The sequence below is a fragment of the Saccopteryx leptura genome, chromosome 3, assembly GCF_036850995.1.
Source record: "Saccopteryx leptura isolate mSacLep1 chromosome 3, mSacLep1_pri_phased_curated, whole genome shotgun sequence".
Lineage (NCBI taxonomy): Eukaryota > Metazoa > Chordata > Mammalia > Chiroptera > Emballonuridae > Saccopteryx > Saccopteryx leptura.
The window spans coordinates 256,556,650-257,710,082 of NC_089505.1; the positions used below are offsets into that span (position 1 = coordinate 256,556,650).

General features: G+C 41.1%; 9 protein-coding genes, 4 non-coding genes and 7 pseudogenes across 28 annotated transcripts; 14 read left to right on the top strand and 6 right to left on the bottom strand.

The window, feature by feature from the left end:
* Positions 1–12,983: 12,983 nt before the first annotated feature.
* Positions 12,984–320,818, top strand: USP34 (ubiquitin specific peptidase 34). Of its 2 annotated transcripts, none has more exons than XM_066378190.1 (80): positions 12,984–13,124; positions 71,097–71,184; positions 84,560–84,968; positions 89,310–89,360; positions 89,507–89,656; positions 101,940–102,007; positions 107,752–107,944; positions 109,839–109,900; positions 118,642–118,723; positions 118,810–118,902; positions 128,191–128,316; positions 128,491–128,620; positions 129,083–129,118; positions 129,674–129,804; positions 130,090–130,703; positions 134,847–135,061; positions 138,693–138,808; positions 138,894–139,021; positions 149,983–150,072; positions 152,626–152,721; positions 158,391–158,473; positions 162,043–162,197; positions 163,315–163,428; positions 165,089–165,188; positions 165,323–165,482; positions 168,915–169,041; positions 169,137–169,284; positions 186,596–186,696; positions 186,899–187,108; positions 193,322–193,447; positions 203,829–203,951; positions 204,083–204,166; positions 204,670–204,756; positions 214,512–214,712; positions 218,389–218,471; positions 223,159–223,199; positions 223,343–223,467; positions 224,741–224,893; positions 226,317–226,421; positions 228,748–228,803; positions 228,922–229,042; positions 240,817–241,000; positions 241,442–241,605; positions 245,443–245,508; positions 249,001–249,147; positions 249,237–249,293; positions 249,387–249,464; positions 249,894–249,988; positions 253,990–254,162; positions 266,163–266,316; positions 267,553–267,631; positions 269,210–269,263; positions 269,374–269,469; positions 274,896–274,960; positions 275,227–275,302; positions 275,391–275,438; positions 275,548–275,613; positions 277,255–277,335; positions 280,447–280,532; positions 281,234–281,402; positions 281,503–281,577; positions 283,139–283,290; positions 287,742–287,790; positions 287,871–287,975; positions 288,055–288,099; positions 289,199–289,303; positions 290,364–290,511; positions 294,390–295,024; positions 296,998–297,155; positions 301,742–301,820; positions 302,555–302,681; positions 304,114–304,221; positions 305,782–305,886; positions 306,004–306,128; positions 307,118–307,241; positions 316,378–316,457; positions 318,465–318,605; positions 318,708–318,851; positions 319,754–319,913; positions 320,056–320,818. In XM_066378190.1, exons 1-80 carry the CDS (start codon positions 13,082–13,084, stop codon positions 320,661–320,663), a joined length of 10,635 nt encoding a protein of 3,544 aa, XP_066234287.1. In that variant the 5' UTR covers positions 12,984–13,081; the 3' UTR covers positions 320,664–320,818. The 2 variants fall into 2 exon arrangements, with proteins under 2 accessions (XP_066234287.1, XP_066234288.1); XM_066378191.1 differs by having other exon boundaries at positions 241,445–241,605.
* LOC136401542 (small nucleolar RNA SNORA23) lies at positions 146,065–146,238 on the top strand (annotated as a pseudogene).
* On the bottom strand, positions 227,854–656,556 carry REL (REL proto-oncogene, NF-kB subunit). 3 transcript variants are annotated; one of them, XR_010750423.1, is made up of 11 exons: positions 655,954–656,556; positions 643,494–643,636; positions 641,056–641,204; positions 632,990–633,081; positions 615,239–615,379; positions 613,634–613,738; positions 613,309–613,521; positions 612,408–612,476; positions 611,775–611,840; positions 608,592–610,770; positions 227,854–227,883 (listed from the first exon to the last, which is right to left on the bottom strand). XR_010750423.1 is itself a non-coding variant. In XM_066378199.1 (10 exons), exons 1-10 carry the CDS (start codon positions 655,961–655,963, stop codon positions 609,986–609,988), a joined length of 1,737 nt encoding a protein of 578 aa, XP_066234296.1. In that variant the 5' UTR covers positions 655,964–656,556; the 3' UTR covers positions 607,384–609,985. The 3 variants fall into 3 exon arrangements, 2 of the variants coding, with proteins under 2 accessions (XP_066234296.1, XP_066234295.1); XM_066378199.1 differs by lacking the exon at positions 227,854–227,883 and having other exon boundaries at positions 607,384–610,734; XM_066378198.1 differs by lacking the exon at positions 227,854–227,883 and having other exon boundaries at positions 607,384–610,770.
* Positions 321,928–348,788, bottom strand: LOC136398493 (activator of 90 kDa heat shock protein ATPase homolog 2-like). Its single transcript, XM_066372719.1, is given in 13 exon segments — positions 321,928–322,100; positions 322,437–322,488; positions 323,034–323,135; positions 323,505–323,609; positions 324,518–324,536; positions 324,538–324,584; positions 324,586–324,605; positions 325,815–325,929; positions 328,000–328,085; positions 343,639–343,716; positions 343,719–343,822; positions 347,945–348,510; positions 348,780–348,788. Coding segments are annotated over 13 exon segments (1,476 nt in total).
* Positions 364,254–365,920, bottom strand: C3H2orf74 (chromosome 3 C2orf74 homolog). Its single transcript, XM_066372383.1, has 4 exons — positions 365,829–365,920; positions 365,466–365,561; positions 365,205–365,367; positions 364,254–364,427 (listed from the first exon to the last, which is right to left on the bottom strand). Exons 1-4 carry the CDS (start codon positions 365,918–365,920, stop codon positions 364,254–364,256), a joined length of 525 nt encoding a protein of 174 aa, XP_066228480.1.
* Positions 410,828–519,619, bottom strand: SANBR (SANT and BTB domain regulator of CSR). Of its 3 annotated transcripts, none has more exons than XM_066378195.1 (21): positions 519,499–519,619; positions 468,577–468,735; positions 460,189–460,372; positions 459,272–459,365; positions 455,190–455,428; positions 449,959–450,017; positions 447,350–447,510; positions 443,781–443,867; positions 443,560–443,670; positions 441,479–441,602; positions 437,753–437,905; positions 434,539–434,684; positions 433,312–433,411; positions 431,606–431,638; positions 429,898–429,997; positions 420,688–420,779; positions 418,760–418,788; positions 418,609–418,682; positions 417,080–417,168; positions 413,956–414,047; positions 410,828–412,689 (listed from the first exon to the last, which is right to left on the bottom strand). In XM_066378195.1, the coding sequence occupies exons 2-21, from the start codon at positions 468,724–468,726 to the stop codon at positions 412,653–412,655; spliced, it is 2,154 nt and encodes a 717-aa protein (XP_066234292.1). In that variant the 5' UTR covers positions 468,727–468,735; positions 519,499–519,619; the 3' UTR covers positions 410,828–412,652. The 3 variants fall into 3 exon arrangements, with proteins under 3 accessions (XP_066234292.1, XP_066234291.1, XP_066234293.1); XM_066378194.1 differs by lacking the exon at positions 519,499–519,619 and adding an exon at positions 475,314–475,505; XM_066378196.1 differs by lacking the exons at positions 459,272–459,365; positions 468,577–468,735; positions 519,499–519,619 and having other exon boundaries at positions 460,189–460,327.
* Positions 453,621–453,696, top strand: TRNAV-AAC (transfer RNA valine (anticodon AAC)). Its single transcript has one exon. It is a non-coding gene; the product is annotated as a tRNA-Val (tRNA).
* PEX13 (peroxisomal biogenesis factor 13) lies at positions 492,310–519,628 on the bottom strand. Its single transcript, XM_066378202.1, has 4 exons — positions 519,499–519,628; positions 502,353–503,047; positions 497,285–497,410; positions 492,310–495,252 (listed from the first exon to the last, which is right to left on the bottom strand). Exons 1-4 carry the CDS (start codon positions 519,588–519,590, stop codon positions 494,954–494,956), a joined length of 1,212 nt encoding a protein of 403 aa, XP_066234299.1. The 5' UTR covers positions 519,591–519,628; the 3' UTR covers positions 492,310–494,953.
* LOC136397414 (large ribosomal subunit protein eL8 pseudogene) lies at positions 510,241–516,494 on the top strand (annotated as a pseudogene).
* On the top strand, positions 519,913–596,603 carry PUS10 (pseudouridine synthase 10). 2 transcript variants are annotated; one of them, XM_066378201.1, is made up of 18 exons: positions 519,913–520,112; positions 524,017–524,157; positions 526,648–526,911; positions 528,232–528,318; positions 560,556–560,590; positions 567,189–567,300; positions 569,951–570,012; positions 570,302–570,347; positions 572,805–572,869; positions 574,452–574,537; positions 575,596–575,721; positions 583,928–583,984; positions 584,839–584,915; positions 585,009–585,064; positions 586,081–586,198; positions 590,746–590,888; positions 593,017–593,116; positions 595,009–596,603. In XM_066378201.1, exons 2-18 carry the CDS (start codon positions 524,032–524,034, stop codon positions 595,045–595,047), a joined length of 1,599 nt encoding a protein of 532 aa, XP_066234298.1. In that variant the 5' UTR covers positions 519,913–520,112; positions 524,017–524,031; the 3' UTR covers positions 595,048–596,603. The 2 variants fall into 2 exon arrangements, with proteins under 2 accessions (XP_066234298.1, XP_066234297.1); XM_066378200.1 differs by lacking the exon at positions 519,913–520,112 and adding an exon at positions 520,119–520,298 and having other exon boundaries at positions 595,009–596,602.
* LOC136401627 (small nucleolar RNA SNORA51) lies at positions 640,563–640,693 on the top strand. Its single transcript, XR_010750649.1, has one exon. It is a non-coding gene; the product is annotated as a small nucleolar RNA SNORA51 (small nucleolar RNA).
* On the top strand, positions 651,325–651,528 carry LOC136401751 (U2 spliceosomal RNA; annotated as a pseudogene).
* Positions 656,557–663,986: 7,430 nt separating the features above from the next.
* Positions 663,987–665,725, top strand: LOC136398494 (sodium/potassium-transporting ATPase subunit beta-3-like; annotated as a pseudogene).
* A 3,410-nt stretch (positions 665,726–669,135) lies between these two features.
* On the top strand, positions 669,136–669,675 carry LOC136398495 (connector enhancer of kinase suppressor of ras 1 pseudogene; annotated as a pseudogene).
* Positions 669,676–669,960: 285 nt separating this feature from the next.
* On the top strand, positions 669,961–671,940 carry LOC136397909 (connector enhancer of kinase suppressor of ras 1 pseudogene; annotated as a pseudogene).
* A 32,360-nt stretch (positions 671,941–704,300) lies between these two features.
* On the top strand, positions 704,301–706,282 carry LOC136398496 (cytoplasmic 60S subunit biogenesis factor ZNF622 pseudogene; annotated as a pseudogene).
* Positions 706,283–774,117: 67,835 nt separating this feature from the next.
* Positions 774,118–808,341, bottom strand: PAPOLG (poly(A) polymerase gamma). Of its 3 annotated transcripts, none has more exons than XM_066378207.1 (22): positions 808,110–808,341; positions 805,159–805,320; positions 803,610–803,676; positions 796,813–796,894; positions 796,252–796,361; positions 795,668–795,721; positions 792,368–792,479; positions 789,497–789,586; positions 787,329–787,467; positions 785,925–785,997; positions 785,036–785,156; positions 784,581–784,665; positions 784,145–784,198; positions 782,224–782,343; positions 781,704–781,813; positions 779,974–780,095; positions 779,605–779,780; positions 778,729–778,817; positions 778,427–778,647; positions 777,917–777,982; positions 777,682–777,738; positions 774,118–775,526 (listed from the first exon to the last, which is right to left on the bottom strand). In XM_066378207.1, the coding sequence occupies exons 1-22, from the start codon at positions 808,124–808,126 to the stop codon at positions 775,428–775,430; spliced, it is 2,226 nt and encodes a 741-aa protein (XP_066234304.1). In that variant the 5' UTR covers positions 808,127–808,341; the 3' UTR covers positions 774,118–775,427. The 3 variants fall into 3 exon arrangements, with proteins under 3 accessions (XP_066234304.1, XP_066234305.1, XP_066234306.1); XM_066378208.1 differs by having other exon boundaries at positions 777,663–777,738; XM_066378209.1 differs by lacking the exons at positions 774,118–775,526; positions 777,682–777,738; positions 777,917–777,982; ... (1 more) ...; positions 778,729–778,817; positions 779,974–780,095 and having other exon boundaries at positions 779,638–779,780.
* Positions 808,342–813,408: 5,067 nt separating this feature from the next.
* LOC136401912 (U6 spliceosomal RNA) lies at positions 813,409–813,512 on the top strand. The gene has a single exon (XR_010750835.1). It is a non-coding gene; the product is annotated as a U6 spliceosomal RNA (small nuclear RNA).
* An 8,260-nt stretch (positions 813,513–821,772) lies between these two features.
* TRNAA-CGC (transfer RNA alanine (anticodon CGC)) lies at positions 821,773–821,848 on the top strand. The gene has a single exon. It is a non-coding gene; the product is annotated as a tRNA-Ala (tRNA).
* A 173,717-nt stretch (positions 821,849–995,565) lies between these two features.
* On the top strand, positions 995,566–1,096,339 carry BCL11A (BCL11 transcription factor A). Of its 8 annotated transcripts, none has more exons than XM_066378212.1 (5): positions 995,566–995,645; positions 996,113–996,287; positions 1,003,214–1,003,543; positions 1,080,059–1,080,160; positions 1,086,027–1,090,498. In XM_066378212.1, the coding sequence occupies exons 2-5, from the start codon at positions 996,233–996,235 to the stop codon at positions 1,088,045–1,088,047; spliced, it is 2,508 nt and encodes an 835-aa protein (XP_066234309.1). In that variant the 5' UTR covers positions 995,566–995,645; positions 996,113–996,232; the 3' UTR covers positions 1,088,048–1,090,498. The 8 variants fall into 8 exon arrangements, with proteins under 8 accessions (XP_066234309.1, XP_066234310.1, XP_066234308.1 ...); XM_066378213.1 differs by lacking the exon at positions 995,566–995,645 and adding an exon at positions 1,095,831–1,096,339 and having other exon boundaries at positions 995,836–996,287; positions 1,086,027–1,087,769; XM_066378211.1 differs by lacking the exon at positions 995,566–995,645 and adding an exon at positions 1,095,831–1,095,939 and having other exon boundaries at positions 995,836–996,287; positions 1,086,027–1,088,049.
* The last annotated feature ends 57,094 nt before the right edge of the window (positions 1,096,340–1,153,433 follow it).

Genomic DNA, 1,153,433 nt, shown 5'->3' on the forward strand with positions numbered 1-1,153,433 from the left:
ATGCTGAGGTCGCCAGTTCGAAACCCTGGGCTTGCCTGGTCAAGGTACATATGGGAGTTGATGCTTCCAGCTCCTACCCCCGGTCTCTCTCTCCTCTCTAAAATGAATAAATAAAATAAAAATTAAAAAAAAAGTTTTATGAATTCCAAATAGCATGAACAGAGTACATGCAGGAAAGGGAAAAAAATCAAAGAAAGGATTCAAGAAAACTTTCTAGAATGAAAGGACATCAATTTGCTAATTAAAGGGCCCCACCAAATATCCCTCCATATGATGAAAATTACCCCCAACAGCCTGACCAGGTGGTGGTGCAGTGGATAGATCGTTGTCCTGGGATGCTGAGGACCCAGGTTCAAAAACTCAAGCTTGCCATTGTGTGTGGGATCACCAGCTTGAGTGTTTGGTCACAGGTTTGAGTGTGGGATCACAGACATGACCCCATGGTCACTGCCCTGAGTCCAAGGTCACTGGCTCGAGCAAGGTGTCACTGGCTTGGCTGGAGCCCCCTGGTCAAGGCACATATGAGAAAGCAATCAATGAACAACTAAGGTGCCACAACAAAAAACTGATGATTGATGCTTCTCATCTCTCTCTGTTCCTGTCTGTCTGTCCCTGTCTGTCCCTCTCTCTGACTCTCTCTGTCCCTGTAAAAAAAAAAAAAAAAAAAAGTGAGTCTTAGACGGATGTAACAGAGGGAATCTGGTCATTTTTTAAAAATAAAACATCACTCAGACTTAAATATAAATAAAACGGAAATAATGTAAGTTATTTATTCTTTCTCTGCGGACCAGTACCAAATGGCCCATGGACTGGTACTGGTTCTGGGGGTTGGGGACCACTGCTCTAACCAACTGTGCTATCCTGTCAAGGCTACATGCCTACTGAAGAATGAAAGGACATGTATTAAGATGCTAGTACCTTTGATTGGGTATGGGAGAATGATCAGAATTTAGTTTCTTCATATTTTTCTGTTGTTTCTACAATAAGCAATATTCCTTTTATAAACAGAAAAGAGGTTACAATGATTGCAAAATACTGGAAGTTGGTAAAAAAGAAACAAAAGAATTGCACAAATATATAGTGACAGAGATTTGGCTTACCAGCAGGACATGTAAAAAAGACCTAAATATTTTAGTTAACTATAGGTGAGAGTGGCTAAACATTATGTGGCTACATTAATTGAAGAATGTTGTTCAGAGCTAGAGATAATTGTATGATCTACTCTGTGGTGTCAGACTGTATCTCTAGATACCATATTTTATGAAAATATTCCTATTATCCAGGAAAGGCTTACTTTCTCAATTAGGACCTGAGACCATATTAACACAAGGAAGAGAGGTAAATGAACTTTAGATATTTTGGGTCAAAGAAAAGTCAGTGACATGGAAACCAGACTTTCTTCTTTCAAATACAGGAAGGAGTATGTTGAAGAAATGAGATTAAATGTTTCTCATATGGTCAGATGAGAACCACTTCCATCAGAATTACCTGAAGTGCTTGTTAAAATAATTGATTTCTGGTCCCACCTCAGGCCTAAAGAATCAGAATCTGGGGAAAAGGTAAGGAATGTGCTTTCTTTTCTTAAAAATAAAACAAAAACTATTCTCATGAGAACCAAAGGTTAAGAATTACTGCAAATAATTTGAGAGTAACTCACCAGACAGCAGAAATTCTGAGGCAATAGTTTTTCTCTTTCAATTAATTCTTAAATTATTATTTTTAGCTAGAGACAGGCAGAAAGGGAGAGAGAAGCATCAATTCTTCGTTGAGGCACCTTAGTTGTTCATTGAATTCTTTCTTAGGTGTCTTGACCGTGGGGCTCCAGCAGAGCAAGTGATCCCTTGCTCAAGCCAGTGACCTTGTTTTTAGAGAGAGGAGAGAGAAGGAAGAGGGGGAAGGAGTGAGAAGCATCAACTCATAGTAGTTGTTGTCTTATGTGCCGTGATTGGAGAAGCCCAGGGTTTTGAACCAGCAATTTCAGCATGCCAGGTTGACACTCTATTCACTGCACCACCACAGGTCAGGCTAATTTCATGTTCCCCACCTTCTCTTTAAGAGTCCAAAGTCTAAAAATAGTCTTCTATTTTAATACTAGTTTCTTCTATAAGTGGTCTTTAGTCTACTGTAATGAGGCTTCAGCGTCCATAATTCCATCTCCCATGACCTCCATGTGCTAAAAAAATAATATTGTAGATCTTGTTTTAGTTGACTTCCCTTTCCTCTGGCTTAAAATTGTACCAAAAATCCCTCCCCACTCCCTTAAATATTCTTTTTTTTTCTTCTTTATTCATTTTTAGAGAGGAGAGAGAGGGAGAGAGAGAGACAGAGAGAGAGAAGGGGGGGAGGAACTGGAAGCATCAACTCCCATATGTACCTTGACCAGGCAAGCCCAAGGTTTTGAACCGGCGACTTCAGCGTTCCAGGTCGATGTTTTATCCACTGCACCACCACAGGTCAGGCCCCCTTAAATATTCTTTAAACTCTTTGGCATCTTCCTCTACCCTAAATCTAGATGTTAACAGTCTATCAAGGCTCAGTTTTAGGTCCTTTTCTCTTCATGACTTCATTAACCATTGTGGCAGATACTGTAAATAAACTGACTTAACTCCCACTGCCAGCTACCTTTCCTTGATGCTTAACTGTGGTCATGTGATAGAGTTCTGGCAATTGAGATAAAAAGTAAAGTTAGCAGTAAGGCTTTCTGGAAAGTTTCTGCTCTCCTGATGAGAGGATAGTTGAGGGAAGAGGTTCTTTCCTCTTCCTTGTGTGAAACTTGTAATGCTGAATGTGTGGCAGTTATCTCCCCTCCACCCCTCAATACAGCAAAGAGCTAGCACACTAAGGATTGTCTTCATATTTACATTTCCATATGGAACTTTCTTCTGAGCTTTAGATTCAAACAACTGCCAGCTCAACAACTCCTTTAGGTTATCTCACAGACACCTCAATTGAGCAAATAACAAATCTGGAGACAACCCCATCTCCCCATACACAAAAACCAAGTCTTATTCTTTTTTTTTTTTTGTATTTTTCTGAAGCTGGAAACGGGGAGAGACAGTCAGACAGACTCCCGCATGCGCCCGACCGGGATCCACCCGGCACGCCCACCAGGGGAAATGCTCTGCCCACCAGGGGGCGATGCTCTGCCCCTCCTGGGCATCGCTCTGCCGAGACCAGAGCCACTCTAGCGCCTGGGGCAGAGGCCAAGGAGCCATCCCCAGCGCCCGGGGCGTCTTTGCTCCAATGGAGCCTTGGCTGCGGGAGGGGAAGAGAGAGACAGAGAGGAAGGAGGGGGGGGTGGAGAAGCAAATGGGCGCTTCTCCTATGTGCCCTGGCCGGGAATCGAACCCGGGTCCCCCGCACGCCAGGCCGATGCTCTACCGCTGAGCCAACCGGCCAGGGCCCCAAGTCTTATTCTTTTCACCTCTAAAATATTTTTAGATGAATTCTCTTTTTATCTGGACCAATATTAATAACCCTCTCTTGTCTCTACGTCCAACCTGTTCTCTACAGATTAGTCAGACATTTTAAAATACAAATATGATTGTGTTGTTTCCACTCTTTAATTGCTTTAATGATCTAAGCCAAACGTTCATGGTGCTCTGCAAAGTCTGGCATGGGCCTTCTCCAACATGTCCTAGTTACGCTGGCTTTACTTCTGGTTCTAGAAACAGCCAAGCAATTTTATGTCTCAGGAATTTTGCATATGCTGTTACCTAGATCTGCATCCTATTCATATTAGTTTTCTATTGCTGCTCTAACAAATTACCAAAATTTAGTGGCTTGAAACTTAATTTCTTTTTTTGTGTGTGTATTTTTCTGAAGTTGGAAACGGGGAGACAGTCAGACTCCCGCATGCGCCCGACCGGGATCCACTTGGCATGCCCACCAGGGGGCGATGCTCTACCCATCTGGGGCATTGCTCTGTTGCAACCAGAGCCATTATAGCCCCTGAGGCAGAGGCCATAGAGCCATCCCCAGCACCCAGGGCCAACTTTGCTCCAATGGAGCCTTGGCTGCGGGAGGGGAAGAGAGAGACAGAGAGGAAGGAGAGGGAGAGGGGTAGAGAAGCAGATGGGCGTTTCTCCTGTGTGCCCTGGCCGGGAATCGAACCTGGAATTGATTCAGTAGTGATTGATTCTGTAATTCAGTAGTCTAATATGGCTGCCATGGGGCTAGAGCAAGGTTTTCAGCAGGGCTGGGTTCCTTTCCAGAGACTGAAGGCGAGAATGTTTCCTCATCTTTTAGTTTTTTATTTATTTATTTACTGATATTTATTTATTTATATTTTTTTTACAGGGACAGAGAGAGAGTCAGAGAGAGGGATAGTTAGGGAGAGACAGACAGGAAGGGAGAGAGATGAGAAGCATCAATCATCAGCTTTTCATTGTGACACTTTAGTTGTTCATTGATTGCTTTCTCAGATGTTCCTTGACCACGAGTAACCCCTTGCTGGAATCAGCGACCTTGGGTCCAAGCTGGTGAGCTTTTTGCTCAAGCCAGATGAGCCCTCACTCAAGCTGGCAACCTCGAGGTCTCGAACCTGGGTCCTCTGCATCCCAGTCCGACGCTCTATCCACTGTGCCACCGCCTGGTCAGGCTATTTACTGATTTTTTTAGAGAGGAAGGGAGAGAGACAGGAACACTGGTCTGTTCCTGTATGTGGCCTGATTAGGGATTGAAATGGCAACCTCTGTGCTTTGGAGCAACACTAACCAACAGAGCTATCTAGCCAGGACTATCTTTTGCAGTTTCTTGAGGCCACCCACATTTCTTGGCTCATGGTCCGCTTTTTGTCTTTGTCAGGAACATCGCATCTCTCTGATCATTCTTGTATAGTTTTAGCTCCCTTTTAACAAAGCTGGGAATTGGTTCTCTAATTCTAAAATAATCTCCCCATCTTAAGGTCCATACCTGCAAAGCTCCTTTTGCCATGTAAGGTACCATAGTCAGATTCTGGGTATTAGGACACAGACATCTTTGAGGGTATGGGGAGACATTCTGCCCACCATGCTATTTTCTTAAAAATTTATTTTATTTTTTTTATTTCTGTATTTTTCTGAAGTTGGAAACAGGGAGGCAGTCAGACAGACTCCCGCATGCGCCCAACCGGGATCCACCCGGCATGCCCACCAGGGGGCGACGCTCCACCCATCTGGGCTGTTGCTCTGTTGCAACCAGAGTCATTCTAGCGCCTGAGGCAGAGGCCACAGAGCCATCCTCAGTGCCTGGGCCAACTTTGCTCCAATGGAGCCTTGGCTGCGGGAGGGGAAGAGAGAGACAGAGAGGAAGGAGAGGGGGAAGGGTAGAGAAGCAGATGGGCGCTTCTCCTGTGTGCCCTGGTCGGGAATCGAACCCAGGACTCCTGCACGCTAGGCCGACGCTCTACCACTGAGCCAACCGGCCAGGGCTTAAAAATTGATTTTAATTTATTGTATTTACATAGATTCAGGTGTCCCACTGAATACATCTCCCCCACCCCCGCCCACCACACTATTTTTTTTTTTTTCTTTAGAGACAAAGAGTCAGAGAGAGGGATAGATAGGGACAGACAGACAGGAACAGAGAGAGATGAGAAGCATCAATCATCAGTTTTTCATTGCGACACCTTAGTTGTTCATTGATTGCTTTCTCATATGTGCCTTGACTGTGGGCCTTCAGCAGACTGAGTTACTCCTTGCTTGAGCCAGCAACCTTGGGTCCAAGCTGGTGAGCTTTGCCCAAACCAGATGAGCCCGCACTTAAGCTGGCGACCTCGGGGTCTCGAACCTGGGTCTTCTGCATCCCAGTCCAACATTCTATCCACCATGCCACCACCTGGTCAGGCCACCACACTATTTTTAATAACTGCATTGTGCTACAAAAACTCTAATAGTGACTTTAGGGTGTTTTTTTTTTTTTTTTTTTTTTTTTTTTAGATAACCAAATGTCTTATACAACAAGTAGGCAGTTGCTAGCACTGATCTAGCTAGCTGCCTAACAATGCCACCAAGGACCTTAGCCTTTTCTCTTTCCATTCTGCCATCTTTAATACTTTTAACTTTGCCTTTTTTTTAAAAAAGATTTTATTTTATTTTCTATTCTAGAGAGAAAGAGAAAGCAGGGAGGGAGCAGGAAGAGAGAGACAGAGAGAGGGACAGATAGGGACAGACAGGGAGAGAGATGAGAAGCATCAATTCCTCATTGCGGCACCTTAGTTGTTCACTGATTGCTTTCTCATATGTGTCTTGACTGGGGGGCTACAGCAGAGCAAGTGACCCCTTGCTCAAGCCAGTGAATTTGGGCTCAAGCCAGTGATCTTGAGCTTCAAGCCAGCAACCATGGGGTTATGTCTATGATCCCATGCTCAAGCCAGCGACCCCTGCGCTAAGCCGGATGAGCCCATGCTTAAGCCGGTGACCTCGGGGTTTTGAACCTGGGTCCTCTGCATCCCAGTTAGATGCTCTATCCACTGTACCACCACCTGGTCAGGCCATAGTTACTTCTAGGTGTCTTGATCTGGCAAGCCTAGGGTGTCAAACCAGTAACCTCAGCATTCCAGGTCGATGTTTTATCTAATGAACCACCACGGGTCAGGCTGTTTTTGCTTATAGGCTTATTGTGTCAGGATTGCTGCTGCTTCTCCAGATACAACATATGTTGTCCAAGGCATATAGAAACGGGAGGGGTGATGTACCAGATACCATCAGTGCTCTGCTCCTAGTTTATTATTTTTTAAAATTTTTTGTTTGGGTGAGAGGAGAGGAAATGGTGAGGAAGACCCCACATGAGCCCCAACAGAGATCCACCTGGCAACCTTGACTTTGGCTGATGCTCAAGTATTGAGCTATATTTAGTGCCTGAGGGCCACGATCTTGGACCAACCAAGACATCCTCAGTGTCCTGGGCCATGCTCAAACCAATCGAGTCACTAGCTGCAGGGGAGAAGAGAGAAGGGGGGAAGAAGCAGGTTGCTTCTCCTGTGTGCCCTGACCAGCAATCAAACCTGGGACGTTCATATGCCGGGCCAATGCCCTATACACTGAGCAACCAGCCAGGGTCACTGCTCCTACTTCTTATCATTTCAGTGCAGTGGAAAGACTTCCAACTGTTAGCACTTCTTTTTTCTATGCCTGAGGGTCTTTTTCTAGCTGCCTGAGAAGCCAGCTTTGCACCTACAATTCCTCCTAGCAACACTCAATGACTAAAGAGAGATGTAAATACCCAGCTTCCTTGTCCCTTGGGTAGGGTGATTTTAAGGCACATGTTTTACAATAGTCTGTAGTTTCCCAGCGGGATTAGGTTCATTACCCTCAAGAATCAAGGGCTTAATAATGAATCATTCATTGGATACCGCTCCCCCCCAATTTCCTGTCTACACTATTCTATCAGTGTTTCTTGGGATAATATAAATAAACTATTTCAACCTGTATCCTCATCTCTGGACCTGCTTTGGGGAGAAATCCTAACCAAGACAAGCCATCATCCTCTTTTTTCTTTCTTTTCGTCTTTAAAGCAGACAGTTGGTGCTGTAGTGGTTATCTTACAACTAGGAGGTGGCAAGCCAATATGTGGAGAGTGGAATGGAAAGAAAACCACTAACGCTGGTCCATTTCCTTGGACCACTTGTACTGGCCCTAGACTGTCTACTTCCTGTTGGTCACAAGAGAAAAATAAGCCCTATATGTTTAAGCCACTCTTAATTGAAATTTTTTTACCTGTAGTCCAATGTGTCACTGATACAAATAGACAAAGAAATAATTAGACTATAGTAAAAGCTATGAAGGAAATAAAGTATTGTGATACCTTTAGGATAAGAGTTAGCCATTTCAAAATTAGAGAGCATATCCTAGGATGAAACAACATTCACTAAGACCTAGAGCAGTAAGTTTTTATTTTAGAAATCAGATCAGTGTGGTTGGACTGCAACAAGAGTAATGTTAAAAACTGGAGAAAGTTTGAAGGAAGGCCCATATAAAAGTTTATTTGAAATAAAAAAGGAAATATTGAAGGGGTTTAAGCAGGGAAGTGATATTATTTAAAAATATAATCACTGTCAATTTAAGAACCAAACAGCAATTTGCTGGGCTGGGTGCTGTGGATAGAAATAGAATAGCGTAACTGCCTTTCTAGTAATGACCCTAAAGTCCACAAAAGTGATGAGTGTGGATGTGAGGAAAAAGAGTAAATTTTGCAGTAATTCTGGCCTGTAATAGTAACACCAGACTTTAACCCCCAAATCCAGAGACAAAAATCCTTTGTTCAATAGAAACCAGAATGCTAAAGATGACAAATAATTTCCATAGCAATATTAATTTTTTTTTTTTGTATTTTTCTGAAGTTGGAAACGGGGAGGCAGTCAGACAGACTCCTGCATGCGCCCGACTGGGATCCACTTGGCCTGCCCACCAGGGGGTGATGTTCTGCCCCTCTGGGGGGTCGCTCTGTTGCATCCAGAGCCATTCTAGCGCCTGAGGCAGAGGCCACAGAGCCATCCCCAGCACCCGGGCCATCTTTGCTCCAATGGAGCCTTGGCTGCGGGAGGGGAAGAGAGAGACAGAGAGGAAGGAGAGGGGGAGGGGTGGAGAAGCAGATGGGCGCTTCTCCTGTGTGCCCTGGCCGGGAATCGAACCCGGGACTCCTGCATGCCAGGCCGACGCTCTACCGCTGAGCCAACCGGCCAGGGCGGGGCAATATTAATTTTTTTGTAAGAGAGGGAAGAAGAGAGACAGAGATAGGAACATCAAGCTTCTGGATGGCACTCAGCAATATTAATTTTGCAAAGTTAGTTTATGTTGGACTAGTTTCCAGGGAAGAACTTAGGAATACTACAAATACACTACAAACTTGAGAATTAGAAATTTCATAGATTGTATAATTTTACTCAAAGCAAAATTCTACCACTAGATGGTGACATGTATATAAAATATTTTTTAATTATTTACTTTAGAGAGGATAGAGAGTGTGAGAGAGAGAGAGAAAGGGGGGAGAAGCAGGAAGCATCAACTCCCATATGTGCCTTGACCGCAAGTGCAGGGTTTTGAACTGGCAACCTCAGCGTTCCAGGTCGAAGCTTTATCCACTGCGCCACCACAGGTCAGGCCTATATAAAATATTGAAAACAGTCATCATCATCAATCTTCTTGCTATCAAAGTTGTTTGGTGATTGCTGATTACTGGTTTTAAAATACAGATTTACAAGAATTTAAGGGATATTTTATGAGAGATTCTGTTCCATTATTCTTTTAGAATGCACACCTTTCGAGTACATTAAAAACTCTCTGTTGCCTGACCTGTTGTGGTGCAGTGGATAAAGCATTGACTTGTAATGCTGAAGTCACTAGTTGGAAACCCTGGGCTTGCCTGGCCAAGGCATATATGGGAGTTGCTTCCTGTTCCTCCTCCTTCTCTCTTTCTCTCTCCTCTTTAAAATGAATTAAGTATTAAAAACCCCCACAAAACCTTTCTCTTGACACATATACCAAATTAGCACAGAAGAGAGAAGAATCAGGAGGCTTTAACTACTTCAGTTGCTTGTTAAACTACAACCCATAAGCCAAATACAGCTAGTTAGAGGTTTTTGTGTGGCCTGTGGGCTGAGTAATTTTAACTTTTTAAGTGGTTATTTTCATTTATAACAAAATACTGTTATAAAAACATATTTTGATATATGAAAATATAAATTTCAAACTTCAGAGTCCATAAATAAATAGTTTTATTGGAGCACAGCCACACATATTCATTGTATATTGTCTATGGCTGCTTTCCTGCTTAGAGTCGAGTAGTTGTGATTAGAAATTTGGATTGCCAATAAAGCCTAAAATATTTATTATCTAGCCTTTTACAGAAGTTTACTGAGCCCCAAAGAGACGATGGAAAAACAGTTATCATATGAGAATAATTCTCTAGATTCTCAATTTTATTTTATTTTTTGTGTAGCTGAGACAGAGAGTCAGAGAGAGGGACAGATAGGGACAGACAGACAGGAAGGGAGGGAGGGAGATGAGAAACACCAATTCTTTGTTGTGACTCTTCAGTTGTTCATTGATTTCTCATGTGCCTTGACCCCGGGGCTACAGCAGACTGAATGACCCCTTGCTCGAGCCAGCGACCTTGGGCTCAAGATGGTGAGCCTTGCTTAAACCAGATGAGCCTGTGCTCAAGCTGGTGACCTTGGGGTCTCGAACCTGGGTCTTCCACATCTCAGTCCGACGTTCTATCCACTGCGCCACCGCCTAGTCAGGGTAGATTCTCGATTTTAAACCAAGCATCATTTCACATAATTTTTTTTTTTTTTAGAGAGAGCAGGCAAGGAACAGACAGGGATAGGCAGACAGGAAGGGAGAGAGATGAGAAGCATCAACTCATAGTTGCAGCACTTTAGTTGTTCACTGATTGCTTTCTCATTGTGTGCCCTTGGGCTTAAAGTCAGTGACCTTTGGGCTCAAGCCAGCGATGGGCTCAAGCCAGCAACGATGGGGTCATGTTTATGATTCCATGCTTAAACTGGTGACCCCATGCCCAAGCTGGTGAGCCTGCCTCAAGCCAGCGACTTTGGGGTTTTGAACTTGGGTCTTTAGTGTCTCAGGCCAATGCTCTATCCACTGTGCCACTTCCCACTCAGGCTTACATTTTTTTAAAGAAAATAAAAAAACTAGGAAGCAACTGATTGTTTAAAGGTCAGTATATGTAGTAGTAGTTTTCTAGAACTGTTATGGGTTGTAAAAGCATAGTTGACAGATAAAAATTATCAGTTAGGAATGTGGCTGTAAGTAACGGAAATTAAGAGTGGATTAAAGAAAAGGGATTTTTTTTTCACATTAGCAAGGGGTCTACAGCAGCTTAAGGATGCATCAGTGACTCACCTACACCTTATTATTCTGTATTATCAATTTCATGGTTGGCATTTATCTTGTGGTTTCCTTGTTAAAAAAATCAAAATGGATGCTACATTACTTTGTGTATGAAGAGCATGTTTCGGTCAGAAAGAACTAAGGGTTAATTTCCCTTTTGTATTAGGAATGGACACTCTTTTCAAAAGACCCACTCTGCAGATTTGTGTTTACATTTTATGAGCAAGAAGTCAAACAAACGGCCCATACCATGATTGGCTTTAAATCAATAACAAATATTCCTAGGGACCTTCTTTCCTGAGACCAAGGTCTCTCAGCTGCCACCTGAAAAACAAACAAAACCCATTTGGGTTTGGCAAGTTTCCCTGTTGACAGGGAAGAGTGGTGTTTGGAAATGGATGTTAGAAGGATATCTGCCATAGGACCCAATCCACAGAAACTCAAGTTTTGTGGGAAAGATGGGAGGGAAGATGTCAGAATAGCCCTACAGTTCCTAAGGAACGCCTGCTCGTATGGATTCACCCCAAACAGGATAGGCAGAAAATTTACGGTTATCAACTTCACATAGCAGGAAGAAGAAAAAAAAAAAAAAAAAGGCCCTGCCGGATAGCTTGTTTGGTTGGAGTATTCCAGGGGCACAGAGGTTGCCGGTTCCATCCTCGGTCAGGGCACATACAAAAACAGATCTATGTTCCTCTCTCTCTCCCTTCCTTTCTCACTAAAAAACAAACAAAACAAAAAACGGGATGGTAGTCTTGGCATGGCGAGGTTATGGTGTGGCATAACTTCGACAAGACCTATGAAAGAATTACTACTTACTAGCTGCCCGGGATAACAGTTCTAAAAATACTATGCACCCTACCTTTCGGACTTCTTAGTCATATCTCAATATAATCATGTTGGACAGAAAAATCAGCGAGGAAGGTGTACATGCAGGTGTGATGGAAATTTCTCCAAAGTTAACTAGTTAACACCAAACTTCAGATGAGTGTGTCACCTGTTCTTCTTTCTCCGTTCTCCATCTTAATACATCCTTCATTTTGCTCTTCGCTGAGAAGCCTAATATGCCGTTTGGGGTGAAGACTTGTAGATGGGCAATTCGTGAAGGGCCCTCTTGTGTAAAACTGGGATGCCAATGTCAGCCTTCACTCCGCCATTTCTAGTGACATCAGGTGTCTTGCTGATCGGAGACGATGAGCCTTACAGCGTTGAGGGTATCGAGGAACACGGACGCAGGTGAAGCCGACGGTGGGCTGTCCCACCCTCACAAAGCCGGGCGGGGAGAGGTCCGTGTGTCCCACCCAGGGCTGCGGCGCCAGCACGCATCCCCAATAACCCCCCAAAACCCGAGCGCGGCGGAGGCAGACATGGGAGAAAGCCGCACCCGTGCCCATTCGTGGACGCAGAGGAAAAATGGCAAAGCTCAGGGGCGGGGGACGGGGCGGCGCGAGTGACCCGGCGTTCGCTGGGCCTCGGAGCCCGCCGAGTGGGCCACCGTGGGCGACGCCGCGCAATCGCGACCCGGCCCGTGCCTCCGCCATCTTCCTCGACTCACCCGGCCTCCCCCCGCGGCCGCGCTGGCTTCGCGTTTCCCTTCCGGCCGCTGACAGAGATCCGGGCTGGGCGGGGTGGGCGAGCGCGCAGAGGGGGTGGACCGAGGGCGGGGAGGCCGGACGGAAGAGGAAAGGGAGGGCAGCGAGCGGGCCGCGGCGGGGTGTGGAGCGTGTGGCGTGTGTGCGGAGGGAGAAGTGGGAGGGCGGGAGGCGAAGAGAGGGCGGGAGGCGGAGGAATGAGAGCGCGAGGCGCTTCTCTTCGGCTCCTTCGCCCGGACGGAAAGAGCCGAGCGCAGCCCGAACGCTCTATTAAAATGGCGGCGACGTCGGCGGTGGCCGCGGCGTCTGGTCGGTGAAGTGACTCGGCTGCTTCTCTCCCCACCCGCCCCCTCCCTCCCTCTCCCCTCCCCCCGTCCTTCCCCTCCTTCCCTGCCGCCGGCGCCTCCGCGCCCCTCCGGCCTGCGCACCTCCCCTCGCCCCCCTCCTCTCCCCCGCCCGCCCCGGGGACCGCCGGCCCCCTCCCCCATTCTCCTGCTCCCCGCCCCGTCCCCGCCGCCGCCCGCCCTAGTCGCCTCCCCTCCCCTCCCCGCCCCGCCGGCCGGCCGGCCCCCTCCTCCGCCTCTCTCCCCTCCCCCCCGCCGGTCGGGATCAGTCAGTGCGATCCGAAGCGGGGGAGGGGGGGGCGGCGGCCGAACGATGTGCGAGAACTGCGCAGACCTGGTGGAGGTGTTAAATGAAAGTAAGTAGCCGCAGCGGCCGCCTGTCGGGGTGCGTGGTTTGGGGTCCCCGCGCTGTTTCCCGGCTTCCCCGGGCTGCCGCGGCCTGCGGGAGGCGAGGGCCGAACCGGGCGGCGTGCGGGCCTAGCGCCCGGGAAGGTGCGCGGTGGCGCGGCCGCCGCGCCGCCTCAGGCCCAGCTTGGCCGGGTTACCTGGGCGCCCGTGAGGGGCCGCCGCGGAGCTGTAGCCAGGCCCGGCCGGAGCGGTCCCAGCGCCTGAGAAAGTTTCCTCATTACAGGTGTCAATTAACGAAGGCACTAATGAGCCTTCGCCTCCTTTTCCTACTGGGAAGGTGAGGGGAGGTGGGGTCCGAGGATCAGGCTTTCCTCCGCAGCCCGGACCCTCCGGCCGCCCTCTTTGATTTTCAGCGAGGCTTTCTTACCTGCTAATTTTCATTAAACTCGCTGGGAGAAGGTTGGTCGTTTTCCCCTCCCTTGCGGGAATGTGTGGGTGTATTAAGCCCTTCTGTCAGCTCTTAAATACCTGAAAATGAACGGTGGTACTGATGATTGGAACCTTCATGCCTATTTTTAAAAAATTGATTAATGATGTTTTTTTAGTGCATCATTCCTTGTTTTAATGGTAAATTCTGTTATACTAAGGAGAGGAGTGTAGCGCAGATTCCATCCCGGGATAGTCATGGCCTAGCACCTGGAATAAAAGGCCATATTCCTTATGCTTTTGGTTATTAAGGAGCGTACGTACATATTGAGCTTTTATAGCCAGGTAAAATTTTTGTTCCCGACCCTTGTAAGATGGTATTTCAGCCTAAAGAAACAAGATACAGTGCAGGTTAACTATTTCTGGGCCCAAAGGCCTAGTTGGACCAGGTGAATTAGATAAAAGGTTAATATACAGAAACTTGATTGTTAAGGAAATGCTCCTTTACCAACAGCTTTGGTTGTGTGTGATATTTGAAAGACTTAAGACTTCCTGTTTTTAATATGATTCTTAAAACAGTTGATTTATAAAATTGATCATCATCTTGTTTGAATTTCACTTTAATGAGCAAACGCAATACTAATAAAAGTGGAAGGGTACTCAGTTTACTTCCTGACAGGTGAAATCGGCGTTTTGCTCATATTCAAACTATACTTTTAAATACACTGCTCACAAAAATTAGGGGATATTTTATAGCTTCATATTCATTTTGAAATATCCCCTAATTTTTGTGAGCAGTATATTTGTGCCATTCTAAATTTTCCTGGACTTTTAAGTTTGTATTTATTTTGATGTACTTTTATTTTTGGTGCATATGGTTTGATATGCTGATAAACATAAGTATTTCAGTGAACTGTATTCATATATAAGTTGTGTGATTATGGCTTTGTTATTCTGAAATTGGAAAACGAAGAGCTTTGCTTTTTGATGTATTAGGAAAATCTGCTTTTAATAGTTTTGTTGGTGTTTTAAAAAATATTTTAAACTTAATGAGGCAAGTTAATTTTAAAGATAGTGTCTAAAGAAACTGGTTAGTTCATCTTTATTATCTTTTGAAACAAGACATAATGAAGGGTTCTATTGAAGATGAGTTGGGAACCCTCTAGAACTTTGTTTAGAAGCACTCAAAAATGCAAGGATTTATGGAGTTAGAAATAGTATGGAGAATTGAAGTAATACCTTTAAGTAAATATAGTAAGTTGAATCAGGTTCACAAAACCTGGCCATGCAGACCCTCTAAGAAACCTGACTTAATGAACAAAAATAGAAGGATTTCCTATTTGTGTATAAGCCAATGATCTCTAAAAATACTTAGTTTCTTAGTATTTCCTTTAACTTGAGTTTAAAAATTTGCCTACTAAACACAATCTCACAATAATGCTTCCTTTTTTTTAAATTGCTTAAGCAGTTTTATTTGTAGGTTATACCGAGCTATGACATGTTGCTTTTTATCCCTTGTTGTTGTTTAAAATTTGTTTTTATTTTTCCTTTGTGTATTTCCTGTATCCCACTATACTAACATTTATCCGTGACTGGGTAGGAGTGTGATAGTTGGAACTTGTTGAATTGAAGTAGGTCCTATCTATGTCTTTCTTATAATCTGGCGCATAATAATTTTATTAAGACTACTTTTCCTCCATAGATTGTGCAAAGGTGAGCATCAGTTCATCCTTGATTAGACATTCAGAGTTAAAGTGCCAAAATAATGTACTCAGAATTCATCTCTCAACATAACTCCCTGTAACAGTTTAACCAAGAAAAAAAAATTATATTTTTGGGTGTTATGTTTCAAGTTGATGTTGCAAAGAATTATTATTATTTTTAAATGTTTATTTATTATTATTTTTTCGTGAGAGACAGACCGACAGACAATAAGAGGGAGAGATGAGAGATGAGAAGCACTAACTTGTAGTTGTGACAACTTAGGTTTCATTGATTGCTTTCTCATATGTGCTTTGACTGGGGCAGGGTTCCAGCTGAGCCAGTGATCCCTTCCTCAAGCCAGTGACCTTGGACTTCAAGCCAGAGAAGAGATCTTTGGGCTCAAGCCAGTGATCATGACGTCATGTCTATGATCCTATGCTCAAACCGTGAGCCACACTCAAGCTGGTGAGCCCATGCTCAAGCCGGCGACCTTGGGATTTGAACCTGGATCCTCAGCATCCCAGGTCTATGATCTATTCACTGGGCCACCGCCTGGTAAGGGTGTTTGTTTATTTTTCCAATTGACTTTTATAAAGAGGAAGGGAAAGCCTGACCCGGTGTTGGCACAGTGGATAGAGCGTCAGACTGGGATGCGGAGGACCCAGGTTCGAGACTGGGAAGTCACCAGCTTGAGCGCGGGCTCATCTGGTTTGAGCAAGGCTCACCAGCTTGTACCAAAGTCGCTGGCTTGAGCAAGGGGTTACTCGGTCTGCTGTAGCCCCACGGTCAAGGCACATATGAGAAATCAATCAATGAACAACTAAGGTGCCACAATGAAAAACTGATGATTGATGCTTCTCATCTCTCTCCATTCCTGTCTGTCCCTATCTATCCCACCCCTATCTCTCTCTGTAAAAAAAAAAAAAGAAAAAAAAAAAAAAAAAGAGGAGGAGAGAGACAGGAACATTCCTGTTTATGCCTGACTGGGAATAGAACGATGCTCTAAGCAACCTAGCTATCTGGCCAGGGTGAAAAGAATTCTTTTTTAAAAATACTAAAAGTCTATTTTATTTTCAAATATAGAATCATCAGACTTAAAGAAGTCTGCCTGGACACACCAGTAAATGTGTAAAACTTTTGTGTTTTTTATGAAAAGGTAGACATAATATGGATAGTATAGCTTTTTATCTGATGTGCAAAAAAAGCTGATAGTATAGCTTTTTTTTTGGTAAGGACTTCATATGAATTATTTTAAAATCTGGTAGAATGTAATGTAGTTAAAATAAAAATTGGTAGCAAAAGAATGTAAATAGCTTCCTTTTGTCATCAGTCTTTGATGAGCGTATTAGTACGGTATTACCAGTCACCCCTCTATTCCTGCTGTGAATCTGAAACTGTAAATTCTAACCATGGAATATATATACTTGTATATAGACACAATTTTGCCTGTGGTTAAGGAGCCATTAAAACCTGTCTTTGGAACCAGACTAAGGACCCCGTATTAAGGATCCTCTCATCCCTTTTTTAATGTGGTCTTGTTGACAGATATCCTAAAACTTGAAATTATATTTCAAAATAGCATTTGGCTTTAGTGTTAGAAAAAATCTCAAGAATACTAACATTTGAGTTTCCATTTTCTTTTCAGTGCTTTGTTTTTGATAAGGAAGACATTTTAAAAGCTTGAAATGTTTTTAGTGAATTTTGCTGCTATTATCAGTTTGTGGGGTTGCATATAGTTTTGGAGATAATTTTGAGTTTATATTCCTGTAACTTGTTCTGTCGAGTTTGTATGTTTGCTGCTTTTATAGCTATTTTTATGACCCAGTTCACTAAGTCCAGGACATTTCTGGATGTTAATGAAAAGTTGGAGGCCTGAAGTTATGGTTTGGGTCATAACCATAGCTAGCCCAACTAGTAAACTAAGGTCATTGTTTGCCCTCAAAAGGTAAATTTTTGAGAATAGAGTGAAAATGGCTTTAAATGTATATCAGTCTTTTAAACTATTGGTATGTTGTGGATTTTATTCATTGCGTGTATGTCGGGTGAATTATCGTTTACCAGTTGTTTAAAATAGACAATTCATTTGCCCTACCTAACTATCCTTTGAGATAGGTTGGAGCAAGTATTGATGCCTCAACTTTAAAGGTTAAGAAATTGAACCTCAGAAAGGCTGAAGTGGTTTGCTAAAGATCATTTGCTTAGTTAGTAGCCATATCTAAGCTAGAACTCCAGATACTCTCATATCAGTATTTGCAGAACAATTGTTTGCATCTTATTTTTAAAGCAGAATATTTTCTTGAGCAGTCTGTGTTGGGCACTTTATTAATTCTTTGAAGTAGGTACGCTATTATCCTTTTCAGATAAGAGAACCAAGACTTAGAGTTTACGTAACTTGTTTAGATCACAGGACTAATTCAGTGGAGCCAGGATTTGAACAAGACTTAATCCTAGGTCAGGCTGAAAACCCACAGTTTTTAACATTTATCCCTTGCTGTATAACTTGATGATCTATTCAAGTGGAGTTTGGCAAAATAAAAAATTACTATTTTTTATGTATTAACAAATTCAGGTGTAATTTCATGGTAGTTATAGTGGCAATTTATGGTAATAAGTGCAGCTGAGTGAGAAGCTGTTAATACTGTTTGTCAGCAATGTTCCCTTTGAAAACTACATGTTTCTAGGGTTTTTATTTATTTTATTTATTAAAAAATTTTTTAAAAAGATTTTATTTAGTTTAGAGAAGAGAGAGAGAGAGAGAGAGAGAGAGAGAAGTGGGGGAGGAGCAGGAAGCATCAACTCCCGTATGTGCCTTGACCAGGCAAGCCCAGGGCTTTGAACCAGCGACCAGGCTTTATCCACTGCACTAGCACAGGTTAGGCAAGTTTTTATTTTTTAATTTTTAATTTTTTTTTGACAGAAACAGAGAGAGAGTCAGAGAGAGGGACAGACAGACAGGAATGGAGAGAGATGAGAAGCATCAATCATTAATTTTTTGTTGCGCATTGCTACACCTTAGTTGTTCATTGATTGCTTTCTCATATGTGCCTTGACTGTGGGCCTTCAGCAGACTGAGTAACCTTTTGCTTGAGCCAGCGACCTTGGGTCCAAGCTGGTGAGCTTTGCTCAAATCAGTTGAGCCCGTGCTCAAGCTGACGACCTTGGGGTCTCGAACCTGGGTCCTCCGGATCCCAGTCCAATGCTCTATCCACTGCACCACCGCCTGGTCAGGCAAGTTTTTATTTTTTTAAAGAATTTTATTTATTGAGTTTGGAGAGAGGAAGAGATGAGATGGGGGCTGGAGCAGGAAGCATCAACTCGTAGTAACTGCTTCTTGTATGTGCCTTGACCAGGCAAGCCTGGGGTTTGAACTGGCGACCTCAGCATTCCATCCATGTCAATACTTTATCCAGTGCACCACCACAGGTCAGGCTGTAGGGCAGGTGTCTCCAGACTACGGGCCCACGGGCCGCATGCGGCCCCCTGAGGCCATTTATCCAGCACACACCCCCCCCCCCCCCCCCCCCGCCCATACTTCGGGAAGGGGCACCTCTTTTATTGGTGGTCAGTGTACTGGAGTACTGTATGTGGTAGCCCTCCAACAGTCTGAGGGACAGTGAACTGGCCCCCTGTGTAAAAAATTTGGGGACCCTTGCCCTAGGGTCTTTTATTTTTTATTTATTTATTTATTTTGTGACAGAAACAGAGACAGACAGGGACAGACAGGAAGGGAGAGAGATGAGGAATATCAATTCTTTGTTGCAACACCTTAGTTGTTCATTGATTGCTTTCTCATATATGCCTTGACTGGGGGGCTACAGCAGAGCGATTGACCTGTTGCTCAAGCCAGCGACCTTGGGTACAGGCTGGTGAGCCTTGCTCAAACCAGATGAGTCTGTACTCAAGCCAGCCAGCTCGGGATTCAAACTTGGGTCCTCTGCATCTCAGTCCAATGCTTTATCCACTGCGCCACCTCCTGGTCAGGCTCTAGAGTTTTTTAGATAAGTACACAGGCACTAAGTAATCAAATTATTAGTAGTATAACACTTTTTGGTACACATTTAATTCTGAAATTTGAACTTATTCTTACAATTGGAAATTTGATTTCACTATAAAACAAATTCCCAAATTGTGGATTAAAAGGTTTTTTTTTACCATAGATCTGAGAGGGAGAAAGAGAGAGAGAGAAAGGGCAGGGAAAAGAGGGAGAGGGAGAGAGAGGGAACCATCAACTCGTTCCACTTAGTTGTTTCGTTATTAGTTGTGCACTCATTGATTGCTTCTAGGACATGCCCCATCTGGGGATCTAACTCAGGACTTTTGTGTGCCAGGACAATGCTCTATCCACTGAGCCACTTTGCCAGGGCCTAAATTATGGATTTTTTTGGGGTAAAATTAATCTTGCTAGATATATATCTTCTTAAACCAATTCTTTTAAAATTTAATTTTGCTTTTTAGCGAGAGAAACAGACAGGAAGGGAGAGAGATGAGAAACATGAACTTGTAGTTGTGGCATTTTAGTTATTCGTTTATTGCTTTCTCATACTTGCCTTGACGGGGGAGCTCCTCCTGAGCCAGTGACCCCTTGCTCAAGCCAATGACCTTGGGCTTTAAGCCAGCTACCATGGAGTCATGTTTGTGATGTCATGCTCAAGCCGGTGACCCCGTGTTCAAGCCACTGACCTTGGGGTTTCCAACCTGGGTCCTCAGTGTCCCAGGTTGGCACTCTGTCCACTGTGCCACCACCTGGTCAGGCTAAATCAACTAATACTTGAAATAGTTTTTCTTTCTTTTTTTTTTTTTTTTTTGTATTTTTGTATTTTTCCCTGAAGCTGGAAACGGGGAGAGACAGTCAGACAGACTCCCGCATGTGCCCGACTGGGATCCACCTGGCACACCCACCAGGGGCCACTCTCTGCCCACCATGGGGCCATGCTCTGCCCCTCCGGGGCTTCGCTCTTTTGAGACCAGAGCCACTCTAGCGCCTGGGGCAGAGGCCAAGGAGCCATCCCCAGCGCCCGGGCCATCCTTGCTCCAATGGAGCCTTGGCTGCGGGAGGGGAAGAGAGAGACAGAGAGGAAGGAGGGGGTGGGGGTGGAGAAGCAAATGGGCGCTTCTCTTATGTGCCCTGGCCAGGAATCGAACCCGGGTCCCCCGCACGCCAGGCCGACGCTCTACCACTGAGCCAACCGGCCAGGGCCCTGAAATAGTTTTTCAAAGACAATAGCATTCACAATTTCAACTCAAATATCTTTATGAAATAACTTAAAAACCATAAAACACTACAAACATAGATTATTAATACTATCTGCATTGTTAGTGACCACTATTGGTGACTAGCTTTAGCACTGTATTCATGAGATATGTTAATGTTTTTATGTTTAATGATAGTGTATGTAATTATTTTTAAAAATTTTTATTGATTTTTAGACAGGAAGGGAGGGAGAAGGAAGGAAAAGAACAGAGAAAGAGAAACAAATATTGATTTGTTGTTTTACTTATGTATGCATTACTTGGTTGATTCTATGTTGACTGGGGATCAAACTGGCAATCTTGGTGTATTGGGACGATGCTCTAACCAACTGAGCTACTTGGCCAGGGCATATACAGGTATTTTTTTTTTTTTCTGAAGTTGGAAACGGGGAGGCAGTCAGACAGACTCTCGCATGCGCCCAACCAGGATCCACCCAGCATGCCCACCAGGGGGCGATGCTCTGCCCATCTGGGGCGTTGCTCTGTTGCAACCAGAGCCATTCTAGCGCCTGAGGCAGAGGCCATAGAGCCATCCTCAGCACCCGGGCCAACTTTGCTCCAATGGAGCCTTGGCTGCAGGAGGGGAAGAGAGAGACAGAGAGGAAGGAGAGGGGGAGGGGTGGAGAAAAAGATGGGCGTCTCCCCTGTGTTCCCTGGCTGGGAATCGAACCTGAGACTCCCGCACACCAGGCCGATGCTCTACCACTGAGCAAACTGGCCAGGGCCGTTTGAAATATTTTTTCACCTTACTTTTTATTACACATTTACCTCAAAAATTTTTTTAATGCTTATTGATTAGAGAGAGGAAGAGAGAGAGAGAGAGAGAGACAGGAACATTGATCTGTTCCTGTATAGGCCCTGACTGGGGATCAAACTGACGTCTGCACAGTGGGACGAAGCTCTAACCAACTGAGGTATCAGGCTAGGGCCACATTTACATTTTTAAAGTTAAGAATAAGGTATATGTAGTAATACCTAGCTTATTTCACCTAACATTACATTTGATCATCTCCCTTATTAACTTTTTTCTCCCTCATTAACTTTTGAAAAGTTTTTGTATAGTATTTACATATTGTATACAATTAAATATTTCCCTATTACTGTATGTTTGTTTCCAGTTCTCTCATATTATAAATATGCTGCAAAAGATTATCCTTGGGCCCTGACCGGTTGGCTCAGTGGTAGAGCGTCGGCCTGGCATGCGGGAGTCCCGGATTCGATTCCTGGCCGGGACACACAGGAGAAGCACCCATTTGCTTCTCTACCCCTCCCCCTCTCCTTCCTCTCTGTCTCTCTCTTCCCCTCCCGCAGCCAAGGCTCCATTGGAGCAAAGTTTGCCTGGGCACTGAGGATGGCTCTATGGCTTCTGTCTCAGGCGCTAGAATGGCTCTGATTGCGGCAGAGGGGCAGAGCATCCCCCCATGGTGGGCGTGCGGGTGGATCCCGGTCGGGTAGTCTGTCTGACTGCCTCCCTGTTTCCAACCTCAGAAAAATACAAAAAAAAAAAAAAAATTATCCTTGTATATAAATTAAAAAAAAAAAAATTTCAATCTACTGATTTGAGAGGGAGAGAGATAGAGGAAGAGGAACGGAAACAGAGATCTGTTCTTGTATGTGCCCTGACCAAGGATCAAACTAGCAACCTCTGTGCTTTGGGATGATGCTTTAACTAACTGAGCTATCTAGCCAGGGCTATGTAAATCTTTTAGTGCATCACTATTTTTTGTTTAAGTGAGAGGAGGGGAGATAGATAGACACCTGCATGCACCTTGACCAGCATCCACCTGGCACCTGTCTGGGACTGATGCTCAAATCAAGGGAGCAATTTTTAGTGCCTAAGTCTGACACGCTGGGACCAACCAAGCTATCCTCAGCGTTTGGGACTAGAGCTCAAACTGGTAGAAATACTGGCTTTGGGAGGGAAAGAGAGAGAAGAGAGAGGGGGAGAGAAACAGATGGTTGCTTCTCTTGTGTGCCCTGACTGGGAATCGAACCTGGGCTGTCCATATACTAGCTGACTTTCTATCCAGTGAACCAACTGGCCAGGGCCTGTTTTTTCTTCTTTGTAAACATTTTGTTTCTTTTTTTTTTTTTAATCCTCATCACTGGTTCTTTTAAGATAGATTCTTAGGGCTCCGGGCTGGTTGACTCAGTGGTAGAATGTCGGCCTGGTGTGTGGAAGTCCTGGGTTCGATTCTTGGTCAGGGCACACAGGAGAAGCGCCCATCTGCTTCTCCACCCTTCCCCCTCTCCTTCCTTTTCTCTCTCTCTCTCTCTCTCTCTCTCTCTCTCTCTCTCTTCCCCTCCTGCCCTCCTGCAGCCATAGCTCGTTTAGAGTGAGTTGCCCCTGGGCACTGAGGATGGCTCCATGGCCTCCACCTCAGATGCTAAAAAATGGCTTCGGTTGCAATGGAGCAAGGGCCCCACATGGGCAGATCATTGCCCTCTACTGGGCTTGCGGAGTGGATCCGGTCAGGGTGCATGTGGGTGTCTCTCTGCCTCCCATCCTTTCACCAGAAAAATAAAAAGAAAGAAAAAAGATAGATTCTTAGAAGTGATTACTGTGTCACAAATATGAACACATTTTTTATTTATATCTGCCAATTGCTTTCCAGAAAGGATATATTGATTTCCATTTATTCAGTAGTGTCATCATAACTTGGCCACTCTCACATGTGCAGAATATTATCCTTAAAAAAGTGTATATTGCCCTGGCCATTTGCTCAGTGGATAGAGCGTCAGCCCAGTGTGCGGAAGCCCTGGGTTTGATCTCTGATCAGGGCACATATAACTGCTTCTCTTCCTTTTCTTTCTGCCTTCTCTCTCTTTTCTCCTCTCACAGACAGTGGCTTTTTTGGTTTGAGTGTTGGCCACAGATGCCGAGAATAGCTCAGCTGATTCAAGCATCAGTCCCAGACAGTGTTGCTGGGTGGATCCTGATCGGGGTGCATGCAGGAGTCTGTCTCCCTCCTCTTGCTTAAAAAGAAAAATATGTTATTTTGGCAAAACATGTAATAACTAATTACTAGTAAGTTTAAGCACATATTTTTATTGGTATTTGCATTTAGTATTTAATGTATTGCATGTGTTTTCCTACTTTTTGAGTTTTAATGTTTTGTATGAACTTATAAGAGCTGTTAAGTTATTAAGGATATCAACCGTTGGTCATATTCATCATGTACTTTTTTTCCTGTTTTCTTTTTTCATTTTGGTATTTTTAATTATTGTTTTTTAAAACATGTTTTACATTGTGCATCTCCATTTTTGCTTGTCTGAAACACAATTTATGATTATCATTACTTGCTAACACCATTATAACTCTTTATTGCCTGGAAAATAAAGTCCTAACTTCTTAGCCTGGCACATATATCGTATATAGCACAATTTGGACCAAACTTATCTCACTTTTTTGGTGTGTGGGGGGGAGGATTTCTTAAATCTTTTTGGACCTATGTTAAAATGACTTATACCCTTTGGTTTAGAATACATACTTATGTAATACCCCATCATCTTCTTTTTAAAAAAAAAAAATTAATATCAGCTTCCCTTGTAGAATGATGAATTCCTTCAGGTCAGGAGCTATGGTTTATTTCTTCTTACCCCAGTCCTAATACAATGCCTTGTAGAGAATAGATGCTTAGTAAACATTTTAGTTAATGAAAGATTGTGGTAGAAGAATGTGATTGTCTAGGTAAGTCATTGTTCTTGGAACTCTAGTCAGTAGTGATTTAGATATGAGAATTTCTGGATGAAGTATGCTGTAGCTGTAGATTATGGTATATCATCTATACTTTTTATTATTCATAAACCAGTAGGTTTTTTTTTAAGCGAGAGACACACACACACAGGAAGGGAGATGAGAAGCATCAACTTATAATCGTAGCACTTAAGTTGTTCATAGATTGCTTCTCATAGGTGCCTTGACTGGGGAGGGGGAGGGTCCAGCTGAGCCAGTGACCCCTTACTCAAGCCAGCGACCTTGGGCTCAAGCTGGCACATGTTCAAGCTGGCGACCCTGCACTGAGGCTGGTGAGCCCGAGCTCAAGCTGCATGAATTAGTGCTCAAGCTGGCAACCTCGGTGTTTCGAATGCTCTATCTACTGTGCCACCACTGGTCAGGCCCAGTCAGTATATACTTATAAAAAATAACGACCCTAACCTGGCCGCTGTCGACCTGGAATGCTGAGGTTGCTGGTTTGAAACTCTGGGCTTGACTGGTCAGGGCACTTAAAGAATCACTGAACAACTAAAGTAAAGGAACTATGAGTTGATACATTTTGCTCCACCCCCCCTTCTCTGTAAAATCAATAAATAAAATCTTGAAGAAAAGAAATCACTATCCTGACCATTTTAGTTAGTATACAACCAAGAGTTTTGATTTCGATATTTTTCCTTATGAGCTCTTTTCTGTTGGAGATTTGGTGTAATCTTTAGCCATTTTTCATTATAGTCTGGTTTAGGTTTCTAAAACATGTTGGGCATGTGTCATCTATAGTATTTTGTGGCAGGAGAAAACATAAGAAACCCGTATCATTGATTATTTACCTCTCTACCAGGGTGTTTAGTCTTTTTCAAAAATTGAAAGTGGCTTTGTTGTTTCTCATTTTTAAAAAGGATGATACCTTCTTTATTTTTTTTAAAAGAAAAACTCAAATAGTACAGGAAATGAAAATTAAGAGAATCTGAACTCTGTTTACCAAAGAAATAGTTTATGTTATGGTGAATATGTCTTAAGTCATTCTTTTCTCTTTACTCAGATACACCATTTAAAAATTATTTTATTGATTTGGGGGGGGTAGAGAGAGAGATAGAGAAGTGGGGAGGAGCAGGAAACATCAACTCGTAGTAGTTGCTTCTCATATGTGTCTTGACTGGGTAAGCCCAGGGTGTCGAACTGGCGATCAGCATTCCAAGTTGAATACTGACACTTGATTCTCTGAACCATCATGGGTCAAGTCTCATATACACTCTTTTATGTAAATACACTCATTACAGGTTACTCTATATCTTTTTATTTTTTTATTCATTTCAGTGAGAGAGGAAGGAGGAAAGGAGGGAGAGAGAGACAGAAATATTGAGCTGTTCCTGTATGTGCCTTGATCAGGGATTGAATTGACAACCTCCATGCTTCAGGACGGTTCTCCAACCAACCGAGTCATCTAGCCAGGGCTCTATATAATTTTTATTAATAAGATGTAGGCACTTTATTTTTTTATTTTTTAATTTATTTATTTATTCATTTTTTTAGAAAGGAGAGAGAGAGAGAGAGGAGAGACAGAGAGAGAAGGGGGGGAGGAGCAGGAAGCATCAACTCCCCTATGTGCCTTGACCAGGCAAGCCCAGGGTTTTGAACCGATGACCTCAGCATTTCCAGGTCGACGCTTTATCCACTGCACCATCACAGGTCAGGCTGATTGCCCTCTCAAACGTGCCTTGACTGCAGGCCTTCAGCAGACTGAGTGACCCCTTGCTGGAGCCAGCAACCTTGGGTCCAAGCTGGTGAGCTTTGCTCAAACCAGATGAGCCTGCGCTCAAGCTGGCGACCTCGGGGTCTCGAACCTGGGTCCTCCACATCCCAGTCCGACGCTCCATCCACTGCGCCACCGCCTGGCCAGGAGATGTAGGCACTTTTATGCTAATATACACTTACATTGTAATTTTTTTTTTTGTATTTTTACAAAGTTAGAAGGGGGGGTAGGCAGACTCCCACATGCGCTCGACTGGGATCCGCCCAGCATGCCTACCAGGGGGCGATGCTTGGCCATTCTGGGGTGTTGCTTCACTGCAGTTGGAGCCATTCTAGCACCTGAGGCGGAGGCCATGGAGCCATCCTCAGCACTCAGGCCAACTTTGCTCCAATGGAGGCTTGGTTGTGGGAAGGGAAGAGAGAGATAAAGAGAAAGGAGGAGGGGGAAGGGTGGAGAAGCAGATGGGTGCTTCTCCTATGTGCCCTGGCAGGGAATCGAAACCAGGACTTCCACATGGCAGGCCAACACTCTACCGCTGAGCCAACTGGCCAGGGCCTACATAGTAATTTTTAATGCCTTGAATATAGTACAGTGGCACCTTGAGATACGAGTTTAATTTGTTCTGTAACCGAGCTCGTAAGTCAGTCAACTCCTATATCAAACAAATTAACCCATTTAAAATAACTGAAATAGATTTAATCTGTTCCAGCCCTGTGAAACATTCCCAAACCATCCAAAATTATGAAAAAAGACATGTTTTAAATAAACACACATGTATACTTTACCAATGCATAACAAAATATATGAAATAAAAGAAAAAGTGTTATTTAGTACTGTATTCTTACCTTGGAGACAGATGAGTGCAGCTAATGGAGGTGAATGGCGGAGGAGGAGGGAGGGAGGAAGGGATGCAGGCACTGTAGACACATAAACTAAAATTGCACTTTCTTAACACTAAATGTAAACTAAAACTGCATTTTCTTTAAACAAAACTAAAACTGCACTTTCTTTACTTAAAATGAAACCACAAAAACTTAATTGTAAAAAAATGCACTTTCTTAACTTTAAACTTAACCTAAGCTGAACATTATGTATTTTTCATTTAATCATAACTTGTTTTTGCTTTTTTTGGCTGCTCTTTTAGCACTTTCACTTGCAGGACTTTTGAATAAAAATCTATCCAAAGAGGTTTGCTTTTCCCTGCCTTTTAAAATGTTATGGAAGTGTGACAAACAAATGTCATTAAAAAGTGCTGAAGCACAACCAGTTGAAACTTTTTCGGGTGTTTCTTTTCTTTTTTTTTTTAAATTATTTTTATTTATTCATTTTATTTTATTTATTTTTATTTTTTATTTTTTTATTCATTTTAGAGGGGGGAGAGAGAGAGAGAGAGGGAAAGAGAGAGAGAGAGAGAGAGAAGGGAGGAGCAGGAAGCATCAACTCCCATATGTGCCTTGACCGGCAAGCCCAAGGTTTTTTTTATTTATTTTTATTTTTTTTATTTTATTTATTTATTCATTTTAGAGAGGAGAGGGAGAGACAGAGAGAGAAGGGGGGGAGGAGCTGGAAGCATCAACTCCCATATGTGCCTTGACCAGGCAAGCCCAGGGTTTCGAACCGGTGACCTCAGCATTTCCAGGTCGACTCTTTATCCAGTGCGCCACTACAGGTCAGGCAAGCCCAAGGTTTTGAACCACCGACCTCAGCGTTCCAGGTCGGTGCTTGATCCACTGCGCCACCACAGGTCAGGATTGGGTGTTTCTTTTCAATGAAACTTGAAATTTCTCCCACATTGCCAGCATGTCTTTTTTTTTGAAATTTTATTTATTTATTTTTTTACAGAGACAGAGAGTGAGTCAGAGAGAGGGATAGACAGGGACAGACAGACAGGAACAGAGAGAGACGAGAAGCATCAATCATTAGTTTTTCATTGCGCGTTGCAACACCTTAGTTGTTCATTGATTGCTTTCTCATATGTGCCTTGACCACGGGCCTTCAGCAGACCGAGTAACTCCTTGCTGGAGCCAGTGACCTTGGGTTCAAGCTGGTAGGCTTTTTGCTCAAACCAGATGAGCCCATGCTCAAGCTGGCGACCTCGGGGTCTCTGCATCCCAGTCCGACGCTCTATCCACTGCGTCACCGCCTGGTCAGGCGCCAGCATGTCTTTAATTTCACTTGTAGAAATCACTTCCTCCGACTCTACCTCCTCCTCACTACTAATCTCTTATGTTGAAGCTCCGTATGTTGCATCATCTGTAGCTCCTTCCACTCGTCAGTTGAGAGTTTCTCCTCATGTTCCTCGATGAGCTCGTTTACATCACCCTCATCTACCTCCAGACCCATCGACTTTCCAAGGGATACAATCTCCTCCAACGCTTCTACCTTGGTCTCGGTCTTTGGTTCGAATCCTTCGAAGTCCCTGTCTGCAACAACATCAGGCCATAACTTTTTCCATGCTGAGTTCAAGGTTCTTCTTATAACCTCTTGCCATGCCAAGTCAATAATGCGTAAACATATCATGATGTTGTAGTGATCTTTCCAAAACTCTCGAAGGGTTAGATTTGTATTCTCAAGTCACCTCAGAGCAGCAGCAGAACAAATGCTTTGTGTAAAGCTTTTTATTTTTTTTAAAAATTTTTTTATTTTTTTATATTTTTCTGAAGCTAGAAACTGGGAGAGACAGTCAGACAGACTCCCGCATGCGCCCGACCGGGATCCACCCGGCATGCCCACCAGGGGGCGGTGCTCTGCCGCGACCAGAGCCACTCTGTCGCCTGGGGCAGCGGCCAAGGAGCCATCCCCAGCGCCCGGGCCATCTTTGCTCCAATGGAGCCTTGGCTGCGGGAGGGGAAGAGAGAGACAGAGAGGAAGGAGAGGGGGAGGGGTGGAGAAGCAGATAGGCGCTTCTCCTGTGTTCCCTGGCCGGGAATCGAACCCGGGACTTCTGCACGCCAGGCCGACACTCTACCACTGAGCCAGCCGGCCAGGGCGTGTAAAGCTTTTTAAAGTTGGAAATGACCTGCTGATCCATAGGTTGCAAGATTGAGGTCGTGTTGGGTGGGAGGTAGAGGACTTTCACGAATTTGAACTCATCGAGAATGTCATCTTCAAGACCAGGTGGGTGGGCTGGAGCATTATCAAGGATTTGTAATGCTTTCATTGGGACTTTATTTTCTTGAAGATATTTCTTCACTGCAGGACCAAAGTCGAGATTTACCCATTCAATAAAAAACTGCCACATAACCCACACCCTAGCATTGGCGTGCCACATAACCTGCAGTTTTTCTTTAAGAATCTTGTGAGTCTTAAAGGCTCGAGGATTTTCGGAATGATACACTAGCAGTGGCTTTACTTTATAGTCACCGCTAGCATTTGTACACAATGCAAGGGTCAGACAGTCCTTAATGGGTTTATGGCCTGGCAGCTTCTTGTCCTCTGCAGTGATGAAAGTCCTCTGGGGCATTTTTTTTCCAAAACAATCCTGTTTTGTCACAGTTGAACACTTGTTGGGGGATGTAGCCTGCCTTTGCGATAAGCAGGGCAAAATGTGCAATGTACTCCTCAGCTGCCGCAGCACTCGCAGCTTCACCATGCCTCACTGCTGAGTGGATGTCAGATTTTTTCTTGAAAATTTCAAACCAGCCGTGACTTGCCTTAAATGTATCTTCTGCCTCTTTTTTTTGTGGCGACACACAGAGAGAGTCAAGTACAGACAGACAGGAAGGTAGGGAGATGAGAAAAATCATTTCTTCGTTGCGGTTCCTTAGTTGTTGTTCATTGACTGATTTCTCATTTGTGCCTTGATTGGGGGGGGGGGGCTGCAGCAGACTGAGTGACCCCTTGCTTGAGCCAGCAATCTTGGGCTCAAGTGGTGAGCCTCGCTCAAACCAGATGAGCCCGCGCTCAAGCTGGTGACCTCGGGGTCTCGAACCTGGGTCCTCCACATCCCAGCCCAATGCTCTATCTACTGTGCCACCACCTGGTCAGGCACTGCTGCCTTTTTTGAGGTTGATGGTTATTTCTTCTTCAAGTCACCGTAAATAATACGTGCCTTTTCACATATTATAGTCTCCGTCACTGTATCTCCGTCACTGTATCTCCTGCCAGCTCTTTCTCTTCCACCCACACCAGCAGAAGCTTCTCCATTTCTTCATGGATATTTGTCCTTAATTGGGACAGAATTGTAGTTCTTTTTGCTGGATTTGCGCTTTTGATGGCATCCTTTTGTTTAAGGATGGTACAAATTGTAGATGTATTGTGGTGATACAGCCTTGTCAGTTAAATCACTTGTACACCACGATCATGTTTTTCTATTATTTCTTGCTTTACTTCTATGGACATCATTCTCTTCTTCTCACCACTGTTATTTGCACTCACTTTCTTTGGCCCCGTGATAGCATGCAAAAAGTTAGTAAAAAATGCAAAAATGGCCTGACCAGGCGGTGGCGCGGTAGATAGAGCGTTGGACTGGGATGCAGAGGACCTGGGTTCGGACCCCGAGGTCGCCAGCTTGAGTGCGGGCTCATCTGGCTTGAGCAAAAAGCTCACCAGCTGGAGCCCAAGGTCGCTGGCTCAAGCAAGGGTTTACTCGGTCTGCTGAAGGCCCGTGGTCAAGGCACATATGAGAAAGCAATCAATGAACAACTAAGGTGTTGCAACGCGCAATGAAAAACTAATGATTGATGCTTCTCGTCTCTCTCCGTTCCTGTCTGTCCCTGTCTATCCCTCTCACTGACTCACTCTCTGTCTCTGTAGTAAAAAATAAAAATAAAAAAAAAATAAAAAAACCAAAAATGATGCAAGAACGAGTACAGTGCATGAGATTCGACTTGATTCTGCGGTTAACACTTGAGAAAGACAAGATGCTGGTGTTGTGCTGCCGATACTGGACCTGTGCACCAACGCGCCAACTAGTGGCAGCTTTCCGAATCATGACTCGTATCTCGGAATTTTGCTCGGATCTCGAACAAAAATACGTACCGAGTCGCAGCTCGTATCTTAAAAATTCATATGTCGGTCTGCTCGTATCTCAAGGCACCAATGTATTCCAATATTTGGTAACTTAACCAGTCCTTGACTGTCAGGCAGTTCATTGGGGGTATTATATATCTTTCTGTAATTGTCTGAGTATCAGCTTGAATATATTGAAATCAGATTGCTGAGTAGCTCATACAGCATATCTGGGAGGAAATCTGGCAATATGAAAAAACTTAAAAAAATGTTTTCTCTGACCTGTGGTAGCACAGTGGATAAAGCATCGACCTGGAACACTGAGGTCGCTGGTTCAAAAACCTGTACTTGCCTGGTCAAGGCACAGATGGGAGTAGATGCTTCCATCTCCTCTCCACCCTCCTCTATAAAATGAATAAAAAAAAAAAGAACCCAACCAAAAAATGTTTTCCAACATCAGCGTATATGCTTCATAGTCAAAGTGTTTATTTTTATTTTTTTTTAAATTTTATTTATTTATTTTTAGAGAGGAGAGAGAGAGGGAGAGAGACAGAGAGAGAGGAGAGAGAGACAGGGGGGAGGAGCTGAAAGCATCAACTCCCATATGTGCCTTGACCAGGCAAGCCCAGGGTTTCAAACCGGCGACCTCAGCATTTCCAGGTCGACGCTTTATCCACTGAGCCACCACAGGTCAGGCAAAGTGTTTATTTTGATTCTTAGCTTTGTGGGTCTGAATTAGCAATGTACTGATTCAAAACCACCATAAGACAAAATAGGAGGGTACTTTTTTTATTTTTTTTTAATAAATTTTTATTAATGTTAATGGGATGACATTAATAATTCAGGGTACATATATTCAAAGAAAACATGTCTAGATTATCCTGTCATTAAATTATGTTGCATACCCCTCACCCAGAGTCATATTGTCCTCCGTCACCCTCTGTCTAGTTTTCTCTGTGCCCCTCCCCCTCCCCCTAACTCTTTCCCTTCCTCCCTCCTGCGTCCTCCCTCCCCCCACCCCTGGTAACCACCACTCTCTTGTCCATGTCTCTTAGTCTCGCTTTTATGTTCCACCAATGTATGGAATCATGTAGTTCTTGTTTTTTTCTGATTTACTTATTTCACTCCGTATAATGTTATCAAGATCCCACCATTTTGCTGTAAATGATCTGATGTCATCATTTCTTATGGCTGAGTAGTATTCCATAGTGTATATGTGCCACATCTTCTTTATCCAGTCTTCTATTGAAGGGTTTTTTGGTTGTTTCCATGTCTTGGCCACTGTGAACAGTGCTGCAATGAACATGGGGCTACATGTGTCTTTACGTATCAATGATTCTGAGGTTTTGGGGTATATACCCAGTAGAGGGATTGCTGGGTCATAAGGTAGTTCTATTTGCAGTTTTTTGAGGAACCACCATACTTTCCTCCATAATGGTTGTACTACTTTACATTCCCACCAACAGTGTATGAGGGTTCCTTTTTCTCTACAGCCTCTCCAACATTTGCTATTACCTGTCTTGCTAATAACAGCTAATCTAACAGGGGTGAGGTGGTATCTCATTGTAGTTTTGTTTTGCATTTCTCTAATAACTAATGAAGCTGAGCATCTTTTCATATATCTGTTGGCCATTTGTATTTCTTCCTGGGAGAAGTGTCTGTTCATGTCCTCTTCCCATTTTTTTATTGGATTGTTTGTTTGTTGTTGAGTTTTATGAGTTCTTTGTAAATTTTGGATATTAGGCCCTTATCTGAGCTGTTGTTTGAAAATATCAGTTCCCATTCAGTTGGCTTTCTGTTTATTTTGATATCAGTTTCTCTTGCTGAGCAAAAACTTTTTATTCTGATGTAGTCCCATTCATTTATCTTTGCCTTCACTTCTCTTGCCATTGGAGTCAAGTTCATAAAATGTTCTTTAAAACCCAGGTCCATGATTTTAGTACCTATGTCTTCTTCTATGTACTTTATTGTTTCAGATCTTATATTTAGGTCTTTGATCCATTTTGAATTAATTTTAGTACACGGGGACAGGCTGTAGTCGAGTTTCATTCTTTTGCATGTGGCTTTCCAGTTTTCCCAACACCATTTGTTGAAGAGGCTTTCTTTTCTCCATTTTGTGTTGTTGGCCCCTTTATCAAAGATTATTTGACCATATATATGTGGTTTCTATTCTGTTCCATTGGTCTGAGTATCTATTTTTCTGCCAATACCATACAGTTTTGATTATTGTGGCCCTATAATATAGTTTAAAGTCAGGTATTGTAATGCCCCCAGCTTCATTCTTTTTCCTTAGGATTGCTTTGGCTATTCGGGGTTTTATAGTTCCATATAAATCTTATGATTTTTTGTTCCATTTCTTTAAAAAATGTCATAGGAATTTTGATGGGAATTGCATTAAATTTATATATTACTTTGGGTAATATGGCCATTTTAATTATATTTATTCTTCCTATCCAAGAACAAGGAATATTTTTCCATCTCATTGTGTCTTTTTCTATTTCTCTTAGCAATGCCTTGTAGTTTTCGTTATATAGGTCCTTTACATTCTTTGTTATGTTCATTCCTAGGTATTTTATTTTTTTTGTTGCAATCGTGAAGGGGGGAGGGTACTTTTTATTCTGGGTAACTTTGCTGCCAGACCAATGAACTGTATTTCGATTATTGAGAAAGGCTTAGTAACCCATGATGAATGTAGAAGTATATGAGTTGTATGTAGTAAGACTACTAGCTCAGAATAAAGTGAACCTTAAGAAAATGCTTAAGACACTCTGGCCAGTTGGCTCAGTGGTAGAGCGTCAACCTGGTGTGTGAATGTCCTACATTCAATTCCCAATTAGGGCACACAGGAGAAGCGGCCACCTGCTTCTCTACCCCTCTTGTTTCTCTCTTTCTCTCTCTTTTTTCCTCTCTTGCAGCCATGGCTCAATTGGAGCGAGTTGGCCCCGGGTCCTGAGGATGGCTCCATGGCCTCCATCTCAGGCCCGAAGAGCTTGGTTGAGCAACCAAGTGATGCCCTATATGGGCTGAGCATAGCCCCTTTGTGGGCTTGCTGGGTGAATCCCAGTCAGAGCACATGCGGGGGTCTGTCTCTGCTTCCCCTCCTTTCACTAAATAAAAACAAAAAGAATGCTTAAGACAATAGGGCTTTTAAAGTTGTGTTCAAAGTAAGAAAATAAGTAATAGGGACAGTGGACGGGAAAGTGGTATAATAGAGTGTGGTGGTCAGCAGAATGTTGTTTTACTCTAATAGTGCTTTGTTTCCATTTTCCTATCTAAGGGGTGTCCCCAAACTGGCAAGATAAAACATATTAAGAGAGAATCTTGTCTGACCAGGTGGTGGTGCAGTGGATAGAGTGTCGGACTGGGATGAGGAGGACCCAGGTTCGAAACCCCTAGGTCGCCGGCTTGAGCGCAAGCTCATCTGTCTTGAGCGTGGGCTCACCAGCTTGAGCGCAGGGTTGCTGGTTTGAGCATGGGATCATAGACATGACCTCATGGTTACTGGCTTGAGCCCAAAGGTTGCTGGCTTGAAGCTCAAAGTCGCTGGCTTGAGCAACCAAGGGATCACTTGCTCTGCTGGAGACCTCCCTCCCTGTCAAGGCACATATTGAGAAAGCAGTCAATGAACAACATAGGAGCTGAAACAAAGACCTGATGTTTCTCATCTCTCTCCCTTCCTGTCTGTTTGTCCCTATCTGTCCCTTCCTCTGTTTCTCTTCCTGTCTCTGAGACACACACACACACGGGAATCTAACTTCCAGATTGTTAGACTAATGAGGAATATTGAGAGCTTTGTTAGTAGTGTTAAGAGTTAAAATCGCCAGGTTTGGGCAGATCCCATCCAGTGAAGCTGATAGAGCTATAGTCTTCTGCTTGTGAAGTTTTAGTTCTTAAGTTTACAGAAGAGCAGAAATTGGCAAGTATTGTCTTAGGTTATTTTTTTCCCTCTCACTTTGAGAACTAGAAGAGAAACTTGTCATTATTAAATAATCGCTTAGTAAAGAGTGAAAGGGTAGTAAAAAGTTGGCAAGGCACTAATTAGTAACATATTAAACCAATCTCATATTTTTTCTTTTATCTGGAAACCAGTATCGTAAAACATGGAAATGCCACTGTAGATACGACATATTTTTTTTAAAATTTATTCATTTTTTTTTTAGAGAGAGAGAGGGGGAGAGAGAGGGAGAGAGAGGAGAGAGAGACAGGGGGGAGGAGCAGGAAGCATCAACTCCCATATGTGCCTTGACCAGGTAAGCCCAGGGTTTCGAACCAGCGACCTCAGCATTTCCAGGTCGATGCTTTATCCACTGCACCACCACAGGTCAGGCGATACGACATATTTTGACTACATTAAGACCCTTGACAGAATCTGATGCTATCCTTGTGAGAAAGATGAGGTGTATTTTTTTGTCAACCTGGAGGGACATGACTGCTAGCAAGCCAAAGGCTCTTGGCCTTAATTCTTTACTCTTTAAGCTTTTCAGTAATGAGCCTTGGTTTATAAACTGGGCATTTGACTGGAATTGGTCCTGTTTCAAGGGAGTGAGGGAGACTTTGGAACCTTTTCCCTTGTTTTAAAATGAAAAGCTCATTTTGGTCTGTTATTAATTGTGGTATAAGATATTTTTTAGGGAGAAAGGGTATAGCTGCTTTATAAATATGCTTGAAAACCATTCAGAATATTTTGTGGGTGCTCAAAAAGCCAACACAACATGAAACACTCTTCAAGTATACATATAAGCATTATGCCCAGGTGATAGGAGGTAGTGTACTGTGCTTGAACAGTTGGGATAGTACTGTGTTACATTATATACTATATATTGATGATAACCTACTTCTGAAGTGATTTGAACACCAGGTAGTTTTACTTTTTTCATTGAACCTCACAAAATTTGTGAGAAATACAATGATTTGGCCAAGGTTACAAAGCTAATAAGTAGTATAGCTAGGACTGGAATTTAGTTCTTATTTGTACTCATTATACTTTTCGTTAATGATTTTTTTTTTTATTTTTTTTTTGGTATTTTTCTGAAGCTGGAAACGGGGAGAGACAGACTCTCGCATGCGCCCGACTGGGGTCCACCCGGCACGCCCACCAGGGGCGATGCTCTGCCCCTCCGGGGCGTCGCTCTGTCGTGACCAGAGCCACTCTAGCGCCTGGGGCAGAGGCCAAGGAGCCATCCCCAGCACCCGGGCCATCTTTGCTCCAATGGAGCCTCGGCTGCGGGAGAAGAGAGACAGAGAGGAAGGAGAGGGGGAAGGGTGGAGAAGCAGATGGGCGCTTCTCCTGTGTGCCCTGGCTGGGAATCGAACCCGGGACTTCTGCACACCAGGCCGATGCTCTACCACTGAGCCAACCGGCCAGGGCCCGTTAATGATGTTTTATTTTTAATTTATTAATTTGAGAGAGATAAACATCTATTATTTATTTTTAGAGAGAGAGAGATGGACAGACAGGAAGGGAGATGAGACACTATTTGACCAGGGTGTATTTTTCTTTTCTTTTCTTTTTTAATGTGTTTTGTTTATTTTAATGTAAAAATAGTTTAACTCAACAAATCAGCTAAAATAAATGCACCCTTTTTTACTGGGGAGTTTCACAGATGGTATCACTTGCTTCCTGATTCTAAATGTTGGTCTCCAATTTTGTAAGAAATTCATTTCAAAGTGTCTCCTGTCATTATGATGAATGCTGAAGCCTGGCTTCTCTGACTGAATAGTGTGGCATTTCTGCCCCTGCCACTCTCCTTTTCTGTTCTCCAGACAAAAATTCCACCATTACCCCTTTCAAACTGAAAGGCAAGAGGACCTTTCCCCAAGCTGCGAGGCTGTTACCAAGCGACAACTTGTCACCGTTAAAATGTTGATTTAAAAAAAAAAAGATGTTCTTTTCTGCCACTGAACCTTTTATATATGCCTAGAACTTATCACCTTTCTGTGCCTTCAAGTCTTTTTACTTTTCAATTTTGTGTATTGATTTTCGAGAGAGATTATAGAAACATTGATTTGTTGTTCCATTCAGTCGTGCACTATTTCCCATGTGTCCTCTGACTGGGTATCAAACCTGCAACCTTGTTGTTTCAGGACAATGCTTTCAACTGACTAACTGGCCAGGGTATGCAAGCCATATTTAATGTTGCATGTACTGAATTGATTTTTTTTTGTCTTCCTTAAATCTTTATGTTTAAATGTTTTTTTCCAGTGTATAATAAATATATTGAATGTTTGACATGTGTCAAGCATTGTGCAGGACACTGTGGTAGATGCAGTACATTTAGGTGGATATCTTCCACAAAGGAATGTTATAGTCCAATATATATAGGTGAGGCAGTAGGCTGGTAGTTGAGGGAGTGATCTCTGGAATCTGACTGACCAGAGTTCAAATCCTGTTCCTGTCATTTATTAGATCTTTGGCCTTGGTTAAGTTTCCTAACCTCTTAGTGCCTTCTTCCTTATTTGAAAATAAGGGTAATAATACCCAAAAGATACACCTGGTAGGGATTTTGTGAAGGATTAAATAAGATAATGCATACTAGCACTTAACAGCACCAGCATAAGAAATATACAAAAAGCTTGACCAGGCAGTGGTGCAGTAAATAGATTGTCAGCTTGGGATGCAGAGGACCCAAGTTTGAAACTCCGAGATCGCTGGTTTGAGCGCAGGCCCACCAGCTTGAGTGCAGGGTTGCTGGCTTGAGTGTGGGATCATAGACATGACCCCGCATTGTTGCTGGCTTGAGCCCAGAGGTCGCTGGCTTGAAGCCCAAGGTCACTGGCTTGAGCAAGGGGTCACTTGCTCTGCTGGAGTCCCCCAGTCAAGGCACATATAAAAAAGCAATTAATGAAAAACTAAGGTGCTGCAACAAAGAATTGATGCTTCTCATTTCTTTCCCTTCCTGACTGTCCCTGTCTGTCTCTGTCTCACTAAAATAAAACACACACACACACATATTATCTTCTCAACAGCGTGAGAAGAGAATTTTCATAAAATACATGTAGCTGAAGCACAGTGGAAAGAATTCAGATTTTGATAAGATTGGAGAAGTCTTCATTGAATTGATAGAATTTAAATTGATCTTTGAGCATTTAAAAAAATGATTGGAATTGGAGAAATGGCTATTTTAGTAAAAATTTTAAAGGAAAAGTAAACATAGTTTGTCTTCAAATTTCACAAAGACCTTTTTTCCCTTCCTCTGGTTTTATTTTCTTCTATTTTCTGTATGATTTTTGCTCTTCAGCTCTTTCTTTTTTATTTCACTCCAGAGTTCTCGAGCTTTTGAAATCTGGCTTCTGCTTTTGATTAAGAACTATAGCCTGACCTGTGGTGGCGCAGTGGATAAAGCGTCGACCTGGAAATGCTGGGGTCGCCAGTTTGAAACCCTGGGCTTGCCTGGTCAAGGCACATATGGGAGTTGATGCTTCCAGCTTCTCCCCCCCTTTTCTCTCTCTGTCTCTCCTCTCTCTGTCTCTCCCTCTCTTCTCTGAAATGAATAAATAAAAAATTAACAAAACTATAGTATATTGTCACAAGTCACCAGTGGCCTCCTGTTTACCAAAGCAAAAGAATAGGTTTTCTGTGTAACTTTTCACATAGATGAGTGTTTTCTCTTTCTGTTACACTAAATTTTTTTTTTATGGATATAGTATATATATGTGTTGAAAATACTGACATAAAACATTGGTAATTAATAACATTATTAAAATTTTACATAGTCCCCTTTATCTGCCATTTTGTTTTCTGCTATTTGAAGTACTAGTGGTCAACTGCAGTCCAAAAATACTGAGTGGAAGATTTAAAGAATAAAGAATCTGTAAGTTTTAAGTTGCGGGCTGAGTAGTGTGATAAAATGTTGCACTTCACCTCTCTGTCCTGCTCAGAATGTGAATCTTGCCCAAAACACCAGAGTAATGATGCTGGCAATTTGGAATGTAATATACAGGCTGTAAAGTGTGTGCATGTATAGGAAAAACATAGGTTCAGTACTGTCTATGGTTTTAGGTATTCTCTGGGGGTTTTAGAATCTATCTTCCACAGATAAGGGAGGACTATTGTATATTATTCTAATATTCAGTGAATATATATAAAAAAATTGAGTTCTTACATAATGTTTGCTTTTTATTTATTTATTTTTTTTTTTATTTTTTTTTTTTATTTTTTTCATTTTTCTGAAGCTGGAAACAGGGAGAGACAGTCAGACAGACTCCCGCATGCGCCCGACCGGGATCCACCCGGCACGCCCACCAGGGGCGACGCTCTGCCCACCAGGGGGCGATGCTCTGCCCATCCTGGGCGTCGCCATATTGCGACCAGAGCCACTCCGCCTGGGGCAGAGGCCAAGGAGCCATCCCCAGCGCCCGGGCCATCTTTGCTCCAATGGAGCCTTGGCTGCGGGAGGGGAAGAGAGAGAGAGGAAAGCGCGGCGGAGGGGTGGAGAAGCAAATGGGCGCTTCTCCTGTGTGCCCTGGCCGGGAATCGAACCCAGGTCCTCCGCACGCTAGGCCGACGCTCTACCGCTGAGCCAACCGGCCAGGGCTAATGTTTGCTTTTTAAATGAACATTTTCTCGTATTGTTATTTGTATCTGAGAACAGAATTTAATGACAGTCTGCTGTTCATTTTTTGTTACTGTTGTTCATACTTGAATGTAACATTTAACAAGTGTTTTTCCGTTAAAAAAAAAGTTATAAGCCTGACCAGGCGGTGGCGCAGTGGATAGAGCGTTGGACTGGGATGCAGAGGACCCAGGTTCGAGACCCTGAGGTTGTCATCTTGAGTGTGGGCTCATCTGGTTTGAGCAAAGCTCACCAGCTTGGACCCAAGATTGCTGGCTCGAGCAAGGGGTTACTCAGTCTGCTGAAGCTCACGGACAAGGCACATATGAGAAAGCAATCAATGAACAACTAAGGTGTTGCAACGAAAAACTGATGATTGATGCTTCTCCTCTCTCTCCGTTCCTGTCTGTCTTTCACTATCTATTCCTCTCTATGACTCTCTCTCTGTCTCTGTAAAAAAAAAAAAAAAAGGTTATGAAAATATCTTTGAGTATAGAAACCTGGGACATGTCCTGGTTCAAAAGGTAAAAAATTAAGGCTTTTCATTGCTGAATTGCCTTCTAGAGAGGTTATGCTAATTTATACCCCAATGGCAGTGTTTGAGAATGCCTATTCTGAGATAGTCCATTTTAAAAAATCATTGTAGGAGGGAAAAAAAAGATATAGTAACTATCCTAAACTTTTTGGTTCCTACAGAAGTTTAGATATTGGGAATTTTTGCATTATTTGTATCTATATATTTGATTCTTGACTCTTAGTAGTACTAGTCTTGTTATTTGGAAAGGCTTTTCCCACTTTGAGATCAGATATTTAATTAATTTTTTAGCTTTTATGGATGTATTTAATATTTAGTCCATCTGAAATTTATTTTGGCATAAGTTGTAAAGTGAGATCTGACACTAGTTTTTCCAAAGTATTACTCAGTGCTCTTAGAAATAATTGATCCATTTCTTTTCTGTGATTTGAAATACCACTTCTGTTTTATACAAAATTCTTGAGTGTTTTTCTAGGGGTTGGTTTTTAAACTTTTTTATTTTATTTATTTTTTTATTTCTTTACAGAGACAGAGAGTCAGAGTGAGGGATAGACAGGGACAGACAGACAGGAACAGAGAGATGAGAAGCATCAATCATTAGTTTTTCGTTGCGCATTGCGACACCTTAGTTGTTCATTGATTGCCCTCTCATATGTGCCTTGACCGTGGGCCTTCAGCAGACCGAGTAACCTTTTGCTTAAGCCAGCGACCTTGGGTCCAAGCTGGTAAATTTTTGCTCAAACCAGATGAGCCCACGCTTAAGCTGGTGACCTCGGGGTCTCGAACCTGGGTCTTCCGCATCCCAGTCCGACGCTCTATCCACTGTGCCACCGCCTGGTCAGGCTAAACTTTTTATTGTTTAATTAGTTATCTGGTTTTAATTTAGTTGCTCTATGATATATAAGGTCTACTGGAAAGTTCTGTCCGTTTCTATCACAAGTTTCAACACGTAAGCACATGTTTATTTGGCTTATGTGTGCCTTTCTATTTTTATCACTTAATGTATACATACTGACATAGCAAATTAACTAAAAGTTGATTCACGTTAGACTTATGTGTGAAGCTATAGTGTACCCATGGCTACTGATAAAGTTCATTTATGCCACTGTAATTTTTACGAATTTCAACAAGGAAGAAATGCTACAGAAGCATGTCTGTCGCATCCACTATATTCCCCGGACTTAGCACCCTCCGACTATCACTTGTTTTTGTCCTTAAAAAAATTTTTTTTTTAAAATATATTTTTTTTACTTATTCATTTTAGAGAAGGCAGAGGGGGGGGGAGGAGAAAGAGAGAGAGAGAGAGAGAGAGAGAGAAGAGAGGAGCAGAAAGCATCAACTCCCATATGTGCCTTGACCAGGCAAGCCCAGGGTTTTGAACCGGCGGCCTCAGTGTTTTCAGGTTGACACTTTATCCACTGCGCTACCACAGGTCAGGCCTTACAAAATTTTTTGAAGGGCAAAAAATTCAAAAATGAAGAAGATATTAAACAAGCACTGGTTCAGTTTTTCGCATCAAAAGATAAAACATTTTTCAAAAATGGGATATACAAATTGCCCTCATGCTAGCAAGAAATCAATAATAATGGCAATTATATTATTTAATAAAGTTTATTGATGGTAAGAAAAATTTGTATTTTGTTTTATTCCAAAAACGGAAAGAACTTTCTGGTAGACCATATATTTATTTTAGTACCTGGCAGTATTAAGTCAAATAGTTACTGAAAAGTTATTACTTGAGATGAAACTTAACTCTTTTAATTTTTTCCCCATTGATTTGAGAGACAGAGAACGGAATGGAGAGAGATAGAATTGTTCCATTTATTTATTTATTTTTTGTCAGAGAGAGGGATAGATAGGGACAGACAGACAGGAATGGAGAGAGATGAGAAGCATCAATCACCAGTTTTTCATTGTGACACCTTAGTTGTTCATTGATTGCTTTCTCATATGTGCCTTGACCGCAGGCCTTCAGCAGACCGAGTGAACCCTTGCTCAAGCCAGCAACCTTGGGTCCAATCTGGTGAGCTTTTTGCTTAAGCCAGATGAGCCCACGCTCAAGCTGGCGACCTTGGGGTCTTGAACCTGGGTCCTTCACATCCCAGTCCGACACTCTATCCACTGTGCCACCGCCTGGTCAGGCAGAATTGTTCCATTTAGTTGTGCACTCATTGAGTGCTTCTGGTAGGTGCCCTGACTGGGAACTGATCCCGCGACCTCCGCGGGCCAGAACTATCCACTGAACCACACCTGTCCAGGGCTCTATTGGAATTTTTATTGAAATTGCATAATTCATAAGTAGAGTTAATGTCTTACAGTAAACAACCTAACACTACATCAAGCCTGGTCACTGGCTTGAGCAAGGTGTTACTCGCTCTTCTGTAGCCCCCTGGTCAAGGCACATATGAGAACGCAATCAGTGAACAGCTAAGGAGCTGCTACGAAGAATTGATGCTTCTCATCTCTCTCCCTTCCTGTCTGTCCCTATCTGTCCCTTTCTCTGACTCACTCTGTCATAAATAAATAAATAAAAATCTTGAGAATATATTTAATAAGATGTATATATAATCTATTGAATGGAAAATGATTAAACCAAGAAAAGGAATGAGGTTCTGGTGCATGCTTCAAAATGAATTCTGAAAATGCGCCTCTTTTTTCTCTCTTTGTTTTTATTATGTGGTTTGTAGTCTTGTTTTTTGGTATGAGTGGTAGTTTTTAAACTTCATTATATATTCTTTTTAAGTGAGAGGAAGGATGATAGACTCTTGCAGGCACCCCAACCCACAACTGGTATAGGACCCATGCTCGAGTCAACCAATCTATTTTTAGTGCCTGAGGCTGATACTTTTGGACTAACCGATCTGTCCTCAGTTCCCAGGGCCAGTATTTGAACCAATTGAGCCACTGGCTGCAGGAGAGGGAGAGGGAAAGAAGGGACAAATGGAGAGGAAGAGAAGCAGATGGTTGCTTCTCTTGTGTGCCCTGACTGGGAGTCAAACCTGGGATGTCCATTTGCTGGGCTGATGCTCTATCCACTGATCCTACCTGCCAGGGCCTATATTTTTAAATGTTTTTAAAGTAAAAGTTTTTTTATTAACTTTATCATAGAAAAATTAGTAAGTGGGAAGGTTCATGGCAGTAATAATTTGTATACTCGTCTGTCACCCAATCAACAAGTTATCAACTCATGGACAAATCTGTTTTATTTGAATCATACTCATTCCCTTTCTTCCACTTAATGGATGATTTTGAAGCAAGTCCAGGTATTGTATATTACCTGTATTTATTTCAATATAGTTCTCTACAAACAACATTTTTTTTTTTTTGAGTGAGAGACAGACAGACAGGAAGGGAGAGAGATGAGAAGCATCAGTTCTTTGTTGCAGCTCCTTAGTCTCCTTAGTTGTTAATTGATTTCTTTTCTCATATGTTTCTTGATCAGGGTGGGGGGCTACAACATAGCGAGTGACCCCTTGCTTAAGCCACTGGCCTTGGGCTCAAGCCAGCGACCTTGGGCTTCAAGCCAGCAATTTTGGGCTCCAGCCAGCGACCCCGGCACTCAAGCCGGTGAGCCCACACTCAAGCCAAATGAGCCTGCACTCAAGCTGGTGACCTCGAGGTTTCGAACTTAGGCCCTCTGCGTCCCAGTCCAGCGCTCTATCCACTGAACCATCACCTGGTCAGGCTTACAAGAAACACTTTTGAAGTGCATAAATACAGTATCACCATAGCTAAAAATGAGCACTTTTTAAAAAATTTAATATATACAATTTTTTAACTTACTGATTTGAGAGAGAGAGAGAGAGAGAGAGGAACATAGATATATTCCTGTATGTGCCCTGACTCGGGATCAAATCAGCAACCTCAACACTTCAGGAAGACAGATTCTGACCAACGAAGCCCTCCAACCAGGGTATGGTAGAGCACGTTCTTTACTCTTAAAATTTTTACTTATTTATTTTAGGTGAGAGGAGGGTAAATAGTGAGACAGACTCCCGCATGTGCCCCGACCAGGATCCACATGGCAACCCCATCATAGGCCAATGCCTGAATAAACTGAGCTATCCTCAGCACCTGAGGCCGATGCACTCCAAAGGAGCTATTCTCATTGCCCTGGCCATGTTTGAACCAATGGAGCCACTGGCTGTGCGAGGGAAAGAGGAAGAGGGAGGGAAGCAGGTGGTCACTTACTCTGTGTGCCCTGACTGGGAATTGAACCCAGGATGTCCATACACCGGGCCAACGCTCTATCCACTGAGCTACTGCCCAGGCCCAAAGAGCTACCTAGCTAGCTTGCTTGCTTTTTTTCTTGCTTGCTTTCTTGCTTTTTTTTAAGACACAATATTTAAGAAAAATATTTTTTTAGATTTTATTTATTCATTTTTAGTGAGAGAGAGAGAGAGAGAGAGAGAGAGAGAGAGAAGGGGGGGCAGAGCAGGAAGCATCAACTTCCATATGTGCCTTAACTAGGCAAGCCCAAGGTGTCGAACCGACGACCTCAGCGTTCCAGGTGGACGCTTTATTCACTGCACCACCACAGGTCAGGCAAGAGCACTTTCTTAATATAAAATATTTAGTGTCAAATTTCCCTTGTACTCTTAGTTTTAAATTCTATTTATTCTTTTCTTTTTTTTTTTTTTTTTTGTTTTTTTTATTTATTTATTTTTTTCATTTTTCTGAAGCTGGAAACAGGGAGAGACAGTCAGACAGACTCCCGCATGCGCCCGACCGGGATCCACCCGGCACGCCCACCAGGGGCGACGCTCTGCCCACCAGGGGGCGATGCTCTGCTCATCCTGGGCATCGCCATGTTGCGACCAGAGCCACTCGAGCGCCTGAGGCAGAGGCCACAGAGCCATCCCCAGCGCCCGGGCCATCTTTGCTCCAATGGAGCCTTGGCTGCGGGAGGGGAAGAGAGAGACAGAGGAAAGCGCGGTGGAGGGGTGGAGAAGCAAATGGGCGCTTCTCCTGTGTGCCCTGGCCGGGAATCGAACCCGGGTCCTCTGCACGCTAGGCCGACGCTCTACCGCTGAGCCAACCGGCCAGGGCCTATTCTTTTCTTTTCTTTAAATTTGAATCACCATTCAGATGATGAAGTCTCTTAGAGTTGCTGATTTGCTTCTTTTGTATCTACTTTATTGGTATAGAATTTACATATAATGAATTGCATCTATTTTAAGTGTATAGTTCATTTTGACAAATATATACACCCCTGTAGCACCACCACAATTATTTTCACCATCTCACTATTCTTATAACTACTAATGTGCTTTATTCATTCCCAGATTTGAGATATAATTGACATATAACATTGTATAAGTTGAAGGTGTATAATATCATGGTTTGATACATGTATGTATAGCAAAATGACTACCACAATGAGGTTATTTAAAACATCTATTCACATAATTACTGCATTTTTTGGAGGTGAGAACATTTAAGACCTTTTTTTTAGAATGTCCATGCATGTGCACAAGAGAGATAGAGACAGACAGGAAGGGAGATGAGAAGTATCAACTTGAGGTTGCGTCACTTTAGTTGTTCATTGATTGCTTCTCATACGTGCCTTGATGAGGGTTGGTGGGGGTCTCCAATCAAGCCCTTGACCCCTAACACAAGCCAGTGACCTTTGGGCTCAAGCCAGTGACCATCAGGTCATGTCCATGATCCAACTTTCAAGCTGGTGAGCTTGCGCTCAAGCTGGATGAGCCCACACTCAAGTTGGAGACCTTGGGGTTTTGAATCTGGAACCTCAGTGTCCCAGATCAGCCCTCTATCCACTGCACCACCACCAATCAGGCTTAAGACTTATTCTTGTAACAACTTTCAAGTATATAATCCAGTATTAACAATGGTCATCAAGCTGTACATTAGATCCCAAGAACTTACTTAATTCTTAACTGGAAGTTTGTGCCATTTGAGCAGCAATCTTCCTATTTCCTCCACCCCTCAGCTTCTAGAAACTATCATTTTACTTTTTTCATTAACTTAGTTTTTTTAGAGTGTACATGTATGTGAGATCATACGGTATTTTTCTCTATTTGACATTTCATTTGTATAATGCCATCAAGGTCCATCTGTGTTTTTCCAAATGGCAGGGTTTCTATTTTAATGGCTGAGTAATAGTCCATTGTGCGTATGTACCACATCTTCCTTATCCATTCATCCATCATTGGACACTTAGGTTGCTTCTATACAGTGTGTCCGTAAAGTCATGGTGCACTTTTGACCGGTCACAGGAAAGCAACAAAAAATGATAGAAATGTGAAATCTGCACCAAATAAAAGGAAAACTCTCCCAGTTTCATACCTATTCAGTGCAGTTCGGTGTGGGCTCACGCACCGATTTTTTAGGGCTCCTTAGGTAGCTATCCCGTATAGCCTCTACAGACTCGTCACTGACTGATGGCCTACCAGAACGGGGTTTCTCCACCAAACTGCCGGTTTCCTTCAACTGCTTATCCCATCCAGTAATGTTATTCCTATGTGGTGGCGCTTTGTAATAAACGCGCCGATATTCACGTTGCACTTTGGTCACGGATTCAAATTTAGCGAGTCACAGAACACACTGAACTTGCCTCTGTACCATCCACATCTTGACTGGCATGGCCATGGGCTGCTCCGCTGTATACACGGTGTTATGTCATCATCTGCGCATGCACACATGCTGCCACATTATCCTACAGAAACTGGGAGGGTTTTCCTTTTATTTGGTGCAGATTTCACATTTCTATTGTCTTTTGTTGCTTTCCTGTAACTGGTCAAAAGGGCACCATGACTTTACGGACACACTGTATTTTATATTGTGGCTGTACCAATTTACATTCTTGGCATATAATGCACTAGGGTTCCCCTTTCTCTCTTTTCTCTACCTGCCAACACTTGTTACCACTTTTTTGTGTGTGTGATAATGGCCATTGTAACAGAGGTGAGGTCATATGTCGTCATAACTTTTTGTGTGTGTTTGTGACAGAGATAGAAAGAGACAGAGGGACAGATAGGGACAGACAGAAAGGAAGGGAGAGAGAGAAGCATCAGTTCTTTGTTGTGGCACCTTAGTTATTCATTGATTGCTTTTTCATATGTACCTTGATTGGGGGGCTACAGCAGACCGAGTGACCCCTTGCTGAAGCCAGCAACCATGGGTTCAAGCAGGTAAACTTTGCTCAAACCAGATGAGCCAGCGCTCAAGCCGGTGACCTTGGTGTTTTTAACCTGGGTCCTCTGTGTCCATATCTGACGCTCTATCTACTGCGCCACTGCCTGGTCAGGGTATGTCATTGTAATTTTAATTTATGTTTCTCATTTGATGATTAGCGATATTGAGCATTTTTCATGTATCTTTGGTCATTTGTTTATTTATTTATTTATTTAAAGATTTTATTTATTCATTATTGGGGGGGGGGAGCAGGAAGCATCAACTCCCATATGTGCCTTGACCAGGCAAGCCCAGGGTTTTTTGTTTTTGTTTTTTTTTCCTGAAGCTGGAAACAGGGAGAGACAGTCAGACAGACTCCCGCATGCGCCCGACCGGGATCCACCCGGCACGCCCACCAGGGGCGAAGCTCTGCCCACCAGGGGGTGTCGCTCTGCTGTGACCAGAGCCACTCTAGCGCCTGGGGCAGAGGCCAAGGAGCCATCCCCAGCGTTCGGGCCATCTTTGCTCCAATGGAGCCTTGGCTGTGGGAGGGGAAGAGAGAGACAGAGAGAAAGAGGGGTGGAGAAGCAAATGGGTGCTTCTCCTATGTGCCCTGGCCGGGAATCGAACCCGGGTCCCCCGCACGCCAGGCCGACGCTCTACCGCTGAGCCAACCGGCCAGGGCCAAGCCCAGGGTTTTGAACCGGCAATCTCAGCGTTTCCAAGTTGACGCTTTATCCACTGTGCCACCACAGATCAGGCCTGTTGGTTATTTTTATGTCTTCTTTGGAAGAATGTTTAGGTCTCTTAACCCCCTTTTTCTTGAGAGAGAGATAGGAAAGGAGAGAGATGAGAAGCATCAACTTGTAGTTGGCAGCACTTTAATTCATTGATTGCTTCTCATACATGCCTTGATGGGGGTCTCAAGTTGAACCAGCAACCTTTGGGCTCAAGCCAGTGACCAGGGGATCATGTTAATGATCCCACACTCAAGCTGGCAACCCCACACACCAGCTTGAGCACAAGCTCAAGCCAGATGAGCCTGCACTCAGACTGGCAACCTTGGGATTTTGAACCTGGGACCTCAGTGTCCCTGGTTGATGTTCTGTTCTCTATCCACTGCTCCATTACCAGTCAGGCCATTTGCCCATTTTTATATTGTATTATTTGTTTTTTTGTTTCCTTACTGTTGAGTTGTATGAATTTCTTGTATTTTGAATATTAACCCTTTATAAGAAAAATGGTTTGCACATATTTTCTCCCATTCTTTTTGTATTTTTCTGAAGTTGGAAATGGGGAGGCAGTCAGACTCCCACATGCGCCCAACCGGGATCCACCCAGCATGCCCACCAGGGAGGCGATGCTCTGCCCATCTGGGGCGTTGCTCTGTTGCAACCAGAGCCATTCTAGCGCCTGAGGCAGAGGCCATAGAGCCATCCTCAGCGCCCGGGCCAACTTTGCTCCAATGTAGCCTTGGCTGCGGGAGGGGAAGAGAGAGACAGAGAGGAAGGAGAAGGGGAGGGGTGGAGAAGCAGATGGGCGCTTCTCCTGTGTGCCCTGGCCGGGAATTGAACCCAGGACTCCTGCACACCAGGCCGACGCTCTACCGCTGAGCCAACCGGCCAGAGCCTTTTCTCCCATTCTTTATTATTATTTTTTATTTATTTATTTATTTATTTATTTTGGTGGCAGAGAGAGTCAGAGAGAGGGACAGACAGGGACAGAGACGAGCAACATCAATTCTTCGTTGTAGTTCCCTAGTTGTTCATTGATAGTTTTTTTTTTTTTTATTATTCATTATTGAGAAGGGAGAGAGAGAGAGAGAGAGAGAGAGAAGGGGGGAGGAGCAGGAAGCATCAACTCCCATATGTGCCTTGACCAAGCAAGCCCAGGGTTTTGAACCGGCAACCTCGGCATTTCCAGGTTGACACTTTAGCCACTGCACCACCACTGGTCAGGCTTTTCTCCCATTCTTTAGGTTGTTTTTTTAACTGCTTGTTTATTTTTGCATTTGTTGCTTATGCCTTTGGTGTCATATCTGAAAAATTGTTGCCAAGACCTGTATCAGGGAGTTCAGTTTCAAGTCTTAACATTCAAATCTTTAATCCATTTTATTTATTTTAGATTTTATTCATTTTTACTAGAGAAAGAGATACAGATAGAGAGAGAGAAAGAGAGAGAGAGAGAGAGAGAAAGAGATAGAGAGAACAGGGGGAGGAGCTGGAAGCATCAACTCTCATATATGCCTTGACCAGGCAAGCCTGGGGTTTCGAACCGGTAACCTCAGCATTCCAGGTCAACGCTTTATCCACTATACCACCACAGGTCTGGCTCCATTGTAATTTTTGTATGTGGTGCAATAAGGGTCTAGCTTCATTCTTCTGCATGTGCATATCCAGTTTACCCTATACCACGTGTTGAAGACACTATCCTTTCACCACTGAATATATTTGGCTTCCTTGTCAAATACTAGTTGGCCGAATATGCATGGGATTAGTTCTGGATTCTTCATTTTATTCCATTGGTTGGTGTAAAGCCAGTAGCCACGGCCATGATCACAGCCACCTTCCTGGCTTTTGCAGGTTCACATTTTATTCGGGCAGACAAGTAATGAAACTGCAGAGCCAAGAACTGGTGGGCTATTACCTTTATTACTAGCTCGCACTTGGCAAGCGAGTAAACACAAACACACTGGGCTCCAAAACCCACTCATTCAATGCTCACAAAGCTGCTGACACATCCGAGGTTTCCTAGAATCAAAGGCCCCTACCAGTCTTATCTCCTCTGGTTCCCCATCTCCCTTCTACTCTCTGCACAAGCTGGCTTCTCCTTCAGCAACTGGCCATCTTGACTGCTCTCTCCAACCACCAAGTGGCCTCCCTCTGCCCTGATACAGCATGGTCTCCTCCCCTCTCTGCAAGAACATGGTCTATGCAAAATGGCCTCCTAGCTCCTCCTTTTAAAACCTATCAGCGTGAAAATCTCTCCTCTGCACACATTAGCATATCCAAGCCCCTTCCCAAGCATGAAAGGCAATTGGCTGTATCACGTGAGAGCATCATCACGTTGAGCAGCGGCCATTTTTAACAATAAGAATGAGCATAAAAGTCACATGAGGCCCTGGACGGTTGGCTCAGCGGTAGAGCGTCGGCCTGGCGTGCGGGGGACCTGGGTTCGATTCCCGGCTGGGGCACATAGGAGAAGCGCCCATTTGCTTCTCCACCCCCCCCTCCTTCCTCTCTGTCTCTCTTTTCCCCTCCCACAGCCGGGGCTCCATGGGAGCAAAGATGGCCCGGGCGCTGGGGATGGCTCCTTGGCCTCTGCCCCAGGCGCTAGAGTGGCTCTGGTCGCAGCAGAGCGATGCCCCGGAGGGGCAGAGCATCGCCCCCTGGTGGGCAGAGCTTCGCCCCTGGTGGGTGTGCCAGGTGGATCCCGGTCGGGCGCATGCGGGAGTCTGTCTGACTGTCTCTCCCCGTTTCCAGCTTCAGAAAAATACCAAAAAAAGAAAAGAAAAGAAAAGAAGTCACATGAAACTTATTTGCCCAACAGTTGGTATGTCAGTTTTTATGCCAGGACTATACTGTTTGATTGTTATAACTTTGTAATATGGTTTGAAATTAGGATGTGTGATGCCTCCAGCTTTGTGCTTTCTCAGGATTGGTTTGGCTGTTCAGGATCTTTTGTGGTTTCATGTGAATTTTAGAATTGTTTTTTCTATTTCTGAAAAATGCCATTGGAATTTTGAGATATCACATTGAATTTATAAATGATCTTGAGTAGTATACTAAGTATCATTTCAGGCTTCTTTCACATTTGCTGAGACTTGTTTTGTGGCCTACCATGTGGTCTGTCCTGGAGAATGTTCTCTGTGTATTTGAGGGGAATGTGTGTTCTGCTGTTGTTGGATAGAATGTTTGGTATATGTCTGTTCTCTTTGATCTAAAGTATTGTTGAAGTCCAATGTTTTCTTACTGATTTTCTGTGTGATCCGTTGCTGAAAGTGGGATATTAAAGTTTCCTCCTATAATTATAATGTTTGTTTTTCTCTATTCTGATGTATTTGCTTAGTATATTTAGAATCTCTGATGTTAGGCACAGGTATATTTATTATTGTTGTATCCTCTTGATTAATTGACCCCTTTATTATTGTGTAATGACCTTATTGGTTTCCTGTTACAGTCTTTGGCCTAAAGTCTTCTTTTTTCCCCCTTGATATAAATATAGACACACTTTGTTTTCTTTTGTGTTCATTTGCATGGAATATATTTTTCCATCCCTTACATTGAGCCTATATATGTCCTTAAAGTTGTAGTGAGTCTCTTGCAGACAACATCTAGTGGAATATTACTTTTTAAAAATCTGTGCAGTCAGATGATGCCTTTGATTGGATTTATTTCATTTACATATGTAGTAATTATAGGTAAGTACTTAATTACTGCCATGTTACTATTTTCTGACTGTTTTTAGTTCCCCTTTTATCCTCTTTTTCTGTCTTCTTGTGTGAATTGATGAGTTCCTTAGTGGTATGCTTTGATTCTCTCCTATGTTTTTATTTTTTATTTATTAATTTTAGTGAGAGAGGAAGGAGAAGAGAGAGAGAACCTTGATCTCTTTCTGCATGTGCCCTGATTGGGGATTGAACTGGCAATCTCTGTGTTTCAGGACGATGCTCTAACCAACCAAGGTATTTGGCCAGGGTCCTTCTCTGTCTTTTCTGTATCTACTGTAGGTTTTTGCTTTGTGGTTACCATGAGGCAAGCTTACATAAAACATAGGTAGGACAGTGCTGAAAGCCTATCCATTTAAGGCTGGTAACAACTTTGATTACATACAAAAACTCGACCCTTTTACTCTTGTCCCTCCAATGTTTTGTTTTTGATAGAACAATTTACATCTTTTTATTTTGTGTATCTGTTAACAAATTATTACAGCTCTAGTTACTTTTAACAGTTTTGTCCTTTAACCTTTATGTTATAGTTAAGTGATTGACATCACCATATTGTTGAGTAATAGAATATAGTGGTCCCTAGTCTGTTACTGGGGTTAGGTTCCAGAATCCCCCACAATAGGCGAAAATCTGCGAAGTAGTGACCTTATATTTATTTTATTACTTACATATATATATTTAAGGCTTTATTTTGATTTGATATTTTTAATATGTTTTAATATTTTTTATATTGTTATCAAATTTTTAGGCTAGAAAATGTTTATTTTACTGCAAAAATAATTAAAATAATAAATATATAAAAATACCTATATGCTGCAAAATCCTGTGATATAGTGAAAAATCCACGATACAAAATTAGATGCATACAATTTAAGAATCCGCAATACAGTGAGACTACAAAAAGTAAACTGCGATATGGTGAGGGATGACTGTATTTGGAATTTGACTATGTACTTACTTTTATCAATGTTTTATATTTCATATGGTAATTAGTGTTCAGCTTTAAATGTTTCAGCATTTCTTTTAAGACAGAGTTATTGTTGATGAACTCTTTCACCTTTTGTTTGTCTGGGAAGGTCTATTTCTTTTATTTCAGGACAACTTTGCCTGGTAAAATATTCTTGGCTGGAGGGTTTTTTCTTTCAGCACTTAACTATATCATCTCATTTTTCTCTGGGCTTTTACATTTCTGCTGAAAAATCCGCTGATAGCCTTACGGGGATGTCCTTGTATTGTGAGGATTTTGTTTTTCTCTTTTAAATAGTTTTATTATGTGTATTGGAGAGGATTTTTTGAATTGAAATTTTATGAAGTTGAGTATTCAGGTCTCCTGGATTTGGGAAATTCTCAGCTCTTTCTTTCTTTCCTTCCCTCTCCCCCTCTCCCCCTCTCCCCCTCTCCCCCTCTCCCCCTCTCCCCTTCTCCCCTTCTCCCCTTCTCCCCCTCTTCCCCTCTCCCCCTCTCCCCTTCTCCCCCTTTTCCCCTCTCCCCCTCTCCCCCTCTCCCCCTCTCCCCCTCTCCTTCTCTTTCTTTTACAGAGACAGAGCAAGAGATAGATAGGGACAGACAGACAGGAACTGAGAGAGATGAGAAGCATCAATCATTAGTTTTTTGTTGTAACACCTTAGTTGTTCATTGATGGCTTTCTTATGTGTGCCTTGACCATTGGCCTTCAGCAGACCGAGTAACCCTTTGCTCAAGTCAGCGACCTTGGGTCCAAGCTGGTGAGCTTTGCTCAAACCAGATGAGCCCGCACTCCAGCTGGCGACCTCGGGGTCTCAAACCTGGGTCTTCTGCATCCCAGTCCGCCGCTCTATCCACTGTGCCACCGCCTGGTCAGGCTATTTTTCATTATTTTTTTATTTTTCATATAAACTGCATTTTCTCCTCCATTATTCTTTTCTCATTCTGGCACTCTAATAATGCATAGATTGATTTTCTTGATTGGATCCCCTCATTCCCATAACTTTGTTGACTCTTTTTTTTTATTTTTCTTTTCTGACTAGATAACTTTCAGATGTCTTTTACTTCATAGATTCTTCTGTTTGATCAATATGCTGTTGATACTGTCTATTACATTTTCTCTTGTACTCTTCAGGTCTAGATATTGTTTAGTTCTTTTTTATGATAAGTGTCTTTTTAAAAACTTCTCATTTTGTTCATGTGTTGTTTTTTCTGATTTTGTTGAATTTTTTGTTTTTTAAATAGATTGTTGAGCTTCCTTAAAGGGACTATTTTTTAATTCTTTACTGGACAAATTCTAGATCTTTATTTCTTTGGGGTTGTTTACTGGAAAATTATTGTGTTCCTTTAGTGGTTTAGTTGCTTTTTCTTTTTTTTTTAATGTTTCTTGAGGTTGAGTGGCTGTTTCTCCAGTTGAAGAAGCGGTTACCTTACTGACTATCTTTGGGAGAGACATGCACTTTTCAGCTCTGTTAGGGATTGAGGCTTTCTCAGACTTTTCAATGGATATACCTGCTCTTCATTTCTTATACTCCCTTGGAGAGAATTTTTTTTTTTTTTTGAGAATTCTTAAATGTATGCTTCCTGGCCTGTAGGTGTTTAGTAGATAGAGTGCCAGCCTGTAATGCTGAAGTTGCCAGTTTGAAACCCTGCCTTGCTCTCAAGGCACTTATGACAAGTAACCAATGAACAGCTAGAGTGAAATGACTACTTCGTGCCCGCCCCCCCCCCCCACCTCTGTAAAATCAATAAATAAGCCAGAAAAGCCTGACCAGGCGGAGGTACAGTGGATAGAGCGTCGGCCTGGGATGTGGAAGACCTAGGTTTGAGACCCCGAGGTCACCAGCTTGAGTGCGGGCTCATCTGGTTTGAGCAAAAGCTCACCAGCTTGGACCCAAGGTCACTGGCTCGAGCAAGGGGTTACTCGGTCTGCTGAAGGTCCGTGGTCAAGGCACATATGAGAAAGCAATCAGTGAACAACTAAGGTGTCGCAGTGCTCAACGAAAAACTAATGATTGATGCTTCTTATCTCTCCGTTCCTGTCTGTCCGTCCCTATCTATCCCTCTCTCTGACTCTCTTGCTGTCTCTGTAAAAAAAAAAACCAAAAAGATAAAAAAATAAAAAAATAAAAAATAAAACCAGAAAAAAAAGGTAAGCCTCTGGTTTGCTTTTCCTAAGGTGGTGCTTTCTTCCAATTCTGCAGACATGGAACTCCTTTCTGCACATGCTTACTAGCTGTCTGCAAAGGCTTGCTCTTAGGGTGCACTCAGGTAGCCAGCCAGGGATGAGAGTTTCTGGGTGAGGTGTATGGAGAGTTAGGGTTACCTGTTTACCAGTTGGGGGCATCCTCAGACAAAGTGGCTTGTCATTAGGCTTCCTGATGAAGTCTGTTTTGCATTTAGTGGGATCAATGTACCTTTCTGTTCCCCGAGAGTCTGCTCTTTACCCTGCCACTCGCTGCCCGCAGTCATGTAGTACACCTCTGTGTTTGGAAGGGTGAGAACAAAATGGGTTTCTTTGGCAATATCCTGCCCGACTGGGGAAGCTGGGCACTTGTTCACACATTCTCACTTCTAAGAGAAATCTCATTTTTAGGTGAAACCATAGACTAAGATCAGTCTTGGCACTGTTTTGTGCACTTTGGCGAAAGGTTATCACAGGTAATGTGAAACTGTTTCTCTTAACCCTCTTCAGTGTCCAGACTTGGTTGTTGTTGTTGTTCCAGTGCTGTGCTGGAACTTCTCTACTAGACTCCCAGACTTCCACAAAGACACGGTTGTCCATATATGATTGTCAAAAATTAATGTTCTTTTGGAGGAAGGTGGTAGAACACTCCTATTTTGCTATTCTGATGTGATCATTCTTTTTTATTTATTTATTCATTTTAGAGAGGAGAGGGAGAGACAGAGAGAGGAGAGACAGAGAGAGAGAAGGGGGGGGAGGAGCTGGAAGCATCAACTCCCATATGTGCCTTGACCAGGCAAGCCCAGGGTTTCGAACCGGCGACCTCAGCATTTCCAGGTTGATGGTTTATCCACTGTGCCACCACAGGTCAGGCCGTGATCATTCTTTATTGACGTGCTTTATGTTACTCAAGCTTAGATTTGTCTTTATATAATATTAAAATGGAAATAAACTTTACATACTGTTTGTATCTGGCATTTATTTTCACTTAGCATATGGTTATATTTTTTTCCATTCTAATTAATATATCAGTAGTCTGTGGCTTTTTAAAAAATCACCGAATATGCCTGACCAGGCGGTGGCGCAGTGGATGGAGCGTCAGACTGGGATGCGGAGGATCCAGGTTCGAGACCTTGAGGTCGCCGGCTTGAACGTGGGCTCATCTGGTTTGAGCAAAGCTCACCAGCTTGGACCCAAGGTCGCTGGCTTGAGCAATGGGTTACTAGGTCTGCTAGAGGCCCACAGTCAAGGCACATATGAGAAAGCAATCAGTGAACAACTAAGGTGTCACAACGAAAAATTGATGATTTATGCTGTTCATCTCTCTTCGTTCCTGTCTGTCCCTCTCTCTGACTTGCTCTATATCTCTAAAAAAATAAAAAATAAAAAATTTAAAATAAGTCTATCACTTAAAAAAATCACCGAATAGAATTCTGTGTGTTATAATTTTAAAAAAATCAACCTACACTTTGGACACATGGCTGGACTTGAGTTTGAGGTTATTTTTTTTTAATCCAGAGAGAGAGAGGGACAGATAGACAGGAAGGGAGAGAGATGAGAAGTATCAACTTGTGGTTTTTTTTTTAATCCAGAGAGAGAGAGGGACAGATAGACAGGAAGGGAGAGAGATGAGAAGTATCAACTTGTGGTTGTGGCACTTTCGTGCTTTCATTGATTGCTTTCTCATACATGCCTTGACCACAGGGCCCTAGCTGAGACAGTGAACTGTTGCTCAAGCCAGCAGCTTTGGGCTCAAGCCAGCGACCATGGGGTTATGTCTTTGTTTCCGTGCTCAAGCTGGTGAGCCTGTACTCAATCTGGCAACCTCAGGGTTTTGAACCGGGGTCGTCAATATCTGAAATCGAGGCTCTATCCACTGTGCTACTGCCTGGTTAGGCTTTGAGATTTTTTCAATAAGTTGTTTTTTTCATTTTGCTTTTTGTGTTTTGTTTGGGTGCCTGTCTGTACTTGTTCTGTAGATTCTGGCTTCCCTGTAGTTTGTGGTCACTGATGTGTTTATTCATTATTTTAAAGAATTAAATATTTAATTCTTTTTATTTGTAAAGATGTCTTTTTAGGGGTCATTAGTATAGCTTGGTGATTTGTTTCTTTCTTTTTTTTCCCCATTTTTCTGAAGCTGGAAACGGGGAGGCAGTCAGACAGACTCCCACATGCGCCCGACCGGGATCCACCTGGCATGCCCACCAGGTGGCGATGCTCTGCCCCTCCAGGGCGTCACTTTGTTGCATCCAGAGCCATTCTAGCGCCTGAGGCAGAGGCCACAGAGCCATCCCCAGCGCCCGGACCATCTTTGCTTCAATGGAGCCTCGGCAGCGGGAGGGGAAGAGAGAGACAGAGAGGAAGGAGAAGGGGGAGGGGTGGAGAAGCAGATGGGCGCTTCTCCTGTGTGCCCTGGCCGGGAATCGAACTCGGGACTCCTGCACGCCAGGCCGACGCTCTACCACTGAGCCAACCAGCCAGGGCCGGTGATTTGTTTCTTAAAACTAACTTATTCTTTTTTTCTTTTTTTTCCAGAGACAGAGACAAAGTCAGAGAGAGGGATAGATAGGGAAAGACAGACAGGAACGGAGAGAGATGAGAAGCATCAATCATCAGTTTTTTGTTGCGACACCTTAGTTGTTCATTGATTGCTTTCTCATATGTGCCTTGACCACGGGCATTCAGCAGACTGAGTAGCCCCTTGCTGGAGCCAGTGACCTTGGGTCCAAGCTGGTGAGTTTTTTACTCAAGCCAGATGAGCCCGCGCTCAAGCTGGTGACCTCGGGGTCTCAATCCTGGGTCCTCCGCATCCCAGTCCGACGCTCAGGCCAGATTAGATTTTTTGACAGGACTATTTTATAGGATGTTTTTTCTTCCATCAGTTGGTGCCTTTTATATAATGTGGTAGCTATTGTCTAGGTCTTTTATTCTTAGTCGCAAAATGGAGATATTCTGATCCTGTCATTTTTCTTTCTCAGTTGAGCTGTCTGGATTAGAAGTCATTTCTTTTTATTACCTGTTTGTTATTTATTTTGAATTATAGTTAGTACAGGAAGGCAAGACAAGTGTCTGATTTCTTCATTTTATTTACCAGTTTTGAACTGTGATTTCTTTAATTTTAACATTTGACTAATGAGCAATTGTTTTTATTTTATTTTGTGAATCATTATGAATTCATGTAATTAAAAATAATGCTTCTGCCATTATTCACTTTTTGTGGATTATTTCATACAAGATTAAGCATCCTTTTTTTTTTTTTTTTTGTATTTTTCTGAAGCTGGAAACGGGGAGAGACAGTCAGACAGACTCCCACATGCGCCCCACCGGGATCCACCCGGCACGCCCACCAGGGGCGAAGCTCTGCCCACCAGGGGGCGATGCTCTGCCCCTCCGGGGCATCGCTCTGCCACGACCAGAGCCACTCGCCACTCTAGCGCCTGGGGCAGAGGCCAAGGAGCCATCCCAAGCGCCCGGGCCATCTTTGCTCCAATGGAGCCTTGGCTGCGGGAGGGGAAGAGAGAGACAGAGAGGAAGGGGGTGTGGATAAGCAAATGGGCGCTTCTCCTATGTGCCCTGGCCGGGAATCGAACCTGGGTCCCCCGCACGCCAGGCCGACGCTCTACCGCTGAGCCAACTGGCCAGGGCCTAAGCATCCTTTTTTTTTTGTATTTTTCTGAAGTGGAAGCGGGGAGGCAGTCAGACCCCCTGCATGTAGCCGACTGGGATCCACCTGACAAGCCCACCAGGGGGCGATGCTCTGCCCAGCTGGAGCGTTGTTCCACTGCAACCGGGGCCATTTTAGTGCCTGAGGTGGAAGCCATGGAGCCATCCTCAGCACCTGGGCCAACTTTGCTCCAATGGAGCCTTGGCTGTGGGAGGGGAAGAGAGACAGAGAGGAAGGAGAGGAAGGAGAGGGGGAAGGGTGGAGAAGCAGATGGGTGCTTCTCCTGTGTGCCCTGGCTGGGAATTGAACTCGGGACTGCCACATGCCAGGCCGACGCTCTACTACTGAGCCAACCAGCCAGGGCCATCTTTTTTTTTTTTTAATGCATAGTTTTCATTGTCAGGATCTATTTAACTTATTTTCTGTTGATAGACATTTAGATTATTTTCCATCTTTCATTATTATGAACAATGCTGGAAAGAAGAGGGAGAAGTGGGATGCATCAGCTTGTAGTAGTTGCTTCCTGTATGTGCCTTGACTAGGCAAGTCCAGTGCTTTGAACCTGCGACCTCAGCATTTCAGGTCACATTTTATCCTCTGTGTCACCACAGGTCAGGCCTTTTATTTTATTTTTTTAAATGCGAAGCAGGGAGATAATAAGACAGACTCCTGCATGTGCTCCTACCAGAATCCACCCAGCAACCCCTGTTTGAGGCCCGTACTCAAATCAACTGAGCTATCCTCAGTGCCTGAGGTCAACACTTGGACCAGCTGAGCCATCCTCAGAGCCAAGGGCCGACACTCAAACCATTCGAGCCACTGTCTGTGAGAGGAGAAGAGAGAGAGAGAGAAGGGGGAGAGAGCGGGGCAGAGTAGTACATGGTCACCTTTCATGTGTGCCCTGATGGGGCTGACCAAACTCGGGAAATCCGCACGGCCGACAGACGCTCTACCCATTAAGCCAACCAACCAGTGCCTAGATTTTTAACTTTGATAAATATTGTTAAATTGTTTCAGTGATATATGAAAGTACTTGCTTTTTTTCTATAGTTTAGCAGCAGAGGTGTTACTTAAATGTTTTGCAAACCTGGTAAGAGTAAAATAGCATTTCAGGGGTAGTTTGAAACTAGGTATCATTTTTCATTTTTTGATCTTTTTTTCTCTTTTCTTTTACCCCCAATCTCTTTGAACTCAGAGAGATTACCTTGTTGGAAAGACTGCCTAGTTTTTAGTTTGTTTGAGGTTTACTTCTTTTGTTGTTTTTGTCTACAATTTAATGTTTACCAAACATCAATTCAGAATACTTTAAGAATGCCAGTCTTGCCTGAACAGGTGGTAGCGCAATGGATAGAGCATTGGACTTAAACGTAGAAGACCCAGGTTCGAAACCCCTAGGTTGCTGGCTTGAGCATGAGCTGATCCGGCTTGAGCACAGGCTCACTAGCTTGAGCCGCAGGGTCACTGGCTTGAGTGTGTGATCATAGACATGACCCCATGGGTCGCTGGCTTGAAGCCCAAAGTTGTTGGCTTGAGCAAGTGTCACTCACTCTGCTCAAGTCCCCCAATCAAGGCACATATGAGAAAGCAATCAATGAACAACTAAGGAGACAGAAGAGCCGCAATGAAGAATTGATGCTTCTCGTCGTTTTCCCTTCCTGTTTGTCCCTGTCTGTCCCTCTCTCTGACTCTGTCTCTGTCAAAAAATTAAAAGAAGAAAAATGCCAGTCTTTATTTCAGCCATTTTCTGTTAATACTGTAGTATATTTTATTTGACTTTAAACGTTCCCAAACTAAGACAATTTTATTTTGTTAATTTTCCACCTATTTAGACTTATCCACATGTTTATTTCCTTCTTTACTATTTTTTATCTTGCTCTTTGCTCCTGGATTTCTCTTTCTTCCACCTCCACTTTTATTTAAGAGGCACCTTGTAGTTGTTCCTCACCCCCATTCCTGGCCTGTAATTGTAAACATATATATCTGTTCAATTTTTTTTTACCCTTTCTTTTGAAAATTGCCTGGGTATAATATTGGCCATTTTAACATTTAGAAGATTTTACTGTATTCTTTTTTTTTTTTTTTTTTTTTTTTTTTTGTATTTTTTCTGAAGCTGGAAACGGGGAGAGACAGTCAGACAGACTCCCACATGCTCCCGACCGGGATCCACCCGGCACGCCCACCAGGGGCGACGCTCTGCCCACCAGGGGGCGATGCTCTGCCCCTCCGGGGCGTCACTCTGCCGTGACCAGAGCCACTCTAGCACCTGGGGCAGAGGCCAAGGAGCCATCCCCAGCGCCCGGGCCATCCCCGCTCCAATGGAGCCTCGGCTGCGGGAGGGGAAGAGAGAGACAGAGAGGAAGGAGGGTGGGGGGTGGAGAAGCAAACGGGCGCTTCTCCTATGTGCCCTGGCCGGGAATCGAACCCGGGTCCCCCGCACGTCAGGCCGAGGCTCTACCGCTGAGCCAACCGGCCAGGGCCTACTGTATTCTTTTAATCAGAAGTTTGCCTCATAATCTTGATGATTGCTATCCTAGGTAATATCTTTTTTCTCTGAAACTTACATTTGTTAAACGAAAATTTTTTTTATTGATTTTCGAAAGAGAGGAAATGTGAGAGAGAGAAAGAAATATCAATTTGTCATTCCACATATCTATGCATTCATTGGTTGATCCTGTATGTGCCCTGACCCAGGGATTGAACTTGCAACCTTGGCACATAGGGATGATACTCTAACCAGCTGAGCTACCTGGCCAGGGCTTGTTTCTTTTTCGGGGTAAGATAAAATGCAGAACTCTAGGCAGTGGGCTGAAACCCTAAGAAAAGGCCCTATATCAAAAAATTGTTACCTATGTATTAATAGCTTTTAAAATTAAGCGTCATACATTTTCTATATATCCAAGGAACAGTTCACACCAGGAGTGCTGGCCATTACCTGAAGCTCTTTGTATTTTTTTAGTCATTTCACCCACCTGGGTTAGATGATGATGATGATGATGATTATTATTATTTTTTTTTTGCGAGAGAGAAAGGAGGAGGGGAGAGAGATGAGAAGCATCAACTCACAGTTGGGTCACTTTAGGTTATTCATTGATTGCATCTCACACATGGCCTTGACCAGGAGGCTCCAGCCGAGCCAGTGGATACAATTCTTTTAGTTACTGAATTTCCTTTTCTTCTTTTTGGGAAATGACTTCTCTGACACCTCCACATATTGCCCAGCATTGATGTTTCCAATTCTACTTTGATTTCTCCTGTTGAACTACGTATTTTTTGGTATTCTTTAGATCAGTGTGACAATCCCCTCATCCTTGCTTAAGCCGGCAACCTTGGGACCACATCAGTGATCTTATACTCAAGTCTGCAGTCCCATGCTCAAGCTGGTGAGTGTGCACTCAAGCCAGATGTGCCTGTACTAAAGCTGGTGACCTCAGGATTTTGAACCTTGGATTTCAGTATTTCAGGTTGATGCTCTGTCCACAGACACAGTGGCTACTCTTGATGCTGGCGAGGCTGTTTTGGTTAGGATCCAGCTTCTTGAAGTTCCTGTTCTTTTAAGACTTTGCTATAAGTACCCTTCTGACTGACTTCTAAGAGTTTGAAGGCAGAAATTCTCTGTACCTGAAATATAAGAGGTTATGTTCAGTATCGCTGGCCTGATCAGTGGTCATGCATTTTCTTCTGATGAGTTGTGAGATTGTATATGAGAATGTTTATTGCTTGCTTGGAGTAAGATCTGAGTCATAGCTAACTAACATAGTTAGCTTTCTCACTAGACCTATGAGTTACACTTTCTATCTTTTTTAGGTTTTTTGTTAGGTTTGTGCTTTTTTTCATACTATTTGTTTCTGATCTGGATGTTTTTATGAGCACTTTCTTTGTTTAACCTTCTGGGTGAACCATTTTATTTTCACTTCATTCTTACTTTTCTATACTCATGCATTGTGTCAAGTGGATACAATTCTTTTAGTTACTGATTTTCCTTTTCTTCTTTTTGGGAAATGACTTCTCTGACACCTCCACATATTGCCCAGCATTGATGTTTCCAATTCTACTTTGATTTCTCCTGTTGAACTATGTATTTTTTGGTCTTCTTTAGATCAGTGTGGCAATTCTCTCACCTTGTTTGTCCTCATACCTGTAGAAGTGGTTGACCTTTTAGGATTGGAATACAGTTCTTGCCAGCCTGCTCTCCTTCCCTCCCTCCCTCCCTCCCTCCCTCCCTCCTTCCCTCCCTCCCTCCCTCCCTTCTTCCCTTCATTTATTTATTATATTGTAGACTTCCATGTGTCTCTGATGATTTATAAAAATAAGTAGCTTATTTATATATATATATTTATTTTTGTGACGGGGGACAGATAGGGACAGACAGACAGGAAGAGAGATGAGAAGCATCTTCTTTGTTGTAGCTCCTTAGTTGTTCATCGATTGCTTTCTCATATTATCTTAACCAGGGGGCTACAGCAGAGCGAGTGACCCGTTCGTTGCTCAAGCCAGTGACCTTGGGCTCAAGCTGGTGAGCCTGAGGTCAAGCCAGTGATGTAGGGGTTTCGAACCTGGGTCCTCTGTGTCCTAGTCCAATGCTTTATCCACTGTGCTACAGCCTGGTCAGGCTATTTTTTTTTTCTTTAAGATTTTATTTATTGATTGGAGAGAGAGAGAGAGAAAAGGAGGAGTGGAATGGGAAGCATCAGCTCGTAGTAGTTGTGTCTCATATATGCCTTGACCAGTCAAGCCTGGGATTTTGAACCAGTGACCTCAGCATTCCAGGTTGTTGCTCTATCCACTGTGCCACCACAGGTCAGGCAAGATAAGTGGCTTTTTAAAAAAAATTGCAGTCAGAGCTTCCCTATCTAGTTGGTTTTTTTTTGTTTGTTTTTTGTTTGTTTGTTTTTACAGAGAGAGAGACAGACAGAAACAGAGAGAGATGAGAAGCATCAATCATTAGTTTTTTGTTGCGACACCTTAGTTGTTCATTGATTGCTTTCTCATATGTGCCTTGACCATGGGCCTTCAGCAGATGGAGTAACCCCTTGCTCTAGCCAGCGACCTTGGATCCAAGCTAGTGAGCTTTGCTCAAACCAGATGAGCCCGCACTCAAGCTGGCGACCTCGGGATCTTGAACCTGGGTCCTCTGCATCAAAGTCTGATGTTCTATCCACTGCGCCACCGCCTGGTCAGGCCCCTATCTAGTTTTTTTATTTATTTATTTATTTATTTATTTATTTATTTATTTATTTATTTATTTATTTATTTATTTATTTTTTCCATTTTTCTGAAGCTGGAAACAGAGAGAGACAGTCAGACAGACTCCCGCATGCGCCCGACCGGGATCCACCCGGCACGCCCACCATGGGGCGACGCTCTGCCCACCAGGGGGCGATGCTCTGCCCATCCTGGGCGTCACCATATTGCGACCAGAGCCACTCTAGCGCCTGAGGCGGAGGCCACAGAGCCATCCCCAGCGCCCGGGCCATCTTTGCTCCAATGGAGCCTCAGCTGCGGGAGGGGAAGAGAGAGACAGAGAGGAAAGCGCGGCGGAGGGGTGGAGAAGCAAATGGGCGCTTCTCCTATGTGCCCTGGCCGGGAATCGAACCCGGGTCCTCCGCACGCTAGGCCGACGCTCTACCGCTGAGCCAACCGGCCAGGGCATAGTTTTATTTTTTAATTTAAAAGATTAATTGTAGAAAGCATATAAAATTTACCATCTTAACTATTTTAAATGTACAGTGTTAAGAATGTTCATAATGCTGAACAACAGATTTCCAGAACTTTTTCATCTTGAAAATGGAAACTATACTCACTAAACAAGCTCCCCATTTCTCTCCCTCTCCAACCCTAACTGTTATCATTCTACTTTCTGTTCCTGTGAATTTGATTACTCGAGATAACTCATTTAAGTAGGGTCAGACAGTATTTGTCTCCCCTGCCCCCTGAAGTGAGAAGGAGGGGGAGGCAGGCAGACAGACTCCCCAATGTGCCCAACTGAGATATACCCGGCATGCCCACCAGGGGGCAATGCTCAGCCCCTCTGGGGCATTGCTACACTGCAATCAGAGCCATTCTAGTGCCTGAGGCTGAGGCCATGGAGCCAACCTCAGCACCCTGGCCAGCTTTGCTCCAGTGGAGCCTTGGCTGCGGGAGGGGAAGAGAGAGAGAGAGAGAGAGAAAGGAGAGGGGGAAGGGTGGAGAAGCAGAAGGACGCTTCTCCTGTGTGCCCTGGCCAGGAATCGAACCTGGAACTTCCACACGCTGGGCTGACACTCTACCTCTGAGCTAACCGGCCAGGGCAGTATTTGTCTTTTTGACTGGCTTATTTACCTAGCATAATGTCCTCAAAGTTTGACTGTGCTAAGATTTCCTTATTCTTTAAACCTGAATCATAATCTGTTGTATGTATGTATCACTTTTTGTTTGTCCATGGACATTTGGGTTGTTTTTGCCTCTTGCCTATCAAGAATAGTGCTGTTAGGAACATACGTATACAAATACTTGTTTGAGATTCTGCTTTCAGTGTTTTTAATATATATGCTTAAATGTAGGATTGCATGATCGTAAAGTAATTCTGTTTTTAATTTTTTAAGGCACCTCTGTACTGTTCTTCATAGCAGTTATACCATTTTATATTTCCAGCACAGTGCACAAGAGTTCCAATTCTCTGTATCATCACCTACACTTGTTATTTAATATGTATGTTTTCAATAGTAGCCATATTGATTGGTGTGAAGTGGTATCTCATTGTGGTTAGTTTGGAAATTATCAAGTGTGAATTCTTCAACTTTTTTTTTTTTTTTACAGAGACGGAGTCAGAGAGAGGTACAGATAGGGACAGAAAGGCAGGAACAAAGAGAGATGAGAAGCATCAATCATCAGTTTTTCGCTGCGACACCTTAGTTTGTTCATTGATTGCTTTCTCATATGTGCCTTGACCACGGGCCTTCAGCAGACCGAGTAACCCCTTGCTCAAGCCAGCGACCTTGGGTCCAAGCTGGTGAGCTTTGCTCAAACAAGATGAGCCTGTGCTCAAACTGGTGACCTCGGGGTCTCGAACCTGGGTCCTCCACATCCCGGTTCGACGCTCTATCCACTGCGCCACCTCCCAGCCAGGCGAGTTCTTCAACTTTTGTTTTTTCCAAGGTCATTCGGGATCCTGTGAAATTTCATTAGAGTTTAAGAGTGAAATTTTATTTTTATACCAAAGCATTGTTGGGATTTTGATAGGGATTGTATTGACTCTGGTAGGGCACTTTGAGCAATGTTGACTTTAACATTGTTTTCCTGTTTGTGACTATGATATTTCTGTTTATTTATGTATGATTTCTTTCAGCAGTGCTTTGAAGTTTTCAGTGTACAAGTCTTTCACCTTCTTAGTCAAGTTTATTTCTAAGTCTTTTATTCTTATTGATGCTCTTGTAAATGGGATTGTAGTCCTAATTTCTTTTTCAGGTTCATTGTTAATATATATTTATACAAATGCAATGGGTTTTCGTGTGTTGAGTTTGTGTCATATTACTTTACTGAATTCATTTAATCTAACTTCTTTTTTTAGGGGGTGGATTCTAGTGGTTTTTTTTTTTTTATACATATAAGATCATGTCATCTGTGAACACAGGTAATTTACTTCTTCTCTAATTTCTTTTTCTTGCCTAATTGCTCTGTCTAGAACTTCCAATATATGTTTAATTGAAGTTGTGAAAGTACAATAGTTACCTACTTTGTCTCGGTCCTGATCTTAGGAGAAGCTTTCATATTTCTCCATTGAGTGTGGTGTTTGCTGTCTGGAGAGCTCTCTAGTTGTCTAGCCCTGTTAAGATGTCCTCTAACCTTTCTGGCTATGCGTTAGTTATATTTAAAAGAATGAGTTGGGCCCTGGCCGGTTGGCTCAGTGGTAGAGTGTCGGCCTGGTGTGCAGGAGTCCCGGGTTCGATTCCCAGCCAGGGCATACAGGAGAAGTGCCCATCTGCTTCTCTACCCCTCCCCCTCTCCTTCCTCTCTGTCTCTCTCTTCCCCTCCTGCAGCCAAGGCTCCATTGGAACAAAAGATGGCCCGGGTGCTGAGTATGGCTCTGTGGCCTCTGCCTCAGGCGCTAGAATGGCTCTGGTTGCAACAGAGCGATGCCCCAGAGGGGCAGAGCATCGCCCCCTCGTGGGCATGCTGGGTGGATCCCGGTCGGGCGCATGCGGGAGTCTGTCTGACTGCCTCCCCGTTTCCAGCTTCGGAAAAATGCAAAAAAAAAAAAAAAAAGAAAAAAAAAGAATGAGTTGGAAAGCTTACGTTGGTGAGCTATTAGGCTGCCAGATTGACATTAGGTGAGGATAATTATCTGACCACACATGTGCTTTTCCCCCAAAAGTATGCCATTTGTGTCTTGTGTTAGAGAAGGATATAATTGTTGCACCTACTCTGTTGGTCAAGTAAGTTTGTAAATATGATATATATATTTGCTCACTTATAGTTTGCATTGGGTGTGGGGATAGGCTGTAAGCAGGCAGGGTGGTTATTAGCCTAAGGCTTAGTTTTAAGACTAAGCTTTTCCCCACACCCTTGACTGATTGCATGATGTGAGTGGTGCACTCTCATGAGGAATCCCATTATGCCTCAGATATAAGTGACTTTGTATCAGAGACTTCCTTGTTTGTATATTGGATTAAAGGTTTTGATCTCTATACTATAAAGTAGGGCAGACCGGGAGCTCGCTCTTTTGGTTCCTGAGATTAGCATTAGAGGAGAGAGCGGAAAACGGAGAGCAGAGAAAGGCCACGTGGAAGAGAGGAGAGGCAGCCAAGATGGCAGAATGCTAAAGGATAAACCAGTTTGTGCACAGTTTGTGCAGAGAGAAGGAGATGGGGAACAGAGGTAAATAAGGCTAGTGAGCTAGAAACCTTTGATTCTAGGAAACTCAGTGGGTTTTGGAGCCCAGTGTGTTTTTACTTGCCCGCTGGATTAAAGGTGTTGGCTCACCAGTTTTTGGCTTCATTGTTTCATTACCCACTGTCCAAATCAAATGAGAATCTGCATGGGCCAGGCTGCAGTGATGGTGGCCGCTGCTACTGGCCTTACACACTCTGTTCCTTGTGTTTTTTGACTAAAGAAGGAAAACTGTCATTGTGTACTACAGTCTCCTCTTGTAAAATCATATAAACCAAAAGCTTGTTTTTAGTAGCTGCCTTATCTCCTGCTTTATCTTACTTGGTCATGGTTGCTAGGTTTTGTTGTAAGGATCTTCTTTCAGAAGGGCAGTAGTGTCTTTGACTTTTAGGGCCTAAGGTGCTACTATCTTGTTACCCATTTGTTTGGCATATACTTTTGCATAGGGGCAACCTTTGGGCTCAAGCCAGTGACCTTGGGATCATTTTGATGAGTCCATGCCCAAGCTGGCAAGACTGCGCTCAAGGTCAGATAAGCTCATGCTCAAGCCAGGGACTTTGGGAGTTTGAACCTGGGACCTCAACGTTCCAGGTTGATGTCCTACTCACTGCACCACCAGAGGTCAGGCAATCGTAGTTTCTTTTTAACTTAAAAAAATTTATTTATTTATTAATTTTTAGAGAGAAGAAAGTGGAGAGAGAAAGAGGGAGAGAGACAGGAACATCAATCTGTTTCTGTGGCCCTGACCAGGGATTGAACTGGTAACCTCTGAGCTTTGAGATGACGCTCTAACCAACTGACTTGTCTGGCCAGGGCCATAGTTCTCCCTCCCTCCTTTTCCCCCTCCCCCCTTCCTCTCTCCTTCCCTCACAGAGACAGGGAGAGGGACATCTAGATAGGGACAGACAGACAGGAAGGAGAGAGATGAGAAGCATCAGTTCTTCGTTGTGGCACCTTAGTTGTTTATTGATTGCTTTCTCATATATGCTTTGACCTGGGGGCTACAGCAGAGCGAGTGACCCCTTGCTCAAGTCAGCGACCATGGGGTCATGTCTATGATCTCATGCTCAAGCCAGCGACCCCCACGTTCAAGCTGCTGAGCTCCCGCTCCAGCTGGTGACCTTTGGGTTTTGAACCTGCATCCTCAGCATCTCAGGCCATTGCTCTATCCATGTGCGACCAGGCGAGGATTAGTTTCTTTACCCTTGCCGTGCCTTTTCATTTGTTTATGAATTATCATATTTCCCCATGTATAAGACTCACTCTTTTCTGAAAAATTTGGGTTCTAAAAACTGGGTGCGTCTTATACAGTGATTGTAGATTTTTATTTTTTACTTACATTTCCCGCTTTTTCGCACTTGTATTTGCGCTCATTGTTGAAGACAGTAATTCTTCATCAGACAGATGAGGACAAGCTAATGGATGGCAGTTTTAACAGTGATGAGAAGTTGTATGAATTTTATGATGAATAAAACGAGTTCAATAACTTCAATACATTTTTTTTCAAATTTCGGGCCCCCAAATTAAGGTGTGTCTTATATATGGGAGTGTCTTATACATGGGGAAATATAGTAGTATTGTATATTTATGTTATTAGGACTATGCAAATATTGTTCACTGCCAAGCCAGGTAGTATACCATAGTTATATTTTTTGACTTGCATGATTTCTTTCATTCCTGTATTTAGTAATTGCAAAGTTTGTGTATGCATGTGTGTTAAGTTTCTGTCTGCATTTATTATAGTTTCTCTAAACGAGTAAAATGCTTTTTCATGTAACATAAGTGTAAAATATATGTTTAGTTTCCCCATCTCAGAACCATCTTACCTAGCGTTCTCTTTTTCTGTTGCTTCTGTCTGAACTAAGTGCTCTTGGGGTCTGTGCACAGTGATCATTCTTGGATCTTTCTTCCCATCATCCTGGGGATTCTCTTTATTTTTTATTTTTTTATTTTTTTCATTTTTCTGAAGCTGGAAACAGGGAGAGACAGTCAGACAGACTCCCGCATGCGCCCGACCGGGATCCACCCGGCACGCCCACCAGGGGCGATGCTCTGCCCATCCTGGGCGTCGCCATATTGCGACCAGAGCCACTCTAGCGCCTGAGGCAGAGGCCACAGAGCCATCCCCAGCGCCCGGGCCATCTTTGCTCCAATGGAGCCTTGGCTGCGGGAGGGGAAGAGAGAGAAAGAGAGGAAAGCGCGGTGGAGGGGTGGAGAAGCAAATGGGCGCTTCTCATATGTGCCCTGGGCGGGAATCGAACCCAGGTCCTCTGCACGCTAGGCCGACGCTCTACCGCTGAGCCAACCGGCCAGGGCCCCTGGGGATTCTCTTTAAACATTAACTTCTTTACCTAGAAGCCTTTTCTTTTCTCTTTTTAATGTCTGAATTCCTAACATTCTAGTCTTTGCTTAACAATCACCTCTTCAGAGAATTTCTTCTTGACTCCCCATTCTGAGATGGATTATAGTTACTTGGTACACAATTTCCTACTTGGTTTCTTCTTGGCATTTATCACAATATATATAAGTATTCTTTATTTCTGTGTGTGTGTGTGTGTGTGTGTGTGTGTGTGTGTGTGTGTGTATCACTAGACTAAGTTCTGGAGATGGGGACTGTTGCTATTTTGTTCCCCATTGTCTGTAGCATATGCAGTGCTCAACAGGTATTAAATGATGACTTCTAGACATAGTGAATGAAGATTAAATGCCATGGGTTGTTATCTTGTTGGGCTTAGTCTAACATGAAGTTGGCAAACTATGGGCCAGTGTGCCAAACCTGGCCAGTTAGTCTTTTTGTAACATGGCCATTCTCATTCGTTTACATATTGTCTATTACTGCTTTCAGGACACAGTGGCAGAGCTGCATAGTGTGAAAGAGACTTTATGGCCTGCAGAGTCTATTTCATTATTGGCCCTATATAGAAAATTTTGCTGATCCTTGATTTTGTACAGTCAGACATTTTACATTAAAAGACTTATTTCAACCACTAATCAATTATATTTATACAGTTTCTCTTTTGGATTTAACTTTAGGTTTCTTTCATAGTAGTAGTAGTATATATGTTTATGAAATGCCAGTATGTTAATCAGGGTTCAGTCAGGGAATTGAGGAAATTTAATAAAGAGAAGTAACTACACAGATGTTGAAGATTTAAAGTGCAAAGAGGAACCCAGAGGGATACTCAGAAGATGATGATGATGATGACGATGATAACTGCAGGAAACATCCATTCTCCCCTAAATCTGGTGAAACAATGTAAAGAGAGTTGTCAGAATATAATCACTTAGAAGCTAGAACTTCAAGGAAAGAATGCTGCCTGGCTAATCCTGGTACCTCTAAGAGAATGATACCATGAAATAGAGCCTGCAATTAGTGCTGCTGCTGAGTGATGCTTTCAGATACAGCAAACTAACAAGTCTTTGGTCTCCTCCTACCTTCCAATCTTTTTCTAGTGTTGTGTAGACACTGTAGGAAGATACTAACAGGAAACCAACTGGAAATAAATATATAGTTTGCAGAGTCCCAGCCCCAGCATTACAAAGCATAGAACAGAAGGGTGGATTTGAAGTTGAGAGACAATACCAGAATAACTGCGTAACGTCTTTTTTCTTTCTACTCAGACTTACATATACTAAAAATCTGTTCTTAAGTTCAGATTAGTCATTAAATAAATCAAGATTTATTTTCTTTGGTGAAAGCGAAGAAAAAAAATCACTTGAAATATTTGCATTTGTAAATCTAGGCATTTTTTTGAGGGGCTTAAGTATTGGCTTTAATAGTGGTTTAGCATTACTTATTCATAATTAAAAATTATTTTTTCTACTTTATTTTAGTATCAGATATAGAAGGTGGTGATGGACTGCAGCTCAGAAAGGAACATACTCTCAGAATATTTGCTTATATCAATTCCTGGACACACAGGTATGTATCCTTAAATATTTTGAAGTTACTTTGTGAGTTGTACTTTATTTATTTATTTATTTATTTGTTTAGTGAGAGGCAGGCAGGCAGACAGACTCTTCTGCATGTGCCCTGACCAGGATCCACCCGGCAGGCCCTCTCTCTATAGGGAGATGCTCTGCCCATCTGAGGCCCAGTGCTGTGTTGCTTGGACAATTGAGCTATTCAATATTTTAGCACCTGAGGTGAAGCCATGGAGCCATCCTCAATGCATGGGTCCAGCTTGCTTGAATCATTCAAGTCATGGCTGTGGGAGGAGAACTGAAAGAGAGAGACAGGAGGGAGGAGGGGTGGAGAATCAGATGATTGACTTCTCCTGTATGCCCTGACCAGGAATAAAACCCAGGACTTCCACTCACTGGGCTGACGCTCTACTGCTGAGCCAACTGGCCAGGGCCATAAGTTGTATTTTAAATTTGCTTTGTTTTATCATCAGATTTTTTTTTTAGGATGTTGGGTTGTATTCATTTAGTCATTAAATGACAGTTTATCAATATTTATTAAATCTCTCTTCTTCCTTACTCATGGGCCATTTATGGTTTTTTTTTAAAACATAAGAATAAAAATGATTTCTTTAGGCTCTGGCCAGCTGCTCAGCAGTATAGCGTTGGCCTGGTGTGTGGCTGTCCCAGGTTTGATTCCTGGTCAAGGCACACAGGAGAAGCTACCATCTACTTTTCCTCCTCTTCCCCTCTCCCCCCTCTCTTTCTCTCCTGCAGCCATGGCTTGATTGATTTGAGTGCATTAGCCCTGGACACTGAGGATGGCTCTTTGGAACCTCCACCTCAGGTGTTAAAAATAGCTTGGTTGTGAGCATGTCCCCAGAGGGCAGAGCATCAGCCTGAGACAGGTTTGCTGAGTGGATTCTGGTTGTGGTGCATGTGGGAGTCTATCTCCTCTCCATTCACTTGGAAAAAGAAGAAAAAAATTAAAATGGTTTCTTTAGCCCCTTCATTATTGAGAAATATGGATATGATCAAAATTCTAAAAAGTTATTTTGAGAGAGATGAAAAAATTGTTTTGGTAAAGCTAGAGACGTATAATAAATAAACTTAATCCTTTTAAAAAAAATCACTGTTGTGGTAGAGGACATTTTGACCCTTCTGGAAGCCACTTGCTGTTTGTTCCTTTTCCATAACAATTATATATAGTAGATCTATTTAAAAATAATACATATATTGCTTTGGCCAGTTGGCTCAATGGTAGAGCATTGGCCCAGCATGTAGATATCCCGGATTCGATTACCAACCAGGGCACACAGGAGAAGTGCCCATCTGCTTCTGCACCCCCCTCCCCACTTCTCTCTCCTTTTTCCAGGAATGCTTAGGTTGCTGATTCAAAACCCTGGCCTTGTCTGGTCGAGGCACATATGGGAGTTAATGCTTCCTGCTCCTCATCCCCTTCTCCCTCTCCCTCTTCTCTACCTCTCTCTTTCTTTTGCTCTTCTCTCTAAAATGAATAAAATATTTTTAAAAATTTAATAATTCAAACATTCAAATATTTTAAAATTTTTCTTCTGTTTAAATGATACACTTGTAAAAATATTTGAGAAAATGCAGAGAATCACAGTTTAAAAAACATGCCACCATCCAAAGTAAAAACTAACTTGTCAACCTATGTGTGAGTTGTGAAAGGTTTAAATTTTTACAATATGTGATTTTACTACATGTCTTATGGATAATCTGATTTTTCACATACAGTCTATTGTGATTCAGTTTCTCTCTGTCATCAAACATTATCATTTTAAATTGCTACACAGCAATCATATAATGGCTACTCTCTTGTCTATAAGATCAGGAAAGGTATGTCTGTTGGTTTAACAGATTATCATTTCATTTTATTAATACCATGATTAGGAATAGAATGGGAGGAAAATCGAGGGAATGGGGAGAACAGATTATGAGAATAAATTGAAGAATATACATTAGAAAAAGAGCATACAAGAGTCTGGAAGGATGCATGATACCACAAGGAATAATCCTTCATGTTGGAAGTGTTACTAGTTGTTCTTTTAATTTACTTGTTCAAAATTTATTACAGAAAAGGCTTAGGTTTATAAACTGTAAATTTCATATTTCTTAGGCAGTCAAGGCTCTTTGTTGTCTCCTGCTTACCTACTTTTTTTCCCCTTAAGTAAGAAGTGGGGAGGCAGAGAAACATACTCCCGCATGTGCCCCGACCAGGATCCACCCGGCAAGCCCCCTATGGGGCGATGCTTTCCCCATCTGGGGCCATTGCTCCATTGCTTGGCAACCAAGCTATTTTAGTGTCTGAGGCAAGGCCATGGAGCCATCTTCAGTGCCCAGGGCTATATTGCTTGAATCATTTGAGTCAAGGCTTCAGGGGCAGGGGGGATGACTTCCACACACCGGGCTGATGCTCTACCGCTTAGCCAACCAGCCAGGGACACTGGTTTGTTTTTCATTTGATTAATTTTCTAGGCATGGATCACTAATTTTTCCCAAACTCTCTCCAACCATTCTTTTTTTGTTTGTTTGTTTGTTTTTTACAGAGACAGAGTCAGAGAAAGGGATAGATAGGGACAGGCAGACAGGAATGGAGAGAGATGAGAAGCAGCAATCATTAGTTTTTCGTTGTGACACCTTAGTTGTTCATTGATTGCTTTCTCATATGTGCCTTGACTGTGGGTCTTCAGCCGACTGAGTAACCCCTTGTTGGAGCCAGAGACCTTGGGTCCAAGCTGGTGAGCTTTGCTCAAACCAGATGAGCCCGCGCTCAAGTTGCCGACCTCAGGGTCGCGAACCTGGGTCCTCCGCATCCCAGTCCAATGCTCTATCCACAGCGCCACCTCCCAGTCAGGCTCTCCAACCATTCTTAGCTCTGATTTTTACCTTTTTTATACATCATTAAATTATTTTTATTTTCCTCTTTTCCCTCCTCTACCTAGTCTTCTTTGGCCTTTCTTATTTTGAACTGTATGATTTCTCAATAGGGTTACTAAACAGCTATCTTCAGATCATCATGAAATTGCTTTTGCTCTCTGTTGTGTTTGCTTGATCTCTGGTTTCCTGGATTTCATGTTGTGATCTTTATTGGTTTAACTTTGTTTTGTTAGGATGACGTTTTTTAAGACTTTTTTAAAGTCTAAAAATATCTGTTCTACCCTTACTTTTATAGATAACTTGTTGGATATAGAATTCTAGGTGGAAAATTACTTTGTCAGAACTTTGAAAGTATTGCTGCATTGTATTCTTAACTTCCAATACTGCTTTGCAAAAGAACTTGGCTATTTTTATTACTGAGCTCTTTCTTGTCATTATTTCACTTTCCCGAAAAGCTTTTAGGATCTTTGTCCCTCCTTGATTTCAGAAATTTTAGGGAGATATGTGTTTTGGTGGGTTTTTTAGTTATGAAATTAAAAAATATAATTTCCTCACCTTTATAGTTTCTACTTTGTCCTCTTGAAAATATTAGTCAGATATGGTACCTACTTTATTGGTGGTTTACTTTTCTTTCCTGTTACCTTTCTTTGTCTACTTACAAAGAGAGATTTCTTCAGTTTTACCTCCTGAATCTTTTTTTTTTTTTAAAGTGAGTTGCTTAAAAAATTTTTTTTTTGTGACAGGAGACAGAGGGACAGATAGGGACAGACAGACAGGAAGTGAGAGAGATAAGCACCAATTCTTTGTTGCAGCACCTTAGTTCACTGATTGCTTTCTCATATGTGCCTGACTGGGGGGCTCCACCAGAACGAGTGACCCCTTGCTCAAGCCAGCGACCTTGGGCTTCAAGCCAGCAACGTTTCAGTTTAAGCCAGCGACCATGGGGGTCATGTCTGTGATCCCACACTCAAGCCAGTGACCCCGTGCTCAAGCTGGTGAGCCTGCGTTCAAGCCAGATGAGCCCACACTCAAGCTGCGACTTGGGGTTTCGAACCTGGGTCCTCTGCATCCTAGTCTGACACTCTACTGACTGTGCCACCATTTAGTTAGGCCCTTCTGAATCTTATATTGAATTTTACAAAGTGCTATAAGTGCTATAATTTTTTAATTTAAATTTAGGTTTTTTTAAAAGATTTTATTTTTATTTATTGAAAAAGGAGAGAAAGGGAAAGGGGGGAGGAATGGGAAGCATCAACTCAGGTAGTACTAGTTGCTTCTTTTATGTGCTTTGACTGGACAAGCCCAGGGTTTCAAACCGGCAGCCTCAGCATTCCAGGTTGACACTGTGCCACCACAGGTCAGACCACATTTGTTTTTAAATTGTGAATAATGTATATGCAAAAACTATATATTATATATTTGTACACATCAAAGGGCTTTATTTTGTAATTTGAGTCTATTTGTTAATATTCTTTTGTTTTAGCAATCCATTATCTTTTATGAATCTGAGGATATAAATTAAACTCTTTTCACTTTTTTCTTCATGCATTTTATCTACTTCTTTTGAATTTCTTTTTGCAATTTGTCTTAGTCTTTCTTTGGTGATACAGCTTTTTCTGAAAAATCTTACTATCTTTGTCTATTTTTTCATGGTTAAGAGAGGACACCGAAAGATGGGTTAGAAGTTTTGTATGAAGGGGGCATTTCAGATGTTAGCCTATATTGTATGATGGTAAAAATGGTGATTAGGCTTTATTAGTAGGCATAAATGTGCTTTTTTCTTTTTTTTTCTTTAAAGCCAGGGATCCTGTTGGTCAAATAAGTTTTTATTTATTTATTTTTACAGAGACAGAGAGAGTCAGAGAGAGGGACAGATAGGGACAGACGGACAGGAATGGAGAGAGAAGCATCAACCATTAGCTTTTCATTGCGACACCTTAGTTGTTCATTGATTGCTCCCCCATATGTACCTTGACCGTGGGGCTACAGTAGACCGAGTGACCCCTTGCTCGAGCCAGCGACCCTGGGTCCAGGCTGATGAGCTTTGCTAAGTTGGTGATCTCGGGGTCTCAAACCTGGGTCCTCCACATCCCAGTCCGACGCTCTATCCACTGCGCCACCACCTGGTCAGGCAGCTTTTTCTTAGATTGTTCACATTTTCTTTTATATTTTTAAGTGAAAGGAGAGGAGATAGTGAGACAGACTCCTGCATGCAACTCAACCAGGATCCACCTGGTAACCCCTTCTTGGACCAATGCTCCAATCATTCTAGCTATTTTTAGTGCCTAAGGCTGATGCTCGGACCAACAGAGCTATCCTCAGTGCCCAGGGTGGATTCTGGAACCAGTCGAACCACTGGCTGTGGGAGGGGAAGAGGGTGGGGGAGAAACAGATGGTCGTTTCTCCTGTGTGCCCTGACCTGGAATCAAACCTGGGACATCCATACATGGGGCTGACGCTTTATCCACTGAGTCAACAGGCCAGGGCCTGTTCACATTTTCTAAGAGAAATATCTTTTAAGTCTTTGGTCTTGATATATGTTAATCTGTTGGGCAGAAAGGGTACTTGGGGAGGGAGGTTCACCATTCATTCATTTCATATAATTAATTCTCTTGCTACCTTACCTTTGGTGGTGCAGTGGATAAAGCATTGACTTGGAGTGCTGAGGTTGCTGGTTCAAACCTTGGGCTTGCCTGGGCAAGGTACATACGGGCTCTTTTGTCAAAGATAATTTGACCATATTTATATGGTTTTATTTTTGAGCTTTCAGTTCTGTTCCGTTGGTCTGTGTGTCTGTTTTTCTGCCAATATCATGCTGTTTTGATTATTGTAGCTCTGTAGTATAATTTGAAGTCAGGTATTGTAATGCCTCCAGCTTTGTTCTTTTTTCACAGGATTGCTTTGGCTATTCAAGGTTTTTTTATGGTTTCATACAAACCTGCTGATTTATTGTTCCATTTATTTAAAAAGTGATACTGGAATTTTGATGAGAATTGCATTAAATTTAAATTTATATATTGTTTTGGATAATATGGCCATTTTAACTATGTTTATTCTTCCAATCCATGACCATGGAATATTTTTTCCACTTCATTATGTTGTTACTTTATTTTTATTTTATTTTATTTTATTTTTTATATTTTATGACAGAGAGAGAGACAGAGAGGGAAAGATAGGGACAGACAGACAGGAAGGGAGAGAGATGAAAGAATCAGTTCTTCATTGCGGCACCTTAGTTGTTCATTGTTTGCTTTCTCATATGTGCCTTGACCTGGGGGCTACAGCATAGCAAGTGATCCCTTGCTCAAACCAGATGAGCCTGTGCTCAAGCTGGGACCTCGGGATTTTGAACCTGGGTCCTCCGCGTCCCAGTCCGACGCACTATCCACTGTGCAACCACCTGGTCAGGCTTATGTCGTTTTCAATTTTCTTTAATAATTCTGTGTGGTTTTCAGTATTTAGGCCTTTACGTTCTTTGTTAAGTTTATTTTCAGGTATTTAATTATTTTTGTTGCAACTGTACAAGGGATTCTTTTATTTTAGTTCATTTTCTAAAGTTTTATTTTTTGCATATATGAAAGCAATAAACTTCTGTATAGTGATTTTGTATCCTGTGACCTTACTGTATTGATTTCTGTTAGTCTTTCTGTGGAGTCTTTGGGGTTTTCTACATACAGGATCATGTCATTCGCAAAAAATGAAACTTTTACTTCGTTTCTGATCTGAATGCCTTTTATTTTATTCTGTCTGATCACTCTGGTTAGAACTTCCAGCACTGTGATGAATGGGAATGGAGAGGGTAGGCAGCCTTGTCTTGTTCCTGATTTTAGAGGAAAGCTTTCAGGTTTTCACCATTTAGTATGATATTAGCTGATGATTTGTCATATATGGCATTTATTATGTTGATATTTTCCTTCTATACTCATTTTGTTTTAAACATAAAAGGATGTTGTATTTTATAGAATGCCTTCTCTGTGTCTATTGATAGGATCATATGATTTTTGTTCTTTGTTTTGTTGATATGGTATATAACAATCGATCTATGTATGTTGAACCATCCCTGTGCTCCTGGAATGAATCCTACTTGATCATGATGTATTTTTTTAATGTGTTGTTGTATTTGATTTGCTAATATTTTGTTTAGGATTTTTGCATCTGTATTCATTTGAAATACTATTGGTCTATAGCAGGGGTCCCCAAACTACGGCCCGCGGGCCACATGCGGCCCCCTGAGGCCATTTATCCGGCCCCCGCTGCACCTCCGATAGGAGCACCTCTTTCATTGGTGGTCAGTGAGAGGAGCACAGGATCCATCCTCATCCTGTGTTCCTGGAGTACTGTATGTGGCGGCGCCACAAAGCGCAGCATGGCTCACGTACAGTACTATTTCCGGTGACGTGGGATGCACGCATCACGGCTCCGGAAGTGCATCATATCACCTGTTACGGCTAGCAGTGACAAATATGGAACCGGACATTGACCATCTCATTAGCCAAAAGCAGGCCCATAGTTCCCATTGAAATACTGCTCAGTTTGTTGATTTAAATTTACTTGTTCTTTATTTTAAATATTGTATTTGTTTCCATTTTTTTTTTACTTTAAAATATGTGCAGTGTGCGTAGGGATTTGTTCATAGTTTTTTTTATAGTCCGGCCCTCCAATGGTCTGAGGGACAGTGAACTGGCCCCCTGTGTAAAAAGTTTGGGGACCCCTGGTCTATAGTTTTCTTTTTTTGTAATGTTCTTGCCAGGTTTTGGTATGAGGGTTATGTTTGCCCCATAAAATGTGTTAGGGAGTATTGCTTCTTCTATTTTTTGGAAGACTTTGAGAAGAATCAGAAACATCTCTTATATGAATGTTTGGTAGAATTCACTAGTGTTGCCATCTGGCCCTGGACTTTTATTTTTGATAGTAGTTTCTATTTCCTCCCTGCTTATGGGTCTATTTAGGCTTTCCATTTTTTCGTAACTCGGTCTACGAAGATTGTATAGTTTTAAGAATTTATCCATTTCTTTTAAATTGTTAAATTTAGTGCCAGATAATTTTTCAGAGTATTCTACAATGATCTTTTGTATCTCTGGTATCCGTGGTAATTTCTCCTCTTTCATTTCGGATTGTATTTATATGAGTTCTTTCTCTTTTTTCCTTAGTGAGTCTAGCTAGCTGTTTATCAATTTTATTGATCTTTTCAAAGAACCAGCTCTTTGTTGTATTTTTTCTACAGTATTTCTATTCTCTGTTTCATTTATTTCTGCTCTAATTTTTACTATTTCCTCTCTTCTGCTGGTTTTGGGTTGCCTTTGTTCTTCTTTGTCTATTTCCTTAAGATACTATGTTAAGCTGTTTATTTGTGATCTGTCTTGTTTCTTGATATAAGCCTGTAATGATATAAACTTTTCTCTTATTACTGGTTTTGCTGCATCCCAGAAATTTTGATTTGTCATATTGTCATTTTCATTAGTCTGTATACATCTTTTGATTTCTGCTTTTTTTTTTAAATGAATTTTTTTTGTGTGTGACAGAGACAGAGTGGGACATTTAGGGAAAGAGGAACGGAGAGAGATGAGAATCATCAATTCTTCGTTGCGGCACCTTAGTTGTTCATTCATTGCTTTCTCATATGTGCCTTTACTGGGGGGCTACAGCAGAGCAAGTGACCCCTTGCTCAAGCCAGCAACCTTGGGCTCAAGCCAGAGATCATGGAGTCATGTTTATGATCCACACTCAAGCAGGATGAGCCTGTGCTCAAGCTGGCGACCTCGGGTTGCAAACCTGGGTCCCCTGCATCCCAGTCTGACACTCTATCCACTGTGCCACCACCTGGTCATCAGGCTGATCTCTGCTTTTATTTCTTCTTTGACTCAGTCATTTTTTAGAAGTATCTTGTTTGGTTTCCACATTTTAATGAGTTTCTTTACTTCTTTTTTGCAATTAAATTCTAATTTTAAAGCCTTATAGTAAGAAAATATATTTGGTATAATTTCAGTCTTTCTGAATTTGTTAATATTAGTTTTGTGACATAACATTTGGTTTATTCTTTTGTGTGTGTGTGTGACAGAGACAGAGAGAGGGACAGATAAGGACAGACAGGGACAGACAGGAAGGGTGAGAGACGAGAAGCATCGATTCTTTGTTGAGGCACCTTAGTTGTTCATTGATTGCTTTCTCATATGGGCCTTGACTGGGGTGCTACAACAGACCAAGTGACCCCTTGCTCAAGCCAGATGAGCCCACGCTGAAGCCAGCAAGCTTGGTATTTTGAACCTGGGTCCTCCACGTCCCAGTCCAACACTATCCACTGCACCAACGCCTGGTCAGGCCATTTATTCTTGAGGATGTTTCATGTACACTGGAGAAAAATGTGTAGTCTGAAGTCCTGGGATTAAATGCCCTGTAAATGTCTTTTATGTCCATTTGTGTCATTTAAAGCCAATATTTCTTTATTGATTTTCTGTTTGGATGATTGGTTTAGAGCTGTCAATGGTGTATTGAGATCTCCAAGTATAAATATGTTTTTGTCTTTAGATCAGTTAGTGTTTTATATTGCTCCCTGATTCCAGTGCTTATATATTTAAGAAGTATTATGTCTTCTTGATACAATGTCCTCTTTATCATTATGAAATGACCATCTTTGTCACTGGTTATTTTTATTGTCTTGAAGTCAGCATTGTCAGATATGAGTATGGCTACACCTGCTTTTCTTTGGATATTATTTGCTTGGAGAATTGTTTTCCAACTTTTCACTTTGAGCCTACTTTTGTCCTTGCAGCTTATATATGTCTCTTGAAGGCAGCATATCATTGGGTTTTGCTTTTTGATCCAAACTGCTACTCTGTCTCTTTATTGGTGAGTTCAGTTCATTTACATTTAGAGTAATTATTGACTCTATAGCCATTTTTTAAATTTTTAAAAAAAATTTAAATTTTTGTATTTTTGTGAAGTGAAAAGCTGGGAGGCAGAGACAGACTCCCGCATGTGCCCAACTGGGATCCACCTGGCATGCCTACTAGGGGGCGATGCTCTGCCCATCTGGGGCATTGCTCCATTGCAACTGGAGCCATTCTAGTGCCTGAGGCAGAGGCCATGGAGCCATCCTCAGTGCCCAGGCCAGCTTTGCTCCAATGAAGCCTTGGCTTCAGAGGGGAAGAGAGAGACAGAGAGAAAGGAGAGGGGGAGGGGTAGAGAAGCAGATGGGCACTTCTCCTCTGTGCCCTCACCAAGAATTGAACCTGGGACTTCCACATGCTGGGCTGATGCTCTACCACTGAGCAAACTGGCCAGGGCCTATAGCCATTTTATGTATTTATTTCTGATTGGTCTACGTCTTGTTTGGTTTTTCTCTTTTTGTTTTTCTGTCAGTTTTTGTTTGGTGGCGTTCTATACATTATCCTCGTTTCTTTTTTTTTTTTTTACAGAGTCGGAGGGATAGATAGGGATAGACAGACAGGAACGGAGGAGAGATGAGAAGCATCAATCATCAGTTTTTCGTTGAGACACCTTAGTAGTTCATTGATTGCTTTCTCATATGTGCCTTGACCAGGGGGCTACAGCAGACCGAGTAACCCCTTGCTCAAGCCAGTGACTTTTGGGTCCAAGCTGGTGAGCTTTTTGCTCAAACCAGATGAGCCCGTGCTCAAGCTGGCGACCTTGGGGTCTTGAACCTGGGTCCTCTGCATCCCAGTCCAATGCTCTATCCACTGTACCATTGCCTGGTCAGGCTCTTTTTTTTTTTTTTTTTTTTTTTAAGGTACATGTTTTAGCCTGACCTGTGGTGGCGCAGTGGATGAAAGCGTCGACCTGGAATGCTGAGGTTGCCGGTTTGAAGCCCTGGGCTTGCTCGGTCAAGGCACATATGAGAGGCAACTACTACAAGTTGATGTTTCTCTCTCCTTCCCACTGCTTTCTCTCTCTCTCTCCTCTCTCTAAAATCAATAAATAAATTAAAAGATACATGTTTTAGTTGCATTTTTGTGGGCAATCACCTTTAGGTTATTTATTTATTTATTTAAAGATAGTTTCATGGTACATTTTAAAAAAAATTTATTCATTTTTAGAGAGGAGAGAGAATGAGAGAGAGAAGAGAGAGAAAGTGGGGGAGGATCAGGAAGCATTAACTTCCATATCTGCCTTGACCTGGCAAGTGCAGGGTTCCGAACGGTTGATGCTTTATCCCCTGTGCCACCACAGGTCAGGTACCTTTAGGTTATTAAAAGGAAAATTGTTATATTTATAAGAGTTCATTATCATATGAGTGCTTCTGCACTTCATCCTCCTTTGTTACTGCCGGTCTTTATCTTCTCCCCTTTTATGTTATTGTAGTCACCAGTTATCCTTGTTTTTATTGTGATCTTGTTGGAGCTTTTACGTGTAGGTTTTTTGGTGTTTTTTTTTTTTGTTCTTTATATCTGGTCAGATAACCCCCTTTATTTAGTATTTCCTGTAGTGATAAATTCTGTCAGCTTCTGTTTGTCTGTAAAAATTTTTATTTTGCCTTCATATTTGAAGGATAGCTTTGATGGAAATAGTATTCTTGGCTGGTAATTTCTGTCTTAGTAATTTGAATGTTTGAGTCCACTCTCTTCTGGCTTGTAGAGTTTCTTCTAAGATATATGATGATAACCTAATGGGCTTTCCCTTATATGTTATATTCTTCTTTCTCCTAGCTGCCTTGAGGATTCTTTCTTTGTTACTGATTTTTGACAATTTCATTATGATATCCCTTGGAATAGGTCTGTTTGGGTTGAGGTAACTCAGTGTTCTTGTTTGCTTTTTGGATTTGAGGCTGTCCACAGGCTTGGTAAGTTCTCATCAATGATTTGTTTAAATAGGTTTTCCATTTCCTTTTTCCTGTACTTCTTCTGATATACTTATTATACTTATAGTGCACTTTCTGATGGAGTCAGACAGTTCTTGTAGAGTGCTCTGAGTTTTGTTTTGTTTTTAACTCGTGAGTCTCTCTCTTCTCTCTGTAGTATCTTTAATTGGCCTTTCTTCAATGTCACTGATTCTCTCCTCTATCTAGCCTGCCTGTTCTATTAGTTAAACTTGTTACCTCATTTTTCAGTTCATGTATTGAGTTCTTCATCTCTGTTTGGTTCTTTTTTAAAGTTTCAATCTCCTTGAAGTATTTTTTTTGTTCATTAATTTGTGTTTTGAGCTTATTAAATTGCCTATTAGTGTTTTCTTGCATCTCATTGAGTTCTTTTAGAACTTCAATTTTGAATTCTCTGTCATTTAACTCCAAGGTTTCCATGTAATCGAGTTTTTTTCTGGAGATTTTTCATTATCTATCTGAACTATGTATTATATTTCTATGATGTATGATTTCTTCTTCCTTGATGGCGTTTGAGAGTGGTATTGTTAAGAACCCTAACAAGAAGCAATTTTTTTTCCAATAGCTGTTGCTATACTACAAGTTTTGGTTCTGAAATTCTTGGGCAGACTTCCGCTGTCCTAGTGATGTAGGCAGGGCTGCAATCGTCTTGGTGGGTGGGGTGTATTGTGGGGCTGCTTTGTGGCTGGCTTTATGGCTTTTGGCAGTGGCAGTTTCCAGTTTCCTGCCATTCTTCCCCAGTCTCAGCAGACCAGGGGGATCATATGCAGAGCACTTTTCACCTCTCAAGGGAGAGAGTAGCCTCAGAGAGTCAGTTGTGGGGTACCATCACCTCCCCTCTTCATACTGCTTAGAGAGGGAGATGGGACCTGGGAGGCTGGGGCTGTGCACTTTGTTTTCCCTGACACTGCACATAGCATGGCCAGCTGATAGAGTGCCGGCTGTGGACAGTGTGCAGCTCTGTGTGGGCTGATCTTTGTGGGTTAAGCACCCAACGATGGAGCTCGCGCCTTGTTGGGAGAGCTGGGCACTTTGGGCTCAGCGTGCACTGGTGGAGGGAGCACCGCAAGCTGAGCACCGCCCGCACAGGTTGATAGCAAGCCAAGCAATGTGGGCAGTCCTCAGTAACCCTGTGTCTGATTGTGCTGGCCTTAGTTCCGCTCCTTCCCCTCTCACCCCAGCCTCTCTGCCTCTTTTGGCTCAGACTAAAACTCTCTTCCTGAGACTAACAAGGAGAGAGAAAAATTCAGTCCTCTGCTTTCTCTCCTCTCCAGAGCCGACTGCGGATGTTTTATCTTTTACCCCCCTTTTCACCCCGTCGCACCTTCAGTCCATTTCTTGCGCAGATCTTTCAGGCATGCGTGTGAGCCCAGCTCAGGGTTTCTTTGCTGTATTATAGTTCAACTTGTTGAAATTTTAAGGGGAGAGATCAGAAATGTCTCTCATGCCATCATTTCTCTGATGTCACCTCATATAAAAAGTACTAGTTTTTTTGTGATGCTATCTGTATAAGTGATTATGATGTTACTTCATCAGGAAAGAGGAAATAAAAACTGGCGAAAATGTATTTTAGCATTTGCTTTTTTTTTTTTATATTACTTGTTAGATATAATTGTTACTTCTCTAGGAAGTATTAATTAATTTTTTTTTTCTTTTATAGGCAATGTCTATGCTGCTTCAAGGAATATAAGCATTTGGAGATTTTTAACCAAGTAGTGTGTGCTCTTATTAACTTAGTGATTGCCCAAGTTCAAGTGCTCCGGGACCAGCTTTGTAAACATTGTACTGCTATTAACGTAGATTCCACGTGGCAAGATGAGTGTAATCAAGTAGAAGAACCACTGAATATAGAAAGAGAGTGTAATGAAGGAACTACAGAAAGACAAAAATCAGTAGAAAAAAAATCGAACTCTACAAGAATCTGTAATCTGACTGAGGAGAGTTCTGATCCTTTTAGTTTATGGAGTACAGATGAGAAGGAAAAACTCTTATTATGTGTGGCAAAAATTTTTCAAATTCAGTTTCCCTTATATACTGCTTACAAGCATAATACTCATCCTACTATAGAGGTATGTAAAATAGGTATTATGAATTTTAAGTATTACCAAGTCATAGTTGGTAGTTTCTCACTTTTGAGTAAATATAGACAGTTTCTATTGATGGAAAAATTTGTAAAAATCCTTTTTTCTCTAGCCTCTTCTTGTAGTAGCTTATGTTGAACATTTACTCAGCATAGTTCTATTAAGGAAGAATTTATAAATTGAATTCATAAAAATTGAACTGTTTGTCAGTGACCTCAACATTTTGTTAATGTAGATCTATGCCCTACTTATTGTTATTTCAAACAGTAATGACTGACGAAAAAGAAGCATGTAGACTTTTGAATTTCATTCTTAGAGACATGGGTAACAGAATTTGGAATTTTGTCAAAATACTTAAATTATTTGTAACTACTAGATTAAATATTATTTCTTTTTGTAAGTCAAGGTGCTTGACTCATTCTATTAGTAATATTTTTTACAAGCCTTTCTAAGACCTTAGTAACCCACCTTAAGTTTATTTAGCCTAACAAATAATCTGTAACTACTAGTTTTTTTTACTATTAATTCAAATAAGAGTATCTTTTTTTGTCAGTCAAGGTATTTAACTCATTCTATTAGTAATATTTTTTTGTATTAATATATCCATTACCACTAGTGAATAATATGGGAACCTGGAGCCTCTCCTCCCTTCGTTTCTCTCCAGTTTTTCTTTCTCTTCAGTTGCAGTTGATAATATTTTTAAAGATGTAGTAATTAGAAATAGTAATATTCAGATTACAAGTTCTTTTGGGGGGAGGGGCAGTTGCAAACTTTAACTAATCCAGAATAATTATATGTAATTCTGTGAAATAAAGTATAAAGTATTGTCTTAGTGATTTCTAAGTAGAGTGAAAAAGAGTATAAAAACTGTAGGAAGAAATCGCTGCATTTCTGTTAAATTCACCCTTTTTTAAACTAAAAAAGTTAAGTATTTTTAATTTGTCCTTTTTTAAAGTATACAATTTAGTATTGCCAAATTTATACAACTATTACTATATTCTAATTCCAACACTATTAACTCTTTTTTTTTTTTTTTAACGGGACAGAGAGAGAGTCAGAGAGAGGGATAGACAGGGACAGACAGACAGGAATGGAGAGATGAGAAGCATCAAGTCATTAATTTTTCGTTGCGCGTTGCAACACCTTAGTTGTTCATTGATTGCTTTCTCATACATGCCTTGACCGTGGGCCTTTAGCAGACCGAGTAATCCCTTGCTTGAGCCAAGCGACCTTGGGCTCAAACAGGTGAGCTTTTGCTCAAACCAGATGAGCCCGCGCTCAAGCTGGCAACCTCGGGGTCTCGAACCTGGGTCTTCCACATCCCAGTCTGATGCTCTATCCAGTGTGCCACCACCTGGTCAGGCTATTGACTGCTTTTTTTTTTTTTTTTTTTTTACAGAGACTGAGAGAAAGAGGGATAGGCAGGGACAGACAGACAGGAACGGAGAGATGAGAAGCATCAATCATTAGTTTTTTGTTGCACGTTGCAACTTCTTAGTTGTTTATTGATTGCTTTCTCATATGTGCCTTGACTGCGGGCTTTCAGCAGACCGAGTAACCCCTTGCTGGAGCCAGCGACCCTGGGTCCAAGCTGGTGAGCTTTTGCTCAAGCCAGATGAGCCCGCGCTCAAGCTGGCGTCCTCGGGGTCTCGAACCTGGGTCCTTCCACATCCCAGTCCAACGCTCTATCCACTGTGCTACCACCTGGTCAGGCTATTGACTGCTTTTTAAGTAAAAATTTTATTCCTAATCTACAGGTCTTTAATTCTTGATTGTTTTATCATGGAGTAGCTTTTTCTTAATTAAATAAAGAAGTTCTTTCTAGTTATTTATTTGTTTTTTCTTTTAAAGAAATAGGCAAATGCCTGTTTATTTATAGAAATACAGTGGCATCATCTTATTCACTAAATACTAGGTATTGGTATTGAGGAAAAAACAAAAACTTAATTCCTGATAGGTTTCATTTTTTATTTATTTTTTATTTATTTTTTACAGAGACAGAGAGATAGATAGGGGAAGACAGACAGGAATGGAGAGAGATAAGAAGAATCAATCATCAGTTTTTCATTGTGGCACTTTAGTTGTTCATTGATTGCTTTCTCATATGTGCCTTGACCAGGGGGCTATAGCAGACAGAGTAACCCCTTGCTCGAGCCAGCAACCTTGGGTCCAAGCTGGTGAGCTTTGCTCAAACCAGATGAGCCCATGCTCAAGCAGGCAACCTCAGTGTCTTGAACCTGGGTCCTCCGCATCCCAGTCTGACACTCTGTCCACTGCACCACCACCTGGTCAGGCTTGATAGGTTTCTTAAGGCCTTTTAAGAGATTATCTAAATTTAGAATTTTTGAAAGAAAAGAGGTTGATTTCAGCTTTTAGTGAGACTTCCTAGTGTTGTTACCTATAAATATATGCTAACACTATATACTAGTAAAATATTACAATAACACCATAGGGTTTTGTCTTCATGTATCCAGAATAGAAATATAAAATGATTAAAACAGTTCTTCTGAGTAGCCAAAAATAGTAATCAAATCCATGAGTAACATTTTGCACATCAGTCCTGTTAAGATTTTCTAGCTGTGTCCATGTTTGGCACTAGGAGTCTTGACTCTAATCTAATATTTCCAGCTTGGTTCGCATGGTTCATGAATCTTTTTAATAATAACACAGGAGTTCTTATATTCTTGACTTTTTAAAGGTGGTTTGTTGAGAATAAGTTAAAGCTTTAGCTGTGGCTGTGGTAGTAAAGAGTGTTGGGAATATAGTCAGGAGATTTACTGCACGTTGACAAGTGTTTTGAGCTCTCCTAGGACAGTTTTTGATTATTTTAAATTTTCAGAGTTTGATGTGATGCTCTCAGCTATTTTGAAACCGTTTCAGCAGGGCAACTTAAATACATAAAACAGGTAATAGCAACAAATGAATGGGTTTCTTTGGCAGCTAATGTTTTTCAGATGAGAACATCTCACTTTCTCTTTAGAAAGGTAACATTTTCTGAATGACCAAGAAATATAGAATATAAAAAATAACAGACTTGAAAAAGCTTGAAATACCCTAGCCGGTTGCCTCAATGAATAGAGCATCAGCCCTGCATGCAGATGTTCCACATTTGATTCCCAGTCAGGGCACATATGAGAAGCAACCATCTGCTTCTCTACCCCACATGTTTTTCTTCCCCTCTCGCAGCCAGTGAATGACTTTATTGGTTTAAGTGTTGCCCTCAGTGTGAAGGATAGTTCAATTGGTCCGAGCATAGGCTTTTGGTACCGAGGATAGCTCGGTTGATTTGACCATCGGCCACACACTGGTTTGCTGGGTGGATCCTGGTAGTGATGCATGTGGTAGTAGTCTCTTACTATCTCCCATCCTCTCACTGAAAAAAAAAAAGGCATGAATCTCTCCTCTTTCTCCATCCTGTCCAAAAATAAAAAATCATTGTTATGAAATTAAGTTAGATATTTCTAGATGATTATAAAATTATGTCATATTAATAAATTTATTTTTAACAAATGTACCGTAATGCAAGATGTTATCTATGTATTATCTGTACATATGGATCCACTTTTTTTAAACAGATATTTAAATGTATAATTTAATCATTTTAGTAAATGTAGAGAATTGTGCATCCATTACCACATAGCAGTTATGGAATATTTTCATCATCCCCAAAAGATTGCTCATGCCATTTCACCTGTATTATTTTTAAAGAAGGCTTAAAATTCTGAATGATTACACCATTTATTTAGCTATCTATCCTATTGATATTTGTTTCTAATTTTGTGATGTTATGAATAATTTCAGTCAGCCTCATTATACATACATTTTCCAAAAACTCTTTTATTAGTTGTTTAGGATAAATAACCAGAAGATGAACTGCTGGGTCAAAGGGAATGTACATTTTAAATGCTGATGGATTTTGCTAAATGCCCTCCAAAAGGGCCATACCAGCTTATACTCTCACCAGCAATGGGTGAGTGTGCATTTAGGTAGTTTAAATTTTATGTATAGAAACATATTGTGAAACTTCTGAGTATACCTCTAGAGAATTCCTAGTATTTTTATAAAAATTACTCCAATTCTTTAAGGAAACATTTTATTTAAAAAGGCAAAATAATATGTATGTAATACATAAGTTTAGAGAGATTTCTTTGGAGAAGAGTTAACATATACTTCAGAACTGATTCATATTAGCTTCAGTTAGGAATAGCACATTTCATGATGAGAAGCAATTGCAAAATCTATTTTTATAAAATCAGTAGAAAATTGTATTTTTTAAAGGTTGTCATTAAGTAATCTGAACTTATTGTGTTTACCTTGTTTTTTACTCAGGATATATCAACCCAAGAAAGCAACATATTAGGGGCATTCTGTGATATGAATGTAAGTATTTGCCTTTTTTCGTTGTCAACTTCGAGCAAAATTTTGTTTTCATGGTTCATATATATCTTTTAAGTTTCTTTTTATGTCTGATCAGTATCTTAAAAAGTATTTCTGATTATGTTTTAAAATAATTTTTTCCCCCTCAGGATGTAGAAGTACCATTGCATTTGCTTCGTTATGTATGTTTGTTTTGTGGGAAAAATGGCCTTTCTCTCATGAAGGATTGCTTTGAATATGGAACTCCTGAAACTTTGCCATTTCTTATAGCACATGCATTTATTACAGTTGTATCTAATGTAAGTATTTTTTGGAATTTGTTTCAATCTTGAGAACAATGCCTAGTATTTTAATAACATGAATTTTATATACAGAAAAGGCAGGTTTGGTGATTTGCATGTACAATAATATTTTTTCTGGATTATATTTTGAAAAAATTGAGTACAGAATCCTCTTTAAAGCCTTTATAATAAAATTGAATTTCTATAAATTAGTGAATTTAAGTTGAATAAGTAAATTTAGCCATTTACCTCTTGTCTGAAATTTAAGATAGGTAGCTATGCACAAAAGTTTATTTTAAATTTCTTTGCCTGAGTTTTTTTTTTTTACTGGAAAAAAATTTTTTTTCCACTGGAAAAGTTTTGACTTATTAGAATTTTGTTTACTTAAATGATGGTTAGTCTGTGGTACTACTGTGGTGTACTTGACTTTTCTCTATATTTCAAGTAAAGACCTAACATTTTATTTGCCTTTATAAAGATAATTCTTTTATAAGTTGTGAATGTCAGTTACTGTCAAGCACAATAAGTATGGAAGCAGAGATAAATACTTTTTACTGCCAGTATATTAAAATTCAGCCCTTAAGAACCTGCTATTCTGATCATCATTTTAAAAAATGGTATAGGATAATCTTACATCTAACTTTACCAAAGCCTGAATTCTTGTGTTAATTGAATTATGTTGTTTTTGTTTGTTTGTTTTTTGAGACAGAGAGAGGGACAGATAGGGACAAACAGACAGGAAGGGGGGAGAGAGATGAGAAGCATCAGTTCTTTGTTGCGGCTCCTTAGTTGTTCAATGATTGCTTTCTCATATATGCCTTGACCGAGAGACTGCAGCAAAACAAGTGATCCCTTGCCCAAGCCAGCAACCTTGGGCTCAAGCCAGTGACCATGCGGTCATGTCTGTGGTCCCATGACAAGCCAGCGACCCCTTGCTCAAGCTGGTGAGCCCGTGCTCAAGGCGGATGAGCTTGTGCTCAAGCCGGCAACCTCAGAGTTGGACCCTAGGTCCTCTGCGTCACAGTTTGATGCTCTATCCACTGTGCCACTGCCTGATCAGGCATGTTAAATGTTAACTAATGTGAAATACTTAAAGTATATATATAAAATAAAAATACAGGATGAAAAAGGACTCATACTTTGTTGCACTGTTAACAATAATATTCTCTTTGCAGTAAAGTAGTACACAGGAAAGGGCACAGTCTTTACTTTATTGAGTATCTGGACCTTCGGGTTTTCATATTTGAAATAAATGATTTGTATGAAGATCATTTTTAATCCCCAAATTCTGGTTTTTTGACAGGTTGAATATACTACATGGACTGGCTGTATAACATAGGTTAAGAATGTAGGCTTTGGAGTCAAGTTGCTTTTGAATTTTGAATCTGAGCCTTAATTTTTTAATTTTCTTAGAATGGGAATGCTAAAAGTGGCAGTCTAGCTTAGCAGATTTTGTAAGGTTTTAAAAGAGATTTTAAACTTTTATTGTAGTACCTGATATATAGTAAGCACTTAGTGACTGGCACCTGCTAAGTTATTTTAGCTATATCATTAAATACTTAGTTGATACTGTTAATTCTAATGACCTTATTTGTTTGATAGGAGGTTCTATTCAGTTTGGCTTTTTTGGGGAGAAAGAATAAAATAGAAGCTTCTCAATGAACTAGTAAATTTTATGTCATTGTAATTTTATAACCTGGTAAATTTGAGTAAGGAGTATAACTGAGTGTGAAATCCAAAATTCACAAAACAATTTATCAATGGTTTTTCTTGACTACAAGTACTAATTGAATTAAAATGTATTTCTTCATGATTAAAATTCTATTATATTATGGAAGATTTGTGTGTGTGTGTGTGTGTGTGTGACAGACAGAGAAGGATAGATAGGGACAGACAGACAGGAAGGGGAGAGATGAGAAGCATCAAGTTTTCATTGCGGCACCTTAGTTGTTCATTGATTGCTTTCTCATATGTGCCTTGACTGGGGGGCTACAGCAGAGCAAGTGACCCCTTGCTCAAGCCAGCGATCTTGGGCTCAAGCTGGTGAGCCTTGTTCAAACCAGATGAGCCCATACTCAAGCCAGTGACATTGGAGTTTCGAATCTGGGTCCTCCGCGTCCCAGTTCGACGCTCTATACACTGTGCCACTGCCTGGTCAGTCTGGAAGATTTCTTAAAGGTTTTAATTTATTACTATATCTTAAAAATTTAGGCCCTGGCCAGTTGGCTCAGTAGTAGAGCGTCGGCTTGGTGTGCAGAAGTCCCGGGTTCAATTCCCAGCCAGGGCACACAGGAGAAGCACCCATCTGCTTCTCCACCCCTCCCCCTCTCCTTCCTCTCTGTCTCTCTCTTCCCCTCCCACAGCCGAGGCTCCATTGGAGCAAAGATGGCCCGGGCGCTGGGGATGGCTCCTTGGCCTCTGCCCCAGGCGCTAGAGTTAGAGTGGCTCTGGTCACAACAGAGCGACGCCCCAGAGGGGCAGAGCATTGCCCCCTGGTGGGCGTGCCGGGTGGATCCCGGTCGGGCGCATGCGAGAATCTGTCTCTCTCTCCCCGTTTCCAGCTTCAGAAAAATACAAAAAAAAAAAAAGCCCTGGCCGGTTGGCTCAGCGGTAGAGCGTCGGCCTAGCGTGCGATTCCTGGCCAGGGCACACAGGAGAAGCGCCCATTTGCTTCTCCACCCCTCCGCCGCACTTTCCTCTCTGTCTCTCTCTTCCCCTCCCGCAGCCAAGGCTCCATTGGAGCAAAGATGGCCCGGGCGCTGGGGATGGCTCTGTGGCCTCTGCCTCAGGCGCTAGAGTTGCTCTGGTCGCAACATGGCGACGCCCAGGATGGGCAGAGCATCGCCCCCTGGTGGGCAGAGCGTCGCCCCTGGTGGGCGTGCCGGGTGGATCCCGGTCAGGCGCATGCGGGAGTCTGTCTGACTGTCTCTCCCTGTTTCCAGCTTCAGAAAAATGAAAGAAAAAAAAAAAAAAAACCAAACAAACAAAAAAAAAATTTCATCACTCAATATTCTTTCCATCTTTTTCTTTAGCCTTTTTATGATTGCTCATTTGTCAGCTGTTGTCAATTTGCATACTTTAATCTTGTAACTCACCTGAGACCATTAAACTAAAATTAGATTAAAATTAGACATATTACTTAAATTAATAATATATTTATATACATATTATAATGTGTGTTTTCTTCTTGCAAGTATAACATTTGTACTTTTTTTTGTATTTTTCTTAAGTGAGAAGCAGGGAGGCAGAGAGACAGACTCCCGCATGCGCCTGACCAGGATCCACCTGACATGCCCACTAGGGGGCATTGCTTTGCCCATCTGGGACTGTTGCTCCGTTGCAATCAGAGCCATTTTAGCTTCTGAGGCGAGGCCATGGAGCCATCCTCAGTGCCTAGGTCAACTTGCTCTAATGGAGGCTTGGCTGTGGGAAGGGAAGAGAGAGAGAAGAGACGGGGGAAGGGTGGAGAAGCAGATGGTCACTTCTGTGTGCCCTTACTTGTAATTGAACCCAGGACATCTGCTAGCTGGGCCGACGCTCTACCACTGAGCAAACTGGCCAGGGTCAACATACGTACTCTTTAACTAAATGTTTTGTAACTTGATTGAGTAACTAACTCAGCACCTTTTCTTGATAAAAACCATCTTTTGACCCTTTTTTTTCTAATTTTTAAAAAATAATTAATACTTTGGTGGAAATTAAGAAGTTAAATTATAGTTTTTACTGTAATCAAGGTTTCTGTGGTCCTGTAATTTATTTATTTTTTAGTTGTTCATTGATTGATTTCTTATATATGCCTTGACGGGGAGGGGGTGGGACCTTATAGCAGACTGAGTGACTCCTTGCTCAAGCCAGCGATCTTGGGCTCAAGCTGGTGAGCCTTGCTCAAACCAGATGAACACACGCTCAAGCTAGCGACCTTGGAGTCTCGAACCTGGGTCCTCCACATCCCGGTCCGACACTCTATCCACTGTGCCACCGCCTGGTCAGGCAGGAATGTTGTTTTTGAGTATCTGTTTCTCTCGCATTGGTTATAGTAAATCACACCTTGAGAAGAAACTTGTTTATATCATTTCCTGGTAACCGAACCATTCTGCTTGTTATCCACGGTGGTTTCCTCACTCTTTTTTTTTTTTTTTCATTTTTCTGAAGCTGGAAACGGGGAGAGACAGTCAGACAGACTCCCGCATGCGCCCGACCGGGATCCACCCGGCACGCCCACCATGGGGCGACGCTCTGCCCACCAGGGGGCGATGCTCTGCCCATCCTGGGCGTCGCCATATTGCGACCTGAGCCACTCTAGCGACTGGGGCAGAGGCCACAGAGCCATCCCCAGCGCCCGGGCCATCTTTGCTCCAATGGAGCCTTGGCTGCGGGAGGGGAAGAGAGAGAGAGGAAAGTGCGGCGGAGGGGTGGAGAAGCAAATGGGCGCTTCTCCCGTGTGCCCTGGCCGGGAATCGAAGGTCTCCTCACTCTTAATGAGGAAAAGTGACTTTATCAGATGGTGAGTGATAACTCCTAGAAACATGAGCCTACAATTTTGAGCTTACAACATGAGAGAACTTTCTTTGGCCTGGCTCTGAACTATCAGCAAAGATACATAACCTATTTTATCGTTTCAAATGTGATAATATTCTCAACTGATACATTTATTTTACTTTCAAAAATTTGCTTCAACCATTATTAACTAATACTGTCTGTTTAGCAGATTTTTTAGTTTTGCACAGATATTACTCTACTATTTTATGGCTCCATTCTTAGTAATAATAGCTTCAGTCATAGGAGAAAAACAACAAACTTCTTTATGTATGTAGTTTTATTACTTTTTGTTGATCTTTAGGTTTTCTTCAGAATCAGCTAGTCAGTATTTATCACAGGTTAGAGAAGTGGAATATAGAGTTCTGCTAAGAGTTTTATTAAAATATCAATGGCATATTTCACAGATCTAGAACAAATATTACAAAAATTTATAAGGAAGAAGCCTGACCAAGTGATGGCACAGTGGATAGAGTGTTAGACTGGGACACAGAGCACAGAGGGCCCAGGTTTGAAACCCCAAAGGCCAGCTTGAGCACGGGCTCACCAACCTGAGTGCAGGGTCGCTGGCATGAGTGTGGAATTATAGACATGACCCCATGGTTGCTGGCTTGGGTCCAAGGTCACTGGCTTAAGCAAGGGGTCATTCGCTCTGCTGTAGCCCCCTGTTCAAGGCACATGTGAGAAAGCAATCAATGAACAACTAAGGAGACGAAGGAGCCACAACGAAGAATTTATGCTTCTCATCTCTCACTTTCTTTCTGTCTCTATCTGATCGTCTCTCTTTCTGTCACCAAACAAAACAACAACTAAAATATATATATGACCATAAAAGACCCTGAATGTCCTCAACAATTTTAAGAAAGAAGAAAAAGGTGGCGGTATCACACTACTTGATACCAAACTATACTGCAAGGCCATTGTAATCAAAATAGCCTGGTACTGGCATAAGAAAGCCCAGAAATAAACCTGTGCCTTTGTGGTCAATTAATATTTGACAAAGGAGGGAACAACGTGCAGTAGAGATCGTCTCTTCAGTAAATGGTATTGGGAAAAGTGGACAGGTACATGCAAAAACTGAAGTCATACACAAGAATAAACTCAAAATTGATAAAAGAGTTAAATGTAAATTGTGAAACTAAGAAAATCGTAGGAGAAAACATAGGCAGTAAAATTACAGACATACCTCGGAGCAATATTTTTGCCAGTACATCTCCATGGGCAAGGGAAATGGAAAAGAAAATAAATGAGACTACAGGTGGTCCTCGGGTTATGATACAGTTCTGTTCTTGTGACAATGATGTAACCCAAATTTTGGTGTAAGTTGAAACACTTCCTAGCCCAAATCACTTACCTAACCTGACACAGTTATAAAGTCATTATCTCTAGAACATAAAAACACAACTAAGCCACGGAAAAAGGAAAAGGACATAAATATACTGTACCGTACACTGTAGTGTATAGTATCAGAAAAAATGACAAAAAAATGAGTGTAAAAAAATTCCTTACCTTTATTTCTAGGGTTGGCTTGCACACTGGAAGGGGCATTGCAGGGTGGGAGAGAATGACCTATCGGGAGGAGGAAGCTAGAGAGGCAGGAGAACCTGCAAAAGGTGCTGGAGATACTGGGTTAGGTGAATCGGTATTGCCTAAAGAACATGCAGGAGACACTGAAGATGATTCTATCTCTACGACGTGTTTCATCTTGAGTAGGGGCTGATGTAGAGGGTACAGGATCTGTTACAGTCTTCTTTATTTTCTTAAAGAATTCTTTTCAGGCTAGTCTGGAAGGTTGATGGCTTGTTCTCTTCCAAAATTTGCCTATAGCGTTGCAAGGCATTCGTAACAGCCCCGTAGACCTTACTGAATCTGTCATCGCTGGGGTCTTCATCCTGAAATTTTGCCTACCCATCATCCTTCACCATAGAACAACCTTCTGCCAAACCCTTGCTAGTACATCTCTTGGGTTCTGGGGTTTCTGTCTCTTTCTCTTCGATCAGCTGCTTCTCCAGCTGAATGAAGTCCTCAGCAGGCAGCTCCTCTCCATGTGATGCCAGTAGCTCTGTGACATCTTCAGCTTCCACCTCCAGATGAAGTTGTTGAAGCTGTTGATCTATGGCAAGAACCTTCCCTATTACAGCCTTCATTGACTCCTCAAAGCCATGAAAGTCATAAACTGGGGACACAGTTTTTTTTCCACACACCATTTAAGTTTGTTTGGCAGAAGCTGAAACACGCCTCAATTTTTTAAAGTTTTTATGGGAGTGAGCTTTGTAAACTGGAAATGTTGTATGTTGAGACTTATAACCTGAGGACCCCTGTATATTGGTTTTTGCACAGCAGGCTCATCTGGCTTGAGCATTGGCTCATCTGGCTTGAGTGTGGGCTCACCAGCTTGAGCATGAGGTTGCTGGCCTGAGTGTGGGATCATAAACATGACCCCATGGTCGGTGGCTTGAAGCCCCAGGTTGCTGGTTTGAGCTGGGGGTTGCTGGCTCAGCTGGAGCCCCCTGGTGAAGGCACATATGAGAAAACAATCAGTGAACAACTGAAGTGCTGCAGTAAGAAGTTGGTGCTTTTCATCTTTCTCCTTTCCTGTCTTTTTGTCCCTCTCTCTCAAAATAAATAAACAAACAAATAATTAAATAATGGACTTGCATTTTGACTCAGCAGTCCCACTTTACGAAATATATCCTAAGAATCCTGAAACACTAATTGGAAAGAATACATGCAAACCCCCTCCCCATGTTTATTGCAGCATTATTTACAATAGCCAAGATCTGGAAACAGCCCAAATGCCCATCAGTGGGTGAGTGGATAAAAAAGCTATGGCACAGTTACAGAATGGAATATTACGTAGCCACAAAAAAGGGAAATCTTACCTTTTGTGACAGCATGCATAGACCTGGAGAGTATTAAGCTAAGTGAAATAAGCCATTCAGAGAAAGACAAATGTCATATAGTCTTTACTTATTTGTGGAATCTAATGATCCCAATAAACTGATGAACAAAATAGAAACAGAAGCAGGGACACAATAACAAGATAGCTATCAGGGGAGGGATGTGAGGAGACTTGATGAAAGAAGGTGAAGGGATTAGCCAAAAAACATAATACAGAGACACAGATGTCAGTGTAGTGATAGTCAGAGGGGAAAAAGGGTAGGAGCTGGGTGGTAGTGGGCAAAATGGGATAATAGGGACAGAAAGACTTTGCTTGGGACAGAATTACATGATGCGGTGTGCAGATGGTGTTTTATTGAGTTGTACCACTGAAACCTGTATGGTTTTGCGAACCAGTTATCCCAGTAAATTCAATTAAATGAAAAGAAGTGCAAATGAGGCATAATAAAGAAACATCATGAATATATGCTTTAGAAAACAATATTACAAATTATTAAATAAGATATAATCAGAGATGTAAACTTACAGATATTACAGCAACATATCAGTGGACACAAGCATTTTTTTTTTTTTAACTCTCTGGCCTAAGACTACTTGTACAAAAACATTAATAAAGACTATTTAATGTTAGAACAGGGGTTGGGAACCTTTTTGGCTGAAGAGAGCCATGAACGCCACATATTTTAAAGTGTAATTTAAAATGAGAGCCATACAACGACCCGTGTACCTTATGCATTATCCAATAAAAATTTGTTGTTGTCCCGGAGGACAGCTGTGATTGGCTCCAGCCACCCGCAACCATGAACAGGAGTGGCAGGAAAGGAATGGATTGTAATACATGAGAATGTTTTATATTTTTAACATTTTTTTTATTAAAGATTTGTCTGTGAGCCAGATGCAGCCATCAAAAGAGCCACATCTGACTCACGAGCCATAGGTTCCCGACCCCTGCGTTAGAACTTAAGCTAGGATTACACATTTTCATGTATCTCCACACTAGACAGAGAGGGTGGATTGACAGTTCTGTGAAGTTTTCATTTCTTCATTTTGTGATAACTAACTTTGTGATGTAGAATACTGTCTGCTGTTCTGACCTGTGGTGACGCAGTGGATAAAGCATCGACCTGGAATGCTGAGGTCGCTGGTTTGAAACCCTGGGCTTGCCTGGTCAAGGCACATGTGGGAGTTGATGTTTCCTGTTTCTCCCCCCTTCTCTCTCTCTCTCTCTCTCTCTCTCTCTTTCTTTCTCTATCTCCTCTCTAAATTGAATAAATAAAATAAATAAAGTCTTAAAAAAAAGAAATCACACCCAATCTACTTTCTCTATTATAAAGGAGCAGTGAACATATGTATAATGTAGTTTTTGTGTGTTTGTGCACATATGTATGTATATTGATTTATTTGTATTAACTTTTTAAGCAGCAATCATGCTAAAATAGTTAATTCTAAAAACATTTATCTGAAATTTATTTTGTATTTTTTACTTACATTTTCATATCTTTTTTTTTTTTTATGTATTTTTCTGAAGTTGGAAATGGGGAGGCAGACAGACTCCTGCGTGCGCCCGACCGGGATCCACCCAGCACGCCCACTAGGGGGCGATGCTCTGCCCATCTGGGACGTTACTCTGTTGCAACCAGAGCCATTCTAGTTCCTGAGGCAGAGGCCAGGGAGCCATCCTCAGCGCCCGGGCCAACTTTGCTCCAGTGGAGCCTTGGCTGCGGGAGGGGAAGAGAGAGACAGAGAGGAAGGAGAAGGGAGGAGTGGAGAAGCAGACGGGCGCTTCTCCTGTGTGCCCTGGCCGGGAATCGAACCCAGGACTCCTGCACGCCAGGCCAACACTCTACCACTGAGCCAACCGGCCAGGGCCTCAAATTAATCTTGATTTTAATTCTTCCTTTCTATTCCTGTGCCTTATGTTCATTTTATTACCTGTTGCACTCAGTAGGCCTGTCAGATCAAGTTGGATTGCATTTATTAATTTATGTTTTGGTATGAGTCTCAGGGCAAAAAGTTTTTACATTTCACCATTAATATAGTATTTGCTCTAGGACTTACATAGATATCTTTAATTAGAGTGAAGCTGTACATTTTCTATTTGCAGATTTGTTTTTAACTTGTATTATTTGTCAAGGCTTAGTTAGTATCATAGTTTCTTTTTTTTTTTAATAAGTGAGAGGTGGGAGGCAGAGACAGACTCTAGCATGTACACTAACTCGAATCCATTGGGCAAGCCCCCTACCAGGTGATGCTTTGCACATCTGGGCTGCTGCTCTGTTGCTTGGCAACTGAGCTATATTATTTTAGCGCCTGAGGTGAGGCCATGAAACCTTCCTCAGTGCCCAGGGCCAACTTCACTCGGAACTATTTGAGCCATGGCTGTGGGAGGGGGAGAGAGAGAGAGAGAGGGAATGGGAAGGAGAGGAGAAGCAGATGGATTCTTCATACAAGAATCAACCAATAAATGTGTCAGGGTCTTGACCAGGTATCAATCCCGCAACCTTGGCATATCAGGACAATACTCTAACCAACTAAGCACCTGGGCTGGGCAGTTGTTTATTATAATTTTGTGTGACTATGAAATATATCTGTCTTGCCTGACCAGGTGGTGGTGCAGTAGGATGCCAAGGACCCAGGTTCGAGACCCTGAGGTCACCAGCTTGAGTGCGGGCTCATCTGGTTTGAGCAAAACCTCACCAGCTTGGACCCAAGGTTGCTGGCTTGAGCAAGGGGTTACTTGGTCTGCTGAAGGCCTGTGGTTAAGGCACATATGAGAAAGCAGTCAATGAACAACTAAGATGTCACAGTGTGCAACAAAAAACTAATGATTGATGCTTCTCATCTCTTTGTTCCTGTCTGTCTGTTCCTGTCTATCCCTCTCTCTGACTCTCTCTCTGTTTCTGTAAAAAAAAAATAAGAGAAAATATTTGTCTTAAATGGATATTGAAGTGATTAGAAATCACAGGTAGGCCCTGGCCGGTTTCTCAGTGGTAGAGCGTCGGCCTGGCGTGCGGAATTCCCGGGTTCGATTCCCGGCCAGGGCACACAGGAGAAGCGCCCATCTGCTTCTCCACTCTTCCCTCTCTCCTTCCTCTCTGTCTCTCTCTTCTCCTCCCGCAGCCAAGGCTCCATTGGAGCAAAGATGGCCCGGGGGCTGGGGATGGCTCCTTGGCCTCTGCCCCAGGTGCTAGAGTGGCTCTGGTCGCAACAGAGTGACGCCCCGGAGGGGCAGAGCATCGCCCCCTGGTGGGCGTGCCAGGTGGATCCTGGTCGGGCGCATGCGGGAGTTTGTCTGACTGTCTCTCCCCGTTTCCAGCTTCAGAAAAATACAAAAAAAAACAAAACAAAAACACACAGGTAGTTTGATATTTTTAGAAGGACTGAGGAGATGGTCTATTAAAAAATAAGATGGGCCTGACCAGGTTGTGACACAGTGGATAGAGCATCAGACTGGGATGTGGAGGACTCAGGTTCGAAACCCCAAGGTTGCTGGCTTGAGTGTGGCTTATCCAGCTTGAGTGCAGGATCACCAGCTTGTGAGCGGAGTGGCTGGCTGAGTGTGAGATTGTAGACATGACCCCATGGGTGCTGGGTTGAGCCCAAGGTAGTTGGCATGAGTAAAAGGTCACTCGTTCTGCTGTAGCCCTCCCCAACCCCCGTCAAGGCACATATGAGAAAGCAATCAGTGAACAACTAAGGAGACTAAGGAACCTCAATGAAGAATTGATGCTTCTCATCTCTCTCACTTCCTGCCTGTCTGTCCCTATCTGTCCCTCTCTCTGTCTCTGACACAATAAAAATCAGAACTAAGATGACTTAGTAAAAAATTAAGGTCCTGGTCAGTTGGCTCGGTGTTAGAGCATCAGCCTAGTGTGTGTATATCCTGGGTTTGATTTCCGGTCAGGGCACACAGGAGAAACAACCATCTGCTTTTCCACCCTTCTTGCTCCTCTCTATCTCCTCCTCCCCTCCTGCAGCCATGGCTCCATTGGCCACAGGCCCTGAGGATGGTTCTGTAGCCCTTGCCTCAGGTGCTAAAAAATGGCTCCAGTTGCAACAGAGAAAATGCTGCAGATGGTCAGCGCATTGCCTCCTAGAGGGCTTGTCGAGTGGATCCTGTTCAAGGCACATGTGGGAATCTGTCTCTACCTCCTCATCCTCCACCAATTTTTAAAATTAATTAATTCTCAGCCCTAGCTGGTTGGCTCAGTGGTAGAGCATTGGCCCAGCATGTGGATGTCCCAGGTTCAATTCCTGGTCAGGGCACACAGGAGAAGCACCCATCTGCTTCAACCCCCCTCTTCTCTCTCTCTCTCTCTCTCTCTCTCTCTCTCTTCTCTCTCTTCTCTCTCTCCCTCCCTCTTCTCCCCATCTGGCAGCCATGGCTCAATTGGAGCGAGTTCACCCCAGACACTAAGGATGGCTCCATGGCCTCTACCTTAGGTGCTAAAAAGAGCTTGGTTGCTGAGCAATAAAGCAATGCCCCAGATGGGCATAGCATCGCCCCCTAGTGGGCTTGCCCATGGAGCCCCATTCGGGCACATGTGGAAGTATGTCTCTGCCTCCCCTCCTCTCACTGAATTTTAAAAAAAGGAAAGAAAAAAATATTCTCCCTTTTTAACAAGAAGTTAATATTCTTCAGATTGATTTTATGTTTGTGTGTATATATATAAATGTGGATAGGTATATAGGTTAAATTACTCTCAATATGTATATAATATTTCTTAATTATTCTTTTCAAAATAGATAAAATGTATGTAGTTTTAGAGGCAGCAAAATATTAAATGCTCTTGTATTTAAAGTGAAAGACACATGTATTCACATATTCATTATACCTTAATGTCATCTTTATGTTTTTTTATAGATTAGAATATGGCTACATATTCCTGCTGTCATGCAGCACATTATCCCTTTTAGGACCTATGTTATCAGGTATGTTTATAAAATCTTTTCTGCCTTATTATCAGTATACTATGTTAAACAGTTTATGACATAGTACAGAATTATATATATATATCTTTTAAGATCTTATTTTTTTATATCACAGCGAGAGAGAGACAGTGGGGAAGGAGCAGGAAGCATCAACTCATAGTGGTTACTTCTCACAGGTACTTTGACCAGGCAAGCCTGGGGTTTTGAACTGGCCAGTTTTGAGCCAACGACCTCAGCATTCCAGGTCAATGCTTTATCCACTGCACCACCACATATCAGGCCTGAATTATATTGTTTTCAAGTCCGTTGTACTCACATTCTCTAGAGAAAATTGTCATCCATAGTTTGGTGTATAGTATTTTTTATGTATTTGTAAGTTTATATTTAATATTTGCTTTGAAGCCATTTATGTTGAACTTTTTTTTTACAGGACTATATAAAAAGAATTAAAGAGATTAACAATGTTTACATGGTATTTCACTATATTCATTCAACAAATACATACTAAGTATTATGTTCTAAGCCCTGGGGATATAGCAGAGAAAAAAAAATTTCTCCTTTTTTGCAGTCTATATATAAAGTAAATGAGTGAATGATACAATTCATCAGACAGTGATTAGAATTACAGAGAAAAATAGTAGCAAAGGTGGATTGAGAGTTTTATTAGATGGGTCACAATTTTAAATATAGAGAAGGTCTCATTGAGGAGGTGGTGGCAGTTTTATTTTGTCTCAGCCTAGGAAGGCAACCTATGAAGAATATAGAGAATATTATTGTATTGATTAGATTTGGAGGAGTTCTAAGATTGTATTTCTTGATAATACTTACATTTTTTTCCTTCTTTTTCCAAGTGAGAGGAGGGGAGATAGACATGCAACCGGAATAGGATCCACCCAGCAACCCCCATTTGGGGCCAGTGCTCGGCCTATCTAGGGCCATGCTTGCCATTGAGCTATTTTTAGTGTCTGAGGCAGAGGCTCCAAGGAGCCATCCTCAGCACCCAGGGCCCATGTGCTCGATCCAATGGAGTCATAGCTATGGGGTGGGGAGAGAGAGAGAAAAAGGAAGATGGGGAGGGGGAAGGGTAGAGAAGCAAATGGTCACTTCTCCTGTGTGCCCTGATTGGGAATTGAACCTGGGACATTCACATGCCAAGCCGACGCTCTACTGTTGAGCTGACCCAACTGGCTAAGGCATAATTCTTGATTCTTTCTCTCATTTATTTGCGAACATTTGAGTGTCTACTAATTTCCCATTACTGTTTGAATTGTTGCAGGAAGCATATGAAATAGAAACAGATAGTAATGAATGTTATGCAGTAAGGTAATAATATCGAGAGGGAATATGAGACGTTTCTTAAAGGTGACATTTTGAAGAATATGAATCAGTTAATCAGATGATAATTAGAAGCACATATTCCAGGTAGAAGGAACATAGGGGCATAGGCTTTGAAGTTGGAAAGAATATGACATTTTAAACTAGAAGCAGACTGGAGTGGAGCATAGCATAAAGGGGGGTGTAATTATGATACAACATTGGATAAGAAGGGGCAGATTATTTGGGACCTTCAAGCCATTATAAGGAGTTTGGATTTAATTTTAGCCATAGGAATCTATTGAAGGGTTTTAAACAGATGAGTTATGATGGCTTTTTTTTTTTAACATTTTTATTTATTGATTTTACAGAGAGGAGGGCAGGGAATGAGAAGTATACTGCTTACAAAAATTATGAGATATTTCAAAATGAATATGAAGTGATAAAGCATTTGATTTTTTTTTATTAAACAACATCAGAAAAGCAAATAAGTCAAAGAAAGTTTGATTATGCAAATGAATGCAAAACCAACTTTTATTTCATTGGTGGAAATGCACTATACAAAAGGCTGAAAGTACTGGAATATTTGCATGTTCTGTGATTCTTTAATTTTTATGAGTAGTTGCTTCACTCTAGCTGTTCATTGCTTGCTTGTTGCATGTGCCTTGACCAGACAGGCCCAGGGTTTCAAACCCGCAACCTCAGCATTCCAGGTCAGTGTTCTATCCACTGCGCCACCAGAGTCCAGGCAGAGTCATGATGGCTTCTAAAAGATCACTTTGAACAAAGATGCCCACTCTCACTCCTCTTATCATCTTAGCATTGTAAATCCTAGCCAAAGGAATCAAGCAAGAGAAAGAAATAAAAAGCACTCAGATTGGGAATGAAGATGTAAAAGTGTCACTTTTTGCAGATGACAGGATTCTTTATATAGAAAAACCCTAAAGACTCCACCAAAAAACTATTAGAAACAATAAACAACTGTAGTAAAGTTGTAGGATACAAAGTCAATGTATAAAAATATACTGCATTCGTTTTACTAACAATAAAATTTCAGAAAAAGAAGTGGAAATAAAAACATTACTTTGCAATTGCAACCAAAAGAATAAAATACCTGGCAATAAACTTAGAAAAGGGTGTGAAAGACCTATATACTGAAAACTACAAAGTGTTATTAAAAGAGATTGAAAAAGACACGATGAAATGGAACAATGTTCATGAATTAGAAGAACTAACATAGTTAACATGTCCATAATACCCAAAGCAATATACAGATTTAATGTGACCCCATCAAAGTCCCAGTGACATTTTAAAAATAGAATGAAAGATCATCAGATTTGTATGCAACCACAAAAGACCCTGAATAGTCAAAAAAGCACAAAGCCAGAAGTATCACACTACCTGACTTCAAATTAGACTACAGAGCAATAGTTATCAAAAGAGCTGATATTTGCAGAACAGACACACAGACCAATGGGACAGAATTGAGAGCCCAGAATTAAAATCACATGTATATGGGCAAATAATTTTTAACAGTGGAACCAAAAACATGCAGTGAACAAAAGAAAGCCTCTTTAATAAATGGTGCTGGGAAAAATTGGAAAGCCACATGCAAAAGAATGAAACTAGACTGCAGTTTGTCCCCATGTACAAAAATTAAGTCAAACAAACAAAAACTCATAGACAACAGTATGGTGGACAGAGGAAAGGGGATGGGGGTGGGAAGAGGGTATAGGGAGCTAAATATATAGTGATGAAAGATGATTTGACTTTAGGTGGTAGTCACACAATGTAATATACAGATCATATAATAGAAACATACACTTGAAACCTATTTAATCTTATTAACCAATGTCACTCTAATAAGTTTAATTTAAAAAATTTAAAAGCTCACTTTGGCCTTTAATTGGATCATATATTAAAGGAAGGTTGAAATAGAAGGTAGGAGATCATTTGCTAGGTTAATGCAGTAGTCCTGGAAAGAAATGATGGTTACTTGTACAAGGATTATTTGTGGTGATTTTGAAAATTGAATAGGATATAATTGAAAATGAAATCAACAAGATTGGTGGTTATGGAGTTTAAGGAAAAGGACAATACTATGTGTGACACTTAATAACCCTCAGTTTTTCTTGTGCTGTGACTATTATTAACAGATATTAAAGACTGTAAGAACTTAAAGACTTACTCTTGATATGCTTTTGGGACATTTAAGTGTTGCTGGCAAACTGGGAGTATAAGCCAATAATTAAGAACAACATCATTAATTTAGGAGTTGTGAACATAAAGACAGTACTTAGATACCATGAGAGGAAGTGGGGTCATCTGAGGAGAGAATGTAGAAAGAGAATAGAACTGAGGCTAGGATAGAGCCCTGTGTCAATGTGCTTTTGCTGTGTAAGAAAACAGCCCCCAGCTTGACTGGTGGTGTAGTGAATAGAGCACTGACATGGAATGCCAAGGTACCTGGTTTGAGGCCCCAAAGCCACCAGCTTGAGTGCGGGCTCATCAGCTTGAGCACTGGGTTGCCAGCCTTTAGTGCAGGGTCGCTGGCATGAGTGTGAATTGATATGAGCCCAAGGTTACTACAAGGCACATATGAGAAACATTTAATGAGCAACTAAAGTGAAGCAACTAGGAGTTGATACTTCTCATCTCTCTCCCTTCCTGTCTCTCTCTCTTCATCTATAAATAAATAAGCACCCTCCCAAATTTAATATGTTGAAATAACAGTCATTTATTATTTATCACAGTCCTCTGGTTAGCTAGTTCTTCTGATCTGAGCTGACTTGGCTGGAACTAAATGCTTTAGAATAGCCTCACTAATATGTTCTGTGGTTGTCTGGGTGATTGGTTTTGGTATGGGAGGGAGTTTCATATATGTCTTGCAGTTGGCTAGATGTCATTTGAGGCATCGATACCATGTCTCTTTCATCCAGCAGGCTAACCTGAGTTACTGATCTTACTGGTGGAAGAGTTTCCAGGGATAGAAGGCAAGCTCAGAGGCTTTTTAAGCTTCTAATGCTTATGTCACATCTCTTAATGCCCCATTGTCCAAAGGAAGTTTTATGGCAGAGCTCAGATTCAAGAAAGTTAGAGAAGTAGATTACACCTGTTGTTGGGAAGAGTGGCAGAGTCACATTGTAAAAACTTATATATAAAGTGATGGGAAGACTTTGGGGCCTTCTGTAATACTTTACAAGCTGGAGGATCTCTAATATTGAAAGGTTAGACAGAGGCCTGACGAGGCGGTGGCGCAGTGGATAGAGCATTGGCCTGGGACGCTGAGAACCCAGGTTCAAAACTCCGAAGTTGCCGGGTGAACGTGGGCTCATCCAGCTTAAGCACAGCATCGCCAGCTTGAGTGTGGGATCATAGACATGACCCCATGGTCGCTGGCTTGAGCCCAAAGGTTGCTGGCTTGAAGCCCAAGGTTTCTGGCTTGAGCAAGGGGTCATTGGCTCTGCTGGAGCCCCCCAGTCAAGGCACATATGAGAAAGCAATCAATGAACAACTAAGGTTTTGCAACAAATTGATGCTTCTCTTCTCCCTCCCTTCCTGTCTGTCTGTCTCTTTTCTTTCTCTCTCTCTCACACTAAAAAGAAAGAAAAAGAAAGAAAGAAAGAAAAAAGATTAGATAGAGAAACCAGCCAACTAGAACAACAGGTAGGGCCTGAAAGGGAAACCAGTACTTTGTGATTTTGGGAAGCCAAAAATCAATGATGTTTAAAATGTATACATTTAAAAGAAGTTTATTCATGTAGGGAAGTAGATATACTGCTTTAAGGCAGTGGTCCCCAACCCCCAGGCCGCGGACCGGTACCGGTCCGTGGGCTATTTGGTACTGGTCCGCAGAGAAAGAATAAATAACTTACATTATTTCCATTTTATTTATATTTAAGTCTGAACGATGTTTTATTTTTAAAAAAAGACCAGATTCCCTCTGTTACATCGTCTAAGACTCACTCTTGACGCTTGTCTCAGTCATGTGATACATTTATCCGTCCCACCCTAAAGGCTGATTCGTGAAAATATTTTCTGACATTAAACCGGTCCCTGGCCCAAAAAAGGTTGGGGACCTCTGCTTTAAGGCATCAGCTGAAATTTACTAAAACAGAAGCTGTATACATGACAGGTATTAAAAAATAGTAAGCTTTACTGTAGGTGCAGAATACTGTGTTAAATGACTTGACTCTTTGGAGTTTCTGATTTAGGTTAACCTCTCAGCATAGGACACAATAGCCATAGGTCTTTATCTTTGAACAGTCACTTTGAAATAGTTTAAATTGGGAATGTTAGTCCCAGGATGCCAGGTTCTGTTGTACTAAACATTTTGAAAGTATGGAGCAAAGAAATATTATTGAATTATTGAGTGGTCTTTAGAAATATTTTGCAACTTCTTTATATGTTTTATTTTTGAAACATTTCAGGTATTTATGCAAGCTCTCTGATCAGGAGTTAAGACAGAGTGCGGCTCGCAACATGGCTGACTTAATGTGGAGTACAGTGAAAGAACCTTTGGATACAGCATTATGCTTTGATAAAGAAAGTCTAGATCTTGCATTTAAGTATTTTATGTCACCTACTTTGACTATGAGATTGGCTGGACTAAGTCAGATAACGGTACGCTAAATTTGCTTTATTTTTGGTCATTTTTTATTTACGTTTCAGACTATTATGACTACTGTAATCATACCTACTATTAATGGAGTGGAGCACTTATACTAGGCATTTTGGTATTTTATATGCTTTACTTTGTATGGTCCTTACAAATAATTTCTGTACTTTACTTATTTTAAATAAGAGGAGCCTGAGGTTTAGATTTAAAGGTATTTATACTTTAGGTCTTTTGGATTTCAGGCTCCATCTCCTTCACTGTTTTTCTTTTTTTCTTTTTTCTTTTTGTATTTTTCTGAAGCTGGAAACAGGGAGAGTCAGTCAGACAGACTCCCGCATGCGCCTGACTGGGATCCACCCGGCACGCCCACCAGGGGCGATGCTCTGCCCCTCCGGGGCGTCGCTCTGCCGCGACCAGAGCCACTCTAGCGCCTGGGGCAGAGGCCAAGGAGCCATCCCCAGCGCCCAGGCCATCTTTGCTCCAATGGAGCCTTGGCTGCGGGAGGAGAAGAGAGAGACAGAGAGGAAGGAGGGGTGGTGTGGAGAAGCAAATGGGCGCTTCTCCTATGTGCCCTGGCCGGAATCGAACCTGGGTCCCCCGCACGCCAGGCCCACGCTCTACCGCTGAGCCAACCGGTCAGGGCTGTTTTTCTTTTTAACTCATCAGTTTCTTACATTTAGAATCCGGTGTTTTCAGAGAGAAAAAGAATTAGAGTATATTAGTAAATTCATTAACCATGCAGAAACCACAAATTAATGGACCATAGGCCAAATTTGACTAGCAAAAGTGTTTTGTTTGGTTTGCACAGTAGCAAATACCGTTTTAAATAGGGAGAAATCTATATTATTGATTCTCGTGGGATATAGGGTAAGGAGGAAGATCTGATATCCTTGAGTCTGGATTATTTCATGACAACAATTTGTGAGAGCTAAGTAGTTAGCTGCATTCTTTAGAACGGATATGCTTTTTCTGTTTTATTAAAGGTCTTTGTTAGCTTTGCTCCTTTATATTTTCTGCCTGTTTTTGTAATGTAGTTATTCTGAAGTAGCTATATTTTACTTGTGTATTGGACTTCATAAGTATAGAAAATACTTGTTGACATTTTCCTAAATTAAATATTAAATGTGTTTATTTAGCAGGCCTTTCTGAAATTCTATGTCTGTAGTGACACATTATTGCTGCCTTGCATTAGATTTTTGTGATTTTCTCTTATTCAATATTTTTCCTGTAGGGTACTTAATGGAATAAAGCATTAAGTAATACCTATGGAAGGAATTTATGTAATGTTATTTTATTTAATTGAGCGCAGACTTATTAATTCAAAAAAAATTTTAAATTTAATTTAATTTTTTAAAATTAAGAGACTGATTCCCACATGTACTCCAACCAGAATGTACCTGCAAGCCCCCTATGGGGTGATGTTCTGCCTCTCTGGGGCGTTATTCCATTGTTCTGCATTCAGACTATTTTTAGTACCTGAAGTAGAAGCCATGGAGTGAATCATCTTCAGCACCTGGGGCCAACCTGCTTTACTCAATCGAGCCATGGCTGTGGGAGGAGGGAGAGAGAGAGAAAATGAGGGGGGGGGAAGGGGGAAGGGTGGAAAAGCAGATAGTCACTTCTTTTGTGTCCACTGACCAGGAATTGAACCCAGGACGTCTGCAGACACCCAGCTGATGCTCTACCACTGAGCAAACTGGCCAGGGCCTATTTAATGTTTTAATATGATAAAAGATGTAGCCAGACTAATTGGGAAGTATATGCATTTTATTATCTATTTAAGTTTTACAATTTTGTTCTGGTTATTAAAAATGATCTACAAATATCAAACCATGTTTTTTGACAATTGCTAATATACATAAGAATAATTTTGAAACACTTTTATTTTTCTAATTATAGAATCAACTTCACACCTTCAATGATGTGTGCAATAATGAATCATTGGTATCAGACACAGAAACGTAAGTAGGAGCCTTACTGATACATAAGTAATAGCATTTTAATGTGTGTGGTTTACATGGTAAATATAATTGTGTTTATTAGATTTGAAGTGTTTACTAGAAAGTCTATGCCTTTTGGCTTCTTTTGTGTAGTCTTCATTAGCTTGCACAACAATATACTGAAACATTTCTCCATTTTTTTAAACAGCATGTATTAACATATAATGTTATTTGCACAACATGCAAAAGGATAGTATTTATATAGGAGAATTTAGTAGTAAAGAATATGGTAGGGATAGTTTTCAGAAAGCACCCTTGATGCAGAAAAGGGAAAGACCTCATTCAGCACCTTTTATGGGGAAACCAAGTTAATGATGCTCATGGATAAAAAGTAGTTTTTATAGTTTAGGGCTTTTCAAGGTTTTAAAAATAATTTTTTTATTTTAATATTTATTTCATTAAGTTGTCCTTCCCTTATAGAAATCAGTTTTTTAATCTTAGATGAAATTCTTAATTATATGAACATGTCATATTTTTGCTTTACTGTAACTTACGTACATTAATCTTAGTTCTGCCCTAAGGAGTTGATGTTGGTTGAACTGAAACCTTCTTGAATTTGAAAACCAAGGACCATGTGTCTTTAATTTTTTTTTTTTCATGACAGAGACAGAGAGAGGGACAGATAGGGACAGACAGACAGGAAGGGAGAGAGATGAGAAGCGTCGCCTTAGTTGTTCATTGATTGTTTCCCCACATGTGCCTTGACGGGGGTGGGGAGGCTACAGCAGAGTGAGTGACCCCTTGCTTAATAAGCCAGTGACCTTGGGCTTCAAGCCAGCAACCTTTGGGCTCAAGCCAGTGACCGTGGGGTCATGTGTAGGATCCCATGCTCAGGCCAGCGACCCTGTGCTTAAGCTGGTGAACCCGTGCTCAAGCCAGATGAGTCCTCGCTCAAGCCGATGACCTTGGGGTTTTGAACCTGGGTCCTCTGTGTCCCAGTTCAATGCTCTATCCTCTGTGCTACCACTTGGTCAGGCTCTTTATTTTTTCTTTTCTTTTTACAGAGACAGTCAGAGAGAGGATGGATAGGGACAGATAGACAGGAACGGAGAGAGATGAGAAGCATCAATCATCAGTTTTTCATTGCGACACATTAGTTGTTCATTGATTGCTTTCTCTTACGTGCCTTGACCACGGGCATTCAGCAGAACGAGTAACCCCTTGCTCGAGCCGGCGACCTTGGGTCCAAGCTGGTGAGCTTTTTGCTCAAGCCAGATGAGCCTTTGCTCAAGCAGACGACCTCGAGGTCTTGAACCTCGGTCCTTCCGCATCCCAGTCTGATGCTCTATCCACTGAGCCACCACCTGGTCAGGCTGGCACATTTTTTTATATAATAATTTTCCATTCTATTTCATCTTTGGTGAATTGTTTGTTCACTCTTTTGCCCAGTTTTGGATAACTGGATTGTCTTCTTTTCTGAACCACTAGCCTATGATCTGTACTACAGAATGTTCATGTGTGCTTAAGAAGACTGTTTATTCTGTTGCTGTTGTATGGAGTGTTATAGAAATGTCTGTTAGCTTTAATGAGTTTGTAGTATTGTTTGCCTTCTATATTCTTGTAGGTTTTTTTTACCTAGTTCAGTCCATTATTAAAAGTAGGGTATTGAAGTCTCCAACTACAGTGAGTCCTCACTTTGTGGATTCCGTATTTGTGAGTTTGCCTATTTGCTGCAGTTTATTCATAACCCAAAATTCAGTGCTTGTGGTGCTTTTATTTTCCCTTCAGTTCTGTTCGTTTCTGCTTCATGAATTTTGGGGCTTTTTGTTAGGTTTATTATGCTTATAGTTGTTACAGTTTTGATAATTTTACTCTTTTATCATTATGAAATGTACCTCTTTTTTATTTTTATTTTGAGAGAGAGAGAGAGAGAGAAAGAAAAAGAAAGATTTGGAGGAACAGACAGGAAGGGAGAGAGATGAGAAGCATCAACTCGTAGTTGCGGCACCTTACTTGTTCATTGATTGCTTTCTTATTGCCTTGACTGGGGTGGGGACTACAGCCGAACCAGTGACCCCTTGCACAAGCCAGCAGCCTGGGCTTCAAGCCAGTGACCATGGCATCATGTCTATGAGCCCACACTCAAACTTCTAAGCTTGTGCTTAAGCTAGATGAGCTCACCCTCAAGCCGGCAACCATAGTGTTTCGAACCTAGGTCCTCAGCATCCCAGGCTGACTCTCTAGTCACTTTGCCACCGCCTGGTCAGGCCTCTTTGTTCCTGTTAAATAATTTTGGCTTAAGTTTATTTTGTCTGATGTTAGTATAGCCACTGCGACTTATGTTTACTGTTTTCATGACGTATCTTTTTCTACCCTCTTTCAACTTGTTTGCGTTTTTGGAGCTAAAGTAAGTATGTCTCATGGGGGCAGCATTTAATTGGATTTTTAAAAATGGAGCCCTACATCCTGACCTGTGGTTGTGCAGTGGATAAAGCAACAACCTGGAATGCTGAGGTTGCTGGTTCGAAACCCTAAGCTTGCCTGGTCAAGGCACATATGGGAGTTAATGCTTCCTGCTTTTTCCCCACTTCTCTCTCTCTCCTGTCTATCCTCTCTAAAATGAATAAATAAAAATTCTTAAAAACAAAATGAAGCCTTACATTCTCTGTCTTTTGATTGGATTATTCTTTCAATCTTAATGCTGTTTGTATGATATATTTATGTCTACTGCTTTGCTATTGGTTTTCTATATTCTCCTGTCTTTTAATTCCATTTAATTTCTTTATGCTTTAAAAATTATTTTCTTAGTCATTGCTGAGTGGGCTACAATATGCACCTTAATTTGTTACTGTCTACTTCAGATTTATAACTTAATTTTCATAAAATTATGGGCACATTGCTCCAGTATAGCTCTATTCCTTTGTTTCTGATCATTATTAATTAATCTTATTGTGGTTCCCTTGTGCATGCTTAGTTCTTTTTTTTTTTTTTTTTTTTTCCAGAGACAGAGAGAGAGTCGGAGAGAGGGATAGATAGGAACAGACAGACAGGAATGGAGAGAGATGAGAAGCATCAATCATCAGTTTTTTGTTGCAACACCTTAGTTGTTCATTGATTGCTTTCTCATATGTACCTTGACTGTGGGCCTTCAGCGGACCGAGGAACCCCTTGCTCAAGCCAGTGACCTTGGGTCCAAGCTGGTGAGCTTTGCTCAAACCAGATGAGCCCACACTCAAGCTGGCGACCTCGGGGTCTCAAATCTGGGTCCTCCGCATCCCAGTCCGATGCTCCATCCGCTGCACCACCGCCTCGTCAGGCTGCTTAGTTCATTTTCTCTTACTCCTTTTAAGATTTTTCTTTTTGTCTTTGTCTTTTAACAGTTTGAATATGATGTGTCTAGGTTTGGATCTCCTTGTGTTTTATCCTGTTGGATTCGTTGTTATTCTTGAACATATAGATGAATATTTTTAATCAAGTTTGGATGTTTTGCCTCTCATTTCTTCAAATTTTTTTCTGCTTCCCCTATTCTTTCTGAGAGTCCTGTTGTATATATGTTTCCAGAGTCCTGAGTGGTTGTTATTGATTATGTTGTCCAATTTTATGCTTGATCAGTTCCAGTTCCAGTTCTCAGATATTACAAAACTTTCTGGGTCACCTTTCAGTGTCCTTCAAGAGATTGAAAGAATGAAGTGCATTGTTTAGAATACTTTTAGTTGTTGAGTTGTCATAAAAATCAGAGAGTTGAATCATGGGTGATGGCTCCTGTAGGTCTACCCAGAAATAGGCAAAATATATCATTAGTAGTTTTATTGTAAAGTTTTACCTTTTGAGGTCCATATACCTAATTTATAACTTTAAAAAAAATTTTTTTATTAAATGTAATTTTTCTATGGATATACAAGAAAAATTATTCAATCTTTGTGTTTTATTGTATAATTTATATAGATGAGGAAAACTTGGGATCTTTTACTGTGCATTTTATTTTGAAACCTATTTTCTTCTACCTAAAATATACCTATCACCACTTTTTTCATTAAAATTTTTGTATATAGCCTGACCTGTGGTGGTGCAGTGGATAAAGCGTCGACCTGGAAATGCTGAGGTCGCCGGTTCAAAACCCTGGGCTTGCCTGGTCAAGGCATATATGGGAGTTGATGCTTCCAGCTCCTCCCCCCTTCTCTCTCTCTCTATCTCTCTCTCCTCTCTCTCCCTCTCTTTCTCCTCTCTAAAAATGAATAAATAAAATTAAAAATTTTTTTTTGTATAATAGCCATCTAAACATGTTTTAAAGAAATAGAGAATCTGTGTTGGTCTATACATATTTTTTTTAAAAAGAAACAATTTATAACCTTCCAAAACAAAGCACCAGGCCCAGGTATGTTTACTTGTCAATTATACCAAATATTTGAAGAAGAAATTACCATCATATTTTTCCATGTATAAGACTCACCCTTTTTCAAAAAATTTGGGATTTAAAAACTAGGTGTGTCTTATACAGTGGTAATAAATTTTTTACTTGTAGTTCCTGCTTTTTTGCACTCATTGTTAAGATTTTTTTACTTGAGTTCAATAACTTTATGTAATACCTTTTTCCCCAAATTTTAAGCTCCAAAATTAAGGTGCATCATACATAGGAGTGTTTTATACATGGGGAAATACCTCTGCCTTATTTATTCTTTGAAGCCAGCGCTATTCCAATACCAAAACCTGACAAAGAGTATAAAAAAAGAAAAGTACATACCAGTATTTCTCATGAACATGGGTAGAAAAATCTTCATGAAATATTAGGAAATCAAATCTAACAATGTATAAAAAAGAATTATATACCATGACTAAGTGAGATTTATCTCAGGTATACAAGACTGGTTCAGCATTTCAAAATTAATGTAATTATCATATCAATAAGCTAAAGAAGAAAAATCACGTAGTCATATGAAGATTCAGAAAAAACATTTGACAGAATCACTCATTTGTGATTAAAAATTCTTAGTAAACTAGAAATAGAGGGGAACTTCCTCAACTTGATAAAAAACATCTACAAAACCTAGAGATAACATCATACTTGATGGTGAGAAGCTCAAAGCTCTTCCAGTAAGATAGGAACAAGAAAAGGGTGTCCCTTGTCTATCTCACCACTGCTTTTCTACATTTTGCTGGTACTCGTCCCTAATGCAGTGAGGCAAGAAAGGGAAATGAAAGGTACACAGATGAGAAGGAAAAACATAAAACTCTTTGATTGCAGAAAACATGATCATCTGTATTAAAAATTAGAAAGAAAAGGACAAACTCGAGAAGTTAGTGAGCAAGTTATAGTAAGATTGTAGGATATAAGGTTAATGTACACAGTGAATCACTTTCCTATATAGCAGTTATTAACAAAAGGAATTTGAAATTTAAAATATAGTACAATACCATTTACATTAGTACCACAAAAATGAAATACTTAGGAGTCAATCTAACAAAATATGGACAAGTATTATATAAGTAGAAAATTCTAATGTAAGATACCAAAGAAGAACTAAATAAATGGAAAGATATTCCATGTTAGAAAATAAAAATTTAAAGATACCAGTTCTTTTCAACTTGACCTGTAGATTTAGTGTAACCGCAGTCATAATCCCAGAAAGTTATTTTGAGGACATTTATAAACTGATTCTAAAAAGATAGATTTAACTATAGTAAGTTGTTTTATAAAGATTTAGTCTTCCAAACTTATCGAAAATCCGACATAAAGTACTTGGTAAGTAATTATTATATGCTTTAACTTGCTGTAACTCTGCTTTATAAATTTTATAAAGTAAAATTACTTCCCTACTTTATAAATCACCATTACTGTGGAACCGGTGAGCGTTTAGAAATTTTACTACTAACATAGATACAAAAGTGGACAGTAGGTATAAAAAGGTTGACTATCCCTGGCATAGACAGATCAATGGGATGGGATAGAGAGGTCAGAAATAGAACCATTTATAGTCCACTGATCTTTGACAAAGGAGCAAAGGTGGTACAATGAAGCAAAGATAGTCTTTTCAACAAGTGGTGCTAAAACAGTTGGCTAACCACAAGTAAAATAATCTAGACACAGACCTTACACTTTCCACAAAAATTAATGCAAGTGGATTACACATTTTTAAACATAAAATGCAGCCAGATCTATGGGGGATGCAGTGGGTAAACCATCAACTTGGAATGCTGAGGTCATCAGTTCGAAACCCTGGGCTTGCCTGGTCAAAGCAAATAAAAAGCAACAACTATGAATTGATACTTTCCTCTCATTCTCCACCACTTTTCTCTGTCTTTCTCTGCTTTCTCTAAAATCAATAAATAAAATTAAAAAACCCCAAAACCCAGAAACATAAAATGCAAAACTATAAAACTCCTAGAAGATAATATAGGAGAAAACCTAGATGGTCTTGGGTATGGTGGTGATCTTTTGGAAACAAGACTATGATTCATAAAAGAAAGAATTGATAAGCTTGTCTTTATTAAAATTAAAAGTCCTGCTCTGCTAAAGACAGTGTCAAGAGTATAAGAAGACAAGTCACATACAGGGGAAAATATTTGCAAAAGACACATCTGATTAAGGACTGTTATCCAAAATATACAAAGAACTCTTAAAATTCAACAATTAGAAAACAAACAACCCTATTAAAAATATACCAAAGACTTTAACAGATCAAAGAAGATGTACATTTGGCAAATAAATATATGTCAAGATATTCCACATCCTCTTCATCAGGGAAATGCAAATTAAAATAACAATGAGATTCCATTATATACCTATTAGAATGTACAAAATCCAGAATACTTATACCAATAAATGCTGACAGGATGTAGATCAACGGGAAATCTCATTCATTGCTGGTAGGAATACAAGAAGGCACAACTACTTTGGAAGACAGATTGGCAGTTTCATACAAAACTCAACATCTCATCATGTGATTCAGCAATCATACTTGCTGAAACTTATCCAAAGGAGTGGAAAACTTACCACCACGGAAAAACCCTGCACATGAATATTTATAGCAGCTTTAGTCACAATTGCCAAAACCCTAGGAATCAATGGCTGTTGTAAATGCAAAATAATGGGTAAATCTTACGTTGAGTAAAAGAAGCCAGATTTAAAAGAGAATACATACTGTATTACTTTTTTTCATAAAACTTTAGAAAATGAAAACCATAATAGAAAGCAGGTCACTATCTGGGGATTGGTGGTGTGGGGGCTGGAAAGGGGATGGATTACAAAGGGGCATAGAGAAACTTTTGGGGTTATATGTTTGTTGTCTTGGTGGTGGTGATGGATTTATAGGTATATGCTTAAGGTTTTTTTTGTTTTTGTTTTTGTTTTACAGAGACAGAGCGAGAGTCAGAGAGGGATAGATAGGGACAGACAGACAGGAACAGAGAGAGATGAGAAGCATCAATCATCAGTTTTTCATTGTGGCACTTTAGTTCATTATTGCTTTCTCATATGTGCCTTGACTGTGAGGCCACAGCAGACCGAGAAACCCATTGCTCAAGCCAGCAACCTTTGGGTCCAAGCTGGTGAGCTTTGCTCAAACCAGATGAGCCCGTGCTCAAGCTGGCGACCTCCGGGTCTCGAACCTGGGTCCTCCGCATCGCAGTCTGATGCTCTATCCACTGCGCCACTGCCCGGTCAGGCTATGCTTAAGTTTTAATTCATTAAACTGCAGTCTTCAAACTGTTCAGTTTATTAGATGTCATGTATATATCAAAGTTGTAAAAGACAACTGATAAACCCACACTACTTTACTGGTAGAACTAACATAATAGGTTAACTTGTATGCCAGTCAGTGAGTTATTACTCTTAAATAGAATTGCTAGGTCTAAAAATTAAAGGGTAATCTACCCTGGCTGGATGGTTAGAGCATCATCCCTATGCACACAGGTTGCTGGTTCGGTTCCTGCTCAGTACTCATACAGGAACAGATTGATGTTTCTGTCTCTCCCTCTTTCAAATAAATAAATAAATAAAATTTAAAACATGAAGGGTAAACCATTCTAAAATAGGAACTTTTTTTTGATGAATGATGAGATGTTGGTAAATGTAACTAACTTCTGAACGGTCAGTTGACATATTTGGACCATGTTAATGGCGTCTTCATTAGTATCATGCAGGAGATTTGCAGTTTGACATGGAGATAATTTTTTCACTCTGTTACCTCATCATTTTGGGAAACCTTCTCTGAACACTTTATTGCCTACAATAGAATTGAAAAGTGGGAAGGCAGAGTTCTTGAGTAGGAAGATACACGGCTTATTAGGTTGTAACACTTTGTGTTCTCACCTGTGTACCTAGTGAGAGTAGTTACCTTAACTTTCCAGGATTTTACTTATTTTTTTGTTTCTTTATAAAGTTAAGTAGTATTGCCTGGCCTGTGGTGGTGCAGTGAATAAAGCATCGACTTGGAACGCTGAGGTTGCCAGTTTGAAACCCTGGGCTTCCCTGGTCAAAGCACATATGGGAGTTGATGCTTCCTGCTCCCCCCTTTCTGTCTTTCTTTCTCTCCTGTCTCTCTAAAAATGAATGAAAATCTTTAAAAAAACAAAGTTAAGTAATATTGCCATGTCTTATTTTGTTATTCTTTGGTTAGTAATCTAAACTGTTAAATGTGTATAATCACTTCTTTATAGTTTTTATGTGAACAAGTACAGTTTTTCAACTGTGTCTGTGTTATAGACATGTAAAAGTGATAGTAATATTTCTTAATGTATTAACTGTTTTTATCCTTTGATTTTAGATCCATTGCCAAAGAACTTGCAGACTGGCTTATAAGCAACAATGTAGTAGAGCATATATTTGGACCAAATTTACATATTGAGGTTTGTGAATGATTATATGACTTCTTTGCTCAATGAAGACAGAAGAATATTTTTTAAAATTAACTATAATAATTTTTCTTTTCCAGATTATCAAACAGTGCCAAGTGATTTTGAATTTTTTGGCAGCAGAAGGGCGACTGAGTACTCAGCATATTGATTGCATTTGGGCTGCAGCACAGGTAATATTAACAGCTTACATTTATTATGTTCTAAGTGTCTTACTTCTCTATGTGGTAAGTTCTGTTATCCCATTTTATAGCTAAAGAAACTGAGATGTGGGAAAAGTTGGGCATGCAACCTATGAAGTCTAGTTTCTAGAGTATATGTCGTACTACTATATTACTGGTAATATTAAAGGAAGTGAATTAATTAGAAGTTCTTACTGAAGCTGTGTTGGTGTATTAAGAAACATTTCCTATTATTTTCATTTGTATATTGAACCCTTTGTGGTATGTTTTTTCTATTGTTTTAGCCTTTTAATTTTTGAATATGCATATGTGCACGTGGTTCAAAATCCAAAAACTAAATTTAAACATTTTCCTCCTTCTGCCCCTGTCTCCCAGGCATGCAGTTCTCTGGTGCCTTACCGGTTTTCTATACAAATAGCTAATTGTAAACATTTTTTTCCCTTGTCTTTCTCTTTTCCACAAATGTTGCATATCAAATGGAATTGGCTTTTTTCACTTAATTTATACTGGAGATTATTCCATATCAATACAGCAAGCACTATTTTTTTAAAAACTCCATAATATTTCTTATATATACATGCACTTTAATTTATTTAATCAGTTCTTATTCATAGGCATATTCCCCCCCAATCTTTTCTGTTATACACAATGATACAATAAAAGGTTTCTAACATAGTCAATTTGTCCATGTACATTTATTAAATAGGATTAGTTCCTATATAGAAATAGAATTGTTAGGTTAGAGTATATGTATGATTTACTTGTGGTAGGTATTGGTGTGATGATGGTACTGTTTCCTTATTCTCTTCAAAACATTGTGTTTGAAATTTCTTGATATTTGCTAAACTGCTGGTGATAAAAGGTGATCTTTGATGTTTTAAGTTTGCATTTATTTTATATGAAGCAGGTTGCAAATCTTGTGTTTAAGAGCCATTTTTAGCCCGTGCCAGGTAGCTTAGTGGTAGAGCATTATCCAGGCATGTGAATGTCCCAGGTTCGATTCCTTTTAGGGCACACAGGAGAAGCAACCATCTTCTTCTACACCCCTCCACTCCCCCCTGTTCTCCCTCTTTTTCCCACTTCTTGCTCTTTCCCTCACCATCTACTGCTCCCATAGCCATGGCTCAATGGATTTGAGCTCATTGGCCCTGGGCATTGAGTATGGCTCTGTGGAGCCTCCACATCAGGTGCTAAAAATAGCATGGTTGCCAGCATGGCCCCTGATGGGCAGAGTATTGGCCTGAGACGGGGATTGTGGGTGGATCCCTGTCGGTAAGCATACGGGAATCTGTTTCTCTATCTCCTCTCCTCTCACTTAGAAAATAAGAAAAACAATCTGTTTTTGTGCTCTTTTTTGGAAATACCTGTTTATAAAAGCTTTGCTGTTTACCAGTTGCTTAACTTGTTTTCTTTTCTTTTTTTTTTTTTTTCTTTTTTTTTTTTTTTCTGAAGCTGGAAACAGGGAGAGACAGTCAGACAGACTCCCGCATGCGCCCGACCGGGATTCACCCGGCACGCCCACCAGGGGCGACGCTCTGCCCACCAGGGGGCGATGCTCTGCCCATCCTGAGCGTCGCCATGTTGGCGACCAGAGCCACTCCAGCGCCTGAGGCAGAGGCCACAGAGCCATCCCCAGCGCCCGGGCCATCCTTGCTCCAATGGAGCCTCCGCTGCGGGAGGGGAAGAGAGAGACAGAGAGGAAAGCGCGGCGGAGGGGTGGAGAAGCAAATGGGCGCTTCTCCTGTGTGCCCTGGCCGGGAATCAAACCCGGGTCCTCCGCACGCTAGGCCGACGCTCTACCGCTGAGCCAACCAGCCAGGGCTTAACTTGTTTTCTTTTCATAGGAGATCTTACGTACTAATAAAATTGGACTTTTGTTTGTGTTATGGCTCTATTATACTTTGATGTTGTCTTTTGCTTAGCTTAAGGTGTTTGTTTGCTGATCACTTTCAAGTTTGTGGTTTCAAATCTGTGGTTGGATATTTTTAAGTCCTGCAGATTTATCCACATGAATTTTAGCATTGACTTAATTCTTTAAAAATTCTGTTTTTAATTTGAGGAGAATTGAAGTTCTGTCTTCCTATATAAAATATGCCATTCCATTTCTTTGGTATCATTTAGCATTTCAAAATTATTTGTATACTGATTTTAGTTCATACTAAGCTTATTCTTAGATTTTAATTTTATTTTTGCTATTATAATAGCCATTTCTCTCATGATACCCATGTTGTCTATTTTATTTCTTTTTGTATTTTTCTGAAGTGAGAAGTGGGGAGGCAGAGAGACAGACTCCCGCATGCGTCCATCCGGGATCCCGGCATGCCCACCAGGGGGCGATGCTCTGCTCATCTGGGTGTTGCTCTTTTGCAACCAGAGCCATTCTAGTGCCTGAGGCAGAGGCCATGGAGCCATCCTCAGAGCACCCGGGCCAACTTTGCTCCAGTGGAGCCTTGGCTGCAGGAGGGGAAGAGAGATAAAGGAGAGGGAGGGAAGGGTGGAGAATCAGATGGGTGCTTCTCCTGTGTGCTCTGGCCAGGAATTGAACCCAGGACATACACACACCAGGCCAACGCTCTAATGCTAAGCCAACTGGCCAGGACCAATGATAATCTCATTTTGTTAGGCATTCTTTTTCTGTCCTTTCTTTCTTTAGGTCTTTTGGACAAATTTTTAATTTTTTTGTATTTTCCCTAAGTTAGAAGTGGGGAGGCAGTTAGACTCCCGCATGTACCCAACTGGGATCCACCTGGCATGCCCACCAGGTGGCGATGCTCTGCCCATCTGGGGCATTGCTCCATAACAGCTGGAGTCATTCTAGCACTTGAGGCAGAAGCCATGGAGTCATCCTGAGCACCCAGGGCAACTTTGTTCCAATGGAGCCTTGGCTGTGGGAGGGGAAGAAAGAGATAAAGAGGAAGGAGAGGGAGGGAAGGGTGGAGAAGCAGATGGGCTCTTCTCCTGTGTGCCCTGACCAGGAATCGAATCCGGGATTCCACATGCCGGGCTGACGCTCTACCGCTGAGCCAACCGGCCAGGGCCCTTTTGAACAATTTTAAGGCAGGTGTTTTAAAATGTTAGTCTAGTACAGGGGTCGGGAACCTATGGCTCGCAAGCTAGATGTGGCTCTTTTGATGGCTGCATCTGGCTCGCAGACAAATCTTTAATAAAAAAAATGTTAAAAATATAAAACATTCTCATGTATTACAGTTTATTTATTTCCTACCACTCCTGTTCATGGTTGCGGTTGACTGGAGCCAATCACAGCTGTCCTCCAGGACAACACCAAATTTTTATTAGATAATGCATAATGTACATGGGTCGTTGTGAGGTCAGGAAGTAAATTTCCCTCCTTTTAATCAAGTAGTTAGCTAGCTAATTGCAGAAACCCTTTTGATGAAGAAGATGGCTAAAAGAAAAAAAAAAGATGAGGAGTATCATACTTTTCAGCAGGAATGGACAGAGGAATTTCCCTTTGTGGAGAGAGCAGGTTCTGCAGTGTGTCTAGTATGCAATGATAAAATTGCATTGATGAAATGGTCAAATATAAAGCGGCACTTCGACACATGCCATACTACATTTGCATCGAAATATCCAGCGGGGGACAGCAGGAAGAAAGCATGTCAAGAGCTACTGTGCAGAGTGCAAGCTAGTCAGCAGCAACTCCGTGTTTGGACCCAACAGGTGACTGGAATTCAGCTAGCTTTGCTGGTGCTTTAGCAATTGTGAGAAAGAGAAAGCCATTCACAGATGGGGAGTATGCCAAAACATTCATGCTTGATGTTGCCAGTGAACTTTTTGATGACTTTTCGGACAGGATAAGAATAATCAAATGAATAAAAGACATGCCTCTGTCGGCAAGAACTGTTCACAATCGTACCATCATGATGGCAAATCAAATTGAGGCAACACAGTGAAGGACATAAATGCAGCACCATTCTTTTCTCTCGCTTTGGATGAGTCAACAGACGGAAGCTATTTATCCCAGTTCAGCGTGATTACAAGATATGCTGTTGATGACACACTATGTTAGGAAAATTTTGCTGTTTTGCCTATGAAAGAGACAACAAGAGGGGAGGATTTGTTCAAGTCTTTCACTGAGTTCACTAAAGAAAAAAATCTACCGATGGATAAACTTATTTCGGTGTGTACTGATGGTGCTCCATACATGGTGAGGAAAAACAGAGGATTCATAGCACTTCTTTGTGAACATGAAAAGAGACCCATCCTAGGTTTTCACTGCATCCTACATCAGGAGGTGCTTTGTGCTCAGATGTGTGGTGAGCAGCTTGGTGAGGTGATGTCGCTGGTCATTAGGGTGGTTAATTGTATTGTTGCCTGAGCTTTAAATGATCACCAGTTTAAAACACTGCTGGATGAAGTTGGGAATAATTATCCTGGTCTGCTTCTGCACAGCAATGTGCATTGGTTGTCAAGAGGGAAGGTGCTTAGCCGTTTCACCACTTGTCTGAGCAAAATCCAGACTTTTCTTGAAATTTGAAACATGGAGCATCCTGAGTTAGCTAACACTGAGTGGCTCCTGAAGTTCTACTATCTCGTGGACATGACTGAACATCTGAACCAGCTTAATGTGAAAATGCAAGGCATTGGAAATACAGTCTTATCCCTTCAACAAGCAGTGTTTGCGTTTGAAAACAAGGTGGAATTCTTCATTGCCGACATTGAAACAGGCCGTTTACTACACTTTGAAAAACTGGGAGAGTTTAAAGATACATGCACAGCAAGTGACCCTGTTCAACATCTTGATCTCCAGCAGCTAGCGGGCTTCACACTAATCTCCTGCAGTCATTCAAAGCGCAGTCATTCAAATTGGAGAATTTCGTGAGCACACTCGTCTTTTTAAGTTCATCACCCATCCACATGAGTGTGCAGTGGACAGCGCCGACCTGAGTTACATCCCCGGTATCTCTGTCAGAGATTTTGAGGTACAAGCTGCTGACCTGAGGGCCTCAGACATGTGGGTGAATAAGTTCAAGTCACTGAATGAAGATTTGGAAAGACTTGCACGACAGCAAGCAGAGTTGGCGAGCAAACACAGGTGGGAAAAAATGGAAAAACGTTAACCCGTGGACCAGCTGATTGTCAAGACTTGGAAAGTGCTTCCTGTCACATACCACACACACTGCAGCATGTGAATATTGCTGTACTAACAATGTTTGGCTCTACTTACGCATGTGAGCAGTCTTTTTCACATCTAAAGAACATTAAGACCAACCTACGATCACATTTAACGGATGAAAGTCTCAACACCTGCATGAAGCTTAACCTTACTACATATCAACCGGACTACAAAGCCATCAGCAATACCATGCAGCACCAGAAGTCGCATTAATGGTAAGAAGTACTTTATTCATCATTGGTTAGCAAAAGCATAACAAAGTTATTAAAAAGAATTCAGAGCCCTGGCCGGATGGCTCAGCGGTAGAGCGTCGGCCTAGCGTTCGATTCCCGGCCAGGGCACACAGGAGAAGCGCCCATTTGCTTCTCCACCCCTCCGCCGCGCTTTCCTCTCTGTCTCTCTCTTCCCCTCCCGCAGCCAAGGCTCCATTGGAGCAAAGATGGCCCGGGCGCTGGGGATGTCTCTGTGGCCTCTGCCTCAGGCGCTAGAGTGGCTCTAGTCGCAACATGGCGACGCCCAGGATGGGCAGAGCATCGCCCCCTGGTGGGCAGAGCGTCGCCCCTGGTGGGCGTGCCGGGTGGATCCCCGTCGGGCGCATGCGGGAGTCTGTCTGACTGTCTCTCCCTGTTTCCAGCTTCAGAAAAATGGAAAAAAAAAAAAAAAAAAGAATTCAGAGACTTATTGTACTTTAAGAGTGTTGGTCTTACATAAAATGCACACATTTACTTGTATTTAGTGTTAAACATATTGCATGGCTCTCACGGAATTACATTTTAATATTTCATTCATGGCTCTCTCAGCCAAAAAGGTTCCCGACCCTTGGTCTAGTAAATACAGTGGATGGGCTTCCTTGGGTACATACTGTTGAATTATTCACTTAAATGGACCATGTATTCATGTTTCTTTTTCTAAATTGTGGCTAGCTTTCTCTTTCTTTCTTTTGGTTGAAAACTGGACATTGGAATTTCGTGATGTGTCAGCTCAGAAATGTGATTGTCTTCTTTTCTCAAAGTGTGCTCTTGTTTTTATTGTTGTTAGAGTATTTCTGTTGTTTATGGTCTTCTCACATGTTTTCTGAGCCTGTGTCTTGTCTTTAGAACGTGTAGTGCCTTTCTAAACTCTCCTACATACAGTTCATATTGAATGTGCAATAAAACCTTCTATGGCTCTTTAAATTTCCTACTAGTCATTCTAACTTATTTTGGGTTGAAGTGTTGCCAGCCCGGTTCTGTGCCTGCACCTCACCAATCAGATGTAGGAATCTATAGTCAGAACAGAAAATTGTTATTTGGAGTACAGTATCATTATTGCCTACAGTGACTTCAGCAAACTACATCACAATCATATATTGCTGTTCCCACAGCCGCCTGCCTGAATGGGTTACTGCCATCACACTGGAACTGGCCGATAGTAATTGCAGTTTACTGGCCAAACTTTCTTTTGGAAGCACAAGAGTTCATATTTACTCTAGAGTTTCAGAATAGTTATATCAGTTACTGTAACTAAAATTGCTGTCTTGGTACAGAGATGGATTTCTGCCACTTCCTGCTCTGCCATTTTCCCTGACATTCTTCTCTCTCTTTTTTTTGATAAATGAAGAAGAGTCTAGCTTCACACTGTCCTTTTTTTTTTAATTAGTTTTAGAGAGAGGGAGAAAAGAGGGGGGAGGAGCAGTAAGTGTCAACTCATAGTATTTGCTTCTCATATGTGCCTTGACTGGGCAAGCCTGGTGTTTTGAACCAGCAAACTCAGCATTCCAGGTCAATGCTTTATCCACTGTGCCACCAAAGGTCAGGCTGTCGTCTTTTTTTTTTTTTTTTTTTAAGATTTATTGATTGATTTTTACAGAGAGAGGAGAGGGAGCAAGAAGTATCAACTCATAGTTGCTTCAGTTGAATTGTTCATTGCTTGGCTTCTTGCTTGTTGTTACATGCTTTAACTGAGCAAGCCCAGGATCTTGAACCAATGACCTCAGTATTCTAGGTTAGTGCTCTATCCACTGTGCCACCACAGGTCAGGCAACACTGTCATCTTTACTAGGACTCAAGCCATGCAGTCAATATTTTTCCCTGTAGTTTTTGAATTTTTTTTCATAATGTGCACCTACATAAAAGCCTCATGTGATTTTTTGTTTGTTTTGGGTTTTTTTGTCTTCGTGATCAGATTACATAATTATCTTTCAAGGGTCTTGTTACTTAAAGATAAACAATAAAGGCCCTGGCCGGTTGGCTCAGCGGTAGAGCGACGGCCTGGCGTGCGGGGGACCCGGGTTCGATTCCCGGCCAGGGCACATAGGAGAAGCGCTCATTTGCTTCTCCACCCCCGCCTCCTCCTTCCTCTCTGTCTCTCTCTTCCCCTCCCGCAGCCGAGGCTCCATTGGAGCAAAGATGGCCCGGGCGCTGGGGATGGCTCCTTGGCCTCTGCCCCAGGCGCTAGAGTGGCTCTGGTCGCGGCAGAGTGACGCCCCGGAGGGGCAGGGCATCGCCCCCTGGTGGGCGTGCCGGGTGGATCCCGGTCGGGCGCATGCGGGAGTCTGTCTGACTGTCTCTCCCCGTTTCCAGCTTCAGAAAAATACAAAAAAAAAAAAAAAAAAAAAAAAAAGATAAACAATAAAGTATTTGATCATAAAAACTAAGATTGTGGAAATCCCATTTTATTAATGATTAAATGGGCAGCAAGTCAGAAACTTATGTACTATGTTTTTATCACATTTTAATTACGAAACTTATAATCTAGTATTTACTTGTCAAAAAGCAAGTATAAACTATGTAGTCTATAATACTATATTAAAATTGAACATTCTTAGGTAAGATCTATAAAAAGTGGCATGCTTAAAATTGATGATTTACTTCTTATAAAATCAAATGATATTTTTAGTCTTGAAGTCCTGCAGGTTTTGTTTTTGTTTTTCTTTTTTTAGTGGATAGTCAGTAGTGTTGAATTAAATAGTAGGATTAAAGTAATTAATGTAGTTTGTAAGAAGTTACCCTGACATAGAGGGATTTCTTCAATGTTATTAATTTCATCTTCTCTTTCAAAATTAAGTTGTGTGTACTTACCTTGAAAGGGGAAACAGAAGAGTTCATATGATTTATTCCTGAAGATAAATTCAAAGCTTTAGAATAGAGAAAGTTACATTTCTTACAGACTTTTTTTCTTAAAGATTTATTTTAGAGAGGAGAAAGAGAGAGAGAGAGAAGGGAACTTCTTTATTATAAGGAAGTTTCCTATTGTGTTGAGCAGGAAGCATCAACTCCCATATGTGTCTTGACTAGGCAAGCCTCAAGTTTGGAACCCGAGATTTCAGTGTTCCAGGTCGACCCTTGATTCACCGTGCCACCACAAGCCAGGCCTCTTACAGACTTTTTACGTATTGAAGATAAATAGCATATTTCAGCTTTTTACCTTTGGAGCCCTCAAATTGAGAATTACTCTCCTAGTCATATTTGTTGCTCTAACTTGATTTAGAAGTTAGCAGATTTGTGGCTATAAAAGATACTTATTTTGTAATATTTAATAGTCATATCTTTGTGACTATAGTTTTTCTCACAATTACATAATTCTGTGTAATATAACAAAGAAGACTGTCTCCTGGTTTATTATTATTCAGACCTTTATTATAAGGAAGTTTCTATTGGGTACTCCAATAAAATAAGCATGTTATATAAATACTTATAACCAGTTAGTATGAAAAATAAAATGCACTTAAAATAATATTTAATTGGTTTGTCTCCTAATTATTATTTTAGTTGTAACCACCTACATTTTAATTTATTGCTTAAGTTGTTTTTATATTAATGATATGTCAATAAATTTAATTGGAATTTTTTTTATACTTAGAGTTCAGAAACTTATTTATTGAGGGTTTTTCTCTTGTAGTTAGAAAATTAAGCTTTGATTTGTTTGGATAAGATCAAGTTCTGCCTAAATGGTGTTTTATTTTCACAGTTTTATGTGCTGTCCATTTATTATATTTGGTAATTAGCATTTTACCGGCATATTAAAAAATATTTGTGTACCAGATGCTTTGGCTTTTAAAACTATATAACTTAACAAACAATAACAGTGTAACTTTTATGCTACCATATTATTTATTTATGTAGCAATTATTTTTCACTATTGTCTCTACGTTTATTTTGTAGTTGAAGCATTGTAGTCGGTATATACATGACTTATTTCCTTCACTCATCAAGAATTTGGATCCAGTACCACTTAGACATCTACTTAATCTGGTCTCTGCTCTTGAGCCAAGTGTTCATACTGAACAGGTAATTTATTCAAAACATGATCATAGGTTTTTTTTTAAGTAATGTGAAAATTTGTGATTCAGATAATTTAACTTGTGGCTTGCTACTTTTAGCATTTCAGTTAGTCAAAAGGATATTACAGTTGTGATGTTGCCCAAAACTTCTAATTTTAATTTCTTTCTCTTTTTTTTTAAGACATTGTACTTGGCATCGATGTTAATTAAAGCGTTATGGAATAATGCTCTAGCAGCTAAGGCTCAGCTATCTAAACAGAGTTCTTTTGCATCTTTATTAAATACTAATCTTCCCATTGGAAATAAGAAAGGTTAGTAAAGTGTAATTTACTTTATGAAGTAAGTTGTCCAAAGATTATAACACCAATTTGAAGTAGTTTCTGCTAAGTAGTTTCAGTTCAACCTTAATTTCAAAATGAGTTTCAGATGGGCAGTATAGTGTTTGTGAAAGAATGAATAAATTGAGTTTAGTTCATTTTTTTGGTTATCATTTCAGGTGTTTATATGTGCTTTTATATGTATATAGCATTCTAACACTTTCTAAAACTATAACTTTTACCCCAAATTTTGTCTCCTGACATCATATACTACTATTTTCTTAGGCTTTTCTTTGTAGGTACCCACAACTACTACTGCAGGTGGTGGGGACTTATATTATTGCAGATTTCCCTACCTGCATCTTATTGATTATCTAATAAGAACAACTGATATGCTGTTCCAAAGAAGTTCAGTCATTTAGAATATTTCCCTCCTGTTTTTTCCTTTTCCTTCAGAGGAAGAAGAGCTGAGAAGAGCAGCTCCATCACCTTGTAAGTTGAGTCTTAGAAGTGCATGGCAAGATGACTTATACTTTTATATCGATGGTCATATGTAGTTAATTTATATATTTGTATCAGAGTTGTAAAGTTCATTTTTAGCACAAGATGTACTGTATGTTTTGCTCCATAAGACGGACCTGACCATAAGACACACCTGGGGTTTTAAGGAGGAAAATAAGAAAAAAAATATTCTGAACCAAATGGTGTGTTAAAATATTTAATAAAATACTGTATTTTTCGCTTTATAAGACACATGGGCATTTTCCCCTCCACTTTTTGGGGGGGGAATGTGTCTTACGGAGTGAAAAATACGGTAAACCCTTAACTAGTTATGCAGCTCACTTACCTTTTTTGTTTAAACTATTAGTATCTTGACTTAATTGAAATAGTGTATATCCTCTTGGTAAATGTTAACATATTTGCAGATTAAATTTTTGGCTACTTAGTATGAAGCTTTGATAAATCAAAGAATGAAAAGACAGTATCATTCTGATAGAGCTATGTTAATATAAATTAGAAGTAAAACAAAAAATCTGTTTAATATAGGGTCACCTGCAGCTAGTCCTCAAAGCAGTGATAACAGTGATACTCATCAAAGTGGAGGCAGTGACATTGAAATGGATGAGCAACTTATTAATAGAACCAAACATGTGCAACAGCGTCTTTCAGACACAGAGGTATGAAAATAGTTCATGTCCCCCGCCCTCCCCTTTAAGTGATTTTTTATTTCTGCCATGTTTATCCTTTGAATTGGGAATATAAACATGATCTATGTTTGGTGTAATTTCTCTTTTAAATGGTATTATTGAGGTCTTTTTCTTTGAGTTTTTAATTCCATTTTGTATTTTTTAAAAGGAATGAGTCAAGACTGGCAGCCTTTTAACAAGTACAGTGTGTTAATGTCAGTTACTCTTTCTTTTTAATGTAAATATTTATTTGAATCTATTTGTTTCTAACTATAGGAATCCATGCAGGGAAGTTCTGATGAAACTGCCAACAGCGGTGAAGATGGAAGCAGTGGTCCTGGTAGCAGTAGTGGGCATAGTGATGGATCTAGTAATGAGGTGAATTCTAGCCATGCAAGTCAGTCTGCTGGGAGCCCTGGCAGTGAAGTACAGTCAGAAGACATTGCAGATATTGAAGCCCTTAAAGAAGAAGATGAAGATGATGATCATGGTCAAAATCCTCCTAAAAGCAGTTGTGGTACAGATCTTCGTAACAGAAAGTTAGAAAGTCAAGCAGCCATTTGCTTAGGGGATTCCCAAGGCCCATCAGAAAGAAGTGGGACAAGCAATGGAACAGGAAAGGACCTGGGTTTTAACACTGAGTCACTGCCATCAGTAGATAATCGAATACGTATACTAGATGCCTGTTCACACTCAGAAGACCCAGAACATGATATTCCAGGGGAACTGAATGCTGCTCATATAGCACAAGCATCTCAGGAATCTTGTATTACACGCACTGGGGATTTTCTTGGGGAAACTATTGGGAATGAATTATTTAATTGCCGGCAGTTTATTGGTCCACAGCATCACCACCATCATCATCATCATCATCACCACCACCATGATGGGTAAGTCTACTTAAAGAAAAGAAAGAAAGCCTGACCAGGCGGTGGCGCAGCGGATAGAGCATTGGACTGGGATGCGGATGACCCAGGTTTGAGACCCTGAGGTCGCCAGCTTAAGCGCGGGCTTATCTGGTTTGAGCAAGGGTTTACTCTGTCTGCTGAAGGCCTACGGTCAAGGCATATATGAGAAAGCAATTAATGAACAACTAAGGTGTCGTAATGAAAAACCGATGATTGATGCTTCTCATCTCTCTTCATTCCTGTCTGCCTGTCTGTCCCTATCTATCCCTCTCTCTGACTCTGTAAAAAAAAATAAGAGAGAGAAAAAAGGAAAATAAAAAACAGCTTTATTTCCGTTAGGGAAGTAATTATAGCCTATATTTATTCAATTAAAATTGTTCTAGATCAGTGCTGTCCAATAAGTATATAATGTAAACTACAGATGTGTGCCACAAAAATATATTTTTAATTTTCTATTGAGCTAATTTTAAAAAGCAAAATGAGGCCCTGGCTGGCTGGCTCAGTAGTAAAGCATCAATCTGGCATGTGGAACTCCTGGGTTTGACTCCTGGTCAGGACACAGAGAAGAAGCGACCATCTGCTTCTCCACATTTCCCCCCTTCTCTTTCTTTCTTTCATCTCCCACAGCCATAGCTCAATTGATTTGAGCACGTTGGCCCCTGGCTCTGAGTATGGCTCCGTGGAGCCTCTGCCCCAGGTGCTAAAAATAGCTTGGTTGTGAGCATGAGCCTCAGATGGGCAGAGCATTGACCCCAGATGAGGGTTGCTGGGTGGGTACCGGTCAGGGCACATGTGGGAGTCTAACTGCCCTTCTCTCACTTAACTTTAAAACAAAACAAAAGACAAAAGGATCCTGATTGGTGGTGGCACAATGGATAGAAGAACATCACCATGGGATGCTGAGGTCCCAGGTTCAATACCCCAGGATTGCTGATTTGAGCACAGGTTCATCCAGCTGGAGCACGGGGTCCCTGGCTTGAGTGTGGAATCATCAATATGATCTCATGATTGCTGGCTTGAGCCCATAGGTCGCTGACTTGAAGCCCAAGATTTCTGGCTTGAGCCCTGGGTCACTGGCTTGGTTGGAGAACCCCTGGTCAAGTCACATATGAGAAGCAATTAATAAACAACTAGAGTGCCGCAACTACAAATTGTAGCTTTTTATCTCTCTCCATTCCCCCCTCCCCCCTGCTCTTAGAAAAGAAAGCAAAATGAAACAGGAGAGGTTAATTTTAATTACCGCTATAAATTTATTTTTCAATAGTAATGTTTAAAATATCTTAACATGTAACCAGTATAAAAATTAAGATTTTTCTTTTACTTAGTTTTCAGTATTCTGTGTATAGATAGTATTATACTTAAACCTTATCACAGTTTAGACCAGACCCTTAAAATTTTTTTAAATTATGGTTGATATACAATATTATATTAGTTTCAGGTGTACAACCCCATGATTAGATATTTATGTAACTTACAAAGTGATCACCCTGATAAATCTGATACCCATCCGATACCATCTATAGTTAATACAATATTATTGACTTGATTCCCTATGCTCTACTTGACATCCCATGACTATTCTCTAACTACCAATTTGTACTTCTAAATTCCTTTACTTTTTTCACTCATTTCCCCCAACTCGTCTCCCATTTGGCAAATATCAGAACATTCTCTATATATATGATATATGAATCTGTTTCTGTTGTGCTTATTTGTTTATTTTGTTTTTTAGATTCCACGTATAAGTGAAGTAAGCTGGCATTTGTCTTTCACTTATTTCACTTAGCATGGGTCCATCAATGTTGTGCAGATGGCAAGATTTCATTCTGTTTCATGGCTGAATTCATTTTATATATGCACCTCTTTCTCTTTATTCATTTTCTATTGATGGACACTTAGGTTGCTTCCATATCTTGGCTATTGTGAATGCTGCAACAAACATACGGATGTATATGTCTTTTCAATTTAAGTGTTTTGGGTTTCTTCGGATAAACACCCTGAGAGGAGTTGCTGTGTCCTTTGTCTCTTTGTTTTAAAGTTTATTTTGTCTGATTTAAGTATTGTTACTCCAGTTTTTTTGCTCGTTTGTTTCCATTTTCACAAAATCTTTTTTTTCCATTTCTATACTTTGAATCTGTGTCTTTAAACATGAAGTGAGTCTTTTATAGACAGCATATGTAAGGGTCTTGTTTTGTTATCCATTCAGTAATCCTATCTTTTGATTGGAGCATTTAATCCATTTATTTGTATTGAAAGTAATTCTCAGCAGGTATATATTTATTGTCATTTTATTACTCTATTTATGTACAGTATTTATTTTCTGTTTTTTTAAAGAAGACCCTCTAACATTTCTTTTAGTACTGGTTTGGTGGTAATGAACTACTTCAGTTTTTTCTTTTCTGGGAAGATCTTTATCTGTCCAATCGTAAATGATGGCCTTGTTTGAGAGAGTAAGAGTAATCTTGGCTGTAGGTTCTTCTTGCTCTTTACCACTTTTACTGTTTCTTGCCAACACCTTCTGTTCCACAAAGTTTCTTTCATTTTTTTTCTTTTTCTTTTTATTCAGTGAGAGGAGGGGAGGCAGTGAGACAGACTAGTGCATGTGCCCTGACTGGGATCCACCTGGCAAGCTCTCTAGGGGTCAGTGCTCTGCCCATCTGGAGCTGCTGCTCTGCTGCAGTCAGAGCCATATTTTAGCACCTGAGGCAGAGGCTGTGGAGCCACTGTCAGCACTCGGGGCCAGTTCGCTCTAGTTGAGCCATGGGTGCAGGAGGGGAAGAGGGAGAGAGCAAGAGAAGGGCAGGGGGATGGGTGGAGAAGCAGATGGGCACTTCTGTTTGCCCTGACCGGGAATCGAACCTGGGACATGCACACACGCTGGGCTGATTGATGGTCTACCACGGAGCCAACTGGCCAGGGCCACAGAGTTTCTATTGACACATCATCTGACAATCTTAGGAGAGCTCCCTTGTAGATAACTAACTGCCTTTTTCTTGCTGCTTTTAAGATTCTCTGTCTTTAACCTTTTGCATTTTAATTATGATGTGTTTTGGTTTGGCCTCTTTGGGTTCATCTTTTTTGGGATTGTACTACCTGAATTGGTATGTCGGTTTTCCTCAGGTTAGGGAAATTTTTCATGATTATGTTTTCAAATAGCTTTTCAATATCTTCCTTTCTCTCTTCTTTTGGCACCCTCATGATTCAAATGTTGGCATGCTTGAAGTTGTCCCAAAAGCTCCTTATACTATCTATCTTCCTTTTTTTTTTTGCTGTTCTGATTGGGTGGTTTTTGCTTTCTTATATTCCAAATCTCTGATTTGATTTGATTTTTGTCAGCCCTTTCCATATTCTTTACATATGGTGCTACTTGTTAGTCTGTAAATCAATCCTGAACTTTTCTTCTTCATGTTCTTTTTTCATTCTATTGTCCTTACATTCTTAGAGCATCCAGTATGGTATGTTTTTGGGTTTGATTTTTTTATTCATTTTTAGGTTTTTATGTTTTAAAAAATTTTTAATTCATTTTAGAGAGGGGAGGGAAAGAGAGAGAGAAGGGGGGAGGAGCAGGAAGCATCAACTCCCATTGTATACCTTGACCAGGCAAGCCCGGGGTTTCAAACCAGCAACCTCAGCATTCCACATCAACGCTTTATCCACTACACCACCACAAGTCAGGCGTATGGTATGTTTTAGAAGTCCCCTGATTAATACTGATCACATTTAGATTGCAGCATTAAATTGAAATATTTTCTGGTAGTTATCTTGTTTGATCCAGCATTTGTATGAGTAAATGTAAACAAATTTTAAGTTTCATGTTGTGATTTGAATTTCTAAAATAATTATGTAAAATTAAATTTACTGATTTCTGAAGTTATTCTCTTTGAAGTTGTTTAATGAAATGTGTTAATGGGGTAGATAACATGTAGGTGTACTGTAAAACATATATAGTTCTGACATTGTGGGCTTTTTAGTTTTTGTAAATCTCTGAACATACTGTATTATTTTAAAAATATAGCTTTGTTCTTGAATGTGTACTTGTTCCACATGTTTTGAGAGATACTTTGGTATTTACATACTGTGTTTCAATAGGTAATTAGTAACTTTGTGCCCTTCTCTGTGTTACAGGCATATGGTTGATGATATGTTAAGTGCAGATGATGTTAGTTGCAGTAGCTCCCAGGTCAGTGCAAAATCAGAAAAAAATATGGCTGATTTTGACGGTGAAGAATCTGGGTGTGAAGAGGAGCTAGTTCAGATTAATTCACATGCAGAGCTAACATCTCATCTCCAACAACATCTTCCCAATTTAGCATCTATTTACCATGAACATCTTAGTCAAGGTAAGATTCTATAGTAAGTAAAAAAGTACCTTGCTTTCTTTAAAATAGGCATAATTTATATTAATTACATTGTTAAAATGAATCAACTGTTAAGGTTATGATGCTTAAATGTTTTTTTACCAAGTAAGTTTCATATGATAGTTTTCTTCCCAGGAAAATGAAGTTATTATTTATACTGCGTTATGGTATAGAGTCTTAAGTTCTATCAAGAGATATTTAACTAAAAAAAGAAATATAGAAAATATGTATAAAAAGTATAGCTTTGTATTTTAGAAAAGAACTTGATTAGATTTTTATATTCAGTAATTGTAGGACTAAAAAGCAGGAGCTTATACAGGATCACATATTATATGATTCCATTTATGTAAAATGTCTAGCCTGGATCTAGACAGGGTTGGGGCAGTAAGAAAAGGGGTAACTGCTTTCATCTGGGATGATAAAATCTTCAAAAATGATGGTTTTAATCAGTAAATTAATTTTAAAAAGTAATAGGACATAACAGATTTGGAGGAATGGAGGTTAAAAAATAGAAGCAAAAGGAGGAAAGAGAAAAATTAAGAGAGAAAAACGGTTTTAGAATTGGCATTTAAAGGTCTCTATTCAGCCTTGGCCTGGTGCTCAGTGGATAAAGTGTTGCCCCAGTGTGTCAGAGGTCACAGATTTGACCTTCCAGTTAGGGCATGTATGAGAAACAGTCAGTGAATACACAACTAAGTGAAACAGCAATTTGATACTTCTCTCTCTCTCTCTCTCTCTCTCTTTCTCTGAAATCAGTTGACAAAATAAGTAAAGATTCAGCACTTGCTAACCTAGGAAATGGGTTTTGAGATGACAGTACATTGCAAACTATATAAACCTGGTCAGTTAGATTTATTCTAAAAGATCATGATCAAAGTTAGAGATAGGACTTGTGGACTATGACTGATTTCAGATGTTACTTGTACATAATCTAGATGTGGTTACCTTTTTTATTGTTACATTATTGTGGTTGTTGAGAAATGAATAGGTTAAGATTCAGGTCATTTGATTTTGAACACGTTTTAAATTTTTACCTTCTTTTATCCCATTTTCCTTTTTCTCAGTACTGTACATATTTTTTACTATATGAAGTTAGAATTTTAGCAAAATTATGAAATATATTAATACAGTGTGAATCTATCTTGCATTACAATGTATTTAATACTGTAAAGAACTCTTCTAACAAATTGAGACAATTTAGTTTAGAAATGAGCAAAAGATTTGAACGGTTAACTCATAAAAGAAGATATAAAATGGTCAATAAATACACGAAAAGATGCTCAATATCTCTAGTCATCTAGAAAATGCAAATTAACACCAAATGCTACTGCACACCTACTGGAATGGGTAATATTGAGGCTAATGATAACAAATGATGCTAAGGATATAGAGCAACTAGAACTGTCAAATATTGTTGTCAAGGAGTATAAAATACTAGAGTAAAGCTAGTTTGGGAACTGTTTTTTCAGGTTTTTATAGTTAACATGTACCTACCATATGACCTAGCAATTCCTATCCTAGGTATTTATCCAAGAAAGATGAAAACATATTCTCAAAAATATTTTTACATGAATATTCATTCCTGCTTCATTCATAGAGTCTCAGCTGGATTCAACTGGTAGATAACAAATTGTGGTATATTCAAATAGTGGAATACTGTACTCATCAATGAAAAGGAAAATGATACAGTGCAACACAATGGATGACTATCAGAAAACATTCCAAGCAAACAATGGTAGAGGGAAGAATACATGCTATATATAATTTATATACATTTCTATAATATTGAAAGTCACAAGGGAACTTTTTGGGTTGATAGAAATGGTCTGTGTCTTATATATTTTATAAAATTAATTTAAAAATAAATAAATAAAAAAGACAACCAGAAAGTTAATCCACAGAGTGGAGGAAATATCTCTAATATAAAGGGCTTGTATCCAGAATATAAAAAATTTTTTATAAGTCAGTAGTAAGATAACTTAATTAGAAAGTGGGAAATGATTTATTTCACCAAAGAAGGTATATAAATGGCTAATAAGCAACTCAGTATCACTGATTATTAGGAAAATTCTAATAAAAACCACAATGAGATTCTACTGCACACCTACTAAAATACCTAAAAAACATTTTTTAAGTGAGAGGAGGAGAATAGACTCCCACATGAGCCTTGACCGGGATACACCCGGCATCCCCCATCTGGGGAAGATGCCTAATCAGCTGAGCTATCCTTTGCACCTAAGGCTGACACTTGAACCAACCAAGCTGTGAGGGGAAAAAGGAGAGAAAAGGGAGAGTGAGGGGAAGATAGGCAGATTGTCACTTCTCATGTGTGCCCTGACTGGGGATTGAACCTGGGATGTCCTCATGCCTGGCCAGTGCTCTATTCACTGAGCCAATCTGCCAGGGAAGAATAGCTAAAATTAAAAAGTGTGACCAGAGAGTATTGGAGATGATGTGGAGAAGCAGGAACTTGTACTCTAGTATACTGCTGGTGGTAGTGTAAAATGATGGCACAGTCATGTTTGAAAACAGTTTGATAGTTTCTAGTTTCTTTCTGATAAATATACATTTTACATTTTGACCCATTAACTTCTAAGCATTTACACAAGAGAAAGGGAAAGTTAAATATCCATACAAAGACTTGTTACACAAATATTTAAGACACTATTACTTATATTAGCCCCAAACTGGAAACTATTCAAATGTTAACTGGTAAATTTTTAACCAAAATGCACTATTTCCACATATAAAGTGTACTATTCTGTAGTTAAAAGGAACACACTGCTAAGTGCTTCAACATGTATGAACCTCAAAAAACAAAGTTAGACACAAGACTGTGCATACTATATCATTTCATTTACACAAATTTCTAGAAGAGGCTGATTTATCAGGATAGATTAACAATAGTGCTGGGAATGGGATCAGGGATTAATTGTAATTAGGTATGAGGGAATGAAAGTGTTCTAAATCTGTGGTGTAGTGATGGTTGTACAATCCTCATTTTAACAAAATCAATGTACGTGTACAATCCATTAGGGAAATTTTATGGTAACGCTTTATTTAAAAAGACAAAAACAAGGAAGCTTTTTGCTTAATTATAACAGAACTAGTAACAGTTTGTTTAACCTGGTACTCAGAGAGTCTGAATTATTATAATAGAATATTTGAATTTGAAGTTTTGGGTAAATCTCTAGTTAAAAAATATTTTTAATGTAGGAGTAGAAGACACTATACAGAAGGTCAGTTAGAGGAATGTCCCTTAGCTATATATAGACTTATTACACATGAATTGTCTTCTTTATGCTTAATTTGGGTTTCATGTATTTATGTACCATTCTCTTGACATGTGAAAAAATATCTAATAGTTACACTTATTAGAAATAGTGAAGAATCTATGAAAAGAAAATTCTTTTTTCACTTCAGTCTTATCAAACTTTAAATACTATTCTTTGCCATTCATAAAGCAACTATTATGATAATCTTGTATTGTTTTTATTTTGTTATATAAAGTTATTTATTGTTAAACTTTTGATTTAACATGAATTTTATAGTACATTTCACAATTTTAGTCAGCTGTGTTTTCTCTATAGTATGTTATATTTTGCCCCCTCAGGACCTGCAGTTCATAAACATCAATTCAACAGTAATGCTGTGACAGACATTAATTTGGATAATGTTTGCAAGAAAGGAAACACCCTGTTGTGGGATATAGTTCAAGATGATGATGCAGTAAGTTATTCAATAGAACTAAAAGACTATAATAGTACAGTAAAATGCAATCAGAATTAACAGTAATTTTATGTATTTTTTGTAGGTTAATCTTTCTGAAGGATTAATAAATGAAGCAGAGAAACTTCTCTGTTCCTTAGTATGTTGGTTTACGGATAGACAGATTCGAATGAGATTCATAGAAGGTTGCCTTGAAAATTTAGGAAACAACAGGTAAAGAAGAATTAACATTTTTTATGTAGTAGTCGAAGTTCATTATGTGTATTATTGACTAGGTTTCGTGAATTCATAGCATTTAATGTGCCATTATCAACCTATATTTTTAGTAATTGTGTTCTTTATATTAGGTTTAAAGACTTCCTTTACAGGGTTCATATTTTATCAGCCAGTCTTGCCTTTTTCAGCATTTTTTTTTTGACACTCTTGATTAGATTCCCTCCAAGAGAAACAAAGGAATAATAATAATACTTATTTTCTTCTTGACTCTGGGAACATAGTGGTGATTACTCTGTGTTCAAATTGCAGTTAAATAAATGTTCTTGAACTGTATCATATTATATACAAAGAAAGCTAAATAAGGTAAGTGAAGTAAAAAATATAAACATTTTTATAATGGCATTGTTCTTTCATTTGGGTGGATCATTTGTGTCTTGTTCTCTGTGGTGTATAAAGAATTAGGTTAATATTTTTTGTCTAGTTTGAGTTCTGTCATATAGTTAGAGTCTTATCAGAGCTCAGATGATTACAAGTTCCTTGATTTCTTTTATTTTTTACTTATGTTCTATTATATAATTTCATGTTTTCCTTGTCTAATACTGCTTTGACATTGTTTCATTTTCTGGTATAGTGAATTCAATTATTACTTGAATATGTTAATAATATTTCAGCTTACCTTCCCCAGGACTGCTATAAATGTCTAATTTTACTGAATATTTAAGTGCTTCATAATTTTTTTTACCTAATTGAATTAGAAAATGTATGCGCAATGTTTTCTACTTTTCGTCTTCAGAGGGCTATAATTTAAACAATCACAATAGAAAATTGCTTGTTTAAGTAGGTATGAGAAATTACTAATCTCTTTTAGTGGACAGTTCTCTCATTTGGCATATGTTGTTTAAAAGGAATGCTTTTAATGGTTGGATATATGTAATCATTTACATAGGTATTATAGCAGTTAATTTTAAAATGTTAATTTTTAAAAAAATTTTTATCCATTGATTTGAGAGGAAGGGGAATGAGAGTGCAAGGGGGAGAGAGCATAAACTTGCTGTTTCACTTAGTTGTCCAATTTAGCTGTGTACTCAGTGATTGCTTCTCGTATATGCACTGACTGGGAATTGAATCCATGATGCCTTATCCATTGATCCACCCAGCCAGAGCCTTAATTGTCTTATAAAAGTCTTTGTGAAACCCCTGAACAGCTTTTTAAAGTAATTCTATCAATTTTATATTCCTCATATGTGCATGTGCATACCTTGTGACTGTTTGCACTACTAAGTATGTGCCCTGAGAAATTAATCTGATGGTTACCAAAAGATACATGCAAGAATGTTTATAGCAACTCTATTGAAAATAACTAAATATTTTTTGTGTAGCTATCCAAATGCCAAAAAAGAATAAAAAGGAAAATCAAACTTTGGACTCTTGAGTGACATACTATACTATATAGCAATAACAATCAATGAACTTCATTGTTGGATGATTCTCACAAACAGTGTTTAGTGAAAAACATAATGTTTTGTGAAAAAAGCCAGATCTGTCTCTTTACTCCAATTTTATAATGTTTAAAAATAAAAAAAACTATATTTAATAGTCAGAATAATGGTTACTCTTGGGTTGTTGGTGACCGGAAAGGGGCACAATAAAAGCTTCTGCTATGCTGGTAATGATTTATTTCTTGTGACTTATTTCTTGATGTTAGTGCTGGTTGCACAGGTATGTTCATTTCCTAATATTTGAACAGTCACTTAAGATTTATGTATATTTTTGCATGTATGTTATACTCCAGTAGAAGGGAAAACTATGTGAAAGATGAAATAGCATGTAGCCTTTCAGAGTCCATTTTCAAAGACTATGTAATGACATAGGCATGTACTCATAGGCTAATCTGTTACAAAGATTGCAAGCAATATATGATGTAAAATGGTTATTTCCTGTTGGGATTGAGTTACTTTTTCTTTAGGCTTTTCTGTTTTCCATTTTTTCCACCATGAGCATTTATTTCTCTCATAAATAAAAGGGGCAAAAGGAAAAATCTGTATAAAACTAAAACTGTCAATCTGGATTTTTTATTACATTTGAATTTGACCATCTCCAAATTAACTGAGGGTGAAATATAGTATTTTACATTTGCTTGGGGCAATTTCTGTACTCCAGTCAGTTACCTAATGATTTTTTGAATAGCTAGTAAACATAACTATTATGTTGAAGTTAATTTTGCCCTAAAACTTTCTGACTCAGAGTTGCTAAATACATCATGCTAGTTTTACTATAAAAGTCATTAGGCATATGTATATGTGACAATAGTTAGAGCATAGCGCCGTTCTTCAGTCTGTGATATATGCAGCAAATACTCTGTATACCACTTGAATTTGGATTGCCCAATAAATTAGTAGTTTTCAGTGGGGTTGATCCCCCCCCCCCCAGACAGTGTTAAAATCTGGAGGTAGTTTTGATTGTTAAACTAATGAGTAGGATTGGAGGTGTTATTATAAGATGGGGTTGCTATGAAACATACCTGCAAAACAAAGAAATATCTGGCACAGAATGTCAGTACTTCACTGACATCAGAGTTTTGAGAAATCCTGTTCTAAACACAAGAATCCTTTCTCCAAGCCTAGTCCCTGTAGTTTACCATCACAGTAAGGAAGGAAAGTTGCACAAGTGTGCTATATTTAATAGGAAAGCCATTATGTTAAACAGATAGGTCTGTGTAACCTGGACTCATTTACCATTTTCCTGATGTTTGACAAAAATCATGGAGGTCTACTTCTTGATGATGTTAATTTTTATGTACTTAAGGAGCTTTTATGTTTCTATTTTCCCTATGCTAGCCTTTCATTTTTTCTCTAGTTCCTCACTTGCCATGGTTCATAGACTTGTAAGCATTTTTTTTGTTTGTTTTTGCTTCTTATGGTCATATTACAACTTATTTTATAAATTTATGTAGCTTTCTTTGGAACAGTTATATTTGGACTCATTACTTCTCAGAAACAAATCTGAAAAAGAAAATGATAGTCTCCCATAAATCGCTTATAATTTTATTATTTATATGGAATTATTGTAAATACTTTTTAAAAAGTGCCTGACTAGCCTGACCAGGTGGTGGTGCAGCAGATAGAGCATTGACCTGGGACACCAAGGGCTTTGGTTTGAAAGTTCAAGGTCGCTCATCTGATATGAGCATGGGCTCACCAACTTGAGTGTGGGGTTGGTGGGTTGAGCATGGGATCATAGACATTACCATATGGTCAATAGGTGAGCCCAAAGGTCGCTGGCTTGAAGCCTAAGTCATTGGCTTAAGCCCAAGGTCACTGACTCAAGCCAATGGTCAAGGCATGTATGAGAAAGCAACCAATGAACAACTCAAGTGCCGCAACTAAGAATTGGTGCTTTTCATTCCTCTCTTTTCCTGTCTCTTTCTCTCTTGCTTTAAAAAAGATGCCTGCATAATCTAACTCTGTGTTATGCAGTGTGTGCCTTGTGCACATTTATCCATTGGCTGATTGGTTTATAAGGCACAAAATAACATTTATGCAATGCATGAAATTTAGAATTACATGCAAAAATACATAGTAGAAGCTGTTTGCAGAATGTTATCATACTGTGAGAGCATGAGGCAGAAAAGTAGCTCCTACAATTAAAAATCTTATTACTTATCAGCTTAATGTTTATATCAAGGATAATTGAGATAAGACTGCTGTCCAGTGAGTAGGGTAGTAATGTTGGAGTTGGTAGTAGCCTCTTTGCTGTTGATGTTTACTAGAAAGGAGGTCTACATCTTGTACCTAGACACCCCTGACATTCTATGGCCTCCCAAAAATTGAATTTATTCCCTGTAGGTACTTGTACCCATGTGTTCAAATTTATTGTCTTTGTGTACAAATGATTTCTTGAGTAAAATGATTGCATATGTCAGGGATCTTGTTTATATGAATAAAGGTTCAGATAATTAAGAAATGGATGGTACTGTATACTTTTTTGGTTATGTTTTTCTGTTTATAATGACTGGATTATTTATAGGATTTTATGTCAACTCTTAGGATATAGAGTTGTTTGTATAGAAAGAGATATACTACAATAATAATTAATAGTATAAGAATAAACTGTGTTTCACAATGGTAAAGCTGACTTTGCCCACCCCTATATTATAATTTATAATGACTGAATAAATAGCACTTTGAAGAGCACATCAGTCTTCTTAAAATTCAGAGTCCAGGATTATGAAAAAATTGCCCAAACATGACTTTGTCAAGATCATCAGCAAATGTATCCATTCTACTAAGGCAACATATAGTTGCATTGGCGATTCTTAAAGGAACACCACACTATTGCCTAGTATAGCGATTTTCATCATTTTTCTTCTCATGGTACACATAAACTAATAACTAAAATTCTCTGGCACACCAAAAATATACTTTTTGCTGACTTGACAGAAAAAATAGCTAAAAATTTGAATCATTTCCACCAGATGGTTTTTGTTCTGTTGGTTGTTTTCAATTTTTATTTGACAATCTAAGAGAAAAGAGGTAAGTGCCCCTAACTAAATTGTCAGAAATTGCTTGTTTAAAAATTCTTGAGGGACACAGGTTGAAAATCAGTGGCCCAAACTTCTGGTTACAACAAAAACTTTTAAGAATCAAGCAGAGAACTAGGGCAGTTTAGGGTAATAACTTTTTGTGTTGAGAATAAAATTAGTATCTTGCGACTCTGCATCATTGCCTTTTTGACTTAAACACATTGTCTAAGATTGTGTTTTGGTATTTGAAAGTTTCATGCTTAGAAGAATTTGTGAAATACAAGTTTGAATATGACAGTTCTTTTTATATATTGAGTTTTGGAAGCATTCAGCAATCAAAGCTTGAACATTGAAATACTAATTATTGTCACCAAATAGATAAATTATCTTCTTCATTTTGCATGTTACTGATTTTAATTTTATAACCAGTATGTACATGATATCATTTTTCCTGTTAAATTTACCAGTTTAAATGTTGCAATGGTCTGACCAGACGGTGGCGCAGTGGATAGAGTGTCAGACTGGGATGCGGAGGACCCGGGTTTGAGACCCTGAGGTCGCCAGCTTGAGCCCAAGGTCACTGGCTCGAGCAAGGGGTCACTCAGTCTGCTATAGTTCCCTCCCTTCCCCGTCAAGGCACGAATGAGAAAGCAATCAATGAGCAACTAAGGTGCCACAACGAAGAACTGATGCTTCTCATCTCTCTCTCTTCCTGTCTGTCCCTATCTGACTCTCTCTTTCTCTGTCTCAAAAAAAAAAAAAAAATGTTGCAATATTTGAGGATCACTTTGAATTTAAATTTAGTAATTTCTTATAAAGTGTTCTTAAATTTATAACACAATGTGTGGCATCTGTATTCTTGGAAATTTTTTAAGGAGAAAATTAAAAATTTTTTTTGATAATCTTGGGAAAAACATGTTTTAGTCATCTAATATGTAATCATAAACCAATTACAAATTGGTTTATTGGTTTTGGACAGAGAGAGAAAGAAGCACTAACTTATTGTTCCACTTAATTTTTCATTTAGTTGTGCACTCATTGGTTGCTTCTAGTATATGCCCTGACCGGGGATCAAACCTGCAACCTTGGCGCACTGGGATGATGCTCTATACACTGAACCATCTGGAAAGGACCTGTCATCATTTCTTGATAATTCAGTGTTTGTATTATAAATTATGGAATAAAGCATTCCTATTAAGGTAGGAATAAAGGGAAGATAAGTCTCATTTCCACATTTCTATTTTGGTTCTGCTTTTACATGAACTACACTATTATCCACTCAGCCAATGTCCATTCAAAGCCCGGCTTCCTATTCTCTAATGTCAAGCATCATATGTTTGCTTCTACATTATATTATATAAAATGAAAAAATGTTTATTTAGAAAATTTGGAGAGTATGTTTAAACAATCTAGGACTGTAAAAGATAAAATAAGATTTTCAGAAAATATACAACTGTTGTATATTATAAGACTTGCCATAGTTTCTTAAAGAAAATAAGAAATGGCATCTCTTTCTAGTCTTTGTTTCTTTGTATTTTAAAACATTGTTGACCCTGACCTGTGGTGGTGCAGTGAATAAAGCATTGACCTGGAATGCTGAGGTTACTGGCTTTGCTGACAACTCTCCCCCCCCCCCCCCCCCCCCCCCACATATGTCTGTCAAGGCACATATGAGAAAGCAGTCAATGAACAACTAAGGTGCTGCAACGAAGAATTGATGCTTTTCGTCTCTCTCCCTTCCTGCCTTTCTGTCCCTGTTTCTCTCTCAGTTTCTGTCTCTCTTGCTAAAAAAGGACAACAGCCATACAACAAAAGTGGACCAGTGGGGATGAATCAAAATTATACCGTTTTTTCTCCTCAGTTTGACAAAAAAATGTATTTTTTGATGTGCTGCAGAATTTTAGCAATTACTTTGTGTGTGCCGCGAGATGAAAAAGGTTGAAAATTGCCGCCTTAGGTCAAATTTATATATGTATATGTGCAAATCATATTAAATATATATTGTTCAAGTTTTAAAAGTTTTTAATATTAGGAAAAACTTCACAAATGTTTTTGAAATTTTGACAAAGGTTTTTAGATAAAGTATCTAAAATTCTTCTGATTCTTCATGGTCTGTTTTCCCAGTTACAGTGCAAACTTGTTACAGTGCAAGTTGCTGAATAATATTAAAAATTTTAATATTTAAAAGCATACTTTAAAATGTTAATCTTTTTAAATAATTGAGGAATATTTACTTTGCATTTACTGGGTATCAGGCACTGTCTTCTTCACTGTGTACTTCTTAGTCTGTATCAATGTGATTTTGACGCTTTAACATTCTGCTAACATGCTAATTCTTTTGTCATCGGGTAGGTTTTTTTTTTTTTTTCATCCTTGTTCCTCATGAGTGTTATATAGCATTTAAATGAGTGTCATTTTCATTCCTTGAAAGTCTTGCTTTTAAGGTCTTTGCTGGTTCTTTATTTGTTTAGTATATATTGAGCGTGCACATTTTGCTGAGATTTTTAATATGATAGTCTTCGCTCTCATTGAGCACATATTAGTGGTAACAACATTAAATAAAAGAATATTCTTTACTTGCTATCCACACAAACATCATAAGCCAAAGAGTAAGTTGGGATCATAGTACTGGTGTAGTGTTGTCTCATGGACATAATTTCCCACTGGCCAGCCTCCAAATTCCCACACAGACAAAAAAAAAAAAAAAAGGAATATTCTTTAGAGGATGATGAAGAAAAATAAATCGGGAAGGAATTGAGGAATAAAGAGGTTCCTGGGGCATTGGAAGCATGTAATTTAATATAGAGTTGTCATGGTCATCTTTTCTGTTGACAGTTGAGGAACTGTGAATAAAAATGAGAAGATGCCTGACCAGGCGGTGTCACAGTGGATAGAGCGTCGGACAGGGATGCAGAGGACCCAGGTTTGAGACCCCGAGGTCGCCAGCTTGAGTGTGGGCTCATCTGGTTTGAGAAAGGCTCACCAGCTTGGACCCAAGGTTGCTGGTTTGAGCAAGGGGTTACTCGGTCTGCTGAAGGCCGACAGTCAAGGCACATATAAGAGAGCAATCGATGAGCAACTAAGGTGTCGCAGCGAAAGACAGATGATTGATGCTTCTCATCTCTCTCTGTTCCTATCTGTCCCTCTCTCTGACTCTTTCTCTGTAAAAAAAAAATAAAAATAAAAAATGAAAGGAGTCCTGTAGATAGATATTTAGGTAAAGAGCATTTCCAAGTAGAGGAATGAGCTTGTGTGTGTTGAAGGGATGGCAAAGAGATAGTTTGGATGGAAATTAAGTTTGACTGCTAGGAGGAATAAGTACTCATCACAGAGGGTTTTATAGTAAAAATTTAAGTACTTTGGATTTCATTCATAAATAGGAAGCTTTCTTTTCTAACTTCTACCACTCAGTATTCACCACTGTTGCTTTCCCACTCAACCTTGTATTCTGATATCTCTGATACTCTTTAAGAGTAGCCATTTTGGTGGGACTTACTTGTATACCAGACTTGTGGTAAGGGTGCCAACATTTCTCCTTTTAAAAATTCTTTCAAGAAGCTATATTGGCTCCTGAGCCTAAAAATAGAAATTCTCATTAGAGTTTGTCCTCATTTCAAGGCTTATAGCCAACCTCCTTATCTACTAATACTTCTGGGATTTGTATATCAATAGCTTTCCTATACCCTTTCCTTTTTGGTAAGCATACTCAGATATACTTGAACTAGAAAGCCCGGCGGTCATACGAAATGACCGCTGTTCTAGATATTATAAATTGTAATTAAAATGATTTGTGCAAAGGTGTCTGCTAATTCAAACTGAATTACCCAGGGCAGTCGGCGAGGACGCCCCTTTGCTTAGTGCCCCACGGGGTTTCCCGCTTCTACTTGCTTAATTGCTTAAAGTAGAGTGCAATGAAGGAAACCACTGGCGGTACATTTCTTAAGAGCCACTGCTAGCTCAATAAATAAAGATGATTTAAATAATAAAATGTTAATTCACATGTCAAAGATCTCTTTGTACACATTTCTTGTGTAGATCTTTCCATCATTTTTAAGCTTGCCTTGCAGAGGACCATCAATTATTTTTAATTTTACGTCCGTTCTTTCACGAACTCTTGAACAGGCAACATAAAGTTGACCGTGTCCAAATGCAGGCTCAGGTAAAAAAATGCCGACACGCTTAAGCGTTTGGCCCTGAGACTTATTGATGGTCATAGCAAAGGCAAGTTTTACAGAAAATTGTCTACGTCTCAATTGAAACGGCAACGGTCAAATCGATTAGTTTCTAACTTGAAGTTTAAGGACTGACAGTGTTCACATTTAATATTCATGTCACCAGAGGAATGCTCAAAAATTAAAGTTTCTCCATTTGAAACTGTTTTAATCCTTTTTGTGTTTCGGTCAGCATTACTCTGTCGTTTTTTTTTTGCATTTCTCTCCTGCCTTTGTTCAAGGGACTCATTTTGTTGAGACAGGCTTTTTTGTCTTGCATCTGAGGCAAGCCTGTTTCTCTATGCTTATCAGTCTCATTTTGCCGAGAAAGACACATTTGCTCTGTGACTGAAGCAAGCCTTGTCTTTCTCTGCTCAGTGGTTTCTTTTTGTCGAGAAAGCCGTTTTTGTTCAGCTTTCGCTCCTTTTCTCTCCTCTTCAGTGCTGTATTTTCTAGGAGGCATTCTTAAAATAAATTACGTTAAGACGTAGATTTTATGTAAAACAGATGATTGCCAATGCAAACAAATGTTCACCTTCCCCCTGACACACTCAATTTGCGTTCAGCCTTAAATTGTTTCAAAAGCAGATGATTGCCAATGCAAACAAATGTTCACCTTCCCCCTGACCTGCTCAATTTGCGTTCAGCCGTGGCAACTTCACCCCATTGGCTAGTACAGTTACGCAAGCAACCAATAAGCTATCGGCGACAAGCAGACACTTAAGCCGCATATAATAAAGATGTGAGCAATTTCCAATCCTTTATTTGCTCCTTCATACTTGAAGTAAATGGTATGTCTTATTATTATTTATTTATTTATTTATTTATTTGTATTTTTCCTAAGTTGGAAACGGGGAGGCAGTCAGACAGACTCCCGCATGCACCCGACCGGGATCCACCTGGCACACTCACCAGGGAGCGATGCTCTGCCCATCTGGGGCGTTGCTCTGTTGCAACCAGAGCCATTCTAGCACCTGAGGCAGAGGCCTCAGAGCCATCCTCAGCACCCGGGCCAACTTTGCTCCAATGGAGCTTTTGCTGCGGGAGGGGAAGAGAGAGAGAGAGAGAGAGGAATGAGAGGGGGAGGGGTAGAGAAGCAGATGGGCGCTTCTCCTGTGTGCCCTGGCCGAGAATCGAACCTGGAACTCCTGCACGCCAGGCTGACACTCTACCACTGAGCCAACCAGCCAGGGCTGGGTGTGTCTTATTATTAACATGGCTCCTGATACAGTGATTCTCAACTTGTATGCAAATCATATGAAATAAGAATTAGGGAGAAAGGGATAAATGGGATAGTTTGAAAAAAAAAGTTTTCTACATTATTGCTTCTCAGAATGTGGTCCACAAACCAGCAGTTTATCACTGATGATCTTGGTATAAATGCAAAATTTCTGAACTACCTCAGACCTACTGAACCAGAATTTGCATTTTAACAAAACTCCCTCAGGTGAATCAGGTACACGATAAACTTTTTTTTTCTTTTCCAGAGACAGAGAGAGAGTCAGAGAGAGGGATAGACAGGGACAGACAGACAGGAACGGAGAGATGAGAAGCATCAATCATTAGTTTTTCATTGTGCATTGCGACTCCTTAGTTGTTCATCGATTGCTTTCTCATATGTGCCTTGACCGCGGGCCTTCAGCAGACCGAGTAACCCCTTTCTCGAGCCAGCGACCTTGGGTCCAAGCTGGTGAGCTTTTGCTCAAACCAGATGAGCCCACACTCAAGCTGGCGACCTCGGGGTCTCGAACCTGGGTCCTCCGCATCCCAGTCCGATGCTATATCCACTGCGCCACCGCCTGGTCAGGCAGTACACGTTAAACTTTGAGAAGCCCTGCTCTAGATAATTTACCTAAGCTGCTCCTTCCTATTTCTCTTCATTAAGATCTCAGAAGCCCCTATGACTTGTTCAAGAATATGTACTTTCATGAAAAAGAAAAAATTTACCTTTAAATGTTCTTTACTTGCTTTTATACTCAGATATTTATAGTGTATTTTACTTTAAATGTCTTGGATTGGAATTTTAAAACTTGATTTCTTGTTCCAAAGTATAAAATAAATTTATACTTTAGAAGAAAATTTTTTTTTATGTTTTATAAGATATAAAGTTTTATTAAATTCTTTGTCATTTAAGATTTTAAATAGTTTAATTTTTTAAAAAGTCAGAATTACTGATACTATTTAAAATTACTTTGTTCTATGAATACCTGTTTTTGCTGTTTCAGATCAGTAGTAATTTCACTTCGGCTTCTTCCAAAACTTTTTGGTACTTTTCAGCAGTTTGGGAGCAGTTATGACACACATTGGATTACAATGTAAGTAAATAAAAGAAATGTATTCAGTTTAAAGATTTTTTTCTAATTTATAGTTATCATACAAGGTTTAGAGTAATTTTGTTGCTGGCTTTTATTCCCTACCAGGAAAATTTGATTTTTGTGTGATTCAAATATTTTCTTAGATTTCTTAGAGTGGTGTATCTTCCACTTAGCTCCATGGAAATTATATCCCCATCAGTAGGAAAATTTGACTTTTGTATTCCTTGTAGTTTGAGAAAAATACTGTAGCAATTAATGCTCTAATTTTTGGGTGGAGATTTTAAGTATATCTGGCCATATTAAAGAACTCCTGAAGAAGATCCACGCTAAAATAAACACTACAGGATGTCTTATTTTTTCTGTTATTAGCAGTTCATTCTAGACATTACATCATATTAGGGATAATCTTGACACCACCCTATTACTCTTTTACCTTTATAGAGAAATTATGATTAATGAAAAAATTCTTTAAGGATAAGTCCTTTGTGAAACTGATCCAGTTTTTAGTAATAGTCTAGAAAAAGTTAGATATCACAAGCACTTTATTAATTTATAAGAATGTGTTACTTCCTTTATTCAAAACAGAGTTTTGGAGAGATTTCAGAGACATTTAAATTTTAGGAAAAATTAGACCTTTTGAAGGATTTGTTTGTGAAGTCAAATAAGATGGCTCTTTATCTAATATCTTCTCAAATCTAAGATTAGATGGTAAGAGCACTTATACTTGCTTGCTTTCAAAATGAATATCATTTTAAAAATTCTTGGAACTCTGCATTGTAGTTTTAAAATAGGATGAAATTAGTTCTTCTGAATTATAGCCCCTGCTTATTTATTCCTCTTTTAAGAAGATTTACTTAATGTGAACCTCAATTATTCTTTTAAAAGCACCTTAGAGAGTCTCTCTTCATTAATATTACAATATGACTCTATCAGCCATACTATTTATGAATGCAGGGAAGGTCCTTGCGATGTTAAACAGGAATGGAGGAAAATATTTAGCATCCTTAAAAGAATAGCATGAATCCTATGTCATTGACACTTCTCATAGTGTTTAAATGGCTGAATTAACAAAATTCTAAAGTATGAAAGGGATTTACATGGGCAAGTTGGTGACATAATTGTGACGTTTCATGTTAAAGAGGAAGAAAGGGTAACACTTTTGTAGAAGAAGCAAACTCTGAATAGTCAGTTACTAATCAAGTACCTTGAACCTAAGGATATTGATTTGGAACTCTTTGAGTTTGCTCTTTAAATTAAATGTAGCCTGGCCTGTGGTAACGCAGTGGATAGAGTATTGACCTGGAACACTGAAGTTGCTAGTTCAAAACCCTGTGCTTGCTGGGTCAAGGCACATAAGACGAGCAACAAGCAAACAACGAGCAACTCAAGTGAAGCAACTCTGAATTGATAACTTCTTGCTAACCCCCTTCTCTCTGTAAAATCAATAAAAATAAAATCTTCAAAAAAAGTAAATAAGCTCAATTAATGACAAATCACAAAGTTTCTAACATGAGACTGGTCCCCTAAATCTTATCTAACTTCACTTAAAAGAACTTGGAGCTTTTCATTGTTATAGTTGGCATCAGTAATAACAAGAACTTAAACTTACTGCAGATTTGTTAAGTGCAGCAGCACTCACCATTTGGTACATATTATCTCTTAAACTCTTTCGTCCCATGTTTTAAAATCAGAATTTATTATTCTTTATTTTTACTATCCATTTAGTAAATGTTCAGGTAACCAGCAAACAGAATTCGAACGGTCAGATTACTTGCCCAAAGCTGTGGAGCAAGTGTGTTAGAACTAACTGGTTTTATACCTAAGTCATGTTTTCTTTTTACCATTTGATCTTCCTTAAATGATTAACAAGGTAAGAGTAATCTATTTTGAAAAGAGAGCTGTAGCAAGAGCATGATGTAAATTACATTAGAAGTTTGGGGATTTTAACCCTTTTACATCTGGACATTTTAGCAGATACAGTGTTAGCAAATATTGTGTAAGATAGTTGTGGAAGTTAAGGGCTCTGGAATTTCTGACTGTATTTGTCATTATATCTTTTCTTATCCTAGTGTTTCTAAGTTACTATGGAACTTATATAGCTTTGATTTTTAAAAGGGTTGAATAAGCAAGTTACATATTGACAGTAAAATTTTGATTTATTAAGTTTATATGTGCCAGGCACTTGACTGAATTCTGCTTAATAATGATCTATGCACACAGGCCATCCTTATATGAACTGTACATACTATTTTAAATATTAAATATTCATTTATAATTATGAATTTTTTTATAATTAACATTCTACTAGATATTTTATCTCCCTCACAGGGATTGAATATTTTGAGATTAAAAAATGACATTGATACTTTAAATTCATAAAAATTAAGGTGCATTGTTTTGTATCTTTCCACAGTTCAAATACAACCTGTAAGTTTTAACAATTAAAAGATTTTATATTTAAAGATTTTATAGATACTTAGTTTTTTCATCCTATAATAGATTTAGTCTCTTACCTTATGGCTTTAAAATTATTTTTTCTTTCAATTGGTTCAGGTGGGCAGAAAAAGAACTGAACATGATGAAGCTTTTCTTTGATAATTTGGTGTACTATATTCAATCTGTAAGAGAAGGAAGGCAAAAACATGCACTGTAAGTATCCCTTAATTAGGTTAGTTATGTTTAAGTGTTGAGTGTCTTCTGAAAGAAACTTTTTCAGTGTTTCTACTTTTTTTTAATATAGTAAATCAATATAAAAACTTATATTGTAAAAATTTAAAGGGAAAGAATTTTTTTAAGTTGAAGAATTTTATAAAAGTTATTTTTTGTAACTCTTAATCTTCTGAAAATGTAGGTTACATAGCTGGGGGTTGATTATTGAGATGTTCAAAGTCATTGTTTTCAGGAACTAAATGTAATTTTTTCCCCCAGAAATCATTGATGTTCTTGTCTTAATGTATTAAGGTGTTGACATTGAAATTTTTAAGTGTTTACTTCCAATATATTTAACATATAATTAAATAAGACATTTCCCTTTATTGTTATACTTGTGTATTACTATTAAAACGTTTAGGACATGTGTGGAAAGTTTAAAAACAGAACATAACAGGTTAATATTTCATCAAAAATATTTGAATAAGTTGAAGTGGCTTTAGATAAGAAATGGTAGAAATTAGTCAGTGGTATAGCTGTGTTTAAAACTTATAGGGAGATGCCTGCTTAGAAGTAACCATCAACTTCAGAAGGTTTCTTCTTGTGAGTCAGTTGGTGGGGACTGATGGCCAAATCAAGGGAACCAGCTCAGTGTCAGTATCAGCATGTTAGTGAATAAATAGCATCATATTTACTGAGAAAATTACAAACATAGAAAACTTTCATGTAGATGGAAGTTGAATCAGCTGAAAAAGTGTTCAGAAAAGTCGTAGACCTTTAAGGCATACTTTATCTCCAAAAATGAGTTTACTTATTTTTTTTCCCCGCAAAGCAGTTTGTCTTCAGATTTTAATATGAGTACCATTGTCCTCCCAGTCACCTAAAGCTTGGAGATTTGGACCTTTCTTATATTCTTTTATTTCCAAACATGAATAATGATGATGTAGGTAGTCTCATTTTAATAATGATGAATTAGGTAGTCTCATTTTAAAAACGAGATCATTTAAGCTGTAAGATAAATAACTTGCCCAAGGTCACACAGTTTATAAATAGTGAAGCCCGATTTTTTTATTATTCAATTTATAAACATTTTATGAATAATGAAAGTTTGTTTTCTATAATTCATGTTCTTAAGTGTTATCTTGTACTGTCATCAACCACTAGTTACGCTAATGATAAAATATACCCCATGTCTTTTCACAAATTGACATTCCCAAACACTGTTCCAGTTGTTTTAACCAATTTGTGGGTCAGTCTTCTTGTCACAATCTGCCCTTATGATTGTTAATAATAAGGTTAATTCTTTCTCTTTATTAAATTAGGAAGGGTAGTGTGTTTTTGTTGGAAAGCACATGGATTTAAGAATGATCCAGACCTGGATTTAGATTATGAATCTATTTTTTGGACCTTATTTCAGTTGTTTACCTCTCTAATATATTTCATTTGTTTACCTTATGAATTTTTGTAAGGAATAAATGAAATAATTTAGTGAGTTACATTTGGCACATATAGATTATAAATTATAGTTACTTCACTAAAACAAACTAGAGTATAAAGCAAACAAGAAATTTTCCCCTTTAGCCTGTTTAGATTCTTCACTGCATAAAAAATAACTTCCAGGTTTTTCAGCCTAATATTCTAGGCTCTCTAAAATCAAAACTCAACCAGCCTTTCTTGTTTTATTGTTTAGTGATTTCTTAAGGCATCCTATTCTACAAGCTTGTCTAATTAATTGAGTTATTTCCTTAAATTTATTCCATAGCTTTGCTTACAAAATTACTACTACACAAGATGTATTCTTTAAATTCTATTAAAATTCTAAGTGTTCTTCAGTCTGTGTTATTTAATTATTTTTCTTGATCTATAAAATCAATAAGATCAAAAAGGAGCAGAAATTAAACCACAAATGACCCACATCTTCACCATTTTTAGGAAACAGAAAATTCAAGTTACTTGTCAAAAGAGAAATAAATCCTGTTATAAAAGGGCTCCTACCATAGCCACAAGCCTATGGACTTAAAGAGCAGAGATGTAATACTTAAGAGGGATGTGGAAAACATAGGTGAATCATCCTCAGAAAGAGAAAGTTCCAACATTAAATACCAAAATATGAACACAGGTCTGAAAGTTGATTTTTTACAGCATTGGCTACAGGGTTGTTCTTTACCTTGTTAATGGAACCAGAGTTAGAACCTCACAGAAGCATTGCTTCTGTGGTAAAAAGGACAAATAGAGTGGTTCTCTTTGGAGATGAGTTTTAAACTTTCCTAGAGTAGACCAGAATATCCTTCCAATCCTCCAATTAACCCTGTTGCCTGGCATCCTAGAAAATAAAACCTTAGAGCAGAGAGATGTTGTCTGATTGTTTTGGTATAACTCCCTTTTTCCTTGAGGCTGTAAAGCTGAGTTGTAAGGCATTCTGAGTTTGTGGCACATTATTTTCCATCTATTCAGTGAGGAACAACAGAGTCCTTCGAAGGGTGGAGCCAATGGTTCTACTGTGGAAGCTGAAGAAGGATGACAAAAGGGCTGGATCCATGCTTTCTAGGGTTATGGGACCCTTATCAGAGATGCAAGTATAGGGGAAGGAAGTTTTCAGGAAATACTGGAACTTTGTCAAGAACAAGATTTTTTCCCCTTTTATGCTTGCAACCAGTGTCCTTCAGACTCCTGCTTAGAGAAGTATAGTAACTTACTTGAAATCAAATAACTGATAGATGCTAGAACTCATATTTTTTTTTTTTTTTTTTTTTTAAATAAATTTTTATTAATGGTAATGGGATGACATTAATAAATCAGGGTACATATATTCAAAGAAAACATGTCTAGGTTATTTTGTCATTAAATTATGTTGCATACCCCTCGCCCAAAGTCAGATTGTCCTTCGCCACCCTCTATCTAGTTCTCTGTGCCCCTCCCCCTCCCCCTAACTCTCCCCCTGTCCTCCCTCCCCCCACCCCTGGTAACCACCACACTCTTGTCCATGTCTCTTAGTCTCATTTTTATGTTCCACCAATGTATGGAATCATGTAGTTCTTGTTTTTTTCTGATTTACTTATTTCACTCCTTATAATGTTATCAAGATCCCACCATTTTGCTGTAAATGATCTGATGTCATCGTTTCTTATGGCTGAGTAGTATAGAACTCATATTTGAACCTGTTCTCCAGGGCCTCTGCTATAAAATCTGTCCTATTAGAATAGGATGAGAAGTGATATCTGATCTTGAATTTTATCTAGATAGCATTTTAGGCTTCGAGTGGCTTATTATATTCCTCTTCCCTACCCCAGCCACTTTACTACATGTACTTTTCATTTTTTTTTAAGGGCACTGCAAGAGTAATGAGTTCATCTTTATTTTTTAATAAATATATGTAATATTAATACAGTACAGTAAAGAGCAGTAAAGGTATGTTCAGCAAACTCAATCTTTAGAAAACCTTAACTTTAAACTTAAACAGTGGACTTAATGTAATGTTTTTGAAACTAATTCTGGGAAAATTAAAAATTTGCACTTATGGACCTGGCCGGTTGGCTCAGTGAATAGAGCATTGGCCCAGCGTATGGATGTCCCAGATTTGATTCTGGTCAGGACACACAGAAGTTACCATCTGCTTCTCTTCCCCTCCTTCTCCCCCTTTACTCTTTCTTTCCCTCCTGCAGCCAATGGCTTGGTTAGTCTGAGTGTAGGCCTCAGGCTCTGAGGATAGCTTGGCTGATTTCGGCATCAGCCCCAGATGGGTTGCTGGTTGGATCCTGGTCAGGGTGCATGCAGGAGTCTGTCTTGCTATCTGCCCTTCTCTCATTTAAAAAAATTTTTTTTGCACTCACTTAGAGGTTATTGGAAATTGAATTAAGAGGCTGTTTGACTTTCTGTAACCTGGGTTATGGATCAGGGCTCAGGCTGGCTGCTGCCTGTTGTGGGCAAAGTAATTTTGGCAATTTGTCCACAACCACCAGCCATTTGATATTTGTAACATAGAGGTAAGAACTCATGATTGACTTAGTTTCATTGACTGTTTCCTAAGATTATTGTGGTATTAGAATATTGTGTTAATACACAATTTAGTATGCAGTTTACAGGGTCGCTAAAGGAATTCTGAAATGAAAACCCGCTCATTTGCTTCCTGTCCTCTCAGCATTGTTCAGTGACTTCCATCCACATCAATACTAAGTTCTTTTGACATTCAGGCTGGCCACAATCTGTCCCCTGTCTATAGCTTCAGACCTACCTCTTATATTTTCTCCCCAAGCTTTTAAAAAATGCTATTTCTTTGCAAAATGCCTAACAAATTGAATTCCCAGAGAACCATGAAAAGTCATCTACTCAACAACTTTAACATTAAACATTGAATTTTTGTGCACATGAATTATAGTTATTTAGATTTGAAAATAACATTAAAAACTTGTCAGTTGTGGCCCTGGCTGGTTGGCTCAGCGGTAGAGCGTCGGCCTGGCGTGCAGGAGTCCCGGGTTCGATTCCCGGCCAGGGCACACAGGAGAAGCGCCCATCTGCTTCTCCACCCCTCCCCCTCTCCTTCCTCTCTGTCTCTCTCTTCCCCTCCCGCAGCAAGGCTCCATTGGAGCAAAGATGGCCCGGGCGCTGGGGATGGCTCTATGGCCTCTGCCTCAGGCGCTAGAATGGCTCTGGACGCAACAGAGCGATGCCCCAGATGGGCAAAGCATCGCCCCTTGGTGGGCATGCCGGGTGGATCCCGGTCGGGCGCATGCGGGAGTCTGTCTGACTGCCTCCCCATTTCCAGCTTTGGAAAAATGAAAAAAAAAAAAAGAATAAAAACTTGTCAGTTGTGTACCAGCTGAATTCTTTATAAACTAGATTTATGGAAATGATATTTTAGTGTTTTTTGTTTAAGAAATAAGTTTATATCCCTGGAGGGATAGTGATCATGAAACATGCAATTTTTAGATAGAGTTGTAGTTTTTTTGTTAACTTATAATTAATGTGCATATTGCATAATTTCAAAGTTTTGTTTTGAAAATTTGTTCCATTGTTGAGTTCTTATGTACTTTCCTAACATCTAATTTAAAACTGTTTTCTAAGAGTTTGCAGGTTATTTTTTTAAGTGAGAGGAAGGGAGATAGACTCCCACATGTGCCCCAACTAGGATCCATCTGGCAACCCCCATCTGGGGCCAGTGTTCGAATCATCTGAACTATTTTTAGCACCTGAAACGGTTGCATACCTACCAGCATCCATCTGGCAGCGCCTGTCTGGGGCTGATGCTCCAGTCAACTGAGCTATCCTTAATTCCCAGGACTGACACTCAAACCAGTTGAGACACTGGCTGCAGAAGGGAAAGAGGGAAAGAAGGGGGAGAGGGAGATGAAGAGAAGCAGATGGTCACTTCTTTTGTGGGCCCTGACCAGGAATTGAACCTGGAATATCTATACACCAGGCCAACACTCTATCCACTGAGCCAACCGGTAGGGCCAGATTTTTATAATTTATTAAATAACATAAATCATAAACATAACATTTGGCTTTATGACCTTTTTGTGTAACCGAAGTTATATAATTTAATAATTATGAGTTTAGAATATGGAATTTTACTGTTTTGTTATAATTTAAGATAAAGGACCATTAAGTCTTTAAAAATAATTAAGAAATAGGATCTTTTGCTTAATTATTTAATGACCTTTTATGTACAGGTACAGCCACAGTGTTGAAGTTCAAGTTCGACTTCAGTTCTTGACTTGTGTGTTTTCAACTCTGGGATCACCTGATCATTTCAGTAAGTTTTTTAATCAGTATTTTAATCAGTTTTAAGATCTGTGTTGATTCTTAGAGAAAAGTCTAATGTAATGTACTCATGTACTTAGATTTGTGTGTCTTATTTTCTTTGTTCTGCATTTAGATTCTTTAATCATTAAATTATTCTCAGTAATGACTGTCTTCCCAGTGTATATGGCAGGCTGAACATGATCCTGATACATTCTTACTTCAGTCTCTGAAAATTCCACTTTCTCAATGAATAAGTGATTCATTTCAAGAACAGACTATTTGGAACAGAACATAGGTTAGGGCAGCGGTTCTCAACCTGTGGGTCGCGACCCCTGTGTTTTAGTCGTTCGACCCCCGCCGGGGTCGCGACCCACAGGTTGAGAACCGCTGGGTTAGGGTGATTCCATCTTTTATTACCTTTGGTTATAAATCTTTCTGTCATGTCAGTTGGAAACAGCTACTGTCTACATATTATTATCAGGCTAATCGTACCCAAAATTGCTTGGTTTCATAGGTGATAGAAACATTTAGGGACTCTAGTTTTGTTTTTTCTTTCCTCTTTTTTACAGAGACAGAGAGTGAGTCAGAGAGAGGGATAGACAGAGACAGACAGACAAGAATGGAGAGAGATGAGAAGCATCAATCATTAGTTTTTCATTGCGCGTTGCAACACCTTAGTTGTTCATTGATTGCTTTCTCATCTGTGCCTTGACCGCGGACCCTCAGCAGACCGAGCAATCCCTTGCTGGAGCCAGCAACCTTGGGTTCAAGCTGGTGGGCTTTTGCTCAAACCAGATGAGCCCATGCTCAAGCTGGCGACCTCGGGGTCTCGAACCTGGGTCCTCTGCATCCCAGTCCGACGCTCCATCCACTGCGCCACCGCCTGGTCAGGCTAGTTTTATTTAATCTGAAACTCAATTTCATTTACAGTTAACCTTTAAAAAATGGAGATTTATCTGTTATATTCAGAATGTGGACCATGTCCAAACCTGCATGCTAAGTGTGTTCAAAAGAGAGTGGGAAGGTTTATTCTTTTGGCCAGTGCTCCTTTTCTCTTACTAGACTGATTGTGTTATCTCTCACTCTCCATACTGTGTGTGTGTTCATGTCAACAAACCTCATTTGTAAGGACATTCTCTTTCTTTAGCCTTGTTAATATAGTCAAACTGAGAGTCTTACTAGCCTGAGAAGTGTCATCACCGTACTAAGTCCATACCTGAGCCAAAGATGCACTGTATGTTTATTTTACTGTTGAAGTCTATGATTTTTCCAAGTCATTTGTAACAAATGCCACTAACATTGTGATAACAACAGATTTTAAAATGAAGAAACCTGTTTTTGATAGGATACTATTTAGTTTTATGTTACATGTCATTTATCATATCCATTATGATGGATACCATATAGGAAATAAATAAAATGTATAAATCCCCATCTTACTCATGGAGAAGTCAAACCAAAAGAAGTATTATCAGCATAATTTTATATGTTCACTATGTTTCATGTAGACTCTCATTGAAGAATGTTAACCACTCTTCTAAGTATTTGAATAATGAATTGTTTATTTTGCTGCTCTCATCCCAGTAAGCACAGTATAAATTCTTTATGTATTATAGCTACTATCCTGATAGACTCAAGTTGAAAATTTACTTCTCCCAGATCATAATTGTATTACTTTTATTGGCACAGTTTCTGTCAGGTATAATATGGTTACTATAAAGTTATGTATTTGTTAAGTTAATGAATTAATATTGATTTTTAATATAGCAACAAATATATTTTTTTTGAGAGAGAGAGCGATAGACAAAGAGAAAGAGATGAGAAGCATCAACTTGTAGTTGCAGCACCTTAGTTGTCCATCAATTGCTTTCTCATGTGCTTTGACCAGGGGGCTACAGCAGAGCGAGTAACCCTTTGCTCAAGCCATTGACCTTGGGATCATGTTAATGATCCTGTGCTCAAGCTGGCGACCTTGGGCTTTTGAACCTGGGACCTCAGCATCTCAGGTCGATGCTCTATTCCCTGTGCCACCACTGGTCAGGCTCAACAAATACATATTTTTTAAAAAACTTAAAATAATAAAGTGTATATGTTGCCTATTGAATATAGATTGATGACTCAGCCATTTATAATACACTTATTTTATCATATAGTTCACTATAATTAACCTGGAGACTTTTTTTATTATTATTTTCTATTTTCTTCACTTATCTTAATTACTTAGTGTGTTTAAGTTATTATATACAGTAAAGGTTGTTTCTATTTTTGGGTTTTGTTTTTTTTTTTTTAAGTGAGAGGAGGGGAGATAGCCAGATGCCTGTATGCACCCCTACCGGCATCCACCTGGCAGCGCCTGTCTGGGGCTGATGCTCGAATCAGCTGAACTGTTTTTAGTGCCCAGTGCTCATGCTTGAACCAACCAAGCCTCTGGTTGTAAGAGGAAAGAGAGAGAAAAGAGGGAGCAGGAGGGGAAAAGAAACAGACACGCACTTCTCATGCATGCTCTGATAGGAGATTGAATGCAGGACTTCCACACACTGGGCTGATGCTGTATCCACTGAGGCAACCGGCAGGGCCTATTTTTAGTTTTATGTTGACTCCCAGAGGCACAAATTGCTCTGAAAAGTAATCTGTATATTAACTATTTCTTTAAGAAACAGATAGGATGCTATTTTTCTGCTCAAACTGTAGACTGGCATTGCCACTAGGTAAATATATTTTGAGGTGTTTTTCATATTCTGAATCTCATCAACTTTTCCAGAGCGAGAGGTTTCTTATGATTCTGTCATACCTTCACATCTTTTCTGATTCTGGGAAATAACTCTAGGCTTTGGAAATTTTTATAATGTATTTTGTAATGATTTTATTTCTACCCTTTTAGATTGTCTCATTTACTCATATTCAGACTTGTGATTGCCTTTAATACCTTTTCTTCTCTATAAATGGTTCTCTGACTTCTTTTTGTTGCACTATGGAATCATTTGATAATTGGGTCAAAGTACCATTCTCATTACATTGGCTCCCCAGCTAATTGTGTTCCCTGATGTGTTGTTATTCTCTGTTTTAGGTAGTCAGTTTCATTTTGCTTGCTTTTATCACAAGGCTTTTTTTTTTTTACAGTTTATAGAAATAATGCTTATTAGCATATATTATTTGCCTCTTGTGTGCATAGAATGAGCTTTGAACATGCATGGTATGATATTCACTCTGTACTTAACCCTTAAACTTTAGAACTGATTTCTCTCAACTTTTGGGATTCCCTTCCCTTAATCATGTATACTGTAATACAATAATATGCTTATTTTTATTTTTATTTTTATTTTTGGAAGAATGATTTTCCAGACTATATGACTCTTGTAGGATACTATAAGTTTATATATTCTTTGATGATCTACATATGGAGTATAGTTAACTATATTTTAAAAGCATGAATTACTTTAAACCTTTTATAAAATAATTTTTATAAATTGCTATAAAATACCTCCTTTATATTTTTGGATATATTGGTGCTTCTACTACATTAAATTAGAACCTAAACATTATATATACTATGATTCAAAATTTGTAATTTTTATACAGGGTTAAGTCTAGAGCAAGTCGACATTTTGTGGCATTGTTTAGTAGAAGATTCTGAATGTTATGATGATGCACTACATTGGTTTTTAAATCAAGTTCGAAGTAAAGATCAACATGCTATGGGAATGGAAACCTACAAACATCTTTTCCTGGAGAAGGTAATTTTATTTCTTGACAGTTTTATTGTTTATATTGTTTTTTCATATTTCCTTTTTATCACTTAAAATATAAACTCTATAATGTTCTTTTTTCTCTCTATTGACATCTTTTTATAAAAATAGATAAATTACCATTTTACTGAGGTCCTTATATAATTGTTGATGCTTAGATTTTGCTTTAATTTTTTTCTACAGAGTTTATATCAAAATGAATACTTAGTGTATATTTACAAACATATTCTGTCTTTTAGGTATAAATTACTTAAACTAATAGTAATTAGCATAACTCTTTAGGCAAACACTAATAAGAAATGTGGGGGATTTTGGCATTTATTTATTAAATAATTAATAACATTGTAGTTCAGTTTTCAGGAGTTCTGCCCATGCCCAATAATGTAGAGCTGTATTGTGTGACTCTTCCTTCTTCATTAAATGGTGTAGGTTCAGCCAGTCTCCTGGCAGATATAAGCCAGTCTTCAGATTTTTTGAAGATTCCTGGGAAGATAGTTTTAGGAGTTGCTGTGATGATATTAAAGATACTCTTCTATACAGTTTTTGTTCTCCTTTATCAGATGCAACAATTGGTTCAGGTGTCAATTTTTTTTATAACAGCAGAATAGTAGACTTTTTATTATTTTAATGCTATTTTTGAGATTGTAAAGACTCTCTGCAGACTCTCACATTATCTCTGTGATATGTAAACTAAATCAGTTGAACGATCCAGAGCCAAAAAAAATGATTCAAAGCAAAGCTACAAATAGACTTTCAGGTATTTTAATTTCAACCTGTTACTTCCAAACTGTACCTGTAGCAGCTCATCTCATAAATGTGCATGGTCTAGGTCTATGATAAATGATCATTTTAAAATTTATTTTCTCTGGGTGTATGTTTAGTATAAAAGTTAAAACATTTCAGTTATTTTAATTATGATCTTAAAAAAATTTTATTCAATGTTTATTTTAACTTTTCAAATTATCACTGAAAATCTGAGCTGGTACATTTCTTTCTATAATGTTTTCAGTAAAATTAGGTTTAATTTAAATCTAAGTTAAATCCACTAAAATAAAATGTTAACTTAATTACCACACTAAACTAGCTTCAAATTTTGTTTTTTAAGATGCCCCAGCTAAAACCTGAAACTATTAGCATGACTGGCTTAAACCTGTTTCAGCATCTGTGTAACTTGGCTCGATTGGCTACCAGTGCTTATGATGGTGGTTCAAACTCTGAGGTATGGATTTAGACTTGTCATTTTATTAGCTCAGCTATGGAATTTCTGTTGTATTTCTCAAACTAGGTTACTGAATTATCTTATATAGTTTATTAATCATTGACTTTATTAACTATGGAGACTTTTAAAGCCTTTTATTCTTAGGTTTTAAAAAATTTTATAAAGCAAATTTGGTGACTTTTTTGTTACAAATGTTAACTTTTATTGTGCTTAATGAACTAATTACACATTCCTGATCTTTGACCATGAGGCATAGGATTAATTTATTAGCTGAAGACCCTCACAAATTGCTAATCTTATCTTTGGTTTAGAGTTCTACTTGCCTAGTTGGGTGGCTTGTTGAATTCATTATTCCTAGACTCTCCTGACAAAGACTGTTAATTGAAAGTCTTCCTCCATTTTACACTCCAGTTTATTAATGATAGTTTTGGTTTATGTATTATTTGTTCACATTTTTCATTAATTTTCTTCAGAAGATGCAGTTGTATTATAATGACAGACAGAAAACTAATGTTAATCTGTGTGGTAAAGAATAATTTTATTTATTTAATTTATTTATTTTACAGAGACAGAGAGAGAGTCAGAGAGGGATAAATAGGGACAGACAGGAACGGAGAGAGATGAGAAGCATCAATCATCCGTTTTTCGTTGTGGCACTTTAGTTGTTCATTGATTGCTTTCTCATAAGTGCCTTGATTGGGAGGCTACAGCAGACCGAGTAACCCCTTGCTCAAACCAGCGACCTTGGGCTTAAGCTGGTGAGCCTTGCTCAAGCTGGCGACCTCGGGGTCTCGAACCTGTGTCCTCTGCATCCCAGTCCAACGCTCTATCCACTGCGCCACCGTCTGGTCAGGTGGTAAAGAGTAATTTTCATTGTCTCTAGAATACTTTTATTTTACCTAACTTCTTTCCTTGTTTGAATAGTGTTCTTTTGTTTTTTTAAATTTTTTGGTCCTAAATCTTACTTTGAAATTACTGTTACAAATTTCAATTTGTAATCTCAGTCAGACATCTGATTTACCTAAGAAGTAGTCATACTCTAATTTTGAGATAACTGCTTTTTATGTATAGACAGGACAGCTGTTTGGTCACTTCAGAAGTGTATCTTGTTTTACCCCACCCAACTTTTTAAGAACTTTAATTCTCCACTTTTTTTGTAGTTTTCAGTGAAAACATTTTCATCTCATAATTAACATAAATTTAAGTGACAACTTGGTCTAACATAGTTTTTAAAATTTTCTGTGAATACCTGTAAAGCAGTTACTTTATCATAGTATGTTGGAGAAAAGCATTGAAATATTGTTATACTAATAATTATGTGTGTATTTCCATTCCTTTGTAGCATGTTTTGGGGATTTTTAACCACTGTGTAGTTAGAACTTTTTGAGTTATTGAATATTACACATATATTGTCAGCTGCTCTATAAATAAGTATTTTTAGAATTGATGTAGCCATATCTCAGTAATTGAGGAAATTTCCAAGGCTTTTATTTTTTTTATTATGCTCTAATAACTAAGTAATAGGAATTACCTTTTAAATATTTTATAGGATATTAAAACTTTTTGATATTGTATGATTTAAATTTGTTACTTCATACTTATCATTTGCATTATGGCAGATAATAAAATTTATGGTTGTTGTCACTTTTTTTTTTTTTAGCTTTGTGGTATGGACCAATTTTGGGGCATTGCTTTACGAGCACAATCTGGTGATGTCAGTCGAGCAGCTATCCAGTATATTAACTCCTATTATATTAATGGTGAGTGATTTGAAATACTGCCTAATAGGTAATTTTTTATGTGTACCTTTTTTGTTTAACTACTATTCATTTTTTTTTTACATACAAAATAAGAATATAGGATTGATTCACATGTTTGAACATCTGATTTTCAGGTAAAACTGGTTTGGAGAAGGAACAAGAATTTATTAGTAAGTGTATGGAGAGTCTTATGATAGCTTCTAGCAGCCTTGAACAGGAATCACACTCAAGTCTCACTGTTATAGAAAGAGGACTTCTTATGCTGAAGACACATTTGGAAGCATTTAGGAGAAGGTAATTTTTTAATGCCACATTAGAATGAATTTTGGTCTTTTTTTATTGCTGACATGTATTTTAGAGGTTTTGGGGGGGTCAAGGAGAAAGCATAACTTAACAAAAATGAAGTGCTATTATTAGAAGTAATTTTTGTCCATAATATGTACCATTTAGCAGTCAATAGGCAATATAGGTTTATCGTAAATATTGCAGAGCTTTAAACATTGTTAGTCTCTCAGAAGATATGCATGAATAAGAATTTCTAGACAGAATTCCATCACTAAGAAAGTACTGGTATGATTGAAAGGCAGAATACCACTACCAAAATGAGTTTCACTAAAACCCTCATCAAGAACATCAAATATGCTCTCAGAATTGAACCACGTTGAGTTTATTTCATTTGCTTTTTTTTTTCTTCCTGGACTAGGAGACAGTATATTAATTTTGAATTTCCATTTACCATGGAAACATGATAAATTCTGTGTTAATGAATCTGTATAATTAATTTAGACATACCCTGTATAATACAGAAATAAAGCAAATTAACATTTATGAATGTATCGACTGAAGTGAAAGGTGAGTAGTTTTAATTAAGAAATTCTGTTCATTAAAAATCATGAGTAAATTTTCAAATACAAAGAACTGTGTTAAAAAAAATTTAAATAACTTCTTTCAACATCAAAGCTTAGTTTGATAATGAAAATGTCATGTACTTCACATTTATTGACACTTTATTTAAAATATCAGGAAATATTGAATGATAAAGATATTCTAGCCTGACCAGGTGGTGGCGCAGTAGATAGAGCGACTGACTGTGGCACAATGGACCGAGGTTGCCAGCTTGAGCACGGACTCACTGGCTTAATTGTGAGCTCACCAGCTTGAGCGTGGGGTCGCTGGCTTGAGCCCAAAAGTTGCTGGCTTGAAGCCCAACATTGCTGATTTGAGCCCAAGGTTGCTGGCTTGAGCAAGGGGTCAATTACTTTGCTGTAGCTCCCTGGTCAAGGCCTATATAAGAAAGCAATCAATGAACAACTAAGAATTGATGCTTCTCATCTCTCTCCCTTCATGTCTGTCTGTCTGCCCCTGTCTGTCCCTCTCTCTGTATCTGTCACAAAATAATAAAATAAAATAAATAAAGATATTCTAGACAATCTTTATAAATAACATGACTCCATGGTCAAAATTTTTTACTTTACGATTGCAAATTGTGAAAATTCTGCTTAATTTCTTCTGTTTTTAAAGAATGTATAAGGGAACTCTAGAGTTTTTTACACAGAAACTTTACACTGCCAGGTAACTTGTACCATTTAAAAAAAATACTTAAGCAGATATGATATATTCAAATTAATAAAAGATTAAATGCTCATAAAATTTAGATATCCCACTAAAATAATACTATAGAAAATAAAAATTGATATAATCTATTTTCCTATATTAGTCTTTTTTTTTTTTTTGTATTTTTCTGAAGCTGGAAACGGGGAGAGACAGTCAGACAGACTCCCGCATGCACCCGACCCGACTGGGATCCACTCGGCACGCCCACCAGGGAGCGATGCTCTGCCCCTCCGGGGTGTCGCTTTGCTGCGACCAGAGCCACTCTAGCACCTGGAGCAGAGGCCAAGGAGCCATCCCCAGTGCCTGGGCCATCTTTGCTCCAATGGAGCCTCGGCTGCGGGAGGGGAAGAGAGAGACAGAGAGGAAGGAGAGGGGGAGGGGTGGAGAAGCAGATGGGCACTTCTCCTGTGTGCCCTGGCCAGGAATCGAACCCGGGACTCCTGCACGCCAGGCCGACGCTCTACCACTGAGCCAACCGGCCAGGGCTGGAAGTTATTAGTCTTAATGATACATACAAGGGTGGGCAAAGTAGATTTATAGTTGTCAGTGTGGAAAACAATAATACAATAATAAATTTTTGTGTATTCACAGCTGTAAACCTACTTTTGCTCATCCCTTCCGAAATTTTCTCTATGTTGCAGGCCTACAAACACCCAATCTAAAAGGGCCTGTGTTGTTTCAAACCCTTAGTCCTTAAACAATGTTACCAATGTTTTAAAATAAGTATTCATTTAAAAATTACTTAAAAATAAATTGAGGTTCTTTTTTTAAGATTTTATTAATTCATTTTTAGAAAGGGGGAGGAGAGAGAGAGAGAAAGGGGGAGGAGCATCAATTCCCATATTTGCCTTGACCAGGCAAACCCAGTGATTCAAACTGGCAACCTCAGTGTTCCAGGTCAACACTTGATCTACTGGCATATAGTGGGTAAAAACCAAGTATGTTGGTTAACATCTTACATGCATGAGATAGTCCTCCTCACCCCATAACAAAGAATATTGGGCCCAAAATGTTGTCTAAGATCACTCTTTTGCTCAGTAATAGAAGCTGGGCATGGATCACTTCTTAGGATTCAAGTCTGTTGTATTCCCTTACTTACCCTCCTTCTGTTCCAGAATTGCTGATTAGCATAAGATGCTGATATTTTTTTTCCCTTAACTGAGTTCGGGTACCCTGGATCCTATCTTCAACAACTAAAAATCACTTAGAAAATTGATGAAATTTAGTGTGTCATACTAGATGCCTGTGTCTTTTGAAATATTAGTCTTCATAATTCATTTTGTAATTTTAGCTATTGTGGAATCAGCTTTCAAAATTTTGTTAGAAAAAAAAAAATTCTGTTAGACTGGTTTTATTTACCAGAATTTTTTTGGGGGGGGGACTGAGGTGGGACAGACAGATAGGAAGGGAGAGAGATGAGAAACATTAATTCTTTGTTGTGGCACCTTAGTTGTCCATTAGTTGCTTTCTCATACGTGCTTTAACTGAGGGGCTCTAGCTGAGCCAGTGACCTTGGGCTCAAGCCAGAAACCATGGGGTCATGTCTGTGATTCCACACTCAAACCAGTGACCCTGCACTCAAGCCGGATGAGCCTGCACTCAATTTGGCAACCCCGGGGTTTCAAACCTGGGTCCACTGCATCCCAGGCTGATGCTATATCCACTGCACTACTGTCTGGTCAGGCCAGAAAAAATTTCATCTCTCAAAAATGATTTTCTTATACCTTTTTTTTTCTTAATGTAAAAATGACAGCTTGACATTTCTCTTATTGGATTAGTTTGCTTTAATTCCTCCTGCATCTCTTACTACCACTACTCCTCTGCCCCTCATTAAAAAAATAGTAATGTTCTTAATAGGATTTTTTCAGTAATTTTTTGAAAACTATTTTTTAGGAGTTTTTAGCTATCTTTATTTAGGCATTTAAGATTGATTCAGTGTGATGAATCTAAACTTAGTGCTTTTAATTTGAAAATAAACAGTGCTATAGATTGAGTAAATTGGAATATGTAGAACCTTTTGTGGGCATTTCATTTTATAAAATATAAAAACTTCAGTAACATTAAAATGGTTTAAAATTCTATACTTTCTGTGTGTGTGTGTGTGTGTTTTAGGTTTGCATATCATCTCAGACAGTGGCAAATTGAAGGCACTGGTATTAGTAGTCATTTGAAAGCACTGAGTGACAAACAGTCTCTGCCACTAAGGGTTGTATGCCAGCCAGCTGGACTTCCTGACAAGGTAATTACGTAGTTGAGTTTCCAGATTGATAACATTTCCTGGTTTAAATATCTGTTCTTTTTGTATTTTTAAATTGGTTGCATCTCATATTTCAGATGACTATTGAAATGTATCCTAGTGACCAGGTTGCAGATCTTAGGGCTGAAGTAACTCATTGGTATGAAAATTTACAGAAAGAACAAATAAATCAACAAGCTCAGCTTCAGGAGTTTGGTCAAAGCAGTCGAAAGGGAGACTTTCCTGGTAAGTCCAGTGGTTACAATTTTCATATTTTTTAGGTTGTGTTGTAATATCAACTTCAAACCTTTAATTCTTTAGAGACTACCAATTATGTCCTATCCACCTTCCCCTACTCTAGGTATAATGCCATTTTTAAAATTTGATTTTGAGAGAGAGAGAGAAAAGAAGCATCAACTCGTATTTTTCACTTCAGTTGTTCATTGATTGCTTTTTGTATGTGCCTTCACTGCAGGGCTCAAGCTGAGCTAGTAACCCTTTGCTTAAGCCAATGACATTGGGATCATGTTGAAAATCCCCGTGCTCAGGTTGCTGAGCCTGCGGTTAAGCCAGCAACCTCAGGATTTTGAAACTGGAACCTCAGTATTCCAGGTTGAAGCTCTATCCACAGTACCACCACTGGTCAGCCAATGCCATTGATTCTTAAGCAAGAGTTAAGATTTACTTTAGATGTTACTTTTAAACATTTTCCATCATTTTTTTTAACTTTTGGGGGTTATTTGATAAGCACTTTCGGAAATATTAATTTGTTCCTACGTACTACTTAGTATCCAACAATTTTTTTTGGCATTTTGATGTATTTTTGTTTTTTTTCCGGAACATACGAAAATAATCCACCCTTAAATTCCACCTATGCATCTCCACTTACCTCCAAAAAAGTATCATATTAAGGAAGTTTTCATGTGGGACTGAAAGGTGTATATGATTCCTGCCTTACTGTTACGACTAATACATTTTTAGTGTCCTTTTATAACACAAAATATGAGCTAATCGGAGGAATGATCATAAAAGCTGTTACTTTTTCTCATAATATAAGGGTCTGAAACTGTAACAGACCAAATACAGATTTAGGAAAAAAAAAATCTTAAAAGTTTTAAAAGCTTGTTATTAGGACTTTTAACCTGCCTGTGTGCAGTTGGAATTCTTTGGCATCTTTTAGTAATGAGCCAACAATTCTTATTACAGCATGCTTAAGGTGAAATCATCTCTTCTGAAGTAGCAGATCTTAAATTTTGTTCTTAAATAATTAATATATTTTCTTGGTAGAAAAGAATAGGTGTTGAGAAGCTGCCTTTCTACCCTAATTTTTAAACCACCCATTTCTCTTCTCTTGAGGCAAATATTATTGGTTTCTTATATATCCTTTAAGATACTAAGATATAATGTAAGCATATTTATATAGATATAGATACACACACACACACACACACACACACACACACACACACACACACATATATATATACACACTTTACCCTAATTTTTAAACCACCTATTTCTCTTCCCTTGAGGCAAATGTTATTGGTTCCTTACATATCCTTTAAGATACTAAGATATAATGTAAGCATATTTATATAGATATAGATACACACACACACACACACACACACACATATATATATATATACACACTTAAAACACAAATGAAGCATTCTATTTATTTCTACCCTTATAGTGCTTAACATTCTTAGAGAACATATACATACAGAAGGTTACCTCATTCTCTTTAAAGTTCTACATAATTTATAAGGTGGTACCATGATATATTTTACGTATTCTCTATTAATGGACATTTAAGTTGTTTCCATTGTTTTAAAAATAATGCTATTAATATTGGCTAGTTATGGAATTTTCAGGTCATAAGGTATCTGCTATTTTACATTGAAATGTACGTAAAAAGAGAATGTGAAATAAGTAATAATAAATAAAAACCACCCATCGGCCTGACCTGTGGTGGCGCAGTGGATAAAGCGTCGACCTGGAAATGCTGAGGTTGCCGGTTCAAAACCCTGGGCTTGCCTGGTCAAGGCACATATGGGAGTTGATGCTTCCAGCTCCTCCCCCCTGTCTCTCTCTCTCTCTCCTCTCTAAAATGAATAAATAAAATAAAAATTAAAAAAAAAATAAAAACCACCCATCTTTCTATTACCCAGATTAAGAACCAGAACATTATTAGTCATTACTACTGTATCCCTTTCTAATATCCTTTCCACTTCCCCTTAACACTATTAATTCCTTAATGTATTATTCTTTTGTTGATGTTTACAGTTTTACCTCTGGTAAAAATATATATTCCTAAACAATGTATTAAGTTCTGTGAAACAGATAAGTAAGCACAAACTTGATGTATTAATGAAAAGGGAAGTATGGCTGCTATTAGATGAAGGATCACAGAAGGTCATACTCCTATGATAAATCAGGTTATATTAGAGTATAAGCTTATCTCTAGTTTGGGATTTGTCTTTTTTGAGGTCTTACTATCCACTTGAATAACTGGATGTATCTAACATGTCTCTGTACAAAATATTTTAGGAGTGTCAAAGTAGGTTATTTTGTAATATACTCCATCTAAGATCTTAATGAAATTGTTTTATATTTGATGAAATTTACTTCAAACAGTAAATAAACTGAATAAATAAAGCAGTATATGAAATTATGAGATGAAAACCCAACATGATAATAGAAAGGTGAATTTCAGTACTACCTATTAAATGTTTTAAAACTGCAGTAATATGATTTTGGTGAAGAATTGTTAAGTGAATAACAGATAAAAAAATAGTATTATATTAATATGTGATAGTTTGGGGGAAGAAAGGAAAACCCCATTTCACTATAATATTCAAGTGTTGAGTTTTTTTTAAACTTTATTTACTCATTTTATAGAGTTTGTGAGAGAGAGAGAGAGAGAGAGAGAGAGAAGGGCAGCGGGGGGTGGGGAGCAGGAAGCATCAACTCCCATATGTGCCTTGACCAGGCAAGTCCAGGGTTCGAACTGGCAACCTCAGCATTCCAGGTTGACGCTTTATCCACTGCACCACCACAGGTCGGGCTCTTCAAGTGTTCTTTTTTAAGTACACACACACACACACACACACACACACACACACACACTCTCTCTCTCTCTCTCTCTCTCTCTCTCTCTCTCTCTCTCTACAGGAAAATCCAGAAGAAAGAGGATTAAATATGAAACCATTGGGAGAACACACACACACACACACACACACACACCCACTCTCTCTCTCTCTCTCTCTCTCTCTCTCTCTCTCTCTACAGGAAAATCCAGAAGAAAGAGGATTAAATATGAAACCATTGGGAGAACCATGATTTCTATGCTTAGAAATAATGATAAAGACTTACATATTTCACTTGATAACAATGACCAGTTTTGCTACATAACAGTTGTACTTAGAGAAAATTGCCAAAATGAATCTTGCCGGAGGAACCCATTTTCGTTCTCTGTGTTTGACATATTATCTGATAGAATTTTTTATTTTTTTTTTTTGTATTTTTTTGAAGCTTGAAACGGGGAGAGACAGTCAGACAGACTCCCTCATGTGCCCGACCCGGATCCACCCGGCAAGCCCACCAGGGGGCGACGCTCTGCCCACCAGGGGGCGAATCTATGCCCCTCCGGGGGGTCGCTCTGTTGTGACCAGAGCCACTCTAGTGCCTGAGGCAGAGGCCAAGGAGCCATCCCCAGCGCCTGGGCCATCTTTGCTCCAATGGAGCCTCGCTGCAGGAGGGGAAGAGAGAGACAGAGAGGAAGGAGAGGGGGAGGGGTGGAGAAGCAGATGGGTGCTCCTCCTGTGTGCCCTGGCCAGGAATTGAACCCGGGACTTCTGCACGCCAGGCCGATGCTCTACCACTGAGCCAACCAGCCAGGGCCTCTGATAGAATTTTTTTATTTGTATGAAGGGAAAAGGTAATTTAACTTTCTATGTTGTTATGAAAGCAGTAATCCTGTTTCATTCTTTTCTGAAAAATAGCTGTTTATTGTCAGACCAAAGGAGTCTTTCTACATTAAGTTAATAAAATTTAACAATATTTATTTCATTTTTATTATTCAATTATTTTATTATTTTACTTAATTTCCCTATTTTTTCTTCTTTTAATTTTTCAATTACAGTTGACATACAATATTAGATTGGTTCCAGGTATTCAACTCAGTGATTAGACATTACATAATTTATTAAGTGATCATCTAATTTAGTTCCAGTCTGACACCATACATAGTTATTACAATCTTGACTATATACTCTATGCTCTACTTCTTAAAGCCTTCACCTTTTTCACCCATTCTGCTATCCCCCACTCTCATCTGGCATCCATCAAGATGTTCTCCATATATATATGAGTCTGTTCCTTTTCTGCTTGCTGGTTTATTTTATTTTTTTAGACCTATTTTGTCTTGTATAATTTTTTTTTTTTTTTTTTTTTTTACAGAGACAGTCAGAGAGAGGGATAGACAGGGACAGACAGACAAGAATGGAGAGATGAGAAGCATCAATCATTAGTTTTTCGTTGCGCATTGTAACAACCTTAGTTGTTCATTGATTGCTTTCTCATACATGCCTTGACCACGGGCCTTCAGCCGACCAAGTAACCCCTTGCTCAAGCCAGTGACCTTGGGCTCAAGTTGGTGAGCTTTTGCTCAAACCAGATGAGCCCGCACTCAAGCTGGCGACCTGGGGGCCTCGAACCTGGGTTCTCTGCATCCCAGTCTGACTATCCACTGCGCCACCGCCCGGTCAGGCTGTCTTGTATAAATATTGCTATCCCAGCCTTTACTTTGCTTTCATTTTAATGAGAAATACCTTTTTCCATCACTTTAAGTCTGTGAGGGTCTCTTTTTTGTGAAAGAGACGGAGGGACAGATAGGGACAGACAGAAAGAGAGAGTGATGAGAAGCATCAATTCTTTGTTTCGGCACCTTATTGTTCATTGATTTCTTTATCATATGTGCTTTGACAGGGAGTGGGGGCTACAGCAGAGCAAGTGACCCCTTGCTCAATCCAGTGACCTTAGGCTAAAGCTGGTGAGCCTTGCTCAAACCAGATGAGCCACCTGGTCAGGCTGTGAGTGTCTCTTGATCTGAAGTAAATCTCTTGTAGATAGTATATGGCCTTTTATTTATTTATTTATTTTTATTATATGCAAGACAGACTCTTGCATGTGCCCCGATTAGGTTCCACCCAGCAAGCCACCCCCTATAGGGTGATGCTCTGTCCATCTAGGGCCATTGCTTAGTTGCTCAGCAACCAAGCTATTTCAGCACCTGAGGGGAGACCATGGAGCCATCCTCAGTGCCCGGGTCCAGCTTGCTCAAATCGAGCCATGGCTGAAGGAGGAGAGGAGAGAAGGGAGAGGGGTAGAGAAGCAGATGATCACTTCTCCTGTATGCCCTGACTGGTAATCGAACCGGGGACTTCTACACACTGGGCCAATGCTCTACTGCTGAGCCAGCCAGCCCGGGCCAGCATATGTCTTTTGATTAGAGCATTTAATCCATTTGTATTTAAAGTAATTGTTGATAGATACATATTTATTGCCATTTTATTATTTATATTTTTAAAAGAAGGCCCTTTATCATTTCTTGTAGTACTGGTTGGCTATAATGAGCTTCTTCAGCTTTTTCTTGTCTGGGAAACCCTTTATCTCTCCTTCCATTCTAAAAGACATCTTTGCTCTGTAGGATGTTCTTAGTTGTAGATTCTTGCTTTTCATCACTTTGAGTATTTCTTGCCAATCCCTTCTGGCCTGCAAAGTTTCTTTTGGGAAATCAGCTGACAGTGTTATGGGAGCTCCCTTGTAGGTAGGTAACTGCTTTTTTCTTTGTGTTTAACCTTTTGCATTTTAATTATGATGTGTCTTGGTGTAGGTCTTTTGGGGTTCATCTTGTTTGGGACTGTCTTTGCTTCCTGGACTTTAGGTCTATTTTCTTTGCCAGGTTAGGGAAATATTTCATTATTTTTTCACAAAAGTTTTTAGTTCCTTGCTCTCTCTCTTTACCTTCTGGTAACCCTGTGATGCAAATGTTAGTATGCTTGATGCCCCAGAAGGCTCATTATACTATCCTCATTTTTTTTTTTTGGGTTATTTTTTCTTTTTACTGTTCTGATTGGATGTTTTCTGACTATTTCTTTAAAATCTCTGATTCAGTCCTCTGCTTTATCTACTCCACTGTTGATTCCCTATAAGGTATTTTTCATTTTAGTTAATGTATTCTCTTTTTTTTTTTTTTTTTGTATTTTTCTGAAGCTGTAAACTGGGAGAGATAGACAGACTCCCGCATGCACCCGACCGGGATCCACCCGGCACACCCACCAGGGAGCAACGCTCTGCCCACCAGGGGGCGATGCTCTGCCCCTCCGGGGTGTCACTCTGTTGCAACCAGAGTCACTCCAGCACTTGGGGCAGAGGCCAAGGAGCCATCCCCAGCGCCTGGGCCATCTTTGCTCCAATGGAGCCTCACTCTGGGAGGGGAAGAGAGAGACAGAGAGAAAGGAGAAGGGGGAGGGGTGGAAAAGCAGATGGGTGCTTCTCCTGTGTGCCCTGGCCGGGAATCGAACCCGGGACTTCTGCACGCCAGGCTGACGCTCTACCACTGAGCCAACCGGCCAGGGCTGTATTCTCCATTTTAACTGGTTTTTTTTTTATGTTGTCTAGTTATATATTTTTTCCTATCTCTTTGTTGAAGTTATTAGTAAGGTCATCTGCTCTTCCCCTGAGTTCACAGAGCAGCTTATAACCAGTGTTTTGAACTCTGCATCTAGTAGATTGTTTGTCTCCATTTTATTTAGTCCTTTTTTTGGAGGTTCATTCTATTCTTTCTCATTTGGGACATATTTGTTTTCTTATTTTGGCAATATCCCCGTGTTTGTTTCTGTTTATTAGGTAGAGTTGCTACATCTACCTGGATTGGTAGCGTGGGCTTACATAGTAGGTGTCCTATAGGACCCAGTGGCATAGCCTTCTGTATCACATGATCTGGGCACTCCAGGTTCACTACCCTAGAGGCTGTGTATACCCTTCTGTTGTAGTTGAGTCTAGATTGCTGTTGGCACCTCAATGGGAGAGGTTTACCCCAGGCTGATTAGCTGTGAGGACTGGCTGTGATCACTGGAGGACTGGCTGTTCAGGGGCTGACCCTGTGAAGCAGGGCTTACTTCAGTGGGGCTTTGGTGCCTGTTGAATCCATTTTTTGAGTGTGTCTTGTGGAGGATATTTGATGGTGCTTGGACATGGTATGAAGCTGTCCAGCAGGTATAATGGCTCTGGAGCCTCCTTGGAGGTGCAGAACAAGGTCAGCTTCCACCTGTGTCCTACTTGGAACTACCCGGAATGAGCTATGGAGCAATCTGTAAATGACTGCTACTTGTGCTGGGCTTGGAGGTGCCCAGGAAAGGCCAGGTTATGAACCAAGACTGGCTGTTGCTAGTGCCAGGCTGGGCACCACTTAGCCAGGAGTATGGTGCATGCCAAAGCCAGATGCTGCTTAATTGAGTGATTTTAGGAAAATCTAAAGCATTAGCCAAGAGAGGCCAGTAGCATGGAAAAGCCACTAGTAATGGCTGGGCCCTTAAGTTGGAGAGATTGGGGTCTCAAGGTACCACTGGTGTGGAGCAAATAGTGTTAGCCAGATTAATGGAGACTCAGATGTGGCACCTGCCTGCTGGCTCTGTGGGTAGGAGGGCTTAGGAAGAATAATGGCTTTTGCCAGCACTTTTGTCTGGGAGAATACTGCCTCTCCAGCTCTTGCTTTGATGCCCTACAATTCAGTTTCTCGTTTTCTATTTTTTTTATATATATAATTTTATTTTTTTAATGGGGTGACATCAATAAATCAGGATACATATATTCAAAGATAACAAGTCCAGGTTATCTTGTCGTTCAATTATGTTGCATACCCACCACCCAAAGTCAGATTGTCTTCTGTCACCTTCTATCTTGTTTTCTTTGTGCCCCTCCCACCCCCTATCCCTCTCCCATTCCCCCCTCCCCCCCCCCGTAACCACCAAACTCTTATAAATGTCTCTTAGTTTCACTATTATGTCCCACCTACGTATGGAATAATACAGTTCCTGTTTTTTCTGATTTACTTATTTCGCTTCGTATCATGTTATCAAGATCCCACCATTTTGCTGTAAATGTTCCGATGTCATCATTTCTTATGGCTGAGTAGTATTCCATAGTGTATATGTGCCACATCTTCTTTATCCAGTCATCTATTGACGGGCTTTTTGGTTGTTTCCATGTCCTGGCCACTGTGAACAATGCTGCAATAAACATGGGGCTGCATGTGTCTTTACGTATCAATGTTTCTGAGTTTTTGGGATATATACCCAGTAGAGGGATTGCTGGGTCATAAGGTAGTTCTATTTTCAGTTTTTTGAGGAACCACCATACTTTCTTCCATAATGGTTGTACTACTTTACATTCCCACCAACAGTGTATGAGGGTTCCTTTTTCTCCACAGCCTCTCCAACATTTGCTGTTACCTGACTTGCTAATAACAGCTAATCGAACAGGTGTGAGGTGGTATCTCATTGCCGTTTTGATTTGCATTTCTCTAATAGCTAAAGAAGATGAGCATCTTTTCATATATCTGTTGGCCATTTGTATTTCTTCCTGGGAGAAGTGTCTATTCATATCCTCTTCCCATTTTTTTATTGGATTGTTTGTTTGTTTGTTGTTGAGTTTTATGAGTTCTTTGTATATTTTGGATATTAGGCCCTTATCTGAGCTGTCGTTTGAAAAAATCATTTCCCATTTAGTTGGCTTTCTGTTTATTTTGTTATCAGTTTCTCTTGCTGAGTAAAAACTTCTTAGTCTGATGTAGTCCCATTCATTAATTTTTGCCTTCACTTCTCTTGCCATTGGAGTCAAATTCATAAAATGCTCTTTAAAACCCAGGTCCCTGAGTTGAGTACCTATGTCTTCTTCTATGTACTTAATTGTTTCAGGTCTTATGTTTAGATCTTTGATCCATTTTGAGTTAATTTTTGTACAGGGGGAGAGACTGTAGTCCAGTTTCATTCTTTTGCATGTGGCTTTCCAGTTTTCCCAGCACCATTTATTGAAGAGGCTTTCTTTTCCCCATTGTGTGTTGTTGGCCCCTTTATCAAAAATTATTTGACTATATATATGTGGTTTTATTTCTGGACTTTCTATTCTGTTCCATTGGTCTGATTGTCTATTTTTCTGCCAATACCATGCTGTTTTGATTGTCGTGGCCCTATAATAGAGTTTGAAGTCAGGTATTGAAATGCCCCCAGCTTCATTCTTTTTCTTTAGAATTTCTTTGGCTATTCGGGGTTTTTTATAGTTCCATATAAATCTGATGATTTTTTGCTCTATTTCTTTAAAAAATGTCATTGGAAGTTTGATGGGAATTGCATTAAATTTGTATATTGCTTTGGGTAATATAGCCATCTTGATTATATTTATTCTTCCTAGCCAAGAACAAGGTATATTCTTCCATCTCATTATATCTTTTTCGATTTCCCTTAACAATGGTTTATAGTTTTCATTATATAAGTCCTTTACATTCTTTGTTATGTTTATTCCTAAGTATTTTATTTTTTTTGTTGCAATCGTGAAGGGGATTGTTCTTTTGAGTTCCTTCTCAGTTGTTTCATTGTTGGCATATAGAAAGGCTATTGACTTCTGTATGTTAATTTTGTATCCTGCGACCTTACTGTATTGGCTTATTGTTTCTAGTAGTCTTTTTGTGGATTCTTTGGGGTTTTCGATGTATAGTATCATATCATCTGCAAAAAGTGATACCTTTACTTCTTCTTTTCCGATATGGATGCCTTTTATTTCTTTGTCTTGTCTGATTGCTCTGGCTAGAACCTCTAGTACCACATTAAATAAGAGTGGAGAGAGTGGACAACCCTGTCTTGTTCCTGATTTAAGGGGGAAAGCCTTCAGTTTAGTGCCATTTAATATGATGTTAGCTGATGGTTTATCATATATGGCCTTTATCATGTTGAGATATTTTCCTTCTATACCCATTTTGTTGAGAGTCTTAAACATAAAATTGTGTTGTATTTTATCGAAAGCCTTTTCTGCGTCTATTGATAAGATCATGTGGTTTTTGTTCTTTGTTTTGTTGATATGGTGTATTACATTAACCGTTTTACGTATGTTGAACCATCCTTGAGATTCTGGGATGAATCCCACTTGATCATGATGTATTATTTTTTTAATATGTTGTTGTATTCGATTTGCTAGTATTTTGTTTAGTATTTTAGCATCTGTATTCATTAGAGATATTGGTCTGTAGTTTTCTTTTTTTGTGCCATCCTTGCCTGGTTTTGGTATGAGGGTTATGTTGGCTTCGTAAAATGTGTTTGGAAGTATTGCTTCTTCTTCAATTTTTTGGAAGACTTTGAGTAGAATAGGAACCAAGTCTTCTTTGAATGTTTGATAAAATTCGCTGGTATAGCCGTCAGGGCCTGGACTTTTATTTTTGGGGAGGTTTTTAATGGTTTTTTCTATTTCTTCTCTACTGATAGGTCTGTTTAGGCTTTCTGCTTCTTCTTGACTCAGTCTAGGAAGGTTGTATTTTTCTAGGAATTTATCCATTTCTTCTAGGTTGTTGAATTTAGTGGCATAAAGTTTTTCATAGTATTCTACAATAATTCTTTGTATATCTACGGTGTCTGTGGTGATTTCTCCTCTTTCATTTTGGATTTTGTTTATATGAGTTCTTTCTCTTTTTTCCTTGGTAAGTCTTGCCAAGGGTTTGTCAATTTTGTTGATCTTTTCAAAGAACCAGCTCCTTGTTCTATTAATTTTTTCTATAGTTTTTCTGTTCTCTAATTCATTTATTTCTGCTCTGATTTTTATTATCTCCTTTCTTCGGCTGGTTTTGGGTTGTCTTTGTTCTTCTTTTTCTAGTTCCTTAAGGTGGGAAGTTAAGTGGTTCACTTGGGCTCTCTCTTGTTTGTTCATATATGCCTGAAGTGATATGAACTTCCCTCTTATCACTGCTTTTGCTGCATCCCATAGATTCTGATATGTCGTATTGTCATTTTCATTAGTCTGTATATATCTTTTGATCTCTGCACTTATTTCTTCTTTGACCCATTCATTTTTTAAAAGTATGTTGTTTAGTTTCCACATTTTTGTGGGATTTTTTTCCTCTTTTTTGCAGTTGAATTCTAGTTTCAAGGCTTTATGATCAGAAAATATGCTTGGTACAACTTCAATTTTTCTGAATTTGCTGATGTTGTTTTTGTGGCCCAACATATGGTCAATTCTTGAGAATGATCCATGTACACTGGAGAAAAATGTATACTCAGTCACTTTGGGATGAAATGTCCTGTAGATGTCTATCATATCCAGGTGCTCTAGTGTTTTGTTTAAGGCCAGTATGTCTTTGTTGATTCTCTGTTTGGATGACCGATCTAGAGCCGTCAGCGGTGTATTGAGGTCTCCAAGTATGATTGTGTTTTTGTCAGTTTTTATTTTAAGATCAATAAGTAGCTGTCTTATATATTTTGGTGCTCCTTGGTTTGGTGCATATATATTAAGAATTGTTATGTCTTCTTGATTCAGTGTCCCCTTAGCCATTATGAAATGGCCATTTTTGTCTCTGAGTACTTTTCCTGTCTTGTAGTCAGCATTATCCGATATGAGTATTGCTACACCTGCTTTTTTTTGGATGTTATTTGCTTGGAGTATTGTTTTCCAACCTTTCACTTTGAATTTGTTTTTATCCTTGTTAGTTAGATGAGTTTCCTGTAGGCAGCATACAGTTGGATTTTCTTTTTTAATCCATTCTGCTACTCTGTGCCTTTTTATTGGTGAGTTTAATCCGTTTACATTTAGTGTAATTATTGATACTTGTGGGTTCCCTATTGCCATTTTATATCTTGCTTTCTGTTAGTTTTGTGTCTTGTTTGATCCTTCTCTTTTGTTTTTCTATCTTTTGTTTTTATTTGGTTGTATTCCATACATCTTTCCACTGTTGCTATCTTTTTTATCTCATGTGCTTCTGTGGTGGTTTTTTCAATGGTGGTTACCTTTGAATAATGAAAAGGGTCCCTACCCTGTTCATTGTAGCGAACTATTTTGTGAGTACTTTTGCACTCCATCGTCCTTTGCTACTGTTAATCTCCATCTTCTCCCCCTCTTTCTTTTTGTTGTTGTCACAGTTTAAATTTGGTTTTATTGTGTTCTTCTTGGAGCTTTTACTTGTGGCTCTGTTTTTTTTTGTTCTTTGTATCTGATTGGAGAACCCCCTTTAGTAATTCCTGGAGTGGGGGTTTTCTGATGATAAATTCCCTCATCTTTTCTGTATCTGTGAATGTTTTTATTTCTCCTTCATATTTGAAGGATAGCTTTGATGGGTATAGTATTCGTGGCTGAAAGTTCCTCTCTTTCAGGACTTTAAATATTGGGGTCCATTCTCTTCTAGCTTGTAGAGTTTCTGCTGAGAAATCTGATGATAATCTAATGGGCCTTCCTTTATATGTTGTATTCTTCTTTTCCCTGGCTGCCTTGAGAATTTTTTCTTTGCTGTTGGTTTGTGTCAATTTCATTATGATATGCCTTGGAGTAGGTTTGTTGGGGTTAAGAAAACTTGGAGTTCTGTTTGCTTCTTGAACTTGAGGCTTTAGTTCTTTCCACAGGCTTGGGAAGTTCTCATCTATTATTTGTTTGAGTATGTTCTCCATTCCATTTTCTCTCTCTTCTCCCTCTGATATACCTATTATTCTTATGTTATTCTTTTTGATGGAGTCAGATAATTCTTGTAGGGCTATCTCATTTTTTTTAATTTTTGAGTCTCTTTCTTCTTCTCTCTGTTGTGCCTCAAGTTGCTTGTCTTCTATTTCACTAATCCTCTCTTCTATCTGACCTGTTCTATTAGCTAAGCTTGTTACTTCGTTTTTCAGCTCGTGAATTGAGTTTTTCATCTCTGTTTGATTTGTTTTTATAGTTTCAATTTCCTTGGACATATATTCTTTGTGTTCATTGAGTTGTTTTCTGAGCTCCCTAAATTGCCTTTCTGTGTTTTCTTGTATATCTCGGAGGATTTTTAGGATTTCTATCTTGAATTCTCTGTCATTTAGCTCCAAGGTTTCCAATATATTAAATTTTTTCTCCATAGATTTTTCCTCATCTAGCTGTGTTACCTCTCTTTCTTTTGTATCCATGATATTCGATTTTCTCTTCCTTAATGGCATCTGAGGGTGGTTTTGTTGATAGTATTAATGAGATTTAATAAAGAATAAAAAGTTTAAAAAAATAATAAAAAAAAAATCGAAAAAAGTTTTTTTTTTTTAAAAAAAAATTAATAATGAAATAAAGAAAAATATAATAAAAGAAAAATTAAAAAAAAAAAAAAAAAAAAAGGAAATTATTCCCCCCCTCCTTTTTTCCTCTCCTCTCCTCTCCCCTCTTTCTTGATAAAATCTTGTGGTGGACTGTGAATTATAACAAACAATGCCTGTGATGGAGGGCCTGAATTGGGGAAAAGTAATAAAGGGGCAAACAAACAAACAAACAAACAACAACAAAAAAAAACAAAAAAATAAAAGAAAAAAGAAGAAAAAAAAAAGAGCGTATGGACCCACAAAAAGCAAATAAGGAAAAAATTTGGGTCAAGAATAAAATGATTTGCTTTTAGGTGTTGGTTGTCTAAGAGTTATGATGAGTGGATTAAGAGGAAAACGGAAAAATGGGGGGACAAATTAAAAAATTACTATTGTATTTAGTGGAACAAGAACTAGATAATATGGAGAGCCAGGGATGGGAGCACTGCTAGTGAGTTAAAAAGGTGAAGTAAAAACCCCCCAGAATGCCACAAACATAAGTTTGAGTCCCAGATAAGATAATTTGTTTGTTATTGAGGTTTGAGTGAGAGGAGATGTAAAGGAGAAAGGAAGAAACTAATATAGAGGGAGAAAATAAAGAGAGAGAGAGAAAAAAAAAGAGGGAACCACTAAAAGAAGAAAAAAGAAAGGAGAGAGAGAGAGAGAGTTAAGGGTTTTGGAGTGCAACCCTCATAGAGAGAAAGGAAGAGAAGAGAAAAGATAATGGGAGATGTAACACTTATGGGTAGTGTAGTTCAAGGAGAAGAGAGAGTAAGACCGGTAGAGAGTTAATCGGCCAAATTGGAGGAGGAAAAAAAAAGTATCAAGAATGAAGATAAGAGAAACAAACGAACAAATATAATAAAATGGGATAGGTTATAAAGTCTGCAGATTATTCTTGATTTTGAGAGGTTATCTTCTTGCTTTTTCTTTTCTCTCCCTCTTCCTGGTCGGTGACTCTGTACCCCGGGTTTTGCCCCTTTGCCACGCTCAGGTGGAGGTTTGCAGTTGATAAGTCTCTATGGCAATGTCATGTATTGTGCTTTAGTCTCGTTGGCAGTCTAGGCTATTAGCATTTATAGGCTCCGACAGTGAGAGAGTCCTTGTTCCTAGAGCCTTTCTCCTAGTCTTTCCTTCCTCAATTAGTAGCCTGATAATCCAGCTATGGGGTTGCTGCTGCCTCTGCCTGGATAGTAAGAGGCTCAAAGAGCTGGCAACTCCCCACTCTATTTCCACTCAGCACAGGGCTCTGGGTAAGGCTCAGTCAGTCAGAGCTGCTAGCATAATCAGGCGGGCTTTCCGGCCATTCAAAGACCTCTGGCTCTGCCACTCTGTCCGGTAACACGAGCGGGTGCCCACTTCCGGGGCGCTTGGAGGAAACTCTCACTCACTGGCTGCGCGCGCAGACCAGGATATCCAGCCAGCAGTCTCACGCTCTGAGTGAAACCCCCGACCGCAGGGAAAAGTTGCAGCGTTGGAATTGAGTCTCGCTCCGTCCCCGTGCGCGGCTTTTGCAAGGCGCTGGGGCGGCCCGAGATTCCGCTTTGGCCCACACAAAGGCCCCTGACTCTGCTCCTCTGTGCGATGACACGGGCGCGCACTGCCGAAGCACTCGGAGGAATCGCTCACTCCTTATCTGCGCGCGCAAACCAGGATATCAGGCCGGCCGCGATTCCCTCTGAGTGAAACACCCTCCAGTACGGAAAATCTCCACCGTTGGAATTAGTTCTCACTCCCTCCCGTGCGTGGCTTTCCCAGGGCGCTGGGGCTGCCCAGAGACTCTGCCCTCGGCCCACAGAAAGGCCTCTGACCCTGCCTCTCCGTGGGGCAACACGGGCACTGACTCCCGGGGCCTAGGAAGAAATCTCTCGCCCACTAACTGCGCACCAGCCAGGAGACCGGGTAAAATGGCCACGCCGCTTGTCTTTCTTTGTTTGGGTTTGGCGCGAGTATTAGCTTGTATTGCCCGGGTTGCCACAGGATCAGATTTTCCTCGGCTTGGATCTCCGTGCCACAGCCTGGTTCGGCCGTTTGTATTCACCCCCTTTGCCCGCCTCAGTTTCTATATTCACAGTTACCAGAGAAAGCCGCCCTGTTTAGGTTAGTGAGGAAGGCGGAGCATTTCTTACTCCCTATTTCCTTCGGGGTTTGGTTATATATTTAGCCAATTTTTCACTCAATCATACCTTTGGGTGTATTGCGAAGCATCTAGAAGCTCCAAGTATAGGTTTTTCTGTTTCTGGTTGAAGATCTTGTTGAGTTTTGGGGGAGATTTATCGGTATCGCTTCCTACCCCGCCATTACTCTGACGTCATCTCCAGTTTCTCGTTTTCAAGCTGCAGTCCCAGTGCTGGTGCTCTGCGTGCCTGAGTTACAGTAAGTCCATGCATGGGTCCTTTAAGGTAGTTGTTTTCAATCTTTTTACACTTGGGGACCAGTGAAAATAGAATTATTTCGAGGACCACCAAGGCAAAAATCATAAGTGAATTTGACTGATATCATTGGGTCTGTAATCTTGATACAACATCTGAGTCGTTTAACTTTTTCACGGACCAGCATGAAATTTCTGCCAGACCACTTGCCAATTTAAAATCACTGTATAAGAGGAATTCTTGGGACTCCAGCAACCCTCCTTCTCACTCAGCTACAGTCCTCACTGGCTTTTACAGGCAGAAGTTATGGGGACTTCTCTATCTGACACTGGAACCTTCTGCCAAGGGGCTTGATCTGATGCTGAGACCTGCTCCTCAGGAGGACCTCTGCGGCTGAGATATCCCTCATGATTTTTATCTGATACACATGAGTGTGGGACCAGCCTGTTTAGCTTATCTCTTCTGCATCTTTATATTCATTGTTGTAGGCTTCCTCTTTATATCCTTAGTTGTACGTAGTACATTCAGCTAGGTTGCAGATGGTTCTGAATGACGTTTGTTCTGTAGTTTAGTTGTAATTTTGATGTGGTTTTGGGAGGATTCGAATACTGCACTTACCTATGCCATCATCATGACTGAAACTCCTTAATTCTTCTATTTTATTTAGCATCCTTTTTAAAAAACAAAACAAAACATGGAGACCCTGTCTGGGTGGCTAAGTAGATAAAGCGTCCACCCAGTGGGCCTGAGGTTGCAGGTTCGATCCCCAGTCAGGACACACTTGAGAGGCAATCAATGAGCACACACTAAATGGAACAACTAAATGAAAACAAGTTGATGCTTCTTTTTCTCTTCCTCCCTCACTCCCTCCTTCCATCCCTCACTGTCCTTTCCTCTCTCTCTCTCCTTCTAATTGATGGAAAATATTTTTTAAAAATCATGTATTAAACAATGTCAATGCCTGTTATGTTCTCATACTGGTAATATATCTGTGAACATAACATCTCTGCTTCTGTGGACCTAGGATTTTTTTTTAATGGAGAAACATAAATATATAATGTCAAATACGATTAAGTGCTTTAAAGAAAGGTAAATCAGAGTAAGGAATTAATAGAATTGAGGCTCTTTAGATTGAGTGGTTAAGAGAAAAGCCTTTTAGACCTTATGTTTTAGATATGTGAAGGAAGTAAGGGAATGAGCTGGGTAACTAAAGCATATGCAGGTAGTGATCTAGTGAGAAATGAAGTTGAGGGTGTGGGCAGCAAAAAGCACTTTATGCTTCCTAGAAATAAATTGGCTCAATCTATTAAGTTTATTGAATTTATCATATTCTGGGATGTTGTAACTGATGTTTTCTTTTCATCTCGGAGCTTTGTTTTTTAATTTTTTTTCTGCATTATAGTTTTTTTTTTTAACTTTGTTTTGTTGGATAATTAGAAGGAAAACTTGATCAATTGTAAATAATTGGTGGTTACTTGTGTAATGCATTAATGAATTTGATTCATTTGCATACGTTACTGGGAAAAATGCTTTAGGTTCCTAGAAAGTTCCATAGTGTTTTTTACTTGTAAAATTTTTCATGTTGTTAAGCAGGCAGGAAATCATCTAGTTAAGCTGATGCTAAAAGAGAGTTTTCTTATTATTTTTTCTGCCTAATGCTAACCTCAGACAACAGAATATAATGTAGGAAACATGCTTAATAATGTCTCCACTTTGCTCGGTAATGATATTTAAGCTTAATGTCCAGTGGAGTTAATTGCTATAACCATATTTTTAAGTCAGCAAATAAGTTAACTCTTCTAAAAATGTTCACCTATGTTTTCTCCTCTTTAATTAAAGGAGGGCTTATGGGACCTGTCAGGATGATTTCATCGGGACATGAATTAACAACTGATTATGATGAAAAAGCACTTCATGAGCTTGGTTTTAAAGATATGCAGGTACACATAAATGTGATTTGAGTTTTAATAATCTGACTTATTGTCAATAGTGGAATATTTGAAGATATAGTTTTAAAAATTCTTACTGCTTTTGTTACATTAAAATCATTTTAAATGAAGTTATTTTATACTTAAGGGACTTACTAAACCAAAACCTTGTTATGCTAATTCTTTCTTTTTCCTATTGCTTCTGTTTTTACAGATGGTTTTTGTATCTTTGGGTGCACCAAGGAGAGAACGGAAAGGGGAAGGTGTTCAGCTGCCAGCATCTTGCCTACCACCCCCTCAGAAGGACAACATTCCAATGCTTTTGCTTTTGCAAGAACCTCATTTAACTACTCTTTTTGATTTGTTAGAGATGCTTGCATCATTTAAACCACCCTCAGGAAAAGTGACAGTGGAAGATAGTGAGGTGATTTTATCATTTCATTTTCACAAAGTTTTGATTTGGCTTTCTGTTGAAAGAAAAATAATATTCTTATTAATTTCTTAAAGAGCAGTAAAACCTAGGAAGCCATTTATTTATTCACTAGAAAGCCCAGCGGTCATACGAAATGACTGCTGTTCTAGATATTATAAATTGTAATTAAAATGATTTGTGCAAAGGTGTCTGCTAATTCAAACTGAATTACCCAGGGCAGGCGGCGAGGACACCCCTTTGCTTAGTGCCCCATGGGGTTTCCCCCTTCTACTTGCTTAATTGCTTAAAGTAGAGTGCAATGAAGGAAACCACTGGCAGTACATTTCTTAAGAGCCACCGCTAGCTCAATAAATAAAGATGATTTAAATAATAAAATGTTAATTCACATGTCAAAGATCTCTTTGTACACAACATTTCGGTCAGCATTACTCTGTCGTTTTTTTGCATTTCTCTCCTGCCTTTGTTCAAGGGACTCATTTTGTCGAGACAGGCTTTTTTGTCTTGCATCTGAGGCAAGTCTTGTTTCTCTATGCTCATCAGTCTCATTTTGCCGAGAAAGACGCATTTGCTCTGCGACTGAAGCAAGCCTTGTCTTTCTCTGCTCAGTGGTTTCTTTTTGTCGAGAAAGCCGTTTTTGTGCAGCTTTAGCTCCTTTTCTCTCCTCTTCAGTGCTGTATTTTCTAGGAGGCATTCTTTAAAGAAATTTTAAGAATTTCTTTAAGAATTTCGTTAAGATGTAGTTTTTATGTAAAACAGATGATTGCCAATGCAAACAAATGTTCACTTTCTCCCTGACCCGCTCAATTTGCATTCAGCCGTGGCAACTTCACCCCATTGGCTAGTACAGTTACTCAAGCAACCAATAAGCTATCGGCGACAGACACTTAAGCCACATATAATAAAGATTAGCTGTAAGTATGTAATGTGATCCAAGCATAGTGTTTAAAGTATTGTTTTACAAGGATCTAAATAAGTCAGGCTTCACCTTCATTGAATCCAATGGGGAAGACACATAATTGACATAATTTACATGCTGAACAGATAAGTAGTTTTTTGTTTTTTTTCTTTTTTTTCTTTTTCTTTCTTTTTTCTTTTTTGTATTTTTCTGAAGCTGGAAACAGGGAGAGACAGTCAGACTCCCGCATGCGCCCGACCGGGATCCACCCGGCACGCCCATCAGGGGGCGATGCTCTGCCCCTCCGGGGTGTCGCTCTGCAGCGACCAGAGCCACTCTAGCGCCTGGGGCAGAGGCCAAGGAGCCATCCCCAGCGCCCGGGCCATCTCTGCTCCAATGGAGCCTTGGCTGCGGGAGGGGAAGAGAGAGACAGAGAGGAAGGAGGGGGTGGGGGGTGGAGAAGCAAATGGGCACCTCTCCTATGTGTCCTGGCCGGGAATCGAACCCGGGTCCCCCGCACGCTAGGCCGACGCTCTACTGCTGAGCCAACCAGCCAGGGCCAGATAAGTAGTTTTAAATAGTTTTAGGTATACTAACATAAATAATTTAGGTAGAGGTAGGTGCTAAGACTGAGACATGATGTGCCATTATTGGGGCATCGTGAAAGAGCTTTATTTATTAAATTTTATTTATTGATTTTAAAGAGGGGGGAGGAAGGGAGCGGGAAGTATCAACTTATAGTTGCTTCTCATAAGTGCCTTGACCAGGCAAGGTAAGGGTTTCAAACCAGTGACCTCAGCTCTTCCAGGTTGACACTTTATCCACTGCACCACCAAATGGTAGGCAAAAAAGACCCCTTTATATATTATTTGTTCAGGGAAGGTTTCTCTGAGGGAGACTCTATGTAATCTGAGGTAGAAGGATGAAAAGGAGCTAGCTAAGTGAAGAAAATGAGTAATTTGGGTAGAATAACCTGATTTCTGAAGCTCTTGATAAAAGGATGTAGGTCTAGGAATTGTTAGAGAGCAAGTGAAGAGAATGTGGAGGATGGTGGGAGAGTGAAATGAGAGGAATGAGATTGAGCTATCGCAGATGAGCCAAATGAGCTATCGCAAGCCATTTCTATTTTACTCTGAGTAAGGTGGACAGTATTAAAATATCTTAAGCTGAGAAAGACACATGTTCTGATTTTTGTTTTAAAGGTAATATAAGTTTGTTTGGCAAGAATAGAAAAGGTGTAAGAAACTAATATGACCATCCAAGAAAGCATTGATGGTGCCCTGAAATAAGTTGTTGCAGTGGACATAAATTAAGTGGACAGTAGGTCAAAACAGCATAACTTAATCGTGAATTGGCTTAAGAGTGGAGTAAGACTTGGGTTCAGGAAGATGGAAAACAGAGATGGCAGCCAAGTTTCTTACTTGAGTAACTAGATAGATTCCATTTGAGAAGAAGAATGGATGCATGTGGGACATCAGGTGTAGATATCTGCTAAGCAGTTGAATATGAATTTGGAGCTCAGAGAGGATGTTTGCTCTAGAGAACTAAGTTTGTGGGTTATCACTATAAAGATGCTGTTTAAATTCAAGAGTGTGTATGAGGTCACCTAAAGGAATCATTTTCAGTCCACTGACTTTGTTTTCTTAATGCCTTTAAATGGACTTATCATAAGATGTTGTTTATTGATATATCTCGCCCAGTGAATCATTATTTTGAGGTTGAGTAGCAATTAATAGTGGTACTTTGATGGCTTGCCTTTGATAGCTGCTTTTCTTTCTTTCCCAAGAATGTTAAGTGACTTTTTTTCTGTTTCCAAAACATGTTTGGCCCTGGCCAGTTGGCTCAGTGGTAGAACATTGGCCCAGTGTGTGAATGTCCTGGGTTTGATTCCCAGTCAGGGTACACAGGAGAAGTGACCATTTACTTCTCCACCTTCCCTCTCCTCTCTCTTCCTCTCTCTTCTCTCTTCTCTCCTCCCTCCTCCCCTCCTCCCCTCCTGCAGCCAGGGCTCAATTGGTTCAAGCGCATCAGCCCCAGGTGCTGAGGATGGCTCCATTGAGCCTCCACATCAGGTGCTAAAAATAGCTTGGTTGTAAGCATGGCCCCAAATGGGCAGAGTATCAGTGCAAGATGGGGGTTGCCAGGTGAATCTCCGTTGGGGTACATGCCAGAGTTATCTATCTCCCTTCCTCTCACTTGGAAAAGTAGAAAAATAAATAAATAAAATACATATGTTTGATCATAGAAACAGTGGTAGCCACTGAGTTCTCTGTTTCCAGTAGTTTGGTTTCTTTTGTGGTAGCGCATTCATAAATTCTCAAGAAATTCCCCTCTTGTTCAAGCAGAGTATTTAATAATGTATGCCCATGAACCTCCCATTGCCTTACCTTTTAAGTTTTATTCCATAAGTACGTACTTAATGACCTTTTATTTCATGTCAACACTGTATTGGCAGTTTAAAAGAGAAAATTAATTACAAGAATTCCCAGGTTCTGGCTGGATAGCTTGGTTGGTTTGAACCTTTTCGTGATGTGCAAAGGTTGCGGGTTTGATCCCTGGTCAGGGCGCATACAGGAACAGATTGATGTTTCTGTTTCTCTCTCCCTTCCTCTCTAAAATAAAAAAAATAAAAAATAATTTGCCATTGTTCCAGGAGGGTGCTAGTGTTCTTTCTATGCAGTGTGTTATGGGAACATAAGGGAGGTAAAAAAAAATTGGGGGAAGGATTTTGGAAAAGGGGAGTTTTTAATATTGGGTCCAACTGCTGAATGAAACTGAACAGAAACATTCTAGATTCACAGAAAAGTGAATGGCATGTTTGAAAAACTTAGAAGTGTGAATATAGTATGATACAAATACAAGGACAGAAAGGGAGATTGTAACCAATGCCACAAACAACCATATGAGATTTTTATTCTTTGTAAAATGTTTCCATCATCATGGAAGGTTTTATAGCAACAAAAGGAGATCATTTTCTGGGCTTTTAGAAGCAAAGTTTAGGTGTTAGTGTGGAGAAAACAAAAACCAGAGGTGGAGGATCAGTTAATAGGTCATTAGAATAGTCCACATAAGACCTAAACCAGAAGGGAAGCATTTATTTTTTAGCAGGGGTATTTTAATGAACTTTGTGGTTAAGTATGTCATTGTTGATATAAAGTTTCTTTGTATAAGACTTGTTTGGCCTAGAAGATAGAAATAAAGGATCTTCATTGTACATGACCCATATTGTAGGGCCTTCTGATCATAACAGAACATAGTCATATGCAAATGGAAAATTTTAATTCCGAATACAATTTCTAAAATTTATTTATTGCGTTGTGGCTAGTTGGCTCAGTGGTAGAGCATTGGTGTGGCGTGTGGAAGTCCCAAGTTTGATTCCCAGTCAGGGCACACAGGAGAAGTGCCCATCTGCTTCTCCACCCCTACCTCTCCCCCTTCTCTCTCTTTCTTTCTCTCTCTCTTCCTCTCTTGTAGCCATGGCTCAATTGGTTCGAGTGCATTAGCCCCAGACAGTGAGGATGGCACCCTGGAGCCTCTGCCTCAGGTGCTAAAAATAGCTTGGTTGTGAGCATGGCCACAGATAGGCAGAGCTTAGACTCCAGCCAGGAGTTGCTGGGTGGATCCTGTTTGGGCCACATGCAGGAGTCTGTCTCTCTATCCCCATTCCCCTCATTTGGAAAAAGAAGGGGAAAAAATTTATTGATTGAATTTAGAGAGAGAGGAGGGTGTGAGAGAGAAGCAAGATTATTTATGTAGTCATTATTTATGTAGTCATTGCTTGATTATTTTATGTGCCTTGACTGGGGATCCAACTCAACCATGGCACATAAGAATGATGCTCCCACCAACTGAGCTACTTGGCCAAGGCAGATTTTTTTCCTTCAAATCTTTTTTTGAAGTTTAGTCTTTTTTTTTTTTTTTTAATTCGGTGTTTACAAAGGAATGAGTTTTATTTGACTGAAATACTTTCAATGTCATTTTCCCAACTAAAGCAAAATTATTACTTGGGTTGCTTTATTTTTCTTTATTGGCATTGTGGAAAACAAAGTTTACCCTGAAACTGTTACCCCTAACATGCCCTTGTCTTCAATGTATACTAGCTTTATACCATTACACAAAAGAACCAAATTACTCTTTATAGATGCATAGAAAATTTCTTTGGCATTTCTTAGACTTATTACACCCCTGCCCCCCAAAATATGACAGCAGCAATAGTAGAATAATAATATATAAATTCATACTCTGGAAAATTTCAAAACTATAAAGAAGCTTTTGCTGCTTGTTTAACTCTTGGAGTTGTGCTCTAATTAAAACGAAAAAATAAGGAAACTTGCCCACTTCTTATATACTTCCTGAACAATCTTCAACTTATCTATTATCTCAGCACCTTGCAGAGTTCAAATTTAACAAGTGATATAAATGGATTCTTTAGTAAAAATGATTTACTTTCCTCTTAACTCTGCTTGTCTTGATATTGAAAGATACAAGGTATGGATAGGCAAAGTAATAGGAACAGCTGTACTCTTTTTCCAAATATAAGGTTAAGAATTTAATTCACATTTTCATCATTCTTAGAGTACTAACCCTAATAAAATAAATAGATGTTAGCTTTATTGAAATTTACTTGAATGTCTTTATGAAACATTCTATTCTTTTCACTTCTATTTGAAAAGTTTCCTGAGGAAAAGGGACAGAATTACAGGTCACTTTTCTTTCCAGAAAAGTGTTTACAATAATAAGTTGAAAGACCATAATGTTGACATAACTCAATTTATTGAATAAGTGTATTTATCATGTAAGAAACAGTTTATTTCCCCTGACCAGGCGGTGGCACAGTGGATAGAGCATCAGCCTGGAACACAAAGGACCCAGGTTCAAAACTCCCGTGGTCACCAGCTTGAGCACGGGTTCATCCAGCTTAAGCGTGGGCTTATGTGGCTTGAGCGTGGGATCATAGACATGACCCCATGGTTGCTGGCTTGATCCCAAATGTCATTGGTTTGAGCAAGGGGTCACTCGCTCTGCTGTAGCCCCCCAGTCAAGGCACACATGAAAAAGCAATCAATGAACAACTAAGATGCTGCAGTGAAGAACTGATGCTTCTCATCTCTCTCCCTTCCTGTCTTTGTCTTGTCTTTGTCTGTCCCTGTCTATCCCTCTGTCTCTCACTAAAAAAATAATTACTCACTGTTAAAGTAAGACTGTAAAATATTATCAAACTTGGTAATTAGTGATTTTATGCAAAAAAATACTTTAGTTTTTATTTTTAACTGATCCATCTTGATAAGCAAGTTTTCTTATTTATATAGAGCTTAAGATGTGAAGAACTTCATCTTCATGCAGAAAATCTCTCTAGGCGTGTGTGGGAACTACTGATGCTTCTTCCTACATGTCCTAACATGTTGATGGCATTCCAGAATATCTCAGATGAACAGGTAAGCCCACAGAGATTCTTCTGAAGGATGATACTAGTTTACATTTCTATTGGTTTTGACCTGTACTTTCAGTAAAATTTTGTTTATTTGATAGATAAAAAGTGTCAGTTCATTTTTTTGTTTGTTTTATTTTATTGTATTTAAATAGATTCAGGTGTCCCACTGAATACATCCCCCCCACCACATGTTCCCCTCAGCATCCCCCTTGCTTCCCTCGCCCCAACACACTCTCTCCTTTCCTCCAGGATTTGCTTTCCTGATATCTATAATGCTGTGTTATGTGTATATAATTTTACCAATCTCTTTCCCTTCTCTGATCCCATCCTCTCATCCCCTTTCCCTCTGTCCAATTTCCTTCTGGTCCCTTTGATCCTGCCTATGTCTCTATTCCTCTCCTCAGTTCTCATTGTTCATTAGATTCCTCAAATGAGTGAGGTCATATGATATTTTTCTTTCTATGCCAGGCTTATTTCACTTAGCATAATAGTTTCCAGGTCCATCCATGTTGTCAAAAAAGGTAAGATTTCCTTCTTTTTTATGACCTCGTAGTATTCCATTGTGTATATGTACCCCTGCTTTTTAATCCACTTGTCCACTGACGGACACTTGGGCTGTTTCCAGATCTTGGCTATTGTAAACAAAGCTGCAATAAACATGGGGGTGCATTTCTTCTTTTGAATCAGTGATTTGGTATTCTTAGGATATATTGCTAAAAGTGGGATAGCTGGGTCTAAAGGCAGTTCCATTTTTAATTTTTTGAGGAATCTCCATACTATTTTTCACAGTAGCTGCACCAGTCTGCATTCCCACCAGCAGTGCAGGAGGGTTCCCTTTTCTCCACATCCTCACTGGCACTTATTCTGTGTTGTTTTGTTAATGAGTACCATTCTGACAGGTGTGAGGTGATATCTCATTGTGGTTTTAATTTGCATTTCTCTAATGATTATTGATGAACTTTTTTTCATCTGCCTATTGGCCATCTGTATGTCCTCTTTGGAGAAGTGTCTATTCATTTCTTCTGCCCAGTTTTTGATTGGATTGTTTATCTTCCTGGAGCTGAGTTTTACAAGTTCTTTATAAATTTTGGTTATTAACCTCTTATTGGACATATTGTCGAATATATTCTCCCATTGCAAGGTTTGTCTTTTTATTTTGTTCATATTGTCCTTAGCTGTGCAGAAGCTTTTAGTTTGATATAGTCTCATTTGTTCATCCTGTCCTTTATTTCACTTGCTCGTATAGATAAATCAGCAAATATATTGCTGCAAGAGATGTTGGAGAGCTTACTGCCTATGTTTTCTTCTAAGATGCTTTTGGTTTCACTACTTACATTTAAGTCTTTTATCCATTTTGAGTTTATTTTTGTGAATGGTGTAAGTTGGTGGTCTAGTTTCATTTTTTGCTGGTAGCTGTCCAATTTTCCCAAACACCATTTTTTAAAGAGACTGCCTTTACTCCATTGTATGCTCTTACCACCTTTGTCAAATATCAATTGTCCATAAAGGTAAGGGTTTATCTCTGGGTTCTCTGTTCTGTTCCATTGATCTGTATACCTGTTTTTATGCCAGTACCAAGCAAGCTGTTTTGAGTACAATGGCCTTATAGTATAACTTGATATCAGGAAGTGTGATAACACCCACTTTATTCTTTTTCAAGATTGCTGAGTCTATTCATGATCTTTTTTGGTTCCATATGAATTTTGGGAATATTTATTCTATATCTTTGAAGTATGTCATTGGTATTTTAATAGGAATTGCATTGAATTTATAAATTGCGTTGGGTAATATAGACATTTTAATGATGTTTATTTTTTCTATCCATGAACACGGTGTATGCTTCCACTTGTTTGTATCTTCCTTGATTTCGTTTATCAATGTTTTATAATTTTTCAAGTACAAGTCTTTAATCTCCTTGGTTAAATTTACTCCTAGGCACGTTATTTTATTGTTGTTGCAATAGTGAAGGGGATTGATTTCTAAATTTCTCTTTCAGACAGATAATTGTTGGTGAGTCTTTAGGGTTTTCTATGAACAGTATCATATCATCAGCAAATAATGATAGTTTTACTTCTTTACAGTTTTGATGCCTTTTATTTCTTCTTCTTGTCTGATTGCTGTGGCTAGGACTTCCAGAATTATGTTGAATAAGAGTGGTGAAAGGGGGCACCCCTGCCTTGTTCCTGATCTTAAGGGGATTGCTTTTCATTTTTGCCCATTGAGTATGATGTTGGCTGTGGGTTTGTCATAGATGGCCTTTATCATGTTGAGGTATGTTCCCTGTATTCCCACTTTGCTGAGAGTTTTGATCATGAACTGGTGCTGGATTTTATCAAATGCTTTTTCTGAATCTATTGATATTATCATGTGATTTTTATCCTGCCTTTTGTTTATGTGATAAACCACATTGATTGATTTGCGAATATTTTACCAGCCTTCCCACTTGATCATGATGTATGATTTTTTTTCATGTATTGCCAGATCCTGTTTGCTAATATTTTGTTGAGGATTTTAGCATTAAATTCATCAGGGATATTGGCGTATAATTTTCTTTCTTTGTATTGTCTTTGCCTGATTTTGGAATCAGAATTATGCTCGCCTCATAAATGGAGTTTGGAAGTCTTCCCTCCTTGAATTTTTTGAAATAGCTTGAGAAAGATAGGAGTTAGTACTTTGAATATTTGGTAGAATTCACCTGTGAAGCCATCTGGCCCATGGCTTATGTTTGTTGGGAGTGTTTTGATAACTGTTTCGATCTCATTTGTTGTAAACTGTCTGTTGAGGTTTTCTGTTTCTTCCATATTGATTTTTTGGAAGATTATATGTTTCAAGGAATTTATCCATTTCACCTAGGTTGTCTAATTTTTTGGCATACAGTTCTTCATAGTATTTTCTTAAAATCCTTTTTATTTCTACTGTGTCAGTTGTTACTTCTCCACTCTCATTTCTAATTTTATTTCAGTCCTCTCTCTGTTTTTCTTAGTGAGTCTGGTTAAAGGTTCATCAATCTTGTTTACCTTTTCAAAGAACCAGCGCTTGGTTTTATTGATCTTCTGTATTGTTTATTTAGCCTCTATGTCATTTATTTCTACTCTGACCTTTATTATTTCCTTCCTTCTACTTACTCTGGGGTTTTACTTGTTATTCTTTTTCTAGTTCTTTCAGATGCAGGGTTAAGTTGTTTATTTGAGTTTTTTCTTGCTTCCTAAGGTATGCCTGTGATGCTATGAACTTCTGTCTCAGGACTGCTTTTGCTGTGTCCCATAAATTTTGAGTTATGTTCATTTTCATTTGTTTCAAGGAAATTTTTTATTTTTTCCTTGATCTCATTATTAACCCATTCGTTATTTAGTTTCCAAGTGTTTCAGTGTTTTTCAGTTTTCTATTGCAGTTGATTTCTAGTTTTCATGCCATGTGATCAGAGAAGTTGCATGATATGATTTCAGTCTTCTTAAATTTATTGAGACTTGTTTTGTGTCCTAACATGTGGTCTATCCTAGAGAATGTACCATGAGCACTTGAAATGAATGTATATTCTGCTGCTTTAAGGTGAAAGGTTCTGAAGATATCTATTAAATCCAGTTGATCTAGTGTGACCCTTAATTCTGCTGTTTCTTTGTTAATTTTTTTTCTTGTGGATCTATCCAGTGATGTTAGTGGAGTATTGAAATCCCCTACTATTATAGTATTGCTGTTGATCTCGCCCTTTACATCTATCAAAATCTGCTTTATATATTTAGGTGCACCTATATTAGGTGCATAGATATTTATAATGGTTATATCTTCTTGTTGGATTGCTCCCTTTATTATTATGTAGTGACCTTCTTTATCCCTTACTGTAGTCTTTGTTTTAAAGTCTATTTTGTCTGATATGAGTATTGGTACCCCAGCTTTTTTTTCATTTCCATTTGCATTAGATATTTTTTTGCATCCCTTTACTTTCAGTCTATGTTTATCTTTTCTTTTAGGGTGGGTCTCTTTTAGACAGCATATGTACGGGTCCCTTTTTTTTTTTGTGGGAGTAACAGAATTGGAGAGAGGGACAGATAGTGACAGACAGGAAGGGAGAGAGATGAGAAACATCAGTTGTTCATTTCAGTTCCTTAGTTGTTCATTGATTTCTCATATGTGCCTTGACTGGGGGGCTACAGCAGACTGAGTGACCACTTGTTCGAGCCAGCGACCTTGGGCTCAAGCTGGTGAGCCTTGCTCAAACCAGATGAGCATGCGCTCAAGCTGGCAACCTTGGGGTCTCAAAACCAGGTCCTCCATATCCCAGTCCGATGCTCTATCCACTGCGCCACCGCCTTGTCAGGCTGTACGGGTCCTGTTTTATTATCTACCCAGCTTCCCTATGTCTTTTGATTGGGGCATTTGATCCATTTACATTTAAGGTTATTATTGATATGTAGTTGTTTATTGCCATTTTATTCTTTAAATCTACATTTCTCTTTTACTAGATTTTTTCCCTTCATTGTTCTGTTTACAACAGGCCCCTTAACATTTCTTGCAGTATTGATTTGGTTGTAATGAATTCCTTGAGTTTTTTTTTTTGTCTGGGAAGCTTTTTTATTTCTCCTATTTTAAATGATAGCCTTGCTGGATAAAGAAGTCTTGGTTGTAGGTTCTTGTTTTGCATTACTTTGAAACTTCTTGCCATTTCCTTCTGGCCTCAAGTGTTTCTGTTGAAAAGTCGGATGTCATCCTTATGGGGCTGCTTTGTGGGTTATTGCTTTTTCTCTTGCAGCTTTTTAGTATTCTTTATCTCTTAGCTTTGATAAGTTAATTATGATGTGTTTTGGTGTAGGTCTCTTTGGGTTCCTCTTTAATGGGATTTTCTGTGCTGCTTGAACTTGTGTGACTTTTTCTTTCATCGATTTAGGGAAGTTTTCAGCTATGATTTCTTCAACCAGATTCTCTATCTCTTGTTTTTATCTTCTTCAGGAACCCCTGTGATACGGATGTTGTTTCTCTTCATGTTGTCACAGAACTCTCTTAGAGTTTTCTCATACTTTTTGATCCTCTTTTTTTTTTTTTTGCTGTTCTGCTTTTGTGCTTTTGCTTATCTTGTCCTCTAAGTTGCTGATTCAATCCTCAGCTTCATCCACCCTGCTTTAATTCCTTCTAGGGTAGTCTTCATTTCTTATATTATGTTTGTCATTTCTGTCTGGTTCTTTTTTATGACTTCAATGTCCTTTTTGATGCATACTATGTCTTTGTTTAGGTGCTCATTATGTCCATCTATTGTTGCCCTAAGAGCCTGACCAGGTGGTGGCGCAGTGGATAGAGCGTCGGACTGGGATGCGGAGGGACCCAGGTTCGAGACCCCGAGGTCGCCAGCTTGAGCGCAGGCTCATCTGGCTTGAGCAAAGAGCTCACCAACTTGGACCCAAGGTCGCTGGCTCCAGCAGGGGGTTACTTGGTCTGCTGAAGGCCCACGGTCAAGGCACATGTGAGAAAGCAATCAATGAACAACTAAGAAGTCGCAACGCGCAAAGAGAAACTGATGATTGATGCTTCTCATCTCTCTCCGTTCCTGTCTGTCTGTCCCTGTCTATCTCTGCCTCTGTAAAAAAAAAAAAAAAAAAAAAAAAAAAAAGATAGATATTGTTGCCCTAAGATCCTTGAGTATCCTAACAATCATTATTCTAACCTCTGCATCTGGTATCTTAGCTATTTCCATCTCATTCAGTTTTTTTCCTGAGGATTTCTCTTGTTGATTCATTTGAATTGCATTCTGTCTTCCCGTCTTGTCTCTGTATAAACTGCTCCTTTGGATGTGTTGTTTGTGTAGCTAGCAGAGTATAGGGTTGGTGTTGTCTACCTCCAGCTTTCAGTTGTGTTGTTTCTAGATCTTCTTGGGTTGGCTTCAGCTTTTACTTGTATTCAGTCCACTGTAGGCTACTTGTCTGCTGCTACTGCTCTTTTTGCTATTTGTGTCAGCATTTTCTGTGTCTTAGCTGGGTCAGGTGTGAGGAGCCTTTCCTTAAGATACTGCTCTAACTAGGGTTATTTCCTGAGCTGATGCTCTCTGTATCTGCCCACTGGATGTACCAGCCCTGGATCTCCCTGGCCAGAACCTGGTATAGACTAGTGGGGGCCTCTACTTATGACTGGCCCTTAATAACCTTCTTGGAGCTACAGGCGATCCAGAATTTGTGGCTGCCTCTGCTGGGACCTGATGCCGTTGTAAATATCAGCTACACTCCTAGGCTGGCTTTTATCTATTCTTAGCCAGTGTGTGTGGCCTCTCTATTCCCAAGGTGTGGTCTTTCCATCGGTTCCCAGCTGCCACAGCCTCCTCAGGCACCAACACTGCCAGACGTGTGGCTTGCGGCTGCAGTTTGGGCTGCCCTGCATGTGCTGGGGACTCCTCGCCTTGCCAGGCTCTGCTACCTTGTGGGTGTGCGGGGGCTCCCCTCTGGGCTCTTCCCCTCACTGTCACCATGCGGGCCAGGCTGCCGAGCTATCCCCCCCACCCCCCTACCCCCGTGGGTGCAAAAGACCCCTCTCCAGTCTCCGCCCCCTCACAGGTGCAGGGACGCCTCCCCCCACCTGGTTCCACCCTCTGCGGAGCACAGGAGGCCTCTCCAGGTTCTGCTCTTCCCTACTGCTGCTCCCCACCACCGCCACATGGTCTGCCTCACTGTGCTCCGCCCTCCACCATTGTGCCAGTTGAGTACCACAGCCACTGCTGCAGCCGGGCTCTCCTGCCCTTCGGAGGGTACTCAGTAGTATTTGGGAGGGGGCGGGGTATCCCAAACCTTAGCACTCAAAACCTGTGTCCCTGATGTGCCCCCAGCTTCTAAGTGTCTTTTTGCACCGACTAGAGCAGGAGAGCCTCTTGTGGGCGAGGTAATTGCTTCCCTTTGCTGGCTTGGTTCTCCTAGGAAAAATGGGCACTTTAGGCTTTGGAGTAACTTAGTACAGGGGTCAGGTTGGCTGTCCCCCACAATCTCTCCGTGTGCCGCCGAGACTACACCCTTCTCTCCTAACTCCAGTCCTCTTAGTGTTCTGCTCCCAGATCACCGGATAAGTGGCTGTGAATTAGGTTTTCTCTGCAGTTTCTTCAAGACGGAGCCTTGGTCTGAGAGTTTTGCCTCCCTCTCGCAAACTTAAGTAACCCGTTTCTTCTTTCAGCTAAATACTGTCCCTACGCCTCTTCTAGACTATGTGGCTCTAGGCTGGGGTTTTGGTCCTGGGGCTGAGAACCCACAACTCTCCCGGCAACCCTCCCTGCTGCAAGAGACCTTCTGAGCTGCCTCTCACCCTTTCCACGTCTCTGCCCTTCCTACCAGTCTCGGTGTGGCTTCTTCGGTGATGCTTGGTTATAGATTCCTCTTAGTTTAGTCCAGAGTTGGTTTTTCAAGATGGTTATTCCCAAGTTAAGTTGTAATCCACTTTGGTTCTGGGACATGGGAGTTGTAACTTCTACCTACTTTGTTGCCATTTTCCTGGCCTCCCTAGTTTGTTTTAATGTTTATTTAAATATTAGTGATGTTGAATAATATAGGCCAAATATAAAACCAAGAATGTTTTACTAAAGTTATCTTTAGAAAATATAGATTTGCCTTTATATTAGCAATTTTTCATATTATTATATGTTCTGAATAGTGCTTAGTTTTGACAACAAAAATGTTTTAGAAAAGATACAGTATGATTTGATGACATGCAGCAGTGCTTGTTTTAAATCGGGTCCCCAAACTACGGCCCGCGGGCCGCATGCGGCCCCCTGAGGCCATTTATCTGGCCCCTGCCGCACTTCCGGAAGGGGCACCTCTTTCATTGGTGGTCAGTGAGAGAAGCATAGTTCTCATTGAAATACTGGTCAGTTTGTTGATTTAAATTTACTTGTTCTTTATTTTAAATATTGGTTTTGTTCCTGTTTTGTTTTTTTACTTTAAAATAAGATATGTGCAGTGTGCATAGGGATTTGTTCATAGTTTTTTTTTATAGTCCGGCCCTCCAATGGTCTGAGGGACAGTGAACTGGCCCCCTGTGTAAAAAGTTTGGGGACCCCTGTTTTAAATGCTCGTACAGTCAACTGATAAAATTGGGGAGGGGGATGAGGCTAATAATTAGCTAATATATATTGTTAATTTTCTACAGGGGCATGACCTCTCACATGTGTGTTAGATATCATTATAAAGGCATGTGTTAAAATTAGAGATTACGGCCCTGGCCGGTTGGCTCAGCGGTAGAGTGTCGGCCTGGCGTGCGGGGGACCTGGGTTCGATTCCCGGCCAGGGCACATAGGAGAGGCGCCCATTTGCTTCTCCACCTCCCCCTCCTTCCTCTCTGTCTCTCTCTTCCCCTCCCGCAGCCAAGGCTCCATTGGAGCAAGGATGGCCCGGGCGCTGGGGATGGCTCCTTGGCCTCTGCCCCAGGCGCTAGAGTGGCTCTGGTTGCATAAGAGCGACACCCCGGAGGGGCAGAGCATCGCCCCCTGGTGGGCAGAGTGTCGCCCCTGGTGGGCGTGCCGGGTGGATCCCGGTCCGGCGCATGCGGGAGTCTGTCTGACTGTCTCTCCCCATTTCCAGCTTCAGAAAAATACAAAAAAAAAAAAAAAATTAGAGATTACTTTTTTTACTTTAAGTGAGAGGATGCGAGATGGTGAGACAGACTCCCGCATGTGCCCTGACCAGGATCCACCCAGCAATCCCCATCTGAGTCAGTGTTCAAATCAACAGAGCTATTTTTAGCACCTGAGGCTAACATGCTTAAACCAATGGAGCTATCCTCAGTAGCTGGGACTGGCACTTGAACCACTCGAGCCACTGACTGTGGAAAGGGAAGGAGAGAAGCAGATGGTTGTTTTTCTTGAGTTCCCTGACTGGGAATCAAACCTGTGATGTCTGTAAACCAGGCTAATGCTCTATCCACTGAGTCAACCTGCCAGAGCAAGATTACTTTTTTAAAGCAATATAATGGGTTGCTTTCTGGAAATACTAATAGAATACCTAGAGGATGAATGGAAAAACAATGTTTTAATATCATGCTAATAGTTATTTATGATTTGGGACTTTGTCATTTGATTTCAGAAGGGCCTATATCTTTAATGACTTAGAAGTGAAGAAGGTAGGCCTGGAAAATGGTGGTTCATGACTCAGAGTAGCTCTAATAATATTGTTAAAGGTGTACACTAAGTGTGAATAACAATTTCATAACTGGAGAATAGAAAAGAACAATATTTTTAAATGTATGTATGTGCATATGCTTTTTTTATTTTTTAAAGATTTATTGATTGTTTTTTTTTTTTTTTTTTTTTTTGTATTTTTCTGAAGCTGGAAACGGGGAGAGATAGTCAGACAGACTCCTGCATGCGCCCGACTGGGATTCACCCGGCACGCCCACCAGGGGCGATGCTCTGCCCACCACGGGGCGATGCTCTGCCCCTCTGGGGCGTCGCTCTGCAGCGACCAGAGCCACTCTAGCCTGGGGCAGAGGCCAAGGAGCCATCCCCAGCGCCCGGGCCATCTCTGCTCCAATGGAGCCTTGGCTGCAGGAGGGGAAGAGAGAGACAGAGAGGAAGGAGGGGGGGGGGTTGGAGAAGCAAATGGGCGCTTCTCCTATGTGCCCTGGCCGGGAATCGAACCCGGGTCCCCCGCACGCCAGGCCGACGCTCTACCGCTGAGCCAACTGGCCAGGGCCTATTTATTGATTTTTAGGTGAGTGGGTAGAGAGAGAGAAAGGAGGGGAAAGAGTAGGAAGCATCAGCCCACAGTAGTTGCTTGTCATTTGTTCCTTTACCAAGCAAGCTCAGGGTTTCAAACCGGTGACCTCAGCATTCCAGGTCAAGGCTTTATCCACTTTGCCACCACAGGTCAGGCTACCAACCTATTTAAAGGTCACATGCGGCCTTACCTGTGGTGGCGCAGTGAATAAAGCATCGGCCTGGAATGATGAGATCATTGGTTTGAAACCTCAGGCTTGCCCAGTCAGGGCACATATGAGAAGCAATCAGTGAAGAACTACAGTGAAGCTACTATGATCTCTGTAAATCAATTAAATATCTTTAAATGTGCTGGCGGTGGAACTTACAAATATTGAACATAGATTTTACTATGTCTGTATTCTTAAAAGTTTACACATTTAGCTAGGCTGCAATGTTTTTTTATTGGTCAGTTGGTAAATATATTCAACTGTTGTGAAAGTTAACAAGATACAATTTTTTTCTATTCTGTTGGTGTATTAATTTTAACAAATTTATTTAATAATGGTGTTTTAAGCATAGCGTTAGTACCAGTTTGTCTTCATATGTTTGAGTAAACTTCAATGTATATGTAATATTTGAGTTTTTATATAGTGTCAATTTCTTTAATTTTGGTGGGTTCCCTTAAGTTGGTGTGAAAAACTTAAAGGTTTCTTTTTATTATTAATTTAAGAATAATGATGGACTTAATTGGAAAGAACTTCTGAAAATTAAGAGTGCTCACAAGCTATTATATGCCCTGGAAATTATTGAAGCACTGGGAAAACCTAACAGAAGAATAAGAAGAGAGTCAACGGTAATTGCATTTTCATTATTATCATTACGGTAACAAAGGTAACACAATTCTGGAACAGAATTCCAGAATTGTGTTACCTTTTAATGCCAGAATAATTTTTTCTCTTACTATTATTTTTGCCTTTCCCATAGGGAAGTTACAGTGATCTTTATCCAGATTCTGATGATTCAAGTGAGGATCAAGTGGAAAATAGTAAAAATTCCTGGAGTTGCAAGGTTTGATCATGTATTTTGCAGTATATTGATAAAAATAATTTATTTCTAATTTCCCAAAATTAGGTGTCATAATTATTAATTGGTTTTAAATTAATTTACTCTTAAAGGTTAGCTTAAAAATTAGGTATTATTAGGTATTATTCTCAATCACTGATTATATCAACATTAGTGCCTTGGTTGCTTCTATTTTTAGCACTTAAATGTTTTCTTCATTGGAATACTGTGTTAGGACATCCCAGTATCTGGGATTAAATGGTCAGTGGAATATAAAGAGACAGTGTAGATTTTTGCAGGAATCTTCTTTAAAAATTCTTGAAAGTAGGCTATATGTTATTACTTTGTATATAAGTTATTTTGGTTAAGTGAAAGAAATTTCTTAAATGAAAGATACAATATTTTACTTACAGACATATACACATACCCAGTTACTGAATCAAAAAACAGGTCTTTTTTACATTATGTAGCTGATTTTCTCTTACCATTATGTTCTTAATTACTTACAGTTTGTTGCTGCTGGAGGGCTTCAACAGTTATTAGAAATTTTTAATTCTGGAATTCTGGAGCCTAAAGATCAGGAATCCTGGACTGTGGTAAGTAAAAAATTCACTGTTTTAGCCAAATAACAATAGTTTTTTGGTTTTTTTTGTTGTTGAGAGGTGGATAGAGAGACAGACTCCTACATGTGCCCCAACTGGGATCCACCTGGCAAGCCCCAACTTGGGCCAATGCTCGAATTAACCAAGCTATCTTCAGTGCCTGAGGCCAATGTTCAGACCAGCCGAGCCACTGGCTGGGCGAGGGGAAGAGAGAGTGAAGGGGCCTGGGAGGGGAAGAGAAGCAGATGGTTGCTTCTCATATGTGCCCTGACCAGAACTTCCACGATGGGCCAACAACACTCTATCTACTGAGCCAACCAGCCAGGGCAATAGTTATTCTATTTTAATTAAGCATTTTCATTTCCCATTAGCAAGTATAAATTTTGCTACATTACTGTAGCAAAGGAGACTATGTAGGATTGTAGAAATAGTTTATTATTTGAGAAGTAATTTAAAGTATAGGGTCTGATAAAGTATACAATGAGTTCTTCATGTCAACTCTGTTAAAAATTTTTCATTGCTAAAATTAATGACACTGAACTATATATCTAGTCATAAACATTTTTTCATTCGGTTGAAAAATTATGTATTGTTTATATAGTCAAACTTTGGATGATTTTTAAAAAACTCAGTGTTATTATGTATTTAAAATATTTATTGATTTGAGAGAGAGAATGCACATAGGAAAGAAAGAAACATTGTTTTGTTCTAGTAACATATGCATTAATTGGTTGATTCTTGTATGTGCCCTGATCTAGAATCAAACCCACAGCTTTTCATTTTGAGATGATGCACTAACCAGCTGAGCAACTTGGCTGGGGCTGTATTTAATTTTTTGAAAACATTTTTTCATTTTGTTTTTACCCTTTTTTTCTTTATAGCAGTACTAAAAAATGTCTTGTTGGACCATTTTTGACTATTCTGCAGTGAAATGGGTATAGAAGTGGAAAGTAAGCCTTTGCAATTTTTTTTTTTTGCCTTTGCAATTTTTATAGCAGTATGACGTTGCTGCTGTATTTTTTTTAAAGTTTTTTTTTATTATTATTTATTTTTTCTTTACAGGGACAGAGAGAGAGAAAGGGATAGATAGGGACAGACAGACAGGAACAGAGAGAGATGAGAAGCATCAATCATCAGTTTTTCGTTGTGACACTAGCTGTTCATTGATTGCTTTCTCATATGTGCCTTGACCGTGGACCTTCAGCAGACCGAGTAACCAACCCCTTGCTTGAGCCAGCAACCTTGGGTCTAAGCATCCCAGTCCAGCACTCTATCCACTGCGCCACCGCCTGGTCAGGCGCTGCTGTATTTTTTTGACAGTATTTTACAAGATTGTTGGTCCTGAACAAAATGAAAATTTTAAGAATAGTGCTTTACTACAATTAACTTGAAGAAGCACTGTTCTATATTAGGAAAATCCAATCACTTGTGGAATATTAAAAAATTCATAATGCTGTATTGCACAGTCTGGTTTTAAACCCAATGGAAATGATGCTCCGTCTCCTGACCAACAAAACAGAGTAACATTATCAGACATTCCCTTTCAATATTAATTTCTTAGTACTTGTTTTTTAGAATTACCTTGGAACCTAGGAGTCTGATGTTCTTGACTTGATATCAGTTGCTATTACCTCTAAAAGGTTAATGAGAAAAATACATTTAGAATACATTGTTATCTTACCACTGGTTTTAATACTTTGCAAAATGCAAAAGTTGACAAGGAATCACATTAAATGATTTTTATGTTTCCTTTGAAATTTTGGATACTTTTATGACATACTCCTTATAAGAAAAATTTATTGCCATATCTCACACATTGCCAGCCTAGCAATGTCTGAAATGCCAACCATGCCTGAGACACAGATTACTTTCAGTCAGCTGATATAGCCTCTATTTATGCATCTCTGTTAATACATTACAAATATAATTAGAATCATTCTTATTTCTTAACCAGTTTTACTTTTTTCTTTAAAACATTTTCTTTTCTCATTGATTTAAGGGGTTAGGGGGAAGGAAAGAGAAAGAGAAGCATGAATTTGTTGTTCTACTTAGTTGTTCCATTTAGTTGTGTACTCATTGGTTGCTTTTCTTGTATGTGCCCTGATTAGGGATGCAACCTGTGACCTCAGCACTCTGGGACGATGCTCTATCCATTGAGTGGCCAGGGCCACTTTTTTCTTTTAAAATGAACCTAGTTGAGGTATACTTTTAAATATATCTTTAATATATTCACAGAGTTGTACAACCATTACCACTAATTCCAGAGCAATTTCATTCTTCCAAAAGAAACCCCATACTCGTTAGCAATCAATCCTCATTTTCCCCCAAATGTTTGTGTCCTGGGCAATCGCTAATATGATCTACTTTATATCTATGGATTTGCCTGTTGTAGACGTGTTATATAACTGGAACCATCAATATATATTTGGTTCTTTGTGACTGGTTTTTTACATTTAAAGTTACATTTTCAGGGTTCATCCTTGGAAGTAGTATGTTATCCAAGGGTCATGATTGATGACTGTGTTTTCTTTAAGAATTTTATAATTTTAGCTCTTAAATTTGATCTGTTTTAAGTTTTATGTCTTATGAAGTTGATGTATACTTTCCACACAGTAAATAATGCACTTATTTACAAATTATTGTTCCGGTTTTGAAAAATGTGTTATGTCTTATAAAGTTGACGTATACTTTCCACACAGTAAATAATGCACTTATTTACAAATTATTGTTCCGGTTTTGAAAAATGTGTATACTTGTGTTATCCTCAAACACATTTGAGAGAGAATATTTTTGTTACCTCAGAGGTTTTATCCTACCCTTTTATAATCAGTTCTTCCCCTTCTCCCAGCCAATCACTGATCTGCTTTCTGTTGCTATAGATTAGATTTGTATTTTATAGAATGTCATGTAAATAGAGTAATAATGGTATATTCTCTTTTGTATCTGGTTTATTTCACTCAGCATGTATTTTGAGTTTGATAAGTGTTGCATGTATTGGTAGTTTGATTTTTTGTTTTTTTTTGTTTGTTTTTAAGTGAGAGGAGAGGAGATAGTGAGACAGACTCCAACATGTGCCCCCACCGTGATCCACCAGCAACTTTGGTCTGGGGCCTATGCTCAAATCAACTGAGCTATTTTTAGTGCCTGAGGCTGACATGCTGAGATCAATCAAGCTATCCTCAGTGTGCCCAGGGCCGATGCTGGAACCAGTTGAGCCACTGGCTACAGGAGGCAAAGAAGGAGAGAAGGGGGAGAGGGAGAGGTAGAGAAGCGGATGGTTGCTTCTCTTGTGTGCCCTGACCAGGAATCAAACCCTGGGATGTCTGTATGCTGGGCCAATGCTCTACCACTGAGCCAACCCACTAGGGCCAGTATTTTGTTTTTTATTGCTGAGTAAGATGCTCATTGTATTGTTTTTATTGCTGAGTAAATGCTGCTACTAATTTTTGCATTCATCTATTGATGGACATTCGAGTTAACAATTTGGGCTAATTTGAATAAAACTGATATATACAGTCATATACAAGTCTTTTTTGGGTATATGTGTTTTTGTTTTTCTTGAGTAAATACAAAGTAAAGAAATTGCAAGTAATATGGTAAGTATAAGATTAACTTTATAAGAAGCTGCCAAACTGTTTCCAGAGGAGTTGTACCATGCTCCATATGAGATTTCCATTTGTTTCACATTCTCATTGTTACTTGGTATGGTTATTCTTTGTAATTTCAGCCATTCTAGTGTGTATGTAGTATTATCTTGAAGTTTTATTTTGCCCTTTTCTAGTGAATAATGATGGTGAGCATCTTTTCATGCGCTTATTTACTGTTTTGATTTTTTTAATAACACACAACATGAAATTTAACATCTTGACTATTTTTAAGTGTATATAGTGCAGTAGTATTAAATATATTCATATTGTTGTGCAACTATCACTAGTATCCATCCTTGAACTGCTTTCACCTTATAAAACTGAGATGCTGTATCTATTAAATAGTAACTCCCCATTCTTCCTTCCCTCCAGCCATTTGCAATTCTGTCTCTATGATTTTAACTAGTCTAAGTACTTCATATAAGTGGAATTATACAGTATTTGTCTTTTTGTGTGTGGTGTATTTCACTTAATAAAATGTTCTGAAGCATCATTTCTGTGGCACCTTGCGGAATTTCCTTCCATTTTAAGCCAAAGAGTATTCCTTTGTATCTGTGTACCACATTTTGCTTGTCCGTTTATCTGTTGATGGACATTTGGGTTTCTTCTGTGTTTCAGCTGTTGTGAATAAAGGCGCTAGGATAATGGGTGTACAGATATGTTTTAGACGATGCTTTAAATTTTGGGGGTTATATACCTAAAAGTGGAATTCCTGGGTTATATGGTGATACTATTTTCAATTTTTTAAGGAACTGCTTTTCTGTTTTTTTATAGTGACTGTACCATTTTACATTCCCAATATACATAAGGGTTTCAGTTTCTCCATATCTTAACCAACACTTTCATTTTCTGTTTTTTTAATAGAAGCTATCCTAATGGTTGTGAGATGGTATCTCATTGTAGTTTTTGTTTGCTTGTTTATTTAGAGAGAGGAAGAGAGAGAAGCTGACAGGAAGAGAGAGAAATCAGAAACATCAACTTGTAACTGTGTCACTTCAGTTGTTCATTAATTGCTTCTCATACGTTCCTTGATGGCTCCAGCCAAGCCAGTGGCGCCTCCCCCCCCTTGCTCAGGCCAGACCTTGGGCTTCAAGCCAGTAACCATGGGATCATCATGATCCCATGCTCAAGCCAGTGACCCTTTGCTCAAGCTAGTAACCCTGCATTCAAGCTGGATGATGATCTCAGGGTTTCAAACTTGGTTGGGACTTCAGTGTCCCAGGTCAGTGCTCTCTCCACTGTGCAATCACTAGTCAGGCTCATTGTAGTTGTAATTTGCGATTCTTTAATGACTAGTGAAGTTAATTATCTCTTAATGTGCTTATTGGCCATTTATATGTCATCATTGAAAAATATCTATTCAAGTCCTTTGCCCATTTTTGAAGGTGGCTGTTTGGTTTTTTTGTTATTGTTGAGTTTTAGAAGTTCTTTATATATTATGGATAGTAATCCTTTATCAAATATATAATTTTCAAATATTTTCTCCCATTTTGTGCATTGCCTTTTTACTCTAAATAATCTTCTGATGTACAAAATTTTTAAATTTTCATGAACTCTAGTTTGTCTGTTTTTTCTTTTGTTATCTGTGCCTTTGATATTCTACTGAAAATATTGCCAAATTCAATGTCATAAAGCTTTTATCCTATATTTTCTTCCAGAGTTTTACCTCTTTAGATGTTATATTTAGGACCTTGATTCACTTTGAGTTAATTTTTGTGTATGTGTTAAGTAAGGGTCCCACTTCAATCTTTTTTCATGTTGACATTCAGGTTTCTCAGCATTTCCAGAAAAAGCTTTCCCCATTGAATGGTCTTGGCACCTTTGTCAGAAATCATTGACCATATATGTGAGGGATTATTTCTTTGCTCTCTATTCCATTTTATGAGTCTTTATACCAATAATGTGTTGTGTCGATTACTATAGCTTTGTATCAAGATTTGCTATTGGGAAGTTTAAGTCCTCCAGGTTTTTTCTTTTGTTCCTTTTGGCTATTTGGGATCCTTTAAGTTCTATTTGAATTTTAGGATGTTTTTTTTTTTTTTTTGGTTTCTGCAGAGAACATCAATAGTATAGCCTGATCTGTAGTGGCACAATGAATCAAGTGTTGACCTAGAATGCTGGGGTTGCCGGTTTGAAACCCCAGGCTTGCTCTGTCATGGCACATATGAGAAGCAGGTACTATGAATTCATGCTTCTCATTCCTCCCCCACCCCTTTCTCTTTTTCTTCTCCCCAAAATCAATCAATAAAATCTTAAGGGGGGGAAAAAAATCAGTACTATTGTTATGAATTGCAATGAATCTGTGGATTACTTTCGGTACTCTTGATTTTTTAATCATACTAACTTTTCCAATGTATGAACACGGAATGTATTTCCATATATTTATACTTTAATTTTTTTTTTTTTTTAGTGTGCGAGAGAGAGAGACAGACAGACAGACAGACAGACAGACAGGAAGAGAGAGCAATGAGAATCAATGAGAGCAATCAACTCATAGTTGCAGCACCTTTGTTGTTCATTGCTTTCTTTCTCATATGTGCCTTGACCTGGGAGGCTGCACCTGAGCCAGTGACCCTTTGCTCAAGCCAGCAACCATGGGATCATGTTTATAATTCCACGCTCAAATCTGGCGACCCTGCACTCAAGCTGGTGAGCCCTTGCTCAAGCCAGATGAGCCCACACTCAAGGCAGCAACCTTGGGGTTTCAGACCTGGGTCTTCAGCATCCCAGGCTGACACTTATTTGCCTTTCTTTTAGCAATATTTTATAGTTTTCATTAAAGTCTTTTTCCTCTTTGGTTAATTTCTAAGTATTTGATTCTTTTTTGATACTATTTTAAGTGGAATTGTTTTTATAATTTTTTTATATGTTGTCTATGTTTAGAAATACAACTGAATTTTGTGTGTTGACTTTGTGCCAGCAACTTTGCTTATTCATTTATTAATTTTAAGAGCCTATATGTGGAGTCTTTAGTGTTTTTTACATAGAAAGTCACATCATTTATAAACAGGTTATTTTACTTCCTTTTTTTCCACTTTGGATGTTTTTTATTTCTATTTCTTGCTTAATTGGTTGGGCCAAAACTTTCAATTGGATTGTTAGAAGTGGTGAAAGCAGCCTTATTACTGATCTTAGAGGAAAAGCTTTCAGTCTTTTAACATTGAGTATGATTTACATTATGAGTTTTTCATATATGGCTTTTTTATGTTGAGGTAGTTTGCTTGTATTCCCTATTTTGTTGAGTGTTTTAGAACTAAAAGTTGTTGAATTTTGTCAGTTGTTTTTTCTGCATCAATTAAGATGCTCATGTGGTCTTTTTTTATTTTGTTGATGTGGTGTATTACATTGATTGGTTCTTGTATGTTGAGTCATTCCAAGAATAAATCCTACTTGATCATGGTGTATAATCCTTTTCATATGTTGCTGAATTCTGTTTGCTAATGTTTTGTTGATTTTTGCATTAATGTTTATAAGGGATTTTGGTCTGGAGTTTTCTCTTTTTGTAGTGTCTCTATGTGCCTTTAATATCAGGGTTATGCTGGACTCAGTGAATGAGTTAGGAAGCGTTTTCTATTTTTGGAGAAGTTTTGGATTGGTATTAGTTGTTTAATTGTTGGGTAGAATTTACTAGTGAAGCAGTCAGGTCTAGGACTTTTCTTTATTGGGAGATTTTTTATTGCTGATTCAATCTCCTTACTAGTTATGGATCTGTTCAGTTTTTTATGAATGAGTGTTGGTAGGTTTTGTTTTTCTAGAAATTTGTCCATTTTTTCTAATTTATCCAATTTTTTTTGAGATTCAGTTCTTCATAGTGCTCTCTTATAATCCTTTTTATTTCTGTAGAATTGATAAAAATGTTCCTACTTTTGTTTCTGAATTTAGTAACTTTTCTCTTAGTACTTCCAGCAAAAAGTTTGTCAGTTTTGTTCTGTTTGAAGAATCAACTTTTGTTTTTATTGATTTTCTCTATGGCTTTTTCTGTTCTCCTGATTATTTCTGATCTGATCTTTATTTTTTCTGCTAGCTTTAAGTTTAGTTTGTTCTTTTTCTAATACCTTAAGTTTTAGATTGTTGATTTGAGATTTCTTGCTTTTTTAGCACAAACATTTATAACTATAAAATTTCCTATTAAATTTTCATATATATATATATATATATATATATTTTTTGTATTTTTCTGAAGCTGGAAACAGGGAGAGACAGTTAGACAGACTCCCGCATGCACCCGACCGGGATCCACCCGGCACGCCCACCAGGGGCGATGCTCTGCCCACCACGGGGCGATGCTCTGCTGCGACCAGAGCCACTCTAGTGCCTGGGGCAGAGGCCAAGGAGCCATCCCCAGCGCCCGGGCCATCTCTGCTCCAATGGAGCCTTGGCTGCAGGAGGGGAAGAGAGAGACAGAGAGGAAGGAGGGGGGAGTGGAGAAGCAGATGGGCGCTTCTCCTGTGTGCCCTGGCTGGGAATCGAACCCAGGTCCCCCGCACGCCAGGCCGACGCTCTACCGCTGAGCCAACCGGCCAGGGCCTTATTTATATTTTTTCCAAGTATATGTGTAATAGTTCCCCCTTATCCACAGGGATATGTTCCAAGATGCCAGAAGATGCTTGAAGCCATGGATAGTGCCAAACCCTATATATACTATGTTTTTTCTTATACATACATACTTACAACTTCTCTTTGGCATTTCTGAATTGGCAGCATTTCTTGCTCAGTGGGGCTACTGTTAAGCAAAATAAGGGTTTTTGGAACACAAGCGCTGTAATACTGAGATAGTTACTTAGTGATTAATGTTGGGTAGTGTATACAGTATGAACACACTGGACAAAGGGATGATTCACGGACTAAGCCGGACTAAGCAGGATGGAAGGAGATTTTATCACACTATCAGAATGGCACACAATCTGAAACTTATTGTTTATCCTGGACTTTTATATTTAATGTTTTCAGACTCTTGTTGACCGTGGGTAATTGAAACCACTGAAAATGAAATCGTGGAAAAGTGGGGGAGCTATTGTAGTGGGAAAATGTTCACTCGTTCTGTGGCTTGCATATATTAACATTGATTGTCTTTTAAGGAGTTTTTAATTTTAAATTTGTATCCTCTATATGAAATCCCTGTTTCAAAATCAGAAAGGTTTTCTCCTTTGTCTTTTTTTCTTTTGTTCCTGTAAGTTTTATAGTTACCTTTCACATTTAGGTTTGTGATAAATTTTGAATTAACTTTTGTATTTATATGTGGAGTGGGGTTGAGGTTGTGTTTCATGTTTTTTATGTGGCTACCCAATTTTTCTAACACTATTAGTTGAAAAGACTATTTTTTCCTTGCTAAAATTTCAGGGTACATTTCTTGAAAACCAGCTACATAGGATTGCTGTGTTCTTGATATATTGGTATAGATATACCACTTGGCAGTGGGGTTAGGTAAATAGGAAGAAAAGGACTATTGAAGAGAAAGCTCTGGAACTCTCATCTTATACAAAAGTGATATTAATTTATTTAAAGGAAGTGTTTTATTTTAAACTTTTTAAGGTAGAGCTTTAAGTCAACTAGAAATATCGTACTATAAAATTAATATTTTACCAAAGAAATAAATACTTCTTTTATACATATATAAATGCAATATTTTCAGTTGAATTATTTTCTAGAATTATTTAGAGTTGGTTTGGCCTGAAAATATTTGAGTATATGCATCTTATGTGGAGAAACATTTTGCAATATTTTGTGTCTCAATTCATCTTATTTGTGGGTAAATATCTTTGTTAGCATTTTAATAACTTTTTAGATTTTAGTACATTTTGTGCAGTGTATTTTTTTAAACCCTGTATCTCTTTCTTATATACATTTGTATGACACATTCATGATAGAAATGCAAGTGTCATTTCTGTTTCATTCAATATTCTTTTAGTGTTAGATATAGATTCTTCAATTTTCTAAAATTGATTTGTTACTAACCATAATAAATAAACAGCAAAATTCTATAGCACGTGGATTAAGTAACTAGCTATAATTATTTTTATTTTCTAGCTTTAATTTCAAGTGGTATAGTAGCCATTATAAATTAATTAAAATAGAGAAATGACATTTTCTTCTCATCCACAGTGGCAGCTAGATTGTCTTGCTTGCTTGCTGAAGTTAATATGCCAGTTTGCAGTAGATCCGTCTGATTTGGATTTAGCTTATCATGATGTCTTTGCCTGGTCTGGTATAGCAGAAAGCCATAGGAAAAGAACCTGGCCTGGCAAGTCAAGAAAGGCTGCTGGTGATCATGCCAAGGGTCTTCATATACCACGATTAACAGAGGTAAAGTACAGAAAGTTACCATTAAATTGTAGTAATGAATTCTATTTATGTTTTAAGAGAGCTTGTGTATTTTTGTTTTGACAAAATGGTGAAATATGCTAATGAATAAGAAATGCTATTCTACAATATCACAGTATAACTTACTAACTCGAGTGATGCCTTCATTTCGAAGCAGAAAAACTTAAACAATAGTGCTTCTCAGTTATCCAAAATACAGAAATGAATTACATGCCATTTTAGTGTTATCTAGCTGTAGGATTGGCTTTATTACTCAGACTTCGTATATACTGATTATATTAGGGTCCATTCAGGAAAACAAACACATTAGATATTTCAACGGAGAAAATTTAAAATAGAGAATTAGTTTTACATGTATGTGTTGGAAGGCTGAAAATACAAAAAGGAAACGGTAGGGTAACTAAACCTCTCCTAGGGTTTGCAGATCTTATGAAAGAATAGATTGGGGTTTTCAGAAATAAGAAGCTTATAGGAGGAATACTGTTGAACTAGTGTTTAGTTCTCTGAAGAAAGGGTTCTTTTACTGCTTCTGAAACCAACTGCCTTTTTTGGTAAAATACTTCTATAGTATTGCTAATAACAACAACAAAAAAGTAATTTCTAATGTCTTAGGATTGAAGAACCTAATAGGAAACCAGTTGCAAAGGAAGCAGTTTATTTATTGTAAACCAGTCTTAATTACAGAGCAAGTAAATAAAGTGGTAGATTTAGAGCTGAAGAAATGGCACAATAACCTGAAATAAAATTAAAATTATTTTTGACTGGATTCTGTTTTTCATGTGACCATATATTTGCCTGTCCAGTGTCTCCATCAATGAACTCGGGGGGGTGGGGAGAGATGATGATGAGTTTTTAAATGAAATCTCTTCAGTGGTGGGATTCAAATAATTTAACAACCGGTTCTCTGCCCTAATGACCATTTTAGGTATAAAAATATATATATACTAAAAGGTAGTTTATTATTTCATGCACTTACCATATTTCTCCATTTATAAGATACATACACTTTTTTTGAAAAATTTGGGGTCTAAAAACTAGGTGCATATTACACAGTGGTTGTAGCTTTTTTTTACTTGCATATCCTGCTTTTTTGTGCTTGTTTTTGCACTCATTGTTGAAGAGTGATTCATCATCAGACACATAAGTACAAGCGAATGGATGGGAGTTTTGACAGTGATGAGGAGTTTTATGAATTTTATGATGACTAAAACTTGAGTTTTAATAACTTTATGTAATACATATTTTTTTCAAATTTGGGCCTCAAAATTAAGGTGCATTTTATACATGGGGAAATACAGTAATAAATAAGAACAATAAAAGAGGTATATAAAACTAGATTATTATAAGGAAGTTTTAAAATATTAATGAAAAAATATTAAATAATACCTGACAAAAAACAATAAAACTGTTAAGATACTTCTATATTGCTTCTTGATGGAAGTCCTTACTTGCAATTTTTTTCACCAATTGACAGAATGAACATTACTACAGGCACTTAGTAAAAGACGAAAGACTTATTTGATCTGAACAGAAACCAGAGTATACTACAGGTACTTAGAATACACTGTTGCCACCTTGGCTGGTTGGCTCAGTGGTAGAGAGTTGGCCCAGCATATGGATGTCCCGGATTCCATTCTCAGTCATGGCACACAGCAGAATTGCCCATCTTCTTCTCCACCCCTCCCCCCTGCCCTTCTCTTTCTTTACCTCTCACAGCCATGGCTCAATTGGTTCAAGCACATTGGTCCTGGGCACTGAGGGTGACTCTTGAGCCTCTGCCTCAGGCATTAAAAAATAAGTTGGTTGCAAGCATGACCCCAGATGGGCAGAGCATTGCCCCCTAGTGGGCTTGCCAGAGAGAATCCCAGTTAGGACACTAGTTAGGGCACATGTGGGAATTTGCCTCCCCTCCTCTTACTGAATTAAAAATAAAAAAGAATACGCTGTTGCGCAGATGAACGTTAGAAAAGAGTAAGGAATGTAAATTTGTGATTTCCACATTGGGCAGCTGCCCAGGCACCACCTTAGAGAGAATCCTGATTACAAGTGCCGTTTTAACAACTGGCTCACCAAACTCAACAAAAAGTTAAGTATCAATTTGACTGAACTGGTGCGAACCAGCTGAATCTCACCACTGAATCTTTTCCTCATTTTGTAATCTTTTGAGAATGGCACCTCACCTCATCTCTGACCAAGAAACACCAGAGTAATGAATTGGTTACTGATAGAGAAATATTGTGGTGATGATTGGTTGAAACTACTGATATAAATGGAAACTCAAAGCAATTTTTTCTTTTGGAATGGTTAGGGCTAAATGGGAAAAATGGTCAATGTTAGTATTCCAGGGTTCAATGGGAAAAATGGTCTATGATAGCTAGCATTTTAGGTTATAATGTAAAAAGCTCAAATTAAATGTGCTCCTTTCCATCATCTCACTAAAGAATTTCAAAGCTTTTGACTCTTATTAGTGATTTCCTCTTCAGATAGTAATAATAAAAATATATGTAAGTGTTAAGTGTATATATAAATATAGATATACATGGAGTTTTAAAAAGATGACCATTACTAGCATTTTTTTTAGTTTTTTTCCTGTGTATATGTCAGTGTTAAGTTTTTGTAGTTTACAAAAGGTACATACTATATGTATTTTACCACTCATTTATTTATCATAATAATTAGAGATTAGTATGTAAAAATCTGAGCTGTTTAGGAACAAAAGTTCTTGTTACACTAATTTCTGGAGACATAGTTATTCAATTTTGGTGTTCTATAGATAGTAATTTAATAATTTACAGTCATTCATTATTTTATTTGTTTTCCTTAATAGCCTTTAAGTAGGTTCAAATTCCAAATTTTCACATTACAGAGTAAACATAGTTTTCCTTGAAGCTTTCCTGATGTTGCCAGGGACAGGATTAGTTGCTACTCCCTTGTTTCGCACATTTGGCACATTGTATATACTTGTGTTACAGTGCTCTCTAGATGTTATCTGCTGTACTTGTCTAGCATCTCCAGGATGAGAACAGTGCCTTATAAAGTAAGTGCCCAGACTAGGTTCTGACCTACAGAAGGGATTCAGTACTTAAAAAAAAATTAAATTAGCTAATTTTTTTATATGGATGAAGATCTATAATTTAGAAATTAGGTATTTATTAGAATCAGGCAGCTTGAAAATTAGCAAACTCAACATTGAACCTCAGGATTTTTAATCTAAAATTTATGCTTTATATCCCTGGTATACGATACTGCTTTTCTATATTTATATCAGGATGTTTGAAGAATCTGCCATTGTTTGACATGTTTTTTGTTGTTTTAAAAGTAGAAAATGTTTAATTCTTCACCTGTATTCCCCAAATCCATTAATGTGTGATACACAATATTTTTCTCCCTCAATTGGGTGACACGGGAATAGTTTTTTGCCTTTGTATTTCTGAATTTTGAATATTTTCTTATTAAAGTTGCTGTTCCTAAGTTTGGTTACAAAATTCTGATTTTCTGATATTTTATATTTTTACAGTATTTTCAAATGGCCACTCTTAGGTTATTCCTTATTTTGTCATAGATAAAAAATGAAAGTAATTTGGAGTCTTGGATTAAAAATGCAGTTTTGTGTTCTAGTGTATTTAAAGATTTTTTTTAAATGTTTTTTGTTTTAAAGGTATTTCTTGTTCTTGTGCAAGGAACCAGTTTGATTCAGCGACTTATGTCTGTTGCTTATACGTATGATAATCTGGCTCCTAGGTATGATGTTTTTTTTAACATAATTTATATATGTATTGGTGTTTTAAAACTTCATATTGAAAAATTTTAGTACTTCACAGAAAAATTGTAGGTGGTTTTACTGAACTCCCTTGCTGCTTATCTAGATTTGCATATTATTAACATTGGCAATTTTATCACATGATCATGAGCATGTATTTTCTCTGTGTGTCTGTACAAACATATATTGTCCTCTGAGAGCAAGTCAAACAGTATGACCATTTACCGATAAATACTTTGATATGTATCTCCTAAAGCAAAAGACATTTTCTTAAACACTAGAGTAAAATATTTAAGTTTAGAAAATATTATCTAAGATATAATTGATCTTATTAATATTCTTATAACAGTTCTTTTTTTTTTTTTTCTGGTCTAGCATCATGTACTACTACTGGATTTAGTTGTCATACTTACTTCATTTCCTTTCATCAGAGATACTTTTTTAGCCTTTCTTTCATGATATTGACATTGCTAAATAGTACAGGCCAGTTCTTTCATAATGCACCTTTCCATTTAGGATTCCCTTGTTGTTCCTCATGATTAGATTCAGATTATATATTTTAGTCAGAAAACTTCGTAAGTTATATGTCTTTCCTAATATATCCTGGTGATATCAGTTTGTCCCATTATTAGTGATACTAATTTTAATCCATTCATCTGGTTTCTCTTCAGTAAGGTTTCTGATTCTTCCTTTCTAATTAAAAGTAACCTGTGGGAAGATATTTTGCAACTGCTTAAATTTCCTGCTTCTAATAAAATTTCATTCATATATATATATATATATATATATATATATATATATATATTAGCATTTAGTGATGATTCTTGCCTGAATTAAAAATATTAGTATGTGTACAAACTGGTGATTTTCTAACTCATATCATTCCTTTTATGTTTATTAGTTGACATTCTGTTGTAAGGAAGTACTTTTTCTTTCTCCCTTGTATTTTTTATCAGTTTGGATTGTTTTTATTCAACATGTTTTCATTCATTACTATTACTATTTACTTTGCTCAAATTATGGCCTTGTCAAGCTCGTTCATTTTTTCTTTTGACATATCTTGTTACTTTGTGTGGACGGGAGGAATCCTTTTTTTCCCATTACTGCAAGATCTTTCAGGCTTGTAGTTACCCAGCCTTAGTCCTAGAATCAGCCATTTTCTTTAAGTTAGTTCCTATTGGTATGGAACCTCAAAAATGTGGGTGCTTGGTGTACTCATGGTACCAGTGTTTCCTTGCTTCTAGGCCTTCAGTGGACAGAGATGGACATGTGTAAGAATTTAGTACATGATTCCATATATTTGAGCTATGTTGGCAAATTTTTTTAATAATGTACAAAATTTTAATAATATAGAAATTCAGATGTTTGAATTGCTAATTAATACATGGGGACCTGACTATATATATATGCCTTAAGTAATCACATAAAGTGTTAAAAAGTATATCAAATTAATTTCCAACTATTCTGTAGGTGTTCTGTTGAGCATAAGTTTGCGTTATACTTAAATGATTTATAAAGCTAATATAAACACCTTTAAAACTCTTTCACCTTATTTATGGCTAATATTTAATTAGGTATTTTTAGATGCTTTTAAAAATCACCTTCATAGGCAATGGTTGCATATAAATAGCATGATTACTGTAAGATTATTTTTATGTACTTTTCTTTAGAGTCTGTCTCAGTTGAATTCACATTCACTACTTGATCAATATCTGATATACCCTACTAGACTTGATACATTCTATTTAAACTGTATCTCATTTTGCTCACCATTATATTTTCAGTGCCAGGGCCCTTACCTCATTGGTTGTAAAACCTGTGAATGGATAACATGGGGAAATGATGGAGGTGGCTGTAACATGCCATTGATTTATATGATAAAATATACTTTACTCTCCAACCACCAATTACTTTCCAGTTCAATAATTCTTAACTCTTTTCCCTCCTTGTCCTCTAACACACACTCTACCTCAGTATCCCACACACTCATTACATTATATTGAGGTAAGGAAGTTCAGTGACTGCTTTAGTCTTTTGTTCACTTGATTGTTAACCTTTCACAAGGAAAAATAAATATGATGATTTGATACCAGCCGCTGCTGTTCATGCCGGTTCCCTCTATGGCAATTCTTAATTTTCATTCTAGCAGTTCCATTCTTAAAGAATGCATTAAAATCTTTGTAATGTGAGTTCCCACCCCCCACTCCATCCTTATGGTTTCTCAGCTTCTGTTTCTGCACCATTGTCATTTCTTAGGCTCTCACTTTCACTTCTTACAGTGGTAGGAGGTTGGTATCAATTAAGGCAGCTTGCACAAACTTTTTTCCTATTAACAAAAATCATCTAATGCTAAACATTTAAAAGATAGATGGGTAAGCTGCTCTGGTAAAGTTAACTAGACCGGTATAATAAAAATTAAACATGTAATATGTTTAATATTAATACTTGATTTATCAAGTTTTAACTTAGTACTTTTTACTTTAAATCAATATAGGTGAGCCTTGCTTTTGACATTTTGACAGGTGAATAATAACTAAGTGAGAATGCTAGAGATAATGCTTTTTTTATTTTTTTATTTTTTATTTTTTTTGCATTTTTCTGAAGCTGGAAACAGGGAGAGACAGTCAGACAGACTCCCGCATGCGCCCGACCGGGATCCACCCGGCACGCCCACCAGGGGCGACGCTCTGCCCACCAGGGGGCGATGCTCTGCCCATCCTGGGCGTCGCCATGTTGCGACCAGAGCCACTCTAGCGCCTGAGGCAGAGGCCACAGAGCCATCCCCAGCGCCCGGGCCATCTTTGCTCCAATGGAGCCTTGGCTGCGGGAGAGGAAGAGAGAGACAGAGAGGAAGGCGCGGCGGAGGGGTGGAGAAGCAAATGGGCGCTTCTCCTGTGTGCCCTGGCCGGGAATCGAACCCGGGTCCTCCGCACGCTAGGCCGACGCTCTACCGCTGAGCCAACCGGCCAGGGCGAGATAATGCTTTTTTTAAAAGTTTATTTGTAAGGCAAATAATCTATTTAATCATTTTGTTAAAATAAAATTTTTTAATATTTACTTTTTATTAAATCGAAGTAATACATTATCCATTGAAGTTACGAAAGCTATTGGGGAAAATAGGTGAAATTATATATATTTTTATTTTTTTAATTTTTTTTGAAATTATATTACATTAGTCTGTTTTCTTGGCATTAACAATACAAAATTAAATTTTCATGGCTGAAAGCTTTTCTCAAAGGGTTTGTTGAACCAAATGCTAGCAAGAAAACCATGTCCTGGGACATGCCTGCTAAAGCACCCACAGCAGGGCTAGGTGGAGTAGACATGGTCATCATCCTGGAGTTGATGGGCTCTTTATACATTATGGTTTGGGGAAGAAAGATGTAAGTTGTTTTGAAAGAACTTACATTGGCTACAGATAAGGGATATGGTGGGAAAAGATGAAGCAGGGGCAGAGTCCCTAACTCGTTGAGTAGTATGAACGTTTATGTATATCCTCATGCCTCCTTACCATCCAGAGTACAATCGTACAAAAATATTTATTTTAAAAATGTGTAAGGCAACATTAAAAAAAAGGCAAATGTATGTTCTTGATTCCATAAATTAGTTATCAAACAAACATGATTTTAAGTTAATAAAACTGTAACTGGAACTAATTTCATTTTTTGGAAAAAGCCCTCACTCCTGGGGGTCAACGAGCATGAAAAAAACTCACTACTCAAAGGGCTAAGGAAGAAACATTTACTACTTTTGATTGGTTGCGGGCAGCAGTCCTGAAGTTCCTACATAAGCAGGATACTGTGGCTTCTGGTGGTTACCTCAGGAATTGATTCAAAGGTCCAACATAATTCAGGAATGTGAGCTGTTTGTTGTTAGTTGGCTCACAGCTATTAACTGATTAAATACTTCTGTCTCTTTCTCTCACTCTCTGGCCTGCTATAATTTAATTTAGGATATCTCAGAATTTTTTTTTTCTGTCAAAGAAAGAGCATTTTATGTCAATATATGATTTTTTGTTTTAAGGAATCTGAAGTTTAGATTGAAGTGTTATAACCTTTCTCTTTGTAATCCACATCTCTTTAATAACTAAATCATGATCACTTTTTGAGGGTTTACTTATTTCAGTAAATATTGGCTTCACTCAGATTTTATTATAGCTGAACTTTCATTTGATGATTGCTATAAGATTTTACCAATGAATTTTAAAATAAAAATTACATAAAAGGTAAAGATCATAGGAAAAAATAAAAGTAGCTTCCTTAAAATCTAATCATTATTAGGGGGAAAGTTGTATATACTTTAAAGCAGTGGTCTCCAACCTTTTTTGGGCCACGGACCTGTTTAATGTCAGAAAATATTTTCAAAGACTGGCCTTTAGGGTGGGATGGATAAATGTATCATGTGACCGAGACCAGCATCAAGAGTGAGTCTTAGACGGATGTAACAGAGGGAATCTGGTCATTTTTTAAAAAATAAAACATCATTCAGACTTAAATATAAATAAAACGGAAATAATGTAAGTTATTTATTCTTTCTCTGCGGACCGGTACCAGTCCGCAGCCTGGGGGTTGGGAACCACTGCTTTAAAGGATATGTAGTTATAAACTGAGTTATTTTTAATTCATTGCTGCATTTAATTTGTGGTGGTGATGTGTTTTTACTTTACAGAGTTTTGAAAGCTCAGTCTGATCACAGGTCTAGACATGAAGGTAAGGGTTCAAGAACGTTATTTTTTAATAGGTAAAGATTTGGATAACTAAATAAATTTCTATATAATATCTTTAATGAACATTGTTTTCTTTATAGTACAGTACAAACTATTATAGTTGTATTTTTTCTAATTTTTCTTTAGTTTCACATTATTCAATGTGGCTCTTGGTGAGCTGGGCTCATTGCTGTTCTTTAGTGAAATCTAGCCTTGCTGATAGTGATCATTTACAAGATTGGCTAAAGAAGTTGACTCTCCTTATTCCTGAGGTAAGATAAAGATTGAGGATTAGTAGTTACTCCGTATTTTTTCTTTTTCTTTCTTTTTTTTCTTTTTTGTAACAGAGTCAGAGACAGGGACAGACAAGACAGAAAAGGAGATGAGAAGCATCAATTCTTCATTGTGGCACCTTAGTTGTTCATTGATTGCTTTCTCATTTGTGCCTTGACTGGGGTCTACAGCAGAACGAGTGACCTCTTGCTCAAGCCAGCGACCTTGGGCTCAAGCTGGTGATCCTTGGTCAAACCAGATGAGCCCACGCTCAAGCTGGCAATCTCAAGGTTTTAAACCTGGTTCCTCCTCATCCCAGTCAGATGCTCAATCCACTGTGCCACCACCTAGTCAGGCCATATTTTTTCATATTGATAATAAAAAGAGCTAATAGAAACAAATGGACTTGATTCCATAAATATATCACATTTAAGACCAAAAGTGGTTTTGAACTATATAGTACACTTAAGTGTGAATGTTAAATATTCTGTAGGATTCCTATTTGTCTTTTTCTGAAATACTTATTTACAGAGTGGTTATTTTGCTTTTTGTTTTGTTTTAGTTGCTTTTTTCTGGGGCAAGGAGAATTGATCATTTATTTTAGTAATTTTGTTTCTGAGAAGTTCTTTTGGTTTGTTTTTTCTTTTTATTTAAAGTGTATCCTTAGAAACTAAGTCAGATATAATTTCTTTTGATTCCAATATCAACACTGAGGAGGACAATATAATTTTCACTAACTGTATCTTAATATACCATATTTCTAAATGAAATAACCGAAACATACTTTCATTTATCTCTTAGCCACAAAAATCACATCCTTTTTAGACAGCACTAAAACTTTAGCTTTGAATTGATGTATACCGGTTATTGTTCTGGCTCTGCCCCAGAGAACCATTGTGACATTTGTGCAAGTTCCTTCGAATATGAAAATGTTCTCATTTAAGCACTTTCTAAAATGCTATTAGTTATGAAAATATTTTATTATCTCAATCTCATAAATAAATACCTTCCTTCAGTCCCTTTTCTTGTCTGTTATTGTGTTCATTAAGTTTTATGGCCATTTTGGGATTTCTAAAATATGATTTTATGTATTACTGTATACTTTGGGGTACTTCAGTTGATCATATATTATTTACATGCATGAGTATGTTGTCAGAATATTGCATTTTAAAATATATTGCTAAAGAAGCCACCTAATGTTATTTCTGTTGACATAATATTAACTTTTTTATACTAACTTAGTTTATGTTTGGAACTTGCTTTTTCATGTAGACTGCAGTCCGTCATGAGTCTTGCAATGGTCTTTATAAGTTATCTCTATCAGGGCTGGATGGAGGAGACTCAATCAATCGCTCTTTTCTTCTGTTGGCTGCTTCAACATTGTTGAAATTTCTTCCTGATGCTCAAGCACTCAGACCTCTCAGGGTAAGGGTTTAATGTGTTCAGGAGCATTCTATTTTTGCCCAATTTTATTTTTGTTATCCTCACATTCATTTTGAGCACTTGTTTATTTTATATAGCTTTAACTAAGATGATAATATTTACATCTTGGTTACATATCAGGATCTTGGTTACATATTATCAATACTTACATATTATCAAGATGATAACAGTTTAAAGTTATAGCATTGAGACATATTATAATCATTTTATACCTAGGAATGGAATCTGTTTGCTTTGGTTTCAGCTCTAGGGGATCTCTCATGGATATTCTGTTTTGAAAATAGCATTGGCTAGGTTCTGGGGCTTTGTGTTAGTGAGTTAAATGATAAAAACATTATAAATGTAGCTTTCTTCTAATTTTTTTTATTCTTTTATTTATTTATTTTTTTTTGTATTTTTCTGAAGCTGGAAACGGGGAGAGACAGTCAGACAGACTCCCACATGCGCCCAACCAGGATCCACCCGGCACGCCCACCAGGGGCGAAGCTCTGCCCACCAGGGGGCGATGCCCTGCCCCTCCGGGGCGTCGCTCTGCCGCAACCAGAGCCACTCTAGTGCCTGGGGCAGAGGCCAAGGAGCCATCCCCAGCGCCCGGGCCATCTTTGCTCCAATGGAGCCTTGGCTGCGGGAGGGGAAGAGAGAGACAGAGAGGAAGGAGGGGCGGGGGTGGAGAAGCAAATGGGCGCTTCTCCTATGTGCCCTGGCCGGGAATCAAACCCGGGTCCCCCACACGCCAGGCCGACGCTCTACCGCTGAGCCAACCGGCCAGGGCCTAATTTTTTTTATTCTTATGATATTCTGGTTTTTCAGTTTCCTTCTCTTTCCAATGTATATACTAGCCTTCTACCACACAATAAATCCAGAGCCCATTAGTAAGTAAATTTTATTAACCCCAGAAATATGTTGCATTGTACGATTTACTTTTCTCCTCCGTATTAACCTATCATCAACTATATAAGAAATATGCGTTATTTTTCATATTTCGAAACTATAATAGACCATTGCATGTGGGTAGATTTATATAGTCATGTTCTATAAGTTTTTTTTGTTCCTACTTTTTCATTGAATTCTTAATTTATATCACATTATTTAGCATTATATATTATTCCTTTTTCAAGTAGGTTGTAAGTATACTCACAAATTTTAGGGGGTATTTCAAAAATGAATATGAAACGGTAAAATATTCTATTTTTTATGAGCGATATAATTTGATGGTTATGTTTTTCTGAGATTTCTTATATACTCATGTATCTAGTTATTCTAATTTTAAATAGGAGTGTTCTCTTCATTTTTTTGTTAAATTTTGATTACTGTTTAGTTTGTATTGGGGCTTAATTTTTTCACAAAGCCTAGTTAAGTCATTTTCCTTTTTAAAATGTTTCACAAAGTTAATTCTTTTTATTAGATAGATGATTATGAAGAAGAACCGATGTTAAAACCTGGATGCAAAGAATATTTTTGGTTATTGTGCAAATTAGTTGACAACATACATATAAAGGATGCTAGTCAGGTATGTTCAGGAAATGCTACATTATCATGTTAATAGAGATGTACCTGTGTTTTCCTAATATTATAGAATTATAGATACTTATTAAAGGCATTTTAATCAATAATGAGTTGAAAACATCATAATTTTTCTACTGTATTTATACCTTTCTGTTCTGCTCTAATCTTTTTTTTCTTTTTACTTTGATCTTTTTGAAATGTCTTTATCTGGTATCTATGTATAAGTAGTTTCCTGTCTCTTTAGAGTAAGATTTGTGGATGCAAAATCTTATTTAGAATGTGAAATTTAAATACAACTTTTAGTAATGGCATGTGGATTTGGAGTTCTGAATGTAAAATAAAATTGCAATTCAAACAAATTATTTTAAGCTAAAGAAACACTATCAGCCTGACCAGGCGGTGGCGCAGTGGATAGAGCGTTGGACTGGGATGTAGAGGACCCAGGTTCGAGACCCCGAGGTCACCAGTTTGAGCGCGGGATCATCTGGTTTGAGCAAAAGCCAACCAGCTTGAACCCAAGGTCGCTGGCTCCAGCAAGGGGTTACTCGGTCTGCTGAAGGCCCGCGGTCAAGGAACATATGAGAAAGCAATCAATGAACAACTAAGGTGTTGCAACGCGCAATGAAAAACTAATGATTGATGCTTCTCATCTCTCTCTGCTCCTGTCTGTCTGTTCCTGTCTATCCCTCTCTCTGACTCACTCTCTGTCTCTGTAAAAAATAAATACAAATAAATAAAAAATTAAAAAAAAACCACTCAGTTTTTGACCTCTTAATTTTCTTAAACAAGACTAAAACGATATTTTCATATAAAAAAGGAAGTGTTTAAAACAAGTTGATTTCAAAAACAAACTTGCCACATAAAGTCTTTCTGATTTTTGTCCTTTATAAATTTAGTAAACTAAAATGCATTTAAGTGATCTCAGAAAAAATGAACACTTGAAGATACATTTAAATATTTAGGGCCTGACCAGGCGGTGGCGCAGTGGATAGAGTGTTGGACTGGGATGCGGAGGACCCAGGTTCGAGACCCCGAGGTCGCCAGCTTGAGCATGAGCTCATCTGGTTTGAGCAGAGCTCACCAGCTTGGACCCAGGGTCGCTGGCTCGAGCAAGGGGTTACTCGGTCTGCTGTGGCCCCACAGTCAAGGCACATGTGAGAAAGCAGTCAATGAACAACTAAGGTGTCACAACGAAAAACTAATGATTGATGCTTCTCATCTCTCTCCGTTCCTGTCTGTCTGCCCCTGTCTATCCCTCTCTCTGACTCTCTCTCTTCTGTCTCTGTAAATTTAAAAAATAATAATAAATAAATATTTAGGAAACATTTTCTCTCATTTTTTTTTATGTATTCTATCAAAGTGCACTGTATATACTTTACATTTAAAATATCTGGTAGTGGCCTGACCTGTGGTGGCGCAGTGGATCAAATGTTGACCTGGAATGCTGAGGTTGCCGGTTCAAAACCCTGGGCTTGCCCGGTCAAGGCACATATGGGAGTTGACGCTTCCTGCTGCTCCCCTCCTTCTCTCTTTCTCTCTCTCTCTCTCTTCTCTAAAATGAATAAATAAATAAAAATAATTAAAAAAATAAAATAAAATATCCAGTAGTGTTTTAAGTTTCTACTATTAAGAAGCAGTTTACATCTGAATAATTAGTTTTCTACTTTTTATTTGAGGAATAATGATAAAAATTAATATATAACATGTTTTAATTTACTTGATATTAATGCCAGATAAACATTGATTTATTTTAAACCTTGAGTCTATTTTAAAGTAGAAATCTATTATTTCTTGTTTGCCAAAGTTATTTTCCTTCAAGAGACTGAGTTTTTTTCAGAAACCTTTTAAATTGTTCTATTTTTTTAACTTTGTTTTAATTTTTTGCTGTTTTAATGAGAATGAAAGCCTTGAGGTTATTTAACTGTGTATTTGTTTAGTTTTAAAGCCTAGTTTAAAGATGGTATTAAAAATAAACCTTAATGGTTGAGTTGTGAAATATGTGATTACATCTTAGTAAAATTGTTAAAAAAAAAATAAAGCAACATCAAGCTTTAGTGTCTTCTCAATAAATTACTGTGATGATCATAATTTATTACCAACATTCCATTGTGTCTGTTTTGAAGGGCTTTCAGTGTGCGTTCGCAACTATATTTTATTAATTTGACATCACGTATAAGTAATGTTATTTATTATTTAGTAGATATAGTAATTAATTTAGGGGAACAAAATTCTTATTACTTGCAAGAAAAGATTTTTTTTGTTTAATAATCTGAACTACCAAACATAAAATATTATATTTGAATTTTGCATTTTTTTTTTTTTGTATTAAGACAACGCTCCTCGACTTAGATGCTTTGGCACGACATTTGGCTGACTGTATTCGAAGGTAAAATTTGATGTGAAATTGACAATTATATTGTTGAGGAAAGATAAAGGACGTAATTATTAACCTGAACTATCTTGTTTTTTTTTGTGGGGTTTTTGTTTGTTCGTTTGTTTTTTAGCAGGGAGATCCTTGATCATCAAGATGGTAACATAGAAGATGATGGACTTACAGGACTCCTCAGGCTTGCAACAAGTGTTATTAAACACAAACCACCCTTTAAATTTTCAAGGGAAGGACAGGTAAATATTAAGACATCCAAATGTCTATGTGAAGTGTGGTCAAAACTTTTTTTGTTGTTATGTTGTATGTGAATATGTGAAATTTCCTTAAACAGGCAAATGTCAAGTTTGCTAAAACTTTATGGCTGGCAGGAAAAGTGAACTTTGAATAAAATGAACCCTAAAAATATAAACCTTAGGCTTATTTTTAGAATGCAAAAACAAGATTTAATTTCTATGACTGTATATAGAGAGATAGCCTCTAATAGTATGGTTGTATGGGATTGAATATTTTGAATAGTAATTTATACATTGGAATTAATAACTAGTCATTAGAGTATATATTACTGGTTTTATATTTTACATTTGACATAAAATCTGTTATTGACTATTTAATATGCTTAATGACTTTATACTAACAAATGTCTAATTACTCTTTAGATTAAATTATTCACTCTTCCACTGGCACTTTTTTTTCCCCCCCCATTTTTCTGAAGCTGGAAACGGGGAGGCAGTCAGACAGACTCCCCCATGCGCCCGACCGGGATCCACCTGGCATGCCCACCAGGGGGCGATGCTCTGCCCCTCTGGGGCGTCGCTCTGTTGCATCCAGAGCCATTCTAGCGCCTGAGGCAGAGGCCACAGAGCCATCCCCAGCGCCCGGGCCATCTTTGCTCCAATAGAGCCTTGGCTGTGGGAGGGGAAGAGAGAGACAGAGAGGAAGGAGAGGGGGCGAGGGGTGGAGAAGCAGATGGGTGCTTCTCCTGTGTGCCCTGGCCGGGAATCGAACCTGGAACTCCTGCACACCAGGCCGATGCTCTACCACTGAGCCAACTGGCCAGGGCCTCTTCCACTGGCACTTTTGTCATTGCTTGCATTGAATGAGTTAAGTTATAGTTTGAAGGGTTTTCTTGAGGTTACTGACTGTGTCGGGAAAGATGGGATTAGCCAGAAGTATGGAACATTGTTTCTGTGGGCAAGGACTAAGGATTCTTGAGATAAACTTTAAGTTGCCAGTCTTACCCCTATTCCATAAAGCTCCTTCTTGTGCTATATCTTCTAGGTCCTTCATTTTTTTTGCATTATACGCAGTAGGAGTAATTTGATTGATATGTAATGTAATCTTGCTGGTTGAAATCTTATGTTATATACAGGGTGGGGCAAAAGTAGGTTTACAGTTGTGAGTATGTGAAACAGTTTATTCTTGTATTATTATTTATTAATTATTGTATTTTCTATACAAACAACTGTATACCTACTCTTTGTGTATGACAGAGACAGAGAGAAGGACAGATAGGGACAGACAGATAGGAAAGGAGGGAGATGAGAAGCATCAGTTCTGCGTTGCAGCACCTTAGTTATTTATTGATTGCTTTCTCATATGTGCCTTGACATGAGGGCTACAGCAGACTGAGTGACTTTTTATTCAAGCCAAATGAGCCCAAGCTCAAGCCAGTGACCGCAGGATTTCGAACTTGGGTCCTCTGTGTCCCAGTCCGATGCTCTATTCACTGTACCACCACCTGGTCAGGCCTGTATACCTACTTTTGTTTGACCCTGTATAAACCAATCTGTAACTATTATTTTTAAATAGAAATGTTGATTTTTCTGATAACATATCATTGTAAAGCAAAAATCAATATAAACAAAATAATTTTAGTACTAAGGGGAGATTCCTAAATATAGTTCAATTTCTTATGTTTTAGTGATGGCTTTCTAGGACTTTCTGTGTATAGAGTAAATACACAGGTATATAATTTGTTATGTAAACACTATTCTGTGATCTCCTTTGTTCATTTAAAAATTGAATACATTAAAAAAGAAAATACATTAAAAATTTAAATACATAAATAAGAGGGAAATAATGAGTCTTTATTGACATGTTACTAGTTTTAAAAAACAACTGTGCAAGGAACCTCTTTGCACGCCTGTTCTATTACATACTCCCATAAACTCTTAAATGCATTTTATTCGTTTTAATCAAAATATATCATTTTACAAAAGGTTATATCATTTTATATTTTCAACCATACTTTATGACAGCTTTTCGACTGGTGTGCCGTAAGAATTATTAAAACATGCCATACCTAACACCAGGGGCACTGAGACCTCTTTTTTCTTAGATTGTCAAATAAAAAAATGACAATAGCCAACACAGCAGTAGTTGTCTGGTGTGAATGAATCAAAATTATACTTTTTTTTTTTTGTCAGTTCAGCAAACAGTCTTGATGTGCCAAAGAATTTTAGTAGTTTATTTTTGCTATGAGATGAAAAAGGTTGAAAATCATTGCTATATGAGAATGTCAGTTTCTCAGACATCCCCACATTCCTTACATGACTTTTTTAAAAAAGATTTTATTAATTGATTTTAGAGAGAAGATAGGGAAAGGTGGGGGTGGTGGGGAGCTGGCAGCATCAACTCTTTTATATGCTTTGACTGGGCAAGCCCTGGGTTTCAAACCAGCATCCTCAGCATTCCAGGTTGACGCTTTATCCAGTGCGCCACCACAGGTCAGGCTCCTTGTATAACTTTTAAGTCTTTCAGTCTCAGTGTTGCTTTAGTTTTACCTACTTACTTATTTACTGGTTATTGTTGAAGATGAGAATCTTTTCATTTATGTATTGTCCATTTCTATTAACTTGTGAATTTTTATACTATATGTATTCTTTGGTCATTTTTCTTTTAAAAATTCTTTATTTTGAAAATACCAACTTCTTCTGTCATATGTACAGGAAATAGTTCTAAAAGTTTTATTGCTCTTTATTCATGCTTTTTAAAGACCACTTGTTTTTCATTCTCTCTTTTTTATTAGTTTATATAAATAATTATCTTAGGCAAAGTGTTTGAGCCTTTATAGTAGATATTGTTATTAGACCCCATTTTGACAGATGGTGAAGCTAAGACATTGAGGCAGCACCTTGCCTCACTGAAGTCACTCAAACTCTTGACTTGACCAAGCTTATAACCACTATTCAATACAATCTGCAGATGTTAAAACCTTAAGCACATTTTTTATAGTTTTTCTTTTCTCACTTACCTTAGAGAGTCTCCATATCAGTATATAGAGAGTTAATTCATTCTTAACAATTGAATAATATTCTTTTTCTGGATATATGTAATATATCTAACTCACTTTCTAAAGATAAACATTGTGTTAAGCTATTATAGCTGATGATTATACATTTATTATTTGGAAAATCTTTAGACCAAAATTCTTGAAGTAAAATTTGTAGTTCACAGATCCTGGCCAAGTAGCTCAGTTGGTTAGAGCATTGTCCCAATACACCAAGGTTATAGGTTCAATTCTGTGTCGGAGGGCTTACAGAAGTCAACCAATGAATAAATAAATAAGTGGAACAACAAAATTGGTATTTCTCTCTTCCTTCCTGTATCTTTCTAAAATCAATAAATTAAAAAAAAATGTTTTTGCCTTGGATGATTGGCTCAGCAGTAGAGCATCAGCCCGGTATGTGGAAGTCCCAGGTTCGATTCCCGGCCAGGGCACACAGGAGAAGCGCCTATCTGCTTCTCCACCCTTCCCCCTCTCCTTTCTCTCTATCTCTCTCTTTCGCTCCCGCAGCCAAGGCTCCAGTGGAGCAAAGTTGACCCAGGTGCTGAGGATGGCTCCATGGCCTCCTTTTCAGGTGCTAGTATGGCTCTGATTGCAGTGGAGCAACACCTCAGATGGGCCAAGCATCACCCCCTGTAGGGCATGCCAGGTGGATTCTGGTCAGGAATCTATCTGTGCCGCCCCCCCCCCCCCCCCTTCTCACTTTGGACAAATACAAAAAAAGAAAAAGTTTTTAATTGCTGGTTCACAGAGTATGTGCACCTTTAAGATTTTGGTTGATATGTTACCATCTATGGAAGTTGAACCAGTTTATGATTCCACCTACAATGTCTGTTAGCAAGTGCCTAAAATTCCCCACATTTCTACCAATCTGATGTATTATCAAATACTTAATTTATACCAGTCTGATAGGTGAAAAAGATTCTCTTAGTTTTATTTTTTGTAATTATGGATAACATTGAGCTTCTTTTCAGGTGTTTGAAAGCCATTTATCTGTGTTATCTTTTCTCTGACCTGTTCAATTTTTTTCCCTCATGTTTCTATTATGTATATAATTGATTCTTTTACTAATTTGTAGAATTTTTTATATAAAAGAAATTATCCTTTATAATGTGAATTGCAGATACTTTTGTTTGTCTTTTGACTGTGGTTTATGGTTTGCATGTTTTTCTAAGCAAAATATTTTTCATTTTTCATATTTAATCAGATTTACTAGTCTTTTATAGCTTTTGGGTTTTGTGTTATACTTTAAGAACTCATATTGTTTCCTATTTTATTTTTTTACATTTAACTTTGTCTGTTAGTAGCTTACTGAGGTAAAAGAAATGAAATGGGGAGATTATTTTTAGATACTCAGTTCTAACAACTGGCTAGCTTTTTTTTTTTTTTTGTATTTTTCTGAAGCTGGAAACCGGGAGAGACAGTCAGACAGACTCCCGCATGCGCCCGACCAGGATCCACCCAGCATGCCCACCAGGGGGCGACGCTCTGCCTACCAGGGGGTGACGCTCTGCCCCTCCGGGGCGTCGCTCTGTTGCGACCAGAGCCACTCTAGCGCCTGGGGCCATCTTTGCTCCAGTGGAGCCTCGCTGCGGGAGGGGAAGAGAGAGACAGAGAGGAAGGAGGTGGGGTGGAGAAGCAGATGGGCACTTCTCCTGTGTGCCCTGGCCGGGAATCGAACCCGGGACTTCTGCACACCAGGCCGACGCTCTACCACTGAGCCAACCGGCCAGGGCCTGGCTAGCTTATTTTTAAATCACTGATTAGAAATGCCTTTTTAAAATCATATTCTAAACTGTCATATGTATTTGTATTTATTTCTGGACTTTGTTTTATTTTACTCATCCATTCATTCATCAGTCTATATAGATTTACAGTTAATATCTTGTTGCATAGATTTACAGTTAATATCTTGTACAAATGGTTCATCTTCATTATTACTCCTCTGAACTTTTTTTTTTATAAATAAATTTTTATTTTAATGGGGTGACATCAATAAATCAGGGTACATATATTCAAAGAAAACATGTCCAGGTTATCTTGTCATTCAATTCTGTTGCATACCCATCACCCAAAGTCAGATTGTCCTCCATCACCTTCTATCTAGTTTTCTTTGTGCCCCTCCCCCACCCCCTCCCTCCTCTGAACTTTTTAGGCTATTTTTCCACATGAACATTAGAATTATTTTTTCTTGTTCTTTCAAAAATTTAAATTGTGTTCCTTTTTAAAGATGAGGTTATATATTAAGTGTATGTATACATTGATGTAGAAAAATTGACATTGTATTGGGCCCTGGCTGGTTGGCCCAATGGATAGAGCATTGACCTGGCATGTGGACATCCTGGATTTGATCCCCGGTCAGGGCATAAATGAGAAGCGACCCTCTGCTTTTCTTCCCCTCTCTCTTCTCTCACAGCCAGTGCCTCAGTTAGTAGTTCAAGTGTTGGCCTCAGGCGCTGAGGATAGCTCAGTTGATTCGAGCATTACTCCCAGAATGGGGGTTGCCAGGTGGATCCCAGGCAGGGTGCTTGCAGAAGTCTGTCTATCTCCCCTCCTCCCACTTAAAAAAAAAATTATATTGTATTGAATTTGTCTATACAAGAACAAGATCTGTCTCCTTATTTACACAAGACCAGTCCTTTTTTGTTCTCTACTTTAAAGTTTTCATTTAGAGGTGTTGAAGGCAGTTGGTTTTGGTGTAATTTTAAGAAAAGTCTTCTTTATCTTCAGAATATTTAAACTTCCTTTTCTATTTTAATGGTTTTTCTTTTTTAAGAATTTTTAGGAGGGTAGAAGGCGGGGTCAGGTGATGATGGAGGGAAACTTGGGGTGGTAGACACACAATGCAATATACAGATAATATAGAATTGTACAACTGAAACCTGTATAATTTTATTAACCAATGTCACTCCAATAAATTCAATTAAGAATTTAAAAGACTAAAAAAAATTAATTTAGGATTTACTTTAGAAGTCAGTAAATGTTTTCTGTAAACAGCCTTGTAATTTTAGGCTTTGAGGCCACACACATGTGGTCTCTTTCACTTTAATCACCACCATCATCATTAATTGCTACTGCTTTGTCTTCCTCTCTCCTTTCTTCTTCCTTCCTATTCTGTCCCTCCTCCCTTCTAGTTTTCCTTTAAAAATATAAAACCCATTCATATCTCTACTACCCTGTGTGGTGTCTAGAAAATATATACTGAACAAATGGATGACTGACTCCTGATTCTTAAGAATTGACAATCTAATGGTTTTTTTGTTTAGCAGGTAATTATTGAGAAGCCTGCTTTATGTAAAATTTGTATGTATCCTAACAAATAATGGCTGCTCCGAATATTTGTAACTGATGGTAAAAATATAAGCTATTAAAGGGATATTATTAGCCCTGGCCAGATTGCTCAGTGGATAGAGCATCAGCCCAGCATAGGGATGTCCTGGGATCGATTCCTGGTCAGGGCACTCAAGAAAAGCAACTATCTGCTTCCTCCCTCCCTCTTCTCCTTTTTCCCCCTCTTCTTCTCCTGTAGCTAGTGGCTCAAGTGGTTTGAGCGTTAGCCTCAGGCACTGAGGATAGCTTGGTTGATTCTAGGATCAGCCCCAGATGGGGTTTGCCAGGTGAATTCCAGTCAGGGTATATGCAGGAGTCTGTCTCCCCTCCCCACACTTTGAAACAAAAGGGATATTATCAGGGATATATGGAAGACAGCATTGAGATGATTAGGAAAGGCTTTGAAGAAGATACAGCTTTTGTAATATAGGATAAAGTTTTCTTAAGTAGAAAAATAAAACATTTAAATCATAGAAAAGAATATGAGTAAAAATTAAGTCATTAAAAACAACTGCATATATACAGGAAATTCAGTTTATTTTGGCTTGAGTTTGAGGAAGTATAGGGGGTAACTTTGGGAAGCTAGGTGGTTATTATGGTCACAGGAAATTGTTTTTGTGTGTACAATAAAATAAAAACCTCAATTTTGTAATTTTAAAAAAGGGCTTTTGGACCCTGGTTGGTTGGCTCAGTGGATAGAGTTGCAACCCAGCTTATGGATGTCCTGGGTTCAGTTCCTGGTCGGGGCACACATGAGAAGCGACCATCTGCTTCTCTTCTTTAACACTCTCTCTTCTCTCTCACTTCCCCTCCTGTAGCCAGTGGCTCAATTAGTTTGAGTGTTTGGCCCTGGCCACTGATGATAGCTTGGTTGGTCCAAGTTTGTCAGCCTCAGGCACTAAAATAGCTCAGTTGATTCGAGCATTGGCCCAAGACTGAGTTGCTGAGTGGATCTCGGTTTGTCCACATGCAGGAGTCTGTCTCACTATCCCCTCCTCTCACTTAAAATGAGTGAGGGGCTTTTGAAGTTTCTCATCAGTCAGATAACATAAGGGGTGTGCTTTGGCAAAATAAATCTGGTAAGAGTTAAGCGCCAGTATAGTGCAGTGGTCTTTAAATATTTATTGCTCATGTATTCTTAAAAGAATTCTGGAAAATCTAGGTGTCCTCTCACAGATTTTTAAATTTAAGTATTTTCTTGATTTTTGCCCTGGCCGGATAGCTCAGTTGGTTAGAGCATCATCCCAATACGCAAAGATTGTGGATTCAATCCTGGGTCAAGAACAAATCGAATCTGACCTCTGGTGATGCAGTGGATAGACCATCAACCTGGAATGCTGAGGTCACTGGTTTGAAACCTAGGGCTTGCCCGGTCAAGGCACATACAAGAAGCAACTACTGTAGGTTGATGCTTCCAGTTCTTCCCTGGTTTTCTCTCTGTCTCTTCTCTCTAAAATCAATAAATAACTTCTTTTTTTAATTTTAAAACTTTATTTTAAAGAATATAATTTCCAGGGAATTTTTGAAGTTGATAAAAATATTTATTTCTGTATCTAAAGTGTATTCTTGTAAATCTCTTCTGTATTTAGTTATGATTATAGCTCTTTTGTATTTAATTACAATTATATTTATTTGAACATGGACAATCAAAGCAACAATACTTTAAATTTTGCCAAATAAATATGAAACATTAAAAATGAAATTATATGCATTAATAACAAGGATAGGGCTTTTAAATTAATTTGTATGATTTTAGATGAATATTGCTTATTAAGCTAGAATGATCCTGTGTTTATTATCTTTATGGATGTAAATTCTGAGAAATTTTATTTACATAGTGGAACTGTAAAACCTTGTTCATATACAAAGTTTTGTTTAAATGTTATTTCTTTGAATTTCTTCTCAATTACACACTATGGTCTATCATCAGAAACTATTTTTAATACTCTCTCAGGTAGCAGTTTGAAATTCTTTATCTGGGAAGTATATCAAAATGACTTTATCATAGAGATTTTAATATACAAATGTTACTATTTCACTTAGAGGAGATACCTTCTTTCCTGATACTCAAGAGTAAGGAAAATAAAAATACTGTTTATTTTAGTGTGCTTTTACCAACTTGATATTTCTGATAAAATGCTCTTTTATCACAGACTTTAAATACATTTTCTCAAAACTCGGGAGCTATAGATAGTTCATTCAGTTTCTAGATCTAAACTGATTGGCAAAGATAATTCATTGTTAAGTTAGTTACTAGCAAATTCCCCAAATTCCCTTTTTGAGTGAGCTTTATTTTATTTATTTAAAAAAAATTTTTATTTATTGACTTTATAGAGGGGGGGGGTTGGAGCTAGAAGCATCAACTCATAGTTGCTTCACTTTAGTTGTTCATTAATTATTTGTCCTATGTACCTTGACTGGGCAAGCCCAGGGTTGGTTTTGAAATGACTTTAGCATTCCAAGTCTCTGCTCTATCCACTGTGCCACCACCTGCCAGGCTGAATGAGCTTGGTTTTATTTTTTAGTACAAGTAAATGTGATATTTTATGTCTAAGACAGTAATCTCACCTCTGAATTCTAAGACAAGATATAATCTGTCAACTAGATGAAATAAGACTTTGCTTACTTTTCACATTCCTTAGCCAAAATTAGGACCTATGTATTTTACTATACTTTCTTTGATAATAGTGATATGGAAAAGGTGAGGCCATTAATGGGAAAATATTTAAAATTGTCCTTTATTTGCTACTTATGTCAGAGGTTCTGAAAACGACCCCAGCCTCAGTGATTCACTAGAAGGAGTCAAGGGGTTCAGCATGTAGTTGTACTCATAGCTAACTAAGCCTTATTACAGCAAAATGGTACAACATGAAAGCATCAAAACAAAAGCATTAAGCCAAGTCTGTTGAAAACCAGGCGTGTGCTTCTAAGAGTCTTCTCCCTGTGGAGTTGCACAGAATGTGTTTAATTCCCCCAGCAATGAGTGTTACAACACATTTGTGATGTTGTTTACTAGGGAAGCTCTCTTAAGCTTAGGGTCTAGGATTTTATTGGCATGGATTGTGTAGGCACATATTACCTGCATAACTGATGAGTCACTGAAATTTCAGACTCCCAGATGGAAAGCAGTTACTTAACATAAACTAAACACAAAAAGGTACAATGTTGCCTGACCAGGCGGTGGCGCAGTGAATAATAGAGCGTCGGAATGGGATGCGGAAGACCCAGGTTCGAGACCCCGAGGTCGCCAGCTTGAGCCCAAGGTCACTGGCTCAAGCAAGGGGTTACTCGGTCTGCTGAAGGCTTGCGGTCAAGGCACATATGAGAAAGCAATCAGTGAACAACTAAGGTGTTGTAGTGCGCAACGAAAAACTAATGATTGATGCTTCTCATCTCTCCGTCCCTGTCTATCCCTCTCTCTGACTCTCTCTCTCTCTCTGTCTCTAAAAAAAAAAAAAGAAAAAAAGAAGATATATTAAATAGCCCAAAAGAAAAAAAAAAAAAAGGCACAGTGTCCCACTTTTATCACTAAGGAAAAGTTTGTATTATAGGAGAGTACTGTTTACTATACAAGTTTTCAAATGATAGCCAAGGGCCAATCGTAACAATCCATACTTCTAAGGATAGTAGAGCCTCAGTCTTAACCATATCACCTCTATTTTGTTTTTTTAGGTGAGGCGGGGAGATAGTGAGCCAGACTCCTGCATGCGCCCTTACCAGGATCCACCTGGCAACCCTGTATGGGGCCAGTCCTCAAGTACTAAGCTATGTTTAGGGCCTGAGGTTGATGTGCTTGGACCATCTGAGCTATCCTTGAACCAAGTGAACCACTGGCTGAGGGAGGGAAAGGGGGGGAGAAGCGGGAGAGAAGCAGATGGTCGCTTCTCCTGTGTGCCCTGACAGGGAATCTAACTGGGACATCCATACCCTGGGCCAATGCTCTGTCCTCTGAGTCACCGTCCAGGGCCCTTCTCACCTCGTTTCTACACAGTAACCCAGAAGGTTTTCTACCCCAGAACAATGTACCTTAGTAATATTTGAGATAGGTGAATGCATAATTGGTCCTTTGCTACTTTACCAAAAAAAAAAAAATTAAGAAAAAACACATGGGAAAGGTAAACCTTTCTCAGGGAGATCAAATTTAGGAATAAATACATCTGGAATGTACTTTACATGGTAAAAACCTTGCACCTCAGTTTGAACTTCACTGGTATAGAAGTTAAGAACTTGGTAGTGTCTTAATTCCTTACTCTGGCACCTGCCTACCTTTTCACTCTAGGCAAAGTTCTTGATGTTTTTTGTTTTGGGGGTCTTTGTTTTATTTTTTTTATTTTTTTTGTATTTTTCCGAAGCTGGAAACGGGGAGGCAGTCAGACAGATCCTGCATGCGCCCGACCGGGATCCACCCGGCATGCCCACCAGGGGCCGATGCTCTGCCCATCTGGGGCGTCGCTCTGTTGCAACCAGAGCCATTCTAGCACCTGAGGCAGAGGCCACAGAGCCATCCTCAGTGCCCAGGCCAACTTTGCTCCAATGGAGCCTTGGCTGCGGGAGGGGAAGAGAGAGACAGAGAGGAAGGAGAGGGGGAGGGGTAGAGAAGCAGATGGGCGCTTCTCCTGTGTGTCCTGGCCAGGAATCGAACCCGGGACTCCTGCACACTAGGCCGACTCTCTACCACTGAGCCAACAGGCCAGGGCCAGTTGTTTTGGGGTCTTTGAATATCCTCTGGCATTTAAAAGTTCTCATTATGAGTAAGTTGCTGCTTTGGCTCCTACTGCTATTATTATTAAAATAAAATAAGGATAAACTTAAGCAAATGTAGAGTCAGTCAAGATAGGGAAAATAAGTCCTTAATAAAAACTTTGGTCATTTAATGGAGTGTACAATAATAGCACTGTAGATGGGGATCTGTAAGACTGAGCTGTATGTTAGGTGTCCACAGAAGGCAATAGTGAAGGTGATCCTCACCCATTGTGTTTTCTCTAAGATAAGTAAACATTGGGAAGACTCTCATATAATGGTATATGTTGGTGCTCTAAACTTTTATTTATTTATTTATTTTTAAAGTTCACTCTTTTCCATTTTATTTTTTCATTTTTGGGGAAAAAGGAGAGAGAGGGTGTGTATGAGAGAAGAGGGGAGGAGCAGGAAGCATCAGCTCCCATATGTACCTTGACCAGGCAAGCCCAGGGCTTTGAACCCGCAACCTAGTGTTCCAGTTCAACGCTTTATCCATTGTGCCACTACAGGCCAGGCGGTTCTTTAAGTTTTTAAACAGTGTTTTAGAAAATTGTAGATTGTCATATAATTTAGTTTATGTAAGATTCTCATTATATTTGGAATATAATTACATTTAAGTTTAGATAATGTACTTGGTCTTTCTCTGTTTTCCAGGAATTCTTAAAAGATATCTTCAATCTCCTGTTTTTGTTGCCTAGTCTAAAAGACAGACAACAGCCAAAGTGCAAGTCACATTCTTCAAGAGCTGCTGCTTATGATTTGTTAGTAGAGATGGTAAAGGGATCTGTTGAGAACTACAGACTAATACACAACTGGGTTATGGCACAACACATGCAATGTAAGCATTCTTTTTCTTTAATCTTTCTAAATTTTATATGCAGAAATGAGGTTTTTGGAAGGCACTTTTTAAAGTAATAATTCATTGTTCACACACTTAAACATTTATAAATGATAGTTACTAGGATGTTACTAAAGTTAAAAAGTAAAAGTTTTTTTTTAATGTAATGAAGGACATTTTATAGGTAGCTGAAGTACTTAAGCATTTTTTGGTTAAATATTATAATTTTGTTCTAAGTAAAATAAAGTTGTGATACTCCTTTGAATTTTTTGAGAATGTGTTAGTTTAACTGTACTTCCTACTAATTTAAAAAATGTTCATATGTAGTGTTTTATATATATTAACTAAAGACATAATGGAGGTAGGGGTTGTTAATAAAAACAGAATACATTTTGTTTAATAGTTTGTTTGGGGGACATCTGTTCCTGCCTCTTTTTTCAGCAGCCCATGCACCTTATAAATGGGACTACTGGCCTCACGAGGATGTCCGTGCTGAGTGTAGATTTGTTGGCCTGACTAACCTTGGAGCTACTTGTTATTTGGCTTCCACTATTCAGCAACTTTATATGATACCTGAGGCAAGACAGGCTGTCTTCACTGCTAAGGTACAGTTTTCTCACTTTAAAAATTAAAACTATAAAACAAAATTTAAAAATTTTCTGGATAAAACTTGATTTTTTAAAATTTTCTAAAATATTGTTTGAGAAAGTAATTTATGAATTTTTAAAAATGACAACTTGATTACATAACTAGCTAACTGATGTATGTTTTAATTATTTTTACATTTCAGTAGATTACTACTAACATTGTAGTATAATTTCTCAAAGGAAAGCACAGTTGTGGAATATACACATGCAATGTATACAGTGAACCATGGTATTTTCAATAAAAATAAATATAAATTTTAAAATGGTCATGGACAGAGACTTGGGGGGGGTGAACACATAATATAGAAGATGTGTTGTAAAACCTGTATAACTTTGTTAACCAGTGTCACCCCAATAAATTCAATTAAAAAAGTGAGTAAAGTCTAAAAAAGAGTAGGTAGATATACCAGAATCATTGATCTTGTTTCTTCAATATTTATTTCAAAGTAAATTTGATTTTGGACCTTATTTGTTTCGGTAAGCTCTGCTTTGTTTTTTTTTTGTTTGTTTGTTTTTTGTTTTTTTTTAGCTCTGCTTTGTTTTTAAACTTATTCTTTCTAGTTTTTCTTTTTACTACAGACTATTGTTAGTTTTCATTCTGCACTGCTTTTAAATTTTCTTGGCAAACTTTTTTTAAGTTTACTTTTTGTTTTCCTCATTATGTCATCTTGATATCCTGGCTCCTCTTCTCCCTTACCCCCAAAGTATTGCAATTCTTTATATATCTCTGGTTTTTATATATCTTTAATATGTTTGTTATGTTTTAATGTCTCCAATTTACAGTATATTCATGTAGGTTTGTTTTTTGGCTTTATGTATATTGATGTGTTCAAGTTTTTCATGAAGCAGATTATGAGTAGACATAATGCTAAATGAATAATTGATTTTATTTAGCATAAGGAATTTTTTTGTGACTAAATTTGGTGGCCCTATCTGCATAATTCTATAGAACCAGTTAATTAAAGAATCATGTTTACAGTAATCTTTTTTCTAGCTGTTGACTTAGTCATATTTCTTGTTTTTTCTTATTTATATTAATGATCACCTTTATTTAATCCATTAGCACTGTGTGGAATTAGTATGTAGCGACAGAAAGAACAATTAGCTGTGTTAATTGTGTGTCTCAAAAATGGTAGTTTTAGAACTATATTTAGACTTGTCTCCACATTAAAAATAATCTTACATAACAATATCTGATATGACATTGGATAGTACTCTTTAGTCATATATGGGTACTTGATTATTTCCATGAAAATATTAGTGATTTTTTTATTCCTTTTTCTGATGTCCACAAGATTATATAAAATTACCATACATGTATTTTAATTGTGGTAAAATATATACAACATAAAGTATATCATATTAACTATAAGTGTACAGTTCTGTGGTATTAAGTATATTCATATTGCATTCATCACTACCATCAGTCTCCAGAATTTTTTCACCTTCCTCAACAGAAAATCTGTACCCATTAAATACTTAACTTGCCATTCTGTCTTCCCCTAAGCTCTCCAACTACTACTCTACTTCAAGTCCCAGTGAACTTGAATACTCTTGATACCTCAGACAAGTGGAAACATTCAATATTAGTGCTTTTGTGACTGGCTTATTTCACTTAATGTCTTCAAGGTTCATCTACTTTGTAGCATATATTAGAATTTCATTCCCTGTAAAGGCTGAATAATATTTCATTGTATATATACACCACATTTGTTCATTCATCTGTCAGTGGACACTTTTAGGTTTATACCTTTGGATATTATGAATAATGCTATGAATGAGTGTACAAATACCCACTTGAACTCTTCTTTCACAACTTTTATGTATATGCTCAGAAGTGTAATTGTTGGATCATATGGTAATTCTGTATTTATTTTTTTGAGAAATCGCTGTGTTTATCCACAGTGGCTGTCCTATTTTATATTTCTACTGTCAATGCAAAAGGTGCCCAGTTTCTTTACATTCTTGCCAACAATTGTCTTTTTCTGTTGTTGTTGTTGTTGTTGTTTTTAACAGTCTCCTAATGGGTGTGAACATGCATTCTTTTAAGTAGTAAATACATATATATGTAGGGTGTGTAGTCATTTAGAAATTGCACATTAAGTAAAATATCTTTGTTTTGACTTGATTTTAAAGAATTCACTCACTTCTGTTCTGCAACCAACTTAATCTTTATTCTTCAATAATGAAAATAGAAATCCAGGTCTTTCCTGGTCTTTTTTTTTTTTTTTTTCCTGAAGCTGGAAACGGGGAGAGACAGTCAGACAGACTCCCGCATGCGCCCGACCGGGATCCACCCGGCACGCCCACCAGGGGCAGGACGCTCTGCCCACCAGGGGGCTATGCTCTGCCGCAACCAGAGCTACTCTAGCGCCTGGGGCAGAGGCCAAGGAGCCATCCCCAGCGACCGGGCCATCTTTGCTCCAATGGAGCCTTGGCTGCGGGAGGGGAAGAGAGAGGCAGAGAGGAAGGAGGGGGAGGTGGGGGGTTGGAGAAGCAAATGGGCGCTTCTCCTGTGTGCCCTGGCTGGGAATCGAACCCGGGTCCCCCCGCACGCCAGGCCGCCGCTCTACTGCTGAGCCAACCGGCCAAGGCCTCCTAGTCATTTTTGTATTCTGAGTTATTAACAATTTGCATGTATTAGATCTGATATATATTGGAAAATGTCATTTTATGTGAATGTTCTTATAATCCCATGGAATATTAAACCCCACATATCAGTAATGTACTGTTTATTTATTTTCTGCTAATTTTGTTGATTGCTTTTATTTAATTCTTACTACAATTGATATAATTTTAAAGTAATTTGTATGCTGAAGTGTTGAACAAATTTTTTTTTAAGCAAGTGAGAGAGAGAGACTGGCAGACAGGAAGGAAGAGAGATGAGAAGCATCAACTTGTAGCTGTGTCACTATTTTTTTGTTTGTTTTTAGTTGTTCATTGATTGCTTCTCATAAGTCCCTTGACAGGGAGCTCAAGCTGAGGCAGTGGCTAGTGAGACTTTGCCCATGCCAACAACCTGGGGCTTCAAGCCACTGACCGTTAGGCTCAAGTCGGCGACCATGGGATCATATTCCACACTCAAGTTAGTGATTTTGGGGTTTGGAACCTGGGACCTCAGCATCCCAGGTCAACACTATCCACTGCGCCACCACCAGCCAGGCTATGTTGAACAGATTTTAATTTTAACATCTCTATCTTATGTCCTCAGTTGAATATAATCTCCTAGAAAACAACCTTATTGCACTTAACGCAAATAACTAGTGTATGCTCTTGGCATGTGGAAGTTATTTATTATTCTGTGAGACTATCAGGTCTTCAGAATAATGACATAGTCATAATTCTGTAATTCTGCAATTTTGTAATGAAGATAGTATTTCATAGGTTTATTTTAATATTTGAATGAGATAGAGTATATCTATACGTGCTTAGCATGAATGTGGGGCTGTCCTCTAAGGTTGATGTTGCACACCTAAGATGTTTTCTGTTAGAAAATCCCAATATATAAATCAGTATTGTACCAAATAAATGTTAATTTAGAAATTGACTTTTTAAAGTTGTCCTTATCCACTTTTCTTACATAACATTGATGGCTATATTTATATAATGAACAAAATACTCTTAATTGTTAAATGCTAGAATTGCTTAAGGAAGAATAAACTGTCTTTGTTTTTTTCTACAACTAGCTTAAAGGATGAAAGTGGATAGTGTTAAACACATAATACTTTCTTTGCTAGACTGTCTATAATTTACTTCCATCAGTATATTTTAATGAAGTTTTCTTTTAATTTTCAGTATTCAGAAGATATGAAGCACAAAACCACTCTTCTGGAGCTTCAAAAAATGTTTACATATTTAATGGTATGTTTGAGAATCATGTATAAATATGAATTAGATGCTCCCTCTGATCAAAGCTGAAAACATGAAAGTTCATTTGTATTGATTTTTGTTCTGACTGTGTACTCTTTTACTCCTGCATGCGCCCAACCGGGATCCACCCGGCACGCCCACCAGGGGCGAGGCTCTGCCCACCAGGGGGCGATGCTCTACCCCTCTGGGGCATGGCTCTGCCGCGACCAGAGCCACTCTAGCACCTGGGGCAGAGGCCAAGGAGCCATCCCCAGCGACCGGGCCATCTTTGCTCCAATGGAGCCTTGGCTGCAGGAGGGGAAGAGAGAGACAGAAAGGAAGGAGGGGGGGTGGAGAAGCAAATGGGCGCTTCTCCTATGTGCCCTGGCCGGGAATTGAACCCGGGTCCCCCGCACGCCAGGCCAACACTCTACCGCTGAGCCAACCGGCCAGGGCCTGACTATGTACTCTTAACTTTCAAATTTAATTTGTCACTTACTGGTATTCTTTTTTTTTTTTTTTTGTATTTTTCTGAAGCTGGAAACGGGGAGAGGCAGTCAGACAGACTCCCGCATGCGCCCGACCGGGATCCACCCGGCACGCCCACCAGGGGCAACGCTCTGCCCACCAGGGGGCGATGCTCTGCCCCTCCAGGGCGTCGCTCTGTTGCGACCAGAGCCACTCCAGCGCCTGGGGCAGAGGCCAAGGAGCCATCCCCAGTGCCCAGTGCCCGGGCCATCTTTGCTCCAATGGAGCCTCGCTGCGGGAGGGGAAGAGAGAGACAGAGAGGAAGGAGAGGGGGAGGAGTGGAGAAGCAGATGGGCGCTTCTCCTGTGTGCCCTGGCCGGGAATTGAACCCGGGAGTTTTGCACGCCAGGCTGACGCTCTACCACTGAGCCAACCAGCCAGGGCCTTTTTTTTATATTGAGAGTCAGAGAGAGGGATAGACAGACCAGAACAGAGAGATGAGAAGCATCAATCATTAGTTTTTTGTTGCTTGTTGCAACACCTTAGTTGTTCATTGATTGCTTTCTCATATGTGCCTTGACCGCGGGCCTTCAGCAGACCAAGTAGCCCCTTGCTCAAGCCAGTGACATTGGGTTGAAGCTCGTGAGCTTTTGCTCAAACCAGATGAGCCTGCACTCAAGCTGGTGACCTCGGGGTCTCGAATCTGGGTCCTTGGCATCCCAGTCTGACGCTCTATCCACTGCGCCACCGCCTGGTCATGCCTTACTGGTATTCTTAATAGCTATATCTATCTCAGTTATTTATATCTGTTACTTATTCTTTGAAAAATCCCTTTTCTAGGCCCTGGCCAGTTGGTAGAGTGTCAGCCTACCATGTGGATGTCCTGACTTTGCTTCCTGGTCAGGGCACACAGGAGAAGCAACAATCTGCTTTTCTACCCCTCCTTCCCCCCCTCCCCTTCTCTCTTTTTCTTTCTCTCCCCTTCTCTCCCACTCTCTTCCCCTCTCTCCTCCTCTTTCCCTCTCTGGCAGCCATAACTCGATTGGTTTGAGCAAGTTGGCCTCAGTCACTGAGGATGGCTCTGTGACCTCCACCTCAGTCACTAAAAATAGCTCGGTTGCAAGCATGGCCCCAGATGCGCAGAGCATTGCCCTTTAGTGGACTTGCCTGGTGGATCCTGGTTGGTGTGGATGCAGGAGTCTATATGTTCACCTCCTCTCCTCTCACTAAAATAAAATTTTAAAAATTAAAGAATCCCTTTTCTTGTCACAGGGTCACCCCTAGGCTTAGAGTCTGCCCTTTTAATTCTTCCAAAATTATAAAAGTAATCAATCCTTTTATGCCTGACCAGGCGGTGGCGCAATGGATAGAGTGTTGGACTGGGTTGCAGAGGACCTATGTTCGAGACCCCAAGGTTGCCAGTTTGAGCGCGGGCTATCTGGTTTGAGCAAGGCTCAACAGCTTGAGCCCAAGGTCGCTGGCTCGAGCAAGGGTTCACTCGGTCTGCTGTAGCCCCACGGTCAAGGCACATATGAGAAAGCAAATCAATGAACAACTTAGGTGCCTCAATGAAGAATTCATGCTTCTCATCTCTCTCCCTTCCTGTCTGTCCCTCTCTGTGACTCTCTCTGTCACAAAATAAATAAATTAAAAAAATTTTAAGTAATCAGTCCTTTTAAAAGTAGCAAAATTTACAATATTACTTCCCTTCTTAAAACAGTGGTTCTTTGTAATGAACAGAGTAGTGTCTTGGTTCATCAGCATAGCAAAGATCTTGTGTCATTTTGCTTCTTCTCTTCAATTTTCTCTCTTATCCCTTCCCATATTTAGCTTCACTATAATTATGTAAGCCCTTTGAAGTCCATCATCCTGTTGATTCATTACTTGTATAGTTATGCTATTCCTTCTGCCTTTTGCATTCTTCCTTTAGCACTCTTCTTCATATCCTTCATTGTTTCATCCTTCAAGAATCAACATAATTTTCACTTCCTCTAATAGACCAAAGAGTCCACAAAGTATCTTCGAGTCACCAGTAACTCTGTTGTACCTACCACTTGTATTGAAAGTTACTTGAATCACCTGTTAGAATCTTGAGGACAGCAATTATATTATTTATTTTTGTATTTTTCAGCTTCTGATACTTAATAAGGACTCAATAAATGAGATTCTTAACAAAATTAAAAGATTTACTAGTCAATTCTTGATTTCATTTTTAATTTCCATTCAACAGAGCTGTAACATGCCATCTGAACTGACAAAAGAGAAAACTTTTAAATTAAAAAACAAAAGTTCAGTCTGTATTAAAACTTATTCAGCCTGCAAAGACTTTGTATTTTATGCTGCACAATACAAATCTTTGTACCTGGAGTTCCAAAACACTTCCTAGAAATTCCTAGACTTAAAAATTACAGAATTTCTTGGCCCTGTCTGGTTGGCTCAGTGGTAGAGCTTTGGCCTGGCATGTAGAAGTCCTGGGTTCAATTTCTGGCCAGGGCACACAGAAGCATCCATCTGCTTCTTCACCCCTCCCCCTCTCCTTTCTCTCTTTCTCTCTCTTCTCCTCCCACAGCCAGAGCTCCATTGGAGCTGGCCCTGGGCACTGAGGATGGCTCCATGGACTCTGCCTCAGGCGCCAGTATGGCTCTGTTTGCAACGGAGCAACAACCCACATGGGTAGAGCATCGCCCCCTAGTGGACATGTTTGGCTGATCTTGGTTGGGCACATGTGAGAGACTGTCTCTCTTCCCCGCTTCTCACTTAGGAAAAATACAAAAACAAAACAAGATAGAATTTCTTAATTTATGATAATTTAAGCATCTTCTGGCACCAAGACTATAAACTGAAAATGCTATGCAGAATAAAAAAAATGAAAAAAACATTTTAAACCTTTATGGATTTTACTACCTGTTTTGTTGTTGCTTTGTTGTTTATTCATGAACCTTGTAATAATTTTATTTTTATTTGAGACTTATATTTTTGTATTTGATTATGTCATATTCTTTCCCCCACCACACCACCCCCACTTTTTCTTTAAAGGAGAGTGAATGCAAAGCATATAATCCTAGACCCTTCTGTAAAACATATACCATGGATAAGCAGCCTCTGAATACTGGGGAGCAGAAAGATATGACAGAGTTTTTTACTGATCTAATTACCAAAATTGAAGAGATGTCTCCAGAACTGGTTAGTACTGGAATACTAAAGTTTCTTTGAATTTGTAGAGATTTACACAACTTTAATTACTTACTTTTTTTTTTGTATTTGTTTTAAAGAAAAATACTGTCAAAAGTCTGTTTGGAGGTGTAATTACAAACAATGTTGTGTCCTTGGTAAGTATTCTACCTATTCTTTGCTTTTTGGAAGTCTTAATGTATTATAGCTTACTATAATAAATTACTAATATTTTACTATTGATTGACTAGGATTGTGAACATGTTAGTCAGACTGCTGAAGAGTTTTATACTGTGAGGTGCCAGGTGGCTGATATGAAGAACATTTATGTAAGTACAATATATATATATATACACACACACACACACACACATATATATATATAGAGAGAGAGAGAGAGAGAGAGAGTCTTGTTTCTGCTTTTAAATATTTGTATGTAGCAGGTTTATGTTTCTCATCTTGAAAGTTTCATATTTTCATCTCTTCATACTATGCTACTTAGATAAGAACTAAAGGTAGACAACAAAGCTGATTTTTTCCCCAAAGTGTAAATACTTCACTTTTGAAAAATTAGAAAGATTCATAGAGCATTTTTTCAATATGAGGAGAAAACAGTTTTTTTACTGAAATTAAAATTTCACTTTAAAAAATAAATTATTTTCCTCTATGTATTCTGTCAGAATTATAATGACTATTTTTTGTATTTTTGCATGCCATAAACAGTAATATGAAACTTTTATCTGTGGCTTTATACACAGGAATCTCTTGATGAAGTCACTATTAAAGATACTTTAGAAGGTGACAACATGTATACTTGTTCTCATTGTGGGAAGAAAGTACGAGCTGAAAAAAGGTACGTTTTTGAAATGTAATGTTTATCACATTGATAAATCATTAAGTGAAAGTAAAGCACAAACTTAGTATATAAATTAAAATTATCTGCTCTGGCCGGTTTGCTTGGTGGATAGAGCATCAGCGTGGCATATGGACGTCCCGGGTTCAATTCCCAGTTAGGGCACAAAAGAGAAGCAGCCATCTGCTTCTTTTCTCCTTTTCCCCATCTCTGTCTTCCCCTCCCACAGCCAGTGGCTCAATTGGTTCAAGTGTTGGCCCTGGGCGCTGAGGATAACTCTGTTGGTCTGGGGGTGGAGGAGATGACTGAGTAAAAAGCACTGCATTTTGTTTCATAAAGGTGCATTGTATGTTTTGTCAGGTTGGAGCAATAAAAGCAGGGTTGTCAGGGAACATGATATCAAGTATAGAGCTTTCATTTTAGAAGTTTGACAGTGGAAAACAGCAAGGAAGATGGAATCTAGAAGAAGCTTTGGAATCAAACAGTAGTTTTCTAGATGAAACAGATCAGAGCATGTTTTTAGGCAGAGAGTGAAAAGCCATTGCCTCAGATTGTTTAATAGAAGATATTTTTTTCCAGATTAATATGCATTTGAAAGGAATGGTATTTTTTTCCTTAATCTCCAGAAAGTCAAGTGGTTGCAAAAGAGAAAGGTTGTAAGTATACATATTTAAATGAATGCAGGCAGTTATAGAAAGAAAAACTCATCTGACAAGATTTGAACTGGGTAAGAGTAAAGGACTCACAGAATGGCTCACAGAATGGCATCAGTGTTTTACTGTGGAGGAATATAATGGAGTAAAAAGATAATTGAAAGAAGAAGTCATGTTGTTTGGAGAATCTTCTTCTAGTTAGAATAAACAAACTTGTTGAATATATCTGTCATTATTGATAATAAGCTTCTTGAAACATTTCCTTTTTTTGGCTAATACTATTCTATTGTTTGTATGTTTTTTTGTTTTTTTAATTTTATTTTTTTTATTTATTCATTTTAGAGAGGAGAGGTAGAGACGGGGGGGGGGGGGGGGAGACAGAGAGAGAGAAGGGGGAGAGGAGCTGGAAGCATCAACTCCCATATGTGCCTTGACCAGGCAAGCCCAGGGTTTTGAACCAGCAACCTCAGCATTTCCAGGTCAACGCTTTATCCACTGCGCCACCACAGGTCAGGCTGTTTGTATGTTTTTGAAAACACTATCTCATCTCTCCCAGGCAAAGTGTTATTCAGTCTTTTATACTTTTAACCATACTTTTAAATGTGTGTAATACAGTAAAATGGTCAACAGAAAGGGGCTGAGGATCATATTCTGCTCTGCTCTTTTTCTTTTCTTTTTTTCCAAGTGAGAGGAGGGGAGATAGGCTCCTGCTTGTGTTCCAATCAGTATCCACCCAGCAATCCCCATCTGGGTCGATGCTCTTCCCATCTTGGAACAAGTTTGCAAATGAACTATTTTTAGCATCTGAGGCAGAGGCTCCAAGGAAGCCATTCTCAGCACCCAGGGTTGACATGCTCGAACCAATCTAGCCAGAACTGTGGGAGAGGAAGAGAGAGAGAGAGAGAGAAGGGTGAGCGGAAAGGGTGGAGAAGGAGATGATTGCTTCTCTGTGCCCCAACCAGGAATTGAATCCAAGATATTCACATGCTGGGCTGACGCTCTACCACTGGGTCAACCGGCCAGGGCTTGCTCTGCTCTATTTTTAAACCTCTGGCTTACTCAGTTTATTCTTTCCTGAATAATTTTATCTATCACCATAACATTAATCTCTGCTGACATGCTAATGATTCTCAAATTATTTTACCTAATTCAGAATGCTATGCTGTGCTGTGCTCTTCCAACTGTCTTGTGTGTCTCACACATTTAATAGGTCTTTAACATAAGTTCTCATCTTTTCAGATGTTTGTCTTTTTTTGTTTTATTTTGTTTTTTTTTCTCTTTTTGACAGAAAGGGATGGATAGGGACAGACAGGCAGGAAGAGAGAGAGATGAGAAGCATCAATTCTTCATTGTGGCTCCTTAGTCTCCTTCGTTGTTCAATGATTGCTTTCTCATATGTGCCTTGACCAGGGGGTGGGGTGGGAGGGTGGGGGGTACAGCAGAGTGAGTGACCTCTTGCTCAAGCCAGTGACCTTGGCATCAAGCCAGCAACCATGGGGTCATGTCTATAATCTCAAGCCAGCGACCCCACTCTCAAACTGGTGAGCCGTCGCGCAAGCCAGCGACCTTGGGGTTTCGAACTTGTGTCCTCTGTGTCCCAGTCCGATGTTCTCTATCCACTGTGCCACCACCTGGTCAGGCCAGATGTTTATGTCTTTTATTCTCTAACCCAGTGCATAGTTTATTGCCCACCACAAGTCATTTAGTGACTCTTAGCTTTCAGGATAAAGTTCATACTATAACATTATACACAAGGCCCTTTATCATTTAACTTTTTTTTTTTTTTGTGGCAGAGATAGAGAGAGTCAGAGAGAGGGACAGACAGAGAGGAAGGGAGAGAGATGAGAAACATCAATTCTTCATTGCGGTTCCGTAGTTGTTAATTGATTGATTTCTCATATGTGCCTTGACCCGGGGGGCTACAGCAGACCAAGTGACCCCTTGCTCAAGCCAGCGACCTTGGGCTCAAGCTTTTGATCTGTGCTCAAACCAGATAAGCCCGCGCTCAAGCTGGCGACCTCAGGGTCTCAAACCTGGGTCCTCTGTGTCCCAGTCCGACGCTCTATCCACTGCGTTACTACCTGGTCAGGCTATCATTTAACTCACTTAGACTTCTGTAACCTTATCATTTGCTAGTTCCAGATAATCAGTAATGATGAACTTTTAGACTTCTTATTCCCTTTGCTTGTGACATCTTTGCCAGCCTCCCTTATCTTCCTAAATTCCTTTAAAAAAAAGCAACTAAGTTCTTTGTTTAAATAAATTCTCTTGAATCCTGTATACAGTGAAGTGTATTATTCCCTGAAATTCATAAACAGTATTTTATAAATCCAAATTTATATAAATATTTTGTTTAAACTGAAATTTTGGTGTTTTAAACTTAAACCAGTAATATGTCAACCATTAGATTTGACTTGCTTTTGCTGCTGCTACGATTGCTATAGTATCAGGCAACGCATATTGAATGGTATTTGCCAGGCAGCATTCTAAAAGTTGTACCAGGCGTCCCCAAAGTACGGCCCGCAGGCTGCATGCAGCCCTCTAAGGCCATTTATCCGACCCCTGCCACATTTCCGGAAGGGGCACCTCTTTCATTGGTGGTCAGTGAGAGGAGCACTGTATGTGGCAGCCCTCCAACGGTCTGAGGGACAGTGAACTGGCCCCCTGTGTTAAAAGTTTGGGGACCCTTGGTAGACACTTTTTTCTTTTCTTTTCTTTTTTTTTTTTTTTTTAGCAAGAGAAGACAGGGACAGACAGGAAGGGAGAAAGATGAGAAGCATCAATTCTTTTTGCAGCACCACCTTAGTTGTTCATTGATGGCTTTCTCATGTGTGCCTTGACTGGGGAGCTCCAGCAGAGCCAGGAGCCCCACACTCAAGCTGGCGACTTTAGGGTTTCAAACCTGGGTCCTCAGCATTTCAGGACAGTATTCTATCTACTGCTCCATCACTTGGGCAGGCAGGAGTAGATACTTCAGTCTATTTTACAAATCAGGATTTAAGCTCAGAGAGTTTAAGTAACTTGTTTAAGGTCATACATTTAGTAAATGATAGAGAGACTTCACAATTCTAGTGTACATGAACCCCTATTATTTAAGGTGGAAAAGAAACCTAAGACCTCTTTGCCTTTAAATTATGTTGTGACTCTTTTCTACATTTCCACTGCACATTTACTACATATCTTCATCATGGTATTTACCACAGTCTACTGTAATGTTTTGGTTTTGTTTTTTTATCTAGACACAGGAAAGCCCTTTCAGAATGAAAAAAGGCATGTAAATAATTGAACTACTTTTGAAAGAAAATTTTAACAAAAGTTTTAAAATGTTTTTTTTTTTCTGTCTTTCAGAGCATGTTTTAAGAAATTGCCTCGCATTCTGAGTTTTAATACTATGAGGTATACATTTAATATGGTCACAATGATGAAAGAGAAAGTGAACACACACTTTTCCTTCCCATTACGTTTGGATATGACACCCTATACAGAAGATTTTCTTATGGGAAAGAGTGACAGGAAAGAAGGTAATATTTTATCTTTTTTCTTATTGTAAGTCTCTATAATAACATAGTCACAATTTTAAAGTTGTAGTCAGCTACATATTTAACAAAATTAAATTGAATCTTAGAAGAATGTTTTTAAAGACAATATGGCATGTTCAGTCAATTACCCTGTAAATACTTAATATCTACTAGGACTGGGTTCTAGGCACTTTTCTAGGAATTGAGGACATTGTAGTAAACAAGATCAGTGTGGTTTCTGCCCTTGTAGAACTTATGTCTAGTGCACAAGTACTAATATTGAATGAGAAATTATGAACATAGTGTGTTGTCAGATAGGATAGTGAATGTGTAACAGAGCTGGGGGAATCAGGGAGAGCTTTTATAAGAAGATGACATTTAAAGCAGAGCCTGAGTTAGAGCTTGATTGAGAAGAATAGATAAGCTCTTTGGTGGGCGGGGAGTGGGGTTGATGAGATGGACAAAAGGCTCTGACTAGATTATATTTTTGTAGGTTATGTTAATAATTTTGATCTTTATTCAGTGTGAAACCATTGGAAGATTTTAAGCAGAGAACTGAGATGGGAACCAGGTGGGATCTGGAAAAGGTTAACCTGACTACAGCAATTGAAATAGATTAGAAGACGATGAAATGGATGTGGGGAGTCCATTCTGGTAAACTATAGAGATAGTAACTTAGATGAGAGAGCATACCAGTAAGGTTAGAGAAGTGTATGGAGTTACAGTTAACAGAACTTGATGATTGAATGAATATATTCAACAAATTTATGGAACATGTTTCTACTATGTAGTTTGCTATTCTTGTAGTAATAGGAATATAGTGACAACAAAGGAAAAGGTATCTGCCCCCCCCTTTTTTTTTAATATGTATTTTTTTAAGTTTATTCATTTTAGAGAGGAGAGAGAAAGAGACAGAGAGAGAGAGGAGAGACGGAGAGAGAAAAGGGGGGAGCAGCTGGAAGCATCAACTCCCATATGTGCCTTGACCAGGCAAGCCCAGGGTTTCGAACTGGCGACCTCAGCATTTCCAGGTCGACGCTTTACCCACTGTGCCACCACAGGTCAGGCATCTACCCCTTTGAAGCTTATATTTTAGTTTGTCTGCTACCAGAGTGAGGAGGAAAAGTCAGGAACAACTCAGGTTTCTGGTTGGATCAACTAGGTGAATAAGGAGGTCAGTATTTCAGGACTTCAGGAAAGAGGGAATGTGGTCAGAATTATTGAATGCTAAAGAAAAGGAATAGTTTCATTAAGAACATAATGGAACATAATCTGTCATGTAGAAGATTTTTGGTTATCTTTATCAGTGATTTCATTTGTGTGTTGCAAAAGGAAGGCAAATTGGGCCCTGGCTGGTTGGCTCAGCCGTAGAGCGTCGGCCTGGTGTGCGGGGGACCCGGGTTCGATTCCCGGCCAGGGCACATAGGAGAAGCGCCCATTTGCTTCTCCACCCCCCCCCTCCTTCCTCTCTGTCTCTCTCTTCCCCTCCCGCAGCCAAGGCTCCATTGGAGCAAAGATGGCCCAAGCGCTGGGGATGTCTCCTTGGCCTCTGCCCCAGGCACTAGAGTGGCTCTGGTTGCGGCAGAGCGATGCCCCAGAGGGGCAGAGCATCACCCCCGGGTGGGCGCATGCGGGAGTCTGTCTGTCTTTCCCCATTTCCAGCTTCAGAAAAAAAAAAAAAGGAAAAAAAAAAGGAAAAAGAAAAAAAAAAAAAGGAAGGCATATTGCAGTGAGTCAAAGATGGCTCTTGGTTCATAAGTAGTTACCTCCCAGTGATTTTCTTTCTTTCTTTTTTTTTATAATAATTTTATTTTTTTAATGGGGTGACATCAATAAATCAGGATACATATATTCAAAGATAACAAGTCCAGGTCATCTTTTTGTTCAATTATGTTGCACACCCATCACCCAAAGTCAGATTGTCCTCTGTCACCTTCTATCTTGTTTTCTTTGTACCCCTCCCCCTTTCCTTCTCCCATCCCCCCCCCCCCCCCCCCCCCCCCCCCCGTAACCACCACACACTTATCAATGTCTCTTAGTTTCACTTTTATGTCCCACCTACGTATGGAATAATGCAGTTCCTGGTTTTTTCTGATTTACTTATTTCGCTTCGTATCGTGTTATCAAGATCCCACCATTTTGCTGTAAATGTTCCGATATCATCAATTCTTATGGCTGAGTAGTATTCCATAGTGTATATGTGCCACATCTTCTTTATCCAGTCATCTATTGACGGGCTTTTTGGTTGTTTCCATGTCCTGGCCACTGTGAACAATGCTGCAATAAACATGGGGCTGCATGTGTCTTTACGTATCAATGTTTCTGAGTTTTGGGGGTATATACCCAGTAGAGGGATTGCTGGGTCATAAGGTAGTTCTATTTTCAGTTTTTTTGAGGAACCACCATACTTTCTTCCATAATGGTTGTACTACTTTACATTCCCACCAACAGTGGATGAGGGTTCCTTTTTCTCCACAGCCTCTCCAACATTTGCTATTACCTGTCTTTGCTAATAATAGCTAATCGAACAGGTGTGAGGTGGTATCTCATTGCAGTTTTGATTTGCATTTCTCTAATAGCTAAAGAAGATGAGCATCTTTTCATATATCTGTTGGCCATTTGTATTTCTTCCTGGGAGAAGTGTCTGTTCATATCCTCTTCCCATTTTTTTATTGGATTGTTTGTTTGTTGTTGAGTTTTATGAGTTCTTTGTATATTTTGGATATTAGGCCCTTATCTGAGCTGTTGTTTGAAAATATCATTTCCCATTTAGTTGGCTTTCTGTTTATTTTGTTATCAGTTTCTCTTGCTGAGCAAAAACTTCTTAGTCTGATGTAGTCCCATTCATTAATTTTTGCCTTCACTTCTCTTGCCTGTGGAGTCAAATTCATAAAATGCTCTTTAAAACCCAGGTCCATGAGTTGAGTACCTATGTCTTCTTCTATGTACTTAATTGTTTCAGGTCTTATGTTTAGATCTTTGATCCATTTTGAGTTAATTTTTGTACAGGGGGACAAACTGTAGTCCAGTTTCATTCTTTTGCATGTGGCATTCCAGTTTTCCCAGCACCATTTATTGAAGAGGCTTTCTTTTCTCCATTGTATGTTGTTGGCCCCTTTATCAAAAATTATTTGACTATATATATGTGGTTTTATTTCTGGACTTTCTATTCTGTTCCATTGGTCTGAGTGTCTATTTTTCTGCCAATACCATGCTGTTTTGATTGTCATGGCCCTATAATATAATTTGAAGTCAGGTATTGTAATGCCCCCAGCTTCATTCTTTTTCTTTAGGATTGCTTTGGCTATTCGGGGTTTTTTATAGTTCCATATAAATCTGATGATTTTTTGCTCTATTTCTTTAAAGAATGTCATTGGAAGTTTGATGGGAATTGCATTAAATTTGTATATTGCTTTGGGTAATATAGCCATCTTGATTATATTTATTCTTCCTAGCCAAGAACAAGGTATATTCTTCCATCTCATTATATCTTTTTCGATTTCCCTTAACAATGGTTTATAGTTTTCATTATATAAGTCCTTTACATTCTTTGTTATGTTTATTCCTAAGTATTTTATTTTTTTTGTTGCAATCATGAAGGGGATTATTCTTTTGAGTTCGTTCTCAATTGTTTCATTGTTGGCATATAGAAAGGCTATTGACTTCTGTATGTTAATTTTGTATCCTGCGACCTTACTGTATTGGCTTATTGTTTCCAGTAGTCTTTTTATGGATTCTTTGGGGTTTTCGATGTATAGGATCATATCATCTGCAAAAAGTGATACCTTTACTTCTTCTTTTCCGATATGGATGCCTTTTATTTCTTTGTCTTGTCTGATTGCTCTGGCTAGAACCTCTAGTACCACATTAAATAAGAGTGGAGAGAGTGGACAACCCTGTCTTGTTCCTGATTTAAGGGGGAAAGCCTTCAGTTTAGTGCTATTTAATATGATGTTAGCTGATGGTTTATCATATATGGCCTTTATCATATTGAGATATTTTCCTTCTAGACCCATTTTGTTGAGAGTCTTAAACATAAAATTGTGTTGTATTTTATCAAGAGCCTTTTCTGCATCTATTGATAAGATCATGTGGTTTTTGTTCTTTGTTTTGTTGATATGGTGTATTACGTTAACGGTTTTACGTATGTTGAACCATCCTTGAGATTCTGGGATGAATCCCACTTGATCATGATGTATTATCTTTTTAATATGTTGTTGTATTCGATTTGCTAGTATTTTGTTTAGTATTTTAGCATCTGTATTCATTAGAGGTATTGGTCTGTAGTTTTCTTTTTTTGTGCCATCCTTGCCTGGTTTTGGTATGAGGGTTATGTTGGCCTCATAAAATGTGTTTGGAAGTATTGCTTCTTCTTCAATTTTTTGGAAGACTTTGAGTAGAATAGGAACCAAGTCTTCTTTGAATGTTTGATAAAATTCGCTGGTATAGCCGATAGGGCCTGGACTTTTATTTTTGGGGAGGTTTTTAATGTTTTTTTCTATTCTCTACTAATAGGTCTGTTTAGGCTTTCTGCTTCTTCTTGACTCAGTCTAGGAAGGTTGTATTGTTCTAGGAATTTATCCATTTCTTCTAGGTTGTTGAATTTAGTGGCATAAAGTTTTTCATAGTATTCTACAATAATTCTTTGTATATCTACGGTGTCCGTGGTGATTTCTCCTCTTTCATTTTGGATTTTGTTCATATGAGTTCTTTCTCTTTTTACCTTGGTAAGTCTTGCCAAGGGTTTGTCAATTTTGTTGATCTTTTCAAAGAACCAGCTCCTTGTTCTATTAATTTTTTCTATAGTTTTTCTGTTCTCTAATTCATTTATTTCTGCTCTGATTTTTATTATCTCCTTTCTTCGGCTGGTTTTGGGTTGTCTTTGTTCTTCTTTTTCTAGTTCCTTAAGGTGGGAAGTTAAGTGGTTCACTTGGGCTCTCTCTTGTTTGTTCATATATGCGTGAAGTGATATGAACTTTCCTCTTATCACTGCTTTTGCTGCATCCCATAGATTCTGATATGTTGTATTGTCATTTTCATTAGTCTGTATATATCTTTTGATCTCTGCACTTATTTCTTCTTTGATCCATTCATTTTTTAAAAATATGTTGTTTAGTTTCCACATTTTTGTGGGATTTTTTTCCTCTTTTTTGCAGTTGAATTCTAGTTTCAAGGCTTTATGATCAGAAAATATGCTTGGTACAACTTCGATTTTTCTGAATTTGCTGATGTTGTTTTTGTGGCCCAACATATGGTCAATTCTTGAGAATGATCCATGTACACTGGAGAAAAATGTATACTCAGTCACTTTGGGATGAAATGTCCTGTAGATGTCTATCATATCCAGGTGCTCTAGTGTTTTGTTTAAGGCCACTATGTCTTTGTTGATTCTCTGTTTGGATGACCGATCTAGAGCTGTCAGCGGTGTATTGAGGTATCCAAGTATGATTGTATTTTTGTCAGTTTTTGTTTTAAGATTAATAAGTAGCTGTCTTATATATTTTGGTGCTCCTTGGTTTGGTGCATATATATTAAGAAGTGTTATGTCTTCTTGATTCAGTGTCCCCTTAGCCATTATGAAATGGCTATTTTTGTCTCTGAGTACTTTTCCTGTCTTGTAGTCAGCATTATCCGATATGAGTATTGCTACACCTGCTTTTTTTTGGATGTTATTTGCTTGGAGTATTGTTTTCCAGCCTTTTACTTTGAATTTGTTTTTATCCTTGTTACTTAGATGAGTTTCCTGTAGGCAGCATACAGTTGGATTTTCTTTTTTAATCCATTCTGCTACTCTGTGCCTTTTTATTGGTGAGTTTAATCCGTTTACATTTAGTGTAAGTATTGACACTTGTGAGTTCCCTATTGCCATTTTTTATCTTGCTTTCTATTAGTTTTGTGTCTTGTTTGATCCTTCTCTTTCGTTTTTCTATCTTTTGTTTTTATTTGGTTGTATTCCATACATCTTCCTCTGTTGCTTTCTTTTTTATCTCATGTGCTTCTGTGGTGGTTTTTTCAATGGTGGTTACCTTTGAGTAATGAAAAGGGTCCCTACCCTGTTCATTGTAGCGAACTATTTTGTGAGTACTTTTGCACTCCATCGTCCTTTGCTACTGTTAATCTCCATCTTCTCTCCCCCTTTCTTTTTGTTGTTGTCACAGTTTAAATTTGGTTTTATTGTGTTCTTCTTGGAGCTTTTACTGGTGGCTCTGTTTTTTTTTTGTTGTTGTTCTTTGTATCTGATTGGAGAACCCCCTTTAGTAATTCCTGGAGTGGGCATTTTCTGATGATAAATTCCCTCATCTTTTCTGTATCTGTGAATGTTTTTATTTCTCCTTCATATTTGAAGGATAGCTTTGATGGGTATAGTATTCGTGGCTGAAAGTTCCTCTCTTTCAGGACTTTAAATATTGGGGTCCACTCTCTTCTAGCTTGTAGAGTTTCTGCTGAGAAATCTGATGATAATCTAATGGGCCTTCCTTTATATGTTGTATTCTTCTTTTGCCTGGCTGCCTTGAGAATTTTTTCTTTGCCGTTGGTTTGTGTCAATTTCATTATGATATGCCTTGGAGTAGGTTTGTTGTGGTTAAGAAAACTCGGAGTTCTGTTTGCTTCTTGAACTTGAGGCTTTAGTTCTTTCCATAGGCTTGGGAAGTTCTCATCTATTATTTGTTTGAATATGTTCTCCATTCCATTTTCTCTCTCTTCTCCCTCTGATATACCTATTATTCTTATGTTATTCTTTTTGATGGAGTCAGATAATTCTTGTAGGGCTATCTCATTTTTTTTTAATTTTTGAGTCTCTTTCTTCTTCTCTATGTTGTGCCTCAAGTTGCTTGTCTTCTATTTCACTAATCCTCTCCTCTATCTGACCTGTTCTATTAGCTAAGCTTGTTACTTCGTTTTTCAGCTCGTGAATTGAGTTTTTCATCTCTGTTTGATTTGTTTTTATAGTTTCAATTTCCTTGGACATATATTCTTTGTGTTCATTGAGTTGTTTTCTGAGCTCCCTAAATTGCCTTTCTGTGTTTTCTTGTATATCTCGGAGGATTTTTAGGATTTCTATCTTGAATTCTCTGTCATTTAGCTCCAAGGTTTCCAATATATTAAATTTTTTCTCCATAGATTTTTCCTCATCTAGCTGTGTTACCTCTCTTTCTTTTGTATCCATGATATTCGATTTTCTCTTCCTTAACAGCATCTGAGGGTGGTTTTGTTTGATAGTATTGAGATTTAATAAAGAATAAAAAGTTAAAAAAATAAAAAATCTAAGAGTTGTTTTTTAAAAAAAAAATTAATAATGAAATAAAGAAAAATAAAATAAAATAAAAATTTATAAAAAAGGAAATTATTCCCCCCCTCCTTTTTTCCTCTCCTCTCCTCTCCCCTCTTTCTTGAGAAAATCTTGTGGTGAACTGTGAATTATAACAAACAATGCCTGTAATGGAGGGCCTGAATTGGGGAAAAGTAATAAAGGGGCAAAAAAAAAGAAAAAAAAAAAGAAGGGGTTATGTACCCACAAAAAACAAATAAGGAAAAAATTGGGGTCAAGAATAAAATGATTTGCTTTTAGGTGTTGGTTGACTAAGAGTTATGATGAGAGGAATAAGAGGAAAACAGAAAAATGGGGGGGACAAATTAAAAAATTACTATTGTATTTAGTGGAACAAAAACTAGATAAAATGGAGTGCCAGGGATGGGTGCACTGCTAGTGAGTCAAAAAGGTGAAGTAAAAACCCCCCAAAATGCCACAAACATAAGTTTGAGTCCCAGATAAGATAATTTGTTTGTTATTGAGGTTTGAATGAGAGGAGATGTAAAGGAGAAAGGAAGGAACTAATATAAAGGGAGAAAAGAAAGAGAGAGAGAGAAAAAAAGAGGGAACCACTAAAAGAATAAAAAAGAAAAAAGAGGAGAGAGAGAGAGAGTTAAGGGTTATGGAGTGCCACCCTCATAGAGAGAAAGGAAGAAGAGAGAAAAGATAATGGGAGATGTAACACTTATGGGTAGTGTAGTTCAAGGAGAGGAGAGAGTAAGACCGGAAGAGAGTTAATCGGCCAAATTGGAGGAGGAAAAACAATATCAAGAATGAAGATAAGGGAAACAAATGAACAAATATAATAAAATGGGATAGGTTATAAAGTCTGCGTATTATTCTTGATTTTGAGAGGTTATCTTCTTGCTTTTTCTTTTCTTTCCCTCTTCCTGGTCGGTGACTCTGTACCCCGGGTTCTTTCCCTTTGGCACGCTCAGGTAGAGGTTTGCAGTTGATAAGACTCTATGGCGATGTCATGTATTGTGCTTTAGTCTCGTTGGCAGTCGAGGCTCATTAGCATTTATAGGTTCCGACAGTGAGAGAGTCCGTGTTCCTGGAGCCTTTCTCCTAGTCTTTCCTTCCTCAATTAGTAGCCTGGTAATCCAGCTATGGGGTTGCTGCTGCCTCTGCCTGGATAGTAAGAGGCTCAAAGAGCTGGCAACTCCCCACTCTGTTTCCACTCAGCACAAGGCTCTGGGTAAGGCTCAGTCAGTCAGAGCTGCTAGCATAATCAGGCAGGGTTTCCGCCCACTCAAAGACCTCTGGCTCTGCCACTCTGTCCAGTAACACAGGCGGGCGCCCACTTCCGGGGCGCTTGGAGGAAACTCTCGCTCACTATCTGCGCGTAGACCAGGATATCCGGCCAGCAGTCTCATGCTCTGAGTGAAACCCCCAACCGCATGGAAAAGTTGCAGCGTTGGAATTGGCTCTCGCTCCGTCCCCGTGTGCGGCTTTTGCAAGGCGCTGGGGCGGCCCGAGATTCCGCTTTGGCCCACACAAAGGCCCCTGACTCTGCCCCTCTGTGCGATAACATGGACGTGCACTGCTGAGGCACTCAGAGGAATCTCTCGCTCACTATCTGCGCGCGCAGACCAGGATATGAGGCCAGCCGCGTTCCCCTCTGAGTGAATCCCCTACCAGCACGGAAAAGTTCCACCGTTGGAATTAGTTCTCACTCCCTCCTGTGCGCGGCTTTCCCAGGGCGCTGGGGCTGCCCAGAGATTCCGCTTTCGGCCCACAAAAAGGCCTCTGACTCTGCCTCTCTGTGGGGTAACACGGGCACCCACTCCCGGGGCTTAGGAAGAAATCTCTCGCCCACTATCTGCGTGCGCCGACCAGGAGATCGGGTAAAATGGCTGCCCTGCTTGTCTTTTTTGTTTGGGTTTGGCGCGAGTGTTAGCTTGTATTGCCCGGGTTGCCACAGGATCAGTTTTTCCTCAGCTTGGATCTCCGTGCCACAGCCTGGTTCGGCCGTTTGTGCCACGGCCTGGATCTATTCACCCCCTTTGCCCGCCTCAGTTTCTATATTCACGGATCCCAGAGAAAGCCGCCCTGTTTAGGTTAGTGAGGAAGGTGGAGCATTTCTTACTCCCTATTTCCTTCGGGGTTTGGTTATATATTTAGCCAATTTTTCGCTCGACCATACCTTCGGGTGTATTGCGAAACATCTGGAGGCTCCAAGGATAGGTTTTTCTGTTTCTGGTTGAAGATCTTGTTGAGTTTTGGGGGAGATTTATCGGTATCGCTTCCTACCCCGCCATTACTCTGACATCATCTCTCCCAGTGATTTTCAAACTTCTGTTTATGTGCCTGAAGGACCACAGAGGTGAGGAATGGAAATAGATAAGAGAAAAAAGAAGAACAGGTTTAGCACTTGCCTTTTCCATTCTTCTTTTGCCATAGAAGTTCCATTTTACATAATAAGGATCCTGGCAAGTTTTCTTAGTTCTACTGATTTAAAATTTCAAGAAGTCTGAAGAAGCTACTATGAGATTTAGTGGGAAAAAAATGTTTTGATCTTTCTACTATGTTGCCTGGCACTTACTGAGCATTCAATAAATGTTTTACCCTCACTAAATGAGAGATGAGAGGTGTGAACAACAGGTTTAGGATATTCTTTCACAAGAAGAACATTCTCAAAAAAATAAGTGAGCAGAACCTTTTCTTTAAAGAGGAGAGAGAAGATGGTGACTGTATCTCTGAAGGAATATGGAGTTACGGGGAGGGAATTTTTAAAGTTAGAATTTGAGTATGTTTAGCCTGACCAGGCGGTTGCGCAGTGGATAGAGCATCAGACTGGGATGCCAAGGACCCAGGTTTGAGACCCTGAGGCCGCCAGCTTGAGCGCAGGATCATCTGGTTTGACCAAAGTTCACCAGCTTGAACCCAAGGTCGCTGGCTCGAGCAAGGGGTTACTCGGTCTACTGAAGGCCCACAGTCAAGGCATATATGAGAAAGCAATCAATGAACAACTAAGGTGTCGCAATGCGCAACAAAAAAATAATGATTGATGCTTCTCATCTCTCCTTTCCTGTCTTTCTGTCTGTCTGTTCCTGTCTATCCTTCTCTCTGACTCTTCTCTGTCTCTGTAAACAAACAAACAAAAAAGGCCCTGGCCGGTTGGCTCAGTGGTAAACCATTGGCCTGGCGTACAAGAGTCCCGGGTTCAATTCCCGGCCAGGGCATACAGGAGAAGCGCCCATCTGCTTCTCCACCCCCCTCCCTCTCCTTCCTCTTCCTCTCTGTCTCTCTTTCCCCTCCCGCAGCCAAGGCTCCATTGGAGCAAAGTTGGCCCCGGGCGCTGAGGATCGCTCTATGGCCTCTGCCTCAGGCGCTAGAATGGCTCCGGTTGCAACAGAGCAACGCCCCCCGGATGGGCAGAGCATTGCCCCTTGGTGGGCATGCCGGGTGGATTCCGGTTGGGCGCATGCGGGAGTCTAGGAAATGAGCCAGTAGAGATGATAAATTAAAAATAAAAATACAGGTGAAGTTAAGAAGTGGGCCTTTCATATATACATCCTACTTTTTAGAACTCTTTTCAAACCATTTATAATATGATAACAAGACTGCACAGAACTGTGCTTCATTGTATTTTTCATGATGCTTCCATGGATGGAAGTAGCAGAAATTTGTGTCAAGATAAAGGAACTTGTTAGGCCCCACATGATGCATTCAGAGTCAAACCCTAGCACATCCAACTTCTCAGCTACTGCTTTGACATTGTCAATCAGTTTTTTTCCTCTTGACATACTTGTCACTTCACTTTCCACTTTTAGACTGTACCCTCAAAACCAAATCTGCTCTCACTTACTTGCTTTTGATTATACTTTTGTAACTTTGGTATCATCACAGAATTGGTCCAAGAGCCCCACAGATACCAAAATCCATGGATGTTCCAAGTCCTTTAAAATGGCATAGAACAATGCATACAGTTGGCCCTTGACATCCACAGATTGCCAACTGCAGAGGCCCAACTGTGGATTCAAATTACTGTTTTCTATCTGCCTTTAATAGAATCTGTGAATGTAAAACCTGCAGATATAGAGGACCTACTTTACTTTTACTTTTCTATATGATGATGGGAATACAGATCGTAAATCATACATCATCTTTAAACTTAATTAGACTGTTCTGAAAGGTTTTTTTCCTTAGTATTTTTAATACCTTTCCATTTTAAATCTTTATGGGTGGGAAATATCTTTTATTTTGTTTCTGTCTACATAAATTTCTAATACAGAGTGTTTCCTATTAACTGAAAGACACTTGGATGCTTGCTCCCAGTACAGTGCTCCCATTTTACTTAACATGAGACTAAAAGACATAAATATGTTAATACCCTTTCAGATCTTGTGTTTACCTGCTCATAATACAAAATGCTTTTTTCATGTTTATATATTTCAAAAGAAATAACTAGATTAAACAAAAAGAGCATATTTTGTATTTATATATTATATTGAATTTGTCTATAGTTATGTACTAATACATGGTAGTTTTTCTAATGGTTTGAATAAATGTTCCTTAAAATTTTAGGCTATGGATGGTGATTAACTAGTAAATACAGTTATTTTGTACCTATTTTAATATATAAAATATCTGTACCTATTTCTGTGCGTAAAATATATAAAGCAATTCTAAGATGTTACTCTGCAGTTTTCAAAATTATTGCTATGATTTTATGTGAATAATTTCAGGTTTTAAGGAAGTCAGTGGTCATTCAAAAGATACAGAGAGCTATGAATATGACTTGATAGGAGTGACTGTGCACACAGGAACAGCAGATGGTGGTCACTATTATAGCTTCATCAGAGATATAGTCAATCCACATGCTTATAAAAACAATAAATGGTGAGTTTTAAATATTTTGTTGGGTTTTTTAAATATTTTAAAAGTATAAGCTATGAGAATTTTCAGATTATGTTTTCTGATTTTAGTTTTTCTAAAAACGATAAATATAAATGAAAGTGACTTTCAAAAGACAGTATAGCCTGACCCGTGGTGGCGCGGTGGATAAAGCATTGACTTGGTATGCTGAGGTTGCTGGTTCAAAGCCCTGGGCTTGCCCAGTCAAGGCACATACAACAAGCAATCAATGAACAACTAAAGTGAAGCAACTATGTCTTGTTCTCTCCCCTCCTCTCTCTGTAAAATCAATAAATAAAATTTTTAAAAAAAGACAGTATAAATGAATTATTCTTAAATTTTATGGATCTCCAGACTCTTAAGAATTTGATAAATACTTCTCAGTGAAAAATGAAAACAAAGTTTTACACACAACTTTATTTTCATAAGAAATACTGCACCCTCCAAGTCTTACATAGCTGTGTCACTCATTCAAGAGCTATTTACTGAATGCCTTGTATATGGTGACCACAAAATTCTTATTCGAGTTACAAGTTAACCTTCATGCTCCACTCTTTTCACCTTACTTTTTCTCTTCAACACACACATTCTTTTTTATCAATCTTTTTATCAAATTAATGGTCAAAAATTATTAAATCAGTTCTTTTCATAACTTTTTTTTTTAGTCTTCACAGTCTTCAGATGTTGAGTCTCATGTATAGAGAGACTATTATCTGTGTACTCTAAGTGTTGGTGATTAGCTTTGAGCATTTACATTGGTACATTGATTGATCTGCAGTTAGCAGAATAGTTTTGTTCAACTGTTTTTTCATCTTTATGGCTTTAAATTTTTTGTGTATATTTGAATATATTTATGTAAAATATTTTGAATCTTTTTTATCATAAATTTTAAAATGGCATCTTTATCTTTGGAAGTTCTCCCATCTCTTAATTTTTTTTCTGTCTAGTAGCTTTACATGTTGTTATAGTTAGGGAAAATTTTTATTATTTTTATGTACTCTTGTTGCTTCTAGGTTATAAATGGATCAAATTTTAAGGTAGTTATGACTGTTATAAAATTATATTCACAATTTCTAGTGGGTTACAGTTGTTGAAATAAGAACTTAGTTAAAATACACCTCATATTAATAATAGTTTGATACATATATATCAGTACATAACCTAATTATTTTTAAAATAGGCCTAATACACAAACATTCAATACTATGTGCTCTATTTTAGGTATCTTTTTAATGATGCTGAGGTAAAACCTTTTGATTCTGCTCAACTTGCCTCTGAATGTTTTGGTGGAGAAATGACAGTAAGTTTTATTCAGAAATTATAAATGGTTTGTGACTTTACAATGCTTTGCAATATCATAAAATCCAATAGTACCAGAGTAACTTAATTCTTCATCGCTATAATTAAATCTTAATTTTATTCAGCTGGTATTTATTGGAAGTTTAGTATGTTTGGAATATATAATACATGCTAGGAAATATTTTTAAAATTACTATTTTGCCTTCAACTGATTAAAAAGATTAAGACTTACATTTGAAAATTAAATAATTGTATAGGAATTGAAATCTGTTGCCGTGACATTATTATTTTTTTTTCTGAAGTTGGAAACAGTGAGGCAGTCAGACAGACTCCTGCATGCACCCGACCAGGATCCACCCGGCATGCCCACCAGGGGGCAGTGCTCTGCCCATCTGGGGCATCGCTCTGTTGCAACCAGAGCCATTCTAGAGCCTGAGGCAGAGGCCACAGAGCCATCCTCAGCACCCGGGCCAACTTTGCTCCAATGGAGCCTTGGCTGTGGGAGGGGAAGAGAGAGACAGAGAGGAAGGAGAGGGGGAGGGGTGAAGAAGCAGATGGGCGCTTCTCCTGTGTGCCCTGGCCGGGAATCGAACCCGGGACTCCTGCACGCCAGGCCGACTCTCTACCACTGAGCCAACCGGCCAGGGCTTGACATTATTTTTGAATAACTTGTTTTCTTGGATGTATTGGGATTAGAGCTGGAAGAAATTCACTTTATTGACTTAATTGGAACACTTTGACAAGAAAGGTGAATTGAGTTTAATTTTAAATAATTGTTCTTTTAATGCCTTTTATAAAGCAGCAGCAACCTGTTTATTACAAGTGACAGGATAGAAAAAGAAAAGCTTATCTGTTACATAATTAGCAATAAGACATAAGAAAAGACAATTAGATTGGAGTAGTATTGTTATAATTTCACTCTTCATAGGCAGTTTATCTTAGTACTAATTTTAAAAAGAATTTTAAATACCTCATTGATTCTCACAAGTCAGGTATTTAATAGTCTTTTCTATTTCACAGATAAACCAATTTTTCACTTTAATAGCCGTTTTTATTGTGGATTTGCATTTTGAATTTTAGTGAAGGAATTTTTTGTTTCTTCATTGCTCTTTGGTGTTCTTATGTACCTTTCTGAATAAAAAAGGAGCAGTATGAATATTGCTTAACATTTTGGAAATGGGTAGAAGAAGGAAGTAAAAGTGAGTTACCACTGAAGCCATCTCTAAACTGACTGCTTCTCTAGATAGTATTCCTAGGACATTTCCTCCAAAAAAAAAAAAGTAAACTTTGTAAAGCTCTTCTATTAAAAGATAGTTTTTTAAATTGCAAGTCTATTTTATTTTCTTATGCTTTATATATTTTATGGTAAAGTGCCTTAAAATATGTTTTGGATCTTTATTTTTTTAGTATTCTTCACTAAAAACTTCTGTCAAGGATTTTTATGAGTATAATGCTATTTGAAAACTGTTTCTGAAGTTACTACACAGTATTAAGTAGCTTTCTGGGGGGAAATATTATATATGTAGATACAGCCAAGTATACCTGCTTTCTAAAGAAAGAAACTTATTTTTTAAAACAGACCAAGACCTATGATTCTGTTACAGACAAATTTATGGATTTCTCTTTTGAAAAGGTAACCATTTCTTTCATATATAATTTTATATCTTTTTGTTTTTTCATGTTACCTACTTTTATAGTTACATTTTGTCAAAATGAAAATACAGTTTTTTTTCCTCTTAAAAGACACACAGTGCATATATGCTGTTTTACAAACGCATGGAACCAGAAGAAGAAAATGGGAAAGAATACAAATTTGATGTTTCATCAGAATTGCTAGAGGTATGAGTTAATTTAACTTTAGTAGCAATTTGAAACTGTGTGTGTGTGTGTGTGTGTGTGTGTGTGTGTGTGTGTGTGTGTGTGATGGAGAGACAGAGAGAGGGACAGACAGAAAGGGAGAGAGATGAGAAGCATCAATTCTTTGTGGCACCTTAGTTCATTGATGCTTTCTCATTTGTGCCTTGACCTGGGTGGCTACAGCAGTGCGAGTGCCCCCTTGCTCAAGCCAGCAACCTTGGGCTTCAAGCCATTGACCTTTGGCTCAGCCAGTGACCTCAGGGTTTCAAACCTGGGTCCTCTACATCCCAGTTCAATGTTCTATCCATTGCGCCACTGCCTGATCAGGCTTGAAAGCATATTTAAGTATTCCTCCTGCAAGTAGTAATAGTACTATGATATAAAAATAGGCTATGACAACATTAGGACCTATAATCCAAGGTAGACCGTAACAGTATATACAAATACTGTTGGTAATACTGACATATAACAGGTGAATATTAAGTGAATGAGATTAAAGGGAGTAGAAAATTATTAGTAACACTGAAGAAAAATAAAGATAAAATGGCTGATGGGATTATGGCAGACTCACAAATAACTTGTATGGTTGGTGATGCTCTTATTGGTAATAGGATTGCAAGTGTTCTCTTTACTCTTCATGTTACACACAAGTGTATAATATGTGTGTGTTTGAAATGCATTTTAAGTATGTATTTTTTATATTAAGTGTGTCTCATTTATAATAATGAGGCTTTCTTTATTTCACAATGTGGTAATGGTAATGTTACTTTAATATCTTAAGATTTATAAAAAGTACTCATCACTCAATTGTGTGTTGTCATTGTTATAAATTCAGTCATATAAAAGTACAAAAAGTAAATTCCCAGAAACGTATAACTGAAAAAAATTTCTTTCATCTAGACAATTCAGCTTTTACTATCTGATTGATTGGTTGATATTTGCACTGTGTGGACAAGCTTTAAAACTGAGTGAATTTTTTCCCCCCAAACTCTAAACTGGTATCATGCCTACCCATAATGTTACTGATAAAAAGTCAAGGATACTGTCTTTTTAAATATTTGGATTGGATTTATCATAAAAATTAGATGCTTCACTAGATTTCAGGCCATTAAACTCACCTGCTTGCCTAACCAGATGGTGGCGCAGTGGATAGAGCATCGGACTGGGATGTGGAAGACCAAGGTTCGAGACCCTAAGGTTGCTAGCTTGAGCGTGGGCTCATCTGGTTTGAGGAAAAGCTCACCAGCTTGAGCCCAAGGTCGCTGGCTCAAGCAAGGGGTTACTCGATCTGCTAAAGGCCCGCGGTCAAGGCACATATGAGAAAGCAATCAATGAACAACTAAGGTGTTGCTACGCCCAATGAAAAAATAATGATTAATGCGTCTCATCTCTCTGTTCTTGTCTGTCTGTCCCTGTCTTTCCCTCTCTCTGACTCTCTCTATTTCTCTGTAAAAAGATAAAAAATAAAAAAAATAAATAAACTCACCTGCTTATGCAATAAATTCAGTCACCATCATAATTAAAGTTAAATAGGTTAGAATTACCATTATGTGCAAGACTTGATGCTCACAAGGTATTCAGACAAATCTAGACCTTGTTCTAGATGAGGACTTCATAGTTTTGTTTTTTTTACTTGATAGTATTCAATGACAGCCAGTCTACTTGCAAAATGAAATTTTATTTTATTTTTTTTTTATTTTATTTTTTCCTGAAGCTGGAAACGGGGAGAGACAGTCAGACAGACTCCCGCATGCGCCCGACCGGGATCCACCCGGCACGCCCACCAGGGGCGACGCTCTGCCCACCAGGGAGCGATACTCTGCCCCTCCGGGGCGTTGCTCTGCCGGGACCAGAGCCACTGTAGCGCCTGGGGCAGAGGCCAAGGAGCCATCCCCAGCGCCCGGGCCATCTTTGCTCCAATGGAGCCTCGCTGCGGGAGGGGAAGAGAGAGACAGAGAGGAAGGAGAGGGGGAGGGGTGGAGAAGCAAATGGGCGCTTCTCCTATGTGCCCTGGCCGGGAATCAAACCCGGGTCCCCCGCACGCCAGGCCAACGCTCTACCGCTGAGCCAACCGGCCAGGGCCAAAATGAAATTTTAAATAAAACTTTAGTGATATATATGTATTTTATCAGTGGTCAAATGCCTTTATATTGTTAAAAATTATTGAGACCCTTAAGAGCTTTTTAAACTATTACTTTTAATGTAATTATATCAATATTTACCATATTAGAAATAAAATATTTTAACTTTTATTTGTTTTTATTGATTCTTGAACGAGAGAGAGAAAGAGACACACAGACACACACACATCAGTTTGTTTTCTACTTATTCATTTATTGATTAATTCTGTATGTGCCCTGACGAGGAGTTGAATCCTCAACTTTGGTGTGTTGGGTTGACCCCCTAAACAACTGAGTGAGCTAGCCAGGGCTCAAACAGATTTTTAAATTTTGTATTCATTTTAAAATAACAAAAATACCTGGCATGTTAATATAAAGTAAATGAGATTAAAGTGGGAAAACATTATTAGTAATATTGAAGAAAAATAAGAAAGTGGTTAATGGAATTAGGGCAAGCTAATTTTTGTGAAAAAATATTTTTCAGAATCTATCGTTCATTGAGAAAAGTGGCCCTGTTTTACATTTTTGAAAATGTCTTTAATATCTAATTTAATACAAGACAGCTCATAAGGGCTCCTGTATTTTGTCTGTTGTGATCTCATCATTTCGCCTCTGGAAACACTCCATTGTATGTTTATGAGAGAATGAGAGTAAATTGTTTTGACCTTATAGACACCCTAAAAATGTTACGGGAACACTCATAGCTCTCTGACCATTCTTTGGGAAGCACTGATTTACATTGTGACAAAAGGGAATTTAGACCTTTGCTTTTATAGTAATGTAGTAATAACAAGAACAAGAAAAACAAACTAAACTACGTTAGAATATTCTTGATTACAGACCTAAACTATGTTTCAGCTTATTAATTTAAAATGATTGCCTGCACATACATTTTATTAAAAAATTAAGTAAAAATAGAATAATATTAACATTAATATAGATTTTAGATATAAACTGGAATCTAGTCCTTTAGATTTGTACAGTTAAAATATAGCTAGTAGCAGGTTTTCCCAGAAGGTAAATAGAAAATTTTAGAACCATAAAATATATTAAGTAAACAAACATTATAAATTGTAGTAGACTGATATGGATAAAACAGAGTGTCTCAGAAAGGGTAGTTGAATCAGGAGTACTGGGGAAGGTGATCAGGAAATGTGACCTTCATCTTTGACTAGAAAGTTATTGAGGGGAAGAGTTCTACAGGCAAAGAGAACATTATGTACAGTCTCCTGAGGAAAGATGGAGCTTATTTGGCATGTTTTAGATGCTGAAAGGGAACCTCTGTGGCTTTGATGATTAATAATTGCTAGGAAGAGTGATCTAAAATGAAGTTGGATGACTATCTAGAAAACAATTAGGAAAGTTCTTATCAGTATAGTGCATTAGTTTCACACTTAGACACACTCAGTTGACTCCACATACATTGTATTGATAAAGGACAATCTAAAAACAAGATGAATATTTCTGTAGAACAGAAATAGAATGGAATTAAAAGCACTAAGTCTGGTGGAAATCATGGAACTTACTAGGCTTGAGGTCCAAAGCAGATAACCTTGGTGGCCAAAGGTTTAACTCTTGCAGGGTAAAGGAGACAGATAGTTCCTAGCTAAAATCAAGAAGCTTAGAATAGGGTTTCATTGTTATGAAAAGGCGCTGAATTAGGATGGGTGAATGCTGTCAAACTCTACTTGTAGCTACAGCTTTATAGAAAGCTATATGCCTAGAAATGCTTAAAGGACTGAAGCAAGGCCATTCAATCACTAGGTCTGTGATTTTCTAAATATATTGTAGAGCAGGATCCCTAATATGTGATTATAAAACCTGATTTTGGACTAGTAGGGGACTGGGAAGGTAAGTAGAGGTAGTTGAACATCTTTAGGGGATAAAGACAACCAGTAATATCTAAAATCAAAAAATAAATACAGTGTGTCCGTAAAGTCATGGTGCACTTTTGACTGGTCACAGGAAAGCAACAAAAGACGACAGAAATGTGAAATCTGCACCAAATAAAAGGAAAACCCTCCCAGTTTCTGTAGGATGATGTGGCAGCATGTGCGCATGCGCAGATGATGATGTAACACCGTGTATGCAGCGGAGCAGCCCACAGCCATGCCAGTCGAGATGTGGCCGGTACAGAGGAAAGTTCAGTGTGTTCTGTGGCTCGCTAAATTCGAATCCGTGACCAAAGTGCAACGTGAATATCGGCGCGTTTATAACAAAGCGCCACCACATAGGAATAACATTACTCGGTGGGATAGCAGTTGAAGGAAACCAACAGTTTGGTGGAGAAACCCCGTTCTGGTAGGCCATCAGTCAGTGACGCGTCTGTAGAGGCTATACGGGATAGCTACCTAAGGAGCCCTAAAAAATCTGTGCGAGAGCCCGCATCGAACTGCACTGAATAGGTATGAAACTGGGAGAGTTTTCCTTTTATTTGGTGCAGATTTTACATTTCTATTTTGTTGCTTTCCTGTGACCGGTCAAAAGTGCACCATGACTTTACGGACACACTGTATATTTCAGGACTGACCTGTGGTGGCGCAATGGGTAAAGCATTGACCCGGAGTGCTGAGATAGCTGGTTCAAAACCCCAGGCTTTGCCTAGTCAAAGCACATATGGGAGTTGATGCTTTCTTCTCCTTCCCCTTTCTCTCTCTCTCTCTCTCTCTCTCAAATGAATAAAAATCTAAAAAAATAAAAAATATATATATATTATATATATTCCAGATAAAAATATTGTGGAACTGTGTGACAGTGACTTACAGCATGTTTAGGGTATTCAAAGAGATGAAGGAACATAAAAGCTAAAGACAACAGAGCTATTCTACAGAACTGACAGAAATAATCATTTTTTATGATTTTTATAAACAGGGAAATCACCTTTCATAGGTCTGCTAACCTGAATTAAATTTTTTGTATTGATAGTTTTTAAACATAAATCTTTTTCTCAAAACCTAGTCTTATCAAAGTATAATATGACATAGTTTTATTCATTTATATATTTGTTCTTCAAATGGGATTTCAGAATTTTTTCAAAATGTTTATGAATACAGTTTTTAAAAATTTACAATCCCTTGAGGTAGCCAGATATTGGAGTGGTTTTAGTAACTTAAAGTACTTTCATGTTTTATATTTATATTCCTGGGAAAAAATCAACATGAATTTTAAGCACATGTATTTTTGGGGCTTTGTTTCTTTTAGAGCAAGTCTTTCTTGTCTAATAAAAATATTGATACAGTATAATAAGCAAATGGTTTCTAATATCTAACATTACCTTTTTTTCCCCAGTGGATTTGGCATGATAACATGCAATTTCTTCAAGACAAAAACATTTTTGAACATACATATTTTGGGTAAGTTTGGTAAATTTAGTAATTTTTTTTTATTTTGTTGTATTTATTGGGGTAACATTGATTGATAAAATTATATAGAATTCAGGTATACAATTCTGTAATACATCATCTGTATATTGTATTGTGTGTTCACCACCCAAAGTCAAGTTTCCTTTTGTCACCATTTATTCCCCCTTTACCCTCTTCTATCCTCAGTAACAGATTTTGTTATATGTTTAATTTTTTTTTTTCTGTAAGAATTTCAATATATTACTTTTAAATTCTAGGTTTATGTGGCAGTTGTGTAGTTGTATTCCCAGTACATTACCAGATCCTAAAGCTGTATCCCTAATGACTGCAAAGGTAATATATAAGCCTTAGATAATTTTTTCAAAATTGACTTCTTTAAAATAATTAAATATTTTTTGCTTAATTTCATCTTCTTTTACAGTTAAGCACTTCCTTTGTCCTAGAGACATTTATTCATTCAAAAGAAAAGGTATGTGTTTTATTTTGTGCATTTTTGAGATTTGATATCTTTTGGTTTTCATTATCTTTAGCTGAGAAGTCCTTATGCCTTCAGTGACTTCTTTCTTTTTCTTTTTTAGCCCACAATGCTTCAGTGGATTGAATTGTTGACCAAACAGTTTAATAATAGTCAAGCAGCTTGTGAGGTGAGGTGAATAGTTCAATCAACAATACATAACTTAAGATTCACTTTTCTGTTATGTTTTAACGTAGATGCTACAGCAAAATTGTTTTATCTGCCAAATCATAGGAAGCTCACTGTGAGTTGTTTCTAAAATCATTTGATAGCTAAAAGTTATAATTTATGTATCAATTCTATTCTAATCAATTCTGATTAAATAATTGTTTTTTAAGTTATTTAAAAGTCCTTTGGTTTCCTACCATGTATTAGAAGGATAATGTATAGAAAATTTAAAGGACTACTAGATATTTCTTAACTACTCTGAATATTATCAGAAAATACTTATCTTCCACCTACCCTGAAAAAAAAAAAATACATGTATCCCACTAGATCAGTTTATGTCCAGTTTTATCTCCTTTTGTGAGGCAGCCCTAAGAATAATTGCTCACAGATAATGATCACTTAACCATATTGTCATCTTAATATATCATTTTTGACTAGCTCCCAAAGTGGTATAAACCTTCTTGGGAATGCAAGTCATAAATTTCTAAGAGTTGGGAAATAGGAGCATAATATGCAATACATTAAAGTAGTTGAGCCTTGCTTTGACCAGTGGTGGCAAAGTGGATAGAGTGTTGACCTAGGAACCTGAGGACCCAGGTTCAAAACCCTGAGGTTGCCAACTTGAGCGTGGGTTCACTGGCTTCAGCATGGGATCATAAATATGATCCCATGGTTGCTGGCTTGAGCCTGAAGGTTCCTTGAAGCCTTGAGCAAGGGGTCACTGGCTCTACTGGAACCCCCTCCCAGTCAAAGTACATATGAGAAGTAATAAATGGACAACTGAAGTGAGGCAACTATGAGTTGATGCTTCTCATCTCTCTCCCTTCCTGTCTGTCTTGTCTGTCTTGTCTGTCTCTCACAAAAAAAAAGGTTTTTTTGTATAGAAGGTCAATTACGCCTTATAGCAATGAAATAGGAAAATCTGATTATTTTAAATTTCAATTACAATGGCTTAATTTTTTGAACTTTATAATGAACATTTCAAAACATGTACAAAAGTAAAAAAGATGTTACCTATTACCCAACTTCAACAAAAGGTAACATTCTTTTATTTTCATTTATTTCTGCCCCCCCCCATGGCTTTTCTCAGCTGAAGTATCTTAAAGCAGACCAAGATATTATATCATATATCATAAATGCTCAGATGTAACATGATTGCATTCACTTCTAGTAAAATTAGAAGCAATTCCTTAACATCAGATACCTATTCCATGCTTAGTTTTCTCTAATTGTCTAAAAAATGTTCTTCATAGTTGGTTTGTTTAAATTAGTATTCAAACAAGGTTTACATTTGCTTTTGTCTCTTAAATCTTCTTTCATCTTTTAAAAGTTATTCTTTTTTCTCCTTGCCACTCTGTCATTTGTTGTGCAAGATTTTCTACATGTTAGCTTTGACTACATGTAGCATCCTTTTGGTGTTATTTAACATGTTTCTCTATTCCCATTCCAGTTGACAATTTTTAAACTATTTCATAGATCTAGAGGGTTTGTTGATTATATCATAATTAGTTTTGTTATTATTTTTTAATAAAAGTTTTACTTTAGTTTTTCACTTGATTTACAAGTATTGGTTAAATGTTAAAATCAAACTATTTTCTTACAGTGGTTTTTGGACCGCATGGCTGATGATGACTGGTGGCCAATGCAGATATTAATTAAGTGCCCTAATCAAATTGTGAGACAGGTAAGAAAAAATTTATTTGAAAAAGAAATGGCTTTCAGGTTAATTCTAAATTTTCTTGAGAATATGTTTTAACCCAGATTGCATAGTACTTTGGAAAGATTGACCTCTTACTTTAAAAGTTATTTTCCTTTGCCTGACCAGGTGGTTGTTCAGTGGATAGAATGTCAGACTGGGGCACAGATGACCCAGGTTCGAAACACCAAGGTCGCTGGCTTGAGCGCAGGCTCATTTGGTTTGAGCACAGCTCACCAGCTTGAACTTAAGGTCGCTGGCTTCAGCAAGGGGTCACTTGGTCTGCTGTAGTCCCTGGTCAAGGCACATATGAAAAAGCAATCAATGAACAACTAAGGTGCCTCAAGGAAGAGTTGATGCTTCTCATCTCTGTCCCTTCCTGTCTTTCCCTATCTGTCCCTCTCTGTGTCTCTGTCAAACACACAAAATGTTGTTCTGCTTTTGTTTTCACCAGCCTTTTTTTTTCTTTTTTTTTTTTTAATTAAATATTATATCAATTAAGTGATTTGAATCATTCACATGTCTTACCAGACATGTGATAGCTATAACCACGTATTCTCTTAGATTCCACTCTGGCTGCTTTATTAAGTAGTACTGAGTTTTTTTCAGAGCCTTAGATATTCTAACTATGGGGACTGAAATGACCTTGAAAGTTAAAATACTTCATAACTCTTTCTGATAAGTCCTGAGCTATCACATGAATATTTGTTTTTATTTTTTTATTTATTTATTTTAATTTTTTTTTTTCATTTTTCTGAAGCTGGAAACAGGGAGAGACAGTCAGACAGACTCCCGCATGCGCCCGACCGGGATCCACCCGGCATGCCCACCAGGGGCGAAGCTCTGCCCACCAGGGGGCGATGCTCTGCCCATCCTGGGCGTCGCCATGTTGCGACCAGAGCCACTCTAGCGCCTGAGGCAGAGGCCACAGAGCCATCCCCAGTGCCTGGGCCATCTCCGCTCCAGTGGAGCCCCGGCCGCGGGAGGGGAAGAGAGAGACAGAGAGGAAAGTGCGGCGGAGGGGTGGAGAAGCAAATGGGCGCTTCTCCTGTGTGCCCTGGCCGGGAATCGAACCCGGGTCCTTCGCACGCTAGGCCGACGAATATTTGTTTTTATAATTAGAAAATTTAGACAAGGAACATGTAAATATTACTATATATTTATTTATTACACAAAGCCAAACATTTGATCTGATATATGTCACTTTTCAGTTATTATTGAGATATAATTCTTTCAAATTGTAAACTTTAATGGTTTTTAATGTTTCTAAACTTGTGCTACCATTGTCTAACTTTATAACACTCCTAAAAGAAACTTCATGCCTATTAGCATTCAATTCTTATTGTATCCTGTCTCTTCTCCCCAGCCCCAGATAACCACTACTCTACTTTCTGTCTCTATAGATTTGCCTATTCTGGCCATTTCATATAAATGGAATCATACAGTTTGTGGTCTTTTGTGATTGGCTTCTTTGTTTTAACAATGCTTTCAATATTTATTCATGTTGTATCATGTATCTGTACTTCATTTCTTTTTATTGCCAAATAATGTTCCATTATATGACTATTCCAGATTTTCTTTATTCATTCAGCGATTGATGAACTTTTGGGACATTTCCATTTTTTTAGCTATTTTGAATAATGTTATGAATATTTGTGTACAGATATTTGTTTGGACATAATGTTTTCAATATTTTTTGATATGTACCTAGGAGTGGAATTGTTGGGTCAAATGGTCACATTATGTTTAACAATTTTAGGAACTACCAAACTTTTTTATTCTCATCAATCTATGAGGGTTCCAGTTTCACTAGATCTTCTTCAGCATTTTTTTATTGTTGTTGAGAGAGAAACATGAGAAGCATCAAGTTGCATCACTTTTTTTTTTATTCAGTGAGAGGAGAGGCAGAGAGACAGACTCCCACATGCACCCTGACCAGGATCCACCTGGCAAGCCCACTAGGGGTGATGCTCTGCCCATCTGGGGCACTGCTCCATTGCTCAGCAACTGAGCTCTTCCTAGCACCCGAGGCAGAGGCCATGAAGCTATCCTCAGTGCCCAGGCCAACTTGCTCCAATTAAGCCATGACTGCAGAAGGGGTGGGGGAGAGGTGGAGAAGCAGATGGGTGCTTCTCCTGTGTGCCCTGACAGGAAATGGAACCTGGGATACCCACACGTCAGGCCAACACTCTTATTACTGAGACAGCGGCCAGGGCCATAGTTGTATTACTTTATTTCACTAATTGCTACTATGTACCTTGACTGGAGGGGGCTCCAGCCAAGCCAGTGACCTTTGGGCTCAAGCCAGTGACCATGGGATCACATCGATGATTCCACGCTCAGGCCGGCAACCCAGAATTCAAGCTGGCAACCGTGGGGTTTCAAATCTGGGACCTCAGTGTCCCAGGTTGATGCTCTGTCTATTGCACTACCACTGGTCAGGTATTCTGCATTTTTATTGTTTTCTATTTTAGCCAGTTTAATGAGTATGAAGTAATGTCTCATTATGGTTTTTGGTTTGTATTTCTCTAATTATTAATGATATTGAACATCTTTTATATGCTTATTGGCCATTAGTATATCTTATTTAGAGACTCCACTAATTGAGAGGTTTGTGAAGCTTTGTTTTTTGGTAATCGCTATTACTGAAACTTACCGTTTTTGTTTGTTTTTTCCTTACTTTAAAATTAAATATTGTTTTTGAAGCTAACTTTACCTTATATCTTCAGTCTGTAGTTTAGACTCTGGGAAGCTTTAGAATGTCAAAAAAATTAATCTTTAAGCAAAATACAAATGGATGGTGGAGAATTTGAGGGAATTTTAAATTTAAATTTTTATTTTTATCCATTTTTATTTAATTATTAAGGTGACACTGGTTAACAAAATTATACAAGGTTCAGGTGCACAGTTCTATAACACATATTCTGTACACTGTATTGTATGTTCACCACCCCAAGTCAAGTGCCCATCCATCACCATTTATTCCCCCACACCCTCCTCCACTTCCCCTCAGAGAATTTTGAATCATGTTAATTTTTCAGTATTTTTGTTACCTTATATGAGTTGGCTCTTGGGATCTTAATATCTTTTCTTTTATAGATGTTTCAGCGTTTGTGTATCCATGTGATTCAGAGACTTAGACCTGTACATGCTCATCTCTATCTACAGCCAGGAATGGAAGATGGGTAAGATTCTAGTATCTTTTGAACATTTTATTTTTATTTTATTATTATTATTTTTTTTAGTGTCAAAGATTGAAAGACAGAAAAGGAGGGAGATGAGAAGCATCAACTCGGAGTTGCTCACTTTAGTTGTTCATTGATTGCTTCTTATACATGCCTTGACTGAGGGGCTCCAACTGCACCAGAGACCCTTTGCTCAAGCCAGTGACCATGGGGTCATGTCTATGATCCTGTGCTCAAGCCAGATGAGCCCACACTCAAGCCAGCCACATAGGGGTTTTGAACCTGGGTCCTCAGCATTTCAGGTCAACGCTCTATCTACTGTACCACCACCTGGTCAGGCTATTTTTAAACTTTATGATCAACCTACAAAATATTTTTAAATATCCACAGTAAAATATTTTAAGTTCTTCTATTTAAAAATAATCCATAATATAAATCAGGAAGAGAAATTTTTTGTTTCGTTTTCTTTTTGATTAAGCGCATCTTCAAAATTCTCTACAAATAAATTTGTAACTTTGTCTTTTGTCTGAATTGATTTAGCCAGACACAATAACTGGAATCCAACTACTTATATTGTTGTTAATGGTATTTATTATCAAAGATGAAAGAGATAAATTCAGGTTTTTAAAAATACTTTCCTCCCAGAGTTTTTATCTCCAGACCTCATATTTTCTCTAAGATGTATCAAATTGTGTTTTCAGGTCAGATGATATGGATGCCTCAGTAGAAGATATTGGTGGTCGTTCATGCGTCACTCGATTTGTGAGGACTCTGTTATTAATTATGGAACACGGTGTAAAACCTCATAGTAAACATCTTACAGAGTATTTTGCCTTCCTTTATGAATTTGCCAAAATGGGTGAAGAAGAGGTGAGGCTATATTTTGTTTATCTCTGGTATTATATGACTCTTTTCAGTATTTAAAACTTGTTTTTATATTCTATTTTAAAATTGATATTTTTATTTTTAGAGCCAATTTTTGCTTTCATTGCAAGCCATATCCACAATGGTACATTTTTACATGGGAACCAAAGGGCCTGAAAATGTAAGTACTGTTCTGTCTTATGTTGGCAATTTAGATGGTATTTCTACAAATTTACATCATGGAAAGTCATTAGATTCTAGAACCCTTTAAATTCCCTTCTGGCCCTCATATTAGAAAATTTTAAGGGTCTAAGTTTGATATTTTTAATGGATATAGCAAGAGAAGAAAGAAGTAATAAATTTCACTGCTAAGGCCCTGGAAAAAAGCAAATAAATTTCAAGAAAATAGCTACCACCTACTTTGGGGTTCTATCATTAGCATGTTGTTTTAGTGAACATTTTTGTTAGCCGTATTTTTTAAGTTCTTTGATAATAAGTTTGTCAGAGTTTTCCAAAAATTTAAGTAGCTATTCATATATTAAAGCATTATATGAATTTTGTGTTGTCTGAAATGACCACATTGGATTGAATATTCTATTTGCACTATCTTATTTAATCTTTTTTCAACCCTAAGAGGCAAGTACTTTTGTTATCTTCGTTTCACAGATGAGGAACTTGAGACATAAAGACATTAACTTTTTAGATTACAGTGAATTGGGCTTTGATCCTTGGTCAAACTCCTGACCTAAACCATTAATGACTGCTATAATTAAAGCTTCTCAGAATTTGGACAGTTATTATATAATTCTACCCTATATGGCTGCTTGTTTAGACTGCTTTTCTTTTGCTTTATTAGATCATTAACCTTTTTAGTCTCTTGAATTTCAAAGCCCAAGTGAGTATCTTTGAAATACCTATTTGGATTATTTGGCGACTTCAAATAAAGATGCCTTAATTTATATAACTGGCAGTTTTATTAAGTAGGAACTACTGTTTTATCATACTCGTAAATTTTGGTTCTGATTTATTTTCCAAGGGGCTTGCCTATAAGAACAAAAAAGTTATTAAAGGATTTATTCCTCTAGGTAAGGTTAAATATTTACAATATTGAGAATCACTGCTATTTACAGTTCTGCCTATTAGGTCTGAAACTGTCCTGAATGTGGTTTATTCTTTTACAGGTAGGGTTAGACCTTTGAGTAGTTGTTTTTCATGATACATACTTCTGCCACTCTGCCACTGTACTCTGGATAGTTATAGAAAATGATCAAGTTATATGCTCTCAATAAGATGTTGAAACTGCCTGACCAGGCATTGGTGCAGTGGATAGAGCATTGGACTAGGATGTAGAGGACCGAGGTTCGAAACCCCGAGGTCGCCAGCTTGAGCACAGGCTCATCCGGCTTAAGCATGGCCTCACCACCTTGAGCAGGTTGCTAGCTTGAGCATGGGATTATGACCCCATGGTTGCTGGCTTGAGCCCCAAGGTTGCTCGTTTGAAGCCCAAGGTCACTGGTTTGAGCGAGAGGTCACTCACTCTGCTGTAGCTCCCCAGTCAAAGCACAAATGAGAAAGCAATCAACAAACAGCTAAGGAGACAGAAGAGTCACAATGAAGAATTGATACTTCTCATCTTTCTCCCTTCCTGTCTGTCTGTCCCAATCTGTCCCTCTCTCTGTCACCAAAAAAAAAAAAATGTTGAAACTAATAGTATATTAAAATTGGATTTTTTTCTGCTATAGCCTCAAGTAGAAGTGTTGTCAGAGGAAGAAGGAGAAGAAGAGGAGGAGGAAGAAGATATCCTCTCTCTGGCAGAAGAAAAATACAGGCCAGCTGCCCTTGAAAAAATGATAGCTTTAGTTGCTCTTTTGGTTGAACAGTCTCGCTCAGAAAGGTGAAACGTTTCAGCATTCAAAATGCTTAAAGCATGTTTGATTTTATTCTTTATATATGATTGTTTTACTGCTGTTAACTCAGTAGCTGTTGTTATTTAACTCCTTTTAAATAACATCACAGTTTACCAGCTCTTACAGTTGAAGTATTTCAGTCCTTTGTATGAAACTCATACTTTACCTGAGTCGTGTTAGAAATATATATTAAAGAAATTATACAGTGAAATATATAGCAAAATTATATGTGCATTCATCCTTTAATTTAACAGCCCCACCTCTAAAAATCTGTTCCTCAAATATAAAAAGATGTATGTGCAGTACTGTTTATTGCGGAACTGTTTGTAATGAAAAGACTGGAGGAGACTAGTTGAAAAAATGGCATCCACTCAGTAGAGTGCTCTGTAGTTGAAAAGAGAAAGAATGGAATACTGTGTATCTGTACTACCTTGAAGAAATCTTTAGGATAAGTATTACTATGTGAAAAAAGCAAGGTAGAGAAAAGTGTATATAAGTATGCTACTTTTTAAGAAAAAAGAGGCTATGAGAAAGGAAGAGTGTGTGTATGTGTGTCCTCATAGATCTTCTGTTTGTGAATTTGCCTACTTGCTAAAATTTTTTGTAGTCCCAAAATCAGTACTCCAGGAGCTTTTATAGTCATTTATAGACTACAGAAAGTACATGTGCAGAATGGCCACAAACAAAAAATTTTTTTAGTGACTATTGTCTACTTTCTCAGCTGAAGTCAAATATGGTGACACTACACCTTCAGTTTTCATATTGTAAACAAATGTTTTTTTTATGGTATATGTCATATTTTTCATATTTCTGATTTCTGCTTTTTGTTGGTGAGTTGGCTGGTTAAAATGGCCCCCAAGCATAATGCTGAGTGCTGTCTACTATTCCTCAGTTCGAGAAGGCTATAATATGCCTTAGGGAGAAAATACACATGTTAGGAAAGCTTCATTCAGGTATGAATTACAGTGCTGTTTGCTGTGAGTTCAGTGCCAATTAGTCAACAATATGTTTTAAATAAAGTATCTTTCAATAGAAACACACTATAAAAAAGGTAAAATATTTATTGATTGACAGAAATGTTGTGACCAGAGGCTCACAGGAACCTTAATCCTGTATTTTCCCTACATGCAATACTTGAATATTCACTGTTTTGGTGTTTGCAGCATTTTGTGGAACATAAGTATTACAGATAACAAGAATTGACTGTATTTTTTAAAATTAAAGACTGAAGATAAAAAGTATTTTCCTATGGTTGGGGTAGGGAAAAACGGGCTGGAGGGGAGAGGAATGAAAGCTAGACTTCTTTGAATATACACTATTTTGTTTTTTTAGTTTTAACTTTGGAATCATGTAAATGTTTAATATAATTATTAATTAATAAAGTGCAATCCCAAGAAATCAAAATCAGACTGAAATAAATAAACCTAACTATGTATTGAGCTAGTGGCATAGCCACAGAGAGGCGTTAATTAAAGTAACTTTAGAGCAATGTTTTTCAACTGCCAGTCTGCAAAATGGTGCCGGTCCACGAAAGAGTTAACCACCCTGATGTTGTATGAGGAGACCAGCACGAAATTTCTGGTGGACCAGTAGTTGAAAAACACTGCCTTTAGAGCACATTAACTGTAAATTGCTAGTAGGGGAGGTACCTGGAGGACAAAAAAATTGTAAAGTTAACTTAAATTGTTTTGAAATTATCATTCTGAAACTTTTTATATTCTACAATAAAGCAAGTAATTGGTAATGTCACTAGAAACCAATATTTTTAGCAAAAGAAAAAACAAATATAAAATAATAGAGATTTTATATAACTTTAAAAACTGAATTTAGAACTATCAATAGGATTCATGGTGTATTTTTGACCTAAGCAAACAAAAAATGCTGTGTACCTCCATTTTCTGAAAAAGTCTAGAAATCCTATTTAGCCCAGAATCAGTGAGTGCCTCTAGCATCTATGGTGTAGTTTCTAGATACCATTTTCCTCTGAAAAAATCATGGTTCCTCGAAAATATGGCTAATTCTAGGTCTTGGACAAGAAATGAATGGGAAGCTGGAAATGTTTTGTCACCTTGGAAAACAAAGAGGCTGTCAAAGCCTCCAGAGGTCATGTTAGAAGAATTCAAGAACCAACTTGAAAAGGTTTATGCTGGTGATAGATTGGATACCCTATGCATCAATAATAACAACTACAAGTGGACTAAAACATTATAGGTGTTTAAATCCACAAGTTCATAATAACACCTAAAAACAAAATTTTAAAAAACTTATTGACAACCTTTGGAGTATATTATGAAACCAAATCATAATTTTGGAAACTTAATAAAGGATAATATTAAGTATTTATCTTTATTTGAAAGAATTATACCTCATGGCACCCAAGTGGTAAGAGAAAGTTTGTCATCAATGATGTATTTGAGCCAATAAATAAGGAAGTTATGCTGAAATTAGAATATCAATATTTTGCATCCCAAATGAAATACTGGGTCTACAAATGATCATTGTTGGCTGAAAACATTCCAAAAAAAGACAACTTTTGCCCTGGCCAGTTGGCTCAGCAGTAGAGCATCAGCCTGGTGCGTGGCAGTCCCAGGTTCAATTCCTGGTCAGGGCACACAGGAGAAGCAACCATCTGTTTCTCTATCCCTCCCCCCTCTTTCTGTTTCTCCCCCCCCCCTTCCCCGGTCAGCCATGGCTCAAAAGGTTTGGGCAAAGTTGACCCTGGGCACTGAGGATGGCTTCATTGTCTGCCTCAGGCTCTAAAATAGCTCGGTTGCTGAGCAACAGAGCAGCAGCCCAGCCAGCCAGAGCATCATCTGGTAGGGGTCTTGCTGGGTGGATCCCAGTCAGGGCGCATGTGGGAGTCTATCTCTGCCTACCGCCTCTCACTTAAAAAAAAAAAAAGACAACTTTTAATTATGTGCCTCCTGATAAAAATCCATACCACCACTATAGTATTCTTGATAAAGAGTCAAACCTAGCCTGACCAGATGGTGGCACAGTGGATAAAATGTCAGCTTGGGACGCTGAAGACCCAGGTTAGAAACCCCGAGGTCACTGGCTTGAGCAAGGACTCACCAGCTGGAACACAGGGTTGCCGGCTTCATCATGGGATCATAGACACGACCCCAAGGTCGCCTGCTCAGCTGGAGACCCCCAGTGAAGGCACATATGAGAAAGCAATCAATGAACAACTAAGATGCGGCAACTTAAATTGATGCTTCTCATCTCTCTTCTTTCCTGTCTCTGACTCTGTCTCTTTCTTAAAAAAACAAAAGTGAAACCTAGATTTGATCAAGTCTCCAGATCTAATTACCTCTTTACAGGAAATATGGGGAAAGAGGAGTGTGTTAAAACATCAGCACAGGGTGCAATCAGCAAAATGGAAATGTGGGAAACTATAAACAAACCACCTGCTTTCTTTAGCAGATAAATAGCAAGATAAAAGAAAAATCAGAGGAAAACTAGTAGTCTAAAAGAGATTTGAAAGACAGTTTCAACCAATTAAAACAGAGGATTTTACTATTTGGATCCTGATTCAAACAAATTAAGCATAAATTATTAATATTTTTTAGAAACTGGAGGAAATTGTACACTGGATATTGAATAATAAAAGGAATTGTTTATTTTGGGTATGAAGAATGGAAGTATGGTTATGTATTTAAAATTTATGTTAGCAATATGCATTGAGATTTATGGATTAAATGATAAAACATCTCGAATTGCTTTGGAATACTCCATATTGAGTGAGTAGGAAGTAAAGATGCAACCAGACTGGCCATGTATTAGTAATTTGAAACTGAGTGATGGATAGTTATACTATTCTTTTTATTTTTTCTATAATGAGTTTAAAAGAAATGTAATAAATTTAAACTGGGAAGTGAAACTTTCTAGTATTATAAATTCATTTTGTTTTGAAGATTCTCATTTCAGATAAAGCTACCTAAATTAGATCTATTCTAGTGTTATAATACAACAACTTATTATATAAATTAAATGGCCTGGCTTGTGGTGGTGCTGTGTATAAAGCATCGACCTGGAATGCTGAGGTCGCTGGTTCAAACCCTGGGCTTGCCCAGTCAAAGCACATAGAACAAACAATGTGTAACTAAAGTGAAGCAACTATGAGTCGATACTTCTCACTTTCTGTCCTTCCCTCTTTCTCCTCTTCATGTAAAATCAATCAATAAAATCTTTTTAAAAATTAAGTAAATGAAAATAAATTTAATTTGTGATTTTATATTCCAATTTTAGAATCTTAAAAAATTATCTACAATATATATATAGCAAGCTTGTCTAGCTAGCAGTAGTTCAGAATCATTTCATGGTGGTTGCCTGGTGTAGTTATCATTGATTTGGCCATTTTGATGGGTGTCATGATGCAAGTAACTATAAAGTAGTACAAAGGGAGGAAAAACTTATTTTTACTGTTTTCTTTCAGACATTTGACATTATCACAGACTGACATGGCAGCATTAACAGGAGGAAAGGTAATACCTGGTCTATATTAGACTCTAATAATCACAAAAGTAGTAACAGCTCTTAACTAAACAACTTTTGTTTTTATCAGGGATTTCCTTTCTTGTTTCAACATATTCGTGATGGCATCAATATAAGACAGACTTGTAATCTGATTTTCAGCCTTTGTCGATACAATAATCGACTTGCAGAACATGTAAGTACTAAGAAACAGTCTTAAAGTTTTTTGGTAATTTTGAAAAGAATATTCTGAAATTCTCCTTTTTTTGTTTTAGATTGTATCTATGCTTTTCACATCAATAGCAAAATTGACTCCTGAGGTATGTGGGAATTTATTCGTGTTATTAAAACTACTACCAGTCTTCACAGTGCTTTCAAATGAGTCTTAGTAATTGTTCTTGAAAAAAATTTACGAGTTTCCCCATAACATCACTTAAGTATGCAACTTGAATAAACTGAGCTAGCTCTTCATGTCTTATCACAAATGTAATTTTCTCAATTAAATATAAATTTACATATAAGTTCAACATACCAGAATCCCACCTAGATATTAAACTTTAATGTTGTTTGAGTTTAAGCATATAATTGTGTGCAAGAAAAAAATAGACTAACCAGAATACTGAAAAGGTAGGAAGTATATAAAAAATAGAATACAGTATACAAAAATATTTTTGTAAAAATGGAAATGTTATAGCTACTTTATAATACATGTCAAATATTAATACAAATTATATTTGAGATCAAAGGTTGCTACAGGAAACTTTTTTTTCCTTTTTCCAAGTAAGAGGAGGGGAGATAGAGACACAGACTCCTGCATGCGCCCTGACCAGGATCCACCTGCAACCCCAATCAGGGGCTGATGCTCTGCCCATTTCAGGCCATGCTCACAACCAAGCTACTTTTAGTGCCTCCACAGAGCCATCCTCAGCGCCTGGGGCCAGTGTGCTCAAACCAATGTAGCTATGGCTGCAGGAGGAAAAGGGGGAGGAGGAGGGATGGAGAAGTAGATGGGCGCTTCTCCTGTGTGCCCTGACCAGGAATCAAACCTGGGACATCGACATGCAGGGCCAACATTCTACCACTGAGCCAACTGGCCAAGGGCCGCTACAGGAAACTTAATTTAAATTTTTCTTTAAATGTTATCTCATTAACAAGAGTATTGATTTTTTTTTCTGGATGTTAACTTTGGGGGGGAAATATTTGTTTTCTGTTACATGTGGCTCCTATGCAATTGACTGTTATATTCCCATTGGATCCTATTAGTTTTGACAGTTAAGTTCATAGCAGGAGTACCAAACTCTGCAAATATAACATGGCAGATTTAAATGTGATATATATAAGAATTATATGTGTTTATTTTCTGCTGATAGAGATGGGTTGAAATAACTCTAAATACACAGTCTTGTATGGCTATTACAGGCAGCCAATCCTTTCTTTAAATTGTTGACTATGCTAATGGAGTTTGCTGGTGGACCTCCAGGAATGCCTCCCTTTGCATCTTATATTCTACAGAGGATATGGGAGGTAAGTCTTGCAGCAGATGTTTTAGTATTTATTTTTCCTAGGATTTTATTTGTCTAATACCGTCACTACCATATTAAGTACCAGTTTCTTTACTTTGAGTAACCCAAAATGGAAGAGATGCTTTAGTCAGAAGGTCGGGGGAGGGGGGTAGTTTTTTGGTTAGTCTCCCTGATGTTTTAAAGATTTTTCTCCTAGAGTTCTGAGCAGCTGATCAGCCAATCCAAGGTTCTCATTCCTCTATCTTAAAAAAAAAAAAGGAAAAGGGGAGGTGGGAGGGAGGAAGGAAGAGGGAAGGAAGGAAGATAGAAGCCCTAGAAATACAAACCAAGTGTTTTAGCAGTTGACAGAAATGGTAGAGGAATCACCACTTCTTTTCTTCAGTTACTGCTGAGGTCACACCATTTCTCCCTAGTGTTAGAAAAGTCTACTCTCTACACTAGGGGTCAACAAACTTTTTCTTTAACTGCCAGATAGTACTTTAGGCTCTGTCGAAACCATTCAGCTGCCGTTTTAGCAAAAGCCAGTCATGGGCAATATATAAATGAGTAGGTATGTCTGCGTTCCAATTAAAACTTAACAAAAACAGGCAAACCACAGAATTTGGCTCATGAGTTTTCTAACTTCTACTCTAGATTTTTAAGGTTCCATTTTCCCATGACAAAAGTCTCCCCAGTGGAACAATGAGCTAAATTTTATTCTCACTTATAGTTACAGATTGGGCAAACAATAAGAAAAGTAAAGATAAAAAACTTGAATTTTAAATTCATTGCAAACTTAAGACCTAAAAAGTCATTGGATTCTTTTACTGGTCTTTTGTTAAAGTCCTTGGTTATTTTAATTTTATTTTGTAAACTAATGACAAAGTTTCTGAACATTTCCTATAGAAAAAAGTAAATAACTTTAAAAGTGGGGAAAACATAGTTGAAAATCTTTTTAGGCTCTAGTTTTCAAAAAACTATTTTGGCTTTAAGTGTTTAATGGCATATACCAACAGTAAGTTAAAAAGTAATTACTCATTCAGTTGGCCTTTATATTCTGTTCTTGTCTATTTTATTTGTAGGTAATTGAATACAATCCTTCTCAGTGTCTGGATTGGTTGGCAGTACAGACACCCCGAAATAAACTGGCACACAGCTGGGTTCTACAGAATATGGAAAACTGGGTCGAGCGGTTTCTTTTGGCTCACAATTATCCTAGAGTCAGGACTTGTAAGTCAAATATTCAGAATTAACAAACAATTTGTTGTTTAAGTTTTATTTCTGTTTTGTTTTTAAGGTTACTATAATATGCCCTTAGAGATATTGTTTTTAAAAGCCAAGTTATATTAGTATTTGGAAACCTGTAGCAATGTTTTATAAATACCTCTACATTCATTTTTGTTTCTTAGTCTTTCTTGGGTGACATCACCACCATTATCATTTTTGTTTCTTTGCTTGATAGAGTGACAAAGCATGATTAGTATTAAAAAAGAGAGTGCAGGGCCCTGGCCGGTTGGCTCAGCGGTAGAGCGTCGGCCTGGTGTGCGGGGGACCCGGGTTTGATTCCCAGCCAGGGCACATAGGAGAAGCGCCCATTTGCTTCTCCACCCCCCCACTCCTTCCTCTCTGTCTCTCTCTTCCCCTCCCTCATGTGGGAGTCTGTCTGACTGTCTCTCCCCGTTTCCAGCTTCGGAAAAATACAAAAAAAAAAAAGAGAGAGAGAGTGCAGGAAATTCTATCTTAAAAGTAATTTGAGAAAACTAAAAGTAAAGTAGTAATAAAAACATAAAACAAGTTGAGAAAATATTCACTGAAATTAGCATAAATGAAAAATCTTTACTATACACATGGTGGAGGAAAATAAAGAGCTTAGAAGATAAATGAACAAGTACAAAATACAGATATTTCACAGAATAGAAAATTTCTTGTAAATAAACAGATAAGTTCTCTCTTGATAGTATTCAAAAAATAAAAAAGTATTTCATATTTAATTTTTTAATTATTAAATTCATATTTTCTATCTTTCTACTGAGAGGGTCCAGAATCATCAACAAGCACATCAAAAACCCAGATCTCTTTTTCTAAAGATCATTCTTCAATGAAATGAATCAACTCCTTGCAGAAATAGCTGATTCTAGGACTGTGGCAGGGAATATTTAAGATGAATCTGGAGCATCTTGTAGACCTAAAGTAAAGAAGTATTCAGAAACCAAAATGATAGGGGTATATTAAAGGGACATAGAACCAAACTGAAAGATCTCTCAGTTGTCAAATGTAGAACAATTTGAGTAAAAAAATAAATAACAGCACTGGATTGTAACCCAAAGTATAAAATAAATCATGAGTCCATAGCGGTATACATAAATGGTTGAATAAATAAATGAAGAAGAGACACATCTCCCATATAGAAGAATTTTTTTTTTTTTTTAAACAGAGACAGAGAAAGAGTCAGAGAGAGGGATAGACAGGGACAGACAGACAGGAACGGAGAGAGATGAGAAGCATCAATCCTTAGTTTTTCATTGCGACACCTTAGTTGTTCATTGATTGCTTTCTCATATGTGCCTTGACCGTGAAGCTATAGCAGACCGAATAACCCCTTGCTCGAGCCAGCGACCTTGAGTCCAAGCTAGTGAGCTTTTGCTGGAACCAGATGAGCCCGTGCTCAAGCTGGCAACATCGGGGTCTCGAACCTGGATCCTCGACATCCCAGTCCAATGTTCTATCCACTGTGCCACCACCTGGTCAGGCAAGAGATAATTTTAGTTGAAGAAAATTGGCAAACATTAACTGAGCCACATGATTGAGGTTAACATCACTGAAGTCATATTTATATGGCGTGTATCTCTGATATAATGTGATGCAAAGTATACCTGTGTGTCTTCCTCCCAAAAACCCATAACCTGAGTCTAACTGGGATAAACATCGAACAAACCCAATTTGAGGGACATTCTACAAAAATACCTGACCTCAAAACTGTCAAGGTCACCAAATGCAAGGAAAGTTAGAGTAATTGTCACAGCCGCAAGGAGCTTAAAAGAGTCGTGATTACTAAATGTAATGTGTCCTAGAACCATAAAAAAAGAAATTTAGGCCTGACCTGTGGTGGAACAGTGGATAAAGTGTCGATCTGGAACACCGAGGTTGCCGGTTCAAAACCCTGGGCTTGCCTGGTAAAGGCACATACAGAAGTTGATGCTTCCTGCTCCTCTCCCCTTCTCTCTCTCTCTCTCTCTCTCTCTCTTTATCTCTATCTCTCTCTCTCTCTCTCTCTGTCTCCCCCTCCCCTCTAAAATAAAGTCTTTAAAAATTAAAAAAAAAATTTAAGCTTGATGTTCAGTTAGGAAATAAATTGTTATAATAATGCATCACTTCTGAATTATAGTGGAAACTATAGTAATATCAAAAAGTATTTTTGATACAATGTAACTTGAAAAAAGAGCCCAAATTTTGAATAGATGCATAACTATATAGAATAAGAACATGTATAGAAGAAAAATCACAGAGAACTACTTTTAAATTAAGGAATGACTGAGAATGTTAAAAGAAAATTTGAGACATGATGAGTGTCTTAAAATAGTTGGAGTTGTCGTACAGAAATGGAAGGGGATTTGTTCTGAGTTCAACTGAGTAAGATTTTTAAAACCATGAATGACTTTTCTCAATTGCAGTTTTTTACAAAAAGGATGATACTTACATGTCAACTTTTTATATTTGAAACTCTTATCAAATTGAGCCGTCCTGAAAATAGGCTACCAAAGCAAATATAGGTGAAGAAATAATGTAGAAATGGAGTATTGTACAGAAAGTCTAATTTATAATCTGTAAACTAGATTACAGTTAACTGTAGAAACACTGACTTTATTTGCTTTGGTGATACAATGGAAATTATGGAATTATAGGTAGATTAATGAAAGACAGAATTAGTAGGTGTATTGGAGAGTTAAATTAAGTCATTAGAGGCCTTGAGGATGCTGTCTAGTGAGTATAGGAACATTAGTTCATGAGCCTGACTATCTGGGTTTGAATTCCAGTTGTGCCTCTAGCTGTGTGATATGGGGTGATCTTGCTGTTTTAAATCTGAGTGAAAGTGTGGATATAAAAGTAGTGCCTACTATTTAAAATTATGATGCTAAATAGTAAAAACATTAATAAATGTTAGCAATTTTTGTTGGTATTAATGATGTTATAGTTTTACTACTATCATCATTGTTGTCATCATCATCATTTCCCAAAGCTGAATATGGGCTCCACCTGTTTATCTGTTTGACCTTGGTCTTTGCTTCTCCAAGATTCATATTTCCCAATGTAATTTATCACCCACCTCCAGGATGATTGTGAGGATGAAATGAGATAATATATATAAAGTATATATTTAGCTCAGTGTTTTGCTTATAGTGACTGCTTTTACAGATGGACTCAACTAATGAGTCATTAACCTCAGAATTATAGTACAGGCTTAATAAGATTTTTCAGGTGTGTTGAAAGAGAGATTCTTTCTTTGTGTGCAAGATTAGTTGAAATTTTAAAGATTTTCCAAAGTTAATGTTCTGTAATTGGCATATATATACTTACATATTGCAAAAGACTTTTAGCTAGATCTTATTCTATCTTAATAATGTAAGAAAAATTTACCATTATTTGTAAATTATAAATATTGTAGATTATATTGTAAAGAAGAAGAAAACTAAACCTATCAAACATTGAATAATTTGACATGCCCTTATATAAGTCTTCTGGCTCCAAATACTGTGTTCTTCCTGTGAAACCATCTTGTTTCCTGAGAAGAAATGAAATAAAATAAGTGGGCAAATTCTATATCTTGGGAAAGCTAAACAAAAGAGGTTTAAAGCTGTTTGTTCTATGTAATTGTTGTTTCCACTTAAAAAATAACAGTGACAGAATGGAAGATACTTGTTTTCATCATTTCTTGGGATCTTTTTGTAGAGCTAAAGGTGGAGCAAAGAGATATTAAAAGAGATGTTCATATCCCTTAAATTTTATTCATCTTAATTTTTAAAGGGAAGAGTGGCTTTGTGTTTAATGACTGCTCTTCAGTCTAATTTATATCTTATGAGGATCTGACAGTTTTGTTTTACATTTTATAGCTGCAGCTTATCTTCTGGTGTCCCTTATACCAAGCAATTCATTCCGCCAGATGTTCCGGTCAACAAGGTCTTTGCACATCCCAACCCGTGACCTTCCACTCAGTCCAGACACAACAGTAGTCCTACATCAGGTCTACAACGTGCTCCTTGGTTTGCTCTCAAGAGCCAAACTTTATGTTGATGCTGCTGTTCATGGCACTACAAAGCTAGTGCCCTATTTTAGCTTTATGACTTACTGTTTAATTTCCAAAACCGAGAAGCTGATGTTTTCCACATATTTCATGGATTTGTGGAACCTTTTCCAGCCTAAACTTTCTGAGCCAGCAATAGCTACAAATCACAATAAACAAGCTTTGCTTTCATTTTGGTACAATGTATGTGCTGACTGTCCAGAGAATATCCGCCTTATTGTTCAGAACCCAGTGGTAACCAAGAACATTGCCTTCAATTACATCCTTGCTGACCATGATGATCAGGATGTGGTGCTTTTTAACCGCGGGATGCTGCCTGCCTACTACGGCATTCTGAGGCTCTGCTGTGAGCAGTCTCCTGCATTTACACGACAACTGGCTTCTCACCAGAACATCCAGTGGGCCTTTAAGAATCTCACACCACATGCCAGCCAATACCCTGGAGTGAGTAAAATTGATAACTCTTATATCTGTATCCTCAAATTGATTGGAAATACCTGTTTTTCCCCTTGTTGAGAAGTGGTGACAAAATATGAGGAGTATAGTCTATTTTTTCTTAAAGATTTAATGTGTACTTGTTTTCTTAAAAAAGCATAAAATGCTATATGGTTGTAAAATTAATAAGTATATGGATAGTTTTTCTTGGGTTGATGTTGAAATTTTCTTTCTAATGAAACTTACATATTTTAATTTGTAGTTTTATAAATATGTCTTTCATATGTACATAATGAAAAAAGTCAATTCTGTGGTACAGTTTTAAGGAATTATTATTTTGATATTTATTATCATGATCTATATGCTGTGCTAAGTTGTGACCTAGACAATATTTTTATCTTTGCTGTGGTGTTGCGTAGTATTTTTTTCTCACACTGCATTCAAGTGAATGAAATGGTTAAGGCTGCTATCAGAATATAAATAATACATGCAGTCTATGTCTGATCCTTTTTTCTCTGCAGACTATTTGTAGGTTTTATATTAAATCCTCCCCAATATAAGGATATATACCCTTTTATCCATTGGATAATTCTTTTCACTGTCATCTCTGCTGTCAATAGGAAATTATACCAAGAGGATGTAAATCTGGGAAGGAGATTGGAAGGAGAGTGCAGAACCCTTTTTAAAACTTGTGAACCCAAAGGCCATAAGAGACGTTGTTTGCCAAGAAGTAGGAGATGGTGAGAGTGGAGAGTAGGAAGAGCTTTTTCAAGACACTCAACACTTAAGAGTTTTGATTGCATTTTGATTGCAAAAGAATACAGTAAAGGGTGTCTTAAGGATTGGTATCCTTGAATTGTATATTGTATTTCCTTTTCCTGTTGAAATAAAGGACCTTCCTGTTCTTTAGATATAATGTAATAAATTGTTTAGATTTTCTCACCCTGAGAGAAGAACCTAATTTCCAGTGAAGAAATTTAGAACGTCTTTACTAAAGAAAAGAAAATGATTGTATTAAGTACCAAAATACATTTAAAAAACAAGGATATATAAGGAAAAGAATGAGAAAGTCTGTCTGATTTAGGAGTCAGAACAGGATTTATTAAGATTCAGTGGATTTGTTTCTAAAACATTCACATAAATATTTTACTTACTTACTAAACATGTCCATAGTTAAATATACCTTTGAAGAGTGCTGACTGAGAAAAACCCCTAATGTTGTTTCTTTCTCTTGACATCAATGAAATGTAACAGCTTTTATTGTAGACTTATCTATTAGAGATTTTAATTAAAATGGTGCTTGAGTCAATTTTTGCAAGGTAACTGGAACTGACTATTCATCAATAAAGAGTGTTCCAAATGTTGGCACCACCAATTTTATCAGAAACAGTCATAATTGAGGGGTGTAAAATTTTTGTGACAAAGTAATGATTTCTCATTTATTAAAGAAAAGGCGGCAACAGGTTGTTGTAGCATGACTCTGGATGCATATTTGAAGTTATAAAACTTAGTCTTTGAACAACATTAAGACTAAAAATGAACTGTATTAATTTGTATTTTTCATCTTCCTGAAATTCTATTTTGGGATTTTCTTTAATTATATATGAAATTTTAAAAATAGAATTTATTGCTAATTTTGTAACTATACTTGAATGGTAAAATCTAACTCGTGTCATTTTTAAAATGTTTATTTATTGGTTTTTAGAGAGAGAGGAGGAGGGAGAGAAAAAGAGAGAGAGAAGCTTCAATTTATCATTCTACTTGTTTATGCATTCACTGGTTATTTCCTGTATGTGCCCTGACCTGGCAGTGAACCTACAGCTGCGGCATATCAGGACGACACTGTAGCCAACTGAGCAAGCTGGCCAGTCTGTTTGTGTAATTTAAAGAACTGGCTAATGAGTAAAACATTCAGAATGAGATGCAGATGTTTAAAATGTTGTAGGGTTAAAATATCACTGTATTACTTATTTGCCCTTTAGGCAGTGGAAGAACTATTTAACCTGATGCAGCTGTTTATAGCTCAGAGACCAGAAATGAGAGATGAAGAATTAGAAGATATTAAACAGTTTAAGAAAACAACCATAAGTTGTTATTTACGTTGCTTAGATGGCCGCTCTTGCTGGACTACTTTAATAAGGTAAAAAGGTATTTTGTGGTATTTTTTTAGTTTATTTTGTTTTTCCAAGTGAGAGGATGGGGACCATACTTTTATTACTTTATTTTCCTTTTTATTGAATTTATTGGGGAGACCCTAGTTAACAAATTTCTATAGGCTTCAGGTGCCCAATTCTACAATATATCATCTGTACACTGTATTATATGTTCACCACCCCAAGTCAGGTCTCCATCCATCACCATTTATTCCCCCAAATACTCTCCTCCACCCCTCCCCAGCTCCTCTCCCAATGGCAGTCACCACACTCTTGTCATGTCCATGAGTTTTTTTTCTGCTTTTCCTTTTTGTTCAATCCCTCCAACACACCCAACCCCCAGCTATCAGCCTGCTCTCTATCCATGAGTCTGTCTCTGTTTTGCTTGTTAGTTCATTTTATCCATTAGGTTCCAATATGAGTGAAATTATATGGTACTTGTCTTTCTCTGACTGGCTTATTTCACTTAGCATAATTCTCTCCAGGTCCATTCATGCAGTCAAAAAGGGTAAGATTTTCTTCTTTTTTTTATAGCCGAGTAGTATTTCATCATGTAAATGTCTCACAGTTCTTTTATCTACTCATCTACTGATGGACACTTGGGCAGCTTCCAGACTTGGCTATTGTAAATAATGCTGCAGTGAACATAGGGTTGCATATATTCTTTGGAATTAGTTTTTCGTTTTGGTTTTTTTTGTTTGTTTGTTTTAATGAGAGAAGACAAACTCCCACATGCAACCTGACTGGGATCCTGGCAGCCCCTGTCTGGGGCCAGTGCTCAAATTAGTCAAGCTACTTTTAACACCTGGTGCTGATGCAGAGTAACTGAACTATCCTCAGTGCCTGGGGCCAGTGCTAGAACCAATCGAGCCACTGGCTGCAGAACGGGAAAAGGGAGAGAAGCAGACGGTCACTTCTCATGTGTGCCCTGACCGGGAATAGAACCCAGGACGTCTATATGCTGGGTCAGCACTCTGTCCACTGAGCCAGCTGGCTGGTCCCTTCAGGTTTCTTTACATAAAGTCCCAGAAATGGAATCACTGGCTCCAACATTTATAAAGAACACCAAATAAAAGAATCTAATTAACTATGGGCAAAAAATTTGAATAAATACTTCACTAATTATCAGAGAAATGCAAATTAAAACTAATTATCAGAGAAATGCAAGTTAAAACCAAAGTGAGATAGTACCTCACATCTGTAAGAATGGCTTTCATCAATAAATCAACAAACAACAAGTGCCAGTGAGAATGTGGAGGAAAGGGAATCCTCATGCACTATTGGTGGGAATGCATATTGCTATAGCCACTGTAGAAAGCAGTATTAGGCCCTGGCCGGTTGGCTTAGCGGTAGAGCGTCGGCCTGGCGTGCGGGGGACCCCGGTTCAATTCCCGGCCAGGGCACATAGGAGAGGCGCCCATTTGCTTCTCCACCCCCCCTCCTTCCTCTCTGTCTCTCTCTTCCCCTCCCGCAGCCAAGGCTCCATTGGAGCAAAGATGGCCCGGGCGCTGGGGATGGCTCCTTGGCCTCTGCCCCAGGCGCTGGAGTGGCTCTGGTCACGGCAGAGCGACGCCCCAGAGGGGCAGAGCATTGCCCCCTGGTGGGCAGAGCATCGCCCCTGGTGGGCGTGCCGGGTGGATCCCGGTCGGGCGCATGCGGGAGTCTGTCTCTACCCGTTTCCAGCTTCAGAAAAATACAAAAAAAAAAAAAAAAAAAAAGAAAGCAGTATTGGAGTTACCTCAAAAATTAAAAATTGACACTCGCCTGGCCAGGCAGTGGCACAGTGGATAGAGCCTCAAACTGGAACACAGAGGACCCAGGTTCGAAACCCCAAGGTCACCAGCTTGAGCGCAGGCTCATCTAGTTTGAGCACAGCTCACCAGCTTGAGCCCAAGGTTGCTGGCTTGAGCAAGGGATCACTTGGTTTGCTGTAGCCCCCCCCCCCCCCCCAGTCAAGGCACATGTGAGAAATCAATCAATGAACAACTAAGGTGCCACAACGAGGAATTGATGCTTCTCATCTCCCTTCCTGTCTGTCTGTCCCTATCTGTCTCTGCTCTCTCTGTCTCTGTCACACACACACACACACACACACACACACACAACTGACACTCATTTTAAATTATTTATACAAAGTTTAGCAATTCTGTATGGTTATTAGGGAAGCATTTATACGTTTAGTCACCTTGGAAGAATTTATATTTTGAAAGTAAATGAGTTACTTTGAACAGGTTTTATTTTTTTGGTTTTGGATTGTGTTAGAATTATAGACTTACGGTTGGAAGCAACCTTAATATATAATCATCTACCTAATAAAGCTTGTCACTTCTTTTTTCTATTTCAGTCATCCAAATATATGCTTGAACAGTTCAGTCCTAGAGGCCTCCAAAAATAACTTTCTTCATCTTTGGATGAGTTTTTATGTTAATATGTTTTTCATTCTATTTAGCCCAGATCTATCTTCTTTAAGTATAGGAATTAAGCAAAGTAACAAATCATGATCTTTACATTTAATTGTTTAGAGCAAATTAAAATCCAGATTAATTTCTTAGAGTATTTATATATATTACATCTAAGACTAGGAGTTGATGTCCTTTAGTAGGCACACATTTCTTGGCAGTACTTTCTTGAACTGTGTATTACAGTAACAAATATTTTTAATTAAATTTATTGGGGTAACTGGTTAATATATAAATTTCAGGTGTACAACTTTATAATACAACATTTGTATACTTATTGTGTACTCACCACCCATTCCAGTCTCCTTCTGTTATCATGCATTCGACCCACTGTACCCTCTTCATCCTCCCCCTATTCCTCTTATCTCTAGTAGCCACCACCACTCTGCTGTCTGTATCTGAGTTTGTTTTTTCATTTGTTCATGTAGTGTTGACTAGTATCTTAAGCTATTCAACCCCAAGATAAGTTATTTCAGATTATCTTCTTCATTCAGAAAACTTTTAATTTTGAATCTCTACCAGGGCTCTTTAAAGTAATTTTTTAAAATATTTGGCATTAATTTTTAATATATTGCTTTCTCAAGATTTACTACTTAAAGTTTATTTTCAAAAAAAGGATTTGGAGTTTTTTTTAACTCTTTATTGAAAAACGAAAAAGGCCCTGGCCCATTGGCTCAGTGGATAGAGCCTTGGCCTGGCATGTGTATGTCCCAGGTTCAATTCCCAATCATGGCTCACAGCTTCTCTCACCCTCCCTATTCTCCTCCTCCTCTTCTCTCCCTCTTCTTCTCCTCCTCACAGCCAGTGGCTCAATTGGTTTGAGCATTAACTCCAGGTGCTAAGGATGATTCTTTGGTCTGAGTGTCAGCCTCAGGTACTAAAAATAGATGGGTTGATTACAGCATCAGCCCCAGGCAGGGGCTGCTGGGTAAAAACCAGTCAGGGCACATGCAGGAGTCTGTCACTTTATATCCATTCCTCTCACTTTAAAAAAAAAAGGGAAGAAAACATTTATTGAAGTGGAGGGATTTCCAGTCATACTATATATGTTTTTTTTTTTCCTTTGCATTTTTCTGAAGCTGGAAACTGGGAGAGACAGTCAGACTCCCGCATGCGCCCGACCGGGATCCACCCGGCACGCCCACCAGGGGGCGATGCTCTGCACATCCTGGGCGTTGCTATGTTGCGACCAGAGCCACTCTAGCGCCTGAGGCAGAGGCCACAGAGCCATCCCCAGCGCCCAGGCCATCTTTGCTCCAATGGAGCCTTAGCTGCGGGAGGGGAAGAGAGAGACAGAGAGGAAGGAGACGGGGAGGGGTGGAGAAGCAAATGGGCGCCTCTCCTGTGTGCCCTGGCCGGGAATAGAACCCGGGACTTCTGCACACCCCAGGCCGACGCTCCACCACTGAGCCAACCGGCCAGGGCCTCCAGTCATACTATATAATAGCAGTTTCTAGTACCTAATAAAGAAATGAGGTATATTGATAAGAATAACTATTTTTGATGATTATAATCTATGTTATTTACAAGGCTACCATATGTATTTTTGTTTGAGTGAAAGAGAGATGCATCAAGTCATTGTGCCATTGACTGCTTCTCATATGTGCCCTGACCGGGGCTTGAACCAGTGATCCCAGCACTCCAGGGTGACCTACCAGGGTGCCACCATATGTTTTTAATGTTTTCCGCTCATGTTCCTCTTTCTTTCTCCAGTAACCACCTATTGAATGCTTTGATAATACAACTATATTTTATTAATACCCAGACCTTAGCATAATTAAAAGATAAACCTATTATAAAAATAAACATAATTTATCCTGAAACTTTCTAGATATTCCTATTATACCTCCCTTCCATTGTGTGGATAATTAAGAGTTGACTAGATACTATTAGACATAAGTTTTCTTTAATTTACTTAGGGAGTTTCTTATTTAATACTCTCTCCCTTTACTAAGAAATAGATGTAGTAGTCTCTTCTCAGAAGCTAGAGAAGTAGAGTGCCTAAATGACAGTATACTTCTGGTTTTATTTGTTTGCTTGCTTTTTTGTTTTTATCAGCAAAGTGTTCTGTTCTGATTCAGATATCTCAAATTATGATTTATGTATTCTTCTAGTGCCTTCAGAATACTGTTAGAATCTGATGAAGACAGACTGCTTGTTGTGTTTAATCGAGGGTTGATTCTGATGACTGAGGTAAGTATTTTATTGTATTTTCTCACCAAGACTACTGATTTTGTGGATATTTAGAGTTTATTGTAGGCTATTTTACAGGTATCTGGATTTTAATTATACAGATCAGTAAATGCTAATTTATATTTGAAGACTAATTAGGTCACAGTTTTTAGGGTGCTGTTTCCTTTTACATAGTAATGCCTTACTTTCCCCTTATTTTGTATTTAGAACTACTTGAAATAAACTGGTTTTATTTTGTTTGTAAGGATAGAAACAGAAGAAATTCATATGATTTAATCAAGGACACAGTCTCTCAAGAGTTCACTTTGATAGAGTTATATATACTAAGGTTATACCTAACTCTCTCAAAAAAAACCCTGAAAAGTTAGTTAAAGCAGTTACCTATACTCCTTAATTTTCCTGTTGTGGCCCACTGCTTTATATTCTGTAAGGCTTTGCAGTCTTAGAGCAAACACTAACAAAAAGAAGAAAAATCTGATTAAATAAATTATTCCTTTAGACTAAAATGTATACACAAAATATCAGAGCTCTGAAGTGTGAGGACTGTTCAGTATTTTAAAAGAGCTGAATGAGAGGATTTGACTTTTAAATAAAAAGCAAATCCATTTGGCTTAGTGTTCATATACATATACATAGTCTCTCTGGAAATGTGTCTGGAGGATGAGCCCTACAATTTCTTGGCTAAATAAATTAAAAATGAAATGAAGTTTTTCATTTTTTAAAATCACTTACAGTCTTTCAACACACTGCACATGATGTATCACGAAGCCACAGCTTGCCATGTGACTGGAGACTTAGTAGAACTTCTGTCAATATTCCTTTCTGTATTGAAGTCTACGCGCCCATATCTTCAGAGAAAAGGTTTGGTCATTTTTTATTTTTGTTAATTCAACTAGTAAGAGCAAAATAAGGTGTTTAAACTGCATGCTTCAGAGAATTTGTTTTTATCTCCAGTTTATATATAGGAGGAGATGGGGCTGATGCTAATCATGAGGAAATGTTTCTCATAATTTCCTGATATAAGACTGGAATTTTCTTATTTATTGTTTTTAATGCCTAACCAAAACACAGTCAAGCATGCTACAAGTGTCAAGATGTAGGAGACTGGAAAACATTTCCAGCCCAGTAACACTGGTTATTTTGTGAAGGTTTTCCAACTGGAAACTTCATGGCTTAGATTAGATCATTTTTCGTTTCAAGAGAAATAACTACAAACATATCTCTTTTGTGTTCCTGTAAGATAGTGTGAACTCTGAACTTCATATAAATTACTAAAAAATAAGATATAGTCATCACTAAAATAGGTACTTTAAGAAATCTAGCAGGTTTATGTTCGAAGTAAGCTATTGTTACCTACCAACAGATTTCCTGGTTGGGTTTGCAAATGGTTTTGGTTTTTTTTCGTTGTTAATTGGGATGTCCTGTGCATGAGAAGCACTATACCCAAGATTAATAGTGTTCCATGCACAGTGAAGCACCTAAACACTGCTTGATATTATAAATTTAAAACAGGTGGTTTTGTGCGGCACTACAGTTATGTCAATAAAGTTTATTTAGATCACAATATATCCTAAAGTATCACATAGTAAAATTATTCAGTCAATGAGGACTTGGGAGGGAATGTCAGTGAACTGGCTTGAATGTTCTGTGGCAAGCCACAAGCCAGCCAAATATTGATATAGAAATTTAGGTTATAATTTGCCTTGTGATGTTTGGAAGTCATTGTTTATACTTTAAAGGTTATATTTTAGGCTATTTGGGATCTGCTGTTGGAAGGATCACTAGACTTATGGAGGAATTAGTCACAGATGACTTGTAGAAAATACTGTCATATATAGTTCATTTCATCATTTTCTGTTGCAGGAAGCCACTCCACCACAGAATGCTAATATGCCAGTGGTACCCAGTACCTCTTATATATAAGTTATTGCAAATAATGTTCTGAAATGCTTAACTTCAGAATTACATTTTTTTAAAGTAAATAATTGTTTTAAATCTATTTTGTAAAGATATAAAGTACAATAGAATTTCTGGAGTACAGATTAAACTATTTGCACTAACACACGTGATATGCATGATTTAATAAAATAACTTTACTCTCCCTAAAAAAAAAAAAATCTAGCAGGTTTAACAGTAGTAGCCATCTCATGAAAAACAGACACAGCTTTACATAGCCCAAGATGTTTATGTAATTAATTTGAATTAAGTTAGTATTCTGTAGTTTACAGTAGAAAGTAATTGTGATGAGGTTTGATCTTAAATGGCATATTTATGTATGCTTTTGTATTTGCAGATGTGAAACAAGCACTAATCCAGTGGCAAGAGCGAATTGAATTTGCCCATAAACTGTTAACTCTTCTTAATTCCTATAGCCCTCCAGAACTTAGAAATGCCTGTATTGGTAAGTTACTAAGAAAATATACCTGTGTAAAACTAGTGAAAGAACATTTTGGGGGGATTATTTTTTTGTGAGGTGTGATTAGTTCTGAGGGTCTGGACAACATTTGTACTTATGTGTAATTTTCATTGGTCAGTAGGTCCTTAAAGATCAAATTTCATTTCTTAACAATGCAGTAATTACCCATGTGATCATGGGCCAGTCACTTACTATATCTGGGCTCTTGGACCTTAGGTTATCTCTAGATGTCTTGCTCTAAAATCTTCTGAACCTATATAAACAAGGTAAATCATACAAATGTTTACAAAGTAGAATTGAAATTGTAAAGGATTGTAGTGATTATTTCACTGTGAGTTCTTTTGCTTAAAGATATTTCTTAGCCCTGGCTGGTTGGCTCAGTGGTAGAGCATCAGCCTGGTGTGCAGGAGTCCCAGGTTCGATTCCCGGCCAGGGCACACAGGAGAAGCGCCCAGCTGCTTCTCCACCCCTCCCCCTCTCCTTCCTCTCTGCCTCTCTCTTCCCCTCCCGCAGCCAAAGCTCCATTGGAGCAAAGTTGGCCTGGGCGCTGAGGATGGCTCTATGGCCTCTGCCTCAGGCGCTAGAATGGCTCTGGTTGCAACAGAGCGACGCCCCAGATGGGCAGAGCATCGCCCCCTGGTGGGCATGCCGGGTGGATCCCAGTCGGGTGCATGCGGGGGTCTGTCTGACTGCCTCCCTGTTTCCAGCTTCAGAAAAATACAAGATATTTCTTAGTAGATTTTCATAGACACCTAGGTATTTTACCTTTTTATTGATTGCATATTTATAATAAAATGACCATTCATGCCTGTTAAAGCACCCCCTTATTTTAAATTTATATTGCATTTTTTACTACCTTAGAAACCACTTTAAAATCATATTTAGAGACTCTTAACTGCTTATTTACAGTTTCTTAAGATGACATGAAAAAAAAAAAGATGACATGAATGACTGGCTGTCATGTGTAAGCAGTCGGTCATGGCAGGCATTGGCCTGATATTCTGTGGAATTACTGGCCTAGGCTTCTCCAGCAAGAGGGGAGAGGTGCATAGTGGTAATCTCTGATTGCTAGACTCTGCCAGTTGCCTGTCACCATGAGCTTTACGCTTGTGTGATTAGAGGATGAGAATTAGTCCAGCTAATATCAGGAAACATTAAAAGTAGATTAAGGATTATCCCTTTGATCTGAAGAACTTTGAACCTTAGATTTCTTTATATGCTGCTTCAGGTGATTTTATGAAGACACATAATATGCACTATTTCCCTTGGTGTACTTCTCCATGATTCTTTTCTTGGATAAATAATATACAAATAGTTTTAAACTTTAGTTTCAGAATGATAGCTCTGTTGTCCCGTTAGTAACTCGGCTGAATTCAGATTGATTGTCATCAGACAAATTTCTCCCAGTGTCAGGAGCTAAAACAGTTTTAGACTCATTTTAACTTTTCTAGCTGCCATACTGCAACTAGTCACTCCATAAGGGTTTGTGAGTTTGAAAGTGACAGGTACAATTTTTTAATACCCAAATTGTGCTTTTATTTTCAGATGTACTCAAGGAACTTGTGCTTTTGAGTCCCCATGACTTTCTTCATACTCTGGTTCCATTTCTGCAACACAACCATTGTACCTACCATCACAGTAATATACCAAGTATGTATTCATCTAGCCCAGTACTTGAGTGTGGTTGGCATTTAATCTTTCTGCACACTGAAACATGGAGATTTATTTTTTCCCGTTTATTCTTATTGTACACTTTTAATGTCTTAGTGTCTCTTGGACCTTATTTCCCTTGTCGAGAAAATATCAAGCTAATAGGAGGGAAAAGCAATATTCGGCCTCCGCGCCCTGAACTCAATATGTGCCTCTTGCCCACAATGGTGGAAACCAGTAAGGTATGTTGGGATGCTAGGAAAGCCATGTTTCTGTAGTACACAGTAATTTGAAATTTTCCCTCTGGCAGTTATGAGTAGATTAGACATAAATAACCATTTTGTGGATCCTAAAATGATTAGACTCATTTGGACTTTTTCCTTTTAGTGCTCTGAAATGTTGGTTTAATATTTGCAAAATCAACAATAAGCACAAGTAGTAAGTTCTTTCCCCTCAAAAAATACCCTTATAGAAAGCCTTATCAGTATATGTTACTAGGCTAAATTATAACTGGGTCATATATCTAAACCTGAAAAATCAAGTTAGGTACTTAATGAATGTTTAAATTTGGCCATATCAATTACTTTTTTTACTGCCTTTTAATTATAATCCTTTATATATATCACAATTGATAAATTTATCATCATTTGTCTGATTTTTGTCCTCTAACATTTTATTCTAAAATAATACTAATTCTAAATTACAGAGAGAAGGTACAGGATAATTTATTTTAGTCTCAACATTTTTTAAACAATTTTCCCCCTTTATCTTTCTTCACCCCACTTCATTCGCGCTCTCCCTTGCCCACAATCTTTGTATCTTAAATATTCTTAAGTTTTTACAAGATGATAAACAATTAAAAATAATTAACACTGTAGTAACCATTACAGAAATAATTTGGAGTCTATTTCAAAAATCAAATTTAATTTATTCTTCTTGATTATATGTCTGTAGAGCTGAAATGTCACATTTTAAACTCTTAATAGTAATTTTTATTAAAGTATGTAGAAATAATGGGTAATTTTAATTGACAGGATTTGCACACTGAGAATAAACTTTGACAATTAAGAGCTTAATAACATTACCAGATACTTGGAAATTAAAACTAGTTTCTTATGGAATTTAAATATTTAATCAGCTTTTTAGTTAAACTTATTACATTTGCACAAAATATGCTCTTTAATTTATTATACAATTTAAGTGCAACCATTTTATCATCTTTAACCTTCAGGGCAAAGATGACGTTTATGATCGTATGCTGCTAGACTACTTCTTTTCTTATCATCAATTCATCCATCTATTATGCCGAGTTGCAATCAACTGTGAAAAATTTACTGAAACATTAGTTAAGCTGAGTAAGTATAAAAGATGAGCAGTAAATTCCACTGAATTATTTTAAGTCCCTAGCCATTCAGGAAGGGGAGGAAAAAAATGAGACAATCCTTTTCTTATTTTTTAAAGTAAATGTTAAAAAATAGTAATTACTCTTGGGAACATTTTTATTTTTATTAAGAAAACACCAACTTACTGGTTTCCATTGGCTAGTTCTGCCCAGAGTTTCAGCTGGCCTATAAAGGAGTGTGGAGTGGGGCTGGTCACTTTTGTACATAGAAGCCCAAGTCCTCCTCCATCTGCCCAGCAGAATTTAAAAACAAAAACTGCTCTGCTTAGGGAGACAGGCTTAGAAGGACTTTCCGAGCCCTGATCTTGAGGGTAAGTTGAGATCTATAATGCCAGCTGTGCTTTGGCGCTGGTAACACCAAGAGCAAGCTGAGTGGGCTTAGCTAGGGTGAAGCAGAGGTGCATATATGAGTAAATTAGGAGGTAAGTCCAATAAAATAGGTGAGTAAGAAGGGAAATTTGAAAAGGAGTATTCGAGAAATAGAATTATACAGGGGAAAGAAAACTCGAATTACTTAATAAGTATTATGTCCCTCCAAGGAGGTGCCTGAGAGCTGTTAGAGTATACTCCCTTCGGGTGATTTTCTTTTTTAAGCTGATAAGTATTTGGAAGACATATAGCCCTCCTGCAGATGTCCCCCATCTCAGGACCTCCAGAGTTCCCAGGCTCTGTCTGTCTTGCTTCTTGAGGAATGGCCGAGGATTCTCTCCAATGTTCTGTAGCTTAATTTCAGAGCATGAAAGTAAAGTACTCATGGAATTACCACCCAGGTCAAGAAATAGAATATTACCGTAACACTCTAGATCAGTGGTCCCCATCCATTATTGGGCCACGGACTGGTTTAATGTCAGAAAATATTTTCACGGACCGGCCTTTAGGGTGGGACGGATAAATGTATCACGTGACTGAGACAAGCTTCAAGAGTGAGTCTTAGACAAATGTAACAGAGGGAATCTGGTCATTTTTTAAAAATAAAACATCGTTCAGACTTAAATATAAATAAAACAAATAATGTAAGTTATTTATTCTTTCTTTGTGGACCGGTACCAAATGGTCCACGGACCAGTACCAGTCCGCGGCCCGGGAGTTGGGGACCACTACTCTAGATGACCCCTTTTGCTCCTTCTCAGTCACAGCCTCTTCCTTCCCATGGAAAAGGTTTTGAGCCATTATTGATAGGGCAAAAGATGTGAACCTACCTTAGGTTTCATTATCCAAAAAGAAGAAAGTGGTAACAGCTGTCAGGGATAATTTCTCTTCAGAAAAACCATCTTCTTGGCAAGTGATTAGAGCATCTTCAAATTTGAAAGGTTGTTCCTTTCACCTGTTGTCATTAGCTGGTTATATACATATGTGTGACTGAAGTGCCAGTATTGGTCGTGGGAGTGGTGAGGATATGTTCAGATTGGCCATTTTATAATTACACAGTTGGGTTGTAGCACTTGATAGAAGCTAAAACCTAGCAGTGGCAATGATCAAATGTGAGAGAATATGCAGGAGTTCTAGTAACATATCCTTGCTCCTGAATAAGAAGGGGAACTTAGAAAGATGCTGACCTTACGAGTTGTTTTTGGTAATTAGATTCATATGATTTATGCCAAAAATTATTTGAGAAACTATTTTAGCTACTTGAACAGCTCTTACCAAAATAATGAATGTTCTGCCCTGTTTGGAACTGTCTTCCTTATCAACACAAATACACAATTTCAGGGAAGTTAAACATGGAGGGAGGAGGAGGGAGGAAAAGGACAACACACTTAAGTCATCCACATCAGCTGAATTAACTTTCATATATTTTATACTCTCATCACTCTTATCTATGAAACACTGTTGATGCTGCCTCATGGTGTTCAGTTCTCTACATAAGAACTGGACTGTTCTATAGAACATTCTAGAAGGATGAAAATATTCTCCATTTGCATCACCATCCATAATATAATAGCCACTAACCATATGTGAATGTTGAGAACTTGAAGTTTGAGTAAGGAACTGAATTTTTATTTTATTTTAACCACATTAAATTTGAAGAGCTAGATGTGATGTTGCCTACTGTAATAAGTAGCACAACACTATATAGAAACCAAAACCTTTACAAATAGAGCAGGACAGAAATTTTTTATGGTTTATCTCAGTTAATGCAGAAAATGAGATATAAATATTGCAAAGACATAAAAACCTTGCTTTCCTTTTGTTTCTTATAAATGAAGAGATTATGCCTCAGTATTTAAAGTTAACTCCTCCTTCCAGCTGAAATGATTACTTCTAGGGAGAGGCACCTAAGGAAGGGATTGAGCCAAGCCAAGCCCACTTTAATGACTATAATGTGAAGCAGAGAGTTGATAGGGAGTTTTAATTTGTATAATTTCTTCAGGAAATTATCTTTGGCAACAAAGAAAGGAAAGGGTAAATTTAAATTGTTTATGTTCTTAATCATTTGAGTCTTGAGGTTAGATGGTCCAAGGGCCAAAATACCAACTATAGATGAGATTGTCTCAAGACCTATATCAGATTGCAAATCATTTTCAGTTTTGAAGAAAAGTCTTTGTGGTAATTCTTATATGGGTAGATTTTAAGATTGTTAGGGAGGCCTGACCTGTGGTGGCGCAGTGGATAAAGCATCGAACTGGAACGCTGAGGTTGCTGGTTCGAAACCCTGGGCTTGCCTGGTCAAGTCACATATGGGAGTTGATGCTTCCTGCTCCTCCCTTTCTCTCTCTCTCTCGCTCTAAAATGAATTAAATAAAATAAAAATTTTAAAAAGATTTTAGGGAATAAAAAAGAAGTATATAATGGTTGTAGATTAGAATTGCAGGGGATCGAGTTCCAAGCACGAAATAGTAAACAAAGGGAGAGAGGAAGTGTTTTTGAAGTGATGTCAGGCATGGGGTTAGTAGGGAAGACAGAAGTGGGAAGAGAATTCAGGAAGGGTGAACAAAGCTATTGACTACCATGTGAAATAACAGTGTGTCTGAAACCACGGTATTTTGGTATTTTAAAATAGTTTAGCCAGAAAAGTTCTGAAAAAGAATAATAAGAGGAACTGACACTGTTAGTTTCTAAAATCCTTACTAAAGATTCAGTAATTTTTGTGGGGTTTTTTAGTATTTAATATACAGGTAGTCCATATGTTGCAAACAAGATAGGTTGTATAGGTTTAAAAATGTTTAAGTATTTATATGTACAGAAAGGTAAAAATAATTACTATGTTGAGACAAACATCTAAGTTGCATTTGATAGGTAAATGTACCTGTTCCAACTTTACATACAAATTCAGCTTAAGAACAAACCTACAGCCCTGGCCGGTTGGCTCAGTGGTAGAGCGTCGGCCTGGCGTGCAGAAGTCCCAGGTTCGATTCCCGCCAGAGCACACAGGAGAAGCTCCCATCTGCTTCTCCACCCCTCCCCCTCTCCTTCCTCTCTGTCTCTCTCTTCCCCTCCCGCAGCCGAGGCTCCATTGGAGCAAAGATGGCCCGGGCGCTGGGGATGGCTCCTTGGCCTCTGCCCCAGGCACTAGAGTGGCTCTGGTCGTGACAGAGTGACACCCCAGAGGGGCAGAGCGTCGCCCCCTGGTGGGCGTGCCAGATGGATCCCGGTCGGGTGCATGCGGGAGTCTGTCTTACTGTTTCTCCACATTTCCAGCTTCAGAGAAATACAAAAAAAAAACACAAAAAACCTACAGAACCTATCTCATTTGTACCTGGGACTGCCTGTATATATAGTTCACAATTTAAAACAATATCAAAAAGGTACACAAAATGTCACTCACAGACTCACTCCCTACCACTTTTATTGTTTTGTTTACCTTTATTTGCATAAAAACAAATACAGGTATATTTTCTCCCCTTTTTTACATAAAAGTACACTTATGATTAAAAACCATGTGATGCAGATACAGAAATGCATAGGCAGAACAGTAGACAAAGCGCCACAAACACATGTAAGGCTATGCGAGGACACATCAGATCAGTGGTGAATAGGTGGTGTTGAGATCATTGGTTAGCTATCTGGGGAGAGGGAGGAACCTTTAATACCTGCTCCAAATACCAAATACATACCAGGAGAATTAAGATTTAATTGTGAAAAGTAAAATCGTAGAAATATTCGAGAAAAACATAGGATTATATGGCTACAACCTTGAGATTTGAAAGACCATGGTAAGCAGGAAACAAAACCTAGAAACAATAAGAAATTGTCTATGCTGAAGTTGAAATGTTTGTCTACATAAAGATTTAAAATACTTTGTTTAAAAATGCCATAAATTGAATGAAAATACAAACAACTAGTGAAAAAAATATTTGCATTCTTAGCCAATAAATGTCTAGTATTGCCAAATAACAAAGAATTTTTAGGATTCAGTATGATGGTCAAGAATATAAAGTAGCCTGACCAGGCGGTGGCACAGTGGATAGAGCATCGGACTAGGATATGGAGGACCCAGGTTCGAGACCCCAAGCTCACCAGTTTGGACCCAAGGTCGCTGGCTTGAGCAAGGGGTTACTCGGTCTGCTGAAGCCCCGCGGTCAAGGCACATATGAGAAAGCAGTCAATGAACAACTAAGGTGTCGTAACGAAAAACTGATGATTGATGCTTCTCATCTCTCTCCGTTCCTGTCTGTCTGTCTCTATCTATCCCTCTCTCTGACTCTCACTCTGTCTCTGTAAAAAAAAAGAAAAAGAAAAAAAATATAAAGTAAAATAAGCACAGGCCATGAACAGGCATTACTCATGTGCCCATGTTTACATAGACAAATACAGTTGGTAACCATATGGAAAGTTGCCCAACTTTACTAAATAAAGCAAATGACAGTTTCTCTTTTTTCAACTATGAGTTAAAGTTTAGATGTATGTTTGAGAAAAGAAGAGATCTTATACTGGAGTCAGTTTGGGGAGAAAATAAGGCATTATCAACTTAGATTGTTATACCCTTTGATCCAGCAATACTAGATCTAGAAATCAACCCTACTCTACTCATAAGCGGTATACTTAGGATGTTTATTTTCACTTGGTTTGTATTTTGGAAACACCCAGTATCCAATAACAGAAGCTTAGTTAAGTAAACCAAAGTTTATCTAGTCTTTTAAATAATAAGGTGGGAATTGACTGTGGATAATGTGGGTGGAAAATGGAAAACTGATGAGTATGATTACACGTTTTTTTAAAGGAGACACTCAGCATATGCAAAAAATAATTATAAGGTGCTTTTATTTTTCTAGGTTAGATAGCTGTAAGGTTTAAATTACTTGTAGTGGTCATATATAGGTACTACATTTGGGAAACAAAAGAAGTAAAGTACTACAGAAAACTGGTAGTACAAATTCTAATACCATGTACTATGTAGGTCATGCAGAATTAAGAATATGCTGAAGTAAAATTAACTTAATAACAAATCCCTAGATTTTATCTTTTAGTTAAGTTTCATTTTCAGAGGCAAACAAGGATCTCTATCACCTTTATTATTTAACATTGTTTTTGAAAGTTTGCTTAAAGCATTAATAACCAAAAGTAAGAAGAAATAGGTTTTCTTGCAAGGAACATTATGGATTTGCATAGAAAAACCACAATCTTCAAATCTCTAGAGGTTAAAAAATTAGTATAGTTGGTAAGAGTAAACATAGAAGTTTCAAGTTATAAAAAGCATAGTTCTGGTTCATGCTTTACCTTTTTGTGATGTCAAGGTGGTACTGATTGGAGAAACAGCTGGCTAGCTGTTTCCATAAAGGCTTCTTCAGGTGAATGTACTTCAGACCAGGGCCAGTCCTTTAGTGCAGATCAGAAGTCAGCTTTTACCAGTCTACAAAGGCAAATCCATTTAGCCTAGGTTAATACGTGGTAATTATGTTTAATAGACATATTTATTCTATTATTATGCCAGTTTGTTAATTTACATCAAAAAAGAACTGGCACAGGAATCTGAATATTCTATAGTAGGACCAGCAGATTTTTTTCCAGTTACCTAAGTGGGCAGCTGAATAGCTTTCTTGGTATGTAGTCAAAACAAAGGGGACTGGAAAGCATCAAATGTGTGATAGTCTTAGGCTAATATATCTTGATGATTCAGTCTCATCGTGGAGCATTAGTAGTGGGCCTTTCATCCATTGGCTAAAACGATCACTTTCTGTGGATAATGCTTGGATTATGATACACACTCCTATAGAAAGCTAGACAAAGAATCATAACACAATTCAGATAGGAGAAACCCTAACTAGTCAATAAACATATAAAATATTTCATCCTCACAGCATTCATTTGAACAACCATTTTACCTACAAAAGCTGTTTTTAAAAGATTTTTCTTTTAATAACACACCCAGCAGCTTCTATGACATAAGGTATTACTAATAAAGAAAAGATGTTTATAACAGTTTTTGATTATCATATATTAATTCCTTCGTGAATGGTTATGAAGAAAAGTTTAAGTCTGCCCGTCCTGTTTAACTGAGACAAGACTTGGATGTGTGCCTGAGAACTTTGTTGACTGCATCTGGCTGTGCTATCCACCCAGTACAGTGAGACTCCACAAAAGGTGTTGGAGGAGGAGTGTGTGGAATACGATAGCACTTGAGTCCTAGAGCTAAGATTTGCGTGATCCTCAATGTTCTGTGGATTTGTAGAAAGAAACAAACTGTGCTTTGCAGGGATGCCTTCCTTCCAAAAGAGGTGCTGCTTGAAGAGGGAATAGGTAGAACTTTGTATAAAAGAGATCTCTTTAGTTTACCGTGGGTGTGTTTTCCAGAGTGTGGTGTACAAGATGTTCCGGGGAAAAAGATTTTATATTAATATGTATGGATCTTACTGTATTATAAAAATACATAAGTACTACATCACACCCATGATGTATAATCAGATAAATCTAGGGTAATTGCAAGTATACCGCTCACTGGCTTTTGAGATGAACCTGAGATTACATAACCTTTCTAAGCATAATTTTCTCATCCAAAAAAGGGGCCAAAATGAGGATAACGCCTACCAAATTGATGAGAAAAGTAAATGTGATGATCTGACATACCTAGTACAATAGATGCCAATACATGTTTATTTCCCTCTTCACTTGTAAAGATATTTGTATCAGAATACCACTTGAAAGGGATCTAGGTTATAGAAAGCCTCCATGGGATTTTTTTGTTTATTGTGGTAGTGCTGCTTTTTGGTAGTTATTAAAAGTAAAAGATTACTTTGAGGGATAGTTGGAGAAAAAAGAATAAAGACTGGACAAATATAAATTGCGGTATACAGTCTGCTTTCCATAAGAGAGTTCATGTCAGGGCAGCCTTTAGTTCAGGACTTGGCAAACTTTCTGCAAAACTGCTGGATATTAAATACTTTAGATTTGTAGGCCTTATATAGTCTCTGTCACATATTCTTTGGCTGTTTTTTTTGTTTTTTACAATCCTTTAAAAACATGGAAACTCATTTTAGCTGAAATGGCCATACAAAAACAGGTGCAGGCCAGAGTTTGCCAGCCCCTGCTCTACTTTTACAGGTAATTATGATGCAGGGACATGGGGGTATAGAATACTCTCTTCTTAGTAACCAACAGTTTTGATGGCATGCCCTTGTTTGCTTATGTATATAGGATAAAGAGGGATGATAGTGTTCCCTTGGATCTTTTGGGGTTTTTTATTATTATTGATTTTAGAGACAGAAGAAGGGGGAGAGAGGGAGTTCCACTTATTAATGCATTCACTGGTTGATTCTTCCATGTGCCCTGTGCAGGAATCAAACCCATAACCTTGGCATATCAGGACGATTCTCTAACTAATTGAACTACCTAGGCAGGCTTCTCCTTAGATCTTTACAAAGAGATTAATCGTGACAGGAAAATAAATAAATAGGCTTTCCCACAAAAGGGAGTCCAGGCATCCTTGGATGACTAAATTGGGGGACTGATTTAATTTCCCTTTGGAAGATTTTGATATTCTCAAATCCTTGGTTTAACCCAAGAGGTTGGCAAACAGGAACCTGCATGCTGCTTGTTGTTGTATAATCAGTGAGCTACCCACAAGTTTAGAAGGGTTTTTACTTTTTAGGTGGGTAAAAAAGAACTAGATTATTTTAAATACTTTGTGACACATGAAAATCACATGAGATTTAAATTTCAGGGGTTCTTAAAGTTTTATTGAAATACAGCCACACGCATTAATTTAATGTTGTCTTTGACTGCTTTCACACTGCCTCTGCAGTGGTGAGTAGTTATAGCAGATCATGCAGGTTGCAGAGACTAAAATAGTTACTGTTTGGTTCTTTACAGAAGAGTTTGCTGACTCCAGGTCTAATTAAAAGTGGAGATGGCTTTTCTTGTATTTCTCCTTCTCTATGTTTATACTTTCCCTGGGATTAGGAGTGTGGAGGATGGGAAATTGACTTAACGACTGTGGTATCGCAATTTCTGTGCTTTGAGAGGTGGGAGGGCAGAAGGAACAAATGCCTTGAAGACATATGACATCTGGAACAGTCGAGAAGAGGAAAGGTTAAAGCAGTAGAGGTTCCATATAGGTCTCTGACATAAGGCTAAGTATGATCTACTCAAAAGATCCTGGGGACAAGGCCAGAAGCTATTAGACTCAAGCATTGTTTACCTAAATCTAACATGAAGATAATTCTCCCTATCTTTAGAGAAATAAAGTAATAAAGAAAGTAATGATATGTTATTTAATTCTCCACATCCTCTTTTTAACCTTAGGAAAGTGCGTACACGCACACACTCCACCTTACAGTTTAGCTATTGCATGAAAATTCTCTAGTAGACAGAGTGGTACCTTAATCCATGAAAGCTTTGGAACCTCTCAGCAGTAACCTTTATTGTCCCAAATAAAGTTCCAGTACTCAAAGAGCAAAATTGGTTTAAATTGCCTCCGATCCTTCTGGGAATGAGGTGTGGGATATAAATAAATTCAAAGTTTACTGCATTCTAAATTTAAATAACTGGGTAAAACATTGGAGTGAATTCTTCCTTTTAAGTATTTTACGTATTTCTGAAATATGTAGAAAATATGCATAGTTATGACTAGAAATAACTACTTTATTGTACCTGCGGTTTAATAACTCGGTAGTGCAACCTATAACCTATTCTGATTTCTTTTCAAATACTAGGTATCCTAGTTGCCTATGAAGGTTTGCCACTTCATCTTGCACTGTTCCCAAAACTTTGGACTGAGCTATGCCAGACTCAGGTAAAGAAAATGAGTTTTAGATAATTTGGTCTTTAATCTCATCTGACCCATGTGGTCATTAATTTTAGGAACAATGGGTTGGAAACGGGATATTTTAGAATCTTGGTAGGTAAAATAGGATTAATGGAAATAATAACTATTAAGCATTGGGCAACTAGTTGCCCTTTGAAGGTTTTTACTTTCATAGATTTGTATCAAAGGATATTTCAGATGATCTGTTTATACTTGAAGTCAATATTAATAGCTTTGGTAAAAATCCAAAGCAGGAAGATATTAAGGGAAGAAGACATATGCCACTTCTTTCTCTTCTTGCCCTGCTCCTGTCTCTTGCTCCCCTCCTCCAGTCCTCCTCTCCCCACACCTGCTCCCCTCCCACTATTCCAAAAGCTCTAGTATAAACTATTTCAGCAGTCCTTTTACTTCTTATCTATTACCTCCAACTGTTTTTTCAAGTCTGATGCACTTGTTTTCTTATCAACAATATCATTGAGAACAGGCAACACTGTGCCCCTCCAAACTTAAGTATCTAAAAGCCAGCTCCTTAAAGTAAAGGGGGCACCTAAATATCATAATGCTTCTTAAATTGTGGAGGGAAAGGAGGGAGAAACTAGATTGGTTGGACTCATTTCTTAGATCAGGCATAAAGGATCCCCACTCTCTTTAGACCCTAAAAAAAGTATTGCTTACCTGCCTGGTTATATCTGCTCATATCCAGAGAAAGAGACAAGTTTGTTAACTTTTCTTTGGCATAAACCTTTACCCACATAGGATCTGAATTACTTTGGGTCTGGTTCAGCCTCCTGCCGGTAGTACTCTGTATGTTTTCCTAATGGATGTGTGTCACTTTGTACTGCAATACTTGTTTCTCTATCTCCTTGTCCCAAACTAAGCTCCTCAAGCATAGAGGCTTTGTCTGAGTCATCTGTTCCCTGAAGAAATGTCGTTCTGTTCTCTACAGTAGGAATCTTTGAAAGGCTAGATACATTGATGAGATGGTTTAGTACTTAGTAGACATTCAGAAAATGACTTACTGGTTACTTTTTTTAAAAAGCTGAATGGTCTATTCAGTAAGTAGAAGCAGACCCTGCTTTTTCCCTGTCTGTTGTCGCTCTTGATTTGGGTAGTTGCTTTATTTGGGGGGGGAGGGCTCTATACTCTGCCACCAGCTACTGCTTTCCCTACTGCTCTGAACTACACAGAATTTACCATCCCCCTAACTTCCCTTAAAGCCAAGCCAACCCAACTAAGGCTTCCCAAGGCCCTGCCTGCAACCCTGCACAAGAACATAGGCAGTAGCCAGAGGCTGTGACTGGTAGAATAGGCAGTATATTCTACCAGTATGTAATGTACATATCATCAATACTTTCATCCTACTTTTAAGTCTGTTTTGTCTCCCATGTAAATGATCTATTATTAAAACATATAATCTAGGTAATATATCTACTTAAAGACATACTACTTGTGTTTAAGAGCCATGACCATTTGAAAACAGGAAAACCAAATGCTAGTAAAATTTTCATATATTGGGACCCACTAATTCTCTGTGTGAGCCAATTAGGAAGAGGTTTGCTGTTTACTTCTGCAATATTTATAGTGGAGGGGTTAACAGATTACTGCTGCTAATGAGATCATACAGTAAAAATTTTAATTCATTTTAGAGGATTCTTAAAATTTTTTGTGTGCTTTGGTTACCTATTAACTATCCATTAAGTGGGCCCCTAAAAGCATTCTATTTGTCCAGTCCCTTAATTCTCTTAATGCTAGATAATAAAGCTGTATATTTTTTAAAGAAAATATTTGTTCAGTTTGGCCATTCAGACTTTATAAGTCTCTTCCTCTAGCACTCACCCATATAGTCCAATTAATACTTTAATTGTTGGGGAGGACAGTTGCTATAACTACAGGTTTAGTAGACTGAATTAGAAGTGGGATTCGCAGACTGGATGTGCATCATAAGCAGTATGGCTAAGGTTTGTGGTGATCAGTACTTCCTTCTTCCCACTTTAGTCCGCTCTGTCAAAAAATTGCATCAAGCTTTTGTGTGAAGATCCCGTTTTTGCAGAATATATAAAGTGTATCCTAATGGATGAAAGAACTTTCCTAAACAACAACATTGTCTACACATTCATGACTCACTTTCTTCTGAAGGTATGTTGTACTTTGAAACTCAGTGTATTACTCCCAGTTCATTAATGGTTGTATTTTCGTTATGTTGGTCTTTTGGAGATTGTTTTTTAATCTTTTTTCCAGGTTCAAGGTCAAGTGTTTTCTGAAGCAAACTGTGCCAATTTGATTAGCACACTTATTACAAACTTGATAAATCAGTATCAGAACTTGCAGTCTGATTTCACCAACCGAATTGAAATGTCCAAAGCAAGTGCTTCATTAAATGGGGTAAGAACTGTGGAAGGGAATAGTCATGTACTGCAAAGTTTTTCTTAAATCTACTCTTTAAGTTCGGTCTTAGTATGATTTTACCATCATAGCAATAACGTATTCAAACTCAGTAAGTCAAATATGATGAAACCACTTAATTTTTAAAAATCTGTTCACTGTGCCTTTTATGTATATAGCATACACTTTCTATTACCTTAGAAGATGAGCTAATATCATTACCCTGGGAGAAGACATTCCCTTTACATTTTTTGAAACAATTACTCGTGATGTTACTGTTATTACCTATGGCTCGTAAGTAACTAAACTATCAGATTAATGATCTGCCTATTATAAAGCCAGTTAAGACTAGGGAATTAGTAAATTGCCTTGTACCGACTCTCAAATAGCTATATCATAGAATAACAAACACTTGTATACATGCGCTCACAGATGTTCAGCAGCAGCCTCCCAAGTAACAATGCTTAGATGCCAGGACAGATTACAGAGATACGTGAGGAAGACCTTATTGATTTCCACATCCACCCAAGGTTAGCATACTTGAGAAATTGATTTCTAGATTAATAAGGCCTACCTTTCTCATGGATCATTCTGGGTTTTTTAAATTCCTGTTTAAGGTCTGTTACTGATTCTTTTTTTCCATTTTCAGAAAACACTATTTGAGTCTTTAGTCTGACATTTTTTTAATGGTGTGGTACATAAAATAATGGTATTAGTGACTTAGAACCAATGAGATATAGTATCATAGCATTGGCTTTCTAGTTTCAGCATTCTTTTAAAAATGCTGAGGTAGAGGAGCCAAGGTAGAGTCCTGGGAAAGTAACTACGTGCATTGAACTATTAACAAAGTGTGTCAGATGTTGGCTGTAGAATTTGAAATATTCTTATCTGGGTTTTTGTAGGACCTACGGGCACTTGCTTTGCTCCTGTCGGTACACACTCCCAAACAGTTAAACCCAGCTCTAATTCCAACTCTGCAAGAGCTTTTAAGCAAATGCAGGACTTGTCTGCAGCAGAGAAACTCACTCCAAGAGCAAGAAGCCAAAGAAAGAAAAACTAAAGGTTAGCTTTACGGATGAGTATTACCTTTAGGGTGGGAGAAGGGTATGCACTTGGTGTAACTGACTGTATAATAGCTATGAAGAAAATTTTCCACAAACATCCCCTCCCCGTTTCACAGAAGTTTGTCTTGATATCTTCACAGATGATGAAGGGGCGACTCCTGTTAAAAGAAGGCGTGTTAGCAGTGATGAGGAGCACACCGCAGACAGCTGCATCAGTGACATGAAAACAGAAACCAGGGAGGTCATGACCCCAACTAGCACTTCAGACAATGAGACAAGAGACTCCTCAATTATTGATCCAGGAACTGAGCAAGATCTTCCTTCCCCTGAAAATAGTTCTGTAAAAGAATACCGAATGGAAGTTCCATCTTCGTTTTCAGAAGACATGTCAAATATCAGGTCACAGCATTCAGAAGAACAGTCCAACAGTGGTAGATTTGAAGATTGTAAAGAATTTAAAGACCTCCACTGTTCCAAGGATTCTAACCTAGCTGAGGAAGAATCCGAGTTCCCTTCTACTTCTATCTCTGCAGTTCTGTCTGACTTAGCTGACTTGAGAAGCTGTGATGGTCAAGCGTTGCCCTCCCAGGACCCTGAGGCTGCTTTATCACTCAGTTGTGGCCATTCCAGAGGACTCTTCAGTCACATGCAGCAACACGACATTTTAGATACCCTGTGCAGAACCATTGAATCTACAATCCATGTGGTCACAAGGATATCTGGCAAAGGAAACCAAGCTGCTTCTTGACATTAGATGTAGCATGTCTACTTTGAAGGCCTCCCTTCCCCCCAGTGCTGTTTGTATAAGTTTTGCTTATTTCTGTTTTTGTGCTTCAGTTTGTCCAGTGCTCTCTGCTTGAATGGCAAGATAGATTTATAGGCTTAATTCTCGGTCAGGCAGAACTCCAGATGAAAAAAATTTGCATCTTCAGTATACTTTCTAAAGGGCAATCAGATAATGGGTATGTTTTATGTAATTAAGAGTTCACTGTAGTGGCTTTCATTTAATATGGCTGTCTGGGAGGAGCAGGGTTCCCTGGCCCTGTACAATGTAATTTAAACTTAACGCATTTTTACTGTGTATAATACGGTGTCCTCTGTGCCAGTTTTGTACCTTATAATAGAGGCAGATTGCCTCCAATCGCTGTGGTTCTTATTATCAAAATTAAGTTTACTTGTACACGGAACAACCACAAGAAATTTGATTCTGTAAAGAATCCTCTTTAGCTGTGGCCTGGCAGTATATAAATGGTGCTTTATTTAACAGAATACCTGTGGAGGAAATAAAGCACACTTGATGTAAAAATGATTGTTTTATTTTTATTGACATGACTGATTGCTATTCTGTGCACTTAATTAAACTGATTGTGATGACTTTTCATTTGTTTACATACGTTGCTTCAGTCTTCTCAGGTGAAAGCAATGAGAAAACTGAATAGGGAGCACAGTTACCCATTATACTCTATTTCATTAGAAGTGTTGGTGGCAGTCCAAAAATTAACTTATTCCCATAGGCTTCAATCCTTTCCATCCCAAAATGCTTAACTGATACAGGGAGAAGCATAACAACACAACCAGCTCGCCCTCACTTCAGCATGCTTGAGTGCATCATGCCACTGTTGCACTAAGAGCTACCCACCTTGAAAACCCTGACTAAATAAAGGAATGATACCAGCATGCCACTTATTTTTGTCTTCCTGACCTAAAACTACAGTTGAAAGGAAGCTTGCCACAAGGACAAACTTCAACTATCTGTACTCAGGGATTTGATCTGTTCCCAGAAGAGTATCTAGGAGAGGTAAGGTTAAATACATAATTTCAGGTTGCTTGCTACTTCTAATTCAATGCAGAGTCTAATTGTAGTGATGAGTCAAATGCTTTAAAGTCTGTAAAAGTTCATGGATTTCATCCAGTATAAATTAAGAGCTTTGTTTTCTTTTGTAAAAGAAATAATAAGGAAGACATAAACATTTTTTCTGCTTACAAAAAGTAATACCCTTATAAAATCCAGTTCAGCCATTTAGAGTGATCAGCTGCAGTAAACCTTTTATTTCTTAAAAATATTGCTTCTGCCAACAGTATTTCATGTTCTCTTCTTTACAGATTGGAACTTCTTTACCATCCAATTGTAATTCAGTTTGCCCTGGAGTAGGCACAAAATTCAGTACGACTGTTGCATAGTGTTCTGGAAGAAAAATAAACATTATGAAGAGGAAAATTTGTAAGTACTAGAACCTGCTTCTCATAGGAGGAAAAACAGCTTGAATGTTTTAGGACTCTTGTAACAAAAGGTACGAATAGCCTGACCTGTGGTGGCGCAGTGGATAAAGCGTCGACCTGGAAATGCTGAGGTCGCCGGTTCGGAACCCTGGGCTTGCCTGGTCAAGGCACATATGGGAGTTGATGCTTCCAGCTCCTCCCCCCTTCTCTCTCTCTTTCCCTCCTCTCTCTCTGTCTCTCCCTCTCCTCTCTAAAATGAATAAATAAAAAAAATTAAAAAAAAAAGGTATGAATAACATACCTTCTAGCCAGTTCCTACATCTCCATTTCATGACGATCTTTTCTTTTGTTAACTGAAAATAAAGAGGAAACTCTGAGAACATCTTTAAAATGTTCCTACTGTACTATACAGAAAGCCATGAAAGCCTTTTATTAAGACTCCTATGTACTAAAAGTAATCAGTGCACAACATATAGTCCCATCTTACAGCTTGCATACCAGCACCACTGAGAAGTCATTGTCCCTAGCGCCACCAAGAACAGAAGTACAGTGACATGGGAACCAGAACAGAGCTGGTGTCAAGGGTGAGGCAGCTCTGGCCTTGCAGACCCTAGTGATTTAGGTGGCAGGAGGCTGAACGTTCTACACCAAGAGTTGGGAGACTTATACTTGTTTCTTCTAAAGTCAAGCATTTGCACAAATACTGTGAAACTAAGGCTTAAACTTTTCTCATTATATATAATATTTTTATTTGCTCTATATCCAACTATATTGTTCAAGTTTCTGTGAGCTTAGAAGAAAACCCAAAACAAGTTAAAAACATTATTAATTTAAAAAGCAGTATTAGAGAGAAGAGTTGGGCCCCAGCTTACTTTTCTTTAGTCAAAATGTTGCTTACCAGTTCTACGTATTCACCAGTGATGTTCCCATCAAACATTTGGAACTTCCCACCTTTTTCAGCTTCTAATATAGCAAGAGTTTTAGAAAATTTTTGTATCAACTAACCAAGAAAAACATAGCACAACATATCATACTATCAACTTTTTAATGTAAAATATTAACAATTACTGTGGTTTGAGGGTTTTTTTTGTGTCCTGACTACATAACTTGTAAGCTTTTTCTTTCTCATTCTCTTTTGCAGAGGGAGAAAACTAAATTAATGTATCCCCTAATTGCTGATGTATTCCTCCCAAAATGCCCATCTTTTCCCCCCTCGAATATTTCAGAGGTTACCCTAAAGACATCTATCCCTATAATTCTAGATCCCTCCAATTAGAAAAACGAACATAAGGGAAACCAAGCCCCAGCTCCAGTTCTTAGCGGCACATTTTCTCCTAGTGTCAGCATTTTAGCTTGAAAGGTAACTTACATCCTTTAGAGTGAAGATGCTGTACAGCTGCTCTACAGCTGTGTCAAACAGTTCCGTCATGTGCAGCGCCACCATGGGAATCCTCACACCCAGTGGCGCCTGAGTCTTGAGAAGAGGTTCCCAAGGATAATTAGCATGCCAAAAAATAAAACTGCTTATATCTAAAAATTGTCTTCCAGTCTTTTTTTTTGTTGTTGTTCATTTTTTAGAGAGGAGAGGGAGAGACAGACAGAGACAGAGAGAGAGAGAAAAAGGGGGAGGAGCTGGAAGCATCAACTCCCTTATGTGCCTTGACCAGGCAAGCCCAGGGTTTCGAACTGGCAACCTCAGCATTTCCAGGTCAACGCTTTATCCACTGCGCCACCACAGGTCAGGCTGTCTTCCAGTCTTAATAAAACACCACAATGTCCCAAATTCCATGCTACCCATTTCAGAAACATGAAAATAGCATGAAAAGGCTTTTTAGCATCACCAGTCCTAGCCTTTATTTTGGAAAAGAGCTCATCATTCCTCTGAGCTCTTTAGTGCTGTTCTACTCCCCAAATCCTACCTGGACATGTATATATGGCCCCAAAGGTCACAAAAATAAGCAGATGAGGGATATAACAGCACATGAGGACAAAGTATCAATTCTCCACCATTAGACTCTTTAAGAACAGGATCTAAAACATCCCAATCCAAAAGTTTAAAGAGAAGGTTGCTCCATTGTGGTAGGTGAACTTCAAAGTCACCTGGTTTTGTAATCTGTTGTCTACCAAAGACCAGTGCCTTTAGAAGAGTCTGGAATGAAATTCAACATTTATCCCACAAAAAGGTGTTTATACATTTCCTTCCATCTGGGATGAAAGTCTCAACATTTCCCCCCAAAAATGGCAAAGGATGTAAGTGTGGATTTACTGACCCTTCTCACTAGCCTTTACAGTCCATCGTTAAAAGGCTGTTGAGAGCTCTGAAGAATTCCCCCTAAGCACTTCCTTTCCCCTTCCCTACATATTGGCCACCAGAGCTCATACCTGCAAGGTATTCTCACTGTTTCCCTTTAAAAGTCAATTCCTGGGTTGGTGTAGCTTTCGTTGGTAAAAATCATTCCCACTGTAAATTCTACAAAGTGACATGGGACATAGTTCTAATAAGAAACATTTTCTTTTCAGCACAAACAGGCAGAAAACCCAAAACAGCATATAAGAAAATAAAAACTGATACAAAAAATACTAAATCATTTTGTGAATTTCAAGACCATTCCACATTTTTATAAATAAAACTAACATGAGTTACACAGCAACAGATGCCTTTTATTTTTTTCAAATGCCTCACTTTTTATCTAGTTCTTGATAAAATTGCAAAAATTTTACATATTCTTTTCCAAAAAGCTCAGTTTTATACAACTACTAGCTTTATGGCCTTCAATCCACTGTCAAAACCAGACATTTTCCCATTGCTTCACCACAGCCTCACACAGCTTGGCCTCATGGTATTCAAGCCTGTGGGCCAGCCACATGTGTGTGGTCTCATGGGAAAAGTGACAATCTCAAACCCACATGCCAAGAGACACAGCAGAATCCAAAGATGATGTGCAGATGTACAGGCCCTGTTGGCCGTTTTGCCTGTCAAGTAACTTGTCTAATTTAGGGAAGAAAACAATAACCTCACTTCCACAAGACATAGGGGTTCTCTAGGTAAATCTCAACTATATCTGTACTACTTACGGTCACATTCATTCATTCACTCATCAGAGGTTTATTAAGCACCTACTATGTGCCAGGCATTGTGCTAGATGGAGATACAGCAGTGAACAAGACACCTTCCATCCCCTCATGAAGCTTATGCTCTAGCAGGAAAGACAGTAAGTAATTCCAGGCATCCCCAAACTACGGCCCGCGGGCCGCATGCAGCCCCCTGAGGCCATTTATCTGGCCCCCCATCGCACTTCCGGAAGGGCCACCTCTTTCATTGGTGGTCAGTGAGAGGAGCACTGTATGTGGCGGCCCTCCAACGGTCTGAGGGACAGTGAACTGGCCCTCTGTGTAAAAAGTTTGGGGACCCCTGATACAAATAACTGATTAAATCATCATTTCAGAATACTAACAATTCTGTAGGCAAAATGGTTCACACTGTGCACAATACTGATATTCACTAATTATGACTTTGCTCATGACCAGCTCTCATAACCAGACTACAATTTATCCTGCAGCATAAAGAGTTGTTTCTGGAGCCTTAGCAGCCTAACCTGGGAATGCAAACCACAATGCAGAGCATAACTTGGGTAAATAGAAAAGGGACCCCCAACTTCACAAGGGATGCCTTCTTTACCCGTCTTAAGTGCCTTCAGGTAGTCTCCAAGGGCCTCCCTGACCTTGGTGGTGCCTGCAGTTTTCATAAGGTCCTTCAATATATCCCCATCTCCTTTCTTTTTACTCACGTTCACCTACAAATCAGAAAAATACAAACCTAAGAAAACTCGGGTTTGATGTATTCTTACAACATTGGACATGTGGGTGAGAGAACTGACTGGGAGGGAAAGGGAAGAAGTGGCTATAAGAGAAATGTGGCGCAGTGGATAGAGCGTCAGACTGGGATGCGGAGGACCCAGGTTCAAGACCCCGAGGTCACCAGCTTGAGCGCGGGTTCATCTGGTTTGAGCAAGGCTCACCAGCTTGGACCCAAGGTTGCTGGCTCAAGCAAGGGGTCACTCGGTCTGCTGTAGCCCTCCCCCCCCATCAAGGCACATGAGAAATCAATCAATGAACAACTAAGGAACAGCAACGAAGAACTGATGTTTCTCATCTCTCCCTTCCTGTCTGTCCCTCTCTCTGACTCTATCTCTGCCACACACACACACACACACACACACACACACACAGAAATGTGACTGGATTCTTCCTATAGTTGGAGAAGATAAGGGTTTTTTTAATCAAGTCTCCATTGACTGGGTGGGCCAAATCTTGACTGGCCTACTTAAAATGTGAGCCCCTTAACTTGCATACAAGATGTTATATGTATTACATTGATGATAGAGCCCATGGCTTTTATCGGTCTAGAGATGTGCTGTCCAAGTAGGGTAGCCCCTAGCTGCATGTGGCTATTGAGCACTCGAAATATGGCTGGTCTGATTTGAGGTGTTTATAAGTTTAAAGTAATACAGACTTGGAAGACTTAGCACAAAAATATATAAAAACAATAATAATTTTGATATTAATATGTTAAAATGGTATCATATACTGGGTTAAATAAAAATGTTAAAGTTAATTTCACCTGTTTCTTTTAACTTTTTTAACATGCTACTAGAAAATCTTAAATTCTATATGTGGCTTGCATCATGTTTCTCCTGAACAGCGCTGGTCTAGAACCCCAAAGCCAGTATAATTAGGAGAAATAAGTTCCCACATAACATGGCCTTTAGCACAGTTTTGGCAGGGAAGAGAGCTGGAAAGGGAGAGGAAAAAGAAAAGGGACGGAAGGTGAGGGGAGACAGAGAGGAGCCATCAAAATGCTCTGGGGATGCCTCTGTAGTAGTCTCAGAATGAAGAGGTGTTGGTTAAAAATCATTTAATGTCCCTGTGCTTCAGTTGACCTGGACCTGTCTCAGGTCCCACCTAAAGAGTTGGTTCTATAATGTGTTCCAGGGACAATCTAAAAAGGCCAGTTTAACATGCTGATGACAAACTTCTCAGCTGATGAGACTGCCTATAGGAAAGTAAAATCACAGACCCTGAGTACAGCAACTGCATGTCTGAATGCCACTTTTCTGGTATTTTATAACCTTTAATAAAAGCAAGTCGTAGACATGCTGCTTACTATGATTTAGTTTTTATATATCTTTGAAAGCCTTCACACTGAATAATTTCACAAATCAAAAAAGACCTTCTGTGAACTATTTGGTTTGGAAAATATAGCTGCTCTACAAATGGTTGCTCCCCCAGACCAAACTTTCAGCTTACAGAAGGCACTGAGTGAACACCAAGGTCAGGAGTCACACAGGCTCCATCTCCCAGAAGACCTAGGAGAGCCAGTCAAAAGCAATACATACTAACTAGTTTATGAAAAAACATAACGATTTAACCAAGGGAGGTCACAGCTAAAAGCTGAGAATAGTCACCATTAAAGAGAAACAGCAAAGATGCAGAGGACGAGAAACAAAATCCTCACGAAACTGCATGCCGCCTGAGAAAACTACAGCATACCCACTGTCACATTGATCTGATAACATCCCTGAAAGATGAATAACCCCACTGCACAGATGAGGAGGCCACAAAGGGTGCGGCCGTCTGTCCAGGCCCCACCCCTGGTCCGTGGGATAATCTAGGGCTTCTCGGCATACTCTTCCCTGTACCACTGCACTGCAGTCCTCGTGCTGCCCCCAGAGTGGGCAGTCCTCAGCGAACGAGCCCTCCACAATTCAAAACTACAGCACAGGAATCAGTCTGATGAACAGTTGTCCAAATCCTCAACATCCATAGCAGAAGCTTGATTAAAAGAAAAAAATCCGATACTTCACCTCAGTGTCATCTACTTCATTTTCTTCAGAAAGGTGGAGTATTTCGATCAATCCCTTGTGCTTCGCACCAGATTCTTTAATTATACCTAAAATGACCAAAATGGGTTCTTCCATTATAAAGTTAACAACTGGTTTATGCAAAACTCCCCTGTGTAACTGAGTAGTCCACCCTCCTCAGATGGTGCCACTACAGCTGGTGACAAGGCAAGCTCAAGATTTACCACCACACAGGTACCAAAATTGACCCTGTTCTCCTGGCCCACATTACAGGTAAGCAGCCAAGAAAGGTGCGGGTAGAACCTGGCCAGTGAATGTGCACACAGAATGAGGGGCCGGGGGAAACATGGGGTTGGAGTAAATGATTCTGTAACCAATGTTTCTTTTCAAAGCAGGATGAAGGGGCACCTTGAGGAGGAGTCACAGAAGAGATCGAAGAACAGAGAGACAATGAGTTTTGATCATGGAGTGAGGGGAGGGGGGTTATGGCTCAGGGAAGGTCTATGTGGAGTCCATGCAGCTGGGTTTTTTCCAACACCAGAATGTTGATTTCATTGACAACATCAAGATGGCAAAATAGGTTTATTCCTGAGTCCAGAGCCCCTCACAAATGACCAACTACCAGCTATCCATAGACAATACGCCACTGTGAAAACCCCAGAGTGAGGCTGAAACATCCTCCTGGATGGCGGAGAAGGACGGCACTAGGCTAAGAGGAGTCATAACATTCTGTCCAACTCACTCTCCCCCAGGCCAGCATAGAGCCGCACTGAGAGGGTCCCACTGTGGTTTTCCTAGTGGGAAAAAAGAGCACAAGGTGGACGTCCAGGTCTCCCAGAATCATGGAATGTTTCCTGGGAGGCTGCTGCGTGGGACTTGCCTCATGGGGACCACTGGGAATCTGAGGAGCAGGGAGCTGGGCTTTCAGCAACCAGTACTAAAATCTTTTTTGGCCCTGGCCAGTTGGTTCAGTGGTAGAGCATCTGCCTGGTGTGTAGATGTCCTGGGTTCAATTCCCAGTCAGGGCACACAGGAGAAGCACCCATCTGCTTCTCCACCCCTCCAATTTTTGCTTCTCTCTGTCTCTCTCTTTTTCTTTCTCTCTTCCCCTCCTGCAGTCATGGCTTGATTGGAGCAAGTTGGCCCCTGTTGCTGAGAAGGGCTCCATGGCCTCCACCTGAGGCACTAAGAAGAACTCAGTTGCTGAGCAATGGAGCAAAGCCCTAGCGGGTTTGCTGGCTGGATCCCTGTCAGGGCACATGTGGGAGTATTTCTCTACCTCCCCTCCTCTCACTAAAAAAAAAAGTCTTTTTTTTTTTAATTTTCCAATTTCAGTTTATATTCAATATTGTTTTGTATTAGTTTCAGGTGTGCAGCAGAGTGGTTAGACAACTATATACTTTCCAGCACTCCAATCCTGGTGGACCACATTCCTGCCTGCAGTAGTGCATGAGTAGAGACCCCAGTCACTGACAGCCCACCTGACCTGTCCAGGGACCTTGTTGAGCAATTCCGCCTGATTTGGGTCCCTAGTCAATGAGTCAAAGCCAGCTGTGGAGCTCATTCTACTGCCCCGCCCATGCAGGGAAGCAAATGTGCAGCCCTCCTCAACTACTGAGCATAGTTTCTAATCCCAACCATCCAGGAAGTCTGCCCAGGGAACCTGGGAAGCCATGGAACCTATCCTACAGCCCCACTCAGGCAAGGAGCCAAACCAGCAGCCCTGTCCAACTGTTTAGCCTAGTCTCTGGCCCCGCATAACTAGAGAGCTGGAACAGGGACCTTAAGCAGCCTCAGAGCCCAGCCTACAGCCTAATCCCAATGCAAAACAGAGCTTGAGGCCTCATCCAGACAGGAAGCCCAGACAGTGACCCCACCCAACTGCAGAGCAGGGTCTCTAGCCCCACCCAACTCCTGGAGGCACCTCCTGATTGAGAGCCCAGCTAGTAACTTTGCTCAATAGTGGAGCATAGCTAGCAGCCTAACCCTACCTCATCACAAAAGCAAGCCAGCAGACCTGGGAGGCATAGTCTGTGTGCCCACCAGATTACAGAGCACAGCCTGAGGCCAGGTCCAACCGCAAAGCCCTGTCTGCATAAGAATTTAGCCAATGGCACCATCTGGTCAGGGAACACAATCTGAGACCCCGCCCACTCAGGAGCAATTGTGGAGCCCAGCCCACAGACCTCCCCAAACACAGAGTCCAACCAGTGGCACAGTAACACAGCCAGTGACCCCACCTGACTAGAAGTAACTGGAGAGCCTAGCTAGTGGTCAACATGACCATAGAACACAGCTAGCAGCTCTGCCAGGTCAAGGTGCCCATCTGGTGGCCCTGCCTGAACTTGGAGCTCAGCTATCAGCAACCAACTCCCTCAACTAAAAGCCCATGCAATAGCCCCACCCAACAAAAGACCCTAACAACAAACCCCACCAGACCATGGACACCACTGACTCGCTGGCCCGGTACCCATGCTGAGCAGAATGATGATGGTCTTCTCCTGCTGAAACCTGAGTCTGGAAGAGGAGACCACTTATTTATATGTGCAGCTGCCAATGCAAGGAATTGAGGCTCGTAAGAATCAAGTAATCATGACAACACCAAAGGAAATGACTTTGAAGAAATGGAGATCTATAAACTATGTGACCAGGAATTCAGAGTAAACTTCTTTAAGAAGCTTAGTGAACTACAAGAACACACAGAGAACTAACTCAAGTTAGGAAAACAATGCATGAACAAAATGAGAAGTTGACCAAGAAAAGAGAAACCATTAAGAATAGCCTAACTTGTGGTGGCACAGTGGATAAAGCATCAACCTGGAATGCTGAGGTCACCGGTTCAAAACCCTGGGCTTGCCTGGTCAAGGCACATATGGGAGTTGATGCTTCATGCTCCTCTCTTTTCTCTCTCTCTCTTTCTCGCTCTCCCTCTGTCTCTTCTCTCTCTCTCTCTCTCTCTAAAAATGAATAAAATCTAAAACAATAAGTTTAAAAAAAATAAATAATAAATGTAAAAAAACACACAGAAATCCTAAAGCTGTAGAATACAATGACTGAACTCAATATTTAAAATAGAATTTCAACAGCTAACTTAAGCAAGTATAAGAATTAGTGAACTAGGAAATAAGTTATTTAAAATTATCTAAAGGAACAAAAAGAAAAAAGGTGAATAGGTAAAGAAAGCCGACAGGACTTGTGGGATGCTATCAAAAGAAACAATGGGAATTTCAGAGGAGAAGAGACTATAATTTAAAGCAATAATAGTCAAAAACTTCCCAAACCTGGTAAGAGAAATGAACATCCAGATTCATGAGGCCCAAAAGACCCCCCAAATAGGTTGAACCTAAAAAGGGCTATACCAAGACACATTTAATTAAGTTGTCAAAAGTCATACAAGAGTAATGCAACAAAAAGCTGACAGACCAGGAGTTAGACTATATATTCAAAATACTGAAAGAAAAGACTGTTGGGGCTTCTGGTCAAGATGGCAGTGTAGCCAAATGCAGTACTCAAATCCTCCCACAACCACATCAAAATTACCACTAAACTACAGAACACCCCATCCAGAACCACCAGAAAACTAGCGGAATGGAAGTCCCACAACTAGGGAATTAAAGAAGAGGGACATTGAGACTGGTAGGAGGGAGACAGACTCGGAACAGACTGGCCCCACACCCATGTGTGGCAGATAAAAATCAGGAGGGATCTCTCTGCTTTGGAGGCCCCTCCCCCTGCCCTTGAGGAGCAAAGAGCCCCAGCTCAGGTCCCCCAGCCCAGGGTTCCAGTGCCAGGAAAATAAGTCCCCATAACTTCTGACAGTAGAAGCCAAGAGGGACTATGGCTGAGTGACACAGAGGGCTGCTGGAGTCCCAGACAAGGCCAGCACTCGGACTCAACTTGCTTTGAGCTCCAGTGCTGGAGCAGCAGCTCAAAAGACACCAGGGACATATGGGGAGGAGGTAAATTCTCCAACATCAAGGTGAGAGTTGGAGGGGCAGCTTTCTATAAGACAGAAGTGATGGCAGAGGCCACTCTTTTCTGAGCCCACCCCCCCCAACAGATCTGGCGGCACCATATCGAAGTCTCCATCAACCCAGCTCATATAGTTACAGAAAAGTCATGGAAATGTAAAGTATAGCATAAGGAATCTAGTCAATAATATTCTAATAACTTTGTATGGTGTCTGATGGGTACGAGATTTATCATAATGAACACTTGGTAACTTATATAATGTTTAATCACTGGATTGTACACCTGAAACTATTGTATGTCAACTAAGTAATTGAAAGATAAAAACTTATTTAAAGTCCAAAAATGAATACTGTCAAGCAGGAATACCAAAGCCAGCAGAGCTGTCCTTTAGAAATGAGGGCAAGACAAACAGAAGCTTGAGATGTTCACCACCACTGAACCTGCCTATAAGAAATGCTAAAGGGCCTTCTTCAAGCTGAAATAAAAGGATGTTAATTAGCATCATAAATACATACAAATATATAAAACTCACTCGTAATGATAAATATATAGTCAAAGTCAGATTATCTAATATTGCAATGGTGGTGAATAATTCACTTACAACTCTAATAGTTAAATATCAAATGTATTTAAATTAACCGTAACCGGCCCTGGCCAGTTGGCTCATTGGTAAGAGCATTGGCCTGGCATGTGGATATTCCAGGTTCAATTCCAGGTCAGGGGACATAGGAGAAGCGACCATCTGCTTCTCTACCCCGCCCCCTTCCTACTTTTTCTCTCTCTCATTCTTTCTCTTTGCCTCCCACAGCCATGACTCAAATGGTTCAAGCAAAGCTGGCCCCAGGCGCTGAGGATGGCTCCATGGCCTCACCTCAGGCGCTAAAATAGCTTGGTTGCCAAGCAATGGAGCAGTGACAGCAAAAGGGCAGAACATTGCCTGGTAAGAGGCTTGCTGGGTGGATCTTGGTAGGGCGCATGTGGGAATCTGTCTCTGCCTCCCCACCTCTCACTTAATAAATAAATTAATTAATTAATTAAAAAACCCATAACTTACATGCATACTAACCTATGGTTATTTTTTTTTTCTTTTTTGTATTTTTTCTGAAGCTGGAAACAGGGAGGCAGTCAGACAGACCCCCGCATGCGCCCGACCAGGATCCACCCAGCACGCCCACCAGGGGGCGATGCTCTGCCCATCCGGGGCGTTGCTCTGTCGCGACCAGAGCCACTCTAGCGCCTGGGGCAGAGGCCAAGGAGCCATCCCCAGCGCCCAGGCCATCTTTTGCTCCAATGGAGCCTCGGCTGCAGGAGGGGAAGAGAAAGACAGAGAGGAAGGAGAGGGGGAGGGGTGGAGAAGCAGATGGGCGCCTCTCCTGTGTGCCCTGGCCGGGAATCGAACCCGGGACTTCCGCACGCCAGGCCAACGCTCTACCACTGAGCCAACCGGCCTCAGGCACTAAAAAATGGCTTTGTTTGCAAGCCCAAGATGGGCAAAGCATCGCCCCCTAGTGGGCTTGCCGGGAGGATCCCAGTTGGGGTGCATGCAGAAATCTGTCTCTGCCTTCCCTCCTCTCACTAAAAAGTAAAATAAAAACTAAATAAAGTTGCAACATCAATAAACTAAAATGTGAGAAAAAAAAGTATAATTTTTTTTAAAGAGAGACACAAAATGGGAGAGAGAGGGAGGAGAGAGATGAGAAGCATCAACTCATAGTTGCTTCACTTTAATTGTTTATTGATTGCTCTCTCATATGTGCCTTGACTGGGAGGCTCAAGCTGAGCCAGTGGCCCTTGTTCAAGCCAGTGACCTTGGGCTCAAGCCAGCAACCTTGGACTTCAGGCCGGTGACCTTTGGGCTCTAGCCAGAAACTGTGAGATCATGTTGATGATCCTGCACTCAAATCAGCAACCCCATTCTCAAGCCAATGGGCCTGCACTCTAGTCAATGACCTCAGGATTAAATTCTCCAACAAAAGACATATCATGGCTGAATGGATTAAAAAATACCAAGATACAACAATATGTTGCCTGTAAGAGGCTCACTTTAGCTTTAAGGACATACTTGAACTAAGAATGAAAGGATAGAAAAGATATTTCAAACAAATATTAACAAAACTAAAAGGAGAAATAAATATCAATACAATAATAATTAGGGACTTTGCTACCCAACTCTTAACAAAGGATTTGAGCAACACTGTATAATAAATGGATCCAACAGACATATAAAGTACGGTCTATCAAATAGCAACAGAATACACATTCTTTTTTTTTTTTTTCTGAAGCTGGAAACGGGGAGGCAGTCAGACAGACTCCTGCATGCGCCTGACCAGGATCCACCCGGCACGCCCACCAGGGGGCGATGCTCTGCCCATCTGGGGCGTCGCTCTGTCGCGACCAGAGCCACTCTAGCGCCTGGGGCAGAGGCCAAGGAGCCATCCCCAGCGCCCGGGCCATCTTTTGCTCCAATGGAGCCTTGGCTGCGGGAGGGGAAGTGAGAGACAGAGAGGAAGGAGAGGGGGAGGGGTGGAGAAGCAGATGGGCGCCTCTCCTGTGTGCCCTGGCTGGGAATCGAACCCGGAACTTCCGCACGCCAGGCCAACGCTCTACCACTGAGCCAACCGGCAAGGGCGGAATACACATTCTTATCAAGCACCCATGGAATATTTTCTAGGATAAATCATGTTAGGCCACAAAACAAGTCTCAACAAATTCAAAAAGATAGAGATAATAATAACTATCTTTCCAACCACAACGGTATGAAACTAGAAATCAACAATAGGAGGAAAGCTGGAAAATTCACCAACGGCTCAAAGAAATCAAAAGGAAATTTTTATTTTTTGTATTTTTCTGAAGTGAGAAGCTGAGAGACAGTGAGACAGACTGCCACACATGCCCAACCAGGATCCACCCAGCATGCCCAGCAGGGGGCGATGCTCTGCCCATCTGGGGTGTGGTTGGTTGAAACCAGAGCCATTTTTTAGCACCTGAGGCAGAGGCCGTAGAGCCATCCTCAGAGCCCAGGACAACTTTGCTCCCATGGAACCTTGGCTGCAGGAGGGGAAGAGAGAGGCAGAGAGGAAGGAGAGGGGGAAGGGTGGAGAAGCAGATAGGCATTTCTCCTGTGTGCCCTGCCGGGAATGGAACCCAGGACTTCCATATACCAGGCTGAGGCTCTACCACTGAGCCAACTGGCTAGGGCTCAAAAGGAAATTTAAAAAAAATACCTCGACCTTGGCCGGTTGGCTCAATGGTAGAGCGTCAGCCAGCGTGTGGGAGTCCTGCTTTTCCACCCCTCCCCCTCTCCTTCCTCTCTGTCTCTCTCTTCCCCTCTCGCAGCCAAGGCTCCAGTGGAGCAAAGTTTGCCCGGGCGCTGAGGATGGCTCTATGGCCTCTGCCTCAGGTGCTAGAATGGCTCTGGTCGCAATAGAGCAGCGCCCCAGATGGGCAGAGCATCACCCCCTGGTGGGCACGCCAGGTGGATCCCGGTCGGGCGCATGCGGGAGTCTGTCTGACTGCCTCCCCGATTCCAACTTCAGAAAAATACAAAAACAAACAAAAAAACCTCAAGACAAATGAAAATAGAAACACAATACACTAAAACTTAGAGAATGCAGCAAAAGCAATTCTAAGAGGGAAGTTTGTAGCAATGAATGCATACATCAAGAAAAAAATGAAGGCCCCGGCTGGCTCAGCGGTAGAGCATTGGCCTGGTGTGTGGATGTCTCAGGTTCAATCCCCAGTCAGGGCACACAGGAGAAGTGCCCATCTGCTTCTCCACCTCTCCCCCTCTCAATTCTCTCTCTCTCTCTCTCTCTCTCCTTCTCTCTCCCCTCCCCTCCTGCAGCCAAGGCTTGATTAGAGCGAGTTAGTCCCAGGCACTGAGGATGGCTCAACAGCCTCTGCCTCAGCGCTAAAAAATGGCTCTGGTTTCAACCGACAACGCTCCAGATGGGCAGAGCATCGCCCCCTAGTGGGCTTGCCAGGATCTCAGGGCGCATGAGGAGTCTCTCTCTGCCGACCCTCCTCTCACTAAAAAAAAAAAAAAAATTAAAAGAAAAAAGGAAGATCTCAAATAAAAAACCTAACTTTATTCCTCAAGGAACTAGAAATATAAGAACAAGTAAGCCCACAGTTTGCACAGAAAAAGAAAATAAAAAGCAATTTACAGAGATTCGATGCAATCCCTATCAAAATTCAAATGAGATTTTTTACAGAAGTAGCACAAACAATCATAAAATATGTATGGAACTACAAAAGACCCCAAAGAGCCAAAGAAATCTTGAGAAAGACCAAAGCTGGAGACATCACACTTCCTGATGTTAAACTACCATATTTTTTGCTCCATAAGACTCACCTGACCATAAGACACACCTAGGGTTTTAAGGAGGAAAATAAGAAAAAAAAAATTCTGAACCAAAATGTGGTGTTAAATGATGTGTTAAAATATTTAATAAAATACCGTATTTTTTGCTCCATAAGACGCACAGGCATTTCCCCCTCCACTTGTGGGGGGGAGTGCATCTTATGGAGTGAAAAATACGGTATATTACAAGCTATAGTAATAAAAACAGTACAGTATTGCCTGGACTGTGGTGGCGCAGTGGATAGAGCACCAACCTGGAACACTGAATTCGCCGGTTTGAAACTCTGGGCTTGCCTGGTCAAGGCACATAAGACAAGCAACCAACAAACAGCTAGAGTAAAACAACTACTTCTTGTTTGCCACCCCCTCCTCTCTCTCTGTAAAATCAATAAATAAAATCTTAAATAAACACACAGTATGTTGTTGGTCTAAAAACAGACAGACAGGTCAGTGGAATAGAGAGCCCAGAAATAAAACCATGCACATAAGGCCAATTATTCTACAACAGAGGAGTATATAGTGGGGAGAGTCTCTTCAATAATAGGGACAACTGAGCAGTGAAAACAAAAGAAACTGGATCACTATCTTCTACCATACACAAAAGTTAACTGAAAATGAAATAAAGATATGAAGATAAGACCTGAAACCACAAAATTCCTAGAAGAAAACACAGGCAATAAATTCATTTATTTTGACAGGGGGCAATGGGGAGAGAGAAGCATCACTCATTGTTCCACTCAGTTGTGTACCCATTGATTGCTTCTCATACATGCTCTGAGGCTTGAACCAGTGCCGACAGGATCTAGCCAGCAACCCCAGATGGAGTCAGTGACCGTGGCACTCTGGGACAATGCTCTATCCACTGCGCCACTGGCCAGGGCAGCAATGAGCTCTTTGACATGGGGTTTGGCAATTATTTTGGAATTTGACATCAAAAGCAAAGGCAACAAAAGCAAAACTAAACAAGTGGGAACACAGCAAACTAAAAAGCTTCTGCACAGCAAAAGAAACCATCAACAAAATGAAAGGACAACCCAACCTATAGAATAGGAAAAAAATATCTGTAAGTCTTATCTGATAAGGAGTTAATGTCCAAAATACATAAGAAACTCTTACAATAGCAAAAAAAAAAAAAAAAAGCCTGTTTAAAAATGGGCAAAAAAACCCTAAACAGACATTTACTGTATTTTTCACTCCACAAGATGCACTTTTTCCCCCCAAAAAAATAGAGGGGAAAATGCCTGTGCATCTTATGGAGTGAAAAAGATGGTATTTTATTAAATATTTTAACACACCATTTGGTTCAGAATATTTTTTTTCTTATTTTCCTCCTTAAAACCCTGGGTGCGTCTTATGGTCAGATGTGTCTTATGGAGCAAAAAATATGGTAGGTAAAGAAGATATTCAAATGATAGCCAACAGGTACATGTTTTAACATCACTAATCCTCAGGCAAAGTAAATCAAAACCACAATGAGATATCACCTCATACCTGTTAGAATGGCTGCTGTCAAAAAAAGAACAAGTGTTAGCAAGGATGTGGACAAAAGGGAACCCTTGTTCACTGCTGGTGGGAATGCAGACTGGTGCACCACAGTAAAAAATAAAATAAAATGAAGGTTCCTCAAAATATTAAAAATAGAACTACCATATAACCCAGCAGTCCCACTTTTGGGTTTATATCCAAAGGATATGAAATCACTATCTTAAAGAGATAGCTGCACCCCAGGTTTACTGAAGCATTATATACAATAGCCAAGACATGGAAACATTAAGGGTCCATCGATGGATGAATGGATAAAGAAAATGAGATGCGCGTGCACACATACACACACTGGAACATTATTTAGCCATAAAAAAGGAAGTCCTGCTATTTGCATCAACAGAGATGAACCTTAAGGGCATTATGCTACATGAAATAAGTCAGAGAAGAACAAATACTGTATGACCTCATTTATACATGTAGAAAAATCAAACTCAGAAAGAGGGAGAGAGTGGACTGGTGGTTGTCAGGGGGTGGGGAATGAAGGTGGTCAAAGGACACAAAGGTACAAACTTCCAGAATAAGTTCTGGGGATGTAATGTACAGCAGGGTGACCAAAGTTAACAATAATGTACTATAGTGTGTCCGTAAAGTCATGGTGCACTTTTGACTGGTCACAGGAAAGCAACAAAAGACAATAGAAATGTGAAATCTGGACCCTGGCCGGTTGGCTCAGTGGTAGAGCATTGGCCTGGTGTGCAGGAGTCCCGAGTTTGATTCCTGGCCAGGGCACACAGGGGAAGCGCCCATCTGCTTCTCCACCCTTCCCCCTCTCCTTCCTCTCTGTCTCTCTCTTCCCCTCCTGCAGCCAAGGCTCCATTGGAGCAAAGTTGGCCTGGGCGCTGAGGATGGCTCCATGGCCTCTGCCTCAGGCACTAGAATGGCCCTGGTTGCAATACAGCAATGCCCCAGATGGGCAGAGCATCGCCCCCTGGTGGGCATGCCAGGTGGATCCCGGTCGGGCGCATGCGGGAGTCTGTCTGACTGCCTCCCCGTTTCCAACTTCAGAAAAGGGGAGAGAGGGAAGGGAGGGAGGAAGGGAGGGAGGGAGGGAGGGAGGGAGGGAGGGAGGGAGGGAGGGAGGGAGGAAGGAAGGAAGGAAGGAAGGAAGGAAGGAAGGAAGGAAGGAAGGAAGGAAGGAAGGAAGGAAGGGAGGAAGGAAGGAAGGAAGGAAATGTGAAATCTGCACCAAATAAAAGGAAAACCCTCCCAGTTTCTGTAGGATGATGTGGCAGCATGTGCGCATGCGCAGATGATAATGTAACACCGTGTATACAGCGGAGCAGCCCACGGCCATGCCAGTCGAGATGTGGACGGTACAGAGGAAAGTTCAGTGTGTTCTATGGCTCGCTAAATTCTAATCCGTGACCAAAGTGCAACGTGAATATCAGCGCATTTATAATGAAGCGCCACGACATTAATCACTTAATACAGAGAATGACAGACATTATTCACTCTGTTACACCAGACGTCCTTACCCGTGTGTGGCAAGAATTCACTATCGTTTGGATGTGTGTTCAGCAACAAATGGACCCCACATCAAACTGCACTGAATAGGTATGAAACTGGGAGAGTTTTCCTTTTATTTGGTGCAGATTTCACATATCTATCATCCTTTGTTGCTTTCCTGTAACTGGTCAAAAGTGCACCATGACTTTACGAACACACTGTATATATTTGAAAGCTGCTAAGACAGTAAAACTTAAAAGTTCTCAACATACATATAAAAAGTGTATAACCTTGTGAAGTGATGGATGTGTTTAACTAACCCTATGTGGTAATCATTTCACAGTTTATACATAAATCAAATCATCCCATCGTACACCTTAAACTCATACACTGTTGCAAGTCAATTACACCTCAGTAAAGCTGGGTGGGGATTAGATTAAAAACTTAATTAAAAAAAAGAAAACACAAGACCAGAGTGTTGCCTCCTCCACAGCAGGCCTCACTTGCCACCTCTGGGACTCACTGCTCGAGGGGATGAGCCAGGGGTCAGGGCAAGTCCTGTTCAGCCTGCCCTCTGGCTGCTGCCTGGGAGTGGCTGGGTCTTATTCTGCAAAGAAGCTGGTTGTTGCCTTGAGCTAAGGCAGATGGAAAGAACACAGGCCTTGAGAGCTTCCTGTGGACCCTGAGAGCCCTGTCTTGGCAAAGAGGGGGTGGGAGGACCACCTGGTGTAAGGAGCCACACCCTGCTGTGCTCTATCGAGCAGCAGCCACTGAAGGAGTAGCTGACAGAAACAGAAGGTTCCAAGGCAGGAGTGGGACTACTTCTGATGCTGACTGACAGTCTCTCTGGGCTCAGGCCTGGCTTGAGCTAATGAGGTGGTCACCAGGGCAGAGGCTCAAGGACAGTTTACTGGGTGGCTCTCTAACCCAAACTCTCAAGAAAGAAGCTGACTGTGGGAAGATGGAATAGATGAAACATATCGACAAAATATGGATAATAGAAAGCACAAGAGTTGAAATGGCTTAACGGAGAGGAGAAAGCTGAAACCTAGTGGCTTAAAGTGATCACGCCAATAAAAATAAAACACTTGCAAATCAGAAGTCCTGGACAGTCTCAGAACTTGGAGGCATCCCTCAAGGTACGGAGTGGACTGCAATCAGGAAGACTGCTTGCGAGTGAGATCCCCATATCATTTTCCCCAAAAGAAAGGTTTATAAGTTGGGCACCAGCCAAAGTTTTTTGAAATCATGGAAAGAGTAAATGTGGGCACACTGAATGTTGAGAATTCCCTTAGCCCCTTCTGGTCACATTCCTCACACTGGCAACCCAACTCACATCTTCTGGCAGAAGGTCTGACACGGGCCAGCCTCAAAGCAACAGCTACAGGTAAAGATATTTAAGTGACCTTCTAATCAAATTTACAAGGGTTGGAACAGGGGAAGTGTGTGAGTAGCACGGGGCAGAAGTGATTTTAACAGAATTATATCATCTTCTTCCAAAGTAAAAAGTCAGTAGTCTCTTTGAAAAGAAAAAAGAAAAATAGAGCAGTTCAAGTGTGTTATTTACAAATATGGATATCTTGAGTACTATCAAAGACAATAGAAAGAAAGAGAAAAAAAAAAGAAAGAAGCTGACTCCAGCCTGACCTGTGGGGGCTCAGTGAACAGAGCACCGACCTGGAATGCTGAGGTTGCTGGTTCAAAACCCCGGACTTGCCCTGTCAAGGCACGTACAAGGAGCAACTACTATAAATTGATGCTTCCTGCTCCTTCCGTTCCCCCTTTGAAGAAGAAGGTGACTCCCAGGCTAAGGCTAAACTTTAACACAGTACAATCTTCTCAGATCAGATTTCTCCCTCTCTCCCCCTCCCCTCTTCCTTTCCCCTTAGTCTTCACATCCATGGTGATTTCAACAAGTATTTACTGAGCACAGACTGTCTACCCAGCCAGGAGCTAGGCACCACAGGAGAAATTTCTTCATTCAACAAGCATACAACATTCCTGACAATGATCTGGGCCTGAAATAAAACCAATCAATTCCTGATCAAAAGACCCCAAACAACCAAATGTCCAGTAACTCGTGAGCAGATGAACAAAACATGCTATACCTATACAAAAGAATACCATTCAACCATAAAAAAGAATGAGCCATGCTACATACAACAGGAATAAACTTTGATAACACTACATTAGGTGAAAAACAATCACAAAAACCACACACAGCCTGACCTGTGGTGGCACAGCGGATGAAGCATCGACCTGGAATGCTGAGGTCACCAGTTCTAAACCTCCAGGCTTGCTTGGTAAAGATACACATGAGGCCTGACCGGGCGGTGGCGCAGTGGATAGAGCATCGGACTGGGATGCAAAAGACCCAGGTTCGAGACCCCGAGGTCGCCAGCTTGAGCGCAGGCTCATCTGGTTTGAGCAAAAGCTCACCAGCCTGGACCCAAGGTCGCTAGCTCGAGCAAGGGGTTACTGGGTCTGCTGAAGGCCCGCGGTCAAGGCACGTACGAGAAAGCAATCAATGAACAACTAAGGTGTTGCAACACGCAAAGAAAAACTCATAATTGATGCTTCTCATCTCTCCATTTCTGTCTGTCTGTCCCTGTCTCTGACTCTCTCTGTAAAAAAAAACAAAACAAAAAAAGATACACAAGAAGCAACTATGAGTTGATGCTTTCTGCTTGTCCCGTCCCCTCCCCCTTCCCCTCCCTCTCTCTCACTCTCCTCTCTCAAATCAGTAAATAAAATCGTAAAACATACAAACACATTCTGTATGATTCCATTAATATGAAATGTCTACAAGAGGCAAATCCAGAGATGGAAAATAGATTAGTGGTTAAAGAGGACTGGAGCAATGACTGCTAATGGGGACAGGGTTTCGGGGGAGTGATGAAAATTTTCTAAACTGATTGTAGTGATAGCTGCACAACTCTGTATTTTCTGAAGCTGGAAACGAGGAGAGACAGTCAGACTCCCGCATGCGCCCGACCGGGATCCACCCGGCATGCCCACCAGGGGGCGACGCTCTGCCCCTCCGGGGCATCGCTTTGCCACGACCAGAGCCACTCTAGCGCCTGGGGCAGAGGCCAAGGAGCCATCCCCAGTGCCCGGGCCATCTTTGCTCCAATGGAGCCTTGGCTGCAGGAGGGGAAGAGAGAGACAGAGAGGAAGGAGGGGGGGGGGGTGGAGAAGCAAATGGGCGCTTCTCCTGTGTGCCCTGGCCGGGAATCGAACCCGGGACTCCCGCACGCCAGGCCGAAGCTCTACCGCTGAGCCAACCGGCCAGGGCCTACAACTCTGAATGTATGGAACACCACTGGATGGTACACAGGTGGGAGAACTATAGGGTATGTGAATTATATCTCAATAAAGCTGACTTTTTTTTTTAATCCCTGCCTTGAATTGGGAGAGGGGGTGGTGGGAACCAGAACAACCAACAAAATATTTCAGTAACCATATAGAGTACACCAAGTATCAACACTTTGGGGGTAAGAAGAGCAGGGAAGGGAGACAGTACAAGGATGACATCTGCCATTTTTACAGGATGAAGACCGGAAGGGCCCGCCCACCAGCAGGCAGCTATCTCGGGGAAGAGTGCCCCAGGCAGCAGCTTCAGGAAATTCTAGCCCTCCCAGGGGCCTGGCAGACAGGGGTCCAGCTGAAAGCAAAGACTGTAAGCAGCTCTGAGTGCTGAGAGAAAGGAAAGCCCCCAGTTTGTCAGACAAGGACCTCCATGTGTGGGAAGCTGTATCTGGAACTACAAACACCAATTCAGGGGCCAGTCAGTGCAGGCTCCACAGCAGTTCTAAAAATATCTGCCAAATGGGCCCTGGCCAGTTGGCTCAGTGGTAGAGCTTCGGCCTGGCGTGCAGAAGTCCCAGGTTTGATTCCCGGCCAGGGCACACAGGAGAAGCGCCCATCTGCTTCTCCACCCCTCCCCCTCTCCTTCCTCTCTGTCTCTATCTTCCCCTCCCGCAGCCGAGGCTCCATTGGAGCAAAGATGGCCCGGGCGCTGGGGATGGCTCCTTGGCCTCTGCCCCAGGCGCTAGAGTAGCTCTGGTCGCGGCAGAGCGAAGCCCCGGAGGGGCAGAGCATCGCCCCCTGGTGGGCAGAGCATCACCCCTGGTGGGCGTGCCGGGTGGATCCCGGTTGGGCACATGGGGGAGTCTGTCTGACTGTCTCTCCCTGTTTCCAGCATCAGAAAAATACAAAATATATATATATATATATCTGCCAAATGAGTGAATAATGAATGAACAAAGTCTGCCCCCAGGCTGCCTCAAGCCCTGCCTGATCCCTGAGCCCATTACCTTTCCAGCCCAGTTTGATGTTCCACTCATAGAAGAAAATCAGCTTCCCTTTGCAGCTGCTGCAGGAAGCCTCGCCTCCACCTGCTTCAGCTCACTGATCCGGCAGCGACCGGCTTCATTCTCCGCGATGACATCCACCAGGAACTTATGGAACGTGGACCAGTTGGTGGCATCCCACTCTGTCCTGCCAAGGAACAGAAAAGGAAAGCCAAGACTGGAAGACCCAGGTGGTATCACCTGCTTAGCCGACATTCCTCTCAAGAAGTCTTGAGAGAACTGCCACCCTCAGACTTACAAACATGCCTCTCAAACCAACTCTATTAAACGGGAATGGCCCTACACTTTCTGGCTCCGCAGTGCCTCTACTGTCTGCCCAAATCCAATGTAGACCCGCCTCGGCCACCAGCATGACATCTGGCATAGTGGGCAGGATTCGGATCAGATTGGTATAGAGCCACCAACACCCTTGAAGGTTGGGCTAGACTTTCCACCATGAAGGCATCACCCTTCCCAGTGGCTCTCCTGTTAGGGGCCATGGGCTGGGTGTCTTTTACAGCCCTGCGAGCAGAAACTGAAAGCTCTCTGCGAGAGGATGCACGAGGTCAAAAGCTCCAGGATGAACACTGACAGCAGCAGAAACTGTAACAGTTGCTGGAGAAGGAGGCCAACCATTTTTGAGAGCTGCAGTGTGAGATGCAGGCTGAACACTAACAGCACCTGGAACTGGAATGGCTGCTGGAGAAGGAATCACAGATTCAAAAGCTTTCATTTACCCTAGAAGCTGAACATTGGCAGCAATAGCTGTTAGAGAAACAACGGAGGGTTAAAGAGCTCGAGCCTCAGCTGCAGGCTGAGAGCCAGCAGCCACAAGAGCTGAAGAGGTTGCTGAAGAAGGAGCTGCATCCGTGCCGGCAAGGTGGCTCTGAGTTGGTGGTAATAGTCATTTCCAACTCTTCTGAGAAGGGGAGGTTTGGGATGAAACTGCTGTCTGCAACTCAGACCCCAGCCAGTGGTTGCCCAGAAGGTAAAAACCCAACAGCCAAGAGCACCTCAGGGGCAGGTACAACCCCCTCTGCAGGTGGTGGAGCACCCTGTGGTCTGGCCCTACACCCAGACAGAGCTGATGGAGTTGGGGGCAAAATTCAGGCAGAAACCCACTGAGCCCCTGGCAGCCTGGTTGATGCGGTTGTGGGACATAGGGGATGGATGGCATCATGCTCTCTGGAACAGAGATGGGAAAATTAGCCATCATTACCACTCACTCCTCCTTGAGGCAGCATCTTCAGAACTGCCATGACAACTCAGGAAACTATAGCCTATTAGAATGGGTGATGGCTGCCATACGGGCAGTCTGGCAGAATGCTGGGGACTTGCTGGGGACACTGAGTCAATGGCAGTCATATACTGAGCTGCAGCAGGTCCTCCGGGAACTGGGTATGAAGAATGCTGCTTTCAACCTGAGGTCCAGGGGCCAGATGAGGAAGTGTTTACAGAAAGGATGAGGGACCTTATTCTCTGTAGCATCCCATTAGCCCTTTCTGGGTCACTAGTGGCCATCTTGAGCTCCTATGTGGGGCAGCCCATCAACACGGTTACAGTAGCAGATTTGGGGTGGGGGGTGGAAGCAGCATGAAATGTGCAGGCTGCTGCCCATGCTGCCCCTCCCCCCCCCCCAATTAACAAGAGAAACAGGCCTGTAAAGATTACCTGAACAGAGATGTAGGTAGATTTGATTGTGGCTGGTGCAGATAGGGAGAAATTAGATGGCAGGTCCTGTTAGAGTTGGCAGTAGCTTAAGTGGGAGCAGAGGTTCCAGCCACTGCAAAAGTGGGAGAAGCAGGCGGCCCCAGCAACTGCCAAGAAAATGGCTGGTGTTTGGGTTGCATGGTTGCAGGATTACTTGTTGGAGACAACTGTGGAGAGGAGGATCCCCAAGACCTGCTGTTCCAGTTTGAATAGGGGGAAGGCCTAGAGGCCCATCTAATGAAGACAAGTGGGGGGCCAGAAGCCCCATGTGAAATTGGCAATCCACTGGTCTCCTAACGTGCAGCAGTTGTTGGCATTAGAAGATACCAGGTGCTTCTTTGCTACAACAGCAGCTGAGAGAACTGGCAAGGTGGCACAGGCTTTGAAGGTGTTGGACCCCACCAAGCCCTGTGAACTTGCTGATGGGTTTGGATGGAGCTTGTGGCAATAGACAGAATGCTTATGAAAAGGTGCTGAGGTCTGATATCAAAGGGCTGTGTGGCTAATTGCCTATAGTGGACCTTTACCTTGGTAATTTGTACAGATAGCTGAGCTGTCATTTATCATGGACTGATCACTGGGCGGTGTAACAGACTCTTGGACTGTGACCAGAGGGGGGCACCGGCTCCCTTGCTTGATGGACACACCGCTTGTGGACAGTACTACAACACACCTTGATGGGGGGGCTGTGGCACCTGTGGAGGCCCTCTTGCACCGGGAAGCTGCTCCCATCCAGTTGCAGAGACACACCAAGGAAACTTTATGGTTTCAATGGGCATAGCCCTGGATTATACAGGCCCACCCATCTACTGTGGGGTAGAGGGCTAGAGGTGGGCCTCCAGTTAACTCCCTAGGCAGAGTGCCCAGGGAGACATTATGAAGGATACCTTTGTAATTGCCATTTTTGGTATAGCTTACGCCTTTGTAATTTGGTTGCTGAAATCTGTACTGTTTCTGATTATGTAATGTCCTCACTCCTTGCACAGGGACCATTGCATAGATTGTGAGGTGAGCAACCCTAAAGGGGTGGATTGTTGGGAAAACAGCTATATTTGGCTTGCTCACTTGTACTTTGCCTGATTAGTGCATGAGCACATGGCAGCACCACATGTGTATAGTCTATGCAAGGATACGGGTGCTTGCCCTCCAGGTGGATTGCAGATTGTCTGCCTGCCACTGAGAGGGGCCACCTGCTGCTGTGAGAAACAGTCTCCCCCTGCTGGTTTGCTTGTCCACCATTGCAAGACTCTAATAAATGGGAATGGCTCAAAGCTTTCTGGCTCTGCAGTTCCTTTACCCTCTGCCCGAATCCAATGTGGACCAGCCTGGCCTTGATAGCATCATAGTGATAACAACTGAAATAATTCTAATCATAACAACACAAATTACCAAGTGTGTTCACATGTATTATTTCATGCAATCTCCCTGAATAAGGTTCCCATTTTAGGGAGCAGACACGAGCTGCGAGAAGTTCACGATGTGTCCATGGTGACAGGGCTAGGGAAGGAGAGGTCAGCTCCTCTCAGTCCCCAGCCAGAGCTCCCCCAGGAAATGTTCCCGTCTCAGACAGAGGACTTTGCTCAGCTCTGGACCTGCCTCAGCGTCACCTTGATGGCCTTGAGGTACCATAGCACTCACAGGAGCCCCACAGAGAGCATCACTTCCTGAAGCTCTGGAGGAGAGAGGGAGGCAGAAGTAAAACAGTGTTCCCGGTAAGGTACAAAAAAGATGGGTAACTTGTTCAAACTCCTGGAAGGCAGGGCTCACACCAGAGGCCCACCAAGTTAGATGCAGAGTTGAGATTCAAATTCCTGTTCTTTCCACTAAGCCGCCAATTGTCAACCAGTGTGCTGAAACATGCATTATCTGAGTTTTAGTCAGGGACACTGACCTCTTTTCCCTTAGATTGTCAAATTAAAAAAAAAAAAAAAAAGATAATAGCCAACACACTAGTCATGGTGTGGATGAATAAAAATTATACCTATATTTTTTGTCATATCAGCAAAAATACACTTATTTGGTGCGCCGCAGAATTTTAGCAATTAGTTTATGTGTGCCATGAGATGAAAAAGGTTGAAAATCCCTGCCTTCGCACAAACCAAAACACACCCATGCTCCCCCACATACACTTTCTAGCTTCATTTTAAGTTCCAGAAACATCAAGAGGCTCAGGTGCGGGAAGGGTAAAGAAAAGGAAGCACTTAATTAAGGGTACAGACTGTCAAAGTTGAAGAGGTAAGACAAAAGCTATTCTGGGAGCTCAACCCAACTTTCAAAAGGAGGAAACGAGTCCCCGAAGCAGCGCACTTAGGACTCAGGTCCCCAGACTCAGAGGGCTCTCCCAGCCCAGAGGCTACAGACAGCTAGAGAGCCGCCCTTGAGGCGCTGGGGGAGGGGACAGGAACCCTCTGCACCTGTGCAAGCCCCGGCCCCTCGGAGGCGCCCTGAGACCCTGCGGACCCCCACCACCACCGCCCCAGGGCTCGCAGAGGGGCCCCACCGGCCCGCCGGGGGCTCCGAAGGGAGGAGGCCCGGCCGCCGCAGCCCCGCCCGGCCGCACCAGTGCCAGTTGCTCACGTTGGTCCCGTCCTCCCGCTCCTCCACGATCCAGCGCGGGTCCCCCTGGCCCCACTTGGCCGTGTCTGCGCTGGCGGCGCGCCCTCGGCGGAGAACAAGGCAGGCCGGCGGCGCAGCGGCGGCGGCTCGGTCGCTGACGTTCCGGCCTCGGGCACCGGAGCAGAGCGTCCGCGGCGCCCACGAAGTACCAGAGACCCCGCCCCTGCGCCGCGCCGCCCCGCCCACCGCCCGCCGGCGCGCGGGGCCGCGGAGCGAGGGGAGAGCCGCCGGCGGGGCCTGCGGGACCCGGGTCCCGGGTGCTGTGGGGGCGTCTGGGCCCGGGAGGCCGCGAGTGAGGGCCCAGGAGAGGTCCGGCCCAAGAGTGGACGGCGGGGGAGGTGCGGGGAAGGTGGAGGGGATGTCGGGGCCCAGGGGGCGCACGGAGGCAGGGGTGATGGGGAGAGGGGAGGTGTCCCAATACTCGGGGCCAGTGGGCGATCCAGCAGACCCCGGCGCGGTCCTGGAGGCTGGGTTGTAGGGGGTTGGGAAGACCCGGGGCCCGCGGGCGGGCTCTCAAGTGCAGGGCCAGGAAGGGGGAACCTGGGCCGTCTCCTCTAAAGGCCGAGACACTTCCCCTGAAGGGTTCATTATTACTGCAGTGATTAGTTTCAGTACTAGCAAGGGGGCGGTGAGTAAGGGGCGTCTGAATGCTGTATTGGGGATACAGATCAGAAGCTATCCAAGCACTTCATCATCACCCTGTTTGCTGCACGACCAACTTCTTAGGCCCAGCGCACCCACGGTGTGAGTAGCCTCCACTGTGCACGTGCTCTTCACACCATATTCATGTTTTGTCCGAAAGTTCCAGCAGAGTTGATGTCCTATGGTTCTCCCCTGGTGTCTTTCCAACACCTGTCCAGTAGCACAAACTACCAAGTTCCCAGTGACTTCAGGAATGTTTACATTTTATGCATGTAATAATCCTTTACAGATGACAAAAGAACATGATTGCAAGAGCATATTATTGCAGCTTGATGCAATTTTACAATAATTAAGTGAATATTCATGATTCCTTTAAGCCAGGGGTCGGGAACCTTTTTGGCTGAGAGAGCCATGAATGCCACATATTTTAAAATGTAATTCCATGAGAGCCATACAATATGTTTAACACTAAATACAAGTAAATGTGTGCATTTTATGTAAGACCAACACTCTTAAAGTACAATAAGTCTCTGAATTCTTCTTAATAACGTTATGCTGTTGCTAACCAATGATGAATAAAGTACTTCTTACCATTAATGTGACTTCTGGTGCTGCATGGTTTTGCTGATGGCTTTGTAGTCTGGTTGATATGTGGTGAGGTTAAGCTTCATGCAGGCGTTGAGACTTCCATCCGTTAAACATGATCGTAGGTTGGTCTTAACATTCTTTAAATGTGAGAAAGACTGCTCACATGCATACGTAGAGCCAAACATTGTCAGTACAGCAATACTCACACGCTGCACTGTGTGGTATGTGATGGGAAGAGCATTCCAAGTTTTGATAATCAGCTGGTCTGCGGGTTGAAGTTTTTTCATTTCTCCCCACTTGCATTTGCTTGCCAATTCTGCTTGCTGTCGTGCAAGCCTTTCCAAATCTACATTCAGTGACTTGAACTTATTCACCCACATGTCTGAGGCCTTCAGGTCAGCAGCTTGTAGCTCAAAATATCTGACGGAGACACCGGGGATGTAACTCAGGTCGGCACTGTCCACTGCACACTCGTATGGATGGGTGATGAACTTGAAAAGATTAGTGCGCTCACAAAATTCTCCAAAGTGCGCTTTGAATGACTGCAGGAAATTAGATGTGAAGCCCGCTAGCTGCTGGAGATCAAGATGTTGAGCAGGGTCACTTGCTGTGCATGCATCTTTAAAGTCTCCCAGTTTTTCAAAGTGTAGTCAACGACCTGTTTCAATGTCAGCGATGAAGAGTTCCAGCTTGTTCTCAAATGCAAACACTGCTTGTTGAGGGGATAAGACTGTATTTCCAATGCCTTGCATTTTCACATTGAGCTGGTTTAAATGTTCAGTCATGTCCACGAGATAGTAGAACTTCAGGAGCCACTCAGTGTTAGCTAAATCAGGATGCCTGATATTTTTCATTTCAAGAAAAGTCCAGGTTTCACTCAGACAAGCCGCTAAACGGCTAAGCACCTTCCCTCTTGACAACCAACGCACATTGCTGTGCAGAAGCAGACCAGGATAATTATTCCCAACTTTATGCAGCAGTGTTTTAAACTGGCGATCATTTAAAGCTCAGGCAACAATACAATTAACCACCCTAATGACCAGCGACATCACCTCACCAAGCTGTTCGCCACACATCTGAGCACAAAGCGCCTCCTGATGTAGGATGCAGTGAAAACTTAGGATGGGTCTCTTTTCATGTTCACCAAGAAGTGCTACGAATCCTCTGTTTTTCCCCACCATGCATGGAGCAGCATCAGTACACACTGAAATAAGTTTATCCATTGGTAGATTTTTTTCTTTAGCAAACTCAGTGAAAGACTTGAATAAATCCTCCCCTCTTGTTGTCTCTTTCATAGGCAAAACAGCAAGACTTTCCTCATGTAGAATGTCACTGACAGCATATCTTGTAATCACGCTGAACTGGGATAAATGGCTTACGTCTGTTGACTCATCAAAGTGAGAGAAAAGAATGGTGCTGCATTTATGTCCTTCACTTGTGTTGCCTCAATTTGATTTGCCATCATGATGGTATGATCAGTGAACAGTTCTTGTCGACAGAGGCATGTCTTTTATTTGTTTGATTATTTTGTCTTTATCTGAAAAGTCATCAAAATTTCACTGGCAACATCAAGCATGAATGTTTTGGCATACTCTCCATCTGTGAATGGCTTTCTGTTTCTCACAATTGCTAAAGCACCAGCAAAGCTAGCTGAATTCCAGTCACCTTGTTGGGTCCAAACACGGAGTTGCTGCTGACTAGCTTGCACTCTGCACAGTAGCTCTTGACATGCTTTCTTCCTGCTGTCCCCTGCTGCATATTTCGATGCAAATATAGTATCGCATGTGTCGAAGTGCGCTTTATATTTGACCATTTCATCAATGCAATTTTATCATTGCATATTAGACACACTGCAGAACCTGCTTTCTCCACAAAGGCGAATTCCTCTGTCCATTACTGCTGAAAAGTATGATACTCCTCATCTTTTTTTCTTTTAGCCATCTTCTTCATCAAAAGGATTTCTGCAATTTGCTAGCTGACTACTTGATTAAAAGGAGGAAAGTTTACTTCCTGACCTCACAACGACCCCTGTATGTTAAGCATTATCCAATAAAAATTTGGTGTTGTCCTGGAGGACAGCTGTAATTGGCTCCAGCCACCCACAACCATGAACATGAGCGGTAGGAAATGAATGGATTGTAATGCATGAGAATGTTTTATATTTTTAACATTATTTTTTTATTAAAGATTTGTCTGCAAGTCCGATGCAGCCATCAAAAGAGCCACATCTGGCTTGCGAGCCATAGGTTCCCGACCCCTGCATTAAGCAATCTTCACCTTCCAGCAAAAACTTTGTACCAATTATTTGGAAGATGTTACTAAGGGTCTGTGAATATTTATTTAGTATGGAAAATGGGTATGACAATGAAAGGATGAAGTACCTGCCTGTTCCATACTGGTGGTTGGCCTGTGGTCTGTGTTTATCAATGAGATAAACTAACTGGTGGGTAACATTTTTCTCCTTACTGGAGCTACTACATTCCGATATCATTTTCCAAAAAGCTACAACAGTTATATAAACAGATTGCTTCAAAGTGTTTTGGCCCCAGAACGACATTTAGATTTCACCTTTTACATTTTACTTCACCAAAGGCATGAACAGCTAACATAGGCTGTCACCTATAAAATTTCAATGGTAATGCTAGTAGGCACAGTTTTCTTGTGCATTAGCTGTACATCTTTTATTCAATTCATAAAGGATATGGATGATAGACCATTTACATGATGAGATTTAGCTATGGATAATTAAAACCGGGGGGGGGGGTAAGACTTACCAGAAAACTTACAAAGGCAGAAGCTATAATCACTAAAATTTTATGTGGACAAAAAAATTTGCAATATCTATACAAAAAGAACTGTCCCAATGGAAATAATTAATTAAAATGTAAACAGAAAAGGCATTCTACTGATCAAGAATTAAATTGGCCTAAAATAATTTGCTTCAAAAAGTAATTCACAAAGAAATTCTGCAGAATTTATATGAAAATATTTGTTTTTAAAAAACTAAGTCAAAGGTCTCAAAGAGATATTTGTATACCCATGAACATAGCAGCATTATTCACAACATGGAAGCCACCCAAGTGTCCATTGATGGGTGAATGAATAAGCAAAATGTGGTGCATACACACAATGGGATATTATTCATCCTTTAAAAGGAAGGAAATTCTGACACACGCTACATCATGGATGAAGCTTGAGGTTCGCATTATGCTATTAATGTGAACTTAACATACAAGCATTAAGTGAAATACGACAAATACTGCATGATTTCATTTATATGAAGTATTTAGACTAGTAAAATTATATAGAGAGAAGAAGGGTGGCTGCCGGGGTGGGGAGAGGACGATGGGGAGGTACTGTTTCTAGGTAGAGAGTTCCAGTTTTACACGATGAGGAGTGCTCTGGAGATGGACAGTGGTGATGCGTGCACAACACTGTGGTTGTATTTAATGCCACTGAACTGTACACTTAATGAGTAAGATGGTAAATTTTATTTTTACCACGATAAAAAAAATGGTGGGAAAACCTAAATTAGTGAGTAAAAGATTGTTGGGCAAGAGGACATTTATGCAGTATGCAGATATATCACACACACACACACACCTACTCGTTTACTTACTAACTACGAAAGGGAAAAGTGATCTTTACAAGGGCAACTGACTGCCTGTAACCAAATGATTAAACTTCCACCCAAATGATGAATGTTCCATCACCACAAATGGAACAAACTTACATAGATACACCATCCCCTACGTAGTGTTCCTGTCAAAAACGCTTAATCTGAATCTAATAATGAAGAAACCATGAGAAGGCCAAATTAAAGGAAATTCTGCAAAATGTATTATATTTAGCTTAGATCCTTCAAAAATAAAAATTTCATGAACATCAAAAGAAAACTAAAGAGATGTGGCAACTAAATGCAATGCATGATCCTAAATTAATACCTGAGTCCCAAACAGATTAAAGTGACATAATTGGGGAGATTTAAAATGCATTTCAACTAAGAGACATTTACAAGAGTGTGGTGGTTACGGGGGGGGGGGGGGGGGGGGGGGGGGGGGGGGGGGAATGGGAGAGGGATAGGGGGTGGGGAGGGGCACAAAGAAAACAAGATAGAAGGTGACAGAGGACAATCTGACTTTGGGTGGTGGGTATGCAACATAATTGAACGACAAGATAACCTGGACTTGTTATCTTTGAATATATGTATCCTGATTTATTGATGTCACCCCATTAAAAAAAATAAAATTATATAATAAAAAAAATAAAAATAAAAAAAATAAAATAAAATAAAATGCATTTCAAACTCCATGTGTATTAGAAAATGTTGCGCCAGTGTTAAATTTTCTGAATATTTAATTTTTAAAATTCTTTCTTTCCTTTTTTTATAAATTTTATTTTATTTTATTTTATTTTTATTTTTTACAGAGACAGAGAGTGACTCAGAGAGAGGGATAGATAGGGACAGACAGACAGGAACGGAGAGATGAGAAGCATCAATCATTAGTTTTCATTGCGTGTTGCAACACCTTAGTTGTTCATTGATTGCTTCCTCATATGTGCCTAGACCATGGGCGGGCCTTCAGCAGACCGAGTAGCCCCTTGCTGGAGCCAGCAACGTTGGGTTCAAGCTGGTGAGCTTTTGCTCAAACCAGATGAGCCCACGCTCAAGCTGGTGACCTCGGAGTCTCGAACCTGGGTCCTCTGCATACCAGTCCGACGCTCGATCCACTGCGCCACCGCCTGGTCAGGCTAAAATTCTTTCTTAAAAGAGATTTTTAGAGTGGGGGAGAGAGAGAAACATCAATTTGTTGTTTCACTTATACATTCATTGGTTGATTCTTGTATGTGCCTTGACCGGGGGTCAAACCTGTAACCTTGGCATATCGGGACTATGCTTTAACCAGCTGACTACCCAGCCAGGGCTGAGCATTGAATTTTGGTTACAAAGAAGAACATTTTGTATTTTGGCAAGACATGCTGAAATATTTATGTGTAAATATGGTGTCTGCAATTAACACAATTAGAAGGAAAAATAGATAAAGCAAACGGCAAAATGTTGACAACCTGTGTGACTCTAGTTGAAGAGTATCTTGAAGATACCTTGTACTATTCTTGCAACTCCTCTGTAAATTTGAAGTTATTTCAAAATTAAAATTGGGTGGAAAAATTGAGTCAAAGCATCTTCAGAGTCAAAGCCTGAATTCAGTCCTTTGTAACCATCAATTACTGTGGTGTGTCCAGGATTCCAAAACAGCCAAAGTAAAGCCATGAATCACTAAAGCAGTACTTGGTAAAATTGTATTGTGCACACACCAAAAAGACAGTTTGCAAACTAGAGACACTCAAACTAAAGCCTGGAATGATGCTCAGAGATATATGTTACAGAGCAGGTTCTGTGGTGAGAAAGCAGCTTCTTCACAGTGATGGGTAATTATGCTAAATTAATGATTTAGCTGTTTTTTTCTGCTCAAGGAAACTTCAAGGCTGGTCTGTTTGCTTTTGCTTTTCACAGGTGAGAAAACATTACATTATGACTTGACTGAGCACCTACTGCTTGTCCAAGTCCGCTCTATGCTGGAGTGACTCTAGAAATGAGTAGACACAGGGCTGAGGTGCTAGTGGAGGACACCAGTGGGAATTCATCGTCAGGACTCACATAGTATTTTTTCTTGGAGGAGGTCTGAAGAGTGAGTAGGACTTTTGTCTTTGACAGAGGAAAGAAAGGGGACACCAGGCAGAGAAAGCAGTAGGTGCCCAGGCACAGAAGCATGGAGGAGCACACTGCACCAAAGTGGCTGTAATGAGGTGTAAGGGAGCCACAGGAGATGAGGCTGCAAGGAGGCAAACTGACCCACTGTGAAGACCCTGGTTTACCTGCTGAGGAGCTTGGACTTGGTTCTGTAGACAATGGGAAACCACTGAGGTGATCTAAATCAGTGGTTCTCAACCACCAGTCCATGGACCGGTGCCCATCTGCCAGAAATTTTGTGCTGGTCCACAAAAGAGTGAACCACTATGATGTGGTATGAAGATTATAGGCCCAATGATTACAGACTCCGTAATCTTCACACCACATCGGGGCGGTTCACTCTTTCGTGAACCAGCACGATTTTTCCGGCAGACCTGCATGGCTCACGGACCAGTGGTTGAAAATCATTAATCCAAATGGAGAAAGGAGGTGGGCTGGCTTGTGTTTTAGGAAAACCACCCATAAAAATTTGAACAAGGGACAGGAGTGGGATAAATAGTGGAAGGAAGGAGATTTGTCAATGTGGACAGGAAGCGACAGATATGAGAGGTATTTGGAAGCAGAATGGTGAGCGGATCAGATACTGAGGTATAGTAGAGGAAGTGTTTTTCAGTGATGGAGACTTTCAGTGTGATTAGTCAACATCACCAGAGAGACTAGAACAAAAAGAGACTGAGAGGGCTTAGGCTATAATTCTGGAGATCAGCATTTAAGGGGTGGGCAGAAAAGATGGAACCTAAAAAGGAAGGCCTAAGAAAGGGGAGAAAATGAAGAAAGCGCTTCAGCAAGGAAGCCAAGGTCCACAATGGAGAGAATGGTCAGTGGTGTTGGGTATAGAAAAGTGCAAGAATGATAATAAATTGTTCTCTGGATTTTACAACAAGAGGGCCATTGGGCCTTTTGTAAAGAGCAGTTTCAGTAAACACTGGGGACAGAAGCCATGCCACATCAACAGAAGAATGAATGGGAGGTAAGAAGGTGAAGATCGTGCTTGTAAATTGTTTGATAAGGATGAGTAAGAGAAATGGACAGTAGCTAGATGCGGATATGGGATGGAAGTAGACTTCACCTTTTCCCTTTGATATTTTCATATGCTATTTGGAACTAGTTGGTGAAAAGAGGGATGGACAGGTGGTAGAACAAGGCCCTAGAAGTAATGGGAAGGGATGAGACCAAAGGCAGGTAGGGATAGGATGACCCAAGGAGGAAGGATAAAGATGGATGTTTCCATACCAAGCTTGGTTTCCATCGGTTTGAAACACAACTATTGTACATCACACTTCATGGCTAGAGAAAGAAGTTGAAAAGTATACCTACAGAATTGACTCTTATTAGCAATGCACTAGAGAATCAAGACTCTGATTCAAGTTTAATTTCACAATAGATCTGCAAGCTACTAAGATTTTGCTTTTGAGGAACTCACTATTCTATTTTTATAATTCTGGTGCCTATGCTTCAATTTGATTTAATTCCATTAATATTTATTGAGATACAAAAATGCACAGCTGCCCCAAGTCTACTATAACTCGTAGCACACGGTGTGCAAATTCTGTTCTCTTTCCTGGCTTGCTGGCCTTGTGGAAAGAGCTCTTCCTTCTCTCTGTCCCTGTGTCTGAGCTGTGCCCAGAGCACAGGAGGCTCCAGGAAACGTGTACTTGGATAACAGAATGAAAAAGGAATGAATATTTCTCGAACCTGTATGCACCAACCTATTAATAGGCTGTAAGATCAATTTAATAGGCAGCATCCACCATTATTTTTATCTTAATGATATAGAATGAAGTTTAAGTTATCAGAGTAATTACATGTGGTAAAGGTAAACATTGTTTCTTAAGTCATTGTGTGTGTGGTATGTTATGATTATGGTTCCTTTTTTTTTTTTTTTTTTTTTAAGTTGAAAGCCACTGCTGAAGCAAACACAAAGTACAATAGCTTGCAGGGAACTGTTGATCAGTTTTGCACATAGTAGAATTCCCAGTGCCTATCACACATATCTCAGTGAATATCAGTGAAATGAATCAATTCATAGGAGTGAAACAAGACACTGGTTGAAGAGATATTGAAAGGAAAGAACTGGGCTTTGAGGACAGATGGAATTTTAACGGTAGAGATGGGAGCAAAGAAGAAAAGCATTTAGCAAAGCTGTGAAAGTCAGGAGAGTAATGGGGGGCGGAGGGGTGGCAAGATGGGCACAGAGTGGAATTGGCAACAAGACTATAATGAGCACATTTTGAGGAAAGCCAGTGTGAAGAGTCTTCTTACACCAACAGTAAAAGAAATGTATGCTGAGTTGTGTCTCCACAGCAGTGTCTGACTGTGAAGGCCGGCTCTGAGCCGGCTGACTGGATCCAGGTCTCGGCTCGGCTACGTACTATTGTAGTTGCGTGACCTTAATTGAATTCCCTAGGATCTTTGTACTTCATCATCTGTAAACTGGGGGTCATATCACCACCTTCTAGACTGCAATTAGATGCAACTGCGATTAACAAAGTCGCATTAACAGAAGGCTAAACCAGACAGCCTGAGCGGGAGGTGCTACTCCTCGGTGACTCCGCCCCAGCCTCACCTTCCCAGCTCCCAGCTGCGCAGCTCAAGGGCGCGGTCCGCACTGTAGTCCCCATTTCCCACCGTGAGTAAGGCAGCCTCGTCTGTCAAATCCATCTTCTTGAATCATTTTTCTTCATTCTCACCCGTCCTGTTTTGCTCTGGGTCTTCACGTTTTTGCTTGAATCTTTACAAGGACTCCCCTAATGGCCCCCCTTAACCCCCCCCCCCAGTCTCTTCTTTCCAATCCATCCTCTACAGCCCCCACAGCAATTTTTCTAACAAAGCCATTACATAATTGCGCTACATTATATTCTTGAATGGCTCCCCACATCCACCCGCTAAGCAAGGCTCGCTCCAGGTCTGGCCTGGCCCGCCGCTCCAGCCTCTCACCTTGAGTTGTCCTGTCACCTGCAGGGCAGCCGAACTGCAGTGCTCCCCAGTACGTCCATGTCGGGACTCTGCCTGGTGGGCCCTTTCCACCCTCGCCTCCTTCACCAAGACTTCGCACTAATGTTTTTTCATCTGCAAAACTTCCCTTGGTGTCTCCTTCACTTCTCAGACAGTCACATGCTACTCTGCCGGTACATTATATCATAGCATCAGCACATAGCATACATTTTCATAGCTCTGAAACCAGAGGGTGTCTGCAATCGGCAGTGTCTTACAACCGCTCTGGACCTCTACTGGAATCAAGCCCTCCCAGAGAGGATTTATTTTTGCTTTCCCCAGGCAGTACTGTGGGGTAGGCAGCCTCTAGGATGACCCCCAGTGATCTCTGCCTCTTGGTATTCCTGTCCTTGTGTATCCCCTCCCCTTGAGCATGGGCTGGGCCTAGTGTCTTGCTTCCAATGAACAGAATACAGCAAATATGACAGGATGTCAGGTCCGGGATTAGGCTGCCACAAGACTGCCCATCTTCCTGGTCACTCTCCCCCTCCCTCAGAACTCACTCCAAAGGAAGCAACTGTATACATTAGTCAAGATATATATATATATATATAATATATGTCATAAATTCAAGGCAGTAGGTAGCTGTGCTAGGTCAAAAGGCAAGTACACTTTTAATTTTTATAAAAACTGTGCAATTATCTTGCAGAAAACTTTGCCACCTTATATCTCTACCTATGATTTTGTCCCATCTCTTTCCCAGTATCATCGGTCAAGTACTTGACTATCTGATCGATTTAAAAAGTCATATATTACATTTTAATTTGAATTTCTTTAATTATGAAGTCGGGGGAGCACATAATTTTTTGGCCATTAATTTTCTGCCTGTACTACATTCTGTCTTTGCCCATTTCAAAACTAAGTAATTCATAATTAGTACTCCTATTTGTAAAATAACTCACGAAGTATTTGGATGATCTTAATAATTTCTTTATTGAAAAGAAATTATCCTTTTGTCATGTGTTTTCAAAAAAAATAGATGTTTTTCCAAACTTATTCATCTTTAATAAAGAAAATGCAACCAGATCTGTTTTTTCAAACTTATTCATTTTTAATGAAAGAAAAATGAAGTAAAAAAACAGGCTTTCTCATCATCTGAAATCGGTGGTGCCAGAGACAGGGGCACCTGGCCTTGTGTTTGTGGAGTCGGGATTACAGGGAACTGAGCAAACACGTGAATGTCTTTAAGTTAAACACCATGGAAACCAGGTTTCTCACTACTGGCAAAGGGAGTTGTGGGGCTAGCAGAGCTCGAATAAACCCTTTGGGATTGGAATTGCAAGTATTGATATGAGCCCATGGTCTTTTATAAGGATATATAGCTATAGAAATGGACACTGTGGTGGTTTTAAGGTAGGCTCACAGTTGTTCTGTTTGTTTGTTTTTGTCTTCTATACATCCTCCTTCAAAAGAGGTAGAGCATAATCCTCTTTGTCCTTGAATATGGGCTGGACTTAGTGACTAGGTGACTTTCAAAAGGCAGGACCATAAAAGGATACAGCATCCACCTTGTTCTCTTCCCCTTTCCCCCCTCCCACTTGCCGTGGAACCCAGCCACCAATGTGTGAGGAAGCCCAGGCCACAAGGGCAGGCCATGTGTTCCAGTGACAGCTCCTAAGCTGACAGCCCACAGCAGCCACCACGTATGTGAGTGAACATGACTTTGGGTGGTTCCAGCCCAGCGTTTTAGTCTTCCAGCCTTGAGGACCCAAGCATAATGGGAGTAGACATGAGGCATCCGCACTGTACAGAGTGTGAATTCCTGGCCCACATAAACTACGAGAGATAATATAGCATTATTAATTATTTAAGTCACTAAGTTTGGGAGTATTTGTTATGTAGCAATAGATAATACATATATATGTCTGCGTATATATAAGTATTATGTGTTCATACATACATTTCCTACCTCTGTTCACCGAGTCTAGAAACAATGAGAACCCAAGAGTAATGAACACACCTAGGATGCAGGTCTTGGTTTCAGAATACCAGACTCTCCTAAAGAGGGGTGGGGCAGAAACAGTGCAAGATGAGCTTGGAGCACCTTGTATAGAAAAGGAAGAAAATGCTCAAGGAACACTGGACGTGTGTCTAAAAGGACGAAAGAGTCGACTTAAGGAGGCCATATCTGGGATCATTTGAACATCTAAATAAATAATGATTGTAAAGAATTATAACCCACTGCATGAAACAGGCATCTAAGTGTCCATATTCAGATATTAAATGAATGAATGAATGAATAAGACAGAAGAGAAAGCCTTTCAGTAGCATGTCAGCTACCATTGCTTATTCATCAAGAAAGACTACTTATTAACTACACAGTGGAGAAATTGGATCGATGCCATTTAACCAAGTGATAGCAATTAAAATTACATCAATGTTTATGGGACAAATTGACAGCACATGATTCCTGATATGATGCAATGAGATCACAGGATCACTTCTGGAATATTCCTGCCAAAGACACATGATCTTAACTTAATCATGAAGAAACACCAGGCAAACACAACAGTGAGAGACATGCTTCACAGTGACTGGTCTGTATTCTTCAAAAGTGTCGAGGTCACCCTGGCCGGTTGGCTCAGTGGTAGAGAGTCGGCCTGGAGTGCAGAAGTCCTGGGTTCGATTCCCGGCCAGGGCACACAGGAGAAGCGCCCATCTGCTTCTCCACCCCTCCCCCTCTCCTTCCTCTCTGTCTCTCTCTTCCCCTCCCTCAGCTGCCGAGGCTTCACTGGAGCAAAGATGGCCCAGGCGCTGGGGATGGCTCCTCGGCCTCTGCCCCAGGCGCTAGAGTGGCTCTGGTCACAACAGAGCGACGCCCCGGAGGGGCAGAGCATCGCCCCCTGGTGGGCAGAGCGTCGCCCCCTGGTGGGCGTGCCGGGTGGATCCCGGTCGGGCGCATGCCGGAGTCTGACTGTCTCTCCCCGTTTCCGGCTTCAGAAAAATACAGAAAAAAAAAAAAAAGTGTCAAGGTCAGAAAAGGCAAAGAGAATCTGAAAAACTGGTCCAAATTGAAGGAGACTAGAGAGACATGACAACTAAATGTAAAGCATTATCCTGAAGTGGATCCTGGACTTCTATATAAAGAATTAAATTGGGACTTCAAATATTGGATGAGGCCCATGGGTCAGATGGCAATAATGGACCAATGCTAATGGATGGGTGACCTGTGGTTATGTGGGAGAATGTCCCAGTTTTATGGAAATCTGTGCTGAAGTACTAAAGTTGAATGGTAGAGCATGGTTGCATCTTACTCTCAAATGCTTAAACAATATGAATATGTATATATGGAGGGAGAACAAGAGAACAAATGTGGCAAACTGTTAGCTGGGGAATCATAAAGGCACCCAGTTTGGCAACTTTTCTGTAAATTTGAAATTATTTTGGTATAAAACATTAAAAAAAAAAAAAAACAGGCCTTCCCAGTTTGTTGATGTTCAACGTTATGTATTTTTTGCTAAACAGAAGTTTTTAAAAGAGAGTCCAGTTTATCATGCTTGTCCCTTTTGGCTTTTGGGTGATGTGTCCTGCTTGAGGTAATCATTTGAAGAACGTCCCCGGGTCAACAGCTAATTAAAGAGGAAAAGTGGCAAGTTGTATCCCACGTTTGCAAGAGAAACACCAATGGCCACTGAGAAAGACTGGCTCAATTTTTTACTGGGTCCGTAACTTAGATCCTGCAGCTCTACTGCTCACTGAGTATCTTCATTTGAATTTCTGACAAACACCTCAAATTTAACAAAACTAAAACTCAGACAATCTTTTTCCTCAAATGAGTCACAACTCTGGGCTCTCCCATTTCTGACAGGCTCAAGTATCCAAACTCAAGGGTTATATTTGCATCCTCCTCTCATTCCTCCCATATCTAACCCAGAAATTGACATTTTTTTACTTTCTTCATATTCTGTGTTCTGTCACCTCCCTATTCCAGATCCTCATCCCTCAAATCCGAACTGTGACTGTAGCCATCTCCATTTATCTTCTGGCTACTACTTTTCAATAACCTAATCCTAGAAGAAGGTTCTCACAGATCCCCCCCTACTATTATTACCTTAAATTCTCTATTATATATGTGTTCCTTAAAAATACGTATAAACATAAAACTAGATATTAACTCAATATCCTTAGAACTCACGTTTGACTCTAAAACCAAAACAAATGTACAAATCAAATACAAACAAAAGTGTGAAACCAATAAAATTATGTTACCCTTCAGTGTCGGACGCTGCTCTGTTGACTCTTCTGCTGCTCACCTGTCACTGTGGCCCCAGAGGCCTCTGGAATCCCGCGTGCCTCCAGCATCGTGAGCACTGATGGCCAGTTTTCTACTCTTGGAACTTCTGTGAAATCTTGGTTAATATAATCAGTCACCAGGAATCCTGGCCTTCACTTTGACATAGATGCATCGTGTACGTATTCGTTCCTCCTCTACTCTTTTCTACTCAGCTTGTGACAAAGGAACTTGGTTCCATATACAGGTGCAGACATGGGCAATGAAACCAGGACATCATATGGGAATACACATGTATAAATAGACACCTAGATAGTCTGAGCTTTCTTAGATTAACATATTATCATAGCAGCATTATTCACAAAAGAGAGAAGGTAAGAAGCAAACCAAGGCTCATCAGCAGATGAATGGATAAACAAAACGTGGAATATACATACAAATGGAATATTATTCAGGCTAAAAAGGAAAAAATTCTTGACATGTGGATAAACCTTGAGAACATTATGCTAAGTAAAAGAAGCCAGTTACAAAAGGACAAGTACTGTGATTCCACTTATGTGAGTTACTTAAAGCAAATTCAGAGACAGAATCGGAGTGGTGGTTACCAAGGGCAGGGGTGGGTGGGTGGGGGGAGTTTGTATTTAATCAATAGGGTTATAGTCTTACAAGATGAAAAGACTTTTGAGGGTGGATGTGATGTTTATACAATGTGAATATACTTACTACTAAATTGTGCACTTACAAATGGGCAAGATGGTGTTATATGTATTTTACCACAATTAAAAAATTTTTTATATTCTTATCAAATGAAAGACTAAACTTTTTAAATGCTTATAGAGAGCTCATGGACTCTGAGTGAATGTTTTTGTAGACACACACACACACACACACACACACACACACACACACACACACACTGAAGTCCACACTGCTTTAATCCAGTCTCCATCCTCAAGCTCTAGCCTGGGATCCTAAGAGTGACCTTACTCTGATGCAGTCACCTCTCAGCTCTACTCAACACCGACCTGCAGCTGCAGCAAACTGGTTGTCCACCATACTCAGCTTATATTCTCAGAACCTCTTTGCCTTGGCTTGTGCCTTTTCCTGTCTGAAATACACGCTTTCCTCTGCCTGTATTAGCCAATCCTCCCATTTGATGAAGTCCCTTCTCCTCACCATGGGATGGTCCCAGGCCACAGGGACTTCTCCCAATCAAAGTGTGTCAATATTTTCCCTTTAGAATTACACTCTTTTTTTTTTTTTATCACTTATGCTTTCGATCATTCAACACTCATTTATTGAGCATATGCCGTATTAATGACAATGTGCGAGACCCTTGAATCAAATGCTATGTTTTCTGCTTTTTATCTCTCTCATAGCTCTTGGCACACATCACAAATTTTACTGCAGTGGTTTGTATGATGTTGTACTAGTCAGTACTGTCATGTCCCATATATGGGCAGCAAATTTTAAACTGCTGAAATAAGGACTTGCCTAACATGACAGGATATTTTGTTGGTAACGGGAGTTCTTTTGTGTCAATCTTAGAAAGTAGTTGTCAGTACAAGAAAAGTTCCAGGACCGAGTTCAACAGGGATTGTGTGGTAGGGGCCCTAGTCCTGGTTATTGGCAGTTTCCATGATGATAGTAGTCATGGTGTTTGGTCCTGGATGCCTGTGATCAGACCACCAGGGACACATGCTGCCTCCACAGTTCACTCGGATATCACTACCTAACAGACATCTGCACAAACACAAACAACTTTATTCACATGTCGGACAGTGTTTAAGTAGACTGAGTTTCAAGGACACAATACAACCAATTTCTTGAACTCAGATTTGAGTTTAAATAAAACTATATTCAAGCTCTGGGCATTTTACTTACAGAATTTTGTGTGTAGCCCACTTCTTTCTGCACACGGATAAAATACTATGTGTATTTGCTTAATTACCCATTATTTTGCTGTTTCAACATGATTTTGCACCCCCAGTCATCTCGTTGTCAGTCTAAAGTTACATTTCTTTCACACTCAGCCTTTTCTGAGCTTCATTTTCTCTCTCTACGTTCATGGATATGGCTTTGACGGGTAGGGTATTCTTTTCCAATATCCACAACAATGACTTCCCTAGAAAATGTCACTCCTTTTAAAGGTTTTTTGCTGTTATCCATAACTGAAGGGGTTCCAGTGACAGGTATGTGTGGTTTCTGCAGATCATCATTCTGCAAGAGAATTGGACAAACAGTGTCAATGATCAGTTTATGAATACAACAAGCCCTGCTGTTAGAAAGATAGGTTATGTCAATATATATATGGGTTACGTGTGCATTGTTAGTGAGAAACAGGAAAAGTATTACTGAGTGATATAGAAAAGTACTGACAACCCTCATTTTCATGTCTGCGTTTATAAAGGTATACACTGACACGGTCAAATAGCATGTGGTAGTGTGTTATTCTCTCTACGTAGCAGTCAAACTCAAGGACAACCCGGGTTTGTCTCCAGCTGGGCAGAGGTCTTATGTTGGGAAGGCATGTGAGTTGTTCTTATTAGGGAGCCCTGAACACGGAGCTCAAGAAGGCCCTGGCAATGTTTGTGTGCTGTTGTAGAAGGAGCCTAGAACTTGAGATGGGGTGCAGGGCCGGGCCCTGAGCTCAGCCACTGTCATCTCCTTTGCTGGATCCCTAGATGATCTCCAAGCCCCCCTCCACTCTGAGACTCTAGAATTCTGAGAAAGCAGCAAAATAAAGGGAAATTGTTAAGAAAAACACAAATATAGGAATGAAGAATAGATGTCTAGGCTTGGCGTATGTAAACGGTTTAATAGCATGAACCAACAAAGCGAAGAAGAATGGTTGAAATGACTGTGGATATTGCACCCCTTCCACGTACAAGCCTCAGTTACAGGCAAGGCCACTCCGTATGATACCTCACCAAGGAATCTACCTCCTTTCATTCAAACAAATTCTAAACTGCCCTGGAGAAGTGAAAAGCTCATCACCTCTTGATGATTTTTTTGAGCCTTCTCAGGATCTTCCTTCTCTTCTGTTTTGTCCTCCACTTTGTCCTCTATGTCCTCTTCGTTGTTTAAGGGTGTGGCCACCATTTCTTTACTCTGTCTATGGACAAGAATGCCAGGCCTTATGATTTGCCTCATGAGAGTCCTGAAAAAAATCAGTGAGCAGGGATTTTTAAATTTGTGCATATTAGCCACTGTTATCACACACAAAAATAGATTTCTACGACATACTATCAGACTTACCTTTCTCGGTCTTCTAAATTGCTTGTCTCTATATTTGCACCTAAACAATCTTCACAAGGATCTTTTTCTGTCTCATCACTTTCCTTGTTTTGGAAACTGAAAACAAACAAGCAAGAAAAAATCAGAAAAAGAAAGAATGGTCTTGATTTTAAGACTGGCATGGAATGTCACTTTTAAAGAGAAGGACAACATTTCTAGGTTCTCTCGAGGCCGAATGGCCCATATTCTTCTAATCCCACATCAATGGACAAATAGCTACAGTATTATTACTATTTGCTCTAGGTTAGATTGTTTTATATTATTTCTAGATACATTTTCTAGTGTGACTAAATCTGATTCCAGGATATCAGCATGGATTTATACCATTTATGTACGACCACCATCAGTAAAAGGAAGATGCAAATGAAGCAAATGATTAGGACGAAGAAAGGAACTGCTGCGGTCGCAAAGCTCATAGGCTTAGTTAGGAGACTCATCCACTCTCGCAATCACAGTTGGTCCCAGTATTTTTTCCAGCTCAGTTGGAATATAGATCTCTTGTTCTTTAAGTTTTCTAGAAACAGAAGAATAAAAGGCTGTTTTCATCGTCATTCTTTTGATCAGCTTTGTAAAAGATGCTTTGCTTGTTTCGGCGGAGTGGACTCACACAGGCTAATTTTTCTCCATAAATGTGGGTGGGGCTGAGATGGCGAGAGGGGAGACTGAGCTGGGACACGTGCGGTCACTCAGCTCACCTCCCCTCATCCCAAAAACTGTCAGAACCCGAAGAGAGAGGAAGTGGAGCGTCTGGACCTGAGCCCAGCTCCCCATTCTTCTCACTTCAGTGACATCATAGAATCATGGAACCACTGAGATAGAGGGGCTAGAGTGCCAGCCCAACCCCACCCGTCTCCTGGAATCAGCTAAGCCATGAAACTGTCCTCTGGACTGTTGTCTGTCTGTCCTCTCCTGTGAGACAGTGTGTCCACTTTTTGGACAAGGATTTTCTTCCTACTCTCAGAACACCAGCCTTCCTTTTTTAACCTGAGCCTGCTTAATGTGCTGCTTTTTTCACAGACCATAAACAATCATCCCACTTCCTTCTTATTATAAAATCCTTCTCAGCCTGACCTGTGGTGGCGCAGTGGATAAAGCGTCAACCTGGAAACACTGAGGTTGCCAGTTCAAAACCCTGGTTTGCCTGGTCAAGGCACATATGGGAGTTGATGCTTTCTGCTCCTCCCTCTTCTCTCTCTCTCTCCCCCACCCCTCTAAAATGAATTAAAAAAATAAAAAAAAATTTAGTAAAAAATCCTTCTCTATACCCCTGAGGCCTGTCATCAACTCACCTCCTAACGGTGTTCTCTCCAGGTCTAATAGCCCATACTCTTCTAATCCCACATCAATCGACCCACTTCCTGGACACACAAATAAGAAAGCTGGCAGCTCTAGAGGCCATGGCTGAGGAAGCTGGAGCAGAGCAAGATGATCAAAGATGACCCTAGCCCACTCGAACTGCAGGTGAGTGCGTGATGCCCAAGACAAGGTGAGGTAAGGCAGAGCTAGCATTTTCTAAGAAAGGAGGGTACGAAACAGTATGGCAGCTGCTGCCAATCACATTTAGCAAAGCCATAAGGTCAGCTGTGGCATTCTTTGGGCTGCAGCGGTACAGGCTCCCTTCCAGAAAGGCAGGGACTATGCTTTCTTTATTTTTGGATATGCCACCAAGTCAGGAGCTGAAAATTCCATAATGTTGAATTAATGCGTGTGTGTGCGCACAAGTAGAGTTTGCTGGAGGGCTCAGGCCAAGGCTAATTTTGCAAAATATGTGAACTTCTGAGCTGCTCCTGACAGTCAGCAGAATTCCTGTGTGAAGCTTTCTCCAGATGAAGACTCAGATATACTGCTGTCAGACCGAGCCTTTAAGAGTCCAAATCTTCTCATGTCTCATGTACACAGAGAATTTTCTGGGAGATCGAGATATTTTATATCTATCCACTGTGGTTAAATAGGTTTACATATATGTGAACACCTATTTAATTTTGTACTTAATTTTTTCCAGTTTCTCAGCCATTATATATGATATATATATATAAAAATTTTTTAGAGAGAGAAAGGGAGGAAGGAGCAGGAAGCATCAACTCATAGTAGTTGCTTCTCATATGTGCCTTGACCCAGCAAGACTGGGGTTTTGAGCTGGCAACCTCAGCATTCCAGGTTGACTTGTGTACTTAATATTAGCACCCTTCATGCCCCCACTGTGAGGATATCATACCTAAATAAAAAAGGAAGAAAGGGCCCCATCTTCATACCTGAATTTAAGTGTGTCCGATGCAAAGAGGAATGCCGGACAAGAGGGCACTACTGCTAGTTGGTCCTGCTCCAGGACTGTTCACCACACACACTCTGAGACCAGAGACCGTTAGCAAGGACACAGTAGTCGCAGCAAGTGAGGACTGAATACAACTGTATCTAAGGGCTTTCTTTCACTGAATGTGGCTTGGGAATCAATATCTTATATTTATATATATGTACTGTTAATATAATAAAATATAGTGGAGGGTTATTCAACTTTGGTCTAAATCACATTTTATTTATTTATTTATTTATTTATTTATTTATTTTTATTGATTGATTTTAGTGAGAGAGGAATGGCGGGAGTCAGAAAGACGAGAACATTGATCTGTTCCTGTTTGTGCCCTGGTTGGGGATTGAACTGGCAGCCTCTGGGCTTCAAAACAATGCTCTAACCCAGTGGTAGTCAACCTGGTCCCTACCGCCCACTAGTGGGCGTTCCAGCTTTCATGGTGGGCGGCAGTGGAGCAACCAAAGTATAAATAAAAAGATAGATTTAACTATAGTAAGTTGTTTTATAAAGATTTATTCTGCCAAACTTAGTGACAATCCAACATAAAGTACTTGGTAAGTAATTATTATTATATGCTTTAACTTGCTGTATAACTCTGCTTTATAAATTTTATAAAGTAAAGTTACTTCCCTATTTTATAAATCACCATTACTGTGGAACCGGTGGGTGGTTAGAAAATTTTACTACTAACAGAGATACAGAAGTGGGCAGTAGGTATAAAAAGGTTGACTACCCCTATAACCAATCGAGCTATCTGGCCAGGAATCTAAATCACATTTTAAATGCACTGTAACTTTATGATGCCATGGGGTTTTACTTGTAGATGAGTCTCTTGGGGCCTAACACTATGTGCCTGGCACACAGAAGGTGTGTATTCAAAAATTATTTGTGATGGGACATTACTATCAATTCTACAGAAATAAAAAATATTCTGCAAGTACCATGAACAATTGTATTCTAACAAACTGGATAACCTAAATGAACGAAAAAATTGCTAGAATCTGATCAGCAGTGGCACAGTGGACAGAGGGTCAACCTGGGATGCTGAGGACCCGGTTCAAAATCCCTAGCTCGACAGCTTGAGTGCAGGTTCATCAGCTTGAGCATGGAGTTACTGACTTGAGTGGGGGATCCCAAGGTCGCCGGCTCTGCTTGTGCCTCGCCCCGCCCCGTCAAGGCACGTATGAAAAGCAATCAATGAACAATGCAAGTGAGGCAACTATGAGTTGATGTTTCTCATGTCTCTCCCTTCCTGTCTCCTTTTCTCTCTAAGAAAAAAATTAAATTAAATAAAGAAAAAATGCTGGAAACACAAAAACAACCAAGACTAAGTCACCAATAAGTAGAAAATTTGAGCAGAACTATAATGAGACTTAATCAATAGTCAAATAAGCAGTGCAGTAGGCAGACATACAAACTGCCACCTCACGGGGCCAAACTGGATTACAAATTAATTTAAGAACAATCATCGTGAAAAACCAAGTTTGGACTAAAAGAACAGAACTTGAAAACCAAGGAGCACAATAGTCAAATATCTCCCAACAAAGAAAAGTCCTGGACCAGATGGTCTCACTGGGGAATTCAAACATTTAAAGAGCTAATACCGGCTGTTCTCAAATGCTTCCCCAAAACTTGCCAATATCTTTTATGAATATTGAAGCAAACATCCTCAAGAAAGTACTAGCAAACTGATCTTAGCAGCATATTAAAAGGAATGTTATTTAGCCTTAAAAAAGAACAAAATCTAATTAATGCGAACCTTGAAGACATTATGCTAGGTGAAGTAAGGCAGACACAAAGGGACACATACTATATGATTCCACTTATATCAGAGACCCAGAACAGTCAAATTCATCAACTCAGAAAGCAGAATAGAGGATAGCAGGTTCTGGGTTGAGGGAAAAATGAAGAAGTGCTGGAGATGGATGGGGTGCTGGTTGCACAACAGCATGAATGTACTTAACGACACTAAAATGTATACTTAGAAATGGTTAAAATGGTCGATTTGGTGTTGTATGTGTTTTATCACAATTAAAAAACAATATTTATGGCAGAAAGGAAAGGGAACCCATCTATAAAGTGGCCTGGTAGATGGCGGACACTGGAAAAATAAAACCAGCACAAAGAGATTTTGTTTCAATCTCCATCCATTTGCTCATTTTGTTTCCCCGCTGTGAATGTCTCGCCCCTCCCCCATCCCTTCACCTGTCCCCGCCTCTAAATCCTCCAAGGCTTGGTCCTGGACTGCTCTTCCATGATGCTGTCACTGTCCATTGGGCTTCCTTTCTTCCTTGCTTTCTCTACGCTGTCACTGCAGCTCAGTGACACAACATATCACCTGCCTGCTTCCCAAACCCTTGCCTTGTCCAGGCCCAGCTGTAGGCATGCTGGGAAGTGGAAGAGTCTTTCACATTCCTTGTCACTGCTCTCCTCCCACCGCATTTATTCCTTGACCTTGGGCTCCCAGAACCCTGCAAATTTCATTGTTATCAAAACCAGTTTTCCAATCCTTCACCCTAAGAATTCCTGAATTTTTTTTTTAAATGTTTCCTTTTTTTAAAATTTTTTTTTAATTTTATTTATTCATTTTAGAGAGGAGAGAGAGAGACAGAGAGAGAGAGACAGAGAGACAGAGAGAGAGAGAGAGAGAGACAGGGGGGAGGAGCAGGAAGCATCAACTCCCATATGTGCCTTGACCAGGCAAGCCCAGGGTTTCGAACTGGCGACCTCAGCATTTCCAGGTCAATGCTTTATCCACTGTGCCACCACAGGTCAGGCAAGAATTCCTGAATTTAAAGTGTTCACTCTCTCAAGGACATTTGTACTTTAAACAAGGGTTTAGCCTGATTAGGTGGTGGCACAGTGGATATAGCATCAGCCTGGGACGCAGAGGACCCAGGTTCAAAACTTCGAGGTCACCGGCTTGAGCGCGGGCTCATCTGGCTTGAGCCCAAAGGTTGCTCGCTTGAGCAAGGGGGTCACTCCATCTGCCATAGCCCCCCAGTCAAGGCACATGTGAGAGAGCAATCAATGAACAACTAAAATGCTGCAACAAGAATTGATGCTTCTCATCTCTCTGCCCCTTCCTGTCTCTCTGTTTCTGTCTCTCTCTCACAATGAATGAATGAATGAATGAATGAATGAATGAATGAAACAAGGGTTTAAAGCAGAAGCAAGGCAGTTAGGGTAGAATCTAAGCATCAGACAGCAGATAGGGAGTTCTCTTTGGAGCCTGGAGGACTTTTTTGGTGCTCAAGGCATCTGCCACAATGAGGTCAGACATGGACTCCTCCTAGGTGGCGAGTTCTGCCCTGCTCCCCCTCCTGCCTTCAGGCTCCTTTGGGGTATTTGCCAGATGATGTAGACTCCTGGTGACAGGGTCTGCAGCATCTTTTGCTCCAGGCAGGTCCAGGGTGCATGTGACTCCCCAATGATGCCATGTGGGGAAAATGGCTGTGTTAGGCTTGCTCACGGATTTACTGGTCACATGCACTTTGCCAGATTGGTGCGTGGGGGCGTGGCAGCGCCATGTGTGTGTGGTTTGTGTGAGGCTGCGGGTGCTTTCCCTGGGCCGCGGTTCTCCCAGATCACTCTCCCGCCACCGTGAGGTGTGGTTTTCCCTGCTCCCTTGCCCTTACTGTGAATAGCAGATTTTCCTTTTATTGTTTATTCGCTCGCCTTTCTTTGCCAGCTTCCAATAAACAGGAATGGCCCATTGTTTTCCAACTCCGCAGTTACTCAACCATCTGCCCGAATTCACTGGGAACCTGCCTGGCCTCAATCACCAGCATTATACACCCTAAACCCTTAACCCATGTGATCTGGTGAGATCCTTAGACAAAAGCATAATCCCTGAATTTCAGGATTGAAATGAGGACACTGAGAGGGTCTCACAGGTCACAGCTGCCTCAACTTGAAAAACAAGGTTGATTGAGCACAGGACCCAGTCCTGACCAATCAGAACATTCTGCAGTTCAGAGGTAAACGTGTGATCTGAATCATCTCAGTTGGTCTCAGTGTCAAGATATTTGCAGAAACTACCAGCACAGAAGAGAGCAGGTGTAGACTGGAAGCTGAACTTTCAGTTGTGTGAGCCAAAGCCTCTCCTTTCTTGCATTAAGTGATTTTGAGTGAGGTTAATATCTCTTGCAATTTAAGATTTCTGATCAACACAAGTTGTAACAACGTCATACTGCCTCCCTTTCTGAGCCCCTGCTTCCCAACGTGAGAGTCCTGCATGCCTCACATGAGAACCGTTGAGCCTGTACACTACCTCGCTGGACATCGCCCAGGCTCGCTCTAGCCTCCCATGACAAGTGAAATGAAACGATTGCCTTTCTCTTTGATCAGATTAGCGCAGCCGTTTTCCCTACCAGAGCTACTGGGGTTGCTTGGAGGTCTCTTAGATTTTAGAAGGCTAAATGGAAGTTACTGAAACTCACCAACATCAAACGATGATATTTAACTGGGCACTGTACTGAAGTAGTTCTTCTACATTAATGGCCACAACCTGTCAGTTTTTATTAGAGGAAAAAAAGGGAAAAAATTGACAGCAAATGCCAAGATAAATGCCTAATATTTCAGTAGATATAATTTCCACACAAGAGAAAGGGTGTTCCATTGAAAAGCCTTCGTTATTTATGATTCATGGTTAACCTTTTCATGCAGAAGGCATTTAAAACCTCAGAAAGTCATTACAGCTTGATAAGGTTGTTGGCAACACATTCATCACCCAGTGGTTTCTCATGGAACAAGTGACACTGACCTACAACAGGAAACACAGCGGGGTATGACTTCAAGATAGCACTTCTCTCAGTAAGAAAAAGAGCCTCCATCCCCAAGTGCCACATCTGGGGAAACAGATGTTCAATGGGAGGAAGATATTTGGAAAGCAGTAGGTGCTGAAGGTGACCTGGGAAATACTGAACTGCAAATCAGATATGGGTTTAATTGTGTCAGGCTAACAGAAATTGGTAAGGAAATCATACACTCTATGTTCCATAGTCCCAAATGAGAGAAGAAAGCCTTTTGCTAACCAAGAAACAGTCTGCTTACCCTACACCAAACCCCAAATGCCACAGCTCAGCAGAAGAGCCTGCACATTCACTGCAAAAGACGTGGCAAGCCTTTAGAGCTAATATCTATTCATCTGGAATCGAACCATTCTTGAGAAAGAAAGTGTCAGAAGCAGCGTACTATTCATAGTACATTATAACCACCCATAAGTGGATAAGTACATCCCTGACTTCAACCACAACAGCCACAACACCTGTGCACTCCTCCATCCCAGGGTACACTGAAAAGTCCCTCTGTCTTATGCTCCACTACAGACTTCACGGGCATGGGAAGATATGGAGCTGAGGATTCCACCACGACTTACTGAGCCAACATTCCAATGGTCCCGTTCCACCCTGCTGGTTTGTGAAAGGCATACGGAAACTGTAAGCAGAGAATGTTCTTGCCACATATTTGAGCATCTCTGCCTCGCTCCACACAACATGTTGAGGATCAAATTCCAAGGACTTTGAAAGACAGAGCAGTCTCTGACTCCACAGCTTCCCGAGATGTCTTGGAAATGTGTTAAATAAAGCTGACCTGGTTCATCCACTCCTGGGAGACTCCTGACCTTGTGATTCCAACACAAGGAAGAGGTGATACCACATTCCAGCCCCGCTGTCCCAGCTAACTAACTCATCATGGCTCTCACGTAGCGTTAAGGTCAAGAAGGCACCTTTGAGAACTAGGGTTCTCACGAACAGTTTATGTAGTAATGTCAGCTATGCTCTTCTTGGAGGTGCTGTCAATATGTTCGGAACCACAGTGGGTAACTAAAACCCCTCCGGAATCTAAAAGAAAATACAAGCCTCATGTATTTCCATCTCAAGGGTCGTGGCTCTCTCGGAGCACAGAACCTTGTCAGAGGAATGTGGCTAAGTTTGAGTGGTTTTTCACTCCTGGCCATACCCTAAAGGCAGAACTAAGAAGATCGCAAAGGACACCTTGCTCAGCCTCAGCACCTGGCCCTAGCAGATGATCTGCAATTTGCTGTAGTGTCCTTCCGCCAGCCACCCTGGGATCCTCGTGGATTGTACAGTCCAACCACATCTCCTACCTACGCCCCAAAGCATGTCTCCTCCAGTTCTGGCCCAAGGAAGGGTAGACTAAGCCTCCTCACCCACCTACGTATCTGCCTTTGTGAAAATTAACCTAGAGTCCCCGCCCCCCGTTTTGGGCTGCCCATTGAAAAGCCTCAGCCCTGGAGAGCGGACTTGCCCTGAAAGACCACAGGCCTCTCCCGCCAGGAACCACTGGCACGTGTTTACTTTGGACCAGGGAAGCCTCTCCGGTGCTGAGGTACCTGGACTAGAATTTGATTTTTCTTTTTCTAGCTCTGGAGGAACCCCCGGAGTCATACTTTCATAGAAACCCCAGGCAGCTGCGGGATTATGTCACAAGCAATGGGCTGTGGGAGGCATTACTACAGCACCCAGGACCATGGGCCTAGGACGGGATCCAGCTGTGGCCCAGAGACACCCACCTTCCTACATGTTGGTTAAGTTCCTTCCTACCCCAGAGAGAACCACAGTCATCCCTCCACGAACCTTGTCCTTTCTTTATTTCTAGATTTTATTTATTCATTTTTGAGACAGGAGAGAGAGAGAGAGAGAGAAAGGGGGAGGAGCAGGAAGCACCAATTCCCATATGTGCCTTGACCAGGCAAGCCCAGGGTTTTGGACCGGTGACCTCAGTGTTCCACTGTGCCACCACAGGTCAGGCTCGTGCCATTTTTACAGAGTCAGAGAGAGGGATAGATAGGGACAGACAGGAACGGAGAGAGATGAGAAGCATCAATTATCAGTTTTTCGTTGCGACAATTTGTTCATTGATTGCTTTCTCATATGTGCCTTGACTGTGGACCTTCAGCAGACCGAGTAACCCCTTGCTCGAGCCAGCGACCTTGGGTCCAAGTTGGTGAGCTTTGCTCAAACCAGATGACCCCACGCTCAAGCTGGCGACCTCGGGGTCTTGAACCTGGGTTCTCCGCAGCCCAGTCCGACACTCTATCCACTGCGCCACTGCCTGGTCAGGCTGTGTCATTTTTTTTTTTTTTCTGTATTTTTCTGAAGCCGGAAACGGGGAGAGACAGTCAGACAGACTCCCGCATGCGCCCGACCGGGATCCACCCGGCACGCCCACCAGGGGGCGACACTCTGCCCACCAGGGGGCGATGCTCTGCCCCTCCGGGTGTCGCTCTGTTGCGACCAGAGCCACTCTAGCGCCTGGGGCAGAGGCCGAGGGCCATCCCCAGCGCCCGGGCCATCTTTGCTCCAATAGAGCCTCGGCTGCGGGAGGGGAAGAGAGGGGGAGGGGTGGAGAAGCAGATGGGCGCTTCTCCTTTGTGCCCTGGCTGGGAATCGAACCCGGGACTTCTGCACGCCAGGCCGACGCTCTATCACTGAGCCAACCGGCCAGGGCTTGTGTCATTTTTAAATACAGATCCAGGTGCCTGTCTAAAAGTTGAAGGGAGGACATTTTTTGTTTGTTTGTTTTATACAGGGATGCCCAATAGAACAAGGGTTTTGGTTAGAGACATATCTGAGGCAATGTTTGCCAGTCACACCTGCTCTTAAAGCCCATTTGTGCTCGAGTCAGCCCCAGGAGGCTGGGGGCTGAAAAAAAGCAAGACTGACTTTGGGAGACTTTTTTTTGGAAGGGGGTGGACTTCTTTCTGAATTAAAAAAAAAAACTTGGATGAAATATATATTAATTATTAAAAATACATATTTTATAAAGGTAAAATAGTTGCCCTTAATTCCACCACCTAGAAATAGCTGCTGTTGGTACAGTTATCTGTCCTGATGTTTTAAACCTGTGTAAGGAGAGAGCTCGGTGCTGACACACGCAGAGGCTTGACCTCACCAGAGGGAGAATGAGTCTGTCCACTGGCCTCCTCCTTACAGAGGAGGGGGTGGGAGAGGAAGTCCTGCAGGAGAGAGGTGCAGGCTCAGGGTCAGGATGTGAGCTCTGCTGGCCCCTGACCACCTGTGTGACCTTCAACAAATTACCTCAGTGCCTTATTGTCCTCATATCACAGTGGGGATAACATTTACTCCCGCGGGACTGCTATGAGTTTTAACGTATCTGTTTAGAGTAGTGTCTGGCACATGGCAAGTGCTCGATCATGTTATTGCTATTAAGAACTTAATCTGGCCTGACCGTGCGGTGGTGCAGTGGATAGAGCATCGGACTGGGACACAGAGGACCAAGGTTCGAGACCCCGAGGTCGCCAGCTTGAGCGCGGGCTCATCTGGTTTGAGCAAGGCTCACCAGCTTGAGCCCAAGGTTGCTGGTTTGAGCAAGGGGTCACTTGGTCCGCTGTAGCCCCCTGGTCAAGGCACATATGAGAAAGCAATCAATGAACAACTAAGGAATCACAATGAAGAATTGATGTTTCTCATTCTCTCCTTTCCTGTCTGTCTGTCCCTACCTGTCCCTCTCTCTCTGACTCTGTCTCTCCTTCAAAAAAACAAAAACAACCCCCCCCCCATAAAAAAAACACCACTTGGCCTGACCTGTGGTGGTGCAGTGGATAAAGTGTTGACCTGGAACACTGAGGTCGCCGGTTCAAAACCCTGGGCTTGCCCAGTCAAGGCACATATGGGAGTTGATGCTTGCTGCTCCTCCCCCCTTCTCTCTCTGTCTCTGTCTCTGTCTCTGTTTCTCTCTCAGTCTCTCTTCTCTAAAAAATGAATAAATAAATAAAAATAATTCAAAAAAACCCCACACCACTTAATCTGGCCTAAAATGGTAAAAGAAGATGTAGGCAGGCACCTGGGCACATGTGCGCATGGATGCATGTGCATGTGCGTGTGCGTGCGTGTGTGAAGATGTGCACTGGGAAAGAGTAAAGGAGGAGTGCTCTTGTTGAAGAGAGGGAGTGAAGGGTGGATTTCAAGACAAGAAAGCAGGACTAGGACTCCTATAGAGTAGTTGTGTTTTTTCCTTTCCATGGTTATTTGAAACCATCACATTTAGTATCCAGTTGTAGGGTCCCCCCCGTGTATTCCCTCTAGTTGTCCCTCAGCCTTCAGAAAAACCTTTCACAAGTTCTCTGTTAGAGGAACTGAAGGTGGGCAGCAGGGCCCGCTCCCGCGTTCCCTGCCCCGAGCCTCCGACGTTGGGGAGGGCAGCGTCACCGACCAGGCAACCAGTTCTTTGAGCCAAGTCGGCATTTTGTGCAAGATTCAATCTAGCTGGTTAAAAAATACACCAGGCCTGATAGAAAAGGATTTCAGATTGCCATGGCAACAGCAACAGTGTTTGCTATCATGGGGTTCATCGGCCTTTTTGTGTGAAATTGATCCATATCCCTATTAATAAACATCATTATTGGTGGCTGAATACTTTTTGGAGGAGGGTTTTTCATCTTGAGGTTTGGTGAAGAACTGAGGATCTGAGAAACTCATGGAGTAAAAAATCTGCCTACATGTTTTTTTGTTTGTTTTAGCAAGTGACAGACAGGAAAGGAGAGATGGGAAGCATCAATTTGTAGTTGATGCTAAAATGATAAAAGAAGATGTAGGCACCTGAGTTGTTCATTGATTGCTTTTCATATATGCCTTGCCTGGGGGCGGGGGGCTCCAGCCAAGCCAGTGACCACAGGGTCATGTCCGTGATCCCACGCTCAAGCCAGCGACCCCGCGCTCAAGTTGGTGAGCCCGTGCTCAAACTGGTGACCTCGGGGTTTTGAATCTGGGTCCTCAGCATCCCAGGTTGATGCCATCACTGGTCAAATTGCTTTGTGTTCTTTAATTTTTTTCCCCCAAGATGTTTTCTATTTCTAAATTAAAATAATACTTTAAAAACGGTTGGGATAGCCTGAGCAGGCGGTGGTGCAGTGGATAGAGCGTCGGACTGGGATGCCGAGGACCCAGGTTCGAGACCTCAAGGTCCCCAGCTTGAGCACGGGCTCATCTGGTTTGAGCAAAAAGCTCACCAGCTTGAACCCAAGGTCGCTGGCTCCAGCAAGGGGTTACTCGGTCTGCTGAAGGCCCGCGGTCAAGGCACATATGAGAAAGCAATCAATGAACAACTAAGGTGTCGCAATGCGCAATGAGAAACTGATGATTGACTGCTTCTCATCTCTCCATTCCTGTCTGTCTGTCCCTGTCTATCCCTCTCTCTGACTCTCTCTCTGTCTCTGTAAAACAAACTAACAAACAAAACAAAAAAACCCAAAAACAGTTGGGATAGGAAAGGGGCACATATGCAGCTTCCTGGACTCCCATCCTCCCTCCCCATGTTTCTGCCATGCTCCTGGGAAGGCTCCCTCTCTATGGTCTTATGACAACACACCAAGAACATCTGCCAGACTTTGAACTCCATTCTCTATGCTTCAAGGGAAACAACATTGCTAAACCCTTCTTTCTGAAACTCTAGTTCTCCCTCCCTTCTTTCTCCAACTTCCTTTCTCTCAAGCATAAATTCTTTAAAAATGACTTCTAACCTGTTTACCCTTATTGTTACCAAGGTTGGTTTGTTTCTTAAATGGCATTTTGTTCATCTTAAAAGGCAAAACACCTCAACTACATTTTGAAAGCAAATATTTGCCATGGGGATAAAGTACAGCATAGGGAATATAGGCAATAATATTATAACTATGTGCAGAGCCAGGTGGGCACTGGAAACATCTGGGGGAACACTTTGTAAAGTGGATGATTCTCTAACCACTATGCTCTACACCTAAAACCAGTGGTTCTCAAAGTTTTTGAAGTCGGGGCGCATTTAAAATCCTACAAATAATTGTATGCACACTATAAACAAGTTTCTCAGAAATATGTTATAAGTCAAATATTAAAGAAAAAAAAATATAAAGTCCAAGCTTGCTTTTATGGTAATTAAACAAAATAAATATGACAAAATTAAATTTATTCTGACATTAAAAAACATTTTTTTTTTACATAGACATAGACAGAGAGAGTCAGAGAGAGGGGTAGACAGGGACAGACAGACAGGAATGGAGAGATGAGAAGCACCAATCATTAGTTTTTCGTTGCGCGTTGCAACGCCTTAGTTGTTCATTGATTGCTTTCTCATATGTGCCTTGACCGCGGGCCTTCAGCAGACCCCTTGCTTGAGCCAGCAACCTTGGGTCCAAGCTGGTGAGCTTTGCTCAAACCAGATGAGCCCAGGCTCAAGCTGGTGACCTCAGGGTCTCGAACCTGAGTCCTCTGCATCCCAGTCCGACGCTCTATCCACTGCGCCACTGCCTGGTCAGGCTAAAAAACATTTTTATGGGCCCTGGCCGGTTGGCTCAGCGGTAGAGCGTCGGCCTGGCGTGCGGGGGACCTGGGTTCGATTCCCGGCCAGGGCACATAGGAGAAGCGCCCATTTGCTTCTCCACCACCCCCTTCCTCTCTGTCTCTCTCTTCCCCTCCCGCAGCCAAGGCTCCATTGGAGCAAAGATGGCCCGGGCGCTTGGGATGGCTCCTTGGCCTCTGCCCCAGGTGCTAGAGTGGCTCTGGTCGCGGCAGAGCGACGCCCTGGAGGGGCAGAGCATCGCCCCTGGTGGGCGTGCCGGGTGGATCCCGGTCGGGCGCATGCAGGAGTCTGTCTGACTGTCTCTCCCCGTTTCCAGCTTCAGAAAAAAATACAAAAAAATAAAATAAAAAAATAAAAATAAAAATAAAAATAAATAAAAAAACATTTTTATGTTACATTTTTTGAGTTATGCTTTTTAGAATTCATAAAAAAGAGGGGTTAAGAAATAGAAAAACGACTAAAAAGTTATATATATATATAAAAGTTTTATATATATATATATATATATATAGAGAGAGAGAGAGAGAGAGAGAGAGAGAGAGAGATACATTCTTAGTAAGATTTAGTAAATTTGGCAGGTCCCGGCGCGAATGTGTTTTTTCATTCTTGTGTTTATGAGAAACATGAGCCTGATGTGTCCTAGCGATTTCTTCAATGTTTGGGCATATATTTGAAAGGCAAACTCTCATTTCCTAGTCAATACATTGAAGAATTCCTCTCTTTTTACTCTCAATTGTGTTGAGGGTAGAAAATCCTAATACACATTAAATAGGATATTCAAAATTGTAGTAAAATGTTCAAAGCTTTTTTAGATATTGCCACATATTCTTCTTTTATAGAAATCCAAAAGGCTTCAAGAGACAATTCCTTATGTTTAATCATCAATCCACGATCAGTGGATATAGCTGCCAGTTCTTCTTCCTCTGTTAATGTTAAACCAAAATCACTTGAAGCTTCCATAAATGGGTTTTCAATTCAATCGTATTGTTCAGTGTTAAGTGATGGAAAATGCTATAAATTAAATTCTGCCTGTCAGTATTCAAGTCCTATTTTATTTACACTTAACTTTTGCTCACTTCCATAATAGGATTCTTCAATATCACGCTTCTTTTTGAGAAATCTATCCATTTTATTTGGGTATATTTGTCTAAAAATAATATAATGATGTGTTAATAATAAATATAATAATGATGTTTTAACAAAAAGAGTGTTATTTCCATAGTGAAATGGTATAATAGAGTAACTATATTTATTTTTATATCTGGGCACATGCCATAAACCGGTGCAGCTAGTAATTCCAGGTTCCAAGTGGGAACAGTGTAGAATTAAGAAAATATGCAAAATTAAGAAAATATGGGGTCAGGAGGGCCCTGTAATTGCTGCTGGCAAGAACAGAGCGCGCCCAAAAACCGCATCTTGCTTTATTTATAGGGCAAAGTGAGGCCATTAGCAAATCAATGGTCTCTGATCACATTTCCAAGGCAACCCAAGAATTTTACCAAGTGCAGAAAACCCCCACCATACATATCATCTTAACTTTACACCAAACAAAGGATAGAAGAAACTTGTCTCCAGTCTTTCTGGGGAACATGGGGGTAGTGTAAACAATCCAGCACCACAGCTTAACAGCTTTTTGCGACCTAATCAGGCAAGTGAGGTGTGGGGTTGGGCAGACTGTCAGCTTACAGCCAATTCCCCACACCTCTGTCCCCCAAAAATCTGAACTCCAAAATCCCTGTTGGTTTTTTTGTCCCCAACAGGCACATATTTCTCTGGAATACCATAGGACACCTGGAAATCTTCTAGGGTGCACCAGTGCGCCCTGGTGCACTCTTTGAGAACCACTGCCTAAAACTAATACAAACTATTACTGAATGTAAACTCTAATTGAAAATAAAATTTAAAAATATGAGCTATGGGATCAGCCAGGGAAAAAAGAAGTTGTATACCCTACTCTTCTCCCTGTGGTAGAGTATGTGCAAGGATGACCACCAACAATCCCTCCCATCCCTGTGCTCGCATGCCCTGCCTCCTATCAGAAGGGGAAGTCATTCCTCCTGCCCTTGAATCTGAGCTGGCTCATGACTTGCTTTGACCAATAGAACCTAACAGAAGAAATGCTGTGCTAATTCAGTCCTAGCCCTTAACGGGCCTCGCAGCCTCGGGGAGCCTTTAGGTATCAGGCAAGAAGTCTGACCTTGCAGCCAGTGAGAGAGCTATGAGGCACCAAACTGGAAAATAAGTTATCCTGGAAATTCCAGCCCCAAATGAGTGGGCTGCTACAACAGAAGTATCATAGACTGGATGCCTTAAAAACAACACTCATTCCTAACAGTTCTGGAGGCTAGGAAGTCCAAGATCATGCACTGGCAGATTTGCTTGTCCTGAAGTTGTCTACAACTGGGTATGAGCGCTTTGACCAAGACAAGTTCTGTCTGCAGAAGAGTCATTTATCACGAAGAATGAAAAGGTTTTGTAGTCAATTTGGTTCTAATCTAGCTAATTCTATTTATTATCAAGGACAATGGGACAAATTCAGTCAGCCCTTGCAGTTGCCTGACTGGTGGTGGTCCAGTGGATTGAGCATTGGCCAGGGACGTTGAAGACCCTGGTTAAAAACCCTGAAGTCACCTGCTTGAGCGTGTGGTTGCCAGCTTGAGCACTGGGTTATTGCCATGACCCCAAGGTAGCTGGCTTGAGTACAAGATTGTTGGCTTGAGTCTGGGGTCATTGGCTCAGCTTCAGCCCCCTGGTCAAGGCACATATGAGAAAGCAATCAATTTAAAAAAAAAAAAAAACTAAAGTAAAGCAACTACAAGTTGATGTCTCTCATCTCCCCCACTTCCTAGCTTTCTCTCTCTCTACAACACAAAACAAAACAACAACAAAAAACAGTACTTGCAGAGTATCCAAACCAGATTAGGTGAGACATATAATATTTCCTATTAATATATCCATTAATAATTTGACATTTGAATATACTTTTTTTAGAATATTTGAGCTTGCTTTCTTTCTTTCTTTCTTTCTTTCTTTCTTTCTTTCTTTCTTTCTTTCTTTCTTTCTTTCTTTTTCTTTTTGAGACAGACAGAGAAAGGGACAAACAGACAGGAAGGGAGAAAGATGAGAAGCATCAATTCTTCATGTAGCACCTTAGTTGTTCATTGATTGCTTCCTCATGTGTGCCTTGACTGGGCGGGGGCCAGCAACCTAGGCCACAGTGGTTGGCAAACTCATTGGTCAACAGAGCCAAACATCAACAGTTTGAAATTTCTTTTGAGAGCTAAATTTTTTAAACTTAAACTATATAGGTAGGTACATTCCTTATCGAGGTAGCGCCCGCACGTAGTATTTTGTGGAAGAGCCACACTCAAGGGGCCAAAGAGCCACATGTGGCTAGCGAGCCATGATTTGTCGACCACTGACCTTGGGCTTCAAGTCAGTGACCTTTGGGCTCAAATCAGTGACCATGGGGTCATGTCTATGATCCCACACTCAAGCTAGTGACCTTGAGGTTTTGAACCTGGGTCCTCTGTGTCCCAGTCCAACACTCTATCCACTGTGCCACTGCCTGGTCAGGCTATTTGAGCTTTCAATGGTTAAAACTTTTAGTAAACATTCAAATAAAAAACATCAGTTTTCCCAATAATAGTTCCATATGTCATATTTCATGACTGTCAGGAAAAAGAAGAAAAGGCTGGAAAACCAACAATACACGCCTGTGTGATAGATCCATTTGGAAATAGGATTCTACTAGATAACCAATTTTTTTAAAATAAAGATATATTCAATTGAATAAAGTTCAATTTTTTTAATATAGAAAGATTTTTCTCATCACAGGAAAAATATTAGTAACTGTGTGGTGATGGATACTAACTAGACTTACTGTGATGATGATTTTACAATATATACAAATACTGGATCCTTAGTACACCTGAATATTAGTACACCTGAAACTAATATTCTGTGGAACGAGCTGGATTCTACAGGTACAAATAGAAAACAGCTTTCCTCTTTCCTGTCTCTCCCAGATAAACTCCCTCTGTTGATTAGTGTTTTCTCAACCCCTGCCTCTTAGATAAAAGTGGATAAATAGATGCTGCCTTTGTTCTGATTTTAAAAAATCCTAGCCCAGTGAAATGACAGACCTTCAAACATCTTTTAATTTAAACTCACTCCCTTCTCCAGCCTGGTCTGACAAAGGCTTGACCAGTAAGTGAGTCACTGCTCTCCCTTTCCACTCCACACTTCCGTTCTTTCACTTCACATTCCATGTTGGGTGGCATCAGAATGGTTTTAGCGATTTTAAAATCTGGGGCAGCTGAACTGGGGATATATTCAGTTTGAGTTCAATGGGATACGTTTATATGATTTCCAGTGACCTCCGTGCATGGTGAAATCATTGCTAGCTGTCCTGGCATAGGAATGGCTTCCAGGAATATTCTCCCTGCCACTCACAGGGCTAACTCACCCTGTATCATGAAACAAAGGTGCATGGCCAGAGGTGGATAACAATATGGAAGTGTTCTATGGCACCTGGTGCTGAATGAGAAACAGGCTTGAAAGGTACAGAGCTAGCACTTGTCTACAGTCTGAATTATCTTCATTTCTAAATGGAGTAATTTGCTCTGAGATTGACAGTGCTCCTAGCTATCTGTCAGAAGCAAACATGCATTCTCTCTGGAGAAAAAGAGCATTATTTTAGGTTTCAAGTTACCACTATAATTTTTCATATACAATGACCACTTTTCAAAAGAAAATAGGCGTGCAAGGAGACAAATTGATGTATTTAAAAATCCAGGGGGGAAAGAAACCAACTCAACAGGCCCCAAAATAAATCAGCTAGTGGAATTGTTTAAAATGGCAATTCTAAAAATAAATAAATAAAAAATAAAAATAAAATGGCAATTCTTGGCCCTGGTCAGCTAACTCATTTGGTAGATCATCAGCCTGATACACCAAGGTTGTGGGTTTGACCCCCAGTCAGGGCACATATAAGAACCAACCAATGAATGCATAAGTAAGTGGAACAACAAATATTAATGTTTCTCTCTCCCCCCTTCCTCTCTCTATGAAATAAAAAAATAATTTTAAAAATAGCAATTCTTAATATAAATATATTCAAGAAAAAAAGACAACTTTAGCAAAGCACTGGAAACTATAATAAAGAAATAAAAGGGCCTGGCCTGAGATGATGCAGTGGATAGAGTGTTGACCTGGAACACTAAGGTCACAGGTTCAAAATCCTGGGCTTGCTGGGTCAAGGCACATACAAAAGCAATCAATGAACAACTACAGTGAAGCAACTCTGAGTTGACATTTCTTGCTCTCTCTCCCCTCTCACTCTCCTCTCTCTGTAAAATCAATAAATAAAATCTTAACAAAAAGAAAGAAATCGCCCTGGCCGGTTGGCTCAGCGGTAGTACGTCGGCCTGGCGTGCGGGGGACCCGGGTTCGATTCCCGGCCAGGGCACATAGGAGAAGCGCCCATTTGCTTCTCCACCCTCCACCCCCTCCTTCCTCTCTGTCTCTCTCTTCCCCTCTTGCAGCCAGGGCTCCATTGGAGCAAAGATGGCCCGGGCGCTGGGGATGGCTCCTTGGCCTCTACCCCAGGCGCTAGAGTGGCTCTGGTCGCGGCAGAGCGACACCCCGGAGGGGCAGAGCATCGCCCCTGGTGGGCAGAGTGTCGCCCCTGGTGGGTGTGCTGGGTGGATCCCGGTCGGGCGCATGCGGGAGTCTGTCTGACTGTCTCTCCCCGTTTCCAGCTTCAGAAAAAAAAGAAAGAAAGAAAGAAAGAAAGAAATGGAAATTCTAGTATTGGAAAATACAATAACACAAATTAAGAACTCGATAAATAGATTTAACAAGGACCAGAGAAAAAGCACTAGCCATTAAAACCTTAATAATTCAACCACATTGAAATATAGGTCTTCTGTTTATCAAAACATATTATTAAAGTGAAAACCCAGGCCCTGGCCGGTTGGCTCAGTGGTAGAGTTTTGGCCTGGCGTGTGGGAGTCCCGGGTTTGATTCTCGGCCAGGGCACACAGGAGAAGCGCCTATCTTCTTCTCCACCCCTTCCCCTCTCCTTCTTCTCTGTCTCTCTCTTCCCCTCCCGCAGCCAAGGCTCCATTGGAGCAAAGTTGGCCCGGGCACTGAGGATGGCTCTATGGCCTCTACCTCAGGCGCTAGAATGGCTCTGGTCGCAACAAAGCAATGCCCCAGATGGGCAGAGCATTGCCCCCTGGTGAGCATGCTGGGTGGATCCCGGTCGGGCACATGCGGGAGTCTGTCTGACTGCTTCCCCGTTTCCAACTTCAGAAAAAAAAAAAAAAAAGTGAAAACCCACGCCAAAGAGTATTTGTATACAAAGCACATATATTAAGAATTTATAAAGAACTGCTGTAAATCAATAAGTAAAAGACAACCCAATAGGAAATGGACAAAAGACTAGAATGGGCACTTCACACAAGGAATAATCAAATGACTAATACATGTAAGTGGCAAATAAATTTTAAAATATAATATCAACAGACCTAGTGCTTTTGGTTTGAAAAGAAAGCTCTTCTCTATATTTCTGAAACATTTGAAGAACAAACATCCTAATTAAATATTTCAAAATACTCCCAATATGAAAGCAAGTAAAATGTTGTAAGAACATATACTTAACTGCTATTCATTTTTATTGCACATTTCTGAATTTTAAAAAGTTACTGTAGTTTTATTTATATTTCTTTTTGACAGATAACATTCACATGGTTCAAAAAGGCAATAGATTATAATGTATATGTTGAGAAATATCCCATTTCTGTCTACCCCTCCATCCATAGAAAATCATGATTATTAGTTTCTTGTGTATGTTCTCCGAGTTTACATGGAAACAAGAAAGAGTCATACAACCTTATTCTCCTTTTCTAACACAAAAGGAGTATCTTTTTTTTTCTTTCTTTCTTTCTTTTTCCGAAGTTGGAAATGGGGAGGCAGTCAGACAGACTCCCGCATGTGCCCGACGGGGATCCACCTGGCACACCCACCAGGGGGCGATGCTCTACCCATCTGGGGCGTCGCCCTGTTGTGACCAGAGCCACTCTAGCGCCTGAGGAAGAGGCCATGGAGCCATCCCCAGCGCCCGGGCCGTCTTTGCTCCAATGGAGCCTCGGCTGCGGGAGGGGAAGAGAGAGACAGAGAGGAAGGAGAGGGGGAGGGGTGGAGAAGCAGATGGGCGCCTCTCCTGTGTGCCCTGGCCGGGAATCGAACCCGGGACTCCCACACGCCAGGCCGACGTCTACCACTAAGCCAACTGGCCAGGGCCCAAAAGGAGTATCTTATTCGCTGTTCTGCACCAGGGCTTTTTTCACTTAGCAAGATACTCTGGAGATCCTTTCATATCAGTACATGGGAACTTCTTCAAGCTTTTCCATAGCTGCATAATGCTCCATTGTGCATATGTATCATTATTTTTAAAATCAGTCCTCTGATAAACAGTTGGTTAGATTCCATTCTTTTGCTATTACCAACCCCATACATCATTTCATATATAAGCACATTAATCTATAGGAAAAATTCCCCAAACTGGGATTGTTGGAGCAAAGTATAAACGCAGCTGTGGTTTTGAGGACCACTAAGAGTTGCCATGTGACCCAGGCCAGTTAGTGTCTCCTCCTGAAATACCCCAAGCTTGCAGGTCCCAACCCTGGTCAGGGCACATATGGAAAGCAACCAATGAATGCACAACTAAGTGGAACAAATGAATGCTTCCCTCTCACTTCTCCTTCCTCTGTCTCTAAAATCAATCATAATAATAAATTAAAAAAGTTGTGACGTCCTGCTCTGCCATTAGCACAGCAAGTCAGCGCCCGTTTCCCCACATCTTCTGTACATAGAGTGCATTGTCAAATGCTTCAGGGTTTGCCAGTCTGATGAGTAAAGTATAGTATATCAGTGTAGTCCTAACTTGCTTTCTCTTATTATAGCTGAAGTTAAGAGTGTGTTTAAGCTCTACTGTTAATTGTTTTTCTGTGAACTCTCTGTTTTCCCATCTCTTTTTCTATCGGCTTATTGATTGTGAACTGTTAGATACTTGACAATGAATACTTTTTTTTTAACTTATTTTTTACAGAAACAGAGAGTGAGTCAGAAAGAGGGATAGACAGGGACAGACAGACAGGAACGGAGAGAGATGAGAAGCATCAATCATTAGTTTTTCATTGTGCATTGCAACACCTTAGTTGTTCATTGATTGCTTTCTCATATGTGCCTTGACCGCGGGCCTTCAGCAGTCGGAGTAACCCCTTGCTTGAGCCAGCGACCTTGGGTCCAAGCTGGTGAGCTTTGCTCAAACCAGATGAGCCCACACTCAAGCTGGCGGCCTCGGGGTTTCGAACCTGGGTCTTCCGCATCCCAGTCCGATGCTCTATCCACTGCGTCATGGCATAATATTTTTGTGATTCGTTCCAATTATTAAATGTTCAAGACATTTTAAATTTATTTTTAATGCAAATAGTGTTTTTATACTGGATCATTTTTTATTACCACCATTCAAATATTAAGGTTAAATAACTAATGTCTTGATTTTACATAGAATCTGCTTATTAGCAAAGAAAAGGGTCCTATGCTATTTGTTTTCAGAATCAATTGATTTTACAAGTGAGAACATAATGACCGATTTAAAAATACTATCAGAGCAAGGCAGTAGGAATAACTCCATTGCAGCAGGTAATGGCAACTTACTGTGAGGACAGCATTGGACAGGGTGGCAGGGGAAGCCTGGTGGGGTCAGAAGACTGAGTCATAAAGAGGATTCAACAAATAAGTAAATATGTTTCAGATAATGGTAGCCAGATTTATCAATGACTGAGAAGGAAGATACAAAAATAAACAGGGACAAAATTAGAACAAAACCTTCAGTATTCAACTGGATCTGAAATTATCAATGTGAATTAATAGTTCACAAAATAGATGGATAGTTACAGAAGTAAATACAGAAATAAAGGTATATATTTATACTTCCTAGCTTGTCCTTTGAGTGGGAAGCAGACACATCCCAGTAGAATTGAGCATATCTAGCACCCAGATGTTGGTTTCTAAATACCAATCTCTACTGAAAAGAACCAGTGTTCCTTGACTACATAGCCAACTCCAGAGGGGAACAGGGAAAATACTAGTTGAGTTTGGAATATCTCTTTGTGCCAAGAAGTATGGAAATGCTCAAAGAAAGTAACGGAAACATGTCAAAAGGACAATAAGCTCTAGCTTGTAGGAATTCCCACTGGTCAAGTCTGGTTTCAGGGTCCTGGAGCCCCTTGGGAGGTGAGGCACTGAGGTCAAAGAATGCACGGGGAGTCAACATAGGGGAGAGAAGATTACAGAAGCTGTTATGCACTTTATTTTCCAAGGCCAGTTTTATACAGTGCAGAAGGATTCGCGCATGCGCCTCCTCCTCCTGCTGGTAGACAACAGCTTATATAACTGTGGGAGCAAAGTGCATGCACTCCCACTTCTGGATCATGTCCTTTGGCATAGCTACTGCACAAGCACCCCTGGCTCTAGCTCACAGCTGGGCCCTCACATCTGGGATAATTTGAACATCAAAATAATTACATTTAGCCTGACCAGGTAGTGGCACAGTGGGTAGAGCACTGACCTGGGACTCTGAGGATCTGGGCTTGAAACTCCGAGTTCACTGGCTTGAGCATGGGCTCTTCAGGCTTGGGTGCAGGTCACCACCTTGAGTTTAGGGCTGCCAGCTTGAGTGTGGGATCATAGACATGACCCATTGTCACTGGCTTCAGCCCAAGATCACTGTCTTGAACAAGGGGTTACTGGCTCAGCTGGAGCCTTCTGGTCAAGGCACATATTAGAAAGCAATCAATGAATAACTAAGGTGCCACAACTAGGAGTTGTTGCTTCTCATCTCTCTCCCTGTCTGACTGTCCCTCTCTCTCACTCTCTTGCTAATAATAATAATTATTATTATATTTATACATTATAACTGAATTACATAGAATCCATGATATAGACAAATGAATAAAATATGGGCAAAGGATAGTTTCTTCATATGGTAGAACAAAATTAGAAAAACACCATTTGGCAACTATTATATATATATAGTAGTATAGTAGTTCCCCTCATCTGTGGGGGATACATCATTCCAAAAACCCCAGGAAATGTCTAACATCACAGATAGTACCAAACCCTATACACTGTATATACTATTTTTTCCCTATACATAAATACCTGTGATAAAGTTTAATTTATAAATCAGGCAGTCAAGATAAGTGACAATAACTAGTAATAAAATAGAAGTTATAACAATATACTGTAATAAAAGTTATATGGTTTTTCTCTCTCAAAATATTGTGCTGGCCCTGGCTGGCTGGCTGGCTTAGTGGTAGAGTGTCAGCCCTGCATGTGGAAGTCCCAGGTTCAATTCCAGGCCAGGACACACAGGAGAAGTGCCCATCTGCTTCTTCATCTTTCCCCCTCTCCTTCCTCTTTGTCTCTCTTCCCCTCCCGTAGCCAAGGCTCTATTGGAGCGAAATTGGCCTGGGCACTGAGGATGGCTCCACGGCCTCTGCCTCAGGCTTAGAATGGCTCCAGTTGCAACAGAGCAACGCCACACATGGGCAGAGCATTGCCCCCTGGTGGGCATGCCAGGTGGATCCCAGTTGGGCGCATGCAGGAGTCTGTCTCTCTGCCTCCCAGCTTCTCACTTTAGAAAAATACAAAAAAAAAAACCCTCAAAACAATATATATATATATTGTGCTGTACTCATCCTCCTTCTTGTGATGATGTGGGATGATACAATGCCTACGTGATGAGATGAAGTGGTGTACTCAGAATGGTGTGCAACTTAAAACTTATGCACTGTTTATTTCTGGAATTTTTCCATTTATATTTCCAGATCATGGTTGACGGCAGGTAACAAATCACAGAAAGCAAAATGTAAATAATGGGCATTCCTGTAATTGATTTAAGAAAGACTACCAGTGAATAACTAGACATTTGTATAATTTCAAAGTATCTCCACATAAAATATTAATTTCAAAGAAGAAAAGTAAATTCACCATGAATGAAATTAGAAGACATCATCCACCCTGGCCAGATAGTTCGATTGGTTAGAGCATCACCCTGAAGCTCAGAGGTTGCTGGTTCAACCCTTGGTCAGGGCACATACAGGAATAGATCTTCCTGTCTCCTTCCTGCTGTCTCCCTTACCTTCTCTAAAAATCAATAAAATCAACATTTTAAAAAAATTTAGAGAGAGAGAGAGATGGCAGCAGAGTAGGTAGATTCACAGACTCCCAGCTCCACCACCAAACTGGATTACAAATTAATTTAGGAACAATCATCATGAAAAACCAACTTTGGACTAAAAGAACAGGTCTCAGAAACCAAGGAGCAAAAAAGAATCCACACCGATCCTGGTAGGGAGTGTGGGGGTGCAGTGAAGGCTCCCTGGCTTCCAGGAGTGAAGGGAGGCTGAGGCTGAGAGCTCAGAAGGGCTCTCATTACAAGGAGAGAGACCCTGAGAGACAGAGGCCATCAGTCTCAGAAGTGGAGACCCAACCTAGAAATCCAGGGACTGGAGGAGACAGAAGGAAAGCATTGAGAGGGGAGAAGAGCAAAATTTTGTGTATGGGAAGTGGTGGGGGTGCCTTAAAGAAACAGAGCAGAAAATACCACTCACAACTACTTGCCTGGGGCCCTGGAGCAAGGAGGGCTGAGAGGACTGGCTTGTCTTCCAAAAAAAAAGTGGGGAGAGCAAGACAGACAGTGATGGGCAGAGGAATGCCTGGGATGACCTGAGAAGCTGACTCATCGAGTGTGGAGGCGGCCATAGCTGGGGGAAGGGTTGATCCTTCCACTCAGCACAAGCTTAAGTGGTTCCAGGTGACCCACCTCCAGAAAGCTCTCCAGCTCCAATCAGCACAAAAGACACAGTTGAAAGCAGGAAGTGGGGTGGAGGGGCAGTAACTCAGGTCTCCAGGGAGATCTGAGATACACCTCCCCCTACTGAAGCTGAGAAAGTGCCCCACCCCCAGAGAGCAGCTGGCAGAACCTGCCTTCAGATTCTCAGAGATCATACCCATGGCATTCCTGGATATAGTTTCTAATAAACCCCCTGCTGAGAAAAGTAAACAAGCCTACCACTGTGTTAAGTAAACTGAAAACAAACAAATCAAGACTTCAAAGTGGCTCTACTAGGTAAGGAGACCACAACTGGAACAAGCCTGCAAGCTACACAAAGAAATAATGGGAAGACAGAGAAACATAAGTCCTATGCTTCAACAAGACAAATCCTCAGAAAAAGACCTGGGTGAAATGGAAGAAATCAAATTACTGGATGCAGAGTATAAAATAATGATTGTTAGGATGCTTAAGGATCTCAAAGCAACAATGGATGGACTTAATGAACACCTCAATAAAGAAACTGTAAGCATCAAAAAGGACACGGAAATCATAGAGAAGAACCAGACAGAAATGACAAACACAATATCAGAAATGAAGACTAGAAGGAATTAAAAGCAGGCTGGATGAAGCAGAGGATCAAATCAACAACTTAGAGGACAAGATAAGTGAAAGCATGGAAGCAGAATAGCAAAAAGAAAAGAGGATCAAAAAGTCTGAGGAAACTCTAAGAGAGCTCTGACAACAAGAAGAGAAACAATATCTGCATAATAGGGGTCCCTGAAGGAGAAGAGAAAGAAAAAAAATTAGAGAATCTGTTTGAAGAAATTATAGCTGAAAATTTCTCTAAATTGATGTAGGAAAGAATCACACAGGTTCAAGAAGCAGAAAGAACCCCATTAAAAAAGAACCCAAAGAGACCGACACTAAGACACATCATAATCAAAACACCAAAGCTAAGAGATAAAGAAAGAATACTAAAAACTGTAAGAGAAAAACAGTCAATCACCTACAAAGGAACCCCCATAAAGATGACATCTGACTTTTCAACAGAAACACTTGAAGCCAGAAGGGAATGGCAAGAAATATTCAAAGTAATGCAGAACAAGAACCTACAATCAAGACTTCTTTATCCAACAAGACTATCATTTAAAATTGAGGGAGAAATAAAAAGCTTCCCAGACAAAAACACACACACACACAAAAAAAAAACCCTAAAAAAAAAACCCTGAAGGAATTCATCACAACCAAAGCAATGAAGAAATGTTAAGAGGCCTGCTGTAGACAGAACAAAGTGGGGGAAAGAAATCTAGTAAAAGAGGAATGTAGATTTAAAGAAAAAAAATGGCAATAAACAACTACATATTAATAATAATCTTAAATGTAAATGGATTAAATGCTCCAATAAAAAGACATAGGGTAGCCTGACCTGTGGTGGCGCAGTGGATAAAGTGTCGACCTGGAAATGCTGAGGTCGCCGGTTCGAAACCCTGGGCTTGCCTGGTCAAGGCACATATGGGAGTTGATGCTTCCAGCTCCTCCCCCCTTCTCTCTCTCTGTCTCTCTCTCCTCTGTCTCTCTCCTCTCTAAAAATGAATAAATAAAATTTAAAAAAATAAAAAAAAAAGACATAGGGTAGCTGAATGGATAAGAAAACAGGACCCATACATATGCTGTTTACAAGAGACCAACCTCAAAACAAAAGATACATATAGACTGAAAGTAAAAGGATGGAAAAAAAGTATTTCATGGAAATAAAAAAAAAAGCTAGGGTAGCAATACTTATATCTGACAAAATAGACTTTAAAACAAAGACTATCATAAGGGGTAAAGAAGGTCACTACATAATGACAAAGGGAGCAATTCAACAGGAAGAGATAACCATTATAAATATCTATGCACCTAATATAGGAGCACCTAAATATATAAAGCAGACATTGATGAATATAAAGGGCGAGATCAACAGCAATACTATAATAGTAGGGGATTTTAATGCTCCACTAACATCACTGGATAGAAAGAAAATTAACAAAGAAAACACACTTAAAGGACACACTAGATAAACTGGATTTAATAGATATCTTCAGAACCTTTCACTCTAAAGCAGAAAAATATACATTCTTTTCAAGTGCTCATGGTACATTCTCTAGGATAGACCACATATTGGGGCATAAAATGAGTCTTAATAAATTTAAGAAGATTAAAATTATATCAAGCATCTTCTCTGACCACAATGGCAAGAAACTAGAAATCAACTACAATAGAAAAACTGAAAAACACTCAAACACTTGGAAACTAAACAGCATGTTATTAAATAACAAATGGGTCAACAATGAAATCAAGGAAGAAATAAAAAATTTCCTTGAAACAAATGAAAATTAGCATACAACAATTCAAAATCTATGGGACACAGCAAAAGCAGTCCTGAGAGGGAAGTTCATAACATTACAGGCATACCTTAAGAAGCTAGAAAAAGCTCAAATAAACAACTTAACCCTGCATCTAAAAGAACTAGAAAAAGAACATCAAGTGAAGCCTGGAGGAAGTAGAAGGAAGGAAATAATAAAGATCAGAGTGGAAATAAATGACATAGAGACTAAAAAAACAATACAGGGGATCAATGAAACTAAGAGCTGGTTCTTTGAAAAGGTAAACAAGATCAATGAACCCTTAGCCAGACTCACCAAGAAAAAAAGAGAGAGGACTCAAATAAATAAAATTAGAAATGAGAGTGGAGAAATAACAACTGACACAACAGAAATACAAAGGATTGTAAGAAAATACTATGAAGAACTGTATGCCAAAAAATTAGACAACCTAGATGAAATGGACAAATTCCTTGAAAAATATAATCTTTCAAAAATCAATCAGGAAGAATCAGAAAAGCTAAATAGACCGATTACAACAAATAAGATCAAAACAGTTATCAAAAAACTCCCAACAAACAAAAGCCCTCAGCCAGATGGCTTCACAGGCTAATTCTACCAAACACTCAAAGAAGAACTCCTATCCTTCTCAAGCTATTTCAAAAAATTCAAGAGGAGGGAAAACTTCCAAGCTCCTTTTATGAGGTGAGCATAATTCTGATTCTAAAACCAGGCAAAGACAACACAAAGAAAGAAAAGTATAGGCCAATATCCCTGATAAATTTAGATGCTAAAATTCTCAACAAAATATTAGCAAACCGGATCCAACAATATATGAAAAAAATCATACATCATGATCAAGTGGGATTTATTCTGGGGAGGCAAGGCTGGTACAACATTTGCAAATCAATCAATGTGATTCATCACATAAACAAAGGAAGGACAAAAACCACATGTAATATCAATAGATGCAGAAAAAGCATTTGATAAAATCCAGCACCCATTTATGATCAAAACTCTCAGCAGAGTGGGAATCCAGGGCACATACTTCAACATGATAAAGGCCATCTATGACAGACCTACAGTCAACATCATACTCAATGGTAAAAAATTAAAAGCAATCCCCTTAAGATCAGGAACAAGGCAGGGGTGCCCCTTTTCATCACTCTTATGCAACATAGTTCTGAAAGTTCTAGCCACAGCAATCAGACAAGAAGAAGAAATAGAAGGCATCCAAACTAGAAAAAAAGAAGTAAAACTATCATTTGCTGATGATATGATACTGTACATAGAAAACCCTAAAGTTGCAGTAAAAAAACTACTGGACTTGATAAATGAATTCAACAAGGTGGCAGAATATAAAATTAATACTCAGAAATCAGAGGCATTTTTATACACCAACAATGATCTGTCTAAAAGAGAAATTAAGAAAACAATCCTCGCCCTGACCGGTTGGCTCAGCGGTAGAGCATTGGCCTGGCGTGCGGGGGACCTGGGTTCGATTCCCAGCCAGGGCACATAGGAGAAGCGCCCATTTGCTTCTCTACCCCCCCTCCTTCCTCTCTGTCTCTCTCTTCCCCTCCCGCAGCCAAGGCTCCATTGGAGCAAAGATGACCCAGGCGCTGGGGATGGCTCCTTGGCCTCTGCCCCAGGCGCTAGAGTGGCTCTGGTCGTGGCAGAGCGAGGCCCCGGAGGGGCAGAGCATCGCCCCTGGTGGGCGTGCTGGGTGGATCCTGGTCGGGCGCATGCGGGAGTCTGTCTGACTGTCTCTCCCCATTTCCAGATTCAGAAAAATACAAAAAAAGAAAGAAAACAATCCTCTTCGTTATTGCAACAACAAAAAAATAAAGTACCTAGGAGTAAATTTAAACAAGGAGGTTAGCCTGACCAGGTGGTGGCGCAGTAGATAGACCATCCGACTGGGATGTGGAGGACCCAGGTTTGATACTCCCAGGTCACCAGCTTGAGCGTGGGCTCATCTGGTTTGAGCAAGGCTCACCAGCCTGAGCCCAAGGTTGCTGGCTCAAGTGAGGAGTCACTTGGTCTGCTGTAACCACCCCTCCCCCCGGTCAAGGCACATATGAGAAATCAATCAATGAACAACTAAGGAGCTGCAACAAAGAGTTGATGTTTTTCATCTCTCTCCCTTCCTGTGTGTCTGTCCCTGTCTTTCCCTCTCTCTGACTCTCTCACAAAAAATATAAATAGCCTGACCAGGCAGTGGTGCAGTGCGTAGAGCATTGGACTGGGATGCCGAGGACCCAGGTTCGGGACCCCGAGGTCATCAGCTTGAGTGCGGGCTCATCTGGTTTGAGCAAAAGCTCACCAGCTTGGACCCAAGGTCGCTTGCTTGAGCAAGGGGTTACTTGGTCTGCTAAAGGCCTGCGGTCAAGGCACATATGAGAAAGCAATCAATGAACAACTAAGGTGTCGCAATGCCCAACGAAAAGCTAATGATTGATGCTTCTCATCTCTCCGTTCCTGTCTGTCTGTCCCTGTCTATCCCTCTCTCTGTCTCTGTAAAAAATATAAAATAAAAAAATATAAAATAAACAAGGAGGTTAAAGACTTGTACTTGGAAAATTATAAAACATTGATAAAAGAAATCAAGGAAGATACAAACACAAGGAAGATACTGTGTTCATGGTTAGGAAGAATAAACATCATTAAATTGTCCATATTACCCAAAGCAATTTATAAATTCAATGTAATTCTTATTAAAATACCAATGTATTCAAAGATATAGAACAAATATTCCCAAAATTTATATGGGACCAAAAAAGAACATGGATAGCCTCAGCAATCTTGAAAAAGAAGAATAAAGTGGTTGGTATCACACTTCCTGATATCAAGTTATATTACAAGGCCATTGTACTCAAAACAGCTAGGTACTGACATAAGAACAGGCATATAGATCAATGGAACAGAACAGAGAACCCAGAAATAAACCCGCACCTTTATGGACAATTGATATTTGACAAAGGTGGCAAGAGCATACAATGGAGTAAAGACAGTCTCTTTAACAAATGGTGTTGGGAAAATTGGACAGCTACCTGCAAAGAAATGAAACTAGACCACCAACTTACACCATTCACAAAAATAAACTCAAAATGGATAAAAGACTTAAATGTTAGTCGTGAACCATAAGCATCCTAGAGGAAAACATAGGCAGTAAGCTCTCTGACATCACTCACAGCAATGTATTTGCTGATTTATCTCCACGGGCAAGGGAAATAAAGGACAGGATAAATAAATGGGACTATATCAAACTAAAAAGCTTTTGCACAGCTAAAGACAATATGAACAAAATAAAAAGGCAAACCACACAATGGGAGAACATATTCAACAAAACATCTGATAAGGGGTTAATAACCAAAATTTATAAAGAACTTGTAAAACTCAACTCCAGGAAGATAAACAATCCAATCAAAAACTGGGCAGAAGAAATGAATAGAATAGACACTTCTCCAAAGAGGACATACAGATGGCCAATAGGCAGATGAAAAAATGTTCAACACCACTAATCATTTAGAAATGCAAATTAAAACCACAATGAGATATCACCTCACATCAGTCAGAATGGTGCTCATTAACAAAACAACACAGAATAAGTGCTGGCGAGGATGTGGAGAAAAGGGAACCCTGCACTGCTGGTAGGAATGCAGATTGGTGCAGCCACTGTGGAAAACAGTATGGAGATAGCTCAAAAAATTAAAAATGGAACTGCCTTTTGACCCAGCTATCCCACTTTTAGGAATATGTCCCAAGAACACCACATCAATGATTCAAAAGGAGAAATGCACCCCCACGTTTATGGCAGCATTGTTCACAATAGCCAAGATCTGGAAACAGCCCAAGTGTCCATCAGTGGACAATGGATTAAAAAGCAGTGGTATATATATACAATGGAATACTATGGGACCATGAAAAAGAAAGAAATCTTACCTTTTGCGACAACATGGATGTACCTGGAAACTATTATGTTAAGTGAAATAAGCCAGGCAGAGAAACAAAAATACCATATGACTTCACTCATTTGAGGAATCCAATGAACAACACAAACTGAGAAATGAATAGAGACAGAGGCGGAATCAAAGGTCCAGAGAGAAAACGGACAGAGGCAGAGGGAAACGTGATGACAGGATGGGATGAGAGCAGAAAAGCAAACCTGGGGGGAGGGCATTGAGGGGAGAAGGGCAAGGGGGCTGTGATGGGGAACACAGGGGAGGGGGAGGTATTCGGGGGCACATTAGAATCTATGTACACCCAATAAATTAAAATAAAATTAAATTAAAAAAATAAAAAGAGATAAAGCAGTAATGAATATTAATTAGAATAAAAAGATTCCCTAAATGGAGAGATAGGGTGGTCATGTGATTGAGTTCAAAGCAACTGAATGTGAGGACAAGTGATGAGCATCACTATCAGGCCTGTCTGTATGTCACCAGTAATCCTCTACTCTTTCCTGTCCTCTGACATGTGATAGATAAGTGTGGCTACTTAGAAGCCATGTTTTGAAGAGAGTGGAACCAGAAGACAAGAGCCTGGGTCCTTAAATTACCTATTAAAGAAGCTATCTGCACCCTGGCCGGTTGGTTCAGTGGTAGAGCGTTGGCCCGGTGTGTGGAAGTCCTGGGTTCAATTCCTGGCCAGGGCACACAGGAGAAGCGCCTATCTGCTTCTCCACCCCTCCCCCTCTCCTTCTCTCTCTCTCTCTTCCCCTCCCGCAGCCAAGGCTCCATTGGAGCAAAGTTGTCCCGGGCGCTGAGGATGGCTCCATAGCTTCTGCCTCAGGTGCTAGAATGGCTCCGGCAGCAATGGAGCAATGCCCAGATGAGCAGAGTGCCGCCCCCTTGTGGGCATGCCAGGTGAATCCCGGTTGGACACATGCGGTTATCTGTCTGACTGCCTCCCTGCTTCTGACTTCGGAAAAATACCAAAAAAAGGGGAAAAAAAGCTATCTGCTAGCGAGGAACACCTATCTGGATTTTATTCATATGAAAGGTAAAATTCTATTGTGTTTGTGCCATTTTGGGGTTTGCAGTTAGCATTACTTTAAAACAGAATTTAGTATGTAATAAATTTAGATCACAAACTAGTACAGGAAAGAATTCTATTTAATAGATGTGTTGATTGACACCATGGATAACTCATCAGCCATCTGAAAAAAAATTAAGTTGGATCTATACTTCATAATTATATCACCAACACTTTCTTTTTTTCTTTTTTTTTAAAAATATTTATTGATTTTATTTTTTTATTTATTCATTTTTATTAGAGAGAGAGAGGAAAGAGATAGAGAGAACAGAAGGAGGAGCAGGAAGCATCAACTCCCATATGTGCCTTGACCAGGCAAGCCCGGAGTTTCGAACCAGCAACCTTAGCATTCCAGGTCAATGCTTTACCCAGTGTGCCACCACAGGTCAGGCCCACCAACACTTTCAAATGAATCAAATACTTAAATGGGAAAAATAAAATCATGTGAGTTCTATAAGAAAACATGAGAGAATTTCTTTATGGCCATTAATTCTTCATAGCCTTTATATGTGAAAGGCCTTTCTAAATGTGATTCAAACTCTATAGTCATAGAAGATTAGATTGGTACATCTGACTAGCTAAACATAAAAACTCTCTGGATAGCCAAAAGATACCATTCACCAAGTAAAACATAAATAATAAAAAGGAAAATTATTTGCTATTCATATTCATAACCAGGCAAAAAAGCTAGTATATCTACTATATAAAGAATTCAGAAATTGATGAGAAAATACTGACAATCCAATATATAAATGGATAGTGATTGATAAGAAATTCATCTTAAATGTATAAAAGATGCTCAATTTATATAAAAGAAATGCAAATCAAAATTAATACTGATACAATTCTTTACCCATTAGTTAGCCACAAATCCAAAAGTTTGACAACACTCTTGTGTTTATGAGGCTGTCAGAAACAGGCACTTTAATGCATTACTGGTGAAATTGTTAGATGTACATAAGAAAGGTCATTTGGGAACAGCAAAGTAACAAACCTTTGACCCAGAAATTCTACTTTGAGGAATTTATACTGCAGATGTACTTGTATAAGAACAAACTGATATATATTCACTGTATATTATTTGCAACAAGGGATTGAAAACCACCCAAACATACATCAATGGGGGGCTGGTTAATGAATTATGGTCCATTCAATGGATGTTATACAACTGTTAAAAAAAAATGTCAGTTGTGAGCATGGCCCCAGATGGGTAGAGCATCAGCCCCAGACAGGGGTTGCCAGGTTGATCCTGGTAGGGAAATATGTGAGAGTCTATGTTCCCTCCTCTCACTTGGAAAAAAAGAAAAAAAAATGAAGTTCTCTATTAACTCTTATGTAAATATGTCCAAGGTATTTATGCTAAATGCAGTGTATATATGTTAGCTTTTGTGTTAAAAAAGGAAAAGCCCATATTTATATTTCATTGTATATGTATGGAGAAATGATTTAAAAAATACATAAGAAAATAACAAGAGTGGGGTGGGGTTAGGACTGGGAACTGGACAGGTGGGAAATGAAGATGAAAGGGAGACTTTTTACTCTGTTCCCGCTGGTTATGAAGCGATTGCTTCTCAGCTGCCGGTCACGCTCCTGCAGTCTGCTTTGTGACTTGGGGACTGGGACACCACATTTCTCCTTTCCCAGCTGGCTCTCTCCAGGGAGTAGGGCGCATGGGGGAGTCTGTCTCTGCCTCCCCTCCTCTCACTACACAAAAGAAAAGAAAAGAAAAGAAAAGAAAAGAAAAGAAAAGAAAAGAAAAGAAAAGAAAAGAAAAGAAAAAGCAAACCGTGAGACTTCTGAAAGTAAGTATTGGGGTAAATACCAAGAGAGGAAAGGATTTCTTAAATAAGACAAAAAAAAGTACTAACAGTAAAGGAAAAAGCTGGCAAATATGATTACATCAAAATTAATTTTCATGAACAAAGGGGCCTTAAACAGAGTGATAAGAAATTCCACAGTCTGAAAGAAGATGTTTATAATGGATATACCCAATAAAGGATTAGTATCTAGAATATAAAGAAATACTACAAAATCAATTTTAAAAAACTCAATAGAGCCTGACCAGGCAGTTGCACAGTGCATAGAGCGTTGGACTGGGACATGGACGACCCAGGTTCGAAACCCCGAGGTCGCCTGCTTGAGCATGGATTCATCTGGCTTGAGCGCGGGCTCACCAGCTTGAGCAAGGGGTCGCTGGCTTGAGCCCAAAGGTCGCTGGCTTAAAGCCCAAGGTTGCTGGCTTGAGCAAGAGATCACTAGCTCTGCTGCAGCCTCCCTCTCCCCTGTCAAGGCAATCACTGAACAATCACTGAACAACTAAGGAGCTGCAAAGAAGAATTGATACTTCTCATCTCTCTCCCTTCATGCCTGTCTAATCCCTATCTGTCCCTCTCTCTGTCTCTGTCACACACAAAAAAAAAACACACAAAAAATCAAAGCTCAATAGGAAAATGGGCAAAAGATATAAACAGCCAATTTCCAAAAGAGAAAACACAAATGGCCAATAAATGTGTGAATATATGCTCAACCTAAGTAACAATCAGGGACATATAAATAAAAATAACAAGACACCATTTCATACTCGATGGACTAGTGAAAACTAAAGTACTAGGGTAACCATTCAGACCCCACAGGTAGGAATGGGAATTCTTTGAAGCTAGATGTGGTCACATAACTTGTTTTGGCCAGTTAAATGTGAACAAAAGCACACAGCATTTCTGTGCAGAAACTGTAACAACCAGAGTGCAAGCCCTTTAGCTGTTGCTCCCAGCCTCCCAGCAGCGCGGGTCCCTGGAGTCTCCTACAGACCAGGGCCCGAGTGAGTAGGATGGACACACCTCACTGCTGACCCGTACTGCACTTGCAGCATGAGTGAGAATTAAGCCACTGAGATTTTTGTGATTGTTGGTTCTTATGGCATAATTTAGTTGTTGTGACTGATACAACCTTAATTGTTGGTGAAGAAGCAGAACAACAGGAACTCTCCTACATTGCTGGTGGGAGACTAAGCTGATTCAACACTGGAGAAAAGTTTGGAAACGTTTAGTCAGGCTGACGATGTGCATACCCTTCAATCCATGTATGTGCAGGATAATGATCAAAAGTTTTTACTGCAGTGTTATTTTAAGAATAAAACTGAGAATAACCTCAATGTCCATCGACAGAAAATGGGTATATACATTTTGGTAGATTCATAGGATAGATTACAGTAGAGGAGGTAAACTAAATCAACTTAAGTTATCTGTCTTAAATATGTAAATCCTAAAAACATAATTTACAGTAAAAAATCATATAAGAAGACTACAGTATGAGCTCATTAACGTTTAAATAGTATATTATGTTGTGGATACATAATATGTGTAGTAAATGTAGAACAGGCACGGACATAATAAACAACATCAACATCAGGGAAGCGTTTACTTCCAGGAAAGGAAGTTGGAAGAAGAATCATCTACAATAGGGTGAAGGTATTTGGAATGCGTTGTTTCTTATAAAAAATGTCTATCATGCTATTATGTCAAAATACCGATGGGTGAGCATCTGGATGCTTGTTGTATTATCATCTGTACTTTTTTGTTGACTTAAAATATTAATTAAAAAGAAAATATAGGCAAACACAAATGAAAAGAGCATCCATAATTGTATCTTGCCTGCCCCATTTCTGGAATAACCTCTGTCAATATATTGGTATAAATCTGTCCAATGTTCTCCTGTGTCTTTGTGTGTCTCCCATGTGAGCAGGGAGGAGCAGAGCAACAGCTCTTCATATAGCTCCAGTGAGGACAGTGCACAGAATGTAGCAGGCTAGGTAATCTGCTAAACCTCAGTAATAAATTACTCCTCTAGAGGATGTACTTTTACCAAGTAAAATATTTACAAAAAAGAGAAATATTTCATTATTTAATATTTAAAAATCTACATTAATTCACTTCCCATCAATTATTTTGTTTTATTCAGACTATTTAAACATTTTTTCCCACCTAAGTTTTTTTTATTAGACTTCTAAATGCTTATAACACCTAGAGAATAAATATACAAAAGCATGGTTTAGGAGAACGGGCAATTTGATCATTGAAGGATATGAAATCTAAACGTCATGGTATGTGGTGTTCCTTGTTCCTTTTCTGCTTTTGTTCTTTTTTATTTGCCTTCTAGACTTGCTTGGGTATTTTAGCTATAATTTCTTTTACCAGAACTTTTCTCAATATTTCATTTTCTTCTACAAGTAATTCATATATATATATGTGCACACTTGCTAAGGAAGACTAAGCATAAATAAATTGTGTGATTTTTTAAAACTATGGGTTTCCTTGCACTTTAGCACCACCTTATGGCAACATTCTGGTATCAGAATCGATGCATTCTTTGGGTTTTTTTTAAGGCTCCTGAACCTTTCTGGCTGAGGTTTGCCGTTAGTCATGTAAAAATACCATGTCACACAGCAGTATGGTTCTTAACCTGTCTATACAATAGAGTAACGTGGTAACCTTTAAAAAATACTAATATTAGACTGCACTCCAGGACCACTGCCAGAAAGTCTTCAACTTGATTCATTAGACAAAACTAGATGTCATTTAACAAATGTTCATCTCCCTTACTTCCTGGGGAGTCAGCTTTCTCCCCGATTATATGACTACATACACTCACAGTCTCATGAGTACTTACGTTTAGAAATCAATGCACGTTAGAGATCCCCTCAAGTATTTGTACCTGATGGAACATAATTGCAACAGTTGCCTACATTTCTTGCTGAAGCTTTACTTGCTCCTAATTTTTTAAACAAGTTCTCTTTCTTAATGGTCAATAGCTTCTGGTTGGCTTATTTTTTTTTAATTTGGAAAAATATATTAACCACAAACAAGCACAGAGTCTAAAACTAACCTACCACTCAAAGTTAAAAAATATGAAGACTGTCATGTTTGTTTTAAATATTTTTATATATATATTATACACTTGACCCTTGAACAATACAGATGTGAACTGCTTGGGTCCACTTATATACAATTTTTTCAATAAGTACAATAAATATATTTTCTTTTATGATTTTCTTAGTTTTTTATAGCTCACTTTTTTGAAGAATACAGTATAAACGTTAAGTATATATTAATCTTTATATTAATTGCAAAGGCTTCTGGTCAACAGTAGGCTATTAGTAGTTACGTTTTGGAGGCAGTCAAAAGTTATATGTGGATTTTTGACTGTGCAGGGGCTTGGCACTCCTAACTCCCACATTGGTCAAGAGTCATTTACATAAAAAATATTAGTAGTAGAGCTTAAGACAGGGGTCCCCAAACTTTTTACACTGGGGGCCAGTTCACTGTCCCTCAGACCGTTGGAGGGCCAGACTATAAAAAAAATTATGAACAAATCCCTATGCACACTGCACATACTTTATTTTAAAGTAAAAGAAAAAAAAGGAACAAATACAATATTTAAAATAAAGAACAAGTAAATTTAAATCAACAAACTGACCAGTGTTTTAATGGGAACTATGCTCCTCTCACTGACCACCAATGAAAGAGGTGCCCCTTCCAGAAGTGCAGTGGGGGCCGGATAAATGGCCTCAGGGGGCCACATGTGGCCCGCGGGCCATAGTTTGGGGACCCCTGGCTTAAGAGTTGGTTGGGAAAGAGAAAGACAAAATGGCGCTGGAGTAGGTGGACATACCAACATCTACCTCCCAGAACCAAAGTGGATTACAAACTAATTTTAAGAACTATCATCTGGAAAAACCAACTTTGGACTAAACTAAGAGGACTCTTCAACCAAGGAACACTGAAGAAGCCACACCGAGACTGGTAGGAAAAGCGGAAACACGGAGAGGGCTGCCCAGCTCCCCGGAGCGAACGGCAACCGGGAGAGACTCACGTGGCGGGAAGCTGGGACCTACTCCTAATTTGGAGCTTGCCACCCAGCTTAGTGTATCCCAAGGTTCTCTTTACCAAGCCACAGTCGCAGAGCTCCACGGAAAAGCAACCTGGTCTCATCTCTCCAGGCAGAGGAGAACAGAAGCTCCATATCCACACATGCTGCAGATGGCTTTTCCAGTCTACCTGAATCATTACCAGCTAGAAGCAGCGGTCATTGGGACTTGGATGTGAGCTGCAAAGTATAGAATTGTGACAATTCCAGTGCCATGCGGACTTTTCCTGGATGTGGACTTTTCCTGGACTCCTGCTCCTTGTGATAGCTCCTAACAGACTGAACTGGGGTTGGGCTGCATTTTTCAGGGATTTGGCATGATGTTGGGGCCAACTTGGACTTGGTGAACATGTTAAGGACACTACTCTTTTATGGATTCTTGCTGTAGTGGCCAAGAGTTTGCTTAAAGGCTTTAATCACTGTAAAAAAAAAATAGAAGACTAGATAAAGAAAATGTGGCACATATACACCATGGTATACTGTTCAGCCATAAGAAATGATGACATCGGATTACTTACAACAAAATGGTGGGATATTGATAACATTATACGGAGTGAAATAAGTAAATCGGAAAAAAACAAGAACTGCAGGATTTCATACATTGATGGGACATAAAAACGAGACTAAGAGACATGGACAAGAGTGTGGTGTTTACGGGGGGAGGGGGCAGGGAGGGAGGGAAGGAAGGAGAGGGGAAGGGGGAGGGGAGGGGTACAAAGAAAACTAGATAGAAGGTGATGGAGGACAATCTCTCTTTGGGTGATGGGTATGCAACAGAATTGAATGACAAGATAACCTGGACATGTTTTTCTTTGAATATATATACCCTGATTTATTGATGTCACCCCATTAAAATAAAAAAATTATTTATAAAAAAAAAAAAAAGAGTTGGTTGGGAACTCAAGACCAACAAAGAAAAAAGCAATAAGAACATGTGATTGCTAAACTGTGGCAATGTCGTGAGTGAAATATAATTCAGAGAAGAGAGACCAGCAGATCCATGGAGGGGATTTGAGCAGGGACATAAAGCCAGGGAAAATTTCGATGAGCAGCAGAACAAAAGGAGAGCAATCTGGGTGGGAAAACACAGGCAAGGTCAAATATGAAAGTGAGCACGACATGGTTATTTCTAAATATCTTTCATGTGGCCTAATAATAATCTTTTGAGCAATACTATATGTCAGGCACTATTCTTAGTGCTTTACATGTAGGTATTATCTCAACACAGCAATACTGTCATGAATAGCACTGCTTGTATCATTCTTTTATGTTGCCCCTAGACAAGTTGCTATCCTTGGGTCTGTTTTTCCATCTGTACAGAGAAATAGATAATAATACTGTCCTGTGCTTGAACATATGTATATGGATAAACACAAGAGACTAAATAAAAAACGGCATACCTGTTAGGATAAATGGTATCTCTACGTTTAAATTTTTTGAGGAACTGTCAGACTGCTTTCCAAAGTCTGGCTGCATTTTATGTTGTCACCAGCAGTGCAAGGGTTCGAATTATGCACATTCTCTACAAGTCATTAGGTGGCTTTTTTGTTATAGCTATTCCGCTAGATGTGAAGTGGTACCTCACTGTGGTTTCTATTTGCATTTCCTTGGTGGCTAATGATGTTGAGCATCATATGAAGTGCTACTGGCTATTTGTGTATCTTTTTTGGAGAAATGTCTATTCAAATCCTTTATCATTTTAAAAACTGGGTTGTTTTTGTATTGGATTATTCTTTAAATATTCTGACAAGAAGTCCCTTATTAGACATGTGACTTGCAAGCATTTTCTCCCATTCTGTAGGCTTTTTGCTTTCTTGTGTTTGTTCTTACATTTAAGTCATTAATACATTTCGATTTGTGTGTATATGGTATTAGATAAGGGTCCAACTTCATTCTTTTGCATGAGGATAGCCAAATGTCCCTGCACCATTTATTTATTTATTTATTACAGAGACAGAGAGTCAGAGAGAGGGATAGATAGGGACAGACAGGAACGGAGAGAGATGAGAAGCATTAATCATTAGTTTTTCGTTGTGACACCTTAGTTGTTCATTGATTGCTTTCTCAAATGTGCCTTGACTGGGGGGCGACAGCAGATCGAGTAATCCCTTGCTCAAGCCAGCGACCTTGGGTCCAAGCTGGTGAGCTTTGCTCAAACCAGATGAGCCCGCACTCAAGCTGGTGACCTTGGAGTCTCGAACCTGGGTCCTCCACATCCCAGTCCGACGCTCTATCCACTGAGCCACCGGCTGGTCAGGCTCCCTGCACCATTTATAGAAAAGACAATTCTTTTCCCATTGAATGGTCTTGGGACTGTTGTTGACAATCAGATGGCCATAAATAGATGGGTTTATTTCTGACTCTCAATTTTGTTCCATTGATATGTACATAATATGCTAGTCCTACATTGACTAGATCTCTGTAGCTCAACAGTAAGATTTTAGAACAAATGGTAAATCCTCTTTGTTCTTTTTCAAAACTGTGTTAGCTGTTCTAGGTCCCTTGAGTTTCCACATGAATTTTAGGATCAGTTTGTCAATTTCTACCAACAAGTCAGCTGGGGTTCTGATAGGAATTGTGGTGAAACTCTGAGGAGTTGTGCCATCTTAACATTTAAACGTTGTGATCTATAAACATGGAATGGTCCTTCTATTATTTAACTCATTTCTTTCAATGATATTTTATAGTTTTCAGAATGCTTTACATTTCTTTTGTTACATTTATTCTTAGTTTATTCTTTTTGATGCTATTGTAAAAAGAACAATTACCAGTATTTCATTTTCAGACTTTTCATTGCTAGTGTATAGAAATCAGTTGACTTTTGTATATTGACCTTGAATCCAGAAATCTTGCTGAACTTAATTATATGTTCTGTTTTTTAGTAACTTTCTTAGGATTTTCTGTCTATAAGATCATGTCATCTGTGAATACAGTTTTACTGCTTTTCCAATTTTGATGCATTTAATTTCACTTTCTGGCATGAGAGACACATTGCAAAAAAATTAAAAAAGAAAAATATTAGAACAATAATAGCACATTCATACAGAAATAAACTATGATGATATGATGGAAGTGACTTGGGTAGTTTTTTTTTTTTTCAAACTAAAAGGGAAAGTTTATTTAGAAAGTCAACAGATGACCTGACCAGGTGGTGGCAGTGGATAGAGCGTCGGACTGGGATGTGGAGGACCCAGGTTCGAGTCCCCGAGGTTGCCAGCTTGAGCACAGGCTCATCTGGTTTGAGCAAGGCTCACCAGCTTGGCTCACCAGCTTGAGCCCAAGGTCGCTGGCTCAAGCAAGGGGTCACTCAATTTGCTGTAGTCCCCTGGTCAAGGCACATATGAGAAATCAATGAACAACTAAGGAACCGCAACGAAGAATTGATGTTTCTCATCTCTCTCCCTTTCTGTCTGTCAGTCCCTATCTATCCCACTGACACTGTCTCTGCCACACACACACACAAGTCACAGATGGCCCTGGCCGGAGGCTCAGTGGATAGAGTGTCAGTCTAGCATATGGACATCTCAGGTTTGATTCTCAGTCAGAGCACACTGGAGAAGCAACCATCAGTTTCTCTACCCTTTCTTCTTTCCCTCCCACAGTCAGTGGCTCAATTGGTTTGAGCATGGCTCGGCACTGAGGATAGCTCTGTTGGGTGTGTCAGCCTCAGGTGCTAAAAATAGCTCAGTACTCAAGCATTGGCCCCAGATGGGGTTTGCCAGGTAGATCTCAGTTAGAGTGCATGCGGGAGTCTGCTTCACTCTCTCTACTCCTCACACCTATAAAGAAGAAAAAGCAGCCCTGGCCGGTTGGCTCAGTGGTAGAGCGTTGGCCTGGCGTGCGGGAGTCCCAGGTTTGATTCCCGGCCGGGGCACATAGGAGAAGCGCCCATCTGCTTCTCCACCCCTCCCCCTCTCCTTCCTCTCTGTCTCTCTCTTCCCCTCCCGCAGCCGAGGCTCCATTTGAGCAAAGTTTCCACGGGCACTGAGGATGGCTCTGTGGCCTCTGCCTCAGGCGCTAGAGTGGCTCTGGTCGCAACAGAGCGATGCCCTGGATGGGCAGAGCATCGCCCCCTGGTGGGCATGCCGGGTGGATCCCGGTCAGGCGTATGCGGGAGTTTGTCTGACTGCCTCCCTGTTCTGGCTTCAGAAAAATACAAAAAATACAAAAAAAAAAAAAAGAAGAAGAAGGAGGAGGAGGAGAAGGGGAAGAGGAGGAGGAAGAAGAAAGAAAAAGAAGAAGAGGAGGAGGAGGAGGGAGGGGAGGAGGAAGAGGAAAAGTCATAGAGATAAAAGAAATGGGCTTTAGCGAGCAATTTACAGAGGCAGAATAATGGGAGTTTAGGAGAAAGAGAGAAAACACCTTGAGGGGAGAAGGAAGGGAAAGGCACAGGGAGGGAGTAACTACTTTAGATTGAATATATGGAAATGCCTCCTGAGAGGAAATAAGATCTAATCTAAAATCTGAATTATAAGAAACAGCCTTCTAGATGGTGAGAACAGCTAATGTGAAGGGACTGAAAGGTGGGAATGAGCTCACATCTTGGAGGAACAAGTAGTAAGCAAGAGGGAAAAGGAGGTCTGAGAGGTAGCCAGGGCCTAGGTCGTGTAGGACTCTGTAAACTTGAGCAGTGGAGGTTGTTTTTTATTCTAGGGTTGATGAAGATCTACTGGGATGTTAGCAGGGAAATGATGTGCTCTGAGTCACATTTCAAAATCAACTGCTTTGTGGATAAGCAGTTGGAGTGGAAGCTGAGAATCACTTGGGAGACTTGTAGCACTTCATGTAAGACGCTGACTTGGGGTGGTGGTGATAATGGATAGAAGCAAATGGATGTATGCAGTGTGCTGATGAACTAAACGTGGGAATGAAGGAAAGAGGAATAAATAACTTCTAGATTTCAGCTTGTGCACTTGGGTGGGCAATAGTACCGTTTACTAAACTGGGAAGACTGGGCTTGAACAAGCAGGGAGTTGTGGATGGTGTTAAGGAGATATGCCACAAGTTCTGTTTTAAGTTGGAGACTCATACTGGTATTTCAAGTACACATGCCAAGTGGGCCATTGGATACACAAGATGGAAACTACAGGAAGTGAACTAGGGTCCCTTGGTTTTAGCTTGAAGGAGCTGCCAGTGAGCCAGGAGAGAATGTTTCTGGCAGTCCAAGGTAAAATTGTTTCAAGAAGGTGCGGGAATGAGCCAATAGGCCGATTACAATCCCAGTGTGTGGGTTACCTTTACCTTTCTGAATTTACTTCTCCACCTATAAAATAAGGCAAAATGTTTAGTAAAAAATGGTAACAATCACCAAAGTATTAGGTGCTTCTTTTCTTTCTTGCACTAAATACACACAACTATACAAGTCTTAGCAACTCAAGTTATAGTAAGAAGGATATAAAATTCTTATCTTACAGAATTTAATACTATTTTTTAAATATTTAATAACAATGCAACAACAATAATACTTAACATTTATGGAGGGCTTACTATTAGCCAGAAAGTACTGTGCTAATTGTTTTAGATCTGTAAGTCATTTAATACCTCAACAATCCTATAGATTGGGAATAATATTATCCCTATATCATCTTCCTCAATAGATAAACTTTAGAGTGAAAGAGTTAACCTATTAGAAATGGACGGACAGGCCCTGGTGGTTGGCTCAGGGAATAGAGCATTGGCCTAGCACGGGGACAGCCTGAGTGCGATCCCGTCAGGGCACACACGAGAAGTGACCATCTTCTTCTCTTCCCTTCCCTCTCCTTCTTCTCTCTCTCTTCTCCTCTTGAAGTCAGTGGCTCAAATGGTTCAAGTGTTGGCCCCAGGCACTGAGGATAGCTTGGTTAATTCAAGCATTGGTCCCAGACTGGGGTTGCTAGGTGGATCCCGGTCAGGCATTTGCAGGAGTCTATCTCCCCTCCTCTCACTTAAGAAAGAAAAAGAGAAAGAGAGAGAGAGAGAGAGAGAGAGAGAAAGAAAGGAAGGAAGGAAAGAAAGAAAGAAAGAAAGAAAGAAAGAAAGAAAGAAAGAAAGAAAGAAAGAAAGAAAGAGAGAAAGAAAAATAAATTTGACAAGATATCCCAGTGCCTTTCAACTGAGAGGTATGAGAAGTCAGTGAGATTTATAATAGTTCTTCAATGAATAACTGAAGGATGACTAAAGAATTAATTCCAGGTATTAGAGGTGAAAGATATATTTTTTGTTTTTATATTAAAATAAGCTTTCCCAGATTAGCATGATAGGGCTTCAGCCTCAGCTTCCAAAGCAATTAGCACATCTCAGTATCTGTGAGCATTCTGAGGAAGGAAACAGACGATATAGCAGTGTGGGATCAGCACCGTTACCAGATAATCTTTCCTGTAGTATTTTATCCCATAAATATTTTGCTCTATCTTTACCAGGATCTCATTTAAAACAATCTTAAACAAAACTCACCTTTTTCATGAAAACCTGTAATCTAGAGCCCATCTAGACCTTTCTGAGAAGGTGGAATGATTCAAATCAAGAAACTTTTCAAACTACTTATGTCACTAATGTTTATTTCAATGACAGAAGTGTGAATTCAGAATTAATATAAGGTAAAACCTCAAAGTATTTGGCAAAATAAATACTATTAGGAGCTTGAATAAAATGTTTATGGTACCTGTGTTATGTACGACAGACATTAACAAAATAAAAAGTACATTCTGAAGTGAATCAAATTCTAATCAACTGTGGTTTATAAAACTCAATTCAGTGCTTCTCCCCTAGGGAGAAGCAATTTGCCTTGTTACTATCAGGTAAGAATCAAAAGACTGTATTTTCCTCTTCTGGTTGTAACCATCACAGCACTATATAACATGAATATACCTAAACACTTTAAATCAGATGATAGTATACTAAGCAAGACTCTGGTATTCATCAGGGTTTACAGATCATGTACTATAAAACATTTTCTCTTAAAAATAAAAAAATTATAATCTATTTCAAAAATATCAGTTGAAAAATATATAAACTACAACAAAGTTTCCTAACAGAAGTTCAAAAACCTTGGCCAAGCCATACATATAATATCAAATAAAATCTAGCTAAATTTATTAACTAATAACACTAAAAATAATGTTTTCTGTATGTGTATACCGATATAATACCTAACATTTCGACAGAGGTGCTGTTCTGTCACACATTATCAAAATCTGTTCTCTAAATAATTTGAAGAAATTTCAGTTATAAGGTAGATCTTCATTTAATTTAGAAACAGTACATCTTAAGTTTTAAGAGACCTATATATAAATAATTTCCAAACACATACTTTTTTATATGCTTATGGTTTGGAACAAATTTTCCCTGAGCACTCTTTCTGCTTGGTTAGACAAATTAAAACATGATCTGTAGAATTTTATTTTGATTTCTCTTAAATACATGCAATTTTTCATCCATCAAATGCATTTGGGAATCTTTCCTTCTAGACAGCCCTATGCCAATAAGTGATTATAACTGTTTTAAAGGGCTACTTGAATGGCTATAGCAATATGGTTGGGATTTAGAATGCTGAGAACTGTACAGTGGTATCTCATACAACTGAAATGACTCACTACACTAAAACAAACTCAGAATGGCACTAGCTTCACAGAGAAAGAGTTAATAAGAGTAATTCCAGCTCAGATGACCAATAGATCAGCATTAAAAATCAAAAGAAAAAAAAAGTTGGATTAACATGCTTTCTATGGAATAACACTGAAAAAATTTAACCCTTCTGCCCAACACAGAGAATACCTCACCACAAAACTTTATTTAATGCAATCTTGAGATCTGTTCCCCCTTAATATCCATGCCAACTTAAAATTAGCATCACTGGGAAATTTCATCACACAAATTGCTGTTCTCAATACTATCTCACAATTTACAGAAGACACACTACAGTCGGTGAACATGCGTGGAACCACTACCAGGTGTATTCCCCTAATTTTTTAAGGTCTTAAACAATATTAGCTACTTGAGAGTTTAGACCTTTTTCAAATAAATAAATTAATATTAGGAGTCTTAACTAATTTGTAAATATAATTTTCTAAATAGCCTAGCATCACAATAAAAGAAAATTAGATTTAAGAAGTTTCATGTTTACAATTAGATTTCACAAAACCTAATTTTACACTTCCCCTAGCATTGTGATTTATGTGGTTTGCAAGAATAATTAATAAATAACTTAAAACATTGAGAAGTCATTGTTCAGGAGATCTTCAAGAGATGAGCAATTTCGGATGTGCAGGGGTGTGTCTTCTGCCTTTTTAGTTATGTGGTAAGGTGCTTTACGCAGGACGCCCTGGACCAAAACGGCTTTTAGACCTAGATTTTTAAACAGAAAAGAAGTTCAGAGGTGCTTTTAAAACAACAGGAAGTTACTGCTGCTTTAGGTTATGCTTGCTTGACAGTATCCGTGTTTAATTAAACTTGATGTGGCTCTATATCCATCATTAAAAACTTGCAGTGAGATATATTTTATAACTCAGATTTTTTTTATTTTGGGATGATAATACAGTTTATACATTATATATATATATTATGGATCTGGAGCAGTGCCCCAAAATCAAACACATTAATGTTTCTTCCCAGTGAAATGAGTAAACATTTACATTAAGTGGGATAAATAAAAACTACAAGTAGCATCCTAGTAGCTCAGTTTAGGTTTGAGCTGACACAGATATATGGAAAATAGCTCATGGTTTTCTGAGCATTCTGGATTTCTGCTTTGCAGATAAGACTTTTAGATCTATAGTATTAATGATCAAATCTCAGTAATTGTTAATCTTAAAAAATTTTTTTTGATGTAAAATAACATAAGACCCACAAGTTAGATTTTTAAAAGAAAAATAAAACAAGGAATGAGAAAGACTTCAATGATTCATATAAAGTAATAATATATAACCTATAAACAGTATAAAAATTCTGCTAATTCACAGTAGCACTATAGCTTACATTTTTATCAGCAGTTGGATAAGAACAGAGCTGAATCAAGATACAGAAACCTCGCCCTGGCCGGTTGGCTCAGCGGTAGAGCGTCGGCCTGGCGTGTGGAAGTCCTGGGTTTGATTCCTGGCCAGGGCACACAGAAGTGCCTATCTGCTTCTCCACCCCTCCCCCTCTCCTTCCTCTCTGTCTCTCTCTCCCCCTCCCACAGCCAAGGTTCCATTGGAGCAAAGTTGGCCCGGGTGCTGAGGATGGCTCCATGGCCTCTGCCTCAGGCGCTAGAATGGCTCTGATTGCAGCGGAGCAGTTCCCCAGATGGGCAGAGCATCGCCCCCGGGAGAGCATGCCAGGTAGATCCCAGTCAGGCTCATGTGGGAGTCTATCTGCCTCACCACCCCCCTTCTCACTTCAAAATAAATAAATAAAAAGAAACAGAAACCTTAAAAAAACTATACTTTGATTAAATTTTGTGCTTATGATGTTTTAGAGTCATAACTTTTAAGTTAAATCTGGTCCTTACTAATGTCATGATCTAATCCTTGAAACAAAACTCAAATTATATACTTCTAGTGCCATATAATTTTCCCTAGAAAAAAAAAATCACCTCAAAGCCAATGGCACTCTGAATTCATTATGCTGACTTACCTTGTGTTTTTCTCTGAGCTTCCCTGCCGTGCACTGACTGGCACTGAGGCCTTGATTTGCGCTTCAAGCCTGGAATAAATACCTCCTGCAAACTGCAGAGTAAAGGAGCAAAATTCAATCATTATCTTTACAGAAGCAACAGAAGTTGTGCTTTATTAAAATGGCATTACTGTTTAACTTATAAGTAATTTTATTAGCCCTGGCCGGTTTGCTCAGTGGATAGAGTATCGGACTGGCATGTGGATGTCCCAGGTTCAATTCCCAGTCAAGGCACCCAGGAGAAGCACCCATCTGCCACTTCACCCCTCCCATTCTCGCTTCTCTCTCTTCCCCCCCCCCTCTCTTTTTTCCTCTCCTCCTGCAGCCATGGCTCAATCACAGTGAGTTGGCCCTGGGCACTGACGATGGCTCCATGGCCTCTGCCTCAGGTGCTAAAAAATGGCTCCAGTTGCAATGGAGCAAGGGCCCCAAATGGCAGAGCATCGCCCCCTAGTGGGCTTTCCAGGTGAATCCAGTTGGGGCACATGCAGGAGTCTCTCTCTGCCTCTCCTCCTCTCACTGAATTAAATTAAAAAAAAAAAAAGAAAGAGAAACTTTGATTTTTGAAAATTCAGGCTCTTTAATTTTAACTTACATATGTTTAAATTCACCCTTTTTAGTAAATCTTTTTGAATTTTGCAGATGCACAAAGTGACGTACCTGTTGTTACAATGGATACAGGGTAGAGTCCCCTCACCCCAAGAGAATCCCTTTGTGGCTCTTTTAAGTCTACTGATTTGACACTACCAATTCTTGGGAACCACTGATCTGCTTTATGATCCTACATTTTTGTATTTTTCCAGAACTAGATAAACAGAATCATACAGTCTGTAGACTTTCGCATCTGGCTGTTTTCACTTACCATTAATGTATAAGAGATTCATTTATGTTGTGTATCAGTAATTTGTTATAGAAAACTGCCAAATTGTTTCCTAAAGTGCTCATTCCTGTTTCATTCCTACTTGGTAGGTATGAGTTCTGGCTGCTCCACATCCTTGTCAACATGTTAAAAAAATTTTTTTAGACAGTCTAGTTGGTATATAATGATATATCACTGAGGTTTCAAATTACATTTCCCTAATGACTAATGATGTTGCATCTTTTAATGTGCTTATCTGCTACCTATATCCTTCTTTTAAGAGGTATGTGGTTAGTCTTCTGCCCATTTTAAAAATTAAGTTGTTCACATTATTGAGTCTGGAGAATTATTCATATACTCTGGATACAAATTTTTTTACCATATCAAAGTGGTTAACTCTTTTGCAGACTTGGCTCCAGTCCGTGGATTGGCAGCTAAAAAACACTGCTTTACCATTTCAGTGTTTTATACATATTTTTTCATAGCTTATGACTTGTCTTTTCATTTTCTTAATATTGTCTTTCAAAAAGAACTTTTAAATTTTGATGAAGTACAATTTGTCAACTTATTTTCTTTTACGGATCACTTTTCAGTGTTGTAGCTAAGATATATTTGCCTAACTCAGGTCACAAAAATATTTTCTCATGTTTTCTTTTAGAAGTTTTATAGAGAAGTAAATTTTTAAATAAGAAAATAGGAGCACTATTTACTATAATTAACCCTTTGAGTAGTGAGTTTTTTTCATGTGCACTGACCCCCGGGAGTGAGTTTTCAAAAAACAAAATTAGCCCTGGCCGGTTGGCTCAGTGGTAGAGCGTTGGCCTGGTGTGCAGGAGTCCCGGGTTCGATTCCCGGCCAGGGTACACAGGAGAAGTGCCCAGCTGCTTCTCCACCCCTCCCCCTCTCCTTCCTCTCTGTCTCTCTTCCCCTCCCGCAGCCAAGACTCCATTGGAGCAAAGTTGGCCCAGGCTCTGAGGTGGCTCTATGGCCTCTGCCTCAGGCGCTAGAATGACTCTGGTTGCAACAGAGCAACGCCCCAGATGGGCAGAGCATCGCCCCCTGGTGGGCATGCCAGGTGGATCCCGGTCGGGTGCATGCGGGAGTCTGTCTGACTGCCTCTGTTTCCAACTTCAGAAAAATACAAAAATAAATAAATAAATAAAATTAGTTTCAGTTTTATTAACTTAAAATCATGTTTGTTTGATAACCAATTTATGGAAACAAGAAGAACACACATTTGCCTTTTTTTAATGTTGCCTTACACATTTTAAAAATAAATCGATCGTACTCAGGAGGCACGAGGATGTACATGAACGTTCGTACTACTCAAAGGGTTAAATCATACCAATACTATGATAATACATAATGTTATGGCTAATTCTAGTAAGAACACAGGCATTTCTAGTCATGATTTTCAGCAAGATATCTTATTTTATTTATTTATTATAAAAAGATTTTATTTATTCACTTTAGAGAGGGGGGAAACATAGAGAGCTAGAGAAGGCAGGGCAAGAAGCATCAACTCCCATATGTGCTGTGACCAGGCCAGCCCAGGGTTTCGAACCATTTTGACCTCAACATCCCAGGTCAACACTTTATCCACTGCGCCACCACAGGTCAGGCCAATAAAATCTTATTTTAGAGGTAACATCTAAGCACTGCATGCAGGGCCAATCAAAACCAGCAACTTCCAGAAAGTCCCCCTTTGGATAGTCAGCATATGGTCAAGAGTGCAGTTAACTAACTCTTGGTGTGACATTACACTTTCAGTAACAATGTACTTTATTACGTGTGTTATAGAGGACCTATGAACCATGAATAATAAGGAGGTAGCAGAAAACTTTTACGTAAATGAATTGACTAACAGGTACAGAATATAAAAAAATTTATTCTTTTAAAATTCTTTTTAAAGTATCTCTATATTCTTTTTGTTTTTGTTTTATTTATTCATTTTAGAGAGGAGGGGGGGAGAGAGAGAGAGAAAGAGAGAGAGAGAGGGGAGAGACAGAGAGAGAGAAGGGGGGGAGGAGCAGGAAGCATCAACTCCCATATGTGCTTTGACCAGGCAAGCCCAGGGTTTCGAACCGGCGACCTCAGCATTTCCAGGTCGATGCTTTATCCACTGTGCCACCACAGGTCAGGCTCTCTATATTCTTCACGATGAAAAAAGAGCATGAGGGCATATCTAAGCAAGCACAATACATAAGTACTGTACACAATTCTTACTTCTTTTGATTCCTTTGACTTGACTCGGTCCAGATCACCTAATCTCATCTTTATGAGGTGCCCCGTAATTTCAGACATCCGCCGCTGATCTGAGGGTAAAAAATAACAAACCTTACTTTTTTTTATATATATATATATTTTTTTTTTTGTATTTTTCTGAAGTTGGAAACAGGGAGGCAGTCAGACAGACTCCCGCATGCGCCCAACCGGGCTCCACCCGGCATGCCCACCAGGGGGCGATGCTCTGCCCCTCTGGGGCATTGCTCTGCTGCAACCAGAGCCATTCTAGCGCCTGAGGCAGAGACCACAGAGCCATCCTCAGCGCCCGGGCCAACTTTGCTCCAATGGAGCCTTGGCTGCGGGAGGGAAGAGAGAGACAGAGAAGAAGGAGAGGGGGAGGGGTGGAGAAGCAAATAGGCGCTTCTCCTGTGTGCCCTGGCCGGGAATCGAACCCAGGACTCCTGCACGCCAGGCCGACGCTCTACCATTGAGCCAACCAGCCAGGGCAACAAACCTTACTTTAATGAAGATAATTTATAACTTTCACTTCTCCAAAAAATATTTCAATCATCAAGTTTTTATGAAAATATTTTACAGACTACATAGACTTACTTATCTTTGAAGAATTTTAGGCTACAAGTGGCAAAATGGCTCATACATGGACAATTGTGATGGTTTTCTTTTCTGTGATTACATTTATTGAAGCTGGGGACAGTGGAACAAGGACAGGCTCAGGACAGACCACAGGACAGGACAGAGCCGCAGCGGGGCTGCTCGGGCTCACTGAGTTATTTCTCTCCTTGTTGCAAGTCTCATGGGTACCCTTACAGTATAAGACAGGGTCCCCAAACTTTTTACACAGGGGGCCAGTTCACTGTCCCTCAGACTGTTGGAGGGCCGAACTATAATAAAAACTATGAACAAATCCCTATGTACACTGCACATATCTTATTTTAAAGTAAAAAAACAAAACGGGAACAAATACAATATTTAAAATAAAGAACAAGTAAATTTAAATCAACAAACTGACCAGTATTTCAATGGGAACTATGCTCCTCTCACTGACCACCAATGAAAGAGGTGCCCCTTCCGGAAGTGCGGCGGGGGCGGATAAATGGCCTCAGGGGGCCGCATGCGGCCCACAGGCCATAGTTTGGGGACCCCTGGTCTAAGAGATGCTCGCTTGAGAGGGAAGAAAGGCATGGGTGTATTCCTCAGAGGGAGAGTATGCCTTATGATGCTTTTAACATTACTGTAAAGTACCCTAGAACATATTTTGCCATCTTTAGAGTGAAGATACTGAGCAAAAGTCAGTCTGAGAGCCCTCGACATCATACATACATAAAATATAGTAATACACTATCTACTGTGATTGGTAATGAAACTCTGGTTGATGTCTAGGAAATGTGTTAATTCAGGGCCTCATTCCAGTTGAAATCTTTAAAGCTATTCATCATACTTCATAATACAAGATTCCCATCACTGTCATTTATGTCAAACTTGTACATTACCCAAATAATAAAACTTACCATCTTCTCTTTGTGCGTCCTGGTTGAATCTCAAGGATCTTGTGGCATCCCACTTATTCTTCTGCATACTCACACTAGGGAAAAATTAAACAAAAATCAGCATTGATGCTTGAAGAGTCAACATCCTATTGGATTCAGGAGCAATACTCACATGAAAGGAGACACATCTCTAGAAGTTGACTAAAAAAGAGTAGACAACATTAAGGTCCAATTAGAATATATTTACTGATTAGTGCTATAGTTAATAATTAAAGGAGCTTACATTTATTGAGTGCAAAATGCTGTACCAAGAGTATTACCAGTATCATTTCATTTAAACTTGACAAAAACCGTGTGAAACAGGTGTTATTATTATCACTATAATAAAACAGGTTTGTAGAGATTAAAAAACTTGTCCAAAGAGAAACAAACCTAGAATTTGAACCCACATTTGTCTGACCCAGAAGACCCCACTTTTACAATCTTTTATAATTCAGGAAATACAACCCGGTCAATGTCATTGTGTGGAACTGTCTCACTCAACCCCAGCTTTCACTCAGTTCTGGAACCCATGGTTTCTCTTTTACCCAACGGTGGTTATTACTGTCCTATTCCTACCTGGCTTCTTACCTCTTCCTTTGGTGACATAGGGGAATAAGAATTACTTTAAAAGACCATTAAATTAAAAAAAAAAGACCATTAAATAGAGGGTGGGGTGAAAGTTACAGTTGTTCATGTGGAAAATAATATAACAAATAAAAAGAATAAGCTGGCTCTGGCTGGTTGGCTCAGTGTTAGAGTATTGGCCCAGCGTGTGGCTATCTTGGTTCTATTCCCAGTCAGGGCACACAGGAGAAGCACCCATCTGCTTCTCCACCCCTGCCCCTCTCGCTTCTCTCTCTCTCTCTCTCTTCTCCTTCCTTCCTGCAGCCATGGCTTGATTGGAACGAGTTGGCCCCAGGCCCTGAGGATGGCTCCATGGTCTCCACCTCAGCCGCTTAAAAAAATGGCACTGGTTGCAATGGAGCAAGAGCCCCTGATGGGAAGAGCATCGCTCCCTAGTGGGCTTGCCGGGTGTAGCCTGGTCAGGACACATGCGGGGATCTGTCTCTGCCTCCCCTCCTCTCACTAAATTAAAAAAAAGAAAATTAAGTCTATTTCTCTTTTAATTTATCTTATTTTAAAGTCTATTCACTTTTTTTCTTTTTTGACAGAGACAGAGAGAGAGAGAGTCAGAGAGAGGGACAGACGGGGACAGACAGACAGGAAGGGAAAGAGATGAGAAACAACAACTCTTCGTTGCAGCTCCTTAGTTGTTCAGGGATTGTTTTCTCATATGTGCCTTGACCAGGAGGCTACAGCATAGCAAGTGACCCCTTGCTCAGGCCAGCAACCTTGGGCTTTAAGCCAGCAACCTTTGGGCTCAAGCCAGCGACCATGGGGTCATGTCTGTGATCCCACGCTCAAGTCAGTGATCCCTCGCTCAAGCTGGTGAGCCCCTACTCAAGCCGAATGAGTCTGCACTCAAGCCGGCAACCTCGGGGTTTCGAACCTGGGTCCTCCACGTCCCCGTCCGACGCTCTATCCACTGCTCCCCTGCCTGGTCTGGTTATGTATTTTATTTTATTTTTTTAACGTATTTTATTTTTTGAATAAGTAATACTGCTTCAAAATTCAAAAGGTACAAAGAGCAGATGTAGTAAAAAGCCTCTGCCCCCCAGACATTCCTTAGAGAGAACCAATCTTATCAATTTCTTACATAGCTTTCCAGAGATATTTTATATATATATAAATTCATATACATATACTGCCTCACCTATACTACAGAAATGGTAGCATACTCTACATACTGTTCTCCACTTTCCTTTTATACCTTAGAGATCTTTATACCTTAGAGATCTTTAATCTCAGTCTTTATAAAACATCATTCACTTTGCATTATATTTTAAATTTCTCCTGGTTATACTTGCTCATTTATTTTTCAATATAAATTTTAGAAGAGTAACATACACTGCTCACCAAAATTAGGACATATTTTATAGCATCATATCCATTTTGAAATAGCCCTAATTTTTGTGAGCAGTATATAATTTAGAGTACCTTTTCCAATGCCTTTTCTTTCTTCTGACCACAGGGTGAAGACATCTGCTTTTTCGGCTGTTTAGTGAACTTCTTTGGTTTCTCCTTTTTCCCTAATAACAGAAAATCAATGTCCTAAAAATAAGTTCTATATATTTCTCCAATGCACTTATTACTTCCAAACACTAAAATCCTTAAAAACCATGGTTTTTTAAAACTAACAAATTACCTCTGGGTAAAAAATAAATATACAGAGAAATCAAACTGAAAGTACTTAACAGGGGTTCATTTTAATTATTTTCCTTCTTTTTACTTGGTGAAAACTTTCAGGGGGAAAGATGAGGGCAATGATTTCAAAGTCCCAATGCAATTAAATACAGAAAAATGTTAGGGAAAACTATATATATTTATTTCTCTAAATCTAATTTGACAGTGAAGTCATCTTTTAATTCTAATAATTTTCTATAAAAAATAACTATAACCCTGAAAAATACAATTTGAGAATGGGAATTGAAAGAAGAACTCACAAAAAAGTCTTTAAAATGTTTTTTGCTCAAGTGACCATCTGCTTCTCTACTCTTCCCTCTCTCCCTTCTCTCTCTCTCTTTCCCTCTTGTAGCCAGTGGTTTGATTGGTTCAAGTGTTGGCCCTGGGCACCGAGGATGGCTCCATGGAGCCTCCACCTCAGGCACTAAAAATAGCTTGGTTGCAAGTATGGCCCCAGATGGGCAGAGCCTCAGCCACAGATGAGGGTTGCCAGTTGGATTCTGGTCAGGGTGCATAGGGGAGTCTATCTCCCCTCCTATCACAGAAAGAAGGAAGGGAGAGAAGAAGGGAGGGAGCAAGGGAGGGAGGAGGGAGGGAAAGAGGAAGGAAAGAAAGAAAGAGAAAGAAAGAGAAAGAAAAAAAAGAAAATAAAAGAAAGTGAAAGAAACCACCATGTGTGGCCCTGGCCGGGTAGCTCAGTTGATCAGAATGTCATCCCCGTATGCCAAGGTTGCAGGTTCAATCCCCAGTGAGGGCACATATAAGCATCAACCGATGAATGCATAAATAAGTGGAACAACAAATGATGTTTCTCTCTTTGTTCCCATTCTACCCTTTTCTCTAAAATCAATAAATAAAAAATTTAAAAAAAGAAACCACTATGAACAACTTTATGCCAATAAATTTGAAAACTTAGATAAATGAACAAAATTCCTTAAAAGACAGATATTATCAAAATATATTAAAGAATAAAAAATTTAAATAGCACTATATTGATTAAAAACACTAAATCCATAATTAAAAACCTTCCTATAAAACAATTATAGAGTCACTGTAATTTTTATCATACATTTATGGGATAAATAACACAAATACTACACAAATTCAGAAAAGAGAAGTAAACACCATCCCATTTTATGAGGTCAGTATTACCCTGATATCAAACTTGAAGGTATCACACACAAAAAAACTAGAGAGAAATATCCCTCATAAACACAAACAAAAAAATTCATTAATAAAACATGAGCAAGCAAATACAGTAATATATAAAAGTAATAATACCTCATGACTGAGTGGAGTTTAACCCAGAAGATTGGTGTAATGTTAAAAAAAAAAATCAATGTAATAGATAATACTGATATAATAAAAAAGAAAACTTACAGCTCAATAATAGATGCGTTTGACAAAATTCAATACCCATTTACTATAACTCTGCAAACTAGAAATAAAGAACTTACTCAACCTGAGAAAGGGCATTTAAGAAAAACTAATTAAATATTATATACTTAATAGATATTTAATGCTCTCCCCTTAAGACAGGGAACAAGGCAAGGATGTCTGTTCTCACCACTTCTATTCAACATCAGGTCCTAACTAGTGCAAAAAGGCAAGACAAAGGCATATTGAAAAGGAACCCAACAAAGAAAAATTAAATGAATTTATTAGCAAGGTCATAGGACACAATGTCAATATACAAAGATTGACTGTATTTCAATATTATGAACAATTAGAGAAAACTTAAAAACCTACTTCCATTTAGAATAGCATAAAAATACTTAATATTGAAGACATTAAAGAAGACAAATGAATGGAGAGCTATTCCATGCTCACGGATTGAAGACTTGCCACCGTAAAAAATAAAGCAATTCTCCACAAATTCATGACATATGGGTTTAATACAGCTCAATAAAGATCCCAGGAGTATTTATCTTATCTTTATCTATCTATCTATCTATCTATCTATCTATCTATCTATCTATCTATCTATCTATCTAAAGTGAGAGGAGAGGCAATAGAGACAGACTCCTGCATGCGCCTGGAGTAGGATCCACCTGGCAACTCCTGTCTGGGGCTGATGTGCCAATCAACCAAGCTATCCTTAGTGCCCAGGGCAGACGATCGAAACAATCAAGCTATTGGCCGCGAGAGGAAAAGACAGAGAGAGGAGGGACGGGGGAGGGGAAGAGAAGCAGATGGTTGCTTCTCATGTGTGCCCTGACCAGGGATCGAACCCAGATGTCCGTACAACAATGCTCTATCCCAGGGGTCCCTAAACTTTTTACACAGGGGGCCAGTTCACTGTCCCTCAGACCATTGGAGGGCCAGACTATAAAAAAACCCCACTATGAACAGCCTGACCAGGCGGTGGCGCAGTGGATGGAGCATTGGACTGGGATGCGGAGGACCCAGGTTCGAGACCCCAAGGTCGCCAGCTTGAGCGCCGGCTCATCTGGTTTGAACAAAGCTCACCAGCTTGGACCTGAGGTCGCTGGCTCAAGCAAGGGGTTACTCGGTCTGCTGAAGGCCCACGGTCAAGGCACATATGAGAGGGCAATCAATGAACAACTAAAGTGTCGCAATGAAAAACTGATGATTGATGCTTCTCATCTCTCTCCGTTCCTGTCTGTCTGTCCCTATCTATCCCTCTCTCTGACTCTCTCTCTGTCTCTGTAAATAAATAAATAAATATCTTAAAAAACAACAACTATGAACAAACCCCTGTGCACACTGCACATATCTTATTTTAAAGTAAAAACAAAACGGGAACAAATACAATATTTAAAATAAAGAACAAGTAAATTTAAATCAACAAACTGACCAGTATTTCAATGGGAACTATGGGCCTGCTTTTGGCTAATGAGATGGTCAATGTCCGGTTCCATATTTGCCACTGCTAGCCGTAACAAGTGATATGACGCACTTCTGGAGCCATGAGACATGTGTCCCGCGTCACCAGAAGTGCTTTGCGGCGCCGCCACATACAGTACTCCAGGATCCTGTGCTCCTTTCACTGACCACGAATGAAAGAGGTGCCCCTCCAACAACACACAATGGAGAAAAGAAAGCCTCTTCAACAAATGGTGCTGGGAAAACTGGAAAGCCACATGCAAAAGAATGAAACTCGACTACAGCTTGTCCCCTTGTACTAAAATTAATTCAAAATGGGTCAAAGACCTAAATATAAGACCTGAAACAATAAAGTACATGGAAGAAGACATAGGTACTAAACTCATGGACCTGGGTTTTAAAGAGCATTTTATGAATTTGACTCCAAAGGCAAGAGAAGTGAAGGCAAAGATAAATGAATGGGACTACATCAGACTAAGAAGTTTTTGCTCAGCAAGAGAAACTGATAACAAAATAAACAGACAGCCAACTAAATGGGAAATGATATTTTCAAACAACAGCTCAGATAAGGGCCTAATATCCAAAATATACAAAGAACTCATAAAACTCAACAACAAACAATCCAATAAAAAATGGGAAGAGGGCCCTGGCTGGTTGGCTCAGCAGTAGAGCGTCGGCCTGGCGTGCGGGGCACCCGGGTTTGATTCCCGGCCAGGGCACATAGGAGAAGCGCCCATTTGCTTCTCCACACCCCCCCCCCCACTCCTTCCTCTCTGTCTCTCTCTTCCCCTCCCGCAGCCAAGGCTCCATTGGAGCAAAGATGGCTGGGGATGGCTCCTTGGCCTCTGCCCCAGGCGCTGGAGTGGCTCTGGTCGCAGCAGAGCGAAGCCCCGGAGGGGCAGAGCATCGCCCCCTGGTGGGCAGAGCGTAGCCCCTGGTGGGCGTGCCGGGTGGATCCCGGTCGGGTGCATGCGGGAGTCTGTCTGACTGTCTCTCCCCGTTTCCAGCTTCAGAAAAATACAAAAAAAAAAAAAAAAAAAAAAAAAGGGAAGAGGACATGAACAGACACTTCTCTCAGGAAGAAATACAAATGGCCAACAGATATATGAAAAGAGGCTCATCTTCATTAGTTACTAGAGAAATGCAAATCAAAACTACAATGAGATACCACCTCACACCTGTTAGATTAGCTATTATCAACAAGACGGGTAATAGCAAATGTTTGAGAGGCTGTGGAGAAAAAGGAACCCTCATTCACTGTTGGTGGGAATGTAAAGTAGTACAACCATTATGGAAGAAAGTATGGTGGTTCCTCAAAAAACTAAAAATAGAACTACCTTATGACCCAGCAATCTCTCTACTGGGTATATACCCCCAAAACTCAGAAACATTGATATGTAAAGACAAAGACACATGTAGCCCCATGTTCATTGCAGCATTGTTCACAGTGGCCAAGACATGGAAACAACCAAAAAGCCCTTCAATAGAGGATTGTATAAAGAAGATGTGGCACATAAAAAAACTAAAAGAATTTTAGAATTGCTTGAAACGAGACCCAGCATCAGAATATGTTTAAGACCTCTCCAGTGACTTCAGGGTGCAGTCAGGATGAAATACCACAAGGCCTTTTTGGGATGGAGTATAACAATTGACTCATTTAAATATCTGAAATTTCTTCCAAATGATTGGAGTCTCAGCATAATTGCTGCTAAGTCACTTTCTGAAAAGTAGCTAGTAATCTGAAAGCAACTGGGATGTCCTTCAGTAGAGGAATGGATAAATAAACTGTGTTATATCCAGATAATAAAACATTAATCAGCACTAAAAATTAGCTATGAAGCCATCAAAAGACATGAAGGGCCCTGGCCGGTTGGCTCAGCCGTAGAGCGTCGGCCTGGCATGCGGGGGACCTGGGTTCGATTCCCGGCCAGGGCACATAGGAGAAGCGCCCATTTGCTTCTCCACCCCCACCCCCTCCTTCCTCTCTGTCTCTCTCTTCCCCTCCCGCAGCCAAGGCTCCATTGGAGCAAAGATGGCCCGGGCGCTGGGGATGGCTCCTTGGCCTCTGCCCCAGGCGCTAGAGTGGCTCTGGTCGTGGCAGAGCGACGCCCCGGAGGGGCAGAGCATCGCCCCCTGGTGGGCAGAGCGTCGCCCCTGGTGGGCGTGCCGGGTGGATCCCTGTTGGGCGCATGCGGGAGTCTGTCTGACTGTCTCTCCGTTTCCAGCTTCAGAAAAATACAAAAAAAAAAAAAAAAAAGGACATGAAGGAACCTTAAAAGCATATCACTAACTAAAAGAAGTCCATCTAAAAGGCTACATAGTTTATGACAAACTATACAGCATTCTGGAATAGGCAAACCTATGGAGACAGAAATAAAGATTAGTGGTTGCCAGAGGCTTTGGGGAGAGACCAGAGAACAGGTGGAGTACAGAGGGTTTTAGGGCAGTGAAACCACTCTGTATGATACTATACTGCTATACATTCAGTATCCATGTTATAAAAGGCATAGAATGTGCCACTGAGAGTGAACTGTATTATAAACTGTGGACTTTGCGTGATAATGATGTGCCAGTGTAGGTTCATCAGTTGTAACAAATGTGGCACTCCAGTGGGTGATTGAGAAGGGGGGAGGTGGTATAGCAATAGTCTAATGTGAAGGCCTTTAGGCCAAAGTTGGGAAGACAGAGATTCCAGGAAGCACCAGGGCTGCACAGAACACAGCTGCCTCAGATCACCCTGAATACGCCAAGACCAAAGAAAGGAGACAACTCCAAGCCCTATAGAAGAGGTGGGGCTGTGGTTTAAGACACAGGTAAGCCAAAACTCCAAAAAGAAAAGGAAATGGAAGCAAACAGAAAATTTGTAATAAACAGAGGCCAGTGTGGCAGCAAAACATGTTTTCTTTGAATATATGTACCCTGATTTATTGATGTCACCCCATTAACATTAATAAAAATTTATTTATAAAGAAAAAAAAAAAGAAAGAGGTGCTCCTTCGGGAAGTGCAGCCGGGGCCGGATAAATGGCCTCAGGGGGCCGCATGCGGCCGGCCCGCCGTAGTTTGGGGACCCCTGCTCCATCCACTGAGTCAACCGGCTAGGGCCTCCCAGGAGTTCTTTTTGTAGAAATAGTCACACTCATTCTGAAATGCATAAGAAATGCAAAGCACCTAGAAATACCAAAGGAATCTAAAACAAAAGAACAATTTTGGAGTATTCATACAACCAGATTTCAACTTATTAAAAACTACAAACATTAAGGCAGTGTGGTGTTGATATACTGATGTACAGAGAGACATAAGATTCAGTAGACAAGAAAACGGACGAGAACAAAGAGTTCAGACATAGACCCATATGTAATGGTTGACTTTTTTTTTTTTAACAAAGCTGTCAGAGTAGTCCAATAGGGAAAGAACAGTCTTTTCAACAAATGGTTCTAAGAACTGGCTATGCCTATGGAGAGAAAAAAGAAAAAGAAAGCTTGACTTTTACCTCATATCATACATAAAAATTAACCTGGAAGGGATCATAGACTTAAATATAAAAGCTAAAATCATTCAACTTATAAAAGAAAACAAAGCAGAAAATCTTTATGACCTTGGGGTGGGCAAAGATTTCTTGGCTGTTAAAACATGAAACAAAATATGAAAACTAAAAAATTAAACCTCAAAATATTAAAAATGTTTGCTCTTCAGACGACAACATTAATAAAATTAAAAGGCAAATCACAGACTAGAGGAAAATACCTGAAAAACATATGGAATGATATCCAAAAATATATAAAGAACTCTTACAATCATAAGGCAAACAATCCGATTAAAAAACAGGCAAAAAATTTAAAAAGACACTTCAAAAAAGATAAACAAATGGCCAATAAGCACATGAAAAGATGCAGAGAACTACACAACCAGTAGAATGGCTAAAGTTAAAAAAATAATAATAATACCAAGTATTAATATAAAGGTATAGCAACTGGAGTTTTTATATATTGCTAGTGGGATGCAAAATGGTATAGTTACTTTGCAAAACAGATTGGCAGTATTTTATAAAGTTAAACATACATTTACCAGATGACCCAGCAGTTTTATTTCTAGGTATCTACTTACCCAGGAAAAATTAAAACATATGTCCACATGGACTTGTGTGCAAATGTTCACAGAAACATCACTCATAAGAGCCAAAAGCTGGAGACAACCCAAATGCCCATGAAATGGTGAATGCATTAACGAATTATAATACATTCACACAACAGAAGACTACTTTGCAATAAAAAGGAACAAACTACTGATACACATAATGTGGACAAGTCTCAAAAACATCGTAAGTAAAAGAAGCCAGACACAAAAGAGTAGTCGTGATTCCATTTACATGAGATGTTAGAAAAGGTAAGTCATTGTGACAAAAAGTATAGTGGCTGCCTGGGGTTGGGAATGGGAAAGAAAATGAGTGTAAAGGGCAGGAGGGTAATTTTTTGGAATGATGCTCTAGGTCTTGATTTTGGTGGCAGTTGCACAACTGTATGCCAAAATTTATCAATGTGTACACTCAAAAAAGGGTGAATTTTATTAGATATAAAGTATACCTCAATCAACTGTGAAAAAAAACGTACAATATAGCAGCATCTTCTCCTTCACTAATTAGTATTGAAAAATAACTGATAAGGGACTACATTTAAAAAAAAATTCTATAAAAGTAGGAAATAAGATGAAGGGAGGCTTGCACATTCTTTCACTGTCCTAGTGGAGGACTGTTAAACAGGCCCACATAAGGATTATTTCAATTCTTTAAGGGAATATCCTTGTGTTTGACTTTCCTACCTACTATTGACAGAAGGCCCAGATTCTATGAAGTTTCATGTTAACTTACAGATCTTTGTGTCTAATAGATAAGCAAATTATTTCTATCTAGTAGAAATGATAACCCCAAAGTTTATGGGTTTATTGCCTTGTAGGAAAACCTGAATGTTCAAATGCTCTTTGAACAACTTTTCTCTGCTATTTCTTTCACCAGTGAGTTGAAAACTTTTGACACGAGTTTATTCTTTAGTTGTATAAAACCTATTTTTTTTTTGTGACAGAGTCAGAGAGAGGGACAGAGAGACAGGAAGGAGAGAGATGAGAAACATTAATTCTTCATTGCAGCATCTTAGTTGTTCATTGATTGCTTTCTCATATGAGCCTTGACCGGGGGGCTACAGCAGACCGAGTAACTCCTTGCTCAAACCAGTGACCTTGGGCTCAAGCTGGTGAGCTTTGCTCAAACCAGATGAGCCCACACTCAAGCTGGCGACCTCGGGGTCTCGAACCTGCGTCTTCTGCATCCCAGACGCTTTATCCACTATGCCACCACCTGGTCAGGCACTAAAATCATATTTTTAATTTTTGTTTTCTTCTGTATTTTTCTGAAGCCGGAAACGGGGAGAGACAGTCAGACAAACTCTCGCATGCGCCCGACCAGGATCCACCCGGCACGCCCACCAGGGGGCGACGTTCTGCCCACCAGGGGGCGTCGCTCTGTTGCAACCAGAGCCACTCCAGCACCTGGGGCAGAGGCCGAGGAGCCATCCCTAGCACCCGGGCCATCTTTGCTCCAGTGGAGCCTCAGCTGCAGGAGGGGAAGAGAGAGACAGAGAGGAAGGAGAGGGGGAGGGGTGGAGAAGCAGATGGGCGCCTCTCCTGTGTGCCCTGGCCGGGAATCGAACCCGGGTCCCCTGCACGCCAGGCCAACGCTCTACCACTGAGCCAACCGGCCAGGGCCTCATATTTTTAATTTTTTTAAAGTCACATTCTGATGACTATTATTTAATGGTTCACTGTCACTTCAAATCATCTCACACTGACGTGAGTCATACATTTTGAGAAACCCTGAAGTTATACCCAAAATAAAAACTTGGAGGATTATCTCTCAGTACACTGTACTTTCTTTATAATTTTCTAAGTATTCTGTGTTAGTGTCAGGGTGAGGAAATCTTGATGGAGCCTCCTTTATTTGTGTTTTCCGTGTTATAGCCTAGCATGTAGATTTATAGAGCCAATTTCTCATCCCTTGCACCAAAGCATTCAGAATCAAGCCCCTTCATAAAAGTAAGGCTTAATTTTAACTTAGAAATCAATGTACTTTGTTTCTTGGATACTTCTTCTTCATCTCCAACTTCATCTTCAGTGACTTCAGACCCCGTGGTATATTCTTCTTCTTCTGAAAATAATGACTGTTGTTTCTGAATTTAAAAAAAGAAATATACATCCTATTAAAAATGCAGTATTATCACATCTCTATTAAATTTTTTCAAACACATTTATCTAAATTTATTTTCAATGAATGAGCCAAATAAAAGCTGATGAAATGACCACTACTTAGCATAACATTTAGAAAACACACATAAGAATTTCTATATTTAGGACAGGATCGCATTACCTCAAATATTTTTTATTTATTTCCTTCATAAATTTCTAGCAGTGATGAGCACCTAATAGGCACTCAGTATTTGCTGACTTATACCTCTTATCACTCAACTGAATGTATGTTCCTTGATATTAAAAATAAAATATAATAATTGCCAATATTAAAGTAGTCTAATAAACAAGCACATGTGCACATTCTCTGGGTCAGTGGGGTCCTGTATTACTTAAATTTATCCATATCAGTTTCATGTATCTATTCACCTTACTGTCTGTCACCACTGATCCAAATTCTCATTCTATTTTTGTGAATACTGATGGAAGTGGCATTGTAATGAAAAACAGGTAAAAAAAAAATCAGCCTGACCAGGCGGTGGCACAGTGGATAGAGCGTCAGATTGGGATGCCGAGGACCCAGGTTCAAGGCCTGAGATCACCAGCTTGAGCATGGGTTCATCTGGCTTAAGCAAAAAGCTCACCAGCTTGGACCCAAGGTTGCTGGCTTGAGCAAGAGGTTACTTGGTCTGCTGAAGGCCCGCGGTCAAGGCACATATGAGAAAGCAATCAATGAACAACTAAGGTGTCGCAAAGAAAAACTGATGATTGATGCTTCTCATCTCTCTCTGTTCCTGTCTGTCTGTCCCTATCTATCCCTCTCTCTGACTCTCTCTCTGTCCCTGTAAAAAAAATTGAAAAATTAAAAAAAAAATCAACTAACCAACCAAACAACCAAATAATTGGAAAATTCCAATTATAGATTTGTTGCTTTGTTCAGTGTTCTAAATACAACATAAAAATAACTTGAAAAGGACCTGGCCGGTTGGCTCAGTGGTAGAGCGTCGGCCTGGCATGCAGGAGTCCCAGGTTCGATTCCCGGCCAGGGCACACAGGAGAAGCGCCCATCTGCTTCTCCACCCCTCCCCCTCTCCTTCCTCTCTGTCTCTCTCTTCTCCTCCTGCAGCCAAGGCTCCATTGGAGCAAAGTTGACCCGGGCACTGAGGATGGCTCTGTGGCTCTGCCCCAGGCGCTAGAGTGGCTCTGGTTGCAACAGAGCGACGCCCCAGATGGGCAGAGCATCGCCCCCTGGTGGGCATGCCGGGTGGATCCCGGTCAGGCGCATATGGGAGACTGTCTGACTGCCTCCCGTTTCCAACTTCAGAAAAATACAAAAACACCCCAAAAACAAACAAACAAGAAACAAAAAAAATAACTTGAATAACCATGTAAGTAGATTTGTGGATTATGTAGCCAGATAATGGAGTATGTGTCTGTTTAAACAATGACATTTTAAGTAAGTACAAAATGGTAGACACTGAAAAGGTTGATATACATTTAACTAAAGTCTATAACATAAGATGTTGATAACATTAAACTGAACTTTAATTTAGGAAGAGATGCATGAAAATGGAATATAGTTGTTCACTTACCAGTTGCAGAGTCCAGTTTTTCAGTGATATAAACTATAAAAAGAAGATTAAGGGATTAATAAATCTGCATCTACCCAGATTGTAGTTCCTCATTTCCATATGGAAAGTATATAGTTCCCTTTCATGTTGAAACATAATTTCAAATTTACACTGAAAATGATATAATGTTTTATATTCCCTGTCAAGAGAAGACCTATGTTTATAAAAAAAAAAAAAAATCATTTTCTAATGTAATTTCTGAAGAACTAAATCACATAAAGGCATAAAATAATTTTAATTATTTTTTGAACTATTTCAATCACTCTTAATGTTTATATTTTCGTAAATTAAAGAACAAGATTATAGCCTGACCAGGTGGTGGTGCAGTGGATAGACCATCAAACTGGGGTCCAGACGACCCAGGTTCAAAACCCCGAGGTGGCCGGCTCAAGCGTGGGCTCACTAGCTTGAGCGTGGAGTCGCTGGCTTAAGTGTGGGATCATAGACAGGATCCTATGGTTGCTGGCTTAAGCCCAAGGTCGGTGGCTTGAGCAAGGGGTCACTCTGCTTTGCTGTAGCCCAGGCGTCCCCAAACTGTAGCCCCCTGAGGCCATTTATCCGGCCCCCCGCCGCACTTCTGGAAGGGGCATCTCTTTCATTGGTGGTCAGTGAGAGGAGCACTGTATGTGGCGGCCTTCCAACGGTCTGAGGGACAGTGAACTGGCCCCCTGTGTAAAAAGTTTGGGGACCCCTGCTGTAGCCCCTGGTCAAGGCATATATGAGAAAGCAATCAATGAACAACGAAGGAGCTACAACAAATAATTGATGCTTCTCATTTCTCTCCATTCCTTACTGTATGTCCCTATCTGTCCCTCTCTGTCTCTGTCACACACACACACACAAATAACCAGATTATTTATGAATATACAAGAAATTTAATTTTCTGTTTTGCATGTAACTTATAAATAAATGTTAATGATTGAAAACATATAGCCACCTGGAGTTTATAACCCATTTTACAGAGAGTATTTAACTTTCTCAAGCAAATGCCACCTCAACCAATACAAAGGCAGGAAGCTCACCAGCAAACAGACTCCCTGGTTATTAGCAACAGGAATCAAAGCTTCCGGGTCATATTTCAGTTTTGAAATTTTGGAAAAACTAAATGCATTCTTATACAATTAAAAAAGAATTTCATACCAAAAAAGTTTATAGCAAGCGTCCCCAAACTACGGCCTGAGGGCCGCCTGTGGCCCTGAGGCCATTTATCCGGCCCCCACCGCACTTCCGGAAGGGGCACCTCTTTCATTGGTGGTCAGTGAGAGGAGCACTGTATGTGGCGGCCCTCCAACGGTCTGAGGGACAGTGAACTGGCCCCCTGTGTAAAAAGTTTGGGGACACCTGGTATAGGACTAGAAGTGGATAAAATATACATACATTCATATTATCTTCATTCCTCAAATCACTGTCCATAAGAAAAACCTTGAAGGCCATGTTATATTTTTTCCCTAAATGAGTTGATTAGTTATTAATTCTTTGAGGATAATGAACGTTTCTTATTATCCTTATAGTCCTATTAATTCAGCATAACACCTTGTTATGATCAGGTTGTCAGTAAATATTAACTAAAAATTTCTACTTCAGTTTAAACTGATCAGGTTTCTGTCTAAGATGAAATGTCATTAATTGTCTATATAAATAAAGAACAAGTGAAACAAGCTACTCACAGCATTGAGCTCCCCACTCTTGGGGCCCCGTGGCATATTTGGCTCCAGTAAAACATCACAGTCCAGACCCTTCTCATCGCAGGTACCAACCCCAGAATCACTAGGAAAAAAAAATTTTACAAAGAAGTTTTCAATTGCTTAAGAATTTAAATGCAAATGATTTATATTTCATTGTAAATATTTTATAAATTCCTCTGTAGAAATACAGTTCTTGAGTATAAGGTGTGCCACCTCAAAATTTACATTTCTTTATTTTTCTTTTCATTTTTCTGAAGCTGGAAACAGGGAGAGACAGTCAGACAGACTCCCGCATGCGCCCGACCGGGATCCACCCGGCACGCCCACCAGGGGCGATGCTCTGCCCACCAGGGGGCGATGCTCTGCCCATCCTGGGCATCGCCATGTTGCGACCAGAGCCACTCCAGCGCCTGGGGCAGAGGCCAAGGAGCCATCCCCAGCGCCCGGGCCATCCTTGCTCCAATGGAGCCTTGGCTGCGGGAGGGGAAGAGAGAGACAGAGAGGAAAGCGCGGCGGAGGGGTGGAGAAGCAAATGGGCGCTTCTCCTGTGTGCCCTGGCCGGGAATCGAACCCGGGTCCTCCGCACGCTAGGCTGACGCTCTACCGCTGAGCCAACCGGCCAGGGCAAAATTTACATTTCTTAATTCACCTAGTGAGCCCCTAGTGGGGGAGCATCATAATTGCCAGGTGGTGAAATGGGCTTCTATACTGGGTACTGCTTTGAGCAGAGCCTTTATTAAAAGGTCTTCCGTCCCTCAACTCGACAGCCTGCTGTAGTTGCAAGATGCTAGAAGTAACTTCAGAAGTTAATGACTTCAAGGAGCTTAAATTTATATAAAGATGACCTCAACCACCAATTATTTTTCTAGTTGTGTCAATCAAGTATTTAAGATGACCTTAAGTAACTTGAGAAAAGAAAAATAAAAACCTTGAAAATTGGTCTGTGGGTCCCAACCTTTCAATTACCAAGGACTCCTTTTATTAGTTTTTCTTCTTCTGGACCTCCAATATTTTGAAGTGCTTTTCCTATAAAATACACACCTGCTTGTTCTTACTGTTAAGCTAACCTAATTTCAGTTAGGCTATCTGAAATAATGTAAACTATATGAGAACTGACATGAGTAACTGGGGGAAGCACTAAGGATACAGGATCCTGAGCTGGGACTCACTGAATGAAGCTGCGGTACAGCATCCCTCCCACTGCCTCACCTAACTGTATCTTTAGAAAAAGGCACAACAATGACATCTTTGTGTCTGAGCAGATCATCCAGGATTCTAGCAGTCGGATGGGACAGCAAATCTCCATCTTCACCTTGACCACGATGAGCAACCATGTGGTCCCTCACTTTACAACCCTGTTGTACAAGAGACACTAAATTAGAGAGGTTGGATCATTAAAGAAACATTCCTTTAAAGATGACTGTATGTTTTTGTTCTTTGCCTCTTCCTATCAACCATTTTAGCTTGCTTTCTTAGGAAAAGACAACACAGAAAAGAACATGAAACATAAATGTTCAAAAATATCCAAGAGTATTCATGAAACCACCATTCACATTAAGAAATAGAGCATTTTCTGCCTGACCTGTGGTGGCGCAGTGGATAAAGTGTCGACCTGGAATGCTGAGGTCACCGGTTCAAAACCCTGGGCTTGCCTGGTCAAGGTACATATGGGAGTTGATGCTTCCTGCTCCTCCCTCCCCCTTCTCTCTCTCTCTCTCTCTCTTTCACTCTCTCTCCTCTCTAAAAATTAATAAAAGTAAAAAAAAAAAAAAATTAAAAAAAAAAGAAAAAAAGAAAAGAAATAGAGCATTTCCAACACCCAAGGAGTCCTCATGGGCCCATGACTGCCTCTGTTACCCCAAAAGATAACCTCTATCCTGACTTTTATAGTATTTACTTACTTCTTGCTTTTATCTTTTTACCACTTAAGGATGTATCCCTAAATACTACAGCTTAGTTTTGCCTCAATTGTTTGGTTCAACATTATGTTTTTATGCTTCAACCATATTATTGCATGTAACTAACATTTGCTTTAATATACAGTATTCCTTTGTATGAATATACATACATTTATTTATTCCACAGTTGACAGACGGGTTGTTTCCAGTTTGGAGCTAACACAAATAATACTATTATGAACATTCTTTTACATGTTTCCTGGCACACAAGTACTCATGTGTACCAAAATATATCACTATCAGCAGTGCATGAGAGTTCTCATTAATCCATATCCTCACTAATACTTGGTGAGACATTTTCAGTCATTTAATGAGCTTGCAGTGGTATTTCATTGTTTTTTATTTGCTTATTCTCAATTACAAATGAGGTTAAGCTCCTTTTCATGTTTACTAGACAACAACAAAGTACTTTGTTGTGTGCAGTTCTTATTGTCTTTTTATTAATGATATGCAAAAGTTTAAAAAAATCTTAATATCAACCTTCTATGGAGATGGTGTTGATAACATCTGGTCCCACCTGTGAGTTTCTTTCCTAGTTTCTGTTTAATGTAGTTGCTGTACTTGAATTTAAGATTTCTTCCTTTATGGTATTACCTTTCAATAGCTTTATTAGTTTTTCTTTCACAGACAGGTCTTTTACACACACACACATACACACACACACATATTGGGCTAGACTCTAATTCCATTTTTTTCCCTGTATGGATACCCCAATATCACAGTACCTCTTACTGGAAAGTCTATCCTTTGCTCACTGCTCTATAATGACACCTATGTCACAGTCAAGTATTCAGTGGCTCTGAGTACTCTATCCTTTTGTGTGTGTGTGTGTGTGTGACAGAGACAGAGAGGGACAGATAGGGACAGTCAGACAGGAAGGGAGAGAGATGAGAAGCATCAGTCCTTCGTTGTAGCATCTTAGTTGCTCACTGATTGCTTTTTCATATGTGCCTTAATCGGGGGGGCTATAACAGACCGAGTGACACCTTGCTCAAGCCAATGACCTTGGGCTCAAGCTGGCGACCTCAGGGTTTTGAACCTGTGTTCTCTGAATCTCAGTACAATGGTCTATCCACTGCGCCATCGCCTGGTCAGGCTATATTCTTTTCTATTGGTCCCTTTCTATCTATCTACTCTTAGTATCACCTGTCTTAATCACCAAAACTTCAAAATAAATTGTGATATTGGGAAGAGCAAGTACGTCTATCTTAGTGTTCTTTGAAGGTATCTTAGCTATTCTTGGCCCTCTTAATTTCTATATACATTTTAGTATCAGCTTAGCAAAGTTCCCAATAAAAAGTCGTTAGGATTTTTACTGAGATTGCATTAATATATATAGATCAGTTTGGGGAACATGTACAGCTCTACAATATTGAATCTTCCAATCTATGAATCTGGTACAATAATCCACTTTTAGTTTTCTTTTTTTCTTTCTTTTCTTTCTTTTCTTTCTTTTCTTTCTTTCTTTCTTTCTTTCTTTCTTTCTTTCTTTCTTTCTTTCTCTCTCTCTCTCTCTCTCTCTCCTTTCTTTCTTTTTTTCTTTTCTTTCTTTCTTTCTCTCTCTCTCTCTCTTTCTCTCTTTCTCTCTTTCTTTCTTTCTGTATTTTTCTGAAGCTGGAAACAGGGAGAGACAGTCAGACAGACTCCCGCATGCGCCCGGCCAGGATCCACCTGGCACACCCACCAGGGGCGATGCTCTGCCCCTCCGGGGCGTCGCTCTGCTGCGACCAGAGCCACTCTAGCGCCTGGGGCAGAGGCCAAGGAGTCATCCCCAGCGCCCGGGCCATCTTTGCTCCAATGGAGCCTTGGCTGCGGGAGGGGAAGAGAGAGACAGAGAGGAAGGAGGGGGGGGTGGAGAAGCAAATGGGCGCTTCTCCTATGTGCCCTGGCCGGGAATTGAACCCGGGTCCCCTGCACGCCAGGCCGACGCTCTACCGCTGAGCCAACCGGCCAGGGCCTCTTTATTTTTTCTCAATAATATTTTGTTTTCTCTACAGAATTTTTGCACATATTAGATTTATTCCTATGTACCTGATATTTTTAAGGCTACTGTAAATGGTTTCTCTTTATAAATTTCATTTTCTAACCCCATTGGTTTAAAGAAATACAATTGGTTTTTGTAAATGCTTTTTAATAGATCAATCATAAATTCTTTCTCATATGTGCTTTGACTGGGGTGCTCCAGTTGAGCCAGTGACCCCTTGTTCAAGCCAGTGACCTTTCACCCATGAAATTTAATTATATAACATTTACAAAAGTGTTAGTGATCAAGAACTCAAATCTATAGCAATACTCACGTATTGCACCAAGCTATATTTGCAAGGATGTTCATTGCAATACTATAATACCATTAATCCTACATGAATGTATTACCTTTATATTTTAAAACAATAAAAGAGAAAAATATTTAAATGAAAAGTATTAGTGAACACTGTAACTATGAAAGGGCAACATTCAGCATTTACCTTTGTAAGCTGGGTAGGATCAAACCGAAGGACCTTTTGGTTACAGCAGGGATAAATTCCAGTGCCCATTGTACTCAGTGAGCCTGCTGCAGGAGGATAAACCACAGCTTCTGAGTGATACTGACAGTGTGAAAATTCTATACAGAGAAAAACCTGAATAAAAGAAATATATAAAGTCACTCATCCCCATATTGAAATTTATATCTCAAAAATATTTAAGACCACATACTGTTGTTCCTTTTATGTAAAATGTATAGAAATGGCAAATCTCTAGCAGCATACGGACACAAGAAATCTTTTTGGGGTGATGGGAATGTACTAAACAATTGGATGGTGGTGCTGGCCGCACAACTATAAATTTACTAAATTGCATACTTAAATGAACTTTATGGCATATAATTATACTCAATAAATCTACTAAAAACAAAACACTTTACTCAAAATTCAGATGAATTAAATTGATCCTGATGCACATCTAATTTTACAATTGGCCAACCACATAAAAAGTTTTCAATAAAAATAATAAAATTTTGTCTCAATTATTCTTTGACAAAATTTTAAGGTATATTTTTAGCATTAGTATTAATGAAAATGATGGAATAATTTTGATTCATTGGTGAAAAAACTTACCAAGGTTTAATTATAAAATAGGTTTCAGACATGTTTATAAGTAGGTGAAATAATTTAAAGAAAATAACAAAATTGCCTGACCCGGCAGTGGTGCAGTGGATAAAGCATCAACCTGGGTTCAAAACTCCGAGGTCGCCAGCTTGAGCATGGGATCATTGACATGATCCCATGGTTGCTGGCTTGAGCCCAAAGGTCACTGGCTTGAAGCCCAAGGTCGCTGGATTGAAGCCCAAGGTCGCTGGATTGAGCCCAAGGTCGCTGGACTGAGCAAGGAGTCACTGACTTGGCGGGAGCCCCCCGCCCATCGCCCCAGTCAAGGCACGTATGAAAAAGCAAACAATGAACAACTAAAGTGACACAACGAGTTGATGCTTTTTATCTCTCTCCCTTCCTGTCTCTGTTTCTTTCTCGCTAAAAAAAGACAAGAAAATAACAAAATTAATCATTTTAGGCACTGATCTTGAACACAAAGGCAAAAATGTAGTCTATAATTCAGAATTCTCAGTTGCTAGCTCCAGTTATGATTTTCAATTTTTTTTTTTAAGAATTTATTGATTTTACAGAGATAATACGTAGGGGGAGTGAGAAGCATCAATTCATAGTTGCTTCACTTGAGTTGTTCACTGATTGCTTGTTGTGCCTTGATTGGGCAAGCCCAGGGTTTGTTTTTCTGTTTTTTGGGTTTTTTTTTTTTGTATTTTTCTGAAGTTGGAAATGAGGAGGCAGTCAGACAGACTCCCGCATGCGCCCGACCAGGATCCACCCAGCATGCCCACCAGGGGGCGATGCTCTGCCCATCTGAGGCGTTGCTCTGTTGCAACCAGAGCCATTCTAGCGCCTGAGGCAGAGGCCACAGAGCCATCCTCAGTGCCCAGGCCAACTTTGCTCCAATGGAGCCTTGGCTGCGGGAGGGGAAGAGAGAGACAGAAGAGAAGGAGAGGAGGAGGGATGGAGAAGCAGATGGGCGCTTCTCCTGTGTGCCCTGGCCAGGAATCGAACCCAGGACTCCTGCACGCCAGGCCGACGCTCTACCACTGAGCCAACCGGCCAGGGCTAAGCCCAGGGTTTTGAACCAGTGACCTCAGTGTTCCAGGTAGAGGCTCTATTCCCCTGCACCACTACAGGCCAGGCTTCCACTGGTTTTTAACTAAAATTTTCAAGTCTGATAAAAGCTATAAGGTGAATACTCATACACATTTATTTTGCATACAAACTATTTTTTGAGCTTATGAACTCTCTATAATAAATATTAAATGTTACAAATAAAATCAATATTTAATTTGCTATGAAGGGGGGGAAATCCCTCAAATTTTCTATGTTCTGACATGCTGAACAAGTCGGGTTTTAGAAGCCTGATATCCTGATTATAAGTGATACTCCACTGTGGGTAGGACCATACATACCTATTAAGTTAAAAACAACCTGAAAACTAACTTGACAATATCAAGTGCCAATGAAGATATGGAGCAACTAGAACTCTCATACAATTCAGGGAATGCAAGTTTACGGACTTTAGAAGATTGTTAGGCTTATATTTACCATTCAATTCAGCAGTCCTACTTCTAGGTTATTACCCAAGAGAAATACAAGCCTATATTCACATGCAAGCCTGTAGGGAATGTCTATAGTTGCTTTCTTCATAATGACCTCCAACAAGAAACACCTACAAAGTGGACTCAAAAAGTTAAATATGGTATAATTTATTTGTATGACATTCTGGAAAAGTCAAAATTATAGAGAGGCCCTGGCCAGTTGGCTCAGTGGTAGAGCGTCAGCCTGGCGTGCAGGAGTCCCAGGTTCAATTCCCAGCTAGGGCACACAGAGAAGCGCCCATCTGCTTCTTTACCCCTCCCCCTCTCCTTCCTCTCTCTCTCTCTCTCTTTTCCCCTCCCACAGCCAAGGCTCCATTGGAGCAAAGTTGGCCCGGGCACTGAGGATGGCTCCATGGCCTCTGCCTCAGGCACTAGAATGGCCCTGGTTGCAACAGAGCAATGCCCCAGATGGGTGGAGCATTGCCCCCTGGTGGGCATGCTGGGTGGATCCTGGTCAGGCGCATGCCGGAATCTGTCTGACTGCCTCTCTGTTTCCAACTTCAGAAAAATTAAAAAAAAAAATTATAAAGAGGCTTAAATAGGTCAGAGGTTGCCAGAGTCTGGGATGGGAAAAGAAACTTACTACAAGGGGCACAAGAAAATTTTAAGGTGATAGAAGTGGTCCATGCTCTGCTTGTGATGGTCTTTAATGACTGGGTTTGTCAAACCTTATAAAAGGAATACATTTTATTGTATAAAGGTAAACTTTACTGTCTATAAATTATACATCAATAAATCCAATTTTTTAAATAGTGGGGACGTAGGCAGTCCATTGGGCATAAACCTATACAGTTTGAGAAATCTCACTCTGAAGGTTTTAATAAGCAGCTCTTCCTTCCCTCTATTGGAAATCATTACTCATGTGAGAAGAAGAAAGAAAATTACTGGTGGCAGAAAAATATTATGGATTCATAAAAAATTTTACATAGAACACTCTGGATTTACACATAAGACTAATTAGGAATGATTGTGATGTATAAAGAGCAATTTATTCTGTAAAATAATTTATTACAGGTACCTTCAAATAGCAAGCTTTCTTAAGCTTTTATTATAGACTTCATTTATTAAGAAATTTACAGAACCTTTTTGGGAACACAACTGTTATAACAAGAAATATAAATAGCTCCCTATCTGCAAAGGAGTTTCTGGATGTCTAAAAAAATGTATGGACTAACAGAGAAATAGTTTGGCTGGAAATAATTAAAGGCAATAAGGACTCTGTATTTTTCCACTGAAAAAATGTATTTGGTCACCTACAACCTGCTAGTTTTCTAAAAATTTGGCAAGTCACTGATTGTTTCAACAATGAGAATAAAGAGGAAGAAATGTAGTAAGAGAAATTAAGTCAGATGTAAGCAACGTTTCATAGCACCTTTTCACCACTGATTTCTTAAAAAGATGTCAGATATTGTCAAAACACATCCAAACATACTAATTAAACAGCATATAACAAAAGAGCCTACTCTCAAAGTCTGCAAAGCAGGATATTTTTTAAAAAGCTCACCTGATGGCATCTCAAACAAGTTAGCCAGTTGATTGTTCCCCATAAGCGCCAATATACATCTCTCCAAGATTTTAATTCTTCAAAAAGACCATTCAAATACTCATGAACATCCCAAGTCTTATCTCTGGGAAAGAACCTCAATTATTATATTATTTCTACAAGCAAGAAATTTTAACAATTGTTTAAAGCAAATGTTTTTAAACTTGTGGCTTAGATCCAAGAATATTTTCCAACTGATGGCTACTGGATAGATGGACTACAGTGAGTGGTAGATAAAGTTTCATTTGGGAGTCTGTTTATTCTTTTGAAAACGGTATGAAGGTTGAATGTTAAGTTATTTTGCTAAGCTACATAACGGGTGATAAACTAAATACAGTTTGAGTAGGCTAATGTTTAGGACTTTGGTATATGTTGCTTTATTCTAACTGTACCTATTGTTTAATAAGTTGTTACTTATTGCTGATTCTAAACATTTCATTAATGAGTTAGTTCTTTATATTATTCTCAAAAGGCATTTTATAATAATTGAATAACATAATAATATATAATCAGGTCTTGGTAATATACATTTTTAAGTTAAGTAAGATAAACTCTAAAAATAGCAAAGGCGTAAAACCCTATTTACTATGGTTATATGTAATGCAAGTTTCTATTTTATTTCCAAGTCCTCCCTTAAGCTTTTCTAACTTTTGTTATTTTTATCCTAAGTTCAACAAATAACAAAATACCATCATGTTACTGCAAATTACACAGGCACATCTGTTTTAAGTTAAAGACAATTTTTAAAATGTCATCAATAGCTGACTTGTTGAAAAATACTTTGAATGAAATAAAATGGCTGTTGAAGTTAATATCAATTTTTTCACATAGTTACTGTGAAATATATATAGAATATATAATAGTTATAGCCATCAGAATGGACATAATTTTTAAAAGGTGAACCAAGTCTCAAGACAAAAAAGTATAAAACCCCAGGAGCTAACAATAACTGGTAAAGATTTCCTGATAACTGTATGGAGAGAAAAATGAAACATTTCAAAGTTTATAATACTATTCATATTAGAATCAAATATGTTTCTCTGGACTTCTGTTTTAATGTTTAAAATATGAAATCTAATATTTGTAGTTTTTTTTAATAAAATTGCTGGACATTTTTAATATAGAAAAAAGAATAATCACAAGGAAAATTAAAACCATCCATAATACTACCACTCAAAGGTAATACCACAGTTAATATTTTAGTGAACATGTTTCTAGTTTGTCTTATAAATTGATCTTTTCACTTAATTTACCACTAATAACCTTATATGTAAGTATATATTCTTTTACAACATTATTCTCAAAGGCTGCACATTAAAAATTGATTAGATGTGCATTATATAGCTATGCTATTGTATAGATATAGTTTATTTAATCACTTGGGTGTTTCCTTTTTAAAAATGTAAACAATAAAGCAATAGATGTCCTTTAGATTAGTGCTTTCACTAATCCAATATTACCTCTTTGGGTAAATATCTAGTAGTAGGACATTGTCAGAGAAAACATATATTTTAAAGTTTTGCTTTCTTGAAACATCATAGCATTTTATAACACTCTCCCTCCAGCTCAGAACAAGAACTGGCTTTGAACTTAAAGGAGAATAAAAAAGAACTATGTATTAATGGAGTTCTAACAAAGTATGAAGAATATATAGATTATGGAAAACTCAATTTTAAAGATAATTTTCCTCATTTATCAAAATTCACCTGAAAATAAAATTGGTTCTCTTGTCAAGTTCAACATAACATTTATATAGATAACTAAACTGTTAGTGAAAAGAAATCTTTTAATGGTACTGATAAGAATATCTTGATTTAAATGCACAATCATTTTTATTCTTTTAAAACTTAAAAACATACTGATATTTACCCAATTAATAAAACATAGCCTTTAAAACAACTTTGTTTGGAAAATAGTTATCTTTTTAAATCAAAGTTGAATCACACACAGAATATATATCCTATTCCTTATAGTAGTAATTATACTTCCATAAATACACTAGTAATTCACATTTGAAAAGTTGTATTTTATTCTCACTACACCTTATGTGAATGTACACAATATTTCCATGTCGATCCACATTAATTTTTCCAGGAATGCAAGAAATTCTTCTTTCTGTTTCTTTTGTTAAAAGTTTCTTACACAAACAGCATCTATAACAAAAAAAGATACAAAAAGACACAAGAAGAAAAATTTTAATGTCATAAATTAAAGAATATAGCTATTATCATATAGCCTACCCAAGAAAAACATGTCACCATACCTGTATAATGTCGCTGCATTATTCTGAGAGTCTGGATTCAAGTACTCAGGATCAAAAAGTCTCTCAATCTTCTTACAAAATAGTTTACTATTAACAACAAATGATCAACAAATTAATTTCCTATATCTACTAAAGTTACTTAATAGTGATGAACACAAATGATAACCTATTTGTACATGTAGAAAATAAGGTTAATACATCCTCAGATTTATTAATTCTCTTTGGGAATTTATAACTAAATACAGTTTTAGTGTGCTAAGTAAATAAACCTCCTACTGAGAACTGCTTGATCAAGAATCTGTTTTCACAATAGTAAGAAGAGCCTGACCTGTGGTGGCGCAGTGGATGAAGTGTTGACCTGAAACACTGAGGTTGCTGGTTCAATAACCCTAGGCTTGCCTGGTCAAGGTACACATAGGAGTTGATGCTTCCGGCTCCTACCCCCTGTCTCTTTCTCTCCTCTCTCTAAAATGAATAAATAAAATCTAAAAAAAGACCACTGAATATCTACCTTTCTTTTAGTTCTTTGTTACTGGAATATTCAAGGTCAAAGATTTTGGAAATTTAACAATTCTGGGTCTACTGATAACTTGGTATGTGATTTAGCAACTTAACCTTTCTGAACTTTGTTTTCTCATCCATAAAGTGGGGTTAATAATTCCAAACTCCTAAGTTTTAAAGAGGGTTAAATTAGATAATGTTTTTAAAGAGTGCTAGACATAGCCTGACTGGTGCTGGTGGGGGTGCAGTGGATTGAGTGTCAGCCTGGGACGCTGAGGTCCCAGGTTCAAAACCCAGAAGTTGCTGGCTTGAGCACGGGCTCACCAGCTTGTCATATCAATGATCCATGACCACTGGCTTGAGCCCAAAGATCACTCACTGGCTTGAAGCCCAAGGCTGTTGGCTCGAGCAAGGGGTCACTAGCTCGGCTTGAGGCTCCTCCCTGCCTCTTGTCATGGTATGTATGAGAAGTAATTAATGAACAACTAAAGTACTGTAACTAAGAGTTGATGCTTCTCATCTCTCTCCCTTTCTGTCTGCCTGTCTCTCTCTCTCTAAAATAATAAATAAATAATAAAAAAGACTGCAAAACATAGCATTACACATTCAATAAATATTAATACTTTACTATCATGTATAATATGACTGAACTTTAAATCTTTTAATTAATTAATTATAATCAAAATAATTGTCATTAATTCCAAGTGTATCATTCTATCTCCATGTTCCCTCATGTAACATCTGCTATTAAAGGCCAGATCCAGATTTAGGACCCTAATCTCATATTCAAATATTTAGCTCTTGGATAATTTCCTTCTGTCTCATTTCCCTTAAGGACTAAACTCTTGGATCACCCCCTACATGATCAATTCCTCCCACTCTAATAAATCATCCTGGTCATCAAATAAATAAAATCTAATATTTCTCTCCTTTAACAAAATCCTTTCTACAAGATTGCTATTTTAGCCATTTTTGGTCCTTGCATTTCCATATAATTTTTATAATCAGCCTACCTATTATTTCTTTCTCTCTCTTTCTCTATTGAGCCTACCTATCCCTAAGAACTACTGCTAAATTTTTCAGCAATTGTTCAGAGCAAATCATCTGGAAAAATGTTATCTAAATCTAACTGGTCACATTTCTGTCCTTATCTTACTCTATTTTTAGACACTAAAAAATATTAATCACTTAATCGCTTCCTCCTGTTTGAAACCCTCTTTCCTTCAACTCACTGGCTCCTCCTTCTCGGGTGCCTCACTGGCGACACTCCTCTGTTGAACCTCTAAATTTGGATTGTCTTTACCAATATTCTCTTGCTAATAATCAGAAAATTAAATAAATAAAAATAGCATTTACGGCCCTGGCCGGTTGGCTCAGTGGTAGAGCGTCGGCCTGGTGTGCAGGAGTCCCGGGTTCGATTCCCAGCCAGGGCACACAGGAGAAGCACTCATCTGCTTCTCCACCCTTCCCCCTCTCCTTCCTCTCTGTCTCTCTCTTCCCCTCCCGCAGCTGATGCTCCATTGGAGCAAAGATGGCCCGGGCACTGGGGATGGCTCCTTGGCCTCTGCCCCAGGCGCTAGAGTGGCTCTGGTCGCGACAGAGTGATACCCTGGATGGGCAGAGCATTGCCCCCTGGTGGGCGTGCCGGGTGGATCCCGGTCAGGCGCATGCGGGAGTCTGTCTGGCTGCCTCCCCGTTTCCAACTTCAGAAAAATACAAAAAAAAAAAAAAAAAAAAAAAAAAAAAAAAAAAGAAAGAAAAAAAAATAGCATTTACAACAGCACCCAAAAAATTAAATACTCAAGAATAAATTTAATAAAAAATAAAAAATATCTCTCCATTGAAAACTATAAAACATTGCTAAAATAAATGAAGGGTTATACCATGTATATGAACTGAATGACTCAATATATTAAGATGTCAAATCTTCACAAAGCAACAAGTTCAATATCAACCCCAAATTATTCTAGCAAGTGTTTTTGTGAGAGAGTGAGAGAGAGAGAGAAAGAAATAATAGTTGGCTGATTATAAAAATTATATGGAAATGCAAGGACCAAAAATGGCTAAAATAGCAATCGTGTAGAAAGGCAAAGCTGAAGAATTTAGACACTAAAAAATATTATAGAGCCACCACAATTAAGACAGTGTGTTACTGATATGTCTTGACAAATAAATCAACAGAAGAAAATGGAGAATTCAGAAACAAACCTCACATATATAATACATTCACCTAACTTATAATAATGGTGCCACTGCAATTCAGTGGAGAAAGGAAAGTTTGCTAGGAAATCTCATTCAGTTCAAACCTAATCTACTTACCATACATATATTTGTATTTTAAGCCCTGACCTCTGACTTGAACTTCAGACTTGTATATCTAACTATCTACCTGCCATCTTATGTGATGCCTAAAAGTATATTAAATATATTAAATAATCATAATATGACCCAAACCCATCTCATCTCAATCTTTCCACTCTCTGTGAATTACAATACCATCCACTTAGTTGCCCAACCATAAAACCTAGTTATTACACTAAAATACTCTTTCCTCCTACATCATTCTACTTGAGAATCTGTCAACTCTTTTTAATAACCTATTCTGAATCCATCTACATTTTCTCAGCTCTATTGCTCTCACTCTAGTCCTGGCCCTTTGTCTCTCACCAGACTATTGCACTACCTTCCTAATAGGTCTCCTTGATTCTTATAGCCTTATAATCTATTCTCCACATAGCCACCAAAATGACTTCTTAACAGATCAGACCACGCCACTCCTCCGCTTCCATTTACTCTTACAATAAAGTATACACCCTTTGCTATCACTGATACAGCCCCTATGTGACATGACCACTGCTGACCCTACCTCACACCACTCTTCCCCTTTCTACTAAGGCCCGTCTTAATAATTTTTCACATAATTAACTGCCACAATAAGCTCATATGTACTTACTTCATTTAAAATAAAACGGAATATATTTCTAAATATAATCTAAAAATATATTTTACTAAAATGAAAAATACTATTTTTTCCTAAAAGAAACACTAGATTTAAACTGAAAAATTACCTCCTAAACTTATCTTTCTTGTCCTTTAAGTCATCAACTTCGTTGTGTGTGAATACATCAGCTATATGTGTAAGAAGATTTGCATTAATACAGTTCATGTTGCATGGGGTAGCTAATATGGCATCCATATTTTTGTGGCAATACTGAAGACATTGTTCAACCTAAAAAACAAAATAGAAAATGAATGTTGAAAATAGTAGCATGAAGGATGTAATATCAATACCTTTCAAAGATAAATTCATTAAAAGCTTATCCATGTATTGCTAGGTACTATCTGGGTTTTGCCCATTTGGCTTATATACACAGTTCCAAAGTGTTCCAGTAGGTCAAATTTGTACACACACACACAATTATTCTAGCCATATATACATGCATATGGCTAGAATAACTATTTTTCAACATTCTTAAAATATTCCAAACAATAATGCAATGAGCAACTTTCATGGTCGTGGCAGGTATAAATCTTACCTTGAGTTCAGAAACTCAAGTGTACAGATATGTTACTTCTTATCACTTATCACTAAACTTAGTTACAATTTTAAGTTTGCATTTATCTTAGTAGAAGAAACTTACCTTCAGTTACTTCAGGGTTTTCTCAGTTATATCCTGCTTGCTTTTTTACTTTCATTCCCCTTTTTCAGCCTGAGGTAATTTATTTACTTTTTGAGGTGGATTTGGATTTTGGGGAAAACTAGCATTGGCTAATCCTGTATTCTTCAAAATATTTTACTTATGGCATAAAAATGATCCTTTAGGGTTTAGATTTCAAAACTCAAATGTTAAGGGCTCTTTCAATTTTTTTTTTCTTTTTTTTCTGTAACCCTTCCCTGAAGTAATTAATATCAGCAAATTAAGGGGGAGGAATTAAGGAGTAGAAAGAATCCAGGGAACTAGTAAAACCTCAAACAAAAAATATTTCCTGCCTGACCAGGCGGTGGTGCAGTGGATAGAGCGTCAGACTGGGATGCGGAGGACCCAGGTTCGAGACCCCAAGGTTGCCAGCTTGAGCGCAGGCTCATCTGGTTTGAGCAAAGCTCACCAGCTTGGACCCAAGGTTGCTGGCTCAAGCAAGGGGTTACTTGGTCTGCTGAAGGCCCGCGGTCAAGGCACATATGAGAAAGCAATCAATGAACAGCTAAGGTGTCGCAACGAAAAACTGATTGATGCTTCTCATCTCTCTCCATTCTTGTCTGTCTGTCCCTATCTATCCCTCTCTCTGTCATGTAAAATAAAAAAATTTCCTATCTATAAACATAGCAAAGGAGCATTCTGCACTCTGTCTTCTCATCAGGGACTAAAAGCAAATATTTATTTAAAGTAAAACCACAGGCTGACTTGTGGTGGTGCAGTGGATGCGTCAGTCAGTGGTTCAAAACCCTGGGCTTGCCTGGTCAAGGCGCATACAGGAAGCAACTATGAATTGATGCTTCCCGCTTCTCTCCCCCATCTCTCTCTCACTCCTCTCTCTAGAAATCAATAAATAAAATCTAAAAAAATAAATATAGTAAAACCATAAAACCTATAAAAACATTTGAATGGTAAATCATTATATAAAAAAGAAAACAAATATATTTAATGTTAAAGCTTGATATGTAGATGTATATATTGTGCTTTTATATATATTTCATCAACTACTGTTAAGCAATTAACATGAACATCTGATTTAAACATATAAAATTATATTGCTTAATAATAGTTAGGTATTCGTTCTTTTGTGTGTGTGTGTGTAGTGTGTGTGTGTGTATGTTATTATTATTTTTTTTTGCCTTTCACCCTCCCCCCTATTTTTTAAAGACTTTATTCATTTTAGAGAGGAGAGAGAGAGAAAGACAGAGAGAGAAGGAGGGAGGAGCAGGAAGCATCAACTCCCATGTGTTCCTTGACCAGGCAAGCCCAGGGTTTCAAACCGACAACCTCAGTATTCCAGGTCAATGCTCTATCCACTGCGCCACCACAGGTCAGGTCCCCCCCTTTATTATTATTATTATTATTATTATTATTAATTTTAATGCAGTAACGTTGATAAATCAGGGTACATAGGTTCAGAGAAAACATCTCCAGATTATTTTGACCTATGATTATGTTGCATACCCCTCACCCAATGTCAAATTGTCTTCCGTCACCTTCTATCTGGTTTTCTTTGTGCCCCTACCCTCCCCCCACCCCCTCTCTCCTTCCTCGCCCCGGTATTCGTTCTTAATTCGCTGAACTATAAATGAAAGATACAAATTAGCAAAACTTGCTTAGAGAAATTACTTAAACAGTGAAAAAATATATTTCTATAAATTTTCATTTATTACGATTTTAAAGCAAAATCCCTTTTAGAGTAGTTAATTCTGTTTAGTTTCATTTAGTACAACAGAGAGCCACTCCTTGAGGATAAACTGCTCACTTTATAGGCATCATACATAAATAATACATAGTAGCCTTAACCAGTTACAGAACAGAACAAAATGCCTTCAAACATGAGCAGTTTATTCACACTCTTGAATTAACAATTACTTCTGAAAGATGCCTTAGAATTTTCTAATACTTGAAGAAAAAATCAAGTTAAATGTTAAAGCAAGCATGGGTGAACAGAAGAACTTAGATCTTTTATTAATACTTACCAATGAGTCCATTTTCAAAAACTCTGAAGAAATAAGAATTGAAATGACATTTCCTGGCTCTACAAAGAAAAAAAATTAAAATCTCCTTTTGATTTGTACCTTAATCTCCTTAGAATAGGCTCCTTCTCACCTTAAAGGAGGATGATACTTTAATAATAATGATTTATGATAAACTTACTACGGCTTACATACATGTAAGAAAGAAAATGCAATGTTCAAACTTAGGATACAGAGAAAATACACAACAATGTGCCCTGAAATTAGTCATATCAAGTTAAAGGACTCCAGCTAAAGATACAACATATGCAGATTTCTCCTTACTTAAACATTCATCACACAAAAATCAGTGAGAAAAAATTTTTAAATGATTAATCAAAGCCCTTGTTATTAGTTATTTCAAAAGCAGTTCAATACTTGTTATGAATAAACAATGAAAAAGAGTCTTAAAGATAATCTAAAATTTACTTCTACAGAAGTGCTAGTTACTTCATGAGACTTAAGAGGCATAAGCAGGGAAGGGGGATGCCAGCTGATGCTATTGTTTTAGTAAACATGTCATCTCTTATGAGGTATATATTTAAGAAAAAACTCCTGAATTTTGCCATTATAGTACTAAGACAATCCACTTAAATAGAGAACTATACAGACAAGAATTAAATTAAGTAATCCCAATTTTCCCATGAATAACAATTCTAGTTTAAAGGTTCTCAAACAGAAATTGTGAAGGGAGGGAGAAGCTGGTGAAAACATTCCTAAGGAAATTGTAATATGACCCATTCCAGTTAAGACCCAAGGTCTGGCCCCTGGATGGTAGCTCAGTTGGTTAGGGCATTGTCCCAATACAGCAAGGTTGTGGGTTCAATCCTCAGTCAGGGCACATGCAAGAGTCAACCAACTAATGTATAAATGGATGGAACAACAAACTGGTGTTTCTCTCTCTCTCTCCCTTTCTCTCTCTTTAAAATCAATGAATAAATAATTTTTAAAAGACCCAATGTCTAGATTATTAGAGATTTAATTAAGCATTTTTATAGTTTTGTAGATTACAGTAAAGATGGCTTTTATGTTTAATAATCACAGAACATTTTTTTTTCTTTTTTCTTTTCTTTTTTTTTTTTTTTTTTTTCCTGAAGCTGGAAACGGGGAGAGACAGTCAGACAGACTCCCGCATGCGCCCGACCGGGATCCACCCAGCACGCCCACCAGGGGCAACGCTCTGCCCACCAGGGGGCGATGCTCTGCCCCTCCAGGGCATCACTCTGCTGCGACCAGAGCCACTCTAGCGCCTGGGGCAGAGGCCAAGGAGCCATCCCCAGCGCCCGGGCCATTTTTGCTCCGATGGAGCCTCGGCTGCGGGAGGGGAAGAGAGAGACAGAGAGGAAGGAGGGGGTGGGGGTGGAGAAGCAAATGGGCGCTTCTCCTATGTGCCCTGGCCGGGAATCGAACCCGGGTCCCCCTCACGCCAGGCCGACGCTCTACCGCTGAGCCAACCGGCCAGGGCCGATGGCTTTTATTTTTAAAAGTTCACATTTCTAGTCACTGATTTAAGGTAAAAGATTACAGTGACTAGTTTTGTTCTACTTCTTTTACCTTACTATACACATAAATATGATGGATCAAACCATAGTTCTTTCTCTCTACATATTTTAATTTTTATTTCACACATACATATCATATCTGGATGGTCTAAAATCTCTGGACTCTGGCCCTGGCCGGTTGGCTCAGTGGTAGAGCGTCGGCCTGGCGTGCAGAAGTCCCAGGTTCGATTCCCAGCCAGGGCACACAGGAGAAGCGCCCATTTGTTTCTCCACCTCTCCCCCTCTCCTTCCTCTCTGTCTCTCTCTTCCCCTCCCGCAGCGAGGCTCCATTGGAGCAAAGACGGCCTGGGCGCTGAGGATGGCTCCTTGGCCTCTGCCCCAGGCACTAGAGTGGCTCTGGTCGCGGCAGAGCGACGCCCTGGAGGGGCAGAGCGTCGCCCCCTGGTGGGCGTGCTGGGTGGATCCCGGTCAGGCGCATGCGGGAGTCTGACTGTCTCTCCCCATTTCTAGCTTCAGAAAAATACAAAAAATAATAATAATAATAAAATCTCTGGACTCTGGTTGGCTGAAAATTTTAATTTAGCAATCTTGTAATTTTTATTTAAGAATCACCAGAAACCTTTTCCATTAAGTTTGATCATTAAAATGTAATAAATTATAAATTTCTCGGAAAACTTTTACACTGTCAGTATAGATTCATTTACTAAAAAGAGGTAAGAAATATTTCAGTACTGCTGGTAAATAGCAATTCTAGGCAGAGAAAGACTTTATAAATCACTAGTAAGATTTCTTAAACAAGTCTATGCCCAATGAAAGATTATTTAGCAATTATTCTTCTTATCATCTAAAATACTGCTTCTCAAACATTTGCTTTCAAGACCACTTTGCAATATTAAAAACGGAGACCCCTAAAAAGCTTTTGTTTATATGGGTTATATCTATCAGTATTAACCAATTAGAAATTAAAACAGAAAAAAAATCTTTTTTTTTTTGTGACAGAGACAGAGAGAGACAGATAGGGACAGACAGGCAGAAAGGGAGATGAGAAGCATCAAGTCTTCATTGCAGCTCCTTCATTGTTCATTGATTGCTTTCTTACATGTGCCTTGACTGGCGGGCTAGAGCAGAGTAGAGTGATCCCTTGCTCAAGTCAGCAAACTTGGGCTCAAGCCGGCGACCTAGGGGTTTTGAACCTGGGTCCTCTATGTCCCAGTCCGATGCTCTATCCACTGAGCCACTGCCTAGTCAGGCATTAATTCATTTTAAAAGAATAATAAAGTCATTATATGTTCTCATAATTTTATGAAAAATAACTATTTTCCAAAGTAAAAAAATATAGTAAGAAAAATAACAGATATTTTTGCAAATTTCTTCAATGTCTGACTTAATAGAAGACAGCTGGATTCTCATATCTGGTTCTACATTTAATATGTGGGTAGTCTTCTTTGATGTTACATCAAAGCTTGACAAACAGTACTTTCTTAAGGTTAGTTGTAATGGGATCTGAAATTATATCAGTGAACACTTCATTCTGTTACCTCAAAATCCACTGATTTATCTCATGCTTTGATTCTTTAACCCATGCATAATTTTTTTTAAACATCATGCATTGGTTATTTGGAAAACACTGGTTCACTGAGTTATGTAGATCCTCCAAATGTTGAAACATTTTGTACAATATATTAAAAATAATCACATTTGGCCTGATCAGGCAGTGGCACAGTGGATGGAGCGTCGGACTGGGATGCGGAGGACCCAGGTTCGAGACCCCGAGGTCGCCAGCTTGAGCGCAGGCTCATCTGGTTTGAGCAAAGCTCACCAGCTTGGACCCAAGGTCCCTGGCTTGGGCAAGGAGTTACTCGGTCTACTGAAGGCCCACGGTCAAGGTATATATGAGAAAGCAATCAATGAACAACTAAGGTGTCGCAACGAAAAACTGATGACTGATGCTTCTAATCTCTCTCCATTCCTGTCTGTCTGTCCCTATCTATTCCTCTCTCTGACTTTCTTTGTCTCTGTAAAAAATAAAAAATAAAAAAATACTTGAGTGAATTAAAAAAAAATCACATTTGTTGATATGGCTACAAGTCTCATCAGAACAGTCTTTAAAAAGTAAGAAACTGAGCCCTGGCCGGTTGGCTCAGCGGTAGAGCGTCGGCCTAACGTGCGGAGGACCCGGGTTCGATTCCTGGCCAGGGCACATAGGAGAAGTGCCCATTTGCTTCTCCACCCCTCCCCCTCTTCTTCCTCTCTGTCTCTCTCTTCCCCTCCCGCAGCCACCATTGGAGCAAAGATGGCCCGGGCGCTGGGAATGGCTCTGTGGCCTCTGCCTCAGGCGCTAGAGTGGCTCTGGTCGCAACATGGCGACGCCCAGGATGGGCAGAGCATCGCCCCCTGGTGGGCAGAGCGTTGCCCCTGGTGGGCGTGCCGGGTGGATCCCGGTTGGGCGCATGCGGGAGTCTGTCTGACTGTCTCTCCATTTCCAGCTTCAGAAAATTGAAAAAAAAAAAAAAGTAAGAAACTGTGAAGCACATGAAAGTACATATGAGATTTCCAAACTTTAATTCTCACTTGAAAGTTCGAACTTTATCACTGGCAACAAATACTAGCAGTTTGTTTCCCTTCAACTGACCAGCTCACTTAATTCATTTTTAAGATAATATCCGCCAAATGCCTAAGTCTGAATAACCATTAATTTGTCTGTCAGTCATTCTTTCAAGTAAAAATGGTTTTCTAGTTTTAAAAAAGCAACTAGGTTAGCTTGTAGCCCCTACAACTGCACAAGTGCTTTTCCTCCAGACATTCGTCATACTTTTGTTTGTTTTTTAGTGAGGGGGGGGGGTGAGAGAGGAAGGAAGAGAGATGAGAAGTATCAACTTGTAGTTGCATCACTTTAGTTGGTCATTGATTGCTTCTCTTACATGCCTTGACCAGGGGTCTTCAGCCAAACCAGTGACCCTTTGCTCAAGTCAGTGGACCCTGGGCTCAAGCCAGCAACCCGTGCTCAAGCTGGCAACCTTAGGGTTTTGAACCTGGGACCTCAGCGTGCCAGGTCGATGCTTTATCCACTGCACCACCACCAGTCAGGCATCACAACCCTCATACTTTGGTGTGTGGCAGAAGTACACTTCCCACTTCATTTTATACAATATTAAAAAGGTGTATGCTCAGGGGTCAAGACTTAATAAAATTAGTAATTTTTACTGCTTCATCAAGAACATTCTTAAGTGAATGTTGATTTCTGTTTCCTTTTTACTATGAGCCCAAGGTGCTGAGGAATGCAGTGACCACAAGTAGTTTGGTGCCCTGGCCATGACTGTGCTAAAGCTGCAACAGTTTTACCCTCCCTTACTTCGGCATTACCTGAACAAATGTCAACACATAAGACAAACAACATTTTACTATTATTAAGCAAATTGTCTTGATCTGGTGGGTCCTCTAAAAGAATCTTCCAGAGATCCAGCGGTCTATGTACCATCCAGTAAGAACTGCTGATCTAGAGACCTGTGCATTTGCCAAAAATTCATCAAAGTTTACTAAAAAAGATGAGGCATCAATTTCCTAAAGGGCAATTACTAATCTGAATATAAATGCTAATGTTTAAGCAATTTTCCACATTTCATATTTGGCCTGAAGCAACTACCAGGTAACACACAAATTTAACTATAGAATAAGTAATAGATTATCTTTTACCTAAAGCAGGCATCTCACAATCTTTATTCTCCTTAGTGTTCCTTTTAACATATTTTATCAACCAGTTGAAAATCTGAACGTCACAATGAACTGAAATGTCCACCTCTTCCCAGCGCTGGGCATCCATAGATAAATATTCAGCAAAGTATTTCATCTCTGATATCAAAAGATCTCGTGGGCAAATAAAATCTTCTTTCAAGTTTTTTGCTTCATCACACACATGGATCACCATGTTTGGCCTTCATAAAAAATGTCACACAGAAATAAAATTATTAGTTTTAGAAAAGAAGCCAAGACTATTGACATTTATTGGAAGTGTGAGAACACAAGATGTTTTTGCAGGTTTGACTACAAATCAGTTTTATAGGATTCAAGTGTTTTGCTAATCTGACCCATATCTTAGATTATGAATAATTTAGTTAAACTGACTTAATAAAACAAAAATATTTTTACTATGGGACTCAAAATATGTAGGGTTTAAATTTATTATTTCCAAGTTATAAAGTTTTAAAAAACAATACTAATTATTGAAGAAAAATTAAATAATACATTCTAATTTTTGTGATAAACAAAAAACAGCACTTTTATATGGCTACCGGATAGGAAGGAGATAAATTTAAATATTAAAATTTTCTTACTAGTAACAAGTAGAAAAAAGACAGTTAAAATTATCTGCTAAAGAATAAAAAATATAGCATGGCAACTTAGTTATTTTTAATAACAAGAAAGTTTTTCAGGTCTTCAATAAATATAAATTAGTAAATACAGTTTAAAGAATTCTTGTCTGACCAGGCGGTGGAGCATGGGGATAGAGTGTCAGACTGGGACATCGAGGACCAAAGTTCGAAATCCCAAGGTCGCCAGCTTGAGCCTGGGCTCATCTGGTTTAACCAAGGTTTACCAGTTTGAGCCCAGGGTTGCTGGTATGAGCAAGGGGTTGGTCACTCGGTCTGCTGTAGCCCTCCGGTCAAGGCACATATGAGAAAGCAATCAATGAACAACTAAAGTGCTGCAACGAAGAACTGATGCTTCTCATCTCTCTCCTTTCCTGTCTATCTGTCCCTCTCTCTGTCTCTGTCACACACACACAAAAAGAACTCTTAAGACTATGATGTACTTATTTACATATTTTAAAAATAATTTGAGAATAAGTTTAGATAATACATCAGAAAGAGCCTGACTAGGCGGTGGCACAGTGGATAGAGCCTCGGACTGGGATGCGGAAGGACCCAGGTTCGAGACCCCGAGGTTGCCAGCTTGAGTGTGGGTTCATCTGGTTTGAGCAAAAGCTCACCAGCTTGGACCCAAAGTCGCTGGCTCGAGCAAGAAGTTACTTGGTCTGCTGAAGGCCCGTAGTCAAGGCACATATGAGAACAATCAATGAACTAAGGTGTCGTAACGAAAAACTAAACTGATGATTGATGCTTCTTATCTCTCTCCATTCCTGTCTGTCTGTCCCTATCTATCCCTCTCTCTGACTCTCTCTCTGTCTCTGTAAAAACAAACAAACAAAAAAAACCCAAAAAAATCTACTCCTTGAATTTACTATCCTTGGAAAATAATATTACCTCAAAAAGAGACATTAGTGTGACCCACAACTGCCTTCATGTCATTTTTACAAAAGGAAGAGATGAAAGAATCTGTCCTACAATATGAATTTAATGTATGTTTAACTGAACTTCATAAATTTCTAATACAAAAAAATTATATTTGTCCTAACTGCTATGCTGTATACCTGAAATAAATATAAAGTAATAATGAATGTCAACTGTAGTTGAAACAAATATAAATAATTACATTTGAAATAAAATTGGGCTATCAGAAAAAAAGATTATTAATCAACACTCTGTCAAAGTCAAAGGAATTTAACTATTTGCAAATTTTTCTTTCAAAACAATTATGGTCAAAATATAAACAGGTAATGGCTAGTATAATGAAGCATAAAATTTCTGTGGCTTTTTGAACCACAACATTAATATAGATAATTCCAGTAAAAAAATTATCTGATAAAAATTTTTCTGCCATACAGACATGTCAGTTAAAAAAAAAAATCTATGTAGGCCCTAGCTGGTTTGCTCAGTGGATAGAGCATTGGCCTGGAGTATGGACATCCGGGTTTAATTTCCAGTCAGGGCACACAAGAGAAATGACCATTTGTTTCTGCCTCCCATCCTCTCCCCCTTCTCTGCCTCTTCCCTTCCTGAGCCAGTAGCTCTATTAGTTTAAGCACTGGCCCCAGGCACTGAGGATCACTCCAGACTAACGCATCAGCCTCAGGTGCTAAAACTAGTTTGATTTGAGCATTGGCCCTAGACAGGGTTCCTGAGTGGATCCTGGTCGAGGTGCATGAGGGATTCTGTCTCACTCTCTCCCCTCTTCCCACTTAAAAAAATAAATCTAAGTAAAAAAAAAAAATCTATGTGAATAAATTAAAAATCACTGTAAAAGAGTGGTAAAATATACATAATATAAAATTTTCTGTTTTAAATATTCAGTACAGTGGCATTAGATACTTCCACATTGCTGTGCCATCATTACTACTATATATCTACCTCCACAACATTTTCAAAAGGGTAAATGTTATGTATGGCATGTTATGTATGGCTAGCTTGTTATAAAAAACTAGCTAAACTGAAAATACACAAAGGAACTTTTATTTTTTTTTATTTTTTTACAGAGACAGAGAGAGAGTCAGAGAAAGAGATAGATAGAAACAGACAGAAACGAAGAGAGATGAGAAGCATCAATCATCAGTTTTTCGTTGTGGCACTTTAGTTGTTCATTATTGCTTTCTCATATGTGCCTTGACCAGGGGGCTACAGCAGACTGAGTAACCCCTTGCTCGAGCCAGCGACCTTGGGTCCAAGCTGGTGAGCTTTGCTCAAACCCGATGAGCCCACACTCAAGCTGGCGACCTCAGGGTCTCGAACCTGGGTCCTTCCGCATCCCAGTCTGACGCTCTATCCACTGCGCCACCACCTGGTCAGGCACAAAGGAACTTTTAGAGAAGATGAAAATGTTCTATACTTTCATTTGGGTGCTAGTTACATGGTGACCCCATTTGTTAAGACTCATTATAAGGAATACTTAAAATATGTACAGTTTATTGTATGTAATATATATGAAACAATACAAAATTTGCAATATATTCAAATATATATTCTAATTTTTAAACATTTCTATAATGACCCTGGCCAGGTAGCTCAATTGGTTAGAGCATTGACATGATACACCAAAGTTGCAGGTTTGATCCCCAGTCAGGACACATATAAGAATCAATCAATGAATGCATAAGTAAATGGAACAACAAATTGATGTTTCTCTCTGTCTCTCTCTTCCTCTCTCCAAAATCAATTTAAAAAATAAAAAATTTAGTCCCTGGCTAGTTGGCTCAGTGGTAGAGTGTCGGCCTGGCGTGCGGAAGTCCCGGGTTCGATTCCTGGCCAGGGCACACAGGAGAGGAGCCCATCTGCTTCTCTACCCCTCCCCCTCTCCTTCCTCTCTGTCTCTCTCTTCCCCTCCCGCAGCGAGGCTCCATTGGAGCAAAAGATGGCCTGGGCGCTGGGGATGGCTCCTTGGCCTCTGCCCCAGGAGCTAGAGTGGCTCTGGTCGTGACAGAGCGACGCCCCAGATGGGCAGAGCTTCGCCCCCTGGTGGGCTTGCTGGGTGGATCCCGGTCGGGCGCATGCGGGAGTCTGTCTGACTGCCTCTCCATTTCCAGCTTCAGAAAAGGACAAAAAATGAAAAAATAAAAATAAAAAATAAAAAATTTAAATGTTTCTATAAGTAATTATATTCAAATATAGTTTATATTATATATCATTTCTTTAACAAAGAACTAATGACAGATTTTCCTTTGGATTTTAAAATTTACTTTTCAAAGTTTTATGTTAATAGATGTTATTTCTAATACTTATAAAATGAAAATGAATTTTTAAAATGACTTAAATTGTTTTAGCAATTGTATAATGAGATATTTCCTAAATTATGGTAACTGGTGTATACAATCACCAATCATATATAGTATAATTTAAAGTTGATATTCATATTAAATCTTATCTAGCAAAGAACCAGCCTCCTACCCTTCAGATTCTTCAGTCTTTTCTCCATCATTATTAGTAGTACAATTTTCACTTTCTGAAGAACAATTCCTTGTGGGAGCTATACTATGTCTTCCTTAAATACAGAAACAAACAAATACAAAAACAAAGGGGCGAGGTTAGCATTTCTAGCTCAGAAAGGGTTTTTACTTATTAAATGGTTATACTATAAATGCATGGTTTCCAAGGTTAGTTAAAGATGGAAATTTGTCAGATGGCATTTCCCTCAATATTTCCAAAGGTCTATGAAAGAAAAAGTTCAAAATAAAATCACAAATTTCTAATGTTACACTGAAGATTTAAAAAAAAATACTGATAGGGTGTGTACAGGCAGGGTCAAATGCTCAAAAGACAACAATATAAATTTCTCATCCTGAAGTAAATTTTTACATCAATATTCTGACTGCTGCTGCTGAGATTAAAACAAATCACTACACTGAGGATTTCTAAAGCCAGTTATTATTTCCAAAGCAACTGTAAAAGACATGTCTTCTACCCTGACACTGTGTCATTTGACGTTATTGTTGACTGCTATAAAGGATAGCTATAAAAAAGAGAACACAGACAAGCAAGATTCCCTCTGGAAAAAGAAAGAAAAAAGTATGGGTCAAATCTCTTTACAATTTATGACATAACTAGGCTAACAGATTGCAGTAGTAAATTTCAGTATAGTAAAGAGCTTTTTTTGGAAACAGTTAATGACCTGCACATTAACATTTAAAATTTTTTCAAATATAGAAAAGACAAATTTCTAAAATTTAGGAAAATATAAATACTAATAGATATTTCTATTAATGTTTACATTAGCCTTTAAATAAATGAAAAAGGATGATTGGCATACATAGTATTTTGCAGAATTATCATAAGGACAAACACTGCATTTTATTTTAAAATCTTACCTGTTTTGGAAACTGCATCCTGACCAACCAAAGTGTCCTGAAATTCTCCCTGTGTGTCAAGAAGTGAGGATTTTATATAAGTGGCTAGAGTTTCAACAGGACTCTCTCCAGCCATTAGGGGACTATAATGGTTGTCAACAGGCGAGCTTCCACTGCTCTTCAGTTCCTCAAACCTTTTCACACACTGTAATGATATAAAAGGAAGTAAATGAAGGTCTGGAAGTTTTTTAAATTAAAAAAATGAGAAGATATATTCTTGCTTACTATTTGAAGACACTTCTCTATGATTTTTTGTAAGTGAATATTAATCCATTAGGTAACTACTGAAAAACATACATACTTTTCAAAACACAGAAGCATCTGACATTATTATTATACTTTTTAGCAAGAGGGAGAGAGAGACAAAGAGAAAAATAGAGACAGAGACAGGAAGGGAGATAGATGAGAAGCATCAACTCGTAGTTGCAGCACTTTAGTTGTTCATTGATTGCTTCTCATATGTGCCTTGACCAGGGGGCTCCAGCTGAGTCAGTAACCCGTTCCTCAAACTGGAGACCTCGGACTCAAGCTAGTGACCTTTGGGCTCAAGCTAGCAACCATGGGTTGCTGATTCCATGCTCAAGCCAGTGACCCCATGTTCAAGCTGGTAAGCCTGCTCAAGCCAGATGAGCCTGTGCTCAAGCTGCATGAGCCCACACTCAAGCTGGCAACCTCAGTTTTCAAACCTGGGACCTCAACGTTCCTGGTTGATGCTCTATCCACTGTGCCACCACAAGTCAGGCCAGGGTAGAATTTAAAAAACATATAAGCTTTAATCTAAAAGCATAATATATTTACGCTCTTGTAGAAAAATAAAGAATGCCTTTATCACCATATTTCAGGTGGTCTGTATCTATTATCAGTTGACAATTTTAACAATTTAGTTAAAAACTTGGCTAGTATTTTTACATGAACTGAGTTTCCACCAGAAATAAGACCAAATTCTAACCTACAATGGAAAGTAAACCAAAAAGTATTTGATTTGTGACACTAGATTTTCTTTATTAGAATCATGAAGAGTGTTCCTAACAGTGAGGGTTCACCTTGCACAAAATACTGTATTAATACTTCATTGCCACATATGTGACCATAGTTTGTTCTAGTATAGTGTCTTCCCCTAACCCATTAGTCATGAAATCAGGTGAGAAGGTCCAGATTAGCAATTTTAAAAAATAAAATAGAATAGATTAAAAAATATCAAGAGTGCAATAAGCATAGTAAGGCTAAGCATTCCTTCACAAAAATGTCATTTCTATGTGTATTCTAAGGTCACAACATAAAATGCCTTCCTGACTGTAAGTGTTGATGAAACAACACTGCTATAGCATCCATTTTTCAATCTCATCATCAATGTAGATGGTAAATTCTACAGCAGATTTAGTAATCTGAGAGGTGTAAAATAAGAAAAATATATGCCACATATGTGTACATATTAAATGAATAATGCATTGGATATGCCATCATTCATTTATTACAAATATTTAACAAGTATCCACTAAATCATAAGCACTATTTTCAGTATGTATGTTTACACAGTTACTACAAAAAACGCCTCCTCAAGCCTTTGAAAAGTGAAGTAATACTTTTTATTTATTCTTAATTATTCCCCATTGATTTCAGTGACAGAGACAGAGATGGAAAGAAGCATCAACTTGTTCTTTCACTTAGCTGCTCCATTTAGTTGTACATTCATTGACTGCTTCTCCTACATGCCCTCACCGGGAATCAAATCTGTGACCTTGGCCCACTAGATGATGCTTTATCCACTGAGCAACCCGGCCAGGAGTGAAGTAATACTTTTTAAAAAAGGCACTTAAAAGATATGTAAGTGTACCCTGACCAGGTGGTCACCCAGTGGATAGAGTATTCACCCTGGATGCTGAAGACCCAGGATTGAAACCCCAAGGTCTCCGGCCTGAGCACGGGGTCACTGGCTTGAAGCCCAAGGCTTGAGCAAGAGGTCATTGGGTCAGCTGGGGGCCCCAGTCAAGGCACACATGAGAAGCAATCAATAAACAACTAAAGTGCCATAACTATGAGTTGACGCTTCTCATCTCTCTCTCTTCCATCTGTCAGTCTGTCTGTCTCTCTCTGTCACTAAAAAAAAGTAAAAATAAAAGATATAGTACATACATATAGACTAAAATATTAGGTAATCAATATGCTCATCTTTTTTTTATGCTCATCTTTTTAAACAGAGTCTTAAATAAAAATAAGTAATATGGTAAAATAAGAAATGGAAAACATTTTATGAGTACTGAAAAAAGTAGTGTTGAAAGTCTGGGACAAAAAACGAACAAACATCATTAGAAAAATGTAGAGGTTCACATGTACCTATAGAGGATAAAAAATATAAATGATTTAACCAGATCCATTTTTCCTACAAAATGAGTTTATATTTTGCAACACAAAGAAAGTGGTAGGTAGGCTTTTAAAATACAGATTTTTTTGATATCATTTAGGTAAAGTTTATAGGTTTGTTGGAAATTGAATATAGATTTATCTTAAAGCTAACAGCAATTTCTAATAGTTAAAAAACAAGAAAATTATGCATTCTGAATATTTGAAATGAATACATGATTGCTTAAATACCAAATAAACTAGCCCAGGCTGGGTAGCTCAGTCAGCTGGAGGCTCGTCCCAATGCACCAAGGCTGGAGCTCTGATCCCTGGTTGGGGCACATGAAGGAGTCAACCAATGAACGCATGAATGGGTGGAACAGCAAATCAATATTTATCTTTCTCTCCCTCGTCTCTCCCTTCCTCTTTCTCTCTAAAATCAATGAATAAAAATTTTAAAAAAACTATAAATACTTTAAACTATATAGTTCAAAGGATGCAAAAATCTATGATGGGATAACATAGCCTATTAAATAAATAGTGTTGGGGCCTGACTGGTGCAGTGAATAGAGCATTGGACTGGGACACAGAGGACACAGGTTCAAAACCCCAAGGTTGCCAGCTTGAGCACGGGGTCACTGGCTTGAGAATGGGATCAGAGGCGTGACCACATGGTCCCTGGCTTGAGCCCAAGGGTCGCTGGCTTGAAGCCCAAGGTTCTTGATTTGGGTCCAAGGTCACTGGCTTGATCAAGGGGTCATTTGCTCTGCTGTAGCCCCCCAGTCAAGGCACATATGAGAAAGCAGTCAATGAACAACTAAGGAGACTAAGGAGCCACAACGAAGAATTGATACTTCTCATCTCTCTCCCTTCCTGTCTGTCTGTCCCTAACTGTCCCTCTCTTTGTCTCTCTCCCTCTGTCACAAAGTAAATAAATAAATAAATAAATAAATAAATAAATAAATAAATAGTGTTGGGAAAATTGGACAGATACATAAATGAAACTAGATCACCAAACCAACTTGCACCGTACACCAGAGTAAACTCAAAACGAATTAAATACTTAAATGTTAGACTCAAAACCATAAAAATCCTAGAAGAAAACATAGGCAGTAAAATTTTAGATGTTTTTATGTAGCAATATTTTTTTCTGCTATATTTCCTTGGGCAAGGGAAATAAGAGAAAAAATAAACAAACGGGACTATGTCACACTAAAAAGTTTTTGCACAGCAAAGGAGATCATCAACAAAATGAAAAGACTGCCTGACCAGGTGGTGGCGCAGTGGATAGAGCATCGGACTGGGATGCGGAAGGACCCAGGTTCAAGACCCCGAGGTCGCCAGCTTGAGCGCGGGCTCATCTGGCGTGAGCAAAGAGCTCACCAGCTTGGACCCAAGGTCGCTGGCTCCAGCAGGGGGTTACTTGGTCTGCTGAAGGCCCACGGTCAAGGCACATGTGAGAAAGCAATCAATGAACAACTAAGAAGATGCAACGCGCAAAGAGAAACTGATGATTGATGCTTCTCATCTCTCTCCGTTCCTGTCTGTCTGCCTCTGTAAAAAAAAAAAAAAAAAAAAATGAAAAGACCACTCACTGAATGGGAGAACATATTTTCAAATGATACATTTAATAAGAGGTTAATATTCAAAGTTTATAAAAAACTTATACAACTTAACACACACACAAACAAAAAAACCAATTCAATTAAAATATGCGCAAAGGACCTCAATAGACACTTCTTCAAAGAGGACATACCGATGGCCAATAGTCACATGAAAAGACGTTCAACATCACTAATCATCAGAAAATTGCAAATTAAAACCACAATGAGATATTACCTCACATTTGTCAGAATGGCTTTTAGCATTAAATTAACAAAAAACAAGTATTGGCGAGGATGTGAACAAACGGTAACCTTTGTGCATTGTTGGTGAATGCAGACTGGTACAGCCACTGTGGAAAGCAGTATAGTTATCCCCCAAATTAAAAATGTGTCCAGGTTAATATATTTAATACATAGTTTCTCTTCAGATCGTATAAATCTTTCTCCTTTTAAAAATGTTCCCTGGCCAAATAGCTTCTTTGGTTAGAGCAGGGGTCTCAAACTTGCGGCCCGCCGAACAATTTTGTGCGGCCCGCAGACTAATCCACGAAGTTCAAAATATTTTGGATAAAATTAAGTAAGCCTAGGGGCCTACTTGTATTTTTCATTTCTCTAGCATCCTAGCTAGATATTAGCTTAGTTAACAGCAGTTGTGATGCGAACTACAGTTTCTGGTCATTTTGTGACACTGAGTAAACTGCATGTACGATTGTGCTTGTTGTACTGATTTTTTTTTGTTTTCAACTGCAGTGAGAAAAGTGTTGCATAACAGTTGCCTTTTGTAGACCTAGTGCGGCCCGCCCAACGGCTGTGATCTTGCTCTGCGGCCCACATGCTGAGTTGAGTTGAACAAAGGTTGCCAGTTCAATTCCCAGTCAAGGCATATACAGAACAGATCAATGTTCCTATCTCTTTCTCGCTCTCTCCCTTCCTCTCTTTATAATCAATAGAATAAACAGATTAAAAAATTAAAAATGTAATTGCCTTATGACCCAGTGATTCGACTTCTGGGTATATACCCAAAGAAACCTAAAACACTAATTGGAAAGAATATATGTACCCCTATGTTTTTTGCAGTATTATTTGTAATAGTCAAGATTTGGAAGCAGCCCAAGTGTCATCCATCAATAGATAAGTGGATAAAAAAGCTGTGGTACAACCTGACCAGGCGGTGGCGCAGTGGATAGAGCGTCGGACTGGGATATAGAAGACCCAGGTTCGAGACCCCGAGGTCGCCAGCTCGAGCATGGGCTCATCTGATTTGAGCAAAAATTCACCAGCTTGGACCCAAGGTCCCTGGCTCAAGCAAGGGGTTACTCGGTCTGCTTGAAGGCCCATGGTCAAGGCACATATGAGAAAGCAATCAATGAAACAACTAAGGTGTCGCAATGTGCAACGAAAAACTAATGATTGATGCTTCTCATCTCTCCGTTCCTGTCTGTCCCTTGTCTACCCCTCACTCTGACTTTCTGTTTGTTAAAAAAAAAAAAAAAGCTGTGGTACATTTATACAACAGAATACCACTCAACGATAAAAAAAGAAGGACATCTTACCCTTTGTGACAGCATGGATGGACCTAGAGGGCACTGTGCTAAGTAAAATAAGTCAGTCAGAGAAAGACAAGTACCATACAATTTCACTCAAATGTGGAATCTAATGAACAAAATAAACTAACAAACAATATAGAAACAGACTCAGATAGAGAACAGACTGACAGCCTTTAGACTAGGGAAGGGGGGGTTGCAGGGCTGGGTGAAAAAGGTGAAGGGGTTAAGGAAAAAAAACCCTCATAGACAATGTCAAGTTTGTGATTACCTTAGGTCAGGGGGCTAGGAGGAGGTACAAGAGGGTGCAGCGGGGATAAATGGTGAACACACACTACAATGTACAATGTACTATAGAATTGTACCCTTGAAACCTATATAATTTCATTAACCAATGTTACTCCAATCAATTCAATTAAAAATATATTGTTAGCCTGACCAGATGGTAGAGCAGTGGATAGAGCACTGGACTGGGATGTGGAGGACCCAGGTTTGAGACCCCGAGGTCGCCAGTTTGAGTGCAAGCTCATCTGGTTTGAGCAAGGCTCACCAGCTTGAGCCCAAGGTTGGTGGCTTAAGCAAGGGGTCACTCAGTCTGCTGTAGCCCCCCAACCCCCGTCAAGGCATATATGAGAAAGTAATCAATGAACAACTAAGATGCCACAAAGAGGAATTGATGTTTCTCATCTCTCTCCCTTCCTGTCTGTCTGTCCCTATCTTTCCCTCTCTCTGTCTCTGTCACAAAAATTAAAAAAAATACATATATTGCTAAATGTTCTTCTGTGTTTAAGCAAAAATTACATATCTATGTACGAAAGAATGAAGTTAAACCCCTTATCTAACACCATATGCAAAAATTAGCCCAAAAGATCAAAAACTAAATATAAAAGTTAAAACTATAGGACTCTCAAAAAATATACAAGTATAAATTGGGTGAGAAGAATTTTCTAAGCATGACTAAAAAGGCAGACATCGGAGTAAAATGTTCATAGATTTTAACACAAACTTTTATACATTTGTACCCATGTGACTATAGTAACTTAATAGGTTAAAAACAAACAGAGAAACAAGGTTGATCAAGGTTAATATATTTAATACATAGAAAACTGTTATTATACCGTACCAAATCCACAAATAGAAAAAGGACATGGAAAAATAAAATATAAAACATTCAACCTCTTCAGGATTTAGAGAAAGGTAATTGAAACTGTAATGAAATAACACTTATTAAAAATATATGTAAGGCCCTGGCCGGTTGGCTCAGTGGTAGAGCGTCGGCCTGGCGTACAGGAATCCTGGGTTCGATTCCCGGCCAGGGCACACAGAAGAAGCGTCCATCTGCTTCTCCACCCCTCCCCCTCTCCTTCCTCTCGGTCTCTCTCTTCCCCTCCCGCGGCCAAGGCTCCATTGGAGCAAAAGTTGGCCTGGGCACTAAGGATGACTCTGTGGCCTCTGCCTCAGGCGCTAGAATGGCTCTGGTTGCAACAGAGTGACGCTCTAGATGGGCAGAGCATCGCCCCCTGGTGGGCATGCCGGGTGGATCCCGGTCGCGCACATGCGGAGTCTGTCTGACTGCCTCCCCGTTTCCAACTTCAGAAAAATACAAAAAAAAAAAAAAAATATATATATATATATAAATATATATATATACACACACATATATATATGTAAATGAGAATTTTGAAGACACACACACACAAATAATACTTTTATAGACAGTGTAAAGGTCAGACACCCAGTTATGCTGACTGGAGTATAACATGGATGACCCTTCTAGTGGGCAATATGCAACAAGAGCCTTAAAAAAATGCGTAAGCCCTCTGATCAAGCAATTCTGCTTCTGAGATTATCCCTTAAGGAAAGAAGAATAAGATATTTATTTGTAGTAGTCAAAAGTTGAATATAGCCTACATAGCCAACAAAAGGAACTAGATCAGTAAATTATGATATAGCTCAAATAAAAGAATCATATACTGCCACCCAATATTATAGAAGTCTATTAACTGACACATTAAGATGTTTACAATATGCTAAGTAAAAAAGCATGCAGCAAAACAGTACATTTGTTATATGTCTACTTTAAGACTGAATACATGTATAGAATGTTCTACTTAGTTGTGCATTCACTGGTTGCTTCCTCTGTGTGTGACCTGAGCAGGGATCAAACCTGCAACCTTGTTGTTTCGGGACAACACTCTAAGTGACTGAGCTAACCAGCCCCAGGGCCCAACTATTCCCTGTTTTAAAGCCTAACATGTAAAAATCCAAAAGGTGAAAACATATAAATTAGGGAGTGATAATATACACAAAAACATAAGTTCCAACAGTACTTCCAGCCTTCTGCAGAGTGCATTTCCACCAATGAAATAAAAGTTGGTTTTGCATCTCATTTGCATAATCAAACAACTTTCTTTGACTTGTTTGCTTTTCTGATGTTCTTGTTTAATAAGAAAAAAATCAAATGCTTTTTTTTATCGCTTCATATTCATTTTAAAAATCCCCTAATTTTTGTGAGCAGTATGTTAGAGATTTAATAAAACAATCTTATTTACAAAAATTTTATCTACCCATAATTTTATAGGAACACTTCTATTGCTTAAATTAAGATATTGTTACTGAATTTTCAGTTGTATAAACATGCAAGATAAGGTTAAAATTAAACATACCAGATGTGTTCATGTATTATATAATTTATATACAGTTCGTATCTAGTCAAATCATATCATATGCACATTCAGTATTTATACCTACATATGAATAAGTAAAACTCAAACCTTTTTTTCTCTTTTATTAGTTGTTCCTTGAAATTGATCATTTTTTCTGATTTTTTTTCAGGAAATACCTGTGGGACTGGTATTTACCTCTTTGGGTGTTAATCCAGGCACAAGCCTTGCTACAGTTTCCCAGTTGATGGTCTGATGGATTCCGATTAATGGATAAAGGATCATGTCCAATACCATCTGATTATTATTGTTCAGGAAATTGTTGTTTTCTGAATATCCACGACTCATCTTTTGTAACTAGAGATAGAGAACACAGATTTATTTGCATCTGATACACAAATGTTTTAGATCATTATAAACCAGTTAAAATTCATTCTTAAAAATGATCTGTTACTATGTAAAGGAATAATAAACTGACCAAAAGTTAACACAAAATATCTAGTTCAAACTCTTCAGATATAACAGCATTTTAATATTATGACTTGGTGGATGGATGGATGGCTAGCAGGATGGATCAATAGATCTACATGTGATTAAAGTATATATAATACAGAAATATTAGTGGTAGAATATAAGAGGTCCTGGCCGGTTTGCTCAGTGGGTAAAGCATCAGCCCAGCATATGGATGTCCCGGGTTCAATTCCTGGTCAGGGCACAAAGAAAGCAACCATCTGCTTCTCTCCCCCTTACCTCCCTCTTCCCCTCCCACAGCCAGTGGCTCAATTGGTTCGAGTGCATCAGCCTCAGGAGCTAAAACTAGCCCAGTTGATTTGAGCATTGACCTGTGTAGATCCCAGTCGGGGTGCATGCAGGAGTCTGTTTCACTATCTCCCTCCTATTACTTAAAAAAAAAAATTCTTTTGACTTTACTGTATGTTTAGACTTTTCACAATAAAACATTGGGGGAAAAAGTTGAACACAATATATCTTCTTAAGCATATCTGATTTATACTTTGATTAGCAATTCATGGATGGTAGAGTTAAACTGTAAAAATAGCTAATTAAAAAGAATTATAATTTCATTTTAGTCCTAAGCAATGTTTATTTTTCTGTGAGTGAATGTCCATTCTACGAACAAGGAAGGCTGAATATACTTCATTTGTACTGATGTAATCAAATGAAACTTAAACCCAAGTTAATCTGACATTTTAGGATAAGCATAATCATTGTTACTGTGCCATGTGATTATTACCTACAAATGGTAGGAAGATTATATCAACAACTATAACTGGTGTTGTTTTTATATGTCTGAAACATTTTTTAGAAAGTTCTCCTCTTCTCCTTGTCTTCAGAAGTAATGTAACAATTGCCTGATAAGGTTTAATCCTTACATACATGCAATCATATACCCAGACACTCATATAATAAGCCAAAACACCTACACACAACAAACACACACGTGCTCACTCCTGCAAACCGGAGGTTCCCCTTGCTTCTTCCCCAAATCACGTCCCCTATTCAATCCAGGAGCCCCTGAATAACATATCCATTGACCAAGGGTGTCCAAAATCTTCAGGCAATAGGATTACCAAGAAAAAAAGGCTATAGGTGGCTTTCCAAATGAATGTAGTTCAATAAACATTTAGAGAGTCCCAAATATATGCCAAGCATCAGGGATTCAAAAATAAATATGGTAGGCCCTTGTCCTTGAAGAGTTTGTGGTTTGGTGAAGGGTACTAGCAGACTGATCATTTTAATATCATTTACTGAGAGCCAGAAGAGGGACACATAATAACTAGTATGTACTGAGTATTTTCTAGGATGGTGGAACTGTTATTTCAATAAAATCTCACTACGACCCTATGAAACAGGGGTTCTCCCCACTTTTACAAGACGAATAAACAGGTTCAGAGAAGTAACTTGTAGAAGGCCACAGAACTAATAAGAGGTAGAGCAAAAACTGACTCTCGCATCTATGTTGTTTCCATTATATGCAAGAGGTACAAGGAGAGAGCAGATTGAGAATGATGGTTTAGGGTAGAGAAAAACAGAGTAAAACACCTCAAAATTAGTTATAATTCAATCAAATAATTTTGAAAAATTCTGTTTGTGAGGGGGGGAAGGCTGTGATATCAATGTGAAAATAAAGCTACACCATTTACCTTAGAGAATTTTAAGAATTTATGTCAACTGTACTTCAGGAAAGCCAAGATTAAAGAAAATAATTTTAAAAACTTTTTTTTTGGTATCAATGTATGTGAGACACTTCTTATTTTATTCAAACATTTACTGAACCCCACTATGTGCCAGGTATTGTATCTGAAGTTAGAACAGACAAAAATGAAACAAAGTTATAGCTATAGCTAGTTATATCTATGATTTATGGCTAGTTATGTCTATAATTTAATTGATGAATTTTGAGTTGAGAATATAATCACCAAACAGAAGCTGTTCCTATAGAAAATATCATATATTTTAGAACTAGCACAAAGCAAAGATTCACTGATAGACCACTACAGTGCTAAAAGCAGTGTACCCAGAAGTCTGCACCTCTGGTTTGAGTATTAACTTCACATATGCTCGTCAAAGTAAGTTATCTGAACTTCAGTAATAAAATTAAATGATAATACCTCTGACTGACATCACAGAGAGGACCAAAGGGATTATTTTGTGACAGCACTTTGAAGACAATAAAAATGCTTCACAAATGTGATAGAGCAGCGGTTCTCAACCTGTGGGTCGCGACCCCCGCGGGGGTCGCGACCCACAGGTTGAGAACAGCTGTGATAGAGCATCAAATAACAGTATCTATCTCCTAGGATTGTGCTGAGGATCGTGTGAGATGTTTAAATGTTAGATTGGAGAGTTGGAATGAGAAGCTCTCAGTAAGTGTTAACTATGATTAGTATTATGTAATTATTTACATAAAACATTGATGTAGGACATCGGGTGGTAGTCATCAGAAAGTTATCCTACATATAGCTATATGAGCATTAAAAAGAAGCAATGAGCCCTGGCCAGTTGGCTCAATGGTAGAGCATCTGCCCGGTTTGTGGAAGTCACAGGTTCAATTCCGGGCCAGGGCACACAGGAGAAGTGCCCATCTGCTTCTCCACCCTTCTCCCTCTTCTTTCTCTCTATCTCTCTCTTCCTCTTCAACAGCCAAGGCTCCATTGGAGCAAACTTAGCCCAGGTGCTGAGGATGATGGCTCCATGGCCTCTGCCTCAGGCACTAGAATGGCTCTGGTTGCAACAGAGCATTGCTCCCTAGTAGGCTTGCTGGGTGGATCCCAGTTGTGTGCATGTGGAAGTCTGTCCCTCTGCCTCCTGGTTTCTCACTTAAAAAAAAAAAAAAAGAGCCTGACCAGGCGGTGGCACAGTGGATAAAGCGTCGGACTGGGATGCAGAGGACCCAGGTTCAAGACCCTGAGGTCTCCAGCTTGAGCGTGGGCTCATCTGGTTTGAGCAAAGCTCACCAGCATGGACCCAAGGTCGCTGGCTCAGGCAAGGGGTCACTTGGTCTGCTGAGGTCTTGTGGTCAAGGCACATATGAGAAAGCAATCAATGAACAACTAAGGTGTCGCAACGAAAAACTGATGATTGATGCTTCTCATCTCTCTCCATTCCCGTTTGTCTGTCCCTGTCTATCCTCTCTGACTCTCTCTCTCTGTAAAAAAAAAAAAAAAATACTAAGCATTCTAAAATCCAGAGCTTCCTAGGCCTGACCTGTGGTGGCGCAGTGGATAAAGCGTCGACCTGGAAATGCTGAGGTTGCCAGTTCAAAACCCTGGGCTTGCCTGGTCAAGGCACATATGGGAGTTGATGCTTCCAGCTCCTCCTCACCTTCTCTCTCTGTCTCTCTCTCCTCTCTCTCTCCCTCTCTGTCTCTCTCTCTTTCTCTATCCTCTCTAAAATGAATCAATAAAATTTTAAAAAATTATTAAAAAAAATAAAATAAAATAAAATCCATAGCTTCCTAGCAACCAGAGGTACACTGTTGATGGGCCAGAATCATGTTGTGGATACAAGTATAGCCCAAATTTTCATTCTGGTTCTACCATTCAAGGTATTATATGGTTCAGATCACTTATCTCTATGCTTCAATTTCCTTATCTGTAAAACAAAAAAGAGTGGCTAGCCCACATATTTCTGAAGATATATGGACTGAGTTACCTGGCACAGAGTAAGGACTATATGTTTGTAGTATTACCATTCCAAATATCCTCAAATTAAACAAATCATAAATGTAAAGGTAGCAGACAAAAGAGACAGCAATTTTTCAATGAAGTACACTTTCAACACAATGAGTAGAAAGTCAGACCTAGATTCTTATCCAGTTTTACCACTTTCAATTGTCCCAGCTCGAAGAAAATAATACCTGCCTTTGGGGTTGTTATAAGGATTAAACAGTAATATATAAAGCACCCAGAACACTATCTAGCATAAAAAAGGTGCTCAATAGCTTGACCAGGTGGTGGTGCAGTAGAGAGAGCATCAACTTGGGACACTGAGGACCCAGATTCGAAACCCCATGGTTGCTGGCTTGAGAGTGGAATCATAGACATATGGTCCCTGGGTTGAGCCCAAAAGTCACTGACTGGAAACCCAACCTTTCTGGCTTGAGCAAGGGTTCGCTGACTCAGCTGAAGCCCCCCTGCAAGGCCTGTACAAGAAAGCAATCAATGAACAACTAAAATGCTGCAATGACGAGTTGATGTTTCTCATCTCTCTCCCTGTCTGTTCCTGTCTGCCTCTCTCTCTAAAAAAACAAAACAAAACAAAAGGTGCTCAGTAAAACATTTATCATCACTGTTATTATTTTTCCTCCTCCTATTTTGGCTATTATTGGCATTAAAAATTTCTAAGAATTATTTTAATAATGTAAATCACTGCCTTGATCCCAGCTGAAAATAGATTTTACAGAAAACTTAATTGTACTCCACTTGTGTGCCTGGCATATCACTTTCCACACCGCTCAATTTAAGATGCATGTTAGAGTGTCGGCCTGGCGTGCAGGAGTCCCAGGTTCGATTCCCAGCCAGGGCACACAGGAGAAGCGCCCATCTACTTCTCCACCCCTCCCCCTCTCCTTCCTCTCTGTCTCTCTCTTCCCCTCCCGCAGCCAAGGCTCCACTGGAGCAAAGATGGCCCGAGCCCTGAGGATGGGCTCTGTGGCCTCTGCCTCAGGCACTAGGATGGCTCTGGATGCAACAGAGCAGCGCCCCAGAGGGGCAGAGCATCGCCCCCTGGTGGGCATGCCGGGTGGATCCCGGTCGGGCGCATGCGGGGAGTCTGCTTCCCTGTTTCCAGCTTCGGAAAAATGCAAAAAAAAAACAAAAAAAAAAGATGCATGTTAGGGTATGGGGTATTTTTTCATAATTTGTTAGGGCCTCAGTAGAAAACAGTCTAAAACAGAATTCAAGGCAAGAAACTAGGTGCTTTATTTTTCATTTCCAAAAAATTTATTTAAAATTCTAAAATATTTATTATGTCCTACAATGTGTAGGCACCAGTTAATCAAAATACTCTCCACACCAAATACTTAAAAACGTGTATGTATATTTCAAATGATATTTATATTATAATATACATGTTTAAGAATAATTTAAATCATCTAGATGTGAACATTTTTTTTCTGTTGACATTTTCTTTACACAGCTGAATCATACCAAGTGAGAGAAGAGTACCCAGTATTAATTCAATTAAATGAATGTTCAAGGAAGCATCCCTTAGAGTCTGAATGTAAGTATGAAAGGCATAGCATTGATGGGTAGTCCTTAATATACGATAACACACAAATTCTCTCAGAATAGCTGTCACAGTGCATCCCATTCTTAGGGGGGGGGGAGTATAGGCTTATCAAAAACTGTGACAATAAGAAAAGTTCGAAGCTCTAATTACACTACTACTAAATCTACTCCCATTCATGACAAAATATATCTTAAAAGTTAATGTGTAGGTTGAAAAGTCTTATTCACTAGAAACAAAAATTCTGTTTGTTTAATGCACAACACTTTTAAAGAATGCAGTTCATGTCCTCTCCTCCACTTCCACAAGCTTGGTTTATTTAGATGTATCTATAAGACCAATCTAATTAATTAAGACCGACAGAGGCTCTAGCCGGTTGGCTCCGTGAATAGAGCATCAGCCCAGCGCATGGACGTCCCGGGTTGGATTCCGGGTCAGGGCACACAGGAGACGTGACCATCGGCTTCTCTACCCCTGCCTCTCTCCCTTCCCTCCCACTTCCCCTCTGGCAGTCAGTGGTTCGGGCGCTCGAGGGAGTCTCACTATCTTCCCTTCTCTCATTTAAAAAAAAAATAGAAAAGAAAAAGAAAAAAAGGACCAATAGAGGTCCACGACTGGCATGATTCCCCCCCCCCCCCCTTTTTTGAAACTGAATAAGGCTCCCAAAGACAGAGACCACTTTCCCTAAGCAGCGGTGCGACGGGGAGCGAGGGGCCGCAGACAGGTCACAGGCCCCTGGCGCAGGGGGCGGGAGGTGACACTGAGTCAGCCCGCACCAGGGGTCACCTGGTGTCCAGGCTCCCTGCCCTCAAACGAGGACGGAGCCGTTGGCTTTCTGCGCGAAGGAGAAAGTAAGATCACACCCGAACTCGGGCTGCCTAGACCAGAGCCCAGCAAGCCTCCGGCCCAGGGCGTCCCTGCGCGGCGCGCCCTTGGGGCACCGCAGACCTCCGCGCTCTCCCGCTCCGCCCTCGCCCCCACTGGGAGCGGACAAAGGCGCGGGAGAGGGGCGAGGCTGGGGGCGGCCTCAGGGAGCCTGGGCGGGCACAGCTGCGGACTGCGCTGGGGGGCGTCCGCGGGCGTTCGGCCGTCCGCTGGGGAGGGAGGCCGCGGCGGAAAACGCGCGGGCTGCCACGGCGCCGCCCCTCGCCGCACTTGCCGCCCCCAGGCCGCCATCTACCGCTCACCTCTATAGGGCCGCGGCGGCCCTTGCTGCTCCTCTGTCACCTGCGGCGGCCGCCTCTGTCCGCGCTCGGGCCATGAAGCTCCGTCCACCCGACCCCGGAGCCCCGGCCGTGACCCTCACATCGAGCCTCACACGCCGCCCCGCCCGTGTGTAAGCGGCTGGGACCAGCGCCTAGGGCCGGGGAGCGCCAGGCCCAAAGCCGCCCGGCCAATCTCGGGCCAGCGCTGCAGCGGCGGAGCCAATGAGCGGCGAGCTCCTGCCGGGCGGGAGGAAGCCGAACGAGTGGCTGCAGCAGGCGTCTGCGGCGTCTGCTTCTGTCTTCCCCTGCCCCCTCTTGGCATACACGCCTAGGCTTGTCGCAGTGCAGCGTCCCCACCCTCCCAGCGTCTTGTCTCTTAGCAACCAGATCCTCCGAACCTGATCTTAGGTGACCAACTCTAAGTCCAGAAGAACGGAGAAATATGGGAGAGGTAAAAGAACGCGGAGAAAGAATGGATGAAATGGTTTTGGGTGCAGGTCACTTGGGTACAGTTGCTCAGGTTAGGTAGAATGACAAAATTGTATGATCTGAGGGACGCTAAAAGTATCTTGGGTTAAGCATTGTCTTTATCTGGAGGCATCTCTTGAAAAATGTAAATAGCTCTGGGTTACAAATTCAGTTTTGATTCATATTAATAGGTTCAGCATGCGTGTGTTACTGTGTATATCACCACTGGGAACTCAGTAAGATGTATAAGGCCCAGATTTGTATGGTAAATACTACATGTCATATTTTAAATTTCCACTTGGAATGTGTCTTTTCAGAGAACCAAAACTAAATGCTAGAATCAGAAAGAAGAGGAAAAGTAAAGTCCTATCCAAATCAATACTGTAATGAGATCTGATGATGAAGTGGCTAACTACAGAAAAGCAGTTTTTTCCAATTGTTTCACCTGTGACTTTCTGCAAATCTCTTACTACTTTTGCTCTACAAAGACATTAGATTTAAGCAAGTTCTATACCACGATACATCATTTAAATAAATTCTTAAAGTGAGGCTACTTGCTCTCTACTTCCTCCCTCTTTCACATGACTGGACCCCAGTTGTGAGGGTAGTGAGCCAGCCTAAACCCTTAGGACAATAAGGACCCCTAAGGGACTGGAGAGCAATAACGTAGAAGGAACCTAAGCCATGAATTACCTGGAGAAGCAAAGCGGCCTAACAGACCTTAGACTGCCTGTCTACCTCGGTACTACTACATGAGAGAAAAGTCTGTCTTGCTTTTAGCTACTGCATTTTTTGACCCATTTGTTACAGAAGCTTAGCAAAGTTCCTCAAAGGGAAAGTTGGTCATTGAAAGTGGTGTGCTGCAATAACAGATCTAAGATCTATATGGCATTGACAGGTAGAAACACACTACAGGCTGGAAGGCTGGTAACTGTTTCCACATGTATTGGAGAAAGTGTCACCTGTGTTAATGTGGAAGGCAGATTATGAAACTTGTAGCTCTGAGGGATGTAGTTGACAAAAGGTCAGAATGTAAGTTGGTGTTGGCTGCCACTCCTTGCTTTTAGCAAAGTTCAACAAAAAGAAGTGAAATCAATTAAGAACAAACCTGTTTGCAAGCACACATCAGAGAACAGAGCTGCACTATTAGACCCCACCATAACATCTGCTCCAGCTGTTGTCCACAGGTTACTACGCATCTCTGGGGGAGCAATTCAGGTATTTAATGTTGGAAGTTTATCCTCATCTCTCTCCATTCTTTTCTAGAACGATATTCATTTACAGAATGAGAACTAGAAAGGATCCTTGAAAAATCAACTTCTTCAATTTTTTCATTTTAAAGTCAGAGAAAGCTTAAGTGAGTTGTCCAAGGTCAAATAGCCAACTTATTAGATTCAATGACCTTTGCCTAAGGAAGAATCTTTCTTTAACATTGCACAGATGTTCCTTTCTGAGGCCTTTTTTTTTTTTTCAGAATGGGTAATTTTACCTAAGTCTTCCATCCACTTTCCCTTCCTCATCAAGTCTAACTCTTTTGTGTTCATAAGCTCATCTATCTCTCTTATTAGGTTTAGTAAAGACTAAGTTGCTTTAACAAAGAGACCCAAAAATACAATGGCTTAAATACAATGCAAGTTTATTTCTCTCTCAAATTATGGTAAAGATGGTAGTCCAGGGCTGGCATGGCTGCTTTGCCATCCTCAACTCAAAAATTCCACCATAGCATCAGAAATTGCTGTAAAATACTCATTCTTATTTCCACACCCCACAGAAAAAATAAGAACAGGGCAAGAAATACATGCCCTAGGACTTTTAAAGACATGATCCAGAAGTCACATGTATCACTTCCAATTATATCCCGTTGGCAACACTTTAACCTTAAGAGGCCAGATAATGTAGGCTCCATTTGAGCAGTTGAGTACCCAACTAAAAGGTGTAAGTCTCACTTTTTAATTATGAGCGAGTGAATATTGGTGATCAATTAGCAGTCTCTATACAACAGTCTAGTTTCAAGGAAAATACGCTACCAAGACATCTATTACTGACCTCATTAAATTATTTTTGAAACACTTTTTAGTGAAATGTAAAACTATAAAGGAATTCCACTAGTATTGCAAAAAATATATATACATACAGAAAAATGTTTATGGATAAAAGGCAATAAAAATAAGTGTCATGCCTTTTGGACTCTGGATGCTACCAAACATTACTGCAGAGCAAGAGCTAAAACATACTTTTGTGATAAGGCAGAGTTGTATAAAACAACAAAAAAATAATTTGGAAAAGTAAAAGATATATCAATATGCATATTTCCATCATTTGCTTCAAGGTCTGGAAGAAATCAAATAGGTGTGTTGGAGGCCATATTTACCTCCAAAAACAATCTCTGGTAATTACTATGTCCCAGTGTGGACAGAGGTAGATTTAACGGCGGGTGCACCGGGCACGCGCCCTGGGCCCCAACTTCTGAAGGGCCCTTCAAAACCCCAACTTTGCACTTTTTTCTAATTATACCAAATTTGGTTTCATGTGTGCAATTTTAACATTGATAGTACATTTTTTATTTATTTAAAAATATGGTTAACAAGTATTTTTATTTTCCCTGTCTCTCTCTTTTTTTAAAGGGACCCAATATTTTCTTCTGTGCCAGGGGCCTCAACTGACCTTAATCTGCCTCTGAATGTGGAGTTCTTTTTACTACTTAAAAGTGGAGGCCCCCATTCACAGACCCCATTTACATTGATATGCTCCATGTTCAGACTCTTTAAGTCCTACATGGTGTCCTCACATATGTATTTATATATGTGGCACTTCTATGCCCAATATTGTAGAATCTTGACTGCTTACTTCTGAACAATATTTTCCCCTTGTCCCCCAGTTGTTACCTGTGCTAACAACAGAGATAATTTTACACTCTTCTAATGGGTTGCTACAAGAGACTATCCATTATAAAGGGCACTGTCCCAACTGATCCCCTTAGCAGGTCTTTAGTGCTTAAATATAGCTCGATTCAGAACTGCATCTTGATAAACTAGCTATTAACAAAGGTGCTTATCACCTTTACTTTTTTTAATTTTTTAAAAGATCTTATTTATTCATTTTTAGAGAAGGGGAAGAGGGAGGAGGGGGAGGAGCAGGAAGCATCAACTCCCATATGTGCCTTGACTGGGCAAGCCCAGGGTTTCGAACCGGCAACCTCAGTGTTCCAGGTCGACGCTTTATCCACTGCGCCACTACAGGTCAGGCCTATCGCCTTTATTTTTAATTATTTTTTTAGATAGAGACAAAGAGAGAGGCAGAGAGAGGGACAAACAGGAAGGGAGAGAGATGAGAAGCATCAACCCTTGCTGCAGCACCCTAGCCTTTCATTGACTGCCCTCATATGTGCCTTGACCTGGGCTACAGCAGACCAAGTGACCCCTTCCTCAAGCCAGAAACCTTGGACTCAATCTGGTGAGCCATGCTCAAACCAGATGAGCCCATGCTCAAGGTGGCGACCTCGGGGTTCAAACCTGGGTCCTCTGCCTTCCAGTCTGACGCTCTATCCACTGTGCCACCGTCTGATCAGGCAGCGCTTGTCACCTTTAACAAGAACCCTTTCTATATGTCAGGTGCTCTGCTAAGTGCTTAACACAGTATCCTCTCAACAGCTCAATGAAGTAGATATTATTTAGAACTTAATGAATATTAACAAGTTTTAAATGTGTTACCCATTTATATTAATAAATTCATTTTGGTTGATATTTAAATAATTGTGCTTCTCATACAAATAGAAGAAAACAGTAAAGTCGTACACGTTTAATCTTAAAACAATGGTTGCGCAGTGAATTTTTCCAATCAGTTTGAGTTTAGTTGCTATGTACCATGTATAGATGAAAAATTTTAAACACTATTGCCACAGACTACAAAAAAATATAAAACTACACTGTTATACATGTATCTGCTTTTTTCTCTGAGTCAGAAGGCACTTCGGAATCTTTCTAAACCTTAAGGTAGATGTTCCCAAATGTCTTTCTTAATTTAAGGACCGATGAGGATCTGTGGCAAGTGGGGACAATAATATGAAATGTACATGTTTGCTGGTTTATGAATTTATTAGTAGAAAGCATGCCTTGTATACTTTCTGGTATTAATATCCTTTATTCATTCTTGTTTTCTCCTCATATCCCATTAAGGGTATTTAGTTTCCCAGTTAATTTCAAATTAAAGGTTTTTACAAAATATTATTAAACAAAACATCACAAGGAAACAACAAAAACACACCTTTATTGATTTTTCACAATGTATAACCTGAAATAACTGGCTATGAGGGTCTGGAAATTGGAGGAAGTTCTAATTTTTGGCATTATAGCAGGCTACATGTTAGGCTCTCCTGCTGAGCAAGTAAGACCCTGTCTGGGATACACACATTAAAGTACTGTGAGCCTTATAGAAAGTTGGGGGCAGGCAAAAATCTATCAAAATCAGTGAGCTGGGAAACTGCGGCTGAAGGGAGGGGTATGGGGGCCCTGAGGATAGATGTTCAAAAAGCTGTCAAGATTCTGAGCTTTGGGCCAGTGAGAGTAGAGTGAGAGTAATCCTGATCTATATTTACTCAAGTCCTTCAAGGGAGGACTTAGTTGGTCCCAGAATAATGATGCCTCCATACTCTAGTTAAAGCAGAGTGAATCCTCTGTGGAATCAAGCCTTCCCAGTTTTAGCCTGTAGAAGTTACAGATCAACAAGCAATAAGCTCAGAAAGGTCACCATGAACATGAAGAGGCCAGACACTATGTGTGAGCATCAGCACAAACAGTAAACATTTTAACTTCTAAGGATGGCAGGCCCCGGCCAGTTGGCTCAGTGGTAGAGCATCAGTGTGGCATGTGGACGTCCCAGGATCAATTCCCGGTCAGGGCACACAGGAGAAGCGCCCATCTGCTTCTCCATCAATCCTTCTTTCACTTCTCTCTCTCTCTCTCACTCTCTTCCCCTCCTGCAGCCATGGCTAGAATGGAGCGAGTTGGTCCCAGGCCCTGAAGGTGGCTCCATGGCCTCCACCTCAGGCACTAAGAAGAGTTCTGTTGCTGAGCAACAGAGCAATGGCTCAGATGGGCAGAGGATCACCCCCTAGTGGTTTTGCCGGTTGGGTCCCAGTCAAGGTGTATGCGGGAGTCTGTCTCTCTGCCTCCTCTCACTGGAAAAAAAAAAAAAAGATGGCAGATACTGAAGTCCTTGTAGACATTAACATGGCATGCTTAAATAAAGGGCATGAAAATAATCAATAATGAACAAGTAGAGTGAAAAACGTAACTTCTAGATATAATTATTGAAATATAATTATTCTACACAGCCGTAAAAATGAAGGGAATCTTACCTCTTGCGACAGTGTGAATGGACCTGGAGATTATTATGCTAAGTGAAATAAGCCAGGCAGAGAAAGACAAGTACCACATGATCTCACTTATATGTGGAATCTAATTAACACAAACTGATGAACAAATTAGAAACAGAGGCATGGACACATGGAATAGATGGGACAGCTGTCTGAGGGGAGGGTGATGAGGGGACTGGATAAAAGAAGGTGAAGGGATTAGCCAAAAATACACACACACACAGACAACAATAGCCAGAGAAAAAGTAAGAGTGGAGGTCAGGGGAAGAGAGTAAATGGGTGGGGAATAGGGACAGAAAGAGACTTTGGGGCTGGGGTGGTCCATGATGCAGTGTGTAGAGAGTATTATATTGAATTGTACACTTGAAACATGTATGGTTTGGGGAACCATGTCATCCTAATACATTAAAAATAAATTTTAAAAATAATTATAATTATCTAAATTTAATTATGAAAATTTAAAGAAACCTCAGTAAATGAGTTAAGTTATAAATTAGAAATAGCTGAAGAGTGACCATGCAAATATACATGAAAAAAATTACCCAGATTGCAGCACACAGAGACAGAGGGAAAATACAAGACAAAAATATGGAGTACAGAATGAAATTCAACATGTCTTATTTAAATCCTAAAGAGAACAAACAGAATGGAGATAACTTGTAAAATTTCCAGAATGAATCCAAAAATCCACTAGAAGCAACTGTATTACAAAAACAGTTGTAATGCATTGGTGGGGCAATAAAAATATCAATTCTAATTTACCATCTAAAAAACATGTTATCTAAATCAGTGGTCCCCAACCTTTTTTGGGCCACGGACCAGTTTAATGTCAGAAAATATTTTCACGGACCGGCCTTTAGGGTGGGATGGATAAATGTATCATGTGACCGAGACAAGCGTCAAGAGTGAGTCTTAGACGGATGTAACAGAAGGAATCTGGTCATTTTTAAAAAATAAAACATCATTTAGACTTAAATATAAATAAAACGGAAATAATGTAAGTTATTTATTCTTTCTCTGTGGACCAGTACCAAATGGCCCACGGACAGGTAGTGGTCCGTGGGTTGGGGACCACTGATCTAAATGACTTATGGTCTTTTTCTCTGAGGCTTACTTTCTAACTGGTTTACTGTGCTGGCTTAAAACTAAAACTTTTTTAGTGTGCTGGGTTATGAATGTATTATTAAAGTTTAAAAACCAATGAAGTTTAAAATGACTAAGGGCATACAGTTTGATATTCCTATGTATTTTAATCTTTTTTTTTTTTTTAAGTGAGAGCATGGGGAGGCAGAGAGACTCCTGCATGCACCCCAACTGGGATCTACCTTGCAAGCCCACTAGGGGGTGATGCTCTGCCCATCTGGGGCCCTTACTCCATTGCAACCGGGGCCATTTTTTAGCACCTGAGTTGGAGGCCATGGAGCCATCCTCAGTGCCCAGGGCCAACTCACTGTAATTCAGCCATGCCTGGGAGAAGAGAGAGATAGAGGGTCCTGGCTGGTTTGACTTTGGGATCATAGACATGACCCCATGGTCACTGGCTTAAGCCCAAAGGTTGCTGGCTTGAGCACAAGGTTGCTGGCTTGAGAAGGGGTTACTGGGTCAAGGCACATATGAGGCGCAATCAATGAACTAAAGTGACACAACTACAAGTTAATGCTTCTTATCTCTCCCTATCTCTAGCTTAAAAATTTTTTTTAAATTATACTGGGAAGATGGGGTAAGAGAAAACATGGGATAGTGTGTAAGGCAGTCAAATCCTCCATGGGTGGGTGGAGAGAAGGAGAGAGGTTAATAGCCTCTAAAACTGGTAAGTCAAAAAGTAGCAGAATGAGCACATTATTTAGAAACAAGAAAATAAAAAACAGAATAGCAAAAAAGTTAAATGTGGCTGCTTTTGGGATCAGGGCTCTGGAGTGAGGCAGGAGACCACTTCATATTCTTACTAAAAATTACAATTTAATTTTGTTATACCATGTGATTGTACCAGTTTGATAGTTAAAATGTAAATTCATGGATAAAACATATATAAGAACTTCAGACAAATTATTTGTTCAACTAGGCAAACACTAAAAAGAAAACATTAACCATAACAATCTAGAATAAAAACTTCAAGTGATAGCAACATTGGTGAAACAACAGGGGCATGGGAGACACAGGGAGAAGAGTCTGGAGGGGAAAGCAGGAGAATGATACCAGGCCAACATTCTTGTGTTGTTATAAGACTGCAATATCAATCATTGTAAACACTGGTAGACAAAAATAAACATAACTGAGGGTTATGTTTATTGTCCCTAAGGGTTAGAAGTAGCCACAAGAATAAAAATAGCACATAAAGCTTTCAAATTTGCAGAAAGAAATTTGATATATATATAAACAGAAAGCATAAATACAAAACTTGTAGTAAGATAGAAGAAATAACTGATAAAACCATGAGAAGCTATCAATGGAACATTTTAAATATATTCCGTTGAGAAAGAGACCAAAAAAAATAAGTACATATGAAGACAAATTTAACGTGTAAATTCATCTAACATATGCCCAATCTAATATAATTTCTACTCTATGTTTCTACATAGAAGTCTTCTCCAGAATAACACTCTGGTGCCCCTTTCTCATTTTGCATGTGGTTTCTCCCTTGCTTACTGCTTCTCAGGGAGTGAGCTGATTGGTTAAGTTTGGAAGAAACTGTACACATGCAGTTTTCCACCTGCTTTCCACTCTCACTGAATCTGCTTGCTTACAGTGAAGGTGGATCCTGGTCTGTTTTCCTCACATTCTCTAAGTTTGGTGGGTCACTTTGAAACTGAATTGATAGTTTAATTCAGGGGAATATAGTAGTAGCAAATCTGGTCAGGCCCTCCAAACTGGCTTTAAATACAAAGTTCACAGACAACAGCCTCAACTACTTACCCAAGGTCTTCAATCAGCTGTTTAGTCTCTTATTTTTTTTTATATTTTTCTTTTTATTAGCCTGACTTGTGGTGGCGCAGTGGATAAAGTGTTGACCTGGATATGCTGAGGTCACTGGTTCGAAACCCTGGGCTTGCCTGGTCAAAGCACATATGGGAGTTGATGCTTCCTGCTCCTCCCCCTTCTCTCTCTACCTCCTCTCTAAAATGAATAAATAAAAAAATATATCCTGAATAAATGGAGGAATTATGTTTATGAATGGGATGATCTGACCCTCTACATGTCAATTCTCTCTAAATTAATTCATTAATTCAATAAAACGCAATCAAACTCTCAGAAGCCTGTTTTAGGGAACTTGATGAAGTAACACTAAAATTTATACAGGAATCAAATAAATATTCCAAAAAGCTAATTTTTAATTAATTAATTTATTTATTTTTCCTGAAGCTGGAAACGGGGAGGCAGTCAGACAGACTCCCGCATGCACCCGACCGGGATCCACCTGGTACGCCCACCAGGGGGCGATGCTCTGCCCATCCGGGGTGTCGCTCTGTTGTGACCAGAGCTAGTCTAGTGCCTGAGGCAGAGGCCATGGAGCCATCCCCAGCGCCCGGGCCATCTTTACTCCAATGGAGCCTTGGCTGCGGGAGGGGAAGAGAGAGACAGAGAGGAAGGAGAGGAGGAGGGGTGGAGAAGCAGATGGGCGCTTCTCCTGTGTGCCCCGGCCGGGAATTGATCCTGGGACGTCCACATGCCACACTGACGCTCTACCACTAAGCCAACCGGCCAGGGCCCAAAAAGCTAATTTTAATAAAGTAGGACAATACAGATTCACCTATCAGATATGAGACACTATACAAAGTTATATTAATTAAGACAGTGTTATATAGGAAAAGGAACTGAAATATCAATGAAACTGAAAGCCCCAAACAGTTTCACATTTATGGGAACTTGGTAGGTACTAAAGTGGGGAGAATTTGGATTATTTAGTAGATGGTATTAGAAAAATTGACTACATTCCCACTCTAATGCCCAGCAGATATTCATACTCACAAGACCCACAAGGATATAACTTGGCACAAAGGTCACTTAGTTTGGCAGAAGGATAGAACAGCACAGTAAACACGACATGGAAAGGAAAACAATCTCCTTAGAAAAGCCTCTCGTGCCATAGAAACCACTATATTGTAAAAATCCCTGAAGATATCACATTTCAGATCTCGGCACAAGGAACAAATTCAGTTACCAGTTGTACCCTACTCAGAATTATCAAAGCCTGTACCTTTTCTTTATATAGAAAAAAAAGTTGCTGGGTAAAATAGCTAGCATTCCATATTTATCTTAACTCAAGGGAGTTCTCAAATAATTGTGCAAAGAAAAAGGTAAATCCAAGATAATTTCCCCAGAGAGAGAGAGAAGGGGATTTGTTAACCCTTTCCCCTTAATAACTAGCTGGAGAAAAAGCTGAATTCATGCCTCATAATATATCAAAACATAAATTCCAATTAAACTGAAAGACCTAAATGTAAATTGTAAAACTGACAGAACAAGACCTAACAAACTCTAACAACTGGGGAGAAATTTCCCATTCCATGGACACCAAGACAAAAATTAACAATGATAAGACTAAGTTGCTTCCAACACCTGAACCTGGCAAGGGAATATATCTAGCATCTATAAAGAATTCCTTGTGCTATTATCAGCAAAAAAGAGAAAAACCTAATAGAAAAATGGGCAAATTATAAGTATGGTATTCTCCACAGAATAGAAAATCAGAATGACTAAACATTGTATGCTAAGCTTAGTAATCAGATAATGCATATGAAGACAATATGCAATTTCACACGTAAGAACAAAAATCAGAAAATATCAAGTGCTGCTGAAGATGTACAGAAATGGAAACCCCCATATCTTGCTAATGCAAGTGTAAACTGGCACAACCATTTGTAAGAACAATCTGGCTTCACTGAACTAAAATTAAATATGCATATCCCTAAAACCCCAGCCATTCTACTCTTATATACTATCACAGAAACTAAAAGTCAGGTCATAGAAAGACATGTACAAATTTGTAGAAGTAGGAACAGCTAAGTCTCTGTGACTAGCAGAAAAGATAAGCCATGTTATATGAGTACAATAAAATACTCTGCATTAGTCAAAAGCATGTTATATAAAGTAACATGAATAGGTCTTACAGACCCAATATTTTATTAAATTTAGAAGCAAAGTGAAATTTGTACCTCAATATCAATTTTATAAAATTGAAAACTTAAACAAAATAAATATTAGTTTTTCAAGGAAATACATCCAAAATTTGGGAAATGGGTTGGAAAGATAAACATTTAAATATAGTAAGGAATGAGCTGTATAAAACTGCAGGTAGGAAATGAAGAAAAACTATTAGGATGCAACAAAACAGAACAAAAATGTAGCCTTTCTAGACTACAATGATATTGGTGTCAATAAAAAGTATATGATCAATAACTAACTCAGTTATGAGCACCTGAGATCCTTAAAAATCAAAACACTTATTTTACATCAGTGGTAGTCAACCTGGTCCCTACCGCCCACTAGTGGGTGTTCCAGCTTTCATGGTGGGTGGTAGCGGAGCAACCAAGGTATAAATAAAAAGATAGATTTAACTATAGTAAGTTGTTTCATAAAGATTTATTCTGCCAAACTTAGCAAAAATCCGACATAAAGTACTTGGAAAGTAATTATTATTATATGCTTTAACTTGCTGTAATTCTGCTTTATACATTTTGTAAAGTAAAGTTACTTCCCTACTTTATAAATCACCGTTACTGTGGAACCGGTGGGCAGTTAGAAAATTTTACTACTAATAGAGATACAAAAGTAGGCGGTAGGTATAAAAAGGTTGACTACCCATTTTAAATGAACAGAAACACAGTTAAGACTTAAGTTAGGTTATTTAAATACAATTTAAATGTAGAAAACTATTCATGGAGCATTTAAATAGCAAGTACTTCACAGGATTTGAGTTGGTTGACTTCAAAAGAAACAGTTCATTCTCCCACATAAGACGAGCTAACTATAAAAAACTATGTAAGTGAAATAAGCCAATCAGAGAAAGACAAGTATCATATGATTTCACTTATATGTGGAATCTAATGAACAAAACAAATTAAAATTGAGTTATAGATACGGAGAACAGACTGACAGCTGTCAAAGGGCATAGAGGCTGGGGAACCAGGTAAGAAAGGTGAAGGAATTAAGCAAAGAAAAATATTTATAGACACAGACAACAGTGTGAGGATTGCAAGAGAGACAAGAGGAGCAGGAAAGGGAGGAGTGTAGAGGGAGGATAATGGTGATGGAGGGAGACTTGACTTGGGTGGTGAACACACAATTCAATATATAGATGATGTACTGTCAAGTTGTACATCTGAAATTTGTATAATTTATTAACCAATGTTACCCCAATAAATTAAAAAAAAATTAACTATATAGTATGAAAGGATATTTCAAGGCATTGATGAAAGAACAAAATTTCTTGTGCTGAATAAATATTCCATTATGTTTTCCTAAACTAAGCTGTTCTGTTATTCAGCAAAATAATTTAAAATTACACTCTGGCAAAGTCATAAATACAAGAAAATTAATTTTAATTTTTGTTTTTTTATTTTTTATTTTTTTGTATTTTTCTGAAGCTGGAAACAGGGAGAGACAGTCAGACAGACTCCCCATGCCAGGGGCGACGCTCTGCCCACCAGGGGGCGATGCTCTGCCCCTCGGGGCGTCGCTCTGCTGCGACCAGAGCCACTCTAGCGCCTGGGGCAGAGGCCAAGGAGCCATCCCCAGCGCCCGGGCCATCTTTGCTCCAATGGAGCCTTGGCTGCGGGAGGGGAAGAGAGAGACAGAGAGGAAGGAGGGGGGGGTGGAGAAGCCAACGAGCGCGCTTCTCCTATGTGCCCTGGCCGGGAATTGAACCCGGGTCCCCCGCACGCCAGGCCAACGCTCTACCGCTGAGCCAACCGGCCAGGGCCTAATTTTAATTTTTAATTACATATGTATGAATCTGAAATTCTAGACTAATAATACTTTGTGACATTTTTACAGGATGTAATTAGTTTAAATATACATTAAAAATTTACAAAAAATATAACTGCCATATCTTATAACTTTATATTTTTAAAAAGCACACTCAACTTCCTCCCTTTTGGCTCCATAAGATGCACTGTGGCAGTTGGCAAGAACAAGTGCTTAATGAAAGGTGGCAAAGAGGGAGACGTAAGAAAATGGTTAATCCATATTCTTTTAAAAATTAGTATGACATGAAAGTATGTTCAGTTTAAGAAATATTGGAAAAACACTAGTCATGAGAACTTAAGAAACCAAAATCACAGCTTCTAGTCAAGATGGTGGCATAGGTAAATACAGTACCAACATCCTCCCACAACCACATCAAGATTACAACTAAACCCCAGAACAACCATCCATCAGAACCACCTGAAATCTAGCTGAATGGAAGTCCTACAACAAGGGATTTGAAGAAGCCACATCAAAAGTAGTAGCAGGGGCAGAGCATGGAACAGGCTGGTATCACACCCATGTGTGGTAGATAAAAATTGGGATTTCTCAGCTGTGCATATCCCCCACCCCCCAAGAAGCGAGGGGTCCCAGCCCCACACCAGGCCCCCAGCCTAGGGTTCTGTGCTGGGAAGAGAAGTCCCCATAATTTCTGGCTATAAAAACCAGTGGAGTCATAGGCAGCTCCTTTTGAAGGGCCAATACATTGACTTACTCTGAATCATTCTTCCTGAGAACAGCAAAAAGGAACCAGCATTCAAATAAAAGCACAGTGTAAGGAGCCGACAGGACAACTTCAAGCATACCAACATTCACATCATGAGAGTGCCAGAAGGAGAAGAAAGCAAGAAACTGAAAACCCCTTTGAAGAAATAATGTCAGAAAACTTCCCTAACCTGATGAAGGAAATTGACTTATAAGCCCAAGAAACTCAGAGTCCCAAACAAGATGGACCCAAAGAAACCCACACCAAGACACATCATAAATAAAATGCAAAAGGTTAAACACAGAGAGAATTCTTTTTTTTAAGTGAGAGAAGAGAGATAGACTCAGTCCCACATGCACCCCAACTGACATCCACCTGGTAACCTGTCTGGGGCCAATGCTCTAATCAACCAACCTATCCTAAGCACCTGATGCTCAAACCAATTTGAGCCACTGGCTGCAAGAGGGGAAGAGAGAAAGGGGAGAGAGGAGGGAAAAGAAGCAGATGGCCCCTTCTCATGTGTGCCCTGACTGGGGATCGAACCCAGGATGTTCGCATGCCAGGCCAACACTATCCACTGAGCCAGCTGGCCAGGGCCTAAAGAGAGAATCTTAAAAGCAGCAAGAGAATAATAGTTACCTACAAGGGAGCTCCCATTAAGACTCTCCTCTTGATTTCTCAACAGAAACTTTGCAGGCCAGAGGGATTGGCAAGAAATATTCAAGAGATGAAAAACAAAGCCTTATAACCAAGATTACCTAACAAAACTATCACTTAGAATTGAAGGACATATAAAGAGCTTCCCAGACAATGAAAAACTAAAAAAGTTTATCACCACCAAATCAGTATTACATAAAATGTTAAAGGGTTTTCTTTAAAAAAAAAAAAGACAAAAAATATGAACAACATTCCTATCAACAAATAAATCTAAAAATACAAATAAAGAACAGAAAGACTCAGATCTAGAGGGCATTTTGATGGTTGCCAGATGGGAAGGGGTTTTGGCGGGGATGAGTGAATAAGGTGGAGGGATTAAGAACTACAAACTGGTTGTTACAGCAGAGTCATGGTAGAGCATAGCAAATAACATCAATAATATTCTAGTAACTGTTTGGTGTCAGGTGGGTACTAGATTTATTGGGATGATCATTAGTAAGTTACATAACGTCTAATCACTGGAATGTACACCTGAAACTAAGAAAATATTGTATACTAACTGTAATTGAAAAATAAAAAATTAGAAAAAAACACCTGACCAGTGGGTGGCACAGTAGATAAAGAGTGTTGATCTGTGATGCTGAGGTCCCAAGTTTGAAACCCCGAGGCTGCAGGGTTAAGTGTGGGCTCATCCGGTTTTAGCACAGGTGCACCAGCTTGAGCGCAGGATCATCAACATGACCCCATGGTCGCTGGCTTAAGCACAGTGTCACTGGCTCCGCTGGAGCTCCCCTCCCCACACTCAAGACACTTCTGTGAGATGCAATCAATGAACAACTAAAGTGACTCAACTACAAGTTGATGCTTCCATCTCTCTCCCTTCCCATCTCTCTTTCTGGCTTAAAAAAACAACAAACCCAAAACAAAGTCACATCTGATGGTCTCAGAACTGCATATTGACAGGCTGATCTACAGAATAATAAAACTGCATTTAGAAAATCTAAGCTAATTACTGAGGACATTCAGAACAAAAACTGCCTGACTAAACCCACAGCATGGATCTTACCCATGACAAAATGTGCTCCATGGTCATAAAATGGCAAATCAGGATCAAAGCTTATGTTGATGTCAAGACTATTGATGGTTACTTGCTTTGTCACCTCTGTTTAAAAAATTCAGACTTACTATGGATAAGTAAAAAAATTCTATTTGTGGGGGGGGGGGAAAAAGCACTTTCATGTGAGGCAGATAGATGTAGCAGCTATGCCCAACATTATCAATGATGAAACTAAAAATAATGTGAGTTAAATCTTAAGTAAGTCGTTGTAGTATTCATGTTAGAATCTAGGTCTTTCAAAACCTAGATCTGTGGTCTTGTTTTTATTTAACTCACTTTCTAGATAATTTTTATATAAATGTAAATCTAATATTTTTCTTTAACTCACAAGAAAATAGGCACATTGGTTTGCAGTACTTAATATACACAATGATATGAAGAAAAAGAGACTTTTTTACATCATTTTCAATTCTGCAAAAAGAGTTGTTTATCTTAATAAATGTCAATCAAGCTTAATGTATTTTTATTTGTCCAGTAAAAGGAAGTTTACAATCTATTAAAAATGAAATTTTAACTGCATTCAACTTGTTCTTTTTTCCATTAAAGAAAGCACAAAATAAAGGACAGCTATATACTCAAGTAAATGTATAACTATGCAACACTGAGTCTAAATCAAGTATATAAAAAAATGTTAAAACATAAAAATTTACAGCCCTCTTATCTTTTCCTTTCTAAACTGACAAAATGAAATCAGAAAAAATGTGTAAATAAAACCTGTTTTCTTATTGTAACTTGTGATTTATTTTATTTAACTGAAAATGTTTGGTTTTAGTTAGTTATTTCTGTGAAGTAGTACTCCTTAAATAAGTTCCTAAAAATAACAATATTAAAACCTTGAACATTACATTTTTTAAAAAGTATACTAAAACCATCATAATAAAAATGATTACAAAATTTCTTCTAGTCCTAAATGCTTTTAGAATTTTAATAGAAAATTTCAGACACAGTTTTGTCATATATTATATATCACAACTTAGCATATTTAGTTGAAAAATAAACACCCTAAGAAAAGTGAAATTGTTATTCATTCTGCACTATACTCTCCTACCTATACAACTTGGTATCAGTCACAAATTCTATTGTAAAGACTCACCTTTTCTAACCTAAATAGCCCTGACTCAACACTTCACCTCTACACTTGACTTACAGCATTCAATTCAGATGTTTCGAGACCAAATAATATGTTCTATCAAAAATTTGTTTCGCCTGACCAGGCGGTGGTGCAGTGGATAGAGCATTGGACCTGGATGCGGAAGGACCCAGGTTCGAGACCCTGAGGTTGCCAGCTTCAGCGTGGGCTCATCTGGCTTGAGCAAAAAGCTCACCCTTAGACCCAAGGTCGCTGGTTCAAGCAAGGGGTTACTCAGTCTGCTGTGGCTCCCCGCTCAAGGCACATATGAGAAAGCAATCAATGAACAACTAAGGTGTCACAACGAAAAACTGATGATTGATGCTTCTCATTTCTCTTTGTTCTGTCTGTCTGTCCCTATCTATCCCTCTCTCTGACTCTGTCCCTGTTTAAAAAAAAAATTGTTTCAAGAACATTTCTATAAATTATAACAAAACAAAGCAGAACTTCTAATTGTAGAAAAATGAAAAATAATATACAAAAATTTTTCTAACATCTGGGTATTAGAAAAACAGACTTAAGATAAGTAAATTTCACTATGTCATTACTTTTTTTCTGCACAGGATCAACATCTATTATTTTAAATGATATGTTACTTATTATATTGTCATTTCAAAAGAAAAATTCCCAAAAAGTCTTTAGTAAAATTCTATGCTGAGTATATATCATACTTGGTACCTATAAATTTTATTTATTTATTTATTTATTTATTTCCCCCAAAGTGAGAAGCAGGGAGGCAGACAGACTCCTCCGCATGTGCCCAACCAGGATCCACCCGGGATACCCACCAGGGGGCGATGCTCTGCCCATCTGAGGCGTTGCTCTGTTGCAACCAGAGCCATTCTAGCACCTGAGGCAGAGGCCATGGAGCCATCCTCAGTGCCCAGGCCAACTTTGCACCAGTGGAGCTTTGGCTGCGGGAGGGGAAGAGAGAGAGAGAGAGGAAGGAGAGGGGGAGGGGTGGAGAAGCAGATGGTTGCTTCTTATGTGAGTCCTGGCTGGGAATTGAACCTGGGACTTCCACATGCCGGGCCGATGCTCTACCACTGAGCCAACCAGCCAGGGCCTTGGTACCTATAAGTTTTAGTCTGAATTGTTCTAGAATTATTTATTTGGTGAGCATAGAGTCTATGAAAAGAAAAATAAAATACTAATCAAAATCTTTATCAAAATATTGCAAATTTTCAATAATACCTGTGAATATATTCTAGTACACCTTTGTTTCTGACAGTATTATTTCGTAGTATGATCATAGAATGTATGCAAATTTTCAAATATTTTGTGAAAATATTCAATATATTGAAATTTAACTGCACTTAAAGTCATTAAACAAAAAACAAGTCAAATACCACCATTATTACATGCTATATGGCAATTCAGAATTTTACTGATAATCTTAAGTAGTAAAAACTAAATATAAAAAAATATATATACTTTTTATTTTTATTAAGTGAGAGGCAGGGAGGCAGGGAGATAAGACTCCCACATGCACTCCAACTGGTATCCACCTAGCAAGCCCACTAGGGGGTGATGCTCTGCCTTTCTGAGGCTACTTCTCTGTTGCTCTAATTGAAGCTATTTCAGCACCTGAGGAGAGGCCATGGAGCCATCCTCAGAGCCTGGGGCCAAATTGCTCGAACCATCTGAGCCATGGCTGCAGGAGAGGAAGAGAGAGAAAGAGAGAGAGAGAAAGACACACACACACATGAGAGAGGAAGGGTAGAGAAGCAGATGGGCACTTCTCCTGTGTGCTCTGACCGGGAATTGAATCCAGGACATCCATACACCCAGCCGATGCTCTACTGCTGAGCCAACTGGCCAGGGCCAAAAATGTGTATTTTCCATGAAGAGCCTGGATATGGACTTTTAAGAAGCAATTATACATTAGAAGCAGAGACTCTATGAAAAGATTTTAAATCATTACTGTTAGAATTATACCATTAAGCACAAATTCAAAGAACTTGAATCCTGGTTGGAGAAAAAGAGAGTAGATCTTTCCTATATCCTGATTCATCCAGGATGAAAACTAGTCCTATTGTAAAGGAAAAAAAGTTTTTTGATCCTCAGAAGAAATGGAAATAATCTGTAAGAAAGATAATGTCAGCCTTTTTAGTAGCAGGAAAAGCAATTAGGGCTAAATAACACTCTAGAACAGTGATTTTCAACCTTTTTAATCTCATGGCACACATACACCAATTACTAAAATTCTGCGGCACATGAAAATATGACTTTTTTGACAATCTGACAAAATAACAGGTATAATTTTGATTCATTCACACCAAATGGCTATTGTTATCATTTTTAAAAATAAATTTTATTGATTGATTGGAGAGAGAAAGAGAGAAGGAGAAGATGGAGGGAAGGAGAGAGAGAGGAAGGGGAAGATGGATGGAGGAGGGAGAGATAGAGGAAGGGACAGAGAGAGAAACACTGATTTGTTGTTGTACTTATTATGCATTTGTTGTTTGATTTTTGTATGTGCCATTAAGATTAAATGGGGATTAAACTTGCTATCTTGGCATATCATGTTGTTACTTTTTTTATGACACTCTAAGGGAAAAGTCAGTGCCCCAGTGAAGTATTACATGTTTAAAAATTTCAACTGATTTGCACACAGGTTAAAAATCGCTGCTCTAGAACCATCTCATAATGCTTCTAATGACCTTTTCAAGATAAATTTTAAAAAATACAATAAAAGATAACAGTATCAATTGTTATTGGGCAAAAACATATTGCCTAAAATAAACCCAAGACTGTAATAGAGATCAGAAAAATTTTATTACTCACTATAATTAAAGTAAAAAAATTAGCTTTTCCTGTTCTTATATGTTAGCACTCAATTTCTGAGGATTCTGAGACAATGTAGAATTTTAAAAAACATTAACAATCCCAACTGTAGCAAACAGTATATTCTGTAGTTCATCACTCTTACTCCTTCAATAAACACAGGGTTTTAAATAAGATGAATATACCAGTTTCCATCATCTTAAAATCTAGGTGAAACAAATATTTTTGTGGTCCAATAAGTTGTAAAATGTAACCAGGTCACTAGACCAACATACTAGTGTACAACTTGAACAATTTCTAGCAGCAAAATACCTGGAATAGCAATTAATAAATGAGTTCATTGGATTGTAGAATAGTTTCTTTGTAAGAAGTAATTTTTAACAAGTACTCTATAGTTCAACTGCAGGCAAACATGAAGATTTCAGAGATCTTGTTTATCTCCACTTTTCCCAGTGGAATCAGGTGCAACTGGAACCTTACTAGTCTCAACAAAAACAGATTCAAAGGCAGCTTCCTGTTCATCCAAAGAATCAGCAGCTGTGGCTCCTTTAATTAGTGTTGTGTTGGTCAAAGATGGTTGCTGCTTGGAAATTTTACTGGATTCCAGAGTTTTTCTACCTCTTCTTTTACCAAGAATTTTAATATAATTAGCAGGTATAAGTCCTGTTGTTTGACCATCAAGACTAGCCAGAAGCCAACCACGTACTCTGGGTTGTTGTTCTGATAAAAGAAAAGACAGCTTTGTAATTACAACATACTTTGGAGGTCCAACAGAAAACTGATGGTAAAATACAGTATTAAGTAAAATCTGTGTTACACTTTTATAATAAAATATATAAACAAGTAGTATAATATTCACATATTTTCAACCTCAAATGATGACAGGCTTAAAAGTTCTAAGATCCCTTCTTATAATTTATACATTTTATACTCAATATTTTTTCAAGCTTGAAGAGCATACAGTTTATATCTGCTGAAAACTAACATCAGTCTTTCATATTTTAAATCAGAATTTGGTAAATGAATTTCTCAATTCTTCTCAATAGGATAAGTCATGGGGTAATAAGCATAGTAAATAAATGCATACTTTCACACGAGCCAGCTTTCTTTACATACTTTTGGTCAAAATATATATAAAAGTCATTCTATGTGATTGTGATGAACAATCCTGAAAACAGTGAATGTTAATTTTAATTCAAAATGGGCAAAAATTAAAAACTCTGTTATCTCTAACCATATGACAAAACATTAAAGGCAATAACCTAAGCTTAAAGTAGGAAAGATTGTTCTATATATTCAATTTTGCATCTGGTATTCTCCCTACTTTATCCATATCTTTAAAAAGCTGTTTTACTGTTAGAGTTTTACTTCAACATTATAATTTAGGAATAATGTATCATTTTAATGTTTAATATGCTATAGAATAAGAAAAAACAAATCAACCATATCTGTCACTGATTTTGTTCTAAATGTGCAAATATAGTACTTTACACTTGAGCAATGGAAGAAAACAAAGAAGCAAAACTAAAGTGTTAGAGGAATATTCACAGAAGAATAATCTGAGCTATAACATGTTTTCTGAGTTATTATAATGCAATTGAAAGAAATCTTTATTCTAGATTAATTTAAACTAATTATCTGTATTGGTCCTATCTCTAAAAATAAATCTTATAAAGAAATTATTTTGAAATCCAATATAGTAAGGTGTGATTTTCAGAGAAAACGAATATAACGAATGCCCAGAAGCCAAGAGTTTGTATATGAAGGAATGTGGCAGAGATTTAGCAAATTTGATCCAAAATTTTTAATATACATATTAAGTACTGATATGAACATTGAAGGTATTTTTTTCTTATGTAAAGAACGACTAAAAGCATTTATAGGCTAAAAGTTGTATTAATAAATCACACAGAAAACAGCTAAAGTGGTTAAAAGTACAGGTTCCAAAGTCAGATAAACGTTAGTTCATAGTGCAGTTCCACTCATCTTAGTTTTGTGATACTGGATAATTTACTCAGAATTCTGAGTTTTTGCTTTCTGATTCCTAAAACAGGGACAATATAATAACAGTTTGCACTTCACAGCATTATTAAGAGTTAAATAAAATATGTAAAGTATAGTACCTCATACTTAGTAAGTATTCTATAAAGGATAGTGGTTATTATTAGTAGTATCTTTACCAACAATGTGACTGTAGCAAACCTGAATCCTCACAAATAGAATAGATCTTTTTTGTAAATCAACAAAAATTCTGATCATCATTCCTGGGATAGTTGAAAAAAGCCATTTTGCCTGGAGCCATTAAAAATGGTTAATGGCCTGGTCCAAATACTTCATGACAGTAATTCTTAAGATATTTGTGTTGAACTTTCTGAAGTAAACATTATTCAAGTAAAAAGGGAAGCAATAACAACCCCAGCAATCAAAGGAAAGGGATATTTAAATGACACTAGTTAATTTCTTTGGTGTGCTGGATTTATTATACTTAGTGTTTACCTGTTTTTTGTGAGGATTAACAGAGTTAGAAACAAACTCTTTCCTTATCTCAGTGAAATATTATTGAAACAACTTTGTTGGGGCACTTGTCCCTACCACCCAGATCTGAAAGTTCTAAACAGATATGAAACAGAAATCCTAGTAACTACTTCTGAGTCAACTAACAATAACCAATATCTTTTGTTGCAGTTTTTAAAACTACATTTACAAAGTCTAAAACTTCACAGATAATTTCAAATTATTCATGTTTTGTTACCTTTGAGAGCTAAGTTTAGCATATCACCAGCACGGAAAGAAATTTCTTCTTCAGATACGGCAGCAAAATCATATTCTGCTCTAGCAACTACATGGTCATCCTCACCACTTGCCCAGTTGGTGTTGTCTATAAACCAAATTAAGAATTAAGATTAGGTCAGTAATACTTAAAAAAGAAAAATGAAAATATTTCACTGGCTATGGTTTACAAACTGCATAAATTTATTTGCCAAGAAGAGGCACTCCCTCAAATAAATTCTATAATTAAGATGATGTAAATAAAATCAACAGTATGTTCACTAGGATATCTATTATGAACTTTTCCTTCTTCTTCAAGCTCAAAATTCTAGCTCCCTTATTTTAAGCCAGAGGCTGGCAAATTGTTTTTCTATAAAGGGTCAGAAAGTAAATATTTTAGGCTTTGCAGTCAGTCATGAGGCAAATTGAAGATTCTCATATAACGAGAGAAATTTTTTGACAAAACTTAAAATGTAAAAAAATTTGAGGTTTTTTTTTATAATATAGGTCTACTACTGAGAAGAATGGGATTTTGGGAGGTAGAATGATATTTTGGGGTTCAAATGTAGTGCTTCCTATCATATCATATCAAGTTTATTTGTTTATGCTTATTCATATTGAGATCTGAGGTATTTCATCTTTGAATGTTTTTTGACACAGATAGGTACTGACAAATCCTGATATCAATCTACTGAACTTGTGATTTTAAATTAAATGATGAATTAATATTCATCCATTAGAAGACAAATAGAATTGTTAAATTCTTCTTTTGTATTAACTTTTACCACATCATTAGAGATTAATCACTTCCAAGTGAACATTAAGTGTAAACTTCTCAGCTGCATAGTTCAATGGACTTTGAAATATGGAAATTTCCTTTGCATTTGTATGGAGGTCCCAAAACACTGTACTCTTCCCTCCTTCATCTCCTCCTACTCTGACTTTGCTCCTTTCCCATCGGGCTCCTCACTCTTCACATGACAGGTCAGGCACACTACCACTTAAATACCATTGCACTTTTGCTGTTCCCTATACCTTAAATACTTTCGTCAAATAGCTGCAGGGCCTAATCTCTTACCTTCTTAAAAGCAGCCTTTCCTGACTGGTGTAGTATTGTAACCCCACTTCCTTACTCTGGTTCTGCAACACTCTTCTCTGCTTTAATTATTTTTCCTATGGCACTTATTACCTTCTTACTTCTACAGGTGACCCTTGAACAACACAGGGGTTAGGATTAACCAACATGCAGTCCAAAGTTCATGTATTATCTTTTGACTCTACAGTTGGCCCTTGTATCTGCAAATTTGACTAACAATAAATGAAAAACAGTAATTTTCATCCATGGTTGGGAATGAGAAAATAGTTTTTGATCCACAGTTGGTTGAATTCATGGATTCGAAACCTGAAGATACAAACGGATGATTGTATTGATTGAAAAAAAATCAGCATATAAATGGATCTCGAAATTCAAAACCCATGTTGTTCAAAGATCAACTGTATATATTTTACTTGCTTAGTGCTGTCTCCCCAGACTAGATAGTCACAAGGGCAGGGATTTTTAAAATGTTTTATTCACTGATATATCCCAAGCTCCTAGAACTATGTCTGGCATATACTAGGCCTCAAAAATATTGACTTAATGAATAAAACATTTACTGTATTTCTCCATATATAAGACACACACATGTATAAGATGCACCTTAATTTTGGAGTCTGAAATTTGAAAAAAAAAAGAATGCATTACATAAAGTTATTGAAATCATTTTTTTTTTTTTTACAGAGACAGAGAGTCAGAGAGAGGGATAGACAGGAATGGAGAGATGAGAAACATCAATCATTAGTTTTTTGTTGCGCACTGCGACACCTTAGTTGTTCATTGCTTGCTTTCTCATACGTGCCTTGACCGTGGGCCCTCAGCAGACCGAGTAATCCCTTGCTCGAGCCAGCGACCTTAGGTCCAAGCTGATGAGCTTTGCTCAAACCAGATGAGCCCACGCTCAAGCTGGCGACCTTGGGACCTTGAACTGGGTTCTCCGCATCCCAGTCTGACACTCTATCCACTGCACCACTGCCTGGTCAAACTCAAATTTTATTCATCATAAAATTCATACAACTCATCAAAACTCCCATCCATTAGCTTGTCCTCATCTGTGTCTGATGACAAATCACTGTCTTCGACAATGAGCGCAAAAACAAGTGCAAAAAAGTGGGAAATGCAAGTTAAAAAAATCTACAATCACTGTATAAGACACCAGTTTTTAGACCCCAAATTTTTCGGGGCAGAGGAGTTTTATACATGGGGAAATAAGGTATTTCTAGAATGACACAAATATAAATATAAGGGTATAGGGCATTTTGATTACTCCTTTTCTATATGTACCCCCTTTAGCCAGTAACTAAATTTGTTGACTCCATTACAGAGGGGTCCTCAGGTTATGACACAGTTTCATTCCTACGACAGTGATGTAACCTGAATTTCGGTATAGGTTGAACACACCCTAGCCTAACACAAATGGAACACTTGCACTTTTACCAGTCCAAAATGGAGTAGGTAAGTGTACTGGGGGATGCCAACTCCCTCACTCATACGCCGTATTACTGCGTATCCTTCTGCTGAGTGCAACCAAACTAGTTCACCCATGTAGTAAGTACAACTGACTACGATTGGCGTAAGTCAAATCACTCATGTCTCAATTTTTTAAAGATTTTATGGGAGTGAGCATCGTAATTTCGAAATGTCGTATGTCGAGACTGTCATAACCTGAAGACCCCTGAATACCTATCCTGCTTTTCATGCACCCTAGTTCAAGTTTTTATTATTTTTCATCCAGTCAAATATAAAAACATCTAACTAATGCCCCCAAATTAATAAATACTAATGAATGACTTTTATGTTCCAAGCAGGTTGTTAGCTTTTGGGAATACAAAGGTAACCACAACCCAAAATTCCTATAAATCTTTCCAACCAATTTCAACCTGTTTTAATCTGCACTGATCTACAAATATTGATTGACTTACAACCATTCGACTTTACAACCACAATCACTAGCCACGACTGCTCCACATCTGGCAGTGCAAGCGTTGCCCAGCTGGGCATACAACAGTGCGGACCAGCTTCCAGCAGCACTACCATCTCCGTGTGCACCATTTCAACTGTATCCCAGACTTGGTACAGCAATTTATGTTTTGTGTCTTGGATATTTTTCATCAAACCCCTCCCAAGATGTCTACCAAGAGGAAATTATCTTTGCAAATATTAAACCAGTTGTACTGGTAATGCAGTGTTTTACTTAACCTGATGAATGTAAAAATAAGAAACAAAATGGTGTAGAGATGATACAAATGGCATAAAATGAACAAGAAAATTATAATATATAACAATAATGAAAGAAAATTATGATAAAATATGACTTTCACAGTACGGTACATATAGCCTACTCAACTTACGACCAAATCGTGTTACGACTGGTCTGTCAGAACCAATCGTGGTCGTAAGTCGAGCACTAGCTGTATATAAAACACTTGAGACAGACTGACCTCTTTAGAACACTGTTTATATATATGTCATAAAACTGCTTAAAAAACACACAAAACAAAAAAAAAACAACCTTTCCTTACTAAATGAAGATTAAGATCTTCCATTATTAGATCTTCAACCTCTTTCTCAGCCTTATTTATTATCCCTTTATTCTACACTATAGGATAGCTGTTGAACAAAAATATATTTCCTGCCTATGTACGTTTTTTCAAGCTGTTTCATCTGCTTGACAGTCTTTTTTTTCTTATCTAACTGGTGAAATTTTACCTGTCTTTCCAAAATCTAACAAGTCTGACCAGGTAGTGGCACAGTGGATAGAGCACTGGCCTGGGACGCAGAAAACCCAGGCTTGAAAGCCTGAGGTTGCCTGCTTGAGCGTGGGCTCATCTAGCTTGAGCACGGGGTCACTGGATTGAGTGTGGGATCATTGACATGACCCCATGGTTGCTGGATTGAGCCCAAAGGTCACTGGCTTGAGCAAGGGGTTACTTACTCTGCTGCAGCCCCCCCTTCCCAGTCAAGGCACATATGAGAAAGCAAGCAATGACCAACTAAGGAGCTGCAACAAAGAATTGATGCTTCTCATCTCTCTCCCTTCCTGTCTGGCCCTATCTGTCCCTCTCTCTGTCTCTCTCTCTCATACACACAAAAATCTAACTTAAATGCCACTTCTTGGATACCAATAGAAAAATAAATTAGCTTTACTTTTCTAATTTATTATTTATTTTAGAGAAGAGAGAAAAAGAGAGAAGAGGGGGGAGGAGCAGGAAGCATTAACTACCATATGTGCCTTGATCAGGCAAGGCCAGGGTTCCGAACTGGCAACCTCAGCATTAAAGGTTGACGCTTTATCCACTGTGCCACCACAGGTCAGGCTTTACTTTTCTAAATTGACATAGCTCTCTGACCAGTTGACAGAATAGGAACTTAACAGTCAAACAGGCCTGGTTTTGTTTCTGGCTCTACCTTATTAAAGATGTGACCCTGAGCAAGTGACTTCTTTGAACCTTAGTTTTGTCACTTGTAAGATAAAAAATAATTCCTATCTCCTAGAGTTATTGTAAGAATTAAATTAGATAAAATTCACAAAGTATCTAAAGTGTTTTGCATATTAAAAAAGGTCCAATACATCTTGTCTTTCCCCCACTGTTATATTCCTTACCACACTCTTTCTGCCTCATTACAGTTACCTGTATATGTGTCTTACCCACCTTCTTGCCAATAAGTTTTAGAAAAACAGGGGGATTATGTCCTATGTATCTTTATATACTGCACAGCATCAAGCTCAGTACCTTATAAACAGTAGTTATGTAATGTGTACTGTTATACTGAATGAACAATGAACAAGTCAACAAGCCTGTTTTTGCTATGTATTTCTCTTCCAGTTTTGAAGTTCTTAACTAAAAATACAACTGGATCAAAATACAAATAAATTAAAAAATGTTATTTAACAAATACATTCCTGAAATTTAAGGTTGTTACGTGGTTTCTGAACCTATTCTCTTACTCTTACCTGTTATTTCATCACTGTGGGTAGACAGCAGTTTCCAGATGAGGTAAGGACCACCAAGGATAACAGCAAAGAACAAGAATATTGGCCAAGATTTTGCTGAGTTGGCTGCTCTGTCCTCAGCACCAAGGCAAGCCACAGTTCTTTCACTTTCCGCCCATAGATCCTCATTTTCAGAGCCTCTTCTTAAACCTATCATCCACTGTAACCGTCTATAAAGATATCGTATAGTCCTAACTAATGCAAAAGCTGAAAAAACCTTTGTAAAGTGTATTTTTAATCGGGAAAAATGATTTGCTACATCCAATACAGCCCTAAAACTGTTATACACAGCTGAAAAGGTAGCATCCATCATCATGCTGACAGAGGCAAATGCATGTACAATACTTTCAATGGACTGAAATGCACCTCTGCTGCTTTCTTCAGCTTGCTGAACAAATCTACTAGGGGGAAGATCATCTAAACGGAGGCGGTTATAGTTTAACCCATTATATCCATAACTATAAGGGCTATAACTTCCATAAAATGAATTTCCATAGGCACCATATCCGGAAGAAAATGTGCTATAAGCAGGTCTGTAAGTGTTCACACTGCCACTTCCTGTCTGCTGTGCTGGCCTTGGAATAATAGGTGGGGGCACTCTGGTAAGTGTTGGTTGTCCAGGTCTTGTCAATAAAGTAGGACCCAAATCAGCAGATCTAAAACCAAAAGAGATTCAAAATAGTAACTTAAATACACAATAGATTAAATTCAAATGAACTATTAAACATTAATGTTATGAGATTCTACTGAAGATACCTTGAGAGTAAAAAATAGTCTTGTCCTGGCTGGGTAGTTCAGCTGGTTAAAGTGTGGCAAGTATACCAATGTTATGGGGTTGGATCCCCAGTCAAGGCACATGCAAGAATCAACCAATAAATGGAACAACAACGTTTCTCTCTTTTCTTTCTCCCCCCTCCTTCATCTCTTCTAAAATCAAGAAAAAACTTTTAAGTCTCCAATATCCAGTTGCTTAGAATTTCAGTATTAAGACAAAATGCGTTAAGATAGCTGAATGAACTCTATTTTCTCATTTACTTAGGCTGCCATTATTAGTACTACCTTCAATTTGTAGTTTCTTTTTAAGACACTTGTCCATTTCCTCAGGATTGGTTGCTAAACATTTTCCATCCTTGTACCTAAATGGCATCATAATTACTATAGTTTTATAATAGATCTTAATATACAATAAAACAAGTCCTGTTACAATGTTCTTCATCTTCAAGAGTGTCTTGGCTATTTGACCCTTTGCATTTCTGTATACATTTTAGAATCAGAACATAATGTTCTATAATTCTCCCCCCAAAAAACCATATTGAAATTCTGTCTGGGATTACACTAAATCTGCAGGTTAATTTGAGGTAATTAACATTTTTATAGTATTGAGAGTTTCAACCCACAAATATAATATATGCCTCATTTATTTAGGTCTTTTAAAGATTTTTCTCAAAAGTAGTTCTAAAAATAGCTTTATTGACTTTCAATAATGTTTTATAATTTTCTATATGGAAGTCTTTCTTTAGATTTAGTCCTGTATTTTATATGTATATATTTTAATTATTTAAATAAATGTTTCTTGTATTGCTTTTAAAGAGAGAGAGAGAGAGAGAGAGAGAGAGAGAGAGAGAGAGAGTATGTGTCTGGAATATCAGTCAGCTCCTGTATGTGCCCTGACTGGGGATCGAACAGGCAACCTCTGTGCTTCAGGACGATACTCTAACCAATTGAGCTTTCTGGCCAGGGCTATATTTTTTTGATTTTTGATTTTGTTACATGGTAGCTTTCTAAAACTTCACTTTGTTACTGTTGTGTAGAAGTAATTGATTTGAAAAAATATAGTCCCTGTATCTAGTCATTTGTTTTGGATTCTTCTCATAGATTTTTCTAGAACCTGAAGGATTTGCAGTCATATTGTGTATAAATATTGATAGGTTTATTTCTTTTCAATTCTTACAGCTTTGATTATTTAAAGCTGCATCTAGGACATGAAGTATAATCTTGAATAGTAATGACAGCAGGCATCCTTGTCTCGTTCCTGATCTCAAAGTTTTCAACAGGTCACCTTACATATTATGTTTGCTGTAGGTCTGTTGTAAATTTAGTAGTCCCTTTTCCATTTATATTTGCTAAGAGTTTTTTAAAATTTTTTTATTTATTCACTTTTAGAAAGAGAGAAGGGGGGGAGTATCAGGAAGCATCAACTCCCATATGTGCCCTGACCAAGCAAGCACAGGGTTCTAAACTGGTGACCTCAGCATTCCAGGTTGACACTTGATCCACTGCACCACCACAGGTCAGGCCAAGATATTTTTTTTTTTTACCATGAATAAACATTAAACTTTATCAAATAATTTCTCAGTGTCTATCAAGATAATTACTTTTCTCCTTTATTCTCTTAATATGATAAATTATATTAATTCTCAAATGCTAAAGTCAACCTATATTCCTGAAGTAAAACTAAATAGTCACGATATATTCCTAATTTGGTTTGCTAATATTTTGTTGAAGACATTTTTGTATCTATTTTCATAAGTGAAAATGTCCTAATTTGCTTTTATTGTCTTTGTTAGATTTAGATATCAAGGTAAAACTGGTCCCTTATAAAGAATTGAGGAGTATTTCCTTATTTTCTATTTCCTACAAAAGTTTGTATGTTTATTTCTTCCTTAAAAGTTTATAGAATTGGGCCCTGGTCAGGTGCAGTGGATAAAGCATCGCAGGGTGTGTGAAGGTCATGAGGTCAATCCCTGGTCCAGACACTTATGAGAAGCAATCAATGAGTGCACAACTAAAAACAGAACTAAGAGGAATGAACAATGAGTTCATGCATCTCTCTCTCAAATCAATGGGGAAAAAAAATTGGCCCTGGCCAGGTAGCTTAGCTAGTTAGAGCATCATCGTGATACCCCAAGTTTGCAGGTTTGATCCCCGGTTAGGGCACATACAAGAATCAACTGATGGCCTGACCAGGTGGTGGCGCAGTGGACAGAGCATCAGCCTGGGATGCTGAGGACCCAGGTTTGAAACCCAAAGGTTGCGAGCTTAAGCATGGGCTCATCTGGCTTGAGCGCGGCTCACCAGCTTGAGCACGGGGTCACTGGCTTGAGCGTGGAATCATAGACACAACACCATGGTCGCTGGCTTGAAGCCCAAGGTCCTTGGCCTGAATGCAAGGTCAATGGCTTGAGCAAAGGGTCACTCACTTTGCTGGAGTTCCCTGGTCAAGGCACATATGAGAAAGCAATCAAAGAACAACTAAGATGAAGCAAAGAAGAACTGATGCTTCTCATCTCTCCCCTTCCAGCAAGTCTGTCCCTGTCTGTTCCTCTCTTGCTTAAAAACAATCAACCAATGAATACATAAATGGAACAACAAATCAATGTTTCTCTCTCTTTCTCACCTTTCCTCTCTCTCTAAAAGAAATCAATCAATATATATTTTTTAAAGTTTGTAACATTTACCAGTGAAGTCATATGGGCCTGCCTGGAAAGGATTTTAATAATGAATTCAATTTCTTTAGTACTATGCTACTTAAAATATGACGTGGACCAGTGCTAGTTTATGAACCATTTGTACCAATCTATAATAAGAAAAGTACAGAACATGAGATTAAGTGTTTAAGTAATTTGACATTGCTGTGATATTTTTACTATATTTTGTAAAAGTATTGGCCATTAAAATAAATATTTTTGAGAAGCATTGCTTTAATAATTATAAGACTATTCATTTTTTCTACTTGTAAATTATACCTTACTTCATCCCCTCAATCTCTTCCCTTCCTTTCTTTATGTTCTGTTTTGTCTCTTGTGCTTCATTCTGAATATTTTCTTCCCAACTATCCTTTAGTCACTTCTATTCAAAAGGCCAATCCACCAAATAAGGAGCTTACACCATGATGTAAATCCACAAATTCTTTCTTCACAGAGAAAGTTTTGCTATCAAAAAGTTGCCAGTTGAACTAAACACTGTGCTCAGTCAGTGTCAATGCTGCTTTACATTCTGGCACAAGTTTCATTATTTTGTTGTAGACTGTTAAACATAGGCTGAAAAACAGCAGCCAGTCCACAGGTTCTCAGCTCTAGAATACACTTCAAGTAGCACTGTTCTAAGTCATTAAATCTCTATGTATCATTGTGTAATCTGTTGTTGAGTTCTTAATTTTGGTTATTGCACTTTTTTTGTTTTGGAAATTCCTTATCTTTTTTTCTATTGCCTTCAACATATTAAACATAGTTAAAGTCTCCTTGGTAACTCCATTACCTGGAGTCCCTATGAATCTGTTTTTTTCATCTGTTGTCATCGGTTTCCATTTATGTTATCTAATATCCTCCTGGGTCTGACTGTTTGATTTTGCTTGTGCGTCAGACATATATATGAGATGTAGCAATAATTTGAGACTCTGGATGATGTTTTCCTCCAGATGTGTTTTGGTGTAGGTATTGTTTTCCGAAGTATCCTCTAGTTTGCTTCAGGCAGGTTACTAGGCTACTATATATAAGGTCTACCGGAAAGTTCTGTCTGTTTTTGGAATAAAACAAAATACAAATTTTTCTTACCGTCAATAAACTTTATTAAATAATATAATTGCCATTATTAATGATTTCTTGCAAGCATGAGGGCAATTTGTATATCCCATTTTTTTTTTCGCCCCTCCCTGAAGTCAGCACCCAACAGCGGGCTATATCCCATTTTTGAAAAATGTTTTATCTTTTGATGCGAAAAATTGAACCAGTGCTTGTTTGATATCTTCTTCATTTTTGAATTTTTTGCCCTTCAAAAAATTTTGTAAGGACAAAAACATGGGTACACTATCGCTTCACACATAAGACTAATGTGAATCAACTTTGTTTTAGTTAATTTGCTACGTCAGTATGTATACATTAAGTGATAAAAATAGAGAGGCACACATGCGCCAAATAAACATGTGCTTACGTGTCGAAACTTGTTGTGATAGAAACGGACAGAACTTTCCGGTAGACCTTATATAATCCATGATGTCCTTAATCTAATTTCAGGAATTACAATAAATTGAAGTTAGGCTTCTGCTCCTATAAAGGTCTGTCTACTTCTTTTTTTTTTTTTTTTTTGTATTTTTCTGAAGTTGGAAACAGGGAGGCAGTCAGACAGACTCCCGCATGCGCCCGACTGGGATCCACCTGGCATGCCCACCAGGGGGCGATGCTCTGCCCATCTGGGGCATTGTTCTGTTGCAACCAGAGCCATTCTAGCGCCTGAAGCAGAGGCCAAGGAGCCACCCCCAGCACCCGGGCCAACTTTGCTCCAATGGAGCCTTGGCTGCGGGAGGAGAAGAGAGAGACAGAGAGGAAGGAGGTGGAGAAGCAGATGGGCGCTTCACCTGTGTGCTCTGGCTAGGAATTGAACCTGGGACTCCTGCACGTCAGGCCAATGCTCTACCACTGAGCTGACCGGCCAGGGCACTGTCTACTTCTTTTATAACCTCATATCTAGATGTATTTTCTCAGGGCTAAACAAAGTTTGGGTAATTTATCAGCACTTTCTTTTAAAGGATCTCAAAACCCCAACATGCTCCAAGAGTGTAAAAAATGATATATGACTAGCTTTTATTATCTAAGCTGCTTACTCTGGAACCAGCAGAAGCTCTTATCGGAAAAGTGTTTTCAAAATGCCATGCTCATCTTTGTGGATTTCCATCTTTTCTGGATCTGTATTTTATAAATCTTTATCTTTTTATTTGCTCTATAATGCCTTTAAGTAAGTAGATATTTTTGTATTCTGCTTAGCTTTTCTACTTGTCCTTAGTAAGATATATTTTTTCTAAATTACCTATTATGCCATCATCAGAAGTCATTTTTGCAATTCTTTGTCCATTTGTTTTCATGTCCGCCTCTTCCACAAGGTGAACTCCTCAAAGGTATGAGTATTCCTTGTTTCTCTATTTTCTACTATAATGCTTAGCATATACATAATAGGTACTGTTATAAACACTACTGGAGTCTGTCATTAGTGAATATTTAATATACATACTATTTTATATTATTAATAGATTATTTTTCTTTATATACCTTGGTATTATTTCATAAATTGCAATGAATATATTACTTTAAAAATTATAGAGGATTAAATGTGAATTTTTAATAAGAAAAAAATAAGAGTTTTCCTTTTACTCTTCTCTGGTTTTAATGCTGTCTATTTATGGCATACACAAATATATTTAGTATCCATGTATACAGTCCTGCTTTCTAACCAGCTAAACAAAAACTAAACAGGCCAATAAATTAGAACAAAAGATGTATTCTCAATGCTAAATGTGCAAGAAGTCTCTTCCACTGAGCAATGGAGCAGTGGCCCCAGATGGGCAGAGCAGCACCCAGTAGGAGGCTTGCTGAGTGGATCCGGTTAAGGCTCATGCAGGAGTCTGTCTCTTTGCCTGCCAGCCTCTTAAAAAGAAAGAGAAAAAAAGAAAGTAAAATAAATATCCCTATATCCTCTATCTAGATTCATCAACTGCTATTGTTTTGCCACATTTGCTCTCTTTCCCTCTCTAGTCTTAAAAATGCTTAAACCATTTGAAATGAACTTTTAGACTTGATACATTACTCCTAAATACTTCATCATGGCATTTTCTAAAAACGAAGATATTTCGTACAAGCCATACCATTTTTCCATTTTTGAAAATTTAAAATTCTATATCATTATTCAACCGATATTCAAAACATATCCGTTACCCTCAATTTTTTTTTTTTTTTTTTTGTATTTTTCTGAAGCTGGAAACAGGGAGAGACAGTCAGACAGACTCCCGCATGCGCCCGACCGGGATCCACCCAGCACGCCCACCAGGAGGCAATGCTCTGCCCCTCTGGGGCGTCACTCTGCCGCGACCAGAGCCACTCCAGCGCCCGGGGCAGAGGCCAAGGAGCCATCCCCAGTGCCCGGGCCATCCCCGCTCCAATGGAGCCTTGGCTGCGGGAGGGGAAGACAGAGACAGAGAGGAAGGAGGGGGTGGGGGCGGAGAAGCACATTCTCTCCCATGTGCCCTGGCCGGGAATCGAACCCGGGTCCCCCGCACGCCAGGCCGACGCTCCACCGCTGAGCCAACCAGCCAGGGCCTCAAATTTTTTACTTACAGTTTTATTGAGATAAAATTCACCCATTTAAAGTTTAAAATGCAATGATTTTTCATTTTTGTAATTCCACGATTTTTTTTTGTGTGTGAGACAAAGACAGAGAAAGGGACAGATAGGGACAGACAGGCAGGGAGAGATGAGAAGCATCAATTTTTCTTTGCGGCACCTTAATTGCTCATTGCTTGCTTTCGCATAAGTGCCTTGACCAAGGTGGGGGTAGGGAGGTGACAGGGAGCTACAGCAGACCGAGTCATCCCTTGCTCAAGCCAGCGACCTTGGGCTCAAGCTGGTGAGCCTTGCTCAAACCAGATGAGCCCGTGCTCAAGCCGGCGACCTCAGGGTTTAAAACCTAGGTCCTCTGCGTCCCAGTCCAATGCTCTATCCACAGCGCCACTGCCTGGTCAGGCTCCAGGATATTTTTTATTATCCCCCCCCAAAATCCCATAATCATTAGCAGTTACTCCCCATTTCTTGCTCTAACCCCAATCCTAGGCAACTAATACTCTGTCTATTCTGGGCATTTGATGTACAGTCTCCCCCCCCCCCCCCCCCCTCGAGAGAGGGACAGACAGAAAGGAAGGGAGAGAGGTGAGAAGCATCAATTCATAGTTGTGGCACCTTAGTTGTTCACTGACTGCTTTCCCACACGTGCCTTAACCAGGGGCTCCAGCCGAATCAGTGACCCTGGTCTCAAGCCAGCGATCTTGGGCTTCAAGCTAGCAAACTTTGGGCTCTGGCCAGCAACCATGGGCTCATGTCCATATCCCTATCCCATACCCAAGCCGCATTCCCATGCTCAAGCTGCTGAGCCCGTGGTCAAGACAGATGAGCCTGCACTAGAGCTGCGCTCAAATCAGCTAGCCTGGGGCATCAAATCTGGGCCCACAGTGTCCCAAGCTGACACTCCATCCACTGTGCCACTGCCTGGTCAGGCCAGTCAATTTTTACTATTTGCTACAGTTATATTCTATAAAGTTACTGCAAATACTAAATTAGCATATATGGAATCATTGCTCCTGGGAAACACAATGCTTCCCAGGAACACTAGACAGCACTTCAGCACTATGCTTAGCCATTTTACAACAAAATCACCAACAAAAATGTAAAAAATCTGGCACTAAGTAAATTGTGAAAAGGACCCCTGTTTACACTATGAAAGTTGAAACAAGAAGCCAGAGTGCTGTTTTGTCGACCTCAGCTAAGAGATGACTCCTATCCTTTACCACTCTAAGTATGTCTGCAAACGATCATAAAAGTACAATGAGTAATGATTTTGGGGTTAGTAATATATTTTAGTGAGTAGGTGAATTTACAAATATATACAGAACCTGCAAGTACTGAAGCACTGAATGGAATCATACAGTACATAGCATTTTGTGACTGGCTTATTTCACTTAGCATGTTTTGAAAGTTTATCCATATTGCAGCATGCATCAGCACTTCATTCCCTTTTATTGCTCAATTACATTATGTGGATTGTTTCCACTTACTATTATAACTAATGCCATTATAAAAATTTATGTATAAGTTTTTGTGTGGACATATACTTTCATAACTCTTGGGTATATATAACGATGCATGGAATTGCTGGGTCATATGGTAACTCTATTTAAATTTCTGCAGAACTGCCAGATTGTTTTCCAAAGTAACTGTACCATTTTACATTCCTACCAGTAGTGCATGAAGGTTCTGTATTTCTTCACATTTTTGCCAATTATTACCTATCCTTTTGATATATTCATTCTAGTGGATGCAAAGTGGTACCTCACTGTGGTTCTGATTTAATTTTCTTGATGGTTGATGATAGCATCTTTTTTTATTATTCTAATTTTCTAATTAAATTTTTCAGTTAATATTACCTACCTGGTTCCATACATAGTTGTTACAATATTATTGACTATACTGTATTCTTTACGCAGTAGATCATGTCCCCATAACTGTTTTGTAACTATCAACTTGTACTTCTTAATCCCTTCACTTTTTCACCCAGCCCCCAATCTCCCTCCCATCTGGCAATCCTCAAAACTGTTTTCTGCATTTATGAGTCTGTTTCTGCTTGGTTTATTTTGTTCTTTTTTTGGGGGGGGGAGAAGGTCAGACAGGGACAGAGAGAATTGAGCTTATCTGAAACTGTGGTTTCAGTTCCTACAAGAATTAGCCTATTTCCTATAAACCTCCTATCCGTACTACTAGCATATGGCCCTTTAAGGTTCCAGTCTCAAGTGTGAGGGTTCACATTGGGCTGGTTCTTTGAGGGTTCTGAACTCTAGTTTTTGTCTTTCTAGCCCAAGGAATCTTATTAAAACTGCTGTGTAGCTTTTCATTTTATCAGCCATCTCTTCCAGAATTGGCCCTTGTCCCTTGAGAAATATGTCAACGTGGGCTCTCTGGGTTTTCTCTTTTTCCTGGATCTTGGCTCCAGAATTCCTCAGTGCATTGTTCTCTTATGCTTTGAACAGATAATTTTCTATCTTGTTTTCTAGCTTTTCTAGTTGATTGCAGTGCAAGGGTTAGTCTGATTACCTAGGGTTGCCATTACTTGAAGTGGAATTCCCCGAGTTGTATATTTCCACTCTGTTCCGTAGGGTTTTTTTCTTGCCTCAAAGTTGCAAGAATAACCCCTGTGGCTGTGGACATCATGCTTAAGATTTGTACTGAAATTGTCTTCCATTGATTTGAGAGGAGGAGGGGGAAGGGAAAGATAGAGAGAGGAGAAGGCAGAGGGGAAAAGAGAGAGAAAAAGAGAGAGAGAGGAAGACAGAGAAGCATCAATTTGTTGTTCACTTCGTTATTTCATTTAATTGTGTACTCACTGACTGCTTCAAATATGTGCCCTGACGGGGGATCCAACCTGCTACCTCAGTGTGCAGGATGACGCTTTATTCACTGAGCCACCGGGCCAGGGCTCAACAAAGCTCAGTTCTTGACTGGATTCAAATGATCCTAAATTGCTAGGGGCCCAAGGTGTCTGTCCAGAGTAAAACTCACTTGAGGACAATACTATCCTAGGCCTCAAATTGTTTTATATTGTCTATATACAATGTCCAACTTTCATTTAAAAAAAAAAAGAGAATTAGGCTTATGTGAGGACAAAATTACATGTTAAAAAAAAGAGCAACATCAGGCAATACAAAGAGATTCATAGGGGAAATAAATAATGGAGTTATTAGGTACAGTCTTTAAACAATTATGATCAATATATTCAAGGAAAAAAGACAAGATTGTGATTTTTCAGCAGCAAATAGAAACTATAAAGAACAACCAAATGGAAATTCTAAAACTAAAGAAAAATCAAACACCTGAAACCATAAACTCAATGACTAGTTTAATACCAGAGTAGATACCCTGAAAGAAAAATATCAGTGAACTAGAAGAGAATTCAAAAGAAAATACCTAGAATAAAGCATGAGTAACAAAAAGATACATACAAAAAGAGTATAAGATAGGATGTAGCTTGAAATATAGAGCATATATGTAATTGAAGTTCAAGGAGTGAAAAGATGATGGGCAGAAGCAATATTTATAGAGATAATGGCTGAGATTTTTCTGAAATTAATCAAAGACATCAAATCAGATTCAAGTATCTCTATGAATCCCACCCAAAATAACAAAAGAAAACCACAGTGAGGCTCAACAAAGTATACCTGGTGAAAACCAAAAACAGAGAAAATCTTGAAAGCAGCAAGAGGAAAAAAAGATTCCTTTATTAGGAGTGAGGATAAGATAGAGATGGCCAAAACTGTTAGAAAGCTGACAAAAATAACTAACTAACTAACTAAATAAATAAATCCATCAAGAAAAATGTAGATTCCTTGATAATGTTGACTTTACAGATCTCTACAATTCTTGTTAACTAAGCAATAAATACCATTAAAAATGTTCATTTTATTGATTTTTAGAGAGAGAAAGGGAGGAAGCAAGAGAGAGACAGAAACATCAATCTGTTCCTATATGCGCCCTGACCAGGGATCGAACCGGCAACCTCTGTGCTTTGGGAAAGATGCCCCAGTGGTCGGCAAACTCATTAGTCAACAGAGCCAAATACCAACAGTACAACGATTGAAATTTCTTTTGAGAGCCAATCTTTTTTTTTAATAAAGGTTTTATTTATTCATTATAGAGAGGGGAGAGAGAGAGAGAGAGAGAGAGAGAAGGGGGAAGGAGCAGAAAGCATCAACTCCCATATGTGCCTTGACCAGGCAAGCCCAGGGTTTTGAACCAGCAACCTTGGCATTTCCAGGTTGACACTTTATCCACTGCACCACCACAGGTCAGGCAAGAGCGCCAAATTTTTTATAGTTTAAATTTAAACTATATATATATAGGTAGGTACATACCTTATCGAGGTAGCGTCCGCATGTGGTATTTTGTGGAAGAGCCACACTCAAGGAGCCAGAGCCACATGTGGCTCGCGAGCCGCAGTTTGCCGACCAGGGCCCTAACCAACAGACATCTGGCCAGGGTGATCATAAATATCTTTATAGTCCAAAGCACAGTAAGTCAGATATTGTTACTTGCAGTAGAATCTATTTCTGATACAATGTTCAATAAGAGTTCCAGAAAAAGATATGGGAAAGAATAGTGCTCAAATAATATTTAAAGATATAACTGGTAAGAATTTTCCTGACTTAAGAAAATATGTATCCTCAGACTGAACACTGTGGGTATGGATCATGAACACTGTAGTTACTCAGCAGGTGGAACAAACAGAAATGTACATATGTATGTCTGCATACTCCTACCCTCATAGTGTAATAAAGCTGCAGAGGATCAAAGTATCAGGTAAAATCTTAAAGGCTGCTAAGGAAAAGACTGTCTATCTACAAGAGGAATAAAAATTAGACTCAACAGAAAAATTTCTGTAAGTTACAAAACTTCCATACAAAACCAGAAAAGTATGATAGTACAGAGAAATAAAAGTGTAGGCCAACTTCACCTAGGAACATTATGCACAGATCTTAAAATATCAGAACAGAATCCAGCATTGTATTTTACAAAATAATCACAACTAAGCAGAGTTCATAGAGAAATGTAAAGATGATTCAACAGTAGAAAGTTAACTGATAAAATAAACATTTTCATATTAAAATAAAATTACATATGAAAATAAAAATGAAGCATTGACCTGGAGTGCTAAGGTCGCTGGTTCGAAACTCTGGGTTTGTCTGGTCAGGGAATATATGAGAAGCAACTACTACGAGTCAATGCTTCTTGTACCTCGCCCCTTTCTTTCTCTCTAAAATCAATAACTAGGCCTGGCCCGTGGTGGCGCAGTGGATCAAGCGTCGACCTGTAGTGCTGAGGTCACTGGTTCGAAACCCTGGGCTTGCCTGGTCAGGGCACATATGGAAGTTGATGCTTCCTGCTCCTCCTCCCTTCTCTCTGTCTCTGTCTCCTCTAAACTGAATAAATGAATTTAAAAAATAAAACAAAACAAAACATTTTAAAATCAGTAACTAAACAAAAGAAGAAAAAGACTGTCTAATTGAAACACAAGAGAATTATTACTAAACCATCAGAACAAATTAAGTCAGCATTATGCTGGATATAATATCTTTACCTTATAAAAGATGAGAAAGGATTTCACGGAGATGACTACAAACATTATTTAAGACAAATAAGGTCAAAATCCTCACCAACTTACTTTAAATAATATTCACAGATGGAAGGACTTAATCATTAAATAAAAGTTCCCATAAAGTTCTAATAAAAATCCAATAAATCTTTCAATAAAGGCTAAACATAACAAAGGCAATTCTGAAGAATAGTAATGTGTGAAGGCTCTGACATACCAAATATCAAAACTTATTTAAAAACAGTGTGGTGCTAGCATAATTGGCAGACCAATAGAATATATCGTAAAGTCCCCCAAACAGAACAATGCATTTAGGAAAACTTGATCTGAGCTAGATGGCATTATAAACAAGTATAGAATAGATGAATAAATGGTAGAGGAACAATTTGTAATGTACCTGGAAAGAAATTAGATTCCCTATTTCATATTGATTTTGTACAGCAAAGTCAGTTCCAGGTGGAATAAAGACATTAATGTGAAAAACAAAACATTTAAAAGAAACCATGGAGAAGAAATTTCCTGATCTGAGGAGAAAGAATTATTTTTTTAACCAAGACACAAAAAACACCAAGAATATGAAAATTTTGGCTATATTAAAATTAAAAGACTCTCCTCTCGTTACCCAAGACACTAAAAGGAAAGAGGCTAAGGGGGTAGAAGGTGGCCCCCAGCCCCTGCTGTCATGAAGAAGCAGGAGACCAAGAAGGTAGTAAATCCCGTCTGTAAAAAGGCCCCAAAATTTCGGCATTGGACAGGACATCCAGCCCAAAAGGGACCTCATCCACTTTGTCAAACTACCCACTACATTGGCCACAGTATCAAAGGGCTATCCTCTATAAACATTTGAAAGTGCCTCTTGACATTAACCAGTTCACCCAGGCCTTGGACCACCGTGAACTGCTACTCAACTGCTGAAGCTGGCCCACAGTACAGACCAGAGAGAAAGCAAGAGAAGCAGCAGAAATTGTTGGCCCAGGCTGAGAAAAAAAGCTGCTGGTTGGCAAAGCAAACATCCCTCTCAAAAGGCCACCTGTCCTTCAAGTAGGGGTTAACACCGTCACCACCTTGGTAGAGAACAAGAAGGTCCAGCTGGTAGAGACTGCACACAATGTGGATCCCATCAAGCTGTCTTCCTGTGTGCCCTGTGCCTTAAAATGGGGGTTTCCTACTACATTATCAAGGGGTGGCCAGGCTGGGGCATCTAGTGCACAGGAGACCTGTACTACTGTCACTTTCACACAATTTAACTCTGAAGACAAAGGAGCTCTAGCTAAGCTGGTGGAAGCTATCTGGACCAATTACAATAATAGATATGATGAGATCTGGCACCACTGGAGAGGCAATGTCCTGGGTCCAAAGTTGGTGGCTCTCATTGCCAAGCTGGAAAAGGCCAAGGCTAAAGAACTGGTCACCAAGCTGGGATAAGTGTGTACTGTTGAGTTTTCTGTACAAATTGAGTTTTCTTCTCCTACAAACTGGTAAGTAAAGATAAAGCAAATAAAAAAGTGAGGGAGAAAAAAAAACAAAAAACAAAAACAACCCCAACAATCAACAGAAAAAAAACTCATCAAATGGCTTAATAAACATTCAAAAACATGCTCAATTTTACTATTAATCAGAGAAGTATAACTTAAAGATGAAATATTTCATAGCCATTAGGTTGGCAGTACTAAAAAAACTCATTGGGATGAACCAAAATTTTGCCACTTCAAAGTAAGTCTTTTGGGATAATTGATTTTTAAGCTGGTTATTAAGGAACAGAAGACTCAGAAAGAAACTCTGACCTTCCTCCTAATTGCCCCTAAAGAGGTTTTCAACCTTTTTATACTTCGGGACCAGTGAAAATAGGAGAATTATTTTAGGGACCGCTAAGGAAGAAATCAATCTGAGTATAAGCAAATTCGACTAACATCACAAGGTCTATAATCTTCATATGACACGGGGTGGTTAACTCTTTCGCTGACCAGCACAAAATTTCTGACAGGTTTGTGGACCAACAATTGAAAAACACTGGTAAAAGGAATTTTAATAGAGGATCTGCTCCAGGAAGGGAAATATCATCATAGACAATTATAGTCTAATATAAACTAATGTGTGATAGACAGGAAGGAACCTGGCAAGACCCATTTAGTCAAAGTGCTCTCAGTATCCTATTGTTAAAGATGGCCCAGCAAACATTTACCAAACATTTGTTTTTACATCTCCACACGAATTGCCTTCTTGCCCTTTAAAGTCCCAAACAAATCACATCCCCCACCACTTCTCCTTAGTACACAATGGGCATATAAACCTCAACTGTCCAATGTGTCTTTGGGTCTCATATTCTTATAGCACCCCAACATGTACATCTGTAATCAATTTTGTACATTTTCTCCTGTTAATCGGTTTCTGTTAATTGGATTATTAGCCCAGTCACGAGTTTAAAAAGGTAGGAGGAAAACTTCTTTTTTAAATTTTTCTATCAATTTGCGAGAGGGGGGGATAGAGGAGAGAGAAAGGTGGGAGTGATGGGGTGGGGGAGTGATGGGAGGGAGAGGGAGAAGCATTAACTCAATTGTTCTACTTATTTGTTCCATTTAGTTGTGCAATCATTGGTTGTTTCTTATATGTACCCTGATCAAGGATCGTACCTGTAACCTCAACATGCCAGTACGATGTTCTATTCACTGAGCTATCCAGCCGGGGAGGAAAGTTATTTTTCACAACTCCACAGTATCAAGTACTGCAAAGAATGTAGAAAAACAGACTACCTTGCTAGTGAAAAGTAAAAATTGATATACAACCACTTTGGGGAAAAACTTGGCAATAGTTAGGATTTGAAGATTAGCATACCCACCAAGCAATTCCACTTCTAGTAACACATTAGAAAGCCCTCCCCCGCTTGGAAATCTGGAGAAGGTGAAGGCACTGCAATGTTTATTGCAGCGGTTTTTAATACCTAACAACTAATACTCTAATACCTACAACAGAACAACTAAACAGTTTGTTTTTTATAATACACTATCTTACAACAATTAAAAGGAACTGTAACTACATCTATGAACAAGATAAACTTCAAAATAATATTTAGTGGAAATACATTTTGCAAAAACGATCCAGTTTGAATACACACACACAAACATACACCTAAGTACTAAATCTAAGTACTAAAGTATAAAAGCTATTGGGTACACTAAACTCCAAATATAGACAGTAATTACTGCAGGAAAGAAGAATGGGAGGGTTTATCTGTTTCTCTAATTTTTAAAAAATTGGAGGCAAATCTGGCAAAATCTTATTTCTTAAAGCTAGGAGTGAATGCACACACAAGTATTCATTATCTTCCTCTCCCCACCAGTCTCTACGTATTTAAAATAATTCACAATGAAAAAAGAATGGTAAATGGTTATTTTTACATAAGTAGAACTTTACCAGATGCAAGAATAAAACCTCTATCTTCCAAAGAGCAGTTTAAATTTTTAATAATTTAAATCACTCATAAAAAAGGTAGCAGAAAGTGTCACCCAAGTTTAACAGCGTAATTAAAACTTATTACTTGTTAAGTATCTATCATTATTAAATAGCTATTATGTTCAAGCATCTTAGCGTTTCAATAAAAAGTTTTTAAGATTTTAGAGCATAGGAGAAATACATTCCAGTATGTTGGGGACTTTTATGCATTAGGTTATGGGACATTCCAGTCTCATCATCTGAATTAAGAAATCCTGATCCACCCAATACAAATCACACAAGGCGTGAAACTCTCTTTTATTCTATTTTAACTTTCTTTTTTGAATTATAGATCTATTTAATACTGATTTAAAACACGAACACGGAAACAAAAATACAGGCCTGAAAAATCACACACTATTAGCCCACAAAGCCCATCGTAGGCCTTAGATTTAGAAGTCCCGCTTTCAGGTTGCTTCTCCAAATCTCTGCCCAGAACACTGCTGAGTTACGCTGCGAAACAACGCCAAGTGTCCAGTTGCGTAAAAGTGCCCTTCTGGGCCGTCACCAGCTCCTCGAGGCTGTTAAAAGCTTCAGAGAGACTTTGCTCCTATCGAGCCGGGGCTGGGCAAATGTCACTCTCATCCGCTACAGATGAACAGATCTATCACTTCTTTAAAAATATATCTTTTAAGTCCATCGCTTTAAAAGGGGTCAAGCGATACTGTCACGGTGTCTTGCAAACAGAAAGGGGCAGGAAGCCGCCCCTTTTATTCCAAACCCTGGGACCCGGAGAGGAACCCAGGACCTCCCCGGAGAACGTGGCTCCCAAAGGCCATGGAGTCCGAAGCTGCGCGCAGACACCGAAACTGCCCCTAGTGGGGGGGGGGGGGCGTGGGGGGGGGGAGGGGAACCTCGCCCCAATAACGGCCTCAACCGCCTCCTGCCAAGTCCCCGCTCCGGCCCACCGAACTCGCGGCCTGAAGTATCCCGCACTCACTGAAAAGCAGAACCGGGTCCAGGTCCTGGTCCGGCCCCCGGAATTCGGCGGGTCTCCCAGGGTTTCGGGGGAGGCGGCGGCTGGGACGCCATCTCCTCCGCCGCCGATCTGCTGCCGCTGAGCTCTGGGACTCTCCCGGGCGGGGTGCACCAGCGGCTCGTGCTCTAGGCACGACCGGCAGAACACCGAGCCCCCACCCCCTCTGCAGTCAGGACGTGCTGGTGGTGCTTCGCCAGCGGGGACCAGAGGTCAGCAGGATACCAGTAATCCATGGGAGCGAAATGCTTTCTTTTTATTTGCCATAGGAAGAATTTCCATTCTAAACCTCCTTGATAAGGTAAGTGCTCATCGATATCTCTGGCAGCGGCTACAATGCCTTATATGTCGGAGGCCCACTGGAACTTCTCTGACTAGTCCGGCTCAAGTGCGGGCTTCTGTCCCTCTCACTCCTACACTCGCGGTAGAGGAGGGGTGTGTGGCGGCAGTCCAGGCAGTTTTACTGATTTTTCTACAAACAAGCAGGGGACAGTTCATTCAGACCTTCCGAGAGGGAGCTGGTACTTTCATTCTAAAGCTCTCGTTTCCTTGGGGAACAGAATTGCTAGACGCAATAGGTGCGTTGTCTTTAGTCTTCCCCATTTCCTTTGAGGGCCAGAAGGGGTTAAATCTCAGGCTCCGGCTTCGTGGGAGAAGGTGAGGCAGGGAGGTCTGAGGTGAGGGTGTGCCACCTGAGTGCAGCAGAGGTGTGGATGGAGGCGATCGTTTCCTTCCTGCTGGAGCGGCTTTGTTAGCAAGGAGGGGTGAGTGGGAAGTTTCTTGGACTTGACTAAAGCGGGGGGTGGGAGGGTCTTGTTTGTCCAAAAAAGAGACCCGAGGTTAGATCTTGGGTGTAGGGGAGATCCACAGCTGATTGTATTGGTAGCGAAATACAGTTGTAAGCGCCTCCTTTAGAAATCCACACCCTGCCCCCACCCTACGAGACAAATGACACCCTTCAGTACGGAATGAGTTTTTAAAAGATCACGGGATGTGAGACAGCCTGGTCATTTTGGTGCTTTTTAACATGCCTTGCTTCTTTTCTATTTCCATGGAACGATTTCTGTAATATTCCGAGAGGAGAAAAGAAAGTTTATCCTTTTCTTCAGTAAACCGGAGACTGGGCTAGTTATCCTTCGTTTGTGGAGAAGGGACTCTATCCCCTTAGGGATCCTGACACGTGGGAGGAGGTTCTGTTGCAATCACTTGTTCCAATTCTTTCTGTAAACTAAACACGTAAACCAAAATCCAAAATACTGGCAAAGGTAACCAACAATGAAAACCTTCCTGTGTGGGTTACATTTCTCATGGCTTGCTTTCAAGTTTAATAAACGTCATATGGAACAACTGACTTCTGATACTTTAAGAAATTGCATCTTTTCAGCGCTGTACATTAAGAAAAACAGCTAAATTAAGGCCTAAAGTATTTTTCTCCTTTTAAAGTTAACGTGCTTAAGAAGCCGATAGGTATTGCTAGGTGAAAATGGGAAGAGGTTTGTAAGTCCATTCAGTGAACACACTCAGGGTTTTGTTTTGCTTCAAACCCCTTCACATTACTCAAGACAGGTTTCCTAATTTTCAACAAGTTTGGGAACTTTTCAGAGCCAAGAAATTATAATGTATTATTTATTAACCTTACATGATACCTTTATCTCTAGTGAACCTATTGGAGAAATAAACAGTGTCTTAAGTCAAAGGAAAGAAAGTAAACATTTTTTGAAACTTTAACTGAAGGCCCCAGGGAAATCTTCCATACAAAGTGTCCTTTTTAAGAACTTCTTCCTTGACTTATTTATTGGGGAAGAAGGGTTATTTGTTTCTTTGAGCTAAAGGTTAATTCTGAATTAAATGAAATCCTTGACCTTAATTAATGGAAAGAAGGAGAAAAGATAACATAATATAAAAGGTGAAGCAGAAACAGTTTCTCTGTGAGGCGAGTACAGTCATTATTTTGTGTCTATTCTTGATGTTACAAACATTCAGAAACTTGAAAGTTAAGTAGTGTATTTAAAGGGTTGAAAAACACAAACTTATTATAAGAACCACATCTTCAAGTAAGCAGTTGCTAGGAGCTTCACACTCCCACAAATTTAAACAAGTTTATTTCAGTTATGAAACCAGAAATTAAAAAGTGCCACTGTCTTTTATCTATGTGACCTCAGTTATACTATGCCACAACATTGCCATGCAATCACATTTCTAGTACGTCATTTTATTTTTTAAATTTATTGATTTGAGAGAGAGAAACATTGATTTGTTGTTCTAATTAGTTATGCATTCATTGGTTGCTTCTTGTATGTGCCCTGACCAGGGATCGAACCCACAACCTTGGTGTATTGGATCATGATGCTCTAACACTGAACTACCTGGCCAGGGCTGCTAGTTCCTCATTTTAAAATAATGTGGACTGATTTATTAACCAGAAGACCATCTATTTTTGCCAAACAGAATGATTAGGTATTAGTACCCCTCCTTCCTGGCAACAGAGAATTATATTGGATTTCTTGGGTTCTCTAGTATTTGTTTCTAAGTTAATTTATTCAAATTGCTAATGGTAACAAATTGATTCAAACAGTAATTACTCTAAAATATTTTTCATTTAGCCTGACCAGGCGGTGGCACAGTGGATAGAGCATCGGACTGGGATGCGGAAGACCCAGGTTCGAGACCCCAAGGTCGCCAGCTTGAGCCTAGGCTCACTTGGTTTGAGCAAAAGCTCACCAGCTTCACCAGCTTGGACCCAAGTTCGCTAGCTAAAGCAAGGGGTTACTCAGTTTTCTCAAGGCACATATGAGAAAGCAATCAATGAACAACTAAGGTGTTGCAATGCGCAACGTAAAACTAATGATTGATGCTTTTCGTCTCTCAGTTCCTGTCTGTCTGTCCCTGTCTATCCCTCTCCCTGACTCTCTCTCTCTGCCTCTGTAAAAAAAAAAAAAAAAAAAAAAAAATTTTCTTTTTTTTAAAGATTTTATTGATTAATTGTTAGAGAGAGAGTAAGGAGGGAGGAGCAGGAAGCATCAACTCCCATATGTGCCTTGACCAGGCAAGGCCAGGGCTTCAATCCAGCGACCTCAGCATTCTAGGTTGATGCTTTATCCACTGTGTCAACACAGATCAGGCTTAACCTGTTTTGGGGTTTTTTTGTGGGTTTTTTTTGTGTATTTTTCTGAAGTTGGAAACCGGGAAGCAGTCAGACTCCTGTATGTGCTCGACCAGGATCCACCTGGCATGCCCACCAGGGGGCAATGCTCTGCCCATCTGGGGCGTTGCTCTGTTGAGACCAGAGCCATTCTAGCGCCTAAGGCAGAGGCCCCAGAGCTATCCTCAGCATCTGGGCCAACTTTGCTCCAATGGAGCCTCACTGCAGGAAGAGAAGAGAGAGACAGAGAGGAAGGAGAGAAGAAGGGGCGGAGAAGCAGATGGGTGCTTCTCCTGTGTGCCCTGGCCGGAAATCGAACTTGGGACTCCTGCACGCCAGGCTGACACTCTACCACTGAGCCAACCAGCCAGGGCTTTAACCTGTTTTTGTTAGAAGTTTTACTTGTGTATGAAAGAAGCAGTTATTATTTTGCTAAGTTGTCATTTAGTTATATCATCAAATTAAAAGTGATCTTTTTGGATCCACTGATCAATTTGTTTTGAATACTTGACTGCTTAACTATCATTAAGGTTAAACAAGTATATAATACAAAATTATCTGGTATTTTTCTAACAAACTCATTTTTAATTTCTAATAGGAAATGTTTGTTGAGTTTACTACTCTGTGGCCCTGGGCAGTGGCTCAGTGGATAGAGTGACAGCCCAGCATATGAATGTCCTGAGTTTGATTCTGGATCAGGGCACACAGAAGCTATCATCTGCTTCTCCCTGCCTCCCTCTACTCTCCCCTTTCCCCTCTCACAGCCTGTGGCTCAATTGGTTTGAGCGTAGCCCCAGGCATAGCTGTTTGGTCCCAGAGTGTCAGCCTCAGGCACTAAAAATAGCTCGGTTCTCAAGCATCAGCCCCAGAGGGGGCTGCCGGATGGATCCCAGTCCAGCACATGTGGGAGTCTGTCTCACTATCTCCCCTCCTCTCACCTAAAAAAGAAAGAATTTACTACTCTATGTTCTCAAATAATACTAAATGTTACAAAATAAAAGCAAAAGTTAACTATGTACTCTTGTTTTTATTACCCTTCTAAGAGACAGCCATTCTTTATTATTTTTATTTCTTGTGATTGATTTAATTATACTGATAATCTTTATCATAATTCAGAATGCTAATCTAATTCCTTGACATTGAGAAACTTTTCTGATTCATCTAATAAATTTCTCTCAAGTTTATGTTTCATATACATATAATGAAAGGAACATTACTGGAGAGTACAAAATAGTGTTTTCAAATAAAAGCTAGTTTTTATCCTTAAAGGTGATAATACATTTGTTTGTGAAAGTAAAACACAAGAAATGTTCATTAGTTTTATTTTTATTTCTTTGTAGTTATAATTATTCAGTATGTTTCCACTGACTGAGGAAAACAAGCATGTGGCCCAGTTGTTGTTCAATACTGGTACATGTCCAAGATGTATCTTCAGATTCTGTGGTGTGGATTTTCAGGCACCTTACAAACTTTCCTATGAGGTATTTTCATTTTTTTTATAAAGTTAGGAATGTTTATTTTTAAATGAATATCTGTACATTTGAGGACAAGTGTTTGTCAATAGCTATTAATTAAATTTAAAAAAACAATAAAATAACTACTGATAATGCTATAAGTAAATAATTACTATAATAAAATGATTGCTGATATGAAATTTATATTATCATAAAATGTACATTTCTCCTTAAATGATTATATCGGACCTATAATATAGTGGGATCTTTGTGGAGCAATTCTGTGGTGTATTTAATGATTGTACAGACCTTTTCTAAAGAGTGTCTAGACAGCGTATCCCAAACTAGTGCTTCTCACTAGATATTAGTAAATTGTAACAAGGGAATTATAGTCCTTAGATCTGTTAAGTGGAAGCATTGTGGATTTGGTTGCATTTTTTTTCCTTTTTCTGTTTTCTATATTATTATTTTATTTATAAATAGGTATTTACAACCCTCTAGAAATAAATGCTATGAAAGTCATTATTTACTGTTATTAATAACAACAAAAGTAATATACAGAGATCTTTGACATTTATGGTAATATTCAGAGAGCTTGGACATTTAATAGTATATTCTCACATAAAATACATAACATTTTGTGAAATATACTTGATTCTAATAGTGATGTTCTTTTCAGAGGTAGATAGTAATTATATATATGTAAATATATAGCTATATGAACAATACACACACACACAAACTCAGTTTCTTATAATTTTCAAAAATTGCTCAGTAGTTAGCCATAGTGGTCTTTTTTCCTATGTATTAATTGTTTCTATAATTTTGAAATAATAATTATATCTAATATCCATTTAGCATCATTATATGTCAAGCTCTCATATAAAACTCAGAGTTAACCTATTAGGTAAGTACATACTATGATTGTCTCTATTTTCAGATGAAGAAACTGAGGCACAGAGAGGTTAAGCAACCTGCCCAAAGTTACACAGCTATTAAGTGAGCAAGCTAGGATATGAACTCTCTGTCTGAATCCAAAGCCTAGAATTTGGAGCTAGAAGACATGGATTTGAATCCCAGTTCCACCACTTTCCATCTTCAGTTTTCTCCTCTGTAAATGGGAATGATGATAACATCCACCTCACAGGATTTTAAGGGACAATATCTGATAAAGTATGTGAAAACATTTTGAAAACTGGAAATGGTACACGTTATGATAATTAAATGTGTATATTTATATACACAATGACTATGAAGTAATAAGACTGGTTTTGTATAACTTGTCTTAACACATTTTTAAAGACAGAATCTATTATTCTGTGCCTATATTGTAACATTTAAAATATATATTATATAACATGACAGTGTTACCAACTTTTCTTTGTATCACTTTATGTAAATAAACATGAAAATATATGAAGACTTTTTTTTGGAAAATGTACTTAAATTTTGACCTGTTCTATTCATATAACTATATGTATACATATATATGTACTGTTATACTGACATATCTTAGGTAATAATAAGCATATTTGTGTGGATCATAACATACCTGTTTTTGTATATATGTATAAGTATTTCTCTGTTAAAGACAAAATAGGAGAGCTAATGTTTTAATAAAATGACTTAAATTTGTTTGAGTGAAAGACTTTTCCTTTTACAGTCAGTAAATTGTAATCTGAGTGAATTTGAAAGGATATTTATACAACAACTGAATAATAAAGCCTGTTTAATTTAGACAAAATAGGAGGAAAGTCCTCTGGGTATTTAAATGAGTAGAGTATCTGAAATGTGAGAATGGTTTCAAAGGAATGCCACTTTTAACATTCTAATACAAAAGCTGACAAAAATTAGACACAACAGAATGTAGTCGAGGGCTTTTTTCAATTAATGTATATAAATGGTTTTTAATTATAGTGCCAAATTTCAGCATTGCTAATCTTTTTACCTTTGTTTCATAAATTGTCTTGAAATTATTTTTACTTAGACTTCTAATCTCTAATTTTTCAGATTTCACATTAAATAAAAGTTGTACATAAGGTTTTAGTGATTGTGAAATGATTAAATAACCTAGCAATAATGGAAAGTCAGTGTGTATTTCTATTTGTTAATAATTAGAATTGAAGAGTATTCCTTTTTCTCCTCCCCCCTCCATCTCCTCCTCTTCCTTTCATCTTCTTTTTACTGAAATTAGCAAGTGAATGACCCCACAAAGAACTACAAGCCAAATTAATAAATTTCTTAATGGAGCCGTTTTGCTTCAGGTTTGGGACTTTAGCTTCACTGATATATGAAACTCTTTTGAAAAAATGTTCACATGTTTATTATGGAATTAGGTAATTCTCTTTTAAATTACCCAGAAAGCCAATGGTTGCTAATAAAATTAATTCATTGCTCTAGAATTAATATAGTAAATCAACATTAGGCAAGTCTGTGATATGTCATAATATTCACTCCTGTTTTCATATTTCATTTTACCCTTGGATTATTACTTTTTTTTTTTAATTGACTTTCTAGGATTTACTCAATGAACTACAGAAATTTCTGAAAACTGAAAAAGGCGAATTAATTTTGGAAGTTCCAAACCCTCCTCCCAAGAAAATTCGACTCCTGGAGCTAGAAGATGGGATTGATGGGACTGGTAATCTGAGTCAAAACGGAGAAGGAGGGGTCTCCGTTATTGAAGATGGAGGCATTGCTTCCAAGAGCTCAAATTCAAATGTATGCAATGTATGCCTAGGAATTCTTCAAGAGTTCTGTGAAAAAGAGTTCATTAAAAAGGTAAATAATCTGTCTTTTTTTATTATATGTGCAATTATGTAGAGATTTTCAGACCTAGAGTTCTTGTATCTACAGGAATAAGGCTGTATTTCAACTTGTTTCACACTAATGGATTATTAAAATATTTTCTTAATTTATTTAAAAAATTGAAAACCCTGTTTAATCTCAAATTATCTTGTTATCAACATGATATCAGAAAAGTAATGAAATCTGTATTCATTCATATATTTCAGTCATGAGTGCTATTCTTTTTTTTTTTTTTTTTTGGTATTTTTTTGAAGTGAGGAGGGTGAGGAGGCAGACAGACAGACTCCCACATGCGCCTGATGAGAATCCACCCCACATGCCCACCAGGAGGTGATGCTTGGCCCATCTGGGGCGTTGCTCTGCTGCAACTGGAGCCATTCTAGCACCTGAGATGGAGGCCATGGAGCCATCCTCAGCACCCGGGCCAACTTTGCTCCAATGGATCCTTGGCTGCGGGAGGGGAAGAGAGAGACAGAGAGGAAGGAGAGGGGGAGGGGTGGAGAAGCAGATGGGCGCTTCTCCTGTGTGCCCTGGCTGGAAATTGAACCTGGGACTTCCAAATGCTGGGCCAATGCTCTACTGCTGAGCCAACTGGCCAGGGCCTCTTTTTTTTTTTAATGTTTATTTTATTGATTTTAGAGAGAGAGGAAGGGAGAGAGGAAGAGAAAGAGACAGGAACATTGATCTGTTTCTATATGTGCTCTGACCAGGGATTGAACCAGCAACCTCTGTGCTTCAGGACGATGCTGTAACCATCTGAGCCATCCGGCCAGAACTATAAGTGCTATTCAATTGAAAAATATATTGCAGTTTTCCCTTTGCTATATAACATAAGTAAGAACTTAGAGAAAAGTTCTTTCTTAGTCATACCCATTAGTGTCTAGAAAGGCCTTGTGGAAGTTACATGTTTGAATGTAGGATTGCCTTTTGTGTCCAGCTGTCAAGAGTTCCATATTTGACTTTACTTTGTTTAAAATCTTTTTTTAAAATTATGGGGTAATTGAATAAAAAACTATTTTGAAATTCCGCAGATTGTTCTGCAGGTGAGTCCTGGCTGTTTTGGTGATGTCAGACTTCAGGGTCATAGTTAGCAAATATTTGATTTCAGGATGTTTATGAGAGTTCCCTACTCAAAGGTGAAAGTTTAAAAGTTTTGCAGGGTCATCTCCTGGACCAAAAATTTATGTTATGAAGATTAGTAAAAAAAAAAAAAAAATTTTTTTAGCAATTCCTGGGAATTTATAGAAAACATTTTTATGTAATAAAAATAATTTTTATTTAATACTTTTTTAGGTGTGCCAAACGGTTGAGGCCTCTGGATTTGAATTCACCAGCTTAGTATTTTCAGTCTCCTTCCCACCTCAGCTATCTGTAAGAGAGGTAAGGTCATTTACACACATAAAACTACACATAAAATGCACACTAGAAGTTTCTCAGAAAATATAAATGTAGAAATATTCCTTACCATATTATATATTTTTATATTTTGTGTACCTATTGAATGAAAGTATTACATTTCTATAGCTATTTAATAATATTGAGTGAATGGATGCAAAAAGGAATTACTAGTTCAGATTAATGTATTCATCACAAGACTGCCATCCTTTTAGAAGGCCCTCATTCAGTAGAAGCCATTCATAGAAGATAAGCTTTGTGTGGTCAGAGAAAGAGAATTGACCAGGAATCCAGAAACTTGAGTGTGGTGGGGGCGGGGAGGAGAAGTGTACATTTTATAATGATCTAGGATAGGGTTATTTGAATTATGATGAACCTTCTTGTTTTCTGGAGTAAAATATAAAATGGTAGCACCTCTTTTAGTCAATGGTAAACGGGGAAATAGTCTTATGTCTATTTTAACTTTTTTCCTTTCTTATTGAAAAAGAATACTCATTACTGTAACATTCATGTCAAAGCTGACATGAAAACAAAACTATTTTTGTTAATACTGTTACATGAAGTATAGGGAGCATGGTCTCTGAAATCTCAAATTACAAGTTCTAAACATACCCATTTGTATGTATAAGATATCCTTTTGTGCCTGACCAGGCAGTGGCGCAGTGGATAGAGCATCAGACTGGGATGCAGAGTACCCAGGTTCAAAACCCCAAGGTCCCTAGCTTGAGCTCAGGCTCATCTGGTTTGAGCCCAAGATTGCTGGCTTGAGCAAGGGGTCACTTGCTCTGCTGAAGCCCCCAGTCAAGGCATATATGAGAAAGTAGTCAATGAACAACTAAGGAGCCGCAACGAAGAATTGATTCTTCTCATCTCTCTCCCTTCCTTCTTGTCTGTCCCTCTCTCTGTCTCTGTCACCAAAAAAAAAAAAAAAAAAAAAAAAGTCCTTTTGTGAAGAATCCCAAAGCATCACCAGAACATTGTCTTATACCATCACCTTCTTTGGTTGAGCATGTTATTAGCCTCTAGAAGGCTGAAATTGATTTAAAACTATTTGAATAATAGATAAGAGCTGGGAAGTGAAAAAGAGGAGACGACGTTAAGTGGTACCTCTGTTGATGACAAGATAACTGAGCAAATGAAGGAATAAAGGGAATGATGATGATATACTGAGGTTTTTACCCACTTATGTCATTTTCTAGTCAATCATCAAAGCATTTCTCACTGATAGGTCATCTTAAGTGTCTAGTTTTGGTAGAGAAAAACAGATTTCCAAAAGCTAAGTGACTCACAAAAGTTACAGTGTTTGAGTAACAGAAATAGGAATGAGAAGTACAGTTGACCCTTGAACAACAAAGGTTTAAACTGAATGGCTCCACTTGTACACAGATATTTTTTCTTTTTTCTTTTTACCAAGACAGACAGAGTCAGAGAGAGAGAAAGAGAGAGGGACAGATAGGGACAGACAGACAGGAAGGGAGAGAGATGAGAAGTATCAATTCTTTGTTGCAGCACCTTAGTTGTTCATTGATTTCTTTCTCATGTGCCTTGACCAGGGGCTACAGCAGAGCAAGTGACCCCTTGCTCAAGCTAGCGACCGTGTGCTCAAGCCAGAGAGCTTTGGGCTCAAACCAGCGACCATGAGGACATATCTATGATCCCACACTCAAGCCAGCAACCCCGTGCTCAAGCTGGTGAGCCTGTGCTCAAGCCTGATTAGCCGGAGCTTAAGCCAGCAACCTCAGGGTTTCAAACCTGGGTCCTCTGCATCCCAGTCCAATGCTCTGTCCACTGTGCCACCACCTGATCAGGCTACACAGATTTTTTTTCTCTAAAAAAACTTTGTGTATTTTCTCTTCTTTATGATTTTCTTAATAACATCTTTTCTTCAGCTTACTTCTTGTAAGAATACAGTATGTAATACATATAACATACAAAATATGTGCTAATCAACTGTTTATATTATTGGTCAACAGTAGGCTATTAGTAGGTTTATTTTTAGGGAGTCAAAAGTTATCCATGGAGTTTTGACTGAAGGGGGAAAAGGAGACCTCTTTCACCCTCTCTTTGTTCAAGTGTCAATTGTATATTTTCTGAGTGTGGTTATATATCTTACCACCAAACTCCTCTCAAAGTTTAAATTTTAACATTAAAATTTGTGTTATTCATATTTATCACTTATGTGATGATTTTAACAATATTGATTTAATATTTATTGAATACTTATGGAGTATTTATATTTCATTTTAGAAATAAAAGATATTGTTTTAAAAAATAGAATTATTCTGCTTCAACTCTACTTACTTTTTTTTTTTATTTTTTTATTTTTTTCATTTTTCTGAAGCTGGAAACAGGGAGAGACAGTCAGACAGACTCCCGCATGCGCCCGACCGGGATCCACCCGGCACGCCCACCAGGGGTCGACGCTCTGCCCACCAGGGGGCGATGCTCTGCCCATCCTGGGCGTCGCCATATTGCGACCAGAGCCACTCTAGCGCCTGGGGCAGAGGCCACAGAGCCATCCCCAGCGCCCGGGCCATCTTTGCTCCAATGGAGCCTCGGCTGCGGGAGGGGAAGAGAGAGACAGAGAAGAAAGCGCGGCGGAGGGGTGGAGAAGCAAATGGGCGCTTCTCCTGTGTGCCCTGGCCGGTAATCGAACCCGGGTCCTCCGCACGCTAGGCCGACGCTCTACCGCTGAGCCAACCGGCCAGGGCTCTACTTACTTTTTGTAATTGATTTTAGCCACTAGACTATTTAGCAGAAACAGGACTATTTCTATTATTGAGGAATCAATACTTTCTACAAGTTAGTTTGTTAAGTGATTCATTGTTTTACTTTTTGTTAATGAGTAGTGTATTTTTACCCATTCATATCTTAAGAATAATAACTATTCAAAAAATGCAGTTTTATATGCAGCATACTATTTTCACAACCCAGATTTCTTCAGCAAATTGTGCTTATGCTTCATTTTATTATGTTTTGTTATTTTATTGTTGTCTTTGTTACTTTAGCGTTGAGATATGTTATGGGGCAGACTAGATATAAATTGTTTTTCAAACCAGGTAACTTATTTGTTACAGTTCCCAGTTTAAATAACTTACACATCTTCAGACTATTATTGCATTTTGAATATAAATTCTGTAACTTATTTGGTAACATGTTTTTTCTACAATGTGGGTTTTCAACTTAAGGCTTATAAAACTTAGAACTTATTTGTCTGTGTATAGAGTAAATATATTAATATACATGACATTGATAGGTGCTAGTTATCTCATAATTCAGAGTGGAATATACAATTGAGTCATTTTTTCCCACTTCTAAAGATGAAAATTATGATCACAGATACATGGATTTGAAAGCAAATAAACTTTTTAGTCACCATGGTAGTACTTATTCTATTCCTGCTTACAAAAGAACCAAGGAAAGGGATGATTTCAAGTAAAGGATTTTTTTTAATCAATCTATTAAATTTGTTAATATTAATCTCTATATTCTGGACCCTACCAATCCCTTTTTGGCTACAGCTATAGTTTTTATTTATCATTATCATAAAAGCACTAATTTAAAAGGTTAGGAAGAAAAACTTGCCATTAATATCATCATTATCATCTTTCACTGAGTTTGAGAGAGGATGGAGGGAATGATGGAGTACTCTCCTGTGTGTTTTCCTAGGAACCAGCTGATCTGGCTAGGACAGTTTTAGACCGAATACTACTTGGATGTAATACTTAGAAGCTTCAATATCTTCATAACAACACACAAAATTTGAATGACAAAATAAAGTTGAGATTATAAAGGAGAACAATAAATATCTCATGACTGTCTTGGTGATTTTCTGGATTTGGGCTTACCATTTGAATGTAACAATAGAGGATGTCTTTGATATAGACCCAGATACCTGGGCAGGTTGCTCAGTTGGTTTGAGCATCGTCCTGATACTTAAAGGTTGTGGGTTCAACCCCAGTCAGGGCACATACAAGAATCAACCAATGAATGTGTAATAAGTGGAAAAATAAATTGATGTCTCTCTGTCTCTCTCTAAAAATCAATCAATTAATAAAAAATAATAATAGGCTCAGATATCTTAAAGAAAGAGATATAATAGTGTGATATGGCAAAAAATTATATCTGCATTGAGATCCTGTGAGTAGAAGGATACTGAATACCACCTAGGGCAGAATTTAAAATGAGAGAAATGGGATGGATGCAGAAGTGGAAGTGTGCTGTGTGCCCTTTGGCCAAAGGAAGAGGTGATGAGTTCAGGCATAAAATAGTCACAAAGGTTAATGTACACAGTAGCATGAGGGACTCCCAGTATTTGGCACTTTTTGGGAAACACATTTGGTTAAAAAGCACATTGTCTGACAGCTTTTGAATTGGAACAGTTTCTTTTCCTAAAGTAGTGATTCTCAAACTTTAATAAATAAGACTCATTTGGAGAGTTTCCCAGGTCCCATCTCCAGGTATCCTGACACAGTAGATCAGTGGGACCCATGAATTTGTATTTCCAACAAGTTCATGTGTAATGTTGGTGTTGTTAGTACAAAGACCACAGTTTGAGAACCACTGTCCTAAAGAATAATGGTGGGAATAATGTAGTCCTAAATGAAAATGGACAACCTTTTAAGATTTGTATTACTGATAGGAAGGGAGAAATGGGCATAATTAGAATATATCCTAGACTTTTGATAGATGGATTTTAAACAGTCCAAAGGAAAGGCAGCCAAAGAAAAATGGCATTGGGATCTGGGCTGAAAGGTAAATGAAAAGGATTAGGAGGTGCAGAGAAAGTACAATTGACACTTCAATTAAAACTATGTTATCGGCCCTGGCTGGTTGGCTCAGCGGTAGAGCGTGGGCCTGGCGTGTGGGGGACCCGGGTTCGATTCCCGGCCAGGGCACATAGGAGAAGCGCCCATTTGCTTCTCCATCCCCCCTCCTTCTCCACCCCCCCTCCTTCCTCTCTGTCTCTCTCTTCCCCTCCTGCAGCCAAGGCTCTGTGGGAGCAAAGTTGGCCCAAGTGCTGAGGATCACTCCATGGCCTCCGCCTCAGGCACTAGAATGGCTCTGGTTGCAACGGAGCAACGTCCCAGATGGGCAGAGCATCGCCCCCGAGTGGGTTTGCCAGATGGATCCCAGTTGGGCGCATGTGGGAGTCTGTGTCTCTACCTCCCTGCTTCTCACTTCAGAAAAATTAAAAAAAAAAAAAAAAAAGATTAAGGATCATGAGTTGGAGAGATTATTCCAAATTATCTGGGGTGAGCCCAACCTAATCACATGAGTCCTTAAAACTACCCTTTCTGCCCTGGCCGGTTGGCTCAGTGGTAGAGCGTCAGCCTGGCGTGCAGAAGTCCCGGGTTTGATTCCCGGCCAGGGCACACAGGAGAAGTGCCCATCTGCTTCTCCACCCCTCCCCCTCTCCTTCCTCTCTGTCTCTCTCCTCCCCTCCCGCAGCCGAGGCTCTATTGGAGCAAAGATGGCCCAGGCGCTGGGGATGGCTCCTTGGCCTCTGCCCCAGGCGCTAGAGTGACTCTGGTCGTGACAGAGCGACGCCCCGGAGGGGCAGAGCATCGCCCCTGGTGGGCGTGCCAGGTGGATCCCGGTCCGGCGCATGCGCGAGTCTGTCTGACTGTCTCTCCCCATTTCCAGCTTCAGAAAAATACCAAAAAAACCCTCCAAAAAACTACCCTTTCTGGCTGGGGTCAGAGTCAGAAGAAGATGTGATCATGGAAGAATGGTCAGAGAGATGCCCTGTTGTTCACTTTGAAGAAAGTAGAAGGGAGCCATAAGCCAAGGAATGTGGGTGGCTTCTAGAAGCTGAAAAAGGCAAGGAAATGAGTTCTCCTAGCCTACAACTTCCAGAAAGGAACATAGCCCTTTCGGCCTTTTTATTTTAGCCCATTGAGACCTGTGTTGGACTTCTGACCTGAAGAACTATAAGAAAATAAGTTTGTGTTGTTTTAATCCACGAAGTTTACAGTAATTTGTTATGGCAGCAATAAAAGAAAGGAATACACATACAGAGGAGTGCATTCAGAACGGTGGAGACATCTGAAACCTGGTCACAGGAGCCACTGGAAGGAACTTGGTTAATATTTAATTTAGAGAATAGGTGATTTAGTGGGATTAATTTGCTCTATTTAAATATTTGAGGGGTTTTCTGCTGCAGAGATAGGATCACAAGGGAAATACTTTTCAGTTATAAGGAATTACCCAGAAAAGTATAGATTGTTTTCAAGGATGGTGAGTTTTCTACCACCAGAATATATAAGCCAAAGCTGGGCAACTCAACTAGTTGGCATATATTTAGAAGGAAGATATGCACCATATAGTTGGTTAGACTTTATTCAACTCCAAGATCCTATATTAAGAAAAATATTTATTATAGTAGTTATTTTTTACTTTATATTCATGATTGATTCCTCTAACCTTTGACACCACATTAAGTTAGTGCCACACTAAGATTACCATAGAATAAAATCACCCAAGATTATGCTAATATTAGGCTAAACTTGCATTTATAGGAAAAGAGCATTCCATTAAGTCCTTCAAAAAGTAAACATTTGAAAGTCCTGTTGATTCCTTTTAGTTTTATCTTTACTAGTGGAGTCCAGTAGAGGGCAATATGGTACTATTGGTTTGGCTTATTGGTTCCTCCTCAGGGGAGTTTGCTCACTCTATAGATTAAATACATATAGAGTCTCTTGAATGTTACTTTGGTTGTACGAAACACTTCTTGATATGCAACTTGATATGGTTGGTATCTTATTATATCAAATATTTTTTTCCTTTTAGTTGTTACATTGTATATATCTCCATGTTTTGCACTAAGTACCATACATTTTACACAGCCCTAGAAAAGTGGCCAAAAATAAAAGCAGCACCATTTCTGTAGCAGCAGCTTACATTAACAAAACTGTTTTTTCTTAAATTAAGACAAATGGGTATCCAAAAGATTTTGGATTTTTACTTAAATCTATGAGTTCTGTGATCAGTTTGGGGTCATAATCTCAATAAGAATCTAAAGAAAATCCTTGTCCTAAAAATACATATATTCAAAAGTTTTGCATGTGCTTATAGGGTCCTTTTAAAGTCCTAGCCATTGCCTGACCTGTGGTGGTGCAGTGGATAAAGCATCGACTTGGAAATGCTGAGGTTGCTGGTTTGAAACCCTGGGCTTCCCTGGTCAAGTCACATACGGGAGTTGATGCTTCCAGCTCCTTCCCACCTTATCTCTCTGTCTCCCTTTCTCTCTCCTCTCTAAAATGAATTTAAAAAATTAAAACAAAAAAGTCCTAGCCACTAATCTGGGATTTTTCTTAATTGGATATTCTAGTAATTTTTACCCCTTTATAATTGATGTGCATCTTCTTTCTAAAGGGCAATGTGTTTTTTCTAATTATGTTTAGCTCATAGAACAGAGTATGATGAAATTGCTTTGACTTTAAGTACAGGGAGCTGTACGGTTAAGTCCATACTGTGTGACAGGCCTTAGCTGGCTGTCTTTATGTATTAACCTGACTCTCTGAGTTAGCATTTTATTTTCTGCTTTTTGTTCATTTTCATGATTTCTCAATTTATATTTTGTATGACAAGCACAGTGCCAAAATCAGTTTTTGTTTTCTCTCATCTACCATTTAAGAGCAACTCAAGGTTCACTTCAATCGATAACTTTTTTTGAGTTCAGTAAGAAATTTTAAGAATTTGTAGCTCGATTTTTGGCTAGGTTAGTTGGTTAGAACTTGCCTCAATTCCTAAATAGTCTACTTATCCCTAAAAAGCTTATTTTTACAAGATTGTTGAATAAGCCACTGAAAATCATGCAAAATTATAGAGATCACTTTCTCTACTTTTAAAGCTCTTTTTTTTTTAAATTGATTTTCAGATAAAGGTGAGGGAGAAGCTGAAAGCATCAACTCATAGTAGTTGCTTCCCGTATGTGCCTTGACTGGGCAAGTCTGGGGTTTTGAACCGGTGACCTCAGCATTCCAGGTCAATGCTTTATCCACTGTGCCACCACAGGTCAGGCTAATAGACTCTTCATGAATAGGTTATGGAGGATAGTAACCTTGCTAATGTTTTGGATATACAAGCTGCATATCCATGAGGACATGCAGCAGTTCAAACCCATCTTCCTTATAAAAAGGTAACTCCAATAGCATGACCTTATGAGTACACCATTGTATGAAAATCTGCAGTATTAGAATCACATAATCATATATCTGTAGGAGGCCTTGGTGATAATCGAGAACAGGACTCCCAGCTTTTCATGACACTCATTGAAAAATGATGTACATGGTTGTGATTTGTTAGAGCTATAACTATGCCACTACCCCAGGTGTAAATCCATTTGTATCTATTGAGAATCTCTGATAAAGAGTCCGGAAATTCTCAACCTTTGTATGTAAGGTTTTTTTTTTGTATGTAAGGAAATTCTCAACCTTTTTTTTTTTTTTTTGGTATTTTTCTGAAGTTAGAAGCAGAGAGGCAGAGAAACAGACTCCCTCATGCACCCAACCAGGATCCACCCAGCATGCCCACCAGGGGGTGATGCTCTGCCCATCTGGGCATTGCTCCATTGCGGCTGGAGCCATTCCAGCGCCTGAGTCGGAGGCCATGGAGCCGTCCTCAGCAGCCCAGGTCAACTTTGCTCTAATGGAGCCTTTACTGCAGGAGGGGAAGAGAGAGAGGAAGGAGAGAGGGAAGGGTGGAGAAGCAGATGGGCACTTCTCCTATGTGCCCTGACTGGGAATCGAACTTGGTACTTCCACATGCTGGGCTAACGCTCTACCGCTGAGCCAACTGGCCAGGGCCAAGGTGATTCCCTTTTAATCGTTATTAAAATGTTTGAAAGTTGCCTGACCAGGTGGTGGCGCAGTGGATAGAGCTTTAGACTGGGATGCAGAGGACCCAGGTTTGAAACTCCGATGTCTCCAGCTTGAGTGTGGGCTCAACAGCTTGAGCGTCAGGTCACTGGCTTGAGTGTGGGATCATAGACATGACCTCATGGTTGCTGGCATGAGCCCAAAGGTCGCTGGCTTAAGCCCAGGGTCGCTGGCTTGAGCAAGGGGTCACCCACTCTGCTGTAGCCCCCCAGTCAAGGCACATATGAGAAAGCAATCAATGAATAACTAAGGTGCCACAACAAAGAATTGATGCTTCTCATCTCTCCCTCCCTGTCTGTTTGTCCCTATCTGTCCCTTTGTCTGTCACACACAAAAAAGATGTTTAAAAGTTAAGTGGATCCCCAGTACCTAGTTAAATATTTGAAAGTTAAATGGATCCCTAGGATCTGAGTTGGCCAGAAGACATGCTTGGATGACTTTTTTCAGCCTCACAGATACTGAGACCACTTCACTAATAATCTCAGTTATTGTTATTTGAAGAGGAGAAAACCGAAGCGTGGCCAGTGTGTCACATTTGTTGGAATTTGAGGGTGCTTTCCAAGCTTTATGTTCTTTTTTTTTTAATATTTATATATTACTTTTAATATTTTAATTTTTATATATTACTGCTCACAAAAATTAGGAGATGTTTCAAAATGAGTATGAAGCGAGTGTGTGTTTTATTTACCTAACTACTTTGGCTATGAGCATTGCCTTTTCTTAACTATTCTGCTTATTAAGCCATACACTCAAGAGCATAATTAGGGATCAAGGGACACCAGAATGATGAATCTAAGCAGAACTTCTGCCTAGTTGCAGCACGGAACTAGACATGGGAGCAGGTTCAAGATTCTGTTAATCACTATATAACTGGAACATATTATATGTTTTAAGGGAGAAGGGATGAGTAACATGCAGTTGGTCGAGGTCTGTATAGAACCCAAGTCCTGGTTAGCCTGGGCAACCAGAAGTCCACCTGTCAAGGAGTTACAGTAGGTATTGAAGAGCTTTAATAACCCATTATTAGGGGTACAGGCTAAGGGACCCCAACATATAAAAGAAGAACCCAGTCCTGAGGTCACCGAGGTATGCAGCAAAAGGAATGAATTATATTTCTGGGAATGAGATGCCATGGTGAAGTAGGACAAGAAGCAAGGCTAATTCTAAAGGATTGCCACAGTGATATGTATTTTGGATTCAGGGATGCAGCTGGCAGATACTCAGACATGTTTAAATACTTAAAGATGCATATGTGTACCCCTTTCCAGATGGCTTGGTTGGTTAGAACATCATCTGGAAACGCAGAGGTTGCCAGTTTGGATCAATGCTTCTCTATCTCTCTCTCTCTCTCACCTTTACCTTCACTAGAAACAAACAAAGAAAGAAACACATGTTTACTTTCTAGCTTTCTTTTTTTCTTGGCCCGAAGCAGCTAAGTACAGGTGGAGGCCGCAAGAAGAGATTGCTGTGGCTGTCCCACCAGTGCGGCAGTGCAGAGGAGCAGGCTGTAATTAAGCTTAATGATAAAGCATCAGTTTATTTGGTGATTCTCTAAAACTATTTGAAAATAAAATTAAAATTACATCTTTAGCACTTTTCCACCATCCTTGTGATCAAGTTTTTGTTATCAGGTAACTGGAATAGGAACAGGGCTTTGGATTAAATATCTTATTATAGCAGATATCTTTAAAATGAGGAATTTCTAGTCATTTTTGTAAGGAGCTACTTCTGATTTTTCTTTGATCTTAGAAAGATTGGAATGTGTGTGATAATGAATTATGATGTTAAAGTTCCTTAATAATGGAGGTAGGAGTGCCACAGAGGCTTTAAGACATGTCCTTTTGTCATGTCTTTATCCAGTTGTACAAGATGAGGGGGCTGATAGCAGGTGCCACCCTGAAGTCAGACAAATCCAGCTTCACTTCACTGTCGACTTGTCAGAAACCTTTCTTAAGACCTAGGACTAGGTTGGCCTGACCAGGTGGTGGCACAGTGGATAAGACATTGACCTGGGATGCTGAGAACCCAGGTTCAAAACCCTGAGGTCACCAGCTTAAGCGCAGGCTCACCAGCTTGATGCAGGGTCATCAGCTTGAGCATGGGATCATAGATATGACCTTATGGTCACTGACTTGAGTCCAAGGTCACTGGCTTGAAGCCCAAGGTCACTGGCTTGAGCAAGGGGTCACTGGCTTGGCGGAAGCCCCTGGGTCAAGGCACATATAAGAAAGCAATCATTGGGCCCTGGCTGGTTGGCTCAGCGGTAGAGCGTCGGCCCGGCATGCGGGGGACCAGGGTTCGATTCCCGGCCAGGGCACATAGGAGAAGCGCCCATTTGCTTCTCTACCCCCCCCCCCCTTCCTCTCTGTCTCTCTCTTCCCCTCCTGCAGCCGAGGCTCCATTGGAGCAAAGATGGCCCGGGCGCTGGGGATGGCTCCTTGGCCTCTGCCCCAGGCGCTAGAGTGGCTCTGGTCGCAATATGGCGACGCCCAGGATGGGCAGAGCATCGCCCCCTGGTGGGCAGAGCGTCGCCCCTGGTGGGTGTGCCGGGTGGATCCCGGTCCGGCGCATGCGGGAGTCTGTCTGACTGTCTCTCCCCGTTTCCAGCTTCAAAAAAAAAAATTAAAAAAAAAGAAAGGAAGAAAGCAATCAATGAAAAACTAAGGTGCCACAACTACAAATTGATACTTCTCATCTCTCTCCCTGTCTGTCTGTCTCTCTCTCAAAAAAAAAGTAAGACTAGTACTTTCAGGGGAGAGAAATGAAATCGTTTTAGATCAGGTTTGTCGGTTTAGCAATGTTGATTAATAGATACGCTGCATCTGATCCTGCTTCTTTTTTTTTTTTTTGTATTTTTCTGAAGCTGGAAACGGGGAGAGACAGTCAGACAGACTCCCACATGCGCCCGACCGGGATCCACCCGGCACGCCCACCAGGGGCGATGCTCTGCCCTCCAGGGGGCGATGCTCTGCCCCTCCAGGGCTTCGCTCCGCCGCGACCAGAGCCACTCTAGCGCCTGGGGCAGAGGCCAAGGAGCCATCCCCAGCGCCCGGGCCATCTTTGCTCCACTGGAGCCTTGGCTGCGGAAGGGGAAGAGAGAGACAGAGAGGAAGGAGGGGGGGGGGTGGAGAAGCAAATGGGCGCTTCTCCTATGTGCCCTGGCCGGGAATCGAACCCGGGTCCCCAGCACGCCAGGACGACGCTCTACCGCTGAGCCAACTGGCCAGGGCCTGATCCTGCTTTTTAAAAAAATTAGGTTGTATTGCCTAAAATATTGAAAGGTATCTTTACTAATCTTCCCTTTTAAAATAAAATCTAGTCTGTTTTTCCTCACAGATATTAATATAAGATCAATACTAGTGGAATCTATTTTCTAGAATAAATACCGTTCACAGCCCAATTGAAAGTGTTTATCTGAGAATTTTTTTCCTAAGAGAAACTATCTTTCACCCTGTCATTATTTCGATTATTTAAAAATATCTATTTTTTAATGAGATAAATATATATATATTTTTACCAATTTGGACTCTCATCATTTAGAAAACTTTAGTTGAATGTTGGATTGTCATTTCACAGTACTATTATTTCCTTTCTACTGCTTGTAGCTTTGGGTTTAATAATTAGTGGGTCAGACATAAGCTGAGTGTAGGGGTAGTTCTTTACAGCCTTGGAAAGCAGGCTCAGAGTAGGTACTGGCAGAAGGAAGAGGGCGAGTTCTTTATTTAAAAAAATAGATAGAGGCCCTGGCCGGTTGGCTCAGCAGTAGAGCGTCAGCCTGGCGTGCGGGGGACCCGGGTTCGATTCCCGGCCAGGGCGCATAGGAGAGGCGCCCATTTGCTTCTCTAGCCCTCCCCCTCTCCTTCCTCTCTGTCTCTCTCTTCCCCTCCCGCAGCCAAGGCTCCATTGGAGCAAAGTTGGCCTGGGCACTGAGGATGGCTCTGTGGCCTCTGCCTCAGGCGCTAGAGTGGCTCTGGTCGTGGCAGAGCGACGCCCCGGATGGGCAGAGCATTGCCCCCTGGTGGGCGTGCCGGGTGGATCCCGGTCGTGCGCACGCGGGAGTCTGTCTGACTGCCTTCCTGTTTCCAGCTTCAGAAAAATGCAAAAAAAAAAAAAAAAAGCAAAAAAGTTCTTCAGAAGACATATGTGGGGCATCTTAATATTACTTGCAAAAATAACTCAGTTTATATCATGAATACAAATGTTATCCCACAGAAGTGCCCTGAATACATCTGTACATTTTAAAAAAATCTTTTGAAATATTAATTTAGCATTTTGCCTGGATACTGATTTACTTAATATGGCATAAGTAAATATACTCATTTCCTTGATAGGTAGAGGATTTCTGTGATGCTTTCAGAAATATAATCTAAATTCTTACTAAAATCACTATCTCATGGTTTTTAATATGAATTTATAGTGGTAAAACCAAATGAATTTCATATGGTCAATATAAATCATAACACTCTAGCGTCACAGAAAATTTAAATCCTAGATGTGAACTGAATTTTAAATAGAAACCATTTCATATTGTGCTTCTTTTTATAACAAAGAGGCTACCCACGTTGATTGATACATTTGTATCAATTTCATTATTTAATTTCCTGCTGTATGCTTCAAGACCATATTTAAATAAAATCTATTTTATCTTTCCCCACCCAAGTTAGTTCCCCTCCCATTATCTTTGCCCAGATACTCACAGTAGTATTTTAACAACCATTTCAGAGATATGCTGAGATTCCACCAGAAAAAAGAATCGAGTTTCAATCATATCAGTACTTCAAAATACATGAATAAGTTTTAAATTAATATATAACAAAAGTAATATGACTTTAATTTGTCATATGTATATATATACATATACATACATATACATAGATATAGGGATGGGCAAAAGGTTTACAGTTGTTCATATGGAAAATAACTAATAAATAATAATACAAGAATAAAGTCTGTTTTACATACTCATAACTATAAACCTACTTTTGCCCATCCCTGTATCTATCTATTTTTTGTTATTATTATTTTTTTTTTTTGTATTTTTCTGAAGCTGGAAACGGGGAGAGACAGACAGACTCCCGCATGCGCCCCACCGGGATCCACCCGGCACGCCCACCAGGGGCGATGCTCTGCCCACCAGGGGGCGATGCTCTGCCCCTCCGGGGCATCGCTCTGCCGCGACCAGAGCCACTCCAGAGCACTCCAGCGCCTGGGGCAGAGGCCAAGGAGCCATCCCCAGTGCCCGGGCCAACTTTGCTCCAATGGAGCCTTGGCTGCGGGAGGGGAAGAGAGAGACAGAGAAGAAGGAGAGGGGGAGGGGTGGAGAAGCAGATGGGCGCTTCTCCTGTGTGCCCTGGCCGGGAATCGAACCCAGGACTTCCACACGCCAGGCCGACGCTCTACCACTGAGCCGACCGGCCAGGGCCTGAAGAGCTTTTAATCACACTCACTACAGGTAGAGTGCAAGAATCAGGGTGAGTGCTCAGACAAATGATATTCCCTTAGCGCTGAGACACTTTTTTCCTGAATTTGTGATATAGTTTGTCAATTGGTTAGCTTGTTGGACATTTAGATAAAGTCTTATTCCAGTTTGTTTAGTCTTTCATATTTCTCAGTATTTAAGTAATTTCCAATAGAAAACACAGTTTACATGATGTGAGTTCTTGAAGTTGAAATATATCTTAGAATACAAATAATTTCATTTTCTTTTTAATAAGTTTTTGTTTTTATATTGACCAGCAGTTAACCCTTTCCTTCTCCTCACAGGTAACCATTGTCTTTACTTCTAAAACTAGAGTTTAAATGGGCTTGCCTTTGAACTTTGTACAAAATGGAATCAAAACATGATATAGCTTTAGTGGCTGGCTTCTTTCATTTGATATTATTTTTAAAAGATTCATCCATATTGCTTTGTGGAACTATAATTTGTTCATGTTCATTGCTCTACAGTATTCAGTTGCATGAACATACTGCAATTTATTCATACTACTATAAATGAATATTAAGGTTATTTCTAGTGAAGATTCTTGGAGCTGTAGTCAGTCTAGTGCAGTGGTCCCCAACCTTTTTTGGGCCACGGACCGGTTTAATGTCAGAAAATATTTTCACAAACCGGCCTTTAGGGTGGGACAGATAAATGTATCACGTGACCAAGACAAGCATCAAGAGTGAGTCTTAGACGGATGTAACAGAGGGAATCTGGTCATTTTTTAAAAATAAAACATTGTTCAGACTTAAATATAAATAAAACAGAAATAATGTAAGTTATTTATTCTTTCTCTGCGGACCGGTACCAAATGGCCCACGGACTGGTACTGGTCCATGGCCCAGGGGTTGGGGACCACTGGTCTAGTGTACATGTGCAGGAGTTTATCTAGGGGATATGTATGCCTATGAGTGGAATTGCTGAGTATAAGGAATACATTTCTTTCTCTCTCTTTTTTTTTTTTGTGTGTGACAGAATCAGAGAGAGACAGAGAGAAGGACATATAGGGACAGACCAGAAGGGAGAGAGATGAGAAGCATCAATTCTTCATTGCAGCACCTTAGTTTCTCATTGATTGCTTTCTCATATGTGCCTTGACCGGGGGGCTTCCGCAGACCAAGTGACCCCTTGCTCAAGCCAGCAACCTTGGGCTCAAGCTGGTGAGCTTTGCTCAAACCAGATGAGCCCACGCTCAAGCTGGCGACCTCGGGGTTTCGAACCTGGGTCTTCTGTGTCCCAGTCCAACACTGTATCCACTGCATCACCACCTGGTCAGGCAGGAATACATTTCTTTAACTTCACTAGATTATGCCAAATTATTTTCCAAAGTGGTTGTACCAGTTTACGTTTCCACCAGCAGTGTATGAGAGTTGAAGTTTTCTGCATCATTACTGACTTGTAGTTTTGAGAATCTTTTTATTTTTAGTATTTCAATGGGTAATTAATGGTATCTCACTATATGCATGTGTTTTAACTTTACGAGGGTATAGTTTATTGAGTTTTGACAGGAGCATAGACCCAAGTAACCATTACCACAATCAAGATGTAGAAGATGTCCATCATCTCCAAAGTTTACTTGTGCCAGTTGTGGGACTTTCATTCCCAGCTCTAACCAAATGCTAATCTTCTTTCAGATATAGATTAGTTTGCATTTCAAAAATAATTTTATGTAAATAGAATCATACATTATATATTCTTTTGTTCTGGCTTCTTTGGCACAGCGTAATGGCTTTGAGAATCCATCTATGTTGTTGTGTATATCAGTAATTAATTCTTTCTTATTGCTTAAAAAGAGAGTCCCATTGTATGAATATACCACAATTTGTTTATCCATTCACCAACTGATAGACATACGGGTTGTCCTACTTTGGGGTTACTATGAGTAAAGCTAGTATGAACATCTATGTACAATTCTTTGTGTGGATATATGTATATGTCTTTTTTTTTTTTTTTTGAGTAAATACCTTGGAGTAGAATATCTAGGTCACAGGTAGGTATATGCTTAACCTTATGAGAAATTGCCAAATAGTTTTCCTACATGGACTTATCTGTCTATGTTTGTATTCCACCAGCAGTATATGAGTCAGTTGTTTAACATCCTTGCCAATACTTGATACTGTCATTCCCTTTCATCTGAGCCATTCTAATGGGTGTGTAGAGGCTGTGCAGCTATTTTCCTGATGGCTGATGATGTTGAGCATCCTTTCATGTGCTTACTTGCCATTCATTCGCCTTTGTGAAGTCTCTTCATGTTTGACTTTGTCAAATCTTTTGCCATTTTTAGAAAATTGGGTTTGTCTTCTTTTCATTGAGTTGTAGGAGTCCTTATTATCTTCCAGATACTAATCTGTATTATGTATATATATTGAAAATATTTTCTCCCATACTGTGGCTTATTCTTTAATTTTCCTAACACTGTCTATCAAAGATGACAAATTTTTACTTTTGATAAAGTCCAATTCATTAGCTTTTTATTCTTTTTTAAAAAAATTTTATTTGTTTACTTATTTATTTAATGACAGAGACAGAGAGAGGGACAGACAGGAAGGGAGATGAGAAACATCAATTCTTCGTTGCAGCTCCTTAATTGTTCGCTGATTTCTTTCTCATATGTGCCTTGACCAGGGGTCTACAGCAGACTGAGCGAGCCAGCGACCTTGGGCTCAAGCTGGTGAGCCTTGCTCAAACCAGATGAGCCCACACTCAATTTGGCAACCTCAAGTCTCGAACTTAGGTCCTCCGCATCTCAGTTTGATGCTCTATCTACTGTGCCACCACCCGGTCAGGCTCATTAGTTTTTTATTCTTATGGTTCATGTTACCTGTGCCCTAACAAATCTTTATCAGTCTTATCATTTCTTTAAATATACTTCTCATAAAAATTAGGGGATCATGCTTGACCAGGCAGTGGCGCAGTGGATAGAGCGTTGGACTGGGATGTGGAGGACCCAGGTTCGAGACCCCAAGGTCACCAGCTCGAGCGCGGGCTCATCTGACGAGCAAAAAGCTCACCAGGTTGGACCCAAGGTCACTTGCTCGAGCAAGGGGTTACTCAGTCTGCTGAAGGCCCGCAGTCAAGGCACATATGAGAAAGCAATTAATGAACAACTAAGGTGTTGCAATGAAAAACTGATGATGCTTCTTATCTCTCTCCATTCCTGTCTGTCTGTCCCTATCTATACCTCTCTCTGACTCTCTCTCTGTAAAAAAAAAAAAATAAAAAAAAAAAAAAATAGGGCATCGGGGAACATGCAGATACTCCAGTTCTTTCAGCCTTTTGTGTAGTGCATTTTCACCAATGAAATAAAAGTTGGTTTTTCATCTCATTTGCATAATTGAACAACTTTCTATGACTTGTCATTTGTTTTTCTGATGTTCTTGTTTAATAAAAAAAAATCAAATGCTTCATTTTTTAATCACTTCATATTTGAAATATCCCCTAATTTTTGTGAGCGGTATATGTTTCAGCTCTATTCTGTCTTTCCTCTCCTCCTGAGATTTCAATTACAGATGTTAAAACTTTTCATGGAATCTATTATGACTTTTTCTTCCCTTTCCCTCCTCTCCTTACTTCTTTCCTTTCCTTCCTTTTCTTTTCTTTTTTGTAATATTTCATTCTTTTTAATCTCTTATGTCATTTTGGGTTTTGTCTTCTAACCTGTCATTCAATTCACTGATTCTCTTTTCAGCTATGTCTGATACATTGTTAAACCTGTCTACTGGGTTTTTAATTTCCAGAATTTCCATTTGTTTATGTAGTTTCTACTGATACTTCTTTGCCAAAGTATTCACTATCCTCACTTATATTTTCCAGTTTTACTGAGATAAGATTGACATATAACAATATTCTCTTTTATTTTCTTGGTATATTAAACATTACTTAAATTGTCAAGTCTATACTTGATGACTCCACTATATCACCTGTGAATATGCTTCTGTTGTTCATTCTTTCATCATATCTTATCTCCTTATGTACTTCTTTTTTTAAAATTGTTGGACACTGAACATGACATATATAAGTAATTTGAAGCCTATGTTATTCTCCTCCAGAAAGGACTTTTGTTTTCTTCTTCGTTCTGGCTAAGGGCAATAGCAATTCTGAATCGCCTGAATCCAATTGTAAGGTTTTGAAGCTGATCTTTTGCACCTTTAAGTGTAGTTCCATTCTCCCATTTACCCTTACTACTAGAATGCAATCCTTCAGCATAGGGCTTATTCTTCTTTAGTGGTGCTGGACTTTGATTTTTGACCCTTTTGTGACTTCTTGATTGACAGATGCTCCTTGGGGGAAAAGATGTTCAAAATGCATAGTTTACCTGTTTCCCTTCTGGATTTTAGCTTTTTAATTCTTCATTGCCTTGTTTAATTCTTTTTTTTTTTTTCTTTTTTTCATTTTTCTGAAGCTGGAAACAGGGAGAGACAGTCAGACAGACTCCCGCATGCGCCCGACCGGGATCCACCCGGCACGCCCACCAGGGGGCGATGCTCTGCCCATCCTGGGCGTCGCCATGTTGCGACCAGAGCCACTCTAGCACCTGTGGCAGAGGCCACATAGCCATCCCCAGCGCCCGGGCCATCTTTGCTCCAATGGAGCCTTGGCTGCGGGAGGGGAAGAGAGAGACAGAGAGGAAAGCACGGCGGAGGGGTGGAGAAGCAAATGGGCGCTTCTCCTGTGTGCCCTGGCCGGTAATCGAACCCGGGTCCTCCGCACGCTAGGCCGACGCTCTACCACTGAGCCAACCGGCCAGGGCGTGTTTAATTCTTCATTGCCTCTTCAAGATCTCCCTCTGATCTTTTTTTTTTTTTTTTTAATTTTCTTTTTTTTTTTTTAATATTTTTTTATTTATTGATTTTTTAGAGAGAGAGGAGTGAGAGAGAGAGACAGAGAGAGAGAGAAGGGGGAGGAGCAGTAAGCTTCGACTCCCATATGTGCCTTGACCGGGAAAGCCCAAGGTTTCGAACCGGTGACCTCAGTGTTCCAGGTCAACGCTTTATCCCACTGCGCCACCACAGGTCAGGCCTCTCCCTCTGATCTTGAAGCAGATTTTTAAAAAATTGAATTCATTGGAGTGACACTGCTCAACAAAATTATACAGGTTTCAGGCGCACATTAGCAAAAGTTCATCCTTGCATTTGATCTTCTCTCTTTACCCAGAAGTCCAAATATATTTGTTACTTTTAAGATATAATTCTTGCATTTGTCTCATTTTAATTTTTATTATAGTTACATTATTATTTTTATTGATTTTAGAAAGAGAGATGAGGGGAGAATTCATTTGTTGTTCTACTTATTTATGTGTTCATTGTTTGCTTCCCATATGTACCCTGACCGGGGATTGAACCCACAACCTTTGTATTTCAGGACAATGCTCTAAAAGCCTGAGCTAACTGGCCAGGGCCTTATAGTTACATTATTTCTATTTACTACATTAAACAAATTACCAAGATGAAAGTATACTGTCTTGTTCCTTTTATCTGTGAGGTTAGAAGTACTTTTTTGTACTTAAACAACCCAAATGGAAATCTATCAATTTTTATTTACAGATTACTTATACAGAAGAATATGAAGAGAAAATATGTGAATAAAATATTAAAGTTTATGTTCTTTTTTGGCATTTAATAAGATTCATATCCAGAAGGTCTGCTTTCTCCTTTGCACTCCCGGGTCACATATCCTCAGCTCTTTAGAGACCACTGATTTATCATCCTTACAGTTTTTGCAAATTTTAAGGTTATAAAATAAAAGAGTGGTAGATGGAAGAGAAGGGTAGAAAATGTTTATTACCCAGGAGATTCATGAGGTACTTAATAATCATTTTTGATATCTCATGAACTTAGGCTTTTAAAAAATTTGTTTAGCTATATTAGCTTCTTTTTTTATATCATATTGTACAAATTAGTGGTGGTCTATGAATAACTCATCACACTGCCATTCTCTAGAAATTTACTTGAAATTTCCCACACACCAAAGCTTTGTCAGTAGATCTTGCCTTTTGACAGGCCTTCACCAAATTATTCTTAGGAATCTATGGTTCCTTTTTTCTTCTTTCTTTCTCACTGTCTCTATGTCTGTCTCTTTCTCCTCCTTTCTCTTTCTCCTCCCCACCTTTCCTTCTCCAGCCTTGCCTCCCTCCCTCCCTTCCAAATACTATATCACGGTATCTTAATAAAGATATTGGCAGGATTTAAGGCCCAAAAGCCTTGCCTTTCTCCTTTCCCCAGTGTCTTATTGTGTTTTGTTGTTGGGTGTGTGGTTTTTATCTGTCTTGATCATTTGCCTTAATGTCTTGTATACTTGTTGACCAGCATTTATAGTTAGAAACTGGTCCAACATAGGTGCTGTTCCATACTCAGATTTACAACAAAAATTTTAAAATATCACCTTTCTTAAACTTTTAGACTAAAAGTAGAACTGAAAGTTTGGAGGGGGAAAAGCTTGAAGAAAACCCCTTTTTTTGTTTAATATACTTCAAGAAGTAGTTTAGTATGGCTTTTGAATTATACACAGCATTATAAAAACAACAGTTAACATTTTTTGTAGACTATCTCATTTAAAATTTTAATTATATAAGAAAAAATATTGCCCTGGCCGGTTGGCTCAGCGGTAGAGCGTCAGCCTAGCGTGCGGAGGACCCGGGTTCGATTCCCGGCCAGGGCACACAGGAGAAGCGCCCATTTGCTTCTCCACCCCTCCGCCGTGCTTTCCCTCTCTGTCTCTCTCTTCCCCTCCCGAAGCCAAGGCTCCATTGGAGCAAAGATGGCCCGGGCGCTGGGGATGGCTCTGTGGCCTCTGCCTCAGGCGCTAGAGTGGCTCTGGTCGCAACATGGCGACGCCCAGGATGGGCAGAGCATCGCCCCCTGGAGGGCAGAGCGTCGCCCCTGGTGGGCGTGCCGGGTGGATCCCGGTCGGGCGCATGCGGGAGTCTGTCTGACTGTCTCTCCCTGTTTCCAGCTTCAGAAAAATGAAAACAAAAAAACAAAAAACAAAAAACAAAAAACAAAAAAAAAAAAGAAAAAAAAAAAGAAAAAATATTCTCCCTGTTTTACAGATGAGGAATCAAGCACCAAAAAGTCACTTAATTGCCCCAAATTACTTGCTGCTAAGTAGAAAGAGAACTTGAACTCAGTTCTATCTCAAAATCCCATGGTTTTTTTAGGATACGTGATGACATCCTTGCCATCCTGGTTCTGACTACTTATGCAAGACCCTGGAAAGAAAGGGAGATGACAGGCACACCAAATCTGAACTGATCAGAGGTGTTTATCATTTATTTGGAAAGCTTTTGTTAAAAGTTTTGAGTGCATGGCTTTGATAAATTTAGAAAGTCTCAAATGTCAATAGCTTGAAATATAACCTATTTCTTATATTTTTATTAATTTGAGGAAAGATTTTTCTTTAAAACAGGATTATGATATGTGGCATATGTGATATACACTTTACAGTTTACAAAGCATTCTATCATCACAACACCTCTAAAGTTAGCTATTGTATTTATGGGGAATGAGGTTTACATTCAAAGAAATAGGTAGATCTTTGAATTTATTTAAATTTTGATACATTTTCCCAAACTGCCCTCCGAAAAGATGGTACCAGTTTACAATAGTGTTTTGCAACCTCATACCCTTGCCCAACTGGGAATTATAATACTCTTTCATATTTTCTAACCTACAGCCAAAATTGTCTTGTTTTAATTTGCTCTTACTTGATTTTCAAGTGAGATTTCACATCTTTTTATATATCTACTAACCATTAGGACTTTTTTTAGCTGGCTATTTGGCTTTTCTTTTTAATGACAGAGAGAGGGACAGATAGGGACAGACAGAGAGGAAGGGAGAGAGATGAGAGGCATCAATTCTTCATTGCGGCACCTACTTGTTCATTGATTGTTTTTCATATGTGCCTTGACCAGGGGGCTATAGCAGAGCAAGTGACCCCTTGCTCAAGCCAGTGACCTTGGGTTCAAGCCAACGACCTTGAGCTTCAAAGCAGTGACCCTGTCCTCAAGCTGGTGAGCCCGTGCTCAAGCCAGCGACCTCAGGGTCTAGAACCTGGGTCCTCTGTGTCCCAGTCCGATGCTCTATCCACTGTGCCACCGCCTGATCAGGCTGGTTATTTGGCTTTTCAAAATTGATTAGTAAGAGCTCTTTGGACATAAGGGTTATTCATCTTTTGTGTTTTTTATTTCTTCCAGCCTGTCATTTACCTTTGTTTATGGTCATTCAACAAACTGAAATTTCTACTATTTACGGAACGTTTCATGTAGGAACAAAGTTTTCTGCATTTTAAGAATTCACTGTTTAGTTCTTTCAATTGTTTTGTAGTTTTTATCTCACATTTCATAAATTTATTCCAACTTATTTTTGGGATTTTTTAAATGTGTTTTCACTTTTCAAAAAAATTTAATTGCAATTTGAGTGGGATTTTTTCATAACCTTTTCTATTTTGTTATTAAGAAAGTAATTTGTGTGTCTTTGTATGGGTGTGTTTGATATTATCTTGTAACTGCCCAACTTACTAGTCTCTATTAATGATAATGGTTGTTAGTTGATTATCTAGATATACATTTAACTTATTTGCAGATAATGATCTTTCTTTTTTTTTACTCTATAAATTTATTATATGTATGTATATGTGATGTAAACATTTGTACATATGTGTGTATCTTATCTTATAGAATTGACTTGGATCTCCAAAACACGTTATATAATAGTGGTGGTACTGGTGACCCTTGTGTTGACCCTCACTAATAGAAATGTTTCTAGAGTTTTAATATTAAGTATATTGTTAATTCTTTTTCTGATATTCTTTATTTAAGGAAGTTTGTTTTTATTCCAAGTTTAGTAACTTTTTAAAATGAGAAATGGAGGAGAATAGGTAGCAAGGTGAGTTTTTATATGGAAAGAGCATATATAATTAAATGAAAGTGTTCCCTCAGAAACCATCCAGTTTATCCAGAGAAGACTCCTCAAATTGCTGGTCCGGAGAAGTATAGACTTGGCTGCCTGAGTACCCAGAGTAGGAAGGTGGTTGCAGGTCTCTAAACTCTCACTGAATCCTCCTGCATTCCTTGTAAGACTTCACTCCGGCCATTCTCTTGCCATAGACTTCTGAGTGTAGCACCACTAATTCAGTTCCTCAGAGTGTAAATCTGCTCGTGCTTGGTGTCAGGGAGGTGACCTGGGGATCCATCCATTCCTTATACAAGCCTCCAACCACGCCCTCTTTGTTTAGCCCACGTTTCACCTTCTGTTGTCCTATGCCTCCAGTCCTCAGCTTTGCTGGGTTTGGAGGGACAAGCATCTCCCTTGGCCAATGCTTTGGGATCAGCATCCTGGGCTCTGCTGTTTTCCACTCCTGTATCCCCTTTCTGTCTTCGTATATGGAAAGTTAGGGTGATGAGTCATTTTCTTGCTTCATTGTTAGAGTTTCTGTTTTCTGTTTCTTATTCTCCATCTTATTTTGAGATGATTTTCCAAAAGGCAGAAAGGTCTTTTTGTCACCATCTTGAAGCTAGAAGTCTGATGATTTTATAATAAATTCCTTTAGTATATTTAAAAAGTAATGTACAAAATTAATATTTAAAAAATCAATAAATAAATTCTTATTCCTAAGAATATATTCAGTGTAGATCAAGTTCAACACACAGAATGCTACCAAGTTTTGTAATTTTCCTGGGATAACTTGAAATAATTTTTAAATAGTTCTCTTTATAGAGCTCTTGAGTTATTTATTGAAGAGAACTCTTTTTAACAATTAATAGATTCTCCACAATTAACAATTAATTTATCTTCTTGGTATTCAAAACTTAAAAATTGCTTTTAAAAGCTGTTTTTCTTGGTAGTGATTTTGAAATGAACTTGTATTTATGACTATTGAAATTGAGCCAGTTGACACATTGAAGTCTCTTGAAACTGCCAGTTCACTTTACTGGTATTTCACTGAAGATGCTAGTTCTTGAAAAGCAAATACCTTTGTACCCTCTCAGCCACACCCAGTGGCTAAGTGTATTTGCTGAGGTGTCTTTGCTTCACTGGTGTTAACTCTAGAGTTACGTGAAATTCAGTTGCCAGGTTATCTCCTGTTAGCACAGGACACTAACGAGCAAGACCAGCCGCATCCGTCTCACTGTCTGCTGCAGAGCCTTTGGTCCATTGTGGCTGTCCTGTTTTTTCTGATTCCCCTCCCGCCTCCACTCCAACCCCACCTTGCCACCCGCAGAGAATTTCCTCATAATTATTTCCAATCACAACCTTCAGAGCTAGGCAAACATCAGCACCTAAAGTATTGGATAGTACAACTTGGAATGTGAAAATAGTAATTCTCCCAGAACTGAGTCAGTACAGCTGTACAACCTAATTTGGACCTGCAGAGCCATTCTATCTTTGCTGATTTGTTCTTGCTTTTCTCCTCTTGCCTGCCGAAAATGAAATGTTCCACCTTTTTTAAATGCTAGGAAAGGATTTTATTGACAACAGTAGTAGAAAAATATGGAGTGAGAAGGTCTTACATCTCACTTCATTTTCTTTTTTTTCTCAACACTGTAGCAAAAGATAGTATAGAGGATTTGTAGAGGTTTTTTTACATACCTGACATACGTTTTATTCATCCGAAGAGAAACTCAGACTCAGACCGTTAGTCATTATATTGTGGGTTTGAAATCAGAGAGTCTGGGAAAAGAAGAGTGGGATTGAGTCGGAGAGATGGTGGCAGCGAGGAGACAGAGGTAAGGAGACGTGGGGGAGGAGTCTTACCTCAGCTAAAGGGCAGAGTCAGCAGCGTAATAGGAGCAATTCTCCCTATTCTCCCTCCCTTTCTTTTTTTTTTTTTAATTTTATTTATTTATTTATTTATTTTACAGAGATAGAGAGATAGACAGGGACAGACAGGAACAGAGAGAGATGAGAAGCATCAATCATCAGTTTTTCATTGTGACATCTTAGTTGTTCATTGATTGCTTTCTCATATGTGCCTTGACCATGGCCCTTCAGCAGACCAAGTGACCCCTTGCTCAAGCCAGCGACCTTGGGTCCAAGCTGGTGAGCTTTGCTCAAACTAGATGAGCCCGCGCTCAAGCTGGTGACCTCGTGGTCTCGAACCTGGGTCCTCCGCATCCCAATCTGACGCTCTAGCTACTGCGCCACCGCTTGGTCAGGCTCTCCCTCCCTTTCTTACCTTCCTTTTTCTTCCACCACACTGGACAGCAGACCTGACACAAGGTGAGGAGTGGGCCCCGTTATGAGGCAGGTGTTCAATGCTGTAGCAGATTGAGAGTGGGGAGGAGGAGAAGGAGGAGAAGGAGGAGGAAGAGGAAATCTTATGCAGTTGTGCTAGGTGAGAAGAGGGAAGAAGAGTTTCTGTTGTAACTAAGCACCATTGAGCCCAGTTCCCAACTGGCTATTTGTGTGCGAGAAGAATACATAAATGGGCCTGACCTGTGGTGGTGCAGTGGGATAAGGCGTCGACCTGGAAATGCTGAGGTCCCTGGTTCAAAACCCTGGCTTGCCTGGTCAAGGCACATGTGGGAGTTGATGCTTCCAGCTCCTCCCCCCTTCTCTCTCTCTGTCTCTCCTCTCTCTCTCTCTCTCTCCCTCTCCTCTCTAAAATGAATAAATTTAAAAAATATATTAAAAAAAAGAATACATAAATGTGTTTATGTATGCATATGTATGAGTTGGAAGAAGAGGGAGCAGGGGGTAATACTTCTAGCTGCCCAAACAACTATTGTCATTTCCCTGTTGGTATGATCTATATTTGCATTGTCTTTGTTATTATAAATGAGTCCAAGAGATATGTAGGATTCAAAAGGCTTTAGAGTTTTAAGGGCATTAATGGTAATTTAGAAACCCCAACATCACTGCTAATCACTAAGTTTTCTTGGTCTGTGTCTTCACGTCTTCACTATCTCTTAATACTGCCTGCTCTTCTCTACCCCACCACTGCTGCTCCAATATACTACTTCTGGCTTGAATTACTGCTTTAGTTTACTGATGTCTTCATTTCCCTTAGTTCCCATCTTCCTCTTCTAATTCACTCTGCAGCCAGGGTGAGCTTTCCTGGAGGCAAATATGATTATGCATTCCATTGCTTAAAATCCTCTGTGGCACCTCATTGCCTTAATGTAAACTCTAAGCCCCTTCGTACAGACCCAGTCGTCCTGTGATCTAAAGCCTGCTTCTGCCTTGGCACTCCCCAGCCACATCTCCTCAGTCTTTAGAGACCATAAACTTACAGTTCCCACAACTTCCCTGATGTCTGGTTTTTGCACCGTAGCGCTTTCTATATTTGGAACATACTGTCCCATTCTTTACCCAGTAAGTTCTAAGTAAGTGATTCTTCAGAGCATAGATTAGGAGTCACTTCTACAGGGCTGAGCTGAGGGTGCCTTACATGTTCCCTTCAAATATATCCCTGTCATAGCCATCACCATTCTGTATTTTTATTATTTTTATCAATATTATTATTATTAAATTTTATGATCATTTTACTCCCCTTTATTCTTTTCTAAACCATGGATTCCCTTATGGTCAGTAACTGGTCTTTCATCTCTGTATTCTCAGAAAAGATCTCATCACATGGGTAGTAACCCCAAAATAATGAAGTGTCAAGCCCTGTCATGTTATAGTTGAGAAACCAAACTTCAGAGAGATGAGCCACCTTGCAAGTGATCCTACTGTTTTTAGAGGCAGAGCCTGCCTGATAGTCTAATGTTTGTTTCCCTCTCTCAAAAATTATAAACTCAGGTGTCTATAAGGGCCAGATAGGAAACATATATGAAAAAAGTAGCCTGTCTTTTTTAACAATCATTCTGTCATTTTTCTGGAACATAGGCCTTTTTTACACTATGTTTTTTATGACAAAGAATTTTTTTTTTATAGTAAGAGTAGGGGAGATACAGAGACAGACTCCTGCATGCATGCCTCCTGGGATCCATCCAGCAACCCCTGTCTGGGATCTGGGGCCAGTGTTCTGCCCATCTGGAGCAGCTTGCAACCAAGCTATTTTTAGTATCTGAAGTGGAGGCTCCATGAAGCCATCCTCAGCACTTGGGGCTGATGTGCTCAAATCATTTGAGCCATGGCTGAGGGAGAGAGAGAGAAGGTGGAGGAAGGGTGGGGGGAGAAGCAGATGGTTGCCTCTCCTGTGTGCCCTGACTGGGAATTGAACCTGGGACTTCCACATGCCAAGTCACTGCTCTACGGATGAGCCAAATGGTCAAGGCCAAGAAATATTTTGGTATAGGAAATATTTTATTTTCCTATTAAGCTACCACATAAAAACAATAGTGTGAAGATGATGGTTATATTGTGAATTGATGAATTACAGATCATTGCTGTTTCTTTTTTGTGCTGCCATGGGACTTTGTAGCTGTAGAAATGTGGCATTTCTCATGATATAGTTTCAGTCATTGGATTCATGCCCTGGCTTGGCACTCAAATCCTGCTGACCCTTCCAGTTTCATTTCTAGTTCTTGAACCCCCTACTCACATTTATGCACAAATATACCTATCCTAAGGTCCAACTTTACTAAATTGTAGTTCTCTAACATGCCATTTTTAATGCCTCTCTTTCTCTCTCTGCCCTTGCTTCCTGCTACCTCTGCTTGAATCAGGCTCAATCCCTGGTCCTACACCACACATTCTCATTGTTAGGTGCTGGATGAACCCCACCTTAGAACTCTTAAGTTCAGAAGGCATAGACTTTCCATTGTGTGTGTGTGTCCTGAGCACACAAGCACTTTAACAAGCATATTATTCAAATGACCCATTTAGAACTTGCTTATAATTTTCTAATAAAGTTAAAACAGAGTCCATGGTTAAATTGTGTGGTTCCTGAATTTTCAGGAGGTGACATACTGTCTTTGGTATCAAATTTGATTAAACTTGCCCTGGCCGGTTGGCTCAGCGGTAGAGCATCGGCCTAGCGTGCGGAGGACCCGGGTTCGATTCCCGGCCAGGGCACACAGGAGAAGCGCCCATTTGCTTCTCCACCCCTCCGCCGCGCCTTCCTCTCTGTCTCTCTCTTCCCCTCCCGCAGCCAAGGCTCCATTGGAGCAAAGATGGCCCGGGCGCTGGGGATGGCTCTGTGGCCTCTGCCTCAGGCGCTAGAGTGGCTCTGGTCGCAACATGGCGATGCCCAGGATGGGCAGAGCATCGCCCCCTGGTGGGCAGAGCATCGCCCCTGGTGGGCGTGCCGGGTGGATCCCGGTCGGGCGCATGCGGGAGTCTGTCTGACTGTCTCTCCCTGTTTCCAGCTTCAGAAAAATGCAAAAAAAAAAAAAAAAAAAAATTTGATTAAACTTGATAACTTTAATGCCATCTGACTCTTTTGTGGAGGAAGAATTAAACTGCTTACTCTAGAGCAGCGGTTCTCAACCTGTGGGTCGCGACCCCGGCGGGGGTCGAACGACCAAAACACAGGGGTCACTGCTGCTCTAGAGAATGAATTTTTCCCATGGACTAAGGAATAGAAGATTTATAAATTTAAAGTTACCTTGATGACCTAAAAGGGTGAAATGTACTTCTTTGTCCTCAGCAGAAGTAGGTTCAGGGAATTATTAGCACATGGTAAAAACTGAATAATTAAGCAATACTGACTTCTTTGGGATTCAGCCTTCCCAGCCCCTGCTGTGTGATTAGTTCTGTACAACCTGCTGGCATGCTTGAGCAGGGAATTTGTGGGGGATTAGGAAGGAAAAATCCTTTAGCAGATCCCAGGTACTGAACAGATTTGATTTAATTTTACATGTTGCACATGATAATCTGGTTTCCCTTAGCAACCTCCAGTTCTGCCCTACTTTATAATCAGAAGATGACAGGAAACAATGCAGGCTTGATAGCATAGCCTGGAAGTGACTGTTGAGAACAGAGTTTGCCTCAAAGGAGGAGAGAAAAAGGTTACTGAAAAAACAGACAAGGCCCTGGCTGGGTAGCTCAGCTGGTTTGAGCATCATCCCCATACACCAAGGTTGCAGGTTCAATCCCTGGTCAGGGTACATACAAAAATCAACTAATGAGTGAAGAAATAAGTGGAACAACAGATTGATGTTTCTCTCTCTCTCCCCCTCCCTGCCTTCCTCTCTCTCTAAAAATCAATTTAAAATAAAAAGAACAGATGGATCTGAGTCCCCTTTAAGAGGTGACAGATAAGATAGCTATCTCTAGCTCAGATACCCAAGAGGATTTCATTGATGAGAGAGATTCCAGAACTACAGTATAGTAGATTAATTTAGGATCGGAGGGAAAGGAATCAGATCTTGTAAATCTTTTAAGAGATTATTTTATTTTATTATTTGTGAGTTGCAGTTAAGTTTTTAATCTAAAAACAATAATAATAGTTACTATTTATCTATTTATTTATTTTTATTAGGTGAGAGGTGGGAAGGCAGAGAAAGATTCCTGCATGTGCCCCAACCAGGATCCACCCAGCAAGTACCTACCAGGAGATGCTTTGCTTGGCTGGGCCGCAGCTCTGTTGCTCAGCAACCGAGCTATTTTAGAGCCTGAGGCCGAAGCCATAGAGCTATCCTCAGCTCCCAGGGCCAACTTTTGCTCAAACTGTTCGACATGGCTGTGGGAGGGGAAGAGAGAGAGAGATGGAAGGGAGAGGTTGAGAAGCAAATGGTCACTTCTCCTGTGTGCCATGACTTTCTCATTTTACACATTAGGAAATCAAGTGACAGAAATTTAGGAAGCCCAAAGCCAGATCTTCTGACTGCTAGTAATTTGTATATTATACCATATGCCCATACACTTTCAAAGAGGGCTTGAGCCTGACCACTCAGTGGCGCAGTGGATAGAGCGTCAGACTGGAATGCGGAGAACCCAGGTTCGAGACCCTGAGGTCGCCAGCTTGAGCGCAGGCTCATTTGGTTTGAGCAAAAAGCTCACCAGCTTGGACCCAGGGTCACTGGCTTGAGCAATGGGTTACTCAGTCTGCTCTAGCCCCATGGTCAAGGCACATATGAGAAAGCAATCAATGAACAACTAAGATGTCGCAATGAAAAACTAATGATTGATGCTTCTCATCTCTCTCCATTCCTGTCTGTCTGTCCCTATCTATTCCTCTCTCTGACTCCCTCTCTGTCTCTGAAAAAAAGAGAGAGAAAAAAAAAATATAAAAAAATATACAAAGAGGGCTTGAGCAAATGGAAGAGGTAGAAGGAGTCTGTAGTACTATAAATGGTACTAGGTTGAGCTAACAAAGTAAACAAACTAACAAATCAGAAGGTACTGATAAGACTTTTAGGCATTGGGAACAATTCTAGTTTTTACCTAGCTTGTGATTAATTACTGTGTTTGGTTCATCTCTGAAGGAAGCAGTGCACCTAATGTTTCCAAATGATCATAAGTCTTTAGAACTAACTAGTGCCTTGCTGTCATTTGAAGTTTAAAAGGACGGTTCTACAAATGAACCACAGTGTGTATGTGTGTGTGTAGATAGATAGATAGATAGATAGATAGATAGATAGATAGATAGAACTAGATCTTGAGGTGGATGTGAGTGATAATGACTAGATAGTGACAGAGACATATGGTATTTTATGCTTCTATCATCTTCACAGAATGCTGTATACTGAGGCGGGACATGTCATAGCCTTTCTTTAAGGTGAAAGCCACGGTAGTCTAATGGCAAACTGAGAAATCTTAGTGTCACACACTTACTGTGCAAAGCATTTTACATGAATTCCATTTAATCCTCATAATGACTGAGATTGTGGGTGCTATTTCTTCATTTCAGCAATTTTTAAAATTTTCTATTAATCCTCCCAAAATATTCTCCTTAACATTTTATATGAGAATTTTCAAACATATGTTAATATTGAATGGTACAATGACTACCCATAGATCTACCTAGATTCTACAATTATTAGTATTTTTCTATATTTGCTTTATTAGATAGCTATTTATCTACTATCAATTTATTAGCCATCAATTTACTACCACCCACCTTAGTTTTATATTCCAAAGTAAGTTACAGGCCCTGGCCAGTTGGCTTAGTAGTAGAGGATTGGCCTGGTGTGCAGAAGTTGGGTTCAATTCCTGGTCAGGGCACACAGGAAAAGCAATCATCTGCTTCTTCACTCCTCCCCCTCCCCTTCTCTCTCTTTATTTTTCTGTCTCTCTTTCTTCCCCTCCTGCATCCATGGCTCCATTGGAGCAAGTTGGCCCTAGGCACTGAGGATGGCTCCATGGCCTTGTCTCAGGCACTAAAATAGCTCAGTTGCTGATAAATGGAGCTATAGCCCCAGATGGGCAGAGCATCACCCAGTAGGGGGCTTGCTGAGTGGTTCCCGGTCAGAGCACATATGGGAGTCTGTCTCTCTGCCTCCCTGCTTCTCACTTAAAAAAAAAAAAAAAAGTAAGTTACAGATATTAGTACTTTTTATTCCTAAGCACTTAGGTGAATATATCATTAATTAGAGACAATGATGTGTTTGCCCTATTAAAAAACAAAAACAAAACAGCTTCCAATTCTATATTTTAGGAACATAGTATGTACTCAGTCACTTTGGGTCTTTCCCTATGAAATAGTAAGATATTTTAAGAGACAGATATAAGCCACCCATGTTAAAAAACACTTGCACCTCATGAATGAGAAACAGAAATCTGTAAGGAGGTGGGGGATACCCCTGTTGAAATCCTAGCCACAGCACACCAGTGTTGCAAAGTGACATCTTACCTCATTTCTGATTTTAAATGTGGTTGAGGTCACTGCCACATTTCTGAACACTAACTTCTCTCCCAAAAGGGGAGTTTGATTAGCAAATTAGTTAAGCACTTTAGTAATGATATTGGGACTTAATTTCAATAAACATTTTTTTTCCCTTTTCTTTCTGGGTGTGACTAAATTGCCTACAGCATGCTGCATGGTTGCTGGTAAAACAGGAAATGGGGTAAGTAATTTAGGTAGGGAATTTTTACCACCATTTAAACATAAGTTACCTGATTGTTAAAGTACTTTTACTACTACTACCTCTTTTTTTAGAGCAGTTCACTAGCTACTAGAGAAATTGGCACAAAGGAAATTTTTTATTGTATAAATTTAGATGTCAACCTTGTTTAACTGATTTGTTTGCATAGCAGCCTATGAAACCAGATGCTTTTTTTTTGTAGCTTTAACATAAATGTAAATACACACTTTATAGTCATTGGTCACTTATATAATGTAGTTCGGCAAGTTATTTTAAAAGGACACATTTTATACTGATTTTAGAAACTAACTTACGAAACTAATTATGCTGTAAAAGATACAAAGTAAAATCCTAGTGAAGGCAGAATAATAGTGAGTTTATACATAAGTGAGAAAGAAAACAGAGGGCCACAGTCCTTTATCTGAAACCCTTCAAGGCCAAATGTGTTTTGGAATTTAGAATATTTTAGATCTTGGGACTGTAATTATGGTGCTTAATACCATATATAACATACCATTCCCCTCCAGGGTTTAGGATGGTACTATGTCATCAAACATATTAATTTTTCTGTATGAAACATTTGAATATTCACACTAAATTTGATAAATAAAGTCTCTAAACAGTTTCACATGTTTAAGTCAGGGTTTAGTTGCCAACTGAGCTAAGAAAAAAAGCTTTAATTTTCTAGAGCTTTTTAGATTTTGAAAATGTTTTACCAATTTTATACCAATATATATAAAAAGGACCAAGTGACTGCTGGAGGTTCCTGTGTACTCTGAAAATTCAGGGAGAAGTATAGACTTCTGTACTAAAATCTCATACTTGGTTAAGTGATTATTTAAAAATTAATTGAGTTGACTTTTTTGTTTTGTTTTGTTTTAGAGTTCACATCTGTATTTTTAAGAGGGCAATAACCACATATTGATCAAAGGTTTTGGAGTTTAGTTAGGTTATATTAAATTAGTCTCAAATGCTTGTGATTCTGGCATAATAAATTCTGATACTATATTTGAGAAGTTTTTTAGTGTAGTCAGAGAATGCTATTTTCTGAATTTTCCAGTTTCCATCCACATTGCTTGTGAGTTGCTGTTGTAATTCCTTACTGAAGGATTTTAAAGTAAGCTTATTAGTTCATCCATAAGATCCTGTTCAATATAGGGATACTGAACAGAAAAAAATATAGAAAGAACACTAATCTTTATCCTCCGTGTCCCTCAGCCATGTTATGCTCAACAGATTGTGGAGGGATTGCCATTAAAGACTTGATTCAAGGAATTTAGAATAACATTGTGTTGGATATTTTGGTTCATCTTTGATCTAGTTGATTGTCATATCAACAGTGATTACAATTGACATCCTCATCAGTAGTTCCCTGACGAGGAGGGAAATGCAGTTACTAAGTACAGTACTAACGTGCAACTAAATTTACCTTAATGACTACTAATTCCTCCGAAGGACCAACAGGCATGCTTTAGGGACCTCTATAAAAACATCTATCCTAAGTTGTATTAGAAAAGTAGTTATTAGCCACATTCAACTTGCAGGGTTGAAAACCTGGCACTTTAATTATTATATTTTTGCCTTAACTATAAGGTTATGGTTTCCAAGATGTCTGTTAACTTTTTACCCTACCTCTGTAATCTGGAAAGAAAACAAGAAATACATATAGTTGAAGTTTTTTAACTGGACTCTAACCAATGGAGCTCTAAGTATACTTCAAAGACTATAAAGGATTTAAAATGTTAGTTTTCTTAAATACATAATGAGTGATGTTTTAAACCATTTTTAGGGACTTTTGCTGCAATCCTTTGTACTCTTAGAGTATAAACAATTTTAGAATAGCTTCCCATTCTGGTGTTCTCTATTTCAGCTTTTTATCCTTTAAAATGTATTCTCATTCATTAATAATTATTTACCTTTCAACTGTGATGCTTTTTTATACAAATATTATTAAACTATTGTTACAGTATCAATTGTCTTTTAAAATACCAAAAATGTTTCTGATACTTAGAGAATTAGGAACTGTTTATAAAGCTACTAAATCAGTTTTTTGTTTGTTTTTTTGGTGACAGAGACAGAGTCAGAGAGAGGGATAGATAAGGACAGACAGACAGGAAAGGAGAGAGATGAGAAAGATCAATTCTTCGTTGTAGCTCCTTAGTTGTTCATTGATTGCTTTCTCATATGTGCCTTGACCGCGGGGGGGGGGGGGGCTATACCAGACCGAGTGACCCCTTGCTTGAGCCAGCGACCTTGGGCTTAAGGTGGTGAGCCTTGCTCAAACCAGATGAGCCAGCGCTCTGGCTGGCAACTTCGGAGTTTTGAACTTGGGTCTTCCATGTCCCAGTCCAACGCTCTATCCACAGCGCCACCGCCTGGTCAGGCAATCACGTAGTTTTTTTGAATCAGTTCTTGAATGTAAAAAAAGAATTTGATTGTTTTTCAGGCTTAGGGCTTATCTGGTAACTTCATTGTTAAACCACAATAACAAAGCATAGGAAAGGGTTCTATGTAACCAGTTATGTTCTCAGCTAGATATAGAATGGGTTAAATTCTTAATTTGCATTTTTAAGAGACATTGGTCTTTATATATTTGTTTTTTAAAGATCAATTAAATTTAGCCATTAGTTAAATTACTTTTGTGTTTTCTACCTTCAGTTAGGAGTGTCTTTTGGCCTTGAAGAATTAAATTATAATGAACATTGGCTATAAGTAATCATTTCTATCAGTGATAATTAGATATTTAAAGAAATGAATCACGCCCTGGCCGATTGACTCAGTGATAGAGCATCAGCCTGGCATGTGGATGTCCCAGGTTCAATCCCCGGTCATGGTACATAGGAGAAGCAACCATCTGCTTCTCCCCCCCATCTCTTTCTTCCTCTCCCACAGCCATGGCTCTGTTGGAGCATGTGTTTCTGTGTGCTGAGGACGGCTCCAGTGCCTTGCCTCAGGTGCTAAAAATAGCTTGGTTGCCAAGCAATGGAGCAACGGCCCCAGATGGTCTAAGCCAGAGTTTCCCAACGTGGGGCCCACGACCCACAGGGGGGCAATTTGATAGTTAAGGGGGGCAATTTGAAAATGGACTCACACGACTTTAACTCTTTCGCCCCGGGCCATTTAAATGCAATGCTAGATATCGGTGCCAAATTTAACAAAAAATGCAATTCTTAAATAATTGCGGTAAATAATTATTAAGTATAATTTCGTTTGACGAGACCAAAATATCAACTGGGTGATTGGCGTCGTCAAGTAAACTTCGTCCTGGGTTCACCGCGGAGCGTGCCGTCTGCCGCGGGGAACCCCAGACGTTTTAAAAACTCGCTAAACAACGCAGTTATTCTCACCTAATTGGCCCATCTCAACTTCTGTAGTGTTTCACATCATTCAGTTGGTGTTAATTTGAAATAAGTGTCAGTCAAAACTGTTGTAAAAGCTCGTTGATTTAATAAATATACATATATATTGTATAGATATAATTGGTAAGTATTTGATTTTATTTTTATCAATATTAAACTATTAAGTACTTCTTGCATCAGGGCTAGAAAGCACTAATATTTTATAAATATTATTGGGGCTATAATAGTGCATGCACGACAATTTTAATTTTAGAAGCATAACTTTCCAGAAAATTTTGTCAAGTGGAAAAATATAGATACCTTTTGATTTGCGGTGGTAGTGTAGTAAATGTGTTATATACATTTAAATAAATATGAATTTTTAGTATATGTTTACTCTATGTCACATTGAATATATTTTAACACATATTTAATATCAGCATTTCTAAAAACGGTTCTTGAAAAAGATGACAAAGATGTAAAAGCTATGCCACTCAGTAACAATTCTGTTAGCAGAAGAATAGACGAAATGAGTGAGGATATTGAAAAACAACTTATTGAAAAGCTGAAAACAAGAAAATTCTCCTTGAAAATGGATGAATCAACTTTGAGAGACAGTGAGGCAGTATTGATAACTTACGTAAGATATATTGATAAAGGACATTTTGCTGAAGAAATGTTGTTCTGTAAAAGATTAGAAAGCACCACTACCTCCAAAAATATATATAATAAGCTAAAAAACTACTTAGATGTCAATGATATACCAATGAAAAATATAACATCTTGTGCTGCAGATGGTGCTCCCAATATGATGGGCAAGAAAAATGGCTGCTTAAAATTGATGAAAGATGCGAATCCAGAAATGATTCTTGTGCATTGTGTAATTCATAGGGAAAACTTGGTAGCTAAAAACATCTCGCCTGTTCTGAATGAAGTATTACATACAGTAATAAAGTGTGTTAATGCTATTAAAGCTAGTGCCAAATGTGAGCGTCTTTTCAAGCTATTTTGTGAAGAACAAAATGAAGACCATGTGAGACTTTTACTTCATACTGAAGTAAGATGGCTATCTAAAGGAAACTGTTTGAAAAGATTTATGGAACTGTTTGATACTCTTAGTGATTTTTTAAGCGACAAACCTGAAATGAAGTATCTGTTAACAATAGATGGTAAAGCATTTGTGAGTTATTTAGCCGATATCTTTGAAAAACTAAATATATTAAATAAGCAACTTCAAGGAACAAATAAAACTTGTCGATGCAAAAGCAAAGATATTTGGTTTCATTACCAATATTGAGTTATGTCAGAAACATATTAACAACAAAAACTTTAAACAGTTTCATTGGCTCCAAAAATGTGAAGTAACTGATACCGCTTTACTTGTTATTGTCAATCATTTGAATATTCTATCGGCTGATTTAAAAGAAAGATTTTCTGATTTAAAACAAATTGATTTCCCAACATAGATGATGCAGCCAATGTTAGTGGATTTGTCTGATATATCAAATATGCAGTATCAAGAAGAACTCGCAGAATTGCAAAATGATGAGTCGGTTAAAGCTTTATTTAATATCAAAGGAGTGATGGCATGGCTTTGTGAGGAAACAGAAATCAAATACCCAAATTCAACCAAATGTGCAAGAAAACTATTGCTACCATTTCCATCTTCATTTTTAGGTGAATGTGGATTTAGTGCTGTAAATGATTTACTGGTAAAAAAAAAAGAAATCGGCTGGATATAACACAACGTGGAGACTTGAGACTAAAGCTAACCAAATTGGAACCTAATATAAAATCTCTGTGCAGCAAGCATCAAGCGCAAGGATCACACTAAATTAATATAGAAAAATCTGTATTAAAATTATTTGGAATTTAAATTTCTGTTTTTCATTATATGTTTTGAAATTTTACTTACTGTGTTTTGTTAACAATTTCATAGTGATTTCTTCCTAGAACCTATCATTTATGTTTATTAAGTGAACAAATCAATTTTTTAATGTTAAAAATTATGTTACATGGGGGGGACATAAAAATTTTAGAAAGATTAAGGTGGGGCATGGCACAAAAAAGGTTGGGAAACACTGGCTAAGCATAACCCCATAGGGGGCTTGCCAGGTGGATCCTGGACAGGACGCATGTGGGAGTCTGTCTCTCTGCCTCCCTGCTTCTCACTTAAGAAAATAAAAATAAAGAAATGAATCACAAGTTGACCCTTAATATCTTTTTTGTTAAATGTAGCCATATGAATAGCCATAAGACTGATCTGAAGTCTTAATTATATGAATGATGTGGGCTTGTTAGTTTATTAAGTGACACTGCAGTGTCATCAGCAGGGTAGAGCAGTTTTAATAATACCATACCATGTTTTTCTTTTCTTTTACCTCAGTTCCTTTCTATCACAATTTTAGGTTATAAACTAAAAGCTAGAAATCATAACTGGGACTTCCCAAAACCTATTTATTGGCTCATAAGTAGATTTTGGGGGAATGTCAGATTTTTATCAGACATTTATATGATATTAAGTTGATGAGCATTTCAGAACATTGATACTTTAGGATTTAATATTTCTTCTTCAGCAGTAAAGACAAGTACAGCTTTTACATTGATTTCCCATAAGCCTCATTATCAGGAAGAGAATAGCTGCAAACATTTTTAGTCTGGATGAGATGATTGCAATACGCAGTTTTGTAATTTCTGAACTATAAACAGACCTCTCAATTCCACCTTTCTTTCTTTTGATGTATAAATTCTGGAATCTGGCAATTATAACTCAGAAGAACTCATTAGTATGCTTTTGCTTTTGAAACTGTATAAACTGCCTGACCTGTGGTGGCGCAGTGGATAAAGCGTCGGCCTGGAATGCTGAGGTTGCCAGTTCAAAACCCTGGGCCTGCCTAGTCAAGGCATATATGGGAGTTGATGCTTCCTGCTCCTCCCCCCCTTCTCTCTCTCTCTCTCTCTCTTCTCTAAAATGAATAAATAAAAAAATTAAAAAAACAAAAATATCAAAAAAAAAAAAAAAAGAAACTGTATAAACTGTCCTACATACCATAAAAAGAAGCAGTTTCTTGAATTTACTAGTGAATCTTTGTTTGCTTTGTCTCTACTTTTTAATGTGTAAAATAGAGCATGGGACATAGTAGGCACTTAGTAAATATTTGTTTTATAATTGCATAAACTCTTGCCTTTAGTAGAAAAATTGAAGTTTTTCATGTCAGTGAACTAATTTTTATGTTGTTCAGAAAGCAGAGTCTGTCGCTGGGAAGAAATGACATAGTTCAGCTAAAAGAAGCCTACAAATGGATAACTCACCCCCTGTTTTCAGAGGCACTGGGTGTTCCCATTGATGGAAAGGTATTGGGTCATCAATGTTGTTAATTTTGTTCTCTGGTTTTACTAGTCTTACTTCACTGTATGATAGAGTTTTGCTTAGCCAAAAGAATCTTCTATTTAAATAATCCAATGAAGAATTTTTAAGCCTTTAAAATGTCTTAAACTGAGGTTGACATTTTTCTTTCTTTTTTTCAATTATTGATTGATTGATTTTAGAGAGACTGAGAGAGAGGGAGGGAGAGAGGGAGAGAAGTATTCTTTTGTTCCACTTTCTTGTGCATTCATTGGTTGCTTCCCATACCAGGATCAAACCTGCAAGTTTGTCATTTTGGTATAACACTCTACCCAATGGAGCTAACTGGCCAGGACTCTGTTTTTAAAGACTTCTTTGTGATCTAGGACACTTATAACAGGTGTAGTGTACCTTAATTGGCTTTAAAAGGTTAGACATGAATCTAAGCCTTTAATATACTTATATTTTCATTGTAGAGAGAGATTTACTAATACAAAGCAAGACATAAATAACTGAGCAAGCGTAGAGTCAACTCTAGACTAAATTTTGTTATTTGTGACTAATCTTGTTTTCAAATATGGAGACAGAATCTACTCAACTTCAGCGATCATGAACTCAGTCTGCCCTATCTTGTTAGTTGCTCAAGTCCCTCTGTTTAATTTTAGACAGATTGCCTTTGAAACTGGAATACTCAGCCATCTCCCCAATTCCAGAGCACACCTTACCTTAGTCTCTGGAATGGATTGAATTTTAGGGAAGAGCTCAACAAGTTTCCTAATGTAGAAACAGTACATATTCTCAGCTCATCTTAAATTAGATTTTAATAGTATGGCCTCATTTTGCTTGAAGGAAATTCCCTTAATATCAGACACATGCCTATTTAAGTAAAATCATAAAACCATTTTTCAAAGCTAAAGAGTTAATTTTTTTTTTTTACTATTTTGAATTAGCTGTTTCCCTCAGTTAGTAAGAATAAACTCTTGTCATTTAATACAAGAGAACAGAAAATAAAACCACCACAGATAGTATGAAGAGGAAATGAGGTAATGAAAGTACTTTGGAAATTAGAGAAGTCATTGATGCAAAATATTTTTACCTCAAAATTTACAAATGATTTGTTACATGTTGAATCAGAACAGAAAATAGGAAACAGAAGATGTAATAATGTTCTAATAGACTCAGAAGGATTGAAGTTTTCTTGAGTAAAAAGAATGTATTGTAATTTTAGTTTTATTTTGTAGATTAGAATAGAGAGCAAAAAAGCCACTATTCACTATTGATTCTAAAGTAGTAGCTAACAGGTTTGCCGACAATCCAATGAAATCAGTAAATATAGAATTCAATAAAAAAGATAAGATTATCACGTGGTATGACATTCATATCCTTTCGCAGTATAGTATTTCATATATTCTCCATGTAGATCAGTGTACACAGAGTGTGAAATTGTGCTTTTTTTTAAATACAAAGATGTTTATTTTAGCATTTTTTAATAATAGAAAACTTACAACTAAAATGTCCAACAGTCCCTAAAGTTGAAAAGATGTCCATGACACATAATATTAATTGAATAAAGTGATTATCCAAATGTATGTTTAATATCCCAAGAAGTATATACTGTACATTTATGTTTATATTCATAAAAATGGCTTGAAGGAGACACACCAGACTGTTACTAGTTCTGCCTCAGTAGAGTGGAGTTGAAAACCCACCCTGTGTTTGACTTCTTTTATAACTTATATGTATTGCTTTTGTAATATGACCAAAAAAAAAAAAATCTCTCTTTTAAAACTCAAATTTATTGGCCCTGGCCTGTTGGCTCAGTGGTAGAGCGTCGGCCTGGCGTGCAGAAGTCCCGGGTTCGATTCCCGTCCAGGGCACACAGGAGAAGCGCCCATCTGCTTCTCCACCCCTCCCCCTCTCCTTCCTCTCTGTCTCTCTCTTCCCCTCCCGCAGCCGAGGCTCCATTGGAGCAAAGATGGCCCGGGCGCTGGGGATGGCTCCTTGGCCTCTGCCCCAGGCGCTAGAGTGGCTCTGGTTGCAGCAGAGCGACACCCCGGAGGGGCAGAGCATCACCCCCTGGTGGGCAGAGCATCGCCCCTGGTGGGCGTGCCGGGTGGATCCCGGTAGGGCGCATGCGGGAGTCTGTCTGACTGTCTCTCCCCGTTTCCAGCTTCAGAAAAATACAAAAAAAAAAAAACAACCCTCAAATTTATTAAGTTTGGGCATTCTTTAAAAGTCTCGTACAGAGTTTTTAAGCGTGTGAGTAAAATGCTTTTTGTTTTGCTAGTAATTCTAATCATAGTATTGACTGAAACAACTCTTCATTTCTTTCTGTTATCTCTTTTCAGTTCCCTTAATCTTCATTCATCTTCACACCTAATTTATATACACATAAAAAAATCATACAAATTTATTAAAAAAAATTTTTAACTTGATTTTTGGTAGGATCGCTAGTGATTAAACTTTGGGAGTTAAAAAAAAAAGATCATTTCCTTTACAGCTGCTCTGTGAACAAACCCATTTGAAAAGAGTTGTATTTCCCGTTTTCCTTGTCACTCTTTCTGAGCCAACCTTTGGGAGTTTAATTTGTTTCCATTCATAAATTGTTAGCTGTTGGTTTCCTTTTGCTCATTTTTAAACTGTCTTTTTAATTTTTAGAGCTTGTTTGAAGTGAGTGTGGTCTTTGCTCACCCAGAAACAGTTGAGGATTGCCACTTCCTGTAAGTTGCCTTGTAAACAGTGTTGATTGTGTAACATTGTTAATGCTTTTTGTTTTTCATGAAAATAGTATTGCTCCTCCTTCTAATAAGTTTATCAGAACTTGTCTTGTCTTAGTAGGTTTAAAATGTGCTCTTTAACATAAGGGACTAGGCAAACCAATGCTTGTAGGGATTTATTTTGTGTGCTCCTTATATCCTGAGTTTTAACAGCCGTGTTATATAAAATATATTTGAATTATATCCACCTCAAAATAAACTCATTAACCTTTTATATTAACTTGAATTTTAGACGTGCAATTTGCCCAGATTGTTTCAAGCCAGCCAAAAATAAGCAGGTAAGAGTTCTTGGTTCTTATTCTTTAATGAGTTGTGTCTGAGCTGAATATTCAAATTAACAACAAAAAAGGTATGCATTAGTAATATGACAATCTATTTTACTATGAATTAGTCTTGAAATATTTTCATTTGCTACATTTATTTTTATTTTTTTCAACTCTTAACACCTTTGCCTGTGGCTTGAAAGCCACAACATACAGTTATTCTCACGTTTGTGTTACTGTCTGGATCGTTCCCCTGATGATGAATTTAGAACTGGGTTTTCAATGATGTTTCTGTTACCCATTTGGGAAAATTTGACTTTTAGATTTTAATTCCCAAAATTACATCATCTGGGAAAATCTGTGGTAAATTCAACAGCATTCCAATTTGTCTAATATCCATTTTCTAGCAATTTGTGTTCTAAAAAAATGTAATCCAATGTAAATAATTTTGTTTAAGAAAATCCTGAATTAATAAAGCCTGTTTCAAGCTACATTTGCAAAAAGGGCATATAATTCAAAACCCCCTTTACTGTCTGATGTGAACTGGTCTTCATGTTAATGAGCAAATTAGTTGGCATTTACTTTTAGCTTCTATTTTGCCAGGATAGAATGGCATGGCATGAAACTGGCAAGCTTTCGTGTCCCAGTTACTGGGCTGGTTTTATGCAGACTCAGGCATTCCTAAATTACATCCATTTTGCTGTTCTGGTTGTTAAAAAGACTGTAAGTTTATTGTCAAACATAACTTCATTTGATCTTCCTCTTGCTTTGACTGATGACTAGGCCTTTTAGAACTGGGTGGGGCTGGGGGGTGTAACCTGTGCTGAATGCCCTGTGCAGAAATAATTAGAAATGCAGACCAAGTCTAAAGCAATGTTTTCCTACTTTTCTCATATCACGGCATACCTGGAACATTACCATGTTTGCTCAGCACTGTGAGGTTAATAGATAAAATCGCTCTAAGTTGGAAGCTGTAGACCTGGGGGCTCCTGCGCTCTCAGGCCCTGGGCCTCAGCCCTTAAGATCTATAGCAGGGGGAGTCAACCTTTTTATACCTACCGCCCACTTTTGTATCTCTGTCAGAAGTAAAATTTACTAACAGCCCACCGGTTCCACAGTAATGGTGATTTCTAAAGTAGGGAAGTAACTTTATTTTATAAAATTTATAGAGCAGAGTTACAGCAAGTTAAAGCATATAATAATAATTACTTACCAAGTACTTTATGTCAGATTTTCGCTAAGTTTGGCAGAATAAATCTTTATAAAACAACTTACTATAGTTAAATCTATCTTTTTATTTATACTTTGGTTGTTCTGCTACTGCCCACCATGAAAGCTGGAATGCCCACTAGTGGGCGGTAGGGACCAGGTCGACTACCACTGACCTATAGGGATTGATATCTTGGCACAACTGAAGCTCACTGCTTTGCCATACCATTTGGGAAGCTCTGCCCTAATGACCTGTAAGCCTTATTTATATCAAAGGTCTAGGTTTATTTTTGTTACCTTTGAGGAAATATACAAATACCAGCATCAAATAATAGGATAAAGGAAAGTTTGTCAAAGCATTATAGACACCACACCATTTGGCCAGTAGGTAATGTATAGTCTTAACTTTAGTTTTCCTGCCTTATGGCTGGGAGTAAATTGAATGACCTTTTGAGGTTATTTCAGGGCTAAAATTTCCTGTATGAACAAACAGGCACTTAATTTCCAGGTCTAACCCTATGATACGTTGGGGTTCCCCAGAATGTGGTTTAGAAAATTATTGTTTTGATGATAAACTGTTGAGAAGTCTACATTGTACCCCTTTTCAGTCAAGTGTAATTTCTCATAACAAAAGAAATTATTGTGATTTATCATAGTAAATCATATACACTGATTAGTTCTAGTATGCCTACCATGTGATTTGGCTTTTCTTATTTTAAAAAGCCTTAAGTGAGATATTTGTTGTATATGCCCTTCTGTTCAGCATAGTGAATTTGTTTACTTCATGGCTGGAGAGTAATGTTGAGTTGCTAGATGCCGGGGCAGGCTGCTTGGCTCTGTTTTATCCCTTACCCTGTACGCCAGCTCCTAAGTTACATACTGTGGCCCCTGAAGTGATGCAGGGAAGAAAAGGTAGGTGAATAGACATAAATTCCCTTTGAGGTCTGGGAAAAGATATTCCAAGCACATTTCCTGCAATGTCATCATGCATGTGTTTGGAGAAGGCCACATTCTGAGGGGAGTGGTCTTCCTGGTACTATTGACATAGACTAGCTGGAGCGAAGGGCTGTAGAAGTACACCAGTTACAGAACTGACAGTGTGAAAACTCACGTTTTACTTATTTTCTTGAAGCTATTAAATATTTCTCCCTTTTAAGTATTGTTTAAAATGGTATAATTTCTCCAACCATGTCCTGTGTTTTACCTCTATGTTTTCTTGTCTAAGTGACAAAATGTCTTTTCTTTCCATTTTACCCTATCTAGTCAGTATTCACCAGAATGGCAGTTATGAAAGCTCTGAATAAGATAAAAGAAGAGGATTTCCGCAAGTAAGTAGAAGTATAGAAACAAGGAAGCATCATGGAATTTTAAAATAAAGGGGATGTTAGTGGTGATCTGAATTATCGTATCTGTCTCTCAGACAAGACCGGATGTATTTCAGGGACCGGGATCGTGCCTCGGTCATCATTATATCCCCATTCCTGACTCAGTAGCAGGCGTGCAGTCGGGTTCAATAAATGTTTGCCAAATAAATTTGAACTTATGAATTAAGTCCATCTGCCTTACCTTTTAGAGGAAGTTGACTTGCATAAGATTTCAACTGGGTAACAGAGAGTAGTGAGTATGGCACCAGGTTTCCTGACTCTCTGATCAAAATCCTGCATTTCATGCTATCGTCCTTCTCCAGAAGACAGAGAGAAAGGCTCAGGAGTCTCCTCGCTTGTCAAAATAGGCTGAAATAGAATATGCCGCATATTTTAATTCTCAGTGAATAAAATATTATTTAATAAAAATCAGTAAAGTATTTATTTTATTTAATAAAATATTGTCATTGCTATCCTTCTAGAATATCTGTGAATAAATTTCAAACAGTGAAGTTAGGAGGGCCTGACCTGTGGTGGCGCAGTGGATAAAGCGTCAACCTGGAACGCTCAGGTCATAGGTTCGAAACCCTGGCCTCACTTGGTCAAGGCATATATGGGAGTTGATGCTTCCTGCTCCTCCCCCCTTCTTTCTCTCTGTCTCTCATTTTCTTTCTCTCTCTCTCTCCAAAATGAATAAATAAAGTCTTAAAAATATTTTTTTAAAAAGAAGTTAGGAGGAAGGTTTTGTATATTTTACTGACTAAAAATGAAAATATTTTCATTAAATTTTAGAAAATAAAGACAGTTACTCTCTACAGGGAATAATTCCTGAGTTCCCACATGATTTTTTTGTTGAGACATTTTGGGAAACTGCATGAAATTTTCAAGCTAAGCATCTTGCATTTAGACCATATCTAGTCATGTATGGGTCTGCCCAGTCCACGGCTGTGGCAGTGCCCAGATGGTGGACAGAGAATAAAGCTATACAATGCTCTTCCCTCTGTTCTCAGTTGAAGTTTCTTAGCTACAAGGGCAGACTCTGCCACATGCCACTTTCTCTGGCTCTTTGGTCTGATTCCCAAGGTTACTGTTGGAATGAGAAGGAAAAAAACCTGAAAAATGGTGGCACTTAAGTGACCTTTCTCACTGCACACCAGCTTTCCCCAAATGATTGAGGTTTTTTGTAAGCCAAGCAGCAAGTGTTCATGGGTAGCAACATGGCTTCTACTTCATAAATGTGAATTTTTCTCCCAAATCCTAAGGCCAATGAAAATTATCATCTGGGAACATGAGACCTCCTAGACATGAAAGGTAGCAGTAAATCAGAGCCCTGATTACCTAGTGACACTCTTATGTATTAAAAGTGTTACTCTAGTCTAGAGGCCTAAAAGATTCTTATTGTTCCTAAACTTAAAGTTAGGGAAAGGATTAATCCTTGAGAGTTTCAGGCTGTGTGTGTCTCAGACAATGCTGATTCATTGTAGTCATGTGTTTCAATATCATGTCTGGAATATATAGTAGCTGTATAATTTATTTTGTTTTGCAGGCAGTTTCCTTGTCCTCCAAACTCACCAAAGAATGTATGCACTGTTCTTGAAACTGAATGTACTCATGGTGCTGTTTTTGTGGCTGGTAAATATTTTAGTTTAGAATATACTTACACTGTCAGCTTACTCTCCTTTCTGAAAAACTCAACTGATTTCTCTCTTTCCTTCTTATTGTTGTTGTTAGGTTCTGATTAGTTAACTCTCTGAGAACTAGAACTGATAACCAAGCTTATTTTAGGTTGTATAGACATTCTTAAAGTCACTTGGAGGTGAGTTATTTAAAATGCCACACCAAAGGGAAATGGCACTTCCCAGATTTTAATAGTTTCCATGAGAGAGGGCCAAGTGGGAATATGGGTAGATGTTGAGACCAGATGGGTCAGGAGAAACAGAGTGGAGAGGATTTTTTGTTTTACAACATGAAAGCAAACTTGAAAAAAATTTTTATTATCTGGAAAATGAATAAACACTTGACTTCTGCTTAAAAAAAAATTGTTGCATTGACTTTCCCAAGGAGTAATCTAGTGGACAGTTTTTGTTTTGAAAGCTACAGCTGTTTTATAGTAATTGTTGAAATGAAATTGATCTTTAGTTTTGACTGTTGAATGAGATAAGGTAATGAAAGCTACCAGCCTTAGGATAGCTTTATTCAGAAAGCAATGAGTCATATTCTATTAGGGTTTTTTTTTTTTTAATTACAAAAACTTCAAAATTTCCTGTATTTGAATTCTTTGGAATATATTATCACTAATGACTATTACATTGAAAGTATTATTTATCAGTTGTAAAAGCAGTAGTTTCTCTTTAAAAAAAAAAAGATTCTTGGTATTTCTGTAATATAATTTGTTCAGTCAACCAGTCAGATTAATAAATATATTGAGCATTCCTTTAGAACAAATTTAATGATTCATATCACATCTTTAGCCACTCGTCTATTGTTTTCTTAAGTATTTATATTATCATTTAATTATCTATATGTCTTTCTGCTGGCTCCCCAAATGAGATTATAAGTTAGTTGAATGCTAAGCCTTATTTTATATCATAGGATATTGGCACTCAGTAAATAGTGTTGCTGCTCTTTTTATCCCATTGTGTTAATCACACCAGTCCATCTAGCCTACCTTGTATTTATTTCCCTGGCAGGGAGATACAATAAATACTCTAGGAATCTACCACAAACTCCTTGGATAATTGATGGAGAGAGGAAGCTGGAATCTTCAGTGGAAGAATTGATTTCAGATCATCTTTTGACAGTATTCAAAGCAGAGAGTAAGTGTTACATTATTCATATTTTCAACACATTGTCACTCATGAATAGATTTCTTAGAGGTGGCAGGGAAGATTTTTGTATTTTGTAAATTCCCACCAAGTCTGGGGTGACAATGGCCTTGGCCTGGTAGCTTCCCGTGAGCAAGGATTGTCATGTTCTGAGCTCCTCTGACCAGGGTTGGATTGGTGCCAAGGTGCCCAAGGATTCCTTTCCCCTTTCAAAATGATTGCTCTTTCCTGGGCAAATTCAAAACAATAAAACCTACTTTAAATGAATGCACTTCAGCTCTGACCGTGAGACACCTCAGCCTAGACCTCTTATGGGAAGTATGAAGAAATCGAAATACGGCTTGCTCATTCTGTGCCTGGCAAATGCCTGGCTTCCATCATAACCACTAATATATCCTGGGATAAAGGTGAAGCCCAGGGAAAAGAAGCCAACAGCTACCATTTTACAAAGACTTAATGGGAGTTGTGTTGTATTTTAATTTCCTTGGCATTAACAAGCCCAGGTTTGTGGGATGAGTCAGATCCTGTCAGGTTTATGTTTTCTTTGTCTCAATAGGCCTGGTAGGTCAAAGGCAGCATAAAGTCTCATGATTTCACATAGGTTTAGACTAGAGGAAAGGGGCTAAGATTTCAACCACAGGAAATCATGTTTTGTGTCAGGAAAAACTGTAGGCAGTAAGTAAGTACATCAGTCTTGAAGTGGGTTTCCTAGAATAATTAGGACATCTTTTTGAGGGAATCAACTAGACATCCATCCTTCTTTCTGAAAAACCTTAAGACAAACTTGCTTTAGGAATGGCAAGCAGATGACTGAGATGAAATATGGCTGTCCCTTCCAGCTCTCTGGCTTGTCAAGAGAAAAGAGAAACACTTCAAACCACATTCCTCTTATAATTTGTTGCCTGTCAGGTAGAGTGGCCCTCTTTTTCAGGGACTTTAGAATTGTTTACTGAAGGAAGAATAGAGTAACCTAGCAACCTAGTATTTTCCAAAATCTTAGCTGTAAAGACTCTGGGCTATTGCCATGAGCTTTCATCTATTGACTCTAATATGTACACACTGGTTATAGGCGTATCCAAGTTATGAAGAAGTGAAAAGAAAGCTTTGGCTTTGGCACAAAAAATTTTTTTCAAACTTTTTTTGGGGGCTACTTTACTACCTTTCTGTAAGAAGATTCAAGAAACTTTCAGTTCTGATTATTTGGGTCCCAAGGAAGCCCCCACTGTGAACAGGGCTGCTGGGGGCTCTGATACAGCTGCGTGTTTCACCCTTGCAGTCTTTCATGAAGGGAGTTCATTGTCATTTTCCATTTGAGGGCGGAAAATTGTCCCCAAACTGAAAATAAATAAAACTGTGTGTTTAGCACATATAGTTGAGTGCTGAGGAAATCTGAGAGCCATTTAAGAAAAAGCAGACCTCTGGGCCTCTATGCACATTGGCTTCTTGTAAAACCTTGGGTAAAAACAAGGGTAAAACCTTGTTTGAAATGCTTGATTAATAGCATCAATTGGCTAAACCCATGCTTTTTATCAGATGAGTTACTTGTTATTTCTTTTGTTCACATATTACAACTCAGGGAAGATGGTTCTGACTAGTGTACCCCTAACTTTTATAGCTCTATAAAAATAAACCAATGTTGCATGCAGAAGCTAGCTACTTACAGAAAGGTTCCTTCCCTGAAATGAGAGATGCACACTTGTTTCTCAGCCACTGCATATTGGCACATCATATTATGTGCTTGCTAATGGCCTAGTTAATGAGTAATAAACTTTGACACATTCTCAAAATCAGTGTGTCTTAAGAAAGTTTCCCCCTTATACATGTATTACATCACTCATTGAATAATATTTGCCATGTTGGTTCCCTCCTGAAAACTGGTCAATGACTAGCCACAGGATAAAACCTGACCCACTTACCATGATATTCTAAGCAGGGGTCGGAAACCTTTTTGGCTGAGAGAGCCATGAATGCCACATATTTTAAAATATAATTCCATGAGAGCCATACAATATGTTTAACACTAAATACAAGCAAATGTGTGCATTTTATGTAAGACCAACACTTTTAAAGTACAATAAGTCTCTGAATTATTTTTAATAACGTTATGCTGTTGCTAACCAATGATGAATAAAGTACTTCTTACCATTAATGCGACTTCTGGAGCTGCATGGTTTTGCTGATGGTTTTGTAGTCTGGTTGATACATGGTGAGGTTAAGCTTCATGCAGGCGTTGAGACTTCCATCCATTAAACGTGATCGTAGGTTGGTCTTAACATTCTTTAGATGTGAGAAAGACTGCTCACATACATATGCAGAGCCAAACATTGTCAGTACAGCAATGCTCACATGCTGAAGTGTGTGGTATGTGACGGGAAGTGCATTCCAAGTTTTGACAATCAGCTGGTCCGCGGGTTGAAGTTTTTTCATTTCTCCCTACCTGTGTTTGCTCGCCAACTCTGCTTGCTGTTGTGCAAGTCTTTCCAAATCTTCATTCAGTGATTTGAACTTATTCACCCACATGTCTGAGGCCTTCAGGTCAGCAGCTTGTAGCTCAAAATCTCTGACAGAGACACCGGGGATGTAACTCAGGTCGGCGCTGTCCACTGCACACTCGTGTGGATGGGTGATGAACTTAAAAAGGCGAGTGCGCTCATGGAACTCTCCAAAGCGCGCTTTGAATGACTGCAGGAGATTAGATGTAAAGCCCGCTAGCTACTGGAGATCAAGATGTTGAGCAGGGTCACTTGCTGTGCATGCATCTTTAACCTTTCTCTGTTTTTCAAAGTGTAGTAAAAGACCTGTTTCAATGTCAGTGATGAAGAGTTCAGCTTGTTTTCAAATGCAAACACTGCTTGTTGAAGGGATAAGACTGTATTTCCAATGCCTTGCATTTTCACATTGAGCTGGTTCAGATGTTCAGTCATGTCCATGAGATAGTAGAACTTCAGGAGCCACTCAGTGTTAGCTAACTCAGGATGCTCAACGTTTTTCATTTCAAGAAAAGTCCGGGCCCTGGCTGGTTGGCTCAGTGGTAGAGCATCAGCCTGGCGTGCAGGAGTCCCGGGTTCGATTCCTGGCCAGGGCACACAGGAGAAGCACCCATCTGCTTCTCCACCCCTCCCCCTCTCCTTCCTCTCTGTCTCTCTCTTCCCCTCCCACAGCCAAGGCTCCATTGGAGTAAAAGTTGGCCCAGGCGCTGAGGATGGCTCTGTGGCCTCTGCCTCAGGCGCTAGAATGGCTCTGGTCGTGGTAGAGCGACGCCCCAGATGAGCAGAGCATCGCCCCCTGGTGGGCATGCCGAGTGGATCCCGGTTAGGCGCATGCGGGAGTCGGTCTGACTGCCTCCCCGTTTCCAACTTTAGAAAATACAAAAAAAAAAAAAGAAAAGTCCGGATTTTGCTCAGAGAAGCCGCGAAACGGCTGAGCACCTTCCCTCTTGACAACCAATGCACATTGCTGTGCAGAAGCAGACCAGGATAATTATTCCCAACTTCATCCAGCAGTGTTTTAAACTGGCGATCATTTAAAACTCGGGCAACAATAAAGTTGACCACTCGAATGACCAGCGACATCACCTCACCAAGCTGCTCACCACACATCTGAGCACAAAGCGCCTCCTAATGTAGGATGCAGTGAAAACAGGATGGGTCTCTTTTCATGTTCACGAGGAAGCGCTACGAATCCTCTGTTTTTCCCCACCATGCACGGAGCAGCATCAGTATACACTGAAATAAGTTTATCCATCGGTAGATTTTTTTCTTTAGAAAACTCAGTGAAAGACTTGAATAAATCTTCCCCTCTTGTTGTCTCTTTCATAGGCAAAACAGCAAGACTTTCTTCACGTAGTGTGTCACTGACAGCATACCTTGCATTCATGCTGAACTGGGATAAATGGCTTACGTCTGTTGACTCATCCAAAGCAAGAGAAAAGAATGGTGCTGCATTTATGTCCTTCACTTGTGTTGCCTCAATTTGATTTGCCATCATGATGGTACGATCATGAACAGTTCTTGCCAACAGAGGCATGTCTTTTATTTGTTTGATTATCTTGTCTTTATCTGAAAAGTCGTCAAAAAGTTCATTGGCAACATCAAGCATGAATGTTTTGTTATACTCCCCATCTGTGAATGGCTTTCCGTTTCTCACAATTGCTAAAGCACCAGCAAAGCTAGCCAAATTCCAGTCACCTTGTTGGGTCCAAACACAGAGTTGCTGCTGACTAGCTTGCACTCTGCACAGTAGCTCTTGACATGCTTTCTTCCTGCTGTCCCCTGCTAGATATTTCGATGCAAATATAGTATGGCGTGTGTCGAAGTACTGCTTTATATTTGACCATTTCATTGATGCAATTTTATCATTGCATATTAGAAACACTGCAGAACCTGCTCTCTCCACAAAGGCGAATTCCTCTGTCCATTCCTGCTGAAAAGTATGATCACCCTCATCTTTTTTTCTTTTAGTCATCTTCTTCATCAAAAGGGTTTCTGCAATTAGCTAGCTGACTATTTGATTAAAAGGAGGGAAGTTTACTTCCTGACCTCACAACGACCCGTGTACATTAAGCATCATCAAAAAAAATTTGGTGTTGTCCTGGAGGACAGCTGTGATTGGCTCCAGCCACCCGCAACCTGAACATGAGCAGTTCAGGTTGAATGGTAATGAATGGATTGTAATACATGAGAATGTTTTATATTTTTAACGTTATTTTTTTATTAAAGATTTTTCTGCGAGCCAGATGCAGCCATCAAAAGAGCCACATCTGGCTTGTGAGCCATAGGTTCCCGACCCCTGCTCTGAGGCATTCATTGTCTGTTCTCTGCCCACCTTTCAGTCCCATCACCCGCCCCGGGTCTGAGGGCCACTGCAGGCTAGTTGAACCACTTGTATAGTTCCTGATCATTCTTTCGCTTGGTTTTGTGTTTTTGAACCGTCTCTTCCTTTGACAGAAGGCAGAAAGATTCACAGGAAACACGTAAACACATGTTTCCTAATACGGCAGTGGCTCCTTTGTCCCTTTTCCCCTTTTTGTTGGCTGTTATTCATAATTGTATGCAAATAAAGTTTTGAAGCTTGCTCTCAAAAGTATTTCTCAATGTACAGTCCAAATCTGTACATTTATTTTTTCCCTAAAAGATAAAGTAAATACCCCTTCTCCCTTTGTCAGGATAAACTATAATGTTTCTCTGGACTTTTCAAGCCTAGCTTACTGCCCCACTTTCTCATTGATGCACTGGAATTTGTGGGAAGCTTTATGGGCTAATTTATTATGTATTTGAGATTCCTGGTCTGATTTAGCAGTGACTGGTAGGCCTATCTCTGTGTCCTGTTCATTTCCTACACTCCCACCTGTTGCAGGTCATGGCTGAGTCACTGTGGGTTCCTATTTCCTTACATTATCACTGGTTTGGAGATAGAGGTGAACATGCATAAGACCAATCATAGCCCCATGGAGTCAGTATTTTTTATCTTCTCAGATGCCGTTTTGAACTCTCCATTTAGCTCTCCATCCCTAGTTAGTGCTACTCTTGAGTGTGTTTACTGTGACTGAAAGCTACTAATGTTGCTGAGGGTTTAGTGACAGCTTGATGATGGAGTGTAAATATGGAATGGAGGGTTCTTTGGGACTTACTGGTCCATGGAATCCTACTTTCTACCTGGTCTAGATTGTCCACCGGAGCAGAGCCTGGCCTTGTGCCCCTCATGGCTGCCCCTTGGCCAGTCCTCAGGAAGAACACCACACAGGTTACCCAGATTTATGAGCCTAACGAGCAGCGGGAGTTCTAGACCTTCCTTGAATGTCTAGTGCTTAGCCAGCCAGCCCTGGCTTGCTTCTCTCTGTGAGATACACAGCTTGGGGCCCTGTGGGGCAGAGGAGAACCAACTTTGCCAGGCAATGTATAACACACTACAGCTCAGAGCCCGTGTTTCCAACAAGCATTGGCCCTGGCTTGCTAAAGTAATTTCTTCAAGACAAAAGAAGGGTGAAATCCTACTTTCTTCTCAGCTAAACATCCTAGAAAGGAGGGCTAATCTTGAGTGTAGTTTCATAGGAATGTTAAAGCCTTTTTGCCTTCCTTTTTCTAAATTTTGCATTTAGAATTTTTCCTGGGAGAAAATGCTTTCAAAATGGTATTCACCCTCCTTCCACCTTCCCCGCCCTCTTCCCTGCGGTCTTGTACTTCCTTCTCTGTGCCTTTGGAAGTGGCCGGACTACTGAGGAACAGACACAAACCTCATAGCTCATATTGCAGTTGTGCTCTGTGTGCAGGCCTGTTTCTGTACTTTTCCGGCCCTGGCCGCTGTATTATGGTCCATATCCCTACATAAAGAGCAAGCTCTGTGAGGACAAGAACTGTGTCCATCTTGTTTGCCTTTGTCTTCCCATCATCTAACACAGTGCCTTGCATACGCATCCTGTAGAGATTTGTTCCTGAATGAGTAAACCAGGGTATGAGCCTGAGGTCTAGCCTTCAAGCTCCATGTTCAGACACCTTAAACCCTCCCACTCTAATGACTGACCAGGCTTCCAAAAACAACCCAGCCTTTCATAATTCTTGATCGAAGAAGACTGGCCTTGCTTTCCCTGTGGGCCTGAGTTGGCTCTCTTTGGGGCGGTACAGTATGGACAGTGGTTAAGAAACTTGGGAGCCAGATGGCCAGGTTTAGGCCCTGACCATACCATTTAGCAACAATGCGATCTTACATAAGGCACTGATCCTGTCTCTGTCTTATTTACTGTGTAAGGAAAGTGGAGGTAATGATAGTACCTATCTTACAGTGTTAACATATAGGAAGCATTTAGAATAATGCCTCTCATGCTAATGTTGGCTGTGGTGGCTGTGGTGAAGAAGATGAAATCATCGGTCAGTTCTGTATCTAAGAAAGTTGTCATGTGACATGCCCCCCCCCCCCCCACGCTTTATACCACTTCCCACTGCAATATTTGCAGCTTTTAGTCTATGGTTACCCATCTATCTTAGAACGAATTCTAGTTTTACCATGGTTCCAGCTTAGGTTTGCTTATATAATTAATTTTATTTTAGAGTAAAAAATTTTCCCCCTCTTGTAGAATTTAATTCTCATATAAATGTTGGCCCTGGCTGGTTTGCTCAGTGGTAGAGCATCGGCCCAGCATGTGGATGTCCCAGGTTCAGTTTCTGGTCAGAGCACACAGGAGAAGCAACCATCTGCTCTTCACCCCTCCACCTCCACCTCTCTCTCTCTGTCTCTCTTCCTCTCCTGCAGCCATGGCTCCAATGGTTCGAGTGTATCAGCCCCAGGTGCTGAGGATGGCTCTGTGGAGCCTCTGCCTTAAGCGCTAAAAATGGCTCCCTTGTGAGCATGGCTTCAGATAGGCAGAGCATTGATCCCAGACTAGGGTTGCTGGCTAGATCCCGGTTGGGGTGTATGTGGGAGTCTGTCTCTCTATCTCCTCTCCTCTCACTTGAAAAAGGAGAAAAAAGGGTGGGGGGAGGGAAGGGGCACAAAGAAAACCAGATAGAAGGTGACGGAAGACAATTTGACTTTGGGTGATGGGTATACAACATAATCAAATGTCAAAATAACCTGGAGATGTTTTCTCTGAACCTATGTACCCTGATTGATCTATGTCATCCCATTAAAATTAATAATAAAAAAGAAAGAAAGAAAAAGGAAAAAAATAATTATCAGGTAAATGTTTTTGTTTTGTTTTTAGGAAAAGAAGAAAGTAGATGATAGGCTGTGGCCGGGGGTGGGGGGGGGGGGAGTGGGCCTTCCTCTACATCATGCTCTGCTTTGGGCTTTTCCGTGGGATGGTAGTCAGGGATGAGGTCAACGTCTGGCCTTGACATTAGAAACACGTAGCTGTGCCATTTAATCTTGTGATCTTGAGAGAAGTACTTAACCTTTCAGAAGCTTGGTGTTTTGTTTTGTTTTGTTTTATTTTTTACCTACCTCACCAGGTAGAATTAAATGAAATAATGAATGCAAAATTTTTAGCTCATTGCCTGGCATATAGGAAATGTTCAGTAAATGGTGTTTATTATTATTATTGGTATTTTTAGGAGAGATTGGAATTAGAGGTGGGATTATGACTATCCTTTGGGATTCTCCTGTAAACTGTTCAGGACATACTGGGTTTCCACCAAAGGATGTGAATGAAAGTCTTAGGACTATTATTTCTCTGATCTTTTCCGCCTTTATCTGCTTTCCAAAGGTTTTAATTTTTCATCCTCTGGAAGAGAAGATGTAGACGTGAGAACATTAGGAAATGGTAAGATGGCAACAGTATCACTCAGCTAGAACTAGCTTTCAGATTGTCACCCTTTCAGACAGCGGGCTTACTACGTCACTTCCTCAGAGCACAGCGGGCAGGGTCCGGAGCTTCCCCAAGTGAGAGAGCTCTGTGGACTAGGGAGCTACTTCTATAAACGGTATTATTGTTATGTCTTAACAGGAATCATTTCTTCAGAGGCCATTTTTATTGCATACCTATCGGTTCCAAGGGACTTTTATGTGCATTAATAAGGAGGTGCCTGATTTTTTCCAAAAGTTTGATTATTAATTGTTCCATTTAATAACATTTCGGTAGGACCAGTACAGTTTTTAACGTGCATATCTTCATTGAAAAAGTGATTCTGCCCTTTGAGCCTTCATTTCTCTCATTTTACATTGTTGCTTTACAAGAAAAATGAGAGAGTTAATCCTAAACCATTTGAGATTTATAGTCCCTTCCCCTCATAGAATCGCAGCTTTTCTATTTCACTAGTGGATTAACTAGGAGGATGGATTTCAGCTTGGTATACCTGGACATCACCGCATGTGACAACATTATACTAGTGTAACCAATCAATTAGTGGTGGTTTAGATTTTATTCTGTAATTAACACAGGCTTGTTCATGGACCTTTGGGAAAGCAGTCCCTTTCACATATTGCCTGTACTGGGGTTTAGTAGCCCCCAAAAGCCCCTTGATTCTTTCCACAGCTTCCTCCCTTCCCCAGATATAGCTAAACTGTCAGTCCTTTAGAGCTCAACTCGTTTTTTCACACCTCCTAACCCTCTTGCATTAGCCCGAATGTTAACCCCATCAACACGTTTCTGTTTCATGGCGGGGTGTGTGCTGCCAGGAAGGCCCTTTGCAATTGAGCTGCTGAATCCTCACAGAGTACATTTCACTTCACAAGAAATTAAGGAACTTCAGCAGGTAAACCACTTCATGACATGGAAATCATCATGTTTCTGCAACTCTGTAACTGACCTGGAGTTGCTAATTGTTTTTCTTTTTCTGCTACTACAGAAAATTAATAACTCTTCTAACAAAATCCAAGTTCGTGACCTGCAGCTTGTCACAAGGTAAGGGCAGGCTCACTGTAGATCATTTCAAAAGGGAAGTTTCAGTTGTAGATTGTATACCTGATGAGGGAATTGTATCCAGAATATATAAAGAATGCTTACAACTCAATATAAGAAAACAATCCAATTAATAATAGGGAGATGAGTAAGTGGACATTTCTTCAGAGGATATATGAATAAACCAATGAGTACATTTAAAAATGTTTAATTCATTAATTATTAGGGAAATGCAAATCAAAACCACCAGAGCCAACTTCATATTCAGTAGGATGGCTATAATAAAAAGATAGAAAATAACAAGTGTTGGCAAGAAGGTGGAAAAATTGGAATCCTTATACATTGATTGCTATGGGATTGTGAGAGCAGCCAGTTTGGCAGTTTCTCCAAAGTATAACATATGACCCAGCAATTCTACTTCTAGATATATACCCAGGAAATCCACACAGGAAATCAACATTCATGGTAGTGTTATTCATAATAGCAAAAAAAAAAAGTAGAAACAACCCAAATGTCCGTGGACAAATAAAATGTGGTATACCCCTCCATACAATGGAATAGTATTCAGTAATAAAAAGGAATGAAATACTAATACATGCTACAACATGGATGAACCTCAAAAAATATTATGAAGTGAGAGAAGGCAGACACCAAACACCACATATTGTATGATTCTGTTTTATATGAAATGTTCAGAGTAGGGATCTCTGTAGACCTAGAATGTCAATTAATGGTTGCCAAGGGCTGGAGAAATGGGGACTGGGTAGTGGCTGCACATTGGTATGGAGTTTCTTTTCTGAGTGTGATGTAAGTATTCTAAAATTATATTATGGTGATAGGGGAACAACTCGGTCAACATACTAAAAATCACTGAATTATCCAGTTAAAACCAGGAGCAGAATTATATATACTCTAAACTATATCTGAATAAAGCTATTTTTAAAGAAAGGGGAGTTTGGGGCAAGGCTTGTGTGTATTTTATATATCCAGACAAACTTTGTTTTATTGTTTTTGTTTAGAGAAGCAATAGGACATATGAAAGAAGGCGAAGAAGAAAAGACCAAGACCTACAGTGCCTTAATATGGACAAATAAAGCAATACAGAAGAAAGACATTGAATTCCTAAATGACATAAAGGTAGTTAATTGCTGTAATTCCTTTTATTTTTCTACCACCTATAAAAGCATCCTTTGTGTTTTAGTTTATTACCAGCAATTCGTAGATAGTATTGGGGACTGTGAGACCTGGTTTCAAATCCCGGTTCTGCCATTTATTCACTGAATGACTGGGCAATTCAGCTAACCTGTCTGAGAGGCAGTCTTGCTAGTCATGAAGAGCCTGCCTCTGAGGACAGATTGTCTGGGTGTAATTCCTGGATCTTTATTTATTAATTGTGTGACTTTGGATACATTACTTAGCCTCTTCAACTTCTCCATCTATAAAATTAGAAGTATTAAATTTTAGTCACATAAATCACTTAGAACAGTGTCTGACTCACAGAAAACACTCAGCAATGCTACTGTTGTATTTGACCATCTGTACAAAAGAAGTATAAAATAGGACTTATGTAATAGAATTGATGCTAAGATTAAGCCCATACATAAAACATGTTATAAACGAATAAAACAGTATAATGTGTACAACACAAATATTTTGGCACATGCTAGGTTCTCCTTCACATGAGTATGCCATTATAGAAAGTCCTCCTGTTCATTTAAATATTTCTTCCCATCTGCTCCCATCTCTTCGTATAAAGATAATTTACTTTCAGGTGGTAGGAATGAGCATAACTGGGCACAAAGATGTTCATGGATAGTTATCAGAACACTGTTTAAATGGACAATATTTTTTAATAATCTAGATGACCTAATAGAGGGAATTGGCTTAATATATGACTCATCTTTATGATGGACTACGATTAATAGCTAGCTGTTAAAAATTATGTGGTAGATGAATATTTATTGACAAAGTTGGAAATGTTCCTGACAAATGGTAAGGGGAAGAGAACAAGCTATAAAGCATATACAGAAGATGATAGGTTGTGATTTAAACACTTACGCTCAGGTATGTGTTTGTATATACACATATGTATGACTATGCAGAAAAAAAATTGGCAAAAGATACCATAGGATTTATACGGATGAAAAACACAAATGCCCAAGAGAAAAAAGTAGACAAAGGATATGAACAAGCAGCTGAAAGAAGAGCAACTCCAGAAGGCCAAGAATCATTTGAAAAAATGTTCCTCCTCCAGAATGAAGTAACAATAAGACAATCACTTTATTCCTCTGAGACTAATAATACCAATTGGTTGGAGCAGAAGAGAAGGCTAGTTGCATACATTCAGTAGAAACGTGAAGTGTTTCAGCCTTTTGGAAAAGCAATGTGGCAGTGACTGTATAAAAATTAAAAACACACAGGTTCTCTACTCCGCACTTCCAGAGTTTGCCCTGAAGAAATAAAACCCCACTGCATAAGGATATGTGCACAAGGATGTGTACTGACTTGGTTCAAAGTGGCAAAATCAACAACAAAACTGGAAACAAAATGAATTTCCTTTAATGAGGAAATGGTAGAACAAATTAGAATATGATACAACTATTCAAAAAAACTAAAATAAGAAAATGATGAAAGTAAGTCTACATCTACAACTTGTAAGAACACCCATGACTTTAGGAGAAAACAAGTGAAATGCAAAATCATCTAATCCAACAAAATAACCAGTAGTGGGGATTTCTCACAAAAATTAGGGGATCAGGAAACGTGCAGATATTCCAGTACTTTTAGCCTTTGGTATAGTGCATTTCCACCAATGAAATAAAAGTTGGTTTTGCATCTCATTTGCATACTCAAACAACTTTCTTTGACTTGTTGTTTGCTTTTCTGAGTAGTACAAATGTTCATGTATGTCCTTGTGCCACCTGACCATCTAGAGTACGATGGTACAAAAAATTTTATTTTAAAAGTGTATAAGGCAACATTAAAAAAAGACAAATGTATGTTCTTGTTTCTATAAATTGGTTATCAAACAAACATCATTTTAAGTTAATAAAAATGTAACTGTAATTTCATTTTTTGAAAAAACTCACTCCCTGGGGGTCAGCAAGCATGTAAAAATCTCACTACACAAAGGGTTAATAAAAAAAATCAAATGCTTCTTTTATCACTTTATATTTATTTTGAAATATCCCCTAATTTTTGTGAGCAGCATATAGAGCATAGTGTTTTGGTGAAAACATACACCTGCCAACAGAAGTTCATCTATGAAATGAGGGCTGGACTAGCTCATCCCCAATGGCCCTCCAGTTCTCAGGTTCTGTGATGCTATATCTAAGGCCTTTCAGCTTTTGACCCTATTATCTAGGGCCTTTAGGATGATAGTTATACCATAGATAGATATCATTAAGATTGCAAAACAAAATTTTAAACTTCAATTTCATCATGTTTACAAGTCATGCAGAATGCTATGGGGATAATAAACTCACTTAAAAAATAGATTCAGAGTTTAGGGGTAGCTGTGGAGCTAGTTCAGACATAATGCTGAAAGTTGGTTTTTATAGGTAGGTACAGCCTCAGCAGTAGAAGGGTCTATGTTAATGGTCCACAGCCACCCAAGTGGACTATGGAGACTAGAGACCACTTGACTTCTGGTAATTTTTTAAGTGTTAGAGTTAAAACAGTTTTCAAATATTCCTACTGGTATAAAAGATATAAAAACTGAGGCACTTCCCCATTCTGAGAAAACGTCACTTTAGACTTATCATTCTTCTCCTTTTTAAAGGCAACCTACTTCCAAGAGGAAAAAAAAAAAATCGTGTGTGTGTTTATATGTGTTTTTGAAAATTTAGCAGTATGAAGACACCAGAGTACAATGTTAGAGTAGATGAATTATTTTCCTTTTGCCTGCTAAGAGCAATCAGACTAAAAAAGACACATGGTGTGTGTGGATCTGATTGGTATTTTTTTTTTTTTTTTTTTATTCATTTTAGAGAGGAGAGGGAGAGAGAGAGAGAGAGAGAGAGGAGAGATAGAGAGAGAGAAGGGGGGGAGGAGCTGGAAGCTTCAACTCCCATATGTGCCTTGACCAGGCAAGCCCAGGGTTTCGAACCGGAGACCTCAACATTTCCAGGTCGACACTTTACCCACTGCGCCACCACAGGTCAGGCCTGATTGGTATTTTAGAGGCACTGGTGGGTCTGGTCGTTCAGTCCATACTTCCATTGATTGGCTCATGGGATAAAGTACTGGGAGTGGCTAGAGGTAAAGAAAACAAGGGAGACAAGCACTCTTTAAATAGTCATTTACCCTTGATCTTAGCCAAAAGATCGAGAAGCAATAGTCACTCATTTAAAAGCCATTAAATGAGGGGCCATTGACTTACACTCATTTATAGAATCATAAAACTCATGAGTTAGCCATGGGGATGTGAAGTACAGCATAAGGAATAGAGTCAATAATATTGTAATAACTATGTATGGTGCTGGGCAGATACTAGACTTATGGAGGGGGATCACTTCATAAGTTATATAAATGTCTAACCACTATGCAGTATACCCAAAACTAATATAATAGTGAATTTCAACTGTAATTTAAAAAAATTAAAAATAAAAATTGGAAAAGAACCCCTGTGAGCTAGGAGGGGCCACTGAGTCACTGCTCTGACAAAAGAAATCACACCATTTCAAGAGTAGTTGTCAAAACTTGTTCTCTCTTCTTAAAGAACTTGATAGAGGGGAAACCAGACAGAAGCATTTCTTTCTATGGCTTTAGGCACTCACTGAGCATGTAAATGAGAAAGGAGTTGTTCCAACAAGAAATTGCAGAGGATTCAAAGTTCTTATGAACCTACATTTCTGGTTATACCCAATGTCTATTTTTAAAACTTGCAGTTAGTTGGCCTTTTACAATACTAACCTCTGTTTCTTAATTTATATCTTGTGACATAAAAGGAAATCTCTGATTTTGAGAAAAACAAATCTGTATCCCTAAAAAATTCAGAATTGTAAAAAAACATGCAGTATTATTACTCTCAAGTAACTTGAACTGGGCTAACAGATATTGAGAGGTCCTGGTTGATTGTACCCACTTATTTGTAATTGTTATATTAAAACACCAGCCTAAAACTGGGATTAGCAACTGCTAATTTTCCAGCTATCTCCTTTCATGTACCAAACATAGCCCCGTGAGCAGGTGTGCGGCTCTCCCTCCACGTGCACTGCCTGTCCACACAAGTGATGCTGACGTCCGCCTTCTGAAACAGCCATTTCTCTGTTCAGCCTGCAATCCCCACTGCTAGGTCATTTTGTTGGGTTAGAAAAAACAAACAGTAAGAACATGTCTTCTAGAAGAGCTGTTAAAGGGCAGGCTAGAACTCCAGGGTCCTAATCTACTTGTTAAATACTAGAGCAAAAGAGACTTTGGGGAACAGTGACTTCGAAGCCTTTTTTAATGGTGTACTGGGGCCCAGAAAATGAGTAATTATGGCCTAGTTTAGGAGAAGTCCCACAGAATGGGAAACTTGGGATATACAGTTTATTACAGTACTAGTTTCTACCCTGACGGAGATAGATGGGGCCCTCTAAAGAAAACACCGTGGTGAGCTGTGGGTGACAAAGGAGGTGCTAAGACGCACTTCAATGGGCAGCAACGCCGACTCCACGGTTGTGTATCTTATCCTCCCCTAGGACTTAAAGATTGACCAGAAGACACCTCTCCGGGTCCTTCACCGGAGGCCCCTGGCTGTGCGGGCTCGTGTCATTCACTCCATGGAGACATGTTATGTGGACGAGCATCATTTCCGCCTCTATCTGAAGACTCAAGCTGGGACGTATCCTTTCACCCTCTGCACAGCAATGCTCAAACCAGAACCCCAGTGGAAGAGTCCATGCCACCCTAGAAAATAGTTTCAACTTCATCCTGGCAGGGGAGGAAAGGATTAGATTGGAGAGAAATCTGTTTGTTTGTTTTTTCCATTAAATTTGTATTTTTCAAAATGACATTTTAAACCATGAGGCAGCAGCCAGTTCAATGCGATTTTTAAAATAATGTAGTGTCTCACACAATGCAGAGCACATAGTAAGTCCTCAGGAAACAGTTTGGTTGATTCATTTGCTGTCTTTACACACTTTGACATTTAGGTGATGAAACACTGATGGTGGATGGGAGTGGCCCTACTTTACATAATCTACTTTATTTAGCTATTGGCCCAGAACAAGAGAATAGTCCGACGCTGATCACTTGTTATAACTTACCCTGCCTCATGCGGTTTTGTATTACATCTGAGTTGCTAGTTAAAAAATATTTGAGAGCGGCTTTAGTTTACTTTTCAAAGGTGCTCCTTATTTTGTTTCTTGGTTTTATATTATTTTTGGATCCAATAACATGAAGTGGCAAAATGCCTCCTAAGTAGCATAAAACTAATGATATACTTATGAATATAAGGGGGGAAATGTCATTTTAATCACCAAATAGCATGCTCACTGTATTGCTATAATTAGTCTCCTCTGCTTCCCCATCGAACCACCTCACCTGTCTCTCCTATCCCACCCCACGAGTGACCAGGAATTCCCCTTGAAAACAGGTATAGGTTATTTCTAAAATCTCCTAAATTTTTGCCAGTTGGAACAAGGATTGTCTATTTATGTTTTTTTTTTTTAATTTTTCTTTTATTAATTTGTAGAGAAGAGAGGGAGAGAGAGAGAGAGAGAGAGAGAGAGAGAGAGAGAGAGAGAGAGAGAGAAGGGGCAGGGAAGAGCAGGAAGCATCAACTCCCATATGTGCCTTGACCAGGCAAGCCCAGGGTTTTGAACCGGCGACCTCAGCGTTCCAGGTCGACGCTTTAAGAAAGTGAGAGAAAAAGAATCATGGTTGTTAAGTAATTATGAGTTTGGCAAAGAAGACAGTTACCAGATAATTACATGACTTATGCTTGAATGAACACATTTGGTGAAAGTAGAGTGAATAAACTTTCAGAAAGTGAGGACATATCAGCAGCATCTTACAGTGTTTTTGTAATTCATCATTTAAGAATAAAATTTTTTTCCTATTCAAATTATATTAAATTTTATACTAGGTGCTGGTTTATAGGGCACAACACAATGGTGAATGAATTTCTACTAACTGCTGGCAAAAACATATCTTTCAGATAAAAGTTGTCAAGGCTGTAGTAGAGTCCTATGTAAGGAATGTTAAAATCTTACTAATAACTAATTCTAGGATTAGTTATTAATTTAAAAATTTGAAGACCTATGAATGAAACACAAACTTGCCTGTTTGAGAATTTACCTAATCCTTTTGCTAACCCTGTTTGCAAAACAACTAGAACTTAGGTCTTCTGATAATTCTTCTGAAGGGCCTTCAGATGTACAGAGCTGTGTTGTAGAATTCGGCACTTGAAATCTGTATAATTATGTTAACTAGTACCACCTTAATAAATTCAATTAAAAGAAAAGGACAAAATTGTCTGACTATCCCTCCCATCCTATTGCCGTTGTGTTACTGGGTGACGTTACAAGGAAAGCCATCACTGAGGTCACTCTGGGTGACTCTGGAAAATATCGGCTGCCATTATTGAAAAATGGGACAAGAAAGATGTCAAAATGGAAGTTGTGGCAAAGAAAAGATAGCCAAGATTTAAAATATATATGTAGCCTTTATCTACAGTTGATTTTGAAAAATCCGTATTCAAACCATGGCACTTGAAGATGACTTAAAGAAAAAAAGAAAATGATGACTCTTGGTAAGTTTGATATAAACACAAGTCCTAGATGTTGGCAGCCAGGCTGGTGGGAACCAGTTTGCCGTAGCTTATTTTCTAAGACACATCTAAGACATACTTCACAAGTCACAGCTCAGAAATAGCTTCTCTTTTGTAACTTTTGTTATCTCACCTTTCAAATCTCACCAAACAATTGGTACTGCATGGCTATCTTATTTTTTCCTTAAACAAACCTCAGCTACATTAAAGAGTTTGTACATGGAGACTTCGGGAGAACTAAGCCGAACATTGGCTCTCTCATGAATGTGACTGCAGACATTCTCGAGCTGGATGTTGAGGTAAAACCCCTTTTATTGTGGAAATGCCCATTTCTCCCTGAATTCAAAGTTATGCTTTCTTAGCATTAAGCCAAATAGTACTTACTACTCACCTTAAAAGGTGTTAGAATATGGTCAAAAATCTCACAATCGTATTATATCGCAGGGAAGGTCTATTTTGGAATTTTTGTGTATTTAAAAAAAAAATACAAGGTCTCAATTCTTGCAAATATGGAGCTGACTTATTAATTGTTCTTTACATAGGGCATGGATCTAAACCCTTAAACAAAGCAAAGAAATGAAGTTGTAAGAACCTTTTATGTGTCCTTTGGACTTTATAGCTCATTCTCATACCAATTTTGTCTTATACAGAATTTAAGGCAGCCTACTCAGAAATGTATATTCAGGACAGGAGTAGAAAGTGGATGAGCCAATGGTTATTAATAAAAGCAGTTCTGTAAGGGACGCATATGATGTGGTCCAGATTCTCCACTCTTTATAATCTGGACTGAAACAAGGTTATAGTCATAAGTAGAAGAATTATGTATGGCATGGGTCCTTCAGGAAATTCTCAGTAAATACTCTTCTCATTTGAGCATCAGCAGGTATTGAGTCACAAATTGTGCTCCCTAACAAATATCTCATTAGAAACAGTCCCTCCCCATGCCCTGTCCCACCCCCACAACAAAAACTTTGGGAGAGGATAACATTTTGTACTTGGGAATTGCACCCATTATAAAAAGAAGTGGGCACAGTAGCCTAGTATAAGCAGCTCTGGAATCAATCAGGTGATTGCTGGAGCATTATTCTTGCCGGTTCTCCTGAGTGCTTTCAGATTAGATTTTACACAGCTCAGCCAGTGAGAGCATCGTCAAGGTTGTAGGGAGCCTCCTCCGTGAGACTCATTTTGATGAAGACAACCTTCTGTTAAAGGAAATCCCAACTGTATTCATCTTTACCTTGCCTCTTGGAACAGCTTAGGAGTGTCAAAGATCACAGGCCTGCATTTCTCAGCCCTGATTGTCCCTTAGAACCACCTGTAGAGCCTTTTCAACATTGCAGCATGCCTCCCCTCCCCTGCCCACAATACATACAGAATTGTGATCAGTATTAGTTTTCAGGCCTGAGAAACCACACATTAACTTATATATGGGTGTTGAGTACATAGCTATATTCTGAAACAGAACCAAAATATTTTCTTGGTATTTATGAAAGTTATACACACCCATATGCAGTAGTTATTTGAGCTTTTCTAATAAAATTTTTTGAAACTGGTATGTGAAGTGACTCATAGATTAAAAATCATTTTTAGCAAGTCAGTTTATTTTGAACTTTAAGTCTTAAGCAACATGGGTACAGTGGGAGGATTTTTTGTTTTTCTTTTTTTAAAACTTTCTCCTAAATTAGGCCCTCTAGGGTAGAGAGGATGTGCAATTTCTTCTGACACCTGGAACATGGCACAAGATAATCTGGTATTGTAATTTCATTTTGACTTGAAGCTTACGATTTTGTCTTAGAAGAGCCAGACCAGGGTGAGAAATTTGGGAAAATGAAAATGATCAGAACAAAAGTTGCTGAGACTTCTAAGGGAAAGTTGGTGTTGCCACCTGAATTTGCTACTTTACCCATAAATAACATTAAAAATGTTTAAGTGTATTCTAGTCTCTTATCTATCAAAAGGCACAATTAATAACCAGCTGTGTAACCAAATACTCAGTAAATTCAGCCACAGACCGCAGGCCCCAGAATTTCAAGTCCTAGAATGGGTTTTAGTGTTAAATTGTATTCATTGGCTCTTTTCTTCAAATGCAGTCTCTTCTGTTATGTGAGAGGTATTAAATGTATACCGCACTAACAGCAAATGCTTCCTAGAACAGTAACATGTTTTAATGACTTGTTTTCTTCCTTCTAAGTCTGTAGATGTGGACTGGCCCCCTGCTCTGGATGACTAACTTTCAAATTTGGAAACAGAAGAGGGTGTTTGTGGTGCGATGTGGACGTCCATGCAGTATACACTGTAAAATGGCTGTTTACCCACCATAACGGTGTCTTGCAAACTATTTGGATCATGTTGATCTATTTATTTTTAAACCTGTAACATCTCAGGATCCATATACAGTATGTATTTATTGTATTTTATATGGTTCTAAGGATGTCTTACAATTGTTCTTGTTTCCTCTCCAACCCCCACAAGCTGAACTATGAATAAGGAAAGTACACCAACAGGATACATTCTCTGATAATCTTAAGAAGCTGTAATTTCTTTCAGCAAAACTTCCCTTCACAAGAGAAATACCACCTCTGAGATCATGCTCTAAATTTTTAAAATGTTGATTAAGTTATATCTATATTGATGCAGCACAGTCATATATGAGATGCAAATCTGACACCATTAATATTTTTCCCAGTAAGCTTCTAGCAAGCTGCTACCAATAGAAGTGCTTTTGGTGTGATCTGTCACAAATGCTAATTACTTCAAGCTACTATTCTGACAATCTAAAATTGTCAATACCTTTCCTGGGGAGGGAAAGTAAAAACTTAGGAATCAAGGCACACCATGGTGAGAGACTTTAATAAATCTTTTAAATAAGGAGACACAAGTGCCTTAATTCAATAACTTCAATGGCAGGGATAAGATTTTGAGAAATTGATATTGCCAAACAAAGGTAAACTGATATTATTCCAGAGTGCTTCAATATATATATTATCTAACCTCAAACATCCTCATCAGGTAGTGAGGATACCATCATCTTCATTCTATAAATATGAAAACCAAAGAATAGAAGTTGAATGATTTATCTAAAGTTGTTTGTTACTTCCGTATCTAAGACTAGAACTTAAGTTTCCTGGTCTGTAGGTCCTTTTTACTAAACCTTATTTCAGTAACTTCGCACATACTGTGTGAAGGAGGCAGTTGAGGATGTCATTTAAATGCACATAACCATGAGAATTGATTTTTGGAATTTAGATGCCAAATCAAGGAGCTTACCCCAAAATATCCCAAGTATACTTCATATGATCTCGTATGATTACCATTTGTTAATAAGTAATCATCAGTTGGTTACCATGGAGAGGCAAAACCTAAAGTAAACGGCTGAGTCATTAAAACTTTCAAAAAGGAGTCTCATTAAAATTTCATGCTTAATTTCCACCACCCTGATTAAACTATCTGAGCTTATTTTAGAACATGTGTGACTTGGATAATAGTGGATTACTGAGTTTCCCATCTCTACATTAAACATAATTCATAGATACTAAGATATAGTATTCACTTCAGAAATCAGAAAAATGGCTTAACTGACATGAAATTTTATTATGTGAATAATAGCAAATAATTTTTTCACTACTTGACATAAAATTTCATCATGTGAATAATAGTATATAATTTTTTCACTATTTTCAATGCCAGAAAATGAGAAAGAGAAAACAGAAATAAACTTTTGATAAAAAGGTAAGAATTTTGTGTGAATTTTTCTCAGTTTCTGGGGAAATTTTGCTATAAAAGATTAAATAATTTGGGAAGCTAGTCTTTTGTGTCTTTCTTTTTGGCTCAACTTTGCATTCAGTGGATCTGCAAAATGGAAGAATTAAGAACCTCCTTAGCCAGCTTAAATTAGAAGACTTCTATTTCTTAAATTTCTATTCCTGAGGTTATGCTAAATTTCAAGAAAAGAGTAAACTTTAGCTGTAAATACTCCTTCCAAATTTATATAATTAAGAGAACAAGTTATCCTGACCAGGCGGTGGCACAGTGGATAGAGCATTGGACTGGAATGCAGAGGACCCAGGTTCGAAACCCTGAGGTCGCCAGCTTGAGTGTAGGTCGCTGGCTTCAGCATGGGATCATAGACATGACCCCATGGTCGTGGCTTCAGCCCAAAGGTTGCTGGCTTGAAGCCCAAGTTCGCTGGCTTGAGGAAGGGGTCACTGGCTCAGCTAGAGCCCCCCAGTCAAGGCACATATGAGAAAGCAATCAATGCATAACTAAGGTGCCACAACAAAGAATTGGTGCTTCTCATCTTTCTCCCTTCCTGTTTGTCCCTCTCTCTGTCTCTGTCACACACACAAACATACAAGTTAAATTAATGTAAGTCTTTGTTCATGCAGAACTGGAAACATTAAGAATACTACAGTTTCACTTTTGCCTATATAAAAATATTTTTAATTAGTTTTTTAAAATTCTTTTAAATAATACTTCGAGGAAGGGTCCTTTGTATTTCTTAACATCTCTTAGTCCCAAATATAGTCTGTGGTTTAGTTTAGGAAAAACATCAACTCTAAATACCTGGAAAGGTGAAAATAAATAAACGCTGGTAAAATTAAAAATCTCCTAAATAACTAGTTTGCAAATTTTGTGAATTAAACTTGTATGTTAAATTTCCATTACTAAGCAAAAAACATCTTAACTTAGGTAGATATTTTCTTTTGGAGCTTTATTTGATTTTTAAGTCCACATAAGAGAATAAACCTTGATGTAAACTTTTCTGAGTTGATTTTTTTTAATTTTAATTTTAATTTTATTTATTCATTTTAGAGAGGAGAGAGAGAGGGAGAGAGACAGAGAGAGACAGGAGGAGAGAGAGACAGGGGGGAGGAGCTGGAAGCATCAACTCCCATATGTACCTTGACCAGGCAAGCCCAGGGTTTTGAACTGGCGACCTCAGCATTTCCAGGTTGACGCTTTGTCCACTGCGCCACCACAGGTCAGGCCCTGAGTTGATTTTTTAAAATGGTATCCTTGTTTATTATGAAAAAAAACCCACAACAAAACCCCAACTTATTTATATTTTAAATTTTTTCGTTTTGAAACAATTTCAATTTTACAAGGAAATTGCAAGAAAAGTACAAAGAAACTTTTTTCTCCAAACCATTGAGCCAGCAATGCCCTATCACCCCAAATAGATTAGTGTGTAATTCCTACAAACAAGGACATTTTTCTACTTTATTCTCCACAACATCACTATCAATCAAAATCAGGAATTAACCTGCTATTACAATCAAGGAGTCACATTTGCATTTACGTAGTTGTCTTTAGTCTCCACCAATCTTGAAACAGTTTGTCTTTCCTTGACTGTCATTACTTTAATTAACAGTTTAAAGATTTCAGGCCATTTATATTATAGATTGTCCCTCAATTTGGGTTTGCCTGGTGTTCCGTTAAGATTCAGGATGTACCCTTCTAGCAAGAATACCACAGAAAAGATAGTTTCTTTTTGCATCTTACAAAGTGTCACACAATTTTGATCTGTGCTGTTACGATTGGGCTTTGGTCAGTTAATGAAGACAGTGTCTTGAAAGCTCTTTCACTGTTTTTCCCTCTGATTAACACATTATCTTACAGAGAGACCATCAAACTTCCACTTACTGGTATTCGCATTCACTGAAGATTTTCAGTGGAATCAATTATTACCACAATGATTGTCAAAACACTCATTTTCTTATCATTTTCATATTATCATTTTCTAATTCCTTTTACATTTATTGGTTGGCATTGGGTAGAACTAAGTAGAACTTTTAGGTAGAACTTTTCCTTCTTGTGGATTCATAGCTTCCTGTTTTACCCGATGGGTTATGTATACTTTGTTACCAATGTTTTAAGTACTGATTTGGTGGGCCAGTGCCCCCTCAAGCTGAGTCCTTATCATCCTTGGAGAATGTTCTTACTTTCTAATACAAAAAGACACTCCAGGCTCATCTTGGATTTCATCTGAACCAGCCCTGAAGTGGGCTATTTTACTAAGAGGACTTGTTCCTTTTAGTGGAAAATGGTATTTAGAAACCAAACTCTGGGTACTAGGCATGCTCATTGCCATTGTTGCATTGTTGCTCCCAAGCCCTCATGGCATGTGATGTGCACACACATGCTTACCTCTATGCATTTATGTATATTGAAAACTGTGATTGATACCAGTACCTCCAATTCCAACCTAATTTGATTTTTCTCTTTCCATAGTCGTCATTTTTCTCTGAAAGTGAGAAATCTAGCTCCCATTAGCTTTATATATATTAACGTATCAGTCCCCCTATCGCTGCATCCTTATTTCAGGTCACTGAGACTCCCCTCCACACCACCCTTTTCCCGTTCTCCTCAGGCTCTACACACTGTCGTCCCACACTGGGCCACCACCTCCAGCCACTGTGGTAATACCTACCTGTACCTTGTGCAGAATAAGTGAGTGACTTTTGTCCTCAGTTATTCAGGAAGGAAGAGAAGTAGGCAGGAAAGAAGCCAGGAATGCAAAAAATAAAAATCTTTTTAAAAATCTTTTTTTATTATTCAGTCTCATACTATTCATCACCAGAACACTGCAGCCCTGTGTAAACAGTTTCAACTTTCTGGGGAAGCAGCATGCAGATTGGGAAATCCTGTCCAAGGGGTCCTATACTACCCCTTCATTTGGAGTTAACCCTCAAGGACCCCTACCAGGACAACTTTGACAAATGGATGTTACTCATATACCTTCATTTGGCAAACAGTCCTATGTCCACATTACAGTGGATACATATTCCAGATCTATAGTAACCTCTGTCAGAACAGGAGAGGCTGCTAAGCATGTTATAGCTCATTGTCTGTATGCATTGTTCTATAATTGGATTTCCTAAACTGGTTAAACTGAAAATGCTCCTGCATATGGAACAAAAGTATTTACTGTATTTTGTCAGTCTTACAATCTTTAAAGTTAAGGTATTATTAAAGTGTACCCAGCAAATATTTTAAGGTCAATTTAAAAGGGGGTAGTCATATCATGGAACTCCTATAGGTCTACCATATCATGCTTTTTACTTAAAATTTTTTTTTTAATTTCTTTTGAATGCTGATGAACAGGAGATGCCAAATCTTTTTCGCCTGCAAACTACTACCTTCTTTATTTGATCCAGCTAATAATACTGTTTTGTCTTTTTCCAAATAGCTCCAGATATATGGAAAAGATTTATATAGGCGGATGGGGATCCTCAAACCCCTCAGTGAGATCTTCTGAGCATGGCTTTTAAGATACCAAGAGGCAGAAAAAGCCCAATTGAGATCAGGGGAACTAACAGCTTTTAGGATACGCCCTTAAAGGCTCCAATGCCCCAAAGGGGTCTCATAGGATGCCATCTGGGTCCTGCTCCAATAGTGGAAAGGAAGGTCATTGAGCTAAAACCTACCAGACTTACATGCCTCTGCTGTGAGGAAACAGGGACACTGGAAGGTAGGCTTCCCCCTCAGTCTCTTCCAGCCCTGCTCCAGCCACCTCTGACCTAACCTTGCCCAGAATGCTGGGGTTAGCCACTGAAGGCTGAAGGTGCCCAGGACCGTCAGCCCCATCTATGACACTGTGGACGAGCCTAGAGTATTTCTTCCAAGAAGCAGATAAACTGATCTCATTTGCACAAGGGCCACTTAACTATGTCTTGCCTGAATAGTCAGGTTTTATTCTTCCCTCGAAGATCTCTGTTGTGGGTGTTGATAGTCCTATTTTCTGCTGCTTTGTTTAATATATAGTGTTTCCTTTATTCCTCCTACCTCAATGCCCCATATTTCAGGCTGGGACCTACTCCTAATTTAGAACTCTCTTTCCCCCTTTTGCCAACTTCTATTATGAATCTACCTTTGCCACCCAGCTTAGTGTATCACAAGGTTCTCTTTACCAAGCCACAGTCACAGAGCTCCAGGAAAAAGCAACCTGGTCTCATCTCTCCAGGCAGAGGAGAACAGAAGCTCCATCTCCACACATGCTGCAGATGGCTTTTCCAGTCTACCTGAATCATTACCAGCTAAAAGCAGCGGTCATTGGGACTCGGACGTGAGCTGCAAAGTATAGAATTGTGACAACAATTCCCGTGGCATGCGGACTTTTCCTGGACTCCTGCTCCTTGTGACAGCTCCTAACAGATTGAATTGGGGTTGGGTTGCATTTTTCAGGGATTTGGCATGGTGTTGGGGCTAACTTGAACTTGGTGAACATGTTAAGGACACTACTCTTTTATGGATTCTTGCTGTATTGGCCAAGAGTTTGCTTAAAGGCTTTAATCACTGTAAAAAAAAATAGAAGACTAGATAAAGAAGATGTGGCATATATACACCATGGTATACTATTCAGCCATAAGAAATGATGACATCGGATCACTTACAACAAAATGGTGGGATCTTGGTAACATTATACAGAGTGAAATAAGTAAATCAGAAAAAAATAAGAACTGCAGGATTCCATACATTGGTGGGACATAAAAACGAGACTAAGAGACATGGACAAGAGTGTGGTGGTTACAGGGGGTGGGGGGAGGGAAGGAGGGAGAGGGGGAGGGGGAGGGGTACAAAGAAAACTAGATAGAAGGTGACGGAAGACAATCTCTCTTTGGGTGATGGGTATGCAACAGAATTGAATGACAAGATAACCTGGACATGTTTTCTTTGAATATATGTACCCTGATTTATTGATGTCATCCCATTAAAATAAAAATTTATTTATAAAAAAAAAATATTTTTTTTTATTGACTGATTTTTTAGGGACAGGAGAGAGAGAGAGAAAGGGGAGAGGCAGGAGCAGAAAGCATCAACTCATAGTAGTTGCTTTTCATATGTGCCTTGACCAGGTAAGCCCGGGGTTTTTAACTGGTGACCTCAGTGTTCCAGGCTGACGCTTCATCAACTGCATCACCATAGGTCAGGCAAAAACCGAAAGTCTTTTAAAAAAGCAGTTCAGTACTCTATAAAATTATGTCATTTCAAAGGACAGTTATATATGCAAGTATATTCAACTACAGCGTTCCATTAAAATGCTAGAGTTCCTAAGCAACCAAACTAGCTTTCCCTGTGAGGAAGATACTATAAATACAAAGAAAATACTGCTGGTATTTTTAAGGTCAAATAGCAACAAAATTTTACTAGGGTTTTAGGATTTTTTGCATTTATTTATATTACCAAGAAAAAAATCACTATATACAAAGATATTACAAAGGCAACATTTTGTACAATAAAAGTGATTTTGACATTTTAAAAACTGTGGCTGGGTGCAACACTTAACAATTAAATAAACAGTACCTGAGAACTTTAAAAATCTTTTCAGTGTCTCCAAATTCATTTGCAACTAAAAGGCATACAAAAATATTAGCACAGTTAAAAAATACAATAGTCCCATTCTGAGAAGATCTGTATTCATCACAGCTAAAAGTATCTTGAAGTACATTCTTTTAAAGCAGAAACCATTTCTAAAGGGCTCACTCATCTGGTCTGAGCTATGCATTTAGGAACACCCATTACCCCACACTGTGTTTTCCTTTCCCTTTCATCTTAAAGTGACCTGACTTGTGTAGCAGTGACCAACATTTCCAGCTCATTATCCAATAAAGTCAAGTGTGTCATCAATGAAATCTCCTGAGATTGAATTCCACAAAGGGGTCCCAAAATACTCCAACCTGACCTAATTCTTACTACATTTTATACAAAGCTGTAATGGTTTGATTAGATAATAAAGTTTAAGAAAATAGGCAAGCTGAATATTTGATACTTTTTACCAATTTATGGTTTATTTACCTGCTGATATCCTTGAAAACTCTATTTGTTAAGGCACTAACACTTTGTACTAATTATTGTGCATTACTGTTCATATAAGTGTTTAATAAACTTTTTGGTAATTTAAAATTTTCAAAGTCTACTAGTAAATTGAAGTCGTAGAAGCAGGTGAAAAGAATATTAATTAGAGTAAGATCAATACTTTTTTTTTTTTTTGAGACAGAGATGAGAAGCATCCACTTGTAGACGCTCACTGATTGCCTCTCATATGTGACTTAATGGGGGGGGGCTCCAGCGGAGCCAGTGACCCCTTGCTCAAGCCAGTGACCTTGGGCTCATGCCAGCAACCATAGGATCACGTCAATGATCATATGTTCAAGTTGGTGAGCCCGTGCCCACGCCCAAGCTGGCAACCACAGGGTTTTGACCTTGGGACCTCGGCGTCTCAGGTTGATGCTCTATCCACTGTGCTACCGCTGGTCAGGCTAAATTCCATTCCTTTTAAACAGAAAATTACTAGCAGGTGGTATTTTTTTCCTGAAGCCATAAACATTTAGGGTAGAAAAAGTATTTGTAAATATTTAGAAAAAATAATTGTTTATTAATTATATCTATATTTTGTTTATTAATGAGTTAGAGAGACATGATGGGATCTTTTTGGGAGTGGGGGCCCTAAATTTTGGTTTTTGCATAAAAAAATTAAAGACATAACCACTTTTGAGATTCAATCTTATCCACTGATGTTAAGTTTGTGTTTTAACTGAATTAAAAGCTGTATTAGTTAAAATATTAATTTGACTAATTCTTAAATAAACATAAAACTGGATACAGATACATTTATCTCTGATGAGCTACCCACTCCTGGACTTATAAATTTTCTATTACATGTGGTACAAAAAAAATCTAATTTTGCCCCTTTCATACTCAATATCTGAAAACAAAACAGATATGAAATCTAACAGTGGCAACTTCATTAGCTATGATGAGTCCCCTTTATAGGAAGACAATTATACTACTCCCAATTCATAATCAACTTTGGCTAAGAAAGGAAGTCATAGACTTCCAGAGTGGGAAGTCATTAACTGACCTATCTCTGCCATATAATTGGAAATGGTTCTGGAAAGAAAAAGGCCAAAAGAAGGTCCTCCAGACCTGTCAACAGTTAGCTACTCGCCTATTTCAGGGTTCCTACTATGGAATCTAATTCACGGCGCTTTCCCTCACTCTGCCATTGGAAGGAGTGCTTGGATTAGAGATTAATCAGGGCTACAAGGCATATACAGATGGTTTATTAACAGTATTTGATTAGCACTATACAATTTACAGTGTTTCTTATGCATTATTTATTTAATACAACATATCTTATGAGGTAAGTAGGCAAGGTATTATCTGCAATTTTGTATCTGAAGAGAGGCCCACAGAAGGTGTAATTTATAAACTATTACACAACCTCTAAGTGGCAGAGCTGAAGATAAAAACCCAGATGTCTCACTAAAAATTCCCTATCCTCTCCATTTCTCCATGCTATTTACAAATCCTATGGAAATTTCTTTAATCCCTCAACAAAGCATTTTATGATAACAATTTAGTTGGTGCAACTAGGCAACCTAGATCACCAATGCCAAGTCATTCATATATATATATGGTCTTCCGGAAAGTTCTGTCCGTTTTTGGAATAAAACAAAATACAAATTTTTCTTACCATTAATAAACTTTATTAAATAATATAATTGCCATTATTAATGATTTCTTGCCAGCATGAGGGCAATTTGTATATCCCATTTTTGAAAAATGTTTTATCTTTTGATGTGAAAAATTGAACCAGTGCTTGTTTGATATCTTCTTCATTTTTGAATATTTTGCCCTTCAAAAAATTTTGTAAGGACAAAAACAAGTGATAGTTGGAGGGTGCTAAGTCCAGGGAATATGGTGGATGTGACAGACATGCTTCTGTAGCATTTCTTCCTTGTTGAAATTTGTAAAAATTACAGTGGCGTAAATGAACTTTTTAGCCATGGGTACACTATCGCTTCACACATAAGCCTAACATGAATCAACTTTGTTTTAGTTAATTTGCTACATCAGTATGTATACATTAAGTGATAAAAATAGGCACACATGCGCCAAATAAACATGTGCTTACGTGTCAAAACTTGTGATAGAAACGGACAGAACTTTCCGGTAGACCTTATATTAATATACATACTATATACACACGCACACACAGACGGAATAATTCGTTTTTCCAAAGTGTTAGGTTAGAAATCGACAATGTAGCTGTTTCTGGTCAGGAAGATTTTGAGCTGAGAAGCCCAATAAACAATTTAAAAGGCTATTAAGATAGGTGCTAATGATAGAAATCAGAATAGGGGTTTTGAGCAGTTGGTAGATTGGCAGTGGGCATGAGGGAAACTTCTGGAGTGCTGGAAATGGTTGTTTATATATGTAAGTATTTATCAAGCTGTGCACTTAAAATTAATCCATTTTATGTCTTTTACTGTAGATACGTTATCCATCAAAAGAAGAAAACTGACATCTTTGAGAAAAAGTGTTTTGTCTCAATCATTTCTGTATCATTTCCAGCACCAGACATAGTGCTTTGCACATTAGACATTAAAAAAATGTGACACTGAGTTGATTACATGAATACTCCCGTGTCTGTGCAAGGGCAAGGTGCCAAGGAAGGGCACGGAGGGGAAACTGAGCTGCCCTGCCTCACACAGTACAGGGGAGTGGCAGAGTCAGACATATGAAACAATCCTAACAACAGAAAATTACCACCTAATACAGCTGACAATGAAGAAGGAAGAGGGTCAAGTATTTCACAAACTTGACAATCTGGGCATCACTGCTTTTCCTCTCCGGTTAAGTACCTTTCCCATTAAGAACTACATCCTTGTCCACATTTTTATAATCATTCCTATGTCAATTTCACCCTTGACTTTCTAATAATAGCTACCATTTATTCAGCACCAACTATGCCAGGGATTGTGCCAGTGGATGGAGCCCCGAAGATGAATGAGACAAACCTTACATGACTATAATTCAGAGAGGAGTTCTCCAGTGGGGGCAGGTGCACAGCTGCACCTCAGCTGCGGAGCAGGACCAGGTTTCCAGAGAAACCCAGTCTTCAAGATGGTGTGCTGAGCTCGTAGAAGAGCCCAAGGAGAGTGGATGATGTGGTACAGGCATGGAGGTCCACTGGCCTGAAAAAGTGTTTTCAAGGAATGATAACTAATAGGGGAAGAGGAGGAAGGTGTGTTACTTTTAACTGGAGCATATAGAAGAGATTCCTGTTGGTGGGGGAGGGGGAACGAGGGTCTACACCAAGAACTCAGCAGAACAGAGGGACAAATGCAAGAGATTTTTTAGGATGCAGACCCAAAAGAACTTGATGAGGTTTCTTTTAAGTATCTTTGATGTCAGGGTCAATGGTAATGTCATTAATGAAAGTATGCAAAATGAGGACCAGTTAAAGGTATTTGGAGAGCATGCGAGAAAGCTGAAGTTGTGGGCACCAATAAGGTCACCCTGGGGAAAAAAATAGCACCAACTGAGGGCTGAGGTTGAGACACTGGGGAAAAAATCAACCTCAGAGAAGAATCCTGTCTACCACCAAAAACTCGGAGGAGTATCCAAGGAGGGAGTGGTCAATGGGATGGAAGATAACAGATGGTTCAAGCATAAAAAGATACTAGATTGATAAAAAGATACTAGATTTAACAAGGAGGGCTGTAGGAATATGCTATGTAAACATGGAGAGTTAGGATTACAATTAGAGACAGGGAGGTGTCCTAGGGCAAAAGCCCTGAGCGGGGTGAGAGTCGGGGCCTCTCTGACCTGTACTGGAAACGGCAAAACAGCAGGATAAGATTCAGTAACAGGAAATGTTCAGGCTCTCAGAACAGAGACTAGGAGTCAGCATGTTCTCTGCACTTTCCTTCAGCCCCCTGAAAACTTGTTCTGTCTGCTTCCCTGAGTCATTTGTACTGGCTAATAAATATCTGAGTACGGCTGGGGACCGGGCTTCAGTCCTTTGGTCTGCCTCCCCTCAGCCCCTTGGAGCATGTCATGTGGTCTCTGAGTAGTTCATTGTCGTGTGACAGAGCATGGTCTGTTGTCACCTTTTAGGAGGTAAGAGTTGACACTAAAAAATGACAGAGAAGTGAGGGAATGGAGGTGGAAAGCATTTGATTTTGTAAGTCTGGATGTGAAGGGAAGGAGTATGAGGGCAGCAGCAAGGGTTGTGTTCTTTCATTTAAAGCTAGAGAAGACATTTACAATGTTTATACCAGAAAAAAAAAAAAGGCCCTAAATGCTGTGGATAAAGAAACAGGACAGGGATGGGAGAGAAAGGAGGGGGACCCAGTGTATAAGTAGAATTTGGAAAGGCATAAGGTCATCTTTCCCTCAGAAACTAAGAGTGGGGTGTTATAAGAACAGGTGAAAGAAGCAGGTTGCAAAATTCTTTTTAAATTGTAAAAGAAATTCTATGATCAATAAATAGCACATGAAAAAATGAAAACTCCATCTCAACACAGATGTAGCAGTAGCTTGCACAGAAAAAAACTGCAAGTCAATTGCTTAATTTTAAAAAATCCATTTAGATTTTCAAACAGTGTTTAAGCTGATCAATGCTAATTAATACAAAATTACAAGATGCAGTCTTTTTTAAAAAGAGCACCAACATATCTCTGGAGATATAACCACTGTCTGGAAATATCTTGGGTTCTTATTTTGAACAGGTAAGAAATTATGCATTCAGATTTTTCTTTCTCCTTGATAAGATCTACTCAAGTATGTTATATACTTATGATTTTAAAAATATAACAGATGTTTCATTTTGAAATCATAATTTCTGAGAAACAATGATGGTACTTAGCTTTAATATTTTTAATTTTTAGTCTTTTTTCTTTTGCTTCCTAGATATCCTCAGCCTAAGCCTTATCTTGTCTCCTTCCAATTTTCCAGTATCATTCAACTCAGAATTTTTATTTATATGACCTTCACACACTCCCTATTTTGACCAAATTGACTAGTTTTAATTGTTCCAGTAAATTTATGGTTTGGTTAGATGCTATATAAGTAAAATGACATGTTTGTAGCTAGGAATATGCTCAACATTTGTGGTAGGTTCTAGTTGTAAAATAAACTAGGTCTTAAATAAGTTACTTACTTAGCATCATGAAAATCCATCAGAATTAAGAATTTGCCCAAATTCTACCATCATTTTTCCACTAGGATTACTTTAGTTTCCAACAACTTGTTTTATCATTATTAATCCCTGTCTTAAATGTACATGATTCTTATATAAACCCAATGTCAAATTAAACAGAACTATAGGAAAATCACAAACATCTAATTATTAAAGCTATTCTATATTTCAGAAAACAAAGTTCTATCAGTACTTTGAATGTTTAATAAATATTTACTGACTGCCAATATGAGGCAGACACTGTTCTACAAACTGTGTATTTAACAAACAAAACACAAATATCTCTGCCCTTGTGGAGCTTGTATTCCAGTATTAAAAAAACCCAAAGAGTAAACAAATGAATGCTTAGATAAGTACCAGGGAAAAATGAAAAGAAGGGGGACATGGAGTATTGATAGACATATAGTGTCAAGGAAGGCTTTGATCAGGTGACAGCTGAGTGAGACGGAAGGATGGAAGGGGTGAGTTCTGTGTGTATCTGAGAAAAAAACACTCCAGGCAGGAATGAACTTGGTGTTTTTGAAGAGGAGCACTAAGGCCACAGTAGCTGGAGCTCAGTGAAGAGGGGAAAACAGTAGTATCGATAGATGAGGTAGGAGAGGGAGTGAGAGCCTCCTAATTTTAAGGACTTTGCTCTTTACTCTGAGAAGGGGAGCCACTGGATAGTTTTAAGCAGATGAATGATAATGATTTGACTTGGAGTAAAAATAATCATTCCTGCTTGACCTGTGGTGGTGCAGTGGATAAAGCATCGACCTGGACTGCTGAAGTTGCTGGTTTGAAACCTGGGCTTGCCCGGTCAATGCACATAAGGGAAACTACTATGAGATGATGCTTTCCGCTTCTCCCCACTCTATCCCTGGCTTGGAAGAGGATGTTAATAATAAAGGTAAAAAAAAGTGGCTGGCTTTGGATATATTTTGAAGGTAGGACCTACCAGATTTTCTGATAGATTTGTATATGAAAAATAGAAAAAAAAGAATCTAGGATGTCCAGGCGGTTTTGGACCTGAGCAACTAGAAGATGGCATTGCCATTTACTGAGTTGGGGGAAGACTAAAAGAGAAGCAAGACTGGGGTAGGGAGGACGATCAAGGACATGTTGAGTTTGAGCTTTAATTAGATATATAGACACTGATGTCAAATAAGCAGTTTAACACACATGGGTAAACTCCAATCAGGAGTTGGGGACAGGTCTAAGCTAAGGATAAAATGTCAGTGAATAGCATGAAATTGGATGAGATCCCAGTGAGTGAGACTACAGGAAGAGGTCTACGGAAATTTCTTCCCCTTAAAGACATGGTGTAAACCGAAAACCCTAAGCAGTTGTAAAGGTGTGGATTAAACACAGTAGTCCCAAGAAGTACAGAACTTCCCTCGCATATCTTGAAAGTGCCCTTCTGCCCAACTTAGCATTTTAGAGAAATTATGATTTATATAAAAGTCTAAGAAACTCCAAAAAGCCTCAGAAAAACCCCTTAGGGGTCACCTTGGCCCATAGGCCTCAAAAATAATAAAGAATTTATCTTTTCAATGGCATAGCCATTACTTACCTTAAATTTGCTTAAAAGCAAATATGAGTTAAATTCATTTAACTAAGAATACATTAATACATAAAAAAGAAATATAAAAAAGAATATTTGGAAAAACTGGAGCTTTACCCTAATGTTCTCTTTACTCTGTTCTAAAGATAGAATTCTCACCACACACAGTGTATGAAGTCACATGTTTCAAAAGAAGAAACACTAAAACCCTTTAAAATTTCTATCTTAAAATGTTCCTTTCCTGAAAGTTTCCAATTTTATATTCTATATACCCAAAGATTTTTTTTAAAATATGGATATACTGATTTTATTCAATATTTAATATGTCAGACTCATTATATACTTCTTATCATCAAATAACGATCAAGGCTAGGTTTAAACATGTACTAGTTTAAGTAACGCTGCAGGGCATGTAGGATTCCACAGGGCATCATAACCTAGAAGTTTAGTTTGTGTTGATTTATCTGTTCTTCTATAAATACTGAACTTTTTCCAGTTCTTACAAATTCTCTGAGGAGCTCCAGAACCAAGATTTCAGTCAGAGAAATATGAAATGCTGCAGCTATACAGGTAAATATCAATCAAAATAGTTGCAATCATTTAAAAGGATTTAAATTGTGAATCACCATTTAAATCTTACAGGTTAACTTTAAAAAATTCAAATGCAAATGAGTCACTCAATTGCTCATTCTGCATAGTGCCAATACCTGAAAATTGACTTTGAACAAAACCATGACTGTTTGGATTAGTACAGTTTGAAGGCCCTGACTCATTTATCATGCCGTTATCTGCACAATTGAAGTCAGATCCATCAAACGCCTCCGACTGTGAAATGAACGCGGTAGTACTGGAGCTGGTGCCCGCCAAAATGCTGGACGAGGACATCTGATGGAACTGTCTCAAGTCTCTTGGGTCTAACACTGAGTTACATGACGGGCTCTCAATATTCATGTTCACGAGTTGTGGATTATCAGTCTCCCTCATGCTGTCATTACTGGGTGTTATCATATTCACAGGGCAGTTAGGCAGCATGCTGGCATCAGAAATACAATATAACTCACTTGACAACATAGACGATGCTTCCATTCTGCCTATGTCATTGGTGTTGTCATAACGGCAAGCACTAGGAGCACTCATATTACTCACAACAGGGTAATTTGATGGGATACCCTGTGAATTAGAGGGAAGTGTTCCTGCTGAAAAACTACTCCGTGGATTTGTATTGACTGAGCATGAGGTGGAGTCGGTCATTGAGGACCAGCTTGAAGATGGTTGTACCATTGGGGGTATGGCTGAAGCGTGATGTGGCAGCGTGCTCGGGATGGACACAGACGGGGAATAGTAGGGTTCTGCTTGACTTGGAATTCTTGAAGGCCTGGACATCTCTGCCAAAATGGTACCATGAGAAAACAAGTTTGATTCTGTGTGTGGGCAGGAGGAAGAAGATATTTTTACAAAACTGAAATAATATTATAAAAAGTACTCTTTCTAAAAAACTGCATAAACACACTAATAAAGAAAAAATTCAAGAACACTGATGTAGCATTTCAAATTAAAGTATTAAATAGCACTAAAATTATTATATCAGCCCAAAACTGAATTCTGTGATATTTTCTGTTTTATAAATACCTATAAATATTTTTATTAAGTTATTCTGGCATACCTAATTTCACTCCAGTTAAAACTGAAAATCTAGCTTCTGAGGCCCTATAAAGGTATTTCTGAAAGTGAAAGATAAATATCAGAATTTCAGTTAATGGGACTCTAGCCAAAAATCATTTCATAGTCTTCACTTTCAAGAAAAAATGAAGCGATGGAGGAGACACCCATTAAGGATATTGAAAGTCCACATAACTTCCTATGCTGTATTGAGATATAACACTGAGGTACTACAAATTCCCAGTCAGAAAAACATTAAGGGTTCTATGTTTACTTACCCATTATGTGACTGCTACACATACTAACCCAGGAAAAAGGATTATTTAAGAATGCAAGGGGGAAAAGACTTCTAATTAACCCTGGATGAATGATTTAAACCAGAAGTTGGCGACTTTTTTCTATAAGGGGCCAGATATTAAATATTTTAGGCTTTGCAGCCTCTATTGGAACTACGACTCTGCTGCTGTGGTGAAAGAGAAGCAGCCACAGAGGCTATGTAATCATTTGAACATGGCTATGTTCCTGTAAAACGCTCTCAAGACAGGTACTGGACAGATCTAAACCATTTCCTGCATGACATACTGTAATTCGTAAAATTATCACATGAATGAATTGTAATTTCTCAAACATTAACTCCTCCAAACCAGTTTCCAATAGGACCTTTGGAAGCCAAAATCAATTCATTCAATATTCAAAATATGAAAAATTGGAGTGGAAAACATCAAAGAAGCTGGCCTTTCTGATTACGCTACAGAGAATAAAATACCTTTCTTAATGAATCTTCCTTCTCCAGTTGATGCTAGGGGACCAGGCCTAGGTCTTTCAGGAAAAGCTGCAATAAAGGTTTTCCATTATTTTTTTTATTTTTATTTATTTTTATTTATTTATTTTTTTCATTTTTCTGAAGCTGGAAACAGGGAGAGACAGTCAGACAGACTCCCGCATGCGCCCAACCGGGATCCACCCGGCACGCCCACCAGGGGGTGACGCTCTGCCCACCAGGGGGCGATGCTCTGCCCATCCTGGGCGTCGCCATGTTGCGACCAGAGCCACTCTAGCGCCTGGGGCAGAGGCCACAGAGCCATCCCCAGCGCCCGGGCCATCTTTTGCTCCAATGGAGCCTTGGCTGCGGGAGGGGAAGAGAGAGAGAGGAAAGCGCGGCGGAGGGGTGGAGAAGCAAATGGGCGCTTCTCCTGTGTGCCCTGGCCGGGAATCGAACCCGGGTCCTCCGCACGCCAGGCCGACGCTCTACCGCTGAGCCAACCGGCCAGGGCCCAGGTTTTCCATTATTACACGTAATTCGCTAAAACAACATTATCAGTTAAAATTTTCAAAACTGAATAAAGCAAAACCCCCCACAAAATCTATTTAAATATGAATCAATCCAAAACATTCTTACCACAATCCTGCCACAGTTTCTGGAAAAGTTGAGTTGTTTTTTGTTTCTTTGCTTTATTGCCATAAGTATCTGGTTAGAAAGAAACCAGAAAAGCATGTGAATGTATCATCATGCTTCTTCTTTAATAAATAGTGTTTTATTCCTATATAGGAAAATGCTTTAAATATATATACATAATATGGATTTAATGAGTGTTGTGGAGTGTGTCCTGAGCCAGTAGTAAAGGCCATTTTTCTCTTACAGAAAATCTACACTGCTCACAAAAATTAGGGGATCAGGGAACGTACAGATACTCCAGTACTTTCAGCCTTTTGTATAGTGCACTTTCACCAATGAAATAAAAGTTGGCTTTGCACCTCATTTGCATAATCAAACAACTTTGACTTGGTGTTTGCTTTTCTGATGTTCTTTTTTAACAATAAAATAAAATAAAATGCTTTTTTTTATCGCTTCATATTCATTTTGAAATATCCCCTAATTTTTGCGAGCAGTATAGTTGGATATTCATCTTGTTTTCTTCCAACACCTAAAAGTCAACAATTTCAACTAATGCAATAAGGGCAGAAAACAGACCAAAATGGAGACCACTTTCTGACTGGCAAGTTTGCTATCTATAAAAAGGACACAATAAGGACCAAAAAATAAACAAAAACAAAAACACCCTCAAATATAAAATAAATTTTGATAAACAGCTTAGTTACTTCAAAATTATTCCAGATTCCTTTCCTGAGGAAGAGATGCAAAGAGCATATAGATCAATCAGTTTAAAAATCAATTGAAAACTATCAGGAATAGAATGGTAAATTATGAAGTAAACAGAACAGTATTTTGATGTATTGACAAAAAAATGTTAATGGGACTGATTTTAAGACATTAAAACATTACCACCAAGAAGTCACACCTTTTTCATCAGGCAGATATCTAAAATCCATAGATTCACTAACTTCCTGGTCAGAAGGTCTTCGCAACTGCATTTTTACAGTGATCGGTTCCGTTATAGCTTTGCCATATGGGGGAGTCTTGAACACAATGGCTACTTGACGGTGTACATCAGCTTGTGAAAAGATACCTTTTGCTTCCCAATCATTCAACACAAACCGAACTTCTATGTCATCTAATGAACATGAAAGCAAAGAACTATCAATGGGAAGACAAAGTAAAATATATCTATTAATTTAAAATATAATCTGAACTCAATGAAACAAATGAACAAAAAAAATAAATACCTTTCTGAACTTTGTCACAGAGTAGAAATATTTCATCTCCTCCTCTTACACTTCCACAGTTCTTATTTACACGACAAATTCTTAATTCTGCAGTATTAGGAGCACCTAAATATGAAGAATTTTTTAATGGGTTGCTACCTTAATATATTTTATTCCTTTTTGATGGAGAAAACTTTAGGAAAACAATTTACAGAATAGGTAAAAAACTGTAATGTATAAGTAAATTAAAAACACTAATGACTAATGTCATCCACATCTATGCCTTTCCCTTCTAACTGCATTGTCGAACCTAGCTTAGAGTGACTTTATTTCTAGGCAACGACATGTCCTCTAATTAAATCTTCCTGCTTCTAAATTCTGATTCTTCCAATCCATCTTACATACCGTCACCAAATAAATCTTTTTAAATCATGACCATATCCCTAAGGCAATGTAATTTTCATGCTTCCCATTATCCGGGCAATATTCTAGTACCTCTCTCCCTGGCATTCAAAGCTCTCCATGATAAGAATACTCTGATCTATCTGTGTAAGTCCTATGTCCCACTATCCTTTTACATGAAAAGCAAGTACATACCACTGGTGATCATTTATAAGAGTACACACACACACACAATATGAGGGCAATTTCATAATCTTTTTAATTATATATATCTGTATCATCTGAGCTAGTATTTGCCAACATTCTACTTCTGGCAAATTTATGAAAGAGACCTATTTACACAAAATATGAATATAGAGGAATATTTACTGCAGTACAATGTGTTAGAGCAAAAAAAAAAAAAAAAATTGAGAAGGAAACAAATCAAATGTCTTATAATAGGGTAGTGATTTAATGACACTATGATACAGCCATAAGGTGATATGTAGTTACTGAAAAAAAAAGGTGTTGGAAAAAGAAAGATTCTAGGCAAAAAAAATGTTTTAAAAATGACCAGTGATGATTTTTTTAAAAGCTGCCAAAAAATATATTGTGTAAATAATGATGATTTGTATATTTATGAAGAAGAAAGTGGAGAAATATGTACCTGAGGACATTGATTATCTTTGGAGAATAAATTAGAGGAGATTTGCTATAGGAGAATAACTCTTGTTATTTATTTCAAAAATATTTGAATTCTTTCTTTTTTTGTTTTTCCTTCTTTTCCAAGTGAGAGGAGGGAAATAGACCCCCGCATGTGCTTCAACTGGGATCCACCCGGCAACCCTCGTCTAGGGCTGATGCTCTGCCCATCTGGGACCATGCTCACAACCAAGCTATTTTTAGCACCTGAGGAGGAGGCTTCATGGAGCCATCCTCAGTGCCTGGGGCTGATGTGCTCAGACCAACTGAGCCATGGTTGTGGGAGGGGAAGAGAAAGAAGAGAAAGAGAAAAGGAGGAGATGGGATGGAGAAGCAGATGGGCACTTCTCCTGTGTGCCCCGGCTGGGAATCGAACCCAGGACTTCCACATGCCCAGCTGACATTATACTTCTGAGCCATTGGCCAGGGCTAAATTTTTTCTATAATTAACATACTGTTTTGCTAATTACCAAAATACTTTTAAAAAATTAAACTATAAAAAACACAAGCTAAGGCTACAAACACAGAATATAAAGTACTCACGGTTGTCATAAATTGGGTTAGAGACAACAGGAGGTAGAGTAGTAGTCAAATTGCCATGTTCATCATGGAGGAAAACTTGAAAACATAATCTCACCACATTGAGGTCATAATCTTCAGTATCAAGAAGCTGTGGTTCAGGGACTGAATGGTACATTAAAAAAAAAAGTAGAATAATTACATGGAACTAAAATCTTGCTAGGTCCTACTCCCTGCCTAGTATATCTAATAAACTTGAATAGCATCCAGATCTGCAATAATAAAAATAGAATTGTACACAATCTTAAGAATGCCTTTCACCATTAGTATATCATGTAGTCACTATCTAAGAGTATTCATTAAGACATGACCATGGTCAGGAAATAACCATCGCAGTCATCTGAGATCCCAAAATGACATTTACTATCCAATTTTTACAAAAATGGTTGGAGGCTATTTACAACAGAGAACAGGCATTCATTCATTACTTAAACAAACATGCATTTAGTCAATTTTGTTAAGAACTCTATAAATTATCTCCTAAAACCGTATAAGAATGACTAACATCCCCATTTTACAGATAAGAAACTGATATTAAAGAGGTGAAATTACTTGTCCCAAGTGTCAGAGCTAAGAAGTAACAGAATAGAAATTCATACTCAGGTAATTGAATCCAGAGCCTAAGCTCTTAAAAACTGAACTCTATTAGAAAATTTTACATACTAGTGCATAAAATGACAAAAGAAGTATCTACTAAAATTTAGATTAATATTTTAGGAATTATGTATAAATACCAAGAGGATACTAGATAAGGTAGTTTAGTTTTCATAAGAAATTTTACCTGTACATTTGTTTTTTTAAAAAATACAAAGAAATCTAATAGCAGAAAAATTTTATAGTTCTAAAAAATATAAAAACCCATTCTTTATAAAAAAATATAATGAGTTTGTTAAATTGATATTGGAAGGCAGCTATGCTTACCACTATACCACTAACGCTCCTAAATTGATATTGGAAAAAAAAAATCCAGTTCCAAAGGAAAATATTACTGTCTTTTTCAAATAATACCATAAGCTGTAGCAATAAATCATAAAACAGTCATATTTTTTAAAAGCATAAAATATACATATTAAATTTTATGAAAATTTTAATTTTTTCTAGACGTATTAAAATTTGAAATACTGCATTTGAAAAGTTAAAACCTAAATTCTTTAGTCTTACAAACTATAAAAATTATAATATAAATTTAACTATTTTTACTTAAACTGAATTCACAGTCTCAGAAGCTATCACAAGACTTAAAATTAACCCATTGTTAGCATTCTTAATTAAGCCTAGTATTTGAAGGTGCCTTTAAGAACACAGCTGTGCCGCTAAAAGGTCAAATGTTACGTATGACACAAACCTCTGTACTGCAGCAGCATGCTCTGCGGGCACAATTATGTAGGCAATGGGAGGTCTACCTCTTCAGAATCAATTTTTGTATAGCCTTATATATTTAGAATTCAAGACATTAAGTTTCTCAAGTCTAAAGATTAGTAATCAATATACAAAAAATAAATTATTAGCTAAGTGCACCTGACAAGTTTAAAAGCAAACCTATATGAATGATATAAATTGTGATAGTCATACATACAAAAGAGAACAAACTATGAATATATACCCTAACATGAATGTACCTCAAAAACATTCTGAGCAAAATGAAACAGATATAAAATATAAATTATGTTTCCATTTATATGAAGTTCTAGAAAAGATTAATCAATGGTGAGAAAAAGCAAATTAATAGCTGACTGAGGCTAGAGGAGAAAGAGAGAATTGACTGGGAAGGGGATCAAGGAAATTCTGAGGTGGTGGGGGTGGTGGTAGAGGAAGCATCCTTATCCTGACTGGGGTGGTGTTATATGGGATTATATATTTGGGTTGATTTAACTGTATAGAAATTAGACCTCAATAAAAGTTTATTTAAAATCTCTTAAAATGGCACATAAAAGAACAATGATCTAGTTAATAAAACAAAGTTTAAAAACATTTGGTCACATAATTGTTCCATCAAAGAGAAAAAAATCCTACCTGGTTCTCCAAAAATCAATTTTTATAAGATTTTACTTTGAATTTTTTCAATGTCTGGGAATACAGTTAGCACCGTATTCAGAATTACTTTTGTCTCTGCAAAACATGGTTAAAAACCACTGGCCAGCAATCATGACTGAAGCCTGTTTTTACCCAATGCTGATTCAGTTTAAAGATAAAAACCCAGCCTGGCCTGTGGTTGGTGCAGTGGATAGATCATGGACCTGGAATGCTGTGGTCGCTGGAAACTGGGCTTGCCTGGTTAAGGCACACACAACTAGCATGCAATGAACAACTGTAATTCTCAGCATTCCCCCAACCCCTATCTCCTCTTTCTGTAAAATCAATAAATAAAATCTTTAAAAATAAATGATTTAAAAAAATGATAAAAACCCAGTGCAAAGCTTCTCCTTTTCTACATAGCCTAACTTCATCCTATAAAGTGGAAAGAATGGTATCTTCCCTCTCTTAAGTTCAGCACCTGACCTCTCTCTCTCACCCACGAGAGTTTTTATATATGTATCTTACATGAGTATTCTCTATGCACGCCTCTTCTACGCAACTAGGCTGAGTTCCATGAAGGCAGACTGGGCATCTGATGCATCTTTGCATCTTCTCTAAACACGAAACATAGTGGCTTACATATAATAAATATTAAATATTTTCTTAGTGAATGACTGAAAATTTAAGGAAAGGCCTGTTGAACAACCAACCATTTAGACATTTTCATAAGTTCCTGAAGAAAACTATTAAGTAAAAATTAACAAAGAGAGGTCCTACTTTTGGTAATGGCCAGTGACATACACAATTGGGACTAACTCAAACGTGAGAACTAAAATGGTGGACAAAATATGAAACAAAAATCCTTTAAAGGCATCAAACAGCTACCAAGATCATGAAGGATCATGGGGCTAAGAGATGAAAGAAAGGAACGGTAGGAAACACATTCCTGTTTCTCTCTACTCACCAACACTTCTGACATTTGTGGTTTTTTTACACATAGCAATTCTCTAACTCTCAGAACACCAACTGTGTGTCCTACAATTTAAATCAATTATGACACTAACCACCTGGGGTTTGCACAGATCCCACAAGTAAAGGCTCAATCCCACAAAACTGCTCCTCCCCATATACTTAAGACACCAACCACAATATCAGGTCGTCACCTATGCCTTTGACTGACTGGCTATAAATTGGGGGTTCTACAACCCACTTTTCAGGTTTGATAATTTGCTAGAATGGCTCACAGAACTCAGGAAAACAAATTACATACTAGATTATCAGTTTATAGTAAAAAGAAACAACTCAGGAACAGCCAGATAAAGAAGAAGCATCAAGAAGAGTATGTGGAAGTAACAATGAGCTTCCATGCCCTCCCTGGGAATGCCACCCTCCTAGAACCTCAGCAGTTCACCAACCCAGAAGCTCTCCGAACCTTCAGTTAGGATTTTTATGAAGACTTCATTTTGTCATGGGACACTGGTGATTAATTCAACCTCAAGCCCCTCCTCTTTCCAGAGGTAAAGGGATGAGGCTGAACAGTCTAACTCTAATAACACAACTGACTGACTTCTCTGGCAACCAGTCTCCCACCCTTAGGGGGTTTTCCAAGTCACCTCATTAACATAAACCCTGATGTGTTTGAAAGGGGCTTGTTATGAATACTAGACACTTTTTTTTACCTTTTCTATTCTTATCATTTAACAAATTCCAAGGGTTTTAGGAGTTCTATGCAAGGAATGGGGATAGAGATCAAATATACCATAAAATCACAATATCACAGAAACCCAGAGAGATCAGTTCAGAACAAGAGAGGTTTCTTTCTTTTTTTTAAGAGGGCTCTTTTCTTCAGATATAGCCTGCCAAATTTGTAAGAGATGACTAAGAGGAGAAGTTGAATAAATCCTCAATAAACTACAAGGAAAAAATAAAGGAGTTTAGGGTCTGCCAGGGATAAAGAATCTAATAAACATCCCATGTTTTGATTGGAGCCCCTGGAGGAGATATACCCCAGAAGTAATGGTGAACTGGAAAGATACCAAAGACTCACAAAATGCAAGCCCAACTTCAAATATCTTAAAATCATTCACTGAATTTAGGTGATCTGGGATGCTAATGTGACCACCCACCAACCACAAGAAAATCTTCTGAAGGGAGGTGACTACATCCTAGGACTAAAATCTCTACAATTTTTCATATACAATGATTGATATTCTATTTTAAATAATCAGGCATATGATAATACAAAATAAATTGATTAAAAAAAGAGGCCCTGCCCAGTGGCTCAATGGATGGAGTATGGGCCCACTATTATGAACATCCTGGGTTTGATTCCCAGTCAGGGCACACAGGAGAAGCAACCATCTGCTTCTCTCCCTCTTCTCCCTCTTTCCCTCCCTCAGCCAGTGGCTCAGCTGGTCCAAGTGCATTGGCATCAGTTGCTAAAAATAGCTCGCTTCTCAAACATTGGTCCCAGATCAGGTTGCCAGGTGGATCCCAGTCAGGGTGCATGCGGGAGTCTATCTCTCCTTCTCTCACAGAAAAAAATAAAAGAGGTATTCTGGTCAAGATGGTGGTGTAGCTAAATGTGATACCTCCTCATGCAACCACACAAAAATTACAACTACACAAAAATCATCATTCAGATTTGCCTAGAATCTAGCTGAACAGAAGTCCTACAATTAGAAATTCAAAGAAAAAGCCACAGCAATACTGATAGGAGAGATGGATATGTGGAACAGACTGTTCCCACACCCATGTGTAGTAGATGAAAATTGGGAAGGATATCTTGGCTGTGGAGGTCCTCTCTGAGGAGCAAGGCATCCCAGTCCCACATCAACACCCCCAGCCCAGGATTCCAGTGCCAGTAAGAGAAGTCCCCATAACTTCTGGCTGTAAAACCCACTGGGGATTGAGACTGAAATGGAGGGCTGCTGGAGTCCCAGATGTTCCTCTTAAAGGGCCCACACATGGACTTAGACTTACTTGCTCTAAGCTCCAGTGCTTGGGCAGTAGCTCAAAAGACTGTAAGGACATATAGAGAAGAACTAAATTGTCTAGCATCAAAGCAAGAGCTGGAAGGGCAGCTTTCTCCCAGACAAAATGCTGACAGAAGCTACTGTTTTCTTTTCTGGGAATTCCCCTTCAGAGTCAATAGGCAGTAGCCATATCTGAGTCTCTATCAACCTGGCTAACACTTGTGGCCCCACTGTGGTGATTCCCTGAGGTCCTGTCCCACCCAACTTGCTGGAACAATCAAGCTGTTTCCAGTTGCTTTTCAATGAATGGCCTGTCTTGGTTCATGCTTCCAACTTTCCTAAAACCTCTCAAACAAGCAGTGTCTGACCTTGGCATGCCCCGTACCTCCTGCTAAGTGGCCCTAGGATCAGCATTAGTGGCAATTAGCTTTGATTGCAGCTTGGCCTCTCATGGACACCTCTAGGCTCAGTATGAGTAGAAGCAATCTGTAGATCGCTTTGTGGTTTAGGCTAGGTGGTCCTGGGCAGGGCACAGGTAGTGGGTGAATTTGGCCTATACCTCCTGGGAGGCCCCAGAGCCAGCGCACCATGTGGACAATTTCAGACCCATTGAAGCTCCATCCAACCACCTCCACAGCAACACATGCAAGGGGAAGATGCAGTGGACACCAGAGCCCAGCTAAAGTAAGTCCTGCTTTGTTGGGTGGATTTCTGCGTAGCTGATCCACCGTGGTGGCTGCAGCCAGTCCTTGCAGCTGATCAACCTGGGGGTAAATCCCTCCCACTAATGTGCCAACAGCAATCAAGGCTCAACTGCAACAGAAGGGTGTACACAGCCCACATAGGGGGTGCACCTGAAGGGCCCAGCTCAGGAGATCCAGGAAGCTGTGCCAATAGACCCTACAGGACACCTACTATATAAGGCCACCTACTACACTACTCACAGGAAACATCATAGCTTTAGCTAATACATAGAAACCAACATAGGGAGGCTGCCAAAGTGAGGAGACAAAGAAACATGTCCCAAATGAAAGACCAGAACAAAACTCTAGAAAAACAACTAAACAAAATGGGGACAATCTACTAGACGCAGATTTCAAAACACTGGTTTTAAGGACGGTCAGTAAACTTAGGGGAAGAGTAGATGAACTTAGTGAGAACTTCAACAGAGACATAAATAGCATAAAAATGGAAACAGAAAACATAAAAAAGAACTAGTAAGAAATAAAGACTACATTAACTGAAATGAAAAAATACATTACAGAGAATCAAGAGTAGAGTAGATGAAACAGAGGATCAAATCAGAGATTTGGAAGGAAGCAGAAAACATTCTATCAGAACAGCAAGAAAAAAAGAATCCAAAAAATGAGAATAGTGTATAGAGCCCCTAGAACAACTTCAAATATATCAACATTCACATCATGACGGTGCCAGAAGGAGAAAAGAGAAAGCAAGAAATCGAGAAAACCTATTTGAAGAAATAATGACAGAAAACTTCCCTCACCTGGTGAAGGAAATTGACATACAAGCCCATGAAGCTCAGAGAGTCCCAAACAAAATAAACCCAAAGAGGCCCACACCAAGGCACTTCATAACTGAAATGCAAAAGGTTAAAGAAAAAGGGAGAATCTTAAAAGCAGCAACAGAAAATCACTTAGGGCCCTGGCCGGTTGGCTCAGTGGATAGAGCATCAGCTTGGTTTTTGGACATCCCAGGTTTGATTCCCATCAGGGCACACAAGAGAAGCGACCATCTTCTTAGCTCTCCCCCCTTCTCCTCCTCCTCCCATAGCCAGTGGCATGTTTGGTTTGAGCATTGGCCCCAGGTACAGAGGATAGCTTGGTTGGTCTGAGTTGGCCTTAGGCACTAAAAATAGTTCAATCGATTAGAGCATCATCCCAAGACAGGGGTTGCCCAGTGGATCCTGGTTGGGGCACATGCAGGAGTCTCTCTCACTATTTCCCCTCCTCTCATTTAAAAAAAAGAAATGAAAAAAGAAAAGCAGTTAGTTACATACATGGGAGCTCCTGTAAGACTTATCAGATGATTTCTCAACAGAAATTTTGCAGGTCAGAAAGGATTGGCAAGAAATATTCAAAGTGATGAAAAGCAAGGACCTACAATCAAAATTACTGTAGCCAGCAATGTTATCATTTAGAATGGAAGGACAGATATTTTCCCAGACAAGAAAAAGTTAAAGGCATTGATCACTACCAAAAGAGTATTATAAAAAATGTTAAAGGGTCTTCTTTACAATCAGAGGGTGGGTGGGAGAATGGGTAAAAGAAGTGAAGGGATTAAGAAGTACAAATTGGTAGTTATAGACATGGGGATGTAAAGTACAGCATAGGGAATATAGTAATATTATATTAACTAGTTATTGTGTCAGGTGGGTACGGGGTGATAACTTAGTAAGATATATATATAATGTCTAATTGCTGTGTTGTACATCTGAAACTAATATAATGTATGTCAATTGTAATTGAAAAAACATTTTTAATTTTTTAAAAAGAAAAGAAAATGACAGACTATTAGGGATCCAAATAATGAAGTTTTTAGATACAATTTAAAATAACTACTTAATGTATGCAAGGAATTAATAAATAAGATCCAGAGTTTAGTAGAGAACTTGAAACTACTAGAAAAGGAATGAACATATTTTAGAATTGTAAAAGACAGTAAGCTGAAATTTAAAATACCATAATTTCCAACTGTTTTATAAAAATGTTGTCTTATCTTTCTATATAACCCAAAGACTAAGATCTATGTACCAACATTTCTACATTAAAAGCGTTGATTTACATTAAAGTCTTCAATCCATTTTCAACTAATTTTTGTATATGGCGAGAGGGTAGGGAACCAAACCTAAAAAAATAATCATTTTTTCCAGTTTCATTACCAAACATCTCCTCCCTTTCATTTGATCTGACATGGTACCTCTGTCATGTATTAAAGTTTCATATTTTCTTAGGTCTGTTTGGGGCCCTCAATTCTACTACACTGGTCAATCTGTCTATTGTAACCCCAATGCTAAACTGCTTTGATTAGTACTTTCTCCATAATAAACCCAACTATATAATAAGGTCAGTTCATCATCACTCTTTCTCTTCTATAAAGGATCCTCCTTTGCCTGTTCAGAATAATTTTATACTTAATAGACAAAAAGTCTTGTTAACAGTTTGTTTGGAATTGCATTGAATCTACGTATTAATATGGGGGAAAATGTCATCATTATAATATTGATATTAAAGAATGATATAACTGTCACCTGACCAGTGGTGGCACAGTGCACAGAGCACTTGGAACACTGAGGTCCCAGGTTCAAAACCCCAAGCACAGGTTCACCAGCTTGAGTGTGAGGTTGCTGGTTTAAGTGTGGGATCTTCAACATGAACCCATGGTCACTGGCTTGAAGCCCAAGGTTGCTAACTTGAGCCCAAGGTCACACTGACTTGGCTAGAGCCCTCTCATCAAGGCACATATGAGAAGCAATCAATGAACAACTAAAACAATTCAACTCCAAGTTGATGCTTATCTCTCTCCCTTCATGTCTGTCTGCCTCTCTTGCTAAAACCAAAACAAAACCAAAAAAAAACCCCAATAAACCACACCATATATTTAGCTGTCCTCCATTATCTCATAATATAATTTTCCCTAAAGATATCTTACCCTGGCTAGTTGGCTTAGTAGTGGTAGAGTGTCAGCCCAGTGTATGGATGTCCTGCGTTAGATTCCCCGTCAGGGCACACAGGAGAAGTGCCCATCTGTTCCTCCACCCCTCTCCCTCTTGCTTCTCTCTTTCTTCCCCTATTGCAGCAATGGCTCGATTGGAATGAGTTGGCCCCAGGCGCTGAGGATTGCTCCATGGCCTCTGTCTCAGGTGCTAAGAAGAGTCTGGTTGCTGAGCAACAAAGCAACGCCCCAGATGGGCAGAGCATCACCCCCTAGTGGGCTTGCTTGCAGGGTGGATCCTGGTCAGGGTGCATGTGGGAGTCTGCCTCCCCTCCTCTCACTGAATTAAAAAAAAAAAAAAGCCTGACCTGTGATGGCACAGTGGGTAAAGTGTAGACCTGGAATGCTGAGGTCACTGGTTCAAAACCCTGCACTTCCCTAGCCAAGGCACATATGGGAGTTGATGCTTCCTGTTCCTCCCCCCCCCCTTTTTTCTCTCTCTTTCTCTCCTCTCTAAAATGAATAAATAAAAAAAGAAAATCTTGACTATCATTTCTTAGATTTGTTGCTATGTACTTTATATAAATATTTTCTAACAATATTTCCTTTAATTATTTGCTGCTGATGCATAGAATTAAAATTGACTTTTGTATATTAATTTTCAATCAGGTCACACTGCACTGGCTACACCCTCCACTACAATGTGTGAATGTTTAAGTAGTTAGGATGGGTAACCTATTGTATACAGATAGGAAACTCATCACCTTGAGGCACTTGACTGTGAAGATAAATTTTAAAATAACAGTAATACAAACACACTGTTTAGGTGCCAAAAGGCAATATAAACACGTTCCATCATAGACCCTGACCACAATGAGCATGAAATTCATCTCAGAAGAAATAAATGTTCCAACAGATGTCACAAAGCTTTTCATGTTAATTGCCAAGTGAATGTTATAATTAGGAGAATATTATTCTTGGCTGAGAGAACTAAAAAGGCTTTCAGAACATTTCAGGTAAGAAAAACAACCTGAATATTTTTGGTGCATAAGTACAAACAACATATGTTCATTCATTCAACTGTTCACTTATTCTTTCAAAATATTTTAATTAAGCCTCTATCATGTGCCAAACATGGGCTAGGTATCAGAGATGCATGCAAGACAGTCCCTGCTCTTCAGGGTCTTATGATTTAGTGAAGGGGAAACATGTAAACAAAGTTATAGCAATCTGTATTAGAAATATATACAGCACCTTTGGAAAACAGACAAAATACTTTATTCTGTTTAGGAAGGTTAAACAAAGCTTGAAAGAGGTGACCCATAAACTTAAACGTGAAGCCTCAGTAGGAAAAAATCACCAGGTAGATCAGGGCACTCCATGCAAGGAAAATGCACATATAATAGCACAGTGGTGAGAAAAATTATGGCTTTTCTAACATGGCAAACAGTTCAGAATGGCAAAAGCAAAGCATGCATGTGTACTCTCAGTGTTTGAGGAGAGGGATAGGAAACTGAAGCACAGGATGAAAGATGAAGGTGAAGTTGGGATGGAAAGCAAGGATCAGGTCATGCAAGGCTTTGAATGCCATGCTTCAGAAGTTGAATTTAGGAAGTAGACAGGGGTTTCTCCAAGTGTGGCCCATGGATCACTCGCATCAGGGCAGATATCAAAGAGTAGTTTTGGGACCCACTAATCATAAAATTAATTTAGTGGACTGAATAAGCATTTTCTTTTTAAAAAGAATGGAATAGGAAGGAATGGAATAGAGAGTAGATTGCATGTAGTAAGAGTATTCATTTTTGTCTTTGTATGCAAGTGTATGTATTGAGAGAAATAAAATATAATTTCTACTCTGAATAGCGGTCAAATAAGAAACGTGGATCCAGATACTTGTTAATGCAGAGTCCAGGCCCACACCACCTATCAAATTAGTGGGAATATAGCCTGGGATCTCCATTTTTAACAAGTACTAAGGGATTCTTATGCACATTCAAACTGAGAACCACAGCTGAAGATTTTTTAGAGCCACTGAAGGATGATAAGCAGAGTTCTGAAATGATTCATACTGGTTTTAGATTTATCTTTTTTGGATGCAGAGTGTATAAACTGCTTGGAAAGTGATCAAGAATAGAAGCAGGAGCCCTTGCCTGTTGGCTCAGTGGATAGTGTTGGCCCAGCGTGCAAATGTCCCAGGTTCGATTCCCAGTCAGGCAGGGAACATGTGTTAAGTGCCCATCTGCTTCTCTTTCCCTTCACCTCCCCTTTTCTCTCTCTTCCCCTCTTGCAACCAGTGCCTTGATTGGTGTGAGTGACTGCCCCAGGTGCTGAGGAAAGTTCGATTGGTCTGAGCATCGGCCTCAGGCGCAGAGGATAGCTCAGTTGATTTGAGCATCAGCTCCAGATGAGGGGTTGCTGGGTGGATCCCAGTAGGGGAATATGCAGTCTATCTCCCATCCTCTCACTTACAAAAAAAAAAAAAAAAGAAAAAGAAAAAAAGAATGGAAGCCAAGGCCCTGACTGAGTGGCTCAGTGAATAAAGGTTTACCCAGAGTGCCAGAGGTTGCAGATTTGACCCTTAGTCAGGGCATGTATGAGAAGCAATCACTGAGTACACAACTAAATGGAACAATTAAGTGAAACAATAAGTTGATGCTTCTCTCTCTCTTTCTCTTTGTTCTCCCATCCCCCCTCTCTCAAATCAATGAAAATGTTAAAAAAAAAAAAAAGTCCAGGCTAAAAATGATGTAGGCTTACGTTCCTACAGTGGTGGAAGGAAAATGGAGAAGCTGGACTGAGCGATGGTCAGGGTAGGTGAACAAAACAATTTTTCTGGAAGAAGGAAGGGTTTGTAAAGAGGAGCAGTGGGAGACAAGGGCAGAGAGATATGCTGCAGCTACATGTGGAAGACTTTGAATTCAGGGCCATTTAGTTTTTAAACTATTTAGGGAGCTATTGCAACTTTTTAATAACAACATGAAATAACACTATTCTAAGCAGAGTATTACAATGAGAGGAAAAACTACAACTCAAATTATGAGATGATAAGCTCCTGAACTAGAGAGATAGCAAAAGGGGTTAGGGAAGGAATGAATGTTAAAAAAAATAAATAAATAAAATAAACAACAAACACAAAATACTGTGAATGATCCCAGGCAGGACTGTTCCTTCCTGGTGTGAATTCATTTAGGCAGTACAGGAGAGATGAGACCATGAGCCTGGGAACCAGCTTACCTGTGTTGAAATCCTGGTTCTGCCCCTTACCAGCTATAAAACCTTTAGCATATGACTTAAATTTCCCATACTTTCATTTCCTAATCTATAAAATGGAGGTAATAATAGGCTGTTATGCCTCATAGGCTGTTATAAGAATTAAATGGAGGAAAATGTGTACAGCACTTACGATGTATTAGGAACTATCCTAAGTGCTATAAGAGGGAAGGTAATTAACATGATGCCCGGTTTGGGACTGATAAAACAACTACCACTTCCCCTTCAACCCCCAAACCTCCCACAGATGCCCATCTGCCTCTGGACTCCTGTGTCTTCTTTTTAACGTCTTCTACAGGAGAGTCAGGAGATCTGAATTGGAACTCTAGCTGTGCCACCACCTGTACGTGGTGAAACTCACATAACCAAAGTTTCGGTTCCCTCTTCTATGAAGCAGTGTCATTGTTAATGATTAAACAGTGCCCATGAAAGCACTTAACATTTATTCCTTGATAATACAAAAAGCACTTAATGGTAGCTATTATTTATAATCTCCTTCTTATGTACGTTATCTCTGTTTTACACTGCGTCTAGACTTAGCCTTTTTAAAGGTCTGGCCTTCTATTTAGCAATGAATTAAATTTTTAATGAATATACTTTTGACCTAGAATAATAATAAATAAAGATAAATTTTCACATAAAAGTTCAAAGTACCTGATCAGAAAAATTAGGGGATATTTTATCACTTCATATTCACTTTGAAATATCCCCTAATTTTTGTGAGCAGTATACATCTTCAATGAAGCTTTTTAATAAAATGAAAATAACCCAGCCTGACCAGGCGATGGTACAGTGGACAGAGTGTCGGACTGGGATTCAGAGGACTCAGGTTCAAAACCTTGAGGTTGTCAGCTTAAGCCCTGGCTCACCAGCTTAAGCGTGGGGACACTGGCTTGAGCGTGGGATCATAGACATGACCCCATGGTCACTGACTTGAGCCCAAAGTTGCTGGCTTGAGCAAGGGGTCACTCATTCTGCTATAGCCCTCCAGTCAAGGCATGTATGAGAAAGCAATCAATGAACTAAGGTGCCACAATGAAGACTGCTTCTCATCTCTTTCCTTTCCTGTCTATCTGTCCCTATCTGTCCCTCTCTCTGTCTCTCTCACAAAAAAACCCCCAAAAAACCAAAAAACCAGAAGTTCCTTAATAGATGTCTAGATAAACAAAGTATGGTCTGCCCCAAACCAGAATACTCTGTTAAAAAGTAAAATAGATTTATAAGTACTAACATGGAAAGAAACTTAAGACATATTGCTGAGTGGGGAAAAAAGAAGCAGAATAGGAAACTAGCGTAATTCCATTTAGTTTTAAAATATATGTAATATACGGTTACACATATATAAAGGGGATTCTAGAAAAATGTACATCAAACTTAACAGTAGTCTCCTCCGGTGAGTTAGGATTGACAGGGAAAAAGGGATCTTTGATTTCCTATTATACTAAATAGTATGAAAACAGACTTAAGAGAAAAAAGATAACAGCATATCCCTTAAATTATCATCATATTCTTTATTTTTTTTCATCCAGGAAAAACATTAAATAAGGATTTCTTAAACATGACAAAGCAATCTATTCTTTCACAGTTCTGTAGGTGTTCAATTCCTGAATTATGCATAGTTAGGTAGCTGCAGAAGAATTTCCAAGGAGACTACCACAGTACAGATTGCTAGCATTTAACTTGGTATCATTTATCTACTCAAAAAATACGCAGTGATTACAATCCACTAAACAGTAAATATCTAGTCATGTACACCAACAGGCTATGAAAATATTTTGTATATTTTCTACTATTTCCATACTTCTTCCACATTGGGATAAAAGTTTTACTGTTAAATATGTCTTTGAGTTAAATGCACTTCAATATCTTTTCACAGTGCCTGTTCAACATTCAGAAAGGGGAGTGTATATTGTTTGCTAAAATAGCAAAAGAAAGGCCACATTCAAAAAGAATCAGAACATTTCTGAGAGGATCCGGAGAATGTCTGTTGTAGTGGCAGTGCACCAACTACAAAGAATGACATTTTGCAGACAAGCTTAATTGGCATTCAAGAGAAAGGATCTTGGTTTCAGGTTAAACATAGTGGAGTTGGAAGATACTGAACTCACCTCTCTCATTGACACCAAAAACTACGACTACATATAGAACAGCTGTCTCTGAGAACAACCTGGAGACGAGCAGAACAGATCTTCTACAACTACACATAGAAAGAAGAGGCCAAACTGAGACGGGTCGGAGGGGCACAGATGCAGTCTAGTCAGGACTCAGCCAATGCCCCACTACCCAGGCAGTGACCCACAAGTGGGAGGGGTATCACCACGACAGAGGTCCCTCCCTGAAGAGCGAGGGGTCTGAGCCTCAGCCGGGGGACCGGCACCAGGAAAAGGAGACACATAACATCTGGCTTAGAAAGCCAGCAGGGCTTACATGTGGGAAAGCCTAAAGGCTGTAGGAAACCAAGGTTGTACTCCTCCTGAATCACAGAGCAGAGGCAGCAGTTTGAAAAGCACCTGGGTCATATGTAAAAGTGATACAATGACTAATTTTAGGGTGCGTGCTAGAGGGACAGGGATCTGTTGGAATTTTCTCCTAAGACAGAAGTGCTGGTGAGTGCCAATTTCTTCCTCCTTTCTCTACTCTCCTACCTAGTTGGTCTGACACTGGCAGGCACCATTTCTGACACTCTCCATCAACCTTGCTAATACAACTCATTCCACTCTGATGTTCTCCCTGAGGGCCCAAACGGGCTGGCACCCCTCTAGAGTGGCTCCTTCCCCGCTATAACTGGCAGGCAGCCTCGTCAACACCAGCCCCCAGCAGTGTGTCTGCATCAGTTTAGGGCGAGGCCTTGCAGCCAGCCACACTAAGACCTGCCCTGCTCATCAGCATGCCCGCAACAGTTGTGGCCAAGCCCCACAGTCAGCTGGGTCAGGAACTGCCTCACCAGCCACTGTGGCCCAACCATCACAAGTGGCCACACTATTCTACACAGGAAAACTCCTGGAGTGGCTGGCTCTGGTGACAAGGGGGGATTTCACTGGGCCCCACAAGACCCCTTCTAAATAAGGCCACTTTTTCAAGACCAGACACATAGCTGATCTACTTAATAGAAACAAACAGGCAAAATGAAGCAACAAAAGAATATGTTGCAAACAGATAAACAAAAAAGACAAAACCCCAGAAAAAGGACTAAACAAAGGGGAGATAAGCTGTCTACTAAAAAGAGTTCAAGTAATAGTCATAAAGATACTCATCAAACTGTCTAGACAAGTGGATAAACTCCGTGAGAACTTCAACAAAGAGATAAAAATAGCAAAAAATAAAATAAATAAAGAAAAGGCCTGACTAGGCAGTAGCACGGTGGATAGAACATTGGACTGGGTCGCAGAGGACCCAGGTTTGAAACCCTGAGGTCGCTGGCTTGAGCACAAGCTCATTTGGTTTGAGTAAGGTGTTGCTGGCTTGAGCAAGGGGTCACTCACTCTGCTGTAGCCCCCCAGTCAAGGCACATATGAGAAAGCAATCAATGAACAACTAAGGTGTCACAGCAAGGAATTGATGCTTTTCATCTCTCTCCCTTCTTGTCTGTCCGTCTTTATCTGTCCCTCTCTCTGGCTCTGTAAAAAACAAAACCAAACCAAAAAAAAAAAAGATCCAAGCTGAAGAATATAACAACTGAAATGAAAAAACACACTAGAAGGAATTAACTAGCAGATTAGATGACTCAAAAGAATGGATCAGTGATCAGGAATACAGGACAGTGTGTTCCTGATGGTATCTTCTGACTGGAAGATGAAAAAGAAAAAAGAATTTAAAAGAATGAGGCTAGCATAAGGGACCTCTAGGACAGCATCAAGAATACTAACATTCACACCTTAGGGGTTCCAGAAGGAGAAGAGAGAAAGGGACAAGAAACCTTTTTGAAGAAATAATGGCTGAAAACTTCCCTAACCTGGCAAAGGAAACAAACATCCAAATCCAGGAAGCATAGAGAATCCCAAAGAAGATGAACCCAAAGAGACCCACATCAAGACATATCATAAAACATTATGGCAATATATATTCAAGGGAATATACCCGATGAAAGGGAAAAAACCTACAATCAAGAATACCTGGTAAGGTTATCATTCAGAATTGAAGAAGATATAGTTTTCCAAACGAAAGCTAAAGGATTTCTTCACCACTAAAATCATTACAAGAAAAGTTAAAAGGAGTTGTTTAAGTGGAAAAGGCCAAAACTAGAAATAAGAAAAAATCTGAAAGAAAAAAAAATCTCACTAGTACAGACACACATATATACTAGTAAAGATAAAAGACCAACCACCTATAAGGCTAGTATGAAAACAATTAAAATGGCAATAATTTCATACCTATCAATAATTACTTTAAATGCATATGAACTAAGTGCTCCATTCAGAAGACGGAGGGTGTCTGAATGGAGTAAAACACATATATGCTGTCTACAAACGACTCACTTCAGAACAAATGACACACACAGACTGAAAATAAAGAGATGGAAAAAAATATTCATGAAAATGGAAACAAAACAAAACAGCTAGGGTAGCAATACTTATTATACCAAACAAAACAGACTTTAAAACAAGTTATAACAAGAGATAAAAAAGGACCCAGCCATTCCACTTCTGGAGAAAATGAAAACACTATTTCGAAAAGATAAATGCAGTGCTATGTTCACTGCAGCATTATCCACAATAACGAAAGCAGCCAAGGTGTCCATCAACAGATAAATATATTTTGAAGATATGGTACATATATACAATAGAATAGATTACTCAGCCATAAAAAGGAATTAAATCTTGCCATTTGTGACCACAGAGATGGACCTAGAGGGTATTAGGCTAAGTAAAACAAGTCAGAGAAAGACAAATACTGAATCATTTTGCTTATCTGTGAATTAAAAAAAAAAAGAACAAATTTGTAAATAGAATTGATAGTTACCAGAGGGTTAGGTGGTAGGGGAAATGGGAAAAAAGGTGAAGGGAACTAGAGTTACTAGCTTATAGTTATAACATAAGTAAGTCATGGGGAGGTAAAGTACAGCACAGTAAATACAGTCAATAATATCTCAGTAACTTTGTATAGCAACAGATATTAAGACTTCTTGTGGTGATCACTTCATAAGGTGTATAAATGTCAAATCACTATGTTGTACACCTGAAACTAATATAATATTGTTTGTCAACAATAATTTAAAAATTCTTTACATTCCAAAATTTTTTTTAAGAGAACATTTCTGAGGTTTTCTTATAGAAGAATGGCATTCTCCACTGAGATGAGAGCATAGGAATTTTTTTCCAGCCTGACCAGTTGATGGTGCAGTGGATAGAGCGTCAGACCAGGATGCAGAAGACCCGGGTTCGAAACCGAAGGTCGCAGGCTTGAGCATGGGCTCATCTGGTTTGAGCAAAGCTCACCAGCTTGAGTCTAAGGTCGCTGGCTTGAGCAAGGGGTCACTCAGTCTGCTGTAGCCCTCCGGTCAAGGCACATATGAGAAAGCAATCAATGAACTAAGGGGCCACAACGAAGAATTGATGCTTCTCATCTCTCTCCCTTCCTGTCTGTCCTTATCAGTCCCTCTCTCTGTCACAAAAAATCTAAAACTGAAAAAATTTAAATATATTCATTACTCAGACACAGGTATAAAAAGTAGTAAAGTGAATACAGAAGTTGAGATAGCTTTTAAAAAATGTTTAAAATACAAATAGAAATCACATAAATAAGTCAATATCATTAATAATAGAAATGATTATATCAAACATACCTTTGAAAGGATTGATTCCTGCTCTTATTCTTGAAATAATAGCTTCTTTTACTTCTTTTTTCTTTACACATCGAATACCCAAATTTTGAAAACTAGAAGGAAAACATAGCTTTCAAATTTCATTACAGTTAAACACATAAATACTAAAGAATACCTCAAGTATCAAGCATATATCCACAGTTAAGAGTCATCATACTGTCAGATGGAGATAGTGAAGCATGTTATAAATGTCCAATTGCTATGATAAAGATGTGAGGGTAAAAAAAGTAGGGTTACATTTCTAAGAGCAGTGTTAAAGGAAAAATGATCTATGTAAGTTTTGCATACAGTATTTCACAAGTATACCTAATATGCCTATGTTAAATAGACCCAAGTAGACAAAGGTGAACAGGAAAGTGCCACCAAAAAGCTAAAACCTCCTAAACAAATTTGTCCTCAAGTCAATAAAATCTGTATCTTTGATAATATAAAGTAAAAGTTGTAAAAAAAAATTCGCACAGGCTGAAGCCCATAGGTACATTTTGCTGAGTACATAAAAGTGTTGTCTACATTTAAAAAAGATGTTCACAGACTACCAACACTTAAAGCTCAGGTAACTGCATCCTAATGCCTGCACGTCTGGCTTCTTGAACATTTTAAGGGTCTGACAGCAGTGGGTCGGCACAGAAACACCGAGCTGCGTGGCAGGGCTCTTCAGATTGCTATGGTGCTTGCGGGTCCTCGCACACTCCGTTCCACAGGCATCTGATTTGAGCCCTGACTTTACTGCTAGTAGCAGTGGAATGTATTTTATGCCATATTTTATGATGTTATAATAATCATGCATCATAAGAAAGCATTGAAATGTGTTTTTTAATTAGAAAGGTGTTTGATGCTAACAATAATATTTAACAAAAGTTTCAAAATGTCATTTATGGAAAACTTCTCAATAGCTACCAATGTTACTAATTTGCATGTGTACTACAGATGATAGCTGGGGGAACTCCCCTACCACCACCAGTCATACTTGTTCCCACATGGAAAAACCATGACATCATTAAAGTTGGGTGGGTGTGAATAAGGAAGCAAGAGTGACTACAATAACATTAGTAGGTGTTCAAATTTCACATGGCACTTTGCAAAAGGAGGCTACCTGCCTTGTGTGCCTCTCTGTGTTCATCTTCACATTCACATCTGTGATTCTGTTTGCACCTAAAATATATTTGACATTTCCTTCCTCTGACTCCACTAATTAAAAAAATGCATCTTGAATTCATAATCCTTTCTTGGAACCCTGAAACCACAATTCTCTTCCTCAAAAGTATTCCGCTTCTTTGAAAGATTCTTAGTTTTTGGTCTCACTTTTTTGCTGACAAAAGATTTTAAAGAATCATCCATTTTAACATATTTATACACTACTTGATTTAGTTTCATCTGAGTCATTATATTTGACACTATTCACAGAATATTAAAAGTAGTAGAGATTCTGAAATTCTAACATGAGGAAAACAAGGATCATAGAGATTATGTGAATCAATTTTTTACTCATCTATAGTCATTCAACAAGTTTTGGGGTTCCTACCATGTACAAAAACTCTGGAAAGTAATAGGGATATATAAAACTTCCCCTCATGGAGCTCACAGTCTAGTGCAGGAGATGGCCAACTACAGTCCATAGACCAAATCTGACCCACCATCTGTTTTTTAAAGTAAAATTTTATTGAAACACAACTAAACGACTATTTATGTATTGTCTATTTATGTATTGTCTATGGGCACTTTCATGCTGAAAGAGCAGAGCTGAGAAGTTACAACAGAGACCACATGGCTAGCAAAGCCTAAAATATTTACTATCTGGCCCTATTCAGGAAAAATTGCTAATATTTAGTCTAGTGAAGCAGATAGATATTAAGTAATCATACACAAAAATCCTAAACTGAAACTATGACAATTTTTATAAAGGAGATGTACATGATGTCATGAAGACGTATGATGGGAAAGAACTGATCAATTCAGGGAGAGCAGCCAGGCTTCTTGTAGGAAGTGGCACTTATGAACAGAAATGAAACGGGAAGACGAGAGTAGAGAGACTTCAGGCAGAGGACATACAAAGGACCATACAGAAGAGCACTGTGCGCACAGGAAACTGAAGGCAGGCCTTTGTGACTGGAGTGTAGATAGCAAGAACACAACTGAGGCTAGAGATACAAGTGGGTCATGTGGGCTTTATAAAGAATGCTGTCCAAATTTCATGTCACATAAAGCCATTCACATGTTTTAAGCAGAGATGTGACCATCAGATTTGTATTTAAAAAGATCACACTGAATAAGTAAATTAATTTTAAAAAAGATAACTTTGGCTAAAGAAGAGGGCACATTGGGAAGGAAGAGGCACAAAAAGAGTTGGTGCGAGAAGACTAGTCAGAAGGCTCTTCTTGCCCTGGCCAGATAGCTTGGTTGTTTAAGCACTGTCCCAAAGTGCAGAGGTTGTCGGTTTGATCCCCGGGCAGGGCACATACAGGAATAGATAGATGTTCCTGTCTCTCTCACTAAAATCAATCAATCAATCAATTTAAAGAAAGGCTCTTCTTTGCAGCCCACATTTAGACCACAGGGATAGTACTGTGGTCATGATGGAGGTCACACAGACAAGTGGATAGATTGAAGAACTATTTAGGAAGTACTATTAGTGAATTCAATATGTGCACCTGTGTGAGAGGTGTCAAAGACACCTAAGTCTGGGGCTTCTATAGCAACCATTAATATACCGTACACTGGAAGACTGATTTTGAGAGGAAAGGAATATGACTATATATGATCATGGTTTTAGGCATATTCTATTTGAGGTTCTTTTGAGATATTTAAGAGAATATGTCAAAAAGGCAATCACACTAAGCATATTCTCCACTGACAAAACTAGGGCTTCCTAGAAAAAAAGTGTTGATTTCAGGGCAGGGGCAAGAAAAGTACAAGTAAGTCTTAAACACTTGTTGCATCAGTAAAGAAGATGCAACTTCACTCAAAGAAAGATAGGGCCATGTCAGAAGGACACGGGAACAGTTCGAAGAGGCTTGTATTAATCAAATTTGGGTCAATTTGAAAATCAAAACAATAATGTCAGTACACTGAATATAGAAATCCACGGGTCTATACAGATATTTTTTACATGGGGAAGTGTAAGAAAGGAAAGTTTTTCTTTATAATAGAATGCCAATTAATATCACAAATGGAAAAAACTAACATGTCTCCTGAAGAGATATTTTGAGAATACAGTATCACCTCTACAGAGTCCTTGTCTAAAATGGTTCATGTTAACATGAAAATATTACTCACATTATTCATGGTAACATAGATATAATTATGAACAACCATTCATTCTAATCCACATTTAACAACAATCGTCAAAAAAACAGCCTAGACTCTTCAAGAATGTTAATGTTGTAAAAGATGAAAAAAAGCTAGGAAACTTTTCTAAATTAAAGGAGACCAAATAAGCATGACAACTAAATACAATGTGTGATCCTAATGGGAACCTAGACTAGCACAGGAGAGCCATAAAGGGCACTACTGGGCATTACTGCATATAATTGAGGAAGTCCAAAAATTAACTGCCTGTAACATTGAGAAGGAACAGTCACAAAAGTACAAAAACAGAAGACTGTTCTCATAGAAATCAAGGAATCAGAATGTATAGGAAGGAGTGATCTACAGTGTAAAATGCTGTTGGGAGGTCAAATATTATAAACAGGAAATGTATCTTGCCAAGTTTGTATTACTAGATAGTTTGTTTTGTGTCCTTATTGTAAGAAAAATAGTTTAAAGTATTATTTTCTAAATGGTTACTATTAATATATTAGGAGGCTACTAATTTTTTCCTGTTGTAATTAGTTTCATTTCCCCCCAAACTCAATACATGATTATAAAACATTAATTATAGAGTAAAAATAAGCTAAAAGACAAACATTAAACCCCACAATCCTACCCACCCAGACACAAGTACTATTAATACCTTAGAGTATATACTACCATGGGTATGTATACATTTATTTTAAACGAAAAAAGTTTATTATATATTGTTTTAAACCCATTTTATTTACCTAGCATATTGTGAATAACTTTCTATACAAAGACATATTTGCAATGTGATTTTTAAGGCTATACAGGAGTACACTGCATGGATGTACCAATTTATTTAACTAATCCCCCTTTATTACAGTGGTACCTTGAGATACGAGCAGACCAACATAGGAATTTTTTTTTTAAGATATGAGCTGCAACTCGGTCCATATTTTTGTTTGAGATCTGAGCGAAATTTCAAGATATGAGTCGTGATTTGGGAAGCTGCTGCTAGTTGGTGCATTGGTGCACGGGTCCAGTATCGGCAGCACAACACCAGCATCTCGTTCTTTCTCACGTGTTACCCACAGAATCAAGTCGAATCTCACGCGCTGTACTCATTCTTGCATCATTTTTGCATTTTTTACTAACTTTTTTTGTGTGCTATCATAGGGCTAAAGAGAGTGTAAAGGACAGTGATGAGAAGAAGAGAATGATGTCGATAGAAGTAAAGCAAGAAATAACAGAAAAACATGAGTGTGGTATACGAGTGATTGAACTGGCAAGGCTGTACAACTGCAATACATCTACAATTTGTACCGTCCTTAAACAAAAGAATGCCATCAAAAGCGCAAATCCAGAGAAAGGAACTACAATTCTGTCCCAATTAAGGAGAAATATCCAAGAAGAAATGAAGAAGCTTTTGCTGGTGTGGGTGAAAGAGAAAGAGCTGGCAGGAGATACAGTGACGGAGACTGTAATATGCGAAAAGGCACGTATTATTTATGGCGATTTGAAGAAGAAAGAACCATCAACCTCAAAAGAGGCAGCAGAAGATACGTTTAAGGCAAGTCACGGCTGGTTTGAAAATTTCAAGAAGAGATCTGGCATCCACTTGGTGGTGAGGCATGGTGAAGCTGCGAGTGCTGACGTTAAGACAGCTGAGGAGTAAGTACATTGCACATTTTGCTGCGCTTATCGCAAAGGCAAACTACATCCCCCAACAAGTGTTCAACTGTGAAGAAACAGGATTGTTTTGGAAAAAAATGCCCTGGAAGACTTTCATTACCACAGAGATCAAGCTGCCAGGCCATAAACCCATGAAGGACTGTCTGACCCTTGCATTGTGTGCAAATGCTAGCGGTGACTATAAAGTAAAGCCACTGCTAGTGTATCATTCCGAAAATCCTGGAGCCTTTAAGATTCACAAGATTCTTAAAGAAAAACTGCAGGTTATGTGGTGCGCCAATGCTAAGGCATGGGTTATGCAGCAGTTTTTTATTGAATGGGTAAATCTTGTCTCTGGTACTGCAGTAAAGAAATATCTTCAAGAAAATAAACTCCCGATGAAAGCATTACTAATCCCTGATAATGCTCCAGCCCTCCCACCTGGTCTTGAAGATGACATTCTCGATGAGTTCAAATTCGTGAAAGTCCTCTACCTCCCACCCAACACGACTTTAATCTTGCAACCTATGGATCAGCAGGTCATTTCCAACTTTAAAAAGCTTTACACAAAGCACTTGTTCTGCCACTGCTTGGAGGTGACTGAGAATACAAATCTAACCCTTCGAGAGTTTTGGAAAGATCACTACAACATTGTGATATGTTTACGCATTATTGACTTGACATGGCAAGAGGTTACAAGAACTTTGATCTTGGCATGGAAAAAGTTATGCCCTGATGTTTTTTCAGACAGGGACTTCAAAGGATTTAAACCAGAGACCGAGACCGAGGTAGAAGAGTTGGATGAGATTGTATCCTTCGGAAAGTTGATGGGTTTGGAGGTAGATGAAGGTAACGTAAAGGAGCTCGTTGAGGAATATAAGGAGGAACTCTCTCAACTGAGGAGTTGAAGGAGCTACAGATGATGCAACATATGGAGCTTCTGCAAGAGATTAGTAGTGAGGAGGAGGTAGAGTCGGAGGAAGTGATTTCTACAAGTGAAATTAAAGACATGCCGGCAATGTGGGAGAAGCTTTCAAGTTTCATTGAAAAGAAACACCCAGAAAAAGTTCCAACTGGTCGTGCTTCAGCACTTTTTAATGACACTTGTCTGTCACATTTCCATAACATTTTAAAAGGCAGGCAAAAGCAAACCTCCTTGGATAGATTTTTATTCAAAAGTCCTGCAAGTGAAAGTGCCGAAAGTGCAGCCAAAAAGGCAAAAACAGATGATGATTAAATGAAAAATACGCACTGTCAAGCTTAGGTTAAGTTTAAAGTTAAGAAAGTGCATTTTTTTTACAATTAAATTTTTGTGGTTTCATTTTAAGTAAAGAAAGTGCAGTTTTAGTTTTGTTTAAAGAAAGTGCAGTTTTAGTTTACAGTTAGTGTTAAGAAAGTGCAGTTTTAGTTTACGTGTCTACAGTGCCTGCATCCCTTCCTCCCTCCCTCCTCCTCTGCAATTCACCTCCGTTAGCCACACTGGTCTGTCTCCAAGGTAAGAATACCGTACTAAATAACACTTTTTTCTTTTATTTAATATATTTTGTTATGCATTGGTAAAGTATACATGTGTGTTTCTTAATTAAAAACATGTCTTTTTTCATAATTTAGGATGGTTTGAGGATGTTTCATAGGGCTGAAACGAATTAAATCTATTTCAGTTATTTTAAATGGGAGAAATTTGTTTGATATACAAGTTGACTGACTTACTTACGAGGTCAGTTATAGAACAAATTAAACTCCTATCTCAAGGTACCACTGTATCTGGATTGCTTCTAACTTTTTGCAATTACAGAGCTACAATGAATATCATCATAACAAAGTGCCTGAACTTGCTTGTTTCCTGAGGACAAATTTCTAGAAGTAGAATTGCTAAAAGACAGTCATATTTTTCTGACTTTCCCTACCAGAAAGGTTTTAATTTACTCTCTCACTGATAGAATGAATGGACCCATTTTCTGGCAGCCTCACCAATGAAGTGATACATTATTTTTAATCTTAGAATTACTGTTCATGTTGATTTTATAGCCTAATCTTTTCTACATAATAATTCCAGTTTTACAGTGAATTTTCTCACATCTGGCAATTTTAAAATTAACTATTAATGAAAATATAGAGTAAGGCCCTGGCTGGTTGGCTCAGTGGCAGAGCATTGGCCCAGAGTGAGGATGTCCCTGGTTCAATTCCTAGTCAGGGCATACAGGAGAATCGGCCATCTGATTCTCCACCCTTCTCCCTCCCCATTCTCTTTCTCTCTCTTCCCATTCTGCAGCCATGGCTCGATTGGTTTGAGCGCATCGGCCCTGAGTGCTGAGGATGGCTCTGTGGAGCCTCCACTTCAGGGGCTAAAATAGCTCAGTTGTGGGTTGCAAGCATGGCCCCAGATGGACAGAGCATCAGTCCCAGACGGGGGTTGCCATATGGATCCTGGTCGGGGCACATATGGGAGTCTGTCTCTTTATTTTCCTTATTCTCAATTGGAGAAGGAAGGAAGGGAGAAGAAAGGAAAAGACAAGAGTAAAAATTTATAAAGTTTTCCATAACTTGTTCAAACTAAGAAAACAAATCAGAGCATAAAATTATCTATGTTGGCCTCCCAGTGCTTACCGCAGGCTATGTTCTTACACTGACTATACAGAAAGAGGAGGCAGAGTAAACCCACCCATCTACACCTCAGCCCTGGCTCTTTGCCTGGTCTGTATTGTGAATGGGGGGACATAGGGCTCAGGAGGCTCGAGATCGGGCTTGTTTTTACTTCCTCCAAGCAAAGAGTAGATGTGGTGAGTAGCTTTTATATGAGTTGTGGCAGCTGGGCCAGGGAGTGATAAAAAAAATTATCTATGTTTACTTTAGGTAACAATAAGTAAGTATTCCTGCTACCATCATGAACTGTGTCTATTAAACACAGAATAAAAGGATATTTCTAATGCAAATGGTAAGAAAATTTAAATGTACACTATAGGAAATAGAAATAGAATGAGGAATTAGTTTATTCTGCTAAAAAATATCAGATGTACATGGATAGGAAACAAAGCGTCCTATGCTTCTCCAATTCCTGAAGAAGTCTGTGATTTCATACTTACAATAAGGGCCTGCGTTCTTGTCCAAATTCTGCTTCATAGTAGCCATCTCTGCAGTCTTTTCCTACTAAATCATGAGGATGAGGTTTAAATGGTTCATTCTTTGTTACTAATGTAATTCTTACTTTTCCTTTTCCATAATAGTTCATAATCTGAAAAGGGGGGAAGAAAATAGATGATCCATAAATATTTCTCATTAAGAACTGACCTACTGCCTGACCTGGCGGTGGCGTAGTGGATAGAGCATCGGACTGGGACGCAGAGGACCCAGGTTTGAAACCCCAAGGTTGACGGCATGAGCGTGGGCTCATCTGGTTTGAGCAAGGCTCACCAGCTTGAACCCAAAGTAGCTGGCTTGAGCAAGGGGTCACTCACTCTGCTGTAGCCCCCTCCCTCACTGCCTGGTCAAGGCACATATGAGAAAGCAATCAATGAACAACTAAGGTGCCACAACAAAGAATTGATGCTTCTCATCTCTCTCCCTTCCTGTCTGTCCCTCTGTCCCTCTCTCTGTCACCAAAAAAAAAAAAAAAAAGAACTGACCTACTAAATGAGTTCAATTTATATAATGTAGTTAGTACTGGATAAATAAAGTCCAATTGGCTGGCAAGTGCAGTTTGGATGATACTAGTAAAGACTTTATCTTCAGTTCCCTGGCATATTAATTCAATTGGTTATCTAATCTGATTCTGCTTATCTTCCTTTTAAAAACAAGTAAAATTATACCAAATATTATCACAGAGTATAAGAAAATACTGAGATGTTAAGTCACTGAATGTCATGCTCTTAGGTTCACTGTCATCCCATCAACATCCTTTCAAAGTACACTGCTCACAAAAATTAGGGGATATTTCAAAATGAATATGAAGCGATAAAATATCCCCTAATTTTTGTAAGCAGTGTATCTATTTAAGCCACACCAATACACAAGACCATTTTATTTAATATGTGAAATTTCATCTCACAAAAAAATTTGTTCCTTAGTAAGCACATCCCAAGTGTTTACTGTACAGTAGACAATAAATCAAGTTGAGTTCCACAAAACTGTTTCCACCCAGTAAGTGCATCTAGAACACTGAGAATAAAGAGGGGAGTTAAGCATGGAAAGAGGACATTCTAAGCATGAGGAGGAGCTAATGTTTAGTTAGGAAGCTAGCAAATATGCAAACACAAAGCAGGGAATATAAAAACCAGCTTACAATAAGGGAGCAAGATAATTAAGTAACAATGGGTACAGGTAAGAGGACATTAAAATCCATAATTTTGAATTTAAACTTAATTTAAAAAGCAAGCAAGAAATATATATTGCCTTTCTGAATAAAAAGAGAGTAACCACTTAAAACTGTAATAGAGGCTGACAGAGAATTCAAATATATATATTTAGGATTTACTGGAATGGTAAGGATACATATCTTAGAAATAGTTTAGAGTATATACAGAATAAGCTGAATTAGGGAGTTAATAATTGCTCTTAAAAAATGAGAAAAACAGTATTTTCTTATTTACCTTTTATTAGCATTTCTCCCATTTTAATATTTAAATAAAAGGACCTAGATAACTCAAATACATATTGCTGCCAAAAAAGGTGACAAAAATTAGGAACTTGGATTCATTAATTTTGCAATTGCCTTGTTCTATAATTTAGCATTCCTTTAAAGTTCAATAGACTATAAACTTTGTAAATAATCTAGCTATAAAACAGTGCATTAAGATTTGTTGATGAAAAACTAAATAACACTTTCCAAAATCTGTTCTGCCATTAAAGTTTTTAATTGGCATTTAAAAGATAAAAGTTCACTAAAAATCAAATGAAGTATAGTATATAAGCATAAATATATTTTATAAATATAGTTATTACCAAAGTCATTTTGGATCAAAAACTACTTTTAAAACTTATATGAATATAAAAAAAAAGATATTTAAAAGTGACTTTATTTCAGATCAGTCAATGAAACCCAGAATATGAGGGACAGGCAATAAATGCAAGGAAAAAGGAGGCAAATATGTTCATTTTCCTTTCCCATAATCCCTAGTTTAGTCAAGTGATTCTAGGAAGAAGAATTCTGAGTTCCCAAATCCAGGTTTTTAATCTACAGAACAATCTTGTTCACTGCTGGAAGGAGAATGCCTTTTCCTCATCAGCTGTTTCATGAAAGGGATGAAAAGCTGCCAATGCATATATACTGAGCACTGTGAATCACTTGACTTAGGTTAACACACAAATAAAGAGTAACTATCTGCAGGGATGAAGAATCCATACTATTTTTAAGAAACGACCCTACACAGCTATTTAGTCCAAATCAGCAAAAAAGAAGAGGAAAAAGAAAGAAAGAAAAGTCCATGGAGATGACTGTAAAGAAATTAGGATTCTAATGTAATTGCTGTAGCTAAAATATGAAGCAGCTGGGAGTGAGACACACACACAGGAGAAGGTCTATTACCTGGATAGACGGGTACGTGCGGTTGTTGTCTGTGCTATGCTCCCCTGGAATGCTGCCTGCTGATCGCCCTTCACATTTGTATCGAAAACGCATTCCCCTCTGCCTGGGTTGTTCAATTATCTCTATATATGGGTTATACCCACCTGAATGTTAAAAAGGAAGGGAGAGGGTGAGATTAGGAGAGCAACAATAATGGATTAACCATTTCATTATTTTTCAAAACAGTAGACTCAAAGATTTTCCCTCCTGATATTAACTAACAAGGTTAAAATACACAATAGTTATTATCTAAGATCAAGTGGTAAAGACATCTTTTTCTCTCATTCAAATTAGACTCCCATACAGTGTTAATACAAGTCATTCAAATAATATTTATTAGTTAGCACTTTATCACTTAATATTGATAGCTAATGCCAATGTGAAGTTCTGAGACAGCCACTTTAGAGATATCCACTCCTCACACGAAACCAAGCAGAAGGGTTTCTCCCCAAGATTCCCCTGGAAGAATCAAAAAGAAAGTCTTTAGAAGTACCATGTTACACTCCAAAAGTGGGTTTAACTGCTTGATTTTACATTAGACTTGTAAGACTACTCACTGAAAATGAAAATACATTTTAATCCTTGCAGAAGGATATGTAAATTTTTATATCTCCACTGGAATGTCAATGGACTTATACATAGTATATCAAAACAAGTTCCAGAAGGGACTTTACAGACTTAACATAATTTTCAACCATTCTCATTTAAATCTTTTCTAAAGTGTAAGATACAATGAAGGAAAAGAATTATTTACTTTCTATAACAAATATAATTCAAAATATGCAACTGTAGAATGAACTACTGATACACACAACATAGATGGATCTCAATATAATTATGCTAAGTGAAAGCAGCCAGACCAAAAGAGCACATACTGTATGATTTTATATATACAAAACTCTAGAACATGTAAGGCCCTGGCCGGTTGGCTCAGCGGTAGAGCGTTGGCCTGGCATGTGGAAGTCCCAGGTTCAATTCCCAGCCAGGGAACACAGGAGAAGTGCCCATCTGCTTCTCCACTCTTCCCCCTCTCCTTCCTCTCTATCTCTCTCTTCCCTTCTGGCAGCCAGGGCTCCATTGGAGCAAAGTTGGCCCAGGCACTGAGAATGGCTCTGTGGCCTCTGCCTCAAGCGCTAGAATGGCTCCTGCCGCAATGGAGCAACGCCCCAGATGGGCAGAGCATCACCCCCTGGTGGGCATGCTGGGTGGATCCTGGTTGGGCACATACAGGAGTCTGTCTGACTGCCTCCCCACTTCTAACTTTTAAAAAATACAAAAAACCCCCACCAAACAAACAAAAAACTCTAGAACATGTAAACTAACCTATAACGAAAGAAAAATTGCGGGTGTGGAGTGGATGGGAAAATTGAAGGGTGAGGGGTATGTTACTTCTCTTGATTATAGTAATGATTTCAAGGTTGTATACATGTCAAAATGTACCAATTGCATACTTTTGACATATATAATTTATTATGTCAAAAAAGCTGTCTAAAACATATACACCTTTACCCCTTCTAATCCAAATTGTGGAAAAAAGTTCAATAATGACACCCAAGGTGCTTTCAATAAGAGCACGTAGCAATGTGTGTCTTTATTTCATGAAGAGAATGTCCACAAGGAAAAAAATAATCAGCTCAGTGATTTCTAAATTGCCACAAGTAAGTATCCTTTTTTGTGTTTGCTTCAGCAGCCTGTATACTAAAATTATATATCTTTTTTTTTTTTTTTTTTGGACTATAGGCTTATCCAGTGTTAGAATGCAAACGAATCTTCAGAAAGGGTAATACAGTGGATCTTATCAGTACATTATGGGAAGAGGCCTTCTGAATCCTATCCAGCCAAATCTTAAGAAGGAAAATGTTGGAAAAGCTACTAAATCTCTCAAATTTCCTACTCTATAAAATTGAGATAGTAATAACAGTACTATTTCATTGGGTTGTTGTGAGGATTAGAAATGAAGTATTGGACCTGGCTCGTTGGCTCAGCAGTAGAGTGTCAGCCTGGTGTGTGGAAGTCCTGGGTTTGATGCCTGGTCAGGGAACACAGGAGAAGTGACCATGTTCTTTCCACCCCTCCCCCTTTCTCTCTTCTTCTCCAGCAGCCATGGCTCGAATGGGTTGAGCAAGTTGGCCCCGGGCACTGAGGATGGATCCATGGCCTCGTCTCAGGTGCTGAAATGGCTCAGTTGCCGAGCAACAGAGCAGCAGCCCCAGATAGGCAGAGTATCACCCTGGAGCAGGCTTGCTGGGTGGATCCCAGTTGGGGCGCATGCGGGAGTCTGTCTCTCTGCCTCCCTGCCTCCCCACCTCTCACTTAACAAAAAAATAAAAGAAATAAAATATTAAGTTCTTCCAAGTGTCCTGTTGATTATTTCAGATGTTTTCTTGAAAACAATGATTTATAGTGATATTATAATGGTATCACAACTCCTACTTTCAAGGATTTTACAGAACAGTGAGGCAAGTAATACAAATTATTTGATTAAAAAAGGGCCAAAAATAACATTTTGTTTATGCTAATAAAATTCTGTATAAAATGATAATAAAAACAAGAGTCAGGAACGCCTGATAAAAGGAGTTAATAAACCAAAAGGCTGGGGAGAGAGGAGGGAGAACAGGGGCAGTTAGGCAATCTAGGGAAAAGAGAACATGTGCTCAAAGCTGTACCAGTATATATAAAAGATACAGCCCCGATGGAAGAGAAGAGTTTAAGAATCACCAATGTAGTCCCAGTGGAAGTGGGTGCATTTCCACCCTCAGAAAGAAAACCAAAGCCAGAGTACATTTGGGAATTCGGATTTCATTATAGTATGAGTGTCAGAGAATCAGTGAATGGTTTTATGCAGGGCAATCGCATGATCAGATCAGAATTTTAGGGTAAGAATTCTGGTGGCAATGAACAGATTGAGAAAGCAAGGTGATCAGTTTTAGAGGCTGTTACAATAACATGAGCAATGATGAGGGTATGTCTGAAACATGGTAGTGATAATAGGAACAAAGGGTTATTTAAAAGATAAAACTGACAGTACTTGGTGACTCACTGAACTTCAGGGTTAAGAAAAATAATCATTGATGGCTCCACAGTTTGTACTTAGGTTGTTAAATAAAGTATTACTGTTATCTTTAACTTTATCCTGTTTGATTCAGACTCCTTGTGTCTGAATTTACTACCTATTTGTTTATTCAAAAGACAAAGAGCCAAAAAAAAACCCCAAAACTGAAATAACCTAATCAAGTTCATAATACTATTTCAACTTTACTGAAAAATGTAAGGCATGCAGATGAGTTATTCCATAATTTTACATTCTTATATATTTTTATTTATTTCAAATAATTCAAATTCACATTTCAGCTTCAAGTATTTCATCTGCTTATATATCTTTGTAGGATATTTAAAAGAATGTACATTTTCCTCACAATAAGTCAAAATACTCAACAGTATTTTTTAAGTGATAATCTTAAATCATGTATGTGGCTGAACTAAAAGGTCAAATAAATCCCTGCCCACTACTTAAAGATGTCTGGGTGGGAAGGTGATATAGAATGACATCATTAATGGTAAGTGGATAACTTCTGAGGGAGGAATATGAACAAAAGTCCTAAGCTCATAGTGAGAATTCAAATAATTTCATTTGTTACATAAGACATCATTAAATTAGAAAGTGTGTTTATGAAAAAGTCTATACACAAAAGACAGTTGTTTAAAATGAAACAAAACAGGCCCTGGCTGGTTGGCTCAGTGGTAGAGTGTTGGCCTGGCGTGCAGAAGTCCCGGGTTTGATTCCCGGCCAGGGCACACAGGAGAAGCGCCCATCTGCTTCTCCACCCCTCCCCCTCTCTTTCCTCTCTGTCTCTCTCTTCCCCTCCTGCAGCTGAGGCTCCATTGGAGCAAAGATGGCCCAGGCGCTGGGGGTGGCTCCTTGGCCTCTGCCCCAGATGCTAGAGTGGCTCTGGTCGCAACAGAGCGACGCCCCGGAGAGGCAGAGCATCGCCCCCTGGTGGGCAGAGCGTCGCCCCCTGGTGGGCATGCCAGGTGGATCCCAGTCGGGCGCATGCAGGAGTCTGTCTGACTGTCTCTCCCTGTTTCCAGCTTCAGAAAAAATACAAAAAAATAAATAAATAAATAAAATAAATAAAACGAAACAAAACATTCTTAAAAGGTGTTTAAGCTATACTGACAAATATTAGTTATATATCAAGTACTTAAAAAGAAACACCTTGAAATCTATTCTTCCTATTGTAGAAGCTTTTTATTGGTAAAACCAGCCCCACAGCTGGAAATAATCTCCCTCTCCTCTAAACTACCACAGTTTTTCATTTATAGCAATTATTCCAAATAACTATAATTTAGGGAAGACACTATTTCTACTTGAAAATAAGTTACTTTAATTTCCAAGCTACTTGAAGGCAGGAATTGTGTCTTACTCATCAGTGCTTTGCACAGATAATCAGTAAACAACTGGTGAATGAATGAATAAAAATCTGAAGATCTTTTTGTTTGTGTAAGTTATGTATTCATAGTAATCAGATTTTCTTCAACAGGTTCTACTACTATGGAAAAAAATAGTGCTTTTTATGTACTAGAATGGCCACATCTTCATACTTCTCATACCCATTTATATTCTGATTTTTTATGTGTATTTACATGTTTAATACTTTTCAGCTCTAAAACATTTATACCATGCATCAGTACAATGTACCAGTTATTCCCTTCCTCAATAACCTGTTTTAAAGTGCAATTCTTCCTGAATATAAAATGTGTTGAAATGTAGTCATCTGTGGAATAGAAGAAGGCAAAATATAAATCAGGGAATTGTAGGGAAAATAAGTACTCTTAGCTAATACTATCTCAAATCATGAAAGTTCTAAAAAGCACTGAGAAGTCTTCAAAATTGGTTCGAAACAAACTGATTACTGTACATGTCTTCAACTAATAAGCTGGGATCGATCCCTGTACTTTGAACATTATAAAAAGCCAATGCTTTGTGGGATATACTTAGGTTATCCGTACGTAGGCAAAAAAAAGTGCTATTTTAAAACATAGTGCCCACCTAATAAAGTATGAGTTTGTTAAGATAAAGATATTACACTGAAATAAGGTTAAAAATAGATCATCAATCATTAGAAACAGACACATTATAAACTAAAACCTTATAGCTAAAACTGAAAACCAGCATTAATTACACAGTAAAAAAAAATAATTATAGGAATTATAACACTACTATAAAGCACTTTATCATTTCTCATATAACCCTTTTAACATAAAAACAGAATAGAAATTATCCTATTTTATAGATGATAAAACTAAACCTCAAAATTATATAAAATAAGAAATTATGACATTAGCAAGTAATGACAGCTGGGATCCCAGGGTGTCAAATTCAAAGAACAACAATCATAGGCCCTGGCTGGGTAGACCAGTTGGTTAGAGTGTCTTTCTGATACACCAAGGTTATGGGTTAGATTATGGACTAGGGCACATATAAGAATCAACCAATGAGGGGCCCGAAGCGTTTACTTTGAAAAAATTAGAGTGTTCAAAGCAGGCCAGAGGGGGGAAAAAAAAAAAAAGAATCAACCAATGAAATGCATAAATAAGTGGAACAACAAATCTATGTTTCTCTCTCTCTCTCCCTGTAAATCTAAAAGAACAAGCTTAATAGTAGGTTGGGATAAATTCACACTAACTCATATAGCAAATAACCTAAAATACTGTAAATGTAACTTAGTTTAAGAAGATACACATCTTGGTATAGGCAAGTAAGTATTTAGATCCAAAGAAATTCCTGGAATAGAGTTCATATTGGGGTTGTATTTCAGAATCACCTAGGTAGCTTTTCAAAACATACATGCCCTGACCCCACCTGAGATCTGCTGAATAGAAATAGAGATCCATCTAAAGCCCAGACATGTTTCTGAAAAAACCTTGCAAGCAATTCTTAACAAATTCCTGATTGAGGACCACTGCCCCAAGCTCTGCCTTTTCTCACACACACACACACACACTCACATGGTAATCTCTCTCCTAAGCCCCAAGGGTACCTTCTTTTGCCTCTGAAACTTGTTTCCTGAGCTCATTTCTCCTACCTCTGTGACTTTACAAACTTTCTCTTATTAAAAACAAACAAAAAACACTGTCCCAAAACATAAAGAAGTGGAAATAGTGATGCACATATCTAGAGAATAAAAAAATTCACATACAAGTATGGGCTGGGTGATAGATGAACTAAGCAGAGGAATTCTGACTCCTTATAGCTCTTCTTTCCTACTCTAAAAAGCCTATGCAAATACAAGGGGAGGGGAATCATTATTATAGGGATAGCCTTTAATCTTAAACTCTGGTTTATTTAAAGAGTAAATCATCTGCAAAATTAATATTTTAACTGTCATCAAAAACATTTCTTGCCTAACCAGGTGGTGGCGCAGTGGATAGAGCACTGGACTGGGATGTGGAAGACTCAGGTTCGAAACCCCGAGGTTGCTGGCTTGAGCGCAGGCTCTCATCTGGTTTGAGCAAGACTCACCAACTTGAGTCCAAGGTCACTGGCTTGAGCAAGGGGTTACTCCGTCTACCATAGCCCCCCAGTCAAGGCACATATGAGAAAGCAATCAATGAACAACTAAGGTGCTGCAACCAAGAATTGATGCTTCTCATCTCTCTCTCCCTTCCTGTCTGCCTGTCCCTATCTGTCTCTCTCTATCTCTGTCACACACACACACACACACACACACACACACACACAAAAAAAAAAAAACAAAAAAACAAAAAAAAAACAAAAACCCACAAAAACATTTCTCAAAATACAGCATACATATGATTACAACATGCCACTGTGTTAACATCACAGTTGAGAATAACTGACTGCAGACTACATCTCCCTCACAGAAGTAACGGATAACAGAGAACCAAAGGAGCAAATGGAGCTAAGAATATATTCTTTTCCAAATTATCACCTCTACTCACTTCAAAGAAAAAGAAAATAACATTTAATTTTCCTTCCTTCAACCTACGAACCCAACTGAATCAGAATAATGATCTTTAGCTTAAGATACAGGTGAGTTATCCTTTTTCTTTCTAGTTATGATCAAAATTTACAGTTACCACCTCTTTCATAGCTTGAACTGCATGCAATTAACAAAGAGGCAAAGAAAATTTAGGGTTTAGTCCTATAAAAAAGGCAAAAACTAACATAAAAAAAAACTAACATGGAAGGTACAAAAGAAATCAAATAGATTGCTTCTCAGCCTTTTTGTCTAAGATCAAAAAATTAAATAGAGGATAAGTTAAATCAATCAACTTGGCAAATGGACACATGGCTTATCTACTAAGCAATTTTTTATATACTTTTTATTTTTTCCAGAATACTTACTATCATTTAAATGGATGAAGTACTGAGTCCAAACATCACTGTCATATTTGACTCTCCTAGTTTAAATCTACACAAAACCATTTCAAATGGGTATTCTTTTCTTGTCTATTCTTGAAAGATATGTTTTCTATCTAGTATCTGACCTAGTTTATTAATACTGGCTTTATGGTTTCACAAAATTCTAGAATCACCAGGATATGTAAATGTGTCAAGGATCCTCATTAGCTGCTGTTTCTACAGGTTTGAATTCCAAAACCGTTCCACTACAAAAGAAAACTAACACTTGTGGGCATGCATAACATTTGTTCCTCACAAGACTCTGCAGACTTCCCATTTTTATATAATAGAGTGATAGAAGTGGAATAAAAACTAATTCAGGTGCATCATGTACTAAAGTCCAGGTTTATTCCAATATATCAGGCTATTGCTTCTCAGCGTTTTGGCTAAGATCAAGTGTAGTATCTGTTCTTATCAGTTTAATATCTGATACAGTCTCTATCCAATATAACAGGCTGATTCTCAACTGGGTCTTAAGAATCCAAGTAAGGGAATTTTCAGATGAGTATCTGACTGGTGTATACATCACAAGGTAAATAAAAGATTTTGGCAACAGAAATTCTATTTCTAGAGATTCCATTGATGTGGGTGTAAAAAGTGTTGAAAAAAAAATTGCCTGACCTGTGGTGGCACAGTGGATAAGCGTTAACCCAGAATGCTGAGGTTGCTGGTTTGAAACCCCAGGCTTGACCAGTCTAGGCACATATGAGAAGCAACTACTGAGATGGTGCTTCTTGTTCCCCTCTTCTGTCTCTCTCTCTCTCCTCTTTCTAAAATCAATAAATAAAATCTTTTTAAAAAAATTAACTTCCAGAGTGAAAAGTAGAGAAATATTTAAAATCTGTCCTACATTTTTCAGGTATTTAACTAAATTAAAAATAGATGGTGGTGACAAATGATCTGTCTTAATTAAGACTGCTAGATTTAAAAATAAAAAATAATAAATGAGGAGGCTCATTTAAATATGAATTAAACAATTTATTTTAGTTTAAGTATATCTAATGCAGTATTAATGAACACTATTTACAAATAGACAAATATTGTCCTGCTAATTTATATGGGTTTTGGGGGAGGGGTATGTGGAACTAGGTGGGTAGAAAAATCACTAGAACATTTACTTTTGTTAACAGTTTTTCTCTTCTATTCTGTTGTATAGTGAGTAATATACACAGTGGTAAAACAAAAGTAAATTGTTTAAAACATGTAATAAAAAAGGTCCCTGCATCTTTCCATTTAACATTTTCTCTATATTGTGTCTAAATTTCTGACATCCAAACTTAGATCCTTGGAAAGCAAAAAAAGTTTTCTTTAAATAAATAAAAATAATCCATGTGATTTACAATTTGCACAATATTTCTTTTGTTGTACTGTATATCTTTACAATAAAGAATATTCCTTGTTATTAAAAGTATATACCATGCCATTACTTAGGTCACGTGCCTACAACCCCAATCATTTGCAGGGAAGAGATGAGAGAGGGACAGATTAAAGGGAATGCCCAGTTCCTCAAATCGTATTTGAGATACAACAATACACACACCCCAGGCACTCCCCAAAATGATTCAGGATCAGATTCCTCACTGGTGATTTCACCCACTCGTTCCCTTTGCTCAACGTCTATCATATATCACCTTCATTCTTTATACCACTATTATCTCTACATTATCTCTACCAAAGGCAGTTAAACAGAGCAACGTGCACAGGAATATTTCACACTTTCTATTGAAACAATGAGAAGCTTTAAACACTTTTAAAATAGCTACTTTTATTTAAATATACAAGTTAATGAGTTAATAAAGGTCTAACGGGTATTGGAACAGTTTTCTTCACAATGCCTATTCTAATTAATCATGTTAAAAGACTGGAATCAAGCCTGACCAGGTGGTGGCACAGCGATAGAGCATTGGACTGGGATGCAGAGAACCCAGGTTCGAGACCCCGAGGTCACCAGCTTGAGCGCAGGCTCATCTGGTTTGAGCAAGGCTCACCAGCTTGAGCCCAACGTTGCTGGCTCAAGCAAGGGGTCACTCAATCTGCAACCAAGAATTGATGCTTCTCATCTCTCTCCCTTCCTATCTGTCCCTATCTGTCCCTCTCTCTGACAATGTCTCTGTCAAAAAAAAAAAAAAAAAGACTGGAATCAAGGTGTAATTAAAAAAGACAACTTAATAGAACACAAGCTGTAAATTCTTAATAATCTGATAAAATTTACTTAAACAAAACTTAGAATTGTGTGTGTGTGTGTATAGTATATGTCAAAGCCCCACTTACCTATGGTACTTATATAATTTGCTTATGAGATTATGATGTTACTTTTTATGTTATACTGATCACATACTCAACTACATATACCTATTTACATATGACATCCGGAGAGAAATGAAGAAATGGTCTTAAAAGCTTGGTAATCAATAAAAATAGCTTTTGAGGTTTCAATACTATTTTACTACAAACAGAATATAAACTAGACAATGATAAAAAAAAAGCACATTTTTTTTCTGTGACTCAGCTAACATTACTGTTTCAAAATAATATGGGAATTTATCATTTTTATATATATAAATTTTTATTAATTTTAATGGGGTGACATCAATAAATCAGGGTACATATATTCAAAGAAAACATGTCCAGGTTATCTTGTCACTCAATTATGTTGCATATCCATCACCCAAAGTCAGATTGTCCTCCATCACCTTCTATCTAGTTTTCTTTGTGCCCCCCCCCCCCCCCAACCACCACACTCTTGTCCATGTCTCTTAGTCTCGTTTTTATGTCCCACCAATGTTTGGAATCATGCAGTTCTTGTTTTTTTCTGATTTACTTATTTCACTCCGTATAATGTTATCAAGATCCCACCATTTTGTTGTAAATGAGGGAATTTATAATTTAGTGACTCTTTTTCTCTAAGGTCTTTACAACTGATTCAGGAAAGTACATTCAGACTCCTTTTTAAAATCTGCTTAGCAGTTTTCAAACAACTGAATTACAATTTAAATAGCTTGTGAAAAGTACTCCCAACTTTCCATTCCTTAAAAAAATTTCCCCTTCAATTTAGGGAATCAGCTCTTACACCAGCACAAAATGTAGTGGCATTACACAGGTTTAAATTGTATCACATTTTTAAATGATGTGGGTCTTACAATACTCTATATCAGCGGTAGTCAACCTGGTCCCTACTGCCCACTAGTGGGCGTTCCAGCTTTCATGGTGGGCGGTAGCAGAGCAACCAAAGTATAAATAAAAAGATAGATTTAACTATAGTAAGTTGTTTTATAAAGATTTATTCTGCCAAAGTTAGTGAAAATCCGACATAAAGTACTTGGTAAGGAATTATTATTATATGCTTTCACTTGCTGTAACTCTGCTTTATAAATTTTATAAAGTAAAGTTACTTCCCTACTTTATAAATCACCATTACTGTGGAAACGGTGGGCGGTTAGAAAATTTTACTACTAACAGATACAAAAGTGGGCGGTAGGTATAAAAAGGTTGACTACCCCCTGCTCTATATAAATGGTTGTTAATTCTCTTTCCTTTGAAAGAATTACAAGTGTTACACGCATTCCATATATTAATAAAGTTTCGTTCAACTGCCAGCAGGCTGACCATTTTTAAACTTATAACGCTCACCATCCTCTACTACTCTCATACAGAATCTCATAACCAATAAATTAACCTAATATTTCAAATCATCTTTGAACTTTTCATCTAAACGCGCTTTTAATTTATGATTTAAAAGATTATCTGAAAGTCTGGGGGTCAGTGAAGTGGGTAAAGAGAAAGTTGAAATATTTTAAACTCCATTTCTATTCTCATATGAAAACCACACACAAACTGAAATCAAATGTCATGTGAACCACCCCAATTTCCTTTTCAGCCTATTGCAATCGTTATGGCATTGTTCTGCTCAACCTCTTTTAAATAGTCCTCTAAGCTTTCAACTTCCTCTTCTCTGCTAGACCTCAGCCTTCTACTGAGGGTCACTGTCCCAGGGGCTTGTGAGCATGCGGGTGAAGTATAAACAAGCGCCCCTCTTCGGGTAACTGCTAATAAAGCGTTACCCAGTAACTTGAAGCTTCCCAGCCTTTGCTCACGCTGCTCCCTCTGCCGGGAAGGCGCCCCTACGAACCTCGCCCGAATCCTGAAAAGGTCGAACTCGAACGCAGTCCACTCGATCCACTTCCCTTCAGTTACGGCCTGACCTAAACCATGGCTGTAAATACGACTCCCTTCTTTGGCCTGTAGGTCAATTCGTTTTCCCCCAAAGCAAGAGATTCACGCATTTATCAACTGAAAATGAATATTTACATAGGTAATACAACGTTGTTTTCATTCCTACCCAAATTTTAAAGCAGGGGGATTCTAAAAATCCTCTTTTCCCTTCTTTCCAGCAAAGTAAACAACTAAAACACACACACACAAAAAAAAAACAACGAAAAAAACCCAAATTCGATTCCTCCGTAAGCTCGAGCGTACGCACTGTACAGTAAAAATTACCCACTTTGTTGAAGTAACATTTCCACTTAGCCCTATTAAAATACCACCTCGCGACTTTAAAAGGCACACATTTTGTACTACTGTCAGCACAACTTGATGGAATTAAACTAAAACAAAGCAAAACAAAACGCAGAGCTCGTCTGAGTTCTAAGGTTCCTCATTCCTGGTCTAAAACAGAAAACCACCATTTCCATATAAATCAATTTTTCATGAACTCTTAGTCTCCCTTTATTGAGATTATAACTTCCCCAACCCCAAAACCAGGTGTTGGGAATTTCTAGGTTCCGGTTAATATAATGGCATCAAATTACAGAGCGTGGCTTTGATTTCGCACGCAAACCCTGAACCTGGTTTTTACAAGGTTGACAATTTGCCAGATAAGACGACTTTAAAGACAGCGCCACAATCAAAACTGAGGCCCCGAAACTGAGCAGCAGGACCCTCGGACGAGCTCCTTCCCCCGAGTCCGGGACCGGCCCGCGGCGCCCTAACACTTACCGGAGGCCATGGCTCCGCTCACCGCGCCGCCCGCTCCGCGCGTCCGGACCCGAGGCTGCCACAGTCAGTCAGCCCGCCACTCAGCCCTCTGCCGGCAGGACCACCCTGTCCCCCAGACCACCCCCCGCGCCCCCTCTTCTTTCCCGCCCTCTTCTGGTTTGCGGCTCACACCTTCCACCCCCTTAATTCTCGCGCTCCAGATCGCCCTGCGTCGCCGGGGCGATCTTCTGTCCAGGGCCAGGGGGCGGAGCGCGTCAAGAGCCGAGCACCGGGGGGACTGAGCGCAAGGCGCCCGGCGGGAGGGGATTTCCCACAGCTGACGTAGGGCGCTCACCACCGCCTTCCCCGGGGGCGGGGGGCGGGGCACCTCGCGGCGGGCGGGCGCGCGCGCACCCGCACCCGAAGGCCCACGCTCCGCCCCGCCCCGCCCCGCCCCGCCCGTGCTCCCTCCCCGGGAGCTGCCTCTGGCTCGCGTCAGGCTCGGGGAGCTGGGGCGCGGCATCTGCGGGAGTGCGGGATCACAGGAGCCGGGTCATGGTCCCGCGTGTGAAAGCCGCCAGCTCCTGAGAAATCCCCCTCCTCCAGGTTGTTCTTCAGAGCGTGTTTTAAAGTTCAGGAGCGAGTAGGAGGGTGCGGTGACGTCGAGAAGGCCGGCCGCCCGGGAGCCCTTGAGGGCGGGTTGGGTGGCGAAGTGGGGCCGGCCCTCCGGCTGGGGCGGGGTGATACTAAAGCCCGGGGTTTTCGTTGGGTGGTTCCCCAGTCTTCCTGATTTCGCACATGCAAATCTCCACCCCCGCGCCGCCGGCTGGTGCAACGCTCTGGTCGCGGTGCGCCCTGTAAGGGAAGTGCGGTACGCGTATTCGTTTGTAGTTCTTGTATTTGCATAGGGGACCCCCGCAGTCTGATTTTCCCTCTTTATATCTAAATTGCGAAGGCTCAGTTAACTTTATGTACTTTAGTAAAGCTTCGTAGTACGTTGTATCATTAGCAGTGTGCTCAAGATTAGTAGCGTGGACACTAATCCTGGGATTTGATAGATTTATTTACTCAGGAGGGAAGGGTGAATGGAAAGAAACTTTAGTATGTTAAAGCAGCGGTTTTCAACCTTTCTCATCTCATGGCACACATAAACTACTGAAATTCTGTGCCACTTATTTTTTGCTAATCTGCCAAAAGAAAGAAGGGAAAAAAAAGGTGTACTTTTGATTCCGTCAGACCAGAAGGCTATTGTGTTGGTTGTTGTCATTTTTTAATTTGACAAGGAAAAGAGGTCAGTGCCCCAGACTAAATAGTTAGGTATCGCATGTTTTAAAATTTTTTTGCGGCACACCGGTTGTAAATCTGAAAATCGCTGAGTTAAAGGAATCTAATGTAACTTTACTTCCTTCATGTGCTAAGAACCTCGTATGTGTCAGTTCCTTTACCTTATTTATAAAGTACTGTTATCCTAATTTTATAGATGAAGTAATCTGGGTTCAGAGAAGTTAAGTTCCTACTTCAGAATGCTAGTAAAAAGAAAGCACAGTTTAAACACACGGTTGTCCGGTTCCAAAAGCTCCGTGCGCTTTCCACTGTCCCTTGCTCTCTAAACAAGGAGAGGGAATGGGGAACATCGCCTGCCATGCAAGTGCCGGAACGGGAGAACCTAGTTGGGGGGAAATACTAAAATTGCCTAGCAACTTAAAAATATCCTTTCAACAAAATGTTGAAAGTAGGAAAGAATTAAATTATTGAATAAGCATTAAATCATACCGTGATGTAATAATAGATTGTGAAGACAAAAAAGGAATCTCAGGTGGTTTCACATGGAAAGCTATTGAGAGTGTGATTGACATGATTATATTTATATTTTAAAATGATTACTCTGGATGATGTGTTAACCTGTTAAGGTACATAAGGACAAGGGTTTGAAGGCAAAGTGGTTAAGAGGTTTTTGGAGTAGTCTGAGAAGTAAACGTGGTTTTAACTACTGTTTTTGTAGTGGAGATGGGGGAGTCAGATTTAGTAAGTTATTTTGATAACAGACCCAGAAGTACTTGATGATGGATTGGATGTAGGTGGGAAAAGAAAAAAAGGAATTAGAAATTCCCATATTTTGGGTCTGAGCAACCAGATAAAAAGGGAGAAAAAGGTGAAGAAGCAGCTTTGAAGGGGAAAATCAGGAGTTGTGTGTTGGACAAGTTATATTATGGATGATTATTAGAGAACCCAGTAGGCAGTTGAATATGCAGAACTAAAACTAACTGGAGAGGGCAGGGCTAGATATAAAGATTTGTAAGTCAACCAGCATTTCACCTAAAGAAAGTATTCAGATAGGAAATAAAAATATAAAAAGAGTCCTTGGATCCTCCAAGTCTTAGGTAACTGGCAGAGAAGAAGTTTCTGTGGTAACAAGAAGGAAGACAGAGCGGATGCAGAAAACCTGGTAGGCTTGATAGTATGAAAATGTGGTAATCAGGTTGCCTTTTATTTTATAGTGAAGTATAATGATGTAAAATGAAGGGCAGTGAGGGAATGGAAGGTTCAAGGAAGAAAAGCTGAAAATGTGGTTTGTGAGTAGACCTATATAAAGTATATCAGGCTGTACTGAATATCCATTTGAAATTTGTAGTCATAAGTGTAATGTTATGTTAGACCAGTAAACAGTATTTCTTTTATGGTTTTTAACCCAGGGGATATTAATGGGTAATATGAAAAAGAGGACAAAGAACTAGGAAAATTAAAATCTGAATGGGAATATGAGGAAGGGATGCATAATACCTCTCAACTCACAGACAGTTCTTGAGTAATCTCATTCATTCTCATGATTTTACCCATGGTCACAGGACCATATATCCAGCCTGGATTTTTCCCTGGGCTTCAGATCTATATATTCCATTATCTGCTACGCACCTCCATGGGCGAACTCATATGTATTCCAAACTCAACCTACTCAACATCCCTCCCAAGTTTACTCTTCCTCCCATATTCCTTATACTACCACCACTGTCTACCCATAAACAGGTTAGAAAATTAGAAACCATCTTTGACTTTTCCTCCCCACCCCCACCAATGCCACAACATCCAATCATCAAATCCTACTGATTTATCTTTTTTTTTTAATTTTTTAAATTTTTTTTATTTATTCATTTTAGAGAGGAGAGAGAGAGAGAGAGAGAGAGAGAGAGAGAGAGGAGAGACAGAGAGAAGGGAGGAGGAGCTGGAAGCATCAACTCCCATATGTGCCTTGACCAGGCAAGCCCAGGGTTTTGAACCGGCGACCTCAGCATTTCCAGGTCGACGCTTTATCCACTGCACCACCACAGGTCAGGCCTACTGATTTATCTTGATTGCCACTGTCCTTGTTCAAATCATAATCATATTTCTCCTTGACTACTAAAATAGTCTCTTATGCCTGTCTACACTTTTGTCTCTTCTGAAAGCCATTCAAACCTATTCAGACCGTTTGCTGATGGAGTCCTCTGTATGAATGCATATCAGCCCATACCATTCTTGTGCTTTAGAATCATCTATTAACCTTAAATCCAAACTCTTGGACGTGTCCAACACATTCCTCCATAATCTGGCCACTGCCTCTTTCTTCAGCCTCATCTTCTGCACTCCATGGCTTGCACTTCACACCTCATTGAATTGTTTTGTAGCTTCTCATATTCCAGAAGCTATGCTATTTCTTTTCTCTCTGTCCTTGTTCATGGTTTCCCATTGCTGAGAATGTTTCTCCCCAGAGATATACCATGTTTATGGATGGAAACACTCAGTATATATATATTTTTTCTTATTGAGTGAGAGGCAGACTCCCACATGCTCCCTGACTGGGATCCACCCGGCAAGCCCCCTACAGGCGATGCTCTGCCCATCTGGGGCTGCTTCTCCGTTGTTCGGCAACTAAAATTTTTTTTAGCACCTGAGGTGAGGCTATGGAGCCATCCTCAGTGCTGGGGCCAGCTTGCTCAAACCGAGCCATTGCTGTGGGAGGAAAAGAGAGAGAGAGTAAGAGAGAAGGAGGAGGGGTAGAGAAGCAGATAGTTGCTTCTCCTGTGTGCCCTGATCAGGGAATTCAATCTGGGATTTCCACACGCTAGGCTGACACTCTACTACTGCAGAGCCAACCGACCAGGACCCAGTATTGTTAAAATATCAGTCATTATAGATAAAACTGACATGGTTACCAGGGGGTGTGGGGGAGGGGAATCAGGGGACAGGGGAGTCAAGGGGACAAATACATGGTAATGAAAAATGAGTTGGCTTTGGGTGATGGGCACACAACACAATTAGCAGTTCAAAGGCCATGGAGATGCTCACCTGAAACCTATGTACTCTTGTTGATCAGTGTCACCCCATTAAATTTAATTTCTAAATTTAAAATAAAGTCCTAATCAACCTTTAAAAAATGTATCAGTTCTCCCCAAATTAATCTGTAAATTTAATGAATCCCAGTTCAAACCTCAGTATATTATTTTGTTGGAATTGACAAGGTGATTCTTAAGTGTATGTAGAAATGCCAAGGTTCCAGATGGCCAAGCCAATATTGGAGAATAAAGCTAGAGAATGTACATTACCAAAGATCCAAATTTATTATAAAAGTACAGAAGTTAAGATAAAATGATATTGGCACAAATCTAGACAAGTAGAACAATGAGCTGAATGAGAAACTCCAGAAATAGATGCTTATTTATAATAGTCACCACTGCACTTCCCTTGGGGAAAGGACAGCCTGTTCATTAACTGGTGCTGGAACAGATTTGTTATCTATATGGAAAATAATGAAACCTAACTTTAACCTTACACCATATGCAAAGTTTGATATATTTAAAATAGATCTCTATAAAATATAATCTATTTAAAATAGATCATAGATATAAATGTTAAAAATAAAATAATAGAACTTCTAGAAAACGTTCATAACTTTGGGAAAGGCAGGGGTCTTCAATATTACCTAAATAGCAACAAAAAGAAAAGGTAGGTAAATTGGACTTTATTAAAGTACTTAAAAATGCCACTAAGAGAATAAAAAGGCAGGCCACGCACTGGAAGAAGATGCTTACAATAAATGCATCTGCTAAAGAAGCCTGTGGCATCCATGAAGGTACTCTGCTCAGATCTCAGTGCTAGAAAGGATCTACATCAGCTTTTAAGCCAAGGTCACATATTGCTTGGCTTCACCTAGCCAATTATAAGCACAGTGGTAGTACAAGGGCTCACCATCTCTACTTAGTGCAGGATTTCCCCTACGGCAATATTTGTGTCAGAGGACTGGCTGAGATTCTCAGAGATGCACCCCAATCGGACTCTGTTTCTACTCAACTCTTCTTGGCCCTTTCTTTTCACAAATGTCAGACCTGCATCTGAAGACTTTCCCTGCCAATTCCTTCTCTCCCTTTTATCTTTCATAGGTGTTATCCCCAGTGACTCTCTTGCATTGCATTTGTGCCAATATCACTTTATCATTTCATATTGCCATCTGCTTCCCAGAGGATCCAGTTGATTCACATATGCACTCTACAAAGCAATAAGAAAAAGATAGATAACCCACTTTTTTAAGTCAACAAGAGATTTAAACAAGCACTTTACAAAGAAAGATAGCCAAGTGAATAATAAGTATATAAAATGGTGCTCAGTATCACTAGTCATCAGGGAAATATGTTTAAAAACCACAGTGAGCCTGACCAGGTGGTGGCGCAGTGGATGGAGCGTTGGACTGGGATGTGGAAGACCCAGGTTCGAGACCCTGAGGTCGCCGGCTTAAATGTGGGCTCATCTGATGTGATCAAATAGCTTGCCAGCTTGGCCCCAAGGTCTCTGACTTGAGCAAGGGGTTACTCAGTCTGCTGAAGGCCCAAGGTCAAGGTACATATGAGAAAGCAATCAATGAACAACTAAGGTGTTGCAATGAAAAACTGATGATTGATGCTTCTCATCTCTCTCTGTTCCTGTTTGTCCCTATCTATCCCTCTCTCTGACTCTTGCTCTGTCTCTGAAAAAATAAATAAATAAATAAAAAATAAAAACCACAGTGAAATATTGCTACACCATTCATCAGAATGACTAAAATGAAAAGAACTATTCCAAGGGTTGGTGAGGTTATGGAACAAGTGGGATTGCCATAAATTTTTTGTGGGAATATAAATTGGTACAACCACCTTGGAAAACTGGCAGTATCTACTAAACCTTACAATACCTGACTTCAAACTATATTATAGGGCCACGACAATCAAAACAGCATGTTATTGGAAGAAAAATAGACACTCAGACCAATGGAACAGAATAGAAAGTCCAGAAATAAAACCACATATATATGGTCAAATAATTTTCGATAACGGGGCCAACAACACACAATGGAGAAAAGAAAGTCTCTTCAACAAATGGTGCTGGGAAAACTGGAAAGCCACATGCAAAAGAATGAAACTCGACTATAGTTTGTCCCCTTGTACTAAAATTAATTCAAAATGGATCAAAGACCTAAATAGAAGACCTGAAACAATAAAATACATAGAAGACATAGGTACTAAAGTCATGGACCTTGGTTTTAAAGAGCATTTTATGAATTTGACTCCAAAGGCAAGGGAAGTGAAGGCAAAGATAAATGAATGGGACTACATCAGACTAAGAAGTTTTTGCTCAGCAAGAGAAACTGACAACAAAATAAAGACAGCCAACTAAATGGGAAATGATATTTTCAAACAACAGCTCAGATAAGGGCCTAATATCCAAAATATACAAAGAACTCATAAAACTCAACAACAAACAAACAAACAATCCAATAAAAAAAATGGGAAGAGGACATGAACAGACACTTCTCCCAGGAAGAAATACAAATGGCCAATAGATATATGAAAAAATGCTCATCTTCATTAGTTATTAGACAAATGCAAATCAAAACTACAATGAGCCTGACCGGACGGTGGCGCAGTGGATAGAGCATCGGACTGGGATGCCAAGGACCCAGGTTTGAGACCCCGAGGTTGCCAGCTTGAGCGCAGGCTCATCTGGTTTGAGCAGAAGGCTCACCAGCTTGGACCCAAGGTTGCTGGCTCGAGCAAGGGGTTATTCGGTCTGCTGAAGGCCCGTGGTCAAGGCACATATGAGAAAGCAATCAATGAACAACTAAGGTGTCATAATGCGCAAGGAAAAACTAATGATTGATGCTTCTCATCTCTCTGTTCCTGTCTGTCTGTCCTTGTCTATCCCTCTCTCTGACTCACTCTCTGTCTCTGTAAAAAAAAAAAAAAAAAACTACAATGAGATACCACCTCACACCTGTTAGATTAGCTATTATCAACAAGACAGGTAATAGCAAGTGCTGGAGAGGCTGTGGAGAAAAAGGAACCCTCATTCACTGTTGGTGGGAATGTAAAGTAGTACAACCATTATGGAAACAAGTATGGTGGTTCCTCAAAAAACTGAAAATAGAAGTACCTTATGACCCAGCAATCCCTCTACTGGGTATATACCCCCCAAACTCAGAAACATTGATATGTAAAGACACATGTAGCCCCATGTTCATTGCAGCATTGTTCATAGTGGCCAAGACATGGAAACAACCAAAAAACCCTTCAATAGATGACTGGATAAAGAAGATGTGGCACATATATACTATGGAATACTACTCAGCCATAAGAAATGATGACATCGGATCATTTACAACAAAATGGTTGGATCTTCATAACATTATACGGAGTGAAATAAGTAAATCAGAAAAAAACAAGAACTGCATGATTCCATACATAGGTGGGACATAAAAAAGAGACTAAGAGACATGGACAAGAGTGTGGAGGTTACGGGAGGGAGGGAGGGAGAGGGGGAGGGGGAGGGTAAGGGACGCAAAGAAAACTAGATAGAAAGTGATGGAGGACAATCTGACTTTGGGTGATGGGTATGCAACATAATTGAATGACAAGATAACCTGGACATGTTTTCTTTGAACATATGTACCCTGATTTATGGATGTCACCCCATTAAAATTAATAAAAATTAAAAAACCCTAAAATATAAATACCCTGTGATCCAGCAGTAAAGATGCTCTTCGACTTACAATGGGGTTATGTCCTGATAACTCCATTGTGAGTTTAAAATACCGTAAGTTGAAACGCATTTAACACATCTAACCTAGCACTGTGCTTGAGTGCTCTCTGCAATGAGGAAGTGTCCTCAGCCATTCCACCTTCTGCGTCCATTGTTGGACTGTGCTCCTGCTGCCAATACATCATGATATAGAAAGAAAAGTTCTTCAACCAGAGCCTGGCTGAGTGGAAGCTCTTCATCTACAACCTGACTACCAGAGAGTGCCTGGGGCATACCTGCAAGAGCTGGGAGGTTTTCTTGCTCCTCTCCCTAGTCTTTTATGTGTTCCTGGCAGCACTCTTCATATTCACAGTGTGAATATACTTCAAGTGAGAGGGTTTTTTCTTTATTTTTATTTTTTTAAGATTTTACTTATTGATTTTTAGAGAGGATGGAGAGAGAGAAAGGCAGAGGGAGGAGTATGAAGCATCAACTCGGACTAGTTGCTTCTTGTACTTAACTGGGCAAGACCAGAGTTTTGAACCAGAAACCCCAGCATTCCAGGTTGACTCTGTATCCACTGCGCCACCACAGATCAGGCATGAATATACTTCAGACTCTGAAGAATGAGGTTCCAAAATACTGTGACCAGATTTCTAGTCCAGGACTTGTGATTTTTCCAAAACCAATGTCAGCATTGAAATATTCATCCATATATCTGATCCAGAGTCCTATAGAAGGTATATTGAAGATCTTAAGAAGTTTCTAAAGACATATGCTTTAAAACAGAAGAATCTCACAGTCTGTCCTTGCCGTGAATCAGCACGGCTAGTAATTCCAGGTCATTCATGCACATGGCGTGGAATTAAGAAAACAGACTCACCAAGAAAAGAGAATGGGATCGGAGGCATCTTCAATGCCGATGGCAAGATCAGAGAGAGAGCGAGAGCCCCCAGTCTGCCTCATTTTATAGTGTAGAAATTAAAGCCTTTAAGCCAATTTACAAATAAGGAAATCTCTGATACAAAGCCACTGATCTGAGGCATAAATGGGATTCCTCATAAGAGTGCACCACCCCACATCATGCAACAGTCAAGGGTATGGGGAAAAGCTTAGTCTTGAGAAGATCTTAGTATTATAAGGGTATGTGGAAGATCTTAGTATTAGAAGGGTGTTGAGAAGATCTTAGTTTTAAAAGGGTGTGTGGAAGATCTTAGTATTGGGGGCTGGAGAAGAGTTTAGTCTTAAACTAAGCCCTATGCTGTGAGGATTTTGTCAGTTTACAGCCTGTCTCCCACATGTCCTAATGGAGTACTCTTTGAACAGATAGGTCCAGTTTATGTTGTATGTCAGTTTCCTGTTACCTTACTTTAAGCATGTAGTGGTGTGGATGACCTTGATTTGGCTACTCCAAGGGACATCCTTGTATTCTTGTGAAAATTAATAGAATAACTGGAAGAAAGCTTCAGGGAGAACCAGGAACAGAATGCTCTGGTATTCCTAAGGGCGAAAACACAACAGCTCTATCAGCTTATTCTCCTGAGGGAAACAGAGACGAAATATTTTCCAAATTATGAGGGAAAAACCACATGTGAGCTATGTACAGCCATTAGTTGCTATCCAGCTCAGCTTTGGTGCTAGCAGTACCCTAAAAGAAGTAACAGTCAACTGCAAGATTGTTGGATCACCCAACCTGAAAAACCGTGGTGATCATGACTGGTTTTTAGAATGAGTTGCGTTCAAAATTACAATGTGTGCAAGAAGGAATTAGAATATGTCCACAGAGTAAATGTGTTGTCCATCTTCATTTTCTATCAGCTAGACTGGCCATTCTAGAATTGCGAGACCACCTGAGAGAAAGGTGAGGTGATACATGACACTGGGTTACATTATAATGTGTTTCCCGATCATAGTGTTCAGTGCCTTCTAAAGTAACTGCTTATTGCCTTAAACTGCCTTTTGGAACCATTGTACACTCTCCAGATGGAGACTGTGAACACACAATTCTGAATATGGGTGTTTTGTCCTATTTTTATGTGGTTTAATTGCCAAGTGTCTAAAGCTTAATGTGCTGTGCTGTGTAATTGTTTTGTGTATATATTTAATGCTGGTTAACTCATATTTTCATGCCAGCAAAGTTTTAGGGCTAAGGTTGACTTGACCAACATAAAATATCTTTACAGCTATAAAAAAATGTATGTGGAGAAGTTCTGTATGTAAAAAGGAGAAAATAAAATAAAAGTGGAATTGAAAGGTTGTCTTGGTTTTTTGAAAAATTATTAATTATTATTATTATTGCAGAGAGAGACAGGAAGGGAGAGAGATGAAAAGCATCAATTCGTAGTTGTGGCACTTTAGTTGTTCATTGATTGCTTCTCCTATGTGCCTTCACTGGGGCCTCAAGCTGAGCCAGTGACCCCTTGATGAAGCCAGCAACCTTGGTACCATGTTGATGATTCCACACTCAAGCTGGCAAGCCTGTGCTCAAGCAGGCAACCTCAGGAATTCAAACCTGGGACCTCAGTGTCCTAGGTTGTCACTCTATCCATTGTGCTGCCACCAATCAGGCTTGTAAAGTTATTTTTTACATGCTGTATTAGTCTATGGATCTTTTTGATTAAGAACACAAACTGTTTTTTGTAAAACATATAAAAAAGAAAAAGTAGTGATGGGATTATTGTGCTGGGACTAAATCTCTTATAAAAAAGTATTCTAGACCATAGATGAAATAGCATTTTTGGCCTGGCCTGTGGTGGCACAGTGGATAAAGCGTTGGCCTGGAAATGCTGAGATCGCCGGTTCGAAACCCTGGGCTTGCCTGGTCAAGGCACATATGGGAGTTGATGCTTCCAGCTCCTCCTCCTTCTCTCTCTCTGTCTCTCCTCTCTCTGTCTCTCCCTGTCCTCTCTAAAATGAATAAATAAAAAATTAAAAACAAAAACAAAACAAAACTAAATATTAAAAAGAAATAGCATTTTTAGGTTACCCAGTATGAATATGCACCTAATTTTCTTATGAAATTAAATGCCTAAGATTTAAATTGTACAATAGTTTGTAAAAAAACCTTGTTACTGCTTTTATTTAGCAGACAGGGGACTCTAATAAAAAATATAAATTGTGAAATATAAAAAAGATGCATCTAACCTACAGAACATCATAGCAGCCTAATTTACCTTCAATGTTGTCAGCACTTACTCTAGTCTATAGTTGGGCAAAATAATCTCATAGCCACTGCCCAGCATCACAAAAATATCATACTTCATGTTGCTAGCTCGGGAAATGATCAAAATTCAAAGAAAACAGTTTCTGCTGAATTCATATTGCGTTTGCACATTATTATGTTAAAAAATCAGAAGTTGAATCATTGTAAGTTGGGAACTGTCTCTACTACTCTCAGGTATATACCAAATAAATACATGCTTGTATCCACCAACAGATGGACAAGAATATTTAAGCACCTTTATTCACATTATCCACACAACAACATTGGTAAATTTTATAAGTATAAAAGCCAAATGCAAAAGAGTACATACTATATGAATCCATTTATAGCAAGTTCAAAAAACAGATAAAACTGCTTGACCAGGCCCTGGCCGGTTGGCTCAGCGGTAGAGGGTTGGCCTGGCGTGCGGGGGACCCGGGTTCGATTCCCGGCCAGGGCACATAGGAGAGGCGCCCATTTGCTTCTCCACCCCCCTCCCCCCTTCCTCTCTGTCTCTCTCTTCCCCTCCCGCAGCCAAGGCTCCATTGGAGCAAAGATGGCTAGGGCACTGGGGATGGCTCCTTGGCCTCTGCCCCAGGCGCTAGAGTGGCTCTGGTAGCGGCAGAGCGACGCCCCGGAGGGGCAGAGCATCGCCCCCTGGTGAGCAGAGCTTTGCCCCTGGTGGGCGTGCCGGGTGGATCCCGGTCGGGCGCATGCGGGAGTCTGTCTGACTGTCTCTCCCCATTTCCAGCTTCAGAAAAATACAAAAAAACCAAACAAACAAACAAAAAAAAACTGCTTGACCAGTGGTGGCACAGTGGATAGAATGTTGACCTGTTCAATTTGATGACAGATGTCTTTTTAATTCAAAAACAACAACAAAATATCTTACAGAGTTATTTCCCTTTTTTTGAGTTATTTCACTTTTTATCTCTCATTCTCACTCTTTTGTATTGCCTGTAGGATCTGAGACACAGACACATGCATTTACTAATCAGATTTGTTTGTTTCTTGAAGACCGTAACTTCTTCATTGCTGCATCATTTGAAAAAAGATTTTATATGTTTAAAGCATGTTCTTTAGAATTAAGAGCAATGGTTCTCTGCCTTATCAGATGCGTCCACTTTTTTATAACTTATATTTGTAACATCCCCTTTACTATCCTGAAGTGAAATTCATTGATATAATCTACCATACATGTGTATTTTCAAACAAATTAAAATAATGTGGCCCTGGTTGGTTGGTTGGCTCAGTGAATAGAGCATTGGCCCAGCATGTGGATATCCTGGGTTCATTCCCTGATCAGGGCACAGATGAGAAGCGACCCTCTGCTTCTCTTTCCCTTCCTTTCCCCCTTCTCTCCCTCTTCCTCTCTCACAGCCAATGGCTCTGTTGGTTCTAGTGTTAGCCCTGAGCTCTGAGGATAGGTGGGTTGGTCCGAGCATTGGCCTCAGGTGCCGAGAATAGCTCAGTTGATTTGAGCATCGGCCCAGACAGGGGTTGCCAGGTGGGTCCCGGTTGGGGCGCATGCAGGAGTCTATCTCTCTATCCTCCTCTCGCTTAAAAATAAAATAGCTTTACTGGTGGTGGTGCAGTGTATAAAGTGTCGACCTGGAATATGGAGGTCACTGGTTCAAACCTGGGTTTGCCCCATCAAGGCACATATGGGAGTTGATGTTTACTGCTCCTCCCCCATTCTCTCTCTCTCTCTAAAAATGAATAAATAATACCTAAAAAAATAAAATAAAAAACATGAAAATAATGCGCTAACAGCAATATCACAGAAAGAATAAAAAGAAAGTTATCTATAAAAAAAATACTGATTTCAATATGTACCGTATTTTTCACTCCATAAGACACACCTGACCATAAGATGCACCTAGAGTTTTAAGGAGGAAAATAAGAAAAAAAATATTCTGAACCAAATGGTGTGTTAAAATATTTAATAAAATCGCTGATCCCTTCGGGTGGACTCCGCCATGGAGCCAGTAGAGACCTGGATGCCCGGGAAGGTGGCAGCCTGGCTCAGAGGACTACAGCTTTGAGGACAGGGAGCTGCCTGGCAAGTACTTACTCCAGCTCTGCCCCATCATCTTGAGGCTCTGACTGTGTGGCCTCTGGGCCACCAGGAGCTCATCCTGGAAGGGGTGGAACAGCTCCAGGCCCTGAACTCTGGGCTACAGACAGAGAACCTGCAAAGCCTGACAGAGGGGCTGCTGGAGGGGACCCATGTCTTCCAGAGCTTAGTCCAAGGCCACCTGGGGGGCTGTACTAAGCCCCCTGCCGATGTCCTCAGTGCAGCTGTGGAGCTAGTGCGTGAGGCCTATTCCCTCCTCTTCTGGCTCAACAGGTACCTCTTCTCCCACTTAAATGACTTCTCGACCTGCCAGGAGATTGGGGAGTTGTGCAGGAAGCTGGGCCAGGTCTTGCAGGAGGACTGTCCAGCGGCTGAGAAGGAGAGCCAAGTCCTGACGATTTGCAGCCACGTGGCTGGGATCTGCCATGTGAGCGCGCTCTAGCACGGCCCTCTGCTCCAGCAGTTCCTTGGGGCTGCAGTTCCCCAGCGACAGGACTCTTGTCTTCTAGGGGTCCGAGTCTCTGCTGCCCCTGCTGGGAGTGCGGCTGGGGGAGCAGGGGCAATGGGCAGGGGCTCGGGGTCAAGGAGCAGCTCGGGGTCAAGGGGCAGCTCGGGGTCAAGGGGCAGCAGCCCCTGCCCATTGCCCCTGCTCCCCCAGCCGCACTCCCAGCAGGGGCAGCAGAGACTCGGACCCCTAGAAGACAAGAGTCCTGTCGCTGGGGAGCTGCAGCCCCAAGGAACTGCTGGAGCAGAGGGCCGTGCTAGAGCGCGCTCACATGGACAATCCTTTGGGCCTAGAAATTCACACCACCAGCAACTGCCTGCACGTCATGTTCCAAGTGGGCACCCAGGTCCCCTCCAACTTCCGGCTGCAGATCCTGCCTGGAGATGAGATTGTCCAGGTCAACGAGCAGGTGGTGGTGGGCTGGCCCCATAAGAACATGGCCAGGGAGCTGTTTCAGGAGCCAGCTGGGGTTAACTTAGTGCTGAAGAAAGTCCTGGTGCCAGAGAGACCCCCACAGACACCACCTCAGGCCCTGAGCTCTCCACAGTTGAGGGTCCCATCAGTGGCTCTGGCCCCACCATCTCCCAGGGCTCCACCTGAAGATGTCTTTGCCTTCAAGCCATCCTCAAACCCAAGTCCCAAGCCCAGCCCTGCCTCAATAGACTGTGTCTCCCTTGACCCCGAGCCCCTGCCCATTGCCCCTGCTCCCCCAGCCGCACTCCCAGCAGGGGCAGCAGAGACTCAGACCCCTAGAAGACAAGAGTCCTGTCGCTGGGGAAGAAATCAAAAGGCGTGGTGACGCAGCTGAGCCGCTGGCGGGTGTCATGCTGGGAGTTGGGCCGGCCGGACTGTGACTGTGACGGCTGGCTCCTGCTACGCAAGGTGCCCAGTGGCTTCATGGGCCCTCGCTGGCGCCGCTGCTGGTTTGTGCTCAAGAGACACACGCTCTACTGGTACCGCCAGCCCCAGGATGAGAAAGCTGAGGGCCTCATCAATGTCTCCCAACTACAATCTGGAAAGGGGGCATGATCAGAAGAAAAAATATGTGTTCCAGCTCACCCACAACGTGTATAAACCCTTCATCTTTGCTGCTGACACCCTGGCAGATCTGAGCATGTGGCTGCGGCATCTTATTACCTGTATTTCCAAGTACCAGTCTCCAGGCCGGGCCTCCCTGCCCTGCGAGGAAGACTGCTACAGTGAAACAGAAGCAGAAGACCCTGCTGATGAGGCTGGGTCCCTCCCGCTCAGCCTCGCCCAGCCTTGGCCAAGCTGGGAGTCCTCTCCATGGAGACACTTCACCTGCAGCCACCGCCACGCAGGGCAGCCCACAGACCTCCTTTGGCCTTCTAAAAGATAAAAGTGAAGGGGCACTGGAAGGAATGGTCCAGGGGCTGAGGCGGGGTGGCGTGTCCCTCCTGGGCCAGCCACAGCCCTTCACTCACGAACAATGGCGGAGCTCTTTCATGCGGCGCAACCGCGACCCCCAGCTCAATGAGCGGGCGCACCGAGTGCGGGCGCTGCAGAGCACACTCAAGGCAAAGTTCCAGGAGCTGCAGGCCCTGGAGGAAGTGCTAGGTGACCTGGAGCTGACCGGAGAGAAGTTCCCGAGGTGGAAAGAGCAGAACCAGGAGCTCTACTCAGAGAGCCTGGCAGCCTGCAGAGTGGCACAGGCGGAGGGTGGCTCCCACGTCCTGACCTCTGACTCCAGAGAACAGTCTTCCCGCCCCCTGCCCTCTGACCCTGAGGAACACTCCCATCATTTCCCCCTGACCCCAGAGAGCAACCTCCAGCCTGCTGACCTCTGACTCTAGCCAGTACCTATCTCCTGACACCTGGCCCTGAGGACCACCTCCACCCCCAGCCTCTGACATGTCTAGGACAGAGCATCTCTGGTTTCTCTTTAAGGTTGGAAGTAGAACTGGTCCATAGTTTTACCTCAAGCTGACTCCCCTCTGCCTGAGCATCCGCTATTTCTGCTCCCCTTCCCCTGGAGCAGGGTAAAGTGATACAGACTCTGTGCCACCCTCTCCCCCCTTGCCAGTGAAGGAGTGGAAAAAAACTGGGCCTGACCTGTGATGGCACTGTGGATGGAGTGTCAACTTGGAATGCTGAGGTGGAATGCTGAGGCTGCTGGTTCGAAGCCTTGGGCTTGCCCAGTCAAGGCTCATGCAGGAAGCAAATACCACCTGATGCTTCCCGCTCCTCCCCCTGCCTCTCTCTCTCCTCTCTAACATCAATGAATAAAGTCTTGATTAAAAAAAAATTTAATAAAATATACCGCAATAATATATCAACACTGTAAACTCAACAGCAGTATTAACAACCATTATCACTGGTATTAACAAATGAGAAGAGACTTTAATGTTCAAATACACTTCTAGTTGTCTGGGAACCCCAGGAACTCATCATCGCTAGTGTCAGAATTTAAGAAACTCAGTTTCTCACAATCACTGGTATCACTTTCTTTGCTATTTTCATATATGATACCATCTTCAGTGCCATCTAAGGCATTGCTAATGCCACATTTTTTGAATGACCATACCATGGTTTCATTCTTCACTGACTGCCATGATGTTTTCACCCATTCACAAACTTGAGTGATAGTGGGTCTCTTCATTCGCCCAGTTGGTGTCAGATCATGATTACCAGCAGCCATGCATTTGTTCCACTCTTCCATAAAGACTTTAAATGGTTTGTTGATGGAAATGTCGAGAGGTTGCAACTGGCTGGTAAGACACCTGTGAATTACAGCTGGATGAGACTTCACTTCTTTAAAGTTTTGTGTGTGTGTGTGTGTGGTTTTGCTAATATGTGCTCTAAACTGGTCAAGCACTAATAGGGCAGCAAGTACGTCAGCACTTCACACAGAGCTCCAGCAGCAGCAGCGCAGCCCTCCACTGCTGCAGCTCGCCTCTCACGTCTGCCTCAATGATGCCAGATGAACACGCCCACACATCGCTCACCTTCCCTCCTGCACTGCGTGCAACTGTGGAAACCAGAACCAGGAGATCACTCAGCAGATGCCATGGTGGGTATGATTATGCTCCTGCTGGTGCTCATTCTACATATGTTTACTGGCGCAGCGCCCTGCAGCAGCTAAAAAAAAATGAACATTTGCTTCATAAGATGCATAGGCATTTTCCCCTTCACTTTTGAGGGAAAAAAGTTGTCTTATGTAGCGAAAAATACAGTAAATGCTTGGTAGGAATAATAGAATATATATATATATATATTGATCTCTGTACCTGGGCTCCTAAATTTCTTGGAATTTCCTGGGTGATAGCAGTGTCTTTTATTCTAAGGTGGCAACTCTGAGTGGGCTTCTGAATGGCTCCTGGATGAGGTTTGTCACCAAAAAGACCAAGCCATAATTAAAAGCTTGGCATTTTTATCCCTATTCCTCATTCTCCAGAGAGGGAAAGAGGCTGAAAAATGGAGTTAATAATTTATCATGATTATATAATGAAGCCTCCATAAAAGTCTTTATATTGTAGGGTTTGAACAGCTTCCAGGTTGGTAAACACCTGGGGGTGATGGGAAGTGCTTGCCTGGAGAGGGCAGGAAGCTCTGCGTCCAATCCCACATGCCTGTCCTACGCACCTCTTCATCTGCCTGTCCATCTGTGTCCTCTATCATATTCTTTATTGTGTAGTAAATGGATACACATAAGTATTCCCCTGAGTGCTGTTCTAACAAATACTTAAATCCAAGGGGAAGGTGGTCATGGGAACCTACCTCTGTATCCAAGTTGGGCAGAGGTTGTGGTGACACTGGTCACCTACCGCTTGTGACTGGCATATGAAGTGGGGGGCAATCTTGTGGGGCTGAACCCTTAACCTGTGGGAACTGATGCTATCTCCAGGTAGATAATGTCAGAATTGAGTTATATTGTAAGAGACAATGTCTGATTCCACACTTAGTGTGTGAAAAAAACCCCCCATATTTGGTCTCAGAATGTTGGGAGTTGGATAGTAGTGTGAAAGTAAATGAGAAACATAGAACTGAGTTTTTCCTTACATACTTGGGCATGACTACATTAAAAGGCATAATTAAGTTTTCAAATGTTTATGTCTATACATAAAAGCACTGAACACAAGTACTCCAAGTGCAGCCTGATACTGATGTGTTGTTGTATTGGTGAGTTGTCAGTTGTAATTTAAAAAGTTTTCTAATAAAACAATCTTCCCTAGGTAGTAGTTGAGAAATTTGGTGTGTATTGAAACCACAGAAGAAAAAATTTGTGTTTATATGTAAAATTGAGTTGTGTTTTAGGCTTATGTTATTATAGTAGACTTTTCATCCACATTAATATGAGTGTCTGGTGAGGCATTGGAAAGTCATGTGGATGGCGGGCAACTCTTGGCTGTGCTGGCCTGACCTGTGCAGGGCATCTGGAAGCCCTTACCACCCCTGCCGCAAATACCAGTGGTGACCCCAGATCATTGTGAAACCATCAGTTTGGTCACAGACTTCCAGAATATCCCCAGTGGTTTGGAACAGTGGTTCTTAAATTCTGGTGGTCATAAAAAATCACTTGGAGAGTGTGTTTGGAATGCACATTCCTAGGTTCTACACTCAGAAAGTCTTATTCTGTAGGTAGGGGAAGGCCCAGGAATCTGCATTTTTACAGACTACTCCAAGAGTTTTGTCCCTTAGAACTCACTTTGACAAGCTTTGCTCTGGACTAGAGGGATGATACCCAATTTACAAATATTGATCGATTTACGGCCTATGCAACTTATGACCATTCGACTTTACGACCACAATCGCTAGTCACGACTGCTCCGTGTCTGGCAGTGCAAGTATTGCCCAGCTGGGTGTACAACAGTGCGGACCAGCTTCCGGCAGCACTACCATCTCTGCGTGCACCATTTCAACTGTTATCCCAGACTCGGTACAGCAATTTGTGTTTTGTGTCTTGGATATTTTTCATCAAACCCCTCCCAAGATGTCTACCAAGAGGAAATTGTCTTTGCAGATATTAAACCAGTTGTACTGGTAATGCAGTGTTTTACTTAAACCTGACAAATGCAAAAATAAGAAACAAAATGGTGTAGAGATGATACAAATGGCATAAAATGAACAAAGAAAATTATGATATAGAACAATAATGAAAGAAAATTATGATAAAATATGACTTAAAGATTTTTATAACATCATTTCACAGTACTATACATATAGCCTACTCAACTTACGACCAAATCGTGTTACAACTGGTCCGTCAGAACCAATCGTGGTCGTAAGTCGAGCACTAGCTATACCATGTTCAGGTAAAGAATCTAAGTCATAGTAGGAGACCAATTTACCCCATAAGAACCTTTGTATTTGAGGTATACATTTGGTATATTTATGTTTTAAGGCCACACAAAGTATGGTAGTATTGTTGGCAGTAAATTTTACTGCTGTCATTTGATGACACCAACAAAAGTAAAAATTCTATTAATAGTTGAAGATTGTATTAATACTGTTGTGTATATTCTTACCACTATAATACAATAATTATTTAATACAGAAAGAGATTTTAAAACTCTAGTAGTGATAGGGGAGGGCCAGAAAACAATGACTGGTGTTAGGTGAGGTTAAGGAAGACCCTTGGAGGGAACAGGGGAAGACACAGGTTGATGGTAGCCTACCAAGAACTCCAAATGGACAACAGGGCAGAAAGGAAATGGTGTCCTAACCTCCTAGGTGAACATCACAGCTGAGTGGAGCTCAATTTAGGGATTAATGTGAAAACCTGGCACTTTGCCCAGATGGCATCTGTCTTTCATCACCAACTGAGAAGCAAGTGCATCTCTGGAGTTTGAGCAGAAGCTGTTCTTGTGAGCGAAGTATGTAGTTCACCCATTAGGCCCAGGGCACTCCTTCCCCAGGGGCAGTTGTTTGGGAAGAACTAGGAAGACTGCTTCATGGATTAGGAGTCAGGCAAAGTCAGTGAGAGAACCTTGAATAATGCTTAATGGAGGCTGTGATAGTCTGTTGAATTATCCCTGTGCCATCCCGAGGGATCTGGCTTTGCAAACAGCACAGACCCAGATTTGAATCTTAGGTCAGCAACTTTTTTAGTGTGGGATATTGGGCAAGTCGCTTAACTTCTCTGTGCTTATTTGCTCATCTGTAAAATGGGGATAATATAGTAACTATCTCACAGGCTTGTTATGAGGACCAAATGAGACCATTAATGTAAAGTGTCTGACACATAGAAAGCATTAAAAGATGTTAGCAGGGTCTCACCCACCCCCCTTTTAAATTTTTTCACATACACAGCAATGTTGAAAGCAGGGAACATTTATATATCCACCAATTAGATTCTACCATTAATATTTTACTACATTTGCCTTATCATCTGTCAAGCCATTTTTTATCCCTCTGTCCACCCATTCATTTTTTATGTATTCATGTATTTTTATGTATTTTTAATGTATTTCAAAACAAATTGCAGACACTGGCACACTTCTCCCTAAATACTTCAACATGCATAAACAGTTATTTTTACACTTCTCTAATAACCAGAACAATCCTATTCATCAGATTCACTGTGTATCTCCCTCAGAGAATTCTGGTTGAACATTGCCAAATTGCTTCTCTTTGATAAACCCTTCTCTATCTCTGTCCTCTTCCCTCTGTTACACAGTTTATACAGATATTTTACTTCAATTTAGGCCACCAGGTTATTTTACAAGAAATTAAGCTTGATTGAGACTACAAGCTGGACCCAGTTAGAGTACTGGACAAATAATTGCAATTGCTGGACTCACCCGTTAGGAGTGGATTTTATCTGCATCCTCACTGCTACTCTGCTGTTTGCAGGCACTCCTCGGAGATACTGCAGGTTTTGTTCCAGACAAAATCTGCAACAAAGCAAATTTGCAATAAAGCAAGTCACTTTTTGGGGGGACTTCCCAGTGTATATAAAAGTTATGTTTACCATATACTGTAGTCTGTTAAGTGTGCAATAGCATTATGTCTAAAACAATCTACATACCTTAGTTAAAAAATACTTTATTGCTAAAAAATTCTAATCATCATCTGGGCCTTCAGTGAGTCATAATCTTTTTGCTGGTAGGGCTTACCTTCAGTTTGTAAAAAAACCCTTTATCTGCGAAGCACAATGAAATGACAATGTGCCTATACTTACTACGTGAGTATTGTTTGAAACCTCTGAAATCTACTTCTGTGAATTAAAGACGTTGTAAAAGACAAAAGTAATGGGGAACACAACTCCTAAAGAATAAGAATGAGGATCTATAATTAAGTTTGGAACCATTTCCACTTTCTTCAGTGTACTGAAGCATTCTTTGAAAATAGCTGTAATACTCACAGAAGGAAGTGATACTTGAGCTAGGTGGGTGTCATTTGGTTAAGCGGAGAAAAAGACAGAAAACTGAGTGTAGGAGAGACCAGGACAGTTGAGACAGGATGTGCGGCAGGCAGACAATGCTACCTGACTTCTTTTCCTGTATTAACTGTAGCTTGATAAGTAGTTGCTCAACTGCACTATATCTCCCAGCTTCCTGGGAGTAGAGATATGTGCCCACCCATTCCTAGACAGAGACTTTCAGATGGTGAGCCTGCTTCTTTTTTTTTGCCTTCCCTAGGGCTAAAAAGAGGCCCTGTGATGCATATTCCACTCAATTTTTTTTAAGTGAAAAGAGGGAAGATAGTGAGACAGACTCCCACATGAGTCCTGAATGGGATCCACTCAGCAACCTCTATTTGGGGCTGATGCTTGAATCATCCAAGCTATTTTTAGTGCCTGAGGCTGGTGCTCAGACTGCCCAAGCTATCCTCAGCACCAGAGTCGACACTTGAGGAAGAGAGAGAGAAAGGAGAAAAGGAAGGGAAGAGAAACAGGTGATCGCTCCTTATATGTGCCCTGACTGGGGATTGAACCTGGGATATCTACACACCAGGCCCATGCTCTATCCATTGAGCAAACCAGCCAGGGCCATTCCACTCAATTTTTGAGGACAGTCCTAGAGGTTATGATTGAGAAACAAAAATGGAAATAACCTATATGATTGCATGGAGCAGCTTGGAACTCGGATACTGAATTAAATGGCATTTAGGTCTCTTTGTTATAGCATTATATTAACTAACATGAATATATTCTAGGAAATAGAGAGAAATAAGGTTTAAATATGGTAATGGATAGGCTGTAAGGAGTACTTTGGTTTTATCTCTGAGACAATGGAGATATTTTGCAAGTTCTTAGTGCTGTGATGGAGACAAGTGTTTCAGGACTGGTAGCATAAAAAGCCTCCATTAAGAAATTAACCATATTCCCCCATGTATAAGATGCACTCTTTTTGCCTGACCTGTGGTAGCGCAGTGGATAAAGCGTCGACCTGGAATGCTGAGGTCGCCAGTTCAGAACCCGGGGCTTGCCAAGTCAAGGCACATATGGGAGTTGATGCTTCCTGTTCCTCCCCCCTTCTCTCTCTCTCCCCTCTCTCTAAAAATGAATAAATAAAAATCTAAAAAAAAAATCATCGCACTCTTTTTTGAAAAACTGGGGTCTAAAAACTGGGTGCGTCTTAGACAGTGGTTGTGGCATTTCAAATGCCATAGATGGAATTGAAGACAAGGCAATATATGAAGACAATGATTCATCATCAGACACAGATGAGGACAAGCTAATGGATGGGAGTTTTGACAGTGAAGAGGAGTTGTATGAATTTTATGATGAATAAAACTTGAGTTCAATAACTTTATGTAATACATTTTTCTTTAAATTTTGGGCCCCAAAATTAAGGTGTGTCTTATACATGAGGAAAGACGGTCTTGTGCTCTGGCTGGGTAGTTCAGTTGGTTAGACTAGAGCATCATCCCAGTGTGCCAAGGTTGTGGGTGTAATCCCCAGTTAGGGTACATATAAGAATAAACCAATAAATGTATAAATAAGTGAAACAACAAATTGATGTCTCTCTCTCTTTTCCTCTCTCTCTAAAATCAATAAATAAAAAAATGTTAAAAACAGACCTGGCCAGTGGCACAGTTGATAAACTGTCAGCCTGGAGCACTGAGGTCAACAGTTTGAGCCCTGGTCAGGGCACATGTGAGAAGCAATCAATGGCACAACTTCGTAGAACAATGAATTGATGTTTCTCTCTCCACCCCCTTCTTCTCTGAAAAATATTAAAGCAAAACAAAAATATCTGTTAAAGAAGAAAAAAAAAAGAAACAGAGAGAGAGAGAGATTATTGGAGTGAAACAAATGTGAGCCTGAAACAGACCAGGATATTGAATATGGAAGTGGAGAAGAAGGGAACACGAGTACTACGAAGAGAAGTTAAAGCCCTTGGTGTCCAACTGGATAGAGGGAATTAAGAAGAACCAGGAGTCACAAGTCCCAGATTTCTAATTTGGAAAACTGCTGATGTAGCAGCAATTGCTTTCAGGAAAATGGGAATATATAGATGAATCTAAAAAATTCATAAATAATGTAGAGTATGGCAGCAGACCCAGATCCTTCCATCATCAGTTTTGCTTCTTTTCCTTCCTCCCCATCACCAGCTCATGCTCCCTCATGTCTACAGCAAACTTGAGGGGAAAGGAACAGTCCCCAGTGTGAACTATAGCTGTGAGGAAACCTGCCCTGCTCACCTATTTTCATTTAAGGAACTGAAACACGAGATTTGTGAACACCCAGAGAAATGAAATCTTAGTATGTGAAAACTCTAAGAAGCAGTCATCAAACATTCATTTTTAAAATGCCTCTTTTTTTTTATCTTTATTTTTGTTTATAGTGCATAAGTCCTATAGTACTGTATATGCTAGTTTTCCATGTGTAGCACTACTTGGAAGTATGACACAGTATACTAACTTGGTTTCTGTAACTGTAATAACTGGTGTTTCACAAGCACAAGATCTAGTCATCACTGGTACAGGGTTAGAATTAGCATTTTCCAGAACTGGTAATAAAGTCATCATCTCCTAAACATCATATGATGTTTCTGATATGCTTCAACAAAGGACAGTCGGTTTTAAGGTTGAAAAGAACCCTATAGATTGTTTAGTTCACCCCTTCATTTTACATATGAAATGGAGGCACAGAAAATTTAAGTATTTTGTCCACGTTCATGTAGCTAGTTAGTTCTTGAGCTGGGACTTGAAACTTGACCTCCAAACTCTTAGTTCTCTTTTTTCCCTATACCACATTGTATTTCCAAATATGACCTGAGATATAAAGCAATATAAAAACATTTTGTTAGCTAACTAATAGCCATAATCTTACTAATTAAAATGCTAACATCTGGAGTGCTTAGCATTCCCAGATTCTGTGTCTTTCTTTTAAGCTCTTTTCTCCCAAACCTTCAATTCAACATCTTTGTGGAAAAAGTAAAGATTAGTTCTTCAACTTTTTAAAGAACTGATTATTATTATTATTAAAGGCATTGACTGTGTCTTATTCATCGTTTATTCCCTATAATGGTTAAGTACACTGCCCTGTGTATTGTAGATGCTTAGTAAGTGTCTAATGAAATATAAATTGTTACACTTTGAATTATTCCAGTATTGATGTGTGTGACAATATATTTCCATTGGATATTAGATGCTACTACTACTAAAAAAAGAGAGAGAGAGAGAAAGAGGCACAAGGTCCCCATCCAAAAAGGTAGGTAACTATGGCTGTAGGGACCTATAATATAATTATGTTAAGACAAATACCAAAATCATAAATTTAATAGCATAAGAGCAAGCTGAGCCAACCAGTTAATAAGTTATTTTAAAATATTCAAAATCCTTAATTTTTTGCTAAAATTTTTATTTTAAAATCACAACATCAAAAATATACATATAAAGAAAGATTGGATAAGGAAGAAAGATGACCTATAATTCTGCCTCACTAATACAAATATCATTTATGTGCATGTGTGAATGTGTGTTTATTCCCTTCCAGAGCTTTTTCATATGTAGGCCTTAATTTCTTCCTCCTGCTACCGCTTGATCATGGTAAAAACTTAAAGCAGAGAAAATGAGAGTCAGTTAAAATGACATCATCCCCATCCCTGTGTAAAAAAATATCTATCCTCATGTCATTTTTATTGAATATTTAGTATCTCCAAGCACGAATACTATACAGATATAAAATTTGGTAGCCTGTTTTTATTTTCCACTTGATATTATACTATTCACATTTTCCTGTGTTGCTAATTAGTTTTTATCCTAAGATCTTTTTTAAGGAAGGAAGTTAGCTAGACAATGGATGTCCTAGGAAAGTGGGAATAGTTCCAATGTTTGTAGGCCTTAATGAGGTTAAAAAACTGATTTTATGTTAACATTGTATGGCAAAGTTGGAAAAATGGGATTATGAGCAGCAGGTTATGCTTTCTAAATTACCACATAAAAATATCTTCTTTTATCTAACAACTGAGATTGAGGACAAGCATTTTTTTTTTTTTTTGACAGAGAGAGAGAGAGAGAGGGACAGACAGACAGGAAGAGAGAGAGATGAGAAGCATCAGTTCTTCGTTGTGGTTCCTTAGTTGTTCATTGATTGCTTTCTCATATGTGTCTTGACGGGGGAGGGGGGCTACAGCAGAGTGAGTGACCACTTGCTCAAGCCAGCAACCTTGGGCTCAAGCCAGCAACCTTAGGCTTCAAGCCAGCAACCTTGGGCTCAAGCCAGTGACCATGGGGTCATGTCTATGATCCTACCCTCAAGCCAGCAACCCCATGCTCAAGCTGGTGAGCTAGGGCTCAAGCCAGATGAACCCGCATTCAAGCCAGTGACCTTGGGGTTTCGAACCTGGGTCCTCTGTGTTCCAGATTGGCACTCTATCCCTGACAAGCATAATTTTAATCTAATAATCCAATCTAAATATTTTGTCTAATATTGATAGCAAACTGTCAAAAGCTCTAATGAAGTTCAAAATATATTAAACCTAATTTTGGTTATTCCACATAGAACTATTTCATTTTCATAGCAAGCATATGCACATTTGTTTTTATTTAGTGCTTATTAAAAGTGATAGATCAATATTGTAAACCATAAAATTATACTTTCATATTACTGAGTATATTTTCTAACATTTTTATTTTTGCCTTAAGCTTTTGATGTGATCATAGTCACATCACTCTTCTGAGTGGTTATAAATGAAAATTAAACTTAGAAATGTTGAATTAGGCCCTGGCTGGTGGTTCAGTGGGTAGAGTGTTGGCCTGGCATATGAACATCCCAGGTTTGATACCCAGTCAAGGCACACAGGAGGAGTGACCATCTGCTTCCTCCTCCTGCCTTACTCTTTTCCTCCCACAGCCAGTGACTCAGTTGGTTTGAGCATGGCCCCAGGCACTGAGGGTAGCTTGGTTTGTCTAAGTGCATCAGCCTCAGGTGCTAAAAATATTTTGGTACTCAAGCATCATACTTAAGCATTGACCTCTGACAGGGTTGCCAGGTGGATCCCAGTCAAGGGGCATGCCTGCCTCACTATCACCCCTCCTTTCATCTAAATAAATAAGTAAATAAATAAATGTTGAATTAGTCAGTGATTAAGTACTTGCCACATGTCAAGCCCTGTGTTAGGCACTAGCAATACAAAGGATAGATTATGTCCCAGCATCAATGACCTTACAGTTTAGTGGGACACAGATCTGCCATTCTGATATATATATATTATATATGGTAGTTAGTGCTGAAATAGGAGGGACAGGATACAATGGGTCATGGAATCTTCTCTCCTGCTTTGCTAAGCCAAAAGACCGCCCCTTCTGTCCAACACTATTTCATACTTTGCTGCCTATGCTTCAAAAAGGACTGGTTGTGCCCAAAGTCTCACAGACCCTATCACAAATACACTTCCTTTAGTTTTTGGCTCTAACCCTTTTTCTAACGTCACCAGGCTGATGACAGAAACAGATGGCTATTCCACCTTGCTTTCACATTTGTCTCTTGAACCTCTTTGCACCTGAACTCGTTCATGCTTCTGCAGCCAGGAAACAAATTTCACACGCTGGAGGAAGTAGACAGTGAAAGTAACATCTAATTCCATTTTTAGCATTTGAGCTCCAGTGAGAAAATTCACCAGAGAAATCTTACCCTCTCAACAATGTGGAAGATGGACTGGGGAAAGTGCAAGACTAGAGGCAATAACTAGTAGGGAATGTATTTGGCATAATGGAGAGGAGAGAAGGTAAGTGTTGAATTAAGGCAGTGGCTTTGGGGAATCAATGTTTGGGAGACATGGGTAATGAGAACTGCTAGGTTTCTGCTTTGAACAACTGTATCATAATAATTTGGGGGCCATACAATGATCTAGGAACTCCAGGGGAGGGGAATTTATCTCTGTAGTACAGTAGATCCAAATATTTAAAGACCCCTTGTCTATCATTCTTTTTCCCTTCCTCCTTTTTTTTTTTTCCCTTCCTCCTTTTTAATAGACTGTTGATTTCGTTTGGGTAGTCTACCCTGATCCAGATGCCAGATGTATCTGTTAAGTCAATCATGGTAATCCCATTCTTGAGCCGAGAGTGGTCTAGGAATGGGCAAATGCTATACTTCTTTTTTTTGTATTTTTCCGAAGTTAGAAGGGGAGAGGCAGTCAGACAGACTCTGCATGTGCCTGACTGGGTGTGCCCACCAGGGGGCGATGCTCGGCCCCTGGGGTGTCACTCAGTTGCAGCGGGAGCTATTCTAGTGCCTGAGGTGGAGGCCATGGAGCCATCCTCAGCAGCCTGGGCCAACTTTGCTCCAATGGAGCCTTGGCTGCAGGAGGAGAAGAGAGAGACAGAGAGGAAGGAGAGGGGGAAGAGTGGAAAGCAGATGGGCGCTTCTCCTGTGTGCCCTGACCGGGAATCGAACCTGAGACTTCCACACGCCAGGCCAACACTCTACCACTAAGCCAACCGGCCAAGGCTGCAAATGGTATACTTTTGACCAATGGAACAGAAGGGGAATTTGCTGGGGAGATCCTGGAATATTTTTCATTCATAAAAAGAGACACCCAGGAATTCACTGGACTTTACTGTGTTTACATGTGACAAGAGAACTATAGAAACCATTTTGAGCCCATGAGTTAAAAGTAAGGCCAATATGTAGAAGATAGTAGTACAAAAAGATTTAGAAGGAATCTTGAGTTTTGGATGACATGGTTAGCTGCTGAGTTGGAACCAGTCCACCTCAGACTCCTAGTTATATGAGACAATACATATTTCCTTATAGTTTAAGCCACTTGAGTTGAGGTTACTGTTGTTTGAAGTCCAAAACAATTTAAGAAATATAGAACTGTCTCTAAAAGAAAGAATTCTAGCTAGGCTTCTAATCACTTGGAAGTAAGATCTTTGAGGCTCAATGATCCAAACAATGGCCCAGAGCAATTCACCACAGAGAAGGTGAACTGATTCTTTGAAATCCAAACTCCTGAAAAATGGTCTCTACTAAAATATGTATTTTCTTAAAGAAGGCATTTAATTCTATTAATATTAAGTTAAGATGTATTATTTCAATTTTCACTTCCTGTATAATACTGACATTTACTCTACGCATACGGTTGTTGAAGACCACTGGCAGATTTAGAAATAGACCAGAATTGAAGTTTACAACTTTGACAAACCCTCTGACAAGAGTACAGGAAATAAAAGTCAACCAAACAGGAAATAGCCAGACTAGAACAGAACAGCCGGAAATATTTGGGCCTGGTGCAAGAATTAATCTATTTACAGAACACATAAGTACCCAGAAAAAATATTTAGAGCTGAAATATTTTGTAAACATTTTAAGGGGGTTAGGAAAGAGGGGAACAATTCAAGAAAGTAAAAGGAAAAATGAAATCATGTCTCTCAAAGAAGTAATTATTGCATACACCAAAAATGTCTTCTGCATAGATAACGGCAGTTTTAAAACCTTTCTATAAAGGCTTCCCACGAAGAATTGAATTTCTGTGTCCTCTCTCTTTGAATTTGGGCCAAACCTTAGTGAGTGGTTGACCAGTAAAGTATGGTGAAAGTGACATTATGTGACTTTACAGGCTAGGTCAGAAAAGGTGGTGCAGATTCTGTATGATTTGCTGGATCCTGCATTAGAGTCATAGGCCACAGTGTAAGAAACATTACCACCCTGAGACCACCATGCTGTGAGAAAGCACAAGCTAACCCATGTAGACAGAGCACATGGAGAAGCCTCCAGACATGGAGAAAGAGAGATGCCCAGCTACTGCAAGCTTTTCCTATTCCCACTCTTCTAGCGCCTGCCACTGACTGCAACTGCATGAGGAATCCTAAGGCAGAACCACCCAGTGGAGCTTTTCCTGAATTCCCAACCCATGGAAATCACAGCAATAATAAATTGATTGTTGTTGTTTTAAGCCAGTGAGCTTGGGAGTGGTTTGTTCTGTAGCCATAGATAACCGGAACAATAGATGTGGTAATTTAAATGCTATGGGATTTAATGAGTGAGGAAAGAGCCCAAAAGCCCATTAGAAGTCATTATAGGTAATTACTATGACAAATAAGGTGAAGTGGTGGTTTCCAGTCAGAGGACCTATTATCATTAATAAAAGCAAATCATTAGTGAGTCCAAGTAAGACTTTTTTAAAAGTCTTGATTCTGAAAGAATTTCACCTTAGTGAATATGAAATAGTTAACAAGCCTGATCAGACGGTGGCGCAGTGGATAGAGAATCAAACTGGGATGTGGGATGTGGAGGACACTGATTTGAAACCCCGAGGTCACTGGCTTGAGTGCAGGCTCATCTGGCTTGAGCGCTGGCTCACCAGCTTGAGCGTGCGGTTGCTGGCTTGAGGTGGGATCATAGACATGACCCCATGGTCGCTGGCTTGAGCAAGGGGTCACTTGCTCTGCTATAGCCCCCTGGTCAAGGCACATATGAAAAAGCGGTCAATGAACAACTAAGGTGCTGCAATGAAAAATTGATGCTTCTCATCTCTCTCTCTTTCTGTCTGTCTGTCTATCTGTCCCTCTCTCTGTCTCTGTCACATAAACAAACACATTAACAATTATGCCATATTTCTCAAGGGCAATTTGTATAAGTAATTTTCTTTTTACCAGTTTTTCTTCCTATTTCAGAGAATCACATCACCAACAAACTATGATAGATATTTGGGCTGATTCCTGACATGTTACAATTCAAAAAGCTACACCTTTAAAGGTTTAGGATCCCTGTGCGATGGGTGACTGTTTCCTGACCTCAGAACACTCAGCACTGTAACATTTTTGTAAGGGAAAGTCCAGGAAATTTCTAGTTGATGTAGGACATGTAGCTAGTGGGGCCATATCTGTGGGCTAAATTTCTTGTTGGGAAAGAAACATCAGAGAAGTCTAAGCCTTCTAAAGCTCACACTTCTGGTATTCTTTTTGTTCTTGTAAAATATTGAAAGAAAATTAAGATCAATGAAACCAAATGTAGAAAAGTAACATGGAAAATGTACAGTTGACCCTTGAACAACATGGGTTTAAACTACACAGGTCCACTTACATGTGGATTTTTTAAAATAAAAATTGTATGTGTATTTTCTCTTCCTATGGTTTTCTTAACATTTCATCTAGTTTACTTTATTGTGAGAATACAGTATATAATACATAAAACATACAGAATATATGTCAATTGACTGACTGTTCATTTTATCAGTAAGGCTTCCAGTCAGCAGTAGGCTATTAGTTAAGGTTTTGCGGAGTCAAAAGTTCTATGCAGATTTTCAACTGCATCTCTAAAACCAGGTTGTTCAAGGGTCAACTGTATATGAAAATGTCCAGAATAGACAATTTCATAGACAGAAAGTAAATTAATGGTTGCCTAGGGCTAGAGGGTGTGGGGCTGGAGGAACATGGGCACTAATGAGTAAAGTGAGTATTAAATTTTTTCTTTTTTTTTTTTTTTGACGGAGAGAGAGTCAGAGAGAGGAACATATAGGGACAGACAGACAGGAAGGGAGAGAGATGAGAAACATCAACTCGTAATTGCAGCACTTTTGTTGTTCATTGATTGCTTTCTCACATGTGCCTTGACTGGGGGGCTCCAGGTGAGCCAATGACCTCTTGCTCAAGCCAGCAACATTTGGGCTCATGCCAGCAACCTTGGGGTCATGTCTATGATCCTGCACTCAAGTTGAATGAGCCTGTCCTCAAGCCAGATGAGCCCATGCTCAAGCTGGTGACCTCAGGGTTTCAAACCTGGGTCCTCTGCGCTCAGTCCGATGTGCTATCCACTGTGCCACCTCCTGGTCAGGCTTAAATTTCTTTGTGGGATGCTGAAAGTGTTCGAAAATTGATCATGGTGATGATTGTAAATTTTTTTATTTTTATTTTTTAGTGAGAGTTAGTGGAGGCAGAGAGACAGACTCCCACATGTGCCGAACCGGGATCCACCTGACAAACCCACTATGGAGCAATGCTCTGCTCCATTGCAACCAGACCTATTTCTTAGTGCCTGAGGTGGAGGCCATGGAGCCGTCCTCAGCACCTGGGGCCAACTCACTTGAGCCAATTGAGCCATGGCTGTGGGAGGGGAAAAAAAGAGAGATTGGAGAGAAAGAGAGAAGGGATAGGAGTGGAGAAGCACATGGTCACTTCTCCAATGGAGCCTTGGCTATGGGAGGAGAAGTGAGAGATAGAAAGGAAGGAGAGGGGAAAGGTTGGAGAAGCAGATGGGCGCTTCTCCTGTGTGCCCTGACCTGGAATTGAACCTGGGACTTCCATATGCCAGGCTGATGTTCTACCACTGAGCCAACAGGGCCAAAATTCTTAATATACGATAAAACTATTGAACTATACATTTTAAATGGGTACATTGTATAGTGTGTGAATTATATCTCGGTAAAGCTGTTATTTTTAAAACATGCAAAAAAATTTACATAAAATGAAAACAGATACAAATAAAGCCTCTTTATCATAATTAATATGTTTTCACTGATGCTTAGAAAGTCTCATGGCTGAATGAGAAGATGATGCTGAAATTTCTCCAGGGCAGAGTTTAACAAACTTTTTCTGTAAAAAGTCAGATAGAAAATGTTTAAGCTATGTAGGCCAAGTGGCAAAAGTGTAGCTATAGGTACTCAAGGAACAAGAACAAGTTTCTGCACATTTTAAAATGATGCAATTTATAATAATAATTGAGTATAATTTCTTTGTAATGCAGATCTACTAATGAGAAGAATGCAATTCTTTTTTTGGAAGATAACAGTTCACTTACCTGAATCTCAAAGTTAATATTCTGTATCCTAAAATTGATTTCAAATGTTCTTCTGAGCCTGACCAGGTGGTGGCGCAGGGGATAGAGCGTCAGACTGGGATGCCGATGCCTAGGACCCAGGTTCGAGACCCCGAGGTTGCCAGCTTGAGTGCGGGCTCATCTGGTATGAGCAAGGCTCACCAGCTTGGACCCAAGGTCACTGGCTCGAGCAAGGGGTCACTTGATCTGCTGTAGTCCCTGGTCAAGGCACATATGAGAGAGCAATCAATGAACAACTAAGGTGTCGCAAAGAAAAAACTGATGATTGATGCTTCTCATCTCTCCGTTCCTGTCTGTCCCTGTCTATCCTTCTCTCTGACTCTCTCTCTGTCTCTGTAAAAAAAAAAAAAAATGTTCTTCTGAAAAAAAAAAGTTCATAGATCATGGGCCATGTAAAAACAGGCAGTGGGCGAGCTGTGAGTCTATGGGTCATAGTTTGCCAACCCCTGCTGTAGAGGATTAAATTCCTAAATGCTGGTTTATTCATTTCCTAGGGCTTCTGTAATGAAGAAAAGTACCACAAACTGGATAGCTTAAAACTACAGACATTTATGATCTCCCGGTTTTAGAGGCCAGAAACCTGAAGTCAGGGTTCTGCAGGGCCATGCTCCTTTCAGAGGCTCTTGTGGGGGATCCTTTCTGCCTTTTCTAGCTTTTGGTAATGCTAGGTGTTGCTTGGTTGGTGGCTGGTACCTCTGTCTTCATATGTGTCTGTGTTTCTTCATTTCTTCTTATAAGAACACCAGTCATACATTTATTCAGTATGACCACCTCTTAACTAAATACATTTGTAATGAGCCTATCTCCAAATAAGTCCACATTTATTGGTACTGGGGGGTTATGATTAGACCTTATCTTTTTGGGACACATAATTCAAACCGCAGCAGCAACGGACTTGGGCAGCGAGCCCTGGAGGATCCTTGGGCCAAGGTATCCTCCTTACTACGCACTCCTAGGACAGTCATGCTATTGTTGGCTACCAGGTTTAGCTCAGTCTGCATCCTAGGGAGCACTCGCAAACCTGTAGTAAATGGGGAGCATCACCCTCCATGGTTCCCATGACTCCAAACACTGAGGCTCTTTTTTTTTTTAAATTTTTATTTATTTATTTATTTTTTTACAGAGACAGAGAGTGAGTCAGAGAGAGGGATAGATAGGGACAGACAGACAGGAACGGAGAGAGATGAGAAGCATCAATCATTAATTTTTCATTGTGCATTGCAACACCTTAGCTGTTCATTGATTGCTCTCTCATATGTGCCTTGACCGTGGGCCTCCAGCAGACCAAGGAACCCCTTGCTGGAGCCAGTGACATTGGGTTCAAGCTGGTGGGCTCTTGCTCAAACCAGATGAGCCAACGCTCAAGCTGGCAACCTTGGGGTCCTGAATCCAGGTCCTCTGCATCCCAGTCCGACGCTCTATCCACTGCACCACCGCCTGGTCAGGCTATTTTTTGTTGTTTTAAGGCCTGTAGTTAGGTGCTTTCACTTAAATATGTCACTTCCTCTTAGAAAAAGGTTCAGATTCTAGCCCGTCTAAACTAGAGTAAATGTTTCTTAGCTATTTTAGACTTACTGGAAGCTTCACGATACATCTCAGACTGAGGAAATAGGCTAACTTTTGTCTCTTCAGTTTGTTTTCACCTTAAAACTTTTTAAAAAGCTGTTACTGTGTTCCAGGCAAGAGTTCATGGTGGCTTGTACTGAGGTTGTAGTAGTGTTGGTGGAGACTGGTGAAAGGATTAATCATCTGTTCATAGACAGGCTGTACAATATTTGAAAATATATGTGTGTATATAAAGGTGAAGAAGGAGGCGTCAAGAATGACTTTCATGTTTCTGGCATGAGCAGCCGGGTGGAGAGGGGTACAGCAGAATGTAATAGGGTACACTGGAAGAGATTTAAGTTGGATAATTATCTAAGCAGCTTGAGAAACGACAAGACAGCTGTCTATGTGGTTCTGAAATTGAAGATTTAAATTTGAGAGTGGTTATTGGGATTTAAAGGGGCCAATGATGAATGTCCCCTACCTTCTGAGTTCAGAACCAACTGAGAAATAGATCCTAGGGCTCAAAAATCTTAACTTTTTATTGCTTAAACTGGATTGTAGAATACAGCTTTGAGAACTGTAGACAAAACTGGACTTTTTAATATCTCCCCCCTGAATTTAACATTCTGGGCCCCACCTGCAGACCTCCCTATTGCAGAAACTGAACCCGGCCCAGTCAGACTGTGTCATGTAGAAGAGAGGACTGGGAGCCTGCTACAGGGGGCATGGATCCAGAAAGGAAGAGAGATGAGAGAGAGAGAGGCACTCAAGCTCTTTGTAAGTCACTCCCCTTGGGAGAAGGATTGAGTGTTTCAGCAGAAAACAAATGGTGTAGCCTGACCAGGTGGTGGCGCAGTGGATAGAGCGTCGGATTGGGATGCAGAGGACCCGGGTTCAAGACCCCGAGATCGCCAGCTTGAGTGAGGGCTCATCTGGTTTGAGGAAAAGCCCACCAGCTTGAACCCAAGGTCATTGGCTCCAGCAAGGGGTTACTCGGTCTGCTGAAAGCCCACAGTCAAGGCCCATATGAGAAAGCAATCAATGAACAACTAAGGTGTTGCAACGCGCATTGAAAAAAAACTAATGATTGATGCTTCTCATCTCTCTCTGTTCCTGTCTGTCTGTCCCTGTCTATACTTCTCTCTGACTCACTCTCTGTCTCTGTAAAAAATAAATAAATAAGTTTAAAAAAAAAAAAAAAAAAAAAAGAAAACAAATGGTGTACTCCAAGAGGTCATGGAAGGGACTATATGGCAAAGGGATTATTTGCAAAGGCGGGGGGAAGATTCAGGATGCAGACAAGGGCTGTACAAGCATCCAGGAACTATATACAGGGAAGTTCTGATAGGGGAAGGAGCTCTTACCAGAACTGAACAGGAGCTGTCGCTCAGATAGAGGCACTGCCCAACAGGAATGTGGCTGAGGGAAGGACCTAGTGCCAAAACCGTGGCCCTCACTCCCCGGAGGTAGTGGGAGTAGGTGCGGGTGGGGAAGAGAACTATCCTGCCTACTTGCTCTTCCCACTTTCTGAACTCCCTCCCATGGACCAAACCCTCAGGAAACCAGAGGACTAGAATTACCTAAGAATGCAGCCTGTGGCAGTCAGCCTGCCCAGGTACAGAGCAGGGCAGAAAAGGGTGGGAAATGGGCAATCAGGCAGTGACCAGCACCTGTCTTGGCAGCGAACTCCTGAGGTGAGGATTAGAAGCCTGCTGTCCCCCTCCCACCTTTATGAGGCTAACCTCCACACCCCAGCCCCTACTAAGCACTGCTCCTTAAGTCCCTTTGCTCCAAGAAGGCTCTGAAATGGGAGCAGAGCAGCTCTTTCAATGATCAATGCCCATTGTACCCTAGGGTGAAAACTCTTCACTATCCTCTTTCCTATCTCGTATTTACTCAGCTGTATTGCCAATGGGTTTGCCAGAAGATGGGCAAGGGATCAAATGACAATATAAACATATGATGATACAATGCTTGACAATGATGTTAGTAAAATGGAAATGTCCCATATAACCTCTTTTTAGTATAGTATTTCATTGGTTTTAAGATGTGAATTCTTTTTTTTTTCTTCACATTTTAACCTCTGTAAAATTGGGAGAAATATTACACTCTCATCAGCCAGGCAGCTGTTAGGATGGCGGTATCATTGCCTGCCATGTGCATCAACACTGGCAGGATGGGCGTCAGCAGCTTGGAAGAAAACGGGCCGGTGGAGCAGAGCGCTGTGATAAAATGCTCCATCCCAGCATTCTTGATGACAGAGAGGGTGATACCATTGGCATCACACAGGCCACTCTAGTTTAGAGGTGGTTCAGCCTAACCTATACGAGTAAGAGTGCATCAAACAAGACAGAAGGTGGATTCCTGATTGCGAGGGCTGGAAGAGCGAGAGAAGTCGAGGGCAATGGCTGCTAACGGGGGCAGGGTATTTTGGGGAGGGTGATGAAAGGGTTCTGAGATAGGTGGTGGTGATGGTTGCACATTTTTGTGAATATACTAAAAATCATTTAATTGTATATTTTAAAAGGATGAATTTTATGGTATGTGAATAATACTCAGTTTTTAAAAAGTGATTCAGAACATTGAGGGAAGGTGGGTAATGGATATAGGGGAACATTTTGTACTATTTTTGCAAGTTACTGTTAGGTCCAAAATTACTTCAAAGTAAAAGCTTAAAAACAAAAACAAAACAAAAAACCTTTGTGCCCTGGCCACATGGCCCAGTGTATAAAGTGTCATCCCTGAGTACCAGAGTTTGCGGGTTTGAACCCTCCCCCCCCACCAGTCAGGGTGTAAGGACCAAGAAAAGATCAAAATGTTAGATTCAGGAAAGTGTGCTGGGATTGCCAGAGTGTAGGAGCAGAGACAGGGAGGTAATGATAGGGACCCTGTAAAGCTGAGAACAAAGGAAGACAAACGTTTGCATTCCATTGGTTAGAGACCCTTATCAGAAGTTTATGTTTGAAATTCGCCAATGAGCTAGACCCAGCCCCTGTTGCTATGCTGTGTGCGACCCCCTTAGCGAATAGGTAACTGCCACATCTGCTTCTGTATAATGCTTGCTTACTTAGGATATATAAGGACCTAGCTGTAAGCGCCAGGGGCGATTCCCGTTTGTAGCTCCTTGTGGGTACGGTGTCTCCGGACACCTGGGAATTCGCCCCTGCACAGGTTAAACTGGCCAATAAAGAAACATCTATACTCCTGAAAGTCTCCGACGTCTGTTCTCGTACCCGGTGCATGCTACAAGGGCACATATGAGAAGCAATCAATGAGTACAAACTAAATGGAACAACTAAGTGAAACCAGTTGTACTTTTATTCTCTCCCCCCTTTCATTCTCATCTCTCTCAAATCAATGGAAAAACTAAAAAACAACAATAAACACCTTTTGAAGTACCATTCAAAATGAGAGTCTTATATTTAAAAATCTGTATTCAGAATATGCTATGGACTTATGTGAACTATCTCTTAGGGGAAAAAAGTAAAATGACATTTAATAAAAGCTCTTTTCCAACTCTGAAAACAGACATGGTTTAGAATTTTGGGGTCTGAATATAAAGAGCTTCTTATTTTGCTCTTGTTTTCCTTTTAATGTATGTACGAGAACAACATGTGATAAAAATTTATGTCTAAATTGAAAAGAGCTTGTTAATTAAGTATGAGATAAACATTTGAAGGGACGAACATTGTATCAAAGTTTAGTTGGCAGTTCCTTCTCCTTTCTTGGTGTATGTTAGATATTACAAAATATAGTATTACATTCCCAAGGAGGAATAAAGCTCCCAAACCAAATCTCCTTGTACTTATAAGGTGCAGACACAGAATTAAAGTCCACCATTATCTCCTACCTTAGCCCAGGGCCTCCCTCAGTGTCTGGGAACAGTGTGACCTCAGCAGGTGCGGCAACAGTCTCTTGTTTATTCCACTTTTAAGACTCCAAAGGGTTAAAATGCCCATGCTACCAAAAGCAACATATAGATTCAATGCAAGTCTTATCAAGTTACCACTGGTGCATTTCATAGAACTAGAACAAATATTCCAAAAATTTATATGGACCGACAAAAGACCTTGAATAGCCAAAGCAATCTTGAGAAGGAAGAATAAAATTGGAGGAATCATGCTACCTGATACTGCAAAGCTATAGCAATCAAAACAGCATGGTACTGGCATAAAAACAGACAGATAGATCAATGGAACAGAATAGAGAGCCCAGAAATAAGCCCATGCCTTTATTGGTCAATTAATATTTGACCAATGGGGTAAAGATAGTTTATTCAACAAATGGTGTTGGGAAAATTGGACAGATGTGTGCCAAAAAATAAAATAAAGCTACACTCCTTACACCATACTCAAGAATAAACTCAAAATGGATTAAAGACTTAAATGTTAGACTCAAAACCATAAAAATCCAAGAAGAAAACATTGGCAGCAAAAAGTCGGACATTTTGTGTAGCAATATTTTTTCTGATATATCTTGTCTGGCAAGGTAAACAAAAGAAAAAATAAGCAAATAAGACTGCATCATGCCTGACTTGTGGTGGTGCAGTGGATAAAGCATCGACTTGGAACGCTGAGGTCGCTGGTTCAAAACCCCGGGCTTGCCTGGTCAAGGCACATATGGGAGTTGATACTTCCTGCTCCTTCCCCCTTCTCTCTCTCCTCTCTCTCTCTAAAAATGAATAAATAAATAAAAATTAAAAAAAAGACTGCATCAAACTAAAAAGTTTTTGCATAGTAACAGAAACCATCCACAAAATAGAAATGACAACCCACTGAATGGGAGAACATATTTGTCAAAGATACATGTGATAAAGGGTTAATATTCAAAGTTTATAAAGAACTTATACAACTCAACACCAAAAAACCAAACAATACAATTTAAAAAATGGGCAACAGGTCCTGGCTGGTAGCTCAGTGGATACAGCATCAACCTGGCGTATGGACATTCCGGGTTCAATTTCTGGTCAGGCACACAGAAGAAGTAACCATCTGCTTCTTCCCCAACTCCTCTCTGCCTTCTCTCCTTCTTTCCCTCCCGCAACCAGTGGCTTGATTGGTTCGGGTGTGGCCCTGGGTGCTAAGGATAGCTCCATTGGAGTGCATCAGCCTCAGGTACTAAAAATGGCTCTGTACTGGAGCATCGTCCCAAGATAAGGTTGCCAGGTGGATTCTGGTTGGGGCCCATGAGGGAGTCTGCCTCATTATCTCCCCTCCTCTCACCTAAAAGACAAAACAAAACAGAAAAAAGAAACAAAATGGGCAATGAACTGACTAGACACTTCTCCATAGAGGACATACAGATGGCCAAGAGATATTTGAAAAGATGCTCAACTTCACTAATCATCAGAGAAATGCAAATTAAAACCACAATGAGATATCACCGCACACCTGTCAGATGGCTGTCATTAATAAACCAACAAACAACAAGTGTTGACAAGGATGTGGAAAAAAGGGAACCTTTGTGTACTGTTGGTGGGAATGCAGATTGGTGTAGAGCCCAAGGTTTCTGGCTTGAGCAAGGGGTCTCTCGCTTTGCTGTAGCCCCCTGGTCAAGGCACAGATGAGAAAGCAATCAATGAACAACTAAGGAACTGCAACGAGGAATTGATGCTTCTCATCTCTCTCCCTTTCTGTCTGTCTGTCCCTATCTGTTCCTATCTGTCCCTCTCTCTGTCTCTCTGTCTCTGTCACACACACACACACTGGATAAAAAATCAGTGGTACTGACTGACCTGTGGTGGTGCAGTGGATAAAGTGTCGACCTGGAACACTGAGGTCACCAGTTCAAAACCCTGGGCTTGCCTGGTCAAGGCACATATGGGAGTTAATACTTCCTGCGCGCTTCCACCTTCTCTCTCTCTCTCTCTTTCCTCTCTAAAATGGAAAAAAAAAAAAAAAAAAAAAAAGCAGTGGTACAGTTACACAATGGAATAATACTCAGCCATAAAAAGAAGGAAATCTTACCTTTTGCAGCAGCATAGATAGATCTCGATAGTGTTATACTAAGTGAAATAAGCCAGTCAGAGAAAGACAAGTAGCATATGATTTCACTTACATGTGGAATCCAATGAACAAAACAAACAAAATAGAAACAGACTCATAAATACAGAGAACAGACTGACAGCTACCAGAGTATAGGGGGGTTGGGGGGCTGTATGAAAAAGGCGAATTAAGCAAAAAGAAAAAACCCCATCATAGACAACTAACGGTACGGTGGTTACCAGAGTGGGGTGGGGAAGGCAGAAGAGGGTAAAAGAGGGATAATGGGATGGAAGGAGACTTGACTTGGAGTAGCAAACAACACAATGTACAGAAGATGTATTATAGATTGTACACCTGAAACTTATATGATTTTATTAACCAATGTCACCCCAGTCAATTCAATAAATAGTAAAAAACTAAAACCCTTAGTAATGTATGAGAACAAGATTAAAGTCATTTCAAAGAGTATTTTCTTTTTTTTTTTTAAATTTTTTTTTTAAAATAAATTTTTATTAATGGTAATGGGATGACATTAATAAATCAGGGTACATATATTCAAAGAAAACATGTCTAGGTTATTTTGTCATTAAATTATGTTGCATACCCCTCGCCCAAAGTCAGATTGTCCTTCGCCACCCTCTATCTAGTTCTCTGTGCCCCTCCCCCTCCCCCTAACTCTCCCCCTGTCCTCCCTCCCCCCACCCCTGGTAACCACCACACTCTTGTCCATGTCTTCAAAGAGTATTTTCTTGATAAGAGCCCTCAATTTCCTTTCACCTCTCCACTTTTCCATTACTTCCCTCACCAGAAACACGGGGGGAAAAAAGAGAGAGAGAGAGAGAGAGGAGTCCAAAGGCTTGATAGGACATGAAGATTACCTAGCACCAGCCCCACGCCCAAGAAACTTAGAAAACTAGAACAAATCTGCTGGCTCCTAGGGCATTTAGACCAGATCTACCAGTCCTGATGGTAGGTTGTGAGAGGTAGAAACCAATTCAGCCTGAAGTAAGCAGTGAAGGAATTTATTAATCTTCTTTTGGCAGTTTAGGGACTTGCAGGGAAGTTTGGAAAACCTGGCTTTGAGTCGTGGTCCCATGGAGACACTGCCACCAGCAGCTGAGCTGTGGACCCACTGTCATGAGGAATTTATGCTGGGCTTGTGTCTGTGCATCTCTGACTCTTGATTCAGCAGAGCCGGTGAACCCTCACTCAAGCCAGTGACCTTGGGTTTAAGCCAGTGACTGTGGGCTTCAAGCCAGCGATCTTTGGGCTCAAGCCAGCGACCATGAGGTCGTGTGTATGATCCTATGCTCAAGCCAGTGACCCTGTACTCAAGCTGGTGAGCCCATGCTCAAGCCAGCAACCTTGGGGTTTCAAACTTGGGTCCTCTGCATCCCAGTCTGATGCTCTATCCACTGCACCACTGCCTGATCAGGCAGTTTTCTAAAGTTTTTGATCTGTGAACTTTACAGTGTTGGGAAAAGACTTTTATCAAGGGGTTTATTATGGCTTACATTTACCATCTCAAAATTTAGAAATTTTTAATAGTTCTCAAAGATTTACTGGAGGCTCCTTATTTCCCTGTTCTTCCATTTAAAATCCCTTAATTTCTACTTTCCCTGAACCCCTGTCAAACCAAGAATACACCCCCATTTACTCTGGTGAGCAGTCATTGCAATAGTGTGCTGTCTCTCTGGGCAGGTTGGTGGTGGTGGTGGAGGAAGCCCTGATTTAAAGAATTTGCCAATTTCCTTGGTGTAAATGCTCCCACTGTGGAAGATTTCAAGCAACCAAAATTGTGGCTGAAAACCCCTGAATATTTAACTATCAGATTTTCTGAACCCCCTGCATCCCCACCACCTGCCAAGAGCCATTGCCTCTTTCCCGGAATTTCTTAGGTCTGTAATACCTGCCTCCTAAAGCAGTTTTCTTACTTGTTTAATCTGGAGAATACTCAGTGGATTTCTCAATTAACACTGCAATTGAGTTCATGTTCCATGAAGGCAGAGGTCTTTGCTCACTGCTGTATTATTCCCAGTGCCTAGAGCAAGTACCCAGCATGTAGAAGGTTCTCAGTATGTATTTGTTTGTGGTGGTGTTTGTGAGGCTCTTTCCTGGGGCTGGCGAGGATAATCACCTCTGTCATGTGCTAGTTCACAGAATGCTGCTTTTCTCGTGGGTAGTAACGCTGTGGTAACGACAGCAGAGACTTTCCCTAGATATTGCCTATTTTCCTGGGTGGGTGATCCTTCATGGATGCTGTGTCCTCCTACTGGACCAATATTAACCTAAGCCTGGATTTCACTGCTCTCCTGCCCAGTTCACCTGCAGCTTATTTCATCTTCCTGTGCCTTCCTTGAAAGTCCCCCTCCAAAAGTTTCCTGGGTATGTTCCCTCAAGGCACACCCAGGCCTGCATTGTCTCTTATAGTAATTGCACCACTTGAAAATCATTGGTCATGCTGGAAGCAGTCTATAATACTCATTATCCCTACCTCCCACGTCAAATCTAGCCACAGTTGCATAACTGCGTGTGTAACTGTCAGTGTTTAAAGGGTGATTCCCCATTTAAACTTATTGTTGACCTTTTAAGAGGGTACTTCTCAAAAGCTTCCTGGAACTGCCCTCGCTGGTTGGTGGTAGCAGAGTGTATATTATTCCGAGCTGTTCTCTGAAATCTCATCTTCCTCTGTGGAGTTCTTTGGACCCCAGTCACCCTTTCTGGTCAAGTACTACTACTAACTCAAACAAACACACATCAAGGGCTTCTAAGACCTTCCTTTAGAGCAGTTAGATCCAAGCATATTGGACCTAACATTTTGCCTTTCATATTGGACCAACCTGGCCTTCATGATCAGAACCTGACTCTTAAGGAACTTCTCTCTGGATGGCAGTGGCAGTGAGGCCCAGTCTGGCCAATCAGGATGGGCACTGGCAGAGGTGGGTTAAGGTCGGTTGAGGCCCCAGGCATGGAAGAAAAATTGGGCCCTGTAAAGCCAGTAGCCACAGCCACCATCATAGCCGCCTGGCCCATGCAGGTTCGCATTTGATTCGGACAGAGGGTAATGAAACAATGGAGCCAAGAACTGGTGGGCCATTAGCTTTAATCCTAGCTTGCACCTGGCGGGCAAGAAATACACACAGTGGGAAAACACTTCTCTTTCCATTCAGGGCTCCCAAAGCTACTGATTTATCCAAGTTTTCTAGAATCAAAGGGTTCTACCTCAGCAGCCTTATTCACTTCTGTTCCCCATCTCCTTCTCTCTGCACAAACTCTGCACAAACTGGCTTCTCCTTCAGTACTCTGCCATCTTGGCTGCCTCTCCTCTCCTCCACGTGGCCTTTCTCTGCTCTCCTCTCTAATGCTAATCTCAGGAACCAAGAGAGAGCAAGCTCCCGGTCTGCCCCATTTTATAGTATAGAAATCAAAACCTTTAATCCAATATACAAACAAGGAAGTCTCTGATATAAAGCCACTTAGGGTTGAAAGGTTTAGTCTTAAAACTAAGCCTGGTATAACAACCCTGCCTGCTTACAGCCTGTCCCCCACACCCAATGCAAACTATAAGCGAGCAAACCTATATATCATATTACAAACTTATTTGACAAACAGGCTCCTTAAAAAAAAGAGAGAAACAGGGAAAATAAAAATACATGTTAACCATATTTTTAAATAAATAAAAAATATTATGTACTACTAATGTTAAAATTACACATATGAAACCAAACTTGGTGTCTTTAGAAAAAAGTGTAAAGTTGGGGTTTTGCGGAGCCCTTCAGAAGTCGGGGCCCAGGGCACATGCCTAATGCTTCCCCTTCCCTGTTAAATCTGCCTCTGGGCACTGGCTATAAACAACCAAGGTGTGTCTCTGACTGAGCCCCAGGCCTCCCCTGCTTGACCACCACCCTCCAATGTCAGCCTGTCTCCTTTACTTATCTTTCTCTCTTCCCAACTGCTCCTGTTCTGATTTCAAGATCAATGTTTTTTAAAGAAAACATTATTCGTGGCTCCTGTGAAAACACCATAAGGCAGATTTTATTCAGGATCATTGTGGTAGGAGTAGGGACCCCTGCCATGGGGTTTTGCAACAGGAGAGAGATTGAGCTCAATTCTGAATACAACAAGGAAAAGGGGGAATTTATAACCAAGGAGCAGGGAAGAGGGGGTCAGTGGATGGAAAATTAATGAAACATCAGGGGTTAGGGGTGATTCTGGCTAAACATTCCTAACAGGATTCTTGCTGAAGGCAGGCCTGGGTGATCAGATGTCACCTGGGGGATGGTGGAGAATGAGGAACTTCATTGGATATCAAGGGTAATTGGACAGTGAGGGTGGGTGATTCTGGCTAAAATAACTTAGGATTCATGCTAAAACTAAACAAACACAGAGGTGAACATGGAAGCCCAAAAGTCAGGGCCTAATTGAGAAGAGAGTTCAGAAGAGTCTGCCTAGAGTTTGATCGAGGGAAAAAACCTTTGTTATTTTCTCTTTTTTATTTATTTTTATTATTTTCTTCTTTTTCCAAGTGAGAGGGAGGGAGATAGAGAGACAGGCTCCCACATGCGCCCTGACTGGGATCCACCCAGCAACCTCTGTCTGAGGCTGGTGCTCTGCCCATCTGGGGCCATGCTTGCAACCAAGCTATTTTCTAGTGCCTGAGGCAGAGGGTCTAGGGAGCCATCCTCAGTTCCTGCTGCCAATGTGCTCAAACCAATCGAGCCATGGCTGTGGAAGGAGAAGAGAGAGAGGAATAGAGAGAAGAGGAGGAGGGGGGGGGGTGGAGAAGCAGGTAGTTACTTCTAATGTGTGCAGTGACCAGGAATTGAACCCGGGACATACACATGCCGGGGCCCACGCTCTGCCTCTGAGCCAACTGGCCAAGGTCTCTGTATTATTTTCCAACCAATCCAGCTCCTCTTTGTTTCTCAGAAGGCAGTACATTTCTGGCATAGGCCTTTTACTATTCCTTTTCAACCTTTGGTTCATAACATTTTCATGAATGCCTAAAACGATGGCCTACTATCTATAAAATAAGGGCTCCCTTTCCCCTATGTGTTCATTGATGAAAAACTACAGCCCTCTGTGGCCAAACTTCCAAATATGAGTCTCTCACCAAAGCCATAGCCAGGCATAAGTAAAATGTCTAGAGAGGACTTTGACCCATGTGGTGGGGTTTGAGGGTGATTCTAGGAGTCTGTAGGTAAGTCATAAAAAATCAAGAGGTTAATTCCACTGGAGTTCATTCCTTGTCTCTAAAACTAGATTCAGTTCAACATAACATAAAAAGGAAGAGAGTTTGAGGCCGTTGATTTAATGCATGTAAAGCTAGTACTGCACAGCCTGACCAGGCAGTGGCACAGTGGATGGAGCGTCGGACTGGGATGCAGAGGACCCAGGTTCAAAACTCCAAGGACACTGGCTTGAGTGCGGGCTCATCTGGCTTGAGCATAGGCTCACCAGCTTGGGCGCAGGGTCACTGGCTTGAGTGTGGGATCATACACATGACCCCATGGTCGCTGGCTTGAGCCCAAAGGTCACTGGCTTGAAGCCCGAGGTCATTGGCTTGAGCCCAAGGTCACTGGCTTGAGCAAGGGGTCACTCGCTCTGCTGTAGCCCCCAGTCAAGGCACATGTGAGAAAGTAATCAATGAACAACTAAGGTGTCACAATGAAGAACTGATGCTTCTCATCTCTCTCCCTTCCTGTTTGTTTGTTCCTATCTGTCACTCTCTCTGAGTCTCTCTGTGTCTGACAAAAACAAACAAACAAACAAAACTAGAACTGCACAACTAATATATTCTAACCCAGTAGTTCTAAAATGGTCCTCACATCAGCAGCAGCAGCAGCACCTGGGAATTCGTTAGAAATGCAGATTCGTAGGCCTTCACCCAGACCCATTGAATCTGAGGATGAGAGCCCAGGAAACTATTCTAACAAGCTCACTAGGTGATTCTTGTGAATATGAGAGTCTGAGAACCACAGCTCTCGTGCAGGTGCAGTCTAGCTCTCTACAGGAAGTTTCACCTGAAACTTAGCTTCCTTTGGGTTATTTCTGCCTGAGAAATATGGCAGGAGCAGCAAGAAATTTTCACAACCACTAATGCCTAAGGAATGTGTTTGCTGGAGCTCTGCATGTTTTAATCCCCATGTTGGGCACACCTGCTTAGGTCTATAAGTTGCAAAACCCTACAGAGCCTGTGTATGTTGAAGTTTCAAGGGCCTGGGTTTGCTGAGGCCCTGTGACACCCATCTCATTAAACTGCGGTGTCTTAAAACGGTCAAGGATCTAGAAGTCCTGTGTTTACTCAAGTACTAACACCTTCTATCCCAGCCACACCTGAAACATCTTTCTCTTGGGATATCTCATAAATTTCCAAAGCCCTATCCTTGTGCCTGTTTCTTAAACTTTCCTAGTTTTGTGGGCCACGTGTGGAGTTTGGGGTAGGGAGGAAACAAATCAACCCCCCTCTTCTAAATTCAGAACCAACTGAGAAGTAGGATCAGGCCATTGTTAGGGGTCAATATATCAACTTCATTGCTGATAAAGTTGAACTGGAAAAGGCAGCTGGGAATCTGTAGCCATTATTGGGCTTCCTCATAACTTCCCCTTGCAGTGAACTTCCCCACCCCAGCTTCCAGGCCTCCTGATCTGCTGGGGAGATTGCCGGACTGAGCCATGTTGTCCAGCCTGCCCGATCAGCCTACTGATTTGGTCTTTGCAGAAGAATGGTAAGTTGTGGCAAGACGGCCAGGAGGTGGGCTCTAGTACTGTTTCTTCCTGGGGTAGATGTGAAGAAGGAGGACTGAGGTTTTCCCAGAATGTGGGAATAGAATTTGAGGTCATTGACACCAATGAAAGAGTCTAGAATGGGAAGAGGGGAAGATCAGGACTGAGGGTAGAGAAGGCTCACATCTAAATGTGGTTTCAGGGAGGAAGTCCCAGCCAAAGAAACTGAGAGGAGAGATCAAAGAAGAGGAGGACCAGTAGGAGGACCAGAGGCCAGGGGAAGAGCATTTTAAGGAGAGAGTGATCATCAGGGTCACGGTTTCCCAAGGTAACAGTAAAACAAGGAACAAAAACAGTTTCCTAGTTTTAGCAACTGGGAACCTGCTGGTGACCTTACTGCAGGGTGGGAAGGGGAACCAAGCTTTGGGTAGTCACTGGGGGGTGTCCAGGGGGAGGGTTTTTAAAGGGAGACAAAGCTTGTTTGAAAACTGAAGGGAGAGGACAGCTGCAAATGCCTCTGTAGGTGGTGGCTGGGGCGAGTAGCTTGTGCCCAGCTCGCCAGGCCAGTTGCCACGGGTGCAGAGCTCTGTCTGTCTCACCTTTTCCTAATTTGCACAACGATGCAGTGGGAGCTAACCGCAGCATAGATGGGAGGATAGAGGATAGCAGGTCATATACTCACCTATAAAGCCGGGATGAGAGGCTGACGACTCTGGCTTCAAGTTCAGGGGTGGCTTCAAACCACCCTCAGGGTAGAAACAAGCAAGGTTCTTTTTCACTGCCAACAATTATTTTATTATCAATTGACCAAATATTTAAATCTGGATCTGGTTAGATGACCAGGATCCAATGGTCCTAACCCTCCCCTATTGACAACACTTCAGTTCCCTAGACACCCACACTTTAGAATAATGGTGAGGGTGCCTACAAACTGACTAGGTCTGATTCTGAGGATGGGAGAATGTCTTCCCGGACCAGGTGATGGTCTCTCCCTACTGCCTATCAATAGTCTCAGATCTTATATTCTTTAAGTGCTGACCTTCAGACACAGTTTTTATAACCATGGACTGAAATGAACCCTTATTTACAGTTACCTTACTCTTTTAAATTAGATCATTTTCACTCTGATACCATAGAACTATTACCATCAGAGACTTCTTAAAGATAAGCTTCCCCCCACTAGTACTGCACTCTTTCAGTTTCCTAAACCATTGACCATATGGTCTCACATCTGGAAAGCAAAATAATATAGCCAAAATAAGAGAGGGGCAATTTTGCTAAGGATCTCAAAGGTCTATCATTATTTGTTTCCTTCTTAATGCATTTTCCTGTAATATTAATCAAATTCCATAAATAAAAATGTATTACTACAAAGGTATGTTTAAGATTTTTATATATTGATTTAGAGAGAGAGCAAGGAGGAGAGAGACAGGAACACTGATGTGTTCCTGCTTGTGCCCTGACCAGGAATCGAACTGGCAACCTCTGTGCTTCTGGAAGATGCTCTACCCCAGTGATTTTCAACCTTTTTTGAGCCACGGCACATTTTTTACATTTACAAAATCCTGGGGCACACCACCTACCAAAATGACACAAAATGACACTCTAACACAGTACATATTATACATATAGTTAATAATATAGTTTCTAAATGTATTTATACTCACTTAGTGTGAAACCTGGGCCTGTTTCGATGAACACAAAAGGGATGTCCTGGCAGGAATGGTAGAAAGTCATACATGAAGCTCTTCCTCAACAGTTCTCAGTCTCTCTGTTTTTAGTTTTTATCGCAGTTAAGCTTGAGAAGCTCAGCTCACATAGATATGTGGTTGAAAACGGGAGCAATGTCAAAATAGCTTTGTTGGCCAGAATGGGGAACTCCTTGGCAACAGATAACCAAAAACTGTCCAAAGGAAGATCAGCAAACTTTAGCTTTAAAGTTAGATAACATTGTTATGCATTGTATATTACCCTCTGCGGGGGCCTCTTTTAAAAAGAAAAAGGTCAAATATCTATATACACCATCAGGATAGACATAACCAGCTGAGGCTGAGGCTTCATCTAGTGGTGGCAACATTTACCTCCAGTCCTGACCAGAATTAGAAATCAGGACCATGGGGAGGAGTAGCAGCTTCAACTACTCCCGGCCACACAATGACAAATGTGCAGAGCTGGAGCGGCGACCTTCCTGGGTGTGGATGAGAGGCGGCCTACTATTGGTTCATCACTAGTGGTCGGGATGAATCCTAGAAGGTGATTGGTCAGTGAGTGTTCCCTGTGCCTCCACTCTTCCTGACGCTGATCGCTGGAGGGATTGTGAGGGGAATGTTTATGTTGGATGGAGGCGGCTTGCGGCCGTAGTTTGGGGACCCATGTTTAATTTCTCCACGGCACACTGGTTGAAAAACACTGCTCTAACCAACAGAGCTAGCTGGCCAGGGCTGTTTAAGTTTTTGTTTGTTTGTTTGTTTTGTTTTGTTTTTCTGTTTGGTTTTTATTAAGAGTAAAATCTCCATCACCTCCTCTCTCAGATCCAGTCGGGAAGTCGGCGCCCAGTCTGTCTCTTTGCGGGCCGTGAAGCTAGTTAAGGTTTGAACGCCTCGTGGGAACAGGGCGCTGATCACTAGATTTCTGCTTCATCGCCTCTTATTTCCCGCCTGGATTTGGCGACGTACAGCTGCATCACCTGCCGGGTGCATTCCAGGACCCGGAGATGCAGCGGGCCCACTACAAGACGGATTGGCACCGCTACAACTTGAAGTGAAAAGTGGCTGACCTGGCCCGGGTCACCGCGAGGGCTTCCAGGAGCGCGTGCGGGCACAGCGGGCAGTGGCGGAGCGGGAGAGCAAGGGCACCGCCACCTACTGCATGCACCGCCTGCGGGAAGAAGTTCGCCTGCTCCAACGCCTACGAAAACCACCTCAAGTCCCGGCGGCCTGTGGAGCTGGAGAGAAAGGCGGTAAATCGCAAGGTGGAAATGATGAACGGAAAGAACTTGGAGAAAGGGTTGGGCGTGGGCAATGTGGACAAGGATGCCATGAACGCGGCCATCCAGCAGGCCGTCAAGGCCCAGCTGTCTCCCAAGAAGCCCCCCACCCCCACCCCGCACGCCTAAGGACTCCGGGAGTCCGGTGGCGGCGGTGGCCCGTGGAGGACGTGTGACTGACGACCGGGACCCGCCGAGAAGCCTCCCTGGTTCCAGTGGTTCGAACAGCAGGCCAAGAAGCTGGCAAAGCAGCAGGGGGGGGGGGGGGCTGGATGGAGAGGATTGGGAAGATACTGATTCTGATGAAGAACTGGAATGTGAGGATGCTGAATCGATGGATGAGTTGGAGGAGCAGGATGCAGAGGAGGAAGAGGCTGGGGGAAGCGCACCTCTTGGTGCCATCTCTATAAAGGACTGCTTATTTTGTCCCCATCATTCAAGCTCCCTCATGAAGAATGTGGCGCACATGACTCTTCCTGACATAGAGTACCCTTCGGATCTTAAGGGACTGATTCAGTATTTGGAAGATAAAGTTGGTGTTGGGAAGATTTGCTTGTGGTGCAATGAGAGAGGGAGTCCTACTCCACAGAAGCTGTACAAGCGCACATGAATGACAAAAGCCACTGTCAACTCTTCACAGATGGTGGTGCTGCTTTGGAGTTTTCAGACTTCTATGACTTTAGGAGTAGCTACCCAGATCACAAGGAAGGGGAGGAGCCTGATGAGACCCAGCGGTTTCTCCCAGAAAAGACCTTGAATTTTGATGATGAAACCAGGGAGCTGATTCTACCTTCTGGTGCCAGAGTGGGTCATCGCTCCTTGATGTGATACTACAGACAACGATTTGGCTTGTCGAGAGCTGTGGCAGTTGCCAAGAACCAGAAGGCAGTGGGCCGGGTGCTCCAGCAGTACAGAGCACTGGGGTGGACTGGCGGCACAGGCGCCGCTCTTATGAACAAGCGGGACATGCAGCATGTCCAAAGGATGAAGTCAAAATGGTTACTGAAGACCCAAATGAAGAACAATGCCACCAAGCAGATGCACTTTAGGGCTCAAGTGATGTTCTAAGGATCTGCCCGGGACTGAGCCGTCTGTCTCCTGCTCAGTGTCCTTCCTGCTGGGGACCAGCGGAAGCAGGGCTGTGTGAAGGCCTTTTTGCTGCCAATTCTCCCTGTACTTCATCTGTTCTGACCTCATAATAAAATGCAGAATCAAAAAAACAAAAAGGAATAAAATCTCTTATTGAAGGGAAAAAATTAGGATCGATGCTAAAATGTTACATTTTACACACACAATACTCTCTCTCTCTCTCTCTCTCTCTCTCTCTCACACACACACACACACACACACACACACGCCAATTCTATCAAATGAATTTTTAAAGTCTAAACTTTGGATACTATAATTAATCAACAATTTTAAGTTAATAAAAATCTACCCATGTTTTTGGTGTTCAAAGGTAAGCAAAATGATAACATATAGATTTAGTAGGAAATGATTAGCTAGAGGAGATAACTGAAATATGCAAGAGAAAGTACAGTAATCAAAATTACAGTACATGTGGTAGCCAGAAACTTAAAACAGACTTTTTCCTAAGAATGAATTAGTCCAGAAACATTACTCCATCCACCACATAACATTTATGCCAAACCTTCTTTAGCAGACAAACTATTATTACACTGAGATGTATTAGGCTTCAAACCCCATGATAACAACAAAGTGCCGCAGGGACTCTTTATTGATGAAATAACTTCTGAGATTTTGGCCTTTCTTTTGTATGGGGCTAAAGTGGAGTGATCTTTGCAGAAGTCCTTTCTAGGGCTCCAGGGTCTTCTGGCAGTTCCAATGTGTGTTTGTTCTTCTGAGGCCTAAGAGGGGGCTATGGCTTGTATTGGACATGACGCATGGTCACTTCAAAGACACCTAACAGGAAGATGCAGAGGAGAGATCCCCTGGTTCCGGCTTGGGTGAGACAGAGGGCTACTGCACCCAGAGATGAAAAGGAAGTGCCTGATCTGTGGTGGTGCAGTGGTTGGAGCATCGACCTGGGACCCTGGGATCATGGATTTGAGGCCCAGGCTTGCCTGGTCAAGGCACACGTGGGAAGCAACTACGAATTGATGTTTCTTGCTCCTCCCCCACCTCTCTCTCTCCTCTCTTTGAAATCAGTGAATAAAATCTTTAAAACAAACAAAAGAAGGAGGAACCCAGAGGGCCCTCTCTACATGCAAAATATTCTTTAAAATATTAGAATGATTGCCAGTGTGGTTGGGGGTGGGGTAGTAGGAAATGGAAAGAAAGGAAATAAATATATAAATAAAACAAGAGTGATCTCTTCCCACCCAGTGATATAATAATAATAATGATGACATACCATGAACTGTGAGTAAGATGAATAGTTCAGTAAAGAATGCATCATACTTGTATAAATAAACCCAAGGTTAGTTATAAAGTAGGTTTGTTTTTGGTGACTTTTCACTTTCCACTCACCTCCTTTCCCATTTCTTCTATCCAAACTTTCCTTTCCCCCACTCTTGGGCTGGCCCCCTGTTGCCCAGACACAGTCCTCATTGTGAGCCCCAGCCCAGGCAGCGTCTCATGCTGGCCATACATTCTTCCTTTCTCCCTCTTCCATACCTTTCTGTCTTCTGCTTCACTACCTAGACTGGGAAGCACTCCCTTAGACCTAGGCCAGAGGGATCCCCTTGCTGATTCCTGCACTTTGGAAAGATGCTCCAGTCATACCTCTCTTCATGAGGAGGAGTCAGTCCTTAGGGCCAAGGGGTCATGCCCTCTTGTCCCATCCCAGAGCCTGAGCTCTTCTTGTAGAGCACAATTCTGGAAACCTGGGGCCCCAAAGAGCCCCATTCTTCCTTTAGGCCTATTCCCAGCATTGGTCCTCCTGAGGACTGACTGTGTGTCCCTCGTGCAAGTACCCCAAAGCCTAGGGTGGCCACAGGGCAGCTGTCAGGGGAGGTGAGCAGAGCTTGGAGGCCACGTGCCTGTGCAGGAGGCCCTGTGGTTTGGGATGGAGCCAGGGAAGGAGGAACAAGGAGGCTGGGCATGGGCTGGGGACCATAGCTGGCCCTCCACGTGCCACCCCTTCTGGCACAGAAGTCCAAAGAATCTGAGAATTCTAAATTTGAATCCAGCCCTCCAGGTTGTTTTCAGGGTAAGAGGATGGAACATATTTTATCAGTTCATTGGCTTGATTTATAACTTTTAAATATTTAACACATACTTAGTAGGCCTCCATTTGTACTCTTGCCCAGGCAAGTATAAGATACTGTCTTGAGTTGGATTCTCTGCCTTTGATAGGATCTGGGGCTTTGACAGGCAACCCCTAGAGACATAGTCCCTTAACCCGAGGAAGAGCTGTCCTACTCAGCGCAGGGCAAGTGCTGTGGCAGGTGAGTGGTGCAGCAGTCTCTGGTGCCTCTCAATTCGTGCCAGGTGAGGGGCTGTCTCATCTGCCTTCGCCAGCTGCTCCTGCGGTTGGCCATTCTGTTGTCATTGAAGTATGAGGTTAAGGAAAGCAAACTGCCCCCTCCCTCTCAGGTGCCGGGGCGGTTAGCGTCCCTTCCACCTTCTTCTGCCTCTTGTGGGAGAAATGGTATTTACACTGGCTGTAGACAGTTCTGTAGTTTTTCTTCACATATGCCATTGCATGTTAGAAATTTTTAATGGGGAGGCTGTGATACAACCTACAAGAAGCTTCATTAGTGATACAAGCAGCCAGAAGGACTCTTTGGTTAGGAAGAGTGACAAACCTGGCAGGGCCTAGAGCGCAGAGATGCAGGTAGGGCCCTGCTTCGGGACCTAGCTGAGGCAGAAGAAAGCCAGGGCCTGTCCAGTTCCTGTGGGTCATGCATTCCTCGGCACCCTCTGCCCTTTATTTGTCTTCCTCTCCTCTCCTCCCCCTTTACGCACCCCTCTCTCAGACCCCCATTCTCTATTCTGTGTTCTCACTTTCATTAAAGCATATTAAAGATTAGAAAGGGATTAGAGGGACAGGCAATGACTAGTCTTTCTTAAATAGAACTTTTTGAAATGCAAGGGAAAACAAAAACGATCTCCCCTTCAAATAAGTTATATTTCTTTCATGCCAACCAACTCGTGGGGATTTCTGTCAGGGTCTCTTTCACCAGGGCTGTTGGTTTTGTTTTTTTTATTTCTGAGTAGGTGCTAATTCGTTTATTATACCAATATTTACTAAGCTTGTATTACGAGCAAACACCACTCCAGGTGCTGGAGAAATTGGAGTAAACTGAAATGACAGAAACCCAGCCCTTGTTCCCCATATACTCTACCAGGGAAACCAGGCATTCAACAAGATAAATAACACCCAAAATGTGTGTGTGTGTGTGTGTGTGTGTGTGTGTGTGTGTGTGTGTGTGTGTGTGTGGTGTTTAGTGGTGGTGAGTGTCAGGGAGAAAATAAAGAGGGGTACAGTATAAGGTGGGGTGATCAAGGAAGTCCTCAGTGAGACCGGAAGGAGGAGGGGAGGAGGCACAGGGTAACTGAAGCAGAAGCATTCTTGGCATAGAGAAAAACAAATGCAAAGGCCAGAGGCAGGAATGAGCCTGACAAGTTTAGGGATCAACAAGCAGGCCAGTGCGACTGAACAAGGAACAGAATGAGCACATGAAAGAGTAGAAGAAGATAAGGTCAGGAAGGTATGGGCGCGTGGGTGGGGATCACGGAGGGCCTTTATAAGCACTTTGATTGACTCCAGACAAGACGGGAAACCACTGTATGGTGTAAGCCTAGCAGTGACCTGATCTGACTTGCTGAGTGAAGTCATAAGCTGTGAAGGACAAGAGTGAAACCAATTAGGAGGCTACTGACATAATCTAAGGAAAAGAAGAAAATATCATAGACCAGGGTAGTAATAATAGAGATGGTGAGGAGTGGTGATATTCTGGATATATTTTGAAAATAGAGTTAAGAAAAGATTTGCTAATGGATTGGTTGTGGGGTGTGAAAAAGAAAGCAGTCAAATAGAACATCAAGGTCTTTGATTTCAGCGACTAGAAAAGAGAGATGGTGATGAACTGAGAGGGAAGCCATCATGGGTGTGCTGTTGGGGAGAAAATCAGAAACTCAGTTGTGGGAAATTACATCCCAGATCCCTGCTGAACATCCAGGTGGGAGGCCAGGTAGGCAGTCAGATATATGGGTTTGGAACTCAGGGCAAAGGTCAGGGCTGAAGATAAACTTTTGGGAGTTATCAATGAATGGGTGGCATTTAAAGCCAAGAGATGATGAAATTTTTTGAGGAACTGACAGTAGATGGAAAAGAGAAGTTCAAGACAGGAGTCCTGGAACAGTCGAGTGTTTATGACTAGGGGGGAAGAGGCTTGTAAAGCCAGTAGCCACAGCCACCATCACAGCCATCTGGCCCATGCAGGTTTGCATTAGATTCAGACAGATGGTAATGAAACAATGGAGCCAAAAACTGGTGGGCTATTATCTTTAATCCTAGCTTGCACCTGGCAGGCAAGTAAAAACTCACACTGGGCTCCAAAACCTACTCATTCAGCGTTCACAAAGCTACTGACTTATCCAAGTTTCCTAGAATCAAAAGTGTCTACCTCACCAGCCTCATTCTCCTTTGTTCCCCATCTCCTTCTCTCTGCACAAACTCTGCACTAACTGGCTTCTCTTGCAGCATTCCACCATCTTGGCTGCTTCTCCTCTCCTCCACGTGGCCTTTATCTGCTCTCCTTTCTCTGTTCTCTGCCCTCCTCCTAGAACGCAATCACTCTTCTCCCGGAACAATGTGATCTCTCTTCCTTTTAAAACCTTTTGGCTTGAAAGCCCTCCCCCAACACACATTAATACAATCACGCCCATCCCAAGCAAGAAGGGCAACTAATATCATCACCTGGGCGACGGGCTTCCTCATGGGCAGTGCCATCTTTAACAAAGTGAGCATAATATATTTTATCTGCCCAACAAGGCTAAACATCAAAAAAGACAAAAGGGCCAGCCAGTGAGATAGGAGGAGACAAAAAGAGTGTGGTGCCTGTTCCAGAAGGCAAGTGAAGAAGATACATCAAGGAAGTGGGAGAAATTGACTATGCCCATAGTCGCTGATAAAGCAAGTAAGGTGAAACTGAGAATCTTCCAAAATCAAAGACATTGGTGACCTTGAAAAGAGTCATGCCAGTGGAGTGGGGGAAGGGGTGAAATGTTCAAGAATGAATGAAGAAGAATTGTAGTCAGTGAGTATAATGCTTTGAAGGCCATTCATTTTGAAGTTGGGTATTTTTGGTAATTAAAATTTTTTTTCTCAATTATACCTTACATTCAATATTATTTTGTTAGTTAATATTATTTTATCAATATTATTATTAGTTTCAGGTGTACAGCACAGTGATTACTATTATGTACTTTACAAAGTGTTCCCTTCAATATTTTCAGTGGCCACCTGGTACCATGCATAGTTATATAATATTATTGATTATATGCCCTATGCTGCATTTTACATCCCCATGACTATTCTGTAACTCCCAATTTATTCTCCTTAATTCCTTCACCTTTTTCTTCTCTCCCCTCAGGTCCCCTTTCTCTGGCAACCATTAATCTGTTCTCTGTATCTATGAGAGTTTCAATTTTTTTTTTGGTCATTTATTTTGTTCCTTATCTTCCACATAGAAGTGAAGTCATATGCTACTTGTCTTTCTCTGACTGACTTATTTCACTGAGAATAATACCCTATAGGTCCATCCATGTTGTTACAAATTGTAAGATTTTACTCTTTTTTATGGCTAAGTAATATTCTATCATGTATATGTACCACAGTTTTTTATCCAGTCTTCTATTGATGGGCACTTGAGTTGTGAAGGCCATTGGTTTTATTTTGTTTTTTGGTTTTGTGTTTTTTTTTAAATTCTTATTAATTTTTTTTTTTTTTTTCCATTTTTCTGAAGCTGGAAACGGGGAGAGACAGTCAGACAGACTCCCGCATGCGCCCGACCGGGATCCACCCGGCACGCCCACCATGGGGCGACGCTCTGCCCACCAGGGGGCGATGCTCTGCCCATCCTGGGCGTCTCCATATTGCGACCAGAGCCACTCTAGCGCCTGGGGCAGAGGCCACAGAGCCATCCCCAGCGCCCGGGCCATCTTTGCTCCAATGGAGCCTTGGCTGCGGGAGGGGAAGAGAGAGACAGAGAGGAAAGTGCGGCGGAGGGGTGGAGAAGCAAATGGGCGCTTCTCCTGTGTGCCCTGGCCGGGAATCGAACCCGGGTCCTCCGCACGCTAGGCCGACGCTCTACCGCTGAGCCAACCGGCCAGGGCTAAATTCTTATTAATTTTAATGGGGTGACATCAATAAATCAGGGTACATATATTCAAAGAAAACATGTCCAGGTTATCCTGTCATTCAATTATTTTGCATACCCATCACCCAAAATCAGATTGTCCTCCGTCACCTTCTATCTAGTTTTCTTTGTGCCCCTCCCCCCTCTCCCTTCTTCCCTCCCCCCCCCCCCCCCATAACCACCACACTCTTGTCCATGTCTTTTGGTCTTGTTTTTATGTCCCACCTATGTATGGAATCCTGCAGTTCTTGTTTTTTTCTGATTTAGTTATTTCACTCCGTATAATGTTATCAAGATCCCACCATTTTGTTGTACATGATCTGATGTCATCATTTCTTATGGCTGAGTAGTATTCCATAGTGTATATGTGCCACATCTTCCTTATCCAGTCTTCTATTTTTTTTTTTTACAGTGATTAAGGCCTTTAAGCAAACTCTTGGCCAATACAGCAAGAATCCATAAAAGAGTAGTGTCCTTAACATGTTCACCAAGCCCAAGTTGGCACCAACACCATTCCAATTCCCTGAAAATGCAACCCAACCCCAGTTCAGTCTGTTAGGAGCTGTCAGAAGGAGCAGGAATCCAGGAAAAGTCCACATCCAGGAAAAGTCTGCATGGCACTGGAATTGTTGTCACAATTCTATACTTTGCAGCTCATGTCCAAGTCCCAATGACCACTGCTTCTAGCTGGTAATGATTCAGGTAGACTGGAAAAGCCATCTGCAGCATGTGTGGATATGGAGCTTCTGTTCTCCTCTGCCTGGAGAGATGAGACCAGGTTGCTTTTCCGTGGAGCTCTGCGACTGTGGTGTGGTAAAGAGAACCTTGGGATACACTAAGCTGGGTGGCAAAGGTAGATTCATAATAGAAGTTGGCAAAAGGGGGAAAGAGAGCTCTAAATTAGGAGTAGGTCCCAGCCTGAAATATGAGTGGGGCATTGAGGTAGGAGGGATAAAGGAAACACTATATATTAAACAAAGCAGCAGAAAATAGGACTATCAACACCCACAACAGAGATCTTTGAGGGAAGAATAAAAAACCTGACTATTCAGGCAAGACATAGTTAAGTGTCCCTTGTGCAAGTGAGATCAGTTTACCTGCTTCTTGGAAGAAATACCCTAGGCTCATCACAGTGTTGTAGATGGGGCCGATGGCCCAGGGCACCTTCAGTCTTCAGTGGCAAACCCCAGCATTTGGGCAAGGTTAGGTCATAGGTGGCTGGAGCAGGGCTGGAAGAGACTGAACCCTACCTTAGAGGAGTGAAGGGGAAGCCTACCTTCAAGGCCATTGGTTTTAAATGGGAAAAAGAAATGGGATTCAAGCTAGAGGAGGAAGTATAATAGATCTGAGTTTTTTTGTTTTCCTTTCTATTGAGTTTATTGGAGTACACTGGTTAACAAAATTAGATAGATATCAGGAGCACAGTTCCACAAGACATTACCTGTACACTATATAGTGTGTTCACCATCCCTAAATGAGTTATTAAAAGGTAGGAGAAATGAGCACATATGTACATTGTTGGAAAAGATTCAGTAGAGAGGAAAAAGTTTAAGATTCAGGGCTAAAGCCACAGTCACAGAGCTCCAGGGAAAAGCATCCTGGTCCCATCTCTCCAGGCAGAGGAGAACAGAAGCTCCATATCCACACATGCTGCAAATGGCTTTTCCAATCTACCTGAATCATTACCAGCTAGAAGCAGTGGTCATTGGGACTTGGACGTGAGCTTCAAAGTATAGAATTGTGACAACAATTCCAGTGCCATGCGGACTTTTCCTGGATGTGGACTTTTCCTGGACTCCTGCTCCTTGGACCAGCTCCTAACAGACTGAACTGGGGTTGGGTTGCATTTTTCAGGGATTTGGCATGGTGTTGGTGCCAACTTGGGCTTGGTGAACATGTTAAAGACACTACTCTTTTATGGATTCTTGCTGTATTGGCCAAGAGTTTGCTTAAAGGCTTAAATCACTGTGAAAAAAAATAGAAAACTAGATAAAGAAGATGTGGTGCATATACACCATGGTATACTATTCAGCCATAAGAAATGATGACATCGGATCACTTACAACAAAATGGTGGGATCTTGATAACATTATACGGAGTGAAATAAGTAAATCAGAAAAAAACAAGAACTGCAGGATTCCATAAATTGGTGGGACATAAAAAAGAGACATGGACAAGAGTGTGGTGGTTATGGAGGGCAGGGGGGGGGGGGAGGGAAGGAGGGAGAGGGGGAGGGAGAGGGGGAGGGGTGAAAAGAAAACTAGATAGAAGGTGACGGAGCGCAATCTCTCTTTGGGTGATGGGTATGCAACAGAACTGAATGACAAGATAACCTGGACATGTTTTCTTTGAATATATGTACCCTGATTTATTGATGTCACCCCATTAAAATAAAAATTTATAATAAAAAAAAAGATTCAGGGCTAATGAGCTTTATCCAGTAATATTAAGAATATCTACATCATATTGAATGCTTATATGTATTAGGTTTTTATATATGTTATTCATTCTTTAAAACATGAGTGTATATTATAGGTACCCCCTGCTTTTCTAAAGTTCACATTCTACCATTTCACTTTTATGAAAGACCTATGTTGGTCAAATAAGTTTGTAATATAATATATAGGTTGCTCGCTTATAGTTTGCATTGGGTGTGGGGGACAGGCTGCAGTCAGGGTTGTTATACCCTAAGTGACTTTGTACCAAAGACTTCCTTGTTTATATATTGGATTAAAGGTTTTGAGTTCTACACTATAAAGTGGGGCAGACCAGACACTTGCTCTCTCTCAGTTCCTGAGATTAGCATTAGAAGAGAAAGCAGAGAAAGGAGAATAGAGAAAGGCCATGTGGAGGAGGCCAGGAGAGGCAGCTGAGATGGTAGAGCGCTGAAGGAGAAGCCAGTTTGTGCAGAGTTTGTGCAGAGAGAAGGAGATGGGGAACAGAGGTGAATAAGACTGATGAGGCAGAAACTTTGATTCTAGGAAACTCAGATAAGTCAGTGGCTTTCGGAGCCCTGAATGGAAAGGGAAGTGTTTTCCCACTGTGTGTATTTCTTGCCCACCAGGTGCAAGCTAGGATTAAAGCTAATGGCCCACCAGTTTTTCGCCCCCAGTTCTTGGCCCCATTGTTTCATTACCATCTGTCCGAATCCAATGTGAACCTGCATGGGCCAGGTGGCTGTGATGGTGGCCGTGGCTACTGGCTTTACAACTTACATTAGTACTGTACCTGTTTTTGCTAACCAAAGGAAATCTGAAGAGGATTTTCACTTTTACAAAAAAAAGGGCATTGCACCCAAGCAGTGAGAGTGGCACCACAATGAGCATCCAGCTGCCATAGCTTTGACTGTGTCTGAGCTTTATCTTGACTTATTTTGTGCATTCGTTAGCAAGATGTGACCTAAGTTGTCAGAAAAGCCTATGAGAGTTTGTAAGGGTGTTATGCTTGATATAAAACTGGACATAATTAAGCTTTTCGATCATGGTGAAGGAAATAAAGACATTGGGTGTGCATTGAATTTTGGGTCAGGGGATGCTCAAAAAAGTTTCTGTATAAATTAATGGCATTTGCTGCTTCACTTTATACCATATCAGTTTATAAAAGTTTTCATAGAAATACTCTACTGTAGAAATGCAAGGGAAACCTGTTTGTTCCCCTTTTACCCATGAGGAAATTTAGACTTAGAGAGATTGAGTTCTTTTCAAGGTCATCCAGTGATGATAAGGAAGAGCTGAGTCAGAACGCAGTTGGTCTGAGGGGGATGCTCAGGCCATTCCATTCCCGGAGATACCAGCCACTCTTCCAGCTGTGGAGCTTCCTGAAGGGGCGCAATTACTATTTCACATCCATCCTGGCCTGAAGGAAGACTGTGTGTGCTTCTCGTGACCATGAGCAGAGACTTCAGTTGTGGCAGTTTGAGTCATTCTGTTGTCTTTTCTTTCTTAAACTCTGGGACAGGAGCAATAGAAGGAGGGACTTGGCATTCGGTTTGCTCCAAACTTCTATACTGTGGGTAAAATAAATTTGCAAATATGATGTATATGTTTGCTCATTTATAGTTTGCATTGGGTGTGGGGGACAGGCTGTAAGCAGGCTGGGTCCTTATAACCTAAGGCTTAGTTTTAAGACTAAGCCTTTCTCACCCTTTTAATCCTAAAATCTTCTCAACACTAAGCTTTTCCCCACACCCTTGACTGTTGCATGATGTGGGGTGGTGCACTCTTAAGAGAAATCCCATTTATGCCTCAGATAAGTGACTTTGTATCAGAGACTTCCTTATTTATATACTGGCTTAAAGGTTTTGATTCCTACACTATAAAATGGGGCAGCCTGGGCCTTGGCCGGTAGGCTCAGCGGTAGAGCGTCGGCCTGGCGTGCGGAAGTCCTGGGTTTGATTCCCGGCCAGGGCACATAGGAGAAGCGCCCATTTGCTTCTCCACCCCACCCCCCTCTTCCTCTCTGTCTCTCTCTTCCCCTCCCACAGCCAAGGCTCCATTCGAGCAAAGATGGCCCGGTGTAAAGCCAGAAGCCAGGGCTATCAGGGCCGCCATCACAGCCGCCCGGCCCATGCAGGTTCGCATTGGATTCGGACAGTCGGTAAAGAAACCATGGAGCCAAAAACTGGTGGACCATAACCTTTAATCCTACCTTGCACCCGGCGGGCAAGTAAAAATACACACTGGGCTCCAAAACCCAGTCACACTCAGTGCTCACAAAGCCACTGACTTATCCGAGTTTCCTAGAATCAAAGGTTTCTAGCTCACCAACCTTATTCTCCTCAGTTCCCCATCTCCTTCCTTATCCCAGATACAAACTCTACACAAACTGGCATCTCACTCAGTACTCCGCCATCTTGGCTGCTTCTCCTGGCCTACTCCACGTGGCCTCCTTCTGCTCTCTGCTCTGCTCTCTGCTCTCTCATGCTAACCTCAGGAACCAAAAAGCGCAAACTCTCGTTCCGTCCCCATTTTATAGTGTAGAAATCCAAACCCTTAATCCAATATACATAATAGGGAAGTCTCTAATACAAAGTCACTTCTCTGAGGCATGATAGGATTGTACCACCTCACTCCAAAAAGGGTGGGACAGGCTTAATCCCAAAACCAAGCCTCAGGCTACAACAATTCTCAACACACATTAATATCACCTGGGCAATGGCCTCTTTAACAAAGTGAGCATAATACATTTTATCTGCCCAACAATCCACCCCTATGCTCACTTTACTACCCACAATTTACATCACCGGCATCCCTGTGCAAGGAAATTAGGCACATTACACAAATTACAACAGCACAAATCATACAGTTTCAACAATTACAAGGTACACTTCACCAGTCTCTGAGCACTTTGCCCAAAGCGCAAAATGTCCTCGGCCTTCTTCCTAGCCCCAGGAAAAGCTTCCCGGGGTAGGGGAGTGCTTCCAACAAAGCCACTCCCCACCCCCATCAGGGTATTTCACATTGTCCAAAATCCATAATCCATAAGTCCATCCAACAAAGGAGCCAATGCCCACTCTGGTCGTAGTCCAGGAAATCAGTCCACGCACATGGGGCGTCAGCCACCCCCCTCATCCCTGCCATCCTGGCAGGTCTTACACTGTCCCAAAGAGGAGCACGTGGCAATGGCAGTCAGCATTTCCATCTCTGCTCCGGAGAGTGTGTCCAGCCCTGTGTCCCAAAATCGCAGACCTACCGGGGCCGCAGTAGGTGCTCCTTCCAGCTGGGCTCCCATCTTATGGAGACTGCGGGTTGCAACTCCAGCCCAATTCTCCTCATCCTCCAAAAAGGAACTGAAAACACCAGCTCCAGCTGCCGGGCTCGAGCCTCTGTCCGCTGCCGCCTTCTGCTCCGCAGACCTTGCAGCTCCGGACCCGGCCTCAGCTTCAGCCTCAGCCCCAGCCTTCTGCCGCTGCTGGCTCTCCACAACATCCAGGGCAATCTGCAACTCACGAACCTCTGAATCCTCCTTCAGCGTTTGCTCCATTTCCAGGCGAATCTCGAACACCTGGTTGGCCTCCTCCTCCAGCGCTTCCTCCAGCTCCAGGGTCAGCATCTGTTTCTCCCGCGTTTGCTCCAGCTCCTTCCGCTGCTCGGTTTGCAGGTCCCGGGTGGCGTCTTCCACAGAGCTCTCAGTTTCCTCACGCATGGCTATAAAAGTCAGCCAGCCTAAGATCCCCAAAAGGACAGCCATGGGGAACCCTAACACTAGCCAGTCCTCTACTCCACCGCTCAAAGGCTCCTTGCCGATCTGTATCGAATCCTGCCACAGACTACGCCAAATGTAAAGCCAGGAGCCAAGGCCAGGGCCACCATCTGAGCAGCCCGGCCCATGCAGGTTCGCATTGGATTCGGACAGTCGGTAAAGAAACAGCGGAGCCAAAAACTGATGGGCCATAGCCTTTAATCCTACCTTGCACCCGGCGGGCAAGTAAAAACATACACTGGGCTCCAAAACCCAGTCACACTCAGTGCTCACAAAGCCACTGACTTATCCGAGTTTCCTAGAATCAAAGGTTTCTAGCTCACCAGCCTTCTTCTCCTCAGTTCCCCATCTCCTTCCTTATCCCAGATACAAACTCTACACAAACTGGCATCTCACTCAGCACTCCGCCATCTTGGCTGCTTCTCCTGGCCTCCTCCACGTGGCCTCCTTTAGCTGCTGGCTCTACTCTCTCTGCTCTCCCATGCTAACCTCAGGAACCAAGAGCGCAAACTCTCGTTCCGTCCCCATTTTATAGTGTAGAAATCCAAACCCTTAATCCAATATACATAATAGGGAAGTCTCTAATACAAAGTCACTTCTCTGAGGCATGATAGGATTGTACCACCTCACTCCAAAAAGGGTGGGACAGGCTTAATCCCAAAACCAAGCCTCAGGCTACAACAATTCTCAACACACATTAATATCACCTGGGCAACGGCCTCTTTAACAAAGTGAGCATAATACATTTTATCTGCCCAACACCCGGGCACTGGGGATGGCTCGTTGGCCTCTGCCCCAGGCGCTGGAGTGGCTCTGGTCACGGCAGAGCGTCGCCCCTGGTGGGCGTGCCAGGTGGATCCCGGTCGGGCACATGCGGGAGTCTGTCTGTCTCTCCCCATTTCCAGCTTCAGAAAAATACAAAAATAAAAATAAAAAATAAAAAATAAGAAAATAAAATGGGGCAGCCTGGAGGGCCTACTCTCTCTGGATTCCTGAAATTAGCATTACAAAGAGAGGCAGCCACAATGGTGGAGAGCTTAGGGAGAAGCCAGTTTGTGCAGAGTTTGTGCAGAGAGGAGGAGATGGGGAGCAGAGGCAAATAAGGCTGATGAGGTAGAAATCTTTGATTCTAGGAAACTCGGATGAGTCAGTATCTTTGGGAGCCCTGAATGGAAAGGTAAGTGTTTTCCCACTGTGTGTATTTCTCACTCTCTGGGTACGAACTAGGATTAAAGCTAATGGCCCACCAGTTCTTGGCTCCATTGTTTCATTACCATCTGTCCAAATCAAATGTGAACCAGCACGGGTTAGGCGGCTATGATGGTGGCCATGGCTACTGGCTTTACATATACAGTGGACATCAAATGGATGATAGCATGTTGTATGTTGACATATAAAGGGATGGATTTTAGTGCTGATTGTCACTATATGGTTCTGTTATTTCTGGCAAGTCAATGAACTTTGAGTGTTAGTGTCCTTATTAGCAAAATGGGAATAAAATATCTCTCTCATCTGCTTCTTCAGTGGTTGTGACAACATTTCACTATATCCCTCAGGCCCCCAGTACTCCAACCATATATCATTCCCAAAGTCTATGACATATGATGGCACCAGGGGTTCTCAATTTGAAGCTCAGCAGAGCTCCCAACCAGTGAGCCTTTCAAATACTTCTTTCCTGCTAGGAAGTATAGCAAATAAAATTCACAAACATTGCTAATGGGAATGTAAATTGGCACAACCACTTTAAAAAGCCGTTTGGCAGCATCTGTTGAAGTTGAACCAATACCTGCCTGGGATCAAACGGTTCCACTCCTAGGTTTATACCCAAGAGAAATGTGTGCACATGTGCACCAAGAGACATGTACAAGAATGTTTGCATTAGTTTTATTTGCAATGGCTCAAACTACCAACAATTCAAGTGCCCATCAACAGTAAAAGAGATTAACAAATTGTGGTATTGTCATATAATGGAATGCTGAATAGGATTAAAAGTTTGCAAACTATGGTTCCACCCACATGAATGAATCTCACAAATGTAATGTTCAGTAAAAGGATCCTGACATAAAACATTTTCCTCAAAACATGAGATATCTGCCTTGGCCTGTTGCTCAGTCAGTTAAGAGCATTGTCCCTGCTGCAAACCAGCATGGCTAGTAATTCCAGGTCCTGAGGAAGAACAGCGCAGAATTAAGAAAACAGACTCACCAAGAAAAGAGGATGGGATCAGGAGGCCTCTGCAATGCTGATGACAAGATCAGAGAGAAAATTAAAAAAAAAAAAATAAAATAAATAATAGGCCTGACCTGTGATGGCGCAGTGGGATAAAGCATCGACCTGGAACACTGAGGTTGCCGGTTCAAAACCTTGGGCTTGCCTGGTCAAGGCACATATGGGAGTTGATGCTTCCTGCTCCTCCCCCTTCTCTCTCTCTCCCCTCTCTCTAAAAATCAATAAATAAATTTAAAAAAATTAAAAAAAAAAAAAAAAGATCAGAGAGAGAGAGCCCCTGGTCTTGCTTTATTATATAGTGTAGACCAGGGGTCCCCAAACTAAGGCCCACGGGCCGCATGCGGCCCCCTGAGGCCGTTTATCCGGCCCCCACCGCACTTCCGGATGGGGCACCTCTTTCATTGGTGGTCAGTGAGAGGAGCACATTGACCATCCCATTAGCCAAAAGCAGGCCCATAGTTCCCACTGAAATACTGGTCAGTTGATTTAAATTTACTTGTTCCTTATTTTAAATATTGTATTTGTTCCCGTTTTGTTTTTTTACTTTAAAATAAGATATGTGCAGTGTGCATAGGGATTTGTTCATAGTTTTTTTTATAGTCCGGCCCTCCAACGGTCTGAGGTACAGTGAACTGGCCCCCTGTGTAAAAAGTTTGGGGACCCCTGGTGTAGACAGTTAAAGCCTTTAAGCCAATATACAAATAAGGAAGTCTCTGATACAAAGTCACTTATCTGAGGCATAAATGGGATTCCTCATAAGAGTGCACCACCCCACATCATACAATAGTTAAGGGTATGGGGAAAAGCTTAGTTTTGAGAAAGGTGTTTAAAAGATCTTAGTATTAGAAGGGTAGAGAAGAGCTTAGTCTTAAACTAAGCCCTAGGCTGTAAGGATTTTGTCAGTTTACAGCCTGTCTTCCACAGTCCTGAAAAAACAAGGTTGTGGGTTCAATTATTCCTGGTTAGGGCACACATGGGAAGCAACCAAAAAAAAAAAAAAAAAAAAAAAAAGCACAACTGAGTGGAACAACAAATGCTTCTCCTCTCCCTCCCCCTCTCTTTCTTTTTTTCTCTGTCTCTCTAAAAATCAATAAAAGTTAAACTGTGGCCGGATAGCTCTGGAGTGTCATCTCGAAGTGTGGAGGTTGCCGGTTCAAGTCCCCACTCAGGGCACATGCAGGAGCAGCTCAGTGTTCTTGTCTCTCTCTCTCTCAAAACAAAACAAAAACAAAAAACATGAGATATCATAAAATTAGGAAAATCTTAAATTTCTACAGTATGAAGCCAGGACAAGAATTACCTTTGGAGTGGAGGGAATGGGTAGATATAGGGTGGGCATAAGAAAGTTTCTGGGTTGTTGGTAATGTTTGTGTGTGCATTTACTCCAATGATGGTTATAGCAATAAAAAATATATATACATTTTGGATAGTTCACTGAGTGGCACACTTTTTATCTATGCATTTCACTTCAATTAAAAAACAAAACTGGCCCTGGCCGGTTGGCTCAGTGGTAGAGCGTCGGCCTGGCATGCAGAAGTCCTGGGTTCGATTCCCGGCCAGGGCACACAGGAGAAGCGCCCATCTGCTTCTCCACCCCTCCCCCTCTTCTTCCTCTCTGTCTCTCTCTTCCCCTCCCACAGCCGAGTCTCCATTGGAGCAAAGATGGCCCGGGCGCTGGGGATGGCTCCTTGGCCTCTGCCCCAGGCGCTAGAGTGGCTCTGGTCGCAACAGAGCAACACCCCGGAGGGGCAGAGCGTCGCCCCCTGGTGGGCGTGCCGGGTGGATCCCGGTCAGGCGCATGCGGGAGTCTGTCTGACTGTCTCTCCCCTTTTCCAGCTTCAGAGAAAGGAAAAAGGGGGAAAAAAAAACAAACTGCTGGGGGTTCCAGTCAAGATGGAACCCCCAGAGTAGGTAAATGTGATATCCAGAAGATCCTACAACCACATCAAAATTACAACTAAACTTCAGGACAACCATCATTGAAAACTTCCTGAAATCTAGCTAAACAGAAGTCCTGTAACTAAAGCTATAAGAAGAAGCCACAAGACTGGTAATAGGGGTGGAATCACAAAACTGGCTGGACCCATACCTATGTGTGGTGATTAAAAATCTAGAGGGTTATTTCAGCTGCAGAAGTCCCCCCCGAGGAGCAAGAAGTCCCAGCCCATACCAGGGCCCTCAGAGAAGTGTTCCAGTACCAAGAAGAGAAGTCCTCCTAACTTCTGTCTGTGGAAACCAGCTGGGATTGTGGCTGAGTGAGATGGAGGCTGCTACAGTCCCAGATGTTCCTCTTACAGGGTCCAAATGTATGGACTTATCTGGAATCACTGGCTTTGAGCTCTAGCACTGGGGAAGCAGCTGGAAAGGTGAATCAGGGACCTATGAGGAGGAGCTAAAGTGTCTGGCATCAAGGCAAGAGCTGGAGGGGCAGCTTTCTGCCAAACAGAAGTGCTGGCAGAGACCATTGTTCCTTTGCTGCCCCCCTCCCCCACAGAGCCAGCAGGTGGACACTCTGAGTCTCCATCAACCTAGCTAACATTGTTCACCCTACCCAGGTGGTTCCTTGAGACCCCACCACACCCACTTTGTAGATCCACCCGAGCCATTTCCAGTGGCTTTCATACAAACAGCCCATTTTGGCTCATACTGCAGAATTTCCTAAAAATTTTCAAAGGTTCACAAACCCTAAACAAGCTGTGTTTAGCCTTAATGTGCCCTGTACTTCTTGCCGACCTTGGTTCACAGCTTGGCCTCTCCTGGGCATTTACAAGCCTAGAATAAATAGTAGCCATATGCAGATCACTTTGTAGCTCATGCCAGGTAGCCCCAGGCAGGGCACAGGTGGCAGCTGATCTTGACCACATCCTGGGAGGCCACAGAGCCAGTGCACCTGGTGGCCAGCTTCAGGCCACACAGGAGCACCACCCAGCTATCTCCACCAGCAACACCACTCAAAGGGTGAATACATGGGCCACCAGCCCCCGCTGAAGTGCTCCATGGGGTTGGTCCCTGCACAGAAGCTCCTCTGCTATGGTTGCAGCTAGTCTTCAAAGCTGATGACCTAGGGGTAAATCCCCCCCATTGATGTGCCAACAGCAATCAGGGCTCAACTATAACAGGAGGGTGCATACAGCCTACACAAACCATCCAAATCAGATCAGCGTACCTGGAGCATCCAAAGCAGATGACCTGGGAGGCTGTGCCACTGGGCTCTACAGGACACCTACTACATAAGGCCATTCTACAAGACCAGTAGACATAGCAGCTCTTCTGAATTCATTGAAACAAACACAAACACATATCCCAAGTGAAAGAATAGAACAAAACTCCAGAAAGAGGACTAGACAAAATGGAGACAAGCAGTCTACCAGATGCAGAGTTCAAACACTGGTTATCAGGGGGCTCAATGATCTCAGTGAGAACTTTAACAAAGAGAGAGAAAACATAAAAATGGAGCTAGAAACCATAATAAAAAAAACCCAGACAGAAATGAAGAATGCATTACAGGGAATCAACAGGATAGTAGGAAGCAGAAAACTTCAATTAGAACAGCAAAAACAAAAAAGAATTTTTAAAAATGAGGATAATTTAAGGAGCCTCTGGGAAAACTTCAAGCATACCAACATTCACATCATGGGGGTGCTGGAAAGAGAAGAGAGAGAACAAGGAATTAAAAACCTATGGGAAAAAAATGACAGAAAATTTCCCTAATCTGGTGAAGGAAATAGACATACAAGTCCAGGAAGCATAAAGAGTCCCAAACAAGATAAATCCAAAGAGGCCCACACCAAGCCATATCATAGTTAAAATGCCAAAGGTTAAAGACAAAAACAGCAGCAAGAGGAAAGCAGCTGGTTACTTACAAGGGAGCTCCCATAATTCTCTCTGTTGATTTCTCATTTCACCAGAAGGGACTGGCACAAAATATTCAAAGTTATGAAAAGTAAGGGTCTACAACTTAGATCACTCTATCCAGTAAGGCTATCATTTAGAATTAAAGGTCAGATAATGAGCTTTCCAGACAAGAAAAAGCTTAAAAAGTTTATCACCACCAAGCCATTATAACAAAAACATGTAAAAAATCTTTTTTATTTTATTTATTTATTTTTTAAGCGAGTGGAAGGAAGTTAGAGAGACAGACTCCTGCTCTAACTAACCACCCAGCAGCCCCCATCTGGGGCTGATACTCAAATCAACTGAGCTATCCTCAGTGCCTGGGGTCAACACTTGAACCAGTCAAGCCACTGGCTGCAAGAGGGGAAGGAAGAGAGAAGGGGGAGAGGGAGGGAAGAGAAGTACATGGTCTCTTCTCATGTGTGCCCTGACTGGGGACCAAACCCAGGACTTCCACAAGCTAGGCTGATGCTCTATTGCTCTATTCATTAAGGCAACTGGCCAGAGCCTAAAGGGTGTTGAAGAAGAAGAAGAGGAAGAAGAAGAAGAAGAAGAAGAAGAAGAAGAAGAAGAAGAAGAAGAAGAAGAAGAAGAAGAAGAAGAAGGAGGAGGAGGAGGAGGAGGAGGAGAAGAGAAGAAGAAGAAAAGAAGAAGAAGAAGAAGAAGAAGAAGAAGAAGAAGAAGAAGAAGAAAAAGAAGAAAAAGAAGAAGAAGAAAAAGAAGAAGAAAAAGAAGAAAAGTTTAAAAAGATAATAAATATGAATAATAAAATGGCAATAAATAGATATCTATCAACAATTACAGCCTGACCAGGCGGTGGTGCCGTGGATAGAGCATCAGACTGGGACGTAGAGGGCCCAGGTTCAAAACCCCAAGGTTGTCAGCTTGAGCACAGGCTCATGTGGTTTGAGCAAGGCTCACCAGCTTGAGCCCAACATCGCTGGCTTGAGCAAGGGGTCACTATGTCTGCTGTAGCCCCGGTCAAGGCACATGTGGGAGAGCAATCAATGAACAACTAAGGTGCTGCAACGAAGAATTGATGCTTCTCATCTCTCTCCCTTCCTGTCTGTTACCATCTGTCTCAAGTTGGCCCTGGATGCTCCATGGCCCAGCCTCAGGCACTAAAATAGCTTTGTTGCCAAGCAACAAGCAATGGCTCCAGATGGGCAAAGCATCACCCAGTAGGGGGCTTGTTGGGTGGATCCTGGTTGGGGTACATGCAGGAGTCTCTCTGCCTCTTTGCTTCTCACTTAAGAAAAAAAAAAGTTGCACCTGAGGTGGCTGGCGCAGTGGATAAAGCACCGACCTGGAATGATGACCTCACCGATTCAAAACCCTGGGCTTGCCTGGTCAAGGCACATATTGGAGTTGATGCATCCTGCTCCTTCCCTTTTCTCTCTCTTCTCTCTAAGATGAATAAATAAAATCTTTTTTTAAAAAGTTGTATCAGCTTTTCATGACAATGGCGAATGAGCAAAGTGGCAGAAAAAAACCCACTTCTCAGGCAAAAGAACAGCAAAATGGCCCCTCACAGTGGCAGGCAGGCAGACAGACAGGCAATCTGCAATCCCTCTCCAAACTGCCATCCACCCTCTGCAATCCACACTGAGACAGGCACCCATAGCCTTACATAGGCTTTGCACAGGTGGCCCTTTCACGTGCTCAGGTACTAATCAAGCAAAGTGCTTGCAGCCAGTAAACCAGTGAGCAAGCCTACCACAGCTGTTTTCCCAGCAGGCTGGTTTTCCAACTCTTGTCCCACATGTGAGAGACAAGCAAATTTTAAGTGCATTCCACTCTTAATCTGCTTTTCTTGACTGTAATGCTGGTGGCTGAGGCCAGGCAGCATTATATCTGGAGTAGTCGGCAGGATCAAACACATTCAAGGCCTGTGCTTCCTTGACAGCTCTCTTAGCTGCTGAAAATGCACCTTGTGCCTGCTCAGTCCAATCCCAGTGACCCCCCCTTCTGAAAAGGTGATATAAGGGACACAGTAACTGAGCTAAATGGGGTATGAATGTTCGCCAATGCCCCAACAGACCTAGGAATTCCTGTAACTGCTTTACGTAGTGGGCACAGGGTATGCTTAGATCTTATCTATAACTGTGTCAGGGATAATCTTTGTTTTACCCAACCAGACAACTCCCAAGAACTTAACAGATAACCCAGGTCCTTGTAATTTACCCTCATTGACCGCCCAGCCACATGCTTTCATATGGGATAACAGAGTAGGGACTGCTTGCTCTAATTCTGGAAGAGAGTCACTAGTTAGCATAATGTCATCAATATAATGATACATACTAACTGCCTCTGGTTGTTTCCATTTATCCAGGTCAGCAGCCACTAGCCCATGACACAAGGTGCGGGCTATACAAATAGCCCTGGGGTAAGTAATACTGTAGAGGTCCATTGCTGCCATTCCCAAGTAAAGGAAAATTGGTCTTGATTCTATGCAGCTATATCAATAGAGAAAAAGGCGTTAGCCAAATCTGCCACAGAGTTGTATGCTCCTAATTCATGGCTTAACTGATCCATCAGGTTAGCTATTGAGGGTACAGCTGCATGCAAAGGGGGAACAACTTTATTAAGTTCCCTGTAATCCACTGTTAAATTCGCCAGGTTTCGTCTGGTTTGCGCACAGGCCAAACTGGGGAATTGTAAAGGCTGTGTGCCAGGTGGATGATTCCCACCTTTTCTAGTTCAAGGACTGTCCCAGGGATTTCTTCATAGCCACCTGGCAGTGGTAGTGCTTTGTGCTAGTCACATGCCAGGGAATGGGTAATTGCAAGAGGGAATGTGCTGCTTGTACCCGCAACACTGCCTTCACAACCTGGACTCGCAGCCAGAACACCCCAGCTGTTTCCAACCACAGTCCTTGTAAGACATCTACCCCCAAAATATATTCAGGAATAGGGGATACATACACCTTATATGGCTCAGGAGGCAGTCTTCCTATCCCCAGTGGAATAGTTATTGGCTTCACTTGAACAGTTGGGCCCCCATATCCATCAATGGCCACTGGGGTCCCAGCAAACCGCTCTGGGTTCCCGTAGAGGAGGGAACATTCTGTACTTGTATCCACCAAGGCCAATACCCATTATACATTAGAAAGAGACCAGTGGATAGCCAGTTCCACGTGTGGCCTCCGGTACCACCCGTGCCTGTTAGACAGGTCCCTTGGCCTTCTCCCTATTCAAACTGGAACAGCAGGTCTTGAGGGTCCTCCTCTCCTTCAGTGGTTTCCATCATATAATCTTGTAACCATGCCGCCCACACACCAACTGTTTTATTGGTAGCTGCTGGGGCCATTTGTCTCAAGGGCTGGAATCTCTGTCCTGGTTTAAGCTTCTGCCAAAGCTCCAAAAGAACCTTTTTAGGTTTGCCATCCAATTTCTCCCTCTCTGCCCCAGCCGCAATCAAATGTACCCCCATCTGTGTTTGGGTAACTTTCACAGGCCCATTCCTCCTGCTAGTCAGAGGGGCAGCACGGGCAGCAGCCCTCACAGCTTTGTGATTCCGTGCTACCTCCAGCTCCCCCAAGTCTGCCACCTTCTGTATAACCATGGTGATAGGCTGTCCCACATAGGGGTCCAGGATAGATAGCCACTAGAGACCCAAAAAGTGCTGATGGGCACTGCAGAGGATAAGATCCTACATCCCCACTATAAACACTTTCTTGTCTGGCCCATGGGACCCCAGATGGAAAGCAGCATTTTTCATACCTAGTTCCCGAAGGACCTTTACTAACTCACTATAGCATTGTGACTGACTCACTGTCCCCGGCAAGTCCCCAGCATTCTGCCAGACTGTACGAATGGCAGCCATCACCCATTCTAATAGAGTATGGGGTCCTGGGTTGTCATGGCAATTCTGAAGATGCTACCTTAAGGAGGAGTGTGTGGTAATGGCAGCCAATTTCTCCATCTCTGTTCCAGAGAGCATGACACCATCCACCCCTATGTCCCACAACCGCAGTATCCAGGCTGCCAGCAGCTCCATGGGTTCCTGCCTGAATTGTGCCCCAACTCCATCAGCTCTGCCTGGGTGTAGGGCCGGACCACAGAGTGTTCCACTATCTGTGGATGAGGCTGTGGTTGCCCCTGAGGGACTCTGCTGCTGGGATTTTACTTCTTGGCGACCACCAGCCAGGCTCTGAGTCTGGGGACAGCAGTTGCAACCAAAGCATTCCCCTCAGAAGAGGAGTTGGAAACACATGTTCCTGCTGACTCAGAGTCACTCTGCCAGCAGAAAAGCAGCTCCATTTCTGTGCCGGCTTTGGCTCCTACAGCTGCTGGCTCTCAGCCTGAAGCTGACTCTCGAGCTCCTGAATCTGCAGTTGTTGCTCCAATAGCTGTCACTGCCAATGTTCAGCTTCCAGGTCAAATTGCAACTCGCAAACCCACAATTCTTTCTCCAGAGTCTGCTCCAGTTCCAGATGCCATTGGTGTTCCGCCTGCATCTCACAATGCAACTCTCGAACCCGGTTGGCCTCCTTCTCCAGTGCTGGCTCCAGTTCACGCACCGCTGGTTCTTAGCCTGCAGTCTGACTTGCAGTTCTTGGATCTGCAGCTTTCTTCAGTGACTGTTCCAGCTCGTGCTGTTGTTGCTGCTCCCTCCGCAGTTCACCCTGGAGCTTTCGACCTCAGGCCGCTGAGCACACAGAGCTCTTGGTTTCCCCTCATAGGGTGTAGAAAACACCCAGCCTACGATCCCCAAACGGACAGCCACAGGGAACCATATGCTGGAGAACAGCAACCGCTCCTCTACTCCACCCCTCAAGGGGTCGGGGGCTCCATACCCATCTGTTCTGACCCCTGCCCACTACACCAGATGTAATACTGCCTGGCCTCGGTCACCAGCATTACATCGACTTTACTCAATTGAGAAACGGGTTATAAACAGTGAAAGCCTTTAGTATCTGTTGGGAAAACAGCTGTGTTAGGCTTGCTCGCTTGTACTTTGCCTGATTGGTACATGAGCACGGGGCGGCACCACGTGTGTATAGTCAGTGTAAGGCTACGGGTGCTTGCCCTCAGGGCGGCAGATTGCCTGCCCATCACTGTGAGGGAACATTTTTGCTGTTTATTCCCCTGCTGCCGTGAGAAGCAGTTTCCCCCTTTCGGTTTGTTTGTCTGCTGTCAGCCGTTGGGTGACTTTATTAAATGTTAATGGCTCAATGCCTTCCAACTCCTCAGTTCCGCTACTGTCTGCCTGTATCCAATGTGGACCTGCCTGGCCTCGGCCACCAGCATTACAGTATCTCTTAATCATTACTCTGAGTTTATAAACAGAAAACATATATGTGTCAAGCTCTGCAGTTTGATAGAGGTCCTACTGTAATGCCAGGGGCCAAGGCCAGGCAGCTCCACATTGGATTCAGGCAGATAGTAGAGAAACTGCGGAGCTGGAAAGCGTTGGGCCATTCTGTTTAATAGAGTGTCACAACGGCGGACGAGCACACAGGCAGGGGAAACTGCTTCTCAGGCAAACGAACAGCAAAATAGCCCCTCACAGTGGCGGGCAGGCAGTCCGCCATCTGCAGTCCCCCTGAGCGCAAGCGCCCATGGCCTTACATGAGCCGTGCACACGTGCCTCTGCCAGGCGCTCGCGCACTGATCCAGCAAAGCGCTCGTAGCCAGCACACCAGTGAGCAAGTCTCACACAGCTGCCCCACACCTCCTTTTAACTTTTCTTCAGAGGCTTTACCCAAATAATACCTCTAGAATTCAACACAAATAGCATTTTAACTGGGCTAGTGCTTCTTTAACTTTTATTACAATAGCAGAATATAGCTTTTCTAAAACTGCTTTTATTAAAAATATTCAAGGTATTATCAAAAGAAATAAACTTTGTTGTAGCTCTAAACTCAAAGCAAAATGTATTGTGTAGAGTTTGATCTAAGGGACATTAAAACCTAGGATGCATAAATATCTCTCTAGATGCAAAATGTCCTTTGTGCGACCATCATAATTTTTCAAAGAAATTCTGTACACATACTGTATCTATTGTGTAGGGGGCAAAAGCTGTTCCTTATTGTAGTTTATCATTAGATCATGGGTTATTTCAATGTTTTCATTTTTGTTTGCATGTCTTTGCTTCAGTGAAAAAAACAAAAGCTGAGACAAAGTAGAAAATATGAAATATAGGCATCTTTCTCTACATGTAGTTAAGGTAAAGCAAAGAAACAAAATCTCTGGAACCAGTAGAATCAGCATCACCTGGGAATGAGTTAGAAATGCAAATTCTTTGGCTGACCCCAGACTTGCTAAATTAGAAACTCTAGGGTTGGGGCCCAAAATCTGCTGTTAACAACCCTTCCAGGTGACTCTGATGCACCTGAAATTGGGAAACCACTACTGCTCTAAAGAACAGCACAGAAACCAGTCTGGCCAGCTTGGCAAACCCTCAGGATTCATTCTGAAAATAGGTGTTTTGTTTGGTAAGTTTGATATTTCCCCCCCTCCCCATTCATTTTGCCCCAAATCAAACCTATACTTGTAGTTCTCAACCTCATCTGGGGAGTTTTAAAAAATGTCTCTCTCCAGATAGGTCCTGCATCCAGGTGCTTCTGCTGTGCACCCAGGCTGATAAATTCTATTCTATATTCAGGTACTTTCGTGGTCGAGACACAATTGTTAACACCTGCCCCCAAATTCTTTGGGTTGTTTCCTGCAAGCCCTGTGAAGCAGAACTCAGTAGTGACTACTTGTCCAGATCAAAAGGTGCTTCCTGGGGGCCAGCTTGGCTTGCTTGCAGGGACCTCTGCAGACCACAGCACTGCACAGATATGGGACATGACCTCCTGGCACACACACAGCCTGAGGGCCAGCTCCTGTCTACACATCAAACACCAACTCTGCTGCCCATGCCAGATGCCAAGTGAGAAAATGTGAGTTAAACCCTTAGTTTATTGCACAGAGAAAATGTTAACAAATACCAGTTGTCCTTATCTTCATCATATAAAGCAGATGGATTCATGTAAACCCACAAAATACCTCCTTGGAAGACCTAGTTTCATCTTGAACTACCCCCCCCCTGCACTCCGCCCAACTTTCTTACAAAGTTCAGGAGAGACCACTCACATTCATGAGAAATATTCTAAGCCTTTAACTGTGACAATAGTGGTGGTGGTGGTTGTCAGTAGTGTGAGTATCACCTGGAAACTTTTAGAAATGCAAACTCCTATTAGCCGAAAATTTATATTAAATCGAGGGCAGGAGGAAGCCTTTGAGGTGATGGGTATGTTTATGGCATAGATTGTAGTGATGGGTCCACTGATAACTACTTATCTCCAAACATATTAGGTTATAGAAATTAACTAGCTACAGTTTTTTTATGTCAATCATACCTCCATAAAGTGGTTTTTTTTTTGTTTTTTTTTTTTGTTTTTTTTTAATTACTATAGACATTTTTCAAACATTGCCTTTATTTCTTATTTTTTTAAAGGATTTCATTTATTGATTCTAGAGAGAGAAGAGAGAGAGAGAAAGGCAGCGGAGGAGCAGGAAGCATCAGCATGTAGTTGCTTCTTGTATGTGCCTTGACTGAGCAACCTTGAGGATTTGAACCAGCGACCTCAGCATTCCAGGTCGATGCTTTATCCACTGCGCCACCACAGGTCAGGCCATAAAGTGGTTTTAAAAAGAAAGAAATGCCCACTGTTGAATCCCAACCCAGAACTTTTATATCAGAGCTTGGGAGGTGAGGTGTGATACTGATGCCTGATCACAGTTGAAAACTGCTGTAAGCCCTTGCCTCTCAGCTGTTAGAAATGCAGAACCTCACCCCATGTTTATGGCAGCATTGTTCACAATAGCACAGATCTGGAAACAGCCCAAGTGTCCGTCAGTGGACGAGTGGATTAAAAAGCTGTGGTACATATACACAATGGAATACTATGGGGCCATGAAAAAGAAGGAAATATTACCTTTTGCAACAATATGGAGGGACCTGGAAACTATTATGTTGAGTGAAATAAGCCAGACAGAGAAAGGAAAATATCATATGACCTCACTCATTTGAGGAATCCAAGGAATAATGAGAACTGAGGAATGGAATTGAGACAGGGGAGGGATCAAAGGGACCAGAGGAAAAGAGGCCAGAGGGAAAGGGGATGATAGGAGGGGATAAACCTGAAGGGAAGCGGGGAGGGTGTTTAGGGAGGGGGGCAAGGGAGATGTTGAGGGGAATAGGGGGGAGGCATTCAGGGTGACCCTAGAATCTATGTAAACACAATTATATAAATTAAAAATAAAAAAAGAAACGCAGAACCTCAGGACCCAACCCCGGGCCAGCAGGTGAGAATCCTCAGGTCACTGGGATGCACAAGAGAGTTTGGAAAGTACTGCTCTAGATTCTCTCCCATGATCCTTTTTGAATTAGAAACTCTAGAAAGGTATATTCTTAGATCTCAGCTCTCCACAGAAATGCCATCACAAGACAATAACATAAGAAACAGGTGCATAGAAGACCTTTCTATATCTATCAGTGGAAAGTAATTTCTAATGCCATTCACAACCCCCTCGGTTAAAGATTCGTCCTGTCAATTTTCTTAGAGTTTAGAGCTAGTGCATGTGTTAATAAAAAAGAAGTTGAAGGTATGAAACTCATTCTACTCAAGTTGCCAGGACACTTAGATTTTTTTTACTTCAATTCTAAAAAATAATCTTAGTCTAGATTCTCTCACACAGCTCTCCCTTCTCCTTAAGGTGATCTTTGTGTCTTAACAATTCTTTTGTGGATGCATTTTGTTTTCATCGTTGTAAGTAGCCTTGAACATTGTGTGAGAAGATAAGGGATGGATAAGAAATCAGTGTCTGTATAATGCCATAGACCATCTCTGCCTCTGTAAACACAGTGATTTCCAGGGCTCAGTTGAAATCTCACTGCTCCTGGAAGCTTTCCTGCAGCTCTCCACCGCAGCTGTAATGAACGTGGCCTCAGCTAATGTTGTTTGCTATTTGTCATTATAACATAGATCACGAATATCCCGATATTTTATGAGTTAATATTTGTAAACTGTTTGAACAGTATAGGAACACAGGACATGCTCAAAAAATTATTATCATTACTATTATTATTGTCATTGTTTATATGTACTTAAATGTCATACTGTAAAACTTCTTTGGGGTGAGGAGAGGGCCTTATTTATCGTTGGAGTCCCAAGTAAGCCTGGTTTATGTGGCACTCACAAGAAGTTCTTACATATAATCTTAGTGAGAGTCAATATGAGAGTGCTTTGAGAAGGAAAGTGTGGCTTATTGACATTAGTGGAGCATCGGGTCTCAGCCAATCCTAACCAAAGAGAGAAGCCAAAAATCAGAGTAGCATATCCCTTAGACTCGGTCCCTGCAGGCATCAGAAACAAACAACAGAAAAAAGGAAGTGAAGGATAAATGTCACCAAAGTCGTGAGTGAAACTCAATTCAGAAGAAATTCTGACCAAAACCAAAATGGAACCAACTGGAAATGTTAATGGTCATTTTTAGTAAGTCACAAGAATTTGAAGAAAGGCTATTTTAATAAATAGAACAATTTCATTTTCCATATAGCCTGGGAGATTAAGATTTAGATGGCTTCTTTTACATATCTCGGGTCAACTTTGCACCTCTTGGGGGAGTTAGCGGTATGGTTTCACCTTCAATCACTTCTGGAAAGAAAAAGAAGAAAGAACAGGGACAGTGTCTTAAGTTTTTGTTTACAAGAGAAAAACACATTGGTTGTCATATGTGGGGTCATCGGACATAGTATTCTGGAAAAAAATAGCTCAGGCAAGAGAAGAAAATTGAGCAAAAGAATCAGGTTTGCGTGCTGTGTAGAGAAGCAGGTTCACAGCGAAACTAATAAAGCCTAAGAGTTAAATTAAGGCCCCCTCCCTTAGTGCCCCAGCCTCTTCCAAAACCCCAAGAGGGACCCTAGCAATTTTGTGTTTATAATTTTGCATGCCTAAATGGGCTTCCCATTGTAGTTTTCAGGTTCTATAAAACAAGAACTGCTTCTGATGAAATGCCTCTCTCTCTCTGTAATTCTTGCTTTTCAGATTTACCTTTCTGCAATTATTTAGCTCTGCCTCACCAGGTAAAGGGATGCAACAGCAAGGGGATTTGTTGGCGAGGAGGAAGGGCCCTAGAGAACTGCTAGGAGGCAAGATAGATCACCACAGCAGAGTTCAAAGTGATGAGATGCAGGTAGTAGGTTGTTTCATTTCAAGGACTATCATTGCCCTTCCAGGGTAGTGATTCTCAACCATAGGTCATCCTCCCCACCTCTCGACATTTGGCAATGTTTGGAGACATTTTTGGTGTCATAAGTTGGTAGAGGTGGGGGAGCTGCTACTGGTATCTAGTAGGTAGAGGCCAGGAGTGTTACTAAATATCCTACAATATACTGGACAGCCCCAAACCCCCACCCAACAAAGAATTATCTGGTCCCAAATATCAATAGCGATGATGTTGAGAAATCTTGTTCTTGGGTTGTCAAATGAAATGATGAGCAAACAGTATAAGGTTAAACTTCTCAAAGGCATTTTTAAAAATTATTTATTTATTTATTATTATTTTTTTTACAGAGACAGAGAGTGAGTCAGAGAGAGAGATAGACAGGGACAGACAGACAGGAACGGAGAGAGATGAGAAGCATCAATCATTAGTTTTTCATTGCACGTTGCAACACCTTAGTTGTTCATTGATTGCTTTCTCATATGTGCCTTGACCGCAGGCCTTCAGCAGACTGAGTAACCCCTTGCTGGAGCCAGTGACCTTGGGTTCAAGCCGGTGAGCTTTTGCTCAAACCAGATGAGCCTGCGCTCAAGCTGGCGACCTCAGGGTCTCGAACTTGGGTCCTCTGCATCCCAGTCCGACGCTCTATCCACTGCACCACTGCCTGGTCAGGCTCAAAGGCATTTTATAGTTTGGTCTCCCCCATAAACTATTGTTTAGCACACATCTGGTTCTTTCTTCCTTAGTAACTTCCACTCCCACCTCCTCACACATGCAAAGACTGGCTCTAACTAAAGCAATGGTGAGAACCTGGTTCTAGGGCTGATGTTTGAGAAACAGGGAGCCCCTCCTACAGTGGCAGAGAGGAGGCTGGAAATGGCCTCACCACTACAGGAGAATCAAAGGTACTAAAGTAGACTTCGCTGTCAAATCCCAATAAAAAACCCCAGCTCTGTATCAGCCACTTTCTTCAACAATAGGAATATCAATGCAACCTTGATGCAAATGTAATACCTTGAAAACGTGAATCCCACTCCTGGGTCCCCAAGCCCTACAGGTTCAAGTCCCAGAGTAACCAATACACTGCCCCAAATTCTACCCTCTGACCTCAGCTCATCCCTCACTGACACTTGGTCTTCTAGTCACCCTCTGATTGTGTATCTGTCTCATCCCCACAGTGGCTCCCTTCTCCCAAGGCCCCAAACCATCCTCTTCCTGTTTCCCTTCTGTAGATGCCCTTGCCTCCTGCTTTCCTGAGACGAGTAACCAAATAATCACAGCTGCTATCAGCTATGCACTGGCCACAAACCCTGGGCCAGTGCGATATACACACCAGCGAGTATCAATAACCCTGTTTTGCAGATGATGAAACCAGAGCTTAAAAAGGCCTTTAACTTCTTCCAAGTCACAGTGCAGGCCTTTGGTCCCAGGACTGCCTATCTCCAGATGATCTCTCTTTACTGAAAATTTGCCTCTGTCTTGATCCCTGGGTCTTAGAGGAAGAAGAGATTTTTCAACCCAGTTTTCTCCTCCATCCCGACAGTGGTTTCATCCGGTCTCCCACTGCACTTCACACTATTAGCTATCCCCTCCCTCTCTCATAGAGCTCAGCCTCCCCTCCTTAACAGCCTCCTTCCCCTACAAACACACTTGTTCCTCCCTGCTTCAGCAACACACTCCTGATCCATCTGCCCCTTTTGCTTCACCATCAACTTGTCTAAGGGAAGAGAGTTTCAGTTTCACCATCTCTTCTGCTGCCTCGTAAGGCCTCTCTAGTCACCTACCCGTGAGCAAAGCCTTGCTCCCTTCCTTGGCTGTGTGTCCTTGAATCTCCTCTGCTCTCTGCCACCCTCCTGTCTCTCAGTGCCTGGGACAGTGCCCTGAATAGCAAGGCTGATGACAATGACTTCACATTCAGAACTGGGCAAGAAACAGATGAACAGTTCTCAGGGGTCAGGGAGGTGGCTGCAGCAGGGCTCCCAGGGAAATTCCTTTGGGCTGGAGTTCTGCTCAGCAGAGTGACGACACACTATTGCCATTTTTAGAGTAGTGATTACCAAATGGAAATACCCTATTTACTGGAGCCCGACAGTCAAAGTCACTAGCTTCATCTCTAAATGTCATTCTTCGCTATAATGGAGGCTCTGAGAAACAGAAACAAATGACTACATGCTAGGGGATTCAATTCCTGTTTTCCCTTCCTGTTTGTCCTCTGTTCAAATAATAATAAAAAAAAAACCTAAAAGAAACTTCTTGGTATTTTTACCCTGAGGGCATTTTACTATTACACATGTGGAGATAAAGTTAAATGAAACAATACTTTTTGAGCTGTTGGCATCAAATGCCATCAGTTTTTAAAAAGCAAATAACATCTGAACACTACATCTATATATTTGATGGCAAGGACCTCTTCTCTGTGTAATTCCATTTTCATACCCTCTCCACTGACATGTCTGTAGGAATTTCATAAGTTGGCATTAGTAAACTTTTGTCCCGCTATCTGTTAATATTTATTGGTTCATTCCTTAATTGTCAGGTCTGAAGAAATTTTCCTCTACTTCCAGGTTCTTTAGGCTGGTCTAGGAATCCCCACTCTTACTTCCAACAGATTCTGTAGGCAGAGATCCAGGAGACTGACATGGGAAGAATTTGACCTTCTTACCTAAGGTTAAGTGACTGTGTTAGGTGAAGGTGGAGGAGTGAAGTTGGGAGAAAGGGTTGTCCCGACAAAAGAGAATAGCATTCTAGAAGGCTCATGTCAATGTCAAGGGAGAGCAAGACACAGAGGCAGAGAGGAGAGAGTTTTAGGGAACTAAGAAGAAGTTTGTTCTCATTGGATCAGAGAAAAAGAGAGGAATAGAGACAGATCATCCATCGTCATAGCTAATACCTTTGGTACAATAAGTGGGTGCCACTTTACCCCATCTTGTAGATATGGGAACTGAGGCACAGAGAGGTTAAAGTAACTTTCTCAGGGTCACCCAGTTAGTATCTGTGCCCTTAACTGATACAATATTGCCTCCCATCCTGCCTTGGTGATGATTTTCCAAGCTCCTTCCCAAAAAAGGTTTGGAGGCCCCAGGAGAAAAAAGTACATTGAGGCAGTGATTTTATATGTAGTAGGAAGTCTGAGTGGAAATATTAACCAAAGAAAGCCTACCCTACCCTACCTGTTCCTCACTGTAAATCAGATTAAAGTAAAAGTACTGCTCTTCTGAGAGAGAGGGGACAAGTTTTGAACACCCAAACTATAGTGGGGTGGAGGGAGACATTTTAGGATAGAGGTCCAGTTCTGCCCTCTGGGGGAATAAGTAAGCAGTGTTTAAGAGACTACCTAGTCATATAATCGGAAGCATCTTTTGGGACTAGATGAGTAGGTATGAATCACTAAACTCTTAACTTTCTACCAGGGAATAACTTAGGCTCTTGAAAGTTACATGTTAAAGGGTTTTCCCCTCCTCCAATCACTAATGACATAAATGAAAATTACTCAAGTTGACTCAAGTAGCAAGTTGGTTTATTCAGAGGTAGATGAGTTTTGTTTAATTTAGTGACTGATCTAGAACAAACAACAGTTTTATATCCCATAGGGACAAGTCAGAAAAGGTTTAATGCCAAAACTTTGCAATCAAAGACTTTAAAGTGGTGAAGTGTGTGGACATTTCACCCAAGCATGGTGCATGGTGATAAAACTTCTCAAGACTAGATAATCTCTCATGGACAATTACCTACCAGTTAGATTTAACCTGAGCCAATGAGAAATCTAACATTTGTTCATGACTAATTCTTCCTAGATAAAAATATTTCAGTTTGAAAAATATAGTATCTCTCCCTTCCTGAATTAAATGCTCACTTTTCCTGTTTTCATCCCAGTTTATTTAGTACCTTCTCAAGAGACTAGATAGGTATAGGTGACATTTTAGCTGCTGAGACTGACTTGAGGTAAAATGCCCACCTCTAAGACTTCCTGTAGTGGAACAGATGAGGACTGAGTTATTTTCCATGCTTATTTCCAACACTGGTAAAATTGATAGTTTCTGAGTGTATAATTGGATAGAACTGGAGAAGGAACTTTGGAGAAGCTTATGGGCAGTGATGATCAATGTGAATGTAGAAAGAATATGTGTGATTCATATCCCTTTTTTTTTTTGTATTTTTCTGAAGTTGGAAATGGGGAGGCAGTCAGACAGACTCCCGCATGCACCCGACCGGGATCTACCCGGCATGCCCACCAGGGGGCGATGCTCTGCCCATCTGGGGCATTGCTCTGTTGCAACCAGAGCCATTCTAGCTCCTGAGGCAGAGGCCATGGAGCCATCCTCCGTGCCTGGGCCAACTTTGCTCCAATGGAGCCTTGGCTGTGGGAGGGGAAGAGAGAGACAGAGAGGAAGGAGAGAGGGAGGGGTGGAGAAGCAGATGGGCGCTTCTCCTGTGTGCCCTGGCTGGGAATTGAACCTGGGACTCCTGCACGCCAGGCCAACACTCTACCACTGAGCCAACCGGCCAGGGCTCATATCCTTTTTTATCTAGTACCTAGGTGTTGGGCAAACAAGTGTGTTAGGCTTGCTTGCTTGTACTTTGCCTGATTGGTGCATGAGCACGGGGCAGCACCACCTGTGTATAGTCCATGTAAGGCTGCAGGTGCTTGCCCTCAGGGCAGCAGATTGTAGATGTAAATTGCCTGCTACCATTGGGAGGGGCCATTTTTGCTATTGTTTGCTGGAGAAGGGGTTTCCCCCTCCCTTGCCTGTTTGCTTGTCAGCTCTGAGAGAGAAAAGCAGTTTTCCCTGCCTGCTTGCTCATCTGCCATTGCGAAACTCATGAACCAAATGGCCCACCATTTTCCAGCTCCATAGTTCCTTTATTGTCTTCCCAAATTTAAGGTGTACCTGTATGACCATGGCCACTGGCCTTACATCTGGTGTAGCCAGCAGGATTCAGATTAGGTTGGTATGGAGCTGCCAACACCCTTGTGGCTCTCCTGTTGGGAGCCATAGGCTGGGTGTTTTTTATAGCCCCGTGAGAAGAAACCAAGAGCTCTGTGTGAGAGGCTGCCCAAGGTCAAGAGCTCTAGGATGAGCTGCAGACCAAGTGGAAACAATGGCATGAATTGGAGCAATCACTGGAGAAAGAGCTGCAGGTCCAAGAACTGCAGGTCAGGCTGCAGGCTGAGAACCAGTGACAGCATGAACTGGAGCCAGCACTGGAGAAGGAGGCCGACCACTCTCAAAAGCTGCAGTGTGAGATGCAGGCTGAACACCAAGAGTGCCTGGAACTGGAGTGATCTCTGAAGAAGGAGTTACAGGTTTGTGAGCACCAGTTTGCCCTGGAAGTGGAACGCTGGCACCGACAGTTGGTGAAGAAACAACTGTGGGTTCAAGAGCTTGAATCTCAGCTTCAGGCTGAGAGCCAGCAAGAGCCAAAACCGGTGCTAAAGATGGAGCTGCATTCAAGCAGGTGGAGTGGCTCTGAGCTGGCAGAGAGCAGATGTTTCTGAGGAGGAGGAGGATGTTTGGGCTGAAGCTGCCATCTGCAGACTCAAAGCTAGGCCAGTGGTTTCCCAGAAGGTAAAAACCCAGCAGCCAAGAGTCCCCTAGAAGTAGGCACAACCCCCTCCACAGGTGGTGGAGTACTCTGTGGTCCGTCCTTACACCCAGACCAGTGGGCAGTCATACAGGCTCTGGACCACATGAGTGCTGCATATGGGTGTCTGCTGGCCCTGAAAGTGACAATGGTACCCATTTCACTGGTTCTATGGTGAAGCAATGAGCTCAAGAGCTGGGGGTGGACTGGAAGTACCATGTTCTCTACCACCCACAGGATGCTGGTATCACTGAATGGTATAACGAACTCTTAAAGCAGAGACTGCAACAGTAGAGGGGCATCAGCTCCCTTACTGGATGGACATGCTGCTTATGGATGGTAGTCCGGATTTTGAATGAGAGACCTTGACAGGGGTGCCTAGCTCTGGCAGAGGCCCTCCTGCACTGGGCAGCTGCTCCCATCCAGTTGCAGATATGCACCAAGGACACTTTACTCAAGCCAGGCTTTGGACGGCAGGGCAATGTGCTCCTGCCTGTCCCAACAGCCCTCCTTAAAGGCCAACGGCTTCAATGGACATTGGCCTGGACTATACCAGCCCTCCCACCTACCATGAGGTAGGGGCCTCTAGTTAGCACCTTGAGCAGAGTGCTCAGGGAGACATTGTGAAGGGCACCTTTGTAATTATTGTAATTGTATAACTTGTGCTGTTGCTATAGTCTGTTTATGTAATGTACCTCATTCCTAGCACAGGGACCATCATAGAAGATACCTGTCATGTAGATTGTGAAGTGAACAACCTTAAAGGGGTGGAATGTTGGGCAAATGTTTTAGGCTTGCTCGCTTGTATTTTGCCTGATTAGTGCATGAGCATGGGGCAGCACCACCTGTGTATAGTTTATGTAAGGCTGCAGGTACTTGCCCTCAGGGCAGCAGATTGTAGATTGTGAATTGCCTGCCGCCATTGGGAGGAGCCATTTTTGCTATTGTTTGCTGGAGAAGGGCCCCCCCTCACCCAGTCTGTTTGCTCCTCAGCCCTGAGAGAGAGAAGTGGTTTTCCCTGCCTGCTTGTTCATCTGCCATTGCAAGACTCTAGTAAACAAAATGGCCCACCATCCTCTGGCTCCACAGTTCCTTTACCGTCTGCCTGAATCCAATGTGAACCTGTATGGCAATAGCCACAAGCCTTACACTAGGGCATTGGTCGGCAAACTCATTAGTCAACAGAGCCAAATATCAACAGTACAACAATTGAAATTTCTTTTGAGAGCCAAATTTTTTAAACTTAAACTATATAGGTAGGTACATTCCTTATGGATGTTGCGCCCACACGTGGTATTTTGTGGAAGAGCCACACTCAAGGGGCCAAAGAGCCACATGTGGCTCACGAGCTGTAGTTTGCTGACCACTACACTAGGGAAACTCTAAATCATAAATTGGATGTGGCTTATCATTAGTTCTCTCCTTTAACCACCCCCCTCCCCCCGAAAAAATACAATAGATTAATTTGCTCTTTCCCTGATACTTAAAAGTACTTCTTCCACTTGGCCAGATCTGATTTTGCTATCTCTCTCAGGCACAGGGATAGTAAACTAGGTAAACAACTTCTGTTTGTTGAATTATTGTATAGATAATTAGTTGATTTATCACCCTGAAAATTCAAAAATGTCATTTATATAAAGATTAACACTTTTTTCTTTGGGACATAGGCTGCCCCTGCTCTTAGGAACAGATTGTGGTCAGAACATCATTAGCCATGAGTCTTAATCTTTGTTTGTTTCTTTTTTGCCATTGGGTCTACTTGTCACAGTACTTGAAAATGTATGATGTGGTTCTTCTGCCTTGGGCCATTAAGAGAGTGATTGAGGAGGGGAAGGGAAGTGACTGACTAAACAAACCCAACTCTGACAATGACTAAAGGAACCCTACTCTGACCAAGTCAATGGCTTCAAGAGTGTTGAAACAGTGAGCAATGCCATGGCGGTTCTCATTTTACAAATATTTATTCATTCAAACAAATGGAGCCATTTAAGAGCCACACATCAGGAAGACACAAGATCTGGCCTTGAGAGCTCACGTTTAGAATCACCCACAACTGGGCACAGCAACGGTGCTGAAAGGACCTGAGGTTCACTGACAATCAGCAGCTGCTCCCTCTATTCACAGGATACAGTGAATGGAGTTATTTTCACACTTGTTAGGCCTCAGTTTTCCTGTATTAATAAACTATAAAGGGGCAGAATCAAAAGGACTTAAACAAAAGAGGGGGTTTATTTATTTATTTATTTTTTTATGTGCCACATCTTCTTTATCTAGTCTTCTATTTTTTTTTTTTTTTACAGTGATTAAAGCCTTTAAGCAAACTCTTGGCCGATACAGCAAGAATCCATAAAAGAATAGTGTCCTTAACATGTTCACCAAGTCCAAGTTGGCCCCCAAGCCATGCCAAATCCCTGAAAAATGCAACCCAACCCCAGTTCAGTCTGTTAGGAGCTGTCCCAAGGAGCATGAGTCCAGGAAAAGTCCACATCCAGGAAAAGTTCGCATGGCACAGGAATTCTTGTCACAATTCTATACTTTGCAAGAGGGAGTTCATTGGCAGTCTCATTTAACAGAAAGAAGGTTCAAAAACTCAATCACAGCCCTGGCCGGTTGGCTCAGCGGTAGAGCGTCGGCCTAGCGTGCGGAGGACCTGGGTTCGATTCCCGACCAGGGCACACAGGAGAAGCGCCCATTTGCTTCTCCACCCCTCCGCCGCGCTTTCCTCTCTGTCTCTCTCTTCCCCTCCTGCAGCCAAGGCTCCATTGGAGCAAAGATGGCCCGGGCGCTGGGGATGGCTCTGTGGCCTCTGCCTCAGGCGCTAGAGTGGCTCTGGTCGCAACATGGTGATGCCCAGGATGGGTAGAGCATCGCCCCCTGGTGGGCAGAGCCTCGCCCCTGGTGGGCGTGCCGGGTGGATCCCGGTCGGGCGCATGCGGGAGTCTGTCTGACTGTCTCTCCCTGTTTCCAGCTTCAGAAAAATGAAAAAAAACAAAACAAAACAAAAAAAAACAACTCAATCACAGGAAGGACAGGGTATCAGCTATGAGGGAACCAGTGAATCCATTTTTCCTTCATCCCTTCTTCCCATCCCACAGTCCTCTCCTAACTCTTGGCAATAAGGCTTTCTTCTTCCTCCCAACAGATGGGGGTCTTCCCATGATGGTGGTTCCACGGTCTCACATGTCCCTTTCCATCCTCCCTCTCTTTCTCTTTGGTGCAGTCAGCATCATCAAAGGTTGGACTTTCTTAAGGCTCTACCCTAGACTTCTTACTCTCTCAGAGATCTCATTCATGCCCTCAGCTTTAATCACCATTTCTGCTTAGAGGACTCACAAACTTACTCTCCAACACAGACCTTTCTTTGAGCTCTAGGCCTGTGAATCCAAACGCCTACCTAGCATCTACTCTAGGGTATCTCAAAGGCATCTGGAACTCGCCCCTTCTTTCTCGCTAGCCAAATCCCCATGTTGGAAGTGGCAATGTATCCCGCTGAAAAGGTTACATTTTCCAGCTTCCCTTGCAGCCAAGGATGGACAATGACATTCACAAGAGTAACTAAGATGAGCAACTAGGGAAAGTCTTTCACCAAAGACTGACTCAACTAGAAGCTTGGCTGTTTCGCCCTTCACCTTTCTTCTTCTGCCTGGAATATGGAAGTGACAGTGCTCCTGCGGTCACCTTGAGAGGATGAGGACACCCTAAAGAGGGACACTGGCACTAAAAATGGCAGAGAAATGGTGGAAGGAGCTTGAGATGAAGATGCCTCCTTTCTACCGATGGACAACTTTCAGGTGAGAAATGATAGCTTTCTACCTTATTGAAGCCACTCCTGTTTCAGGGCTCTATAACTAGAACCAAATACAATTTCTACCAGATATAATGGCTTTTTCCTACACCCCCACTCTCCTACCCTTCTCCCTCTTCTTTGGTCACACTGTCCTCTCTTCCTTTACTCACCATGTTCCTCCTATCATTTATTCATCTCCATGCCATTTCCAATGTCTGGATCTCAGCTCAGTTGTCACTTCCTCGGGGACACTATCCTTGACCTACTTCACCAGGTTGATTCCCCCTCACAGGTTCTCGAAACACCACCAGCCTCTCCTTTGTAGTAACTGTCCCTGCTGGAATTTTATAGTCTGGTGTCCCTCCTATCGGGATGTAAGCTCCATGGAGGCAGGGACTCTGTTCTTTCCTTTTATTAACATTGTATCCTTTATACCTAAGCACAGTTTTCTGGAAGTGCTCACCCCTAAAATGAATGAGCCAGAAAAAAGTTACTCAGGACTCTCTGGTCCACATTTTTAAAATCCTAGGAAAGAATTGTGACTGGTTCAGTTTCCAGTTGTCAACATAAAAAGGAAATGTCCAAGCCTGTAGATATTTTTTCTAAGTTTACTCGAGCCAAACTGACAACATGCACAGGAGAGCAAGCTTGTAAGTGTTCTGGAGATGATCAATTTTGCAGTTTCTTTTATGCATTTGAGACTTGTTTGGAGGTTCTAGCAGGGGAGCGCAGCTACTCGTATACCCTTGACTGAAGAACGGTCCTCTTCTCTAGCGGGGAAGGTCGTCTTCTTCGACCAAGCGCGCAGCTTCAGGAGGGATGCACATGGAGCGGTGAGGGAGGAAGGGGACACCCGCCTAGCCAGCCAGATCAGCCGAATCAACCCTGGTGATCAATGGGGTGACAGATGTCGCAGCCAGATCGCCCTCACATCCACTTTTATGCATTTGAAATTAAGGAGGGGACTTAAAATAGATTACATGATCGCCTTACGGCTAAAATCAAGTAAAGATAGATTACATAAAGGGGGGAGAAAGCAAAGGAAGGAGATCAGATTACAGGAAAGTTAAGATTATTCATTCTTTTGAGGGTGATTGAGTCCTATGAGTCTTAGTAGGAGGGATCTAAAAAGATGCATTTTCAAAGGTGTGTTAACCTAAAAGCACAGAAAGAATGGACAGGGCTTACTTAAGGCAAAGATAAGCCTTTTACTAATGGATTCACTGATTCCCTCATTGCTGATACCCTGTCCTTCCTGTGATTGAGTTTTTGAACCTTCTTTCTGTTAAATGAGACTGCCAATAAAAGTTATCCACAATGCCCTGCTCAGTTATCAGTTAGTAGTTTATGATCACATTACCCTATAAGGTTACTTTTCATAGAACTCCCTGTCCCACACCCCCACACCCCCACACCCCCACACACCCCCCACAAACAACTAGGCTCAAGTTTCCAAGAGCAGGGTCTAAGAACATGGCAGCCCCCATTCAAATCACATGACTGAAGCAGGGAAAGAACAGTTCCAGGAGAAGGGAAAGGGGATAGAGTCGTGTAACAAATGTCCGTCTCCTTAAGGCCACCCTTGATGTTTATTGTAATCTGATTCTACCTGGAGGGGAAGGTGGAGGAAGGAGGGTTCACAATATAATTTGGCTCAGGTCCTGCATGCCCTGGGAGAGGACCTGGTGTCCAAACTTGTATATAATAAGAGGATGACCTTGGTACATTTCCTCAGGGTCTGTTCTCCATTTATTGTCAATAGATATTGACAATAAGAATAAAAACGTTTCTACCTCAATACCCCACTCATATTTCAGGCTGGGACCTACTCCTAATTTAGAGCTCTCTTTCCCCCTTTTGCCAACTTCTATTATGAATCTACCTTTGCCACCCAGCTTAGTGTATCCCAAGGTTCTCTTTACCACGCCACAGTCGCAGAGCTCCAGGGAAAAGCACCCTGGTCTCATCTCTCCAGGCAGAGGAGAACAGAAGCTCCATCTCCACACATGCTGCAGATGGCTTTTCCAGTCTACCTGAATCATTACCAACTAGAAGCAGCGGTCATTGGAACTTGGACGTGAGCTGCAAAGTATAGAATTGGGACGACAATTCCAGTGCCATGTGGACTTTTCCTGGACTCCTGCTCCTTGTGACAGCTCCTAACAGACTGAACTGGGGTTGGGTTGCATTTTTTAGGGATTTGGCATGGTGTTGGTGCCAACTTGGACTTGGTGAACATGTTAAGGACACTACTCTTTTATGGATTCTTGCTGTATTGGCCAAGAGTTTGCTTAAAGGCTTTAATCACTGTAAAAAAAAATAGAAGACTAGATAAAGAAGATGTGGCACATATACACCATGGTATACTATTCAGCCATAAGGAATGATGACATCAGATCACTTACAACAAAATGGTGGGATCTTGATAACATTATACGGAGTGAAATAAGTAAATCAGAAAAAAACAAGAACTGCAGGATTCCATACATTGGTGGGACATAAAAACGAGACTAAGAGACACAGACAAGAGTGTGGTGGTTACGGGGGGCAAGGGGAGGGAAGGAGGGAGAGGTGGAGGTGGAGGGGAAGGGGTACAAAGAAAACTAGATAGAAGGTGACGGAGGACAATCTCTCTTTGGGTGATGGGTATGCAACAGAACTGAATGACAAGATAACCTGAACATGTTTTCTTTGAATATATGTACCCTGATTTATTGATGTCACCCCATTAAAATAAAAATTTATTTATAAAAAAAAAAACAACCACAATGAGATACCACTTCACACCAGTCAGAATGGTGCTTATTAACCAAAAAAACACAGAATAAGTGCTGGCAAGGATGTGGAGAAAAGGGAATCCTCCTGCACTGCTGGTGGGAATGCAGACTGGTGCAGCCACTGTGGAAAACAGTATAGAGCAGGGGTTGGGAACCTATGGCTCGCAAGCCAGATGTGGCTCTTTTGATGGCTGCATCTGGCTCGCAGACAAATCTTTAATAAAAAAATGTTAAAAAAAAAAAAAGAATAAAAACGTTTGCCTGACCAGGAGATGGCGCAGTGGATAGAGCGTCAGACTGGGATGCAGAAGATCCAGGTTCAAAAGCCCGAGGTTGCCAACCTGAGCACGGGCTCACCAGCTTGGCTTGAGCGTGGGATCATAGACATGACCCCATGGTTGCTGGCTTGAAGCACAAGGTCGCTGGCTTGACCAAGTAACCTTGCTCTGCTGTAGCCCCCCCCCCCCCCCATCAAAGCACATATGAGAAAGCAATCAATGAACAACTAAGGTGCCAAAACAAATTGATGCTTCTCATCTCTCTCCCTTCCTGTCTGTCTCCCTATCTGTCACTTTCTCTGTAAAAAAAAAAAAAAAAAGAAAAGAAAAAGAAAAACCTTGTTATGACTTCCATTTAATTCAACAAGCACTTAAAATATAAGGTCTTCACTGAACTCAAAGCCCCTCCATTTCTAGTCCCTGTTGTCCTCTCTGACTCCCCCACCCCACCCCTCTCATTTCTTCCTGCCTTCATTAAATTTCAGCCACCCTAGCCTCCCATTTCTCAATGCCTGAGCTCTGTCCTGCCTCAGGGACTTTGCATGGCTATTCCTCTACCTGGAACTCTCTGCTCCTAGGCCTTGGCAAGGCTGGCTCCTGAGGAGGCTGGGCCTCAAGGGCTGCTATGAGCACTTTGGCAGTTTGTGCACTGCATGAGAGTGTTGGACCAATGGTGAGATTTAAATAATTTAACAACCGGTTCTTTGTCCTAGTGACCGTTTTAAGTATAAAAGAATGATATACCAAAAGGTAGTTTATTATTTCATGCATGTAATACTTAAATAAGAACAATAAAAGAGGTACACAAAACTAGATTATAAGAGTTTTAAAATATTAATGAAAAAATATTAACTAATACCTGACAAAAAAACAATATAACTGGGCCCTGGCTGGTTGGCTCAGCAGTACAGTGTCAGCCTGGCATATGGAAGTCCAGGGTTTGATTCCCGGCCAAGGCACACAGGAGAAGCGCCAATTTGCTTCTCCACCCTTCCCCCTCTCCTTTCTTTCTCTCTCTCTTCCCCTCCCACAGCCAAGGCTCCATTGGAGCAAAGTTGGCCCGGGAGCTGAGGATGGCTCCATGGCCTCTGCCTCAGGCGCTAGAATGGCTCCGATTGCAATGGAGCAATGCCCCAGATGGGCAGAGCATCACCCCCTAGTGGGCATGCTGGGTGGATCCGGTCGGGCGCATGTGGGAGTCTGTTTGACTACCTCCTGGCTTCTAACTTTGGAAAAAATACCAAAAACAAACAAACAAACAAACCCCCCAAAACCCCAAAACAGTATAACTATTATTTAAAATATTTCCATATTGTTTCTTGATTGGCATCCTCACTTGCAATTTTTTTTTCACCTATGGATGGAATGAACATTATTACTACAGGCATTTAGAATACACTGTTGTGCAGATGAACCTTAAAAAAGAGTAAGGAATGTAACTTTGTGATTTCCACACGGGCAGCTGCCCAGGCACCCACCTTAGAGAGAACCCTGATTAAAAGTGCTATTTAACAACCAGTTCACCAAACTCAACCAAAACTTAGGTATCGGTTCTGCTGAACCGGTGTGAACTGGCTGAACCCCGCCACTGTGCTGGATGAGGACTGCAGTTCAGTCCCAGGGCTGCCCGCCGAGTGTGCTCTGAGGAAGAGGTGCATTTTCTTCATCAAAGAGTATCCTGTAGCAAAGCTCAGGATCCTTGGGGCTGCGTCTGGCCAAGGGGGAGAGATCTTTACCTAATTTATACATAGATAATGTAAGGCCCATGCCTAGGTGGCCTCATTATACCAGCTGGAAAATTTTCTTCTTTACCACATGATGACCTGGCGGAATTGACTCTGGAGCTGAAAACCTTGAAACTGACTGAAAGTGAAGGAGAGAAAGCACCATGGGTGGGGCGGGGGAGGGGAAGGGGGTGTGGTGGTCCTGAAAGGTAGTTCTGGCTCTGCCCTGTGTCCATGCTCCTTTGGTTTAATCACTTCTTCACGTCATGTACGTCATTGTCCCGCAAGTATATGCTGGGCTGCTATCATGTGCTCAGGAGGGACTAATGGTGATCACGCTCTGCCCTTTGGTAAATGAGTCTAGAAGGAGAGAAATAGAAATTAGTAATCACACCAACATTTAACATTGACTTGTGATAATCCCAGGAAGGAGAGATGGGTGAAACGTGGAGAGCTCATTATAGGAGGATTTGATGAAGGTGGGGGTGTGGTGTTGGAAGACTTCCTTGAAAAAGTAACTCACACTGAGAATGGAGCGATGATGCCTGGGCAGAAAAAGAGCAGGACCTGATGTGGAAGGTAGACTGGTCTGGAAAAAAGTGGAGCCCTGGTTCCTGAGGCCTGGGGCCAGCTCTGAGTGCCTGTCACTCTAGTGATACTCATCCTCTGAGTGCATGCCCATGGTGTTTCAAACACTATTCTCTGGCTTTCAAGAATATGCTGCTGCCCTGGCCGGTTGGCTCAGTGGTAGAGCGTCGGCCTGGTGTGCAGAAGTCCCAGGTTTGATTCCTGGCCAGGGCACATAGGAGAAGCGCCCATTTGCTTCTCCACTCCCCCCCCCTCCTTCCTCTCTGTCTCTCTCTTCCCCTCCCGCAGCCGAGGCTCCATTGGAGCAAAGATGGCCCAGGCGCTGGGGATGGCTCCTTGGCTTCTGCCCCAGGCGCTAGAGTGGCTCTGGTCGCGACAGAGCGACGCCCCAGATGGGCAGAGCATCGCCCCCTGGTGGGCATGCTGGGTGGATCCCAGTCAGGCGCATGCGGGAGTCTGTCTGACTGTCTCTCCCCGTTTCCAGCTTCAGAAAAATACCAAAAAAAAAAAAAAAAAAAAAAAAAAAAAAGAATATGCTGCTATTCATCACTGAGGTAACATCTGTGGATCATTCTGATAAGTCGTCTTTCAGGGTCTAAGTAGAGCATGACTCGTGGTGTGTTGGAGTAGGCTCCTTTCCACTTGCAGGAGCTGACTGTGCACATCTCTTCCCAGCTGCACATCCAGTGACATCACACTGGCAGCTTGAAACTGATCACAGTGGGAGTGTTTATACCAGAGAAATTGTCAAACAAATCAGGGCTTTTTCTTTTTCTTTTTTATTGGAGTGTCACACAGCTCACAACAGGAGGGGATAGTATTAGGGTCCAACTATGATTCTCTGCCTTCCACTAAATATGCTGGAACCATTTTAAACATTTACAAGTATGCCACAGAGCATGAACCAACTCTCAGTGCCCTATAGAAATTCTACAGTTCCACAGAGAGTCACAAGTTTTCTTTAAAAAGGTAAGTGACATGGTGACCTTTGGATCCCGCCTGAGAGAGCTGGGAAGAGATGCATCTGATCTGTCTGAGATGGGAGTGTGATTTCTGTTACTCATGAATGTTTCCTGGCAATGGGCTTTCAAGAAGCGAAACTTTACAAATGATGTAACTCGAGGGTGATAGCGGTGGTTAGACTTGGCTGATCAGCTTGCTGACCCTGCCATGGTCAGAGACTAGTAACAGGTGCTAGGGACAAGTAGTAAAGGCACCAAGACCTCCTCTCTTCCCTCTGAGAACTAGAAGTTGTTTAGCCCCATAGGACAAGTACAAACAATGTATATCATTCTGATTCCCTGCTTTCTACCACCCTAGTGGTTACGGAGGGCTTAACTCAGATGATGAGTCTCCTGAGAACATGGACTGTCGGCCCTGGCCAGTTGGCTCAGTGGTAGAGTGTCGGCCTGGCGTGCGGAAGTCCCAGGTTCAATTCCCGGCCAGGGCACACAGGAGAAGCACCCATCTGCTTTTCCACCCCTCCCCCTCTCCTTCCTCTCTGTCTCTCTCTTCCCCTCCCGCAGCCGAGGCTCCATTGGAGCAAAAGATGGCCCGGGCACTGGGGATGGCTCCTTGGCCTCTGCCCCAGGCGCTAGAGTGGCTCTGGTCGCGACAGAGCGATGCCCCAGATGGGCAGAGCATCGCCCCCTGGTGGGCATGCCGGGTGGATCCCGGTTGGGCGCATGCGGGAGTCTGTCTGACTGCCTCCCTGTTTCCAGCTTCAGAAAAATACAAAAAAAAAAAAAAAAAAAAAAAAAGAACACGGACTGTCTTAGTCCTCCTCATTTTTCTTATGGTCTCTGACCTGGTGCCCAACACATAGCCAAGCTCTCACTCCATGCAGGCTTTTGAATTAATGTGCCCAATGAAAGAGAACCCAGAAAGTTTACACAGTTAGCTTCTCTCCTCACCCAGGCATTCGTTTGTCCTTATACCTTGCCTTTCTGGCAACATCTATTTATTCTGCTAAATTCAGTTTAGAGGAACTCTGAGATGCTGTCCCTAATCTCTGGAGACTGGGAGAATGCCTGCCCTGTGTAGAGTATCCCCAGTACCTGTCCCCCCAGGTAATTTTACCAACCCATCTACTGTGAGGTTGAATATTTCATGCATCCCACCAGCCCCAGCCCCTGACACAATGTTTGACCCAAAATGGATGCCCAGTGAATACGCAATGTGCAAATGAGCTAGTGCAAACAGAAATTTAAATTTCAGGAAAGATTGGAGAAAGCCACATTTGACAAGCTCCTTCTGCATGCCAGACATATGACTGAAGGGTAGCAGAATGTGCCACCTCGAAATATGCTGCTTTGGAATAAGGATTGTTTGAGCTAATAGCAATTGAGACGAAGCAGATAACAAACAAAACAAAACAAAACAAAAATCTTTGTCTCCCCCTATTTGCCTAAAAGCAAGACAGAAATTCCTACAGGTGTCCCCTCTCCCCTCTCTACCAGGAGGGACAGAAGTTAATCACTAGAGACAACTCCAGAACCTTATCAGACCAGAGACGACAGCAGAAGAAACTACACAGCAAGCTTTACTAACAAACCTTTATCTTCTAGCAGTTACCCCATATATTTGCCATTCCTAAAATTTGCTGCCCTAGAAACTCAAAGTCCTTTCCTTGTCACTTCTCTAAAAGCATATTTTTCTTTTGTCAAGATGCTATATAAGCCCAAGTTTTAACCACCCCTTTGAGTTATTCAGCACTAGGTACTCCCATATATATGTACAATGCACACGCTAATAAAATTTTGTTTTTCTCTTGTTAACCTGTCTTTTGTTAGTCTAATTTATAAGGCCCTGGTTATAGAACCTAAGAAGGTAGAAGGAAGATTTTTTTTTCCTCCTCTACATATGGTACAATGTCTGTACATACTTTCAATCCTTAAATCTTTACAACCACCCCAGGAAGTAAATTTTATTATTCCCATTTTACAGAGAAGGAATCAAAGATCGCAGCTGTTTAGTAATTTACCCAAACTCACACGGCTCACAACAGGAGATGGTATTAAGGTCCAGACATGATTCTCTGCCTTCCACTACCTGTGGAAGAACCACAGGATTCAGCTGTGGTGGAACCAGAGTACTCAGTCGACGCAATTCAAAACTGTTTAGTCTACGCATCCCTTTCTTTGCCTCTTTTCCTTGCCTTCAACACTGCAACCTTCATTCTGGGGTCAGTTTGTCGGCACATTGATTCAATTGAAGCTGATAGGACCCCAGGATTTATTTCTGTTGCACTCCACAACTTTTCAGGAACATTTTGCTATGTTTGCTCCACTCATTCCAAGTTCTTGAGGTTTATGGAACGAGAACAGGTACCAAGAAGCTAATGGGGCCAGTGAATACCTTCTGCTGAAACTCTTGACCAGTGTGTCTTAGAGTGTAGTTACAGGACAACTTGCATCAGGGTGACCTGAGGGGATGGAGAAGATTGTTTCTCAGCCCTGCCCCATGGAGTAGGTCTCTGGATGGGACCCTAAAATCAGCATCTTAACCAGGCACCCCAAGCTTAATTATCTTTATTTTTTTTTGAGATTTCAATATCCATAAAATTTAAGATATAATTTACAGAGTTAAGAGCACATATCTTAAGTCTATAGTTAAAATTTTATAAAGTACACACATTTTAATCTGCTGCATAACTATCACTCAGATCAGGATAGAGGAGAAAATTTTCCTCAAAGTATTCCCAGAGATGACTGCTAATCTATCACCATGGACTAATTTTGCCTATTCTTGAAGCTCATAGACATGGAATCACACAGTAAATGCTCTTCTGTGTCTGTTTTCTTTTACTTACATTATGTTTTTGCAGTTGACTCATGCTATGTGCAGCAGTAGTTTGTTCCTCTTTGTTGCTGGTGGTGTTCCATTGTGTGAATACAGACTGATTTATTGATCTATTCCCCTACTGAGATCACTTGTTTCCAGTTTGGGGCTATTATGAATGAAGCAGCTATCAACGTTCTTGTACTGGTCTTTTGGAGGGCATAGGCACTTAACTTTTCTCCGGTATTTAGCTAAGACATGAAGTTGCTTCAGACTTAAGGTTTGACTATGAGAAAAAGATGGGAGTTTATGTACAACCATGAGCAAAAAATGCATTGTTGGGGCAGGATATCAGTAATCCCCACCTCCCAAAAAGAAAGTGCCGGACTGGGGAACGCAGTTGCTGATTCTAGCTCTTGTGTTCTCAACAGGTAACACTGGGTGTGTGAAAAATACCTTAGCTGTGATAAATGGTTTGTGGCCCTGAGATATGCTGATACGTGTATAGTAATGTCCTGAGAAGAGGGGCCATTAGGAAAAGAGTATCTGACAAGTCTCCTTACTGGTGGTGGTGGTGGTGGGTGATATTGAAAACAGCTTGGGAAATGCTAAACCTAGATGTTCTTATATCTCCAAAATTGTGAACCTAAGGTGATTACCTCACTATTTGGTCAAGGAAGGTATCTTGGAAATAAGCAACACTACCAGAGATGCCCATGGGACAGCACAGCTAAGTTCCTGGGTCGTGTTGGGAGGGGCTGGGTCTGGTAGGTACAAGGACACAATCATACCCTGAGAGGACAAGTAAATTACCAGAATCTATAGCGGTCTTATTCTAATCAACCAGTGGCCAACTGGTCCATGAGAGAAAAAGTTTCTTTTATTTGCACCTTTTGTTGAGGGAGGAAGTGATGAATGTCTCCCCTGGCCCTGCTGGGCGTCCTGTCAGATCAGATCTCGCCTGGAGGAAGCTCCGGAACCACAACCAGCCACCACACTCAGGGCTGCCTCGGCACCTCACACCCATTGTTCTCCTTTAACTCATGCGTGATGTTTCCGCCCCAGCAGGCTTTCCCTTGTGAGCAAATGGAAAGAAAGTAAAAAATCTGGAAAGAATGAACACATCAAAGCGGAAGCAGACATCATGAATCAAGCCAGGGGGAGATGCACGCGGCCCTGGGACACCAGGCAGGCGGAACGGGGGCTTTCAGAGAAGGGCCTGCAGTTCTTCTTCACCCGTGTTCGCAGTCACCAGGTCTCTGTGGCAGTCTCCGTTTTCTCCTCCCGGGTCTGGTATGTGGTCAGTGTCTCCCAGTAAGCCCCAGGCACTGACTTCAGCCCTGAAGCACTCATACCTACACTGTAATACGGCAGCCAAAACCACTTATAACCTGTGTGGTCTTTTTAAGTTTTATACCCTTTCTCAAGTTTTCTGTGCCTCTGTCTCAGCTGCAAAATGGGGGTGAGAATAACAGCACCTATCTCATTAACTAGACAATGTATGTCGGGGTGCTCAGGACAGAGCTTGGCACACAGCCTCCTCTGAGCATTGGCCTTTACTGTTACCTATATCCGAGACCTGCCCTCAAGGTGCTCCCCCACACCGGGCAGGCTGCAACCTTTTATTTTCCTGTTCAACGAAAAGGGTGACAGGGAAACATAATTGTTGCCCGTTCCTCTCTAGACTTCAGGCAGGGGTATTGCTGCCCCCTTGGGGTTGTCATTTCTTGACTGACTCACTTTCCTCTTCCCTCTTCCCTCCTACTCAGCCGCCAGGCTCCAGAGAGGGGAGGTGGTGATAACCACTATCCCTGGGGTGAGGGTAGGGCTCATAGCTAAGAGGAAATTTTGATTGAGCCAATGACTCATGAGTCACTGTACATCTGGCTCAGCAGGCTGAGGTCACAGTACAGATTGGGAGCCCGAGCTCAGGTCTGCTTGGCCAAGAAATGGAGCTGCTTTTACATGAAGGATTCTCCAGAGCTGTGGAGGTGATCAACGCCACCCACACCACTTTCTCTTCCTTCCTGTTGTGTTAAAAAGCTCATTCCAACACAGGTTAGGTTGGTTCATTGTGCTGTTGGCTTGGGCTTCAGAAGCCCAGCTTACTGTGAGTCCAGTACCCAAAATTCCCTTGACCTTTCCGGAAAGCCACTGGATAATTTATCCCGAGCACCAGGGAGGTCAGGAGGCTCTGCCATAGAGATTTGTTTACACAGGTTTATTGGGGTGTGCTCTCAAGATCAACCCTAAAGGGGGTGAGAAAGGAGAATAGACAAGGGAAAAGGTGCTGTCCCAACAAACACTTCAGCTGATGTCACAAGGAGCTCAGGAGCTGCAACGGCCCTTTAAATTGGAACCTGAGCAGGCTTTCTGCCCCTCACTGGACTACTGGATACAGACTGCTCTGGAAGGGGCCAGCCCTGCTGATACATCTGTGAGCCCCTGGGTGCTCACGCTCCCCAGAGCTAGGTAATGGGCACCACATCCTGATGAAGAGCTAGGCAGCGTACCTCAGCATCTGCCACACTGAGCATGGGCACTAGACCTTTCTGCCTTTTACTACATGTTCAAGTCCTTCCTGTTCTAGAAGATTGGCAGAGTAGATGATTAAGGGCATAGGTTTTGGAGTCTGAGAGGTTCCAGTTCAAATGCTATTTTTGCCATCTGTTTAACAATATTTATAGAGTATCTTTCAGGTGCTGTCCAAGGCACTAAGGGTACAAAAGTGATAACACCGCAGTCTCCGGAGCCTATACTCCATGGGTGGCAGGGGACACTGACAATGATATTATATAATGTTGTATGTAATATATAAGTATAATATATAGTCTATTATGAAACATTTATATATAATAATTAGTGACATGGAAAAAAGGAAGTAGCGTGTGGGGGTAAGGGAATGGTGGAAGGGCTGCTTTGTGTGGAGCTCAGGGAGGGCTTTCCTGAAAAGGTGGCATTTGAGCAGAGATGGGAAGAGGGGAAGGTATGGCTGTGGGTGAGTGGGTTTCAGGTGGAAGGCTCTGGGATGGGAGTGTACTGGGAATGTTGGGGGGCACCAGAAGGCCACGGTGTGGGGTGAGACTGGGGCAGGGAGGAAGATGGAGAAGGGGTGAAGAAGGGGTTTTTAGGAGAGGTTTATAGGAAATATCCACAGCAGGCAAATCTAAGGAGAGCAGGTTGCCTAGGGCTGGGAGGGGGAAGATTGGGGAGTGATGGCTAGGGTGTGCCGGCTCTCTTTCTGAAATGATAAAGTGTTCTCAAATTTGTGGAGATGATGGCGGCACAACTCTGAATATGCTAAAAGCCACACAACTGTACACCCTAGGTGAACTGTATAGCATGTGAATTTTATTTGAAAAGGCTCTTTTAAAAATCAGAGCAGAGGCCCTGCCTGGATAGTTCAGTTGGTCAGAGTGTTTTCCTGATGCACCAAGGTTGCGGGTTTGACCCCAGTCAGGGCTCATGCAAGAATGAATGCATAAATAAATAAGTGGAACAACAAATCGATATTTCCCTCCCTCCCTCCCTCCCTCCCTCCCTCCCTCCCTCCCTCCCTCTTTCTCTCCCTCTCTCCCCATTCCTCTCTCTAAGATCAATAAATAAAAAATTTTAAAAAGAGCAGTGACCAACAGACTGAATCATGTAGGGCCTGGTAGGTCATTGTCAGAGTTTGTGTTTTACTCTGAGGTGGGGCACTACTAGGAGGATTTAATCAGAAGAGTGAAATGATCAGATTTACATTTGACAAGACCCTCTCTGATGCTCTGAGAGTAGGCTGGATGGGGCAGGTGTGGAAGGAGGGAGGTGGTGAGGAGCTTGTGATAATCCAGGTGAGAGAAGCTGGTGGCTCTCAGAAGGTGCTGGGAGCAGGGGAGCAGGTGGTTGAATGTAGACACTCTTTGATGGTGGAGCTAACAGGAAGTGGGTAGGATAACTGGGTGTGTATGTATGAACTAGAGAAGTCAAACTTTTTTAGTTCTAACTGTAGCGTGGACTCACCATTTACTAGGATGAAGACAACTGTGGGAGAAAAACATTTGGAGGAGGATTCAGGAGCTTGGCTAAGTGACGTTTGAGAGGTCTATCAGAGATGCCACATAGGTGCAGAGGCAGGCCCAAGTTGAGTTCAGCATGGGGTCAAGGGAGCTGATGAAATCTGGGAGTAATTAGCATATTTGTAGAATTTAGTCTTGAGACCCAAGACAAAAGTCATGGCCAAGTGTCTGAACCTTTGAACCTAGTTTTCAAAGGGATGCAAGATCCACCTTGTATGATGTGTCGGCACATATGCAGTGGATAAAATGCTCAGTGAATCATAGCTCTTTCCCACTGCCTGCCTTTTTTTTTTAATCTTCAGCTTATTATTTAACTACTTTATCCAGTTCAGTACAGAGCACTGACTGCCAGTCCACCACTCTACTGGGAACATCAGGAACCTAAAGATTCTGGCTCACACTTTCTATCCTCTGAGGATGCACCTTCCAATGAAGAAAACATAAAATTCAATCCTATCAACCTAATGATGACATGTGGCCAGTGACAGGGCTGCAACAGGTGCCATACTGGGCTGGGGGTAAGGAGACATTAATTCAGACTGGGCATATTTGTAAGGACCTCAGTTAGGAAGCAGAACATCAGCTGGAGCCTGAGCATTGAAAGAAAAGTGTTAGGGAAAGAAGGAGGTAGAAAGGAGGGCAACCCGGGCAGATGTGACAAGTGCAGAACCATTGGAGTCCTTCGTGGCTGAGCCATGGTGTTCTTGGTGATGAGACAGAGAGCGCTCAGGCTAACTTGAGTCAGATTGGAGGAGTTGGCAGAAGGCACTTCATGTTAGGAAACTGTGCCCTTGGGCACACTATGAGTCGTCTGGTTACCCAGAACTGCTCCCGTCTGGATATAGGCCTGGGGCCTTTTTGTTCCTCTCACTCTTAAACTCATTACATCAGCTTACCAGTTTAAGTGAGACTGCCATGCTCTGCCCATCCAATCATGACCTTTTAACCACCTCTTGTTCCCTTCCTGTAGCCCAGGGGTCCCCAAACTTTTTACACACGGGGCCAGTTCACTGTCCCTCAGACCATTGGAGGGCTGGACTATAAAAAAAACTATGAACAAATCCCTATGCACACTGCACATATCTTATTTTAAAGTAAAAAAACAAAACAGGAACAAATACAATATTTAAAATAAAAAACAAGTAAATTTAAATCAACAAACTGACCAGTATTTCAATGGGAACTATGGGCCTGCTTTTGGCTAATGAGATGGTCAATGTCCGGTTCCATATTTGTCACTGCTAGCTGTAACAAGTGATATGACGTACTTCCGGAGCCATGACGCGTGCATCCTGCGTGTGTCCCACGTCACTGGAAGTAGTACTGTATGTGAGCGACGCTGCCACATACAGTACTCCAGGAGCACAGGATGTGGATGCATCCTGTACTCCTCTCACTGACCACCAATGAAAGAGGTGCCCCTGGCCCTGGCCGGTTGGCTCAGTGGAAGAATGTCAGCCTGGCGTGCAGGAGTCCTGGGTTCGATTCCCAGCCAGGACACACAGGAGAAGCGCCCATCTGCTTCTCCACCCCTCCCCCTCTCCTTTCTCTATGTCTCTCTCTTCCTCTCCCACAGCCAAGGCTCCATTGGAGCAAAGTTGGCCCGGGCGCTGGGGATGGCTCCATGGCCTCTGCCTCAGGCGCTAGAATGGCTCTGCATGCAACAGAGCAGCGCCCCAGATGGGCAGAGCATCGCCCCCTGGTGGGCATGCCGGGTGGATCCTGGTGGGGCGCATGCGGGAGTCTGTCTGACTGCCTCACTGTTTCCAGCTTCAGAAAAATAAAAAATAAAAAAAAAGAGGTGCCCCTTTTGGAAGTGCAGCAGGGGCCGGATAAATGGCCTCAGGGGGCTGCATGCAGCCTGCGGGCCGTAGTTTGGGGACCCCTGCATAGCCTATCTGTTGCCACTATCCTCAACTGATTTGCCTCTTTGGCTTTCTACTTTATTTTATAATCTCCCAATCCTGGTCATTTCAACAACCTCTTTCTCCTCTATTTCAAGATGTCCAGGTAGTGGACAACAATTTCCTAATGGCATAACGCAGTAGCTTTGACTTTGTTGTCACCAGTCTCAGTTGGGCCTTTAAGAGTACTTACTGGTCCGTTCTTTTATCCATCCCCTTAGCCAACTAAATTACCCATCTCCCCATGTGGCCATGCCAAACCTTTGTTCCTTTTATCAACTTGTTCAAGGGCAAGCACAGAAAATGAAAGGCTTTTGGGCATATGCTTCCTCAAATGTTTGTCTACCACCCATGCAAAGATATCTACTTCTTAGTACTTATCTATTGCTGCATTCAAATTTTAGTGGGTTAGATTAACAAACATTTATTATACAGTTTGTGGACTCTGGCTGTGATTTAGTTGGGTGCCTCTTCTTCAAGGTCTGTCATAACATTGCAATCAAGCCATTGGCTGGGGCAGCAGTGATTTCAAGGCTTGACTGAAGTCGAAAGATGCTTCCGAGGTCACTCACGTGGGCCTTTACATAGGGCTGCCTTACAACATGGCAGCTGGTTTCCACCGGGGGGAGTGAGCCAAGGGATAGCAAAGACAAGAGTGCCTGAGATAGAAGCCTCAGGCCCTGGCCGTGTGGTTTAGTGGATAGTCATCCTGGCTTACCAAGGTCACGGGTTTGATCCCTGGTCAGGTACATATGAGAAACAATTAATGAGTGCACAACTAAATGGAACAAAGAGTTGATGCTTCTCTTCTCTCTCTCTTCCTCTCTCTCTCAATCAATGGAGGAAAAAAGAAAAAAGAGATGGAAGCTTCACTCTTTGTACAACCAAATATCAGAAGTGGCATACCATCACTCCTACAGTATTTTATTTGTTAGAAGTGGGTCAGTAAGTCCAGCCCCCACTTACGAGGAGGCATTACACGAGGGAATAGCAAGAGACAGAGATCACTGAGGCCATCTTCAAAGCTGCCTTCCACCACTTCTCCCCTCCTCCCCATATTCCCACTTCCTGCCTGGGCTCGTTTCTCAACAAGTGCAAACGTTCTTGTCCTCTGGATCTAGTGCTATAAAGCATCTACCGTTGTTCCATTGGGTTCTTCCCCTCAACATTGAGGCATGTTCAGAAATCTCCTAAGTTAAAAATAAACCTTCCCTCCACCTTGATCTATGACCTCCGATCTCTTCCTCCTTCCCCTGTTACTCTTCTTGAGAATGTGACCTTTATTCCTTGCATTCACTTCCGCATCCACTGATCTGCTAAGGTCATCCTAAATGCCAGATCACAGGGCTACCTTTCAATTCTGATCTTAGTTGACCTCTGCAGTATTTAATACTGTTAACTCTCCTCTTTAGCGTCTCTTGCCTTGCTGACTTCACTTTTTTCAGCCCCTTCTTTTTTCACTTATCCTTAAATCTGAGATCGTCCAGGCTTTGCTCACACCCCTCAGCTTCTCTGAATTCCCATGCTCGGTACTCCCTGCACCTCAACTATTGTTGGAATTATGAAACTTAGCCTTCCAAATCTGAAGTGAAGAAAATAATCCATTTCTTGACTTCATTAAAATCAACTTCAGTCTAACAAGGAAGCCCCATTCTACTGAGCTGGCAGGAAATTAATCTGAGGAATTGTTGAATGTCCCCCCTTCCATCAGGAATAAGCCAATGCTGGCTCCTCCTTGCAGGCCCCTCTAGGCAAAACCTTGGTCTGAACACATGATCCTTCAGGTGTAATGGCCTTGCTGCTTGGAGCAAAGGCATCTCTAGCAAAGTTAGTGCTCCTGTGCCTGGTGTCCAACCTTCCCAACTATCCTGATCAACTGCCCTCTTTGAGGACATGTCGCCTCCCCAGCGAGTTGACACGGAGCAGCATCCAGAGCGCAGTCCTCAGGGACCTGCTGACCTTTCCCCTCTTCTCAGTCCTAAAGCCGAGTATCTTCTCTCTCCTCTCGCAGCTCTGAAAGCCAAGGCCCCAGAACATCACGCACAGACAGCCAGCGACTGCTTATTTCACCTTGTAAAATCATTTCAGGAAAGGAACTATAATACTTACAGGCCTGACCACCTGCTTGGAATGCAGAGGAGGGAAAATTACAACAAAGCTTATGTTAACATTGTTCGAAGTTTGGCAGTGGTTTCAATAAGGAACACTTTCTCCCTTGTGTGTTTGTAGGAGACACTTGGAGGTCAAAACATTCGCTTTATTGCTGACAAAACTGTCTGGGGACCACGACTTGGGGTCTGCCCCAAGTGGTCCACTCTAAAGACCAACCTACAGCTCTCCTGGGAAGTGGCTCAGCCCACAGCAGGACGATGAAGAGGAGGGTGAGACCATCTACGCATGCTCAGTTCCTTCCTCAAGCTGACCAATCAGACAAGCCGCCCCCTCCCAGTTCTCTAGTAGAACCCCTCTCTTGAGCCTAGTTTTGCCCAACATATATCTAAAAAGACAACCTTGCCACATTGTGAAATCAGGACTTCCAGCCAAAGCCTCTCTCCTGAGCCAAAGACCCTATTTCCCACTGTCAGCAGCACATCTCCACGTGAATTGGAGGTAGCCCCAATTCAACACCGCCAAATCTGAATTCTGATCCTTTAACCCCAACCCTCCCCCCTGTATTTTCAGAATTAATGACAACACGATCTGGCCCCTCAACCCAAGGGAACTATCTTCTACTCTTTGCCAGAACCCGGTTTGTCAGCAGACCCCATCCACTCTCCCTCAGAAACCCTTCTCTGCTGCCTCGTGTCCTCTCTCCCCATTTCCCAGGTGAGCCACAGCAGGAACCCCATTCTTCCTCAGCAGCTGCCTCTTCCTCTCCCATCCACAGGTGCTGGGGATCTGCCTACATTTCCAGCCTCTTCTTATACCTGCCCCCAAAATACATCCATACTCCTTGCACACGCCCTTACGACAACATCTCACCTACCCCAACTATTTGGAAAATTCCTTATTGCTCTACAACATTCAACCCTGAGGTTATTCTTCCCTAACACCTCCCCTGATGAAGGCAGACACAACCAAGCTGTCAGCGAACTTCCCAGCAGTCTTGTAGAGCCAAGTTTAATTTTTGTTTGTGTCCTGGGTACCTGCCTCAACGCCTGGTGAATGTTAGGGGCTTGATAAACATTTATAAAAGGAATGGCCTCATGGCTAGTCTTTTGCTCTGGCCCCATTTACTTAGCTTAGTCAAACTGAGCTCATCCTTCCTTCCCTCTTTCCCTCCTCCCTCCCTTCCCCCCTTCCCCATCCCCTTCACCTGGTGACCTGGGTGCAGCAGACTGGCTTAGAGCTCACAGGGAATTTAATGGTGCTTTCCCTCTGGTGTGCTCAGCTGGAGGCAGGCAAAACAGGCGTCTCTGCAGGCAGTGAGTGGGCCTTGCTGGAGGAGTGGCTGCTTTGTGCAACCTCAGGGCCTCCTGCAAATCAGGCTCAATCGCCTTTATTTCCTGTGTTCAGGGAGATTAGATACTGCCTAATCAACGCCGACTTTTTTTTCTTTTCTTAATATTTGAAACTATCAAGTAGCAGTTGTCATCCTAGTGGGTGGCTTTCAGAAATCCCCTCTTTTCTGGTGTTTGACTTCTTTTGAGTTTCAAGAAACCAATCTATTTGGAAAGAACCTGCACTTAGAAGTTCTTTGAATTGCTGTGAAGCCCTGGCAGGAAGTGACCCGGGATCTGGGTTAGACAGTCTGGTCTCACTCCCAGGAAAGGTGGGAGTAATGAGGTACAGGTGCCTCTGGGAATGGGTGTGGCTTCAGATGATTCCTGGGGCTGTTCCTCCATGTGTGGAGTTTTACAGAAGTAGGCTGGTCTGAAGTCAGAGGATGTGTCTACTGCACAGTGGTGCTACATCTGCTCTAGGTGCTCTGGGAGTCCTGGGCTGGCAGGCGCAACATTGATAGGCTTTCTCATCTCAGTAACCTTTAAGTAGACTGAAGAACAAGCCAGTGAAATCCTGTAAGAATTAAATGAACTTTACACACTTTTTTCAAATAATACAAGTGTTGTGAGAATTATGTCTGGAGAGAGCTTGATGGCAGGGCAAGAAACATAATCTTCACATCCTTCTGTGGGAAGTAGCGATCTATTACTTCTCTCCGGCTGGACAGACAAATGCTGACCTTTTTCTCTAATTTTTCTGTTATGTTTTTAGGAGAAGGGGATGCCCATTATGGGTCAAGCACCATGCATAGTGCATGTGCTCTTTTGTTTAAACTTCATAATGCCTCAAAATTATTTATTGAACTCCACTGTGTGTCAGGAGTTTGGATTCTCTCTTTTAATCCACTCAGCAGCTCCTTGAGGTTAGGTTCTGTTATTATGATCACCATTTTTTAGCATAAAAAATTGAGGCACAATGAAATTAAGTACTTTTCAGTTTCTTGTAGTAAGAGCTGGAATCATAGCCTACAAGGGGTAAGAGATGTACCTGAGGGCATTCTGTTACACAGTCTACAATACTCTAACTGCATACTGCTTAGGTAGTGGCTACTTTTAAAAGTCAATGTCCTGCAATTCTCCTTAAAAAAAAAAAAAAAAAGTTGGCCCTGGCTGGTGGCTCAGTGAGTAGAGCATTGACTGGGCCTATGAATATCCCAGGTTTGATTCTTGGTCAGGCCACACAGAAGTGACTATCTGCTTCTTCCCCCTTTTTCTCTTCCTTCTCTCCCTCTTCCTCTCCTGCAGCCAGTGGTTCAACTGGTTTGAGTGTGGCCTGGGTGGTGCTGAGGATAGCTCCATTGGTGCACATCAGCCTCAGGTGCTAAAAATAGCTTGGTACAGCTCCAGATGGGATTGCTGGGTGGATACTGGGCATGTGTCTGCCTCACTATCTCGCCTCTTCTCACAAAAAAAAAAAAAAAAAAAAAGTTGTCTCTTTCCTTTCTCCTTCCATTCCCGATTTCTTCTCCCTAGGGGCAATTATTTTTGTTTTATGACTTTTTCTCTTATTAGTTACTCATAGTTTTCTATTTGCTTTTACAGTTTTAGATTTTTTTCCACTACTGCCACTGAAGATGAGGATTTCCTCTCCCCATTCCCACCTTCTCTGTCTAGTTACTATTTGGGGCTAGTTCAATATTCTCTACTTATATTACAACTATATGGATTGTCACAGCTGAGACATGTGACATACTGTAGTTATAGTTCCTTTTTTATTTAGTCTTTTGATTTTCCTAAAATTAATGTCATTTTAAAACATTTACTTGGTTATTCTCAAACTCTGACAGAAATGTTTATTTCCTTTATGATCAAGCTTATCAGGTAAACCTTCATTTTCATTTTATTTTTCTTGACAATATTGCTCTTGAATCCCTTTCTTTCTGCTCCAATCAAGACTGATGGCAAAGGAATGTTACATAGCTGTTATTCTGGGAGGTTAACTGTCTCCATCCTATCTGTAGAACTTGGCTCATCTTTCGGAATACTTTCATGTCACACCTTCTCTGTTAAGTTTCAGGGGCAAGTATCAATATTTCAGATGGAGGAAAACAATGCACAGTGGAGGCTCACTGTCTGAAGTTACTCAGATGTAAGTGGCAGTGCTGGGCTAAGCGTGGGCTTTCCTGACTCTTAGCCTTGGGCTCTCTGCAGGAACCTACAAGTGCCCCCCGCAGCCAAAACAAATGACCATTGTTGCTGCTGACCAGGTTTACCTCAAAAGTTCCAGATGCCAAGGAAGAATGCAGGGTGGCAGGGATTTGATCCACACTTATGTTAAGCATCTTTGCTAAGTGGGAAGTACAGCTAAGCACTAGGTTTTGGATCATACTTCCTGAGTCTGCCAACTAATAGTTATGCAATTTTGAGCTGGTCACAAAATCTAAGCCTCAATTCCCTCATTTGTAAAATAACAACTGCTACCTCATTAGATCATTGTAATAATTAAGTAAGTGCCAGAATGTTTCAAAAGGCACATCCTGGCCCTGGCCGGTTGGCTCAGTGGTAGAACGTCAGCCTGGAGTGCATGAGTCCCGGGTTTGATTCCCGGCCAGGACACACAGAAGTGCCCATCTGCTTCTCCACCCCTCCCCCTCTCCTTCCTCTCTGTCTCTCTCTTCCCCTCCCGCAGCCAAGGCTCCATTGGAGCAAAGTTGGCCAGGGCGCTAAGGATGGCTCTGTGGCCTCTGCCTCAGGCACTAGAATGGCTCTGGTTGTGGCAGAGCAACGCCCCCTGGTGGGCATGCCAGGTGGATCCCGGTCGGGCGCATGCAGGAGTCTGTCTGACTGCTTCCCGGTTTCCAACTTCAGGGGAAAAAAAAAAAAAAAAAAGGGCACACCCTAAATGCTTAGTCAATGTTAAAAACTTTTATAACTATGGCCTAGAATTTCTCAGGAAAGAGTAATAGTTTTACTATTGGACCTACTATCCTTTAGTTGCTGGATCATGCTGGGGTATTACATGAGAGCTGTGTAAAATAGAATTTTCTAAGTAATTTATGCATTTCACACGACTCTTGGTTAATACGTCTGTCATTCTCAGTTAAACTCAGTCCACTCTCCAAATATCCCAACATTTTTGCTCTTAGGTGATTTTTGGCTTTTAGTTTTCAAAATTACCAATTGATACAAAGATGTTGTTTCCTGGGTAACTTTTCCTTGGGAGAAAGGACTATCTATGGATACTACTACTTCTTCCACATGATCATACTGTCTAGTATTATTGCCTGTTCCAGCTTGCATTCTAGAACTGACTGAATAAAGAATGATGATTCAAGTTTGAGGTGAACTTTTGGGGAAAGAACTTCTAGTGCCATGTGTTCAACATGTATTTCAACTACAATATTTCAAACTGTAGGCCACGACTTAGGAGAGGTTGTGAAATCACAACTAGCAAGTAAAAAAAAAACACATAGTAAGAAAAGCACTGTTTTGTGAAACTTGTTTTAATTTTGTGTATATGCAAATGTTATGTATACAAACACATTCATGTATGTATATATGTGCTACCTTACAATGTAAATATACTTTTTACTCAGTGTTAAAGCTAAAAAAAGTTTGAAAAACATGTCTTAATGATTTTCAATAAGTTTTGTTTGCCTCTGCATCTTATTTCCTTTATCAGGCCTCTCTTCTAGATAATCCTATTCAAATAAAATTAAAAAACTGCCAACTGGACAGAACTCCTGCATTTTTTGGGCACCCACCAAGTAAACATTCTTGGATAAAGGTTACTCCTCTCAAACCTACAACCTCATTGGGGCAAACAAATAGGTAGACTGAACATTACACAAGTTAGAATAATTAAAATGTTGAAAAGTACAAGTAACATGGTTAGGGAAGGTAGGCTGATTCCCTCTGGCCAAGTTATCATGGAAGGCTTTGTTCAGCCATTAGGCCCAAAGTATCAATAATCAGATTGTTAAGGGTTGAAGTATGTCTTTTTAAGGACTAATATGTAAGTTTGGCTGGATCATATGGTTTGAGATTGTTTTACCATGTGCTTTAAAATAATTTCTATTTTGCCCTTGATGCTTTCATGCATTTGTATCCACAAAGAACCTGTAGGATGTCAACTTACTTTAAAATGTTTCATCATGCCTGACCAGGTGGTGGCACAGTGGATAGAGCGTCGGACTGGGAAACAGAAGACCCAGGTTCAAAACCCCGAGGTTGCCAGCTTGAGTGCGGGTTCATCTGGCTTGAGCAAAAAGCTCACCAGCTTGGACTCAAGGTTGCTGGCTCGAGCAAGGGGTTACTCGGTCTGCTGAAGGCCCTCGGTCAAGGCACATACAAGAAAGCAATCAATGGACAATTAAGGTGTTGCAACGAAAAACTGATGATTGATGCTTCTCATCTCTCTCTGTTCCTGTCTGTCTGTCCCTATCTATCCCTTTCTCGGACTCTCTTAGTCTCTGGAAAAAAAAAAAAAGTTTCATCATAGTGAGACCATTGTGTTATATCCTGGGAGCAGTGAGTTGCCCTAAGCAGAAAGTCACACTCCAGGGATAGTTGCTGGACATCTAATCAGGAACACCACGCTTCATAAATGAGTACTGGAGGCCCTTGTTATTCCTTGCTTCATCAATACAAGCAGTCTTGCTATTTAGTGTAATAAATGTCAAATGTGTGCCCACTGGTGCTATGAGTGGCTAGCCACTAGTTCTTGTGTGCGTGTCAGAGACAAAGAGTGAGAGAGAGGGACAGACAGACAGGGAAGGAGAGAGATGAGAAACATTAATTCTTTGTTGCGGCTCCTTAGTTGTTCATTGATTGATTTCTCATATGTGCCTTGACCGGGGAGGCTACAGCAGACCGAGCGATCCCTTGCTCAAGCCAGATGAACCCGCGCTCAAGTTGGCAACCTCAGGGTCTTGAACCTGGGTCCTCCACATCCCACTCCGATGCTCTATCCACTGCGTCACCACCTGGTCAGGCAAGCCACAAGTTTTTATATGCGAATTCAGTACTAGTATTCAAGATATGTAAACTGACTAAAAATAAGTCACTTTTCATTAGCAACAATATAATAAACTCTGTAATGTGTACTTCTTTAGACAGTACCAAAGGCATGATTGCTTAATGTACCTCTGTTCAGCCATTTAGTAGAGGACTCTGCCTCCTGATGTTGAACACATGGCTGATAGAATTTTGTCCTCAATATATGAGGCAGATGCTACTGCTTACTAATGTTTAATAAGTTAATAAGTTAATACGATTCTTGTGAGGCAAATTGAGTATAATCAAATTGGTCATCAGTTTGAAAAATAAGTAAATGTCTGGTACATTTAAGTTACTCTCAAATATATGATAATATCAATCATCAACACCTATTTATCAAAGCGAGTTTATTTGATTACTTATTCTAGACAAATAATGAGGCTCACGTGTACAACTAATAAAGACAATCCAAATAAAAGGCAGGAAAAATTACTATGAACCACACAAACAGCTCCTGAAAAGGAAAAGCAGCTGCACTCATTTTACAGAACAATGGAGTGATGTAGTACCACTTACCTCAAACGTACCATAAGTCCTTTATAATTATGTGGGTCTTTCTAAAATGTAGCCATAGCTTAAAATTTATAGCAAGTCTGATGATAGTCTTATATTCAACAACCTTCAAATATAAAATTATATCAGAAAAATTATTTCAGAAAAAATAGGGAATTTGGGAAGGATCTGATTTTGTACAATTCTTCTGAAAAAATCCTAAGGAAGTATGTAGTTACCATCACTGAGACTGGTTTTCTTCCATCCTCTGCACCATTCATCACTACTATCATGACCTAAATTCTAAGCTTTGGAAAATTTAATAGTTATTTTTATAAACACATACATACAATTTTATTTATAAAAAAATTTTTTTAAACTAAAGTTCTATTTTGTTCAGTATGTTGTGGTCTGAACCACAAAAATGGAGGAGCAAGAGAACTTTAATGCTACTGAAATAAAAGGATTAGGATCTTTAATGATTAATTGTACCTTTTACCATTTCTAATGGTTATTCTAAGTTACTCTAAACCAGTGTTTCCCAACCTTTTTTGTGCCATGCCCCCTTAACCTTTCTAAAATTTTTATGTCCCCCCCTATGTAACATACATAATTTTTAACATTTAAAAAATTGATTTGTTCACTTAATAAACATAAATGATAGGTTCTAGGAAGAAATCACTATGAAATTGTTAACAAAACACAGTAAGTAAAATTTCAAAACATATAATGAAAAACAGAAATTTAAAATCCAAATAATTTTAATACAGATTTTTCTATATTAATTTATTATTTTAATTTAGTGTGATCCTTGCGCTTGATGCTTGCTGCACAGAGATTTTCTTTTCTTCTTTTTTTTTTTTTTAGAGAGGAGAGGGAGAGACAGAGAGAGAGAGGAGAGACAGAGAGAGAAGGGGGGAGGAGCTGGAAGCATCAACTCCCATATGTGCCTTGACCAGGCTGCACAGAGATTTTATATTAGGTTCCAATTTGGTTAGCTTTAGTCTCAAGTCTCCACGTTGTGTTATATCCAGCCGATTTCTTTTTTTTACCAGTAAATCATTTACAGCACTAAATCCACATTCACCTAAAAATGAAGATGGAAACGGTTGCAATAGTTTTCTTGCACATTTGGTTGAATTTGGGTATTTGATTTCTGTTTCCTCACAAAGCCATGCCATCGCTCCTTTGATATTAAATAAAGCTTTAACTGACTCATCATTTTGCAATTCTGCGAGTTCTTCTTGATACTGCATATTTGATATATCAGACAAATCCACTAACATTGGCTGCATCATCCATGTTGGGAAATCAATTTGTTTTAAATCAGAAAATCTTTCTTTTAAATCAGCCGATAGAATATTCAAATGATTGACAATAACAAGTAAAGCGGTACCAGTTACTTCACATTTTTGGAGCCAATGAAACTGTTTAAAGTTTTTGTTGTTAATATGTTTCTGACATAACTCAATATTGGCAATGAAACCAAATATCTTTGCTTTTGCATCGACAAGAGTTTTATTTGTTCTTTGAAGTTGCTTATTTAATATATTTAGTTTTTCAAAGATATCGGCTAAATAACTCACAAATGCTTTACCATCTATTGTTAACAGATACTTCATTTCAGGTTTGTCGCTTAAAAAATCACTTAAGAGTATCAAATAGTTCCATAAATCTTTTCAGTTTCCTTTAGATAGCCATCTTACTTCAGTATGAAGTAAAAGTCTCACATGGTCTTCATTTTGTTCTTCACAAAATAGCTTGAAAAGACGCTCACATTTGGCACTAGCTTTAATAGCATTAACACACTTTATTACTGTATGTATACTTCATTCAGAACAGGCGAGATGTTTTTAGCTACCAAGTTTTCCCTATGAATAACACAATGCACAAGAATCATTTCTGGATTCGCATCTTTCATCAATTTTAAGCAGCCATTTTTCTTGCCCATCATATTGGGAGCACCATCTGCAGCACAAGATGTTATATTTTTCATTGGTATATCATTGACATCTAAGTAGTTTTTTAGCTTATTATATATATCTTTGGAGGTAGTGGTGCTTTCTAATCTTTTACAGAACATTTCTTCAGCAAAATGTCCTTTATCAATATATCTTACGTAAGTTATCAATACTGCCTCACTGTCTCTCAAAGTTGATTCATCCATTTGCAAGAATTTTCTTGTTTTCAGCTTTTCAATAAGTTTTCAATATCCTCACTCATTTCATCTATTCTTCTGCTAACAGAATTGTTACTGAGTGGCATAGCTTTACATCTTTGTCATCTTTTTCAAGAACCGTTTTAAGAAATGCTGATATTGACAGTTTTATTAAATTCTCTCCTATAGTGTGACTTTCTCCAGTTTTAGTGATGAATAAAGAAATTTGATAACTAGCCTCGAGTTTAATATTGATAAAAATAAAATCAAATACTTACCAATTATATCTATACAATATATATATGTATATTTATTAAATCAACGAGCTTTTACAACAGTTTTGACTGACACTTATTTAAATTAACACCAACTGAATGATGTGAAACACTACAGAAGTTGCGATGGGCCAATTAGGTGAGAATAACTGCGTTGTTTAGCGAGTTTTTAAAACGTCCGGGGTTCCCCGCAGCAGACGGCACGCTCAGCGGTGAACCCAGGATGAAGTTTACTTGATGACGCCAATCACCCAGTTGATAGTTTGGTCTCGTCAAACGAAATTATACTTAATAATTATTTACCGCAATTATTTAAGAATTGCATTTTTTGTTAAATTTGGCACCAATATCTAGCATTGCATTTAAATGGCCCAGGGCGAAGGAGTTAAAGTCGTGTCGAGTCCATTTTCAAATTGTCCCCCTTAACTATCGAATTGCCCCCCTGTGGGGCGTGGGCCCCACGTTGGGAAACACTGCTCTAAACAATCTTAGGTTGAAATTTGTTGAACCTAAGTTTGATGCTTTGATGAATCCATATTAACATAAGGACATTCAAAAATCCAATAGGAGGGAACTTTCTAAATATTGAAGAAGTTTCATCTGAAATATGTAAAGAAACTTGGAAATTTGGTGTTCTGGCATCCTCCATCCGCCCACTTTACTAGTTAAGAGCCCCAGTACATTTTCAGATCTATACCACAGAAAAATCTTACGGAAAAAATTTCCTAAGTGTCCGGGATTATTCAATTCTGGACAACTAAGTTTCTAACTGCCAGTTTTTGGGTCCACTCCTTTTAGGGTCATGAACCACTTTGAGAAGGTGATAAAAGCTATAAATTTCCCCCCAGAAAAATGCATATAAACAAAACTTCTTATGAATATTTGCTAAGAATACCCTAGGATTCTTGACACCCTAGGGTCCATGACACCAAATTAGGAATTCTGATTTCAAAGCTGTGGGACAGTGGAAAGTAGGATTAGCCCATCTCAACAATGCCCATCTTCACTTCAGTGCTTCTGTAGTAAGCATTTAAATATTATTACTGAACTGCTGCCTTAAGACAAACTTAATTTTTATTGTAAGCACCTACACAATCTTTTAATATTCATTCTCCTTCCCCAATTTTATATGGTTTTAAACCATGAACTCGTTTCTTAAATTATCCCTATGGTTAATCTAGCAGATAACTGTTTTCCTTTGATGTGTATTATTTTTCAGGGCCAATCACTGAAATATGAACAGATTAAAATTTAATACCCTTGCCTGACCAGGCAGTGGTGCAGTGGATAGAGCATTGACATGGGATGCTGAGGATCCAGGTTGGGAACCCTGAGGTCGCTGGCTTGAGTGCAGGCTCATAGAGATGACTCCATGATCACTGGCTTGAGCCCAAGGTTGCTGGCTTGAGCAAGGGGTCACTGGCTTGGCTGGAGCTCCTTGGTCAAGGCATGTATGAGACAGGAATCAATGAATAGCTTAGGAGCTGCAACGAAGAACTGATGCTTTTCATCTCTCTCCCTTCCTGTCTGTCCCTGTCCCTTGCCTCATATTCTTGCTTAAAAAAAAAAAGTTAATACCCTTGTTAAAATGCACATGTGTCTACATAATGAACAGACTGATTTTAAAAAGTGTATTTCTAGGTACAGTTTCACACTTGAAATCAAATTATCTACTTGATTTTAACATTAACCCCCACCCCCAAATCATACTTTCCCTTTACTTACTTGGAATCAGTATAATGGAGGTCTCCTACAATGGTAACACAACGTATTGAACATTCAGGATAAAAAAGTACTTCATGTCTGACCAAACACATCATCTTAAAAGCATCTCATCAACTCCCCAGTTAACAAATAGGCTGAAGAATGCTATCTTTGAGAGATCCAACCTGTCTTAACCCCATGTTAAATGGACCCTTAAAACAAGAGAAATGACTATACTATAGTACAAGGGTTAGGTCTACTGCTTTTTCATGAAAGGAAAACTCTACCAGTCAATCCAAAAAATCTGTTTATATAACACAGGTAAACATGGATATATAGGGGATTCTTGAAAACTCTGAAGACTGATAATAGAAGGGGATTGTAGGTAGATAATAAATACAAAAAATAACATCATATAAAATTCAATTAAATCCCTTACTAAAGGATTTTTCAAAGTTTGAAGTCAAGTGAGTACTTAATCCTTTTATAATCATTCCTTTTGCTCAAATAAAATATCTGTAAAACAAATCTCAAAATACTTCAATAAAGGAAAAGGTTCAGCTAAGAGAACAGCTTTGCCAAGGAAGCTATAACTTGGTTGTGAGATTTCATTCTTTTTTGTTATATAACAAAATAATAATATTTTGAATAATAAGCCCTGGCCAGTTGGCTCAGCAGTAGAGCGCTGGCCTAGCATGTGGAAGTCCTGGGTTCGATTCCCAGCCAGGGAACATAGGAGAAGCACCCATCTGCTTCCCCACCCTTCCCCATCTCCTTTTTTCTCTCTCTCTCTCTTCCCTTCCCACAGCCAAGGCTCCATTGAAGCAAAGTTGGCCCAGGCTCTGAGGATGGCTCCATGACCTCTGCCTCAGGAGCTAGAATCTAGGCTCTGGTTGCAGCGAAGCAACACTCCAGATGGGCAGAGCATCGCCCCCTGGTGGGCATGCCAGGTGGATCCTTGTTGGGCTCATGCGGGAGTCTGTCTGCCTCCCCACCACTTCTCACTTCCAGAAAAAAACAAAAAACAAACAAAAAACAATAATAGAACCACCATTATTTTTTCCTTGCTCTTTAGTTATAAATTTTCCTTTGTGCAAGTTAAGCCGTGTTCATTTCAGAGAGCCAGCAGTCATAAAACAGGGGTGGTAGGAGAAGGATACTGCTCTCTGACAGTAAGAATTCAAGTATTTCAACCAATGGCAAAGGGTTCAGAAGAGAAAATGGACTACTATTACACTGCTGGCTAAAAGGTGTCCCTTAAGTCCTATAAAATACACAACCAAGTATTTTCCCAGCACTATTCAAATGTACCATTTTGTGTTTTTCCTACTGGACCTACTAAATGCAGAGTGAAAGGCAAAGAAGGTAATATATGTCAGCATTCTTGGCTGTAATTTGTATGTTTTCATTTTAAGAATAATTGAAGCATAATCCATATTTAAAAAATTAGACTAAAGAGAGACAGTACAGGTTTTAAAGTTTTCTCTTTGAAAAGATGGTATCTTACAGTACATACAAAAATACTCTGAAAATACATACAACTTCATTTACAAAACACTGAATCAACATATTACAAGAATTACATGGTTATGGATTTTAATAAACTGAGCATGCATTCATGAAACTTAAAAAATATTACGAAATGCATTGAAAAAAAGCAGTGTAAAAAAAGACAACTCACCTAGTTAAATAAAAATTACAAAGATCCTGAGCCAATTAATGGTTGGTAACAATGTCAGTCAAAAATGCCTTTAGGTTTCACTAAAATCCACTGCTTATTTCTGCATGCCTAGTCCACGAAGAAAATGTTTGAACTTGTGGGGTAATGGTCAGGAATTATCATGCCAATTTAATTTTACACCTCAAAAATACAACTTTGCCATACTTAAAGGTATCTTATTGTTGATGGCTGGAACGAGTTGCTTCTCAGTAAAAAATACCAGCCAGCTAACAAAAATGGTATGACACAGGCTATGTAACAATTTCACCATTCATACACTGACTTTTAGTATCTGGGTTCTATTTTGATTCTTAATAAAGATGCATTTTGAAGACCTCCACGGGAGGCAAAATATAGAGAACTTATGGTGCCCAACTCTTATGTAATCACTAGATTAATTCTCCCTGGTAACTATGCAACATTTGGACAGAAAGGCACACAAAAAAATAAAAATTTAAATATTCCATGTGCCAAATCTAGAAAAAAATAATTTAAATCAACAGAAGAGACAATAAGTACATCTATACAAATGAGGAAAGCAGAATAGATACCTCACTTTCAATTATCTCAGGTTTTACAAAGTGGTTTCAATGCTAAAGGAAAAGTGTTAACATTTGGAAAATTACAAGACAATTTTTTTTGTTTTGTTTTCAACTTTTTCAATTCTATACAATGATTACAACAAAAAACAAAAAAAGGAAAAAAGGGGGGGCATTTGGGACTTGTTTTATCCGTGTCCAAAGAGCTAAGAACTGGTTCCCATAATAGACAAGCATCAGAAGTTAAGGCAGTAAAACCTCCAACACAAAGCCATCATATTGCAGATGACAATCTGACAGCAGGTGATCCTCAGAGAAGTGTGCGTAGCAATCAATGAGAGAATGCTATAGCATCTGTAGGTCAAAGTGTGAGAGTTCAAAAACCACTTCAAGGTTGTTAGGTGGGGACTGTAACTTTCACCTTATTTTATATATGACAGCCACTTCTACTTTTAAAAAAGTGGCTGCATCTGTGTTACTAATGATTGCATATTCACCTAAATAAGGAGGCACTGCTTTTACCGATTAAGGGTCAGTCGGATGGAATTTTTGATGACACGAATATTATTTGCTGGAATCGGAGATGATGAATCTGGTAGTTCTTTACTCGGCAGTCTCTATTAGAAAGAAACAGAAACAAAGAAGGAAAAGCTAAGGCCCAACTAATAAATCAGTCATAAAATTGAGTTTTTTCCCCCAAATCCCTTAAGCTCCTAAACAATCAAATATGTGTTGAATTTTTCTCCCAATGTTCATAGGCATTTCTTACCCTGGGGGCTTCTCTGTTCCTTACAGTCAGAGGTGAAAAGCAGAGGGATAGCAAAGGGTGAAAGTACAAGTGTGATGTATAGGAAAGAGGACTTTGTTAAATCAATCACTAATTCTAGACTGAGAAATACATACAGAACACAGTCCTCTTCAAAGTCAGAGTCAACAGTAAAGAGAAATAGGAAGAGCTTGGTCACTAAACAGGAAACTTTTGGGGTGTGAGGTGTAAAATGAATGTGTGCTACAAAGAAAAATTTGATGTGCGGTTACATTCCTCAATTAGTTTCTGTAATACAGTCATGAAGAACACTGAGATACCTAAGTTTTCAGAAAAACTGACTTAGTAGCCAGGCAAGGTAACTTCAATGATAGTTAAATTCCGGGACACCTATATGAGGGCTTTTGAGAATACTAAAGATTATTATATAATAAAAGCAAAGTCTAAGAAATTGGGAGACAAAGATACCTAAAATACAGATGGTGTGTGATGGAAACAGAATGTTAGCTTCTTGTGAAAATGTGACTGCAAGAGTTAATTTTCTCACATTTCCTAGGCTAAACAAATATCTATGATATCCACATCCATTCAAAATAATGTGAAAAACTTCTAACATATTGTATATAAAAGTAGAAAATAGGACAATGAAGACTTAGATGCTACAACCAAGGCTCAGATATTATTAACATTTTGCTACATTTGTTTGTTTTATGTCCCTACCTTTATACATGAAATATTTTAAAGTACGACCCAGACAAGTCATTTCATGCTTTCATACTTTAATGTCCATTTCAAAGCTTTTTTCCATTATTACACCCATATTTTAATTATACACCCATACTTTTTATAACCCACTCTTAAGTTAAAAGAACCTTTACAAATTCTACAACTAATAGAAAATGAGGACACTTTCTATTTTGCTTTAGAATGTCCAATACATGCTGGGGAACCTGCCACGGTGATAGTTGATTGTGATGAGAAGCATTTTATTCTTTAATGGGGGGAGTGTGTGTGAAAATAAGCCATTTTGTTCTTTGTTCATTATAAACTCTCAGAGAAGGGGCTTCTCTGATTTACACAAGGCTGAGTTTGGCGGACCTATTTACCAGTTAGTTTACTATGCTTAATAATGCTATATTAGTTTCAATGGTCATTCTTTGAAAAGTAAAATTTTAAACTGAGATTTAGGGGCTCTTTGGCTCATGTTTTAAGGTGCTTAGTAGGGAATAAGGACACTTGGTTCCTTCAAAATATTTATTGTTTAGCAAGAGAGAGGGGAAAAAGGGGGAAGGGAGTGAAAGCTGATGCTTCTCATTAATTCATAGTTGCATCACTTTAGTTGTTCACTAATTGCTTTCTCATGTGCCTTGACGGGGGGGGGGGGGGGGGGGGGGGCTCAAGACGAACCAGTGATCCCTTGCTCAAGCCAGAGACCTTTGGGCTCAAGCCAGCATCTATATCGATGACCTCACAATCAAGCTGGTGAGCCTGTGCTCAAGCTGGATGAGCCTGCGCTCAAACAGGCGACCTTGGGCTTTTGAACCTAGGACTTCCGAGTCCCAGGATGACGCTCTAATCGCTGCACTACCACTGGTCAGCCTCCTTCAAAATATTAATAAATATAGTTCCTAACTATTAAACCTAAATTTTGATAGTAAGCAGTGGTGCACAACAAAAGATATATACTATCAAGCACTGGTAAGAAATTACTCTGCTGGGCACTAAACTGCTTCTTTAAAAATAAATATAGAACAAAGGTTAAACATCTCAATAAATCATGAAGTCTTAAATGATTCCGTCTTTCCTAGACTTTTGCAGTACAGTACATATATTTAGGATCATATACTTTGTTTGCTCTCAACTATACTGCTGGTCTTTGAGGATAGGGACAAAATCTTATTACTCTCTTCCTTTACCCAGTGCTAGGCTCTTAATAAGCCTTTTGTTCTTATACATTAACTATGCATTTTTAACCTATGTATATTACCTTTGAATAAGACTGTTACCTTTTTGCGTGAAGTATCAATAGTTGGAATAGGCATACATTCTCCCCCAATGGCATCCTAAAAACAGAATTACATACAAGTGTAAACTCTCCTATATGCAAATGCTTATTTCTACATGAAATAAAATATATCATCTTGACAAGACAGATCTGACCCAATTTCAAATATAGTACTTTTCCAGACACACGACTCACTGAAAGTTAAGTATTTTGAAGCACACTATTAATATATTTACCACTGGTTTTCTTTTTCTGTTTTCTGCAGCACGTGATTCCTTAAACTTTGATTCAAGTCGAATAAACTAAAATATAAACATTAAAATTATTGTCATTATTACCTACAAAAAACATGAAGTCTATATAAACTGAGAAACTATCATCAAAACTACAGAAGAGAATTTGAATTTGTGTGATCTTTTGGTTAAAGCAATTCCATTTATAACAGAATAGTTTTACCACCCTCTACTGGAGGCAGAGGAGATCACATTGTTTAATTACCAATAATGACTTCTGTGTAAGTCAAGGAGAAACTTTTATTAATCATTCAAGTTCTCAGACACATTAGTAATTTCAATTTAGGATGAACAACTAGAATTATTCTTTTAGGGTTAGGATATTCTTTTTAAACAGTAAAATATTAATAGAACATTGAGATAGCTATGGAAAATTGTGAGTTTCTTCAGTACCATTTTAAAGTAACTTTTAAAAAATCAACTACTGAATCACCCCTAAAGTTGTAACTTTACCTTTTCTATATCTTTCAACCTCTTTGAAGACCCATCTATAGATGGGGAATGGGATCTTTTGGGTACCACATTCTTAGTTAAATTTGACATTCCGTTTAGATGTAGTTGTCCCTGGACAGGGCTGTGCGGTGTTGTGATCCTAGGAATCACGTTTCGTCCTACTACAGTAGGAATGGTGCACACAGCGGGGGGTGATACAGCTTTTACTACAGAGTCAACTTCTGAAAAGGAAAAAGGAGATGATTTTAGTAATTAAATATAAATGTGGTAGAATCATTACTAACAAAAGTATAGATACCTACTTGCACCAATGACTGGAATAGATAGTCCCTGAGCTGGTGGAACACTTGGTGGCTTTTCTGCAATTACAGCAGCAGGCTCAATGTTATTCCTGTTAAAAGTGTTATCATTAAGTGAATAAAATTTTGCTTATTTAAAATGGTTTTAATATCTAGGATCACTTCTTTCAAGTACATCTACTTTAATATTTCATTAAAGAACTAGAAAGGGGGAGAAAAATGGCAGAGGATCCAGTGAGAATTAAGAGAAAAAAATTTAAAAATGTACATTTCTGTGTACTAATCTAGTCCCACATATTCATAAACCTATAGTGTCCAAAAACTGTCCAGTATTTAAAAATTTTTTAAAAAAAATTCAGTGAGAGGAGGGGAGGCAGAGAGACTCCTGCATGCACCCCAACTGGGATCCACTCAGCAAGCCCACTGGGGGAAATGCTCTGCCCAGCTGGGGCATTGCTCTGTTGCTCAGCAACCGAGCACTTCTCAGCACCTGAGGTGGAGGCCATGGAGCCATCTCAGTGCCTGGGGCCAACTTGTTCCAATTGAGCCATGGCTACAGGAGGAGAAGGAAGGAAGGAAAAAGAAAGAGAGAGAGAGAGAGAGAGAGAGAGAGAGAGAGAAGTGAGAGGGAGGGGGTGGAGAAGCAGATGGGTGCTTTTCCTGTGTGCCCCGACTGGGAATCGAACCTGGGACATTCGCATGCCAGGCTAACACTCTACCACTGAGCCAACTGGCCAGGGCCCAGTATTTCTAAACAAACTGACTAGTAACTGGTAAAATAATATAATTTAACAATTAAAAAAGGTATTTAGCAAAGGTATAGAAAAGTTTACAATATCCTCAAACTGAAGACTGAAAGGACAATTTTGAAATACAGACCTTTCTTTTTCTCCTGAAGAAGAAATATCAGGTTTGGAAGGTTTGTTTATAGACATTGGGGAATTAAAAGGTGTTCCATTATCAGTGTCTCTGGAGCTATCCAAACAACTGCTATCCAGAGATGATCTTTTGGATTGAGGTCCACTTGAACTTCGATTGACATCAGAAAGACTTTGCTGAAAAGAAGAAAAGCTTTTAGGATTTCAAAAAGCAAATGGGAATAATGACTTTTCAACAGTGAAGTACCTATAAAACAAGTTATCTTTTGTGATTAATGAAGGTGAGATCTTAGACTGAATTGTCTGTACTGCCCCTCTTTCTTCTCAGTAGGTTTAGGAACCATATTGGAGATTAAGATTACAAACTCACCTTTTTCTTCTTTTGCAGAATCTCTGCTGGAAGATAGTGATGAAGTTGTTTCTTTTTAACATGAGTTGCTTCAATTTTCATTCCCTCCTTTAGCATGTTTATATTATTTGCCTGTCTGTACACTGTAACAATGTCAGTATGTTAAATGAAAACTTCTTTCTGAACCAAGGGCTCTGTTTTCTTTTTCTGAAATGCATACTCCCCATCACTACACAAACACACACCCCCTCTTAAAGAACAAATATTTTAAAACATTTTCACCAGACCTATTCAACAACTGACTAGTTTTCTCATGTCCTATTTCTAAGACTTCCCATAATCAAATCTCATTAATATAAATGTATGTAAAAAAGGTTTATCCAAATCTTGTTTTCTGCTATTTCTCTAAAAGGAAATCTCATATTTGCCCAAGTCTAGGCTAATCCTTATACCAAATATCCAAGATGCAATTCAAGCCCTCCCCCTTCATAAAGTTTCTTTTACTACCTCAATCATAGAATGTCAAATGTCAGAAACCATCTAGAAGTACATTCTATTGTACAGGTAGGAAAATGAAGCTCAAAAGCTTTGAATGTTTTTGCCAGGATCAGACTACACACAGCTCTAGAATCCCAGCCTAGTGCTTTTCATATCTTATAAACAGTTTTATTAACTACCACATAAATTATATAGTGTATGTTAATTGTGAGTAACCAATTAGATTGTATGTCTACTTAAAATGGGATGGAAAGCTTCTTTTGTACAGTAACTACTATGAAATGTAGTAATGTAAATTATTTAATCTCTTAGAGTCTCAGCTCTTCCTGTAAAACATTTTATAAGTATTATATATACTAGTTTCCATACCTACTGTTTTGAAAACTGAGCCCAAATTAGAATGAAAAACATATATGTTTTCATTCCAGATTGCTGATAAAAGAATTACCAGGAATGCTTGTTCAATTTGCAGATTCTCTGGCTCTACTCCCAGAGTGTGATTCAGTAGCACAGGAATCTGTACTTTCATGATAAACATGAGGGCAAGTTCAAAAGAATTTAAAAATCTCAGATTCTGAGTCAAATCCAGATTAAGACAGCTCCAAATTTATAAGATAATATTGAGATATTTCAGAGATGTGTTATTATGGAGCTAAATGTGAAAGATACCCTTTCCACTGATTCTGAAACCTTTAGCAAGCCCATATTGACTGATATTTATTTCATGTAAAAAAGAACAATGTAAAAATCAAGTCATTTTATGACTGATTACAAACCCTGGTTTGTGCACATTAAAAATCACCTATACAGTTTCTTTAGTCTTCTGTTTTAAAACAGGTAATATATTCACATGGTAGAGAACTCAAATAGTTCAAGTACTCAGTAAAATGTCCTCACCCCTGACCCCTGAACACACCTGGTTCCTTGACCTAGAAGCAACCTGTTCTGTCAGCTTTTTTAAAAAAACAAAACTATATATCCTTCCAGAAACATTCTATTCATTAGCATGCATACACATGTTCTTTACTTATATAAATAGTAGCATATTATACACACTGTTCTGCAATTTTTCTAATTAATATATGTAGGAAACTGTTTCATCATGCCTTTAATAGCAGCAAAGATTTTTCACAATATGGATGTGCCATGTTCACTTAATCAATGGTAGAACTTTAAAAATATAGCCAGCCAGATCATAGGCAGACAATACTGCAAAAGTTGAGAACCATAGCTCTATGATGACAAAGACTTACCTGTATCAGTAAATGATTGTATATCATATGTCAAATCTATGTTAACACTTTCTGCATTTTCTACTCTCCGAAAAATTATTCCGAGGAACCACATAGATATGTAATTATTGCTATAAAATAAAATTTAAGAATTTCCATTAATTTTTTTACAATTTTACAGATGCTATTTGGTAATTAAAACTTGGTTGTTATGAAAGCATAAATATAAATTTTAATGGTTTGGTCAAATTCTTAAAACCGACACCAAGAATATTAGTAAGTTATACTATAATGTCATAAAAAGGATTAAAGGCCTTTGAAAATGACTTACTGAATATATACTAAAAGATGCTCCAAATATTGTGATGGAGTTTTTGCTAGGGTCTGTGGGCTACCAACATAACATGTACTTTAATGCATGACTCCTTATAAACATAACTTATCATCCTCCATCAATGCTTGTTAAACAGTCTCATAACTAATTTTAATGCATCCATTAACATTATTTAAGAAATATAATATTAAAAAATAATTAACTTACTCTTTATAATGTTCCTTATTTCCTGGGAATGACTGGGGATTTACATGTGCAAGAGTGATAAATTCATTCCGTTCCAAGTTTCCAACAAGTACACGGATTTTAGATTCTACTAATCCAACCCTAAAATAAAACAATAGAGAAGATTTTTCCATATTAAATTTGGAAACTATATCCAAGTAAACCAAGCAGCATATCAGTTATACATATTCATTTAAAAAGTTCAGTTCAACATTAGTGACTCTTTAAAATAATGAATTTTCAAAAAAAGTTACTTAATGAATTTTCCCCCTTCTTTTAAAAGAAAAACTGATCTATTTAATGCATTCCTGATCTAAAATAACTGTCTGTAAAGACCATAAAATAGTCATGATTTGAGCATGATTAATCTGTTTCTAAATCTTTTTCCACTTTCAAATTTTATGTCTAAACTCTAAGGCTAAGATATGTGTAACCAATGTTACCCAAAAAGCTAGTAAGTGGCATTTAATTTATAAAATACACAAGCTCTGATGTTCACAAAATTGATACTAAATATTGCATTTAAAAATTTACTGAAATTAAATTAGATACCACTAAAATATCAAGTCTCATCAGATTTCTGCCACTTTTCTTCATTTAAGAAATGTGACTGTCAGCTATTCTATTAACTTAATGATTTTATAAATTAGAAAGAATAACTACAAGAACATTTTTACATTAAACACTGGCAAAGCTTACACACTATAACTGTGTGTGCTTCAACAGCAAATACACAAAACATTGAATTATTTCTCAGGGTAATCTAAATGAGAGACTGGCAAACTTTCTCTGTAAAAGGCCAGATAATAAATGTTTTAGGCTTGGTGGACCATTCTGCTTCTGTTGCAACTGTTCAACTCTGCAGGAAAGTAGCCACGGACAATAATACATAATCAGTGGGTTTGGCTATGTTCCAATAAAACTGTATTTATAAAAACGGGTAGCAGATTGGATTTGGCCCAGACCGTAATTTCCTGATCCCTGAGCCTCTGTTTTAGTGAAAGGTTCTTTTCAGGATCTCTTTAATCATCAGTGAAATACTGTAAGCATTAAACTCTTGAAGCAAAAATAAGAGAGTACTGTTCTGTTCTCCTTTTACAGTTGTAAGACCTGAGGAAAGCACCATCCTTTCTGATGGCCTAACAGCTTCTGCCTGATGGAGCTGTGGGTGTCCGAACACTAGAGTAAAGGCAGAGGAGATGTATTTAGATACACTACAAGGCATACACTGCTCCTTGACCACAATACCTCCTCTCTGTTGACGGAAGTTTAAAATTTTGTAACTTTTCATGCCACCATCTCCTAAATTAAAATAATGTATGTATATAAAATGTCTCTTACTTCTAGTTTTTTTTTTATTATTATTCTTTTATTCATTTTAGAGACAAGAGGGAGAGACAGAGAGAGAGAGAAAGAGGAGAGACAGAGAGAGAGAAGGGGGGAGGAGCTGGAAACATCAACTCCCATATGTGCCTTGACCAGGCAAGCCCAGGGTTTCGAACCGGCGACCTCAGCACTTTCAGGTTGACGCTTTATCCCACTGCGCCACCACAGGTCAGGCCCTTACTTCTAGTTTTGATGGGGAAAACATGATGGCTTTGACAGAAAACTCAGTAAGAAGCTATCAGAATCATTTAAGCTGCCTTACAATTTTGCTTTAACTGACTTTGAGAAGCAACAAAAGACAAAGATCTGTACATATATCATTATCTGGTGTCACTTCTGATTCTGAAACATTAATTTGATGAAATTTCTTAAACATGATGCTCTATGGTCATATCTAACAATCATCAGTAAGATTTAATAATTCAGAAAATAGAGGTAGTATTTTATAAATAGTGAAGCATACGATAAATATGTTATCACCCTATAGTAGGCAGAGAACATGACATATGAGTCTTACCACTCTAGATGGTTTTCTTCTGTTGATGCACTGGCAGTCAGTACTATATAATGCCTATGAAGAATTTTCAGCAATAATCAGGGAAAAAAGCCATAAATATTGTTAGTGTCTGCTTTTCCATCATTACTTTTTCCTTCTCTTTCTCAATGAACAAAAGAGCTAAGGCAGGCATACAGCTTATGAAAATCAAAACATGCTCTGATTTTTACAAAATTAATTCCAGACCCTGCAATTAAAACACTAAAAACAAAACCCAAAACCCTAATAACACTGGGTTATATACTACTACAATATAGAAACTCTCATCACTTAGGATATCTGTTAACTTATTCTCTACCTTATCTGAAATATGTGACAATTGTCACCTATCATACATTAACTCTTAAGTTTAACATTCTTTTTTACACAAACATACAAAATGGAAAATTTCATATACCTATACTTTTGAAAAAAATTTGGTGGCTCAAGTAGTTTGGACCAGTCTGATTTCCCTTGAAGAATTTCACCTGTGACTGCGAGACCTAAGTTTAAAGAGAAAAAAAGAGACTGAAAAACTGATTGATTTTGAACACTGACCATCATATTAACAGCTCCTGTGTTACTGTTTTGCCCTACTCCCAAACCTCTAATCCCACCAAATTCCTGAGTTAAAAAAAAAAAAAGTTAAATTTATTATGTTCTTTCTCAGACCACAAAAATCAATTTCAACCAGATTGGGCTGGCTCCATTTGGCCTTACTATTATCATATATTTTGGAAAATCAGTTAACTGAAAGAATAAATATATATTTGAAAGAATTTTAAGAAACAGCAGGCACAACTGCAGAATAAAATTGTTGTCAACCAAAAACTTGTGGAAATATGTAAAGGGCAATATAGCCAACAGGTTTACCTTGTTTAAATTCTTCTACCATTACTGTTCGAGTTGATGTGGACACATTATACGTAGAATTCTGTTGTGGGTAGGCAGGGGTGATTATGGGCATGAGATGGTACCTATCTGATGGATTTACCTGTGAAATTAGAAGCAGAATAATTGATCTATTCTCCTATTTCAGTTGTCCTCACTGCATTTCCCCAAAAGTCTGAAGAATATGAAATATAAATTTAATACTATAGTTCCTCGATTCTAAGGAGTACAGTTTCCCTCCTTCACTACATTTATTTCTGAAGTCAGATGTGACTGTCAAAGGAAACTGTAGAAGTTTATTTTTCTCCTGAAAAGCTGTTAAATTAATGGTGCATCACATAAACAATGGTATATTAGAACGAAGAAATACAGTATCATAGCTGCAAAATACACTATCTGGTCCCATGGTTCTCAATCCTCTTTTGGCACCTACTCAGTGGGTGATTTTCCCTAGGATACTGAGAGAAATGAGTACCCATTCTAAAAGGCAAATTAAAATGCAAGGTGAGTGAGAGTTACGCTATCTTGGAACCATGGATCTGCTTTAAATTGACTATAAAGCAAATCTTTATATACTTCAGTTCCTTATTATTAGAAACTATTATAAGACAATTTTAAACAACAGATTATGATATTTTGGTTGATACACCCACTTACCTAGTATCATATGGATGATTTTTAATGATATAACATTTGGATTATCATTGGAGAGACACATTATCTGCTCCAAAAAACACAGCAGAGGAAGGAAAAGAACTATAGTTATACAGAAGGAAGATAAGCAGGCATAGAGGAATTATCATTAGATTACAATTCAAAGAATCATTCTTTTCATAAAAGATTTAATAAAATTCTATAATTAGTCACATACCCGAGGATCCCAAACAGGCAAATTCAAACTGCTTTCTTCTGGTTGCTTCAGCAGCACAGGATTTGGCCATTCCCTAACATGAATAAGAAAATTAACTCACATAGGACCTCATTCAGCAACTAGATGAAATGTTAAAATGATTAGATTTTGTTCCAACTTTTATACAGCAAATGTTTTGGATATTTGGTATTAAAATATGGGAGCCCGACCAGGAGGTGGTGCAGTGGATAGAGCGTCGGACTGGGATGTGGAAGGACCCAGGTTCGAGACCCCGAGGTCACCAGCTTGAGTGCAGACTCATCTGGTTTGAGCAAAGCTCACCAGCTTGGATCCAAGGTTGCTGGCTCAAGCAAGGGGTTACTCGGTCTGCTGAAGGCCCGCGGTCAAGGCACATATGAGAAAGCAATCAATGAACAACTAAGGTGTTGCAACGCGCAATGAAGAACTAATGATTGATGCTTCTCATCTCTCTCCATCCCTGTCTGTCTGTCCCTGTCTATCCTTCTCTCTGACTCACTCTCTGTCTCTGTAAAAAATAAATAAATAAATAATTAAAAAATAATAATAAAATAAAATATGGGAAAGGTAAGAAAGTACACAAAGGAAAAAGCTGCTTATTTTAAAGCAGTGTTGTCTAAAAAGGACAAATACTGCTCTCCTCATTGCCTGTATCTAATTTAAATCTGAATTTTCCCCTTTCTTCTCATTTACTTTCATGGATTTAGCTCTGATAATAACAGCAACAGCTAATATTTACTAAAAATACTCCTAACAAATCTATGCAGTAGCTCTGATCATCATCTCTATTTTACATATGAAATTTTAAACAACCTCCACAAAGCTAGTATTGGCTAGTATTGTGACCACCCTCAAGCTAAAGGTGCATGTTCACAACCCCCTGGAAAGCATCATGTGGTGTCCCACCATTGTCTCAAATTTGATGTTTTTAAACTTTTAGCTTAAAAAAGAAATGTAAGCCTGACTAGGTGGTGGTGCAATGGATATAATGCCGTGCTGGGATGCAGAAGGACCCAGGTTCAAGACCCCAAGGTTGCTGGCTTGAGTGCGAGCTCATCTTGTTTGAGCAAGGCTTACCAGCTTGGACCCAAGGTTGCTGGCTCGAGCAAGGGGTCACTCGGTCTGCTGTAGCCCTCAAATCAAGGCACATATGAGAGAAAGCAATCATTGAACAACTAAGGAGACTAAGGAGCCGCAACAAAGAATTGATGTGTCTCATCTCTCCCCCTTCCTGTCTGTCTGTCCCTATCTGTCCCTTTTTCTGTCACACACACACATACAAAATGTAAGACAGCAGATGTCTGTGCATAGCTCTTAAATTTCCAAACAAATTTATATATAGAGAGAGGTTAGTAAATAGTGAAAAGTATGCATATGAATACTTACCACTTGGAAAAAACTAAAAAGAACTTATGAACTAAAGTAGAAGCTGCTGCATTTGGATATAATTGGCAAGTTCTTGCAACCAGCATTGCCCAAGAGACACCACCAAGGAATCCAAGCATGTTGGAATAAATACCACGTCCTATAAAATTAATATATTTGTTAATTATTCTTAGGACCTACTATACATGTCATTCAACCATAAAGAACAGAATTCCTTCCTTCCTAAGACTGTTTGTTACTTAGAACTCTCTTCCCCTATAGAAGCACTAAAATCAACAAGCAGACCTTCATGCGAGGCCCATGGTCTTATTAGTAAACCATAAGCTGCTCACCTTACCCCCACTCCCGCTATTTTGCTCTCCAATACTGTCACCCCCTGTTCTCTGCCTCAGTTCTGACTGCCCACTGGGGTCCACTGATATAACACTGGAATCTCCCACATTTCAATATTTACAGTTGAGAAAGAAATAAAAAGAAGGAGGCAAAATATCTGGTGGGTCTACAAATAGAGAAGAATAAACATTTCATTAGTAATCATATTGATGGACATTTTAAAATCAAGTGTAAACTTGGGGGCTAATTTCAGTATTTTGTGTAATTTGGATACTTTTCCACTAGTATAGCACACCACTGATATTACTCATTTCTCACGATTGTTTCTTATAACAATCTATAAAAAAGCATTACCATATTTCATCAAACCTAAGACCCCTTAATTTATATAATGTAGCATGATTTTATATCTCATTAAGCAAGATAAAAAATACAAAATATCAATTTCAGATATGTTAAATGTGAAAAATATATATCAAGAATTAATAAAACATGGTATTTAATTTAATCTGTAAGGAAAGACAAATTGCAATATCCTTTCACTGCCAATTACTTTATCCTGACTATACAAGATAACTAAGCCAAAGGACAAATTCTACTTGCTTAAGTCTTTTTAAATGTGCACTATCTAAAATGATGGTGGCCACAAGTTACAATATGGCTAAAAATCATCCATTTAAAAGTATAAAATTTAATGGCTTTTAACATATTCTTCAGAGTTGTATAACCATCACTATAATCAATTCTGCAACATTTTTTATCACCCCCAAAAGAAACCTTTAACAGTCACACCCTTCTAATGTCCCAGTCAATCCTCCCAGATCTAGGCAACCTATAATCTACTTTTTGTCTCTATAGATTTGCCTATTCTGGACATATCAGATAAATGGAATTGTACAATATGTGGTCCTTTTTGACTCAACATAATGGTTGCAATGTTAATATATGTTGTAACATATATCAATATTTCATTTTTTAAATTGCCAAATAATACTCCACGTTATGGCTATACCACTTTCTGTTTATCAGTTTATGAACATATGGTTGTTCATACTTTTTGACTATTATGAATAATGCTATGAGCATTTCTGCATAAGTTTTTGTGTGAACATATCTCTTCACTTCTTTTAGATACTGTTTAACTTTAAAATTCAGTTTCTTACTTGCACGTTTCAAAGGCTTGGTAGCCACATGGTTACTGTACTGAATAGCATAGAGAGGAAATATTTCCATCACCACAGAAAGTTTGGAGAACAATGTTTTAGACTATGTAAAACTCGCTGCCAGAAGTATAGCACTACTTAAATGTAGTCACAAATAATACAAAATGTGCGGTGCCAGCTCAGGATTGGTCCTTTGATCAACCATATCCTACACTTATAAACTAGTACAGTTCCAGGTTTTGTTAGAAGTGTTATAATATAAAAACAAGTTAAAACTATCATTATAGGCTCCTCATTTAAGACATTTACTGAATACCTACTATGCACTTGGTTGGAGACAGGGAGACAAAGTTAAGGAAGATGGTCCTGCCCATAGAGAGCTTAAAGACCAGTGAGGGTTTCATTCCAAGTCCTAACTCATTCTGCCTGCGTGGCTAAAACTTTAGATGGAAAGTCAGGGCTTTTCAGTTTTCACCCAAGGCAGAAGGAGGTAGTCACACATTATAGCACCATAACCACTGCACCTGAAAAAGAAACAGCTTCTTCAAACTTACTGGACCTCAATCTTCCAATATCATAGGCTCAGAAATTTTCATGTATGCTTCTACCATTAGCAACTGAAAATTATAATTTTATAATGCAAACATAAAATATAAGAGTTGGGATACTTACGTTTTGCCCATAATTTGACTGCTCTTAGGGTGAGTCTAAAAGTTTCTTTATTTGGCACTAAATGCAAAATTTCATCAGTAACTCGACATCCTGAAAAAGATAAAGCATTCATTTTTCATTATGCAACAAAACCTAGTAAATTCAAATGCCCTTCTAACTTCCAGACCCTCAAATGCTAAAAAAATATCAGATAATAAAATGTGAGGGGCCTGACCAGGCAGTGGCGCAGAGGATAGAGCATCGAACTGGGATGCGGAAAACCCAGGTTCGAGACCCTGAGGTCACCAGCTTGAGCCCAGCTCATCTGGTTTGAGCAAAGCTCACCAGCTCGAGCCCAAGGTCGCGCTGGCTTGAGCAAGGGGTTACTCAGTCTGCTGAAGGCCCGCGGTCAAGGCACATATGAGAGAGCAATCAATGAACAACTAAGGTGTCACAATGAAAAACTGATGATTGTTGCTTCTCACCTCTCTGCGTTTGTCTGTCTGTCCCTATCTATCCCTCTCTCTGTCTCTAAATAAAATAAAATAAAATGTGAGGGTTTATTTTCTCTGTCTTTGAAATTTAGCACTTATGTATGAAAAATCACTTTGCTTTTGAATAATTCAAAAGCACACAGGTAAATCAACCCACTACTAAAATAAAAGATGGGTCGGACTATCTTTTTAGCTTTCTTCCACATTTGACTTTACTGCTAATCAAATGCCCCCAAGTTATAAAACTGTTATTACTTTAATGCAAACCTTATCCACATTGTGATTTACTATTGTGCTCTGCAAGTACAACAAAACACAATTCAGTTAAACAAAAGATACTGTAAACCAGTGGTTCTCAAAGTATAGTCTGCGGATCCCTGGGAATCTGTTAGGTCAAGTCTATTTTTATTATTACACTAAGGCTTATTTGCCTGTTTTACTGTGTTAACATTTGCACTGATGGTGCAAGAGTGGTAAAACTGCTGATACCTTAGCAGTGAATCAAAGCTGTGGCAACACTGTAGTAAGCACACAATATATATTTACTGCCAGGCATTTGTATAATATATGATAGTTAGTAGAAAAGGAACCTGTGTGGAACATGTCTGAGGTAAGCTGAACAACCTGTTTTTTCAAGGAATCCATTTTACTTGAAATAATGATTGACAAACTATGGTTAGTAATACTTGGGTATTTAGCAGATTATTTCCTGTAAACAGAACAAAGTGAGCCTGCCATCTACGAAAACAAATGACAAAATTTATTGCCAATATTAAAATTTGAGCTCCTAAGTAGAAATTAAAATTTTGGACAACTAGCACGTGCTACTGTGAGATTTGACAGCTCTGCAATAAAGACTTTTCTGAGGAGCTTGATGATAATATTAATGAATGTGATTTTCTTTGATATTTTATAATGAAATGTAAATTAACATTGAGATGAGCCAAATAACTCTGTGAACCAGTATTTTCTAAATGATCAAGGAATGACAGTACAAAATCATGCATGGGTAAAGATCCAGTCAAAGAACAAGACAGACCAATGGATTTTTTAATGAAACAGAGTACAAAAAGCTAAGTTATATGGTTTTAGATTCAATATTTTAACTAACCTTTAAAAAAAGATTACTTTTACTCAGCAATAAAAAGGAATAACCTATTGCTATATGCTACAAATGAAGATAAACTTTACAAACATTATGCTAAGAGAAAAAAGCCAGACACAAAAGACCACATATTGTATAATCTCATTTATACGAAATGTCCAGAAAAGGCAAATCTATAGAAAGTATATTAGTGGTTGCTTGGGACTGGGGTTTGGAAAGGGGAATGACTGCAAATAAATTGACGGTTCTTTTGGAGTTGATAAAAATGTTACAGAATTGAACTGCTTTGTACAACTCTGAATATACTAAAGATTACTAAATTGTAATCTCTTAGGATGAATCCTATGGTACGTGATCAGACCTCAATAAAGCTGTGGGAAAGGGAAAAAAGTTATCACTGGTCAAGTTTGGGTTAATATCATAGAATATACACAATTATCTGAAGTGGCTATTAAAAGACTTCTCCCTATTCCAATAACATGTCTTTAAGAGGTTGGATTCTCTTCCTACACTTCAATCAAAACAGTGGAGGCACAGTGAACAGAGCATTGGCCTGGGATGCTGAGGACCCAAGTTTGAAGTCCCGAAGTAGCTGATTTGGGCGCCAGCTCACCAGCTTGAGTGTGGGGTCGCTGGCTTCAGCAAGGGGTCACTCGCTCTGCTCTAGTCGTCAAGGAACATATGAGAAAGCAATCAATGAACAACTAAGATGCAGCAACGAAGAATTGATGCTTCTCATCTCTTTCCCTTCCTGTCTGTCCCTGTCTGTCTCTCTCGCTAAAAAATAATAAGAAAACCTAGCTGTCTTCTATAAAATATTAAAAAGATTTGTAAACATTAATAAAAGCCATTGCTAATGCAAAAATGTATTTGTATTCACTTATAATGGGTTTACTATTGTTATTTTAAAATGAACCAATAAAAACTTTAAAGTTTTCTGTTTTTATTTCTGATATGGAAAATATTGATGAGATTTGATGGTCAATATTAAGTATAATGCACATAAACAGAAGATCTTTGGGGTCCTCAATACATTTTTAGAGTGTAAAGGAGTCTTAAGACCAATACATTTTAGAACCATTACTACAAACATACACTGAAACAAACTTCTTTCAAAGATGCTTAAATGTAGTTAGATTACCTGTATAAAAAAAATTACATCGTTGGTTTTAAACTGAGTTAGTTAGTCCAATCCCTTAAAAAGCCCATTATCAGTTCTGCAAAAAGATCTCCATTTGTTTTTTTTTTTTTTTTTTCAGAGAGGGCGGTTGAGATTTCTTTTAAGAAGCTTACCATTTAGGCTGCGAATACACCTTATATCAAGGCTTCTCAGTCGAGAGTCATCTCTTAGATCTAAATTATCTGATATGGTTTGTATTGCCAGTCTTGCAAAGACTAGATCAATCTTTGGAAAGATGCAAAAAAAGAGAAAAATATTATTTTCCTCCTTCTCATTCATTCTTCCCCTCTACCCACCTCAAAAAAGTAAAAAGGTTGTAATTATTAGTTTTGGAAGTTCTACCAAAACTTCAAAAGGCCTATGTAAGCAATCTCTTACAGTATAATCACTGAAAAGTTTTGTAAGGGCAATAAAACCTTCAAATTAAGGGAAAGTGCCTGACCAGGCGGTGGCGCATGGATAGAGTGTCGGACTGGGATGCGGAGGACCCAGGTTCAAGACCCCAAGGTCACCAGGTTGAGCGCGGGCTCAACTAGTTTGAGCAAAGCTCACCAGCTTGGACCCAAGGTCGCTGGCTTGAGCAAGGGGTTACTCGGTCTGCTGAAGCCCCATGGTCAAGGCACATATGAGAAAGCAATCAATGAACAACTAAGGTGTCGCAACGAGAAACTAATGATTGATGCTTCTCATCTCTCTTCATTCCTGTCTGTCCCTCTCTCTGATTCTCTCTCTCTGTCTCTGTAAAAAAATAAAAATAAAAATAAAGTTCTTAACAGAAAATATGTTTAAAAAAAAATTAAGGGAAAGCATTTTAATTTTTACATATGTGCCAAGCAGTAAAAAATTAATACCTTATGAGTAAGCCTGACCAGGTGGTAGCACAGTGGATGAAGCGTCCGACTTGGAAATGCTGAAAACCCAGGTTCAAAATCCTGAGGTTGCCAGCTTGAGTGCTGGCTCAACCAACTTGAGTGCAGGGTCGCCAGCTTGAGCGTGGGATCATAGGCATGACCCCATAGTCGCTGGCTTGAAGCCCAAGGTCACTGGCTTGAACAAGGGGTCAGTGGCTCACCTGGAGCGCCCCACCCAGGCACATATGAGAAAGAAATCAATGAACTAAAGTGACACAACTATGAGTTGACACTTCTCATCTCTCTCCCTGTCTGTCCCTCTGTCTCTCTCTAAAAACAAAAAAACTTTATGAATTTCTAAACAAAGATGGCAGATCCAATACACATTTACATTTACTCCCTTCTTGACCCCTCTAAAATTACCAGTAAAATTTTTTGTTTTCGTTTAGCCTTATTTTGTTTTGAAAGATATAAGTCATTGGGAAGAAGAAAAATAAAAGACAACAGCAAAAATTATGAAAGCTGGAAAGTAGATGGGGAAGTGGAACAGACTCAGCAGATCTGAGAAGGCAAAGATAAAAAATGTAACCAGGAAATAAGGGCAGGAGGCTCTAAATAAATACACACATAAATAAAAATGACTATTTAGAGAATAAAAAGGTATTCTTAGAAATTAAAAATATGAGAGAAGAAATGGAAAACAACAGAAAATTTGAAAGATGAGAAAACCACAAAAAGCAGAATGAAAATATAAAGATGTAGCCAGTAGTGGAAGGGAAAAGATTAAAAGGGTGGAGGGCAGTCCTGGAGATTCAACATATGAATATCAGGAACTCCAGAAAGGAAAAGAGGAAACAAGGGCAGGAAATTCAGTGAAATCCTATACAACTTCTAAGAACTGAAGGACAGAAGTTTCTAAATTTAAAGAGGATTACTGAATACCTAGCATATCTGATGAAAAGATATAGACTAATGCATATTATCATGAATTTCACAACTGTGAAGACTAGGGGGAAAAAATCATATAAGTGTCCAAAGAGACAAACCAGATCACATACAGAAGAAAAGGAATCAAATGGCATTACACTTCTCAACACAGCATGGAAGCTAAAAGACAATGAGGCAAGCAAGGCCTTCAAAATTGAGAACCATTATTTCCATCTAGAACACTAAACTTAACCAAACTACCTACTCTTCTTCTCTGAGAAGAGAATAAAGACATTTTTAAACATGTAATAGTTTAAAAATGTGATCTTTCTCAGAAAACTAGTGGATGAATGCCACTAATATGAAAGTCAAGAAAGAAAACTCTATGAAGAGGCAAAAGGAAATCCCAGAATAATAGCAAAAAAAAAAAAAAAAAAAAAGATGTCAGGATGACAGCTGTATGCCAGCCATGGAGGGTAATCAATGAGGACTGAAATAGATAAGAAACTCAGGTATTTTTTCAGGATTATGACAGAATACCTGAGGAACATAAATCTCTATTTAAAAGAGATTTAGACAAATAGAGCAGGGTGGGTTTGAAGTAATCTCAATTTGTGGCTCAAGCAAACAAATTGCAAAGCAACTCCCAAGAAAACAAAATGTTACACAGCAAAGAATGGTAATCTAGATACTTTGTGCTCAGTTCTGAACATTATTTATAAGATCATAATAAAGTAAATAATAAATACTGCTTCCACCAAAATGATAATAATATAATAATGTCAGGCAATTATGGAAATTAAAAGAATAGGGTAGGAATAAAAATTAGTTCATGTGCCATGTTGAGAAGTCAACAGATATGAAAGAAGTAGAGGGACAAAAGACTATTTGGTTCTTTAACCCTTTGAGTAGTACGAACGTTCATGTACGTCCTTGTGCCTCCTGACTATTCAGAGAACAATCGATTTATTTTAAAACTGTGTAAGGCAACATTAAAAAAAGGCAAATGTATGTTCTTATTTTATAAATGGGTTATCAAACAAACGATTTTAAGTTAATAAAACTGTAACTGGAACTAATTTCATTTTTTTTTTTTTTTGCATTTTTCTGAAGCTGGAAATGGGGAGAGACAGTCAGACAGACTCCCGCATACGCCCGACTGGGATCTACCCAGCACGCCCACCAGGGGGCGATGCTCTGCCCCTCCGGGGCGTCGCTCTGTTGCGACCAGAGCCACTCTAGCGCCTGGGGCAGAGGCCAAGGAGCCATCCCCAGCGCCCCCCGGGCCATCTTTGCTCCAATGGAGCCTTGGCTGTGGGAGGGGGAGAGACAGAGAGGAAGGAGAGGGGGAGGGGTGGAGAAGCAGATGGGCGCTTCTCCTGTGTGCCCTGGCCGGGAATCGAACCCGGGACTTCTGCACGCCAAGCTGACACTCTACCACTGAGCCAACCAGCCAGGGCTAATTTCATTTTTTGAAAAAAATCGCATTGGGGGGGGGGGGTCAGCGAGCATGAAAAAAAACTCACTACTCAAAGGGTTAAAATATGTTCTTAATTCTGTTAAAAAAAAACAACTAAAAAAAAAATCCTATGTGTTAAATAGTTTAACTGAAAGTCAGAAAAATATAACACTTACTTCAATTCCATCAAATTCAAATTTTATAACAGGTACAAAGGCATCCTCTACAGCCTACAAACGAAAACAATTATATATAAGGTATAATCCTTTCTACATCCTTCCTAACTGCTAATAATGTGAATATCTTTGCTCCCACCCAATTTATATTTTAACAGAAAAAGTGAAAATGTTCTTGGTATCACATTGTAGGTAAGCACTTCTACTTTGTGACTGTGTTATTTAAGATACAAAAAGTGTCTATGATAAAGAGTTACTACTAATTGAACTTTATATTTATGTAAATTATTTCATCAATCCTCAGAAAAACCTTATAAAAATGTTATTTATTACTCTGCCTCCATTTTACAAGCTAGAAAACTAAGGCTCAGAGAGAATAGGTAACTTAACCAAAATCTAAGAGCTAATGTGTGGTAGATTTCTAGATTCAAATCCAGATCTGTAAACTATAAAGCCCATGTTCTTAATTATTATTCATTATTTTAATTAGATATAGCAACTTCTTAAATAATTCAACAATCATAAGCTCTAGCCTTTACAACTATTTGTTAAGAAGTTCAAATAGTCAACCAGAGGATACTTACTCTTAAATTTCTAATGCCATCTTGATGTTTCAATTTTTCAAAAAAAGACTGAAAAAAATCAGCTCTCTCCACATGTCTTGGAGCTACACAAAGCGCATCAATGTCAGCTCCTGCAGATCAAAGTATTTATCAAGAAGAGTACACTGTGTATACTTTTGTTAAGTACACACAAACATATCTATGTAACAAAGTATGTAATGACTATAGGAAAATGTTAGTAATTAGCTCTGAACAGTAAGATAATGGGAATATTTTTCTTCTGTATTTTTAATTTTTTTTATTTTTTATTTATTCATTTTTAGAGAGGAGAGAGAGAGGGAGAGAGAGAGACAGAGAGGAGAGAGAGACAGAGAGAGAAGGGGGAGGAGCTGGAAGCATCAACTCCCATATGTGCCTTGACCAGGCAAGCCCAGGGTTTTGAACCGGCGACCTCAGCATTTCCAGGTCGACGCTTTATCCACTGCACCACCACAGGTCAGGCTCTTCTGTATTTTTAAATTATGAACAAATAAACATTTGTTATTGAAAGTCCTTACTAGTAGAATATAGAAAAATAGTTACCTTTGGTGTGTACTCCAAGCCTGTAGGAGCCAAATGTGAAAATTTTACCACCAACAGTAGCCACAACAGAAGGTGGGAGATTCTAAAATAAAGTTAAACAAAAGGCATTCAACTGTTCAAGTTATTTAGCATAAATATTACCTAAATGCTACAGATATATACAGGGGGTCCTTGGGTTATGACATTCTCAACATACATTTCGAGTTTATGATGTTCACTGCCATAAACTTTAAAAAATTGACATGAGTGTTTTGGCTTATGCTGTTAGTGTCATACTTACGAACTATGTGGGCAAACACTCATTCTTTGTCACTTTTTCTGTTACTACAGTACAATGTACAGTAGAGTATATTTCAGTCTTTTTCTGTGGCTTAGTTGTGTTTTTATGTTCTAAATCTGGTAGTCAACCTGGTCCCTATCACCCACTAGTGGGCGTTCCAGCTTTCATGGTGGGCGGTAGCGGAGCAACCAAAGTATAAATAGATAGATTTAACTATAGTAAGTTGTTTTATAAAGATTTATTCTGCCAAACTTAGCAAAAATCCAACATAAAGTACGTGGTAAGTAATTATTATTATATGCTTTAACTTGCTGTAACTCTGCTTTATAAATTTTATAAAGTAAAGTTACTTCCCTACTTTATAAATCACCATTACTGTGGAACCGGTGGGCAGTTAGGAGTCTTATGGTTGGCCCCTGCAGTAAGGAGGGTATCCCCAGAGGTAAGACAAAACAAATGCATGCCCATTACACATACACACATCTCTATCTGAAGAAAAACACTTTTTATCACTTGACCCTACTTGTCCCTTCCAATTGCCTGTCTTTGGTTCCATCATGCTCAATCACAAGGAACATTTCCAAACTAATGCACTTTCAGCTCTCTACATTATCATCCTCTTGACTAATTCCATCTCTCCTTCGGTTTTTGTGACAGATTAATTTCTTGATTCTGGCTCAGCCACGTTTCTGCAAGCAAGGGGGTCATCTTGACATGATTTCCTTATGAAAGCTAATCTAATAGCTTTAATTAACATCTCTTTGATTATACTAGAATTATAATGCTTCTTTTCACTTCCCTCTAGAGTCAATTCTATTTGCCCATCAGATATTTTCACTTGGACATTATGATACACTTCAATATCCATGCCTGAAACTAGCAAAAGATTCTATGATAAACCAGGTATCCTTGCTGATTTCTCTATTTCTTTCTTTCTTTTTTTTGTGACAAAGATATAGAGAGACAGATAGGAACAGACAGGAACGGAGAGAGATGAGAAGTATCAATCATCAGTTTTTCGTAGCGACACCTTAGTTGTTCATTGATTGCTTTCTCATATGTGCCCTGACCATGGGGCTACAGCAGACCGAGAGACCCCTTGCTCAAGCCAGCGGCCTTGGGTCCAAGCTGGTGAGCCTTGCTCAAACCAGATGAGCCCACGCTCAAGCTGGCGACCTCGGGGTTTCGAAACTGGGTCCTCTGCAACCCAGTCCGACATTCTCTCCACTGCACTACGACTTGGTCAGGCTGATTTCTCTTTCTATGCCTCAGTTTCTTTACCTATAGTCATTATCTTCTTGGTTTACAGATTTTTGTTGTGTGTGTGTTTTTTTTTTTACAGAGAGAGAGAGTCAGAGAGAGGGATAGACAGGGACAGACAGACAGGAATGGAGAGATGAGAAGCATCAATCATTAGTTTTTCATTGTGCATTGCGACACCTTAGCTCAGGGATCCCCAAACTTTTTACACAGAGGGCCAGTTCACTGTCCCTCAGACCGCTGGAGGGCCGGAGTATAAAAAAAAACTATGAACAAATCCCTATGCAATCCTGCATATATCTTATTTTAAAGTAAAAAACCAAAACGGGAACAAATACAATATTTAAAATAAAGAACAAGTAAATTTAAATCAACAAACTGACCAGTATTTCAATGGGAACTATGCTCCTCTCACTGACCACCAATGAAAGAGGTGCCCCTTCTGGAAGTGAGGCGGGGGCTGGATAAATGGCCTCAGGGGACCGCATGTGGCCTGCGGGCCGTAGTTTGGGGACCCCTGCCTTAGCTGTTCATTGATTGCTTTCTCATATGTGCCTTGACCGCAGGCCTTCAGCAGACTGAGTAATTAATCCCTTGCTCGAGCCAGCGACCTTGGGGTCTCGAACCTGGGTCCTCGGCATCCCAGTCTGACGCTCTATCCACTGCACCACCACCTGGTCAGGCTGGCTTACAGTTCTTAGTTTATATCCCTCATGTCGTCTCCTTTCTATTCAACTACCACCCCTAATTCTAGGCTATTTAGTGGTATCACAAAGCTATCCTCTTGCCCTTAGTTTTTATTTTCCCTTACTCCATTTTGTACAAAATTCTCTAATGTTCTTAAACTACTCTATTAGAACTGTTCTACTTAAAAACTTGCCAATGCATTCTTCCCTGACTACTGAGGTAAGGATCCTTGGATCCTAAGAATTTTCACTTTCTTGCCTTGTCTCCTGAATCTTCCCTTCTGAAGCTCCAACTGTCAACCTGTCAATAATCTGGTCTCTTTCTCACTGCATTTGCCATTTTCCACTGCCTTGAATGCTTGCCCATCTTTCTTGGGTCTCTTAACACCATCTACACTGCTCACAAAAATTAGGGGATATTTTATTGTTTCATATTTGTTTTTGAAATATCCCCTAATTTTTGTGAGCAGTATAGTTTTCAAAGTTCACTTCAAGTTTCACCTTTCATGAAGACTTCTCTATTATCTTTCCCTCCATAATGAGCTCTTTATTACCCCCCACTGTGCTTCTATTATCTTTAACCCCTTTTACACTGTATTTAATGACCTTTCTTTTTTTCTGCATGGACGTCCCATCTCTTCAACTATATTTAAACTCCTTGGAAGGTGAGAACTTTGTCTCTGACTTATTTCCCCACAGTGCCTAGTGCAAGTTCCAAAGAATATCTGCTGATTAACTTGGATAAAATTATATGTATAATAGGATATTGTTTGCTACTTCCTCTGCTTAATGGATATTAATGTTTCAAGAGTATTACAAATAATATTATAGCTATAAAGGAGTCAGTAAATTTACTGATGATTAAAATGTGAACCAATAGAACAGAGAAGCCAGGACTTTTTAATTTACCTTACTCCTTCATACCTTCCTACTTTGAAAAACATGATTTTTTTTTTAAGGTGAGAGGAGAGGAGATAGTGAGGCAGTCTCCTGCATGAGCCCTGACTGGGATCAACCCTGCACCCTGTCTGGGGCCAATGCTCAAATCAACAGAGCTATCCTCAGCACCCAGGGCCAACACTGGAACCAATCCAGCCACTGGCTGTGGGAGGGGAAGAGACAGAGAAGGGAGGGGTTAGGGGAGAAGCAGATGGCCACCTCTCCTGTGTGCCCTGACCAGGAATTGAACCCAGGATGTCCATATGCAGGGCCAATGCTCTATCTACTGAGCCACCGGCCAAGGCCAAAAAACATGATTCTTGTATGATTTTGAGAAAGTAACATACTGTATCTCAGAATAAAATATTTTTGCCATAAACCTAGTAACTAAAATTTTAGATTTGTAAAAGAAAAAAATGCTTTGATCTGGAGTTATAGACTGTTTATCCCAAATGTGGAAAGAATATTCAAATAATCTTTGATCTAATTCAAATCCTTCAGGTTTCCCAAACTAAAACATGCATAAATGAAAGGGAATTATAATCACCTTATCCACACAATGGAAAATGTTAAAACAAATTTAAATTAAAAAAATTTTTAAGTGAAAACCAGCTACCAGTTTTTGCAGATTAAAGCACTAATATGATTAAAGTAAAATAAAAAGCAATCCTATTAATTAAAAAAAACAACACAAAAAAAACCTTTGACCTTGGAACAGAATTCTACTAGATTTTTCTTTTAAATACAAAGAAACCATGCAGTAGAAAATTAAGGTGCAGTTCTCAACAAACTAATCTAGCTCTTTTTGCAAATAATAACACATGACTTATCTTGAATGCATCTTTGAATAGGGCTGGAAGCAAAGGCTCAGCACAGCTGCAATGGTTGACATAAAGACCAAACACAACAGCCTGGCCAGTTGGCTCAGTGGTAGAGTGTTGGCCTGGCATGTGGAAGTCCCGGGTTCGATTCCTGGCCAGGGCACACAGGAGAAGTGCCTATCTGCTTCTCCTCCCTTCCCCCTCTTCTTCCTGTCTGTCTCTCTCTTCCCCTCCTGCAGCCAAGGCTCCACTGGAGCAAAGCTGGCCTGGGTGCTGAGGATGGCTCCATGGCCTCCGCCTCAGGCGCTAGAATGGCTCTGGTTGCAATAGAACAATGCCCCAGATGGGCAGAGCATCGCCCGTTAGTGGGCTTGCCCAGTGGATCCCAGTCGGGTGCATGCCGGAGTCTGTCTCTCTGCCTCCTTACATCTCACTTCAGAAAAATACAAATTAATAAATTCATTAATTAAATAAAAAAGACCATACACAAATTATGAAGCTTGTTACTCTAATTTTAATATAATTCTCACAAGTTGAACATTTGGTTTGCATACCCATTGCAATTATGGACTGATTAGAGGGGGACAACAGGTTCCCCACACATTTATTTATAATGCCTGAGCCCTGCCCTGGGCCTGTGCAGGTAAATGAGACAGTTCTTTTTCTTAAGGAGCTAATCACCTAGTAGCAGAGAAATAAATTTTTTGTGTGACAGAAACAGAGAGAGACAGAGAGAGGGACAGATAGGGACAGACAGACAAGAAGGGAGAGAGATGAGAAGCATCAATTCTTTGTTGCGGCACATTAGTTATTCATTGATTGCTTTATCATATGTGCCTTGACTGGGAAGGGGGGGGCTACAGCAGACCGAGTAACTCCTTGCTCAAGCCAGCGACCTTGGGTCCAAGCTGGTGAGCCTTGCTCAAACCAGATGAGCCCACACTCAAGCTGGTGACCTTGGGGTTTGGAATCTGGGTCCTCCACGTCCCAGTCCAACGCTCTATCCACTGCGTCACCACCTGGTCAGGAACAAATTTTTTTTATTACTCATGACTACCATTTAACCTGCTCAGAATTCAACTTATCTGAACACTTTGATAACCCTGCTGAGAGCTCAGAAATGAGCCAACAGCCATTTGGCAGCAAAACGTAAACAGCATAAAGACCATTTATTTAAACTCAATGACTATAGATTTAGCAGAGTTCCTCATAACCTTAGTCATAGTTTTGTTTAAAAGAACCAATTTTAAATATGTCATAGGTACAGAAAGAAATAATAAAAGTTGTAAAGGAAAGAAGTCTAACAGGTGTTTAGGTAATTTCTGAACCCATGCGGATTAAAGAGTAGAAAGGGACTTTGCAGAGAGACACATTAACTTTCAGCTGACTGCTGTTAAGGGTAAAATGGGAAAACTATTAAAAAACAAGCAAAAATCTTAAACACAACAGTTTGAGCCACTTTAATCAAAGAGCTAATAGTGTCATTCAGTTGAACATGCCCTACTTTATTTTTGTACAGCCAGTAAAATAATATTCATAGTGATAATTCTCAAACAAAAATTCAATTATATTAAAAATACTCCAAGAGAGCAAGAAAAATGCTATTGGTTTTAGAAGAAAAATTTGTATAACTATAAATTAGGATTTGCAAACTCCAATGTCTCAGGGTCCAGGCAGGTATGCAAATAAGGGAAGTACCCATAAGAAACACAGACACTGACTGATAAATGACAGCTGCTGCTTCAGAGCGGGCAGGGGTGGTGGAAGCTGTGAGCCATCCCTGGAGGGCAGGAGCCCAATTCCATTCTAGCCTCTTCCCACCTTCCACAAAGGCGGGCCCAGTATTGCTAGATCTGGTATTTCCCAAGAAGTCTGATATCTGGCTTTTTTTTTTTTTTTTTACACAGAGACAGAGATAGAGTCAGAGAGAGGAATAGATAGGGACAGACAGGAACGGAGAGAGATGAAAAGCATCAATCATTAGTTTTTTGTTGCGACACCTTAGTTGTTCATTGATTGATTTCTCATATGTGCCTTGGCCAGGAGGCTACAGCAGACTGAGTAACCCCTTGCTTGAGCCAGCAACCTTGGGTCCAAGCTGGTGAGCTCTGCTCAAACCAGATGAGCCCGCGCTCAAGCTGGCAACCTCGGGGTCTTGAACCTGGGACCTCTGCATCTCAGTCGACACTCTATCCACTGCACCACCACCTGGTCAGGCTGATATCTGGCTTTTTAAGTACAATCCCTTGATATTTAAGTTGTGGTCACGCAAAACATTTATGTGGAATTTTACCTAGCATTGGCTATCTCTGGGGTAAATCCTCCTTTATTATTATTTTTTTAAGATACTCAACTGTCCAAGTATACCATAGAGCCAGTTTAAATGTATTTCAAATTATCATATTTCCCCATGTATAAGATGCACTCCTTTCCAAAATATTTGGGGTCTAAAAACTGGGTGCGTCCTATACAGTGGTTGTAGATATTTTTTTTACTTGCATTTCCCACTTTTTTACACTTATTGCTGAAGACAGTGATTCGTCATCTGACACAGATGAGGACAAGCTAATGGATGGAAGTTGACAGTGATGAGGAATTAAATGAATTTTATGATAAATAAAAGTTGAGTTCAATAACTTTATGTAATACATTTCTTTTTCAAATTTCAGGACCCAAAATTAAGGTGCGTCTTATATATGCAGGCATCTTACATGTGGGGAAACAGTATTCTCAAATCCTGTATCTTAATACCATGACTAAAAGACTAGGAAGTAATGAAACTATGAATTCACTGTAGTTTAAAAGTCTTACCTTACTCTCACTAACATCGGAAATCCATTCTTTTACTAAATTGTTCAATTTACCAAGAACAACCAGCCTACAATAAAAAATAACATGCTTTAGATGAAAACAAAAACACAAACAGTATTTTAAAAATTAAACATATAGTCAGTACCTCTGTGTTGGTGTTAGGGTAAAAACATATTATATACATGTTAATACTATAACATCTGTTGATACATGGCACATCTCTTTGGCATTCTTAGGTCCCTAAGAGTTCTAAAGAGATGATAAATGATAATAGTTTTTGTTCTTTAAGCTATTTTAAAAATTCAGAAAGCCTAATAAAGTCAAAGTTACTTTCAATAAGGCTGCAAAGACCAAATGAGTTGTCAACTTTTTTTGTTTTACTATAGAATAAAATCAACTCAATGTGATAAGAGATTAGCATTCGATTATTGAAAATCATAGGTCTTTGGATAATTAAAATGGGTAAAATAATTATTGGCTAATTTTTATGAAATAATATTCTTAATAAAAGCAACTTGAAAAAAAAAGTTTGATATTAAAACAAACTTGCAACCAATGGCATATCCAAATCCATATATCTTAAAAAAGAGAGAAGTAGATTTTAGGCATCTCAAAGATAACATGAAAACTGAATTCCTAGTTCTGTCCAAACTTGCAACTCCTTCAGTCTAACCCAGGTAATGAAATTCCATCCTTCAAATGCTGAGATCAAAAACCTTGGCATCATCCTCAATCCCCTCTCTCCTTTTTCTCTCACACATTCCACGGCCATCAGACAACCCTAACTTTAAAACATATCCAAAATTCTACTACTTATCACCATCACTGCCTCCCCACGCCCTCAGTTCAGGCCACCATCATTTCCTCCCTGGATTATAACAGCCTTCTAACTAGTTTCCCCAGGTCAAAAATTTGATCCCCCTTCAGTCTATTCTCAACATAGGCAGCCAGAGACTGTTAAAACATGAGTAAATCATATAAACCTTCTGGTCAAAACCCTAATAGCTTCCTATTTCACTTGAGTAAAAGCCAAAACTTTTCTAACGGCTTACATTGTCCTAAGTGACCGTCCCCTACAGACTCCTTTCCACCTTTCTTTAAGCCCATATTCTCCTGTTTATTCATTTTGCTTCAAACACTGAGGCCACCTTGCTATATATTCCTTAAACAAAGCAGGTACACTCTCACCTCCAGTCATCTACCTAGAATGCTCTTCCCTTAACAGTCCACATAACTCCCTCATCCCCAAATTTTCCCTGAAATGTCAAGGAACTTCACTGACAACCTCCACTCCCAGCTTTATTTTTCTCAGTAGCATTTGTTACATGTAACATGTATTTTTATTTATTTTTTACTTATTTGCTAATTGTTAGTCTCCTTCCCTAACCTCCACCCTAAAATGTAAGTTCCAGAAGAACCAAGATTTCTCTTCATTTTTTCCTTTATTTAAATCCCTTGGCAGGGACATAGGAGGTACCCTGATATATGTATGTAAAATTAATGACTAAAAAGCATACTATAAAATATTTTGCATTTTTAAGTGACATACCTGTGGTTCAATTCTTCCTCATCTTCAAACACTCCAAATGGTTTCATGGCATCAATTAGTTTCTGTGTGTAAATGTGATCAATTTCTTTAGGACATGCCAAGCTAATTGGAGAGGTGATTCCATAATGCTTTTGTTGACGCTGACTGTCCAGCACAGTATTTCTGTTCAAGAAAAACAAAACAGCAGAAAAAAGTTAAAGCATATCATACTGATACACTGAATTTCTCAATCCACTCATTAATTTAGCTACCTTAAAAGTTTACTTATTAATACTAACAGTCACAGCAGGGACCTTTATTTTAAAAGGAAAAACGGGTATTTTGTGTTTATTTTGATGAAAGGCTATTCATACTGTCTCCAACCTTCATAATTATGATGTCTTTTTAAGCCAAAAGCAGCATGTGTTGGCATTAGGACAACTGTGCCAACACCACTCAGCTCAAACACAAAAGGCCTGAATGGGAGTTGGGCCAGGGCCACCTCCACTACACCCCATAGACTTAGTCAAGTACCATCTAGATTCAATCTCTGAAAAGCAGTCAGCCACTTGAAAGAAAGCTCTAAATAAAAAGAATGCCCCCCTCCCAAGAAATAAAAATATCACATTAGAAGGTCCTTGTGAAATATTATGGCTTTTAAAAAGAAATCAGTTAGAGTCCTAACATTTCGTGACTCGAGTTAATTATTCCTTCATTTAGACTGGTACTCGGACCATTTTCACACTGAATAATTATCAAATGCTTTACATTAAATGGTAACCTTTTATGGAATATAAGTTACCCTTGAAAACATCCTAGCCATCAGGAAATTATAGTCTTGAAGTTAGCACAACAGAATTTCTGAGATTTTTGGATTTACACATATTAATAATTTCAAAATAAAATTTGGGACTAATGTGGGTTGCTATGCTAAACTTTTAACAATGCTACAAAATAAAAGTAAAAACAAACATATACAACTAACTAAACCTATCATCCATCTTAGCCATCCTTTCATGGAGGACCATTAACACCTATAGTAAGAATGTAAACTTAAAGAGCAGTCTTTTAAATGAATAAACTAGTGCTGTAAACAATAACACACAAAAATACAATAGTGACTGTTTCTGAATTTTAACTGGTCAATACATTAGCTTATCATATGCTCTTTGGTTAAAATTTCTTTAGAGAGAATCAAATGGAAGATAAAATAGTCTATATACCTGAAATGACTCAAAGAAACAAAAGGGAAACATCATTACTGGTAATTTTAGTTTCTTTCTAGTATTTATTTTGCCATAGAACAAAATTTCAATTAGTTATTTCAAGTTGTAACTTCTTTAAAGATTTAGCTCTTTTACCTCTAACAGAGCTAGAGAGGTGTTTTGGTATTGTTTGTGTGTGTTTATAAGTATACGGTAAATGGGTGGGAACCGATTAATTATATATGATCATTCAATTAATCTCAACAATAAACCTGAGAGGAAGGTATTGAATAGTGCCACTTTACAGGCAAGTACCTAAGATCCAAAAATATAGAAGAGTCAGGATTTGAACTCCAAAACCCATGATCTTTCCACCATTCCATTCTCCCTTTCATAACTACTTCAGTTTTGACACTAATTATCATCTTGGTTCCACTTATATGTATGCTAAAAAAGTCGGCTGTCTAAGGCCCCACAAGCACGGAAATTACAAATCTGTGGTTTTGAACTTCCATCCTCTAGATGGGGGGTGGGGGGGTGGACAACCAAAAAACCAAAAGAGCAAAACATCAAGCAACAGAATCCCACATTCCCTTCAACTCATGAATTTCACTTACAGGTAAACATGTAAGAGAAATTTCTGTATATATGTACAAGAAGATGCATACAAGAATGTTCACTGCCACACTGTATGTAACATTAAAAACTAGAAACAACCCAAAATAGTCTCTAGCAGGAAAAGAACTAAATTAGGGCATAGCCCTACAATGGAATACAACACACCAGTTAATATGAATTATCTAGAGCTAAAAATATTAACGTGGACAAAGCTCAAAGAAGCTATGCTACACTAAAGAAGCGAGTTGTGGAATGACAAGTGTGATAATGGTCATATAAAGCTTAAAAACAAAGCCAGTTATTATGTACATTTAGGTAGTATGTAGTAATGGCATCAAAAAAACATGCAGCAATAACCATCAAAGTCAGGACTGTGGGGAACTCGGAAGAGAGGCGAATGGGACCAGATTAGGCGGTACAAGAATCCTTCAGATGTATTTGGAACGATTTCTTTTAAATAAAGATATGTCAGCACACACTACTTTGCTTTTTGGGAGAGATGAATGTTTATGTCATTCTCTGCATTTTCTCATTTTTCCTAATGACCCAAAATATGAGAAAGTACAACAAAATCTTCCGCCAAGCACGGAAACGATTTGTGACTTATCGAAGCGTGTGTGAGCAGGCGGTACAGTCCGGTAGGTGTGTTATGGGCAGGTGGGGAGGGCTGGGGAGGGCGAGAAGACCACGGCCTTTATTAAAGAGAAAGGAGTAGATCATTCACTCCTGAAGAACTGGAGACAGCGGGTCGGGAAGAGAGGAGGGGGAGGTAGGGGGATGGTGTCTGCGCCAATGCAGACAGGAGAAGAGACCGGTTCAGACAGTACTGGGGGCAGGAGAGTGACCGACAATTTCTCTTCACGGACACACTCGTCTCTCTCCCGCCGCATCTTCGTCTGGGGTCGTCCTCGGAGGCGGGACAGCTGGGGGCAGATGGGGACTCCCGGAGTCCCCGAGTCCGTGCAATGCGCAGGACTGTGGCCAGGTGAGCCGCCGGCTGTAGGGGTGGTACCCCTGCCGACCGACCGGAGCGGGGAAGGAGACCACCCGGGCTAGCTCCAGCCAGAGCACGGCAACCGAGTTCCGGGCCGACCACCTCAGCCCACCTCTCACCGCCTCATCCCCCGACCGCCGACCCCCACCACTTACGCAGACGTTTCTTTCATCGCTTCCTGCGTCTCCCTCACAAGCGAGGGTCTCTCGCTCTGGAGTCCCGTTCTTGCCCTTCCCTTCTCCCCCTGTCCACTTTCTTCTGTCGCTTGCAGCTCGCTTGCTCGCTCACTTTCTCACTCACTACGGCCGAGGTACCCAACCGGGTAGTGAAAACACTACATAACCGGCTCTATTTATGACAATACAGCGCGGCCGACGCCAATATGGCGCCGCTTCCCAGCCTGCCCCTCGTCTCGCGGCCCCGCCCCTAGGAAGCCTGGCCCCGCCCTCGATCCCGCCCCCTCCTCCTTCGGGTCTTGGGAGGCTCTGCTGGCCCCGCTCACAGGAGCGCGGGAGCTGGCTGAGAATGTTCGTGGGCAAGAGCTTTTGGTCTGCTTCTTTGTCTGTGGGACTGTTAATCCAGGCAAACTGCTTGGAAGGTAATTTGAAACGTATTTTTTTTGTTTCTCTAATGAGAGCCTATATCATATTTTTAAAAAGATCTTACCTAGCAAATACTGTTTTAACTCTTCTGTTATTCCACACCTTTAGTCATAGTCCTACCTCATTAGTCCACTCGTTGAGGAGATTCGGTCGTTAGCGGGTCACAACCACGAACGTGTAACTTTGCAGTTTTCCCAAGGAAAAGCAAGTTTGTAAATGGGAAGTTAATTGTTCACCTCTCAGTTCTTGCCCGGCGCCCCTCATTCATGACATCCTGGTAGTTAAGTGAGGGAGGCAGAAAGGAATCGCTAGCAGTTTGCAATAGGATAAACGTCAAGCAAAATCAAAGTCAAGCACTTCCAGAGAGTAGAGATCATGTTCTACCAGAGTGTGAAGATGGAGACGGGAAAATAATGACGAATTTCAAAATGTTGAAGTGTAGAAATAATGTGAAATACTAGATCATTACCAGGAAAAGGACGTCAAGAAGCTGCTCTTTCTCGGAATGTGACTCAAGAGTCACAGTACGTAAAGAAGATTACGTATAGAATTATTCATTTATTCAGGATATTTATTGAAAGCCTAGTCTGTGCGAAGCATGTGTTAGGTGGCAGTGATTTAATGGTACACAAAACCAGATGTATTCTTTAACCTCGTGAAGTTTAGTGAGGAAACAATTAAATATAGGTAATATTTGTCACCTGATTAGGCAGTGGCACAGTGGATAGTGTCAGCCTGGGATGCTGAGGACTGTTTGAAACTCCGAAGTCTCAGGCTTGAGTGCGGGCTCACCCAGCTTGAGCATGAGATCATAGACATGACACTATAGTGGCTGGCTTGAGCAAGGGGTCACTGGCTCTGCTGGAGCCCCACAGTCAAGGCACATATGAGAAAGCAATCAATGAACAACTAAGGTGCCACAACGAAGAACTGATGTGTCTCATCTTTCTCCCTTCTTGCCTGTCTGTCCCCTCCTCTAAAAAAACGTGATATTCTTTTGTTGCAGGACTAAAGCACCTACTATGTGTCAAGTATGGGCGAAACTTATTTCTGCCCTCAAGAGTTTACAGTCTAGTGGAGGATAAAAATCTTATACTGAAAAAAAAAAATCTTGTACTGAGATCATTAAACTACATTATGGTCTATGATACAGATAGGATCAGGAGATTTAGGGAGGCCTAAAGAGGGCCACTTAAACTTAGGGGAGGGGCTGCTCAATAGTGCCTTTCTAGAGAAGGGGTTGCTGCCTAAATTAGCAAGATTTGGGAGTAGGGATTGTGTGCAGGTGGTAGGAAGAAAGCAAAACCTATTCCAGGCAGCAAAGAGTTGTAGTTAGCATGGGCTTCAAGGCAAAGGAGACCCAAATTTGAGTTCTAGTTTTGCTACATACTAGTTATGTGACCTCAGGAAAATTAACCTTAAAAAGCCCTTTCCTTCGTCTGTAAAATGAAGATACAGGTGGTACCGGGGTTCCAAAGGAGATAGGTTCTGTAGGTTTGTTTTTAAGTTGAATTTGTATATAAGTTGTAACAGATACATTTACCTATTAAATACAACTTAGGTGTTTGTCTTAATGTAGTATTTATTTTCAGAGCCCCTTCTTCTGAGCTGGCAAAGACAGACACTTTTAGATGTCCTGTTTTCCTCCCTCCCCAATGTTCAATATTGCCAAGATAGTGTTTTTAGTTGTTTTTTTTTCCTTATTTTTTCTGCATATAAATATTTAAACATTTTCAAATACCACCGTAAACAACCTTGCATGATGCAGAAGATGAGGGACTTGTTAGGATGGGACTGATGTTAAGAGAGTCAGGGTTTGATTCTGCTGCTGGGGATGGTTTCTTGAAGTAGGCATCAAGGGAGGTTTGTAGAGAACTTTCTTTTCTCATCATAAATCTCATGTCTTGAGTAACTGTACGGTAAACTTTGATGAACTTCTCTGTACTAGAATCTTGCTCCTCTAACTTTGCCATTCCTGCTTCAATGAGATGAAAAGCATCAGCTAACTTGTGTAGAAAACATTTTTAATTCAGGTGTTTCTACATCCCTGGTTTCTTCACTAAATGCTATCACCTGCAATTCTAATTGCATATGGTCTTCATTAGTTAGTTCTTTGCCACGGAGTTGAGTAACTCTATAATATCATTTTCACTGATGTGCAACTGCAGTTGCTCATCAATAGCCCTTATGGCACTTGTTCATGAGTACGAGTTATATATAAGTCAGGTGTTTGTAACTTGGGAACTTATTGTAGCAGGATTGCAAGAGAATTAAATAAGCATATACATAACCATATGAATCTCAAAATTCCGATATGGAAGAAATATCACTTTATTTTCTAACTCTTCATTTTGTATTCTGAGCCCCTTCTTCTGAGCTGGCAAAGACAGACACTTTTAGATGTCCTGTTTTTCTCCCTCCCCAATGTTCAATATTGCCAAGATAGTGTTTTTAGTTGTTTTTTTTCCTTATTCTCTTCTCTTTGTGAATCCACCTGGGGTTGAATGCCAGACCCAACCCCCATTTCAGTAAGGACACTTTCTTCAAGGAAGAACACACTTTCCTTTTTGGGGGTTGAGGGGTGTTGACATTGTATATTTGTTTAAGCTGAACTTTTCCAATTACAAAAGTAACCCATGCTTGTAAAAGAAGAGTGGAAATCTGTTCCTCCTCCCTTCATCATTTTATTCCTCAGGGAACTCTTATTAACTGTTGGGTATCTATCCTTCCAGAATGTTTTCAGTATACCCCAAACTGCATGTAAACATGTACCAAAGGGTTTGCTTTTATTAATTAAAAAGGGGGGGATCATACTGTATGTGTTGTTCTCCTTGATTTTTTTTAACCTAAAAATCATGAATATCTCCCCATGGCTGTCAATGTTATAGACTGAATTGTGTCCCCCTAAATTTCACATGTTCAAGTCCTAATTCCCAATACCTAATGTGACTGTATTTGGAGATAGGATCTTTGAAGGGATAATTTAGTTTAAATGAGGCCATTATTGTGTCTCCTATTCCAATAAGACTGGTATCCTTTTTTTTTTTTTTTTTTTTTTTTTTTTTGCATTTTTCCGAAGCTGGAAACAGGGAGGCAGTCAGACAGACTCCCGCATGCGCCCGACTGGGATCCACCCGGCACACCCACTAGGGGGTGATGCTCTGCCCATCCGGGGTGTTGCTCTGTTGCATCCAGAGCCATTCCAGCGCCTGAGGCAGAGGCCACAGAGCCATCCTCAGTGCCCCGGCCATCTTTGCTCCAATGGAGCCTCGGCTGCGGGAGGGGAAGAGAGAGACAGAGAGGAAGGAGGGGGAAGGGGTGGAGAAGCAGATGGGTGCTTCTCCTGTGTGCCCTGGCCAGGAATCGAACCCGGGACTCCTGCACGCCAGGCCGACGCTCTGCCACTGAGCCAACTGGCCAGGGCCAAGACTGGTATCCTTTTAACAAGAGGCGATTAGGACACAGATGGGTAGAGAGGGAAGATCATATGAAGGCATAAGGGGAAGATGGCCACCTACAAGCCAAGGAGAAAGGCTTTCAAAGAAACCAACCCTTCTGACACCTTGTCTCAGAATTCTAGTCTCCAGAACTGTGAGAAAATAAATTTGTGTTGTTTTAAGCTGTCCACCCAGTCTGTGGTACTTTCTTATGGCAGCCTACTTTGTTCTTTTTAACAGTACATGGTATTCTTTGTCATAGATAATATATCATATATTATCAAAATATATTTAACCATTTCCATATTGTTTCAGATTTGTTTACATCATAAATAAGGCTAAAATAAATATCCTTACAGATATAACCTCTATACTTGTGTCACAAGTCATTGAATAGATTCTTTTTTTTTTTTTTTTTTTTGTATTTTTCTGAAGCTGGAAACGGGGAGAGACAGTCATACAGACTCCCGCATGCGCCCGACCGGGATCCACCCGGCACGCCCACCAGGGGCGAAGCTCTGCCCATCAGGGGGCGATGCTCTGCCCCTCCGGGGCGTCGCTCTGCCACGACCAGAGCCACTCTAGCGCCTGGGGCAGAGGCCAAGAAGCCATCCCCAGCACCCGGGCCATCTTTGCTCCAATGGAGCCTTGGCTGCGGGAGGGGAAGAGAGAGACAGAGAGGAAGGAGAGGGGGAGGGGTGGAGAAGCAAATGGGCGCTTCTCCTGTGTGCCCTGGCTGGGAATCAAACCCGGGACTTCTGCACGCCAGGCTGACACTCTACCACTGAGCCAACCGGCCAGGGCCTGAATAGATTCTTAATAATGGAATTACTATGAGAAAGGGTATGTATATTTTGTTTTAAAATTTTTATTTGTTGATTTTAGAGAGAGAGGAAGGGAGAAATAGAGAGAATTATCAATTTGTTGTTCCACTTATTTATGCATTTATTGGTTGATTTTTTTTTTTTTGAGAGGGTGGGAGAGAGACAGGAAGAGAGAGACATGAGAAGCATCAACTCATAGTTGCAGCACCTTAGTTGTTCATTAATTGCTTCTCGTATGTGCCTTGACTGGGGACCTCCAGCTGAGCCAGTGACCCCTTGCTCAAGCTAGCAACCTTTGGGCTCAAGTCAGTGACCATGGAACCATCTCTATGATCCCAAGCTCAAGCTGGTGACCATATGTTCACACTGGTGACCCCATGACATTGGGGTTTCAAACCCGGGACCTCAGTGTCCCAAGTCAATGCTCTGTCCATTGTGCCACCACCGGTCAGGTTCACTGGTTGATTCTTGTATGTGTCCTGACTGGGAATCAAACCTGCAACCTTGCCATATGGGGATGATGCTTTAACCAGCATAGCTACCCGGCCAGGGCAAAGGGTATGTATATTTTAAAAAAAATTTATATATACCGTGCTCGCTTCTGCAGCACATATACTAAAATTGGAACGATACAGAGATTAGCATGGCCCCTGCACAAGGATGACATGCAAATTCGTGAAGCGTTCCATATTTTTTTAAATAAAAATATTAAAAAAAAAATTTAGCTCTGGCCGTTTGGCTCAGTGGTAGAGCATCGGCCTGGCGTGCAGGAGACCTGGGTTCGATTCCCAGCCAGGCACACAGGAGAAGTGCCCATCTGCTTCTCCACCCCTCCCCCTCTCCTTCCTCTCTGTCTCTCTCTTCCCCTCCTGCAGCCAAGGAGCAAAGTTGGCCCCGGGCGCTGAGGGTGGCTCTATGGCCTCTGCCTCAGGCACTAGAATGGCTCTGGTTGCAACAGAGCAACGCCCCGGATGGGCAGAGCATCGCCCCCTGGTGGGCATGCCAGGTGGATCCCGGTCGGGCGCATGCGGGAGTCTGACTGCCTCCCTGTTTCCAACTTCAGGAAAAAAAAAATTTATATATACCAAATTGTTTGCTATGAATGTTATACCAATTTATAGTTCAACCAACAACATGTATGGAATAATATTTCCTCAAACCCTCACAAATACTAGGTATTAAAAGTACTTTTAAAAATATTATGAAAATTATAAATGTACAAAAAAGTAGAGAATAGTATAAAAACGTATATCTATCACTTAGATTTAATAATTACTGTAGCATTTGTCATGTTTCACCTATTTTTTGAAGTCTTTTAAAGTAAATAGAGATATTATGACATTTTACTCCTGAATATTTTAATATTCATGTCTAAATAAAAACACTTTCCTACATAACCACAATAATATCAACACACCCAAGTCTCCCTCACTTGTCCCCAAAATGTCTTTTGCAGTGAGTTTGTTTAGTATTAGGATCCAGTCAAGAACCATGATTGCATTTGGTTGTTGGGTCTCTGAAGTATATTTTAATCTAGAACAGACACTTGCTTTCTTGTCCCTCCTCATCTCCTTCTCACACCCACCTCAGCGTTTTATTTTTCCTGTGACATTGACTTGCAAAGACCAGGACAGTTGTTCCCTAGAATGTCCCAATTTCTGGATTTTTCTGGTTGCTTCCTTGTGGTATCATTTAACAATAACCACTGTATTTTCTGTTATTGGATATTGGATCTGAAGGCTTGATTAAATTCAGGCTAACCAGTGCATTAAACCAGAAGTCACATAATGAAGCTCTGGTAATGCTATTATTGCTGATATAAAGATTGACTGCCGGGTTTATGTGGTGACAATCACTTGGAACTAGCTAGTAACCTGCAGGCTGATAACTTGGGCACCAGGTGAATATATAGTTCTCCACTAACATTTCACCTAATGATTTCAGCATTCGTTGATAATTCTTGGCTTACTTAATCATTTCCTTAGGGGTGGCAAATTGTCACATTTATAGCTGGCATTTTTCTGGAAAGAAGGGCTCTTCCACATTGACTAGGACTGTTAGTTTACTCTGTGATGCAATTCCTACGGCAAAGGGAAAATATTCCTTTCCTTTTCAGAATAAGAACTGGCATAATAGCCGCTTGCAAAGAAGTTTTTCTTTATTTGCTTGCTTGTTTTATCCTCTTTTTAAAATATATGGACTCGCCTGACCAGGCGGTGGCGCAGTGGATAGAGTGTCCGACTGGGATGTGGAGGACCCAGGTTCAAGACCCCGAGGTTGCCAGCTTGAGTGCGGGCTCATCTGGTTTGAGCAAGGCTCACCAGCTTGGACCCAAGATCACTGGCTCGAGCAAGGGGTCACTCGGTCTGCTGTAGCCCCCCGGTCAAGGCACATATGAGAAATCAATCAATGAACAACTAAGGAGCTGCAACGAAGAATTGTTTCTCATCTCTCTCCCTTCCTGTCTGTCTGTGCCTCTCTCTGACTCTGTCTCTGCCACAAAAAACATACAATACAATAAAATAAAATATATGGACTCATGTGTTTTATATAGTTAGCATGTTTCAATCAATTACAGTCCTTGTTCTTTTGATGCTAAAATTGTCCCAACTTTGGCTAGTGGTGGGTTCCTCTGTCAGACTGATTCCTCTGTTAAAAATTTATTTTTATTTTTTAAAAGATTTTATTGATTGATTTTAGAAAGAAGGGAGAGAGAGAGAGAAAGGAAGGGAAGGAACAGGAAGCATCATCTCATAGTAGTTGCTTCTCATATGTACCTTGACCAGGCAAGCCCAGAATTTCAAACTGGTGACTTCAGCATTCCAGGTCACTGCTTTATCCACTACACCATCACAGGTCAGGCAAAAAAAAAAAAAAAAAAAAAGGATGTTTTTAATCAGTATGATAGGTTGGAAAGTGATATTTCTTTGTGGTTTTAATTTGCATATCTCTAATTAGTGGTAAAGTGATTATCTTTCATATTTTACCAGCAATTTATATTTCTTACCCTGTAAATTAGATGGCCTCTTCATGTTCATTTTTATTTTTGGCATAACTGCATTTACCCCAAGTATCAAAATTCATCTCTACAAATGAAATGTTTCAGTGCTTACTGCCAGTCTCTTCCAGAGACAAATTCGTTAAAATTTTTTTTAATGTTTATTTATTGATTTTAGCAAGAGAGGAAGGGAGAGATAGATAGAGAGAGAGAGAGAGAGAGAGAGAGACAGGAACATTGACTTGCTCTTGTGTGTGCCTTGACCAGGGATCGAACTGGCAACCTCTGTACTTTAGAATGATTCTCTAAACAATTGATCTATCCGGCTAAGGCTGATTCCTCATCTTGAAAATTTTCTTTTAATCTCCTGCTCTGGAATATGTCTTGAAATAACTTATTCAAAAAGGGGGTAGCCTGACCTGTGGTGGCGCAGTGGATAAAGCGTCAACCTGGAATGCTGAGGTCGCCGGTTCAAAACCCTGGGCTTGCCTGGTCAAGGCACATATAGGAGTTGATGCTTCCAGCTCCTTCCCCCTCCCTCTCCCTCTCCTCTCTAAAATGAATAAATAAAATGAATAAATAAAAAATATATACAGTGGTACCTTGAGATACAAATTTAATTCATTCTGTAACCGAGCTTGTAAGTCAGTCAACTCGTATATCAAACTGCCGATACTGGACCCGTGCACCAATGCGCCAACTAGCAGCAGCTTCCCGAATCACGACTCGTATCTCAGAATTTCGCTCAGATCTCAAACAAAAACACGGACCAAGTCGCAGCTCGTATCGTAAAAAAAAAATTTGTATGTTGGTCTGTTCATATCTCAAGGTACCACTATATTAAAAATCAGAGAATTGCATGCCTGACTTATGGTGATACAGTGGAGCGTTGACCTGGAATGTTGGGGTCACTGGTTGGAAACCCTGGGCTTGCCTGGTCAAGGCACATATGGAAGCAACTATGAGTTGATGCTTCCAGGTCCTCATACCCTGTCCTCCTCTCTAAAAATCAATAAATAAAATATTTTTTTAAAACCCCCCAAAACAAAAAGGGAGTAGATTTTCTTAGTTCTGGTATCTTTGAAAATGCAATTCTACTAAATTGTAACATTTTCCTCAAAGCTTGGTAGACGTTAGTTTATTGTTACTCTAAGAGTCTTAGACGTTCCTAAGACTCTTATTTTTGAAGTTCAAAATTTTCCCCAAACAGGCTTTTTTGTGATGGTCTTTTTCTAAAATGAGTCTAGAACAAAATAAACATTTTAATTTTTCTGAGTATTTTAAAAAATATTTGGTAAATCCTTTATATATATTATCTACCTAAAATTTTTTATTGCTTTTGTTCCATCAGTCAGCATTTTGTTTTTGTTTTGTTTTTTGTTTGTTTGTTTAGGTAAACAGAATTGCAATTTGGGAGAGTGTTAAAATGTTAGTGCAAGTAATTAAGGAAAAAGCCACCTTTAAAAATTATTATTTTGTGCCCTGCGGTGGTATAGTCATAGTGGATGGGGATATTGAGGTCGCTGGTTTGGAACCCCAGGCTTGCCTGGTTAAGGCACATACGAGAAGCAACTACTACAAGTTGATGCTACTTGTTCCTCCTCCCTTCTCTCTTTCTCTCTCTCTCTTCTCTAAAATTGATAAATGAAATCTTTAAAAAAATTATCATTTTAGATTTTTAAGATTTAATGGGCTGTTGACTTGTCTGTAGGAAAGGAGATACCATATCTATCTTGTTCACCAGCTCGTCCTCATAACTTAGCTCATGTGTTCAATAAATATTTGTTGAATGAATTTATTTCAAATACTATTCTCATGTATTTCTTTTTTTCTTTTTTTTTTTTTGTATTTTTCTGAAGCTAGAAACGGGGAAAGACAGTCAGACAGACTCCCACACGCGCCCCACTGGGATCCACCCGGCACGCCCATCAGGGGGCAACACTCTGCCCACCAGGGGGCGATGCTCTGCCCCTCCGGGGCGTCGCTCTGCCTCGACCAGAGCCACTCTAGCGCCTGGGGCAGAGGCCAAGGAGCCATCCCCAGCGCCCGGGCCATCTTTGCTCCAATGGAGCCTCAGCTGCGGGAGGGGAAGAGAGAGACAGAGAGGAAGGAGAGGGGGAGGGGTGGAGAAGCAGATGGGCGCTTCTCCTGTGTGCCCTGGCCGGGAATCGAACCCGGGACTTCTGCACGCCAGGCCGATGCTCTACCATTGAGCCAACCGGCCAGGGCCGCTCATGTATTTCTTTATCTCATTGTCTCTCCGTCTTTTCCCTCAATTGATTGGCTATCTCCATGATGCCTTTTTCCTCTAACTTAATATTCTGATGTGTCTGAATGTTATACCGATACTTCATTGAAACTCATTTCTGAACATTTTATTAATTCAAAACATTTTGTTTTCTTGGCAGATTGTTGTAACACAGTATTATTCACACTGGTCATTAGCAGGTAATGAATAACACTTTTTAAAGAATGATTAGAAGACTATGGTGCCTCAGGAAGAATCATCCAAAGATGACTTTGGGAGCTAATGCTGGGGTTGTCAACATATTGTGCTAGGAGGAATTAGGGTCTTCCCTTCTGCAGTCAGGAGAAGTTGTGCCCAAATTTAGCTTTCCACCCTTTGCAAAAGGGGCTGCAACTTCCTAAGGGCTCCTGGGATTCCTCAGATGTTTGGCAGCTGGTACCTAAATTCAGTCACCCTGGCTCTAAGTACTCTTTTCATTTACGTTTTGAAAAGGCTCCTTTCTTACAATTTTATTCTAAGAAGGTATCAATTTTGGAGGACATATCCTTCCACTGGAACACACACAACACCTAGCCATAGCATCCCTGTCTCTGAGATGGTGGGAAGATCCAAGACCAAGACATCTTCTCCTGCTTGTACGTTTCCCCATAAATGCCTGTTTCTTAACTCAAGCTGAATGACCATGTGGAATTCATCCCACATTCTCTGGCACGATTGGTGGCGATTATGTGGGGACTCCCTACATGCTTTGAAAAACAAAACTAGAGTGGTTGAATGTGGTGCTGTCAATAGATTCATGTCCAATCTTGTTCAGTTGATTTTTTTTAATTTTTAATTTTTTTATTTTTTAGAGAGGGAGGGAAAGAGAGACAGGAACATCGAGCTACTCCTGGATGTGCCCTGACTGAGGAATTGAACACTGTTAATTTTGAAGAAATATAGTAGAAGTTGGGTGTTGTCAGAAATTGATATAGGTTCTATTATGGACTGCATGTTTGTGTGTACTTCCCCACCCCAAATTCATATGTTGGAATTCTCATCTGGAGGTAGGGCTTTTGAGAAGTAATTAGTTCATAAAGATAGAGTCCTCATGATAGGATTAGTATCTTTATAAGATTAGACAGGAGAGAGCTTTCTTCTTGTTCTCTGCCTGTGTGGAGACAGATAGAGGACAGCCATTGCAGACTAGCACAAGGGCTTTCACTATATACTCTCATCATGCACTGAATTGACTGGCACCCTGATCTTGGACTTCTTACCTTGCAGAACTGTGAGAAATAAATTTCTGAGGTTTAAGCCACCTGGTCTCTGGTGTCTTGTTATAGCAGCCCAACCTGACTCAGACAGATCCCCAACCAAATTTTTAATAATGGGACCTCAATCCAGATAAAATAAAGAAGGAAAAAAGCTGACAATATGACATTTCAGAAATATAGTAATAGTTTATTACAGAGTTGTGTGTGTGTGTGGGGGGGAGCAGAGCGTAATGGGGGAGGTTGTTATAGTGAAGCCGCAATGTGTGGGGTCTCTGGGAAAAAGACCTCACTCTTTAGGGCTTTATGCTTGTGTTATAAAGTACTGCACCCCAGATTCTGAAAGGCACTGTACCTTACTTCATTGAGTCCATGTAGAGACATCCAGTCCAGATAAATTTTGAAGAGTTTTATTAAAGGAGGAAATTTTAATATGCCGGCCGCATATGGCTGACACGGGGCATCTGCAGGCCCAAATCTTGCAGCCCCCAAGATAGTTCAGGGGCTGCTTATGGTTGGAATCCATGGGAGTCCGAAAAAACCAGAGTAACAGGCTTTACTGAAAGGAAGAAAGGAACCCTGAAAGGCACTTTTCCGGGGGAGAAGGGCACCGGTTACAGGTTATGAGGCGAATTTTATAGTGTTTGGGAGAGCCTGAGAGGGTACTGAGTCAAAAGTTCTGGTATGGCCTGACCAGGCGGTGGTGCAGTGGATAGAGCGTCGGACTGGGATGTGGAAGACCCAGGTTTGAGACCCTGAGGTCGCCAGCTTGAGCGTGGGCTTATCTGGTTTGAGCAAAAGCTCACCAGCTTGGACCCAATGTCGTTGGCTCGAGCAAGGGATTACTCGGTCTGCTGAAGGCCCGCGGTCAAGGCACATATGAGAAAGCAATCAATGAACAACTAATGTGTCGCAACGTGCAATGAAAAACTAATGATTGATGCTTCTCATCTCTCCGTTCCTGTCTGTCTGTCCCTGTCTATCCCTCTCTCTGACTCTCTCTCTGTCTCTGTAAAAAAAGAAAAGGCAGTTGGAATTTCATATATCTATCACTTATATACCCTTGATCACATGTGGGCGGGGGAGAGCATGACATTATGGCACAATCATTAACAAGAGTATAACATTTGTCTAGGGGATACACAGAAACATTAAGACTTTCAAGGTAACACAATCAAAGATATTTACAAATCTTTCAGGGTTCCTCTTTCCTCACTAGACTAGTGGTATTTTACTCTCAAGATTCCAGGAAGGGAGGAACTACAATCAATGCAAGGTGGTATGTAAATTCTGCCTCCTATTGAAAGGGAAGAAGTTTCTCAGTTAACCTTAATCTTTTGAGAGAATTTAAGAGGAAATGATCCTAATCGTTCTTGTAAGCCAGGAGACTTCTACATTCCTTTTCCTCCATTTTCCAAGGAAAGGACAGGAAAGCCTGACCTTTTCTTCCTAGAATATCAATATTAATTTGCAACTTTTCGGTACCTTACAACATTTCCCACTGGCTTTATGTCCTAAGTCAAATCTTTGACTTAATTTACTGAAAAGCATGAGGCTGTTGTGTAGGGATATTAACTTATAATGTAACAGATATTTAATAGATAGCATTAATAGCAATACAGTTCACTAAAGAAACAAGTGTTACTGATTAATTTTCTATAGACTGTACAATTTCCTTTTGCAACTTGTATAAAATTAATTGGCTTTTATAACAATTTACCTTTAGTCAGAACTCTTAATTTTAAAACTTTTAACTTTTAGTGACAATTAAGCTGGCTTTTGTTTTTACCCTAGTTTCCCTTTTCCCAAAGTCTGATTAAAAAGAGTCCTTAGTGAGTTTCTTTATACATTCGCCATACATAGACCAATCAGCTTCTGGTTTGTGGTTGGAGTAGGGCACGCCATTTTTCTACCTTAGCAGCAGTGGGAGTTGTCAGGATCAGGGTGTGTGGACCCATCCATGTGAGAGTCAGTCCTGGGGTGATGTACTGGATTTCCTGGTAATGTTGGAAGCGCCTCTCAGACAGTCTTTTGAACAGTTTGCTGAGTAATCTATAGATCCTGCAAGTAGTTAGGGAAGGGTCGTTACGTTTCCTTTTATAATTTCCTTATTTTGCTTAGTATTCATTTGGACATAAACTAAATACTCAGATATTATGCCCTCTATAATAGATTCTAAGTTTGGCTTTTAAAATTATTTCTTTTCTGTTTGCAAAATCTTTTTCTAATTGGTTTTGAATAAACCTTTGGCCATAAGGGTCCCAAGATCCCACTGGTTTTGGGTGGCATCTATTCATTTGAATTACTATGTTCCGATTTTGAGGCAGACTGGAAAAATATACAATTAACAATAAAATTCAAATAGCTAATGTTAACAAACATAACAAGCATCTTAATACAATAAAGTGACTAAAGCCTACTAGATTATTAAACAAAATAAAATTCTAACTAATATAGCCCTGGCCGGTTGGCTCAGTGGTAGAGCATTGGCCCCGCATGCAGGAGTCCTGGGTTCGATTCACAGCCAGGGCACACAGGAGAAGCGCCCATCTGCTTCTCCACCTCTCCCCCTCTCCTTCCTCTCTGTCTCTCTCTTCCCCTCCCACAGTTGAGGCTCCATTGGAACAAAAGTTGGCCTGGGCGCTGAGGATGGCTACATGGCCTCGCCTCAGGCACTAGAATGGCTCTGGTCGCAACAGAGCAACGCCCCAGGTGGGCAGAGCATCGCCCCCTGGTGGGCATGCTGGGTGGATCCCATTTGGGCACATGTGGGAGTCTGTCTGACTGTCTCCCCGTTTCCAACTTCAGAAAAATACAATATATATAAAACAGGATCCAAAATAAAATTCTTATAGTCACAAATGTTCTTAACATGTTAACGTAATTTCACTAAGTCTATGTTGACACCGTTGCTGCTTTATATTATTTACAAATGTAACCTAATTTCTATTTCAGTCTGAGAAATGTCCTAAAAAGTATGAGTCCTATATATTCAGGGAAAGTCCACAAGGCAGTGGAATTGTGGTCACTTTTCTACACTTTGTAGCTAAAGTCTAAGTTCTAATGATTAGTGTTTCTAGCTGGAATAAGGAGCAGGTCCCAGCCTACAATAAGCATGGGGCATTGAGACAAGAAGAATAAAGGAGACACTATACATTAAATAAAGCAACAAAAATCAGACTGTTATTACCCCCAGTACAGATCTTCAAGGGATAAAAAAAACTTAAATATTCAAGCAAGGCATAGTAAATGGCCCTCGTGTTTACAAGAAATGAGATCAGTTTACCTGCTACTTGGAAGAAATACCTTAGGCCAGCGGTTCTCAACCTGTGGGTCGCAACCCCGGCGGGGGTCGAACGACCAAAACACAGGGGTCGCCTAAAGCCATCGGAAATACATATTTTATTTAAAAATGTATTGTATAATAAATATGTATTTTCTGATGGCTTTAGGCAACCCCTGTGTTTTGGTCATTCAACCCCTGCTGGGGTCGTAACGCACAGGTTGAGAAATGCTGCCTTAGGCTCATAAACAATGTTGTGAGATGAGGCCATCAACCTTGGGCACCTTTTATCCTTCAGTGGCGGCAAGTCTCAGGAGACTGGGCAAGGTCAGGTCTCAGGTAGCTGGAAAGGGTTGGAAGAGACTGAGTCCTCCCTCCATGGAGCAAGGGGACAGCTTACCTTCTCATGTCCCTTTTTCTTACAGCAGAGATACGTCCCCTGGTGGGGCTGAGAAGCCTGGCAGGCCTCCACTTAATGACCTTTCTTTCCACTCTTGAAGCAGGGCCTGATGGAATCCTATGAAGCCCCTTTGGGGCGCTGGAGCCTTTAAGGGTATATGCCAAAAGCTGGTATTTTCCTGATCTCTTTTGGGCCTATTTGCCTTTTCTGTTACTATTTTGGTCATTATAGACCTTAAAAGCCATGCTCAGAAGATCTCACTGAGGGGCTTGAGGGTCCTTATTTGTTTATAGAAAGACAAAAGCAGCATTATTAGCTGGATCAAATCAAGAAAAACAGGTTTTTGGTGTCTCCTTTAGGATTCCAGAGTCTCTTCCCTGCTGGATAATTCAGTATATTAGCATTCAAAAGAATTTTAAACAAAGAGCATGAAAAAGATAGATTTGTAGGAGTTCCAGGATACGACTCCTTTTCTTTCTTTTTTTTTTTTTAATTTTTATTTATTTTTTATTTATTCATTTTAGAGTGGAGAGGGAAAGACAGAGAGAGAGAGAGAGAGAGAGACAGAGAGACAGAGAGAGAGGAGAGACAGAGAGAGAGAAGGGGAGAGGAGCTGGAAGCATCAACTCCCATATGTGCCTTGACCAGGCAAGCCCAGGGTTTTGAACCGGCAACCTCAGCATTTCCAGGTCGACGCTTTATCCACTGCACCACCACAGGTCAGGCCACGACTCCTTTTCTTACATTACTTAGCATTGAACAATATTGTTTCAAAATGATAATAAACTAAGCATTACATAAAAAGACATTATTAACAATTCCTAATGTTTAAACCAAGATTTCAGTATTACAGGGCTATAAAACAGCAAATAGAAGAATTAACAAAAGACCTTTGAAATGACATATTACATTTTTAACATGGAAAAGATTTTTTACACATCAGTGGGGACAATAAGTCACTACTCCTAACCCAGTGGTCAGAAAACCTATTAGTCAATATAGCCAATTATTAACAGTACAATAACTGAAGTTTGTTTTGAAAGCCAAATTCTAAACCTAAACTATACAGGTAGGCACATTTCCTACCAAGGCAGTGCCCACATATGACACTTCATTGGGGAGCTACACCCAAAAAGGCCCCATGTGGTCCACAAGCTGTTTGCGAGTGGCAGTTTGCCGACCAGGGTTCTTAGGGAAGGGGGAAGAGGCAGAGGCATCCGGCGGGCCTGTCCCTTCTTGCACAACCCAGCATTTCCAAGAACTGAGCCGACTTTCAGCCCCTTTCCCCAGCAGCTGTTTATTTTTACTTCTTACAACAAAAGCAGCAAATTAAAAAATATAAATTTTACAAATTTACCTTCCTAACAGTGAGCTGTTTTAACCTATATGAGGTTTCTAATTTCTCGCATTTCCCTTCTATAACTTCCTACACATCAGTGGAGGGCAATAAGCCATTAATCCTAATCTATGGAGGGCTCATAGGACCCCTACATCCTAGGGAAGGGAAGGGAGAAGCAGCTGGAGGGCCTGTCTCTAATAATCCCATCCCCTATAATCCTGTTACTTATGATCCCATCACTCAGTCTAGACTGTTGTGATAATTCTATTTTTATAATCCTATTACTTATGATCCCATCACTTGCAATTCATTTCAACGAACTGATAACCAGCAAGGTCCACACCCATGATTTGTTAATTTCTAAATCCTTTTACCTAATCTTGTTCTTTTCCTTTTCTAAGATTTTTCTAAAGCAAGGTTCTAATCTTTAATACTATTCCTACCCTGTATTTTCAAAATAGGTAAAACTGAGACTAGTTTCTATTCTATCCTTTATCTAGTCACTTCCCCCTTAGTTGTCCCTGCCAATTTACTCTAGCTCCCTTTCCCCGCTGTTCTGCACACAGCAAGTCCTGGCCCTGCTTTCTGCTCTTTTCTCACCCAAACTTGTCAGCTTACTTGTCAGCCCTTCTCCCAGAGGCTGGGGAAACACTTCAAACTGTCCAGAGAGAAGGCAGGAATTAGCACACTAATAAAAAGCAAGAAAAATAAGACAGACAATTAACTCGCACCCGGAATAAAGAGTGTTTGACTATAGAAGACACAAGACAAGAAGTAGGAGCCAACAGAAGAGAATAATTTCTTCAGGGGAGAAATCAGAGCCTTGGGTCTCGGATCCAAGAGATTTTATATTTTTTGGGCTGGTTTTACAAATTTTCTTTTACTTTTGCCTAGAAATTTCTAATTTTGCATGCAAAAATTCAATTTAGGTCTTACAAACAGACACAGTTACACATTAAACAAAGACTTCACATACACAAATTTAAGAAATTTAAATGAGCGTGCTTTACTTATTCCAGTTAAAATTACACTATGCCTGACCTGTGGTGGCGCAGCAGATAAAACATCAACCTGGAATGCTGAGGTTGCCGGTTCAAAACCCTGGGCATGCGTGGTCAAGGCACATATGAGAAGCAAGTACTATGAGTTAATTAATGCTTCCTGCTCCTTCCCTCCCCCATTTCTCTCTCTTTCTCTCTCTGAAATCAATGAATATAATCTTTTTTTTTTTTTTTTGTATTTTTCTGAAGCTGGAAATGGGGAGAGACAGTCAGACAGACTCCCGCATGTGCCCGACCGGGATCCACCCGGCACGCCCACCAGGGGCGACGCTCTGCCCACCAGGGGGCGATGCTCTGCCCCTCTGGGGCGTCGCTCTGCTGTGACCAGAGCCACTCCAGCGCCTGGGGCAGAGGCCAAGGAGCCATCCCCAGCGCCCGGGCCATCTTTGCTCCAATGGAGCCTTGACTGCGGGAGGGGAAGAGAGAGACAGAGAGGAAGGAGGGGGGGAGTGGAGAAGCAAATGGGTGCTTCTCCTATGTGCCCTGGCTGGGAATTGAATCCGGGTTCCCCGCACGCCAGGCCGAAGCTCTACCGCTGAGCCAACCGGCCAGGGCCAATGAATATAATCTTAAAAAAAAATTACACTAGAGGTATTTTTTGACAAAGAGACAAAACAGTTTACGACTCACACAGCTCAATAGACAAAGGAATGGGTTCCACTTTCAGGGGCATCTCAGGTGTTCTCCTAGCTGTGTTCCCATACTTCGGCTTAGGCACCATAAATCCCCACTCACACACGGATCACTCAGGCCTCTCAGGTGTTCTCCTAGCCACGTTCCTGGAACTTCAGCTTAGGCACCAGAGATCTCTTAACCAGGGGTTTTAGACAGAAACATTAAAACAAAGAGTGAGATCTCGACAAGCACAGAGAAGTCTCCGGAAGTCCAAGGTGAGATTAATCAATTCAGGTTAGCTCAGTCTCCACTGATTCAGTGCGATGCTAGACTGACTAATCCTGGATGGACTCAATATCCACTCTGCCTTCCTAGAGCACAAAGTCCCCACTATATTTCTCTAGAGAACCCGATGCCTCTGAAGGCCCGAGGCAGAACTGGTGGACCTGGTCCACTCAGTTCTCACTAATGTCCCTCCAGAGTACAAGCAGATATCCCCTAGAGCAGCGGTTCTCAATCTGTGGGTTGCGACCCTGGTGGGGGGGTCGAACGACCAAAACACAGGGGTCGCTGTAAAGCCAGTAGCCAGGGCTACCATCAGAGCAGCCTGGCCCATGCAGGTTCACATTTGATTTGGACAGTCGGTAAAGAAACAACGGAGCCAAAAGCTGGTGGGCCATAGTCTTTAATCCTAGCTTGCACCCGGCGGGCAAGTAAAAATACACACTGGGCTCCAAAACCCACTCGCATTCAGTGCTCACAAAGCTACTGACTTATCCGAGTTTCCTTGAATCAAGGGTTTCTAGCTCACCAGACTTTATTCACCTCTGTTCCCCATCTCCTTCCTTCTCCCTGCACAAACTCTGCACTAACTGGCTTCTCACTCAACACTTCATCATCTTGGCTGCTTCTCCTGGCCTCCTCCACATGGCCTCCTTCTGCTCTCTGCTCTGCTCTCTCCTCTAATGATAATCTCAGGAACCAAGAGAGCAAACTCCCGTTCTGCCCAACAGTCGCCTAAAGCCATCGGAAATACATATTTTATTTAAAAATGTATTGTATAATAAATATGTATTTTTCGATGGCTTTAGGCAACCCCTGTGTTTTGGTTGTTTGACCCCCACCAGGGTCACAACCCCACAGGTTGAGAACCGCTGCCCTAGAGTCTGAGGCAGGACCTAGGAACTCTCCACTAACGTCTCGGTCTTGGAGAGGATACTGCAAACATGCTGACCACGTCTGATCTATTTTGCCATACCCCAAAACATAGAGAAGCGAAAGCAAGAGTTCAGAGGAACGCTAGAAGATTCAGTAAAGCAAAAAGAGTTGCTTGACCTACCTCCTCGATTTTTCTGCTGAATTGTCCAAATTGTTGAATTTGGGAACCAGGGGTATCTACCGGAGAACTGTCTGGACCCCACAGGAAGACCGGGAGCCCTGAAACATCTCAGGTGGCGCCTCTCCTTGAGATTCAAGCGGGGCTGGGCAGCTCAGCGGAGAGTCCATCCAATTTGGGGTGTCTCAATTCAGTGATGTGAAACACCGGATCCCGAACAAGCCCCCAAATGTTATAAAGTACTGCAACCCATATTCTGAAAAGCACCGTACCTCACTTCATTGAGTCCACGTAGAGACACCCAGTCCAGATAAATTTTGAAGAGTTTTATTAAAGGAGGAAATTTTAAATATGCCGGCCACATATGGCTGATACGGGGCATCTGCAGGCCCAAATCTTGCAGCCCCCAAAATAGTTCAGGGGCTGCTTATATACCCTTGATCACACGTGGGCAGGGGAGAGCATGACATTATGGCACAATCATTAACAAGAGTATAACATTTGTCTAGGGAGGGGTCCCCAAACTTTTTACACAGGGGGCCAGTTCACTGTCTCTCAGACCATTGGAGGGCCAACACATACAGTGCTCCTCTTACTGACCACCAATGAAAGAGGTGCCCCTTCTGGAAGTGCGGCGGGGGCTGGATAAATGGCCTCAGGGGGCCACATGCGGCCCACGGGACATAGTTTGGGGATGCCTGGTTAGGGGATACACAGAAACATTAAGACTTTCAAGGTAACACAATCAAAGATATTTACAAATCTTTCAAGGTTCCTCTTTCCTCACTAGCCTAGAAGTATTTTATTCTCAAGATTTCAGGAAAGGGAGGAACTACAATCAATGCAAGGTGGTATGTAAATTCTGCCTCCTATTGAAAGGGAAGAAGTTTCTCAGTTAACCTTAATCCTTTGAGAGAACTTAAGACCAAATGACCCTAATCGTCCTTGTAAGTCAGGAGACTTCTACATTCCTTTTCCTCCATTTTCCAAGGAAAGGACAGGAAAGCCTGACCTTTTTTTCCTAGAATATCAATATTAATTTGCAACTTTTGGTACCCTACAACACTTGGATGGCTAGTTTGTGCCCCACTGGGGTCTCAGCCCATCTCTCAGTGTGGAAAAGGTAGAGGCACCCAAGTGTTACAATTCCTAACAGGCATCTCAACCCGCTTTTCTTTCAGCCCTTTGCAATGGAGTGGCCTCTACCACTCCATGTTAGGGTGTCAGAGGGCACCTTCTAGCACCGCCTATGAATTGTTGTCTCCTCTTAGAAGAAGGGCTATCTTCTTGTGGTTCGGCTTTATTTTGCTACCCAGTTCATTCAGCATTGAATTTTAGCACAAAATGGGAAAAGCATTCCTGTTTCTAATGTGAAATTTCTATTGCTGATGCAGATATTTTGTTTGCATACTTTATTGCTTTTTAAAAAATATAAAATTGGCCTGACTTGTGCTGGCGCAGTGGATAAAACGTCGACTGGAAACGCTGAGGTCGCAGGTTCAAAACCCTGGGCTTGCCTGGTTAAGGCACATACAGGAGTTGATGCTTCCTGCTCCCCCCTTCTCTCTCTCTCTCTCTCTCTCTCTCTCTCTCTCCTCTCTATCTCTAGAAATGAATAAATAAATTAAAAAATATGTAATTGGTGCAAAGGAGGGACAAGGCATGTGCCTATTCATTTTTCTGTATCTAGAATAATATGTAAAGTCCTGCATATGCTTTAAGCCAGTGGTCCCCAACCCCCGGGCCGCAGACCAGTACCGGTCTGCAGAGAAAGAATAAATAACTTACATTATTTCCGTTTTATTTATATTTAAGTCTGAACAATGTTTTATTTTTTAAAAATGACCAGATTCCCTCTGTTACATCCATCTAAGACTCACTCTTGACGCTTGTCTCATAAGTTCAACAATTATATTTAAAAATACCACAGTTTTTACGCCGGTCACATAATTTATTTTGTGTATTTATCCGTCCCACCCTAAAGGCCGGTCTGTGAAAATATTTTCTGGCATTAAACCAGTCCATGGCCCAAAAGAGGTTGGAGACCACTGCTTTAAGCAATTCAAGAGACCATTGATTAGATGAGTTTGCCCCTGAGAGCAACTCCAGTTTCAAATACGTAGATTTTTACAGTTTATGTTTGTGGGGAAAGCCCCCTACATCTCTGAGTATTTTCTTGCATTAAAACAAACTTGCTAGCTTCATCGTAAGAGCCTTTGTTCTGTGAGCTGAGATAGGTGGCAATCAACAGCTTTCTGGGGAGGTGTCTTAACTGCCTGCAGTTAGGGAACTCAGCAACCCTCCCAACCACTTCTTCTTGACACTTTCAGAAGGGCAGAAAAAGTCTTTATGCCAATTTAAAAACTTTTCCCCCAGAGCTCAGGGGATTAATATAAACTCAGTGGACAGGGCAGGTAGGTTCCCCGCTTCCCTCCAAATTGAAGCCAAGATTCATTACGGTATTCACCTGTTCTTGAAACGGGCTGGGTAATGGATCCTGGCTGTGCGCTCCGGAAAGCAGCACTAATCCCACAGTTCTCCACGGACTCACGGGCTTTGATCAACTCATTCCCGCTCAGCAGGCCAACACAGTAGCCACAGGGCGCAAGTGCTTAGTTTACAATCATGTTAATTTTGCTTTCTGTTTGTCTTTAGCTGTTGGAGATTAATGAGTAAAAAGGGTGTTTAAATTTTCAACCAGCCTTCTTCTAATCACTTGGCCTCACTGTTGCTGGCAGTTTTATTCCTTTGATTTCCTGAATCAATCAGGTATACCGTTTCCTTGTCCAATATAGGTTATGGTGCAGGAAAAGACAGTCCTACTAGGAATTGTTGCTATCTCTCTGAATTCCACGAAAGGCTCTTGTGAAAATACTTTAGCACCTTTGTAATAACTTCATAGGATTTTGTTGCTGAGTGCATCCCTGGCATTTTTACTAAACCAGAAACAATTCCAAAGTATTTTACAAAAGATGTTGCTCTGTCCATTTTTCTTTCTTTCTTTTTGGTATTTTTCTGAAGTTTGAAGCCTGGAGGCAATCAGACAGACTCCTGCATGTGCCGGACTGGGATCCTCCCGGCAAGCCCACTAGGGGGCGATGCTCCTTTGTGGCTGGAGCCATCCTAGAGCCTGAGGCAGAGGCCATGGAGCCATCCTCAGTGCCCGGGCCAATTCTACTCTAATGGAGCCTTGGCTGCAGGAAGGGAAGAGAGAGACAGAGAGGAAGAAGGGGAAGGGTGGAGACACAGATGGGCGCTTCTTCTGTTTGCCCTGACTGGGAATCGAACCTGGGACTTCTACACACGAGGCCAACGCTCTACCACTGAGCCAATCAGCCAGGGCCGCTCTGTCCATTTTTCATAGCTCGGGAATCAAATTAGCCTATAAGTAAGGTGAAGATTAATCCAGAATTTGAGTAACTTCATTAGAAGATGAGGTCATTGTTACTCCTACTCCTAATTCTGTCTTCTGAACTGGGGAAAGCAAATTCTATCCCATTGCAGTTATCTTTAGTTTGTGCTTCCTGGCATGTACATGAAAAAGCTAGGCCTTGATGAATCTCTCCCAAACATACTTCATATCAAAGACATCCTCTCAGGTTTAAACAATGAAATGGAGATTCCTGGCAGTAAGGGACAAGAATAGCTTTGCTTTAATGTAGTGATGATTTTTCTAAGGTACAAACCTATGATACTTTTTGACTTGACATCCTTTAATGTTCCCTCTGTCCTCTGGGTCATGCTCTGACAAGGTTATAGATGCAGCTTACCATGTGAGTCCCTTCTTCCTTTGTCATTGTGCTACCAGCTCCTAACACAGGAGGGTCCCTCACTGAGGAGATGTTTGAAGCATTACGGAAAGAATTTCATCTTGACAAATTGGCATGAAGATGCATTCAGGGGTCTGTCCCAGTTGTCCCAAGTGCACAATGGCATTTCTCAGGACCTTTAGCTTGGGTGACATGGGATACCTATTTCTCCAGCCCATTGGGGTTTTCCTTATCCTCCAAAACTCTAGGGAAGCTATTTGAGAGACTGGCCTTAGGAGTGAGTTTGTGGGACTCCAGCATGTGGCTCTGCCTAAAGGACAATGAAGTCAAGATGGGCCGTATTCCTGAGGCCACAGATAGGAAAGGAGGTGTGGGGCCCAATGCAGGCAGGCTGGAGCTGGGTATAGTGGCAGACATGACTATGTAAGCTGGCTGTGGGACTTCTGGGATGCTGCTATGGCAGGACGCATTTTCTAGAGATGACCTCACCAATGTGTATGTGGTCCATATATTCTCCGTCCAGTGTGAACTGACACTCCTCCTTTGAGAGATGGGACTATGTTCCCAATCCTTGAACCTGCTGGGCTTGTGTAACTGCTCCAGTCAGTAGTATGGTGAAATGATGCTGTGTAACCTCTAAGGCTAAGTCATAAAAGTCAACACAGCTTCCCCCTGGCTCACTCTCTTAGGACACAGGCATGGGAACCCTGAGCTGCTATATATTTGGTACCCTGAGTCCTGCTATCCTGAAGCTGCTATACTAGAGATACCATGCAGAGCTAGAGAGAGGGGGACGTTTGTGGAACTTCCACAAGGTGTGCCAATAGCCAGCTGTTGGGGTCTCCCCAGCCTAAGGCCTCAGGGACATGAGAGAGAGAGCCTTTGATATAACTCTAATTTCAACCAATCTGACTTGTGACCTCATGAGAAACCTTGAGCAGAAATGCCCAGCTGAGTTGCTCTGGAATTCTTGACACACAGAATCCATAGAGATAAAAATGATTTTTGCTGGTCTAAGCCATTAAGTTTTGGTGATTTGTTACATAGCCAGTGTCTGGAAATAGGAGCCTGAATGGTTGGGATTTTTAAAAACCATGTGGGGTAACTACAATTTAGTCTTAAAAATAAGTACCCAACAAAGACCATAGTAATTGTGTATGACTAGGTTGGGTTTATAACAGAAATGCAGCCTGACCTGTGGTGGCGCAGTGGATAAAGTGTCGACCTGGAAATGCTGAGGTCCCTGGTTCGAAACCCTGGGCTTGCCTGGTCAAGGCACATATGGGAGTTGATGCTTTCAGCTCCTCCCCCCTTCTCTCTCTCTGTCTCTCCTCTCTCTCTCCCTCTCCTCTCTAAAATGAAAAAAAAAAAATAAAAAAAAAATCAATGTATAACAGAAATGCAAGATGGATTTAACATTAAAAAGTTAATGTAATTAATTATATTTACAAAATAAAGGGAAATATTATCAATTTAATAGAGAAAAAAGGAAAAAAATAGAGAAAAAAGGCATTTGGTAAAATTCTACATATATTTATGATTGAAAAAAAAATCTAGTACCAATGGTAGAAAAGATCTTCACTAACATGATTTATAGCAAATATCATATTCAAAAAATAAAATATCAAGACCTTTTCCCTGAAATTGGGAACAAGACAAGGATGCCCACTATCACCATTTTTATTTAATATTGTCCTAGCCAGTACAAAAGGCAAGAAAGTAAAATGTGTAAGGCTTAGAACAACAACAACAAAAAGTCATTATATACATCTGACATATTTGTACATATAGAAAATTTATAAATAATTTACTAATAAATTATTAGAATGAAAAGAATTAACAGATTTAAAGCATTAAAAGTATAAGAAGTTAGAATCTAGCAAGATTATTGAATACAAGGTAATACATCAAGTAAATTTCTATATACCATCAACAGTCAGAAAATGACAGCTTAAAAATAGCATTAAAATAGTATCAAACCCACCCCCCAAACACATCAAATGGGGAAAATAGTTAACTTTACAGTTGAGAAACCTGGCAGATACTAGTGTAACCAAGTGAGCAAAGTTAACATTAATTGCAAAGGGAAAAATTGACATTATACTCCTCCTAAAATAGTACACCAAGAAAGAGACAATGTCACTTTTATGATTGATCTGCCCAAAATGCATAACCTAATCTAATCATGAAGAAATAACAGAAAACTCAGAGGGATGTTCTACACACTGGCCTACATTCTTAAAAAAAAAAGAAAAAAAGCAAAGCAAAGAAAGACAGGAACTGCTCCAGATTAAAGATGCCTAAAGAGATGTGACAACTTAATGCAATACATGGGCTTGGATGCGATTTTGGATCAGTAAAAAAAACAACTACAAAACCCAAAACATTTTTTTGTTACATGGGATATTAGTGAAAGAATTGATGGAATTTAAATAAGGCATGCATATTAGGTAATAGTAGTATATCAGTGTTAATTTCCTGATTTTGATATGTTTTGATATGTATACTGTGGTTTTGTAAAAGAGTATCATTGCTTTTACAAAATACAGATTGAGTTATTTAGAGGTAAAATAAAATCATGTCTTCAATTTACTCTGAAATGTATAAATAGAGGAAAATACCATGTTCATATACTTGATACAGTTCTCCTTAAATTGATCTTAATATTCATGTAGCCCTAATAAAAATTTTAGTAAGCTTTCTGTTTCCTTGTTTTGAAAAAATGATTAAAAAATTTATATGCAAATGCAAAAAGCCAAAAATAGTTAATACAATTTTGAAAAAGAAGAACAAAGTGGAAGGACTTGCTGAGTATCAAAACTTATTATAAATCTGCAGTTAAGACAGCATAGTATCATGCAAGAAAGGATATATACACCAATTGGACAGAATAGAGTGACTGGCAATAGATACATACATGGACATTTGATTTATGACAAGGGTGACATTTAAGAGGGGTGGGGAAAGATGATATTTTCAATAAATAGTGATGGTACAATTGGATATCTGTATAGAAAAAAATAAAGCCTGACCCCTACATCACATTATATAGAACATTAAATTCCAAGAAATTACAGATCTAAATATATGGTATCTAAAAGTGACATAGGAAACAATTTTTATGGTCATGATGAAAAGGATTTTATAAACAGAACACAAAAATTACACTAACCTTGAAGGAAAGATTGATAAATTAGATCAAGATAACATTAATAGCCTGACCTGTGGTGGTGCAGTGGATAAAGCGTCGACCTGGAAATGCTGAGGTCGCCGGTTCGAAACCCTGGGCTTGCCTGGTCAAGGCACATATGGGAATTGATGCTTCCAGCCCCTCCTCCTTCTCTCTCTCTCTGTCTCTCTCCTTGCTCTCTCTCTCTCTGTCTCTCTCTATCCCTCTCCTCTCTAAAAAAAAAAAAAAAAAAAAAAAAAGAATAAATAAAGATAACATTAATAACATCTGTTTACCTAAAAGACACCATTAAGAGGGTAAAAAGGCAAGCCATAAGATTTATACGTGGATTATATAAAGGACTCTTTCAAATCTGTAAGACAAATTACAGACATACTATTTAGAAAATGGACAAAAGGTATGAGGACATATTATAAAATGACTACTGACATATGAAAAAGTACACAAACTCATTAGTAGTCAAGGAGATTAAAATGAAAACAACAATAAAATTCACTATACTCCTATCAGAATGACTAGAATTATCAAAACTGACAATACCAATTATTTGTGAGGATGAGGAGCTAGTGAGAATTCTCATCCATAGATGGTAGAGATGTAAATTGGTAGGACTGCATTGGAAAAAACTGTTTAGCGGTATATCCAATTGACATACATACACCTTAAGATCCATCAGTTTCACTCCTAAATATATGCCCTGCAGAAATGAAAACATATATATACCAAAAGACAGGTACAGAAATATTATTTATATCAGTCCCAAACTGGATATAACCCAAAGTAGAATGGATAAGTAAACGGTGGCATATTTGTACAATTGAACACTATTGGTAATGAAAATGAATGAACTGCAACTATTGTATATTCAACCACATGGATGAATTTCTCAAACATGATGCTGAACAAGATACAAAAGAACACACAAAAAATATGACCTCATCTACATGCAGTTAAAAAACAGGCAAAACCAATCCTTTAAGAAAATTTATTTTTTATTGCATTACAAGTAGAGAAAAATGTATGAATTTTAAAAGTACTGGATGATCTTAAATATGTCATGATACCCATTATTCAGCTCAAGATGTGGTATGCCCTCCCAGACGATAACTCCCCATGTCAATCCTTGTTCTTTTTTTTCTTTTTACAGAGACAGAGAGAGAGTCAGAGAGAGGGATAGACAGGGACAGACAGACAGGAACAGAGAGATGAGAAGCATCAACCATTAGTTTTTTGTTGCGCATTGCGACACCTTAGTTGTTCATTGATTGCTTTCTCATATGTGCCTTGACCACGGGCCTTCAGCAGACTGAGTAACCCCTTGCTTGAGCCAGTGACCTTGGGTCCAAGCTGGTGAGCTTTGCTCAAACCAGATGAGCCCACGCTCAAGCTGGCGACCTCGGGGTCTCGAACCTGGGTCCTCGACATCACAGTCTGACGCTTTATCCACTGCGCCACCGCCTGGTCAGGCAATCCTTATTCTTACCTGAATTAGTTTTTTCATGGATTTCTATTTCTTGACCTGATTGTTGGCTACACAGATGTGGTCACTTTTTATTATTTACCCATCTGTATGCTTAGGCCTTGTGTACTTTTCTGTATGTTATACTTCAATAAATTAAAACAAAAATTAGGTGATTCTATGACCTATGGCCCCTCAAACCCTGCATAGGGACTGTAGGCATGTTCTAAGCACTAGTTTCTTCCATTTCTGATAGTACAGGCACAGTTCATGATTTTTATGATGATTAGCATTTTATGAGCCTGTTTAAAGACTCACATTAAAATTGAAAGGGTGAATAACATTTAAAAAGATACTGTACTATAAAAGTCATTGTTTGTCTGTGAGGAGAGGTGATGAATACATGAACTTCTTTTTTGCCTTTGGTTGTCCTGGTCTTCTAAAGAACAACCTGAAAAACACCCTGAAGAGGTGGGAAATGGGGCTTAGTAATGAGCAAACAAAAGCATCTTGTTTGGAATCAGAGTCCAACTGGACGTGCCATCTCCCTGTTAGTCCCATTTAAATTAAGGTATGGCCCCAAGTCTGGTCTTCAACATTCATGTCTGACACTAACACTTAGATGTCCAGTGGTATTCTTGTCATGGGTTCATTAATTTCATGCTGGGACTGTGTGTATTTCTGCCTGCTGCTTTCTGAGAAAACTTACAGGAGGAGTGGATACTAATAATTATTGAAACCATGGAATGTTGTGTAGAAATTGAGTTTTTGTTGTTTTACCTCTTCCTCTACCCTCCTCATGTTGCACAGTCTTCTAATTGAGATAATATTGAGCTGTTCTTACGACTAATGTTAAAGAATATTATTTTATCTGAGTTAATTTCAATACAATCTCCATTTCATAAAGTTATCTCAAAATGAATTGATGGCTTTAAAAAATAATCACTTTTATGAAACAATTAGTTTGAGACATTGTGTTTCTATTATTAGGTGAACATCAAGTAGAATTTTATGTTTGAAAAATTAGAAGCAGTTAATTGCAGTCAAATTATGACTCTCTCTTGAGAAAAGCAAATAGTATACTAGAATTATTAATCCCACTTTGTAAATGAAATAGCAAGCATTGTAGAAATTAAGTGCTCTGTGTAAAATTAGAACCAGGAATGAGACTTGGAATTTCTGATTCTTGTACCAAACATTTGACCTCAGGCAACTTTTAGACGTTAGCTAAGAATAAAAGATTTGTTTAGGTAACCTTAATAAATTAATGAGCAGTAGTAAAAGGAAGTTTTTAATCTATGCAATTCTCTTTCACATTAAATTTATGACATCATATTTAATGGATTCTGTAAGATACAAAACCTTACATGGATGTTGTGGTACTTGATATAGGAGTGAAATTTTGAAGTGGCGAAGTTGATGTTGTGCTGTGATTTCATGTTCACAAGATTTCAATTATTTAATTTATATATTAATTTTAGTGAGAGAGCATCCTCCTGATGTGCAGAGGTTTCTAGTTTGATCCTTGGTCAGGGGTCAGGCACATACAGAAACAGATTGATGTTTCTGTTTCTCACTCTCTAAAAAAAAAAAATCAATAAAAAAATAATTTAGAAGTTTTACACTGATTTTATATCTAAAATAGCATCACAATCATCATTGATTATTGTAGCATTTTAGTCATGCAGTACTGAAAATTTATGCATATTTCATCCGACAGATAAAATTCCCACTAATAAAACACAAGAAAATTTTACTCATTCCCCAAAATTATACCTAAATGCTCATTTGTTTTATTTTTTTAAAATATTTATTTATTTAATTTTTTTCTGAAGTTGGAAACGGAGAGGCAGTCAGACTCCCTCATGCACCCAACCGGGATCCACCCGGCATGCCCACCAGGGGGCGATGCTCTGCCCATCTTGGGGCATCACTCTGCCACAATCAGAGCCATTCTAGCGCTTGAGGCAGAGGCCACAGAGCCATCCTCAGTGCCCGGGCCAACTTTGCTCCAATGGAGCCTTGGCTGCGGGAGGGGAAGAGAGAGACAGAGAGGAAGGAGAGGGGGAGGGGTGGAGAAGCAGATGGGCGCTTCTCCTGTGTGCCCTGGTCTGGAATCGAACCCTGGACTTCTGCACACCAGGCCAACGCTCTATCACTGAGCCAACCCGCCAGGGCCTCGTTTTATTTTATTTTTACTTTTATTAGCATTTTATTTTATGCTGAATTTATTCCTGGCTCATAAGTTTTTATTCAGTTTATTCTGGGATATCTTTTTCTTTTGTACAACCTCCTCTTCTGGTTTAGGAACAACCTGCTCTTTTCAGTAGGATCATCTCAGTGTGGCAGGGAGAGCTCATGTGTGGGTCAACCCGCCCATGAGCTGTGTAAATTCTGAGGTACATCTTGGGAGCTTTGTGCACCTGGATGTGTTCATGACCAGAAAAATCTACATCTAAACCCTTCGGTTCAGCATTACTATCTGCATTTTTAAGCATATGCAGCAAAATTTTAGCACTCTACCAGCCCTGTGTCCAGCCCTACTGTTTGGCTTGGGCACACCTACCAACTCCACCATTGTAACAACGGAATGTTGCTTCTGTAAAGTGACATCCTTCAGATGCTTGGTGGCTTTTTGAATTTGTAAACTCTTGATGGCCTGGGCAGTTTCATAGGTGTTCTCTTAATTTGCATGATTTTGTGAGGTTTTCTGGGTCAAGTGAATAGTGAACTATTTTCAAAGGTCACCTCAGGCTGTTTACTAGAAAAGAATGGGCCCTGGATGGATGGCTCAATGGATAGAACATCAGTCCAGTGTGCAGATGTTCTAGGTTCAGTCTCCACCAGGGCACACATGAGAAGTGAGCATCTGCTTCTCTTTCCTTCCCTCTACCCCTTCTCTCTCTCTTCCCCTCTTGCAGCCAGTGGCTTGATTGGTCCGAGTGTCGGCCCCAGGCACTGAGGATAGCTCAGTTGATTCGAGCATCAGTGCCAGATGGGGGTTGCCAGGTGGATCCTGGTCGAGGCACATGTGGGAGTCTCTATTTCCCCTCCTTTCACTTAAAAAGAAAAGAATGCTCACACATTTTAGAAAACATTTTTTTTTTTTCATTTTTCTGAAGCTGGAAACAGGGAGAGACAGTCAGACAGACTCCCGCATGCGCCCGACCGGGATCCACCCGGCACGCCCACCAGGGGCGACGCTCTGCCCACCAGGGGGCGATGCTCTGCCCATCCTGGGCGTCGCCATGTTGCAACCAGAGCCACTCTAGCGCCTGAGGCAGAGGCCACAGAGCCATCCCCAGCGCCCGGGCCATCTTTGCTCCAATGGAGCCTTGGCTGTGGGAGGGGAAGAGATAGACAGAGAGGAAAGCGCGGCGGAGGGGTGGAGAAGCAAATGGGCGTCTCTCCTGTGTGCCCTGGCCGGGAATCGAACCCGGGTCCTCCACACGCTAGGCCGACACTCTACCGCTGAGCCAACTGGCCAGGGCCTTTAGAAAACATTTTAACAATGAAACCAAATCATGTGCCTCTTTTATGTAATTGTTGCTGTTACATTAACTAGATAGGATGGTGATTTATGCTTTTACAAATTCACTGATTACAGAGGCTTGGGGATGTCAGAAATGACATGAGAGTGGGCACTTGGTCAGAGTCAAAGCTAATTGGCAGATTCTGGTTGAATTCTGACGTTGAACTGAAACTTCAGGGTATGCATAATATTTTTGGTTTATTATATAACATGTCTTATGACACTAGTAACATTGTAAACCATACACAAAAATAAAATAATTAAAGCATAAAAGTTCTAACATTTTCTTCCTGTATTCTAGTGAATGTTCTTGTGTACATCTGGGGGGGTGTGCACCTCCCCATTGAGGACCACTGATCAATGAGATAAGTTCAAATTCCTTAACCTGATGTAATAGAGCCCTCCCAGATCTGGTCCCTGTTTCATCTGTCCCCTCTCTCTGTCTTGAACCTACACTCCAACAACACTGAATGGCCTGTAGTCTCCTATACACCCTGCTACTTGCTTCTGTGCCTTTGCTATACCCTGTGCCTAGCATGCTGTTTTCTTTCTTTCTCTGGTTGGCTACCTTCATTCATCCTATTGTTTCATTTTACACATCATATTCCCCAGATGGTTCCCTGACCATCCTTTTTTCCTCCTTTGAGGCTGTTAGGTATCTTGCTCTTGGCCCCCAAATTCCTAGTATCTAGTTCTATTCTTACATTTATTAATTGGACTTTAATTGTCAGGGGTGACCCTGAACTGATTTAGCTTATGTTTCTGCCACCTTGGAGGATTGAGGCTGAAACAGAAATTAAGTTGGGTTACAGAAAAGTAGAAAAAGTTGTATTTTCAGTACACTTGCACTTTTGATGGCATCCTTTTGTTTAAGGATGATACAAATTGTAGATGTATTGTGGTAGTACAGCCTTGCCAGTTCAATCACTCATACACCATGCTCATGTTTTTCTATTATTTCTTGCTTTATTTCTATTGATATCATTCTCTTCTTCTTCTCACCACTGTCCTACACTCACTTTCTTCAGCCCCATGATAGCACACAAAAAAAGTTGTAAAAATTGCAAATATGATACAAGAACAAGTACAGTGCACGAGATTCGACTTGATTCTGCAGGTAACACGTGAGAAAGAACGAGATGCTAGTGGTGTGCTGCTGATACTGGACCCGTGCGCCAACTAGCAGCAGATTCCCGAGTCATGACTCGTATCTCGGAATTTTGCTTGGATCTTGAATAAAAATATGGACCGAGTTGCATCTTAAAAAATTCGTGCCTGACCTGTGGTGGCGCAGTGGATAAAGCGTCGACCTGGAAATGCTGAGGTCGCTGGTTCGAAACCCTAGGCTTGCCTGGTCAAGGCACATATGGGAGTTGATGCTTCCAGCTCCTCCCCCCCCTTCTCTCTCTGTCTCTCCTTGCTCTCTCTCTCTGTCTCTCCCTCTCCTCTCTTAAAAAAAATGAATAATAAAAAAAAAAACCTTAAAAAACAACCAAAAAAAAACAACCACCACAAACTATTTAAAAAAAAAAATTCGTATGTTGGTCTGCTCATATCTCAAGGTACCAAGGAGAGTGAACGAGGGCATCTGACACAGCAGATAACCCAAAGTACCTCTGAAATTCCCTAAAACCCACCCAGTCCTTTCTCCATTTAGTCTTGAGGTTGCACATATGCAACTTTTAAATAAGTGTCTTATCATAAAGTGATAGGAAGTGCTAAAATCTTTCCTTTGTTTCTTTTCCTCTGAGAGGACTGCTCTTTCTCAGCCATTCAACTGTGGCTGTTTGGCTGAAGTGATGGGCTTCCTAGAATATAGAAGATTAACAAAATATCAGATATCACAAACTCAAATGCCTCAGTGGTCCAGGCAGGTGATGAAAATCAGACAAAAAAACAAAACCAAAACCAAAATAAACAGCAAACAAAAACCCCATTGCCCTGGCCAGATAGCTTGGTTGGTTAAAGCGTTGTCCTGATGTGCTAAGGCTGTGAGTTAGATCCCTGATCATGGCTCATATAGAAACAGATTGATGTTTTTTCTTCTCTTCTCTCTCTCTCTCTCTCTCTCTCTCCATCTCCCTCTCCCCTTCTCTCCCTTCCTTTCTCTCTAAAATCAGTAAATAAAAATTAAGAAAAAACTCCACTGATGCATGCAGTTGCAGGCAGTAAGTGGGCCATCTCTGTCTTGCTCTCCAAATGATCTCCTTTGCATCAGCCTTTAGTCAGGAGCAACGAGCATCCACAGTATTGGCTGATCATTTCTGGAAGCAGAGTGGGATTTATAGAAAGCAGTCTTTCAAAGGATTTTTCCATGTCTTTTGAAAGACTGACACCCCCCCCCCTCAAAAAAAAAACAACCATGGGCAGAGGCTGGGAGCCCACAACTCAAGCCAGTCATTTCAGGGTTTTGAACCTGGGTCCTCTGCATCCCAGTCCAATGCTCTATCCACTGTACCACCGCCTGGTCAGGGCTTTATATGTTTAATTAACAGCTTCATTGAGGTATAATTTATATACAAAAAAATTGCATGTATTTAGTAGATACAATTTGATGAGTTTGGATTTGAGCATATACTCATGAAACCACTACCACAATTAAGGTAATAAACATATCTTTCACCTCCAAAAGTTTCTCCATGCCCTTACCCCTTTTTGTGGTGATAAAAACACAATATGAAAGGTACCCTCTTAACAAAATTTTTAAGTGTATAATATAGTATTATTAACTATATGCTATGTTATGTAACAGATCTCTAGAGCTTATTAATCTTGCATAACAAACTTTTTACCCACTGAAAAATTTCTCATTTTTCTCTCCCTTTAATCCCTGGCAACTACTGCTGTAAGGCCAGGAGGCAAGGCCAGAGCCACCATCAGAGCTGCCAGGCCTATGCAGGTTCGCATTGGATTCGGACAGTCGGTAAAGAAACCATGGAGCCAAAAACTGGTGGGCCATAACCTTTAATCCTACCTTGCACCCGGCGGGCAAGTAAAAATACACACTGGGCTCCAAAACCCAGTCACACTCAGTGCTCACAAAGCCACTGACTTATCCGAGTTTCCTAGAATCAAAGGTTTCTAGCTCACCAACCTTATTCTCCTCAGTTCCCCATTTCCTTCCTTATCCCAGATACAAACTCTACACAAACTGGCATCTCACTCAGCACTCCGCCATCTTGGCTGCTTCTCCTGGCCTCCTCCACATGGCCTCCTTTAGCTGCTGGCTCTACTCTCTCCGCTCTCTCATGCTAACCTCAGGAACCAAGCGGCAAGTTCCCGTTCTACCCCTATTTTATAGTGTAGCTTCACAACCTTTAATCCAATATACAAAATAGGGTAGTCTCTAATACAAAGTCACTTCTCTGAGGCATGATTGGATTGTACCACCTTACACCAAAAAGGGTAGGAAAGGCTTAATCCCAAAACCAAGCCCCAGGCTACAAGGATTCTGCCTGCCTTTAGCCCACCCCAACACACATTAATATCACCTGGGCAACGGCCTCTTTAACAAAGTGAGCATAATACATTTTATCTGCCCAACAACTGCTAAACTCTATACTTCTATGAGTTTGCATGTCTCAGATACCTCATATAAGTATGTTGTAAAGTACTGTAACTTACTTCCTTGGGTTTATGTAGAAACATCAAGTTCAAATGAATTTTTAGGAGGAGATTTATTAAGCCAGCTGCATATGACATACACGGGGTAAAGCTGACCCAAATCGTGCAGTGTCAAATATATCTCTGAGGTTGATATACCCTTGACCACATACAGGTTGGGGGGTGTTGGGCAGATAAAATATATTATGCTCACTTTGTTAAAGATGGCACTGCCCACATGGAAGCCCATCACCCAGGTGATATTAATGTGTGTTGGGGGCAGGCTGTGGGCAGGCAGGATCCTTGTAGCCTGGGGCTTGGTTTTGGGACTAAGCCTTTCCCACCCTTTTTGATGTGGGGTGGTACAATCCCATCATGCCTCAGGTAAGTGACTTTGTACTAGAGACTTTCCTATTTTGTATATTGGATTAAAGGTTTTGATTTCTGCACTATAAAGTGGGGCAGACCAGGAGCTTACTCTCTCGGTTCCTGAGATTAGCATTAGAGAAGATAGCAGAGAGGAGAGCAGAGTAAGGCCACGTGGAGGAGGCCAGAAGAAGCAGCCAAGATGGTGGAGTGATGAGTGAGAATCCAGTTTGTGCAGAGTTTGTGCAGGGAGAAGGAAGGAGATGGGGAACAGAGGTGAATAAGTCTGGTGAGCTAGAAACCTTTGATTCTAGGAAACTCAGATAAGTCAGTAGCTTTGTGAGCGCTGAATGAGTGGGTTTTGGAGCCCAGTGTGTGTTTTTACTTTCCCACTGGGTGCAAGCTAGGATTGAAGATGATGGCCCACCAGTTTTTGGCTAAGTTGTTTCTTTACCAACTGTCCAAATCTAATGCGAACCTGCATGGGCCAGGTTGCTGTGATGGTGGCCTTGGCCACTGGCTTTACAGGGGGGCATGACAGCATGACACAATCATTAACAAGCTTATAACATTTGTCTAGGGCAGGGGTAGTCAACCTTTTTATATCTACCGCCCACTTTTGTATTGCTGTTAGTAGTAAAATTTTCTAACCGCCCACCGGTTCCACAGTAATGGTGATTTATAAAGTAGGGAAGTAACTTTACTTTATAAAATTTATAAAGCAGAGTTACAGCAAGTTAAAGCATATAATAATAATTACTTACCAAGTACTTTGTGTCGAATTTTCGCTAAGTTTGGCAGAATAAATCTTTATGAAACAACTATAGTTAAATCTATCTTTTATTTATACTTTGGTTGCTCTGCTACTGCTTACCATGAAAGCTGGAACGCCCACTAGTGGGTGGTAGGGACCAGGTTGACTACCACTGGTCTAGAGGATCTATGGAAAACGTTAAAACTTTCAAGGTAACACAATGGTGATATCATTTTACAAATCAAAGACATTTATAAACCTAGTGTCTATCTCTCCTCCATTGCTAAGAGGTATATGTTACTCTCAGGATTCCAGGAAGGGAGGGAGAGTTAAAAACAGTGTAGGGTGGTATGTAAATTTTGTCTCTTATTGAAAGGGAAAGGAAGTTCTTCAGATAACCTTAATTCTTTCAGAGAACTAAAACTAAATGACCCAGTTGTCCTTGTAAGTCAGGAGATTTCTATATTCTTTTTTTCTCCATTTTCCAAAGAAAGGACAGGTCAGAAAGCCTGACTTTTCCTCTTTAAACTGGCATTGCCAATACTAAGTTTTACAGTTCTTTAGTACCTTATCACAGTGGGCTATTGCAGTATTTGTATTTGTCCTGTAAGTGGGTTATTTTACTTAGCACAGTGTCCTCCCGATGCATCCATGTTGTCACATGTGGCAAAATTTCCTTTTTAAAGGCTGAATAATATTTCATTATATGTGTTGGGCAGATAAAATATATTATGCTCACTGTTGGTCAAATAAGTTTGTAAATATGGTATATATGTTTGCTCGCTTGTGACTTATATTGGGTGTGGGGGACAGGCTATAAGCAGGCCAGGTCGTTGTAGCCTAAGGTTTGGTTTTAGGACTAAGCTTTTCCCCACACCCTTGACTGATTGTATGATCTGGGTGGTTCACTCTCATGAGGAATCCAATTATGCCTTGGATAAGTGACTTTGTATCAGAGACTTCCTTGTTTGTATTTGGATTAAAGGATTTTGGTTTTCTACACTATAAAGTGGGACAGACCAGGAGCTTGCTCACTCAGTTCCTGCTATCACGATTGCAGGGGCTTCCCTGATCCCTTGCCCTTCATGGGAAAAGCTGGTTTTCTGCTTTTCCCTTGTCTTCTTTTGTGGTTTGCCTGTCTTGGTGAGACACCAATAAATAGGATGGCCCACCATCCTCCGACTCCGCCGTTTCTTTACCATCTGCCCGAATCCAATGGGAACCTGCATGGGCCAGGCAGCTGCTTTGATAGTGACAGCCATGGCTCCTGGCCTTACACTCACTTTGTTAAAGATGGCGCTGCCCACGAAAAGCTGTCGCCCAGGTGATATTAATGTGTGTTGGGGGTAGGCTGTGGGCAGGCAGAATCGTTGTAGCCTGGGGCTTGGTTTTGGGATTAAGCCTTTCCCACCCTTTTTGATGTGGGGTGGTACAATCCCATCATGCCTCAGAGAAGTGACTTTGTATTAGAGACTTCCCTATTTTGTATATTAGATTAAAGGTTTGGATTTCTACACTATAAAACTATGGGCAGAATAGGAGCTTGCTCTTGGTTCCTGAGATTATCATTAGAGGAGAGAGCAGAGAGGAAAGCAGAAGAGGCTACATGGAGGGGGCCAGGAGAAGCAGCCAAGATGGCGGAGTGTTGAGTGAGAAGCCAGTTTGTGCAGAGTTTGTGCAGGGAGAAGGAAGAAGATGGGGAACAGAGGTGAATAAGTCTGGTGAGCTGGAAACCTTTGATTCTAGAAAACTCAGATAAGTCAGTAGGTTTGTGAGCACTGAATGTGAGTGGGTTTTGGAGCCCAGTGTGTGTTTTTACTTGCCCGCCGGGTGCAAGCTAGAATTAAAGATGACAGCCCATCAGTTTTTGGCTCTGTTGTTTCTTTACCGACTCTCCGAATCCAATGCGAACCTGCATGGGCCGGGCTGCTCTGATGGTGGCCCTGGCCCTGGCTTTTGGCTTTACAATATGTATATACCATATTTTCTTTATCCATTCATCTGTCAATAGACATTGAGATTGTTTCCATATCTTGGCTATTGTAAAGCATGCTGCAGTGACACAGGAATGTAGACAGCTGTTTGAAATTCTGATTTTAATTATTTTGTATATAGACCCAGAAGTGGGATTGCTGAGTTGTATGATGTGAAGCCAGTATCCACGGCCACCATCACAGCCGCCTGGCCCAAACACACACTGGGATCCAAAACCCATTCATTCAGTGCTCACAAAGCTACTGACTTATCTGAGTTTCCTAGAATCAAAGGTTTCTAGCTCACCAGACTTATTCACCTCTGTTCCCCATCTCCTTCCTTCTCCCTGCATGAACTCTGCACAAACTGGCTTCTCACTCAGCACTCCACCATCTTGGCTGCTTCTTCTGGCCTCTTCCACGTGGTCTTACTCTGCTCTCTGCTTTAATGCTAATCTCAGGAACTGAGAGAGCAAGCTCCTGGTCTGCCCCACTTTATAGTGCAGAAATCCAAACCTTTAATCCAATATACAAAATAGGAAAGTCTCTAATACAAAGTCACTTATCTGAGGCATGATGGGATTGTACCACCCCACATCAAAAAGGGTGGAAAAGGCTTAGTCCCAAAACCAAGCCCCAGGGTACAAGGATCCTGCCTGCCCACAGCCTGCCCCCAACACACATTAATATCACCAGGGCGACGGCTTCCACGTGGGCAGCGCCATCTTTAACACATTGAGCATAATATATTTTATCTGCCCAACATATAGTAACTTTATTTTTAACTTTTCAACTTGCTAACTTGAGTATTTAGGTCATTAATTTTTAATCTTTCTTCTTTTCTGGTACAGATTTAAGTATCACTTTTGCTGCACCTCAGAAGTTTTGTGATGTTGTATATTTATTATACAACATATGCTTTTCATTTTTCTTATAACTTCTCCTATGACCAATTAATGAATTTTTAAAAATTTTTCAAATGTAAGAGGATGTTTACTTTTTTTTTTTTTTTTGTAATTAAGTCTTAGTTTAACTCTCCATTGTGGGTAGAGACTGTGGTCTGGATTATTGGTATCTATTTTTTTCAATTTGCTGAGACTTGCCTAATTCAGCATTACTGTTCTCAAAAAGTGTAGTCTGCCAATCCCTGGGGATTCTCAAGAGCCTTTTTAGGAGTTCTATGAAGTCAAAACTATTTTCATAACAGCACCGGGACATTATTTGCTTTTTTATTGTGTTGCTATTTGTGCCGGTGGTGGGTAAAACTGCTGGTGTCCTAGTGTGAATCCAGGCAGCACAATCGAACTACTATGAGTATAGAGCTTGAGGGAGAAAGCAACGGGCCACGTGTCACAGGAGAGAAAACACAGGGACTTTCCATTGGAAGCACTGGCCAAGGATGAGAAGGGTGTGAGGCATGCGGGGATTGGCTGGCTGTAAGTTTTCAAATAACATTCTAGATAATGAGGCTCAGATTGGGGCTCAAGATAGCATCAGTTTCTTAATGATTTAGTCAAGGAGGGCAATTACAGATAGATTAACAAGAAAGACAACTTTTTCAATAAGAATGATGCCCAACTGTAGGATAGTCTGTTCCATAACGTAGTGAGTTCTCCATTGTAATTTTTTTGTTGTTGTTCAAAAAGAATTTAGATGACATTTTTTTCAGGGAAACAGGAGGATTGGTTTGCAGGGCTTCTAAAATTCAAACAGAAAAATCTTAGAATTTGAGATTGTAGTATTTGGCTATGTCTCCCTCTAGCGACCATTATGTAGAATTAGCTAAAATGAATTTTAAATCTTATATCCCTAAATCTAGGGTTTGTGACTTTCAGAGTATGTACATTTTGTTTTATGGTCAATTCTGCATGAAATCCATATAGGCACAGGACATTTATTGTTTGAATAGCACTGATGTTATTTTTAAATCTGAGGTGGTGGCATTAGGAAGATGTCATTAGATAGTAGACTTCTGGGTCAGACACAAAAGGTGTGGGGGTCGAGCATAAGAAATTTTAGATTTCTGTCATCATGGGGCTTGCATTCTAGTGTAGGAAAACAGACCATCGATAATTAGTAAGTATGAAAACTACAGCCTCTGATTAGTGCTATGCAGGAAATAAACAGTGTGTTGTGACAGGTACTAAGGAGGATGAACTCTTTGGATAGGGCTGTCAAAAGAAGATAGTTTTGAAGATGTGATAGTCAAGATGAAGACAGGCAGAAGAATATTCTGGGCATGGAAAACAACAAGTAAAAAGGCTCAGTGATGGGAAAGAGTTTGGCCAGCTCTAGTTGCTAACAGAAGACTGGCACAACTAACACAAAATTAGCAAGTGGCATAAGGCATGAGTTGTGGTTGGAGGAGGTGGCAGGGGCCATGTTATGCTAGCCCTTGTAGACCATGGGCAACTTCAAAAGCCATGGAAAATTCACCAATGACAATTCTATCTCAACAGATTGTATTTATTTTAAAAAATAATTTTGTAAAATTATCTGTACCTATACTTTGCTTCTAAACAAATAGAAGAAATATTTTAAAATGAGAATTTGATTTCATAATAAATGATTTAATCTATTGGCTTACCAGACCATAGTCTTCCTTGACACTAAACGTTTTTCTGTATTGGCATTTAGTAGGGAATTAAAACGGTATATTGAATTAGAACACCCAATTCTTTGTTGAAAAACAGTTTTACTTACATAAGATATTGTTCTTTTAAAGGAAATAAACATCACATTCAAGGACTGGCTTCCTCCTCGGAAGAAACTGGAGGGAGCTTTCTCTTTTCATGAAAATGACTTCCATATTTGAACTGCCTCATGCAAAAAGAAGACTTGCCAGAATTAGTCAAGCCCTAAAATATGATAGTTCTTCTGCAATGTGAAAATGTGATAAACTTAACACCACTTGTATTTTGTCAAAAAATCCCAGAAGCAAGTTTCAAATTTAAAGCTCGATGTTGTCAGCCTTTTTTTGATCTGAATACTTCTTACTTTAGAAGAAGCACTATGAGAAATGAGGAAGATGAATGTTATACAAAGGCAACACTGTTAAGTTAATAAGAGGAAAATTCAGTGTTTAGTAAGACCCTATAGTTGGCAGAAGACTTGCATACAGCCAGTGAGCCTACTGTGTTGTGCTATGTTAGACACACGGTGTGGTTGTACCAAGGAGAGTGCCTTACCTAACTGTGCATCAGCACCCTGATCACTAGGGAAGTAACAGTCTAACAGAATAATGTTAAAGCTCACTTCATTAGATAATGCAAGATGTGTGAACATGTTAGTTTTCAAGTCAGAAAATACAATACTAGACCCTGGTTCAAAACAGGCAGCTGTAAGAATGGCACTTAGTTAGAAGGAAGCAGTGAAGAGGAAGAGAAGAGGCATAAATGGACTGACTCATCAAAGGTGATGTGGCATGAGGAAAAAAACATCAGGGTTGTCTATTACTACTGCCACCCAAAATGCTTTCCTACCTCTTGGGAGTGAGGGCAGTAGTTAACTAGGGATCTTCAGATTTAACCGGGATTAATTTTTTTGATGTTGTAAGTTAAATCATATTCTAAGACATATTAGTAAAAGCACAGCTTGGAGTATCTGAATCCTCTATGATACATTTTTGTAAATGAGTGTTGGCTCATGATTTTAATGCTGAAGTATGCATTTTTATCAAATTAAGATGGTGGTAAGTGATGAAATTTAAATGTTCTGTTTATATTTATAGGATTATTTTATTACTTTCCATAAAGAATATGATTAATACTAAAAATACAATTTGCATTTTGGCCCTGGCTGGTGGCTCAGTGGATAGAGCATCAGCCTGGCATATGGATGTCCCAGGTTCGATTCCTGTTAGGGCACACAGGAGAAGCAACTATTTGTTTCTCTCCCACTCCCTCTCCCCCTTTTCTCCTTCTTCTCCCACAGCTAGTGGCTCAATTGGTTCAAGCATGGCCCAGGGTGCTGAGGATAGCTCCACTGGAGCTAAAATATCTGGGTACTTGAGCATTTGCCCAGATGGGGTTGCCAGCTTAATCCCTGTCAGGGTGCATGCAGAAGTCTGCATCACTATCTCTCATCCTCTCACCTAAAAATAATTTTGCAGTTTGTTATTAACAACAATCTGCAGTCTGTTGCTCATCAGCTCACATTTATCCTTGGGATATATTATGGCTGAACTGACCTAATGGAAGTAGGGCTGTTGATGTCACTTACTCTGAATGTGTACATCTATTATTACTTCTGTATATGCACTACTCAGTGATGCCAAGACGTGGCCACTCAAAAGTTCTCTGCATCACACTGTTCACATTGTAAACTTAGGTAATGAGCTGATGGATATAGTACCAAAAGCCTCTAAATTTAGCTAACATGTTGGGGTGTTTTTAATTAGCAGTACTTATAAGATAGGTCAAGTTGAAAATAAATGCTGGTTAAGGTGCAGACAGTTTCAGGAAAAAATTATGGTGTCAAGTTACCAAAAGCATTCTTTCACCTAGAATGCTCTCTGAACACCTGCCATTTTACAACCTAAATATCATCTCCTCAAAAGGATAAATTAAGGAACAATATCCATTTAAACAACAAACAGAAATAAAAACATAATTCTATAAAAAGAAGTCAAGAGCTGGACAAACTCTAGATTAGAAAGAATTATAGAATTAGTAAATTGGGAAATAGTAGCAAGAAATTCACCCAGACTCCAATATAAAGAAAAATATCAAGAACTAGTTAAAGATGTGCCTGACCAGGCAGTGGTGCAGTGGATAGAGAGGTGGACCGGGATGCGGAGGACCTAGGTTTGAGACCCCAAGGTTGCCAGTTTGAGCACGGGCTCATCTGGTTTGAGCAAAAGCTCACCAGTACCCAAGGTCACTGGCTTGAGCAAGGGGTTACTTAGTCTGCTGAAGGCCTAGGGTCAAGGCACATAAGAGAAAGCAATCAATGAACAACTAAGGTGTCGCAATGAAAAACTAATGATTGATGCTTCTCATCTCTCTCCGTTCCTGTCTGTGTGTCCCTATCTATCCCTCTCTCTGACTTTCTCTCTGTCTCTGTAAACAAAACAAAACAAAACAAAACAAAAAAACCCAAACTAGTTAAAGATGTGAAGGATACATTTTGGAGTCTTTAGGCATATCTAGGAAGAGTTCCAAAAAAAAAAATAAAGGAGGGGGGGCAGCAAGATGGCAATGGAGTAGGCAGACGCACCAACTTCTACCTCCCAGAACCAAAGTGGATTACAACTTAATTTGAAGAACCATCATCTGGAAAAACCAACTTTGGACTAAACTAAGAGGACTCTTTAACCAAGGAACACTGAGAAGCCACATTGAGACTGCAATACCAGCAAAGGGAAGCAGGACACCAGCCAAACAAGCTCTCCTGTGGCACTCAGAGCAGAGTCACTTAGAAGGAGGGAGCCTTCAGGAATACAGTATTGAGTGTTGAGATCTGAGCAGCAGTGCCCCCACCTACACAGCTGAGGGCTTGCAGAAGGGTAGATGATGGCTGGATATGAAAGCACAGTCCCATCAGTGTGGGCAGAAGCCGAGCTAGCCATGACTGAGACCTGGTATGAGCTTAGTCTCACCAGTCAAGAGTGGAAGGGGTGCACGAAAGTGGTCTAACCTGGCTGCGGGTCGGGTGAGCAAGAGTGGTCCTGTCTACAATCCCACCCACAGGGGAAGCCCCATAGGGCCTGGGCTTCTGGCCAGTGTGCAAGCACAGCTTGGCCTGCAGGGGTGGGTGAAAGCCGTGGAACAGGCAAAGGCCCGTGGCTGAGCATAGGTGCGCAGCACTGCCTAATTAGGCTTGCGGCCCTGGCACAGCACGCAGCCCCACCTGTGGGGGTGGGGTGAAGGCTGAGGCTGGCCGAGACTTGTATACTGGGCACATGAACACAGCCCCTCCCATGGAGGAGAGGTGGAAACTGCAGCAACTGCCACAGCAGGCTAGCACCAGCAATGCCCATACCCAAATGCCCAAGGCAGTGGCAGGGGGAGTGGTGAGCCTGCAGACAGACCACACCTCAGAAACACAAAGGCTACACCCATTGGACTCCAGTGGCCACACACTTCTTATACACAGACAGAATGGGAAGGCAGAGAAATACAGCCCAAATGAATCAAGAGAAATCCCCAGAAAAGGACTTGAACGAGTCAGATATAACCAAATTAACAGACGAAGAGTTTAAAATAATGATTGTTAAGATGCTCAAACATCTTAGAACAACAATAGATGGACATAACAAACACCTAAATGAAGAGATAGCAAATATAAAAAAGGACATTGAAATAATAAAAAAGAATCAGTCAGAAATGACAAATACAGTATCAGAAATAAAGACCACAATGGAAGGAATTAAAAGAAGGATGAATGAAGCTGAGAATCGAATCAGCGAGTTAGAGGACAAGATAAATGAAGGCATGGAAGCAGAGCAAAAAAAAAAAAAAAAAAAAAAAAAGAGACTCAAAAAGTCTGAGGAAACTCTAAGAGAGCTCTGTAACAACATGAAAAGAAATAAAATCTGCATCATAGGGGTTCCTGAAGAAGAAGAGAAAGAACAAGGGATAGAGATTTTGTTTAATCAAATCATAGCTGAAAACTTTCCTAAATTGATGCAGGAAAAAGTCTCACAAGTTCAAGAAGCACAGAGAACTCTATTAAAGAGAAACTCAAAGAAATCTACACCAAGACACACCATAATTAAAATACCAAAGCTGAGAGATAAAGAGAAAATATTAAAAGCTGCTCGAGGAAAAAAGGCTATCATCTACAAAGGAGCCCTCATAAGGATGACATTCGACTTCTCAACAGACACACTTGAGGCCAGAATGGAATGGCAAGAAATATTCAAAGTAATGCAGAACAAGAGCCTACAACCAAGACTACTTTATCCAGTAAGGCTATTGTTTAAAATTGAAGGAGAAATAAAAAGCTTCCCAGACCAAAAAAACCCCAACAACAACAACAAAAAAAAAAACCTCAAGGAATTTATTACAACCAAACCAATGCTGCAAGAAATGTTAAGGGACCTATTGTAAACAGATCGGGGGGGGGGGGAATATAGCAAAAAAGGAATACAGCTTTAAAGAATAAAATGGCAATAAACAACTACATATCAATAATAACCTTAAATGTAAATGGATTAAATTATCCAAACAAAAGACATAGGGTAGCTGCATGGATAAGAACACAGGACCAATATATACGCTGTCTACAAGAGACACACCTCAAAACCAAAGATGCAAATAGACTGAAGGTAAAACTATGGAAAAAAGTATTTCATGCAAATGGAAATGAAAAAATGTTGAGGTAGCAATACTTATATCAGACAAAATGAACTTTAAAACAAAGACTATAGTAAGAGATAAAAAAGGTCACTACATAATGTTAAAGGGAGCAATCCAACAGGAAGATATAACTGTTACAAATATCTATGCACCTAATATAGGAGCACCTAAATATATAAAGCAGACTTTGATGGATTTAAAGGGCAAGATCAACAGCAATACTATAATAGTAGGGGATTTCAATACCCCACTACATCACTAGATAGATCCTCAAGAAAGAAAATTAACAAAGAAATAGCAGACTTAAAGGAAACACTAAATCAATTCGATTTAATAGATATCTTCAGAACCTTTCACCCTAAAACAGCAGAATATACATTCTTTTCAAGTGCTCATGGTACATTCTTGAGGACAGACCACATGTTAGGGCACAAAAGCAGTCTCAACAAATTTAAGAAGATTGAAATTATATCAAGCATTTTCTCTGATCACAATGTCATGAAACTAGAAATCAACCACAACAGAAAAACTGAAAAATACTTAAACACTTGAAAACTAAATAGCATGTTATTAAATAACAAATGGGTTAACAATGAGATCAAAGAAGAAATAAAAAAGTTTCTAGAAACAAATGATAACGAGCATACAACAACTCAAAATTTATGGGACACAGCAAAAGCAGTCCTGAGAGGGAAGTTCATAGCATTACAGAAATACCTTAAGAAGCTAGAAAAAGCTCAAATAAACAACTTAACCCTGCATTTAAAAGAACTAGAAAAAGAACAGCAAGTAAAGCCCAGAGGTAGTAGACGGAAGGAAATAATAAAGATCAGAGTGGAAATAAATGACATAGAGGCTAAAGAAACAATACAGAGGATCAATAAAACCAGGAACTGGTTCTTTGAAAAGGTAAACAAGATCCATGAACTTTTAGCCAGACTCACCGAGAAAAAAAGAGAGAGGATTCAAATAAATAAAATTAGAAATGAGAGTGGAGAAATAACAACTGACACCACAGAAATACAAAATATTGTAAGAAAATACTATGAAGAACTGTATGCCAAAAAATTAGACAACCTAGATGAAATGGACAAATTTCTTGAAACATATACTCGTTTAAAACTCAATTAAGAAGAATCAGAAAACATAAACAGACCTATTACAACAAATGAGATTGAAACAGTTATCAAAAACTCCCAACAAACAAAAGCCCAGGGCCAGATGGCTTCACAAGTGAATTCTACCAAATATTCAAAGAAGAACTAACTCCTATCCTTCTCAAGCTATTTCAAAAAATTCAAGAGAAAGGAAGACTTCCAAGCTCCTTTTATGAGGCAAGCATTATTCTGATTCCAAATTTGGGCAAAGAGAATACAAAGAAAGAAAAGTATAGGCCAATATCCCTGATGAATTTAGATGCAAAAATCCTCAACAAAATATTAGCAAACCGGATCCAGCAATATATGAAAAAAATCATACACCATGATCAAGTGGGATTTATTCTGGGAAGGCAAGGCTGGTACAATACAGTATTTGCAAATCAATCAATGTGATTCATCACATAAACAAAAGGAAGGAGAAAAACCACATGATAATTTCAATAGATGCAGAAAAAGCATTTGATAAAATCCAGCACTCATTCATGATCAAAACTCTCAGCAAAGTGGGAATACAGGGAACATACCTCAACATGATAAAGGCCATCTATGACAAACCCACAGCCAACATCATACTCAATGGGCAAAAATTAAAAGCAATCCCCCCCTTAAGATCAGGAACAAGGCAAGGGTGCCCCCTTTCACCACTTATTCAACATAGTCCTGGAAGTCCTAGCCACAGCAATCAGACAAGAAAAAAAAATAAAAGGCATCCAAATTGGAAAAGAAGTAAAACTATCATTATTTGCAGATGATATGATACTGTATATAGAAAATCCTAAAGTCTCAGTCAAAAACTACTCGACCTAATAAATGAATTCAGCAAGGTGGCAGGATATAAAATCAATATTCAGAAACCAGAGGCATTTTTACACACCAACAATGAGCTGTCAGAAAGAGAAATTAAGGAATCAATCCCCTTCACTATTGCAACCAAAAAATAAAGTACCTAGGAGTAAATTTAACTAAGGAGATGAAAGACTTGTACTCGGAAAATTATAAAACATTGATAAAAGAAATCAAGGAAGATACAAACAAGTGGAAGCATATACCGTGCTCATGGTTAGGAAGAATAAACATCATTAAAAGTCTATATTACCCAAAGCAATTTATAAATTCAATGCAATACCAATTAAAATATCAATGACATACTTCAAAGATATAGAACACATATTCCAAAAATTTATATGGAACCAAAAAAGAACACGAATAGCCTCAGCAATCTTGAAAAGAAAGAATAAAGTGGGAGGCATCACACTGCCTGATATAAGTTATACTACAAGGCCATTGTACTCAAAACAGCGTGGTACTGGCATAAGAATAGGCATATGGATCAATGGAACAGAACAGAGAACCCAGAAATAAACCCACAGCTTTATGGACAACTGATATTTGACAAAGGAGGTAAGAGCATACAATGGAGTAAAGACAGCCTCTTCAACAAATGGTTTTGGGAAAATTCGACAGTTACCTGCAAAAAAAATGAAACTGGATCACCAACTTACACCATTCACAAAAATAAACTCAAAATGGATAAAAGACTTAAATGTAAGCTGTGAAACCATAAGCATCTTAGAAGAAAACATAGGCAGTAAGCTCTCCAACATCTCTTGCAGCAATATATTTGCTGGTTTATCTCCACAGGCAAGTGAAATAAAAGACACAATAAAAATGGGATTATATCAAACTAAAAGCTTTTGCACAGCTAAAGACAGTAAGAACAGAATAAAAAGACAAACTACACAATGGGAGACCATATTTGACAATACATCTGATAAGGGTTGTTTTTTTTTAAAGAGTACTTTATTTTTATTATTATTATTTACAGAGACAGAGCGAGAGTCAGAGAAGGGATACATAGGGACAGACATACAGGAACACAGAGAGATGAGAAGCATCAATCATCAGTTTTTTGTTGTGGCACTTTAGTTCATTGATTGCTTTCTCATACGTGCCTTGACTGTGGGGCTACAGCAGACTGAGTAACCCCTTGCTCAAGCCAGCAACCAAGCTGGTGAGCTTTGCTCAAACTAGATGAGCCCGTGCTCAAGCTGGTGACCTTGGGGTCTTGAACCTGGGTCCTCCGCGTCCCAGTTCAATGCTCTATCCATTGCGCCACCACCTGGTCAGGCTGATAAGGGATTAATAACCAAAATTTATAAAGAACTTGTAAAACTCAACACCAGGAAGACAAACAATCCAATCAAAAACTGGGCAAAAGAAATGAGTAGACACTCCTCCAAAGAGGACATACAGATGGCCAATAGGCAGATGAAAAAATGGTCAACATCACTAATCATTAGAGAAATGAAAATGAAAACCACAATGAGGCCTGACCTGTGGTGGTGTAGTGGATGAAGCATAGACTTGGAATGCTGAGGTTGCCGGTTCAAAACCCTGGGCTTGCCTGGTCAAGGCACATATGGCAGTTGATGCTTCCTGCTCCTCCCCCTGTTCTCTCTATCTCTTTCCTCTCTCTCTCTCTCTCTTTCTGTCTTTCTCTCTCTCTCCAATAAAAATGGATAAATATAACCTTTAAAAAATAATAAAACCACAATGAGATATCACCTCACACCAGTCAGAATGGTGCTCATCAACAAAACAATACAGAAGAAGTGCTGGCAAGGATGTGGAGAAAAGGGAACTCTCCTGCATTGCTGGTGGGAATGCAGACTGGAGCAGCCACTGTGGAAAATAGTATGGAGATTCCTCAAAAAATTAAAAATTGAACTGCCTTTTGATGCAGCTATCCCACTTTTAGGAATATACCCCAAGAACACCACAGCACTGTTACAAAAGGAGAAATGCACCCCCATGTTTATGGCAGCATTGTTCACAATAGCAAAGATCTAGAAACAACCCAAGTGTCCATCAGTGGACGAGTGGATTAAAAAGCTTTGATACATATATACAATGGAATACTATGGGGCCATGAAAAAGAAATAAATCTTACCTTTTGTGACAACATGGATGGACCTGGAAACTATTATGTTAAGTGAAATAAGCCAGGCAGAAAAAGAAATATATATGACTTCACTCATTTGAGGAATCCAATGAACAATGTGAACTGAGGAACGGAATTGAGACAGAGGAGAGATCAAAGGGACCAGAGGAAAAGAGGACCGAGGGAAAGCAAATGATAGGATGGGATAAACCTGAAGGGAAGGGCAGAGGGCGCTATGGGGAGGGAGGGGGAAGGAGATGTTGAGGGGAATATGGGGGAGGGTGATGCATTCAGGGCAATACTAGAATCTATGTAAACAATAAATTGAAATCAATAAAAAAAGAAAATAAAGGAGGAAATTATGAACAAACAATATTTGGTGAGACAATAATTTAAAGATTTCTCAAATTAAAGAAAGATGTACACTCTTAAATGAAAGTGAGTTCCAAATACCAAGCAGTATATATGTGAATAAATCCACACAGTGAGCACATTGCATCATAGATAATGAGAAAGTCTTATAGCAGCCAGAGAGAAAAGACATATTATCTATAAAGGAATTACAATTTAATGGAAAGATGGCTTCTCATCAATAATAATAGATGTCAGAAGACAGAGTAACATTACAAAATTACTGAAGAAAAATACAATCAATGTAGAATTTCATATCCAGTTAAACTATCACTTAACAAAAAAAGAGAGTAAAACTTGCCACAGACTCATATTGAAAAACGTAAGAATCTTTTTTTTAATCAAGGAGAGCTGAACCTAGAAGAAAAGCATGTGGTAAAAAATAAACAACTGACCAGAAAACAATGAGGATAAGGTGGAGATAAAATATACTGGGAAATGTATTTATGTGATTTAAAAATCCCTCATAAAACAAAATTTGTCATGTTTTAATTAAAAAGATAAAAACTAAAACTCTCCTTAATAAGATTGTATTCTTTTGTGTTTATAAATGTGTGTGAGTGTGTGTATGTTCAATGGGTAGATAAGTATAAGTCTTTTAAAACAGTTTACCATCACCTAGCTTTAACATAATCAATATTTTGCTAATTTTGTTTCATGCATTGCTAAAATCCATAAGGGATGCAAATGTGGAATAATTTTAGAGTATATTAAAACTTCTTCATTAAAATACACGCTAATTTTTTAAAATTAAATGAGAGCAGAGGAAGCAGAGAGACAGATTCCTGCATGCACCCGGACCAGGATTCACTTGGCAAGCACCCTATGGGGTGAAGCTCTGCCCATCTGGGGTATTGTTCCATTGCTTGGCAACCGAACTATTTTTAGCACCTGAGGCAGAGGCCCTAGAGCCATCCTAAGTGCCCAGGGCCAACTTGCTCAAATCAATACAGCCATGGTTGTAGGAGGAGGGTAGGGAGAGGGGGGAGAGAGAGAGAAGGGGGAGGGGTGCAGAAGCAGATGGTCTCTTCTTTTGTGTGCCCTGACTGGGAATCAAATCTAGGACATCCACATGCCACCAATGCTCAACCACTGAGCCAACCATCCAGGGCCACATAATAAATTTAAGACAACCTAACAAATAGGTATACAATCCTAAATTCTAAAATTACAGGAAATTTATAAAGAATTATCAATCCAACAGAAGACAGGAGAGGAAAAGAACTGATGGAAAAAATTCCAAGTAGTAAATTAAAAAGTAAAATGGTAGAAATGCCTAAATACATCACTAATAGCAACAAATATAAACAAATTAGATACATATTAAAAGATAAGAAGTGGACTAAACTAAGAGGACTCTTCAACCAAGGAACACTGAAGAAGCCACACTGAGACTGGTAGGAAAAGTGGAAATGTGGAGAGGGCTTCCCAGCTCCCCAGAGCGAACGGCAGCTGGGAGAGACTCACGTGGTGGGAAGTGAGTTTAGCAGAGAGGGGAGGGTCCTGAGTCCTAGGAACAAAGCTCCAGTCTGCAGCCCCAGAGCCTAGAAGAGGTGTAAGGACAGTATTTAGCTGGAAACAAGTCAGGATACTGTTTGTGAGAAAGAGTCTGATTTCTCAGACCCAGGATTCTTCTTAAAGTGACCGCGCAGAAAACCTCTTTCACAACCACTCATCCGGGGCTTCGGGGGATGGGGAGAGAGGAGAAGACCAGAGTAGCAGGAAGAGAGTGTAATCTAGGAGGCACAGGGAGAAACATTTTGGGAGACAGCCACCTTAACTCCTGGGACAAGTCACTCCCCAAATCTGAAGTGAATATTTCCCCTGGAAACAGCAATACCAGCAAAGGGAAACAGGAGAGCAGCTAAACAAGCTCTTCCACGGCACTCAGAGCAGAGTTGCTTAGAAGGAGGGAGCTTTCAGGTCTACAGTAGTGAGTGTTAGGGTCTGAGCTGCAGCGCCCACACCCACACAGCTGAAGGATCCCCGGAGGGTGGGCGGCAGCAGGACGTGGAGGCGTGGTTCTGTCGGCAGGGGCGGAAGCCTGCTGGCCACCACTGGGCTCACATGTGAGCTCAGTCTTGCCCGGCTGGGGAGGAGTAGGTGTGCAAAAGTGGTCAAGCCCAGCTGCTGGCAGCCTGTAATCCAGCCTGTGAGAGAAGGGCGGGAACCCCGGAAGGGGTGGAGACCAACCCTTGAGCAAGGGCACAGGAGCCCAGCCTTGCCCTGCCCGTGCAACCAAGACTTGTGGCCTGACTTGGGAGCCGGCTTCTCCAGCGGGGGTGGAGCCAAAAGCCCAGAACAGGCGGAGTTCCACTACTGAGCTGAGCATGGGCACGCAGTCCTGCCCAACTGGTAGAGCCAAGGATAGCAGCCATTGTGGGGTGAAAGCCCGGAAACAGGCAGAGACCTGCAGCTGAGCAAAGGTGCTCACCACTGCCCCCAGGGCCGAGTATAACACCACCCACAGGGGTGGGGCAAGGGCCAAGGCCACCAAGGCTTGTGCACCCGAGCACATGATCACAGCCACTCCCATGAAGGAGAGGTAGAAACCACAGCAACAGCCCCAGTGGACAGGCACCGGCAATGCCCAAACCCAAAAGCCCTAGGCAGCAACAGAAGAGGAGGTGGCGGGCTTGCAGACAGACCATACCTAGGGAACAGAGGCCATACCCAGTGGACTCCAGAGGCCAAAACCTTCCTTTACACAGAGAAAATGCGAAGGCAAAGAAATGCAACACAAATGAACCAAGAGAAATCCCCAGAAAAGGACCTAAATGAATCAGATATAACCAAATTACCAGATGCAGAGTTTAAAATAACGATTGTTAGGATGCTCAAAGATATTAGAACAACAATAGATGGTCATTATGAACACCTAAATAAAGAGATAGCAAATATAAAAAAGGACATTGAAATAATAAAAAAGAATCAATCAGAAATGACAAACACAATAGCTGAAATAAAGAACACAATGAAAGGAATTAAAAGCAGGATGGATGAAGCAAAGAATCGAATCAGCGAGTTAGAAGACATGATAAATAAAGGCACGGAAGCAGAGCAGAAAAAAGAAAAGAGACTCAGAAAGTCTGAGGAAACTCTAAGAGAGCTCTATGACAACATGAAGAGAAATAACATCTGCATCATAGGGGTTCCTGAAGAAGAAGAGAAAGAACAAGGGATAGAGACTTTTTAAAATAAAATCATAGCTGAAAACTTCCCTCAGTTAAGGTAGGAAAACATCTCACATGTTCAGGAAGCTCGGAGAACTCCATTAAGGAGAAACCCAAAGAAATCAACACCAAGACACATCATAATTAAAATACCAAAGCTAAGTGATAAAGAGAAAATATTAAAAGCTGCTAGACAAAAAGAGACTATCATCTACAAAGGAGCCCCCATAATGATGAATTCTGACTTCTCAACAGACACACTTGAGGCCAGAATGGAATGGCAAGAAATATTCAAAGTAATGCAGAACAAGAGCCTGCAACCAAGACTACTTTATCCAGCAAGGCTATCATTTAAAATTGAAGGAGAGGCCTGACCTGTGGTGGTGCAGTGGATAAAGCATCGACCTGGAAATGCTGAGGTCGCCGGTTCGAAACCCTGGGCTTGCCTGGTCAAGGCACATATGGGAGTTGATGCTTCCAGCTCCTCCCCCCCTTCTCTCTCTCTGTCTCTCCTCTCTCTCTCTCCTTCTCCTCTCTAAAATGAGTAAATAAAATAAAAATTAAAAAAAAAAGATTAGAATTGCTTTGTGCAAATGCTCAACACTTTGCCTACCCTACGTTATATTCAAGAATTAAACATGCAAATTTAAAAAAAAAAAATTGAAGGAGAAATAAAAAGCTTTCCAGACAAAAAAAAAAAAAAAAAAAAGGAATTCACTACAACTAAACCAAGGCTGCAAGAAATGCTAAGGGACCTGTTGTAAACAGATCAAAGGAGAAAAAAAAATATAGCAAAAGAGGAATACAGTTTTAAAGAATAAAATGGCAATAAACAATGACATCAATAATAACCTTAAATGTAAATGATTAAATGATCCGATCAAAAGACATAGGGTAGCTGCATGGATAAGAAAACAGGACCCATACATATGCTGTCTACAAGAGACACACCTTAAATCAAAGATGCACATAGACTGAAGATAAAGGGACGGAAAAAAATATTTCATGCAAATGGAAATGAAAAAAAAAAAAAGCTGGGGTAGCAATACTTATATCAGACAAAATGAACTTTAAAACAAAGACTATAGTTAGAGATAAAGAAGGTCACTACATAATGATAAAGGGAGCAATCCAAAAGGAAGATATAACCGTTATAAATATCTACGCACCTAATATAGGAGCACCTAAATATATAAAGCAGACTTTGATGGATTTAAAGGGCAAGATCAACAGCAATACTATAATAGTAGGGGATTTCAATACCCCATTAACATCATTAGATTAATCCTCAAGAAATAAAATTAACAAAGAAATAGCAGACTTAAAGGACATATTAGATCAACTCGATTTAATAGATATCTTCAGAACCCTTCACCCTAAAACAGCAGAATATACATTCTTTTCAAGCACTCATGGTACATTCTCTAGAATAGACCACATGTTAGGGCACAAAAGCAGTCTCAACAAATTTAAGAAGATTGAAATAATATCGAGCACTTTCTCTGATCACAATGGCATTAAACTAGAAATCAACACAACAGAAAAACTGAAAAATACTCAAAGACTTGGAAACTAAATAGCATGTCATTAAATAACGATTGGGTAAACAATAAGATCAAAGAAGAAATTAAAAAATTTCTAGAAACAAACAATAATGAGCATACATCAACTCAAAATTTATGGGACACAGCAAAAGCAGTCCTGAGAGGGAAGTTGATAGCATTACAGGCATACCTCAAGAAGCTAGAAAAAGCTCAAATAAACAACTTGACCCTACATCTAAAAGAACTAGAAAAAGAACAGCAAGAAAAGCCCAGAGGTAGTAGAAGGAAGGAAATAATAAAGATCAGAGCAGAAATAAATGACATAGAGGCTAAAGAAACAATACAGAGGATCAATGAAACCAGGAGCTGGTTCTTTGAAAAGGTAAACAAGATTGATGAACCTTTAACCAGACTCACCAAGAAAAAAAGAGAGAGGACTCAAATAAAATTAGAAACGAGAATGGAGAAATAACAACGGACACAACAGAAATACAAAATATTGTAAGAAAATACTATGAAGAACTGTACGCCAAAAAACTAGACAACCTAGATGAAATGGACAAATTGATTGAAACATATAATCTTCCAAAAATTAATCTGGAAGAATCAGAAAACCTAAACTGACCAATTACAACAAATGAGATAGAAACAGTTATAAAAAAAAACTCCCAAAGGCCCTGGCTGGTTGGCTCAGCGGTAGAGCGTCAGCCTGGCGTGTGGGGGACCCAGGTTCAATTCCCGGCCAGGGCACATAGGAGAAGCGCCCATTTGCTTCTCCACCCCCCCTCCTTCCTCTCTGTCTCTCTCTTCCCCTCCCTCAGCCGAGGCTCCATTGGAGCAAAGATGGCCTGGGCACTGGGGGTGGCTCCTTGGCCTCTGCCCCAGGCGCTAGAGTGGCTCTGGTTGTGGCGGAGCGATGCCCCGGAGGGGCAGAGCATCGCCCCCTGGTGGGCAGAGCTTTGCCCCTGGTGGGCGTGCTGGGTGGATTCCGGTTGGGCGCATGCGGGAGTCTGTCTGACTGTCTCTCCCCGTTTCCAGCTTCAGAAAAATACAAAAAAACCAAAACAAACAAACAAAAAAACCTCCCAAAAAAGAAAAGTCCTGGGCCTGATGGCTTCACAAGTGAATTCTACCAAATATTCAAAGAAGAACTAACTCTTATCCTTCTCAAGCTATTTCAAAAAATTCAAGAGGAAGGAAGACTTCCAAGCTCCTTTTATGAGGTGAGCATAATTCTGATTCCAAAACCAGGCAAAGACAACACACAAAAAAGAAAATTATAGGCCAATATCCCTGATGAATTTAGATGCAAAAATCCTCAACAAAATATTAGCAAACCGGATCCAGCAATATATGAAAAAAATCATACACCATGATCAAGTGGAATTTATTCTGGGGAGGCAAGGCTGGTACAATATTCATAAATCAATCAATGTGATTCATCACATAAACAAAAGGAAGGAGAAAAACCACATGATAATTTCAATAGATGCAGAAAAAGCATTAGATAAAATCCAGCACCCATTCATGATCAAAACTCTCAGCAAAGTGGGAATACAGGGAACATACCTCAACATGATAAAGGCCATCTATGACAAACCCACAGCCAACATTATACTCAATGGGCAAAAATTAAAAGCAGTCCCCTTAAGATCAGGAACAAGGCAAGGGTGCCCCCTTTCACCACTTATTCAACATAGTCCTGGAAGTCCTAGCCACAGCAATCAGACAAGAAAAAAAAATAAAAGGCATCCAAATTGGAAAAGAAGAAGTAAAACTATCATTATTTGCAGATGATATGATATTGTATATAGAAAATCCTAAAGTTGCAGTGAAAAAACTACTAGACCTGATAAATGAATTCAGCAAGGTGGCAGGATATAAAATCAATACTCAGAAATCAGAAGCGTTTTTATACACTAACAATGAACTGTCAGAAAGAGAAATTAAGGAATCAATCCCCTTTATCATTGCAACCAAAAAAATAAAGTACCTAGGAATAAATTTAACCAGGGAGATTAAAGACTTGTACTCAGAAAATTATAAAACATTGATAAAAGAAATCAAGGAAGGTGCAAACAAGTGGAGGCATATACCGTGCTCATGGTTAGGAAGAATAAACATCATTAAAAGTCTATATTACCCAAAGCAATTTATAAATTCAATGCAATACTGATTAAAATACCATTGACTTACTTCAAAGATATAGAACACATATTCCAAAACTTTATATGGAACCAAAAGAGAACACGAATAGCCTCAGCAATCTTGAAAAGGAAGAATAAAGCAGGAGGTATCACACTTCTGGATATCAAGTTATATTATAAGGCCATTGTACTCAGAACAGCCTGGTACTGGCATAAGAACAGGCATATGGATCAATGGAACAGAACTGAAAACCCAGAAATGAACCCACACTTTTATGGACAACTGATATTTGACAAAGGAGATTAAGTGCATACAATGGAGTAAAGACAGCCTCTTCAACAAATGGTTTTCGGAAAATTGGTCAGCTACCTGCAAAAATATGAAACTAGACCACCAACTTACACCATTCACAAAATTAAACTCAAAATGGATAAAAGACTTAAATGTAAGCCATAAAACCATAAGCATCTTAGAAGAAAACATAGGCAGTAAGCTCTCTGACATCTGTCGCAGCAATATATTTGCCGATTTGTCTCCACAGGCAAGTGAAACAAAAGACAGGATAAACAAATGGGACTTCATCAAACTAAAAAGCTTCTGCACAGCTAAAGACAATAAGAACAGAATAAAAAGACAAACTACACAATGGGAGAATATATTTGATAATGCATCTGATAAGGGGTTAATAACCAAAATTTATAAAGAACTTGTAAATCTCAACACCAGAAAGACAAACAGTCCAATCCAAAACTGGGCAAAAGAAATGAATAGACACTTCTCCAAAGAGGACATACAGATGGCCAATAGGCATATGAAAAAATGCTCAACATCACTAATCATTAGAGAAATGCAAATTAAAACCACAATGAGATATCACCTCACACCAGTCAGAATGGCGCTCATCAATAAAACAACACAGAATAAGTGCTGGCGAGGATGTGGAGAAAAGGGAACCCTCCTGCACTGCTGGTGGGAATGCAGACTGGTGCAGCCACTGTGGAAAATAGTATGGAGATTCCTCAAGAAATTAAAAATCGAACTGCCTTTTGACCCAGCTATACCACTGTTAGGAATATACCCAAAGAACACCCTAGCACTGTTTGAAAAGAAGAAATGCACCACCATGTTTATGGCAGCATTGTTCACAATAGCAAAGATCTGGAAACAGCCAAGTGTCCGTCAGAGGACGAGTGGATTAAAAAGCTTTGGTATATATATACTATGGAATACTACTCAGCCATAAGAAATGATGACATCGGATCATTTACAACAACATGGATGGACCTTGATAACATTATACTGAGCGAAATAAGTAAATCAGAAAAAACTAAGAGGTATATGATTCCATACATAGGTGGGACATAAAAATGAGACTCAGAGACATGAACAACATTGTTGGAGTTACAGGGTGGGGGGAAGGAGAGGGAGGGGGCTGGGGGAGGGGAGGGGCACAAAGAAAACCAGTTAGAAGGTGACGGAAGACAATTTTATCAATGTCACCCAATAAAATTAATAAAAAAAAAGCATTCGTCTCATGGCTAATTCAGGCAGTTAGAAGAATAGTATAAGGATGCTAATTCTGCTTCTCAGGCCACATCCTGCAAAAGGGGCCCCAAGCAAATTGGTGATTTGGCTCCTCTGATTTTGCCAATTGGATTAAAAAAATAGGTCAGGAATTCCCTGAAATGGAACTAACAATACATGAGCATAAATTTAAAGGACTTTTAGATACTGGAGCTGATATATCTGTTATTGCTAAGCTACATTGGCCTCCTTCCTGGCCTACTCATGCAGCAGCCACAGAATTACAAGGTATAGGGCAGAGTAAATCCCCTCAACAAAGTTCTAGTTTTCTAAATTGAGAAGATTAAGAAGGTCATTCTGGATTTTTTAAGCCTTATGTGCTCCCTGGATGGCCAGTTAATTTGTGGGGTAGAGATGTTTTGAAAAATATGGGAGTGTTGCTTGTCAGTCCTAATGGTTTAGTCAGTACTCAAATGCTTGATCGGGTATTTTTGCCCACCAAGGGACTAGGGAAAGAACAACAAGGAATTCTCAACCCCAGAGAAGTGGCACCCAATACCAGAAGGTGTGGATTAGGATATCAAAATTTAGCATAGGGGCCTTGGTAGCTCCTGCTACCTCAAAAATGCATTGTGCAGACCCAATTACTTGGAAATCAGATAATCCTGTATGGGTAGACCAACAGCCCCTTTCTCAGGAGAAACTTAGGGCAGCTGCTCAATTGGTACAAGAGCAGCTACCAGCTTGGGCACATTGAACCATCTAATAGCCCATGGAATACACTTCTGTATTTTGATCTTGTTGCCTCCTGGATTACCAAGGGGCATAGGCAACCCTTACAGCTTATAGGTTTTGAGCCTCAAAATTATTGTTGTTCCTTTTTTCAAAGGATCAACAACAGTGGCTCTGGGAAACTTCCACTAAATGGCAAATCACTCTTGCAAATCAATGGAAAACTTTATACTGAAACTGTCAACTTAAAATCAGCTCAAAGACTAGAATTATATGCCATTATCATGGCTTTTCAGCATTTGCCATATTCCCCCTTTAATCTATATACAGAGAGCAAATATTTACTTATGGTATTTCCACTATAAAGACTGTGGTCTTAGGGACAAAATGAAATGAACTATTTCAGCACTTCCTCCTTCTTCAAAGACTTGTATGTCAACATAGAGCTCCATGTTTTATAGGACATACTCGAGCTCACTCCATGCTCCCTGGAGCTTTAGCACAAGGGAATGCCCTTGTTGATCAAGCTACCCAAAAGAAAATTATTTGGAGCAACCATGATAGATCGAGCAATTCAGTCTCATACTATTCATCACCAGAACGCTGCAGCCCTGTGTAAACAGTTTCAACTTTCTAGGGAAGCAGCATGGCAGATTGGGAAATCCTGTCCAAGGGGTCCTATACTACCATCTGTCCCTTCATTTGGAGTTAACCCTCAAGGACCCCTACCAGGACAACTTTGGCAAATGGATGTTACTCATATACCTTCATTTGGCAAACAGTTTTATGTCCACGTTACAGTGGATACATATTCTGGATTTATAGTAACCTCTGTCAGAACAGGAGAGGCTGCTATGCATGCTATGCTATGCTCATTGTCTGTATGCATTGTTCTATTATTGGATTTCCTAAACAGGTTAAACTAACAATGCTCCTGAATATAGAGCAAAAGCATTTACTGTATATTGTCAAAATTTTTGAATTATATGTATTTCTTACAATCTTTAAAGTCAAGGTATTATTAAAGTGTACCCAGCAAATATTTTAAGGTCAATTTAAAAAAATTTAAAAGAGGGGAGTCATATCCTGGAACTCCTACGGGTCTACCATACCATGCTTTTTACTTAAAAAATTTACATTTCTTTTGAATGATGATGAACAGGAGATGCCAAATCTTTTTCTCCTGCAAACTACTACCTTCTTTATTTGATCCAGCTAATAACACTGTTTTGTCTTTTTCTAAATAGCCCCAGATATATGGAAAAGATTTATATAGGTGGAAGGGGATCCTCAAACCCCTCAGCGAGATCTTCTGAGCATGACTTTTAAGATACCAAGAGGCAGAAAAAGCCCACTAGAGATCAGGGGAACTACCAGCTTTTAGGATATGCCCTTAACGGCTCCAACACCCCAAAGGGGTCTCATAGGATGCCATCTGGATTCTGCTTCAATAGTGGAAAGGAAGGTCATTGAGCTAAAGCCTGCCATACTTACATGCCTCTGCTGTGAGGAAACAGGGACACTGGAAGGTAGGCTTCCCTCTTGCTCCTCTAAGGGAGGGTTCAGTCTCTTCCAGCCCTGCTCCAGCCACCTATGACCTAACCTTGCCCAGAATGCTGGGGTTTGCCACTGAAGGCTGAAGGTGCCCAGGGCCATCGGCCCCATCTACGACACTGTGAACGAGCCTAGGGCATTTCTTCCAAGAAGCAGGTAAACTGATCTCATTTGCACAAAGGCCACTTAACTATGTCTTGCCTGAATAGTCAGGTTTTTTATTCTTCCCTCGAAGATCTCTGTTGTGGGTGTTGATAGTTCCATTTTCTGCTGCTTTGTTTAATATATAGTGTTTCCTTTATTCCTCCTACCTCAATGCCCCACTCATATTTCAGGCTGGGACCTACTCTTAATTTAGAGCTCTCTTTCCCCCTTTTGACAACTTCTATTATGAATTTACCTTTGTCACTCAGCTTAGTGTATCCCAAGATTCTCTTTACCACTCCACAGTCACAGAGCTCCAGGGAAAAGCAACCTGGTCTCATCTCTCCAGGCAGAGGAGAACAGAAGCTCCATCTCCACACATGCTGTAGATGATTTTTCCAGTCTACCTGAATCATTACCAGCTAGAAGCAGCGGTCATTGGGACTTGGACATGAGCTGCAAAGTATAGAATTGTGACAACAATTCCAGTGCCATGCGGACTTTTCCTGGATGTGGACTTTTCCTGGACTCCTGCTCCTTGGGACAGCTCCTAACAGACTGAACTGGGGTTGGGTTGCATTTATCAGGGACTTGGCATGGTGTTGGGGCCAACTTGGACTTGGTGAACTTGTTAAGGACACTACTCTTTTATGGATTCTTGCTGTATTGGCCAAGAGTTTGCTTAAAGGCTTTAATCACTGTAAAAAAAAATAGAAGACCGGATAAAGAAGATGTGGCACATATACACCATGGTATACTATTCAGCCATAAGAAATGATGACATCAGATCACTTAAAACAAAATGGTGGGATCTTGATAACATTATACAGAGTGAAATAAGTAAATCATAAAAAACAAGAACTGCAGAATTCCACACATTGGTGAGACATAAAAACGAGACTAAGAGACATGGACAAGAGTGTGGTGGTTACGGGGGGAGGGGGAGGGGCACAAAGAAAACTAGATAGAAGGTGACGGAGGACAATCTGACTTTGGGTGATGGGTATGCAACATAATTGAATGACAAGATAACCTGGACATGTTTTCTTTGAATATATGTACCCTGATTTATTGATGTCACCCCATTAAAATTAATAAAAATTTATTTATTAAAAAAATAAAAAAATAAAAGATAAGAAGCTATTAGATTTGATTATGCTTCTTACAAGCATATTTTTGCTGGTATGCTTGTTACACAAAAAGGTTTAAATTAAAGGAAGGTAATAAACTTAAAAAAGCATAACCAAAAGGAAAAGTTAAGCAAAGCAAATTATATTAAATTTAGGAGCTTGTTTTCATCAAGTATCAGCATAAAGAGAATAAAAAGAGTAACCAAAAACTAGGAGAAGCTACTTGTCACATGTTTACAGAATATATAAAGAAAACCTATGAGTTAATAAGAAAGAGATAATTAATCCATTTAAATCTAGGCAAAATACACATATAGACATTTTAATGAAGAGGAACTACGAATAGAGAATACACATATAAAAAGGTGTTCAGCATCATTTGTTATCAGGGAAATACAAAATAAGAACAGATTTTTGCCTGACCAGGTGGTGGCGCAGTGGATAGGGCATAAAACTGGGATGCAGAGGACCCCAAGGTTGCCAGCTTGAGCTCAGGCTCATCTGGCTTGAGTGTGGGCTCATCTGCCTTGAGCATGGGATCATGAATGTGACCCCATGGTGGTTGGCTTGAAGCCCAGGGTCACTGGCTTGAGAAAGGGGTTGCTTGTTCTGCTGTAGCCTCCCAGTCAGGGCACATATGAGAAAGCAATCAATGAACAACTAAGGTGCCACAACGAAGAATTGATGCTTCTCATCTCTCTCTCTTCCTGTCTGTCTGTCCCTACCTGTCTCTCTCTCTGTCTCTGTCACAAAAAAAAGAAAGAAAGAAGAAAGAAGAAAGAAAGGAAGAAAAAGAAAAGAAGGAAGGAAGGAAGGAAGGAAGGAAGGAAGGAAGGAAGGAAGGAAAGAAAGAGAAAGAAAGAAAGAAAGAAAGAAAGAAAGAAAGAAAGAAAGAAAGAAAGAAAGAAAAAGAAAGAGAAAGAAAGAAAGAAAGAAAGAGAGGAAAGAGATTTTATTTCACACTTGCCATACTGGCAAAAAATTTAAAAAGTCTTATCATTTTTATTTTTTCATTTTTCTGAAGCTGGAAACAGGGAGAGACAGACAGACTCCCGCATGCGCCCGACCGGGATCCATCTGGCACGCCCACCAGGGGCGACGCTCTGCCCACCAGGGGGCGATGCTCTGCCCATCCGGGGCGTTGCCATGTTGCGACCAGAGCCACTCTAGCGCCTGAGGCAGAGGCCACAGAGCCATCCCCAGCGCCCAGGCCATCTTTGCTCCAATGGAGCCTTGGCTGCGGGAGGGGAAGAGAGAGACAGAGAGGAAGGAGAGGGGGAGGGGTGGAGAAGCAAATGGGCGCTTCTCCTGGGTGCCCTGGGCGGGAATCGAACCCGGGTCCTCAGCACGCTAGGCCGACGCTCTACCGCTGAGCCAACCGGCCAGGGCAAGTCTTATCATTTTTAAATGGAACAAAAGGAACAGGGTCACATATTCTGATGATTGCTTAAAAATTGGTACAACCTCTATGGTAAATATATAGTTTGATATAACCTAGAAAAGTTTCCTCATTAGAAAAATGGGCTTAATTATATCAACCTAATAGAGATGTTTTGAGGATTTAAATGATTTAACATGTTTTTTAGGAAGGTAATATTATGCTCATTTAAAAAAATTTTTTGTATAAGTGATGCATCCATAGATTTAGTAATCTATGAACTGGGAGAAGCTATTTACAATGCATATAAGTGACAAAACATGAGTGCCCAGAATGTGTAAATATATCTTATAGATGACGAAAAGGCAAATCATTTAATTAAAAAGGGCACATTCACATAAGAGGAAATGGAAATGGCCAATAAACATATGCCAAGATATTTAACCATTTTAATAATCAGGGAAAAACAAAGCAAACAAAAAACCAATGCCAATGAAAAATAAAAATATATGTTGAAATATATGTTTACTACTCCTGTGAGAGTGTAAACTGATTCTACTTCTTTAGAAGCAGTTGTCAATATCTAGTAAAGCTGAAAATGTACACATAGCTTGTGACTCCTCTCTTAATATATACCCTAGAATAGTGGTCTTCAAACTAAGCTGTGTATATCCTTGTGATTACAATATGTAGATTTTGCCAGGGTACTGTGGTAGTGATAGTTAAGAGAATCTTCAACTTGCACGTATACAGTCGTCCCTTGCCATATTGTGGTCCACTTTTCACAGTCTCACTGTATCGCGAATTTTTAAATTGTATGTATCTAATTTTGTATCATGGATTTTTCACTGTATAGTGGGATTTTGTGGTATATAGGTATTTTTATATATTTATTATTTTAGTTATTTTTGCAGTAAAATAAGCGAAATAAGTGTGGGAAAGGTTAATAACAGTGTGGGAAAGGTTTATAAGAGTGTGGGGAGGGCTTATAAAGCCTTGAAATATATATAAATAATAAAAGAAATATAAGGTCGCTACTTTGCAGATTTTCACCTATTGTGGGGGGTTCTGGAAGCTAGCCCCAGTGATAGACAAAGGACCGCTATACTTTTCTCCAGTGACTACTGTGTGCTTCTTGCCTACCTCATCGTTCAGAATTGCTCTTCTTCCACTCTTCAAAAAGAAAAAAAGGTACAATTTTTCTTTAATGAACTTTTCCTTAATTTCACTCTTCTATCCCCTAGTAATTATCAAAGAATGCATTGACTGAGAGAGGGAGAGAGACAGAGAGAGAGAGACAGAGAGAGAGACAGAGAGAAAGAGAAAGAGAGAGATTAGTGAGAATAAAGCAAAGAGAATGCTGAAAGGAAATGAATGCTAAAAATGGTTTTTATCTCCAACTTTTCAGCTATTCTTAATATTTATCCCAAGATGGAAAGAACACCATCCTGGAAAATACAAGGACCTTAAAGCACTGAGTATACTATTAAAGTAAATTGCCCCAGCCTGACCTGTGGATAAGGTGTTGACCTGGAATGCTAAGGTCACTGGTTTGAAACCCTGGGCTTGCCCAGTCAAGGCATGAGAAGCAACTACGAGTTGATACTTCCTGCCCCTACCCCCCACCCCCTTTCTCTCTCTTTCTAAAATCAATAAATAAACTATTATTTTAAAAAAGTAAATTGTCCCAGCAACCAGCATATTAGTATCTTTTTTTGCTAATAGGAAGTAGAATATATTTATTTATTTATTTTTTTATTTACGAGAGAGAAAGATAGAGAGAGGGACAAATAAGGACAGGCAGACAGGAAGGGAGAGAGATGAGGAGCATCGATTCTTCGCTGAGGCACCTCAGTTGTTCATTGATTGCTTTCTCATACATACCTTGACCAGGGGGCCACAGTAGAGCGAGTGACTCCTTGCTCAAGCCAGCGACCTTGAGCTTCAAGCCAGCAGCCTTTGGGCTCAAACCAGTGATGCCACGCTCAAGCTAGTGACCTCAAGTTTTGAACATGGGTCTTCTGCATCCCAGGCTGACACTCTATCCACTGTACCACCAACTGCTCAGGCTATTTAAATGTTTTATACAGTGAAATAAAATAAGGAATGACTGTAATCGAAATGTTTAGAAAATAATTTTGTATAATAGCAGGTTTATTGAATGATACAAGACAATGTAAAAGAAGTCACATAAAATTTTATTTGCAGGTGTTAGTCAGTGCAACTTGAAAAATTTGGTAGTCCCAGAGTACATTGCAATGGCCAGGATCAGTGTCATCAACTTAAACTGCTTTGGTTGCTCAAAGGGTCTTTTTGTTCTACTATGTACATACACAGTGTTTAATTCTAATATATATGGAATTATTTTTGAATTTTAAATATTTTTAAAAGCACATATGTCCAAAAGCTCTCACTGCAATACATATACATGCACATATTTACTGAAAGAATATCCTCCTCCTTGCTTTAGAAAGCTCTGTTATTTTACCTATATTTACATTTCATTTTTATAAATTAAAAAATGAGAAACAGTATATAGATTTACTTATTTTTAAATTATTAAGAAATAATTATATTAGATCTATATAGTTTTGATCTTGACTTTCATTAATTTATTACAAATATGTATTTGATTATGTATTTCTGATAATAATTTATTTTCTGATATTCCTTGAAGTGATTGAACACATTTATTTTAATTAAAACACTTAAATTCCTTTTAGCTCCCCCTTCTGCCTCATGTGCTGTTGTCTCTATTTCAATCTACCACCAAAGATATTTGTTTAATGAGACAGCTAATCTTCATATACATTTATCCACATACTTACCCTTTCTAATGCAACCTCATTCCTTCCTGCATCTTTGTGCCTCCATGGGGGATTATTTTCCTTTTTAAAGAAACTAAGCCTTTACAAAGATAATAAATTGTAGAGGTAAGGAGAAGGCGAGAAGAGTCTATAGAAGCAGCAGTAGGAGTGGAGAAATGTGACAATAATTAGATTCAAGGTAATTGCCGAAGTCTGAGAACTTTGGTGCCAACCATAGGTCCTATAAGATGGCTTAGAAACAGACAACACATGCCCCAGGATGAAAAAATAAAGGAGTTAATCAAGATTACAACAGCTATTTAGAGCTGTTCACAGTAGAAGAGTTTACTAATCTGTAAGGAAGGCATGGTCAAATAAGAATACATTCATGTAATGTACATATTATAATCGGCTGAGGTTAAGTAAACCAGAGTGTGATATGTATAATGAATCAGGCATTCTTGTTTTGATTTCAGTTATGTGACCTTGGCACATCATATCCCCTCTGGGTCCTTAGCTTATGTAAAATGGAGATAATAATAACTTACTTTGCCTTCCTCACAGGGCAGCAGTGAGTAGTCTGTGAACTAGTGAAGAGCATGGGCTCTGGAGTCAGGTGGGTCTGGGTGTAAATCTCAATGTAATACTTACCTGGGTATATTGGGTACATTTCAATGTCTTTATGCTTTAGTATCTTCATTAGCAAAATGGAGTTAATGATGATAACATAATAATGATAGTTAGGATTCACCAGAGTACGCTGAGATTTTTGCATAATGCCTGAAATATGATAAATAGTATTTTCTATTATTAGATAATTGAGAAATGAGTAATGTAAATAGAAACACTTAAAAATTTTTATAACATAGTTATATATTTATTAACAATTATTATCAAAAGTCTTATTTTGATTCTTTATACTGATTCTCTTTATTCTTTCCAAAGTCCTGAGTAAAAGAACCCCTCCATGAATTGTGACTATAGGTAGCATGGTTTGTCAGAGGGGGATTGAACAAACCATTCAGACATGAGCTTCCTTTGATAAAGTGTACTTCACTCTGGTTACATGGCTGATTATTTATGCTGATTACATATAGGTCATAAGAGAGACTAGTTTTCTTAGGGTATTCTAAGTGTATTGTATTTAAAGTCTTATGTAGCCCCCCAAATGGGATTCTTTGATGGAGGATGTTAGAAAGAACAACAGCCAAAGGCACATGAGAACCAATATATTAGCGTTGTGTACTTTTGCCCAGGGCTGATTCTAGGAAGAGAAACTATATAAGTTCCCCTTTCTCCCTAACTTGAAAGTAGTGACATGCAAAGCTTTACAAATATAGAAAGCAAATCTTACCTTATTTAAAGACATAGAAACAGAGTAAATATTTCTGTATCTCAACATGCAAATACAAGGAAGATAATTTAAGAAATTTTTAAACATTTCAAATGTTTATTTTTTAAACAAGTAAGAGAGTCATATGGTGCAACACTTAAAAACACAAATGTTATGCTTTCCTTCCCCTTTCCTAATCACCCTATTTCTTTTCTATCTTCAACTACTATGCCCAATTTCTTACTTGTCCTAGACATTACATATGAGTATGAGTATATATATATATGTGTGTGTGTGTGTGTGTGTGTGTATGTGTTTACACACATTTGTTATAGGGATTTAATCTTAATGCAATTGCAGAAGTTGGCTAAACAATCCTTGTTAGGCTGTTATCTTTATGTCTAGTGCTAGAGCTTATAATCTCTTCTGCAGGACAGATAGTTGAGGGAAGGTGGATATAAAAGAGAAGGAAGCAAACTGTAGATTCCATGAGCATGAGCTGGAATCTACAAGGATAAATGGGAATATCTATCTGTTCTTACTGCCTCTAAGTTGGTGTGGTATCCTGCAGAAGAAGCTGGTACCCTTCACAGAATTAAACGCTCACCTGGTCCCAGAGTTGGAGAAGCTGCAGGGGAACCCAGAGGAAGGTGAAGCAGTTGCACCACTTGTAAGTATAAAAATTAAAAGACTGCTGCTATACTTCTGCTTTCTTTTTTTTTTTTTAATTCAGTGAGAGGAGGGGAGGCAAAAGCAGACTCCCACATGCACCCTGGCTGGGCTCCACATGGCAAGCCCACTAGGGGGCGATGCCCTGCCCATCTGGGGCACTGCTCTGTTGCTCAGCAACAGAGCTTTTCCTAGCACCTGAGGCGGAGGCCATGGAGCCATCCTCAGCACCTGGGGCCAACTCACTCTAATCAGGAGGCTGCAGGAGGCGAAGAGAGAAAGAGTTATATAGAGAGAAGCAAGAGGGGGAGGGGTGAAGAAGCAGATGGGTGCCTCTCTTGTGTACCCTGACTAGGAACTGAACCTGGGACATACACATGCCAGGCTGAAGCTCTACCACTGAGCCAACTGGTAGAATGGCTAGGGCCATTCTTCTGCTTTCCAAATCTCATACAAAAATGTCTCTGAAGGCTCACAAGGAAATGTACAAGGAAGGAATTCTAGGAAATGTAATGAGGCTAGTCAAGTCAACATACTGTAGTGGTCTCCCTGAATCTGTGTGGTTTCGTGGCTTTGCTTCCTGAGGTTTCAGTTACCACGGTCAATGTGGTCCAAAAATATTAAATGGGAAATTCCTGAAATAAACAATAGTTTTAAATCACACACCATTCTGAGTACTGTAGTGAAATCTCATGTTGTCTCACCTGGGACATGAATCATTCCTTTGTCTGTCTCCACACTGTGGTCACTTAGTTGTGGCCTGGGTTATCAGCTCATCTGTCGTAGTATTGTAGTGCTTGTGTTCAAGTAACTCTTATTTTATTTAATAATGACCTCAAAGTGCAAGATTAGGATGCTGGAATTAGGTTATGCCAAAGAGAAGTCATAAAGTGCTTCCTTTAAGTGAAAAGGTGAAAGTTCTTGACTTAATAAGAAAAGAAAAAAAAATCATCCCAGAGGTTAAGATCTACGATAAGAAATGACTCTTGTAACTCTGAAATTTCAAAGAAGGTAAAAGAAATTTGTACTAGTTTTGCTGTCACACCTCAAACTGCAAAAGTTATGGCCATGGTGCATGATAATTTCTTGGTTAAGATGGGAAAGGCATTAAATTTGTGAGTGGAAAATATGAAAACATATATGCAGGGATGGACAAAAGTAGGTTTACAGTTGTATGTGCAAAAATGTTTATTTTTGTATTATTAATTAATTATTGTATTATTTATTACAAATAAATATAAACCTATTTTTTCCCACTGCTGTATAAAGAAAATATATACAGAAAACATATGTATGATTCAATACTATCTGAGGTTTCAGGCATTCACTGGGGTTCTTGGAAGTATCCCCCACAGATAAAGGAGGACTACTGTATAAAGGTACTATACAGGGGTGGGGAGAAGTAGACTTACAATGTGAGTACATGAACAGACTTTATTCTTATATTATTATTTATTTATTAATTATATAATAATTACTTATGCCCACCCTTGTATATAGGTACCATTTAAAAATTCTCACACAAATGCTATCATACAATGTATACTCCTTTGCACCTTGCTTAGAGGTCCTACCATTTCTTCTTAATAGTGGTACAACATTGCGGTTGTTCCAATCCTTTGTTATTTCAAACAATGTTTCAATGTAAAACCTGTGCACATGTCATGTTGCATATGTGCAAGTATGATAAGTTCCTAGAAGCCAAAGGGTTTTCTCATTTAAAAATCCGATGTATTGCCTAATTGCTCTGTGTAGAGGTTGCATCAATTTGCTCTTGTATTAAGCAAATATGGTGGTGTCTGTTTTAATGTGCTTTGGTAATACAGTGTCTTTTCAAATCTGTTTATTTTTGCAAATAGTATAGGTAAAAAAATGTATTACAGCATGGTAGTTTGATTATAATTTGCTCTTTTATTACTACAAATGGGTTTGATCCCTTGGGGATGTTTTTGAAAAAAGGGAAGAAAGGAAAAAGTTAAGAAATGTCAATTTATGTTGAACTCAATATCCATTTTAAAAGTTATCTTTAAAATACTGGCTCCTCCTTTTCCAAAATACATTGAACATTAAAGAACCTCTTCCTGGTAACAAATGATAATACTGATGAGAAATAGTGTACAACTGCACTCTAAGGCTCCATTATTTTAGCAAGAAGCAAGAGAGTACAAACTAGAAGTTGCTAAACCTGCTGTTTTTCTAGTTTACAGCAGATACATAATATATTCAGAATTAACCCAGACCAATGTCTTATAAATATGTCTTAATGTAATTATAAATCTTTTAGAATAATCTTGGGTTGTATTAGCCTAAGAAAAAGGAAACAAATTTCTCCCCTAAACTTTCCTGGCCTTACCAGGTGGTGGCACAGTAGATAGAGCATTGGACTGGGACACAGAGGGCCCAGGTTTAAAACCCTAAGGTCACCAGCTTGAGTGTGGGGTCACTGGCTTGAGCGAGGGATCATAGACACGACCCCTTGGTTGCTGGCTTGAGCCCAAAGGTCACTGGCTTGAAGCCCAGGGTTGCTGGCTTGAGGTCAAGGTTGCTGGCTTGAGCAAGGAGTCAATCACTCTGTTGTAGCCCCCCCAAGGCACATATGAGAAAGCAATCACCGAACAACTAAGTAGCTGTAATGAAGAATTGATGCTTCTCGTCTCTCTCCCTTCCTGTCTGTCTGTCCCTATCTGTCCCTCTCTCCAACTCTCTCTCTATCTCTGTCAAAATAAAAACTCTCCTGGAAGGTCATTAATAGCAAAATAGTAAATATTTATATTTACATTCTAGGTGTCCTGTGGAGCTCAAAGTTATCTAACACAAGTTTGTGAGTCATATAAAAATTTATTTACTTTTGGAGATGGTCAGATTCTACTATGTTTTGTTTTCTTAATTCTTTTATTCTTAGAAAAACATTATCACTTTACATGGGGAGTAATTTTTTTAAAAAATTACAGGATGTCCTTAGGAATGGATGGCATGGTATTAGTGGTCCATTTTACAACTCAGATATATGCATATGGCTTTTAAGTATTTTATTGTTTTTAGGTTGAGGGTTATTTGATTTAGTAGGAGTTTTTCAACTTCTCAGGTTTCATTCTCTCTATTTTAAAAAATAATATTAAGAACTTTTATGCATAGATTTGGTGATATCTGTTTTGGTTGCTTGCAGTTTAAAATATTTTTGCTGTTTTTTAATTTTATTTTTTCTTTTTACCTTTTGGCCCCCTTTACTCACTTCCCACACCCACCAATCTGGCAACCACCAATCTGTTCTGTGTATCTGTGGGCTCGCTGGTTGTTGTTTTTTGTTTTGTTTTTAGATTCCACATATAAGAGCGATTGTATGGTATTTGTCTTTCTGTCTGACTTATTTCACTTAGCATAATGCCCTTGAGGTCTATCTATGTTGTCATAAATGGCAAGATTTCATTATTTTTTATGGCTGAATAATATTTTATTGTGCATATATACCACAATTTCTTTATCCATTCATCCATCAGTAGACACTTAGGTTGTTTCCATATCTTGGCTATTGTAAATAATGCTGCAATAAACGTGGGGTGCACATATCTTTTCATTTTCTCTGGATACATGCCCAGAATTGGAATTGCTGGTTTATATTGTAGTTCTATATTTAATTTTTGAGAAGCCGTCATGCTGTTTTCCAGCTTCCATAGTGGCTGTACCAATTTATATTCCCACCAACAGTGCACAAAAGGGTTCCCTTTCCTTCACATCCTTGCCAACACTTATTATTTCTTGTCTTTTTGATAATGTCCATTTAAACAGATATAACATGATATCTCATTGTGGTTTTGATTAGCATTTCTCTGATGATTAGTGATGTTAAGCATCTTTTCATGTACCTGTTGCCCATGTGATAGCTTCTTTAGATAATATCTGTTCAGATCTTCTTCCCATTTTTAATTGAATTATTTATTATTAAGTTGTATGAGTTCTTCATATATTTTGGATATTAGTCCCTTATTTAGATACATGATTTGCAAATATTTTCTCATTCATTAAATTACTTTTATGTTTTGTTGATGGTTTCCTTTGCTGTGTAGAAGCTTTTTAGTATAATGTAGTCCCACTTAATTTATACTTTCTTTTCTTCTTCTTTTTTTTAGAGGGAGAGAGAGAGAGAGAGAGAGAGAGAGAGAGAGAGAGAGAGAGAGAAAGGTGGGAGTAGGAGCAGGAAGCATCAACTTGTAGTAGTTGCTTCTCATATGGGCCTTGACCGGGCAAGCCCAGGGTATTGAACCAGTGACCTCAGTGTTCCAGGTCAATGCTTTACCCACTGTGCCACCACAGGTCAGGCTTAATTTATATATGTATTTTGTTACTTGTGCTTATGGTGTCAGATTTTAAAAACTTTTCACTAAGACCTATATCAAGTAGCTTACTATGTTTTTTTTGTTTGAGGTTTATGGTTTCAGATTCAAGTCTTAATCCACTTGACTTATTTTTTGTGCGTGGTGTAAGATAATGGTCGAGTTTCATTCATTTGCAAATGTCTGTCCAATTTACCCCACATTATTTATTAAAGAGACTGTCTTTGTTCTTAGCTTCTTTGTTGTAAATTAATTGACCATATATGCAAGTTTATCGCTGGGATTTCTATTCTGTTCCATTGATCAATGTGTCTGTTTTAATGCCAGTACCATTATTATTTTAATTATTTAAACTTTATAATATAGTTTAAAGTCAGGGAACATGGTGCTTCCAGCTTTGTTATTTCTCAAGATTGCTTTGGCTGCTCAAGTTTTGTGTGTGTATGTGTGTGTGTGGTTTCTTATAAATATTAAGATTATTTGTTCTATTTCTTTGAACAATATCATTGGAATTTTTATAAGGATTGATTTGAATGTGTAGAATGCTTTGGGTATTATTTACATTTTAACAATATTGATTCTTCCAATCAATGAGCATACAATATCTTTCTATTTATTTGTCTTCTTCAATTTATTTCATTAATGTCTTCTAGTTTTCAATATACAAATGTTTCACCTCTTTGGTTAAATTTACTCCCAGATATTATACTCCTTTTGATGCAATGATTGTTTTGTAAATGGATTGTTTTATGTCTCACTATTAGAGTATAGACACACAACAGATTTTTTGTGTATTGATTTTGTATCCTTCAACTTAACTTATTAGTTCTAAGAGTTTTGGATGGATTCTTTAGGATTTTCTATATATAATATCATGACATCTGCAATTAGTAACAATTTTACTTCTTTCTTTACAATTTGGATGCCTTTTATTTCTTTTTCTTGTCTAATTGCCTTGACTTGGTCTTCCAATACTATGTTGAATAGAAGTGGCAAGAGTGAACACCTTCATCTTGTTCCTGATCTTAGAGGAAAGGCTTTCAGCTTTGAGTATGATGTTAGCTGTGGACTTGTCATATATGGCCTTTATTATGTTGAGATGCACTCCCTCTATACTTTGTGGAGTGTTTTTAAAATCATAATTGGATGCTGAATTTTCTCAAATGCTGTTTCTGTGTCTATGGAGATGATCATCTGATTTTAATCCTTTGTTAATATGGCAGATCACATTGATGATTTGCAGATGTTGAACCATTCTTGCATCCCTGGAAAATGGGTTCCATTATTTTTTGAAGTATCATCTTTTCTTGGAGAAACTCTGATCTATTTGATGAGTATAAAACCAGGTCCCTCGGGGGAAATCTTCTTTAAAAAGTAAGTGTGTAGCCAGTCCACATTGCTGGTATGTATAGTGGTATTACATTTGTTAAAGACACTCAAGGAACCCTATAATATAGCTCTGTGGAGTTAATATTAATTACATCCTTTGGTAAATGTAGGGAATGTCTTTTTACAGCAAGTCATCATAGATAAGTACATATGAGTGAAAGACACACATTAATACTTGATAAGTACATATGAGTGAAAGACACACATTAATACTTGGTCATCATATATACCTATTTGTTTTGACTGTGAAATTAAAATATCCTTTCTACTTTGATTAAGGAGAGTCTTCATCCTAACAGTGGACTACCTCTTATTAGAAGAGTCAAGAATGGTGAAAGGTTTCATGTTTTATTCTACTTTCAAGTTAGCAAGTTAGTCTGCCAGCTTCCTGGATGTGGAAAAAAGACATGAGGCTTCTGGGTCAAAAACAAAGGACTTCAGCCTGAGTGGTGGTGGCACAGTGGATAAAGTGTTGGCCCAGAATGCTGGAGTCGCTGGTTTGAAACCCCGAGATCGCTGGCTCTGAGCATGGGCTCATCAGCGCAGGCAAGCAATTAATGCAAAGCTAAAGTGAAAACAACTGCAAGTTGATGCTTTTTATGCTCTTTTGTTCTTCCTGTCTCTCTTTCACTTTCTCTCTCAAAAAATGAAACAAACAAAACAAAAAACAAAGACAACAAAGACATTCATTGTCTAGGCCACATGATCTTCATGTTTTCAACCATTCCCCTTGCCCCTGAGTCCCACAGGGCATGCCGAACACACAGTGGGTTTGCATTACAGCTAAGGGATCATGAGCTTAGGAAACCACCAGTCTACAAGGGGGTTGCTTGCAAACCTGTTCAAACTTTGCCTGAGAAGAGCACATTAATTTTACTGTCCTGGACAGCACCAAATCTTTACTTTGTCCTTGAGGGAGACACTATCTGTATCTTCTAAGACTGTACACTTGAACGGATAATCTGGAATAAAAGCTGTCACAAGTCAAGCAGCAGCAACACAAAGGACTCATGGAGAATTGTCTGCCAACAAGAAGTACGGACATTTTCCTGACCCATTGTTATGTGTGAATTCCTATCTTTTCTTCTGCATATTTTTTTTTTTATAATCAAGACAGAGTTATTCATCCTACATATCATTTTCTCCTAGTGGTGACTTCCATATATGCAAAGGATTTGTTGGAAATAAATACCAAATTATGAACACAGAATATGGAGCACTATAATAATTCTCTGCATATGTCTCACCTTAAAATAGCAGAATAAATGAGGGAGAGAGCCCTGAATGCCTTACTTGGCCTCTTGGGGGAGCTTCAGATGCCCCTAAGTCTTCCTGCATGTGAAATTACATCTGTGTAGGTGAGGTAAGGACCCCCTAGCACCTACTACAACCATAAAAACAAATATTTTAATAAACATAAGAGATCATGGGCTTGGATTCAAGTGACACTTTTTGATACTGATAAACTTAAGAATCTCAAGGATATTCAGACCGTTTGAAAGACCTGGCAGAAAAGAAAGTGATTTGCAGGGACAGGATTATGTTGTCCATAAGAAAACACATCACATACACCAGCCCCCTGAAATGGCTCATGTTTGCCTAGGGATGCAAAGCAGACTTTCTTGGAGTTCTCAGTAATTCCCCGAGGTCAGAGGGAACACTGAACACAGTGAATATTTAAAGAAAGGATCTCTTTGGAGCTTCTGCCAATCAAATATTCTCTAAGTCAAAGAGTACCTTCACCTCTCAGCTTCTTAATAATGAAAGTGCCGGTCAGGGGAGTAGGCTTCGGGCATTCTTGGTGTTTGGAAAAGACTGACCAGTGTGTGTATATCCTCTAGGAAAGTGTTCTTTTGTCAGTCTTTAAAAAATTAATTTCCCTCTGTTCTTAGCTGGGAATTTTTATTTTTTTTTAGAGTCCTTTACTTTACTTTAAAACTACTCACTCTGCCATACTAGGTAGAAATGTTTCTCCTTGAAGAATGGAAGGCTTGTTACAGTTGTAGTAAGGACAGAAAAGGATTCTTCCTCTCCTTTTTTTTTTTTTTTGCAAAAAAAATAAATTGATACTATGACATAAAATATTACAGAAAAATTTGAAAAGAGAAAAAAATTGCCCATAATCATATTGTCTGAATGTAGCAGTTACTCTTTTCAATTTTGAATACTGCCTGTTGGTACTTATTTAAATATGTATTGTTGGCATAGTTGCAAGCGGTGTATTTATAGCAAGTACCAACTAAATTTATGGATATATCATGCTAGATTTTTAAAGAATGGGATTTTTCTTTAAAAATCATCATATGATGCTAATGTATTTTAAAAGCTGCACTTTAATTTATCTTAAAGCTTAACCATTATCTTACTTCACTGGAGGGAATGAATATATCTTTAGGTCTGACAATAGAGATGCAGCCCAATTGCTTTCTCAGGGCATCCCTAGTCTTGATAGAGAGACTCCAGTACCATCCCCTTTTTATTTGATATGAGATATAAACATGTATTTAGTTAACCTGAAAGTCATACCAGACTATTATAGTATGAAGAAACAGAGAAGGGGCTAAAATCATATCCCTGCTCCTGCAGGTTGAGATCGCGATCTTATTTGTTGGAAGATAATGTTTGCCCACAATAGTGTTAAAATACAAGCTTCACAAAAATGTTGATAGCTGGGGAATATGTTTGGTTATATTATCAGACTTTAACTAATACCTCTCAATGGAAACAATCAGTGAAAGCTGTCCTATGTTACTTGTGGTTTTAAAACCTATCAGGTTAAAAGAGGCATATGGGTAGGTAATAATAGATGTAGTCAAGAGCAGGATTAGGGAAAATCTTCACTTTTTGGTGTGGTCTATCCCAGTGGTTGGTAAACTCAGTCAACAGAGCCAAATATCAACAGTACAATGATAGAAATTTCTTTTGAGAGCCAAATTTTTAGAACTCAAACTATATAGGTAGATACATTCCTTATCGAGGTAGCACCCACACATGGTATTTTGTGGAAGAGCCACACTCAAGGGGCCAAAGCGCCGCATGTGGCTCACGAGCCGCAGTTTGCCAAGCCGACCAGGGGTCTATAGTATTTGCTTGTGTCACTTTGCAATGACTCAAATCTCTGGCTCAGGAGAGCTGTATAAACATTGACAATAAAAATGCATTATTGGGTGTGATAACTATTAGGGCAGAGACTGCCATATGTTCACCTCAAACATATTTTCTCATTTCCCCGGGTACACAGCTGGTTGAAATTTCCCAGCCTTCTTTGTGGTTAGATGTGGCCATATGATTGAGTTGTAGCCAATGGCTCATATAATGTGTGCCACTTCCAGGCCTGGCCCATGATGACTTCTAACAGATGAGCCTCCCTGCTCTTTCTCTTTCCTGCTTGGTGGTGACCCTAGAAGCCGTGAATTTCCAAGATGGTGGAGCCATAAGATGGAAGTCGTTTGCAAGAGTTATCATCTGACTAAGAACATCTATTTTGCACTTTACTTTATTAAGAATTAAACTTCCATTGTGTTAGGAAAATAAACCTTTGGGGTTGTATCCATAATAGCTGCTAATGTTACCCTAATTAATATAATTATAATATAGAAAATTATTTGACTTCAAATATCACACACAGATATGCACATTATTTTTGTTCCTTTGTAAACAACCCATGATGATAGCAGAGAGGGTGCTAGTTAAAAAATATTTTGAAGTTAAAGCACAGTAGAAGACTCAGGTGCTACCCAGAGGAAACAATTATCTATGGGATCTAAGAAGCAGCATAAAGTCATGGTTAAGTAGTAGGGATATGGGGCCAGAGGGTCTGAGTTCCAGTCTTGGCTTTTGCCACTTGTTATCTGTATGACCTTGGACAGATCATCAAAACTATTCTTTGCCCCAATTTTCTCCTCTATAAAGTGGAAAGAATAATAATATGGATGTACCTGACAGTGATCTTATAAGGTTTAAATGAGGTAATATGTGTAAAATGCTTCAAGCAGTGCCTGGCAAAGCAAGCAATTGACAAATGTTAGCTTATTATTTTTAGCATGTAAGAACCGTGTGTCAGCAGGGAAGTAGAACCCAGAGATGAGGAGAGAGCCTCTGAGCATAGAGATTCAGGCCATGATGGCCACTGTGGCTAATGCTGCCCCTCATTGATGTGCTTCCCAAAGGGCAAGACAGCCTCAAATGGAGGAGCATTCAAACTTCTGTAAAGAGTATCTCTCCTTGTTCATTGGCCATGGTCATGCCCTACCTCAGAAGGGACTCCTTTCTTCGTCACCATCAAGTGGCAAGTTGTGCCCATCTGTCTTCCAAATCTTCAAGGTGGAGAAGCAAAACAGTACTTAGGGAGCCACAATCCTCTGCCTTTATTATTGGCTCTATCTCTAGTTTGCCTCGGGGTAAAACGGAGCTGCCTTGAAGCACTCAAGGTGTTGAGTGGCTTTCCAACAGAAGGAGGGATACTCAACTGTAGATAAAAATAATTAAATGATAATTAAAATTGGGAGGTTTGGCAATAACAGTACAGAATAGAATTAGAATTTTATTTAAAATTTGTAGTGTATTGAACCTTTAAGCAAAATGCAGAACTGAGATCTAGACTTGCAATTTGTTAAGTAAAAAATAGGCATAATTTTTTTTTTTTTCAGTAAGAGGGATAGATAGGGACAGACAAGGGAAGAGAGAGCAGGAAGGGAAGGGAGAGAGATGAGAAACATCAATTCTTTGTTGCAGTTCCTTAGTTGTTCATTGATTGCTTTCTCATATGTCTCTTGACCAGAGGGCTGCAGCTGAGCCAGTGACCTTTGGGCTCAAGCCAGCGACCATGGGGTCATGTCTATGATCCCATGCTCAAGCCAGTGCCTCCCCACTCAATCTGGTGAGCCTACGGTCAAACCAGGTGAACCTGTGCTCAAGCCAGTAACCTCGGGGTTCTGAACCTGGGTGCTCTGCATTCCAGGCTAATGCTCTATCCACTGTGCCACCATCTGGTCATGTGGCATAAAATTTTTTAATTCATATATATATAACATAAAATTTAACACTTTAACAATTTAAAGTATTCAATTCAGTAGCATTAAGTACATTCACAGTGTTGTGTTACCACCACCACTTTCCATCTCTAGAACTTGTTTATCATCTCCAATATAAACTCTGTATTCATCAAACAACTCCTCACTCCCCTTGCCCCCAGCTCCTGGTCAATTCTGTTCTGTTTTCCACCTCTATGCCTTTGCCTATTCTAGGTACTTAATACAATATTGTCCTTTTGTGTCTGGCTCATTTCACTTAGCAGAATGTTTCCAGGTTCATCCCTGTTGTAGCACGCTTTAGACTTCATTCCTTTTATGGCCGGCTAATATATATTTCATTGTGTGCATACATCAAATTTTGTTATCATTTATTGATGGAAAATAGGATTGTTTCCACCCCTTGGCTACTGTGAATAATGCTGCTATAAACATGAGTATACAGGCATCTATTTGAGCCCCTGCTTTCAATTCTTTTGGGTCTATACATAAGAGTGGAAATACTGGTACTTTATGTTTTAAATGGGAGATTTCTACATATCTCTCATTGGCCAAAACTGTGTCCCCTCACTGCAAGGGGGTGAATGGGGCTGAGAACATGAGGTGTTTCCCCCCCCCCCAGCCTTTGTAGTAGGGAAAGGCAAGAAAGAGGGTTGAGTGAATCCATCTGTAGTATCTGCCACAATATACATCCTAGACGATGAATCTGGAGTTGAGACTCCATACTCCCACGGCAATCAATATGGATAAGAATTGATTTCCTATGATAACTATAATGTTGTTGGCTCTTTAACTTCAAATTCAATGCTTTCATTTTTTTCCTGGATTGAATTTTGAGTGATTTTATGACTTACAGGAACTGTCTCATCTAGTTTCAGTGGGAATTTAGATAAATCTGCTTTTGATAGGTAATTATCCATGATTTGGTTTACATAAAAAAGGCTTTCTAACAGAAGGGGGGGCACTCAACTGTAGATAAATATAATTAAATGATAAAATTGGGAGGTTTAGCAATAACATTACAAATGGGGAAGGGGCAAGATGGCTTCTTGAAAAGAAGATAATTTCTACTAGAATGCTCAGAATGAAGCACAACTGTTTAAAGATTACTATTCAAAGAGTATTGCTTAATTACTTCAATATTTGCTATTTGACATACCTAAAGACATTCATTACTCACCAGAAGCTTGTGAATAGAATCTAGCCATTGCATTCATAGACATAAGACATTCAGAAAGAAAACTTGTCCTTATCTTAGATATAGTTTCAAAATTTCCATTATTATGGAGCAAGTCACCAAAGTGACAATTTTATCAATGATGGATTCAAGAATGGAATGAAGGATTGGAAGATCAAAGCACGGATTAGGCATTTTGTACATGTTTGACACATACATGGCTAAAGAAAGAGAAGGATAAGGCTGTTAGGATACAATTTCAGATGTATGTAACAGAGCCCCAAAATAACAGTGGGTTGAATAAGAGAGAAGTATATTTCTCCTTGTGAAGAGGGTCCAGGACATGTAGAGTTGTTCTGCTCCACAGGATCATCCAAGGAACTTGGCTCCTTTTCTCCTGTTTCTTTGACATTCCAAGCAGCAGGGTGGAAGCAGGGGAAAGGATGAAGGGATGGCACATCCCCTACCTTCAGGAGTGTGACCAGAAGTCATTTACCATTGTGCTCAGAATTTAGACATATGTCCACACCTTGCTGCAAAGGAGTCTGGGAAACAATAGTTTTTATTCCAATAAATGGTCTTTGCTAAAATAAAAGTGTTGCTATTATAAAAATGTAATAATTACTTTAAAGCAAATTAAAAACAAAAATTGGAGCCAGAGGAGATCTTGGGTTTGTGCAGAAACAAATCCCTCCCATCCTCTTGACAGGTTAGTAATCCATTCTTCCTTATGAAGTTGGGGCTTTTAATTAATGGCCAGAGCCAGCTATTTCCCTGCACTGGCCATCCTCCTGAGCAAGACAGGCACCCAAGTAATTATACTATCATAGGAAATGCGCAAAGAACAAGGCTTTCTCTCTCTAACTGCATGTGCTGTCACAGACAGATTTAGTTCTATATTATTGCCAATTATTTCTGGTGATGAGGATGGCAGCCACATCCTTCCCCTATAAACTTTATTTGTACCGGCTTATCATTCTAATTTGATGCACAGGAAAATAGTCAACAGAAAAAATAGGACACACCTGGGGATTAGGAGGCACCATAAGGAAAGGAGTCAGGTTAGAGGGTTGGTTAGAGAAGAAAAGTTTCTGCTGGGCCTCAGGTGGTCCATGAGATAGGGTGACGTAAGGGAGGGAGGTTACCGAGAGAGCGGAAGAAGAATGATCAGGAGCAAAAGGAAATACGTTTCTCTTTCCCTAGTGAAAGTGAGCTAGGTCTGAGGATCTACGGATCTCACCTACAGAGGAATTGAGGCAGGCATACCTCCAAGGTGGCAGAGACTACTAACCTAACTGCAGTTTGACCTAACAGACAGGTAGGAAGTGGAGCAATGTGAAGGAGCCACAGCAAGACCAGCAGGAACAAGTGTGCCACTGTGTGGAGGGAATCTGTGGAGAGCCCCGCAGAGTCCGTCTTCATGAGGCTCAGCAGTCTCAGCCTCGCTGGGACTGCGGCCCCTCCGACCTCACCTCGCTTTCCCACTTCCCTACGGCCCTCCTTGCGTCCTTACTTCCCACCTTGCTCAGTTTGGATTCTGCAGTTCATCTCTAGAACAACATTCTTACATAATATTCAATTTGCCTGCTCTTCTCTGCCTCTACATTTCTCTCACAAACCCTCAGCTCTGATTAAACTTGCCATTCCCCCTCCCCACCCCCCGCCCCGCTCCCTGCCTGCCCTCGAGCAGCTGGACGTGGCTGAAGAAAAGCCCACAACTGAGCCAACACTGCTGAATCTCGAGAGCTCTCAGCCTTGCCCAGCAGCCCTGCCCATTGCCGCGGTTAAGTTAGTCTTCTGAAATGACTATTTTACACCTTTTCCTCTACCATCAAGCTAGCAACACCTGTTCTCTCCTTCTCGCTCTTACCTGTTGGTCTAGCTTCTTCTTCTTCTTCTTTTTCACTGAATGAATAAAACAATCAGCAGAGAATGGCCTCAAGATCTTCAAGCATACCTGCATTGGTGGCCGTGCATGCTCTGCTTCCTGGTAGTCACCGTGGAGGTCCCACGCTGCCACAGGCACCGCTTATGCACTGGTCCCTCACTCCTCACCTCTTCAAGCTCTCGCTCCTGCAGTGATTCTTTTCCTCTGTATTATGACTGTCCCCTCTCTCCTGGGGTGTGCTTCTCAGCGTACAGGCATGCTAACTGGTAATATTTCCTAGTTAAGGAAATACCTCCTTGAACCCACATTCTCCTCCAGCAATAGCCCATGTTGCTTCTCTCCTGAACAACAATATTTCAGGAAAGGTGTATCTTTGACATTCCATATTGGCTGAGACTTATCCTGTGCTCCTGTAACTAAGGACTAGGGACCAAGATGGGGACAAAGAAGAACGGGTTGAGAGGTGGTTTAACTGTCTTTGTTGTCCCAGCTATCATTTTACTTTTCCTATTAATTCTTAGCCTATTTTAAAAAAGAAGAAGAAGAAGACAGGATTACACTGGTTGAGTTGTGACCTCCTAGTGAGGAGGTCTACCCGCCATTACCTTCCAAATATATATCTTCACTTCCACTCTCTGTCACACCCTAGAGCTCCATACTTTCATGAATCCATCTGTCTACTGGACATTTCCAACTGGAATCCAGGAGGCATCTCAAATTGGACCTCTTCAATATAGAACTTCATTTCATCCCTCAAGTCTGCTCCTTCCTCCATCTTCCTCAACTCAGTTTATTTGCCTAGATTTTGCTCATGTTGAACACCCAGGATTTGCCATTGATTATATAATCTAACCACAAGTTATAGCAATTCAATTTTCAAAATATATCTTGGTTAAACAACCTCTCATCACTTCCACTTGCTGATCCAAGTCACTCCCATCTCTTTTGGACCTCTGTAATATCCTCCTATCTCCTGGTCTTTCTGCCATAATTCTTACTTTCCTCCTACACCTACAGTCTATTTTTCATATAGCGGTGAGAGTGCTCTATATAAAGAGCAAGTCTGCAATGTCACCCTCTACTCATGACCATCCAATGGCATTTATCATACTTTGAATTAAGTTTCTTCCTTAACAGAGCCTACGAGGCTTACATGAACTGGTCTCCTCCTCCTTCTTGACCTTACACTCACTCAGTCCTGGCTTTCTCTGGCAATCCCATCAAGGATAAACCCTCTTCCCCCATCACTCTCCATCCCCTTCCGAAGCCACCTACTTTTTAAGGTCCCCACGCCCCTGGAGACAACTCTTCTCCATGCTGACCACTGTTGGGCTTGCCATGGGGGAGGGAGTGGCTCTAACACCTGGCACCAAATATCGCACCAGACAGAAGGGAGAGTGGCTAGAAAAATCAATATGGCATTTCTTACATCCTGAGTTTATAGAGCAAAAATCACATCTGCTGATTAATGGAGCACTGTGGTGAGGATATATTGCACAGATCCATTTATGAGTTATGGATCTGTGCAATATATATATATATATCAGTGCTATTCAATGGGTATAACCATGGCACTCTGGGCAGGAGTCATGACTGTCATTCCAGGGAGGTAAAAGCCCCAAGCTTGAGAAGAACCCCAGAAATGTTGGGAATCCAGCCCCAGGACATCACCCTTATAACTGGGCTACAAGCTGACGCCAAAGTTGTAAGGGGCAGTGTTGACCAGTGCCACTCATCAGCAGATTTCTTCCTGGTCTTTGAACCCCAGGAAGAGTCTTCTGGGGATGCCACCCCTTACTTCCACTTTTGCAAACACCAAGACTCTCATTCGGAGCCTGGGAAGTTAGAGTTAGGACCATTTGCAACAGCAGTGATGAGAATCAGAAAATTCCAAGGCCTCACTGTCTAGCCCGTCTCCACATGCCAGTGTTCAGGGCACTGACTTGTTAGGACTTGGTTCACCCTGACACAATCTCGGGAGGCTCGGGGCAAGGAGCCCTGGATCCCTCCCCAGGTCAGTTACTGAGGCTCTGTGTGACATGATGACTTCTGCTGGGCCACACAGCAAATTGTTCCCCAGTGTAGCTGCCTCCTCTCGACAGTCTGTCAGCCACATTCACTGGGAACCCGCTAGCAATGTGAATCGGTAGGTGATCCAGGCATTGAAGCTGCAGTTCCCAAGAGTTGAGGACTAAGTTATCTATCTATCAAATCCTGTCTCTCTGCTGACATCTGGGAAAACTAGGTGACACCCACACACCTGAGGCCTCGGCAGCAGCCCAATTAAAGGTTGCAGTTTTTCTTTAGTTACTTTCTGACCTTGGAGTTTAAGAGTGTGGGTCTTAGGCTTTGCTTTTGATTAAACTGCATGAATGTTCCAAGGTCTAAGCATTTGGAAGTTAATATGCTGAATATGCGTACATGTGTGTTGCACATTTTGTTGGGTCACTTTCAGTATGACCTAAGATTGATCCCTGGACAATGACTGATCACTGAGCGCTCACTTATTTCCACAGGCAGAAGCAACCTGTCCAGGAAAAACCCAAACATGCCACTGGATAAAGGTTTAAATGGGCTTTCTGCCAGTGAATTGCATTTGATAGTTGAGTAGGTGCAGCCCATGGCAGGAATCCATATAGCTCACAGGAGATCTGTGGGGCCCTGGGGTGTTGCAATGTCACTCTGTCTGGGTAAGTGACAGCCAGGATGTGGGATTTGGTGATTATTTTTGGTTTGGTTTGTTTCTAGCTCAGAAGAAAGACTATATATAACATTGAGAGAGGCATAACTTCTAGATTGTCAAGGTTGGTGCTAATAGTGAATGATATACTAATATATGTTACATGGAACCACAAGCTTGCAAGAGCAATGCTCAAGCACTAGATGAAAGGATAAATCTTCTGTTGTGTAATGGGAAAGGAAAGCTGGCAATGTAAATGCAGTCTTAATATTTTTTTTCCCAGCATTGGATGTGTAATTAGGCATTCAGTGACTTCCTCATCTAAGGAAATTTGACTTTAATGGGTGCTATGTGGCTAACTATGGAAGGAGTCTTTTGAAAATGCAGGAGTGAGGATGAGAAGGCACTAACTGTGAAGATAGAGTATTTCCTTGGCCTTGAAACAAACAGAATAAACAAACAACCCCCCCCCCCCCCACACACACACAGTCAGCATATAAGGTATATAGATAGATGCTAGACACATTCTAAGCCTTGGCAATTAAGCCAGGAACAGAATGGTCAGATAATTTTTACCTCCTAATGTATATGTCATGTTTTGTCATTTAAGGTCCCCTCCAGAAGGGCTTCTGCTTAATAAACACAATTTCATTGTCTAGAAATTGCACAGCTTATGATGCAGTCTCACAATGTCTGGGGAAATTAAAGTATAACTTTGGGTAAATCCAAACTTCACAGTAAGAATGAGAAAGTTTAAATACACGGTTTAACCAAGGCCAATGCAGGAGAGGTGCTCCCCCCTCCCTCTCCCCCCTCAACTTTCAGAGAGTCACAGGGAACAGCCAGGAGCAGTAAGGGCTGGACCAGGAGTGCCAGGTCACGCAGCACTAAAAATGCTTGCTGGGTGCCAAGGAGGAAAGGGTTAAGAAATAGTTTAAAGACAGGAGGCTAGGGACAGTCTTCAAAGGCAGCCATGCACATCCGTGCCCCAGCCCTGCCGAGTGGTTCATTCTAAGGGGGATCTTTCAGAGGGCACAGTCTCAGAGAGTGCCCCTGGGACCCCCCGTCATAGCTTCAGCTTAACTGGCCGGGGTCCTTTCATGGTTTCAATACACAGGGATTAATAGTCTGTCAGGGAAGGGAATTCTTTCTAACCAATAGTAATTAAAATTTTTTTGTTGTTGTTTTAGAGGAAAATATACCTACTGTTTCTCTCCTGGCATTTTACAGAAAATATTTTGAGCTGTCAAAAGAGGGCATCCTTGCTTTTCCAGACAAATAACAATTTGAGTTTGCTTTCTGCAGACGCCTCAGTGGGAGTGTTAGGTAGCAGCAGCGCTCGTAGAGATTCTAAACAGAACAGGTGTGCTATTATGGGTACACTGTGGGGGCACAGACCCCGAGTATCCACAGCCTCACTCCTGGAAGCGTGGCCATGGGCGAGGAGCGTGTTCCAAGTGTAGGCTCTCAGGCCCTAGCCCAGGCCTTCTGGAACAGAACCTGCATTTAACAGGTCCTAGGTGGTCAGTGAGTGTTTTTGAGTTGAGAAGCCCTGCTCCACAACTATACTTCTCGCACTTTCTGGGGGAAAAGAATCACCTGGGGTGCTTGTTCAAAACAGACTCCTGAGCTTCCAACTCCAACTACTTACCCGGCATTCCCAGTAGAGAGGTTTGGTAACCTGCATATTAAGCAGACGTCCCAGGTGATATTAATTCTGAGTGAAGTGTGAGGAATACAAGATATTTTTTTTGTAGGACATATATAATGATCTTAAAAGCAAACAAACAAAACCCCCTGCATTCTCCAGAATACATCTTCCTTTTCAAAAGGTAGAGTCTCTCTTTTTCTTCCCATTCCTACTCTTGAAAACAACGCTAAGGAGAGGGAAGTGGGGAGCGGAGGAGAAGCCCCAGGACGGTGAGGATAGCAGGAGAGGTCAGAGGGAGCCCAGCCTGGAGACTCCGCGGGAACCGGATGTTTCCAGCAGAGGGCAGCAAAGCTTGCTCTGCCGCGGGGACTTGCATGTGCGACTGTGGCCGGACCGGAGACAGTGGAAGGGGTCTGCTACTTGCTTCTGGGACTTTCTGGAGCTTTTGGTGGATCTCAGGTTGACACTATGTTGGTCAAGTCAGCAGGGTCACCATTAGACTGGCCAGTTTGGGAGCCAGGTAAGGAGGTCTGAGTCAGTGCTGTCCTGTAGAAATACAATGTGAGCCACATGGATCATTTTAACTTTTTTTAGAAGGTACATTTTTAAAAAAATAAATAAGTGACATTAACTTTAATGGTATATTTTATTTAACCCTATATATCCAAAATATGATCATTTCAACATGGAATCAATATAAAAACTACTAATGAGATAGTTCACATTCTTTTTTGGCACTAACTCTTTGAAATCCAGTGTGTATTTTAACACTTTCGCACATTTCCGTTCAGACTAGCCACATTCCAAGTGCTCCGTGGCCACACGTGACAGTGGCTACTGTATTGGACAGAGTGGGTCTGAGTAGTGAAAGAGCAGAGGGCAGATGGTAAGGCTGGGGTGCCGGGGAGATTAGGACCAGAAACAGGGAAAGATAAAAATCTGGCCGATGGGCTGGTTCTGGTGTTTTCAGACATGAACAGATACTCACCAAGGGGCTGCATTTCTGTTCATTATTGAGCGCCTACTATATGCCAGGGGCTGGGCTGGAGGCTGGAGGTACGCAAATTCTCAAACACAACTTCTGAGGCTGAGGACCTGGGTCCAGACCAGCGGGGAGATGGCCAGGAAGCGGAACCTTTCAGGTCTGCATGGCACATGGCGCAGCAGGCTCATGAGCAGGCTCTGGGTGGACCCTGAGACAGATCATTTAACACCCTGGGGGAGAGGCTCTGAATGACAACTGAGTCAGAGTCCGTTTGGTTTGGCTATTTCCTTCGCACAACCATTTCCAGGTTTACTCAGAAGTTGTTCGAAACACCTTTGTTCAGTCTGAGGGGGAAATCTGGCTGAGGTGAAAATCCGAGCTGGCTCTAAGCCTCCCTCGAAGAAAAGCAGGTGCATTATCATCTAACTGCTGCACAGGCGTTTGGGCTGGGGCATCCCCTTGACCTTTCTCCAGAGGCTGAGCCCACCACATCCAAGGTCTTTCTCCCCCCACCAGTGCTCTTCTAGGTTAGTATTTTGGGAGTGTGGTTCTTCATTTCAGTGTGAATTTCCTCATCTTTCTGCACAAATTGAGTGAAATTCTTAGTGCATTTTTTTCATATATGGATGGAAGCTACAAGAGAATGGAAGGCCTCCAGCTGTTTGAGGCTCTGTCCTGAGCTACAATCAAAATTCTCCATCTTTTCTTGTTCTTGGCACTTTCTGATTGAAATAAGATTCCAGCATTTATCTGCACCTGCAATTTTGACAAGAAAGGAAAATTCAAAAGACAAGCGAAAGAATTCTCTGAGGGAAGTCAATGATTCGACAGTAGTCAGACGCCTGTGAATTTTTTGCATTCCCTCCATCAATTAAGCTGCAGTCACATATTGGAGAGCAGAACTTAAGTCTGTGAGTAGAAATGCAAAAATGTGCATTGATCAGTAGCAGGAACCTTCCTTTGGAGTGAATATGACTTGGAGAGCAGCTGATGATCCATTTGGCATTGAAATGGAGAGGATTTTCAGTCACAGGGGCCACTTTAAATTATAGATTCGAGTTTAGTTGAAGGTCAACTTATCTTGCATGAATAAAATCTTCAGAGAATTTTGGAATAATATTCAGAAAATGCAGGCTGTCTTGAGCACATAAACATTTTCTTCAGGGGATAAAAGCCATTTAATATTATTACCCTCTTCATAATTATTGATCACATTAGCGTAGGAAATACTGAAAAGGAAGGCAGAATAACAATCTGATGACCACTTTGATTCTCAGCAGTTACAACCATGAGTTTAGACAGGAAGTTGTTTGGAGACTGGGAGGATTGTTAAGGAAATTTGGAAGTGGCTGGTAATTTCGTTGTTGTTCTTCTTTTTGTTTGTTTTAAATAAACTTTAATTTTTAAAGACTTTATTCATTTTAGAGAGGCGAGAGAGAGAAAGAGAGAGAGAGAGAGAGAGAAAGGGAGGAGCGGGAAGCATCAACTCCCCTATGTGCCTTGACCAGGCAAGCCCAGGGTTTTGAACCGGCGACCTCAGCATTTCCAGGTCGACGCTTTATCCACTGTGCCACCAGGGGTCAGGCCTGGTAATTTCACTTTGACTCAACAGATGGCAAAAATGACCTATAGAGAGGTGAAAGATTATACAGCTAACTCCATGTGATATAAGTAATTTCCCACCTCCAAGAATTTGGGAACCATCTGTGGGATCAGAATGTTGATTTGGTTATCTGGGTGCATATGTTACCTGACTCAAAGCTTCCTGGCAGCCAAGAAGAAGAGGGAAATAAAGTGAGTTACAAACCTCATTTAGGAGGGAGTAATGTACTCAGCTCTCCAAGGAAACTAGGACATCCATATGGAAGCCTTCTAAACATTAAAACTTTGATTCATGGCTGTAAGATTCTTTCCAAAGCTACTGGTTTACCTCACAGATTAATGATTAGGGTTTAGGAAAGTGTAAATGCACTTCATTCTCCAACCTGTTAATAGGAATTAACTTCTTTTCCCAACTCCTCCCTCCACTGCTAATCTAAAGCCTATGTTTTCTCCACGGCTTGCTGAGTTAATTGGATTACAGAGGTAATCCCCTCCCAATAAAAAGTAATCTCTGCAGGTTTTGGAACCTACATTCTGTTACATTTTGTAGGATTATCTCTCAAAGGCAACCGATTAGAAGCACTGGTTGGTGCAAGTAAACTGAAGTTGATTCTGTAATCCATTCCAGTGAAGGTGGGGCCTGGGAAGGCCTTGGGGTAGTAATGGAGGAAAGAAGGCTAGATTCACAGTCTGAACACCTGAGTCCTAATTTCAGTATTGCTACTAATTGGTAGTGTAATGTACGTCAGTCGCTTCACTTCTTTGAGACTCAGTTTCCTGTGCAAAATGAGGAGATAGTACTAAGCCAACATTTCTCAAAGTGTGGTCCAAAAAAACTGGTTCTTCACAATGTTAATAAATATTCCATGAACAAAGAATTGGAGATCAAGTACATTTGGGGAAATCTGCACACCATTATCTCCCTCTAAAGCATCATGATGTCCATTAGCATATAATAGGGTTCTTGAGGGTTCTACCATAAAGAGACACATATGCATGCATATAGATATTATATTTTACATATATACATGTACTTTTTATTTTATTTTATTTTATTTTTTTACATGTATTTTTTAAATGCAGGAGTTTTCAAACTTATTTTAGTCATATAACACTTTTACTTTTTTCTAAAGAAAACTTAACTCTGGAATAGGGTTGGTAAATGTTGAGCTAGATCAGAGGGGTTCAAACTTTTGGTTTCAGGACTCTTAAAAATTGTTGAAAATTCCAGGCAGCATTTATTTATGTGAATTATTTTGTTATTTATCATATTAGACATTAAAAAGAATACATTTAAAAATACTAATTCAGTGAAAATAAAATAATAATAAACACATTGATTGCATATTAATAACTTTTTTTCAAAAACCAAAAAGTTTTGGGAGGAATAACAGTGTTCTACATGTTTGTAAGTAGCTTTCATTTCTGCTTAGGCAGAAGACATCTGGATTTTTATATCTGCTTTGAATTCAATCTATGTGATATGTTGTTTTGCTAAAGTATATGAAGGAAAGCCAACTTCAGAGAGATATGTAAGTGAGAAAAGGGGGAGAATTCTAGTAAATGTGGAATATGAAATGATATCAGTAAATTTTTCAGACTGTTTCATAAAATCCATCAGTCTACTTGCATTTTGAATGGATTGTTTATTCTTGCATGACTTTGTAACATCATGAATTAGAGAATGTTGGCTCACTGAGTTATGTAGATCTTCCAATTATTGACATATCCCATTATATACTATTGAGTATACAATATCAAAAAGATCACATGTGCTGATATTACCACAAAACTCTCAGAAAAAGTCTCTAAGTATTGGGAAGCTGGTAAGCTCACTGTGGTACAAGTTTTCCAAACTTCGACATTTGATTTGAAAGTCTGAATTTTATCATTCGCATCAAATATGTCAATTGCTTTGCCTGAAGTAATAGACTCAGTTGTTTTTGAGAAGATGTCTACCTCATACCCAAGTCTGAAGAGCCACAGCCTGTCAGGTGTTCTCTCAGACTGAGACGACGCTGCATGATAAAATCAGCTGGTTTGGCTCACAGCCCCTCAGTCGTCCACGTGCTTTTGCTCAGGACCATTGTACTAGGAATTCTGCAGAGGTACCGTGTGGACTTCCCATGTCACCCCGTTGTGTGTTAACTCAGAGGTCGAGATTTAATAAAAGTAATAACTTTTACTGTTTCATTAGGGACATTTGTAAGGGACATTGGCTCTTTTCTTTTTCAATACAATGACTATCACTGATGTCTGGTGCCACTGCTTTGGTTCACGCTAAGGCACCAGCAGTTTTATCCACTATTGGATTTGTATCATTAATGCAAATGTTATCACAGTGAGAAAAGACAAATAGTATCTTATGAAATAAGTTTTGACCTCACAGATGACCCCAAAATGGTCTTGGGGACCATCAGAGTTCTGTGGACTTCATTGTGAGAACCACTGGACTAGATTATCTTGAAGGTCCTGCTCAGCTTTAAGAATCTAAGATGGCCTTGGCCAGTTGGCTCAGTGGTAGAGCATCCCCCAGTGTGTGGATGTCCTGGGTTTGATTCCCAGTCAGGGTACACAGAAGTGCCCATCTGCTTCTCTACCCCTGTACCTCTCACTTCTCTCTCTCTCTTCCCCTCCTGTAGCCATGTCTCGATTGGAGCAAGTTAGCCCCGGGGTCTGAGGATGGCTCCATGGCCTCTGCCTCAAGTGCTAAGAAGAGCTCAGTTGCTGAGCAATGGAGCAATACCCAGATGGGCAGAGCACTGCCCCCTAGTGGGCTTGCAGGGTTGATCTCAGTCGGGATGCATGCAGGAGTCTCTCTGCCTCTCCTCCTCTTGCTAAAAACAAACAAACAAACAAACAAACAAATAAAAAGATTCTAAGATAAGGACAAATATAGGTTCATTTATATTTCACACCTTGTTCCTCTTTGTGTACATTTTTATGCAGTTGCCTGGAATGCAAGGTTCAGTTTGTGACCCTGGATCAAGTAAAACAAAGCCCAGTGATTAAAAGCATGTACTCTGGAACCGAACTGTTTTGGTTTGAATCCTGGCTCCACCACTTCCAATTGTGTAACTCTGGGCAAATTATTTAACTTCTCAGTGCCTTGGTCTTCTTATCTCTACAAGGGACATAATAAAACTCTACTTCATAGGTTGTTGTGAAAATCAAATGAACTGATATAAAGTGACTAGTACAGTCTCTGACATGCAGCCAGCCCTCAATAAATGCTCCGTTTATCATGATTACTGAACCAGGGGAAGCCGTAGACCTCCAATCTCATAAGAACATAAATGGAGACTGGTTACCCCTGCCCTGAGGTTTGCCTATGAGGTTCTATGAATGCTGGCAGTCATTTGGTTGGGCAGCATCTCTGTACGATGACTGCCGTCTACCATTTTATATCCAAGCCAGCTTGGGGGGGGGGGGAGTTTCTATTCTTAACACCCAGAACAGCCTTCATAAGATGAGAGCCCATCCTGTAGTAAAAAACAGCTCTTTGCTATGACTTGACAGATCAGCCACTTTAGTTTACAAGGAAGCCCCTCTATCCTCTTCCGGTGTAGAGGAGGTTGTTGAAATAAAGTCTAGAGTCTTTACTTTCTTGTTAACACCTCCTTGTGGTTTGATTTCTGGTTGATTGGGGTTATGAGAGCCACTGATCTCTCTGGTGAACACTTGGTAGTTGGGTACCTAATTAGGAACTTCCTTGTATCTGATAAAGAAAAGCATTTGGATTTTTTTCTATATTAAGAAAAATTTACAAAAATATTTTCCACATTCTGCTTCCAACAGTTCCTAGTGCATACCTGAAGATGGCGTTTGCCTCTTCTGCTTTGTTTTTTCTTCCTATCAGTTTCTTCCCCTTCTGTCTACAAAACCATAACTCCCCAGTGGTAACCCTGAGATGCCCTTAACAAGTCAGCATGAATTATGGGATATACCATTCCTTTAGTTCCAGCTTTTGGGTATGGAGGGAAAAGAAACTCACACTCATATTGTTAACAAAATTATTTCAGTGCCATAAAGATAGTAAAAAAAAAAATCTTGAGATTTAGAAACAAGGAAACAGTGCAAGGGGAAGGAGATTGAATGCTTCAATATTTTAGTCAGTGGCATTTACATGAAAAGAATGTATACCTGATAAGTGGACTGTGTCTACAGTATGTAAAGAACTCTTACAACTCATTAATAATAAGACAAATAACTCAATTTAAAAATTACTTGAATAGACATGTCCCCAAAGAAGATACTCTCATGGCCCATAATTGCATGAAGACGCTCAATATCAGGGAAATGCAAGTCATGAAACACCACTTCATAATCAGCACGATGACTATAATCAGAAAGTCTAACGAGTGCTGGCAAGAATGTGGGAAATGGGGACTCACACACTGCTGGTGGGAATGTGAAATGGTGCAGCTACTTTGGAAAACAGACTGGCAGTTTTTCAAAAAGTTAAAAATAAAGTCATGATTTGACCCAGCTCCGCTTCTATCTCACCATGCAACCTTCAGGTGATTAACTCAGCATGACGCAGAGCTGAGTGGAACTTGGGTTAGGGAACTGGAACTCTCTGGTGTCTGGAGATGACCCCTGTAAAAAGAATAAACTGGTGTTCTGATTTATATTTTTGTCTTTTGTCAGTTTAATTAGCTGGAGTTTTGTACTGAAAGTCTGATCATCTCTGGGTTTGCTGATTGAGTCCATTTTCAAATACTTGAGGTTGAAAGTCTGATGTTAGACAGTGAAATATTCATCAAGACCCATCCAAACCATGAGGTCTCTTGAAGGCCTAGCAGCTGACTTTCCCTCGATGACACCCATGACCTTTCTGCTCACACATCTTTCTAGCTATAACCAATCTGGCATCATGATACATATGCTGACATTGATCTTCAGTAGCCCGAGCAAGAATCCTGCCAGTTCTGTGGACCAACCAGCCAGTTTTTAAGCGAGACCTTTAATTGCTATTGACTGATCTGACATTGTGAGTGTGGACCTGTGGTCATTTGTTTGGCTGCTTTGACTTGGGAGGGTGAAAAATGCACTCAGAAGGGGAATAGTGTTTGACCTTGCCGGGAGATTCAGTGGCCTAGAACTTGTTACTCAGGCAATTTTGTGAATGTCTCTTCTGCTCTCTGACCTGCTTTTTTCAGAGGGTTAGAACATGGGGCAGTAGGCAGAGGAAGGCACATTCTCCGTACCAGCGATGAAGAGGGAGATGGGTGGACTCTCTAGGAAGTGGGATGAATTATGTGAGCAAGGATGATGAAGGCACATTTTGAGGTCATGCTATCTCATTGGGTTTTCATTTAAGCAACAAAACATTTCATTTGTTTCAGTAGACAGCAAAGAAAACAAACTAGGCACTTCCCTCAAGGAGTTTATATCCTGAACTATGGGTAAGGTGACTGTATTAACTAATCTGCTCATGGGGATACCTAATTGGTTGCCTGTTGGACAGATGGTCATTGGTGTTAAACAGTTAAGTCGTGTATCTCCAGCAGGTTCAGAAGGTATGGTCTGGGGAGGGTGAAAGGGCACAGATAATGATAAAGTTTGTGTGCTTCAATACTGGGGATGGGTACCCAGGGCAAGCTTGAGCAGCAGGGTCTGGGATGAGACTTGCATATTGACCTGCCTATGCAGTTAAAATGCATATACACGTTATATGTGGACTATACCTCTCTGCTTCCTTCCCTAGCACCCATCCCAAAGGGCCCCACGTTTGGGAAACCCTGTAGTAATTGTCGGCTTGCTAGAACGTACAGTGATTGCCACATTGAGAAGACAAAGCTTGATTTTGGCAGAAAGACAGGACCCGGGGCAGTGTCTTTAGGCCTGTCAGAGGCTAAGTGAAAAGAGTTAGAGGGAAAGTAAATTAGCAGAAAGTTTGGGGACAGAAGGCAAAAGGAAAAGAAGAATGCCAGGGAGAGGAGAAGCCGGTTGGAGGTCGGGCAGCAAGGGGCAGAGAGGGCCTTGCAGGGGCTCTGTGCCAGCACAGGACCCTGCCACATGCTGGGTGGGTCTGTACCCCGTTCTCCTACTTCTGTTACTCTGCTGTTCGTGGTGCTTTAGAACATGAGGTGCCGCACAGAGGGGGGAATGGTGTGAAATGCAGCAGAAGTTTGACAGTAACAAATATAACTAGGTGGCAAGATAAAAACAAGCAGGTAAGAATAGATTAGGATACTTAAGAAAAACAAGGTATTTCTCTTAAAAAAAAAAAGAGGAAGAGAAACTAAAGTCAAATGAGGAATTTAAAGATGAATTTTACTAACACGCTGGGAATTGGAAGCTGGCACAAAAACAATTACTATTCACTGGGAGTAGATCAAGGTTTGGGGACCAGGAGCTTAAGTGGTTGTAGGAGGAGGCTTTATAAGAAGAAGGCTACAAAATTATGAGGACAGAACTGGAAACAGGCCCTGGAAGAGGACTCTGCTGGGGGTGGGTCACAGCAAATCCCCCTGCCATTGCGTGGTGAGGGCTCACTGATCTCCCCAGCACTGCCTTGGACTTCTCCATCTTCCAGATGGCCTTCAGCCCAGTCTGTAGAAGGGCCCTGTCTGCCATCCTTTCCAAACAGGCATCATCTCCTGGGCCCAGGCAAAGCTCCTCGGCAGGCACACCAGCCCCTCTGTGGGCCAGCCTGGTCCCTCCCCTTATCATTTGCATGTTACAGGTCACTAACTCCACATTACTTGTCACTCCCCTAATACTCTATCAATAACTAAATACTTATTCTATTGCCTCTGCCTAGACTGACCCCTCACTCACAGTCTCCACCTCCTCTTTCTCCTTATCTTTAAGAACCCCCAACCCCCCCCCCCCCCCCATCCTAAGCCTCGGCGCTGTCACTGCACTGCATACTTTTATCATCGGCTTTTCCGTGCACTATTGCACTTCCCTATTTCTGCCTGCCGCTTGCCCCCAGCCCTGACACTTCAGCTGGTAGTTAGGAGCAGACTGCCTGGCTTAAAATTTTGGTTGTGCAACCTTGAGCAAGTAGCTTAACCCCTCTGATATGTCCTCACTTATACAAGGGGGACAATGACAGTGCTTACCTTTCAGAGTTATGAGGTTTAAGGGAGATAAGGCAGGCAAGGTGACTAGCCGGGTACATGAACAGTGGTCAGTGGCGCCAAGCTGTGCAGCTGGGGGGATGGAGAATGAACCCGTTCTTGGATCCCCTGTGCTTTGCACATAGCCCAGTGTTTAGGGGGCATTCCTGAATTCAGCCAAAACATGTACTTAAATTAACCTGGGGATGATCAGTTTAAACAAATGAGAAATGAGCATGATAAAATACTTTCTCCCCCAAAATGAAAATAGCTATTTTCTTGATCATAAGAAGAAAAGTATGCTAAATGCAAAATACAAGAATTAAGTAAAATTTTAATAGCTAGTATGGCCACATAATTTATCATATAAATAGGAATACTTCTGAGAGTAAACAGGAGTGCTCTTATAACTAGACTATCCCAGGCAAACCAGAAAATATGGTCACCCCACCTATAAGTTCTATTCTTCAAAGATGGCCGTGGTTAGCATTTTTTGTTACATAGCCTTCTAGTCTGTCTTTATTTTTTCTTGTACTTATATTGTAAATTCTACTTTATAACCTGCTTTTCTTTTACTCAACACTATAATAAAATTATTTTCATGTCAATAAATATAGATCTTTACCATTATTTTTAATGACTGCATACTACTCCATTCAGATGTATCATAATTTATTTCAATCATCCTATATCAGTGGATATTTAGATTGTTTACAATTTTTGAGAATTATAAAATATTTATAAAGAAATTTCAAGTTGCTTGTTATCACTCTGTGATTTGAATTTTGCAGGGACAATATCCAGGTAACCAATTATTTTCTCAAAGGTACATGGCTCTCTGTGGTGGATGTGCCTGTCACCTCCAGGGTCTTAGTTACGATCTTGTGGAATGGCTAGCTATTCTCTATGGGCATAAGTAGAGAAAAGTTAGCATATCTTCCCTCTCAGTTAATTGAGATTTTAAAAAAGAGTCCTTTTATTGAAACAACTAAGCATAAACTAATATTACTGACAATTGTATTCAAATGAGTGATACACAATTCAGTCAAGAGGTAAAGAACTGTGAATATTGATGCTTAATTAGGTACCATTCTTACTGACCCATAATTCCATTGCTGCTTGAATAAAACATTTCTTTCATTCATTTATTCATTCACTCAGACATTCATTCATTTACAAATTATTAATCACACTCTTGTGCCAGTCATAGAGAAGCTTTCTGCAAATAACTATAATAAATATAGTAAAACCTCATTTATGTAAATGCCACTGGTTCATTAGAAGACATTTAATGTATTGTGTATGGTGTCATTCATTCAAAAGATATTCATTTAAAACCCTCCTTAGAGTGCTCAAGACTTCACTTTAATTGAGAATATCAGTTACAATTTCTGCCAATTATATTCTATGTGGAACTCAGAGGCACAGTAGCCCCAGGATATCCTTAAGAAATATAGCCAAGAGAGCTTTGCAATCTCCAAATTTGGGGACTCCATAATAGTCTTTTTTGGGGAGTGTGGCGGGGATGAAGACAAGTAAAAGAAAACAAAGCTGTGTGGAGACACAGATGCTGGTGCTGATGCTAAGTTACCACGCAGAGAGATGAGCAGGGCACTGTGGTGTGGGCCACTGAGGATTTCTGCATGAACTGAACATATTTAGCAATTGTTTCAAAGTAGGATAATGAGGTAAGACTTGACAGCATACTGGTAAAATGACAAAGATATGCTCAAAGGCAAAATGAAGAGATATGTGAGAAGTGTGTGTGTGTGTGTGTGTGTGTGTGTGTGTGTGTGTGTGTGTGTGTAGGCTAAAGATGATCGAGCTAATCAGAAACAGACCCACATTAGGCCTTACCTTAAAAGTGGTGTGATATGAAGAAGCCCAAGGGTGTGTGTATTAGTTTTCTATTGCTGTGGAACAAGTCACCTCAACCTTTGTGACTTAAAACAACACCCATTTCTTACCTCAGAGTTTCTATAGGTTAGAAGTCTGGGCATAGACTAGCTGGGTTCTCTGCTCAAGGTCTGACAAGGCTGAAATCAAGATGCCACATTCTCCTCTGGAGCTCATGGTTCTCTTCCACACACATTCAGGGTTTTTTGTGTTTTTTATTTTGGCAGAAGTCAACTCCTTGTGGTTGTAGGACTGACCCCATTTTTCTTGCTGGCTATTTGTAGGGGTTGCTCTCAGTCCCTAAGGCTGCTCCCAAGTCCACATGGCCCACTCCATAGGCAGTTCCCAAGAGAGCTGTTTGCTCTCTACCCAAGCCAAAAGGAGAGTGTCTGTCGCTGCTTCTTGTCTCATTGCCAGGGCTCAGTTGATTAGGTGAGGCCTATCGAAGACAATCTCCTTTTTTGTTAACTCAAAGCAGAGTCAGCTGATTAAGGCCTTTATTACATCTGCAAGATCCCTTGTGCCATACATATAGTGTGACACATTCGCAGGAATAAGTCGCCATCATACATCATATTCATAGGTCCCGCCTACACTGAGGGGAGGGTGTTTTATAGGACATGTACACTAGGGGGCAGAAATCTTGAGGGACATCTTAGAATTGTTTGCCACAATGAGCTAAACCAAACCACTAGAAAAAGCATTTTTGTTGTGGGCCATAAAGTCACTTGGGTTCTTAAACAAGAATTCAGTGAGCACAGTGCCTGCTCATGCAATGTTTTGGTGATAACAACAACAAACTTTTGAACAGCAGAACAGAAACCTCTAGGAACCATATCACTGGGCTATACCCTTGGTTAGGGTCCCAACCTGAGAGAGAAGTAGAGGTGGGGGAATGTGGCAGGGTTTGAATAGGGACAGCATTCCAATTCTTTCTTTTGAGGCCCAGTGAGCTAATTATATATAAGACTACCAGTTTAGTCCTGAGTAACCATTCGGATGAAAGGCCACTGGCAATACCCAGGGCCCCTAAAAGAAAGTCTTCAGGGAGTCAGCTCCTAGCAGAAGCATGTCGGGATGGTGTGTGGTTTCTGGAGCCACGCATGTGTGGGAGTGGGGGTGATGGGAGAGTATGGAGAGTTCAATTTAACCTTTAATACTCAAGATACCAAATATAGGGGTGCCCCTCTTTAACTTCCACACTCATCCTTAATGGACAGACATTTAAGAGTTGTATTTTTCAAATGCCGCTGGTGGGAGCCTGCTCTATCTCAGACCTGCTCCCCTCTTATGGCGGAGGTTCGTGTGATGAGTCAATGTAGGATCCTCGTACATTTTATCTCACAAATCTCAAGCTGCTAAGTACTCCATCGTCACAAACTTCAACGTTCCTTCAGTGGTCAGAATTAGTGGAGAGGGGAGATAGGGGGTTATCAAGGCCCTTCTGGTTCTAAATAGATGCTCTGTTCTGCCAGACTAGAGCAGGGCTGACAGGCGGGGGGTGGATCAGAAATCCTCATGATGATAGAAACCAATGAGATAAATCCAGATATAAAGACTGGGGCTTTGAGTTAATCACATTTGGGGTTCTAGCCTCTGAGACTGTCCCTCACAGCCACTATCCTGTACTCTGGGGTGAATCAGTTAAACTCGTTTTCACGAAGCTGATGAGCAGAATGCCACAAACATCAGGAAAAGGTCTAGGTGGAACCAAAAAGCAACACCAGAGTCTCCGAAACACCAGAGCCTGCAGAAGCCACCTGCAATGGGGAGTTTACAAAATGGAGGACCAGTGGAGACGGCTGCTGGAGGTATTGGCCTCTGAGTCTGTGGACAACCTAACGCTGGCCGGGAGGCTAAGCTCACTCACTAGCGATAGCGATATGAAGCACCCTCCTTGCAGTGCACAGACTTAGATCAATGCCTCGGTAGAGTGGCAGCTTGCACAGCTCATGGCCTTCAAAGTTACTCATGAAGAGTGCTATGTCTTGGTGAACAGTGAAGGTCAACTGCTTTCTCTGCATGCAGGCTGGGGCTTAAAAATTAGAAAGGAGAAGGAGCTCAGCTCTACGCCCGTCCCCTACTGTTCTTCTCTCTGCCAGAAACTATTCTAAGTAATGTATGCAGGTATGATTATTCCTTTTTACAGATGGGGGCACTAAGGCATAGAGAGGTCAATTATTTGAGACCATATGAATAATAAGTGGCAAGAATTGGGATCTGAATCAAGTCAGCACAGGGTAAGAGTGTTCGTGGTTATGAACCAGGCTGTTGGGGCCTCCTGGTATGCCATTCTGCTTTATACAACCAGGAGAGAGCACTCGCAGAATCAGGCACTATTTTTCAGGCAGGTAACACTCACAAATTGGGTAAAAATGTTTAGTGCATGGGAGGCAGTCAAGGGGAGTATGGGTGCCTAGGTGGTAATGATGGGCCTAAGGAGGTGTTCTTTTCTCTCTCCACTGCTCATGGCCTGCAGGATTATTGATTGCAGTATTACAGAAATGCCACTCTCCACTTCAGGGCTATTGGTACTTGTAGCGCCAGATGGCTGTCGTTAGGGTTCACTGCAGCTGAGCATAAATATAAAACCCTCCATTTCTAAGGGGGGAGGCCCGATGATGCCCAGGTGTGTGGTTCCAGAGTAATTTTGTCTTCAGTAAATCAGTAGGTCCATATTAGAAGACATGTGTTAATTTATTGCAGCAAGATTTTATGTCTCAGTCAGTCATTAGCAAAATTTCGTACCAGAAATTCTTTCCTCTTTAATCTTGGTGGGATTGGTATTACACATAGCTCGACTATTAAGACAAGAATATCTTGCAGATAGGGAGGTCGTTAATCTGAAGGGTTTTTGCACTGTGAAATGCAAATGCTTGGTGACAGGTAAGCTGGGATCCCCAAAGTCTTCTTAATCTGCCATAAAGGGACCTAAGCAAAGGTTTGATTGTTTTGTTAACACAAATAAGAAGCCTTTCTGCAGCTCCAATTCCTTTACCATTTGTTCAAATAAACTTTTCAGCCCCTAGAGGGGTCAGTTCATCAACACCTTCTTCTCCTCTGTGTTCCCAATGACAGGCCTGGGGTTTGAGGTTCACATCCACGGAAGGGGAGGGTAAAGCAAGGATGTGCTCTCTCCAGCATCTCCTCTGTGGGCCTCTGTGACCAGCTCTTTCCCGTGGACTCTTCCTCCCGCTGGGGCAGCGCCCCTGGACATTTCCAGACACCGTCTTCTGGGTTGGTGGTGCCACTGGTCATTTCTGGGAGATGAAGAATGTGGACGTATAGTTGCACAAACCAGGAAGTAGGAGGTTCTGATTCTAACCCAGCTCTGCCACAAAGTAGTTGTGTAACCTGGGGCAAGTCAACCCTGTTGCCTCAGTTTCCCCAAGTGGGACTAATGATTGCTCAAGTCCCTCCAGCTATAAGTATGATTCTGCAACGATTGCTTCACAATGTGCAAAGACCCTGAGTAAAGAATCTCACAATTATCTCTCTTTATTCAGTATATTATGTCTCATGCTTTCACAATAGCCCAAACAATGGTCTGGTAAGTGTCAAAGGGGTATGGTCTGGTGTCGGACTACGTGGTTCAAATCCTGGCTCTGAATGACTTGGGGCAAATTTTGTAACCTATATATGTCTTTGTTCTCTCATCTAACAGTACCAACCTCACAGGGAACTTGTGAGATTTAAATAAGCTAATATGCATATACTACTTAACTCAATTCTTGGCATACCTAAATACTATATTATTAATTTTATTCTTTATAACTTGGAAAAACTATGGGCTTAAATTTCTGTTGCAACTATAACCAGCAAACCACTTCCCCCTTAAAAAAAAATAGTCTCTATTTAGAGACTGGTGTAGGAAGATACCAACAACCTCCTCCACCCACCCCACCACCACTCATACCCCAAGTTTTGAAGAGAGTGTTGGCTTCGCTTGGGAAGATGCAGATGAGGACAGGACCTTCTTTGGAAGTCCCTGCAGCAAGCCGCCCTGAGGCCGCCCCATGATTTGCTCCTGCCTTGCCTTTCTGGAATCCATAGACACTCTGTCCCCCCAGTGCCTGACTGTGTGCAGCTCTTTGGCTTGCCTGCAGAGAACCTGTGGAGCACTGGTAGAACCTCCCCTGGCCTTGTGGCAGCGAGGGGTCTTCATGTCTTTCTCTCGCGCTCACCGTTTTCTCTGTCTCCTCTTTGGCTCACCCCCACCCCATGTTTTCCTCCCCAGGGAGCCCCATCTTTTTCTCTTCATTCCCCACAGAGTCCTCCAAGGACTCATCTGCAATGGTCTCGGCTTAGTGCCTCGCAAAGAAAATTCTGTCCCTCTGCACCTTTCAAGGAAAACGATCAGCCCAAAAAGTTTAGGAAAAAAATTCATTATCTTTAATGGGATTTCGTTACCAGCCCCAGCCAGGAGGGACTAGAGTTCCCAAGAAATCCAAATTAATAAATGCCCTACCAAGGGGGAGAGGGGGGCAACCAAACTGAAATATAATTTCTTTCTGAGCTTTGCAATGAAGGGTGAGAGTCTTAAACGGAAAACCTAAAATGCCATCTAGCTAGGAAAGAAGATTTAAAGCATCTGCGAGAACCCCAGGACTGTTTGGAATCCATTTTGAGCAAAGTGGAAATATTTGGATGAGTGAAACGGCTGCTCCCTTTTAATGGGCATCTGGTTGATCAGGGACTGCTATGTACGACCATGAGAGGGTTGTCAGGAAAATCAGCGTAAAGAACATTTCACTAACAAATTCCTAATTTCATCTGCGCCAGCCACAAAACTTATTGTGCTCATTTTGGCTTTCGAACGAAAGAGCAACTGGCGGGTACCTTTGGGGTCTTGGAAGAAGATTTAGAGAGGTTTGTTAGTCTATTAGAAAGCAGAGGGAGCGGCTCTTCCCTTCAGCTCTAAAGTCTGGAGAAGTCTATTAGAAACTCTCCATATAGAGCGCGAATCTCCTTCCTCTTTGATTCAATCACCCTGAGTCATTAGGGCTGGTTGAACACCATTTAGATTGTGCACTATAAATAATTAAAATGTAGAAACATGTGTGGTCACCTGATTTAGCCCCAAGAGGAAGTGGTAATGCAGAGGATGTCTGATTTTGTGCAGAGCTCCTTGCTACTGGACAGGATTTTAAAACTGCATCTCTGGTCCCAGCCTAGTCCTCTAGGCAGCCGCCCCTCCTTTCAAACCAGCACCTACAAGCTCCACAGAGGGAATCCTGAAACTAGAGCCTCCCGTCTAGGCTTGCTGCTCCTCCTGATGTTATATTTCAAGGCTGTACCTCCAATCTTCAAGCCACTGAGTGTGGCAGGTGGTATTCTCCAAAAAGGGCCATATATCAGTTTCCTAGGGCTGCCATATCTAAATACTGCAAACCTGGTGGATTCAAACTACAGAAGTGTATTCTCTCACAGTTCTAGAGGCCAGGAGCCCAAAATCAAGGTGTCAGCAGCCCCGTCTAAGGCTCTAGTGGCGGGTCCTTCCTTGCCTTTTCCAGATCCTATGACTCCTGGTGTTCCTTGGCTTGTGGCAGCCTACCTCCAATCTCTGCTCTGTCTTCATATGGCCTTTGTGTCTGTGTGTTCATCTCATCTTTTTATGAGGATATCAGTCATTGGATTTAGGGCCCACTCTAATCTAGTATAACCTCAACTTGATTACATCTGCAAAGACCCTATTTCCAAATAAGGTCACATTCTGAGATCTTGGGTAGACATGATTTTTGGGGGTGGGGTGGGGATGAGGAGAACACTCTTTAACCCAATATAGGCTACAACAATATTTCCTATCCCACATGCACTTCCAGAACCTTCCCTCTATCCCTTTAAGAGGTGAAGTTTATGCCCTCTCCCCTTGAACTGGATGGGCTTTTCTGATGGCTTTAATTAACAGAGAACAGCCAAAATGACACTGTGAGACATATGAGGCTAGGTCATTAAAGATATACAGTTTCTGCCTGCTTCTCTGTCTTGTGATACTTTTCCTTGGAATGAGCCACCATGCTGCGAGGAGCCCGGGCACGTGGAGGAGACTACATGGAGAAAAACTGAGGGCTCCCACCCTGCAGCCCCGCCAAGCTCCCAGTGACCATCACTACCAAGGCGCCAGCTGTGTGAGCCAGCCATCTGGGAAGAGACTCCTTTAGCCCTCAGCCAGCTTCCTGATGCTACATGGAGCACAGAAGAGCCTTCCTTGCTGAGCTCTGCCCAAATTGCAGTTTATAAGCAAAAGAAATGATTGTTGTTTTAAGCCACCAAGTTTTGAAGTCTTTTGTTGTTGTTGTTGTTTTTTCTTCTTTTCCAAGTGAGAGGAGGGAAGACAGAGAGACAGACTCCCGCATGTGCCCCAACTGGGATCCACCCACAACCCCTGTTTGGGGCCGATCCTCTGCCTATTTGAAGCCATGCTTGCAACTGAGCTATTTTTAGCACCTGAGGCAGAGGCTACACAGAGCCATCCTCAGAGCATGGGACTGATCACTGAAACCATTCGAGCCATGGCTGCGGGAGGAGAAGAGAGAGAGAAAGAGAGAGACAGAGAGAGAGAGAGAGAGAGAGAGAGAGAGAGAGAGAGAAGGGGAAGGGATAGAGAAGCAGGTGGTCGCTTCTCCTGTGTGCCCTGACTGGGAATTGAACCCAGGACTTCCACAGGCTAGGCTGACACTCTACCACTGACCCAACCAGCCAGGGCTTTGCAGTGGTTTTTAATGTTATGTTAGATCTCTGGAACACGGAGCCTAAAACCTTCAGAGCACTGTAACTCCTCTCTCTCACCTCAGTGCCCTCTTTCTGCCTCCAACTGTTTAGTCCAGAAGTCTCTTCCTGTTCTGCTGCCCCCACGTAGCTGGGCGACTAGTTATTTCTCTTTGTATATCCTCAGCATATTAACTGGTATCTGGACTCAGTCTTCCCTTTCTCCATCCTACCAAATGATCTCTGCAGCACGTTTTGGCTTTGCCACTTTCTTGCCCAAAATTCATTGATGGCTCTCCATTGCTTATACTTTCCCCACATTTCTGAACTGAAAGATAAGACTTATTTAATACAGCCTCAGTTTACCTTTCTTGCCTATCTCCTATGCCTTCTCCATAAGGATTTTGTCCTTCCAACAAATCAGACTATTCACTGTTCCAAACACACCTCCTCCAAGGGGCCTCCCCAGATCCCTTAGCCAAAAATGATCTTCGCTTATCTCTGAACTCTTCTCACTTCTTCTCCAATCAAACCAAGTGACTTGCAGCTCTGTGATCACATCAAGCTTTCGCAAGCCCTGACCCTCGTGCATGCTACATGTTTTTCCTTTACCCTTTTCCAGTGAGCTCATTTGCATTAAACTTTATATTTCTCAATATCATTTTTTTGAGAAATTTTCAGTGATCTACTTGATCGCCTTAATTTGAGTAGTGAGTTTTTGTCATGTTTGCTGACCCCTGGGAGTGAGTTCTTTTTCAAAACATGAAATTAGTTTCAGTTTTATTAACTTAAAATCATGTTTGTTTTATAACCAATTTATGGAAACAAGAAGAACATACGTTTGTCTTTTTTTAATGTTGCCTTACACATGTATGATCGTACTCTGGATGGTCAGGAGGCATGAGGACGTACATGAACGTTCATACTACTCAAAGGGTTAATTATCCTAATGTATGATTACCCTGGGCTCTGAATAGATTCCATACCTATCTCTGTGCTTGTGGGAGGGCATGGACTGGGTCCTTGACTCCTGTATCCTATGTATGCAGTCCACAGAAAATGTTTCATAAATGATTGTTGAATGACTGAATGTTGAATACACAAGGAACTCACTAGAAACATCTCAAAAGCCTTTCAACATGACTTTATAGGAAAAGAATTTGGAAATGAGTTTTTGCTCAGCCATTAAAGGTTTGTGGCTGTGTTTTGGGTTCCTTGGGATGATTTTCAAGCTTAGCTTCAGGTAAAAGAATTTCATAAACCACCCTTTCATAAACTCCCAAGTATATTTTGGTAATGAAGAAACATTTTAACCAGAAGACAATCAATTTAGCATTTTGTCAGTTATTCTTTGTGTAAAAGTCTTATTCAACAAAATTATAAACTTTCAAGTATAGGGTCTGCATATTTTATTGCTTTGATTCTCTCACAACCCCTATTTAGTATTGGGATCATATAAGCCTCTCAATATTTATTCAACAGTTTTTGTGGTGAGATATAACTAACCCCCCAAATTTCTGTCAGCTTGTTCTGAAAAATGACTGCTTCTCTGCGTACCAGTCTATGAAGCTGCTTTCTTCCCTTCAATGGATAATGATGCTCTTAGACTTGGACTATTGGAAGAAGTGAATTCTAAAGAGAATTGCATTCTGGGAGGAATTCCCCACTCCACACTCTTTAACTTGTCTTTCCTTTTGGGGATAGAATTGTGAGCCCTGAGTTTCCTGGGATGTCATTATACATCCTGGGGTTTAATCATCCAAGACTTGCCTCTTCTCAACCCCTAACGTGTCCTCTGGGACTATGAAGACATTACTGTGAGAGAGAGGTAAGCTCTTTAAAAAAATCTGTTTTAAGCTATATAGTTAGATGACCTCTTGGGCTCTAGTATTAAATCTGAGACTCTTGAGAGCATTTGCTGAGGGAATCCATCATCCTTTTATTTTGTATTTCCTGGGTCTTACTCAATGTTATGACTCTAGGGGAAAAAAATACCATGACTAGTACTTGAAATGTTGGCACCTATAGTATCTTAAGTTAATGTTACTTGCAGCTTTATCCAGGAACAATTCTGTCGTGAAATACTCAGCTGTAAAAGAAATGAGACTACTGAGAAGAATTCTTTTGAGTGTCTCTGGCATGCAGAGAGGCGATGGGGATCTGTGTGTACGTGTGGGAAAGTGAGGGGGGATGATAAATAGTGTGCTACCTCTCCTTTAAGAGCACGTCCTTTTATTCCTGACACTTAAAAAGACACTGTCAAAAAGATGTTTTACTGATTTGACTTTCTGTGCAGGAAAACGTGCAACAGTTACCTAGTAAGTGGTTTTATAGGGAGTTTCACCCACACGTTATAATAAACTGAGCCCGAAGATAACATATCTTTTGTGCTTTTACAGTGCTTGGATGATAACTGTGAAAAATTATCTAGTGGAGGTTAGCAAACTGTACCTGTGGTCTTTTTCTCATGACCTCTGTATGATAAAGTTTACTATCTTGGAGCATGATGCATTGTCAAATAATAGGTTTGCTTGTCTGGCCAACAAGAAGTAATTGAGGAGTGTTATAGTTTTACAATCCATGTTTCAATGACTCTGCTGCCTTTGAGTTGTTAGACCCGAACAAAATAGGTCAATGTTGAAAGAACAAAGTTTTTTTCTCTCTCTCTCCCTCCCCCATCTCCCACCTTCTTAATGGAGGCGTTTTGAAAGGGGGAATAGATGGGATATGGGCCTTGACCATGATGATTCTCTGCCTTAGCTTCCCCTGCTTTCAGTGTGGGGCTTGAGGTGGGGAGATCTTGGTCCTGGTTTAATGACAAGAGCAAATTTGGATTTCACTTACTGACAAATATCTACTGAGTACCCTTGTAGTCCTTCTGTCCTTAGATAGAAAACAAGCTTACTTTGGATTAAAGATTCTTCAGACCTCATATCTATGTCTTTAAGAAATTATTTTCCTTGCACATTCTTAAGACTTGTTGGGAGCGAATCAAAGCCTGGATGCTCTAAGACAGGTAGCACATTAAAGAATGTTTGATTTTGCTGCAACCCATTTTGGAGGGCTAAGTCTTGCCCAGCATTTTATAAAGTGTGTTCCATATAACACTAGTTTCATGAGAGGCTTTGTGGTGAAGTGAGTTTGGAAAACATTGCACACTCAATCTACTCCCTTATTTTAGTGCCTCATGATGAATATTAATTAGTATGTTAAAGGCCTGAGAATGACAGTAGCAGAGAAGCACATCAGTGGTAGCCCTCTCCCCCCCCCCCGCCACCCCCCACCCCCCCGCAGCATCCTACAGAGCTGATGTGCTCTACATTGAATTCAGGAGAATTGGGAAACACCAAGGTTTTGGTGATTGATAAGTATAGCCATCATTCTTTCTAGAAAAAGATCATTGAGAGGTCAATCATTGCTTAGCAATGCCCCCTCCCACACACACAACATATACACATGTGTACTTGTCTTAAAATTTTTTTCTTTTAAAGTTTTAAAAATTTATTTATTGACTTTATAGAGAGAGTAGGGGACAGAAAGAAGCATCAATTTGTTGTTGCACTTATACATTCATTGGTTGATGCTTGTATGTGTCCTGACCAGGATGGAACCTGCAACTTTGGCATTTCGGGATGATGCTCTAGCCAAGTGAGTTATTTGGCCAGGGCCAGATTTTTTTTTCATTATGGCTATTAAGATTAAAAATTAAGAACTTTCCCCATGTATAGAAAGAGTCATTTCACTGTTATGGGGACCATGGAGCTTCTTAGGAAAATACATAAGATAAATGACTAGGATTCATATTTGTGCAGAAATGTTTGATGGACTTATTTGTGTTTGCTGATGGTGGTGATTACTAAAAATTCAGGGAAGGGATAAAGAATTGGTATACAAAATATACAAAGAACTCATAAAACTTAACAATAAGAAAACAAACAACTCAATTGAAAAACAGACCAAAGACTTTAATAGACATCTTATAGTCATCAGGGAAATGAAAGTTAAAACAACAAGATATCACTATATACCTATCAGAATGGCCACAATCTGGAACACTGACAACACCAAATGTAGACAAGGATATGGAGCGACATGAACTCTCATTCATTGCTGGTGGGAATGCAAAATGTTACAACCCTTTGGAAGACAGTTTGGTGACTTCTTAAAAACTAAACATGCTCTTATCATACAATAGAGCAATTCTGTTCCATGGTATTTACCCAAAGGAGCAGAAAACTTATGCTCATGAAAAAAAAATCTGCATGTGGAAGTTTATAGATGCTTTATTCATAATCACCAAAACCTAGAAGCAACCAAGATGTACTTCAGTAGGTGAATGGATAAATAAACTGTATACATTTAAACAATGGACTGTTATTCAGCACTAAAATAAAATATGCTCTCAAGCCATGAAAAGACATGGAGGAATCTTTTTTTTAAATAATTTTATTTTTAATGGGGCAACATCAATAAATCAGGATACATATATTCAAAGACAACAACTCCAGGTTATCTTGTCGTTCACTTATGTTGCATACCCATCACCCAAAGTCAGATTGTCCTCTGTCACCTTCTATCTAGTTTTCTTTGTGCCCCTCCCCCTCCCCCTTTCCCTCTCCCTCTCCCCCCTCCCCCCGTAACCACCACACTCTTATCAATGTCTCTTAGTTTCACTTTTATGTCCCACCTACGTATGGAATAATGCAGTTCCTGTTTTTTTTCTGATTTACTTATTTCACTTCGTGTAATGTTATCAAGATCCCACCATTTTGCTGTAAATGATCCGATGTCATCATTTCTTATGGCTGAGTAGTATTCCATAGTGTATATGTGCCACATCTTCTTTATCCAGTCATCTATTGACGGGCTTTTTGGTTGTTTCCATGTCCTGGCCACTGTGAACAATGCTGCAATGAACATGGGGCTGCATGTGTCTTTACGTATCAATGTTTCTGAGTTTTTGGGGTATATACCCAGTAGAGGGATTGCTGGGTCATAAGGTAATTCTATTTTCAGTTTTTTGAGGAACCACCATACTTTCTTCCATAATGGTTGTACTACTTTACATTCCCACCAACAGTGTATGAGGGTTCCTTTTTCTCCACAGCCTCTCCAACATTTGTTATTACCTGTCTTGTTAATAATAGCTAAACTAACAGGTGTGAGGTGGTATCTCATTGCAGTTTTGATTTGCATTTCTCTAATAGCTAACGAAGATGAGCATCTTTTCATATATCTGTTGGCCATTTGTATTTCTTCCTGGGAGAAGTGTCTGATCAAGACATGGAGGAATCTTAAGTGCGCATTACTAGATGGAAGAAACCAATCTGAAAAGGCTACATACTCCTATGTTCAATTATATGATATTATGGAAAAGGCAAAACTAGGGAGACAGTAAAAAGATCAGTGGTTGCCGGGGATTGGAGATAAGGGAAAGGGATACATAAAAGATGCCCAGAAGGTCTTTAGGGCAGTGAAAATGCTCTGTATGACGCTATAATAATGGATACATGGTGTTATACATTTGTCCAGACTGTTAGAATGTGTAACTCTGTAAACTGTGGACTTTGGGTGATAATAATGTGTCAGTGCAAGTTCCTCAGTTGTAACAATTCTACCCCTCAGGAGGGGGTGTTGCATGCGTGGAGGCGGGGGGTATGTGGGAAATCCCTCTACCTTTCCCTCTATTTGCTGGGAACCTAAAATTGCTCTAAAAAAATAAAGTCTCAGAAAAAAAAATGCAAGGAGGGGCCTGATGGTTTTGGGTGAAAGGGGAGCAGTGGTCCTTCTCTGGTGTGCTAGTCATTGCCTGCATGTGGCCTCCTAGTGGTGGCATCCTCCCTGGAGAAGGAAGGCTGTGTGTGTAAAATTCAGGGAGCCCTTTGGGACACCTTTAAGAGATACTAACAGAGAGGAGGGAGGACATTTGTTAGATAGTCCAGCATACAGTGACAACAACAGGTTCCCAGGGAGTCTGACTGAGAAGCCGAGAAGTGGGTAATGATGGCTTCTTTGGCGTGGTCTAGGGAAGCATGAAGGTGGGTCTTGGAGTTGAGTGAGGGTAGCTTATGGCTGTGGGAAGCAGACAAGGAGTTGGGAATCTTGAAAGGAGGCCTTGGGGTAACCAAAGATAGCTCTACTACATTAATAGGACTTAGCTTTACTCACAGGGATGCCCCTGGGTACCTTTCCCATTACCTAAGAAATTATACTCCTGGCCAATCCAGCCTGAGTGTTTCAGACAGAAGAGGGAGTGCCTTTGGGGCATTTGACAAGAACACAGAGGATGGCTGTTATTATTTATCTATTGCTGTATAACAAATCACTCCAAACCTTAATGGATTAAAACAATAGTAAACATTTATACCTCACACGGTAGCTCAGGAATTTGGGAGCAGTTTAGCTGGGTGATTTTGTCTCAGAGGTTCTCAAGAAGCTGGCTAAGGCTGGAGTCTTTGTAAGGCTTGACTGGGGCTGGATGATCCACTTCCAAGATGGCTTCCTCACCAGGCTGTGGGCAAATGCCTCAGTTCCTGGCTGGCCATTGGCAAAAGGCCTCAGTTCCTCAACATGTGCATGTTTCCATAGATCTGCTTGAGTGTCTTCATGATGAAGCAGCTGGTCTTCCCTAGAGAGAGTGGCCCAAATAAAGAGGCCACAGTGCCTCTTATAGCCCGGCCTTAAAGTTCACACACCACCGTTTCACTATATTCCTGTTGTTGGAATTGAGTCACTAAGTCTAGCCCACATTCAGGAGAAAGGGTATTAAGCTTCACCTTGTGAGGAGAGGTGTCAAAGAAATTGTGGACATAATTTAAAACCACTACAATGGTGGCCAGCTTGGATTTAATCACCTCAAGAGCTTAAAGGGTTAACAACAGTGTCAGAAGGTCTTTATTAGGAGAAAAGTGTGACTAAGCTTACTGGCCTGCCCAGAGGTGAAATTTATTGTGTCATAGAAATTCTTTTTCATTTATTTTGAAATCAAAAGATGGGCTCCAGACATGACTGCTTGTTAACTCGGATGAAATTAAAAATAGCTTGAACGTTTGGGAAGAGGGGGGAGAGATGATTAGTTTTCAGGATATATTAAATGTCCTCACATGAGAAGGGAGTCAGCCATTGGGAAGGGCTGCTTTGGAAAACATATGCTGTGTCAAACTCCGCCAGCAGATGCAGAATCTGCTGCTAAAGTTAGCTCCCCGAGAACGGAGCTGGATGGGCTGCCATCACAGATGTCTCGGCAACCAGCCCCCGAGACAAATATAATTCTTACCACTGGAAAGCAAGGCCCCCCACAAGAACCTCTCACCCTGGTGGAGGGTGCAAGGAGGTGCAAAGGCAGATTTATGACCCCACATGCTGACTCTTCTGTGATTCTTGAGGATAACAGATGATTTTTAAGCCATGAGGTGTCCTGGTATTTTGCATTTCTAAATTTGGGACTCCCTCATAAGGTGAATTCCCGTCACTTTAAGCGGAACCCAGGATATGTAAAATTCAAGGCCTGATTGGAAAGGTTTTGAAATGTGTATTTTGAGATTTATAGTCCTGAAATGTTAGAAGCAGAGGAGATGAGATAAGTGTTCCAAATGCCTAAAACAGTAGAAGAAGAGTTAGAAAACTACAATAATGAGAAGTGATTTAAATTATTTCATTAATGCAGGAGCCAAACAAGAAGGGGACCTAGTTTTGCGGCAGATGACAGATGATGTCCACATGCTAATCTCCCAGTACATTGCAGAGCAAGATTTCCTCAAAGGGGGTCTCATGGACATTAGTCCACAGGGATGCCTCACTGAGGACGGATTCTCCAATAAATCAAACTGGGAAACAGTTGCCCTCTGGGAGTGTCACACACCAGCATTTTAATGCCTCTAAGAACCCCTTAAGTGAAGAAATCTGTTAAATTTTGTTTAGCTCCTTAGTCCCTGTGTAACCACGGATCCCACCCCCTTCCAAATTCTATTAATCTCCAGCTCCGATTTCTATCCCTTCAGAATGTCAGCTTCCCAAGGGCAGGCCTCTGTCTGCTTTACGCATAATTGTCACTCCACAGCCCAGGACCATTCACAAGGTCTCCAGGAACTAATGGTGCTTAAGCTTCAGGACGCCCCTTCCAAGGCCCTGTACTTAATTTTGTATTCACAGTTTTGTATTCTTTCCCTTAAAGAGGTTCTCCATGGTTGCTGTAAGCCTTAGGCTCCACACGACCTGGATTTGCCCCTATGTGGAACACACACAAGGTGCTCAACAAATAATTATTGAACAAATGAACCAACGAATGAATGGATACTATGAAACCAGTGTTCCTTGGAATACATAATGGGAAACACCATCGCAGAGAAGGGAGACTCCCAGACAGGAGAGCCTAAGCGTTGATGTTCACTGTAGACTGGGGAGGTATGAGAGAGGAATAAAATCTCACCCGGGAAAGAAAATATATGCAAAATATTGGAGTTGGGAATAAAATCTTGCTGATATGTGATTGATGATTAGGGCTTACCAGTCTTGTGTTCTCACCAGTTAGGATTGACCTGATATGTTAGAGAATTTCATTATGAGGGTTTAAAGGGCAAACAAAAATCTCAATGCGATAGTTAGTCATCTCACTTCATCGCAGAGGTTCCTGAGAAGCTAAGTGCCGGTGCTCTTGCAACAGAGAGCCCCAGCTACCTGGCTGGTTGTGCTCTGCCAGCCTAGCTTGTGGTCTACAGTAGACGGGGCAGAGTGGCTTCTGATAGTGTCGGATGAGCAGAGTTTCATAGTACTCAGGGGCTGTCCTGACCCCTTCCCACCCATTTCCCCCCTTTCACTTCTAAATGCGGGTTTGACCCTTAAGTAATGAGGTAGCTTTTTAATAGTCCCACCAGACCTCACACGTCCAGATGAACATTGCCTTTTAAAGACGATACTTTGGGGAGCAGCACAAGGGCTCCATACAGCTGTTACTAATAAAAACGGGGCCCTCTTTCGGAATTGTCTTTTGTGTCAATTATGAGGCACATGAGAGAAATCCATCCCCTTTGGCCATATGTTGTTTTTGACCAAAAATGGTCTAACCCAGCTTATCCTGCAAAACAGCCCAGTGTATTTAGCGGGCTTGATTTTAGAACCACTTTAGGATTTTTATTCAAACTCAAATCCACTGTCAAAAGATAGACATTTTCCAGTATTGAAATTGTTCCAAAATAGATGCCATGTGATCCAAAAACAACTCCCCAAGAGGAGACCAAACCCATTCTGAGCACGGACGGCACCTCCAGAGAGCGTGGAGGTGTTGGGAAGGCTGCCTTCCATGGGATCGTCTTCGCTGCTGTTTGTCAAGTTCTGTTAGAGTCTTGAAAGTTCCGTTTTTGAATCCCGGCTACTCATCACAATCACCTGGGAAGCTTTAAAAACTCTCTAGGCTCAGATGGCCTCCCTAGAGGTTCATATCCAACTGGTTTGGGGTGGGGACCAGCCATTAATTTTCTATTTGTGTGTGCGTGTGCATGTGTGTGTACAATTTGAGTGTGTAGCCAGGATTAATCTTTATGTTAAAGAATCAACCTTATTATCTTTTGCCACAGTTGTTCCTGTTTAATTTTTCTGTTTAGATTAAAATCTGTTGTGACTAGGCCACACTGAAGGTTAATCTAATACAGATAAGGGAAATGTTTTAGGGCTGGAATTGTCAGAAGCAAAACTGGCACTGTATGCCACAACCACTAGGGGGCACACTCTAACACTTATTAATAAGTGTGCAAAGATAGTAGTAGCTTTCAAGAAAAAAAAAAAAAAAAAGAATCCTAGGAAGTGAAAGGAAAAGTGGTAGGAGATTTTATTTGTGATCACATTACCCAGCCCCAGGTGCCTCATTTTACTGTCTCCCGGATACCACAATTTCTTGAAAGGTGCCAGTCACAGAACTGCCAGTGCTACAAGGAAGTGATTGAGTTGCTGATGTATTTTGAGCTCTGTGGTGTGCATTGCATCCATTATCTCATTTAATCCTGTATAAGCTTATGAAACAGAATTATTACCTATTACCTCCTTTTATATATGAGTAAATCTTTTAAAGATGTCTGAGGCCCAGAGAGGTGAAGTCACTTACACAGCATTACACAGCCAGTAAGTATTAACAGTAGATCAGAGTTTCAAGTCCAGGTCTATTTGGGGTGGAGAGGAGGGGGAGGGGAAAGAGAGAGAGAGAGAGAGAAGCATCAACTCTTTTTTTCACTTAGTTGTTCCATTTTCTTGTGTCTTCATTGATTGCTTCTTATAGGTGCTCTGACTGGGGTCAAACCTGCAACCTTTGGTGCACCAGGTCGACTCTTTATTCATTGACCATCCTAGCCAGGGCCCCATGCTCTCTCTTTCTTTATTTTTATTATTTTAAATATTTTATCTATTGATTTTTAGAGAGGGGAGAGAGAGAGAAAGTGCAGGGGGGAGGAGCCGGAAGCATCAACTCATAGTTGTTTCTCGGGTAAGCCTGGGGTTTTGAACCAGAGACCTCAGCATTCCAGGTCAATTCTTTATCCACGGTGCCACATTAGGTCAGGCCCCATTCTCTTTATTTATGTACTCAATCTTTCTGGAGAAGGATGGTGTTTTGAGTTGTGAACTTTTGTTTTATTTTGGTCATCACAGATCAGATAGATTAAAGCGAGTGGTTTGGTACTAGTCTGTCCTTCTGGTCAGAATGATAAGTTATGTGTATCTCAACTGCAGAAGTACCAACTTCTATGTAAGAAGAGAGTCAGATTCTTTGTCCAAATACAGCTGTGAGGTTTAGGGGAAAGAGTTATGGGCTAAAAAAATCTATGTGGAAATGGTCCATTTACTGCTTATGTCTCCTAAGAGAATAAAAGCTGTGTGAGGGCAGAGCTCCATCTATCTCACTTATCTAGAGCTTGGTATATCATAGCTATGCAAAAAAAATTTTTGTCAAATACCCTAGTTAAATGAATGCAGGCATGCATACCTAAGAGTCTTGAGATCTAAATTACATTCTTGGGTCTGAAACCTCAGCCACTACAGTTTTGTCTAAGTCCTGTCTCCTCTTTGGACCACGCTTCCTTATTGGTAAGTTGAAGTCATAATTCCAGATGATATTAAGATTCCCTCCCGATCCAACACTTTTAGGACTCAGCTTTTCCCTCCTCGTTGGACGGATGAATGTGAGGAGCGGCTCTGGGGTTGAGCTCTGGTGTGATCTACAGACAGAGGAAACAGTGGGAGAGACCCTCAGAGCCTGACGTGACTATGAAGGAGCCCAAGGAGAAGAAAGCCCCGCTGTGGCTCACAGGGAGGAGAGCTGCGGCTCACCGGGAGGAAGCAACAAGAGAAGAACTGGGGACGCATACTCACAACTTTAAATGGATCTTTGCTGCTCTATCTCTTAAAGTAAAAAAGGGATGGTGGGGCTTGCGAGTGAATTATTTCTATGAATTAAATATAATTTCAGCAAAGCATGCAACACATGCGGTGCCTTCATCATGCTCAGAGAGTCTGCATGAATACACACTGATCGCCAATGGAAACTTCTGAAAAATTAATTTTAGTGCTTATGGACTTTCTGATTTGTCTCCAGACACACCAAAAATAACTTCATTCCTCATTCTGTTAATCAGCAAAATTACAAAAGCACGTGGGGCATGGCTTTGCATCATCAAGAAAGGAGTCTCCCAGGGAGATCCCCAGGCCCAGATAGAACGGAACTGAGGAGGCATATTGGTCATTTTTTTCACCTGTGAGGGAGGAGCTTTATAATTTAAAACCAGCTTCTCGAATTCAGCCCTTGTGTCTGCCACAACTGGCTCAACTTTCGTTCATTCACAGTGTGGGTAATGCCAGGGGAAAGTTATCTCCTGACTCTGTGCCAAGTGTGTTCTAAGCACTCTACATCTATTAATGAATTTAAGCTTCACGACAACTTTCTGAGTAAGGTACTATTATTGTCTTCATTATACGGATAAGGACACAGGGGAAGAGAGATGTCAAGTAACTTAGCCAAGGGCACACTCTAAGTTGGGAAGCTAACTGGCTTTAGGGTTTGTACTTTAAACCCTTCACACTATACCCCCTCTCAAAAAACAGTTAGTAAGCACCATTGTACAACGGACCAGGACCATGCCAGGAAAAGAGGCTTCAGGGTGTCAGGCCAAACGGGCTGGAATTTGGGCCAGTGTCCCAAGTAGGCTGGAGTCTAGGGAGCAAACCAAGAGTAGAAGTAGAAGCCCAGCAGTGTGGACTAGCCAGAGGAGATGGCTGTGAGAAGTCACAGCTCCCCAGACATGCAGGTCCTCAGAGGAGCAAGGCACAGACTACCCCAGACCCTGCGGATAGAGACGGTCCCTCCCTCACTGCCAGCCATTTTCTCACTGGCTCAGGGCTTGGGGCGGAGGCTGGGAGGTGAAGGTCTTGGTAAGGTCTAACTGGCTGGTTGGGATAGGCAGAGACAGTTTTCTGCCCATAAGAAATTAGGGCTGCCCAGAGTTCCTGGGCCTCCGTGCCATCTTGACCCTCTGGAGGCCACGTCCTTCTGCTGCTGGAGACTATGAGTAGGTAGAAAATTCAGCAGCACTCCTTTACCTGCAGTTCTGCAGGGATAGAAGTTCCCGAGAATTAGGGTCCCTCCCAAGAGCCGTCAGTGTGGCTGGGCTAGATACTCTGTTTATTTCTCCAGACCTCTTCTACCTTCCTCTGTGCCCTGGAGGCGGACCTGCACAGACTGATCACCTGCCTCCTCTGTGCTCTGTGCTCTGGATCAGCCAAGAGCAGGCACCAGCAGGAGGCCAGAAGGTGGCAGGTCTGGCAGGGGTTGTGACCCTCTGTGACTTTAGTTTCTGTTTCCTCACAGGGGCGAGGGCTCAGATCTCACTGACTTCCAGCAATACAATTGCTCCTCCAGCCCCTCAGGCCAATAGATGGGTATTGCCATCCTTTTGCTGGTCTCTGGGGCCTCGGTACCCCCTAGGGTTCACTTAACCCTGACCACATTTTTGTAAATAGCCCCTTTACTAAACTCTCTGTCGGCCCCCTCTGAATGGGTCCTGATTCCTGCCAGGGCCCGGCCTGGTATCTCGCTCCTTGCTTCTGCCACAGATTTCTCACCTCTGGGTCTGCACCCTGATCTGCTGAAGCTGCATGGCTCTCTCCTGGCTGCTGGTCCTCTCTGGGGAAGGCCTGCACTCTTGTTCTGGGACTTCTCTCCTCTGGCCTGCCGCACGCACTTCCGTCGGTCTCCTCTGCCTCACCTGTCTCTGGACCAGGCCATCACCCACTGGTCTCCTGCTTCCAAGTTCCTGCTCTAGTTCTCAACTCTGTCATAAACACTATAATGGATCCACTGTATCTATTAGGCTCCTGCTATGTGCCTGGCAGTATACTAAGTGCATTCATACACGTTATCTCATTTAATCCCCCTAATTATCTGATGAGGTCAGTATTATACTGAGATTAAAAAATGAGCTTCTGTTGTTTGTGTCTGACCAGCCTAATGCCCCCCCTTTTCTGTTAAGAGCGCCCTGAGTTTATGTTGGGAAAGCACTCCTTCTCCATTCTCAACCCCTGTGATTCAGGCGAGGTCAGCTCCGCCCAGCTCCTGGCCAATTAGAGGCACTGTGGCAACTGATGGAGCTGGGAGTTGATCTCAGGTGGTTTGCCTAAGGAACCTGGGTTAGATCCTGAAGGCCTCCGCGGACACTAAGACCGTGAGAGCTGTACGTGCTTGGCATTCCTCCCGGGTGGGTTCCCTTCGGGCTGGAAGGACAGTGCGTGAGACAACTTGTTTCCAAGTTGCAGCATAATCACTACAGTAGTCCCCCTTATCTATGGGTTTGCTTTCTGTTGTTTTAGTTACCTGTGGTCAACTGCAGTCCAAAAATATTAAACGGAAAATTCCAGAAATAAACAAGCCATAAGTTTAAATCACACACCATTCGGAGTAACATGATGAAATCTCGCGTTGTCCTACTCTGTCCCACCCAAGATGTGAGCCACCCCTTTGTCCAGCATATCTACGCTGCATAGGTTACCTGCCTGTTAGTCACATAGTCACTGTCCCAGTTATCAGATCAACTGTTGCAGTATCACAGTGCTTATGTTCAAGTAATGCTTATTTTACGTAATGATGGCCCCAAAGTGCAAGAGTAGTGATGCTGGCCATTTGGACATGTCGAAGAGCAGCCAAAAAGTACTTCCTTGAAGTGAAAGGGTAAGTACAATACAAGATATTTTGAGAGAGAAAGAGAAAGAGGAGTCTACATTCATGTAAGTTTTATTATAGTATATTGTTATGTTTTATTATTAGTTATTGTTGTTCATCTCTTACTGTGCCTAGTTTATAAATTAAACTTTATCATATGTATGTATGCATATATAGGAAAAAGCATACTATTCATAGAAGTCTGTATCTTGGAATGTATCCCCCATAGAAAAGGGGGTACTACTGTGTCATGTCCATTTTTAGTGACCTCACTGGGAGTTCCACAGTCTTTCTCAAAAGAACTTGAATTCTGTGGCTTAATATACATTTCCCTTTCTTCTTGACTAGTTTCTTTTCTTTTTTTTTTTTCTTCTTCTTTTTTTTTCTTTTAAGATTTTATTTATTCATTTTAGAGAGGAGAGAGAGAAGGGGGGGAGGAACAGGAAGCGTCAACTCCTACATGTGCCTTGACCAGGGAAGCCTAGGGATTCGAACCAGCAACCTCAGCATTTCCAGGTCGATGCTTTATCCACTGTGCCACCACAGGTCTCCCTTTCTTCTTTATTAATCGACCCCTTTATGTTTATCTGTTTCTATGGTTATCTAAAATAAGGACCATATTTCTTGGGGTGACCATGTGATTAAATTCTAACCAATGGGATGCAAGCAGAAGAGGTGTGTGCAACTCTCAGGCAGTATACTTAAAGAAAAAGTATGTATGTCCTCTACAAATTTCTCCTTTGTGTTGGCTCGAATATAGATGATTGCTGGACTCAAACAGCCATTTTGGACCATGAGGTAGAATCCATGTGTTAAGGATGATGGAACAACAAGATACAAGGAGCTTGGATCGCTGGTAATCATTACCTTGCCATGTAAACCTCAAATGCTATCCATTTGTGTTAGAAGGGATAACCTGCTCTTTCATTTATGCCACTGATTTATGCCATCATCAAACAGTGCTGTTATTGTCATCACTGGCAGCTGACATTAATCCTAATACAGGTCCTTTCTATAAATGAGGTCCTGGGGAAGAGACCTCATTTCACAGCTTTGGAGGAAGATCAGCAGATAGGTTCTGAATGGAGTTTGGGGGGCTTATGAATATCAGAGTGACTGACCAGAAGTGGGTTTATGAGATGCTAAAGATTTGTAGAGAACTATTCCAGGGAGCCTGAGATGATTTTGTATTTATAATTTGTGTTCTTTGTCTTTAATTTTACAAACTTCCAACTGCACAAACCTAGATCTAGCAATGACACAGATGACTGTTTTTGTTTTGACTTTCAAGGGCATGACTCGAGAACACATCAGGACGTCTCAGGGAGCCCGGTCTGACCTTGAGCTTAAAGACATCCTGTTCCCTCTCTCTTACTTCCATCCACCCTGTAGGATCTCCCTCAACTCTCGTATCCTTTAGGAAGTATTCCTTGAATGTCAGGAACCAACTTGTGTCTTTTCCTCCCCAACTAAAGGTCCATAGGACTCGCCTCATTTCCTTTTCTGTGTTCAGCTGGGTATGACAGAGACAGCCCTGGCCTTGGAATTAGAGTACCTGGACTTGAGGCCAGGCTTGACTTCTAACTAGACATGAGACTTTGACCAAATAACTTAGGCCTCTCTGAACTTCAGGGATTTTTAAAATCTATAATGAGAGGATAATAGCCCTTGCTTACTAGTAAGCCAGAGGATTAAATTAGATAAAATATATGTAATTGCTTGATTGATGATGAAGTGTGATAAAATTACACATATTATGATTACTAGTATCACAGCCCTACTCCCCAAGGGTTGTGCTCCTCTTTTAGCTTCAATGCCATCTGATAAGCCCCACAGACACTCAGTCCCCTGCTAGTGTATGTTGTTGTTCTCTAATTGTTTTGTTTGTCAAGTTTTAAGTAAATTGGCAGGTCCTAGAAGGCAAGGACCATGTTTTATAATCTCTGAGCACCTAGAACAGGGCTAGACATACAGAAAACATTGTAAGGGGAATAGAGGTGGTTAGAGTTGCTATCCAACAAAGGAAAGTTTGTTGGTAAATGCACTATTGCCTTGAGTCTAGCCCTTTGACATATTATTAGGAACTGATGGGACTTGGGGAGACAGACTCACCTCAGACAAGCTCAGAGCAGATTGATGTATAACAGTCAGACATCAGCTTATTATTTTAGTGTGGGGAACTATTTTCTGATCACTGAAGGGCATGCTTCCTGCCTACCCCCTTCTTGGCATCTGTATGCCTGGGAGGCCATAGTTGTATTGAGAAGGTTGGTTGGTGATCTTGGTGTGGAAAAGGGGACCATTTTGAGGAATACTCAATCTTGTGCACCATGCGATGTTATAAGTCACCTCTGCCCCACAACAGAGTCCATTTTTGCAGGGAACAGAAAGTTCACAGTCTCCGGACTCAGTGCCTCTCCAACTGGAACACTAATGAATAAACAGGGTCAACTTCCCACTCCGCAGACTTCCCCTTCTATGTTCAAGGCTTTCTCCATCAGGATACAGTATAATTGATTTTGTGTCTGCTTTTTAAATTACAATCACATTCAATTCTGCTTCCCCAACTGTCTTAATCAGCTCAAGTTGCTATAACAAAATACCATAGATCGAGAGACTTAACAGAAATTTATTTCTCCTAGTTCTAGAGGCTGGGGGGTCTAAGATCACAGTGTCAAGGTGGTTCCTGGTGAAAACCCTCTTTTGGCTGGCAGCCTGTCCTCTTCCTGTAACCTTACATGATGCCCGGCGAGAGAGAGCTCTGGGGATCTGTCTCTTTTTCTTCTTATAAAGACAACCTCAGGCCTTCATCTAAATCTAATTATCTCCCAAAGGGCCCACCTCCTAATATCATCACATTGGGGAGTGACGGCTTCAATGTATCAGTTGAGGGGCGGGGGCCACAAACATTCAGTCCATAGCACTAAGATTATATTCTACTTCATCATCTTGGTTGGTGCTCTATCTATCTATCTATCTATCTATCTATCTATCTATCTGTCTGTCTGTCTGTCTGTCTGTCCGTCCGTCCGTCCGTCCGTCCGTCCATCCATCCATCCATCCATCCATCCAACTAAAGGCAATTTGGTCTCCAAATTTTGCACAAGGCACAGCTTATGTTGCTTTACTAATGCTCGCCTTATGGATCTCTGTGGCTTTCAGAGGATGCAAGCGAAGATTCTGGGTTAGGAGCTGCCATTACCAACTGAGGTTTGAGACTCCCCAAGCTTCTCAATCTCTTGGCTTTTTTTTTCCACAGATGGGAATCACATCCAATGTGTGGGAATTAAAAATATATTTTGACGGGTTTAACTCTTACTGAGAAACCCGATTTTAAGTTCTTGAGGACACCTCGCTGTTGTCCCTTCCAGAATCAGGAATTCTGGTACTACCTGTAGACTGAATAATTGAATGTTTATGGCAATGGTCACTGGATGCTGTCCTATGTCTTCCAACCTTACTGGCAGGAACTGTCTTGTTGATTTTTATTGCCACCTGTGTTCAGCCCACCTGAAACAGATCATTTGAATATTCACCCAGCCTTGAGCCATAATCTAATGCAGTTAAAAGGCACTTTCTTTCCTGCTGAGAAATTAACACCTTTTCCTTTGTCCCAACTTTCTGGGATCATTTCCAATATGTCCTGGCTGGGAGTTAATTAAATCCATGTTGACACATACTCAATTTCAAGTGGCTTTCCACATACAGGAAACCTGTTGAGATTTTTCCCTTTGGGGTCCAAAACCACTGTTCCATCTCTTTACCCCAGTTTTTAGGGTAAGTTTTCCACTTGCCAAGAAAGGATGGAATTTAAAAGGGGAAATTGATGGGCTTCCCGGCTCTAAGAAAATCATCGTCTCCCACTTTTCAATAAAGCTTTCTAAATTTCAAGACCTGTCTTCTGCACGAAACTTCACCTTGGCTATTAAAACAACTGGATTTATGATTCCAGGAAGCTTCCAGAGGCAGGGCAGAGGCACATAACAAGCAAGGTTAGAATTCTACACTCCACAGCAGCTGTTTTAAGAACACTGTGCTCAAAACCAGAGTCAGAAGATGTAAATGTAGGTCAAGTAATTTCTAATTCCGATTGGATATTGCATGTGCACAGCCTGGAGCTTTTTTCCTCCCCTCAATCAAGAGTTAGAAAGATTTGGGTGGGTTACAGGAAAAGTCATTAGCAGCAACATTGAGAGTCTTTAGCTCACCCCAAGAGGCACATGTGAGCCTCATCCGATGCTATGTGCTTATTTTAGTGTCCAGAGAGCTAGTCATGAACATCTGGGGAGAGCATTCCACCTTGCTGAGCTGTGGCCTCGGTGCTGAAATTCCATCATATTTTGGTCCTCACTTAGCTGGGTCTGTCCATGCTGTGCTGTGGAGCCAAGGTTGCAAACCAGCAGTTGTGTATTTGAGCCACAGGTATGTCTTATTTAGTCTGCACAGTACTCACTCATGTATTGATTTTTTTAAATGAACCAAACTTTAAAAAAATTAGAACATTTCATACAAAAATCAGGATTTTGTGGTTTTTCTTGAAGATTTGGTGCTATAGCAACACTGGCATCCCTGCTTGGTCACTCTGGGCTGTCGCTGAACAGTGCTGCCCGTAAAGATGGGACATGTGTCTCCAGTTTGCCAGTTCCCAAATAGCTTGTTTCATTCATTTACATTTCCTGCTCTATTACGAGAACTTGCCACTTCGCCATCAAGAAATGTCCTACACAGGTAGCCTGATACTCTTCAGCAGCATAGGATAAGTGCTTATAGCTTCTGTTTGAGGTAAAAGACACAAGTTATTCTCAGTTATTTATGTGTAAGTTCAGAACAAGTGTATCAGGACAGTTGGCCTTGAGAAAAATGAGTCATGGGCTATGGAGTAGGGTTTTTGATGAGATGATGGGGAAGGAAGGTCTGGAGCAAGGGTGGCAAAGACAGGATGTGCTCTGCGACCTGGAGAAGGGTATACCAGGAAGAGGCTGATACCTTTGCAAATAGGACTCTGGAGATGTGACGGGCATGGAACGTTGTACATGACTATGTGAACCAGTCCCTTCTCCTCAGGAGACTACGTTTCCTCAGGTACAGAACCATGCGAAGGGGCTGTTTCATTCACCCACCTCTGTGTTATAGAGATGTCCATACTAGGGGCTCAGTAAATGGCCTTGAAACGGGACAGAAAGGTGTACCTGTGTGTGTATGTGCACGTGCATGTGTGTGCATGTGTATATGTGTGTGTGTACATCCTTAGTATGGGATGGGAATGGGCAGGACAGGGCAGTGGCTGAAGGTGGACATTGACAGGAAGACAGGAGAGAAAGCATCTTGGGGGTATATAACACATGCCAAGAAATACAGGGCTTTGTCATCAGATGACAATGGTTCATTTAGAAATATTTCCCCTCTCTTCCCAAGGACAAGGAGTGCTGATAGTTAGTGGATTGCATTCTTGCCCCCAAGGCCCAGGAATCTACAGTGACAGCTCTGAGTAATGAAGGCTGGGGTGAGCAGCCTCATTTAGTGAATCATTGGATACTCACCAACCTTCCTCTGACATCTATTTCCTTAAAATCTGTCTGTTTCTAACTAGAATATGCTCAGCACATGGCATGGCACAGACAGAGAAGTGAAAGGAAGGTGACAGAGCGGGTAAGAACATTGGAGGTGAGCTCAGTCTCGGGATCAAGTCTTCTCTCTCTGCCCCTCCCTACCTTAGCTGTGTAACCACAGGCAAGCTGCTTAATCTCTCTGAGCTTTGACTTCTTTGCTGAAAGTGGGGATAATTATAAACCTCTTAGAGTTTATGTGAAGAGTAAACACTGCCCGGCAAATGTTCTCTGTTATTATATAAAAGTTCAAAGCTAAATGGACTTTCCAATTTCTGACTTTCTTTTAAGATTTTTTTCTTGACATTGTGTTCTGCACAACCAGAGGGCGACGGGCAGAGATGTTTTAAGATGAGTGCAGTGCTCGTCCCCGATACTGCAGCTGCTCTCCATGCTTTGGGGTGTGGACACGGAATGGCAGCCCCGGGGGATAGAGAGCAGACTTCTATTTGTGTGCTGTGACCCTCTTTATTTTGCAGTAAGGAGCTGGCTCTGGTCCCTGCTGCGTCACACCAACTCTCAGATCACTTATCCTTGTTAAAAAATGCCATCTGCCTCAGTCGTCTTTGCAGAAAGCCTCCCTGAATCCCATCAGGGTGTCCCAGGAAGCTTCCTGACCACACCCCTCCAACGCTCCAACTTAACCATGCAGGCTGCCCACATCACAGCAGGCGGGCTTGGCTCAAAACCTCACACCAATTTTCCCCTCCTCCTCCTTTGGAAGCCTGGAACATCTCCCAAGTGTAGATAGATACCCGCTTTGGACCCGAACTAGAGCAAATTCCTTCTACCCCAATGTATGAAACTGAAGATTCTTTCATGCTTCTCTCATCTCCTCCTCTCTCCCTCCCCTTTCCATTTGTAAAGGGGAAGATGAAATGCAGCATTAGCCCTTGTTCCTACAGCCCCGCTCCTCGATGAGCATGTCAGGCTGGATACTGTAGCTAAACATAAATGAACGGTTATTAATGATGGTCATAATGTTTTCTAGCAGTTAGCTGGCTGTGATTCTAGGGGTTTTTTTTTCTCCACTGTGTTTTGAAGGGTTAGGTTATTTAAACTTACCATCAAATAGAATCAAATCAAAGTGAGCTAATTTTTCTTAAACACTAATCATTTTAAGGCTATTGAACTAAATATAGAGGCAGTTCATTAAATCATTAAAACAGCCTGCAATAATGCTCACAAAGTCATTATGGAGCTATTCCCTAGCCAGAGAGGTAGTGTTGCCTTAAGCACAGTTTAATCAAATTAGATGGTGGGCTATGTCATGGGGTTTCTTCTATTGATATTCATTAAAAATACATGATTTATCACTAATCTCTGTGAGGTAGATCCCACTCTTCCAAATGAATTTTGTAAATGTCAAGGGGAAGAAAACAGAATGGCGTATTGTTATAATAATTTAAGAGTGGTGTGATCACATTTACATTTTATATACTATGCAATTTAGGAGCAGATAATAGCTGTAACAAGGCTAAACTTTTTTCCTTAGTTAAAGTTAGACCAGAAAGGCTGAACCCTAAGGATTAGCCATTATGCTTTGTCCCAGAATGGGCCCCAATGTTTGAGTTATCTTTTAGTAGAACGGTAGCTCGTTCCATTGTTCAGCCAGTACTTTTCTCAGATTTCTTTGGTGGAGGAATTTCTACATAAATTTATACTGTCTTGATCGGTCAGAATAAATTTCCGTTTTTAGAGTCTGTCATGATGGGGGGGTGGGGGTGGCAGGTTGTTTTCTGGGCCCGAGAACTCTCCTTCTGGACTCATACTTCCTCCTCCATTGCTCTGTGGCTCCAGAGCTCGCCCCCGCTGCCCTAATGGAACTTGCCCAGTGCCCTCCTTCTCAGTGGGCTGGAAAGGGCTGATAACAGCTTAAAAGTATTACCCCACCCAGAGGTATTTGCATTTTGGGGATCAAAGCTGAAACTAAAGGGATTAAGTCCTAATAGTGGAATTTTAAGCATCAAACAGTGGGTGAAAGAGGATTTTCTGCTGCCAGAGGGACCCTCCCTCGGGCCTTGATGGGAGAGGAGGGCTGTCCACTGTGGCCAAGGTCAGACCAGAGGTGGGTGCAGGGAAACTTGGTAGCAGGTAGACCAATGCTGCTTTTTCCTTTTCCACATTGTGCCTTTTTTTTTTTTAAACTGGGAAATAAGCTTTCTCTTTGTCAAGAACTCCCTTCCTAAACAGGTATCTTTCTAGGGGGTATACTTAGAAATATTGATATTCTGATTTGTCCTCTAAACATTCCCTCTCCGCACAGCCCCCCGCCCCATCCAAACTACGGACTAATGTTTGAAACTCAAATTTACAGTTTGGTTTAAAAGTCTTGGTCTTGCCTTTAAAATACTCCTGAAGGAAGAAAGACACTTAAAGAAGGAGCAGTCGCTTTCGATATGAAAATGTGCCCATTCTTAGCAAGACACATGAGATGTCTCCCTACACTTAAGACACTTATCAAAAGCTTTTCAGAATGTGACTTACAGCCAGAATGGTCAAAATCAGCAGACAGAGGCACTCGATTTGTGCAAGATAGAGGCTTTTAGCATCTTGGCCATTTAACCTAATCTAAAAGAGAAACACAGCTTAAATGAAATCCTACTTATTTTACTCTGCTATATTGCAGACTAATGGAATGCCCACCCTTTTCTGCACAGGAGATCTCTAACTTGACTCTTGGCTCAGTGGGAAGCTCTCAGAACCATTTCCAATGCCAATAGTTCTGGCCATTAGCCATGGAATCTCCTGCCCGGGAAATAATGGAGAAAAGAACAGGACGGTACTGAATTATTGGCAGGAACTGACTTAAGTTCTCAACATAACAAATGAGGGTCCTAGCAAAGCCTCTTGTTAAGTAGCTAAATGTCTAATTCACCTGGGATATTGTTTCAAAATTCATTTCATCTTCGGTAATTTGATGAAAGGAAGTGCTGTACTGGTGGTTTCTCTCATGCAAGGCTGCACACACCTAAGGGCAGGGCGTATTCATTTTGATGATTAATACCTGCGTGTTTCGTGGCTTAATGGGAAAATGCTAGTTATATTTGAAATGATACCGCCTTCTCCCCCCTCTTCATTCATCAGGTAAACACCTTGATTACGTGCCTTCCAAGTTTGTGCTCGGTAGAACTTACGTTATCCACTGACACTCTGGAAACATTATTCTTGCATATTTGTGGTTGGAGAAGCCTGGCCGTCTCACGGTGACTGATTTCAGGTGGGCAGTGTTGGGTGTGCATTGTTTAACTCACAGCTCTTTTCAAAGATGGGTAACAGGAGGCTGGGAGAATAAATGGAATGAAATAGAATATTTTTCCTTCTCTTCCCCTGACACTCTTAAATGTCACCAAGAAACACAGGAACAGCTTTGCTGCCATTCACTTAAAGGATATTGTCTTTATTTTTTATAAGTTTATTAGAATTCTGTTATAAATGAGAGGACTAAAATTAGAAGTCGTGGAATTAATGGGGTTGAACAGGAAGGACTAGGGCAAACGAATCTGCCCAGTTTTCCTGGGTCTGTCCCAGTTTTAGCATCGAAAGTTCTACATCCTGGGAAACCCTTCAGTCTTGGGAAGGGTTTCCCAGGATGCAGCATGAATAGTGACCTTAAGACCTCTTTTGCCTTTGTCCTCCTTAAACCTCATTTAAGTCACCTGGGTGAGCGAAGAGTCACTTGAATTTTACATATATGTATATACATATCTGTATGTATATGTTATAGGGAGAGCAATGACACCTTGGTTCTTATCTTCAGAGAGAAAGAACTCAATCAAGAGACAAAGTGCAGCAATTAAAGAAAGAATATATTGGCTGTGCAGGAAGAAAGAGGAAAGGGGGCCTTGGAGACAGGTCCAGGGGTTAGCCCGGGGCGAGCTGCTGCTGCCCACTGCTCCCCTGGTTGCAAGTCTTGTGGGTTCCCTTGACTTAGGAGAAAGAGAGGGGCAGGGAAAATGCATCTGGGGGCAAGACAAGGAGGAGGGGAAGGGAAAGGCACAGGCATACTCCCAGAAGGGAAAGACCTGGGACCTCAGACCTAAGGGATTTTAGGGGAGATCCAGGGAAGGATGTCACAGAATATTTGTCAGCTTTCTAGGTATGTTCTTTTGGGGTCATGGTCTCCACTGACTGGTCAGTGCCAAGGCAGGGGGCCAGTGCAGCTGGTCCTGAGGTCACTTTCCTTTGTCAAGTTTTGCTGTTTTTCTGGGTCTGGAACTAAAACACAACTGTGGCCTTAATGTTACCTCTAGGGGGTTAATGCAGGGGTCAGGAACCTATGGCTCGTGAGCCAGATGTGGCTCTTTTGATGACTGCATCTGGCTCGCAGACAAATCTTTAATAAAAAAATAATAACGTTAAAAATATAAAACATTCTCATATATTACAATCCATTCATTTCACACCTTTCATGTTCATGGTTGTGGGTGGCTGGAGCCAATCACAGCTGTCCTCTGGGACAACACCAAATTTTTATTGGATAATGCGTAAAGTACACGGGTTGTTATACGGCTCTCATGGAATTACATTTTAAAATACGTGGCGTTCATGGCTCTCTCAACCAAAAGAGTTCCACCCCCCGTTAATGCTTAAGTGCTATTTTCTGGCTTTCTTGTTTGTTCCTCCTCTAAAGGGGTCTAGAACCACATGACTAATAATATGCCAGGGGAGGGTTTGAATCCCATGACCAGTGATATGAAATCAGGGGGTCTAAACTGCATGACCAGCTAAAGCAGGAAAGGTCACCTTGGGCAGTGAGGTCCTTGTTTTCCCAGTTTTGCCCATTGCTAGGCACCCAGGGCTTTTCCCCCTGGTGGCCTTCTGTGCCTGGCCTATAGTCCTTGCTCTGCTAGTCTGTCTAATGGCCTAACACACACACACACACACACACACACACACACACACACACACACACACATCTCCAGACTGAGAACTCTTAAAGCATTATACTCTCATTGTTAGTAAGTTGAAACATTTAAACAGATATATAACCTATTAACAAATAGAATTTTTTTTTTCTGAAGTAAGAAGCAGGGAGGCAGAGAGACAGACTCCTGCATGAGCCCGACCGGGATCCACCTGGCATGCCCACCAGGGGGTGATGTTCTGCCCATCTGGGCCATTGCTCCTTTGGAACTGGAGCCATTCTAGCGCCTGAGGCAGAGACCATGGATCCATCCTCAGCACCAGGCCAACTTTGCTCCAATGGAGCCTTGGCTGTGGGAGGGGAAGAGAGAGACATAGAAAAAGGAGAGGGGAAAGGGTGGAGAAGCAGATGAGTGCTTCTCCTGTGTGCCCTGGCCAGAATTTGAACCCAGGACTTCCACATGCCAGGCTGATGCTCTACAGCTGAGCCAACTGGCCAGGGAAACAAATATAATTTTTTACATCAATAATCCTCTCAATAATTAAAAGTTATTTTCAGAGTTATTGTCCCATGCAATCCTCAAAATTAGGGAAGTGGTTCCATTGTAGAGAAAAGAAAACTGAGGCTAAATACAATCGTTTCCTGTCTTCACTCTTGTCCTGCCCTAGGGCAATGGAAAGCAGCCTTGCCCACCTTTCTCAAATTTGAAGAGTCTTCATTTAACAAGCATTCAAAGTACTTACTCCACACCCAGGAGGTGGTGAGGAGGACACAGTTTTCCCCAGGTCCAATTCAGAAACTGTTTTATCACCTTACAACCCTGCTCTAAGAGAATCTTACACTCTCCCCATGCTAAGATTTCATATTTTGGTATCACCCAACAACCAAAAGAGTAATTAAGTTCTGGTTTTAACTGATGACATGAACTCAAAGACAGTGGACTGAGTCTCTCTGGCACAGTGCTCAGGGTATGCACGTGTGGGTGTATGTGTGTATGTGTCTTCTAATAACGACCCATGTTTTCACTGCTCTATCTCAGTGCACCAGAGGAGTGGTTATGGTCAATTATGTCATTGTTAAAAAGAGGTCTATCTTTTTATTGACACAATATAGATTCTTTCAATATATAATAGTGCCATTAACCTTCATGTGGTCACCAGGCACCCCCTCTCCACAATATCTCTAAGAGTGTGAGTTCCTGGGGATATAATTAACCTTAGACATGTATCTGCCTCTTTTTTCACACACTTCAAGTCTCATCCAAGGCCCTGACCTCACACTCACTATAAGCCTTCGAGCTGCAGTTTCCTGTTAAGTTTGGTGTGTGCCAAGGTCCTGCAGGGAGAAGAAACACACACATGTTATTAGCAAGAGCGTCCTGCACAGGGCTATGTACAGGTGGCAGCTTAATAAGTACTCTTGGGTGACAGAATTGAGTTGTCAGGCCCTCTGTTCTCCTGGCTATTAATCCTTTTCTGTCATGGTTTAAAAGACAGGATGAGACAGCCAGAAAAATAAAAAGCCAAATCTCTTAAAGCCTGACCAGAATAGAAAAGAGTGTTTCAAAAAGAGGAATAGGGTGAGAATCATTTGCATGGAGCAGATGACCACTGGACCCCAAAACTCTAGGCGTGGGCTCTGAAAGCTTTTTTTTAAATCGAAAGACAGTGGAAGATTTTCTTTCTTTTCCAAAATTTATTTCTTCTTTTTTTCCTTGCATGTAATAATCAGCTTTTGTGGTCAACAGCTCATGCCCCTCCAGAATAGCAAATCTGTCTTTTTCGTGCTTATTCTCAGTGCTAAACACAGTGCCTAGCACATGGGAGGTGCTCAATATCTCATGATATTCATTCATATTTGTTGAATGAATGAATACCATAAGCCCTGGCCAAAAAAAGGGGGGGGGGAGGTGTAAAGGTAACATCTATTGTTTAACTATCTTTGCAATCCTACACCTAATAGTAGGCGGTAGTCTTACTTACAGACCATCCTGTGCTAGAGTTGATGATATAAGCTACATCTGTATGACTCATGTTTCAAACTGGCAACCTCAGCGTTCCAGGTCAACGTTTTATCCACTGCACCACCACAGGGCTGTATGAAGCATGTTTAGTGAAGTCTTGACTGTTGGATGATCACACTAAGCATTGTTCACCCTTCTTTATCTGCTCTCATTATGCCTTGAAATTTCTCCTTCTACTGAATAAATACCACTGAATGTCTGGGGCGCCGTGTATAAATTATGTTTAGCATTTGACCTGTGATACAAAGACTTAATGATGGACATGACATGGTATATGGTCCCAGAACATCGAGGAATAGGGTAAGATGGGGGATGAGTAACCCTAGGACCACACTTGCTTAGACAGGTGAGAAATACTTAGCCAGGCGAATGTCAGCTTCCTGGAATGAGGCACAAAGCCAAGCTTTCTGCATATGTCTATCAAAAACAAGGACAATTTTTGCTTAATTGGGGCTCTCTTTATATCCTCCTGAACTGTTTTGACTTCTAGATCAGAATCAATGTATCCCAGGAGGAGCCCTGATGAGAGGCATCTGTACTTGTGCCAGTGGGAAGGGGGTGGGAGAATCCCCAGGGACCACGGCTTTCCAACATCAAGTGCAAGAGAGGTCTTGTTACTGTGCCTGGCCTGACTCCTTTTAGAACACAGCCTTTCAGGGTTTCTGTTTTCATTAGATGGAGGCATAAGATGCAGTGAGGAGGAGATATGATGTTGAATATTCAAGAGAAAGAGTAGTTGCAAAATGAAGGTAGAAAGAGAAATTAAATTTAGCTTAAATAATAGAGGGAACCCAACCCAGAGGGTTCAACTTCTGTAAAATTGAAGAGACAGAAAATACAGTTGACTCAAAACAGACAAGGTCAACTTGGAGTTGTCTTCAACTACAGTGTGTCCAGTGGCATTCTGAATCACACTCTTTTTTTTTTTTTTTATCACCAACATTCCCATGCAGGTTATAAAGGCTACTCCCAGCTTTGGGACTTGGCAAGATCTGCCTACAAACAAAGTGTTACTTTTGTCTTTCAACTAATGAGACAGCAATGTCAGGGGATGTGAAGATGAATTCCTTTACCCAAAGGCACATACGCACAAGAGAATCATGGCACCCTCAAGAGGGCACCAGATTGTGCCTGCGAAAAGTCACCCTTCTCAAAAGAGAAACAAGGTACCATGATGGAACTAAACTTAAACCTTTCTAGAAAGTCTCAAACATTTCTCTCTTATCCCTTCCAATATAAATGCAAGAGAACAGAGAGCTGACATGTTCCAAGTTCAGATCTTTGAAGGTTGGACAATATTTCTTGATCGTCACAAGTGATAAGCAGGTGAACCAGTGAATCTTCATGTCAGTTTGGAGAGAAATTCTGTACTAGGTGTGCTTTGTGCCATGCATAGAAGGAAAAATTTTTAACATCTTTTGAACATTTGAATTTTTACTCAGTGAAAGCTCATGGCCTGGTGAGAACAGATTTTTTTTTTTTTTTTTTTTTTTTTTTTACAGAGACAGAGAGAGAGTCAGAGGAGAGGGGGACAGACAAGTAGGAACGGAGAGAGATGAGAAGCATCAATCATCAGTTTTTCGTTGCGACACCTTAGTTGTTCATTGATTGCTTTCTCATATGTGCCTTGACTGTGGGGCTACAGCAGACTGAGTAACCCCTTGCTCGAGCCAGCGACCTTGGGTCCAAGCTGGTGAGCTTTGCTCAAACCAGATGAGCCCGTGCTCAAGCTGGTGACCTCGGGGTCTTGAACCTGGGTCCTCGCATCCCAGTTTGATGCTCTATCCACTGTGCCACCGCCCGGTCAGGTGAGAACAGATTTCTTTATACCCTTAATTCAAAAGGTTGGAAACAATTTTTTAAAGTGATGGAGCTCCTTTATGGCATATGGAGAAGATCAATCTTAAGAAGCAAGCAGATAAAATTTTTGTAATCATTAGAGCACTGTCCCAACATGCCGAGGTTGTGGGTTTGATCCCCAGTCAGGGCACATACAGGAGTCAACCAGTTATGCCATGAATAAGTGGAGCAGAGGGTTGGTCTCTCTTTTCCTATCTCCCTCTCTCTCTCTCTCTCTCTCTCTCCTGTCCTCTATCTCCAAAAGTCAATAAATAAAAATTTTTTTAAAGTTTTTTAGTTCATAATTCTTTTTTCCTCCTGACCCTCAAAACTGAACAAGAATCAATGTGATAAGGTCCACAATTCTTGGAACTTTGACACAAAAACAATGCATACACTATAGCCTTTTCATAGTATGTTTCTTTTCTTTTTTTTCCTAAATACATTTCCTTGAAGGTAGGAGCAAAATGTGTCATCCGTTGAAATAGACTCTTGTTTGCTTTGCAAGGTTGGTCATTCAGAGTAATTAAAACATACTAATTTAGAAAAGTTAACACAAAAGAACTATTTTTTATTAATGCATCTAAAATATAAATTTTACATAGGCTGAACAAACAAGTGTTAGAACAATAAGAATAGTATAACCCTACCTTTGTGGATTGAAAAAACTACACGTGTTTCTAAAATGAGGGGAAGGGCCTACACCAACACAGGTGTTGTGAACAGTTGCCTAGGTACAGGGGATCAACAGCGCCTTCTGGCTTCCTGTCTTCTCCTTCTCTAATAAACATGAATTGCTCTTGTCATAAAAAGAAATAAGGTATGGCCCTGGCTGGCTGGCTCAGTGGTAGAGCATCGGCCTGGCGTGCGGGAGTCCCAGGTTCGATTCCCGGCCAGGACACACAGGAGAGGCGCCCATCTGCTTCTCCAACCCTCCCCATCTCCTTCCTCTCTGTCTCTCTCTTCCCCTCCCGCAGCCAAGGCTCCATTGGAGCAAAGTTTGCCCGGGCGCTGAGGATGGCTCTGTGGCCTCTGCCTCAGGCACTAGAATGGCTCTGGATGCAACACAGCGACGCCCCAGAGGGGCAGAGCATCGCCCCCTGGTGGCATGCCGGGTGGATCCCAGTCGGGCGCATGCGGGAGTCTATCTGACTGCCTCCCTGTTTCCAACTTAAGCAAAAATACAAAAAAGTAAAAAAAAAAAAAAATAAGGTATATTAAAAAGAAAAATATACATAAGTAAAATAAAATAATACTCACAAAAACAAAAAATAATACATCATAGATTTGATATGCATGTCTTTTATTAACTTACCTTCTGAAGTTTTTTGAGCATCATCCAGCCTTTCCCCCGGCCTCATGTCCAGTTATAGCTGACTCCAGTGTTCAAATGTTTCTCTGGAAGGTGAAGAGGAAGGTCTTCAGAAATGGGAAGCAGAGGCAGGTCTGGGATATGGGACACGGGACAGCAGAGTCTACTTTGTGCCTGCCTTTTGGTTGATACAAAATGATTAAGGAATTAAATCCTTTCTCCTTTTCAAAGCTTAACTTACACCAGTCCTCTTTTCCTTTCCTTCTTCTCTTTCTCCTTTTCTCCCTCCCTTTCTTTTCTCCTAGTAAATTTGAAGTTTCTTTAGGATAAGGGCCTTCTTCACTATCACAGTTCATGATATAAGGTAGATGCCCAATAACTGTTTGTTGAATAAAGGCACAAAGATGCTAAGTGACTTACCCAAGGCCACACAGCGGGTTCACAAGGTCAAGACTCAAATTCAGGCTAAATCCGGAAGCCCACTCGCTACGGAAAGTGTACTATGCTAAATCAAAATGAATTTTGGTGTCTCAAGCAGGAGGGCTATGTTAATACACTGACAAGGACTTGGGTGATATGTAACACATGTCATCAGGCTATGGACAGAGACAAAGAGTGTGAAGGCAGAAATTAAGCTGATATACTTTGGTTTATGTTTGCTAAAGCTCTCTTTATTATTATAATTGTTCCTTTATGGAATAACTACTTTTAACCATTGTTTTCAACTTCCCATAGGTAAGAAGGTATATAGCTTTGTGGGGGAAAAATGCAGGCACAACAAACATATTTTTGCAGAGACCATTCATGATAAATTTATTCAGCAAAGGAAAAAATAAATCTACATCAGAATCGCAATGGACCTGTTTCTATCAAAGGCCCCCAAGAGACAAAGCGCCCGGTGCGAAAGCAGCGAGCGCAGACGAGAGATTTCTCCCCACTGACCGGCCTACTCCATGAGGCAGCCAGGGCAGCTCCGACCCTGGAGGTTAGAAAGAAAATAATTTTGTTGGGTAAAAGTTACATTTCTATGTAACTGCCTTTTTATTTTTGGAAGTGGAAGAATTTCATTTTTTTTTCCATCTGACAAATCAAGAAGAACCTGTTTTCAGTGAAGACACTGAAGTTAATCGTCCCAGGATAATGGCTACCTTGGACCAAAGACGCAGCCCCAGGAGTTGTGACTGCATTCCCTTCAAGTGTTGATCAAGTCTCAATCTTCGGGATGGTTGTGACACATTCTATTTCTGTAACTCCCTTTGAGAAAAGCATCCTATAATTTTTATCCACTTCTTGTACTTGTTGCTGATGGTGATTTGTATCTCCACTAGAACCACGCTGGGCAGATTGACCCTTTGCAAGCATCCCTTCATGACATGATGAATAAAAAGATAGAGGGGTGGGAAAGGAGAAAGCAAGCCAGAAAAGGGGTGGGAGACGGAACTGGGGTGAAGGAGCCGAGAGGAATCAGGATCTCTCAACAATCTGATCCTCACATGCCTTTGCACCCACATCCAAGTTGTTTTATTAAAGACCTACTGTTTTGAAAGCCTCTAAGTACTTCTAGTCCTGGGTTTAGAAGCATGAAAGCACCCAGGCATGTCAGTAATTTGCCTTCCCTTTAAAACAATATTTTAAAAAGAAATTGCTTACCTGGAATTTAATAGGATTCGAAAGACTGATTTTCTAGAAACAAAAATAGTAGTCACAGGTCAATTTTCTTACTAATTCACTTCTACTGGCGGAAGTAGGATCAATGTTCTGGAAGGAATCCAGCATCATGTTTTCTACCTTTTTGTTCTTGTTCTTTTTCCATTTCCTTGGGTAGCGATTTTCTGAAACTGATCATGTTCTGGAGGAGTATTAGAGTGTTTAAAAGTTAAATAAAATGCATCATTTGTTTCTGAGTGCAGCTCTGTGCTACTTATGTAGCCTCAGAATTTCAGTGGCTGCCACCATCAGCTGGTTGACGTCGGGCGTGTGTCTCTGTTGTTGTGTACCTTGTCGGGAGGGTGGAGGTAGTACAGAAACACTCAATATCAGGAAGGCAGCATTGATAAGGAATGGAATTAAAATTTTTTTTCAAAACTTTTTATTTTTAAATAATTATAGACTCACAAGAATGAACAAAAACAGTATAAGAGTCCTGTATACCCTTCACCCAGCTTTTCCCAAAGGTGACATCTTGTGTAGCTGTTGTAGAATAACCAAACCAGAAAATTGACATTGGTATATTTTTGTTAACTAGACACTGACCTTTAGTTGTCACCACTTAAAAGAAAAAAACACTTGCACTTATTTGAGAGTGTGTGTGGTTCTATTCAATTTTATTCCATGTATAACCCCCACCACAATCAAGATGCAGAACTGGTCATCCCCACAAACACTAAGCAGCTGGTCTCCAGTCACCTCGACCTGCCTTCTCTTGCTTTGGGGTGACTATGCAGGGTGTTCCTTCTGTTTGAATTCCTCTAAATCCCCTCCACCCACGTGGTGGGCTTGCCCCACCTACGTCAGCTTAGATCTCACTTCCTCCTGAGAGCTTGGCTCTCCTTCCCAAGGCAGGGTAGGTAGTCCCTGTAGCTGTTCCCAAGTACCTTGTTGCTCTGCTCAGACCATGATTACCCATTCCTTTTTCTGTATCTTTCACAAGAATGCAAGCACTCTGTTGTGCTTGCCTGGCACACAGTAGGCCCTCAAATATACATAAGCTGCAAGAATTTGTGATAACTTTTCTAGCATTGAGTTGGGCCTCCTGTTCTGGAACTTGATGGAGAAAACTATATTGGAGGTTTAGATTGAAAGTTGAGAACTAACTGCATGCAGGAGACAGTTGGAACATTAAAATATATTCATTGTTTATTGAATCTGAATGTATATCTTATTAAAAATAAGTATGTAGGCCCTGGCCGGTTGGCTCAGTGGTAGAGCGTCGGCCTGACGTGCAGAGGTCCCATGTTCGATTCCCGGCCAGGGCACACAAGAGAAGCGCCCATCTGCTTCTCCACCCCTTCCCCTCTCCTTCCTCTCTGTCTCTCTCTTCCCCTCCCGCAGCCAAGGCTCCATTGGAGCAGGGATGGCCCGGGCGCTGGGGATGGCTCCTTGGCCTCTGCCCCAGGCACTAGAGTGGCTCTGGTCGCAGCAGAGCGACGCCCTGGAGGGGCAGAGCATCGCCCCCTGGTGGGCAGAGCATCGCCCCTGGTGGGCGTGCCTGGTGGATCCAGGTCGGGCGCATGCAGGAGTCTGTCTGTCTCTCCCCGTTTCCAGCTTCAGAAAAATACAAAAAAAAAAAATAATAAGTATGTAAATATACTATTAGTATATATATTGGTAGGATATAAAATATGGAGTGGGGCAAAGGTAGGTTAACAGCTTTTCATATGGAAAATAATACAATAATTAATAAATAATAATATAAGAATAAACTGTATTTCATGTACTTACAACTGTAAACCAACTTTTGCCCCACCCAGTAAATGCTATAAATGAGTATACATATTAAAATAAGTATATGTGTATTTACTAAAAATCTGAATATATATACTTCACTGCATATTTTTATTTTATTTTATTTTTTGTGACAGAGACGGAGAGAGGGACAGAGAAGGACAAACAGACAGGAAGAGAAAGAGATGAGAAGCATCAATTCTTTGTTGCAGCACCTTAGTTGTTCATTGATTGCTCTCTCATATGTGCCTTGAGCAGGGGGCTACAGCACCGAGCGACCTTGGGTTCAACCTGGTGAGCTGTGCTCAAACCAGATGAGCCCGCGCTCAAGCCGATGACCTCAGGTTTTCAAACCTGGGTCCTCTGTGTCCCAGTCCAATGCTCTATCCACTGCACCACCACCTGGTTAGGCATACTTCACTACAGATTTTTAAAGCCATTGCAAATAAATCTCAATTCTTTCTGTTTCCAAAATTTCTATATTTGTGTTTTAAGTCCAGAGTCATTAATAACTATTTGGGCAGATCCAGATGATCCCATCTTTCACTTAAACTGCACAGATTTGCTCTGTGCTGGAACTTTTGGAGTTCATTCCATTAGGCTGGATGTCCTGCAAATCGCCTCTGCCCATTATCCTAGCTTTCCTGAGGAACCTATGGCTTTTGGAGGGAAGTGGCTAATTTCCAAGTTGAATACTATCTGAATTCTTTGGATAACAAGATCAGGAAACAGTTGACATTTTGGCGTCCAATTATTTCACACCTACTCATGGGTGAACTACTAAAACACAATCAGGGACCAGAAGAGTAGGCTTGGGACATAATAGTGACAATTTAATTCCACAAAAGAATACCTTCTTGCCTGACATGTGGTGGCACAGTGGATAAAGCGTCAACCTGGAATGCTGATGTCGCCGGTTTAAAACCCTAGGCTTGCCTGGTCAAGGCACATACAGGAAGCAAATACTATGAGTTGATGCTTCAAGCCTCTCTCTCTCTCTCTCTCTGTGTGTGTGTGTGTCCTCTCTCTAGAAATCAATAAATAAAATCTAAAACAAAACAAAAAACACCTTCTTAAATGCCTGGCCCTGAGAAGTCTGATGATGGCATTAATAAGCCCTCACTGTGTGTATTTAGTCTCCATGATGCACTTAGGCCTCATAACAACCCAAGGAGGTAGGTATCATTTGTCCATTTTATAGATGCAGTTAGTTACTGAGAGTTTGAGAAATTATGTAGTTTACCCGGTCACTGAGCTTATAAACAGTGAAACCAGGATTCAAGCGTCAGGCTGGTCAGACTGGAGGTGCTCACAGTTCCTACACGGAGTGGCTCTGAGGTGGCCTGAAGCAAAGCCAGGCTGTCTGGTGTCTGAAGGCAGCATGGGTAAAACCATGCGATGGCAAACACATGGCAAATGCGCTGTGCTCCTAATGCACAAAAGGTTTCCACTTCCGTCACTCTTTCCATCTTTACAAGAACCCCAGGTAGCAAGGACAGGGCTATTATCCCCATTGTAGAGATGAAGGGACTGAGACAGAGGCAGGTTAAGTGACTTGCCCACTGTCTCACAGTGAGGCAGTGGCACAGCTGATGTTGGAACCCAGGTCTTCTGGCTTTTAATTAAAAAGCTTTTCCCTTTTACAGCTCAACCTTATGGCCTTCAGCTTTCAGACTCTGATCGAACAGCAGCATACAAATTAACTGAGGTTACTATATTATCTCCTAAAATGATGGATTCCTATTTTTAAAAAAGAGATAACAACAAGAATTCACCAATAAAACATGTACAAAAGACATTTCCGCATGGTCATTCTTACCCAGAGCTGTTTTTTAAAAATTATTATTCTCCATTTGGGCTTTTGGACCATGATGCCATGGCATGTGCATTTATGCACATGAGAGTTTAAAATTTTAAACAAACAACGTTTCAGAATTAATTTCTGGTTAATAGGCCTGATTTGGGAAGATGGTCGAGTTGGAAGATGTATGTTAACAGGAACTAAGAACTTGGTTGACTAGCAGAGTTAAGGAATTTAAAGGTGTTGATTTGGATAAGAACAGCCCAAAGAGTACTGTCAGCATTTGGGTTTGGTGGGCCCACAATACAGCATGATTAGCACTACGTGTTGGTAACATGTCTTCCATAGTATGTGCATACATGATGGATTGCAGTGGGTCCAGCAGTATTTGGTTACAAAGTATCTAATGTGCACACTTAGTTCACTTGTTGGGATTTGTGTTGGTTTTACCTAAAGAACATCTTTGTCTGTGGAAAGTATATGTCTTTAAAATACCTACAGATATATGTGTTCAATTGCAATTCAACAGATATTGATGGGGGCCCTATTTTGTTCGAGACAAAATACCATATTTCCCCATGTATAAGATGCATCTTCTTTCGAAAAATTTGGCGTCTAAAAACTGGGTGCATCTTATACAGGGGAGCGTCTTATACACGGGGAAATATGGTATAAGGTCTTGTATTAGGATTTTTGACATTATGTGAGTCTGTGAGCTTCAAGGATATAGGAGCAGGCCAGGAGCTGCTGTGCCCATCTCTTGCCCTCTACTTCTTTGGGAGAGCCCAAGTTTTCACTCCATTCTTAAAGGTGCTTGGGGGATTTCCAGTTTCTGTGCTCCCAGCAATCCAAAAGCAGATGTTGGAAGGGGAAGCCCCACCTACCTTTCAGCTTTGTTCCCAGGCCAAATAAAACCAGAAAACTCTTTCTATTTTGAGAAAAGCAATTTATTCTGGACTCATGTTTTCTCCCACACTTGGGCAGGTGAGATAATCTTAATGCAGTTTTATCAGCCTTAACTCTTGAATTCTTGGCTGCAAAACTTAAAAAAAAAAAAAAAACTCAAAGAAGTATAACCCTCTTCTCCCCCATTTCCATACCAAAGAGCACCAGGCTCCTCTTGGAAGCCTTTATCTCCTCAGTGGCAGTGCTCTTCTCATATTTTGTCACTGAATGGTGAGAAAATCAGCTATAAGAAGAGAAAACACTGCCACGACAGAAACTTAAAACTCACTTGCCGATAACAACAGAGCAATAAGCATATGTTCTCCCCCCCCCCCTTTCTTTGGCAAATATGTGGAGAAGAAAACATGTCCCACATAACACATCCTTTCACATCTCCCTGCATGAAGACTCAACAACGCAGACAGCCTTGACTTCGCAACGTATAGCTTCAGGGTTGCTTTTGTTTTCAGTTGTCTCTTAAGTTCTTAAGAAATGCCTCTCAAGATGGGTTAACATACAAAACAAGAAAAATTAAAAGATGCATCTGAGAAAGTGAAACACCAACTGGGGTTCATCTCCAACCAGAAATACATGGGGTTTTGCGTGTGGCGGACGTTTTATGGGCGCTCCGAAGGTCACCCAGATGTTAAGGGAAGTCTGCAGTTATAATTTCACGTCTGTGCTTATGTGCTGTATGATAAATCACATTTATCTCTCTAAACATTTCAGCCACTTGTTATCATTTTTCAATTATTTTTACTCTGTTCTAGGGGGCTTTCTTGGGGATAATTTGTCTCTTAAATCTCCTGTATTTTATTTGCCCCCAGTGAGAGCAGCAGGAAGTACACAGCAGATCTTGGAAATGAAGAAGTTGGCTGTTCCCTACGAAACTCTGAGCAACTCTTAACCCCTCTCCCCCCAAGAGGTTGCTTTTTTAAAGTTGAGGAGAGAATAGCCAGAAATTGAATGAATCAAAGGACAGGAATATGAGTTCAAAAACTAGGGAACTTTCCAGAAGAAAATAGTTTATACTTAGGGAAGAATCAAGCCCCATCAAAACCCCCAATTCAATAAAACAAAAAACATATTAAGAGCTTATTTAAAATTTATATGTATGCTTTTCTGTAGGTTCAGAGGATTTAATTTCTATTTTAAAATATTTAAACAGAACTCTTTTCTTTCCCCTATGATTTGTGAATATAAATTTCATCACACTTAATATGTAGCAGATTAGCCAACTCTATTGAAAGTGGTAAAGTAAGGATAAAAATAGGACCTCTGTGGTACTGTTGTGAGGATTAAAACTTGTAAAATGCTTATCACAGAGTAGCATAGAGTGTTCAGTATTTGTTTATGATTATTGTGGTTATTACATCTAAATGTATCTCCAAATTTATTTTCCACACAATTGGGATCAAGTTATACTCTTATGCCACTTACTATTTTTTTTTTAGCATAATGCATAGCTTTCAACTTTCTGGATTAATAACTATAAATCTATATATTTCTTTAAAAAGTAAGAACAAAAGAAATGGCCTGTACTGGATAGTTGTTGGACTCAACCAGTCTTGAAAATGAGCGCCACAAATTCACCACGCGTTCTCCTCTGATTCCTATCACATGATTCAGTATTGCAAAGAGAGCAAAATGACTGACATCTGGGTTCTGTGAGCAACCAGCCCCCAAGCAGACAGAGGGCAGTTGGTCTGTAGGAGCATGTGAGTGGCTCAGATACATTGGGGCAGGCCCAAGTGTCCCCTGGAAGTCCAGTGATATTGTAGGGTGACAAGATGGTGAGATTACTTTTTAAGCACACTCAACGTTTCATTATTGTCTGGGGGACTTGATGCCCAACTCAGGTCCCAGTTGGTTCTGAGTTGTGGAACCAAGGTAATCTGGCCCTGATGCCTGCTCTGACCTTAACACTGGTCTTGATCTGAAAGGACTCTGGAGGGAGCCTATGGCAATGAGAAAGGGAACTGACTGCCTGCTTGATGGTAGTCATCCTCAGCAGTGGGTTGAATAGTGTCCCCCAAAACTTAGTTCATGTCTACCTGAAACCTGTGAATGTAACCTTATTTGGAAATAAAGACTTTACAGATGTAATCAAGTTAAGATGAGGTCATACCAAAATTAGGTTGGACCTTAAATCCAGTATGACTGATGTCCTTATAAGAAGAGGGAAATTTGGACAGAAAGACTCACAGAAGAGAATGCCATGTGACCAGTAAGGCAGAAATTTTTTTTTTTTTTTTTTTTTTTTTTTTCATTTTTCTGAAGCTGGAAACGGGGAGAGACAGTCAGACAGACTCCCGCATGCGCCCGACCGGGATCCACCCGGCACGCCCATCAGGGGCGAAGCTCTGCCCACCAGGGGGCGATGCTCTGCCCATCCTGGGCGTCGCCATGTTGCGACCAGAGCCACTCTAGCGCCTGAGGCAGAGGCCACAGAGCCATCCCCAGCGCCCGGGCCATTTTTGCTCCAATGGAGCCTTGGCTGCGGGAGGGGAAGAGAGAGAGACAGAGAGGAAGGCGCGGCGGAGGGGTGGAGAAGCAAATGGGCGCTTCTCCTGTGTGCCCTGGCCGGGAAAAGGCAGAAATTTGAGTGATGTTGCCACAAGCCAAGGAATGCTTGGGATTGCTGGCAACCACCTGAAGCTATGAGAGAGACATTGAACAAGTTCTCCTTCTGTGCCCCCGAGAAGGCATCAACCCTAATGACACCTTGATTTGAGACTTCTGGCCTCCAGAACTGCAAGTGAATAAATTTCTGTTGTTTTATGCCACCAAGTTTGTGGTAATTTGTAATGGCAGCCCTCAGAAACTAATATACCTTCTTATGAATATATGCATATCAGCATGAAAATATGTAAAACATGTGCCCTGAATAGACAGTAATATAAGAAAGGGAGGAAGGAGGGAAGGGTAGAAAAAGACCAAGTATCTAGTTGGCCAACACTGTTTAATCAGAGGATATCAGATATTGCTTTGTTAAAGTGTTAAGGCTCAACAAGCTCATACAATAATCTGGCCCTGAATCCACAGCTGATGGAACATACACTCTGTTGGAAACACTAGACAGTGACAGTCATATGTTTTAGTAGTTGGGGATTTATTTATAAGCAGCATACTACTAAGAAGCCATAGGTAAGTCATTCTTACATTGTTCACCCATGGTCCCCTGACTTGAAGACCCAAACCCAAGTCTGGTAGGCAGGAGGAAAATTTGAGTGTCCCTCTGGGTGCTGACTCTAAAGTTACAAGAAGCTATTCTCCTTTAAGCAAATGTGAGTGACAGGCGAATGTGTTCTGGGGACCTCCACAATCCAGTCTCAGTGGAGTCCCAGGCTTCCGCTGGGCCCTGCTTGCTGATGCACAGAATCTGGGTGCATATTACTCAAGCTTGCTTGCATGAGAATAAATAAATCCCTGTTAGCTCAGACCTTGCCTACCTAAGATAGAAGAGTATCTGAATGAACCCCCACCAGGTTCAAATAATTGTATTGAAAGAGAAACCAAAAGTTTTGGCTAAATTAATTTTAGAGTGTGTTTGCTTTTCAATAAGGACCAGTGACTGTATTATTTTTCTAGGACTGCTGTGACAAAGTACCACAAACCGGGGGACTTCAACAACAGAAATGTATTGTCTTGCAGTTCTGGAGGCTAGAATTCTGAAATTCAGGTGTTGATAGGATTGGTTCCCTCTGAGGACTGTGAGAAAGGTCTGTTCTAGGCCTCTCTGCTTGGCTTGTAGGTGGCCGTCTTCTCCCTCTGTCTCTTTATATCATCTTCCCCCTGTGCATGTCTGTGTCTGTGTCCAAATTTTCCTTTTTTATAAGAGTACCAGTCGCATTGGATTAGGGACCACCCCAATGAACTCAGTTTAACTTGGTGACCCAAGAAAAGACCTTATCTCCAAAAAAAGGTCATATTCTGAGATACTAAAGGGTGAACACCCACATATCATTTTGAAGGGACACAATTCAACCCAGAATACTAACTAAACTGCGCTAAGAGCCTGAACTCTGAGCCTCAGTGCCTGAGTTCGCATCCTAACTCTTCTCTTTACTCACTTTGTATCTGTAGGTAAGTTATTTAAGCTCACTGGGTCTCAGTCCTCATTGTAAATGGGAATGGTAAACAGAACCTCCCTTTTAGGGTGATGATAAAAAGGACATGTGATAACACTTGTCACATTCTTAACTCAGTCCAGATAGCTAGTAAGCACTCAGTAAGCAGATAACATTATTATTATAAGGGAGGTGACACACTGAACTGAGAAACAAGACATCAGTATGATGGTATTGTATCAGCCCTTTGAGAGCTGACTTACTATGTGACTGGCTACTTTGAGTGGGACCCGTAGGGTCATCCTGGAGTTCTCATGGCCCCAAGTCCCTCGATGCTGTCTGCATTTCCAGAAGATTTCAAAAAATATTCACATTCACTTCCTTGAAAGACTGACGTGAGTCTTAGCTTTAGCAAAGCTGAGTCTGAGTTTTGGGCTGTCATTGACCATCTCAAGGAACTAAAATCCCCATCAAAATCAACTGATTCATTGGAGGAAAGGTTACGAGAGAGAGAGTGTGTGTGTGTGTGTGTGTGTGTGTGTGTGTGTGTGTGTGTGTGTGTGTGTGTTTCTTTTCTGTCTCTGGGAATTGGCAGAGTGACCTACATTGAAATTAGCAGAGACTTCTCTAGATTCCTGCACCACAAGGCACTCACTCTACATTCCCGTCCCCCACTTCTTTAAAATATATATAAACAGACAACACTTTAGATTCTAGGAAATGATGTGACCTAGAAAGTGAGATGACAGAATTAAGGAAGGATCTCTAGGAACAATCTTGTCGAGGTGGATCTTGTCAGAGCAGATTTTCTGTGACCATAATAAAGGGCTTTTAACACAAACCAGGTTGCTTCATTTCTGAAGAGTAGAGGCTAGAGAGATTCTTAAAAAGGAAAAATAAATATTGCTCTAATTGGAGCCAGAGGTGAGGCAGGGTGGGACAATGAGCGAACAGGGCTATTTATGTTGGAAAAAGGGAAGCGTTAGAAACGGTTTCGCTGAAAAATTCAGGAAGATGAAGGGCTTGGTCAAAACCAAAGCAGGCCCTCTTATTTGAGAAGAAAGGACAGAGTCCAGGAATGAAGAGGAAGAATCAAATTACAGGGCAGTGAATGTAAGCGAAATGAAAAGAGAAACCACCGCTTTCCACAGGTATTGAGGCTGGGAATTTAATGTTAGAACAGGGTATGCTGGCTGACTTTCAAAAGCTTTGGGAAAATTTCATGCTAATGAAAAATGTTCATGGTTAATGATGATTAGATTATAGTTACCTGAGCAGAGGTTGAGGGATACTTAAGAAGATTATTGTAGACAATAGTGTCCCCCACCAGACTGGAAATTTCTAGAAAGTTGATCCAATGTCCTATATTTTTCTTTTGTATTTTCCCATTATTGCATGACACATTGGTCGTGGTTACTTTTCTTTTTTGAAGCAGACACTTTACATGTTTTATTTTTGTTTTTTGTTTTTTTACAGAGACAGAGAGAGAGTCAGAGAGAGGGATAGATTGGGACAGATAGGAATGGAGAGAGATGAGAAGCATCAATCATTAGTTTTTCGTTGCGACACCTTAGTTGTTTATTGATTGCTTTCTCATATGTGCCTTGACCGTGGGCCTTCAGCAGACCGAGTAATCCCTTGCTTGAGCCGCAACCTTGGGTCCAAACTGGTGAGTTTTGTTCAAACCAGATGAGCCCGCGCTCGAGCTGGCAACCTCCGCGTCTCGAACCTGGGTCCTCCGCATCCCAGTCCGATGCTCTATCCACTGCGCCACTGCCTGGTCAGACATGTTTTATTTCTAATTTTTACCAACAACCTCCTTTTATACTTAGAGATACTGAAGGTCACAGAACCAAAATGAGTTACTCAAGATCACTGGGAAGCAGAACTGAGATTCAAACCCAAGTCTGCCGTAGGTCTAAATGTGCACAATTTTCTAGTGCATTTCATAGAACTCCTAGAACTTGGGACGTGAAGTAGAAATTAGAAACTATGTAATCTAACCATCTTTTCTCTTATTTAACAAAGGTGAGAAGGAATTTGTCCAGGGTCCCATAAGAAGCAATGAAATAGGGAATCACTTGCTAAATAAGTTAATTCTTGAATCTGTGCAATTTCTGTAGCAGTCAGAAGAAAGAATACTTGTACACCTTCTAATTCCAAGTTCTCTCGAAATGTCTAGGTATTTTTACACTTCCCATATTTTAAACAGTACATATCTAGGCAAATAAATAAAGAAATTATACTCTCATACTTTTAACAAATCTCAAATAATAGCACTGGAGGAAGTAAAATTTTTCTTATTAATTCTTTCTGCCTCTGCTAGTCTCAGTTTACCAGGACTCAATTTATATCAAGATTCCTCCTGAGAGTAGAACTAAATTAATGATGGCATGTTTGAATTAAACAAAAGTGTGAATGATAGAAATTTTGAAAATATTCAATAACTAGAATCTCATTCAACCAACACTTTGTCACCACCGACTCTACATGTCACACTGAATGTTAGGAATACTCAGTTGAATGGAAGATTTCTGTCTTCAAAGATCTTACAGCTTAATGTAGAGACAGACATCTGAAGAAATAAGTCATCACATGGGGAAAGTGTTATAATAGTAGAGAATATACACAAATAAGAATCAACTCTAGAAGAGGATCTTAGGGAACCTGTCAAATGAATACATAAATACATAATACTTAACAAATCTATATTTATCAATTAGTGCTCCCGAAGTTCTTCAAATGTGCTTGAAAGTTTTCTTTTCTTATTCTTCATGAATATAACCCTATCTTGTTTATTGAGTTGGCTGACTATTGCTGTGTAACGAATTACCACAAAATGTGGCGGCTTCTCGCAGCAGCACTTACTATCTCACCCACCCTGCAGGGCAGGAAGCTGGATGGGGCCGAGTCTTCTGGCCCCAGTTTCTCACAAGGCTGCAAGGTATTGGCCGAGGCTATAGTCATTTGAAGGCTCAGCTGGGCTGGATATGCTGGAAAACTCACTCAGGTGATTGTTGGCAGGATTCAGTTGCTCCTCGGTCCCTTGCCATGTAGGCTATTTGTCGGGCAACCCACAGCATGGCAGCCGAGTGAGTGGGAGGGCGAGAAAGAGACAGTGAGTGACAAGACTAACGTCACAGTCTTTTATAACCCAATGTTGGAAGCGACGATCCATAACCTTTGTCATATTTTATTTATTAGAAACAAAGTCACGAAGTTCAGCCCTCACTCAGGAGGGGGGGAGTACACAGCGCATCAGTGCCAGGAAGCGATCATTGGAGACCACCTTAGAAAACTGCCTACTCCACTTACCCTGTGGATTTGTTTTCTCTGTGAATAGAGTTCACAACACCATCTTCCCACTGAACCACACTAGAAACACAAAATTCACCCTTTACTCCACCCAACTCCCCACCTCAGTGAGTCCATCACCATGCCTTGCTATTTCTAGTCTAATTCCTAAATATCTGGCAAGGACACATATCTGGGGGCCTCTTCTCCCCATTTTCAGGCCCTCATTACTTTGCCTGGATTTAGGATTGAAACCAAAACAATGTTCTCTCTGGCTCCCATTTGGGTCCCTTTCAGCCACTGTGCATATGGCACTGGCACAGTCTTTCTAAGGCACAGATCTGAGTAGGCCAGTCCCTTGGTGGCCTCCATAGTCTTCAGGGTAAAGCCAGAATGCCCCAGCAGGGATGACAAGGCCCTCTGTGGTCTGGCCCTGCTGACGTCTCTAAGGGCTCCTCTTCACTGTACTCCAGCTCCCTGGACCAACTGGCATCCTCCAGACTGGTCGTGTATTCCATGCCTCCTTGGAAGAGCAGCTCCCTCTTCTTCCTCTGAGTAATGCTCATTCAGGACTCTGCTCCAAAGAGATGTTCTCTCAGAAGCTTTCTGAGACTTCCAAAGGCTGGTTGGAGCTCTGCCTAGAGCTCCGTTAGACCACGGGCTAACCTCCTCATAGTTGCCACAACGGCCACAACGACAGCTCTTGTATATGGCCACTCAGCCCTCACCAGCCCTGAAGCTCACTGAACTCAGGAACTGTGTCTGTGTGCCCAGGGTCAGTGAAGTGCTTGATAACTAAGAGAAATAGTGATGGAAACTCTGCCTCTCGATTCTCTCAGCTTCTTTTATACCAGAGATCAGGGACAGCTATCTAACGGTGGGCCCAGTGCAAAATGAAAATGAGAGCCCCTTGTAGAAAAAGCAGGAAAAGAGCCATTCCCTTTATTCTTCTCTCTCTTGACCCAGGATGGTTTTTTTCCTCTGCTATTGAACACTGTATACCTTAAGCATGGAGGCAGGCGCAAGGAGAGTGAAAACCCTCACAGGCACTCGAGGGTGTGCACCCACCCCTGATGGTCCCGTGCCTGTGCCCTCTCACTCACTCCTTGCAAGCGGGGCAGCCATTTCTGGGTGGGGATCAGAGAGCAAGAGGACAAGACCACACCCTGGGGAGGCCATGGGAGGAGGACAGAATGGGAGCCAAGGCTCCAAGCCCTTGGTGCTTTCTTCACTGCCCTATCAAGCCTCACTTACAAAAAAAAATTTCAAAGATAAAATTATTGGCAATTTTAAGATGGGACCGCAGAGCATTAAACCCTAGCACGGTGCTCCCCTTCTGAGCACAGGGAAGTGTGTGACTGAATTGGTCACACACCCAGGAAGCCAGCCCAGCCAGTTATCCAGGAGCTATTGACCCCCTTGCTATGGAACTTGGGTCATTCTCACTGCTTTTGTTTCTGCATCCATCAGCCTTGGCAGGACCTGACTTTTGGAAACTTCCTAAAGCAGATCTTCAATGCCCGAGGACTGATGAAAAGCAGAGGACACCGGAAGCCTTCCTGAGATGATGCTCTCATCATAGCTTTGAAGATGTCCGGGAGGCTCAGGGTGCCACCACATTAATCACTATTAGCACATATTATCCTCAAGGTATAATAAAATGAGATTAAGGCAGAAGAGAGTGGAAAAACTTATTCCTTCTGAAAGTCACCTTCCATTAATGTCTTCTGCCTTCCTCCTTATGTCTAAGCTCATCTCTCTATGCCAGGCTCGGGACCCCCCCACCAGTACCCCCCTCCCCGATGTTACTCAGTATCTTCAGCCTCACCTCTCTCCTGACTCCTGGCCTTCCTCCACCCTATGTCTTCCTGCAGCTCTCCATGCATTTCACGCTTCCTCTCCCCAGTGAATGTCTTTTAAGCATTTTCTGCTCCAGAGTCCTCTGCCTCCTCCATCTCAGTCAGACTGCCGTCTTACTCTGTCCCCCCACCTCCCCATCCTTGGGCCAGTGGAGCTGCTGTCCTCATGGCCACTCAGCAACATCCTTGTCACTGGGTTCCACGAGCCCTGTACAGAGTTCTTGCTCAGGCTCCTTGTGCAGTGGGATCTGTGGATCTCTCCCTAGTGAGGCCCCTCTTCGGCTGGCCTTGGAGATGACATCCTCTCTGGTCTCCTGTTTCCTCCCCAGCACCTCCCGCCCGCCCTCTTTGTCTCTTGCCCCTGTATCTTAGAACATGCTCCCTCTAGGGTTCTTGCTAGGCGGAATCTCTTCTTCCTCACTCTGGGCCAATAGCCCGGATCCCGGGTCCAGTTGTGCCCTAATGTTGTTAGTGATCTTGCAAATTACTTAAACCTGATGGGCTTCAGTTTCTGTATCTTTTAAAGAGGATTTCTCCATTTTGGCACTATTTGATCTCAAGCCAGAGACTTCTTAGTTGTGGGAGACTGTTCTGTGCACTGCAGGATGTTTAGCAGCATCCTTGGCTTCTCATGCACCGGGTGCTTGTAGCACCTCCCAGCGGCACAACCAACAATGTGACCAGACGTTGCCAGAAGCTCCCGGTGGGGGCAAAGTCCCCCTGTTGAGAACTGCTGATCTAAAACAAGGCGCCGAACCAGGTCATCTGCATTCATTTGCTGGGGCTGCTGTACCAAAGCAACATAGTCTGGGGACTTAAAACAGTAGAAATGTATTGTCTCACAGTTCTAGAGGCTTCTAGAAGTCCAAGATCAAGGTATCAGCAAGACTGGTTCTTTCTGAGGGCTCTGAGAAAACCTCTATTTTATGCTTCTCTGTTAGTTTCTGCTGGTTTGCCGGGAATTTTTGATATTCCTCAGCCGATCTCTGACTCCATGTTCAAATGGCATTCTTCCTGTGTGTATGTGTCTGTGTCCAAATCTCCCCTTTTGATAAGGACACATATCAAAGTAGATTAGGGGCCTTCCCTTCTTCAGTGTGATCTTACTAATCACATCTGCAATGACCCTGTTTCCAAATAATGTTGTAGTCTGAGATACTGTGAGTTGGACTCCATATAAACTGGGGGTGGTGGGGAGGAGGGTGGAGGGTACTATCCAACCCATAACACCATCTCTTATGCCCCCGTGAGCTCTAACATTCTATAAACCTAATAAAAAGAAAGGAAATATGGTCTTCGTGGACCTCAATGTAGATTCAGATTCTTTCTCCTGAGTGTCTTCTTGTACCAGCCACACCTCTGGACACTGCTCTCATTTTGAGATTGGGTAAGTCTCAGAGGAAGTGATGAGGGAATGAGAATTTCAGCTGCAGTGAGAGAGTCAGAGTCCCTGGCAGAAAGGGAGCCGAGGACCTCGAGGGATGTGATGGGCCATCCTTACCAGGCGCGTCTTCCCGTCCTTAGGATACCAAAAGCACACGTGGTGAACTTAACAGTATGATTCAGTCTGTACGATTACAGAAGTCGTGTTATTTGGGAATTACTCAATGACCCTCACCACAAAATGGACGTGGCCATGGCTCTGCCCAGCCTGTCCGAAGAGACAGTTTCCAGAACAGAATGACCAGCAGCTTGGTTGGCTGCTCATTACGCTTGTTTACTCACCTCTTCTCTCTGCTTAGTCTGCCAGGGACTGACCCCAGGAGGTGCTGACTAAACACCTGCAGAGGTCTGGATAGGCCTTGTGCCAACCTCAGTCTCAGACGGACCGGATGTGGTTGTGGAAGGAAGCACAGTGTCTCCAAACAACGAGGCCTTGTTCAGGTGACTCTTCAGGCTGATGGAGCTCCGACAGCTCCTGCTTAGATGTCAAAGGCATCAGGATGTCAGATCTACAGCCATGTCTCAGAGACCTGGTTCTTTGTGAACACAGGAGTTCCCGAAATAGAGTAGCAGCTCCTCCCCGCACCCCTAATCTGCTCAGCTTGCCGCCTCTATTCAGCAAATAGTGTTTTGAAGGACTACGAGCTGTGAGCTCATAGCCATGTCTTGAAGGATGTAAAACAAAAACACTTGTGCTGTTACATTCTGAAGTATGCAGTTGAGCAATTATTTGAGAAGTTTAAGTCAGAAATAATAGTGCTTTTGCCCTGAGTTGTCTGGAGAGTGCCCAAGTCCTCAGCTCTCCACCCTCTGTTGCCTTTTTATAAACCAGAACACAAGTCACATTAAAGGGGAGTAGAGAAGCAGGTGTTCAAAGGGTAGCCCAGACATCAGGTGCTGGCACCGTTCACAAGAGTAGGCATTAACTGAGGGCTCCAGCAGTTCCTGAGAACACGAGGGAGGAAGTGGGACTGGCAGAATCTTGCTGGAGGAAAAAACTAAAGTGTGAAATGGCAAAAGGGCTCTGTCTAGTTAAAGCAGAAGGAGAGAAGGAAATACAAGCCTGAATGAGTGTAAGAGATCACATAAAGGAAGCTGGGCACACTGGAAATCTCTGGAACTCAGTCCTTATCTGTTCATTTATACCAGGCTCCTTCCCACATCTACACGTCCCGAATCACCTCTACCCATTTTAGAGTTGCAGGAACTGAGGTCCCCAAAAGGCCACTAGCTCAGAGCTCAGCCTAGAATTCTGTCTGTCTGGTCCATTGCTCTTAGACACTCTGTAAAAGCAAAGAGAGCAAAGCCAAGAGAAAAGAGAGAACTTCATGGAGGCAGGGGGCGGAGAGGGCCACCAGCAATGATGTCTTTGTTACCCCCCCACACACTCTTTCCATGATGAGCTTATTTGAGAACCTATCACCCATGTTCCTAGCCAGGTGCTTGGCACTGTGGAAAACACTGAAAATGGTTTTGATTCCTAAGGTTATGTGAACTATCATTGGAGGGGTAAAATGATTGAGCCAATTAGAGAACAAAATAAGATATAGTCAGTTCCCAGGTATTTATTAGGCTCCTATGTGAGGTCTGTTTCTGGCTTTCAGAGTGCATCAGTGACGAGGCAGAGTGCCAGCCTTCAGAGACCTTACATCCCAGAGAGGGATGATGCTCCAGAAATACACAGGCAGGAATACCTCAGCGAGATAATGCCACGTACAGGGCAGTCCTATGAAGACAAACGAGGGTGATGCGGGAGAGTGGGGGTGGAGAGCACCTCTCCGTGAAGGTGACATAGGAGTGGAAGCCTGGGCGGTGAGAGGAGGAAGCCACGTGAGGCTATGGGGAAAGAACATTCCAAGCAGGAGGAAGGGCTGGTGCCTAGGCTCCGGGGTGCGCACCAGCATGTTCGGGAGTGGCAGGCACCTACGATAGAGAATAAGTGGGCAAGCATGGGGAAATGAGGCCCAAGAAGCACCAGGGACCAAGATATGCAGGGTCTTGTAGGATTCTGGATTTCTATTTTGATTGCAATGGGTAGCTGTTGGGCTTTTTAATGAGGGAAAGGAAGGGTTGTGATTGAAGCTGTAGGAAGATTCTCCAGTCACTGTGTGGAGGCTGGACTGCCATGAATGGAGCTCAGAGTGCAGCTGAGGGGCTACTGCAGATGAGAGATGGCGGTGGCTGAAACCAGGGTTTTAGCAGTCAGATTGGCAAGGTAGTTTGGAAATAGAGCTAATAGAACCAACTGATGGATTTGTTTTGTGATTTGCCTTTTGCTATTGAGTTGTATGGGAGCAGATTGGGAGGGGCCATGGAATTATTCTGTTTGGGTCGCATGATATTCGAGGTGACTTTTGGACATCTGTATCACTCAGAGTTTAACCAGAGAAGCAGAATCACTAGAGCATCCACACACGTACACATGTTGATATATAACAATAACGAGATAATGCCATGTACAGGGCAGTCCTATGAAGACAAACGAGGGTGGTGTGGGGAGAGTGGGGTGGAGAGCACCTCTCTGTGAAGGTGACACGGGAGTGGAAGTATGGGCATCCCGTGGAAGCTGGGGCCCTTGGTCACGGCGCTAAACACACTCCTGACTTGGGACTCAGACAAGGTAAGGGAAAATCGAGGGGAAGGTAAAGCAGCTGCAGGCCTTGCTGTTGCTCCATGCCAGGAAGTGAGTCAACAGATCAGCAACAATACCTGTGAGCTACAACAGAGATATTGCTCCTTTCCCAGACTCTCTCTTGAGGTCCACCCTCACTGAATCCTGGAAAATGGAGCTCAGTCTAGTCTAGCTGACACATTACAAAGCTACCAAAACATTCATGTAGAGCTAGTGAGTGAGTGGTTGGAACTGTGAGTCTGCAACTCAAGGAAAAAGTCCAGGCCAGAGGTAGGCCTTTGGCACTCATCAGAAAGCCATGGTTCAAAAGCCATGCAAGTGGATAGAGAATTTGGACAGAGGATGAAAAGAACAAAAGACAGACCCCTGAGGTACTTCAACATTTATAGGTTTTTTAGAGAAAGACGAATCAGCAAAGGAAAGTGAGAAGAAGCCAGTGAGGTGTGGAGAGAACGAGGGAAGTGTGGCGGCACAGAGGTCAGGGAAGAAAGGAGGAGGATGTGGTCAACCACATCAAACATCCCTGAAAGCTCAAGACTGTGTCATTATGACTCTGCAAAGGTAATATCCAAGTGCTACTTAGGATGGCATCTGCTGGGGTCTGAATGTTTATCCCCCCCCCCCCCCAATTCCTGTGTTGAAATCCAAACCCTCCAAGATGATGGTATTAGGATGCGGGACTTGTAGGAGGTGCTTACATCATGAAGTGGAGCCCTCAGGAGTGAGATTAGTGCCTTACAAAAGAGGCTCTCGAAAGATCCCTATGCCCTTCCACCATCTGAGAATGAAGAAGAGGACCAACGATGAACTAGGAAGATAGCCTTCACCAGAACGCAACTGTGCTGATGCCATGATCTTGGACTCCCCGACCTCCAGAACTATGAGAAGTAAGTTTCTGTTGTCTATGGGCTACCCACTCTGCAGTATTTTGTTATAGCAGCCTGAATGGACTAAATCATTATCCAAGTATGCAGGAATGAACACAGGGATCTCAGTGGTCAGGGAGGATCAATCCACATTGATCCTTGAGTTACCGGGGAAGACCTCAGAAACTGGTTGATATTCAAGAAGTACACTGAGGGTCAGGTAGAATTAAAACATCTGCGATGAATGGAATTGGCGGGGGCTTGTTCACCTCCAAATATTTTCAGGAGCCACTTAAAAGTTGCAAGTTTCTAATCACTTCCCAACAACCCAACAGAGAGCTCTCCGCCTCCTGTGCCCATCCAAGAACAGCCCGATTGGCTGCAGTTGACCTGGAAGTTTTGTTTTTTCTGTCAAAACACTTGGCCACAATTTTCAGGCTGACACTCCCTTCTACAAATGAGAAGAGGTGCCACTGTGCGTTGGAAGCATTCTCACTTCTTTGCTGTTGGCAAAGGAATGTGTCAGAACCTGGACAGTAAGTCAAAGAGTTTGCTGAACGGAATCACTTTGGTTCTATGCCTGCGGGAGAGTCTTGATGTCAGTGGCTCAAGAACAGGCAGCATTTTTTTGAAACTTTATGTTTGTTTAACTTCCATGTAACCCAGAAATCTCCAAAGAGGCTTTTCAAACAAAAAGAATCCTCACTTAAAAATGGAAACACCACTAATTTTCAGGGAAGCCCATTTCTGTACAATAGAAGACTGTATGAGAGAGAAGAAGGCAGACTCAGCCTCTCTTATTATAAATAAATCATTGGCTGTATTTTGGTAAATAAATTTAGCACACTTTTTAAAAACACTTATTTAAAAATACTGGTTTTTGAAGGACTTAAAATCTGCAGCCAGAATGGCTGTTTGAAGATTGGTGGACAAATGGATTGTTTGGTTCTACATCAGATCTCTTCCTTCCTTTCCCTCCCTCCCTCCCTCCCTCCCTCCCTCCCTCCCTCCCTCCCTCCCTCCCTCCCTCCCTCCCTCCCTCCTTCCTTCCTTCCTTCCTTCCTTCCTTCCTTCCTTCCTTCCTTCCTTCCTTCCTTCCTTCCTTCCTTCCTTCCTTCTTCCCTCCCTTCCCTCCCTCCCTCCCTCCTTTTCTCTCTTTCTCCTTCCCTTCCTGCCTTCCTTCCTTTCTTTTAAGATTTTATTTATTGATTTTACAGAGAGAGGAGGGGTAGGGGAACGAAAAATATCAACTCATAGTTGCTTCACTTGAGCTGTTCACTACTTGCTTGTCGTATGTGCCTTGACCAGGCAAGCCCAGGACTTCCAATTGGTGACCTCAGTGTTCCAGGTTGATGCTCAAGCCGCTGCACCACCACAGACCAAAATAACCTGTGCTTTCTGATCCTTCTAGAATTGCTAAAGGCAGGGAGGTCCTCACTATCATTGTTACTTAAAGCAGGGTCTTGTGACTTTTGGGGACCCTTGGCACTTTTGCTGTAGTGAGCCCCTTCCTTTATCAAAAAAAGAAAAATTCTACTTTTATAACTGTATCAATATAAAAACAGCTATAATCAGATATGTCAAAAATCTTTTTAGCAACCTAAAAGTTCATTTTCTTTCCCTGAAATGAAAACATTTTTTGTGGGCCTAGTGTTAGTTTCCTATCACTGCTGTAACAAATTATCATAAATTTAGCAGTTTCAAACAACACAAATTTATTATCTTACAGTTCTGCAGGTCAGACATCCAAAATCCATCTCAAGGTGTTGGCAGGTCTGGTCTGTCCTGGAGGCTCTAAGGGAGAATCCATTTCCACCTTTCTGAGCTTTTAGAGGCGGCCCGCAGGCCTTTGCTCAGGGCCCCTTCTTCCATCTTCAAAGCCAGCAGATTGACACCTTCAAACCTCTCTCTGACTCTCTGAACTCTGCTTCCATGATCACATCTCCTTTTCTGACCCTCACCCTCCTACCTGTCTCTTACAAGGACCCTTGTGATTATTTTGGGCCCACCCAGATAATCCAGGATCATTCTGCCATCCCAAGATCCTTAATGTAATCACATCTGCAAAGGCCCCTTTTGCCATGTGACATGCCAGGGTTCTGGGAATTAGAATGTGGCCATCCTGGCGAAGGGGCATATTCAGTCTGCCACAGTCCCTGAAAGTATCGCAGCTCAGAGGCGCTGTGCCTACCGTGACTAATGGAGAAGTTGATCTTGACTCACAGTGCCAATCTAGGAGCAGTTCGCGTCAGAACATAAAATCGCACCGCTTCCTTCATTGGGAAAGTCTTGCTATGAAAAAACTGTGCTCAGTGATGCAGTGTGTTGGCACGCTGGTGCCAGTTCCTCATCTCCTAGCAAACCAGTGACAGGAGTTTGACAACACTGTGGAATAAGTTGGTGACAGTGTCCTACAGGAATCTTTCCATTGTTTTATTTATTCTCTTTATTTACTTTGGTTTGGGCTATTCTTGGGTGCTCCTGTGGGCACTTGGTCTTCTCCAAGGCAGATCCTCTTGGTGATAATTCAGAACACTGTGGAGCAGGCCTGGTCTCTGGTCAGGGCTGGGCAGCAGTGTGGGCTCCACCTGAGGCTTGCCGAATGACTGGGTGTGTCAATGAATGGATGACTAAATGGATGGATCCAAATTAGTTGAATTCAACTATTCAGTGATTCTGGGACCGCCAAGTAAGTGGTCTGTTTACAGGTTGGTCCACAGTGGTCTTTAAAGAAAGTAAACAAATTCTCAAGCTCTGAGCAAATGCCGTAGAAGCCATGTGTGTGGAAGAGGACAAACTTCTCAGTCACCTAGTATAGAGTCCTCAGTGCAGCTGGTGGTCCAGTGCAACGGTCCTTGTAGTCCCTTGCCTCCTGGGTTCTCTCTCCACGTGGGTGGGAAAGGGCTCTTCAGATTTTGGAGGCAAGTGGCAGCGGCCTGAAATGCGGTGGGGAGTAGGGAGGAGCAGGGACGATGGCGGCGGAGGTGGCGGCCGGGCCGACGAAGGCCTAACAAACGTGTGATTCTCTTCTCACTTCACTCATCCCTCTCCATCCGACGTGGCAGGTGTGCTGAGAAGGAACGGTGTGTGAATCGATTCGGAGAGGATCAGTGACACGGCAGAGAGCCGGGGCCGCGCCCCGAGCCATTGATCGCCTCCAAATCAATTTGCACAACGCTCCCACTTAGGTCACCTGCCATTTCAGACAGGGAAGGGAACAGTGAAGTGAGAAGGAAATTATTCTGGGAAGTCTGGGGACCCTCTCTCAACAATGTGGGGGTCAGCCGTCAGCTGCCCTCGCCTCGGCAGCCTTTGGAGGGGACAATGCTCCCTCGCCTAGGCCCCTCTCGGTCTTGCTCACCCCCAGCCCTGAAGGGAGGGGAAACGTAAAGCCCGTATCAAAATGGGGCCACGCTGAAAATCTATCAGCCTTGAGCTCACCTCTGGGGTTTGGGCTGCCACAGTCATATCCTAAGAGCTATTTCAGAAAACCCAAATTGCCAACAGTAATAATCTTTCTGCCATGGGACTGGTTTTCATTTGTGCCTCTCAATGCACTTTACAATTAATTCTCACCAACCTTTGCCTCCCACGAGCCAGGAGCCCACGGGGAGCACAAGGCAAGGCCTGGAAGTCTTGTGGCTCCCCACTGAGAGGGCAAAGGGTTTCCCCACTGGGGAGACAGGCTGGGAGGCCCAGGTCTTCCTCAACGAGCCAATGACAGCCATCTTTTTTGAGGCGAGAAGGGAAGATGGGGTGGATGTGGTTAAGAAGCTAGAGGATGTCTATGGCACCTGACATGTCCAGTCAGCCTCAGGTGAGGCAAGAGGCACCTTAAGGACCTACCAAGGCCAAAGATCTGACTAGTAAGCAATTTCCAAGGACACCATCCACCTAAACCCTGACTGTGCTGTGGAAATGCTGTCTTTTCTGGAGCTATGGAGAAAGTAGGGTCGACTGTCACCCTTGTTATGTCACAGAGATCCCAATAAAACATAATGGAAGATGATAACCTGCTTGCAAGCCCTCAGCATGGTATAGGACACTGAGTAGGTACTCAAGATATGGGTGTTAAATCTGACCACACTGCATGTTGACTCAGGTCCCCTTTCCCAAGTGATGGTTTAGATTATAAGCACATCCCAGTTGGCTGGGCAGATTTTCCAGAGTGGGCTCCTGACTGTTACTAACTCCTTTCGTCTACCCCACTGGAAGTAGGACCAAGACAGGTGCAAGAGAGACCTTGTGGCAGGAGCAGGGAATGTGGAAGGAGGCACCCACCCTGTGTTCTAAGAGAACAGCAAAGCCAGCTGACCCACCTTATACCCCATGCAGTTCCTGGATACACCTGTAGTGCCTTCTTCCCTCACGGCGAAGGGAGTGCTGGTCACGTTCTACTGTCCCACCAAGTCCCTGCAGCCTGTGCTTCAGAGATTTGTCAGAGCTCCAGGAGAAGGATGGGGGTTAGGTTTTGCATACTTGAAACTTGTGTCTGGGGATGGAAATAAAGCAGTAGGGACTGTGACTCAAGAAGCTCTCACTCACCTACTCCCCAAATCAGACCATCTGCTCCAAGCAGGTTGGTGAAGCAGGGCTCCTGAATGCTCACTGCCCAGACCCAGCCACAGATGCATGCTTCTCTCTCACACATACGCATGTGCGCGCGTGCGCACACACACACACACACACACACACACACACACACACACACAGTCCTTTCTTCTCATCCGAAGGCCACGCCCTTCCCGCCTAGTGGGATTCTCTCCTGGGTGAGGTCTTCCCAGGCTCCCTGTTCTCCCTGCTCTCAGGACTCTAGCCATTCCCAGGTAGCACGCAGACTGAGTATTCCTGGCCCTAAGGCCTGCCCTGCTATCCATACTCTTTCCAGTCCAACTGCAATAACCCTGCTTCTTCTGTCCCCTCATTTTCTGTGATCCCACAGAGCACTTCCAGGGTAAGTAAATAACAAGTTTCAAGTTCAATTCAACAAAGTTGAGCCAGGCCCGGCTCTCACAAGGAGGGTGATGGTGTGGTCTCCGCCTGGAGGGCCTCCACCGCTGTGCTATTGTACATCTGCCTTGGCTCCATGTAATGCTCTTGGGGGTCAGCCATGACTGGGTCCCGCTCACAAGGCCCAGTGCTGCAAACATGTCACAGGATCGAGGCTGGGGGGATTAGAACGAAGTTAACTGTAACCAATTCTAACCTGGTAGGTTAATTTTTTGGAATACATGCAGGAAAAAGAAGGGGTTGATGTTAAGGAGAGGAGATTGGGTGGGAAGGAGAGGGAGCATCATTTCTGAGAGCTTCAACTCTACTCCCACCTTTGAAAGTAAGCTCTTTTCTGCTTCTCTTTACTAGGTGAGCATTTTCTGAGGAAAAAGCCACTTAGGGAGTTTGGTCAACAAATGAGAGCATCAGATGCATTTTGCATCCTCACTAAAACTAGAACTGCCTCACCTGCTGAACAGGGTCATTCAGACTGAATAACCTCCACCCCACCAAGCATCATAGGAAACGTGGGTGAATTCTGTTTCTGTGACTGGTTGGGTAGTAGTCTGTGTAGACTCAGGGTCCCCAGAGAGCAGGGACCTGGAATGTTTAACTATGTACTTATCTTTGGTTCCAGCAACATATGCACACGATGCATGCCATGGACACATTTTATTAAATATATCTTTAAATTTTATATGCTTTAGTTTTGAACAGGAGCTATGTGCAAATAGTACAAAAGTACAAAGAATCACCAACGTCTCACACTGTCCCCTAGACAACTCGGATCTCTTAGGTCTCGAGGGCAAGTACTGTAACCAGTTTCTTTTGTGAAGGTCCAGAGATATTCTACGCATATGCAAGTAACTATAGCTATGTGGATATTTTTTATTCATTATACCTAGACAAGTATGTCTACTTCTGCTTTTTCTGCTGGCGTTGGCTCACTTGCCTTTATTAGAAGTGGTAATATGAAGTGTCTTCATAACACATAGCATGCATAATGGAATGTACCGTGGCAGTTAAAGCAGTCGCCGCCACAATGACACCGCCATTCGGATTCCGGCCAAGCTCGGCTTTTCTGGCCACATGAGGGTCGCGCCGCGCCTCCGGGGCGCGCAGTGCCCAGCTCCGGCCGCACGATGGCGCCCGCTTCCTATGGACTCGGCCCTCGGCAGCGGCGCAGACAAAGGCGGCCGCCCGGCCTCCCCCGCGGGGACGCGGAGGCGGCGGGCGCCCCGGGTGGCCGCAGCCGCCCCTGTGCGCGAGCCCAGCAGCTGCCGCCCGAGCCTTTGTCCTGCCGGGCCTGCCCTTGTGCTGAAGGATGAGGCGAGAGGACGCTGGGCGCAGGCAGAGCCAGCAGGGCATCCCCACCCCCCACCCACACCCCCAAGCGCGGCCCCACGCCGTGCCTAGCGCGGGGTAAGGGCGAGGAGCTGGGCGTGCGGCAGCAGAAACAGCCGCTAAATGCCTTCCCAGGAAGCTTCCCTCCCCTTTCACCCCCTTCGCAAAGAATTTATCCCCAAAGTCCGCACTGTGGAGGTTCTCCACCACTGCCCGGCTCCCCAGTCGAAACGCTGCAGGGCCTGGGTGTCCTGTCTGCGGGGTGCCCTGGCAGCTAGACTTGGGCGGAGAGCAGGGAGCGCCTGGGCCTGGCTCTCTCTCCCAAGAGGGTCTCTGCAGGGCCCTGGAAAACTTCTCTTCTGTCCTCGCGCCCCCAGTGCTGCGGTCCAACAGAACTTTCCGTGATGATGGAAATGTTCTGTATCTTCACTGCGCAGTATCCGTTAGTCGTTAGCTACAGGTTAACTTACCGAGTTCTTGAAGTGTGGCTGAAGAACTGAAATCTTAGCCGTATTTAATTTTAACGAACTTGAAGTAGCCACGTGTGCTTGCAAATGTCCGTGGTTACCCTCCTGGACCATAGAGATTTAAGGGCTCAAGTTGATCAGGGCAGTTGGAATGCATAGTTATGTTGTTAACAGCACAGTTTTATGAAGATTCCCGTAAAGCCTGGATGGAGCACGTGCCTGCAGCACCTGAAAAGATGCCTGGAAGTTGCTGGTGGGAGAAAGAAGTGGTGTCAGCTGACTTTATTTTGGCTGTTTGGGGTGATAAGTGAGGGGATGAGTTGTGGGCGGGGTTAGGTGGCATGGAAAAGAGGGTGAAGAGGACATGCTACTCTTGCAAATGGGACTGCATCAGCTTTAGTTGATGTTTAGAGAAACTCTGGGTGCATAATCACCATCAACTCTTCATTGAATAAGTATACACATCACACACACCAGGCTTCTTGTGTCAAGACTTAGAAACACCCTGGCAGAACTTGGGTTCTTCTGTGGTTCTGTGTGCTTATGCCGAGGTGCAAAGGAGGCCCGTGTCTGCCTCGCTGGCTCGTGGAAGGTTGAGTGATGTCACTGTTGTCTTCCCGGACCTTGGGAAATATTAAGCAAAGACAGGAAGTATAGTTGTGGGTTAGGAGGGCGTGTATCTGTGGGATTCAAGACAGTCCTGGGTAGGAGGCAAACCAGTGGATTGGAGGTGTGTTTCCTGGTCCAGAATGTCTAAGGTAACAAGCTGATTTCTTACTCATTAGAGCGTAAAGTACACAAGTTACCTACAGCAGAATTCCTCAGGGTTTTGGTCCTTCAAGAATGCTTAATCACCAATCTCTTTCCAAGGGTGTAAACCAATCAACAACTTCCATTTATTTTTATTGAAGATAAACATGTATATTTTAGTAGATTTCCTGGTTTAGTTGATTGAACGTTTCCAATAAGCAATTCATTTATGTGACTATTTTTAAAGTCTGAGATGGAAGCTCCCTTTTGATTTTTTAAACAATGTGTGTGTGATGAACCAAGAAATCTTATATTATCTTTGAAGAGTCAGTGTGCCCTTCAGCCTATTCTAAAGAATCCAGAAATAAACTTGTAAACACTGACATCTTTAGCTCAGACGGCTAAAGCTGACTAAGGTGGCCTGGCAGGGCTCGTTGCCCATAGTAAGCATTCAATAAATATTTGGTAAATTTTTAGTGAGAAAGGAATGGGCCATGATTCCATATCCAAACTGTCTTTGCAGGTTGTCCATCCCTTTTTGTTTTGTTTTGGGTTTTTGCCCCCTGGAGATGTTCCCAACCACAAATAAAGAACAAGGGGGAAAATAGTTAAGCACACCTAGAGCTGCGTCCAAACAAAAGAGGAAAGAAGACTAAACAAACCCAAGGTTTTCTATTTCTCCCTGAGCCAAGTAATCCCTTTGATTACATCTAATACCTGCCAAAACCCAGATGGTGTGCCCACCCATCTCCCGTGTGATAATGCCACATTGTGAAATCTACCCATTAATATTAATTGTCAGCCAGAGAATCTGTCTGAACTACTAAAGCTTGAGATTGCCTTGAGAAAGCAGGCAATGCCTTAGCAGGGATTTTAAGATAATTCTCATGCTTTCATTCTGTATCTCACATATGTAGAATGTGAAATAATAGCCTGGAATGCTTTCCTAATTTCAGCACAGGTCTGCCTCTCACAATCTGGGTCTTAAACCACTGTTAATTTGGGGTCTATACCTGCTGACCAAAATATTACCTTAAATTGCGGTGGGCTTGCCAGCTACATGCAGGCCCCCACTGTTCACCATATAGAGAGAATTTTAACTCCCTGGGAGCTGTTTGCATTGAGTGTGCCCTAGCTTGCGACACTCAACTATTTCCCTTTTATTTTTCCCCCTCTTAGTAATTGACTTGGTAATCCTTGAAAAGTATTACAGAATCTCAGGGTTTTTGTTGTTGTTGTTGTTTTTCAATTATGTTGTGGGCCTTCCTGAGGAAAGGCAGAGGCAGAAGAGAAGGCCTGGGAAGAGGAGCTGAGGTGCAGGCACCTTTGGGGCGCTGCTCCTGGCTGATAGTCCCATCTGGTGTTTGACTTGGACTCCGATCATGAACACGCCCAGGTGGGCGCCACAATCGGACCTGTGCTTCCACATTTCTGCATCGAAAGGTCTCAGCATTGCAATTTCTTCCACCTTTACTGAACTTTTGTCTTAAAGCCACACAATTTTTAAGTCCATTTATGCCCAAACATATTATAGATATGAAAATTTAGTAGGTATGAGACTGAGTTTTTACTCTGAAGTCTCCCCCTTTATTCTCATGGGTTATGATACAATTGCTGGCCCCGACACTGTCTTTGTTTTTGCCAGGAGTATACGGGGTGGTGAAATGAGTTAATTTAATACTCCAGACCTCTTGTTCAAGGAGAGGGCTCTCCCTGGTCTTAAGCTCAATGCCCGGCTGTGGCCAGAACTACGGCCATGCTGTAGCACTCACTGGGCAGTGGGGCACCATGCAAGTGAAAACTGGAAATGTTCTGCTCTTTTGGGTGCATGAATGAATGTTTACTTCAAAGTCATGTCTGTTCTTTTGTTAGCAAATATGAATTTCAACTGAAAAAAAACAACAACCAGAAGACCTTCCTGGAGCAGCATGTCTAAATAGACATGGAGATAATTTAAAAAGTAACTACTGGTATGTAAAGCAACCTTCCTCATGAAAAGAAGTAACTAGTGGCAGAAACCAGTTTACATGGCTAAATATTTTGATTACTTAATTTATTGCCATTATTTTACAAAATGAAATAAAAGCATTTGAATTGCAATTTTGTTCCCATTCTAGGCCAATACTTTGCAATTCTGGTTTACGTGAATGCTGCTTTGGGGAAGAGATGAGGAATGAGACAGCAGATGGCTTTTTATAGAGAGAGGTGAGTCCTCTTACCTACTTAGTCATCTGTTTCTACAGGGCTGGTAAAGGCAAGCTAAGGTCCTCATGCGCATGTGCAAGGTGGCCTCGCTGGGTGTTCCTTGGAAGGAATTAAGTAGGGGTGCACCTCCACTTCCATCCTATCTGTGGAGAATTGCAAAGGGTTTTTCTCTGCTTCTGTCATGGGCAGTGTTAGAGGGGAGGCATGTCTACAAGTGAAGGGAGATGGCTCTCTCCTCTCCTGCCCCTGTAAAGTTGCTTTCTGATGCCTGAGATTGGGACGCATTGATGTTATAAAGGCACCCAGAAGGCAGGAAGTAGTGCTTTTAAATGGAAGGTGAATTCACAGGCCCATTTCTGCCTTAAGTGCTGCTGTTCCACCATTTAAAAGGACCAAAACTAACTTTTAGACACATTTCTTTGTACGAATAAGAGTGGGAGGCACACCACATTACTTTGTAAAAGAGAAGCCCTCTCGGAGAGTTTGTTCCACATGTATATATTTTCAAATGACCAAAATTCAGGTTATTACAATGTCTGAAGTAATTCACTTGCAGGATCAGACCCTAACATTCCAAGCTTAGTTCTGAGCAAACTTTTGGACTGGCTTAAAGACCTTTGAAAAACACACTTAATTATATAACAAAGCAGCATTGTGCAAACATGCTAAAGTGATGTTTGCACTATCCTGTTATCAGTTAGAAGAAACACAACAAAAATATTAAAGAGCAAACGAGCCAAAATCAATGTGAAAAGAGATAAAAGTATGATTAATTGAAAAGAAATGTATGTAAAAATAGTGTAAAAATTGTAAGGTATCACCACATATAAAGTAATATCCTATTATCATCATGATCTTTAAGCCTTAAGACAGACATAGCCCAGCCCAGCCCGAATGCAGCCTGTTTTCCAATGTGCTGGAGCTCTCTGACATCCTGTATATTTATATATTTAAGTTGCAGGGCAGTGAGCCATTTAACCTCTTTGCAAATCAATTTGTACCTTTGTTTTTTGCTGTGCCTTCTCAAAGGAATTTCCAGAAACCTGCAAACATTTCAGATGTTCCTCATGAGAACTCTGGATGGTAAAGTCAAAGCGGAAGCCTAAGCAGTTCCCACTAAACACTTGTTTTTAGGGAATAGCATCTCTTGAGATGAGACGGTCAGTTTGAAAAAGTGTGGGGATGTCTTAGAGGAGCATTAGGTCTGAGTCTGTGGATGTCATTCAAACCCCACATGTCACTGCAGGCCCGTTTGTTTGATTTCCCTGGTAGCCGTCACCTACTGAGGGGCTATGCTAACCTTGGCCCACACTGACCCACCGCCCCAAGCCTGAGCCCAGGAGGCAAAATTCAAATGTCCTGGAGACCTTGGAATTTTAAAATATTTGCTTGCAATTCCTATTCTAGTTGGAACAGAACCCACCCAAGGGTCTCTGAGGTGATGTTCTAGGAGCTCCAGGGGCCCCCTCCTCCAGCATGGGGCTGCTGGTATGTTCTTATAAACACAAATGAAAAGAAATCTTTTTGGTGTCTAATCTTTAGTATCTGAAATCAAGTTTCCTTTTGCATAAGTAAATTGAAGGTTGAAACTTTGAAAATAACCTACTTCCTCCCAAATCAGAAAAACAAACAGACATGAAACAGACTTCTATATTTCATTACCTAGGACCTTGAATTTTTAATTGGCTAGCAGAAAGTTATTTAAAAATAATGGGCAGGGCAAAATAAACATGTAATTTGATAGTCCGTTAGCAACTCCTTTTACTTATTGCATGCAGAACATTTTCTAATTTTCCCTTTGATTGTAAATAGAAATCTACTTTATTAAGCAGAAACATAGATTATTAATAAATAAACCATTTGATGCCTGTAAAGCACTTTGAGGGTGAAAAGCCCCTACTAAATGGCAAATATTATTTTTATTGCAAACTAACGGGAGGAACTAAGCTAATGAATGCTTACAGAGCTTAGAAATACTCATCACACTCAAATTGCCACATACTGTAAATCTTTAAACTTGTTTCTTAAATAGAGATACGTTTAAATTTTAAGTCAATGCTTTTTCATTTTTTTTGCCAAGGATGAAAAGCAACATTTATGGGCCTGTAATTTAAATAAGAATAACTCAAGGGTTTAATCATTTCTTTACATTTAGATAGAAGTTGCCTAAAATACATAACACTTCTGAAGGTCCAGCTAGCAAAAATAGAAAAAGAAAGGCCTAGACTAATTTTCTGAATTAAATTGTTACCAAGGGATATAGCTTCTTATAAGTATCGCTTCTTTTGAAAAATATTATATTCATACACCAATCTACTTTAAAATGATACCCTATACAGATAAAGTGAAACCTGATGTTTTAGGGTTCAATCTGAAAGCTTTCTCATGCTTTTGCATTTGGCCTTGATACTGTGGTGTATATGATATGTAAGAAAAATGAAATCTTTTACTCTCTGATATTTGAAGTAGGGGAACCATATAAAGATAATACCAAGCCACAATAGATTGAAAATGGAATTATGGATGTAAATTTGATTTTCTTAACATTTTTCTAAAGTGAGACCATAAGTGTTCACTTGTGCTGTTGGTTAAAGTGGACATACTGTATATTTCTATGGGTTATGTTAAATTTGCCAATACACATGTGAATATGTGTTTACGTAACCGGGACCCACACATTTGACTCCTTCTTAGTGAGAGTAGACTTCATTTAAACCCCAAACAAATAATTTAGCAAAGAAACAATAATTGTAACTGTTTATACTGAGAAGCTACTTTGCTTAAATCTCATATAAATATATATTTTGGCTAAATCCTGGATGAGAGATCCGTATGGGTCACTTGAGACTTTCCTCACTAAAAATGTTCAAGCTGCTTCATTCTCAAGAGAGCGAGGTTCCGAGCTGAGATCACAGCGAAGGTGTGCTGAGAGGGAAACATTCAAAGACAATTTTCTTGTCTCCCCCCACCACCTCCCCACGCACACATTCCAGGCATTTTAAAAATGACACCATTATGCTCTGTGTCCAGGACTGGAAAACAAAGTCTCCTCCTGTTTGACAAGATTCAGCCTGCAGTGATTTTAGCAGCCAAGATACAAGATTTTTAAATTAGGGCCTTCAGAATGGAGTATTAGCAGAGCCATATTAAAACAATGCTGGCAGCCCTGATGATGATACAGGGTAATTTTCTAATTAGCAGAAAGTTATTTGAAATGCAGCCTGGTGTCCCATTTTTCATACTGTTACTTTCTGCTGGGTGGAACTGGAGAAGTCAAACAAAAGCCACGAAGCCTCCCAGTCAAAGTTCCATGGATTGGTCTCTCCAGCCCTGTGAAGACAGAATCTAATTTTAAAGGGTTTTTAATTTACAGAACTTAGCTTTGCTACACTAGGAGGGTTGTGCTAAAAAGCAGCAGATCACCACCCAACCAGTTAACAAATCACAATCGCTGCTCTTCAGTTATTTGATTTTAGGGTTTTTTTTTTAATTTATAATTTCATCCTTGTATTATTCATATATTATTACCATCCTTGTTCCCTTAGTACCTGTGTTTAGGTTTATTTTTTTATAGCAGATTCAGCGAGGGTTGTGCATATAGTGGGTGCTGGATAAATATGATTGTATTGTAGGAAGGGTTCGAAGGGTTAGATATCTTCAAGTAGCTATTCTTAAAGATGCCTTCATGAGTTTGGGTCTTACCTTTTGCAAAATTGGATCAGGGGGATGGGTAAGAATTGGGGGTAAAAATTACTGGGACTCCCAAAGGGAAAGACAAATTAGATGTTTTGACATAAAGATTTCAAATATAGAAACATTCAAAGAACGTATTTTTTATATGTGAAGATTCTGAAGGTGTCATCCTGTGCATGGAAACAGAAATCTCCATCGCTAACATTATCTTCCGTTGTGAGGGAGAAACGATGGATATTCCTCTCCTAGTCAGGTCTGAGCTGCCTCATTTGCATGGGGACAGCTTCTATGGCGGGATGGAAAAGCAGGTTCAACCGCAGAGAACAACTTGCTTCCAGCCATCCTCCAAGTTGCCTCTGGGTTCTATTTTTTTTTTCAAAGAGCCTCCAAAGGTGTTTCACTGCTTATGGAATTTGGTCAAGACTATGAAGCATGGTATTTAGTGCCCTTCCCAAACTTGCCCAGCCTCTCTTTCCAGACATCTTCCTGCCACTGCTCTCCATGCTTTAGCTACCCCTGGCGAACTACAGCCATCACACTCTCCAAGCCCGTTAGTGTGCCTGATCTTGGTTCAGGCCAGTTCTTCTACCTTGAATGCTCTTCTCACATCTCCCCACCTCACGGAGTCCTCCTCACCCTTCCCCAGCAGTTGAGAGACTTCCTGCTTTAGGGTGCCCCTTCACCTCTTCTTTTTTGTCCTATTCTTAGTCTGACTTGTTCTGTAGCAAGATGTGAATACATACAGACTGTGAACTGCTTGACCTGGGGACATGGAACTATTTTTAAACCTTCAGTCCCTTCCATACCTGGTACAGGTCCCTGGGTGTGGCAGACACTCAAAAACACCTGGTATTACATTGGCTCTAAATGAGGGGACTTCCTCCTTCACATTATACACAGTATTTGATATTCTATAAATTGGATAGATTGGTTATAAATGAAAAGGAAAACAAAAGGAATAGCTGCCATGTTCAAAGAATTACGCTTTGAGTAGAAGGAGTGAAAGAGACTGATGTATAGGGTAGTCCGGAAGCATTTTTCAGCCAGTTTTTCATTTGTGTGTACCCCTTTCCAACATGATGAAAGCAACTTTCACATCCTTCCCAGGGACTGGGAATTCACACCCTGGCTTTACTTGCGCTGAGAAGTGGTGGACATGAGCGTTTGGCATGATTTGGCCCACTGTTTTCTATCCATGACACAACCTGATCAATGCAGGCACATCCTAGGGCTTTTTGATCGTAGTGTAAATGTCTCTACAAACAAACAAACAAACAAAAACCCAACAAGGCACTTCTCTCTCCCCACCCCACCCCCAAAGCAGTCAGGCTTTTAAAAAAGAAAAAAAAAAAAAAAAAGGAAAGAAAAAGGCACCATATTAGTCTATGTTTAAATAAAAGAATTGGAATTCTTTATTCTTATGATGATTGAAAGTCAATGGACTCATCTGAAATGTCTGAACCAAGGATATAGTTTACAAAGCAGGACGTTCAGCTCTGCAGTGGATCTCCTGTTAGACTCCTTACAGTGATGATTCCTGGCTTAGCCTCTTCCTTGCTTGAATGCCAACAACTTGCTGCCTCCTAGATGATTTTTCACTATTTCTGCTTGAGGAATAGTAAATTCCATAACATCCTGTTTGCCAGGCCATCAACAACTGCTTTCAATAGCCACGGAGGTAGGTAAGTAGGTAGGCAGGTAGGCAGGCAGATCTACCTACCTACTTTCTTTCCCACAAATAATCAGCTGCATTGTTTATAATACTTCTTTATGTCTATGCATCTATTTGATGGGTTGTGCTTTTTCCTCCAGTCTGGGTGCATGGAATTAAAAAAAATTTTTTCCCATCCCCAGAAGATACTGTGAGAGTTCTCATAGGTCTTTGACATAGTTGACAGCTACGGCCATGTTGGAGTCACTGCACACTACAGGCTACTTTATCATATTAATCCAGGGGGCTGATAGTCCAGTAGGCAGAGCTAAACAAATTTACACAATACACAGGAAAAGCACTCGAACCTGCCTCTTCTGATAGAACATATGTAAGTAATTAAGAAAAAAAAATAATTGCACATTTGAGAAGGTGGACTCACCAAGCAGTTGTTGAACTATAAAAATGCATTAAGTGTAGTCAGTTTCTTTTTTTAATTATTCAGGAATGTTGTTTATGTTATCATGAAAAAAAGAGGTGAGAAAATATATTCGGCAATTTTTGGTTTTCCCCCATTTGAGCAGATGGCGATTTGTAGTTCAAAATTTGTAACTCAAATTATTTCACATTTTTATTAATCAGTACAATATGTTTTTAAAACAACAAACTGCACTTAGAAATATCAGTGTAAGTCCCCCAATTTGCCTCGTTTCATTAGAGAGCAGTTTCAGAATTAGAGATTTTTGTTACCAATATTGGGAAACATGGCATTCTAGTTCAGTATTTCAACTATAATTATTTTTATTCCTATGTTCTGAGTATCTCCTGCGGAGGAGGGGGCAATAGAAATAGTACAGAAAATTGCAATGGGGAGCTGTAAAAAGCTGGGAGAATCTGTTTCAAGATGTTTGCTTTTTTTGGTAGAACAAAAAGTGCATTTTGTTAGAGACAAATATTTTTGTGATGAAAAAACATTTTATGTGAAGTGTAGATTGGACTTTTAATATAAAAAAGAAATGTTAAGCTATTCTATTTTAGGAAGGTTTGGCGTCTTAGAATGAAAGCTGTTAGAACTGCATATATTGGAATGTTCTCACAACTGTTGTCATCCCATGTTCCTCTGCAAACCTGTTAAATTGCACAAGTGTAGAAATAAGGGAGCTTTTTTGTTATTAATTGACACTCATCTTTAGCTGGCATGTGCTGGCAGGTCTTTCCAGACAAACCTCAGACGGTACAAGGCAGAGCTTCAATCTGAAAGTTTGGGGAGGATTCTAAAGCTCTGTAATATGGAAGCTAGGAAGTGTAATATTAAAGTGATAAACATCTTATATTCAGTGTAATTCACAGTTTCTTTCATTCTTTCTACTATCTATAGATCTAAATCAAAACAAATTCCATAAAAGAGGGGGTTATTTTCAAGCACATTTTCCTTCAGAGAGTTCTTGAATATTTTATCATATCTATTTCTATACATATGCTATACATTTCTAGATCCCTGTTGAACAAAATCCAAGGTGCTGATTAAAAAAAAAAAACAACCCTTTGACATTAGAATTCCTAGGAGATATAAGTTAGCCCTTGTAAATGCAATAAACTTTGTTTTGGCAATTAAAGAACACACAGAGATATTAAGTCAAAGAACAACATGTCTGAACTATTAAATTGTGTTTTTTTTTCCAGGAGGTTATTAAAAATGTATTTCAAATTACCAGAGTGGCAGGAAAAAATAAAAAATAATAACTTAAAAACGGTTACATTTTCCTTTGCTCTTGAGAAAGCATATTGGATTTCATATAAGATGATTTCCAAGTAGAATATTTCTAAGCGCCAAATATCCACTGAAGGAAGCCTTAGAGCCCCCCCCCCCCCAATAGTGAGACTATTTGAGCAGTCACTGCAACAAACTGTGAATGGCTGGGCACTCAACTGTCATCTGGCAATGGGAATATATGAATTTTCTGGATGTCCCTCAAATTTTGCAGATCCCCCGGATTTAGACAAGCTCTTCACAAGGTCAAACAAAAAACCAGACCCAGATCGCGGTGCCTGCCCAGAATCAAACGGGGCAGGAAGTAAAAGCTTATGATGGGAGGGAGGGGATCTCTGGTGTCTGAACAGCGTCTGCATCCTCAAATGGTTAATTCCCGCAGGCTGTCATATTGCATAAACAGATCCTCCTTTAATAAAATTAATTAGGTTCTGAGCTTTATAGGGTGATGCCCACTGACCCTTTACATGCCTATTGTTCCCAGATTCGAGCGAAAGAAAAAAAGAGAGGCTGCCCAGTCGACAGGAGAGAGAGAGAGAGAGAGAGAGAGAGAGAGAGAGAAAGAGACCCAAGTTGAAAGATTAGGAATCTCAAGTAGGAGCTGGAAGAGGGGGGTGGAGGAAGCTAGTTAATGTTTGCTTCTGCAACGAACTTAAAAATAAAATAAAATAAAAATAATAAAACCAACAGCACTGTGAAGGTGGTTTGTTAATTTCGCTTTTGCACGCGCCACGAAATTTAGGCTGCGTTGAGCTCCAGAGAAATATCCAGAGTAATTGCAAATTGCGAGGACGCGCAGATTTAGTTCAAAAAAGATCTGAGGCATAAGGGGCAGGGTTAGGTGGAGGGCACCAGAGCATCTGCAGAAGAAAAGCAGGAACCTGCAAAAACACTTAGATTCCCACTACATCCCTCCCTTTTCTTCTCGCTACCCACCCAGAGCTATCCCGGGCATTTCATGGCACAAGTTGCTTCTGATAATTCTTTTAAGTTTGCTAAGGGAACTCCTGGATGTGGGAACAGGAGGTGGGATAAGGAAAGGTGAGCCGAGGATAGTGGTCTTTTTATTTTCATCTTCTTCATCAGGAGGGGCTTGAGGTACCCGTCCTGGGGATTAAGAGGGCGCATCCCGGGTGCCTCTGGTCGAAGGAAATCTGAGGCACGACAGCAAACATTGCCCGATTCTGTTAGAAAAAAAAATTGTGAAGGGAAAGAAAAGAATCGTCGACCGGATGTTTCCAATTACAGGGGAGCCAGAGAACAGAAAGGGGGAGGGCGTTTGGCATGGATGGGGCAAGATTTGGAGAGGCGGAGGGGGTGGAGGTGGGAAGAGACGCAGCAGGGTAAAATGCGAGAAATGAGGCTTCTGTGAGGAGAAGAGGAAAATAGGAAAATGAAGCAGAACTACAAAAATGACAAAGTGTTGAGTACTGATTTATTGCAGAAGCCTCTGGTCATTTCCATATATTGAAATGCGCCCAAGCGGCCAGTCAGTCAATTTCTTTTGAGCTGCTGCTGCCGCTGCCCACGGGCTGCCCACGTGACTCCCCCTCAGTCAGCCTCTTTACCACCCAGCCCTTGAAACCAACAGAAGAGGAGGAAAGAAAGAGAGTGAGGCAGAGGAGGAGGCATCTGTGTACTGTAGTGGGTGATGTGGAAAAGGAGACATTTGTGTGGGTCTTTGGGACAGGAGGAATGTGGTCTGGGGAGGGGAGAGGTAGGTTTCATGCTCTGTTAAAGTGTTACATCCAGTTACCTCCCTCTGGAATCTTTCTGTCTGTCTTTCTCTTTTTCCTCACTCTTCTTTTTCTCTTTCTCTCCCCTCTTAAGCCATTAAGAAAAGGGACAGAATACAGAGATAGAGAAATCTATCTACAAATACATAATGGGGATGGGTGTGGAGATGTGGGATATTCAAGTCAGATTTGATTTTGGTGTCTTTGATACTATCCGTTGCTTTGGTAGATTTTTCTTAAAGAAAGGCGCGCGCGCGCGCGCGCGCGCGTGTGTGTGTGCGCGCGCACACACACACACCACACACACACCCTACATAAAAGCCAGTGAGTTGTTAAAAAATGAATTTGCAGCATTAGAGCTGTTAGCATCATTCAGCAAGCAGCAAGCTTGATAATTTCCAGGTGTTGGGAAAAGCCGTTGTCCGGGAGTTCTTACAGAGCTTATAAATCCCTGTTGGGAGGGAGAAAAAAAAATCTTTGGAGGTGAATGAAATATCAAATCACAAGACTCCTATGTAGATTTATGATTGCATAAGAAGCTTGATCATTTCCATATACTGAAATGTGCTGTCCTCCTGAGCCTGCCCAGTCCTTCCAGGAGACGAGGCGCTCCGTTCTGCCTTGATCAATGTTGACTATGAAGCAAGAAAGGAGGAGGGTGGGGGTAGAAAGCAGGCTGGCACCAGATGGAGCAGGGTCTCGGGAAAGGTCAAGGTTAGCCCAGGCTGCTATTGAGTCGGTAGCAGCCTCACAGATAGATCTCTGCCTCCAAGGCACCCACTGGGGCTTCTCAAAATCAAATCTAATAGAAAAGGCAGTCACAGAATGAAATCGCTTCATCTGAATGCTAAAATTGTTATTAGGCTACATTAGAGAGATATCAGGCACGTGGTTACCAAAAAAGGGAGCATGCCTAGCAGTTTGTATCTGAAAGAAAAGCTATGAATATGTTGATAACATCAGTAATAGGCAAGTAGAAGAGATGGGTATCTTTATTTATTTGGTTTTTTTTGTCTGAAGACAAGATTAACATATTAAATGAACATTTTTTTCTCTCTTTTTAACAGGACAACCTTGGAATTCTTCTTGGGCCATGGGGGGTGGGGGGTGGAGTGTGTGTGAAACTAATCATTCAGTCCAGAAATAGGTGACCCTTATTGATTAAGAAGTTTGACTCACTTCAGGAATTTTGTTAGCATCTTTTGCCAGGTGTGTGCCTTTGGAAATTTATTCCTCAGGCATTACTTTGGAAGTTGACACTGCTGTGGAAATCAGTCTTTCTGGCTTTGGACCATTGAAAATATATCAGAGGTCTTTCTCTCCTCTCCCTCGTCTTCCCCCCTCCTCTTTGTCCATTTGCATTCTTTTTTGGAGAGAGAAGTGTTTCTGGAGGAAATGACCTCTCCCAGGCAAACCCCAGACTAGGAGAATGCCTGGGACAAGACATACATAGCCTGTTGGTATAGCCACACTAGTAGTTTTCAGACAGTCTCTCCTCCCAATTATCATAATGAAACCCACATTAGCTATTTTTAACCTACAGCATAGCCATATCTTAAAGAAGGATTTAGTCTTGTAAAATAAATGCGGGCTACACTAGATTAAACATGATGACTGTACTCCAAGGGTTAATAAATTTAGAATTAACAGATCATCTCAGCTTGATACAGCTACTATAGATGATTTAATATGCAGCCTAAGCAGGTTGACAGTCAGCTCACAGATGCAGATAAGATCAAACAGTCTCTTGATTCAGTAGATTGAATGGTTGTACTGAGTGTCTAGAAGGTGAGTGACAGAGCATATAGGCAGGGGTTCTAGTAAAGAGGAGCTTCAATTCCCAACTGCTGTTTTGTGCACTTGTTTTCTTTCCCTAACAGTTCACCTTCTGTGGGGATAAAACCCAGAGCGGGAGCTTCAAAATTCTCATCATCTAGAGTAATGGGAGCTTGTTTAAGTTTTGAGCAAGGAAAAGATGGATAACTTTAATATCAAGATCTATTTCTAATTATTTCTGCCCGGTAACTAACACCCCCTAGTTCCTCTCCCTCTCTGTCCCCGTGGTCTCCCAGGTCAGGGCTCTACAAACAGGTACAAGATTCCAGATGATGCGGGTAAAGGCAGGCTCAGGGCTGAACTCACGTAGGTAATTTCCTCAGTCCTCTACTTTGCTCTCAGTGTGAGGACCTGAATATGTAAAAGAAGTGCAGAACTACACTGAAATTCAAACTTCGGTCCATGGCCACTGTGAGGTGTTTACACCAGGAAAGAGCTTACATTTCTGAAACTGATGTTAAAAGATTGGAAGATTGAGGCAGAGCTAACAGAAGAAATTGAGTATCTTTGTCATCAGGGCTCACCTTGATGGCTCTAGCCAGAGTTTCTAATACCTGAATGTTTTTTAAAAAGGTCTAATTCTCTTTATCTGTTCCAACTCTAGTATTTAAACAAGACGAAAACAATCTTAATAGAAATGTATGTGCTCTGATGTGATAGACAAGTTTATAACAGTTTTTATGATTTGATCAAGAGCAAGGGTTCCTTCTAAACCCATTAGATTCTGTCATGTGAATATATATCCAGGCAATTTAAAAATGCATATTATGTATTCAATAGACCGGCAAAGGTCTGAATTGTATCGTGTTATTCTTTTCTGTCAACCCCCCTTCCCAAGTCTTAATATGAAAATCTGTAATAGAGTGACTATAGAGCTATGGCAATCAGTTTTCCAATGTTCCTAACTTGGTTGTTTCATTTATTTATTTCATTTCATTTTATTTTTGAATATCAAACTGTCCAGTCCACACTATGAGCTAATGGCCCACAAAATTTTCCTTTAATAAATAAAACCATTTAAAACTGAATAATAGCTCTACATTCTGTTAACACTTCAACCTTTGCCTTCCAGCCTTAATGTCCTAGTGAGTAGCATGATATTCTTCTAATTTGGAATTTATTATCATTAGAGATAACCTCTAGAAAATTCTTAAAATATTTCATTCTTTAAATATGCTGTTTTGAATTGTGGTGTGCTGTGGTGCTTTTTTGTTTGTCTGTTCTTGAGAAGTAAAAATCTTTCTCGATGTAACCTGCATATTTAAAGGAATAGAAGCAAATCTTTCAAATTTTAGGCTGAAGAAAGTATTTCAAGTGAATTTGTAATGGGCAGGAAGAAATCTGAACTCAGGTATGGCTGTTCCTGGAGCAGGGGGTGTGGGCATTGATTTCACCTCTTAACCAGACCTACATGCTTCTGAATTTTATCCTCCTTTTCTTGGACAACCTGTGATTGCAGCAGGGGGCACTACCAACATATGAATTACTTGGAAGTAGGAAGCTCTGGCTCTCCTGTTTCCCAGACTACTTGGAGGCATAGCCACTGAAAACAGTTATCTCTCAGAAATTTGCATATTTATGGTGCCTCCTGCAGGTTCCTGTGATTGCTTTACAGTGAGGAAAGGTAACAGAAAAATATATATCCTCCTTTAAAACATGAAAAAGGATCATATAAGAACAGTGACTCTAATAGGAGACTAATCCTTGCAAAGCCTTTAGCATGAAATTTGTTTGTGGAACATTTTTTGTTTTGTTTTTGTTTTAGGATTTGAAGGGCATATTTTGGAAGTTTCAGGGTCTAAGTCTCTGATTCCTTGAAAATAGATATAGAAAACATACTTTACATTTTGAGGGAAAAATTAGCATAGGCTTACTTATTCACTGAATGAATACCTCTAAGGAACAGAAAATTCCTTACAGACACAGAAAAGCCACCCAATAGATCATTGAAAAGCCTGGTTCCATGGCACATATATTTTTTTGGTCCTAGTCATAAGCAATGAACAAATGTGCAGTGTAGCTTTGGATATAAAAGTTAATTAGGTCTCAGAAGAGAATAGTTTCATTTTTATTGGCTCTGAGTTCCAAGGATACCTTTGATGCACCTTTTCCTTCAGCCCTTTTTGACCTTCTTTGTGGAAACTGTACATGGGCCAGACTCTGGCTTGTTTGGTTCTGGATGCCAGATTTCTGTTACTCTGCTTGCTCTCTGGAAAAGCATTCCACGAAAGTAAGCATCATCATTGAAATTACACCCAGAAACCTCTAATCTTATCTCCACCTCAGGACCAAGGTGCAGTTAAATGTGATGTTTTATCAGGGTTTTAGTTCAGCGAGAGATTTCCAACACTCTTCAGTTGACAATACTTGAACACAGGAGTATGGGGGCTGACGCTTTAATTCTGAGTTGTCCAGCTTCTGTGTATCCTCATCAGAACCTCATCCTTATTCTATCGCAACTTTATTGTACTTAATTCCCTTCCTTCTTAAAAGGCCAGTTCACGGTACTCATAGAACTGTTATCAGTAATCATCAGCAAACATCCTTACTGAGGGTGGAATTTCACAATACACAGCCTTCTCTGCATCCCATCCTTTCTATGGAAACACCTATCAAAATCAAGGGGATGAAAATAATTTTTCCTGCAATTAGACTTTACACAATAAAGACACCATGTAGTAAAAATAATACATGCTATCAATAATACATGGTGATATAACTGCCCAAACGGCAAAGCAGAAGGATTCTCTTATCACACATTAGTTTCCACAGCAGTGTGTATACTTATGTACTACCTTTCTGTGTAATGTTAGGCAATGTATCTGTTTGTTATTCTGGCTAGGGAAATTCTCCTTAAAATGCTTATTGCCATCATATTATTATTTCAGTGCAAGTTTATCCACAATGTTTGAGCATTTGCTGTTATGTTGAAAAAATATATATACTTCGCCAGTAATATTTATTTCCTTTTGCTGCCGGTCAATCTCTGGTCCCTAAAAAATGAAGAATAGACGCCACCCAACATCAAGGGCTGTTTTGCCCCTTTCTGCTTCCATAGTGAAAAGCATCTTCCTTCTAGAATATTTAAAAATTGGAAGTAATGAATCACAACTTTTTACCATCGTCAGAAATGGATTAATTCTGAACATTTCCACAAACCAGATATCATGTCAATCTCACTGAAGGTAAAGTAGCTGAAAACACAAGCCTGAGCTCAGCGTTTAAAATTTTCTCTTGTCACATTATTTTAAAGAGGTTGAAACATTTAAATGCAAAGATCAGTGGAAATAAAATAATCCAGCTTGGAATTCTAAAGATGTTACTAAACCTAAGTCATATAATTTTTATTTTTTAAAAGAAGTTGTTCCTTTTTGGTTTGAGGCTGCTTTTCAGTTTGATTTATTTATGCTGAAATAAAAGGAAAAATTGAAAGTTGCTAGTTCCCATTAAGGAAAATTAACTTCCTGTAAAGCATATGTTTTAAAATGAGAATATTTTTTAACTCTGTAGAATCTTTAAATCAACACACCCAAGAATCTAAAATCTTCATCAAAATCTTTTATGTGTATAATATTCAAATAGTTAATTTATATACTTCCCCCCCCATATGTTTACTATTAGAACCCAAGTTTATTTTAAAAATTCACTAATCTTTTTTTTTTTCTCCTACAAATTGAGCTTGGAGTTCAAGATTGACTATTTCGAGAAAAGAGGGTCATGATTCTTTCACCATTGTATTTGAAGAGCACATACTGATATTTCTCTTACTTCCTGAGCAAGGCCACAAAAATCACTACTTGAGGATGGGTAGTGGGCAATTGCCAATATAAGGCCCTGTGAGCTTTGCTTTTTTCAAATTAGAACCATCTAGAACAGGCTTTGATATTTAAAGAAGGTAGTATCCAGAGAATCAGGCTCCAGATTAATCTCTCAGAGTTACTCTGTGTTACAATGCACTTGGATTTTGGCTGTTTAAATATTTTATTGCATTTCAAAACCTGAGACTTGAGAACAATAAAAAGAACATTTTATCTATGGTACATAGGAATTTGAAGTTTCTGGGAATCTAAGTGGTTGACTTTGTACCCTCTATTCACATATTAGACATTTGCTAGAGTCCTACTGTGTGCTGAGCGAGGAAAATGATGAAAATGGCAGAGGCTCTGCCCTATAAGCACTGACAACCCAGGACTTGAGTCATGTGGTAACTTTTGTGATGTAAGTTATTATATAACATATACACAGAAATACATGCAATTGTTTCCACCTGACACAAATGGGTTTACAGTTTATAATGTGTAGGTTAGATAGCAGTGCAAATGACCTATACTTAACTATTTAAAAAGTGAAATAATATAATTTTCCACTATATGCATATTTAATTTCTTAGTGAGCAGACACAAATACCTGTTTTTATTTTTACCTGCAGTAGCAACTGAAATACAGTAGATCTGTGGAATTCATTCTTTGAGTCAACAAATGTGTTAAATGCCTACTATGTGTTAGGGAAGTGAAACAATGTCATTAAAAATGATACATTTACAAATGCATGCTAGAAATATTCTATAATATTGTCTACAAAACAAATGTAGTACAGAAAGCTCATTTCTCAAAAGTAACTAGTTAAGCTATTTAATAACATCTTAAGGAGTGGAAAAAAAACCCCCAATAACAATAGATTATCACAGATATTCATGATCAAACCTCATTAATTTACCATTCTAATTTCTGGTAAATCAAACTCTTTTCCTAAAAAGTAGAAATCTGTTGTCAGAACTGACCAGAGCTGTTCCTTCAAACAGGTCCTAGTTAAATGTTTAAAATCAGCAATGTGAAGCCAGGGCTGTATGAAGCAGGGATAATAGTGTGCATCTATCTGTATGGCTTTGGCATGTGTGACTCGTGAACTTTATGTGACATAAAGGCTTGTGCCTGTGTATGTGTATCTTAGTGCCTTAAAAATAAAAGCCATCCAAGAGCAGGAGCCACGTCTCATGTCTGCTCAGTGCAGTGCTCCATAAAGAAAGAAAGAATAACAATTCTTAGGACTGGATTCTCCATTTTATAGGAAACTGGAGGCTCAGATAGCTGACCTTGTGCAAGACATTTTTTTTTTAAAGAGAAAGAGAGAGAAAACAGGCAAATTGTATACAATCAGTAATGGGAGGCTAGAGAGATTTATCCAATACCATGCTGCCAAAGAAAGATGCAATAGGAACAGAAATTTTCTAACAGAAAAGTTCCCTTTGTTAAACTTGGCAGGAAAAAAAAATACTGATGATTAACTATCAGAGGAAAAAAACATGCCTTAATTTCTGGAAAAGGGACCAGAATAGTCCCAGCTATTCAGTGATCTCTGGGTATGATATTTGTGGGGTTTATGAGAAACTGGCAGAGAAGGAACTTAAGCCTGGTGACATGTTCTGATGACTGCTTCCCTTTTGTCACCTAGCTAAATCTAGAGAAGACCAACAAAAGCTATCGTGAAGTGAGAATTATCAAGGCCATATGGTAACTTCATGGCCTGATTTGGTGGTTTGATTCTAGTCAGAGAGAACAGAGAAAAGAACTGCTCTTCTTCTGCAAGTGAAAAGGTTGCAGATATGGTTGCTGCACAGGTCTTGGTGGTCTTGCTGTATGAAGTCAGTGACCTTGGGGCAGGGCAACAAAACCCAGGCAAGGCCAAATTTTGGTGAATGTGTGGAAGACACAGAGCAACTTGCCTTTGAAAACTATTTTAACTCGTCTAGCCACCTGATCTTTATGGAATAGCTTTTCTAAAGCAAGAAGAGTTGGAAAAGCCAGGGCTTGAGCCTTTTGCCTTCATCTCCATCCTTTTTCTATTCTCCTCTGGTAGATTTGTTAACTAGAGAAACCATTATCACCGCCATCATCATCTCCACCACCCATGCTACCATTGCCATCTTCACCACCATCACCATCAGTGCCATCCTGTCTTCCTTATGATATAATCAGCACCAGCCGCATCATTACTAACAAACATTAATGACATATTATGGTGGTGGTAGACCAGGTTAATAGAACATATTTCAAAAAAATCCAGTCCGTTCGGTAATCCTAGACAAATTCTTCATCAATCTGTCAATAGTCAAAGTCAAGCACATAAATATAGAGTGCTTGTGTACAGTCCTTGGGTAATTCGGTGCTGATTGCACGTGCTAGCTGTTGCTTTCTAAACAAAACAAGTGGTACCAAGAATTACAACTATCTGAAATACCTCTTTCATTTTTACCATACCTGTTGGTAGACAAGGTAGAGAAGATCTGAGGGTGCTTTATTTCTCCTTTTCAGTAAATTTATACATTTTCATCAGAATGTAACACAAAATGAATACCTCTGTGTATGTATATGAGGTTGCAACATTTCTTGACATATAGTCTTGATTTTTTAGTTGTTTCACTCTGGCTCGCTCTCTCTGTATATATATTTTAATATATATTTTTCCATATATGTCTTTTCTAGGATAATAAAATAATAAAAGCTTAAAATAATGGTAAAGACTACTTGTCCAAATAAAGGACTAACTGCCTATAAAATTTCTTTTTAGACAGTGAAGTCATAGTTAGAAGTTGGCAATAAGACCATCTGAAACTACTAAAATTCATTTCCATGATGCTTTCTTAGAAATAAAGAAAGGGAAGGAAGAGAGAGAGAGAGAGAGAGAGAGAGAGATTGATTTCACCTTCCTCAGCTGAGTTATTCTATCTTTATAAAATAACTTCACATCTGGACTGATAACTTGAATTCCACCCAGTGCCATTTAAATAGCCCAGGTTATAACGCTCTTAAACTTGGGGTTTATAACAGAAACACTGACAGACCCGTAACTATAGCGCCTCTACAGTAATGAGAGCACAGCTATTTCATTACACCAGTGTCTGGCAGCGCTGCTATAATTAAGAGTCTGTCAGCGTTTCCATTAAAAACCCAAATTTTAAGAGATTTTTAAACTCACATTGTTTTAAATAACATTGGGCTGAAATTTACTATACAAAAGGTCAGACCAGATGTGTATGTGTGTGTAAATGTTTGTTGCTTTTTCTTTTATTTATACCCCCCCCCCCCCAAAAAAAGGCAAATAGGTGGAGCTTGTTTTTAAGGTTAGGTGTGGAAAACATGTGTTGAAAAAATTACTCCCTTATTAAAAGCAAAAGATTCATGGAGGGGGTGCACAGAGTCTGAAGATTGAGGTGTTTTTTATTTTTGTTTTATCATATTATATTTTTTCCTTTGGAAGTGCTCTCATTTGGGTAACTATATTTGTACATATCCAAAAAGCAATGTTAAAGAAATAGATCTAGTTAAAGAAATTGATAGTAGTTTACTTGGAAGATATTTGATAATATAGTCTGCTTGGGTTGATAAAAATATCTTGCATTGTATTCTTAATTGTTTAGCTGCTCTGATATTTGGGATAATCTTTTTGATCTTACCATCCTTGGTGGGAATCACTTTTAGGCTAAAATGCACTCTTAATAGGATTGCCTGAGCCAAGCCTTATAGATCTCTGGGGGGGAACTAATAGAATTTGGATGGTTATGTTGGTTGCATTTATGTAGTGATATGATTTATTCAATATTCACTAAAAAATCCATTTATTGAGCAACTACTTTGTGCTAAGTATTGCACTAGGATGTTTCTTTTTTTTTTATTTATTCATTTTAGAGAGGAGAGAGAGGGAGAGAGAGAGACAGAGAGAAGAGAGAGGCAGGGGGGAGAAGCTAGAACCATCAACTCCCATTTGTGCCTTGACCAGGCAAGCCCAGGGTTTCGAACTGGCGACCTCAGCATTTCCAGGTCGACGCTTTATCCACTGCGCCACCACAGGTCAGGCCACTAGGATGTTTTTAACACAAGTACATTGGAATGGCTTCATTGTCTAGCAGCTGTGTGTCTTTGGTGTCCATGTTAGAGAGCTAAATTGAGTGTTTCACCTAGCAGTGCTCTAAACAGAACTCCTTGTCTTCAAAGGAGCCTCTTAAGTGGTGAGAGGACTGTTCCCCTCTCCCCACACATTATTGACTCAGCATACAGCTGACCAGTCTAGAGGCAAGTATAGACTTACTTAGAGCAGATTCAGCCTTTCCTTCTTCCACTTCCTCCCGTCTCCCCCTCCCTTCCTTCTCTTATTTTTTGGATAGGTTCATCCAGGTATGTGAAGTGGCCTGCCTGCCAGCCAACCAGTCAAAGGCCCAGGGAGCCTCTGCAGAAATAACTGACTGTAGCTCCCTGGGGGTAGTCTGTGCCTTTGCAGGTGTAGACACTGCCCTCCAGGGGCCTCCTTAGGTCACAGGCTCTGGATTACACTGGAAGTAGAGGAGAAAGAAATGTGGCCCTTCTGCTCACCTTTCAATTTAGGGTGCTCACATTAAACCCACATCCTTCCTCACATGTAACTCCATTCCCCTATTTAATTAACTCTCCTTTGTCCTAACAACACCCTAGCACTGCCACCCACAAGAACCCCCTATGCAAACCTATGTTACGTGTACAATCCATACCTAAAATTTATTTTCATGAAGACAACTGCTCATTCTCTATTTTCTGAACTGCCTTGAGGGGGGAAAAAAAAGGGAAAAGCAAGGTGGGATCGATTGTATTTTTAACCATTCAGTTAGTCATTCATTTATTTATCTTTAAGTCTCTTAAGGTATTTCCCCCTAAAGGCAGGCAGTGAATATTTTATTTTAATTTTGTAGTTTCCATCGAGACAGACCTTTTAACCCTTCACTCTCCGGCTCAGCCGGAATCCCCAGCGCCAGGCGATCCATGGCACGAAGGCTGGGGACTGTATTAAGTCTCCCTCTTGGAGCTGTTTGTTGACCACATTCACGTTCAGAGCCCTGGAGCTAAAAGCACTTTACACCATAAAATAAAAGCACTGTCTTTTTTTCTAAAAGGTTACGTCTGGAGGCCACAAGGCTCATACTTCATACCGAAAACTACTGAAAGGACTATGAAATCCTCTATGATTTACATTCTCTCACTGCATTAGGGTATAGATCTACTTGACTCTAAAAATACGGTGGGTTTCTAACCGACGTGAATATATGTGCATTATTTCAGAAAGTCTGTTAGAAAACTTGTCAACACATTATAAAGCATAAACCAGGACTTGGCTATTAAGTACGGAGATCAGAGGCAGAATATATACTGCAGGAAGTCCTGGGGAATCTCCTCCGCGGGCAAGATAAAAAGGGGGCGGAGGGGCGGGGAGGGGTCGTCTGCTGGCCTGGAGTTTAGATGCAATGTCGTCACCCAAGGTTTGGGAAAGAACCCACGGAGCGTGTTACCCCCTTAGAGGACTCAGCAAAGGTTTTACAGCTCAAAATGAAATTAACTGAACGGTCAGAAAATAATTTTAACATTGTCATAATTTATTACTTTCTAAAAGCCACTTTTGGAACGGTAAATATACTTACTGTGTATCCAAGTGTGCTCGTTTAAAGTGACCTTTCACCTCTCTACAAAACCACCTGCATCATTAATCAATACTTACGTAAGGTTTTAAAACCTCTTAAAACAACACATTTTTATTTCTTTAAATACACATACAAACCCTCCCCCTCCCCCACTTTGGGCGCTTTAGCAAGCATCCAGCCATCCAGCAGCAATAAGGGAGGGGCCATCACTCGTAGGGGGAGCCCGAGGTACCGTGAGTGGGGGTCCGCGACCATAAGGGACCAAATGCTTAAACACAGCCTTGGCTTTCTGGACTGGGTGAAATCAAGCTGTGGGAGGGGCAGGAATAGAGGGCAGTTCCTATTTCACTCTGGACATTTTATGATGGTGAAATTAAATATATGTTAATGATAGAAACGGCGCTGCTTACCTCTCCATTGGCACCCAGGGAAAGCAACTGCAAAACTGGGTTTTTAATGTATGTTTTAAGATGTGGTTTCGGAAGGAACCCCCTAGAATCTGAAACAAGTGCAATAACATAGCAGACCTACTTGTAACTAAGTGCTTAATATCCTATTTTTTTTAAAAAGGAAAATCAATAAAACGTTGCTAGTTATTTATTGGAAATAACCACAGTTAGCGTCCCTGATAGGGTCCCGGTTTTAGAGAGAACACAAATGTGTAATGAATTGTAATTCAGAACACTGTTAAATGTGAACCACAGAACCTTTCAAAGGTAATAAAGTCTTTACTTTTTACACTACAGCTAACCCTGAAAAACTCTATACACACCATTATATGTCATACATATATATTTCCACAACACACATTCGCCCATTTATAGACCTTCCCTATATGAACATTTATGGATGGATGGGGAAAATATTTAAATTTGAAAAGCTTGGTTCCGAAAGAATCTGACTCACTATTGTTACCTGAAGGGGTTATTTGTTTTTCAGAGGCCTCGCAGTTGCATTTTCTTTTTCCCTCTCCTCACCTTCCTCCCAACTATTCTTGCCCTATTTCTCCCTTCCAACCTCCAGCAAGGACATTCTTTCGGTTGCTCTAAAGCTAGTTTAAACACGACAAAAAATAGTAGTGGAAGAGAGATGCTGACCTACTCTGAAGAACTCATGAAAAAGGAGAAATGGTGTAATGTACATGCTACAGAGCTTTACTGAAAGTGAATCTTCCTGCTTCTTAAACAGGATTTGAACCTACCCCCCAAAAACAAACAAAAAAAAAAATTCGAGGGAAACAATAAACCACATTTGCAAAAATGCAGCCCATTCTACATCTCTCTTAATGTTGAGCATCAAAACCTCTTTTTCTTTCTTAGAAGAACCCGAAGCTTCGAGCTAGACAAACCAGTCATTTTCTAATAGGTTTGAAACTTTACCAAAACAACACAGGAATAAACACCCGCTTGCCGGCAGGGCTGGGAGGTGGGTGCGCCCGTGCAAACCCGGGCTCTTGCTTAAAACAATAAAAGCCCCCGCCGGGTGGGCGAATTTACGAAAACAACGTCCCTTTAGGCTGAGGGGGTAGAGAAGCCACGAGGGGTTGTGGAACCGCTTGGAGGAGATGAAGGAGGCTCTTCGCTCTGCACACGTCCACTCACACACGTCCACCTGCAGCTCGGAGTCTCGTGGGCCGCGGCAACCCGCCTCCACCCAGCACGCTCCGCGCCTCCCTGGGACTTGAGTCCCTTTCCCTCGCCCCCCCGTCCTTCCGGATTTGCGATTGCAGCGTGGTCTCCGCAGCAGCGGCTACAGGGTGGCGCAGGCCGGCAGGGAGGCTGGGAGGCGGGAGACGCCGGGGGACTTTGTAGGCACGTTTCCGAATAAACTTTCCAATCGTAGGGGGTGCTGTTGCTGTACATTTTACGTAAAACTGAAAGTATCCCACGCCAGAGTGAAGCCCGCTTTTTGACAGCGGCAGCGTGAGTGTGTGTGTGTGTGTGTGTGTGTGTGTGTGTGTGTAGGCGCGCGCGCGTGCGCGCGTGTGTACATTAAAGAGACAGGGGTTTATTTCCAACAGGTCTTCCCTAATTTCCAGGGAACGTCGGCAGAAAGGCCGGGCGGTGGGGGAGGACTGCGGGCTCCAGCCTTGGCCCGGGTAGCGTGAGGAGCATGGCGCTGACTTGGGGCGGTCACCCCACCACCATGGCCTCCTCGCTGCTCCTGCGAGTCAGTCGTTCTCTCCATTCCGCATTTTCTCTACTCGGGTAACAGCACAGTAATAGTTGTGCTCCGTCCGAGAGAAACATTTTCTTGTCATTCCTCTGTGCTTTTGCAGTTGATCAGGAGTGCGAGGGGGTGTGTCCATCCTTGGGACCCGGCTCCGGGACCTCCCGCGGCGCCAGGAGCAAGTTCCCAGGGATTGGAACTCCGAGGACTGTCCGTGCTTTGTCCTCTGGCCCGCGGTCGCTCGGAGAGGTGGACGCCTCGGCGCCTCCCTCGCCCTGGGCTCCAGCGCTCCCCTCCGGGGGCCGGAGCGTGCCCTGACTTAGGCTCCTTGTTCTTTATCTCTCGGCTTCCCTCTCTTTCCGTGACTCTTGGGAGCCTCGATTTGGTGCCTCCGGTTGCAACCGGACCCAATCAGCTGTCGGGGTGCTCAGTACCTCCCAGCTCGGCCTTGGGGGTGCCCTCCCGGCCGGGGCCTGCACCTCCTCCCTCGCCCTCGCCCCCTCTCCCCAGGCCTTCGGGGTTCCAGGAGGCCCCAGCGCTGCCCTTCCGAACCTGCCACCCTCCAAACTTGGGCTGGACTCCGCTTAGCCGCGCGCTCCCTCCCGCCTCCCCTTGCCCGCTGCGTATCTGTAACTTGGAGGCTCAGCTCTCAACTTCGGGTGATTTTTCTTTGCTATTTTCTCCTTGGGTAAAGTTTCCTGAGCGTAGTCTCGGGCTCAGGGCTTTCACTTCGGCCCCCGGCGTCCGCACGCGGGGAGCTAGCGCGGCGGCGGCGGTGAAGGGAAGTGGGTGTGCGCACGGAGGAGGGTGTCCGGGAGCAACTCTACCTGGTTTCCCTCCGCCCGCGCTTCCCCGGCCCCAGGCTGCAGCCTCTCTGTACACTCCAGCCCTTTTTTTTTTTTTTTTTAATAATCTTTCATTTTGGGGTGCGCATGCGGGGGGCGCGGAGGGTGTACGTCTTGCTGCCCCCACCCCCCACCCCTGCGCCCCTTTCTTCTCCCGCGGCCACGCTGCCGCTTCGGTGCAAGCTGCGGCCACTGGTGAGCTCGCGGCCCCTGCGCCCCCTCCCCTCCGCCTGCCCCTCCCCCGGGGGCCGCGTCTGGCGTCTGCTGAGCCCCCCGCCCCGCACCTCCCCCGCCCCGCACTGGCCATTGGCTTGTCCTGGTCTCTTTTTCATGTCCAGCCCCTGATGTGTGTCCATTGGTGTGAGCTTCCCCTTCCCTCCTCCCCTTCTCTCCTGCTCGCCCTGCCCATGTTTTGTGTGTCTCTGTCCATCCAGACTCCTGACGTTCAAGTTCGCAGGGACGTCACGTCCGCACTTGAACTTGCAGCTCAGGGGGGCTTTTGCCATTTTTTTCATCTCTCTCTCTCCCTCTATCTCTCCTCTCCTCTCTCTCTCTCTCTTTTTTTCTCTTAAAAAAAAAAAAAAAGCCATGACGGCTCTCCCACAATTCATCTTCCCTGCGCCATCTTTGTATTATTTCTAATTTATTTTGGATGTCAAAAGGCACTGATGAAGATATTTTCTCTGGAGTCTCCTTTCTAACCCGGCTCTCCCGATGTGAACCGAGCCGTCGTCCGCCCGCCGCCGCCGCCGCCGCCGCCGCCACCCGCCCCGCAGCCCACCATGTCTCGCCGCAAGCAAGGCAAACCCCAGCACTTAAGCAAACGGGAATTCTCGCGTAAGTAACCCAATAATAGTAATAATAATTACTAATAATCACGAGAGCGCGCAGGACGAAAAGCAAGAGCGAGGGGGAGAGAGGGGTGTGTGCATGCATTAAATTTTTTTTTTTTTTTTTTTTTTACAAGAAAAACCTCCGAGAGTTGGGAAAAAAGAGATTAAAGGAATGGAAAAGAACCTCATTCCATCCCGAACCATAGCCGTATGTACTTTTGGGACGGCACGCACCTTTTAATTTTATTTAATTTTACAAAAAATTGACTCCTCCTCTTTCCTGCTTTCCGTTGCTTTATTTCGTTTTTTGAATAGGAATGCAATGATTTCCCCTCCAATTTTGCAAAATAATGAACAATGCTCTGTGTGGATGCGAACTACTCTCCTGCAAACCTAGGGGAGGGAACTGGGGGGAAAGAGGGGTTGCTTCCACTCCTCGAAGGAAGGAAAACTGGGGGGGGGGTGATGCTTAAAAAAACAATTCTCAGGTTGAAAAGAGGTGGAACTGGCCCTCGGACATCCGCGCGCTTACGGTTAAGTCTGCGCTAGGAGAAAAGTAGTCACCTCCACAATAGTGAGAAAGTGGGGTTGTGGGAGGGGGCCCCCGGCGCTCTGGAGTCTGTCGGATGTGGAGCGGGGCCGCGGCGGCGGGAGAGCCGGGCGCCCGGGAAGGAACCGAGACGCGGTCCGCGCCTCGCCTTTTGTTCCGGCCCGAGGTGGGTGTTTGTCCCGCTGCCTTTTGTGCCGGCTCCTCGAGCTTGCCCTCCCGCGCCGCCGCCGCCGAAAGGCAGGAGCAAGGGCCGGGGAGAAACTGAAGAGGGAGGGAGGGCTCCCGGGCCGCCGCCGCCCGGGTTGCGGCTGCCCGCCCCTCCCGGCCGAACCTCAGTGGCGAGAAGACGTGCAAAATAAAATAAAATTAGATGAAAAGATTAAATAAAACAGGGCAAGAGAATGTAAAATTTCTTGTCCCCAAACCGAGAAGCCAAACGTTCCGCGGGCCGTTTTCTGCAACGCTCTCCTCTTACTATCCCCCCCCCCCCGAAAAAATCTCACACTCTTTAAATAGAGAGGAAAAAATTACGATTACCCCTTCCCCAAAACCCCTTTAGTTACAAACTTAGAGCACTAGCGGCAAGGAGAGAGAGTGAGGAACTCCCTCCTCTTACTATTTTTTGGAAGATTTTCAAAAAAAGTGGAAGTGGATTTTGATTGGGAAAAATCTCGTGTCTGAATGTTTACAAGCACCGCGTGTGCGGGAGCCTCCTGCCAACAAACAGACAGAGAACCGAGCGCAGCGCGGCAGCCTGGGAGCGGGCGGCGGCGGCGGCCGGGCCTCGCTGGGGCCTCGCCGAGCCTCGCCGCACCCCCGCCCTGCCTGGGATCGCCCACCCGGCTCTCGGCGCCCGCCCGCCGGCACTGCAGCAGGCCGTACCGCGACTCCGCGCCGGCGGAGTCCACAGTCCCTTCTCACTCCCAGCACAATGCCCAGACCTACTCCCGGCCAACGAGACTTCGAAAGCGGCCGGGGAGAAACTTGGCTTTGCAAAGCATTTTTATTTTGCAAAGCAACTAAAAAAACGCGTTCTGTCCATCCTCCCAACCTCCCGCATATCTTGTATACACCACAGCTCGGTTCGGCGGGGAGGTCACCACGTGCTTTCCCTACCCCCCTCCCACCTGGTCTGGTCACCAGCCCCCTGGCTCTTGAGTACTGACCAGCCAGGTAGAGGTTGGTAGGGTGGGGGTGGGTGAATGTCAGCAGGGGAGTAGTGTATTTGAATAGCGCCCTGGAAGTGCTGGATCCCGGGACTTCGCGCACCCCACCCTTGAGTTTTTGCCCTCTATCCTGGGCCTGGCTTGGTCTTGGGGGTGTGAGAACCTTATGAGCCTATAAGGGGTGGGTGGGTGGCTGACTGTCTCCCGGCTAGTAGAGTGTGTCTGGAAAGGTGGGCGGTGGGCACTTAGGAAAGTTTTGTCAGTGAGGGAAAGAAAGGCATGAGAGGGCCCACATCCTTTTCCCTCCTCATTCATGACCCTTATTTTAATTTTTGATGCAATTTTAAAAGACCACCTATACCCAGTTATGTATTTTTTTTAAAAAGGGGTGGCCGTGCGCACAGGGAATTGAATTTTTCTCTGAGCCCTGGAACTTGTCACATACTTTGGAAGCTCCCCCGCCCGGGCACGTTGCGGGGCCCTCCCTCTCCCCACCTCCGCTCTTCCCTCCCTCGCCGCTCTCCCCCGCCCCCCACTCCCCCGGCTGCGCCGGATGCGGAGCAGACGCGGCGCGCGGCGGTGTGAAGTTACAGCCCGGCCAGGTACCGGCGGGAAGGAAGGGCAGTGTTCGCAAGACTCGGGAAAGCCGGGCCCTTCTTTGGAAGGATGCTTTGGGGGCTGGAAGGACAGACTGAGACCTGCAGTCCTGGCTGCACCCCCACCCCCCAATCCCGGGTCCATCCCAGGATACTCCTGGCTGGGTGGGTTAACCCCCTTCTCTCCCTCATCCCCGTTCCATTGCAGGCTTTAGGTTACGGGACTGTCTTGGAGGGGGTGGGTTGGGGGTCGCTCCTTTTACTGGGTGCGAAGAGGGGGCGGGAGCCACTCGGGTATTCAGGACCCCCCCCCCCTCCTCCACTTCATGGGCTGAATGAAAGCCATTCGGTCGCTAGGAGGCAGAACAAGATCAAGAAAGCTCAGCGAACTTGAACCTGTACCAAAGCCTCCCCCACCCCCTGCTCAGCGTTTCTCTGCCAGGGAGGGTAGAGCTTTGCGAGGGTGGGGGTTGGGGAAACGGACGGTTAGGCAGAATTCCCTTTCTCCCACCCCCCCATCACCCCTTATGTCTTTGTTCTTCATTTCATTTCGACTTTAAAAATGCTTCAGGCCAGGGCTACGTAGAAGCATCCCGGTGCGTCGACACCCACAGGCGCGGAAAGCAGAGTGGGGTGCAGTTCTCCTTTTCTTTCGGGGCGGGCATTTTTAGTAGGGAGGAAAGGGGAGTGCGCGCTCTCAGGCTTCTGGCTGGGCAAGGCCAAAGGGCGGGATCCCGCAAATTTGCACTTAGGCTCCAGGTTCACTTTTTCCACCCCCCCACCCCCCCACTCAAAGCACGGACCGTCGCGGCCACCGCGGGCTTGCAGAGCGGCTCTGCAGCCAGACCCCTGGCTCCCCCGCCTCCTGCAGCTCTCACTTCGGAGCCCGAAATCACAACAATAGTAATAGTTATCATCATAATGATGCGGGCAAGCAGCGTCATTAATAATGAATAACCGCAGCCGCAGCGCGCTGCGCACCGCAGTGCCCGGAATTGCGGGAGAAATGCATTTGCAGAGATTCCCCCAAAGTAAAGTGTGAGCTTGTGGACACAAAATGAATTTCAGGAGCCGCACTGGGGTATGTGCGGTGATATCGAGACAGCACCAGGTTAACCAGATGAGATTTTAAAGCTTCATGTGCCATTTTTACCACTGGCCGGCCCGGAGAACCTCGTCTCCCGGTGGTCGGGCTGGATGGACGTAGAGGCGGCAGTCGGGGGCCCCGGCCGCCCGCCGCCTCTCGGCCCCTGGCCCCCGGGCCCCACTGCCCCGCGGCCGCTGCTGCACGTGTTCGCAGCGAGCGCGGCCGGAGCCTGCAGCCAGCACGCTGCTCGCTTTGTGCCTCCGAGTCTGGGCGCTCAACTTCACTTTCTGCACAGCCCGCCCCCGCCGGGCCCCCTTGCCCTGGGCCTATCGCCCCTGCCTTCGCTTTTGTTTCTTGCTTTTCCTTTCGGCAATTCAGCCTCGGTTTGCTTCCTTACCCTGTTAAGACAATCAAAGGGAAGGACTTGGAAAGCAAACTTGAAGGCAGATCTCCTTTCCCCTCCCCCTCCTCCAGCAGCCCTCTTTCCCCTTGCTCCTTCCCTACATTTCTTCTAAGGATTTTTTTTTTTTTTAATTTATTCCTTTGCCACAGCAGAGAGAGGAAAGAGATCTCAGTCGCCGCTGGGGCATTGAGGCATTTCAGTCTTCTTGCTGTTTGAACGCAGAAGCATTTTATTTTCTATTTTTTTTCTCTTGTAGAGAATTCGCGGCTAATTATTATGATTATTTGCCCACTCCCTTCCACTTCAATCCTGGACTCCCCGCTTTGTAGCCGGAGCTTAGGCCGGAGCTTAGAAACGATGGTATTGTGGGGGCGAAGGAGGATGGAGTTGAATTGAAGGAGGGGGTAAAATGGCTGAGGTTAGGAATATTTTTAGGGAAAGAGGAATTTGCATTAAAATACAGAGAAATTATCTGATGCCCAGAAAGGAAATGTTGATTGCCACTGAGAAAAGATGTCAATGCAAATCAGTAGTCTACACCAAGAGAATTATATTTTCATATTTTCTTTGTGCCCCACTTTTTCTGATTTTAAATAATACAGCAGCAATAATAAGAACACGTTTTGATGTTTCTCTGAACACTACTAGCCAAATGTTTTGCAGGGAGCCCGATGTTAAACGTATTTCATACATTGGGATATAGTTCTTGTTAATTAGCAATAATTTACGTTAAGAGCATAGAAAATGTTGAGGTTACAGGTTTTATATCTGTACATTTGATCATCTTGTTATTTTCAAGAACTTTGCCTCCTATAAAATTAATTAGGTGAAATGTGGAGGTGTAATCAGCAACCTCTGAATTACCACTTCATTTCCTGGTTTTGATTGTAAATCAGTTTAGTCACTACATTTGGAAGACTTTAACCAAGTCTGTTTTGAACTGTATTACTTTTAACTATTTGATACCTAGGAGAATATTTCCACTTACTCTTAAATGTTTCCGCTTTCAGAAATGTGACAGGCCTTGGGAATAAAAAACAAATCTTAACAGTGGAGTTTTTAAAAAATGGTGGTGTTGTTTTTTTTCTGTATTGGGTCTACGTACTATTAACTTTGGTAAAATAAAATATTTTTTCTGAATCTTTCTTCATTCTATAAGCCTCAGAACTTGTAGTTAAAGCTGAACACCCCCCCCCCCATTTGTTAATGTGTACTTAAAATCCTTAATTCTTATAGCAAGGATCTGGGAGAATGACTTCCATATTCAGTTCCTCACTTGGTCAAAATGAAAGCAAATGTAGGAGAAAAATGACATAGAGGCATAATGCATAACTACTTCCGTTTATCTCCTTTTATTTGAAAAGCATTCATGTGTATTCTGTATTTATCTTTTGGTCAGTGTGTTGGGCAAAGAAACATAAGTGCTTACCCTGCTGTCTTTTCTAGTAGGAATATAACCTTCATATTCCTGTGGTGACCTTATGTTAAATTAGGAGGAGTACCAGAGGCTAGAAATTATGACATGTCCTACTTGAGCACAGGTGCAGCTAGGCAGGGCTCTCTCAATATTATTTCACCTAGCACATCTGGGAGTTACTCCAGATCTTCCCCCTCAATATTCAGCCTGGGTAGGGTTGAAATAAATTTAACCTGAGTTCACTGGATTTTTGCACTTTATCAAAATCTGTTCCAATATTCTACACTCAAATTAAAATCTATTTTTTGATTCTCTGTGGCTTTAAGTTCATTAAATGTGAAATTGGCAGCTTGCTAAAGAAGGTCAGACTGATTAACTGTTTAAGACTTGTACATTTTCTGCTTCAGTTTTATTAACTGGCAACATCCTGAATGTTTTTTGTATTTTGTGCTTTTTTTTCCCTTCTAATAGAGTAAGCATAAGGTTTCAGGAGCAGAGACTTACCAACTCTCTTTTCCTCTTTGGAAGGTTAAACAATGGTAGGAACTGTTCAAATAGATGCTGGAATATTTTAGTGCAAAGTTAAAAAAAGGAAACAAGAATGAAAGACATATCTACCTTGTTATACCATTGCCGGTGATTATGTGTGCAGAAATAACCCCATAATGAAGCGTTTTAGAGCTCATTCAGAAAATTAGTCAACTTTGACAACATTAGGCAAAGTATTTCAAGTCCGAAGAAAGGACTCCTCAGCCTCGTTCTGAAATGTGGCGTTTGCTTGACCATTTTGATTTTTATATGATGGGAGCCATCAAGTGCAAACATGTTTAGAATATTTTAGGCTTTCTTTCTTCAGAATGAAAAAAATGACTAATTGGCTTATTTTCTTAAGTACTCAAAAGTATCCCATTTAGCTAATGTGTCTGAGAAGAATTGCCAGTGAATTTGGTATTTCTTTGATTTTGTGGCATTGCTGAGAGCGAGATCAGAAAGGTTTTTGGCAGTGTGAATTATGCTGTGTTCTGATTATTATTTAGATCTGTTTCGCAGGTGAATGCAGTCGTTTTCTTATTACGGCAGTATAAATGTGGCACGTTTTCTGTGTGATGCAGTAGCTTTCTAATTTATGAAGCTATGTCTCTGTGTAACTTAGAAGTATGTATATTCACACAGAAAGGCTGTATGTGTTTATTCACCTCTCCTTTTATTATTTGGCACAATAGACAACTTAGTCTACAGGAAAAAAGGAACTTGGTTTCAATTCATGTTTTTACAAATTATTTGGGGAGGAAGTTATTTAAGCTTTCTTTATGTTTCTTGATTTAACTTTATTTAATAGTTACATTCTTCCCAAACTCACCAATCAGACACATTTATAGTGTGTAGTAGTAGTGTGTGTGTGTGTCTGTCTGTCTGTCTGTCTGTCTTTGTATGGGTGTATATTTCTGGAGTTTTGCAAGTTAGACTTTAAATATATAATGATTTCTTTAAATATGTGATGGTTTGCCTCATTGATAAATTTGCTTTCTTGCTGAGCACCTCCACAGCTTTGTACATTTTAGGAGCTGACATTTTCTGGGGACTATATGGAGAAGCCTAGAAACACTTTGCATAATGTGGTGGGGTGGGATGGGGTTGATAATGTGTTTCCCCCTTTTCTCTGCTTTCTGGCACTCTAATAATTATTGTGCTTTTGTTTCTCCAATCACAGCCGAACCTCTTGAAGCCATTCTTACAGATGATGAACCAGACCACGGCCCTTTGGGAGCTCCAGAAGGGGACCATGACCTCCTCACATGTGGGCAGTGCCAGATGAACTTCCCGTTGGGGGACATTCTTATTTTTATCGAGCACAAACGGAAACAATGCAATGGCAGCCTCTGCTTAGAAAAAGCTGTGGATAAGCCACCTTCCCCTTCACCAATCGAGATGAAAAAAGCATCCAATCCCGTGGAGGTTGGCATCCAGGTCACGCCAGAGGATGACGATTGTTTATCAACGTCATCTAGAGGAATTTGCCCCAAACAGGAACACATAGCAGGTAAATGAGAAGCAAGGAGAAAAGCTGTTTGCATGTTTTCTTTTCATTTTCAGAGGCGCTGTAGCCAAGCACTAAGGAGTGGTGAAGTGCTTTCTGCATTTCTCCATGTGACTGTCCTTGACAGCCCTGTAATGTTAAAATAATCGTTCCTCTTGCTTACGTTCAGACCACAAAAAAATAAATATTTTTCACTTCACTGAGTCAGATGTAGGCAGAGTAGATATAAACACCTGATACCCTCTCTCGATCTGCTGATTCTGAATTTATTTTTTTTCCCCTTCTCATATTTAAGTGTTGAATCTTCCTACATCCAGCCCAGATTCCAATGTCCATTTGTAGCCTGGGGGACAAGTCAGAGACAAAATGGCCTCACAGGCATTTATAGTTTGGCCAGTGACCTGTTTGAGTCAGACTACTCGGTTGGGCCTCTCCAGGGCTGCAGTTAGTTCCAAGGTGTCTGTGAGGTGGGCTGGGCCAACAAGCATTTTGGAGGGGGCAGAAAGAGTTAACCGAGCTTCAGGGCTAGCCTTGGATCCATATTGGCTGTCAGCCCGTATGGGGCTGTAATTAAACACAGCCCCTTGGTGGGATGACACCGTGACCTTGACTTTAAGATGCCATTTTCGACTGGCCAGGCCAGAGTAGAGAGGGCAGTTGCTGAAGCGCACAGACATGCTTACTCGAAAAGTTTAAGGGCATGTTGGAAATTTCAAAAGGTTGGTTTGACAGGAACGGCTGCTCCCTGCAGCCTGCCTCCTCAGCTAAATGATAAATGCTTCTCTGTGCTCTCTCTTGTCTCTGATGTGGTTTTGACAGATGTATCTTGATTTTGTTTGTGGTTTACACAACCACATGTCACCCTTACAAATGTCCAGTCCAGAGATCCACTGTTTCTGCTATACCACCATATAAAAATTCTCTTGGAAAAATACATACAATACATTCAGCAGCTCTCCTTTGGTTAATTTTAGCAGAGAAGTAGCTGGGTGTGTGGATCTCTGAGCAGCTAAAGGGAAAAAGAATTAACAGCCAACAGAGGGACTTAAATCCCTACTCTAAGTGATAAACAGTAGCACTATATTGTGGCCCTTAAAACATATTTTGTGAAACAGCAGTGATTTAACACATAAGACAAAGTGAATGCAGATTCTGTGGTGACAAAAATGGCTTGCCTGTGGGTGGATCCCTTTCCTCTGTTTCCCCTTCCCCTCCCCCAAAGGTAGGAGATTCGTTCAGTTTTAGGAAAGATAGAGCATATAATCAATTGATTCATGGGAACTTGTCTCTCTGACCTAGTTTGACCACAAAGTTGAACTATACTAGGTCAGTGGTCTAGAGGGGATTAAATGTTGTATTATTTCTATTCTCCCCCTCTGGAATTTGATCATTAAAATCAAACGTGGCATTCCTTTCTTTATTTTTAAAAAAATGCTTCCTGCAGTAGTATTCAGTTACTTTTCCTTTGGTGAGATGGAAATCTGCTCCCAGGGAAGCTGCACTTGCAAAATATTTTTCTCGAATCCACCACATTTAGCTTATGTGACGTGTAGGTTAACATTCCACCTCCCCCCTTCCTTCCCACCCCCCAGTAGGATATGGCAATGACCATTTCCATGTGCTGTCTTGTGACTGGAAGGAAAATGAACAGAAGTGTAAGGCATGATTAATGAAGCAAGAGCAAGCGGAAGGGGATTTGTCATCTTCAGAGATCCAAAGCCTTTCTAAATCACCAAATATGGAGTAACACTTGCGTGATGTAACATCGTATTTACATATCGAGCTGCCCGTTTAAAAGACAAAACACAGTGTCTGTCAAGCAAGAATTAAAACCACACTTCTTACTGAGGTCCCAGATAGGTTATTCAGTCTCAGATTAACCAGTTTGAGAATTCTGTGCTTCTGTACTTAAGAGGAAGAATCTAAAAGCTGGGGGAGGGCCCGACAGTAAAGGCTTTTTGCTGTTACAGTTGTGAATCTATGTAGAGAGAGAGAGAAAAAAAAGATTTTCCTTCAGTCTTTGGTTGTCATAAAGGTTCTATAATTTTGTTTTAAAGAACTAGGACAATAACAGAGTTTAGAGAAGCCAAAAAAAGAGGCAACTTCAATATATGTTTTATGGGGCTAATCTGAAATAATTTCACTGAGATGGAAAGCTGTCTAAGGTATCTAAGATATTCAATGGGCGCACAAGTGCTTTAACCCAGGTGAGGTAAACTTCGCATGCACGAATAATTACAAAGCCTTGATTCCTTTCATTGTGTTTAATCACCTGTTCCCGCCCTGGAATTGGCTGAACATGAATAGCATGGTCACATCTCAAAGCGAGATGTCAGTAACTAGCATCACGACTTCTCATAACTCACAGTAATGAATTAAGAGTTTCCTATGGTGAAATTAACATTCTACCAGCAAAGATAAATTAAGATGCCCTGGCCCTCAGGTGCCTGTGAAGCGAACTTCTGGAAGACGGCTCTGTACTCACTCCCAGCCCATTGCTGTCAAGCTCGTTTTCACAATTCCAAGTCTGCTTTTCTCTTTACGGTGAGGAAGGAAACAATACGGGTAATCATTCAGTGGATATTTGAGTCGTGTCACAAAAAGAAAGGAGAAGCAATACTCTGTTTTAGGAAAGATATATTGATGAATCTCTCGAAGAATATGTTTGGCAACCACATAAAAGGTAGTCGTTTAAGTGCGCTGTGTAGAAAAGGCTTTATTAAAGTGATGTAAGTTGGATTGAGCTCACTGTGTGCTCTGTGCCATTTTCTAAGCAGGAAGTGAAGTAGGAATAAAACAGTGACAGATCTCCCTGAGATAAATAAAGCTTAGAATTTGAGGCTTTCAAATAAGAGAATAAGGGGTAGAGTTCTTTAATTCTTCAGTAAAATCATATGCATTTTGACTGTACACAGACCTCTCAAAGCTGAGTATTTTTTAGAAAGGGTGATTTTTAACATGGTGAATAGATGGGTATGTGTCCAGCACTATACCTAGGTGCACGTGTTATCTACATGCATGTATATACATTGATCAGGTTGCTTTTTCCAGTTTATTCAAATAGTCAAAATACTGTGTAACTGTAATCTATTGAGACCATTGCAACAGTGTTAATTCAACTGGAAATGAGCAGGTTACACTGTGCAGGGCCCAGTTCATCAATTTATGTGTCAAATATCTACCATCAGGTATCAGCAGCCTTTGACTGGCAGTCAGAGCTTTTAATAAGGGTTTGGGTTTATTATCTAGACTCCTAATTTATGATGGGGGAAATATTCATCAGAGGTTAGTGAGTATAAAACTGCTGTTCACTTATAGAAAAGTCCAGAAAATATTATCACACAGTATCAGATTTGAGGTTTTGGCTTATTGCACACAGAAATCTTTAAATTAGGATTGGGATTTCATAAACTGAGTTTTTTGAGAGAATGGAAGAAAACATGATATGGTCTATAAAATTTAGTAAAGTCTATTACTATTGATAAGTAACATTTTTTTCTCCTTAAAGTCATGAACAGAGACATTTATATCAGGGTATTTAAAAATTATTTGCCTAGACAATACACCTCCTATCTGGATAAAATGTAAGACAGACATGCTAATGAAGGGAGAAATACTAATTCAGAACAGAAATACATTAGCATGTTACTTAAAGGTAAATCAAGTATAACGTACATATGCTTTTCAGAATTTAGAAAATCAATTTACCTTTTCTCTTTGTGCCCCTTCCTAGCTCAGACTGAACTGGAGAATGAAGTTGTATACTTTACAGTGTAATTGTGAGTGAGACTATAACTGATAGTATCCCATTATGACTCCTTATTTTTCATTTTTCTTTATTTGTGTGATTCTGAATAAAAATCACTGACTGTTGAAGTGAATTTTTCGTATGGCATCTAAACAACCATCACAACAAAATGCCCCAGTATACTAACACTTTATTTACCTTCAGAATCCACAGACTAATGAATATTGTTTCCTAACAAATACCTAGGATTTTTATTGGGAAACCTATGTTTGTGAGGCCGCTACCCAAAGACTCATGTTCATGAGACCGGGAGTCCTATATACAAGCTGTATTTGTAAATAAGACACAGAGAGGTTGTGAACTGGAAGCTTGGATGTTTTGTCAAAGTGCAATGTCAGAGAAACTCTAAGACAAATTGTAAATAGAACTGTCACAGTGATTGCATGATTGAGCCGCAGAAGTGTCTTACAATTGTTGGCATTGTCAGAGGACTTTTGAAAGCTTAATTAAACACAGTGGCCCTCATGGCTGCTAAATTTACTTCGGAAAGCTAAAAAGAAAAAAAAAGTCGTAAAGGTGGAAGATCCCAAAGATCCCAAGATCTTCAGACAGTATCCTTTCGGTGACACAGAAAAGATGCATTGTGCATTTTCCCAGTTGTCTTTTATAAATAATAGTTTTGAGAATCGGACCACGTGATATGAAGATCATACTGTGTGTGATGTGGCGATTTTGTTAGTTTTTCTGTCTCCTGCTGTTACAGACAGTTAATGTAAAAATGGCCTTTTATTGGAAACACAAATATGTATTCATTTCAAGAACAGGAGCAGAGGGAGAAAGTTTTCCTCCCATTCTCTGTGTTTATTCTTTGAAAGCTTAAAAAAAAAATCAAGTGCTGTTATTTCTTAAATCGCCCCATTCCTTGTTTTGTTGCAAGTTGTGACTTTTACTTTAAAGGATCTGAAATCTGTTTTGCACACCTTGCTGCTGGTGAATGTGGCATTTAATCGTGGAGCTGCCCATGGGCTGGAAAAATGCAGCTGGGTGTAGAAATGTGCAGGCAGTGTCAGGACAGCAAACCTTAAGCTCAGGGAGGAGGTGAGTTGGATGCATATTAATGGCACATTTTAGAGTCCTGGAAAATCATTGATTTCACAGTGCAGCATCAGTGCAGTTTGACTAATGTGGGGGGACTAAATTGGAGTATGTAACAAACATGCAAATCCCAGGAAAGCGTTGTTCAAATTTCATGATTTCTTAGTGAAAGTGTTTAATAAAGGAAAATAGATGAATGGTGGCCTTCCCACATTAGTCGGGGAGAAAGCAAGAAAGTTTGGCTTTCCTTTGGGGGAAAAATCTGAAATTTAACCCAAGTAGTACAGCTAGGGAGATGGCAACCAACAAGATTGGGTCATTCGATGTTAATTTAATCTACTTTGGTTGGTCTGTTCACTCCCTTTATTTATTGCATAAAGAAATCATTTGACAAAATTTACCCCAAGCCCAAGTCTGTTTTTAGAGACAGCAGTACCAGCTTTGTGCAATAAAAAGCACTTAGCATCAAGCTGGACCCAGCCTGGCACCTTGCCACTTTTTTAGCAAGAGATTTAATCACCAAGGATCTTTAGTACCTTTCTGCTTGTTCAGATTTCATTTGGGTCATGGTTATGTCAGCAGTGTTGTTATTACAAGGATTTAAAAAAAATTTTTTTAAACTTTGTGCCCATTTTTACTATTGTCTGAGATTAAGCATGTTTTTATTTTATGTGTCAATTTGGAGGACATTAATAAAGTTCATAAAATATGTTCAGACTATATAATTTAATGGAGAATGACTAGTATTTTTATTTGTAATACAAATAGAAGATTGGCCATTGTAGCCCTCCCTCCTCTGTTCTTTCCTCCTTCCCAGGTAAATCAGCTGCTTCAACCCCTTTGCTTCCAGGGTATAGAGCTCTGGCCAATATCAGTAAATTTACCTTTGTAATTTGCCATGTAGTTTTTACAACAATGACCTAATTAATTTGAGCATGAACCATATTATTGCTACTAGAGTCATTTTCTGTCACAAACTTAATTTCCAGGAAATGTAACCTGATGAATAAGAATGCTTTAGCTCTCCACATGTGCTCCTAGAGACCAGAGGCAGATTTAAAGTAATAATAAAGAAAAAAAAATGCCAGCATTATTAAAGCCAGTATGCTTGATGCCAAACTCAATTTGAAGCCAGTAAACATCAGGCTGTATTTCTAATCAGTTTTAGAGTGTAACGTGGTCCATACTGGGTTCACTGGAATTTGTCTTCCTGCTTTTTTACTGGCCAGCTGCACTCCTTATGCATTTTTAAAACATTTCAGCAAAGGCTTTTGCTGTTCTTAGCCGGGTTCGTAACTTGGGGTCTATTTCTGAGCTCATTCGTCATTCTGCAGTGGCATTGAGTTAGGTTGGCAAGGGAAGGATTTGAGGCATGGGGGGGGGGGGTGGTAGGTCACTTCTGACCCCAGCAGGGAATAGGTGAGCTTCATTTGCCTTTACAATAGGCACACGGTGACTGCACCTCCGAGGAGCTCTCAGGTGCCGCTCAGATGGGCGCATGTAAATGCCCTGTCAGATGTGGAGCCGGAATATTAATGCTTCTTCCACCACCGCACCATAATAAAGCTGTACACAGCCAGCTTAATATGCAGCTAGTCTGGGGAATTGTGTAAACTTAGATAGCCCGGTGTGAAAGACAGCGATGTAAAAATGCTCGATATGCCACAGTTCCCATTCTTGTTCTTTGATCTATAGCGAAATGAAAACATCATCCTTTCCTCCTCTTGGAGTCCTCTCCCCAACTCTGCCACCTCCCAATCCACCGCCAGAATTTTTTTTGCATGTGCTGGTATGGAGGAAATGCGACATAATTTGTTTCATATGGTTAATTACAGGCGTTTGAATATTTAAAATTTTAAATAGCCACAGTTCCAGCTTTTCCTGTTAAAAGTATGCGATTTGAACAAAGGGTGTACAGTGTAAATATTTGTGGTGATTTGCAACACCCCTCTTACTCCATTAAATACACACACGCACACGCACACACATTCAGTTTAAATCTAGTGCTGACTTGAAGGACCTCTGTACCTTCATTTGTATTTCTTTTTTAACCAACTCTCAACTGGAATTCCATTAATATACTTTACCATTATTTTGAGTCCACTGTTGCTTGAGGTTTTAAAGAGGATTTTTATAATGTGTTCATTTAACAGAATCAACAGCTGTCAGAACCAGTTGTGGTAAATCCACAAAACATACAAAGAAAAATACACACGTTTCCTGAAACAAAACTCTTGGAAAAATAAGCTGCCAAGAACTGGCAAATGAGAAGTTTGCAGACAGGGAACGGGAGTGTTTCATCTCTGGGTTCCCCCTAGAGACTGATCGGAGCGGATCTGATGCAATGCCGCTGGAAGCTTCACCTGAACAGGTTGTTGCTCTGAGCTACTGTGTCGAGCACAAGGACTGAGCCTGTTCCCTCTGCTGCCCTCCTTTCTCCTTTTTGATCTCTTTAGAAAGAGAAAATACCAGGTTCTTAGAGTGCTCCACAACAAATTATATCCACTAAAGGTGAGATGATAACGTTTAAACTTTCTATAAAGGAGGCAAGAAAGGCACCTTGCACACCCTTTTCCAGGTAGGGTTGGCAGCCTGTTATTCAGAATTGGATCAGCCCCACCAGGGAATTCCCACTGGGAACCCGGAGCAGGCTTGTTGATGAAGGGGATACCTGGGGACCTTTGGTCACTCACAATGACTTTCTGTTTGTATCTTCATTCTTGTTAGCATTGGCGATGAACAAATTACACCTACAATTTGATCTTAGTTTTAGATAGAGGTGAGTCCACTGATTAAAAACTCCCATTAAAATAAAGAATGGAATTATTGTGAAACCTGCAAAGATGCTTTTGAGAAGAACACAGGTGCTGTTGTGTCCTCCCCCCCCCCCCATTTCTATTTTCTTTTTTTAACTGTCTAAAAACCACAAGGAAGCCTTCTGCTAAAGCATCAGGGCATTTACATTTATATTCATCAGTTCATTTTCTTGATATGTAATGATACATAAAAAAAGTTGCAAAGAAAATGACATCTGTTAATTTTGAGGGAAATAAGGTGTACTTAGATTCTTACCTTAGCCGAGCACCACGTGCCATGTCTGATCTTTTACATTTTAAATACGGAGCTTCTCTTTGCCCCCCCCCCCCAAAAAACAAAACAAAAACAAATCTGAAGCATTTCCTTTGACCCACTCAGGGGATAAGATGGTTTCATGATTTATTTACATTCAAGGGGCAGATCACAATAAGGCATTTACTGCTCATTTTGGCCTCCACCTCGTCTTTAGAGTTCACAGTTGAAACAATACATGAACCAATGTTAAATGTAAATCTCATGATTTTCTCTGTTCTGCTCCACATCCCATCCCAAGATTAAAAATAATTATTCTTTTACATTTAAAAGTGAACATTGGCTACTGAAAAATGATTTAAAGGCTGAGAAAAATTTTAATAATAAATCGTAACCTTCTCATGTTATGTTTTTGTTATGTTAAGGGGAAAAATCAATAAGGAAAAATTTAATTCTGATAAAGATACTCTTGGATCTTTGAAAACAACTGCTGTCCTTTTAACTAAAACATTTGAGCAGCTTCAAAGACTATGCATTTCTTCTGATCTTGGAGCTGTGTGACTGGTAGCAAGAAAGAAAAAAAAATCTTATTCTACATACAAGTGGATTGCTTAACAAGTCTGCACAGACACGTACTTGTTTGTACAATAGAGATAAAAATTCCTGTATAAAAATAATTCAGCTGCTGACAGCAGGCATTGTTGTTGGACCTGTCTTTTGTGCTTGTCCCAGCTCTGGGCCCCCTCCCCCGCTATCTGCTTGGGGCAGCTGGCTGCCTGCAGACTCCTGACCAGAAGTTAATTGCTATATATTAAATATATAGGTATTGTATCTAAAGAGGAGCATCTCAAGCCTTCATATGTGTATCACACTCTTACTTTCTGATGTGACCACGGCATTGACAGTGTGTGTGTGTGTGGGGGGGGGGGGGGACGGGACAGGCAAAGACTCTAATAGGGAAAATGACTTGAAGGCAGTTAGGGGAAATTTGGCCTTCAAGTCCCATTTGCTCTGCAGTGTAGCATCGGTTTCTAAACTTTTGTTTTTAATCTAATTCTGATTTACTCTGTCACATCCCATATCAACCCTCATTGAACTCTACTCATGTAGAGTAACATTAGTGTCAAACGGAATTGGTCAGGACCGTGGACCTGTAGCTCATACAGATGGTTGTGGATGTGGGTTATGTGTAGCTCTGCATCCTCTTCCTTCTAATAAATGTTAAAATGTGGCCTGTTTCTGAGCAGGGCCTGAGATTCCTCTCCTGCAAGAGAGTCAAGGAATCAGGGATAGTACCTGAGGGTTTTCTCCCCTTCCCTCCTCTTTCCCATTTCCTTGACAGACTTACCTTTCAGGTAAGATCCACTCTGGGAAAACATCTGAGACTGGAAGTGGGGCGGGGGGGAGGTTGAAGGGAGAGAGGTGGCAGAGAGAAGTTACTAGAATATTTTCAATAGGGGCTCAAAACAGTCACCAAAGCAGAGAGCCCTTTGGGTCCAGCAGCAGAGCAATAAGCACGGGCACGTGGTCCTTTCAAAGCTGTTTGTTCCCAGTCTGACTTGTACACTTGCAGAGATAGGACTTACATATACTTCGGTGCTTTTACCTGTGTTGGGTGTTTGGGATGGGGGAAGAGGAGGCCTTCACTGGGAAGTCTTTCACGAGAAATTCTTAAATGTCATGGGGTTAGTGAGGGGTGAGTTAGATTCTTCTCCAGACTGATAATTGGGAAGCATGAAAATTCAAATTCCCACGACACTCTCTAATAACGGGGGTGGGTGGACACCACAACTTTCTGAATGTCAGCTGACGTCTGCAATGACCTGTCCCTCTTGGATTTTAAAGGCTGCCAGGGTGGGATGGAGGGGGGTAACCCCAGGAAGATAAAAAGATCCAACAACAGGATTTTCACTCTTCAGAAGCAAACCAGATCTTGTTCCTCGGCCTCATCCGCTCTCCTTTCTTGCTCTTTTCCCTTTGGAAGCAGAAACTTCTAAAATGAATGCCACTCCAAGCTGATGAAAAAGCTGTTTTTTATACCATAGTGGATGTTTACACAGGAGACTCAACTTGAGGGGGGAACAGTCTTTTTGGGAGGGTGGTGGGACTCGTGTTAATCTGTCTTGTTGGAGGACTGTGCAGTATTGCCTATGAGCAACTCTGGGCTGTTTTTGATAAATTATCATGTTTAGAGATAGGTTTGGTTCTTAAGGGCTTAGTTTTATGAACAAAGTCCGTAGCGATGTTTGCTGTCTCTGTTTGTCTCTAGCCCCTTCGGCTTCACTAGAAGCTCAATGTTTAGTTTAAGCTCAGTCTGGAAGATATAACAATTTTGCATTAAAAAAATGAGGAAATCATAGGAAGAAAAACCCTTTGCTTTTTGGATGAATCTTACTGATAATTTGCTAAAGCTCATTTGAATTTTAAGCACTTCTTTAATCTTCAAAGGCTAAATTGCTTTATGAATATGCATGGTGTGGGCAGACTTCAGTTCATTACCTAGTTGTAAATTCTAATGACCATTAGGTCCTTCCAGTAATTGCGAATTGTTTTGCATTTTTGATTGGCCTATTAACATGTACGTTCGGTGCACATCAGGCTGGCCTGTCAGCCTGCTGAAGGAGAAAAAAAAGGTGAAAATTGTTTATAGCACCAAGATTCTTAGATTTTCAATCTTGCAAAATTGATGATGTAAAAAAATTAAAGCAGTGTTTTTTCTTCTCAAGATTGAAAGTTCACCAAGAGATTTGACATATTTAATTTACATGATGACTTTGCACTCCTTCATTAATGCAATTTGCATATGAAGCTGTTGTTAATCACTTTTGATCATGTTTTGTGTATTAGCTGCCTCAGTGGCTCTCCTCCTCGGGATGCCCCAGTAGAAAGGAGCAAAATGATGCATCTTCTTGCCAAGTTTCCTTTAGTGAATTGAGGAATTAGAAGTCTAACCTTGAGTAATTACATATGTTTTATCCGTTTTCTTTTAACGTTAAGTACAGTTTGTGGAAGTGTTGGCTGGAAATCCTCATTTGGGGAGAAGACTGTAAAATTTAAGTGTGTGATTGAGGCACATCCAGATACGTACAGAAATATGTATTGCCCGTCCCTGTTCCCCCACGAAAGTTGCCGGGCAGTTTTATTGTTACCAGTTTGATGGCAGGGAGACTTGAAAATCCCAGTGGATTAAGACATCAGGCTCCTCCTTTGGAAGAGAGACGACTACAAACTACAGACAGTTCTAACAATACTTTGGATTTCCCCTTTAAGCGTACGGCTGGGCTGGCACCTTACACGTCTTGGGCCTGGGTTTGGCTGACTTTTTTTTATCTTTTAGCTCAAGTCAGTGTTCCCGTGGCTTTGTTTAGAGGTTGCTCCCAGAGCTGCTCTGTGTCTTCCCTTGGTCACTAAAGCAAACCGTGGTCTCTGGGCTCCCGAGTGCCTCCCTCAAGGTACAGAAGTGCCCTGGTTGTGAAAACAAGGTGCAAACTAACGGTTTCCGATTTTTGAGAGCCTGTGATTTTGGTGTTTGCCTTTGCTGCTGAGTCACCAGTGCTGTATTATTGATGTTCATCTTTGGTTTATGAGTTTATCACTGGTTAACAAGAAGAATCAGAACACTGAAACTGATATTCTGATTAAAAGGAATGTGTAATGAAAGAAAATAAATTGTGATGGAAAACGAACAGTGTGTAAGAAACATAACTACAATTTTAACCTCCGAGGGACCTTATCACTGCCCTACCATGACTTCCATCCATACCATGCTAAAAGCATACTTCAGTTCAAAGTTGTTAATATTCAGCTGGGAAACAGTATCCAGAACACAAATAAATTATTAAGTGCATGAACTTTTTAGGCAGTAAGATGAACTGATGGGGTCCATCTGTGAGATCCAGGGGCTTTTTATTTGTGTGTGTCGAGCGATTCTGCCCTCTCCGACTTCACAGCCTTTGGTCTCTGGCCAACTGCATGCATAATTGATTCCACACGCACTATCATTTTCTTGATGTAATTGCTTTACTAAGATATGATGAAATCTAATGGATAATTTGCTATTTGAAAATGGGCAAAATAAAAAGGTTCATACTTTTTATTGGCGGGAGGGTAGAAGAGAAGGGGGTGGTTCAGATGACCTGGTGTGTAAGAAAACAAAACAAAACGAGAAAGGCCAAACTAACTTGTGCATGCTGCTTCAGTCGCGTTGGTTGTGGGTAGGAAGGTCTTTGTGACATATGGAAGCCAGTGTGTAAATCTCCCTCTTTCTATCTCATCTCATCCCCCTTCATTCCTTCTCTGTCTCTCCCCCAAACTTTACAAGAAAGGGATCCTAACAAGGTAAAAAGTAAACAATTTAGTCATCACAAGCCTTATTATTCAGTCTATCCAGGAGTTTTGCCATGTAGGTTTATTTAACTTCCAGGAATGTAAACACTGACACAGCCCTAGAAGCAGCAAGAAAGATTACAGTATTAGAGTTAAAAACCGTGAGCAGGGAGTAGCTGTGCTTTATACTCAGATATAATAACACTTTGCATCGAAACATAATGGTAAGTCAAAACCAACTGGAAACTTCTGCTTATATGGAGTACAAATTTCATTCTAATAGATTGGCATAATCTAGTGTACCCAGAGTAGATTGCTATATAATGGAGAAACTGCTTACATGTCAGTTACACAAATAATTCTATAGGAAGTAAATGAAAAATACTAGAATTTCTTAAATCACCATTAAATTTTGTTGGTGGGACAATCTCGTTTGCTCCCTCAAAGTCATGTGTGGCTTTGCATAAGTCTTTTAAAAATGTATTTTGAGGGAATTTACGGACGCTGAAACATTGTTTTAATCCAAACCAGTTCATGCTTTAAATGTACCTTAAAAAAATTGTACTGTTTTTTCAAAATATTTAAAGTGAGTGGAGGGGTAGAAAGCGTATAAAGTGAATCCATCTCACTGTGGCAAACTGTTTTTTAAGTAAAGTCATAATAATGAACAACACATGATCTGAAATTTGATCAGCAAACATATACTTATGCCAAGGAATTTTCTTTCTTTCCTTTTTTTTTTTTTTTTTTTTTAGCCATTCACATACCAAGGTTCTGTAAATCAGTAAACTAGGCAGAGAGTAGTAACTATTGTAAGGGGAGACCAAATCCTAATATACAGAATGGCACAGCTAAGCTGTCTTTTGGAAGAAACATTAACATCACCATCACTAACAACAACAACAAAAAACCTTTTTTCAAAACTGAAAATGACAGAATAGTTTTAAAAGGAAAGAAGAAGGAAAAAAACCCAACCCAAAAAATGCAACCACCCCACCTCTGATGCTCAAAACTTCAAACTATTAATAGACCACCAGTGAGATAGACTGTCTTTGTGCCTTGAAATGCAAAATGAGGGAAATAATTAGCAGAGGAACAAAATTCTCAAAATTTGAAGAACTTCTGTGATTACTGGGGGTACAGTGAAAAGAAAATGCAAATTTCTTCCTGATCTTAATTAGATTCAATTGTGCTGTGGGTATGTTGGGTTTGGGGGGGTTGTGGAGGGAGCAGGGAGTACTGGGGGTGATGGGAAGGGCTGTGTAGTGTGGGGACAGGTTAGCAGGGGCCCTGCGCTGTGGCAAGAAGGTGGCTTCCCGGGCTGGTGGTGCAGAAAGAGCTTCTGATGGCGCCCAAGCCTGGGCCCTTCATTCAGCTGGGCTCCTTTCTCTCTGGATCTAGGAGATTTCATCTGTTCTTTTAGGGAAGGGGGGTGAGCACTGAAATGGGAGCCGCGCTGCCCTAGGAAGCGGAAGCAGCCTGTGGGTAACCTTTTTCCTCCACGTGGGTAGACCGTGAGAGATGGGTAGACCGTAAGAGACGGTGTGGGCTCTGCCTGCGCAGTATGGCCATCACTCAGCTTCTCAGGGAGACGTTGTGGGCTCTGCCCGCGCAGTATGGCCATCACTCAGCTTCTCAGGGAGACGGTGTGGGCTCTGCCCGCGCAGTATGGCCATCACTCAGCTTCTCAGGGTGGTGTCTGCACTGGGCCCCCAACACCGAGGGCACCGCCACTCCTGACCCCCCACAAACACTCTCTTCAGAGTTCCCTGGTGGTGGTTGGCCAGAGTCCTGCCAAAGTATGTATAGCAAGTTTCACTGGCTGGATTTTCCCTCGTGTGAAATAATAAAAGCCCTGGCCAAGGCGTAGGAATCTATTTTTGTTCCATTAATATTATTTATTATGTATTTTATTAATATTTTTAGGGGGGACTGTGCTCTCATTTGACCATTTGTAGTAATAATTAATACATTTCGTGCTGGTTGTAAAAAGTGTACTCGCATTTAATTGCAAGTCAGGATAAATTAATGGGTATGATTTAAAACAAAACTCACTTAAAATATTCTTGCAGAAAGCGAAAGAGGGGGCAGCCCCTGCGTTGAATTTATTTTCTGGGTGAGTGTCTGTTGTGAGGAGATCGAAAGGACTGTGTGGGTCTAACGGGCTTGGGGTATGTGTGAGGGTGTGGGGGCTCAGAGGAGGAGGAGGAGGAGCACCTGGGAGGAGGAGGGGCAGCCAGGAGCTCCGTTCTTTTCTTTAATTTCTGAGGGGGGCTTAAAGCAAAGTGGTCAAGTCCATCTGCTCCAGAGAAGGTGGTAAAGAAAAGAGGTTCGTGGCAAGAGGGAAGGGAGCACAAAGGGAAAATTGTACATTGGGAGCGTTGCTCTCCCGGTCGTGGTGTAGCCAGACTGGTTTGGCAGACAGAATGATAGATTGTTTTGTCAAGGGTCCCAGGGTGTGCCCTGAACTTGAAGCACTTTGTTTATCTTGAATAGAAAGGGAAAAGCACAGACATAATCGATGTCTAGTGTTTAGGAGCTAGAAAGAGGTGGGAGAACAGAGGAGAGTCGGGAAGGTGGGGGAGGTGCGGGCCCTTGGTTGTGGCTGTCCATTAACAGATGAACTTGGCCGAGGGCCAAGCTTTAGATGAGAGCGTGTCAGGGCCTCAGTGCAGCTAAGCCTTTTCAGTGGTGTTTTTTTTTTTCTTTTTCCTTTCCTTTTCTTTCTTTCTTTCTTCTTTTTTTTTTTTTTTAAATATCTGCTGACTGTACATCAAATGCTCCCAGGTCTTTGGCTGAAGGCAAGAGCAAAAAAGACACACAGCTCAATTTTTCCCCCCTCTGAACCAGTTGAGGCCAGTCTTTTGGCTATACACACAGGTTCTATCATCTTTCCTGGCTTGCCAATTGGGAAAAACATAGTTGTGATAACGCCAGTAACCTGAGGGCCCAGGATCGGAAGGGTTTGGTGTGCGCAGGAGACCAGTGTGTGTGAGCGCTGTGTGCCCAAGTGTGCCGAGCTGGTGAGGTGTGGCGGGTGGGCCTGCGCGTGCACGTAGGGAATCAGTGGAAACTTTTTTTTTTTTTTTAATGGCTGAAGTTAAACCTCTTTTTGGAAAGGACCTGTGAACTAATCTGTTGGTGGCTGAGAAAGATGATACACAAGCAAGACCCAGGAAAGGCCAGAGGTGGGGGAGAAAGTGCCCTGGTTGGAAGCACAGCGTTTCCTGTGCAGGGCTGATGGCAGACCCATGTGTCTAGGCTTGTTTTGTTCTCGGTTACCTTATCTTCTCTGATCTGTTTCTGTGTTTTTTAGTTTATTGTGACGTTCGGCATTCACTTAGGAGGGTTAGCAAACAAGAGCCATCAGCCCAATAACTCCCTGACATTTTTAGCTTTTCTAATGTGCAGACTGCCCTCCTGCCACAAGTGGCGAGGTAATTGAGTTTCCCTGTTACTTACTGGCAGGAGGCACGTTCTGGTTCCCACCAGAGGGTCTGCGGGTACTAAGGCTGGGTTCATAGAGTTCCCCCGGGGGACACGGGGCTTCCAGGTGGTTTGGGGGCCTGTCCGAAGTGCAGTTCGCACAATGAAATCCATTTTTTCCCCACCATAGACTTGAAAAGGCACCACTGTGACCATCCAAAAAATCATTTTTACTTCCCCAGGTTGAAGCCTCTCAAGGCAAGTAGGTGAATTTTTCTCCCTCCTTATCTAATAGCAAATGGAAACGGGGAAGATTTGGAGGCCTCTGGGCTCATCCTACAAATCACTTAAAAAGCTTAGCCAAGCCCTTTCTTAGGTATCCTCTTTCCTTCCACCCAGGTGTCTTAGGAACCTGTGTGGTAAGGATAGGAAGAGGGGCTGAGGGAGGGGAAATAGGCTCTTAAAAATATATTTATTTCATTTTTTTTGTCTTCTTCAGCCTCTGTGAGTACGTGAAATAAAACGGTGAAAAAGTGGTGCCATTTCCAGTTGTGTGAGCTTGGGCAGATTCCTTCATCTCTCTAAACTTCGGTTTCCTCAACTGTATCATGGGGCGAGTTGCAGGACCCGCCTCGTGGACATTGGGAGCATCATGTGAGAATGCTTGCCTGGCAAGCACTAGAGAAAAGCTAGCTACTGTGATGGTTATGAGTCACGGCTAGGAACTTTTTTCTCCTTTCAGAACTGGAGTCCCCAGAGTTCCCCCTGCGTGGGGGTGAGCAGGCTGGATGAGAGGAGGGTAGGGCAGGGAAGGTTCTAAAGCCCTCAGAGCCTCTTTCTGCCTTTGAGTGGGCTCCTGTGGCAGCCAGTGAGCAGGGGTCCTTGGGTTGAGACAGTTCAGGAGCCACTGCAGATTGGGTGATGTGAGGTGACCGGGGGGACTTCTGTCCATTGGCAGCTCCCTCAATGCCTGGCCTCTCTCCCTACAGACACGTGCTGCCTCCCCAGGACAGTGTGCCTGGGGGTGTGTGACATAGTCACTCGGGGTTCAGGTTCCTACTTTGCCGCTGACTGGTTGGGAGAGTTTGGGCAAACCATTTGCCCTCTGTGACAAACTATAGTAACGATCCCTGAAAGTATAGCCTTCCATTTGCCCTCTGTGAAACAGCCTAACCGAAGTACCTCCTTCACAGGGGTGGGTGCAAAGAGTAAATGAGAGAAAACACATCAGTTACTCGCCACACAGGATGCACTCCGAGAGTTTTTATTGCCATACTATGTACCCGACCTATTGTTACTCCATCCCACAGCAACCCCAGAAGGGAAGTCCTAATAGCGCCATTTGGTATAGGAGGAAATTGGGGTTCAGCAAGGGTTAAATAACTTCCCTGAGTGTTCACAGTTAGTAAGAATTCAATACTTTAGCTTCCAGTTATTATCTTCTACCACCTCCTCATAAGGTTTGCAGCTTTCTGCGGTGGGGCCGGGCACCAGCTGGGTGGGAACCTCTGGTGCTGGACGGTTGGCCCTCCTGTTAGTTCTGTGGTCAAGTTTTTCAGTCTTCTGGGAAAGAGAAATGTTCCCATCCAGTCCCTGGGCGGCTGTCCTGGGCACACTGGAGGAGCCTTGGAGCCGTTGGAAAAGAGTTGCAATGTAAGAAGTTCTGCTTTGCAAGTAGTCACTTCTCCATTTGTCCAGAGTGAGCCAGAGTCCTGTGAAGAAGAGGGTGGAGGTCTTACTGTCTGTGGGCAACTGGGTTAGGCGACGGCAGTAGGCTGACCAGGAGAGCAAGCTAGGACTTTGGGGGGCTGGTGAAGTCTGGCTTTCAGGAGTTCTGTTTTATTGTCTCTTTGGCATTCGCTTCACTGATGACCCTTTTTAAAAGGGTGGAGAGGGAGAATCAGAGTTATACTGTGAGGGAGAGTGTGAATGTGAGAGAGTGTGTGTGTGTGTGTGTGTGTGTGTGTGTATACTGGGGAGGATGGGGCTGGGGTGTAATCATCTGCTCCAAGGAGGTTTTCATTGCTGGCCACACCAGAGCTGTGGTAAGGCGAGTCCAAAAGGCATGCGAGGAGACTTGAGGGAATATTTGAATGGAAACTACAGTCAACAACTCCATATGATCCACATGTGGCTTTCCCTGAGGCAAGTTTTCAACTGCATGGTGGCCTCCCCCAGTCACTCCGCAGGCTGCTCTGACACCATTAATATTTGCTGAAGCGAGACCTGAGGTTCGTTGCAGAGGGATTATGTAATGTATTCCAAAACCAAATGTCAGTGTTTTCCTTTTATTTCCCATTCTTTTGAATTGGCTGGGCCACCATGGCCCTCCATTGATATAATGGCAGTCCGTTGGTAGTCAGGAGGCACCTACTGTGTGCAGGGCCCCAGGGGGGAGCTGAAGAGTTGACCTCAACCCTGAGAAGTGTCAGTGGGGAGCTATGTTCACTTGGTAAGTAAGCCCTTCCATTCGGACCCAGGGAAGTTGGTCAGAACCAATACCAGGAGGTTGTCGTTGGCGGAGACCCAGGCGTTGTTCTGACTTGGGGACAGCCGCCGAGAGCACACGTGGGCAGAGAACCTCAAACCTTCCATTTCCGTCCTTCCTCTGCCCTGGGACTGGCATCCTTGCTTCCTTGGCCCTCGCCTCTCCACGTTGTCTCCACATGCCTGGGACAGGACTGCAGGGGCCTGCCCTGGTCACCCCAGGAGAGGAGTTCTGAGTTGTGTTTGCTCGGACTCCTAGACTGTGCAAAGCTGAAATGGTAAAAGGAATACCACTGCTTTAGAGCCCCTATTCCACCCCACCCCACCCCACCCCACCCCACCCCAGGTTTCTCTCCATTCTCTTGAAAATCAGGCCAGCTCTCTTGATGGTGGCCTTTTGTTTCTTTTTCCATTTTGGTTCTGCTGTCCTTAAGGTAAGCACGAATTTAATGTCCCAAGAGGCAGGCTGGTGACCCTTCAGCCCAAGTGCCTGGATGTGGCAACACTATAATAAATATTGAATGGTGAGAGCAATGGAGATTTAACAAAGCCATAACTGAGGAGACCGCAGAGGGGCTGTGGACTGGTTAAGAGGCTGTTGGATGAGCTGGGTAGTATTTCTACTTCAACCTGATTGAAATGTCGACTAAAAATCAATGCTGTTGACTAGTGATAATTTACAGCGTTCCCGGCGCTAAGTAGTTCCCCGCTTAAGAATGCGTTGGCTGGGCAGAGATTAGTGCAGGGAGTTGTGTGTGTCACAATGAATCAGACGCATTATAGGTCAGCCCTTTATTTGTTTCATCATGACTTTTACACAGTTGTCATGTAATTTATGGCTGCTTTCACGTTGTCAAACATTTTCATTGCATCTTCTTCTTTAACACACTTCCTGACACAGATGCGCTGTCTTGGAAGGCTTGGTATTATTTCATAATCTGAGAGGAGGCCTATAAACCATCAAATTACGCTATCTTCGGGCTAATCTAAATGCGCTGCAGATTAAAATCAGAGCTCATTTGTCCCTGATGCAAATTATTAAGTTCTAATTATAAATATCCATTTAATTACCCCATTTTTATTTTGCGGACCCTTTTGAGCACTGCTGTCTGCGATGGGGGGAGACTATCTCCGATAATTAATGTACACTTCCCAAATGGTAAAGGATAAACATATGCTGCTTTGTTTGTCTTATTTATTGATTGATTAGATGTATAGAGATTTTGGCATCGGCACAATCCGAAGTTGAAATTCTTTTAAAAATGAAAACTATTTAAAAATCTCTTGAGGAGGAAAAAGCAAAATCTAGCCAACCAAGAGCTTTCTGCTAGAACACGTGGTCCTAAAATGTATGATTTTTCACCTGATTCTGAATTTGATCCAGCCTGGATTTTGCAGAAGTTAGGGGTGAGAGAAACCATAGCTGCTTTGTACCTAGAATGTGAAGTCATTGTTACAGAAAAAAGGTGTAATGTTTAATAAAAATGTCATCCTTATTTCCAGCCCTGCCACTGTTCTCTACTAGGAAATAACAGTATGTGCCTGTCATAAGAAGACGATCTCATTGAGAACATTATGATAAACTATTTTTGATTTCCAAACTATAAAGTAAAAAATAAAAAGCAATAAAACAAAAATCTGTAAAAGCCAATACCTAGACATTTATTCTTCCATGAAGGCAGTGGAAAATTACCATGACTGGTTTTAGGGGGAAGGATTGAGGTCTTTTGGGATTTTTCTAGAATGAAACTTTGACTTTTGATGATTGTGGAAAGACACTGGTCTGGGGACCAGGTTCTGACCCTGAGCTGTGAGATGCTGGCTTTCCTTCACCTCTCGGCCTTTCAGTTTCCTCATCTGTAAAATCGGTAGTTTGGATTGGGTGGGTCTGTGAGCTCCCTTCACGTTCTAGCATTCTCAGAACACACAGACATGGTCGATTTCCTGCTCTTTTTGGTATCTACTTGCTGAATGGGGCTCGACTGCAAAGAGGACAGAATATTTCTTGATTCTCCTCAAAGATGGAAACTACGGTGGATATTAAGTCTTGGGCTCATGATCCCTTGGCAGAAAGCTTAAAGAGCAACTTTCAAATTGCTGGAAGCAAATTGAAGCATGGTATAATGGAATGGTAATAATTCACAGAAGTTTCCAGCCTTGTAAGGTTTCTCCATCTTTTAATTGTTGCAAGCTGTTTTTTTTTTTTCTTTTTAAATATAAACTCTTAAGGAGTGTAAATGTGTATTTTCTCCAAGCTTGTTTTTTTTTGGGGCAGCTCCTAGCTATGTTGAAATAGAAATATGTTTGACAAAGAAATCAGTTGAATTCAACCAGGTATTTTAGATTCAATTAACTGACTGAATTTAGTGATATTTCCCTTTTTCCTCCCCCCCCCCCCCCCAAAGCTGGTTTCTCTGTATGGGCATAGCCTGCATATGCTGAGTTCTTAGAGTTACAAATACTTGCTAGTTAAAGGCATCTGATGCAACATGTTTAGAACTCTCCCTCTGTTAGTGTTGAAGATAGTGTAAATTGAAGGAAAATGCTCTTTTTTTATTTATCACGTAGATAATAGCATATGGCCTATTCTGGGACATGGGATCTTTGCCGTGTGTTCTAAACTTCGTGTGTACCATCGACTTCCAGTATGGATGTTTCTGTTTCCACACTGTCCAGCAGATACAATTTATATGTGGCATTAAATTAGAGAGAAAATTAGGTTTTCATAAGCATGCTAAAAAACAACATTGTTCTTTGATAATGATTATCTAAAACTTTTTTATTATGATCTCATGTGCTGAGAATGTGGGGAAAATGAACCAGTTGTGAAAAACATGTTCCTTATAGGACAGAGGCACTCTTGAGATCTACAGTTTCAATGAAGAAGTAATTTATTTAAATTACTGCCTCTTTAATTTGTAATGTTTTGGGGATTTTTATTAGGAGTGCTCTATTAGGGCACTGATAATCAGCTCTTTCAGATTATGCATGCTCTTTGTTTCTGGCAAAAAACAAAACAAGTTTAAGGAAAAAAAAACAAGGAAAAGAAACAGTTTAGTCCTAACCCAAACCAAAGGAAGATAATGGGCAGAATGAATGAATGGCAGCCGCCCAGAGACACTACTTTCCCCTGGGTTATTACCCAAAGCGAAAGCCTGATAACATTCATGCCAAAAAGATAGGCAACAAAATATGTATTCAGTTATGAAGTTTAGGATTTCATAGCCCGATAGCCCCCCCCCCCCCCCCCCCCCAGTCATTGTACCAGCCGCTGTATTGTTAATGTGTGCTGGGATGCTGCCTCTAGGACAGTCTTGGCTCACTAATGGGGTCAGCTGTGTCACAATGTGATATATGGATTATGTTTATCACGGCATATTTTGTTTGCAAGCGGGGCTGGGAGATAGGAGCAGATGATAAATGAAGATACCCTACAGTTTTCACACTAGTTCCTGTGGTCCCAGGTCCTCAAAACAATCAAGCACCGCTGATAATGGAGAAGTATTTATGTGGGGATATAATTGATTTCAAAGTTTTAGATCTCTGGCTGAAGTTTGAGATGTGACAGTCCATTGCATGAATGTCTTTACTTAATGCTCCTGTTTGACTTAAATAAATAATTTAGGGTTTGCTGCTGAAATCTTATGTATGTGCCTTTGGGCCAGTTAAATAACTTTCCAGTGGTTTTCTGTGACCTTGGATATTCATTTGCTTGGGCTCCTGTGTGTTTGTATGATTTTCCAAGTTTATTGCTCAAGTTTTACTGGCAAGAAATGATTTTTATTGAAGTCTTGTGGGGTACACCTGTAAAAACCTTATCTTTTGAAAAAGACTCTGGTATACAGCAACACTATGATAAGATGTTGCAGGTATTTATATACAAATACATTTATGCACACATATGTGTATCACATATTAGTGTGTATGTATACAAACTATAAATGTATTCTCTATAATGTTTGTGTGTATATATACACACACACACATATATACATATATATATATATATATATATATATAGAGAGAGAGAGAGAGAGAGAGAGAGAGAGAGAGAGAGAGATTAAGAGAGTAGGAAGATCTTTAGATTTATCACGATTCCATTTTCAGTACAGATGTTTCAGGAATCACCCTCTTAGCCCTGGACTGAGGGGCCAAGTTGCACATTTAGGGACAGCTGTCTGAGGCGAAGTCATGGATGCAGCCTGTACCTTTGCCTTCACTGAGTCCAGAAGGCTGGTCTTGCTCTCTCTCGGGCTGTAACACTTGTTGCCCTGAAATCCCCTCCTTCAGAGTTCTGCCATGAGTACATTTCTTGTGACCCGCCTCTGCATCTGGTTAAATGGACTTCAGTAATCCTTACACAGTTACTTTTTACTTATTTTATATCCTGAAAGATATTAAGTCCAACAAGCTTTTACCTACCTAGTCTATAGAGAAAACAGGCAGGCAATTTTTGTTTCAGTCTCTGTGTCTCTCTGGAGCACCAGTTCCAGAGGCTGATCAATAGGTTTTATTGTAGAACTTACTGTCTCTAAAAGCATTGTGACCTTATCCTGTCTAAAAATAGCATTTGCTCTTGCCTGCAGAACCTTGACCTGTGAAAACCCATTTGGAACATAACTGACATATCTAGTCAGCTGTATATCCAAGACATGCTCTGTGAATGAATTCTGTGCAGAACCGGCCAGGAGAACACTTTCTTCGAAGAAAAATAAATACCAGTTTTGAACACTGGGAGTGCATCTGCTTGCGCGATGGTGTGCTGGGACACGTGGTGGGGAGTGAGAGAGACTTTGGGCCTGGGGAGACTTGGCGAGGAGTGAGGACCCTCACAGAGGACTCCTGGAGGGTACATGTGACCCCAAATAGGGCAAGAGGCTGCCAGAGGCAGGAGTCTGGGTCGAAGAGAAAGTGGCTTTAAACAAAGTCTGTGATCCTGTTCAGAGAGTGCGATCCTTTGAGTACTTTCTTCAGCGGCTTGAGTCTTGAGCCGGGGTGGAAGGGAGCTTCCGGAGCATGACCTACGGAAAGAAGTATTTCTGAGTTCAAAGTAACTCCCCTTTTTAGTGATAAGGAATTATTGTCACTTTATTTTTTTTTAGACATGATAATGGTTTCATGGTTAAAGGAAAAAAGTCTTTATCTTTTAAATGTACATGCTGATGTATTTACTGACAAAATGATAGGATGTTTGGACTCAGTGTAAGTAGTGGGTCGGGTTGGCGCTAGGGTTCTAGATAAAACAAGATTGACCGTGAGTGGTGGGAGCTGGATGATTCCAACATGGGGTTTGATTTTATACCATTCTTCTATTTTTGTATATGTGAGATTTCCCCATAAATAAAGGTATTGCCTGACTGGTAAAGAGCAAAATGGCCTTGTTCAGTTGATGTTCCTTCTCCCAGGCTTTGGCTCAGGTAGTGGGGGTGCAGTTGTACTTGGGGTAAAAGTACCTGTGAACCCAAGTCTGTTTTCTGGAAAGCTCGCTGTTCGGGGGCCACCTTAGACTCGGCACTGTGCTCCATCCCCCTGGAGGAAAAGAGGTCCTCTGATTTTTTTTCAATGCATGAAGAGGAGTTGGAGGTGGACTTGGATTGAATTTCAGCACCTGTGCCTCTTTGTCGGGTGGGTGTTGGGGAGATGCAGGTGGGCAGTGCTCACTTCTCTGGAAGGCTCCTTGGGCCTTCTGGTGGCCATTTGAGCCATGGCTGTTGGAGAAAGGTGGTGGTTGGCCTGAGAGGAGGCTGACCACATGCTAAGGACGCAGGGGGCCAGAACATAGTTAAGGGAGGATTGGCTTGGGGCACAGCCTCTGAAAGATGGAAGGGACCAATGCCATGATTGCACAGCTATACTGGGGCGTTTTGTCTCTTCAGCAAAAAAGCCAGGACTGTTGCTGAGTGGCTTGATTGTGAGGTCACCAGTGATCCTAGTGCAGCCAATTTCGTCAGAGCCAGGGACCAAGCCATCCCAGGCACAGGTCCTTCTGGTTTTACAAAATGTCTGTTCCTGCCCGTTCCATGCAGAGGCTATTATTAGCAAGTGTCACTCAGTTATCTGAGAGTGGTGCTTTTAGCTGCCATCTAAGTGCATGACACTTGGGTTTACAGCAGATTAAATTAAATTTTAGGCTGGTTTGGCTTCACTGGCAGTAAACAATAGGACCAGCTGTTGTAGAAACATAACCTGGCACCCTCAAGGACTGTGTGTGTGTGTGTGTGTGTGTGTGTGTGTGTCTGTGTCTGTGTATACGCTTGTGCTCCCATGTGCACCTTGGGGATTTCTGAGCATGCAGATGACTCTTGAGCAATTAGGGACCTGACAGGCCACTGCTATGGGAATGGGGAAGGTGCTGTTGTCTGAGGCTGACCGCGGGGCAACACCTCCTTTTTCTCTCTCTGCACTTCATCCCTTCCTCACAATGTGTGGTTCAGACAGTTTCTCCATCTTGATTTTACTGTACTTGATTGACAAAGGGAGTGTAGGAAGCTGGAATACTCTTTCTACTGCTGTTTGCACATTCACACTGGTGTTTCCCTGCAAAGAAGGGGCAAGCTTGCATAAAAATACCAATAGAAACCAGCAGAAAAAGGGCGTAGATGATTTGTGCCTCACTGCAACATGACCAAGCTGAACTGGTGGGTACTGTAGGTAGTATGTCTGGCTACCCTGTCTTGCTTTATACCTCAGAGTCTTGTAGGTAGGTCCAGCAGGCAGACTGTCATGGAGATGGGGGTAAGGTCTGCTTTTCTGGACGCGAATATCTTCGCTCTCCTTGGTCCTTGGTCTTTGGTGCTTGGTGTGGTTGTGCCTGTGAAGTTAGGACCTTTGAATTTATGCCTCATGCTGTCGAGTCAGAGTAAAGCAGTGTACATCAACATCACTTATTTAAAATTCTTTAGAAAACTCTGTGGGGGTAACTCCTCCTCCTTATAAAACAGAATGCGAATGTGTACATTATTTCACCAAAGGGCAATGCTCCTTACTTCTTAATCTAGATTTTAAAATTCGGTGGCACTTGATTTCATTTCCTCAGACTCCAGAATTTATACTCACTGATTAGTAATACATTATGCAAATAATTCAGTTTACATATCCAAATACTGTTTTGCATCATTCACACCTCATGTCTTGAAAAAAGAAAGTGAAATGTTTCTTCAAAATAAACAAAACCTGCAGAAGAGTTTATTGTAAGGGTGAACATTAAAGAGGCACCCATTTGCCAGGGAACTTTTGAGGAAATTTTGAATTTACTCTTGCGTAAATGATTTTGCAAGGTTTTATTTTTATTTATTTTTTGCTTCTACCAAGAGGACATGCCTTTCAAGATATAAAGATATATTATGTTATCTTTGGCTTTCTGGATTTTAAAATTTTTTTGAAAAAAGAAGCCATAACACTGTACATCAGATACACATTTGTGCATATATATGTACAGCCATAAATAAGATTTAAGCTGAGTTATGGAAGGAGGTACAATAATTGCTTGCCAGTGACATGATTTTTTCTTTCTTTCTTTCTTTCTTTCTTTCTTTCTTTCTTTCTTTCTTTCTTTCTTTCTTTCTTTCTTTCTTTCTTTCTCTCTCTCTCTCTCTCTCTCTTTCTTTCTTTCTTTCTTCCTTTCTCTCTCTCTCTCTCTCTCTCTCTCTTTCTTTCTTTCTTTCTTTCTTTCTTTCTTTCTTCCTTTCTCTCTCTCTCTCTCTCTCTCTCTCTTTCTTTCTTTCTTTCTTTCTTTCTTTTTGTGCCAGAGGTGGGAGAATACGTAGATGCAAACTTTTAACTCTCCATGTCAAGAGAGAGTTACGTCAGCATAGCCACTAATGCTTAAGTTATAGACTGGCAAATGGCAGTGCCCTATGAAGAGTATCTCTTTGCTTTCAGTTTTTTATTGTCACTGGAGTAATTGAGGGGAATACAGGATGTGACCTGGCGCCCTTGTCTGAGTAAGCACGTTCCCGTGCCCATGCGAACGTTGGAGCCTCACGTGTCAGGTCAGAATGGGCCTCAGCCATGTTCCCAGATTCCGCTGGTTCTAGCCTCACTCTCTGGAGCTGCTGCTACTGCTGCTGCTGCAAGGCGTGTTGGATTGCAGGAGGAACTTCCACTGGGAAGAAGGAGGAACCGAAGGAAGGGAGGAAAGCAAGCAGGGACCTGGTTTTTCCTCTGCAGCGTGAGTGCTGTCATCTTTCTTGTCTGATGCTCCACCCCATCTCCCCTAACAGCTTATAGACACATTTTTGGCACTGCGTAAAGTCAGCGTTCCAACATGTTTTTAATCTTTAACTTTCACGTCGTTAAAAAGTCTGATGTACTGACTCTAAGCTGCCTGGAGATAGTTCAGGACACAGCACCTGACAGGTGTAATATTTTGTGTTTTATGTCTCTCAGTTTGGAGGTTATAGAATCAAAGAGGCCGCAAAATACCTTAACGACGTTGATACCCAGACACTGACCCTGCACGGTCCTTGGGTTCCCTTTCTTGCCCTACTCTCACACCTACCTTTTTTGGTGGTGGGGGGGGCAGCCTGTATTTGAAAGGGGTCCTTGGTGTCCTTGGGAGACAGGGAACTCCTTGGCTTGGTATAACTCATGAGGACTGAGGAATCCCACTTTCCATTTTCTTTTATGGGCTGAGGAATGTGTAGCGGATCACTTTTAAAGAGTGGACTCTCCTTTCGTCGTGGGCGATAGAGAGGCAGGTCTGGTGCAGCCTGTGGCGTTGGCTCTCCACTTCAATGACGATGTATCAGGAACAAGCAGCCCCAGGACCCTCTGCTGTGAATGATTGCGTCTTCATCTTTGCTCCTCCAACAGTGGCATGTCGACGGGGTCCATACGGCTTTTCTTGAGCCTGAATAATAATTGCTGGATCATCAGGAAGCCCTGTGGACACCCTATTTTACATTCTGGCTCTGGATAGACTTTCAGGGGAACTCTGTAATGATAAGTAGGCTCCTAAAATTTTCTCAATACACACCGATGGGCTCACGCCACTCTGGTGTGTGGCAATTTTCAGATTAGCCTTGATATGTTTTACCTTGTCCCACCACGTCTGTGCACGTGAGACACGGACATTCTCATGTCTGATGTCTTCCCATGTGCAACTTCTGGCTGGGTCCTACCTCTGACTCCCCAATCAAGTAAGTGTATTAAAGTTCAGATGAGCAAGAATGTCATTTTACAGCCACAATCTTGACACTTAAAGAGTACATTTTGTTAATACATAGTAACAAAGTTCTCTGAGCTCCCTTCACGACAGGGTGCAACACACCTGTGTGGACTGCAGGTCGCCTCAGAGCCAGCCTCCTCTCCGCAGCGCATGCCGCCGGCCGCATGCCGCGTGCCAGCTCCACCGTGAGGAGGCGACGAGACCAGGTGATTGTGGCCCCGCCTTGGCAGAGGGAGCCTGGATTGAGAAAAACTGGGCTTCATTTTTTATTTTCTTAAATTAAGAGAGCTTTAGATCCCAGTAATTATTTTAAAGTGTTTTTAAAGAATTTCTCTCTTTTCCTTAAAAACTGACTTTTTGGGGGCAAGACTGTCATTCCCTGGTGGCCAGAGCACCTGAGGAATCACAGCCGACCGTCCCGGTCTTCCCACACAGGCACTTTCCCTCACGGAAGGGGGAGTCAGTATTTACTGAGCATCTTCTGTGTAGACGTAGGTTTGTGGCGTCCTGTCGATCATTCTGTCATTTTACAGATGAGGAAGGGTGAGGACATCAGGATAGCCGTGTCCCTGAGGTCACTCCTTAGGCAGTGATAGAAACGGCCTGGCGTCTGGACCTCAGGCTCGTACCCTGGCTGGCCGTAAAGACTCCCCAGCCTCTCCTTGCCCGGTGGGCTCCAGGGGTGGCTCGCAGAACTTCTGCAGAGAAACTCGGCTACTCCCAAAGCTGGTGTCACGACGGCTGGACTGTTCTCCGGAACTGGAGCTTGGCGAGGTAGACTCCAGAGCGCTCTGGGGGATGCTCACCTAGGGCCTCTATGGTAGAACCCCAACAGCAACCCACCCAGCCACCTGCCATCACAGAGAATGGTTGTGTGGCTTTGCCTGTTCATCGGACCTCTTCCCTTGCCTGTGTCCTCTGCCCTGTTTCCTGGGAGGGCTCCCCCAGGGTGGCTGTTCTGAGGTCTGTGCTGTGTGCACAGGCAACAGCTTGGGGGCTTTATCCAGATCCTCGGACATATGGGGGTCGATGGACTTGGGGTGGTGGCACCCATACCCTCTTGAGGGCAGACGGGTCTTGAGAATTAGCCTCCCCAACCTCTCCCTTCACTTCACGGGTTCTAGTTTTAAAGACCTGTCTTGATAGTAGGAAATCCTTCCTTTTGTCTGCCTTAAATCCCTTATGCTCAGTGTATACTCATCCCTCATCATTTCAGAGAAGAGAGTATCTTGTCACCAGCTTTGGGCTAAACCTCCTCATATTTTAGAATTCTTTTCTCTACTCCCTGCCATTGTCTTTCAATAATCTCGGTTCCCTGAACTTGAACTCGTAAATCCATTATCTTGTAACTCATTTATTGTTTTTGTACATCTCTTTAGAGCCTCCTGGTTCCCCTGATCTTTTGGTCAAACATTAGTGTAACTGCTGCAGAGGAACAATGGCAAGATACTTTCATGTTGTCCACATTCCTACTCCTCTATCTGTACTCTGGTATCCTGCTGGCTTTCAAAAACCAGTGCTTCATTGAGGACTCTCACTCAGCTTGACGTCCACTAGGATTCCTAGACCTTTGTTGGCCATCTTTGCGCACAGTTACGCTTTCACTCCCAAACATATTGATACCACCTCTCTCCCTTCCCAGACCGTCCTTTCTGTCCTTGTTCATATTGAGCTTAGTTCTCCATTTCTGTCTCAAGTCCCTGACCACCTCTCTGCTTTCCTAGGTGACAGAGTTACGATCCTGTCCCTGAAGGTGCCTCCTCCCTCTTGGCTCCTTTCCCAGTGACAACTTCACGAGGGTGAGAAATTCAGGGAGTGGCCTTTCTTGCCTCACTCACTGTTGGAGAGAGAACTGTTCATAACTTTCCACGGACATCTGGAGAACACAGGTTTCAGAGGAGCAGAGCCCAGATTCCCTGTGAGCCAGCACAGCCAAGTTGTTTTTGAATTCCCTGCACAACCTGTGTTATAGTAATAGGAGCTGGCCATTGTGTTTAATAGTAAAACAGAGCCTAAGTGCATGCACTGAGCACATCTCTTCTGCATGCTGGGGCGAGGAGAGGTGACAGTGAGTGTGTGGGACGACAGGAAGAGCATTACAGACGTGGGAAAGCATTTCAGGGCATACAACATGGCATGAGTAATAGCAGGCGCATAGCCACAAGGCTGGATTTTCAATCCCTGCCTCCCGTTTGTACTCTAGGTCAGTCAGTTGAGAGGCAAATGAAATGGTGAGAACAGGGGCGGCCTGCCCTTTAGACCCCGGGGTGTTCGTAGCCCAGGACCCCCTTCATGGGTGTTGGCTCAACGGAGCCCAGACAATATCACCCGACTGGACCTTTCTCGGACTGACTTGCCCACTTCCTGCTCTGCCCTGCCCAGAGGTGACTTGGTAATCCCCACAGTATGACCTCACATTGGGCTAAGTGGCCTGGGAATTTCTGCTTCCAGTCTCAAGTCGGGAGCAGAAGAGGGGAAGCTGGGAAGTTGAGGGATCAAGAGGGTTGGAAACCCTGTGCCTCTGTCAGACCTGCTTCCGTGTGCCACTCTGTCACCAACACGCTCCCCTTGCCTGAAAGCATGGGGCCGTGTTTCAGGGAAGAAGAGGTAGTGTGTTCCCATGTCCATGTGCATGCACTGAGTGCTTGTTGCTGTGGCACCCACCCTTTGGGCCGGATCTCCAAGGCCATTTCTCCTGGTCACTAAGCATTCTGAGTGGGGGCCTGGCAGAAGCTTGACTCTTTCAGATAGTGGCTCCAACTCCTTACCTGCCCGGGGTGGAGGTGTTGTCCCACAGTTAGTGACAGAGTGTCAATAGTATTCACATTGCCTCCTGGGTGTTCGTATTATCTCCTCCCCAAAGTAGAAACTTTTTGAGGGCAAGGACTATGTTTAACTTTTTGTATTTTCATACCCTAAACAATGCCGAGTCATATATGCTGTTTAATTCATACTTGGTTCAGGCTGATTGATTGGAAATGTAAAGGCTAGGCATTGCATTGGATTCCTCAGCTGGTGTGTCTCCCCTCCTTCCTGCCAGGGGACAAGCTGAGGAAGGGGTGGGGTTGGAATGGGGATAGCCTTCTTGTGCCTTCACTCTGTGAGCACCTTGCTCTTGGCCAAGCAGTGAGCTCTCTGCTCTCTGCCTCTGCCCCTTCTCACCTGTGTGTGGGAGGCTCCTCAGGCCTGGGCAGAACAGGGCGGGCAGCTGGAGGATCCCCTGGGGGTGTGGGAACTTGGGTGCTGCATCCTGCAGCCCGGAACATTCTAGAAGGAAGTATGGGCTGTGTTCGGAAGGGAATGAGCACTGCTTTCCCTCCGGTAGCTCTGGCAGACGGTGGGTTGGGTCCAAACGGTGGTTCATTCTCTCTCCCTGTTGTATGTATATGTGAGACCATCGCTATTTGAGTAGGGAAATCCTCTGTGATCGGTGGAATTCACTGACTCTTACAGAGACTTCTCAACGAGAGAGAAGCAGCAGCACTCTTACAGTGTTACCCTTTCCATTGTGCTGTGGAGACGGTCGTCCAGACCAACTAGATTTACTTGCACAGCTCTAATTTCTTTCATAAGAAACCCCCAACTCCCACCACCACCAATTTAGTTCCATGTTTGGGTGGCCTGTTCTCCAAGTCCCAGGACTGTCCAGAGGGGGCTGTTCAGCAGGGCCAGGCTCAGTTCTGCTGTTCCATTAGTGGCGAGGGCAGCCCACAGCCTTCTAGTTTGTTTGTTGACCATTCTCATATTTATTATTTATTTATTTATTTATTTATTTATTTATTTATTTATTTATTTTTTACCTGCTCCTACCCGAACCACCAGAGATGGCCCAGCACAAAGCATTCCCTTTGGAGAGCCATGGGGAAGCCCTGCTGGCTGGAAGTGCGTTGGGGAAGTCTGGAGAGAAATGGCGGGTGTGGCTGGAGGTCCCCATGCACCAGGTCAGCCCAGCCAGGTCGCTCCACCTCCTTCCTGCCTGACTGTCTCCCAGAGCCTCCTCTCTGGCCCCCACTGCTCTCCCTTCCCCCTCCGATTCCCTTAGCCTCTCCTTTAGGAATTTAGGACCTTGGATTTAGAGAATTCAAGATAATGGATCTAGAATCCAAGTTCCCTGAGCAGTGGTTTTCAGCTCTTTTACACTTGGGGACCGGTGAAAATAGGAGAATTCTTTCAGGGACCGCCAAGGCAGAGAGCGCCCTGAGTGTAAATGAATTTGACTAAGATCATTGAGTCTGTAATCTTCATACAACCTCAGGGTGGTTAACTCTTTCATGAAACACTGGTCTGGAGTATTTTCCCACCATGGACCAGGGAGCAGCTTCACCTCCTTGAAGGTGCCCGTCTGTGGAAGGCAGCGAGTCTTAGACAGGCCGCCTGCCCTTTGGACTCCTGGGTCTTTGCAGCGCACACAGCACCCCGCTGCGTAGATGCCGCCTTGCTGCGCTCAGGCCTAGGAGAGGCTCTCACTTCTCCTTTCTCAGATGCTGGCGTGATGGGGGTCCTCACTGTGGTGGAGACTTTCTGTCCTGTCCCTGGATGAGTTTGTTCTTTTTGGGGGGTGAGTGGGCAGTCAGCCCTTTGGAGGGAGTGGGGATCTAGAGGGGAGAGAGCAGGACAGGGAAGATCCTGGCGGGATTTGGAGATAGGCTCCAACAAGAGAGAAGAAGAAGCAGGAGCTCCTGCTGGAGGCTGACCCAGCACCCACTCCTGGTAAGGCACCCCAGCACCTACTGCCACAGGTGGTTGGCTTTGGGGCATTGGCCAGTGGCTTCTGCTGCACAGTAGCTTCCTGGTAGGGGGGATGGATGCAGCAACTTCACCACTTGGTAGTGAATGCCCCTGAGGAGGGGTGGCTGGGGGCAGGAACTCCATCTGGTGCCACTCCAAGGACTAAATTCTTTGTCCCCTTTTGTCCTACCATCTTGGAGTGATGGTGACCTCATAGTTTGGGGACTGGGACATGATAGGGGTGTGCCTCAAACCTCATCAGTACATGGTGATTCATTCTCTCTCTCTCTCTCTCTCTCTCTCTCTCTCTCTCTCTCTCTCCCTGGTGTATGCATATGTGAGAGCCTGGAGATCCCCTTACTCTGGTCATCCTCCTCCCAGGAGAGAGCACTTCAGAGTTGTGAGGAGAGAGAGAGAGAGAGAAAGTTTTTCACTGCCCCTTGAACTCTCTATAGCCCATGGATTATGGTGGGGGTTGGTGAGTCCTCACTATCCCCGAAACTCTCTCCAAAGATGACTGTTTTGTGGCCTGTCCTTTGCCTCTCTCAGGGGTAACCAGAGGTGCTGGTGTGGTTCCAGTGTGACTTGTCAGCTGTGCCCTGGGGGCTTGTTTTTGGGTGAAACACATCTTTTTTTTTTTACAGAAAGAGAGAGAGAGAGAGAGAGAGAGAGAGAGACAGAGAGAGGGACAGATAGGATCTGATCTCCAGAGATGAGAAGTATCAATCATCAGTTTTTCGTTGTGACACCTTAGTTGCTCATTGAGTGCTTTCTCATATGTGCCTTGACTGCGGGCCTTCAGCAGACCGAGTAACCCCTTGCTTGAGCCAGTGACCTTGGGTCCAAGCTGGTGAGCTTTGCTCAAGCCAGATGAGCCCGCGCTCAAGCTGGCGACTGCGGGGTCTCGAACCTGGGTCCTCCGCATTGAAGTCCGACGCTCTATCTACTGCGCCACTGCCTGGTCAGGCGAGACACATCTCTGAGATGGCTAATAGGTAAAACTCCTTTCTCCTTGTATCATCCAAATGGATGCCATGTGGGTAGGCAACATGGTCAAGTTTATTTCTTCATTTTAGATGCGCATTACAGTAAAACCAGCCTGTTCTGCTCCGCCTTGTTAAAGGGGACCCAGTTGAGAAACTGTAACCCAGGGCTGCCCTGATGCCTACATTATTGAAGTTTCTTAAATGAAATAAGCAATATGAAATTATTGGGGGTTTTCATTTCCATGGGATCAAAGTATTAGAGCTGAGATGAGAAGCAGGTGGACTATACCCTCCCTGTTTTATTCAGCGTGTTTATTGAGCACCGCCTTACTCTGTGCCCAGCACCGGAGATGCAGAGGTGAACAAAACCAGGCACGCTCTTTCTTGTGAAGCTCACTTTATCTGGGAGATGGGCTGGTGGGGGGGGGGGGGGAGAAGAGGGCATGGGGGGAAAATCCTACACCTGAGAGCCACAAAATCTAAAGCACACAGTCTGAAAGAGGTGAAGCGACTTGCTCAGGCCACAAAGCTACCTAGAAGCGCTCAGCAACAAACCCAAATGGGTTTTTCTGAGTCCCAGACCCACGCATTTTTCTAGCACATCAGGCAGCCACCTCTGGCGCCTGAACCGTGGCAGGTGGGCCTCTAGCTGCCTTCTGATCGGGCCCCCTTTAAGCATCCTAGGTAAGCAGGCTTCCTCTGTGGACAGCTCTCCCGGGAAGGAGAGCACAACGTTTTCTTTGCTGCTTCCCTCTCTACTTTCTCAGCTGTCCAAGTTGTTTGTATAAAGTGCCCGGTCCAGGTGTGCACGCATACTCATTTTGGACTCACGGAGACACTGTATTTCCTGGAAGTGTTACTGTATCTTTGGCCCAGTTAGTACTAAGCACTGAGCCAGTATCCTTTCTTTTGTCTTTGAAGTCCCATCCCAGTTACTAGAAGGCCAGCTTGGTGAGCTGAGTATAGCAGAGGAAGCTACCACATTCTTATTTATTTATTCATTTATTTTCTTTTCCAAGTGAGAGGAGGGGAGACAGAGAGACAGACTCCTGCATGCGCCCCCACCGGGGATCCACCCGGCAATCCGGGTCTGGGGCCAGTGCTCCCAACTCAACTATGTATATTTAGCGCCTGAGGCGGAGGCTCCATGGTCCTCAGTGCCCAGGGCCAATGCCTTTGAACCAGTCAAGCCACAGCTGCAGGGAGGGAAGTGGGAGGGAGGGGAAGAGAGGGGGAGAAACATCGTTGTTTCTCCTGTGTGCCCTGTCTGGGAATTGAACCCAGGACATCCACACGCTGGGCTGATGCTGTACCACTGAGCCAACCGGCCAGAGCTTACCACATTCTTACTTATTTGCTTGTTTGTTTTGAATGGAAAAAAAAATTCCCCCTTGCTTTACCATTCCTTTTGTTCTAATGCCTTCGTGGAAACAGAGAAAAGCTGAGGGAAGAATTGATGGCACCCCCTTCCCACAGTTGTCTTCCCTTAGGAGCTTCTACTATGCCTACTGCATTTTCAACTTATTACAGCTTTTCTATGGTTTGGAAAATCTGTTGACTGAGTGATGATTGTTTTCATGAACTGGTGCGGCAAGTGAGGCAATGGTGGTCATTAATAGTACAGTTATGTAGAGTATGGCGCTTTAAGCCTCCACTTTCAAATCAGATTAGTGCTCTGTTAACTTAAAATAGTCCCCCAAAAAAGAAGGGATAAAAAAGAACTGTCGGAAATCGGAGAGAAATATTAGCATTATGAAACATGTTAACAAGTGGCCATTAGCACTTTATGTCTGCATGAATAGCATCTTTAAGTGTTTTATTGGTAACAGAAAAGAGTGGAGTCACATAGAATGGCATTTCTTTTCAAATTGGCAAGTTCTTTTAATTCAGACTTCTCCTTGTTATTGCCTACTGGGGAGCATTTATTTGCTTGTCAAAATGTTCATCAGGGTAGGAAAAAGTACTTTAGCTTTTCTGGCAGCTCCTGGGCTCTCAGGTGTAAGGGATTGATCCCTTCCCAAGCCCCCCCCAACACTCCTCCCACCAAGGGGAGGGAGAGTAAGGCCTGCAGGAAGCTGGCCTCGCAGCTTTGTGCCTGCCCAGTTCCAGGGGCATCTTAGTTTGCCTGGTCAGTGGCTGGCAGCGTGTGTGTGTGTGTGTGTGTGTGTGTGTGTGTGTGTGTGTGTGTGCGCCAAGGAGGAGGAGTTTGGAGAGTTGCAGGTGGATGGCACCTCCCTAGGCTCTTAGCCTGTTCCAGAGCTAAGCCTTAGGGATAAGAACTCTAATTTGGTCTTCACTGGCCCCTCTTAGGAGCCCCCTCCCCTTGTTCTTTTCCCTTTCCCCAAACTAACCAAACCCTCCCGTTTATATTATAATGCAAAACGCTCTTCCCTCTGGGCCTCAGGGCTTGTGGGGAAAATGGAATTTGGTTGAAACTCAAATTTCAAAGCTAGAATGACCCCAGGTTGGACTGCTGGGCTGTCCTATAGATAATGGAGTTGAACAGCCTCCTGGCAGTTGGGATTCTGGAAGTTCTCTCATTCATTTTCAATACAGTTTTTGAACACTTGCCCTATGCCCGGACCTGTTGTTGGTATTGGGCATATAATGATGATTAAAACATTCGAAAGTCCTTGATCTGGGGGCACTCCCATTCTAGCCAGGGAGAAAGATAATGAATATGTGAATTATATAGTGTATCAAAGATGATCAAACTTCTTTGGAGAAAAATAAGGTAGGGACAAGGGATGGGGGGCTGTGTGACGGGCACACTTTAAATAGAATGGCAGGGGAGGGCCCCACCGAAAAGACAAGGCTCCAGGGACCTGCCTGTTGGCCACGTGGCTTTCTGGGGCAAGAGGATTCCAAGCAGAGTGAATCGGAAATGCATAATCTATCTGGTTGTGGGAGGAGCAGTGATGGACCCTTGTGGTCAGGGTGGAAGTAGGAGGTAAATAGGAACTGAGGTCCAAGGTGAGGAGACTAGCACCTTGTAGGCCATTGTACAGACTCTGGCTTTGCCTGCAGGGAGATGGGAGCCTCTGGAGGAGCCGCGTCAGGTGACCTGGGTTTCCAGAAGGTCACTCTGGCTCCTTTTTGAGACTTGAGCATAGGGAAGTGAGGCAGAAGCTGTCAGGAGGCTGTTGCCAAAATCCAGGCAAGAATGATGGCAGCTTGGATCAGGGTGCTGGAGATGTGGGAGGGGGCTGGGTTTGGGAAATATTTTGACAGTAAGACCATTAGGACTTGCTGACCAGTTGGATGTGTGAGGTATGAGAGGAAGAGAGGAGTCATGGTGGATTCTTAGATGTTCGACTTAGTGCCTAGATGGATGGAATTGCTGTATGCGGGGCTGGGGCAGGCATTGGCTGCTGCTCAAGAGGATGGGAGTGCTCAGCCCAAGCTGTGGGCTCCTCTCCTGCTTGGGGCCGTGGGTGGGTGAGAGACTTCCTTGTTGAGGAAAGATTGGGAGGGCAGGGACGTGGCTCTTGGATGGGGCAGTTCGGATGGGGCATTTTGGAGTGCTCTAGTACAGTGGTCCCCAACCCCTGGGCCGCGGACCAGTACCGGTCCGCAGAGAAAGAATAAATAACTTACATTATTTCCATTTTATTTATATTTAAACAATGTTTTATTTTTAAAAAATGACCAGATTCCCTCTGTTACATCCGTCTAAGACTCACTCTTGACGCTTGTCTCCGTCAAGTGATGATAGATTTATCCATCCCACCCTAGAGGCCGGTCTGTGAAAATATTTTCTGACATTAAACTGGTCCGTGGCCCAAAATAGGTTGGGGACCACTCCTCTAGTAGACTGCTTGTTGCTGAGATGAGATGATGTAAGTCAAACTAACCTGTAGCTCTTTCAGGAAGGTGTTTTTCTGAACTGTTTCTATTGTTTCTTGCTCTGTTGTTCTTTACATACTAAAGACACAGAAATATGTGTTGTGTCTCGCATTTTTTTCCTTAGCTTGTTTTCAGAGGCCAGGTAAACCCTCAGGGGCTGCTGGTGAAACCCTGGGCTATAGAAATGAGTATATGAGCTGTGTCTTCCCCTGGACTTCACCCTCTCCTGGTGCCTGAGGCTTCTCAGGGAACCACTGTCTTGTACCTCCGGGGAGTCCTTTCCTGAAGATGTGTCTGTGGCTCTGCTGTGCTCTGCTCTGCCAGTCGTTCTGGGTTTGGAATTCCTCATGGAAATCCGTTGTCCTCCTTTCCACAGGCCCTCCTCCTCCCTTTCCCATTCCTGGAAAGAAGTTGGCTGGCAGATAGAGTGTTTTTCCTTGAAAGGAGACTGGAGAGCCCTCTAATGGAAAAGTAAAATAATTCTTGGAATCTGCATCACACCCAAGCCATCCGGAGCTGAGACCCAAGTACATTAGTTGGGGGAAATTTGCAAGGGCCTGAGTCAAACAAATTGTTTTCTTGCCCTGATCTCAGCTTGAATCTTTAGATCAGAAACCAGTGATTTTAAGAGTCTGATGAGAAACAGGAGTCAGTTGTTTCTGTCTGAGCCACTTTTGTTTTAAGAGGTCTTCTAGGGTTTAGGGCTCACAGGTGAACATCTTTCTCCAGCTACGGTTCCTCATCACAGGGGGAGCTCCTTTACCTTCAAGTCTCAACAATGACCTTAAAACAGCGGCATTGAGAGTAAGAGTTTGACATCCTTCCAGTTAGGAGTTAGTATTTTTTTTTTTCTCTGTAGTGCTGGCTTTGCCACATGTAGAATGAATTATTCTGGAATCATAGCCGATTCAAAGCACAGCCCATAGGAAAGTCTAGGCTGTGAGCTCCAAGGTGCAGCCCCATTGTCCGAGAGACCTTTGGGGAAACCCCAAAGCCCCAGATATGTAAGCACCAGCCTTTCCCTTGAACCGGGCAGAGCTGGGGTCCTGACACCATCATTCTGATAGCTACATCCTGCCTTGACCAGTTTGCCAAAGTGCCTGAGACCAGTATCCATCCATCCTTCATCCACAGTCATATTATTCCCATTCTGGAGGAAAATACAGTCTTCTCCAGCACGTTCCACATTGGCTGATCCATGACCTTACAGCCTTCTTTCTTTAGAAATCTGTTTTGGGTATGTTTTCCTTGTGGCCACTCCCAAACGCCTTGTTTCTGTAAATGTCAAAGGCTCAATGACTGGAGTGCCATGCTGGTCCCCTTCCTCAGCAAGGAGAGTGGTCTGCGGCCTAATTCTGTGTTACAAGAAACTTTCTCTGGCTCCTCTTTTCTTTTCTTTCTTCTTTTCCAAGTGAGAGGAGAGGAGTTAGAGAGACAGAGTCCTGCATGCGCCCCAACTGGGGTCCACCTAGGGACGATGCTCTGCTCATCTGGGGCCATGCTGCAACGGAGCTACTTTTAGTGCCTGAGGCAAAGGCTCCATGGAGCCATCCTCAGCGCCTGGGGCCATGCTGGCGCAGGAGGAGAGAGAGAGAGAGAGAGAGAGAGAGAGAGAGAGAGAGAGAGAGAAGGGGGAAGGGGAGGGGTGGAGAAGCAGATGGTCGCTTCTCCTGTGTGCCCTGACTGGGAATTGAACCTGGGACATCCACATGCCAGGGTGACACTCTACCACTGAGTGGTGACACTCTACCAACCTGCCAGGGCCTCTCTGGCTCCTCTTTCACATCATGCCTTCTCCTTCACACTCTAAAACAAGTGTGTCTGAGTTTTGAGTTTCTTACTATTTTATATTTAGATAATTTTTTTGTAGTTGTTGGGTGTGGGGTGCACGAAAGGGTAGGCAACCCTGGGGCAGTCAGCGTTTTAGGTTGGCTCTTCGAGATGAATGACTACTTAGCTGTTGCTCAACTACTTTTGTTTGTGAAATAAAGGGCAGTCAGCACCATGACAGGAGAGAATTTCAGGTTTATTGTGACGTCTTTTTTGTTTTTGCATCTGTCCTGCTCACTTAGGGCCTTTTCCATAGCCCATAGGAACCAACACTGAAGACCATATGATTTGAAAGCTTTGGAAATCTGCGTGTGTAATACGTTTTTTGTGAAAAAAATATTTTTTGTTCTTTTGCTTTCGAAACTGTAATAATAATCCATAGTAATTATCCCATAGTATGCTGTCCTTTGTTATAGGAGCATGGGATTAGTGTGAAAACGTGTCCCGTGTACAGTTTCAACAGCTTGATTTTGCCCCCTCCCCCTTTCTGTCTTGTGCCATTTGGAAGACAATTTCCACATTTCTGCCATATGTTTTAGGAAAGCTCGAGACTTCCAGGCGGAAGCAGCCTCAGGACAGTGAGCTCAGTTCAGGTGGGGAGGCCGCCGTGGGTAACAGAGACTGTTATGCAGACAGTGAGCTGTTGAGACAGCTGCACTTGGAAATAGTGCTTCTCCTTGCCTGCCTGCCCTCTTTTCTTGAGAGACTCCAAAACATCTGAAAATTCAAAAGCACTTCAGGTTTTAACTTTCTGGCTCAAACAGAAGCAGCTTCAAATCAGCAAGAGCACAGCAGTCTTTGTGTGTTTTGTACACATTTTTTCCAGCTTTTAAAGAAAAGCAATCCCTTTCTTTTTCCTTCCTCCCTCCCTCCCTCCCTTCCTCCCTTCCTCCCTTCCTTCCTTCCAACCACCTTCCTTCCTTCCTTCCAACCACCTACCTTCCTTCCTTCCTTCCTTCCTTCCTTCCTTCCTTCCTTCCTTCCTTCCTTCCTTCCTTCCTTCCTTCCAACCACCTACCTTCCTTCCTTCCTTCCTTCCTTCCTTCCTTCCTTCCTTCCTTCCTTCCTTCTTTCCTCTTTTCTCTTTTCTTTTCTTTTCTTTTTTCTTGTTTTGTATTCCGCTGTGCTGGAGAGCATTTAATCCTTGGCCTCCTGTCTGTTGAGATATTATGTTTTTTTAATAGTGCTTGTTTATGACTAAGGTCAAAGACAGTATTTCAGAACAAAAATTAGAGTTAGTTCATAATTGAGTGCATATGTATGTAACTGTTTATTTTTATAGTTTGCTAATTTATTTTTAAACAGCTCAGTTATGCCAACATGTTTATAGCTCCGTTCATCACATGCCTTACCAGTCAGGGTATTAAAAGGCACATGCTTTTCAACAGTTTGGATCCCAAGTTAAATTAGATAATGCCATCAGGTAGCAATTTAATTACATTAATTGAATGTTTAGGCCGAAAGGTAGTTTTGCAGAGGCCATAACGAAAGAACATTTATAAGTGCATGTGTATAAATCTCAGCATTATAGATATTATTTGAGGTTGCTGACAGGAAAATGGATGCATGTCAGGTGCTTAGAGGGAGACATGGGGGGCTCTCTCATCGGTGGTGAATGCTGCCTTCACAGTTTAGGAGGCTGCTGGGCACGGCCATTTCCTTTGGAGCCACCTTTATCATTAGTCCTTGGGGCAGAGACACACAAAGGCACTTGGGTGCGTTCTGTGTAGCCAGGGCTTCCCTGCGAGGCAGCCTGCCAGCCTGGGCTGGCTCACTGAGCCTGAAATGACGAGACACAGTCTAGTGAGGTCTTTGTCACCTCGGACAGTCGAGGCTTGGTACACTTGGGTTTATCTTTGTGGCGCTCTACGCCAGCTGTGTCTGGAATCTGAGGAGGGCTGTCTCAGGATTCCCAGGGGTTTTACAGACCAGGATGGAAGCCGCTGGCAGAACCCTGGGATATGAGATGAGATGAGATGAGACGAGTCAGCCCACAGCTCTTGCCTGTTAAGGTGGCTTCTCCTCGGATGCAGAGGGAGATAAACGAGGGGCCCGATCCCCCGCCCCTGCTCACCTGCCTCTCCTTGATGCCCTCAGACAAAATGGGAGTGCCAGCATTTGGATAACATGGCAAGCTATTTTGGGTCCAGGTGTTCTTTCCCGCTTGTCTGTGATTTAGTGTGATGGGTGTCAAATGGTGGATAGGAAAAAGGGATTTTTAGGTGTGCTAACAAAAGATCCTTTGCCTATGAGTAATTCATTGTCTTCTGACACCATCTGGTTTCACCTGGGCTGTAAAACCTAGTGTGGTTTCCCAAACCCTATGATACCCTGTGTGGGTCACTTACCAAATGGCACCCCCACCTGCCCCACGGCATCCGGCTAGCAGATCCGGGTGGGTCTGCTGTGGCTTCCGGGTGTTTGCTGGATGCGAATTTTTCTGCCCACCCTTGTTTTGAGGGATACTGTCCTCCCTCAGGAAGAGTTGTTCCTGGTGATATCCACAATCAGCCCTTCCCTTTAGGAGTCTTCCATGGATGACTTCGGCTAAAATTAGAGACTCAGGTGGAGGATTGCCTATCGTCATCGCAGAGCAGTTGGCTGGGCTGGCGTCCCCTGCCCCTGGGAGGTGGGCAGGTGGGTGGGATTATTTCACAACACTCTTGCCTTGGTGGCCTGAAGGTCTCTGCCCCTTGGAGCAGAAAGGTAGGGTGGGGAAGCGTGCCTCTGCGGGAAAGGAGGTCTACCGGTTGGGACAAGAATGTATTGGAGGGTTGGCTGGGCCCCCGAGGGAAGGACAGGAGAGCCCTCGCTCCCTGCGCGGATTCCGTGTTTGTCCAGCTGAAAGCAGCCCCACTCGGCTGACTACCCGATGAGTGATTTTCCTCAAGCTGACAGCTGCCCCAACATGTTTCACCTACAAGTCCTGGCAAAGTGGTGTGTTCTTTTGGGGCTATTACTGCAGCAAGCATTTGGAAGAATCTGGAAGAATGGAAAGGACAACCTGGAAGCAACCTCTGAGTACCTGTTCCTTCCCTACCTGCCAGCTCTCTAGCTTTTTTGGTTTATGAGAAATGGGCCCATCCCCTTGCAACATCCATTGTGCTATTAGTAATGAGGATAGAAATAAAATCAATGTGTTTTTATGGGTTTTGAGTAAGCCCTTTGAAGAGCATTGTCAGATTTGAGCCTCACCTCATGAGTAACCTTGTGAAGAGGCGGGAGAGGTGTTATCTGAAGCCCAGAGAGGTTAAGGGCATGTCTGGTCTCAAATAGCTCCAGGACCCAGGACTCCGCAACCCCGCCCTCCGCTGGTTCCACAGCCCACCCACACGGCTGTCAGGGCTTGCAGAAGACTGGTTTTTTGGCGGAAGGTCTGTTTGGAACAGTTTGGAGCATGGGAGTTGCTGGGGGTGCTCACTGGTCCGGGAGGCAGGTGACAGGAATGAGCTTTATCCTTTTAGGGTTTTCAGGGACAGAACTGTGCCTGACATCCAGCCTTCCTATATAATTTCAAGAATGCATTGCCACAGTCTCTAGGCACCAGGGGAAATGTTAACATGGAGAGGCTTTTCAGTAAATACGATACGACAGGTCCATTTCCCTGTGAGCAGCAGTACCTGCTCTGTGGGCTTGTTCCTAACTTGCTGCCATGCTGAGAGATGGCTCTGAAGAGGAGGATTTTGTGGGAGACACACATGGAGTTGGTTGTTTCGGCACACTCATTCTTCCGTTTGCATTTTGCTTTAGACTTGACTTTTCTTAGGTTTCAGGACGCCGTGCTCCCACTGCAAGGAGAACGTTAGTGTAAATATAAAAACCACAGGTAGTCGGAGGTTGACTTGTTTGTTTTATTATGCCTTCCTCTTGGGGAGAGCGGGCTGGCAGGCTGGAAGGTGCAAGTGTGTGTAATGTTCTGGCATTCAGACTGGTGGCCTCCTCTACCTTTGCGGTGGGCGGCTGGGTTGGGTGAAGCCCCGAGATGACTTCAAAAGGGAAGGGTAGACCAGTCAGACCTCTGGAAGACAGTGTCTTCATTATCACTCCTGCATGCATGCCAGCAGTCAGATATGTGTGGATGGCAGGGGAAACTGCTGTGCAGGGTCAGCCCCTGGCCCTGTTCTCTCATTGGAAGGCCCAGTGGGCTTCTCTGTTTAGTGTGGGGGAGTCCTGCTAGGCAAGCGGGAGTGGAGGAGGAGACCAGGGCCCTGTGGCACAAAGGTGGTGTGGGATGAATGACCCTTTTCTGAGTTTGCAGAATGTGCCACCCAATGCCATGAATGCTACCAGCAGGCTGTGGTAATGCGGGGTTTTGTTCTGGCTGGGCCTTAACACTCAGTGTCTTTTATTTCCTCCCTCCCTCCCGCCCTCCCTCTCTCTCCCTCCTTTCCTTTCCTTCCATCTTTCCTTTTTCGGTTTGATTGTGTCTTGACATTCAGTAACTTTCATGCTGTCTCCCCTTCCCTTCCCTCCTTCCTCCCTCCTTCTCTTCCTTCTGTTACTCTTCTATTTTTGAATCAATAAACAGTCGATAATCCATTTTCAGGAGGTTTAGACAAATGCAAATTAGTGTTTAATTTTAAAAACTTGACAAGAAGAATTAAACTCGGACCGAAGCTCCAGACTGTGGTTCCTCTCCATGGGCCCTGGGTGTGCATCTTTTCTCCCAGACCTTCTAGTCGGGTTGAATGAGTCCTCACGTGATGTCGCACTCTTCCAGCAGAGACATCTGAAAATTTGATGAAGGTTTTTCAGTTCTGAGTAGGAACTGCTGGGTGTTGAAACCACCATTTGCAAACCCCCAAACAGCCACTGGTGTGGGAGCTCGGACAGCACTCAGAGCTGAGTTGGGCAAGTTCCTTTCCCGGCCGTGGGCAGTGCTTGGCAAGTTGGCCTGGAAGTGGGAGCCCTGTGCCCCACCCTGGGAGTAGATGGGAGGAGAAGGCTCAGAGGGCAGTGCTAGGATGCTCCCAGGAAGGAAGAATCAGCTGTCTCCCAGGGTGAAGGCTGGGTCCTGGAACGGCTGCCCATGCTGGGGGTGGTGGCATGGTGGGAGTTTTAACAAGAAGTCAGATTCCTGAAGAAGTGAGGTTCCTTTGCTGCTGCCCCCCTTTTCTGCCTCGGGTCTCTCCTACCTGCTTGGAGACAGCTGTGGCTTCTGAGCGCAGCCAACATGCTCTGGGGGGATGTGGCCCTCCTTTCTGGCACTGGGGGGGTTGGGTTTGGAGGAGGTGGCCTTCTCCCCTGTTCCGCCCCTTGGGGCAAATGCAGTGAGTGGATCTGGGTCTCCCTTCCTCACAGATACCTTGGTGACTGGCTTTGATCCTTATTTTAAACACATTCCATACGTATTATGGTGACAGACACATTGGTTTTGCTCCAAGCAAGTAGTCGTCCACCCTGGATGGATTTTTGGGCCCTAAAGGCTGGTAGGTGTTTGGAAGAGAGGAAGCAACAAACAATGCTATTTCTTCTGGGAGCCCCTGATGGATGAGTGTTCTCTCTCTCTGTCTCGCTCATGCTTTTCTGTGTCTCATTTTACCCATGAGAAACTTAACTCTCTTAGAGATTAAGTGCCTTCCCTTGGTCACATAGCTTCTCAGTGACAGGTCTAGAATGGATGTTTTTCTGATTATTAATGTGGAGTGCTTTTTCTACTCTACTATTATGTACCCAGATTAGAGCTAAATATATATTTTTTGATTGGTTTTTCTTAAACACATATTTTAATATAAGAAAGCACAGGATCGGGTATGAATAATACTTTTGATGCAGGAAGATGATAAGGGAAGGCAGTGGAGTGGGGGACCGTTCCGGAGCACACCTGAGATCTGGTGTTGTTTGCACGAAGCGCTGCGACAAACAAGTGTGCTCGCACGAACCCACTGGGCTGCTCTCTGAATCCCACGGAGGCCTTCTGTCTGTGTAATTTTATTAGGCCGAGACTTTTTTGATGTTTTATATTTCTATTTGCTCACAACCCAATGGGTGGGGGGGGGGGGTAGGAAGACAAGCCAACACGCTTGCCTCATTTACCTGCTCTCTGACTTCAGGGCTCGGCCACTCTGCTGTGTGTCACTTTGTTATGCCAACTTTTACAAATCAGGACAGTGAACTGGAATAAGCACCTCAGCTCCCTTTGAGGGACCTGATACCTGACTGTTACTTTGATAGGTATCTGTACAAACATTTATATGATTCTAATATGAGTGGCGTTGTGACAGCACACCAAGCTGTCAGGTTTCCTGGACTTCTGGTGGCAAGAGCTTCTCAGTGGAGTAAGGATGACTTCCGAGCTGGCCTTTCCTCCCTGGAACCCTGTGAGACTGAGATTTCACCAAAGGCAACACAAGTTGTGTAGAGAGAAACCTAACGTTACCTCGTTCATTCTGTCATTAACTAGTAACATAACCAGAAGAGGGGGGCACTCTGGAATGCAGAGAGGCTGGTGTAACTTCTTAGAGGGTGTCTCCCTGTTCCCCCTTAACTTTTCATGTGAGAGGAGCAGATTGCTGTGAATAAGGAAGCAGTGTAGTACTTTTGAAAGGCCTCTTGCCGCTCAGGTGACACCTGAACGAATTTATAAATCATTTGGAGGGACTTACTCCGAAAGTGTCCTTCATTTTCCTGGAGGACCTGTGGCTTTCTGGGACACCGCCATGTCTGTTTACAGGGTGTTAAGGATTGGAGCCCCTAGACTGTGAGCTCCTTAAGGGCAAGGAATGAGGCTCACTTGACCCCCTCCCCCTGCCACTGACAGTACATGTTTGGAACAGATGAAAGAAAGTGGCTGCTGTGGATGTGAAGGGCAGTGAAGGGAGCATTTCTGGAAGGATGTTCTAACGAAGCACAGAATGGATATGTACCAACACCTTCCCAGAACAAGCCTTGTTTGGGAAGGCAGGCTCCTGATTTGGGAGGGGCTCCTGTGGCCGTCACAGCCTCTGTTGTTGGTGTCGTCAGCTGTGAGCGGGCCGGGCAGTGTAGGCTTTCCCCGTATTACAGATGAGGAAGCGAAGCCCCAGACGTGTCTGCAAGCCCACCTGGCCAGGTGCCTGAGCGCCGGCAGGGCCTGAGCTCCCGCTCTAGGCTGAGTGCTTCACAGACACTGTTTTAATCCGTTCCCACAGCTGCCCCAGGAGGCCGGCGAGGGAGTGCTGTCACACGCACTTTACTGACGAGGAAACCGAGGCTCAGAAAGGTTAGTGGGCTGCTCTGGGTCGCATGGCCAGGAGCTGGAGATCAAGGAAGATTCTAGAATTGAATTCGGGAGCCTGAGTGCTGGCCCTACTGACCCCCCAGGGCTTGAACCCCTGTGCTCTGGCTTTGCTGCCCCAGGCCTGTCGCTCTTACACCCTGGCTGCTGGCAGGCACTGTTTTTAGAGGTAGCAGGCTGGCTCTGGGCTGGGTCCTGAGGGCCTGGGAGCAGTGGGTGTCCTCAGTACACCCAGTTCTTTCCACTCTTCCCCCCTTTCACAGGGCCTCACCTTGCTTCCCTACCGCAGACTGCCTGCCTGCTCTCAGGTAGGCCACCTGCTCCCACGTGCATTCCTGCCGGGGATTAGTCCTCTGGCCAGGCCACGGCCACTCCCCACCCAGCTCTGAAGGCGTGTCTGTCAGCCCGCAGGGGTGCGGTCACCCAGTGGAGAAGTCAGAGGCGGCTGGCCTGAGGGAACTGGTCCTGAGGAACCTCACCGGCCCCTTTTCTCCTCCCTGCCCAGGCTGGACGAGGGGACTTTCACTCTCGGGACCACCCCTCTAACCCACAGCCCTTCTGCTGTCCCAGGGCTACCCCAGACCTTGCTGGGCCCCTGGGTTTTCCATCCTGGGCAGAGCAGCAAGTCTGTGGGAGTCCCAGCCCTCAGTGCCCTGGGCATTGCCCTGACATGCAATCTCTCTGGCAAGCAGCCTCAGGCAGGCCTGGACAGGGGACCGAAAGGAGGAGGAGAAGGGGAAGGAGGCTGCAGTAGACCAGCCCAGAGACAAAAGCCAGCTGAGGAGCAAACTGTCTGGCAGCGGGTGGGTGTCCCGGCTGGAGGGGCCAGCCCAGGCTGGCCTCCCTGGGAGGGGTCAGGCCGGTGCCTGTTCTCTCTGTCTTAGTCCTGCTGGCAGCTGGCCAGCTGCTGGAGCTGTGTGTGGGGCCATGAACAGGTCCAGAAGTCTTAAAGATTATGAGTTGGGAGGAGGAGGAGACACAGCTGAGATAGCAGAGCACCAGACACCTTGGGAATCATCTTCTCTATCACCCTGGGGCCCAAGTGTCGCCCTGGGCTGTTTTGCAGCAGCCACGCCCTTCGGGGCTGCCTGGTCCCCACACCACAGTCTGCGCTCTGTTTCTAGGGGTTTCATGGTCCCTCTGGCTCACCAACACCTGTTGTTGTACAGGGGCTGGTGGGTAGGTGCAGGGTGGTTGGCAAACATTGCCTTGAGAAGGAAGCACTTTGAAGGAGCTTAGGTACAGGATTTCCTTCACCTCCTGGCTGGGTGGCCTGAAGCCAGTTGATCAACCCTTTGAGCCTCAGGCTCCTTATCTGTTAAATGGGCTAATTACCTTTCCTGTCCACTGGGAAGAAATGTTCCGGGGCCTGTCACTCAGAGCTGTTAAGGAATGTGCATCTTCTCCCAGGGGAGTTGTGCCGGAGGGCACAGGGCACAGGGCACTGTGGCCTTGACTTCAGCCTCGAGCACTGCGGGCTGGAGTGCGTGGCAGGGGAAGAGGTGTGCCGGGGCCCCTGACAGTCTACTGAGGGGCACTGTCTGCTGACCTTGCACCGCAGGTGTGGCTGGCCCGGTTCCCGCTGGCCTCGCCAGGCTCTGCGGCCAGACACTGTTCTTCAGCTCATTGGCTCGGGCCCAGTGATGGGAAATGATGGCAACACTAGGAGCCAGAGTTCCAGAGGACATGCCACAGGGTCACCTTTCAGAAAAGGCAGAGATAAATGTTTTGTCACTGTAGTGTTCTTCCCTTTTGTTGCTTGTGTGCAGAGTCAGAGGAAGGGAAAGTGGGGAAGAGATACTGCTCCTGCCTCACAGCCCTCACCCTACCTGCTTCCTGTTCTGTTAGAGAAATGTAGTTTCTGCATGAGCTGGACAATCATCTGAGTCTGGTCAAGGTTTATGGGTGTTTCAAATATATGTTAACGGCACATTGGGATTAGCACACAAACCCAAGGGCTTCCCTTAGCAACAGAGTCTCCGGGCTCCTTTGAGAATCGGCAGCCTGGCCAACAATGGGGGTGGGTCTGGGACAACCTGGGACCTGCAGGTGACCTTAGCAGCTCCACTGGCTTCTGGTCTCCTCCTCCCCTCTCATCTGCCTGCTTCCCTCTCTTTCCTGACCTTACATGTTGGTTAGTGGCTGGGTAGATCAGATCACCCCTGCCTACTTCTCTTTGATATGCTAAATTTACTTGCTATAAAATTAGAAAAATGAATGTTTTTCCAGAGGCAGCTATGTTATGACTGTCCCCAGCCACTTCTAGGAAGAGACATGAGTATGGGGCAGTCAGTGCTTTGTGGTGCCTTCTGGTACTGGGCTGATGCAATGCTTGGAGGCTGTCACCTCCCCCCCTCCTCAGTGCACGCCCTGCAACCTCGTAGGGACCCCTGTGTCCAGCCCAGCCTGGGTGTGCATCTTGTGTGCTTGGTTCACACTGATAGGGGTCACCGGTGGGGAGGAGTTCTCCTGGGAGTACACTGCCACATGTCGCACGAGCTGTCCCTGAGGCTGTGCCCAGTGTCCAGGGCCTCTTCTGCCAGGGCCCTGCTGGTTATCACTGTGGGCATTATCTTCACGCACCACCTCTGCGCCCAGGGCTGTGGTGTCCCCTTGAAGAGCCACACACCCATCTACCCAGAGGCCCCTCTTGCTTAGAGTCTGACCCGGTCCCCACCCCTTGCCCCTCCACCAGCCACCCCCAGGCATTTTTGATCAGCCCAGCCCTTCTCAGAACAACGTACCAGGCCCTATTCTCTAGGGGCTCCCTTGCCTGTGGGTACCCCAGTCCCTCACCTCCATGGGCCTGCTGGTTTTGTGCAGAGCAATCTCTGCAGCACCCAGGCTTTTGTGGGTTCTCATGGTGGCCCTCGGGTGATGAAGAGGTTTCATTTAGGACTATGCATAGGCCTCTTTTGGGCATTTCTCTGCTCGATCATTGTCCTGTATTGGCAAAGGGAGAAATGGGACAAGGGAAGCCACAGAGTCCCCTGGGGTCAATGCTGAAGATGAGGTGGTAGAACAGAAAGCAGGCGTCAGGACTGGTCTGGAAGGCCTTCACAGGAAGTCAAGTTTGTAAATTGCTCTCTATGCTGCGAAGTGCCATTCAGTGGAAGCTATTATTATTATTATCATCATAATGGTCATTTTCATCACCATTATAGGTTATAGCAATGAGGTAGATGGTAACTGGCGAGCACTGATCGGAGTTTCCAGCTGATTTCTGACTGTAAAGGCCATGAATTTGCCTACCTGGACCATTCCACTTCAATATTCAGGAGCTGGGGTTTAAGTCTAGACTTCATAGCTCTCTGGTATTTCCCTGGCTTATTCAATTGGTGGCTAGTTTCTAGAGTTTGACTTGAAGACAACAACTTATATGTCTTTGAATACTAGTTACCCCTATTGTGAAAAACCTTGAAGTTATCAAACAGCAGTAAAAAGGTGATGCTTCATTTTACAAGAGATCTTTTTCCTCACTTTACCAAAGGATCCACAGTGCTATTTCTTTTCGATGGAATGTTTCCTTTAGCTCCCTAAGTGTTTACAGGCCATTAACTACTGCATGGAAAAGCTTTGTTAGAGACATAGGAGGCCGCAAGAAAATAGACTCAGCTCCAGCTTAGGGGATGCTAGTTAAAGAGAATTAGAGTCTGTGGGACAACAGGTGTCGGCTAAGCCCTCCATGTGCTCAACGCTGGCAGGAGAGAGGTAGGGAGCAAACTACCTTTTTTTCCTCAGAACTTAATGGCCCCTTTGGAATCCATATTTCTTGTGAAGTAATTGTGAAGACCAGATCGTGCAGACAGAAATTAAGTGCTAAGTTGTGCTCACTCACCTCTTAGGATTGTTGGTGAGAAAATAGGCTCTGCTTTACAAAAATGTCGTTTACATGCTGTTTTTCTGCATACTGTTTGCGTGCTGTAGGGGGGATTGAGGAAGGTGTTGGCCTAAGACTCCTTTTGGGAGCATGGAATGCAAGGGATGGCTGTCCTGGAGTTTAATTCTGTGTGATTGGGGTTTATACGCCAGAAATGACGCAGGTGCCCGGGCTGCCGGGAGAGCAGAGTTGGTGAGGAGAGAGGGTTGGATACGATGGGAGAGATGTGCTCATCAAGCTCTTCCAGAACGGGAAACTGGCTCAAGTCTGTGTCTCAAACCAGTGGCCAAGGCAAAGATGGCTGTCGTCCCTCTGTCTTCCTGCCTTCCTTCCCGTGGCTGCTCCGAGCTCACTTTCACCCAAGTGTCCAGAGCAGGGAACAGCGACCTTTCATCAGGTGGTCAGCCGCAGTCCTGTCTGTGCCTGGGCAATGGTTTTAAAAAGCTCCTGGTTCTGGCCTGGGCACTTGCCTCAGAGGGCTAGCCACTTTAGAAACACCTTTGGGATGGCCACCCCTCCCCCACATCTGTGGCAGCCGCACCACCTTCCCAGGGAAGGCATTCTGTAAATGGGTTTATTGGACTTGAATTATGTGGGTCAGTGTTTTTTTTGTTTTGTTTTTTGGCTTCCATGGATTCCTCCCTAGTCCTAGCGTTCTGGGCTTTCCTGAGCGAGCCCATGGCCCCTTCCTCTGTGTATGCGCAGCTTTCAGTCATCTCATGTTATCCTAAAAGCCTTCATCATCATTCAAGTTTTCGCATGTGAGGGTGACCCTGGCCTCTTTCTCTTCAGTTTGTCTCCACCCCTCTTCTGGCAATCTTTCCCAGCTCTGTTGTATGTTTCTCAGGCGTTCTAGAAAACATTTTAAGGCGAAGGGAAACATCCTTTAGACTCTCGGAGAAACGGCCTTGTCGCTTAGAGCCCGCAGTTCCAGCGTGCCCTGACTGTGCCATTTCTGCGCAGGCCTCGCAGCGGCGGGGGGACTGGGTTAAGAACAGTGTGGAACTGCCCTCCTCTGAGCAGGAAGGGAATCGGCATTTGCCAAACACCTTTTATGTATCTGCTCAGATTGAGAGTCCCTTTGAAATATCTGACTCAGGAAAGCCCCAAACTTTTAAACCACAGGGACCACAACAAAATGTCAATGCCCCAAGCAGGAAAATATAATAATTACCTGACTGCCCCCACTGGCCGAACTGGACTCAGTCCATGGGGGTTCTGCCCTGAGCCACTGCTGGACCGTTCCCGTGAGAAGAAAGGAAGGGGTTGGGAGTGACATGGCTGCGGGGAGACATGGGGCCTGGCCCGGGCCCAGGTATGTACATACATGTAAGAGCAGGTAGCTGGTTCCAGGGCAGAGCCCCAGCTCTGGCCAGAGAAGAGATAGGACGTTTGCTCTTAGACCTGACACACCAGGGCCCACACGTTGGTCAGGCGCAGGCTAACAGTTGCTTTTATCAAAGGCCCCATGGAAGGGTTTGGCCTGCGATCAGGTGGGGCAGGAAGGGAGTGGTGTGGTGGAGTCCCGGGTCTGTGGCCGTTTGCTCAGGTGGCCTCTCTCAGCAGCCTCTCTGTTGGCAGAGAATTAGATTTTATTTCTCAGTAGAGATAAAATTATTTGTGTGCGTGTCAGGTGGGTGAGATCGTCCCTCCCCAAATTGTGAAGGAGGTGAAGCCTCCCTGTGTACACTCTCCCCACCTCACTACCGTGCGTCCGTTTTTCATCCTTTGTCCACTGTCCACCCACTTGTCATAGAGAGGCATCTCCCAGTACCCGCTACCGGGCTAGCATCTGTATGCCCAATCGACACCCCCCACCCCCCAAGCCTCACATCCTTTTCCTCTGGTCTCTTCCTCTTCCTTTCTCTATTGATCTGAACTTACTCTTTGGAAAGGGGCTGATGACCTCATTTCTGCTGAGGTATAATTAATAAATACTAGGAGATAAGTGTTTTATTTCACAAACAGAGCACTTAACGCTGTCCTAAGTACTTTACAAATATTAACTCATTTTGCTTTCGTAACAACCCTATGAAGCAGACACTATGATTATTCCCATTTTACAGATGAGTCAATTTTTTAATTCCAGCTGAAGAAATAAAGTTTGGTGGTGCAACATTAGGGGTGAGCCAGCGGTTCTTTGCCGTCGCAGGATCAGTCTGTTCCGCCCCTGACCGGCTGGCTTCGCCACTGGAGGTGGGGTGGTGGGAACGAGCGCCTCAGCGCCTCATCTCCGCGTCCTCGGTCCGCCGTCCTCCGCGTCTCCCGCGTCCTCCGCGTCCCCCGGGCCACTCCTCTCCCCTCTCCCTAACCCAAACCCCGCAGAAAAGGCACGAGATTTATAAGACGGTAGGGTATAAGAAATCATTTATTCCAAACTGTTTGTTGACAGTGGGGCGACTGAGGTCAGAGAGGTGATAAGGCCTGGTGTGGTCACACAGCCAGTCGTGGCAGTGTACAGATGGGATGCCAGGACGCCAGCGCCCGGCCTTCCCAGATGCCTGCACCACTCCGTGAGCACCACCCGCCCCCTGCCTCCTGCTGTGTAGCCAAAGGGTCTGTTGCCCCAGGAATAGATGTCAGGTGTCTTACGTAATGCAGGCGTGCCTTACTTATGGGGCTTGACTTTCTTTTTCTCAGTTTACTGCCAGTAGTAGTCTCCGTTCTGTTTTCTTCAGCTTCTTCCCCTTGAGTTATTCTCTTTTATTTAGGATGGCTGCCCCCTCTTTTGTCCACTTCCCCTCCACCCCCCATGTCTTCCCTTAATTCCCTTCTGCCACTACAACTCGAGTCTCCAGGCTCTGGCTCCCTCCGCTTCCTGTTCTCCTCTTCCAGCTCTGAGTCTGGGGGGAGGGGAGGAGGGTGAGCCTTCCTTTCTTCCCCAGATTCTCTGCTGTCCACAGCACTGGGCAGCATCTGTTCTCCCCTCCCCCAATTCCTACCTCCACCCCCCACAGTGTTGTCTGAGAGAGGCCTTGGTGTTGTCTTTCTTCCCAAGGCCTTTTGGTAAAGTAAGAGTTATCTCCAGGACCCTTGGCTGATGTTCAACTATATGGCTAACGGGGGAGGTCAGCCCCCCTTTCCCGACGCAGTAGGGGCTCATGGAGCTCACAACACTACACTTAATAGTTACCCCTGACTCAGAAGGGGCCTCAGTCCAAAGGAATGCCCATTATAAAAAAGTTTTGGGGACCCTTTCCATCTCTTAGAGTAGTGGAGAGGTTCCTGTGGAATAAGATGACATTTGGTAATTGAGCCAAACAGATGGCTGCTCTCCAGGCTCTGGAGGTGAACTCCCAGGGGTGTGTGGAAGAAGTGGGGCAGACTGGGGGGGGGGACAGGATGGCGGCTCCCTGGACTCCAGACTCAGAATCCTTTCTGTGTTCTCAAACTTGTATCCTTAGACATTTACCTAAAGAAAAATGAAGACATGCGTCCATATAAACACATAGACACAAATATTCATTGTATCATTGTTCATAATTGTCAAAAAGTGGTAATAGCCCGAATGCTGAGCCATAGGTGAAAGGTTAAACGAGTGGTACTGCCGCCGTATAGTGGAACACGGAATGTAAGAATGAAATGGCGGTCCGCTCAATCACACGGGTGGGACTCCACATCATTCTGCTCGTGAAAGAAATTAAACACCAACGGGGACACGCCTGACGATACCACATGTATGAAATACTCAAAATCAAAACTGTGGTGATGGGAAACAGATCAATGACTTAAAAAACAGATCGGAGGGTGGGGAGGGGATGGGCTGCAAAGGGGTGTGAGAAAACTTTTTTTAGAGTGATGGAAATGTTCTACAATTTTTTGATTGTGGTGGAGGTTATACCACTGTATAGAATTAGCAAAATTCATCAAACTGTATACTTCAAACGACTGACTTTTATTGTATATAAATTATGCCTCAATAAAGCTAAAAAATAAAACCCAACCACTTGGGTTGGACCATCATGGAAGGCTGTACATGTCTGTCTCTGACCTTTAACTGTGACTTCTCAAGACTCCAGCTGTCTCTGAGGGTGCTGGGGTGGGGGCATCACAGTACATGTCAGTGATGTTGAATGCTCTTTGGATTTTGAGGGGGTCTCACAAGAGTCGGTCACGACTGGGGAGAGAGGCAGAAGCACACTGAGATGGAGTTGTCCGCCACGAGCAGAGCATGTGCGTTCGTGTGAGGAATGGGTGAGCACTGGAGAGCATGTGAGGCAACGGGAAAGTAAAGGAAGGGATTTATTTCCTACAGTTCCAGTGGGCTTTAAAATGAAAAGGGGAGAGGCTGTCCAAGGCAGTCTTATTATTCATTGATATATCTTCTTGTGTGGAGATCCCAACTGTGTAAACTGTCTGGTGAATCCCTGTAAAGTGAGCGTTTTTGTTTGTTTTTAACATCCATCTTCGCCTCCAAATTGTCTCTCATGCAGGGTTTCCAGGGTCACCAGCATAAATATGGTATCTGAACTTTGCACATTTACTTGTGTGGAGTGCCTTTTCTGAGCCCAGCTCAGGGGTAAGGCTGTATAGATATGGGCCTCACCATGGAAAACCTCCATGCATGCATAGTGTTGGGTCCTACCTGATCGCTTGACCTGGCTCTAAGTCTTGGCTGTCAAGGTGGATTGAGGATGCCCAGGGCGCTTTGATAGGAATAGTCAGCCCAGCCCGGAGAATTGCGGGCAACATTTCAAATGGTAGTCACTTAGCTGCTGTCTTAGATTTTGCTAGGCCTTCCCTTTACCACACTCAATAGCTAAAGGGAACCAACGATGTCCATGTTCACTTCTCTCTGGCATTAGAGTGAAGTCCTTCTTAGTGGTGCTGGGTTTAAAAAGAATATAAAAGCTATGTTTTTAGAACTCAGTCTTTGTATTCAGGATATGCTCCTGCTGTGGCCCTAACTTCTTTGCAGGTGACTGAAATACCGATAGAGAGTTTGCTCAACTGTAAAGTCGGGTTTTACATAGAGAAGGTGTTACTGGTTTTTGGTAACTGTGAGACCTAGACTTGATCACCTTGGCACATGCTCTGGTTGGTGCATGTACTGTTCTTCTCCAGCGTGTGGGGTGGCTGTTTAAAGAGGGTGGATATGAATGCTAATCTTTGGGTAGCATAACATGTTATTGCCACTTGCCTTTTTTATCTGGAAGTTCAAGGAGATATCAGAAGGGAACTGTTTGTGGCTACTGAGATGGTTTAAATTACCATTATGGACAGAAATGATATTTGGCAAAATGACTTCCCTTTTAGGAAGCTGAAGCAGTCATCTAACCACTATTTGTTGAATTCTTATGATATGTGTGTATCGTACCACATGCTGTGCTGGGTACTTTGAAATAAAATAAAATAAAATAAAAATAAGTAGAAAACAGAGTCACTGCACTTAAGAAGCACATTGGGAAGCCATGGAATTAAGTAGAGGCTGAGAGAGGGAACCCGTGCTGTGAGGATAAGAGTGAGGCCAGAGCGTGCAGGGAATGAGCACTTCATGGGGCTGGAGAAGGAAGACAGTGAGTCTGCGTGCTAAGGTGACTAGTAGACTGTTAGCTGGGCCTTCAGGTATGAACAGGCTCCTAGGAAGTCAGAGAGGAAGAAGAAAGACCAAAACGGAAGAGAATGGAAAAGAATTTTACTTGAGCCGAGTATTTTCATATGTGTATAGCGGGAGCTAAGCCTGGGATAGAAATTTGGGACTAGATTATGGAGCTCTAGAATGTATCCTGTTGGCCATGAGAGACTGTGGAAATGTACTGAGCAGAGGACAAAGGCAGCACTCTGGGAGACGTAAATCAAGGACTCTGTCCAGGGGTGGGACAGGGCAGCTTGCTGGGAGCCTCTCTGTAATGTCCTTCATGCTAAGTTCCCTCCCTGTTGGTATATATGTCCTAAAGATCCAGTCGATTGACTGTAGAGTTTCCTTTCACAAGCAGAGTGGAGCCAGACATTGTACGGGACTAGCACTTGGGTCTCTTATGAGAGGATAGTTTAAGTCTTGCAAAGCTCCCGTTGGGGAGTGGACAGGAATGCAGTTTGGAAGCAGAAGTCCGTCAGGTCCCACAGTGCTCCCTGCCCCTCTCTGCCAGACTGTCCATGCTAGCGGATTGTTCAGAGTGTGGACAGTGGTTCCAGATGGCATTTGTCATTCAGGTGGCGTGTGATGAAACAAGGCAGACACCAAAATTCATATCCTTCTGAACCCTAATAGTATCCTCCTACTCCAGAGATCATTAAGCTAGCCTGAATCTGAATGAACTTTTTTTGGATGGGGTAGGAGAAGAGTTGATGAAAGGGCTAGTAGACAGGCATTTGGAAAGGCAGGCCTGGGGGCCAGGAGATTAGCCAGGGAAGCAGAGAAAGTGAAAAGAAGAGCAGAAAGCCTACTGAGCCCAGAATGTTCTAGAGAACTGGTCTCTGTGTGGATTGGAAATGGTCAAGAACATCTCCTCAGCCTCCTTTGTGACTCTTCCTCCTGGACAATGAAAAAGCCCTTAAAATTTTTTTTTTTTAATTTATTGATTTTAGAGAGAGAGAGAGAGAGAGAGAGAGAGACAGGAGCATTAATCTATTCCTGTATGTGCCCTGACCAGGGATCAAACTGTCAACCTCTGCACTTCAGGATGATGCTCTAACCAACCAAGCTCTCCAGCCAGGGCATGAGGAAGCCCCTCTAATGGCCTAACAGCTGTGTGTTCACTGCAGAGGAATAACAGATGTAGATGTGGTGGCTTTGGGGAAAAACTAACAGTGGCAGAAATTAATTAGAGAATAGAGTAGAACTGACTTCCAAAAGCTCATGTTATGTGGATTCGGATGTGCTGTGGGCAAAATAACATAAAGGAAAGAGAATGAGGAATAGTGTAAGGCAGTGGTCCCCAATCCCCAGGCCACGGACCAGTAGCGGTCCGTGGGCCATTTGGTACCGGTCCACAGAGAAACAATAAATAACTTACATTATTTCTGATTTATTTATATTTAAGTTTGAACGATGTTTTATTTTTAAAACATGACCAGATTCCCTCTGTTACATCCGTCTAAGACTCACTCTTGATGCTTGTCTCGGTCACGTGATAAATTTATCTGTCCCACCCTAAAGGCCGGTCCATGAAAATATATATTTTCTGACATTAAACCGGTCTGAGGCCCAAAAAAGGTTGGGGACCACTGGTGTAAGTGACTGACAAGGACCCTGTTGTCAGGTAGACCAGGAGGGTTGACTGTCTCCCCCAATGTGAATTTAGTTAGATGTTTCCACCTTATCTTCCCCAAACTCTCTAAAGTCAACGGTTTCATTGGGATCTGAACCATTCTTCAGAGACTTCTTGGTTTTTGTTTATGTTTGTCTATGACCAACAGAAGTTTTTCTTCTTTCTTGTGAGATAAATTCATTTTGGGTGGTAGTGACTTCAGGGTATTATTGAATCTTTGGTTATCGGTTTGAAAATACTTCTGTTATTATTTTCACATCAACCAAAGCTCCAAAGTTTCACTGAATCCCCCTGCAGTATAATAAATGTTTCCTTTCACCGGTGAAGCAAACTATTTACAGCCATAACAGGGTTTACAATGAATTGTATAAGTGATACTGACTTCTGTGTCAGCAAAAAATGAAACAAAAACTGATCATAGATGACATTACCTAAATGACAGTACCTACGTGTGTCCTTTCTTTCACATTTGCTGTAATCCTGTTATGGCATTGTCCTATTACCTCAAGTACTGTCATCTTTAAATGCCGTCAGATTGTAACTGGATTGCCAAGGACAGAGGAGAGAAATCGGAGAGCGCAATGGCACTTCCCAACACACTCTAAAGACGGTCTTCCCTCTCTCATAGCCGGAATTCTCAGAGAAATTGTTCAGTTAAAATGATGAGTCAGGTATCTTTTACAGGCATTGATGAAATAGCCAGATTCACTCCTCATGTTCCTAGAAGAAAAGAAACATTCTCTTCTAACAGCCAATGAGACAGACTCTTCTATGAAAATGTTAATGTTTCTACATCATGAAAATGTGGTGTAAGTATTATTATTGTGTTTTTAAAACCAGGTCAAAAGTAATAGCGAAGAGAGGATTCTAAGAGTTTAACATCAGTTGTTTTTCTTTATGTTTCCCTAGATTGGGTTAGAGATTCTGTTTTAGGGGTGGGGCACTGAGTCATAAGACAGAGGTGGACATTATCAGACAGCTGGAGTTGGGAACATTTGTATTTTGTGTTTGTGCCATGTGCTCGTGCTCCTCTTTATAGTTTTAGACCAAATTCTTATCCAGAATTCAAGTCTCCACCTTTCTTCAGCTTCTGTAGATAGACTGGTTGATGGGAGAATGCATAAAAAGTATAAGCCTCTTGCTTTTTGTATGCTGTTGCTCAGAAATAAGGGAGTGTGACATGGTTACTTTGAACGCTAATTAAGGATGGCTTGACTGCCAGAGAATTGGGCTGAACTCACGGCAACTAGCTAAAGGTCTTTTTCATGTTCTTTTCCCAGTCTCTTTCTCTTTTTGCTTTGGGTTTTATAACAGTATAATTTAGTTTTATAATTTAATCTGACTCTGTATTCATTTTTAAATATATAATGTTGATTAGTATGTTCTAGTATTTATAGCCCTCCAGAGAGATCCCAAGGGAAGATAATCTCCATTGGAGAAGACAGTTTCCCAATTTCCATTTAGATGACAAAAAGTAAGAGCCCGCTGCACGACTCCCTCGCCCCCACCCTGCGTTCCCTGTGACACTCACGGTGTGTGGCGTGGTGGGTCGCAGACACCTGCAAGCCTGACTAGAAGTGCAACATGGGATGTGAGGACATGAACGCGGAAGGACTGGGTAATTGACTTGCAAAATACAGGTTAGGGAGTTTTATGGGATATCAAATTATCTTATTCTTTCTCTGATTAAAGACAAAATTTTATATTAAGTAGATCATTACATGGGTAAAAGGTTAGAGCTTCACACACTCCGAGGTGTAGCGCCAGCTTCCCCTCCTGCTTGTGGCAGCAGCGGCCCCTGGCAGCTAACAGACTGGAGTCAGGAAGCCTGTAGGTAGAACTGTGAAATGTCCGAATATGCTAAGTCAGATTATAGGAGGGGCATTTGCCTTAGCTTTGAATTACCCAAGTCTTTTTTAATTATGATAGAATAGCAATCTTAAGATTAAATATTGTTCTGATTCCATTTCTGATAGCAGGGGAAAGGGCGAATATGTGGGAGGGGCCGTGGGCGGTGGGCAGAGCAGTGGCCAGGTGTCAGAGACAGAATGACGTACCCAGGCTGCCCGGGAGTGCTATTCACAGGGCGCTGAGTGGAAACATTCCGTGGAGGGATGTGGTCATTCGAGGACTACGAGCTGCTTCTCTTGTCACACCATGATGTCACGGTTCACCATGTGATGCTTTAATGATGACTTAGTCTGTCTAATGCTGTGAAGTTCTCCCTGAAAGAAATTCCAGGCCCAATCCTGAGGTTGAGCTGGACTTTCCATGTGTCTGATGGTAATCTACCAGCTAATCCATCAAGCTGCCCATTTCTGTGCATTACTTATTTCAAAACTCGAGGACCCCAGGTTTATCACAGGGTTTGTGATGTGTAGAAAGGGGTAATTTCAAGGCTTTTCCTGGCTGGATGTAGCCATTTGCTTTCAATATCTCAGATTGGTAGGTCTTTAGAAATTACCCTTAAAGTATGATGTTGTATATGTGTATGTGTGTGTATGTGTGTGTGTGTGTGTGTGTGAGAGAGAGAGAGAGAGAGAGAGAATAGAGATTTCTAGAATTTCTTACTAACCGCCATGCTTAACTACATGTATGTGCATAAATTGGACTGTCAGTATTTGGCCACCCTATTCTCATGCGAGAAAGCAGCTAAATTGAAGTGGGGTGTGATGGGCTAGCAGAGCTGTGATTGGTGTCTTGGTTTGATGTATAGAGGAGAGACAAATCACAAGTCATGCTCTGGAAATGAACCTTGGTTCACCCACAGGACAATGACCCCGAAAGCCCCAGTGCAAGTGGCAGCTTCCCCAGGATGTCTTGACCTTCAGCAGCCTTTCAGTCAAGTCCATCTCTGAATGGAGAACAGCTCGCCCCTGTCCTCTGCTTCTGGCCTGCTGGCAGAACAGGGATGTTAGAATATTGGATAGATGGGGAAATAGATCCCTAAATATACTGAAGAAATCATATGTGGTGTGTGTGGTGGTGGTGGTGGGGGACCTGAGCAGGAGGTTAGAAAAAGAGTAGGGCAGAGAAACATGAAATGTACAGTTTTATTCCTCAGCCCTTCTGTTGAAAATGGGGATCAGGGATCAGATGTAGCAATTTCTATTTCCAAGAGAAGACAAAGCCATCTGTTTGGTGAAGGAGTTTGTCTGGGGGACCGAGAATTGCTGTGTGATCTCAGAGGAACACTTGCCTTCTCTGGGCTGAGCTCAGCCCATCGTTCAGCAGGGCCAGCACTTGTATTTATAGACCAGGTTTGTTAGTCCTGAGTGAAAGGTGACTTCCCTTCTCACCTCAGAATGGCAAGCGTGGCTTCTTGGGTCTAGGTTGCTGGAACAGCTTCCAGGGAACCTGATACTTGGCAGTTTGTGACATTGGATGGAGGGCTTTTCTTTTGAAATAAGTTAATTGGTTTTTGTCACTTTTCACATTACTTTCTGGGTCTAGGTTTTAGATTTTTTTCTTATTTTTTCTTCACAGGCACGATCTAAGTAATCCTTTTTTTTTTTTTTTTTTTTTTCCCTCAGTTAGCTTAAAGGCACCAAGGGCTCTCCTGGGACTGATGTCTGGAGGCTGATGACCGAGCTGTCAGCAGCAGGATGTGGGTGGAGGCATGGCCCCCACTGGGGTTAGTGGCCCACTGTTGAGGATACTGTACTTGGGATTCTTGCTGAGGTCACCTTGCTCCACCCTGCCCAAATCTGGATTTGTGTGAATTCTAGCTGATGGCATCCCACCCCATCCCAGCCTATTGCATTTCGTAAACCAGTAGCTGCCAGGCCAGGCTCCCCTTCCTCGCCTCCCGCATTTGTTTGCAGAGACCTCAAGGAAGAATTGGGTCTGGTCAGCGACTTGAGGTTTGGCCTGGTGAGATGAGTCAACTTGGGAACTATGGTGGCAAGGGCTAGCTCCTTCTTCCCGGGCTAGGCTTTGTCATCGTTGGTGGTGGGGGAGGGGGGTTGTGCAAATAGTGTTTATATTTCTTATTTTGATTTATAGACTGGTCTCTATTTTGGCCAAACCTTAGTCAAGTGCCACAGAGGGTTTCTTTTTGGCTTGAACTTTGATGAAATTTAGATGAACTTGATGAAATAAACACAAGTTTACTCACAACATGGTCATGGACACATCACCACTGCCTCCCTCCTCCAAGCACAGATCTCATAATAAGCTGTTCCTAAGTGAGAATTCCTGTGATTTTAGGGTCTTCTGTTAGACTAGTGATAAGGGTGGATGGCCTCAGCCCCGTATATGTTGTTGCTTGAGTTAACTTTTCCTTCCTTCCTTCTTTTTTTACTCCCCCTCCAAGGTCCCCCTTTCCTTAAGAGAAAAACATGTGAGCATTGCTGGAAGCATAGACTCGACCTCCATCTGACCAGGTGCAGCTGCTGAATGGCACAAAATTAAAAAAAAGGAAAAAAAAATTAGAGAAGGGGGAGAGTTTCTGTTACACAATCGCTGCTGTTTCAATAAAAAGCAACCTGGTTTATCTGTAAGACCTGCTTCCCTTTCTGATGAACACAACCATTTTTTTTTTAATTTGAACACAACCATTTTTAATAACATAGGGCCCCGACAGTTGTGGGGGCTTAGAAGGGAGGAAGGTGAGAGAAGAGAGATGCTAGAAAGACGAAGGGAAGGGAGAAGAGAGAGGTGAGAAGAAGAAAAAGGGGAAGAGGGAAGGGAGAGAGGATTGAAATTGGAGCTATTTTTAGCCGAATGTGAACGCAGATTTCATCAGGCTTATTGGCTGTGGGGAAACAAACTGTGCGCGGACAGTCACCTTGTGTGTAACTTCCTGCCAAGCGGCCATGGTGACTGCATTTTCTGACACTGCCAGAGTTTGGACAACACTGCCAGCTCCTAGGGCAGCCCAACAACTGTCAGAGACAAAGCATCAAGAGCCTGAGCTGTCGATAGTGACCTGCATTTTACAGAAAATCTGAGGGCTTTCTAATTAACGGAGGAGTGCCAAATTAGAGGAAAGCTGTTTGACAAGCCCCCCTCATATGTGGTAAGTGTCACGGTGCAGATAATCATTACATCTAACCAGCTTCTGATTTTTAACAGACGCTATGAAACGAACTCACCAATAATGGCTCAGATTCAAGGGGGGGAAAGTGCCCCACCCCCAAAAAAGAAAGATAGAAAGAAACAAAGAACAAAATAGAAAAATGAAAGTGTATCTTCATTCTAGTGCTTCGGGCAAATGCTGAGACCTCATCTCTGCATTTTTGCCTTGGTTGCTAGTCAAGCATTCAGATACATCTTCTGTCTCCAATTTCCCTCACTGCAATCTATGTCTGCTAATACTCCAGCACTTTCATTTGATGTTTCCTGGAGACCAGCATCCTCCATGAGTTATTTCTGACCATCACAGCATTCCACAGGGTCTGAGTTGTTGAAAGCAGTTCTGCAAACTGTAACAACTTGTATATTACAATCAAAACACATGATAGAGACAACCTATTGGAGTTCTACCTCGGTTGGAGAACCAGATGGAAGCCGTTTCCTGGGACTTGCCTGAGGTTACTTTAGGGATTGTCTGAGCTCTGGCCTCCTGAGCACACCCAGGGCTCTTTGCACAGGGCAGGGGAACTTTGAGTCCCTGTTTAGAGCATTGATTTAAACCAATTTTCAAAGGCTTCCTTTCTGTCTGTTCCTCACCTCCACCTCAGACCATTTCTCTACCAGGGATACATACTCAAGGGGGAGGGCTGTGAACCTGATGGTTGCGTGGCATTGTTCAGGACGGGCGGCATCAGGAGCCACCCTTCTCCTGCCTGCGTTGATTGTCCCCAAACTCCCCGCACTACCCTTGCAAATTATTCATGGGAAAATAATATAAATCATGCCGCCTGATTCTTCTCAAACAGCTCACAAAGTAATCACAGGCTGAAGTGCAGCTTTTCTTGCAGTGCCTTTATCAGTAAATCAGATTTTGAGCATTTATCAGCAAAAGTTAGATTTAAGCATCATTCCTGTAATGTTTGAAAGAAAGATTTGTTTCGGTGGGGACTCTGCCAATCAGTGATCTTCCTGCTTGACGCTGCTATCAATTATTGCTGCAATTATTTGTCTAGTTGGACATTTAAAATGTCATCAGAAAGAAATGATTACATATTCTAGAAAGCAAGGCACTGTGTAATCCGACGAACGGAATCCAGTTAATGTAGTATAGTACCAACCTGTCCTTCAAAGGAGAATTCTTGAGCTTCCACCGATGAGGTGGCCTTCTGCCCGGTTCTCAGGGAGCCGACCTTAACCTTGAGATGCAGCGTGCTGCTGGGGTCGGGTGATACTCAATTATGGGAAACTTTCCAAGTCTGAAAATGGAATTGCTCCTCAGATACATGAGAAGTGCATTTTGGTTATCTCATTCAATTCATCTGCAGATCTATAAATTAGAAGTCCCTTTATTTTTCTTGTTTCCTGTGGATTTAAATGCCAAATCCTGATTTGTGGCAAAGTTGTCACATGCCCCCTTTCCCACTCTCTCTGCTTCTTGCCCAGGATCTAAGCAGTGGCAGTAGAAATTACAACAGTTTGGAAGCCAAGAAAAAAAAAAAATCTCCGTTTCTCACTCTTCTCCAATTCTGGATACTCTCGGCCCTGCTCCATCTACCAGCCCGCACCCCACACCTCCTCCACGGCACACCCTCCTTCTGTCCATGAACAGGAAACAAATACAGCTCCAGATTTATTGTTTTTTTTTTTAATGGAGGAAAAGAAACCACAACCTGAATACTCAACACAAAAATGCCAACCAAACTAAACTCTAGGCAGCAGGGTCCCAAATGTTCTAAATGTATAGAAATTCCCCCCATTACCAGTCTGGCCCCCGCTGTGGGTGACAGGAGTGCCCAGGGATAAGCAGGGATGTCAGATCTGAAAGTGACTTGAAAGCCCTCAGCTAGGAAACATTAGTCCATCTGTGTTCTTTTGACACTGAGGACACAATAGCAGGCGTCCCCAAACTTCGGCCCAGCGGGCCACATGCGGCCCCCTGAGGCCATTTATCCGGCCCCCTGCTGCACTTTCGGAAGGGTCACCTCTTTCACTGGTGGTCAGTGAGAGGAGCACTGTATGTGGCGGCCCTCCAACGGTCTGAGGGACAGTGAACTGGCCCCCTGTGTAAAAAGTTTGGGGACCCCTGGACTGGAGGTTCAGGAGACATTCTATCTAGATGGATTTCATAAGTTCAGTCATTTTCTGTGGGACTGTCTGTCCAGGCCTTTCCCAATTCACTTCCCACCACAACCAAAAATGTATTGGGGGTCTTTTAGAAAATTAAGCTTATCTGTGGGAAAAAAAAACCTAGCCCCTTTTAAAATACTAGAGCCCTGAGTTGTGTGTGCTGGAGCGTGTGGGAGAGGCAACGATGTAGGGGTGAAACATTTTTTAAAAATGTCTTTAAAAAATCACAACCCATTAGCATGAAGAAGAAACCCTGTCTCAGCTGCAATCACTCTTAGGCAGGAGCTGTCTGTGGACAGCCCTGTCACCTTTGTCCCCTCCCCTCCTTCAGCAGCTGTGCTCAAGGACCCTTGTCATGCCTGGATTTCTCTGCCAGGCTCTGCAGCTTGTGGCCTGGACAGCTTTAGTTCTAGTCTGGGGCTATACGGATCCGTTGGCCACGCTGCCCTATTACGGAGCAGAAATTGCTTTGATCCTTGGAAGCAGGTTCTGTGCTTATGGTGGGTGAGGTGTAGTGTGTTAAAACCACAAAGCAGAGGTGTGAAGGGCCCTGGGGAGACGGAGAGGAGGCCCCAGATTTGGATTCTCTTTACTCTGCCTAGGATCCCTGCCCTCCTTTTGTTTTCAAGGTATTTGTGTCTCTCTCCTCATGCCCTCCAGCACATCCCGAGCAGAAGTGGAACCTCGGCCGGGGTAGGCCCCTAAGCCCAGGTTGGTTCACATTCCAGGGCCCTGGCCAATCTCTGGGCTGGGGAGCCCTGGCCTCATCACATCAGGGGCCTCTCTGCTGGGCTGTGCCAGAACCTGGTGCAACTTGGGCAATGAGGTATGGGTGGCTCAGGTGTCCTGCAGCTGAGGCAGGGCGGCAGGTGAGATCATCTAGCCAGTCTAACACACCTTCCGTGATAGCTTCCTAGCCCTATTTTAAAGCTTTCCTAGTAGAGCAAAACCATGGGTTCTAAATAGGATTATTTGAATGGAAGGACTTCACACTATTCTTTCTCTTGGAGCAGAAAGATAAGGGTGTAGGTGGGAGTAAGAATAGAGGAAAATGTGGGAGATTACTTAAGAAAATTTGAGAGAGGGAGAAGAAAGGAACCCAGTCTAGGTAACTGGGACCAGTTCATCAGAAGATGTGAGAAAATTTGACATCTAGTGTAACTCTTCTAGCTGTGTAATTACTCAGCATTTGGAAAGTGAATTATTAACCTGATTGTCCATAACAACCATTGAGTAAATACACACTTATAGAGTGCCAAAATTGTACAGTGAACAGATGGGCCAGCAGCCACTTTCCAGGGGCTGTAATCGTGTCTCGGTTCAAGGCTGACCTGGAGGCTCCTTGGTTAGTGAATCATTTACTGAAGAAACCTCAGCGACTTCAGGAAGGGAAGATCCCCACCCCCCACCCCCTGTTCCATGGCCGCTCTTTCAGCATGCTCGTTTAGAATAGACAGCTCTCTGGCAGGAAGAGGCTACTGAACAGCTCTCTATTTCTGAGTATTTAGTGAAGGCTCTTCTCTGCCCAGAATGGTGCTGGGTGGACGGTACAATCTGGGTTCTCAGAAGGCTTGGACTTCAGTTGGGGATCCAGTGTTGGTGAATACATGACGGTCACACGGAGCCCTGGACCCAAGAGTACTATAGTGGTGTGTGGGGGACAGAGAGCGGCTTATCCTCGCTGTCCTGTCGTCTAACCAGAGGCCTTCGTGCCCCAGCCCCCTGAGCTTCAGTGCCCCCCAGAAATCTCAGTCGGGGGGGCCCCCTCCACACTGGAGGAACCACCCCTGCGTCAGCCAAGAGCCGCAGGCCATAAATGCAAAGTATGGTTTAACAAAAGCAGCTTTTGAGTAAGAAAGCTGAGTGGAGTTGTCCTAACCTGTCAACTTCAGATTTCTTTCCTCCTCTCCATAAATCAAAAAACGGTTGGTGGAAGGGAGGGACAGAAGCGTTTCATTTTCGGATTTTGTAAGAAAATAAAATAAAATCAAAAGAACCTGTCCCACGCTGATACCTTACATGCCAGGTTTGAGCCTGAGGCAAATTTTTGTGGCCATGTAATAAGCCTCTTTAAAATGGTGACAGACCCTTGACTCTTTGCCTTGAATTACACTGATAAAAGACATTTTATTGCATTAGAGCCAGGGCAGGAGTACAGGACGGTTCTTGCCTGGTCGGCCTCTTTGAAACGGTGTCAGCCCTGCTGTCCATACCCCCCACTGCCTGACAGGGTTTGCGTGCAATGGTGGCGGAGATCTGTGGGCCGGTGACAGACGGGCCTTTCTACCCAGCAGTCGAAAGTTGAGGTTCTGGAAGCAAAAGGATTTCAGCCTGAGGGGCTTGTTAGGGAGAGTGGAGTGTCTCCCTTTCCTAGTAGACGTAAGAGATCTTGATTGAAGAAGCTCATTGAATCTTAGAGAGATTCAAAATGAAAAATGATCTTGGGGTCTCCTCTGTAGTGTGGGGTTCCTTTAGCTCCCCCCACCCCCACCCCTTGCCTGTGGGGAAGGAGAAGGGGGATTGTGGGTCTCTGTGCAGCGCGGCCAGGTCTCTGAGCCGAGTTCCCGGCGGACCTGTCTAGTGCCTAGAAAGCAGCTGAGATGGTGCGCTCTTGGTTTGGGGTGGGGAGTGTTCTGGTAGCATTGGGTGCTACCCCCACTGAGTCAACAGAGTTACTAAACCCGAGAACAGCCGGCAGCACCCATTCTGTGGCCGGATTGGGGCCTCTCGAATGATTGCAGGTGATACACGTGGGCATTTCTTCTTTATTCAGGAAATTCTTTCCAGGTTGGTCAGTGGTATAAATGAAGGATTAGAAATTGGGTAAAAAGCCAGGAAAACAACCATAAAGCCAAGAGAACAGGCCTTAGATAAAAAAGGCTGTGTCTGCCTGGTCTTTGTTCTGTGGGGCTCTGTCAGAGGTGAGGGCGGAGGCCGCTCTCGGCTGCTGTGTGCCCGGGAGGGGACAGTGCTGAGGGACTGAGGAGGCGCTGGCAGACGCTGGCGGAGCGTGTGGGTGGGCAGAGGCCTGTTTCTGAAAGAAGGACTCGCTGCCTTGGGACAAGGCCTGGCCTCAGCGCTGGAGCCCTCCTTGATTCAATCTCACCTCAGGCGAGAGGGCAGCCTAGTTTTGTTCCTGAAGAAATGTCAGAGCCTGACCTGCTAGACCATTTTTTTTTAAAAAGATTGTAGAGCTTTGAAGCCTTAAATTAGTTCTCATAATTTCTGAGCAGTTCTGTGTTAACCATAGGACATAATAGGTTTTCATTTTGGAAAATGGCCAGTTCTAGTTCTAAGAATCCCTTGGCCAAGATTGTCAGAGGGCGTCAGGCCAGTGGAGTGTGCCTTCCCCTTCCCCCAGTACACGCCCGCACGTCGTCGTCCCAGGAAGGCAAGCAAGGGTCTGGGAGCTAGTGCCGGGCAACACACTCTGCCTCGGCCCATCCAGGGAAGGGGACCTGAGGTGAGGGGTGACCAGGGCCGGAGCCCGGTCCCTGAAAAGGATGGGCACGACTCTTGAGTTCCCGCCCTGTCCTCATGATCTCTGTAGGATGCTCCTGAGAGCTTCCATTTCAGCACTGGGGAGGCGAGGGTAAGAACCTCACCTCGTCCCACAAGATAGCTGTGGTTCCAGAATGGGAGGAAAGGGCTTTGGGAAGCAGAGGGAGCCTTCCACGGGAGCCAGGACACCCTTCCTAAAGAAGGGCCAGGCTGGGAGGCCTGACAGGGCCGTCCCGGGGCTGCCCGTTCTTCTGGGCCTTTCTCTGTGGAAGGCTGCACAGATCGATCCTGGGAGATGAGGGCAGAAGTCTCCCCAGCCCGCGGGGTGGCCGCGCTGCCTGGGCGGGCTCCGGCCTTCCAACCAGGCCTGCCCCCTCTGCCTCTGCAGCAGCAGCAGGGCCCCACCTGGCCAGCGTCCTCCTCCCCCTCCCTGACGCCAAGAGCACCTGAAAGCATCAAGGGTTTTTTTTTTTTAGAAGCACTATGCTTGGTTTTCTGAAGCTTATTCTGGTATTTTTATTTTATTTTTTTTGAGGCGGATGGAAATGGTAACACAGGGGCATACATTAACGTCAGTTGTGAGTTGACGCAGTTAAAAAGACTTGGGGTGGCCTCTTCAGAGGAGTTTGGGAGTTACATGTTCCGTTGGCTTTGATAGGCAAGTCCTTCGCTGCCCTGACTGGTGTTACCAGACTTAAACGTTTGCTAAGCAAATGGTCAGTCTCATGGGATCCACCTTGACAGCCCCAATGCCTTTCCGTCCCCTCGGATGAAAATGCTCATTCCACAGGTCTCTCATAATACTTAACATCAGAAGAAGCTCGTGTAGTTTCACAGCTTTCCAGGGGGCTAGGACAAGGATTCCCCACCCTTCTCTCCATTTTTCAGGAAGGGAAGAGAGGTGTGATGTTGGTGAGGCTGGACATTTTGGGTGAAAAAAACGAACCAGGGGCAACTTCCTTCACCCCTCACCTCTTCTTCTAGCCACAAAGGTGTTACACTGGAGCCCGCCCGAAGGAAACCTGATAAACACACCAAAAAAATCTCACCAATGGAAACTGATAAATTAGAGGGTGATTTTTTCACATTACAGAAAGATTGTTAACTTTTCAAAAGGTTTCGCCACAGGGTTTCTTTAAATAGTGAGCTCCCCCACTGAATGTAAAGTGTTTGTTTACAGATCATTAACTACTTGACTGAGAGGTTGGGGAGGGGGGTGGAGGAAGAAGCTCTTAAAAGGTAAAATGTTGGAAGCCCTGCCAGTTTTCTATGAGCCTGGAAGGGTGATGAGACAGCCCTGAAATTCGGTCGGTTAGCAAATGTGATTCACTTTACAGAAACCCGTTTTACACAGGGCTTTCCAGGAAAGCTGGTCGTGGGCAGGGACCACAGGACACCGGGGCTTTGCCTCCCTGGTTTGAGGTGGATGGGTGAGAACTCTGGCTTTTCTTAGAGTCCTGAGTGTGCCCTCGTGAGCAGTGGGTGCCAGGATGTGGCATGAGGCCGAGCTCTGCCACTGGCCTTCTGGCACGGACAGCAGAGACCTTCTCCCTTGACATTTAGCCTGGGTTCGTGGAGGTTTCTTCCTGGTTCTCTCTGACCTTCAGCCTCTTTGGCTCCGGAAGCAGGTAGGTTTCCTTCCTGAGGCTCAGACAGGTGAGCTTTGCAAGACTGAAGCCCAGGAGGTTGAGCTCCACCTCCGGGATTTACACCGTGCATCTAAGGATAAGCTTGGGGGCAGAACCCAGCCTGCACAGGTCTGTGGGTCACTCCTGATCTCTGCCAGTTCACAAGGGGCACAGACCCATCCGGGCCAACTTCTGGGACAGTTTTTTTCTAATAGTAGGTCTGTTAACTGCATCATCCAAGTCTCTTGCCCAAAATGTTGTCTCAAGGAGACTGCAGCTGGTGAGGGGAACTGGAAAGAGAAGTCACCCACTTAAGCCAGTCTTCTTTTTTTAAAGATGAGAAGACTTAGGGCCAGAAAGGGGAAGAGATTTACTCAAGATCACAAACAGCTGGTGAGTGGCAGAGTTGGCATGGACGAACCTAGATTCCTGGCTTTGTTTGGCAGTCTCTCCAGAGGGGTAAGGCCCTGATGTCCTAAAGGAAGAAGAGAAGAGAGTCGGAGAGCGAGGTTCAGCGGGACTCATGGCCGAATGAATGCACTGGGCAAGGGTATCTTTAAAGGCGGTCTCCAAATTCCCCCAAATAACCTGAAAATACCTGGTAGAGGCAAGCCTATACACACATGCATGCATTTTCTCACCTCACCACACACAAACAAAATCCTCAAATAGGACTCGGCAGGAAGAAGGTGACCCATGTCCTCCCTGTGAAGGAGAAGAGAAGAAAGAAGGAAGAGGAAAATTTTGGAGGGAAGGTGAAGTTGATGATTGAAGAGACAAAGCAGCCTAGGAAAATCTCCACATTTTCTGCACAGTCATTTGTTGAAAATGTGTCAGCAAGTGCAAGCCCATCTTAAACTGGCAACAATACATCTGAAATAGATTATTTAAGCGGGAGAGGCAGGATTGCCAAGAACATGGCTATCAACACTTGTTTGTCTGACTCAGAGGGATAAAACAGTGACTTCCCTCTTAAAGACTACCCACCATTCATCAGGGGAAGGAAAATCGAAGTGGGGGGAAGACAAAGCAGGATGGACAGATGAACTTACCTAGAATTTCACAAGAGTCCATATGACTGTGTCCCTTTTAAGAAAATGTGGTATTTGAAAATAGGAACTTGTGAAAGCTGAAGACTTCACAGAAGCCCCCCAGGGGGTCATTTAGATGACCTTGTCCTCTGTTATCAGAATGAATCAACGTACAATGTTTTGATTTAAGTGTCACCACCTGTTGGCACTTGTTTTGGGCTCTGCTTTGCTCTGGGCATCCATACCTGTGTTTCTTTTGTCTAGAAAGTCCTTCCTATGGGCTCTCCAGGTCTGGTTCCTAAGTTACCTGTTCCCTAACACTACTCTCCTCTCTTCCAAGTGGAAGTAATTTTTCTTCCTTTGAATTTCCCAAGCAGTTTCCCTGAACCTGCCTGGTGACACACTTTCTCTTGGAGCAGAGCGAGTTCTGTCCTGACCTTGTCTTCTCTACTAGATGAAGGTTCCTGTAGCCTGCGTCGGGGTTTCCTCTGTGCTAACCACAGAGGCTAGTCCACTGCTTCGGCTTTATAGGCATTGGGTAAATAATTGTTGAATGTATGCATGAAAGAATGAAGGAAGGAATTTACCCTGGGCACACACGTTTGCATAGTGAAGTACACAGTTAAACAAAGGGGGAAAAACTGTCCTAAGACAATTTGTCTTTTTATGCAGCTGCCCTTCCAATCTCTTCAGCAAGTTCTGCCATTCTAAGGCGAAGCATAATGTGTAATAAAAATTTATCTAATTCACGATCAAGTGAAACTACTTTGGGCCCAGAGCCAAAGAATATTATTGGAGTGAACTTTTTTCAACACCCTAAATTTAACCAGCTGGAATTCTTTTTTTTTTAAGTACCATCCTATTCAACCTTTTGAAATGAAGGATTTGCCTTTTAGTGGGAAATCTGCATTTCAACACAAAGATGGAACACAATGTCTCCAGCTAAGTTATTCTTCAGAAAAGCAAGCTTTTTTTTTTCTTTCTTGAATTATATGCTTTGCTTATGTTAAAGACACAGATTGTAGAAAATTTTGTTTAGGCCTGACAGATTGGTGGCGTGCATTTTTCACATTTTTATAGATAAAGGGGCATGAAAGATGTCATCTCTCCACCCCCCCACCCCACCCCATAGAGTGAATGTATAGGGTAAGAACTCTTAAAAGGTGAAGTTAGTACTGTGTTGTTTAGATAATCAAGGCTCTGAGAGAACAGAATTGGTCAAAAAAGAAAATGAGTTTTTAAATGAGTGATCGATGAAACTGAAGTCACTGGTGAAGTATCTAGGAATGTAAGAAGCACCACCGAGTTTCAGCCAAGGGATTCTGCAGTGTGATGTCTCTAGAATTCTTCCTTGCTTTCATTTGTCCAGGATACACTCTCTAAAGAGCATCACGATTCCGTAAAACCTTAGTGAGTGAAAAAGCAGTGATGAGAGAATGCTCATGGAAGTGTTCGTTTCCAGAACAAAAGGGAATGTGATTTTGACAATTCTGGAAGGTTAAGAAGTCTATTAGCAATGGTGAAGCTGGCGTATTTTCAGTTTAGTCTTGACATGGCTCAAGACATAGACATAGCTCATGTTTGCTGTGGAACAAATAAGGCACAGAATCTGAGAGAGGAGAGCTTATTTCTATTGTAAACTGAGGGTCATGAACTAGAAGGACATTCAGTGGATTTGATTTTGATTAAAGAAGCCCTCGCCCAGACTAGCTGTACAGTCGTAATTTTTGTGACTTGGACCCGGTAATATTTGATAGAACTGGAATTGGGTCTTTCAGGGAACTTGACAAACTTTCAGGATGCACTTTAAGTGTAGTCTAGAAGTTGGCTACTAGCTGGGCGGGGAGAAGACGTGAGAATGTGGAGTGGGAAGAGGTGGTAAGGATCCTTTATTTTGGTCTGTCACCAATTCAGAGATCCTTCTTATCCTAGTGGGTTGTCATCCATCCTCTTCTTGAAGTCCCAGAGTGGAAAGGAGATCACAGTTTCAGAAGGTAGCCATTCCTCTTCAGGACAACTTGACTTCTTTTGTGCCTTTTCTCATTGGACAAACAGCAAAATTATCTTAAAAATACATTTTAGTGAACAGCAAACATCTGTACATCTATGTATTGCTAGTGAGGCCTGGGGTTTAAATACCTGATAAAAGTTGGGCACCCTGGGCAGTCATTAAGTGTGTTGGAAATGATGCTTCATCCTTAACTGTTTGGGCACATTTGTAGGTCAGCTGTGTTAGTATACAGTAATGTGGATGTATTACATACCTAGTGATTAGTTTCAGAAACAAATAGTATGTCAGTAGTAAACCTAAAACTTGGTTTATACCTTAAATTCCAGGGACATCCAGCAGGGCTCATAGAGCTCTGTATCAAAAGTTGGTTCTCAATGTATATAGAAATGTAGAGAAACCAAGGCTTACGTAACATTAAGTCAAAACCCTTCCCAATTATTTTGCGTATTTTTAATGAGACCCATAAAATAAATTTGTTCTTTTTTATTCAGCCAAAGGAAGCACCTTATGCAACCTAACAATGCATAAAGCATTTCTGAAGCCCCAAGCAGAGATGCCAGGCCTGGAGAGGCCTTGATGAAACGGAACAGGTTAGAACACCTTTCACCAGAGGAACCAAGGCATTTAAAAGGTTGATTCAGAAGAGGGCCACACATCACCTGTGAGAGTCCAGGAAGGGACACAAGTCCAGTGCTTGCTCCTCCACGCAGGGTGCCCTGGCTGCATCCCCGGACATTCCAGCTTTTCTGGGAGCAGTGAGGCTGCCACCTGCCTCAACCAGGCTGGTGTGAATGTTGTCTTATTATGCAAAGAGCGTTTCCTACAGGATGGAGAGCCAAGGCCTGTTTTCTGTCCTGGTCCGTGAGGGAGAGGGGACCTCAGATTCCACATGGAGCGATCCCTAGGCATTCCCAGTCTGGCTCTACTTCTGACTGCCCTGGTCCTAAAGGAGGTGGTTCCCAGACAGAAGGGACAGCAACCTCCCAGGCCCTGGAACTCTGCCAGGGGAACATCAGAGCTTCCAGCTTCCATGTTTCCCCTTCCCGAAGAAGGCGCTTGTTAAACTGGATTGTGCATCTGAATCACCCACCTGGTGGGCTTGTTAAACACTAGTTGCTGCCTCCTGACCCTGCACCTTGTTTCTGATTCAACAGGTCTGAGGTGAGACCTGAGAGGGTGCATTTGCAACAAGTTCCAAGCGATATAGATGCTGGGGCTGGGGCTGTGCTTTGAGAACCCCTGCCCTAAGGGCTCCACCATGGAAATAGAGAGACCACAACTGGGCTACCCACTTCCCATCCAGCCGCCAAGCCCATCTCGCTCGGGGGTGGGGGGGTGGGGGATGAAAATGCAGGTGGAAGAAGAAGCCTTCAACCAGGGGTGACCTGGGAAGGCAGAGCTGCACGTTGAGTGTGTTGCTTAGAAGCATTGTGAGACTTCACTCTGCCTAAACTGTGATGAAATAATTGAAAGCATCATAGTAAGAAGTTAAACCCTAGGGAGGCTATTAACAGTTTAGCATTTCCAGTCCCTGTGGGAATGTTGATCCTCCTCACCAAGGAGAGTGCTGTGGACGGGTTCTGTGGGAGAGGCAGCGGGGTGGGCTGGGGCTCCCCCTGCCTTTGTTTTGACACTCTTCCTGGGGGAGGAGCAACTCAAGTGTGAGTCTGCCTCACAGAGACAGTGTCAGGGGCTCACTAGGTGCATCCGGGGTGGTTTCTCTTCAGCTGGCTTAACTCTGCAGGGTGGAGACAGAGGGGCGAGCTAGGAGTTGCAGGAAGCAGATTAGGTGTTATTTTCAAGTTTGAAACCAAGTCAGTTCACTTGGACCTTTGGAAAGGTCCACTCAACCCCTCTGGGCTGGACTCTTCCCCCAGCAGGTTAAGACAGTTGTTTCTCCTAATGGGTCAGGTGAAAGAGAGCCCTCCTCGCTGGCACTTCTTGGTCTGTGGAGACCAGGGCAGGGATGGCGGAGGGGAGGAAACAGATGGGTAGCCTAGGAAAGTGCCCTGGACGGGGTAGTCAGGAGGCTAATTCAGATCCACACTTTGTGGCTACCCAAGAGTATATAGCTGTAGGCCAGTCACTTAATTTCTCAAAGCCTTAGTTTCCCCAGTTGTAAAGTGAGGGCATAGATTTGGTGATCTCTTAGGTTTCTTACAACTCAAGAAAACAAAAGTCAAACCAAACCACCATGCCAGGTGTTCAGCACTCTCCTGGGTGAGCCCTCACTGTGCCCTGTGGCCCTGCGCTCTGGGGAGCCGGGCAGGCTGCAGGCTTGAAGCTCAGCTTGCTCGAGGCCAGCAGGTATGTGGACAGGTTTGGCGACCAGAGATACACACAAGTACTCAGGCCTGGATGAGGTTAAGGTAATGGTTGCTGGAGGCCTTGGGAGGCACCTCAGGGTCTCTTCCCAGGACGAGTGGCAGGGAATTTGAAGTCAGACTCTCCCTGTCTAATTACTTTACAAGGTCCAAGTACCTTGTTGCTTTTTTACTAAGGTCACAGAGGTACCTCAGTTGTGTGGGTCACTTAAGAAAAGAATTTTAGTCTTGGCAACAAGCACTTATTACATAGCTGAGACAAGTATAAGTACAAAAATGAATTCTCAGATTTCTTGCTGGAAAACACTAGACTCAATCTGTAGTTAATTCTACACTATACATACTCTCGATTCGTTTAAAACAAACCGTGGAAACATACTTATTTTCATACTCATTTTCTGAGCCCAGTCTTCCTGCCTTCCTTAGTTCGTTTTGGGGTATTTATTTCGTTTGGGGTCAGAGAGGAGGACGTGGTCTTGGGCTGGGTGAAGCCTCCTCAGCAGCCTCCTTAGCTGTCCAGCTAACAGATTTGTGCCCTCTAAGAGTTACCATGAGCCACATGCCGTTGTTACCCACCAGGTCCTCGTGAAAGGAACCCTTGTGCCGAATGCCCTGGCTGTTCTTGGTGATGTGATCTATGGAAGGAGAACAGGATGTATTTTACACTCGAGACCTGCTGTCCTAAAGTACAACAACAACACTTTTAAGTGCTCTTCATATTAAGCTAATGGAAAACATTCTCGGTGTACTCACCATCAAAGTCTGTTTTTCTTCTCTCCCGCCTCCCCCAATCATCACAGACTCCAAACCTCTAGAACACACCGAGCTCTCCTGCTCCACCTGTCCTCCACCCTGTCTCAACGTTGACCTCTCTGTGCTTGGTTAGCTCAAGGTGGACTTAGAAAAGCTAGGAATTTACCACATAAACCACATATTCCCCATGTCGCATAGACCAAATATTTCCTTTCTCACAAAAAGTTTCGGGACTAGAAATGCTTGATTTACTGCTCGATTTATGTTTATTAGTGTGAGAAGTCATTTCTTCCTCACCGGAGTGCAACAAAGTGCAGTAGAATGGAGGACATGGGCCGCTATACTGGAATGTTGGTTGTCACCCCGTCATTTAATGGGAGGGTTACTCATCCCAGAAGTCTAACTGTTATTCTGTACTGTTTTGTGTCTATATGGGGGGTTCCACTGGTAGCAGTGTGGCTCAACTAGGTCCTAAAGTGCCTCAGGTGTCTCTGTCATTGAAGGTGCTTTCATAAACACAGCGTGGGGAGAGGGGGCAGTAGGACAGGAAAGAGGAAGGCAGAGTGGGACTCTGTTCGAAAAAGAATGATTCACAAACCCACTCATTTTCTATGAGCATACTGTATTTTGCTTGGGCTTGTCTATAAAGTAAAGTAAATGTATGCATGTAACTCAGCCTTGCAGATAAATCCCCCATTTTACCAGCCTACCTATAATATTACCAGTTTCCCCTTGCTGTTTACACATCTTACTACAAAACAATAGTCAAGCAGTAACCAACAAGCAAATGAATGAAAGAACCACCCCCAATACCTTAAAACACACAAACAAAAACACCTCTTTCCTTTTGTCAAAAAGACCAAAATAAAAATATAACTGTAGGAAATAACTCATCACTGGTCTTTTGATATAGGCATTGGGCCTGTTAACTATCTGCAAGGCTGTTGTAATGATGTTTATTTTATTGCAATTGAAATGTGATATCCTGTGGTTTATGATGCACATTGTTTAAAGCTTTAGTGCTTGATTTTGTTTTCGTTTTTTTCACAGATAAACTTCTGCACTGGAGGGGCCTTTCCTCTCCCCGTTCTGCACATGGAGCCCTAATCCCCACGCCCGGGATGAGTGCAGAATATGTCCCGCAGGGTATTTGTAAGTTGAGCATTATTTCTTCTATAAATGTCCATGTGTATAGAGATGGGAGTTGCTGGAAATTATCCTTACATTTTAAGTACTGAAGGAGTTACTTCCAAAATAGATTGGCATCTGCATATGCATTATTCCATTACTCACTTGGCACCTGGCCCCCACGCCACTCAGCTTTTCCCTCCCGTTTTCTTTCTCTCCATTCTGAGGGCACAGAGCTGACAGCAGCTCGTCCCTGTGGGCTCTCCTCCCCAGGGTCTTGTCTGGCTCCATGGCTGGTGACTGCATATGCCTGTGTGGTCAGAGCCCATTTTATTGCTGGTCAGTCACTCCTGTGACCTCATTGAAGACTTTGAATAATTCCATGGCATACATTTTTAGCAGAGGCTAGAACCAAAGAGAGTCAGTTCAGACTTACTCCAAAGTTATTCTCATGCATGTTATATATGCATTTACATGTGTATTTAAACATGGTGTATTTTTATATATGTGTGTGGTGCATTATATATGTGCATACATATGTAATTTCTACTTGTTCTTCTCCTAGTTTTAGGGGAAAATGCACAGCATTGTTGTTAAAATTCTAAGATACCATCACCACCACCACCAGCACCACCACCCTCACTCCCATAGCCACAGCCACCATCACCACCACAGCCACCAACCACGACTTGTTTCAAGCCAAATTTGATAGTGGAGATCTTTTTATGAAAGTTAGATTTGTATGTTTATAAAAATGTTTTTTGAAAGACACTGTTTTGGAAGGTAATGCAGTTTGCTGCTTTATGTAGGAATACATGGTATGAGTTACACATGGCTAAAAAGTTGGATGGAGGGTGGGATTGGGGGGGGGTGCTGATTCTACCCCAAACACACAGAAAAGCAGGCTCAAGAAAAAAAGAAGCGTGCCATATAATTTTTACCTAAGGAAAAAAAAATTTATCTTGAAAGTAAATGAAAAAGAGCCTGCTGTGGGAAGAAAAAAAGAAAGGGAAAGTGTCATAGAAGAGAATAGGAAGAGCAAGGTGCCGGAGCTGAGGCTGCAGAGGGGGCTGGTTTCTAGATGGAGGAATACAGGACCTGTGAGTGGTGTAGCTGAGGCTGTAGAGGGGCTGGTTTCTCGCTGGGAGGAATACAGGACCTGTGAGTGGTGTAGCTGAGGCTGCAGAGGGGGCTGGTTTCTAGATGGAGGAATACAGGACCTGTGAGTGGTGTAGCTGAGGCTGCAGAGGGGGCTGGTTTCTAGATGGAGGAATACAGGACCTGTGAGTGGTGTAGCTGAGGCTGCAGAGGGGGCTGGTTTCTCGCTGGGAGGAATACAGGACCTGTGAGTGGTGTAGCTGAGGCTGCAGAGGGGCTGGTTTCTAGATGGAGGAATACAGGACCTGTGAATGGTGTCTGCGGGGCAGGGCCAGGACCTGAGACCAGAGTTAAAGCCAGTCGTTTATTTTTGTTAACTCCTAGGTAATCCTGGGTAACAAAGAGTTATTGTGTGAATTACACAAGCCCTTGGGTCCTGAGGGATGGGTGGTGCAGGGGTTAAAAGCACCTCCTCTGCCCCCCCCCCCCCAATCCCACCCCCCACACCACACTGGGCCTTCGCCTGGTTAGGTCACAGATTGCAGAGGGTAGGGGTTGGACTCACGGTTTCCAGTCCCTACATGCTCACTGGGTGCTGGGTGAGGAGAGCTCTCCTTGTTTGGCGAGGGGCCCCTGGGGCCCCACACTTAGCTGTGGGAAAAGAGCCACCCTTGGAGGGAAGGGGAAGGAAGAAAGTGGGGCAGTAGAAAGGAGGAGGAGCCGGGTGGCCAAGGGCTGCTGGCCTGGGAATCAGTTTAGTTCTTTCTCTTCCACTTGACCCCTGAGGGCAGGGAGTTTGATTTGAGGGGTAGGAATCAAGGAGCCTGACATGGAACTCCTGTCTTCCTTGCTTGCTGCCAAGGGAGGGTGCTGGCGTCCATGCCGGCAGGACCAGTTTAGGAGTGACCAAAGCAAGGTATGTGGAAATGGGCTGTGGGGTTCCAGAAAGCTCTAGAGCCAAGCTGACCCCTACCCCACTCAGCTGCCTTAACCAGGCTTTCAGAGCACTTACCTTGTGGCCTCCCTGCTGCTGGGCACAGTCCTGGTCCTTCAAATAGCACCTCTGGGCTTTCCCGCGGCCTAGCATAAGATCTGGGTCCTGAATTCTAGGTTCTTTCTTGCCCTGGATGCCCTTCTGGGTGTGTAATGTGGTTCGTCCTGGTCGTGATGAAAACTCACATTCACGTTGGACTTAAAAGTTTACAGAGGGCTTTTTTATACATATGTCTGTCATTTGAGCCTCACAATTCTTGAAGGTACTGTTTTTAGTGCTCATTTTACAGACAGGAAACCTAAGGCTCAGAGACATTAAGTGACTGTCCCAGAGCCACAAGCTAGTAAGTAGTAGATGCTGAGGTCCAGCTTCAGATCTCCTTTTTCTTCTAAATCCTGAGGCTTCAATCATGTGACTTTTAAAATCAGCCGTCAAACTAGAAACGGGGTCATTCCTTCCCATACAGTAAAATGAAATGAAATAAAATAAAAGTCAGTAGGTGAGCTAATAAACTTATTTTAACTGTTTGGATGCCTGAGTTCCTGCTTGGGGCCAGGTCTCAGTTTATTGCTCTCGATCAAAACAATCCTGGTGATTGCCCAATGAGGCTCTCAAATTGAGAAGTTGATTTTCATCAGAGTAAATGAAGAATATTATTATATTTTACAAGTCAATAAATCAATGTAGCCCTAATTTTGCCACGCAGGAAATCAATTCTGGTCTTTCTAAACCATCAAAGATGTTATGAACAAAGTAATTTCACAAATTATGGCAAGTAACACATTTATTGATGACTGCAGTTTAGGAATTTAGAATCTGTGAGCACTGTAATATAATATAGTACACTGGCGTGAGCCGAGTGAAATACAGATTCTATGGGGAAACTGTAATGCATCATTTGCTATTAGTGGACTGGTAATAATTACCAGTTTCAAAGCAGCTCTTTCCATGTAATCTTTAGTCTCAATAGGAACAGCCCTTCTCATTGACATTATGATTACACTAGCTGCCCTCCTGATATAGAATATCTAGTTGATGGGAATGCTAAAATGTGATAGCGAACACTGTGTGCTGTATGCTCATTAGAAGACAAAATGCCATTTTCTCTGACCTGATGTACGGGTAACGGCGCAGTGTTAACATATTGTAGCGTGATCACATCACTGGCTCTGAAAACAAAATTTGAGGGAGCTCAGGGCAGCAAAATAAAAATGGGCTTTTCTCAGTTAAACCTTTTTGAAAAGATCCAGACGAGACCCTTGATGTAGTGCTACATAGATCTTGGCATTTCTCAATGGCCACATTCATGGCATGTGGGTCCAGTGCCAGGTTTCAATAGAATATTAAAAGGTAGAATATGATTTTTTAAGGCATTTGGAGCGATGAAAGTGTTAAGGACTTGCTTCAGCTGACAAATCTTTTTTACTCACCCATTTCAGATTGTCAGACTAAATATATGACAATAAGCCGGAGTCCTAGAGAGGCAAAGGAGAAAGCCACCAAGGGTCACAGTAGTTGGAACTAGATTGTTTTTTTTTTTTACTGCCTATTTAGGGCCAAAGTAAAAAAAAAATTTATGAAAATACTCTCAATGATGCTTTTTATTTCCCTTTGAAGAGAAGAAGCAAACAAAAATAGGCAGATAATGTGATACTAATGTCAGCATTTTCTTTCAAAATCTTTTCTGCCTTTTTTTCTCCCTCCATATTAGGCAAATGTTTAAAACCCAATTTTGGTATCTTATCATCTAATTTTGTTAAAGAGATTTACCCAAGAGTGGGATATATTGAGTGAGATTATAAATGCATTGTAAAGTAAATTACAGGGTCAGGGCAGGGAGTCCATTATTCAGACAAGTGCTTGAGTGAGGCTGGCTTGTTCTGGAATATGCATGTTTGGGGCTCTGGAGAAGACCCTGCTGGCTTTCCGTTCTGACTTGCTAAATGGAGGAGTCATAATTGATTAATTCCTCATTCCCACTCTAGTTCATGCTAATTTTTTTTTTTTCTTCTTCTTAAAAAGTTGCTAGCCAAGGTTTTCGGGCCCCTCTGAGGGGCTAGAGCTTGTTATTTTTCATTTATGTTCTATACACTGTCTTTTTTTTGGACTCCCTGGGAAGTTATCTATTTTTCCCTTCCTGTCCTTTGGCCACCAACATTTGCACCCTCTTTAATGCTGCAGTCGACTGGTAAACTGTTAGTTACGCCCTTGGTGTATATGTGATTTTTTGTTTGCTTGTTTGTTTTTTATTTTTTAATTTAGCTATCTCCAAAAAGGAACGATTGTGAAGTCAAGCTGGCTCCTCTTGCCAAAGTGGCATTTACCACTCTTGGGTTCTCTTCAGTGAGAGAGAGAAATAACGTGACTTCAGCAGGGCCCCTCTCCAGACATGTTGGCTACTAGCCAAAGAGTTGACTAGCTGAACTGTATCTTTCTGTTTCTTTCTCAACTGAAGCTGAGGCTCAGCCCAGGGCACAGGATGTTGTATAATTTGGTTCACGTTGTTCGCCTCTCAAAATAATGAGGAGGAGGATAGTGTAGCATTTCTCAGCCTGCTGCCGGTCATCATGCTGGCTGCTTTAACTGTTCTTAAACTACGCTGCTTGTGTCTGCTTAAGTTGGCACCGGCCTCTCCTCCTAACTCTAGGCTTGCATTTGTTTGGGGTACAGCTCCTAAAGATTTGACATGACCTGTTGGCTAAATCCAAATTAAACTTCTCTTTTGAGATTTTCACAACATCCCTTGAAATAAAAATGAGAGTCCTCGTTGGGCATTGTGGAACCAGAATTGGGACTCACTGACCCTCACACAGGCTGGGATGAGAGTTTTGTTTTGTTTTGTTTTTATAGAGATAGAGTCAGAGAGAGGGATAGATAGGGACAGACAGGAACAAAGAGAGATGAGAAGCATCAATCATTAGTTTTTCGTTGCGACACCTTAGCTGTTCATTGATTGCTTTCTCATATGTGCCTTGACCAGGGCACTACAGCCGACCGAGTAACCCCTTGCTCAAGCCAGTGACCTTAGGTCCAAGCTGGTGAGCTTTGCTCAAACCAGATGAGCCCGCGCTCAAGCTGGCGACCTCAGGGTCGCGAACCTGGGTCCTCCACATCCCAGTCCAACGCTCTATCCACTGTGCCACCACCTGGTCAGGCTGGGATGAGAGAATATTGGAGTACCTTCTCAATTTTCACAATATCAACAATTAGTGTATTTCAGGCTAAAATGAAAAGCATCTCTAGGGCCATAGAGAATTGTAATGAGTTGACCTTCTCTTTTTTGATATCTCTATGAAATGATTGTCTATTTAGAAAGTTCACCTGCCACCCAGGGGGAAATAGACAATGGGATTTAGGAAGCTGAAAAGTTTCCCTTAGGTCACCTTGCCCGAGTCCCTCACTTAACAAATGAGCAAACGAAAACAGATGAAATGGCTTCCTCAGACCACAGCTGGTGAAACACTGGGAAGTTCAGAAGATGTTTGCTATGGTTCCCTAGACTGTAAGGATCATCATTCTCAAGCTTGAAGTGGTCTAGATTTTTCTGCTTTGGAGACTGGATTTAAAATTCTTAGAACTGAGTTAAATGGCAGGAAAACTGATTCGACAAATATTTATTGGGCAACAACCACTGGATATGCCAGGTACCATGAAGGCACAGGGGATAAGTCAGGGGGGCTCAGGCCTTGGGGTTGAGGTCTAGGGGTCAGGGAAGGCTGCAGGTAGAACATAAATAAGCAATTGCTGATGCCTTCCTCCATGATTAAACATTGATGTTGGTGTTGTATTATTTTGCAGGTAAAGATGAGCCCAGCAGCTATACATGTACAACTTGCAAACAGCCATTCACCAGTGCATGGTTTCTCTTGCAACACGCACAGAACACTCATGGATTAAGAATCTACTTAGAAAGCGAACACGGAAGTCCCCTGACCCCGCGGGTTGGTATCCCTTCAGGACTAGGTGCAGAATGTCCTTCCCAGCCACCTCTCCATGGGATCCATATTGCAGACAATAACCCCTTTAACCTGCTAAGAATACCAGGATCAGTATCCAGAGAGGCTTCCGGCCTGGCAGAAGGGCGCTTTCCACCCACTCCCCCCCTGTTTAGTCCACCACCGAGACATCACTTGGACCCCCACCGCATAGAGCGCCTGGGGGCCGAAGAGATGGCCCTGGCCACCCATCACCCGAGTGCCTTTGACAGGGTGCTGCGGTTGAACCCAATGGCTATGGAGCCTCCCGCCATGGATTTCTCTAGGAGACTTAGAGAGCTGGCAGGGAACACGTCTAGCCCACCGCTGTCCCCAGGCCGGCCCAGCCCTATGCAAAGGTTACTGCAACCATTCCAGCCAGGTAGCAAGCCGCCCTTCCTGGCGACGCCCCCCCTCCCTCCTCTGCAATCTGCCCCTCCTCCCTCCCAGCCCCCGGTCAAGTCCAAGTCATGCGAATTCTGCGGCAAGACGTTCAAATTTCAGAGCAACCTGGTGGTGCACCGGCGCAGCCACACGGGCGAGAAGCCCTACAAGTGCAACCTGTGTGACCATGCGTGCACGCAGGCCAGCAAGCTGAAGCGCCACATGAAGACGCACATGCACAAGTCATCCCCCATGACGGTCAAGTCCGACGACGGCCTATCCACCGCCAGCTCCCCGGAACCCAGCACCAGCGACCTGGTGGGCAGCGCCAGCAGCGCGCTCAAGTCCGTGGTGGCCAAGTTCAAGAGCGAGAACGACCCCAACCTGATCCCAGAGAACGGGGACGAGGAGGAAGAGGAGGACGACGAAGAAGAAGAAGAAGAGGAGGAAGAGGAGGAGGAGGAGCTGACAGAGAGCGAGAGGGTGGACTATGGCTTCGGGCTGAGCCTGGAGGCGGCGCGCCACCACGAGAACAGCTCGCGGGGCGCTGTGGTGGGCGTGGGCGATGAGGGCCGTGCCCTGCCCGACGTCATGCAGGGCATGGTGCTCAGCTCCATGCAGCACTTCAGCGAGGCCTTCCACCAGGTCCTGGGTGAGAAGCATAAGCGCGGCCACCTGGCCGAGGCTGAGGGCCACAGGGACACTTGTGATGAAGACTCGGTGGCCGGCGAGTCGGACCGCATAGACGATGGCACTGTTAATGGCCGCGGCTGCTCCCCGGGCGAGTCGGCCTCTGGGGGCCTGTCTAAAAAGCTGCTACTGGGCAGCCCCAGCTCGCTGAGCCCCTTCTCCAAGCGCATCAAGCTCGAGAAGGAGTTCGACCTGCCCCCAGCCGCAATGCCCAACACTGAGAACGTGTACTCACAGTGGCTCGCCGGCTACGCAGCCTCCAGGCAGCTCAAAGATCCCTTCCTTAGCTTCGGAGACTCCAGACAATCGCCTTTCGCCTCCTCGTCGGAGCACTCCTCGGAGAACGGGAGCTTGCGCTTCTCCACACCGCCCGGGGAGCTGGACGGAGGGATCTCGGGGCGCAGCGGCACGGGAAGTGGAGGGAGCACGCCCCATATTAGTGGTCCGGGCCCGGGCAGGCCCAGCTCAAAAGAGGGCAGACGCAGCGACACTTGTGAGTACTGTGGGAAAGTCTTCAAGAACTGTAGCAATCTCACTGTCCACAGGAGAAGCCACACGGGCGAAAGGCCTTATAAATGCGAGCTGTGCAACTATGCCTGTGCCCAGAGTAGCAAGCTCACCAGGCACATGAAAACGCATGGCCAGGTGGGGAAGGACGTTTACAAATGTGAAATTTGTAAGATGCCTTTTAGCGTGTACAGTACCCTGGAGAAACACATGAAAAAATGGCACAGTGATCGAGTGTTGAATAATGATATAAAAACTGAATAGAGGTATATCAATACCCCTCCCTCACTCCCACCTGACACCTCCTTTTTTCACCATCCCCTTTCCCCATGGTCCTCCAGCCCCAATCCTGGTAGGATTTTTTTCTAGTCCCATGTGATTTAAACAAACAAACAAAAACAAACAAACAAACAAACAGAAGTAACAGAAGCTAAGAATATGAGAGTGCTTGTCACCAGCACACCTGTTTTTTTTTTTTCTTTTTTTCTTTTTCTTTTTTTTTCCTTTATGTTCTCACCGTTTGAATGCATGATCTGTATGGGGCAATACTGTTGCATTTTACGCAAACTTTGAGCCTTTCTCTTGTGCAATAATTTACATGTTGTGTATGTTTTTTTTTTTTAAACTTAGACAGCATGTATGGTATGTTATGGCTATTTTAAATTGTCCCCGATTCGTTGTTGAGCAAAAATGTTGCTGTTTCCAGTTCCGTTCTGAGAGAAAAAGAGAGAGAGAGAGAAAAAGACCATGCTGCATACATTCTGTAATACATATCATGTACAGTTTTGTTTTATAATGTGAGGAGGAAAACAGTCTTTTGATTAACCCTCTATAGACAGAAAAGTTAGTGCTGAAAGAAAATCTCTATGAGCTAAATGTCTGTCTCTAAAGGGTTAAATGTATTAATTGGAGAGAAAAGAAAGGCCTTGAATTGACAAATTAACAGAAAAAAAAAAGAAGTTTATTCTGTCATTTGGTTTTAAAATATGAGTGCCTTGGATCTATTTAAACCACATTGATGGTTCTTTCTACTTGTTATAAACTTGTAGCTTAATTCAGCATTGGGTAAGGTAATAAACCTTAGGACCTAGCATATAATTCTATATTGTATTTCTCACAACAATGGCTACCTAAAAATATGACCCATTATATCTTAGTTAATCATCATTTTCCCTTTAGTTTAATCTTGTAAGCAAAACTGATTATACCAGTATAAAAGCTATTTGCTCCTGGTGAGAGCTTAAAAGAAATGGGCTGTTTTGCCCAAAGTTCTTTTTTTTTTTTTTTTAATGATGATTACATTGAATGTGCAACGTGCAAAAGCCCTGGAACACGATTAAATACACGAGTAAGGAATTTATTTCATGAAGATACTTGTTTTAAATAATGTCTTTTAAAAAATTTCTGGCACCAAAAGAAATAGATCCAGACCCACTTGGTTGTCAAAGGGACAATCAGATTATAAACTTTGAGACCTCATATACGGTATTAAACAGAAGAGGCTGGCAATAAGGCTCGACAGAGGGTAACAGGAAAAAAAATTAAGTGATTTATTAGCACAATGTGGTACTATTTGCCATTTTAAACTAGAACCAGGTGTATAAGCTAATATTGATACAATGATGATTAACTATGAATTCTTAAGACTTGCGTTGAAATGTGACATTCTTAAAAAAGAAGAGAAAGAATTTTAAGAGTAGCAGTATATATGTCTGTGCTCCCTAAAAGTTGTACTTCATTTCCTTTCCATATGCTGTGTGCTATTTGTGTTAACATGGAAGAGGATTCATTGTTTTTATTTTTAATTTTTTTAATTTTTTTTTTGATTAAGCTAGCATCTGCCCCAGTTGGTGTTCAAATAGCACTTGACTCTGCCTGTAATATCTGTATCTTTTCTCTAATCAGAGATACAGAGGTTGAGTATAAAATAAACCTGCTCAGATAGGACAATTTAAGTGCACTGTACAATTTTCCCAGTTTACAGGTCTATACTTAAGGGAAAAGTTGCAAGAATGCTGAAGAAAAATATTGAACACAATCTCATTGATGAGCATTTTTACAAAAAAACAAAAAAAACAAACCTAAAACTTTGCCAGCCATTTACTTGACTAATGAGCTTACTTACTTGGACTCAACATTGCAAGAGCTGTGAATGGAAAACAGACTACACTTAACATAGAAATGAATGATTGCTTTTGCTTCTACAGTGCAAGAATTTTTTTGTACAAAACTTTTTTAAATATAAATGTTAAGAAAAAAGTTTTTTAAAAAACACTTCATTATGTTTAGGGGGGAACTGCATTTTAGGGTTCTATTGTCTTGGTGGTGTTACAAGACTTGTTATCCATTTAAAAATGGTAGTGGAAATTCTATGCCTTGGATATACACCGCTCTTCAGGTTGTAAAAAAAGAAACATACATTGGGGAAAGGTTTAAGATTATATAGTACTTAAATATAGGAAAATGCACACTCATGTTGATTCCTATGCTAAAACACATTTATGGTCTTTTTTCTGTATTTCTAGAATGGTATTTGAATTAAATGTTCATCTAGTGTTAGGCACTATAGTATTTATATTGAAGCTTGTATTTTTAACTGTTGCTTGTTCTCTTAAAAGGTATCAATGTACCTTTTTTGGTAGTGGAAAAAAAAAGACAGGCTGCCACAGTATATTTTTTTAATTTGGCAGGATAATATAGTGCAAATTATTTGTATGCTTCAAAAGAAAAAAAAAAGAGAGAGAGAAACAAAAAAGTGTGACATTGTACAGATGAGAAGCCATATAATGGCAGTTTGGGGGAGCCTGCTAGAATGTCACACGGATGGCTGTCATAGGGGTTGTACATATCCTTTTTTGTTCCTTTTTCCTGCTGCCATACTGTATGCAGTACTGCAAGCTAATAACGTTGGTTTGTTATGTAGTGTGCTTTTTGTCCCTTTCCTTCTATCACCCTTACATTCCAGCATCTTACCTTCATATGCAGTAAAAGAAAGAAAGAAAAAAAGGGAAAAAAAAATCACAATGTTTTGCAGTTTTTTTCATTGCCAAAAACTAAATGGTGCTTTATATTTAGATTGGAAAGAATTTCATATGCAAAGCATATTAAAGAGAAAGCCCGCTTTAGTCAATACTTTTTTGTAAATGGCAATGCAGAATATTTTGTTATTGGCCTTTTCTATTCCTGTAATGAAAGCTGTTTGTCGTAACTTGAAATTTTATCTTTTACTATGGGAGTCACTATTTATTATTGCTTATGTGCCCTGTTCAAAACAGAGGCACTTAATTTGATCTTTTATTTTTCTTTGTTTTTATTTTTTTTTATTTGGATGACCAAAGGTCATTACAACCTGGCTTTTTATTGTATTTGTTTCTGGTCTTTGTTAAGTTCTATTGGAAAAACCACTGTCTGTGTTTTTTTTGGCAGTTGTCTGCATTAACCTGTTCATACACCCATTTTGTCCCTTTATTGAAAAAAATAAAAAAATTAAAGTACACAATGTAAGCTTCTTGTGTCCTCATTTGACACACTCTGTAAAATTACTTTCAAGAAAATAACAGGTTTTAAGAGAAGGCCAGTTAGTCTTTTTCAAGATAATTTCTGTGGGCATTTTGATGCATGTATCATACCCTAAAGGAACATAAAATACTGACTAAATTAAAATAGACATATCTCAAACCATGGAAATAGTTTTTAGACTTTATAGCCCTAGAATAATTTTCAAGAAATGGAAGGTATTTTGTATTTTCAGTCTGATGTTAAAAACTTTCCCTCCATCTCTTAGCAGAAATCCATTCAGATATAAATGAAAACTTAGTGGTAATAGCATCTTAAGCCTTTATTTCATTTGGATTTTTTTGCTGTTATTGTCTAAAAGTTCTTTTCTATTCTCCCAAGCCCATCCTACCTTACAGCATAATGTAAACAAGGTTTTGTTAAAAAAAAAGAGTCAGCTTTTTCCTTCCCACATAAGAGCCTTTCCTCATGTCAAAAATAAATAAACTTCGTAAATCTAAAACTCCAGAAATGAAGGCATCAGGTAAGAGAGAGAGAGAAGAGAAGGAAAGCAATAAACAGGAGTTTAGCCAGATGTGGCCAAATCTATGGACTCAGCCACTGATTTCCTGAGATGTCTGGATGGTTTGCCTTGTGATTTGGAGATGCTAGGGACCCTAGATGGGAAAGATCTTTTAGGTATTTTTATAGGGTCTTCTTGGCTGATATCAAAGGAAGGTGGGAATACCCTTCAATTAATTATCTTTTGGCCCATCGACAGATTTATGAAATGAAACATCATCTTTGAAATGCAAGTTAGGTCTGTTTTCAAAACCCCTTCTTAGAAATCCGTGTTGTCAGTTTTACAAATACTGCATGTTGCAGCATCTATTTGCTTTATTACAACACATACCTCTGTGATACTGTCTCCCTGTTCCCAGTGTAGACGAATGGATACAACATTGTTTTTATTCTTGTGAAAACCAAAACAAAAGCTGTTCTGTTGTCTTGTGGTAATTTTTTTTTTTTTTTTTTTTTTTTGCTCAGTTCTTAAAGCCTGGTGCCTGTGAGGTGGCCTTTCATGTAAAGCCTTTTATCTGAGGCAAGAATAGTATTATCCAAAATAAAAAGCAAGTAGTAGGTTTTTCTTTTCTTTTTTTTAAGCCCTTTTGGGTGAGAAGCAGAGAGTGGAGGCAGAGAGGAATCTGGTGAGAGGGGGTTTGGGAGAGCTGGGGTGGGATGGGACAGGACAGTGCTGACTTGTAGAGCTCGATAATTGCAGTGCACTGAGGGACCTCTATATGTTTTAGATTAGGTTACTTCCCAACTGAATTCAGCATGCTGGCCAAGACAGATAGAGAGATTGCCCTGTGCCAGCCTGGTTTTAGACGTGGTAACTCCTGCTCCACCCTATTAAATGTCTTTAAAACCACTGTGTGTCCCTATTACTCTTTTATTAGGAGCTATGAGTGCAGCTGTGCATGTTTTATATACAGTATTCATATGAATTTCTCAGTATATGATGCTTTTAGTGTAATTAGGTTTCTCATCTTGACAGAATGAATGGTGGATACTGTATACTTGTATGTTCAAATTTCTTAAATCAAATGGCAAGTAGGAAGGGGTGGGTGCAAACATCAGGTAATAAATCACAGATTATGTTTGATTTACACTATCCCAAAGTTAAATAAATTTATTGGGAGACAGGTTCTTCAGGGTACTTAGTCTCCTGACTTATTGAAGCCCTCTTATAAAATATTGTTTCTGAAGCTGAGTGAACAATGGAAACATGAGAACCTAGAAAGAATATAATGTATCAATGACAATCTTATATCCAGAACCCTAAAATAAATAAAAAAAATTAATGTAAAATAACAACAACAAAAACATTATCAACAGTAGGAGGATTTTGTGATATCCTTAAAGTAAGGAAGGAATTACTAAGAACAGTAACATTTTTCAAAATTCTCAAATAAGGTAATTGGCATTCCCGACATGCTGATGTGATGTTCTCTACATACCTGAACTGCCACTTATAAAAATGTCCCTTTTTATCTTCATTTTGAGAACAGCTTAATAAACAAGTATATAGCAAATGCTATTTTCTCACAACCTTTAACCCAGAAACTGTCCCCAGGCAAGGACTCCTCCATCCTGAGACTATTTACTGTCTTCTCTGGTTAGAACCTACAGAAGGACTGTTGAACACATTTCCAAGGTTACTAAGAGGTGAGGTGAACACTGGGTTCATTTGTCCTGGCAATGGCAAGGAAGGGTGAAATAGTTGAGTTTTTCCCAGGACATTCTGCAACAGCTGTTTATTTTAAATAACCGTTTTTGCATATGCAATACGTACAGGCTGGATGTATTTCTAATGCTGGAAGTGAGAATTTGAAAGAAAGTGGTGGTGAAGGTTAGATAGCATTACATTTGGAGAAATAGGAAATTGAGGTGGTTTATTTACAGACACTCAAAAGTTTGTTAAACGAAGCTGGGATATTTCAAGCCTTCTTGAAATGGAGTTGAGAAGCCTCAGGCCCCATCCTGTCCCGTTTCAAACTCACACAGAGTGAGGGAGGAAATAATACAGTGTTTTCTTTTTTTAAACCTCTTGTCCCCCTCTCCTACACCCCCCCCCCCCGACATGATTTCTTATGACTGTGTTGTAATCATGTCTTCCTCATGACGATTCTGTTAGCCCATTGTCCTTGGGCCTGGTGTGTTCAAGAATGTACCCATCCCATCCTTTTTTCAGACAACTTCCCACTTAAAAAAGAAAACTTGTGGGAGTTTTGCCGGTATGAGGATGGGATTGGCAGTGTTCTTTAAACCTGCTTGGAAAAAATTGTTTTTTAAAAGACTTAACTTTTAAAAGGCACGAGCCACTTAACAAATTTTCCTAAGTGTCTCCTAAGGCCCTGCAGCAATCCAAGTTAAGAATAAATGAACCCCTTTTTAAAGAAATGGACATCAGAACACAGAGGCAGAACTGGGATTGCATACATTTATTCCAGGGCTGCTATAGCTACCAACTGTAGGCATGGGTTGTTGGGTGTGCACTTCTGCTTGTTGTCATCTGTTATCCCATTAGCCCGCTGTTTCATTTAGTAAAACACATGGCCAGTGAATCAGCCTTTAGGGGGATGGGCCTGTTTCTCTCTCTCTCTCTATTTCCCAGTGTCATCTATGGTCATTGGATGCGATAATTCTTCCTTTCAAATGGGAAAGGAGACCAATACAGTTCACTTGGGTCATTGTACTCAAAACCTAAACTTGGCTGAACACAACTCAATGGTTGATCCAAATACTGCTTTTCCTTTCTGTAAAGTGGCAAAGTCTACTTAAAGGGAGCATATACCAGGTCTTGATGAGACACCAGAAAAGGCAATCTAAGTGATTTCTCCAAAGTCTATCCTCTAAATCAGGACCCCCCCAAACCCACAGGGGGCTGTGCTTTTAAATAACAGTGAGTATGGTACATGCCCATGCTATCCTTTATTAGGATTTTAAATATTGGTAGCAGGTCTGACAAAGGGGTTTGATGAAGGTATCAGCTAAAGGGGCCTCACCGACAATGACCTAGGGCTGGACTGGGAACGGGATTCCCAGAGCCCACCTGGACACAGCAGGCCCCTCAGCCCGGGTCTCCACTGCTCCTGGGGGGATTCCTGAGAGCAGCTGAGCTCCAGACCCTGGGCCTCCTGCGGAGTCAAGTGAGGGGAGAGGAGGCCCCAGGCCCCTGCTTCAGGTCGCCATGGCAACGAGGCCTGGAATGCCACAGTGGTAGCCCTCTTCCTCGGCACATCCGGACTCCCAGTTCTGCTGCTTCAAGTCAATGTGCACAGCAAGGGAGGAGCCCTGGAGGAAAATAGCCACTCCCTTCTTCCCTTCACCATTGCCTCCCCCCTTACAAAAGAGAGGAAAAAAAAAAAAGAAAGAAAGAAAGAATGAAAGAAAAGAAAACTGCATGTTTGAAAGAAACTACAGGCAGTTTTTGGTGCAATTTGGGAGCAACTATTTTGGGTTCTGGTTTTCCTCTTCAGAGATTTGTTCGCCTCTTGTAAATCGTTGGCTGCTTTGACGTTGAACTTGATGACATTTCATGTTTTCGTTGTGCTGCTTTTACATCAATTTTGATTTTTTTGTTTCTTTATAATTTTATTATTATTTTAAGGAAATGTCCCCTTTCCCTCCTTCCTCCCCTGTTCTCCTCAACCAAAGGACTGTTTGCTACTCAAGTTTTCTCAGTCATAAGGGAAAGTGTTTCCTTCCAGGTGTGTCCCGAGTTTATTAGGACTGTCTATCACATGACTGGGTAGAGGGTCTGGGTCCTTGGGCGGGAGGCAGGGAGGGAGCTCATGGGGAAGGCACTCAGAGGTCAGAGATTTGGGGGTGGGGATGGAGTCTGAAATCATTTAAGCTGCCAGTGGCTCAACCTGTGGTTGATTGAAGTTATAATTGTCAAAAGCTAGTTAGAGAACAGAAAATCACTGGGCCAAGTCACACCTGTACTTTTTTTTTCCCCCCTCCTCTGTCTCCATCCTCTTTCCAGGTTCTTCACACACCCCCATTCGGCGTAGTACCCAGAGAGCTCAAGATGTGTGGCAGTTTTCGGATGGAAGCTCGAGAGCCCTTAAGTTCTGAGAAAATTTGAAGCCCCCAGGGGCGGGGTGGACGCGTGCCGCCCAGCCAACATCTGCGTGGTCTGTCATCCTGCTAGTTTGTGGTGTTTTCTGACAGTAGCCTCCAAGAAGCCGTGTGCGAAGACAGAGTCCTGCAGAGTCCTTTCTGCCTGGGCCTGCAGTGTCATTTTATTTATATTTTTTAATAAAAAGTAAAAACAAAAAAACAGACCCACATTGGAATAGTGAATCAGTCCCATAGAAGAGGGCCCACGGACCATCGCTGTCCCGAGTGATGTCCTGGCCTTTTTGAAACCAGCCAACCTAATTACCTGTATTGTGGAAATGAGCATGAGTCCCCAACCCCTTGTTTCTATACATTCTATGTTGTCTTTTAAAAAGTGTGCTTAACATTGACACAATAAATGTTGGAGCTTTAGGTGGTGTTTGCTTGTTCTTTAATTATTAATGCCTATAAGCTAATGCAGCTGCTTACGACTTTGTATTTCTGTACCTGTTTTCTTCAGACACCTACTGGATGGGGTGGGGGGACAAGGTTGAGGAATGGGTGAGAGGTATAGGAGAGGAAATAGGTGACTGCTTATCAGATGGCATAAATTTTCCATGAGAATCAAAATGCAAAACTTGGGAATAAATCATAGCAATATCATAATTAATGTAGTAGTAGTATTGCTGTTTATTAATGCTGAAGTGTGGTTTTCCTAACTGTCTGACTTATAATTTGCATATCATTAAATAATGCATAATATGGCACACTGAATTCTGTTTTTCAAATATATGCTTTTGGTGGCTACCACGGAGGATTTGAATTTGTCTTTTAATTTAGCTCAAGAAAGATAATGTCACTGGATTAGAGGTAAATCCCAAGGAAGGTGATAAATGTCAGTAGTTGCTTATTAAATATTCTAATTTTAGGTTCCCAACCCTTCGGCAAATATATCTTAATGCAGACAAACAAACAAACATAAAACTTCTTTATTACTTAGATGAAGAAATTTGGAGCAGATTTTATAAGGAGGAAAATTATAGGAGGAAAGAGATTCAGATCAGAACACACTATTATAATCACAGTAATGCCCCATTCCTTACAAATCAGTAACACAAGTTATATCTACAGATAGGTAATAAAAATTCCTTCTGGCTTAGTTAATTTGCAAAGAACTTTTCTCAATTTGGTGTTTTCTATTGTTTGGAGATCCAGAAGAGAACTAGAAACAATATAGCATATTAAACTGTTTATAAATAATAAACCTGTGTATTGTAGCTTTACATATTGGCTGTGCACATAAGTGACGAAAATCGTACCCACTCACCCTCTGCCTAGATTACCTAGCCTTGTGAGACGGTAACAAAATAATTGGCATCTGGATCCTTTCCTGCTTATTTATTCATCATAAATAATTGTTTCGTCCAGTAGGATGCTGCCTTATACTTTATGCAGTGCTTTCATAGACATTATTCCCGCTGATCCTCATTGGGACGGATCTCACAACGCCCACTTCAGGATGAAGAGAGTGAGGCCCACCAAGGTTCAGGGATTGCCCAAGGCCACGTCAGTGAGCTGAGAAGCCAGATGTTCTGGTATCTAGTCCTACGAACTCTGTAACTGACCAAAGGGTGTGTCCCTCCCTGTGTTGTTAGCACACAAGCTATAAGTGTTCATGAGCACAAACACAGATCAAGGATGTCCATTGGTAAGGACATACAAAGTTGTCTCTTCTGCCATCAATGTGTGCACTGCAGGGGGTGCTTGGATCAAGGGTTCCTCTTCCAGGCGTCCCCAAACTACGGCCCGCGGGCCGCAATGTGGCCCCCTGAGGCCATTTATCCAGCCCCCACTGCACTTCTGGAAGGGGCACCTTTTTCATTGGTGGTCAGTGAGAGGATCACTGTATTTGGCAGCCCTCCAATGGTCTGAGGGACAGTGAACTGGCCCCCTGTGTAAAAAGTTTGGAGACCCCTTTGCCATCTTTCCTCAGTGACTTTTCCATGACAGGTATATACAATGATTGACTAGGTGGCCTTGATGAGTTTTTGAGAGTTCCTTGCACCTAGGTGAGATGGTACTTCCAGACAAGTTATTTTGTGGAGAAACACTCTCCCTGCCTCCTGCTCTCTGCCTGTGTTGTTGAAACCTAAGACCATGAAGGATTCTGTGCCGACACCCTCCCTGAATGTGCTAAGCTCCTTACTGATAACGGGAGTGACGCCACTTTAAAAGGGAGACCTGACTGAAACAACAGACATGTTTTCTTGGACAACTTCAGCTTGGTAACTACAGTTGGTGTTCACTACACTTTCATTTCTGCTGCTTCCACTTCCACTTCCTATTTCTTCTTAAGTCAGTTTGTAAATAAATGGATATCTCTAGAAATGGGATTTTTAGGAGGGTGGGGATGGGAGAGGGGAGAGGAGAGAGAGAGTAGGGAAAGGATATCTTTTTCTGCCCCTTTTGTAGAAAAAAGATCCGTAATTAAAAAAATAATTATCGCGGCCTGGCTGGTTTGCTCAGTGGTAAAGCGTCGGCCTGGCATGTGGAAGTCCCAGGTTTGATTCCTGGCCAGGGCACACAGGAAAAGTGCCCATCTGCTTCTCCACCCTTCCCTCTCTCCTTCCTCTCTCTCTCTCTCTCTCTCTTCCCCTCCTGCAGCCAAGACTCCATTGGAGCAAAGTCAGCCCCAGGTAGTGAGGATGGCTCCATGACCTCCACCTCAGGCACTAGAATGGCTCTGGTTGCAATGGAGCAATGCCCTGGATGGACAGAGCATCGCCCCCTAATGGGCTTGCCGGGTAGATCCCGGTCGGGCACATGCGGGAGTCTGTCTCTGGGCCTCACTGCTTCTCACTTCAGAAAAATTAAAAAAAAAAAAGTCATCTCTTGCTCTGAATGGATAGCTCAGTTGGTTAGAGCATCATCCTGATACATAAAAGTTGCTGGTTCGATCCCTGGTCAGGGCACATACAGGAACAGATAGATATTTCTTCCTCCCTGCCTCCCTCCTTCTCCCTATAAAAATTAATCAAGAAAAAAAAAAAAAAAAAAAAGGAACCATTTCTTCCCCCATACTTCTTTTAGTTAAAAGAAAATAATGATTCATTTATGAAATTCATATGAAATGATAGCATTGTGCTAGGGCTAGAACTTTTGAAAACCTTCACAGGATTGATGATCAGTGAAGATACATCAAGGTCATGGCTATCTGTGAATGGTGGACTCAGCAGAAGGGACTGACAGATCTAGTTGAGCTTCTCATTGTGCTCTCTTCTGAGACTGGAACTTCAAATCACAGAGTGATTGTTTGCCGAGCATGCACTGAGCACAGATTAGAGGACACAGTCCTGGAGGCTCGAGAGGGTGGGCACTAAATACCAGTAATTGCTCTTGTCCGACCAAGCCTGGTCTATGAACATTAATTTTGTGGTCTTTCCAAATTGTCACACTAAATACAGAGGCCTGTTAGACTTCTGGGTCCATGATGACAGAGACTCAGTAGCTTCTGCAGCACCTGGCTCCGGCCTTTGTAATTCAAATTATTGCACCAAACACCAGTGGTCATTTAAAGAAAAATCTTAGGCAAGGAGAGCAAACTTGGATTCTACTGAGGCCTGACTGAGTGGCCCAAATCTTGGCAGAATGTTTCCTGGGCACTTTTGCTTGGAGTTTTCAAGAGCATTTGTATTAAAACCAAGCGGTGAGGAAGGTCTTTCACATTCTGTGTGCACAAATATGAATGAAAGCTAGGTAGTGGGGTGAAGAAGATGGTTAGTAACATAGATTTTTCTCAGTGTTAATGTTTACTACGATCAAGAATCCTTATCTTACAAATCAATGTCCCCAGAGAGCAGTGGAAAAGAGGGTCCAAACTGAAGTATTTTGTAGGCTGTTGTTTATCTTCTTACATGCCTCGTAGCTTTGGCTCCTTTTGGGGTATAATGTGAGGGAACAGATTTGAGGACTTGACCTATTGGCAGTGAAATCCATACGGAGGTCAATTAGAAGTTCAGAAACAACAAACGTTGCAAGTACCCCTTTTTTAAGGATCCATCCTGTCTTGAGTTCTTAACCCACAGGGAAACAAACACGTTACATTCCTTTTCTCTGACTCCCTAGAAGGGACAGCACTCTTCAGTTTGTCCTTGCCGAAGACTGTATTATGCCAAAGATCTCACTTCTAGCAAAATCCAGAAACAGTCATTGTTTTCCTTCCCCTTAGTGTAAATTTAGATACTTTGTGTGAAATAATATTACCTTTCTCCCCTTGCCTTATATTTTTAAAAATGCTCCCAGGAAATCTTAAGATTTATGGAACACTTTTATAGACACAATAGAATCCATTTTTCCCAGTGAGTCTAGAAATTAGGTAGGACAAGAATAGACTAAAGCTGAAAGGGACCATAGCAATCGTTCATTTTAGCACATGAGCTGCTGAAGTGAGCACAGCGATCATTCATTTCACAGATCAGGGCAACAGAGGCTCAGAGATTAAGTGAATGACCTAAGATCACAGGGCCTCAGAAAAAAAAAAAAAAAAGTGAGAGCCAAACTTGAAACCTCTTAGTTAGTGGCTGAGCCAGAACTGGAACCCAAGCCTCTAGCTCCTGTGCAAAGGAATTCAAGCTGCAAATGTCTCCCTTGTGGCCTACGAAATTCAGAAGCAGGAATGGCAGAAAAGTGTGCATTACAGGTTTGAGAATGGAATCACAAGCTTGTTTGGGTGCCGGTCCTAGTGGGAGCGTGTAAGTATGTCCCATATTTCAAGGGTTTCTAAGCAGCATCCTGACAACAGAGAACATTTAGGTCACTACCAGGGAGGATTCCTCCTTTAATTCACCCCCTCTGATGATAGAAATAAACTTAGGGGCCAAGACTGTCTGGGAGACAGCCTTTAAAGTTAAAAGGGCATAAAAAAGAGCTACTCATCAAACCAAATTCATCTCAAATGACTTAAATAGATTTCACAATCTGCTCCATTCTCCAGACAGAATTTAAAGAGAAATACCCCGTTAATTGGAATTTCATGTCCACATCACATCCTGTTAGAAGAATCTGTATAGCCAATAGCATGACTTGAATGAATCTTGTGACTGGGGATATTTAATTTTGAGTTCCAAGGAGGTGAAGTGGCAATGAACTAAGGAGAGAAATGACTGAAACCATATACAACTTTTGGTTGTGAGGATTATTCTACCTACTATCCTATCTCCTATCTAGGGTGCACAGTCATTTTCTGTGCAAGATGAAATCTTACTCATTTTTCCCTTTTGATCAGGGGTGCCTGGCTCTGTTCAGAGATGTACAAATTTGGCCTAACCTGTGTTAGATCTGCTGTGTTCAGTGCTTCCGCTGCTATTTCTTTGCTTACCAGCCACCCTTTGATTCACATGTACTCTTTGAATGGACACGGGTTGACCTTTAAATGTCTTGGGGCCAGACCGGGTTGCGGTTGCTGTGTGGAGCCACTGTTGAGAGCCCACACGGGCAAAGTCATCCCTGAAACAGGAGCAGGACGGCCGGAAGCCTCACAGAGCAACAGCAAATCAAATATGTCTGTAGTGGATGGTCTGAGAGGAAGTCATTTGCCTGATTTTTCCCCCTAGTGATAGTTCCCTGAATTTCCTGAGACAGCAATGTGAACAGGCGGCGCCTGCTGCCTTCGCTGTCTCTCCCGCTCCTCTCTCTCTGCTGACGCGTCCCCTCTTCCCAGGGCGCCCTGGATGCCTACGAAGAGGCACCTTTCAGCTCTGAGACTGGCAGAGAGCTGCTCACGCCTGGATTTCAGAGTGTCCCGTCTTGCCTGTTGCTTATTTTACCACGGGAACAACCGAAATGCAAACACTCCTCTTCCAAAACACCCCCACAGCTCAGAACTCAGGAACATGACAGATTTGCCTTGAAAGCAGACCATTGGTGTGGATTTGCCTGTAGCCACTTGGCCTTATTTGTGGAGCTCTTTTCATTTTTCAGCCTCTTTGAGAGTACACTTTCTTTTCCTTCTGACAGGCTGTGGTGGGGGTGGGTGCTAGGGAGTTTTGGTTTAGACTCGGGAATGGTCCTGGTGATTGAGCCAGCAGCTCAGGGGTTGTCACGTTGCTTCTGTCTTTGCCATGCTCACTGACCTGGTGTCCCCTCCCTCTGTCCTTGACTCATTCAAGGCCCATTACTCCCTCCCAAAATGGAAGGACATACCCTCCTTCCTACCCATCTACTAAACAGTAGCACACAACAGCCAAAAACAGTATGAGCCAGCTCAATGCCCTGGACCCTACATAGGACTGGGGGGATATTGACATCCAGTCTTGATGCCTATGAGGAAGTGAAGTTGTGGTCCATCTTAAGGGGGAACTTTCCTTTGCTTTTGGTTAGTAAACCCATTTTCATTATAAGTTTCTATCACAGAATAAAAAAGGTACAGTGATGTTTGTTTGGAATCTAATGCTGTCATCATTTACAAAATGCTCACAATTTGGAAAGGGTTGCCTCTGCAGTGCCTAGGGTGCCTTTTATCACTTTGGTGCACCTTAATATTGGAGGTCTCTCTCTACCTCTTGCCCTGCTGGAGAGTAGCACTGAGGAAAAGCCTTCTCCCACAGGGCCCTGTGCATCCCCCGCCCCAGGTGGTAAAGCACCACACATCTGCTGCCTGGAGACTGAGGGCCAGCACATGTCTGAAGTGTGATCTCTGATTAAATACTTAACCCTTCCCATCCTTAGCTGGCAGATTGCCTAGAGCTTGCTAAAGAGCAAAATAGAGGTTAAAGTAGAAATAATAACAACAGCTGATGTTTATTGAGAATTTACTATGTTCTAGGCCCAGTGATAAGAGTTTCCCATGCTTGTAAATTATTTCTTCTTTGTAACCATCTTGTGAGAAAGGTACTTTGATTATTCCCATTTCACTGAAGCTTAGGGAGACTAAGTGACATGTCCCAGCTTGTATTGGTACTACCACTACGACGTGACTCCAGAATCCTCACGCTTAATCTGTACACATTGACTTCCAGGATGGATCTCATTTGAGATTTTTGTCACCATATGCAATGCCAAGGTTGAGGGCACTGTATGACAACAATGCTAATTAAGTGGATTAGGAAGCATACTCTGACTGGCTTGGCTTTGAGTGTTCTGGTCTTGTTAACTATTGAGCAAGACTGGCGTATTTCCCATGATGCTTGCATTTCTGTTCATCCTCGGCCCTGGGAGTTTGATTTTGTGGGGTATGTCTGAGTTCCCTTGTGCATCTTCTTCACCTGCAGTAAGGCCTCTTCATTTATTCAATCAACAAATATTTATTAGGTCTATGCTATATGCAACCTACTGAGCTAAGTGCTGGAGAAGGAATGCAAAGAGGTAAAAGGCACAGTCATTGCCTGTCAGAAATTGCCACCAGTGGAGAATTAAATTAATTAGAAGCCCACTAAATAACTAGTCTCAGTTAAGCTGATGGGGTGAGAACAGTGGGCCTTTTAAAATGCTAATATATAATTCACTTTGTCAATATAGACAGCAGTCCCAGGCAAGGGGCTTTGGAGCTCCTAAATGAATGGGAATGTTATTCTTTACACTTAAACACTTAAAAGTTGTTTCTCAAATGGTGGGGATGAGTATGCATTGATGCTTTTTCATGCATTTGGCCTAGTTCTTCTTGTAAAAAAAAATGATGATTAGAAGGAGAGTAGTGATAGAAACACAGTTCTTGTCCTGTGATCAAAGGTAAGTGACCTATACAGAGGATAAGTCCATGTATTTCAACCCTCTGAACTGATCTGTAATTGATTACCTGCCGCTAATTCAAACTAAATGGAACATGACAGAGAAATCTTTATGTTCAGTCCTGTGATCTCTTTCAGAACATCAGCATAAGCTGAGTTTGTCTTCCCCACATACAGTGTGCAACTGTATGCAACTGTGGGCAACTGTAAAGAAGTGTAAGACCCAACCCCTATCCTCAAAGGGATTACAGTCGGTCCTGATGAGGTGGGTAAGATTATAAGCATAAAAGCAGATAATTAACAATGAAAAGATGTAATATGATTAAATCAGAAGTGAGAGACATAAGCTATAAGAATGTGAAAGAAGATAATTTCTCTGGGGCCCAGGTAATGGGCTTTTAATTGGTTATTCAAGACAGGGTAGGGTTTAGATGATCAAGAGAAAAGATGAGGGCAAACCAGTTCAAGGAAGCACTGTGGTGCTTGGAGAGCTATGGCTATACCAGTGTGTCAGGAAAAGAAGGGCTGTTTACAACAATCATGGAAGTTAAGGCTAAAAACTAATTTGGAGCCATATTATGGAGGCCCTTTCATGATAGGCTCAGGGACTTGTATTTCAGTCAAATAGTTTTTCAAAATTGTGTTGGTAGAAAAGGTTTAGGAAGAGCATAGTAGGGTCTGGAATGGATTGAAGGGAAACTCAAAGGAGACTAAGAGACTGGTAGGAGGCTGCCCCTTGCAGATGTTGGCAATTTCCTACAGAAAGGGCTCCGCTATGAATATTTGGGTTAGGCTATGTAGTCACCCTTACCACACTCAGCAGACAATAATCCCATTGTCCGATGGTATATCTAAAGTCCCCATTTGCCCTACTCTATGGAAGACAGTCTATGGAAGCCAACAAAAGACCTTCCTTACATGTTGACTCTTGTTAGAAGCCCACACAATGAAGAGCTTAAAGATAAAGACCTTGAGGCCCAAACAGGTCAGTTATTTCCCAAAGATACACTATTTTTATAATACAAAGGGCAAACATCATGTCTCATCAAGCATTTAACACTTTAGCGTCAAGTCTCAAGCACAATGATAAACTTACCTGGAAAAAGAATAGAAAACTACTAGAATTTTGTAGGTCAATGGGCTCTAAGGATTTCTTTTGTGTGTGTGGGGACATGGAGGGGGGAGATTTAAGAATTTTTTGATTCTCTTGATTATTTGGAAAAGTTATGTTGCTTTTTTCTTTGTTGTATGCTTGTTGATACATTCCATGTCCTATAATATGTTTTTATTGTCATTTGGCCATAGCATTAGATGAAGTTTATAAAGAAGGCACAAATTGAAAGTAAGCCAGCATGTTTACACTGAATAGGAGAAATGTTCTGTGCACAAAGTAAGGCTGAGCAGGCCGGGGGTCACTCTCTTGCAGTTTACAATTCAAAACTCAAGTCCTTCGCAGTTTTTGTATTGTAGTCATATCATCTGGTAACTTTCTATACCTTCTTTCCCCCTGCCTACCACCCTTTTTCTCCCTTCTGGGAGAAGGGAGACCAGAAGCCATTCTGGTCTACAACTGTCCAGTGTTATAAGTCAGAACACTTAAGGCGCATTAAGAATTACTTTTCTAATGAGGGAGAAATATACGGTGATGGAAAATGATTTGACCAGGTGATGGGCACACAACTCAACAGTTCAAAAAAGAAAAATTAAGAGTTAGAAAATTATAGACCAAACAGTATATTTATTATTACTTGCTGCATTTAGTGTTTACTTAGCAGACATTTAATAATTACCACTACTCAACATTCACTCTGCCAGCACTGGTAAGACAAAGACGAATGCTCATCAGTTCTGCTCTGAAATCATAGTTTGATAGAGAAGGCTGTAAAAAAAAAAAAAAGAGAAGAAAAAGATTTAGTTTTTGACACTGGATCACAAACTCTCCATTACACCCTTGAGTTTCTTCCAGAGCTCCTTCCCCACTCCTGTGACCTGTCCACGGGCAGAAGCTTCGCACTGGCCCTACTCATTAAAAGGATTGTCTAGGGCAGTGTTTTTCAACCAGTGTGCCGCAGCACACTAGTGTGCCATGAGACATGGTCAGGTGTGCCGTGGGGAAATTAAACATGGGTCCCCAAACTACGGCCCGCGTGCCGGATACGGCCCGCGGAGGCTATTTATCCGGCCCACCGCCAGCCGCCTCCATCCGAACATAAACATTCCCCTCACAATCCCTCCAGCTATCAGCGACAGGAAGAGTGGAGGCACAGGGAACGCTCCTGGTCAGGACTGGAGGTAAATGTTGCCACCACTAGATGAAGCCTCAGCCTCAGCTGATTATGTCTATCCTGATGGTGTATATAGATATTTGACCTTTTTCTTTTTAAAAGAAGCCCCTGCAGAGGGTGATATACAATGCATCACAATACATCACAATGTTATCTATATTGTATATGGCCTCCTGAAGGGTCATCTTCTTAAAGAGCTCAAATCTCTATATATACCATCAAAACAGACAGAACCAAGGCCCCTGCACCCAGCTGACCATGGGGTTTGAACCCACAACCTCAGGGAGAACTCTAGTATTTATCAGAATCCTTACCTAGAAAGCAAACTTCTCAATCTGACAATAGAGCTGCTCTGAGGACTTACGATGTTACACAAGTACCCAACATTTTCTAAAATTGATTTTGTCCAGTCTCTATATAGAGAGAGTATTTGCCAAATTGATTTGAACCCACATCCTTGATGAAAGCTCCAGTATCTATTAGCGGGACTGTATATATGAGGGGTTACATGGGACTGTATATATGAGGTTACATGGGACTGTATATATGAGGTTACATGGGACTGTATTTATGAGGGGTTACATGGGACTGTATATGAGGGGGTGTTACGTGGGACTGTATATGAGGGGATGTTACGTGGGACTATATTTATAAGGGGATGTTACATGGGACTATATATGAGGGATGTTACGTGGGACTGTATATATGAGAGGGTTATCCTTTTTTATTTAACTTTTTTTAAATAAATGTAATTTATTTAAACTTTAAATAAATTCTAACAGTTAGAGTGTCATTTTGGTAGGTGGTGTGCCCCAGGATTTTGTAAATGTAAAAAATGTGCCACGGCTCAATAAAGGTTGAATCACTGGTCTAGGGTATAAATAAATGCTAAGGATCAGTCATATGCAAGGGGCTGGGAGCTGCCCAAGGGTTTCAATAGAAGAGGAGATGCTCCCTAAGGTATGAGAATGTTGATATATGGCCCATAATTTTCTTTCTACTAAAACAGAGTAGAGTATAACTGAAAAAGTTAGGTATAGTCGTGCCCCCTTATCTGCAGGGAATACATTCCAAGACCCCAGTAGATGCATGAAACTGAATAGTTCCAAACTCTATGTATACTGTTTTTTCCCCTATACATATATACCTGTGATAAAGCTTAAGTTATAAATTAGGCACTGTAAGAGATTAACAATAACTAAAAATACAACAATTAAAACAATATTCAGTAATAAAGGTTATGTGAATGTGGGAGTCTCTCAAACTCTTACTGTACTGTACTCACCTTTTCACTTAAAGGCAGCACTAATTAGCTTCTCTTCAGTATGTCCAAATTGCCAGCATCACCACTTTTGTGCTTTGGAGCTATTATTGACCCTTTGAGCAGTATGAACATTCATATATGTCCTCGCACCTCCTGATCATCCAGAGTACGATTGTACATGTGTAAGGCAACATTAAAAAAAGGCAAATGTTGGCCCTGGCCGGTTGGCTCAGTGGTAGAGCGTTGGCCTGGCGTGCAGAAGTCCCGGGTTTGATTCCTGGCCAGGGCACACAGGAGAAGCGCCCATCTGCTTCTCCACCCCTCCCCCTCTCCGTCCTCTCTGTCTCTCTCTTCCCCTCCCACAGCCAAGGCTCCATTGGAGCAAAGATGACCCGGGCTCTGGGGATGGTTCTGTGGCCTCTGCCTCAGGTGCTAGAGTGGCTCTGGTCGCAACATAGCGACGCCCAGGATGAGCAGAGCATCGCCTCCTGGTGGGCAGAGCTTCGCCCCTGGTGGGCATGCTGGGTGGATCCCGCTCGGGCGCATGCGGGAGTCTGTCTGACTGCCTCTCCCGTTCTCAGCTTCAGAAAAATACAAAAAAAAAAAAAAAAAAAAAAAAAGGCAAATGTATGTTCTTCTTATTTCCATAAATTGGTTATCAAACAAACATGATTTTAAGTTAATAAAACTATAACTGGAACTAATTTCATTTTTTTGAGAAACAACCTTACTCCTGGGTCAGCGTGCATGAAAAGAACTGACTGCTCAAAGGGTTAGGTAAAACATAAGGGTTACTGGAACACAAGCACTGAGTTAGTGCAACTGTCGATCTGATGATACGATGTTACAAAGAGAGTAACGGTGGGAAGCGTGGACAGCATTGTCAGGCTGGCCAAAGGGGTGGTTCACCTCCCTGACGGGGCAGCACGAGATTTCATCATGCTTCTCGGAACAGCACCCTACTTGGAACTGAAACCCACAAAATCAAAACTTCAGGTAAGGGGACCACCATGTTCCCTACAGACCTTGGTGGGGGGGGGGGCAGGGAGGAAAGTCAAGTCAGGCCTCTGTGAGATGCAGACTGTGGAGCAGAAGGGAAAGCTGCCTTCTTTAGCTGGGCACCCATCTTCTATGTCAGCCCAGGGCTCAGGCCACATCACAGGGAAATGATAATCACTGAAAGTCATATATACTTTGTTAGGAAATACAAGTGTCCATGTAATTGTTTTAGATTAATAGTTTGATATAATCACCTTTTCCAATTTCCTCATGAATCAGAAGTATGGTGTTTGCTCAGGAAGTGTATATATTCAGTTATAATTCTTATGTGTACATCTATTTACAACAAAGGCATATTCAGGTCCTGTGTGTGCCACGTACACATACAGGCAGGAAAATATGCCTCCTTTTTAATGACTGGGATGATCTTAAGGGCATTACTGGGTTTTGATGTTTGCTATTCATCACACTCTTGCTTCTATCTTCAGAAACTGTGTTTGCTCTGGGCTCCCACCTTTCTTCTCCAGAAGTTAAAGGTCAAGGCTACAAAGCTGGCTAGAGAAGCTTAGTGTATCCCCTCCTGGCCTAAGGAGTCACTGTGTCTACAGAACAGATGTGGGATGGGCAGGAGAGGAGTAAACCTATCCCCTCTCCTACTGGAAATCACATTTAATTCTGACCCAAGGGGCCTCTGTGTCGCAAATGGAGAGGTAATTAAGCCTCCAGACTCAGCCTTTTGGGGTGAGAGGGCTTGGTTTTTCGTATATACATCTAGTGGATATTTGAAGAGCATAGGGTGGGAGTCTGAAAGGCATAGAAAACCTTGAAGATAACGGAAACAAGATGACAGGTGTTGGGCGTATTGTCATTCACTGGCATGGGTAAATAGAACATATATTTAAAAATTAATTCCAGTTTTCAAAAGCTCAGAGAATTCTACCAGCATTCTTCATGGTGTGAGAGAGAAATGGGGACACCAACTTGTGTGGTGAGTCGTCCCGAAAAGAAGTGTGAGCTAGAGTGCTCCTTCTGTTATTATTATCATCAATATTATTATTATTATTTTAAAGAGTTATTATTGAAATGGAAAAGTTTCACCTGCAGAGACCTGGAGGGAGACCTTGAAGGGCAGAAACTCTCTGCTGGTAATGACATTTGGCTGTTAACCAACGCAGCCGAGATCAGAGCCCAGTGACCTAGAGGGAGATGGCTGAGGTAACCAGTCCCCAGGAGAGTCCCCCCAGGAGAGCAGGTCCCATTTCAGCCACTGCCAACACGGAACATTCCACTTGCTGCTGTTCTGTATTGATTTAGACCAGTGGCAGTCAACCTGGTCCCTACCGCCCACTAGTGGGCGTTCCAGCTTTCATGGTGGGCGGTAGTGGAGCAACCAAAGTATAAATAAAAAGATAGATTTAACTACAGTAAGTTGTTTTATAAAGATTTATTCTGCCAAACTTAGCGAAAATCTGACATAAAGTACTTGGTAATTAATTATTATTATATGCTTTAACTTGCTGTAACTCTGCTTTATAAATTTTATAAAGTAAAGTTACTTCCTTACTTTATAAATCACCATTACTGTGGAACCGGTGGGCGGTTAGAAAATTTTACTACTAACAGAGATACAAAAGGGGGCGCTAGGTATAAAAAGGTTGACTAACCCTGATTTAGACCATCCGTCCTGGGGGTGTGGCTGCAGTAGAGCTTGGAAAATCTTAAACAAGTGACAGGACTTGAGAGATTTTCTTTTTGGAATGTTGACACCTTCCCACATTCAAGGGACATGGTGTGTGTGTGTGTGTGGTGTATGTGTGTGTGTGTGTGTGTGTGTGTGTGTTTTGGGTGGGCAGGTGGGGGTCAGTCTTCTCTCCACCATCCAACTGTGTTCGGACTGGTGAGGTGGAAGGTGCTACTGTGTACTCCAGACCCCCTCCTGCCACCACCCTCTTTTGGACTCAGTCTGAGAGAACTCTTTAGCATGGGCACCCTTAGGTTGTTGTTGTTGCCTTTTTTTTTTTGATCGACTAAGCTTACAGTTTTCAAAGTGCTATGACAGGATGGTTGCAAAAATAAAAAAGCTAGTGAAAGCTTAGTCACAATATTTCTATAGCTGGCAATCAAAAGATCATATTGCATGCAACTGGCAAAATCATCACAGAGAAATTATGCATTTTCCAGAATACCTTATTCCCTTCTGTGTATTAAACATTACTTTAATATTCTGGTGACAATGTTTTATAATTAATCTCAATGTAAGGGAATGAACACACCAGAGATTCTGTCTCGGTGCAGAGGTGAAAAGCCGTTTTTCCAGCAGCAGCCTGGATTACCGACTCGCCTCTCACTTCGGAGCAGCCGCGGATGTCACCGAGGGCTGACGTCCCGCCCTCCAGTGACTGCAGTCCGTACACTTTGGGGAGTAAAATCCTTTCGCTCATAAGGGTGTTAATGTTAACTCAGAAGAAAAGCGTTTTTTAAAATTACATTAGTTCATAGACTTCTATTGAACTCATGAGGGGAATCTAGCCCCAGAGAGACAAAAACTAGAGAGCTGAGCCATAAACCAGTATGATAACATCCTTATTATAAGATGCAAATTGAGGGACCCAATTCACTAAAACACATGTTACTGGTATTTAATTTTGCTTGTGGGAATTTATCAGAAGTTGGCCTATGCCTTTTGCACAATGTACTTAAAATGAGGGCAAGTAACTTTAGCTATTAAAAAAACGTGGTAGGCACAGGGCAAGCCCGGATTGTAAGGATCTAATGTAAGCGCACAGCTTTGTTTCCTGGCTTGGGCTCCGAGGCACAGCATCGGCTTGGGGAGGAAGTGCAGCTGTGCTGCTGGGTGGGGAGGCTGGGGTCCTCCAACAGGGCAGGGGTGGTGGCTGCAGGCCGCCGGGACCGGGGAGAGGGAGCTGCGAGGATGGGCCAGAGAGGCGGCCCACACACAGTGGTCATCACAGGAACTTCACTTGAGCTAGTATGGTTGTGAGCCTGTGGTTTGGACAGGAGAAGATGTACTTCCCCACGAGAGTAAGGTCAGTTCCTCTTTCCTTGGGTGGCACAAACAGCCTGCTGGGTGTACTTGGACTTCCTGCCATCACTGTCACCCCCAGAGTAGGTGAGTTATGCTTTCCTCTCAGGGTGACATTGCTTGGCGGAATCTTTCCAGGTGGTCACTATGGTGGGGCTCAGCAGATGAGAAAACTGCTCCTCAGCTCTTCCCTCCTCTCAGAAGCCTTCCTCAGCTGGGTGCCCTGGGGGGAGGGGCCTCTCCCCTTAAGACTCGAAGGGCCACGAGCAGACCACAGAGAGTGGACATCACTTGGAAACCCCGTTAGAAATGCAAACCCTCCCCATAGCTACTGATTCATGCTCTGCATTTTAATGACATGCTTTAACTTTTGAGAAGTATGGCCCACCCCAGCCTCTGTCCTATCGTATGAATTCCTCATTTAGCATTTACCATTTAGATATGGTAGGGTTTGGAAAATCGAGAGAGGGTCCTCCAAACAAGTAGTGTTTTCTTTTTTTTGAAGGGGGAAGATTTCAATCTTTGTGATTAGAGGGAAAAAATAATCACAGGAAGCAAAGGGATGCAGTGGAGCTGGTCAGGGCACAAGTGTGACGCCGTGAAATATTGCCTTAGATAATGTCGGGGTCGCCTTGATGTTGGCTGGGGAGGGAAGGGTTGTCCGACTGGTGGGGACACGGAGGGTCTGCCAAGGGGATACATTTGCTGAAGCCCTCGAAGCAGCTAGGGATATACGGGTGGTCTACCCTGCCTGACCCTCTCCGGGAATAGGCTGCCAGCTACCTCCTGAGGGTGGAAGTTAGGGAGACAGGCAGGAGTGAGAGGGGTGCAGGACAAAGACCCTGGACTGCCTTAGTTAATTATACTTGCCCACCTCGAGGCAGGCAGGGTAAGCCTTTGGATTTCAGGGGCTTCTTGAACCGACTCTGCTTTCACTAACCTGCCGATGCCTAAAACTTCTTTAATAAGATGAAAAGCCTCTCATAACCCAGGTGGGAGAGACGATGCTTATACTGCACAGGCTGGGCTGAGGTAACACTTCAGCGTGAGTGAGTTCTAGAATAGCCAGCCAATCAATCCCTGAGTCTCGACAGGTGAAGAGAGGAAACTGCCTTGGTTTGGCTGGGTTGACAGACTCAGCTACAACCCAGATGAGGGCTGGGTGCCAACTGTGAATTGGGAGGACTCCACTCTGTAGCCCGGAGCCGGGAGTGGGGCCCGTTTACTTCACGCTGAGCCAGAGTGGAGGCACGTAAGGACGGATTTCGGTCACGCAGCTGCAAAGGTCGCAGTCAGCTTTGCATCAGTCAATGAAGTTTTTGGTTTTAACCCCAGGTTATCTCATATACAGGAGCTTGTCTCCTAGAACTGTATTAATATGAGCATTACAGTTAATTTCTTATCTCTCCACCTGCTTCTGTCCCACACATTGTGGCTTTCCCTGGAGCAAGCACAGTGCCCACACATAATTCTCTGTAGAGATGCCCAGATATAAGTGACCTTTTAGAAGGGCCAATAAGACCTTCGTTGGGATAACCACATCTCACATACTCATTGTGCTATCACCAGGACAGTCCACATGCATCTGGGTCTCAGAAGTGAATAACTTATTTTTTTTCCCCATTTTTTAAAGCAAAGAGGATTTGCCATAAGGCTCTCAAAGTTAAAATTATACTATCAGATTGATTTAAACGGTCTCAGATGGGTAGGGGATTGAGGGGTGGGTGGGGGTGAAATTGTTAAGTAATGATTTCAAACATGCAGATCAAAACGCTCCTGTTGTTCCGACAGTTAGATCTAGACACTAGCCTTGAGCAGCCGTCTTCCCAGGTGCTTCCTGTGGAAGGGAGAGCCCTAGGTGCTCGACTCAGCACGGGCACTGAAAGAAATGCCCACGTGACAGCTCTGGGTTGGAGAAGCAGCCCCTGGTTTTTGGAACAGGCATTCGAAGTTCATGAAGGGATTTAATTTCCAGCCATCTCCCTATTACTGCTACTCCTTACATTTGTGTAACTACAGGCTTACGAAAAGTTCGTAAGTGTTCTCTCATTTGGTATTCACAGCAGCACTAGGGTACGACACAAGCAGGACAGGTGCTACTACCTCCTCTTCACTGGGACGGTGAAGCTCAGAGCAGTTCGGGGCTCTTCTGAGATCACGAGGCTAATTAGGAGACAAATCAGGACCCAAAGTAAATATTTCAGTACTGTGTGGGAACGGTGTAAAATGAGATCTGGAGACCACCGTTTCTCCGACAAGTTCTAGTCCTCTGATTTGCTTCTTCCCCACTCCAAGACAAGTTGGTTCCATGCTCTGTCTTGGTGTAGACGGTTAGCATGTCATCAGTGCTAGAAGCTACCCTATGATCCAGCAATTGGACTTCTAGGTACATATCCAAAAACACTGAAAGCAGGGATTTGAACAATGTCTGTAAGCCATAGTCACTTGGCATTATTCACAATAGCCAAAAAGTGGAGATAAGTGTCCATCAACAGATGAATTGATAAACAAAATGTAATATATGCACACAATAGAATAGCATTCAGCCACTGAGAGAAATGAAATTTTGACACACGCAAAGAAAAACTTTTTGACACACGCGACAACATGGATGAACCCTGCAGACATTATGCTTAGTGAAATATGCCAGTCACAGAAGGACAAATGTTGTATGATGTCACGTATATGAGTTACCTAAAACAGGCAAGTTTATACAGATTGGAAGCAGAAGAGAGGATGCCAGGGGCTGAGGCAAGAGGGGGGAGGAGGAGGTGTTGTTTGTTTAGTGGTCACAGAGTTTATGTTGGGGGTGGTGCGCAAGTTCTGGAGGTGAGTGGTGGTGATGAGTATACAACATTGTGAATGTCCTTAATGCCACAGAATTGCACACTTACTAGTGGTTAAAATGATAAATATCATGTGATATATAATTTACCATGATAAAAAAAAAAACCTTTAAAAAATCAAACAAAAGCCAAATAGAAAGCAACATCAAGAACAAACAACCAAAAAAGCAAAACAAAAGAGGAGGTGAGGAAAGCGGAGCAGGCACAGGGGAAGGGCCGGGCTGCACTAGGAGACAGGGGCATGCAAATACAGAGAAGAGACGGGAAGGGGTGCGGGGAAACCCCAGGGACCCGCAGCCTGGGGACGCGGGAGAGAGGGACACCCTCTGGGACCCGAGACACCTCAGGGAGACTGTCCCAACCAGTATCAGCCAGAGAAAGGCAGAGTTTCTTTCAGTGCACACAGTGTGCCTGGAGCCTCCGGGTAGGGTCACCTCTCTGCGGTTGGAGAAGTGTCCATTTCCAGTTTATTTATGAGTTTTATCCCGAGAGTGGGATAAAAGGCTATGAAACTGACCTGATATTTATGTCCATTTTAAAGCCGGTGGTTGATATGAGTGCTTTCTAGATGAACTGCGCCCTCAGCGCCATTTACTTTAGTGGAAGGTTTCTATTGGGGAAGGAAACCAAGAAAAATCATCAGATTCCATGCTTGCTGCTTCCTCTTGTTAGAGTCTCGCTTTTGAATAATTTCTGAGCACTTAGGAAGTGTGAGAAGTGGGGCCCCTTCGAGTTACAGAGGCATTCCTAAGACAGGGAAATTGTTCCTTGCCCGGGGCTGGGCTCTGTACTGTTAGTTTGTGAACTCCAGTTTGATCATTCTTAAAAGTTTCCTGTTGTCCATACTGCCCATTAGGAAAAGTGAAAGATCTGGTTTTCAAACACATTCTCAGGTGGACCAGGGAAGACAGATTCTAAATCACGCCTGGCTTCTTAATTTGTGTGATCATTCCTTGTTTGTTTAGTGGAATTCCCTCCCCTCTTTTTTCACCCTTAAGCGACAAGATGGTATAATCACAGCCTAGCCCTGCAAAACTCCCTGTCTGTCAAACCTGAAGCGGCAAGTCTGTCAACGGAAAGAGACTGGAATGCAAGACGGGAACTGTATGCTAAGCAAGTGCGGGCAAGGGTTTTGTCTGGTCGCCACTGGGCTTTATGAACTTGAAGGTCAAGAACTGGCCTCAAAAGCAGAGGGACTTGAAAAACTTGAAATTGCATTCTGAGACCAGACAGAGAACCCCAAGTCATATCCCTGTCACTTGCTCTCAGGTAGCAGTCAGCATGTATTGCTGATGACGGTGGCAGATGATTGGTATTTATTTTTTCCTTTTCTGAGTTCTTAGTCCTGGTCAACCTTCTATTTTTATCTTATTTATTTATTTTAAAAGTCATCTGGTACAGGTTGGGTTTACCTGCAAGGGAACTTTAGCAGGAGAAGAGATTAATTCATACAAGCAATCTGATAGATCTGGGAGCTTCCCAAAAGGATTCCAAAGAAACCTTGTGAGTATATGTCTAGAAGGAGGACAAGGAAGTGACTATATTATTGCAAATAACATAATGATATAACCATATCTTTATTTTTAACTTTTTCTTTTTAGATTTTATTTACTCATTTTTTTTTAGAGAGAGGAGTAGGGGAGGAATAGGAAGCATCCACTCCTGTATGTGCCTTGACCAAGCAAGCCCAGGGCTTTGCCCCGGCAACCTCAGCATTCTAGGGCGATGCTTTATCCACTGTGCCACCACAGGTCAGGCATGATCGTACCTTTAAAAAATATTTTAAACTTTGTCAAAGTCTTTATTTTTTTATTTTGTCCCCACACCACCCAGGTACTGCCATTAGCCTCATTTCTCCAATGAGTAAACTGAGACACAGAACAATCCAGTGGTCTGTTAGGGGCCATGGAAGCGGGAGGAGAATAGGCAGGAATTAGAACCCATCCAGCAGACTTTGCTAGGGGTTTTTCATCTGTCTTTTCTAGACACGCCCATTTCTGGGTTTAGATGCATGCTGGGTGCTAGAAGGGAAGGTGTTGTACGTAGTGGGTAAATGTTGGGACAGGGAATGGCTTTTGAAGGTGCTGATGTGCTCACACTGTTAGGACGAGGTGATGGGAAAGGACTGACCCTTTCCTGGAAGGGAGAAGTGTGTGTTGGGTTCATGATACTATTGTGTGATGCTCAGTGATTTCATTCAGGCCAGGAAAACAGGTGGATCTCTGTACAGCCTTTATCTTCTCGGCCTCTTCTGCGCCTGGCCAGCGCCTCTGCCTTAACATTAAGAGAACAGCTCACCCCTTCACACTCCAAATTCAAATGCCTTCTTTAAAAGTTACTGTTCCATTCTGGATAGCAAAGCCATTTTTTATAGATAGCCTTTGTTTTAATATTTTCAAATTATCTGGGAGGACTTATTGGTCTCTCTTCCTTAGATGGATTAGCTTGTCAGATTTTATACATCTCAATTTAAGTATTCCAGAAGCAAGGAGTCTGACCTTGAGAAGACAAGATGCAGAGAAGTCAGATAAAATGAGACTAGAGTCACAGGACATTGGGAGGGAGCCTCTCCAGACAGACGTTTGCTGGTCCAGCTGAGGTACTGAAGGCAGACTCTCCGGACTTCACACGGGATGCAGGATGAGTGCTGGGGGAGAGGCACTGAGGATGTCGTCAGGTCCTGGGCCTGGTGGCATGACACTGCATTCAAAAACAAGACACCGGGTTCTAGTTTCTGCTCTCCCAGTTTCTTTTCTTCTCTGGGTCTTAGTTTTCTCATCTGTGAAATGAGCAGATGAATTCCAAGGTCACTTCTGACTCTGAGATTCTATGTGACTCTCCCTAGAGGAGAGGACCTGGGAGAGAGACCTGGGAGAACAACATTTAGTGATGACCAGGTAGTAGGTCACTCACCAGGCATGGTCATAGGAGGAAGCAGTGAATCTCTGAGGAGCCACTGTCATGAACAATGCGTGGTGAGAGGAGTAGGCTCGGACCACTCAGGGAAGGCAGGAGGCTCTTAAAAATGCCAACGAACCTACAGAACGAGGTTTGGCCTAAGTGATGGGCAAGTAGGTACTGGTAGCAAACAAACCAGCCCGGGTCTCCACTTGGTCAGGAATGGAATGCTTGCTTTCATGCCTTTTTTTTTTAAGGAAATAAATCCAATCGGGTCTTTAATCTTGTTTAGAAATCATAAATTTAACATGTATTGGGGTTAGTAGACCAGTTCAGAGGCTGTTTGGGGGCATGGGGTCATTAGACTGGGAGTATTTATGAGGCAGGGTTTAAAGAACACCATTCAACAACTCCTTGGCCTAGGGTTGTTTTGGCTGCTGCTTTGGGTGATTTTTTGGAGTTTTGTTTTGTTGAAATTTAGTGTATAACACAAAGAATTAAATGGCTTTGGAAAACATTTCCCTCCCACTCCCAACTACTTATTTTAATTCCCAACACTTTTGAATTATAGCTGTAGTTCAGTTTACAAACTCAAATGGTGTGCCCACTATGACTTAAAAATGTGCGACACAGTACGAGTTATTTTGAGGAAAACACAGTCAACAATACTGGGGCCAAGGAGGTGACTCGAACATTTTCTGAATCAAAATAAATTTGCCCTTTCAGATAAGAAGCACATCAACACACATCTCCATGGTGACCTCCATGTCTCTTTTTGCTAAGGACTTGGTCTTGGTTTCTGGAAACTTTTCCTAATCAATAGGCCAAACTTTGTCCTAATAAAAATATGGTAGAAATGGCCCAGAATGAACACTGTTTAAAAAAGAAGACTGAAGTACATGCAAACTGGCTCAAACAATAAAGGAATACTGACTCAGGGGGCACTTGGCAAAAAAAAAAAAAGGGGGGGATGCTATGTCCTTTAGCCACTGTTACGTGAGCTATGGAGTATTACTGCCATTCCCCAGATAAAGAGACTGAGGCTTATACTAGTTAAGTGACTTGACAGAGGTCATCTAGGGAGAAAGAGGTAAAGTCAGGTCTTTCTGGCTCCAAAATCTATGCTGTCATTCATTCATTCATTCAACAACTATTCATTGAGCATTTCCCATCAAACATGCTGCCTTCATGGGCATACACTCCAGGGAGATAGATCTAATAATCATAAAACAGAGCACGTTATAACCTGTGCTGTAGTTAAGGGCCACTTGGAGATCTATATGAATTCAGAGAAGGGAGACTGATCTGGGTTGGGGAGGCTTGATGAGATGTCTTGGGAGGGTCTTAAGCAGGGTCTCAGAGTGAAGAAAAGATATGCAGGGACAGAGAACAGAGAGGAGAGGCAGAACAGGGTGTGTCTGGGGAACGGTGAGGTATAGAGGGAAACTGGAATAGATGGTTCAACTTTGCAATGTCACGGTCTTTTGGGTTAAAATGACCTTTTAATCCTCACAGTATCGGAGAGGTTGAAAATAAACTGCATTGCATTTCTCCCATCTGCCTTAACCGTGACTGTCTCTAAATCCAGAAAGAAAGCTGGAGTCGGGTGTGTGAGAATATAAAATAATTACTCTCTAATGGCAATTTCCACATGCTTCCTAGAAGGATACCCAACCCAAATTACCTTTCTACAGGTACATCTACATAGATAAGGCTTAATAAATCTGAAATAGTAATGGGAGAAGCCATAAGAGTAATGATTTTAAAAGCTCTGTGTTCCCAAGGGGCATATGTTACCAGCTGCACAGACTCCTTCCTATGTGTGATCAAAACCATTTTATTCCCTTGAAAAATAAGACATTTGTAGGGAGGTGGTTCATTAGTTGAAGAAGGAGTTGCTTGGCTGCTGGCTTGGTTTTCAAAAACAGCAATGACGTGTGTGTGTAGAATCAACCTGAGCAGGGTATTCATGCAGCTTTTCAGAAGTTGTTAGCAAACTTAGAGGTTCTAGGGGCGGCTGCTGTGGGGACTCTGGCCTCGTGCACCCCACGCCCACCGATTCTCTCTGTTCTGCCTTCCTTACCAGCCCTGTACACGCTGAGGAGGTGGGGTGGGAGGAGCACACAGGATGGTTTGGGGCTCTGATATTGGTAAGAAGAGGTTGGGCTGGAGCCCCAGAAGGACATGGTGGCTCAGGCGATGTGGTGTGGCCTCTTAACCATCACACTGAATTTTCCCAAAGGAAGGCCGTTGCCACCATCCGTTCCTTTGCTACTGGTGGTAACTACTGGGAACGTTTCTCATAGGATCTGGGAGTGATGTCCAGGTTCATCCCTTGAGGCCCATTAATTCAGTTGCTTGGGTGTTCTACGGACAGGGTGATGTGATGAGGGAGAAGGATCACCAGATTGGGAAGGAGGCCTTGCCCTGGACGGGTCTGCTGCGTGGCCTCAAGCTAATTCCTTGAAGTTCTTCCATCTCAGTTTCCTGATTTTCCATCTGGACGATTGCGTTAGGTAATCTCCAAACTCTGGCCCAAGTCTGTGACTAGGGGTCAAAGTGGTAAATTCTGTCTCCTCTCCTCCTGGGATAGATAATGTTGCTTTGTGCCCGGATCACAGACAGTGGCCCTATCCTGCCCTCATTTGACTCCTCTAGGTGAGGGTGTCAGTGGGTTACCCTTGTCGTTTTGGGTAAAACAGCTTCCAGTTGACGCTTTCAGCAAAATTGTTTAGAAGGACTAGAGTGACCAACAGCCATGCTGGTTTGAGAAGGAAAGGTTTCCCTCAGTTTTAAAATTGGCAAGTGAGAAACTGGGACGAGGTGTCTCCCTAAGAGAGTCAGTGTCCACGAGTGAGCATGAAGGTGCTGCTCAACCCGGGCCAGTGAAGATTTCACATAAGACATGCAGGAAAATTCTAGAAAGTGCCAGTCTCTCTCAGGGTCTCTCTTAGACAAACACTGAACTTTAAATGGTGAACTGTCTTCTGCCCCTGGTCCCGAGGTCTGTGTAACTAAGACACTTCCTATTCCAGAGGATAGTTGGGCCCTGGTCTAATTGGTCTGGCACCAAATGTCCCCAAAACCACCTTCTCCTGTGTCACAGCCTCCTTGTCCAGCATTCACCTTCCAGGGCAGGAGGGATAATTCTAATGAGTCTAACGGGACTGTGGCTAGGCCTTGTCCCAATGCTCACACACTCTACCACCCTGCATGCTCTGTCTGGGAACAACTAACCTCTCCTCCGAAATGGAGGCTCTGGTTGGGCTGCTGAGTAAGGAACGTGTGACCACAAGAGAGCAGGAGCCATAAGACACGAGTGTGAGTGTTTCATGCCCAGAATCCAGGATGTCCGGTTTTGGTGATGTATTCTTACAGGGAGGGCTCTGATGGCTGTAAGAGTCTAAGAGAGCCTACCTTGGCACAGCCTAGTCCCTGTTGCCAATAGCTGCTTTTTGTAGGGAGATGTCCGCTTCCTCCTGGGGCTTCTACTCTTACCTTTGCGTACGAGGGCCTTCTCTGTATGTTCTGGGGGCACAGAACACGGACCAGCCATTTTATAACTTCTAAAATCTATTTGAATCACACAATTTATATACAGACCTATTATTTTTGGTGTTGTTGTTATAAAAATTCACATTTCGTCAGTTTGATAGATGAGATTGTGTGGCCGTGGTTTACATCACATTTCCTTGGGTCCCTGAATGACGGTGTGAAGTAGGCCTTTCATCCCTACCCCCCTCCCCCTTCCCATCACCCGCATCACACTGTGATACAAGGGAGAAATAACTGTGCTCCTGTGTTAGGCCCCTGAAATGCAGATCATTTGCTACAGCAGCCTGGCTTTACCAGACCAATGTAAGGCATTTCAGATAATGACAGAATACTGAAATCTTCTTGGCCCTGAGAACCATACCCCCAGCCCTGCCTTACCTGGCTTGTACGTGCAACTGACTTTTATTCCTTAAGACCCAGCCTCTGGTTTGCAAACTTAAGTAACTCGGGAGAATTGAAATAGCCCTTTCCCCTCCTCTGTTTCCTCTTCTTCCTTAGCCCCTTACCCCATTGTCTTTGTGAATATGCTTTTCCTTTCTCTCTCCCAATTTATAAAAGTAAAATAGAAGTATTCAAAGGTTACAATAGGTCAATGATTCTTTAGCTATGTCAATGCATAACAAATTGGGGTGGAGAATTGTAACAATAAAAAAATTTCTTTCCAAATCTTCCTTTGGCTTGGAGTTCGATCTAGATAATTAATGCCACTGTGGTATCTTTTCTTCTCTCTGGGTGACTAAATATTTGCACCTCAGCTCCCTCCTCTTTGTGTATGTGTATAGAAATAATTTCAATGCCCCAGCTTAAGATCTGGCAGAGAAAAATATCCCTATCCCCTTGGAGAAGGTCATCCAATTCTGGAAAAGCTGCCTCAAGAAAGGGCCATCTACACGTTTGTAAAAGCATAATTATTAAGTTTCGGGTTTATTATCATGCAAATGCTTCCATTTCCCCTCTTACCCCACCCAATCCCCTTCTATAACCATGAATAAAATGACATCTGGGACATTGGGAATTTAAGCAGCCAGTCAGGAGGGCAGAACAATGTTTCCTCAGCCTGTGGTTCATGGGGGTTCTCAGAGGGCCTTTGGGGGGGCCCTTAAAACGTTGTTCCTTTAAACAAGGTGCCAGCTTATCTCACATTTTAAACTTCCTTTGCTTTCAAAGTTAAGTGTTTATCTCTTTGGGAGTATGAATTGGTACGATCTTTCGGGAAAGCAATTTGGCAACGTGCATCAGGAACCTTAAAAACATGTATAAACTTGACCTAGTAGTACCGCTTCTAGGGCTTTCTCCTAAGGAAATAGAGATGCGAGCGAGACGTAGGTACAAGAAAGCTTCTCCACAGTATAATGTACGATAGCAGGCCGCTGGAAGCAGCCTAAATGCTAACAAAGGGTAGGGCCAATCTGCTCGGGGGATGGAATATTATGCTGCCTTTAAAAATAGCATTTAAAAACTTAGTAGCATAGAAAAATGCTCACACTAAGGTGTTAAGTAGAAAAAAATACAAAATAAATTCTCACTTTATTAAGAAATAGCTTAGCCCTCACCGGATGGCTTGGTTGTTTAGAGGTCCCCAACCTTTTTTGGACCACGGACCGGTTTAATGTCAGAAAATATTTTCACGGACCGGCCTTTAGGGTGGGACGGATAAATGTATCACGTGACTGAGACAAGCGTCAAGAGTGAGTCTTAGACGGATGTAACAGAAGGAATCTGGTCATTAAAAAAAAATAAAACATCGTTCAGACTTAAATATAAATAAAACGGAAATAATGTAAGTTATTCTTTCTCTGCAGACCGGTACCAAAAGGCCCATGGACCAGTATCGATCCGTGCCCCCGTGGGGTTGGGGACCACTGGTTTAGAGCATCATTCCAAAGCACAGAAGTTGATTGTTCAGTCCCTGGTCAGGGCACATATGAGAACAGCTTGATGTTATTCTTATTTCTCTCTCTTTCCCTTCCTTTCTTGTTAAAATCAATAAATAAAAAATTTTAAAAATAGTTTATTTAGGCACATGTACATAAAGAACAAAGAATAAATACAAACACAAGAGTTGAGTTCTGACCTCAGCTCTGACGCATTCTAACTGATGAGCATTGAACAAATGATTTAAACTCTCTGAATTTCTTTTTTCAGGGTTGTGATGAGGATTGGAAGAAATGTTTGCCAAGTTTTTTACACATAGTAGTTGCTCAATAAATGGTAGTAATAATAGTGATCATTATGACTCTTATCACTATTACTTATTTTGGAGTTTGTTTGTGACAAAGTTCATGTAAGAATAGTTTTGTAGGGACAGCCCTCCCGTTACATTCAATTTACTTCCCACCGTGGTCCTGTCCACAATCCAGACAAAACAAACTCCAAACCCGGAAGCAAGAACTGGGATAAAACCACCTGGAAAATATGTGGATGGAAGCACTGGGAGGAGGGCAGGACTTCCTCTGGCTGTTCAACCAAAGCAAGTTCAGCATTTAGGAAAGTGACTTATTACTGGGGTGAAAACAAATGGTAATATACATCTGCATAACACTTCACTATGTAAAACCTTATTATCTCAGAGAAGGAAACATTCCCATGGAGTAACTTACATGGTTTGCTCTCCCGTGTTAGTTATCTATTGCTGTATAACAGATTACCCCCAATTTAGCACTTACATCAAAACACATTTATTAGCTCACAGTTCCTCTGGGTCAGGAATGCAGGTGCAGTTTATTTGGTTGAGGTTCTGTTATGAGGCTACAGTCAAGGTGTAGACCAGACTGGCCATTTTCTTGAGGTTCACCCAGGGAAGCTCACTCAGTGGCTGTTGGCAGGATTCAGTTCCTCGTGGTTGTTGGACCGAGGGCCTCAGTTCCTCCCTGGCTGTTGGCTGATACCATTGAAGTTCCCTGATAGGTGGGTCTCTGTAGGGGCGGCAGCCTACAACATTGCAGCCAGCTTTCTTGAGTGAGCAAGTTGAAAGAGAGAGAGAGAGAGGGAGAAAGTCACAGGCCTTTGTAACATAATCTTGGAATTGACATTCTGTCACTTTTGCTATCTGTTTTTGTTGTTGTTAAAGGAAGACAGCCACTAGGTCCAGCTCGTACGAGGGCCTGGACACCAGAACGGTGGGAATGGGTGCCATTTGAGAAAGCAGCCTACCGCATCCCCTTTTCACAGCACAGGAAACCAAGGCTTAGTAAGGGCGTGTGCTTTTCCCTCGACCATCCTAGAAGGAAGGCTCCAACCGGGGATGTCTGTCTGCCTTCTGAAGCCTGCACCCTGTCCACTGTGTGCGAGCCTCCACTCATCCTGGGCCAGCCTCGTTCACGCACAAAGTCAGGTGTGGTGTAATTTATTGAGCGCTTAAAGATTTTCATATAATAAAAAATTCTAAGAAATCTACCATGTTTTATGATAATCTAGGATGGGGGCACATTTTGGAGGCAGATAGAAAAATGTTATGGTAATTAGAAAAATATACAGAGGCTCCATTACCTACAAATGTCATCCAGGGTTTTCACAGAAGAGGGCCTGGAAAATAGTTCTTTAGGCCATCCAGAGTAGCAGAGATGATTAATTCCAAGCTGTTAGCACATTTTATTATGCAAATACTCCAGCAACTCAGCCATGGAGAAAGTGTGGGCACCGCCCCCACCCCATTCACTCTGGACACTCAATTTGCATGGAAATGTGATCCTCTCACTAGGAGAGGGGCCAGTTTGCTTCTGGGGGGGAGGGGTTAGGAGGTGGGTGGGGGGAGGAGGCTGGAGGGAGATCCAGCTACCCATTAGTGACATTGATCATTTTAATGCCATTTGTGGTTAGAAAAACAATGATATTACCTTAATTTAGTAATTAATTAGCTGCAAACAGGAGAGATAATCAGGCCTAAGGTTAATTGCCGGTACACTGAAGTTTGGGCCTTCTTGGAATGGGCATTGAATCCTGTCTCACCAGAAAGAAGGGTGTCCCACATGAGCAGTGTTTTGTCTCAACAGAGATAGGAGATCTCCTTTCTGGGGAGAGGAAGGCAAACAAAAGGAGCATATCTGTGGGAACCAGATAGAATTTTATCTGGAATGCTTTAGAATGGTCAGTGCTTGGTCTCAGGGCTGGTGATCATTTATGGTTCTTATGGCTCTCACTTTCCGGTAATACTTGGGTGTGTTCAAAACTGTGTTCCGTGAATGAACAACCTCAGTTTAGGCATGGCGGGCTAATGGGAGGATTAAGGCCTGGCTTGTCTGAGGCTGCTGTGGAGGAAGCAAATCAGAGCTCCAGTCGGAGACGTCTCAAGGGATGGTCAGGACACTGGATTGACTTCGGGGTAGAGGAGGAAGTGCTGCAAGTTGAGGACTTGAGCGGCACAGTTACCTGGGAGTGAGACAGGTCTCCAAGACCAGAGCAAAGATGAGAAATATCTCTGGGAAGGTACTATTTCAGAAGGAGAGAGGAAGATGGAAAGATTGGCAGAATGTTGGGATGTCCACTTGTTCACACACATGAAACCTCGACACACACTGGGAACAAAAGAACCGAATCAAGTTTTCCGACAAGCAAGGAGGAAGTCCAGTCAGGGGAAGAGAGCATGCCCCTAAACCTCCTTCACAATTCCTGCTTCTGCCAATGAGGTTTCAGAAAAAGCACGTTTCTGGAGTCCGTTATCTCCATATGCCGCCTCACAGGCACTGTGTCCTTACCGAACCTTCACTCGGATAGGGCAGGTGTTATTATTTTCATTTAACAGAGGAAAATATCCATGGCGTGGAGAAGTCCGGTGAATTTTTCTGGTGAGTTTGGGCCGGGTGGTCCAGAGGCCAGGTCTGCTCACTTCGACAAAGTACTGGGAAAGACAAGTTGGCTTGAAGTAGATGGCAGAGACAGGGAGCTTGACGGTAGTGGGGGTTTTGAGAAGAAGCCACTAAAGTTCCTTGAAAATGGCTTCTGCTGATGGATAGACAGGAAGGAAAGGACTACATGAGGAGATGTATAGACTAACCTCTAGATTTCTGGGACTTCCATCTGATTAACTTCTTAGAATTCCAGTTCTGGGAAGCCAATGGCTGTGTTAGTTAACAGATTGGAGAAAGAGGCTGGGCTCTAGTGGAAAGGTCACTGACCTTGGAGACAGAAGACCTATATTTCTAGTCCTTAGTTGTGCCACTAATTCACTATTTAACTCTGTGATCTCAATCTCTTCAGTTCTTGTTTTGGTCACTTGTAAAACATGGGCTAGATGATCTCTAAGACCTTTCTAACTCTTTGTAGGGGTAAGCTGAATTCAGACAGAAATGAAATCAACTTTCATTCCATTTCTCAGCAATTGATCACCAGATCCCAGCCTCTGGCAGACCCAGCTCCTCCCTCTAGAATTTCCAAGTTCTGGGCATCCTGGAACTTTCCCTGATTGTGAAACACAGTGACCTTGGCTCTAAGGGAAACTGGCCTGTTCCTGTGCCACTCAGGATATTTGACACCACCCAGGAATTCTGAGTCATTGTCCTCACGTCTGCATTGGCCTGCACACCATTCCTTGCCTGTGTACCTCCAGCTCTGCCTTCTCCCATGCTGCCCTCAGCCTTCCCTGCCCCCAGTCTCAGCCACGTTTCCATCACTCAGGAACCCTGGGAGAAATGTAAGATAGGTTCCTTATACTCCAGGAACTGGAAACATCATGGGGAGGAAAACTGATCAATAGATTCAATGCATATTCAATCAAAATCCCAGCGGGCTTTGTTGTTAAAACTGACAAACCTGATTCTAAAATTTATATAAGAATGCAAATACCTAAAGTAGTCAAAACAATTTTGAAAGAGAAAAATCAAGTTTTAAGGCTTATATTACCTGATTTCAAGACTTAATGTAAAGTTAGAATAATCGAGACATTGTAGTGTTGGTGTAGAGATAGACATGCGGATCAACAGAACAGAATAGAATCCAGAAATAAATCCACACATGATCAGCTGAAAATTTTACAAAGATACAAAGGAAGTTTAATGGGGGGAAGGATAATTCTTTCACCAAATGAACTGAAATATTTAGACTCCAAATGCAAAAATCAAACCGAACCAAACCTAATACCGACCCCCCCCCCAAAAAAAAAAACCCAACTTCAATCTTCATTTCACATCATAAACAAAGATTAAATGGATCATAGACTGAAATGTAGGAGCTCAAACTAAATGAAAACATAGGAGAAAATCTATGTGACCTTGGGTTAGATAAATACACTTTAAATAGGAAACCCACCCACCAAACTATACAATGAAATATTGATAAAAATAGCATTACCAAAATTAAAAACTTTAGCTCTTCAAAAGACACTGTTAACAAAATGTGGAGATAAGACAGAGACTAGAGAAAATATTTGCAAAAAATATGTCTTATGAAGGACTTGTATCCAGAGTAGATAACTTACAATTTAATAAGAAAACAACCCAATAAAAATGGTCAGGGATTTGAATAACGGACATTTCACCAAAGGACATATACAAATGACAAATGAACACATGGAAAGATATTTAACATCATTAGTCAAATGCAAATTAAAGTCATAGGAGATACCCCTACAAATACACTCACGTGACTAACATGAACAAGACAGAAAATAACAAGCATTGGCAAAGATGTGGAGCAACTGGAACTCTCATGCACAGAAATTTGAGGACAAGACCTAGCTCTCAGCTCTATGTGGCTATTCCTAGGAAGGTGGGGAGAAAGGAGATTTGTGTGGTGGGCTTGAGGGCTTGGCTGGCACTGGAGGAGGGGAAGGGCGGGGGCTTAGCTGTGGACAGAACCCGGGGAATGCCAGCTTCTAAAGGGCAAGCAAGGAAGTGGTTCCAGCCACGGTGGTTTTGGTCAGCACCTTTACAGTAAGCTGTGGGGAAGTGTGGAGTCGCTGGAGTGTGGCAGCACTTCTGGCCTTGAGCCCCACACACGGGTCACTTTCATCAGAACAGGAAAACGAAACAGGCTCCCCTGAATGATTTATGGGAGGGCTTGTGTTTTTGGGGATGTGATACTGCAATTTGTGTTATAGGATCAGGACATCTGTTTCCAGGGAGGTGCGTTCTCTTACCATGAGTCTTTCCCACCAGGGACCCTCAAATAGTTATGGGTTTTATCTCGGTTACTTGTTAGCATAATGGGGCCTTTTGGTGACAAGTGGCTTCACCAGGCCTGAGTGGTCTGGGGCCAGTTGGGAAGTCAGCAGGAACTACTCTGGTCCTACCCTGTCCCTCTGATGGTGTCCAGCCGTGCAGTAAAGTATAGGATTAGGGAGGGTGTCACCTATCAGCTGGCACAGGCAGGCTTCTACTCAACAATTAAGTTTTAGCCATTTATTTGATTAAATTTCAGTTGTGCTAACTGTCCCCATGTGGATTACTGTCCCTTGCTGGGAAACACTACTGCTAACAGATCCTGGAGAGGTCTGAAGCAGTAAGGTATGGAACCACAGAGTATCCTGGCTAGAGGGACCGTGGCAAGCTTCCTGTTCAATTTGGCACTTCACAGATTAACAAAATTGAGGCTGGCTGGTCACAGGGAGCTGGTACGGAGAGGACTTGCTCAATGTCACACAGCCTGTTAAGGAGCAGGAATCAGTGCCTCCAGCTTCAAGGTTCTTTCTAAGTCATGAGAACGTACCCTCTTGGTTTACGAGGGATATGAGCATGGCCTGGGTTGTGTGTAGACAGCGATACAGAATGTACGTACGGCGGGCAGTCACCTCACTCCTTACCCCTTCTCAGGGGGAGTGTGTCCACCTTTCCCTGCCAGGCTAGTTCAGGAAAAGGGCCTCATTAAAAATTCAGTTCATAAGCAACACATTTTTTTTTTTTTTTTACCTCACCCCCTTCTGCTTTTAAAAAGATGTACAAATTCTCAATTCTTAGAAAGATTTTTGTCTGGTTTAAATTTTAGGGACTTAGTTTTGTTAAAAGGGCATTTGAGATTCTGGAAGCCCCACCCTGTCCAGTTTTAACACTCCCCACTAATCCCTGTTCACCCGAGGCCTTGTCCACATGGTTTCTCAGCACGTCAGGGAGGGTCCTCCCAGCTCCTACCCCCAGACCCTCCTGCAGCCCACGGTCCCCTGGGAGCACGCTATGCAAGAATGTGTGTGTACAAGCACTTCCCCCACACTGTATGTGAGATCGAACATTCACTGTATAACTCAAATTAAAATGTATTAACTTTTCTTCCAGATGCCCCCTGATAGTAAGTTTAATTACTCTGGACATAATTAAATGAGTTTAGGAGATTAGAAATATAAGGGGGTAGTGAAGAGCATAAATTTGTGGGGAATAAAGGAAAATTTAATTCTAGAGTCTTTTGTGGCTTGGTGGGTAGAGGGCTGAGGACTGAGAGGGACAGAGGAAATGCTCGGTAGAGGTGGATGAGGAGGAGCGAACCAGTTTGGGTGGATCGGGACGTGTGAGTCCCTTGCCCCACAATGCAGGTGGCCCTATGGCTGGGCACCGTCCCTCTGATTCAGGGCTGTCTTTCGTTGCATGAGATCCGGTGAAATTGGGGCAGGTAGACAACTAAGAAGACTGGCAAACAAACAGTGCTGCTGAGAGTTCCATCCTCTTCCCTGCTTCATTCTAGAGCATGGCCCCGTCTTGTGATGTAGGCTTTCTTTACTGTGGTGGGTTCTTCCAGAGACTCAGGAACAAGTCCACAGATGTCAGTGTCTCCAACAACAGAACTGGGTTCCTAGACTGCTCGCTACCTGTGTTTTCCTGCCCGTGGTTCACAGCACATCTCCTGGTTACTCTGATCCCAACCTTGCGCAGACTTGAGGAGCAGCAGGGGAGGGCAGATTCCAGGTGAAGCCAGTGCAACCCCAATCCAGCTCAGCCGGACGCTGCGTTTCTCCATCAAGCCACAGATACCCACACACTAAACCACACACATGCATGCACAATAATGCACAGACACACACAGGCACACACAGTCATGCACAGACTTTACTACTCACACATACATATATATACTCAGTTGTGCAAATATTCACTCACACACGTTCACACAAATGCATAAACTCACATTCATAAACACATACCAACATATATATCATATACTCTGACACATACAAACACATTCACACAGTAACATACACTAGTACACACATATATACATATATGCACACATGTACATATACTTACTTGCACAAATATGTACTAAATCATACACATGTCCACATATGCAAACACACAAACAGGACTAGACTCCCAGAACTCAAGGGAAGTGTTTGGAGGAGAAGTCATTGTCTTTGAGATGGCTCTTCCTCCGGCCCTTCTCCTCGGAACCCAGGGTTTCGGCAGAGGGTCCCGCCCGGCCTGGTAAGGCAGTTGTGGTTTGTTCCATTTTTCAGCTGCACAGGGCGGAAGGATATTCTTCCTTGTGGTTTAGAATAACACTCTAGAAAGTTGCAAACAGATTTCCATGTTTTCTGAAGGTGCCTTTCCCTGCATTAGGACTGTGTTAAAAAGACTGGCTGAAGCTTCAGATAAAGTCCCGATTTTTTTTTTACAAAAGCAAAAAAGAAAACACCAAGACACTGAATGAATAATGAAAGTGAAGGCAGAACAAGCCTGAGGAGATAAAGTAAAAATTCTCTTCCATTTGAGCCTGGGGCGGGGGGGGGGGGTGAGGGTGGGGGCTGGGGACTGCCAACTGCTAGAATGGTGTTTAGAAATAAAGAGTCTGTGTTATGTCTAGTGGTCCTAGTATTTTGTGTTACTCTGACCCCGGCATTGTATCATTTCAATGCAGTCGGGTGTGCAAACGTTCAGTTCTGGTCGGTAGAAGGTATTTTGTATTCAAGCCAAATCTACATTTCAGATTTGAAATGAGGGGAACAGGAGGGGGGAAAGGGGGTGTGGCTGAAAAGGGGCGAAGGTCAGTGTTCACAGGTCTGAGACCATGTTTAATATCACATGACACCTTTGTCAAACAGTGTGTCACCCCCCTCCCCTCCGTACACACAGGCTGTCTGGGTTTCTGTACCTAAGGGACCTTCCTCTGTGTTGCCTTCCCGCCCAAACTCTCAGACTTGCTTTCTGTAAACCAGAAGAAATGAATGAAATTTGACCTATCTTTTTTTTTTTTTTAATGTGGTGGCATGAGAAACGCTGGAGGGTCATGTGCTCCCTGCTCTCCCTGGTCAGGCCTGTCTGCATTCCCCCTCCTGGGCTCCTGCGGCTGTCTGAGGCCTTGGGATTGACAGGAGGCTGGGGGGGAAGGGAGTGGTGTTGTATTTCATGCTTGTGTCCTTGAAGGAGAGCCTCGGGTCTGCAGCCCAGGGTCGGGTCATCTCCTGAAACCTCAAAGGCGGTTTGAAACCCCGGCAGACAGACACATTTGAAAAGGCTTCAGAGAACAGGGATATGGTTTGGGTTCTGGGGTTGTCTGCTGCCCTATGGTGATGTGTGGGCAGATGGCCCACCTTTCACCTTGTGGACCAGAGGCCATTTCTGGCTTTGATCTTCATCTTCATCTGCCCCTACATAAGCACTACTGCTCTAGATAAGACCCTGGCTGGGATAGTGCAGTGACTCACCTCTTTGTCCAGCATCTCTGTGTCTCCCCAAGGACGCTGTATAAAAGGGACAAAACTGGTGAATATCTAGTCTCTTTTCTCCTTCATCTTTTGGACACTGAGTTTTGAACGGGGAGAGAAAATGAGCCACTGGTGAATAGCAGTTTCCCAGGCAAACTTCATTCGAGCCTTATAAATAGAGACAGCTTCATTAACAAGCACAATTCAGCAAGGGCAGGAGGACTTTGGAAGCACATGTACCTGGGTTCAAATTCCAAGTGCCTCTTGGAGCTGTACCTGCTCTGAGATTCTCCTTCCTCATCTTGAAAAGGTGGATAATAATGACTCAACTGTGAGGTCACTGTGGGCATTGGATAAGTTATTGCGTGCAAAGCACCCTGCATGGAGTTGGCTTTCAATATAGTATTCATTTCTTAAGATCTATATCTATCCCTCATTTCAAAGAGTAAGAGGTAGTTTATACATAAATCCATGGAGCAAAGGCAGAGTTTTCAGATGGGCATTTGGAAGAGGTAAAGGGAAATGCTCAGGAATGAGGCTTGAATTCCCCGATCAACCAACGCTCCTGACCAAACACGGTTTCCTTTAGTATTTTGGAGCACTGAAGAATTCCCCTTAGGAGGAGCATGTAGTGGGAAGAATCCATGCAGACACCAAATGGTACCCCCAGGCCAAGCATGAAGGCTCAGCACCCTGTTTAGACTTATTTCCATTTGGGGAGAGCTGTTCTTAAATAGGTCAAGGTCAGCTTTATGTGTTTAATGATCTGCTTAAATGAAGAAACAAGATGCCAGGAACAAACTGAGGAGACTGTACAGTGCACCATGCAGAGAAGGCCCAGCCTTGCCCCTGCTCCCCACACCCCTGCCCCCTCTCCCAAGCCTTGCTTCCAGGCTGCAGAGCTTGCTCTTTGAAAGGAGATACAAACTTTGCAATATGCCTGAGACACCACAAATCACACACAGCAAGACAGTAATTCCTATCTACATGAGCTTCTTAATTTGTTGCCTGCACGTCAAAAAATTTAGCTCCTTTCAGTGTGAGAGACATCTGCTCACTGACACTTTAGAAAGGCCTAAAATCAAGAAGAAGAAGAAAAAAAAAAAACACAGGAGAAAACTGGGCAAGGGGAGATATTTTGATATGGTGGAGAGACCAGAAACTGAATTTCATTTCCGGCTCTGTCACTCATTGGCCATAATTAGCTGTAGACCTTGGGCAGGTAAATCTCAGCCCTGCCACCTCAGTTTTCAGATCTGTAGAATGGAGTGATGGTACCTTCCTTGTCCCTTGGTTTTGTTTCGATATGCACTGAGACAGTGGCTCGGAAGAGAACAGAGTGCCCCGCATATTGTTTGCCCTCCTCCATCCCCACAACCTTTGATTTTTTTTTTTCTTGAAGAGGCTAAACCCAGCCTCACATGGCCAGATAGCCTGGGGAAAGGACATGACCTATTTCCCCAAGTATTAGCAATAGTCACCAAAAACCCTAACGAAGTTTGACTTGCTCAACCCAGTGACAGTTTGGAGGGCTTGACAGACTTGAGAACACGCCCAAGAGACTTCATTTCTCCTTGAGACTGCAGTATGGAATATGGCAAAAATCTTCAGAGGTGGCTCCAAGGAAGTCACAAAATGCAGCACTTATCGATATAGAACAGAGGTTGCAAAGTGACAGCCCAGGGGCCAAATCCAGAGCAGCGCCTGCCTTTGTGAACGCCATTTTGTTGGCATACAGCCAGGTTTATTCTTTTGTGGTTCGCTGTCTAAGTCTGTGGTGGCTTTCAACAGTGGAGGTGACTTGTTGTGACAGAGACTGGCCCTCAAAGCCAGAAATATTCTCTACTGGTCCTTCACAGGAAAAATCTGTGGATCCCTGGCATAAAATCGGCATCAAAATAGGCTGTCACATAAGCCTCCTATGAATGTCTAGCATCTCCGGTTATTTAGCTTATTTTACTTATGAATTCATATTTATTTTTCAGAGGAGTTAATACTGGTTCTAGGCTCCATACCTCCCATTTTCTTGAGTTTCCTCCCTGCAAGAAACAGAAGAAAACTGACCATTTCATTGCTAGACACATTACTTATACCATCACCTTTCCTTTTTAGGATAACCGGTGAGTTAAATCGTTTATCCCTGGGGTTAAGTAACAGCCCGGACCACACAGCTAGTCTGCGGCAAAACCAGGATTTCAATCTGGGATTCTCTTATCCCAAATACCAGACTCTTCCCATCAGATGGACATTTGTCCATCCACCCCACAGATTCTCCTGTGTAGCACAGCAACTGCCCTTGCTGTTTGGCTGTCTGGGGTCTTGGTGCTGGCCCTGTTTTTAAAGCCCTGAGTTCTGGAACCAGTCTGGATGTGGGGAACTATCTGCACTGGCTGAGCTAAGCTTCTGGACTGAAGTTGGGCTGGGAACAGGCATCTGATCTGTGATAAGAATGAGCAGCCAAAGGCAGCTGCAGCCTCCCTCTGCCCTGCCCCTTTGCTTATATGGTCAATCTTCTGATGAAAGGACCGGGGAGGTGAGAAGTCAGTTTTGAGTTGAGGGTTCATATACCTGCCCTCCTCTTGCTCCCTGGGGGAAGGGTTTTTTTTTTTTCTGTAAGGTTAATTCAGGGTAAATGCATATTAGAGAAAAGCAGGAATGGTAGAGACATTTTTTAAAAATTAAAAGAAAAGGACCTGACCAGGCGGGGGCACAGTGGATAGAGCATTGGACTGAGATGCGGAGGACCCAGGTTCAAGACCCCAAGGTCACCAGCTTGAGCGCAGGCTCATCTGGTTTGAGCAAAGCTCACCAGCTTGAACCCAAGGTCACAGCTTATGCAAGGGGTCACTCGGTCTGCTGTAGCCCCACGGTCAAGGCACATATGAGAAAGCAATCAATGAACAACTAAGGAGCCGCAATGAAGAATTGATGTTTCTCATCTCTCTCCCTTCCTGTCTGTCTGTCCCTATCTGTCCCTCTTTCTGACTCTCTCTGTCTCTGCCACACATACACACACACACACACAAAATTAAAAGAAAAGGGAGAAGGCGTTGATTAATCTGTTATCCGTTGGGTTGCAGATCTTACTAGTACATGTGTTGAATTCTTTAAAGACTTAAATCTCCCAAGCTTATAAAGGGCTGATAAATAATAAATATTAATTAAATTTAAGATGTGCATATCGGCCTCTCTGAATTCCAGGAAGTTTGAAAATGGTCTCACCTTTTATCATAATTGAGACCCTCACTGAGGGTGGTCTGGCGATGCTGCGTGAAAGGAGGTCTCCCCGGAGGCTCCCCGGCTCAGAGGGTCACAGTGAGTTTGGGAAAGGGAGAAGGTAGCGGCAGAGAGGTTCCCGGGCAGGGCCACGGCAGCTGTGGCTGCCTTGCAAGTGAGAGGAGAGCCTGTGGGGTAGACAGTTTCCGAGACGAGGTTGGAGTTATTGGGTCCTGGCTTCTCCACGTTCATATTTATCAGCTCTCTACCCCTTGCCCGGAGAGAAATGTAGGTTGCCGATTCATTGAAACTTTGTAATTCATTTGGGACTAGGTGGTCACCTGGAAAAGTCCGTGGAAAAGCCGAGGCTGGCTCTTCTGGAGCAATGGCTCTACAATGGGGGCCACAGCAGGGACTGGAGGAGCCACTTCTTCAGCCTCAGGGACAGACCTGAGGCGCCCACCCCCATGCGGTGTAATGTTGGGGAGAAGACAGGCGGTGGCTCCAGGTACAAGCAGTGGTGGCCACTGAGCCCAGATCTCATGCTATATGGCTTTGAACAAATCCGCAACACTGAGATAAAAACTCCTGCACGCCTGCCCGAAACGTGAGAGTCGGTCTTTGGTCTTTGGGAAGAGAAGGATCAGAGGGTGCTGGTGAGAGGGGATGGAGCGTGGGAAAGTCTGTCTCCCGCAGTCACTCGTGGGGCTGAGGGAGTTGGTGTGTGTGTGTGGGCTGAGGTGGGAAGGGCTGAGCCTCTGACCTCTGGGTTAAGGAAATGCCATTTTCTTTCTTTCCTTCAAGAAAAAATACACACACACACACACACACACTCCAACAGTTTGTGGTCCTGTTTATTCTCAGACTGGGAGTGGACGGTCTTTCGAAGGTGTCCGACTGTGCAGTCCAGCCAGACTGACATCTGTGGGAGTTCAGGGTTTCAAATGTTTAGTCTGCGCGAGACCCCCAGGCCCCAGCAGGCTCAACTCCTGATAGGCCTGACTTAGCCATCCACCCCCACCCCCTCCTGTGACAGGGAATCATGAGGGTTTGAATGAGGGATCTCGGCTCCCCTGAAGTCCAAGGGGGAGGACCTGGTGCAAGACTGTCATCAAAATTGTCAGGAGCCTAAGCCTGGAGACTTAGTGAAGACTAGGTCAGAATCTTCCCTGCCCTCCCTTTCCTCCTTACAGCTGGCCGCCATTTTGGCCTCATGACCCCTGCTGGGCCCCACATCGCAGGCTCCCTGTTCACCTGGCCCTTCATCCTTGTGACTCTCGCGGCACTGGTAAAACGCCACCGTGACCCGCAGTTGTTGTCAGCCTGTCTGGGCCCCGACCCCGCACTCCCACCCCATTGTTCTGCTCTTTATTTTTCTTTAAAATCTCTAGCTTCTAAATCCAAATCCTAAGTTTATACCCACAATAAATGAGAGGATATATTCATATAGAGCTTGAGCAAGAATAGTGATTGCAGGTTTATCTAGAATAGCCCCAAATTGGAAACAATCCGAATGTCCAACGACAGGTTAATGGCCAAACAGACTGGTATATTCAATACAATGGATACTCATCAACAATAAAATGAATGAGATATTGTTATGCCCTACAATGTGTAGGAATGTCAAAATAACTGTGCTGGGTAAATAATCCAGACAGTAAAAAGCACACACTGTATTATTTGCCTTAGATGATATTTAAAAAAAAGAAATGCGTGCTAATTTATAGTGAAAAGGCAAGTCAGTGGTTGGCTAGGAAGGTGATGTGGGGACAGGTAGAAGGGATGGAGTGTAAAGTGGCCAGGGGAGTCTTTTGAAGATCACAGGTATTTTCGTTATGGGGATGCTGCCACAGATACAGATGTATATATATCAAAACCTATCAAATTGTACACTTCCAATGGGCACAGTTTATGGTATGTCAATGATATCTTAATAAAGCTGTTTAAAAAAAGTCTCCAGCTTCTAGCACAGTGCCTGCCACATCTGGAATCGGACTGAACTGAATTCTGCTGAACATGCTTGTCAAAAGCCCGAAGATTTCACTGGGCATGGTGGCATTTGGGACAGCTTCGCAGATCTCTGAGCTTGCTGTGTATACAGTTGCTGGGCTATAGCCATGGAATGACCAGTAGGCAGGGGTTGCCCTCTGAAACCTGTGCTCAGCTGGGGTTGTCAGCTGATTTGGCAACAGAAGAAGGACAGCTGGGGTCCGTGGGACAAGCAGGAGAGAGTGAAGGGATAACCCCTGAACTGCAGGTGTGCTTTGCAGTCACTGATTTCCTAACTGAAATTTCTACACGGCCTGGGATAGGGGACACCGTGGGAGGGACAGCAGCTTGGGTCTAATAATCATCTACTTAGTTCTGGCCTGAGTAGCAGCAGACAAACCACAGTAAATATGGCCTGGTTTAGAAAATATGCTTTTTGACCAGTTTATAAAATGCTTTGTCCCTCAGGGTTCCCAAGGACTAAAGGGCATGAAGATGCATAAAACAAAACAAATAAGTTCAGAATGCAAATGATTTACATCGGTAAACATAATTTATACAAATCAATTAGCAAATTATGAGTTAAAAAAAGAAAAATAAAGGGAGAAAAAAAAAGAAAGAAACCATTAGGTTGAACTATGTATTGAAATAGTATTTCTATTGTATTTGGCTAAATGCCTCCAGAGGAAACCTTCAGGTGAGGTCCTTGTCCTCCTGAGGTCTCAGTGTAGCTAGTTGTTCTCTGGCCGCTGGAGCTACAGATTGGAGGTTCCATATCTTTACATGCCAAGGACAATGCAGGGGACAAGCTTAGCTTCACTGTCATTTAGTCTAAATGGTCTGCTCTGGTGTTGATTCATCTATCTGTCTTTCCTGTCTAACACTTATAGTGAGCCTACTATACACACTGTATAGCACTGTGACCTTGTGAAAGTGATTCCAAAGAGATGGAATACCCTTGCCTTGTGGAACTCATTGTCTGATTCAGGATTTCTCCCATCCAAGTACTAACCAGGCCCGACCCTGCTTAGCTTCCGAGATCAGACGAGATCGGGCGCGTTCAGGGTGGTATGGCCGTAGACGTGATTCAGGATTTCTCAACTACTGCACTGTTGACATTGTGGCTGGATAAATCTTCCTTATTGGGGGACATCCTGTGCATTATAGAATGCTTAGCAACATTCTCGGCCTCCATCCACTAGATACCAGAAGTTTCTTCCTCCTTGACCTCACTCTCAGTTTTGACAATCAAAAATGTCTCCAGATATCACCAATGTCTCCTGGGGGGCAAAAATCAACTTCAGTTAAGAACTAGTGGTCTAACTAGAGACACACACACCTGACACAAAGCAATATGTTTTAATGGTGCATACTCAAAGGATTATGGGACGAGAAAGGTGGAAACACAGATGTTTGAGTTGCACCTTGAATGGTGTGTGAATGTTCACCAGGCATAGCAGAGAGGGGAGGGCATTGTATATGGAAAGAAGAGTGTGTAGGCATGATGTCATTCCAGAGTGTGTTGGACGTGGGAACAGAGGAGCTGGATGTGGCTGGTGTGTGGGCTGAATGATGATGGGGAAGGAGAAAGCCTGAGAGGGGACTACTAAAGTAGTTAGGACCAGGTGGAACAGGACCGTGCAGGAAATGATACACTTGGACTTCACCCTTCTGACACTGGAATCAATGAAGATCTTCAAACTTAGTCAAGACTGAAGTGGGCAGTTGAAACACTATTCATACACTTCCAGCCAATCCAACCCAACCCAACCCAACCCAACCCAACCCAATCCAATCCAACCCAACCCAACCCAACCCAACCCAATCCAATCCAATCCAACCCAACCCAACCCAACCCAACCCAACCCAATCCAATCCAACCCAACCCAACCCAACCCAACCCAATCCAATCCAATCCAACCCAACCCAACCCAACCCAACCCAACCCAACCCAACCCAACCCAACCCAATCCAACCCAATCCAATCCAATCCAATCCAATCCAATCCAATCCAATCCAATCCAATCCAACCCAACCCAACCCAACCCAACCCAACCCAACCCAACCCAATCCAATCCAATCCAATCCAATCCAATCCAATCCAATCCAATCCAGTGAAAGAGAGATAAGTGACTTGTACTTGAACTTCATGTTTCTTGATCACTTTCCAATCTTAAATAGAAACCAGAGGTAAAGTAAACTGAACATAGTGTCTTTAATCATCATGTGTAAAACATGACTTTTTCTGGGAGCATAAGAATGTATTGAGTTCTGAGTTACTGTGGAAGAGCTAGCTGTCTCACTTTACATACTATAGAGTTGTCACTGAGGAGATGCTGCATCTCTCTGTCCCCTTTTTGCATCTAAGTAGAGGAATGACAATATCTCACAGTGGAATGTGAGCGGACATAGTGTGTGCCCCTTCCAGGCTAAGACTGTCCCGTGTCTCTTTCCACCAGTCCTGGGTGGATAAAGCTTCAAAGCATGGCAGAGCAACATGTCAAGAGGAGACTTAGCTCTTGAAAGACTGTGGGAGAGAGCTGCTTGTAGACTAGGGTACCCTCCCAAGATCTCACATGAGCAAGGAATAAACTTCTGTGTGTTAAACCACTGCATTTGGGCTCTATTTGTTATGGCATCTTGGGTTATCTTAACAGATGCAGAGACTGTAATTTCTAATTCAATCCTAAGAGCACAGATGTCCACTCTGTTGCCAACATTGAAGACTGGACTATGAGGCTGAACAGCACAGTTGGAATGGTGATGTCTCTGGGGATGTGTGTGAGGGAGAGTGAGGTGCTGGCTTGATCTTCTTTTCCATAGTTTGTGGTAAGATTCCCAGATGGTAGCTGCCCTCTGCACTTTTGCACCTTTTCTTTCACTATCCAGATTCCTTTCTTATCTGCCACTGTTCCATCCATCCCTCTCCCCCTTACACTACAGGCTAGCTGTGTTATCTGGTCTAATTGGCTGCATCTAAACACTAGATTCCTTCTCGTGCTCCTAAAAATAAGAGGGTGTGTGTGTGTGTGTGTGTGTGTGTGTTGTGTGTGTGGGCATACACAACAGAGGCCCGGTATTAGGCATAGGCAAATGAAACGTCATCATTTACATGTGGGAATCAGAGGACTGGATATGGGGTGCTGCAACAGAATAGATGAGGATACCTTTTACTCTTTGGCTTGTGGGGAAACTAACCTCTAGGATTTTACGTGGAGCTTCATATGTGCATGTTGGTGACGGTTGAAAACAAGATGGCAGGAAGAAAGGCATTGTTTTCTGAACTCCCTTCCCAGAACAATTCCTTTTTATCCACTCTGCCTTACCTGCTTGTACACTGTTCAACAGAGGAGGAGGAGGAGGAGGAGGAGGAGGAAGGAGAGAGGGGGCATAGGAGGGAGAAAGCCAGGGTCAGTGGTGAAAAATAGAAGGGAAACTTGAGTGTGCCTTTTCTTCTCTTTCCCCTTCTCCACCCTTAGCCATCATTAACAGAAAAATATTTTTAAAAGATCCCTTGATGGCATCCCCAAATGCGAAGCCTGACATTTTCTTAGCTGATGGCCTCCTTTGTGAAGGTATTTTGTGTCTTCCCAGCATGCCTGCTGGATCCCCGGTTTGCTGCGGTTGCTAAGGTAAATACTCTTTCCATTAAGCACCACAGCCCAGGAGTGGCCTAAAGCTCAAATAAATGACCAAGGAGTAAGTTAAACATTCCCTGGGGTGATTTTAACCTATGCAATGGCTTTTTGGGAAAATTGCCTATTTTTTCATGTTTTGGCCGGGGGTGGGGGGGGGTGTCTTTTACTCCCTTCTTTTTCTTTACTATTCAGCTGAGTACACCTTCCCTTTCATTTATTCATGCATTGGGTGAAGGGTAGAAGCAGGCTTAATAAATCACAGAGGATTCCACCTCCCCACCCCCGGATCTGTATTTGTAAGGAAAGCTGGAGCAGAACACATGCCTTATGTTCACTTTGGGGAGGGGGGCAGAGGCCTGTAGCCAATTCACGCAGAGGTCCCACTTCTCTTTCTTGTGAAAATACCACAGCCTAACAGGTACTGGATAACTATATCTTCTTGGAAGATTCCTTTGGCAGGAGGAGGACTCAAGGATCCTGGTCCTCAGTGACATTTAGAGACACCTGTACCCAAAGCTTTGCGCCTGGCTTGGTTTTGCTTGTTCTTTGCCTCAAGAAGAATGTGTGTCCTATGTGGAGCCTGTTTCCCTGGATAAGTCTCTTTCCCGGAACGGGGTTAGGTACCTTGCTCCTCATACCTGCACAGTGTACTCCCCTGTTGTCTTGCAGTCCCTGAGTACGGGTTAGGAGCAGTAGCCTGGGTCCTGGCTGTGGCAGGAGACGCCTTTGGCCAAGCAGGGCTTTTTATCTTCCAGCGGACTGACCCGAAACCTACGGCCGGCCCGTTCTTGAACTCTTTGACAGAGACTGGAGCAGGAAAGGGATGCAACTTCTGAGTGAAGACGGCCCTCTTCTCTCCCACAATCACTCCTTTTGGCTTAGAGTTTTAAAAAGAATTTCCTAATAGGGAACATCCTGTAGAACAAGGAGTGTGGGTGGTGCTTCTGTACTCCAAGAGAAAGGGACAACGTGACTGAAGCTGAGAGTGTGCTTTGTGCTGACCCGCGGGGCATCTGCCATGGCTTCTGTCTCAGGAAGGAGAATCTGGAAGAAGAGGCGTAGAGTGAAGGGGAATCTAGGAAGAGGCTGTGATTTGGTCAGAGGTGCTTGGTTTAGTGCTGTGAATTGTTTTATACTTTTTATGTATATATGTCTTGGAGTAAACATTTAAAATAAACAACATCTTTGTTTACTTAAAAAAGAAAAAGAAAAGAATGTGTTCACAGGCCTTGGGAAGAAAAATTAAAGTGTCCTGACAGTTGTCATGTTTTGTCATTTGATTTAGAGGCCATGGGACAGCCTTATTTTCTTTTCATCCTTTGTGGAGTCTGGATTGCTGGGCAGAAGACCGTTTTTGGCCAAGGGAGAGAAAACATGCTGGGCAGGGGTCTCTTGATGCCTGCTGGGCCGCTCAGGAAGAGAGTGCCTCACCGAAGGTTTTTTCCTGATGACCCTGTTTGGGATCTGCTACTTGGCCAGGTGTGCTTTATCTTCCCGCTGAATGAGACATTCCTGCCACCCTAGAATCCTCTCTTGCTCGCTCACTGAAGGGAATGAAGACCAAGACTGTAATTCCCCAGGTTGGTAGTTTTTGAATGTTTCTCAGAGCTTCTGGATCAAGAGGACTCCTAGGGCTTGGCAGATGGTTCCATGGTCACAGTGATTTAAAAAAAACAACCCAAAAACGAATCAGATCAGATCACTCCACTCTCTGCATTTAGAACAAAATGTGTCCTGAGAGTATGGGCTGTCATGGGCTCCTCTTCAAAAGCCACCTCTCATGCCCTCTGGAGGTGTCGAGGGGCAGGCACCCTGGCTTCCTCTGCAGTTCTGGCCTCCCGTGCTCTTCCTGCCCCCCACCCCTTTCACCTGGCTACTCCCAGTATCCTTCAGGTTCCACTTAAATGTCTGTCCTTTAAGAAGCCTTCCTTGACCCACTGACAAAGTCAGTGTCTGAGATGTACATTCATAGAGACTGGTGCTTTTTCTCCATGGCATGAGGCCTCGCTGAAATTACTTAGTTATTTGGCGGGATTATTGGCTTAATGCTGGCTTTCCCACTAAATTATAAGAATCACAGGAACAGAGGTAATCTGTTCCATTTGCAGATGTATCTCTATCCCATGGCATGTAATAGGTGCTCAATAATATATGTTTAGGGAAAGAGAGTGATTGAATGGCATTGCCTCTCTATGTCAGAACAGTGCCTGGCCTCCTTTTCATCTTTTTTTTTTTTTTCCTTACCCTTCAAGTTGTCTGTCAGCTGTTTAACGGAGCAGATTAGAATAATTTCACCAGCACTCTTTTAAACAGGAGTGATGAGTGGGCCCTTTAAAGCACCTTGTTTAGGCAGCCCTCAAAGAATACAGCCTTTATTTCTCTTCCTGGTATGGGAAAGCAGAGCTCCCAATCAGTATGCACAGCGTCTGGATCCTGGAGATCTTGGAAATGACCTGGATGTCCTGGAGGCTATCCAGGGCCTGGAACCAGATGAAGAGGCCCCACTGCCCATTGCTGAGGCCTGAACTCCTTGTTCAAGCAACCCCTTTGCCAAACCGCCCTGGGCTACGGCGACCGGCTCCAGAGCAAGACTTGGATGGAGATATTAGAGAATGGTTCTGACACCCACCTCCTTTTCCTTCTGAAAAAGCCCAGCTTTATGACCCTTTCAGGAAATATGGAAAGGGAAGGCCCAGAATATAACTGGGGCAGGAGCAGGGGTGGGGGTGAGACGGAGAATTCTTGTGTTTTTCGTTCTTGACTCTCAGTCAGTCTGTTTTTGTACTTGTGTCTTTTAAGCTTTTCCACATGTGCCCCAAGGGTCCGTTGGTGAGTGTGTTTTATAAACTGGAAAAATGAATAAAAATAAGACCCAGAAGGGAAACACCAGAAGTAGTGTGAAGGGAAAAGTGTTAGTTCCTCTGCACCTCCCAGCTAGGCCTGCCCTGCATTTGTGGGAGTCCCAGGGTCAGGTTTATTTGGCTTTATGGGTAAAATGTGGAGTCTTCGTTCAGGGAAAGCCTCATCGGTTTTGTACTTGGCCTGCTCTGTTCAGCATTAATTAACTTCAGGAAAGTAAAAGTGATCCTTTTTTATTTGGCTATCTGGCTGCGCAGACCTCGCTGGCTTCCTGTCCCATAGGTGTTGGATTGATGGGACTGCAAATGTGTAAAGTCTTGCACAGGAAGCCCCCCAGCACGGCCATTCAGAGCTCTCACCTCCTGCCGGACCCCAAATGCAAGAAACGAGGAGGCCCAGACCCCATCTCTCAGTTTGCACCTTAGGAAATGGCACCTGGTAAAAAACACACACACACACACATACACACAAAAAAACCCCCCTCAATTTTCTTCTTTTAACACACTTGGGCCAATAGAAGAACCCAGGGAAGGGGCTATTTGGAAAATAAATTCTCCAAATTGCCTGAAAACTTAATCACAACCTTGAAAAGCAGCACATTTAGGAAGTTTGAAGAAAGTTTGATTAATTCCAGAAGGTATATGTTTACCCCACAAGTGTCTGTCTTGTGACCTCAGGCTTTATGCTCCAAACCTTGCTTGATCAACTTTATCAGTAAAATTATTTTTTTGAGAATGTACCCCTAGCATATGTATATTTATTTATTTGTTATAATTTACATATACATACTTTTGTACTCACGTTTTATATATATATATATATATATATATATATATATATTCAAAGAATAACCACCTAAATGAAATGTTGATTTGATACAGATAAAATTAATATTTAAAAATAGTGATTTTATTAACAATAGCAAAATTCTTTTTGTTGTTCCCACTAAGATGTATAATCAATAATTTTTTTAGTGTGAGCCATTGGATTGGTTAGGTTCATTGTTTTTGAAAATCTTGGCATATTGCTTTGTGACACAGTGAGTCCAAAGTCTGGCTCTAGGTTTGGTTTTAACACCTGGGGTGTAAGATATATAAGCTTATATTAGGCCAAATGGAAGAAAATTGAGGCTCTCATTTTTGAATCCCAGCCCCTGTGAAGGCAAAAATTACAGTCTGTCATGATGTGCTGCAGCAAACAAGCAGGTGAGGATATCACTGTCAGTCACCCCTTGTCATGAAAGTCCCACCTCCCCTCAAGACACTTCCAGTATCACCTGTGACACTGATCGTTTGTCCCACAGTAGCAATTTGTATATCAGATATTAATAAAGCTTATTTTCTTGATTATTGTGGTAGGCAGAATGTTCTCCAGAGATGTCCATGCCCCAACTCCTGGAAACTGTAAACATGTGACCCTCCCAGGAAAAGGGAACATTGCAGATGTGATTAAGGATAAAGATCTTAAAATAGAGAAATTATCCTGGAATATTCAGGTATGCCCAATCTATTCCCACGAGACCTTAAAAGCAGAGAACTTCAGCTGGAGTTGATGAGATGTGACAAAAAGGGAGGTTAGAGGCCACTTGAAGAGTGAGGAGGGCTCAGCCCATATTGCTGGAGGACTCTACGTGGGAAGCATGAGTAGCAATGCAGGTACTTCTAAGAGCAAAGACTGGTTCCCAGCTGACAGCCAGCAAAGAAACGGTGACCTCAGTCCTACAGCCTTAAGGAACTGAATTCTGCCAGCATCCTGATCAGTTTGGAAGAAGGTCCTTCCGAAGTCTGCAGGAAAGAATATGGCCTTGCTCTCACCTTGATTTTGACCTGCGGGGCACTAAACAGAGGATTCAGTCAAGTCCTACTGACTTCTGATCTACAGAAACTGAGATCATACACACTGCATGTGTTGTTTTAAGCTGCAGCGTTTGTGGTCATTTGTTACAGCAGCACTGAAACACTAATACAATGAATTATGTTAGAAAAACTGTAAGTGGAGGTTCTAATATTTTCTTCCCACACTCCAGTTGTTCATCTTGTATACCCCTTGGGGTATGGGAACACAGTTTTGAAACCACTGTCATTCAGGATTTCAGCCCTTCACCTGGGAAAAGACCCAGAGGTGACTTTTAGCATGTATTTTTAAGCTATTTACAACTAACCCAGAAAAAGGAGCTGACCTACCCAAGTGCAAAGAAGTAGGACAGTAAGCTCAATGTAACAGCTTTAACAGTTGTCACCAACTCTTCAATGTCCACCTGTCAGCCCTGTCTAGTCTTTCTGTACATGAGAGGCAATGAGAGGGAAGTGGTGATAAGGCCCAGGATCCCCACCATAAGGGTCCCCGTGGCTGGAGCCTCCATTTTAAATGGGATGTCGTTCATGCTCATGGCCTGATTGCATCCTTTCAGATTTGGGGGCTGACTGTACTCCTGGAAACTTCTGTTCTGTGAGCACAACAGATGTGATGGTGACACAGTGATTCAGCATGGGACATCCCTTTGATATTTACAACAGTCAGAAGAGTGAGGGCATAATTATTAAATAAATAAAAGCTCAGAGATGGTTAGTGATCTGTCCAAGGTAACAAGGCCAGCAAGACACAGAGTCAGCTCACCTGAGGGACCTGGCTCCAACAGAGGTCTGGGAAGGGTGAAGAGGCAGAATGGGGCCAGGACCTACAATCACCAGGACATGGGGAAGAGAGGGCATTGACACAGGGGCAATGAGCCTTCCCTAAGGCAGGACTGACTGGGTGTGGCTGTGTTATGGCCCAAATGTATCTCACTAATTTTTACTACAAGTCTGCTCAACCCAAATCTGTCTATTTGAAATCCTTCCTGCTTTCTCTCAGCCTCTCAATCCTTCAAAAAGTCCTCTTGAAATGCCCCTTTCAAGCTTTCCCTAGTCTTCTTTTATTCCCTTGAATTTCCATGGTGCTAATCGTCCAAAAGATTAATTCTGGCACTTATTATATGCTGTTTATATTGCCATTAAAATAAAAAACAGTGACCGTCATGACCCATTAGGTGGCCTTTATATGCCATGCCTGTATACATTTCTGTGGCCCTACTCTACCTGGCACAGAGGCACACACAAAAGGGTTTTTAATATAACTAAATATGTAAATGTTGAATGAATGAATGAATGAATCAAGAGATGCTATTGATTCCTCTGTTCTTTTTCTCTGTTTCATGTCTTAAACATAGTTTCCCCTTATTGACAGTAATAGTATGACTTAGATATGGGGGAATGTAAGCCTGTGTGGTCCCAGCTGGATGAGGAATAGTATATCCATTTCTGCCTGAGCCACACACGCTGCATCTGTTTAGAGGCACTGCAAACGAAGGCCAGGCTGGATCTGACTGGGCGCTGCCTTGGAAGAAGCCACAACACCAACGCACCAATTATCTCGCTGTGTCTGATTTCAAGCAGCAGCTTCATTTGTTCTCCCCCCCCCCCCCCCCATCTAGGACTATATAATGGAATGTGGTACTTAAGCATCAATTCTCAGTCTGGCTCCTAATTGCATCTCCTTAAAGGTCCAGTCTGGGGGTGATGGCAGCATTGGCCACTCCAAGACCTGCACATATAGACTAGTTTTGAAGACTCACATTGGTCTGTAATGCTCACCATGTTGAATCTGGTCCCTGACATGCCCTGACCTCACCTCTGGCTTGGCTCTACCTGTTCTCAAGTTTCTACCATACAGGACCAGCTGAGTTAACACCCTCCCCCTTCTCAGAGGGACTGGCCTTTCCTGGACCCCCACTGCCCAGCACATCAAGCCTCATCCTCTCTGCCTGCCATTCAAAGCCCTCCAAAAGGTCTTTGCAATTTATTTTCTCTCTCTCTCTCCTCCAGGATAGCTTCTGCACCACCAGGTGTTGGACACTTACTAGGTGCCAGGCATGGTGCCAAGTTTTTTTTTTATGATTCTGGCTTTATGGGATCAACAAATACCCCTCAACAGGCTGTTCTATTCAGGGGGACAATCCTAGAGAAACTTGGGCGCACGTGCACAAGAGATTTGAGTCAGGGTGCTCCCTGTAGCATTTGGTCTGTAATCGTGAAACCACAGAGCAGCCCAAATGTCCATGGAGATAAACTAGTCCCGTTAAATTCATGTAGTGAAGTCCTACAAGCAAATCGTGGCAAATTTGTATAGTGAAATCCTGTACAGTGGTTAAAAGGAATAAATGAAAGTCACACATAACAACTTTGATACATCTTAGCAAACATAACTTTGAAAAAAGAGAGATCGGCTATAGAAGCAAATGTCCTGTGTAATACCATCTTTATGGAATTTTAATGCGCACCGCACCACACCATGGAGGGATGCACACATACAGAGTTGCAGCATTACAACACATGAGATGGTGAAGAGCAGGGCTTGGCAAACGGGCTCGCCTGCCCTCTGCTTTGGTACGGCCTGTGAGCCAAGGATGGTTTTTACAGTTTCAAATAGTTGATAAAAGTTATGTGTCAGTTATATCCCCATAAATCTGGAAAAATATATAAGAGGAAACTAATTGAGAAAGAAAATCAGAAGAACAAGACTTTGTGAAAATGACATGAAATTTAAATTTCAGTGTCTGGAAATAAAATGTGTTTGCATACCATTGCGCTGGTTCCTTTATGTATTGTCTATGGCAGGGGTCCCCAAACTAAGGCCCGCTGAGGCCATTTATCTGGCCCCCACTGCACTTCCGGAAGGGGCACCTCTTTCATTGGTGGTCAGTGAGAGGAGCACAGAATGCATCCTCATCCTGTGCTCCTGGAGTACTGTATGTGGCAGTGCCACAAAGCACAGCGTCGCTCACGTACAGTACTACTTCTGGTGATGTGGGATGCACGCATTACGGCTTCAGAAGCGCGTCATATCACTCGTTATGGCTAGCAGTGACAAATATGGAACTGGACATTGACCATCTCATTAGCCAAAAGCAGGCCCATAGTTCCCATTGAAATTCTGGTCAGTTTGTTGATTTAAATTTACTTGTTCCTTATTTTAAATATTGAATTTGTTCCCGTTTTTTTTTTTTTTTTTTTTTTTTACTTTAAAATAAGATATGTGCAGTGTGCATAGGGATTTGTTCATAGTTTTTTTTATAGTCTGGCCCTCCAATGATCTGAGGGACAGTGAACTGGCCCCCTGTGTAAAAAGTTTGGGGACCCCTGGTCTATGGCCTCTGGTTCTTGTGACAGGGACACTAGGGCCCATAGAGTTGAAGACAGTAACTCACTCTGGCCCTTTACAGAAGAAGTCTGTCAACCCTTGCTCTCTGTTAGATTCAGGGCAATGGTTACCTCTGGTAAGGGAAAGAGGAATATGATGGAGAGCTGTACAGTAGGGTGTCAATGATAACATTTGATCTTATAAGCTACTGGTGAGGTGTATATAATCACTTATATTTTCAATATGTAAAATATTTCCTAATATTAAAAGAGGTAAAATACCACCCCTTCCCAAACTCCTATAATAGATACCATTGTTGTCTCTAGTTACAGACGAGGAAGTAAGGCTAAGAGTTGGCACAGACAGTAAATGTTGGAAGAGGACTAAACACAGGGTTGGGTGTCCTGCAGCTTCAGAACTGCTAGCCTGTGCTGCCCACCAGGCCTGCCGGCCAGCTGGGCACAAGAAACTTAACACAGAGCTGCCCTGGCATGAACATTTGCCCCCAGGTGACAGCTGTTTTCTGAACTCTCCCATACCCGTTACAGGTGTATCTCGTGTTACTGCACTTTGCAGGGGGCTGCGCTTTTTACAAACTTAAGGCAAGACCCTCCACGGGCACAAAGATTATGATTTGCTTTATTGGGACACTCGCTTTATTATTTATTGGAACCACACCCGCAATACCTTTGAGGTGTACCTGTATTAGCATCTTCTGAAGGTGAGAGGAGTAAGGCGGACAGGTCACCATCTACGACATCACTTATGACTGCCTTGCCTAGATATTAACCATATCCAAAGTTTTAAAAAGCTTTCTATTTCTGTAAGTCATTCTCACAGATTCACTCAGGAACCCTGGTGGGGAAGCAAGGCAGTCATAACTGCCCACATTGTGGAGATAGTTAAAGGAAAATTCTGAGTGGCCGGTTACCTCTTTAACATCCCCGGAGGGCAGAGAGACGCTGGGGTGTGACTCTGAGTCCCTGTGGCCACCCAGCTGAGTGATCTTGGATAAGTCCCATCTCTTTTCCAAGCCTGGGGAGCTGCATCTGTACAACAGAGACAATAGTTAGTTCCTATTGCAGAGGCCTGTTGTGAATTAGATCAAACGAAATAATGCACATCAAGTGCAGGATGCCAGCAGGCTCCATTGGGAGGGTCTGGCTGATGGGGTCTAGGTCACTGGCCCCTCCCTGTGAGGAGAGGAGAGGAGAGGAGAGGAGAGGAGAGGAGAGGGGAGGGGAGGGGAGGGGAGGGGAGGGGAGGGGAGGGGAGGGGAGGGAGGGGAGGGGAGGAGAGGAGAGGGGAGGAGAGGAGAGGAGAGGGGAGGGGAGGGGAGGAGAGGAGAGGAGAGGAGAGGAGAGGAGAGGAGAGGAGAGGAGAGGAGAGGAGAGGAGAGGTCCACTGTGCATCCAGGGTGGCAGGAGCCTGGATGTATGGGAGGTAGGTTTTTTCTGCCACCTCACTGTGAAAACGAGGGTGATTTTGGTGGGGAGTACATTCCCTTTCGTTTGCCTCAGTACCATGTGCACAAACAAAAAGAAACATGCCATACTGTTGAGCTGATTTTAAAGGGGGAAGTAAGCAGAACCTGTAACACTGGAAACTTAAAACAAGGAAACCATCCAGCATCCTGTGTGAAGTACACTTAAGCTACCTCCCAGTTACCCCTGGGGGCCTCCTCATCCTGCTTTCTCCTTTAGGCTGAGTTGGGGCTGCCTTCTCACTTCCTGTTTGCTTGTGAGTGTAAACAAAGTACATTAGGGCTGGACCCTCAGGGATCTAGAAAATGCATGGTTTTCCCTAGAGTCCTAACCCAAGTTCCATAGGGACAGACGGGCTCTCCGGGCCCTGGGGAGGGACCAGCTTCTCGTGGTGATGTGGAGAGGCCGCTCCGGGAAAAAGTTCTACCTGGTCGGTAATAAATCCCTTCCCTTCCTCCCTCCCCCTTCAACAGGGGATGACAAAGCTGGCCCTTTGCATGAACATGAAAGATACTAAATTTGGGCTCAAGCACTGGCTTTTTGGACAGTCATAGTTACAGAATAGTAGAATCTATTCATGTGGCTCACCTTGCTGGCTGCCCCGTTTTCAAAGTCCCAGAACCAACAGGCAAGTCCATTTGTTTTCGGGGAAAATATCTTGCAGAATCTTTGCAGGGTCTTGCTTTGAGGCTATTGGAAAGCGGTTTTGTGCCCTTCCTTTGTGCCTGGCTGGAAGCCTTTCCCCTCCCTGTGGCACCTCTACCAAGAACCACCTTGGGCTCAGAGGTGTTTCCCTTTTACAGGGCAGCCTTCACAGCTTCCTCTTCTCTTAAGTGATGGCTAATGCAGCTCTTCCCTTTTCTAGAAAGGGATTAATCAAGTCCCAGCTCTTTGCACAGTGGCCAGGAGGACTCTTCTTGCTCAGTCCTCCTACCTTTCTTCCAGTCCGCAATGTCCCTTCTCCCACTGCCTTTGAAAATCCTTCCTATCCTTTAAGGCTTCAAGTCTGACTTTCTTTATAAACTGAACTTCAAAGGCATGTCTAACGTGTACTGCCTGACCTTCAGTTTTCCATGTTGCTCTGTATGGGCTTCCCCTGTGTGCTCTTACCACTGGGCTAAGCTGGGGGAGGGGAGGGGTCAGGCTTCTCCTTCCTTTGCCCCTAACCCCCACCCTAGGACTCACTTTTATGTTGGGCACATAGTAGGACTTGAAGAAGTATTTGTTGACAGATGTTTTTAAAAATGCAACAGAACTCTATTCAAATGGAGTTGTAAGTGGAAAGCAAAACACATAAAAATATAAAGCAGAGTTGCTCTGATAGACTGAGAAGCCAGGAATCCCACCAGCTTGCCCCTCTCTCCACCTTGTTACCAGCCCCCTCCCCAGCCCCCTCCCCAGTCCAGCAACAGAGCAAGTTCCCCGGAAGTCTTGGGGACTGGCCCACAGTGGTGCTCACTACACATCTGTCGATTTGCTTGATTGCTGTTAATGTTCATGGCGTATGACTTGAGTTGTTGGCTTGCGTTTTTTGGGGAGCCATTCTGCTGAATGGCGTTCCTAATTGCGATGGGGTGTCTTCCTTGCCCAACAGTCACTCTAGGACAGGGATTGGCAAGATTTTTCTGTAAAGGGCTGGATAGCATATCTTTTAGGTCTTGTAGGCCACATGGTCTCTGTCACAATTATGCAACTTTGCAGTCGTCAGGGGAAAACAGCCATAGACAAAACACAAAGAAATAAGGATGCCTGTGTTCCAATAAAGCTTTACCTACAAAAACAGGTGGCAGCCCAGATTTGGCCTATGAGCCACAGTTTTCTGACCCCTGGGCTAGACCAAGGATTTAGCTGGCTTCAAGGGAGGCCCTTTATGATGACCAGAAGAAGGAAATTAATAAGTCAAGGCTACTTTGACGGTGTCACCAGCACTAGCTGTCAACACTGATGCTTTAGCTGTGTTTCCTCCTATAATCTCAAAAGGACAAAAGAGGGCCACTACACCTCTTTAGCAGGCCTGCCATGCTCTGCTGTCCCCACAAGCCACGTTTTTTGCAACTCTTGTGTCTTTGCATCAGTTAGATGCTTCCAATTTAAGGAACTGTGACAAAATACCATCACTTTTAAGATTGGAGGATTAGTGGAAGGCCACCCAGGGAAGTGAGGAAGAACAGAAAATCTTCTTAGTGGTCACAGCACGGGCCTCACTGAGAACAGGAACGTCAGTCATGGCCACATGGGATTCAACAGGAGGGTGTGGAACCTAGTGAATGAAACCTTGCATTCCATAATCAAACTTCCTGCATTCAGATTGCAGCTCTGTTATTTACCAGCTGGGTCGCTTCCCTAGACTCACTCTTCCCATCTGCAAAACAATCATAATTTTAGCACTGACCCAACAGGGTCCTTGTAAAAATTCAGTGAGATCACCTGTGTATGGTTCTCACAATGCCAGGCAGAAAGTCGTGCTCAACAAGGATGGTTGCAACTACAGTGGTTCATTAACAATATTGTTATTACTACTTGCTCCTAAAAGGGGTTCTACCCCATAGACACAGGTATCTGTTACTGTCCGCTCCAGGGGTGGATAGTTGGAGCAATTTGGTTAGTCTTTTCTGTTTTGTGGCATCTACTATCACTTGCCAGTTACAGCTCCCCATGTTTCATATCCAGGTGTCCCTAGAAGACCTAACAGCCCTGACAAATGTTCTCTAGTATTGGGCAGTCCTAGTGAGTGGTTTTCATGCTACTAGTCTGTTGTGACCAGGAAACCCATGACTGAGTACTCTCTCAGACAGTGGGCAGGAAGGCGTCTTAAAGAGCCTATGTAATAGTTCTGGGGACCCTCTCAGGACCCTACCTGGGTCACAGGAAGGCTCTGCTGGGGAGGGTCCATCCCTGCTCATGCTACACACATCCCTTCCTGCTTCGGCAGGGCTTCCACTTTCACATTCTGTCCCATGTGTCCCCATCCTAGTGCAAGCACTGACTATCTATATTGGAAGCTAGAAGTGGGCCCCAAAACATACTTCAGAGAGGGTCCCTGGATAGCACTGTCTCTGGCCTAAAGAGGTGAGGACAAAAGGGTGGCTTTGACACATTTCCTAGGGACCCCAAATTCTCCTGTGTATCCTTCCCCCAAATGGCTTCTCCCTCACTGCAGTGGGAATTGTAGGTAAAAGTGGTGCCTGGAATAGGATTGAGGCTCTGTTGCTTCTCTGGAAATAGCCTCCAGTGAACGAGCAGAGAGGGGTCGAGTTTTTCTGGACTGGGTTCTTGGAGACCCATTTAGAGGTGACGCTAAGAGATTTGCTCTTGGGCTCTGGGTAGATTGGAGGTGGGCTGTTAGTTGAAGCTTCTGAATCTCCTTTCTTTTCTTCCTTCAGCAAAGTCCCAGCCTGTTGACCTTTGGGTCCCAGTGCTGAGCCCAGCTCTGGATTTATCTACCCCACTGGGGCCAAATACCTGACTTGTTAGCCATGCTGACTGGTTTTATTTGTTTTTGGTGTGCATTTTTATCATTTTTGCTCATGTGTCTGGAGACCTTCCTTAGAAAATGATGGATGCGTTTTCATAAATCAAAAAATAAATGAGAAAGAATATAAAGGCAAGAAACAGGCCTAAGCCTGGAATTTGCCGCGCTAGGTCGGAAGGAGCTGCTAGCTATTTCCCAGCGAGGATGAACTTTTTGATTTTATAAGGTCAGATCCTGACTTATTTCATAGCATACAATTTTCAGAGCATTTCCTAATAATAATGGTCACAACCGTGGTGATGATAATTCCAACCGTGTCTGGGGTGATGCCGAGGGCTTTACATACACGCTCACGTTGAACACTCACAACAGTCCTAGGAGCTCGGTTCTGTTATCTCCATTACGCAGATGAATAAAGAGAGGTTCAAGCGGTACTGTTACCTAACCAAGGTCTCACGGTTGGTAAGGAGTCAAATTAAAATGCAGCCTTCCCTGATGCAAACCTCATGCTCTTG

Bases quoted from the DNA above. Each gene is read 5' to 3' on its own strand.
- PEX13 (XM_066378202.1), bottom strand. From the start codon at position 519,590: ATGGCGTCCCAGCCGCCGCCTCCCCCGAAACCCTGGGAGACCCGCCGA. The intron at 503,048-519,498 runs GTGAGTGCGGGA...TTTTGGTTTTAG, and splicing joins GGACCCGGTTCTGCTTTTCA to ATCTGCTGATTTGGGTCCTA. The intron at 495,253-497,284 runs GTAACAAAACAT...TTCTTTTATCAG, and splicing joins GCTAAACTTAGCTCTCAAAG to AACAACAACCCAGAGTACGT.
- PUS10 (XM_066378201.1), top strand. From the start codon at position 524,032: ATGTTTCCACTGACTGAGGAAAACAAGCATGTGGCCCAGTTGTTGTTC. The intron at 570,013-570,301 runs GTAAGTTGCCTT...CTTGAATTTTAG, and splicing joins GTTGAGGATTGCCACTTCCT to ACGTGCAATTTGCCCAGATT. The intron at 570,348-572,804 runs GTAAGAGTTCTT...TACCCTATCTAG, and splicing joins AGCCAGCCAAAAATAAGCAG to TCAGTATTCACCAGAATGGC.
- C3H2orf74 (XM_066372383.1), bottom strand. From the start codon at position 365,920: ATGAGCTTTGCGACCGCAGCAGTTCCTTTCTTCGTCCTAATCATTTGC. The intron at 365,562-365,828 runs GTATAAATCCAT...GTTTGTTTTCAG, and splicing joins ATGGTGGTCGTACATAAATG to TTTCCAAAACAAGGAAAGTG. The intron at 365,368-365,465 runs GTAAGTCTGATA...GATTTTTTTCAG, and splicing joins AATTTAGAAGACCGAGAAAG to GACTCTCATGAGGCAAATCA.
- REL (XM_066378198.1), bottom strand. The intron at 641,205-643,493 runs GTAATAGACCTT...CCCCCTTTTCAG, and splicing joins GCACGTACCCGTCTATCCAG to ATTATGAACTATTATGGAAA. The intron at 611,841-612,407 runs GTAAGAATGTTT...CCTTTATTGCAG, and splicing joins GAAACTGTGGCAGGATTGTG to CTTTTCCTGAAAGACCTAGG.
- SANBR (XM_066378195.1), bottom strand. From the start codon at position 468,726: ATGAGTCGTGGATATTCAGAAAACAACAATTTCCTGAACAATAATAAT. The intron at 459,366-460,188 runs GTAAGATTTTAA...TCTGTATTTAAG, and splicing joins GGATGCAGTTTCCAAAACAG to GAAGACATAGTATAGCTCCC. The intron at 441,603-443,559 runs GTGTAGTGAGAA...GTTCTTTCCCAG, and splicing joins ATTGTGTACATTCACATAAG to AGATAAGACTTGGGATGTTC.
- BCL11A (XM_066378212.1), top strand. From the start codon at position 996,233: ATGTCTCGCCGCAAGCAAGGCAAACCCCAGCACTTAAGCAAACGGGAA. The intron at 996,288-1,003,213 runs GTAAGTAACCCA...CTCCAATCACAG, and splicing joins AAGCAAACGGGAATTCTCGC to CCGAACCTCTTGAAGCCATT. The intron at 1,080,161-1,086,026 runs GTAAGTTGAGCA...ATTATTTTGCAG, and splicing joins ATATGTCCCGCAGGGTATTT to GTAAAGATGAGCCCAGCAGC.
- PAPOLG (XM_066378207.1), bottom strand. The intron at 781,814-782,223 runs GTAAGTTAATTA...TTTATTTTATAG, and splicing joins AATAAGGAACATTATAAAGA to CAATAATTACATATCTATGT. The intron at 778,818-779,604 runs GTCTGTATTTCA...CACTTTTAACAG, and splicing joins TCTTCAGGAGAAAAAGAAAG to GAATAACATTGAGCCTGCTG.
- USP34 (XM_066378190.1), top strand. From the start codon at position 13,082: ATGTGCGAGAACTGCGCAGACCTGGTGGAGGTGTTAAATGAAA. The intron at 186,697-186,898 runs GTACACATAAAT...CTGTTTTTACAG, and splicing joins TTGGTTTTAAAGATATGCAG to ATGGTTTTTGTATCTTTGGG. The intron at 280,533-281,233 runs GTAAGATTCTAG...TTGTGTTTTCAG, and splicing joins CAGCCAGGAATGGAAGATGG to GTCAGATGATATGGATGCCT.